The 1,153,433-nt window shown below is 41.7% G+C and overlaps 1 protein-coding gene and 2 long non-coding RNA genes across 5 annotated transcripts; 1 reads left to right on the top strand and 2 right to left on the bottom strand.

The window, feature by feature from the left end:
• The first annotated feature begins 661,151 nt into the window (after window positions 1-661,151).
• On the top strand, window positions 661,152-1,152,846 carry EYS (eyes shut homolog). Its single transcript, XM_083729676.1, has 38 exons — window positions 661,152-661,280; window positions 665,179-665,283; window positions 677,117-677,239; window positions 686,042-686,155; window positions 687,671-687,784; window positions 689,509-689,622; window positions 705,633-705,830; window positions 710,504-710,625; window positions 743,306-743,427; window positions 767,295-767,554; window positions 775,059-775,155; window positions 775,487-775,594; window positions 776,459-776,604; window positions 803,413-803,584; window positions 804,290-804,368; window positions 811,630-811,829; window positions 864,182-864,306; window positions 871,115-871,239; window positions 873,375-873,606; window positions 931,864-932,054; window positions 934,151-934,242; window positions 946,090-946,240; window positions 962,536-962,648; window positions 989,570-989,790; window positions 1,025,590-1,025,751; window positions 1,034,420-1,034,573; window positions 1,079,252-1,079,360; window positions 1,079,975-1,080,195; window positions 1,123,182-1,123,354; window positions 1,124,964-1,125,146; window positions 1,126,604-1,126,770; window positions 1,127,520-1,127,664; window positions 1,129,988-1,130,162; window positions 1,132,890-1,133,062; window positions 1,144,801-1,144,962; window positions 1,148,003-1,149,460; window positions 1,149,837-1,150,605; window positions 1,151,629-1,152,846. Exons 1-36 carry the CDS (start codon window positions 661,277-661,279, stop codon window positions 1,149,193-1,149,195), a joined length of 6,345 nt encoding a protein of 2,114 aa, XP_083585802.1. The 5' UTR covers window positions 661,152-661,276; the 3' UTR covers window positions 1,149,196-1,149,460; window positions 1,149,837-1,150,605; window positions 1,151,629-1,152,846.
• On the bottom strand, window positions 916,908-918,340 carry LOC310840819. Its single transcript, XR_014562172.1, has 2 exons — window positions 917,827-918,340; window positions 916,908-917,230 (listed from the first exon to the last, which is right to left on the bottom strand). It is a non-coding gene; the product is annotated as an uncharacterized lncRNA (long non-coding RNA).
• LOC310840716 lies at window positions 1,080,206-1,126,437 on the bottom strand. 3 transcript variants are annotated; one of them, XR_014562034.1, is made up of 5 exons: window positions 1,126,348-1,126,437; window positions 1,096,354-1,096,469; window positions 1,093,695-1,093,808; window positions 1,092,374-1,092,508; window positions 1,080,206-1,080,831 (listed from the first exon to the last, which is right to left on the bottom strand). It is a non-coding gene; the product is annotated as an uncharacterized lncRNA (long non-coding RNA). The 3 variants fall into 3 exon arrangements; XR_014562035.1 differs by lacking the exon at window positions 1,126,348-1,126,437 and adding an exon at window positions 1,097,922-1,097,949; XR_014562036.1 differs by lacking the exon at window positions 1,126,348-1,126,437 and having other exon boundaries at window positions 1,096,354-1,096,630.
• Window positions 1,152,847-1,153,433: the final 587 nt, after the last annotated feature.

Below are 1,153,433 nucleotides of genomic sequence, written 5' to 3'. Positions count from 1 at the left end.
TGTTAATTTCATGATTTTTTAAAAATCACCATTATATTTAACAATAACATCTTATTTCCTTTAGAGGAGGAAATTGTGAATTGCAGAATTTTAAATACCCGTCATCATCCTTGGCTTCACTCAATTTTGTTTATAACACTTCTATTTTCTTCTAGTGGTTGTGGGGGGGTGGGGATGGGCCTCACAAGCAGAGTAGCCTAGGGCTTCTCTTCATCTAAATCCAGCCCTGGATGACACCATTTGGGCCAGGAAGCTGGACATCCACCAATCGCCTCATTTCTAAGCACTTAGGTGTGTACAGAGACCCCAAGATTCGCCTTGCATCTGTATCTATGCATTAAGAAAGCCCACCAAAACTGTTTGTGAGTCACTCTATGCACTCTCTGTTTTGATCTGTAATTCAGTTCTTGAGCCACTCAATATAAAACAAATCCCTGTGTTCCTGTACTCATTATAATGGGGAATCTAAAAATGACTATAACTTCCCCCCAGCCAAAGTGGAAGAAATTCACAGGCACAGGAGCCCTTTCAGAGTGGATTAAGCCAAATTGCAGGCATATAGATCCAGGGGCCTTTAGCAGGAGAAGTAAGAGGAATTCATTTTCCTCTCTAATCCCTTATGATGGGGGTGGGGTGGGAGTGGGAGTTTGTTGGTTACTTACCTCAAAATAATTAAGAGGTGACAAACTGCTTGGTGAGTAGGCTTGCTTGCACATTAGTACTATTTTTAATCACTTTCAGATCAGTTTTTCTTTCCGTTGGTTGTTTGAGCCCTCCATTTCCTAACCTCTGATAGATTACCACAAGATGCTGCCCATTGTGTTCTACATAACTCTGGATTTTAGCATGTGGGTTTTTTTGCTACAGCAGAGCTATGTAGGTTTTATTCATTTATTTTACAAAACAAAAAACCCAGCCACATCAAATGAAGCACTGCTGTGCTTTAACAAAGAAACAAGCCAGAACTCTACAGTGCTCTGCTTCAACTTTAACTTCAGTTGAAGTCATCCTTTTTGCAGAGCCCATAGACCTAGAAATATAGAGGCTGTACAGTGGTACCTTGGGTTAAGAACTTAATTCATTCTGCATGTCCGTTCTTAACCTGAAACTGTCCTTAACCTGAGGTACCACTTTAGCTAATGGGGCCTCCCACTGCCGCCGCGCCGCCGGAGCATGATTTCTGTTCTCATCCTGAAGCAAAGTTCTTAACCCGAGGTACTATTTCTGGGTTAGCGGAGTCTGTAACTTGAAGCGTCTGTAACCTGAAGTGTCTGTAACCCAAGGTACCACTGTATAAAGAAAAACATAGAGCTGCATTGGCACAGAAAAGGACAGAAACAAAAGCAAGAGAGCCCCGATCATACTTGGAGGGGGTGTATTGATATTTGTGGAATTCAGTTTGATTTAGGGGGAGGGGAGATCTACAAATCATCTTGATTCATCTCATTATTCAACCTCCACATGGTGCTGGTGCACATCTCTCCTAAGCACCATCTGTCTGAAATACCCTTGATGGAATCTAAGACTTGCTTGGAATGCTTAAATCAGTGCACAAGGAAACAGCAACAACCAGACCCTTCAAGTGTCCCTGTTTTCTAAGGACAGTCCCAGATTTGCAGAGGTCACCCTGGTGTCTGATTTGATCCTGGAATGTCCACTTTTCTTTAAGATGCTCCTATTTTCATTGGAGAAATGTTGGAGGGTATGATAGGATGCCCTTACTTTCATCAGAGGATATGGAGTTATGTGACCCCCCCCCCCAAGCCAAGTAGATGAAGGTCTTCAACCTTTAGAAGACATCTGAAGGCAGCTCAGTACAGGAAAGTTTTTTTAAAAAATGTTTAATGTTTTGTTATGTTTTTATATATGTTGGAAGCCACCAAGAGTAGCTGGAGCAACCTAGTCAAATGGGTGGACTGCAAATAAAATAATGATGATAATAATAATAATAATAATAATAATAATAATAATAATAATAATTGAATAGGTTGTTCTTATTTTCATCAGAGAAATGTTGAAGGGTATGCAACAACAGAGGTGGCAGATTGCAGCTTGTATTTGGGATATTTGCTCTCCTTTTTGCTAAGTCAATCCTTGTGAGAAGAAACATTTGGAGTTTCAGGATTCTCATATGACTTTGAGACCTGTCTCATCTCCCAGCCTCCCTGCTATGTGTTGATTTCTGCACCACCATGTTGCCCACTCAGTTGCTCATCTGCAAACAATCAGGTTATCATGAGAATACCAGAAGTCCCCAGCGTTCTGATCTGCAAAGGGAAGCTGATCCTGTAAATACTGACTCAGTTATTTTGATTCCTTTCCCCTCACAATGGAATATTGCTATATGATTTACAAGCAGCACCTCTCCATTCCCCAGGTGGTCAGCAGAGGGAGGGGTGCACTGCTCTTTCGCCTTGTGAGGATACATATGAACCACACAAAGGGATCTGAAAGGTGGCTAAGCTTGGCAGCAGAAATTTCCTTGACAGTAAATGTGTAAGTTTTGGTTTACACCTTGAATGTGAACAAAGAGGCTGAACTGTTTTTCCTCTGCAAATAATAATAATAAGGCAATGATGCAACCCACCGAATGCCCTGTCCCTATCAGGATTAGAAGTACGTGTGTGGTCTCCAGAAAGCAGAGCTACAAGAAACCAGTACAGCAGTTTCAAAGCCAGGAACTTTGTTTTGATGGGGCCCACAGGGTGTGGAATCAATGCAGGATGGCCAGGATACAGGTAGCCAAATATGCTTGAAGTTATTTAATTGTGTCATATATTGAGTGATTGGATGGAAAGCAGCTTCCTCTTGAAGAAAAAAAAAAGGCTAGAGACCTTTTTTAAAAAAATGAAAACTGAAAGTTTAGTAAGCATCAGTAATAGTCAGTCCTCCCAGCATCCCTGCTTCCTATTATAAAAATGAAGATCTCTTACTGGTTTGAGGTGACCGATATCTCCCTATTCAATCAGACTATGCCCCTTATAAACCCACTTTCCCTGTGCTCACATGAAGCCTTTCCCACTCATTTCATTGGGAGAAGCACCAATTCTTTGCATGGCTGGAGGAGCAACAGCCATTGAAATGTGCTGGCTTTAAAGCACTCATGCCCACAAGCAGTTGCTGGTTTGGAACAACTGTGTGTGTCCTGGTGATGTCCACCACTGGTGCTATTTTTCTAGAAAAAGAGGTGCTGGAACTCACCATGAACGCCTCCCTTGGTCTCTTAGAATGATAATGGTGCCCACCTGAGGGGCTCCAGAATTGAGTTCCAGTGAGTTCCGACTGGGAAGGGGGAAAGTCCTGCCCACTACACTTGGTATTTCTCTAGCTCAGTGGTTCTCAAAGAGTGTGATGTGCCAAACTGGAGGGACAGGAGAGGGTGGCAAGTGTGGTGGGAAGATTCAAGGACAATCGAAGAAACATCTAAACATTTCAGTCTACTGTAGTATACTATAATATCTATATCTATCTCTATATCACTATAATTCATCTATCTATCTATCTATCTATCTATCTATCTATCTATCTATCTATATCTATCTATCTATCTATCATCTATGTATCTATCTATCTATCTATCTATCTATCATCTATCATCTATCATCTATCATCTATCTATCTATCTATCTATCATCTATCTATCTATCATCTATCTATATCTATATCTATCTATCTATCTATCTATCATCTATCTATCATCTATCTATCTAAACTGACAGAATATGGATAGATATCTTTTCAAAATGAGATCAAGAGCATTGAGTGATACTAAGGACAATCCTAGTTGTGTTTTCCAATGCATTGGTTATCAATAATAATCAAAAAATCAGAGTGACTCAAGCAAATTTTTATTCTGCAAATGTGGCTCAGAGAAAAAAGTTTGAGAACCACTTCTCTAGCTTCTTTCCTTCATAGTGATGCATCGAAAGGTCGCATGCTGTATTCTTAAAGCTGCCTCTGATATCTGCTAAATGCAGCTTGTCCATGCCTACTCTTTCCCCCCATTGATGCAGGGGTGTTCTTTGTCTGAGTACGCAAAGTACGAGGGCTTTGCTCACCTTTGTCTGTGCTGCTGTAGTACAGCATCAGCCATAAAACTAAATTTAATTCAAATCAAATTGCCCTCAATTAGAGCAAATGGAGAGGTAAACGATGCCACCATGGAATGAAATTTCCATTATGCTGGTGGGAGGGGGGGATGTTGATGACCTTCTTTGCACAATCACCTAGTGTAATTGCCAAAGTGGCATAAAGAATTAGATTTTTCCCCCCACTTGGTGTCTCACATTGCAAATCAGACTGTGATATCATAATGAAATTGGCATAGGTGCTTTCTTTAGTATATAGTGAAGAATACCCACCTCCACCCTTCCTTGCAGAAGCAATGACATTTACTCATTTTCCTTTGGAGCAAGTAAAGCAAATATCGAAGGCAGTGCAGCCAGAGAGTCATTTGTGCCATAGCTCAGCTACATAACCTCTTTTCCAAGGACAGAGAAAAACCTCTAAGCATGCAACCACATAAAAAGTCATTGAGTTTGTGCAGAGTGAATTTAGTCTGGGGTTAGACTGCAGCCTTATACACACTTAAACACAACAAATACAGTGGAACTTACTTCTCAGTAAGTGTGCATAGCGTTGCATGGAAGGATCCCAATCCGAGGGTGTCATGTCCATAAATAATTGAGTAATGTTTCCTTGTTTTTTAGGAGTTAGCTATAGGAATACAAAAATTGTTTTGCCTGAGCATAGAGGGCTGGTGTGGTATAGTGGTTAGACTAGTGATTCAAATCCCCACTCTGCTATGAGGTTCGCTGGATGAACCTGCACCTAAACTATCCTGCATGGTTGTTGTAAGAATAAAATCAGGACAGGGAGACCATTTTGCTATGAGCGCCTTGGACTTTACAAAAGTATCCCCAGCAATGGTCAGTCAGGGGAAAGCCCCATTAGGATAAGAGAAAGATAACGTTCCCACCCCACCAGTTCCTTGTCCTTAGCAGACATAATGAAATGTATACTGCTTCTGAACACTTCATTCTTAGGTATTATGACTAAAAGATAGGCTTCTAGATTCACTAATAGCAATTTCCTCATGGGTAGGCACACTCCTTGCAGAGTGAGTGTATATTAATAACTGGTTTGTGGCAAGCACCCTTTGGATGTTCTCCACAAATTGAGCTTATGGGGGGACCCACCCATAAGACACTGGGGTGGTCTTGGCTTGTGGAAGGGGTGACAGGAATCCCTTGATTGTTCCATGCATACACCCTTGAAGAGGCAATTCCTTGCAGAAGAGATGAGATGAGACAGACAAAGGAAGAGATGGAGATACTTCTTCCCTCTGAGCTAATCTACAGTGGAGCATGAGTAGAGTTATCACTGGCATTTGACCAGGGTGCTGCAAAAGAGCCCTGTTGGAATGCTCACAAACATTTCTCCTTCCCTTCACATGTCTTCTGCAGATAATCACCTAGGCACCCATGGAGATGACTTGCAGAAGCATCAAGACACCACAAGTTAAGACTTTTGCATACTCCAGTGTCATGGTGCAGGTGGGATAGTCTACATCAGGCATGTCCAAAGTCCGTTACGGGGGCCTAATCCGGCCCACTGGTTGGTTTAATCCGGCCCCTATGTCAGTTTAATTCCTGGGGTAAAATAATAATAATAAAAAGCTCATTTGGTCAGCCCTCACACATGTTCACTTCATCAAATCTGGCCCTCTTTGAAAAAAGGTTGGGCACCCCTGCTCTACATGTTAATCTTGGCCTTGCTACACCTCAGCCATATAGCCACTGCCACCACCAGTGCTTTTTTCTGGTGAGATGCAGGGGTATGCATACCCCTAAACATTTTGTGGATCTAAGTTTGGCCTCATTGAGGGGCAGTATTTCAACATGAGTAGGAAAATGAGAGTAGCCCTAAACAATTTTTTAAAGAAAAAAAGCACTGGCCGCCACCATCTCCTTCGCAATCTTCCAAGGACCGAATATCTTTCTGAAGGGAGGGCGGGGAAATGGAGATGGATGAAATCTGCCAGTTTTGGTTTTCCCAGTTTCTCATTTTTTTTCACATCTTAAGTCCAATTCACTACATCTCTGCATGACTTTGTGATTTCTCCTCCCTGAAAAAGGTTCTTGTGGAATTCCCCCCCCCCTCCCAGCCTTATTTATTTATTTATTTCTGCATCTTCAAGGATGCCAAGGTGGCATACATGGTTCTCCCTTTTTCCACCCCCACCCCCCATGAGGTAGGTTAGGTTGAGAGTGTGATAGGCCCAAGGTCACACAGTGAGCTTCGTGACTGATTTGAATCCAGGTCTCCCAGAACTTGAATTCACCACTCTAAGTGCTACTTCATCCCAGCTTCTTTAGTGCACGTTCTTCCTAATATACAGCCTCTTGCGTGCAAGTTTGCTTGATGATGTGCACATTTTCCCCAAGCTATTTTACCTTCACATGATTTATGCCAGGGAGAAAGCCCTCAAAAGGATCTGTGGCAGATCCTATCAGTGCTGCCCTTTCCTATCCTGCACTGGGTAGATTTCTGGGCCCTTGGAGAACATAGAAATGGGAAATGGCAGCAGCAGAATGTTCTTAGTGAGTACTCTCTGAGCTTTTGCAGGCATTCAGTCTCAAAGGCTCATTTTGGGAACAAGAAGTGCGATGGTCATCTCCATGTGCCCTCCATGATCCTCTACCACCCACCACCCACCCACGCCAGTAATGCACAGACCTCAATGTTTGCCTGTACAGTGGTACCTCAGGTTACAGACGCTTCAGGTTACAGACTCTGCTAAACCAGAAATAGTACCTCAGGTTAAGAGCTTTGCTTCAGGATGAGAACAGAAATAGTGTGGCGGTGGTGTGGCAGCAGTGGGAGGCCCCATTAGCTAAAGTGGTACCTCAGGTTAAGAACAGTTTCGGGTTAAGAATGGACCTCCAGAACGAATTAAGTTCTTAACCCGAGGTACCACTGTATTTATTAAATATACCCAATAATAAATACGAACCCTTTAAAAATTATTCAACCTTGCCTCATAACTTTTCCCCCTGGGAGGAGGGCATATGGTTGTTTTGAAACTATTTAGCTTAAAGGCATCATTGCTGGTTTACTGGTGCTGTTTGTACTGACTCCAGAAACCTTTCCAAGTGCTTAAATTATTTAAGGTTTTCTTCTTTTTTAGCACTTCCCTTTGCTGAAGTTGGAAGCAAAACTAATCAAATCACAGTATGACAGTTAGCAGAATACAGGCTGCTGGGGTATTTGGGGAGGGAGTGGGTATTGTCATGCATCCACTCCTCAGAATCAATTGCTAGTGACAACTTTATTTCTCCCTACAAAAATGATACAAAAAAAACCCCCACTTCAGATGCCAGCGGTGTGGTAAGGTAAAAAACAAACCCCGAAATCCAGATTGCTGCTTTTCCCTCCTCATGTCACCTTGCTTTTGTGTTTAATGAAAGTAATTCAATCCATCAGTGCAGGCAGGCACATGGTGTTTACCGTTAATAGGCACTGATGCTTTCATATGTCAAACATCACAGCCGTGTTTATCTTTTACAATGCCAGGGACAAGTCTTCCCATTTAAACACAGGCGGTAAGTAACCGTCTGAAAGCTCATAACAAGAGTGGGGGGGACGACAAGGAATTTAAAATGTCATTTGCCTTCCCTGTGAAATATACAATGGGGCAGTTAATCAATACCTTCCCAGCGCTAAATGTTTGCTCAGAGACAGCGCTCACAAAAAATGGTTTCAAACACAATGCAGAGGTATTTGTTTCCATATGGATCCATCTGACGCAGGTGTAAATGCCTGGCATGTATACTTAATTTGAATACAAAGTTCAAATGAAGACAGAGGGGATGAGCCAAGGCAGAAGGGATGGGAAAATTAATCACATGAACAACCACCTTGATCCAGCCATCCCTGGTTTTGGCTTCAGTGTTGGCCTGTAATGGGTTCCCCATTCCTCAGATCAGTGCTGTTTAGATTTTCACAAGGACACAATCAACATGCATAGAAGGCCCGAGCCCTGACTCAAAAATGTTCATTGTAGTATCTGTAGGGAGGCCCTAGTTGTGTACAACTAGTTGTGCAGCTGTATGCAACCTAGGGCCTCTGTGGGATGAGAAACCCTGGAAAAGGGTGGAGCTAAACATCTGCGCATATAGGACTCCCTATAGATGTTCCATAGATGGAACAGAGCTCAGTTGGGATGGGAGAGGATGCTATCCCACTTCCTATCAAATAGGGTTGCCATACATCTGGAATATCCTGAACATAGCTGAAATACTACAGTCAGAAGCAGTATCTGGGTGGGGGGGGGAAGTATTGGAAAAGCCATTATTGGCGATTTACCTTAAAAACAGCTGGGTGTTTGGCTTAAGCATCCCATGCCTCCTGTTCCCCTTTCACATAAAGAAGTGGGATGAAATATCCCACAGCATTGAACGTGTTACTCTACTGAATTCCTGAAAGCAGGCTGTTGTCCTGGTCAGACTATACAAGGAAATAAAAAGCATAGGAAACACTTCAGGACTGGCTTCATGGATGGACTCTGCTGATGCTCCTGCATAGTAAGGTAAAGGTAAAGGTAAAAGACTTAAGTCCAGTCAAAGGTGACTATGGGGTTGCGGCACTCATCTCGCTTTCAGACCAAAGGAGCCGGTGTTTGTCCACAGACAGCTTTCCGGGTCAGGTGGCCAACATGACTAAACCACTTCTAGCACAACAGGACACCGTGACAGAAACCAGAGCACACGGAAACACCATTTACCTTCCTGCCACAGCAGTACCTATTTATCTACTTGCACTGGTGTGCTTTCGAACTGCTAGGTTGGCAGGAGCTGGGACAGAGCAACAGGAGCTCAAACTCCCAACCTTCCAATCAGCAAGCCCAAGAGGCTCGATGGTTTAGATCACAGTGCCACCCACGTCCCTTTCCCCACCTTTACCTATCCTGCATGGTACCAACCTTCCCACCACCTCTACCTGTTGGTTACTGGCAGTGACTTCCAAATTGTGAGGCCCAGTGAGCAACTCCTGCCAACTGCACTCTGTCCTGCCGGCTGCTATTGGGATGGACAAAACTGAGCTAGAAGGTGCAATGGGCTGACTTAGCTAACATCTATTCAGACCCATTTCATTATTAAAGGAAAAGTTTGGAGATGATGATGATGATTTTGCATCCTATCCAACACCCAGATGAGTGGATTATATGGCATTTTGTGCATGTTTACATCCATTAAAATTTCAAAAATTCAGATAGGCTGAATGCAAATGGTCCTTGTATTAGCAAACCTAGTGATTTATTTCCAAAGTACACTGTAATCCAAGATAAACTTGATGAGATAAAACACATGAACATGTCACAGAGCAGAAATCTAGCAAATTTTCACTTCCAAAGAACAATCAGGAATAGCAGTCAAGCAGTGGAAGATACTGATGGATATTAACCAAAGAAACCTATGTCTAGAACACCATGTTGCTTATATTAGTAATGAATCTATCTACTGTAAAATAATTCTTAAATGGTGCTTTGTAAGTTTATATTTTGATGTCATGTGAAATGTTTACTAAAAAATAAACAAACCCGTGAATAAACTGCCATTGAGACTGCTTGCAGCACTTGGTAAATTTATTATTCCAGCAGTATATCCTTATGTAAAACAGCAAACTGTCACAACTTAACCAATCAATGAAGGTGCTACAAATATTTTACAACTAAACCACTATATTTTTCACTCGTGATATTAATAGATGTCACCCAAAGCAGGTTTTATGGTACAAATGTAATTTTTTTATTAGAAACAAACAAACCAGCCTTGTCTGAGGAAATTAATCGTTATCTCATTAACCATTGCAAAAGGGAAACTTTTGTGCATTTTGTAATGCATCTAATTTCTGGAAAGCGACATCAGGCCAAAAAAAAGGTGTTTTAATTTTTCTGGCACAGTATGTCAAACTTACACTGGGGTGGATCAAGTCTTTGCAGACAGAGGTGGTGATTTTCGCCAACCTTCCCTCCTCTTGCAGCCCCAAATGCCACTTGCCACACTTTTCTGGAGGAATAGGAGACCCTGCAGAACAGTGTGGGAGCACTGGAGCTGAAGGGAGACGCAGGAAGTTGGCAGGAGTTGGCAAAATCCTTCTGCTGGATCAAACACCATCTTTAGATAAATTATTTGATTATGGAGGTCTGGGGTTCCCACAACAAATACAATGGATAAGTCACCTCTTTTTAAAGCATTTTCAGAAATGATGATGGGAACAGGTCTTATGCCATCTCTGATTTAGGGCAACACAATAGTCAATACAGTCAGTTCTTCATCGTCCCCAAACGCACACCATAATAGCTAAATCAAGGCTTTGTGAAATGTGCTGGAGTTTTCAGTGATTAGTTGGTTATCATTTTTGGAAGGGTGGAGGTGTCAGTATAGAACAGCAGCTCCCAAGCGTCTTTATCGGGTCTCATCCACTTATCAAGGGATCTCTAGAGGAATCTACTTAAAGAAAAAGGTTCAAGTAAGATTAACACAATGCTCAACTCGGTGTACTGTATGTTACAGCTGCTGATTATGATCCCGTTGACATTTTCCACATTGGGGAATATCATTCTCTCATTCAGATTTATAACACCTCTCTATATTGTAAACTGACAAGTGACATTGGGAAATTCTGTTGTCGAGCAATGTTAATAGTTCCTTTCCTCCACGTAAGCAATTATATTCGGTAAAGTGTCTGACATTTGAATGTCTATAACAATATCATTTTCCCCTATGTTGAAATCAGCCAATTAATTTTATAAAGTGTGAAAGTGTCACACTGAAAACTAAACTAAAGGAAGCATGTTGTGGAATAAAACATTTTGTTCTATTTGGGAATTAATTTTATTTTTTTTTTGAAGGCATGCAGCTGCACTGCAACATGACTGAGGAATTTGCAATATCTATCTAACTACAGGACAGACCATTTTACCATTTTGCTGAGGGGAAAGGTGAAAGAGAAATGTCCCTGCAGACTGGTATGAAGGGGGAGAAATTCCACTGATTTTTTATTTTATTTTTTTGGTGCGGGGGAGTGTTGTTTGTCTTAGTTAATTTTTAAATGTGGGGGTGGTTTCTTTTTAAAATCTCTCCATTTTTTTTTTAAAAAATGATAATCACAGTAGTACCTAAAATGCAATGTACTCCCGTTTCTTTTTTGCCACATGAGGGAGTATAGTTTAAATGAATGGTGTGTATGCACACCACCAACTTACTCTCCAACATTTCTCTGATGAAAATAGGGGTGTCCACTTCCATAGTGATAATTTTACTATTTATACCCCCACACAACTTACTGGGTTGCCCCAGCCACTCTGGGCAGCTTTCAACATACATAAAAACATAATAAAACATAAAACATTTTTTAAAAAAAACTTCCATATACAGGATTGCCTTCAGATAGCTTGGAGGTCAGATAATTCCATACCCTCCAGCATTTCTCCAATGAAAATAGGGACCTCCTAAGGAAAAGTGGGACATTCAGGAATCAAATAAGCAACCAGGATGGCTTCTTTAAATCAGAGATGTCCCTGGAAAATAGGGACACTTGGAGGGTCTGGATCATCTCACCCCTGTGCAGTGGTGGTGATTCAGGCCCAACCACAAACATGTGTGTGTATGTGTAATGTTTTTAAAAACTCACATGCACTGAGCATGTTCTATTTTTTTTTAAAGTACCAAAAAATCCACAACGACCTATAATTTTTTCCTTTCCCTCCAAAGCAGCAAAAATTGCCCTACAGAAGTATTATTTGGGAGTGCAACATTCAGTGATGGCTTGTACTTGTGAACCAGCCTTTAGAGATCCGACACCCCGACAGAATGTGAATGTTACCTCCAAAGCAGCACATTTTAATGGAATCGGTTCACTTACTCAGCTCCCACCAGACATCAAGTGTACAGAATCCAGGAGCACAGAAATCAAATTATGTACGTATTTGTATAAACAGTCCCCTGTTATCCCCTAAAATGAAATCTTGCTTTGATATCTTACTACCGGCACTAACCCAATATGACAGGGAAATGTTATTTGTGATGTAATGTGAAAACTAAACAGCTCGTAAACTGAGAGTTTGGTTAAGAGGAAAGCGGTGCTGTGCACTAGAGAGACAAGGTACCTTAACCGTATTTAGTTGCCCAATGCAGGCAAGTGAAGCTTACAAGGCTTCATTCTTCCTTTCTCCCACATATTGTGTGGTTTGCTGACTCCTGATGTGAGGCTTTTACATGACGGAATATTTTTGCTTAAGATCTCTCCATATGGTGAAATTAAGGTTAAGAGCTTCATCTGTCTGCTGTACATTGACTATTCCGATTCTGGAGCAGAAATGTACAATGGACGTGTGAGAGATTCTGCTGGATGGACTACATTCAAAACGTGGATCCCTGCATACCCTTTTTCGGTCCTGAAGATGCTCCCACATTCCCATGGTTGGACATGTTCCTTTTAGCTGCTTTGGACATGATGTAAAAAGCATAGGGGAAGGGACTGTAATTCAGAAGGGAAACACATACTTTGAATGCAGAAGTACCTGCATTCATTCCCTGGCATTTCCAGTTATAGGTGATGTGAATAGACCTTTGCCTGAGACCCTAGGGTGCTGCTGCCACTCACAGTAGACAATCTTGAGCTACATCAGGGGTAACCAGCATGTTGACCTCTAGGTAGACTTGGACTGCATCTCCCATCATCCTTAGCCATTGATCATGCTGAAGGTCACTGCATTAGATACAATATTCTAAAAACCAATGTTATTATTATTACAGTGGTACCTTGGGCTTAGTACTTAATTCGTTCCGTAGGTCCGTTCTTAATCTGAAACTGTTCTTAACCTGAAGCACCACTTTAGCTAATGGGGCCTCCTGCTGCCGCCGTGCTGCCGGAGCACAATTTCTGTTCTCATCCTGAAGCAAAGTTCTTAACCTGAAGCACTATTTCTGGGTTAGTGGAGTCTGTAACCTGAAGCGTATGTAACCTGAAGCATATGTAGCCCGAGGTACCACTGTAATTATTATTATTTATTGAATTTATATACCACCCTGATACAAAGACAAAAATAGCTTTGAAATAAGAGTGGGAAGGGGGGAAATTAGCTTTGGTTGTTGAGCAGATGTAATACTGGTGCTTCATCTTCCACAAGGGAAAAGTCTGTACCTAATGTCGCAAAATCATCATCACTTTCACTACAATCCAGAAAGGTGATGCATTCCTCTCCAGTGTGGTGTAGTGGTTAAGAGCGATAGACTCGTAATCTGGGGAACCGGGTTCGCGTCTCCGCTCCTCCACATGCAGCTGCTGGGTGACCTTGGGCCAGTCACACTTCTTTGAAGTCTCTCAGCCCCACTCACCTCACAGAGTGTTTGTTGTGGGGGAGGAAGGGCATAGGTGCGACTCCATGGGGCCTGAGGGGGCCCGAGCCCCCTCAAAAATTCGTTTGGGGGGCTCTGCCCCCCCAATAATTTAAGAAAATTATATTACTGCTGCGAAGAGGCGGGAGGGAGAGGAGGCCCCTTGGGAGGAGCAGGCAGGTGCTGGGGCGGCAGCGCCGGGCGGGGGCCGAGGGGTGGGCGCCCCCCTGCGCGGGCATCGCCTCGCCGCTCTCGCTACCAGTGGAAAGAGAGACGGAGGTGCAGCGGAACCCGCAGCCTTTGCAGGCGCCGCCCGGCCGGGGGAGGGGAGCGCAGAGGAGCCCCGCGGGCCTGGGCCCGGCCAGCCGAGCCCTCCCGAATTGCGCCCCGCAGCCAGGATCTTGTGGCGAGGACCCCGGTATGGCCCCCCCCCCAATATTTTTTATAAGTCGGCGCCCCTGAGGAAGGGAAAGGGGATCGTTAGCCACTTTGAGACTCCTTAGGGTAGTGATAAAATGGGATATCGAATCCAAACTACTCTTCTTCTTCTTCTTCTTCCACTTTTGAATTTTTCTTTCTGACTTCTCTTTTTGCTGCCTTTTCTTTCAGTCATTTCCCCCTGTGTTTTTCTTTAATCGTCTTCCTATATTCTTCTTGGTCAAATTTGTCCAATAAAGAAGTTGTTGTTGTTGTTGTTTAAGGAAAGGGTTGGAGAGAAATTAAGTTCTAGAAATTATTTTTGTTCTCTGATCACCAAGTCAACTCCTATGGATTGCCTTTTATCATGCTTCCATAGCACATTCAGGAGAGTTGCCACTGATTCTATAAATTGCCTTTCGGTAGAAGTTAATGACACTGGGTCATCCTGAGATATCTGAATGTACTGGCATTTAAACAAAATTATATTAAAAACGGGGTTGCTTCAGCCAGTCAGCATGCAGGATGTTATACAGTTACTGAAGCATGACTAAATATTTCCTCCCTCATGCAATTCCCTGCACTTTGATAGGTTGTGTGCATTTCATTTGCATAATCACCATAAGGTTATTCTACTCCCTGTGTCCTCACTTCCCTCCTCAGAGGCCAGCAAGTTTAGCATCTTCACAGCAACAAGCATATGTTCTCTCTCATTCTGGCAAAAGGCACAACAGGTCTGAGAAGAAAAAGTTCAACAATCAGGGACTTAAATGCAGTCTTCCAGTGTTTGCTTTTAAAATGGAAACAGATGATATTCCATAATTTGTGCACATTTTCAAAATCAAAACCCAGAACACTTTAGAGGAACATTTCTCTATAGTTAATGAAACATTTTTAATGCACTTTACTGTCACTGCTATGGCCAGTTTCAAAAGCAGAAAGCAAGATATGTGTGCTTTCTTACACAATGAAAGATGTTGTTCCGAAGTTTAGTCCTCTGATGAGTTCACAATATATCAATGGAGTGACATTTCTATTCATGCTGAATAAAAGAACTGATAAATCTGTTCACCTTGAGTGATCAGAAACCTACCTTCAAACACTAATCATTCATTTGGTTAGTACTTAAACATTTCCATTCAATCTTTCAGAATAAAAATCCTTAGTGATAAACAACAATAGAATTTTCACTAAAACTATACACCCACAAATATATATATATATATATATATATATATATATATATATATATATATCATGTATTATACACAATACAAGAGCCAAACTAAAACCAGTCAATCTAATAGCAATCTATTGCAAAAATAATAGCAATAATGTAAATGATGATGATGTTGATGATATTAATAATTCCTCCCCCTATATTGAAAGACCGCCACTTGTCTCATGCACACAGGCTAATAGGAAAATAAAAATTAATTAGTCCACCCAGACTAACTGGCAAGCCAGCACCACAAAAGGCAGCACCAACAGCTGCAAATCTCCATCAAAAGCTAAGAATGACAAACCAATTCAGCAGCACACCATGGACCTTCACACCCCTAAGATGATGGAACACTGGTGAATGGGCAAAACCATGGACCACAACTTTACGTGTTTGATCTTTAACACCTTTTCCTACACACTGAGAACTAGAGGATGGTACCCTCTGCTGTTCACCTTATACTGATGATTCCATCTCTCTTCCAAGTTTCAATCTGGCAGTAATGCCATCATTGCCCACAAACCTGAAAGTGCTGACAAAAAAGGCCCCGTCAGCCTCATCTGCCAGCAAATCAGTAAGTGAATGAGGCTGTTAGGGTCTGAGAGGCTTCTTTCTCCAGATCCCCTTGAGCTAGGAAGCCATGAGAGGTTGGCATGGCATAACACAACAGCAGACATCTTTGAACACGTTCTTTTGTGCATGTGTCTTTCTGTTCCCCCCTAGATGGGTGAATCAGCTGCAAAGAACTGTATGCCAGAATACTGCCTGCAATTTTGCCCCACAATTTTCCAGGTTAATGAGTTTGCGAACAGATTTTACAGAAATGTGCACTAAACCTCCACTAGATTCTGCTAGATTTCCAGAAGTGGGTTTTGTGTGAAAGATTACATAAAAGGTGAAAATTATCAGGTAAGGAAATGTTGGAGCAAATGGAATAAAGTGCCGCCTGAATGCAGCCAGTGTCTACCCTGAAATGTAATTAATTAATGCTTGTCTGCTGTCTCCCATTGATTTCTTTCCTCCAACGTGTGGGTCAATGGCCTTTGACAGAAAATAAAAGTCTGTCCTATTTTAAGGTGACTGCCCGGAGGAAGGCACAGCTATGCTTCTGTATAAAATCAGTAAAATTTAAACATAATATGAAAAGCCAAGAACAAGATATCATCATTATCATTATTATTGCCATCATAAAGTAGACACCTTTAGGAGAAACTGAACTGCAAAGAATTCTGTGTCCATGTCGAGTCTTATCAACACAGCTTTATTCTCCTTGAAGGAATCTCCATTCAGCTAACAAGTCTCCAGACACTAGCTGAAAAACTGGAGGATAGTTTCCTGACGGAGTGCTTCACTGCAGTAGTTAAAGACATACTATGAAATTTATTTTAATGATTCCAGGAAAAGAAATGTTAAATGGTTGTAATTTCAGTTGTCTGTAATGCCCAGATAACCATCTTCTGTGGAGAAGCTGGAAATATATGACATAAACAAGGTAAAGAATGAAAAATTCATCATAATTATTGTTATGTTATGGGTGAACATATCAGATGACACAGCGATTCTTCAAACAGCTCTTGTTTATTCACAGGCCAGGCCAGAACAGAACTGAACTGAAGGGTTCAGCCAGCCTGCTTATATAGAGCTCCAGTACAATGCAACTGTAACAACTTTCAACTGATGTTCAACTGAACATCACTTTCAATCCCTTATTTGCATATGTGGACCTGAGTGAAAACTATCTACAGTATCTCCCTGCTGGGCCAGGGTGAGAACTTCAGTACATAAGAATTATGTTCCTAAAAATGCTGCAGAGGAAGAAACTGTGACTTATAAGGAACATAAGAATTAATACTTCAGTGGTGTTGCTTGATTTCCAATAGCCATTCTAGGCAAAGAAGAAGAAGGGTCTGTTTTAATACACAGTGTGGGAGCCAGTAGTGTAGGACAGGAGAATCTTAACCCTAGGGGTTAATGTGCCCCCCCACCTCTCTTTCTGATAGAGACTCAGGCCATACAACCTCAGGGGTGAGTATTTGTGTGTTTGAGTCCTTTCTAATACCTGGATCCAGCAAGGATTAAAGTCTAATGTTATATTAGCCAGGCAATGGCCACAATGGGACATACTCATGGGGCGTTAGTATAAGAAAGTTGCTCTGTGCCAGAGGACAAATGGGTGGGCTCCCTCCCTCAGCTGGAAAGCGATAAAGAGAAAACCCTTTGTGTGCCTTGCTTGATTTTTGCTTGAATCCAAGGCTGTGACTATGGGAGAAGCAAGGCCTTTTGGGGGTGCTAATACTGCGAGCCTCCACCCCCCACTTGTGAGTTCAGGGAAATATAAATGTAAAAATAAACCATTTATCCGAAAGGCACCAGAAGTCTCTGCTGTCCCTTGTTCCAAGAAAACTGAACCCTGGGTAAGTGCCTGGAACTCCTGGAACTTTGCACCACTTGGAGATTGTGGTAGCAATGATTGCCTATGACCATTCAGAAGGAACCAATGTATTGCAACGGCCATTTGGTATGGGTTTTGTTTTTGTTTTTTGTATTTCACTCTACAGGCAGATTTGCTCCCCTTAATCAACACCTGGGAAGCTGCAGCAGCATATTGGGTTTCCCCTTTGCAGGATTGTCGCCTTTATCTAGATGTAATCAGAAGTAAATTAAAGCATAAACAAGTCAAATGGTTCCCCGGAGTACCAGCTTCTATGTGTTGCCATAATCTCTGTTGTTACCAATTACTGTCTGTATGTGTGCAATCACTCTGGCTCTGACTTTGCAAAGTTTTCCAGCAGGTGCCTAATCCTAAATAGGACATAAGTAATCCTATTGAAATAAATGGCCCTACTTATGTGCCACTTAAGATTCAGCACCTGCATTTAAGTCACTGAGAGTATTGCTACATCTGAAATCAGACCCCAGGCAAAACGGATGAATTGGCACTTCAGAGTGCAACTGTTATGAAGGAAACCGAAAATGTGATGTCTGGGATGGTGAGCAAGCAACCTTAAAATTAATCGTCAATACAAATTTGTGGCAGAAGTGATATTTCAGTATGAACAAGCCCTTTTCTTGTCTACCATTTTTCCATTTGCAAAGACAACGTGAGCTCATTGCTCCCACACACCTGGAACAGAACACAGTACATGAGTTCTACCAGGAGAAACAATGTTGTTGTTGTTTTATGTATAAGTGTGATCTGAACGGAACCACCTGAGAGGTGGCAGAACTGAGTTCCGGTGAGTTCCAGCTGAGAAAAAAAAGACATTTTTATAGTAAAAAAAGTACCAACAAATTTACTAAAGGTGAAGTTCCCAGACAGCTCATGGAAAGGGTTCGCTTGGTTTAGGCATCACAATCTCACTCTGACTTATCAGACTGAGAATAAGCATTGTGCTCACAGGCCCTCCCCCTTCCCTCTGGCAGTCTTTTTCCAAATGTTTTTGACTGACAATTTTTGAGATGATATACACTAAGAATCAAGCTAGTCTACAGAACAAGAATACACACACACACACAAACACATATATCACCTTTGGGGTTTTTAAAACATATATTCTTGTTCTTTATATTCCTCTGCCAGTCCTGATAGAGATGAGTGCGAACTTGGCATTCTGATCCCAGATTTTAATTTGCAAACTTAAATGTGTTTTGAGAGGGGTAACCATTGGTTTATTGTTGCTCTTATTTTTACTATATATTTTGTGGTTTTTATGTTGCGAACCAACCTGGGATCTGCAAATGAGGGGTGGAATACAAATTTTAATAATGACAACAACAAAAACAACAACAACAAACAGTGCAATTGGAAACTGTGAAATGATAAACTGTAACAAAATCATCACAGCTGGGTGTGTGAAGATGAAGAAGAGAGCCAAGGGGCAAGGACTGAGGGCCTAGGCACAAAACTTGTGTTTGATTTATCATTATACCTCATTATGTCTCAAACAGGCCAATATATAATAACTGAAGGCTCTTGCAACCTAAGGCTCTTCTGTTCCGGGGCTTAAAATTCTGGCTGCTGCTGGCTGCGATGAAATAATTTAAGGTGGATCCCACTTCAACAAGAGTTACATATAATTATATAATATTATTCATAGAAGTCTCAAGGCAGTAATAAATTATAAATACTATAGTGTCTCTGAATATGTGCAGAGAGGATTTTAACCACAACTGAATGAATGGTCTCAATCAGCCTCTTCAAGCCTCAAATTGGGGGAGAGGTAACTTGACAGTGTGCTCTAAAGGCAGACTTAAAACGTTTCTATTCTTCTTTTATGAAATAAGGCTGAGTATTATAGAGTCATTATCATGGGATCTGCTTTCTTTTAATTGTGTGTGTGTGCATCTTTTGTTAAGGGTTTTGCAAACTGCTTAGAAGTCACTGTGGCAATTAATCAGTTACAGATAGGTAGCCGTGTTGGTCTGCCATAGTCAAAACAAAAAAAATTCCTTCCAGTAGCACTTAAAGACCAACTAAGTCAGTTCTTGGTATGAGCTTTCGTGTGCATGCACACGTATCTGAAGAAGTGTGCATGCACACGAAAGCTCATACCAAGAACTGACTTAGTTGGCAATTAATCAGTTAATAAATAAAATAATTACAGCATTTGTTCTCCAAATTATGTAATCAAGTACATGATCAACATAACTTGATCACAAAATTCTCAAAAAAGAAAGACTGTTTTAAAGGAAAACATTTCTCCTCTACCTCAACCCATGCTTACACATGCACTAATTATTCTAATATGTGTTTAAACTTTGAGGACAGAGCCAAAGCATGCTGTTTACCCCCAAATTAATTAATCAGTCCAGTGAAACAGCCTGTGTTCATGGGAACATTTCCATGGAGACCTCTGTTTATAGAAATTTATATGAATTTTCATATGCATTCCTGTGAATAATTTATATGCTTTGGAAAGCCATATTTGCTATTCCACAAGTGTAGTCATTCATAGTTGAAGGTTTGATGCTGTTAAAATTAAAGGTTTGGTTTTTGTTTTATGCATATTTCTGCAGGATAAGTAAGAGCAATGAATGTTTCGGTAATCATACACCTCCTCATAATCATCCATGTTTAATAATAATAATAATAATAATAATAATAATAATAATAATAATAATAATAATTATATCCTGCCTATCTGGCTGAGTTTTCCCAGTCACTCTGGGCTGCTACCAACAGAATCTTAAAAACATGATAAAAGATCAAACATTAACAACTTCAATAAACAGGGCTGCTTTCAGATATCTTCGAAAAGTTAGATAGTTGCTTACTTCCTTGACATCTGATGGCAGGGCGTTCCACAGCATGGGTGCCACTACCGAGAAGGCCCTCTGCCTGGTTCGCTGTAACCTCACTTCTCACAGTGAGAGAATCAGCAGAAGGAGATTGGTGCTGGACCTCAGTATCCAGGCTGAACGATGGGGGTGGAGACGCTGCTTCAGGTATACTGGGCTCATTCTTGGTGGAAAAAGATGGGAAGGTAAATGCTTTTCCCACCCTACGTCTCCTTCTTCCTGCCCCCTGAAGCAGAACCACACACAATCAAATTCTCCCACTTACCATTTGGTCAGCAGAAGTTTTGATCTTGCATGGTGCCTGTCACTTCTCCTTTGTGAGAGGTTTCTCTTGTGTGTTCACATGTTCCCTTATCTAGCATTAACCTTCCCTGTATCTTGCTGCCAACATTGTGACCAAATTAGCTATGCGAGCAGATTAAGCTATTTGAGATTCCTGCATTGCAGGGGGTTGGATTAGAACAGGGGTCAGCAAACTTTTTCAGCAGGGGGCTGGTCCACTGTCCCTCAGACCTTGCAGGGGACCATTTTGAAAAAATAATAATAATGAATGAATTCCTATGTCCCACAAATAACCCAGAGATGCATTTTAAATAAAAGCGCACATTCTATTCATGTAAAAACATGCTGATTCTGGGACCGTCTGTGGCAGTGGCGTAGTGCGGGGGGTGCAGGGGGGCCGGCTGCACCGGGCGCAACATCGGGGGGGGGCACTCGCACTCGCAGGTTTCTGCCCCTACCTGGCTCACTCACTCTCTCTCACTGCAGTGCTGGCTGTGTGAATCCAATCTGAGCCGCCGGGTCGCCGCCCACTGTGGAGGGGGGGTGCCAGGCGTGCAGGTTAGGGGGAGCAAATTACTTGCCTTGCCCCGGGTGCTGACAACCCACGCTACGCCACTGGTCTGCGGGCTGGATTTAGAAGGTGATTGGGCCGGATCCGGCCCCCAGGCCTTAGTTTGCCTACCCATGGACTAGACCCCCCCTTACAGACCCTTCCAACTCTACAATTCTACGATTCTAGATTTCTATGACCTGTGGTGATAACACCAACACAGAAGAACTGAGAACATTTGCCTTCAAATTCCATAGGATCAAATATCAAGATTAATATACGTAACTATTTTATAAAAAGGTAAAGGTAAAGGTACCCCTGCCCGTACGGGCCAGTCTTGACAGACTCTGGGGTTGTGCGCCCATCTCACTCAAGAGGCCAGGGGCCAGCGCTGTCCGGAGACACGTCCGGGTCACGTGGCCAGCGTGACATCGCTGCTCTGGCGAGCCAGAGCCGCACACGGAAACGCCGTTTACCTTCCCGCTGGTAAGCGGTCCCTATTTATCTACTTGCACCCGGAGGTGCTTTCGAACTGCTAGGTTGGCAGGCGCTGGGACCGAGCAGCGGGAGCGCACCCCGCCGCAGGGATTCGAACCGCCGACCTTTCGATCGGCAAGTCCTAGGCGCTGAGGCTTTAACCCACAGCGCCACCTGCGTCCCAACTATTTTATACACCATCTTTAATGGCATGGTTTTGTTTTGTTTTTACATTTAAAACCGCAAAGAAAGTTTTTGTAGATACTTGGGATAGATATCTCTTTGAGTCTCTTTCCCTTTCTCATGCATGCACACATGTCACATAGATATACCCATGGGTATTTATTGTCAACTTCAAGAATAAGCATCTTTGAGCACAATTGTGCTTGAGGGAATAACAAAAGCTTTACCACAGAATGTCAATGGAGTGACAACAGAACAAGGCTAGTTTACTAGATAAAGATTGGGGCAATCATGTGTCAGACCCGTTGCATTAAAAATACCTTTCTAAATCCTTTACTTTTGTCTTGGATGGTAATACAAAAAGACAGTCAGCACTTTTCTACCAGAAGTATTACAAGGAAGCTTGCTGTTGTTGGGATGGAGGGAGAACTTTGCTGACAGAAATTACTTCTTCACCTCTGACAAATTGCTTATTCAGAGAACATGTTCATGGACTTGCTCTGTAGAGGGGAGTCTTAGTTGCGTGGCAAGTCCCTCCCCCAAGTGAAATGAAGACACTGGACACATTATTTAAGGTTAATGGGCGTAAAAGGCCACAACTTTATTGATTACAGGAATTGGAAGGTATTGGCCTTACGCATTGGCTCCTATCGATTACCCGGCATGGGGACCAGGAAGGGTTATCCACCAGCCATGGGAGTCCTGTTGAAATACGCCAACTAGGATCCCACGGGTGTCACCGCTCGGGGGCGTGCAGGAGGCCCTCACCTCCCTAGGTTTCGGACAGGGCAACACCCCCCGGAGTCCTCTACCAGACTACCCTTTTCATTGGGGGAAGGTGATGGCACTTCCTTCCCCCTTCATTTGCATAACAATTACCCCTGCCAATGCCTAACCGCCAATACCGAGGAAGTTGTGGCGTTTGCTACGAGGTAGGCAAAAAAACCAGATGGCTAGAAGTGTGCCAAGTGGAAAAATTCCTACCAGACCCCTTGTGGTGACCAACCGGAGTCCATAGCAAGGTCAAAGCTAGCTAAACCTAAAGGGAGGCAAAGAGGGAGGTCCCCGGGTGCACCGGCCTTAAATGGGCTAGGCCACACCTCCCCAGCCCACCGATTGGCGGGCCGGGTCGCAGACACGCCCGGGGATTCCCTCTTTTTCGCGGGGGCTAGAACCCGCAACCCCACCTCCTCTCGAGCTCAGAAGTGGCTTTGCAGGAAATCTCTCAGACACTACATTACTAAACTAACAGCCCAGACCTGTACATATCTAACTTTAAGTCAGCCTCACTAAGTCTGATTGGACTTACTCCCAGGGAAGTGTGTAGAAGACTGTGGTGTAAAATCTTCATTCTATAGGAAATTATTTAAGTTAAATGTAATTAATCATATTTCATATTCTCGTCACTTGTCAAAAACAATTCTTATGTCTCATCACAATATTAAACTCTCTTCTTCTTCACATGAACATTTAATAATAATCACTGAGGGGAAACAATTTCAATAAGATGCACAAATCTTGGATGGCAGGGGATGGATCTCATGCAAATCAGCTGAGAGAGAGAAATATATGTTAAGGGGAATGTACACTCAAGAGGTAGAAACTGTTTTGTATAGGCTGGGCCTTCAAAATAAGCTTCAAAGATCTTGGCCTGTCAGTTCTTCACTAATATTCCTGTGAAGGAATATTTGGATCACATGCTACCCTTTGTGCATCTGAGTGTTACTAACAAGGCCCAACAAGAACTACGGTACTACTGACAAGAATAGCCAATTCTCATTTAACTCAATGGGTAGCCTAACCAATTTCTCATTGCAGTGGTTCCACTTCAATGTTCTGCCAGTCTAAATTTCTTCAAAATGTGACAGCAGCTTTCGTTTGATATCTGTCAGCTTGAATATTGCCTGCTATTTTTATTTTGCATTGTCCGTGGCAGCAATCTTTTCTTTATCTTATCTTATTTTTTATTTATGTCCTATGGCCCTTTACATGTTGATGATGAAAATGGAATGGTGTTGATTACGTAGGCAAAAAACACAGTTCATATTATGCATATTTGTAATTATGCATGTGGTGGTGGGGGAATCCTGCCAAGTTCAATATGACTGATTGTTTGGGATATTTAACAGCAAACCACAATGGAGCATTTGTTATAGATAGCTGAGAAGCAAAACCAATGAAATTTCAAATATAGAAACTGTGACAGGTAATATTTGTTCATGCTGTGTGAATTCGTAAAAATACAAGACATAAAATGTCCAACATCCCAATACAGAACCCCATATGTGTTGTGCTTGTAGAAAAAAACCCATTCTCTGATATATTTGCAGAGGTCTCCACCCGCTCAATTGAACTGAGAAAACCTTATGGGGGAAGACCATACATGTGCTCATCAGAGCCAGAAGGGATATTTGGAATGCTAAATCAGCCAGATTGAACCAGCAGATCCTTGTAGCAGAAGCTCACACCATGGGGCTTCCCCACTTTCCTGCCCCCAAATTGGCTCTGGGGGCAGGTGCTCCAGAAGAGCCCATAGAGGGAGAAGCGAAATAGTCCTCCACGCAAGCAGAAATCTTTGGGCTGACAGAGCAAACTCCTTAGCATTACACTGAAATTCCACCAAATGTGTATTTAACTGAACACAGATTTTATCAAAGCACTTGATTAGTCATTTATATAGTCAATAGTTATTGCTATCCTAAGGGAATAAGGGGAAATGATAGGCAGTAAACATCTGCTGTTCAAATTGCTTTATCAAGAATTCATTTATTTTAAAATGAAAAATTAGAATGACGGTTCGGTTCATTCAGTTTTTATTTTTATTTTAAGGTCTTTTTTATTACAAGGCATTTCTTTATTAATATTAATAGTTAATAATTAGATAGCAAATTTAAATGTATAAAACCCCACACATACTAGATTATCTCCACAATTATCTACTTTTTATGGTAACCACCTACAGTGGTACCTCAGGTTAAGAACTTAATTCGTTCCGGAGGTCTGTTCTTAACCTGAAACTGTTCTTAACCTGAAGCACCACTTTAGCTAATGGGGCTCCTGCTGCCGCTGCGCCGCCAGAGCCCGATTTCTGTTCTCATCCTGAAGCAAAGTTCTTAAACTGAGGTAATATTTCTAGGTTAGCGGAGTCTGTAACCTGAAGTATATGTAACCCGAGGTACCACTGTTTCATTAATACAACAACATATTTTGGATGGTATTAAGCTAAGTGTCGAAGGAATGCGGGTGGCGCTGTGGGTTAAAACACAGAGCCTAGGACTTGCCGATCATAAGGTTGGCAGTTCAATTCCCCGCGACGTGAGCTCCCGTTGCATGGCCCCTGCTCCTGCCAACCTAGCAGTTTGAAAGCACGTCAAAGTTCAAGCAGATAAATAGGTACCGCTCTGGCGGGAAGGTAAACGGCGTTTCCGTGCGCTGCTCTGGTTCACCAGAAACAGCTTAGTCATGCTGGCCACATGACCCGGAAGCTGCACGCCGGCTCCCTTGGCCAATAAAGCGAGATGAGCGCCGCAACCCCAGAGTCGGTCACAACTGGACCTAATGGTCAGGGGTCCCTTTACCTTTACCTTTAAGCTAAGTGTTACTCAGAGTAAACCCATTAGCATGAGTGAATTTAATGTAGTCATGTTCATTCATGCCACTGGGTAAACTCTTAATAAAATGTAGTTAAATTCCATTTCTTTCCAGTTATTCTAATATATTCTTTTTGCAAATGATTTATATAGTACTTTGATCAACAATGCTGTTGGACAAGAGGAGTGAGCAATGTCAATCAACAACCAAAAAAAGAATGGTAAGACATATGGAAGATACATGTGTTTTATATATTTTTAGCTGTTGTTGATTTAAATCATTTTTGAATATTTTAAATAGCCATTTCAACTGTTTTTACTGATAATTTGAGTGTTTTATTTGACATTTTTGTAAACCACTTTGAGGTTTTCTTATAATCCAGTGGTATATAAATGTTGTTAAACAAATAAAAATAATTATAAATGTTTTTTCTGTTCTTGTACTTTTTATTAATATGTCTTTTGCCTGCTTCCAATCTCCTTTCTACTACATCACCAAGGGTTCATAGTGAAAAACCTCCAAAAATGAATTTCATTATGGCTATAATGAAAGAGCACACAAGAAACCAACAGTCCCTTCCAGCTTTACAATTCTATGGTTCTATGAACCATAACCCATTTCTCTACAACAGGCAAAATAGCTGTTATAAATGCAACTAGAAAAAAACACAATATTCACATAGTTAATTCCACTCCAATTGTAACCATCTTTGCATCTCAGCTTTCTAGTCTTTCCAGTAATTTGCTAGTGTTTTGTTTTTGTCAACACAAAAATCCATGGGCTGGTCTGTAAATGTTCATCACATATATATTCTGGAACAAATTGTCCCTGCATTTTCTACACCTGCCCATCTATACATGTCAAAGGTGCGGTTCGAAAGGCAACGTTTGTCCAAACTGCAGTTTTTATTATCTCAGACCAGTTTTTCATCTCCATGTGCCTATTTCCTAAAAAAAATGCTCCAATTGTGACAGCTGTAGTTGAAAGATGGATTAACAATCATTATTATTTCAGATCGGCCAGCATTTGCTGCTGAAAACTGGCAGCTTATCTAGTCACCCCCCCCCCCCACACAAGGGTATTACTCTGTTTGCAATAAAGGCTTCGGCAATCTATGCCAAAAGCAGCTTACATCGGTATCTTTACAGCAAGCAAACAAGCAGAAAGGAAAGAATTTTCTACACGTTGGTCCAGTCATTTGAACATCACCATTGGAGGACCATATGGAGCTGTGTTCTATTGAGTCCGCCCATTGGTCCACCAAGTGTAGTGTTATCTACCCCACAAATGGGAACCTGTGGCCCTCCATATATTGGAAACCAACTTCCATCAACCCCAGGCAATATGGGGCTTTTACCCCAGGTAAAAATGATGGGTATTGCAATCCAATAACTTCTGCAGGGCCACGGTCTCCTCATCTCAGTTCTACAATGGCAGGCAGCAGCCAGTGCAATTTAAACATATGAAACATATGCTTACGATTGTATTACAGTGGTACCTCGGGTTAAGTACTTAATTCATTCCAGAGGTCTGTTCTTAACCTGAAACTGTTCTTAACCTGAAGTACCACTTTAGCTAATGGGGCCTCCTGCTGCCGCCGCGCCACCGGAGCACAATTTCTGTTCTCATCCTGAAACAAAGTTCTTAACCTGAAGCACTATTTCTGGGTTAGCGGAGTCTGTAACCTGAAGCGTATGTAACCTGAAGCGTATGTAACCTGAGGTACCACTGTAGTATTTTTCCTGCTTCAGTGATGCCTATGGTATTAAAGCATGTGATTTTTTTAAAATGAGAGAAAAAAGTGTCCTCCTGTTGATTTGAGGACTTAGCAATAAAAAAGTAGCAGGGGAGGGGTGGAGGAAGGGGGTGCAGTGGGGGCGGACCACCCCGTATGTCTTCGCTGAGGGGTGACATTTGGCACACTGCCCACCCTTGACTTCCAAGCCTACCCCGAGCTGTCCCCCTTCATTTTGACCGCTTGGGGGAGGCTTGGGAGTCATGGGCATCCGGCGCATTGAATGTCTGCCATTGTTGGCTTGCTTCACCCCCAGCTGCAGGGCTGCGCATTGCTCCGTGCACCTGAGCGACTATCCCGCTTCTGGGAGGGCACCCTTTGTGCCTGTCCCTCTCGGAAGCATGCCCACCCTGGGCAGTGTGGGCATATGCTCCGCCACTGCCCATGGGCAGAAAATGAAATCTCAGTGAAACCAAAAGCCTCAGTGGCCAGCAGCAGAATTTGGGCCTATATATAAAGGTAAAGGGACCCCTGACCATTAGGTCCAGTCGCAGACGACTCTGGGGGTGCAGCGCTCATCTCGCTTTACTGGCCGAGGGAGCTGGCACAGCTTCTGGGTCATGTGGCCAGCATGACTAAGCCACTTCTGACGAACCAGAGCAGCACATTGAAATGCCGTTTACCTTCCCGCCGGAGCAGTACCTATTTATCTACTTGCACTTTGACGTGCTTTCGAACTGCTAGGTTGGCAGGAGCAGGGACCAAGCAACGGGAGCTCACCCCATCACGGGGATTTGAACCACTGACCTTCTGATCGGCAAGTCCTAGGCTCTGTGATTTAACCCACAGCGCCCCCCCCCCCGCGTCCCTTTGGGCCTATATATATATGGGTCATTTTTTCCATGGCATGTTGAATATGAATATGTGGGGAAGCCAGGTTGTCTCCAGAAGAAACCTACATATACAAGTCTGAGATGTGACTTGTGCGATGTTGTCAACCAAAGGACAGAGGGGAACAATTCTGTGGGAAGCTTTAAGTAACATGCAACCAGAATGTTAAAAATAAACAAACAAAAGATCAGGAATCTGGGTAACTATGAACGAAGCACCAGCTCTCTCTGTTTAAATAATTCAGCACTAAGTCTAATGTAGAGCCATTCACAGTAAACTTTTATTACATTTTGACATTTACTGCTCTGCTTTTTCTGTGCAACAGCAAACTTTGACAGTGGGCTATGTATAGTACAAAGGAGATCACAACATACCTTATTTGTAGCTTTTTTAAAAAAGCTGTTAGATATCTTAATTATAAATTAGAGCCATAGATCTAAACAGCGGGATATGAATCTTTAAAACGTTACAAATAATTGAAAAAGCTGGAGGCTGTTTAGGACTTCAGCTTTATTTAAAAGGGTCTGATTCTCATTTGACATTTGAAAGGCCACCACACAAGGTGGCTTTGTTTTTTCCTGAGAAAGACTATGATGACTTCTCACTATAATTTCTCTCTTTTTTTCACTGACTACCAAAAACACCCAATGAAACCCCAAAACCCTAAAAGTCTATTCATTACCAATGAATATCTCAGCCTAAAAATCTTATTTCACTCAGTTATGTTGTTTGGAAAAGTAGGTCAGAAGTAGTTAGCAAAAACATTCCCCACCACATTTTTCTCTGTGTACAGGGCGTAAATTGCCCGTGATTTGCTACTTAGATTAACTGTTCTTCAGCATCTGCATAAAACAAATTGAGTTATATCTACCACAATGGAATTTTGGGCTTGTTGGTCATCCATAAAGATTGCAAGACCTGCCTGAACCCAAGTTTGTCTTTCGTGTTGTCTTCCCACACAAACTTTTACATGTCTACTCTGAAGTCAGTTCGTTTAAGTTCAGTAGGGTTTTTCTCAGCTGTAAGATTGTCTCTAAAGGCTTCTGTGCAGGTATGCGTAGAAATGTGTTATACATGTGGTCTGCAAAATATGTCGGAAATTGGAAGCTTAATAACCTTTTCATAAGAATAGCCTATTCCACTACAGAATGTGCTACACAGTAGCAAAATTGGGGTGGCTGGGGAAGCCATTTTATGTTGGCCTAATGAACATAAATCCACTTCCTCCTACTGTTAATCGAACAAAATAGTGAATTGGTGGTGGCTACCCAAGGCAAGGCTGAAGGTGTGGCAGTGAGTCTGCTGAGAACTTTCTGTAGACTTTATTCTTAAGACAATTGCCTTGTATGTCCCATGGATGGATTGTCCTTAACATTCCTAGGACAGCCATTCCTGAAAGTCGTTCATTAAAATGCTATTTAATTAAATGATAGCAGGGCTTCCACAGTATCAAAAGAGGTAGATTCCTTATATAATGAAGAATTTGGCATTGTAAAAACATACAAAAAGAATTTACGCTTTGAAGCATTTTCACTATAATATTAATCACTGCTGCACTTCGAAGAAAGCAGGAGCCTGTCATCCCATTGTTTCTTCCCTCAGAGAGGGATAACAGAAAGTGTTCATGCGGAGCAAATGTAAAAGGAGGAAAGAGAAGGAGGGGTGTCTGGGGAAGCAGCTTTTGTTCGGGGCAAACCTGGTTTTATGCCAGGCTCAACCTTGCAGAATAATTCAGACAAAGGGTTAATAAAAAGCAACCCTCAGGCTGAACACAAATATAAAGACAACAACAACAACAACAACAGTAATAGTAATTTATTTATACCTCGCCCATCTGGCTGGGTTTCCCCAACCACTACATGTTTTAATGTCTACTGAGGGGGAAATAACTAAGAAATGTATCCATGTATCTAGTTTTCTGTATTAAATGAAAACACTGGAGTCGGGGTAGAAAAGAAATTTGACTCAATTCACATTTAAAGCCGGATCTATCCAATTTGCAATTTCTGAAATAATAGCCAAAAGACAACCTTCCTTTGGAATTTTCACTGCACTGAATTTTGCAATGAAACCAAACAATGTGTACAAAAAATTTGCAAATGTTAATGAAAATATTACATTGGGGGAAATTGCTTTGCAACAATTAGTATATTAGGCAAAACTGCATTCAGCAATGTGTATATCGAGATTTGCACCCAAATGCAGCTGAATTTTCATGAGAACTTTAAATTTAGAAAATCGCAAAGTGATGTGAGAATGTGGAGAACATAATATATTTTTTTAATGAGAACATGGATATATTGACTACTCTGGAACATAGGGCCACATGAAGCTGCATTATGCTAATTCTGGCCACTGTTCCATTAAGCTCAATATTGCTCAGTATTTCAGCAGCTTTCCAGGATTTCAAACAGGAATCTATCTCAGCCCTATCTAGAGATGCTGCAGATTGAAAAGGAGACTACATGCTTGCAAAGCAGATGGTCTACCATTGAGCTAAGGCCCTTCCACAAAGGCTTGGACCACAGCTAAGGCTCAGCTGGCAGAAGTATCTTATGATACTTCCAACAGGATGACAGGTGTTGCAGGGAACCTCAAAGAGAAAGGGAAGTCTTCAAAAAATGCTGTCCTGCCCTCATCATCCAGGAGGCTCCCACACTGGATCAAAGTTACCTCCACAGACAGAAAGGACCCTTCCATTTGTGGAAGGCTTTTTAGGAATTAAGCCAGTTGACCATTTTTGTATTCTGTGCCCAATGACATTTTTAAAATTTTGATTTAAAATATATGAGGTTGTATTCAATGAAGTCACCCTGATTGTGCAAGGAACTTCCTCTGGCACAGTAGAACTGCCCCTTCCATTCCTCCCCTTGGGCACCCCCAAAATCTGCTGTGTGGTTTCCCCCAATTTCTAGAATAAATGGAGAGGAGATGAAGGAGAAGCTCTGTTGCACAAGTTTGGTTTGTGTGTGCAGATGGGACAACTTTATTGGAGTTTCAAGCCTTTTCTTTCTAAAACTCTAGTGTTTCTTGATGACAGAGACCATAACAAGAAGACCTGGAGGTTTAAATAAACCAGTAGAATTATGCATGTTTTGTTGATGTAATCTCTAGTTCTCAAATGAATTGTGCTTTTTTTATTCTTAAACCAGAATTGAAGTATGCACCACTGTGAAAAAAAGAGATGATTGGTTAGAAGAGGAGAAAAGCCACTTGTACTCAAAGAAGCACAGAAAGAGCTGTGAAAGAGATAATGGTAGTAGAGTCTCAATTGCCTTAGAGATATATATTTTTTCCCTGCTCTCACAGCTCCATTATAAATTTCTGTCCCACATATTCTGAAAAATAAATAAGCAGGGCTTTCAAAGCACTCCTCAAATCAATAATAACGCATCTCCACATGCGGACCACCAACCTGCTATGCCAAGACCTTCCAGCAATTTCTCCATTCCGGCACTGGCAGGAGGCTGGCCAGACAAGGGAGATGATCAGACCAGCAGAAGATAGCACAACTTACAAGCTCTCTATCCACCATTAGGTCAGCTGGCATAGTGAGCAGCAATGAAGTGAAGAAGGCTGAGGTGATTGGTTACAGTCCAGGAGCCACAGGTGAGAGCTGAATGCAGGGAGGGGACCAAAGGTTAACAAACTACTCCAGAAGCAGCATGGTGGGTGCCTCCCCCACCAAAGGTACCACGCCTCCAACAACACCCCATGCATCTATGAAAACCATACCAGAAATTAAAATATAATCAGCATGGGAGAACTTGAACCAATTTTCTCCATCTCTACCGAGAACTAGTAATGAGGGTAATTGTAGAACAAGCAGAGAAAAACAGCTGTTTACCGTATTCTTCCATGGCTTCATTTTAACATTCAAAGCAGCACCAAGAATTTCCTAATAGCTTTCATCACACCACACCAGAGTACACTTGACTCAAATACACTAGTATCTTGCTTTCTACTGAGAAATAGCCCTACAGGTTCCAGACCTGAACACAAAGGGCCACACCTAAGAAGAAAGTAATGCCCTTGTATACAGGTGCTCTATTCTCAATACCGAAACTGTCCAGCTTATTTCCATAGATATTCATTTCAGGTTAGCAGAAAACCAATGTGAGATGACAAGGTGCTGTCATAAGCTGCATTAAAAAAAAAAACTAATTCAGGTTATTTCCTCTCCTTAAGATGATGGGATAGAAGACTAATCATTCCACCGTCTTTCTTCTTCATTGTTATTGTAAATTCAGTCTAGTTTTGCTTAATGTAGAATGATGATAAATGAAGACTGAGCGTTTTCTTGAGAAAATAAAATGGTGGCCTTGTTAGCATTATAAGCACCCATCATGGCACCTATCTGAGATTGCAACATACACAAAGAGATGAAAGATGTGTATTTCTTAAAGCCATAACATCACCGTGAATTATTGCCTGGAACCATGTTGATGCTACAGGATGAGATACATGAAGCAAGTGAAAGTGTTAAGCCAATTAGTTGGCGATTTTTGAAAGGAAGCTGAGAACTATTTCATTATTCTTTCTTCCCCTACATTTTTAACAGACCGAGCAAGAAACGATAGCATTGCGAGACTTATTCTTGCTTTATTTCTTGCTCTTCCAGATACCTTTGCTTGAAGAAGAATGCACAATCGCTGACAATTTTAGGGTCAGGACTGAGGTGAAGGAACAGGCTGAGGACACGTTGACCGTTTCACAAGATGAACCCAACTTAATAGGAACAGTGACCACATAATATGATTCTTAAAGGTCACTTCAAAGTACATTGGTCTGAGATTGAGCACTTCATGCTACAGGGCAAAGTTACAGAGACCAAATGAGTCACTGGGGGCAGAACTGCCAAATGTGGCCATTTGCTTTTTTGACATTAGATTGTATTATTTATTTCATAAAATTTATACGCTGCTTGATTGTAAACAACCACCACCTCAAAGCAGTTAGAAAAAGATAAATACGTCTAAATTCTGCAAATAAGTCACACCAAAACCTTTAGATAGTTGCCTTTCTTCATGCCCCAGCAAGGGCACAAAAGGGTGAGGGAGAAGCAGGAATCTAACCTGTGACTGCAACTATTTTGGGTTTTCAGAATTTACTTATGATTTTTAAGATTTGTGAAATTTCCAGTGGTGTTGTAAGCATGCTATATTAATTTAATCCTCTATTGTGGGCTTTATACTGTCTTAGTTTTTATGGTTTTATCTTTTATATTTAGCCAGCTTTTCATTGTTGAATAGCCTATAATATGTCATAAATAAATAAATATATAAATATATAAAATAGTACCTTGATGTTTAATTGCATGTCACTTTGGGAACTTTTGCCAAAAAGAAGCTGATAAATTAAAAAATGAATAAATGACATATTTAAGTAGGCTGCGTGGGTTTCTGAATCCTTCACTTGTCAGTCATTAAACAGAGCAAATAAATTTGGTCTTCAGAACAGTGAGTGGGGCAAATCATGGAGTTCAAATTGTTCTGAGTCAGCTGAGTCATTGTTCCGAGTCTATCCTATTAGTATAACATGTGATCTTAAAATATGTAATACTGATATATCAAACAGCAGGGAGCAAATTAGACCATTTTCCTTACTGCGGGCCATTGCCCAATTCACTATAAATGTACACTGCAACGAAGGCTTTCCATAGTTTAAAATAGCAATTTCATTTCCATTTTGATGGTAGATATTGCTAGGCAATATAAAGCAATTTTTCTGTCATTGGAATTCATATTTGTTTCCTTTGTATGTTGTGGGTTTCCAATGCATAATCAAGAGGCTTGGTTATCTGAAATTCCTGGTCCGCTTATCCAAATTAATTGATATAAAACTACACAGGAGATGTGCAAGGTGACCTTTATTTTATTTTTTTAAGTGTTTGTGTATATTTATGAACCATGAATACAGATTATGTTGTATTTGTCACCATTGTCTCATAATATAGCACATCTTATAGGTCTCATTCTCAACTTGCAGTTGTTAAAGAAAACTTCAATGGACATGGGAACTACACCTTGATTTGCATGCTCTTCCTCTATGCATTGTGTAGTACCTCAGGTGGGTTCATTAACCTGCTTACCTCCACAACAGACAGGGAAGTCACATCAGAATCCCACTTACTGATATCACCAGTGTTTGAATCAATGACTAGGACAAATGAGAGGAGGTGAACCAAATCTATCAAGCTGGCACCCAACATCCTCAGATGCCATGACGACCCAATTCTTTTCTTTATATGCAGGCAGATTTGGGTCACCATGGCATCTTCACACAGAATATTCTTAGGTTTTTCTTTCTTCTTCCACACTGATGGCATTCTACTCTAGGGTTTTCTCAGGTTCCTTAAGTCCACACCTTGAGCTGCAACATCATTTTTTAAAATGTAATTTGAGTGTTCTAAAAATCAGAGTTCTCAGTCAGTGGGCAGAGATTCAGACATACATAGTGTCTATGCTAGGGGGAATTGTGATTCGTCATGCATACTTCATGCATACTTCAAGCAGGCAAAGTCAGTGAAATTTTCTTTCTTGTTAAAGAAAAAGAAAATATGGGCATGTAAACTGGGCCATTGATATTTGGCATAATATTGAAATGGATGTGTGTGAAAAATCATGGAATTCAATGATGAAATTCTTAGCATGTTACCAAATTAGAGAAAGTATGTATAAAATACAGTATAGATGGTATTTGACACCAGTGAAACAGGCTAAAATGTATCAAAAAGGAGAGAACAAAAATGCGCTGGAAATGTTTGGAAGTACAGGGTTCCATTATTCATCTGTGGTGAAATGCAAATGGCAAAAGAATTTTGGGAGATGGTGTACAATGAGTTACATAAAAAAAAAAATTTAAACTTACATTTCCCAAGAAACCAGAAGCATTTCTTCTAGGTTTAATTGAGAATGGATTACCGAAGAAAGCCTACAACCTATTTTTATACACAACAGCAGCAAGGATAGTATATGCAAGATATTGGAAATTAAGAGTAATCCCAGGGAAAGAAGAATGGTTACACAAACTAATTGAATATGCAGAGCTTGCCAGTATGCCATCTAAAATAAGAAACTGAGATGATAAATTCACAATGATTGAGTGGGAGTACCTAGGGGAATATTTACAAAAAGTGGACCTTAAATATAAATTCCAGGTAGGCGGTACTTTATGACCAACAGTTGACAATATGAAATATAAGAGAGTGTGAGAAATTGGGTGAAGGAATTAATGTATATGCAGCCAAATAAAATGTATAAATAACTGTCATTAAATGCTGGGTGGGAAGTCAAATAGATTCATTGTACATAGCATGGAAAAGAAGATGTAACTAAAACTGAAAAAACTCAAACATAAAAATAAAATAAAATGAATTCCGAACAATCTAGTAGATCCCATTTACAAGAGCTTCCACATTCCACATTTCAGTGCCTGGGTCACTCCAATAGTTCTTCCTATTGAAACGAACAGAGAAGCTTGCATACACCGACATTTCGTGTGCATTTTGAAGCACGCAGTGGGCTCTGGAATTGAGAACAGGGTTGCAATCCCACACAAAAATTAAGTATATATTAAAATCCCATGGGTCTCTGATTTATTTTCCAGTCTGCTGTGCTTTGAAAGTCTCACAAGAGTGGAGGCTCACCACTTTCCCAGATATATCTAATATATTCCATATCCTTGAAGTGTGAACTGTAAATGTTCTGTTTTTAAAATGCATCCTGTTACTAGTTGTTCCCGCAGGTAATATGCTAAACCATTAATAATAATGAAAATATTAATAATTAATAATTGTTAACAGCCCTTGAGTACTGGCAGGCTATTCTGACCTACTTTGTTGTCACATAGCCAAGCATTAATATCTTCTTCAGTAATTTCCTTTCTTTCTTTCTGATCACATCAGTTTCTGTTTTCACCTGCAGCTCTCAGGCAATCACAGGAAGAATTTCATGTTCTCCTGTCACAAACAATGATCCACAATTGCTACCCCTCCACTGTGTATCACTGTTCACCATTGTGCATGTATTGGGCTAATTTTATATTGCTTAGCTTTGTCTCATTTTTTAAAAAATATCAAATCCTTACATGACTATTTTATCTATCATAGGAAATGGCTATAGGAACTGATCACATAACACGAGTCAGACCATGGCTTCATTTGCACATCACTTTAAACCATAGTTATGCTTAACTATGGTTTGTAAGTGAACATGCATCATGCTGGTGCGAGGAGGAAGATTTCAGCCGCTTTACTCCTCCCACACTCCTGCTGCTGCTGCACTACTGGGAGTTAAGCTCTGGTTTGACTAAGTGTTTTGCTTGAACCAGGGGCTAATGGTTTCTTTCCCCAAAACAAACCCCAAGCTGTAAGCCAAAAGCAAACCTTGCTTAAAGCTCATGGTTTGTTTGGAGAGAGACAAACCACAAACCCAGGTTCAGATATATAAACAAGCCAAACCATGGCTTAGGTAAAGGTAAAGGGACCCCTGACCATTAGGTCCAGTCGAGACTGACTCTGGGATTGCAGCGCTCATCTCACTTTATTGGCCGAGGGAGCCGGTGTACAGCTTCCGAGTCATGTGGCCAGCATGACTAAGCCGCTTCTGGTGAACCAGAGCAGTGCACGGAAACGCCGTTTACCTTCCTGCCGGAGTGGTACCTATTTATCTACTTGCACTTTGCTTTCGAACTGCTAGGTTGGCAGGAGCAGCGACTGAGCAACAGGCGCTCACCCCGTCGCGGGGATTTGAACCGCCGACCTTCTGATCGGCAAGTCCTAGGCTCTGTGGTTTAACCCACAGCGCCACCCGTGTCCCTATGGCTTAGCTGCAGGTAAAAGGGAGGAATGGGGAGGGGAGAAATTACCAAAACTTTCTCCCAGTGTATCAGCATAGTACATATTCACCTTTAAGCCAAAGTTAAGATCAACTATGGCTTCAAGTGATGTGTGAACCAGGCCAATGGGTCCATTGGGTTCCAGACCTATCTGAAGATGGTGAAAGGTTGAACCAGGGATCTTCAACATGCAGAGCCAATGTTCTCCCACTGAGCTAAAGCATCCAGTCATGTTTTACTGTGACCCCAAAATGGAAGAAACTATACAGATAAGAGGGTAGTGTAAGAAATATTTGGCACATACCAGAAATAAATGAGAAAAAGGATTCAAGGGTTGGTGTTGGGCAGAAAAGAGAAAAAGATGTGACTTTTTCAAAATGCATCCTCTCCCCCAGTTTTAATGGTGTACTTTGGCATGATCCATGTATGTCCACTTATAATTTCCAGTTTCATCCAGTTTCATTCCAGTCAGGCCTCTGAGGCAGACTTTTCCCACAAATGCCTAGCTAACACTGAGTACAACTTTGATGAAACTTGAGAGATCAAGAACTTCAAAGGGAAGATTAAGGACCACAGCTGAAGGTTCTGCATTCCTGCTTCTGGCCTTGAAATCTCTCCTCCTGCCTTGTCGGTGTCTCTTTCCCAGGAGCAGTGACAGCTCCGAGGGCAGTTGTCATGCCTGAGTCAGTATGGAGAAGCTTGCCCTGGGCTACATTTTGTGATGCTCACCTTATCGCCAGCTTGAGAACTGCCACCAGTGATGGATGGCTCAGCCTATATCTGCTCTGTGTCACTTTCAAATGAGTTCACTCATAAGTCTTGTCTGTCCCATTTCTGCATTAATCTACATTCTTTAAAAGAAAAAGAAAAATCAAATGAATTGAATTTAAATATGTATTCAAATGAATATTTGATTTTGAATATGTTTTTTCCCCTCCTAAAATATATGTTTCTGAACACATTTTATCTCAAACTATGCATTTCTAAATGTGTTTCATCTCATAATATACATTTGGATACTTTTTCAAGCTGGATAGTATGTAGATCACAACATTTGGCGATGTTCAATTCTGATCCTCCCACTAGCATTTGGATCAGGTTAGTTCACACTGGAATTTTGCAGAAGGTTTCTGCACACTTTACACTCAACACAGGTACAAGCTGTTTCTACACATATGCAAGTGTTTTATATGAAATGGTGTATGTGTGTTGATTTCTTCAGCTCAGCCATTGTATTCACAGATTGTACATTTACTGAGCATTACATCTAAATAACTTGCTCTCCTGGCTTCAGCAGAAGCAACACGAAGCCTCCTGAGCACAGCGGGAGCACTCCTGCTGTGCTCAGGAGGCTTTGGGAGGCTATCCCTGAAGCCAGGAGAGCAAGAGGCATTGATCCTTACTTTTTAGGAGTGAAAAAGTGTGTCTTATAGAGCGAAAGATATGGTAGATAAATAACTGAGCATTACATCTAAATACACTATTCATTATACACTCATTGGATATAATGTGAGAAAAAACCCAAAGATTGAATTTCTCATGGATCTCTAGCTTTTCCTTGAAACAATGACCCCTCCCCACTTAAAACGGGGGGCGCCCTTTGCGGGGACGCATGCAGCCCTGGATCTGGAGTGGCCCCATCAGCATAGGCTTTGCCTTCCCTCAGGTGGGATACCTGGAGGTCCCCGCCTACCCCAGTGAGTTGTCCAATCCCACCTGGGGGAAGCGTTGCCAGGGAAACCAGGCCAGGTAGGGGGAGGGATTACCTGCCCACACAATAGAGGGTGGATCTTAATTGAAACAATAACAATTATTATTTCTGAACTTTGCACAGAGCACTGTGTATGCAGTTTTCTACAACTTTCCATTCCTTCATGTCTTGGTGTTTTTGCATGAATGGCTATATTTAAAATTCTTCCTGCTTCAGTTTTTAACAATGTGCAGGAGTAAAACTGCACAAAATGATTCCTGACGTAAATACAATATATGATTTGCAAACAGCTATATTTCTTTAGAGAAAGCATTCCCAACTGGCTTCTGCTACAGGTAATGAAGAACCTTGCACACTACATGTGTGAAATGAAAGCCATTTATGTTTCAACTTTCATGTTACAACATTAGCAGTTAGAAGAGGATTCATTACAGAATTTCTTCTAGTCTTGTAATCCAATTACATGCCGTGGTACAAATAAAAAAAAATGTATATGTAAAACTACTATGAAACATGAATGCAATCCAAGTATAAGATAGAAGAAGCATTCAGTGTATCCATTTCTGGTGTTCCACAGACACCACCCACTGCTGCCCACATTTTTAGGAAAACCCATTGAAGAAAACAGTATTTGCATACGACCTGAAACCCAATATGGCTGCTCCTAAAACACTCAGATAAATTTGAAAGTGTACAGATTGGCTATGGGGATGCAAATCTGCTTTATTGCTCCCTCACATCATTCCCTTATCGGGTAATCAATAAATAGTGATAGGGATGCGGGTGGCATTGTGGTCTAAACCACTGAGCCTCTTGGACTTGCTGATTGGAAGGTCAGTGGTTCGAATCCCCGTAACAGGGTGAGCTCTTGTTGCTTGGCCCCAGCTCCTGCCAACCTAGCAGTTCGAAAGCACACCAGTTCAAGTAGATAAATAGTTATTGCTGTGACGGGAAGGTAAACGGCATTTCTGCACACTCTGGCAGTTGTCATGGTCCTCTGTGCGCCAGTAGCGCTTTAGTCATGCTGGCCACATAACCCAGAAAACTGTCTGTGGACAAACACCGGCTCGCTTGGCCTGAAAGTGAGATGAGTGCTGGAACCCCATAGTTGCCTTTGACTGGACTTAAGTCCAGGGTCCTTTACCTTTTACCAAATAGTGATGACCCTCCTTCCCCCTTTGACAGAAGTGGATGTAATTTTCCAGAATGGAGGAAGTCTGGCAAATACTTTTGTGTTGGACACCTTAAAAAAAACAACAACATTTTTTTTGCCCAGGCAGGCACATTATGTGACCCATGAGAGCAGGAAAATAACGAGACTGTACAATGGTGACAGGATAAAATCAGGCCAAATCTTTATTGACGACAGCAGGCAAGGCAAGTGTGGCCATGGCATTGGGTCCCAGTTATCAGTTCCTCATTCCATAAGCCCCATGTGAATGGAAAGGATCTGCTGGGTTTGGACAGCTCCAAACCTGTATGACGGGAGTGTTGATCCTTGCTGTGGTACAAGTCAAGCAAGGACGGTTCCATTGGGGGACCAGGCTGCAGATTCCAACCAGGCAGTTACCAAACCCATGCTTGGGTTTTCCGTGGTCAGTTCTCCCCTCAGGCCCCTTATGGCTCCCCCTCCATACTATGTTGATCCTGACCAGTGCCATTTTCTGCCCTCATACAATGTTCTTTTGCCTAACAAAGGAAAGCCATAATTTCACTGAGGGAAAAGCAAAAACAAAACAAAGCCAAGTGCCAATCAGGTTGAGAGGAAGAAAAAAAAAACCTTTATGGCCCTATCAACCAACAACCCAAAATTGCTTAGTGAAGGCTCTAACCCGAGAGTGGGCAGGCAGGAAGCTCTCAAAGCAAAATGGCTGTCAGATCCAGGGAATGCAGCCTTATATAGGCTTTCCCCTCCCCTCTTCAGCAAAGGCCCAGCTTTTTCCCATTAGCCCACCACACAGAGAAGATACTGGCCAAAACCTTGCCCATTATTTTGCTGCAGTCTATAGGCCACAGCACCACCGGGCAAAGGTGTCCGGTGCACATTCAGCATGGAACGGGGCTTTAAAATATATATCATAATTTGATGAAATTGACAGACAAGGTCACACCTTTCAAGGAAAATGAATCCTGCCAAATTTAGGAATGATAACTGCAGTGGTTTTCTCGCAGGGATGTTCTTTCCAGCTTTGGGGTGGATGAAAAAGGGAATCATTTAATCTCCTTTAGTGTTTTGTGGGCAATTGGTCTGAAAATTGCAGACATGAGAAATCTGATGCATAGCCCCAGTAATTTTTTCTTTGTTAAACTTTAAAGTGCCCTTCCTCAAATAGACATCCAGAGATGTTTTACAATGCATTATATGAAACAAGATCACACCCTCACAACATTAAAAGCCATATTATAAAGCTATAATAGCGAACACTTAAACAGTAACAAAAATTCTTAAAAGACAAAAATTATTGCATACTATATTACACCTGAACACTTAACACTAAATAAAGAGTAGGGAAAGCAGAATTCTGGACAATCTATTATCATGCAGAGATACCAGGAGAGCAGAAATATCATCAGCACTTACCATCTTGGCACACTCTAAATATGTCCTGCTTTCTAATACCCATTGAATTGGATCCTAAGAGTCCATTCAGTGAACAGAAGTGACCCTTTCAATCAGTGGAGGTTCTTGCTGGTGGGAGGGAAGGCAATTATTGCTGGTTCCCCACTGATTCCTCACTCCATCTGCAGCTCACACCAATTCAAGAGGGTCCTCCAACCCTCCGGAACATATTTGGTGGGGAAGAGCACACAGGGTTACAGTGGGAAGAAGGAATTGGCCATGAGATGCTCCCGCCAATGGAAAGGAACTCAGGATCCAAAGCATTCTACACACCTACACCATAGATTTAAAGCAGATTTAAAGCGCATGGCTTCCCCCAAAGAACCCTGAGAATTGTAGATTGCTAAGAGTGCTGGGAATTGTAACTCTATGATGGGTAAACTATTTTCCAGGATTCTCGATGGACAGCCATGAACTTTAAATGTGGATATGTTTATTGTCTTTCTAATTTCATTACTGTTTTGCCTTGCATGTCAATGCTAAAAATGTTTAATATGCACTTTTTCCCTATGAAGTTTTATTGTGATTTCATTAGTTTTGATTTATTTAGAAAGCAAATGAATCAATCATTTAAAAGGCTGTCGCTTCTGACATTCCTGGAATGAATGAATCAATTATGTTGAAAAGACTGTTGTTTTCCTTTCTTTCCCCCTTTTATCTGCAGAATAATGAAACAGAAAATCACACTTTCCCCTCCCTTTAAGGAGAAGGCCATACAAAACAGATGTAGGACATCTTTTATAATATAAACCTCAGATAGGAAAAAGTTGATGATGCAGGAGATTATTCATATGTTTAATAATAATGTTTACATTTCACCTGTCATCTATTATTTAAAGTTATGGTCTGTGATCACCACAACACATTATGCTATACCCCATGTAATTTCAGTACAAAAGAGAATACGGCTATAAAAGCGACATAGACAAATTCTGGCATGAAATTGGAGGTATGCATGCATATATATATATATATATATATATATATATATATATTCTGAAAAAATTCAATATCTTGACTGTTTCCCTGATAAATTTGTCATAATTACGAGTGATTCATGGCCAGGAAGGATGATGGCTCTCTTACTAAAAGAATCAGATCCAAAGCCATATTGAAAAAGACATATTGACAACTGTTCAGTTTGATCCGATTACAGATGGCTTATTTCGTGCCATGGTTCCAGAGGACAGCAGTTGGGATTTCCAAAGCTTCCATTCAATCTTCCTCACAGGTTGTTTAGCATTTTTCAAGCTAAAAAATATGAGGGCGGGGGGAGAATCCCACAGACAAGGGATTAGTCAATAGCCTTGTAGCTAAATTATACAGAAAGCTGTGCATATGAAGATAGGATGCTGATCTTTTTGCTAAACATATTTATGCAGGCTTCACAGTCATTGACTACTAGTGAGATGGCCATCAAATGCTAGATCTTGTAGCATAGTGCAACTTGCTGCTCTGAGCATAGACTTTTCCAACATATAAATAACATGGGGGAGGGCAAAAGGAAAGTTTAGGTTACTGCTGGAGTGGAGAACCTGCAGACCTCCAGAAGTTGCTAGAATCCAGCTCCCATCATTCCTGCCTATTAGCCATGCTGGCTGGGATTGATAAGAATAATAAGATCTGGAAGCCTGTTCCTGGATTAATACTGTTAATGTCACAATGACCCTTCCATGTCCACAAGAGATGATTTTGCATGTGGTTCTTTCAGGGGCAGAGGACACAATAAATGCATCACTGACTGAACTCCCAGTCGATATCCCACTGTGCTTCACTCAGGATTCTTTTAAAGGCTTATTGACCCATATCTGAAACAAACAAACAAAAATCCTTCCAGTGGCACCTCAGAGACTAACTAAGTTTGTTATTGGTATGAGCTTTCGTGTGCATGCACACTTCTTCAGATACCATACCCATATCTGACCCATATCTGACAGACTTCCAAGAGCTATAGACCCAGCTGGCAAAAACCAGCAATAATATTCAAAGTCTTAAAGTGGGATTGGTTGATCTGGAATACCAGATAGTGTAATACCAAGGTGGTGGTTGTCTCTTCTGGAACAGGCAGAGAGTTAATTCTTTTAAATTTGCTGCAACCACGTTCAGTTTATATATGCCATGAAAACACCTTTCTCCAATGCAGCCCCTAACTTGTTTCTATCTCTGCAGCTCTCTAGTTTTGACTGCTGCTTAATGCTGCTGCCAGCATGGATCTGAGTCATCCTTAGTATTGCCATTTTGTTTTGGTTGCCAGGTAACATCAGCCCAAGATGATCACCACAATCTCCATGGCTGCTGTGTTCCCTGTATTTAACCCCAAGCCTGGGGACTGGAACCAGTGTGACCATTTTGTATCCCAACAGATACCGGGCCTGCCAGAGACTAAGTCAAGAGTACTGTAACACATTTTAAGGGATTATCTCTTTCTGCCCCCACAGAGACATCCATGGTCCTGATTTTACACTGCCATGTGTGGGAATCCAAATCAATTAATTCAGCTTTAAGACTCTTAATACCATTACTGTTCTTTGCTGGTTGGGATTTAGTATCCCTATGGCTGTCTTCAAGCTCAGAAATCCTGTGTTCTGCTTCCACAACACATGCCAATAAGCCTTGTAGGATATTCCAGCAATCATAAAAAGTGAACTGGAGACTAAAAGCAGGCAGGAAGGCAAGCAGGCATGTAGAACAAGGCAGAAATAGTGGCAGGGGGAACCTACAAACCAACATATAACCCCTAGACCCAGATTATCTCATTGTCCATGTCCCAAAGGTGACCACAGGTAAGATTCCAGAGCTTTGACTGTCAAATTTCTGAAATTCACCATGTCATGGCATGCCACCAAGGATTTTTTCTTTCTTTCCAGGAATCTACAGCCAAAAACTGAATCACTATGAACTGCCCCCAACCCAGGTTGCAATCCTTGCAGATCCTGGACAATGCCTAGTTTGTATGTATCTATAATGATAGCAGAAGAATTAAAAAAAAAATCAAAACCAGTAGCCAGCAAATATTTACATTTCATTAAATAATATGTGCAAGACATAAGGAGCATTTAGATTTTGTACAAGTATTTATTTTAAACTTACTTTATTCATTAATTTAATTTATTCATTTCAAAAGTATTCTTCCTCTCATGTAAGGTATTTCCACTGAAGTAGATTTACATAATCTTACAGCTTCTCACAATAGCACCTAAGGGACATACAGGGTGCTTCTCCATTGGATGAAAAAAGGTAAAGGTAAAGGACCCCTGACAGTTAACTCCATTTTTTTTCAGATATTGAAGGCACCTGTCATATAAATCATTTATGTCTGCACGGAATTTGTCACACTCCACACCAAAACCTTCCTTACACTTTTCTTCTAGAAGGTTCTTAATGTTGAGGGACATAAAGTTGTTGATCTTGCCTGGACAGAAAGCAGAACTTTTCAGAACCTCTGCAACTGAATAGTTTCCCCTTTCGAGTTCTGAAATATATGGGTGAAACAAACTGATGAGCGACTGCAAGTGCAATAAATAAAGCTCACTAAACTCGTTTTTTTAAAAAAAATTCTTATCACTGCTGGTGGTTTGTCTTGCGAGAGAAAAAAATGCCTTGACAGCTGGAAACATGTGAAGGAGTCTAGTGATGACTGGATAGCATGACAACCACCTTGTCTTGCTATGAGACAGCATCAACTTGTATTCAATGTCCACAAACTCACAGCACTCCTTTAACTGCTCTATTCGGACAGTAAAGATATGAAAGTAATTTGTATATCCTATAAAGCAGGCATGTCCTACTCCCAAGAGACTGTGATCTAAAAAAAACCACCTGGCAGTGATGTACCCATTGTCATTGGAGGGAGGAGGAGCGTGGTTGGGGTAGGTGGGTGGAAGGTGGTGGCTAACTGGAAGTGGGGGGAGATTACCAAGAGTTCTTGAGCACTTTGGGGGGAGGATTGCCTATGCAGGGGGTGGCGACATTCCTAGCCCACTTCATTTAATACCATGGTCAACCCCAATCACCCGCGGTCAACCAGGATCACCCCAGGGATCTAACTGTCAATCGTGGTCAACCGATTGAACATGTCTGCTGTAAAGTATAGCCTAAACATCCATGTCCAAAATGTTTACTGCTTGAATACAGTTATTCAAAATGTACGCTGGGCATCCCACAGCAACCAAAGTGTTTTGGTTTTTTTAAGCTTATTCTTTAGCTTTGCGAACACATTTCTTCCTTCTGGATCCCATCGTATCCCTCCAGACAATGAGTTGCACTTGTCACCTGTGAATGCTATGCATTTTTTTTAGTAGTATTCTACTTTCAAGAGTTTCCTTCACATATGATAAGATGGTATCTGCAGTCTCATTGGGTTGGCTTTTCAGTTCAATTAGTTTGGACTGCAAACCACCACTTTTCCAGTCAAAATATTGAATAACTATTGGAAGCAACTTTACCACACCATGGTTACTCCCATCAGTAGAAACTCCACAACAACCTACTTCATGTTCTTCATTGCTTTTCAAAACATTTGCTACCTGGTTTTATGAAAAAGTCTGCTACTTTTGATGAGGAAGCTTCTTCTTGAACTGCTTTTTTGTGTTTTGTGGATGCCACGTGTGTTTGCAGGTCAAATGCTCCTTCATGTGCCACATACGCAAACATACCTGGTTTACATACTTCGAAATAATCTCTACCTCTTCTAAAACAGGTATACTTCTGTTGTAGCTCTTCAGCAAATTTACATTTTCTTTTCAGTGCTTTGTCGCTTTTTGGTGCCACAATTCTTTTCAACTGATTGGGAAACACAATCAGAATCTGCTTCTCACACAGGCTTTCAATCAAAGCTTCTTGTTTGTCAGGTTCCAGAATATGAAGCAGTGTTCCTCACACATTCAACATCTATATTGAAAAACAAACACAGGCACCCAGACACCCAGAAGTCTGGCTCCCAGCATGCAATCTCAAGCTAAAAGACATTATGGAGTTGAGCAGGAGAGTTAGGGTGTTGTGAAGGAATAGTAGTGTTATTTCTTAAAACAGAGAGCCATTCCTTCCCACTCATCCTGTTTTTAGACTCCGCCAAAGAAACTGAAAACCCCCCAGAAAACAAAACAAAACCCTAGGTTGCTGCACGTCCTGGAAATTCCTGACATCTCTTAAAATTCAAAATGTTTCCCCGGGTGCCATTTTAGGTGTCTGATTTCCTGGCATGTCCAGAAATTTCCGGACGTATGGCAATCCTAGTTTCAACGGCTTCTTCAGTTGGGTAAAAAGGTCTCTGCCTTAAATGTTCATTTTGCACTTTTAAAGAACCTCTCTTCAGTGACTTTTTAGTATTGTTTTTAAAACTATGCTTAGCTGTTTTTATGATACATTTGTTAATCAGTTGACACATGTATAGAAGGTAATTCATAAATTATTTTATAAAAATAATCTTCTTTAGTTTTCATGAAGATGTATAGTCTGTTCTCTCCCCCCCCCCCCCAGCCCCATTTATTTATTTTTCCATGTCACCACTTTGTCCTATTGGAAAATTATTAAATTGTTTTGTTTCACTGAGCTGTTTCAAGAGGCCTCTGCTGGAACAGAAATTCAAATAAAGGGTTCCTAGTTGCTACCCAACAGGCATTCATTGTGTGGCAATGTGTGGCAGTAAGATCAAAATGGTTGCAGTCCAGAATGGTACCCACCAAGCAAAGAATCATAGTCCAAACCCCAGCAAAGCAGTAGAAATGCTCTTCAAACTACCATACATATAAAAGAGAGTTCTGGTGATAACAACACTGAAATATTACTTCTAGGAGCATTCATTCCAAGTGCCAGTGGGACCGAAATGGATCAGTGAATGAGCCTGAATATCAAACTTCTGCTTCCTAAACCATTTAAATTAATACACAGAGGAAAAAGAAAAGCAAAATACTAAGATGATAAGCAAATAAGGACCCAGTTGGGGCCCTTGCTCTCACTGAAGGGCTTTTGGTTCAGCAGGAACATCTGCTGATTTGGGGGAAGGGGTGATTTTTGTCCCTCACAGCTTCTAAGTTCTCCTGAAAATGAGCCCCAGAGACTTAATGGCCTCTCGGGACAGAGTAGAAGTTGGCTTGAAGGTCCACTTGAGCAGAAGATCACTGAATTCCACTACAGAAATGTTCAGAGTAAGAAGGGAGGTCTCTATTATAGGCACGGCAGAGAGCTGGGAATGAGGCTGAGCTATAGATGGAAGCCAGACAGGTTAAAAGGTTTAGCTACTTATTTGAAAGTTATCTTGGGATGCAAATGGATATGTAAAGTCAGATCAAACTTACTTTGAAGTTTAGAGATGCTTAAAAAAATAATTAAAAAAACTTTTTACTTCCAACAAGACTACAAAGGCTATGAGAATAGTGTTTCTTGCAGTAATGATAATGATCTTGCATTAATGGAGAGCCTTTCATCCCCAAAATGCTTTATACATTTATTAATTGCTACATGAACTCACTTCACCCCACAGTGAAATGCAGTCATCAGAAAGAAGCAATATAATATAGGCTTAATGACAGTGCATTTATACCAACAGTCTTGCCTGGTTCGAAGCATAGTCACTCTGGTTAATTCAATGGAACGATATCTTGCACATGTGAATTACAGTAAATAACAATGCACACACACACATGCTTTGCATTAAACTATCAGACTTTTTTTTTAAGACGATATGGCTTGAATTGTTCTAGATTATTTATTGATCAAATGATTAAAGCACTCATTTATTTTACTGTCACCCCATCAGTGGGCATGTTAAGTACAGTCCATACAATAATTATCTTAGCAAAGCCACGAGGGGCTATTCGGAGAGCAAGAGGCTCTCTCTCCCTGGTGAGGATGGTGAAAGGGGCATCCCTCCTGGGTCTGGAGCTTAATGGATTGAAAACTCATCATGCTGCACATCCTTTTTGTTAAACCAATAAAGTTCGTAACCCAATTAAACTGGAGTCATCTCTCTATTACAGAGGCTGGGCACAAATATTTGTTGTTTTTGATTATCATTCATAATACAAAAATCAATGTGGAATCAACATTGTGGAACACATGAAAATCCAATTCCCTTTTTCCTCTTCTTGCACCGTCATTTTTTAAAAAAACCAAAACGATTGTTTATAAGGATTTTCTTATTCAATATTGTCATCACTGCTCCTCCTCAATGGAAAGGAATGGGAAGGAATTTGTAATAAATTTTGTGAGGTGGAAAGCATAAGGGCTTATCTGCTTGCTCTCGCAAGGTTCCAGCCAGCCTGGTCTTCCCATGGGAAGCATTAGATGCTGCAGTCACACTACAGATTGGGAGAGTAGGTGCAACAGAAATCATCAGCATTATCGAATACCTGTGTTTGAAAGAGGATGGAGGGGAGAGGAGTGATGAGGGAGGAAGAAGAGGCAAGTGAATAGGAACTTTGCCTTGTTTATATGATGGCCATTTGTAAATGGTGCTTAATATCTGGGTCTGTCATGGTTCCCTCTGGGCTTTGGATTCAGAGCAGGAATGAAGAACACCAGAGGATGCAGTAAGGATTCAAAAGGGGATGAGGTGGGATGAGGCTGTGCAGCAGAACCCACTTGATTTTATTTATTTATTTTCATAAAATGTATGTGCTGCTTGATTGTAGAAACAAATCTGATGAGGTTTGATGAGGACCTCCCCTCTCTGCCCTCAGATGCACCCGATCCTGAAGAGGCTGGAGACCCAGGGGCTGGCCCTTCCCAGCCTGTGGAAGTTGAGGGAGGCTGAGATGCCCAGCCTGATGTGACAAAGCAGAAACGTTCCGAGGAGCAGGTAAGCCCAGCAATCTCTCCCAGTGAGAGGCAAAGTATCAAGAGAAGGGAGGAGATTCATCCCCTTCAAACAGTGTCATAGCATTTGTTGCCAGTGGGTGGGAGTGAGGAAAACGGACAGGGTATGCATAGGCATTGAACTAGCTAAATGCAGTCAATCCGTTGTCATTTCCTGGTTCACATGGAGAAGCTGTTTTCAATGGAGCCCCGTAATGGAAGTGCACAGCTGTATTGAGGCTGAACTGGGTGTTGAAATTGTGTGCCCCTAACAATTTTGTTTTTGTCCATGGAGTTTTCTTGGCAGGGATACTGGAGTGGCTTGCCAGTTCCTGCTCCAGGTGGATCACGTTTAGTCAAAACTCTCTACTATGACCTGTCCATCTTAGGTGGTCCTGCATGGCATAGCTCATAACTTATCTGAGTTATTCAAGCCCCTTCACCACGACAAGACAGACGTGCTCTGGCCCAGAATTAAGTTTAAGATATTAACTGATGCGAAAGAAAGAGGGGGCTTTGCCCTGCCAGACTTAAGGTTGTACTACGAAGCCGCAGCTTTCTGCTGGCTAAAAGACTGGCTACTTCTAGAGGACACTGATGTGTTAGATTTAGAAGGTTTTAACAATGCATTTGGCTGGCATGCATACTTATGGTATGACAAAGTTAAGATCAATAAGGCCTTTAAGAACCATATTGTCAGGAAAGCAGTGTTTAATGTCTGGACAAAATACAAAGACCTATTGGAAAATAAAACTCCAAGATGGCTATCACCTCTGGAGGCTAAGGCCCGAAAAAGACCCAATATGGAGGCCAAATGGCCGAAATATTGGGAAATAATAGAGAAAGAGGGCAACAATTGGAAATTGCAGAGTTTGGAAAAAATGAAAGACAAAGTGCGAGACTGGTTACATTACGCTCAGATTCAAGAAATTTTTAAAAAGGATAAAAAGTTAGGATTCCAGGTGGAGAAATCGAAGTTGGAAACAGAATTGTTAGAACCTAAGACTAAAGTACTCTCAAGAATGTATAACTTGCTGTTGAAATGGAATACACAAGATGAAATGGTTAAGTCGGCCATGATAAAGTGGGCACAGGATATTGGGCATAATATTATGTTTGAGGATTGGGAAAGGTTGTGGACCACGGGGATGAACTTCACGGCATGTAATGCTCTGAAGGAAAATGTAATGAAAATGATATATAGGTGGTACATGACCCCAGTTAAACTAGCCAAAATATGCCATGTGCCAGACAATAAATGTTGGAAATGTAAGGAAAATGAAGGAACATTCTTTCACCTCTGGTGGACTTGTCCCAGGGTGAAGGTCTTCTGGGAAATGATATATAATGAGCTGAAAAAGGTATTTAAGTATACCTTCCTTAAGAAACCAGAGGCCTTCCTCCTGGGCATTGTCGGCCAGATGGTGCCAAAGAAGGACCGAACATTCTTTTTGTACGCAACAGCAGCAGCAAGGATACTTATCGCCAAGAAGTGGAAAACTCAAGATCTACCCACTCTGGAAGAATGGCAGATGCAGCTGATGGACTATATGCAACTGGCTGAGATGACTGGCAGAATTCGAGACCTGGGAGAAGAGAGGGTTGAAGAAGATTGGAGGAAATTTAAGACTTATTTACAAAAATATTGTGATTTGGTGGAAAGTTAAGTAGGATGTTTGATCATAAATAATTGGCCACCACAAAATCGGATCGAAATGGGATGTAAAGTGAGATTAAGAGAAATTAATTTACAGAGGATTATATTTAAATAAGTGGTTATAAAATTTGCAAATTAGATGATAAATTGCTGGGAAAAATTTATGATGATGAAAATGGCAGCGGGAGATGTGAGGAAGTCCAAAGAAGTCATGAAACTCTGTTGAGATAAAAGAAAGGTTGTTTATCTTTGTACTTTATTTTGTAAAAACCCCTAATAAAAATTTATTAAAAAAAAAAAAAGACAGACGTGCTCTGGTCCTTGGGGTCACAAAGAGTCAGACACGACTAAACAACAACAACAACAATTTTGTGCCCAGGGCAACTGCCCCTGTGCTCCCCCCCCTCTAACTGCCCTCAAAGAAGCACCAGCCTCCTAGCCAGGAATGGTTGAAGGAATAGGGTTTCTCATGAGTAGTTGAGCCTTTTCCATCCCTGCTTAAGAGCCTGGTAGGGAGGCAGGAAAACTTGTTGAAACAATGCTACAGCACTCACACACCCTTGGAACTTTTTGCTACTGATCTTGCACTCTTGAACTCTGGCCTTTGCTGTCAGACTGGATTTACTGTTGCTACTCCTTTGTCTTGTAAGAACACCCAAACTAGTACCTGCTCTTTCCTAGCTGTTAAGTCCATATCGGTTCGAAAGCTGTAATAAAAGTTTACTTCTTTGCTTACACATAAAACACCTCTGCTGTCTAGTTTTGGATGGGAGTCAGAACAGGGTCTTGGGTGAAAATTAATGATAGATCCCTACGGATGACATTGTAAAGATAGCCATAGGGGTATTGAAAGCTTGCTTTTTAGGGCAAATAGGGCAGTGCTCCCCCAACCTCTGTTTGCCTTCATTCTATCTTCAGCCAGCCCTCACCTGCCTACTTATGACTAGTCCAGTGGTGGCTCTACCTGTCATTGACTTTCCACCTACTGCTGATCTTCTTGTCTTCCACCCCACCAGCATGTTTTCATCCTGCAAAGTCTGATCATTCATTTAGAAGATGCATCATCTTTAAATAAAACCTTTTAACAACTTGTGGAAGCAGTCTTTTTGAATGTAGGATATTTGAACCAAATATGATGCATATGTGGTTTTTAAATCTTCATCCATAGTATTCTATTAGTTTCTTTCCAAGTTTCATAAATTCCATGGTCTTTTTACTTATACCTGTTTTGGTACAGACATTTGTTATGGTTGCTTTGCCTACAGTGAAAAGGTAAAAGAAAGCAGTTGGCATATGTGATAAGAAACTTTTAATCCAGACATTGCAAGGCTGCAGATGTCACTCGAGAGTGAAGCTAAATTATATTTTTATGAAAGGAATATCCGTTTGGCTCAATTATGTGTCATTTAACCTTCAAAGTTGTCAACTCTTCTAATGGAAATGTCAGCTGTGTTGGAAGTTCAACAGGTCTCCCAGTGCTGCCAAAGCAGCTGAAATTATACAAACATGAGGCACACAACTCATAAAGACATTTAAAATAGTTGGACAAGATAAGGTCACTTGATCTAGCATGCCAGTATACTTGATATGTAACTGAATGCCATATTCCTTTTTTTTAAAAAAGGAACAGATGATTAGTCACTAATTGGCCATCACTCTTTCTCACAGACTTGGGTGGGGCCCAATTCATCTGGAGCATAAGAAGATATAAGAAGAACAAATAGGAGCAGGGCTTTTTTCAGCTAGAACTCATGGGAATTCAGTTCTGGCATTTCTCAGGTGGGCTCCACTGCCATTATAAGAGAACAAGGGAGGCATTAATGGTGAGTTCTGGCCCCTATTTTCCTAGAAAAATTGCACTGAATAGGAGGCTTATGGGTTTGTGAAGGGGAAACCTCAATAGCAATAACAGCTGCCCTAATAAGCAGCTTCTTCCCCACAATAAATAGCAAATGGGGTAGAGTCAGGGGTCAGTGGAATATGGCACAGTGGAGATGGGGTCTAACCTTTCTTTGTACACCATAATCTCTATATCTATATAGATCACATCTGCCTTATCTGTTATTTTAAGAACCCAACAAGAACATTAAATACAACCATTTGGCCCTTCTTAGTGTTTGTAGAAGAACTGTTTCCTCCACTGGGTTTGCACAGAACACCCCTGCCTTATCAGAAGTACATCATCTAGAGTTCAGTGTAATATCATAATTTGGTACAAAGTGCCATGCTGAGAATAGTTCCTTGCAATGTTCGCCATTGCAATCTTCAGCATTCAATATGCTTATGTAATTTCCCTTCTGTTCTCTAACTTTTGAATGTTATGGACTTTTAGTAATGCTTGATTAATATCTCTAGCTATTTTATACAGAAAAAAGACAACATTTTTTTTAAAAAAACAATAATTAAGTCCTCCAAGAGTTGTTGCCTTTTTATTAATGTAATGGGAGACCAGATGGCTGAAAACAAGGGTCTCAATCTTGGCTGGTTTTCATTGATGCAGAAGAGAAAGGAGAAAGCAGTAAGTACTAGCAGCCGGGTCCCCTCAGGCAAAAACAACTGCGGAAAAAGGATGAGTCACAGCACTTGAGGGACATGAACAGAATGTCCACTGTTTCCCAATCTCCTTCCTTACATGGAAGGTTGAACACAGATGGAAAGAGACTTAAGAAGAAGAAATCATGGCCCTCCTTGAGGCTAGAGTTAAAGAAATGGGATTACTTTGTGCATCACCTAACTGTATTATGGGGTCAACACAACTATTGTTTCCAGCTCCAGTCTCCTTAAGAACAAGAGGAATGAACTTTTGAATGAAAATACTGCAGTTCAACATTTTGCTTTTTTTTTTAAAAAAAAGACACATTGGAAAAGTCACTTTTATAGAAAATTACTCTCTGCTCTTGGATGGGATTCCTGATATAGGCATGCCAAATTGCTGGGAAGTGGTATAAAGGACATGTGCAGATTTTTTTTTTTATTTGCTTTTAAAGCCAAAAAAAAAAAAAAAAAGACTCACAGCACCTACAAAGATCAATAATAAGACCTGACACAAAAGGAAAGGATATTGGGGGGAAGGGGGGAGGCAAATACAGACACTAGTTGGGTGGAGTGTTAAAAACCAAGTTCTTATAATGACCAGTGAAAATGGAAACAGTTTCAGGAAAAGAGAAGTCAAGAGTTGCTAGCTTTTCTTAGAACAGTCACAACAATAGCATCCTTTCTTCTGACAAACACAAAACAAAGCATGATGATCAAGTGTTTTTGATTAACCAGTCATTTTAATGATCACACTGTATTGCTTTTATGGTTTTAATATTTTATTGTATATGTCGGGGTTGTATCCAGTTAAGATCTACTTAGAGTTTGACACATAGTAATTAATGTGTCTAAATTAGTTTAATTTCAATGCATCTGTTCCGAGTGTGGCAGACTAGATAACAATCCAGAGGCTTGAACTGGGTGGGAAGATGAAGGCTCCTCCTGGTCTTCAGCAGAATGCTGAAAGTCTTTAAGACTAAGCAGAGCAGATGAAACATCTCACTCTGCCTCCACAGCAACAAGTTGGGTAGAAGGATGGGGTCCCCCCCCCAGTCACACTAAAAGGCTGAGTGTGGGAGGAATCAACCTTTGCTTCTCCTAAGTGGGGAAAATTCTGCAGTCATACTAGAGTTTCAAAGTACCTCAGAAACTGGGTATGCAAAGGATGAGGTCCTGCCACCTGTCTGGGTTTGAGCTGAAGAGCAGGGCAGAGGCAAGTCCCCATTTTTTAGCCTTGCTACCAATGCCAGCCAAAATCTATAGATCCCTGCATACAATTATTTTCCTCATTTGTGATTTCCCATGCTAAGCACTCCATTTGCTAAGCTTAATATGCATTCTCTCTTGGATTTTTTGCTATAATCCCCTTTTCTGCCTTTGAGTCTCTGTCGCTTTACTCTGCTATTTACTCCAGTAGTTTGAGGATTAGAAACACTCTGGTTTCAGAAGCAGGCCAGAAGGCCTTGCAGTTAATCTAGCAAAATGGGCATATGCTGTTTGTTAGCAGACACAAATGGCTTCTTTGCTCCCATTGCTTGGACCATACAGTAAAAACAGGACAGAACAGGAACATGTCTCGACACAGAAACCTGCAATAAATGGGTCTTTGGCCCACCAGAAATCTTCCCACAATAACTGATAATTTTATTAAATTAAAAAATACACAATAATTCATATTCCACTCATGAAGCTACAATTTTCATGATGGTTTAACAATCAGTCCCTCTTCCCAGAGAACTCTGGGTGCTTTAGCTCTGTGGGGGAATAGGGATCTCCTAACAACTCTCAACGCCCTTAAAAAGGTACAGTTCCCTAGATTCATTGGGAAAACCATGACTGTTTAAAGTAGAATGACACTGCTTTAAATGTATGGAACAGATGGAGCCTGAGATGCGTTAGAGAAGAGGTTAGAGTAGTTCTTTCACTAGGGCACAGGTAAACATGGTGTCTGGAATGCTGGGTAGAATATTAACATTTGTAAAAATATCGTTTCCTCTTTTTGGCTCTAGCATTCTTGAGATTTCCAATCAGATTAGTCTCTTTCATTTTAATGTGATGAAGTTAACTTCTTCTTCTTCTTCTTCTTCTTCTTCTTCTTCTTCTTCTTCTTCTTCTTCTAAATCTGGGCAATACAAAGTAATTTACAATCAGATAAACAGACAATAAAACCCACATAGATACATTAAAACCAAGATTAAAGAGAAATACATTAAAAGCATCCTGCCTACTTCTAAAAGGTCACAAATAGTTAAAATGCAAAGACTTGGCTATACAGGAAAGATTTTGCTTGGCACCTAAAATATATATAATGATGGTGACAGGTAAGCATAACTGGGGTGGGCATTCCACAAATGTGGAGCCACCACAAAAAAGGTCTGTTCTTGCATTCCCACCCTCCAGATATCTCACACGAAGGAGGACCTCAGGTGATGATCACAGGGTCTGAGTTGATTCATAAGGGGATAGGCAGTCCTTGAGGTATTGTGGTCTTTTTAAAAAATATTTTTTATTAATTTACAACAAAAACAAAAACACACAATAATTTCACATCCAAATTTTCACAAAGTATTTCTTTTCTGGACTTCCTTCAGCTTTTCCATAAATCGTTCATAGTCATTATTTAAGTTACGCATTCCTTAGGTTTGTATTGTCATTATTTGAGCCTTTCTTTTTCTATTCCCTTTTAACAATACATTTCACAGTGCTTCTTTAAATCCCTCTAGCGTTATCTGTCCCTCACTTATACTTTTCAGATATTCTACAAATTTTCCCCAGTCCTTGATGAACTTTTGGTCTCTTAGATATCTCATCTTCCCAGTCAATTTATCCAACTCAGCATAGTCTAACAGCTTCATTCTCCATTCTTCCATCGTCGGTATTTCCATTTCTGAGCCAGTAACACTCTTGCAGCTATCACTGCATATTAAAAAAAATACTGTCCTTTCTCTTTATCTCATTTCCTAAAATTCCTAGCAGAAAGGCCTCTGGTTTCTTTATAAATGTATATTTTAGTATCTTCTTCAATTCATTATATATCATTTCCCAGAAGCCTTTCACTTTCTTACATTCCCACCACATATGGTAAAAAGAGCCTTCTTTATCTTTACATTTCCAACACTTATTACATGTCTTATACATTTTCACTAATTTTACCGGTGTTATGTACCATCTATAAAACATTTTCATAACATTTTCTTTTAACGTCATACATGCTGTAATTTTTAAATTCTCCTTCCATAATCTTTCCCAGTCTTCAAATTGTATGTTATAACCAAAATCTCTGCCCCAATGTATCATTACCGATTTAACTTCCATTTTGGATAAAATTTTAAAATCATTATTTATTATTTCTATCTGAAATTTTGAATCCTTGTCTGCATAACCGCATTCCTTAATGCCTTTCCTAAACATTTCATTTATTTGAAAATAATGCAACCAGTCATATACATGTTCTTTAACCTGTTCATATGGTTTCATTTTCCATTTTCCTCCTTCTTTGAATAACAATTGGCCATATGTGATCCAATTACCTCTCATATTGATTTTCCTTACACTCATAACTTCTAATGGAGATAACCAGTGTGGTACTCTAGGTTCTAATAGGTTTTTATACCTATCCCAAACTTCAATTAAAGGACCTCGGAAGATGTGGTTCTCAAAACCTTTATGGATTTCTTCTTCTCACACCATAAGTACGCATGCCATCCAAATCTGTTATCGAACCCCTCTAAGTCTAACAATTCCTTATTTTCTAATTTTATCCATTCTTTCAACCAGCAAAGGCATGATGCCTCATAGTATAATTTCAAGTCAGGCAGGGCAAAGCCTCTCACATCTGTTAGTAACTTAAATTGAATTCTCGACTTTTTGCCCTGCCAAATATATCTTGAAATCGCTCTTTGCCACTCTTTGAAAATCCTGTTCCCCTTAATTATGGGGATAGCCTGAAATAAGAATAACATCCTTGGAAGCACATTCATCTTAATTGTAGATATTCTGCCCCAAAAGGACAGTTTTATTCTTCCCCACACCTCCAAGTCCTTTCTTATTCCATTCCATACCGGTTCATAGTTGTTCTTAAATAAGTCTATATTTTTAGAGGTTAACCATATTCCTAAATATTTCACCTTTTTAACCACCTCTATCTCTGTTTGCTGTTGCATTATTTCTATTACACTTTGGTCCATGTTCTTCGCAATCATTTTCGTTTTCTTCTTGTTTAGTCTAAAACCTGCCACTCCTTCAAACTGTTCAATTTCCCCCAAGAGGTATTGTGGTCTTAAGCCATTTAAGCTTTATAGGTCAAAACCAGCCCTTTGAATTAGGCCCAGAATCTAATTGGGCCAGGATTGGTGTTATATGCTCGAATCATTTTGCCCCATTGAGCAACCCTGCTGCTGAATTCTGCAGTAACTGAAGTTCCTGAAACTTATTTAGAGGCAGCCCTACATATGATGTGATACAGTGATCAAAACTAGAGGTTATCAGAGCATAGAAAACAGAAGTTAGGCTATTCCTGTCCAGATAGGGGCACAGCTGGCCCACCAGCCCAAGCTGATGGAAGGCATTCAGCAACCCCTGATACCAACAGATCTTCAAGCAAAAGCAAAGGATCCAAAAGTATCCCAAGCTGTGTACCTGGTCTTTCAGAGGGCATGTAAGGAAAGTATACAGGGAGGGGAAAGATGATAAGGTGAGAAGTTTCACTTGTGTTCTTGCCAATGATGGGTTTTTTAACCATATTGTCAATATTGTTCATGACTGACAAAAGTGTTGGGTTGTTTCTTTTCTTATTAAAACAAACTGCTCTCAGAATAGTTTCTGAATATAGCTCAATACTTCTTTAGGGACAAAACATTCTCATTTGTAGGCTCCCGTTGTTAGTACTGAAAGTTAAAAACAATTAGGCTGAGCTGCTGAATACTTCCTCCATGCTTAATTTATACCAAGGTTATTTTAGTAACACAATATTGGCAGATACATTTTGCTGAGGTTTCTGCAAGGTGTGTCTTATTTAAATGTTTACTTGAATAATGCCTTGAATTCTGTTTTGGGGGAAGTGATGTAAGGTGACTCAACTTCCTAGGAAGTCTCAGGACTACACTTTAAACTGTGCTGCTGATTCTTCCTTTCTTTGCATGACTCAAAGGTAAGCCACACCTACAAATCCAGATATTTCATTCATAGCCTGGCTTAACTATTTATCATAATCTTTCTTCGTAGGCAGAACCTATATTCAAACTCTGGCTGCAAAAGAAGAAAGGAAGAATCATCTGGTGCCATATGACATCAGGGGACTGAGAGGTGGACAGCCCCACCTAGCTTTCAAAGTCACCTCCAGAAGGTGGAAAGATTCTGGATCTAGAAAGCAGGCCAGATCCAGGGCCCTACCCCTGTCCTGCCATGTGCAGTGATGATCTTGACATTTTGACAAATCTGAACCATCACCATTGTTCTCACAAAAATGCACTTTTTCCCCAGGTCACTAACAAACCACATATTTTCCCTAATAGTCACAGTTCCCAATTCTTGCCTTACTCAAGACATCACAGATGTGCACATTTTTTATATATAACATTGGTGTGAAAATGCAAGCTGTATGTGACAAGAAATATATTCGTTTGAAATGGAAATATCAAGAACATTCAACATCCCTACAAAAATAAATGAATATTGTCTTGTCAAATTTCACAGAACACCTGATTTATATATTTTAATGCATTAGGAAACAGATCTGCATGCCTTTGTGCTCATGTGAGGTTTAACTCAAAGAATTGATCCAATAAAGATCCAGCCAAAACAAAACTCTTCACTTTTCTAGGATACAATACAGAACAAGTGAATTTTGCATTTAAATAACTAAATATTCAAAAGTTTGCTGTCTCTGTCACATAAACAAATTGCAGGCTTCATGAAAGGCAAACCAGGTTTGAGAGACACAACTGCAGCATATTAGAGAGAAACATTTATGAGACAACTTTTGCACCTGGATCTGCATAGCCCTCCCCATCACCCACAAACAGTAAGACTGTGTAAAGCTTTTTGTTTGAGAAGCTCAGTCTGTTCAAATCCTTTTACAGAATTACCTGCTCCATACTTTCTGGAGTAATTCATGGATTGGAACTCAGCTATCTATGGGATTTTGTTCTTCTGCAATTGTTTTGACGCTGTACTTGCAAGTTTTGGTGTATCAAAACGCTTGCTTAAAGGATGGGGTCAGGAGTTGAAGACCTGTGCTGGATAAGCAGGATGTGGAAGAAGAACTGGGTCAGCCCACAAGTCTCATAGGAGGATGCTCTGAAGGGATGGCCCCAGTTGCTGAGAGTGGATGAAGGCTCTGACCCATGGAGGAAGAGGCTAGCCAAGGATGAGCTCAAGAGACATCAACAAGAGGCTTCTGAATGGCCTTGCTTACAGGGGAAGAGAGGCTTGCATCCTGGTACCTGCTACTTTGCCACACAAAAAGTGCATGTTGTTGTTGCCAGACCACACCAATGTGAAGCCTATGCCTAGGAGCCTATGCTGATAAGGCTGGAGCAGTATAGCATGTATACCATAGGCAGGAAATATTGTTCAGTTAAAGAGTCACAACTATTTGGAGGGACTCAAAATTCAGAAAATGGGGGGGATTCCCCAAAGTTGTTGAGCTTTTTGGGGGAAGGATTGCCCACCAGGTTTGTTGAGATTTTTTAGGGGGGGAATGTCAAAAAATGAAAAATTGCTCACCGGCCAGAGTGATAATCCTGCTCGCTCATGTCGCCAAAGCAACCTATCCTCTGTCCCATCTCCAAAAAAGGCAACAAGTAGCCCGCCCACTTGTTGTATCAACAGCCAAACAACACCAGCCCTTGCCGCAGCCACCTATAATAATCTCCAACCCGCGGCAGCCACCAACCCCATGTCCCCACAATGCACTACCCATGTATAAGATGACCCATAATTTTGAACATTATTTTTCAATTAAAAAACATAGTCTTATACATGGAAAAGTATATCAGCAACATCAATATCAGCAACAGTGTGGATATGTAATACTTAGTTACATACCATTGTTATGAGTTTGCTGCCTGAGTGCTGTGAATGATTCTGAGGTTCTGACAAAAGAATCCAAGATGACTGGTTTAGTGAATAATCTCTTTTAAACTGAAGGCGCGCACTGTGATGCAGAGACCCCCCTCCATCTCTCCCTCTCCCTCAGGATCTGGTTTTGAGTTCTTGGTCCATTGTCCTGCTAAGCAAAGATTATGTTGGCTCTACCAGGGAGCCCAACTCTGGCACGCACTGCCACTGAAACTTTGCTATGGTGCACATAACACTATATTTAAAATGCATTCACCATTCACAAGCAAAAAAAAGTTATCCTGATGTGAAAGGCAGAGTTCTTTAGCTTGAATATAGTTGCAGACTAATGATCGTTGTGCGACAATGAGGAGAATCACAATGCATAAATAAATGAAGGCTAATATGCAAATCTGCAAATAGAAAAGTCTGGTGTTTTTGTCCCAGTAGGTGCACCAATACTTGGCAATGTTGCCACTTAAGTGACTTGTTTAAATTCTCTAAGCGCTGATGCTGCTAAGGAAGTAACTAAGTCAGCATTTGCATATTATTTTAATTCAGTGCTGCCATTTCTATCCTGACTTCCAACATCTGGCTTCTTTCCCTTAATCAATACAGTCCCCCCAGGACAGACAGAATGCCACAAGTTGAAACGTTTGTGCAGAATTACGTGTTCAGCTTGGGTGACTTAATGGACAGGAACAGATAATGGATCAATTCTGCTTCAATAGTAATCATTCTTAGTTAATAACAATTAAATTGTGTACCATTTTAACCCAGCTCCAAGATTACCTCAGGCATGGCAAGAATTGTTCTAAAGTTTGCTGATGTTTCATGCATTTACCTTTAAGTGGAAGACAGTCTAGATGTCACTGTTTCTCTACCCAAGCACACCAAAGAAGGCATGCCTTGTGGAGACAAAAAAGATTCCTGTTGGTAAAATAATTTGAGGGTCAATATGCTAAAATAATAAAAATAGAAACTTCCTTCTCCAAGGAGTATGCCCAACCAACCGCAATAGAGGCTGACATTTTTTCAATTCCCCAACAATGTATTTTAGAACAACACTTGCATCGTGGTGTTCCCAAGGGCTAGAGACCCACACTTTCCATTAGAATGGAAGTAGACTGCTGAACACAGTCAAATCATCACTTGGAGGGACCATGACTCAGACATAGAGCATCTGATTTGCATACATAAGGTCTTAAGTTCAGTCCCCAGCATTTCTGGTTAGGGCTGGGAAAGACTCCTTGACTGGGGAGCCACTGCCAGTCCATGTAGATAGCTTTGAGGTAGATCAGGGTCTCCTAAACTTGGGTCTCCAGCTGTTTTTGGACCACAACTCCCATTATCCCTGGCTAGCAGGACCCAGTGGTCAGGGATGATGGGAGTTGTAGTTCAAAAACAGCTGGATTCAGTATAGGACAGTTTCCTATGTTCTTATGTTCCTGTGGAATGATGGCTAGCTTAAAAAGAGAAAGATAGAGAAACCCTTGTTTGTCATCACCCATCTGAAAGTGCATCCCAGATGCAAATGGGAATAATTTTCTAATGCTCCCATCTTGTGAAAAACACTCTGCATGTGCTGCCTGCCTAGTAAGAATTGGGATGTTCTGTGCCTCTGATTAGCTTAGGAAAAACAAGATGTGTAATTGCCTATTATGGATCAAGTGCATGTCTAATTCCACCCCCTCCCCCTTAGTAAGAACTTGACCATGTGTCCCTATAATGAGTTCATGATGTGGGTTGGTTGGTGCTGGTTGTGATGGAGAGATTGACCTTTATGTTCACGAGTGTCCAGGATAAAATAAAATAAAAAAATTACTTCCAGTAGCACCTTAGAGACCAACTACGTTTGTTAGAAAGTCATTTATTGTTTACTTTGAAAATGTCATTTATAAACCGTCCTCTATCTTCTTTCTGTGTAAGAAGCTGTGAGGAAATTTCACAAAAGAGGAAGGATACAGGCTGTCACTGACCTGTCAAATGAATAATAGTCAGAAAAGAAAAGGGGAAAAAGGGAGTTGGGCTAGATGACCTTCAGGGTCTCTTCCAACTCTACAATTCTATGATTCACAGCACAGCGAATTCTGCTATGGAAATTACAGTAACAGATGTGGCCTGTTTTAATCAAGTTTCATATTAGGTCTTGCCCTTCTGGTCCCCACCCTATTTCATCCCTCACTGTAGGCACTATTAGGTTTATTTAGAAGTAAGGACCACTGCAGAGTTATATTTAGCAGAATCAAGGGGCAATGCTTTTCTTGGTTTATACCAGTGCAGGGAGTTTGTCTTGAACGTTTCCCATGAAAAATACTCTTGCACATTGAAGATTGGTGGGGGAGGCTAGAGTGCCCATCTTCCTGACCTGGTGCTTTCAACTGGCAGGGGAGGGTTGTCCCCCCCCCCCAATGTGAGGGGGGCAATTTAGTAATGTAATTTCACTACCCGAAGCTTGAAATTGTTAAAAAATAGTAATTGCTCCTTGATCCTGCTGAATATACTGTAGAACATGCAGCCAAATCCTATAGATTTTCTTATCAATTGCCTTTGGTGTACCTTATGGTGTGCCTTTGTCATCAGAAAGAATTCCAGGGTGCTTAGTTTAGGAATCCTTGTTATACAGAGCAGCACACATTTTATATAGCAAGAATGCTGTATGCAAAATGAGAAGGAAAGGGAAGGAAGGAGAATTCATCAACTACTGTAAGCACATCCAGCTAAATCACAGTATGTTGATGATAGGCATTATGTGAAAATGAAAGATGTGGCGGAAGCAACATGTGAGTGCTATTCGTTTTATCTGTTGATAAAGGTAAAGGTAAAGGTACCCCTGCCCGTACGGGCCAGTCTTGACAGACTCTGGGGTTGTGCGCCCATCTCACTCAAGAGGCCAGGGGCCAGCGCTGTCCGGAGACACTTCCGGGTCATGTGGCCAGCGTGACAAAGCTGCATCTGGCGAGCCAGAGCCGCACACGGAAACGCCGTTTACCTTCCCGCTGGTAAGCGGTCCCTATTTATCTACTTGCACCCGGAGGTGCTTTCGAACTGCTAGGTTGGCAGGCGCTGGGACCGAGCAGCAGGAGCGCACCCCGCCACGGGGATTCGAACCGCCGACCTTTCGATCGGCAAGTCCTAGGCGCTGAGGCTTTAACCCACAGCGCCACCTGCGTCCCTTATCTGTTGATAACCTGGTGCTATTTAAGGTGCTGACATCACTGGTATACAAACGGCCTGGGACCCAACTATTTCAAGGAGCACCTGTTACCTGCTGAACTGAGCTTTTAAGATCATCTGGGGAAACCCTGCTTCTGGTTCTATCAATGACTATAACTTTCTCTGAGATAACACTCTGGATGTGGAACTCTCTCACACTGGATACAAGTTTTATTAACAGCTTTTACATGCCTACTGTTCAGTCCTATGGAAAGGGTTGGTCTAAGGACTAGTTCAATTCTGCTGTATTTTTTTTTTTTTAAAGGGATTCTAATCATGTTTACTGGTTTCATGATTTTCATTTCAACTTCTGTACAGTGGTAACTCAGTCTACCAACAACCTAGTTCATGAACTATTTGGAACACTGACACTTCAAAACCAGAAGAAGGTATTCCGGTTAATGAACATTTCCCGCAGCAGCAAGGGAGGGAAGCTGCGTGCCCACCAGCCAGCTGGTTGGCAGGCATGTAACTCCATGCCGCTGTGGGAGGCATGTGCTCTAGGGAGCATTTCCCACAGCAGTGTGGAGGGGGGATCTGTGTGGATCCCAGTTCAGCTATTGATTGATTGATTGATTGTGTGACTGCAGAAATGGGTAAAAGCCCCCCATCCAAACAATGACTATCATCAGTGCAGGTAAGAAAAAAAAGTATTTTTAATTTTTATCATCTACAATGATGTTTTATTGATTTTATAGTACAGTACATTGATTATTGCTTTCATTTTATGGATCAACGGTCTTGTTAGATAGTAAAATTCTTGTTAAATTGCTGTTTTAGGGGTTGTTTCTAAAAGTCTGGAATGGATTAATCCATTTTGCATTACTTTCTATGGGAAAGCCCGTCTTGGTTTAAGAATGCTTTGGTTTAAAAACGGACTTCTGGAACAGATTAAGTTCATAAACCAGGGTACCACTGTATTCTAATGAACAGTGTTTGATGAAATGTTGCATACCTCACAGTGAACGTTAGGGTTGAAGGGTGTGTTGCAAATACAACTAATGATTTCCTCGGATGCTGATTTTTTATTTTTATTTCTTGCAGAGGAAATTAATTCACAACCTTCAGCTCTAATAGCTGCACATCGCTTTTTCTCTGTTCTCAAGTTCGAGGGTAACCATAGACGGTAAATGTGCAAATTTATAATTCACTCATATGTTACTGAAAGCACTGTACTTTTCCTGAGAACAAGGTTTATCTGGAATTATGTGGTCTTTCATGCCACGTTACAAGCTTTATGTCTCTTTCCTCATCTGTAGTGGTGAGAAATCGTGCCATTAAAATATTTATATTTAGGATTAACAGTTGCACGCTCACTAAACAAGCACCATCAATAATTTTCACTTTGATGCTTTTTATGATAATACACTGTAATTGGATTCAGCAGTAAATCCAAACACAGCTCTAAGAAATGAAGCAGCCGCTTGATGAGGCATATCATAAAATGATTTTAAAATATGCTTATTGAGAAGATGCCAGGAAGTTGATAGTTTTGTTCCTTAAGTCAACCTAGACAGAGAAATGCAGACAGTTTGAACCAAACTGATGTTGTACCAGTGCTCTGGATTCTACAGCAAGTTGATAGCATACAATATACCCAGTTTTGTATGAACAGGGTATTATTTGGTTTAAATGCAACTGAAAGTTGTTTGACACATACTGTCAGCACAATCATCTCAGCCTGCCTAGTTTTGTAACACAACTTGCTACTCATCCGATAGCTTCCATAGCCATTCAGTCTCCTTAAATTTTGTTGATATACGGTATTTATTAGCAATAATGAATAATGTTTTGTATATTTGAGGCTTCAATGCCTTTATTTTATCATTTAAAGGAAATCAGAATTTGTTTCTGATTTTGTAACCCAACCTGCGATCATTTGGTTAGGGCTGGGCTATAAGTAAGAATTAAATAAATAACCGTTCATTAGAGATAGCAAACAACTCATAGCACAGCCCATTCAAAGTTAAGCACCTTTAAACTACATCTGCACCACTGCCCCCATTGAAATCAATGCACTTGGGGTGTTCTATGCTCATTCTTTGTATTTCTTACACACACACACACACATATATATTGATTCTTAAGCTAGGGTCAAGTAAAGGCACTTTCACATAACCAGAGTTATAACTTCAAAGTCTATCATTGTCCGTGTGACAATTGTGTACTGCATATATTCATCAATCATAGGATGGAGATCTATGGTCAGTGGTGAGTTGTTTTCAGTTCTTGGTTCTGTTCATCTGCTTTGATGGAAGTACTTGGAAGGCAAACATCTGAAGTAGGGAGCCTTCAGTACTCATCAAGACTTGCTTGGATGCTTTTAAACCCTAAACACTAATGACCAATGATATAGTAGAAAAGGGCGATGTCACAATGGGAAACCAAAACAACGGAAGGAAAGAGAAGTCCATCTTCAATCCTGGGCTGACCAGTGTAAGTTTCACTTCATTTTGTGGCAACGGGGAAGCTGCTTTCCTTCAGTTGCAACTGCTTTTTCCTGTCGTTCCTCTTGCAGCCGAAGAGGATGGGCCTCCACTCTCCAGCTCAAAGGTAGTTGACAGGGCGTTGAGAGTTAGGAAGCAGTCACCCTTTGGCTCTTGGTTCTTAGGCTCTCCTGGTCAAGGTTGTCAATGCAAGAAAAGACCGTCTCTGGCAACAGACCCATTTCTTACCCTTCCTTCTCCTTCCTCCTTGAGTTTCATCTCCCAGAAGCTGGCTCTAGCACTCTGCAAAGGGCAAGATTGTCCAGTGATGCTGAGCTGCATGGGATTGACTTCAGGACATGTCATTGGGAGGAGGATCCCAAGCTTTGCAGAGCACCCAGCCTAGCTAGATAGCAGGGCTTTGTAGGGAGGCAAACAGTTCAGGGTGACCAGTGCCAACTGACTTGCACTCAGTAAACGAGGACTCAGGCAAGGCCAGCAAAGGTTTTCTCCATATGAACACCTTAATGTACCAAAAGCAAACATTATGCCAGAAAGAATGGGCTCAGCACAGCAAGAACTCTTACAAGCAGTATAATGATAGCATATTGTGAATTACATTTTTTTTAAAAGGAGCTTCTTAGATGATTTATTCCCATGCTTCTTTGTCATTATCATTGTACTCAGATTCAGTTCAAAGAGATCAAAAATTACATTTAATCACAGACTATATAACACTATTTTTTTTAAAAAAAAGAACTCCCAGTAATCAAATTCCTTTTGCCATTCATTATATACTCTGCCCCCCTCTCTAATATCGTCTCTCTCTCCTAATCATTTTACTTGGACATAAATTCCCTTGAACTCAGTGGGACATTCTTTCAACTAAATGTGCTTAAGATTGGGGCGCAAAAGGTTTTATTCATCCAATTAGGTTTGGGTACTTTTCCTGTAAGTCCTCTCCCCCCCCCCCTGCATTTTGCTTAGTATGCAAATTGTTGATTATGATCTATGTGCTGTTGATTTAAAGAATTTTCTTTTCTCTCTAGAAGACAGTCTCTTGAAAGTATCTCAAAGAGTTTTGTTTTCCTTGAATGAAAAGGCACAAGAATTTATTTCCCCAAGGAAGATTCTTATCAAAACATATTGAGCTTTCTTTATAGTCTACACTCCTTGTGAATAAATCTTCCTATTTTGACTCTTACCAGTCTTTTTCAAGGATTTCATTTCTCTAGACCCGTCCCTCTTTCTGCCTCTGTTCATTGTATCCCATCACGATCTTTTAGATCTATTGAAGTTTAGGATATCAATAATACACAAAAACAAAATGGAAAAAGGAAAATGACATAACTGAATAAAAAGTAAAATTAAACACAGAGAGACCCCAAAGTATAAATGTGGGTTTGTTTCATTCCCATTCCTGGAAAAAAACCCACTAATTATTGTTGCAGTTATTGTTGGGGAGGGTAATAATGGCTCCTTACCCTATTCCGGTTGTTTTCCCTTGTGGGTCTGCCACCGTCAGGATGCATGGAATGGAATAACCTGTCGTGTGAATGCAACCTCAATCACACGACAGAATAACAGAATGTGTGAAAACCATTTATGGTAATCAGGTTTCTGGCACAGAGGAACCATGCAGCAAATACAAATTACAACAGAAAACCAATCTGTGATGGATCATATGAACAGCAAATCTTCAAAATAAGCTGCACTGTAATTGAGAGAAAATTTAAGTATTCCATCTTGACCATCAGGCTATCTCATCCAGCTTTTCATTATTCAGCCAAAGCATTGTCAATGAAATGAATTCATCAGTGTAACAGAGATAAATGATCTAACATGGAACAGATAGAACTATCTTCCTGTTCTTATGAGGAAAATTGTCTCCTTGTACCATTATACCAGTGACAAAGATGTCTGGACTTTATAAGCATGTCTTTCCATTTAGTGTGCCTTAAATATTAATGACACTGTGATTTAACCTCCTTCAAGAAGTTCAAAAAAGAAGAAGCTTAACAGTACTATTGACAGAGAGGACTGCTAGGAGGGGGGCGGGAATTGGATTAACTTGATGCTCTGGCCAATTCCTATGAGCTAGAATTCATCCCTAATTTTACATTTTAAGGTGGGAAACATAGAAAGCACTGCTGATACAGTATAGTGATGTATTGCTCTATTTCTCTATGCAAACAAATTTCTGTAGATAGTGCTTTCTAATATAATATAGCCAGAGTTCAGAAGTTTTAATGGGGAAGTCAGCCGTTCAGCATATATCTGCTGAATTTTAAAATACTTGATTTTCTTTGGATTGTATCTTTGTAAATTAAGATTCTAATGCTGCAATCATATTTCTGCTTTCCTGGGAGTAAGCAAATCTTCAAAATAAGCTGCTCTGTAATTGGGAGAAAATTTAGGTATTCCATCTTGACCATCAGGCTATCTCATCCAGCTTTTCATTATTCAGCCAAAGCATTGTCAATGAAATGAATTCATCTATGGATTACAGTGTAATGTCATTTGTTCACCTACAAAAACAATTCAGTCAAATTAACAGTACAAATAGGAAATAGTTTTCCCTCAAGTATAATGAAGCTATTCATGAAGCTCTGTTTCCTGAAAAACACACAATCTTTAACCATGTTGTTAGGCAGAAACAAAATGACGTGATAATTGATAAGATATAGCAGTGCAGAGGTGACATCTCCTCCAATCTGCAGACTCATTCAGAGATGGGGATTTGGGTGGTTATTTGGCAAGGCAAAATTCAATGGAGTAGCATTATACATACATGTAGCTTAAGGGAACTCAACTATATGTGCTTGGCAAAAAAAATAGCTCTCCATGGCAGGATGTCCCCATACTCTGCATGGATTTACACACTCAAATTGTAACTACTTTATTCCCAACTTAAAAATGGAAAGCGTAATGCTGGTGGTCAACAAAAGAGGTTGAAAGACTGTCTCAACGCAAATTTTAAAAAATGTAGTATAAACACCAACAATTGGGAAACACTTGCCTGCGAGTGCTCCAATTGGAGAACAGCCTTTACCAAAAGTGTCATGGGCTTTGAAGACACTTGAACTCAGGACGCAAGGGAGAAACATGCTAAAAGGAAGGCATGCTTTGCAAATCCACACTGTGATCAACTCCCAGCCGGAAACCAATGTCCCCACTGTGGAAGGACGTGTGGATTGAGAACTGGCCTCCACAGTCACTTACGGGCTCATTGTTAAAACTGTGTTTATGGAAGACAATCTTACCTGGTTACGAGTGATCGCCAGATAAGAAGAAGAAAGAAACTTTGTACAGTACAAATTCCTGTAAAATACAGGAAACACTGTATTTATTTTAGACATTTTTGCTTGTGTTCATTCATAAATTCTTTCTGTCCCATTTTTATGTTATCTGTGTTTATATGTAGACACAAACATGTACCGGGTATATACATAATATAGCTTTGATCACAAATTAAGTGTTTCATTACAAATTTTATCTCATTGTGCATATTTCCAAACTATTTTTTTCTGAAATATGAAATCCTTTTTTTTTACACATTTTGGTACCTTTTTGAGTCAATAATTATATCACAAAATTCAAATAAGTCCTGAATACAAAGGATAATTATGTTCTGATCTGTATATTAGCCCAAGAGGTGTAAATTAGGTCACTGCACCTAAAAATGTAGAGTGAAGAAGATCTTTCTTCATTCCCAACTTTTCTATGTGCAGTAGAAGAAGAAAGAGGCAATAAAAGAGACAATTCCACACTCAGCCTGATGATAACCTTTCTCTGAATACTGCATTTTAGTGTAAGCTTTTAAGTACTCCTTTGTTCTTTTAATGCTCTGTCTCCATCACAATACTAGAAGAAAAAAAGGGCAAAAGGCAAGCAGTTAGAAGTGAAAGCAATCAGACCAATTTAGCCCACAAATTGCCAGCAAGTACCTATTTGCTATCTAACACCATTTCCAGATTTTTTAAAAGAGAGAAATGCTTACCAAAGAAAGTCAGTCAGTTCTTCACTCTGAAAATATTGTAAATTGTAACTCAACTGGGATATACTCTCAAAAAGCAATCCATTCTGACCTGTCCTATAATGTGCTTAAGTTCATCCCACTTCTCTAGGCAGTAAAAAGTTCTAGGGCTGAAAGCACTTACCTGGGGAGAAAGTAGATTTAGTTTTCATTTAAAGGCATATCCACCAAATTTTTGGGATGCAGGTGGCACTGTGGGTTAAACCACAGAGCCTAGGACTTGCCGATCAGAAGGTCGGCAGTTCGAATCCCCACGACAGGGTGAGCTCCCATTGCTCGGTCCCTGCTCCTGCCAACCTAGCAGTTCAAAAACACGTCAAAGTGCAAGTAGATAAATAGGTATCACTCCGACAGGAAGTAAACAGCATTTCCGTGCACTGCTCTGGTTTGCCAGAAGCGACTTAGTCATGCTGGCCACATGACCCGGAAGCTGTACGCCGGCTCCTTCGGCCAATAAAGCGAGATGAGCGCTGCAACCCCAGAGTCGGTCACGACTGGACCTAATGGTCAGGGGTCCCTTTACCTTTACCTTTACCAAATTTTCACTTTCCAAAATAATGCACAAAAGTGAAATACAGAAGCCATCCTACAAACACACGCACACAGACACACACACACTTCTTTGATAGTAAGGTTTGCATGGAAGTGCAAATATTAGTGAAAATAACTTTGACAAAAGGGAAATTGCTTTGCAAAAATATGTATGCTATGAAAAATTGCATGCAAAAAAGAGGAAAGATTAACACTAAAATTCTGTCAATTATTTTATTTTATTTTTTAAAAAAATGTTGATATATAAATGTAAGGAACTTACTATTGGAAAAATGAGAAGCTCAGTGAAACCAAAACTGACAACTTTGCCTGTCCGTAGCTATGTTTTATTTTGTTATAAAGAATAACTATTCAAAGAATTATTGTTCATTTGTAATAATTGTATTTATTTGCTAATATCTAGTTGATGACAGTTTAACCACTCTGAAAGACAAAGTCCACTGTGCCCACATCAGATCTCTACTGAGACAGCCAGCATCCTAAGATCTTTTGGCCTCTCAGGATAGTTCAAAAGCCATTGGAATGAACTAGATATTGAACTTTGATCTTTGCTCAAATAGCAGGGCAAACCATACTGATCAAGAGTACAAAGGCATCAGTCTAGAAAGGGATCTGCTATCAATAATAAGCTTTTACACACACAAAGAAAGTACATGATCACACATTAAGAAGTGTGCTGTGATCTATTATAATAAATACCTAAAGCGAAATTAAGTTTGTCAAATAAATTAGTAAACTGCATTCTGCAACACAATTCCCTTGATTGCTTATCCCTGATTTGTTTGCTTATTAACTGAACAGCTATGCTAACTATTATAGATTTCCCAGTTATTAAGTGTGAATTATTGACATTCTGTTGGAGCGTTAGAACTCAGGAATGAAAGGATAATTAAAGTTCTTTACTGAAGTGTGATTCTAAATAGTATATTGTATGCAAGAAATAAGGTATCTAGGTGAGCTTTCACTATGAAGACTTCATCAGCACAGAATGAGAACATAATTTTGTTTCCTGAGAATCTCAGATTCCTTTTCTTTTGTTTAGAAACCAGGCTTCTTAGAACCTTTAAATGTATTTCTACCAAATGCCTTCTGACATCTCAGAAGCTAGAGATGTGACTGATTAGCACTTCCAGTAGCTCGGAGTCGGATGTTAGTGTCAACCCTAGTTCCATATACCCCTCTATGCAAGCAAAACCAGAATAAATGGTTCAATATAAACCAGGTTATTCAAACTTGCTTCACAATTTATAATTCAAATAATGCAGCTTGCCTGCGCAGAATTTGGATTCCTTGTCCACATAATGTAACCTTTATTTTTCAGCAGAGTACATAAAGCAATAGAGAAAGGTTTAAGACTAGGGATGCACTCATTAGTTTATTTCTGCTACATTATATTTCACATTTGTTCATTCATTATCTCTGATTTCCATGTTAATCTGTTTTATTTTTATTTTTTACAAAATACTATTTTGAATTTATTTTCACACAAAATATTCATTTCTAAATGTATTTTATATCAAAATAAGTACAGTGGTACCTCAGGTTAAGTACTTAATTCGTTCTGGAGGTCGGTTCTTAACCTGAAACTGTTCTTAACCTGAAGCACCACTTTAGCTAATGGGGCCTCCTGCTGCCACCGTGCCGCTGGAGCACAATTTCTGTTCTTATCCTGAAGCAAAGTTGTTAACCTGAGGTAATATTTCTGGGTTAGCGGAGTCTGTAGCCCGAAGCGTATGTAACCTGAAGCGTATGTAACCTGAGGTACCACTGTATTTCAAAACACATTTCAAGGAATTCATTTGAACTGCAATGCAACTTTTGGAAAAGTGTGAAATCCAAAGGGTAACTATGTTCCAATCCACATATTACTCCAGGAGGAGTAGATCAGCTTGGTTTGCATCAGAATTCACAAAGGTCAAATTCTGCAGGCATCTCTATTTAGGCCACATGCAAACATACATTGAAATATTTGTTCATGCATTAGGGAATTAATTTCAACTAGCTTGGTGATTTAATTTTTTTAATTATTTCAGACATTCATGAAGGGTTGGTCTGTAAATGGCAGGTCCTTGTATGTGAAGCCTCTTATGCACACAATGTCTGCACAGGGCAAAACCCTCTGCCTACACCACGGTAACGAAAAGAAGAGAACAAACAAAGGCCAATTGCAAAAATGTGTGTGTATGTGAGTATAGTTATGTGTATGTGGGGGTCGGGTGGGGAAGCCACAGGAATGCACAAACAGCCAGTGATTTTCCTTGCAACTAACAAATTACCAGAAGACACCATCGCTTGGCAACAGAGCAACAAGCATTTAGCTGAAAATACAGCTGATAAACTCTTGGGTGTTCCAGCAATTTTGTTTATTCTGCCATGTGCCTCTGTTTTCCTTTTCCTTTGTGAGACTGTTATGTTTTGATGATGCATGCATAAGTCTCAGAGGCAGTCCAATTCCACATGGTGTTTCCTGCTGCTCATAAACTGCTGCTGTTTTGTTTTGTTTTTGCTTGAAATACCCATTGTTTAAAATTTTAGGTTCTGTATTAAGGCACCCAATGCTAAAATACTGTCAGATGCCCAGGATAGAATACTTTCTGAAACCCACACCACACTGGTCTCCTTACTATCTGACTCTACTTCTATGGTAAGCAGTAGAGATACACCTCCCCAAATACTAATATTATGGCTCTGCCCAACCCAGCAAGTCTCTCAACAATGATGTGAGCATAGTGCCTCTACCAGTTTCTTAGATTCCTCCCCACAAACCTTTTCTGAGATGCTCTGCTGAGCATCAAGGGGTACAGTAGGGAGGGGTGTGTGGCAGCTTTGTTGCGCTAGTGACCTTTCCCTTTTTGGAACCATTAACTGCAACCCTTTATTTGTTTGGAACAAAGAATGCTCTCCAGTGATGAATGTCCACCTCTAATGAACAACAGAGTGCTGCTGTGCTCAAGTTCTGCTTATGGGCTTCCCATAGGCATATTGTTGGCCACTGGGAGAAGAAAGAGATGGACTTTATTGGCATTTGGTCTGATCCAGCAGAACTCTTCTTATGTTCTTAACATCATTAATGGGAAAGCAAGAGAAGAGCCTTATGTCACCACTGAAGGATTCAGTGAAGAAAATCATGGATGGCTATATTAAGGTGTTCTAGAAGGATAACACCTGCTAGCCATAGATAGGCTTATTACTGAACACAAAATGCCAAGGTGAATTTTAGGGATTCCCAATCAGCTGAAAAGCTGACAAATTTCTAGTGCATCCCTCCCTCCTGACGGCACCATACTGGCTAGACCATGTCAGCTAATTATTTTTCCTAAGAATATCTCCACTGTAAATGTTTAATTGATGCTCTACAGAAACATTTTGATTTACCTTTGACGGAGACCTTCTTATTCACCCTGCACCTAATTGCACATTACAGAGATTAAGTCAGTTCCAGAGAGCGAAGGGCTGTTTAGGAAGAGGGAATAAAGAGAGCAAAGGAAGCTTGTTATCCACTTTGTGGCAGTGATGAGGACCAAAAAGGAAGAGCTGGGAAAGCTGGCTTGCATGCTCCCTCTAACAATGCAGGCTTCAGCAGTAGTGGATGGGAGTGTGGCATGGGCAGGGAGGCATTGCTCACCTGGCTTCCCAATGGCACATGTTGCTGCTTGGAGAGGCAATGGGGAGCTTGGTGCAGTACAGGCACAGTGATGAAGCCACTACTGACACTTCTGCAGCTGTGCCTGCACTGAACCAAACTACCTATTGGCTCCTCCCCTCTCCCTTGTGATAACTGGTGGTGAAGCACATGGTTGGGAAGGTATATGAGCAATGGATCTGTGCTTACACTGCACTACCAGCAGTTACTGTGTTACAGCCTGTGTTGCCACATCCTAGTGCCTTCCTCATTTGTTTCATAAAAGAACCATGCAACACCACATCATCTGCATTAAATAATATTTATCAATTATTTATCTTCAAATTAAATAAGCAAATCATTTTAAAACAATGCTGTATCCCTCTTGCAGATGTGTCCGCCCCTTTGGCTCATGCAACACATTATTTCCCTGCTCACCCCTAAATAAGAATAGCATCATTTTGCAATCCATCTATTTAATATAATACATAAATAGCTAACAAGCCAATGACTGTCAGTTCTTCCAGTTCCCTTCAGTCCTCTAGACACATCTGCCTTTGCTTCCGTGATTGCCAGACCTTGGAGTATAAGAGAATTAGTTTATAACTTATCTACAACATCATGCCGCAGTACAAAAATGACAAGCTGGTGGCTTCTTGTACAGAAACCACATTTTTATTATGAAAAATGCAGATACGACAATCCCACTCAGTGCCAGAATGTGTTTTCCTCCACAATAGAAAAAATAAAATGTGAAGCACATTTGTCGAATTAGGCTCCACAAAAAGGATATGAAATGAACGAGATCAGTTTGAGCCATATTGCTTAATAGCATGCAGAAGGCTGAACTATTATAAAAATGAAACAAATTTTAGTGGATACCAAAGGCAAATGGACAGTGGCAGGGATGTGATAGGACAGAGTTACATTTCAGCCTAACTGAAACATGCATGTATGTTGTTGTTGTTGTTGTTGTTGTTGTTGTTGTTGTTAACTTTGGTGCCTGGTCTTTGACCGCAATAAAGATTGATTGATTGATTGTACATACTTTTTCTGGAACATGTGCATACACGTAAACCAGAAGCTTACAGCTCCTCCCCACTCCCATCCCACATTCAATCTTTGCTGAAGGGATAACATTAATTGCAATCAGGACTGTCACAAACATTCAAAGAGATGAACAGGTCTTTCAGATGCTGACAAGCAAAGCTTTGATTCTTTTAGGAGGAAACACAATGGGTCTCAGGCATCCCTAGTGGTAAGATCACAGCCTGAGGACTGATTCACATATGCAAGTGCATTGATTGAAATCTCATTCCTTGTCAATCCTTGCTGATTCACAGTTGAATATGTGACTAGACCCCACATCGTCATCAACCTTTTATTCAACCGTCAGTCAGAAAAAAGTACATTTGTCAATACACAGTTAAACATCTAGGAAGATTTTAGAGCTTAGCCAACACTAAAATGGGCTAAACAGATAGCCCCATATCAATACAGTCAATTATAGTTTTGCGTCGCTTAAAAGCTAAAAAAAGAAATTTGGCCACCAAGGAAGGTATAGCTCTAGTGACATTAGACTAGACCCCACAGAAAAACACTGGTCTTCAAGGTAATGGAAGGTCATATGTAAGACAAGATAATACATAATAAACAGAAACTTTAACACAATTCTCATAAATAAGAACATCATAAAATGATGCAACCCATCAGCCTTTAAAGGCCAACAACAACAATGTGGCTTTTATCTGGCATCTTAAAGAATATAAGGTCAAGGTGAGATGCACTTCAGTGGAGAGGTCGTTCCAGTAATGCAAAGCCACCACCCAAAATGATCTTCCATGCCCTTGCTACCACACTTCTCAGTTCATTTAGCACAGAGACCCCTAGGCAATGATGTAGGTTGAGATACTCTAGGTTTCCCATGGCTCCCTTGGACCAAACCATGCTGGCTGTATTTGCTTCATTAACAAAATATACAGAACTTGGTATGGCAGTCAATGAAAATAAACAGCAAAAGGTTGTTCTAACTTCTGAACTTGCTCTGACTACTAACATAGCCAGGTGGTTTCTCTTAAGTGCTGCAGGACTAGCTGAGCCCAGACTCTGCAGTTTCTCCTTCTTGTTGTCTGGCTGATGAGCAGTGTGGACTTCATGGCACTACACCAGCTACTTTCAACACCTAGCACAGGCCTTGGCTAAGCATTCCTATATCTTTGCCAGCGAAATTGACACAGTGTCCTGTACTGTTGCAGGATGTTGGCAGAGGTGAGACAATTGCCATCTTGGATTGCTCTTCCAAGAAGTGAGGAAGAGGAAGGAAAGCAGAAAGGACATTAAGGCCTTGAGAAGCAGCTTAAAACCTTGAGAAGGTTGCTTAAAACATTTTAGGAATTTTCTAGAGTTTAATCCAAAACTTCCCAACTTTCTGTGACAGTGCCCTCTCAGATATCTTGAACCCAAGTTGCTCAGGGTCTTAAATGTCAACATAAGCAACCCTGAATTGGGGCTGGAAGATAACCAGCAACCGACATGCCACTCTCATCAATAAAAAAGCTTTTCCCAGAGGGTCGATCTGTGATGGCCTATTTACACTTGCAAGTAATCCCTTGATGCTTCAGTGATCAAGTGATGTCCATCTGTGTACCCGATAAGCAGATGAGACACAAGCAACAGACCCAGAGTCCCATTTTGCCTTTTCTAAGTACCTATCTCCTATATACCAAACTGGAAAACGAAAGAAGCCAAAGCAATGGAGTTTTGCATTCCTTAAGTCTTGTCTTTGATCTACACAAGCATCATAATGAAGTGGATTACTCTACTTCAGACCTCGGGGCAGGAGGGGATATTATTATTTTTGCATGTTCTCCCACTTTAAAAAAAAAAAAATCCTGCAAGTAGAGGGGCATAGTTGCATAGTATTCTATACCTAGTGGAGAGAGAGAGAGAGAGAGAGAGAGAGAGAGAGAGAGAGAGAGAGATATTCCTCCCACTTTTCGTCCAGTGTGGTATGGCAGGTTCTATCACATCAGAATTTTGTTTTCCAACTTAAACCTATATCATGTGAAAATTGGACTTGAAACCCAGGCTCTAGCACAAAAGGAAACATGAGCTCTTTTCACTTAAATCCGACACATGGAGGAGGCCTGCACCTGCAGTCTCTGGCATCATCTGCCCCATGAAGACCAACACCGATCCCATGTCCATGACCATGCTTTCCTTTCCATGCCAAATCATGCCAAATGCATGGTTATCTGGGTGGGGGGCAAGGTCCACATGATGCCTGACATCAGGACCAGGAAAGCAATCCTACTCCTTCCTTCAATAGTGCACTAAATGCATGTGAACGCCCTGATGGACCAGATTTGCACATCAGTGGGAAACCTCCGCATCACTTGTGGCCATGTTAGCATTTTGTGTTAATTCTTCCCAGAATTCAGGTGTTTTACTATGGACTCGGGGAATGAGCAAAGCATTCTAGTACAGTTACTAAAAGGACTCACTTGTTTTCCATGCCATCCACCTAAACTCAGCTTCCCGGTATTTACAAGTTCCTGCGTGAAGCAGACTTTGTTGCCACTTGTGAAAGCAGACTATCTAGAGGGCCTTCCGCTGGATGCAAGACTTAAATCTATACTGGCTTGGTGCAGAAAGGCAATGACTGCCTGACCTCTCTTTTCCACATATAAAAAGAAAAGCGGTAACAAATACAGAAAACAACAACAGTGTTAGACTTTTAGAGAAATATCCTGTCAAGTTTTACTTCGAGGCATAATAAGTCACTGGGTCAGAAAAGCATTAGAAAAGGTCTAAGTTCCTGGTATATTTCAAGGAAGGAACATGTTATGTCATCATAGTGCTATCATACTGCAGAAGAATCCCTTCTGGTTTTGTTTTTTAATATAAAAAGTGAACTAAACTAACATTAATCTGTACTAGGTTGCAAAGAGTACTGTTAGGCATTCACTGGTAGGAATAATTAAAATGACTGATAAAAGCTCTACAGAGAAGTGTTTAATATTAAACGTTAAGTGAGATTGATAGACAGAATTTGGATGGCCTTGGGAATGAAAAGGTCCTTGATGGAACACCTGACTTCCATCTCCAGGCAGCTTCTTTCTTGTCTCCTTTCAGAATACCTGGCACAGATATGTCTATGTGCCTATGAATATTGCAAGGAACTACAGTAGGTCACACACCCAGAACACATGGCTTCTTAACTGTGTAGGTCCCAAATTGTTTATGGCCAGAGAGCCAGATCTTCATAGTTTCCAACTGCCTCAAAATTCTGGGACCATCATGAAAACCCTTATGCCACCACAACTTCTCACTTTGTCATGCAGAGTCCTGAATTCCCAAATGCAAACCTTTCGTCCCACTTAGCACCATCTAAAAAAACCCTACAGTCTTTCTCCACCTTTTGATTCATTACTTCCTCCGTCTCCAGGCCAGAGAAAGAGGGAAGCAGCAACCTACTTGTGCTTCTCATCTGCACACCCTTACGAGCTGCTCAGCAACATCACACACAACAGGTCAAATGGGGAAACCATGTCTGAACTATAGGCCAGAGATTCTCCACCCCTGGTTTACGGCTTCATAGGTCAAAACAGCATCTTAAATTGTTCCCAAAAAGGTGTAGACAAACAGTGGCTCAGTTCACATAATACTAAGCGTCATCCAAACTCAGCTTTTGGTTTCTCTTCTTCAAACCATGAACTGTAAGCTAAGAACAAGTCTTGTTTACAGGCTGTGGCTTTTCTGTCATGAGACAAAACATGAAGCTATATTTAGGGTGAGGAGTGCATATAACTGTACGTATTAGTGAAAATCACGTACAAAAACCATTATATTGGGAAAATTGCTCGCAAAATTTGTGCATTTGTCAAAACTGCATTCAAAAGTGTGTCTATTATAAGAAATTCATTTAAAAAAAAACATAATTTTTATTAACAGGCCAATCATATCACATTAGTTCAATTCACATTAGTTCCACATTATACAGCCAAATTTTTCAATTTTGTTGGGCGTACCCATACATCAAGCTCCGAGCAAGGATCCAAACATCACTTCTATTACTGCTTTAATTAAACAGTTCTATCCAGTTCTATCCAGATAGTCTCTTTATTACTTTCTTCATCTTCTTATTGTTGTCATATATTCCTTTCTTTGCGATCTCTGATAATCTTCACAAGCAGGTTAGAGCAAACATCGTCTGTGTGGGTTTTACACACTCCACAAGTCATATCTCGGGACAGCCACCGTTCCCCTCCTCCTTCAAAGATTTATCTTCGGTCTGCCCTTTAGTTTTCCCAGGCTTGTAAAATATCTCATAGAGGGCTCTGCCAGGTTAAATTCAAGTTCAATCATCATTCACATTCCAATGAGTCCTGGTTCTCCTCCCCCCGTCTTTCTTAAACGAGCCTGTCTTGCGAGACGCCATTTTAAACTGCGTCATAGAATTTTCCATTCTCCGATATTTACCAATCCTCTTTTCATTCATCATTAATTCATCCCACACAGTTTTTGAATTCCTGCTTATGATAAATAAAATACGGCGGTTCTTCTTTCTTCTTTCTTTGGGGTGGAGGGTTATTATTAATGCTCACATAGGATAAAGAAAAGAAAAGTTTTTTCCTCCACCCCCTTCTCCAAACATACCACTCTCTTAATGGCGCTCCATCGCTTGATTTATTTGTCCTCTCCCACCACTCTGATCCCAGAGATCCATTAATCAGCAGCCTTATCTCTCAAACTTTGCCTGATGTATGTGCTTCAGCTCCTTTCCAATTATATATTTGCAATTATATTTCCAATTATATTTTTGAGCTGAAGCGAACCAGCCCGTGCTGATTGGAAGCAGCGTCAGGAAGAGCCGACCTCACCGAGGGCTCGTGCCAAGTGACTGGCACCCCCGTCTTTCGAATCCGGGGGTGCATTATGGACACTGCTGGCAAGGCAGCCCCCCATCTCCTTGGGGGGTGGGGGTGGGAAGGCTGCATACTTCCCATAGCAGCCTCTTAATTACCTCGTGTGGGTCGGAGAGATGTTATTGTCGGCCATCTTCCAATGCGCCACCTGGTGGGCCCCCCCATTATAAGAAATTCATAGTAAAATGCTGGATAATTTTCATACAGGCTTCCCCCAAATAAATAAATAAATAAATAAATCACAAACTGCTGTAGAAATGTGGAGAACTGAATTTAGGATTGGAAAAATTAGAATTTGAGAGAACCGAAACTTGACAGTTTCATCCTCTGTAGGTACTATTGAGATTTCAGGTATTCAGTTACTCAATTTATAAATCTTGAAGACTTACAAATAACTTGATTTGAGGAAGTGACATTCAGAATAGGAGCATCACTCTCAGCCTTTCAGAATGGTGCTGGCAGACTCAAAAGATTAACTTGGAGTTTTAGGTACTACTTGTGCATTTTGCAATTGTGCCTTCTCAGAGATAGAAGAATGTCACTGGTTTCTGTTATGTATTCCACATTCAATCTCAATAAAATATGATCTGGGTGTTTCATTATTTCCTTGTACGATAGCAGGACTCTGCTATGTTTTTTTCTCCATCAAGTTTGATATAAGCTCTCTCTCCTGACTCTGAATGTGGTTGTTCTTTCACGAATTGTGCTGGTTATAGAAATGTCTATAGCTTAGTCATCTATAGTAGTAATTTATCCAGGTCAGGCCAATTTGGAATGAGATTTTTCAATTGGACTGAGTGTTCCAGGATCTATCAGTGATGCTAACCTGTAGCTTAAAAAAGCAATATATGGACTATTTTGTCTTGAGTTTTCTCTATTCTTTTTCTTTCTTTTTCTTTCTTTTTGATGCCTATAGTAGCCCCTACTCTGCATTCCCAATTGTTAGAGGATGGTGAGGGCTACTGGTAATATGGCAAAAGTTGTAATGTATCTAAAACAGACAGAAGTTTGCTGCTGTAAATTGGACACATGTCAAGGAAACATTGTATGAGGTTGAAAGAAACATCATTGCTTGTTTAAAAGAGGATGCTGGGGGAAAATGTGTCAGTGTGACTGTGTGAGGACAATTACAAATAGAAAGGATGCTGGTTGCATTTTCATCTGGATAAATTACATGAAAGGTGAAAATGTCCTTTCGCCCACCCATGTCACATCATCTGGGTATGTCACATGATAGCAAAAAACCCAAAACCATCCTTTTTTTAAAACACTTTCTGCACTATGCTTCTCTATTGGGGGGGGGCTGCACAGCCTTATTTTATCCCATTTCAATCTTCTTTGTGCTCAGTTGTAAGTCCACTCCGTCCTTTTTTGTGTGTATTGTTTGAAAGTGCACACAAATGTATGGGAGTTATATTCTGACCCACAAGCAAGTGTGGGAACCTTGGATGTGGGAGGTCTGCAAAAAGCAAACTGAATTAATTCCTCCTCCATCCCCATCCTTTTGATGGAGAATCCTAATGCTTAATGCATTTGAGGGGAACCTTTGCATCCTCAGATGTGGTTGAACAACAGTTCCCATTAGCCCCAGCAGGAATGGCCTGAATGATGGCAGCCGTAGTTCAACAATGCCCAAAGTACTTCACACCTGCCTGTATCTTATGAAGCTTTCCCCATTTTGTTGTGTATGCTTTCTGAAACAGTAGGCCTTTTTTGCTCCAGAGTGCTTTTAAAATTGTTGTGTTTGCTTTTTTCTGGACTCTCTTCTGTTGTGCTTTTTGCGTTACCTTTTCAAAGTCACCCCCAAATTATTTTTGCTTCTTGTTCTGTGTTTGAACAACTCTGCTTGCCTTGCTATGATGATGGATTGCATCCCAACCACCCCTGACTCCTGGCCATGCTAGTCAGGGTGGTGGGAGCTGAAGTTCAAGAATGCCTGGACGGCACCACATTGGCCTAGGAGATTAGTGTTTAGGAGCAATCTCTTAGGGGTTCCTCTTTTTTTATTAGTAAATACACAGGATATGGTCTATTCATACAAGGCCCTAAAAACAACTCAACAGTTTTTGATGAAAGCAAAACATTTGGACAATTAAGCATGCATCAAATCTGCCAGGGAGCTGTTGTTGTTCCTGTTGCTGCTCTGTTTTGTTGCTGATTGGACTCTCCCCTCTGCAATGCTGATTGAATTTGAGTTGGGGGGGGAGTTATTATTTATTGACAGTAGTCTTCGGGCAGTGGCACTCTCTTGACTGCCTTGAGAGTTGAGCTTCTGGGAGGGAAGAGTGTGGCTGGGAGATTCGCTCCATTGGGGCATTTGCCTGTGCCAGTCTGGTGGTCCTGCAAATGCATTTGCACTGTACTGACCTCCCTTCCTCCTCTCTCTCACACACCCTGCATCTTATTCTTGGTAAACAGCAGTGATTCAGCTCCCAAGAAGTCACGTGAGGACACCACCCCACCATAATATCCTCTACTGTTTATTGATTCTAATATGTTTCAACAAACAGTGTTATTTTAAATGTGCGTGTTATCTACCAGGAGAGGACATTGGGGCTCAATGGAAGAGAAATATAATAGCACAAACAGAAAATTGCTATTGTAACCACACACCCTGGTGTGATGAAAACTGATGATGTCATCTGGCCACACTGAAGGGTGCTGTGGAGATGAAGACCTTCAAAAAGCCAGCCACGTGGCGATAAAGTCCTGGGGGAGGAATGAGCAGAGAAAGCACTCAGCTATAGATGCAAGATACATATGCCATGCTGACTAAATCGCCCAATGTGCCTTTTCAAATTAAGATATTGTGTCACAGACCAAATAGCTGTTCTTTCCCTCTAAGGAGCTTTATAAATGGTATCCCGGTGGAGTTCAGTCAGTTCAGACATTTTCTTTCATTTTCTTTCTGCTTACTACATTGAGAAGTCCAATTGACTGTAATGCATGTCATGGTAGAAGACACTACCATAAAAAAAAAAGAATTTTCAAGAGTTAAGAAAAGCTGACCTCATGGGAAAATAGAATACTTACCTACGTTTTTTTTAAAAAGAGAAAGAGATGGAGAGATTTAGAGAAGTTAAAAGATTCCTTTTCCATTTCCCCATCAAAAATAATTGGCAGATCTGCTTTGCTGTGCTTGTGATGCCCATTAGCATTATATGGCTTGCTGTATCTGATGGCTCACTTGCGTTATACAATATAGGTATAAAATTATTGCAAGATATTTTCTTTCATTATAGAAGATTATTATTATATACTCTAGTTAGTCTCCAATGATTAAGTTATACAAGATAGGTCTAAAATAAAAATAAAAAAGTTGTGTTGTTACAGGGAACGGAATAGCAAAGCACACAGAGGACGGTACTGGAAGCAGCTTCCAGTTTGCAAAAGGTGTTTGGTGTCCCTTTTTGTATTGCAATTACTTATGTGTTATAAAGGTCTGCTGCTCTACTTATACAGCAGACGTCCACTTGTGCTACTCTCTGCCTGCAGCCCCTCACACACCTCAAAAATCTGCTACAGAGGGTTGGGAGTCTCCCCTCCCCCCGAGCAGTTGGGTGAGGGGCACGCAGGGAGAAGAGAGGAAGGGGAAGCCCTAGTATGTGAGCTGAACGCTGCTCATGCAACATTAGATGCAGTCCAGTCCGGATACCTATAATACACAAATATAGAGGTCTTTGGGGAGGGATTGCATGCTAGTTGGCTTCGCGCTGTCTGTTTGATCTGTGATTGTTACTGAATTCCATGACGTGGGTTGATTCCCATCCCCATCCCCTTAAATTCTGATTCTAATGTATGATTCCAATGTTATGTGTGCTGCACTGGGACTTTGGGGGGGAAGGCAAAGAAACTTAAATAAATAATAAATGTGAATCGGAGGGCAGTCACTAGGAGTGGACTTTTCCAGACTGAAGTCCACGTTCTGTCTCCACCTGCTGTGATGTATGGCCCAGTTTCTCATTTTTGAAAATAATATATTTGTTCATCATCTCTCTTTCTCTCTTGCCTAACACCTTCCTACTTGCACAAGACAGAGAAAGCACATTTAGGACCTTCTTTCTGGTCTTTCTAACACCAGGTGAAGATTGGCGTTTATTATTCATCAAGGCTTTTAAATGGTATTTTAATCTGAATGGAAAGGAGGACTTTTTTTTTGCTATCTTTTATTGTTGGTGATTTTAGTCAACTTGAGTCTTTCTAAGCAATGTTTTATTTGAAAGTCACTCAAGGAATATTTACTGATTGGCGGCTATTTACATTCAGTAATCAATAACATGAAATGTGCTGAAATGTACAACTTTAAGCCTTTCGTCCACATACTCCAGGGTATTATGCAGTTAAGTTATCCAGTGCTTTTTTTCCTGGGGGGACGCAGGGGTACGCATACCCCTAAACATTTAGTGAATCTAAGTTTGGCCTCATTGAGGGGCAGTATTTCAATATGAGTAGGAAAATGAGAGTACCCTAAACATATTTTTAGGAAAAAAGCACTGAAGTTATCTCTTCTGCAAGTAAAAAGATAGGGAGACTTCTACTGGTTATCAATTTCACTTGCAGAAGGAAACATTAATTTCATCATTTAGACTAGAAACATAATATGCCAATTTATAATACCCACATTATGTTACAATATTATAAAGCCCATATTTTATGGGTAACATTTCTAATATATTTCACGTTGGTTATGCTGAGGGAATTTATTTTTCTTTTGTCTTTAGCCAGGTCAAGGCGGTTTTATGTTGATATGTTCCATTTTGCCCTAGGAAATGTAGATATCCACCATACTTTCTCTCATTTGGGCCCTTCTACAAGTTTAATTTAACTCCTGCTCTTGGTGTCCCACCCAGAATAATGAATTTGGTTACAGTAACTGCAGGCACTATCTTTGATTTATCTCCATTGGTCCCTTTCCTGTATTTTCTGGATGCAGCAGTTCTGTGCTGTTTGTTTACTTAGGCCAATGGCAAAGTAGAAGAGGTTAAGTTGGATAAATGCAGGCAGACCAACACAGATTTATGAAAAGGGAACATTATGTAGAAATATTTTACTATTAAGAAGATATAGTTTAATGAGACAGATAAATGGAGGAGAGGAGATTAGTATGTGTCAAGGAAGATATAAATTTAGTACTAATTAAGGTTTGATGGGGTCCTGAGAGGAGCTACTTTTGCTGTTCACAGGAAACATAAGGTCAATGATGTCTTTGATGAAGTTAAGAAGAAAAAAAGAGAGGGGTAAGTGCAAAACTGAAGGCAGTATAAGTGCCTTTGCTTGATGGCACAGTAAAATGCATTCTGTTGCATGGGCATGCAGGCAACTGTTAGAATAGGCAAAACAGCATCATTATTTCTTATGAACAAAAATAACAAATGCAATAGAAATTATTTGGTGAGTGGACAAAAAATATGAAAATAATTTCCCCAGTGATCATCGTTTAACTGGACATACAGCTGTTTTTAATTTCTAATTTTCTCACCAGCTGTACAGTAAGCGCCATAGGGGAAGAATGCACAGCCAGGGGGAAAAAAGATCCCCCACCTTGTTCATCTCCAACTGCCATAGGACCATAGTACTATACTAGTTGATACATACTACTTTACAAGTTGCAACCACTTAGGATGGCTCCTCTGTGTGCTGTCAGGACTCAAGATGTGGAATAATGGTGCGTTTGTAAAGCAGCCCACCTAGGAGAAGGAAAATTCTGATCCTAAACCTCCGCTGTGGGATATACTCGGGAGAAGAAAAGGCTAAGGAGTAAACCCTACACAAATCTGGAGTCCCTAAGGCGCTTAGATGGTGACAAAAGTATTGCTCTGCTTTCCTTTGGACCACAGGAGCAAGGCCAAGAGGGAGGTCTTTTTGCCTGGGCAGCCCAGGACCTCTATACACACTGCCCAGGCTTGCATCCCGGGGAGGTCACATCAGTGCTGCTAACACAGTGGTTTAAATTCACCCCCGGAAGCGCACTCCATTGTCTCTTGAGACAGACCGATGCCAACAACAATGTATATGGTTTGAATTCTATTCATGCTTAATTTTTTAAAAATCATTATTTTCTCTATTTTTTGCAGTTCTTAAGAAACAGAACAGAAAATGTACATTAATTGGAAGCACACAAAAATGTACATTTTGGAAGCACACAAAAAACACGGCACAATGGCTAAAATTCATCCATTAAAAACAACAACTAAACGCAATACTTTTGGCGTATTTTTTTCTTCTTGTCTCAGTTTCCCCAGCCTCTCATTGGTATTTCTACCAAGTGGCTTAATGCCAAAGAAGTCAGCTATCTGGCAAGTCTTTTAAAAAATCAGTCCAGCAAATGTATGCTAGGACATTTACACCATCTGCTGTATAGGCCAAACTAAAGGAAAGTCCACAAGTGGACGGTTGTGGACATCTGTACTGGAATGACATTCAGGGGGGGTGTAGTCTGTCCAGGGAGGGGGGAAGGGAGCAATAAGACCAGCAAAAACAACAGCAATAGCAAATAAAACCAAAGACGTGAAAGCTAGGAGAAGAGGCAGAGCACTTATAAGTGGCAATTATTTGATTTCCTGCAGTTTAGCAACACAATGAGATAGCGTTTGCATGCCTAGCTCTGCAAATTGGCCTCAGGTAGAAGTGAGAACTTTTTTTGCACTATACCTTGTGGAATTCATGGAATTTTTATCATATTTTTTAATACAAACGTGGGTGAAAGTCCTACGGTGCCGTTATGAATAACAAGTAAAACATTGCGTAAGGTGATAATAGCAGTGGAGGGAAATTTAAGGCATAAAGGAAATGCAGGAGAAGAAACTTGGTGTCACTAGCACTGAAAATATAACTGATGGACATAATAGGAAATTTAGAAAATATGAGTTGCAAAGAAAGAGACACATGTCACTTAAAAGGAGAAAAATGTTTTGCTAAGAGTTTTATTTGATAGATGGATGTAGCCATTTTTTAAAAAAGAAAAGCATGTAATAAGCTTCTTTTAAAGCCATCCAAGTTGGTGGACATCACATTTTGGAAGGAACTGGAACTTCTTAATGCATAGCTAAACTATGGACTCTGCTCCTACAAAAACACTGATGGTGACACTTTGCTGTTTGTTGACAAAGAACATGGAGAGAATTTCTGGTTTTCCAACATGCCAAGCAGAGTTGGGATTTTCTCACTAGTACATTGCTGAAAGAGTTGTCCATAGTTAATTTTTCTCCAAGCCCCTGTAAATATGTTGCTGGTTTTATCAAAAACTGTCTGACCTAGGTTTTGAGCTTCTGGAAGACATCTTCTAGCATAGATGTCTGCATTATAAATGGAACTGCAACACAGGCAGAACTGTATGCCATGCTTTGTGCTTTGGGGTAGCATATACTGTCTTGGTGAGATCTTCCTCTGAATTTCACTAATCGCTCATCAGTTGCAAAACCCTTGTATGACACAAAGCCTCATTGGCACTTAGCTCTTAATTTCATTAATTGCCAATTGAATTCCACTAATTGCTCATCAGTTATGACATTTTCATATGCCTCTTGATAGTGGGGCAGAACATAGCCACCATGAGTGTTAGTCATTGATAAGCCTTATCCTCAATATTCTCCCCCAATGTACGTCGCTTTACACTTATTTGTACTGAATTGCATTTGCCATTTTACTGACCAGCCACTCGGTTTGGAGAGACTCTTCTGCAGCACTTCACAATCCCTTTTTGATTTAACCACCCTGAACAATTCAGTATTCATTCATGCAGCCTTCATTGGCATAAAACCTTGGTAATCCAGACATATTAAAGATATAAGGTGTATAAAAGACTCAGTAGCCACCATTAAGTAAAATTAAGTAGTTTTAAATCTGACTTTAAAAATCTCAGCTAAATATCCTGAAACAATCTCAGTAGTTTCCAGTATATCATCCCTCAACAGATATTGAATTACAAATTCTTTGCAAGTAGATAGTTTAAGCTTCAAAGGAGTCACCAGTAGGTCTCTCCAAATAATTCAGCATCATCAGAAAACGTGGCTACCTCACTGCTCACACCAACTCTAGATGTTTTGTGAACAAGTTAAAAAGCACAAGTTGCAATACCAAGTGGAGAAGCTCCATGTTCTACATCCCTCCATTGGGAGAACCATCTATTTATTCCTTCTCTCTGCTTCCTGTTATGTAACCAGGTCCAAATACACAAGAAATCATGTGATGACTTCTTTCATAAGGGTTGCTTTGCTGCTCGGTTCTGCTCAAAGTTTTGCTCAGACAAAGATAGGCCTAAACATCAGGAGAAGCTTTTAGTGGGGAGGGGTATGGGAGCTGTAGCAGAAAGGATGGACTGGTAAAAATTGGATGCCCTGACTTGTTTCCTATTAGCATAAACCACCATTGGATACATTGCATGCATTATGCCCCTGTTTCAATCTCCACTTGGGCTAAGAATCTCCTCTGTCTGAGAGCCTGGAGAGCCACTGCCCATCTGTATAGACAATACTGAGATAGATGGACCAATGAGCTGCCTTGGAATAAGGCAGCTTCCTATACCAGGCTTCCTCAACTTTGGCCCTCCGGATGTTTTTGGCCTACAACTCCCATGATCACTAGCTAGCAGGACCAGTGGTCAGGGATGATGGGAATTGTAGTCTCAAAACATCTGGAGGGCCGAAGTTGAGGAAGCCTGTCCTATACAGTGGTACCTTGGTTCCTGAATGGCTTGGCTCTCAAACAAATTGGATCCCGAACATCTCAAACCCAGAAGTAAGTGTTCTGGATTGCAAATGTTTTGGGGAAACCAAATGTCCGTTTCAGCTGTCAGCATTGTTTCCAGGGCCAATCAGCCAATCAGAAGCCATGCCTCGGTTTGCAAACATTTTGGAAATCGTACAGACTTCCAGAACGGACTGAGTTCGGAAACCACGGTGCCATTGTATTCCTGTTTGCATGAACAGTGTGGATTCTAGTCGTGTGGGAGTGACTGACAACCACATTGCTTTGCTAGAGCAAGTATTGGTCCCTGGTGTCAGGAAGTAGATCTTATAGATTGTAATTTCTTTATCGGTTGACAATTCCCCCCCTCCCCATTAAGTGAGTAATTCGTATAAACAGCAGGAATGAACTGGAGCAGAACGTGAGCCCTTCTCCTTTTCCCATCTCCTCATAAATTGATGCACATGTTTGTAACGCAGAGTTAAGCAAATCTTTGGAGATCCAGTATCTGACACACTTTGAGAACTGTTGCGTGCTCTTAGAATAAATTTTATTTAGCATTCTTTGGTACAAATGATAGGTAGTGTAGCATCCTCTCTTCCTTTCCATGTGACCACCACTATGGAAATAACTCAGGAAAGGTAGGCAAATTGAGTAAGATGTTTTCGCTAAAGGTCAACACAAACACCTGCCTGCTTGTCATGTGTTGATCTGCCTACATTGTTAATACACAGATCACAGTGCAGAGAAAAGCACTGGAGCTTGCAAGACACAGCAGTAAGCAGAGTTTCAGCAGGCTGGAGCCACCTGCTTCATTTGCTACAACACCTCAACAAGTTGTTTAGGCTAGAGCTAGTAATTTTATGCTTTACTGCAATTAAGAAGGACTAGGCAGTGAGTGACCTAGGAGCCCCACCCAGGCATTCAGCTCAGTTCTCACTCCAGCCCCCAGACCTGTGTATAATTAAAAGCCCTGTTAGAAATAATCTTATTTGGAAAAAATCAACAAATCATCCAAATTAAAAACACAAGGTTGGAGGGAAAGGCTAAGGTAATGAATTGCTAGGAAGTAAGGAAACCATTCCCTGGAAAACCATTTCCATTCTCTGGAAAAGACCCTGATGTTGGGAAAGATTGAGGGCACAAGGAGAAGATGACGACAGAGGATGAGATGGTTGGACAGTGTTCTCGAAGCTACCAGCATGAGTTTGACCAGACTGTGGGAGGCAGTGGAAAACAGGAGTGCCTGGGTGCTCTGGTCCATGGGGTCATGAAGAGTCACGACTAAACAACAAAGGAAACCATTTGTTTCCTTTATAGGCATCCTTACAGTCTCAATCAAGTGAGCCTTCTCCTGTCTATCCAAACCTTCAGTCCTACAACAATATTAACATGAGAAAAGAACAAGAAGAGTGGGTTGCACTGCAACAATCATGTGTTGGTGTTTATTTTGCTGATTGGCATTTTGTACATGATTCAAACTGCATGGAATGATGCTGAATGCATTTCAATGTAGTGATAAAAAACTGATTTAAAACAGGTCTAAAATTTGAGAGACAATTTGCTTCAAAAATTGAGTGATAATCTCAGGGCTGGAGTAGCAAGCAAAGTAAAATATTAATAGTTTATATTATATTTTTCATTCAGCCCATGGTGCATGGCTATTATTCTGAAGCATTTACTGGGCACTGGGACTCCCAGTTCCTGTTCTGATTGAAGTCTGGCATAAACCATCTGCAGAAAAATAATTTGTTGCTTAGTCGTTTAGCCGTGTCCTACTCTTCATGACCCCATGGACCAGAGCACGCCAGGCACTCCTGTCTTCCACTGCCTCCCGCAGTTTGGTCAGATTCATGTTTGTAGCTTCGAGAACACTGTCCAACCATCTCGTCCTCTGTCGTCCCCTTCTCCTTGTGCCCTCCATCTTTCCCAGCATCAGGGTCTTTTCCAGGGAGTCTTCTTTTCTCATGAGGTGGCCAAAGTATTGAAGCCTCAGCTTCAGGATCTGTCCTTCCAGTGAGCACTCAGGGCTGATTTCCTTAAGAATGGATACGTTTGATCTTCTTGCAGTCCATGGGACTCTCAAGAGTCTCCTCCAGCACCATAATTCAAAAGCATCAATTCTTCAGCGATCAGCCTTCTTGATGGTCCAGCTCTCACTTCCATACGTCACTACTGGGAAAACCATGGCTTTAACTATACGGACCTTTGTTGGCAAGGTGATGTCTCTGCTTTTTAAGACGCTGTCTAGGTTTGCCATCGCCTTTCTCCCAAGGAGCAGGCGTCTTTTAATTTCGTGACTGCTGTCACCATCTGCAGTGATCATGGAGCCCAAGAAAGTAAAATTTCTCACTGCCTCCATTTCTTCCCCTTCTATTTGCCAGGAGGTGATGGGCACAGTGGCCATGATCTTCGTTTTTTTGATGTTGAGTTTCAGACCATATTTTGCACTCTCCTCTTTCACCCTCATTAAAAGGTTCTTTAATTCCTCCTCACTTTCTGCCATCAAGGTTGTGTCATCTGCATATCTGAGGTTGTTGATATTTCTCCCTGCAATCTTAATTCCGGCTTGGGATTCATCCAGCCCAGCCTTTCTCATGATGAATTCTGCATATAAGTTAAATAAGCAGGGAGACAATATACAGCCTTGCCATACTCCTTTCCCATTTTTTAACCAATCAGTTGTTCCATATCCAGTTCTAACTGTAGCTTCTTGTCCCACATAGAGATTCTCAGGACAGATGAGGTGATCAGGCACTTCCATTTCTTTAAGAACTTGCCATAGTTTGCTGTGGTCGACACAGTCAAAGGCTTTTGCATAGTCAATGAAGCAGAAGTAGATGTCTTTCTGGAACTCTCTAGCTTTCTCCATAATCCAGCCCATGTTTGCAATTTGGTCTCTGGTTCCTCTGCCTCTTCGAAATCCAGCTTGCACTTCTGGGAGTTTTCGGTCCACATACTGCTTAAGCCTTCCTTGTAGAATTTTAAGCATAACCTTGCTAGCATGTGAAATGAGTGCAATTGTGCGGTAGTTGGAGCATTCTTTGGCACTGCCCTTCTTTGGGATTGGGATGTAGACTGATCTTCTCCAATCCTCTGGCCACTGCTTAGTTTTCCAAATTTGCTGGCATATTGAGTGTAGCACCTTAACAGCATCATCTTTTAAAATTTTAAATAGTTCAGCTGGAATACCATCACTTCCACTGGCCTTGTTATTAGCAGTGCTTTCTAAGGCCCATTTGACTTCACTCTCCAGGATATCTGGCTCAAGGTCAGCGACCACACTACCTGGGGTATACGAGGCATCCATTTCTTTCTGGTATAGTTCCTCTGTGTATTCTTGCCACCTCTTCTTGATGTCTTCTGCTTCTGTTAGGTCCTTTCCACTTTTGTCTTCTATTATGGTAATCTTTGTATGAAATGTTCCTTTCATATCTCCAATTTTATTGAACAGATCTCTGGTTTTTCCCATTCTATTGTTTTCCTCTATTTCTTTGCATTGCTCATTTAAGAAGGCCTTCTTGTCTCTCCTTGCTATTTTTTGGAAATCTGCATTCAATTTCCTGTATCTTTCACTATCTCCCTCGCATTTTGCTTGCCTTCTCTCCCCCGCTATTTGTAAGGCCTTGTTGGACAGCCACTTTGCTTTCTTGCATTTCCTTTTCATTGGGATGGTTTTAGTTGCTGCCTCCTGTATAATGTTACGAGCCTCCATCCATAGTTCTTCAGGCACTCTGTCCAGCAAATCTAAATCCTTAAACCTGTTTCTCACTTCCACTGTGTATTCATAAGGGATTTGACTTAGATTGTATCTTACCGGCCCAGTGGTTTTTCCTACTTTCTTCAGTTTAAGCTTGAATTTTGCTATAAGAAGCTGATGATCTGAGCCACAGTCAGCTCCAGGTCTTGTTTTTGCTGACCGTATAGAGCTTCTCCATTTTTGGCTGTAGAGAATATAATCAATCTGATTTCAATGCTGCCCATCTGGTGATGTTCATGTGTAGAGTCGTCTCTTGTGTTGGAAAAGCGTGTTTGTGATGACCAGCTTGTTCTCTTGACAGAACTCTATTAGCCTTTGCCCTGCTTCATTTTGAACTCCAAGGCCAAGCTTGCCAGTTGTTCCTTTTATCTCTTGACTCCCTACTTTAGCATTCCAATCCCCTATAATGAGAAGAACATCCTTCTTTGGTGTCATTTCTATAAGGTGTTGTAAGTCTTCATAGAATTGGTCAATTTCAGTTTCTTCAGCACCAGTGGTTGGTGCATAAACTTGGATTACTGTGATGTTAAAAGGTCTGCCTTGGATTTGTATCGAGATCATTCTATCATTTTTGAGATTGCATCCCAGTACAGCTTTTGCCATTCTTTTGTTGACTATGAGGGCCACTCCATTTCTTTTACGGGATTCTTGCCCACAGTAGTAGATATGATGGTCATCTGAACTGAATTCGCCCATTCCTGTCTGTTTTAGTTCACTGATGCCCAGGATGTCAATATTTATTCTTGCCATCTCATTTTTGACCACATCCAACTTACCCAGGTTCATGGTTCTTACATTCTAGGTTCCTATGCAATATTTTTCTTTACAGCATTGGACTTTCCTTTCACTTCCAGGCATATCCGCAACTGAACGTGTTTTCGGCTTTGGCCCAGCCGCTTCATCAGCTCTGAATCTGCTTGTACTTGTCCTCCGCTCTTCCTCAGTAGCTTGTTGGACGCCTTCTGACCTGAGGGGCTCCTCTTCCAGTGTCATTCATTTTTATATGCCTGTTGTCTTTGTCCTTGGAGTTTTATTGGCAGGGATACTGGAGTGGCTTGCCGGTTCCTGCTCCAGGTGGATCACGTTTGGTCAAAACTCTCCACTATGATCTGTCCATCTTGGGTGGCCCTGCACGGCATAGCTCATAGCTTCTGTGAGTTATTCAAGCCCCTTCGCCACGGCAAGGCAGTGATCCATGAAGGGGAGAAAAATAATACTGGAACCCAAACTGCTACCAAGTTTTAATATGTATCCTAATCATTTTCCAGTGGTTGAATTACCACAGTGTCAACAAACAACACAGCTGTGGAGTGGGTGGATGGATGGCAAGGGTAGGTGAGTGAGAACAGAAGATCATAAGATGAGGTTTGCTGGATCAGGCCAAAGGGCCTGTATCTAATCCAGCATCCTGTTTCACTCAGTGGCCAACCAGATGCCTCTGCAGGACATGAGGACAATAGACTTCTACCACCCTTGTTTCTGATTTGGTGTTCAGAGACATACTTTCTCTGGTATGTAAGATGGCATACACAGTAGTAGTCATTCATAGCCTTATGCTCCTTGTTCTATTCCCCCTTTGAAGATATCTAAGTTGGAGGCTATCTTCATATTTTGGGATAGTGACATCCATATTTAAGCTATGAACCATGCGAAGAAGGACTTCCATTTACCCGTCCCGAGTCTATTCTGCTTCATTGGCAATCCACAGGTTCTAATAATGATAAGATTGGGTGAGGAGAAATTCCCGCTCCTTGTTTCAGGGATGCAAAGTAATGACATTTAACTTCAGCTGCACATGGAAATATTATGGGAAATGTTTGCCAAGAACAGCTTCGAAAAACATAGCCCTTAGCCAATAAACTTCTACCTCCTGGTAAGAAAAGAGTGTGTGAAGAATAGAAATAGGAAGTACATCACTCAGAGATCTTTCTTATTTTCACACTAAAAAACCTGGTCAGGGAGAAGAATGAATTAATCATGTATCAATTCACTTAAAAGCTTGTTGTAAGGTGGAGCAGATTGGATGAATTCATACTGGTGGTTGATGAAATTACTTTTGTTTGTACTCAGATGCAGAGGGTTAAATCTAAAGTTGATGAATTGTCCCTGATATTATTTGATGAAAAAGCAATAAATAATCATGGATTCATATAACTGGAAGGCACTGTAGGCCATCTATTCTAACTGCCTCTTGTGCATGATAAAGAGTAGGAGAAGTGAAAGGTATCATAGATAGAACTTGGGAAAGGTAGTGCAGCTATATGCTGCTTTTCATTTATTTTAGTTCTCACATACGGGGCCTTCCTGCATTATTGTCTATTGCTATGTGAATCTGCTAATGGTATAAATAAATGTGTGGGTGGGTGGGAGAAGAAGGCACACACCAGACTATGATGTGTTATTCAGAGCCACACAGCAATCTTTAAAAAGAAACGGGGTACCCATTGAAAGGAATTGCTTGCACATATTCTGAAACCTTTTTCTATGCAGTCCAAGGTATACTAATACACTGTTCCCCTAACAACCAGAAAGAACAAATGTCACTAGGATGGACATAAGGAAGCCTTCCCTCAATAAAATACTTATGTGTACCATAGGCACTAGTTCCTAGGAGCCGAGGCACTTTTGCAAACCCCCCCCCCAGTGTTATTTTGACGGGGCCAGGCCCCCTCGATATTCAGAGGGTGTTCAGCTCCACCCCCTGGCTCCTTGCAATGCCATGTGTGCGATGTCAGAATATCAGGTCAGGTCCCCTCAATCATCTGGAGAAGATGGTGCCTCTGACGTGTACAGCTATTCCTTCGTGAAAATCTAGACTCAGAATACTGCACAGATACCTCTTGGGAATACTTCTGATACTTCACTGAAATTTTTCACCAAGAGTTTTTAGGTGAAAAGGTGTGCAAAGTCCCCAGCTGAGCCCATACCTTGTTGACTTACCACATTTTTGTGCCTTTTCTGCTTGCTGCTGCAATGTGTTTCTGCTTCTTAACTTCTTTTAGGTCTTCTCCTTCATTGCACGATCCAAGCCACACAGATTTTTCCTAGTCAAATTGAAGTTGGCTATGTGATGAGAGCATGGGCTGCTAAGAAAGGCCTTGCAGCATTCTCACTCTGGGTGTTGGGGGAGAGAGAAGGTTTCTCTGGTGCCAAGGTGGTCCCTGGCTTATTGTGCTGCACTGGCAGCTCTAATTTATGCCCAGTATGTATGATTAAAGGTAAGGTAAAGGGACCCCTTACCATTAGGTCCAGTCATGACCGACTCTGGGGTTGTGCGCTCATCTCACTCTATAGGCCGAGGGAGCCGGCGTTTGTCCACAGACAGCTTCCGGGTCATGTGGCCAGCATGACTAAGCCGCTTCTGGAGAACCAGAGCAGCACATGAAAACACCGTTTACCTTCTCGCCGGAGCGGTACCTATTTATCTACTTGCACTTTGACGTGTTTTTGAACTGTTAGGTTGGCAGGAGCAGGGACTGAGCAATGGGAGCTCACCCCGTCGCAGGGATTCAAACCGCCAACCTTCTGATCAGCAAGTCTTAGGCTCTGTGGTTTAACCCACAGTGCCACCCGCATCCCCATATGTGTGATTAGCTGTAGACAAATATAGATGGGAGACGTGCATGTGGTGTACAAACAGATGGGCATCCCATTGACACGGATGCAGTACAAACAGATTACCTCCACATTCATTGGTGCAGCAGCATTTTTTGTTCTCATTGAATTGCTTACTGTATTACTTTCATTATTATTATTATTATTATTATTATTATTATTATTATTATTATTATTAAAAAATATTATTATTGATTTTCTTTTCTAAAAGCAAATATCCAATATAATTGCTGAACATACATTTCCCAATTTCCCCCCTCCCTGTTGACTTCCCTTAACTACCATTTCTGGTTTATTACATCAGATGATGCATTCTGCTGTTTACAGTATATACAATATTATGTTATCACATTGTTATACTTCTTGTTCTCTGTAAATAAAGTTTATTTAAATCCTGCCAATGGGACCATTTCTTTCTTTTGTTTCTGCAAATATATTGTAAAGAGTTCCCATTCTTTTTCAAAGTTACTTTTTTCCTTTTCACGCAGTTTTTCCATTAACTTTGCTAACTCTGCACACAGTAATACAGCTTGCTATATTACTTTCAATGACATGTGCGAGTCAACTATATGTGAGTGAGTTAGAATGCATTGGCATTAGTCATGCCATCTTTGCAAATCTGGACATGTTCTTTCCAATGCTAACACCTGTCCACAAAGGCTTTTGCAAAAAAAGAAAGAAAGAAAAACCATGGGGGAAAGCAAGCATAATTTTCATATTAGGCAAAACAGCATCTACAGCTATTCTTTATTTTTTATATTTTTAAAAAAGATATTTTAAAAAGCACTCACCCCAAATTTTGTCCCCAAATTCATATTTGGTGTTCCAAAGCAGGGTAATTAAACATTCTTGCCTTGGCCAATCGGCCAAGAGGGTGGCCGACTCATGGCAGCCCCTTAAATAGGTAATGGGTGGGCTGCTCTCAGCCCCTAAGTCCCAGCTTCCGATTGGCTGAGCAGGCACTGCCTGCCTTTATCTGAGGTCCCAACATGGCAAGATGCCAGCCACCCCCTCTCCCGGCCACAACGGATGATGGCAGCCCCCCTGAACCCACCACAGCCACGCCATGCAGCAACAGCTGCCTACCTGGAGTCCCAGGTGAGCAGATATTCTCAAAATAAAAAGTTCATTTACAACTTCAAATGCAACTGAATTTGATATATATATATATATATATGGAGGTTTTGGTGTCCTCGGGTGTCTTCCCGTGTAAAAGTTGGGGTGTCTAGGCGACGTTTCGACGAGGTCTCACTCGTCATCTTCAGGCTGGTGCTTTCGGCTTCTTGTTACTGGAACAGAGCGGGATCTCAATGTTTGAGTTCCTATAAATACTGTAGAGGGGGTGTGGTGTCTAGCCTCCAATGTTCTGGGCAGAGAGGAAGTTCCCAGGCTAGTGTGCCTTTTCTTCTTTTGTTCCTTAATTACTTGAGAGATACCTTGAGTGATTTCTTGAGTGATATCCTGAGTACCACTTAGGTGGGTCATTAGGTGTGGATTAGTTGCTAAAGTCTTTGTGTCTTGACCTCTTGAACTTTGTGAAGAGTTTTCCTGAGAAGATGGCTGTATTGCACTTAGTTGTGCTTTGGCTTGGCTCCGGATGCTGCACCCCCCTGCAATCCCTACACAGATCTGGCTGACACAAGCCACAAAACCACAGCTCGCCCCTATACACGAAGCCAAGCCAAAGCACAACTAAGTGCAATACAGCCATCTTCTCAGGAAAACTCTTCACAAAGTTCAAGAGGTCAAGACACAAAGACTTTAGCAACTAATCCACACCTAATGACCCACCTAAGTGGTACTCAGGATATCACTCAAGAAATCACTCAAGGTATCTCTCAAGTAATTAAGGAACAAAAGAAGAAAAGGCACACTAGCCTGGGAACTTCCTCTCTGCCCAGAACATTGGAGGCTAGACACCACACCCCCTCTACAGTATTTATAGGAACTCAAACATTGAGATCCCGCTCTGTTCCAGTAACAAGAAGCCGAAAGCACCAGCCTGAAGATGACGAGTGAGACCTCGTCGAAACGTCGCCTAGACACCCCAACTTTTACACGGGAAGACACCCGAGGACACCAAAACCTGCATTCCTGTACCCGTGAAAATCTACGAAAGCAAATATATATATATATATATATATATATATATATATATTACAATGTGATTTTCAAAATTCTAAATTTGATGTGTGAAACATGGAGTATAACATGCATATTTAAAATGCAATAATTGAATCTGGGATTGTAGGGGGGGTTGGGGGGAGAGCTCCTGCTTGAGATCTAGTTAGGATGAGTGCAAGGAATTTCATGTGCCACATATTTAAAACACCATCATATCAAATAATTATTGAAGACGTTACAAGTCTAAAATCAGTGAACCACCTGTTTGTGATGGAGATGAGCGGGGTTTGGTGTGGATCCATAGTTTACTTTCTTACTTTCCAAATACTGAAGATGTGTTGATGTGTGCTACTTTTGCTATTGATACTTCAACTTGTTAAAAAAAATGTATAAAGAATAGTCTGCTATAGTGAGCCTACTGCAATGACCCTAGATATGTATTTATATGAAAACATACTTATTTATAAATCAAAAGAAGAAATGTATGATCATCCAAGGCAATTAGTCACAATATATATGTCAGCAAGCTATTATGCAAACAGTGAAACAGGAGGTAACTAACTGGGAAAGACATCTGGGTCATGCTAACTCAAGGAAACATCAACAATTCTATGGTATTGAAAAAGGCAAATTCCATGCTAAGGACTATTAGGAAAGAGACTGAATATTAAACTACCAGAATTATAATGCCTTTATATAAATCAAGAATGGCCAATGTGGTGCCATCTTGAAGTGGTTGAACTACAATTCCCATAATGCCTGACCCACAACTTAAGCCAATCATAGCCCTCCAATAGCCTTTTAAAAACTGTAATTAAAAAGGCCATCACAAAAAATGTGGGTGGCTGATATTTCTCACAGCCCTCCTTTGAGTTATCAAGAGATAACTTGAGCATGGTCTGTGGCCCTGTTACCAGCTTCCTGCTTTGTCTCTAGCTCAGGAGTAGCTAATGTGGATTCCCAGCTGCCATCAACCCAGTTAGCATGGTGAATTTTCAGGGATGATGGGACCTGTAGTTCAGCAATACCTGGAGGGTACCAGATATTGTTGAACTATCCAACCCTCCTTCATATCCCCAAGAAAGTACCTTCATTTTCACTCCACTAATCCTAGTAAACCCGTTTCTATGTTCCCACTTTTTATAGAACAGTCTGCCTGAAATCTGACCTGTAAATGTACTTTTGGGTCTTAATCCAGCCAGTTTCCCTCGGCATAGTTTTATGCAACACCTCTCACCATCTTTGATCTTTCACCAGGAATGGCCAACTTAACAAAAACCTTAAATACTTGGACAACTCTTCACGTGGTAAACTGTTAGTGCGGTGTAAGATCTATGTGGTTTTTGTTAGTTCCAGCCACATCCTGCCAGCAAAATACATTGTCTGAAAACATGATCTCTGCAATCTTCACCCTACTGTTGTTTACAAGCTGGAGAACAAATTTCCCTTGGAAGCAGTTCTGAGGAGGCCAGTGATGATGGGCTTGATAAAACTTCACACAAGCCCTGGCTCTTTGCCAGCAGGAGAATCGCTGTCCCTCTCCCTCTCTCTCACACACATACACAATAACACCACATGGCCTCAACCTGGAGAATAATACCTCACATCGCTCAGCTATAGCAAATGCAACACTTCTGAATATTCCGTCCTCACAATTATGTAACTGCCACCTTGTCTACAGCACCCTTTGATCACATCAGAGCAGGTGAAAAAAGCAGGAGCTGAATCGTTTTGCTATTATAATTTAACATCTCTATGTCATTTGTCACTGTAAATATATGGATTTAGTAATTAACTGCATCCTTTCCCGGATCCTGAGTAAACTTGTCTAAAGTCTTAAAGCTGTTTGATGCTTTAAAAACTGTGCATATGCTCCCAGTTTATGTAACTGCATTTCCCTTTTCTCCCATAAGGAAGACGGAAATGATTATGTTTTGGTTGTAATCCACAGACCAGTTAATCCACAGTGCAAGATTTTCACCCCAAAATCAGGGCTTCACTCGAGCTGTGCTTTAAAGGAAAGCATTCCAGCTTGTGAGTACTGAGATGAAGTCTCCCTCCATGCACAATTCTCTCATCACGGTAACACAAGACTGGATTGCTAGACTGTCAAATTCTTAGAGCTTCTCCCAGCCCCATCTCCTTCCCCCCATATAAGCAGCCATTTGTAAGCATTTTCGTACTCTTGGCAGTTGCAAAGTCTGCCTTTCCTGAAAGTCTCCATTCAGTCCTTCCACTGGACCTTTGCCAGAACCAGTCTAATTCTTCTCCTTTAAATGCTCCTGCTCTTAGACATGCATGTGCGTAATCGGTAATAGATCTGAATTTAACTTTATATGCCAATGAGCTCGGCATATCCGTCTCCCTGATCCATTAGGCACTCGAGAGCACGGAGCGCAGTGTTGCAGACACGCTCGGTTGATACTTCCCCCCATTCCGCTAATACCCTGCTTTTAACTGACATCAGCATCGTGGGATAGAATTGTTTCCAGCCTCATTTAAAACAGTTGCACATTTGAGCAGACTTAAAATGATGGGCTCTAGTAATTTGTTGAAGCATAGGTTTGCGTCTGCATAAATTAACCTGGACACAAGCCAGCTTTCCCAGGAAGTTGCTCTTGTTTAGCTGTCGATCCAAAGTGGATGTGCTTGCCCCTACCACAAAGGAGCTCTTACCGGGCATGCTGTTGAACTACACAATTTACTTGTGTCCAAGACCGTGGTCTGAGCATAACAGCATTGACCTACCTAGAACTGAAAACTCTCTCTCCATCTATGCTTGCTTCATTTTCAAGCACGTCATATAGCAGGACAAAATCCATTGCTATTTCTCTTCCATGAGAGCATCTATTTGAAACCCCTTCGTTTTCTTTTACCCTGCATTGCTTCATTAACTTTATTTTCCCTATGAACAGTATTAATCTCTTGCCATGGAGACAGAGGTAACCTGCTTCAATTTCTAAGCTGCTTCACATTTAAGAACAATGCCAAATAAATAAATAAATGCATTCCATAGCCAGCATAAAACACAGCATTGTAAAATCACCAAAGAATAGTCCCGCACCTTATTAATCCCCTGCCTTTGTGGCATCATCTCCGAAACAACCAGTGAAATCCTGACTTTTGTCCTTTGAGAGGCTCCTTTCTGCAAAGCTGGCAAACAGAAATATAGAAATACTGTAAAGAAAATTCATTATACTTTTATTTCAGGGAGGAGGAGGTAGACTATACTTAAATGGCATTTGCGAAAACTAAGCTTGCTTGTTATTAATTTTAGCAATGATAAATGCTCCATCTAGTGGCCTCACAGTTCTCTAGTGAAAACTATCACTGGTAGGATGGTGATATCACCATCAATAAATGAATACTTTGTTTATGCACACACACACACACACACACACACAAAATACTCAGGTAGAAGCAGGCAGTTTTTCTTATATGTTATCCATAACTTGAAGCAATGATTATTGTATCATACAGCATCCCAGAGCATTATTCGTCTTGCTAGATAATACAGCTATTCAGATAGTTCTTTGTTGCCATGGCAATATGTCATAAATATCTATCAACCACCAAAAATAGCTGCAGATCACAAGGTAATAGGGAGGTTTTTCATGGGTTTTTATAGATCTCTCCCCCCTTTTGCCTTCAAAATGAATAAATCAGTCCCCAGTTTTGTAAACAGTCATATCTTTATTATCTTTAGATTATCAAGCCAATCTTTATGACATTCTTTCCACACCACCCGCCTCCTAGTGAAATATTTACAATGTTGAATTGGAATGCAATAAAATTTGCATATCACTTTTTGCTGACCAATTTTTTAAAGGAGCTAATTGATCCTTCAGACTTATTGACAAACCTATTACCATAGTGGCACAATGTAGTGGTGGCATTTCCACGAATACTATTCACGATCCTTGTCATAGTTTATAGTTATACCGTAATGTTCATCATGGACTGACATACCCAGTGCCCCAATGAAAAAGGAGACAGTGCAGGAACAGGAAATTATTATTATTATTATTATTATTATTATTATTATTATTATTAAAAAAGGAAATGCATCCTTGAATGCTTAGTATCCTACCTGTTTGCATAGCAAAGATGTGTAAGTCCATCATGTCACCTCACCATCTAATTATTACTACAGGCTCTCTCTTCCCCAGCATGATTTTCTGTGACAGGAGGCTTAGCAAGACCTGGCAGCTCATGCTTCAAATATTTTCATAACATGAGTGGGAAATTGGAGGCAGCAGCAAATTATTGTCTAGGAAGGCACTCATATTTTAAATGTGTGTGTGTCAGAGAGAGAGAGAGAGAGAGAGAGGAAGAAATTAGCCACTAGCACCTCACCTCTTTTCTGGCTGAAATGCAGAAGTTTGCTATCTTTATGAATTTGCTTCCTGCCTGGTATTCACTTCCATCTCTTTGGTGTGGGGGAACGCATTGCTGCCAAATCAAAGGGTGTATGTTGTTATGTATTCACTGGAAATCATTTTATCTTGTGATTACAAAACAGCATGACTGTGGCGCTGTCATTTTAAATTCAGCACTGATACATATTCATGACAAGCAGGAAGAAGAAGTGCTACAGTGGCTTACAGGGAACTTGTGCTGGGTTTCATGAGGTAACGCGGCCTAACGTTTCCAGTCCTATTAATATTCCATGGAAACCCCATATACATAATGCGGCAGACTCTATAGTTCCTAGCACCAAAGACATGGCGAGGCTTTAGCGTCCCAGAGGGAACAAAAGCCTCGAGGTGCTGGTGATGGTCCCTATTCATTGACTTAGTCAGCTTTGTCTGTGGAGCGTGAGAGGATACTCCCACAACTAAAGGGAATAAAACACTTTGAGGGATAGAGCTTTGTACCCTTCCCCCATTTCTGGCTTCCACTTGTTTCAGGATAACCTTCTTACTACATCTGAAACAATTATGAGTTGGACAATACAGTCCCAAGCACATTTACTCAGAAGTAGAATTCACTGGGAATCACCCTTTCCTAAGTCTTACTTGGTCCAAAAGCGGACCAGTTTCTTCTCCACTGGAGGAGGAAAACTGCATATCCAGGGCAAATGACCAGGAAAGAGTGTGGCTTTGAGATTTTGGGAGGAACTTTTTAAAAAAATGCTGGCCATTTCGTGACATAAAAGACCACCCTCCACTGCCACATACATTCTCTCCACAATCATCCTGCAGTTTGAGCACTGTATTTGGCCTGCTTATGATGTAACCGAAAGGATGACTGCAAAAGAAATGAAAAGAAAACCACAGCATCAAGAAAATCCACTGCCGCTCAATATATTACAGCACAGAGCTGGCAGAAGGGTATTAATTCAGAAGTTCCTGTTGTTTGCGCCTGCAACGTTACTGCAGCCAGTTGACATATGTGCCTATTAAAAGGTACAGTTTCATTCAATGACTTAGCACTCAGCGACATAGAGTGGGAAGGAGGTTTGCAGACCTTAATCGCTATGAAATCTTGCACAGCAGACACATATTTGCTACTGCATCTTGGTCCCTTTGAGCCAGGAGGAGAGACTACAATTATTAATGCTGCCTTAAAATGAAACCAAACAACCTCATATAGCTCAAAGGCCTGAGGGACACTTAAACAGAGGTTGGGATAAAGTAGAATTATATTTACATAGCATTATGATGACTTGGGAGACATACAGCGAATTCAGATAGTAAGAAGTTTAATGATAGCCTTTGATACCTCTCGCCTCTACTGGCATTTGGGGACTTAACTAAGCATACTTATGTGGGATGTAAGGCCCCCTCTCCTGATTATGTAGAAATCTAAGCTTCAGCAACCCAATACCACATGAAATTCTTGGCTTAAGCTACTATGAACCCTTACTTCTCACTAAATAATCACATTTCCCCCAGTTGGCTATTCACCCTTATTCAACAAATTTCTTTCAACTGTTCCTCAAATGTAGAAGCACATTCTTCAGCATGTAGCAAAATAACAGCACCTGTTGGTGACAGGTTGATAGTCTTCCAGTCACTTGGATGGATTCCAACAATTTGGCAGATTCTTTTGCCAAATGCCTCATAGATGCTGAGTAAAATATGCCATCTTCACATTAGATGTGAAGTGAATCAGAATCCTATGTGTCTGTCATAAAACTTCACCACTGCTTTGCCTTTCTCCAATTTGGCACAATGGGATATGCTATACTCTATGATCTGTCTTCTCTTGATTTCAAAATGGTGCCTTGGGCATGCTTAGCAGCATTCAGGGAAGCCATGAACTATGGAAACCACATTTCTGGACACATTTGCAGCCATGGTTAGAGCCTGTAGGAGACACGACCTGCACAATGTGGTGTCAGCATTCTTTGTGTCCTCCCCGCCATTTTCAACTTCTTGTTGAGTGATGGAAGACTCATAGCAAGTGCTGTGATAGGCACAGGCTGGAATGAACCACATCACTCAAGCAGGGTCTAGGTTCAGTCCTAATTGGGAGGGTGGAGACTTATTGGGAATCCAGTGTCCAACCCACTCTATTTATTGGCCTCTTTTTTACTAAAGAAAAATGCAGCGGTAAGGCATAATTTGAAAAGCAACAAAAATTCGCAATAGTTCTTTTTGCCTTCCTTATAATTGGAGAAAGACGGGAAAAAAAATATGGGGGGGCATAGTATGTAAGCAAAAGATGGCATTTGGAATGTAGCCTGTCACTCAATGAAATATCACGTGTAAGTAAGAAATTGGCATGGCAAAAAACGACACCAAATCCGTGGAGAATCCTGTGTTATTTCTCCAAGCCTATCAAGAAAGAACTTTAGAACGGCTACCCTTGTGCAGCCTCCAAAAACAGTCTCAATGCGATGCTTTTGAGAGTCATCTGTCAATCAAGCAACTTTACAGATAAAGACCAAATGCCATTACTTTGGAGTTCTCGCCTTCTGTCATGAGCTACTCTGCTGGAAACTGCCACAGTACCTAAAACAACTTTAAAAGTCGTTTTGCTCCAGTGGTGTAAGTGATTTCCTGTGTCGTGGTGCTAGTCATTTGAGAAACATTAGGATGAACCAGTGTTGGCAAGAGTCAGCAAGAAAGTATTTTGAGCCAGTTAATCTTAGTAGAAAATGTTAAGCCAGGGCCAAAAACAGAAATGTATCAACAGAAATGGGAAGCTTTACAGTGCTGCCTGAACACCCAATGGATGCTAGCAGATAGCATCTTTTTAGGCCTGAAGGTGCCCTTGTAATATTCTTTAATTAATTGTGAATAGCATTGTGAATAAAGAAGTTTGTTCCTGCATGTGTAGCAGGTATTTATTGAGAGGCTGATGAATGTGAAATGAAATGTGTAAAAACCTGTGAAGAGGAGGAAACCCTATTGGTTTGGGAGCAAACCTGAACCTGAAACAAAGAAAAGCCAGCTTTGTGCCTTGTTTTTGTTTTATCAGTTTATCATCTTAAATTGAGTTTGGCTAACTTTCCTTTCAGAAGACGCATTTCAGCACAACTTGTAATCAGCATATAACTGAAAAGATGGAGACAGACAATCAATTGATTACATCTCATATTCTAGAGAATCTCTTTTGAACTAATATAATGAATTCTTTCTTTTGATTATCTCTTATGTGTACAATGCAAATAAGCCCTAAAATCTAGTACTGTGAGTTTGCCTAATATCAGTAATGCCTATTTACCATGATTTGATCTGCTATATAGCTGGCCTTTAACATTTTCCCAATTGAGACGCATTTCCGCAAGCAAGCTATCTATTCCCAGAGGGTCAACCATGTTTTATCTGACAACAAAAACAACCAAAGGGTCTCGTGACACCTTAAAGACTGTCCATATTTAGTAATGAAAGTCCCATGCTTTTTTACAAAAGAAGAACATAATTAATGTCCAAAAGAAGCTTTGCAAATGAAAAAGATAATCATCACATACTCTGTTTCCAAAAGGTTGATCGGATTTCTATCCATTTCCTCTGAGCCTGGTATGCAGCCCTAGTTACTATTCTCCTTCTCTTCTCTTCTCCCTGTTGTAAGAAAATTAAAGTGGAAGTAAGGTGGGAGACAATGGCACCTGAACTGAACAGAGAAAGAAATTTAATTCAGTGAAACTTGCTATAGGGCTAGGTACTTGAAAGTGCAAGTTTGGTGAAAATTAATTTTCACACATTGTTTTCAAAGGGATTTTATTTTATCTTGAAAAGGTGCCGCCTGCAATTATTTCACTGTGGAAAATAATAGCTTCTAATGAGTTCCAGTTTGCTATAGTTATCTTTTACTGAAGAAATAAAATAACTCCATAAATATGAATGCCTTATTATTCTTGTTCTATGGACTTTCAGAAACTTATAAATTTTTAGCTTTTTTAAAATGAAAAAAAGTCTTGCTTACAAACAGGAAAGGAATACTATGACAATAATAACAAAAATTATGACAGCAGCAGCAATATTAAAAAGCAAATTGCCCACCAATCAGCAAAAAAAAAAAAAAAAGCCTTAGAAGCATTGAAATCCTATTTACTGGGCAGTAAATACCATTAAAAGCAGTGGGACTTCTGAGTAAACATGCATCGGATTAGGGTGCATAACTTTGCTTTGTGTATTATCTTTATGACTTTGAGACTTAGATTTTATGACTTAGACTTCCTTATTTAATACATAAATAAGGACTGTGCATTTGGGGGGATGTGCTTGAGTGCACATAATTTTGCTGCTGTTAACAAATGAATTAGACTTCCACAACTTTCTAATCAACATTCACACAATTAATGAGGGGCATGTGGAAATATGATGGTCAGCCACATTTTAATTTGCAGTACTACTTTTCATCAAAATTCTGGGACATGTTTAAAAGAACACAACATATTAGCAACATTCAGACCTCACACTGAATCATACTTTAGCATGGCAGGAATGAGCATATACAAGTATGGCCTTGTGTACCCTCCCTTCAGGGACGTGGGTAGCGCTGTGGGTTAAACCACAGAGCCTAGGATTTGCCGATCAAAAGGTCAGCGGTTCGAATCCCCGCGATGGGGTGAGCTCCCATTACTCGGTCCCTGCTCCTGCCAACCTAGCAGTTCGAAAGCATGTCAAAGTGAAAGTAGATAAATAGGTACCGCTCTGGCGGGAAGGTAAACGGCGTTTCCGTGCGCTGTTCTGGTTCGCCGGAAGCGGCTTAGTCATGCTGGCCACATGACCCGGAAGCTGTACGCCAGCTCCCTCGGCCAATAAAGTGAGATGATTGCCTCAACCCCAGAGTCGGTCACGACTAGACCTAATGGTCAGGGGTCCCATTACCTTACTCTTCCTTCACTCAGTGTGAGGAGTCTGGACACTTTTGCTTCTGTTTTTGTTGTTGTTGCTTTACCACAGCTTGTTCAAGTAAACTGCATATTATTATGGCTTTGAACTGTGAAACACAGTCTGCATTCACTTCCCACTCACTCCGGGTGTTAGTGAACCACAACATCCCCAGCCAGCATGGACCAATGGTCAGGATTGATGGGAATCACAGACCCTTCAAGTGTCCCTATTTTCCAGGGACAATCCAGGATTTACATCCTGGTTTCTGATTTCATCCCAGAATGTCCCACTTTTCCTTAGGACATCCCTATTTTCATTGGAGAAATGTTGGGGGGTATGGAATTGTATGTGATCCCCGGGCCAAGGAGATAAGTAGCTATGCAACCTTTAGAAGACATCTGAAGGCAGCCCTGCATAGGGAAGTTTTTTTTAAAAAAAGTTTAATGTTTTATTATGTTTTTATATATGTTGGAAGCCTCCCAGAGTGGCTGGGGAAACCCTGCCAGATAAGTGGAGTATTATTATTATTATTATTATTATTATTATTATTATTATTATTGAATAGGACAATCCTATTTTCATTGGAGAAATGTTGGAGGGTATGGAATTGTAGTCCAACAACATCTCACTGGCCACAGGTTCATCATTCTCTGGGGTGATTTCACAGAGAGATCCAAGTTTAACACGATTGGGGAAAATAAATAGCATTTGATATGAAAGAAATGTATGATCTATATCAAAAAATAAAATGATTTCAGAATTGGAAGAATACAGTCTGTGTTTATGTTTTACATAAAACTCGACAAAATTGTCATTTTAAAAGAGGTATTCAAGTGTTGATGGCACTTCTACACTGAGCCAAGAACTGCCAGACTCAGTACTGAGAGATTTCTACCTAGATAAGTTCCAGGGATAACTCACGCAATAAACTGGCAAGTGATAGATAAAGAGATGAGGGACAGCAATAAACATACAATCATTACTTTCAATAAATGAAAATGCTACACTGATGGCAGCTTTATGGCCCGGGTAATAATTATGTTTATTGTCATAATTTTTATAGCACTTTTGGTGCTTAAAACAAGCATAAAACTAGTGATAAAACTTCCTTTGGCCTTCAGAATCCTTCGTGCAAATATGCTGAATATATCATAGTCTGTGCAGTGAAGGAAATGAAAATAAAAATACATCTTCACTTAAAAATGGTTGATGACACAATCTATTTTGAATTCTTGTGGCTTTACGTGCATAGTAATGTCACAAATGTATAATGTACCATAGTAATAATATTTAAAATCAGCTGATAACTTCTTATGGAAAACAGGATGGTACATGGTTTTAGTAAATAAAAGTGGGAAAACATAGAACCTAGAAATCATCATCTTCTTCATCATTATTATTAGTATTATCATCTTCATCATCATCATCATTAGTATTAGTATTTCTATGCTGGAAGAAGGAACCAAGAAAGTATAGGTCCATTAGCTTTACTTCAGCCCCTGAAAAACTATTAAGATAGATCACACAGCAATTGATTTGTATGTACCTGAAATAGACTGATTATTTGGCATGAATATGCATTTGTTGAGAACAGAAATGATCAAAGTTTTGACAGGGTAACTGAATAAGGCCCCAATCCTCTACTACTTTCCTGGGAGTAAGGCTTTTTGAACTCAACAGGAACTACTTCTGAGCAAACACATATAGGATTGTGCTGTTAGATCCAATCTTACCTATACTTACTTGGAGGAAAGTAATGCTGAAATTAATAAGGCTTACTTCTGAGTAAACATTGTTAGGATATACCACAACTGACTCAGTTTCTGGGAAAGGCAACGTCCTTCTTACATGTATCATCCAGCTTTTCTCACACTGGTACAAGATCTAGGTGAAATACACAAGCTCTCACATTACCATCATAACATCAGAAATGGGGGCAGTGAGCTGCAAAAGACCTCCTTATGAGCACAATGCTGAGATGAAATGTGATCCAGAGACAATTCATTCTCTTAACCACTGTACAACACTAGTTATTGCCTTAATTCCCTTCCCAGTATAAGACCATTTCCTCACTCACAGAATAAACATCAGTGCTTTTCCCCTACAAGGGAGAAAAATAATACAGACTAGTAAATGTGTACCTTCCATTTTAATTATGTTGCAGTGCTAATGGCACCCAAAATCTTAACAATATGAGAGCACTGCATTAGCTTTGCAAAGCTTCATGGAATTTTAGTGCAGAATTAATTTAACTTTATCATTTTGGATCTGTAATGAGCATTTGGTGGGGGTAAAGGGAAAAAGATTGTAAGATAAACTTTGAATTAGACTTTCTTGGACTCTACAAATAGCTCTCAGCTATATTAGATTTGTTGCCCTGATTGCACTTTGGAGCGCCACTTTCCGTTTCAAAGCTATCTGCCTTTTCTTTGGACAGAGGACATTCTCTGACCTCTTGGATGACTCATTATTGCTTCTGCTAACAAACCTTTAATGAGCCTTGCAGTTTGCACATGATTGTGCTGGGATAGCAATGGCAGAGTGCAATATTGTTAGTTGGGGGCGGTGGGGGTGGGAAATAGAAGTTGCAGAGAAATTAGGACCAAAAAAAAAAAGGAAGAGTGAGAAATAGTCACAGAGGCAGAAAATTGAAAGGGGAAAGTGGTTATGGAATAGGAAGGATATGTTTAAACTGTAATGTATGTTATCTTGCATTATTTCTGACTATGACATTAACCTTACAAAAAATGGTATATCATTATCCCAGCTACTTAAATCCCATTATGATGGCCTACTTATATCAAGTGCATAACCAGCCTTTGTCTGCAACTTTCCTTTATTAAATGTGGCAGATCAATAGGTTGTTATCTTCCTCAGCATTTTAAAGTGCATGCAGTTTATTTATCCTATCTATTATCACTCAATCACATTGACTTCTGCTTTGCAAAAATGCGGAGCGGCATTTTTCTTTAATTGCTAATGTTTCTTCTTAAACTTTTCTGTACATAAAGAAACAAAAATGAAGTAAGGCTGCCCTGCAATTCATTCATCACAGGCAAATATTAGCAATTTTCACTGTAAAGTACGTAAGGTCCATTTCGACAGACTCAATATCATTTTCCATTATTTGCAAAAATGGAGCTAAGTGCCATGATAACAGCACAGGATCTTAGCCTGCAGATTTAAATATCATCCATTTTGTTTGCTGAACTGCATTTTCCTTTAGTACCCTTAGATGCAGCTCATCAGGCGCTAGAGATCTGAATTCAGTTAAGAAAGGTATATGTTCCCCTCTTTCCCTATTTTGGACTGCAGTTTTCTCATTGTGCCATTCATTCAGTTATCACCAAGCTGGGCACTACTTTCTTTTTGGTTGAAGACAGACACAAAGTAGGTTTGAGCAATTCCACCTTCTCTCTGTCACCCAATATCATTTTTCTAACTGGTCCACATAGAGGACTCATTTCTAATTAGTTTTATTTTTATTTCATTTATTAAATTTGTATACCGCCCTTCCTCCATGGATCTCAGGGCAGTTCACAGCATTAAAATGCAAGATAAAACACAAAATACATAATAAAAGCAAGAACAAAACAAAACTCTCCTTGAACCTACTGCTTATTCCTCCTCTTGCTTTGAACATACCTGAAGAAACCTTTTAAAAATTATTTTCTCACAAGCCTGAGCTTATTCTGTCCACAAGAGATATTGTTATATACACACCCAATCTCTGAGTGGTGTGCGATTCCAGGGGTCTCAGGCGCTTCCCTGGGGTTTGTGTTTCCTTCTGAAAATAAGGCACAACTGAGACTGTGATGTTTTTATGATATATGGTTTATTTACATATATATACAACCTGAGGCTATGATGTCACAGCATTGATACCCCAAGGGGTTCTTGTTTTTCCCATGGCCGCAGACTTGGATGCCAGCAGAAATCAGCCATGGACCTTTGCTCCAGCTTGCTGCGTTTAACAGACTGAAACTGTAGGCTGAGCCTAGTCCATGCCAGGGAATCGTTGGCCCGCGTCCCCAGATCCGGAGAGAGAGCAAAGAAAGCACCAGGAAAGATTCTTCTTTGGAGGAAAGAATTTATTATCTGTGCACAGAGACAGCCAGCCGAATCACTTCTGGAAAAAACTGGCTGCAGCGAAATACGCCTTTGCATACATTCTTATACCTTGAAGAAGCTCCCTCCTTCCTCCCAAACGCCCACTAAGAAAAACTCCCCAATCGGCTGGAAAGTTTTCAACTTGTTTCTCTAATATATAATGGCATATCTATATTCTAAGCAACCCCTAAACAGCCCCTATTCTTGCTAAGCGTCCTGTCTCCTCTGCTATCTTGCATTCCTAAAGTAGAAAGCGAGATGGTTATTTCTGGCTCACAGTCTTCTTTGTGTGTTTCTTATCTTGCATTCCTAAAATAGGAAAGCGAGGGGCCCCTTTTGCAGGTCTGATTATTTCTTGCTAGCTGCTAGCTAACCATATTTTGCAGAAATCAAATTAGCTTAGAAATTTACTTAGATCCAAGGTACAGAGAATGAAGAAAATCCTTCTTAGGTACAAGGTACAAGATATAGAGAGCATATAGAAAGCAAGCAACCCTTGCCTCTCCCTTCACTCCCTCCTCTTCTTTTGAACAACCTAATACTTAGGTTCGTTCTGGGGCAGGGGTCTATATTTTCTCATGAAAGCAATCACGCGAGGTCCCATCATGCGAGACATCATCTTCTCCATCATATTTTGCATACATTGCATCAAGCAGGGAGACTGCTGCTAAAACTCTAGCCTGGTGAGAAGTCAAATGCCCAATGGGGTGATCCCCTTCCCAAATTATTGTAAGTCTCACTCTGTCCCTATACTGTGGTAGGATATTCTCAGGTGGGTGAGTTCGTAGAGCAGGTACGTTGGGAGCGCTGCCCGCGGGCGCCCCTCCCATCCAATTCTTCAGCCGTGCGTAGAGGTATCAGCCTCCGGAGTGATACCAGCAGGGCGGTCGTCTACCGGGCGCCTGGAGATGGTCAGCCGAAGGGAGTTATCTGGATCTGGTGTTACTGTCCAGTCGGAAATGGCTTTCTTCACTCGAGTATGGTGGACCCACGGGGTGATGCCGGCAACCTTCACAGCAGTAGGTGTGGAGAGTAGCACAGTGTAAGGTCCCCTCCAGCAGGGCTGTAAGGGGGCTCGCTGCCAGTCTTTTACCCACACTTCGTCACCTGGCTCGAACTGATGGAACGGTTCAGTTAACACACATGGGGTGCGAGCCTGGGTCCACCTATTGAGACGAGAGAAAACTTGGGAGAGTGACTGTACATAGTTATTCAATTGCACATCTTGGCTAGCATATGGAGTTAACATTCTAACATATGGAACTGGTCTCCCAAACATAACTTCAAAAGGTGACAAATGGGTCCGTTTTGACGGGAGACTGCGGACCCTGAGTAACGTCAAGGGCAACATGGTCACCCAATTAGACCCAGTCTCCTGTGCCAGCTTGGACAGCTGATTCTTTAGAGTTCTGTTCATTCTCTCTACTTTTCCAGAACTCTGGGGTCTATAAGCAGTATGCAGCTTCCAGTTGATCTGGAGCGCTTTTGCCAGTCCCTGTAGGACTGCATGAACAAATGCTGGTCCATTGTCAGATCCTATGGACCTTGGCAGTCCATAGCGAGGGATGATTTCCCTAAGCAGGCACCTGGTTACTTCAAATGCCTTTTCAGTCTTTGTGGGCCATGCTTTGATCATCCGGTGTAGGTGCTCACTGCTACCAGCAGGTAGCGGTGCAGTCCACAACGGGGTAATTCAGTAAAGTCCACGACAAGATCTTCCATAGGTGCAGTTCCACTGTGCTGAATCCCTGGGGGAGCCAGTGGTCCGGCTCTGGGATTATTCTTTTGACACAGCAGGCATTTCCTGGAGACCTGGGCTGCCAGTTGGTAGAGGTGGGCTATATAGAAGCATTTTTCCAGCTGCTTGGTTGTAGCATCTGGTCCTATGTGGGTTGAATCATGGTATCTCTGAGTGACCTGCCGAGAAAGGGACTCTGGAATCCTTATCCTGTCATCAGGGGTAAAGTACCATCCTTCTTTGGACAGTGTCAACTCCTGAGCGTCCGCAGTATCCCTTTCCTGCTTCGTATAAGCTGGCTTGTCAGTAGTGCTTAAAATCTCTTCTGGGACCAGTGCTCCAATAACCGAGGCGGGGGCCAGTTCTTGGGCTGCTTCCTTGGCTACTCTGTCTGCCAATCGGTTTCCTCTGGCCACTTCCCCTGGTCCAGTCTTGTGTCCATAACAATGGATAACTGCCACTGCCTCGGGCTCCCATACAGCATCCAGAAGGTTCAATAAGGCTTGTGGGTGGGCCACCTGGTTTCCTCTGGAGGTAAGCAAACCTCTTTCTTTCCATAAGGCTCCATGGGCATGTAAAGTCAGGAATGCATACTTAGAATCTGTATAAATGTTTATCTTCTGTCCCTTTGCCAGGCTCAGGGCTCTGGTAAGCGCAGTTAACTCTGCCAGCTGGGCCGATGTTCCAGGTGGGAGTGACTTTGCTTCGATCACCTGGTCTTCCAGGGCTACTACTGCATAGCCTGCTTTCCGCTGTCCAGTCTCAACAAAGCTGCTTCCATCTACAAACCATGAAGGCCAGTGGGGGTTTGCCTCATCTTTTAGGTCAGGTCTGCTGGAAAAACTTCATCCATCACTTCAATGCAATCGTGCATCTGCTCCTCACCTTCTCCTACCGGCAACAGGGTAGCTGGGTTGAGGGCGGTGGTAACCTGGAACTTCAAACGCGGGTGCAACAATAGCATCTGGCACTTTCTCATTTTTGCTTGGGAGAGGAAATAGGTACCCTTCATGTCAAGCAGGGCTGGGACTGCATGCGGGGTCACACAAACAGTGTCTTGGCCAAAGGTAAATTTGTCTGCTTTGTTCAGTAGGGTGGCTACTGCCACTATTGCTCTCATGCATGGCGGTAAACCTTGTTCTGTAGGCGTCAGGCGCTCAGATAGGTATGCCACGGGTTGCTGCCAGCTTCCCAATTTTTGGTATAGCACTCCCTTTGCTGTTCCCTGGTCTTCATCCACAAATAGGGAGAAAGGCTTCTCAGGATTTGGGATGCCCAGCGCTGGTGCTTGCTGCAATGCCTTTTTCAGATCCTTGAAGGCATGCTGTTGCTCTTCTCCCCACACAAAGGGGTCCTTTTCAGTTCCTCTGGTTGACTCATGCAGAGGCTTGGCAATTGTGCTGTAGTCTGGTGTCCATATTCTACCGAATCCTGCTGAGCCCAAAAAGCCGCGAAGTTCCCTGCGATACTTTGGCTCTGGAATCTGGATGATGGCTTGCTTCCTTTCTTCCCTTAGGGTCCGTCGCTGATGGGATATATCAAATCCAAGGTATTTCACGGTGGGTTGACTTGGGGGATAGGATATTGGTTCACAGCCACAGGGTTGGCGAATAGCTTGGGCTTGACTATTATAGGTGGGATGTTCTTTGCCATTCCGGGCGGGTTGCTTTCTGCCCATACACCAGGGTTAACTTCTTGCAGGAGGTCTTCTGGAATAATCCCCTCCTCTTCTTTTGTCATCATTAAGCGCCAGTGTTCCCTCATGGGTACCTCTAAGGAAAACTCTCCTGCTTGCCCTGTAGTCATTGTCACTTCTCCTGTCGGTTGGAAGGAAATCTGGGCTTGCAATTTTGATAGCAGGTCTCGGCCCAATAATGGGATGGGATACTCTGGTATATACAAAAACTTGTGTTGGACCACTTGACCGCCCAGGCGACAGGCAACAGATTGCAAGAAGGGGGCTCTTTGTGATTTGCCTGTAGCTCCTATTATGTTGATTGTTTGCTTGGTGGGCTTGGACACTGGTACTGGCAAAACAGAGTGGGCAGCTCCTGTGTCAACCATGAAGGGGATGGTTCGGTTCCCTGTTTGTATTTTGACCATGGGCTCACGGGAACCTAAATCAGCTGGGCCCGGTCTGTCCTAGTATTCTTCCTCCTCCTCTCTCAGGCTCATCGCGGCGGGCTGTCTTTGGGCTGGAGGGTGCCAGGGAGGTCCCTGTCCACGTCCTCTATCCCTGCCTGTATTTGCCGATGTCCAAGGTCTCAGTTCTTGTCCAGGTCCCACGGGGATTGGGCCTGGGATTCGCTCTCCTCGTCCTCTTCCACCTGAGTGAGCCTGTGGGCATTCTCTTTTCCAGTGCCCTTCCTGCCGGCAGATGGCGCACTGGTTCCTCCCCAGACGGCCTTGCCCTCCTCCCCGGGCACCTCCTCTTTCCTGAGGGGTGGGTGCGGTAGCCTGTAGCACTATCAACTTCTTTGCTTGGTACTTCTCCTTTTTCTTTTGTGCCTCCTCCTCCCTCTGATTATCTCTCTAACCTTCACAAAGTTGGTGGGTTTCCTAGCTGCCCTTCTCATACCGTTTAACACATTCTGGCGGTAGGTAGTGAGGGTGTTCTGGCCATCAACAATCTGATAATTCCAATCTGCACTTGAAAAGGGTATATGCTGGACCGTGTAGGTCCGTTCTGCTGCTGCTCCATTAGCCCCTGGAGGTCCTGGTGGGTCATAAACCCTTCTGAGGGGCATTACTCCGGCCCCACCCTTTTTCTGTGCCTCATGGGACTTATGGAAGGCTGCCCTGGTTGCTGCTTCTATCCATTCCCTCTGCCATTTCTTCCCTTGTGTTGAGGAGCATCCTGCTGCAGCCAACACATGGGGGCTAACATCCACTTTTTCTGCATAGGGTTGTACATACTGTTGCAATCTCAAAGACTGATACTGAGTCCACTCTCTCCCCTTCTTTGCTAACTCAACCAATCCCTTTACAAATTCCTCATCATCCTCTTCTTCCTCTTCTGATTCATCAGCCTTAGGGGGTTCAGGCTGGGGGCTAGCTCCTCCCGGGGCCTGGGGACCTGGGTCCAGGGGAGGGGCAGTTGGTGGAGCATAGGGTGGAGGTGGTTTAATGACTTCCCCCTCCTCTTCTTCTGGGTCTGGTATCACTGGGGGCCTCTCTGACCTCCCTGCCGGTCGAACTGTACAAACTGCACTTTGTGGGGCGTTGCCCCGGCAGGCTTTCAACCATGATGGGTTCTTTTCTACATTGGTTTTCCAAGTAGAAATGTAGGGGATCTGGTCTGGGTGGACGTTCAAGATATTTTGATACAGTGGGTTGATTAATTGCAAATCAAAGCTCCCCTCCGAAGGCCAGTTATGCTTTGTGGCTGCTTTCCAGTTGATTAAAAAGCATTCCAGAGGACTACATTGGCTTGCCCAGACCCCATTTTCAGATACCCTGCTCCTAACAGGTTGTAAATTCTTTCACACTCCACACACTACAGCCCTACAATCGCTCGGCCAAGGGGGGCACTAAGCCCCGGCCCACACTTGACAATTCAGTCACTAGGGTATCTGACATGCAACATACAACATACAAAACACATCAATATAATTTCAACATGTAACACACTAAACACATACAACATACAAAACACATCAATATAATTTCAACATGTAACACACTAAACACACCAAAATAATTTCAGCATGCAATACACAAAACACACCAAAATAACTTCAGCATGCAATACACAAAACACACCAAAATAATTTTCCCCTCTGTTTCCCCCCCCCTTTTTTTTTTTAAAACCAACAACCAACCATAACCGGCAGCGCTTAGACTTCGACCGGGGCCCAGCAGACCCTTAGCTGCTTTTTCTGGGCACAACAACCAACCATAACCGGCAGCGCTTAGACTTCGACCGGGGCCCAGCAGACCCTTAGCTGCTTTTTCTGGGCACAACAACCAACCATAACCGGCAGCGCTTAGACTTCGACCGGGGCCCAGCAGACCCTTAGCTGCTTTTTCTGGGCACAACAACCAACCATAACCGGCAGCGCTTAGACTTCGACCGGGGCCCAGCAGACCCTTAGCTGCTTTTTCTGGGCACAAAACCCTGGCGGTACTCTACTACACGACCAGGTGAGGCTGATCAGGCCTCCCTCTTTTCCCTATAACCGGCAGCGCTTAGACTTCGACCGGGGCCCAGCCCTTTCCCTTGGGCTTACCGTTTTCTGCTGCAGATTCCCCTCCCTGGCCAGTCCTCTTTCCTCCCTCGACCTGGGTCCTTGCTCTGGAGCGGTGTGGCTGGCTCCCCCCACAAATTGGCAGGGCGCGCGTGGAGCCTGCAACCGCCGATCAGAGCTGTCCACCTGAGGTCGAGCCTGACTCTCCCCAGTCCTCTGGGGTGGGGCAGATTCCCGGTCAGGGAACCAAGATGTAGGCTGAGCCTAGTCCATGCCAGGGAATCGTTGGCCCGCGTCCCCAGATCCGGAGAGAGAGCAAAGAAAGCACCAGGAAAGATTCTTCTTTGGAGGAAAGAATTTATTATCTGTGCACAGAGACAGCCAGCCGAATCACTTCTGGAAAAAACTGGCTGCAGCGAAATACGCCTTTGCATACATTCTTATACCTTGAAGAAGCTCCCTCCTTCCTCCCAAACGCCCACTAAGAAAAACTCCCCAATCGGCTGGAAAGTTTTCAACTTGTTTCTCTAATATATAATGGCATATCTATATTCTAAGCAACCCCTAAACAGCCCCTATTCTTGCTAAGCGTCCTGTCTCCTCTGCTATCTTGCATTCCTAAAGTAGAAAGCGAGATGGTTATTTCTGGCTCACAGTCTTCTTTGTGTGTTTCTTATCTTGCATTCCTAAAATAGGAAAGCGAGGGGCCCCTTTTGCAGGTCTGATTATTTCTTGCTAGCTGCTAGCTAACCATATTTTGCAGAAATCAAATTAGCTTAGAAATTTACTTAGATCCAAGGTACAGAGAATGAAGAAAATCCTTCTTAGGTACAAGGTACAAGATATAGAGAGCATATAGAAAGCAAGCAACCCTTGCCTCTCCCTTCAAAACCATTTCTTCCTAGGTACACCATTGCCAATGCAGTCCTAAACAACTGATCTCCTTTTGTCTCTGCGTCCTATCCCAGAGTTCAAGGAGGGGCTCCCCCATTTGCTGGCCAGCACACAGTCTTTGCTTTGCTATTAGCTCATTTCCCTGTCTTAGTTCTCTGCTAATGACCCATCTCTCAGGTGATATTTTGAACACAGGTAGCTGAGTCCAACTGTTAAGGGTCCAGTTTAACTATTAAGGACTTCCAGTTTAACTCTCCATGCATTGATCAAATTCTAACACTTTCTAAATCCAGGAATTCTGGGTCTCTTGCAGCCACAAACTCCAAACAACATACTAATCAGTGCCCTGTTTGGGCACAGGTATTCAGACTCTTCCCTGTGTTTGTTGCCTTATACATTTCCATGAATATTTCAGACCAGATGCATGGAAGTATTTCTTTCAACATACATTATCTGTTGCCTATTTTGAAATTAATAGATAACCTTTGAGAATCCCTGTGTACATCATACCTCCTGTTCCCAATATTGGGGTCAATAGATTTGAAAGAAGGCAAACCTTCCAATTAGCAAAGAAGGTTTGCTTAGGCTCACTTTGTATATTGGGTGGATGGGTGTGTTGTGGGGGGAGAGAAGCATGCATATTTGGCAAACCAAAATGCTGTCTTTTCTCTGCATAGATAATAATGTCATTGGTTTGTCTTTTTAAAATTTGGTATCTCTGGATCATATCCTATGCAAATGACGTGCACTGATGACAAACAATCTTGTGTAAACCGTATGGCAAAAGCAGATAAATTACCTAAAGAAAGCTATATAACATGATTTTTCCATGTCACTTGTGGAGAAGTGGGAGAGGAACAAGAGCTGTTTATGAATAGAACTTTAATTAAACTTAGCTGCAGGCAAACTTGATAAGGTGACAAGGCTGCTAACTAAGGAGATGAAATGCTATCCTGCTAATCCTCATATATGACATTTGTGAAAATGTAGTATTAGACAGTATGCTGGCAAATTAATAAAATATTAAGGAACACATTATGCCACCATATTAATGGCCTTTCATAAAATTATATATTAATAAAAATTAAACCTTGCAAAGATTTATTATGGAGGCGAATATTAGAAGGATATATGAGATATACAACATGGACAGAACATGAATATTAAAACTAGCAGTCAGTTCATACATTACACTGGGCCATTTTTATTTTATTTTATTTCATTGCGCTCATGAGTTGCCTGCATATGTGTTCCTGTCTGAAACCCTGGAGAACTGCTGCTACTCAATGCAGCCTTATTGAAACACTTGTGATTTCCCTTGAAATTCTTAGATTTTTTTTCTTTACCTGATGGGGAGGCCCTAGTTTTGCTTTGAAACTCCCCACAGCTTTCCATGGGGGAGGGAAAAGATTAGATCCGTGGCTAAATTCTAAGTATACTCCCCGTCATCCACCCCCAAATCACCATAATATTGTCTTCCAATACAGTGGTACCTTGGGCTATGAACTTAATTCGTTCTGGAGGTCCGTTCTTAACCTGAAACTGTTCTTAACCTGAGGTACCACTTTAGCTAATGGCGCCTCCCGCTGCATGATTTCTGTTCTCATCCTGGGGCAAAGTTCTTAACCTGAGGTACTACTTCTGGCTTAGCGGAGTTTGTAGCCCGAGGTGTTTGTAACCCAAAGTACCACTGTATTTCTTCATTTCTCTCATTGCTGACCCCAATTGCCAGCTTCCCTGTGGTGAGCCTGAGTGTCCCCATATCATATTCTCAACTTTGCTCTACCAAATTATCCCTCATGTTAAAATTGCTGTCCCATCTTGTCAGCCTAGAAACCCCATTGATCCAAGTCTCCTTTTCTTCTGGTTAAAGGCCAACTCCATCCATTCTACACCTTTACCCTTGACTGTGGATCCTGGCAAATAATGAACTGCACAAGGTAGCTCTCCACCTCTTACGTTGAAACTTATGCAGAAGCAGCAATTGGTAGGTTCGCAACTTTGCCTTATAAACATATTACATCTTGGGCCTGAAGATGGTTTGATAATTTGTGTGATGACTCCCCCCAGGGAATTTATAAAGACCCCCCCCCATACCCTATTTAAGAGAGCTCTCCCCTACAGTGCCATTATTTAAGCATTTTGCTCCCCGTCCAGCCTTCCAAATTAAATATTTCTTTATATTCACGCTCTGTGACACTTCCTGGATATAACTGTACTAAATCCACAGGTCTGCTTACCACCCACATTTTTACTATTTCTTTTTTCTTTTGCATGTGCAAGCTTTCCCACAGTTCTCCAAACAATCGAAGGAAAAGACAGATAATTAACTTCCCTATGAATATTCATAGACACTCTTCTGTTATTCAAGGATATTTTCCACAGAGCGGCGGACCATTGTATTATGTAAAGCAAATGAAAAACAAAACAACTTGTACATTTTGATGGAGACAAAGGAACACAAAAATGCAGGATTGTGTACCAAAATGTTGGGATGGCAATTTCCTCATTTAAGAAGTATCTTGGGGGGGGGGATCATTTGCAGCAGGAGTTTACTGTTAAGCTAAGAAATCTTTAAGATTAAAATATTAAATGCACTCATACTTAGAAAGCTATTTGTTTGAAAAGCCTATCTGTGAATTAATAAGAAAAGGAATGGTGTGAAATTGTCTGAGTACACAGATGGACTGAAAACACCTAACTAACTTGCAACCACTTGTCTGTCCATGATAGATAGGTATTTTAGTGTGTATTGTTAGCCATCTTTGAGACAGGCTATAAATATTTTAATTAATACATCCAAATATACATATTCATATTTGATTCTGGTCGTAAAGTATTTTGTTTGGCACAGCTATGACTCATGAGAGCACAGGACCGTATTGCAATAGGACACACAGACCAGTTGCCTTGGTGCTGCAGACTGACCTTCAAGTCCAATTTGCACTACCTAGCTCAGTAACTATGCTCTCAGCATAGGGCATTTCTTGTGAATTAGGAAAGAGTGGAGAGGAATTAGCTGCAGGAAATAGACTTCAGAGAGCTTGTAATTGCATAGATAAGGTCTTGTAAGCCTACAGTTCTGGGATCGTAAATTCATTGAAGCTAGGAACTGTGTTTACCTCTGCCCCTGCAAAGAGGCACTCAGTAGGATCAGTACCAAGTATGCATAAAAGCAGCATTTGAGATGGGGATGTATACGCACACACCGGATTTTTCCATCTATAAGACACCCCCATGTATAAAACACACCCTATTTGGGGGGGACTCAGATTTAAGAAAATCCACCCTTGGCACTATCTGTGTATAAGCCGCACCCTAATTTTGGACATTATTTTTAAGGAAAAAAACCTAGTCTTATACACGGAAAAATACAGTGTGTGTATATATATATATATGCGCGCAAGAGGTTTGGGGGGCTTTTTCGCCTAGAAAAATAAGAACATCAGACCAGAAGTGATCATCAGACGGTCTCGATGACCAATATTTCCCATATATCGGATATATTTTTATCATGTTTGCTGATTTGATTACAGAGTAATATGCACAGACTCAGTAGCACACTGGTCATGTGCATAGCAGGTGGAATTCATTCAGCACAACAAAGCAACCCCCCCCCATGCACATTCTTTCTTAGTGTGGCTTCTGCTGCTCAAGCAAACCTGCACCCTGGTTCCTGCTTTTGCTCCCCTTCTTTAATTTTCTACTGAAGAGCCTCACATGGACCAAGGTGGCAACAGATCATGGATAAAGAGGAGAGACATGGAAAAAGCACAGCCTTGGCTTAGCTGCCATCCTGCGCTGAGCTAAAAAGAGGAGAAAGGTGGGTGCATGCTCGTCTTTGGCAACCAGGACATTTGTATAGCCCCAATAAGCTATACTTTGGCTTACCGAGATGTGCGAACCAGGCCATAGACATTTCTGTCCTCCACCCTGATGCCTCAGCAGTACTGTACATGTGTTAGCTCCCTTTACAATAAAGGCAATGACAATCTTAGGCGCATCTGATATGTGAGCAGCCGTGTGCGTGCAATGCACCAAACCATCACCAAAAGAGACGAGGTAGGGGTAGAATGGAGTGTTTGCAGGCTTTTTCAATGTTGTTTCAAATATATGCAATTCCTCTTAAAAGCATGATAGCTTGGAATATAACTGCCACATAAATTGGGAGTTTCCTACACTGTGGGAAGACCAGGATTGAGAATGCAATCCAATGAACACTTACTTACACTTATTTTTTTCTATCCAAGATGGCAGCGCATGCAGACGCTGCAGCTGAGAGCTCCCTGGAGGGGAGTCAGGGTTTGTTAGGACAAATTATTTATAAGGAGTCTCTATAGGAGTACCTTGTATTTTAAAATGGGGTTTCAGAGTTTTTAGGGGGTTTTGAATGTCTTATGTAGATTTTTCAATTTCATTGTTCTGTATGGGACAATGACAATAAAGATATCATATCATATCATCATACTAGGTAGTAAGTCCCATGGAACTCAGTGAGAATTAGGTCTGAGCAAATATGCAAAGTGTTTGGATCTGATATCCCTTTTTATCACTACCCTAAGGAGACTCAAAGCAGCTAACATTCTCCTTTCTCGTCCTCCCCCACAACAAACACTCTGTGAGGTGAGTGAGGCTGAGAGACTTCAGAGAGGTGTGATTGGCCCAAGGTCACCCAGCAGCTGCATATGGAGGAGCGGGGAATCGAACCCGGTTCACCAGATTACGAGTCCCCCGCTCTTAACCACTATACCGCAAAGGGTTGCACAGTTCAGTGATAATCCTGTGCACACTTATTTGCAAGCAAGTCTCACTGACCTTAGTCAGAAACATATGTAAGATCTGATTGCACAATGCCATTATCTGAGAGACTGCAGAATGCATGAAGCAGCTCTCTGAATCAGAGAATGAGCGCTGTGCGGTTTTTGAATGTCTTTTATACAATACGACTCGAGCAAGATCCAAACCAAATCAATGTGATTGCCTAAATATTTAAGTAATTTAAGGAATGAGACTATTGATGATAATTTAAATGGAATAGACGCATTACATGCCGGCGTTGCCCTTCCCTTTAGGTATCTTAAATTAATGGGAGTTCTGCCTGGATAAAGAACCAAAGCAATGGCTCCTCTGTGTTTCCAGTGCTCATTATGGTGGAGTATTGGCTCTGTGTAACAGATTGGGTCTAAGCTGAAAGTGATGTGTTTGATGGTTCATTGGACAGAGTTGCCTCCGAAGGAACAATATTGCTAGACTATATTGAAGGAATGTCAGTTATTCAGGTGCAAGGGGAAAAGAAAATGAAAAACCAGCAGAATCAGAATGGTCTATGATGGTGGTGGGCCTTTGCTAACAAGACTGAAGCAATGAACAAAATTGAACAGCTTGGCTTTTTAACCATCCTAGAGTAATTAACAATCTTTGGAAACAAGTGAACCAAACATTTAGGCTGCAATACATGTACCTGGGAATACAAACCACCAAACACAGCAAGATTTACTTCTGTGTACAAACATGCAGAAGAATGTGAGATACAACACAATCTTAATTGTGGTTCTCCATAGCCCAAAGTCAAACTACTAACCAGGTGCACACCCACCCAGCCTTGCATTGCTACAAAAAGTTGGCACTCCTAGGCAGCCTCATTAGGCACCAATAGGTTTCATTTAAAAACAAACAAACAAAACCCAGCCATAGTTAGCAAATGATAAGTGCCATTGCGTTGGGTTTAATGTCATTTTTAGTTGAGATGTCTGAAAAGTGACATGTGCTAGCATTCTTCAGAAGCCTTTACAGGGGTTCCTGAGAAATGTTCAGTCACTGGGAGCAATATATGTGGCTGTCAGACATGAACTGGGAATCGTATTAATTTTCTCCACAATCTAGGGATCGCAAGATGCATCTCCCAAATCAAATCTCCTAATTAACTAATCTAGAAAAACACCATGGCAGCCTTTGACTTCTGACAATGTGTTTGTACTCTGTAACCTCTGTAACCACATGCCAACATTACATCAATGTCACACTCTTTGAAAACCCCAGACTCTGATGATCCAAATACCTCCTCAAGCTGGCTGAAGGCCTGTGCTTGTTTTGTGAGCATAAAATATGTCCTAAACTTCAAATAGTTCAAATTTTTACAGTATGGTTTATTGCAATGATATTGATTCATTTTTCTAAAATGTGTTTTTTACTTTAAATTCCTGTATTTAATTGTACTTTATTGTGAAAATTCATACGTTATCTCCTTTCCCCTGTGTAGGGTTGTATCCCCCTTGGGAATCAACAGTCAGGGGCTTCATGCTGGCAGTGGGTGGGTCTTGAACAAATGGCGAGTGGAACTAGCACTACCCTGGAACTGGACCAAGACGGTGGGGATCTGTAGATCTGAAGGTGGTTTGCAGCATAAAAATACAAGATCAAAATACACGATAAGAACAAGAACAAAGCAACTAATAACCCCCTTCCAAAACTAAGTACAGAGCGGCTTCCTGCTACTGTTAAACCTGCTCCCATATTTCCTTTGCTAACACGACTGCAATTTTACTGCATAAACACATACAAATTAGAGTGGCAGCTGTGATCAGCAGGTGCTGTGGTGTATGAAAAATATTGGCCAATAAAGTACGAAAACAATATGGAGAAGGGTAGGGGGTATAGGAATAGATAGTGATACCCCACAAATTCTAAAATTCAGTCTAAATACCTCTCCCACATCCCTGTATATACTTTGGGGGCGGCGGCGGGGGGATCACATTAAAATACTTAAATGTTAGAAACTGCTGAGGAAATACACAAGTCAATAGCTTTTTTTTTTTTTTAAAGAAGCTCCTTTGTGAGTTGTCCCGGAACTTTCAATTGGAATTAATTATGTTCTCTTGCAAAGAAAAGAACAGCTTCTACTTTAGTAAGTGCTTAATGAGGTGTGCATTTTATCTTTTCCTTGACTATGATACACAAACATTTCAACTCCTGTAGTCATTTTGAAAGTGTTAGATCTGTCATTATGCATTATGATGCACATGAACTAAACTTCAGAGAGATCTTTTGTAACTTATTCGACGGGACACTTTAGCCAACAATAGGAGGCAATGATCTGTGTTTTGCATTTCATTCGGCTGCACTGAGATTCTTTGTCACATTTGATGACAGCATCCCACTCGGGAATTGTTTTCTCCACACACAGCTCTCCACTCCATAAGGATAGGTTGTGTGTGCATGCAGTAGGATCTCCCTCTGCAGGTATGTCCAAAACAAGGGGACAGCATTAGGGCAGGAGGTGTAAGGCCCTTGTTCGCAACCCTGATCTCTTGTCACATAGTCTGAATGGCAGGAACAAAAGAACACCCAAATAGGGGTAACTAATAGCAGCTGGTTTGGTGTGGCAGAGCCATGGAGCCCAACTAACAACACTGTTACTACAGCTTACTTAGGATGGGCAGGGCAATGATGAGTCCAGGGCTATATGGACTGACCAGTTTTACTGGAACACTTGCGTAGCCCTTACCTTGCTACTGACTGCCCCAGCACTGTCTAGAGACTAGAGTGGTACCTTGGTTTACAAACTTAATCTGTTCCGGAAGTCCATTCTTAAACCAAAGCATTCTTAAACCAAGGCATGCTTTCCCATGGCAGCGGAGGACTCAAAATGGAACACACTCAACAGGAAGCGAAAGAGGTTCTGCTTCCAAGGCCAAGTTCACAAACCAAAACACCTACTTCCGGGTTTGCAGCGTTCTTAATTCAAGTTGTTCATAAACTAAACTGTTCTTAAACCAAGGTACCACTGTAATCTACACTGATGAGTTATAATGTTAAAAATGTGTTATAAAAATGTGACACCAGAGGGTGCTGTAGAGCAGCGATCTGTCGCCAATGGGAAATTGCATTGGGAGCTATATTTTTATAACTTTTATTATAAATTATTTTATAATTTTTATTATTGTTGTTCCTACAATTTATTACCTTTCTATCACCCTACAGTCCCAGGGTGGGTTGCAACCATTAAAACACACCATTAATATTAAAACACAATTTTGCACAATGTTAAAAACATTTTAAGACAACTTAAAATTACAAAAAAAGATGGGTCCTAAATAAACATCTCAAGAGTCAAAAGTCAGGATAAAAAGGTATATTTTCAGCATTCACCTACAGCTATATAATGAAAGTACCAGACACAGCTCTGGGTGGTGGTGGTGGTGGGTTTTCTTCAGCTTAAGGGTGCCACAGATGTTTTTTATTAGGCTGCCATCCCCTGAGTTTCTGAGGGCAATGGAACAAAAGAGGATCTTAGCGTCCAAGAGCATCTTTAGGGAAGGAGGCAGTCTTTCAGGTATTTGGGCCCTGATTCAGGTGTCAGGAGGGCATAGCTCCTTAGCTCTGCCCCCACCACTCTGGCTCCTAACATAACGTGTGTGTGTGTGTGTGTGTGTGTGTGTGTGTGTGTGTGTGTGATTGACCCTAGGATAGCTTCAATAATAGGGCCTGTTCATAAATGCATGAAACATCACTTGATTTTTCTTGATTTGCAAATGGATGCTATTTACTTAAGAGCTGATAGCAAAGTCCTGTCTGTAGTGTTTGATTGGTGATGCCTCATACAGATGTAAAATTCCCTACTTGCTACTGCGGTAATCAAACAATAAGCATTTGTATGTGAACTGGCCTTTATTATATTGCTATTTACAGATATTCAGTAGCATCCCATTTGAAGTGGCATTGAATTCATTCAAAGTGATTTTCCTTAAGAAAATAAATACTTGGGAGGCAGCAGAAGACATAAAGAATATAATGCTGAACCTCCCTTCCCTCGCCCCATCAACTCGATAGTATTCCCTATTCATATCAATATAAAACAAATATTTGTCTTGGAGGACTACCTGTATTTCATTACAAATGTAAAAAACAAATTAGCAGGATTTTTAAAAAATGAATTTACCAAAGCCTATAACCCCTGCAAAGCCTATAACCCCTGTTCTTTAAAGTGGGTGCTTTCAAACTTCTTGCTTAATGATAAAGCATCATTCTAAAAGAGGGAGAAGAGCCCATTTGTTTGTTTGTTTGTTTGTTTGTTTGTTTGTTTGTTTGTTGCATTTATATCCCAATTTTTCCCAAGGTGACATACATGGCCCTCCCTCTCCTCTTTTAATCCCCCAACAGCTCTGTGGGGTACATTAGCCCAAAAAGCAGTGACCCTCTCAAGGCCACCCAGTGATTTTCATGGCTGAAAGGGACTTTGAACCCTGGTCTTGCAAGTCCTAGTCTGACACTCTAACCATTACACCACATGTGGCTCTAGATGTACCAATATTTGAGAGACTATATATATGTATCCTGATCCGGTGGTCCATATGAGCTCCAATACTTTTGTGGAGCTCAGTTCATTTGATTGAGCAACTCCATGCTCCTATCCTTTTACATTCATTGAGCTGTGTCTTCCATAGATATGAATGAGGACTCTCTTTCTTGTACCCCTCCCACACTCCTTAGGACCACTGTGCTGGGGAAACAATCTAATGGATAGTTTTCCAGTAACAGCAGTATAGTAATAAATAATTTGCATTTTCATCTTGAGAGCTTATTTATTTATAAATATTAGATCCGCATTCAGGTTTATCATATTATAGTATCATATAGTTTTAGAGAACAGGTCAGAGCAGGATGAATAAACAGTTTGAAATCAATTACCTTGTGTTTTCACAGTATAAATCTGAATATCCCTTGATTTCCCCCCTTTTTTCACTTTCAGTTGAATGTCCATCCCTCCTACTGTTTCCAGTTCTTCACGCTGCAATTGATGTCTGCTCAGTAGATCATGACAGGTGGCTGGTTTCAAGTATTAAGTTTTTCAAGTAGGAAAGCCATCTTGCCATCAATAAGCATTTGAATCGGCTCCCAAAGCAGCAGGGCTACCTAAAAGGAGCTATTGAATGGGAAGTTGTTTCCTTTTCATTCTGCACAGAAACCCCCTCAATACCTACCAAACTCCTAGAGCGCTTTCCCAATACCTCAGATCTTTTATTCTTCACAGTGTCTTTCAGAGAAGCAATATTGCAGGCATTAACTAATATCAGATTCATTAATGCAGAGAACACGAAAGTAATGCCTAATATGAACCCACAAAGGGACAGCAAGATATGAGAGTTGTGCGCGTACACTAGCTGGCACGATGGCAAAATGTGGAGCCTTGAATGAGCGCTGGTGAAAGAATAATGCCTCAGTATCTTTTCTTTTGAAGGGGGTAGGGAGTAGAATTTTGTGAACAGCAGCAGTGATTTCACACATCTTCTTGAAGAGATTGTACCAGAGGCACCAGCAGCAGGAAGTCAAATCAAACCTGAACCTGTTATGAATCCATAAACCTGTTTGGCGTGAAGTGTCACAGTTCCCCTTCAGAAAAAGTGGCCCCAAACTGAATATGAATAAGAAACTGTTAGCTGCCTTGAATTCAAACCGATCTCCTACACTAGAGGTAGGGGACATGAGTTCCAGCAACTGAAGGTGACTCTCTCTGGCCCTCAGAAATTTCCCCAGACCACAATATTTTCTGGCCCTGTTCAGCACCCTGAATGTGTTGCCTGCCTGGAATGCATCTTTGATCTCTGATAATGCTTCTTGTTGGTCTGCATAGAAACGACATAGGGGTGTATCATTGTGTGTAGAAACTACCTCATACCCTCCAACATTTCTCCAATAAAAATAGGAATGTCCTATTCAACAACAACAACAACAATAACAACAATTTTATTGTTTATACCCCGCCCACCTGCCTGGGTTGCCCCAGCCACTCTAGATGATTTCCAACATATCTAAAAACTTAATAAAATGTTAAACACCAAAAAATAACATTCTCTATACAGGGCTGCCTTCAGATGTATTCTAAAGTTTGTATAGTTACTTATCGTCTTGGCTCGTGACCCTCCAACATTTCTCTGATGAAAATAGGGATGTCCTAAGGAAAAGTTACCAGCATGAGTTTGACCAAACTGTGGGAGGCAGTGGAAGACAGAAGTGCCTAGCGTGCTCTGGTCCATGGGGTCACGAAGAGTCGGACACGATTAAATGACTAAACAACAACAACAACAACAACAAGAAGAAGGGAAAGTAGGACATTCTGGGATAAAAATCAGAAACTGGGATGGCTTCTGTAAATGTGGGACTGTCTGTGGAAAATAGGGACAACTTGGTGGGTCTGCAAATGTAAATTTTGAACAAAGATAAAATGCCTGAATTCAGTCACGTCATCCTACTTTACATACACTCTTTGTGTGAAGCTGAGCATTCTTGTTCCTCTCCTTCCACCCTAAAAGGTAAAGGGACCCCTGACCATTAGGTCGAGTCACGGACGACTCTGGGGTTGCAGCGCTCATCTCGCTTTATTGGCCGAGGGAGCCGGCATACAGCTTCCGGGTCATGTGGCCAGCATGACTAAGCTGCTTCTGGCAAACCAAAGCAGCACACAGAAACGCTGTTTACCTTCCCACCGGAGCTGTACCTATTTATCTACTTGCACTTTGACGTGCTTTCAAACTGCTAGGTTGGCAGGAGTTTGAAAGGGTTGGTGAGCCTGCACTAAATATTTTCACTATGTTAACTGGAAGGGAACATTGGGGAGAAAAAAACTTGACTCAGCTCTTCTGTGATGAAAGTGACTTTACTCAAACTGGTAAATAGTCTGTTGGATCTTAATTTATTTTCACACAAACCTGGAAGCAGCTGCAGCAATGGGCTGCCGAGTTTATTTAGTGCCATACTCCTTTGTTCCCTTTTCCCCCTCAATGATGCCTCCATTCTGTCGGGCTGTAGGCACTAAAAGTCTTGTGGAAATTTGTGAGGCTACTAAGTCCCAAATCCCGTTTATAGTATTTTCTCATTTATATCACCCCTAACACCCAGGCCTTCAGAGCAAGCAAAGAGATCTTGAAAAAAGAAATGCATAAATTATCACCACAACCCTCCTGAAGTCACAGAGGTATGAAAATGCCTTATCTTAAATGAGAACTGGACTGTAAAATATTAACTTCACAAGTCACACAGCAGCTGTCTCTTCTGTTCAAGCAAGATGGGGCAGAGGATTGAGGATGTAGCATCTGCAACCTTTCAATCACTTTTTAAGCCTAGAAGGACACACAGTTTATAATCTAGTTCACCTAATTTTTGGCGCATCTTGATATGTATGAAGGACATATCGGAGCACTTCAGCATGCAAAATCATAGTATGTAAAGTTGCAGTATGCACATGCTATTTATGTGGCTTTGTAATATGTGGTACCACATCTTTCTCACTTCCTCCCAATCCCTCATCCAGTTTTAATGTTTGCATTTTGGGTTATTCTCTCCAATTTTTATCATTTGCTTGTGGTCAAAGAGCTGAGTTTTGAAACATATTAGATATTCATCCAAATAATAATTTAAAAAATAAATTATCATTCTACATGGGTGGTGCTGTGGTCTAAACCACTGAGCCTCTTGGGCTTGCTGATTGGAAGGTTGGTGGTTCGAATCCCTGCAATGGGGTGAGCTCCCATTGCTATGTCCCAGCTCCTGCCAACCTAGCAGTTTGATGGCACATCAGTGAAAGTATAATGATGATGTAGTGATACCTGTGCCATTGTAGCTTGTTGGTGTCATGAACATGCTATCTTAACTTCAGTGGCCAAAGGAGAAGAAATGCATGGAATTAAGGCTTGTGGTGAGGGTGGAATGGAGGTGTTGACAGTAGGAATCCTATCTTCCTTTCCACAAATGCAAAGCTAAGACAGCAACATACTGCACAAGATGGCTGCCTCCTGCACATCTTTCCTTCCTCCACACAATGAAGGATAGAATTCTGACTACCAAAGGAACCAATCATGGTACAAGACTAAGGCCAGCAGGAAAACACAGCTAATACATACCAAGACATTCGGTGTGGGGATATTTAAAACTCCAACCCCAATTAATATCTTGACATACATGAGCACACATGGATTTTTGTGATGGGGTACTTTGTACCACGAAAGATCCCACAACAAAAATTGCCACTGCTGTGCTCAGTGATTTCTCCAGTTCCATTCCTACGTTTTTTCTTTGTTTGCATCTGCCTTGAGTTCCACTCCTCAATTCTGATTCAAATATGAGAATTTCAGGAATTAATTTCAGAACTGCAGTGCTCATAGTTTTTGGTTCCTTTCATTCAAGGTCAGGAAACCTTTGTTGGTTATTCAAATCTTGTTGCGCTACAAAACTCCCATCATCCCTGAGATTGGCCATTCTGGCTGGGGCTGATGGTAAAGCGTGTTCTCCTTCAGGGAGAGCACGTGTTGCGGTGGGGTCTACTGAGCCACCCCTTTGTTGCTGGGTAAGTTCTCCAAGATGGCCAGGGGGCATTGATTGGATTGCCGAGTTGCTGGGGCAAAAGTTATGTTGCAATTTTGGTGGGAGGGGTAAAAGGTTTAAATACTCTGCACGCAGCCTTGTACTTTCTCTTTTGCTGCGTGCAACGGATCACCCGCCCACCCGCCCTAGAATAAGGGGTTTGTTGCGTTGACCTTGCTATGCCTCTCATGGGGTCGTCTGCCTTTGAGCAGGGGCCTGGTAGGAATTTTTCCACCTGGCAAATTGGCTGGCTGGGTGGTTTTTGCCTACTGCGTAGCAAATCGTCACAACTTGTAAGGTTGTGGTTAGGCATTGGTTATAAATCTGGTGGAGGAGGGGTTAGGATAGGCTGGGCCTACCCCTCCATGGAGGGGTTCAGGATAGGCTGGGCCTGCCCCTCCATGGTTGCTGCGGAAAGGGAATTCCGTTAAAGGAATCCTGGGGCTTGCCATCTTTTCGTCCAATCCCTGGAATGGGACTAGGGCCGGCAAGCCTTCGGGGAGCAGGCGGGTGAGAGTTGAGGGTCTGTGTCTCAGCTCCAATTCTTCCCCGACTTGCTTTCCCCCGCACTGTCTTTCGGTGGTGCCCGGAAGTCAGTTCTGTCCCCAGGCGGGGGGACAGATAGTCTTAACCAATGCCTAAACAACCACTCACAGTTTGTATTTTAATAAAGTTGTGGCCAAAATCATGCCAAAAATCTTAAACAAAAATTACGTGTCGGTTGTGAGTTATTTTGGGGGGTGGATTGGGGACCTCAACACGCAATTAGAGTTCAACAGCATCTGTTGGGCCACAGTTTCCCCACCCTCATTTAGTTCCCTTTTCCCAATGCTACTGATGGCTGATTAACAATTACATTTGGTTAATCACTGCAAACACATAGTATTGCTGCGATTGTATGCACGATTGCATTAATATTTTTATTTGCGATACACATCGGTATAACACCCAATGATGATAAGATTGATACATCCATATGTATGGTAATGTCAAGTTTGCTCTCTTTTTTTGTAGCGTTTTCTCTATGAGCATTGAGCAAACATATGTCAGTGATGGGAGATTAAGGCATGAATGAACAGAAAGCAACGAAAACTGTGGTGAGCTGTTGTGAACACAGTGCTTTGTACAAAAGTCAGCTGTTGTTGTTTTTTTAAATGGAGCAAAATAAATTCATTGCAGGCTGGTCTGCCAAAAGATGGAATTCCCTGGAATTCAGAGAACTCTATGCATCCAAAAGCTTGCCTTGCTCGAACAACAGCACTTCATATCACATGACAAATTTATTTTGAATCCAGATTTTAAAAGAAGTTTGTGATATGGCCTGAAAAAGATAAAATTCCACTAGCATGCCTGAACCCTTGATTGTTCCTTGCGTAGTTCTTTGAATCTATGCTTTTGTTTCTAGCTTCTTCCACCAAGACATCTTAAAACCAGGAAGTGTTCTTGAATTGGGTTGTTTTGACTGCAAAACTCATTTATCTCTCATGTATATATGCCTTCAGTTTCTATTACTAATCAAAAAAGCATTTCCACTTCTGTGGTATTTGAGAAGAGGTAAGGTCTGTCTAGTACAAATGTTCTCCCAAGTGACTGTGACCACCTGGGACAGTGGTGTAGGTTCCCAAGTCCCAGTTAATCACACTTCTGTTCCTGCAGGGCTTTCTAATGTGCATTCATGATGTCTGACAGCTGTCTTTTCCTTTAGTCAGAGAGCTAGTTTGTTGTGCCAGGCAAGGGTATAAATAAAACCCCCAGGGTTTCCATGGTTGCCACACTCAACAGTCTTATGAAACAAGGTGTGTGTCTGCATGGTGGGAAAGGGAGGATTCTGACATTATTTTATGTCAGATGCTACCACTTGTAGCAGAGAGGAGAATGAGTTCCAACATATTTTCCCCTGTGTTGTTATTGAAAATGTATCTATGAGCTATAGCTCAGTGATAGAACATAAGCCTTGCATGCAGAATGCCCCAGGTCCAATCCAATCCCTGGTGTTACTAGGTAGGTGGCGCTAGGGGAAGAATAAAAACCCTCCTGTGTCAAACATTCAAGAGCTACTGCCAGTCATCCCAGAAAATGCAGATATAGTTGGACCAATGATCTGATTTGGTTTAAGGTTCCTACATTTAAGATCTCTTATATTCTTAAGGAATTATTCAGCATAACCCATTCGTAACTCATGAGAAATGTAGATATAATATTCATGGGAATAATGCCTTTTCCAAAGGTGATGTTGTTGTTTTAAAAGAGATAATTGTGTTAAATATGTAAGGACAAAAATATTTTAAAAGTTCTTCACTCAAAACAAATTGCAGATTACTTCCTGGACTAAGCTTGGCAGGATACAATATTGTAATATGGAAGGCTCTGTAGCAGAGAGTAATTTCTGGGCTTTTCTTACTCAAACAACGTCCTATTTATGCCATTTGATATTTAGCTCTAGAAAAAGAAGTTCAAAGAAAGAGGAGCAGCCAAATAAGTGACCTCATGACATATTGCTTAATTAGAATAAATTAGCAGAAAATATTGTTTTAACAGGAAAGAATCACCAGAGTTGACTTTAACAAGGCACTTAATTATATACATCAAGGGAAATTTCTTTGGGGAACTCTCTTTTCTTCATCTAAGTAACTCTCTTAATGCAGTTTCTCATTTGCAAATGTGATTGGGGAAAAAGATCTAACAAGATAAATTAGATCTAATTTCACCAACCATAAAAAAAGTTTGTAAAAGTTTGAGCCAACAGGAGGATGAATGCAGAGTGCAGCTTTTTTTGCTGACTTTGCTTTTTAAGGTTGTTTTATTGTTAATGATTACTATGTGAGCATGCTTACATTAAAAATGATCTGGACTTACAATTTTGGGGGTAAGTAGGTATGTAAGACGCGGGACGTGGGACGTATGTAAGACGCGGGACGCGGGTGGCGCTGTGGGTAAAACCTCAGCGCCTAGGACTTGCTGATCACATGGTTGGGGGTTCAAATCCCCGCGGCGGGTGCACTCCCGTCTTTCGGTCCCAGCGCCGGCCAACCTAGCAGTTCGAAAGCACCTCTGGGTGCAAGTAGATAAATAGGGACCGCTTACCAGGGGGAAGGTAAACGGCGTTCTGTGTGCTGTGCTGGCTCGCCAGATGCAGCTTTGTCACACTGGCCATGTGACCCAGAAGTGTCTGCGGACAGCGCTGGCTCCCGGCCTATAGAGTGAGATGAGCGCACAACCCTAGAGTCTGGCAAGACTGGCCCGTACGGGCAGGGGTACCTTTACCTTACCTAGGTATGTAAGATACTATATATATTTGAAGCTCAGTTATTGCTTTATTGTTTTCATGGCTTAAGACACACAAAGTAAGCCAGGTATGCAAGACATTTGGACATTCCTTCTTTAAGAATTCAAGTGATGAATCACGGGAGAGATTTCATAGATATATTCATCTACAAATGTGTGAAGTAGATATATAATTTTTATTTAAAATTATCTATAAATTCAGAAAAGTTAGCACTAATAGCCAAAACTCATAAGATGCCCTTATCTCTTTATAGTTCTTTATTGTGAAAAATCAGAAGAAAACTTGGATCAATTCACTGTTACATTTATGTTCTTTGAATGGACATAAGCAACTGAAAAAATGAAATTTGTATCATTCTAAATCCTTTTGCGTGTGTGCGCGCACACACACACACACACACACTGAAAACTTCCTTAGAAGCAGTACTTATTTTTCAAGGGAACTAGACCTCCTAAATCTCTTTTGCAGATTATATTGCTAGTAATATATATTCTGGGTTTTTTATGTTTCCTTTTCCAGTTCTGATCAGACACAGTGAGTTATGGTGTGAAACTGACAAGAAAGTGAATGCCAACATAAGTAGCTCAGCATCTAGATCTTAAGTGTCCTATGAGCTATTGGGTGTTGGTTAAGGAAGTTCAGTGAGAAAAATATAGCGTTGGCAATTTTCATTTGATTCCGCATGTGTTTAAATTTAAAAGGAAACATAGGAACAGACGAACTAGGAATGAAAGAATTTCCAGAGCAACTCATGGCTGCATAAGGCCTGTTCTATTCCTGATCATAGTCTTAGAAGGAAAGAAATGTCATCAACAATGGAGAGAAAAAGCACCAACCAGAAAAAAATGATGCTAAACTAACTTCCACCAAATAGCCTGTATTATTCTGAACAAAAACCTGTGCTATCTCTATCTCTCACGCAAAGACACATGGGCAGATAGGAACCAAACAAGCCAGTCTGAACTAATCATGTTGAAAAGATTATAGAATTCAAGGCAGACCAAGGCCTTTTTTGCTTCAACATGGTTGCTGTCTCATGTTGTATCTTCATACCATATTAGAACGCCTTCAGAGCTTCCATTGAATTTACAGATATGTTTCACCTGAGGTAGTGGTGTGCCAAAAAAAAAAAAAAAAAAAAGTCCCTCATTTCTTTTACCATCCTTCAATGAGAAAAGAAATTGCATTTGAAAATGATCAAAGGGGAAGAGAAACTTTTGAAGAAATTATCATGGGTGAGGTGCAGGGTTACCGGTACTTTCAGTGAGGTGCAGGAGTGCATGAAAAGTTGAGTGTGTCTGCACTCCACAGCCATCAAAGGTTCCCATCTTCCCGGTGTCCTTAGCTTTGGGTTTTTATTTACATGTTGTTGTTTTTAAGCAAACATTTTTACTTTTAAAGAAATCAGTCCAAAAAGACTCCTTCAGGAGGTTGTGGACTCTTCTTCCTTGGAGGATTTTAGGAAGAGATTCGGTGGTTATCTGCCATGCATGCTTTAGATGAATTTCCTGCATTATAGGTGGTTGGACTAGATGACCCTCAGAGTCTCTTCCAACTCTATAATTCTATGATTTAGAAAGGAAGGCATTTATGGTCAGGAAAGTCACAGACCTACTGCAACCCAGAGCAGAGATGCATATTTTCCCTTGGAGATAAGGAGCCAAATTGACTATGTAACTGCATCCAAATTGTCCTTTTCCCCTTGACCATTGACCAAATTTTTTTCTTGAAGGGAGACAGATGCAGACTTCCTTAAGTGGTTAGACTCTTCGAACTTTACATTTCTAGGATTCTATTATTTTACCTCAGGCAGCAAAATACTTTTGGTTGGCCCTACTGAGGCTGATTCTTCCATGCAAACCTACCCACTCTCTTTTATGCAAACCTGCCCACCTACTGAGATCTTTCACGAAGGCCCTCTTATGTGTCCCAGCTTCCCCAGAATAATACTTGAGACTGGAGAGAAGACCTTTCTAGTGGTTCCACCAGGATCTTGAACTCTCTCCCCAGGGTGGCTTGAATTTCACTGACTATCACCAAATGGTTTAAATCTTCCTTTTTAAGGAGCCTTTTTGGCGATAGATGGTTGCATTCTCACTGAATTGAGTGCTCTGTCACTGAACTGCGTTAACTTGCTAATAGCGGTCTGCTTAAGTATTATTTAAAGGGGTGTCGGTAGTTATAATCTCTTTATTCTTCTGTTTTAGTGCTTCACAGCTGCTTTTAATTTTTCACTGTTATTTTATAATTGTTGTAATTTATTGTTAACTGCCTCAAGATAGATTGAGGAAAGGTAGGGCATGTTTTAAATAAATAAATACATTCTAATTTCCCTACCTCTTTAAGCTAACAGAGGAAAAATGGGACTGAGCTGCTTCTCCCTTCTCTGCTACATAGGGAAAGGGGGAATCCTCTCCTTATCTGCAGAGAATTTGATCATATTAATTTCATTATGCCCTCTTGTCTGATCTCTGAGAAGCTCAAAATAGTAGCTCCAACTGATATCATCTTAGCTCTTGAAGATTTCATAAATGTCTATTAAATCCTTTCTTTCCCTCTGGGATATACAGATGCAGTATACTCAGAACATCCCTTAGCCTCCGAGACGCAGATACAAAACCCTTTTGCACAGTCCTATATTATTCTCAAGTGCTACTGTATCTCTTTGGCAACACACGGCAGAACTTATTGTAGAAGCCTAATTGGGTTCTTATCAAACATCTGTATAATCTTCTTATCTCTTTCACAGATGTATACTTCTGTCAGTTCTCTTTATCCTAACTTCCAGAGATTTCTGAAACAGTTGCCATTCCAGCTATCCAAGAAGCACGTACCATTTGTTTTGTTTTACTTAAACACACTGTACACAACAATTTACAAACACGACATTATATTCAGTTAATTTAAGCCAACTCGCCATTATATTCCATAGCCACTTGCACTGTTTCATTTTTCCAGATGGAACCCAAATCTCACGAACACCAGTGCCAATACTGAGATGAGTTTTCATGGCTCTGAATTGCTTCCTATGATTATGTGTTTTTCCATTCATTGGCAAAGGGTTCCCCCATTCATTTCAGTGTGGGGCCTCGAGATGCAAGCAATGAATCTCTATGTGGAATGCTTCATTCCATGAGGTATATGGAAAGCAGCATGAGAGGAAGATCCACCCACATACATTTCTGGCTAGATGGGGCTGGCTGATTTCAATGAGACTACAGCAAAGTAAGAGGACAGTGAATTGGCACATGCAGCAACAAAGGCAGTTGCAGTAAGATGCCTTTAAAAAATAATTTCTGCTTCAATGTGATCTCATTCATTTTTGGGCTTCCATCTAAAAATTAATATTTCTCTGCTCATCAATATGAGAGGTGTATGGCTAATGTAATTCCCCACATCCTTTGCCAAGTGCCAAGCAAGAGTGATATGCCTAAAAGAGCTTTGCTGCTGCAAATGAGCTCTGCAGAAAGGATCATCCCCCTTTGCACCTCAGACTTCTAATGGGATTACTAGAGTCCTACCCACTCTGCCCCTGTGTTTGGAGATAACTAAATCTTTATGGATGAGCCAGAGACATTTTAAATAATTAGTAATACGGTATGCCAGCAGTTGTACAGCAGTCAAGATGGTGTGTGTTTTAAATTTAACTTGCTGCTTGCTCTTTGGTTGGCTGCTTTCTCAATTTTGAATCATCAACAGATGTTAGAAGATGGCAATTGGTATTCTCCTACATTATTAGCTTTAAGAAGCAGGGAACAAGGATAGAGCACGTCATTTATGTGAACTGCTGCAAAACCATGCCACAGTGCTTCGCTGCCCTTCCCAACCCCATATTTCTCTGTTCTTATGCTACTGGATCTCAGCAGAAGCACCTGTAGTTTTTGTTGTTTGTTTCTTTGTTTATCGGTAGGGAGAACCTACACAGTTCTAAGCCAAAATTCAAAATATGTAATCCTGTGGATCAATTCTAGGTGTAATGTTGTTGCTCAGACCCTAAATTGATTGATCCATAGCCCATTTCTGAGATAGAGACAAATGCATAACAGAAATTTGATTGTATCTAATTCCCACCCACCCCACCCCTCATTTCCTCCTTTAAAGCCATATAATTTGAGCTACCCTTCTTCTTGTAATTCAAATTTGCTAAGTGTAGACATACTGAAGAGCATGAGGTCTGGAAGGCCATAAATATTTGTAGTATGGGAATAAATAACTTCACCTTTTATTACCCTGGAATATTTACAAACTTTCAATGGGAAAAAAATTGCATTCAGATTCAAAACTCTGGGCTCAATGATACAGTCAGCAAAATTTTTGCAAATGTTTCCCGGACTATTCCACTTTCAGGCATTAGGTGTGGTTCATGTTTGAATGCCACTTTCCATTTTATAACTGCACAAAACCCTTGTACCACAATTTGCACACATCAAAGCCCTCCCTGCCTTGCCTGATTCCTCCACCCAGTTAGACTGAATGTTCATCATCCTTTGCCGAAGTGTTCATAGTGACCTCTGGCTTTCAGGCAATATTATCTTCTCCCTCAAGCAATGTTAGGAACATGCAGATAAAATTGTGTCCCTCAGCTGATAGCCAGCGAGAGGAGGTTTTGTTAAGGGCATTGTGTTTTACTGACACCCTCCCCCCATACTCTCCCTGCCAACAGACCAAAATGGCACCCCTATTTTGCCACCTGCCTGTCATATAACAAAATTTTCTTGGAGTGAGGCTAAGGAACGAAAAGGGACACAGGTGGTGCTGTGGGTTAAAGCCTCAGCGCCTAGGACTTGCCGATCAAAAGGTCGGCGGTTCGAATCCCTGCGGCGGGGTGCGCTCCCGCTGCTCGGTCCCAGCGCCTGCCAACCTAGCAGTTCGAAAGCACCTCCGGGTGCAAGTAGATAAATAGGGACCGCTTACCAGCGGGAAGGTAAACGGCATTTCCGTGTGCGGCTCTGGCTCGCCAGAGCAGCGATGTCACGCTGGCCACGTGACCCGGAAGTGTCTCCGGACAGCGCTGGCCCCTGGCCTCTTGAGTGAGATGGGCGCACAACCCCAGAGTCTGTCAAGACTGGCCCGTACGGGCAGGGGTACCTTTACCTTTACCTTTAAGGAACGAAAGATGGCTGTTAGCTCCCAGTCATCAAGAGCCTTGACCCTAAAATTTAGACTCCTGCCCCAGAAATTTCCCACAATTTCCCCCCTCCCTTTTGTCTGACCATGGCACCATCAAATGTGATCCACACATTCTCTATGGAAAACTTCCACTAAGATTTCATAAGGGTCATAGAAGCCAACTCCTAAGGGCCGAGGTCCCTTCACCCCCCCCCATAAAACATTTGAGGGGGCTGCCTCCCAAGTTGATGGGCATTGCCATTCAAATCGTGTGTGCACGCTGCATCTTGTGATCAATTATGTGAGGCATGGCTTACCTGGACCCCGAATATTTTATTCAAGTTGGCATCCCTGATAAGGGCTTTGCCTCGCCTTCTCCCTGAGATACAGTGCTCTGAGTGCAGCAGTGCCCTTTCATGTGCAAAAAGTGACTTCGACTCATGAAAACACCATTTTACACCTTTTGCTGGAGCATTGTTAGACAAAGGAAAGTCCAGGCACTTTCTTCTACTGCCAGACCTTCATAAGCTGTTTGGAAGCAAGAGCACTGCTGTTGAACTTTTGTATTACACTATGGAGCCAATTAAAATCATCAGAAGGTCTTGTGGCACCTTAAAGAAGAAACTAGCATGGCTGTATCTGTGGAAATTCTTGCATAAGGCTTTGTGGTCCAGCTGCAGTGGCTATTTCCCCCCACAGTTATTTGTATCCAACTCCACATTTCTAGGTAAATGGCTGGAGTCTTGGGGGGGGGGGGTGGAGCAGTATTAAAAACATGACCTGCAGCCCAAAAGAAAAGCTTTGCTGCTTGATCTTGATGACTGTATAAACAAACCCCAAGATTTGATTAGTTACACCACTCAGCAACAATGGTTTTAATTGTACTGAAATGTGTAATGATGCTTCAAATGCGACTTTTCGTTTTCAATTGTTTTGTTTTTCGCTTTCTTCTCCAACACAACACATTCATTCCAGGGCAGAATGTGATGCCCTAAACACTTTTAGCTGTGCATCTTTTTATTATGAAGAGACAGACAGACTGCCGTATGGAGTCAAAAGCCCTCCAGCACTGCAATCTGGTTGCCCAGCTTTTATGGAGAGTTGTTAATGCATTATAAACACAGCTATTATTTTGAGAGTGTATCTGTCTCAGATAAACTGTCAACTAACGTATAGCAAGAGGTAACAGTTCTTGCAGAGTTTTATGGAGTGCAAGTAGAAGTCTAACTCCCCCCTCCCCACTTTGCATCACAGCATCCTAACAGGGAAGCGAGAAAAATATATTAGCCATTTAACGCCTTCTAGGGTAATTGGCATTTTAAACATCTTACTTATTACTTTCTACAATACCTTGCAGTGCGTTTCAGCTTTTTTTAAAAAAGTATTTAGACTTCAAAACATACAATTCAGAAATATAATGGCTAGTTAATTGGCTCAAGGTCAACTGTTATTTGTATACAAAAGGGCTAATCGCAAGTCCTTTCCTAATTGGCAAGTTAAAGACTTTCTTCAATGTGTTAAAAATTGACTGCTCAGAGGCCTTTGTATTATTTGCTGAAGAAAGTGGGGATTTAATGCATATATCTGATATTAAGCTAGAGGCAACTTAGTTTATAATTAAAGAGCAATGATGTGACTGAGCCTTATTAAACATGGGGCTTAGTGGCACATTTGCACACCTGCACCAAAGAAGAATGAGTGCCCCAAGGTGTGGGGTTCACAGTCACTTATGCATTTCAAATACAAAAAAAGAGGAAATGGGAAAAAAAGACTTGCAAATTTAGACAAGATTGCTATAGTTTAAACAGATAAACGGCCTCAGTCCAGTATATCTGAAGGAGCGTCTGCACCCCCACCGTGGACACTGAGGTCCAGCGCCAAAGGCCTTCTGGAGGTTCGCTAACTGTGAGAAGCCTTCCCAGTAGTGGCACCCGCCCTCCCATCAGATGTCAAAGAGAACGACAACTACCAGACTTTTAGAAGACATCTGAAGGCAGCCCTGTTTAGGGAAGCTTTTAACATTTGATGCATTACTGTATTTTAATATTTTGTTAAAAGCCGCCCAGAGTGGCTGGGGAAGCCCATCCAGATGGGCGGGGTATAAATAATAAATTATTGTTGTTGTTGTTATAGTCATAGTCATAGTGAAGAAGACTGTGATCAGGTGACCTCTGTGTCTGCTGTCCAAGTGCTAACGGTCGGTGAGAAAAACTTAGACCAGACAGCCCTTCAAACAGAGAACTAACCTCAATAAAGTATGACATGTGGCATGTGGATGAAAGGGGGTACGGTAGGGGCTGGCCACCCAGGTGTCACCTCTGAAGGGGGTGACAAAATGCCGGGCAGCACTCACCGCGGGGCCTGCAGCATGCCCTCCTGGGAGAGACGAGGTGGCTTGGGCGTGAGCAGGCTCTGCGCTGCCCAAATGGTCTGCCCGCTGCCTCCCCCTCAGCTGTAGGGTGGCTGAGTGGGAGGAGGCAGGCAGACTCCTCAGAGGCCCCACAGAGCATCCTGCCCCGGTTGGCCCCACCCCATCAGGCGGCTGGCCCCACACGCCAACCCAGGTGCCCAATCAGCTTGCACTGCTGATGCATGTGCCCCCTGTTTTTGAGGCTCCCTAAGGCTGTTACCATGGCTGATGTACTTACAGAGTTAGGGTCAGGTGAGAGAAGTGTTAGCTGACCTGACATAGCCGAAATCAGGTGTGGGGAGACACAGACACCAAAATCAGGTGTGGGGAGCAACATCCAGCTCTGATGAAGTGCCCTACCGCCCACAGGCTGCTTTGACAGGTCGGTGTGGCCTTTCACAACAAAATGTGGTGTAACTTCAAAGGAAGAAATGGGAAGTGTGCTCCTGATCCTTCCCTTACAGCTGTAATCTGGCACTTCTTTTCTGTCACTGCAAGTCACGGACTGAAGGCATGTGGGATTTAAGAGAGGGGGGCCATGCATGCCAGCACTGCCCATCGCTCCCCCTGCAAAAAGATAATAATAAAAAAATCTCTGCACATGCTGGAGCCATTTCATATCTTTTGTCATTGATGAATGGCATAACAAAGGTTTATCGAGTTGTTCGTGGCATGGAGAACATGGCTGGAGAGAAGTTTTCCTCCCTTTCTCATTATACTAAAATTCAGGGTCATAAGGTGATACTGACTGTCAATCATTTCAGGACAGACAAACCAAAGTTTGTTCCCAATTCGTGTGTTGGGTAACACGGTTGATGGCTGCTGATTTAGATGGATTTGGATACATTCGTAAAAAAAATAGTCATTTAAGTGGAGGTTACTGTTACGTCCTTCATCAAGGCATTTGAGTGGTCACCAAAACAAACAAGACTGTGGACTTACATGGACCTTTGATCTGACTCAACAAGCCTCCGTGCACATTCTTAACCTGGACAGGGGTCTGTAAAGCCAGTGAAATCTAGATTCTAGCAGATTATGGGCATAGCCCATCAGATTTCTCCAGAATCCACCTACAAACAGCTTTACTCCTCCTGGCTCTGTCCCTGAACTGTCAAATTCAATCCTGCCTTGTCACATTTCTCAAACTCTATCATGTCCAACCTCACTCCACCCACAGTCCCTAGGCTCCACTATTGAACATTCTGCCCTTCCCATGATGACCAGGACCTGGTTTGCATTTTAAATCAAGGGTTGACAACCATAATCATTGCATTGTCTTTGAGCCTTTTGTATGTATCTTATTTCTCAGAATTCACCATGATATTTTGTAAAAATAAAAGAGGATGGAGAAAAGAATATATTTCCAGTAGAGATACTGCTTTTTCTTTTTTGAATGATTTTTTCTTTCTTTCTAAAAGTGAGGATAAATATGGCTTGAGCATCCTGATAAATTTATTGCCTGAGTGAAGTGCTAAATTTAGAAGACAGCCTGCTACAGAGTTTTGGCTTTGTCCCCAGGATTCCAAGATATTACTGGCTTTGATAAAACTATTGCAAAACAGAAGGAAAAGCTGAAAGATGGAGAATCTTTTTACTCTAACTGCATTACTTAATATTGTTATTTTTAGCCTACCAAGTTCTTATTTGAGGAAGCAGTCTCTGCAAAATATTGATTGAGTTTTCCAATCAGCTCAAGTTTTAAGCAAAGGTTCCTTAAATAACCTTCATACAAATCAAGAAACAACGACATCAGCTCCAGTAAGGTTACTGTCAATTTATTTCATTGAGACTGAATGTGGGCTCGAAGCTAAAAATATACACTAGATCAGCTGCAGAACTTTAAAACATTCAGAATAAATGAATACAGCAGAGGTACAATGCATAACCTATTAATCAGAGGAAGAATGTGGAATCAAGGGAGCATATTCTCATTTCATGTGCTGGAAGCGATACACACAATCTCCCTTAAGTGTCAATTAGAGATGAGACTATAACCCTTAGTTGCTGCTATTAGATCACAATGGACAGAACAGCTAATGCATTACATTGCTATTGTCCATCAGTGATAGTATTAAAGCAGTGGATTGAGGGAGGGGAGAGAGCAGCATTCTGCAGGGAACAAAAAAGATTGAAAATGGGAAGTTTACACTGCACTTTTTTGATAAAGTCATAGGCTAGAAAGAGAAAAAGAAACTAAGCTTCAATCCCAGAAAGGTCTTAGAAAAGCTTACAAAATCATTAAACACGTAGCACTGTGGCTTTGAAATGTTGATTCCCCCCCCATTTCTTTGGTAAAGATTCAGAGGTGATTTAACGATATCAGCTGTGCACAGAAAAAGAAAACAAGGAAGAAATGAAAGCCTATAGTAAATAGTAGTGCTACACCAATTTTTTTTATGCAGTTTGATAAGATGGGGAGGAGGTTTGCCATTTGGAGCCTAGTAGGGGCAAAGGAGATTTTGTTTTTGTTTTTATTTAACCCTACCCTCTACTCCTTCACATTCTTTTTTTAAAAAAATCCACAATTTTCCATAGCTATCCTTTTCCTAATATGTTGTAAGGCTGAGATGAAAGTTCTGTGAGGAAAACGTTTACCCTAAAATTGGGAGGGAAGGTCTGAAAGGAGATGAAACCCCTGTTGCTGTTTGTGTGGGGAAGGGGCATCATGTGTTGTAAGTCACCCAGACACCTTCGGGTTAAGAAGTGGCTAACTAGTCTAATAAATAATAATTATAAGCAATAATAATATTGATAATTACAAAATTCAGAAAGAGACCAAAATCCACTAGTTGTGTAACACTCCTTCTGGTGGCCAGCGGTTGGAAATCATCATTTCTGCCCCACATTTCAGGAATATTCTTAAGAATAACAATCAGGATTAAAAGACCTAAAAAGCAAGAGAGGAAGTAAGGGCCAAAACACATCAAAATGGAGCTTGGAATTCCAGTGTTAAAAAAATCTTTCCCCAACCAAGTCCCTCAATCTGCATGACACATCAGTGTGTAAGAATTACCGTATTTTTTGCTCTATAAGACTCACTTTTTCCCTTCTAAAAAGTAAAGGGAAGTGTGTGCGCGTCTTATGGAGTGAATGCAGGCTGTGCAGCTATCACAGAAGCCAGAACAGCAAGAGGGATTGCTGCTTTCACTGCGCAGTGATCCCTCTTGTTGTTCTGGCTTCTGAGATTCAGAATATTTTTTTTCTTGTTTTCCTCCTCCAAAAACTAGGTGCGTCTTGTACCCCTAGACAGGCATAGCAAGGCCATAAGAACAAACCTAAATATACGGAGAGGTGGGCGGGTGATCCGCTGCACGTCGCAAGAAAGTAAAACTCTCCAGCGACATGTAGCAGCTTAAGTAGGCCCTTGGCAGCCAATAGCCAATAGCCAACTCACCAAATTTCTGCCCCAGCAACAGAGGGGCAACCAATGGGGCATTGTGGCCATCCAAACAGTCCCACCCCACAACAGGGAGGCAGTTTCTGGTGATCTCACCACAACATGTACCCATGATGGAGAATCTGACTTCCCCTAAGAATTGATTAAATGATGTGAATCAGTCTCACTGTTCTTCCAGAGCATGCCCAACTTTTCCTATTGCGTTTCTCCCAGGTTATGAAAGAAAGCTTCTTGTATCATTCATCTGACATGGAACTGGCCATCTGCAAGGCCTTGTGGGATCCTTTGGAGGTTCTAACCTCCCCACCCTCCACAAGAGCTTTGTAGAAGCTACCCAGGTGCATCGGAAATCAATAAGCAGGCAGCTTTTGTATGAAAACAGAGCAATCTCGTGCTGACCCAGAGGTCAGCAACAAGCCTCATTCACATTTAAGCAAGTTATATCAACATTTGGAGGAGGCAGGGAAAACAGGAGGTCAAAAAGTTCCCCACTTTCTGGCCTTCTGTGTTCCTAGCAAATATTTTGCAGGGACATGGCTGGCTCCTTTATAAATCAATGAAGCTGCTGCAGAGCAGCATAACCAATAACTATCAAAATAGTTCTAGTTTTAATTTTAAGCCTGCCAAATTTAAAAGAAGGACACTGTGATCAGGAGGACCACCAGTTTAAGCTTTCTGATGACATATATGCTGCCGACTTCAGTTCCTTCTGCATCTTGTTTCTTTTAAATTTTCATCCATATAGTACAAACATAGTATTTGCTCTGCATAATAACAAAGTGGTGTGGTGTGGTATGTGTGTGTGGTTAACTTCCAAATTTATTTTTCCCCATTCTGGAAAAAGAAAGAAAGAAAGAAATGCACAGGGTATCTACGTCACTTAAGAGATGACAGGAATGTATGCCAATCAGCAAGTTCTTAATTTCACATGGAGCACAGAGGTGGTTGTGGTGATTTCTCATTAGTTCATAGATACATAGATGGCATAACTGGTTAAAAACACCTGTCATACATTAGCTTTGCAGCCCTTCTGACAGTCATTTAAATGCACACAAACAATATACCATCAGTGAAAGGAAATCTTGAACATATACTGCATGAAGCCACATCAGGCTAGCACCTTGCTGAAGTGAAGCAGCTCTGGGTCTGGCAAATCTCTGAATGGGTTGCCACATGGAAACCACATGTATATGCTCTCTTGAGTTCCATGATGGAAGAAAGGCAAAAAAAAAAGAAAAAAGAATGTAAGGGGTGTGTGCATGTGCATCATTCAGTAAATGATAACTTGAATATACTAAGTGCTTATCACTTCCATATTATATCCATACCCTGCTGTTTAGCCAAGATTGGCTCATAAAGCAGATTAGGTCATGTACAATATTGTATCAGATGTTACTTTGCAAAATTAGTGTTAAGTTTTTGTGAATTTATTCATGCAATAATACTGTTTTGAATGAATGTAGAGGGGTGATTGTTGATGGCTGTCTTAAATAAACAGGACTTAAGAAGAAAGTTATTTTCCAGGACAGTTGTGCCCATTTGCCTAGAGACACACAGGTAGAGGTCTGGGAAGTTTTACTTGACATAGTCTTTGTAATCATCAGTCTAAAAGACCGAGCAGAGAATATAGGAACTTTGGAGTCATAGACAGCCTTGGGCAAAACCTCTGCAGCACTTCAGTATGAAGTCTTCATCAGTACCCCTTTATACACGTGCTACAACTATCTTCAGTACCAATATCCCTGCAATCATTTATGAATGTGTTGTATGATTAAGAGCACTTGAATAAATGAAATTAATAAATCATTTTAAAAACAAACAAGCACTGGGAACAGTGCCTGGGTCTCTGTGCCTCCCCATGTGCTCAACACAGGTTGTATTCATGACACAACTGAAATCCAAACAGAGGTACAATGTAATTTGAGATATGTTGGGAAAGAGCAATCTTTTCTGGTCTTTTAAAGTTCAGGTTCCAGGGCCTGAAAGATACATAGAGGGGCTTAGTTGCTGGCTAAAACAACAACTTATAGCAGTAAGCCATCTGCTGATCTACAGACTTTTCTGAACCCTAGAAGGTGGATGATGCCATCTATGTTTCAGACTCTTTCCTCCAGAATGGTGCAGGCCAGGGAATGGTCCTCAGAACTGCCTTGATGAAACACTTTCTTAGAAGCATAAACAGCCATTCTAAACCCCTCAGAGAGAAAAAGCACCGCAGAAGTCTGATAAATGAATAAATACAAAAATTTATCATGCATGCATTTCACAATGAAAATAGGGAGGAGAGGAGATGACATAAAATGAGATTTGTAATGTTAGCAAATTTACAGAATAATTATAATGGTAGGTTGGGATGGGATAATTTATTTATTTTTCTAGTCTGGACAGTGTTACTTGACTTGGACTTTAATGCTTGCTGAAATCTCTCTTCCCGTATTCTTGGAATTAAGGTTAATCACACAAGTAGCTCTGCTCAGTTAATGAAGGAATCAATCCCATCTGTTATGTGGAACTACTAAAAATTTAATCTGAGCGTATCTCATTTTAGCAGTTATTTTAATAAAACTGTACACTCCAATGGCTGTAAGTCCAGTGAGATTACGTAGAGGCATATATAGATTCTGCATAACATCCTGCTGTCACTCTTCTTTTAGTACTTCCACCCATGAATATAAATGGTAAGAGGGCTACTGATGATAAATAAGATTAATCAAAGGACAAAGTTAAGATGAAAAGGAGATAGCAATTTTAACAAGATGAAGGATGGTTTGGTGTGTGTTTTTCCTTTGTACTATGAACGAATCGACATCCAGAAATACATATTTAAAATGTATTAAAAGGAATATTTGCTTTTTCTGACATTTGTATCAATCTATCCATATTTCTCTGAAAATATTGGACTGAGTTGTAGAATCAGAGTACACAGAAGAATTAAGCCAAATACATGTCCTCACTCTTGTAAACAGATACTTGTAAATCAAGAATATGTGTGTGTGTGTGTGTGTGTGTGTGTGTGTGTGATCTCAAAAGCTACCATGTAACACTTAATGAAAATAGGCAAAACCAGTGAAACTCAAACTAGATATAATACAATTGCTTCCTACAGGGACCTAGTTATACTGAAAATCGTATTAACACAAATTAATCAAATGTGGATTTGCAGTTGATCCTTAATATATTGGCTGCAGAACCCACTGTCTTTCAGATATCCCACCACCAGAATGACCAAATTAGCGCTTGAAGTTAATAGTGAAAATTGGGAATTAAATTTATTAGACAAAGGGGGAAAGTTTTCCAAATAGAAGAAATACCAAAATGTGAACTGATCCACAGCAAAGGTTGCTCAGAAAAAAATGAAGCGTCTCTTTAGTCTGTCTATTCTATTCCATATGTTCTTGTTTTACTTCTGTTCTTATATTTGGTTTTATTGTTTCTTGTTATTCTTATATTGTAAGCCATGCTTTTTTTCTGAGGGTATGCAGGGGTATGCATACCCCTAAACATTTTGTGACTCTAAATTTGGCCTCATTGAGGGGGCAGTATTTCAATATGAGTAGGAAAATGAGATTACCCCTAAACATTTTTTAAAGAAAAAAAGCACTGATTGTAAGTCTGAGACAGCTTCATCTAAAAATGGACAACAACAGTTTGGTGGGCACAGCAATCTTCACAATGAGATAGGAAGGCACAGAAGAGTGGCTTCAGCTCAACCACTTTCTGCTGGGGACATTTCCCCTATGCTTTTGCTCCAGGCTGGTGCAGATGAGAGGCCCAAAGACCAGAGTGCTTAGGGGGCCATGAGGGTTTGGGGGTCACCAGTTCCTAACCTCCTGGATCCCCCATTTTGGGATTTTCCACAGGCTACCATTGGGAGCAATTTTCCACCTACCAGGAGATCAGGCTGACCATCAATTTACAACAGCAGCATGTCGAGGTCCCCAAGCCACCCCTCAAATAATTCACAACACACACATAATTTTTGTTTAAGGTTTTTGGCATAATTTTGGCCACAACGTTATTGAAATACATAAATGTGAGTGGCTGTTTAGGCATTGGTTAAGACTATCTGTCCCCCCGCCTGGGGACAGAACTGACTTCCGGGCACCACCGAAAGCCAGTAAGGGAAAACAATATTGGGGAGAAATGGAGCTGAGCCACAGGCCCTCACCTCTCTCCGCATGCTCCCCAGGGCTTGCTGGCCCTAGCCCCATTCCAGGGATTCGGATGAAAAGATGTCAAGCCCCTGGATTCCTTTAACGGAATTCCCTTTCCACAGCAACCTTGGAGGGGCAGGCCCAGCCAATTCTAACCCCTCCACCAACCAATTGATAACCAATGCCTAACCGCAACCTTACAAGTTGTGATGATTTGCTACGCAGTAGGCAAAAACCAAATGGCCCAGCCAATCGGCCAGATGGACAAATTCCTACCAGGCCCCTGCCCTAATGGCAGACGACCCTATGACAGGCATAGCAAGGTCAACGCAAACCCCCTAAAATATAGGGCGGGTGGGCAGGTGATCCGTTGCACACAGCAAAGAGAAAGCTCCAAGCTGTGTGCCGAGAATTTAAAACAATCAATCCCTCCCACCAAAATTGCAACATAACTTTTACCCCAGCAACCCAGCCATCCAATCGTTGCCATAGGCCTCCTCAGTAACCCTGCCTGGCAACAGAGGGGTGGCCTGGGGGCCCCACCGCAACACGTGCTCTCTATAAGGGAGAACATGCTTTATCAACACAACTGTGTCTATCTGCAGAGTCTAAAGGAACTGAAATCTTTGGCATGCACAGCGCAGAATTTGGATTTTATGAAATCACTGGAAGGTTCCAAATGTGTTAAATCCACTTTGCAAACGAAACCAAGTAATTTCTAGCATTTTGGTCACATTATGACAGTGCTTTACCAACAATGTTGGTTGCCAGACCATTTCCGGGTCCCTATTTGAAGTGCAGATGTTTAACCCAATAAAACCTAAATTGTAAATGACCAAGTTACTGAAATACTGCCTCCTCTTGCATACACTTACTAACCAAATGCCCTCACCAAATTAAGTGATGCAGGTTGCTACCTACCAAGGAGAAGACCTTTCAGTAGTGGCACCTCAGCTGTAGAACAGCCTTCCCAGAGAAGCTCACCAGGCACCTTATTTATGGTCTTTTCAATGTTAGGTAAAAACTTTTCTATTCACCCAAGCTTTTTAATCTGGGCTCCAAATTATTCAATGCTTCCTCTATGCAAGGAAGCGTTTTGCTACCTTTTATTGTTGGCTTCTAACTATTATTGCATGTAACATTTTAAATATATTGTTGCAAGTTGCCCAGGGAATGAAATAACAACAGCAAGAACAACAATGATAATAAAGGAACTATAAAATGTGGGAAGAAATTTGGCCGAGGGTATTTTCAGAAGCATCCATACTGCACACCGGCAACAGGCAGAATAGGCTGATGCAGCAAATGGGCCCTGCAAGAGTCACTGTTTAGGGAAGTTTTTAATGACTGGTGTTTTAATGTATTTTAATCTTTTGTTGGAAGCTTCCCAGAGTGGCTGGGGAAACCCAGCCAGATGGGCGTGGTATAAATAAATTATTATTGTTATTGTTATATTACTTGTGCAGCACAATAGTGGGGACACAGGGAGGTGCTGAGGTTCAAATGGGAACAGGGTTCCATTTACACGATATCCTTACAACATTTTGGTGAATGCACAGAACTGCCAACATAGCTCAAATATGAATGCCTACTATATGATGTGTACTACTTTCCAATCCAACCCCATCCATTTTTAAACCATTTCTTTTGCTAGTTGGTAAACTCCCATTGAGTTCAACGGTAAAAGGTAAAGGTAAAGGTACCCCTGCCCGTACGGGCCAGTCTTGACAGACTCTGGGGTTGTGCGCCCATCTCACTCAAGAGGCCAGGGGCCAGCGCTGTCCGGAGACACTTCCGGGTCACGTGGCCAGCGTGACATCGCTGCTCTGGCGAGCCAGAGCCGCACACGGAAACGCCGTTTACCTTCCCGCCAGTAAGCGGTCCCTATTTATCTACTTGCACCTGGAGGTGCTTTCGAACTGCTAGGTTGGCAGGCGCTGGGACCGAGCAGTGGGAGCGCACCCCGCCGCAGGGATTCGAACCGCCGACCTTTCGATTGGCAAGTCCTAGGCGCTGAGGCTTTAACCCACAGCGCCACCTGCGTCCCCCAAGTGTGCTCAGGACTGTAGACTTCATGAGCTTCCAAATGGCAGGCAACAAAGCAGAGAAAACTTGCCCTACCCCAGACTCTACCCTAGCTATGATTCTGCTGCTCCAGCCATGTTGGTCTTTAGAGCCAAGATAAGCAGTTGTATAATAACTGAGACTAAGGCCCATTGGAGTACCATGGGTGCTAAATTTTCAAAGCCCAAAGGGCTGGTGATAGCAAAACAGAATAATCAGCATTCACAAAAAGAGGTGTGGCCCTGTTCAAAGCATTAACAGTGGAGGGAGATAATGAATGCCTTTCAGCATGTTGGCTTGGCTATTCAGATAAAAATATAAAAGAAATGGAATCAAGATGCAGCCTTGGCAGACACTGTGAGATTTATTATTTTTTTAAAAAGATCAAACAAGGGGCCTTGGGAATTTATTGTAACCCTAGCATAGATAACTATCTTCTGAGGACAATGTTAGAAATCCCTTTGTCTATAAGCTTAAGGAATTTGTGCCTTTGGTTTAGTAGAAGCAACACTTTAACTGCTGTGCCCCCTCCCCAGCAGAAGAAACTCAGACAACCAGGATCCCACCCTCAGCATGAAATAAGATTGCCAGCTACCAAGTGGTAATGAGAACACTGGTCAGTGTATGTTGTTGGCACACCTCAAACAATCATGTGGCCCATAATTTAAGGAATACTAGCATAGCATAATTATGGCATTTGAATATAACTCCAGTAATGCTTCAGAGGGAGAACAACAACAACAGGAGAAAATATGAAAAGTAGAGGAAAATTGGCTTTTCCTTCCTTTATCCCTGTAACAAGTAACTCCTCCAACTCTTAAAATATTTTCCTAAAATCCTATTTTAGTGATGCTTCAGTTCTGTTTATTAACTATATGGCTAAAATTCTATGAGTCTCCTGGTCCTGAGAGTGATTTTTTTCCTCCACACAAAAGCATAACTTGGCTCTGCATGATATTGATAAAAATACTAATTTGGTTTATTGGCAGAATTACCAGTAGAAATGAAGATTCATCTGTCACCATCCATTAACTACTATATGTTACTCTAGGCAAAATAAATAAACAAGCAAACAAAGGCAGCCTGCTTCTAATTTTAGTTTGCTTTATGCAGCTCATTTTTGCTTTGAATATTTGCCTCTATAATTGAAGCACATTTTGTGAAAGTTGTGCTTTGCTGGCATTTCATTGTACATGGCAGATTTTCTAGAACTACCACCAGTGAAATCAATGAGATACACCTCCAAGCGCAATGTTTTGGATGAAGCTGGCATGATCCCCATGTGGGGGCATGAATAACTCACCATGCTGTATCCATGTGTGTGGTGAATCACCACCATGAAATGTCAACATGGAGCCTTTTATCCTTCTGGTGGCAGATTTAGACCCTGTACATGAGAGTTTCTCTTGCCAAGAGAATAGGAAAGTTCAAACTTGATGGTGTCTCTGGGCTGCTTGATATCTCCTGGTGAACAGCATAGGCAGACATAGGAACATGGGGCAGGATTCTCCTAATGTGTCCCATCAACATACTTGCTCCTCCTTCCATGTACTCCTTGGGTTGGCTCTCTCTGTGTGTGGCTAATCCCTAGAACAGTCAGGAGGAGGAGGAAAGGGTTCATTACTTCTGGCATGCTGCAATTCATGACAAGGCAGAACATTGGATATAGCACAATGTTGAATTCCTTCCATGAAGAGCTCCCTCTGTCTATTGGCAGTGGCTGTCCAGAGCTTCTGACAAAGGTGCACTCCATGTACACATAGCAAAACAGGAACATGGGTATTCTTCATAGTTTGTTAGTGTACATTCATGGTTCAGGAGAGAGAGAAAATGTTACGCCGAAAAAACATTATGGCCGAAGCAACCCACAGATCCAAAATAAATGCAACATAGAATTTTTACTCTCCTTGTGTGTGGAAGATTTCTCCCCATTTTTCCCCACCCCAATCAAGGCATTTTTAAATTGGCTCTTGATGGGACTTGCGAGGAAGGACCTACTTCCCCTGCCTTCTGGTCTGCATGGTATTTATTGAGACTTTTTACTTCTCAATGTGTGGGAAAACCCTTCATACATCAGAACAACCACCTACTTTTCCATGGGAGGTTTTGAACCAGGTCTCCTAATCAAAAACAAACTTTCCTTTCTACCACATGCTGTAAGTCCAAGACATTTGATAAATAGCAAGCCATTATGTGAACTTTCTGAGAGTCCGTTTGTCAAAGGAGCACTAGCTGCACAGAGCAGAACAACTATTCTGACATTTTATTAAAGGCCTCCTTTTCCCCAAGTCCCTTATCATGTACTCTAAGTTGAAGGGATTTCCCCCACCCCCAAAGCAGTGATATACTGCTGACATTTTGCCAAGGGGCTTAATCCCCTTATCCTGGTTAACAGCCCATGTAGCCCAGCCAATTGACAGTGTAGTGCAGAGAAATGCATGAGATCTTCCTGTTTATTCCATTTAAATAAGCTATGTTTCCTACCCAAATCAGAGGGAGAAGAGCAGCACCACAGAGCAAGCCAACAGAGCACTGCAGTAGCACCTTATTCAAGTTAACAATGTTGAGACTGTGAGGCGAATATCTCTTAGGCCACATCTGCACCATACCTTGAAAACACTATCATACCAAGTTAACAGTCATGGTTTCCCACAAAGAGTGGTTTAACAATCCCTCTTGCCAGAAAACACTGGAAATTGTGGCTCTGTTTGAGGGGAATAGGCATCTCCTAACAACTCTTGGCATGCTTAACAAACTACAATTTTAAGGATTCTTTTGTGGAGGCCTGGGCTGTTAAAGTGTTATAAAAGTGATTTAAGTAAGCAGAAGGGCCAACTTCTATGGGCTGAGGTCCCTTTCAGCCCCTGCCAATAAAATATTTGAGGGAGTGGATCCCCACCCCCCAGCTGAAGGGCACTGCCATTCAAGGGGGGGTGCACCACATCTTGTGATCGCTTATGCTGGGGTCCCCAATATTTTATTCAAATTGACACCCCTGGGTGAGAATGTGGCCTAAGTTGTTGCAGGAAAGAAGGATTGTCATAGTATCATGTTCGAAAAGAATACTTAAATAATTTCAGATATTTTTCTGCACCCTAGATATATCAGGAGTCATCACTCTAAATTATATACAGTTTACTATATGTAAAATGAATCATTCTCTCTCTCTCTCTCTCTCTCTCTCTCTCTCTCTCTCTCTCTCCTCTCTCTCTCTCTCTCTCTCTCTGTTTGTGTGTTACAGATAGGTAGCCGTGTTGGTCTGCCATAGTCAAAACAAAACAAAATTCCTTCCAGTAGCACCTTAAAGACCAACTAAGTTAGTTCTTGGTATGAGCTTTCGTGTGCATGCACACTGTGTATCTGAAGAAGTGTGCATGCACACGAAAGCTCATACCAAGAACTAACTTAGTTGGTCTTTAAGGTGCTACTGGAAGGAATTTTTTTTGTTCTCTCTCTCTCTCTCTCTCTGTGTGTGTGTGTGTGTGTGTGTGTGTTACACATATTGGGAACTCTCTTCAGTAATCTCCAAACTCTTAGTTCCTCTTTTCCCTAAAGAAGCCAAGTGTGATAATGTTTCCCACAGCGCCTCACAGCCCACAGAGCTGACCCCATTATAATGTCTAGGAGAATGGGCTAATTCAATGCATTTTGGGAAAGGCCTGCTTTCCTTTACAGGATGATCAATGAACATGCCTGCATAGAAGCTAGGCAACTGTGGCTTGCCCTCTATTCAGGAAGATTGTTCAGAAGGTAACCTCCTGCCTGATATAACCACTGGACACCTATTCACAGAGAGAAACCATTAGCACTTATCTATTTTTCCCCTCTCTCATCAATCTCTTCAGAAATCTGACTGAACAGTGCAGCTCCAGCACGGCTGCAGAAAAGGGAGAACATTTTGGTTGCAACCCTCACCCTGCTGTGGTAATTGCTGTGCTATTAGCCACCTTTGTAACCTTTTCATAGCCCAAAGCCAACATTTAATTAGCTTTCGGGCTTATCCTGTGGAGAAACACAGTGCAGCCTTTTAAGTACTTACATTTGTGTTGGCTATCAACAAATCATCAAAGAAGCTAATACATCAACTGGACAAATGCTAGGGTGTGTGTCAGCTTTTCCTATGTGGTGTGCGGGGTGGGGTGGGTGGTCGGTCTGGACTTGTTCCCCCAAACAAGGGTTGTTGCTTGTGAAACAGGCAGAAATTAAAACTATGAAAATTTTACAACAAGGGTGATGCTGCAGATGAATGCTTGCAGAAATACATATTGCCACAGGGTTCTGTCCAGGACCTTTTGTTGTTCAACGTCTTTATGAATGAACTGGATAAAGGAATTGAGGAGATGGCCATCAAATTGGCAGATGATGCCAAACTGGGAATGGTAACTAATGCCACAGAAAATAGAATTGGGATTCGAGATGAACTCAACAAATTGGAGAACTGGGCCAATTTTATTTCAAAAATGGAGTTCCATAGGGGCAAATGGAAGGTTCTGCACTTAGGCAGGAAGAACCAGCTACGCAAATAGAAGGTGGGGGACACCTGGCTTGCCAGTAGTACATGTGAAAAGGATCTAGGGGTTCTTAGTAGACCATAAGCTTAATCGGACCCTCCATGTGTCCCTATTTTCCAGGGACAGTCCCAGTTTTACATAATCCATCCCAGTTTCTGATCTGATCCTGGAATGTCCCGCTTTTCCTTAGGATGTCCCTATTTTTATCGGATAAATATTGGAGGGTATGGTAGGATGTCCATATTTTCATCGGAGAAATGTTGGTGGGTATAGAATTATGTGACCCTGAGTCAAGGAGATAAGTAACTACACAGCCTTTAGAAGACATCTGGAGGCAGCCCTGTATAGGGATATTATTATTTTTTTAGTGTTTAATGGGTGGTGTATAAATAATAAAATTGTGAGTACTATTATTATTAAACAGGACGTCCCTATTTTCATTGGAGAAATGTTGGAGGGCGTGGCTTAACCTGAGCCCACAGTGTCATGCAGCAACAAAAAAGTGAATCCTTTTCTAGGCTACATCAACAGATCAAGGGAAGTAATAGTACTAGTGCATTCTACCTTCATCAGACCACACCTGGAGTACTGTGTTCAGTTCTGGGTGCCATAATTTAAGGTTATTGACTAGCTGGAATGTGTGCAGAAGAGGGGAAAATGATGCTAAAGGATCTGGAAAAGAAGGCTTATGAGGGAGTTAGCTATGTTTAGCCTGGATAAGGCAGAGACATGGGCATTCCTGAGCTGGAGTTGAAATGGATGTGTGCATGCAGGGAGGGCCGGTGGTTTTTGTGGAGCTACGCATTGTTGCTTTAGGGCTTCTGTTTCAGGATCTTAAGTTTTGCTATTTGTTTTGAGAAGTCTGCTTCCTTCTACCATACCCAACGTGTGTGTGTGTGTGCGTATTCGTTTTTTTGTAAATAAGGCAGGTATTACAAAGACACTGTATGTCTCAAGTGTTCTCTCATCCAAAGGAAACTAAACCATTCTGTGCTGCACCTGGACTCCTCACTGCTCAGGGAAATGGGGAATTGCTTCACAACAGATAAAACTATTTATGTGATGTTTATATTTTTAAAAAATGCATTTAGCAAAACTGGACAGTATTTGGTTCACCTCTCTGCAACTTTGCTTCTACACTGGTGAAATGCATACAAGGTAGTCTGTTTCTTTGGTCACTCGAGACGTTGTCAAAGAAAGCGACTTGCAAGAAAAACAAAAAAATTCAGATTGAGAATTTTAATGTGTGCAGCAGGCATACTGCAGGCCTCTAGGATTCATTTGAGAGAGTGGGGTGGAGTGGGGATGTAATAGCAGGAGAAATCTAGACCAAAGCCATAACTTTTTACATCTGAAAAATAGTACACCTTCCTGTGGCTTTTCAACCATACAGGGTAACCACTTGCACACCATGAGAAAGAAAGGAAGGAAGGAAGGAAGGAAGGAAGGAAGGAAGGAAGGAAGGAAGGAAATAACCAAGAAGGGGGGCATTTATTTGCATAAAGCTTGGATATTCAAATTTATATGGATAGATGCAAATTTAGAAATGATTACTATATGTAAGGGCAATTTCAGTTTGGTGTGATTTTATTCATTACATTGATAATGCAGAACATTATCAACACCCCCAAGCCTATAGATAGTAAAGCAGGAATGCATACAGTGTGTTCTCCTTGAAGGTCTTGTACTCCCAGACTCCACCTGTGGACTACTTTGACAGGTGGGTGAATCAACTTAAAAGTGCACTTCAGGGTATCTGAAGAAGTGTGCATGCACACGAAAGCTCATACCAAGAACTAACTTAGTTGGTCTTTAAGGTGCTACTGGAAGGAGAAAAAAAAATGTTTTTACTATGGCAGACCAACACGTCTACCTATCTGTAAAAGTGCACTGTTAGCCCATTTCTTCTTTGGAGTGAATTAAAGTGCAATCCTGATTCTTGCTTTGCAGGCACAGCTTGTTCTGCTTAAACTGTGCCTTCAAGTGGATTATTCCCTTGTTCAGACTGCCCCCCAAAAGATCGCTCCTTTGCAGCCACGCCTTGAATTCAACTGTACGCCCAATTCTTAGACTGTGCTCCTGGTTCTTTTCAATTTGGGTTGTGGATGTAGCTGTCCCGCACCTGATGTTAGGACATGAACAGGGCAAGTGGCCTGGATTGGGCTAAATGGGGAGCCTGGAGGGTCTAATTTCAGCACTACTATGGTAAACCAATGCCTGTACTATTTAAGACTGCAAATGTGGGCTCACATCAGTTAATATTTCTCCATCAAATACATACCAGATATATATTTCTCCATCAAATATATAACCCTTCCACAAAGAACATGGAGCAACCAATGTCAGAGAGAAGTGTTATTAATAATAAATACGGGGAAAAAATTCAATCATGTGAGCTTCCAATTGCAGTCTGAAGTGGTGGAAGCCACAGACAAGTTTACTCAATGAGAATTAGGTCAAGGTCAGGAGGAAATGCAGAACAATGGCGCTGAAAAGCACGGGGTCTCGGTGGGTCTATTTCTCTACTTTGCATTCCCACCATGAACGCGGTGTCATAGAGTACAATTAGGCCCTTTGTCTTTGGCCAGCAAATTGGACAACCCATTCATAATTTTCATTGGAAGCAATTTGTGCTTGGAATGAAAAGGAGCCTTTCATCAAGAAATTTTGCATTCATTAATGTTCTCTTCCAGCAATGAAATACTAATGAAATGAATGCATTCCAAAAGCATGAAGCATACAGGAATTGTAATAACCCTAAATATTTGATTCTTGGCTTTTCTGAAAACTGAATGGTCCATGGCCAACTGATTGCCTATTAGCTTTTCACAACAGGGCAGGCAGTATAATAATTCTGCATAGCAGGATATTCTGATTTAACCAAACTTGGCCTTCCTTTGATATACTTAACCTGAAAAATTGAAACTAAAACAAGATAATTAAGCTTTTGTTGTTATAATTTTTGAATCACAGTTTATTGTGCAAATGGTATTGTAGTTTACAACAAGAACTTCAGTCCATTGTACAACCCTTCCTGCGGGTAAAATGAGAAATGAATCTGTTTTTATATCAAGTAAATTAAGCAATTCACTTTTTGATGAAATAAAAACACTTATCATTCATGTAGTATTATTTATAAACATTCCTGAATTCTAAAGACAGAACCCAATCCAAATCTGTTTATGCAATCTTTTCCATAGCCTCATTTCCATATTAAGGAATTCTTGTGTTTATATTTAATCAAAGAGTAACTCATAGAAGCTTTCTTTGAAAGCTGTCAAGTTCATTATTTTACCCCAAGGAACGATTGTGAAATGGCCCAAAACATTAATTATAATAAACCCCTAATTTAAAAACCCATGCTACACATTAAATACAATAACTTATGTTTAGCCAATTCTCTCCCTTATTGCTTTACCTTGGAGCAGGCTATCATTTATATGGAACAGAGTGCTGTTCATCTTTCTTTCTTTTTTAAAAAGATACAGCCTTTGATTGCTAAGATGATTATTTTTCCTTGGATCAATTGCTGTGTGTTTGGTAATATGAGAGCTGCCAGTCTGAAGGATACATTTTTGTGCTGATGGTTAAACACACAACACAGCAGAATAATAGAATAGGAGGAAGGGACAATGACGATGTGATCCAAACATTTAACTATAGAGGAGTAAAGGAAATCAAAGAAATGTTCAGCTGGAATGTTTATGCAGAGGTTGTGTTCCTGCAATATAAAAGTAGCAACAGTGCAATCCTATACATTTCTGCAGAGAAGTCGGGGTGTCAAATGATTCTGACAGCAGAAATGGGAGCAGAAATTTCTGGTGTTCCCTTATTCACCCCATTTCCAGAATGTCAATAAATCCAGCAAATACGATCCATATTCTCTGTTGCTGATTTCAGACTGCAAATGATATGTAATTGATTGTGTTTCCCCCCGTTGGCATTGTTTGCTTTGCAATGGAGTGCGCAATGACAGTGCAATTTACACAATTAATCACATAAATTACGTGAGTGACACAGTTTTGTAACAGCAGACAGCAGGACAAATAACATCATTTTTGGTGAAAGATGAACTGCAGTACAATGGAAGCAGCGCTGCATGTGACAAATACAGGGCAGAATGGGAAATGATACTTTCTTATATTCTTACCCAGGCGTAAGCCTCACTGACTTCAACAAAACTTAGGGTATAGTGCTAACTATCACCACCACTGGCAGGACTTTGCAGAGTGACTGGGAATTCTAAATTCCAGGCCCCATTATCCTCTGCATGACATCCATCAAGAGTGCAAGGTTTCCTAAGACATACCTGGCAACAGAAGGAGTCTTAGCACATGAAGGCATTGCTTCAGAACCTTCACCACATCCTCAGATGCTGTTCCAGCAGGACCCTCAGCATCAGGATTTCACAAGGTTGTTGTCTTGGGCACAACAGGGCCTAAACTTTGGAATGGGCTCGGAAGCAGGATGCTGTGGCAGCATTATATGCCATAATGGAGGATATGGTACCCAACAGAGTGGAAACGGGAAGAGGAGTGAGTAGCTGCATCCACGGGAAGAGCTAGTTCTATGCTCATCATGATCTGAGCCACATCACAGAGGTAGTTTGGGCTTGAGGATCTGGATAATTTGAAAGCTTGCACATTGTCTTTTGGGGTTTTGGTTAGCCTAATGAAGGTATTGCCCTAATATGGAAGTTGAAATTTTCTTATGGATCTACACAGTTATTTCTACTTTTTCTAGAACTATGTGAGCTTCTCAAAAGCGATCTAGAAGGCAAGTGGTGGAGAAAGACTACTGAAACAGATAGGCCTTGATCTGATCAGCGAAGATCGTTCTTATTTTTCAGAAGGTTGGAGAACCCCACAATGTAGGACACCACAACACACACACACCATTTCAAGAGTTGCATATCAACAAACTTCTCAAACCATTTGGCATGCCTATTAGCGTAAATAGAAGACTCAGAGGCCTTATCTTGGGAAACTGCAAATGTACCTGTCAGCTTGGCATGTCACTCATACCTCCTATGTGAGCACAACTCACTGGGGTGTATTTACTAAGGCCATTTCTGCTGACAATTTCCCTTCCACTATAATTTCAGAAGCAGAGTCAGCCCTATGCTGGTATCATATAATTCAATCAAATTACATGTTATTTCAAATGTAATTGTAACCTGGGTTAAACTCAAGCCAATGCCAGTAAGTGAATCACTACTGAGAAGGAAAATTTTGAAAATCAATTTTATTTCAAATATCTGCTATGTGATTTTTAGTAATGACTAATAATTTAAGGTATCTGCATGTAATCTCTCCAGAATTTGCATAAATTTAAACAGCCTACAGTTTTAATATTTCAAATAAGGGTTGCAGAGTTCTCCTAAGCCAGGCTGGATGGGGAGCTTTGGGGGCTCATTAAAACTCAGCTTTGAAAAGAGAGGTGATTTTTTTACTGGAAATTTTCTCTGGTTCAGATTAAAATCTGAGCCAGAGAGGAACTGCTGGATTTCCTTGCTGACAAGAGCTCTGCATGACCAAGAAAGAGGTCTCTCCTTGCCAGACAAGGCTTTTGCAATCCACGAGTCACCCAGCTCATCTTCAAAGACTCTCAGGAGTGTCTAAGACTGCCTCTCCTGTCTCTGCTATGGCAGCCTCTGCCCCTTGTAGAGGTGGCACCTTCGTTGCTGAGCTTCTGTCACCAATTAAAAGCCTAATTATCAAGACCTTTGAAACATCCTGTTATGGTAGGCTGTGCCTTAGCATGTTTTCATTGACCTCAGTATTATGTCTTTTTGAGCTGAAATCTGTTTGAATTTTAGCAAGGTTGTATTTTACAGATGAAGGGAGACTGTGTTTTATGTTTTTACATTCTCTGTATTGTAACCTTTCCTGTTGTGTTAACAATGGCAACCTATATATATATACCGCTACTACTGATTTTGATGGAGTGAGTTGGGTATGATTTAGGATGCAATTCTTGTTCAACTGGGGTGACTGGGAGGTGCCATTGGCTTGGCTAGTGCCCTGTGAGAAAATGAATGTGTGTGTAATGATATTTCTAGGAATCCTTTGCAACAAGCAGAGATTTTGTAGCAAATGGGCACAAGGCGATGGACTAGGGTTTATTTAAGATATAGAATTGGAACAACAATGTTCTGGCTATTCTTCTCCATATACAACTATTGGTTCTCTGCATATGCCTTTTTGTTTGAAAAATCCAGTGCTATATTTTGTGAATGGTCTACAGTGGGAAGAGAATAATATAAGTGCTTAACTAAGGTATTAAATAAGATGTTTTCATTGGGCAATGGAATGTGCCTGTGTGCATGCCTCCTAAACCAAGATGCCTGTACACAGTGCAACCCTTGAACATGCAACACAACAGCAAATTGGGGTAACTTTGTTTGAACCTGCAAGTTTCTCTCATGTTGCATTGGGGAAATCTTCTCTGCCTATGCTCGACAAATACCCTGCTTGCTTGTTGAATATTTACTGCAAAGAGGATTCACAGTAAAGGAGGTATGTATTCAACCTGGCCCCCAGTGAAGTGCACTTTTATCCAACTCAGCTTTGAGAATAAGCTTCAGAAACCTTCTCAACACACATTTGATCAAATCATTGCGTGACCAGGCGGCGACAGCCCCAGACCCCAGGGATCATAAGGAAGGAATAAAGACCCTGACAATGTTATATGGAATTAAAATTAGGCCACAACTTTATTAAACTTCTGAATGTAGGAAGACCTTGGCTTAGGCCTTGGGCGTGTATCCCTCCCAGCCCCCCAGCTGGGGGAAATTGGGGCTCATCAGGGTAAATGGGATATGGGAGTGCTGTGCAAGACGTAAGTGTAGCAGGCAGCCAAGCCCATATCCCTGCACGCAGGGTAGTTCATTGACGACCTTTCAGTGTATGACCATTGACACCCATATATATAACCCCTTTAAGAGGGGGACCCTGGAATCACTGCTGCAGGGGGTGAGTCACCACTTCATGTCCCCCCCATAGTGAAGAAAAGACTAAAGGATTCCACCCAAGGCCATAACTGCCAAAGTTGTGACAAATTGCTACAGGGAAGACAAAACCTGCCAATGCAGGAAAATTTCTTCCCAGTCCTTCAACAGCAACCAGTCAAAGATCGTAGCAGCGCCCGCTAAACAGGAAGAAAAAAGTTAACCTGCAAATAAGAAACATTAAACAAAGGGGAGGGAGGGAGGGTGAATCTCCAGAGCCGACCACCTGGCTATTCTTGCTTCCACCCCCTATTTATAAATGGGGCTGGTCCCACCTCCCAGCAAAAAACTTGATTACTGAGGCTGGGCGTGAACCTCCAAAAATCAACACTGAGAGGCAAGCCAGCCCCTGTTTGCTAGTAAGCCCCCTGGAAACTGTAGCACCATGCGTGATCCCGCAAAGGGCATCCACAATGTAAAGTGTGAGTGCTCATTATCAATTCTCTAGATATGGGCACTGTTCCTTTCCCTTTGGCCGGAGACAGAAAATTCTGTGCTTGGTAAATATGTGCTAGCAACAGCCCACATGACAAATGAGTAATGGACTTCACATTACTAAAATTAGACGCAAACACAACACAGTAACCGCCTTTGCTCTCTTGCACTATCTATCTTGCATTTGGGGTGTCTCAAGTTTCCTGCACTAGTCAAGTGTAGAATAAATATAGTTTCAGCTAATTGGAATGTCTTTTTAATTTGATGACTCATAAGTTATGCTTCAGTGACCACTCATACTTTTTATTTGTTAGGCAATATCTACCCACTCAATGACAGTTTTGCTTTGCATGTTGCACAGAAGCAGCAGTTTCCACACTACTGGATATTATGCACAGTCAAAGCGGTGCTGCAAGGGAGAGCCATGAGTTGTACTGCATTGGGGACACACAGGAAATTCTCTCTTTGTATGAGTCATTTTTGCATTCTCATGGCTTCTTCCTTGGAGCGTGCATAGATAGTGCCTGTGACTTGGGAAAGTCAGTAATATCTCTTCACTGAAGATTTATAAGCATAAATATTCAGTGAGGCGGCTATGTGCTTGAGTCACCCACTTTGCTCCAGATTAACCATGGGCTGCATGAAATCTGCAGAGACGTGATGAAGTTTTTCTGGAGACAATCAGGGTACTCTCTACCATAAATACAATGTGCGAAAATTTCTATTTTAAGAATAAAATTTTATGCCGTGATATGTTTGATTTATATATAGCTTTTTGGCCCAAAGACCCCCAATTTGAGGAACAGATTATTAAGAAGAACGAAAAAGGCAATAAAATGCAATGAGATACAACAGAACAAAACTATATCAAATAGCAATTCCCCAAATACCCACCAATAGGTATGTGATCAGGAACTGCTCTCATGTTTTCAACATAGATGGAGCTTCCCAGCATTTCACTTCATTTGGAAGCCGGGTTAACTCACAAAGCTACCTCAGTAAATTTCTGTTGAAGCACAAGATGCCTAACTAAAATGCAGACCAACTAAAAATAAAATAAAAATCAGTATATATACTTACCGGAATCTGAAGCTAAGTCTTAAGAAAGGAATTTATAACTGCTGAAGAAGGCTTCCTGGGCTTTTTCAGATCAGTAAAACATGCCAGTGATTACCTTAAAGCCATATGCGGCTTTGGATGCAGATATTTTTTGGACTATTTTCACCCATTCCACAGAACCCATCCCTTGAGACTATCAGCTGAGGTTCTACTCCAGGTTCCCTACAATCTGAGAAAAGGTTGGAGCAGAAAGTATTTTTTGTAGTGGCACCATGGCTCTTAAATGTGCTCCCTGGGGAGGCTTCTACAATGTCACCTTGGTACCAAGGTTATTGCTATTTTTTCTCTCTCAAACTTTTCAAACCCTTTAGGTCACTGTGAACATCCCCCCCCCATTATGTTTTGCCTATTGTATTATTCCACTGTCTTATGAGGTTGGTTTACTGCAGAGCTTGCCAATCTTTTTGGACCAGGGACACATTTTGACTTTTGTGAGAGTGCTGGGGGCTCTAGCCACAATGTGGCTGTCATGAGGGGTATGGCATAATACAACAGAGGGTACAATTATGCTGCAAATTTTCCCATAATTGTATTTTAATGAGAAAAGGCTTTGCCTCTTCTATTTCTGCCTAGAAAATAAGACAGAAACAGGAGAAGTGCATTAAAGGGGGGGATAGTTGACTTATATTGGGTCAAGCCATTGTATTGCATAAACACCCTGGCAGAGGCTTCCCAGGGTTTCAGAAATGGGAAATTTTCAACCCTACCAGAACATGATGGGGATTAAACCTGGGCCCTTCTGCATGCACAGCAGAGGCTCAGTCCGCGAGTTGTGCTCCTTCCCTCTTAAATTTCAAGGCACTTACTCCTAAAGGGGTCTTGGATTACAGCTTTAAAAGCTCTGTAGTGTGCCTTGCTCAAAACTGCAGAGAATAAATATCTACCTATCAAAATTGCCACCATACCAAGAAAATCTGAGAGGCACTCAATAGCTACAGCTTTTTATATATATATATACACATTCTATTACACTTCACTACACTATGCAATAAATAATAAGATATGTTTATAAGAAGACATGATGTATTCAATAGGCCCACTATATTGTGATTATACTCTTTTCTTCACTTGAGTACACTTATTGGACATGCTTGCTAGCACAGCTGAATAGGTATACTGCATAGTCTCAGCAAGCTGTGGAACTATGATGTAATTTCATTGAATATAGAAAACAATGTGTACTTTGAGACTGTGTCCTTCTACCGTACTCTGAAGATTATCATTGCGAACACTCCACAGTATAAAAGCCATTACAAATTCATTAAGTTATTTTGACATTAGAATAGTAAATTACAATTAATGCGGCAATCACTTTAATATTGGTAGCTTTTAAAAGTTTTTCTGTCAAAAGCAAAGGCTTCCATCTACATTTATGTGGACTGATCAACACTAGCATTTCATTGGATTTTTAAATATATATATTTTTTAATTCACTGAATATTTTCAGTACAGAAATGCATCATACCACAAGTATGGATGATAAAATAGTGACCGGCATCCAGTGTCGACCATTGACTCTAGTCTGGGTATGTTGTTGGCATCTGTCTGTCTCGAGAGACAATGGAGTGTGCCTCCGGTCAAACTAAAATGAGCTCCCTGGGACACAAGCCTGAGCAGTGGCTATGGAGGTCTTGGACTGCTCAGACAACAAGACCCCTCTGTCGGCCTCACTGATGTGGTCCAAAGGAAACGAGAGCATTTATGTTTGGCATCAGCTTGGCTGCAAGAGTAGCCAGAAGGAGTCATGCAAGGTGCCATCCAACCGTCTTGGGGACTCCACTCCAGATTTGTATAAGGTTTACTCCTTAGACTTTTCTTCTCCTGAAGATGTCCCTCAAGGCAGCATAGATTTAGGATCAGAGTTTTCCTTCTTCTAGATGGGCTACCATCCCAGGTTGATAAGCCCCATCTCTGGGCATGACTTAGTTGGATGTTGCTCCAAATAATTCAAGTGTATACATAAAATATGGAATCAAAACCTACAATAAACTAAGGCATGGATTGGTTACATAAGGGAAGTCTAGGGGATTATCCTAGAGGAGCATTCGTGTTGTGTGGACAACCTGAATTGAAACCTTTGAACATACTATATTGTGCAGTTGTCTATCTGATTGTCTGATTTATACTGACATGCTTAGGGGACAAAGATAATTTGATATCATATTTTTTTATGTCATTGGATCATTTTTGATCTAGTGAGTTTTCCAGCTGTGTCTTTGTCAAGGAGAGCAGATTTCAATACAGCACTAGAGATAGATATCTAAAAGCAGACCCCTGGACCTTTCCATCTTTTCAGATATCTATGACTCTAATGCTGTGAGTGACTTTTGGAAGCACTGGGCAATATCATCAGATATCAAAACTTGACTCCAGAGTAAAATACTGGGACCATTTTAATCATAAACTTGAATGTTTGTCTCTCATATATTGGAATATAAGAAAACCCCTAAGGCGAAACACGTACAGGTAATGGTAAAAAAGAAATACATAGTAAGGAAAAGTTATATCTATTCAGTGCTCAAGTTCTCAATATGCAGTAGAGCAAACTGTTGTTTTCAATTTTGAATGGGAGGTCAGCCATGAAATCAAGTGCAGTCTTATTCTTCTTTTAAACAACAACTCTCAAAATTCCTTTTCCTCTCCAACAGTGTCAAATCCAACACAGTGATTAGAAGGTTTTATTGACAGATGTGTAAAATCTTTGCTCACCTACTAAAAGAGTTCTTTAAATCTGCTCTAGCATTCACTATTCTTTTCATGTGTATCTAGTGTGTACTTCTAAAATGTATAACCGTGTCTTTCTTTTCTGAGTTTCGCAATGTATTAGTGGGATGTTGTTGCAAGATCTCAATAGATTGAGACCCAAGACCCGCCACCAATGAGGATGGATAGAAAACAGCTTGTGACCACAGGACTGGCTAGCAGTTTCCTTGAAGGACAGGAAGAGGCTGAGGTAGAACCTTGAACACAGCATCCTTCGCACAAATCAGCCATTTAGTCACACTAAATGGTTGCTGCTCAGGACTCTACAAGATAGTCTACTGGAACTGGATATCAGCTGTTCTGAAATGCTATGGCATTTGCTAACAGTCTGGGATTTTCCCAGCTGCAATATCTGAAAGTAGGGTTCTAACTTAGGTGTTTGGAACCTGTGCTGCTCCAGACAACAACAACCATTATCCCTGAGCACTGTTGATGCTGGCTGAGATTCATGAGAGCAACAATATTTTGAGGGTTAGACTATAGGTCTGCCACCGCTCACCTAACCAGTTAGGGTTTTTTGTTGTTGTTTTTCAAGTGGTGGGGAAACATTGACTCTGACACTAAGACTGCACTCTTCTGAATAGCTACCTGAAAGTAAGGAAACATGCATAGGAAACATACATAGGATTGCTCTGTAAATGAATCATATGCTGTTCCAATCCATTGTAGTACAATTACAAATCATAAGCTGCTTCTCCTTACTGCAGCAAAACCAGATTAATATGCAAATATGACATTATTGCAGGGTTTCAATGAACACTGAAAGAAAAATGGATACTTTTGCTCCCAAATTAAATGAACAGCTGGCCATGCATTAGAAAGCAAATCGGGATTGTGACTCACAAAACAGATCTAAAGGCAATCTTATTTACCTCTGACCTGGATAGAGTAAATTACAAAAGAGATCTGTATTCTCCGATCTGGTAACTGTTGTAAAATACAGTTTTGTGTTTGCCTTTAGCAAGAGGATTTTTTCAGGAGCCTGAGATGTTGCCTCATTTCACCTGAGCCTGGAGAACAAGAGCATTTGGGATTTGCACATGAAAGCTTTTCTGAGTAGGTTACCCATGATGGCTGTGACTTATCAAATCAGACATGCTGCTGGACTAGACAGTTTACACGACACATCATATATGCAAAAGTTGGAGCAAAAAGCACCTTGGCAAAATGTTCTTCAGGCACTTCAAAAAAAAAAAGAAAAAAGCGCCCATTCAAACATCTTCCCGATTCCAGTTTCTGGGTCCTCAAAAATAAACATGGAACACGGTTTACCATAAAAGTCAATGGCCACATTTACAGAGGGAAGGAAATAAAAGAGGCCAAAAAACACCCAACTGCTGAAATTAAATGGGCCACAGCTTCTTCAAAGGTACCTGGCATAATACTGAAAGCTATTAAGACCAGTGGGGAGTGAGTAGTGTGTGTAATAATGCCCAGGAAGACTAGCTTCCATAGATAGCCAGCATGTTCCCTTGGCACAGTTCAGTTCACCCCAAAACTGTGCTTATTGTTATTAACAAAATGTATATACCACCTGCTTGACCAGTCCCAGCTTTATACCCCGGCATCTCAAGTAGGGCTGAGAATAACCCTTGCCTGAAACAATGGAGAGACAGTACTGAGCTCAATGGACCAATAGTCTGAGTTGACAGAAGCCAGCTACCCTTTGTTCCTCATATATGCCTTATTGCCATACTGAAAGCAGATCAACTTCTATTCCTGTTGTATTACCCACCACGGCGCCATGGGACCGTAGACTGCATATGGATTCATTATCTTCTGAACACATTCCCATGAGATGCTCTTTCTGACAAGTAAGACCTACACCCATTCCAAAAATCTACCAACAGAATCTTCCATCACTACCCCATCAGTTTTAGAAAAAATTGACTGCTATTTCAGTCTCTTCAAAGTGTTCTCTATCGTTAGCATTGTTGAAGGTTTCTTTGAAAAATCACTGAGCATTGCACAATCTCAGATGGAAGCAGCATAGAACAAGATAGGAGTGCTGGGATTTTTGAATGCACTGGCAAGGATAGTGAGCCAGCACCAGGTCTTTTCATACATCTATGGAAATCTAGCCAATCTTAGAGGGAAATGTATATGCATTTCGTTGAATGGAAAACTGATTACCCTGTCACGATACACTTCAGCATATGGCAAAACTGAGTGTGACACTTTCATACATGACCTTTCCCCACATTCCCTTATGTCTATGTATACCTGTGTAGGAAAAAATGAGATGCTGGCAATAGCCTAGATGGACATATCAAAGCAAGCCATGCTGCTATTGGGAGCTTATGGGACACTTAGAAATATATTAGAAAGATGTGTGAAATTAAATGTCTATATTATAATTTATGCTCACAGAGCAGCAAATGAAGCCAATAAGGGAAAATGTGTATTCCCTGGATGGAAATCTGTGGCCTGCCAAATGTCAGCTTTCCATTATGCAACCGCTCTAGTTGAGTTTTAAATTGAGAAAGATAAAGATTTGAAATGGGGGAGAGAGAGTCGGAGATTGAGACCAGTTGAGAGACTGCCAAGGGTAGTGGCAGAAAGTATCACTGCAATAATAGAGGCTGGTAAAATCTATTGCTTCAACATAGCTGACTCTGAGGGGAATGATAATCATAATAAGAACTAGTTCAGAACACTAAAATTGACACACATTCCTTCAGAAGGCTCATAATGAAAAGCAGCAGACAGAAAATGTTATACCAAAAAGATTTGCTTGTCCCTCATTTGAGGAATAACATAAACACACCCACACACCTAAAAAGTCCCAGAGAAGACAATTCTTTCTTCTTGCCCACTCTGCAAGAATTCCACATTCTCAGATCCATTACAAAGATGTGTGGTCAAAGAAGTCTTGTAGTAGCTGTTGGAATGATGGAATGGAAAGCCAGCTGGACAGGCCCCAGTTGGATCGTCTCCCTTCTCAGCCTTGCCTCTGTGGAGATCCATTAGTCATCCTCCGACGTGCAACTGCGGCTCATGCTGGCATGCATGAGCACACGTTACTCAGCAGAGTAAACACACAACAGATCTGGCTCAGGGTGTGGCTACTAGGCTACTTTTATTGTACATAAATCAGGACAAAGAAAACATGACTTCTCTCCTTGTCATTCTTCTGAGAGAGACAGAAAACAAAAGCAATACAGAGCGGATGTTCCACTCATGAGACTCCAACAATCTGTGCTGGAATGTAAACAGAAATATGACATGTAACAATCCCACACATCTGCAGCAAGGATGGAATGGAATTCCCAACATCCTCCCCCATTCCATGTAACCCGCTGCAGCAGTATTTCAGCCTAACTGCAACCGCAGTACAGAAACCTGAAGCTGTTGCCTATCAACAACTTTTGACAACAGATCAGCAGTAATTTCCTTTCCTGACATGTAGGACACCTGAATGAGTCCTTTCTGGATGCATTCCCAGACATTAGCACAAACTGATGCGGCCAAGCAGACATGTGTGCAGGGCTGCCTTAAGCATATGTGGCTCCGGGGTGCAAAAATCTGTCCGGCACCACTTCCCCCTTCTCCCCCAGGTTGCCCAGAGTTGTCAACCTTTTTTTAGGGGGGCAGCATGCTCTGGGCCAGCCGTTGAGGCACGCAGGCAGGGCAGGGCAGGGCAGAGCAGGGCACAGAGGAGTGCGAGGAGGCGGTGCTAGGCTGGGGCACCCCATTGGGTGGGCGCGTGCTCTGGGTGGGCCTCTCCATGGCCCTATGTCAATCCCAGGTGTGCAGGAGAGCGGAGCCAGCTGGCCACCTCAGTGCCTAGCTGGCTCGCTTGCCCCTGAACTCGTGCCGCAGAGCCACCCGCAGCAGAAGAGCCCACTGCAGTGCTCTGACAGGCAGGCTCTTCCCCGGACTCCAACTCTCGGGCCCCGGACTCTTGGCCTGGTGCCCCTGAAAGCCCCTAACACCTATGTTAAGACAGCCCTGCATGTGTGTCCACATTGTGCCCTTCTCTGGGCAGCAAGTAGTGAGCAAAGCAGGGCTGGTGTGAGGTATTGCTCTGGAGTGGCAAATAGAGAGGCCTGAAGGGCTGTATTTGGTCTTCCATTGTGCTTAGTTATTACTAGTTTGCCTGGAGTTAAAACATTTGTTATATTTAAGCACATGTGATCTGTGTTAACTTATTGAATCTTCCTTTTAGGGAAAACTACAGATTTATAGCAAAATCAATTACTAAATTAACACTTTCTTCCTTTCTGCAATTGTCCTTCTAATTTTCTTTTTAAATGGTCCAGGTCAGATAGAAATTAACTATGTCTTCCAAATTTAATACCAGGTGGTAATTCAATTAATTCAACCATCTAGAGGATATGAGCTGACCCCTTTGAACATTCATAATCTGCGAAATTGATTATTTTGTTCTCTAATAAACTATCTTATGTGAACAAAAAGACTTCTTGGTTTTCCAAACATACTCCTTTATGTTATGAAATGTGCAAAATATAAACTTTAAACTGAATAAATTGTAGTTACTTTGTACATCTATCATTTTATTTGGTGACAATGGGTAGGGCTGTTCTAAAGGGATCATTATTTTATTTAAGGATTGGATAAAAATGTTACTTCCATTCATAGAAAAACTCATCCGATGAGCAGAACTCATTGTGCATAGTTAACTTTTTCAATGTTTTGTTTGCTCATACACCCAACATACTCAAACATAAAATTATATGCTTATATACTCCTGTATCTAGCATTAATCCCTCAAGACTCCAAGTAGGTGGGGATGTCAGAGAATTCCGATGAAAACAGAAAAATATGTGTTAATTGCTGCAGTTTGTGGTCAAGACCAAAAATCTGCCAAGTGAATACAATTGTTATTTGTTCACATTGTTGTTCTTAAGTCTTCAAAGAATAAGCAGTTAAAGACTTTTTTTATATTGTTTTGGCATTTTCTTCACATTTGTCATGGTCCGGTTCATGGGTGATCAAAGTCCTAGCTGGGGACGTCGGGATCGGGGGCAAGATGGTGGGGTGGGAGCAGGAATGGGCGTCCAGAAGCCAGGAGTCAGGAAGCCAAGAGTCTGAGGGTCAGAGAGCTGGGAGTCAAGAAGTCAAGGGTCTAAGGGTCAGGAATCAAGGAGTCAAGGAACAAAAAACAGCAAGGCAGGGAACATGTTGCTGTGGCAAAGAGCTGAAGGGAAAATGCTGACCTTATACCCCTTCCCAGCTCTTTCCACCGGGTGCTGTGAGTTACCATTTGGCCTCACCTGTGTGGCCACACCTTGCCTCTTCAGAACACACTTAGGAAGGCCCCAGTCCTGCAAAGTCCTATTGGTCACAGGGCCTGGCTCCTGCATGCACACCTGACAACATTGAAATGAATGCAAGTTATGCATATAGCTACTTAAATAACTTAAAGTAAACAGGAACAACAAGATTAATAACCTAGTATTTTACAGAAACCAAACTGCAACAGAATGGAAATAGTTTTGATTATGATAAAGGCAGGTTGGAATGGAAATTGCTGCCATTTTACATCCTTACAAATAGATGGACAGAGCTGGTCTTTCTCATTCACTTAAATGGAGGGGTACGTAGTTCGCAATATGCAGAGCTGTGTATCTGGGATGGTTGCCTAAAAGAATTCTTGTTACCAGAAGAATATGCTGAATAGAGGCATATTACTGTTGGCATCTAACATAGGACCCATATCAGATTGTGTAATCTGAGACTAAAGATGGTGAACTAGGAAATTTGTTCCCATAAACTAACTGACATGAATAACTAACTGAAAGTTCAGCCGCCTTAGCTCGCTTTGGCTCATCTCTCTTTATAGTTAATTGCTGCAGAAGCACGACAACACCAAGAAAGTATTGATCACCAGTATAATTGCAGGCAGCATCAGCCTATTTCAAGTGGGATTTCTTTTTCAGTATTCAGCTAATGGATCATTCTGACTATATCTAAATTTTGGTACATAATTCAAGCAATGTATGTAAGTACATGGAACTAATTACGCTCCACTAGTAAGAAAGCACATTTTCCTTGGCCTAGCATAATTACACTTTCATTATCTCACCGGATTTATTATTGTTTCTTCTCTCTTATCTTCTGACAATCCAGGTTGAGCTGATTAGCTTAGATGCCTTCCTACCTTCATTTGCCAATCTCTCTGCAACATATGGCTGTCTCTGCTCTTTGCCATGACTAGATTTATACACTGTGCAGGATTGCAGAGTTTATCCAGGCTATCGCTACCATCACCACCATTGCCAGCAATTTTTTAATCACCTTCTACGCAATAAGCTCAAGTCAATGTACAATAAACATTTTAAAACACACACACACAAACAGCTGATCCATTTAAAACTAAAACAATATGCAATATACACCCTCATGGCAAAGACCCATTTATGCAATTGGAAAAGCCTGTCAGAACAAAAATGTCTACATTTAGTTCCAGAAAGTGCAGGTAGTGGGAGCAATCCACAGGAATAGCTTGACAGGAATGCTATTCGACGGAACAGAGGTAGCTGCAGAAAAAGCCCTGCTCCAAGTTACTGTTTAGTAGACCTCTGAGATCTTTGGAACTTGCAGGACAATCTTTCCACAGACTACAGGGATCTACTGCATATATATGGGAGAAGGCGGTATTTAAAGTAACCTGGTCCCAATCTGTATAGGATCTTAATACCCATACCTTGAACTTGGCCTGATAGCAGATTGGGAGCCAGTGCAAATCCTGTGTTATACGAGAGCAGTAGCTTGCCCCCACAAGCAACCTGCCATGTTCTGCACCATCTGCAGCCTCCTTGGCAGTCTCAAGGGTCGCCCCATATAGAGTGCACTGCAGTAATCAAACTGTGAAGTTACCAATGGATGTATAACTGTGATCAAGCTATTCTGGTCTGAGAAAGGTAGTAGCTGTCTTGCCAGATGAAGTTGGTAAAGGCACTCAGAGTCACTGAGGATACCTGTGCCTCCAGTGACAGAGCTGGATGCAGGAGTACACCCCCCCACACACAAACACACAAAAGCAACAACAAACAATGCACTTCCACTTTCAGAGAGAGCACAATCCTATCCAGGGCAGGCAATGTACTGACTTCCCAGACCACTCGTGTACACAGCCTTCATCTTGCTGGATTCAGACTTAGTTTATTAGCACTCATCCAGCCTACCACTGCAGCCAGACAATGCCTCCTCAGCCATTCCTAGGTCAGAGGTTGCAATTAAATAGAGTTAGGTATCAGAAGCCTATTGTTGACACCTTGCTCTAAAACTCCTAATAACCCCTCCCAGTGATTTCAGGTAGATGTTAAATAGCATTGGAGGCAATATAGTGGCCTGTGGTACCCTGTAGCTCAAGAGCCTGAGGGCTGAGAAGCACACATTCAATGCTATTTTCTGGACCCCTCCCTAGAGGTACATCTGAATCGACTGCAGAACAGTTCCCCCAATAACCATTTCCAACAGATGGTTCAGGAGGATACCATGGCTGCTGGTATCAAAAGCCAATGAGAGATCAACTAAGAGCTACAGGGTCACACTCTTCCTGATCCTCTCTTGATAGAGGTCCTTCATCAGGGCGACTGAGGGAGATTCAGTCCCAAACAGGAGTTTGAAGCCAGATTGCTGAATTCCGTCTTGTGCACTGAGGTAAACACTCAATACTCAATAAACACCAGATTGGCCCATGGAAAATAGATCACATTGCACTTTGAGGCAAATTCAGAAGTGAGCAAAACATGCCTTGCAAAAAATAAATTGAGGGCCAAATTGTAGATATCCATTATTAGAACTCACATCTCTTCAAATTTGTGTGTGAAGGGGGAATCAGCTGTTGGGGAGAGGAGAAAAGTTAACCTTTTTCTCCATAATTATTTTCCCCAACCCCACCCTGCCCTACCACTAAGTGCCCAATTTTGGGAAACAAATGGGTGTATGTACATTTTCCCTTGTGTGGCATATAGGAGTGGGCAAATCTATTAATTTCTGTTTCTCTCTGTTTCTCATTATTCCAGTCATTAAGATCAGATGTCCATATTTCCGCATCAGTTTGTGATTTTGTTTGTGGATGGCTAATAAGTAAATTGATAATTATTTTTAGCAAAGAGTAGGTAATAAAACTGAGTACCACAGAAGCAGGTTGTCGTTTTGCTGGCTGGCTGTTGGCTGCTTAGCAACTGAAAATAATAATAACAGTTTTGCTGAGTCCTCACCATTAATGAAAATGCAGTGGTTTCATCTGTCACAAATTCTAGTGTGTGGTAAAGGTTGAGAGTCTTGTGGAGTGGTAAGGCTTTCCCACACTTATTGATCCGTTTTAGAAAAGTTCTGTCCTGCCTTTCAGACCCCAAAAGGAGCTTGCCCAAGGTGCCTTCCAGATTGGAAAAACAACAAGAAGTAAATATAATGGCATAAAAAAAAATTATCAAAACAGTCATTAAAACAGCAGCAGGAGAGAGACATAAAACAACTGAGTCTCTCTAAAAATTCATTTACAGATAGGTAGCCATGTTGGTCTGCCATAGTCAAAACAAAAAAAATAAAAAAAAAATAATTTTTTTGTTTGTTTGTTTTAAAAATTCATTGCCACAGCAGGACTTTAAAAACAGATTAAAGGCACAGTGAAATAAAGAAGTCTTTGCTGCCCTTCTGTATACAGTTGACAAATTGGTTGTATTAGGAATCCCTGGCAGGTAATACTGAGTAGGGAAGATCATTCCTCCAAGTAGTGAGTCTTAGTTCTCTTTTACAGTTCTTTTTCCTGCTTTTTCCCACGGGGTTCAGTTTTTAAGTTTAATAATTATGATTTTTTCTGAATATCAGTCAGTTGGGTGGGGTATAAATAGGAAAATTATTATTAATAATATTATTATAGAATAGGACGTCCCTATTTTCATCGCAGAAATGTTGGAGGATATATGAGGTTGTTCACCCCGGTAGTTTCCATTACTGGCACTAAGCAGATCCAGAACTGATTAGCTTTAGCCAAATTACTGCATGACATGCTGCATGGTGTGCCTTCAGATGTCCTGGAAAATGCTTTAAACAAAGGCTGTGTGTTTGACTGTTCCAGGGTTTCAGTCAGGGCTGTTTCCCAGAAGTAAGTACCTGGAGATGCCCAGGATTGAACCTAGAAGCGCTTCCATGTAAAGCAACGTTGTAGCTCTGAGCTTTGGCTTTCTCACTTGTCAAGGGGGATGGGTTAGGGAAATGTTTCATAATTGTTTAATGTGGACCACAACAATAGTAAGGGAGAAGAATCTGTTGCCCACAAAAAGAAGCTCTACAATCTAGTGATGGACAAACTGCCCTTAGGATAGTTTGCAGCCTGGTCACTAATTATAAGCGGGAAATTGCCAGGTGAGTGGAGGAGTGTGTGTGTTTGTGTGTGTGTGTATTTCACGCCCAATAAATCTCCAGAGATATTAACTCTGGTTTACCCAGCCAGTACTCCCAAAATATCTGACCTTTTAAAAGGAGTTCAGACTCTTAGTCAGTGATCCACTGCATGGGAATAAATGTTTTATCTCTTTCTTCATGTTTATTTCAGTGCATGTTAGCAGTGGTTTTTACAGAAATCTAACAAGCAAATAAGAGCTGAACTTTGTCCTCTGTCAGATAATGGTGAGGAAAAATCTTCTCCCTGTTAACAATTTCTTAAATTGGTGGCCAATGTTAGTAACCTGGGTTTCACACCAGCAATTGGAGAATCGTTTTGAGGTAGTATTAAAGGAAGGAAGGCCCCACTTCCTATTAAGAATGGAAAACAAAAACAAAAAACAAAAAATGCTCCAGTGGCTGCATGTATGCCCTATAGCCTCCTGGGCACAATTAAAGGTACTAGAGTTTACTCACAAAGCTCTTAAGGACTTGGACCATACCTGAAGATGTTCATATTAGTTTCACTTCCTTTTACAAAGTTCCTGCACTATCACCTCCTTGGAGGTAACAGAAAGAGATAGACTACTGCATCCAAATCCTGCTCTCTGTACTAAATTGTCACAAAGTACAAGGAATCAATCCTTGACACTCCAGAAGACCCTGCTGGCATGTGTGAGGGGAATGGCTAATAGAGCTGCCTTGTGTATTGTGCGGAGTGGTGCAGCTAAAATAAAAACTGGCTTTGGGAACTCAAGGGGGTGGAGATCCACATACAAATTGAAAGGGGAATGGAATGGAGTGTTCTGAGAAAGGGCACTTCTGGCTGAAGTTCTGAAGAAGGAAACTCGGTTAATTTCATTGTACACAGGTTGTACATTGACAATAAAGTCAATGTACAAACCCCATTTGTACAGCGTGCTGGGATGACTTGTACTATTATGAATTCAGCCATTTGAACTAGGGAATGATCCAATAAATATGAAGCAGCTGGGAGTTATTGTCCAAAACACAGTTGGCGATGACTACTTTAGAAACTAGCTAAATATTATCCATATAGTCAGCTGAAATGTAATTTTATATTACCTATATGGCTAGATAATATATAATATTATATTATTGTTATTTAGGATTTGTTGTTGTCGTTGTTTAGTCATTTAGTCATGTCCAACTCTTTGTGACCCCATGGACCAGAGCATGCCAGGCACTCCTGTCTTCCACTGCCTCCCGCAGTTTGGTCAAACTCATGCTGGTAGCTTCAAGTACACTGTCCAGCCATCTCGCCCTCTGTTATCCCCTTCTCCTTGTGCCCTCCATCTTTTCCAGAGAGTCTTCTGTTCTCATGAGGTGGCCGCAGTATCGGAGCCTCAGCTTCACGATCTGTCCTTCCAGTGAGCACTCAGGGCTGATTCCTTCAGAATGGATAGGTTTGATCTTCTTGCAGTCCTTGGGACTCTCAAGAGTCTCCTCCAGCACCATAATTCAAAAGCATCAATTCTTTGACGATCAGCCTTCTTTATGGTCCAGCTCTCACTTCCATTCATCGCTACTGGGAAAACCATTATTTTTACTATACGGACCTTTGTTGGCAAGGTGATGTCTCTACTTTTTAAGATGCTAATTTAGGATATATATAGATGATGCTTATTATCTCAAGTATAACTTTAATCTGTATCGGTAATATCTTTTACACAAGCCTTCAAATGAATGATGCAGTGGCCATCCAGCTACCCAATCCTTTTCTGTTCACGACAACGTCAGAAACAGAAAATAGTGGGAAAGCTGGTTGGTTGGCTGGTTATTCATTCATTCATTCATTCACATTGCCAGTGAAGGTCCTTGTGTCTGTGAGAGCTTCAAGTCCTAATCAGAACATCCATGTAAAAGAAGCTTTTGGAACTGGGCAAATGACTATGATGAATTTCAAAATGTATCTCTTTGAACCTTATAACTACTTGACTGTTTTCTTTCACCCACATTAATGAGCTTTGACTGCGCCATAGCTGAAGCCTCAAACGTACGATTGAAACCATTTCCTCCCCATAGTACTTAAGAAGTTAATTTTAATAGGTATTTGTCATGGGGCATATTTACGTCACCCCACAAAATAGATATACTTGATCATGTTCAGATTTATATCCATGTGAAACCAGTGAACTTTGGAAGGTGAGTTTATTTTCTGTTGGGGATGGAGATGAGTGAAACAATACCTCTCTGGGGGCCATCGGATTTGCTTGCAATATATGTTGAGGGTGATAAAGAAATAGCATCATAAAAGCCAGCTAAGCACAGTTCATTTTAATTAGCTGGCACCTAGCAGTGGCATGTGATAATGCATATGAAAAGATCATTCACACCTACAAGCTTTCTTTCGCACTGATTGAGGGTGGGATTTTTTTGTTCTATCTACATGACTCCCAGGGGGGTGTATAATAAGTCCCTAGGTGAAGTTGTGCTATTTCTAAGAACTTTCATGTCTGTCTTATATGACTGCAACTTTGCACCCTGCATAATTTCATCTCTCTTAGAATTCACCTGTCATCTCTCTCTTCTTGCCACTCAGTTCTCCTTGGAGACAGTGTCTTTTTTAGTATGAAAACTGATGCTCTTAGGAAACCTTTTTTACTGCAAGTTATTTTCTTCTTCCAGTCCAACCCAGCCCAGCCCTTTCTGCTTCTAAATGCTTATGTTTTTATATGCACCCTCGAGTCAGAAAAGTAAATATTTTAACCCCATCCATTTTTGTGTGTCCTAAGTAGTTTGAATTTCCCAGAGAGGACAAAAATGAATAGAAATAGTTGTTTACCTGCTGCAGGCATCTATATCTCCATATTTTTTTAAAAAAATTCTGAATGTCTGTAACTGGAAAAGTAAACATTTCCTCTGAAAATTGGGTATCCTGTTCATTGTGTCTCAAATAATGCTTTCAAATGTCAAAGAAAACTCTTTCATTTTGACAGATGGAAGGCTTTTACTCTCATCAACAATGAAATGGACTCCCTTGAAAGGTGGTGGAATCTTCTTCATTGGAGATTTTTAAGCAGAGGTTGGATGGCCATCTGTCATGGATGCTTTAGTTCAGATTCCTGCATTTCAGGGAGTTGAACTATATGACCACCAGGGTTCCTTCCAACCCTACAATTCTGTGATTCGATGTTCTTAGACAGTTAATAGAACTACCCTATTGTAGGATCTACAGCTTCAGTAAAAAGCCCCACAGCAACCCAATATATTGAGGGAATATGAAACAGGATTCCTGGTAATCTTACTGCCAATAAGGTGCTCTCTCAGGTGTTGCTGACTCCAACTCCTATAATCCCTTACTGTTGGATATGCCAGGAAGGATTAATGAGGGCTGTTGATCAAAATATATTGAGGGCACCAGCTGTCTACCCCAGGTGTAGCATATTGTCTGGCCTGGGAAAGATACAGTCCCTGGCTCAATCTCTACCGTGAATACTCTAAACCTCAGCTCTCTTATCTGTAGCTTTGGGATAATAATATTGACCAGGGATGTTATGAGCATTTGAAGAGCAGCGTATGAGCAAATATATCTCTTCAATGCCCATAAGCACCAGTGGGGCAAATATCTCTACTTACAGTCTAGCAGGGCCATGTTTACCCTGGTACTGTGTCTCACTGCCCTTGTCTCCTCCATCTCCTGAATGAAGGCAAATAAACTTAACTTTGGACAGGTGAAGAGAAAGTAAGATGTGGCAACTGCAGCTTTCCTCACTGAGCACTGGCACTAAAACAACACATCCCAGCATCCCCTGCAGGAATGTGAAACTCTATGAACAAGGGAATCTTTTTCTTGATGGGAACAGTACACACAACATCATTTGCCAGAGATGCAGAGATTTGTAATCCTAACGACAGTCGTCAGCAGGGAAAGGCATTCTAATAAGGGAGAAGGAGGCCAAATTAATCATAACTACCCCTCCTGCCTTTAACTTCAACAATCTGTAGCTAAGTTTCTTCATCTTAAACAAGGAAAGGAAAAAGGGGAGGAGCAAGAGCAGGTGGGGGTGGCCAAAGTTGTCAATTCTGATATCTTTCAGTTTCTCATTTTTCCAATCTTGAATTTGGTTTTTCCACATTTCCACATTGGTTTGTGTGTTCTTGCTTTTTTTTCTTTTTTTGAAGACGTTATTAAAATTCATCAGCATTTTAGACTGAATTTCTCCTAATGTGCACATTTTTACATGCAATTCCCCTAACATAATGCATTTTATATGGTCTTTTAACTAAAGTATGCATTTATAGGCACACTTTACCCTGATTTTCACACTTTCGTACAAATAACTTGGCTGCAGAACTGTACTGCAAAATTCATAGAAGTGTAAATTTTTGAAGGATAGCTTTGTTTTGGTTTCTGTGCTGTTTCAAATTGAGTTTGAATAAATTTCTCTCACATCTCTAGCTGCAGGTGTTTCTATAATGCCTTTAAGGCATGGCACTGAGAATCCTGGGAATGTTGATTTGAAGCTCCTCCCTGCTGCCTCTTCCTCACAGCACCTTGTGTCACTGTCATGTTTTGCCTCAGCTGGGGGAAAAAGAGAAATATTATATGCTTTCAGAATATTAAGTTATATACTAAAGCTAAATAAAATATTTTCAAACAATGCCAAACTATACTGAGAATATTTTCAAGGTTTTCTAATCCTTTTTCTACCTTCCTCAATGGCAAATTAAGAGATGAAATTTTTCAGATATTTCTCCCAGAAGATTCCATCCTATGGATAGAACAGCTAGTAATGACAGTTGACTGTAGGGGAGAGGATCCAAGATGGCGTCGTTGGTGGTAGCTCTATTTTGTGCTCCGCGTTGATAATATAGATTTATCAGTATTTTCTAGCACTTTTAAAGCTTTTTTTTAAACTGAGCTTAGTAGTTTTAAACTATTATCTTTTTTATTAACTGCCAAAGGCCTATTTTTATCCAAAAGAGGTTCGGCAAGCCGCCCTATCTTCACGAAGCTGGTAATTAGCAGACGGGGGAGTCAGCTACTCCTCTGGAAGGACGCCGAGCTTTTTATCCATAAAAAAAAAAACAAAAAGGAAGGAACTGAAGCAGCTACAACTCCAAGAAACACAAGGCAAGTTCAATTCGATAATTATTCCAAGGGACTTTTGTTATACTGCCTAGCTACTTTACCGGTTACGCCGTGAGGCTGCTGAATGAGGGAGAAAGACCTAGTTGAATTTTAAAAGAAACAAGTTATAGTATGAAAGCCTAGGACCAGTAATATTTTCCAACATTTTAAATGATTGATACCTCACAAGCCCCGATGTAAATTGCTGGAGTAACTAACAAGTTGAAGAGGTTGGAGAGGTCTAGAGGCAACTTCCACAAATCGGCATTTCTGCTATTGATTACTCCAGCTTAGAACAAAAGATAAGTCGCCGTTAAGCAAGCACCCCCTACCATATATCCATATATACCTATATACCCACTATGGTCCTCACCAGGAAAAAATACAAGGACCAAGGAATCTTGCCTAATTCACCACAGAGCCCGATGGAGCGCCGAAGGAGACAAAGTAAAATTACCAGCTACTTTCCTCAAAAAGACTCGAGTAAGAGAACTCAGAATGAGAGTATTCTAGAGGTAGCTATGCCTTTGCCACTCACAGTGTTGGATTGGTCAACACAGCTAAAGGACTTGCAAACAAACAACAAGAGGACAAACCATCCAACAAATTTGGCCCAAGAACTTGCCATAGCAGAGAATGCTACAAAGGCTAATACAGCCAACACACCTGATGCTAATCCTCATTTGTCACCGCTGGAACCTGGAAGCAACCTTTCAACCCACTGGTTGAAAGCCAATGACAGCGGAACAGAAATGCGGGGTGATTATCTTCAGGAGCAGATATACCAGATTTCTACGGATCTCCTTAACGTCAAAAATTTCTTATCGATAACAAACGGGCTTCTCCTGACCCTAGTGGATAATTTCAAACAACATGTGAGCGCTTCAGTCCAGAATACAAATCCCCTAGCCAGCCTGGATCTACCACTCCCCAGCAAACCCCGGAGGAAAAAAGCCGAGCCTAAGATGAAGAAAAGCAAAAATATGAAAAACCTAAGGCGGCTTAAGACAACTCACCGTACCTGTAAAAAATATTGGCAGAAGCTCTTTAACCTTCTTCCATCCCTTTCTACAAATGGAACAAACAAATCCAACTCGAGTGCCATCAAAGAGACACGTAAAGTAGATACACTCACAAAAGAATCTAAACCAAGCTTTGAAGAACCAACACCGAGCTGGGACAAAGGAACTAATCCATCTACAGTTATACCGCCCCAGAGTCCTCTTATGGCCAGCACAGAATCTGCAGACAGAGGTGAGCTGGCGACCCAAGCTATTGAGGGGAACCACTCCTCTCAAGCTCGACAGATGTTGTGTCCCAAAAGAGAATGGAGTTTAGTCCTAATCCCACAAAAGCTTGTCTTTGCTAATTACCCTAAACCGCCTAGATTTTATGCAGGGTCGGACCGTATAGAACACTTTTTGTCCATCATAAGTGGCATTTTACCGGGGGTAGTAAAAGCAATTGACATAGCCGCTATAGAGTATCTACATCAAGATGATTGCTCGGTACGAGCACTGATTACTTTTTTAGATCATAGTCTGGCCAGCTTTATTTTTAGAGCTAAAAACCTATTCAAAAAAGAAAGAATAGTCCTATTAAGAATATTTGAAAATAGAGCACCTTTAACCTCTCTGATGGGGCCCAAGGGCATAGGAATGGAAGTTCACAAAAGGGAAAAAACCAACCACCAAAACCATCAAAATAGAAAGCATAAGTTCCAGCAGGATCATCTCCATCAAACAGTGCCAAATGAAAAAAAGGAAGCTCCACATCCAACTGGCGTCTGGCCTCTCACGTGTGATAGTGAGGACTCCGTTTTGGAGGAAGAACTCTCACTGATAAAGCGATTCTGGTCACTGCACTCTCCAGCTCAAACTGAGATCCTGAAAAGACTTGATTTACTTCGAAGCAGACTAGAAAAAAAGGATGACCAAGGTGAGACAATGAAGGACCCTTATGTGCAGCCCATATCTCCCAAATGTCTAGTGGATAGGAGGACGGTGGGAGGCACCTTTAAATGTGTAGACGTGGAATTACAATCTGAGCCCCCTGTGATGTACAATAAAGTAAGACCAAATCAAGGTGTGAAATCTCAAAGCGCCTGGCACACCTATCTTAAATTGTCTCCGAATGAATTAGCTTCCCCCCCAACTCCAAAATCTAGCCCCAAATCACCAAGAAGAGAGGATCATTACACTCTCTCCAAGCAGTCATCCTCGAAAAGAGCCAATGGGTGTGTTTTTTTAGACACCAAAGAATTGCTGGACGTGGTGGTGACATAGATCCAGCTCCCCGAAGGGCCCGGGGCCTAAAAGTGCTGTCTTGGAATATCGCGGGTTGGCACGCCAAGAAAAACAACCAACAATTTTTGTGCTACCTTAAGCAATTTGACATCATCTTCTTTCAGGAGACATGGCAGAATGACCCTATATTTCTCAATGGGTATAACTGCCACTACCTGCCTGCCTCTCCATCTTTAAGGGGCGGCAGATCTAGTGGTGGCCTAGCTTGCTTCATTTCCACGGAGCTGGCGCATTCTCTAACAGCCCTACCCAGCTGCAATTCTCTAGCAACAGCCGCTCTACTTAGCTTCAAGAGAACTACTCTTTTGCTGGTCAATGTCTATATTCCCCCAGGCCAAAAAAACCCCGCGGTCAAGGCTATTTGGGCTGAGCTAGAGGCGTTTTTAGAGCCTTTCGAATCTACTTACCCGTCTGCCCTGACTATTGTGTGTGGAGACTTTAACGCTAGCATAGGAACAGATGACAACAGTCTATACACTCACTTCAACCTATTTATGGACCCTGAAGAACAGACGGATATTGGTGCGACACGACTGTCCAAAGATAGAAGAAGTAATTTTTCAGGTCTCTGCTTAGTGCAGGCTGCCAGACGGAGGGAACTGCTGATATTAAACGGCAACATAGAGGGGGATCGCCCCGGGGAATATACCCATTTTTCCAAGGCTGGGGGAAGCGTTATAGATTATATTCTAATCTCAAGATTTGCTCACAGCTTTGTAAGGAAGTTCCAAGTGGGCCACAATACTCTGAGTGATCACCTACCTCTAATTTTAGAGCTTGCAGGTCGGCCTTTTGACTATTCTATTGCCGAGCCACAATATATACCTTCTGTAAATTTGGGTATACCTGCTCCCAAAAGACTCAAATGGTCCCCAATACTGAATGAAAATTTAACCCTCCTTCTTCAGTCAGCGGAGTTAAAGCTTATTCGCTCCGCTATTGTGTCAGGCAATTCAGTAGATGCGATTATGGAACGCTTTAAATTACTTTTGGAAAGATTGAAATCCCATTTAACAACAGTGATACATAGCGCCGCTACAAAGAGGGCAAAGGACGGAGCTAGCTGGTTTGACCTGGAGTGCAGGCAAACAAGGAGACAAATGAGAACAGCCTACCAGAGATATAGGAAAGCAGGGACTGCCCTCCTACTTAATGCTTATATTTATCTGAGAAGGTCTTACAAACAATTACTAAGGAGAAAGAAACTGGAAGCTGAAAGAGCCGCATGGCACAGTCTGGTTAAGGCATCGCACGAGAAAGATATTACTTGCTTTTGGCGAACCATATCTGGTCTACTGGACCAGGAGCGTACTAATTCCATCTGTACAGTGGAACCAATGGAGTGGTTGCGCCATTTTCAATCTTTGTTCTATGACCAGGAAGCCCAACACTACAAATTATGTATTCAATTGGAGGACCTACCTCATTGGCCACCAGTAACTGTAAAGGAAGTTGAGAACTTAATCGCACAATTAAAGAACAACAAGGCCCCAGGGAATGACTACATCCCTGCCGAACTTCTGAAGTCCAACATTGGCTGGTGGGCCCCCCTGCTGGCGTCTTTATTTTCTTGGATCGACTCAACGGGTTTACTCCCAGATGGTTGGACTGAGGCAATAGTTATTCCAATCTATAAAAAAGGACCTATGTCAGACCCGGCGAGTTATAGACCAATCAGTCTTCTGCCTATACCCAGCAAACTATATGCCAAACATCTTTATATTAAGCTAACTAGCTGGCTCGAAACTGAAGCTATTCTAGCGGAAGAGCAAGCGGGTTTCAGGCAAGGCAGGTCCACCATAGACCATTGCTTCACCCTAGCCTATTTAATTGACAAATATGCCAAAAAACCCCGTGGGGTGCTATATGCAGCCTTTATCGATCTAAAGGCTGCTTTCGATTCAATTCCACGTGCAAGACTCTGGGATAAATTGAGCACATCAAGTATAGACAAAAGACTATTATTTCTGATCAGCTGTTTATATAAAGACACGGTGCTGCATGTAAGAACTTCGTCAAATGGCCATCTTATAGGACCAGTTCCTGTCTGCAAGGGGGTCAAGCAAGGTTGCATCTTGGCCCCAGTTTTATTCAACTTTTACATCAATGATATGGTTAATTGTTTGTCATCTCCGGACTTCCACGCCCCCAAACTGGCTGACAAATCAATATCAGTACTTTTGTATGCTGATGATGCGATACTCCTATCTCGAACAAGAATAGGCTTAAATAGGCTCATAGGTGAATTTTCAGCATACTGCAGGAGAGAGCAACTGGTAATAAACTATCAGAAAACCAAAATTATGGTTTTTGCAAGGAAACACAGACAGTACAGCTGGAGGATGGATAACCAGACAATTGAACAGGTTAAAGCCTTCAAATATCTGGGTATCGTTTTCCAGTCGACCGGGTCCTGGGATGTCCATCAAAAATGTGCCAAAGAAAAAGCAGCTCAAAGTATTAAGATGCTGTCTCGCTTCTTTTATACGAAGGGGGGCAGATACATCCCAGCAGCCTTTGAAGTTTTTCAAGCAAAACCTCTGGCGCAGTTACTGTATGGGGCACAAATCTGGACGGGGAACCACTGCTCCAGTCTTGAAACTGTTCAGTCTAAATTCCTAAGGCAGATATTCGGCGTCCCCTCCTGTGTTCCAAACGCAGCATTACGACTCGAGGCCTGCCTTCCATCTGTAGAAACTCAGACCTGGCAAAGAACATTCAACTACTGGCTTCGTCTTAATCTAAATCCACCTGGTCTACTGCCTCTAGTAATGCAAGACCCCCACAAAAGCAAGTGGTTCAAAACTGTGCATCAAAAACTTCTTACATGCGGTCTGCATTCACAGTCCCTACTATCAATGGGCCTCATTAAAGCAAAGAGTCTAATAGGCCAGCGCCTGAAAGACATTGAACGGCAAAACAACCTGACTATCTTAAAGAAACTGTGCCCATGGTATACCTACTTTCCCCCTTCTCATTTTGACTCTCCAGCTTCATATTTGTTTAAATTAACCATCCCAAAATACAGACGTGCCTTTACATTGGCTAGATGGGATGTTCTCCCTTCTGCCGTACTCGAAGGTCGCTACCAAAAGACTCCATTTGAAAAACGACTCTGCCCATGTGGAGATGGTAACACGGAAACAGTGTCCCACGTCTTCCTATCCTGCCCCCTTTACAAAGACCTAAGGAATGAGATTATTACTCCACTCATTCTCTCCAACCCCGGCCGTTCACCAGACATCACACTGTATTTCCTCTTATCTGATACGGATAGTCAGATAACAGAGAAGGTCGCGAGGTACATCGAAAGAGCTATGAAATTGAGGGCCACCATCTGAGTGACAGACTTGTTCATCTGACGGACCTCCTTTTGCTTGTTCTTTTCTCCCTTTTATCCTTATTTCTATTTTTAATTTTTGTATAGCTGTGGCCTGTTGGCTTTGCTAATAAAGTTTTGATTTTGATTTGACAGTTGACTGTAGCACCAAGGAGCATAACTTATTTTTTAATAAAGGCTAGTTTGGTGAATGCTCCTTCTCCTTCACAATTCAAATTTGGCAGAGTTAGATAAAAGTAGAGGGCTATGGTAACATTCCACCAGGTCTTTAAATTATTTTCAAACTATTATGTGCAGTAGTCTCAGGTCCATCACATCCCTCTTTGTTATCTGAAAAAAAATGAATAAAATGTTTTAGTTCAGGAGACAGAAAAAATGCTGATCATTTGGGTAAGTTCTCACTAGCACTTTGATATCCTTTTCCAGCTTACCATGGTTTTGGAAATAATATTTTTGCCAGGATTCCTAACAAATTTACAACTTCTGTGCAAACACAGGAGAGTTTCTGCAGTTCCATCTGAAGTTATCTGAGACACTATAGCATCTTCCCACCCTGAATTTGTCTCTGCCTCGAAGTTTGCAGTAACTTTTTCCAGGTCAGAAAACTTATTGGTTTTCCAAACAAATACCAAGCTATTGGTGTTTCATGTGAATATGTGGATCCCACCTGATTACTCGGTTTCTTTGCTCCGTTCTTCAAGTTCCTCGAAGTGGTTCTGCATGTTGGGGATGAAGGTGATGAAAGCATTCCCCCCTCCCACGACAAACCATCAAGACCTGGTTTTTGTAGGATTTTGCGGACAGAGTCAAATTTGTGAAAGTCTGTGTGCCCCGTTTTTCAAGGTGATCGTAGGTGGGGTTTTTTCCCCTTTGAACCAGTGATCAATATTGTCTTAGAATATTTTCCACCTGTGAGTAGATCCTGAAAATAAAGTATATAAAGCATCTAGAAACTTGAACAGTTTCACTAAATACAGGCTATCACCCATGCTGCTTACCCAGCTACGTTTGGAAAATGACCTGTACAAAGCACACAAACAGCATGGTTGTTCATACTTTTCAAGTGAGCTTGCAAACCCTGCTATTGACCACTCATATTCCTTTTGTTATCATATGCCTGTCCTTTGCCATTCTTGATGTCTCGGCCATACATAAAAAGAATGCTGATGACATTTGCAAGTAAGTCCCCCCCCCCCCCCAGTGTGGCTATCAGTTGACACACAGCACAAAAATTGCTCCTTCACTACTCCATTCAAGCAGTACCGAAAAGCAATGCACAGCTCATTTGTATGAGAAATATCTGGTGTAGAATCAACAATAATAGAAAAGGACTTTGCCTTTTCAATCTCCTGAATGGTTTTCATATGAACCAATTCGTAATATGTATCTGCGAGGAAATGTATGAAACATAACTCTTCATTTCATTTCCATGATTTTTCAAGTGCTGCTCAAGAGAAGGATCAAAGTCAGCAAAGACTTACAATAATCTAAGGTAATAGACATTGTGGTGTGATCCCAACATCTGGCTGACACCATATAATGGAAGTCCTATTCCCCCCCTCCAAAAAAAAGAGATAATAGCGACACCAAAACGCTTCAGCATACCTTTACAGTATTTGATTTCTGGCTTCCTCCACTGTGTTTGTTTTGTTCTTTCTTAAAATGCAGGTCATAATACATAATAGTGTGGAATGCTGTTTCCATGCTTCTTGATTTATATTTCACATATTCCCGCAAAATTGATAAACCTCCTTCCACAAAGGCAGTTTTTATCCCTCTAGATGAGTGAAACAGTTTGCAGGCAAAAGAGAAAAAAATGTTTCATCTTGAGCAGAGTATAACAACCACTTCTGATATTGTTCCTATTTTTCTAATAATCACACTTTAATTTTAAATAAACTTCTGCAGAAGCTTGAAATTCATACCCTCTGCTACTGCAGGAATTTTGAATTTCTTCAGTAATTTCTGAAAACCATTAAGCAGGATCTCTGTTCACATAAGGAAAGGTTAAAAGGATTAGATGTTCTGCAGGTATGTTCGACTCAGGAATATTGTCTACTCTGGTTTTGGAATTTGTGAGTTCTGGGCCACCATGCTATGACTGATTTTGAGAGGAGGAGGATCGCTAAGGAAATGCATGTCTTCTCCAAAGCCTCTTGGTATTCTTTCTGTGACAGGATGCAAGAAAGAAACAGAGACAGAAAGATAGAGAGACTGTGTTAGAGTGTTTGGTGTTTTTTCATTGCTCTTTGCCTTTCTTTTAGAAGATCTACTTTCTTTTAGAAGATCTACTTTCAAATTATCTACTTTCTTTTAGAAAATCTACTTTCAAATTATCTACTTTCTTTTAGAAAATCTACTTTCAAATTATCATAAATACATGGGACTCAGTGGCGCCACCAGACAAATTTTCTGAGGGTGGCACAGAAGGGGCAAAGTGCATTATGGGCAGGCAAGCTCTGTCCCATGTTAAATTTCTGAAAGAGAAATAACAGAAAGTTTCATATTAATTCTCCCATGTCCTACCATAAACATATTTTATCTGAAATATAGCCTACTGACTGTGATTAAGTTTAGATGATTTAATTAATAATAAGTATGAATTATCTCAGCACACATCTACAGAGGAGGTGAGTAGTTAAATTCTATGTATGTCTTTAAAACAGAAGCTCCTGCTTTGAATGATTTGCACAGTTGCTTGGAATTTTCCCTATTCTCTATCCCTTTCAGGGGAAATCCAATTAGGCTTATGTATCCCTAACAGTGGGGACACGGGTGGCACTGTGGCAGAGCCTAGGACTTGCCGATCAGAATGTCAGCGGTTCGAATCCCCGCGATGGAGTGAGCTCCCGTTGCTCGGTCCCTGCTCCTGCCATCCTAGCAGTTCGAAAGTACATCAAAGTGCAAGTAGATAAATAGGTACCGCTCCAGCAGGAAGGTAAACGGCATTTCCGTGCGCTGTTCTGGTTTGCCAGAAGGGGCTTAGTCATGCTGGCCACATGACCCGGAAGCTGTACGCTGGCTCCCTCGGCCAGTAAAGCGAGATGTGTGCCGCAACCCCAGAGTCAGTCATGACTGGACCTAATGGTCAGGGGTCCCTTTAGCTTTTACCTTTTATCTCTAACAGTGACCTATTTTACAGCAGTGTTTTTCAACCTCTTAGGTCAGGGGTAGGCAACCTAAGGCCCGGGGGCCAATCACCTTCTCAATCTGAACTGTGGACGGTCCAGGAATCAGCATGTTTTTACATGAGTAGAATGTGTCCTTTTATTTAAAATGCATTTCTGGGTTATTTGTGGGGCATAGGAATTCGTTCATTTCCCCCCCCCCAAAAAAAAATATAGTCTGGCCCACCACATGGTCTGTGGGATGGTGGTCCGGCCCACAGCTGAAAAAGGTTGCTGACCCCCTGTCTTAGGTGTTGTTGAACTACAACTCTTGTCAAACCTGACCATTGACTAAACTACCTGGGAATGCTGGGAATTGTAGTCCAGCAATATACGGGGGCACAAGGTTGGGAAATAATGCCATAAAAGGTTAGGAGGTATGTGGAATACTTGAGTACTGTAGAGTGAGTGTTATTATTACTACTGTCTTGGCCAAAGTCTATTTTATTTACTTATTTAAACAATTTATATATTGCTTAGCCGCAATTGTCACTAGGTGATTGAATAAATATTTAAAATGGTATAGGAATATTGCCAAAGAAAGCCTGAATGAAATCAGAGGAAGGAAACGGACCTCCTGAAAGATGGGGACTCACGTTTTCACTATTGACCTGACAATGTAATTAGTGTACAAGAAAAGAAGTATTAGATTATCGAAGTTTGCTGTAAAATAAATAAATAACTGCTTGCGACTTGCTTTAGCGCCTTGGCTCTAATTAACTGATAAATAACTCATGCACCCCTATTTATCAATTAGAATCTAATTGTTCTTTGCTACAGGGTGGGACTATTATTAGCTCAGCGTTCTGTGTGTGAATGAATAGCTCTCTTTTAGTCTATGGAGACTTTGGCCTCATTTTGACTAAAGCTGATCTACGCAAGACCAAGGAACGAAGCAAAACAAAACATAAAGCTGGAACAAGTACAAAACCTGAAGTGCATTTAGCTGTCTTGGATGGAGCAGCCTATACTTAGCAAGGAGCTTGTGAACTTGCAGACAACTGCAAACCCTCCAGAACCTTTTGTACACCTTCCAAAGACCAACAGGCTTGTCTGACGCTCTCTCTGGGGAGCGAGATGGCTGCTGTTCTCCTAAGTGCTTATTATTTGGAAACAAATATTCCCCGCTCTCTAACAGAACAATTTATTTGAACAATTGCCCCCATTAGCCTCTTCTTAGGTGATCCATTTTAAATATCCCGAAGGAATGATTGTATGTCGGGGAATCTGCAGGGAAACAGCCTTGGTATGCATCCAAAATTATTCAAGAGAATCCACCTCCATACAAAGCATCACCTTGTATTTATTTAACTTTTATCTGATTCTTTGTTCCTCAGAGCAGATTGCACACACCTCGCCCGTGCAGCCTCCCTGAATGAGCCAAGAGACCTGATTAGCTTTAACAATGCAGCCACAGTATAAATCTCTCTCTGCGCACCCCAGAACAAAATCTTGATTATTTATTTAACTCATTTGTAGGTGTCCCACCCAATTTCCTTGAAGGAACCCAAGGGGAGCAAATGACTCACATTCAGGTACTTACTGAATCTGTTCAGTTCAAAGAAGCATTTACATTAGTCACTTTCCAGCCACCTTCTGGGGCCTAGAGGTTGCCCATTTGCTAATAGTATTGTTATAGGTTTTCTGGGAAGGAATGTAAGTCAGTGACAGAACATCTACTTTGCATGCACAAGGTCCCAGGTTCAATCCCTGACATCTCCAGGTAATGTAGAGAGAGATCTGAAACCATGGAGTTCTATTGCTGATCAGTGCAGGGATAGTCAATTTTGGTTTCTCTGCCATTTCTGACTTTCTCCACATTGCCACATCAGTTTGTCAGCATTTTAGTGCCACTTTCTCCTAATAGACACATTTTGGCATCCCCTACTACTGTTTCCAGCAGCAGTTATCCAGAAGCACTACTGCCTCCAGAGCACAGCCATCATGCCTAGTAGACATCCATAGTCTTATTCTCCAGAAATTCTGTCCAATCCTCTTTTAAATCCATCCAAGTTGGTGGCCATCACTGCTTCCTGTGGCAGTGATACTCACAGTTTACCTGTGCTCAATGTGAAGAAGTGCTTTATTTTAGCTGACCTGAATCTTCCAACATTCAGCATCATTGGATATCCACAAGTTCAAGCATTATGTGTGTGTGTGTGTGTGTGTGTGTGAGAGAGAGAGAGAGAGAGAGAGCATCTTTTCTCTACACAGTTTCTATATGCCATTCATAATTTTATAAACTTTTATCATGTCACCTCTTACTTGCCTTTTCTCTAAACTAAGAAGTTTCAAATGTTGCAACTTTTCCTCATAAGCAAGTCCCTCCATCCCCCTTGGTCATTTCAGGTTTTTTTTTTCCAACTCTACAACATCCTTTTTGAGGTGTGGTGACCAAAACTCTACACAGTATTTCAAATGCTGCCGCGCCATAGATTTGTACAATGGCTTTGATTTATATAACAGCATTGTTCACATAATGCTTAAATATGTTTTGTTGTTACATCTGAACCAACCCCTAGAAACTTACCTCATTCATCTTAGCCAAGGAGATGTCACCTAGAGTCCATTTCCTACCTCACACATTGCATGCTTTACAGCAATTTCTAAATATCTCGGTTTGAGAGTGGCAGGGATTGCAGTTATTCCTTACTTATCGTTTCTCTCCTATAATTGCTTGAGGTCATCCTTGTCATACATATGGAACGCATCAGCTTTTCCATTGCCTTTCCGCGCCTCCCTCACATGGTTATTTTCTTATTTATGCCCAGTTAAATTGTGTAATTAAATTCCTCCATTACTGAAAAGGGAGTTGGAGGGGGAAATCATTCATATTCATTTGAAGTGTAATTAAGATTACTTAATTATTATTAAGCAGGCTTTTGTTTTGGGGAAATGTTGCATTTCATTTGCTGCATGAAAATTTCATGTTTCCTAAGTAAAGCATACTTTTGGGGTGCTTTTGATCTACATTTGTTTTCCTTGAGAGTTTTAATAGTTTTTGATAGTTGTCTTTTACACACACAAACCCATAAAAGATCTCTCTCTCTCTCTCTCTCTCTCTCTCTCTCTCTCACACACACACACACACATTATTAAATTTCTTCATGATATGCAAACTGCCTTGGGAACATTTGCAATCAAAGCTGATATGGAAATGCACTTAGAACAACTGTTTATATAAAGAAATTATATAGGGAGGGTGGGATTTCCCATGGAGAGTGAGTCCATGTGTGCATGGCCCAGAAATAATGGGATCCTAACCAAGTAAGATTAGGAGTCCCAAGTTTCTGTCTCGACTCTTACCCCACTTTACATTGATTTCTTCGCTTATTAACTTGGAAATGTGAAAACGCTATCGTTAATTAATATCTGGATTTCTAGCTAAGCAAAGAACGGTGAGCTTCTTTTTCACATTTTGCTGAAAAGTTGACTGAACGGTAGAAGCAGATGCTGCAGATTAAGTGCGCACAGTGCTAAATCAACAATTCCCTTTGTTTTGACACCTTTTTCTTCCCTTTGTCCTCTCACTATGGCTTGTCAAAAGCTCTGTGACACAGATTTCCACATGAATATATTTCCAAGGTTTCCTCTTCAGGCCAGTTATTTAAGATAACCCCCCCCCCCTGCAACCAAGATCAACCCTGTCTCACATTCCAGTGCCTCCTCCCCATCTGCTTTGCTAGGCCATGGATGTCTTCATTATTTATTACTTTTCTGCATGACTGTCAAGGCATCTAAACTCCTTTGCAATGAGAGATGACTGCAGACAGTGGCAATTAAGATTCTCAGCACGTTCCCTTCCTTTGGCCTGTTTGATATAATGCCGTGCGTTCCCCCTCCCCTTTGCATTTCTCACGGAATTCCTCCTATATTTCAGTTCACTAATTGTCAGGGCATGCTAGCATTGCAGAGTTTCCCTTTGACAGAAGGATAATATTTGGCACAGAGAGAAGCAAGGTAGGCAGGGAAATGCTGGATCCCGAATGCAGCAGGCATTGTCTAATTTGACGCTCTCTAAGGCCTGGTGCAAATCCAGGCCATTGTAAAGATTACCCATCTAGAAACAAGCTAGTGGGGAAACAAAATTTCATTTCTAGTTTCTTAGCTCTTTACACAAAAGGATGACACACACTTTTGCAAGCATCTGCCTTTGCTTGGCTAGGTAGCTGTTAACTCTGTGGCTTTAACTAAGCCTCTTTGATCTGACGGCTTCATAATATTGATTATATTAAAAACACACCTGTGAGAATCATTCACACTTTCATGTGAATGGAATCAAAGAGCAAAGCAAAACAGTGGCACTATTCATTAAGCCGAAAGGTGAAACGAAATTAGTGGATGGCCTTTCGCTATTGATAGCTTCTCCATCTAGCTTTCATATGAAGGGGACAGTTTCACTTTCATATCTGTCCTCTGATGTTTGGATTTCAGATTCATCTGCATTGATTCAAAAGTACATTGTCATACTTGTATACTTGCCTAATAAGACACAGGTCTCTGACAGATTCAGTTCATCCTTATGGGTTATAGTTCCCTGCTTGACAAAGTCATTTAAACAAATTATTGATAGGTTGATGACTACCTTCTCTGATTCATGGGGAAGTGTGATCATCTTTATGAGAATGGTGCTTTCATTCTTTGGGCTGACGTATGCCTAGAGAATATTGGCTTTTTCTCCACCTGTGTGAATATATATGTATATCTATAAAGATAAAGATAGATATCATGGTGGCAACATCCCTTCTATGTATCTAATATGTCTATCACAGTAATAGCCCAATGAGTTCAAGGCAGCATACTTGGTTCACACGCCGCCCCCCATTTTATCTTCATAGCATTCCTGAAAAGTAGGGTAGGCTGACAGATGGTAACCAACCCAATGTCTCTTCGCTGTCCTTCACAGATTGGAATCTAAGCCTTTGCATTCCCTACCCACTATGGCACATTGGACCTTAATTATATCCACTGAAAAATTCAAGCACTAGTTGACATGTATACCTATATCAGGCTTTCTGGGGTTTCTGGGTCCATGCTGAGCCTGATTAGGGCACATGAAGATTGGAATCATTTGGGGAACTTCAGTTGAGGAGGAAGATTCACAAGAGATGACCTCTCAGGTAGAAAGCTTGGCAAAAAATATATGGAAACCCTTTAGCTATAGAATTCGCTGTGAATGCATCTAACTGTAAAATAATTAGTAACCTATCCAAATGCAAAAGGACAGCCATGGCTTATAAACATTCTTTAATATTGCCTGTCTTAGAATGATTTCTGTGCCCCAGTCCCACCGTATAGTATTCAGTTTATATTCTCTGTGCTTCCATATGCCAGTTTCTGTAAATCTAGATTGCTAAATCAGTATATTGTATAAGTGTGGCTTCAAGCAGATCTTATGTCTCAATTGTGTTACATTGTAGGCAGGCCACAGATGCTAGTAATAGTGTAATTTCATTAGGCTATCCCAGGGACTATTCATTGTTCGGTACCTAAGGCTGCATGGAATTTAAAGATAAGGAACTGCTAAGCAAAGGAGAAGTGAGTGCTATTTGTATCTCATATCTTGATATTATTGTGGTAAAAATAAAAAACCTCTGCTGCTTATTCTCATGTACAATGTAGCCCAAAGATGTCTACAGAAAAGTAAACCCCATTAAGTTTAAGGAAGTGTATATAGTAGCACAGCACTTTTAAAAAATATTTGACACCTTGAATGATCTTGTACAGATTTTAAAGCAAGCATCATGCAAGACTGCTATTGTTCACCAGTTACATCTACATGACATTGATAAGAGGGCTAAACCAAAAGCTGTGTGTGTACAGGGGAATCCTGGAAGAGGATTTTCCAAACATTTTCATCAAATGCAAGATCAGACATTTCAGGCACTATTTTGCCCTCTTAAGAAGCAGAACATTTGCTCTGAAAATGTTTCTGGGCAAACATTCAGTGCTGCCCTGGTTTTGAAAGAGGCAACATGCACCCAACATACATACAGGTCCTAGGTCTCTAGATCTGTACCCAGAAGAAGAAAAACTGTTCCTTAATTTGCCCACAACACTGTAGAATCCAGGTAGGTCATGCTGTCCCTATGCCCCCTCAAGCCACTCCCCCCCCACTCATTCAAGATGGTCCTCAGGGGAGACTCCAGGGAACTTGAAGTGCTACCAATGGGAGGAGACATGAAAGTCATCTTCTGCCCACACTTCCCTGAACCCAAGCCTTTTAAGTTTAGCATTTCTTCCAATATTGTTTAATCTACTTCTTTAGGTGTCTCGAGGTTCTTTCCATTATTCTCGAACCACGTGCAAGTTTATCAGATGCAATATATCCAAAGTATCTGGTATTATCTGATGAAGTAAATTATTTTAACCTGAGCATAGCATTTGCTTCCCCCCCTAGGATTCTCCTCTACATGTCCTTCAGTTCCCTGATATGAAGTTAATGCCCAGCATTCATGACAGGTAATTACGGTTTATGTTGCCAAAGCACCCTTGGTTTCTTATAAAACAGGGATGGGAAACTTTTGGCTCTCCAGCTGTTGCTGGACTCCAACTCCCATCATCCCTGACCAGCAGTCATGTCACTTGGGGCTCATAAGTTTTGGAATAGGGCCACAGGTTCCCTTATAGAAGGATGTTGCTACTGAATAATAGTTTCCTTTGTGAAAGGATTTTTTTATACCTTATGAAACCTTGCAAGCAAGCTTATGTCATAGCCTGTTTATCCCCAGGGTGTTGCAACCCATACTCTTCATGTTTGGTAATGAATGGAATCAGATGTGGAGCCAAATTTAATGAGTTGCTAGAAAGTGCACATCTACATGGGCTTGCAGAGCATAAAGCATCAAGATACTATAAGTGTTCATGCATATCTCTCATCTCTAACAAGGGAAATTGTTAACACGCTCTGCAGATTTTACTTTTAAATTGCCAAACAGTAGAGAGAAAGTAATTAACTTGGCCTGAAGCATACACTTACCTTGGGAACTAGACTGGCAGAAAAAGAAACATTAACAGTGCAGTCTGATACATGACATAGAATCATAGGATTGTAGAGCTGGAAGGGACCTTGAGGGTCATCTAGTCCAACCCCCTGCAATGCAGGAATCTGCTAAAGCATCCATGACAGATGACCATCCAACCTCTCCTTAAAAACTCCCAATGAAGGAGGGTCCACCACCTTCTGAGAGAGTCCACTCCACTGTCAAACAGCTCTTACAGTCAGAAAGCTATTCCTGATGTTTAGTTGGAATCTCCCTCTTATAACTTGAAGCCATTGGTTTGGGTCCTACCCTCTGGAGCAGGAGAAAAAAGTTTGCTCCATTTTCCATGTGACACCCCTTTAGATATTTGAAGGTTGTTATCATACCTCCTATGTGAAGATGGGTATCTACAACTCCCACCAGTGACAGCCACCATGGCCAATTATTATGGATGATGAGTTTTGTAGTCCGATACATCTGAAAGGAAGAAGGTTAGGGATGTGTTGTCCAACATCTCTTGCTGCTAATCACCAAGTTATCAAAACTTCTTTTCAGTTGGGGGTCATATGTAGAATGAAGTGGGCACCAGACTTCCCCTCCATCTCTGCACATTCGTTAGAATGACTGAACAGAACTAACAAGGAGAACATTGGAAGCTTCCTTGAACTGTTGGTCCATCTAGCTCATCATTATTTACGTTGACTGTCCAGGGACATTCCCAGCCCTACTTGGAAAAGCCAGAAATAGGACCTCGGATCTTCTGCATGCAAAGTAGATGTTCTACCATTGAGCTTTTGCACTCCATCAACTTCTGCATGTACAGCTAAGCACACCTGTGCACCTGTGCAGCTATATAAACCACCCTATGATCTTTGGATGAAGGGCAGTATAGAAATTAATAATAATAGTAATAATAATAATATACAATAATGTACAGCCAAGGCTTCCAGTTGCATGGATATAACCCAGCTCATCTGTGTACAGATCTGATTGTGTGCTTTAAATATGGGGGGCATTGCCATCACACCCATCCATATGCCTTTATTTGATGCATGAGTCACATCTGAAAAAGGCTCAAGTAGTGAACATATGCACCTGTGAGATGTTTCCAAACGCTGATCTACATGCAGAATAAAATGGCTCTCACCTGCACCCTGAAGAAAGTTCAAACTCTTAATAACTCCCGATTGATGAACTGAAGCTTAGATATATTCCAGCAACTCTGACCCAATGAATGGTGTGAATATGGAACCAATTTCAATGAACTGCTGTGCAGCTTGTGAGTGTTTGAGTGCCTGCTCTATCTTTCTGTGAGCATCATATAGGGGAGAAATTGTACTGGTTACTTAAGAAACTCTCTATTACTGAACCGGTGCAAAATGATTTCCAGTCAGAGGCTTCCTGGGTCTTGCACTCAAAAGAAAAGGAAAATCTATGTGTAGCTGGACTGAAAAACAGAAACAATCAACTATTCGTAAATATTTATGAACTATTGTTTTCTATATTCACTTCTTTCTGAAATGGTATAAGATACAAAACACCCCATGTTCATGAAATGGTAGAGTTTTAAAGCAGATGTTTCGGTGCTACAAAGTTTTAACTTATTGTAGTTTCTCTTCCCCAGTTATTCTTAATTTAATTTGTTCAGATATTTCTGGCCTTCTCTCACACCCTGCAGTTTAATTTGTTTATATGTCTGAGCATCACCCCTCACTAAATTGCTCAACCCCCAGAAATATTCACATGAATGCAGAGTGGACAGAAAAGTATTCACTGTTATTTATTCATACAACTAATCAGTAGATGTTTTTCAGCATCAGTATTAAATATTTCACAATACCTGCCATTGAGTATTTGCCAGATGCCAACTATGTCTTGTGCCATGCAATTCTATTTGTGTTCACTCAAAAGTAGGTTCCACAGTGTTAAATCAGACTGTGCATAGGATCACTGCCTTTAAGTGCATATCTGGGATTTTAAGCAGCTCAGAGGGATATTTGTTAACTTCATTGGACATAGGATGTTTATAACAAGTTCATATTTGTCACATTCTACTTTTGGTTATGTATTTCAAACATCTATACCCTGCCTTTCCATTGAAATACTAGGGTGACTTACAGCTCTAGTTAAACAGAAGTATGCAACATAAAAATAAAAATAATTGAGAGAAAGAGTAGCAGGAAGAAGACAAATCCTTAACTGGGAAGCTTAAAACATCAGCAGTTGGACAGGCCAAATACCAGCTGACCGATAAAAGTATTGGTTAGCTGGTAGAAGTAGGGATGGGTTTCTCATTCCCCCACCCCCAATCTTAAATGCAGTTCTGCACATTCCCACATTAATTTGCATTTTTTAAAAAAGTCCTTATGACATTTTATTGTGAATTTAGCCTTATCTACTCATTTTGCATGCAACTTTGTCTAGCATGCACATTTTTGCAAAGCATATTTTCCCTAATATTACATAATGTTTTTTGTTATTCTCACCACTCTATGCATTTTTTGCACTTGTTACCTTTGTATATGCATTTTTGCACAAATTGCTTGCAGAATGTGGAGAAGTGAAGTGACTGTGTTTTGCTTTGCATGGTTCAGAGTGGTTTAACAGTCAATCCCTCTTCCCAGGGAGCCCAAGGAATTGTAGCTTTGTTGGTGTGTGTGGGGGGGCAATAGGGGTCTCCTAACAACTCTCAGCACTCTTCACAGACCACAGTCCCCAGGATTCTTTGGAGGAAGCCATGACTGTTCAAAGTGGTATGAAACTGCTGCAATTGTTTAGTGCAGATGGGCCCCTGACCTTTGCAGATTCACCCATGCCTACCTAGAGCTAGCCACAAAGCTCAAATCCATTTAGACAGGGAGCAATGGTATCAGGATCATGGTGAAGGATGAGTTAGTACCCTTGAAATATGAACTGGACTTTGGTGCTTGACTATGTTTTTTAAATGCAGGTGGGTCCTGGGACAGACTTCTAAATGGTTCTGACATTTACAGTGCATGACACTACTAGCTGTTGTGATGCTGTAAGAAATAATTCAAGACATGTAAAGGGTTGAATACTACTTAGTAGCACAGGCACAGCAGGTAACAGATTGTGAAGGGTAACAGATTGTGCACTAAACTCCACTCCAGCAGAGCTTCTTTCGCAAGTTACAACTGTCTAGCACTGTTCCAAAACACTATCACACTGGCTTTCTCCCCAAGGCTCCCAGGTCAGACTAGGAGAGAACTGGGGGGCAAACTTTCTGATGACTTGACTGTGGCATGCTACAAACGTGAAATTTGCAAAGAGGAGTTCCACTCTTGATTTTATGGGATTTTGCCGGTTAGATACAGAACAGCCTAAAAAATAACAACCTTTGGTGCATTTCACTGTGTTTTCTTTAAGAAGTGAGTTTCAGCAATCACTAAAAGCAAAGGTTTAATATAACTCATGCATATTTAACTACAAGAACAAGAAATCAAAGAATGGGAACAAGATTTGTAGGTGGAAAAAGCGGGCAGGAAGAAAACATTATTCAAATGTCTGTTTCATTTCAAAGATTACCAGTGTACCCTGACAATCAAAAGAAATTAAGAGCTTAAAATGCTACTTTGGCAACCATTCAAAGTTAGAAAGTCAAGAGGTATCCTAACTGTACCTTTAATTGCTAGCATTGTTGACTTTTAAACTATCCCACTGTGACAATATTATAAAGTTTAAATGCTCTGAGTTCCCCCGCCTCTTTTCCTTGATGTTCTTTCTACCCAGATTCCCTTCGGTGATGTATTATTGTTAAAGTAATCTTAGACAGTCTAGAATGTTAAACATTTTCTAAAATGCTACTGAGCAAATAACTAACTTGAATTGCTTTTTGAGATCTGCTTAAGAAAGGAGGGGGAGCTGTAAAAGGTTCCCCGAAGGGGATTTTCTCTTTTATCTGTGGAAGAATTTGTAAAATTAGATGCACAGAAAAGCAAATGATAATGCACCTTCATGAGCCAGGTGGATAGATTTTGGGGGAAATACAGTATAGCCATGTAAAAGTCAATGCTACTATTTTAGGTAGGGTACAGAAAAGGAGACCCCAGAATCAGATCTGGCACTTGCAGAGAGCCTGGAGGCAACAGCAGTGTCTGAACAAAACAATGGTTTGTAGAAAGAGGATTTGCAAGCAGTTCACTGCTTCATCATGGCATTTCATATAGGAATGCTAATCAGAAAGTCTGATGCTCCCTGTTGCTGGCAAACCTGGGTTTGTTGCAGTGTAATATTGTTGGGAAATGAACATATTTTTAGGTACCCGGCAAAAACATTTCTCTTCTCCCAGGCCTTTGGCTAATTAAACAATCTATGGCCTTTTAAACTGTGTATGTGTGGAGGTATTGTTTCTGTTGTTACTATGCTATGTACTTTTGCGTTTTTATATTGTAAACCTTCCTGTGATCATCGCATGAAAGCCGGTATAGAAACAATATGCTCATAATTTGAAAGCCTTAATTAGGAGACACCCTGATTTTCTACCCCACCCCAATATGCAACTCCCTGATGTATTGCCTCTGGTGAGTTAACAATTTCATTTGGAGGTAATCCACTGCTTTAAAACATGCTGATTTACAGTTCCTTGCACTGCTGATATGTTGGCCTTTTATATGTCATAATTTGGGGGGGGGGGTAGACACCTGTGATAAAGGGTTTTCTGTTAAAGATAATACAGTGGTACCTCGGGTTACATACGCTTCAGGTTACAGACTCCGCTAACCCACAAATAGTGCTTTAGGTTAAGAACTTTGCTTCAGGATGAGAACAGAAATCGTGCTCTGGCGGTGCGGCGGTAGCAGGAGGCCCCATTAGCTAAAGTGGTGCTTCAGGTTAAGAACAGACCTCTGGAATGAATTAAGTATGTAACCTGAGGTACCACTGTAAGCTTAATGTGCATAAAATGTAATGTTTCTATGTACTGAAGTTTTTAAAAAACCTCACAAAAATGTTTGAATTTCATGAGAAATTTGCATTCGACAGGAAGTTAAACTCTAGGGAAATGCAACAAGGAGAGGCTGCAGATTTCAGTTTTCAGTGTAAATGCTAAGTGATGGTTCATCCCTCAGAAACTAAGAACTCAGAGTCTTAGTTCTTGGAGCCAGCAACTCAGCTCAGCATAGTTCAGCAAGCAAATTGCTTGGGATCTCTCCCTGGGACTGTATTAAGGACTTAAAAAAGACTGGACCACATTGCTAGTTTGTTTAAGAGCAGTGTGTTACTTGGTATTTTGCAAAGTTTATTTTGTAACTAGTTTAAGAATGTTTGCAGTAACCTTTGAAACTCTTTTCTTATGGCAAAGTCCTTATTCTTTTCTGCTCTGCACAAAGCCCAAATGAGGGATTCCATTCATAGCAACTCTAACACTTTCCTCTCTCCTTCTTTCTGGTTCCCCTCCCAAGGGTTGGCACATCCTATGAATTATGCTTAATGTATTGGAAGCGGCTGCAGTTGGGGAGGAACTGGCAAAATCAGGGAATTCCCCTTTGTAAAAGCAGAGAGCAGTCCCCAGACCACATCAGAGAACTCACTATTGTAGCCAAAAACATTTTGCCAACCCAAAATGCAAAAAGCGTCAGGCTATATATGTCAAATCTGCATTTTATACACATTGCAGTGTTCTAGTTGGCCACCAGCTTGCAGTCCTGATAGAAGATAATGGGCTTTCAATAATTTGGGAAACTAAGAAGATTAGGGGATTTGAAGCACAAGCTTTTGATTCTGAGCAACTGGGGACTCAGCTGGACTGGTGAAGAAAAAGTGGTTTATATACACTGTATATGTGATATAACATTGTGCCACCAGAAGGCGATGTGGAGTACTGTTTTTCTTTCCCTGTTTTCCCTGTTTATAATGCTTTAAACTGAAACACTTGTTTGATGTGCCTAGATCCAGCCAGGGTTAACAGACTTGCTCCAGGTCAAAAGAGAAAACAAGTTTGATCGTCTGCAATTATTCCACCAGAACTATTTATCACAATCAGAACATTCCCTCCTACTCTAATTCTTTTCTTCTATACAAAGATCAGGTTTGGTTGTTGCATGTAGGCAAAGCCCCTGTGGAAAGTTCCCTTTGGCTTGTCTGAAATGAATAAATGATGCCAAACACTGGGATTACACCCAGATGCACAACTCTGCCTTGCTGATGAATCAGATGCTGCAGCTGACAGATCTGCCTTGATCCAGCACACATGTACATGCCTAAATAATCCATTGATTTCGATAAATTTAAGTGTGCCTAACTCTGTGTTGGATTACAGCCCTGGCATGGTGGGTATTAAAGACTGCAGTCATAAAACTAGAAATGGCTTCATGCTGCTCTTTCTTTAAAATATAATTGTGCTGGAAGAGTGAGTGGAAGAATGATTGACATTGCAAAAGTTGAAAGCTTGATGAGAAGGCAAGCTATTTTTTTCATTTTAACTATTTCATTTTCTTATCTTGCATTTTTATCATGTGAACTACCCTGAGATCTTTTTATGAAGTGCTGTATATAAATCTTAATAATAATAATAATAATAGGTTAATATATCTCAATTCTGTGTCTTGTGTAAATGCACTTGCATAAGAAAATAAAGGCTCACAATAAGTGGTGGAAGAAGAAGAAGAAGAAGAAGAAGAAGAAGAAGAAGAAGAAGAAGAGAAGAAGTTTAACCTGGTATCCTTCAGATGTTTTGGACTACAAGTCCCAATCGTCCTGATTATTGGCCTTTCTGACTTTTACTCCAAAATATTTGAAGAACACCAGGTTCAGAAAGATAGATATATTTTGGCTCATAATGTTGCTCTGGGGTTGGTGTGTGTGTGTGTATGTAGAACATAGGATATGCTTCCTCAGAAATGAGCTTAGGGCCAGGGTGTTTGAGCTGCTTCACACAATAATACAGTACTGGAAATAAATCATAATATGTGTGAATACAGGAAACCCACATGAGTGGCATGTCATAATATCCCCACCCACCCCCCATGGGGAAATCCACCAGTCCTTGAAGTACAATCCATTCTTCTCCTAATCTGATTTATGTCATTGGATATTTCTTAGAGATCACAAGGACATGGAGTTGTCATAGTCAACTGGGGGCATATAAAGATCTATGCGTAATGATCCCACACTTGCCTCCTCACAATATTTGTGGGCGATATGTGACCATCGTTTGGCCTGCCCATTATGGATGAAAGAAAGAGCAAAGCTGTAAAATCACAGGGCAGTATATTGAGGTTAAATGTTTGGAACAGCTTCCTCTTAGTGCTGTTCGACAATAGTTCAGGAGATCACGGGAAACTGTGAAATCTCATTCAGTACAGATTTTCAGAAAAAAGCTGGAGAAGATCCTATCATGATGGTTTACTTGAGGTAATGGAATGGACTGTATGGTATATTTGGTCCCTTCAAAGATGCTGATTTTGTTATTCTACCCGTGGGTACACAGTAGCATCTGATTTTTACCTCTTAGTTGTAGTGCTGTTTCTACTGTGCCTTGGGGGAGAGGGCGCATTTTAAGGCTTAGTCTTAACATTATCATTGTTGTATGTGGATTTTGTAATGCTCATTTGATACGCTCTATTCGTAGAAACATGCAATACAAATCGAACCGATAAAATAAATAAATAAATAAGACAGGTAGTGATTCTGTTCATTTCCATCGCAAGAGACAAAAGAGATCTTCACCACTTTTATAATGCGGGCAATATAATTTCAGCAAATAATTCTTTATTACATCCAGTAGCTTCTTGTGGAGTCAGTCTGTAACCTTTAGAAAGCATGAGGTAGCTTTCCTATGAAGCTGTCAGCTTGCGTTCCACACTGCAAAATATTATGGTGGCGGAAAAGCAGACTTTGAAAGTCAACAAACTTGACTTGTGCCTCAGTAATGAGCAGTTTCCTCAACTGAAGTACTTCTTAAAGAACTGCTTCTGCAAACTTGAGCTGGTCACCTTCACGAATATCTACAGGGAAGTGTGTGTGTGTGGAGTGGGGGAAACTACATTTAAATCTGATGATAAAACCCCAATGAAGTCCTAACACTTGCAAATCAGTTCCTGCTATTTAGGAATGCAATAAAGTTCATTTAGGTTTTTGAAGAGCATCCATCCATCAAGGTACTAAGTAGTGTGATATCATACTGTGAGGTAAAAAGCTTATTGTATTGATATGGAGCTTTAGTATACTCTGGTGTTGCCTCTGATTCACAAAGCAATTAGCCAATAATGTTTAAAAGTTATGGCTAATTTAACTAATGGTTAATAGAGCTTAGTAAAACTGTCAGAGTTGATGAGCCCTGTGAGATTTTGTGCAAGAACACACATTAAACTTAGGATCCTCATCTCATTTTGGCAGTTTAATCGGCATCCTGAATGATAGCCTGTTTCGTGATATGGAGAAAAAAATGCTTTTTGAAAAATTATCTTTAATATTTGATTGCACACAGTTACACAAGGTTTGTAATAATCACGGTTGTATCTAGGAGACAGGTCCCATATTACTGGGCCCACTTTTTGTTGTACTAGAATCATCTGTTCTTTTAAACCAGGGATGAAGAACCTGTGGCCCTCCTGCTATTTGTTGAACTACAGCTCTCACCATTCTTGAGCAATGGCCATGCTGATTGAAGCTGATGGGAGCTAGGGCTGGGCAATATCTGGTTTTCAACGTTCTTTAAAAATAAAACAAAAAAATCCCCACCATGTTGCAAAACATTTTGGCTTCATAACAGTGTACCTTTGCTTCAACAAGTGAAGCCCTTCTGAGCATCCCATCCTCAAATCTTTATAACTGCCACCTTGGAAACAGCATCATTTCATTTTTATCAGAGCAGCTGATGAAGGTAGAAGCCCAGAATGTTTTGCCACATTAATAAAAAAAATACTCTGTCTTGTTAATAACAGAGAAGAGAGCACATTTTTTAAAGGCTGTGCATGCTCTCCAATCCAATTCAGAGCCCAATCCAACACCTTGGAAAGCCTCCCACAACCTGACCCAGATCCAGTCTCCGAACCAAACTGAGGGTTGTGTGTGCATGGTTTAATTAGGGTTTAACATTTGAATACATAATCCTTGATAGAAAATTCTCCCAGGCTGTGCATGTGATCAACCAAAGGAGGTCAAGCACTATCACCCCCAGACAGACAGTCAACACCACTTCTTTCTGTGAATTCCATTTAATCCATTTAACAACAGCTTCCATACCGAGGTTTTTTTTAAAAAAATAAAAATAGACATTTGGCCTTGGTATTTCTTCCTTTTTGGTTTCTTCCATAGAGTGTGTGGGGCAAGCTTACTCCCATTCGAGGGACAGAGGGGCATCATAATTTCACATGGAAACTTTTACTCACGTGCAAGTCTAGTGTTGCTATACACCTGAGTTTCCCCAGACATTTTTCCGATTTTCAGAAATTCCTCCCAGAAGCTATTTCCGACAGGCGAATCCCAGATATGCCCAGGAAATTCCAGGCGTATGGAAGCCCTACGCACATCACACAACTCAAGCAGCTAAGCAGCCCAACATGATGTGTAAATGTTTAGGATCTCAAATCTATAGCTTGAAGCACAGCGGTGTGAAGGATAAAATTGAACACTCGCATTGCCTTTAGACCAAGTGCTATCGAAACAATTTATTATTATATTCCGGAGCTCCTGAAACCATTATTCTGCAATTGATCTTGATGCATTGCATCAACAACTGTGGGAGGATTTATTTCATAAATCGTTGGGAGACATAAAAACTCTCAAATGATTAAACAAAAGGGAATTGTGGGGAGGTAATCTGAGCCACATTTCCCACACAAAAAGCAATAACACGACAACTATAGCGTATGAACGGCATTTTGGAAGCCCCTTGTCTGGAGGAAACGAGCCTTCTTGAATGGGCTTCATGTTTTATTCATGCCGCATAGTGCGCTTTTACAAGCTGTTATGCCTTCCACAAGACTCATGTGACAGAACAGATTCCCTTACCTTCAGAAATCTCAGCACCCCACTGTGTGAAGTTCACTAGCTTCCAAGCATACAAATACACAGAACACACCAGATAACTCCGGTTGCAGGAAGCAAAAGTTTTCCGGTGGAACAACAACAGCAAAAATTCAAAACTGCAGGCAGAAAATAATCACTGCAGAAAATGTCGCGATTAGATAGCATAGGGAACGAAATTACGGAACTTTCAGGGCACAGGGGTTGAGGAAGATGTGCAACCAAACTCACATCTTCCCTTACCTGCTGGGATCCAGGATTCAGCCGCTCTGCACACTTTCTTGCATTAAACAGGAATGGCAAGAAACAATTATCAAAGAGATATATTGTGATACAGTGTAGATTCCTCCTCAAAAAACCCCCAGAATATTTCATGCTATCAGGGCCTGTCTAAGACATTTTGCTGTCTGAGGTGAAGGCGAATATGGTGCCTCCACCCTGTTCCATGTGCAGAAGATGATAAGACTGGCAACAGGAGAGCATCCCTGCTGCATTGTAGAATAGCAGATTAGCTTAGGTGGCACAGGAAAGACTAGTTTAGGTGGGGGGGGTAGGGAAGCAGTGGTGGGATCCTTTCCCTGCAGGATCTGACACCTGAGTCAGCTGCTTCACTCTTCTTAATCATAGGGCTGGCTCTGCATTCTGCCTTTGACAGTGTCATGGTTCCAGTTCCGATGGACTTAGCAACATAATTCAGTCCCCTTTCAGTCTCCCCAATACTCAATCACAGGTCCGTTCTATCTTATTTTGTCCGGATTTTTTTTTAAGACTGTGTTAAAAGTCTGCACTTAATTTGCACACATTTTCCAACCACAGTCTACATAAAAGAGCACTTTTTGATGCTTTCCAGTACATTTTTCTGTAAAACATTGATGTTTTTGATTTATTATATTTCTACACCACATTTCATTCAAATGAACTCCAAAGCGGTTTACAGACAATAAATAATAACTTGATAGAACAGAATAGAACATCTCAAATACAGCATAAATCATATAAAATAATTAACAAATCATCGGTGAAACAATTATAACCTATCAAACACTGTTAACAAAGGAACAGCTAAAAAATAAGCTAAATATCACAATTAAAGCAAATGTCATATGATTAACAAAACAACATAGCATTTTCATAATCCATAGAACAATATTAACAACACTAACAAAATAGCAACCGGAACATAAACTAAGCACTGGTTTGTACACAAACCAGATATTTTGCACACCAGAAGTGCAGTGCAAAATCTGGAGAAACCTGCAATCTGACTAGGAGTTGTGTTGTGACTCACAAGCAAATTCAGGAGCATTGAGTTGGGTTGGCCTGATGCAAAAAGGGGGGGGGGCATAACTAAATCCTTCCCATCCCAATGACCCAGTAGGGTTTATGGCAGTTGAATGTACTTTTAAGAGATTGTTTTGGAGAGAAAAGGAAAGAGAGAAAGAATAATTAGATGTGCCATTCTTATGTCCTATTGGTAGGAGCCCTGAATGGAGCTCACACAAACTATTTTGTTATAAATTTTGACACACAGTGCCCTTCCTAATTTGTCTAGAAGCTCTAAGGTTTTCTGCCTAAACACCCATCTCTGAAATGAAAGAAAGCATACCATGAGCAGATGGTGCTTGCAAAATAAACACAATAGTAAATGATGATTATTTGAATCCGACTGAAACCAAATTGCTTCCGATGAAGGCTGTATGTCAGGCTATAGACTCATTTCTCATTTTGCATTTTTTATGTTTGAAAAAAGAGGTCAGCTTTATTTTCTCACGACAGGAATTTGGTGATGACATTGGGACTAGATTAGCAGGGCTTCTTATCTTGGTATGGTCTCTAATGAAGAATGATGGAGGGAAATAAGAAGCAGTGAAACATCGCTTCCAATCAGAGGGAAAGTCATAGAAAGCTGAAAAGGTTTTATTGCTTCCTTGAAGAAATGGCATTTTGCACACTGTTGGGGACACATCAGTGACAAATGAAACAGAGACAAGACATGGGGAATTCCACACTCTTTAGATCATTCAGCAATTACCAGAAAGAGAGATTAGTAGCCAATCCTACCCAAATATGTTCAGAGGAACTTGGACACAGGTAACTGTTAAATCTGTGCATGCTTACTCAAAAGTCAGTCTTGATGTGTTTAATGGAGCTTACTCCCTGGTGAAAGTACAGATGGTTGCAACCGTCAGTGTAGATTTTCCTTCTTTTTATCATTACACTAATTCCATTTTAGCTACATCACCCTGTTTGACTCTTCAGCAAATGCCAAAAAGCAACAATTGTATGTGTTAGGGATGATGTGGTTAGTATGCATAACAACTGACCTGAGTGCAAATTAACCAGGTCTCGTCTGTCCATGAAGAGGGGATGTTGCACATTTCCTGGTCAATAAACATAATTGCGCACTGTTATTGGGCTGTTGGAGGGCATGTTGTGGGCCGTGTAAGATTGGTCAGTGGACCAGAAACAACCCAGGAGGCACAGATTGCACACTTTTGAACTAAAGATAGAGAAAAGGGGTGTATTTCTTGGAGACTATGCATATTCACTGGAGAATATGCATATTGACAGCATTCAGTAACTCAATATGTTTGCCTGTCACAGCTATTGTGTTTATAAAATAATTATCACAACTAATTAAGGCTGCAGTCCTCTGCACTGGAGTAAGTCCTATTCAACTCATGGTACTTACACCATGCCAAACATAGATAGGTGCTCAGCTTTGGCTTCATTTTAATGGTGCTATTGATTGTGCACTGCTCAGTGTGTAAATGGTACTGAAATGAGCAGCACATTCGTGGTATATTCAAAATGGAAATGTTAAGTGTAGCATTTTGCATACACCATAGCAAGTTAGCTATGCTCAGCCACTTCCAGTAACCTCCCCTTGGAGAAATACACTGAAGTGTTTGTTTTGCTTTGCTTTTAGAGCTTGTATTGTTTTATGTTGTTAAAACTCTGACATGCTATTTTAAGGGATGAAAGCTGCAGTTTTATAGCAGACATTTCATATAAACAGTTTCCAGAACACCACTGAGTTTATCAATGCGGCCATCCCACAAAGCAATGAGTTACCACAGAGAAATTCCTAATAAATAAACTCTTCATGTGCAAACCTAGGGTGTGTGTGTGTGTGGATGTATATATTGATGCATGCATGTATAGCACACAGTTTTCTCTGACAGGAACTCAAGGTGGCTTACAGATTAGATAAAATAAGAAATAAGTGTCTCAATCGTTGAAATTGATCCCTGAAAGATACAGATCGCTTAGGGCCATCAAACTTAACTTGAGGAGATCTGTGGCGGGGGGTGTAACCAACTCATCCAAGTTCTATCAAAGATGCCCAATTTGGTTCGGTCCTCGTCATAATCTAGTGCACAGACCTAAGCTTTGTGTGTATGCAGACTTTAACCTAGTGATTTGTACCCTGCAAAAACAGAGTACACAGATATACATAACCTATGTACATTTGGGACCTGTGGTGCTTTGGGGTGGAAGCAGATGGGCACATATCCAAGCCCCCGCCAATGTCCTATCCATAGTGTACCCATTCAGAATATTGGCACATGGCTAATATTAATTGAGCTCCCGTTGCTCGGTCCCTGCTCCTGCCAACCTAGCAGTTCGAAAGCACCTCAAAGGGCAAGTAGATAAATAGGTACCACTCCAGTGGGAAGGTAAACGGCGTTTCTGTGTGCTGCTCTGGTTCGCCAGAAGCGGCTTGGTCATGCTGGCCACATGCCGGCTCCCTCAGCCAATAAAGTGAGATGAGCACTGCAACCCCAGAGTTGGCCACGACTGGACCTAATGGTCAGGGGCCCCTTTACCTTTACCTTTAATATTAATCAGAGAGAGAAATAATCCAGTTCATAATTCTTCAGTATGTGGCTTCATGAAAACTGTAATGAGAACTGAAAGGATGTCAAATTTGAGATGACATGATCCAAATAATTTGAAGGGAGGGGGCAGTATTTCACTTACAAACAAATAAAGATCTTTCACTACAAAATATTTGATTTGGGAAAGGACTGTGAAAACAGGAATGAACCTTCTTCTGCTACAGCCACAATGGGCTTCTAACTGAGCCAACAGCTTAGCCCGACTTCTGCTAATATAGGGCAGCAGGAGAGGTAAGAGAGAGAAAGAGAAAAGCAGGGGGGAGATCAAATTATACAGTGTAGAGTTTACTTTTTTCCTCTCATTAAACAAGAAATGGGCAAACACAAGGCACACACCCCTTTGTTTACAGAAATCAGTCGGTAACATTTGCAGTTTGTGTGCAACGTAAGATGAATTAATTTATCGCATACCTTTCCTCCCTAAAAATATTGCATATGTTCATCTTGTTTCTCTTGAATAGCTTTCCTATTAAAACACACACACACATGGCAATCCAGCAGCTTGTTTAACTAACTTCAATAGGAGGTCGGCAAGAAAGCTCATTTGTAAATGGCCCCTTAATGAAAGATTTGCATGCCAGCTTTTGGGATACTTTGCCAAGGGTTTAATATTGAAATGGGTGATTGAGGATGCAGCTTTGTACAGTCCCTAATCGCCAGTAATATGCTGACTAAAGATTTTTCTTTCATTCTCTTGCTGTCTGTGCAGCTGCCATTGAAATGAATGATTTTATTAATTTCAGTAGGAGTTTCGGAATATTAAGATGGGGCACATGCATGATAGTCATTTTCCCAGCTGCCTATGCTTAGAAAACTGTTTTCAGTCCCAGAAGAGGCTAGGTGAAATGAAATATAGTTAATTCACTTTTATTCTCTCACTTTTTGTTCCCATCCCAAATTGATTGCCACAAAAACCCCGTGACACAGGATATGACAGGTTTGAGGTTGCCCAGTGAATTTCATAGCTGAGTTAGAAGTTCAAACCCTAATATTCCTGGTCTAAGTTCAATACTCTGTCTACCATGTATAACACTGGCTCAATCCACATGTTTCTCCACTTCCCTCATATTATCAGGATTCAAATCAGTTACTTTTAAGACCTGCACATTTGAAATGATTACCTTTCTGGAGACAGCCAAGTTTGAGCTTTCTAAAATAACAGTATTTTTGAGTGCTGACTATCTCTCTCTCTCTAGTGATCAGATTACAGATAGGTAGCCGTGTTGGTCTGCCATAGTCAAAACAAAAAAAAATTCCTTCCAGTAGCACCTTAAAGACCAACTAAGTTAGTTCTTGGTATGAGCTTTCATGTGCATGCACACTTCTTCAGATACACTGAAACAGAAGTCACCAGACCCTTCTATATAGTGAGAAGGTGGGGAGGGGTATTACTCAGAAGGGTGGTGGGAATGGGTGATTGGCAGATAGCTGTGATGAGCCTGTTGACGACTCTTAACGACTGCAGTAGGTCTTACAGGAAAAAGCAAGGGGTGAGAAGGTGAAAAATGGCTTTGCCATGTATAATGAGATACGAATCCAGATGATCAGATGTGGAGTTTGGCTGTGTGTTGGGGTAATTAAGGTACATGATCCTCTACCTCAGGAGTTGGCAAGGTTCACCTTGCCTGGGCTGGTTCACTCCAGTGGAGATTCCTCCATGGGCTGGATTGCGCACACCCACCCATGTTTTCCGGCATCTGCATCTGTGCAGACACAATTTCCAGCACCGCGGAAGCGAGTCCCCCCGGTTTAGCGCAGTGCACGGGGACTTGCTGTCATGGTCCAGTTCACAGGCAATCGAAGTCCTGGCTGGGGATGTTGGGACCGGGGGCAAGATGGCAGGGTGGGAGCAGGAATGGGAGTCCAGAAGCCAGGAAGCCAAGTGTGCGAGGGTCAGAGAGCTGGGAGTCATGAAGTCAGGGGTCCGAGGGTTAGGAAGCAAGGAGTCACAAAGTCAGGGGTCCAAGGAGCAAGGAGTCGAGGAGCCAAACGCAACAGGGCAGGGAACTTGCTGCTGTGGCAAAGAGCCGAAGGGAAATGCTGACCTTATATCCCTTCCCAGCTCTTGCCACCAGGTGCTGTGAGTTACCAGTTGGCCTCACCTGTGTGGCTGTGCCTTGCCTCTTCAGAACAAACTTAGGAAGGGCCCAGTCCTGCAAAGTCCTATTGGTCACAGGGCCTGGCTCCTACATGCACACCTGACACTCAGTTCGGGGGCGGCTCGGGGGCCGGTTAATGAAATGATTTTAGAATGTTGTACTATTTTATTGTTGTTAGCCGCCCTGAGCCCGGCTTCGGCTGGGGAGGGCAGGATATAAATAAAATTTATTTATTATTATTATTGTGGCCCATGGGCTTTAGGTTGCCTACTCCTGCTCTACATAATCTCAACATGCATATTTGTAAATAAATGTTACAAAATGCCATGTGGATATAGTAACTTCAAAGGAAACTGTTCCACCCTGGAAATTCTCATCACTTGGAGAAATGGGGGGTGGGGTTTGAGCATAACAATATTAAGACACTCTGACCACCATCAAATCAGATTCAATCAGATTCTCCTGCAGCCGTTCACACACCAAGGAGTAATTCCCCACTGTCTCACCCCTCCCTTTCTCAGTAACCTGCAGTGATGCTCGGCGTTGGGAAGCCAGGGGAGCAATGCTGCCCTGCCTGTGCCATCCTGCCAACTGCTACAAGGTATGACTCAGTATCAGTCAGTTTCACAATTAGGCTCCAGAGTTAAGTTCTGCTCATTTGAGTGTAGCTGCAATCTATTCAGAACAGGTTGTACTGCTCCCACTAGGAGATTATTGCTCTGCAATCTACTCAAATTGCTGAAATTCACTAGAGGGTTTACCTCCACCAAAGGTCCACTGAAGAAAACCCTGCAGCTTCACTATTATAGATCATTTAATTCAATATTTTTTAGCCTAATTATGGTTCTGGTAAAATCTGGTTTTGTTCTTTCAGCTTTTATTGCAGTGCTGTCTCCCTTGCCTCCACACAAATGTTTTTGGGAGCTTATGATTTCATACAGAGTTTCTCCCAACACCTGGCTCTACAACATCTAGATATCTGTGTCTCCTCTGTGCTTCTGAGAACCATCTCAAGTATCAAGAATATTGATGCTAGAACATCAATAACCTTCTGCACTCGTTGATTGCCTTCTATTGCCTTCTCAGTTTAGTGTGCTTCTGGTGCTGGCATCATGACATGTTTTGCTTCAGCTGCTGAGCCCCAGGTTCCTTACAAGATGAGAGTAGAGTCCCATTATGGAGCTAAGCAGTCATGGGAGTTACCAATCATGATCGTACCTGATGTTGATCAGTTAGCCGACCGAGAAGTGCTGCTGAGCTGCCATGAAGACATGCAGTTTGAGTGGTATGGGGCAAAGTAGCAGGAAAGGAATACTCACAATAATGCAGTTTTAGGGGCTAGATAGAAAAGTAATCCCAGACATCAAAAGAAAAGTAATTTTTATTGAAACAATCCAGTAGCTACTGGGGGGAAAATGCATCTGACTTATTGTTGACCACAACCTGAATATCTTTTAAGCAGAATATAAGCAAACACTGGATATGGGTTTTTGTGTGTGTGTGTGTTTAGGATGCAAAGAGGGATGTTAAGAAATTAGCATCTGTAAAGTGGTATCAATTAATACTGGAATCTTCTGCTCTTGGGAAGGCCGGCCCAATACATTTTTCTGCCTGAGGCACAGTACAAGATGGCACCGGCTCATTATTCAATGTACAGAACCCAACTAGACTGGTAATTGAATCTGAATATCAGTACTGGGGATAGGAAAGCATTTTCCACAGCACTGAGGCCTTGCAGCACAAATAGCTCTGTCCTCCAAGAGCAGGGAATGACCCCATGCCTTAGGAGGAGGAGCCCCAGACTGAGCCTCATCCTAGGCTTGGTGCAATGCCAGGGCCTCCAACTCATCTTTGGCTGAGATGTGACAATTGTCTCCTGACTATGAGAGGTTCCAGACCATCACTATTTGGGGGTGGGATATCAAACAAACGATACCTTTGAAAGGAAAAACATTGCTGTTTCTTGGGGAAATGTTTGTTACCAGTCCTTAAGATCTCTTCAAGTGTGTGTGGTTGTTTTTCACAAGATGGGGAAATTAATGAGTTTTCCCCTTTCTTTTTTTGTTTGGTGAGGTGGAGAATATCCGAAAAGATCTGGTTGGTTTCCATGTCTGATGCTGGCCTGAACTGTGGCCCCCAAATGTAGGCCACGGAGAGGTGGTGAACAGATATTTATCTAAATGAGGAGGTTGGTTTAGAGGAGGTTGGTTCCCGTTTTCTGAAGGTAATGAATAATTAGATTCACATAAACTCCGGAGGCATTTATCTCAACTGAAAGGAGGAAAAGGCCTCCTCTCCTACTGGCGAGTGTATTTGTTCACCTTTTAAGATCTATACTCTCCCAGAAGATAAGTAGTATAAACTGACTTGAGACTCTGAGGATGGATATCTTGGAACTGATCTATTATGCAAGTGCCCGGTTGTGAATGAGCAGTTTTAGTCATTAACTTCTTCATGCTCAAATAACTTCATTTAATACAATCAGAGCTGAAAGGGATCTCAAGAGGTCATCTTGCTCAAACCTCAAACTCCCACACTGAGGCAGGATTAATTCTAACTAAACTATCCCTGACAGATGTTTATCTGATCTATTTTTAAATACTTCCAGCGTTGGGTGATCCCTGTGGCAATTTGTTCCGTTACCCAATCACACTTGAAACCAGAGCTCTTCATAATATGTGGTTTTAATCAATCATTCTGCAGCTTAACACCGTTAAAAACACCCAAAAAGCTCTATCACAGTGAACATCAACTTCCAACACAGAACTCTGATTCTTTTCTCTTTTTTAATGCTGATCAGCTAATAATTTTCATTTTTTAAATTATGTGTTCGTAAAATAAAAAAGTTATTTGTTTTTAACTCTCATATTGTTGTCAAGGGTCTCTTTGATTCTCCCCTTCTTCATTATCTTAAAATATATTCAGCAAGTAAGGAGAGGATATAATTTACACTGTGAAGTAGGAATTAGTGTATTTTTTGCACTTGTTTGGACCATCTTTTTGAGGAGGTGCAGAATGAAACCCATCCATTAGACCTTAGTGTATTGGAAACGACATGGATTCCTTACATTTTTATTTTCACAACATATGTCTCCTCTGTCTCCCTCCTGGCTAGCCTATATTAATAGCAAGAACATTTTTATTTCCTTCCTTCCCAGCTCTTCCCCAGTAAGCACGCACTTCAGATTTGTCCTTTTTTATTACTCTTTCTTCAATATTGGAATGGATGTCTGACCCTCTTCCGTAGCAGTAGCAAATGTCAGGCTGCTTAGCTGTTTGTTGTATCCAATTTGCTGTTAAGCATTTGATGTGGTACATATTTTATGGACATTCCTCTCTGTCTTGGCCCTGAATATAATGCTACTGCTTCTTACACTGTTGTTGCCCTTGGCGGGAAGACGTAATACTTTGTTTCTGTAGATGCAGTGTTTCCAGTTCCATATTTATGGCAGAAACCCCTTTTGGTATCAATAGAGGCCCCAAGGTAAGTAACAACATGAGGGCGGCTGTGAGAATGGGCATGCTAGTTCCACACTTTGTCACTATTCTGGTAGCCCCCCAAGAAGCTGGCGGGCAAATTACTGAGGGAGGACACCTCCTGTTCTCATGGCCATCTCTCGCCACCACATTTTAGAACCCTGAGATTTTGAAGTCAGTTCATGTAAAACATGCATGTCTAAAGTCCGTTTCGGCGGTCTAATCTGGCCCCTGTGGCAGTTTATTTCGTGGGGTAAAATCCTAAAGAAACCTAAACAACTTTGATGTAAAATCATACAAAAAGCTCAACAAACTTCAATCCTAAAAAAAAGGATAACAACTTTGGCTGGCCCTTTAGTTGGCCCTCATGGCCCTTCACTTCATCAAATCTGGCCCTCTTTGAAAAAAGTTTGGACACAACTGACATTGTAAACCTTCTCTCTCTGTTTTTATGTTTGTATCTCTATACATCACACTTTGAGGTTCTAAACATTAAGTACCGTATTTTTTTGCTCTATAAGACTCACTTTTTCCTCCTAAAAAGTAAGGGGAAATGTGTGTGCATCTTACGGAGCGAATGCAGGCTGCGCAGCTATCCCAGAAGCCAGAACAGCAAGAGGGATTGCTGCTTTCACTGCACAGCGATCCCTCTTGCTGTTCTGGCTTCTGAGATTCAGAATATTTTTTTCTTGTTTTCCTCCTCCAAAAACTAGGTGCGTCTTGTGGTCTGGTGCGTCTTATAGAGCAAAAAATACGGTAATTTAGAAACGTTTTCAAATAAATAAATAAACTAGGCTTTTCCTTGCAGACATCCATTTGTATGGATGGGGAATAAGGGAGCAATGCGACCTTAGAGATAGGCCAAAAGCATAGCTTCAGTACCCTATTTTTCACATGGATGCATTTAATGCATACAGGAGGCAACAATACTGATGCCATTGCTGCTCTTGGAGAAATCCTGACCCCAGTGCTATTTTTCTAGGAAAAAGTAGTGCTGGAACTCACCATGAATGCCTTCCTTCATCTCTTATAATGGCAATGGCTCTACGTGAGAGGTGCCGGAACTGAGTTCTGCTGAGTTCCTGCTGGAAAAAAAAAGCCCCGCCTGATCCCAGCCTTCTTGGGTAGAATGAGCTAGATTCTGACCTCCAGATTCCTTTAAAATCCTGGAATTTTTTGGCAGAGTTTATAAAGTGGTTGGGATACCTACCTTTCCACTATCCACCAGCAAGCCCTCCCAAAGCCAAAGGATTTGTCACCCTCAGGAAATTGCTGCATATACCTATTGTTAGATACGTTCTAAACTCGTGACATTGAAATATTCACCCTTGTATCATTTAAGCTGTGCAGAGACAGTCAATATGCTTTGTCCTATTACTTTGCGTTCAGAGCTGTAGTACTTTGTTAAACCGCCTGCTAATTAAACCCCATTTTATTCAACAACCCAGTTGCTGATTCATTAAAGCTATCACCTGGAGTGTCCATCACACGCACTGCCTCTCAGTAATTTTGCAGTCTCTGTCCTAGTTTCCCTGCATGATCTGTACTTTAAGGTCAAGAGGAAGGTGGTAGTTCTTCAGTTTTGATATTATCTACTTGACATTGATTTATATGAAAAGCTTCAGTCTAAAATTAGACCATGTCATGCTGTTGGGACTTCACATTAACAGGTAGCAATGGCATATTACATGCTGCCAATTTCAGGAGGGTTGAATTAGTACTTTATCATCCCCTGTTTGGGGAAGAGTTTATAATGAATCCTTTTTTATAATGAATACTGGAAGTTTCCCGTACATATGACAGAGTGGTTCTCCATTGAATATATTCTCATAATTTAAGCCAACAGTACATGCATACTTTTAATTCATGATTATCATCAATCTAACATATTCCTAAGGCAGGGGTGGGCAGAAGGTACCTACATTATTTTATACCAGAGCCATGAGGTCCAATAGCCTCTGGTAGGGATGCTTGATGAATTTGATCTTTATGAATAGACCTGATCCACCTCTCCTGGACTAATATGGAGACTGAAACATTTCTCTGAAATTTACAATGCAGTTCCTGGCTTTAATAAACATTCCAAAAATGTGAATTAAAAATAATAATCATATTTTAGGAAAAAATAAATTTAGAAATTTGTATTTTGAATTAAAATTTAGTGAGAAATGCATAGCTTGTAAGAGAATACATCAAAATATGTATTTAATGCAATTTTGTGTGGGGGGTTTTCAAGCAGTAGATTTGGATGGAACAGGAAAGGATGAATTTAGAAATGAACTACATAAATAAATAAACATGTAGAGTGAAAAGAGACTGAGCTATCCTTCCCTATCCTCTGATCAGTAGGTTCATGGGTAAGGGAGCTAGGTGTAAAATGGTGGCACAAGGATAGAGCCAATTATCTACTGCACTCCAAGTGCCATAAACTGGGTTAACCTGCATAAAGGTAAAGGTAAAGGGACCCCTGACCATTAGGTCCAGTCGTGGCCAACTCTGGGGTTGCGGTGCTCATTTCACTTTATTGGCCGAGGGAGCCAGCGTACAGCTTCCAGGTCATGTGGCCAGCATGACTAAGCTGCTTCTGGCGAACCAGAGCAGTGCACGGAAACGCTGTTTACCTTCCTACCGGAGCGGTACCTATTTATCTACTTGCACTTTGACGTGCTTTCGAACTGCTAGGTTGGCAGGAGCAGGGACCGAGCAACGGGAACTCACCCTGTCGTGGGGATTCAAACCGCCGACCTTCTGATTGGCAAGTCCTAGGCTCTGTGGTTTAACCCACAGCGCCACCCGTGTCTACAGGTACTAATCTACATATACATGACTAGGGACCAGAGATTCCCATAGCCTAATTCAAAAGGAAGCCTTGTTGCTATAGCTGATCCCAGAGATCTGCTGCAAATCATTCCACAATCTACCAGTAAATTGCAATCTGCTTTCTGTTTAGGACAGTGATTTATTTTGGATAGTATGTACTGAGGAGGGGAAACAATCAAGATTTATGAATTTTCTTACATATATTAAAAAACCACTTAATCAAAATCTCTAAGCAATGTACATAAAATGTTCAGGAAAATGATAGGAACAATAAAAATTCATCGTCAAAACAAAAAACTACCTTAAAATGCCTCCTCAAATAAAGAAGTATTTGTCATGTACCCAAAGGGTGCCTGTCTAATCTCATTGGGAGAGAATGCCAAAGGCTTGGGCCCATAACACTGAATAGTTGGCTTCTGGTAGTTATGAGCTGGGCAACTGAGCCATGGGGGGGTGACCAATAGAAACTCACTCCAAGATTTCGGTGCCTGTTGTCCAAGCTACAAAATTCCATCTATCCATCCAGGTGTCTGGAAGGAGCATATGTGCTCACAACTGTACATTCAATAAAGGACAGAGTCCCTGATTGTGAAGAAAGAGTTGACACATATGCAATCATATGGGCAAGCTATATATGTACAGATTCTGAAGCAACGTATGTTAGTCTGAAGCAGAAACATTGCATTTGATCCTAATTCCTCCCTCTAGTCCACAACATTCACTAAGCATCTGCACAAACCTGTATATTTCATGGCTGTCATCAATGTCATAATCACTATCACCATCCGCAACACCACTTTCTGTTGAAAATTACTAAAAAAATGCTTGTTTCATGGTAAAAAGTGTCAATTTTTGCTCTTTCCATTCTTTCTTTGAAGTATGTTTTTGCATTTGTAGACCTTTCCACTAATCAAGCTTCTAATTAGCCATGATGTATTTTTGCTGATTGAAACATTCATCTGTTTGTTATTTCTCAGGTACAAAACACAGTTGCAACAGTTTTTATTATTATTCACAAACTTACTTTTAGCGAAGTACCCTGAATATCATTTTTAGAAGGTAATGTTTTTAGGTTATGTAATACTGAAGGCTGCAGATTTGAAAAGTAATATGTATGCCTCAATTCAATGAATTAGTTGAATTTGCCCCAGTGATTAGTAATATATTAATTTAAATGTAAAACGGAACATATATTTAATTATAATTTAAATGATCTCAAACTCTGATGACCAACAGGCTTTCATGTCACCAATAAACTATCACCAGTTATGAGGTTTTTTCATCAAACATTGTTTGTAGTCATTTACTCCACCCATGGAGTCGTCTAATACTTTTACACAGACAGAAACTCATCTGTGATTTTGGCACTTCCAAAAGTATGTTCCTAGATCACATTATTTACCATGCCTAAGGATAATTCAAACGTTAGGGCACTGATGCAAAGGTTTTAGATAGACTCCTTACTGTATTGTCAGCGCTGGCAATTGTGGCCTGGTATGGTCAAAGGGGAGCTGAGGGGGTGGGTATCACCATCAAACCTTTTTTGGCATCACATACAAACATTCTGAATAAATAGGCCAGTGCGATCTCATCGCCATTTCAACTGTACAGTCATTTGCCAAAGGGAAGAAGAGGCGAGCAATTTATTTCATCTCTATGGGTCTTCAGCAAGGACAGGATCCTGTAACGTACTTTGGCAGCAAAAAATCAAATAGAGTCTTGGTGAGCTCCTGGTCTCTCCCCTCTGACTCTGGTTTCCATGTTGGAATACATAGATGGTCTAAAAATGGTTCGCGGAGATCATCATACATTTTACATTTAAGGGCCATGTGAGCTAGAGTTTCCACCAGGTGGGCATCACATGGGCAGATCCTATCTCCTTCTGCCATACCCACGAACCTACCCCAAAGGAGGTTAGAAGGATTAGAATTGAACCTAGCCAGCGAAAAAGCCCTTCTTTCTTGCGGGTTAAACAAAAATTGTAAATAATTAAGGTTAAATTCCTGCTCCCAAGAGAGTTGAAAATAAAGAGGGGGACATGTTTTTTTCTGCAGCTGAGATTAGTTCCTGGTGATCTTTGTCCCACAGCCTAGTTTTTAACATGGCCTTGCCAATTGGGAAAGCCACAGCACCCAGGAGATCCTCTGAAAGCCTGAGTTGCCGTATCTTTGTGCAAAACAGTTGTAGCCCTGGGGAAGGGAAGGAGTCTAACAGAACCTCGCTAAGTAAAGTATATTTGTCTGTTGAAAAACAAATGGTGGGTATCCTCTCCTGCACAACCACCAGCAACACCATTTAGCATCAGTTGAATGTGGGGTCTTCTGGATCTTTGCACTGGAATTTCAAATTCAAAACAGCCAATCATGATCAGCCTAGGGATCTGTCACTTGTGGTGACAGATCTGAGAGAGCCTGTCTACACTGAGGTCCACCTCCATACCTTTTATATTCCAGCTATGCCGGGAGTGGGCAGCAATGGACATTCCACCCACTCTGTATGTCTTGGCCCTGGCCAAAGGTAAGCAGGGAGCACACATGTTTGACCTTGCTGCGGAATCAATCAGTCACCTATTCACCAGGGAGGAATTTGCCTACAGATTTATTGAGCTGGTCTGGAGGCTTTGCCTACTTCATAGCAACTGCCACAACTTTCTGGCAGAAAAGGAATTGTGTTGGATCTTTAATTTAAACTGGAACAAGTGTAAAGGGGGTCCCTTGGGGGGAAATTGTCAAAGGCTCATAGGGGGCTAACAAGCCAAAATGCTTACCAAGTGACAGCCTGGTGGGTTTGCCCCATTTGATCTGCATGGGGGGGGGGGATCCTTAAAATCCTTAACCCAGGATCAACCCTAATGGAGGAATCGGCCAGCATACTAGGCTGATTCAGGATACATACCCAATGCCAAAGCCTACTTACATCTATAATTAATAATGTTGTGGCCATTTCAATCCCAAGCTGTTGCCATGTCATTAATGGTAATTTCATGCCACCTGCTCCCAGTGAACCCAAGGTTACTGTGCCTGAACTCGCAAGCTTCTGTGTAGCTACACATTATGAAGAAACTGTAATGTTTGCTAAGGTTCACCATTGCCAGAGTTCTATAGCCATCAGTGCTGGGGTGGGGACATGCAATACAATCAAGGCTATCCCAGTGGATAATGCCATTTTTAGCTGGGCTGGCCAAAATGGAAATTGAGTGCATGCCTTGCTTTTTGTTATTGTTCCCTAGAAAATAATACACACGCATACACATAGGTCCACATGGGGAGCCACTAGCAAATATTGGAGTTTCTCCATGGATCATTTTTACAAAGAAACATCTCTGGCAGCCTCCATGTAGGTTGAACAGTATTTGAATTAGCCTTGTGATCCATGAATTCCTGGCCAGCGCATTACTGTGCTCACCTTGGGGATAACTCTCACAACCAAAGGAAGCAGCTGAATGAGAATATTTGAGATTATTCTGCTCCTAGGACTAGGACCATGTCACTGGATGTTCTTTTCCCACCGGAGAGTTGATCTTAAATATGATCCTGGACACAGGCAACACCTGGCCAATATGATATTACTTGTGTGATATTAACATCAATGGCCCACACCTGTGGTCTCTCTCTTAACCCAGTCATGACCTCCCAAGTCCTTCCTTCCATCCTGATTCATTTACTAGCTACTGTCCAGATGCAGTATCTGTTAGGTAATGAAGTTCTCACCCTGGGCCAGCAGGGGGATACTGTAGATAGTTTTCTTTCAGGTCCACATATGCAAATAAGGAATTGAAAGTGACGTTCAGTGATTGAATAGTTACAGAAAGTGTTACAGTTGTGTTGTGGTGGAGCTCTATATAAGCAGGCTGGCTGAACCCTTCAGTTCTGTTCTGTTCTGTTCTGGGTCTGTGAATAAACAAGAGGTGTTTGAAGAATCGCTGTGTGGTCTGATATGTTCACCCACAACTTAACAGTATCCATTTTCCAGCTCCTAATTACCCCCCTTTTTTCGTTTTCTTTAATCCTTTGGCTTTTCAGTCCTGATTTTCTAAACAAGCTCCTTTCCCTCACAATAATTCTAGTTGGTCTTTTGATAGAAAGTTGACTCCAGTCTTTCTAGTTTCCCATCTTTTCATTTCCTCTTTTTCACAGAAGTACGGTGGGTTTTTCATTTTGAGGGTTATTGTGTTACTCCTTTTACATACAAAATTATAGAAGTGGGGGGGGGGGACCAAACATCATCAGTGATTGATGGCTGAAATGGAACTCAAGCTCTTGCTTACATTAAATGCTTGAACCCAGCACAGATAAATGAGTTTGCTTTTTTCTAATCTAATCTCAAATCTATTTACCTTCAATAAATATAAAGGATATATTACGGGGCAAAGCAGCAACACTTTGAAGGCACTGGCCTATTTTAACAAGTGGCAAATTCCTTCTTAATACTCAGCCTTGCATTCTGTAATCAGTTGGACTTTGGGCATGAGCATAATCTACCCACAAAATATCCCTGATGATTTAGGATAATAAAAAAAGGTGTTGACTCTCACTTCCCTTGCAATTTGATAGAGGGAAAGCAACATTTTGGAATTTGCAGTCACTTCCAGATTTTTGCAACTTTGGCATGTACACCAATGGGTGCCCACAGGCCCATTTCCAGCACAATCTTATGCATGTCAGTTCAGAGGTAAAGTCCCATTGCATTCAGTTGTAAGTGGCTGTAGAACAGCAGCCTTAACTCCCTCCCACACACACTTTAAAATCAACAAACTCATATTCATTTTCTACTAATTTAAAAATCCTGTGAATTGCTGTTTGGTGCTGGGAAAAACTCTTAACCCCTGCTCCCTCTCTACTTTTAACTATATTTGTTTTTATTTCTTCTTTTTTTACCCTTTTCCATACATAAATGACAATAGGTGGTTTTTTCCAAGAGGATCTGTGCTCAAACTCCCTTAAGCTTTCTTTTCAACTCTTTCTTATGACAGAGAACTGTCAACAACAGAGGTTATTTAGTGAAACGAAATATTTTATTTATTGCGCTTTGCAGAAATGCTTTAAAAAGGCAACCTGTCCTACCAATAGCTGCAGCAAGCATATTTTTTAAAAGATATCCAATACAGAAATCCATCTAATGACAAACAACACAATTACAATATAGCTACCACCCTGAGACCTGCCTTAGAAAAATCCCTCCTCCTCGCATTCTTGGTTAGCTCGAATCAGGGAAGAGAAACTATTGTGAAAAACTAACATTAGTCCTCAATATAGGGGAAAGTGCTCAAAGGCGGGAGGGCATTTGCAGAATAGGCACTTCTTTATACTAGTAGTAGAAGTGAAATTTGAATGCTTTTGCTTATCTCAGCTATGACATTGTGACGTGGAAATATGTATTGTATACTAAATTCCTTCCTCAATATACTTCTGCATTCTGAATGCTAAAAAAAAACAAAAAAACACCACCTCCTGGAAAGTTGCTAATGGAGTGAAAGCATTCATCGTCTCTAGGCTGCCCCAGATGTATTTGGCATGGCAATGAGACCAGGTATTCCATTCCTTAAGCAACTGGGGGTGGTGGGATTTCTGTGAACCACGGAGCACCTGTTTGATTCACAACAGAAAGCTAGTGGTCTCAGGGCACAGCTTGTTTCTCTTTCTCTCCCCACACCCGGCTCGCACATAGACTTTGTTGTTGTTTAGTCATTTAGTCGTGTCCGACTCTTCGTGACCCCATGAACCAGAGCACGCCAGGCACTCCTGTCTTCCACTGCCTCCCGCTGTTTGGTGAAACTCATGCTGGTAGCTTCAAGAACACTATCCAACCATCTCGTCCTCTGTCGTCCCCTTCTCCTTGTGCCCTCCATCTTTCCCAACATCAGGGTCTTTTCCAGGAGTCTGTTCTTCTCATGATGTGGCCAAAGTATTGGAGCCTCAGCTTCATGATCTGTCCTTCCAGTGAGCACTCAGGGCTGATTTCCTTCAGAATGGAGAGGTTTGATCTTCTTGCAGTCCATGGGACTCTCAAGAGTCTCCTCCAACACCATAATTCAAAAGCATCAATTCTTTGGCGATCAGCCTTCTTTATGGTCCAGCTCTCACTTCCATACATCACTACTGGGAAAACCATAACCACAGACTTTAGGCAGCTATAATCACATAAAATACTTTTCATTTATACCATTTGTTTTCTTACTTAAGAGAAGCTCTGAAGTAGTGAAAATTCAATGGGAGAAAGAGATAAAAATGTTTCTTAGGGCTGGTAACAGTACCTTTCTCTCTTTGTCTCCTTCTATCTCCTCTGTTTGGGAAAAGCATCTTGCAAATTCAGTGTCAGAGTTGGGTTTTTTTTGCTCATTTAGGGCCTGTCACAAAGAATGCCTTCTCTTAGGCTACTGCCCCCTACCACAAACTCTGGGACTGCTTTTGCTGATCTTAACATCTGAGAAGATCTACAGACTCTGTTTTAATTTGGGACACTTCACAATAGCTTCATCTCACATAGCACAAAAAAACCATGAAAGAACCTAAACCACACTATAAATCGTAGATATTTAGCTCTCAGTGGCAGAAAAAAATGAACTGATTTTTGTACATGGAAAGGAGAACGTGGTTAAGAGATATAAATTCATTTTCTGGTGTCTTCGAGGTTTAGTCCGTTTCTAACTGTTTAGGAAAATATGTTTTCAGTAGGTCTTATATCTTACCTTTCTGAAAATGTTCAATGCAGAGGAGACACAGGAATCTTCCACCAATGTGACTAACAATTATCTAGCAGAACTATATTTGAAACCTTCAACTATCTTCTGTCACTGTTACAATTAACCTAATAACCTCTAATTTATGGTTTTGATCACGCTGTATCTTTCCCATTTCACCCAGAAAAGCAACTCATATTCCTAGCTACATATGTGTGTAGGAGAGCTGTCAAAGGAAGAACAAAAAGAATGCCTAATTTTGCATACTCACTTAAAAAAATTTTTTAAAAAAAGTTGTCAAAGGGCCAAACTAGGTGAGATTAAAGAGACATGGAGCCAGTTTCCCATTATTTCTATTTTTACTGAGCAGCAATCATGGAGAGGGCTGAGAATTTGATCAGAGCAGTGAACGGAGCATCTGTGTGTGTGTGTGTGTGGTGAATGATTAATGAAAGAAAGACCTTCATAGAAGAACACTCTGGGATTCTTTGCCCTGAGAAACTGACTTGACTCCTCCACCTCAAGACATCAGCTAAAAAACAGAATGTTCATATATGTATTTAGTCAGGATGCATCTTAATAATACATCATTGCCTTTTTCTGCCTACTATGCTGTTGCATTGTTCTTGATTTCATGCTGGTTTTATTGACATGTATGTAAAGAGTGTTAGAAGCCCTGTGGGTCCTGTTATTTAGAGTGGGTGGTGTGGTGGATCTGAGGCACTTGCCTGAATTGTCAGCAGGTGTGGCAAGGTTTGCTCACAGGGAGGAGAGAAGGCAAGGCAGTGCGGTAGGCGATGCAGTGCAAATGAACCAGCAGAGCCAATCTGGTGCGCCTGCTGGTGCGTTTGCACCTTGCCACCCTCCCTGTCAGCTCTGCCCCACCATGCTGTCCACTACTACCTTTTATTGGTTATAAATGAAAGGTACAAGCATTAAAACAAAGGCTTTTTGCCTTTTGTATTGTTTTCCCTATCAATGTCCAGTGTTCACCACTAGTAATTTCATACCTGTGGGAGGAAATGCATCAGGGAAGGGCCATAGCTCATGGGTAGAGCATCTGAATTGTACTCAAAAGGTCCCAAGGTCAGTTCTGAGGATGTCCTGGTAGAGGAAGACTCTTGTGTGAAACCCTCAAAAGCTACTCCCACCTTGTTTAAATGATATTGAGTTAGATGAACCTATGGTCTCACATAGCATAAATATAGGAAGGGCTGAACATAGATCATTAAGTATTTCTCTCTCTCTGTTGTTCCAGAGGATGTAGCTTGTTAAGGGTACGGAGAGTTGTTAGGAGATACCCATTCCCCTCAAAGAACTACAACATCCAGAGTTCCCTGGGAACAGGGATTGACTGTTAAACCACTCTGGGAATTGTAGGTCTCTGTGAGGTATCAGAACCCTTAAAAAAATATAGTTTTCAGGATTCTTGGGGGGGGGGGGAGCCATGATTGTTTGAAATGGTGTGATACTGCTCTGAATATATAGTGCAGATGGAGCCACAATAGTAGGAGGAACTTATTTACAGCACAAGTTGTTCAACAGTGGGACACACTACTCAAAAGCTACTGCACTCTCCTTCATTAGAATTTTAAAAACAGATCATGAATAGCCACCTGTCAGGGTTGCGTTATTTCTGGGTTTCCTGTATGGAGTTGAACTGGATGACCCTTGAGGTTCCTTCATATTCATTGAGTCTACGATATGGCATATTTCACCAAAGCAGTCAATATGAAACAAACTACTGCAGTGATGCCTTACTAAATCAATTGTACATTGCTCAGTGAATAGCTTGTATAATAATTGATTTTGAACTATTTGGCCACTCTCTAACAAAGTTAAATGCACTGAAGCCCATTGGAATCAATCGGCTTAAGGCACACTTAACACTCTCGGATCATGTGGCTCTTTGCATTGCAAATTTCCTCTTGCCACTAGAGAAAATTTAACATTACTGGTTTTTGTGGGGCTGCCCTTTTCATCCATCAGGAGCACCTAGAAAACTACATTTCTCGGCTCTACCGGTATCTGGCATAGAGCTGTAGTAGCCCTAAGCATCAGTTGCCAGGGAGATGGAAAAAAACAAAAAAAAATCCTTCCAGTAGCACCTTAAAGACCAACTAAGTTATTTCTTGGTATGAGCTTTCGTGTGCATGTACACTTCTTCAGATACATGTGTATCTGAAGAAGTGTGCATGCACACGAAAGCTCATACCAAGAAATAATTTAGTTGGTCTTTAAGGTGCTACTGGAAGCAATTTTTTTTGTTTTGACTATGGCAGACCAACACGGCTACCTATCTGTAACAGGGAGATGGAGGGAGGGACCCCTCTCCCTCTCTTCTGTTCCTGGTGTAAGCAGAAAGGCAGTGAAGGAAAGCAGGTAGCAGATAGGAAGGGTGAAAGTTGGAAACTTGGAGGGGAGAGAGAAAGGAAGAGCCCTAGTTCAGTGGCAGAACAACTGCCTTTCATGCAGAAAACGACAGGTTCAACCCCTGACATCTCCAGGTAGGGCTGAAACCCCAGAGAGCTGCCGCAAGCCATTGTGGATGATACTGAGCAAGATGGATCATTGGTCTGATTCAGAATAAGGCAGCTTCCTATGCTCCTATGAGACTGAAATCTAAGCTGGAGAAAAACTCAGGGGTTTAATGATCACCTCCATTTGAAGGGAGCATTAAGAGTCAGCAAAGTTCATATTCTGATCTAGATGTGTCTCATTAACATAGTCAAGGATAAAATGCAATCTGGTTTGCTCTCAGTTGTGTAGTTCCTACATAGTCACTGAGCACATGAATTCATTTGCCACTACTGTGAACTGCTCATAATAGCTCTGTTCAAAACAAGCAGTTTATTTAATTTTCTCTTCTTGGGGGGAAAACACAAAGAAAAACCAACCCTCTTAATACAGTGAAGAAAAATGGCACTTGGATGTGAACTTTCTTTCCCTGCAATTGTACCAAAATTAATAAATGACCACTTTTAGCAATATTCAGACAGCAAGGAGAAATTGATATTTCTGGACTGGAAAAAAACAATTATGTAGGCATGATGAATTAAAATCAATTGGTGCTGACAAAATAGAACTCTGCAGAAAAAGAACAGAAAAGAAAACTTAAGCATTTCATACTGGGCTGTTTCAATTTTTAAATGATTGGTTAAAACAAGGGGGGTAATGTGCTGTTGGTTTCAATAATATTTCATTCATTGACTTTAATGGGATTTTGGAGAGCACAGTGTGATCAGTACAAGTCACAGTGATGGTATTCACAGAGCCACTCCTAAAGCGTAATGAGAATTAGGGCAGGGATAAATAGATATTTGAAGGCCCCTCTTTCAGGAGATCCCTCTCCTGTAACCGTTTCAATTCATTTAAAACCAAATTCATTATAGGTGACTTTAACTTAACATTTCTGTTGTATCTCAAATGGAATGAAAGCAAGGGTTGTGCTGGGTTTTAACTATCTTTTTCAAAAGAATGACCCACCTCTGTGGAGTGTGCATATTTTGAGATGAATGAACATCATGTTGCTCCTCCATCCCACGTAACATAAGCACACTCCTTTCCTGTATGAAGACACAGGGATTGGGCAAAGTGCTCCTCGGGTTTCAGTTTCTGCACCACCACCACCCCGCCTGATCTCTGTATATGTGCATATGATTGAATGCCCAAGAATTACAATGGTCCATGATGGGGAATGGGGATGGGGGAGACTGTATGCCTCTCAGATTCTTACCCATCTCTCTCCTTTCTGATTGGCCAAGATCCTAAAGCAATGGAGCTTAGCCAACTTGACCCACTGGTATGGGAAAGGTGGAGGTGGAGACAAGAGGGATGCCCAAGCCAGCTTATCACAAAGTTGCAAAATTCAAAAGCAAGCAGAATCCTCCATGCAGACTTCTACACTTTTTGACACTGGAATCCCAATCTAGAACCCAGGGCGTAGATCAATTGACAAGCAAATTACATCCTGTGTGCACACACGTCTAACATTTTTCAATCACGATGAACTTCTTTCTTTTCAACTAATTCATTGTGAATTCAACCAAACCCACGTTCCTTACTGTGGGCTATGTGTGTAGCAAGGATGAACTTTAGAAAGAAAATCATTTTTTAATTATTCAAGAGCTTGAAAGGCTTTGCTCTTGATGCCACAGACACATGACTCAGTGGAACGCGAACAACTTTCCCACAAAATAATTACTGATGAGTTAAGTACAAGCTTGAGAAATGTCACCAAAAGGGTAATTTTGAGAAAGTTGTAAGTGCTGGGGAAACTGTGGAGCAGCATGAAATTGTCTTCTCAGTCATAGTTCCACCATCACCATAGCAATGTTATAATTATGCTTTGATTGAATCCAAAATCACAATGAAACGGAACCCTTTTTTTTACTCCCACATGATCATCATGGATTCAAGTTAATGCACATACTAATTCTAGTTGTATATTTGGCAAGAATGGCAGAGTCGTTTGGAAAATGCTACATCCCCTAATAGGAAACCTAATTAACAAGTGGCGCTCCATCATCTGAAGCAAACGTGACTGATGATGTCCAAAGCATGTTTAATGTAAACACTCATTACTGACTCCTTGCAGCAAAGAAAAAAAACCGAGTTGTTAAAAATGAATAATTTGTCCTGCAGTGATACAGGACATTGATTTTCATCTAACTGTATTAATTTTTTAATTTTTTTTTAAAAAAAGATTGTTACTGAGTCTGATTGGCTTCCATCTGTCTCAGGAGACAATGGAAGAGTGTCCGTTTTGAAGTGAAGTCAAACCATTGGAGAGTTGCAGTGCCTGCTATGGTTGTAGAGACTGATATGGGAGAAACATGTTTTATTGCAGCTGGGATAGATAAAGGTATCCAGTTGTGCTGATGCAGGTATACCATGGCGTTTCTTCTTTCTACACTCCTCCCAGTGGTCATTTCTCCTCTGGTCACTGCTATGGATATAGGACTTGACTGCCTGTCTCCAGGCACTGCAGTTGTCCAGCCTTCATGACACATTTACAGCCATCTTTGTAGTGCAGAGTTGGCCTGCCAATGGGTCTGGTACCTGAAGCCAGCTCCCCATAGAGAAATATCCTTGGAGATCCTGCCATCTTCCATTCTTCAGATATGACCAAGCCAGCGTAGATGTCACTGAGACAGGAATGCAAACATGCTGGGAATGTAGGCTTGCGATAGTGCATATTCTTGTGGAAGGAACCAATCATCTTATGGAGCTGAAGTGGGTATCCTATCTTACTGAGCAGTGTGAAGAGTCCTTTTCAGCTGACCAGGTCAAAGGTCTCTGAAAGAGATGTACAATGGACACCTCTGCTTTTGGCACTTCTCCTGCACTGTAGCTGATGCAGTAAAAAAAATAATGTCGAATCCTTGACTCTGAACTCTCAAACATCACTGTGATTTGAGATAGACCAGGGTCCCACTACTGAAACAGATCAATAAACTTCCTAAAATGATTTTCATCTGCTTTAATGCTGACATGGATGAGGATCATTTTGCCATGGGAAATTTTACAAGGATCAGTTCCATAAACATATGTGCTGAAGGTTGGAAACCTTCATTTGATTTTAGATCTGGATTTATTATGACAATTTATTATGGTGGGATGTTCATTAATAAAGCCAACATAATCCCATTATAAATGATACTTAACAGAACAGTTTTGCATATGGTTGAACATACACTTAATCATTGAAATTACGACATTAATTATTGTGAGGTATGCCCCACACGGTTTCACACACACATTGTATAGTGAATGTCCCCAAGCAGTTCTCATGAACCTTATCGTGGATGAGGGGGCTAGAGGTGAAAGAACTGTGTTTATGAACCAAAGTATCTCACTCTTACATCTGATCAAGTCCAGCTCACCATCTGCCATAGTCTCACAGTGGTTCCTGAGGATTTTAATGTGTTGTTTGGCGTGTTTCATGATTTATAAGGTACATCTAACTGTTACTAGACTGTTGCAAATATTATAAGCCTGAAATGAACAAGATATAATAAGTATGAGTTTGGAGAACAAAGGTGCTGGGTAAAATAACTTCTGCATCAAGATCACCAGCTCACTGCAAAATCGGGATTCAATTAATACGTATCACTGGTGTAAGGAAAATGGCAACCCACAAATTTGGAGGTAGCTTTTTTTTAAAAAAAGTATTTCTTTTTAACCTGGTCAAGTGTTCAGACAAAATTCAAAACGATAGACTTCAACTGGTGTACTATGGGATGCAATACTGATCAGGAAGAAATTCAGTTCAGTTTGTACGTAAAGGTGAACCTACCTCACACTTTTGGGGACATTACACAAACTAATACGCAGCATCCTTTGAAATGTACACCTCTCCAAATTCTGCAGTGTAGTTCTCCAGCGAAGTAATGTGTTCCAAAATGCAAATATCAAGGTAAAGTATGCATAAAAATGCAGATGCTAGTGAAGATAGCAAACAAAAATGCAGTATCTGAGGAGAAATTACTTTGCAAAAAATTATATATTAGTCAAAACTACACACAACAGCAATAAAAATGCATGTTGAGAGAAATTTGCACTTAACTGTTAATTGATTTTCATGAAAACTTTAACTTTCTTTCTCTTTGCAAACTGATGTGGAAATCTGGAGAACTGAATTTAAGATTGGGAAAATGAGAAATTAAACTGACAGATTTGATCATCCTTAACTTCCATATACTCTCACTGTATTTTGCATCTAGGCCTATCTTCACAATGCTGTTTAGCAATTCAGAAATGTAGAATGCTCTGTGTTTCCATTGGCAATGCTTGCCTTCTGAAGGCTGAGAAAAATATTAATGCCTGTTTGAACTCATCACTTTGTCAAATTGATCATTCTTCACACACACCCCAACTTCAGCTTTACTTTTCCCTTGTGCTTTGTTGTTGTTGTTTTGTTTCTGTTTTCATTTGTAAACCTGAGGGCAAGTCCTGTGACTCATTTTTAAATTGATGTGAGCCACTTTGGAAGACAATATTCATTTGGAAAGTGGGATAAAAATATTACATATATATGTAAAATTTACATTCAGCCTTGCAGAAACCATGAGATAACTTGCCAAAATGTTGAATGTGAATTATTCTCCATAAGATGGACATGTATTTCTGGTACCCTTTGAAGAACTGATGAACCAGTGGAATGACCAAACAGAAACTGCCTGCACAGTACCTTTGATGTAGCCATACAATTCATTGGAAATGTTCTTTGTAGCATTGACTTGTGCTTTGGCAACTGGTTGAGTGAATGCCAGTTGTTTTAAATGATCCCAATACTTAAAGAAAATGACTTCAGTCATACAATGGGCAGGAAGGTTAAAAAATGTTTTTCACATTTGTTGTGCACAATACTCATTGCTACAACGTATAGAGCTTTTGTGCTCAAAGGCAGATATGGAACTCTTTCATTCATGGGATCTGCATGAATGTCAATGGAGGCACCAAATCCATACATGTAAAAGAATGCATGTACAGAAGTGATGAATGGGACATGATTGGAGTTCCTATGCTTTCAACAGATTGCAATAGATTGCTATTTAAGCATTAAGTAAATCAGTGCATTTTTAAAAATTATTTTCTATTATTTATTAAATTCCTATACTGCCCTGTGATCCTCAGCTCTATCTATCTCTATCTATCTATATCTATCTATCTATCTATCTATCTATCTATCTATCTATCTATCTATCATCTATCTATCATCTATCTATCATCTATCTATCTATCCACATACACCCCACCACAACAAACACATTTTGTAGCAAACAAAAACATTTTATAACAAACAAAATAACACCCCTCCAGTATTATTTCTGATTTTCTCCTCCCCTTTATCATTGCAATGATAAATTCTAACACGTTAAGCCCCTTTCTTTCACAATTGTCATATAACAAACTTCAGTCATCTGTCTGTTGAGCTGTTCTTTTGCAAAGCTGGTACAACATCATTAAATGCTGTAAAAAATACTTAACGTAGATTAATTAGTAACTGGGTGTTTTTTTAACTATAAAAGGCAGTATTTAGCAAAGTGAAATATGCAATTAATGCACACAAGCTAGATCTTAACAACGGTAAATCTTAATTATCTGGCAGTATGTCATTTATATTCAACTTGTAACATCCAATCTTGTCATCACTGTACAGATGCCATGGGTGAATTTGTCGTTTGCATTCTTAAAGCATAGTTAAGCAACCTACAAAAGAGGAAATAAAATGTTTCATAAGTCATTCTAAAGGCTCTGTAGATTAAATAAGAATGCAAGCTTTCAGCTTTATTGAAGGGCTCCAGCTCTTTGACCCCGTTGTAGAACTGCTGAATGCAGCATTTAAAAATTGGCACAATATGTGCATATTTATTTCAATACAAGTGTGTTGATTTCCCCTCCCCACAATCCAAATCAGAATCTTTGGATGTATCCAACTTGTTTCTATTTGCTGATGGACAGAAACCATCGGTGGGGCAAGAAGGAAGGCAATTTCCAGTCGTTCCTCCTCCCAAATGCAACTCCCTACACCGCTTAGCCAATTATTTTGTGGCTTTTCACCACAACAGTTACTAAGTCTAGGTCTCAGTAAAGCAAGAAATTTATAGAGGCAATGCCTATTTCACAATAGAGCAACCAGTCTGCTAGGAGAAACTTATGTCCCTGCTATGGTGGTTTTCCATCTACTCCTCCTGATACAATGACAGCTTACCTGAATTCTGCAATATAGGAAAGTTTTCTCAGATACATGATTCACTGTGCTGCCTACAGAAGTATTTGATGGTCATTTTAAAAGAACTCAATTCCAGAATCCTTGAGAAGAAGAATTGATCACTAAACCACTCTGGGAATTGTAGCTCTCTGTGAGGAGTAGGGGTCTCTTAACAACTCTTAGCACTTTCAACTACAGTTCACGGGATTCATGGGTGTTTAAAGTGGCATGGTACTATTTTAAATGCACAGTGTGAATGGAGCCAAAGTTGTGTGTGTTTTCTTCTCTGATCATGCCATAAAGGGGTAGAAAAAAGGCATTGGGGGTCACACACAATCTGTTCTCTGCATTGAAACACATGCTTTTATGCTGGAGACAGTATTTCTTATGCTCCATAATCATACTGTGTTTCAAATGGGATATTTTACAGTCATATTTTCCGCTCAGTGTTTTCTTTTCTCTGTCTGACTAACAAGACTACTGCAAAGTGATAGTGAAACAATGTTGTTCCTTAAAGAAATAATCATCTGGATGTCAATATCTTAACCTACTCACTCGTAGTGCAAAAAAAGCAAAAAAAAAAAAAAAATGAAAGAAGAAGAAATCATCAGATGGCAGACAATTATATAGCTGAAACAAGATCATTTCCTAAGAAACATTATTTTGATATAGTGATAAAAGAAAATATAATATAAAAAGTGCTAAAGTATCACTTTCAGGGTTTTTTAAAAAGTCTTTGACATAACTTGTCATTAGAAAAGCTTGTGATGAAAATATTCTCAATATGAAAAAACTGTCAATGACAACTGCAGTAGCAAGCTAGAAAATAGACTTTGACACAGCACATATTTAAACTGTGACATATGCCGAACGATGTCTTCGGCGTTCTAGGTGAAATCTCCATTTGATGGAAGTCATCGGCAAATTCCTGACTAATTAATTCTCACTCATTAAGGGAAGCTGGACTTTACTACCAGGTTTCTAATATTATACTATGGTGCATAGACTAATGATGGGCCAAAACACACCTCTGCTTGCCTCAGATGCTAGTCATTTCCTTCTTCTCAGTTTTCCTAGATGTTATTTTAAAAAGGCTATGGCAGCAAAGACTCTCCTCCCTGAAAGAGAGGGGAGTGGTTGTGGACGGGAGCCTGAGCACCACTCCTAGCAGGGGGCGTTGCCCCCTGCCTCCAGCTCACCTGGCTGGCACTCACGCCCCCCACCCCGGTGGCCGTCCAACCAGGTGCCATGGGGGGCATGTCCAACAGCCTTTATGCTGCAGTGCCAGCTTCTCCCCGACCTCATTTCTCTTTGTCGTCCTGTGCCTGGCTAGAATGTTCACGACCACCATGGCCGAGTCATTCATCATGACCGTATCCGGATCGGCGACCAAGCTTTATACCGGAATGACGGCGTCCACTTATCGTATCTGGGGAACGACATTTGGTTAGCTAGTGTCAGCAAAAGCATCTGGGATTGGTTGCAGCATTGAAGGTATTGGCGGTGAGCCTTTAGCTCGGGTGGCGGTTAGGCATTGGAATAATGTGTTGTGGTGTGTCGAAGTGCTAGGTGTGGCCATCGCCTATGCCTTCAATTTCTAGGGGTATTCCGTTAATGGAATCTGGTGGTCGTGTATTCCGTCCGAAGCCTGCTTGGCGGGAGGCCATGGCACGACCCTCGGTGACATCAGGGGCGAGCCTATAGTTGGATTAGCATCAACAGGTGATGAACCCCTGGTGAATAAACCCACTTGTTTCGCGATCCAATGCCTAAGCCAATACCTTTTCATTGCTGTAATCAATAAAGTTGTGGCCTTTTCTAGCCCATTAACCTTATATCACGTGTCCCTGTGTCTTCATTTTACTTTGCGGGGGTCGGGTCCTCGAACCACAACCCTCAGATCCTTGTGAAATGTTTCCTCCCAAAAATGTTCGGCGGGAAAACCACACAAATGGGTGAAGCAGCTCCCTAACCCCACTTCACCCCAATTCACAGGCAAAACAAAAAAACCCTAGAGAAGACGGAAAAGATGTTAGCACGAGTGGGGAGGGATTCCTACAGGCAAGAGTAGGGAGTATAAGATCTGTAGATTTATCTGCCTCTTAGACTGAATCAGGAGGCAGAGCAAAGTACAAATAGCAAAGTGGGGGTACATTGCATTGCCTGTGTAGCTGAGCATCCCTGCATGAAATCTTGCAAGCAGAAATGTGGTGCTGGTCTGTTGCAAGCCGGCTGTGTCTTCACCAAGTATTTATATTGGTGTTGCTGTCATCACCACCATCATCATCATCAGGTTTACGAATCAGCTTTTATACGTGTGTCAAAGTGATTAGCAGACATATAATAATAAAAAACAGCTCAAGCAGTGTTAAAAGCAGTACCCAGAAATCCCCCAAACAACAATACAGAATGAACACCTGTGTCAAAGACCTTTTCATCCTGCTGGAAAAACTTGCCAAAACAGAAATATCTGTTGCTGTACAGAGTACAGAGAGTGAGCACCTGTTGCATCTCAACGGGGATGCTGTTCCACAGAACCGGGGCAACCACACTGGAAGCTTTGAGGTACTGTGGAGCAGGTTTCTGATATTTTAGGGACTTTAAAGAGAAAGCGACCTACTGAGTAAAAACACACACACAAAAACACAGTGAGCCCAGCAAGATGATTCAGAAATCCAGGGCACCTCCAGATTGTCAGCATTTTGCAGGAGGAATTCGCCAACATATGAAGAAATTCAGGTTTGTGCAATTATAACATTTTTAAAACAATATAGACTTTTTGTGGTTGGGAAAGTGATGGGAAAATGTATTTAAAGTGTGGAATGAACAAACAATTCCCAGGAAAATGTATATATGCTCCACAAGCAAATCAGGATGAATGCTCATTGTCATACAACATTCCTGCAAACAAACGAGAATGGATGCTCAGTAAAGAGCAGATATAATCCACGTTGGCTCTGCTCAAGCAAACTGGGATGAATGCACAATAAATATGTCATCTGGAGAAGCCTTTACACAATCCATTACATTCAGTGATCTGACACCTTATAAAATGCAGATTATTATTGTTGCTGTTTTTTAAAAAGCCGCACAAAGTTATAGGAGATATCTCAAGCCAATATATTTCATATGCTACCTGCAGGAGTTGGTAGTAACACAAAACGCTCCACAAAGATTGTATGTTTCCAAGCTGTTAAGGCGATTCTTGAGAAATTTTTATTTTTCCAACTGTATATTGCTCACCAGCATCTCAAGACATTATGGAACATCATTCAGATATCTTTCTTTACTATGTCAAGCTGCAGATAATCCAGAAATCCAAGAGCAGATGCTGTTCTCACACTTGGAAATACCAACCACCAGGACTCCCTTTAACTATTGCTTGTCAAACTCCATTAAGTTGTGGCTGAGCTAACAATAGACTACGGATGTTGTTCTTTTTAATTAGACTGTACAGATATATGCAAGCTGTTGCAGTAAGGAAAGCATTCAAATGACTTTGGAGTGAAACTGCTTAAAATGCTATACTGTCATCTTTGAAATCTTATATTTATAAGAAGGTGACACTGCCTGCCACCTGGGTGTTCAGCCTCTGGTTGGAGCTACTTGCTATTCTGAAATCACTCAGTCTCAACTTTTGGCGCTACTTCCTCCTTCTCGCATCAGTCCTGGATGTAGCTTTCTTACCCACCTAAACCTTCCAGCATCTCAGATCTCTTCCGGCCCTGCTTCTGATATACTATGACAGGTTGTCTCTCCCTCTCCTGTAAATCTTCATCTGCAGTTTGTGATGAATTCATATGGGTGTCCATGTGGAGATACGGTGTAGTGTGGCAGTTGAGAGTCTGAATCATGACACAGACTTCTTTTCTCTGCTGAGTGATGAACTCAACGAGTTGCCACATTCAACCAGCATGTGAAAGGGCTGATGGGGAACCTGGTTGGGCCAGGGACTCCTTGTGCAGATAGGGCTCCTTGACATGCCAGCCAAATGCATGGTCAGCAGGTGAGCATGGTCACTAATAACATTGGGGCCTAGGTACAGAGCTAGCTCACGTGCAACCCCCACCACACATTATTTCAGCATATTGGGGGGGGGGATTCTGAACCTCAAAGGGTTATAGCAAGCTGATACATTTAATCATGTAGTTTTGCAAACTGTGCTCTATAATTGCACTTTGTTTGTAGAAGCCATAGTATTGACCATCACTAAGCTAAACAAGCTGACAACCTGGACCATAACTGAGATTTGCTGATCAGACTATTCATGAAAAAGTTCTCCAGACTCTGCTCCAGGAAACGAGCGAGCTATAATTTTCAAGGAGCGCATTGGCTTACTAGTTCAAACAGTAACCTCCACCTTTTTGAATCATATATCACATCCTGTGTGTGTAAAGTCCTAATTAAGTTTGATGATATCTGCTCAGTGCTTAGGAGATAATTTATATCACAGATTCTCGACATCTAACGGTTTGGCACAGTTAGCTTCTTTTGATTAGGAAAGGCTCAGAACTGAGACAGCATAAACAGTGAATTGTATCTCATCCCTTAAGAGGGAGCCCTTTATGTTCAAAGCTCGGAGCTACTTGATGCAGTGATACAAACCATTTTCACTTGGCCTCACTAGGAACTTTAGGAGAACCATCTAAGGTGACTTGCCGTGTTTGTACTTTCTAATATCTTCTTTGTAGAATTATGTTGATCAGCCTCTCACTTGGCTACATTGAAGCATGGTAGGAAAGCTCAATTTAATGGTATTCAAATTATTTCTAATCCCTGCTGGGGGGTTCTCCTGCAGAAGGAAGATGAAAGAATGAAAGAGGAGCATTGTCCCTAGACACAAAGAAATAATCATGTGGAGATGGAAGGTTAAATGCTTCAGCCAAACCAAATCATTCTATTCCAGCATCTCAAATTCAGCACAGTTCTTGTTGTCTATTACTAGCCTCTATGAAACTCGGCCACTCATCGCTTCTCAGCAAGTCAACTGCGGTACATTTATGCTTGTCAATATGCTATTAGGATCTAGTTCACAAAGGAAGGCTTCTACAAAGGATTTGCTTAACAAAGAAAAATTCTGTACACACTGTGTTCAATAAGCAACGCCATGCACATAGGCTTTCTTGGCAAGGAATGCACAAGTATGCCTCATGTTCACCCCAAAAGAGTGCTCATCAGCATCCTGTGCATCCCTGGCAGGCAGGGAGAGAGAGACGTGGAGGCATTGGTTCACAGAGGGATAGCGAACATAATCTTGCTCATTTTCTTTGTAGCAGATTGAGCACAGAACTATGTTTGCCCTGACCCTGACCTTATGCAAGTGATTTTCCATTGCTCTCCTGCTTTCCATTGCTCTCCTGCTTTCAAAACTCACCTTTCCTTTAAGGCCTTCCATCTTGAATTCTGTAACCTGCTTTGCATAGAATTTTGTAAAGGCAGAGGGTATTTTACTTAAAAATGCAACCATGAATGGGTTTTATTTATTCAAATAGGAGATTGAAGGATGGGGTTTATTCATGACTTGCCAGCATGTGTACATATAACCTGACGCCTTTGTGCCCAAGCAAGTGCATTATGTGACCCATGAGAGCAGCAAAATAATCAGACTAAACAATGGCGATGGGATGAAATCAGGCTAAATCTTTATTGACAGCAGCAGGCAAGGCAAGGCTTGGCATGGCATTGGTCCCAGGATCAGTTCATCATTCCACAAGCCTCATGTTGATGGAATGGATTTGCCAGACTGCTCCAAACCTGTTCCATGGGAGTCGGCTAGTGTGGAACCCTGCGGTGCTGCAAGCCAAGCAAGCAAGGTCCCACTGAGGGACCAGGGTGCAGATTCCAACCAGGCAGATACTGAACCCAAGCTTGGGTTTGCCATGGTCAATCCTCCCGTCAGGCCCCTTACAACTTCCATACTATGTTGATCTTGCCCAATGCCATTTCTGCTCTCATATATACAATGTTCTTCCACCTAACAAAGTGGAGGGGGGGACCCAACCAAGTGCCAATCAGGTTATGAGGAAAAAAAGCATTTTCAGCCCTGTCAACCAACGACCCAAAATTGCTCAGTGAAGGCTCTTACATGAGGGTGGGCAGGTGGGAAATTCTCAAAGCAAAATGGCTCAGAGCTCTAGGAAAATCAGACTTATGTAGGCTTGCCTGGTATATTGCTGCAATCTATGGGCCACAGCACCAGCAGGCAAAGGTATCCCGCACTTAGGGGACATAGAATGGGGCAAATGAAGAAAAAATCAAGATATCCTATGTAGAATTTTGTAGTCATAGAATCATAGAATTGTAGTCTGTCCATTAGCCCTTATAACAAATTACTGTTGGTTTGCAGACTGATACTTTGGTACTGGAAGCCACCTTCCAGTGTGAGATGACACCTTGAGCACATTTTAAAATGATAATACAAGACAAGTCATTCTCACTAGCTTATGAATACTCAGTTCTCAGCCCAGCTTGCTAGTTGGTTTGGCCCTTGCTGAGCACATTATTGTCCACATTATCAGGCTTCAATGCATCTGTGAAATTCACAAGTTTCTTCACACTCCTCTTAAGAGCTTTGGTTTCTTGGAAATTTCAGCCAAGTTTCCATTCATATTCTCTCAAAGGCAGGTTGAGTAACACACACACACACACACACACAGAGAGAGAGAGAGAGAGAGAGAGAGAGAGAGAGAGAGAGAACAATCATTTCAACTGAAGAGCCTCCCCCAATCTGATGATGGTTGTGCCCACTTCATAGTCAAATAATAATTTTAATTAAGTGGCAATTCTTTTTTTGCCCAAACCATTGTTGCTTCCCAAAGCATTGCTATACAAACAAATATTCTGACTTCCACCCTTAGCCCAACCCACCCTTGATCTTCTATTTTTAGAAAATGGTCTTGTGATTCTCTCCCAAGTACTAACAAGACCCCCCCCCCCATCTTGCCACCTACCTGCTCTCAGGCCAAAAAAAGTTCAATAAAACAGCAGGAAGGTGTTTGAATCGCACAGTTCCTGCAGTGCTGCCTGTAATGAAGCACAGCCCCCCCATGTTCTACTGTATTTTTTTAAATTTAAAAGGAGGGACTTCTAAGAGAATAAAAATGAACTCCCCTGACAAACAAGAAAGTCTGTATGCCTTTTCTTCAGAAAGTTCAGAATAGAAGCTAAAATTATCAAATGCTTAAGGAATTTCCGTTCAATATTTCACTGAATACCTCAAGGTAAAGATGTTAGTGAGAGCATCTTCACATAATGACTGCTTAATCAGGCAGATGGTTCCTTTTCAGAAGAAAAAAACAACAATTCTAGACTTTTTTTTCTAGCAGAACATGTTTACTACCTTTGTAGCCTGTCCCTCAAAAGAGTTCGGGGTTGAATTCATGGGATCTTCTCACCCACATTTTATTGCCACAAGAACCCCATGTGATAGGTTAGGCTGAGATATCAGTTGTTGGGTTTCAGGGCTGAACAAACCAGAACTCTCTTAACATAACTCAAGGATAAAGCACAAGAATTCTATGCAGGAATTCCCAGGTTTAATCCTCACCATCTTCAGGTTGGGCTAGGGAAAGACCCCTGCCAGGAATGCCAGAGAGCAGTCAGATGGACCAATGGTCTGACTCTGAGCACAAGCATCTTACTAGGTTCCTGTACTTTATCCGCTGTGCCAAAGGGCTCAGTAGCATCTTGTAGAAATATCTCCAAAGAAGTGTTTAAAAAAATATTTTGTCAGCACTGAAAACTGACATGCACACACATCACATAGAACAATGCCACTTTAAGTGGCACATTCTGGAATTACAGAAGCCATCCCAGCTTCTGATTGGATCCTGGGATGTTCCATTTTGGCCCCCACAAGATCATGGCCCCCCCAAGATGTGTGTTTTGGGGAGACGCGTTGAGACAGTTGTGGTGGTGGTGGTGGGGCCTTAGTCAGGGCCCCCCTGGACACTTCTTTGGCCTGCAGCCCTCTCCTCATTCCCTTAAAAAGCCATGCTTTTGAGTGTGACAATCATTATGAATTTGCATTGAGGATATTATAAGAGATCATGTTTGCTTGAATCTTTTTTTATTCCTCATTTTTGTAGAGTTCTTTTCTCCATCTGACTTGCATGCTACTATAATGATATGTGACTCTGTCAAGGCAATGGGGGGGGGGGGGAGTGAGGCAGGCCAAGGACAGAACTGAAGTTGTTTAGTCACCCTCAACAGCTGTTTCATTGAGTGCATTATCTGCCTGCCCAGTGTGACTAGCTGAGCACCAGCTTGTAATGCCCAATCTGTTTCTATGATCCGAAGCATAGAGAGAAGAAATGCTATGGTACATCTGCAGCCCCAGCTGCAACAAAACTTGTCTCTCCCACATTGCTCTCTACCTGCAGCCACAGCATGTGCTGCAACCTTCCAACAACTTGACCACATGCCAAAAACAATAGGGTAGATTATGCAAAATATCTATTTCTGCTTCATTGACTACGCAAAAGCCTTTGACTGTGTTGACCACAGCAAACTATGGCAAGTTCTTAAAGAAATGGGAGTGCCTGATCACCTTATCTTTCTCCTGAGAAATCTCTATGTGGGGCAAGAAGCTACAGTTAGAACGGGATATAGAACAACTGATTGGTTCAAAATTGGGAAAGGAGTACGACAAGGCTGTATATTGTCTCCTTGCTTATTTAACTTATATGCAGAATTCATCATGTAAAAGGCTGGACTAGATGAATCCCAAGCCAGAATTAAGATTGCCAGAAGAAATATCAACAACCTCAGATATACAGATGACACAACTTTGATGGCAGAAAGTGAGGAGGAATTAAAGAACCTCTTAATGAGAGTGAAAAAGGAGAGTGCAAAATATGGTCTGAAGCTCAACATCAAAAAAACTAAGATCATGGCCACTGGTCCCATCACCTCCTGGCAAACAGAAGGGGAAGAAATGGAAGGAGTAAGAGATTTCACTTTCTTGGGCTCCATGATCACTGAAGATGGTGACAGCAGTCACGGAATTCTTGGGAGAAAAGTGATGACAAACCTAGACAGCATCTTAAAAAGCAGAGACATCACCTTGCCGACAAAGGTCTATATAGTTAAAGCTATGGTTTTTCCAATATGGAAGTGAAAGCTGGACCATAAAGAAGGCTGATCGCCAAAGAATTGATACTTTTGAATTATGGTGCTGGAGGAGACTCTTGAGAGTCCCATGGACTGCAAGAAGATCAAACCTATCCATTCTGAAGGCAAGCAGCCCTGAGTGCTCACTGGAAGGACAGATCCTGAAACTTAGGCTCCAGTACTTTTGCCACCTCATGAGAAGAGAAGACTCCCTGGAAAAGACCCTGATGTTGGGAAAGATGGAGGGCACAAGGTGAAGGGGACAACAGAGGACGAGATGGTTGGACAGTGTTCTAGAAGCTACCTACATGAGTTTGACCAAACTGCGGGAGGCAGTGGAAGACAGGAGTGCCTGGCGTGCACTGGTCCATGGGGTCACGAAGAGTTGGACACGACTAAACAACTAAACAACAGCAACAAGATTATGCAAGACAGTATTTTGAAATCTGAAGACTGTCACATTGCTCTAGAAATCCAGAAAGCTGTACGAGTGGTAGAGATGACCTCAGACTGAAATAGAAAGAAGAAAGGGGAGGCAAGAATCAGACAAAAATGATGGTCTGGTTTCCCAGAAGAAAATTAGTTCTTTAAGCTTGAAGGAGCTGGAAATACCCTGGGGTCTGTTTATTTCTGCAGCAGTATTTACAGATGCAGGTGAAAATGGAATTGCTAGAAGTGAAATGACACTTTTCCATTCCTACAATGCATTCCACTTATAAAGCAATACCCTGCACAGCTATGGGGTTTGGGTTTCTCAAGCACTAGCATCATTGCTTGCATTTATGCACCCCACCTAAATTACCACAGCCTTTAAAAAAAAAAAAAGCATTCAGGTGAACTCTATGAAACTTCACTGTTCCAAAACAATAAATAGAATGTTTTGCATTAGATACATGTCTGCTGCAAGAGCTGATTCATGAATAGGTTTTCCTTTTCTGTCACTGATGGGAAAACTATGGGTTCATCCAGCAAATACCAGTAGAGTGTGCTTGGGGTAACCATCATGGATGGACAAATTTTCACCATCTCATCACAGCTGCCAGGAGAGCAGCATGAGCACATGCACAGACACACAGCAGCAGCAGCAGCATATGGAATGTCACAATCGGATGCTGTTTCCCCCTCAAGTGAATTGACAGAAGCTGAGTGTGGATCACAAGTCTAATTGCTATGATGGTGCTTTAATGTTGAGGAACACCCGCCCACATGTATTCAGCAAACAACTCATCAAGCTTATTGGCTCCCTATAAGAGCTATAACATTCACAACTTAATTTACAGTTCTCCAAAACACATACAGGATCAAAGAACAGCCATAAATCCAAGTGTAAGAATAACAGTGTTTACAAAAACAGCCAAGTTACTGCCATTATTATTATTATTATTGTTGTTGGTGGTGGTGGTGGTGGTGTTACCATTACCAATAAATGGATGGAAATGTTGACATCTCCACCATATCCACAAGCAAGCAGTCTTTGTATTCAATAATTCCAAAATAATACAATTGACAAGGTAAAAAGAATAAAGTGAAACACGTCTCCTATTATTCTGGGGGATATATGAACCACAGTCTGGCAAGCTGCTTTTGTGAATACTAGGGATGTTCAGAATTCTGAGGATTAACCTGTTCAAAAGAAAGTGTGATGGTCACTGAGCACTTAGGAGGGAATCAGTCATGCCGTAATGTGTGAAGTGGCCCTAAATGTATCAGCATCAGGATGAAGGGAATGTTTCCACCACCTTAGAAACACCTTAGATATGAAGAAGGCATGCAGGAAAAGTATCAGAGGGCTCTTCCACTTGACCTGTTTATTGAGCATTCCTCCTGATTTATTTGCACAAAATATGTGTCGCAGTTATATGGCATCTCTGGTAACTGAGCATTCATTCTGATTTGTTTGGGTGGAGGTTATATGGCATTGTGTGTCTTCATTGTTATCCCACACTTTGCGAGGTGTTTCCCCATCAGCTTCCTTGTTGTGCAAGAGTGCCAAATCTACTTAAACTGCTCAAGATTAATTTGCAGGTACACAAGTGAATCATACCCACAAAATAGAGACTGGAAAGAAATGCCCCTAGAATGGCTATTCCACTTCTTTTAACTGCAATCCTATGCTCATATAGTTGAGAGCAGTTACCACTGAACTCAATGAGGATTATTTCTGGGAGGGGGGGACATGTATGGGGTTGCAAGATTAGGGTGTTTGTTATTGTTGCTCTGACTATATTTATTATTGTTTTTTCACGGATGTCAGTGGTGCATTCCAGAGGAACTTAGCAAAAACAAACAAATAAATTTAAATGAACATGAACATGTCCCTTTGCTAAGGAAGGGCCATGGCTCATTGTTGGAGCATCTGATTTGCATGCAGAAGGTCCCAGGTTGAATACCTGGCATCTGAAGGTGAGGCTGGGAGAGATTCCTGTCCAAAATGCTTGAGAGCCACTGCCAGTCATCATCATCATCATCATCATCATAAATTATTTATACCCCACCCATCTGGCTGGGCTTCCCCAGCCACTCTGGGCGGCTTCCAACAAAATATTAAAATACTGTAAAACATCAAACACTAAAAGCTTCCCTAAACAGGGCTGCCTTCAGATGTCTTCTAAAAGTCTGGTAGTTGTTGTTCTTTTTAGCATCTGGTGGGAGGGCGTTCCACAGGGCGGGTGCCACTACCGAGAAGGCCCTCTGCCTGGTTCCCTGTAACTTGGCTTCTCGCAGTGAAGGAACCACCAGAAGGCCCTCGGCGCTGGACCTCAGTGTCCCGGTAGAACGATGGGGGTGGAGACGCTCCTTCAGATATACTGGACCAAGGCAAAGTATTGTATTGCAGACAATACTGAGCTGGATGGACCAATGGCCTGAATTGGTATAAGGCAGCTCCCTAAATTCCTACTAGAGATTCATTTTCCAGTACCAATTTGAGGATTTGCTCTTTTGCTTTTGCATTGTTTTGTCCTGAAGTTTTGGGGCTGTTGCATTATGAGCAGTGAAAATACTTAGACCTTCCATGCCCGTATATGTGCCTGGATCTCTGACTCTAAGGATCTGGGGATCTAAATGTAAACATGGAAGAGAGGAGTGATGCATGCAAACAAGGGTTGAAAATAAGCAAATGAAACTGTATATCTGGATTTCATTTGCAGTTTGCATTTAAACATTTATAGAAGAGATTGATCATGGCTGTAACTCATGCTGCGCTGAAAGAAGGCTTGACCACCCGTCTCTAGATCAGGGGTACAGAACCTGTGGCCCTCAATATATTGTTGGATTCCAACTCCCATCAGCTCCAGTCAGCATGGTCCATGGTCAAGGATGGTGGCAGTTTTAGCCCTGCAACATCTGGAGGACCACAAGTTCCCCATCTGCACTCTGCAAGCATACCAGCTATTTTCAAGTAGCTATAATAAATGCTTTAAAATTCCACGAGAAGCCTTGCTTCCCATGCCCAAGTTTGAAGTGTTAATATTTGCTTTTAATTAATGAAAGGGCACATGAACACACCATAAATTGCATTTAATTCTAAGTACAATAGAAGAGAGCGGGAGTGGTGCTGGGTGGCATACAAATAAATCACAGCAATTTTCAGTGCAGAAAGTTTCATCTTCAACAGCAAATATAGGTCAGCAAAGGAAATGAGTCTATCACGCAGATATATTTGATACTGCAATGCAATTATTTAAGGTCTGATGTTCTGAAGTACTAAAGCATCCAGGGAAAAGATGAGCAACTTTGAAATTCCTATTAGCTTCGCTGGGAATTGAGGATTCTTTTCACATCCCAGGAGTCACTTAAGATCTAACAGGACCCAGTCCCTTGTGTCAACATGTCAAAATCAATTTCAATTATTCCGAACCCTTACGGGATTATTTAAATAAATGTTTGCAAACAATCATGACTCTGTGTGTGAACTCAGAAGATATAGTGTGAAATATGAGAGGCATAAGGTAAGATTCTTGGGCAACATTTCATAATATTCCCTTTTGGGGCAGGGTATTTGAGAGAGGGAGTGCCCAAGAGTGACATTCAGCTACTCTTGAGTGAAACTGATTTTCTGGATCCATTTCCATCTTGTTTTAGGGCTGTTTTTGGCACAGAAAATACTTGGTCTTCCTAACAGATGACATATGCCAGGAAAAGGACAGAGGAGCATGATCCTGTACATTCTCCTAAGCCTCTCTGTGGCTTTTGATACCATGGTATTCTTCTGGATTAATTTCTATGCATTGGGGGTGGGATATGGGTGGGATTCATCTAATCAGGCCCATCAGTGAAAGCCCTGTGCTAGGACTTCTGATTGTGCAATGGGGTTTTCCACCTGCCTCGACATTGGTTCATGAGGGTTAGGAGAACCCCTGGGAACAGTTCATGGGAGGAGGAGGAGCTGGGTCATTCCATCTGGAAGCTGAAATACTTGCTCAGAAAGGATCACTGGAAGAGTGAGACACTGAATTCCACCATGTGTTCAGTGATCTCACTTCTTAGGATGGTCAGTTCCTAAGGAGGTGCTAGAAGATGACTGTCCAACACTAGTTTTCCTGTGGAACCCATACCCACTGACAGTTTGTTCCTGCCTGTCAGGAGTGTGTGCAGGAGCCAGGCCCTGTGACCAGTATGGCTTTGCAGGACTGGGGCTTTCCTAAGTTTGTTCTGAAGAGGCAAGGGGCGGCCGCACAGGTGAGGCTGATTGGTAAGTCACAGCACCTGGTGGCAAGAGCTGGGAAGGGATATAAGGTCAGCATTCCCTTTGGCTCTTTGCCACAGCAACACACTTCCTGCCTTGCTGCATTTGGTTTCTTGACTCCTTGCTTCCTGATCCTCGGACCCTTGGCTTCTTGACTCCCAGCTCTTGGACCCTCAGACCCTCAACTTCCTGACTCCTGGCTTCCGGACTCCCGTTCCTGCTCCGACCCCATTTTGCCCCCGGTCCCAGCGTCCTCAACCGGGACTTTGACCGCTCATAAGCCGGACCGTGACACTGCCTTTGTCCCTGCTCCTTAGATTAATTTCCTCAATCCTCTGCCTGGAAAGAACCATAAGAGACAATGGGTAAAAAAAAATGAAATGTTTCTCTTTTCCACTTCTTTCTTCAACTCTATGGAGTTGATTGGCACCCAAGCTGCCAATTGACAGCCTGGAAAAGCCCAGAGGAGAGGAAGGAAATGGAAGCAGTGTCTCTCAAGACTGGCATTGGACAACCAAGCTCAGCCTAAAAAAGACTACAGAAGTGAGCACAGAAATTGAGAAAATCTTGCCCTGCTCCACTCTTTCTCCGCAGTTGTTGTTTTTTTTGTTGCTTTTTTGTGGGGTGGAGATACATTCAAGGAGAGACCACAGAGAGTGCCACTGCCCCACAGTCTTCCTAAAGGTAAAGGTAAAGGTACCCCTGCCCGTACGGGCCAGTCTTGCCAGACTCTGGGGTTGTGCGCCCATCTCACTCAAGAGGCCAGGGGCCAGTGCTGTCCGGAGACACTTCCGGGTCACGTGGCCAGCGTGACATCGCTGCTCTGGCGAGCCAGAGCTGCACACGGAAACGCCGTTTACCTTCCCGCTGGTAAGCGGTCCCTATTTATCTACTTGCACCCGGAGGTGCTTTCGAACTGCTAGGTTGGCAGGCGCTGGGACCGAGCAGCGGGAGCGCACCCCGCCGCAGGGATTCGAACCGCCGACCTTTCGATCGGCAAGTCCTAGGTGCTGAGGCTTTAACCCACAGCGCCACCTGCGTCCCCACACAGTCTTCCTACATGTGTCCAAAAGGATCATGTTTCCATTTTGTGGGTGTTTATAGGAACAGCACTAGTGATATACACCTAAGTTCTGACTGACACATGCTGCATTTCACTGGCTGTGGCTTGGTTGCCAGCTGACCCTTCCTGGACAGTGAGAGCCAGACCATAGCTATCCATTCCCTGGCAATATTTCAATAGGACTGGTACAATGTATTGTACATGTTGCTTTCAAAAACTCAGAAATTCAGTATGTTGGCTGGATCTAGAGAAGAACAGGTTTAAAATTAGCAAACAGCTCCTTATGCCAAAGACAATCCTCTTCTGGAACAGTATGTAATATTGCATAAGAATCAACTGTCACTTAAAAAGGGGGGAGAAAGAAAGTTAAATGTATTTGCTTTGATCCAGGGGGGAAACATATATTTAGTTGGGTCTAAGTCTAACGTTGCTGTTGCAACATTGTCTTATTTTGGCTTGATACTGCTGTAAAAAAAAGAAAAGAAAAGAACTAGTGCTTGGGTAGAGGAGTCCCCTGGGCATGCCTAGGACCCTAACAGAGATTTTCACCACTGCCAAAGTGTAAAAGTTCAAGCAACAGTTCGTGAGACTGAAGAGGAACATGCACTTGCAGTATCTAGTAATGGTGTTTTTCTAGTCAAATCTAGTAATATCTAAGGCAGTCGAAAAGGCTGCTGAAGTACAGAGATAATAAAGATAAAAGCATCCAACTACTCTATATTACAGCTCCTGATGTGAAAGCATAACTGCAACAGAGAAAAGGCAAAAAAGCTGAACAAAAATGGATGAGGTGACAAACAATCCATTTTAAATATAGGGGTGTGAATTGTCAAGGGGTGGGGAGGAGGAAGGGTTGATAATGGAAGAGTTCTTCAGAACTGAGCACTCCCCCCCTCAATACATAGCATCCAAATACAAACATTCTTTGAGATCTAAAAAGCATATTGTTATAGCACAACACACATTGCCAACACTGAACCTTCTTGCTTTGCTCAGCATGGCAGATCCATTCTTTGTCCATAATTTTATGTCAGTAGCTGTCTTTGCAGTCATTTCATAATATCAGTGAATAATGCACTAGTGGCTCTTCAGAGAATAGAAATAATAAAAAGCCCCCCCCCCCCCCAAAAAAAAAAATATTATCACCTTTCTTTGAAATCTGTTGTCCTTAACTGATGAGGCCTTCCATCTGACAGTTCAAAGATCTTGTGCAGTACTGGGTGGCAGGCAGCACAGAAATATTTAAACCATTTTGTAAAGCAATGACCTGCCTATGTTGGCTTCTTGTACAGTAAGCCCGCAACTTACACACATTTGCCACCCAGAGTGGCTGGAGCAACCCAGTCAGAGACTGGGATACAGTAGGAATCAATCAGCTAGCATGCCAGAATGTTTTGTTGTGTTTTAATATTCTGTTGGAAGCTACCCAGAGTGGCTGGGAAAACCCAGCCAGATGGGCGGGGTATAAATAAATTGTTGTTGTTGTTGGTAATTATTATTATTGCTGCTGCAGGGCTGCATTTGGTTTGGAGGACAGGCCTAGAATCCTAGAGTTGTGTCTTGGGGCCCAGAGCTTCAGCAGACCACATATGACACCTACCATAGGCTTTCTACACTGGACAGCTCTTTCCTTAGTGTCACTCCAGGGCATTGTGGGAAATTAAAATGGCAAATTCTATCTGCTGGCATGAGAGGATCCAACAGTGTAAGAGAAACCCAGATTTATGCACCTTGTCCAGGATCCTCTCAAACCTAGACCCAGCCCAGTTGGTGGGTCCCATATTATGACATAGGCCTAAATTAGTCAAGTGAGCAGTAGGAATATAAGCAACTTATTCACATGCTGTGCAACTGTTCAGATCCAGAAAGGAGGATATAAGAGTTAGGCAAGAGTGATTGGAAATACCTATTCCCCACAATGTGGCCGCAGTACAGGAGTGATCCCTTGTGATGAAATGTTGTGTGGTTTTCCTTGAACTCAATGGTATTACTGTGGAGCAATCATTCAGTAATGACACTTGGTAAAATGTTTATTTGGTAAAATTCTGTCTGGCAATATAAATGATTACAAGTTCCAGGGTAAAATAAAATAAAATACCAGCTCCTTAACATGAATGTAAAATTTGGGCAAGTCAATTAATGACACTCAAATCCTAAAGTTATAAGTAGTCACTGCAGCATGTGAAGTGGTTTGTGCCAATCTTAAACCCTACCTCACTTCTTAAATCACCTCTACTTTGCACACAGTTTATAATCACTATTCCTACTATTTTTGTTATGATTACTGTTTATTAGTCTGACCTTCATCTTCTGAGATGGGATAAAGCATACAGAGCATAAACAGTTAATACAGCAGCTCACATAAAACAATAAAAACACACTATCCAAACAAATTAAAGCACTTAAAATAGGAGAACAAGTTAATCAATTGCCACCTTAAAAACATTACAATGCCTCATCATTAATGTTAGTGGAATGTGAGTTACCATGGCAACATTATCCCTGTCTAGGAAGGGTCGTAGGTTCTAAACCAGCCAAACCTGGTCAAAGGCTTTCTGTGCCACTAAGACCACCTGGGCCTCTAATGGCAGTACTGCATGCAAGAAAACTCCCAGTAGTCTGCTCCTTCAATGGATGTATGATCCCATCTAGAAAAGGGCTGCATACCCAGTTCCCAGACCCAGGCACCACTTACCCACAGCACATCCATCTTGTGAGGGTTCAACCTCAGTTCATTGGCCCTCGTCCACTCCAATACTAAATCAAGCACTGCCCTAGCATTTGCACAGCCACCTTCCAAGTATGAGCTTTGAATGATGTGAATACAGTGGTACATCGGGTTAAGTACTTAATTTGTTCCGGAGGTCCATTCTTAACCTGAAACTCCCACTGCCGCCATGCTGCCGGAGCACGATTTCTGTTCTCACCCTGAAGTAAAGTTCAGGATGTACTTAACCTGGGGTACTATTTCTGGATTAGCGGAGTCTGTAACCTGAAGCGTATGTAACCTGAAGCGTATGTAACCCGAGGTACCACTGTATGTGCCATCTGATGATACTAACTCTGGGCAGTGGAGTGACACTGAAACTTTCCATTATATTGGCATGATGCCCCTGAGTAAGGTTGCAATGTCAGTGCAATGACACCGATTATGGCAATGAGTTTATTGCTCTATCATCACTGCTTCATTTGTGGTATTCAGGACACTGCATAGGACCAAAGCATTAACCTCCTTTATTAACCTGTGCCAAGAAACTTAGGATTACTGAGCAAGTAGACTGTGAAACACTCTGTATTGAAGTACATGAATGTGATTTAAAAATAAAAATAAAAATTGCATTTATATTTTCCAAGGAGCTCAAGCTGGCATATTTGGTCCTTCCTCTCCTAATTTAATCCCAACAACAAGCCTTTGAACTAGGTTAGTCTGAGAATCAGTAACTGGCCCAAAGTGACTCTCATGACTGAGTGGGGATTTCAACCCTGGACTCCCAGGTCCTAGTCAGACACACGAATCACACTGGTTTTCATATGAAATGCTTCTATGTGTGCATCATTGTGCATGTGAAATCATTTATTACTTCACTGCCCATTTCCCAAAATGCACAACTTTTTTTTTAAGAAAAGCCAATTTGTGTCCAAAATGCATTTGGGGGAATTTGGTCAGAGGGGGCTGCTGAGATCCCAGGTGTGCTTATGAGTTTCTTTTGAACCATAGCCCATAAGTTTAAAATTCAGTTTTGCATGGTTAAGGATACTCTATAGTTGAGGTCTAGCTTTATTTCCCACTACAGGCTAATGTTTGTTTGTTTATCTCTTTTATACTGCTATTGGGCCATTTTTCAAAAACTAATATTTTGAATTAATGTGGGGCAATGCAAATTTGTTGGAAGACTCAAAGGGTGAAAATTGCAAGCCAACCAACCTCCGTGAGATTGTGTTGCAGCTGATAGATAAACCCAAATAAGATTTCAAATATGAATGCATTCATAATAGAAATAACTATGTTTAGGATCCAAATGGGAACACAGTCTATTTTTAATGGTAAGAATAAAATAATATGCAGTTTATGCTCCAATCCCTACTATTTATTAGAAGGCTGTTGATTTACAATCCACACCTCCCTCGTTTCTTCCAGAAGTGAGAGCAGGGCATTAATACTATGCACTAATTACTGCAGTTAAATCAAGCAGAACTCTTTCTTTTTACACACGTTGGTTTATAAAAGTGCCAATTAGCTGAAACCAAATAAGACAATGATAATTTGATTTGAAATTGCTATCTGTAGAAATGTGAGATGTATGCTTACTTATAATCAACTTTAATGGTGGCTATAAATGTTAATTTTGCTAATTCAGCTTCAAGATTAAGCGTTGTGGCAACCTTCTTATTAATTTACAAAGGATTAGCAAACAGTTTGGAGCATACTTGAAAGGGAATTTAATGCCGCAAGAATAATACAGACCCAGATAAAACCAGATGTTCCTTGCAAAATGAGCCAGGTGTTCTTGCATGTGCAGTGTTTTCTTTGCAGTTTAGGTATCCACTCTGTGGGTGATGCTCAAAAACCTGAAATGATTTTAGAATCAGTTTTAAATTAATCAATTTAAAGCCTGATGACAACATTTCTTTCTGTCACGCATACAAATCTTAAGTGCCACTTTCTGAGCCATGTGCATGCCTCTCTCTGTGCGTGCTGGGAACAAATTAGATATTTCAGACGATAGAATTCTAAGAAGTGATAAATTGTAGTTCATAATCCTAGTTCAAGTGCTTTACCTCAAGACAGCAGTGGGGAATCTCCAGCCTGCAGTTTGCATTAAGCGGCGGTCATAATTTAGCCTATGTGACCATTTCCCCCCAAGCAAAACTTACGTATATGATAACAGGTGTGCCGGCCAGGTAAATATGCAGCTCTCTGCTGAAAGCTGAGCTTTCACCTGCAATGTCTGTGCCTTTGTCCTCATGGTTTGATTTCAAAATTTAAGGGCAAAGGAAGCAGGATTTGCAGAGACCCACTCAGGATCAGATGACTGTTTGCAAAGCCCTGCGGCTTTGCTAATAATGCAGTTATTTAAGGAATAGCAGCCTATTAACAGAGAGCTTGTGATCGCCTACCGTTTCTTTCCACATCGTCTAAATATAAAGCCTATTACACCTACACTTGCGAAGCAAAGCTGTTTCACCCACAGAGGAGATGCATTTCTTGTCTCCAAAGAACCACAGACAATAAACATTATCGATGTTCCATCGAAGGACTAAACACACACAACTCAAATTTACAAAGTGCAACAAAAGCCTAGACAGCTACGCAGTAGACACCTTCTTAAAAAATAGAACCCAGTTTCTCTTTCGGAGATTTCTATCGTTGCTAAGCAGCTTCTTTCTGCTTCCCTTTTGACTCATTTTGTTACAGAAGGGTTTACTACGCATTAAGAGGAGACTATGCATCCCTTTACTATGCATCCTTAAGGAGACAGCACAATCTATCTCTGTTCCTTCCAATTAACACAAAGCTGGGTCCATGTGTTGGATTCAGTGGCTCAGCTCTGCTGGTTAAATGGCCAACTATCTATTGTCGGCAATGGAGTGATGGGAATTACACCACTGTAGAGCTCCCTCTTCTGCTCTAATCTACAGGTGGAAGTGCTGCCAGAAGTATCCCTCCCCCCAGAAATTACTTGATCAGCAGCTGAGGTTTAGGTTGCCCCCAACATTATCTGTCTGAATAGGGTTGCTGAAAATAAAAAAGAACCTCCCAATACATTGCAGTGTGTGGCCTGGAAATCACCCAAAACTTTCCTGCAGGTAGAAATGGGAAATATGTTGTTGTTTAATCATTTAGTCATGTCCGACTCTTCGTGACCCCATGGAGCAGAGCACGCCAGGCACTTCTGTCTTCCACTGCCTCCCACAGTTTGGTCAAACTCATGCTGGTAGCTTCAAGAACACTATCCAACCATCTCGTCCTCTGTCGTCCCCTTCTACTTGTGCCCTCCATCTTTCCCAACACCAAGGTCTTTTCCAGGGAGTCTTCTCTTCTCATGAGGTGGCCGAAGTACTGGAGCCTCAGCTTCACGATCTGTCCTTCCAGTGAGCACTCAGGGCTGCTTGCCTTCAGAATGGATAGGTTTGATCTTCTTGCAGTCCACAGGACTCTCAAGAGTCTCCTCCAGCACCATAATTCAAAAGCATCAATTCTTCGGCGATCAGCCTTCTTTATGGTCCAGCTCTCACTTCCATACATCACTACTGGGAAAACCATAGCTTTTACTATACGGACCTTTGCTGGCAAGGTGATGTCTCTGCTATGGGAAATATATCTTTCAGGAAATCTTACTGATCATTGCCAATATTCTCACTGAGGAACCCCTGGGTCCCAAGGTACCCTAAAACACAGTTTGAAAGGCATGGTCATACCCATTGAAAAGCAAGGGACTCATAACAGAACTGGTGAAGATCAGCATTCAAAAGAGAGGCGTCGGGGGAATGGAGATTCCTATAAAACGTTATCTATACGAAACACAATCTTTTCTTGATCTTGTGGAAAAATTGATCTTAGCTCTCCCAACCATGCAGTCATTTAGCCAAACTAAGATGAACGCTAGCATAGTGACTTCTTCCCAGGGAGAATCCGCTCTTGGCAGAAAATCAATGGAAGTTATTTGAAATGGAGGAGTTATGTAATTAAGTTTCACAAAACAATTGGTTTAATATTACCACAATATTTACTGAAACGTGAAACTTTCACATCACCACAACATGCTCCTAGCAAGCAGTGGGTAATGGCTGTGGTGATTCTGAGGGTAGCCTTCGTATAAAAACTTCTTTTTAGTATAGTGTCGCCATATATTTAACAAGCTCTTTCTTATCTGTCCCTGGTCCAGAGCTCCCACATATATAAACTTATTTGTACATTGCATTGCAAGGAGTAGCTCTGCCTTTGCAAGAGAAAACTGTTAGATGCATTCCAGCATGCAAGTTTTTGCGAATACTTGTCTTCTCCGTGAAATACTTTCCTATATCTATATGCATTTTGCCACCCAGTCTAGTGATGTCTGCTCAGAAGTAGGTGTATGGTTCACTGTTCTGTACCTGTTTGTCTTTTGATCACATTATTGTTACTTAAAATTGGACTGTAGAAGTTACATTTTTTTAAAAAAGTTGGATGATCTTACCCTGTTACAGCAATTTGTGAAAATAATATTTTTTGTTTGCTGTTTCCTGATGGTGATGTGGTCACCTCTTACATAACAGCTATCATTATATTCTAGTATTATTTAATATTTATAGTACTGCCACTGTTAATGATTGTCCACTATCAGTAATTGTTTGTGGTCAATTATATACATTTAGCACTTAATAATTGGATTCAGGGCCAGCCAAGGTATTTTACAACCTGAGGCAATGGACAAAATGCCCCTCAACCAGAATTGGGATGGCTTGATCAATCTATTTCTGATCCACGTAGCCAGTCATTAATTCATTCTGTCCCATTTTCTGTGGATTTTTTAATGCATGAAAAATCCACATTTAAATTGTATGCATTTTTATGTGTACCATCCCCTAAAGTACCATTTTTCTACAAATTTCTCCCTAAAACACACATTTTTGTACATATTTTTCCTTGTGAGATAATATTTGGAATGCATTTTTGAACTGAAACTGCAGCACAGAATTTGGAAGACTATGCAGTCCGATTATTCACTGTTTCATGATCTGTGTATAAGTCCAGGAACTGTGAATTACATCAGTTCACTTTAAAATGTAGAATGAATTGAATTCTGCTGCACTCTTAATACCAGGGGTTGGAAGCTTCAGTCCATGATGAGCCAATCTTGGCCCATTTGGCTTCCCCATTTGGCCCTTGAGGCTGTATTGGGCAAGCCCTGCCCTGCCCCACATGCAACAACCATATGGTTGCCAGGAGCCTCTGAAGCATTGGTCGGGGAAACCCCCAGAACAGCATGTGGGGGAACAATCTACTTAGTGTGATGTTGAATTCACCACCTACTAAGGATGTAAACTGAGAAAACAGGGCATGATGGTGAATACAATAAGCTATTGAAGGGTAAGTCCCTAAGTGAAGCAATAAATCTGAGCAGTAGATTCCAGAGAGGCAAGGTTTTCAAGCCTGCACCCTCCATCTTTCTGTGTTGCTAAAAAAACTAAAAAAAAAATGTCATTATCATCATCATCTCTTCATATATCAAAGAGGGAGTCCAGGTAGTTTACCAAAAATTCTCTCTCTCTCCTCTCTCCCTATACACACTTAAAAAAACCGCTAAAACTAAACAACTACATTACCAAATAAAACAATACAAAAGCAAAACGTAGCAGCACATTTTTACAACCTCTTAAAAGTCAAGGATCCCTCCCCCCTTCACCTTTGCTCTTGCCAAGACACATCCGGAATGACAAGATGCAAAATTCACATTCATACACACACACACACACACACACACACACACATACACAACATGCGGAGAGATTCCATGTACTTCCCTATGTCATGAACACAAATCATCCACTATCATTCATCCCCTTCTACTCCCACACTTCACACAAATCCACCAGCCCACCCAATCACTCCAAAATTTCCCACTAAAAATTACTCCACTAAAAATGTACTGGAAAAACCACCAGAGAGAATGTAACTCCTCATTGACAGAACCATATAAGAGGGATGTCATCTTGACATTTTGCATCATGTGTAAAATGTCTGAAAGCTGACATTGTCCTATTTGAAGGAAAATGAGATAGAGTAGTAGCTAGACAGCTGTCCTTTGGCATTCTCCTTGACCATCCGCCTGCTTATGAAGATGAATAAAGTCGGAATTCATTCTATTCAGGTTAAAGGGTAAAATGAATCCTTAGTTAAACAGCCATGTATTTAAATAAATATACCGGGTGATGTTTTTTAGATGGTCAGGCAGCAGTTCCTTCACTGATTGTCTCTCCTGTTTACTTCATCAGTTGCCCTGCTATTTATTTAACAACTTGCAAATTAATGTTAGAGTGGCAAATCAGAATCAATTAAATTGCAGAGAATCATAGAAAATGGAAATGAACCTAACTCGGGTCAGTGAATCAATGTGTGAGATTTTTGTGTGCTTTCTCTTTCAAGTGCTAATGGGAAGCTTTGTATCTGTAGAGGCGTGCATACACACACACACACACACACACACACAGTGCAATGCAAAACACTATGTACTTCCTTACGGACTTCAGCTCCAATATAATGTGCAGGTGTGGACTTTGAATGGGAAAGCACACAGAAAATGGTACATTATTATGGGAGGTGCAAAATGTACAGCTGATACATCTCCACATATGTGCCAGTTCCCTCTTTTTCTGGGAGAAAGTAATAAAGCCGAGGATATTGAAGAATTTAGTGGTTCTCAAGTCAATGGGAAATGAAGCTCAAAGTCAATGGGGGATGAAGCTCAGCAAGCATATGTGGCAATGCAAGTAGGTAAGGTAAAGATAAAAGACCCCTGGATGGTTGATTCCAGTCAAAGGCGACTATGGGGTGCGGTGCTCATCTTGCTTCAGGCTGAGGGAGCTGAAGTTTGTCTGCAGACAGCTTTCCAGGACATGTGGCCAGCATGACTAAACTGCTTCTGGTGAAACGGGACACAGCGATGAGTGCCAGAGTGCACAGAAATGCCGTTTACCTTCCTGCCACAGAGTACCTATTTATCTGCTTGCACTGGCGTGCTTTCGAACTGCTAGGTTGGCAGAAGCTGGGACAGAGCAACGGGAGCTCACCCCGTCAGGCAGATTCTAACCATTGACCTTTTGATCAGCAAGCCCAAAATCTTCAGTAGTTTAGACGACCTCACCACTTGCTCCTTCACCAATGCAAGTGGCAAGTGGTGGCAATGGATGGGTGGAGAATGCAGATGAAGAACCAAATATTGATGTAAATGGGAAAAGCCATTCCTAAACAGGAGCTACACGTGTTCATTGGAGCTGAGATTTACATCAGGCCTGATTAGGCATGTGTGAGAGAGAAAGGCAAACTCAGTCCCCTTCAATCCATCATAAATCAGGTCCAGACCCTTCTCAGCTTGCTTTTAGCTTGCAGTGTGATAGCTTGCAATGGCCTACCCTCACTGCTGCCACTTGCTTCACATTGTTACTTTGTCATCCAAGCTTACCTAATTGTGACAGCGGGTAAAGCTCCTGGAACCCTTTCTCTTAGGCCTTATAGCCTCAGAAACCATAGGAAATACATTGTACATAGTTCCTGATGTATTGGGTACTACTGTATATAAAAGGAAGCTCACAGCCACATAATGAAAAGCGGAAGGACAGTAAAAGGGTTTGTGGGGTACTGGTGGTGGTTAGAGGATGGAAGATAAACCCTGTCCTAGTCCATATATAAAGACAGTGACAGGGCATTCAATTGGAACTGGGCTGAGTTTCAACCAGTTTACTAGCCCAAATTAAATTGCTTGAGTCAGACCCACTGAAAATTGCACTGGAAGGAACTTGTTCAGTAACAATCAAGCCATATATCGAAATCCTAAACCAAACTGATACACTTAAATAAGGTATTTACAGCTGTTGTTTTTGAACGTCTAGAAATCCAATATCTTACGCTTTCTCCAGGGCACTCTTTTATGATCTGGAATGTTTAAACTTATGAATACTTAGATGGCATTCATCTCACATCCTAAAAAAATGTAGCATAATATTCCTGCTAGTTCCATTTTTCTTGTAGAAAATTCCAAATATATCTTTTTGTTTGTTTGTTTGTTTGTTTCATTTACCTATTGAGGAATAAACTCTGTTTACCTTATAATGACTGGTCTAAATGCTTACAATGGTTTTAGGGAGAGTCTCATGGCAAGTTTCCATTCTCCCTTGAACCATTTGAGGTTTTTTTCCTATGGTATATAATTTGTAGTGCTCACTGGAAGGACAGATCCTGAAGCTGAGGCTCCAATACTTTGGCCCACCTCATGAGAAGAAAAGACTCCCTGGAAAAGACCCTGATGATGGGAAAGATGGAGGGCACAAGGAGAAGGGGACAACAGAGGACGAGATGGTTGGACAGTGTTCTTGAAGCTACAAACATGAGTCTGACCAAACTGCGGGAGGCAGTGGAAGACAGGAGTGCCTGGCGTGCTCTGGTCCATGGGGTCACGAAGAGTCAGACACGACTAAACGACTAAACAACAACAACCTTTGTCACTCTGGAATCTGGAGATTCCCATTTTGTTTCTGACCAATTTTTGATATGAGAACCACAGGAAAGGGTAAAGCCATGATAGTTTTGAGTTGCCACACCCTGTATTGAGCTGGTCATATGCGTGCCATGCTATCTGCTGGCTTTGGGGATGCTAATGAAATCAACTCTAAATGATGTCTACAGTACCATGCATGGTATATAGGCACTTGGCAGGCTTCTATTAGGTTTTTCTTTGAGTTTAACAGCCCTTTCCCATGGGTCTCAAGAAAAGAACCTCTGCCAAAAAGTCTTCGCAATATTGTACTTATGAGAGCGCAATAATTCGTTTAGCTATCAATCTCAAAGAAAGCTCATCATTTGGAAAGAAAAATTAAATCCTCACTTTCTAGCTCTTACGGTTTCTTTTATACTTTGAAATGCTAGCTTATACGCCCTCCCAATTCTATCTCGCCTGGACCTGAAACAAATTTCCCCACATTCATTATAGTGTTGCTAGCAAGATCTTAATGGCTTCTTCAAAGTCATTGACATGATAAACCATAATGATTCTAGTGAATCCTGTCGATGTGTACTTCGAAGACATTTATTCTTCACCATCGCCACCAGAAGTAACTGTGTGCACTAAACCCCAAATGAAATTTTTGATAAAATGTAATTACTATGCTGACACTGTAGCTTATTTTCTAAGTTAAATAGCTTTCATTTCAACTTAGTGATGGGAAGAAAGCAATTCTTTTTTACTCTGATATATATATATCTTACAAATGTCCAAATGAGGCTTTACCAAAAGTTTTAAAATAAACAGATTGTCTGTCATGTTCATTTGAAGACTGAAGTTCTGCCAAGTTTCAGTGAGAACAAATTTGAGACATAAAGCTTGCAAAAAGCAATTGAAAGGACATGCTTAACATTTTTTTAAGCGTCTTAATTTCTGAAGTTACTTTAGTTGGTTAAAGCAAGTTCACTGATTGTATTGCTATAACTAGAAGCTCCTCCTCCAAAATAAGTATTAGACATGCCACGCTATCAAAAGGGAATTCTGATGCACCACTTGGGCAAACAGTGTCCCAAGTTAGAAAAGAATCCTGTGTCTGTCTATTTGGAAATAAGTCCCATAATGTTAAATGGGGCTTACACCTTTATAAGAGTGTTTAGGTTTGCAGCCTCGGTGTCCTTAAATGCAAAATGACAGAGAATGTAACATTATGTAGCTTCAGTCTGGGGATATTTGCATTTCGAATTGTATTATGAATGCTACCCCTCTAGTCTTGTGGCCCTGGTGCTTTTTTGTGGGATACAGAGCACACACTGAGCTCTTGAATGAGCCAGGGTTGGCCAGTGCTTGTGAATTCCCTGAAGGGAATAAACCCAAATGGAGCTCGCATTTGCTCATATTGTTTTGGAAAATACAAAGTTGATCATTCAGCTTTAAATGAGAACGGACCAAAAAAATATTCCCCCTCATCCCTACTGACCTGAGGCCATGCTGGCTAAGAGAGATGGGTGCCCAACAACATCTGGAGCGCACCACATTGGCCAACCATTGTTTAAAAAGATGAGGCAAAGGTGTAAGATGCCCAAATGAATGCAAAGAAAGAGAAAGGGTCAATGGATAAAGAAAGGGGAAGAATATCATGAAGGAAGTTGCATGTTGCTCAGTGGCAATTATACTGATAGGTTCTTAGTCAGTGTTTAACATGACAGAATGCCTGTATTTCTGCAAACACGGCAAAAAAAGAAAGCTCAATAAGAAAGCTCAGTAAGTGTTCATTTCATAGCTAGGGATGAATTAAAATGCCATTTGAAGAATCTTTATCTTTCACAGACTTCTTTTACTAAAACAGCTAATCAAGCATATCCAAACTCTTCCAGAAAGTTATAATATCTTTTTAATGCCGTAATAAATAGGGGTCCATAAAAATTGTTATTGGCAACAAAATGTTACAACGTAATTAAATTTAATAAAAATGGCTACATAAACGAGGTGTTTTGTGAACTCCAGCAATTATTAATAAGCTTTTTATCTTTTAATGATACACTTACAAAAACATTCTGCAACTCTGTGAACTGAGAAATGAATTATGATGGTGTCCGTTTAAGAAGTGCATTGAGGGGAAATTCTTTTATGCCCTGATCCTATGTTGTGGTGGTGCTTCACTGCCCGAGCACATCCAAGCAACTTGAATAGGTTCCTCCTTGGCCCATGTTTTGGCACATCAACAGGTGTAGCAGCAATACAGACTTCCTGTCATTGTGACATAAAAATATTGCGCAGGTGTATCTGTAGGGGAAAGAAGGGAAGCAGTGCAGCATCATAAGGGAAATCGTATCTTTATGTAGAATAAAGTTCCCATACTCTATCCCATACTCTTAGACTCCGGTCTAACTAAGAAATGGAGCTTTAGCAAAAGAAAGAAAGAAACCACCCATAGCTTCTCAGTGCTCCACAAGCAGTACATCACTGGAGAGTGTTCCTTCTAGCAAAACCCATGGACCCAGAGAAACTCAGGAACTACAGAGAAATAGTACACAGAAAAGTACAGAGGAACACAAGGCTTTGTTAGGGGCCTGCTCTGACCTGAAGCATGCTGTTGACATAATGGTTCAACCATGGAGGGTTAATAATGCTCGGAATCACAGATTTGCATCATTATTTGGCCCCAGCACCTAGTGGATGCACGCCCCTTTCAAATGGAGACTCTCTATAAGCATGGCTGGTGGGGTGGGTTCTGCTTCATGTCTCCCTTCCTGCTGCCACCAGATGGAGTGGCTGCTACTTGCTACCTTGAGGAGCAATGTTGATTCTCAATCTGAGGCAGGGAGCAGGTTTAGGTCCTACTCTAATGTCCTTGAAGGCATGCCTTTATTCAGTATAAGTGGATTGTTGCCATTAGCTTTTGTGGAAGAAACAGTGTTGCTGGGTTAGGGGCATGTCATTACTAAATCAGTACACATACATGTGTTAATATGTCTGGTGACCTGTTATTCATCAGCAGCTTTCTGGAAGTGCTGCATGAAATTTAGTTGCAAGTACGGTACATATACTCTAACACTTTCAGTTTGTGCTGAAGAACAGCAAGCTTGCCAATGGCTTCTTATCAGAACAGGTGAAAGTTGAAACATGATCCACTGTGGTACTGAGGCACAGTATAAGACGTTGCATGTGGTGGTGCTTTACATGCATCAGCACCAAAGTCCACAGCTATGTTTCTCTAAAGGCATAGATCCAGTTAAACTTCATTGGATTCATGTCAGGATATTGTACAATAGACAGAGTCTGCTTTTATGGTTCTAAAATGACATTGCAGATACCCGCTGAGTGTGCTTCACAACACATTACTCTCATTCCAGAGTGGATTCAGCGCAGAGGTTTACAAAGGGGTTGTAGCACAGTCTTCCCAGGAATGTACAACTTAAGAGTTGCTTGCAATTCAGAGGTGCACACTCAAATACTACGACACATTTATATCGTGGCCAAAATGTGCATGTCATGGGAAAGGGTTGTTTCACTGCTCCATGAAAGGCTAGTTTTCCACCTGCACTGGTTTTTTGTTAATCTATTTGTTTTTGTGTGAGCATGCATGCAATGCCTAACCTCATTATCCAAATATAGTTACCTCCAAGTTGGATTGGGGATACCACAAAGTTCTTGAAGGGCAGGAGATGTTGCTTGTTATGGAGAGTCCAGCAGAGAGTGCTTGTTAAGAGTTAGGGGAGGTAAAATAGAGAGACCCTGACAAAGGAACTCTCCCACTTGTGCCTTCTGCTATCACTGGTATTGTGGCCTTGCAAACCCAAGGGGACAATGAGGCCCAAAGCAGTGTATGTGTAAGATAGACATACAAAATGAACATTTCACATACGGAGTTGAGCTAACGACAGACTTCTTTGCAAGCTTCTATTTTTGGTTGCTTTGGGGCTTGGATCCTTGAGCTGCTATGGGCTAAAAATAAAAAATAAAAATGAATGGTCAGCTGAAGATTAGCTCACTTGGATGAAATTTATGTGTGGAGATTCTTCTGAGTCAATAGATTCCAAAGGAAGAAAGGCAACCAAGTTACGATATTAATTCTGTGTTTTCTTCTTTGCAAGTAGTACTATGCCAAGAACGATTTGAACAAATAGTTTGAAAATCTTGAAACATTTGAAACAAGTACAATACTGCAGCTTAACAGTCCGATTGATGTCCACATAATTAACATCCCCCCTCTGAATAAATCCCTCCCTCCTTTGAAGCCCTAAATCCTTTTCAAATCAAAACACTTTGTTTTGTTCTGAAATGTTTATTGAGGTACAACTGACTTCATATGAAAAGGCTAAATTGAATTCCAATCCCAATCAGCAGAACCTTATTTCAAAGGAAATACAAAATAATGGTTGACTTTAACTTGTCCTCAAAATAAACATTATGTACAAACAGGGCTGGGGAACCCATGGCCTTCCAGAGGTTGTTGGACTTCAGTTCCCATCAGCCAGCTGATGGTCAATGTTCAGGGGCAGTTGAAGTGAAATAACAAGAAAGGAAATTCCACCTGTCAGGGGGTTCTTTCTCAGTGCATTGCAGGGGATTGGACTACAGGACCCTTAGGGTCCCTTCCAAGTCTAATTTTATGATTCCATGATCTGCCACTGAGTGATTTCCTATACCATTTTCATTGAGATGTATGGGAACCATGTTAACACATGGTCATTCTTCCTGAACCTTGCTAGTGGGGTACATGGACTGCAGGGGAAGCAGGAACTGGCAATCATCATAATCAAACCCTTATTGGCATCACTTACAAACATTGAGAATAAATAGGCCAGTGTAATCTTGTCGCCATTTCAACAGTACAGTTATTTGCCAATGGGAAGAAGAGGAGGCAAGCACTCTATTTCACCTATGTGAGTCTCCAGCAAGGGTAGGGTCCTGTAGCATACTTCAGCGCAAAAAAATCAAATAGAGGAACTTAGCTACTGTCTTGGTGAACTCCTGATCTCTCCTCTGTAATAAGAAGCGTATGACCTCTGACTCTGGTTTCCATATTGGGATACATAGATGGTCTAAAAATTGTTAGCGGAGATCAATCATCACCGCCCTCCAGCCCGCTTACAGAAGCATCTCATGATCAGAGTTCACTCAGAGGAACTTGTAATCCAAATCTATGTCTATAAACTGCAGGCAGCTTCCTCATATATCCCAAGAGAAAAATCTCCCACACGGCAAGTTGCCCAGGCAATCAAGCAATAGGTTGGGAAGGAAGGGTTTTTATTTAAACCATTATACAGCCACTTATGTACCCTGAATATTTGATATGCAATATCTTCTGCCTGCAATACAAACAATATTTGATTAAAGCTGTGCTTCCCTGCATGCTTCAATGAATAAGAACGAGATTCTATTTTATAAGTAATGTGCTGATGCATCAGTCCATACCCAAGAAGGAGATGACAACTCAGTTTCCAATAAGCAAATTAAGGGAAGAAGAGGAGCAAATTATAGAGAAAGTGTTTTCATTATATTGTACTTTTTCACAAGCAGAACAGGCGATCTTCTCATCTTCATGAAGTATGCACACTGTAATGGCCTTATTACCGTAGGAAAATAAAAGTAAATTGAGTTGTAAGTGAAATTGCTGTTCTCTTCCACATATGATTGGAAAATGAAATACTTCTACACCAGGATGACATTAGATCCAAATCAGAAATTTGGCTTGTTAAATTAAATATTAACACAGAGGCATATTTTTTTTAAGTAAGACTCCGACCCACAAAATCCGTACATAGACGGCACAGACTGCAGTCGATTTGAGGTGGAAGAAGTGCAGTCGGGTCAATCGGGTGGTGTGAAAGATCGTGCTATTTATAAAAGACACAGGGCGGGGCAGGGGAGATGCAATGGAGACGAGGAATTTCTTCTCCTGAGGTAGCAACTGTTCTGTTTGGACTGATGGTCTTAGGAATAAAGAGCCAAGGCAAAGCCAGGGTCTTGCCAAGGAACCCTGGACAGCTCCATGTGGGGCTTTGGCTAGAAACTCCATAAGAGCTGATCTTAGAGGGAGTGCCAAGGGTGGAGAGTGGGTAATTTTGCCAGGGGGTATAGGATTAGTCAGCAATATTCCCTAATGAGAATAGGTAGCTCCAGGGGTCAGGAGCATGTAATTTTGCCCCACCTTGTAGTGCGAGCTTAATTTAGGGAGACAACCTCAGACATGAGAATCCTACAAAAACAAGCTTGTATATTTGGCGGATGAGTCTGGTTGCCTCCTCTGCATTTTTCATTTTCTAGTTGCCACGATGGCTCCTGTGTGTTGGTTGGTAGTTGTTTTAGTGGTATACAGGTGCCTCCTTTTTTTTTACACACACCACCCCCAAAGCACTGTCAGTACATAACATGACTTTGGGAGTAAATGTGATGTCTTTAGGAATGCAAAAATAAACCACCATCTTATCTATCAGGGCAGTGCTTGGCACCATGCACACATGAGGGTTGGTGGAGGGTGGTGTTTTGTTTTGTTTTGTTTTGGGCACCTCCAGTGAAAAGATGGAAATGGTGCTTCCCAAGCCATTTAAGGGGAAGGAGGATGCTCATTGTGTTATTGACAAGAAAATGGAGGCTCCTTTTAGAGTCTGAAGCATGAAATTCAAATCGTGCTTTAAAGAAGCACAGGGGAGATCATTATTTACCTAAGCATTGCTGGCCATTTGCCTTGTACCCAGGTGCCTGGAAACTAGACAGAGCATATGCGCTAGGACTGCCAGGCACACTTTTACAGCACTAAGCACAAGTCCTGGCAATGAACCCTTTACCCAAAGCCACCATCAAACGGCTATGCCAATTCTGCACAGCTGGCCAAGGGAGTGCACGGGAGAATGTACGTGTTCCTTTTCTTCTACAGTTACTCTGAGGAAGTGTAAAGTTTTGGAAAATTGCAGCCTTTGAGTGTTTTTTCTTCTCTTCATGCTAAGGAAATGTGTGTAGGGAAGCGACTGCAAAAAGAAGAAGAAAAGGTGTGAGTCTTTGTAATGCAAGAAAGGTCAGACATGAACATAAGACATTTGCCTGGCAGAGCTCATCATTCATGCACCTAATACTTGCATCTCAGAAACTGACATGAGAAAGCTGAAAGTCTTCATCCCTTTTCTGCCAAATTGCCTGCACTGGAAGGTCACTGATAACATCAGAGCCAGTGACCTACACGAACAGGCAATTTGGCAGAATATAAATAAGCATTTATTTGTGCATTAACTTTAAAAATCCCTTTATCCATCTTAAATATCACCCTTCATAGATAAGGCCCTAGGCTGATATACAAATAGATAGATGGATGGATAGGTAGATGATATTATAAAAATATTTTCAAAATAATTAAATATAATTAAAAACAATATTTTCAAAATTAAAAAATATTTTTAAAAACCCAAAATAATTAAATATAATTTAAAGCAATACCCTAACTCTGAACCACAATAGGAAAAGCTTGTATTAACTTGTTCACCAATTCCATATAAATCAAACTGTGGAATATTAGCTAACAGTTATTTAGCTATAGAAATAGATGTTTCTTAATTTGCTTCCCAAAATATATAATGAAGGGTTTAGAGGCACCTCAGTGGATTGGGGATTCTACAGGCATGGGGCCACTGCTTAAAAGGCCCTTCACTAAACCTTCATGCTGTGTGAGTACTACCAAGAGGTCCTCGTTTGCAGATTTCAAAGTATGGGCAGGTACGTATTACAGCATGCATTATCCCGCCTTTCTATGGTAAATTCAAACTCAAAGTGGCTTTCAAATAAAACATGCATTGCAAGCAAAGCAGAAAACAAACCTAACGATTAAAACAGCCAACTAGCTGAAAAACAAAAACAACAAAACAACCACATGAGCCAGACTGAAATATGTAAACCAAAGATTCAGCTGCAAAATGTCCCCTGGAATAAAACAGTCTTTTAAAAACATGGGGCCTGGTCGGCTTTGCTTCGTTGGCTATTCTGCAGCTGAGGAGCTATGAAAATGGCCTCCTTCTCATTCCCATCCATCACTTGTTTGTTGCCAATGGGACACTAAGGAGGGTCTGAGATAGTGTGGGCAGATCTTAGGCAGGATCATATGGGAGGAAGCCATTACTGAAATACACTGATCCCAGGCTATTTCTGCTTCAAACTTCTGGCATGTAAATCCATATGCCAGCCTTTCATGGAATGTAAATATGGCAATGTGGAGTTGAAAAACATTGTGTTTTGAGTTCACACAAGGTGGTTGGAAAGTGGTGATGGCTCAGTCATGACATATTTATGTGCTATATAGACAATGCTGCCTGGATGTTTAGAAATGGGTCCTAGATTCAGCCGAAGGATGCTTTAGAACAAAGGAACTTAATCCAATCAGATCTCTCTCACACACCAAAATCCGGTCTCATGGATCAAGCAAAAATTGAGATCCTATGCAAAGTTCCTGCATTGTGATAGCAGGGTTTGGTTCATCACACCTAGTACCCGCTCATCCTAGAAGCAGGTTTGTTTCATCAAAGTTTCCTAGGCATTTGAAATGCTGATTCTCAGCTAGAGACAGAGTTCAGATACCCTGTCTGGAAAACTGTGTCTACAGATGAAACATCAAAATTTGGCAACAATACCTGCAAATGTAATTTTAAAATGTTAATGGAAAATGGTATAAGGAAGAACCATTTCTGGAGGAAGACAGTTAAAATGATTTACTTAACCAAAGGTATATAAAAAGAATAGAGTTAGCATCTCTCACAAAACTTGGATAAATTCACATTGTATACTTAAAACTTTCACTTCCTTCAGATATTCATCTCTATAGTTCCTGGCTAATGCTACTGACAACGTTTAAAGTTTAGCATAATTAGCAGCTATCAATCATAAGGTGAAGTTTATGGTGTCTGACTAGCTTTTAAAAAAGAAAAGGGGGGAAAAGAAGTCTCCATCAAGCCAAAATTGCTTTCTTTCTTATGGCCCTATAAACCCTGTGTGTGCATCTAGTAAAGGTCAGGCAATTCCTATGCAAGGGAAAGCTACAAGACAGACTGGAGGAACTGCTTCATTAAACATGTTTAATGCAGCAGTGCTTTCTATTTTGCGAGTATCAAACACACCTGTTTTAGATCAAGCCTTTCTCTCATCTCTCCCTGTGAATTCCAAAGGGGAAGATTGCTGTGAATATCTTAAAGACAGTATAAGTAGTGTGGCTGCTCTCCTTTTCTCCTTCACTCTTTCTCTGTTGTGAATTCTTCCAAAAATCAAAAGTCAAAATAAAAAGCTACCTTATGAAAATATATTATTGGATCATGTAAAGGGGATAGGACTCATGCCCACCCCTTCCAGGTAGACTAGGGATTCAGTTCCATTGCCTTCTCTGCCAGAAAGTTGTGACAGTTGCCATGAGGTAGGCAAAAACCTCAGGCAGACCCAATTTGTTTGCAGGCAAATTCCTCCCTTGCCCCAAATACGGTGAATGAATAATTTCATAGCAAGGTCCTCAAAATACCTTGACTGCGGCAACCACAGAAAAAATGTGATGGGTGAGTGGAGATTCCAAAAAATGACTGCACTGCCCAGAGCAGACGCAGCCGACCTTGATGCTTGAGCAGCGAACTTGACTGGAGACAACCAAGAGTGCTCTCCAGTGAGGTCAGCCACCCCAGAACCCGCCCCTGAGGCAGCCCACGATTGGGTAATTTAAATTTGAAATTTTGGTGCTCTGCCACCACCGCAGCCGCATGTTGGCTGCACGGGAAGAGGGCACTCCCTCCCCCAATCCAGCCTTGGCCTTCCGCAGCCACACCAGACTGCAGCCTCAGTTAGAGAAAGAATAATCTGATAAGCAAACTTTAAAGAAGTAGTTAGTTATATATTTATCTCTGAAGGTACAGCAGGGTGTCCCCCTCACTGGCCCTCAGTACCATTTTCACAAGTGGACACGGGTGGCGCTGTGGTCTAAACCACTGAGCCTCTTGGGCTTGCCAATCAGAAGGTCAGTGGTTCAAATCTCCGCCACAGGGTGAGCTCCCACTGCTCTGTCCCAGCTCCTGCCAACCTAGCAGTTTGAAAGCATACCAGCGCTAGTAGATAAATAGGTACCGCTGTGACGGGAAGGTAAATGGCATTTCCGTGCGCTCTGGCTTCCATCACAGTGTCCTGTTGTGCCAGAAGTGGTTTAGTCATGCTGGCCACATGACCCGGAAAGTCATGCTGGCCACATGACCCGGCCACATGACCCACAGACAAATGCTGGCTCCCTCAGCCTGAAAAGCGAGATGAGCACCGCACCCCATAGTCGCCTTTGACTGGACGTCCAGGGGTCCTTTACCTTTGTTTACCTTTAGCATTCTCACTTTTTACAGCTGGAATACAATAGAGGGGTGTTTGTTTGATTTCTTTTAATAAAAAAAATGCTTCTGCTAATACATAAAAATATAATTATACTATATAAAGCAACAGCTCTGGAATTTAAAATATTTAGGTGTAATCCACTAAATGCCAAATGAAAATGAAACAAAAAGTGTTTGGAATATTTTCAAGGCAGGCATTACCATTTTTATTTTATAGATACATAGGTTTTGCTGTTTGTTTGTTTTTTACAAAAAGCATTTTCAATAATTTCAGCTGTTGTCTTAATTGCTATGTTAAATCTACATTTCCACACTTTGTAGCTAGCTTCATGAGCCAATGGCAGACATTTTCTAGCTTTTCAAGCCATTCTGCCAGGTATTTCTTGGCAAAAAGGGGGCATCGCTTAACATATGTCGTAAGGATGTGTGAAGCCCCTCTGACAATGTTTTGCTAGTCTTGTGTAAATTTGTTTGGCACCCTTTGAAATTATTCATATGTTCACCCCAAGTCTGCAGATTTGCTAGGTCAGTTGTATGAAATATAGTCAAGATTGCATAAACTGGCTTTATAGCCTATCCATAAACAGAAATTGAGGTACAGCTGTCCTATGGCTGCTAGTAAAGAAAATATACGATTTAGATGAAGGTCTAATCTACATGAAAGTTAATGTTGCAGCAGTGGCAGCAGCTACCAGCTAATGCTATTTTACACATGCCCTGCTTAGACTAAAGGCATTTCATTTTAAACACTTAGTTTTAACAAATCCTTCTCTCACCCTCTGATGCTCATTCTCTCCTTATCTATCTGATCTTTTTACATGCTTACTTCTTGCTGTTTCATTTCCTCCTTTTCTATAATTCTACCCTTTCTTTGCAGAATCTAAAACATCAAAGGCCTCAAAAGCTAAGAGAATTTTCTGTGTTCTTTTGCTACCTAGCTTTCCATACAACTGTTTCTTCCAGCCCCATTATAACAACCACACATATTGATGCAACAGTGGCAGTGATGCCAATGTAGTGCAAACATGCCAGCGGATGCACTGGATTAGTTCTGCCAAAGCGGTTCTGCAACCCTAGACTCCCCCTCCCACAATAGTCCTTCACTGCTCCAAGAGAGATACTGCTTTTGGAAGGCTAGGACTACCCCACCTGACCAGCCACTGCTGAAACTAATGCAGTACAGGACTTAAAAATACCTTATAATTGAGATTCCAAACCACATGGTCAAAAGTAGGAGAATGAGCACTTCTAAAACAACATAAAATTGGTTTGATAATATTCCTGAGATAACTATTGTATACTGTACAGGATGCAGGGGTGTTGCATGAGAAATTAATTTAATTCCTTTGAGTGAACCATTTCACCCAACAGGAGATTTCACAGAGGTATGAATTAAGCCCTACACCATGGGAATTAGCTCAGAGCAATCAGCCTGAACCTTGGTTGCTGAAATCCGAAACCCAGGATTAAGGTTATTGTTCTCCATCTTGTCTCCATATCAGCTTATTAATATCATCAATGCCAGGCAATTAAGTGAAATAATTAAACATTCTCATTGATGAAAGGTGATTGTGAGGGAACCTGAATGAAATGCATGTAAATGATTAACCCCCCTAAACAGTAAATTCTGTGCTGGCAGGCGCTTCTCATAAAAGATAAAAGCTCTGCAGAAAGAAAGAAAAATGAGTGCCAAAAATAATCTTAAAAAGCAGGGCTTAAGTAAGCACATCGCTGGTAGCAGTGAATTAAAAATTAAACAAAAGAAGGTAAAGGGTAGAGAATTTTGGGTCCCCATTTTCCGTCTGCCCAGGCAAGGACATGTGCCAGTAAAGGCAGCTCTGAATCTGAAGGGTTAAAGGCAGGTGTGAAAACAAGTCAGGCAAGAACCAAAAGCTAACATTGCAAAGGAGAAGAAAAGAGAGCAGGAGCTTCACAAGATTGACCCAAATGAACAGAGGCAGTTTTAGGGTAACACAACCAGTTTGGCCACAGGGGGTGCCACAGCAATGCTGTAGAACGGAGATATACAATTTTAGTGTCACACAGGGTGCCACTGAAATTTGAGAGCCCAAAGTCTGCCGCTGAGAACAAGGCTAGTTCTCAGGCCTTGATGTGCTAGGATTGGTCCTTGGGGATCAGGTGACTGGTGGTATTGCTCTCTACCAGCAACCTTGAAGCCCATGTCTCAGTCTTCAAGCCTCCTAACTGTGGTGCAGAAGGTACACCGATAGGCCCTGGTTGCCAGAAGCTTAGACCTCCAGGCACTTTAGACTGCAATCCTCTTCACACTTACCTGGGACGGACTTCTCCCTAGGCATGCATAGGACTGTGCTGTTAGAGTGACTGACAGGGCAATCTTAGGATTTCAAAAGCAAGTCTCACTTAAAAAACACAGACACATTTACCTCTGGAAAATACATGGCTATTCTTGATTTTTCAAATCCAAATATATTTTAAATGATGTTAAGAATTCTATAAGCAAGCTACTGTTTACCACCTCTATCTCAAGAAAAATATTCAAAATGCAAGCAAGCATTTTTCATGCACAGCCCAGCCAGCTCTTCATCTTTCTCCCTCTTTTGTTCCAAATGTGCCTTCATTGCCAAGGGAGATCATGTAAATGGAGCAGGTGCATGTTCTAGGGCGGCAGGAGCACAACTCAAATTCACTTACTATTTGATTTCACTTGCAGCAGAGCCAATGCCTTGTAATGTTCTCGAGAGCACCACAATATTGGGAGCTATTTTTAAGCATTCGCCTTAGAAGTCCTGGAGCTCAGCTTTCTTTTACAATTCCTTTCTTCTAAAATAATTACGTGCGGGAGCGGGGAGGGTGGTGTGAAATCAGCCTAACTTTTATAAATGACGGAGAAAGATTTGGCCTAAATGTGCCCTAAAGTGTACAAAAATAAAAAAGACAAGTAAAAAGGCTCAAAAGCTAATGGGCTTGCAAAAGAGAGAAAAAGTGATGCAACACAGACTTCAGATGTTCAGATTTGGATGTTTTTGTGGGGGTGGCGATTTGGCCTACTTTATAGAGGGCCGTCTTGCATTTGAAGGCATTCTCCTTATGAAGGTATGACTGGCCTAAGTCTGGTTTAAAGAATCATGAAAGTAGCAGCGACTTTGAGGTTGCCCATCAACTGTTAGCTCATCAACTGGGCAGCAGACTCAGCTGCCCAGGTCACCCAGTCATACTCTTCCCCACTTGGGTGAGAGGTATTGTGTTTCTATTTTAATTGCAGTGGTTACTTCAATATTTGCATATATACCTATAAATTAGTAGATCCAAATCTGAATCCTCCTTTGGTGGTGAATTTCCTTTTTCTTTATGTGTGTAGCCTTGCAGAAGTGGCCTCCATATATACTGGAGTGTCTTCTACAACTCGCAGGGCAGTGCAAAACTAAATAATTTTGCTAGAGCAAGGATTGGCAATAGAACAACAGGACCTCCCCCCTCTCTTCTCCTGTCGTGTGCTATACCCAAATCTGCTCTGGATAGGGTTTTGGGTTTTTTTAGATGGGGGGGGGGACCCAGAATAGATTTAGTAAGTATGCAGGTGGAGAAGAGAGGAAGAATGATTTGATCAGTGCTACAGTAAGATTGAGGGCACAAGGAGAAGGGGACGCAGAGGACGAGATGGTTGGATAGTGTTCTCGAAGCTACCAGCATGAGTTTGACCAAACTGCGGGAGGCAGTGGAAGACAGGAGTGCCTGGCGTGCTCTGGTCCGTGGGGTCACGAAGAGTTGGACACGACTAAATGACTAAACAACAACAACAGTAAGTACGATCCATACACCTGTGCCTTGTGCCTAACTTCAAGAGACTTCATTTGAGGGCAGGGAGTTGTGTGTGGGAGAGAGAGAAGCGTAACAGAGCTCTGTAGACACAGAAGCTATGATAATAGCTTAGGGTAGAAAGTACTTAAGCGGCATTGTGGCCACAATGCAAATCCTATGATTTAAATGATAGTTGCTGGTTTTCAGAGTGAAAAATTAAAGAACTTTTATTAACTGATAATAGCCACACATGTGAACCGTTGAGTAAATATCAACCTAAAGGGTGGAGTCTGTACTTGCAACTAGGGATGCAGGGCTCCCAATTTGCATGCAGATGGCATGGTGGGGTGGCAGTGCTCACCCCACTTCCTGACTGCTGAGTTGCCTGCTGCTTGGCAGGAAGGAGAGGAGGAGGGTCAAGGTGGCGGGAAGGTTGGTAGAATGCAAACACAGCAGCAAAGCCAATCCAGCACTGTGCTGGTGCATTTGCACTATGCCAACTGCCTTGTCCCTCCCAGCTGCCGGGAGGCTACCGAGTGCTCCTGCTCCACCACACGACCCACTACTGACATACAGACAGCTTGACATGCATAAAGACAATTCTCACCTTCTCTGGCATGGATCCAGCAGGAGCAATCCCATTCCAGAACAGCTTCTAAGGCCAGCTCAAAGTAACCTTGGCAACAGAATCATTGCTCAAAATGCCACACCGATTCTGTCGAGCCACATGTTGCTGCTTTAAAATTTGCAAGCAATGATTGGGCTCTTCAGCCTATTCATTATGTTGTTTCTTCAAACATCAGCAATATACTTCTATCAGGAGCCAGTGGAGCTATTGCAGAAAATATTATATAACTGTAAGAGGGACAACGCCAGCCTGGCAGGTGAGTAATGAGATTGGCGTAGACTACACTGTGGGACGCGGGTGGCGCTTTGGGTTAAAGCACAGAGCCTAGGACTTGCCGATCAGAAGGTCGGTGGTTCGAATCCCTGCGATGGGGTGAGCTCCTGTTGCTTGGTCCCAGCTCCTGCCAACCTAGCAGTTCAAAAGCATGTCAAAGTGCAAGTAGATAAATAGGTACCGCTTCAGCGGGGAGGTAAATGGCGTTTCCATGTGCTGCTCTGGTTCTCCACATGACCCGGTTGCTGGCCACATGACCCGGAAGCTGTACGCTGGCTCCCTCGGTCAATAAAGCGAGATGAGCACCGCAACCCCAGAGCTGGCCACGACTGGAACTGATGGTCAGGGGTCCCTTTACCTTTACACTGTAGAGGATGCACAGCTAAGGTGACCTAGGACAATGATGACAAGCAAAAATGCAATTCAGCTTATGCTGTGGACTAGGCAAAGTTGTGATTTTCACTACATAAGTTCACAATCCAAGACCAATGCAAGCATGTTTAAGAACTTTGGTATCAATGGACTCAACAAAACCTTTGTTGTGTTAGACTGTGGACCCTGACTTTAGCTATTTCTTATATGGTTAGTCGAAGGTGTTTAAATGCATCCTTGACTTCATCCCTGTATTCTTCAATGCTACTTTTTAAATAAAAATAAAAATCAGTTACCTATACAGAATTTTTCAATAGGTCTGCAAGCTGTCGCACAGCAAAACATTTAAATGAAAACTTGTCTTCATAGAGATAATGGTTTTAAAAATCAAAAGTTAAGCTGAACAAAAAATTAAATGAAGAGGAAGTCCATTCGCCCACCCTCCTGGATATAGCCCGTTGCTAGTGAAGCAATAATAACCAATATGCATGTGTCTTATGAAGGATTAAAAATTGATTAGACAAAATGAAACAATGTTTCATAACTGCAATGATTCCTGTTAAGACTAGAGCCCTGGAAGCCGGGGGCTGATCTGGGCTGGGTATTGCAGAACTCTTTTAAAGCCTTGTTTCGAGCAAAACTAGTTGTGGTATAATCTGATCCAAATCCCTGCTCCTCTTCCAACTTTGCAACCAGGTGGCCTCTGGATTCTTTACAGAGCTGAGGATCTAACTGACAGAGGCAGCAGAATCTGAAAGAGTGTTAAGGCAGCTTGTGAAACAGAGAAAAATGGTGACAAATATGGATGGCATCAGAGGAGGGCTGCAAAAGTATCAAGGAAAAAATCCTACAGGATTGAAAGCTGCTGCAAAATGTCTGTGTCCTTTGGCAGAGGAGGATTATTGATAAGACATAGATTCAAATGGGAAACATTTTTCTGAGCGTAGTTTCATGTCATTCTTTAGCATCATCTCCAGCCCTTTCCGTTTAAAGAACCTAAATGTTTGAGTGACGCTGCCATTGACAACAGAGGATAGAAATTAATCTATAGAGTAGAGGTGGGCCAAATTAGTTCCACCAGCCTGCCTTGCATAGTCCATTTTGGCCAGCCATGTCCACCCATCATTTGCCTGATGTCATAGATTGTCAGGTGCAGAACAGGGAAAAGCCACAGCTGCCAAGAAACTATCAAGAGTGCTTGAGATCCTTTGTAGTGGGGTTTGTATTTAGTAGTGTTTAAATTAAGCTCTGCTGGGATATGTTCCACTTGGGAGGTTCTGATCAGAGCCAATCCCTCCTGAATGCAAACCTCAATGGGGGGTCTGTTCCACTGAGGAACTCCTGATTGGAGCTCTTAAACTGTGCCAATACCTGCTGCAATCAAAAACTCCCAAATGGAACCAATTCCAGTGGGGCCTTGCATTCATGACCAAAGCAAAACAGCTTAGAGTGCACTCCCAATTCTTCCCTGCTTCAGTGCTGGATGCAAGCCCACTGCTTTCAGATGGGTACAGATCCACCTGATGTCCTTTGACATCAAGTAACTGGCAGGTTGGTGAACTCAACCAGCTGTCTAAAATGGCCTAGAGAGTGGACCCCACTTTCTTATTTAGCCTGCCAGACCAAAGCAGTTCTCCTCCCCTGTTCAGGAGTAACATCCCCCCCCCCCAGGAATTAGCGGGATAGAGAAGAAATTGTGAGAATAAAGCCAAGTCTTGGTTATATCCAACATAACTAGAAATGTGAACAAGCCTTAAGTTTCATAGATGGACAACGAAAATGTCCCATTTATACTTCACAGGCTTGCAATCCATAAGCCATTTATCCTGCAGGGACCCTATTATATTGGGCAGGTATGTCTTTCTGTGAGTTGTTCATTACTTTGGACTAGTTACTACTTGTCTGTTTGTCACAGAGGTTTCTGACACCACATTTCAAGGCCTCGTGTATCATGCAAGATGCATCAGCTGACATCTGTGACTAAAGAAGCTGACAACATTCTTTGAGCCCAGGCTTTGGAAATGAACTTTGGGGGCTCTTGAATCCTGTCTCGAAATGAGTGGCAAGCTTTAACAAGCCGTAAAATTCTTCTCTGGCTTAGATTTATATATGAGCCAGAGTAAAATTCCTGGTTTCCCACTGAAATCCCTGCTGCCATCTTGCATCCACAAAGGTCATCCCCATTGTTTCCCTTGAAACTAGGTGGAAGCAAGAAAAGCTATGGAGAAAAGAGGAGAAACAGGAGGTAGGTTTCTTTCTTTCCTTACATACTTCTCTCTGTTGCTCTGTTGTGCTAGCCAATAGCATGTCAAGGAGGCTGTGAGCCAATCTATTTTTCTAAGGGCATTTAACAACATGGGAATGAAATAAAACACCTTTTCTTGCTTTCCCCCACACTCATCTGCCGACTCTTAAAGGTAAAGGGGGTAAAGGGACCCCTGACCATTAGGTCCAGTCGTGGCCAACTCTGGGGTTGCGGCACTCATCTTGCTTTATTGGCCAAGAGAGCCGGCATGCAGCTGCCGCGTCATGTGGCGAGCATGACTAAGCCACTTCTGGCAAACCAGAGCAGCGAATAGAAACGCTGTTTACCTTCCTACCGGAGTGGTACCTATTTATCTACTTGCACTTTATCGTGTTTTCGAACTGCTAGGTAGGCAGGAGCAGGGACAAAACGGGAGCTCACCCCATCGAGGGGAATTCGAACCACCAACCTTCTGATCAGCAAGCCCTAGGCTCTGTGGTTTAACCCACAGCGCCACCTGCGTCCCTTCTGCCTACTCTTACAGCTGCCCAAATTCAAGGGGAAAGGGTGAGGGTTGGCTTTTTGCTGGTGGGCTGCCAGGGTTCTAACACCACAGTTGGCTCAAGGGTTCTGAGTTTTCTGGTTCCCTCCACCCCCATGAAAGTCAGAATTTTTTGAAGTCAGGCCAAAAAGAATTTCAGATACCTTGCCCATTTCCATCTGTAAACTTACACATGAAACATAGAATAGCCAAGGAGATTGTGCACCAAAAGTGGCTCACTGAGTAGGATGTAACCATTGTGCTACCTTCTCAGCAGGTGGGTTGCTGTTGCTTATAGGAGATGGTACAGTGGTGGTGAGATCAGTGGGGTGCAAACAAACCAGCACTGAAAGGTTGAGTAGTAGTTCCTTCCACCACTACCTCACATATCCCCAGCCAATTACTTCTGATGAGGACTGAGTGCCAACTATTTTCTACACCCATGATTTGGCAGTTGCATCTCCCTCCCTCCAACTCTTGAGAAGCATGCCTCTCTAGCAGGTCTAGCCATGGTAGGAGAGTCTTCCCAGTTCCAATTAAGAGCTTGGCTAGGAGTTCCTTTTGAACTTCAAGGAGTTTAAAGAACAGTTGAGGGTGTGTTCTATAGGATAAGAACTGAAGTTCTTCAAAGAACTGAAGTTCATGAGAAAGTAAGTAAAATAACACCAAACAATAAGAAGAAAGTAAATAAATAACAACACCAAACACACATTGGCTCAGTTCAGATGTAGTAAAATGGTTTCTTGCTACAAGAACAAGACACAGGAAGTTTCAGGCTTGTGCAGTCTCCTCTTTTCTCTTGGCCCTCTGAGGAGAACCTTTCAATTCTGAGCCAATCACAGTTCCCTGAGATGTCTTAGGATGGCCTGTCAGGGGACACACATGCTGGTGGGGACTGAAGATGTAAAGCCAGGGATGTTTGACTCAGCTTAGTGTGCTGCCTGTGCTTTCTTTTCATTGGTGAGTTTCGTTCAAGCTGACAGGACTGACAATGCTGCTACTCGCAACTGGTTCTACAAATTAATGTCTGTTCTTCCCTCACGGTGAAAGCCAAAGTTTTGAAAAGAACTGCTCACAGCAGTAAGTCATTCCAAAGAGTGAAGTCACTTTCTGTGCATCTGTCCTTGGTTTTGGAAATGTTTCAGCAGCTGTGAGTTCTGGCAGTTCCATGCTGTTGCCAACAGTTTTGTACTTGGACTTGAGTTCATCCCTGCTTTGCTGCTCTATGAAATCACATTGAATGTTCTGTGCGGCATTGAGTGGTTAAACACCAAATGCCATTGTTGGGGGGGATGCTCAGTTCAATTTCCTTCCATTTTAGGCCTTGAGCTTGAGAACTCTTAAAAGAAATTCTGGCTCTCCTGAGCATCTTCCGCTCTTGACTCTGGTTAACTGTCCCTGAAGTGTTAGGAAATGCTCCAGGTCACTAGTTTCTAGTTCCACTTGCCACATTTCCCTCAAATGCTCTTTTGGGGCCCATACAATTGGAGGTTGAGTTCTGACTAATGTCAGCCACTAATGCCAGATCACATACCCATTTGCAGCTTCTCAGCTCTGCAATCGGGTGTTTCCTTGATGTCTGTGGAAAGTTGCATTTCATCTTTCCCTTCATGAAAATGCCTCAGCATGGTCCCTTAGCGCAGCCAGCCCACCTTAAAATAGAATCTCTTCTTCCCTGCTTCTCCATCTCTCCATCTGCTATAGACTGGAGGGATAGCTGCTGCCTCTCTGGTTCTTGCTAATCATGGTTTAAGCAATCCCACAAGTACAGATGTAATGGGGAAATGTGGATAGTATATAGTGGAAGATATGTGTCTAGGGGCACAAAAGAGTAGAGGGAGAGGGAGTGTGCAAGCACCAAGGTCAATGCAACCCATTCTCAGTGGGAAACCACAGTTTCCTGTTACCTCTGAATCGAGCCTTTATATTACTTCCATTTGAAACTGATGAGAAATGCCAATTTGAAATATTTCAATAAGGACCCTTTCCATGTTGTTTTCCATTTTAAAACCTCTCTCCTTTTTATTAAATAACTCTAAGGGTAACGAGTTTCAACAGTGGTTAGTTAAAACCAGATGACAAATGCAACTAATATCCCTGACACCATTTCCTTTGCTTTCACTTGTAAGATGCTAGAATTGTTTCCGATTATTAGCATTATTCACGCTGTGTCGAGCTATAAGCTGGCTTCCTTCAGCTTCTTCTTGGTAGCTGAAATGCCATATACATAATCTCTATTCCTGACATCGCAGACACTCCAAGATAACAGACTGCAAGATCATAAACAAAGAATTATGACCCCTTAATGTGATAAAACAGCAGGAGGAGAAAGAGGATGAGGACAAAAGCATCTCTAATATGACATCTTTAAAAATTAGCAGTTTAGGGTGGAGGGGGTATGATAAAACAAGCTAATTGATGTGAGCATTTTCACAACCCGTTTTAAAAGAATATTTACACTTCCTCTAAATCATCCTCAGCTCCTCAGGTTTTAACAGAGGCTACCACTATGTATGTGTGTGTGAGAGAGAAAGGCAGGGTATGATCCAGGCAAGATAAGCATTTAGTTGAGTACCTCACATCAAGCTCCTAATACCACCCACAGTGAAGACTTGAGTCAAAGTATTGAGGGAAGGGTTGCATTTATTAAATATAACAACTTGGAGGAACTGCAAACCAAATTAACCAAATTCAAAAAGTCTAAGCAAGTGAGGAAATTACCTAAATTTGGTAGCGAAGCATCCATCCAGATCTCCGAGCATGTGATGCAGTCACAGGAAGGGACTCCAAGGAGCAGATGGCAGCAGAGAGGATTCAGCAGCGACAAGGGCATGTTGTAATAGGAAACTCCAGCAGTGGCAGCAGAGAGCTCTATTCCAAGCCAATTGTGTTGTTGTTTAATCATGTCCGACTCTTCATGACCCCATGGACCATGCACTCCTGTCAGGCACTCCTGTCTTCCACTGCCTCCCGCAGTTTGGTCAAACTCATGCTGGGAGCTTCGAGAACACTATCCAACCATCTCATTCTCTGTCATCCCCTTCTACTTGTGCCCTCCATCTTTACCAACACCAAGGTCTTTTCCAGGGTGTCTTCTCTTCTCATGAGGTGGCCAAAGTATTGGAGCCTAAGCTTCAGGATCTGTCCTTCCAGTGAGCACTCAGGGCTGATTTCCTTCAGAATGGATAGGTTTGATCTTCTTGCAGTCCATGGGACTCTCAAGAGTCTCCTCCAGCACCATAATTCAAAAGCATCAATTATTTGGCGATCAGCCTTCTTTATGGTCCAGCTCTCACTTCCATACATCACTACTGGGGAACCATAGCTTTAACTATACAGAGCAAGAGGGCAACTGCAGGAAAGACAGAAAGAGAGAGAAAAGGAGAGAAGAGTGCATAAACATGGGTCTTAGCACTGAAGGAGTTGGAAACTACTGCTTTACACTGCACCCACAAACACATACACACAGCTGTGATAAAGTGGTGACTTCCAGTTTTCCAGAAATGAAATACAATGAAAGAAACTACTTTTCTGTGGTGATCACACAGGGTCCCTGGACGTTTCACCGTCTATTGATCCCTGTGCCACTACGTTATTTCTCGCTGCCACCACCCAGGCCCTACCTGGCACAATACTGAGTCCAGTCAGGGTTAAATTGAAACATAAACTTTTGTTTATTTATTGCAGTTTAACAAGTGTGTGGTTTAATAAACAGTATCAGTCAATTACATTCATGGGGCGCCTATCCAGTCCTATAACTTTCGCTACCTGCTCTCACTCACTAAACCACCTCTCTGATATTTACTTGTCTGCCTAGCTCCTAACTGTTCCTGACTCAGCTTATTTTGCTACACTAACTCAACCTACCCACAGACTCGATCCCAAATCACTCCCACTCCAACCAACCACCCAACTTCCAACAAACTCCTCAACGAACTCCCCACAAACACCCCTTTTGCCCCTCCCAGAGCTGGTTTTATAGTCCTACTGACTCCACCCCCCTGGGTCCTGACTGGGCAACCTGTTTAACTATTTCACCTCCAGCACTCTCTCTTATGCTAACATCACACAAGCTGGTCAGACATCCTTCTTGCCCATCGACTCAACTTCACTTTCTTAGACTAGGGTGTTTTTTTAAAATTAAAAAATAATTAATATTCTATGTTACTTTCAAACAGATCGTCAACCTGCCTTTTCTCTTCTTTGCATACTTGACATCTGACTTGTGCAGAGGCTTTTGTAATCCAGGAAAAAAATCAACATGAATAGGCTTATTCTCCTTCCAGAAACCTTAACGGGATTGCCAATTATCAGAGAGAGCTAGCAAAAGCTGCCTTGAGGTTACAACGGTAAACTTGTCCATTCTTTCAGATCATACTGCAGCTAGGCTTCTCAAAGCCCTGGTTATTCATTCACTTAAGTCTGGTGTTTCGCTGCAATAATGTGATAGAACAGTGTGAATATTCTCTCTCTCTCTCTCCCACAGACACACACACACACCACCACCACCACCACTACAACAATAACAACACAATTATGACCTAACATGCAGTGGGCAAGTTCCTTTCTTTCCTTCTCCTGCTTTTTTAGAGAGGTAAGAATACTGTGAACTGGGACTCCAGGTAACTGGGCACTCACATAGCAAAAATGTCTTCACAGCAGGTTGTGTGATACTTGTGATGCATCACCAAGCTTTTGCAGTGCAACCACAGAGTGAGTGTATGAACGAGGGCTCTAAGGGCACTTCCAGACATTTGCTATTTTTGTGTAGGATTCAATCACACACCAACAAATTCAAGTTTCACAATTAAAGCTGATTTGGCCTTCTTGTACAACAAACATGCTCCCCCTGCCCTTTTTAAATGACTTTTTGCAATGAAGAAAGTGTTGGGGAAATGCACTGGAAAATGTGGGGTAACAATTGCTCGATGCAACTTTGTATAACTCCCCCACCAACAAATTAGAATGAACGCTCAATAAACAGCCGGCATTGTCCAACCTCCCTACAAACTGAATCCAGACAAATCAGAAGGCATACCTAGTCACGAGGTCATCTGGAAGTAACCCACAGGTGATATTTTCATGGCAAAATAAAATAGAAGCTGGGAAATATTAGTCTAGAGTATTTACAGACTTGATTGAATGTAGAAGGCCTGTAGAATCAACACCACTTGGTAGGTGGCTTAATAAAATGTATACAGTAAAATCAGTATAAAACAGCAGGTTCAAAGTAATAGTGATCCTCCATCATACATTGCTATGCAAATTACTTTTCTTGCAGAGTAATGGCTTCCATAAATCTCTGAATTAAAACAGAAAGGGAAAGTGGCAAGAAGTTATGTGGCCACAATGCATTTTACTTACAAGTAACAGATAGTCAATGTTCCATAATGCAATTCAAGGAAAGAAGGAAAAATTAACATTGAATCATTTGCAGCAGTACTGCTTACATTCGAACAATGGTTTAAAGTGTTTCCAACACGAAATATACAATTCTATTTAGCCTGGGTCCTCAGAACCTTTCCCTCCTGCATAGTTTTATAGAGATTTATTGATTATAAGAGGTTTCCCCAAGAATGCACTGATTCCCACACACACACACACAGAGCATATTTAGGCATAGTAGAAAATCATTCATGCTCATGAAACATTTCCTTTCCACAAGAGAAGACATAGATAAAAACCCAGGACAGATATATATATATAGGTTTCTGATAAACCAAAAATGCTATAGAGAGCACTAGGTCATCTGTAATAAAGGATAGTCAAGTGCCCACTTCTTTAAAAAGACACAGGTCATACACCTGCACCAGTCACAAAACTGAGCCCATATCCTAACTTGCTCAAAAGGAGTTTCTGCCACTTTGATTTATTAAGCATCTAAATATTCATAAAATCAATCATTTCTTAGAGGGTGTAGAAATTAGCTTCTTATTGATTATGCCTAGTTATCTGTTATGTTTGTGACAACATGAAAATGAGCACAAGCTCACTGCCATTGATTTGCTGTCCTATAAATAATTCCTGGTCATTCATTATTGATGGCAGAACTTCCATAATCATTTCACTTTCTCCCTCTTTACGTTGTCAGTGTCCACTTCGGAGTGAGAACAATTTGCCAATTGAATTTTCCCAAATCATGTGATGTAGGCAGGATTCAGGAAAGGAATAACACACTTTTGTATGGAAAGGTGTAGCCAAAACATCTCTCACCTTGAAAAAAGTTAGAGATGGGCTTAGGAACCTGCCTTATACTAAGTCAGAGCATTGGTCCATCTCACTCACTGCTATCTGTTCTGACTGGTAGTGGCTTCCTAGGTTTCTGGCAGGGATATTTCACAGTCCTACCTGGAGATGTGCTGGGGGATTGATTCCAGGACCTTCTGTGCAAAAAACAAATGCTCTATCACTGAGCTAAAAATGGAAATAATAATAATAATAATAATAATAATAATAATAATAATAATAATAATTTATACCCCACTCATCTGGCTGGGTTTCCCCAGCCACTCTGGGTGGCTTCCAACAAAATATTAAAATACAATAGTCCTTCATATATTAAAAGCTTCCCCAACAGGGCTGCCTTCAGATGTCTTCTAAAAGTCTGGTACAGTGGTACCTCAGGTTAAGTACTTAATTCGTTCTAGAGATCCGTTCTTAACCTGAAACTGTTCTTAACCTGAAGCACCACTTTAGCTAATGGGGCCTCCTGCTGCCGCCATGCCGCCGGAGCACGATTTCTGTTCTTATCCTGAAGCAAAGTTCTTAACCTGAAGCACTATTTCTGGGTTAGCAGTGTCTGTAACCTGAAGCGTATGTAACCCATGTTCCACAGGGTGGACGCCACTACCACTAAATTGTAGAATGCACAAAAAAGTATACATTTCCTACAAAAGAGACACAAAACCTTTGGTTCCTGAGTATGCTAAAGCTATCCAATATTAGAAGTGCCAGAGAAGGCAACAGTATTTTTTTATCACAGGTCCCCCCCCCAAAAAAATGTGACAGCTGTATTTACACCCCATTATTTAGCATGGTGAAATTTCAAGCAGATCTCCAAGAGGAGCTTTCTGAACTGAGGTGGTAGGAAAAGAGCATATCTAAGGTTCTAATCATACATTCACTTACCTGAGAGTAAGCCCCACTGAAATCAATGGAACTTCCTTTTGAGTAGCACTGCAAATGATGAAGTGTCACTGCTGGACCATTTTGTTGCCTGAAGCAGAGTCCAAAAGGCATTTTTAAAAGTCCTGTTACATCATTCAGATATCAATTCCTGCTTTCATCTGTTCCCCTTTACTGGTGATTCATGCTGTTTCAGATTGCTGCTAGTGCTGAGCCAAAGTTGTTCAGTGTAAGTGTAAAGGGATGCACATTTGGAGAAGAAGAAGGAAAAAAACAACAACAATCACACTGGCACCTTCAAATAAGACAGAGGTCTGCCCTGGCTTTCACAGTGATTACTCAAGTAATACATCATGGTCATACTAGAGAGCTGAAAATTTCAGTTCAATGTAGTGCAGCAGTAAAACATATACGTAGCAAAACAAATTATTAGGAAAATGATTGTTTTGAAAGAACAAGTAGGAAAAAGCCATTGCATGAAACTAGGTGCAGCCACATTCAGACAATGGTATATATCTCTTCTATCTCAAAATGCTTAATCCGTCAGGACCTGAATGTACTGTGCAACGTCTAACAAAGTGAATGGTAATTCAAATCAAAACTTTATTGCAGTCCAAAGACCCACAAAATAATTTCAGAACTAGATACAGTTAAAACAACCAGACAGATGGAAGAAACCAAGGCAGTCTTTTTGTTTTATCTAGGGCATAATGATCTTTGTTTCTTAAAGTCTCTGAAAGAAACTTTGCCACAGCCAGTGTAATATCATTTGACCTGTCTTCCAAAAGATATTTAATATGGGAGGGAATGGTAATTCATTTTATTTATTAAATTTGTATAATGCTCTTCAACCGTAGATCTCAGGGTGATTCACAACATAAAAATACAATATAAAAGCACAATAAAACATAATAAAAGCAAGAACAAAAAACCCCTCTCCAATAAATAAAAACCCTTCCACCAGTCCAGTTTAGAATGCAGTTTGAGTAAAATAATTTCTGGAATAAATAGCAGTTTAGCTTGTGCCCAAACTTAATATTAATTTTGGCTTATGTTCATTCAAAAAATCTAGGCCCTATCACACTTCCAATGTGCTAAGAGGGAGCCTAATGTGACCTAAAGGACTCTACATGTCCAACCCCTTCTGTGAACCCCCTGATGCCCACCAACTACTCATGCCCAAGATCACCTGATGGAGCAGGAGAGAGAACTCATGACAAGGCCTCATAAGTCTTAGATGCTGCCACGGTCATACACAGCCGTGCATTTGAGCCTTCCTCTTTTTCATTGGAGGTTTGGAGACAGGGAGAAAGGTGAGGATTGCTTATAGTTCACAGTCATTTCCAGTAGGAGCCAAGTGGGCTTGGACTCAGGAAAGTCTGGGCTATATTTGCTGCATGGTTCCCCCTCAGTGGAGCTCACCACAATCCCTAAGAGCCACAACCCAGCAAGAATATCTCCCACGCACTCATAGAAGTGCATGGCAAAATGTTTCTTGTCATTGAGTCCCATGTAAATAGCAGGGGCATCCCTTGCCAATACAGGAGTTTTCAGTTCCATTTGGACACCATCGTAGTCTTAGCAAAATTTCTCACATCACATAGGCACAACTCTGTGCAAAGGAACATCGCTGCAGAACTGGGTCTATTGTGTGAGTAGTCAAAGTACATATATAAACAAAACCTGACTGAATCCCAGCAAGCAAATGAAGCCTAGGCGAGAATTTGCTTTGAGTAATTACCCTACAGTTCAGTAACAATGAGTAACTCCCATTCCAATTCCCACTGCCATATGGTACCAAATGTATTCTCATACCAGAAGCTAAAACAAACAAACTGTAGAGCAACATTTAAAAATAACACTTTCGTAATTTGAAAAATATTATTACCATGAAATATCCTCTAATAAGTAACATCATAATTAAAAAGGAAGATTCAGAGTTCATTTTTCATTAGCACAACTATTGCAGCTTGCAGGGAATAAAGACAAAATATCTCCAGTTATGGTTAGAAGGAGAATGTTTTATCATGATTGTATAAAAGTTTTCATGGCAAGAGACACGACTGACTATTGGGAAGGAAAGGGAATTTTTGACCATTTTGTGCTTGGTTTGGAGTATACTAAAGGTGGAGCCATTCCCAGTTCAACTCGCAGGGAATTATTCAATCTGTCAATCAGAAACGGTTGTAAAGTATACAGAGCATGAGAAAAGTACGGCTCTAATCTACATCACTTGAATGGGACTTTGGAAGTGTGCCTGGATATAATCATTAGATTTCGTTGCCACCAGTAGATCTTATTGCAGAAAAGTGAAAAGTATAAATTAGCCCATAGCTTAATTTCACTTTTTGGTGCAAAGCTTATCTTCAGAGCAACAAATAAAGGATTCTCAGTGACTCCAAGGCAAATACAGCCTGTTAATAAGAAGGCTGCTACCACTGTGCAAGAAGCAATGAAGCAGACAGCACAGTTTGGATTCAAATTAAAGGACAGAACAGACACTAGTTCTTGAAAGCAGCCCAACACTGAATGCCTTCAAAACTGGCAGGATCACACAGCACTATTAAAGTCAAAAAGGAGATGAATGGATGCTTAGGAACTGGAAGAAATCAGAATAAATGTCAGGACAGCTGCATGACAATCTTAGAAAGCAAAAAATAAAATAAAAAATAGTAGCCCAGCTACAGCCAACAAAAAAACTTCAAATGCATAACAAATGCCAAAATGAGACAAGATTGCTAACAGGGAAATTTGATGAAGAATGGAAGATTCAACCAGATGGCCAAAGAAGAACTCTAGACAGTGAAAGTTAAGTGGAAACAAGGAGCGATGGTGAGAATCCATTGGGCTGTGTGTGCATGTCAATTTAATGTGAAATACAGCTGGCTGTACTGCTTCTCCTGTATACCAGATACAGAGCCCTCCCCAATGTGAAGGCCAAAGCAGATGAAAAAGTAGCACAGTCTAATGAGCTGTGCCAAATTCCTATACAGTGGTACCTTGGGTTTACATACGCTTAAGGTTACAGACTCCACTAACCCAGAAATAGTACCTCGGGTTAAGAACCTTGCCTCAGGATGAGAACAGAAATCGTGCAGTGGCAGCAGCGGGAGGCCCCATTAGTTAAAGTGGTACCTCAGGTTAAGAACAGTTTCAGGTTAAGAATGGACCTCCAAAATGAATTAAGTTCTTAACCCGAGGTACCACTGTAGTATGTGTGTCTCTTTCTCTCTGTGTGTGTGTACTCTTAACTGAAATAAGGGTGAGTAGAATAGCAGAGATAACCCCTACCTCATCCTCTGCTTTTCCTCTAAAACAGTTTCTCCTCAACCGATTTTACCCGCTTCAGATTATATTAGGTCTTTGAATCCCACCAGGAGAAAACAATTTGAGAGGTTTTTTGAGAAAGCATTGAGGGGAGCGGTGACACCCTCTCATATCCTGAACACATACGAATACCCTTATAAGACCTTGGCATTGACCATTTTGTAAACACAGGTCTGCTGTCCCCATGTCTTGGATAATTCTGGGAAGTTCACATACTGTTATGATGCTGCTATTGCTGCTCTAGGCATCTGGCTGTTTATGGTCAACCCATGTAAACATCTGTCATGGGAAACATAAGCAGGTACACTGTTCACTGCACAGCTCTGTACCAATCTACTTCATTCACTACTGGGAAATTTTAAAGGATAAAACCTTTTCTCCCTTTTGGCAGAAATGGGTGAAATTTGTAGGTATCCTAGTCCATCCAGAGTGGATAAAGTTTGCTAAATAACAAGGAAATAGGTACAGGCTTTATTGGAATGTCTATTACATATTCTTTTTGTGGAGAGAACTGCATGAAATTTGCAGGTAAGGTTGCCAGTTCTGAGAAAACAAATCCTACCAATTTGAGAAGGGTACCTCCAGTGGTTTTCCTGAAAGAGCAGCGGTTTTTGGATTCTGGCATGAGAAAGAGCTCTACATGTCTGCTGATGTATGTGCATAAATCCCTTCTGGTATGGAGGCTCTCTATTCACATCTTATCAGTGCATTTCCAGTGCTAAGTGCATAAACAGCACTGAACATAGCTGTCAACTTTCAGTTTTAAAAATAAGGGATCAGCAGCCAAAATAAGGGATCAGCAGCCTCACCTGTCCCAGGCATGTAAGCATTGTCAAGCAGTTATTGTACTGGCATATCAGTTAGAACCACCGCATGTCTGCTATGGAGATGGGTGATGGTAGTGGAGTCTCCTTTTTCCTTCTTCCACATTAGCCACTGGTGAATTTCCCATTAATTTCATTCATATGTATGTGAATGAATGAAAAAAGTGACAAATGATACGCACCATCATACCAGTTAAAACTATTCATTCCAAAAAGAAGAGAGTCAAGTTACAGAAAGGAAGAGAGTTCACCTTTCCCTCCCCCACTTCTCTTGCCAACAATTGTCTGAAATTCCTATGGGTGACGATAGGCTGATTGCAGCTAACTCCTTCTGACAAGTCTGTCTCATTAGATTCCACCCTGAATAAACAAGAGGTATGAATTATATTCCATTCTTGTTCTAAAACTGTGGCGCCTGAGCAACCTTTTGGGAGAAGGAATTAGATCAGCAGTGAAGCATAAAAAGGCTAGGATTATTTCTCTTTAAAGTGAAAGTTTAAAGTACAACAGGATTAAAACAATGATGTTCTGGAATTATCTGTGTTTTATTCAAACCGGGTAGTACAATGCCGACAACTCGCTATTGTTAAAGGTCTAAACAATGGAAAGGAAACAAGCAAGACTGATGGTCTACCTGCTTAGTTGCATTAAAAGTAAAAGCACTCTGTTTTCTACACAAGTGTATCCTTCTTGTGATATATTTATGAATGTACAGCCTGATGGTCTCCTGCCATCAGCAACTAGACACATTAAAGTTCAAAAAAGACCTGTTCTTCTCCTATGTCAATGGTCAAAAGAAATATAAAGCTGTGCAAACAGTAGGGGGACGATTAGTCCACACAGATTTTCTTTTTCAGGAGGGAGAAATGATGATGATGATGATTTATTACTTATACCCCACCCATGAGAGTCCCATGGACTGCAAGAAGATCAAACCTATCCATTCTTAAGGAAATCTGCCCTGAGTGCTCACTGGAAGGACAGATCGTGAAGCTGAGGCTCCAATACTTTGGGCACCTCATGAGAAGAGAAGACTCCCTGGAAAAGACCCTGATGTTGGGAAAGATTGAGGGCACAAGGAGAAGGGGATGAGAGAGGACAAGATGGCTGGACAGTGTTTTCAAAGCTACCAGCATGAGTTTGACCAAACTGCAGGAGGTAGTGGAAGACAGGAGTGCCTGGCGTGCTCTGGTCCATGGGGTCACGAAGAGTCTGACACGACTAAACAACAACAACACCCCGCTCATGTGGCCAGGCCTCCCCAGCCACTCTGGGTGGCTCCCAAAAGCACAAGAAAACATCAAACATTGAATGTGGGAGAACTTGCTGGAATCAATCGCAGGTCCAAAAACTCATTTAGATCATTGTGCCACACTAGGACTAAATACAATTTAGTGACACCATTGACCTCCATTTGGTGAAGCAGTTCTATCCCCATACAGAATGGAATGGCTTGTTGCATGCCACCCCTATCTCTCAACAGTACAAGATTCCAGGGGTACCAGGCACTTACCCGGGGTTCAATTTCCATGGAATGAGGGACAACTCTATCTGTCAGCTCTGCCCCATGCTGCTTCTTATTTTAACTTGAGGAATTTCTAAAGTTGACACCTGACTCGGCACATAAGCAGATTGCTGCAGTTTCCGATGAATGCCTATACTGCACATCCTTGATAAACAGTGCATAAATGTGCTTAAGCACATTGATAACTAGTGACAGTGGGAGGAGATACATGCTTATGTGCAATGGTCTCAGAAATTAAAAGGGGAAGAATCTGAAATCACTGGAGCACTGGCAGTGCTCTGCCAGTAATTCAGATGTCCCAAAATCCAGCGAGAATTTTGTACCTGGAGACTTTAGTAAGCTGCGTTTAAGATATGATTAAATCTAATGATGTCTCTTGAACTTTTCACAGAAGCAGCTGAAAATACAATTACTCAAGGGGGCAAAAATTGTTTACTTGATAGCACAGCATTTATACAGCTCTTGTGATCCACCACTATTTAATACTTCATATCTCAGTGCACTCATCAATAGTCACTTTTGCTTTGTATTGGAAAAGCTGGGCATCTGCAAATTGTTGAACGGCAAATCAGTGTAGGGGGAGGCGGTTAGACAATTTGCAAAGCTGTACTCTGATCTTCACTGTGGTCATAAGCACCTGCTACCAGGATGTCAGTTAATCCTATGCACACTTGATACTATAGAATATAAGCTGACAGTAGTAAGCTCCTTTGGCGATTTATTTTTAAAACATATTTTAGTAAGTAGGAAGTGGGGGAGCAAACACTGCTCATCACTTGAAAAACACACACCCAATTCTCAAAAGGTGAAGAATGTGTAAGTGCTTGAGACTGGGTATCAAAAAGGCCCAGCCTGAGGCCTCCTGTTCTTGTACACCTATGGAGTCAAGCCTTCTCCAGTGAGCAAAGGTACCTGGTTGTTTACAAAAGGTAAATCTTCAAGTAGGTTCAAGTTCCCCCTATCCCATCAGACAAAACAACAGTCATTATATTCCTCTTCTCTTCTAAACTTGCTATGATGCCATAAGCAAGATAGCTAGGGAATTTATCAAACAAATGTATGGTAAAACATTTCTGCCTACCAAATCATTTTCAAATTTGAGAAATAAAAGCAGCCTTGGGAGATAAATACAGAGAATTGGAAAAAGAAATGCAAAAAAATTCTCGAATAGCCCCCCACACAGCCCAAAGCAAGATGTAAATTAAGAAGCAATACACTCTAAGTGTAATGGAGCATGTACTTATAAGTTCATGGTTCCATTCATCTTATATAAACAGCTCATACTCTGTACCTCACAGGAATAATCACAGATAAAACTACAGTCTGACATTATAAATATGAAGACAGAAAAAAATATTTCTGTTAAGAAAGAAAGAAATTAATAAGCCTGGTAGAGCCTAAAAGAGGCTCAGTCTTAATTGCTATATTGCTTTCTAATTCCACTCGTACTAAGAGATGGAAAGTCAAAAGAATTGAAAAGGCTCTCAACTGAATGTAAAATGTTAACTAACCAGTTGGCATGGCAGCCGTTATCCATGCTGCTAAGCAAGCTGTTAGTATTCGGGACAGAGCAGAGGACTCCTAGCATTTGAAATGTGCAGGACTCTATGAATTATACAAGGGGCATTTAATCTTCGTAGAGAACTAATGCAGACAAATAGCTCCAGCTACTACTTGCACCAAAAAACTGCCCCAACTGGCCTAATCTTCTCCTAAAAGCAAGGGGGGGGGGAAGGAAACATTAAGCTTGTTTTTTTATGTATGAACAAATCAGGGCATATTGCAGTATATTCTGTTAGTTCAGGAAAGGGCTCTAGCAGAACGTCAGAGAATCCACTTGCATGCAGAAAGTCCCAGATCTAATTCATAGCATCTCCAAGTAGTGCTGGAAGTAATCCAGTGGTCCAGTGGCATCATGGTTCCGGGTTGCAGGAGCATCTCTACAAGGTCTCTTCTTCCAGTGTCCTAGTGCTGCTCCGTCAGCATGAAGGGGTAGCTTTCTAGCACAGAAAATACATGTTCCATTTCAGGAGAATGGTGTGCAAGTTCTGTTATGTACAATGGAATTTCACTGGAAACACAATTGAAATCATGCCTAGAGAGGATCTCGGAGCACTCCAAGTCATTTGCTCATGTATGTACACAGGTAACAGTAAGGTAAAGGTAAAGGGACCCCTGACCATTAGGTCCAGTCATAACTGACTCTGGGGTTGCGGCGCTCATCTCGCTTTATTGGCTGAGGGAACCAGCGTACAGCTTCCTGGTCATGTGGCCAGCATGACTAAGCCGCTTCTGGAGAACCAGAGCAGCACACGGAAACACCGTTTACCTTCCTGCCGGAGCGGTACCTATTTATCTACTTGCACTCTGACGTGCTTTCGAAATGCTAGGTTGGCAGGAGCAGGGACCGAGCAACGGGAGCTCACCCCGTTGCGGGGATTCAAACAGCCGACCTTCTGATTGGCAAGTCCTAGGCTCTGTGGCTTAACCCACAGCACCACCCACATCCCTACAGGTAACAGTAGATCTAGCTAAAAGAGAACGTACTGAAATATGCACTGATTGTTGCAATGCAACCCTAATCATGTTTATTATTATATAATTATGAAATTACTGCATACTCCACCCTGAGACCTATTATTGACTTAAGCTTAAATTGATTAATCTAGCAACTGAACCAGGTGAAGCTTACTGTGCTAGTATTAACTCTTTCTAAGGTTTATGCACCCACTCCCAAAAAAGACATCAAGTTTGGAGTAATGAGCAGGTGCCCATTTGCGTTATAAATACTGAATGGGGGAAACATCCCTAACTCGGCAATGCTTTCTGCTTGTTTTCGGTGAGCTGAGTCTCACTTAAATGATGACAATTCATTTCATGCTTGGATTTGGAGCGAAGTATTGACAATTATCAAACCACTCCCTTTGAGTTTTCTGGTGGAATTACACCTCTCTGAAGTCTACAGACATCCTTTTCTATCAATTAAGTTAATGACCAATTCTGCAGTTGAACCAACTTGAAAATTCTAACAGCTATTATATCTTGGGGAATACTACTTTCAAATTCAAAATAAAAAGTCATCCAACTCCCTTATTATTATTATTTTCCCTCCTAGGCAAAACAAACAAATAAACAAACCTGCAAACTATTTTTATGATTATATGTTACATTAGAATAGATGGGCAAATTACAAAGCACAAACAACCATCTGTTAGACTCTTTCCTTGAACTTTAACAGCTTACTCAGATGGAAACTTGCAATGTGTCTATTTGTCCAAGATACAGGGTTCCTATCCTTAAAAAAAAAAATCTAATATGAGTTCAAGCTTCTTTTAAAAATGAACCATTTAAATCTTATATTGAAAATATTGATCTGCCAGATTCTATATAATCTCTCTGTACTCCTCCACAAAGTTTGCCTCTGCAGGCTCCGGGCACTCCAGCAGAAGGGTTCCATTGTATGGCTAGCTAATATGTGTCATTACACTGGATGGCAAAGGGCAAGGAGGTTATATAGATAAAGTAGTGGGTTCATTATTATAGTGGGGGAAATTACTGGTGTTTTGCAGGCTTCTGAAAGTATATCATTAGCACTGGAAATGAGTTTCAGAAATATCTGAAGCCAATGTATTATAGATTAATGCCTTAGATAAGTTTCAGAGGGGTGCCCATGTTAGGCTGAGGTAGCAAAAGCAGCAAGCAACGCAGAGTCCTACCTTAGCTTATTAACAATTTTATTGAGGCATAAGCCTTTACGGGTTAGGACAGTCACACTTTATCATACTCATGAAGTGTTATAACATATTGTATCTGTATCAGGAATGTTACCCCCAATGATATCATAGCACATCTGGCCATGGAGCTTTATCACTTTGTCCACATCCAAAATTAGCTCTCTGCTGATAGTCACAGAACATGCAGAGACCATGATCATTACCCACACAGTGTAGCAGACTACAGCAGTTGGGGTGAAAATTCTGAATCAGCTGAAATGTTTCACATGTACGCAGAGGCAGCCCAAATATAGCCCGTATTTATATGTCCCCAGTGCATTCTGAATCAACTGGCAGCACCTGTGCTTTGGAACTTCCTGCCAATTGACATTAGGCAAGCAGCCTCATTAAATTGTTTTAGACACCTGCTGAAATCCTTCCTGTTTCAGCAAGCCTATCCAGATACATTATTTAGTTCCTGTATTTGGGGTGTATCCAGTGAAGTCAGCCCATTGGTGCAAAGACTTCCACTCATACAATGGGAATTTCCTTCCCCCCCCCTCTCTCTCTCCCCCCCCCCCACAGCAAAATAATGTTCTGGGATTCCCCCGACCCTTCAGAGCAGATGGGGCAGGGAATGCCCATGGAGAAGAGAGGAAGAGGAATTTCTGTTGTGCAGGCAGACATCCTTGTGCTAATGGGACAATTTCATTTGTTTCTAAAGTTTTATTGATTTTAGTTTTGTTTTTCATGACAATGTTATAATACCACTGTATCATAAAAATATATCACAGCGGTTTACAGCGATATAATAACATAAAACTAGAGAAGAAAATCATAAAAAGTTAAAAGCAAAAATAAATTAAAAACAAACCTCAATAGATCATGATGGGGAGCCTGGCGAAATAGAAAAGTTTTCAACAGGCATCAAGAATTTGGCACAGAAGGCAACTGATCAATCTGTGTTGGCTGGATGTTGCACAGGACTGGGCCAATGACACAAGGGGCTTGGTTTCTAAGCAGCATCCTTCATTGTCAAGAAACCTGGACTGTGAATTGTGACCAGTTTCCAGACATTTACCATCTTCTACATCCCAAAATGGCAGCGTGTGTCATTATTTTTTCTCTCTTCTTGTATCCCCAGAGGTAACTTATTAGACCATTATTGTTACTTCTCTGCCTCCAACAATGCATTATGGCCTCCATTAAAAGCAACTTAGAGATTGCCATACTCCATAAATAAGAGTAACCAGCCCAAAGTAACCAAGACCTTATTTCACGAAAAAAAAAAATATTTCTTGATTATAAATAAGCGTATATCTTGCCTATCAAGAGACTGGGGGGGTGCAAAGACTGATTTCTTTCATAGGTATTCATTCACTTTCTACATCCCTTCATTCAGAGAACTGTCTATTTATTCCTGCTCTCTGTTTCCTGCTACTTAACCAAATCCTGATCCCACGAATTTCGACAGTACGAAATCTAGACAGATCCTTCAGTAAGCTACCCATGGGAATGGTTGCTTCTCATCAGTGCAATGTTTCTAAAGGGCAAGAGAAGTGGGAAGTTGTCAAATAACTGGAAATTTACAACAGTACAGTGGTACCTCGGGTTGCAGACGCTTCAGGTTACAGACGCTTCAGGTTGCAGACTCCACTAACCCAGAAATAGTACCTCAGATTAAGAACTTTGCTTCAGGATGGGAACAGAAATCGTGCAGCGGCGGCAGCGGGAGGCCCCATTAGCTAAAGTGCTACCTCAGGTTAAGAACACTTTCAGGGTAAGAACGGACCTCCGGAACGAATTCTTAACCCAAGGTACCACTGTAGTACTCTTCAACCAAAAATATATGTTGCCAAAAATCTTCATTTGAAGAAAAACAGCCCATGAAGTTTGAAAAACTATGGCCCAACATTAACATTAGATTCCAGGTTGTACAGGCAGCAGTCTGCTTGTTCCAGTGCACTCATCTTGAGCAGCGCAATTCACTTGGAGTGATATCAATGGTATCCTAGGAAAAACTTCACATAACACAATAGTTATGCATAAACTGCCCATCATTTATCATTATAAACAGGCAGCCTCATGGGCAAAAGTTCATATCCAACATACCCAAAATGCATCCTAACAATTTTTCCATCATGCTTTAATTTATATTTATTAGTATTTATTTAATGTTTTCTGACCTTCATTGGCTCCCAGTACGTTTCCAAGCACAATTCAAAGTGTTGGTGCTGACCTTTAAAGCCCTAGATGGCGTCGGTCACATATACCTGAAGGAGCGTCTCCACCCCCATCGTTCTACCCTGACACTGAGGTCCAGCGCCGAGGGACTCCTGGCGGTTCCCTCACTGCGAGAAGCCAAGTTACAGGGAACCAGGCAGAGGGCCTTCTCGGTAGTGGCACCTGCCCTGTGGAACGCCCTCCTGTTAGGTTGTGGGCGAACATATCAGACGACACAGTGATTCTTCCAAAGCAGCTCTTTATTTGTAAGCTGGAACAGAACTGAACTGAGGAGCTCAGTCAGCCTGCTTATATAGAGCTCCACTAGAATGCAACAGTAACCATTTTCTGTAACTAGCCAATGACTGAACGTCACTTTCGATCCTTCATTTGCATACAAACTATCCAATCACTGAACGTCACTTTCGATCCTTCATTTGCATAACTATCTACAGTATCCCCCTGCTGGCCCAGGGTGAGAACTTCAGTACATAACACCTCCCACCAGATGTCAAAGAGAACAACAACTACCAGACTTTTAGAAGACATCCGAAGGCAGCCCTGTTTAGGGAAGATTTTAATGTTTGATGGATTACTGTATTTTAATGTTTTGTTGGAAGCCGCCCAGAGGGCTGGAGAAGTCCAGCCAGATGGGCGGGGTATAAATAATAAATCAGTAGCAGTAGTAGTAGTAGTAGTAGGCAGTTTTCAACAGTTAAGTTTTGGGGAAGCAGAGCCCTTGAGCGTCTCCTTTACAATACTAAAATAAGGTAGTAGAGTGTGCTAAAGAAGCCCTCAGTTAATTCTGCAATTTGTTTTTATAGTTTTGCTATTCATATGTCTCTACTTTCCATTTTCAGCATCTAATTAAAACCAAATAGGAATTATAAGAATTGTCACCAAGCGCTTCAAATTTCACACAGTGACACGTTTTTAAACACTGGGCACTTTAGTTTGGCACCAAGAAAAAAAACACCAGATTTTTCACTCAGAACTTTTATCTTTGTAAATAATCTGAATATTAGATTGTTGCCTCTCTTTTCCATTTATACTTTTTTTTAAAAAATGTGCACACAAAGCATTCAATTACTAAATACCTCAATCAGGTTTTTGCTCTGGCTCGGCCACTTTTTAGCTAAGTAAAGTTAGCTAAGTAAAGATTTCATGATTACATGATACAGCCTGTGTTTAGCAAGCTCCTCAATATGGGTTCCTGCAGCAGGGATATCTGACCAGATAGAGCACAGGTTTTAAAACACATCTGAAAATATTATGTGTTAGAATATATGGTGCACAGCCAGGCTTGATGATTATAGCAATAATGCAACTGCCCTCCTCGCTTACCCTGTGCATTACCCCCTACGATGTTTACCAGTCCCAGCTGCACAAGTTAGGGGAGATACATTACATCCATATATAGCCTATGCATATAAAATCGAAAGCACATGGGTCAAAATTGCATAGTCAATCCCTCAAGGGAGGGAGAACTCCATTGTTAACTTATTGATTGTGTTTGGACATTGTGTTCCATCATGGGCACCTAGAGATTGCAGAGCTTGGTGGAGAATGCAGGCACACACTTGTACCCTCACTGGGCCTGACTGGGCATGCAGCATCATCCTGTTAAAATGTATGTGTCTGAACCCACATGTGTCTTCAGCACTCATGTGTATTCATACACACACTACCAAGAGGTTAAGGATACAGTGGTACCTTGGTTCTCAAACTTAATCCGTTCTGGAAGTCCGTTCCAAAACCAAAGCGTTCCGAAACCAAGGCATTCTTTCCCATAGAAAGTAATGCAAAATAGATTAATCCGTTCCAGATTTTAAAAAACAAACCCTAAAACAGCAATTTAACATGAATTTTACTATCTAACAAGACCATAAAATGAAAGCAATAAGCAATGTACTGCAGTCACACAATCAATCAGTAGCTGAACTGGGTTCCACACAGTCACAAAAACAAAACAAAAAGAGCCGCAAAAGCAAAAACGCAAAATAAATAGCAAAAACAGACAGACCTCAGCGTAACACTCAAAACGGAAGTGTGGCGTGCAAAATGGAAGAGTAACATTCAAAACAGAGCATGTTTGGCTTCTGAAAAAGGTTTGTAAACTGGAACACTTCTGGGTTTGCAGTATTTGGGTTCCAGGTTGTTTGAGTACCGAGGCGTTTGAGAACCAAGGTACCACTGTATTTTGCTATAATTATGACGTGTGCTCGTTATGAATACGTGTTTATTCTTAACCATACCATGCACAAAATAACTAGAATCCACACATACCCCATTTTAAAGATTGCAGAGAGAATATGACTTACGGTATATTTTTATTTTTACCAAAAGAAATCCACCACCACCACCGTTTGATTTTGGGATTTGCCTTTATTTTCCCCCTCCTCTGTGGATTCCTTTGAATTTAACTATGATAGACTTCATATACACATGAAGCACAGATCCACTTCCTTTGTTCCCTTAGTAGACCATTACCTAGGCTATCACTTCACCAGAAAGCTAGCCTGGCTTATATTTTAACACTCATAGAATCATAGAATCATAGAGTTGGAAGAGACCACAAGGGCCATCGAGTCCAACCCCCTGCCAAGCAGGAAACACCATCAGAGCACTCCTGACATATGGTTGTCAAGCCTCTGCTTAAAGACCTCCAAAGGAGACTCCACCACACTCCTTGGCTGGATCTTGGCTCCACCACACTCGCTGGATCCTGGCTTAAAAAGGGTCTCAGCATATGGTATACCAACACACACACCTACCTGCCATAACACTATCCTCATGGAACTATCATGGAACATTGTGGCTTAGTTGGATTTTAGTTTTAAATGTATTATAATTTTAAGGAGGTGTTTTTCCAAATGAAATAAATATGTTAATCACTTCAAGATGTCTTAACAATTGTTATTATAGTTGAGCATCTAAAATCATTTGTAAGAATGAATAACTTGTGGTGTACAGTGAGCAGGTATGCCCTTAAAACACCCACTAAAGTGGAAAAAGACCATAATCTTACCCCCGTTCTCCTTTCTGCCATTTATGAAAAGATATACTATATATACTGTAAAGCAAATTATTAAACATTGAAATCAGAAACCTTGCCCTGCCACTAATCAAAACTGACTCAAATTCTACATGCCGCATGGTTTATCACATACCAATTTGCAATATGATAAAGAAATTACTTTTGAAAGTGCTCCACAGGACATATTTCTGCTTAGCTATTAGTTTCCAGATTTACTGCCTCATAACACCCTTTGTTGGAAGAGGTGCATGGAAATTCAATATATTTCTTGGAATTATTGGGGGGGAAATGTGCCTCTGTTATGAATATTTGGCATGATTGGGAACCTGGAGCAAACCTTAATGTCACTGAAAAGATCTCATTGAGGCTACAATTCTATATACCTGAGAGTAAGCCCACGGCTACCTGTGAATAACATTAACAGAAGAGACAATTAGGTGGGATTTAATTAGGGTCATATTTTATTCTATACTGATTTCAGCAGAATCATTTGTGAGAGCAACCAAACTCAACAGAAACTGGGCAAGGCACCTTGTTCAGGGCAAAGGAATGACCTGATCATAACCACATACCCACCACCCACTCTTAAGGTAAGTAGGAAGTCTTCCAAGGTCACAAAATTCTTGGAGGGTGAGACTGAGCAGCTCCAAAGGCATTCCTATGCACCTCCTCATCTCACATGGGCCTCTTCAAAAATGCTGCTCACCTTCAAAGACTCCTAAGGGTGCTCACCTACTCAACTTAGCTAGTCTTCCATATCTCACACCTAACCTACTGGCCACAATAAGTGACAAATACATTATCATATTGCATGCTAGTTAGTAGATCATGTGTTCAAAAGTTCCTGTGCAAGTCCTAATCCAATGACAAGGGTTCCACCACACTGTGTGCAGAAATAGGTTTCCTTGTTTTTAATAGTGCTTCTACTACACCCAGACTCTTGCCAACCAGACCCCCCATCTTCTGTGGAGGCCTAGGTCTTCAATCAAAGCTATCATCTATCTATCTATCTATCATCTATATCTATCTATCTATCTATCTATCTATCTATCTATCTATCATCTATCATCTATCTATCATCTATCTATCTATCTATCATCTATCTATCTATCTATCTAGCTAGCTAGCTATCATCTATTTATCATCTATCTATCTTTATTTATTTAACAACAAATGTATATACTGCATAGCTACAATAGTCTCTAAGTAGTTTGCAGAGATACAATAAAACAATTAAAACAATAAACTCTTGCAGATAGTTTACATGACAGAAGTGCTGTGCCAGTTCCCTCTGAGCACAAAAAAAAATGGAATTATATTTCGTTGTGCCCTGTAATGTGCAAAAAGGTCACCAATGATTCATCACAATTACTATGTAAAAGGTTGTCAGTGAATCATCTACAAGCACACCTTTAAAGACAATTTTCACTAAGCAAATGATTCATGATATGAAATACGGTGTGTGTGTTTTAAGAAAGGCAGTTCTCAACTCACCGTAAATGAGATCCTTTGTTTAGTTGCTCGTTAAAATAGCAATGTCAAAAGGAAAATAAGCAAAGGGTGTTTGTTTGGAGATTGTTCTGGATCTCATTCCTATTTTCTCCCTGCTGTCCTGCTTAAATAGCATTAGTTTATAAATTCCACTGCTACGTCACAGAACATACAATCATATTCTGGTTTTTGGAGATTTTTTAAAGCTTATTTCTAAATTAGAAATAAAGGCATCTAAAAGCCGCAGGTAGGTATGGTTTTAAAGTTCCATCAGTTTAGCTATTACTTGTTAATCCCAATATGTGTGATATTAGAGATATTTTGGTTATTGGTAGGCTCATCAGCTTGTTAATACAGAGCATGAAAATTAAGGAAATTGGATTTAAAAGCAAATGTCAACTGTCTAGTATAGAATTTTAAAACAGCCTTTTCAGTAATGCTGGAGAAGATGCTGGCTCTACATGGGTCTAAAAGCATGGCCTTACTAAACCAGACATGTGTAAGTACCTGATCATTGGGACAATGGTACTTTTCATGATCAAGTCTGCTAACCCTGTTTCACTCCATATTTTTACTTTCCACAAAGCCATGTTAGTCCATCTTTCACTGTCTTCTTTCCTATTCAATGCCCCCCTGACAGCACAAAACACAGAAATGTCAGGAGAAGCAGAGACTTGTCATTTTCTGTTCCTCCTAAGGGATTTTTCTTTAAGGGAAATATTAAATCGTTATTAAAATTGGCCAAAGGAAGATTTCAGAAAAGAACCCTTCTCACATTTGCAGATGACCTGGATTGATTGACATATCCACAGGTTTGGTCATTTTATAACATCTCTGTTATGCATTGGATGAGTGGGAACATGCCTATTTGAATCCCTCTAATATTTGCTAATAGCCCACCAGTTATTTAACTAAACAGAGAGGAAGGATATTTTGAAAACGTCAAGCCGTTTCGGCAGTAGAGCTGCATTTTCTCATATTTCATGCCAACCACATCTTTCTGCTATAATATGTACATACAGAGAATGGTACCATTCAGGGAGAACTTTATGAAGAGGACATTTCCTCTTCACGCCACCCAAAGGATTATTCAGGCCTAGTATATGGCTGTTCCTCTGGAGCACTGATATCTCTGGCAAGTTCTACAGCATTGTGTTCAGACAAGTAGCTGCCATCAGATCAAGCCACCATTACTATGCTCGCTTAGGACACATCTCTATAAATCAGGGTGAGGAAACCACTTTAGGTTAAGGACCATATTCCCTCATAAGCAACCACCTGGGGTCCACATGCCAGAGGCCAAAGTTGTTAGGGTAATGAATACAGTAGGCTACATTCCATCCAAACAAAAATCAGAGGTTGCTTCAACACACAAGCATCCTCCATCCAGGTAGGCATTGTTACAGGTTATGGGCACATTCCAGCTAAGAGAAAACACTGGGGCAGGGGGAGTGGAGGAAGGGTCATGAGGGATATGGCTGGATGAGAGGGATCATGGTCAAGGTTGGGAGCAAAGCTCCAGGGGAATTCCATGGGCCAGATAGAGAGGACAAGAGAACTTCTCCTGATGTTCTCCACCCATGCATTACATGTTTTGGGGATAAATCTTTTCAGAACATAAATGACTGTAAAAGAAAGAAAAAAATGCCAGTTCTGGTAGAACTTCTTTCTGCAGCCCCTGCTGTATTCTAATGAGCACATTTACCAAAATACGCTGTAAACAACTAAAGTAGTGGAGTGCCCTTGTAAAGTACCCAGGAGGGAGTAACAGAGACAGTGACAGATCATTTTCAAAGAAGGGAGGCTCTATGGAAAATGTAAAAGAAAAGGCAAATTGTGAGATAAGCTACTGAAGACTAGCCTAGGAAAGAAGGGGGAGGCAGAGTAATCTGAAGAGAGGGAGAAAGAAGAGGTACAAAAAGTGGAGAGCAGATGTGCAGTATTTTAAGGAATGCGGCTAATGGGTTAATTCTCCATGAGTCAGCAGAGATTGCTCATTCCTCCACAATGTACACGCAGGCATCTTGTGTCCATTACTGGGCATATTGTGTATAGAGGGGCTCAGGTTACATCATACTGTGTAGGTAGGTTATTGCAGGAATTGTTGAAGGGTATCTGTTGGAACTGTGGATTTGAGTGAAGACTTTTTGAAGCGATCATCTGAGTTTAGAAGTTGGGAAATTGCCGAACTTCAGAACTTAGGCAAATCCATCAGCTGCAGGACTTTGAACTAAAGACTTGGGTGTAGACTTTAACACAGCAAAGATTTTGAAGCAAATAACCCTCTCTGTGCTCAAAGAGGACTACTTTTTGTAACATCTGTAAAAATAATCTGGATGATGATGATGATGATGATGGCAGGAAGAGCAGACATTCCTAGGGCTCTGCAAGGCTTTCTGAACAATGATTGATGACTAATGGACTGGAAGATGGTCCATCAAAGCTGGAGGTTCCAAGAATATGTCTGTATGTAAACAAGATTGCTCTCCTAACATCGTAGTAAATTCAAATACCCAATGTGGTGGATCGGGCAGCAGAACGGGGTGCTTGTTTTTATAATTTTGAAGCAGAGTGATGCTTGACTCTAGGTGGGTGTATTTTAGTACTAATTGGATGATCATACAAGATGCAGTGCTTGAAATAACTACCGTATATACTCGAGTATAAGCCGACCCGAATATAAGCCGAGGCACCTAATTTTCCCACAAAAAACTGGGAAAACTTATTGACTCAAGTATAAGCCTAGGGTGGGGAATGCTGACAGCGGCAAAGGTGGAGGAGGAGAAAGGAGCAGCCCCAAAGGGCTGCTTTCAGGCTGCTTGTTCCTCTGCCGCCGCCGCCAACAGCCTTTGCCGCTCGCAAGGGCAGGCACAGGAGGCACGCTTGGCAGAGCGGTGGCAGCCCAAGCGGCAGCAGCAAACAGCAAGTGGGACCCTCACTTGAGTATAAGTTTAGGGGGGCTTTTTCAGCATTAAAAAATGTGCTGAAAAAGTCGGCTTATACACGAGTGTATACGGTAAGTGATTTGGTGTGTCTTTATAGAATTAGGAACCAGATGAGATTTAACTTCAGCACTTTAAAAAGTTTCAAGGCCAGCAGAGAGAAGCTTTGGATACTTTATTTTCCATGTCTGTGTCAGATATTGATGGACTTTGCAAATGCACCCTGTCCTAATTTGTTAGCTATTTCCAGCTATCATTTCTGGAGAAAATGGAGACTTGGAGCCAAGGAAAGACACACACACAAAATGGAAGCAGAAGGGTGCTCTCTAGTGGCGTCATGTTTTCTGGGTGTCATTAAAGTACACTTTGCCATGAACCTGGAATGAAAGTTTGTTTGTTTCTTTTAAATCCTTTCTTGGTATGCAGGTGAAGGGGAGGGGAAAACCTGTGAGCACAAGGATCGTTAAATGCTAAAACATTGAACTTTTTTTCTTAAATAAGCAATTAAATGGGATTATATGTGCTTTTAAAGGGTGGAGTATGATCTCAAAGTGGAAAGAGCTCTAACATGTGAAACATTCATTGCAATTCTGGCAAGTCTGAGAAAACTCTTTATTTGAAGAGAAAGAATCCATTGACATGGACTTCAATATAGTGCTGAATCACAGACTCGAATACATTTTGAAGAAACAACAACTTTTCTTGAAATTTCCACCACCCCCTTTCCATTTAAGATCTTGATTTCTTTTTTTCCTCCTTCCTTTTGGAAGGGGGAAAAAAAGCAACTTCACAAAAGCCAGTAAAAAGCATTTCACTCTTTTATTACTTGCAAACTGCCAGAACAGTTTCAGAGAAATAGCAATCATTGTTAAAGAGAATAGGAGATATATACAGATAAGGCTTTAGAAACGGCCCCATTACTCTTCCTCTTTCCATAGCACAGCTGAATGCATATTTGATAATGCAGGGACTGACGGTGGATAAACCACCAGGACCGTGGTCTGACTTTTTAAAAGCTATACCAGCAGGAACATATAGATTATGGAAACCAAGCCTTCCCTCTCCCCATCTGCAAAGGCAAAGAATGCTGCTTTCAAAACAGGCCATTTTGTTGTGCACATGCAGCAATTACTCCTGCTGTTCATAGAAATAAAATTTACCACTACATAAAAAGTTGAGGACTTTTATCTCTCTCTCTTTTTTTGAAAAATGCAACATAGCTTGCACTTCGTTCAATTCCATCATCAAAAAAAAAATGGGGGGGGGGGAATCTCTGATCCCAAACAGAACCAAAGACACTTAAAGCCCTACTATGCTGCTTTTGACTCATTGGGAATTAATAAAGCACACAATCCTGAATGGGAGAAGCTAATAAATCATTACCCTTGCAACACCGTACAGTATGAGATGTAAAGATAAATGTGAGTATATGTTTAAGGGCAGAAAGCAGATTTAGGGTAGCACAACCGGTTCAGCCACACTGGGCACTGAGCTGCAGGGACCCCACATGGCGTTGCAGCTCTGATGTAATGAATTGAGCAGAACAGAAGGCAAGAGGCAAGGGGGCTGAATTTAGGCCTCGCACAGGGAGCCGCTGAAATTTAAAAGACCAAAGACTACCTCTGAGGGCATCTCTTCAGGAGGTCAGAAAGCAGGGCTGCGGGCAAAGTGGGACAATAGCTAAAGGAGAGAAGACCCTTTGTGCATAGTTCTGTAATAACCTATTTCTTGTTCAACTCCTCTGACTTGCTCATCATTTAAACAGAGAACAAGGCAGCAAAGAGAATCCTTATTTACTCCAGTTGAAACATCAGAGGCATTATTGGAGCCTACAATAAAATACACAGTAGATAATCCTAAACTCCATGACTTCAGTTTATTAGCTGTATATATGTGTTGTTGTTGTTTAGTCGTTTAGTCGTGTCCAACTCTTCGTGACCCCATGGACCAGAGCATGCCAGGCACTCCTGTCTTCCACTGCCTCCTGGAATGTAATCAAATTCATGTTGGTCACTTCTATAACACTGTCCAACCACCTCGTCCTCTGTCGTCCCCTTCTTCTTCTGCCCTCCATCTTTCCCAACATCAGGGTCTTTTCCAGGAGTCTGGAAAAAGTCTCATGATGTGGCCAAAGTATTGGAGCCTCAGCTTCAGGATCTGTCCTTCCAGTGAGCACTCGGGGCTGATTTCCTTAAGAATGGGTAGGTGGGTACAATTAGTGCTGACAAACAAATTCATCATTTTCCATTTATTGACTTTCTGCATTTTTTTAAAAAAAGATTAAATTTAAATAAATGGCTGTATTAATCTAACATACTGAAAGAAGTCATAAGTCAAAGCTACCACCCTTTCCTTATTTTCTTTTATATCTCTTAGGATAGTAACATAACAATACCAAAAAAGCACACACACCCCAACTCTCAGTCCTACAAGTTTAAGTTTGTTATATGCTATGAACCAGCTCAGCACTGAGCATGGTGGAACCCAGGTAGACAAAATTGTCTAGCACCTCAAGTGTGGGGTCACCAGTGCTGATGCTTGGGGTACTGGCGATGTCATGACTCAGGATGTTAGTCTTCTTCAGGCTGATAGTAAAGCCACACTCCCTGCAGGCTTGGGCAAAATGGTTGATGAGTCTCTGTAGAGTTTCCTCAGAGTGCGCTGTCAAGACTGCATCAAGGCTTCCGCAGAGTGCGCTGTCAAGGCTGATTAATCTACCAATTAAATTGAGGATAGCTTGTAGTTCTAGTTTTAGCATCTAGTTAACCAAGAGGCCTATATAAACACATAAAACCTTAATGTTTTTAGGAATTGCAGCAGCTGTTGCCACCCTATGATTGTATTGTGACTGAATCTTACAAGCTCAGCCGTCTCAGAATCCATATTGGGCAAGCATCCAGACTTCTAAGGAATGGTTCAGTGTCAAAGCAAGTTCTCTAGTGTTAGAGACACCATAGGAGACATTGTTCTCTGAGCCAGCCGAGAACTAATGCCCCAACAGGGACTGTTGTAATTAAAGGAACAGCAGTCTACATTTACTCTGAAACAGAGAGAAAAAAGGAGGTTGGAGGGAGTTCAATAGGTGAGCATTGGCCACTATAGATGCAGGCTAGATTTTTAAAACTGTCCATTTTTAATAAATAAATAAATCTTTCAGACGTGCTTTTTTTTTTAAAGGAAACACAGCTGAGATTACAAAAATTGTAACTATGCTGGAATAACAGAGCGTATCTCTCAGTGCTTTTGGCCACACATACATCCTTTATTTTCCTTATACCATATTTTGTGACCATCAGATGCAATATTTTAAAAGGGCTGTGGGTGACGCCGTGGTCTAAACCACTGAGCCTCTTGGGCTTGCTGATCGGAAGGTCAGCAGTTCGAATTCACGTGACAGTGGTGAGCTCCCATTGCTCTGTCCCAGCTTCTGCCAACCTATCAGTTCGAAAGCACACCAGTGCAAGTAGATAAATAGGTACCACTGCAGCAGGAAGGTAAATTGCATTTCCATGTGCTCTGGAACTTGTCACGGTGTCCCATTGCACCATAAGAGGTTTAGTCATGGTGGTCGCATGACCCGGAAAGCTGTTTGTGGACAAACACCGGTTCCCTTGGACTGAAAAGTGACACGAGCGCCACAACCCATAGTTGCCTTTGACTGGACTTAACAACATCCAGCAGGGGTCCTTTACATTATTATTATTATTATTATTATTATTATTATTATTATTATTATATTTATTTATTTTAAAGAGCCAAATGTGGAGTTGAATGATCTCTTCTAAACTCAGGAATGAGAGAATTCTGATTTATCCTATATGCTAATAGTGATATTCAGTTCTCTGAGTGCAAATCCTTGTGTAGACAAAATGGCACAATTCATACAGACGCAGCAGGTAGCTTCAGGTTTGGGACAACCCCGAGATTTGAAGAAGTGCCACTTTATTGAGAAAAATCCTAAAGGGGTTAAGGCATCTCAAAACAGCTCAGTGAGGCTCGAGCATCCTTGGTGACCATGGGATGCTGACGGGTGGTTGTAGGAGGGGAAAACTGAAAATTAGATGTGAAGGAGGGATCCTTGAAGGGGGCATGGCTCACTGGCTGGACCCCTGAAAAACACCAGTCCACACTTCAGCACATTGGCACAAATCCCATTTGTAATGGTTTTATCATCTTTTGAGATTTAATATGTTGCTGATTATCAATAACTAGAGTTAAAACAAAACACTAACTCTTTGCTTTCTTTTTGTCTTGTTGCATTTGACAGGTATCCCAAAAAGCTGAGAAAGAGAGAAAATCAATTGCTTCCTTAGGTGCTTGCTGCATTAAGAACACTATATTTTTAATTGAGATGGCCATTTGCTAGGAGATAAGCTGCATCACCCCACTGCCTATTCAAATGGTTGGCTCTGCTTTAGTAGGTTTTTTGGGGTTTTTTGAAGATGTAATCCTAGCAAATCTAACGGCTTCCTTTGGCACTTCCTCCTGCCACTTTCCATGTCACTAGGATTGCACATGGCCCACAGCAGCCAGGAAGGCCTTGGCTGATTGAAAAATATTGGGCAAGAGACTGCCAAGGCAGAGTGGACTAGGCGCAGGCGGTGATCTCTAGGATTTCCAGCATGTCTCGTGCAGATCTCCCATTCACTAATAGCTGTGTAGGGAACAGACACAATGGTATCATTAGCATATGCTTTGGATTTGTACGAAGGGGAGCCTGCGTATCACGAAGAAATATAGAAAGGCAGCCAAGGCTTTGGAAGGATCAGAACAAATTGGACCGAGCCAAGGAACTTCTGCTGCCAATGGAAGTAAACAGGCTTGACATTTGAGTGCTGTTGACCGAGAGTGAGACTTTTGCTGTGGCAGTAACGTATTTAGGTCCCTGGACTGAAGTTTTGCAATAAATATCAAGGGAAGGTAGGAAACAGATATTTCAGAAGCCAGCTGCTTCATTGCGTTTTCTATTCAGAAATGGTTCTACAGTTGCAGAGGCTGTTGCATAAAAAAAGGAGAGGGGAAAGACTAGCGGTTTCCGAAGGTCACATTCGCATCACACAATTAAGGCACGATACCACTTTAAAAGTCATGGCTTCTCCCAAAGAATTCTGGGAGATGTAGTTTGCGTGGCAATTCCCGCCCCCTCCCACAGATGGAGTAAATAAAGACACCGGACACCAGAATTTAGGTTAATGGCCACAACTTTATTGATTGCAGGTAAGAGTGGTATTGGCTTTAGGCATTGGCCCTAACAGACTATCCAGTCTAACTGGGAAGGGTTAAGCACCAACAGGGGGAGCCCCCGAGATGCAAATCCCTAGGTGCTCCCCAAGGGGTTACCACTTGGGAGCGTACTTTAGACCCTAGCCTCCGTAGGTTTCGGACGAGGCGACGCCCCCCGGAGTCCTTTAACGAAATACCCTTCAAGATTTGGGGAAGGTGATGGCGCTCCCTCCCGACTTCATTTGCATAACAATAACCCTGCCAATGCCTACCACCAAAACCGGGGAGTTGTGACGTTTTGCTACGAGGTAGGCAAAAAAACCAAGTGGCTTTTAAAATACAGCCAATTAGCCAAATGGAAAAACTCCTACCAGGCCCCTTGTGGCGACCAGCCGAAGCCCATAGCAAAGTCCGAATGTCAATCCAGAGGGCGGGTGGGTGGGAAAACCGCACCTGCTGTAAGGAAAGAAAGGGGCGAGCCAGGGCTGCCCCGAACTTAAATGCCCTTTGTTAACCCCGCCCCTACAACCAGCCGATTGGCTGGCGCTGTGGATAATGAATAATAATTGGTGTGGGGAATTCCTGAGTCCCGCGGGGCTGGAGCCAGCCCCGCGAGAATGTAGACGGGGGTGTGAGCCCGCAACCCCCCCTCCTTAGGTCGGGAGTGGCTTTGTTAAGAGTGCTGAAAGTTGTTAGGAGACCCCTATTCCCCTCACAGAGCTACAATTCTAAAAGTGGGGGAGAGGAATGTGCAGAATTTCACATCACTTGTTCTCTTCTTTTTCAACTACAGTTTTCCATTCATTATGAAAGGACAGGTATTATGAAGCACAGATTCGTTTTTGCAGTTAAAGATCCAAACCGGAAACATGGGCATGCTGGCAGATTGAGAAGATTTGCTATTGCAGTTTCCCATCTCCTTCTGTCCGTGTGCATCCATGCAAGAATAAAACTATCCATTTAAATCAGTTACAGGTAGGTGTTGGTCTGCTGTAATCAAAACAAATTTAAAAAATTCCTTCCAGTAGCACCTTAGAGACCAACTAAGTTATTTATTGGTATGATAACTAACTTATGATATTGGTATGATTGATTGGTATGATAACTAACTTATGATATTGGTATTGGTATGATACATACCAATAACTAACTTAGTTGGTCTCTAAAGTGCTACCGGAAGGATTTTGTTAATTTTGTTTCATTTAAATCAGTGAGAGGCAAGCATAATTGGGACCAATACAGAGCAGGCCAGGAAGTATACCGGAGACATAGCTAAGAGTTTGAATCTGTAGGAATCTACTGGCGCTCCTGTGCCTAGGAGGTTGCTACCTGCAAAAAGAAGCAGCTTATCGGTGAGTTCAGGAGTGGGAGTTTGTTACAACGAACAGATGGAAGGTTGATTTCCATCTGCCATATGACTTCACACAAGGTGCACCCTAACCTACAGAGTAGGCATAGAGAATGTAGTGTTGTGTGGTTGCTGCAATGTATCCCCTAAAATGTGCAGAAGTAATCTGAATAAAATTCCAAATCTGTACAAAGCTCACCGACCTTCCCATGCTCTGCAGACAGGCAGGAAGAAAAGACAACGATGGAATATTTTTGCACTGACTCTGTGAAGAGACTTGCCCTCTTTGAAGCAGAGCCATGGGTTGCATTTTGCCTGCATGCTGCATGGATGTAAAATATATGCCTTAAAATATATGTTGCCAGAGGAGAAGACAATGCAAACTGGAACGATGGAAACAGGCCTCCCAGTACTCTCCTCATTCCTGCTTGGCCCGATTCAGTTTGTGAAGAGGAGGTTGAGCAATTGCTATCATTTGGGCTGGAACCGCTCCAGGCTCTGGCACATTAAACTACAACAGAAGATGGAAGCAGGACTCTTGGAATCAATTTATAATCATTTCAGGCACTGTTGTTCACGGGCAGAGCAGGAGCCAAGTTGGCTTGCGAAACTCTGCCACACACAGCACCACATCTTTTCCCCTGACAATGCTCCTCCCCACACACATTTACAGTTGTGTTCTGAAGCAGAATTCAGTAGCCTGGGAGGTTTCTAGCGCAGACACAGAATCATTGTTTAGAATGCAGAGTGTATACATGGCACTCTTAGGGTCTATTAGGAGCTGTGGGGAGCTGCACTGGGACAAAAATGGTGGCTTATTATGACTTCTTCCTACGAAACTGTATTAGCGTGGTTACTACCTGACAACTGGTGATGAACCAGACGTCTCTTGGCAAACAAGAAATAACTAAAACCAGACAAAAGAAATTGTCAGGGGTGGGTGGGTATGAAAGAGAAAGAGAAAGAGAAAGAGAAAGAGAGAAAAACTGAGAGAGACTTCATTGCAATTAACAATAGACCAGAGAAACAGGACAACAAAGATGTTTTTACTGAATTCCAATTGGGATAAGTTCAGGTCAATTTTTTAAAACTACTGTGAAATAGCAGAATCACTAAATGTAGAGTGTTGATCACTTACTGAATGTGTTTTTGTGTATGTGATGTATTGGTTCATTCTTTTAGCCTTATGTCTGTAAGTCTGGATCATGCAAGTCCTTTTTCCACACAATTGCTGAAACTCAATAGGCTGATTTACACATGCGTAGTCGTCTTCATGTATTCAAAAGATGGGTATAATGTGTGAAGGGAGAACAGGCGATTATAAGGGTGCCTGATCTCACAAGGAGCCTTTTAAGGACATTCAACCATGTCCTGCACATATAGATGCACTAGGAGCAGGGCCAGTCCATGCACACTCACTCTCCCTAAGCATTTTAAAAACTACACTCTTCTTTCTTTTCGTTTTGACTGCATGCAGACCACTAACGATCACAGCTTCAAAAGGTGACTTGCATGTGTGATTGAATCTTCATAGGTCAAATCTTACAGACAGGATTTTCATATCACCTCACCTCTCCTCAAACAAAAAGAGTTTGAATGGAGTCAGTTCACACATTCAGATGCAAACCAACAAGGGTTGAGTAACTAAGAGGTGCACATTGTTGTGATGGCAATAACCCCAAATGGCTGTTAAAGTGATCAAATGGAGATCTGTCAATAAACAGTAACCCAAATCACCATGAGTACAGCCTCAAATGTCTGAAATCATGTAGCTCTGATTACCAGATATTAGGATTCATACTTGTGTGAATAGAAGTCTTTTGCCATTGTTTGTGGACATCTCTAAGACTTCTGGGTTTGGGATTTTTTGGTTGTACCATATTTTGCTGTCCTCTTTCTATATTGGTTATATTTATGGAGATGGTTTTGTAATTGCATACTGCTTTATTTCATCTCTTGTAACCTGCTTGCAAAGTCACAGAGGACAGGAATGCAAATAAGATAAAATTGTCTCCTAAAGACAACTCAGCGACAGAGCACAGAATTCCAAACACCATCACCAGCATCTCCAATTAAAAGGATTTCAGATAACATGCCTGTGAAAATCCCTGTGGCTTTGAAGGGCTCCTGTCAGAATAAAGAATGTTGGGTCAGATGAATCAATAGCCTGACAGTCTTTCATATGATGGACACGTTCCTGAACCAGCATCCAGATTCTTATGTAATGTAGCATCCAGATTCTTATGCAACTATGCCCATTGGCTATGGAATGTATCAATATGATATATTGTGCAAATGGAGTTTAAGGTAGGGATTTACTGTTTTTGAAGCTCATACACTGTTTAAGTACTCTGTCCCCTCATATCTCTCTCTCTCTCTCTCTCTCTCTCTCTCTCTCTCTCTCTGTCTGTCTCTCATTTTTTATTTGATTTTCAAGAATATATACATATAACAAAATCAATTCCGAATCCAAATATTGAGATGGCTCTGAATCTCTTGACTTCCCCACATCCCTAACATGGGTCCTATAGACAGTATTTTCCACTGCATAGCAATACTTCTGCAAATTTTTGTCTTTCTAAATTATCTGTACATACATCTGTACACATTACAAGTGTGTTTAAAATCCTGCCAATGTCTTATCCTGCTTACAGTGATCTTGTATATAAATTATAAACTCTTCCCATTCTTTTTTAAAGTTCTAGTCTTCTTGGTTCCTGAGCTTCCCAGTTAATTTCACCATTTCGGCAAAGCCCATCAGCTTGATTTGCCATTCTTCTCTGGACTCTCTTCCTTCCATCTCTCCCTCATCTATATATTAAATGTATTTTTGCATGCTGAAGATGTGTCTTGAGTGCCTGAAGGCCAAACTTTATCCAGATATTTCAAAAAACATAATTGACGCATCAACATCTCTTCCATCAGTTATTTTTCAAGTGGAGAATTGTTAAATGCAGATGAGATTCCTCAGGGAAACTTAAAACAGTTTGTTCTTGAGAATGCAAGAAGTTTGCTTATCCCCACCAATACAACAAAGCCAGTTTATTTCAACAGCACTTATCCTGGATAATGAAGAGAACATTTCCCCCCAACACTGGCCTCCAAGAAACTAATAAAGAATCGCTATTCTATTGTAAAGTTGTTGGAAATAGTTTTTTCCCTTTCACAGAAAAGCCATCAAAGTATTCTGAGGGCAATATTGTGGCATTATGTTTATGGAAAAGCCAATAAACATATCCCAAAGTCAACAATTTTAGTGTTTAGCACTTATTTCCTTACTCAGACTGGATGGTATTTTATATTCATTCATGCTTTGATGAGTCCCATCACATAGCTACTTTATTAAAATTGCAGGTGAGCGAAATCATAAATTCCATACGCTTCTGTTCTGAACAATCTATGGAGCACAAGATTGGAAGCATAAAATAAAGTAAGGAAAACCATGTTGCATTCCACTGGGAAACATATTTTATTCTTCAGAGGAATATTAGAAACACATGTTTTAGAAATTGAGGTGAGACGCATTGGACCATCTTCCCAAGGGATATTTCTTTGCCTCCGGCATACTTTTCTCTTGTCAGTTATGTCACAGAACCAGAAGTTCAATGCTTTAATCTGTGTAGCTTTTGCATAGCATTTTTCTTAATTCCAAAACATTTCCAATATACTAACAGGATTTCTTTTCGCAAACACTTTTAACACGTCGTGAAGATTTGCTACTCTCTTTCCCCAGGGGTTGCTTGAACCGCTGGGGTATTTTTCTTTCCGCATCTGTTCACAGAGACACTCTCATTTGCTGTAACTTATGTCCAAGATGATAATTTCACTTTGCTATGCACTCAGTTTCTATCAAACGTGCTCACAACACAGTATGCGAAATGGTGGAAACACCTGTCATCGATGCAAATGACTCATGGCCCAGCCCTAAGATTCACTAAATTTGTATATTAGAGCTTAGAATGAGGCTTACCAACTGCTGAGCCTGCTAAGTGTCACAAGCAATGACAGTGTCCTTTATGAGAAGAGCTTGCTCATATTATGGGGAAATTTATTTTAAAAAGGAAAAAAAAATCAGCAAGTGGTGAGATGTGGAATAGAGATGTCACAGCAAATCCCTTGAGGCAGCTCTCATTTTTACATCAGGTAACTAAGCCCCATACTCTGTGAGATGTATATTGGCTTTAATTATGCAGAAATTGAAAACAAAAGCCCACAACCATTTTAAGCCGTTAATGCTCTGCTCTTCTTAGCTCCTAAATGTAAGCTGTAAAACAATGGCTGATTACATAATGAATCTTCAGCAAGAAGATGTAAATATTAAATGAGTTTTGAACTTAAATTATTAACCTGATTGTTAATGTAAGGGTTTTGATTTTCAAAGGAACTGCACATAGCAAGGGGTAGATTAAAGACTTTTATATAGATAAGGGCTGAGCTGGGGGGGAAATGGGTGCTTTTTGCATACATCTTAAGCATCATTTAAAAATATAAAAAAATCACCCCCACTCTGTTCAGGTACTGCATTTAAAGGGGGTGGTTGAAAGTTAGAATTAGACCAAGTGATAACCCAATTATCTGGGATCACTTATTTGACTGATGCACTTCCAGTTTGCACCATAGCCATATCTGCTTAGCTACCATCATAGCTATGGATGTCATCTCACTTACTAAATGATCTTTGACAACCAGAGATACTCAACACTGATGCTCTCAAGGTATGAAAGTTGCAGAAGCTAGAAGCCTCTCCCCTCCTTCCCTTATTTAAGAGTTTCTTTCTGTGCATTCTTCCAGCATGATTCAGCTTTTGTTATCTGCTCTTTCCATTTTTCAGCTCTCCTTTCTCGTGCTGAGCAGGTGGGGGGAGAAGGGGCCGGAAGAGGACTGTCCTGCAATGTGGAAAATGTAGCCTCTACTCTGTCCCTATCAGGGTCTGTGCCCACACTGCGCCTTTCACCCTCATCCCCACTCTCTGGCTCCAAGAATTCCCTGATGGTTCCCTCTCTGGAGTGCTCATCCCTGTCTCACCAGTCTGAATCAGGCTCAAAATCTCCCTCTTCCCCAGGGTCACTCTCTGGTGCTTCCTGGGCAACTGGCAGCTACCACTCCTCTCCATCTAGCCAGTCCCTGACACCAGCATGTGTGAGTCTACACTTCTTTTGTAGATCCATGACGCCTCCTAGCTGCTCCTCACTGTGATTGGTCGAGCTACAGGGTGGAGCCAATTCATATTTCATTTTCTTCAGTCCATCTCCCATGTAGCTGTCCTAGCCATCTGCCTGAATCTAAGAGAATGAGGGAGGCACGGGAGCATTTATTTGACCTCCACCAGAACCAGGGGCAACCCCCAAATGAGCTAACTACAGCTTGACATAGTTCTTAGCACCTCTGCAGGCAGTGAACTTCTAGCTTTTAGCACCTCTGCAGGCGCTGTTGTCAAATGGGCATCTGTTCAGGGCTGCCCCAAGTTGCCCCATGACTTACTGTAAGAACTTCATGATGAGTTCTGGCTCCTCTTTTTCTTGAAAAAATACACTGATTTAAAGGATTTTGATAGTATGAAATCTATTCTGGTATGTTTATTGATATGTATTCTTTAAATCCAACTTTTTCACAGCCTTTGGTTTCACTTCCTTGAGGAGGATTGTTGACCTCCCACTCACATTTAATAATAATTGCAGTCTCACCAGAGCCTGTAGGAGCTTTGCCTTTAACTTTCATTGGAGCATGATCTAACTCTTCCTAATTAATTGTGTGTGCATAGAAAAAGTCAAATTAAAAATTCCACGGGTAGTTTATTAAAAAATTAAAAGCAGCAGCTCCTTTGTTCACGAGAGTTGATTAACCTTTGTAGGTGGATGGCACAATTATAATGTTGTTTAATTACTAAATGACACTATAGATCACCAGCTTTATTAATCATCTGGACAACAATAACTTTCACACAGTATTGTGAGCTACAAAATGAATATGCATCTTCTGTGGGGAAGTTTGTTTTGTTTTTTCGAAACCAGTGTGCAGCCTGAACATAAATATACGTTGAAACCAGACAAACAGAATATATACAATAAACACAAGATAACTGACCATATAAAACAAACAACAACTGGGGTACAACAGCTGTTTATTTATTTATTTTTACATGCATACATTGACATGTAACAGTGATGGATGTGAGACTAATAGTGACCGTCAGAGCAATCCACGCCCCTTTTACACTGAGATGGAGAGAACTGGATTGGTCAGAGGTGTCCATTCACCAAGCCTGCTGAAATCCATTCACATCCTGCTGGCTAAAGCCCATGGAATAGTGCCTGCATCACTTTCCTAGACTGGAACTGACTAGCTGGTTAGAATTGCTGCTGGTGGGTTCCCTACCACCAGCTGCTAGCAGAAAGCCCAGTTGTTCCTGAGCATTCATCAGCTCTGACATCTAATTTCAGACTTGTTCTATGAACCATTGAGAAATGGTGGGCTACAATGATTAAATGCTGCAGGAAATTGCAAACAATGTTGGAGGTTCGTAGGGCCTGAATAGCTAGATTGTATATACATTGTATGTAATTGTATATAAACGTTGAATTCTTTTATTCTTTTAATTTTAGGGTTGTACTATTGTCACCCAGTGGTATGATGTGGGGGGGGGGGTTGCACAGAGGGGGTTGCCCCAAAATTGTTAGGGGCACAAATTGTTAGGTGCTGCATCAATACAGCTGCATGCTGGGCTCTGTTGAAAATGGCTTCTCCATGCAAACCAGGAAGTGACCTCTCCGGACAATGGAACAACTCTTTCTTTCTTATCTCTGCAGCTGCAATCTCCTGGGCGATGTGGTCACCGTTAGGCAGTTGAGTGCATATGCGTACTCTGTTTCCCTTGCTTCCCCACTCCATGCAGCCCTGGACGCTGGCAACCCACGCTACACCACTGTTGTAACCTACCCTGAGACCGTACAGTGAGTGATGGCTAAGAAACTCCATACATAAATAAATGCAATTTGAGGCCAAGGAAGGATTTCCAAACAGTAGAGAGCAAAGTTGAAGGGTTTTTAAGGGCCAAAAAGCCAAAAGAAGGAATCAAATCAAATCATTATTTATTATTTATTTTTATTTATTGAATTTGTATACGGTCGTATACCCGCAGGTCTCAGGGCGATTCACAGGATTACAGTTGAACCGAGATTGGTGTAACATGCTCATACCATCTTGCTCCGAGGAACAACTTGGCCTCTGAATTCTGCAATAGCTGAAGTTTCCGAACCATCTTCAGAGGCAGCCCTACATATAACACATTGCAGTAATTTAACCTTGAGATTACCAGAGCATAGACAAACAGTAGTTAGGCTATCCCTGTCCAGATAGGAGAATAGCTGGGCCATCTGCCGAAGCTGATGGAAGGCACTCCATGCCACCGAGGCTACCTGAGCCTCAAGTGACAGCAAAGGATCTAGGAGTACCCCCAAGCTATGAACCTGCACCTTCAGAGGAAGTGTAACCCCATTAAGGGCAGGCAGGAACAGGGGAATCTTATGTACATGGGGATGCAGCTGTAGAGCAGGGATTGGGAACCTTGGGGTCCTCCAGTACAGCAGTTTAATCAAATGTGTGTGTGTGTGTGTGTGTGTGTGTGTGTGTGTGTATTAATGTTGTGATCTGTTGTGGAAGAAGCCATTGTTGTGGAAGAACCCATTGATGGTTGTGAAGGGGCTCCCATAACAGTTCAAGCTTCAAGGCCCCAAAATGTGGGTCCGCCACTGGTCATAGGCAATGCAGTATGGGATACTGGAGAAGGCATGAGTGATTGTTGTGAAAGAAACTGAGTGACTACAAATTGAAGAGATTTAAGAACTGGGATTAAGCAAGGCTCTGAGATTGCCAGAGGTTGGAGCTGACTGGATGGAACAGCCTTGATTTTCTCCCTGATTTTTTTTTATTCTCAATAGTTGAATACAGTGGATTATTTATGAGCACAGAGGTAGCTCTTTAACCAAGCTTGCCAAAGGGGTAAACAACTGTCTACAGCTCTGATCTAACCCTTTATTTCATTTAGCAAGAAAATGCTGTGATGTTCCCACCTCCTGGGTTATTAATTTTAAACTCTATGTTTTAAACAAAGATTGGGCATTGGAATGGAACACAATAGACAGGAAGATGAGAGAAATCCAGCGATGCAGTGTGTGGCCATCAAGCAGCAATTTACTTGCAGCTTGAGTGGGGGCAAATTTGCCACACACACCCTCCTTCAGAAGCCTTGAATGGCTTCTCCCAATGGTACAGATAGTAAAGGCACATAGACTGTGGGAGAGGAATAGGTGCCTGGCTCTTTAAGCCAGAACTGCCCCTTGACTCCTCTTTGGTTGTTCCGGTATAGCATGACTGTGTGAGGCTTCCCCAAAATGGCCTCATGGGCCAAATGGGGAGACCTGGTGGGCCAGCTTTGACCTACAGCCTGGAGGTGGCCCTTCCCTGTTCTAAAGCTTATCGGCAAATAATATGATTCCAAAGAAAATGAAACATGCCACCGAAAAGTGTTCCAGTGGTTATTGTGTAATAATAACAATAAATTTATTATTTATACCCCACCCATCAGGCTGGGTTGCTCTGGCCACTCTGGTCTAACACATATAAAAACACAATAAAACACCAAACATTAAAAACCTCCCAATACAAAACTGCTTTCAGATGCCTTCTAAAGGTGGCATAGTTCTTTATCTCCTTGACATCAGAGGGGAGGGTGTTTGACAAGAAGGTTGCTACTACTGAGTAGGCCCTCTGCCTGGTTCCCTGTGATTTCACTTCTTGCAGAGAGGGAACCACCAGAAGGCCCTCAGAGCTGGACCTCAGTGTATGGGCTGAATGATGGGGGTAGAGACGTTCCTTCAGGTATACTGGGCTGAGGCTGTTTGGGGCTTTAAAGGTCAGCACCAACACTTTGAATTGTGCTCTGAAACATACTGGGAGCCAATGTAGGTCTTTCAGGACCAGTGTTATGAGCATAGTTTTGACAAATTTAATTTTTGAATAAGTTGCATGTCTTGGTACACAGCACCTTCTTCTCAAGCTTCTAGTTACATAGCTCACACGCAGAGCACATGCATGGATAGGTTTCATTCATTCATTCATTCATTTTAACATATATAGCCCATCTTTCCTCCAAGGAGCTCAAGATCTCCTCCTCCTCATTTTATCTTCACAACAATTCCATGAGGTAAGTGAGGCTGAGAGTGAGTGATGTCCAAAAGCCAGAGAAAGTAGCCAGATGATTGTTGAGTGCATTCCAGTCCTGGCACTAAAAAAATTGCCAGAACCCTGAATCATTAATAAAATAACTGCTTGAATATGTTGCCATTCATAGGTTTTAACCTCAGCGTACCCAGGTAGCTAAACTGATTATGGAAGCTAACTCTGAAATTAATTCTGATGTAATCTCAATCCTTGTTAGGTGTTTTCTCATTGCAGCAGAGGAAAGGTGCTCTGTACTGAATCAAACCCATGGGCTCTCCATGGTTTCAGCCAGGGAACATCCCCAGCCCCACACAGAGATGTCCTCAGGGACTGAACAAACGACCTTTTTACATGCAAGGCAGCTGCTCTGTCACGGAGCTATTGCCCTCCTGTCACTTTAGCTTGCTATGTCAGATACATTCTCTAATGTCCTCTGAAATAGTCTGAACGCTCAGAACCCTTTGCTTTTAAGGAGGCCGCATGGGAGACATTTGCCGTATTTGCATGGGGCAAATTTAAGAAAATAAGTCATTAACTTTCTTTATCTGGGTTATTAATTAGGGGATGTGAATGGTGGCATTTATAACGATTAAAGAATTCAGAGGAGTGTTGTGACAATTAATTACTGCTTTCTGAGTGTTTCATAGATGTAAAGTGTTATATTACTATTAATAACATCAAGATTACAAAGCTTTAAGGGCATCAGATGTTGACCTCTCTTGTTTTACTACAGGGACCTCATTAATCCTGTTCCAGTTTATCACAGTGATGAATAAATAAAATTGCAGCCTTTTATATGCTTTTGGTGAAATGGCAATTTACCACATAACGTGCCCCACAAGGGACAGAGATATGCTATGAAGTAAACAGGAGTTGGAAAGCAGAGATTGTGAAATATAAAAGTGAACAATGGCTCAGGGAAAATAGTTATATGTGAAGAAGTTTACCAGCTTTTTATTATTTTTATTATTATTTTTACTTCTGTTCCTTTATAACGTTTGTGCAGCAGGAAGGAATGTCATCTGTGTGTCCAACAAAGGCAAATCTGCTATATTTCTTTTTTCCGTAGAGCTCTTTAAAAGCACAGGTGTCTTCCAGAAACAACTTGGCTCCTCAGTTGCTGAAATTTCATAAGAAATGACTCTCAGTGGCACCCTAGTAGATCCCGTGAAGTCACTTTACAAATGTGTTTTATATGATGTAGTCAGATTTCCAACTTACCAGCCAGCCCTGTAGCAGGATGAACCTTAATCGGCAACTTTCATCAACACCCGTCAACAGGTGATAAGATTTATCACCATGCAGTAAGATCTTCACCTTTTAATTCCTAAGTATCAAGCTGTTGACTGTTAAAGGTGCAGCTATGGGGGCCAATTGATCAGGTTTACCAGCTTTTCAAGCTCCTCACATTTGCTGTGAATTTTGCTCTCAGCCAAACTGAGTAGCAGTTCCATTGTCTTCTGCTTTTCCAGCTTTGTGTGTGTGTGTTTGTGTGATGCTAAACTAAGATTCAGCACATTTGGTTTAGATCTGTGGTGCCTGCATATTTGGTCCTAATCTGAAATTTGTAAGGGAAAAATCCCATTCCTACCCTTGCTATGAAGGAAGTATGGGGACTGTGTTGTGTTCAGCCCTACATGAGGTGCAGGTTACATGGGTTGCTGTTGTGGCAGCTGCAGCTGCTGCTGCTGCAGCAGCAGCAGCAGCAGCAACAACAACTATTATTATTAATTTGCTTTTTTAAGAAATCCAAAAATAGTGGAAAACATTATCCCAAGCAGTGATTTCAGTGCTGGCAGGAACAGAATGGCCACTGAAAACCTCTTTCACCAAATGTAATTAAGGATGCACCAGTATAGCCGAAATCTCTGGGTTGCAATCTGACATTCCAGATACTGTATTACATATAAAAAGGTTTTTCATCATCAGTTTTCATTACCATTAATTCTCTCATTGCCCCGGAATTTGTTGTATACCTTTTTCACATATATCTGCGGAGGGAAAGTGCATTTGAAGATTTGCACTTCTGGAATATCTGTTCCGATGCCTGTTTCTCCAATAGAAAGAATTCAGAAGCAATTCTTCTGGTAAGGATTCTTATATGAAGAACTCCTGAGAAATCAAGAAGGGTACTAAACATGATGTCTACATAAATATATGTAACAACATATGAAGTGCCTTTTAAAATCACAGAATCCATGTTCCTCAAACTCCACACTCTTCTTCTGACACTTCTCTTTTAATGCATGAAGCAAATTGTTCATTTGGCACACTGTCCATGCTCTGTTGACACTGTCGTCGTAAAAATTTCAATTTCCTGCTTGGTCAGTAGTGTGATTTTGAAGTGCTGGGATATTTTCAACTTGTCCATCATGAGCTCAACTGGGGGATTTTTAGGTTTTCAGCACAAATGATTTAAAAGAGGCATGACTTGAGAGGACTGTCCATCAGTTGTCTAATGATCAAGAATGTGACTGAAATCCAACGGGCTGGCACCAGTGGGAATTATCACAATGTGAAAAGTTAGCTACGTGTCTCTATATTTTCCATATTAGGTTCTAATCTGTGACTTCCATTTGACACTAGGTACGCTGAGCTGGTACTGAATTTATTGGGAAATGGACTAATGGTATTTATTTTTGTGCAGATAACATGTTTGTGTGTGTGTGTGTGTGTGCGTGCGTGCACGCGCTCTGCTATAGCAATGATTTTAAACAAATATAGAGTGACAAAGGAAGATTTGTAACCCTTAGGTCAGAACCAACCATTGGGTCTGGGGTCTTTTCCTCTGTTCTGGCTTGAGCACTTTCCTCCCACAAACATACCAGAGATGTGGTCAGTCAACTACATTTAGCTAGAACTAATAAAGAAAGGAACAGCATAAAGAAAACAATATATCCAACAAAGAAAACAATATATCCAACAAGTCAAAAGTCTAGACATGCCATGTTGTTTTGTCAAACAGATGGTAAATCTGGCGGTACAGCTATTTTACCTTTAAAAAGTTAAAGTTTGTGTGTGACCCTTCTGGACTAAGTCTACCCTAGATGGTGATGAAAATATAAAAATATAAAAATAGAATGCAATGATAGTTTTCTGTATACTTGGTTTTTTTAAAAAAGCTTCAGGGTTTGCATGTTGTAACATTGAATGATTATAAAGATTACAAAGAAAACATGTATTCTTTTCTCACATAAGTATGTTACTTGGCTGGTGCCTACCACATTTTTCCTGGTTCTTTTCAGAAGAGGTGCACCAAAAACTGCAGTAAAAGGAAAAAAAGGTAAAGGACCCCTGGACCATTAAGTCCAGTCAAAGGCAACTATGGCGTGTGGCACTCATCTTGCTTTCAGGCCGAGGGACCTAGTGTTTGTCCACAGACAGCTTTCTGGGTCTTGTGGCCAGCATGACTAAACCGCTTCTGGTGCGACCGAACACTGTGACGGAAACCAGAGTGCACAGAAACACTGTTTACTGTCCCACCGCAGCGGTACCTATTTATCTACTTGCACTGGTGTGCTTTCAAACTGCTAGGTTGTCAGAAGCTGGGACAGAGCAATGGGAACTCACCCCGTCGCAAGGATTCAAACTGCTGACCTTCTGATCGCCAGCTCAAGAGGCTCGGTGGTTTAGACCACAGCGCCACCCTAACAATATTCTTTTTAGTCAAATATCTCCTGTGGTGGGAAAACCACATAACCCTAGAACCTGACATCTAAATGTCTCAAAACAGCTGCATGTGATCATGGCTCGGAGCATCTTACCCTTAATTGCTTGCTATTTTCTATTAACTATCGGAGCAGAATTCTAATACGTTATCATGTCCTTTATTCAAGTTCTAAGTTTCCAAATTTGGCAGGTGGGGAGGCGGAAGGAAGCTGCCTCTTTCGGGGTCACACAATTGGTCCACATATCTTAGTATTATCTACCCTACTTGGGCGCAGTTCTGCAGGATTTCTGGAGATGGCATCAGGGACTGAACCAGGGACCTTCTGCATACAAAGGAGATGGCTGAACTGTAGCCCTTCCCTGATCAAAAATATATTTTAAAATGCAATCTGATCCTTTATAAGTCAATAGATCTTACTTTCGAGTAAGCATGCATATAACTGCCACCTTAAGGAATTTTCTCTCTCTTATGCAGCTAACCTACAGATAACCAAAGCTTATCTAACAGAAAATTAGACATATTTTTATTTTAATGGAAATGTCACTGTGTTTAGCTGCATCAATCTGACATTGAGAGAGGGATAAAGCACGCTGCAATTTTCTGGATACTAAAACATCCTTCCCCCTTATATTCTGTAGTTGATTACCTGGTGTAAAATGGACGTATGGCCTGCATTGCAAAGAAAGTTATCCACTATACTTCGGGGACAGGAAACCTAATTCAGCAGGCATAGAAACTGGCCATATTTCCATATCTGTGGCTGATCAAACTGTCTTTTAGAGGGCGTGCCTTATATCCTCCCTTAAGAATTATGACTAGACCAAACAGAGAGAAGGGGAAACATCACTAAGATTTTATATTCTAGATTTTCCTTCCATAAACTAAAAGCAGACTGTCCAAAAATCCACATAATGTAGAAATTACTTCTGGAGAGTTGAATGAGTTACTGTTTGGAGCTGATGGCTTTATTGGGATCATTACGGGGAAGATACATGATGTTATTCTCAGTTTTTCAGTCCTGCGAAAAGCATTCAAATATCAGAGCAAAACAAGTAAATCACACCTCTTTTTTTCTAACTAGAGAATACTTAGTTACTAAAAAAATGGAGAGGCAAGGGATGTGTGAGACTTCCTGGAGGCATTTTGCTAGTGTTAGGAAAATCCTTTGGATAGCCCTCCAATTTTGTGAGTGGAACCCCGCGAATTCACTTTACGTTTAACTTTTGGTGCTTGGCAGGGAACGTAGTTTGGTTGCAGAATACATTATTTGCATGCAGAATGTACTATTAAAACCATGACTGGTCAGTGCAGGCAGGGCTGCTGTAGATGGTCTGACTCTGTCCTTATACAGGCATGGATAAATTCTTGCCCACAGTCCAAATTAGGCCCTTTGGGGATCCCAATTTGGGCCCCAAGGCCATTTACACCCAGCCATGGCATCATCTGAAAGGTAGGGCAGTTAGATTAAATGAAGAACACCAACATAAAGTACAAGACAAGTAAAGGACGTTGTCCTTTCTAAGATGGCTCCACATCAGAGTGGCTCTATTTAGGAGACAATGTGCATTTAAGGCCCACTTAAAAATCTGTGGTATTGAGGCCATAAACACTTCAGAGGGGGAGTAATTCCAAAATTGGAAACTGTTTGTTGTGCCCACAGAACCCAATTGGATCCCTTCATGTTGGTTATGGTACTCTATAAGCTTGTTATTTTGATTGATTTCCTCCCTCCCTCTTGTAATAGCTGGCATTGCTGTTAGACTGATGGAGTAACTTCCAGAATGTGGCATAGTAGGGCATAGTAGTGCAGTGAGACAGTCTAAGTAAGAATGCTGTTCCATTGATGAAGACATTATGTTCAGAGAACAGCTGTTAAAAACCTTCATTGACTTAGGCATTACACTGAAAGTACAATCAACTTGTTGCTTCTCAACAGTTTATTTTATGCATTTGTGTTGTCACTGGGACTATATTCGGAGATAGCATCCTATAATCAATGACAAAATTCATTGGCCTAGGAAGAGATTGCTTAGAAGCCTAAATCTGAAAATCAAAATCCTAGGGACACATTAAGAGATTATTCACACAGCCTTTCTGCAATTGACTGGGTTCCGTTTTTCAGCCTGTTTTAATTTGGGTTAATTTGTGCAAAGCTCTATCTGCAGAAATTAGCACCCATGTATTCGATACAAAGCATCAAAGGGGGGGGGGAGAAACGGGGTCCTATGCATTGTCCCAGACTCCCATTTCACTGTTCCTACTGGTTCAACTTCTAGACCTTTTTGTATCGAGTGGAAAATCTGAAGGAGAAACCTATATATACCCAACTCAATGCATGTACTGTAGGCTCCTCCTTTCAATTTGAGCACCCAATCATGTAGAGTTCTCAAGCGTATGTATACATTACTGGGTGCACATAGGTCAACCCTTTGAACCTTCCACCCAATGCATGAAGATATTGGGGTATGTTGTCTGGATGTGGGGAAGCTAAATCCCCGAAGTTGCCTAAGGTGGGGTCATTTTCTGAATTCACATCATGAGCATGAACTACGATTTTGCCTCTCAGCATGAACCTTTTTAAAGTAGATTAAATTAGTGATGTGAAAAGAGTCAACAGTGAGATTTATCCTCAGAATGAATTATTCAGACATCTCACTTGCCGTGTTTGGGATGCAATCTGTGCTGAAAACTAAAAGGGCCGGTCATGTAACCTGACCCTAAAAATGTTACAAGAGGACTGTGTGCTGAAAGTGCATTGGTTGACAGATGCCCTTAAGATGCCCTAGAAGTGGTTTCTGGGAAAACCCCTGACCCCTCTGAGAACATTATTATTATTAACCCCTCATGGATGAGAGTCCCCAGCAAATCATTCTACGATTAGATAGCTGTTGTAGTAGAAAGTCAGAGGTGTTCCCTGGCTTCCCGTAAGAACAGGCACAGCCACTTACTGCAAGAACTCAATCATTTATTTTAATATAAAGCACAATTGAGGCCTAGAGACTGAGGCCCAGAGAGTCTGCCATCACAGAGAACCACAAGAGGCTCTTCTTCCCATGTAGCCTCTGGAAGGCAGGTGACCTCTCCTATAGTTATTAAATTTCACTTTCCACAGGAGTTTCCACAAATCCTTTTGCTGTTCTTCAGTTTGTGTGCACAAGTGCATGGATTCCCCTTGATCAACGGACAACACAATGCAGTATGATGGCTATAACTTGAGCAACTGATGCCTTGGGATGCAATCTCAAACCTAATGCCCTGCAAGGTTTAACACAGTGGTAGAACCACTGTAAATCCACAGCCCTGCTGAGCATGATGGCCAAGGCAGAAGGTTGCAGCCTGGACTGAAGCTATGTGATGGCTGTAGCTTGGGATCCAACAGACCTTGAGTCAGCTGAGTCCAACTCACTATTGGAACACCATATTTGGGGGGGGGGGGTTCTGCTGGCTGCTGCTGGCAGGGATCACTCCAGGAACACTTCCACTCAATCATTTGGCAGATGGAAAGGGAAGTTCCATGCTGGCAAAGTGATGCTGACACCACTAGACAGGCAGAAACCAGCAAAGGTCAACAGGGCTGTGTGAAAGGACACATTCGCCCAATTAAGCCCACCCTACTCTGTCCAGTGCAAGGTGCTTTGCATTTCTACTAAAATCTGATCTAAATTAAGCCTGTTAGTTACAGACCATCTGTCTCTAACTGTAGGAAACCTTCAATGATAAATAAGAAAATATTACATCTGATACAAACATCAGAAGTAGCACTTCTATTGCATCCTCCTTTTGACCATCAACACAAGCATCATCAGTAGTAGGAACAGTAGCAAATGTTTCATCAGATACCTGTGATCAGGGGTGCCAACTTGAATAAAATATTGGGGCGGCAAGTAAGCCCTGCCTCCACATAATCAAGCACAAGGCGCTGCCCCCACAGAATTTGAATAAAAATGCCTATCAACTTGGGGAGGGGAGCTCTCAATTTTTTTTTGGGGGGGGCGTAATGGACCTCAGCACCTAGGAGTTGGCTCCTATGCCTGTGATTGCATTCTTTATGTGTTCAGGCACCTGATTCAGTCAGGATTCAAGGCTCTGATTCAGCCCTCTAAGAGTTTCAGTAACCTAAGCATTGCTGAATTATGAGAGAAATTATTGATGTGGGAAATTAGCCCAGGGTGTACAAAGTTGAAAGAAAGCAGCAATAAGGAACCCTAGACTCTAGAGCAAAAACAAGTATATCAGTCCTTAAGCTGGAGGTCCACAAAACAGATGTATGCTGTGGATATTACAAATAAATATTGTTCCTGGGATTCTGGCATCAATGGCACTGGTAGTAATAGCTAAAACTCAGGAAGAATTGCAGTAAGAAATAAAATAAAATAGAAAGTAACAAGGGTCAAAGAAGCAAGGGTTTGTGTTTCATAATTCAGAGAGGGACGTTAGTGCACAGAGATGTGGTGAATGTGAAAAGAGAGAGGCCTCTTCGGATGCTCATTGATTTACTGAGAGCATTTGTAACCTGCTTTTCGGCCTTGAAGCTTCCCAAAGTGAATACAACCCTTGCTTACAGGCTTACAATCTAAATGACAAACTGAAAGTTGGGTGGGGAGGAGGTGAGAGGGGAAGCAAACTCGGGTACCAGTTATTAAAGTTAAAAAGAAGTTCTCATAGTGACCAGCTGGAGTGGAAACTCTCGAAAACCAGGGTTTCACAGAAGGACTCCATGGGACATAAACAGCTCCCTGTTGGAGATATTCACCTTACGCAATTTGGAATATGACAGGAAGGCTTGTTCTTGCTGCTTCACCTTACATATTTAATTAACAGTTGAGTATAATGCCAGGAGAGGGCACAAAGTTCCTGACCCATCCTTTTAGATTATTAAAATTGGAAGGCGCAATGTGCAAAGGTTATATCTTAAATCCATACATGAGCTAGTATAAAACAATCAACTCACAGAACAATGCTTAGGGAATGTAAATAAGAAGCAATCTTGCCGAGGGAAAAGTGAAAGCAAATCTGTACATAGTCCAGTGTTGACAAGGATGCTTTTTATTATTAATATAATGTAATTTACATATTAACAAGAAAATTCTTGCACTTCTCAGAAATGAATTAATGACAGGGACTCCAGATATTCAACTCATGGCCCCAGCCAAATTCTTTCAGCATCTGTGTATCTTTCAGAAACACAGAATCTTATTTCACAGAGAATAGCTAGTACTCATCAAGAGCAAACTTATATGTCCAGGATATTTCTGGTTTTTTCCTACCAGAAATTTGCGAGTTTTCTCACACAGTCAATTCACCACCTATGTGTAGGATGAACTCTTTTTCAGAAGCTCTGTGCTACTCTCCTGATAACAAGCAGTATCACAAGACAAAAAGTCAACTTGGGTGATAAGAAATAGCAATGAGGTTTCATCCATTTATGGTGCTTTTCGATATGGAAAATGTTTCATTAGTTTTCCCGATAATAACTTTTCGCACTTCTGTCTCATTTTCTTATGCTCCTTCCACACTGCAGTACCTGTTGTGCTATGGAACTGTGGCTTTTTGACTGATGAGACTGCTAAATTTCATTCACACCAGTGGGAACAGTGCGACCTCACAACTAACATCATTGAACAACTGTGCTGCTCCTCCACCTGAACTGCACATGCTTACTTCTGTTTCTCCACGATCCAGCCATGAAAATGGCAGGAAACAATGGCATGCCAGTCTACCAGCTCAATTTGCATCACTTTGCTCCTATGATTTTCTGGGTTAATGGAGTTGCAAACAGATTTTTTTTTTCTGGAGCCAATTCACATGGAAATCAGTGCTAAGCTTCCCCTATATTCCAGTAGATTTCTGGCTGTGGCTTTTACAACGTGAGAGCTCAAATTTAATGCGGAAATTAGCATGTGAATGCAACCCCCATTCAAGAAAGCTCCAGGTTCCATCTTCTCCTCAGTCTTTCCTGATGGGCTTTGGCTGGGTTTCGGCCAGGATGTGAGACATTTAAATCAAGTGGTCACAGGCCTTTTATATCAAATGTGGATATGAATCCATAACCACAGACAGCACATGGTGCTCAGCAGTCTTCTCTGTAGCTCTGCTAGCAATGGTAGCAGAAGCATTTTTATTTATTTGAGGGGGGAAACATGCAGTTTCAGGGTTCTTAGCCATCTTTAGCTATCTGTCCTTGCTATCAACAGATGCTTAGTAATACATGCTTATAAATATTCTATGCTGCAGATACCCCGTTAAACCTGCAGAAAGAATGCTAAATCTTTGAAACCAGTTAGTAAATTAATTCTGTTGAACAGGGACAGGGATATGATCTTCATATTTCTGGCTAATATATGTTGTGCACTGGCAAAGCAATGGCTGATTATTATGATTTTTTAAATAAGAAGGTGTAACAACATATTTAGATGCACACAGGTCTGTAAGCTGTGCTGGTTGGCTGTAGCTGCGCAGAGAGAGCATCCAAAAATAAAGTCCTGAGGGGAGGGGGAGGGATCAGTTATAAACACTCTTTAGCTGGATTCCGTGATAACTGCATTGCAGAGGGTTGGACTAGATGACCCTTGGTATTCCTTCCTGCTCTGCAAATCTATGATTCACTCACGACGCAGATGAAAACGCAATATTGCAAACCTAATCTGGATAGTCAGTAAAGGCTGAGGCAGTACGAATTCATGTTTTGAAGCTTTGTTTATGCACATTTCAGTGCTATGCAGTAACATTACAAACCACAGAATAAAATGTCAAGCAGAAAACAAGATATTAACTCGGGAGACCTCAGACCTGAGGTTTCATTATGCCACAGCCTGTAATGAAATAGAAGAAGGAGAGCCATAATAGAAGACAGAAAGGGATGAGGGAAAGCCCAGAGTAAGAAATCTATACTAGCTACATTAACAAATGCCTAATTGCTTTATTTAACAGGAGCTTCAGAGTCTGCTTGTCGTACTGGAACTTGCTCCAGACATTGCCAGGTTCCTAGAGTGATGTGGGCGATACTTTGAATATCCCACCCAGTCGAAAACCAACCAGCCTAAGCTCCGAGTCTAGTTGGAGGCTTTTCCTTCTGTAGCACAATGAGAATTGGATTGAACACAGATTGTTCATATTTCTGAAATCCCATTTGACCTGAGCATCCTGCTCTGCAAACTCTTTAGAAGAAATAAATAAACAAATAAAACAGAAGCCTATTTTGGCATTAAATGGCATATAGATAACATAAATATGGTATCTTTGCTTTTACTGCATGAGGCAGAGAGGAACAGACCTTTGAAATGCTAACTGGTGAGACATCAAGCATCTGTTGACTCACTAAGAACACGGCATCTTATTATTGTGCCTTTATGAATATAGGCTTGAAACTGCTGTATGTCTGAGATGCTTACAAAAGCAACTGCAGGCAATCCTTGTTTCGCATGGGGGTTCCATTCCAGATCCCCACATGCACCAATGGAGTGTATTTAAGCCTGCTCTGCCCCCACTCTATCCCTGCTCCACCCCTTCCACCTCTGGCCCATTCTGTCCCTTTTCATGAAGTATTTATGGCATTTGGGGGTTACTTTCAGGTTCAGTACCATCACTGGGATGCACTTAAATTGGGAGTTGCCTGTATGCAGCTTCCACTCTGGAAACAGCAACTCATAAGCATAGCTTTGTGGAACACCTAACCTAGCCAAGGTGATGTTCACATCATACACTTACAGAGCTATGATAACACTTTAAAACAAACAATATCTCTTCAATGTGAACTCTGCAGCTCTGTGAGAGGAATACTGGTCTCCTAACAGTTCTCAGTACCCTTAGCAAACCACAGCTCCCAAGACAGACAAACATTTAACTTTTCTAAAGATATATATCAACAGTTGTCTTTATCAATGTGGGCCTTGATAGATCAGAGGTAGACCTTCCATAGAGACTCCGCAAAACAGCATGCCTCTCCTTCTTGATCAGTGTAGTCACACATTGCAGAAAGCATTATGAAAACCATCTTGTTGATTCCAGGTGTGTTCCATGGAAGTCACGAGCTGCTTCACAAAGCGGCGTGCAATGTGGAAAAAAGGGGATGTCAAAACAAGAAGTTTCCAACAATGTTCTGTCAAACTCCCTATCCTCCTTTCTGTACATCTCTGTACAAGACAATATGGCTTGAGTGCTGCCTGCCTGGATCACACCATCACTGACATATTTTTTAAAAACACACACACATTATTTTAAGGAAAAGGAAAATAGATTAAGCTATGGGTGATATGACAAAGTGGTGCCATAAAAGGACTGTTTCAGTTCATGTAAACATGCAAAACTTCCTGGCACATGTAGGGGAAGGCATTGCAAACCTTTTCTAGCTGTATATTATATGCAATGCATGAAGACTGATTATGTACTGGACTGGGTGATGTTCCACCATTGTTGATTTGTGCCTTCCGAACATGGGTAATATGTTGCTCAAAGCAAATAATGATGGATGTGTTATAGCAGAGCTTCCATGGATGCTATAGGAAGTGGCACCATGTTAGCTGCTGTGCTGTTGTTGCTGCTGTCGCTGTTATCAGTATTAGCTTTAGTGTAGCTGCCACCAGATCTGAGAGAACCAGAGGACCATTCTACCCATAAATGACTTTCCCTTTGCTTTTGCCACCACCCCCATATCTATCAGGAAAGGCTGAATGTTAGCATTGAGCAGCTGTGGGCAGAAGTGGAGTTAACCTCAAGTTAACTTACCCTTGTGTTACCTTTGCTGTAAAAAGTAGCAAAAGCATTGCTTTGAGTTCCATTGAAGTATCTAGTGCTTAAATGTATGAGTATTACATTTGTCGGGAAGCTATAAATTCCTCAGATTGCACTGGAAAGTCATTGCCCAACTAACAGTTAATATTGCTGATTTGTCAGGCATCCTAGGTACCTACCTCATTATACCTCATTTTAAAAATCAATTTCCTTTAAAACCCTGGATATAAAAAGCTATGCTAATTGAAAGCCTGACTTAGTATTGTTTGTAGGTTAATGTGGGACCATTCATAATGTTTGCCACACTTCTGAAGGCCTTTTGATTCTCCTCTATCTTCCTTTTGTCACAGTTTGCTGTATTTGAAGCAGCGATTCTCTCCCTTGTCATAGCTTTTCTACTCCGAGCCCCCTTGATGTGTGACATCCTTAATGGATTGCCCCTGTATGAATTTTTGCTTACCATCTAATGTTCAGAGGCACCTTCAGAACTCCATTATCTCTTTTAATTCCAGTCTTCCTTGTCAGTGAAAACATAAAGATGCATATATATGAGAGGCCACCATGTAGGCAATGAGTATTTTAATTAAATTGACTTCTTGGGTCACTCTTACTTAGGTCTACATGGTGTTAGGGAAGAATAAATCATAGCACCCCTTTGGAAAATATTATCAAGTCAGAACCTACGTGTAAGGTTATCTTGAGAAAGCATGTAGTAGTAAGTGAAAGATTGTGAACCTGAAATAAAATCCTGCTCAAGGGCACACGCACCATTGCTTCTAACGACAAAACAGACGTTTCAGATAGTGATGGGTGAACCTCAGAATGGACTCACTTCAAACAAATGATTTTTAGGCCCAATTCAAATCGGTCCGCAAAATTATTTAAGTTTAGTCACAGTCCTAGCTAAGGTTCCACCAAACACTCAGTGATGCTATTTGGAGTGCACAGGGGGCTCCAACTCTCACTGTCACTGAGAGCCAGTGTGGTGTAGTGGTTAAGAGCGGTAGTCTTGTAATCTGGGGAACCGGGTTCGCGTCTCCGCTCCTCCACATGCAGCTGCTGGGTGACCTTGGACCAGTCACACTTCTCTGAAGTCTCTCAGCCCCACTCACCTCAGAGTGTTTGTTGTGGGGGAGGAAGGGAAAGGAGAATGCTAGCCGCTTTGAGACTCCTTAAAGGGAGTGAAAGGCGGGGTATCAAATCCAAACTCTTCTTCTTCTTCCCCTTTCCTTTTACCTTTAGTGATGTTCCTGATGTTCATGGAAACTACATTTCCCATAGTTCCTGGCAGACTTGGATGCTGATGTTGCAGTTTCCAGCATATAACAGAAATTCCAAAATAAGCCTTTTTAATTGCCAGATAAGCAGCAACAATAGCAAGGAGGACTTGCAGTGGGGTGAGCACATTGCGTGAACAGACGGAGTCCCCAGATCCTGTGCAGTCCCCCCGTCATGTGGAATAACGACTCAAGACAACGTGCTATGGGATTAAATTGGCCACAACTTTATTAAATTTCAAATGTGGGTAGACCTTGGCTCAGGCATTGGGCGTTCTCCCTCCCCAGTCCCCAGCCGGAGACCTAGGGAGCATCAGGGTTATCCAGTGTGGGGGGGGATGGGCCGGCTCTGGAGAACATATGTTCAAGCAGAGATAGCCGCCCCCGTAATGCCGCCGCCGCAGGGGAGAGCAATGACGACCTTTCGGCGTACGGTCAAAGCCTCCCTTCAGAAAACCCCTTTAATGGCGAACCCTGGTATCGCCGCCACAAAGAGGAAGATGGACAAAAGGATTCCGCCCAAGGCCTGATACCGCCAAAGTTGTGACGTTTTGCTACAGGAAAGGCGAAACCTGCCAATGCAGGGAAAGTCCTTTCCGGCCCTTTAACAGCGACCTTAACGTAACAGCGCCCGCATACCTGTGAAGAAAAGTTAACCTGCAAAACCTGTGAGGAAAATTAACCTGCAAAATAAGACATTGACTGAGGGTGGGTAGGGTGAGAGAAGCTCTGGAGCCAAGTGAGAATTCCCAGGTAAGATCCTCCCTCCTTTGTGTGGGCAGGTAATCCCTCCCCTACCTGGCCTGGTCTCCTTGGCAACTCTTCCCCCAGGTGGGATTGGACAACTGACTGAGGTAGGCGGAGACCTCCAGGTATCCCACCTGAGGGAAGGCAAAGCCTAGCCTATGCTGTTGGAGCCGCTCCAGATCTAGGGGCTGCACGCGTCCACGCAAAGGGCGCCCCCCGTTTTAAGCGGGGAGCGGTCATTATAAACCAATTCTTAAGCCAAAAGCTGTCTGGACCCAATAATAGACTAGCGAGGTGGAGGCAGGGGGACAAATTCAGCATTGCCTGCAGATTGTCATAGATCCTCGTGGCACAAGGTGTCCATGCCCTCTGCTGAAGCTCCTTTCCTGCTCCATCAGGCTGAAGGGACATAGCCTGAGTAAGCTGCTATTACATGCCCTCGAGTTATGGCAGGAAATGGGAGCTTGCCCCCAAGATTTCTTCAGTGGTGCAAGGTTCTTCCAGACAAGCTCCCATTTCCAGAAGGAAGGGGTGTTTCATGTGAGCAAAAGAGTGACTCTTCCACATTCCTTTTAGTCTCATCAGTGCAAAGCGATCCAAAGAACTTCTGGTGTTGATTTAACTTTATCTTCAGATGCTTCTGACTTCATAAACTATTCAGACTTGAAATATGAGGATGAAGGCATGTCATTAAAGGATGCCAGGGAGGGTGACACTGGAATGCAGGATAAAGAATTTCCCAAGAATTCATATCCGAATCTGGTTATGTTCATAACTTTGCTAAGGAACTAGATTTTAAACACATTTCTAGAACCCTGCATCATGTTGACCTTCATGAATAACACAAAAGAATCCTTGCAACCAATTAATAAACCTGCCTCCTGGTAGTATATGTGCTCTTGTGGCGTTGTGAAAAATGCAACCTGAATTCTTAGTGGACTTTCCTCATTAGAATTTATTGACAGGCTTCTTCTTTTTTTACAGTTGGTTCAATCCATCCCACATAGGCTTATTCAGTGAAACATAATTCTATGTATGTTTGCGCAGAGGTAAATCCTACTACATTTAGTTGGACTCCTATAAAAAAAATCTACGTAAGATTGCAGCCTTAAACTGCTGAGAAGGTCCTCTTCTTGGTTCCCTGTAGTTTCACTTCTCGCAGTGAGGGAACCGCCAGAAGGCCCTCGGCAGTGGAGCTCAGTGTATTTGTATAATACACATGCACAATATATTTTGCAGTTCTTTCATAATACTGTTTTAAGCCAGAATATCTCTCTCTCTCTCTCTCTCTCTCTCTCTCTCTCTCTCTCTCTCCTTTACTGGTTGAGTACCAGTGATTTAAATCAATGAGGCTTATTTTGCCTAGAACTTTGTGTTTGCACTTAACAGCAGCCATAAATAAACCGCAAACAATGCTCTTCATGGTTATGCATGTTTTTAACTACGATTGCTTAACATACCATTATTTGGGTAAGATAAAACCATGGGGCGAAACATCCTGTAGTATTTCAGCTTTTTAGTATAAATCACATTATGTCACCTTGAATCAGAGAACCAACAGGAGGCTGAAAATGGGGAGGTGGACATTCCTATGGAGTAGGTTATTCATGGCTTTACCCCATTTTGCATTACAGGGCTTGGATTGGGACGTATATTTAAGATCTTTCAGAATCGTAAAATATAATGGATCAGTGTTTTAGGTACTCTTCATTAATTTCCAGAGGAGCTCTCCGGTGAATTTTTCTGCCAAGAAAATAAAAATATGCTGAGAAATGTAATTTCTCTTTCTGTATAATCATACTTGATGAAATGGACCTGTAACTATTAGATAAGAGTCATATAGAAAATCCTGTACTTGACTGATTCATGACTGCGGTTTTTGACCCTTTCTCTGCTCCAGATGGTATTGGACTTCTTCTTTTTTAAAAAGAGAAACTTTCTGTAGATAAGGCTGCCATCAGGCCACTATTTTGTACACCTGTTTGTTCAAAATATTTCATTGCTTTATAGCAGGCTTCTGTTGGACGAATGACTTTTCAGGAGGACTGAACACTGGTGATAAGATGCATGCTCTACCACACTTAGGGGTAGTAAGCTAGCTTTAGGGGGCTCCAATGAAAATAGGGAGCTTCTAGTCAGTTGTTGTTGTTGTTGTTGTACCCTGCCCATCTGACTGGGCTGCCTTAGCCACTCTGGGCAGCTTCCAACAGATATTAAAAAACATGAAACATTTAAAAAATCCCTATACAGGGCTGCCTACAGATGTCTTCTAAAGGTTTTATAGTCAGTTATCTCCTTGGCCCAGGGGCCACATAACTCCATACCCTCCAACATTTCTCTGATGAAAAGAGGGACGTCATAAGCGAAAATGCGAAATTCCAGGATCAAATCAGGAACCAGAATGACTGCTATAAACCCAGGACTGTCCCTGGAAAATAGGGACCCTTGGTGGGTCTTTGTGTGACATTCATAGACCTACTCTCCAGCACCTCACTGCCAATCCCTGAGCCACTTTGCACAATGGCAGAGGTGACTGTGAAGTCCAACAAATGATTCATGAACAAACATAGCCGTGTGGTCAGCGAGACTATTGCATTCTACACGTTCTTAAGTGCATTGCTAAACTGGGTCTGAAATCAATAGCTTTCTTCAACTTATTCTTTAAAGGAGCTCGGAGCATATTTCAGAAAACTTTGAGAACCTCCGAGTTACAAAACCAGCACCTGATCAATACATCGTGAACTGCTTAATGAGAGTGGCTGAAGTCGGGGCCAGAAGATGAAGTTACTGAACAATAACTAATTAATCAACAGTGCAACCACTGGGGACAAAAATGCTAATTGAAGCAGAACCGAGACAAAATTGTGATGAAATCACCCCGAAGTTAGACAGATCAACCACTGTGACAAAATCAGTTTAAATAGAATCTGTCTCTCGTGTACCTGGGCATGATTCTTGTTATTAATTATGTATTGAACAATCCCTTCTCTCAGAAGTTGTCTGCCCAGCCACCACGGCAGAGAGTACAACTTCTAGAGAGCTAACATCTGCTCATTCACAATTCAAAGCACTTCATCAAATACTTATAGCAACAGCACCATGATGAAAGAGGAACATGGGAAGACTACTGAGGGAGCCTGTGGAACTTCATATGCATAGATCCCACAGGTAATGTTGATCAGTTCAGCATCTCAGGATATAGAACAGTACAGAATTTTTTATATATTAAAAAAATCATACTCACAGCTGAACAAAAGCATTGCAAACCAGAGCGTGGCAAAAATGCTGTTTAGTATATTAAGTTTAACTGTTTAAGTTTAAACACTGTTTAACATTTTTTATTATTATTTCATAACACCGATGCGAAGTTTGATTGCAAAACAAAAACCTCACACCAGTTTACAAAAAATAATAAAACAATAACATGATCAGTAAAAATGTAAAAACAACAATTTAAAAATAATTAAAGTGATTTAATTCTTAAAATGCACATCAACATTCTAGGTATGCTCATCTAAACAAAAAATGTACTAAAAGAGTACAGTGGAGACACCAGCCTGCTGTCAATAGTGTTATAATCAGAAATCATGCAAACAAAAAGCAGAGTTAGGATCAGATATTGTGGCTCTGGTAATTGTGACAGATAAATGAATTTGTACATAGAATGTGGTGATTCTAACCTGATTTGAGCTTTGTGCCTCTTATATCAAGTACTAACTTACAGAATCATAGAATTGTAGAGTTGGAAGGGACCTTGAGAGTCATCTAGTGTAATACCCAGAAATGCAAGAATTTCAGCTAAAGTGAACAGTTTGAGCTGCTTGTGCAGCTGGGTGTGTGTGTGTGTTTAAGGTTGGCTAATTAAATGCAAAATTATGTATATGTACAATATATAAAAAGAGTCAAGATGTATTTTTTAAAAAATAATTTTTATTAACAGGCCAATCAAATCACATTAGTTCCAAATTATACAGCCAAATTTTTAAAATTTTGTTGGGGGTACCCATACTTCGAGCTCCGAAAGGGATCCAAACATCACTCTTGCTGCTGCTTTAATTACACAGTTCTGTCCAGATAGTCTCTTTGTTATTTTCCTCATCTTCTTGTTGTTATCATATATTCCTTTCTTTGTGATCTCTGATAATCTTCACAAGCGGGTTGAAAACAAACATATCCTGTGTGGATTTTACACTCTCCAAGAGCCATATCACATAAAGGACAGGCGCCATTTCCACACCTCCGTAAATAACATTCCCACAGTCTGTCCGTTGATTTCCACAGGCCTGCTAATCTGTGTCTCAGGGGGCCCTGCCAGGTCAAATTCACATTCCGATAACCTTACATTCACATTCCGATGACCATGATCCTCCTCCCCCTCGTCCTCCTGTGGGCAGGCCTGTCTTAACAATCTCCATTTGTAACTGCATCACAAAGCTTTCTTTCCATTCCCGATGATTCCCACCAGTCCTCTCTTTGATCAGTAATTCATTTCCACACAGTTCTTAATCTCCTGCTTGTGATTAGTAATTTGCAACAATTCTTTCTCTTTGTGTTTTTTTTTTAAATAATATTTTATTAAGTTTCACAAAAGTTAACAGCAACAATTCTTTCTCTTTGGGGGGAGGGTTATTGGGTACTCACATAAGACAAAAAAAGAAAAGATTTTTCCTCCCCCCCTTTCCGTTTCGCTCCGACATACCAATCTTTTAATGATGAGTCTTCACTTAATTTATTGTCCAGCCCGTCGCTCCGCATCACAGAGATCCCATTAATCAGCAGTCTTTACTCCCGATCTTCACTTGAAGTATGTGCATTTGCTTCTTTTTCCAATTATATATTTCAAGCTGATGCAAACCAGTGCACAATCAGAGACAGCGTCCGGGAGAGCCAACCCCACCCGAGGGCTTCGTGCCTAGTGCCCTCACCCCCTTCTTTTGAATCCGTGGGTGAATTATGGGCACAGCAGGCAAGGCAGTGTCCCCCATTCCCTTGGGGGGCAAGGGAGGCTGCATACTCCCATATCAGCCTCTTAATTACCTCATTTGGGTCAGAGAGATATTATTGTCGGCCATCTTCCAATACGCCCCCTGGTGCCCCCCCAAAAGAGTCAAGATGTATGCCGTAATATGAGTTGTATCCAACAAAACTGTCCCATTTGCACAAGGACATCTGTGTGTGCAGCAAAAAAAATCCTTCCTCCCCTCCCCTTCCCTTCCCTTCCCTCCCCTCCCATTGCCCCATTGCCCTGTTCTTGGGTTTTCCTCAGTCCACTGGAGCAGATCTGGGGAAGATACAAGGTGAGTGCAGGGAGGGGAGGAGAGGGGAGGGGAGGGGAGTTCTGCTGCTCAGGTGGAAGTCCGCTTTTTCAACATTTCTGCATATTTTATATTTTTTAATGTTTTATTTGATTTTACATGTTCATTTGCAGAAATGATATTCTTGCAAATATTAAAATTTTACACAAGATTCTTTCAAATCCTAGGACTTCCCTCCTCCCCTCCGTGGGTTCTTTCGGTAACTTTTTCAACTGCATCTTATAAGTCCATCTAGTTTACAGTCCTCCATTATATCCAAAGTCTATGTATCATTGCAAGAGTTATTTAAAGCCTGCCAAAGAGTTCAAGGGTTTACAGTGGTCTTTTAAATACAATCTGTATTTGTCCCATTCTCTGTTGAAGTTTTGATCCTCCTGATTTCCGATTTTCTCAGTTAATCTTGCCATCTCTGCATAGTCCAATAATTTCATCTGCCAGTCTGCCCTTGTAGATATCTTATCATCTTTCCAGCTCTGGGCAAGCAGCACGCTTGCAGCCGTTGTAGAGTACATTTTCTGCATATTTGTAAAATACTTTGCTCATAGTATCTTGATTTTTTAAAAATGAACTGTCTCTCCTGTAATCTTATGGAATTCCCTGCATTGGGTTTTACATAATTCCAGTTTTCCAACTTTTGATCCACACTTCATTCCCGTCTGCTTTAGAGCAGCATAATGGAAGTCTCTCAAGCAGCTGCAGACTACCAGCGGGCCAGACTTGGACTGACTCCTTTTGATCCATATCGCCCTCTCATCTCCACTCCCCAAAGCTTCCTTTGCTGCATGTCTGTGAACCAGACTGGTCCGAAGTAATTGCGGGACATGGTTGCACTTTTTGAACCTTGAAAGATTCTTCTGTGGGCAAGGGAGTTTAGTGCAGAATAAAAAGAAAATAGGATGTACTAAGTTCATAACAGCACAATTGTCTGTTGATAACCTGAGGTGATCTGAGAACAAAGGAGGTGGTCTGGGTTGGCAGCTTTGATTCAATTACAAATCGCCTGGTTGCAACACAACATTGATGGCCTGTGTCTCAAAATACAAAGGCCGAAATGAAATGACACTAGAAAACACAACAGCACTTGGATATTTGCTTCTCAGCTGAGGCCCACAGAACACTTGTAAGTCACAGGAAAGGAAGAAAAGGAAATGTAGCAGAGTGCAGGTTCTTTGAAATCTATCTGGCACCAGTGAAATGTGGCAACATACTGGTATATTTTCTCCTAGCAGAAATGGGGAAGGAGTGCACCCTTCCACAGGATTTTCTTCACACAGGAACCAACCATTCTCTGGTCAAATAAGTACACATCAGTCATAGCAATCTCACTAAAGAAATTAGCAGATCAGTATGTTAGTGGTTCAAGACCTATATGCATAGAGGTGGATACAAAGATGTCCTTTGTATACCTGAAGGAGCATCTCCACCCCCATTGTTCAGCCTGGTCACTGAGGTCCAGCTCTGAGGGCCTTCTGGCATTTCCTTTCCTGCGAGAAGTGAGGTTACAGGGAACCAGGCAGAGGGCCTTCTCAGTAGTGGCGCCTGCCATGTGGAATCCCCTCCCGTCAGATGTCAAGGAAATAAACAGCTATCTGACTTTTAGAAGACTACTGAAGGCAGCCCTGTTAAGGGAAGCTTTTAATGTTTGATGTTTTATCATGTTTTAATATTCTGTTGGGAGCTGCCCAGAATGGCTGGGGAAACCCAGCCAGATGAGCGGGGTTTAAATAAATTATTATTATTATTATTATTATTATTATTATTATTATTATTATTAATTTCAAACACTCTCTATATATTTTTGGATTCCCTACCAGGACAGACTTTGCTCATGTATCCAAGACATCGATTGTATAAAACATATTTTGCTGCACTGTGTGAAATACGAGCAAGCCAGGGCTGAACTGATATTACCCTTGCTGGTACCTTTCCCGGGAAAATCAGAGGCTCACTATGTCAGGTTCGTATTGTAAGACCAGACAAATGCTAGAACATTAGCACTGGTGAAGTTTTTATGAGTGGTTGCAAGAACCAATGATCCCTAACTTTAAGTCTGAACAAAATGCTTGTTTAACCTGGAGGTAAAGGTAAAAGGACCCCTGACCATTAGGACCAGTCGTGGCCGACTCTGGGGTTGCTGCACTCATCTCGCTTTATTGGCCGAGGGAGCCGGCGTACAGCTTCTGGGTCATGTGGCCAGCATGACTAAGCCTCTTCTGGCGAACCAGAGCAGCGCACAGAAACGCCGTTTACCTTCCCGCCGGAGCGGTACCTATTTATCTACTTGCACTTAGACGTGCTTTTGAACTGCTACGTTGGCAGGAGCTGGGACCGAGCAACAGGAGCCCACCCCGTTGTGGGGATTCGAACCGCCGACCTTCTGATTGGCAAGTCCTAAGCTCTGTGGTTTAACCCACAGCGCCACCCGAGTCCCATAACCTGGAGGTAGGCTGTCTGAATTGTGCATTGCTTTGTAACGATTTGTTGGGTAATCATAATAAAGATTGATTGATATATTTTTGGAAGGGCTCCTCTAATGAACGGAAGAGGTATGGAACTGGAAATACCTTTGCAAATGGAAATGGGCTTGGGGGTTGGAAGCAATCCCCTCTGCAGCACCCATGCTACTTTCCACAGTATTCTAGAGATTAAGGGTCCCCAGTCCTCCAGATCATATTTTCAGAGGATGTAGGGGAACATAGGAAACTGTTTTAGAATGAGGTACATCATTGGTCCATCTAACTCAGTACTTACTACACTAACTGGCAGTGTCTCTCTAGGGTTTCAAAGAGGAAATTTCCAGCCCTACATGGTTGAACCAGGCACCTACTGCTGTTGAAACAAATGCTCAATACCTAAAACCCTCTTCTGACTGAGACAAAAATGAGCCCTGCCCCATTCATGGAACTCTGCATTCAACTCAAAGGGTAGGCATAAAATTAATAGTCACATTTCATGAATCTATGATAATTCTTCAGAAACATGCTACTCTTTTGGAGGTACTTTCCCCACAATATTTATTTGCTACCCTTCATCAAAATGGTGTAGAACATATGTAAAAACATAACACAAAACAATAACCCATATATCATAAAATAACAAACAACATTAAACAAGTCCTAGCATGATACATTTTGAAATACCGTAAAAGCTGTGGCATATACAATAAAATATTCAGTTAAAATCCATTGAAAATAAACATTTTTAAAAAATAAAATTTAAAACAAATGTTTTAAAAATGTTTCTTTAAAACCTGATTTTATGGAGTCAGTTGTATATCTTTTTGAAGAGAATTCCCCAGACTAGGAGCCACCACCAAGAAGACTCTGACAAAAGGTTGGCTCCACACTTGGTGGATTCCTCGTTTAGGACTACACTATGCCTGGATAGAGTATAGAAAATAAAATGAGTGTTAACCTTATGCAGAAGATGAACCAATCTATACGACTTACATTAGACAGGCTGGAGGCAGAGAAGCGTCAGCTGGCTGATTCTGCAATGTAAATATGGCCAAAATGATAATAAGAGAAAATTATCTTTATAACAGTAGTATGACTAGCAATCAGTGGTGCATTATGCTGTTTGTCAAGGCTACAGATTGCATTTTGTTGTTTTTGTTGTCACAGATATGCTAATGCCTCATTAATATGTTGCCTTTCCTTTTTTCCAAAGTGAAAACACATATGCTAAGCCCTGCAAATAAATGACTCAGTTTCTGAAATGCTGCCCAATACAAAGGCTGCCTTCTCCATCTCCAAGTGGAATGTTTATTGTATTCAGATGAAGCGTACACACAAACATCTGTGATTTCACATTATCCTAATCAAAAACAAATATTGGGATTACAAGAAATGTGCTAATAGGAATTGAGCAAAAATCTGGCAAAGTGCTTCCGCAGCATGTCTGCCATTTGTCACAATAATAGGCTGCTTGTGGCTGAAATGTGGAGAAGATGTGTCATCCAGTTAAGCCAAGCAATCCTCTGGTCTCCACAAATCAGTGGCCAGTTTATGCTGGCATAAGACCAGTGTCACATAGTCAAGACTCTTCTGAAAAGATGAGAAGCAAACAGAAGCAGTCAAAAACACAGGCATGGCAACTCTGCTATCCACTACCTCAGCAGTGGCACAAACCAATCAGAGAGCAACGTGTTGATGATGCCCCCAACACTAGCCATTAATAAAGGGAGCCAATATATACCCCCAACGAAGCCTACACACACACACACACACACACCCCCCAGTACATTCATAGTACATTCCAGAGCAGCAGCCATTGTGAGAAAAGAGTAAGAGACAGGAAACTGAAAGGCTGCAATTATCTTCGAACAACGAGCTTGGATACCACTTGCACAGAATCCCCATGGACTCAAACCATTCTTTCAACTCGTGAGCAAGGCTGCACCTGACCTGACCTTCCTTTGACATCACATGTGCCCTGGCATCTGCGCATACAGTGCAAACATCCTCAGAAAGGCAGCCTTTGTGCATTTTGCTGTTCACATGAAGGCTCACTCCCTGAAATAAAATAAAATAAAAATGACTAATGGATGCCAAGGGATGGTACTAGTTGCTTTGCATGGTGCTGGAGTGGGGCTAGTCAGGACTGCCTTGCTCCCAGCTCACAAACAGGCAGCACATGTGAGCTGTTCAAGCAAATAGGGATAGCACAATTGCTGTAATAATAACTCTTTTGTATCACCAACACCAGGCATCCCCAAACTCGGCCCTCCAGATGTTTTGGGACTACAATTCCCATCATTCCTGACCACCGGTCCTGTTAGCTAGGGATGATAGGAGTTGTAGTCCATTTTGCACCTGAGACAACCCCACACTAAGGTACTGTGCCTTAGGCAGGAATCATATTGAGCCTAGATGGTCTCTGGAGACTTGTCAATGAACAAAGGAATAACAAGAACAATAAAGGGGCAAATAAATAAACAATAAATAAATAAACAATAAAGGGGCAAATAAACAACAACAATAAAGGGGCAAGAGAGCCAGTATGGTATAGTGGTTAAGAGCGGTAGTCTCTTAGTCTGGGGAACCGGGTTCGCGTCTCCGCTCCTCCACATGCAGCTGCTGGGTGACCTTGGGCCAGTCACACTTCTCTGAAGTCTCTCAGCCCCACTCACCTCACAGAGTGTTTGTTGTGGGAGAGGAAGGGAAAGGAGAATGTTAGCCGCTTGGAGACTCCTTCGGGTAGTGATAAAACGGGATATCAAATCCAAAATATTAATATATGTTGTGGCACATGAGAAGCCAAAGAGAGAGAAGGAGGGCAAGAAGAAAGGAAATGACATTTTCTTTATGGCTTCTTCAATGTATGTGAAATTCATTTTCATGTCTGGCATAAGTGATGAAACTACTTTGCAACCCTATTTGATTGTACACTAGCAGTCAGAGCCATGTATAGTTTCCTGTATACCAATAGACACATTATGAATGGTGAATAATGGTGGAAATGATGGTGCAGGCTAAAAGATGGTGACTTTCTAACACAAGGAATCAAAATTTTCACAACTTAAAATAGTTTAGCTCCACGTATACTCCACATGAATGCTAAGCCAAAATAAATCAATTTATTTTCTTTTTCGGTAAAGGTGTGTTTACAGACGCACTCACGTGGGATTGAGTAACAATACACAAATTCTTTATTAAACAGAAATAGCAGCAATAGACAAATAGTCTTCTATCAAAATGATACATTTAATGGAAATTAACAACTCAGTGAATATGAACCAATAGGTTTTGAAGTACCACTTGAAAATTATGAACCTTTCCTTTGGCAGCATTTAACTCCAGCCAACCATCCTATGAGTAAATTGGGCAAATAGTCTATTTTTCTCTGTTTTTCAAAAGGCAACAGGCTTTTTGTTTTTCTCAATAACCTCTGTCAGTTCTTTTCTCATGACTCACTTTCTTCAGCCACTCTTTGCAACAAATTCCTTCATCTTCCAGATGGGTAGAGATCACACAGGTAACTTTGTGGGAAGGACTCAGTCACTGTGACACCAAAGGAAGAGGGAGCTCTTCTTGACCCTACAACCTTTCCCCTCACTGCACATTCAGAAATAGATAGTCAAGAAGCCCTTAACATGCATGTGAATCACCACAACTCAGCAGTAGAGAATCTACCTTGCATCCAGAAGGTCCCAGGTTCAATCCCTGTCATCTCCAGGTAGGGCTGAGAGAGAGACTCTCTGCCTGAAACCCTTGGGCACTGCTGCCAGTCCATGTACGCAATATTGAGGTAGCTGAACCAATAGTCCAACACAGTATAAGGCAGCTTCCTATGGTAACAGATGTAGGTCTGAGGGGGTTCCGTTTCTTCCTCCCAACATAAAGACTTTTTGTTGAAACAAGTACAAACTACCACCACCCCCGAACTTGAAACAGGCTTCCCGGTTCTTCCCAGGGAGCTCAGTTAAACAATCGGCTGGCATGAGCCAACTGCTTAAAAGTGAACTTTCAAAGCATCCTACTTCAAACTAACTTTCTGTAACAGCTGGGCAGCCGTTTTGAAGTAAAACACCTGAATTACCCGGAGGGCAAGATGAAATCATCTACTGTCAGAGATACTCTGCTTCTGCTGTCCTTAAAGAAGTGGTTTTGAAGACGTATGCTATGGGATCACTGAGGAGCCATTTTTGAAAAGACAGCAGCACAAGAATTGCAGCCCCTGCTGCTGAATTTCTGTCACAATCTTTTTCAGTTTCTACAGGAGAAGAAGAAGAAGAAGCCTGCTGAAATTCACATATTCCTCACATAGCTACAAAAAAATTTAGGCAAGCTCATATGCCCCTTGCTGAACAAGACAGTGTTATCCGTGGCACGAGATTATCAGATAGTCTAATCAGAGCTGTCCCAGAATGTATTTATGCCTGAGAAAGAGCAGAAAACGGTGCCAGTCAAGGTGCAGAGTACCCAAGGCCAGCCACACTATTTTGGCACCTGAGACAGGAAATCTCATAGGCACCTCCTGTATCTTGCCCTGGCAGTAAAAAAACAGTTGGTGGGAAGGGTCTACTTACCTGACTCCCATCACTTTGCTGTCCAAGGAGGGCAAGGTAGTGGTGAGGTCCGTGCGATGCAAACACACTGGTGGAGCCAATCTGCCACTCCTGCCTATGTGCCCAAACCATGCCAGTTTCTTGTTCCTCCCGTCACTGTCCCAGTAGGAATGGCAGTGGTGGGAGGTTAGGGAAACAGTTCTGCCCTGCCAGCTGCTGGTGGTAAAAATTCATTGGGTTGGATCCAGAGGAACAAGCACACAATGTTGTCCTTTCCTGCCTCTTCCAGGCCACCAATTGTGAAGCCTCCTGAAAAGGTTCCCACAAAGACCAGGGATCCCACCTGAATGGGGAAGAGTGTGACAGAGGTGGGCAGAGGGGGAAGAGAAGGTGATCCTAGAAAATCAGACAGTGTCAACTTTTTGATGAGTTCTATTTGTGATATACAGTCAGGGTGCTCTTTCTCATCTTTTTAAAAAGTTATTAATATTTTTTAAATGTACTGATGCACAGGTACTGTTTTTATATAAACTCAAGGTTTCCATTATATTTATGGGTACGTTTTAAAATAAGTAGATAAAGAAATAATGACAGGATAATACAGCTGTTTCAGTTGAAACTGTTCTAAAAGCAGTTACAATTAAAAACATTCTTTCATCTAGTGATCTCAGGGTTGCCAGGGTCACTATTTTGCAACCATGAATGCTGGGGGAAACATCAATGCTTTCAAATTCATCCTGAAAGTTAATAATTGACATTAAGACCCCATGAAACCTTTGTACCACTATAAAATAAGAGCAAAATCACATTGTAAAGAAAGAAAACATTGGGAAAGTCATGCTTTTGTTTGCTAATTATAATATTAAAAGAAAGATATGTTGAAATTGTTGTAGACTATTCTTCTGCCTCATTAATTTTATACCATATGCCATTCCCCAAGGAAGTGCATATAAGATGCTCAAATGTAGGAGCAATTTGTTGTCCATCAATTTAACTTGTTCATCTGTCCAGTTCCACAGGTAATGGCTATGCGCTTAAGTGTATTTATTCATGAAAAGTGTTATTGATTTCAGCGGTACTCACTCATTACCAAGTGTGTTTAGGAATTAAGCTGATAGCTTCCATGTATTATGAAAATCCTATTATTGTGAGAAATGTAAAAGAAACAGCCCATACCAAAGGAAGGTTTTACAGAGCTGGAAAGGAGCAAGATAATATTAAAGTCACCAACTAGTCTTGAGAAAACAATAAATTGGTAAGTTTGCTTTCTTAAAAGTCAGGATTAAAACCTGAAATTGAAAGTTGCCACCAACCTCAACTCAGTTTTCAAAGAAATCAGGGCTGGTGAGGGGCATTATCTGACAAGCTACACAAACTGTCCCATAAAGGATGACTGGTCATTCTAGGTCCTTCTGCTCACATACTCATGGACTCCAGTTTCCCTTCAGCCCCAGCCCCTTTGGTCAGAGGTTGTGGATGATAGAAATGATTCATGGTAACTAATGGGTAAAACATTTTTAATGTTGAAATGTCTGATTTCCAATCACCTGTCCTCCCTCTGCACTATCCATGTATAGGACGACCGCAAATGTTTAACATTATTTTATAAGAAGAAAACATTGTCTTATACATGGAAAAGTACGGTATATATTCCCATTTTCACATGTTCTTCTCTTGATAACGCTAGTTATATATTTTAAATCTTTTATTATTTCACTCTGTGACAAAGTAATATCTTCACTGACACTTTTGGCTTTAACCAGCTTTTCAGGCTCTACCTTATTATTCTATATATATATATATATATATATATATATATATATATATATTCTTTTTTCTTCTCTTTTCATAGATCTTTTTATCACCTAAGTCAAATGTTATTTCTAAGCCGCCATACAATTAATTCTGGAACCTGAAATCTCCACCACCCCTTCTCTTTCCAGAGACAGAAAACTGACAGGCCTGAAGGCTGATATCTTCCATCTGCTTGAGAGAGATGACATGGAAATTGACAGTGTGAACTGCCCCACAACCAGATATAAACCACTTCAAATTAATAACTAGGGCTGTGTTCTAGATTTGGCCAGGTCCCAAGCCAAATCAGGCATATTTGGAGAGACATGGACATCAGATGAGTTGGGTACAGGCAGCCATGGATTGCTATATCCCAGAGCAATTGATGGCTGTCAGGGGAGATGGCATCAGACAGGAAGGAGAGGCAGGCGGGGAAATCCTGCAAAAAGGAAAAAAGCTGATACCTACTCTGGCGAGTGGCTGCAGACTAACCACCTGCAAGGGAGCACCATACAGGGTTGATGGTGCCACACCACAGCTGTTGTGTTGAGGAGGCAGCAATCTGGCTTGGTGCAGGGTTCTTGTATGCAAGTGGCTTGTCTGCTTAATTAGGTAGGGCTTAATTGAACATTTGCCTTACCCCCTAACTAATTTGGGACCAGATCCAGGGCTGGTTGGTTCGTCCCCAGGTTGGTCCAGGTCAGGCAGACCTGATTTGGAGCCTGGATTAGGGCCACGGGGCAGATAGGGGGCTTGTGAATCACCCAACTTTTGAACTCTAATTTCAGAGCAGGGGTCATGCATCTTCCTCAGCCTCAGGGCCACATTCTTCCTTGAGGATATTCCTGGGCCAGTTGCCAGTGGTGGGTAGGGCCAGAGTTAGATGTGGACAAAAGAATGAATGTTAATTTTATGTTTGTATGATAGGCTAGTTTATCCACACACTCACATACTTCTATCATTCATCCTTGTCTGTTTTTGGCCCCAGTTCATCCCTTTTGTATAACTTTCTGGGTTGTGTAAATAGAATCTTCTGCTGGAGAAAGAGCATAACAGACCCTCCAAGTGTCCCTATTTTCCAGGGAGAGTCCTGGATTTACAAAAGCTGTCCTGGTTTCTTATTTGATCCTGGAACGTCCCGCTTTTCCCTAGGATGTCCCTATTTTCATAGGAGAAATGTTGGAAGGTATGGGGTTATCTAACCCCTGAGCCATCTGGCGGCAGCCCTGCATAGGGAAGTTTTTTTAATGTTTAATACAATGAAATTATCATTATCATTATCATCATTATAGAATAGAACATCTCTATTTTCATCAGAGAAATGCTGGAGGGTATGACATAGCCATAAGTCACACAAGCTAGCAGGTAGAGTCAAACTGTGCGTATACACAATTTGTTTCCTTTGCAACATTTCCTATGATTGAAACTGCTTCTCTCCCAACTCCACCCCACAGCCAACTACATCAGACTGAGCTGATGTTCTCAAAGTGTTTTCTGTTGTAAGGCCAGCATCTCTTTCCTGGGTGATAATCACAGTCAATGTGGGCCCTATTAGTGTGTTTTCCCAACATGCATCCCTTTTCTCACTTACTTAAATTGAGTCTCATCTGCTGTTCTTCCACTCAATTTTGAGCAGTCCTTGTGGAGTGCCTCATAATTTGACTGGGATTTCACCATCCTCAGTAATTGGGTGTCATCTACAAATTTGGCTGCTTGACGATTCACTTCTGCATGGAATGGGAGTGCAATCAAATGGAGGCCGAATTCACATCTGCTGACAGACTGTCTGCAAAAATACCTTGGCCATGAAACCAGAATTAGAAATAGCATCCTTTGGGCCGTATAACAGTTTCCAAGTGGGCAGCCATATTAGACTGGTGCAGCAAAACCAACAAAGTGTAGCATTTAAAGGGTCTTTGTTTAGTGGTTCCCAATGGCTGAGATACATGGCTTGCTTCAGCCAGAAGCCATGCATGTTGTAGACCTGATTCTATAGACTTCTCTTTCAGCTGGGATTAGACAGGCTCCCTCCCTGTTGAACTTCAGGCACTTGATAAAGACCTGTCTATTTCAGCCAGCATTTCAAGGGAGTTTTCTGTTAACTGATCTTATCCACTGTGTGCTGTTTTTATTATTATTATGTACACAGCTTAGAAACTCTGGTAATTAAGTGATTATGTAAATAGTGTAAATGAATGAATGCATAAAAGATTAGCAAATTCATGGACTGGAGCCCACTTCTTCAGGAATCATCCCCTCTATGCACATTCACTCTTCCACCTTCTGAGTGGGCATGGCCTGTGCTTTTTCTCCCTACAATATGAACATTGAGTCTAGAGATCTATGGAGGCCCTCTAAGAAATGTCACCAACCTTATCAAAGCCCCGTTTCTTATTGTTGTTGCTTTCCTTACAGTTCCTCATTATCCTAAGAGCTGCCATGCTTTGTTCTGCTTGATTACTTCAGAATCCCTCAGCTGTTTTATCAAGCAGAACAGTCTCAATAGCCTTGGCATTTCCCTTTGGGTGACATTTGGTAACAACTCTGTCAGGGAAAGTGTTGGATGCTCTGAAGAAGACCCAAGGCTATTGCACAGGAGCACAATGTCAATAGTAGCAGCAGTAGCAACATGATCTAAAAAACCAAACACAACACAGAACCTCATACTTATTTCAGTGGGGTCTCCAATATGATTAATATCCCCTTCCAAAACTCTTTTCTATCAAGTTAATCATATGTAAAACACCCCCATGGCCTTTTATGAAACGCTTTCCATTCCCTGCTAGTCATGAAAGCCGTGTCCCTATGCTGCAAGACTACCATATTGATATGTGACTCTTACTTTCAGAATGCCCATTTGCTGAATCTGTTTTATTGTGATATCCCCAAAGCATCTGTTTATTCTATTCTAACTCCAATAATATGCTGTGCACAGTCATAGTTTTTTGTTTTTTTGTTTGTCTTGTTTATACGTTGTTGTTTTTGAAACCTTAATGTATACACATCTTTTTATAATAATAAAAAACACTGTAGTGAGAAGAGCAAAGATTGCTGTCTTGCTGGTATGTGTGATAAGACTGAGAATACTCTATTTGTGCAACAGAACTTATTTTCTTTTTAAAAGACCCCAATAACTCAAAGCTTGAGAATCTAGATAAAGTCTGTATTTATGTATTTGTTTTTGGCCCCTTTAAGAGATGTGATTTGAGTCTTCCACAAGCAGGGGGAAAGAAAATAACCCAGCCTGTGATTCTAGAGAAAGAAATCCAGATATAATGTAAACTTTGTGAGCCAGTCATCCTTCTTACGTGTGCTATATTGCATCCCAATGTACAAGCGGTGCTGGGGGAAGTTTGAATTTTAGGGGCCATTGAGCAATGGATTTTCCCCAATGCATCTCAATTATAGAAACACAAGTGCTAAATAACTTTGCACGGAGGTACTGTGAAAACACAAAGTGTTCAATAGCCCTCAAAATTTCTATTTGTTACCTGCAGTGTGTGAACTAATGGCTGTACATTGAGTGAGAATACAAAGGGATAAAGCATGTAAGGACATTTGTTCGAGACCTCTTAAAAGGTTTCCTTTTACTGCCTACTGTAGATAGCGCTGCTCTAGCATTAATGGGCAGTTCTCTATTGTGTAGCATCTCTCAAAGGGGAAGAAGATGTCCATGTTTAAATTCTGCTTGCTTTAAACAATAATATAATTGACACAGGCTGGCCAAATCGAAGCACCTTCCGTTCCTTCTGCTAGGAAGCTGCCTCATACCAGCTCATAGTATTTGTTCATCCAGCCCAGTATCATCTACTCTGATTGGCAGTGGTTATTCCAGGTCTGAGAAAGAAGCCTTTCATATCACTTGCTCCTGGATCTTAACTGGAGGTGCTAGGGGTTGCACCTTAGATCTTCTACATTCAAGACATACACTCTGCCCTGAGGATCCCTCTTTGCTAGAGTATTGAAATCCATTGGATTCTGTTCAGTTTCAAGTGAAGGGTGTACAGCTAAGCAATGTGTCCTATTCCACTACTCCATTTCATTTGAAATAGGATTGTTGTTCCACTCCAAAAGAGGGAAAGGGTCAAGCTGTCCCCACATCAGGACTTATGAAAGCTAAAACAGTAATAAGAAGAAGTTTGAAGGACTCTGTATTTTGGGGAGCTTAGGTCTGTGTATAAAATCTTACATTTCCCCCAGGATCTGAGGAAAATCAAATGACTTATCAGGAGTCTTTCTGGTTTTCTTTCATGCATGGTAAATATAGTTTCATATTCTTAAAAATTATCAAGATCTACTTTGCTGCCAACTTGAATCAAATATTTTGGGGCGGGGCAGGTAAGCCCTGCTCTGCATAATGCACACCATTTGAATGGCATTGCTTATCAACTTTTCAGGGGGAGCCTCCTCAAATATTTGATTACGTCCCTTTGACCCCTAGGAGTTGGCTCCTATGCTGCCTACCTATCAAAATCTGAAAGAAGATACCAAGTCTTTCCTCTGATCTAGTACAGTGGTACCTCGGGTTAAGTACTTAATTCATTCTGGAGGTCTGTACTTAACCTGAAACTGTTCTTAACCTAAAGCACCACTTTAGCTAATGGGGCCTCCTGCTGCCGCCGCGCTGCCGGAGCACGATTTCTGTTCTCATCCTGAAGCAAAGTTCTTAACCTGATGCATTATTTCTGGATTAGCGGAGTCTGTAACCTGAAGTGTATGTAACCCGAGGTACCACTGTATATGCTTCCACCTTACCACCAAAGGCTGTAGTTTTCAACACTTACAGTTTGGATACACAAGTACTCCCATGATGTATTAAAAGAAAATGATGGATCTTCTCAGGTATGTGAAAGGAATCATGCCCTCTTTATAGATTGCATCTTATTATGTGGTATAAAAGGTAAAGGTAAATGACCCCTGGATAGTTGAGTCCAGTCAAAGGGGACTACAAGGTGTGGTGCTCATCTCGCTTCAGGCCAAGGGAGCAGACGTTTGCCCACAGACAGCTTTTGAGGTCATGTGGCCAGCAGGACTAAACTGCTTCTGGTACAATGGAACACCGTGATGGAAGCCAGAGTGCTCGGAAACGCCATTTACCTTCCCACCACAACAGTACCTATTTATCTACGTGCACTAGTACGCTTTTTTTTAGGACGCAGGTGGCGCTGTGGGTTAAAACCTCAGCGCCTAGGACTTGCCGATCGAAAGGTCGGCGGTTCGAATCCCTGTGGCGGGGTGCGCTCCCGCTGCTCGGTCCCAGCGCCTGCCAACCTAGCAGTTCGAAAGCACCTCCGGGTGCAAGTAGATAAATAGGGACCGCTTACCAGCGGGAAGGTAAACGGCGTTTCCGTGTGCGGCTCTGGCTCGCCAGAGCAGCGATGTCACGCTGGCCACGTGACCCGGAAGTGTCTCCGGACAGCGCTGGCCCCTGGCCTCTTGAGTGAGATGGGCGCACAACCCCAGAGTCTGTCAAGACTGGCCCGTACGGGCAGGGGTACCTTTACCTTTTTACTAGTACGCTTTAGAACTGCTAGGTTGGCAGAAGCTGGGACAGAGCAATGGGAGTTCATCCCGTCACAAGGATTCAAACTGCCAACCTTCCGATCAGCAAGCCCAAGAGGCTCAGTGGTTTAGACCACAGCACAACCCACAACCTTTTACCATTATATGGTATATCCATGGAAGAATGGGGCAAAACACTTACCTCTGCCCGAAATCCAATCTATGTCAGGATTCAAATTAAATAAGCAAAAATGTAATTTCCACTAACATTACCCCAAGATTCTGAGGGAACACATGACCAGTGTGGGACCATGACCAGTGGCCAGGGATTTTGGGAACTGTAGGGCAACAATGTCTAAAGGAGAAAACATTGGCTATCCTGATGTATTCTATCACAAAACACACATTTAAATATGTATTTTATCTCAATATATTAATTTCCAACCCATTTTATAATAAAAAGGCAATTTTCCTGCATGCTAGTTTTTGTTAAATCATGAGCTGTAACACAAAATTTAGAGAAGTGCAAAACCTGATGGATAATTATGTTGCCATCTGTATATTAGTCAGGGAGGTGCAAATTAGGTTAGCTCGTTTAAGAATGCAGACCATGGAAAAGTCTTCCGCATCCCTAAAGAAAAATACACAAACATACCTTGATCTGTAGTTCTGAAGATTAATCCTTATTTACAGCCAATAAATAAATTAACAGTCATTAGGTCAAGTACTTCTGTTTCTGAAGTAAACTATTAAAACAGCAGGTAAATGGCTTCTCTCTCTCACACACACACACACACAGAGAGAGAGAGAGAGAGAGAGAGAGAGAGAGAGAGGGGACACATTTGTCAGGGAAGGGATGCAGGTGGCACTACGGGTTAAACCACAGAGCCTAGGACTTGCCGATCAGAAGGTCGGCAGTTCGAATCCCCGTGACGGGGTGAGCTCCCGTTGCTCGGTCCCTGCTCCTGCCAACCTAGCAGTTCAAAAGCACGTCAAAGTGCAAGTAGATAAATAGGTACCGCTCCGGCGGGAAGGTAAACGTTGTTTCCGTGTGCTGCTCTGGTTTGCCAGAAGTGGCTTAGTCATGCTGGCCACATGACCCAGAAGCTGTACGCTGGCTCCCTCGGCCAATAAAGCGAGATGAGCGCTGCAACCCCAGAGTCAGCCATGACTGGACCTAATGATCAGGGGTCCCTTTACCTTCACCTTTATTGCATTCCTTCTTAGGCCTCTATGAATTTCTTTGCAAGAAAAAAACCCCACATGAATATCCTCAGATTTTGTTCATACCACTAAAGCAGAAATTGCAAAAACCAGCAGTATGAAGCCTCTGAGGGGACTGAGTCATGGAAGATTGGTAGGATTAAGAATGTGGCATCAAGGAGCGAAGTGTGGCTGCATTCATTCTTAAGACACCAAAAATTGCTTTGCTTAGGAATCAAATAGGGTCAAATCCTATTCACTTCCAGCCATGTTCTAAAAGGTAAACTAGTTAGGTCCTATATAATATTGAGGGCTGAGGCACCTCAAAGGAGACATCAGGAATGGACTAATCAGTCTATTTTCAATCTGTGTTCCTTTTGCATTATTCATTCAAAAGCCCATTAAATTTGCTCAAAAATATGCATTTAAATATATATTTTAAGAGTGCAAGCTATCTATTCAGATGTAAGCCCCAATGAGTGCAATGAGCCTTACTCCAAGGTAATTGAGTTTAGGATTGAAGCTTAAAGATATTTGTTTTCAAAACACATGTTGTAAAATGCATTTCCCTTTGAGATATGCATTTAAAAAATAGTTTCTCTAAAAATGCACATTTCTGAAAGCCTGTTGATGTGCTTTGTCAGGCGAAATCTGCAATGGAATATTCACGAGGTGCAAAAGCTAACTAAATTGCAATGCAAAGGTTTATCCTAGAGGTACAGATCAGGTCAATTTGAACTGAAGTTTGCAAAAACCGTATTCCTCAGGCCTTTTTTTTTTAAAAAAATCCATAATGTGCCATCCATTTACAATACCATTCTCATCATTGGTGTTGTATGCAGTGTGAATACCATATATTCTAAACATTTCTCAATGTTGGGTCAGTGTCTTTTCTAGTACTGAACAGAGCCGAGATGAAAAGAATAATGGAAAAACTGTTTTACACACAGCAGCAGCAGTGGTTATCAGCCATGATATAACCTAGCGATATCTCATTTTAATCACCTATTAAATTTTTCATTAATCAAGAGCACAGGTGTAAACGTAGCTGTTGCCAAACCGCAGATTCAATGATGTTGAGTACCAAAAATGCTGACAAAAAAACTATAAATTATGGTGTTTTTTGGGGGGGGGGATGCAACATTTCTGCAATACAAGCCTACATTCAGCAGGTGCAACCAATTTAAACAAAGTAAGTCCAGGCCATGGTGCCTTGAGTCATCCAACAGCCTAAGCGGGCTCTGTTGCTCAGTATCAGGGCTGGGGAATCTTTGTTGTTGCTAGACTCCAATTCCCATCAGACCCAGCTGGCACACCCAATGGGTAGGGATGATGGAAGCTGTAGTCCAACAACATCTGGAAATCTGAAGGTTCCCCAGCTCCGCTCCATATTTTAATTTGGTTTAGTGTTTTAAAACTGTAATCCACCTGGGAAGCATCAGCAGAAAGTTGGGATATAAATGGAATCAATCATTCAACCATGTTTGTACATAAGATGCTCCTTAGGCAGCATAGCCGCCTTCCTGTGCTGTCATGCATGTTCATCTGTCTATGATTTTATATGGAGCATTTCCATTTTCCGCTTCACTGTCAATTGAAATCATGCTAATCTCTAACACAGCATATTTCCAGTAGGTTCAGAAGTGGGTGGTGGTAAACATCGCTGCTCCAGGCAAGGTGACAGGGATAATTACTTGCTATAATTCACACTTAATACCTGAACACCAGAGAGAAATCATATTACGTTCTTGATCCAAAATTCTCAGCTGTGTTACATCAACTTTCGTCAGGTCTTTTTGAATTGCCAGATTTTGGCCATGCCAAATAAAGCCACCCACAAAACATTTGCAAAATATACCCTTTTTTCAGGTTCTTTACACTCTTGTAAAACCTTTGTCAGGCAGAAGGTCTGTAGCAGAGAATTTATTTATCTCTTTGCTTGTCGAAGCAATTGGCATCTGAGGTTGGAGTTCTTGGCTTAGGCAATGGGACAAAGCATCTTCATGCTTTCAGTTTTATAATCTGGTTTACCCTTGAAGAGGATTTGTACTCGCGGCAGTTTATAAATGCTTAGGAGGCTATTCACCCACCATTTTAAAACAGGTTCAATCCTGCTGCAGCGAGCAAGATAAATGAGTCACACCTGAAAACACATGAAGATACACATGAAAAATTGTGAAAGGCTCTTGTGGGCCGGGAAAAGATGTGATTTGTGAATGGGGAAAACAACAACTGGTGGCACTAAGTTATCATTTTCCAACAGTAACACTCAGCGTCTTGTCTCATATACCATAGATCAGCCTTCAGCAGCCTGGTGCCCTCTGGATGTGTCAAGCTACACTGAGTTATTTGTGGGATTGTCATATTATCTCTCAAAATGATTTAGTATTTGATTGTTATTGTAATGACATATTGATTTGCATTTTCGTTGCTGTGTTGTGAGCTGTTGCATGGAAAGGGGACGTATGCATGGGAATAATAAGTAAATAAATACATATGCCATCAATCCCAGCCGGCATGATCAATGGTTGGCAGTTACAGTCTGATGTCTGGAGAGCACCAGTGTCAGGAGCCAGAGTCAGGAGTAGATCAGCAATAAAAAAACACTGGTGTCAGTGAAGTTAACTCTTTGTTCAAAGAAACTAAAACAGTGCCATGAGCACAGCAACTCTTTGCAGTAGGTCTTGTCCCAGTTGCGAGGACTGAAGGTCCCCAGCTTCCCACGTCTCTCTAAGGCTCCTCCCCCCAGTTATTTCACCAGTACCTAAGGCCTCATCCTCTTGCCTCTCATTGCTCTGCCCTCTTCATTTCTATGTGTGTTCTGGGTGACCAGGGGGAGCTGGTCACAGCAGGAGAGGGAGACTCCCTGGATTCTTCAGCAGCCTGCCTCATCATTGTCTCCTGGCACACCTGCTCTCTTGCCTCTGAGTCTGGACTGCCTTCTGCCACAGCCTCTACCTGCTCACTAAGCCCTGATACCTCTTCAGCTTCCAATACCTCCTCCTCCCAGTCTTCTCCTCCTTCTCTCTCTGACCACTCATTGTCATCCCACCACCAATCCCCAGGCTCTGAGCCTTTTTCCCTTGGGGGGTCTTCAGCTGGTGCCTCCCACCACTCCTCTGCATCCAGCCAGTCCATGATAACCAGGTGCTGAAAGGGTGTCCACTTCAACAGGGCAGGTGAAAAAAGTATTAGAACAGCAAATCTCACTTATTTATTTACATCATTTCTAAACTGTTTCACCTTACCAAAGGAATCTCAAGCAGAACGTTGCAATCTATCCAATGCTACAAGCAAAAATCAGGTACAAATACAATAATGATTGACATTTAAAGCAAGGTCATTAACAGAAAAGCAATATGCTGTTAAACATTTTAAAAGGAAGACATTGCACATAAAAATCAAATGCAATAAAGACAATAAAAGTTTCTTATATAAAGATTATTAATGACTGGACAAAATAAATGAAATAGAAGTCACATACACACAGTTCTTCTCCACAAAAAGTCTCTGGTAGCATTAAGCATAATTTACACCTCCATCTAGTCACTCTACAGCAGGCATCCCCAAACTCGGTCCTCCAGATGTTTTGGGACTACAACTCCCATCATCCCTAGCTAACAGGATCAGTGGTCAGGGATGATGGGAACTGTAGTCCCAAAATATCTGGAGGGCCAAGTTTGGCGGGTGCCTGCTCTACAGCAACATAACCACTCCCTCCCTATCAACTTTCCAGGTAGGCTCTTTATACTGGCTCAGTCTCTCACAGCAAATGGTGTTAATCAACTTTAGAACACTCAAAAATGTTGCTACCCAGATTTTCATTCTGGGCAGCAAAAAGCAAACATGCCACATTTGAGTGACTAGCTAATAATATATCCAACCTGATAATAAGGTTAACAAAAACTAAACTAAAAGGGGTGGTGTCTTCTCCATCCACCACTATGTTCACACACACACACTACTACTACCATGTAAGGGAAAAGGAAAGGTTTTTGGGGGTGCTTATTACAAGAACTCCAAGATGATTCACTTTCTCAGATGAAAGATGGCCCTGATTATTCACTGCTTCCTTACCTTGAGATGAAGCGTTCCCCTGCTCTGCACATAAAAATTAAAAGGGGCTAATTAGAGGAGACCATAAGATAAAGCACATAGAAGACCTTTATAATTAAACATTCATTTTAGTGCATCAATCATCGTGTAATTGGTTATTTAATAGCAGCTGTCCAAAACTTTGGCAGGACATCTTTATGGGCCAATATTGTTCTTGTCATTTTCCAGGGTTTGTTTATTTTTAATTCTGTATATCAACATGCTTTAGATTCATTGGCCAGAGTCCAGCACAGTTATGTGTCCTTGAGCAACATTGAGCTTAAGTATTGTATTTGAAGGTTTAACTTACTGTGAGGTTGTTGTTTTTTCAAGTTAAATTTTATTTTCTTGCAAACCACTCTGAGCAAGGAACATGACTTTTTCCTAAATACATAAATAAGTAGACTGCCAAGAGCTTAGGAGTAGCAAAATGTACCTTTGATTGTGGCCACTTTCCTGTACATTTCTATCATAGGTACAGAGAAAACTTTTAGCACCACTGGGAAATACACCCAATCAATCAAGATGGCACCATGTGTACATATGTTGCTTTTCCTTACATGGCACACACTTGCACTGTTTGCCACAACATTGCATTAGAGCAGAGGTTTTCAATCTTTTTGGGTCCATGGCTCCCTTAACCAACTACATTCTTTCTGCGGCATCCCCTGTGGGACTCAGGAGCCCATTTATGTCACCCCTTGCCAACAGAGCCAGCAGTCCCTCACCCTTTTTCAAACACCCGTCCCTTGTGGAAAATTCCCTCAGCCTCCTCTCTCTCCCCCTTTTCTTGGGAGTCCTCTGGGCAGCCACTGCTGCCCCTGGAGTCTGAGACGCAAGAAGGCATCAGAGGAGTGAGGGAAGGAAAGAGGGACAGAGGCCAGTGTTGCCCGCAGGGTGCCACAGCACACTGGTTTGAGGACAGAGTTTTGTGTGATGCACAGCCTGGCCAGTGCCTTCTAAGATAGCCTGCTGCCCTCAGATCCAGGTGGTGGCATTTAGGGGAGAACATATTCTATCAGTGTCAGTTTCTCATGTGACCAACAGATAGCCAGTTCTGTCCTATTTCACACACTTGAGTGGAAATATTACATTTGACAAGGTGGTCAGAGGGGTTTCATTCATTCCAACTTCTTTTGCAGGTTAGAGCCATATGAGGCAACTAGAAAGTGCAGGAGCGACATGAAAAATCCTGCCAAATATGCCCCTTGGAGCAAAAGTACATATTGATGTGCTGGACCTTCCAGAGACATTGCATGTGGTAGGCAGTGAGGAGAGATGGGGCAGCTATTGCTTTCCTTACATGTGTGGGCTTTCCATGTCTTCCCTAACCACTCCATGCAGCTTTAACCTGTATAAGAAAGGAGGGAAAGATCTCAAACCACCTTGTAGAATCTGCGTGAGGTGAAGGTTCTGATGTATGCCACTTCTGATCCACAAATTGATTCAGGGCCTGTATATCGGAGGAGTTCACTTTGGAATGTGGGCTCTCCAAAGTCCGCAGTCATTTGCAAGGACCATGTTGCATTGCCAGTAATGAAATAATATCTAGCTGCCAGTCATTTGGCTGGGAAATGGGAGGGGAGGGCACCAAATTGTCCTTTTGCCTCAGGTGAGGTGTCATCACCTGGGTCAGTGGCGTGGCTTCATGCTCCGGCACCAGGAGGCAGAGAGCAGGTGGGGGTAGGGCTGGCACCCCACCGGGATCATGCTGCCAAGGGCGGTGTGCTACCCCCGTACTCCTCTTCCTCCGCCAGTGACCTGGGTTCCTCTCACATGGCGTAGCAAAGGACTGAAACACATATCTCTACTGCAACCACTGTATCCCAAGAACTCAATGTTATTTGTTTTTAATGGCATCTTAAGAACTTTCTACCAATGTCTGAATCTCAGACAAATTGAAGACTGTGGCAGGTTCCCCCCCCCCCCCCATTCTGTGTCTCTTAAATTAAGACACATTATCTCTCAAAGGGCTCTTTGTAATGATATGCTGGTATCTGATGTATGAAGCATCACTCCACAGTCCTTGATATTGTTGCTTGAGAAGTTTAAGAACGCTGGCATCAAGATTTTAAAATATTTATCAGCTTAAACCCTGTCGGTTTTCTCTGGAGACTGTCACCTAGAGAAGTGATGTGGATGTAATGCCTTTTATTGGTATTGTTCCTATTAAATCAATTGTAGCTGACAGGGCTTACTCTGAAAGCCATTGTGCCATTGGTATTCTGTGTGGAGAAGAATGACAATAATTATTGTTTTTGATGGGACCATTGGTTTCCAGTGGAATGTAACCAACAGCTCTAGGCTGGATGTTGCTTTTCTGCAAAACATTTCCCTTGAATACTTTTGCTTTAAAGAAAGTGCAGTCTCTTTTTTCTGTGAAGTTTTTCCAGATCACTCTTCAACTATTGTTTTATTGGGCTTCATTTCTGTCATTTCTGCTTGCTTCTTTGTTATGGTTTAGGTTCAAGAATAACAAAACTGATTTCCCTGCAGGAAACATGGTAAATTCTCAGTCAGATGTGTATTAATTTTGCTGTCCATGTTTTCCCTTGTTAACTAATCCTTAAATCTGCAGCTCACTTTCATTGTCAGATGTGTTCTTTTTTATTTGTTAAATGTGATTTTTTAAAAAAAGGAATATTGATATTCAGCAATAATATTTAACAGCAAAAAGTTGATTCCAGTTTACATGAACAGCTTCTCAAACACAAGGGGATGATCAAAGAAGACATTGGAAAAAAGTGCAATCTTACCATGTCTACTCAGACGTTACCCTGAGTTCTATAGGACTACTTCCCAGGTCAGTATAGATAGGATTGCAGGCAAAGTACAGCGTGATTCAGAATAACTGTATACTTCATTCTGAATATGGCTTTAAATTAACAAGAAGTATTGCATTCAGGCAAAATTATTGCGTTCAACCTTCCGCTAAACATTGCAAATTTCACATTCCTAATTGCTACTTATCTATGAATCAAATATCTGTATATTCGGTGTCTGTTCATAAATATAAAAAAGCCCTGCTGGATCAGACCAAGGCCCATCTAAGTCCAGAATCCTGTTCTGACAGTGGCCAACCAGATGCCTATGGCAAGCCTACAAGTGGGAACTGAATGCAATAGCACTATCCTCTCCTGTGTTTTCCAGTAGATGGTGTGGCTGGGGTTGATGGGTAGTGCACAATATCTGGAGGAATCAGTGTTGTCCACCCCTGCCTTAGAAACACATGCAGAGGATTATTTTATATACAGAGAGATGAGTTGTATTTCCTATAATATTGGAATATAACCATTTCTCCACTCTTTCCCCTTGGCCATGGACTGATTGCACACCCAAAATTGAACTCCTCAAATTTAGGCCCACACTAGAAGTTTATCCTTCTGTCATTCAGGCGATTATAGGTGAAAGTGCCCTTTGTCTTTTTTATCAGTAAATAATAAGTCTGATGGTTTGAGAAAGAGTCTTATCTGACATCTTTACTTATGGTCCTATTCATTTCAGTTGACTCATTGTATCATAACAGCGCTTTCCAGTATTTCCCCATCAATTTATAATGTTTTTCCTATGACTCCTGCCACGGGTTCATTGTTATCCTGTCAAACACCACTCTATGTAAGCATTCTTTGTAAGAAAAGACTTGTTCTGTTTATCGATGCTGCTATCATTCACACCATCATCATTCTAAGAAGCCTCAGTCACATGCGTCTTACTTAAGCAGGCTTAGAATTCAAGCTTATGGTAGCTGGATAAGAAAAGGTGCGTGAAGAGTCTCATAAAAAATCAGCTGCAACTTTGCAAAGCATAGCCCCCTGCAGCAGCACAAGCTCGTTGGGGAACTTGATCTGCTGGGGACAAAATTCTTCAGTCCCCTATGGCAGCTCCCAAGGGCCTCAAAAGGCCTGTGAGTATGGTATCCTGCAAGATGGTCATACAATGATATGATATCTCATCCCATCTAAAATTCCACACATTTCAGAGAGACAAATGCTGTGATGAAGTAAATGATGTGCCTCGATTGGGCCAATTTGTGGGGATCTGGAGTTGTGGGGAGACAGGTCAAGATAGCCACAGATTACTCTAGGATGGGCCAGGCCACCTGGAACAATCCAAGGCTATCAGAGAAGGAAGTATTGGGTGCAAAAGTTGCACCGGTCCAATTCACTAGTGTGTTTCCTACAGAAAACATGCTGGAGAACCAAACCCCAGCAGGATTGAATCCTCTGCTCACCAGCTGGAGAGTGGATGATTCAATCCTGTGGGCTGCTGGATGCTCCTTCAGAAGCACCTTCTCAGCTAGTGAGTGAGGCACTCGCAAGACACTTGCAAAGCAGCACCCAGCAGGACTGAACCCTCCTGATCTCATTTAGGAGGGGAGGAAGAAGAGGCACCATCTCTTTCTTCCACAACTCTATGTTTAATTTGTGTTTCAATAACCCTCATTAAACATTAGCACCACAGCCAGGCAAGACTGGGTGCTCTGCAGATTGTTCTGGATGAGGTGTACAGCCCTAGTGCTTAAGAATCAAGTCAAATAAGCCACATAAACCTTCCAGAAACTGTCCACAACTCTGTGAGCTGGAGAAAAGCCTTGGTATTATAGAATTAGTGTCCGTCCTTCTGCTGGTGCAAGAGATGGGGTCAGGTTGCAGCCTGTTTGCTAATGGAGGAGCTGTCCATTGTGCTGACAGTAAGAATTAGCTCATAGAAGTCATGAGAGCCTGAATATCTCTTTCTTTATTGCCCATAAGACTAGAGAGCACTTGAAGGAATAACAGAAAGATAGATGGTTATTCTTCCCTTAACTTTCATATAGATTGTGGAAGATGTTTTCCACTAAGACTTCAAGATTAATTCCAGTGCCAGATATTGAATATCTTTAGTATTTTGTTCAGTGCCCTAAAAGAAAGCATAATGATTGATGAAAAAGTTTGGAGATATGACAAAAATAAATAGAGAGGTAAATTATGATTGATGAGTGCAAGGCAGTTATATAAAATAATCTAGATGGTTTTCTTAGGCTGCACCCTATCTGAATTTTCTTTTCTAAAGTTAAGGGTCCTATCTCCCAAAGTGGAACCAGAAAAGGCCATAAAAAGGAATCATCAAGGGCTATGGCACAGTGTGACAGCCAAAAATGACCTCTTCATGGTGAGCAATTTCCACCAAGGTCATAATGCTTACAATAGGCCTATGAAACATGTTTCCTACCCAGCCTAACACATCTCATCAGTCATATATGGCACCCTTCAGTGTCTTGATAAACTTTCTCGTTTTAACAGCCAGAATGTGACTGGGAGAAAAGGAAAAAAATGTGGGTTTGCCAAGCACCTAGCAGACCACAATATATTATGATTGGACTCTCTTAGGCTTAGCGGCTTACAATGTTACAAGCCTAATTGAGAATCACTTCTTGTGCTGAGTTGAATTACACAGTGTAGACATTCATGCTTCTTGAAAGCATGATGCATGGGTGTGGATATCTCACACGGGTAAGATCCACACCAAGTTCTCATAGCACATATAAATAGCAAATTCCTGCTTCCTGTAATTGTTGCTTTTCTTTATTTTGAAGGCCAGTCCTGAGATTGCTAGCTTGGTTTTTCAAGGGGCATACAACCCTGTCCAGAATAGGCTGTTATGATGATTATTGATATTTTTATTAATAATTATTAATAAATGCAGTATTGTTAATATTTTTATTATTAATGTTCTCAGCAGCTTGCTTCTAGACCACAGAGAAGCAGAAGATCTTGTAAATCTTTGAAAGCAAATGTGATACCGATTTCATTATGTCTGAGTTCTTCTCTTCATTGCATCCCACATTGCTCAAATGTTCACCTGTCAACCTCGTCCCTCTCCTGAGTAGAATAAATTACGTTTAGTGAACACTTATTTCAGTGGTAAAGCTGATATACTTTCACTGTATTGTGTACAGTGTAAATAATGGTGGACTTGTCTTTTTCCTGCAGCAGACATGTTTTCTGAAAACAAAGAAGATTTGCCACATCCACAGCAGAAGAAAGAAGAAAGTAGTTAGTGTTCTTAATGTGCACAGATAGACATACATAAGCATGAAGGAGATTAAGAGGCAAGATGTAGAAATTTGAAGGAAGACTCTCAATTGCAAACAGCCTGGACTTCAAGTGAGACCTCATTAGAGCCCATTGCTAGTTGCAGTTGCTCATTCAGGAAAATGTTATTTGGAATCTGAAGCAGAAATATCTCCAGTGGCAGCAGAAAAATCCCACTGTAGACTGACTTTTCCTCCCTCCCTCTCTATATATATCCTGCATGCATACATATCCACATATCCACACATTTTTCCATTTTAGCTTGTGAAGGTAAGCAAATAACATGGGAACTTTCTGTCACTGATGAAAATTCATTGAGGATATGGTCTGTCAACAACTGTGCTAACAACTCTGAGGCACATACATTAATCTAAATAGCCGGCTGAGGGCAGAGGGATGCAAGGCACTTACAAGACCGCAATTTTCCAACCCCTTTAGGTCTTTGGGAACTGCAGCTCAAATAGAGTTAGGAATAGGAAGCAATAAGAGAACAGCGCTGACATGTTACCACATGTGATTTTAAATAGTATCTTGGGGAATAAATATTTTCTGATTTCCCTGTCACCAGTGATAGGTTTTTAATGACCCATTTATGAATAGTCTAAGAAGTTAGGTCGTTATATATGCTCCAGGAAGCCTTCACCACAGAAGACAGTGTCTAACAAGAGAAGGTATCACAGACCAGCCAATGTATGGTCTTGAGGCCTAGTTACTCTGAGTTTTGCTTCATTCATTGTTAATTGCTTTTTGTTGAGTGGGTTTTGATAAACTTGTATTTCTCAACCCTCCACATTTCCCATCCCGGGGGGGGGGGGGGGTCTCGATACTACTTTGACTTTGCTAGTACCTTTTCAGTTGTGTGGAATAAAACAAGGCATTTTTCAAGACTAATTATGAATAGAAACTGAATGTCGTTTTATGAAGAAAAGCCTCAAAAATATGTTTACTGTGCTAGCCATGATCTTTGAGACATCCCTGGAAGCTGATATGTGACCTGCTTGCTCACCCACACAACATTTGTTAGTTTAGTTTACTGTATTAGCTTTGTTAATTGCTTCTCAGTGGAAGTCCTGGAGCAATTTACAAAACAAAAAAGTAAAAAACAACAAAAAATACAGACGATACACTATAAATTCAAAAATACATTTAATCAATGGAAATAATGCAAATAGACTACTGTGTTTGTCCCAAAAGCTGTCCAAAAGCATAAAAAATATTCCCCTCTGAAATATAAAGACAAATCAGAATATCTAGTTGAATGATACTTTGGGAATACAGCCTGGGACCAGAGGGAAAATTCTACCTTGATCCTTGGTACTGTGATCTGAAAAGCAGCAGAGAAGACAGACAGAGACTGTTTAAACCACACTGGCCTTAAATGGATGGTGACAACTTTAATTTTATGTTGCATTTGCTGAAGGAGATGGCATGTAGCCTTTCCTTTGAAGATTGATATGGCATTTTTGCTTTATCTGTGAATATTTTTTGTTCAGTACATCTTTTTTGGGGGGTGCCCCACACCATTTCTATACAGAAGAAACAATGTCCAACAGGCACCAAAAGACAGGGCACTAGCACAATGCCAGTGTCATCACCTTGCACCAGAAAGATGTTAAAGTTGGTCCAGGAGAGAACATTTCACAACAGGAGGGGGCTACCACAGAAAAGGTCACTCACCCAAGCATCTTTCAGCAAGGGCACACAAAGAAGGCCCTTAGATGCTGATCTCAGGGTCCAGGTAGGTTTATATAGGGAAAGGGATGCATTTTAATTCTTTACTTAAAATCTGGATAACTCATCTCCTATCATCTTCTTTCTCTCTCATTCTTGTCTTCTCAGTTTCTGCATATCTCCAAGTTACTTGAGCTGAAAATAGGCCACATCAATAGCATCCTCCACATAATGGTTTAAGTTCATATCCTATAACCTTAGAAGAATGATGAGATCCCATATTGTATCTAGAAATGTAGAAGAAGAAGAGGAGGAGGAGGAGTTTGGATTTGATATCCTGCTTTATCACTACCCGAAGGAGTCTCAAAGCATTCTTCTTTCCCTTCCTCCCCCACAACAAACACTCTGTGAGGTGGGTGGGGCTGAGAGACTACAGAGAAGTGTGACTAGCCCAAGGTCACCCAGCAGCTGAATGTGGAGGAGCAGGGAATCAAACCCGGTTCACCAGATTACGAGTCCACTACACCACACTGGCTTTCAGTACTGTACTGGCCAAACAACAATTGCATAGCTTTATATTTGTGTATTTGCCTCTATTTCGTTAATTTAATTGCAGAATTTTCATTTGTTTTTGTTTTTAAAAAATTAAAACTTAATTTAAAAACTTCAACCTTGGGTCCTTGATACTGGTTTCCCCTTCTATGCTGTCCAGCAGTACCCATAAGGACAGCCAGAATGGAAAAATGTCCAGCAATGGAAGTCAGTTTCTGCACATTATGCCACACTTGCCAGCACAGAACTTTGTGTTTATCACTATGCACCCTAAATTAAAACAAACTTCACAGGAAAAGCTGCATTTTTATTTGCAGAACCTTTTTAATGCTCTGAATGTGTATATATTAATGTGGAAGAAGAGGAAATTAATTTGACATAAATCAGATAACAAAACAAACAGCGATTTACCAAGTTCACAAGAAATCACATTATAATGATCTTTCAGTAAGCAAATTCTCACTTGGAAGTAATTACATGCAATCCTTATGTAGAATATTTAAATATATTAGTCAAACTTGAAATTAATCAGCTATATTTAATAGACACCATAGCTCTCTCCCTCCCCTCCTTTTTTTTTTACCAGCAAAGAACAGCATTAATTTTGCAGCTAATTATGATGCATCGTAACTCTAAAGCCTTACACTGAATTTTACTTTCCTTTTTACTAATTTTAATTAAGTAAGCAGCTTAGAATAGATCACAACTTTGTCGAAAGGGAACTTTAAAAGGTCTATGAAAAACTGCATCATGTGACATGATTAGCAAGGAAACCAGAATGCCTTTTGCCATGATGCATAAATACATCCTCTCTGCAGCCTAAATAAAGGTAAAGGGACCCCTGACCATTAGGTCCAGTCATGGACGACTCTGGGGTTGCGGCACTTATCTCGCTCTATAGGCCAAGGGAGCTGGCATTTGTCCGCAGACAGCTTTTGGGTCATGTGGCCAGCATGACTAAGCCGCTTCTGGCGAAACCAGAGCAGGGCATGGAAACACCGTTTACCTTCCCACCGGAGCAATACCTACATTTATCTACTTGCACTTGACATGCTTTTGAACTGCTAGGTGGGCAGGAGCTGGGACCGAAACAACAAGCACTCACCCAATCGTGGGGATTTGAACCACCAACCTTCTGATTGGCAAGCCCTGGGCTCTGTGGTTAAATACCTTGTGGTAAATATTCAGTAAATATGAGAAGAGGGTATGATATAAAAATAAGCAGATCTATGCTAGATGGGAAAACATATAAAATAGTATTTTTAAAATATTCGTTAAATATTATTGGAATGAAATGTTTATCCTGGCCCAAATCCACAGTTGCTGGTGTTCTGAGTAGCCTGTGTAACACTTTAGCATAGCAATGCAGTAATAGAGGCAAATACACAAATATAACGCTATCCAATTGTTTTTTGGTCAGTACGTTTCTAGATACAATATGAGATCTCCTTGGTTATAGGATATGAACAGACATCATTATGTGGAGGATGCTATTGATGTGGCCTTCTATTTTCAACCCAAGTAACTTGGAGATATGCAGAAATTGAAAAAAGAAGAATGAGAGAGAAAGAAGACGGTAGGAGAGGGATTATCCACATTTTAATTAAAGAATTAAAGTGTGGATCACTTTAGCACAGCAATGCAGAACCTGCCATCCTGCAGATGTTGTTGGACTCCATCTCTCATCAGTCTCAGCCAACATGGTCTTGATAATGGGTGGCCACAGGCTCTCCACACGTGCTTTAGGAGCACAGAGAACCTCCATCTTACATAATGGATGAGTACATCCTAGTATTTTGGCACTGGAAGGGTCACTGGGAAAACCATCTCTTGCCCTGTACTGCAAAAAGAGGAAGGTGGAGCATTCTGGTAGGAGAAACATAATGTACGGGCTGTAGTCTGTTAATAAAAAAGAGCTTGTACATTTTGTTGCTCAAACTGGAAAGAGAACTTCTTTGGATTTAGGGTCAGTGTTCTGATATGCGGCACTTCTACTATGGCAGAATCAGAGGCACCAACTTGAGCAGGAGATTGGAGGGAGGCTTATGACGTGCACCTGATGTGCTCACAACGCTGGGACACTGCGGGATGGAGCCAAAGGCGGTGGCAGCATGGCTTCAATGGCTGGTGGCTCCACCTCTTCAGCACTCGGCCTTCTCCTCCTCCTACTGCCACCACCAGCCAGGGGCTGCTTCAGCCTTCCTTTCCCTTCACGGCAGGAGGAGGAGCCATGAAGGAGGAGCCACACCACAATCAGCTCCAAGATCAGCCTCCTCTATGGCTTGACTGTTGTCAACATTTTGGGACACCCCTCCACAAATATTTTATTGGGGAGATGAAGAAGCCAGGGCCCCTAGAGGTTGGTACCTATGTGCAGAATAATGTGTTCTATAACCAGGTGTGGTTTTTCTCCTGGAAGGAGAGCAACAATGCTGTCCAGGGTTGTAAAGACTCCGGAGAGAATAATTGGGTGCACTCTTGGATCAAAGCTATGCTTCCAGGTGACATAAGAAAGCTGCAGAGATAGTGCAGGATGGTACACACCCCGGAAATGATCTCTTTCAGCTTCTGCCTTCTGGAAGAAGGTACAGGGTTATAAAGACTAGGACTAGCCGCCTGAGAAACAGTTTTTGTCCAAATGTGATTTTGGTTTTAAACACAGTGTAAGGTAGTCTCTATGGGAGTATATTGTATTTCATTATGAGGTATCAGAGTTTTTAGGGGTTTTTTAGGGGGTTAACCAGGCTGGGATAGCTGGGATAGCAGGCTTGTTGGTTTTTGAATGTCTGATGTATATTTTTTTCAATTTCATTGTTCTGTACGGGACAATGACAATAAAGATTATAATTATCGTATCAAATTGTTGGATCCAAGCACTACCACTCTTGCTTGTGTGTCTCTGTGAGCAGGTGTCCTTTCCTGAATCTTTTTAGAAAGTTTCTGCAAACTCTCATATGCAGGTGAGTCCAAGAATCTTTCATGTCCTCTCTGTAACCCCCACAGCCTTCAGAGCATGTGTACCGTACGCTGAATTGCTTCGAGATTGTCAAGTCAGTCCTTTCCCTAATGAAGCTTACCTACGTTTCCAATTTGGAAATGGCTCATTTTTGCAAGTAGGCAGAAGTGCCATCAGCTGCAAATAAAATGTCTGTTCTTCTTGAAATGGTAGGCTTGGAATATATAAATATATATGAATGCTTCCTTCTCGCTCCCTCTCTTACATAGAGATATGATGAGAAAATAGCCTAGTCAGAAATAACACCAGCAGAAATATGACATGGGGGAGGGGGGTAGCTTGGCATGTAAAATATCTAAAATGTGACTATTCCAAATCTGAATTCCACAAGACATCATTATACTCCTCATTTTATAGCTATCAAAGGACAAGTTAAGGGCAACGAGTTCAGCGGTTTTATTTTAGTCCATCTGTGCAGCTCTACCCAAAGGGATCTTTAAACTTTTCTTTAAAAGCTGTATTAAATCAGCCTCTGCAAGCATACCTGTAGGTAAGCATTAACCTGGATTTGCATACATTCTTTACAAAATAATCTGGGCATGATTAAACAGATGATAGAATTACTAGCTACTGACCAGAATTCAACTTGCAACGCCTGAATCTAAGTCAATGGCTTCCAATCCACATCTGTTACTGTCTTGAATGCATTGTGCATGTGCAGCCTGGCATGCCCAAATTGTGCTCAGGATTTCAACGATGTCTCCTGTGTGAGCAGCCCAAGTACTGGTGAGGCTATTCTGACTACTTAGAAATGAGAGATGTACTGGGAACCAGAGCCTACCTACCCATTCCCCTCACAAGTCAGAAGCTAAACAAAGAAGCGCCCCCGGCCTCATTATGTTCATATTTTCAAGCACAGATCTCAAAAAACAGATCTCACTCTCTCTTTGTCACTGCAAAACCCTGATGTGTGTAGAGATTTCTCCATGCACAAGAAGCTGAATTCACATCCTTATATGCTGCCATCTTGGAGTAATTTCGGCCCCCTTGCTATCATGACTCGCATTAAAAGCCACACCTTGAGTGATGCTACCTTTTGTAGAAGTGCTCTGTCTTGTGCGATGTTATTTGACATTATTTATACTGTCTTACTTCAAGCCATTCAAAGGACAGACAAGTTATCTCCTTGGCACTGTCTTGAAATCGTATACCACCATTTATAGCACTGTATAAGTGATTCATTACAGTTGTTAAACTATGAATTAAGAAAGCAATCACATACAAAAAGGTGTTCCATGTGTCAGTCAGCCTGCAATATTTCAGGAATAAATCTTGATTTCACAGGAAGATATGTGGCAGACACAAATTCCGGCATCGATGGAAATCCAGAGACCCACATTTTCCATTATGTTGTTGCCTCCTCCTCCTCCTCCTGCTTTTTCTTGCACCTGAGATGCTTGTTCTGATTGTAGAACACAGAACTCTGAAACAAACTATTTACAACTGTGCATAAAAACAGGGGGAAGAGATCAACTCTGAGCTTTAAAAGTTGACTTGCCTGACACCAAAGAAGTGAGGCCTCCATTTTCACATTGGCTACTTTTCACAAACTTTGCTTTTTTGCCTACAAGGGTTTTACAAACTAAATTTACGATCCTGGCAAATGAATAAATCAGGTGTTACTTAGCCATACTAGGGGGGAAATGTAACATCTGTCCTGTGAAATAGAGAGATGAAAGCCTTTGGGAGTGATAACATGAAGTCAGAATTCTGCAGCTTAAAAGGAACATGCAATCCAGGCTCTAGTTTATGCTCTCAGGGAGAAGGAAGGTGCACTTCTCACCACCGAGGAGATAGGTGAACTTTTCACTGAGTTCAAGCACATGAGTTCAAAGCATTCCCACTAAAATGGGTAGCAGTCTGTTTTCCTGTGTCAAATGAAATGACCATTGGGGATCTGTAGAGGAAATTCCTGTTTGCTAGCACCTTAAATTAGATCCAGATAATTCAAGGGGTTGGTGTCCTTTATGGATCATTTCCTGACAAAATATGTGGGTATAAGTAATTGTGTCAAGCAGGGATACAGGCAGGTGGTGCATACACAAATACCTGATTAGATGTCTAAAAAATTAAATGAGGTGTGTATGCATGTCTCTGTGTGTGAGTGAGTGAGTGTGTAGGGGCAATGCTGCAAACAGTGCACCATAGGAAATGATTCTGTGAAGGCTTTAATTGTTTATGAAAGTCACCCTGCTTTTGATCCCCCCCCCCCTTAGAGGTGTTGGAAACATTCAGAGATGCTTTGTGACACGTGAGAAAAGCAATGCAATGTTTCCCTTGTTCAGGAAGCATTCTCTTGAAGGTGTATATTATTCCCCCATCACGTCAATCCACTACAGGTTTGTTGAGTGGCCAGCGCCCCAAGCTGACGTCTCCCGGAAATGTCGAGCTCATTCCAATATGACTTCACTTACCTTCAGTTGTGACATAGCCAAATCTGATTGGCTGAATCGCATTGATATTACACTATGACGCCTGAGAAGATGGAAACACTAAGAGATTGACAAAAGAAAATCCTGAACACTGAGAAGGTGCAGAAGCAGATAGAGCGAACAGGCCCGGAGATTGAATTTAGGCCTCCATTGCCTCTCTATATGACCCTTAAGACTCTGCCCAGGTCATATGTTCTCTCCAGAGATACCCTATTTATAAATACCACACTTTGTCCCCCTCCCTGCTCTGCACCCTCCTTGAGTGTGTTTGTATACCTAGAATGTGTCCTTGAAATATGGCAAGACCTACATAGAGGATAGAGTGTGAGTACAGAGGTAAAGGTTACATGTGTTACTGCATGCGTATTTGCCTCTGGCCTTGCCACCCCTGTCATGTGACTCCCAGAAGCAAATATGGCTTCGGGCTGGAAAAGGTTTCTCCAGGCTCGATATAGAGAATAATACTGAGGAGAAAGTGAAGATTTAGGAGGGGAAATGACTCTGATCTTAAAGCACTATGATTAGCCTGATAAATGAATACAAATCATTGTGGACATTCTGGGCATCACTACTTGCAATTATTTGTCACCATCCTTCTGTCTCAAGAGACAATGGAGTGTGCCTTCAGGGGTGAAGTCAAGCCGCTGTCTTAGCAGCACCATAGTGACCTTCCTGGGGCGCATGCCTGGCCAAATCCGGTACACAGCCCTAGCAATCAATGCATTTAACCCCAATGGTTGGCTGCAATTTGAATTTCTTTTGGTATTTTCAGTATTTTATTGTATTGAAATTGAAATTGACTTAATTTTTAAAGAATTTCATGGTGCACCAATTGTTCTGAACAATAATGTGGTGCTAAAAAACAAACAAACAAAACCACACACCCATAATGGAAGTAAACAACAAAAGAAAGCTTTATATATTTCTCTCACGACAGGAAATTCTAATTGCTTTCATGAGACACTAATTAAAAATGAACTCCCCCCGCCATCCCCCCGTATCAGATATGTGCTTGTAGTCTGCATGCTGGTAACACTGTAATGGATTACTGTTTGCTTCTAACTGTCCCCCCTTCAACTGACATTTAAAGCAGAAGCAATTTCCATTTATGCCAATTACCACTGTCAACCATGTGGGGATAAATTAGAAATCCTGTTATTATGGTGCAGATAGACTATGTTTGTGTTAATACTTCTGATCTGTGGTACATTAGACTGCTGGCCTCTGCAAAGGCAGAGAGCAAGCTGGAGCCAGACTGACTGGGCAGGATCTTGGGGTGGAAGAAGTCAACAAGCAAGCATGTGTTTGATTCTATCTGTTAATGGCAACGGCATCCATATTCTGAAGAAAGACACAGGACCAGGATGGTTGGATAACTAGGGCCATGCCTTTGTTTACATGTTCAAGCAAGGAGATCTGCAATACTCTTAGCTGTGCAGAAACGATGGCTGAGATGGGAGTCTAGCTCCCACTCTAATGTTAATCTGGACGGTTGAGTCCATCCTCCCTGGACTGCAGTGACTTTTGATGATGAGGGAGGCCATTCCAACACACTAACTCCCCACTGCCAGCTCCACAGTTTTAGGTGCTTGAGTTAGCTATGTCTTGGAGGAGGTCCTTTCCCCACTTCCAGCCTCCATAGCCCTAAGGAGCTGGTCTTGTGTGGAAATGTAAAAGGAAAGAGAGTACTTTTTATCATATGTGGTGGTCATGTGGGGTGGTAAAAGCTGGGAAATGATATATAATGACCTGGAAAAAATGTTTAAGATAACTTTTGTTAAAAAAAACAAAACCAGAGGCCTTTTCGTTAGGTATTATAGGTGTGGAACTACCAAAATAAAATAAAAGACTGTGTATGTATGCAACAACAGCAGCAAGGATGCTTCTTGCCCAGAGATGGAAGAAAGAAGAAGTACAGTACTGACCAGAGAAGAGTGGTAGACCAAGCTGATGGAATATGCAGAAATGACAAGACTGCTGGGAAAGATCAGAAACCAGGAAGACCAAGTATTCTTAAAAGACTGGAATAACTTTCTAATATATATGAGAGACCACTGTCAACAGTTGAAATCATTGGCAGTAATACACTGACACTTGTAGAGTAAAATGAATTTTGGATACTATGATTACAGTAAAAGATGCAGGAATAAAATTTAGAAATGGAACCCATGGAGGGAAGGAAGGAAGTCTGAAGTTTGACTGTTATGTTTGTTATGTACAACTTTTATGTAAAAGGAAGGAAGGAAGGAAGGAAGGAAGGAAGGAAGGAAGGAAGGAAGGAAGGAGCTGGTCTTGTGAATCCCTCATCATTTTTGAAAAAAATCTATTTCTATTGCATTTGTTTTGTGGTGCATAATGAATGAAAGGAATGGCCACCATCCCATAATTTCATTTGAAATAAATGCGCATGGCCATTCCAATGGGATCTCACTCTCCGATGTCAAATAGAATATCTGTCCTGTTCTCCCTGGGACAACTTTGGATGGAGCTCATATTTCACAGCAAGGAATCCATAGCAATTAAAGGAGGACCAAAATATCAGGAAGAGATGTGGATTAAATACCCCACAATACCATATAAACAAACACTCTCAAATGCAAATCCAAGGAGAGAGATTATATAAACAAATACATTTATCATCAAGTTATTTTTGCAGGTTCAGAATCAACCTAGAAACTTACAGAAAGCATCTATTATATTACTATATTATAATGCCCTTTGGCAAAGCTTCCAGGACAGTTTACAAAAACAAGAAATAAAACATTTTAAAAATACCACAATACCAAGGAGTCCTGAGAGGGCATATAAATGAGCAGGAAGCTGGATAGCTTGAAGTGGAAAAACTGAAATCTATTCCCTTTCCTGTATTTCATTTTTCATTTCTTCAATTTGCGTAGACTAATTTGTTAAATCATTTGTGGGTCTGCTCATTATGTTTATTAATTGGGTATCTTAGAGAGATTGGTTTTGATTGTGGTTCTGTGAGCAGAGTCTGCCAGCCATGGATCACAGCAAAGCCTCTCAACTACCCCCCTTTTCTTTTCTTACATAAGATTCATTGAAATGAACAGATAATATCTGAAATACTTTAATCAATTCAGCTCCAGAGTACACAAGAGAAGCAAACATTTCTCTCCTCGCGGCTCCTACTGGCTGTAGAGTGAGTCTCCTCCCAAATTCTGCCTGAAGAGAAATTTGATGCCATCGTGGTTGAGTAAAACCTCTCAAGCATTTTGATGAAGGCCAAACATTTTTTAAAGGCTAACAACATTTTTACCACACACCCAAGTCCTCACTGCCTGTTACCTGTTTTGTTACATCACAGCTCTACTTGCACATAACAGTAGGCAATTGAATTAACCATTTTTTTTTTTTTTGCCAAATATTACTGACTGAGATGGTGTTATGAACAGGCTCTAAAGTTTCTGCCCCATTTGCAAGGTACGACTGCTGGGAGATGCTCCTTGTTAATTTTATGCATGAGTAAAACTGCTGCCACCTGTATTTTAACACCATATTCTGAACACAGGGAAGTTCAGAGCTGGGGTATATTAAAGGCGAGAGGGACAGGCTAATGTCAGCTATCCTCCTTGCAGTCAAGTAGATTAAGGAAGACTGCCCATAAAGGCACATTACTCACCTACAGCTTTTTCTTGTGTGTGTGCATAAAATCAATGGGAAAAATACCGTATTGGCCCAAATATAAGCCACACCGGAATATAAGCCGCATCTTTAAAATTCAAGAAGAAAAAAGAAAAAAAGTCAATACCTGAATATAAGCCGTTCCCTTCAAATTCTGCAGGCACTCACACTCATTCCATTTTACTGTATGTCTTTTTCAGCAGCGATATTGTAAAAGCCTATTTTGGAAGGTCACAAATTTAAGCTGCATTTTAACTTTTCATGGTCGGAATTTGGGGGGAAAGTGAGGCTTATATTCAGGCCAACATGGTTGTAGTTTCAGCAGTATTTTCAAACTAGGTCTTATTTTAGATCCTAAAATCAGTTTCAGGCAAGAGCATAGGATTCATTTGCATGCCAGTGACATGGGTTCTGTTCTGGCAGGAAACAGGCAAAGAACACCAATCGAACCTTCAAAACTAGCTATTGTGTTCCAGGAATGGGAAGAAGGTAAGGGAACAATTAGCTAGCACCCTGGGCTTCCTCAGTTTTTAGAATGCAGAAATCCCAGACTTAAAAGACATTGCTAAGCCATAGAAATAGCTTTCAGGAGGTGTAAAGGAAAGCTACTCCATCCTGGATTACTGTCAGTTAGGTTGAAATTAAAGGGGGAAATATATTTTTGTGCATAAGCCATGGGACACACATGCCAGAGGAAGATTTAGGGTACTGTGACTTTTTCAGCTGCACTGGACACAAAGCTTTGGGGGCACCACAGGTGGTGCTGAAACTATAAGGAAGAATGGAAGATGAGAGGCAGGTGGGGGCACCAAATTGTGGCATTGTACAGGGTACTGCTGAAATTTGAGACCCCAAAATCTGCCACTGCACATGCTTCCCTTCCTCCAGTTATACCTGATGAAAGAGATTTTCAGGAAACAGAAAGTTGGGTCTTTGCTGTGTGTGTGTGTGAAATTCTCCAGTAGCTCCCCCCCTCAGAAAATTCTCTTCTGAGAAATTGGGGCTCACTCCCTAGTGAATAGAACTCTACTCTTAGTTTATAATAGCAGTGGTTGAGGAAGTAAGCAATGGGCTAAAATGATAGGACAGAGAAGAAAAGGAGTAAACCCATAGCTTCATTCTTCAGTACTGAAACTTCTGGTACCAGGACTCAAGCAGGTGTGAGAGGTGGCATTGATCAACCACTCCTTCCTGCACTTCAGCCAAACATACACCGTAATGACATTCCTAGACAAATTGATTGGCCAGGAGCCCAGGTCTTGCTTTGTAAATGCGTTCCCATTTGAAGGTTCAGATCAATTCCTGCAATCAAGGATGGATTCATTCAATAGTGATAGACTAAAGTAATCAACTTCTCAGCATATGCTACTAGCTTTGGATGCCTGGTCTGATGAATGCTGACCACACAGGTGTAAACATGTTTCTAATATATCTCCATTTTAATTATGAATGAAGTTAAGGCTTTCAAGCCAAGGAAGGATGACTTGCAGAACAGTATTGAATGGTGTGATTTCCCCTGCCAAAGTCTCTCCTGAGGCTCATGGGATGTTTGTGCCAATTGGTCTAAAATTCAGACTCAGAGGAGTGCATATGCTATTTCCCCTATTATCAAACATTGATGTGGCACCAGTCTACTCCCCTTTCCCAGCTGAGACAAAGGCAAGTTAACCAGGATGGTTAGTGAGCATGCATGTCTGGGTGTGCAACCAATTTGTATGCTAAAGGAAGAGAGCATATTAAAGAAATGAACTGACAAATGCAAAGGATGTGTGTAGGGAAAAGAGTGTTCCTCCACCTCAGACTTAAATGGCATGGAATATATGTTCACCACATTCCCTACACAATTAAACCAATGTTGCTGGCTGTTCCTTTTAGATTGGCGCTTTGTTCCCCCACCCACCCACTCAACCCTCCCAAATTGTTCACCCTCATCATGCTCACACTAAGATGAATCACTGCTGTACACATAACAGGTTGAAATGAAGCAAACAGCTGTTTAATGAAGTTTGCTTTGCAGCATCTGTCACAGAAGCCTCAAAGTAAATGGCAAAATTGGCCTAATGGTTTTGTTTATCACCCATTTTTCAACTGTTTATACCTGTCTTGAAGATAATGAACTAACAACCAGCAATTGGGACTAGGTGGAATGGGAATCCAGCTACAAATGCATTAATTGTGGGGCTAAAACACTGAAAGAATATGCCTTACATCCTTAGACAAAATGAGACAGCTCCACACAGTTTTACAGGGACTTGGTCACTTGTGCAAACAAAAAAAAACACCCTCCTGTTTTGTTTTTTAAAGAAACATTCTCCATTGCATTTCTAAATTATAAATGTCAACTTTGGTTTCAGTTAAAGTTAAAGTTCAGGGGAAGACATGAGATGTTTTCTCCTATGGGGCATTTCTCTCATAGGGTATTCTCAGATCACTGTGGTGCCAGACCAGTGCCTGGGTGTGATGATAAGATGTATGTGGGCCATTAAACTGAAGCTGAATCCCAAGAAGATGAAGGTTATTATGCATTTTGAGTTCTCAGTACTGAGAGATGTTATTGGGAGGGCCATAACCTTATGAAAGGGACAGGTCCACAATTGAAGGTACTCCTAGCAGCGGCGTAGCTAGCCGCTCAGGTGCCTGGTGCGGGGACATGTCCATGGGGGCAGGACATGTCCATGGGGGGTGGGGCAAGCCTCTTCAATGCTTGGAGCCTCTCCATCGCCTCCCCCTCAGCTGTAGGGCGGCTGAGGGAGAGGCAGTAGGCAGATGTAAGTCCTGCAGGCACCTAAGCCACCACGTCATTCCTAAAAGGTTTCGTGACCCCAATTTTTTTTAAAAAAACCATTTTGTCACACACACCCTTGGTGAAGGTACCCAGGGCAAACATCACCCCCCCTTCCTCCACCACTGACTTCTGGATCCAACACTGTAGCTGAAGGCTCAGGTGGTTTCAGTGGCTAGAAGTGCCTATTTCTAGCTATGACTGTTTTGCCAGCAGCTGCCACTTTTGGATAGAGATGACTTGGCCACTGTACTCTACACTCTGGTGAATTATTGAAAACCATTCTATATGGAGCTGTGGGGAGAAGAGAGGGCGTGAGTAAGGAGTTAATTCATTTAACACTAAATCATGGCTTGGTGTTTCATCTGAACTAACCAAACCAAGGATAAATGACAAGTGGAAACAGGAGTGGAAAGAAGAACTTCTGCCACTATTATTATTATTATTTATTGTTATTTTTATTTCAATTTATATACCACCCTTTATCAAAAGATCCCAGGCCAGTGAACAACATTAGGAACACATTTTACAGGGTACAATAATAAAATAACATAATAAAAAGCATAATGAAAGACAGCACAATATTAAAATATTCATAATAACAGCCAGCCCACCCACCCACTGAGCTTTAACAGGACATAGATTATTTAATGGCCAAAGGCCTGGTTAAAGAGGAATGTTTTTGCAGGGAATACTGTGAATGCTAAATTACTTGGAGAAAGTTTTTAGTGCTATTGATTCCTGGTGTTCCTGCTACACCTGCATTTTCTTACAAGTGCTCTGACAGTAAGGAATATTATTCTGCACTGAGCCCAATTATGGGCTGCAGGAAAAACCTGCTTATAAAGAGCTTACATGGGTACTTCAAAATCAGATTGTATTTAAAAATTTACTATGAAAACACTGGAGGGTGGGAAAGTCAATTATTTTCTTCCGAGGACTTGTTTTCTCTGTATTATGCAAAATCCTAATAAATTCTGTTGTAAAGAAGATTTAACCATACATTGAATGGATTGCCAGCTGATGGCCTTTAGGGTTATGAAGAAGTGTGATATTCTAGAGTTCCATCAGGGAAAAAGGCAGGGAATAAATAAATATCATCATCATCACAAGGTATTTTTATTCATCAGTAGTTCTGAATAAAATAGATACCCTTTAAGATCTAACTGGATCCCATTAAGACACTGAAGAATTAGATATATTATTATAAATACTAACGTTATCACATTTCTCCATTTTCATCATACTACTTTAGTCAACTAGTTCATAATTTCTATGCCCTGTTTCTTACTTCTATTGTCTATTCCTCATTCATTTCACTGGATCCCTTCCATCTGCTGCTCTTAGTTTTAAGGCTCCTCCAAATCATCCTTGATTGCTTCATATTAAGTGCTTTGGGAGTGAGCCTAGGTCATCCCTGGCACCCAGCATGACTGAGAACTGGTACAACCTACATGTATCTCCTCTACATAGGACCATTCTGCAGACCTTTTTTTTTTGAGCCACCGTCTCCATGCAGATCACACACACACATACAAATGGTGATTGACTGGGTGTGTGTGTGTGTGTGTGTGTGGTGGTTCTAGCTAATGCTCTCCTGCCCATATTTCTTCATCACATGATGCTTTACCTGAATAGGGCCAGTATGTTATTCATTATTTTGGAATGTTGTTTGTTATTCTTAATACACATGCAAAGGGTATAATATTGTTGTTATATAATACTCATCCCCACTCTGCCTCATACAATTCTAATTGCAGAGTGGGGCTGGAAGTAGAATGTCAGAAGAGGAACACCATAATTATTAAACCTCACTACTTTAGAGGTATATAGGGTTTTAGGGGAGGGGTAGTACTTCATGTAGGGGACATGCCATGCTCCTTCTGGGGCAGTCTGTCCACCTTTGGTCCCTACCATACACTCAGCTCTCACCTGTGGCTCCTAGAAACTGTCAGCATGTGGCAGTGGCCACACCCTGGGAGCGGCTTTGACTAGCCAGCTAAACCAGGTGAGCGTAGCCAATGGGTCTCAAAGCATCTGTGAGTAAAGGACTTCCCCCGCACATGAAGACAAGTTCTGGCTGACTGAGTGAATGGGTCCAACTGTCAAGATGCTGTAAAGGGAAGTGAGGGCAAGATGGGGCTCATCAATCTGGGAAGGTAGCCCATCTAGGAGAAGGAAAACTCTGATCCTAAATTTCCGCTGCCTTGTGGGATACTTTTGAGAGAAGAAATGGCTAAAGAGTAAACCCTACACAAATCCAGAGTGGAGTCCCTAAGACAATGGATGCCTCCTTTTGGCAAAACTTGCAGCCTAGCTGGTGCTAAACATATTGCTTTGCTTTCCTTTGGACCATATCAGTGAGACCAAGAGGGGAGCCTTGTTGTCTGGGAAGCCCAGGACCTCCATACGGACTGCCCAGACTTGTACACTTTGGCGCGGCTAACACGGCGGTTTGACTTCAGCCCTGGAGGCACACTCCATTGTAACTGAAGACAGACAGATGCCAACAACTTCTATAATTTTCCAATTTTCACCCTTTGTATTAGTGCATTTTTTCCCCAGTTGAGATGAATAGGTTGTAAAATCTCAGTTAATGTCAGTTGGTCTAAATCAGGTATAAATATATTTGGACACAACAAGTGTACCTGGTGTTATGTTCCTGTTCATATGTTGTGAACTTAAAAGTTGACAGAGAACCTTTATTACTGTGTAATGTACTTTACAATGTTCCTGACATATATTCCAGCTTTCTGGATTTATTTTTCAACTGGCCTTCAGATATGGAAGGCAGAGTGATTTAACACCTGTATAGGTTCGTCATCCATGTGACGAAATGAAAAGTATGCCATTTGCAATAAATTTTGCGTAAAATCGTTGCATAAAATTTGCATTTAACATTAATGATTCTAAGAATGTCAGGCAAAATGGTCGGGCCTCGCACATGTTCACTTCATCAAATAATGCCTCAGCTCTCATGCTACCTACTCCTGCTGCTGCATGTTGTAGTCTCCATCATTTGGGGCAAGAGGTTGACAAAGGCTGCTGTAGAGTCTCAGAAGTTGAAGCAGCCCAGGAAAAGAGATGCCAATAATAATGGAGAGCTTGTTTCTTTGAAATTTGACCACAGTCACTATTCTCTTCTGTCTCCTCAACACCTAAGTGTAAATGTAAGTTCAACCTAACAATTTCTGTGGGGAGCAATCCTAAAAAAAATCTCAACAACTTCTTTTTTTAACAACAAAAAAAAGATTTTTTATTAGGAGTTTCAATATAACAATTTATCAAAAATACATCATCCTCATTTCCCCCACCCCATTTTCCCCCACCCCTCCCCAAAAATCAAAGAACCCAACCACCCCACAGACTTTCCTCAGCTCCTCTCTCTGGTTTTTCAATGCATGTTATTCTCTGCATGTTATAAAATTGTAAATATCCTTAATTTTTATATCTATAAATTGTCAATACAAGATTTGTGAATGTTTATTCAAAGCCTGCCAAGGAGTCCAATTCAGTTTGTTGTTTCTTTAAGTACTTTGTAAAGGGTTCCCATTCTTCTTTAAAGTCACAGTTGTCCTTATCTCTTAATTTGTGTGTCAATTTCCACATAGTCCCACATAGTCCATAAATTTCTCTTGTTCCAGTTCTTTAGTTGGAGTTTCTTCATTCTTCTATCCTTGTGCTATTAAGACTCTTGCCGCCATTGTCGCATACATGAAAATATTTTCCAGTTTCCTTGGCAGTTTCTACAATCCCTAACAAAAATGTTTCAAGTTTTTTTTACAAATGTTAAATGGAACATTTTCTTCAACTCATTATATATAATTTCCCTTTTTTAAAAAACAAAATGCTACAATCCCACCACATATGCTAAAAAGTCCCTTCTTTTTCCTTACATTTCCAACACATATTTGAACCAGTTTTATACATTCTTCGTATCTGCATTGGTGTTATATACCACCTGTACATCATTTTCATATAATTTTCTTTCAGCAGAGAGCAATCTGTAAATGTTAAATCAATTTTCCACAATTTTTCCCAGTCTTCAAACATTATGTTCTGGCCTATATCTTGTGCCCATTTAATAATAACTGATTTTACCTCTTCGTCTTTTGTTTCCCATTCTAGCAGAATACTATATGCACCTTTCAGCAGCTTCACCTTCCCTTCTACGACTTCTTTTTGGAATCTAGATGTTGTGTAACTAAACCCTTTCTTCTTATTGTCTTTGTATATTTCATGTAATTGCTGACAGTGTAACCAACTCTGAAAATGGTCTTTTATTTCCTCATAATCTCTTCTGTGGGGAACAATCCTTAAAAAAGCTCAACAACTTCATGCATAATCATTTCATCAAATCTTCAAATCTGGCCCTGTTTGAAAAAAGTTTGGACACCACTGCTGTAACTGCATGGAAGGGCTGGAGGGAGCCTCACAACCTCAGGGGTGCATGGCTAAACACCCTTCTGGAATCCATGTTGCAATGACTGTCAAATATCCAACAAATCCTTTGAGCCGTCTGTTCAAAGAGCTGAACACTGCAAAGGGAAGCAGGTTTTTTCTCTCTACGTAACAAGACAGCATCCATTGTGATTATCTCATATTTAGCAAGCAGTTAAAGGTGGATAGAGATATCCCATCTAATGTCTTCTTAGCCAGGGAGAACAGAAACTGAGATAAGCAAATCACTGATCATGTAAATGGTAGCTGGCTCCTTTAGTTTCTCTGCCTCATGCTGTGGCGGTCACCTGTCATCTCATTTACTGCAATCATCTTGCCTCTGGCCATTCCTTATCACACCTCAGTACCCTCACCTCTGTCTGAAACTCAACTGCCAAATTAAATTACTAACTTTTGCCTCTGATATTCCATGTCTAGCTTCTCGTCAGTTACCTACACTAATTCCCCTGTCTCCTTCTACATCCTTGTTGTTACTTTAAAGGCAATCTGTCACATTATCTTGCTCCTGTTATGATTCTTCTAATGTACCTACGTACAATTATTGGTCTTGCAACTCATCTTTTTCCCTCCTTCATTATTGCCCCTTGTGCCTCGAATTTTGTCTCAGAAAAATGAATGTCTGTCACTCCTTTCTTATCTTTTAAATCCCTTATCACAGTCTGCTTCTCTCACAGCCTCTCTTTGAATCTCTTCTCTCTACAACTCTGCTTAAATGCGTAAGTATGATCTGCAGTCAGAAATGCCCCCATAATCTTAACATGTAGTCTTTGTTACTCATCTCCTTAGAGATATGCTTTACATATTATGAGGCAACCACAATACCAAAGTACTCTGCCAGTGTTTGTAAGTGTGTGAACAATGAAAGCCGGAATGTGGAGCTCCTAAGATACAATTCAGCCATTTTAAACTGATCATATGCCATTTCATTGTTTTATATCTGTTTTCATTGACTTGTGAGCCATGTTAGAAGCAGTAATACTGAAGGGTGGTGTACAAATATGCTAAATAAATACATAAATAAGTCTCAGTGTGCTGCAGCTAGCTGCCACTACCTGGAGTATGCCTCTGAGGTTTGGAAGAAATGCAGGTCCCATCTACAGGTGGTGGTTGTTGTTGTTGTTTTGCAATATTTATTGGTCATCCTAGAATACTTTAAGAGGTGTAAAAATAAAGAAGTAATATAAAAAAGCTTGAAAAGCAGAGACTAGGTATATTTCATAGGGCAAGACAAAGATGGGGGACCTGGGCTAAACGACGACTCCCATCATCCCAACCATTGGCCGTGCTGTCTGGAAGGTACTCACCCCAGGATAAGATTAAGAGTTTGCAGTTTGTGGCTCTCAGAAATGACTGGATTACAGCTGCCATCAGCCCTGACCATTGGCCATGAGAACTGGGGAGGAGAGGAGTTGGAATCCATCAATATTGGAGGGCCACAGGTTCCCCATCCTTGCCTTAATGAAGATGTTTAATTTTTGAAAACCTGTACATGTTTATACTATAGTTAACATGGCATGATGCCATCATATAAATGGAAACCTTTAGCACGCAGCTGGAAAAAGAGCAGATAGCTCTCTCACTCAATTCTTGATAGTCCCACTGCCCACGACTAAGTTGAGGTCAGATTACTTCCCCCACCTCCCACCGTTTGTTAAATTGATCATTGTGTCCAAGGGAAGACTTTTAAGTGCAGGAAATAATTGAATTTTACTCTCTGTAGATGCATTTAGCTCAAAGGCTACTTTGCTTATAGAAGATTTTACAAAAATAGCAGCTAGTGACAGGGCATATGACAATGTCTGAAGTATAACCTTCTAGTCAGACTAGCTGTCACTGTGTTCTTTTGTTCCCTTTCTTGCTGACATTTCAATGCATGCTGAACACCACCTACATCCAGTACTTTCTTTAAAGTCACAAAGGGGCAAAGTCTGCCTTTCCGCACACAATAAATCTCACAATGGCTTCAATGATTGCGTGGTGGCCTCATAGAACAAAATGTAGCCATATGCCTTCATGCGGGGAATTCAACAATATTTTGTCGTTCACGGAAGACATCATTTCACTATAAAAAAAAGATTAACACATTTTTTTCATTGAGTTAGTGCAGTTCAAATACAGTAATTAAGCATCCCTCACACAAGAAAAAAAAATTGTCTAGAAAGCTAACAAAGCTATAAAGATAAGGCCCAAACTAACCTGGCTATAACTTAACACACAAGTGGGGAATCTAAGTCCTGATGGCTGAATGTTTCTGTATTTAGCCCTCAGGACTCTCCCCTGGTTATCAAGAAGCCACAGATTTCTTCCCAGGCTACAGCCCTCACCACCTTGTCCCACTTAGTCTGCACCATACACTTCTGCCATGCCTCATCTTCCTCTCCTTTCTCCAAAAGCTCCAAATGTAAGTCACAGAGAAGTTGCTGCATCTCCTCAGTAACTTTGGTTGCCCTTTTTCCATCTCTACAATATCCTTTCTGAGATGAGTCTTCCCAGTTTTAGCCAAAGCATGCCTTCCCCCTGTAGGTTTCTAAAGATGGTGGGGGTAAAAGTAGGGTGGAGTGTTGCTCCATCACTATGAAGAAGGCACATAACTCTGTGGCCTCAGATTTCTCACTTCTGTTTGAGACAGGACCGGGAAATGCCTTCACCGCAGATATGACAGACCAGCATGGTGCTCCCTAAATTACATAGGTGCCAAGAACACAAGCACCTTGAACTGTGTCTGGAATATAATAGGAAGCCAATGCAGCCAAACAGGAAGGGGCGGAGAACCATCAATGAAGTTGATTCCAATCAGTGGGTGAAGTGCAGTATTATGTGGTGGGTGAAGCTACTGAGCCATCTTCACAAAGACAAACCTTATAGTTAACATGAACATTGATCCGAGTACCACAAGAAAGATAGTTCACAACTCAGCTATTATTTATTAATATTATTATTATATTTCTGTACTGCCCTTCATCCGAGGATCATGGGGCAGTTCGCTATATCACAAGGTGTGATGCACCTTGTTTACTTGAAAGCCAAATAGGCATGACGTTTCTCCCAATTTTCTGAGGGGAAGAGTTCTGCAAATTTTATACCTCCAAGTCTCTTACTGGAGCTTCCATGTTACATGAGCCATGCAGGCAGAGGGGGAGTTGGATCTGCAGGACCCCCTCTAAACATGTGGATTGAGATGCTGTCTTCTTCTACAGAGTGCCTGCTTCTCTCCTGATAGATCATAAAACTTCTTTGCGACGTATTGTGCCTAGCACAGTGCTGGTGCTAAACAGCAGGACTAGTGTGAGTGCAATTAGGCACCCAAAGTGCTGTAGTTTGTTTTACTAGTTATGTTTTGCGTGTCGAGGTCCCCAGGTCCACCCCAATAACTCACACATCACACAGAATTTTTGTTTAAGGTTTTTGGCATAATTTTGGCCACAACTTTATTAAAATACAAATTTGTGAGTGGTTGCTTAGGCATTGGTTGCGACTATCTGCCCCCACCATGGGGCACAGACTGACATTCCGCACGATGCAAAAGTCAGAATGGGGGAATACACTTGGGGGTTACGCGGAGCAGGGAACCTGCCCTCACCCCAAATGCAACCAGGAGCTCATTGCTATGGCCCGAGCCCCCTTGACAGAGTGGACAAGCAATAGTTAGCCCCCAATTCCTTTAACGGAATCCCTTGCAGCAGCAGCATTAGAGGGGCAGGCACAGCCAATCCATGCCCCTCAACCAACCAAACCATAAACCAATGCCTAACCGCAATCTTACAAGTTGTGACGATTTGCTACGCAGTAGGCAAAAACCAAATGGCCCCAGCCAATCAGCCAGATGGACAAAATTCCTACCAGGCCCCCGCTCCAAAGCAGACGACCCCATGACAGGCATAGCAAGGTCAAAGCGAACAACCCTATTCTAGGGAGGGAGGGACGGGCAATCCGCTGCACGGGCGAAAAGAGGAAGCCCTAGCCTTGTGCAAGGAGTTTTAGCATTTCTGGCTGTCAATCAATAAATGGCAACATTAATTTCTTCCCAACAACAAGGGAAGCCCCAATCGCATCAGTGGCCAACGATCAGTTAGCCCGCCCCCAACTTTGGAGTGTCCTGGTGGCCCCCACCGCAACACGTGCTCTCCATGAAGGAGAACACGCTTTACAACCATTGGCTGGCTTCATACATCTCTTCCTCTGTTCCCATGAATGGATTTGGTACTTATGTTTAAAAATATAGTTGAAGAAGAAGAGAGACATGAGCAGCTGGTAGGGGAAATTATTCTAATCTACATGAATTTCCACTTTAATTTAAAACACACCACTGAAAATCAAATTGAATACATATTGCTTGTATATATATATATTTTCCTGCCGAGAAACTAACTGTGTTCTTGAAAAAAATATTTATTGGTGCATTTCTCTTTATAAGTCCATTGTATAACATGATACTGTAACTCTGAGAATACTTTTTCAGAGGAAAGTGTGAAATATCCATACAGTTTCACGCTGTATATCATGAATGTAATTAACTTGGCCAAATCTGTTATTGTGTAGTTTAAATGAATTACAGTTAATAAATGCAGTGTAATCAGAATATCAATAATCTTCACCATTAAAAGCAAAGTGCAAAAATCTATACTGTTTTAGTCTGTAGCATTTGCTTTTGTTTGTATTCCAGGAAAGTGAAATGGAAAGTGCTTGCATGACAGCATAAAAGGGTGGAAAATGAATTCACTGGTGGCAGTAGTAAAGACTTCAGGCTTTCTGGCTCGCAGGAATATTGATGCACAGAAGACTGTTCAAGTGTTCTCTGTGTGTATTTTTTTTTTTTAATAAAAATGGCTCCTAGCTAATTTAAGGGGTACAGCAGCAGGGACTTCATCCTGGCCTCCTCAGCCATCATGACAGCTCAATATTATTCTGTCCTTGCAAATTCAGTTGACATCTCAAAAGCCTTGGAGGCTATTCACATCTTTCAATAGATGATACCACCAAACAAAGCTGATGTCAAATACTGTGTGTGTTTAGGAACTGCTACTATGAGTAAGTCAGAAAATTCAAACACCCGTTAGACGACTTTAAAAAAACCCACAGGTTTAAGGGTGGAAATGCAAATACTGAAACAACAGTGAAATGCATTGTAAATGGCTATCTGTTTATATTCTTAACACTAGTATAAGCTTTGAGGCTAGAAATATGAGGGCTGGCAAATAACATCCCATGGGCTGTCATTTCCACGAAAAGCCACCAGTTAGATTCATAGGAATTGAAAGGAGTAAGGTGATGCTACCATACATTCCAGCGTCCCTAATTTCATGGCACTGCTCTCATTTGCCAGTTTCTCTCACAGGTAAAAAATTGCCTCCATAATGTCCCCCTTTTTTGAGCAACAGTGCAAGTGAATCAGTCCCCAAATAGTTTAGGTGTAATCCTCAACTGTGGCCAGCAGGGCTATTAAGTTGTGGGTGAACATATCAGACGACACACCGATTCTTCAAACAGCTCTTGTTTATTCACAGGCCAGAACAGAACTGAACTGAAGGGTTCAGCCAGCCTGCTTATATAGAGCTCCACTACAACGCAACAGTAAACACTTTCTGTAACTATCCAATCACGTCACTTTCAATCCCTTATTTGCATATGTGAACCTGAGTGAAAACTATCTACAGTATCCCCCTGCTGGCCCAAGGTGAAAACTGCAGTACATAACAATGGCCATGCAGGTGGAGCTGCATTGCTCACCTGTCTTTCAAACACTGTGCGTGACTGCCGGTTACCAAGAGGGAGAGGAAAAGGGGCAAGGCAGCTGGAAGGTTGGCAAGGCGTAGGCACAGCATTGGATTGGCTCCACTGCTGTTCCCACACAGTGCTAAGCTCCCGCTGACTTGCCTCTCTGCTCTCTGTGACTGGCAATGACGGGCAGCATCTGGAAGATGGGGGAACAATGCAGCCCCACCCACTGGCCACTACTAGTAGTACTGCGATTTCACAAAGCGAGGAGGAGGAGGATCCTGATAAAGGGTGTAGCCGGGACTGGCACACAGCAGGGAAAGCAGGGATGGGGGAGGAAGTACTCACAGAGTGACTGAGAATGGTGGAGGAGATAGGGACCAATGCACAGGAACCAGATCAGATCACCCTGAATACAGTGGGCATTGAGGTGTAGGGGCAGTGGGAGGAGGCTGAGGCTGAGGCTGGCAAGGACCCACAGCCCAGCTTCCTAGCTAAGCTGACCAGGTGGAGCTTGTTAGCTTTGCAAGAAGGTGTGTGATTCCTCAGCTGGATCAGGCTTGAAACAGGTAAGGGTGACATGCCTCATCGAGCCCAGGTGCTGCCATCAGCATGCAAGGTAGAGAGGGGCAGCAGAGCTGAGGTGCGGTGTCTGCTTAGCTGCCCATGCTGATGGACTTTGACTTGACTGCTCCTGCACCTCTATGGGACTATGCTTCAGGCTTGACTGCCTCCTGACTGCTGGACTTCAGACTTAGCTACCTGGATTGACCCTGGACTGTACTTCCTGACCTTTGGGTTTTGGACTTTGCTTGTGTGGATGGGCCCTGGGACTTTGAACTTTGGATCTGGCATACTGACTTGCTGCAAAGGTAGTGCCCAGTTTAAAATACTTTTCTTTACCTCCTATCTGTCCATCCCACTTAAAACTGTTGTTTACCTCATCTACCTGTAGTCTCACTGAAAGCTGTTCTACCTGGGGATGGATTTCAACCTTGGTTAAGAGGAAGTCATGGCAGTACTAGGCCATAAATTTATTCTGCATTTTTTTTAGCCATTCTGTGTTAATTGGAAAAGGAATTGCATTTGAAAATTAGGGGAGAAAAAGAGTCAATGAAATTCTCATGGGTGAGACGCAATGTTTTTGTTGTGCTTATGTTACTTTTGAGATTTGCAAGTGTCCTTCCAGGCATTTTGCAATCATCCTCTCTAGCGGTTTGCAGTATGCATCCCTCCCAGGTGTCTGTACTTCCTAAAAAGCCCATGGCCTCTTCAGTGATGCTTTATAAGTGCAGAAAGTCAGGGAAGTTGTCTATAATACACCTAGCAGATGTTCATTGTTATTTTTAAAATGTATTTTTCTTTAAAAGGTTGTGTGTCTTTTTTAATAATGTCTTCGGCTCCAAATAAAATCAATGAGTGCATTGTCTCAGGTGCTTGGTAGCCAGTCTCACCAGCGTTCTGGCCCTAGGGAAGTCATCATGAGAACTCGTTTCCTGGGGCTTTTTTAGATCAGGAAGTGTGGGCAGCTTGGGAGGCTGCAGGGCACTAGAGAAATATGCAAATAGAAAGGGGAAACACACACACACACATCACTTCTGGCCACCTTGCAATGATAAGCTCAATCTCACACAACCGAATTTACAAAAATAAAATAAAATCTAAAGCCTATTAGAAATAAAGCAAAGAAAAAGAAGCCTATTCTGTTGAAGAAAACTTTCCAGAAATTGGAGGACACCGTTTCAGTGCAGAACTAAAAAGAAACTGTTATTTAATTATTAAGCAAAATGGCTTTCAATGGCAGACATTCACCTTCAGCTAAAATTAACGTTATTTTGACACATAAGAACCTAAGCAACAGGGATGCGTCCCCAGGGTTTTCATTCAGTAGAAAAGCCAGGGCTGCAGGAGCTTGCCATATGGCAAGCCTGAATATACAAATTCTAAAACATTACAAAATACAGCTATTTCCTCAGGAAAAAAGGGAGATGCATATGTGGTCCCTAAATCCCCACATCAATTATCCTGTTTGTTCATTGCCATTAGCAAGTATTGCATATTGTGTAATTTCCATTTTAATCTATGTGCTGTAGGTTAGTTACTGCAGCATATATGAAAGATTGATAACGAGAAGCTTGCTAATGCAGATATTACTGTTAATGTTATCTTCCGTTTTGAGTCTTTTTTCAATCAATTTGCAACATGCAATGCAAACAAAATTTCATGCAAATTCAGATACCTAATTTAAAAATTCAGCTTAAACAATGCTACTGTTTGCAGGAACCTTTTGCTACTCTGGCCTAAAATGTGCCATCAGTATTAAATCTAATACATATTGAATTTCAAAACAAAAAAAATTCCTTCCAGTAGCACCTTAAAGACCAACTAAGTCAGTTCTTGGTATGAGCTTTCGTGTGCAAGAAGTGTGCATGCACACGAAAGCTCATACCAAGAACTGACTTAGTTGGTCTTTAAGGTGCTACTGGAAGGAATTTTTTTTGTTTTGACTATGGCAGACCAACACGGCTACCTATCTCTAACTGGAAATATTGAATTTCAAATACATGTCATTTGCAGAATAAGGCCACACAGTCTTGGCCAAAGCATCTTAAGTAAAAATTAGAACCTTTTGCACAAGAGGTGATCGGTATCTGAATTTAATTGCAAATGTTAAAAATGTGTTTATTCTGAAAAGATATGGCCTATTAGACCAACAAACATATTTCAGATAATGGACTAAAGATGAAAGCTGCATATCCCTTCTGCATATAAAAGAAAGGCAGTATACATAGATCTTACTTTTTTGAAGCCCCCCCCCCCACCTCCAAAAAGAAAGCCTGCTCCAGCCATAGTAAATTCTTTTTGAAATTGTGTAGCATTTAGTCTTGGTGGGTTTTTATTTCAGTTTGTACTTTTAAGGAGACCTTGACAAATCCTATTTGCAAATGTCTGTTTTTTGTCAGCTGTGGAAGTTCCTTAGGCTGCTAGGATGGCTGCTACTTGATACTTTCAGGGGTTGATGATGAAACTGCAACTGGTAAGCTGCAAGTCCTTGTGGAGGGAATAATTGTCTTGCTTCTGAAAGGAGATTATTATCAGAAGCATGAATAAGTCTCTGTTTTCACAGCAGCTTGTTATTCAGGAAGCCTGCTTTGCTTAGACTCTTCCCATGTCGCTGCTTGCATTATTTAGAGTTATTCAGAATCATTGGTGCAGGTGTGCTGTTATATTGAGAAGAATAAATAAAAATGGGGTGAAATTCCTTGACTGGCTCCTGCTCCCCTCTGAAAAATTCATAGCACAATGAGAAGATTCTCAGTTGAAGAAGCTTCTTCTGCCCCAGAGGTTCTATTTCTTCTGCCTCATTACTTTGGGAGAATTCCTTCAAGAAGCAAGTTGGGGACCTTGTAGCGGAAGCAGGAGTCAATCCTGCATATTCAAAGATTTAATATATCAAGGGGATTCTGAAGGGTTCTTCACTGGCAGATTGGATTTTCAGTTGTGATGATTTTTCATATTATGAAGGTGACCTCTCTAAACAATATTTCATTGCCAGGGGCTCCTTCAGAAGTGGACTATTTCATTTTGGGAATTCTGTCAAAGAGCTTTCAGACCAAATAAAGCAATATGGTTTTTCCCTCTGAAGAATTACTGATTGTTGGGATGGTATTCCATTAAGAAAGGCAGGTTTTTGTGGGACTTCTGCTCATGATCCCTCAAAACACCCATATATTTGCTGCTTTATCGAATGATTCTATGATACACAAGTCATTTTGGATTGGGGGGGGAGTGGGGGCTGAGATTTGGAACTCTCTTATTTAACGGACATTCCAACTCCATTGTTAATATAATAATTATTGCAATAATTATTTGTAATCAACTGATGATCTTTGAGTATTTGATTTCTGTAAATTCCGGAGTAGGATTTTGCAGATCAGGTTTCATTTTCTTCAGCTTCGGAATGCAGGCGATTGTGGTGTTGCTGTTGTTGCTATGTGGTAGAACATCAGTCCAGATGTAGGGGGACCTGAATTGTTCTTTGCCAGTTCAGTTTAGAATCAGGTAGTCAACATTTTCCTGCAATGCACCATCCAGGGCTACATCCTGGGTGGTGGAATGTTCCCCTCTGAAATTGGCACTATAAATGAACTTAGCATTTCCCACTGATATGTTAATTATCTACATGCAAGGATTTTCCTTAGGTTTCAGTGGTGTCACCAATTCTGCCCATTCCCTTTCTTTCATATAAATTATTGGGGTACCATTCAGTCCTATGTAGGAAAGGAAAGCAACAGAAAGAGAGGAAGCAAATTTTCATTGTGCCTCATGATTTCCATAAAGGCACAAAACTACAGTGCCAGACACCGCAGCACACAAAGTAAACAGAAGAAACCCAGATGCTCTTGAGTACCTGCAAGTTGTATCTAAATATACATGAAATACACTCGGAGTTGAGAGTGGATTTCATGCTTTTTATTCAGCTCATAGTGGTGAGGAGGAATGGAGGTTCCCCCAGAATGTCTGCTTTATATACATTATTTACACAATGGGCCCCACTTGATTGGCTAATTCCGGGATTCACCTGTAGGCCAATCAGGTTGTGGATTAACTTCCACCTGGAGATGGATTGGGTGGCTCTTGTGGACCAATCAAACTGCTGCATTCTGGACACTATTGTTCTAGGACCAATCAGACTGCTGCATTTTGAATCCTATTGTTCTAGGACCAATCAGACTGCTGCATTCTGAATCCTATTGTTCTAGGACCAATCAGACTGCTGCCTTTTGGATCCTATTCAACTCAGTACATAACAGTACATAATGACTGCAGCCAAGCAGGCACTAACTGCTATAATCAGCCAGCTAGAATGTTTCTGCTTTTCTGCGCTCTTATTCTGACAACCATAAATTTCTAGCTGGATTTTAAAAATTCTAGTTGGGTAGCAACTGACTTCCATTGTCAGCCTTGTTGTGGGATGAAGTTAGTCACTCACTCAGAGTCCTTGCCATAAAGAGACAATATTCCACAAGTAAACAAAAGTCCAACTCACATTACTAGTAAAGTATTTTGCAGGAACTGTTCACCCGATGAGGAAGAGCCAGTATTTTAGCTTCCAGGCTTGTTGCTGCTTACCAGAAGGGAGAGGGGGTGAGGTGGCAAGGAGCATAACATGACGCAAATGCCAGCAGGAGTCAGTCTGGTGCCTTCTGGTCATGTGGTTGTGCCTATGTGGTTAGCCGACCAGCACGTTTATTGTTTTCTCAATGAAACCCAGTGCAGCCCATTGTATTGTATGCACATGGTGGGAGTCAGATCCATTGGACAAAAGCTGGAGAATCAATAGCCTGTTACTTTAAGAATCAAGCACATTTGGTAGAATGGCCTAGCTTCTCCATTACACAGGAAAGTTATTGCCATGCTTCAAGCATCCTCTATTCACAAAGACTGAAATTCTTCCCTGATGGAAGATTGAATATCTCACCCATCTCTCACATTTCACTTCCACCATCCTGAGATGTTAAAAGGCGCAAATGGCTCATCTCCCCAGGTGCTCCCTTACATATATGTTTGACATGCTATGTCCCAAATGTCAAAACTTTGCTTCTGGAGATGTGCCCAAGCCCTTGCAACCATATCTCATCTGCCTTCCCATCACCCCCTCCAGCCAATTTTACAAATGTCTAGAACTACATGGAATCCTGATCACTCATGCGTGCATCCTCCCCGCCCACACAACCCAGGGAATGGAAGTGGGAAGAATGTGACATAATATGCACTTGGAATAGATGGTTATTAAATAATTCAACTTGCAATATCCTTTGCAAATCATGGCATGTAAGGTAAGCACTTAAAGACAGGTAGATTTTTAAGATACTTTTCTATTTAATCAACCCTTTCACTTTCCACGAACTTCTATATACCTGAGAAAAATAAAAAGACCCTTTTATTATATACTACCTAGCTTTATTGCAACATATTCTAGCTAGATTTTTCCCTTTTGTGATGGGAAGGTTTTTGAATGAAGTGTCATTAACATATCTTGCTTTTTATTCCTCACGGAGTGAACAGAAGTTGTACAAAATAAAATAAAAAAGCTTTTTTCCCCCATTCATAAGCTGCAATGGTATTTCATTATCCACACTGTGTAGACTTCAGGTTCCGTTAAATATATTTTGAAGGCAGCTTAAAAGGGGGGTGGGGTGCCATTGAAGTGAAAATTTACAATGTCCTATTGTCATTGTAACACTGTGCTTCTAGGAAGCTACAGAAATGTTAACATATATTTTAATAAGATGATTAGCAAGTCTTTTGGGGCTTTCTCTTAATAGGAGGCCTTTTGTCTAAAGTGTGTGACAAAAGCAAGTTTAAAAATAGAGGTCCTAAATGTGAAATTTTAATATAAATGTGGAGGTGTGAGCACACGGTTGAATAACCCTTGGTTGAATCAGCAGGGGGTTGTTTTAGAAGGCATCTGTGAGAAAAATAATTGAATCTTTTTCTTCAGATCTGAGGAGAGGAAAAGTGAATATTTTAATAAACACTATGAAACATTTAACATAACCAAACCACAAAGCCGAAGTTATACTTAGCTTAGTCAAGGTTGGCCTAGTTATCAGAATGTAGTTCTCTTCCCAGATTGTAGATTACATTTAGATACACCCTGCATCTAAATGTAATCTGAAACATGCGGATATATGGAAAGGGAGAAAGACTAACATTGAAATCAATGGCAATATATTCATCCCTGATCATTTTATTAATCAATCTCCTTTATGGAACTTACTTTTGAAATAAAAGGTGAGACTTTTTCAGCATAGAACACATCTGCTCAGAAATCTTTACTGGCTGAGAATTTCTTACCAGGCTAAGTTCAACATACTACTATTAGAATATAAGGTCCTTAACAGCTTTAAAAATCACCTTACTGAATATAGCCCAACTCAACTATTTCGATATGTGGAACTGGCACACTTGCAAATAACACATAATTTCTGTTCCACGTTTGTGTGCAGAACTCCCTGCCCATTGACATTAAGCCAGCACCTTCCATTTATTATTTTTGAAGCATGCTAAAAACCTTTCTGTATAGGTAAATTTACCCAGATATGCAAAGCTGATACACATAGATTTTAATATGTAATGCTAGTTTCTAAAATATATATATTAACTGTTTTTATTCTTATATATTTTTCAACTAAAAACTTGTTTTTAACTTTGTTTTTGACAATTTTATTGTATATTTTATATTTTTTGGAAAGCAGGTTTTAGTTAAACCACAGAGCCTAGGACTTGTCGATCAGAAGGTCGGCGGTTCGAATCCCCGTGACGGGGTGAGCTCCAGTTGCTCGGTCCCTGCTCCTGCCAACCCAGCAGTTTGAAAGCACGTCAAAGTGCAAGTAGATAAACAGGTACCTTTCTGTATAGGTAAGTTTACCCAGATATGCAAAGCTGATACACATAGATTTTAATCTGTAATGCTAGTTTCTAAATTATATATTTTAACTGTTTTTATTCTTATATATTTTTCTGGCAGGAAGGTAAACGGCGTTTCCGTGCGCTGCTTTGGTTCTCTAGAAACGGCTTAGTCATGCTGGCCACATGACCCGGAAGCTGTACGCCGGCTCCCTCAGCCAATAAAGCGAGATGAGCGCCACAACCCCAGAGTTGGCCTCGACTGGACCTAATGGTCAGGGGTCCCTTTACCCTTTACCCTTTACCTTAAGCAGTAGATACATTCTGTAAAATACAGTAATGTGCCAAGCAAAAGATATGGGGTCCCACCTATAGAATTACCTTCCACCAGGAGGGAGGGTTCTTAGTATTTCTTTGTTTTATTTAAGCTATTTATAGACTTGATAAATTTCTAAGCAGTATAGATAAAGAGTTAAAAATAAACAACACCACACAACGGATATAATCAATTAAAATTAATCCTAATAGCAGAAAGTACATGAGAAAGACCTACACAGGTGTCCCACACCCAATATACTTAGTTCATTTATCTATTTGATAAATGTTGGGACCCTCTGCAGAGCAGCTCCCATTTGGTATTTAAAGAGCACCTTTGAAAATCCATTGATCCCCTTTCCTTGGATTATGTATATCCATTGACACATTGACAAATAAAGCAGCACACATCACTCGGTATTCCGCTCCACGTTCATATTTTATATTCACCATGTTTGCCCACCAAGCAGATCTAAGCTTCTTTGGATAAAGGAAGCTAACCTTTGCAGGTGCATTTAAAAAAGAAAAGAAAAAGCAAAGCTTTGCTCATCAGGTTATACGGTTCTTGATCTTTTCGTTTCCAAGCCTCAAAGCACTCCATTTAGAGTGTTGCTTGTTCATTTCTAATAGGGCATATACCAGAAGAGCATTCACATTCTGAAAATTGGGCTGATCTCTCATCTTCTCATCGCATGAATTAGGATCTTCTTCTTTTTCAAAAGTGCTGCTTTGGGGCCATGGGATTTTCCCTGTGCGTGTGAATTTCTATTGTAGCCACACATCTTAAAACCCACCTAACTTGTTTTGAGGATGAGAAGTCCTCTCGGCAATCAAACAGAGAGACAGATCCGTAGTAGTTCAGAGATAAAACATCCTAGGGCTAATCTTAGGCTGAGGTAAGACGGTTAGTTATTAGCAGAAAAGTCCTATGGGAGAAAAAATATATCAGAAATGAATTACTCTGAACGAGTTCTATCTGCACACCCAGCAGCAGCAAGAACGGGTTCTGGAGAAGAGCAAAGCTGCTTTGCTCGGCCTCTTGGATTGTAGATAGTTTGGCATCTTGGATCGTGACTTCAGACCGAATGGAGGAATGAAGAGGAAAGATAATGACTTTCTCAAGGCCACCTAGAGAGATCAGAATTATGAAACACCAGGAGATAGGTCCAGCATGCTAGACGACAGAGAAAAATAGAATAATTTAAACCCCAGAGTCTATGGTTAAAGGTCAGCCATGATTTTATCTCGGGCATTAGGCCTGGAACACTCAGATAATGTGCTGCCCTTTTTATTCTTCTTCTAGCAGCTTTCTGCATATATACAACGCGGCAGAATGTGGAGATGGGGAAAGGGCTGTACTTCATAATGAATGTGATAAGTTTTGCCCAGTAATAGCCACTGCAATGTCTGCCTTGAGTTATGAAGAAGAAAACATAGCTACAATATATATATTTCACCAGTGGCTCCACACCCAAGGCTGCACACATTGCTCCTCTTCATTTTCAATTGCTTCCCAAGGTCTATTTTGTATCGTGTCTCTTATCTCGCATTTCGCTTCTCCACTGAGACTATAAATCCTTCAGGACAGATAAATGTTGAAGAGTTGCCACTGCTGGACAGGGGCATCATTCAACACTTTGCCGTAGGAGGCTTGTACATCTTCTTTGGGGTGATAGAGAGAAAACACTCAAAAAGCTGCTTTCCCAAAAAGATCAGTGAAGCAGACAGAGTGAGCGGTTCATACAGAGAAGGGAAGACACACAAGTGCCCAACAAACGTGCTGTTCAAACACTTCTCTGCCAGTCAGCCACATTCTGAATGTGAGTAGGAAGGAGAGGAAGACGTGGTCCTGCTGAGCTCTACATGTCAAGGGATCTGTGCTGGAACACAGACCTAGAGATTACAACACTGTGGTTTTGGACTTTCTTCCTGACAGAGCATCTCTGTTTGCACTGCCAGATGCTTAAGAGCTCAGGTCTTTGGAGCCTGCTCAGCCATAACTCCAGCCAAGGGATTTTTTTTCCTTTGAACTATGAAATGTAACTCTACAAGAGGCCAGAAATGAAGCCATGGTTTCTCATTTTAGGGGCAATTTTATTGAGGAAGTCACACCAAGAAGGTGAAACGTATTTTCAGTAACATCTATCTATCAGTGTGGCTTTTCATTAGAGCCAACATCTAGCTTGTCAAAGCTGGTTGGGTCTGCACATGAGAGAGAGAGACAATTAGATAGCATCACAAGGCTCTCCCATGCCTTTTTCCTCATGTGACTTTTTTTTAATATATAGATTGTGAGCCTGAGAGCAGAGATCATTATGGAATCATAGAATTGGAAGGGATGCATATATTCACAATCATGGCTATATACTAAATACATGCTTTCTTAAAAGTTCATTTGCTAAGATCTCTCACAATTAGAAATTGCAAATATGTTCTGTGAGCTCAGAAAACCTCTTTTCTGTCTGCTCTAATTAAATGCTTTGTTCAGCTCAAGCCTGGGGCAAACGTGCCTCACATGCAACGAAAAAATGCCTTCGAGTAAAACCTTAAAGAGATGAAAACCGCCCCTCAGCATGATGGTGAGGGAACGATTATGAAGTGAAGAAAGGGGAGGGGGGAAATAGGCTGTCAAAACTTTCTCTTTAATATTTGCTATATAATTTGAGGAACCAGCTATATAATCATGCCAGAAAACATTAGCAAAAATTCCAAAGGCAATGAGTGGAAAGTATGACTTTTATATACTGCCGACTTCAATACTTAGCCTCTCGATTTATTAAAGTAGAAGTGTGATATATAATTTCACTTTCAGTTATACTGGTATCAAACCAGAACATGCTACTGAAATAAATGCTGTTTTCCTGACTTCACACTGATTTAATTTAGGGCCGTTCTCACATATCTCTGCTGTGTCATTTGTCCTTGATGATGCAAGGGCTGTGGGTCTTTGAGTTGTGCTTTAAATGATGTTCGCAAAGCAAGACAAAGTCAGTGGGGCTCCTAATTCAATTAAGCCAGTGCCAAAACTGCCCCGGTTGCAATTGACTCTGATTTTCTCAGTTAGCTGCCATTCTGATCTGCCAAGAATGCTCTTTGACATGTTACTATTAAATATTAATGGAAACATTAGCAAATTTTATTTATTCGTCCTTTAACAGTGTCACGTGGTGGAAGTAAACAACATGTTCCACAAGGAATGTAACCACATTGCTTGATGACAATTACCTGAAACCAGCACCAATCCTTTGTTGGTCCTTTATTGACATTGATAAACGTGTCCAGCCTAAGCGGGAATGGACATAGTCCCATTGTGCTAACTGGGGCTTACTTTCAAGTAACCATGCAAATCCTGGAATGTTTCCTCTATTTGGGGCAGGGGAGGATAGCTTTGCCACTTGACAGCAATACTGTAATGTCAAGGAAGCATATTGCACAGTTAATAAGGTGCTAAGTCTGCAGTATATATAATGCACTACATCTGCTTTCATTTATGTTTATACCTTAAACATGGATGCTACTTGCAAATGCGACTGACCAAAGAGGGGGGACTGAGGAGGAATGGTGAGGGTATGTGTCAGATGGAAGGGCACTGTGGGCCAGGTCCAATCTGGGTCAGCGTGTGGTAAGTTTAGCATAGACAGAGGGGAACTTTGGAAGCTGCTTAGAAGGGGATATTTTACAGGTCTAATAGCCTATATTTCCACACTCCACTTTGCTGCCTATTTTATGATTCTTAACCTCTGCTGGGGTTCTCTTACCTACTTATACCTTTTCGTTAACCAAATCAAAAACTAACAAGTATACATTAAAGCGTTTTCAACTTCATTTCAACCTAATGCACAATATGTTAATGAAAGGCAGGGGTCAGCAAACTTTTTCAGCAGGGGGCCAGTCACTGTCCCTCAGACCTTGTGTGGAGGCTGGACTATATTTTTTGGGGGGGGAATAATGAGCGATTTCCACCCACCCAGAAAGAGGCCTGACAATGCTTCATTTTACCTGTCCCAGTTGTCATTCCAATTGCCGCAGTTGGGCTTCCCCAGCCTGCCAGGCGCCATTGCGGGGTAGGGGGCTGCGTTGGCTGGTGAAAACAGAAGCAGCAGCCCCACGGTGGAGGAGCCGTGGATGGAGGTAGGGGGGCCAGGGCGTCGCCAGAGTTTTTACTCACCACCTGCTCCTGCTGCTTCCCGAGAGTCACCGCAGAGAACAGAGCCGCCCGCAAGCGGTGGCCGCGGCCACTGCAACAACCTACCTGAATGCTCTGGGAGGAATGAAGGAGGCAGACAGGCGGTGAGGAAGAAAGCGTGTGAGGAAGCGGCACGGAAAAGGGCCGTGGAGAAGGAAGGGCAAACTGAGCGAGAGGGAGGCAGAGCAGGAGGAAAAGGCAGCAGCAGCCGGCATCACATGTCCCCTTCACGGCGCTGCCCTGCTGAGGTGGGCAAGCGGGTGAGCCAACTTCCACCGTCGATGGCGCCCAGAGTGGGACAAGATTGCTCCGTCCCTGTGGAGAAAAGTGCCGGCGTGTGAGGGAGAGGGGGAGGGGAAATGAAAGGGAAAGACACATGCACTGGTGATCCACGCGGCAATTCCTGGACTGTCCGCGGGCTGGATCTAGAAGGCAATTGGGCCTGATCCAGCCCGCGGACCTTAGTTTGCCGACCCATGATGAAAGGGATGTGCGTTATTATTGTGATAGTGTTACATAGTGTGTTTGTATGTGTAGAAGTCCGCAACAGAATCAGGATAGCAGTGTTAGGTTTCTGTTTATTGCCACTTTGCAGTGCTTGGAGTCACAAGACTCTGTTTAGATTCCAGACTGTTGGAAGTCTCACGGGAGACGGATGTTGATATTACTGGTTTCCTGTTCCTTTGTTCCAGTTGCCTCTCTGCTTTCACAGAGAGAGGATGTATATTGCTTATCTGTCTGCGTAGTTAGAAATAAAACACTTAGCCATGTAGCTCATTTTTCTTGTCCTTTGCTGCTGCTTGGATACTCTGCGTAATGAGGGAATGCGTCTGGAGCCTCATCAAAGGCTCATGTCATTAATCAATGTTGGAGGGCTCAACTGGAGGATCAGCTCGGCTGAACGCAAGTTCCGACAAGCAGTTGAGAGACAGCCTTTTATTTTCCTTCCCTGGTCATTGTTTTCTTTTTTTCTGACTATTTCCCCTCTGAGTGGCACTAATAGGAGAGAAAGTACCTCCTTCAACTCCAGCATTCATCCAGCCCAATTCATCCAGGAGACTGGAATGAGGCAACCTTAGATCTGGTAGACCCAGGGCTGCCCTTCAATGTCTTGAATGTCTCCTGGATGTTTCAAGTCCTATTTCTGCTGATGACACATCTAGCAGCAAATCTAGCTGTGAGGTTTAGGATTTCTCTGTGATGTTACAAACTCTGAACATCAGCATTTTGAAATACATATGGAGAATGCATGCAAATTGTGTACAGCGGCATGCAGCTGGATGGAATAGCATAGAACAGACCTATGATTGAATGCCAGGGAGCCCTAAATGGGATGGGGTTAGCTGCTTGGCCAGATCCCTAATGCTTAGCAATATGTTTAATTTTTAGAGAATCCTGTAACCATCAATCTTCGTTTTTTCTCATGCCTTCCCTATCTGAATGTAGGTTTCTTCACATGATTACAATTTGTAGACATAATTGTGACTTCAAAGCCTCCAACCAGAATTGTAAAGGGCATTTCCATCCTTCTGCATGTAGCAAAATAACTAGCAATTATGATGAAATAAAGCCCTTTGTGGAGTTCTGCTGGCATTAACAGCCTACATTTGCTGGTTTTAACAGGGGGAAATGGTAAGTACTGCTTAGTGCAGCATCCCTACCCCTCCAAAAAAAAGAAGCTCCCGGTTTTCATAGTACATGTGATTGTTTTGAAAATGGCAAACATACAAGTCAACCAAATGTATATTTGTTTTCTTAACATTTTGTGTGCTGTTCAGATAACACATCAAGGGCATATTTTTGTTTATGTTCTGTTTGGAAAAGTCTTCCACAAAAGGCTTGGAGACTATACAGCATAATGTCCCTATGACTGTTAAAACATTCAAACATTTGCTGTGAGTTTTCTCAGCATTCTTCTATTGCCCCAACCTCAAAGAAAATAAGATGATCTGCCAGGTGCCCAGCTGAAGGGCTTTGCCATCTAGCCTGTTTAGTATATTTAGAAGAAAGTCTTACTTCATTCTACTGTGGATTTTCTTGAGCTCAGGTGCAGAAGATTAGAGGCACAAAATTGGCTTGCACAAACACACCACTGCCCCTCTTCGCTGTTTAGGGAAGCTTTTAATGTTTGATGAATTACTGTATTTTAATACAGCCAGATGGGCGGGGTATAAATAATAAGAGAATCATATGGTTGGTCTCTGAGGGAATCTAGCTGCTGCACAAGACTGACATTGTGTGAGCCCCATCAGGGCTCTCTCTGTGTGGGGGGGGGGGGGGAGAGAGGGAGAGAGAGAGAGAGAGAGAGAGAGAGAGAGAGAGAGAGAGAGAGAGAGAATGACTATCAGATACGGTATATGAGCAAAGGAGAGGGAGGGAGACTGGCTTCTTCTTCTTTCTATTATTATTAATATGTTTTTTAATATCCTGCCTTTCTTCAAGAACCAGGACTCAAGGCTTGTCACACAAATTAAAACAAATACAAATAAAACACACAGGTGAAAAACATATAAAATGTTAGGTTATTTCCTTTTTAACTATATCTATAAAGCAATATATAAAAATGCAGGTGTCAGGGTGTGGGCAGTACCATATACTATTCAGAGTCCTTTCTTTAAAAGCAGCCAGTTTCCCAGAACTTGCCAGAATAAAACAATCTTCCTCTGCTGGCAGAAAAGAGAGAGCCAGTCTAGATTCTCTTAAGAAGGGCTTTCCCAAACCTGGGAGCTGCCACCCAGAAGCCCCTGTCCTACATTCCCACCAAACATGGCTATGAGGGTGGCAGGACAGAGAAAAGGGCCTTCCCCCCAAAGATATCAGAGTCTGACCAGGTTCATATGGTCAGCTAGCCTGGACCTAAGCCATATAGGGCTTTATAGGTGATAAGCAGCTTTTTGAATTGAACCTGGAAGCAGACCAGTAGCCAGTGGAGCTGTTGCAGCAAGGGAGCCATGTTCTCCCTGTAACCTGTAACTCAGATACAGCCACTGAAATATGAAACGTGAGCATATATGTGAGAGAGAGAGAGACCAACACAGGTAAGAGACTTGTAAACCAGTCTCAATTTAGGGGAAGGGCAAGATTATCCTTTTTTTTATTTTGGATGTATATCAGAACACTATTAATGAGGAGTTCAGTAAATGCAAACTTTTTTTCCATTGAAGCAAAGAGGTAATTTTTTAAAATGTGTGGAAGCTAAATTTAATTTCATTTTGAACCATTTATCTGAAGTATGTATACTGGGGAAAACACTCCAAATGATAAATTTGTCCTGCTGCTAAAATAAACAAGCCAATAATTATTTTTTAAGAACTGCTTTGATCTGCCAGCTGACTTTGTTTCCCATTATTATAAGATATTTATCTGTTACTATTTTCAAATACACATTTTATCGGGGAAATAAAACGTACTTTATAAAACTATGCTTGGGGTGAATAATTCACCTGTTCTGTTAATATGCAGGGGACAAATAAAATAAAATACAAATAAAATACCACAGAAACGATCTAAGCCAGACATAGGAAACCTGTGGCCCTCCAGATGTTGTTAGACTAAAATTCACATCATTCTTGACCGCTGGCCATGATGTCTGAATCTGATGGAAGTCCAACAATATCCGGAGGGCCACAGGTTCATCATCCTTACTCTAAGCATACAAATAGTAATTAAGCCAATGCAGCTTCTATTGTACCTTGCTCTTACTTAGGGATATGTGTGGTGCTGTGGTCTAAACCACTGAGCCTCTTGGGCTTGCTAATTGAAAGGTCGGCAGTTCAAATCCATGTGACAAGCATGAGCTCCCGCTGCCATGTCTCAGCTGCTTTCTTTTCTTGTGCGTGTAAATGGTTTTTATTAAATTTTACATCTTTTTTAACAAAATCACAATTAAGAATATAAACACAAAATGAATTCTCAATTACCCCCTCCCCACAACTTCCCCCCACTTCCCTTCCTGCTTTCTTACACATTCATTTCTCTTGCTTATTTTATCCTCATTTTTCTATTTTCACTATTTATTTTGCAAATTGTAAGTTGTTAGTCAAACCCAGCAAGTGAGTTCATTTCTTTACATTGTTTCTGTAGGTATAACAAAAGGTTCCCAGTCTTTTTAAAAGTCTCTATTGTCCTTGTCTTTGAGTCCTCCAGTTAACTTCACCATTTCAGCATACTTCATCAGTTTTTTTTTGCCATTGTTCTTTCATCACTTTTCCATCTTTGGCCAGCAGAATTCTAGCTGCAGTTGTAGCATACATAGTTGTCTTATCTTTTGGCAAGTCTTCACCTGAAATGCCTAATAAGAAAACCTCTGGCTTCTTACCAAAAGTTAACTTAAACATTTATTTTTCATTTCATTATAAATCATTTCCCAATAATTTTTAATTATTTTACAATTCCAGCACATATGCCCTGTCTCAGCTTCTGTCAACCTAGCAGTTCGAAAGCATACCAGCGCTAGTAGATAAATAGGTACCGCTGTGGCGGAAAGGTAAACGATGTTTCCATGTGCTCTGGTTTCCATCACAGTGTTCCGTTGAGCCAGAAGCGGTTTAGTCATGCTGGCCACATGACCCAGAAACCTGTCTGTGGGCAAACACCAGCTCCCTTGGCCTGAAAGCAAGATGAGTGCCGCACCCCATAGTCGCCTTTGACCGGACCTAACCAGCCAGGGATCCTTTACTCTTACTTAAGTTTATTATTCTTCCACTGGAGTGGCAGTCATTTCCTATTCCCTTTGTAATAACCCCTATGTTCACTTAAACCCATTCCTGACAACCTAGCTTTAGAAACATCAGTACCCTCCTCCAGTGTTTTCAATAGGCACAAATGAATGCAGAACCAACCAAGTCATCATCCCTCAATCTTAAGCAGTCTTCAAGTGCAAACTTAATATAAAATTGTTACAGGGCAAACACTTTGGTTTTCTGCTCAGACTATGTGTCAATTGGTTTTCTGCTCAGACTATGTGTCTTTTGGTTTTATGCTACTAGAGTTATTAATTTAACACTAACCATAAACATTTTTCTGCAGCTGACAGCAAAGTGGGTGGGTGGGAGGAAGTAGACAGACAAGGACAATGGGTATGGGAAATGGTGAGTTTTTCCTACTTTTAAACCATACAGCCTTTGCTCTGGGGAACTGCTGATTGGATTGATACCACCTCAGGCCAGGGGAGTACAAAGTGGGGGGCAGAGGGGGTGGTCCGCCCTGGGGACCACTCTGGAGGATGGTGACAAGATGGCCCCTGTTTCCTCCAGCTGTAGAGCGGCTGAGGGCATACACACTCTGTATGGATGTTGCGCGTGTGTCACCGGGCGGTTCGCCCCACCTCTTGGTGTCCTACGCTGGGTGTTGAAGAGGGTTCCTCAGCCACTGGTTCAGACCAGGACTTGCAGGAATTTCACAGCTACTTAAATACATCCCTTCACCTGAACAATGTCCAAGTCTGGATGCTGCGCCAGCGGTCTCTGTGTGGTGTATGGGGAGCAATTAGAAGATGTGAGCATATAGACTTGATGTGATGATCCCTTGTTCACTTCCATTAAGTATGCTCAGTAAAGGTGGCTACACGTCTACTTATTCCATTCTTCCTAACGTAATCCATTAATCATCCTGACGTAGTAGTAACTGTTCCTGGAACAAAATATCCTAGCCAGAAGAATTATCTTGCCTGCCACTTATAAGCTTCCCTTAGTGTTGTTCCTTTTCTTTCTATTGAATGCTTGAACATTTTTGTATTTTTCAAAAGGCTTGTGGGGGGGGGGGTTGGCAGGGGGAGGAGAGGAAATTGCTCAGAAAGATCACTAGTAGCCTATAAATCTCTTTAATGTCAAAGATGCTGGTGATCAAGTTCTAATTTGACAGGGAAATAGCCTTGTTAGAAAAAGAACTGTATCAAAGCCCTCATTTTCACCTTTAAGCATTACTGCGAAAAGTTGCTTTGATTTGATCATATCATAACCGTTTCAAAACTGTCCTCTCTGAATTTGAAATGTATTCTGAATATCTTTCCAAGTCAGCTGGAAACTAAGATATTAAGGAATCATAGTATTTTCAGGAAGAATACCAAGGAAATTTTTAACCCATTCTGTCCAGCTAACATGTACTGAGGACTTAAAATAATGGTTTTACCACAGGGGAAGACAACGTGGTGCCCTTCAGGTGTTGGTGAACTACAACTTCCATGATCCCTGATTTTTGGCCCTGCTAGCTGCCTCTGATGAAAGTTAATCCACCACAGCTAGCAGGGTCAATGATCAGGGATGGTGGAAGTTTTAATCCAACAACACCTGGAGGTCCACAGGTCCCCCATTTTTGCTATAGTCCTGTGATCTCCCCATTATACCACACTAGCCAGGAGTTCTAATCTTTCCAAGTAATGCATATTTACAATTTTCAGTGGGGGGGACTGGCTCTTCTAAGATTAGATTTTCTGGTCTACATCTAACCATAGCTTTTCTAGGAAAACTGCTAATCCCTAAAACCTGATATTATGATTTTTTTTTTAAAAAAAAAAACCAGTTACCCAAATCAACATTATTATATAGCACTCTGAAGAAGTTGAAAAACATGCCCATCCAAGGTCCATAAGGTAAGGCATTAAATTATAATTATTATTTATTATTAACATCTAAGAATTCAACTATTACTCCTGAAGTTCTTCCCTCTTGTGTGAAAGTCACAATACTTTTGATGGACCAGTTGTATGTGTCCCATCCTGATGTTTTCTGATGCTACTCACAATCTTCTCACAATATATTTTCCACATTTTCTGGAAGGTCCCTTTTCACTAAGTTATCTTGAGCAATCTCACTGAATTTGTTTCACATTGATCAACTAACATGTACACAATGTTGATTCAGTGTTTCCAATAGGGATGGATGAGAGCTTAGTTCAGTCTTTATTTTTAAAAGAACTGACCCTAAATCACAGCCCCTGTGACTAACACACAGATTGGAACTATGCACTATTATACTATGTTAGTCAGTGTTTGCACCAGCCCTGCAATGTACCAAAAGGATTCCTGGTAAGAGTATGGCAGCCTTTTCAGGTGATCCAAATTTCAAATGTGTGTGTTTGACAACTTTTTTCTGTATATAATTTTCCTCTGAGCCCCTTGTAGACAAGGACATGATACATGGATAATTTGCACATCTGTTTGGTCCACAGAGCTGGTTAAGCTGTCAATTAGATCTGAATTATCCAGAAAATTAAGCCATCTTGCCACTTTGTGAGGGTTTTTTGGGTCATGTTTTGAAACCCATCCTGTGGTGTGTTGTTGTTTGATAAATCTCCATAGACATTCACTGAAACGTTCAATAACTTTTGTTATGCCGGTTTAGTAAAAATGCCTCCCCCCCCCCAACCATGGGGTGAAGCTTAAAAAGAAAGGTAAAAATCAATTTGGCAAACTCAACTTTCATAGTATAAGCTGCATCAGGTAGTTTCATGGTACAGTCAACATCGGCGTACTAGAAATTTATTTGCTAGTGCAGTGTATATTAGGATTTAATATAGGAATCTGAGCCATGACACACTAACTCCAAAAGGATCCTATTAAAGTCAGCAGGGATGCTTCAAAAATAAATAGGATATAAACTACAACCATAATAGGTCACTTTTGTCTTTTCCTCCTGTTCTCCTGTTTGTCTCTCTTGGCTTAATAGAGGCAGTTGGTTCAGGATATGAACACAATGACCCTTATAGGAAGTGAAAGCACACTTCATTATGAACATTATAGGACCATCACTAAAATCCATCAGGCAGTGCCACATGCAAGAAATAACATGTGAGCCAGTATGACCACCTGGAAATCATTCCTCACTACCCAGGCAGATGAAAACTTTGCTGCAATGATTGCATCTGTCAAAGTGGCTTCCCACCAGCTCATCTGTTACTTCCCCCATGTATTTCTGCTCTTCATGGAACATTTCAGAGCATATGAACTGGCCCATTATCTTGGTAGCTATCGGACTACATTTTGAGATAAATCTTACATACTTTTAAAAAGCAAGAGAAGGATTAATCTGTGATCCTTTGTGATTATTATTTTTAATGAATGCATTTTTTTTATTAAGTGTTTGAAAATGTGAGCAGGAAATAATTTTGTGAATCATCCATTATTAAATTCCTCTGTGCAGGGATTTAACATTATTACACTGTGTCCTATTAATCTCAGTCAGGAAGATGTGACCACAGGTCACATTGTTAAGTACTCCTTATTTCTGTGCAGACTGTTCTATACGACATTCATATTTAACATTTAGACAGTGTTTTTCACTGCCAAAGTACTGTGCAAACATTAACTAATGAATCACAACTGTACACAAACTGGTTTTCTTAATAGTGGCTGATATGCAACATATTCAAAATAATTTATTGCAAATTAGCATTGCTAGTCTTGGGGAAGAGAGAGGTAAAATTGGTGGCTATGCCTGCTTCCCCTTTGTGGCTATTTCTTTGGAATCCCCAGAAGTCTGGGAGGACAGTGTGCTAAAGGTGTTTGGTGACAGTGGGCACAATTCGGTCCCCTAATCTGGCTGTTGGGAAGGACTGGAAGGAATCCATTACAGGTACTAGACACACAGATCAGGAACAGAAGCAGTAAAATGCCTTTATGCTCTGCTGCTGGACTTATGAGACACAACAGGTTGGCCCCTGGGAAACCAGTGGATACACTGCTTTTGGTGTACAGTGGTACTTTGGGTTACATACGCTTCAGGTTACACACTCCGCTAACCTAGAAATAGTGCTTCAGATTAAGAACTTTGCTTCAGGATAAGAACAGAAATCGGGCTCCGGCGGCGCGGCGGCAGCAGGAGGCCCCATTAGCTAAAGTGGTGCCTCATGTTAAGAACAGTTTCAGGTTAAGTACGGACCTCAGGAACGAATTAAGTACCGGTACTTAACCCGAGGTACCACTGTATTATAGAAGGACCCATAGTGCTTTGTATGGGTTTTCCGCAACTTGATCTGCATTGATAGATAAGCTTAATATATTCAATAGAGATTGCTTCACACATACCAGAAAGCCAATCATTTAAGTCCTCATAAAAATTAGTATTTTAGTGAAACTACATTTTTGTGCTACAAATGAGAAACTACATTTTTGTGCTACAAATGGGTTAGAGTTGCATGCAGTCTGTTGTAGGTGCTAAAGAACATCAGAGGTGTTGCTTATCAAAGACATGAGAATGCTGAGATCAAGAATTGTGCCTATTAGTTCACCTTTGGGGATGGGATGGGGGAGGTCATTATATTCAATCTTTCCACTTTACCAGCATGAACTTTGGTTATCAAGATAATGTTTCAGTTCTTCAGAAAGTCATGATAAAAATGCATTTCCCTGCCATCATTGTTATATATGAGAAAAAGCAGGCACAGATAAACAGATCACACTTGATTTAATTTTAAAGAAGGAAGAAGTTGAGATGCCATTAGGAACATAATTCATGTTGTGAAACAGATACATGCACAGAAATTATATACACTGCATAACAAAACACATTTGTTACAAAATGAAATGCATATATTTTAGAAGGAAACTATGGACAAAATGAAATATGTTCTCTAAAGCACACTTATTTAGAAGCATATCAGAGTGGAACAGGCCTGCAATCTGAGCTAGGCATGCGAGTTCTAAATAAAATATGTGACTAAGTATGAAACTAGCATCTTCTTAAAACAAATAATATAATTCATTAAAACATAAATACACAAAAAACACGCTCTCTCCAGAACACACACACATGCACACAAAAATATATCACCCAAAATCAGCACATAATTGATATTGCCCTTGTCTGCAACACTTTTCATGAGGGTGAATAAGCTGCTATATGTATTATTGCATAACTGACTAGCAACACAGTCTCCCCTACTCCCATTCAGACTGCATAATCCATTCTACATAATGGCACCACAGAAACTAGGTGCACCATACTGAAATGAACATGGTAAGATGGAAAAAAACAAGTAGTTCCAGATGACTTAATAGAGCCAAGCCAAAAGCTATAGGCGAAAGTGTTGACAAAGTCACAAGGGGAGTACATGTTTATAGCATCAATTTAAGCAAATGAAGTGCTAGTACTTAACAAAACCAAAACAAATTCAGATTATACTGCAAGTTAAATGACAAAGCACATCTGAAAGTTTTATATTACTTTGTTATTGATATTCAATCAGGGCAATTGAATATAACTTTATAACAAGACCCTGGAGTTTGATTGTAGAGAGCCTACTCTTTTCTCATAACATTTTCTGAAACAAATATTCTTAAAGTAACATACACTTCTCTCTCTTTCTCTCTCCCTCTCTCTCACGCTCTCTCCAAAGACTGAAATTAAAATCTGTAGCCATTTGTAATGGTGCATGAAACTGATCTTCTGGTTTTTATACATGTAATGTGTCTTGAGTTTGTGACACTTTATTACTATACTTTACTGTCTTTGAAGTTTAAATGAAAGCTGGCAGAATAAAGAAAAGGAGGCTGTAGTGTCAGATATAGGATCTACACTAGACAAACATATGGACCACAGTGTTATTAAAAATAATTCAATAAGGCCTTCCTAGATAGCTCTGTTGGTAGAGCATGAGACTCTTAATCTCAGGGTCATGGGTTCGAGCCACACGTTGGCCCAAAAGATTCCTGCATTGCAGGAAGTTAGACTAGATGTGGTCTCTTCCATGGTCTCTTCCAACTCTACAGATCTATGATTTTATGAAATTTATTTTTTAACCAAAGGCATTGAGCAAGTCTCAAAAATAAAACCTTTCTCTGTTACTGACATTCATATCTTGCTTGTGGTCTTTCCAGTGGGGTTACTATGAAAACAGAATGTTGGACTTGGAATTGTAGAGTTGGAAGGGACCCTGAGGATAATATAGTCTAACCCCCTGCAATGCAGGAATACACGCTGTCCCATATGGGAATCAAACCTGCAACCTTGGTGTTATCAGCACCATGGTCTACCCAGCTGAGCTATCTAGGCTCTTTAGTGTATACCCCATGCTAAAGCTAGAACACAACGTGTTCGCTCTCTGAATTTTTAAGAAGGTAAGTGGCTTTCCCTGCCTCTACAAGATTTGGCTAGTAGTAACCAGTAACTTCCATCCTTATCAATGGAACTAACTGCTTTGCTACTTGAGCCCCTAAGTATTTATGCTATCCTAAAATTACACTGCATGTTACACAGAAACAGGGAAAGCAGAAATGCAGACTACTGCTATAAAATTCAGACTCAAACCTGCAACCTTGATGAATTTATTAACTGATTCCAAAATATTTAAATTACTCACATTTAACCAGTAGATTAATCAGTTAATACCATATTCCAACACTTCAACCAATGCATAATAAATATGCTGGAAATAATCATATCTCAACTAGAACTGCTTCTCAAGGTTGTTATGAGCATAAGGATGTTAAAACAGTCTGGTATACACCACTCTTTTTGCCTATGAAAGTTCCTCCTTCGTGCCATGACTAAGCTGAATTGAGTGAGGATCTAGCATAAGTCCCTCCTGCCCAGTCCTATCCTCATCACTCTGTTGGAATGCCCTATTGGGAAGGCGTCCAACAGCATAAGATCCATTGGTCTTGGCTCAGCCACTGGGTTCTGGCTGAGCCGGAATGAGGGAGTTATGTCAGTGTATGACCGACTAAGTAGGGATTTGGGGCTTAACGCTTGTGTAGACTGGCAGTGCTGAGATTCAGCAGAGTGATCCAAACTCACATGTCCTGGTGGATCTTGAGTTTAGATTGCTCTCTTAGTTCCACAGTTCCCATTAAAATTGATGGGACTCAAGTAAATATCAATGGGACCTGCGAGTTTTACCATAGCCTGAATCCAACACATGGATTTATTTCATCCTTTTGTGAATGTCAATGTTTGTGCTGAGGAGTGGGGGGCGGTATATTAATGAAAAATTATGCTCTTCTGATGCAGAAAATCCTGATAAAGGTCAGAAGTGACAAAGTGGATTTTTGCCGCATGGTATGAAACAAGTACTAGTAATGAGTGGAATTTTTTCAGCTCCATTCAGGATCAGTTTGGCAACTGAAAGCTTACTCAGGCAGCATTCCAGCAGGAGCAGCTTATTTGCCTCAGAGGATTTTCTCGTTCTCTGACTAACAATGTTGGTTCCTACATGTAATATCTGGTGCCATTGTTCATCATATTACCTTCTAGGACTTGTAGTTTTCAGCACAAGCCATGCCTAAGAGCTGCTTGGAAATTCAGTCTTCCCCACCACACAAAAACCCAAGCCACATCAAGAAACAAGTGAGATAACTGACAGAAATATAGAACTAAAATGAGGGTGCTTTCATATGCCAATGTTAAAAATGCCATGAAAATCCTAAAAAAATGGCTGATTTGTTCAAAGTGTTCAATTCACAGAGTTGGAACTAGAATGTTTCAAACTAGGGCTTGTATCTTCCACAGATTTTATTTCCATAATTCTGTTTATTGTCCAGTTACCTGCATTACCGGTTTTACTAAAGAATGGAATGGAAGTTTAGGAGAGCATACTGTGAATAAAATTACCGCACAGAACACTGATAAGTGTTATAGAACAGGGATAGCTCAAGAAGGATTAGCTTCTTGGCTCACAGAGTGATCACATTTCTATCACCTAGGTTATGCTGATATAAATATATGTTAAATATGACTATATTCCCAATAAGAATAGGGACAGTATGGAACCTGCACCTATTCTGTTTCCCAAAAGGGCTTGGGTACACTCATTGGAAAACACTATTTGTTTGCCTTCCTCACCTGCAAACTCTATCTCTATCCTCTTATATGCTTGCCAGCCTCCTCAGTCAGGGCACGACCATCTGATAGTGTCACTAAACCCTTGGTGTCAGGTTTCCTTAGTGACCAGTGAGGCGCTCTCTCTCCCTGCGTAAACTGGCTGCATCTGAAATTCAGAATGAGAACAGTTAATTTGTCACCATCCCTGGGAAGACAAGACAACATGCTCTGCCTAGGAAATAAAATGGTAAGTTGCAACTGAAGTTTGAAATGATTAAATTATATGGCTGTATTTTACTTATGGTGAACACGAGGACCAGATGGTGACCTGTCGTATTCATCCCTAGATTAGATGGATAAAGTCTCGGCCTTATGCTAGCCTGCACCTGTTCTTGTGTTTATTTACTGGCAAAGAGTAACAGGTGATAGAATTTGGGCTGTTACAGGTTTGCTTTTAACTATATCTTAGATTTGACAGTAATGCTATCAGGACTGGTTTCCACAAGCTATTGCCGCTATAGCCAACAAATAATACTAAACCGTCTCACAAACCATGTTTTAACTTAAAATTCAGAGTAATAATAATAATCATTGTCCAATTTGTATTAATAAAAACAGCTGACCTTTGTAAAAGGAACAGAAAAATACAAAGCAAATTTTCCACAGCAGTTCTTTTTATTTCAGTTAATGGCAATATTTTGTGCTGGGCTTTATATTGAAATCATGTAAGTTCATCCTATATAATTAGGAAAGCAAGTTCTTTTCTAAAACAATCTTATAAATAAATACCAGCTAAAATAGAATTTAAACTTCACTTGCTTTCTTAAAATAGAAAAAAGTGAAGGGACATAATTTCAGAGACCATATTTACCTGTTTTCCATAAATGAAAACAAAGTTCATATGTGCTTAAACTGAAATGAATAGCTAGAATTATTGTAATTTATTTTCCGACTTCCAGGCATGGTAGAAAATGCAGCCACACACCCTCCTACTCTTTTATTTCATACTGCTTTCTTAAGAAGCATCATGGACACCATTGTTATTCACCACATACGTTTCTCATATATTTTAGTAGGAAACTTATTTTCAAAAGGAGAGCTGGTAATGCTTGAAACTTTAGCGAAACACATTAATCAGGTTGCAGTCTCCATAACTTTTTTCCTTTTGTATGTTCCCTTGTGACGATAGCTTTAGAGATTTCAGTTGTACACAGCCATTTCTCAGCAGATATTATATATGCTGCGTATCTTCCTTGCATTCAATTAACTTCAAACAGTGCAACCAGTAATTACTCATAATTTCTAATTATATTTTTGAGTGATTTGTTTGTTGCTATTGTTAATTAGGATGAAGTTCTCAAGGATCTCGATACAGTCAGTATGTCCATTTAATTATAGGTTAAGACCCCATTCTAAAGTAATCAGTGTGAATTATCATAACTGTTGCTGTGGGGACTTCTACGAGTCATCGTCTGCTGTCGACTTCTGGTGAAATGGTAACATGGCAAAGTTATAAATTGTGTCTTATAGTTTCCCATAGTTTAAAAGAAGGGGGGAAAATATATGTTGTGATACTGTTGAAAAGAGTCACTGCTTTGCTTGTTCATGTATTAGATTTTTACTCCACCCTAGAGGTTTTCTTCTTTCAAGAAACTCAGGACAACATACATTTCTCTCCTACCTATTTTACCCTGGGAACATCTCTGTGTACTCTGTTGATGGTGCATAAAAGATTTAACTTGCTTTATGGAGCAGGGATTGGACAGTGCCAGTGCCAGATTTAGGGTTGCTGAGCCAAAGGGGCACAAAACTATGATGCAGTACACTTGAGAGCATGTGCAGAATGAAAGGCAAGGGGGTGAAGGCACCAAATTTTGTCCTCATCCAGGGTGCCATATTACTGTACCAAAATCAAGACCTGGGTAGAATTGAGTCTGGAAGGTGGTTCTGGTGCCCAAGAAGCCACCTGACAGTTAATCTTTGAGCATACTTAACCTTAGACTGAATAATGTATATGCTATTTGTAAAATATTCCATGCCATCACTGAGCGAAGTCTGCCACAGGAGCTAAGAAGGAAGATTGCTACCTCTTTCCAGCCATGAACCTTGATTTGTAGATTCTGGAAACACTGTTTTCTGACACAACAATTGCCAGTCGGAAGAAATTTATTACATGGTATATATGCCATCATACACTCATTGTGACTGCAAGAGGCAAAGACATGATGATTTCATTTCTGCCATGATATATAGGAGTTGCTGCCTGTTGCAGATTTACTGCTCATGGTTCAATCTTCTTTTTCCATTCAGATTAGCTGTGTTAGGCCTCAGATGGTGGTAGTGTCCAGTTTGGCTTTAGCTCCAGAGAATGCAAAACAAGTACAACAACTGAAGAGTCTCTCTCTCTTTGGATTTATCAATCCTAAACATTCAATAGGTTTGGGGAGGGCGGGGGCACTTATGACCAAAAAAAAAAAGAGTAAAACACGTAATGACATTGTATATTACATTGTGAGTCTTCAGTCATTTTGTATAAAATCACTATTATAAGCTTAACAAATCAAATGGACAGATGATCAATGTCAGACCTATTGAGAAACTGCCTGTGCAAACAGAATACCAGATTAGCTTCAAAGTCTATCACTCAAGGCATTGATGTCCGTGTGTATATTAATGCATCACTTGGATATGGCTTGTTAAAGTCACCTTGATCTTAAGATGTGTTTAACATGAATTTCACATTAAAGTGTGAAAGATATTTAAGGTTAATAAAAATTTCCTAGTACATGATGAAGAAGCTGTTAATAGCTATAAATACACCTTGAACATTGACTTTCTGTATTAGTCCAATTATTCCAGCAATTATAAATCATAATAATTATTTGTTAAATGTAAATTTGCTGGAAAAGGCAAGGACTCGCTTTTCTGGTGGTTATGCTCATCAAGGCAGACTTTGTGTTGTCAGAATAACCTGCTATGTTGTGAATGTTCTTAACTCCAGATCCCATTATCCCAAACCATAATGGTCAAGGGTCAGGTTCCCCTCCCCTCCTGCTTTCAGCTTGGCAATTGCTATTAAGCATGACTTCTCTTCCCCCATCCCCTTTTTGGTGGGTGCTTTTTGATGGAGCTCCCTATACACATTGAAACTCCAATTTTATAAACATAACTTCCGGAATGCAGGGCCAAAGCTGTTAAGGGCTTTAAAGGGGAACACCAACACTTTGAATTGTGCTCAGAAATGTACTGGGAGCAAATGTAATTCTTTTAGGACAGGTGTTGTGTGGTTCAGATTTTGCATCTGAGGTCATTGACACTCCAGACTTGAATGTATTTATTGCTGTGAAGATACTGCACAGTAGATGCTGTCATTATGATATTGCAATGGCACAGCCATTAAAGAATCACATTGGCTTTTTTTTCAGTCCTACATCACATGGGTGGAACATAGTCAATGAGTACTTGATCAGGAAGGTCAAGTATCTTTTTTCCCTTTCTTACCTAATTAGTCCTTGATCTATAACTGAGCAAATGTAACCCTCTCCATTGAACTATCAGTTTTTCCCCAATGTTCTTTTGATGTCCTTGCCAGTACGGATAATGCCTCTCAGCTTAATATTCTCAGCCAATTTCATCCCTCACTCATAATTGCATCATCAAAGTTGGTCATCAAAACTGGATACCATAGTAGGCTCTTGAAGAGCATCACTTTACCCAATCTACAACTTGAGATTTAAAAACAATAGGCAAGGCATTGCTTTTTCTTATGCTAGCTTAATTTCCTTGTTTGGGACCTCCTATTGTCTGGGGTGAATACAGCAACATTTATTTGCCTGACTGGAAAGTCAGCATGCAATATTTATTTTTTGTCATCTTCCCAAAGCTAGTTCCTTTTCCACATTTCAAGATGAGGTCAGGGATATGAAGAGTGTGACATTGCCACTGTAGAGATCTTCCCAGTCTACCGTGCTATTTAGAGAAATGGGGAGTGGAACTCTTGAAGAAAAGTCAATTAAGAGAGTGGGGAGAATTGTCAAAGACACAGATTGCTATGATGTACTCTACTACCATATGTGCCTTTGAAAATATCCCTTTTGAGGGAACTTCAGAAGCACAGCTTGCACTAATCCATTGTGCTGAGTTCTTCTGAACAGCTGGCCAAAATGACACAATGGGAGCAGCTATGTACAATTGAAAAATCTTATCGTTGTTTTGGTACCTGCATGGGAACAGTTTTTTCTAGAAAGTTAGGAAGCGTACTGTTTAGAAGAGAATGCATTATCTTTTTCTCTGTTTTTGTTAAGAGAACTTTAGGTTTGACTGACTATCGTTATCAGACATGATTCAATTTATTTATTTTACTTCATCAGAATGCACTGCCATTAAGGATGGAATCTTCTGGAAATGTCAAGCTTATCTGCACAGATCCACCCCACCCCCCAAATTCCCATTTCACTTCTTAATCTCATTAAGAAGAAAGTTTATCTCCTTCCAGTTCTGCTAAAAATATAGACAATTCTCATTCATGTTATTATACAAATTGTTATACACATACCGTTATATGGATATTACATGCATATACACTCTGGGTCTCCTAAAGTAACTAACACCAAAATATGTATTCAACAATGAATGCAACTGTATATAAATACATATGGATCAATATACTTTCACAAAAAAGCATAGGGCTTGACTTTTACACATAGTATACATATACAATCTCTCCCAATACTGTACATAGGCATTGGGTTTTCAGGAAATGTCACAACCAGACACACAGACAAATGTCCAAAATGTTTTCTTAATAGCAAAAAGGAATTATTATTTTTTTAAAAAAATATCACACCCTTTCACAGCAAAAGCTTGCAAAGTAGGAAAACAGAGAACTCCACTGATCAAGGACTACACCCTGTCCAAATTTCAGGAGCACAGGATTTGCCTTGATTGTCCAAGGGATGGTATACCAAACAAAAGACTGAGTCCTACCTTGATATCTTCTTATCTCTCTTCCTATGAATGTTAATTTTAATTCTAGAAAATATTAAAATCTCCAGCACTATATCCTGTTTCCAATTACTCTGCACAAGCACAAAACCTATAACCTCTCTGACATATTTTCTTTACCACAGAACATTTTTTCAAGTATGATTTGAACTTGTTGTTAACCACATCAATTATCTATGTAATTGATTTAACAACGGAATGTGCTGCTAGCTCCCCTGTCACAGGAAATTGACACTTATGATCATATTTTGTTTAAGATTTTATTGAAGAGTAATGTGTCATTTCCACTCTGGTCAAGTGTCCTGAACCAAAGTGGTCCCGAACATAAACTGACCTTATATGTATCTTACATGCCTACCAGATCTAATAAGGTTATATATAGGTATATTATCTTGGCCTAAAATTAATAAATTAACAAATCCTAACACCTTCACATCTGATAATATATACTTATTGGGATTGGACTGTCAGTACTCTTGAATACAATAATATACTGGCAACAAACATACTCTCTCTTTTCCTGAGTACGTTTAGTAGAAATAATGTATGAAATAGCTCTGCATTACAGTGGTACCTCAGGTTAAGTACTTACCGGTAATTCGTTCTGGAGGTCCGTACTTAAGTTGAAACTGTTCTTAACCTGAAGCACCTCTTTAGCTAATGGGCCTCCTGCTGCCGCCGTGCCGCTGGAGCACTATTTCTGTTCTCATCCTGAAGCAAAGTTCTTAACCTGAAGCACTATTTCAGGGTTAGCGGAGTCTGTAACCTGAAGCATATGAAACCTGAAGTGTATGTAATCTGAGGTAGCACTGTATACCAATTATCAAGGGACGCGGGTGGTGCTGTGGGTTAAACCACAGAGCCTAGGACTTTCCGATCAGATGGTCGGCATTTCGAATCCCCATGACGGGGTGAGCTCCTGTTGCTCGGTCCCTGCTCCTGCAAACCTAGCAGTTCAAAAGCATGTCAAAGTGCAAGTAGATAAATAGGTACCGCTCCGGCGGGAAGGTAAACGGCGTTTCTGTGCACTGCTCTGGTTTGCCAGAAGCGGCTTAGTCATGCTGGCCACAAGACCCGGAAGCTGTACGCCGGCTCCCTCGGCCAATAAAGCAAGATGAGCGCCGCAACCCCAGAGTCGGTCACGACTGGACCTAATGATCAGGGGTCCCTTTACCTTTATACCAATTATTGGGACAAGTAAACCTTTCTGGGAAAAAGTGCACATCATTATTTCTTTTCTCTGCACGACAACATAGCAGCAGAAGACTAGCCTGCTGGATCAGGCCAATGGCCCATCTAGTTCAGCATCCTGTTCTCACAGTGGCCAACCAGACCCCCATGGGAAGCTTGCAAGCGGAATCTGTGAGTGCAACAGAACTCTGCCTACCTGCCATTCCCAGCTACTGGTTTTCAGAGGTATACTGCCTCTGGCAATGAAAGTAGAACATAGCCATCATAGCTAATAGCTGTTGACAGCCATCTCCTTCATGAATTTGACTAATCCTCTTTTTAACCCATCCAGGTTGGGGCCATCACTGTCTCCTGTGGGAGTGAGTTCCATAATTTAACTATGTGCTGCATGATAAATTGTTCTCTTTTATCTGTCCTTGATCTTCCAGCAGTACAATTTTTAACTTCCATGCTACATCTTGGCTTTTTATGTTGCATAAGCCCAGCAATTAATATTTCTGATTCTATATATCAGCAAGCTTCATCTTTCCCACTCTTTCTATACGGTGGTTATTTGTACTGTACTTCATGTAAAGAAAGGGACATTCTGGGCATCTCATCATTAAAATGTATATGTCCTTATCACTGTAAAACCACATGCATGAATCACTATTTTTCTTGACAGTATGCCCATACATTTCACGCCTGTGCCCTAGAAATAATTTATTTTTATTCAGTTACAGATAGGTAGCCGTGTTGGTCTGCCATAGTCAAAACAAAAAAATTCCTTCCAGTAGCACCTTAAAGACCAACTAAGTCAGTTCTTGGTATGAGCTTTCGTGTGCATGCACACTTCTTCAGATACACTGAAACAGAAGTTTCCAGACCCTTCTATATAGTGAGAAGTTGGGGAGGGGTATTACTCAGAAGGGTGGTGGGAATGGGTGATTGGCAGATAGCTGTGATGAGCCTGTTGACGACTCTTAACTGTGATGAGCCTGTTGACGACTCTTAATACTACAACCAGACCTAACACGGACACTGGCACCAGAGCCTGCAATAAACCCAGATGCCAACTTTGCTGCCACATACACCCGGACAACACCATTACTGGCCCCAACAACATCACACATACCATCTCGGGACTATTTAATTGCTCATCGTCTAACATTGTGTATGCCATCATATGCCAACAGTGTCCTTCAGCTCTCTATATTGGACAAACAGGCCAGACCTTACGCCAAAGAATAAACGGACATAAATCGGACATCAGGAATCACAAGACAGAGAAACCAGCAGGAGAACACTTCAATCTCCCAGGACATTCTATACAAGATCTCAAAGTAGCTGTTTTACTACAAAGGAATTTCAGAAATAGACTGGAAAGAGAAGCTGCTGAATTACAACTTATCACCAAACTTAAAACCATGGAGAAACCTGGCCTGAACAAAGACCTTGGATTCTTATCTCATTATACATGACAAAGCCATTCTTCACCTTTTCACCCCTTGCTTCTTCCTGTAAGACCTATTGCAGTCGTTAAGAGTCGTCAACAGGCTCATCACAGCTATCTGCCAATCACCCATTCCCACCACCCTTCTGAGTAATACCCCTCCCCAACTTCTCACTATATAGAAGGGTCTGGAAACTTCTGTTTCAGTGTATCTGAAGAAGTGTGCATGCACACAAAAGCTCATACCAAGAACTGACTTAGTTGGTCTTTAAGGTGCTACTGGAAGGAATTTTTTTGTTTATTTTTATTCAGATAGTCACATTTTGTATCTATGAGGACTGGATCAGTGCATTGAAAAGCCCGGGTGATTTATGACATGGAGGTTAGAAAAAGAAAGGGGTGTTGTGACCTTGGCCTGAATTAAATGAAGATTTGAAGGATTGGTCTGCAAGAGAAATCTACTTTTCCTTCTAAAGGCAGAAAAGTTAAGGCACGTGTCAGAACATTACAATATAAACATATTTTAAAATATATTCATACTCAATGCCAAATCATTATTATTTCATTTTTAACAAACTGGAAAATTCTCCTAAACACTTTCCTAGCTCAACATTAGTTGTTTTTCTTCAGGCTGGCTCAGTGTACTGTTTTCATAATTCCAACACTGTATTTACTGATTGATTAGATGATTGATAGAAGGGAGTTAGTATAGTGTTTGATAGTGATAGTTGGTAATACTCCAGGGTTGAGTCAGATAAACTAGGCTTAAAATGGTTAAATTCATACCTTCAGTTACCAAGTTAAATTAGGAAAGGTTGTTATTATAACCTGTAATTATGAATAACCTCATCCTAATTAATATGTGTTTATAATCTGCATTTAGGTAATGTGATTTCATTGAAGTCAACTCATAATGCGCTGAAGTTACATTAGTGCTATTTGTGACTGGACCCAGGGTTAAAGAGGTGAGACGCAAGTAATGGGTTGAACTGGGGCCATATTTTATCTAAAATATATCTGCAACAGAAATTACTTATTTCACAAAATGTATATACCACTTGATTGTAGAAAAAACTCTCAAAGCACTTTACAAATTAGAAGAGCGGAAACCTAACTTAACTTCAACTGTTCAGCAAGCCAACCCCGAAATGACAAGGCATATCCCCAAAGTTTAGGTCCTACACTGTGGTCAGTAGAGAAGCCTTCGTGCCCCATCTTTCCAGGGCCACACAGTGCCAGGCAGCTGGGGCATGTGAGCCTCAAGAACACTCCAAATGTAGGCTTAAGGACCTCAGATCCCAGAACAGTGGCTTCCAGAAATGCCCTTCACATTTCAAGGTGCCTAAGGCTGCTCTGCTATTTTCTTATCTAACCTTAACCTTTCCTGCACCTCCCTGCCAACAACATGCCCAACTTAGCCATGTAACCAAATTAGCCGAATAAACCTATTTAACAACACCAGCCCCTAAACACCAGTTCTTGTACATTGGTGAACCCTGCTTGCCCAATGTACATGCAAGCAAAAAATTCCAACTCAGCCTGAAGCAACTGGTGAACCTGTACTAAAATGGAGGGAGGGTAGTGTGAGAAACAGCCCCCCAAAACAAGGAAACTACAGACTACAGATGTTTTCCCCTCTTGATAAAGAAATGAGGATTTGCACCAAAAGTGTCATTGTCACCAATATATGCTTCTCATCTCCACTCCTACTTGATGGTTAGCTAAATTAAACAGCTTGATTTCTGTCCCCCTCCCCTTCTTACTCATGAATTAATTTACATAAGTAGCAGCCTTTATCACTTATAGTACAATCTCTATGTATGATAATTCACCGAGCTGAAGCGTAGATCCTCTGTGATTGATAAGAAATGCCCAAGCAGTCACTTCCCTTATGGCGGTTGAAGAGGACAGTGGATGACAATATCAAGATTATTAGGAGAGTAGGTTTAATTTTGTTCCCTGTCAAAGCCCTTGCTGTAATCTTCATCACAAGAAAGATTCATGTTGTACAATTTCCTTTTCTCATTATAGTCATTGTCATGAGAACGAGACTCAGAATTTAATTGGCTAGAGTAGTTTATGCAGTAGAACTGGGTAGTAAACGACCGTTACTTTATCAGCATTTTAGTCATCTTGTGAATATTTTAATCCTGACAATTCATCACTATCTTGGAGAAGAAGCCAAAAATAACCAACCAGTAAAAAGACTGATGAGTTAAAAGATAATGGTTTTTCTGCAGTCAACTTTTAACACATTATGCATTGTTCGCGAGCGTGTGTGTGAATTTTTTGCCAGTTACAAATATTCTTTGAGCAAGACAAGGTTTGCATTTTCAAGGCCAATTAGCATTGACAACTGTTAGCAAGCCATTTTTGATGGAAGCCAGAAGCCTCTAAACTCTCCAGATGTTGGTGAACTACAACTCCCATCACCACTGACCATACTGTCTGGGGCTGATGGGAGTTGTAGTCAGTGGAGGTAACCTCTGGTTGGTGGTGGTGTTTGGGAGACCCAAACACCTTGCTGTTGGGGCAAGAAAAAACCAGTTTTTGCCCTCTTCTATATGACACCTTTTCAGGTAACTGATGAGTACATGATGTCCCCTTCCCCACTCTATCCTTCATGTTAAACATACCCAACTCTTTCTACCTTTTTCTCTTGGGCCTTGTGTTCCATACCAGTGACCATCTCTGTTTGTCTCCTGTGAATTTGTTCCACATTTGCCCACTTCTTTCTTAAAGTGTGGTGCCCAGAAGCAGATACTGTAAGAAAAACACTGGGGCCTAATTGGATTAGTAGAATGTCTGGCATCTGGTGGGCGGGGCTTTTGTGTTGTACTCTGGAATCAGCCCCTCCCCCCACAACAGATACTGAACTCCATGACTAGGCCCAACTCCATATATGCCTCCAGTTTGATGAGGAACCACAAGCATTCCTGCTAGGCCCATGAAAATGCTTAGGATCACCACTTAAGGCTGCAATCTGATGCACACTTACCTAGAAGTAAATCAATAATTGAATTCAATGGGACTTACTTTTGAGAACACAGGCATAGGATTGCCCTCTTAGTGAAGCAAGGAAAAAAATAGGGGGAGTGTGTAAGAATATATTTTTATTAAATTTAGTTTGGGTTTCTTGTGTATTTTTCTGACTTTTTACGTGCTAATATATGAATCAGCAATGCTATTGTTGTTATGAAATTCTGCTTTTGTGAAAACATATCACAACTGTGAGTTAATATGAAATATAATAATGATTTTGTATATTTTATCAACTTTTAAATATTTTTGCTTTCATTACCTGGCTAGAAAAGTAGCTCAAAAATTTTATAAATGCAGCAGAATTGATCTCCTGCACAGAAATGATCAGATAAGAGTGAGGATGGAAAACGGCACCATATTGTAGAGGCAGAGCAACTATATTACGGCAGAAATTAGGATATATTGAACCTGTTTGGTTCACCCTTTGAGGAAATACAACTGAAATAGAACAAGAAACTTCAGAAGGAAAAGAAAGGTGGCTGAGGTTTGACTACTATGTAGCCTCAACTTTTAATATATTTGTTTGGATTCTGAGTTGCTCTTCTGTGAATGGAAGGGTGCCATCAAGGAGGGACAATCAATCAAGCACATGTTACTGACCATGTGGTTCCAAAGGGTCTCCCAAGCAGATTTTGGAGGCACAGGGGGCTTTGAGTGGAAGGCGAAATCAGTGGAATTTTTCTGCCACTATTCAAACAGAAGCATCCTGTGTGTGAGTTCTGCTCATTGGAACTGAGGATCCAAACCATTGTTTAATCCCAGATGATTCCAGACAAATGGAAATCTCAGAAGAGAATTCCATGATGCAATGTCTTCCATGTGGCTTTCCAGAGAGTGCAAGAAGCCCAAGTTAAAATAATATACATGTAAATATGGATTTGTGTTACTCTTCTGACAAATATATATGCTTCACATATCTATATTTAATCAAGTTAATATCTCTTCAGCAGCACTGTACAAGTCAGATATAGATATGCAATTGCTTTTTTAGTTGCCAATGGTTTTTCTAAATGCCTAAATAAGTATAATCCACTGACTGACTTTATAGTTCATTGGCTTCCTGCTATGAAAAGGAGCATGTCAATAAACAGCTTTATTCAGATACCAGGTCTGCCAGAAAGTACCAGGAGTTCAGCAACAGTATGTGCGTTTAAAATTAGCCTGTGGGCTAAGGGAGTACAAATAAAACTTAACTGTGTTTGCTCAAACAAGTAGGAATGGCTTTGACTAATTAATTAAATTCCACTACAAGAGGCTACTGCATGAGATGGTTCCGGTTCAGATCAAGTGGGAAAGGTGGTTCTGTGGAGAAAACCTAAGCAATCGGCCCCCAACTATGTGAATGCAGGACTTTAGATGTCGCAGCAGTGCTTAGGATGAACCTTTTGAATAAAAGCTGAGTTCTATGGATAGGTCCAGAATCAGATTCCTTGGCACACTTCTGCATCCTCAGAATGACACCTTCTTTGGGGCCACTTTAAGCTATGCTCTGATTCAGTGAACGCTGGATTGCTAAGACTGGGATCCTTCGTTTTAATTTCCCACAGTGCCCTAGATGTATTGCCACTGACAATACATCTTTAAAATGGCAACTCCTCTCTGTGCATAGGGATGTTAGAGCTGCCATTCTTATTTCCAAAACTACATTACAGCCCCACTTAATAGGTACCAAAATAGATAAAAGCCATCATGGGGTGGGTGTGGATTCCTCTGGACTCAAGTTCCAAAGTGGACGTGTCATCTGTAATGGTTGTGTATCAGAACATGGCTCTGCTTCCAAATATGCAGCCCAGTGGATTCCTTATGAGGTAGCCCAGGGGGTATTCCATTGCTTCTTTCAGGGTTCCACCCAAAATGTGGGGGTGGTGTATTTGTGCATGTGATGTCACAAGGTGAGAACGGGCCCAGTGCGCCCTCCGAAAGGCCCGGCAGGACCTAGTCAAAGCCGCAGGAGGGCCTGACGGAGCCCACTGCTACTACAGTAGGGCCCACCGGGGCCCAGGACAGCTGTGGTGGGGCCCAAAGGGGCTCACCTGGCTGTGGAATATTGAGGGGGTTCGGCCCCCTAATTGTATTGGGGGGGCTCAGCCCCCATGCATAGATGGCATGCCTGGCTTCGTCTCTGTCAGTCTTGGGACAGTCCTGGCCCCCTTTCCTGAGAGCTACAGCCCATTACCCAGTCCTGTCCCTGCCAGGGGAACTAATGTTTAGATAAATATCCCCTCAAATATCTACAATGCTGAATATTGATTGCTGTTTCTTCACAGTTCCAGTTTGCACTGGCTTATCCTCGTTGACATTGAACATGCCCCTTTAAGCATACCCACATTATATTAGATGCCTGGATTGGACATCCACCCTATCATTTGTTCTAACAAGAGAGATGTAAAGAGCAGCATTGGCTGATGCAAGTATTTTTTTTCACAATGATGGGGAGAAAGAAACAGAGATGCCACACAATTTTCAGGTATTGTCTTTTTCCTGCTCTCTTGATTTAATGTATTTCTATACTGCTTTTCATTCAGATGAATCTCAAAGTGGCTTACAAACAAGAAATAACAGTAACATAACAAAACATAAGAGAACATCACAAATAAATAATATAAAATCATTAACAAATCATCAGTAAAGCAATCACGATCTATAAAGAGCTATCAACAAAATGGCAATTACAAATAAGCTAAACATCACAACTGCAGCAAAAGTTATTGCTAACAAATCAATAAAGCATTTATAATCTATAAAACAGTATTCACATTAACAAATAGCAACTAAGAAAATAAGCTAAGCACTGTTAAATTCACGCACACACTCCATGCCCCCATGACTTCATTCTATTCAGTTCCTTAAAGTACACATAAAATACAGCTTTTATATGTGGCAGCCATTTTGTGTTGTGAAACACTCATTGTGTTATGCCATGTCCCCACAGCAGCCATTTTGTGGTTCCCACAGTACTTTCTCAAGATTCCACATGTATGCCCGAGCCCCAATGTCTACCCAATAATAATTTAACAAAAACTATAAACTATCGTCCAAAAAAATGGCAATAGCTCTAGTGTTGTTTCATTACCAGTGTCCCCTCAGTAACAATATGCTTCCTTCCAGGCACAGAAGTGCCAGTGAAGTGTGGACACCTTGTGTCCTGATGGAGAATTTATACTTTCCAGTCCTATTTGCATTTAGTAATTAACAACACAACAGGAAGGGCCAGCTTCACAGCTAATTTCAGCACTGGCTGGTCCAAAATTTAAAAGTGAGCGTATAACCCAGACCTGACTGACAGAAAGGCCCAAAGAAAAATTCTACCTCAAAGTGTCCTCTCCCCCCCCCCCCCCAGGATGAGGGCAGTCAGAAATCAACCACCTTGAGGGAGGAAAGCTATCTGGGATTGTTCTTATGAAGGTGATGAAAGCATGCTGATTTTAAAGCCTTGCAGCTTTCCACATCTTAAAGCTTAGCAAACTAAGATCAATGCAGAGTAGGGAAGAAATGTTTTTTCTTAGTTTTCTTTTGAATTTGCCTGTTTGTTGAAACTTTTATATCTCTGTCAATTAAAAACAATACTTTGGGGGGAGCTCTAAACTGCTTTGAACTGGAGTGGTTCTGAACTGAAGCATGTTCAATAATCCATGTGCCTAAACACTTGAACAACCTTATGTAGAATAGGTATTGAGATTGGAAACAGCTGCACGTGGAGCAATGGGCTTGTGTTTCGCAGAAGAAGTAGGCGCTTCTAAGCAATTGATATAAAGGTGACCTAATGGGAGGAGAAAGCAATAGTTGAGAGGTGGAGGCTAGGTCCTGCATGCAGAACATTAAATCCCTGGCATATCCATTTTAAAAAGGAGAAGAAAAGAACTGCTGGTTATCAAGCAAGACTCGACTAGATGGACAAATAGTTTGGCTTCTATAATAGTTTGGGAAGGATCATAGGTCAGTTGCAGAGTTGCATGTAGAAGGTTGCCAGAATCTAGGTAGGGCTAAGAGGGTCCTCAGCATGAAACCCTGGAGCACTAGACAGAAAAGGTTTGACTTGGCATAAGGCAGCTTTTTATGCTCCTAATACAGTTTCCTTTCCTATCGCTCTTTCTTTGGAGGAGAATTGCCATACAGAGATCTGATGGCAGCAGATTTACTCAATGATAAAAGTAGCTGTGTTTGTTTATAGGGTTGGAATTAAATGAGCCGAACTGTGGCTCGTAGAAACTGAACTAAGATGTTCAACATACAACTAATATTTGCATCTTTCCTGACAGTCTAGCTAATGTTTTAACAACTGAACAAGCACCAGCTGACAATATCTAAACAAGCCATGATCAGCCCATCATTGAATGTTGATACATTGGTAAACTAACTTATAGTGTCGTCCTAGAAGAATTCTAGTGTCCAAGGTCACTTCCAATTCTATTTTTCTACATTTCCTGTTCATTCGCTTATTATACCCATGGAGGGACTGCAGGGCAGTGAGCACCACCTTTGCCCCTGACCTTTCAGTGTTACATGGGAAGGGAAGGTCTAATGTGGTGTGTTTGACTGAATGAAATTACAGTCCTCCCCACAATCAGAACCATCAATGTATGCCTGGATGGAGAGAGCAGGAGTGGTTCCCTGTACAGACAGAATTAGTGAATGTCTGAATAAGGCTTATGATCACTCAGGAGCTTTGTTTATGTTTACTCAAGAACCTGGGAGGAGAATTGTAGTTACAGCCTGATTCCATGCCTGCTGAATGGGAGTAGGGATGGGGCATGGGGGCAGAAATTCAATTCAGTTCACGTTTGAAGCCAAATCTATCAAAGTCACACTTGCCTAAACATTATGTGAACTGAAACACAGTGATCCTCTGAGGTTCTCTGAATATAATGTAATATGTGTATATGGAAGTAATATAATATGTGTATATTGGGGAAATGGAGAGATTTTTGAAATTAACATACACAAGAAATGTTATTGGGGAAAGTGCTTGCAAGAATTTGTACATTAGTCAAATCTGTAGATAATGTGTTCATTAGGAGAATTTTCATGGAAATGCTGATGAAATTTCATAAGGGTATATATATATATATATATATATATATATATATATGCTTTCGTAGATTTTCACGGGTACAGGAATGCAGGTTTTGGTGTCCTCGGGTGTCTTCCCGTGTAAAAGTTGGGGTGTCTAGGCGACGTTTCGACGAGGTCTCACTCGTCATCTTCAGGCTGGTGCTTTCGGCTTCTTGTTACTGGAACAGAGCGGGATCTCAATGTTTGAGTTCCTATAAATACTGTAGAGGGGGTGTGGTGTCTAGCCTCCAATGTTCTGGGCAGAGAGGAAGTTCCCAGGCTAGTGTGCCTTTTCTTCTTTTGTTCCTTAATTACTTGAGAGATGCCTTGAGTGAGGCATCTCTCAAGTAATTAAGGAACAAAAGAAGAAAAGGCACACTAGCCTGGGAACTTCCTCTCTGCCCAGAACATTGGAGGCTAGACACCACACCCCCTCTACAGTATTTATAGGAACTCAAACATTGAGATCCCGCTCTGTTCCAGTAACAAGAAGCCGAAAGCACCAGCCTGAAGATGACGAGTGAGACCTCGTCGAAACGTCGCCTAGACACCCCAACTTTTACACGGGAAGACACCCGAGGACACCAAAACCTGCATATATATATATATATATATATATATATATATATATATATCAATCATATATATATATATGAAAGAATGAATTTATTGGACTTAGCAGAACATTAGATACCATGCAATGGATCTAATTGTATAAATCTGGTCACAATCTGAATAAAAGTTTGCAATGAATGCAGAGGTGTGAAATGCAGAACTCCGGGATTAAAAATGCAGAAATTAGAAGGGAAGACCTTGTCCCCATAATCCCACACCTCAGTCAAGCCTGAAATTGCCCTTTGCATGTAACTCTTCATTAGAAATGAAGAACTTTAAAGGGAGGAAAAAATCCCCGTATTACAAATGATCAAACACTTTAATTGGCATGGTTTGGGATAGAGCCAAAATGAATGTGCACTGGGGGAAAATGCAGTAAATGATGCTGATAGCAGAGGAGGTGACCTTAGAAAAAATGTAGTGGCAATTTTGTTAATACTGCCCAATTAATAGCAACATTGAAGATAACCTTGAATGACTAAACCAGAATAGTTCCTTGTCCATAATGAGATGAATAGCAAAATTAAATGACATCATTCTTCTGAAAAAGACTCCATGTACAAAAATCAGGAGTCATATGCCAGTTTGAATCGTTATTGTACAGGTGCACCAACAATTCTATTCATTTTTACTCAGAAGTAAAGCTGCAGTTCTAAACCCCAATCCATGGTGCTGAAGACAGTCAAAATTTAGTGCAGTCTTTGTCCAATAGTCTCTGCTGGCCTTGGCTAGTTGGTCGGTTGAGTTCTGCCACTGCAGAGATCCTTGCTTCAGCTGCAAAAATGGGGCACAGGACATGCTACAGAAAATGCAACAGAAGAAATGAAACTTTGCAAGTCCAAAGAAGGACTAGCTATGGATCCATTGGAGCTTAGGCCAATTAGGAATGGGGATGGAATTTGCAGGATATTGATCCAATCTGATGCTTCCAAACTTGCTAGAGGTTTGGAACACAACTCCCAGATGGATTATGCATTTATCCAGATTTTGCAGTGGATTTTCAGTGTGCAGGAAGTGCACACAAAACAGCATACTTAGTATACAAGACATGCGCAAAACACATTTTTTATGGATGAATGCCTGAAAAGCATTGGAAGGAAATGTGTATTTTATGGAAATTTTACTTTAAGAAGTATGAAAAAAAAGCAATGGGATGGAACAGCACACAGTGGTACATAATGGTACACAACAGGGTGGAACAGACACATGATTGGACCTATGGTTGGGTCTGAAGGCCCAAGGTACCACCTTGCTGAAACTAAGCAGCTCTGCAGTAAGCAGGTCTGCAGTTGCTCAGTGTCTGGATGGGTGTCCACCTGAGAACCACATGTAGGTGAATTTGGATTCCATGATGGAAGAAAGGTGGGATATCAATGGAAGGAGATAAATAAATAAATAAAAATTTATGGCATTACTCACTCAGCTCATCCCTAAGGTCAATCTACTTTTTGGGAAAGCCTGAGACTGGTATAGTAGAAAAGAAAAGACTCCTTCCACCTTAACCAGCAGGAGCTTGTAGGATCTGCTGCTCTGCTCCTCACGTCTCCTGCCCCTCTTAGGATTGCTCTGCTGTTCACTCTTTGTTTACTAAAGGTAAAGGGACCCCTGACCATTAGGTCCAGTTTTGACCGACTCTGGGGTTGTGGCACTCATCTCGCTTTATTGGCCGAGGGAGTACAGTTTCCGGGTCATGTGGCCAGCATGACTAAGGTGCTTCTGGCGAACCAGAGCAGCGCACGGAAACGCTGTTTACCTTCCTGCTGGAGCGGTACCTATTTATCTACTTGCACTTTGATGTGCTTTGAACTGCTAGGTTGGCAGGAGCAGGGATCGAGCAACGGGAGCTCACCCCGTCATGGGGATTTGAACTGCCGACCTTCTGATCGGCAAGTCCTAGGCTCTGTGGTTTAACCCACAGGGCCAACTGCGTCCCTTTGTTTACTAGGGCTCACCTAACTGTGAATAAGATTGCAGCCTAGTAGCAGAACCACTGGGAGCCAACTGCAATAAACTCAATGGAACTTTATTCTCAGGGTGATGGATAGGATTGCATTGCTAATCTCAGTCTGCAGGTATTTCTGGTTCTTTTCATTGCTTATTCTTTTGCAGATAATTCAAAAGCTACAAGTACTGTGATTCTGCACACTTATGCTTAGGGAAAATACACCCTTCTCAGCACTGTACCAATTTATAATAGCCAGCTCTGGCCTCAAGTGGTAGAGTGAAATTTTCAAAAGGATAAATGTTGTTTTTCAGGACAAAGTGTGTATTCAGTGTATGTCATGTATTTATATAGCCTGCTAATTGGAAAGCTTTCAAATATTAAAAATAATTGTTAACAGCTCTAATAGCCTTTCATTTAGAGAAATGAGAGAGTTTTCGAAAAAATTAAATAAATCTCCAGTTGCCTACCTCAGTACTGTTGACATTAGCCATATTCTTTGTTTTAGTTTTTACCTCCTTAGACATATCCGGTTAATAGCTTTGTGGCACAAACACTTAGGACTTTGGGGATATTAATTAACAGCAAGCAAACCAAAGAATAAAATCAATTTATTCTCTCAATATATTAACATTCTTAAACGTTCCTCCATATTCTGCAGGTTGATCTATAACAAGCACATTTTCCTTGGCAATTGGAAAGTTTATAGAAAACACATGTGTGTGGTTTTTCCTGTAACCAGTGGAGGCTGACCCATAAGGAGAATGCGGCCCTGCCCCATCACCCTCAACTAGCACGTACCTGGCAGACAGCACTGGCTTTCAACTTCCTACTCCTTGGTGTCAGTGTCACCCTTGCAGAACCCAGCAGGGAGAAAGAGGCACAAAACTACAATCAGTTGGTTCTGCCTATACTAACTGAATCTAGTGTCACCTACTGTAGCCTTCTGTCCTACCAGCCCCAATGAGCACCAGCCTATTTTTAAAAAGCCTAAGCAAATTAAAATGTAGCCACAGAAGACGTATTCTGAAGAATGAAGTGGAGTAAGAGGCTTCTGTCTCTACCCTCTCTTCTTCAACAATTAAATGTAATCTATATAAACAATTATATCAGTAGTGACATGTGCTATGGCACAGAGATGTTGAGCCACCTTCCTGACACCAGTATTACTGCTGTTGACCTAGATGGGGCAGAACAGGGGGGCAGTGAGGCTGGGGAGCACAGGCACACTGGCATGGACCTCATCAACAAGGTAGTGCTCCCAGTGGTGCACCCAGATGTCATGGTCCTAGTGTATGGTGTGAGGACACATGGAGCCACCACCTTGCCAAAGTTAAGCTAGTCTGGCCCTGTTCACTGCTTGGATAGTTGACCACCAGAGAACCATATGGATGCTACCTTGGCTTTTCTGCAGAGTCTTACCATTGAAGGGGTGGAAATTTTTACTGTGCCCTGAAATATTAAATCTTAAGCATCTTAGATCTTTCTAAAGAAAAACTCAGTTCCCCATAAATTGTAAATGGCAAAAAAGAAGCCTCTTACTGTAGAAAGAGTGCACAACATGTTTACATAATTGTACTACGATGCCTATTTTAATCTTAGAAACATGACCATAAGTAGCCATTGTATTTCTTATAGAATGTATTTTGTCATTTCAGCCTTGGAAATGAGCTGAAAGTACACTGTTGCCAGCATTTATTTGGAACATTTATATTTTATATTCCCCTTTCTTCCATGATGGAATGAAAGTACGCATGGGGTTGCCAAAGAGTCTCCCATCCAAATGCTAACAAGACCACAGCCAGCTTAACTTCAACAAGGTAGCTTATTGAATGGCCTCAGACAACGACCTGGGACCTCTGTAGAGGTTGAGAAGCAAGGAACTCACAAAAGCATTCAGGGAAAAAATGAAAAGTTCATGGATCATAATGCTATCAGTGTCTACTAGTCATAATGCCTATGCTGTGTCTCCATGGTCAGAAGCCATAGTATGCTTCCAGTTGATAGAAACCACATGGCCGGGGGAGTGTTCTTGTATTTAGCTCCTGCTTGTGGGTTTCCCACAGGCATCTGATTGGCCAGTGTGAAAACCAGATGTTGGACTAAATGGGCTATAGCAGGCTTCCTCAACCTCAGCCCTCCAGATGTTTTGAGACTACAGTTCCCATCATTCCTGACCACTGGTCCTGCTAGCTAGGGATCATGGGAGTTGTAGGCCAAAAACATCTGGAGGGCAAAGGTTGAGGAAGCCTGGGCTATAGGTTCTCCTTATGTTCTCCTTATGTTCTTAACTAGCCTATAACTATTTAGTTTACACATGTCTAACTCCCTGTTGCTGTCATGCACAAAGGATTGCTCCAAGAATCTTTACAGTGTACTGTGTACATTTCACTCTCTCTAGTGGAATATTTCCAGTTATCTTTATGTCACCTTTCTAGTACAGGTATTTGAAATTTCACGGAAAGGTTAAAATAACTAACATTTCACTTTTTAAGTACTCCAAATTTTTCTATCACATGGCAGAGTTTTGCAAATGGAAGATAAATGGCCATTTATTCTTCTAATGCACATAGTTCAGCACATCTTACTAAAAATGAAAAGAACTATTTTATTGCTGAGACTACACAATTCTCCTCTGTATTGTGGAAGCAATTTTCCAATGTTTTATCACTTGATCACATTGAAAACTCAAATTATAATTCATTTCTGCTCATGCAACTAAACCACAAATAGCATAGTTGGCCATTCACAGCCTAGGGAAGAAGAAAATATAATAAATCTTCAATTTATTTATCATTATTTTTTTCTGGATCCTTTTCCCTATTTCAGCATAGATTATAGCAGCCACTGGGGACAAAACACTAACCAGATTGCACCATTATTTCTTGTGTAGGATATTGTTTTCAAAAAGAGACCACTAAATTTATCTGGACTAGAGAGCTTGCTACATAAGATTGATCAAATGGAGAATGTGTTATCTGTACAGTGAAGCCTCCCACAAAATTCAATCCCTATTGTTTGAAGCCAAGGGTGGTAAAATGAGCTTGTGGTTTTTTAGAGATACACCAGCTACCAGCAAGTAGTAGCAAATTATTCATGTGACTACTGCTGATATGAATTACAAGCCCTGGAATGCATGCCAGTAAATGTGTTGTGCCAGAATGAGTAGAACAGTCCGTTTGGGGGGCTTAATGGGGCCCGCAGGTCAGTTTAATCCAGCCCCCACAGGCAGTTCCTTCCTGTGGTTCTAAAAAAAGGTCACCAACTTTGGGGTAAAATCCTAAAAAAAAGCTTAGCAACTTGAATCCTTAAAGAAGCTCAACAACTTTGGGGGGAAATCCCCCCCCAAAGGTCAAGTTGTAAAATGCCAAAATGCAGTTCTTTTATTTTTATTTTCTCATTTATTTATTAGATTTATATACCATCCATCATCAAAAGATCTCAGAGCAATACACAAGATAAAAACACAAGCTAACACAAGATAAAAGCACAAATAAATAGTTAGGTAGACAGACTGACATGAACGTTAGGGAAGAATCCAAATTAGCACTGAGTTAAAGTCCCTTAGAGGTGTAATAGTTGCACTAGTTGAATGACTTAGGCAAGAGAAGGTGCAGGAAGCCAGCATGTTTCTCACAACTGGTTGCGCCACAGATTGTTGAAGGCCCAATATTTCGCATTGTGCAGTCTGCTGCACCACTGGTTGCACAACAAGCTTCCTCTGGAGCCACTTTGTGCTGGATTTCATACTGGGCACTGCTCTTTTTCTCGTTCTTATGCTGGCGCAACAGCCCTTCTGCTGGAGGTCAGGGAACATTGAACCCCAGCCGTACGCCATAGTGCCACATCTGATTGCCAGTATAAATGAGGCAGTCATGAACATACAAAGCATAAATAAAGGGAATGACATGACATCAATCAGGCTTCCATTTTCCCCAAACAAACAAGGGTTTTGATGGGGCCAGCAGAGAGCAAAGTGGGCTATGTTACAAGCTTTTACCAGGCACAAAGAAATAACTCTTGGGCATTGAAGACATGGAAAAAAGTACCCATATTTTGGGAGTGTACATATACGGCTTAATATAACCCCTGTTCCTTTGCAAAAATGCCTTTAAAACTGGTAGCTCAATGTTAAATATTCACAAGGTGAGTGACACCAGATCCATTATAATTAAATCATATTAGAATCACTGAACTGAATCATTTTATAGCTTTACAATTATCTTGCAGACAATGTACTCAGTAATTTTTGCTAAATGCTTAAGTATCCAATTTGACCTGAAGGGTGCTGTTTTCGACTTGCATGATGGCTAAATATATTAATGTCCCAGAAAACGTTTCATACTCCATTTATTGTAAAATATACCATTTTTAATAGGTGGCATTGTAAAACTTAATGCTAAGATGTATTCTGTTCTAATAGCATTTACAAAAGTTCAGGCAGTGGTTCCATCCAAAGTTTCATTCATGTTTCTAATATTTGTAAAACTACATGTCCATTGAATTTCTTATGTACATGGATTTATTTTAAGCTATCAAACTTTTAGAGACACAATAATTATTTTGATAACCAGTTATTATATTTTCTTGCAAATACAATTGTATGGCTTTCGCAGAAGCTCATAACACCGTACTTCCTATACACTTAATAAAAATAACTCTGTGATTTATCTAAGCACTTTAAATTTGAATATTATTGACGGGGATTCCAGAATGTTAAATAATAAAAAATAGAAGAAGAAAAAACAATTGTCACTGAGGGATTTTTATTTATTATTTAAAGGGTTTACTTATTTCAAGAAGGGGGTGGCTGAGTTCTTCTCAGTGGTGTAGGCTAAGCTACTTCTAATTGAAAGTGGAAACTCACATTATAGAAGGCTATAATTCTAGAAATATCCTTAATTAAGTTTTAATTGTTTTTATTACTTCAATCCATCTCAAATCATTATTATTTTAAGATTTTTGTTTTATTTCATTTTTATGTGTATTGTGATTTAGTATATATTACAGTATTTATAGTTTCATTCATTTAATATTCTTTTATGATTTTGCATGTTATATTTGCCCAATACCAAATCAGTTATTCTGTATATTGTTGTTGTTTAGTTGTTTAGTCGTGTCTGACTCTTCGTAACCCCATGGACCAGAGCACGCCAGGCACTCCTGTCTTCCACTGCCTCCCGCAGTTTGGTCAGACTCATGTTTGTAGCTTCGAGAACCCTGTCCAACCATCTCGTCCTCTGTCGTCCCTTTCTCCTTGTGCCCTCCATCTTTCCCAACATCAGGGTCTTTTCCAGGGAGTCTTCTCTTCTCATGAGGTGGCCAAAGTGTTGGAGCCTCAGCTTCAGGATCTGTCCTTCCAGTGAGCACTCAGGGCTGATTTCCTTCAGAATGGATCGGTTTGATCTTCTTGCAGTCCATGGGACTCTCAAGAGTCTCCTCCAGCACCATAATTCTAAAGCATCAATTCTTCAGCGATCAGCCTTCTTTATGGTCCAGCTCTCACTTCCATACATCACTACTGGGAAAACCAGAGCTTTAACTATACAGACCTTTGTCAGCAAGGTGGTGTCTCTGCTTTTTAGGATGCTGTCTAGGTTTGTCATTGCATTCAGTATATTACTACTATGGAAATTCTTGTTTTGGCATTTTACAACTTCTGTTTTAGAAATACAATGTTTGCTGTTCTTGTTAATTAAAAAAGTAAAAATAGAAGTCCCCATAATCTATCCATCTCTGAGTTTACCGTGCAAAGTAAAAGGTAGCATTTCTCCAGACCACCACTTCAGTGTTGGAGTAGGCTAGGCGAAAGTGCTACCTTTTACTCTTAAAAGCACGCAGAGCCTTTTATTTCTTTTCTTGCCACTGCAGTGCTTAACATGAAGATTGGAGATAAAGATCTATCTGGCTGCTCTTTAGAGATCCAGCACTGGTGTGAAGAAACACTGTGTTTCACTCTTAAAGAGCAAGCAGAGTGCCTTATCTGAGATCTTTGTGCTACAGTGCTAAACAATGACCTGCAGGTTGGCAGGCTGGATCTGTGCCATGCTTTCGCCACCCCTTTCCTTATGTAGACATCTTGCTGTTAGTAAGTACAGTACAAGTGAATTTTTGCAAATGATTCACACTGCAAGAGTGGATAGGTGTGGAGTAGGGCAGAAGGAGAGAGATTTCCCTCCTCTCTTTCCCTGTTTGCACATTCACACAGCTGTCCATTCTCCTTCCTGTTATTTCTCTCATCCATTCATACTCGCATTGCTTCACATGCAAATGAATCCTCACTTTTTGCACATGTTCCATCATATGCACACAACCCTGAGATTAAGAGTTGCATGTTCTGTCATCCAAATATGTTTTCTCTCCCATCCATATCTATATATACATTTTCCCCACATGCCTATCTACACACATGTATGTTTTCTCTGACACACCTACACATGCACATAGCATGAACCCCTCTTCCCATCCCACGTCCATCTTCCTGCATCTTCTGCTCCAACATCTCTTCCTCCCTGCCTCCACTTACTGGTATATATGGCAGTGGCAACTGCAGCTGCAACAGTGCCTACTCTGCCATCTTCAAAGCTTGGTATGGATAGATGTGCTGCATCAGATATCTAGATCTCAAGCTATTGTAGTGGAAATGCGGAAGAAAATTGTATTTCGAGGAGTTAGGTGGCATGTCCCTTTCCCTTTAACATCCCCAGTTTGAGGTCTGTTGGATTCTTGGTTTCTTGGGTTCTTCTGTGTTGCAAGTGCTGGCTGGATGCTGGCTGCAGGTAGTGGGAGACTCTCAGCCGCTCTGTATTAATTCCATCTCAGGGTCCTGGTCTAAGGTAAAGGTGAAGGGACCCCTGACCATTAGGTGGCCGACTCTGGGGTTGCGGCACTCATCTCGCTTTATTGGCCGAGGGAGCCAGCATACAGCTTCTGGGTCATGTGGCCAGCATGACTAAGCTGCTTCTGGTGAACCAGAGCAGCGCACGGAAATGCCGTTTACCTTCCCACTGGAGTGGTACCTATTTATCTACTTGCACTTTGACATGATTTCGAACTGCTAGGTTGGCAGGAGCAGGGACCGAGCAACGGGAGCTCACCCTGATGCGGGGATTCGAACCGCCAACCTTCTGATTGGCAAGTCCTAGGCTCTGTGGTTTAACCCACAGTGCCACCCGTGTCCTGGGTCCTGGGCTTGATTACATCAAGGCAGGCTATAAAAGCCATAGGTGGGAGGGGCCCAGGAGAGCTTCTACCCAGATCAAAGGACCTGATACTGTGAGACTGACGGTCAGGGTCTTTCTCCTGCTGCTCTACCTGGGGCTCCGGGCAGCTGGAGGGGAGATTTTATTTTATGCTTTGCATGCCTGCTGTTGATTTGTTAATAAAACTGTTTTGGCTCCCCGTCCACCTCCTCATTCCTTTTGTCCTGATATCTTTGGAAAGAACTGCTGTATTTGGCAGCACAGTTATTCAAGGCTTTTTGCATCAACACTTTAAATTGGGAATGTATAGGTAGCTGCTGCAGACCAAGCAAGCTAGGTGTTACATTGGAAGCTTGGGTTTCTGTTCCATATGATAGCAAGTTAAAAGGTGCATGTGGGTAAGGCTTTGGAGTGGAGACCAAACCTGTGCCCAGGAGCAGCTGGCACAGTGGGGCAGGGAATAGCTGCCACTTACCAGGATTGGTGGAGGCAGGACAAGAGCTAAGCCAGAGCTATATGGCTGCACTGATTGGATAGCATTGTGTGGAAGTGTCCAATTGGCTGTCCTGGTGCCCTGACTTAATGTTGAGCTTGCCTGCCCTGCCCCCATCCCAGTAAACAGCCACAGTTTCAATGCTGGGATGGCAGCTCTGTGCTCCCCCCATGCCAGCCCGTCCTGCCTACTTCCTGCCTTTAGTGATGGCAACCATTGAGGGAAAAAAGTCTCTCACAACCATTATATAGCCTCATAATAGATCCAGGCTTCTGTTTCTTAAACATGTTATTGTTTAGTGTTTGGAACAGGTGTGTGTGTGTGTGTGTGTGGTTTCACTAGTTGTCTCACATTTTGATCTACACAATGGCTAGAGCTGCAAAACGGGGGTGAGAAGGCAGAGGGAATAAGGAACAAACAGAAATATTTCTCAGACAATTGGTTTAATGACCATTCTTCTTGTCTTTTTGAAACGCCTTAATTGTTTTACATAACAAAGATATGAATGTTTGAAGCAGCATAGCAAGACATAAAGGGGGGTGGGAATCTGTGATGAGTAACACAAAAGAATAGCAAGCACAGGATTTCAACCAACAGTTTATTATTATTATTAGAATAAGAAAACCAAAGCAATAAATAAGAAATACCTGTTACAAGCAGGCGTCAGGATAAAGAGGCAAAAAAAATGAGTCCTTGATTGTAAATTGCTAGCAACTCTGCTAATACAAGATTTGTTATAGAAAATTAAATGCACTGTTTCTATCCAATGCCCATTTCCCCAGCCAGGTAATTAACTGTCCACTTGGATGAGTTGGTACAACTTGCTAGTAATCAGTCTCCTCCCACTTAATTTGAAAATCTGGGTAACCCCACCCTAGCATTTTACAGCCTATACACAGCTCAAGATTGTTCCATTAATCATTCTGTTTTAGTTGCTCTCATCTGTTGTGTGGAATGGAATTTGTTGTGCAGCATTGTTTTAATCTGAGTTTTTTATGGTGCTGTTTTATCCTGTCCTGTCCTGAAATCATTTGTTACAAAGAGTAGACTAGAAATATGTTGAATATTGAGTCACTGAGTCATCATTCCCCCAACCTTGGTGGGAGGGATGGGCAAGCAGCCTCCAATTAGAGCCTTGGGCCACATCAGAGGGTGAATCTGTTCACTATTATCCCAGAAAACTTTGCACTCTTGTACCAGAATTCTTATCCTTGCATCTTGTGCTCTCCTGGACCTTGTAAAACTCTTGATATGTAAGCAGCTAAGCTTATTATTGTTTGTCCATCTCTTGTAATCATATGAAAAAGATGGGATAGCTTTGTTCTCATCTATGCTTGATTCAGTCTCTGCCCTTTTTGACTTCATCTTTAGCTAAGCAATCTTTCCATCAGTGTCAGAACATTTGCTCACACGCACCTATAGATCATTCTTAAACTCAGGGAAGAAACAGAATATGGTTCAGATACAAAATTCAGAAGAAATATGAATGATTGGCCAGTAAAGATAAATATGATTAATATTTCTGCTGGTGAGATCTTTACCAACCATAATTTGTATTGGAATTGTTTTAAAGACTTTTAAAATTATTTTAGCACTTGTTTTTTGCAGCCCTGGGTGCCTTTGGGAAGAAAAGTGGGATATAAATTTAATTAATAAATATATCTGTATGTGCTTTTCAAATTTTAAGCAGATACCTAAATGAGAGTGAAGGTGATAATCTCTGCTTGATATCTGGCAGTGAGATCTGCAGTCTACTAAATCGTGTCCTCCAAATCATGGAGAGCCAGGTGTTGCGGTGACATCACCAAACTGCCTTCTTGTTGCTGGGGTGGGCCCATTTGGATGACCTCCGCACCTCATTGGTTGCCCCTTTGTTGCTGGGGAAAATTTTCTGTCAGTTGGGGTTTGATTGGCAACTAAGGGGCAACGTACAGTCATACCTCGGGTTGAAGTAGCTTCAGGATGAATATTTTCGGGTGGCGCTCCGCGGTGACCCGGAAGTAACGGAACACATTACTTCCAGGTTTCGCCACTCGTGCATGTGCAGACGCTCAAAATGACATCATGTGCATGCATGGAAGCAGCAGAAGTGGCGAAATGCAACCTGCGCACGTGCAGACGCCTCTTACATTTACCTCAGGATGTGAATGGGGCTCCGGAATGGATCCCGTTCGTATCCAGAGGTACCACTGTATTTAAGGGGCTGCACAAGGCGAAGTACTTTCTCTTTCGCATCGTGCAGCGGATTTCCCTCCCTATAATTTAAGGTTGTGTTTTTGACCTTGCTATGCCTGTCTAGGGGTCGTCTGTTTTTGGAAATGGAAAGTCACGATTACTTTGGAATCATATGCAGGGCCCTTTTTATTTTCTTCTTGTTCTCCTTTCTTGTAAGGCACACAGATAGTAGCTGATGCACTAATTTGAACAATTGATTGTTTGTACCACAGTGATGAATAAGGGTTAATCATCTTACAGCTGTTGCATTGAAAGACACATAATTTATGAGTGTGGCTTGCCCTATGGTTTGTTCATTTTGTCAATTCAAAAGCCTACTGCTAAATGGTGTATTATACTACAGTACAATTAATTGAACAAGCATGTTTGAACATATATTGCTCCATAGGTACTATAAATCAGACTAATCTTAGTTTGCTAAGAGCGATTTTACTGCCTTAGATGTAGTTTTAATGAGTTTTTCAAATTCGCTAGATCAATTACTTTGAACTGCTTTGAACTGCAAACAAAAAAATCTGTATTTTCTTAAGTCTATTTTTCTTCTCTTTTTAGCATTTGTATTAGGGTTATGCATTATATCTAGTATCTCTCTCTCTCTCTCTCTCTCTCTATATATATATGGAAAAGAAAAGCATTCCTGTTAGAATTCCTGGCATGCCTAATACTCATTTACAAAGAATTAATGAAAGAATTTTGGTGGCCAGTAACTGCTACACACCATTATGGCAATGTTGAATCGAAAATGCTTTGTGATGATGTATAATCTGAGCGCGTCTTATTTCCTTTGAGCAGCACCAATGAGTTCTGAATTACATCACTAGCCCAGGTTTTCCTATGTTAACCTACTTAGCCCTGGCCATGATTCAATGATATGCCATATATGTCAAATGGAATCTTTGTGTCTATTTTCTGTTCTGTGGCTTTAAACAAAAATTCAAGAGGGTCGATCACCTTCCATTTTGTAATGTTCAAAATCCAACTGCTAGCAAAACCTGTTTCTGCTCATTCTTTAATGACATAAGAAACACCTTGCTGAGCCAGACCAAAGAACTATCTAGCCCAGCATATTTTTCTCACAGTGGCCAAGCAGATGCCTTTGGGGCAGTAGTGAGGCTGTGCGGGTGCTGCTGCATTGCTCTCCTGTCTTCTCAATGCAGCATGTTGCTGCTGCTTACCGAGAAGCGGAGGGGCAAGCTCAGTGTGGTGCAAGCACAACATGGATGCAGTGTCAGATTGGCTCTGCCGCAGCATCCACAATGGGCCAAGCTCCCTCTCACTTGCCCCTCCCCCCTCTCAATAAGGGGCAGTGATGTGCCACATTTGGAAGACAGGAGAGCAACATCCCTGCCTGCACAGCACCATTTTAATGCCCATTCTCACCCAGTCTGGAGAGAACCTCTTGGAGTTTCTCGCAAACTCTTTTCATTTTCACCACACCGAACAATCTGGTGTCAAAAACAAGCTAGACCACCTCACTAAAAGGTAAAGGGACCCCTAACCATTAGGTCCAGTCGTGACCGACACTGGGGTTGCGGCGCTCATCTCGCTTTATTGGCCGAGGGAGCCGGCGTACAGCTTCCGGGTCATGTGGCCAGCATGACTAAGCCGCTTCTGGCGAACCAGAGCAGCGCACAGAATTGCTATTTACCTTCCCACCGGAGCAGTACCTATTTATCTACTTGTACTTGGACGTGCTTCCGAACTGCTAGGTTGGCAGGAGCTGGGACCAAGCAACGGGAGCTCATCCCATCACGGGGATTTGAACCGCTGACCTTCTGATCAGCAAGTCCTAGGCTCTGTGGTTTAACCCACAGCGCCACCCGCGGCCCTACCCCCCTGACTGCTCACCCCTAAATCTGGGCCATTTGTGAACAGATTAAAATACAGAGGTTCTAACAGCAAACCTTAGAAGAACCTACTTCTTTGTTTTTCCCCCATTGTGAGAACTGTCTATGTATTTCTGCTCTCTGCTTGCTTTTCTTTAAGCAGTTACTGTTCCATAAGAAACCAGTCCCCTTATCCCATAACTACAAAGCTTACTCAACGCTATCTTACCATACTTACTGACATTCTGAAAGAACCTTGAAAGGTTAATTAGATGGGGCTTTCTTTTGAGGAAGCCATGCTGGTTCTTTAGCTAAATCTGTATGTTCAGTAGTGGGTGGCATTGGTTGGGAGGAGGCGCTTACCTAAATGCCCAGCAGTTGAATCACTGCTGTTCACTGGGAGGGAGAGCAGGGGCTAGGTGGTGTGGAGGACAGTATGGTGCAAGTGCACCAGTTTGTTATTAATTTATTGGAAAGTGTGAACTAGGTGAGTTTGCCTCTTAATTGCTGCCCCATCCCTATATACCACATTTGATTTGATTATCATTTTCCCAGGGCAAACGTAGAAGACATAAGGCTTGAACCCAGGTATCTTTCATCCAGTTCAAACAATATATTCACTAGACCACACCTTCCCATTGTTTCTTGTAAGGGTTAGGGTTTTAAGAAACTGGCTCTTCCAGGATAACGCTGAGGGAGACTATAGCTTTTCTGTTAAATGTAGCATGTAATGGAATTTCAGTGTCCATTTTAACTTGGCTTCTTAGTGAAGTAATGCTGATTTAACTTGGCAAATCGTTTGCACAGTAGATATTTGTGGCGTGTTCGGTGCCCACTAAATACTGCAGGAATGATCCAGACAAAGCTAAGCACTTTTAAGTCCCATTGTTTTCAATGTGAGTTAAGCATGTGCTTGTTTAACTCACCTACAGAATCCAGTGGAAATCAAAACTACTTAACTGTTTTAGCTAGATTGTGATACATATACTGTTGAACTAACATACTGACTTAAGGATAGTGTTGCTACATCTTCTTGGTTAATATGTAAAACATCTCCACAATATGCCTATCCTGTTCAAGTACTGAGGGCTTGGCAACTATAATCATGACCTTTCTCCCAGCTGCAGCCCAAGTCAGTGACTACATCCCCTCCAGAAGTAATAATGAGCCATCAAATACACAGAGTCTTAAAACAAACTGAAAATATGAGCTATTTTGCATGCTTTTAATTCAACCGCCACTGTCACCGCCCCCATCCCCTTCTGCTATCAGGTTTAGATTAATTTGCTCTCTAAGCTCACATTCCTTATCTGGTTAATTAAGGACCTTGCATTTTTCATTCCATTGCATTTTATATACCTTATGACAACTCTAACCTCTCAAATGCAGGTCTTCTCATGCCTTCCCCTCCCTTTTCTTCTGGTTCCTATTTCTAAATTCATTGGCTCCTCTGGACTTTGCTGTCCTCACCTTGATTATGACCACCCTGCTCCTCAACTTCCCTACATCCTTGTAGAGTCCTCAGCAATAAAATGTGCAATGCTTTTGGAGGACATGTAGCAATCTTAGAAGCTGAGATGTGAATAATCCTGGAAAACAGATAAGCCTTTTTTTTAAAAAAAAAACATATGTATTCTGTGTCCAGGGCAGCTGTCTACCAGCTCCATCTGGTACACGGCTGAGACCCTACTTGCCCGCAGACTGTCTTGCCAGAGTGATGCATGCTCAGGTTATCTCCCACTTGGACTACCACAATGCACTCTGTGTGGGGCCACCTTTGAAGGTGACTTGGAAAGTACAACTAATACAGAATATGGCAGCTAGACTGGTGACTGGGAGTGGCTGCTGGGACCATACAACACCGATCCTAAAGAATCTTCACTGGCTCGCAGTGCATTTCTGGGTACAATTCAAAGTATTGGTGCTGACTTTTAAAGCCTTAAACAGCCTTGGCCCAGTATACCTGAAGGAGCATCTCCACTCTAAATATTCACCCCGAACACTGAGGTCTTCCTCAGAGGGTCTTCTGGTGGTTCCCTCACTGTGAGAAATGAAGTTACAAGGAACCAAGCAGAGGCCTTCTCAGCAGTGGTGCCCACCCTATGGGGTGTCCTCCCTTTGAAACGCCCTCCCTTCAGATATCAAGGAGATAAAGAACTACACAACTTTTAGGAGACATCTGAAGACAGCCCTGTATCAGGAAGTTTTTAATGTTTGATGTTTTATTATGTTTTTATATATGCTGCAAGCTATCCAGAGTAGCTGGGGAAACCCAGACAGATGGGCAGGGCATAAATAATAAAAGGAAGAAGAAGAAGAAGAAGAAGAAGAAGAAGAAGAAGAAGAAGAAGAAGAAGAAGAAGGCTCCTAATTTAAAAGCTGCTTCTGAATTAAAATGAAAGGGGATCACCCATAATTATTTCCAACCATATGTGTAAGTGATGAGATGTTTATTGAAGGGTGATTGTGTGATCCCAATTCAGCCTGGGTTAACTTTCAGTATGCCACAGGGTACATGCCACAACTGTACCAAATGCTGAGGAGAGCTAAAATATTTATCACATGCTCAGGGCTGTGCCTAAGATGAGGCAATATCTAAGTGATATTGTGATGTATACACATGCTGTCATCTTAGTAATTGTTTCACGGAGCATATCACATCAAGTTCATGAAAACAATATGCACCTTAATGCTTTTTAGACTTTTTTTTAAAAAAATCAGCTTTTACTATTCTTGCTTTTTAGGCCTATATTACCTGTATAGATGAATCTCCCAAATATGTTTCCTGTATAACAACTTTCACTCATCAGTCTATCCATGTAATAATTGATTTGATAAATAATGCTCCCCAAGGCAGAGTGTAATTTGGAAGACATTATTTGTAGCAAGAGGTTTAACACGCCTTGCTTTTGTAATTAAAACAGGCTACTCTTTCACTTCAAAAATCCTTTAACCATTCCCGAGGAGGATAGGAAAGCTCTGTGATTTAGGAAATCAATATAGAGTTTTAACAGAGAAAACACAAATTGATACCGAGACAACTGGTTCCTTAGTGGTTTGGTGACCAAAGCTTGTGGCAATAAGGTTAATTTTTAATCTTGTATAAATTCTCTACTCCTGAACCTAAAGTACTGTATTAAAGGATTTGTGCTCGTGCAGATTTAATGACTCTTCTAAGCTGAAAGAATTGCTAATCAGCACCATTTAGTTTGCTCGGACTTGTTAAATCACTAATAGAATAGAACTGCACTTTTTAAAAGTGCTAAGAGATTATTAATATTGCTTACTTAACTACTCAAGAGGTAAGAAAAGACTAGACTGTAGTTGCAAAGCATATCTTAACCAAACATGCTATAAAAACAGAGAAGTCACCCCAACAAAATGTTCACTTTATGATGCCTTTTCACCTGAGATTCACTCCCATACTTTAGGTTCTGAGTGAGGTGGCTGAAAGTTGAATTCTCATTTCTTCCCCTGAAAAGCCATAAGTAAGTAGTTGCCTTCCCATCCTTTCCCCCGGACAATGCCTCCCTGAATGTTCCATTACACAACAACCATGAAATGATGTACAAAGATAGTTAAAGTATTTTGGTGGCAAATGTCGTTATCAAAGAATGGGGTTAAAATGCCTAATAAATAATAACCTCATTAGAAAGCAACATCATGTAATTAGAAAGTAACATCATCTAATAAGGATACCTATTTACAACAACAAGCTTACAATAAATATGCAATTATTTGTTGTAAGGAAGGTTATCTCTGAAGCTGATCAACAGAGATGTATCTGCTCTTAAAATGAAGACCTAACTAAGCTTGACAGAAAATTAAATATAATCTGCTGCTCTGTCATAGTGAAAGAGCATATCTAAAGTACGCCAGACTTTCTTTTCTTCCTTTGCTCACAGCCATTTAATTGTCTCCAGCATGACTGGCCTTTCTCCTGGAGCTCAGACCTAATTAAGCTAGAGCTAGACACAAGGCCTGGAGCAAAGATCTTCAGCTGCCTGGACCAGTGTTCTAAAAACATCCAGGGAGATAACGAAAATGCCTTTGGTTACCCAGATGCAGTTGAAGAAAATGTCCTTTTAAGACCACCTTTGTTCTAGCTTCCTCTAGCCATTATAGCTATGAACTTGATGTTTTTGAAATGCACTCCTTCAGGCTTATCATAGTAGCTGTAAACACAGTATCTGAACTGGTAATCTCATCTCTTTATTGCTGAAAATATCTGAGTGAGAGTGAGTGAGCAAGCAGGAGAAGTTGCTCTCTTCATTTAAATAGGGTTTAGAGAATTTGCATAAACAGCAATACTGGAGTTGAGGTTGCAGATCAAATTATCTGCAAGTGCAAAATATTCCAACTCCTCTTGTTGTCTATCATCATTGGTAATAACTAGTCCCAATTCTGCAAAGAATTGGGTTTCCATGCGCAGGGCAGGGGACTTCCAGTGGTATAAATTTCAGCATGTATAACTGCTTCCTAAGGCCTGTCTGGTGGCTTCTGGCTCAGGTTAGGAGTGCTTCCTAAATGTTTTAGATAAATACTATAACATTCATCAACACATCTCAATACTTTGCTGCGCCTATTCCCCTGAAGTCTGTGAGATCCAAATGCATGCTAAATAAATTATTTAAAATGAAATATTAGCATGATTTCCCCCTGCCTGGAAGTATTTGTTTTCATTGATTTGTTCATTGTTTTTATGCTTCTTAAAAATGAGGACAGATGCATGTTGTTGACAAAAGAACTGTGCTACTAGACTTATCAGCATCATCACTTTTCTTCTGTCAAATTGAAATTTAAGATAGGCCAGGCAGGTGATTGGTATGTGATGCATTATGCCTGCAATCACTTCCTTAACAAATTAAGCTTAATCTTTGGTATCACCAGATAACTAGATAATCTACACTAAAATCTACCAATGTTTGCATGCATGCTCATCCCACCAACCACCAGAAGGCCTGCTGTCCACATACAGAATCCAAAGACAGGCACAATTCCTTTGAAACTAACAAGAGCTTAGCAAATAGTGAGCCACTTCAATGCCATTGATTTCATTTACGGTCTGTTCTCACGTTACCCATTTTTACATTAGTGGAACAGTGCAGCCCTTACTCCATTATGGCTCAATCCCAGTACTGCAGCAATCATAGGAATGGGCAAATGATACGGATTTTACCCAATCCACAGCCTGATCTTCAAGTGTAGTGCTAGCATAACAAAATGACACAGGCAGCTATTGGCCCACCACATGAAATTTCCTCTATAACAACCATATCAGAATGGCACATATGAGATCCACAGGGAAGTAGCAAGAGAGCCAATCCAGTACCTTAAGAAAAAAAATCACTGCAAATGCTTAACATTCCCCAGATGGCACATTATAACCTTTTTCATGCCATGATGTCTTGACAGCTAGGCACTTCCCAATCAATGCTTGAAAGTTGTGATGCCATCTGTGTAGGCTATGTAGTGCACTGTCAAAAGTGGGAAGGTAGCAAAAGAAAAAAGTAGAAATCTAGCGCCTGTGACATTTTGATATGATAAAAGTGCCTTAAGGGTGTTGTCACAGGAAGAGGAAGGATTAAATTCTTTTTGAATTCTGTCAACCTATCACACTTCAAGATTCCCTGCCAAACAGTAACTCCATTGGTTTGCCCAAATATCATATAAGAATCAGATGAAAGTTTGTTTATTTTTGTCCTTCTGTGCTTCAAAACTAATGAAGAGCTTTGGTTTGCTATTGTGCTATAAACTTCAGTGCATCCTCCTTCCCTTTGTCTGTGGCAGGCATGGGGAACTTTGTCCCTCCAGATGTTGCTGAACTACACGTCCCATCAGTCCATGTTTAAAGTCAAATTTACCTATTTCACACTTAGATAAACAATTCAGGGAATAAAACACAGTCATCCTATGAAATTTGCACTTCTCTGAATTTTGCAGTGCAGTTCTTTGGACAAGTAATGGGTACAAAAATGTATATAGGGTACAAAGCTAAACTCTGCACAAAAATGCATATATTTTTGAAAATAATATGCCAATTGCATTATATAAGGGGAAACTGCTTTGCAAAAAATTTGTACATTAGGACAAATTTGCTAAAATGCTAGTTTTGATAAGGACTTTGTTTTATCACAAATTTATGTGGAAATTAAAATTGCGGGAAAATGAGAAACTGAGAGAAACTGAAATGGACATATTTGCCTGTCCCTCCTGGGCAGACTAAATGTGTTGTATGAAGAAAGTCCCAGGTTTAATCCATGGAATCTCCAGTGAAAAGAAGCTTTGGTAACAGGACCTAAGAATCTACAGAAGTGTTGTCACTTCAGGTAGACAGTTCTAGGCTAGGTGAATCAATGGTTTCATTCAATATTAGAAGTCAGTTTCATATTCCATCACTTTAGTCTACTTGGCTGCATTTACTGCTATTCACCATGGCCCAATTCAGATAATGCTCTCATTTACCTTTTTTTTTTTTTAAAAAAAAAAAAAAGAGCAGTGCAAAAGTGAGATTGAACATTTCTGCGCAGCAGCTTGAGACACCTTGTCATGCCTCGGACAACCCTAGATGATTTGTGAGTGTGTTTGATGTATGCAGTCATATCGCATGGCAATTTTACCCCCTTCTGTGTGTGTTCACCTTATGCCAATGTTATCCCCAGATGTTAACACCTGAGGGTGTCAGAGGCAGAACAAAAACACCTAGTGGCACCAAAGTATATGGAGAAAATATAGCAGTTTATCATCTCAGCTGAGCTGTTGATGCTGTCCCTCCTAAAACCTTGGATGAATTTTTCATGGTCTTCTTGGCCTAATGACAGATCAGCTCTCAGCCAAGCCTAGCAACAATACAGATTTTCCACCTTTTGACCTTGTCTTGTCCTTCACTGCTACAACTGAGTGCTTCAAGGGATACACAAACCTTTTAACTCATAGGGGCAATGCTAGATTTTTCTGTACTGTACTGAAAGCACAGAGTGCCAAGTCTGCTGGGATGAAAAAGAGAAAGGTTTAGTGACATGGAATGAAAAACTATTTCACTTGGCTCTAGATTGGATCCTCGGTCATTTCCTTCTGTTTTACACTGTCTATTTTAGCCTTTGGGGTGTCATTTTTCTCCTGGAACCCATTTTAAGATTGCAGATCCGTTTTACACTGAACAGACCTTCCAAACTCACTAGCATCTTAGCTTGGGTAGAAATCTTAACACCAGCTCCACATTTATTTCAAACAGAAGTACTTGTAGAGGAGCTAGATTTGTTTTTTAAAGGACAATAATTGTTGCAGTACAAAAGCAACACTGCAAAACGATAATATCCCAAATCACCAAGAAGAGAAGTGTTAGGATAGAAAAATGGGCAAATTCTAGGATGTGGAACCATAATGGCTGTTGTTTTCCTGTCTAAGCCCTTTATTGCTTTGTTAATTTGATAAATATTTCCCTGTGGAAATGAGAGGTCTATAAGTAAGGAAATCCAATAAGAGGAGAGACAATAAAAGTTTGCAGGAAGGTAACAGTAAACCGTGCACAAAATGTCAACAGTGTCTTACAAGCCAGGAAAGCCAATTCTCTTTTATACATTTTGTGCCTTAAATCTTTCATCATCTTTTTTTAAAGAAGTTCTCACTAAGTATCTAACAGTGACAACCCAATTTTCAGCAGAATAAAACCTTCCTCTTCGCATAGATATTCATTTAACAACAACAATAAATCTAATGCATTATTCTGCTCTATCTAAAACATTCCTCTTCATGCATCCCTGCAACACAAGTTTGGCAAGTCTGTCCCCAGACTATTTTAGGTAATTGCAGCAGTGAGAGGTGTAGAAAATTAATAAGTCAAACTTAAGTCATTTGCCGGGTGGGTGGGGGTTGTGGCAGGCAGGCCTGAGAATATTTGAACAAACACCAGACAAGACCTTTACTAAATCTAGATGATAAAGAAGAGGTAAAAACAGAGGTGTTTCATAAAAGCCTATGTGTGGAATGATGCATTCCTATAAAAGTAAAATATTGCAATGGCTTCCAACTGTTCAATAGGAAGAAAATTGAACAGCATATATAAGTTTTAAATTGGTCACTCTAGCATGTTCTAGGGGTGTGCATCAGGTTCAGCTCTGAATGCTAAGGTGAAATTGAATGCCTCACAGGTATTTGGGGCTTGTTAGAAGCAAAGCAGGACCTCTGTGAGGCGGCATTAGTTGAAGTGGGGGCCCTTGAAGCACTTTGTGGTACCCTGGTGATTCAGACATTTTTTAAAAGGTTGCATACAAATTATCTACTGGAATTAATGTCTCTAAGCTTGTCATCATGCCATAACTGCAGGGTAGGGTGATGGGGTCAGGAAGAGGGAGAACAGACACCAGGGTGGGGGTAATAATAATAATAATAATAATAATAATAATAATAATAATAATTTATTTGTACCCCGCCCATCTGGCTGGTTTTCCCCAGCCACTCTAGGTGGCTTCCAACAAAGATTTGGAACACATGTGAGAATGTGCATTGAGAGTAACACTAATTCATATCTAAATGCAAATTGCAGACCAAAAATTTTTTATCATGTTCAGATTTGTATTTTGATGAGCATCCTTTTCTCTATGCACAAGTGTTTGAACATCCACATGCCAATTATTTCCCACTGCCTTCAGTAGGAATTAAGTCAGGCAGAACCATCCACACCAGCAGAACAATGCCCATATTGGAGGGTTGAGCAAGCCTGCCGATATGGATCCTTATCTTTGGGGTTTAATTCAGGGTTTATTTCAGTTTAGGAAGGAGGCAGAAATGTGATAGTGATTAACCACTGGAACAGATTGTCCCAGAAAATGGTAAATCAAGAACAGATTCCTTTCTATAATATGAGCCAAGTGATTTGATAAAGTTAACTTCAACAGCTTGTATTCTGCAGAGAGCCTTTGCTTTTAGGATATTACAGTACTCAGGAATGAATGTGCGTCTTTGTTTTCACAGCCTTCAGGTCACATTGCCTCCTTCTGAGGAGTGGGTAAGTGACACGAATCCTTCAGCATTATGACTCAGATATCTGTGACTTGCAATATGTCCACAAAGCTATTAACTGAGGTTTCAAGAAATGGTTTTGCAGGGGCAGACTAATAACATAGGGATATTAGCTGGATTTCCATCCTGCTGTTTACTAAAGTGCTTCATAATATATTGCCATGACTCATGTTTGTAGGTAGCAGAGCAGAACAGGGCATGGTGAATCCCACTTCTAAAGCAGATTTGATTGACTAGACCTTTGCAGATATATTTATTTTTGCAGCCCTCAACTGGTTTAATAGCACTGTTCCTCCATCTCTCAGATGGAGGTGTGCTTGCTCCACCCCTGTTTAGGAGCAAGCCTCATGAGTGGCGCAGCAATAAAACTGCTAGAACATTGGCAAAGCTAAGCAGGGTCCAGTATGGATTCAAACAGGAATGGGAGACCACTGGTTGAGATTCTTGCATTGTAGGAGGCTGGGCTAGATGACCCATGGGGTTCCATCCAACTCTACAACTCTGTGAGTCTATGTGTCATGAACTGGCAGGACAACAGAAGAAGATGATCCTGGCGAGGGGTGTAGCTGGGACTGGGACACATCGGGGCAAGTAGGGGATGGGGAAGGAAGTACTTGCAGGGTGACGGAGGATGGCAAGGGGGTTAATGCATAGGAACCAAAGCAGCAGGATCCATCACCAGAGTCAGAGGCCCTCTCTCCATGAACATGGCAGGCTCTGAGGTATAGGGAGCAGTGGGAAAAGCTGGGCTTTTCCCTTAGCTGGCCAGGTGGAGCTCACTAGTTCTAAGAGAAAGTGTGTGATTCCTCAGCTGGAGTAGGCCTGGAAGAGGTAAGGGTCACATCCTTCATCAAGCCCCACATGCAAAGTACAAAAGGGCAGCAGTGCTGAGGTGCTGGGTCTGCTCAACTGCCCATGTTGATGGGCCTTGTCTTGGCTGCTCCTGCACCTCTCCAAGCCTGTGCTTTGTGTCTGACTCTGGACTGTATCCTGACTGCTGGTCAGAGATTCTTATCTCATTATACATGATAAAGCCATTTTTCACCTTTTCACCCCTTGCTTCTTCCTGTAAGACCTATTGCAGTCGTTAAGAGTCGTCAGCAGGCTCATCACAGCTATCTGCCAATCACCCATTCCCACCAGCCTTCTGAGTAATACCCCTCCCCACCTTCTCACTATATAGAAGGGTCTGGAAACATCTATTTCAGTGTATCTGAAGAAGTGTGCATGCACACGAAAGCTCATACCAAGAACTGACTTAGTTGGTCTTTAAGGTGCTACTGGAAGGAATTTTTTTTGTTTTGACTATGGCAGACCAACACGGCTACCTATCTGTAACTGACTGCTGGAGTTAAGAGTTGGCTACTTGGATTGACCCTGGATTGTGCTTCCTGACCTTTGGGTTTTGAACTCGTGTGGCTTGACCGCTGGTCTTTGAACATTGGGCTTGGCACACTAGCTTGCAGCCAGGTAGGCCAGGGGTTCAGGACACTCTAAAAAAGAGAGGTGAGGGAATTTGGCAAGGTGGACATGTGGCTAATCAGAGGTTCTGGGTGATTGACCTGTTTATTAATCATTCATTGCAATCTGTTTGCACAGTGGTTCAGCTAGATTTGGTCTTTGTTGAGCACTTATTCTGAATTTTTCTTGGGCAGTTATATGCTAATGAACAGTCATCCTGATAGGCTTGACCATAGTTTGACCTGTACCTTGGTGTGTTTCTGAACACCACCCGCTATAAGCTACGTAGGCAGAAAGTCTGTATTCCACATTAGTCTTCCTGTTTGTGTGCTCATCCTTGTTCTCTTCTCCTGCTTTTAATGTTACTTCAGGTTCTCCAAAGAACAACTAAATTCTCCCATGTGTTTTCCCTTCCATTTCCCCCCCTTTCATGATTGGGAGCTCAAGATCCTCAAGAAGGACAACCACATTGTCAGGAAGGAATTTAAGCCCTTGTTTTAATTATGCTATGATGCCATATGTGTTTACCAAACAACCACCAAACAATTAACACCCTACTCTCATTCTCACTGTAGATGACATTGTGGGGAAATTCTGTAATATGTGGTGCTAGGTTCTGATTAGCTCTCACAAGTCACCAGCCAAGAGAGTTGCATTTGAACTGCCAAAGCTATAACAAGAACCAGAGAGATGTGGTTCATCTTTCTTGGGATTCATCTATGAGCTGGAGCTGCTTAATTAACTATCACAGCTTCTTAAGGCGTGACATTTTCTCTGGATGAGACAGGCATCCAACTAACTTAGGAGCTCAAGCACAGCTTGAACTAATATCCAAAACGTTGGAGAGATACTGTCAATTTGCATTACAATATATTTTATTTGAAAAGTAGCTCAGTTGCCTAATGGAATGCTTTGTTATTTTCCTTTATAGTAGGGACAATGCTGATGTGAGAAATCATATGATGAACATAAATAGAAAATACTTCAAATAAAACAATAAAACAAAAGCAAAAGGGTTCATGATCCAGTCGAAGGAAAGTACTTTTAAATGCTCCCCAACAGGACAGTTAAGCGTGAAATCTCTCCCACATAGCTCAGTAAAATGCTTATTCTTAGCTTGGTTGTACCTGTGATATTTGTCCAAGTCCCAGAATCCAAAGGTTGATTAAAGGAAGTGTTGAAAAATCCAAAGATGTAAATGGAAGAGGTGCACAGCAGCTCAGGGTGGAGGCCAAATTTTGAAAATCGGCATGATTCAGGCATCTCCCCATCCCCCTCCAAGTTGAAGCATTGTGTAGGATGAGGGATCTCTCTCACAAAGCAAGAGAGTGCCTGGTTGCCCTGTTTTTATGAATAGCTATATGATATTGTATATCTTCATGTGCCTCTTACACACACTGAGGACAGCAGCACAAGAACAGGCCTTTTCAACAGTGGCTCCCCTTTTGTGGGATGCTCTCCCTAGGGAGGCTTGCCTGACACCTTCGCTACATATCTTTAAGCGCCAGGAGGAACTTTCGTCTATAACCAGGCCTTTGACTGATTAAATATTCTTTGGCCTTTGAAATTTTTTTTTGGGGGGGGGGGTATTTTTTTTGTTTTAATTTTATTATGTGTTTGTGTTCTCAGTTTGTACTTTTATGTTGTGAACTGCTGTGCGGTATACAAATTTAATGAATAATAATATATCCCCAGATCCATGAGCTATGCAAGAAGTAGGTGCTATCCAAAATGTTGCCTGTAGAGCACTGAAGAGAGATGGCTATTCCTGTTGTTGTTCTTCTTGTTGTTGTTCTTCTTGTTGTTGAAATGGGTGTGGTGCTAAAGCTGATGGGCAGTGGGGGTTTGCCTTGTCCCAAGAGTTGGAAGTGGTTTTCACTGAAGCCACTTCTACAGTAGAAGCTAAGTGGTAAGGGTGCACCATGCTCCAACCAAATAAACCATTGGGCAATGACGAAACTTGGTTTTATTTCATCTGGGTCAAAGACCCAGTTTGGCACCCCCCCCACACACACACTCATACATTTGTGTACACACACACGGGGGGGGGGGCTGGGAGCCTCAATGATGGCCCTGTGGAGGCTTCACTCAGAGCAGAAAACCTGGCTAGCTTCCTGCCCCCTCTGACTATGGCACTGAATTGGGAGCTCACTTTCAGGTCCTTTGAAACTGCGTCTTTGCCTGGCTTACACCTGACATCAGGTGTGGGCTGGATCGGCATACTGGAAGCCCTGGTGAGCCAAGTTTTATTTCCCCCACAAATCCCCTGAACACATTTGTCTGCAATTTGGCAGGCTTAATTCACTCTGCAGGGGCTCGTGTGACTGCCAATTTCATCATCTTTGGGCAAAATAGGAAACGTTATATCTGTTTTTAGATTCCCCATATAGTGAATGTGGAAGCACAGAGCTTCCTTTTATTCAAAGTGATGCAGGAGCCAAATTAGAAGGGCAAAGTAGGAAGTAGAAAGTTCACAGAGAGACTCAGAAACAGATCAAATTTTTTTAAATCCTATTTTTAGATGCTATCCACACCCCTAATATTGCTATGTGTGAACTAGGCCAAGATTTAGATCCAATCCCAAGTACACTTACCAACTAATGCCTTGTAGTCAGGTACGCTTGGAATTTTAATCTACACCCTTACATCAAAGCACAAACTATTCCACTATATATCCTTGTGGTGAAGGATGGTATATAAATCTAATAAATAAAATCCTTGTTCCTGTGAAGTCTACTCTCTATATTAAGTATCCCTCTTGAAACATCCTATCACACATAATTCAGCTTCTACTTGGAAGCAAATTCTGTTGAAATACCGGTAACTAGAACTTTCTTATGAGAAAATACAATAGGATCAGCTTGTTAATAGTGTAATACAATCGTGCCCATCACAAAATCCATCTTACAGATTACACAATCATAATACCACCATCCCAGCTCCAAACAAATACAGGTACCAACAGCTTCGAATATGCACATCTGTCTTGATAAAGAAACAATTTTAATTTTTTTGCAAAAAATGTGTGTTTATTTTCTCTCCTGTTTTAATTAACATTTTGGTACTTATTTACATTCTCAATTTAATTGATGATTATGCACTCTACATAAACATTTTAGAATGCTTTCTCTTGCGTTATTCAGTCTCCTATCTTACATTACTTCACTTGTTCTTCTGCAGAATTGTTACACACATTCAGGAGAATCAATGGAGCAGTTCCTTAATTCCTAAGCTCTTTTATCCTCTCATGCATGCAAATAAGTGAGGTTGTTTGTTTTGTTCTGGATACACTTTCAGAAATAATTGCATTTTGTCAGTGATGAATACATTAAAAGTAATTGCTCTAAAAGAGCTGTAGGTCTGGATAAGGTGGAAGATGATAGAATATAAATGATTTCTGTTCATCCATTCATGATTTCCCCCCTGTTGTGTTGTCTGTTATTCTAACAATCAGCTTAATTCTGTTGCTATTTAAACATATTCTAGAAAAATAGCCACATATGGAGGTGTATGTATATATACACATAATATACATAATATTTTAAAATGTTTTCTAAGCAGTTTTTTATTTATTAGGAAAGGAAGTAACAAGCTTAAGGTGACAGTATATCATTTTCCTTCAAGTCTTATCAAAAAGATTGTTGTGAGAATAAAGGTAAAGGTAAAGGTATCCCTGCCCGTACGGGCCAGTCGTGTCCGACTCTAGGGTTGTGCGCCCATCTCACTTAAGAGGCCAGGGGCCAGCGCTGTCCGGAGACAATTCCGGGTCACGTGGCCAGCGTGACGAAGCTGCTCTGGCGAGCCAGCACCAGCGCAGCACACGGAAACGCCGTTTACCTTCCCGCTATAAAGTGGTACCTATTTATCTACTTGCACTTAGGAGTGCTTTCGAACTGCTAGGTGGGCAGGAGCTGGGACCGAACGACGGAAGCTCACCCTGCCGTGGGAATTCGAAACGCCGACCATACAATCGGCAAGTCCTAGGCGCTGAGGATTTACCCACAGCACCACCCGCGTCCGCTAAAGGTGGAGATGCTGGGGATCGAACCCAGGACCTCATACATGCAAAGCATGCACTCTACCACTGAGCTACATCCCCTGGCTCGATTGTGAGAATATTTGTCTTTAATTTAAGTTAAATTGAATGGAGTCAAGTCAGGGTCAAAAGATAGAGAAAGTGGTAGAATACTTGACTACAAATATTTATTTTAAAAAATTCCTTAAAACATCAGATGTGTTGTTTGTTGAACATGCATGGGACTGTGTTTGCTGGCTGTAAATCTTTTTTGTGGGTGTGTTTGTTTTTTGTTCTTTTGCAAGGGTCATATGCTCATTTAGCTCCATGTCGATAACGGTTCCCATGCAATAAAGTATATTAATTGTGCAGGGTTCCTGTTCCCTTGGGAAACTCTACACATGTATAAGCTGTACGCACATAGGAGTCTTTTATGGGTTCAGCTGAATGAATTCTCTGACTTCCTGTGTCACAAACTTGAAAGGCTCTTTATCACCTTATTCACTTGCCAGAGGAAGGAAGGTTCTTCAGTTACCTTGGAAGTCCAGGAGGTGACTTCATCTCTCCTGTTCTTAAGCAAGTCTGGAGCTGGGCTCCCCCCACAACACTATTAGCAGCCAGTGATAGGCCTCTTCTCGCATTCAAGCCATTGTCACTGCGTGAGAGGAGGGAAACAGCCCCACATCGACTGTGTCCACCCTAACTGTATTCATGTGGCAGACAGCAGTCCAGAGGCAAAGGCTGGAGAAAGGTGAGGGGGGCAAAAGGCAGAGATCAGGCAGGCTGCTGAAGAAGTCAGGGTGTCCCTTTTTCCTGCTGTGACCAGCTTCCCTCCTCTCTGGACTCCCAGAATATGAAGAGGAATGATGAGGGCAGATCAAAGAGAGAAAACAAAGGAGCCTCAGGATGCTTGAGAAGGATGTAGGGGAGAAGGAGACTTGGGGAACTTTGGAAACTTCAGCCCTCACAACTCAGCCCTCATTGGGGCATTTGGGAAGAGTTGCCATGGTCACTCGACCTGAGCTGTTTTCTGTTTCTTTGAACAAAGAGTTAAATTCATGACACCTTGTGAGTTATTGCTGACCTGACCCCAAAACCCACCCTAATGTCGATAATGGATCACAAAGCAATGGTCATTTTTGTGTAGGTTCAGTCCAGCTCAAATGCAAATTCAGTTTCTGGGAATATTTTAATAGATAAATCATAAAAGAGAGAATATAATTGGTATGCAATAGATTAGTTCTGCATTCCGAAGTTTGCAGGACCTTAGCAAACTGCACAGCTCTGGGTGTGCTAGAGGTGGATTTATATGAAGATTGTGTTCCTTGCATCTGCGATAGCTGCCATATGCCTTAGATCCAATGCCGGTACAAGAATACAACACTATTGCATTTTATTTTAGGTAGATACCCAGTCAAATCCAGGCTGTCACTTTCATTCTCTGTGTCTCATTCTCCAAACCAATTATGTAGAAGCATATTGTATTTTAATGATAAGGACATACAGCAGCTAAGATGAGCTCAACAAATATGATTTCATTTGTGAACTAATGAGAATTTGAACTCGAGTCTCCAGAGGCAAGAGGCAATGATACTTGCCCCCTTGCTAATTTCTGCGTGAACAGTAGCATTCCCTAAAGCATTAGACAAAGATGTGTATAACAGTGTGTCGTCTTTCCTCCATTCTCCACCCTTTTCAAAGTGGTTTTTGTTATGCTGAAAAAGAGGTATGAAATAAATCTCCCAGGTGGGTTTTATGGCGGGGTGGGAACCTAGAAATTTAACTTCTCATCAGTTCTCTGAAGTACAGTGGATCTTGGAAGTAGATCGTAAAGATTTTGTCCCTAGCTAGGAGCCAATGACTGTATATTTTTACTTCTAGAGCTTTTGCAGAAGGTGACCTGGTGCTTCCCACACAACACCACTGCTTTGCAATAACCACCAAACTGATTGCCAAGTGTGCTTTTCTCCAATAACACAAACACAAACATTTGGAAAATGGAGTTGGAAAAGCTTAAACTATCCTCTGTCTAACACTCTAATCTTGATCCGATTCTGCTTCCGTATATCCCCAAAAGCAGAGATGGGGAGTATTTTGCTTCATGCCACAATTTGGCATAAACCTCCCATGTCTGCCTTCAACAGATCATACTTCGATCAGAATGCAGGCATGTGGATTTGCCTTTCTAAACACGGTTCATTTCTGCTCATTTTGCTTTTATGAGGTGGTCTAAGGGCTCTCTGGGACACGGGTGGCGCTGTGGGTTAAATCACAGAGCCTAGGACTTGCCAATCAGAAGGTCGGCGGTTCAAATCCCCGTGACGGGGTGAGCTCACCTATCAGTTCGAAAGCACATCAAAGTGCAAGTAGATAAATAGGTACTGCTCCGGTGAGAAGGTAAACGGCATTTCTGTGCACTGCTCTGGTTCGCCAGAAGCGGCTTAGTCATGTTGGCCACATGACCCGGAAGCTGTACGCCGGCTCCCTCAGCCAATAAAGCGAGATGAGCACCTCAACCCCAGAGTTGGTCACAACTGGACCTAATGGTCAGGGGTCCCTTTACCTTTACCTTAAGGGCTCTCTAGCTCATTTTTATTTTCTTCAAAAACTAAACACCCACATCTAGTGGCCTGGAGCAGCTAAATAAGTGCAGTGCTTGTCGAAGTTGCTGAAACAGTTTTGGCAAAAAGCCCTTATAAACAGCAATATGTTCTGGCATGCCACCACTTACTGGGTAATTGTACAGACAAAAAGATGGCTGCCCCTATGTACCTATGATGGCAGCATATCTCTCTCTCCACCCCCACCCCACCCAATCCAATGCCCTTGGTAGCTGCCATGACACCAGGGAATGCAGCATTTGCCTGTAAATTGGCCTTAAAATCCACATAGGCATTTGACCGAATTGACTTACTGATCTGCTAGTGAGTAAGGGTCAGGAACTGGATTAAGACTATTCCGTTCATCTTTACTGACAAGTGGCTACTGAAAGTGACATAGCCTTACCTGTAGATGCTGGAGATTGAAACATGATGCAAAGCATGTTCTAATGGTTCATGGGCTTTGCCTTAACAAGTTCATAAGTGCTTTGTTGAAAATAGTGATTCCTGTTACTAGAAATAGGAATTGGACCATTCCTAGAAAAAGCCCACCCTGGACCCATTGGTGTATGACAACTACTGCCTGGTCACAAATACACACTTTGGGGGAAATACGGCCAAGAGGATTGTGGTGCAAGACTTGCAAGTATTCTTGGATGAAATAGATTACCTTGACTCATTTTAATCTTAGCTCAGGTTATGGGATTGAACCGGCCTTGGTCACCCTGATGGATGGCCTTTATTGGGAGGACAGGGGGGCATGTGATGCTAATATTCTTACTTTATCTCTCAGCCACTTTTGATACCATTAGCCATGGTATCCTTCTGAGCCAACTTAGTGGGATGGTTGTTGGAGACATTGTTTTACAGTGGTTCCAGTCCAGTCTCCAGGGTTGCTTTCAAATAATAGCTTTGGGTGATTGTCTCCTCTCCCCCAGCAGTTGTGCTGTGGGGAGCTTTTCCCCAGTGCTGTTTAATATCTATATGAAACTACTGGGAGCAGCTGACAACAGGAAAGCAATTGTCTGAAGCCCAAGAAAACTGCTAATCTTTGATATTACGTGTTCTGTTCATTCAGCCATACAATTTCACTGACCCCAAACATTATCAGCTGTGGCTGCATTACACTTAGATTGTAGTGCAACTGGTTCTTGGGAGAAATTTTTAATCGTTAGAGCACTTTGACAACAGAATGTCCTCAGATCGGGACTATAGTATGTTATTTACAGCTGACACCACCTGACACACTGGCTATTTCAATCACACCATTATTCTTTGTCCCATCCTTTAGGCATTCTCAGAGGTTGCCATTTGCTGATCAATAGTTGCAGAGCTTTATTTGAGAAGTAATTCTGGTAACGAAATGGGAAACTTTTCCCCAGAGCTTGTAGGAGACTTTGAGGCTCTATGGGTACATATTTTGCAACTAGCCAATTTAATTACATTCTTCCCCACTTCATACAAGCAGTCATGCTACTTAACAATGAAGTACAGCTTTCAATAGCCTGTCTACAAAATAATAACCCAATGTTGTGTGATTTCTTGTAGCATGCTTCCTGTTTTGTGCCATTTGCTCTTCAGTGGGGTTTCTGCTTTAATTTGGACAAGGAAAGAGGGTACAATATGTTCATGTAGAGATGTTAGAGAATTGCATAGTAAAAAAGAATAATAATAAGACGAATTGTGTTGGGTTTGATTTGAAGATGTTGAATCTGTCAGACATTATCTCCAGTTTATAAAAAATTATTAACCATAGGAAGTAGGATGTAGTATAATTCCAAATTATTGCTCCTACAGGCTTTCCATGTGACTTAGCATGCCATGTGAGGAATTTTGTGTTAGTTTTCCTAATTATAGTGCTATATTCTGAACTGTTTTCCAATGTTCCTTTCACACTTCAGGACCTGTTGTGTTATGGAACTTTGGTTTTTTACCCACATACCGGCATGTCATGCTAATTTTCATTCACACCACTGGGCGTCTTGTGACACAACAGTGAATATCACTGGACAACATCACTAGATCCCCATTCTTTCTGTACATGTGTTCCCCCACGAAAACAGCAGAAAAGCAGTACATGCCAGTATGCCGCCACAAATTTAGTCACTTCAGATGATTTTCTCAGCTAAGGGGGCTGCAAACAGATTTTTCTAGAAGCAAATTACCTGGAAATGAAAGCTAAGCTAACTAGTTTTCAGGAAGTGCCCTTTACTTCATGTGAATGCTGAAATATAATGTGGAAATTAACAGTTAGGGAAATGTCGGGAAATGGAATAAACAGCCATATGAATGCAGCCATGGTCACATTGGTGAGCACTCATCCTCAAATGTTCATTAGTAGGTTCAGGGGGAGCAGATCGCTCTTCACAGCTGTTCCTTGGAGGAATGGTGCCTGCAGTATCACTTTCCCTTTGCAGATTCTGGGACTGGTAGTCCTAATGCCAGTGCCCAGTAGCAAAAGATGCTCAGGTTATACCACCTCTGCCACTGGCTGCTAACTCCAGATGAACACCCTTCCCCCACCCATCTCTCACTCAAGCAATCCTACCAACCACATCCATCCTCAACGTTTCTAGTCTGTCACACTGGAGAGAGCACACAATGACCTCTAGTTAGAGGGTCCTTCCACAAGCAATCCAAATGGCAGTGGGCAACCTCACCCTTTGGGAGACCTGGAGGTCCTGGAACTCCGCACTTCATTGGTTGTCACTGAGGCTGATAGCAGTTTCGTTCAACCTGCATTTTTGTTGTAAAGAATGGCAAATCTGCCGCCTTTCAGTTTATGCCACTTCTGCATGTTCCATCCATAATTCCATTTGGTTTCCACTTTAAATGGTGACTTTTAAAGACACCTGCCAAAATATGTCTGTTTTGATACGTTTAAGCAGCAGACTATCGTCACAGTACTTAGAGAGATGGAAAATTCAGTGAATAGCCAAGTTCCAATTCTTGGCATGAGGCTGAGAAGTGTGGCTCAGGTAATTTTGTGTAGAAACTCACAAAGATCGAACTCCTCCAGCTTCCCTATTCTTCACTTCAGTTAGAAGCAGAGGAAAGACTGTCACAACAAGAGAAAGGAGCATTTGTTTCAGTTATATCCAATATTCCATTAATGAGCTGCTGCTTTTTCTTTTTTTAAAAAATAATCAATTACCTAATTGCTGCTTATTGTTATCTAACTCAGCAGGAGCTTGGCATGCTACATCTTTCTTGTTAGTTGCATTTTTTAAAATTTCTGTTTTTACTTACTATGCTATTCTGAGTGTTCATCTGGTGAAAATTTGCAGCAGCTCCCTCAGACAAACAAAAAATGCTGTATTTCTTCTTTCTTCTAAAAAGTGATGGCTCAGTACCTGTGAGATTACAACTTTTTTAAAAATAAAAAAAGAAGAAGAAGAAATCCACACTGGATCCATAAACCATACCACAGTTAAGAAAATGCAACCCTAAATGCTTACACTCTCCATAGTTGTCACCCTATGACAACTTTGCCTTGCTAAGTTATGTGAACTGGGTTATGATTTCCATATTTTTCCCAATGAGACTGTGGCTGCAACCTGCTTTGAAATGTGTAGTGACTTTGATGAAGCTTGCTTCTGAATACATATGCTTAGAACTGGGTGGTGTGTAGAAAGAGGGTTTGCGTTTGCTTATTGAAAAGAGTAGGAACTCACAGAAAACTAGAGTTGGGAGAATCTCAATTGTTGGTTCTCCTGGTTTCTAGTTTTTCCAACTTTTCTAGTTCTCCACATTTCTTCATCAGTTTTTAACTTTTAAAAAATGTTGTTAGGTATGTGGTAGGAGTATGTGGTAGGAGGGGGAAATAGCCTCACAGGCCAAATTGGGAGCCATGTTGGAAAGCCAGGTGGGGACCCCTGCTTCATTGGAGCCAACCAAAATTGTGACCAAAACATCACAAAAGTATTGCAAGTTTTCATAAGCCTGCCACACTTTGGTGACATTTTGGTTGGTCCAAATAAAGGTCTTGCCCAGCTGTGGATTGTGGAGTTTATTTTCCTGTAGACTAAAATGGATACCTTTGCTTTTTATACACCGTAAGGTAAAACCATGAAAAAAGACCCATCCAATATCTTTGCCCTATTGCTAAGAAAGATCCTCATGTTCTCCATGTTAAATATGATTTAGCACTCATCCTTTGAAAATATGATGGCAAATGTGAAGCAATAATTCACACAGAAACTGACTTGATCCTCTAGTAATACATTTTCTTCCAACACCCAGGCCATTAGGCGACAGTTTAATGCACACTTGTTGAAATATTAATATCTTAATGTATGAGCAATAGTTCACAGTAACTTGTGTGACAAACAGGCCTAATAATTTTCAATAAGGTGTGCATAGTGTGTGACAACTTTTTTTAACTGACATAATTTGCTCTCTGGGCCTCCCTTTCAAGTTCTTATTTCACCCCCCCCCTCCAACTGTAACTTGATCTTGCCATAAAAAGGCATCAACACAATCTCTCTTGAGTGCCCTTTCTAATGCTGCAGAGCTTAGGTGGCTTCCTGGAAGAGTAGTTCCATGAGGCAAGTCAGGTGGCTGGAACTCAGGTGACATAACTGCAAAGACACCTTGGCATGTGTTAGAAACCCTGGTTGGGCCCACCGTGTAGTGGTGAAGGCAGCAAACAAAGTTTTTGTGCTCGCATCACATACTCAAGCAGCTGTCCAAATGAATTGTTTCATGTGGTTGGGGGGCTGATGACATTGACCCCAGCATCTGGGATGCTGGAACACCTCAGGCACCTGCTATGACAATTTAACTAGGTGTGTTAAGGATAAAATCACTCTTACGTGTGCTGACCTGGATGCCACAGTTGTAGCAAATCCTAATTAGGTGTCCAGTTTTGTGGCATCAGAATTAACTCTGAAGCATAAGGATGTGGACAAGATACTTGCAAGTGTGCAACCCACCACATGCTCTCTTGAATCTTGGCTTTCATGGCTATTTTGAAGAAGCTGAATGGAACTGATTGGATAGATCTAGTGTGTGAATAGTGTATCTTTCCTTGTGTGAGGAATGGGTCTATGGTGTCTTTAAGGGGACAGTTGTGCACACACTCAAGAAACCCACATGGGTCCAGGCTTGATTATGAGACAAAATTAGCCTTGTTCACACATGATGGGTGGCTTTTATCAGGAAAGAGATGGAGTGACTAACTTTTCCTCAGAGTACATTAATTGAAATTAATGGCTCTGAATAAGCCATCTCCAGTCCTTCATCTTTGACTTACGTGTATGTGCAGTGTGATCAAATGCCAAGAACTTCTAGAGCTCTGTCTGACTTGCACATGAAGTACAGTTTATAAGAAGGGGATATTTACAGAAAACCTCAGCATACACTGGGTCTTTGTTTTTTCCTATCATCTGCTGCCTGGTCCCTTTAACTGGAGTTGCCAAGGTTTAGACCAGGGAACTTATGAATACAAAGCATGTATATGACCAGTGAGTTGTGGTTCCTCCTCTTTTCATATTTGAAATGAAATACAATGTTTGAGTTCACATATTTTATGTAATCAGTCCTCAGTGAACCTATTCGTGCCTCATAATTTTGTTTTGTATATTCCATCATCTGAGGTCCCTCAGCATGTCCACCTCCAGAAGGCTATTTGTGCTAAGAGAATGAAACTTGACACTGAGTGCCTCCAGGTTTTGTTAAGCTAATGCATTACCCTACCTATCATTACCTTCATTAGTTTTATCCCTAGGACTTTTAGCCTAATTTGCCTCATTTTTTATTTTATTTTTACTAGAGCCTACAGGCTAGGGAGGGCTTATCAATCTTGGATTAGCACTGAATATATTGACTGGTCAAGTGGGGAAGAAAATACCCAGTGAAGATTCAAGTTAATCTTTTTTTCACTTCAGGCTATCTGAAAGAAGAGACCTCAATGGGATTTTGTCTACAGTGTAAAGCGGTTAGGGTGGGGAGAAGCTTGCACACTATTGCCAGTGCTTTTTATTCAGATACCTTTTTGAGCAGCTTCTTGCTGGAGTTTAAATTAACTCTTCCTGACCTGAATGGCATAGCGATCAAACCTGACAGTATTTTATTTAGTTTGGGATTAGAATTGGAGTCATGGAGAGCAAAGACTTTCCCAACGCAATTGTATTGTCTGTGATTTGGTCTGGACTTTGCAACCATCCCGTATTGATTTAATTCCTCACTACATTTTAAAGAAGTTGTGAAATCACTTATTAAACTTTTCCCAATGAGGGGGAAAAGTTGGGGGGGCTGAGTGCATATATGGTGTAGCATACCCATGCGTGAAAAAGTAGTGCCTTTTGTAGTGTGAGGTGCAGCTCTGTTGTGAGGCAAACACAGCTGCCAAACAGTGGTACCTCAGGTTACAGACACTTCAGGTTACAGACGCTTCAGGTTACAGACTCCGTGTGCTGGTCCCGGGGGTAAGGTACCGTGGGCGTAAGCAGAGTCCACACGAAGAGGGGCGAGGTCCGAGGCAGAGAGCCGGGCGGGGAACAGGAATGCTGGAACAGGAGGCCGAGCAGGGAACAGGAGCACCGGATGGTCAGGAACAGGAGGCCGAGCAGGGATCAGGAACACAGGAAGGTCCGAAGCCAACAACGACGTTGCTCCCGCAACCTGGGACCGGGCTGACTGGGCTTTTGTCCTCTTCTAAGGCCAGGGGTGGTCCCGGCCCCCAGGAGCCCCGCCTCCTCTGGCCTTAAGGCGAGCACTCCTCCTGGGAGCAACCAGTTCCCTTCGCCTCTCTGCCCTAAGCCTCTGCAGATCAGGAGAGGCCGAAGGGTTACTGGGCCCTGGAGGAGGCTCACCTGTAGTCACTGAGTCCTCAAGCCCCTCTGGGACCAGAAGGGTTTCACCTGGGGCCAGCTCCTGGTGCTCTGCCACAGGTGCAGGCTCTTCAGCATCTAGGCCTTGCCCCAGTTCAGCCGGCCCTGGAGGCGGGGACTCCTGTGCAGGCTGGGATTCCTCTGGTTCATCCTCTGAATCGGAATCCCAGGCCATCACACCCCGCTAACCCAGAAATAGTACCTCGGGTTAAGAACTCTGCTTCAGGATGAGAACAGAAATCGTGCTCCGGAGGAGCGGGAGCAGCAGGAGGCCCCATTAGCTAAAGTTAAGAACAATTTCAGGTTAAGAACAATTTCAGATTAAGAATGGACCTCCAGAATGAATTAAGTTCTTAACCCGAGGTACCACTGTACTCCCAAAAATATGTGCTGTGGATAATACCAGTCTGCCCCATCACTGTCTAACAAAAGAAAGGAAATCCTGCAGCTCTGTTGGATTTCAACTTCCATCACCTCCAGCCAGCATGACCAATGGGTGGTGAGAGTTGTAGCCAATCATTTGAATGGCCATAGTTCCCTCGGCACTTGTCAGGGATTTGACTCAAGAGGGAGAGATGGAGGAAGAGTAATGGTGGGGACTAATTACAGCAGGGCTTTGAGGAGTTTGAGAGAAGTCACTGCTCAGAGATAGACGAACAGAAGAGTTGGGCAGTGTTAGAAGAAGGGGGGAAACTGCCACAGGGCAGCCATAGGTCACTGGAGAGTATTTCTGATCCCCCTTCTCCCAGAATGTGCTGTTCGTTAAGAGTGCCGGAACAAAGGAATCAGAGTGGCAACCGTAAGGGAGGGATGCTGTTGTTAGGGAAGAGGGAGGAGGAGCCCAGTTTGGAGCAACACCATTGGCTATGTTCTTTTGTCTCTCGCTGTTATGATTGAATGAACTTATTAAAAAGGACTCTATTTTCTCTGCTCTTGCTGCAACTGGGGAAGGAATAGCTTCCCAAAGCCTTGACAACATTAGTGTTACCAATCCCTCCCTCCCAGATGTATATTTAAAACCAAACAATACAAAATGGACAGGTCTGGCAGAGACCCGTCTATCCAGCTAGGAGGCCCTTTAGAACAAAAATGTATTCAATTGTTTCTGGAAAGTACAGAGAGTGGGCACATGCTGTATCTTAACTGGACTGCTATTCCAGAGAACAGAGACAGCCACACTAGAAGGTTTCTGATCTATTTAGAACTTGCAGGAAAAGCTTTCCCATAGATTGCAGTGATCTACTGGGTGTATAAGGGATAACACAGTATCTCAAGTCATGAGCTGTACAGGGCCTTATATGTTAGTACTAACACCTTGAAAATTGAGAAATAGAATGAAGAATAGCACAAATGAGTGCTGATTACTGTGTCATTTGCTTCCGGGGGAGGGGGGGAACTGTTTGCAAATGAGTGCTAAACTTTGCTATATTCTGCTGTTTCTGGAAGTGGCTTTTACATTGTGTGAAAGCACAAATATAATGTGCAAATTAATAATTAGGGAAACATCAGGGATGCATCATGAACTGCTATGTGAATGTGGTCAAGGTTTGACAGCCATTTAGAGAGTGGAACTGTAATACAGAAACTATAAATAGTCCAAGAGAATTTGAACAGGTCACTGAAAAATAAACTCTGTCTTTTGGACTATACCCATAATTTGAAGAAAATCTATATTTATTTTTCATTCCAAGTAACCTTTGGAGAGAACACATTTGGGCTTTGTGGGAATTAAGTCTATTTCCCCAGGCATGTTACTGTTTCCTTTACCAGTAGAGCTGTAAATAGAGATCCCCTTGAGATCTTAGAAGTTCAGCTAAAGTGAGATGTATTATAGCATTCTTGTTCCAACATGATGCTTCTCAGTTCTCAGACTCTGGTGTCACATCTAATCAGTATCAAACTATGAGAAGCATTTGATGCCTGCAGCTTTGATTTTATTTTCTTTGGACTACATCTTTAAGTAAAACATGGCACCTTACTGTAGGGTAAAGTTGATGGGTACTTCAAGGACCCTACAGAAATTTCACTGGATGCATTCCAGACATTAAGCACGTGAGAGTTGTGTTTTCCTCTGTGACAGCTATGGGTTTTAAATCCCTCTGAAATCAATGGGGCTTATAAGTGCATAACTTTGGCTCTATCAAGCCCATAATTAACACACTGTAATTCTGTTTTAAGTATATATTTTTTAAACAGGCCATTGATACTTAAAACATAACATAGTAGGCCAGGATGATCAGCAGAAGCTTTCTATCATGGTTTGTTCACAAAATGTTAAATTATATGATTAATGTATCTGAAAATGCCTGTCATGAAGTTATCAGGCATGACTACTTAAGTTCTGTCAAAGGCTAGCAAATTCTCTTACAATTATATCAATAGCTAAATAAAGTTTTGATCATTAAAGTACCATTTAGCATTATACTTCTCTCTGCTCACAGTTTGGATCTTCACAGTCTAGATTATGCTGGCAACAAAGTTCTTGCTGTGAATCCAACCTTTGTGGGCACCTCTCTACACAGAGAATTGCTTAATTGAGTTAGACAGCCCCATACTCTGGTTGGTTTCAGCTAGTGCTATGCCAAAATCTATCATCTAGGTTCTCAAGCTTTCAATTCTATTTAAAATAGTTTGGCATTTATCTGCTTCATTCTTGGGGCACTTGAGAATTTCAGATTTTGGTGGCTGTTGGGTCTTGAGCTTACCTTATTATTGTGAAATTGCCAGATGGTGCATGTGCTTATCTCCAGCACTCTGCAGCCCCACTGACTGCCCCACTGATCTAGAAAAGTCCCATGGGAGAAGTTACCTCATGATGCCTTCTCCTGGGCTTTAACTGAAACATGAGCACCCAGAAAGGCTACAGAGTGCAGGGGTCAGCAAACTTTTTTATCAGGGGGCCGGTCCACTGTCCCTCAGACCTTGTGGGGAGCCGGACTATATTGTGGAAAAATAAAATAAAAATGAACGAATTCCTATGAACGAATGAACGAATTCCTAACCCAGAGATGCATTTTAAATAAAAGGACACATTCTACTCATGTAAAAGCACACTGATTCCTGGACCGTCTGCGGGCTGGATTTAGAAGGCGATTGGGCCGGATCCACCCCCTGGGCCTTAGTTTGCCTACCCATGGAGTATAGGCCTCTGGTGAGATGAATTTTTTGAATGAGAGAAAGGACAATCACAAACACCATGAGGTAAGAATGACCAATTTCACTGAATCCTTATCTTAAGGTTGCAGCACTGTATTGACCTGAAATGAAAGATAGAATGCACAAAGATTGTGAGCTGTACTTATTAAAACCCCTCCCACACAAGAGTTCATTGACGCTTCCTACTTTGAAGAAGCTTACACTGAGACTTGAGGTAAAGTGGAACAGGGGGAGGAACCTGTTGAAAATTGGGTTTTTGAAGCCAAAGTCAAAGTTGCTTCCTCCAGCTTGGCCACCAGGCATCTACCACCAACCTCTTCCCTGAGGCTGACAACTTCAGATCTCTACTCTGTCCTCATTCTTCTGCGAACAGGATGGGATAAAGAGATCTGCTTCCCCTTTACATCTTCTCTGGGTGATGGCTCAGCTTGTAGGGAGAGCAAGAAAGGAATATTCAGAGAAGGGAGCTTCATCACCCCTCCAATCTCTCTTCATATACCTGCATGAACCAAAAATTTGTTGTGAAACAGACTGAATATAACCACACCGATCGCCTAACGTTCTCTGTTGTGGTATGGAAAGAGCTCTGCATGGACAAAGAATTAATCAGATGGTGGTGTGAACATCTTAATTATGCATTTTGCTGCTCCTTTGAATCTACTCTTGATCTTCACAGTAAAGCAGGTCTTGCTTTAAAAAGCATGAAGCACACAAACTTCCTTGTTGAAATGAACTGTAAGGACATTTGTAAGAATCAATGTTAGTGCTCCAATTCAATTTCACACACTAGAACCAGACCTAAAACTTCTAAGAGATGTTGATTTTACTCCAGTTATAATCGCCTCTCAAGAAGATGAAAGAGTAATCAGATTAGCAAACAAAGGTTTCCACCATGTAACATACCTGTCAGATTTTTAAAAGCCAAATATTGAAGTAGGAAAATTCAATTTCTAGTAGATAAGAAAAAGGGTTTTAGAACTGACCTGTCTAAAGAATTCATGATTCACAATAGGCTCAGGAACTTTAGAAAGAAGAGAAATGCCGAATATAATCCTGCCACAAGTAAAGTTTGAGGCACTCAGGTTCAGTCGAATATATGCATGAATTATGAGAATAGGAGTGCAAGTACACTAGAACAACCGTGAAGCAATGTCTCTTCACTCTTGCATTGAGTTACACTGAGGTATTAATTTTCTCTATTTTCTTGCCTTTTTAAAATAAACTTTTTAAACTATTATTGCTACACTATTTTTTCTTCTTGAAAGGAAGCTTTGAATTTGCTACATAATGACTCTGAACAATCACAGCTACCTGTAAATAGAAAAGAACCCTGAAAACATAGGGAGCAGGAAATATATTTAGATAAGTTGCAAATACCCTTTACCACACACACACGCGCACACAGAGACACACACGGCAGAAGCACAGTAATAAAACCATCATTTTTTTGACTCTAGAAAGCATAAATCCAAAAACCAGACCGACAGAACTGAATTAGTTTGCCAGAAAGCTACTACTTCTATCCTATCCATTTTAATCTTTTTTTTAAAAAATGACCAAATGGAATGGCATATTTATCTGTACAAATGATTCAGGGTCTGGAGAGATCAAAAGGCCTTTGTTTACAACACTTTCATCCTTTTTCCAGTGCAAGGCAACACCACCAATAAAGCTGCACTTTTTGTTGATGTATGCAGGTAGGAAGCAATGCTTACAATTTGCCCCCTCCATCAATTATAAAGGCTTTTCAGGGCCATTTTATGTCACATTCATACAGAGTAATTTTCTCCCTCAAAAATATAAGAGGAAGCTACTCTGTATTGAGAGTTTTTGAATAGTTGCCCCCAATCTCCCAAGTCAAGGGATCTAAGCTCCTAGCATAAGGCCATAATAAACATTAACCTTATTAGACCATGCAAAGATCTGTCTACTCCCCCCCCCCCCACCGCCACTTATTTGTACTCACAACGATAAATTTAGAAGCATGAATCTCAGTGTTCCATTTAGGTCTGATAGGCAACTGTTGTTGATAAAAGATTTCCTCATTCCTATCTCGTTTTTCATTTGTCTGGTGACTACAAATTTATCACTGCTTATAGGGCAAAAAAATTGACCTAAAATGAAATTTTGAAGCAAAATTTGGAGCTCTGGCTGAGGGAAAATATTTGAAAAATTGGGGTGGGGAGCTTAGCCCTATCCCTTACAAATGTTAATTCCTACTAAAGAAAATAGCAGAAAACAGTTTTCCCATTAGGTACTTATAAGAAGTGTCTATAGCAAATACTGCCTAAAATTGGAAAAAAAACTGGATGTGTTTTGAACTGAAGCTCCTATTCCAAGTAAAGTGTTCTTTTTCTTCTTCTTAACATTAAATGCCAAGTGATAAATTTCATATAAATGAGAGCTTGATAATGAAGCATGCAATTTTGGCTTCACTCTTTGAATGACAGTAGCAAATAGCATTCAAAACTCCTTTAAGAAGTCTCCAAATAGAATGTATATGCTCCTGTGTATTGTATGAAATGTCAGCAGTACACACACACACACACACACACACACACACACACAAGTTTATTATTTAACACATTGCAAAGCACCATTTAGTATGTGCAGAACATTGAAATAGCTTTTCTGTGTGGGTGGGTTCACTCAAGAATCCACTCAGGCTAAAAGTGGTAGGATTTTATTATGTTTGATGGGGCATCATTGATGTGCATCATCTTAAAGCCACCCACTGCTGCTTTAATTGCTTTGGCAGTCTTACTGAGCCAATTAACATCAAGTCTCTCCAAGATTCAAGCCTTCTGAATGCACTTCATGTAGTGCATTGTTGTATCCACATCACGATTTAGGCTTTATTGTTACCATTGGAAAACCTTGAAAATTCTCTGAAGATTATGGATCACATTTACATATTTTGTTCTTCTAGTGTTCGTCTTGTCATTTACTCCAGGAAGCTAATTAACCATAGCAATTTTTTTTCTTAATTATTCATTTAAAAATATTATTTTTGCTGTACTTTGTTAGTGAGGAGAATTTGGAAATCCACGGCACATTGCACTTCCTTACATGAATGAAATGGTTCTATCAGGCATGCTAGAGTAGGATGGCAAATTGTTCAGTATGCAATTTGGGAGGCATTGCTTCAACTGCCCATAAACCTGAAGGCTGTTCCTGGCAAATTGTGATGGCTTCACCATTTGTCTCCTTACCTTCCTTTCCTTGGATGGAAAAGCAGGCTACATCTTCTTCCATGAGGTAACTTCATACCACATGTCCCATAGTTGTACAGGGTTGTCTTTCAACTCCCTGCATTATATCGAGTCCTTCCCATTCTTACTTTGCAGTAGGGACAGGGATGTGGGATTTAATTTTATTATCCTGCCATCTACTTTAACTTTTAGTATGCCACACAAAGTACTCTTTTTATATAGAATAGGAGAGGAACTCAGAAAGAACAATCAGTGTTAGACCTTGAATTTATTACAATGATACTCCACCTAGGAGCTCAACACAGTATATAATAACAATAACAACAACAACAACAACAACAATTTTTTCCGTTTGTACCCCACGCATCTGGCTGGGTTTCCCCAGTCACTCTGGGCAGCTTCCAACAAAGATTAAAAATACATTAAAATGTCACACATTAAAAACTTCCCTAAACAGGGCTGCCTTCAGATGTCTTCTAAATGTCAGGTAGTTGTTTATCTCTTTGACATCTGATGGGAGAGTGTTCCACAGGGCGGGCGTCACTACTGAGAAGGCCCTCTGCCCGGTTCCCTGTAGCTTTGTTTCTTGCAGTGAGGGAACTGCCAGAAGGCCCTCAACGCTGGGCCTCAGTGTCCGGGCAGAATGATGGAGGTGGAGACGCTCCTTCAGGTATACAGGACCGAGGCCATTTAGGGCTACAAAGGTCAGCACCAACACTTTGAATTGTGCTCGGAAACGTACTGGGAGCCAATGTAGGTCTTTCAGGACCGGTGTTATATGGTCTCGACCGCTGCTCCCAGTCACCAATCTAGCTGCCGCATTCTGGATTAGTTGTAGTTTCTGGGTCACCTTCAAAGGTAGCCCCACGTAGAGCACATTGCAGTAGTCCAAGCGGGACTTGGCTCTTTCCTCCCATTTCTTCCTCACAAATCCTGTGAGATCGGTAAGGCTGAGAGATTGGTGATTGGGTCATCTGCTGAGTTTCACAGCTGATTTGTTATTGGAACCTGGGTCTCCCCAGTCCTAACCCAAGACTCTAACCCAGTGTTTCTCAAACTTGGGTCTCCAGCATTTTTGTACTACAACTCCTATCATCCCTGACCACTGGTCCTGCTAGTTAGAAATGATGGGAGTTGTAGCCCAACAACTGCTGGAGTCCCAAGTTTGAGAAACACTGTTTTAACCACTACACCATGTTAGATCTACTTTTTATTTAAAAGGCCAAGGCAGAACTATGATGGTAGCAGAGAAGGCACTGGGAAGCTGTGGTCAACATTGTCTGTTGTCCAAGCAAAGATCCAGGTCTGACTCAGGCCAAGATAAAGCAATTGTGACACCTGGATGGGTGGAGCTAAACTGGAACCTGGAAAGGGAAGATAATAGAACTCTCTCAGTCTTCTTCACCTTTGGGTAGATCACCAGTAGAGGTGATGGAGGACACATCAAATGGCCCTTAGTTCTAGCCTTGGCTGCTACTGACACTTTGCTTCTGAAAGTGTTACCCTAAAGTTTCTCAAAAATGCTGAGGCAGGACTTTCTGGTGGAACACTGAAGTCAGCGGGCCGGATTCAGCTAATTAATCCCACTAACAGAAGCCTGCACAAGGACTTCTACTAATGCAAAGGGGCTTCTCCCCTGTACACTCCCTGCACCCCCACAATTGGCTTGGGTTGTGCATGGAAGAAAACCCCGAATTGCAGGCGAGGGGAGGGGAGAACATTCAGTCAGTGCTTGTGCTGACAGAACTTTTGCTATTGGGTGATGTTGAATGTCTCTCAGAGTCTTGAAAAGTGCAGTTTCTGGCCTCTACATCACCCTAGCACAATGGGAAAACATTGCTTCTAATAAGTTCTATAAACTTGTCCTGCCGTTCATTAGTACTACAGTGACAATGCCTTTTTTAGCATTATAATAAGCATGTAGCCTTTGTATTTTCTTCAACTGCCACAGACTTTGTTCTAAGTCCTTGGAGATAATATTTTCTCCACAAAGACTGAGGCATGAAAAAGCTTGCTCTTGCGTTATGAAAGTATAATATGTGGTGTTAAGCTGTCTTGTGACCCACCAACCCTTATTATTACTCTGGTTTGTTATTAAAATAACAAACAGATCAGCACCTGCCAATTAAATTGCTTTGTTACTGTAAAACAAGTCAAAATGTGGCTATGTTGTGAGGTAAGGCACTCTTTCTCTACCTGCTACCTTCCAGCTGCTTTGGAGAAATCCCCACCAGGCCAACAATGGTTGGGGTAATGGGAGTGGGGCTCCAAAACACCTGAAGGACACCAGGTTGGGGAAGGTTGGTGGAAATAATTGAGGGGCTTAGCCATCAGAATACTGATTTGCAGTATTGTAGAGTTGGAAGTGTACCCTCAAGCGTAATCTAGTCCAACCCCCTGCAATGCAGGAATCACAACTAAAGCATACCTGACAGATGGCCATCCAACCTCTGTTTAAAAACCTCCAAGGAAGAAGAGTCCAACATCTTCTGAGGGAGTCTGTTCCACTGCTGAACAGCTTTTACTTTTACACTTCTTCCTAATGTTTAGTCAGAATCACCTTTCCTGTAACTCGAATCCATTGCTTAAATGCCCTTCCAGTGTCTAGGTTTGCTTTTCATTTGCATTGCGAAGTACTGTTTCTGTAAAGTCCTTCCCTCCAACCCCCAAAAAGACTGACCTTTGTATAAGTGTTCCAGTTGGAGAATGATATCATGCTAGCAAGGGCTTTCCGTGCATGGCATTGGAATATCCAGAAAACATTTCCTTCCATCCCTCCATGTGTCCCAAGCACCTTCCCATCAAAGCCCACCTTGTGCCATTGGGAAGGGTCCCACTGATGAGAAGGGCCCTCTTTCACAATGGAAAACACTTTCCTGTGGTACTAAAGCACCCTCAGAACAATGGCTGCATCACTCTGTGTGATTCCTGCTGAGACAAATGCCCGACAGTATTTTACTGCACACTGATTACTTTGAGTGATCACAGAAAGGGCATTTTAGCTTTTCCTGTACCCCCCTGGAGGGGGTGGGGAGATGCAGTTTGATTAGGGTGGCTTTTCAAACCTTGAAAGGCAGGCCAAGTTTCATTGCTGTGTCTTAATATGGAAGAGGAAATATCCAGTGAAGACCACATACATGTGCTGAATGAGGAGCTTCGCTTTTAGGGAATAAAATGAAGTCCACATAGTAATATAGATTTTCACATGACCATAACCACTTTCTTCCCACTGGTTTTAAGAAGACCGCACAGAAACCCACTGCTCTCTTGTTCACTTATTCTCATTTTTATGCACAGAAAATGTCAAGTAAGTTGAGGGTTGCTCTGTGAGTGGCAACTTTGTCAGAACAGTATCTTGTATTCAGGAGTGAAAGGGAAATGCACTGTCATTGATTGCCCACGAGGCAGCCCTGACATGAAGCTTCCTGTCTGAGGCAGATGCTTTAAGTTTTCCCAAGGAACAGAACTTGGAGACACAAAGGGAATATCCAGGTGCTGCTGCTACAGCACTACACATCGTCATTGCACTATGCCTTCCCTCTCAATAAAACAAAACAGGGTTTAAGACACTGAAAGTTATTATTCATCCAATTACTTCTTTAGAGCTTTCCCCTGCACTTTTATGATCTGATTGGAATTAATCTAGCCATGAGACGACATAATCTGGTTAGTTTCCCTCTGAGGATTTTGAAATGCAAAGCTTTTGCTCATTAGTTCATAAACGAGAAAAGGAAAATACTCTGCACTCTGTCTCTTTTAAAAAGGACATAGTTTACTGGGAGCATTATTATTTAAGTTCACACAGGAGCGGTGTTGATTTCATCTGAAATGAAAAATAAACCGATTTGAGGCAGATATTCAAAACATTCAAGTAAATAAACACACACACATATTAGTGAAGATGAGTACAATCCAGTCAAAGTTAGAAACCTAGGAATCTGCCTTGTACAGAGTTAGACCATTAGTCCATCTGGCACAATATAGTTTATAATGATTGGCAAGTTTCAGACAGGGGGTTTTCTTCCCAGTCCTACGATCCTCTCTATGGCTTTGAGGACCATGTGCAGATCATGTGCTCTTCCATTTAGCTACGACACTCCCTCACACTTTGGCTTTCCGGTGAATTAAATGGGAGAGTAAAGCACATCCCTAATTGTCCAGGTGTGTTCAGGAGAAATTTAAAGTGCATAAAAAAACCAGAAAAAAATATTCTAAAAAAGGTTATTATTAGCCCCCTCTACACTGTACATTTAAAGCAGTACCACAGCACTTTAAACAGTCATGACTTAGAATCATAGAATTGTAAAATTGGAAGGGACCCTAAGGGTCATATAGTCCAACCCCCTGCAATGCAGAAATCTTAGCTAAAGCATCCATGACAGATGGCCATCCAACCTCTGCTTAAAAACCTCCAAGGAAGGAGAGTCCACAAACTCCTGAGAGAGATCATTCCACTGTCAAACAACTCTCACTGTCAGAAAGGTCCCCCCCTCCTTACCCTCCAGAGCAGGAGAAAACAAGCTTGCTGCATGTTCCATGTAACAGCCCCTTAGATATTTGAAGATGGCTATCATATCGCCTCTCAGTCTCCTCCTTTCCTGGCTAAGCATACCCAGCTCCTTCAAGCATTCCCCATAAGGCTTGCTTTCCAGAGCCTTGATCATCTTTGGCTTCTCCCAAAGAATCATGGGAACTGCAGTTTGTTAAGGGTGCTGAGAGTTATTAGGAGACTTCCTATTTGCTGCACTGAACTACAGTTCTGAGAGTCAATCTCTCTTACCAGGGAACTCTGGGCATTGCTGCTCACAGCCATTAGCACCTTTAACAAAGAACATTTCAAGTTTTCTTTGATGGAAGCCATGACTGTTTAAAGTGGCATGATCCTGTTTTAACTGTTTTACGCAGATTGACCATTAAAAGAGAGGCAAAAAAATGATAGCTTTGCAGGATTATAGTATCTCATGATTTGTCTGGGTTCCACCAATACAGTATAAACTTTTTTTAAAAAAAAGGAAGAAAAATAATTTCCCAATGAATTTTTGTTTTTATTAAATTTCTTTTCCTGAAGCTTCTCATTGCATTGCATCCTCAAATATTCTTGAAGTGGTAAGATAAAATATAGAGTAGACAAGAGTCTTCATGTTGATTATCTTCAACCACCTGATATTCTTCCTTCCTTTATAGACAGGGCAGCAGGCTCCCTATGGTTCCCCTGTGCTGCAACTGGACTCTTTTATCATGTTACACTAGGTTTTATTATTTAGAATTTAAAAAATGAGCCTCGGGCTCTGTAAGAACACTGCTTCCATTTAATGGCTGATCTGCAGGTACTCAGACACCATGCTGGGCAAAGTTCAGCATTAAAACTGTCCTCTGGTAAGTTAGATGTGTTGGGACACCGTGGAAAAAGATTTACTGGGTGTATATATTCAATTTTGTTTCTCTTCAAAAGTAGGAGGGTTGTATCTTCTTATAGATATACAGGTCTAATCTATTTTGTCAGGCGAGGAGTGCTAAATTTACCTTCTAAATCGAAGCATCCCAGAATGTTGCTTAAAGGGCTATCCAATGAACTTGAATACTGGAAGATTCAGGACAGGCTAAATTATTCACTCAGCACATAGTTACACTGTGGCATTTGCCACTATGGTCCATAGAAATGGCCACTGACTTGGGCAGCTTTAAAAGGGGGGTTAGAAAAATTCATGGAGGATAAGGCCAGCAATGGAATTCAGGAACTGGGATACCTATGGATGCCAGTTGCTAAGCAACACAAGTGGGGCATATGCCACTGAGCTCATGTCCTGTTTGTGTGCTTCCCATAAGTATCTGGTTGGTCACTGTAAAAACAGAAAGCTGGACTAGATGAGTCTTTGGTCTGTTGCATCAGGGCTCTTTTTATGTTTGTATGAGCTTCTAGATAGCATAAATAGAGGCTTTGGTCTAAAAATGGCTTGTGTGAGAAGAAGAGCCCTTCCACAAGACATCTTCACTGAATTCTTCTGATTTCACTTGCCATTCCACGCTTTTCAATATGGTCCATTGGTATTTGTGAACTGGAAAATCCCATTGATGTTCTGCTTTCTTTTATGTGGGTTTAACCCAGCACATTTTCATGAGAACATCTTGTAGGAGATGCCTACCACATAATTTACAAACAGGGTAAAATAACAGCATTCATTAGGTAATAGGTCCCCGTCACACCTAGGCAATGTAGGGGAAATGTTTGGATTTTTACATTTTGTTAGGTAAATATAAAGGTAAAGGACCCTTGGATGGTTAAGTCCAGTCGAATTCAACTATGGGGTGCAGTGCTCATCTCTGCTTTCAAGCTGAGGGAGCTGGTGTTTGTCTGCAAGGAACTTTTCCAGGTGATGTGGCCAGCATGACTAAACCGCTTCTGGCACAATGGAACACCGTGACGGAAGCCGGAGCACACAGAAACGTCATTTACTTTCCCACCGCAGCAGTACCTATTTCTCTACTTGCACTGGTGTGCTTTCGTACTGCTAGGTTGGCAGAAGCTGTGACAGAGCAACAAGACCCCACTCCATCGCATTGATTTGAACAAGCCCAAGAGGCTCAGTGGTTTAAACCACAGCGCCACTCACATCCCTTTTTGTCAGGTGTACTACATAGAAATACCTTCTTGAACTGGAGAGCTACAGTGACTTTGCATAAATTAATTCCAACCTATGGGGGGGGGAGAGACAAGCAGCGAAGAAGGGTAGTGATTTAAAGTGAATGATTTTGAAATAGTGCTAGCTCAGTTCAGTTAGGCACAGAGAATTATTAAGGCTCTGGTGTTTTAATTCAAGATCAAATATCCTAACAAGCAAAAATGTTGTGCTTAAAATTGGATTTCACAGATGGAAAAATAGCTGTATTGCTACTGTGAGATGGAAGAATATAAAAGATCATTCATCCAAAAAGAAGTAATTGTGACTGTCTTAAGCTCATGTTTAAACTCCATAGAGGATTCTGCATATTGCTGTATATGATGCAAGGCAGCTGATGAAATGTGTTAAACAAAACCAGCCCATGAATAAAAACCTGTACAAAAATATTTTAGTATATACATCCAGTGTTCCTACATAGAGATGCAATGCAAAATTAGATTATGTGAAGTGATATCTTCAAACTTAGGAAATATTTCAATTTGATTCAAGGCCTGCCTTAAGGTTGTCATAGCAATGAACAAGAGACAGATGGCACTTACTTCCGAGTAGACGTTCATAGGATTTCTCTTAAAGAATATAATTCACCATTGAAATTGATGTATATTCATACTGATCCTGATCATTTCATGGGGGCATACACCCAAAGATTTTCAATATCTTGGTGCCATAGAAATCATAATCCAGTAGCATCTTCTGCACCCTTTGCTAGTGACATAAAGTAAGGGAGGTAAGGAAGTGAAGCCAAGTCCTTAATTCATTCCAGAAACAATTCCTCTATCTGTATCCAACAAGTCCAATGAGTTGAAAGGGGTTGTCACAGAAGATCTCAAGGAATAATGATTTACAGTGGGGAAAACTGAAATGACAATGGGGAAAACTGATTTCTGGGCAGAGGGAATGACTAGTAGAAAGTGTCAGAAAAATGACAAAAGAAGGAATATAGGTTGAGAGATATATATCAGTATATAATAAAGGGAGTTAGGAAATCAGCTAGAGACACATTTGGCCACATTTGGATAAAGTATTGAAACTCTGATATATATACAGTATTCCAATTGTTTTAATAATTAATTAAATATATGTTGCCTTTAATGATCCATGCTCTGGTCTGAGTGGTTTCACAAGCAAATATATCTCACCTGGTATGGAAAGGCCTCAGTGGTATATCATGATCAAGTGGCGTACATCAAATTCTGGTTCTTGCTTCACTGGTGATGGATGTTTTGTTTTGTGAGAATGTGATTATTCGTGCATTTGTTGTGTTGCATAAATGTCATTTGCCACTTTGAGAACTTTAGCTGAAAATCACAACATACATCTATTTTTTTTATAAAAAAAAAGGGAGGGAGGGAGTCCTATGGCTTCCTGCAAATCAGTAGATGGGGGTAGCCAATATCTAAGTAAAGTCCAGACCCAGTAGCTGTAAGGTCTACCACGATGGGCAACCTGGGAGCAGGCCTTCATCATAATTTAAAGAACAAGAGGTAACTCTCCACTCCTATCCCTCATATGGGGGGAAATGAATCCCCTTTACTTTCCCTATGAAAATAAAAGGCCCCTGAAACCTGTTTATCAGCAATCTGATAAGTTTAATTCACTCTGGAGGGACTTCTGGGCCTGTAAATTCAACCCAGTTTGGCCAAAAAGAACATTCTTAATTGGCTTCATTATAGTAAATGAAACACAGAACTTTATATGGAGAAGCTTGGAATCTGAAATGCAGACAGAAGCAGAGTGACCAGAGAACAACTCAGAAGAAGATAGGATTAGTTTGTTTTTTAAAAACAAACATGTCACAGATACAGATACAAGCTGAATCTTGGTTGGCTGTTTACATGTCTGTCATATATGGATCTGCAGTCAATGCCAAGCAAAATTTACCTGGTTCTTGTACAATTATGTAATACAGCCCCCGTCCGCCCTTCCTCCATGAATGGACTCTTGTAGCTTCTATAGATCACCTTGTTTAAAGCAATTTTGTGCATTTGTTTAGGTTCAGGCAAAAATAAGTTTATGTAAGCATTTCTAAGCCTGAGGTATAACATCTTTAAGTGGGATGTATAATGTATATCTTTTGGATTTTTGTGATTAAGCAGCCTATAAATGCTGCGAGCTTGCTGCTCAAACCTGGAGGTGGGGGAAAGGGAGATATAACAAAGTATAAGAAACAAACCCAAAAGTTTTTTTATATAAAAACAAGAGTAGCCCATCATTAAAACAAGTTTCCCCAAACAACACAAGACTATGAGTCACATTAAATGAATTTAACTTATCAGCAAAGGCTTAAAGAAGAACTTCTAGCTTATCATTTTACAGCATGTTGACTTGCTACCAACCTAAAAGGCTGATATAAGCTATAGCAGATTTCAGGTCAGCTGCCTGATGGGGATTTGGCTGAATTCTCTGTGGTGGGTATATCTTTCAGGTAAAACTACATGCAGTTGCCACATCCAGATTTCAAAGCGATGTGACCCATGATTTGCATATTACGTTCATGTTTGCAAGTCACCATGCTTAAATTTGCATCACATCCAGCTTCTACATAGCGGGAATCAGTGCTTTCAAAGAGTTCTTTGGCTCATGATCAACCCAGCCTTTTCCCCAGACAAAATAAGTGAAATATTCACTGAAAGGAAGTTACTATATTATTCTGTTACAGTTCCTGTCTTGACAGACAAAAAATGTGGCTGCCTGATGTCTAGTGCCCCAAATTCAAACTTACAACGAAAAGCTGTTCTTTGTACTCCTGTAATGTAGGTGATAGGTGGGGGAATACAGACGCAGATCCTTTTTCTTAGGCATATGAAAGGAGCAATATCTTATTCCGAAATCACAGTGTATTTGCATTGAGTACGGCAAGCACTGTCTTGGAATTCTTAGATGTTCCAGGTTGAAAGCAAAGGCAACAGAAGCAGCAGAAGGCAAATCTAATGTGCATTGCTAAGTATTGTTTAATAATATAATGTGTTTCTGAATGGAATAATGAAATCAGCAAAACAAGTGATAACATTTGGACCACAGAGGAAAATATATTATCATAGAAATTGCTCAGAAGCAGTCACCACAGTGCCAGCACAGCAGCAGACCCAGCAGTTGGTTATAAGAACTGCACATGGAAGTTTCTGGGTCCCATGTAGGCAACTCAGGATAGTGTGTGATAGGAAATTAATGTAAATAGCCTCTTTTTCCTGGGTTTCCCATTTACGTTGAGAATCCCTGTGTATTTTTTTTTATGCCCACATTATTTGAACGGCATGCATATATGGTTCTTCCAAGTGTGTTTACAATTAAATATAGACTCAAGAATTCTGTGCTGAATAGGTTGGCACAAGTGACTAAGTCTCAGGGAACAGTAAACAGCAATTATTCATCTCCTCTTTCCTCTGATCATAAATATGATTTCCTACCAAGAAACTCCCTGTTTGAAGAGATCCAGCCCATGATGCTTTCTTGAATACAGTTGTCCTTTGTCATAATCAGTATCCATCTGTGTCAGCTACCAGTGTGTGTTTCCAAACATGCTGTTATCAATAGCTTTTACAAAGGCAGTAAAGCACAAGGAAGCTTGGAAACACCAGAGATGCTTGAGGAATTAAGTGTTTGCAGATTGTGATACGAACTGATTTATTCACACCTCACAGATTTATGCGTGGATTGGGATTTTGTTATGCACCAGCACTTGCCTCTCCCAAATGTTCTGATCCAGTTCTTGACTCACGAAACAGACTACCCAAAAAATTATTTGAAAAAAGACACATCTGGAAATGCATACGTTAACAGTATATGCAATTAGAAATAAGTATATTGAGAGAAAGGGACGCGGGTGGCGCTGTGGGTAAAAGCCTCAGCGCCTAGGGCTTGCCGATCGAAAGGTTGGCGGTTCGAATCCCCACGGCGGGGTGCGCTCCCATTGCTCGATCCCAGCGCCTGCCAACCTAGCAGTTCGAAAGCACCCTCGGGTGCAAGTAGATAAATAGAGACCGCTTTCTAGCGGGAAGGTAAACAGCGTTTCTGTGTGCAGCTCTGGCTCACCAGAGCAGCAATGTCACGCTGGCCACGTGACCCGGAAGTGTCTTCGGACAGCGCTGGCCCCTGGCCTCTTGAGTGAGATGGGCGCACAACCCCAGAGTCTGGCAAGACTGGCCCGTACGGGCAGGGGTACCTTTACCTTTTTATATTGAGAGAAAGTAAATGTTTTTAAAATGTACCTAAATGCATATTTAACAGCACATTCTGGGCAGCTTTAAAATAAATAAATGCATAGACACATGAACATAATCTAGCCAAGAAGTAAATTGGTTAGCCCATCCATGAAAATGAAGATGCATTGTGGTTTGTTTGTTTGTTTGTTTGTTTGTTTGGGCTAGTTCTGAAAACATACTAGGTGGGTATGTTTATCTCTGCAGCCAGCAGATTTTGTGTCTGGTTTCACCAATACACATTTGATATCCAACGCCATCATTTCTTTCTATCTAGATACAGAGAAGGTCTTGACATTCTGAGACTAGAAAACTGCCTTATATGGATTATTTTTCATTTAGAAGGCAAGTCTTACTACAACTTGCACACATCTTGGTTACACCCAGCTTAAATCATGTTTACATGCTCTTTGTGGGACTGCCTTTGAAGTTGCCTCTTGAACCATCAGTTGGTACAGAATTCATTAACTAGGTTGTTTGTGGGAGCCTGCATTAATGATCACATGCAGAGGTGGGTTTAGGGCAAAGCGACCAGTTCTGCCGCACTGGGCACTGAGCCTAGGAAGTACTGCAGGGCGTTGCAACTATGATGTAGGGAATTGAGTAGAACAGAAGGTGAGAGGTGGAGGGTGCCAAAATTTGGCCTCGCACAGGGTGCCACTGAAATTTGAAAAACACCAATGTTATACTATCTCTCCAGTTGAAAATTGTGGCTTTAACCTTTAAATGGCCTAAACTATTTGGGGCTAGAATGGACTGCATGCATTCGGACTGTATTTACTGGGGAAAGCCTTGTACCATGTCTCATCTTCAACAGAGCCAAGTCGAGAGCACAGTTGAAGGCACTCTCATTGCATTTCTTCCTGTCTTCTACAGGGAAGTGGAAGCATGGCATTTCAGATGAGCTTTTGAGACTGCTTTAGCTTGCTTGCCACTGAATGTTTCTGTTGCTGTCCAAGTTTTCTTGCTGATGCTTATATTTTGTTGTATATAATAGCTGTGCAGGTGGAAGGGAGTCTGAACAACTGGGCATACTCTTCCCTGCTTTGTTGATGATGATGTTTGATCTTAGCACTGTGGTCTCAGTGCCAATATTTTACCCAAAGATATCACATTGTTCATGCATGCATATCTTTATCATTTCACAGATGATAGTGGAACATAAATGAAAGGGCTCTAACCGTGCAGCATTTGAAAGGATCACTCCTGTCTTCAAGAAGCACAGTTGTAATGAGGTGCGCCCATCTTTTCTCCTAATGAACAATGAAACTAAAGTCAATCATTGTTGTGATGGTTCATGTCTTTCAAGGTTGCATTGTTGATGGGCAGACTGCCTGCAAAAGGTCTTCAACTTCAGAATGGAAACTGCAGCCGACAGTACATATAGTGAAGTGGTCCCTGACCCAAAACATCTGTTCCAACTTCTACGCCGATTGCTGGAATACTGATGTGAATGCTGTAGAACATTCAGCTTTGAGTCATCCCCAGCTTTGTCCTCTACAGCTTCAGTTGGGAGATGCACTATTTGTTTCCTCTGAGCCATCTTTTCAGTCGCATGGCATGAACTTGGCAAATGTTTCCTTGGAGGAATTCATCAGGTGTCCTCAACAAACTGATATTCCTCAGCTGCAGATGATTTTTGGTTGCAGGTTAAGTGGGATGCATCAGATTGACCCCCAATGGCTTGGAGTTGGAACACATTATTTCACTGAAGTCCGAAGCCGAGGACCACCTTTATGTAATTTAGGGCTGAGGCTGAATGTGACAGTGAAACCACATCTTTGCCAGCAGTCTCGAAGTGCACCCTTTTGCTCTGGACGGGGCATATGTTTAAGTCACATCTGGGAGGAAGCCTACAATTGCCACTGTAACCAGCTGTATTCGGGACAATTCTGCCAAGAATTTGATGTGTGCTCCAGTAAGCCCTGCTACAACAATGCCTCCTGCATTAGAAAGGGAGTGAAAGGAGAACTTGATGCAGAGTCCTATGAATGTATATGCCCCCCAATGTTTGCAGGTAAGAGCTAATGTGTTTCAGGACTTAACTAGACATGTTATTTGTCACGTGCCTTGGTTTTGCATGAAATATTTCTTTCTTTCGTTTTAAATAGCTCACATAAATTGGGACCCAAGGGAAGAGGGCTCTAACATTTTGTTCTTGCCTTAGTCCTAATCAGAATTCCCCTCCCAGCTATTTAGAATGGAAAAAAAGCTCCCATAGATAACAAAGAGAGACTTCCTTTCATTGTGAACAACAGCCAGGACTCAAGTGGGCACGAAGGGTTAAGAACCCCTTCCCTCATGGTATGTTTCCAATCCACTTTGCAATCTATGCTTCATCTATCTATCTATCTATCTATCTATCTATCTATCTATCTATCATCTATCATCTATCTATCTATCTATCTATCTATCTATCTATCTATCTATCTATCTATATCTATCTATCTATCTATCATCTATCTATCTATCTATCATCTATCTACCGTATTTTTTGCTCTATAGGACGCATCGGACCATAGGAGGGGGAGAACAGGAAAAAAACAATTCTCCCCCTCTCTGCTCAGCGCCCCTTCAGCGAAGCGGCAGGAGAAATGGAGCCCCTTCCATTTCTCCTCCCGCTTCCCTGAAGGGGCGCTGCGCAGAGAGGGTAAACTGTACAGTGCCTCTCCAGCGAAGCGAAGCCTGGAGAGCAAGAGGGATCAGTGTGCACCGACCCCTCTCGCTCTCCAGGCTTCAGGCAGCTATCCGCAAGCCTTCGGAGTGCAGCGGGAACTCCTGCTGCACTCCGAAGGCTTGCGGATAGCTGCCTGAAGCACCCGGAGCGCAGCCTTTGAAGCCTCCGCAGAGCAGCGGGGTACCTTCACCCTGCTGCCCTGCGGAGGCTTTGCACAGCTAACCCCAAGCTAGAACAGTGAGACGGAGAGCTGCGCAGCACTCTGTGTCCCTGTTCTGGCTTTGGGCTTAGCAGGGCAGCCTGCATTCACTCTATAGGACGCACACACATTTCCCCTGGGGAAAAATGTGTCCTATAGAGCGAAAAATACGGTATATCTATCAACTATCATGCACATAAAATCAAACTATGTGAGAAGCATAGTTGTTTTGGAAATAAAGAATAAAAAGAATGTATTAAAATATACTATAGTAATGAATTAATGAACAATAGAAATGTGATACATCAGGGGTGTGAGTGGCTACTTTTAGCAAAAATAAACAAAATAAGAGGAATGTAGACACAATGGGCTTGTTCAAGTACAATGCCAGACCATGCTTTGACCATTTATGACCCCATTCATGAGCACAAGGCTCCGACCATGGTTTGGTCTTTACTTCTGGACCATTCTAAATTGTAAAAATAAGTAAGATATCTTCGTGGTAACATAAGAAAATGTCCCGAAATTTACATGAAGATTATTAACAGCAGCAACAACAAAAAGAACCTGAGATAATTTCTCCTGTCACTAATCCCAAACACTCAAAGGTGGAAATAATTTTAGTTGCTATCTTGAGGATAATAAAGCATCCTTTATAAATAATTGTAGTATAATTAGAACCAAATGCAATCTCCTCAGAAAAGTGACGCAGGATTTCTTTTAGAATGAATTGAAAACATGTAGGCAGGCACAGTATGGATTCTTTCAGTGTCTGTTCCAAATGAACTCAGTCTAAAAATTGAGCTTGACCCAGCTTCATTTAAAAGCCCAAAGAAGGATTCTCAATCACTTCAGTAAGAGCAGTACTGAAAATTTTAGGAACCAGCTGAGTCAGGCACAATGAGAGCTATTTAATAGACTGTAGTAGCATTATAGGCAAAACCTGAACAACCTTCGTGGGAAGAAAAGAAGGCAGTGAGATTAAAACATTTGATTTTGGGTTGTAGCTCACAGGTGTGAGCAAGAGAACAATGGTTCTTATAGTTTAATTTTTTTGTTTTTTTAAAAAAGCAATAATTGCTCAAGTGTGAATAACAGTATAGCAACAATTCAAATGACAAGCATAATTATACGGTATTTAGTCCCATATGCTGTAAAAGCACAAGCAATTTATGATCGGTAATTTCCAGTAAGCAGCATGTTTAAGCAGAATTCATCCTAAAACTGTCTGCATTTCCAGTCAGCTGTTAAATCATGCTGAAAAATAAATATTAGAAGGTGCCTTATATTTAAATATTTGAAGGTTGTTTCCTCCTAAATTTAGAGCATTTACCTTATAAGCATCTTGTAAACAGCAATGAGGAACCTATGGCCCACTCAGTGTTGTTGGACCCTTGGTCATGCTATCTGGGACTGATGAGAGTTAGAGTCCAACAACATATGGAAGGCACCATGTTAGCTACTCCTAACAAGTATGCTGACTTGGAATTGCCCTATTGAATTTAGTGACACTTGAGTCTGAGTAGACATGTTTTGGCTTGAACTGTTTGCTATAAAAATCTAAGAACTGACTTCCAGAATCTACCCACTTTCTGTTTCCAAAAGTAGTCTTTGGAAGTATATTATATGCCTATGAGTTGTTCATGAACATGGCATAATGGTAGTGGAAACCATTTCCTATTGATCACTTCCAAGCATGTAGTAACAGAAAGTTCAATTTTATGTGTGGTGTTTCGCTACAAAACCTTTCTTCAGGTTTATTTGGATTTGATTATTTGTATCTTTTCTGGAGCAGTGGCATGGCTGCAACTTCTTTTCCATGACCAGTCCCACAATGTTCTGATAGCATCTACCTCTAATGCAAGATGGTAAGGGCAGATCATGTACAATGATGAAGCCTTGTTCTTTTGGAGGTGCATAATCGGTATGGTGTGCCAACAACTTGAGATCAGGATACCTGAAGAACCACCTTTCTCCTTACTGCCCTGCACAACCATTACGATCAACTGTTGAGGCGCTCCTGGTAATGCCACAGCTTATGGAAGTGTGGTTAGCAGCCACTGGAGGAAAGGACGTTTATGCTGAGGCACCAAAACAATGGAATCATCTTCCCCATGTGTTTATAACTCACATTATTGATGTTTAGGCAATTTGTTCTCCCGGGCCTTTGCTGGTACTTGATCTCAGGACATTATGATGTTAACTCTGCCTTAATATTCCCATTCTTTCTGTATTTTAATACTTTGATATGTATTGTAATATTGTTCTACACCACCTCGAGATTTGATTTAGGAGATGGCATAAACATGCCGTTAAGCAGTGATGATCGGGATATACTTAATTTACATATGGGAAGAATAGTGTGGAAACAACCATGGAGGGCTCAGAAACCATGCTGCTTTTGATAATGTTTAGTTGAAGGGTTACTAATTATTCTCTGGACGAAGCATCTTTTTGGGGAAGGCGAGTCTTCTATTCATTTCTCTTTTCTCCCTCTTTGTTTTCATAAGGAAAGAACTGTTCGGAAATCATTGGCGAGTGCCAGCCACATAGTTGTTACAGTGGCAGTTGCCACAGGGTTTCTTCAAATACTTACAGATGCCAGTGCAATAAATATGCTGCAGGTAAGGAACAGATTTACAGGTTTACACAAAAAGTTACATGTTTAGCCATTAGCCGTTAAAGGTAAAGGTAAAGGTACCCCTGCCCATACGGGCCAGTCTTGACAGACTCTGGGGTTGTGCGCCCATCTCACTTAAGAGGCCAGGGGCCAGCGCTGTCCAGAGACACTTCCGGGTCATGTGGCCAGCGTGACAAAGCTGCATCTGGCGAGCCAGAGCCGCACACGGAAACGCCGTTTACCGTCCCGCTGGTAAGCGGTCCCTATTTATCTACTTGCACCCAGAGGTGCTTTCGAACTGCTAGGTTGGCAGGCGCTGGGACCGAGCAGCGGGAGCGCACCCCGCCGCAGGGATTCGAACCGCCGACCTTTCGATCGGCAAGTCCTAGGCGCTGAGGCTTTAACCCACAGCGCCACCTGCGTCCCAGGTCCACCTGCGTCCCAGGTTACATTAGCCGTTACAGGTTAGCAATTCAAAGTCAAGCGGGGCAAAGTAAAGCAGATTTCTACATTTTGTTACTCTTCATGTTTCCTGATCCATGACTTGGATCATGACTTGGGTCAGATCATGAGTCTGTTTTAGGCTGCTTTGAAATACGCAGTCTTGCTGATTGCAAGATGGTCTGAGGATGCCAATGCTGTATCTGTTGTTCTACATTTGTATTTCTGCATGGATTTTAAAGGAATGGAGATGCAATGGATGGACTTAGTCCTATCCTGATACAGAAAAGGGAATAGGGAATAACCTTACATAATGGGTTCATCCAATAATGGGTTCATCCAAAAAAAAGAGGAAAAAAGCAGGTAAATATTTTTTTACATGCCCCACACCTTGGAAAAGAGGCTGCGACAGGGAAGCAAGAATTTCCTCAAATTGGTAAGGGGATTTCAACACACTGCTAGACTCAAAACAACTTTATGTGGGTTTTTTTTTTCTTTTTGACCTTAATTTAAACACAACGTTTTGTGGCATAAACTGTACATTTTGTCAACACATTAAGTGTTCTGCTCAAGCTTCGTGTTAATTTCTGATGAGGTGCAGCAAGGATATACGGCTGAATTGCTCATCTGGGCTCTTTCACACTAAGGAAAATTGATCTACTGTTTGTGATTTGCCTCAGGCTTCAGTAGGATTCAATAACCGATTTACAGACTGCCAATCCAATACTTTACCCAGCTGATTAAAGCGTATCTCTAGTGGTTTGAGAGTCAGAGAATTACCCCCATTCATGACATCTTGCATTTAAAATTTAAGAGAAAAGCCTCGAAAGCTAGCAGGTTCCCTTCTAGGCATGAAAAAATATTCACCACATTGAACTGATTAAAAATAAGTCATGCTAAATTGGCCATATCAAAAAGAAAGTTGTGAATGTGGCCAAGGGTTGGAATAAATACACAGAAACATGCAGTTGGGATGAACTAAGGACTACTTTTTATATTATGACATTAAAACATACTAAAGAGAAGTGTTGGTGTGGGGACTAATAAATACAAGGGAAGTGCTAACTGCTCTGTGGTGGCCAGCCCATGCCAGGACAAATAAAGCCCCACACTCACTCTGAAGGTGAGGAGGAAGGCCGTCCCACATCACCACCAGCCAGGCTCCCCAAACCCTAGGTGGATGAGGTATATTGGACCCAAAGGCAGATCATATCCTGCTTTCAGGCCCTGAAACCCTGGCCTGCAGGCCTCAGGACTTGCCCCCCCCAAAGGTGCCTCAGAGGTCACCAAGCTGACCTACTGTTTCCATTTCCACACCTTCATGCCAAAGTGACCAATTAAACCAGTTAAGCTATTTAACAACTGCTGTATCACCTAACACGGTATGAAGCAGGTGGAAAGCCCAGCCTGAATGACTAGATAGCCAGCTGGCCAACTTTTCCTGTTTTCCCTCAAAGCAGCACCTTAGTCAGAGTATGGAAAAAGGGAGGGTGGGCAAGTGCAATGACAGAAAGAAGGAGCAGGCAGGAACAGTCTATGTATGTATGCTTGGCTGACTATGTAGGCTTGGCCACTCTACCTAACATACAGCTGTGTGTGAGGACACCCCTTTACCACCAAGAAAAATGGTGGCTGGAGCTCCAGCATTAAAAGTGTGCTGTTTGTCAGTCAAATTTAAATCAATGCAACCCAAATGTTTATGTGCAAACGAATCAATGTCTAAATGCTGCTGCTGTTGAACTCCGCCTTGTGACAAAGAATGTTCTAAATTGATCAGCTACAAGGTACAGTAGTCATTTATTCTAACATTGAGAAATATTTCTGTTCTGCTGTATACAGCGGTGATTCAAGGACCTGCCCGCTCCCCCAGCTTGGGGATAAGAAAGACACAAGGACACAGTATATAAGGTTAATGCGCTAGAAAAGGCCACAACTTTATTGATTACAGCATGTGAGAGGTACTGGCTTAGGCATTGGATAAACAGCAGAGCTTGACTCCACCCCCTCAGGGAGGGGTGAGTCTAGCAAGGATTAACCACCAGTAGGGGGAGCCTGTTGATGCAAATACAACTGTTAGCTCTCCCCTGATGTCACCAGGGGTCGTGCCATGGCCCCCAGCCACACAGGGCATCGGGCAGGATCCACGACCACCAGAGGTGAAACAGAAAGGTGTCATCCCTGCCCCTCCTCCCCATCAAAGCCCTGCTTACTGGGATCAGCTCCAGAGAAGTAAAGAGAAGTGGTGACAGCGGTGAAATCTTGTGAGAACTCTCCAGAAGTCGCTGCCACCACCACTGATTATTCTCCAGTGGTGGCAGAGATGGGGCGCCTACAGAGCTGCCAACCCTTGGGATTCTGCCACCCTAGGTAGCTGTCTCAATCTGCCTCATGGGTGGTTCTAGTGCAGAGATGAGGAACATTTTTCAGCCCAAGGGTCACATTTTACTCTGCGAAACCTTCTGAAGACCACATGCAAGTGCTGGGAAGGGCCAGAGTACATATTTTGATTTAGTTTCACTTTTCTAGTACAATGTGCCATGTACTAGAACTAGTACAACAAGCAGCCATGATATGAATAGAAAGTCCCTTTTGCATGCAAGAGGACACCTTTGGATCCAGGCTTACGGAATTTTACTTAGAAGTAAGGAAAGAGACAATGTGAGATATGGATCACAGATGGCCAGACCTATTATAAGCCAAGCCTGACCTTTAAAAGAGTTTGCTCTTGGCTCATAATAATTTCAGAGTCACCACATTGGGATAATTTGCTTGATGAGACTTTTCAAATAACCCCTACATACAATTATTGCCCATTTTCTTATGCTAGATATCTTACACTAGAATCTGACTATGATATGCAAGGGGGGGTTGGCAGAAAAAGGAATAGGGTATTTTACTACTACAAGACATCTACAGATTAGAAGATTACCTGGATCTACATAGGATAAGGTTGCCCCAGTCGTTACATTCACTTCACAATTTCTTTTAAAATAAGGGAATTGGATACCTCACCATTATGATGTCTGTATATTAACGGTTGTGGATATCAGGTAATTTAGCTGCATATTTCCATTTTTATATTTTTTTCCCTTGGAAATGATCTTATCCGCTTTGATCCTTCAAGTATAGAGCAAGTTGTAAATATAAATAATTACCCCAGTTCTAAATGTTGTAGGTTACTACAGGGACCTTTTTAAAAAGCTGGTAGTCTCAGAAGACAGAACATAAACATAATATTGTGCTCGCATTCCCATTTATACTTACACTGTAGTGGCAAGATGAAGGAAATGAAAAAGGAAGTAAATTACAGCTTGATGTAATAGTAGCAGAATATATATTACCAGAATATATATTACCAGAACTGCAACAAGCTGAAATTTCACATCAAACTAATTTTACCGTACAGTGATTTATTTTTCCGTACCTCCTACCTCTTTGATTGCCAAGACATTTGTGTGCAAATAAAAGCTTTCTTCCTCACAAACAATGTTTTTCCTCAGTTCGAGGTTGTTTTGAATGCTAGTTTTGTGCGGCAGGAGGTGGGGGGAGAGATCACAATTGCAGAACCTTATTGCAGGAGCACTCTGATTGGTTTTTTAGGACTTGATTATAGCATCGTGATAGAAAAGTGATTAAAATGGCAAAAGTTTACATTCACATTTTTATAGGGCCGGCACTAATGCCTGTGAAGTGTAAATGAAAAGCATGCTTCTGATTGATCGCCGTGACTGTGCTGAGTCAATTTATAGATTATTGTGATAAGGAATTATTCCCTTTACCTCCTCAGTCCCCAAAGCAACATGCCATGCTGGCAGCAAATTACCGAAACTCAGCTTAGTTCACAGATGATTTGCACATGACGTTCTCTTCCCCACGAGGTGAGATCACCAATCTGACAGCTCCGCTTTTTGCAGAAAGTGGCAAACAATGCTTATTCTCTCTTCATTCTGCATTTCTCTTTTTTATAGTGGATTTCTGCACATTCTTTGTTTCAACATTCTTCTTCAGAAATGTCGATTTGTGTAAAAAGAGAGAATGACCATAGCCAGGTGTTTGAAAACTTTACCTCTCCCAAGGCCAAGGCGGAAATAAAAGAGAGAAAATGGATCAGGCTGATGTCCATCTCTATTTTGGTGCTGAGGCAGATGCACTTAACAATTAACAAGTAAGGTGTTTGCCCTCAGAATTTGGCATTCAGGGGTATACAGCTTCTGAACCTGGAAGTTCAATTTATCTATTGTGGGTAAATCACAGATTAATGGAGAATAGAAATGAATATTCTTTTAACTAATCCCCTTTAAAGCAATCCAAACCCAAAACCATCAGCATAGCTTAGAGGTTCTCCTGGGTCCTTATAGCCCAGTCAAATCACCAAGATAATCCAGATGAGCATTGCTATTTGTGTTCCCCTGTTACAGAGTCCTGACAAGCCTCAACTAGAAGTCAGACATATAGTATCACCGGTCTTATGCTGTGGAACACTCTTCCAGTGGAGATTAGATTTGGCATGCTTTTTTATTTTTTACTCTTTATGCTGACAGGACTATAGAATTGCTTACATCTTTCTTGAGTTGTCCGTCATTTTAATTATGGTTCAGTACTGCTTTTAATGGCTGTTTGTGTTTTTTATATTGCTATACTCTGTCTTTACATTTTATGAGAGGGTGGTATATAAATACATTTCATAAATAAACACACACACCTGTGGCAGTGAATGTCATAAGTTAATTACGCACTACATCGTGCTACTCTTCTCTTTGGTTTTCTGAACACAAGGCCAGTCAATTGCAAATCAACATAGTATTGCATTTATGGTACTGAAAAACACTGATTGGCTGATCTGTTGTGGGGGCTCAGAATGCCTAGTTGCCCGGGGAAGAAATCAGTTTGTAGTGTGCGGGATGGGACAGTTGTCTGTTTAGCTAATGTTACAACTTCACACAGGACAGGCTGAGGACTGGACTGAAGACTCAGGGTGTAGAGAAGATAAGGGGCAATCCAAAGGCAAGGGAGCCGAGGGAAGAGTGCAAAGTAAGGTTGCATTCACATGACAATTTACTCCATTTTCATGACATCCCCTGAACTGTTAATTTCCACATTATATTTGAACTTCCACACAAAACGTGTTCTCCCTAGCAGAGAGCACGTGTTGCGGTGGGGGCTTACAGGCCACCCCATTGTTGCTGGGCGGATGTTTGGAGAGACCTAGGCAGGGATTGGTTAAATTGGGTCTCTGGGGAGATTTGCTTGTTGCCAATTTGGAGGAGGGGACAGAGGTTTTAAATGCTGGATGCCCAGCTTTGGGCATCCTCTTGGCTGCTTGCACCAGCTCACCCGCCCACCCTCCCTGATTTGGGGGGGGGGGGGTTGCTTGACCTTGCTATGCCTGTCATGGGGTCGTCTGCTTTGGGGGCAGGGGCCTGGTAGGAATTTTGTCTCTCTGGCTGATCGGCTGGTGCCATTTGGTTTTTGCCTACTGCGTAGCAAATCACCATAACTTGTAAGGTTGGCGGTTAGGCATTGGTTAAAATTGGTTGGTGGAGGGGTAAGTACCTACCCCTCCAATGGTGGTGCTGAGAGGGAATTCTGTTAAAGGAATCCAGGGGCTTGCCATCCTTTTTGTCCTAGTCCCTGGCATCAGACTTGGGCCGTGCAAGCCCCCAGGAGCATGCGGGTGAGAAGTGAGGGACTGATGCCCAGCTTCATTTCTCCCCAACATTGTTTCCCTGACTGGCTTCCGCTGGAATCTGGAAGTCAGTTCTGTCCCTGGGGCAAGGACAGATAGTCGTAACCAATGCCTAAGCAACCACTCACATGTGTGTATTTAAATAAAGTTGTGGCCAAAATCATGCCAAAAACCTTAAAACAAAGTTGATGTGTGATGTGTGAGTTTTTGGGGGGTGGCTTGGGGACCTCAACACGCAATGTAATAGCTGTTTCCAGTGGAATATACTGCAAGTTTAGCACTCATTTCCATATTGTTTTCACAGGTTTATTCTGGAAGCAAATAACACAGAAGTAAGCACTAAACTTGCACTATAATTCAAGAAATGGCTTTTATATCACGTGAATGCTTAGACTGCAGAACTTAACAGTTAGGGAAAAGTAAAATAAACTACCATGTGAAGGCAGCCTAAGATGGCGCTTTCACCGCTGTCTGTAGAAGCCCTGTGTTAGCACAACTGCTGCTAAACTTTGGGGGTGGACAGTGAGTTAATACCACTCAAGTGACTACTTTTGTCCCATTTCATGGCTTGTTGCACATGAGTAAATAAATGCCTTCCTGAAGGCTCAGGTTGCAGTTCATTCTACGCTCAAGCATGACTTGGCAGCACTGGCAGAGAGACATCCTTGCTTATAAGGGGCTCACTTTCCGGTGGGAAGTCTGATTTGTAGTGGAAGATTGTTGTATTGCTTTGCAGGCTGAAAAAGAGCTCAAAGAGTGTATTTCTAATGAAATCGTAAGAGTGGTGACATCAGGCTTCAGGAAACTTTGCTATGTGCCTAATGACAGGGTATTCTGGACTTACAATTAAATAGGCAAAAGACAGCAGCCTTTATACAATCTCACTTTGGCTGGATCTCTTGTGCCCAAGAAACTCATAATTGTGTGTGATGGTACAAGTCTGTACACTTAATAAAAACAACTCTGAGCCTGAGCCAGTCTTCACTCTAGTCAAAATATTTCCAATTATGCTGGCTGAGGTGAAATTGTAAACCACAGCCCCTTTCCCTGAATCTGTTTAGAAAAACAGAAAAACAAAGTAATGGAGTATTAGCTGATGTCTTTCCAGTCTGGTGCCTTAGCTTGTGAATGGATGTGAATCAGATGTAGTCAAGTGTAAAAACTATTTTATTTTACAAAGAGGTGGGAAAGGATTTAATATACTTAATAAGGTCAGACACATTCATCATTTTGTGCTTTGAATAATCAAAAAGACTCATGCTTCTGGAATTTTTTTCCCTTTTGCTCTACTTTACCATCTTTCTATTATCTCTTTCCCTTTCCTTTTCTCACAAAGGCACATTAAAAATGCTGAAAGGGTTGTTTTGTTTGAAATGGATTATGTGCTTGCAGGATGAACTGCATATTTATAGCTTGGTTTTAAGGGTGGGGGCAGGAACCCCCACCCCACAATAATAGTAGTCCTGTTCATGTGGCTGCTGGTATCAAGGGCAGAATTTATCTCTAGCAACCAGTTCAGATGTTACAGAGAAGCTGACTAAGCATATGGGTTTGATTGGCAAGCTCCATTTTCTGCATTATCAAGGAAAGTTCAGTTGGTTCACACTTCTGCTTTCCTGACTTGCTGTAGTTTCTGCAATTTTTGTAGTTTCACTCATGAATGGGAGGAACACACGATGCTGCTTTCTGCCAAGCCAGACCATTGCCCAGCTTAGTAGACACACTAACCGGCAGCTGCTCTCCAGAGCCTCGGGAAGAAGGGGCTCTCTCAGCCCTACCAAGTGATGCCAGGAATTGAACCTGCTACCTTCCGTATGCAAAACAGATTCTCTACCACTGAGCTGCAGCCCTTTCCAATGGCATCTGTAGGAAATGTACTTTTGTCATCCAGATCCTTCCTGGTGCATACATTTGTACAGGCATTACCTGGATCTCATAACAGAGCAGCAGCTACAGCACTTCCTCAGCCATGATGCTCGGGGGAAGGCTTTGGATTTACCAGTAGTGGTCGTCACGACCTCAATGAATGAAGCTTGATAGTCTGTAGGGCTCCAGCACATGTCATGCCAGCATTGGTAAACAAGCTTGTCCCATCAGGTTTGGCATTTCCATTGGATGTTGGACCCCTTCAAGCAACTTAATCTACAAGATTCTCACCACATACTCAAAAGTGAATGCATATTTGCAGGGGCAGAGGATGCTTGAGATTATTCATTGAGTTGGTATGCTGGCAAAAACGTTTCATACTGCTCCAGGTATGTGTGTGAACAAAGTGCCCACCTGGTCATGAATTTTCACCTGTTTCAAAGGGAGACACTGGTGCAGGTGTTGCCTTGCTAATTTGCATAGACCAGATATAGGAAACCATTGCTGGACACAATGGTTATTTACAAGGACCACAAAATTAATTTGCTGCTGTAAAATCTTACCTGGGAGGAAGCACCATTGTACTCAATGCACCTTCAGAGTAGATATGCATAGGATTGAGCTGTACAGGGTGATTAATCAGTAGGTTAATCTGAAAAGTGCCTAATCTGCAGTATTAGCACAGTTCATATGCATTTCATTAGTTTTGTTAAAAGCAGGGAATTAATCAACTAAATAATCCATTGGTTGACAGCCCTATTTGCTCCTGTGTTGCGTGATGTGGAAGTGTCCAAGCAAGCAAGTGACATGGAGTGGGGAGGGCAGGATCCAGCTGGATATAGCCTTTCTGAGCTGATTCAGATGTTCAAGGGAAGCCAAGATTTCCTAAATGCTCAATTAATGCATTAACCTCCACCATGTCATCTCTAGGGAAGAGAGCCATGGAGTGGCATGAGTATAAACTTTCCATAATTAGGAGAAGAAGAGCCAAGGTCACATTTACACTGGTCTCTTTTTCATCCTGTAGAACTTTATTCCAAAATTCTTCGTGTAAGGCCAGGGCATGCAGTGCATGAAGATAAACCAGATAAGTGGCAGGTTGTATAGACAGCGGCCTGAATTTATTGCTACTTAGCAGCACCACTCACTCTGCATTTGTGTAAGCAAGGTCTCCTTTACAAGAAATGATGGATTGAATATTGACAGGGACAGGGATATGACAGTCTCATCAAAACAAAAAGGCAGAGAGAAGCCTGCCTATATAAAGCTTCCTCTGAAAATTTGTTTACGCTATCGGCCCATTTGTAGAAAGGCATACAGTTATTGTGTTCTTTTGAGAACTGACGTATAATAAATATGAAAGAGGGGGTGGAGAGAAATACAGAGTGACAAGAAAATGGAATGCAGAGGTGACTTACGGAAAGTTGACAAAACAAATGTGAAGAATTATAGGGATTCTGTAAAGAATACAAATATTGTAAGCAAGCTATAGTAAAACTGACACAGAAAATAAAGACACTCTCATAATGAATAACAGGCAACATAAAATTATAAGCATAAAAGCAGAGACCTGTTTTTAAAGAGCACTTGGGTGAACTATAAACCCACATTTTGCTCTACAGGAAAGACAAGGCAAATGGTCTTTGAGAGATGCTCCTGTAAACAGGTCATCTCAGTTTGTTTTCTGTTTGATATATTTTAAAAGCAAACAAACCTAGAATCAGAACTTACTACTTTGGTTGCCTCGAGCCAGTTCCTGGAAGCTAAAATTGCTCAATCTTTGTGATTTCATGTGCAAAATTATCTGCACCTCACAGACTAATGTCTTACAATCATAACCCCTTGCACACACAAATGGGAAACATCCAATGGAAATGGCAAAAAGGAGAACCATTCTCAAGATACTGAAGAAAGAGTATTTCACATTATTTTAATGCCTGACATGTTTTGGCAAGAAACAACAAAAAATGAAAACACCATAGGCAAAATTCATATGAGTAAGGCCTATTCTGGCCAAAACACATTGGTTACTAATAAAAAAAAACTCTTCTTTCTTCAGCCAGCACAATGCTTATTTATTTCAATAAATGTCCAGTTTGGCCTTCAAGGATCATGTCCAGATTTCCTTGCCATCTAGCAGCTGGAGGATGGTAAACACTACAAGGGCATTCCGACATCATGGATACCACAGAAATGCACTTTCAATAAAAGAGAGAGAGAGAAAAAAGTTAAGCAAAGCATATGGGATATTGTAGCATACCTTGTTACCACCTGTTTTTACAAATGAGCACACACACACCCCACACACGCACAAAGAAAAGGAATGACTTCCAGCTGTTCCTATCTTTTAAAGCTAATTTTGTTGCAGCTTGTACAAAAGAAGGAATGTCTGTTGCCATCTTTTTTCTTAATATTGCAACAGATGGGCAATAGCAGTAGCAACTGAGAACACATTAATGTGTAGATATTGAGAGCATAGAAGGCTGCTGTCAGGTACTGAGGATGCATATGAAAAGGCCAGCTAAAACTATGCCCAGGTTATGGTTATGAGAAGACTAATAACTATGACACAGTAACCGGTGTAGCTATTTGCATATGCACTTGCTCTCAGTCAGCCTTGTAACTGAACACCTGCACACTTACATTTGTCTTTTAATGAAGTCTCTCCTGGACGTATTGGTATTGCAAAGCAGAAACAGATGCACATCCACATTTCAGCACTGTCAGTGACCTTGCAGTGATAGGGCAAGCATTTTAGGAAATTCTAAAGTGCCCTATCCTATGAATGAGGATGAAAAACAGAAGCTTCTCTTCAGAGAAGAAAACGTATAAGAAATTGGAGGGCAGATTTTGACAGAGCGCTTGTTGCAACAGTCAGCAGAATGCACTTGATAGACATGTCTCATCCTCAGCTAGTGTGACAATAAACCCTCAAGGATGTTGGCAGAAATATAGGCTCTAATCTAGCAGAGGATCCCACAAGGGGAAGGGGAGGAGGCAATTTTTACCTGATTACCCCTGAAGTCTCCAATGCCTTTCAGAAAATATGTTCTGAAGGATTGGAGACTCTCTGGAGGTGGTGCTGTGGGCTGTGGGGATGGCTGTGGTGGCAAAAATTGACTTTCCCCGCTTCCACTGACAGGAGTCTCCACTTGTTCAGAGCAATAATTCAGAATATTAGTAGTGAAACAAAGTGGGAAAGGAGCCTTACATTTAGATTGCAGAAATGGCTTATCAATCTTCGCCATGACTGCACTTACGGACATTCCATATACTTTACTATTACCAGCGGCCTTTAAAGCCAGTGGTTGCTCTGTGCAAAGATCTTTAATAGCATGTTGACAAGCGAGAAGTGATTCACCTACTTCCGAAAATGCCTTTTCTTTCCTGTGCACTAATAATGAAACAAATGTCAGAGCACTCCCTGAAAGCAGCTTTGCTTATGAAAGAGAGGGAGAGGGAGAAAAGCTATTAATTTTACTCAGCTAAACTCCCAGTTTCAAATTTGGAAGTAGAGCATTAAAGGAATTTTGAACAAAGCGGGGTTCATCACAATTAGAATTTATCATTTATAAAAGCGCCTAATGTGCACTAGGCACCATAGAAAACTAGAAAAGCACAAGTCCCTGCCTTCAGGACCACCTTTTAAGAAAGATGGGACTAAAACTAAAAAGAAGCTGGCAGGAAAGGAGGAAACTTTGTGCTAGCTGGGAGACAGAACACAGAATTTTAGCCACTTTGAGACTCCTGAAGGGGAGTGATAAGGTGGGGTATCAAATCCAAACTCTAAGTTAGACTTGAAGTGGACCCACTGATTTCAATGAATCTGTTCTGAGTAGAACTAACATTGGATTCAACCTATTAAGCATGAAGATAGAAGAGTTAAGTGGGCAGCAATAGGGCTGAAAACCTAGAAACAGGGCAGCAAATAAGAGACATGTCAGAGAATCAGGGTTGGAATAAGGGGTTCTGTAAGAAGGAAAATGCTGTGAGTAGGAAGATAAATAAGGGGGAAAGTACGGAAAGGGACAATAATCTCAAATATGATTCCAGAAATTTCAACCAAGGCATCCTAAACAATTAAGAAGAGGAAGCTAATGAATGAATTTTGTAATTTTATGGGGGGTTTTGTGTGTCCAGCATCATGATATAATTAATGAGATGGTGGTTTATTAATCTCATTTTGAAACAGAACTGCATAGCTCAGTTGCTTAGAGCATGCTGCTGATAACAGCAAGGTTGCAGGTTTGATCCCCATATGGGACAGGTGCAGAGGTTAGACTAGGACTAGGTGATCCTCAGGGTCTATGATTCTATGCATCTAAAACAAAACACAGGAGAGCAGACATCTCTGTATAGACAGTGGAACAAAGCAACTGTTGCATGCACTGTGGGGATGTTTCTGGTCACCATTATTATCACGGGGCCACTGGAATTTTCCCAATCAAATCAATAAGTGGTTTCAAGCAAAGTGCAGCAGCTCAATGATTACAATGGAAAGACTTTGTTCTATAGAAAATTCTGTCACCTTTGAAACTGTGAGAAGGAACCTAATGTGTTTAATTTCGTAGTAAAGTTTAGCAGCATTGGTGGAAATAGTTGTGAAATTTGTCGCTTTGCACATCACAGCTATGCTTAAAAATGCATTCATTGTTAAGCTTGCTAATACGCAGCGAACAAGCGTTAATAAGTATGAAAGGCTCAAAGCAAGGCAGAGGGGAAAAAGATTAAAGAGGGAAGGTGGAAGAGATGCTTATGAAACTTAAGGAGTGACGGTGATAAAGCCAGGTTGGAAAGAGATTATGAAAGCACGCAGACAAATTCTCAAGGTGCTGAAAAGAGCTTGTATGTACTTGGAACGGGAAAGACCATCAAATTCTGAAACCAAGCACGCAGGACAACCTGGGGAGGAGAGGGTGAATAAGCCTGAATTTCAATAGTTCTCAGCTGTTTTAGTGGGATTTTAATAACCTTTTACTCTCGTCTAAATATATTGGCAGAATTCTAATAGCTTGCAATTAAACTCCAAATAGAAACATCAGGGTTGAAGATGCACCTGCCGCTCTAGTTTATGGGCACCACAATTCACTATAGCACATGCAAGTTTAATGAACTATTTTTTTAAAAAAAAATCTTATCACAATCAGACAGTTGCTGACCTCAGGCTCTGTTAACATATGGAGCAAAATATACAGTAAGGATGACAGGCCTCACCAAAGGCTAAAACACACGCATGTGCCACTCAGAGTACTTGTTTAACAAATCTTGAAGGATAGAAACCAGCCACAGAATCAAGAAAGAGCTTCCTCTTCACTTTCCTCCTTTGCTTTAGGTGTGCAACTTAGGACCCACTGCATTTTACATTTTAAAAAGTATATGGCTTCCACCAAAGATTCTTGGGAGCTGCAGCGTGTTAAATGAGCTGAGTGTTCTTAAGAGACCCCTCAACAGAGCAATAGTTCTCAGAGTGGTTTAACTGTTAATACTTCTTCCCACGGGATTGTAGCTCTGTGTTGTTGGGTCTGGTTTCAAACCCTGAACTATCTTTGTAACAGGGAGCCAATGAATTGCAAAGACAGGGAGGATCCATGAACAGATCTTTATTTTACCTAAGTACATGTACAGAAAGAATGTCTGGCCCAGGAGGACTCTTGGTAACAGGCCCACAGTGTCACCTAACAAAGGTCAGCGCCCTTAATAAAGTACAGTTCCCAGAATTCAATGGGGGAAACTGTTTAAAGTGGTTTGATACAGCTTTAAATGTATAGTGCAGATGGGGCCATCATCAAAAACTTGTTCTTTTGAACCGATTGCACACTGCCTAGGTGAGAATAAATTGGGTCCCTAATTTCCTGATTTGCACTGGTAAAGATCAGGGATAGCACCACACTGACTTTTTCTTAAGGACAACAGTCTTATTTACTTAGATGCAGAAAACAGAGCAGGATCAACTGGTTTGCTTTTCAATGATTTGCAAGAGATTCTGCAAGAAACAACAGCAACAGCAAAATTAATTTTTCTCACCTGCTGAAATGAAGAATGCTAACCAGTAGTGGACTTGATCTGGAAAGCCTAAAGCAGGTTTTCTCAACCTCGGCCCTCCAGATGTTTTGGGCCTACAACTCCCATGATCCCAAACTAGCAGGACCTGTGGTCAGGGATGCTGGGAAATGTAGTCTCAAAACATCTGGGGTGCCGAGGTTGAGGAAGTCTGGTCTAAAGCCTGCCTGTATCTGATTCAGAATTCCCCATGCAAAGTTGGAGGGGTTTGCAACTGAAAATACGTAGATCAGTAGATATACTAGTCACATAATGCTTATAAGAACTAAATGTCCTAAGTGAAGATGATCTAAGGAGGAAGCACTTTGTTCTAAAGGAGGGGGGATTTGTGTAGTGGTAATGTGTGTTATATGTATCATTTGAATCAAACATTCAGATTTAAACTCTTCAGCTTTTAGTAACCAAGGTGGACTCCTTTTTCCGAAGCGGAAATTTATATTAGTTGCTCACTTCTAAAAATAAATCCAGCCTTCTTTATGAGCGTTATGGGTCACATAGTTCTTTAAGACACACTATAACCAATGTTTTCTGAGAAACCACAAAAGCTAAAAAGGTACCGTTAAAAAAACTTAAGCCCTCATTCTTGTTATTTTATCATATCACAGAATGTCAGATTTCTGGAAACCCTAAAAGTGGTGGAATTGGCAATTAAATCACAAAGGTTGGCACTGCTGACTGCTGTTGAATCTCTACCACTGCTTTTGCAAAGCTCTCAGTAGACGTGACATGAAACAAAAACACAAGAAAATGAATTTAGTTTAACGGCAATAGAAAGTGTGAAGGAAGCACAGTAAAATTCATAGAGCAATTTGTTAAAAAGAGAGAGCGAGTGAGTGAGCAAGAGAAGTTAGATGTGCTAAACTCCTGTACAGATTTCTGACAGGTAACAAGTCCCTGTTCTACAAATGACAGCAAAGGCAGGTGAAATAAACATATGTAAAAAGTCAACGGTTGCCTGTTTATTAGGTCTTATTATGCATTCACACTAAGGTAGGTGACATTTTTCATTTGTTAACATGTGCTTGATTTCTCTTTGTGTTCTAATATTAAGTGTCCTGAACATTGCATATCAAGGGTGCTAACTTGAATAAAATATGGGGAGGGAGGCAGATAAGCCCTGCCACACATAATTGATCACAAGACTTGGCACACAAACACTATTTGAATTACAATGCCCATCAACTTTGGGGGGCCTGATGGGACCTCGGCCTCTAGGAGTTGGCTCTTATGCTGGGTATACCTCTTGTTTTAGTTCCAGAGTGCTTAGGATTGAGTGTGGGGGTCTCAGTATTGACCTTCTAGTCAGTGACAGTGGAAATGTCTTTCTTTCTTTCTTTCTTTCTTTCTTTCGTTCTTTCTTTCTTTCTTTCTTTCTTTCTGAGAGCCAGTGTGGTATAGTGGTTAAGAGCAGTGGACTTGTAATCTGGTGAATCGGGTTCGATTCCCCGCTCCTCCACATGCAGCTGCTGGGTGACCTTGGGCTAGTCACACTTCTTGAAGTCTCTCAGCCCCACTCACCTCACAGAGTGTTTGTTGTGGGGGAGGAAGGAAAAGGAGAATGTTAGCTGCTTTGAGACGCTTTGGGTAGTGATAAAGCGGGATATCAAATCCAAACTCTTCTTTCTTTCTTTCTTTCTTTCTTTCTTTCTTTCTTTCTTTCTTTCTTTCTTTCTTTCTTTCTTGTAAAACTGCTTTGCACTTGAAGATGGGGCTTAAAAATGGCCCAAATGATTGTGGTTTTGCCCGCCCCCCCCCCCGTTGTTTGGGCAACACTTCCTGACTTCCTGAGTACAGCATGATTGCCTTGGCAGACAAGGCCCCCGTCTTCAATCAGGGGACTGTGTCTGGTGTTGGGGAGAATGGGTACCTGGCTCAACCAGGGACATTTTTGTTCCCTCAGTCATACCACAGCAGAGCAGGCTCCACTTCAAAGCAGTCACTGCTGCCAGATTCCTTTGAGGACTGGAGCAGGCCAAATGGTAAACTTTGGCCCTCTGGAGAAATGCATGCATTTGAATCATTTTTACCCATCAGCTGACAAGTTCCCCAGTGTATGTAAAATAATCAGTTATAAGACAGGCCCTGCACTTAGGCTTGCAACCTACAAGGCATGACATAAAAAGAAGGGAGGGAGATAATCTCGGGCACCTGTTCTAAGCCCGATGTTCTTATTACGAGCAGCTGGAGTAGAAAGAGTTCAAAGGAAAAAAAGATCCACAAACCGCAGAACTTTCAGTTGAGTCAATGGAAGGATCCTGCTTCTCGTCTCTCCCTCTTTTGTGGCTTGGTGGGATGGCTGCTCTTAGGTAGGAATGGACAAATCTGTCTTAATATCCAGTTCTCATTTTCCCCATTTTAAGTTGAGTTAGTCACTTTTGTGCATCAGCCTGCATTCTTTAAATAAAGTTCTGAAAATTCATCAGGATTTTCATGCAAATTTTTCCTTATCTTTGCAAAGCAATTGTACCTAATATATGTATGGTATCTTCCCTAATATTTGCATTTTTATGCACACTTTCCTCTTATACACACACACACACACACACACACACACACACTTCTGTTACAAAATACAGAAACTTCGGGAGTGGATTTTGAAGAAAAGTTGTGTTTTGGTTTACCAAGTGTGTAAAATGCAAACCAAATTAATTGTTCTTCTGCCCCTATTGCCAGGTAACAGGAGAGGGAGGGAGGAGCTTGATGGCAAAGAGACACTACTTTGATAACATTTCCACTGTGGTTTCATTATTGTAGTTGTTGCAAAAAGGGGTGGTTGAGAGGGATTGCCTTGGGGATTGCCTTTGCATGTATGAACCCAGTTCATTGTCCCCTTGTGAATCAGTTGCTTAGTCCAGATTCTTTAACTGAATTGTGGAGTACAGTTTTTATTTACTTTTGTAAACGTGTAGTTAAAGGTTCCTTGCTAGATGGAGGGGCCTTGGGTTCAAGCCACATTTTTAAATGAACTGACCAAATTTACAGTTTCTGGGTTTATACACAGATCAGAACATGGGCAAATTGCACACTTCTCTGAAATTCCAAATGTGTGGCATATTTTAGGGGGAAGTGCTTGGACAAGTGTGTACAATTTAAACGAGTGTGTGTATGTTTTAAATATCTGCAGAAAATGGGACAAAAAGACATTATGACTAAACAGGTGTGAAACTGAGACAGAACAGAAAATAAGCTGATCCTTACATCTGTATTCTCTGCAGACAGTGATTTCACATTAGTTTGTTGTAGGTATCTATTATTTCTCTAGTTTAAGGCCAAAATGCATATATTCCAGTGTGTTGAAAAGACGTGACATATCAGGCAATAAAACATGCAACAAGTAACGTGACATTCATTTGACAACTAAACAGGAGTTCAAGATCATATCAAGTAGATGCAATCGAGGAGTACATTGCATTCTGGTCTCCTTTTGTTACTTCCCTCTGGCTTTTTCAGTTTTCTCCAGAGTTAATGGGTTCTCAACTCTGATACCTGATATCTTGTCTTGCCATTAATCACTCTGAAGTTAACAGCTAGTACACCTTTCAGCAAGATCTTGACTTTAACTCCATCCAAAAAGCAATGAATCAAAGTCATGGAAATATAGGGTAGTACCACTTGAAATAAAAACTACTTCCTCAACACCCGCCACTTCATAGGATTCGGTTACACTAAAACAAAAAAGGTACTCAATAGAATAGTGCATTTTTAAAAAAATCCTGACAATTGGACAACCTGTTTGTAAAAGCTAATGAGTGTTTTAAAGGAGAGGGAAAAGACACAGTCTCCTTTTAGGTTGTGGATGACAAAAGAAAAGATAATTCTGATACATACACATTTTTACAGTTTTGAATTCCTGTGAAATTATTGAAAACCTGATTTCAAAAAGGCAACAAGAAAACTAAAAGGAAAACAAGACATGAGGAGGAAAGGATGGGAGCAAGCTTTTGTTTGTCAGCCAAGGAAATGGTTGAATTCTGCTAGCTTCCTGGCAAGTATGTTGCTCTTGCTTACTGGTAGGGAGGGGTGCAGTGGCAGAGAGGCTGATGCAATTAAAATGTATGTGCAGGAGTGCCAGATTGTTTGGTTTGGTGTGTTTGCACTGCAACAGCCTCACAACTATCTTCCCACTCTTCACTCCGCTAAGCAACAGTGAACCACCAGCAGAGAAGCTAGCATAGCAGCTCTATCCTACCTGGTGAGCCAGTTCTGATTATGAGGCCACATGTCATGGCAACTGGTGGTTTGAAGCATTATTTTTGTAGTTGTAGCACTTCAAAAAAGCATCCTATATTATTCCTTTGTCCTTCTGTCATTCTCTGCCTATTCTGTTTCTGCTACCCAGTCATCAGTGTCAGGTGGACAGCATAATTTTCAAGTGCAGAACTACTACTCAGCAGCTAGAAAGCACATTAAAACTCTGTCCACTGCATTTTGAACCATTTGAAGTTTCCAAACTATCTTTCATGCTACCCCCTGTCTAGCACTGCAGTATCCCAATTTGGATGTTACACTAGACATTACAAGGTGAAAGGGGGCAAAGTGGATGTTTACCATTTTTGGAGCAAGGGGGTGTTTAAAATAACTTCAATTTTGGGTCCTCAGAACTATTTTGTTTAAGAAGTAGCGCTTTTAAACTGTCCACCTCAAGAAAAATCGCATGATTGTGTTTTGAGAATGGAGAAAGAGTATATTGGTTTGGGTTTCGATGCTATGCATGCAATTTAGTTTAATAGTACTTATGCATTATTTCATTTCCCAACATTTTCTTTGCTTTTCTTACTGTGTGTGTTGTTGTTTTTTGCATTGATCTATTTACATCAACTACACACTTCCATTTTCCTTGTTCTTCCTACCATCTTCCCCCTGGTCCTCTATCTTCATGATTTTATGATCCACATTTCTTACTTTTCCTTCTGGATGATGTGAGGGAAGTACTTTATGGTGAAGCAATCTGTAATAGATCAACAGGCTTCTTGTAAATTGGGGGGGGGGATTGAAAAGCGATCTAATGCTCTGAGCTCAAATAAGCATTTTAGAGTTCCTATGATTTGGTATTGTTACGGAAATTACAGGGTGGGGAGCACATCTTTAAAGTTAAATATTACAAATATTATGCCTGAATATATCCTTCCAACTTGACAGCTCAGGGAAGTCACCTAGCTTTAAAAATAATATAAAATCATCTCCTTTCCCAGTTCCCCCCATTCCAAAGCTATTTTCCCCTGGCAAAAGGACTCCAGGAAGTTCTCAGAGCTGACAATTGCTGGGCTCATTGTTAGCCAAAGGAAGCAAATCTCAGCACCTGACTCGCCTCAGGCTCCAGACATGCAAAGGAACTTCTATTGTACTTTTGGGTGGTGTGTACTTAAGACATATTTGTCTATGCTAATCTTATACCTGAGTGTTGCCCCGCCATGTCTGCTTATGCTAATCTTGTACCAAGGACTTATCTGGACATGTTTGCCAAGGTTAACCCCTCCCCTTTGAACTGTATTCTGGGATGTGGTGGGAAAGTTTTAAAAGTCTTTGTCACCCCATCCTTGGGGTTCAAAATTTGCTCTTTGAACCTATTGCGCAATAAACTTTGGTCTACCGCTATTTGCTCCGGTTGGCTGGACTCCTTCCTTTATTCCACATGGACCTGCGGTCTCTGCCCAACAAGCTGGGTGACTGAGCAGCCTCGCACCTAGATTTTTCCTTAACAGTATAAACTTTGTAGTCACCAAGCCTTATACAGAGAATATACACAAATTTGTTGTCTTCCGAGCTCTATAGTATTCATAGAACAAATTTAATAAAAGGTTCATGTTTGGCAGTGATCATGGGTTGAAGCATGGGATATAGCCTCCAACCCAGAATACTGTACTGCACACATTTCCAGTGTTCACAATGGCAAACAACTTGAAACAATGTTTGCTGCAAGTCAGAAACTAGAGGATGTCTAGACAGAAATGGCATAAAGCTGAGATCACATAGAGACAGTTAGTTATTCTTTTACAGTGGTACCTCAGGTTAAGAACTTAATTCATTCTGGAGGTCTGTTCTTAACCTAAAACTGTTCTTAACCTGAAGCACCACTTTAGCTAATGTGGCCTCCCACTGCCTCCGTGTTGCTGCCGATTGATTTCTGTTCTCATCCTGAAACAAAGTTCTTAACCTGAGGTACTATTTCTGGGTTAGCGGAGTCTGTAGCCTGAAGCGTATGTAACCCAAGGTACCACTGTATTTTTATCCTGTCCATTCTCTAAAGGGATTAGTGCAATATGCAAGCTCCCTACTTTTAATGCTCAAAACAGCCCTGTGAGGGAGGTTATATTAAGAGAGAATGGTTGCCCCAAAGTCACCTAGTGACCTCCATGGCTCAGCATGGACTTAAATTAGCCTCTTTTGTTCCCAGCCCCCATTGCTAGTCCCATGCTACACCACACAGGCTCCAATTTTACATTACATCTCATTCCTTTTCTTCTACCCTGACATCTTTGCTCCTTTTCCCTGGATACCTGTTCCCCAGTAAATTTAAAATAAAATAAAAAGTATAACAAAGGTTTACATTCACCACAGCAGCTGCAAATTAAGCAATTCAAATCTGGATTTTCTGCTCGTGGAATTTCTGATTGCTCAACAAAAAAAATGCCACCTGCCTTGTCAATACTAGTATGAACTACATGTGATTCACATATAGTATTCTAAGATCAGGACTGGCTTTTTGAATTCTGATCTTTATTTGGGCTTAGAAGAAATAATGGACAAGCATCCATCTTTGTATTTATAACAGATTAAAAGGTCAGTGCTCCCAATGACAGACACTGTGATTCTATTCAATCATGGTCAGAGATGGAGACATTGCTTTTTGAAAAATGAAAAGGCTCTACTGTGTCAATGAAGGTCAAGTAGCATTATAGAGTCACTTCTGGTGCTCAGCTATTCAGTAAAAAGACAACAGCTGGGAAGCAAAGCTAGACAAATCTCTGTGACAACGCTGCATTTTTAAATAAAGCATATTAGCTAGCAGAATTTAGAAGATAAGGAATTTGAGATGTCATATTACTCAAGGCTCTGGGCTCTGCTAAAAATAGTTATGTTGAAATATAGCTACGTATTATTTCTGCAGTGCTTCCATAACAATCTTAGTAAACTAGCTCAATTTAGGTGCATTTTCTTGTATTTATACCCCGATGCAACTTACTGGAATCTGCAGTGTTTATCTTAAGCAAGCAAAAAAAAATCTTGTTTGAACAAATGTAATTTTGAAAATGACAATGGAATCTGGGAGGGTGGCCAGTTTTACCAGACAGAAAAGTTAGATAAACTAACTTATTTTCCTGTATACTATCTGACAGCAAGAGATGATGCTTTAGCTTTCTTTTGGTAGTAACCAATTTAGATTTCTCATGGTGTACAACCTGTAATAGAAAACACTGCAAATATTGTACACAAGCAGTGCAATCCTATGCATATTTACTTGGAAAGTAAGCCTGGTTGTGTTCAGCATGACTTATGCCATAGTAAGTGTATTTCAGATCACTGGGTGAGGCCAGTGACCCATCTAGTCCAGCAGCCTGTTCTCACAGTGGCCAATCAGAACCTTTTCCAACTCTATAGTATCTATTTGATCACCCGAACTGCACACATTATTCCAAATGTGGCTCAATTCCTTTCTTAATGTTCCTTCATGTGGATTTTGCCTTTTTCACAGCTGCTATATACACTGGGTCAATGTAGTCATCAGGCTATCTACTATGGCACCACAACCATTAGGTAGGGTGAGGCTGTGGAGATGATGGATGCAGTGTGGGGGCACACCCCCACCTCAGCATAAGACACGCCACAATGTGTCTAGCCGCCATGTCCACTCTCTGACCTTTGCCCCCCTCGCAGAAAGCTTTGCTTAATGTTCCACTTGGCTGGAGCATGACAAAAGAAGCTGACGTTCGAGTAGCAGGGGAACATTTGGGGGAAACACCTGTCTGATTAGTGTATCTCTAATGCTGGAAATGAGAGCTGGACCATAAAGAAGGCTGATCGCTGAAGAATTGATGCTTTTGAATTATGGTGCTGGAGGAGACTCTTGAGAGTCCCGTGGACTGCAAGAAGATCAAACCTATCCATTCTGAAGGAAATCAGCCCTGAGTGCTCACTGGAGGGACAGATCGTGAAGCTGAGGCTCCAATACTTTGGCCACCTCATGAGAAGAGAAGACTCCCTGGAAAAGACCCTGATGTTGGGAAAGATGGAATGCACAAGGAGAAGGGAACGACAGAGGACGAGATGGTTGGACAGTGTTCTCGAAGCTACAAACATGAGTCTGACCAAACTGCGGGAGGCAGTGGAAGACAGGAGTGCCTGGCGTGCTCTGGTCCATGGGGTCACGAAGAGTCGGACACGACTAAACAACAACAAATGCTGGAAATGTGCCTTGCTGGAAATATGTTAAGTTCAGGGTGGTTTCGCTACTGTTTCCAATTGTTGACTTCTGCTAGTAAAAGGAGCCTCGGCAGAGCTAGCCGGCAGCTTGCTTGGAGCTTGCTTGCTCCTGCACAGCTCACATGCATTTAACTCCCATGCCAAAGCATAGCTGTTAACTGTCAGATCTGAAAATAAGGGATCAGCAGCCTCGGAAATAAGGGATCAGCAGCCTCACCTGTCCCGGGGACAGTCTACAGGATATCTAACAATCCGGGATAGCAGCGGGAAACAGCGCTGGAATAAGGGAATTTCCCGCCAAAAAAAGGAAGGTTGACAGCTGTGGTGCCGACCTCCCTTATTTCTTCATGAGGCGGCTGCCTCAGGCAGTGGAAGCCCTAAGGTGACACCCCCATGGGTGCCATGCCTGCTCTGTTGCCTCTGCTAGTGGCAGAGAAGTGGCACTGGCATGAGCACCGATTTGGAGTGAGATCTCAGCAACTTCAGCCAATATCTCACAGAGATCTCACCCACTGGTGCTGATGGCAGTGCTACTTCTCCACAAGTCATGGAGGCGGCAGGGTGGGTAGTGCAGGCAGTGGAGGCAGGTCAAGCAGTGCAGGTGGCAGCGGAGGAGCAGGTATGATGGCATTAATGCTGGTGGTGGTGGCAGCAGCAGCAGGGCAGGGTGACACTTCCCATTTTGCCTCAAGTGGCAAAGTGGAATGCACCACCCCTGATTGCCCCATTTCAAAAAGGCGAAACTGCAGATATTATTTTGCTCTAGTAAAGAAAGAAACGAAACCAGGGACATTCCTGATCCTTGCTCCTGAAAACTGTGAGGTGGCAGGGAAGTCTGAGGTGACATATTGTCTTCTTGATCATGCAAAGTGAGTCAGGGCAACACAATCTGCTTACCCCCAGGAGAGGAGCACGATAGTAAAAGTTCACCGGTTCACACTGTGCCCAGACAATATTCGTCAAGCTGTTTGCTGGACATGAATCTATGATTCTGACCTTGACCAGTGTGCTGCAGGAACTGTTCAGGGTGCCTGTGGCAATTAGTGTATCAGCATTACTAGCATCTATGCAAGACCGAAAGCTTCTACCTTGTCAGCAGGAAATAAAACGTTTGCTGTCAGACAGGGATTTCACAAGCTAGCTGCAGTTCTCTCTCTCTCTTTGGTCACTGATTGATTCACTTTTCTCAGGTCTGTTCTTGTCAGAAGGGAAATCTTGCCTGAACACAAACAGATATGGTTGCACAGTTGTATAAAATAATCAGATCCCTCTGTTTTCATAGGGCCCCTATTCATGGAAGGCAATAGTCATTCTGTCTGTGTCAGATAAAGAAGCTCGATGAGTTCTACTGCTCCCCAGTAAATCAGTTGTGGAATTGCTTTGGTTCCATAACTGGTAAATAGCTAAATGTGACATACGTGACTTTTTTGGGATCAGAAGCTCATGATACTCCTGGTGCACAGAAATAAGTTTGTGAAAGTCAGTCGGAATAGAGGATACAAATCCACATGCCTATGTCATTGTATATCCTGAAGACTCAGAGGAAGTAAAATTAATAATGCACCTATACACATGCCTTGAATTTATTTAATACTAGAAAATGTCAGTAGATGAAATAGAGATAATTTTAATGTGAAGCTGGATGTGCATTCTCCCCACCATATAGAATAACCAGGAAAAAGTTCCAGTTACAGATAGGTAGCCGTGTTGGTCTGCCATAGTCAAAACAAAACAAAATCCTTCCAGTAGCACCTTAAAGACCAACTGAGTTAGTTCTTGGTATGAGCTTTCGTGTGCATGCACACAACTTCAGGAAAAAGTTGTTAGAATACCTCTGCCAAAAGACTGACATTCACAGAAATGTGTAATATTGTACAAAGAAGCTCTACTGTTAAATTGAGGTAGATTTTATTAAATAAAATAATTAAAAGCGATGAAAGAAAACTCTGCATCATTTTCATTCAGACTTCCAGGACAAATTTCCTCTAGATTTTATCCTACATCCTCCTCAGTCATGAGAATCAAGAAACCTGGAGGAAACAGAACTGTTGAAATGCAACCTTTCTTTTCAAGGCGGGATACTGCATTTGGCTCTCATGCTCTACCACGTGAGCTATGTTACATTCCATTAGTTTTCCAGAAGTGCCTTTGAAGTTTTGTGAAGATTCAGATATAATGCACAAAACAACAGCTATGGAAACATCAGGAATGAACTGCCATGTGGCTGCAGCCACACTCTAGCAGAGCCTTAGATTAGCATGGTATTTTATAGAATTAAGGGTGATTTGAATAGCTGTAGACATTCACCACAAGGTCAATATTAAGGGCTATCAGAAAAGCAGGGCTGCACCTCCCCCCCCCCCGGTGCTGCACATTTGCCCTCAAATCCGCACATTGAACATGAATGCCTGAGGAGGGGGAGTTTATATGCAAGGTCCTCTTCAAGTGGACTCAAGTGAATCTCAGATGGGCAACTGGAGCTCAAGAACTATGCAGAGCATGATGCACTTCCCCTCTTGGAAAGAGGAGGGATGGATCATACTATGGTACAGATTATCATCCTTCAATTGTTCCTGACAACAGTTTATGGGAGGCAACCTGCATTGTCCGTGTATCAAGTATATGAAGCACAGTCGATCCCTATCCTCCCCAGATGGGTGGGTTCCACTAAGCATAGGGATGCCCCCCTCCTTCCTGAAAAGGATCATTCAAATAGGGGTGGGACTTTCGTGAGGGATAAACTGTTTTGCAAAAGGAGGCTCCCATTTCGGCCAGTTCACCAAACGCATACATTAAATGAAGCTCCAATATGTTTATGAAATGTGCTTTTGTGGTGATTCTGGGGCTCATTTCATTTGTAGGTGATTAAAGGGCATACAGTGGTACCTCATGTTACATACGCTTCAGGTTACATCCGCTTCAGGTTAAAGACTCTGCTAACCCAGGAATAGTGCTTTAGGTTAAGAACTTTGCTTCAGGATGAGAACAGAAATTGGGCTCCGGCGGCGCAGCAGCAACAGGAGGCCCCATTAGCTAAAAGGTGCTTCAGGTTAAGAACAGTTTCAGGTTAAGTATGGACCTCCAGAATGAATTAAGTACTTAACCTGAGGCACCACTGTAGTTGCAAAACTGCTAAGCACAACTGGAATATTATTTGACTAGTGACACTGAGCATTCAATAGGTCAGAAGAACCTGCTTTCTCTAATAAATTAAATCTGCATTTGATTGCTTATTATTAAGCTTTGGAAGATTTTAATCAAATAGAGAGCTGTAATATCAATTGCTTTAGAGAAGTCAGTTTTACAGTGTCATTGATATTTATTAATTAATGTAGCTATATAGACTTTATAAGCATTTAATGGCACTTAGTAACTTTAAAGGAAAGTTCGGGATAGTTAAGAGTTTAGAAAGGCAGAACATTTAAAAATAAAATAAAATACAATTCTGACTGGGGAGAAGAAATATGAAAAATATCCTGTTCATGTGTCCATGCAGTCTGTGAATTGGGATGTATATATCTATATAGATATATAGATTCCTAGAAAATGTTACATTGCTTGTCCCCATCTACCCACCCACCCCAAGAAATATGTTGCATTCCATTAGTTTTCCAGAAGTGCCTTTGAAGTTGTGTGAAGATTCAGATATAATGCACAAAACAACAGCTATGGAAACATCAGGAATGAACTGCCATGTGGCTGCAGCCACACTCTAGCAGAGCCTTAGATTAGCATGGTATTTTATAGAATTAAGTGTGATTTGAATAGCTGTAGACATTCACCACAAGATCAATATTAAGGTCTGTCTTGTCCCCATCTACCCACCCACCCCAAGAAATATGGCCTCTTTTGATGGTCTTATTATGAGGAATAGATGGAGAGAATGATTTGTATTCATATGGTAAATCTAAACCTATACATGATCATTTTAATCTATACAGTGCACTTAATATGTGGATACAAGTTTCCTCATGCAAACCAGTTAAATCAGCTGCACCAATCATTTACAGGAGGGGAGAGTTCTGTGACCTTTGTTGCTGAACTCCAATTTATATCATCCTTGAACATTGGCTATGTTGGCTGGAGTTGATGGGAGTTGGAGTCCAACAACATCCAGGGCACCACATACAGTAATAAAATTGTTTCTTGTCTCAATAGCGTCATAGCTACATATTATTTACTAACACCCAATTACTTCCCATGTCTTAGCTGCACCACTTCAAATGGCCAGTTTGAATAAAATAAAATGTTGTAAGTTTTGTTCTCAGCAAGCACAGCCCCGTCAGACTTTTACTCTCTAGCAAAGTTACAATGTGCTTTGGGCTTAACTTTCACTGCAATGATGAACTTGCCTCTGAGCAATATACTGTTTCAGACTTCAGGTGGGAGCTCACTTGACATAATTCTTCTACATACAAAAGCAAACCTTTCCACATAGAAAGGGTGTTTTAATCTGTCACAGAACCAGCAAATGAACTTCATTGTAATAGGTTTGTGATTATCTTCCTCACCTTGCAAATGTGAGACTTGTCTAGTCATGAGGAAGCTCCTCTCCCCACACCACCATCAGAATTTGCCAGGTTTGCTCCTCCCATCACACCACAACCAGGGCTCTTTTGTCAGTGGAAATCTCTCCAAAAGAAGATACATCAAATTGTTCCTATAAATAGCCCATCATCAAAAACCATAAGAATATTTTTATGTCACTGCAACTTCAACACCTAGGCTGCTGGGATTTTCAGACTGGGGCAGGGAAGTAGTTCGGCTTATTTCCTAGTTAATCTATTGTTTGTGATGGGACTTCATCCTTTCTTGCATCCTCTACAACTCTCTCATCCCCCGATCAGCTCTGGAGGGCTCCCCAACCTGCAGAAGCAAATTTTGGGGAAAATAGGGAGTTGCAGGAAGTGGAAAGGAATACTAGACCCGTTTGAGCAAGCAGGAGTCTATTTCACAAGTAGTACATGATAATTGGATATTATCCAACATCCTATCGTTCTGGCTGTAAATATCCCATTGTAAGCCTTAGATAATAATGGTGTCATTATGTTTCCCCCAGAAAGTTTAGAGATGTTGTAAAATCCATGCCCCCAACAATTAAAATGTATATTTACAATTGCAAAAGGCATTGTAAAAAGTATAGTATTTTACTGTTGCATCTAAGCAAATTTATAATATTTGATTTATTATGTTGATCAGTATTTTCCTGTATGTTTAAACCCCCCTTTATAGTCAAATAAGACTCACTTATTTCAGTTAGTCCTATTGACCTTACTTCTGCATAAACATACATATGATTAGGTATCCTGTGATTGAGAGAAGGCTAATGCATTAGATAAGTTTTAAAATATAAAAAACAGAAAGCATAATAAAGAAATAAAGGAAATGGAAGGTTATCTTAAGTCACCATAACCTTTAGAAATGTATTAGCTGGCATATGCTGCTGTGAGATTTTGAAGGTATAGAAATATATCATCATATTTGAATTATGTTTTCTTCTAAGGATCAGGACATCATTTGATTAGTTTTTTCCTTAACGGTAATAAGTCATTACAGAAATGTAGTCTATCTCCTCAGCTATAAAAGCAACCGACTGAAAAGGGTTATTTTTATCAATTAGTTTTCAAAGCCTGCTACAAAATGAATTTCTTTGCAGATAAATCCTGGGTAATATTATATTCTCATATTAGTTTGCTTCTATTTTCCTTGCTAACAAATATTCAGTTACTCTCCAGAAATATGTATCATGTATACAAGGCAATTGAAAGTTCTGCTTCAGTGGCCAGAATATATGTTAATATGAGAATATCAGTTATTCTACTTGAAAGCAGAGTATATAGTGAGAGTTAAAGTAAATGTGTACATATGAACATTTATTGAATTGTGTGTCGTGAGCCAGATTTCTGAAATGCTATCAGTATGCAGCATGTTGACTGCTGGAAGCAAATACACTCCTATACAAGCACTCTTTTCCCCAGTCTTAAATTTCATGGACTGATATGCATCCAGAGGAATTAAGGTGATAGGATAGGAAGCCTAACAAGGCTAGCCTACATTTTAGAGTCTTCATGTAGAGCAGGTGGCGGAAGGACCTCCAGAAGTTTTGGGACTCCCATCTCCCATCAGGCCCAGTCAGTGTGACCAGTGATTGAGGATGATGAGAGTTGTAGTCCAACACCATGTGAAAGGCTACCCACTAGTGTATACAGTGCTTCAACATTCAAAGAAATGATGCATAGCAGTATTGTGACTCTCCATTGTATGGCTGTTCCATAGAATATCCACCACATAGTACACACTGTGGCAGGGCACGTTACACACTGACATAAATATAGTCTGCAAGCAGGTAGTGCAAATCTTGTGCCAATGAAAGCTGCATTCTGTGTCCTTAAAAAATATATATGCAACATAAGTCAGTTTGCATTATTTCTCTTCCTTGCAGAATTTAATCTTGTTTGCTTTGTTGGTGCAATTGGTGAGTGTAGGTGAAATTGCACTAACCTCTTGGTCTGTGTCTCAAGTTGCCCATCTCCCATGGGTAAGATGGCAGCTGCAGTTGATTGTTAGAGACAGCTGAAGTTTAGAGGCTGCTGGCATTACTCACCCACCCTTCCTTTTTTCTAAGGAATGTATGTATGTGCATTGGTGGGTATAAAGCCAAGGCTGCAGTCAGTGGTGGTTAGAGGCCCAGAACTTACTTGTATTAATATTACTGTTACTGAGCTGTACTGTATCCAGAACTGGATAGGATTGGGTTGAATCTCTCTGTATTTTTGGATCTCTAGCTCTAAGACCAGAGAACTGTAGTTAGTAGAATAGGTCTGGATACACCAGCATCTCTTAAGTTTATGTAGATAGTATGTCGGACTTGTCTTGTGTTTTGAGATAATAAACACTTTTGCATGGAACTGTGGGGACAAAGAGATTTTTCAACTGTCAGCTTTGGTGTGTATTGTAACAGAAATCTAGAACAGCCAACTACGAACACAGAACTCATTTTCTTATGTTTTCAATGTTTTTTCTCTCACACACTATCCCTCTCCACTGTTTGCCATTTCATGCAGCCTATCCAAGGACTCCCAACACCAACTGCAAATGCTGAAGTACGCCACAGGAGATTTTTGTCCCATTGTCCATGAAACACCCCCCCACACACACACACACCCTTGCTTATCCCCTGACAATTTGCAGTGATATGGGGCATGAGGGGTGAAATAAAATCTTGGCAATACCACTGGTATGTTGTTGTTGGCGGCATCCATCTGTCTTGGGAGGCAATGAAAGAGTGTGCCTTCAGGGTTAAGTCAACCGGTTGGAGTAAAAATGTCAAACCACTGGTATGGCTCTCTCTAGAACAGGTTGTGAGCCACTGGCAGGTTGTGACCCTCGTGCGCTAGAAGATAAGACATTTCCCCCCATCTTTAGCACAAATGTTGCTAAGCTGTTTTTGGGAGATGTCAGCTATATGATTTAGACTTTTACAGAGAAGTGCATCTGTTGCGTGTTGAGTCCCACAATTGCCACCCTCAAAAAAATTCACACTTCACTCATCAATTTTTGTTTAGGTTTTTGGCATAATTTTGGCCACAACTTTATTCAAATACAAAAAATGTGAGTGGTTGCTTAGGCATTGGTTATGGCTATCTGTCCATGCCCTCAGGGACAGAGCTGGCATTCCGTACACCAACGAAATCCAGTGTGGGAAACAAGTATTGGGTGAGAAAGTGAAGCTGGGCATCAGCCCCGCACTTCTCACCCTCATGTTCCTGTGGGGCTTGCACGGCCCAAGTCCAACGCCATGAACAAGGACAAAAAGAATGGCAAGCCCCTGGATTCCTTTAACGGAATTCCCTTCGCATCATTTGGAGGGGTAGGCACTTACCCCTCCAAGCACCAATTTAACCAATGCCTAACCGCCAACCTTACAAGTTGTGACGATTTGCTATGCAGTAGGCAAAAACCAAATGGCACCAGCCAATCAGCCAGATGGCAAAATTCCTACCAGGCCCCCGCACCAAGGCGGACGACCCCATGACAGGCATAGCAAGGTCAAGCGAACAAGAAAACCACCCTATTAAAGGGAGGGAGGGCGGGTGATCCGATGCAAAAACGGCCAAGAGGAAGTCCAACGTCTGGCCCCTGTATTTAAAGCCTCTGACCCCTCCTCCAAATTTAGCAACAATCAGAACTCCCCAGCAACCCAATCTTAACCCCTTAGGAGGCTTGGGTTTCTCTCAAATCTGCCTAGTCATGAAAGGTGGCTTGTTTCCCCAACCGCAACACGTGCTCTCTGTTAATGAGAACACGCTATATCAGTTCAAAGATTGCATTGGGAAGATTAACACCTCCCATTTAATTAAGAGCTCTGTTTTCAGGTCAAATTGTGTCTTGCATCACAGGCCCATTCCCTCTAGATGTGCAGCTGAACTGGATCTCACTACAGAGCTGTTTATTTGGAAGGAATACAGTTTTATTTGCGTGTTATGTTTCCTTAGCAGAGCTTTCCATCTTAAAGGCTTCATTTTTGTCTTCTCCTTTATGGCTTAAAGTATTCACCTCCCCTCACCCTTCTATAAGCACAGTGATCCCTTTTTAAAATAGTTTCTAATATATACATGCATGGGGGATTCTCAGACTTCACCAGTATAAGTGGGTTCAAATAACTAAAGTGCTTCCACAATAATGGCTTGGCTTTGATGGATGTCACAGCATAGCTTGCCCCATAAAGAAATCAAAAGGGTGCAGAAGTTGGAAATAATGGAGTGGAGACATTTCTACAGCATGGAAGGGGAAATGGTACAAATGGGAGATCATGATCAGACAAGGTGACTGCTGTAAAGAAAGCACTATCTCTTTAATAACTACAGAGTATGTGAGAATGTTTACCCTGAAAATGTGTAGGGCTGACTTTCATAGGAGAGACAGAAAAAAAGAAAACACCCCATAGCCAATGTCTGGGAAGGCTCACTAGAGACAGGAGATGGTTTAATTGGAAATTACAAATGAGAATCATGGGACTTGAACTTCCTTCTCTCACACATTTCAAGTTAGCAGGCAGGGAAAACTACAAATCTCATGCTCCCTGGTAGGAAACGGTCTTCCTGAGCATGCTTAGAGCACATTTCCTAATTAAGGAGAGGGTTGGATGGTCTCTCCAGTCTCTAACAAGTGTCTACATTTCTCAGTGTGGTCTACCCCCCTCCCTCCAGCGCCGATGATGATGGCATGACATCTATTGTCCATGAGATAAAGTTCATGTTTGAAAGGAAAAGTTTCAGAAAAGACTCTCTCCATACTTTTGGCTGTTTCAGCAATGTTTCTTACATTTATAGGATTTCCTTTAGACTGCAGTTTCCTTTCACGCTTCCCCAGAGAAATCAGCGCCATTTTACTGGTGCCCTAGTTAAGAAAATCTATTCTACCTGTTTTTGTATCAGCCTAAATTAGTGATTAGGAGACTATACTGCAAAGTATATCAGCTTATTACAGGAAAAGGTTAAGAGGCATTTGGCCTATGCTCTAGAGAGAGATCAAATTATCCTAATTTTCGAGAAAAAGCAACATTTCTTCACTTTAAGCTCAAAATGGGTTCTAAAGCTGTAATATTATGCTCAGGTCACAGCCATATGTAATAGACCTACAGCTGTCTTTGTTTTATTTTTGCATGAGAACAAATTTCTAAAGCTTTCCTGCTGTTAGGCGAGAAAACAAGACAAATAAAGGAACAGGAAATGCACAATATCACACCCCCAGAAGGATTTTTTTATTACTGAAACTAGGATGTAATTTTATGTTAATGGAACAAAAATAGGATGGCAATGCTGATAGGGGCTTCTGGCTTTTTGTTCATGAGGAACAGGTATGCTGGGTTTGCTCCTGCCCCGTGTGTGTGTGTGTGTGTGTGTGTGTGTGTGTGTTGAGATTTGTTTCATTGGCTAGCTGGGTACTTTTTCCTCTGCTTTTTACAATCTGTTTACAGTGTCTGTTGACCATTTGAAGGATACAAGCATAGAAAGCTGACTTATGCAAGATCAATTTGTCTGTTGCATCCCGTATTAGCTACTCTGATAGGCACCAGCTCTCTGCAATCTTAAGCAGAGGTTCTTCACGTCACCTGCTACTTGTAGTGGCTTCCTGTCTGATGCCAAAATTCAGTGCCCCTCCACCTCTCACACTCCATTGTAGATCATAGTTCCATTCCTGAGGCTCTGCGCCCAGTGCAACTGAATCGGTTGTGCTCCCCTAAATCTGTCTCTGCTACGTGTCCTAGCTCCTGCCCCAAAGCCCAATACAGAGGCCCTTAGGTGTGAGTAGGAAGAAAGCTTAATTCAAGGCTAACAATTGTAAAGGTTAGGTGAATGCTAAAAGTGTGGCTAGAGAGTTCAATAACAATTTTAAGAGTCGGAGCCCTGATAAAAACCACGAAGATTCAAACAGGTACACCCCTCCTGCTTGGTGAGGCCCAGCTTGCTCACTCACAAGACTCTCCCTGTGAGACTGGTCCACCTGGAGGTTCAGACTTCTCCAAGGGGCATGAGTCTGTTCCCAAGAGCAGAGGTGCTGCCACATTCTTGCAATGGGACAGAGTTCAGCTCTGCAGGCTCCTCCTTCTCCAGCTTCTCAGCCCCACTTCATGGCTAGTCAGCATTGTCGCCCATTGCTTGGGGACCTCTCTGCTCCATGGATGGGACTGGACAGGGAGCCAGTGTGACTGCCTCCCCAGCCTCTTTGACTGCTCCCGGTTGAGGGTGTCTTTCTTTTTCCTGCCCTGACAGCTTGTCTGACAGCAACTGCCACCCTAGCCCTGAGACAGTTGAGATAGTGGGGGTTTTAACTGGAGACTCCAGGGATTAAATCTGGGACCTAATGCAAGTGACACATCCTACCACCTAGCGAACACCCCTCACTTCGCTGACAGTTCCATGGATAACTGTTTTTGGCCAACTATTATCATCTAAGTCAGGCTTCCTCAACCTAGGCCCTCCAGATGTTTTGAGACTACAATTCCCATCATTCCTGACCACAGGTCCTGCTAGCTAGGGATCATGGGAGTTGTAGGCCAAAACCATCTGGAGGACCAAGGTTGAGGAAGCCTGCAGAATCCTGAATGGAGTGGGATAAAAAGTGGCAGACCAACCACCAGCCTGCGAGATATGCATGTGTCTGTGGATGGGTGTTCATTTTCATGTGTGTGTTTAATTTCCTACTCATTGGTTCTTATCAGGGAGAGGGGGGTTAGTTATGACATTTCTAGGCTAGCATAGAAAGAGCCCAATCTTGGGGCCTCATGGATGGATGGGCCTTGCATCAAGTGGATCTATGACTCCCTCTATCCTGACTCTGCTCCAACCCCATAATACCCCATTTGGGGGCCTAATACAAGCTACCATTGACAAAAGAACTGTCAGCAGTAGACCTGCATACATGGAGCCATCTCCTGTGTATATTGTTATGTATGAAAATCATGAATTACGAACACTGGGCTTTCCAATACATGTAGTTAGGAAGATGGATATGGGGGTTTGGCATGTGCTGCCACATGTGATTTTCTATTTATCTGTGGAGGGAAAACGTCATGGTAGAAACAGCCTGTTTTAAAATCAGATGTATAGTCCTGTTTACACAAGTAGAAGTAGGAACTGCTCCTGTTTCAATATATTAATGCAATACAATGCAACAGGTATTTTTGCAAATGTGTACTAGCAATATATATATATATATATATCAAAAAGGTTTTTATGGGGGGGCTGCCACAGATCCACATCTAATGTTTAATGTAAATGTTCTCATTTACGTCAGCCCTGTACAATAGACATCAAGTATCCTGCGCATGAATCCTTAAGATGCACGCAAACATCTATAATAAAGCCATAAAGCACATAAGGTCCCCTGTAAGTGGCTCCCTATGGAGACTGTCATCACTTGATAATCCATTATTCTGCTGTAAGAGTAAAAGCATTTTCTCAATGCTACTGCTGACCTAAAAAAATAAAGATTTGTATTGTGACAAGAGGAAAAGTCTTACAATTCTTATGACAATGCATATGAAGGCTGAGCACAGAGAAACCTTCCATAGGATGCCTTAATGTAAGGATGAGGAACCTGTGGCCACCCAAATGTTAAGATGCCACAGCCCCCCTCAATCCCAGCCAGGTGGGTCAAGTATGTGGGAAACATGTCCACCAATATCTGGAGGGTTCCTTGTTCTTCATTTCTGCTCTAAAATGTCATCAAGGTGATGGTCGACAGTGGGGACTAAAAGGTAAATTTGGAGATTGGATTTTCTTATATCTTTCCCTAGTAATTGGTGCCGAAGGAAGTTCTAAAGAATGCTGGATATGAAGTCTGGAAATCTTGAACACAAAATACTTATCCTAGATAATTGGGGAAGCAGACATGAAAATAGAAACACGATGGTGTGCGCATGGAGATTAGAGTAACTTTGTTGATTTGTTGACTGAGCAATGCAGAAAGGGATTAGTGTGATTTCAAAAGCACATTTTACATAACTCACTGAGGCTACATCATTTACGGTATGCAGGAACCTTGGAATTATGTTTCATTTAAAAAAGCTAAGAAATAACAATGTATTTCACTGCTGATGAAGCGACTTATGATTTATCTTTTCAACAGCAACTTCAGGTTCAGATCTGAATACGAAAATGAATAGAATGCCCTTATCCTCTGACTTTGCCTTGTTTGTTGCTTGCTGTGTATCATTCCTTCCTGAGCCCAGCTCCTAGCAACCAGCTAATGCAGTAAAATTAAGAGTAAATCAGTGTCCTACTTGATCATGCCTTGTGATGCTCACCCTTCAGCACAGTTCCTTTGTCCTTTTAATCATGTAGATTAAAGAAATTCATATGGATGTAACATATGCAGTGTCCTGAAGCACATTCCTTTATGCACAACTGCCTCAGAAATCTTAAAATTTCATTAGAGGCTGACAAAATAAATTTACTCAAGCGGTATTAAGACACAGTGGTTCAGATATGATCTCCATATTTTCTCATTTTTATGGAAAGATGTATCGGTACTAATGCAGAAGTGTGTTGTGGCTCAGTGTTCGCTGTGCTTTCCAGTTCAGTTGCAAAAAATAGTTTTGTTTGTCTTTGCTACGCTGAGATACTTAAGAAAGTGTGAAAGATGTGACCTTACCTTGGTCTCTGCTAATGAGCCTAGAATGTATGTGTTACATGCAGTCTCCAGTATGAATGGGCAATCATTAACATCAAAGAATGTATGGACAGTGGACTCAAAGCCTAATATTTATGTATGCTATAACAAGAAGAAACTGACCAGAATGGGGATGGGAGGAAAGAGACAACATGTTTTAATTTATTTATTATAAGAGTCATTCCCTACGTCTTCTATACCCAATACAATTAGCAGTCTGCCATGTTGTAAAGCAGCAATAAAAAAGAAACAGCAGTGGTGAGATACTAACCAGCAGCCAGTATATCAAAAGCAGGCAGACATTTCATAAAACACACACCTCAACAAAATGGTCTAAAGCTGTATATGGAAATAAAATATCCCACAGTCCTCTGCATAATGACCTGAGGAACGAGACTAAGCCCCCGTCACCTCTCTCCTTTGTTATTGTGCATGAATAAGTAAAGCATGTAGAAAGGGGAGACTTATAGCTCACCCTCAATGATGAGTGGTTCCCAACTTTACTATTATGGACTTCCCTGGGATCCTGGAGCCCTGGTTTTACATGTTTCCAAGATCCAGGGAAATCTATGCATGAAGACTTTTCTGCACCACACATCCATAATTATGCATAAGTGGTGGGGCTAGGAGGAGTTCATAGACCTTCAAGTTGGGTCCAAAGGCATGGTGCTGTAGGTCCTTCCTATCCACGAAAAGGCCTATTGACAACAGTGGGATTCCTTCTGTCTCCTACATTCTTAAGGAAAAGTGTCAAAGTGGATTTGGAGGTTCCTGCTCAGATGAAGCATCCAAACCATTTCAAGAGAAGCAGAAGTGTTGGAAGTCGGGGAGGGAGTCCTATTTGCATTAAATTGGGGTAATGTATTAAAATCGTCCCTCTCCCAGGATCTTAATATCCTAATATTCAGTATTTGGGTGCTTTTGGACAGAAGCTTGGTTTGAAAACTCAGCAGTGAGAAATCACAAATGGGTCAATTTGGCAAAAGTGTTTCTTTTGTTTTGCCTTGTTTATGAAGAGTAAATTCAGATTCAATTGAGAAAAACGTACAGTATGGCTGTGAATGACTTTCATGCAAAAGAAACACCAATCCCACATAAACACCTGTCTAGAAGTACCCTGTGCTTTCACACACTGGTTCATGCATGTCTAAAAGGGAGAGTGACTGGGCAGTTGCCCTATTTTGGTAGGAAACTAGACAACCCCTTTCAGTATTTGACCTTGCCTCACTACAAAAAAATCCATGTGGAAGGCAGGCTAAAATGTAATCATGGATTTGTGTGTGTGTTTTCCCTAACAGACAGATTCCTATTCTTGTTTTCTGCATTCATTTCTTTTAAGGCCCATTTTGTGAAGAGCGTTTGGAACCATGTAGCTCCCAGCCATGTCAGAACAAAGCTGTATGTCACAATCGTCCTTCTGGCTACGTTTGCAACTGTCCTGCTGGATTCACAGGCTACGACTGTGAAACGGATATCAACGAATGCTTCTCAGATCCGTGTCAAAATGGAGCTACATGCACAGATTTGCCAAATGTAAGTGTAGCTGCTATGTTGTAGTGAATTGCCTCTCCTGGCCTGCCATACCAGGAGGTGCCTGGGACAGCTTTTTGGCTTTTTGCTCCGGTACTGTAATCCAAGCAAAATCTGCTGTACAGCTTTCTTTGCAAGCCTGTTGTTAACATTCTAGTTTGGGTATACAGCCTCTTTGTTGCCTCTTCTTCTTGAGATTAGATAGAGATAGATAGATGATAGATAGATAGATAGATAGATAGATAGATAGATAGATAGATATAGATGATAGATAGAATGCAAACTGGGTAGGACAGGATATTTTATCAGCAGTAAGGCATTTTTGCAATTGTACGTTCATATACTAAAACCAATTTACATAGTGCTCTCTGCATGTGATATTTATGTTGTTTGTAGTTTTGAGGATAACAATAGGCCTTGGGCAGAATCCTTTAGTCCATTTTCTGACCTGGGGGGTGAAGTGATGACTCGCCCCCTTCCTGCAGTGGTGTTAACAGGGTACCCCATTAAACCAGTCTTGAGGGAAGTCCATAGAGCTTCCATCAGCATTTGGGGTTGGGCCATCTGTGTAAACCTGTGTTTTGTGAGGGTCTCTTCCTCCCCGATGAGACCCTGTCATGCCACAGGTCCCCCGCCACGCAATGCTCTCTTCATGTGACATTTATGTTGTTTACAGTTTTGATGATAACAATACAAGTGTTCTTTTCTTATTATTGTCTTGGTTTGACCTGAGTTGTCCAAGAAAAGAATGTTAGTGAATGTTAGAAATTAATAAAGGCAAGAATTTAGCTGATTTTTGGGAAGTGCTGAAGTTGCTAGGCCAGTGGAAAAACACAGACCAGGGTCTCACCTGGGGTTGAAGCAGCTAAGCATGACAAACGTTCCATCAAAGGAAAATCCTTGGGTCTGGGCCAATGGACATTGCCAAGGTTATGCTGAGCGATGACGTGGGTTACAGGAAAATTGTCACCTTTTAAAACTAGGCCTGGAATAGCAGGGAGAAGCCGACGGGCATTGAAAGGGGGGGGTTGCTTGACAAGGGGTTTTCTGGGAAGGAGAGGCAGGAGGTAGGGAAAACCTAGATTTTAAATGTGTGCTAATAAACTATCATTTTTAAAGACACAACAGTCTCTGCCACATCTTGATTTCCAAAGGAAACACGACCCTGACAAAGCACCTGCGGCCCCCTAGAATCTTGCTACTGTTCAACAGAGATTGAGGGTGGAGTGCAACCTTTGTAACAATATATTATTTGGTTATTCCCCCCATCACCTCTTAAAGGGGGAAAAAGAGAGTCTTCTCAAAACACAATGCTTTTTTTTACATCCCTCTTTATTAGTTATTGATTTCCTCCCGTTGTTGCTTTTGTTGTTGCTTAAACTAAAGTGCAAATTGAGGGGGGCAGAGAAAAAATCTGATAGCGGAGCGATATCTTGAAAAGTATTCTCTCCTTCATCTTTCGTGTAATTTAAAAGGTTTAAATAACAAAGGAGTAAATACCTTAAAAGATAAACCCAGCTAATCATTGCCTCAAAGCACCAGAAGGAAGACATGAGATTTAAAAGGGAATTTAATTAGGTCACAACTTTATTCAGGATCCAGAAGGATAGGGACTGCAGTCAGCAATATCATTACAGACCGAACAAAACTGCTATGTAGAAAGTTCACCTTTCGTGTGGTCCCCTTCCCAGCCACCCCCAATCATCATCCTCATTGCTTATTTGTATGCCACCTATCCATAGGTAAACCATGATCAAGACAGCTTATAACACAAAAAGATTTACTTAATTCCAAAAGCAGTCATAAGCCATAAATAAAAGCATCCCAATAAATATGCAAGAAACATCAAATAGTCCCTACACAAGCCATAATAAGGTCTAACAATAAAAATACAACACATTAACACCAATAACAGCAAAAATTAAGCATCTTCAGAATTAAAACTTGACCCCTACCAAAAAACCAAACAAAGAGGATACTGAAATGAGATATAATAGCCATCTTCAAATATGTATCTCAAGGACTACCACATGGAGGATGAAGCAAGCTTGTTTTCTCCTGTTCTAGAAGCTTGGATCTGAACTAATGGGTTCGGTTACAAGAAAGGTGGTTCTGAGTAAACATCAGGAAGAACTTTCTGACAGTAAAAGCTGTTCAACAGTGGAATGGTCTCCCTTGGGAGTTGGTGGCGTCTCCTTCCTTGGAAGTTTTTAAGCAGAGGTTAGATTGCCATTGTCATGTATGCTTTAGTTGAGATTCCTGCAGCATTGGACTATATTACCCTTAGTGTCCCTTCCAATTCTACAATTCTGTGATGCTATGATTCTATTACTTTGAGAGAGGAAAAAACTTAGTAGGGTTATACCCTAATGGATCAGCCTCCAAGGTCTTACACAGTTTTTATTTTTACAATCAATAAGACTAAGGAATAAACCATCTTTACTGGGAAGTTGGTCCCACTAAATTCAGTGAAATTTACAGTGTATATTGCAGCCTTTATAATACAATTCTATACATATTTACTCAGAAGAAAGTCCCACTGTGCTCCCACAGATAAGGTTGCATTGCGTTACTGCCCTCATTTCTTAATGCTTACTTGATGGTATTTATCCACCAAAAGTTTCCATTGAAATGTTCAAGGCAACATATATTCCAAAATGATCTAACAATATTCTGTGAACTGCCCTGAGTATAGGGCGGTATATAAATTCAATTAACTATTCCCATCAGAAGTGTTAAATGGCAGGCTGAGAGGTATCCCTTATCAAAACAGGATCTGTGTATGCTCTCAGGACGTCAATTACATGAGGCATATTTTATTGCATTGCGGACAATATGATCAAGCTAGGGAACTATTGATTAAACCACTATTGACAAATTGGCCGGGTCAGTCTGAAGCCTACTATACCGAATATCTTCTGGACAACAAGTCCAATGATATCACAGTGGCCATGGCAAAGTTTCTTTCACTGGTGATATGGATCAAAGATCAACATACACATGACTAAACAAATAACGCTTCGGTCTCCCTTCCCTGGGGGGTTGTCTTTATGAATCTGTATTTTATTCTGAATCCCTGTTATGGGTCGTTGGACCGCAATAAAGATTATTATTATAAATTCAGTTAACAACAACAATGATATAATTAAGGATATAAAATTACTATTGCAACAGATACAAAACAATAAAAATGGTTTTTTAAATGATCATTATTATAACATTATAGGCATGACAAAGAAATAAAATATTGGTACAACCAGACCTTAAAGGGAGCATTTGGTTCCTTAGATGAAACCACAGTGCATAACTTGAAAATGCAGTGTTTTTAAAACTGCTTACATTACAGATCAGTTACTTACTGCTACCACAATTCAGAAATAATCAAAGCAAACAGTAAAACAAGAAGGTTATTCTGAGTGCAATCCCTGAAGTATTCTGCAATCCTCAGAGAAAAAAAACACAATTGCTGAAGGCAGCTGCTTAAAAGATACAAATCACTTTTTCCCGTAGGCCAGTTTATTGGATTTACAAAAGGAGATTAAAATTACATCCTTAAAATTGTATAAAGGTAGAGCATATCCTACATGCTACCTTCACTTGTAAGTTCTTAAATGAAAGGGGAAGGGAAACGCTGTATTTGTGGAAATGGCTGTTCTGTTAGTAGATGAATTAAGGAGACTCCCCTGCTTGAAGAAGACTGGCCCTGTCTGATTGCAGATCACAGCTGGGAGTTCCTCCTCTATTAATGGAGGTTAAGACTATCAATGGCTGCTTGCCACAATGGGCATGTTCTCCATTCACTCTTGGAGATTATGAGGGGAAATTAAAGACTGGTGTGAGATAGGAACTTGGAAGAGAAGACAGGAGACTTTCAAAGGCTTTTACAATCCTCCCCCTGCTTCCCTTTTATGATAGGAGGGAAAGGAATTTTGACAGATGGGTGGCTGCATTTACCTGTCAATTGTGGGGTGTCATAATGTCATGTGATGGGGTGGCCTCACCCACCTGACAAATTTGGCCCACATGGTAGATCCAGTTTGGTAAAACTGCTGTCTAATAATAATAATTAATATTTTTTTAAATATATATATATACCCCACCTGTGTGACTGGGTTGTCCCAGCCTCTCTGGACGTCTTCCAACAGAATATGAAACATCAAACACTAAAAACTTCCCAATACGGTGGTACCTTGGGTTAAAAATTTAGGTCCGTTCTTAACCTGAAACTATTCTTAACCTGAAGCACCACTTTAGCTAATGGGGCCTCCTGCTGCCGCCATGCCACCGCCGTGCGATTTCTGTTCTCATCCTGAAGCAAAGTTCTTAACCTGAGGTACTTTTTCTGGGTTAGCGGAGTTTGTAACCTGAAGCATCTGTAACCCAAGGTACCACTGTACAGGGCTGCTTCCAGATGTCTAGGATCTTAAAGGGCAAAACATTAAAACAGGCCAACCAAACTATTCTCCTCTACTTAAATTTAGCTATACCATATATTTGTTAGAGGCAGACCAAGTCAAGCCCAGTTACCATGGTTTATGAGGCCCATTAGCTGATGCATGAGACTCCTAGACAGCCACATATTTTATTCTTTGTTTGCCTTATACTAGATCCAATGACAGCAGATAAGGAGACAAACCAGGAAACACCTTTCACTGTTAATTCACTTTTCCATTTAGGCACGCACAAAAGAGTCAAGCGCTTTTTCCTCAAGTTAACTATGGTTTTGCCAAAGCACGAGTGACCTAAAGGAGGGGTGGCACCATCGCCCTAGCCTCCCAGCACTAAGTACTGGGATACCATAGGGATGGGACAGGGTGGCAAGGTTGGGGCTGAGAAGGCATGCCAGCGAGAATGCCAAATCGTCTCTGCCAATGAGCACATACCACCTCAAGCTCACCACTATCCTGCTCCACCCCCCTCACTCTTCCAGTGTGTGACTGTGACATTCCTCTGGGTCACTCCTAAGCCAGGGTTAAATTCACATCATTTGCTCCCTAAAATGCTTATTGTCAGAAGGGAAAATAAAATGAGCAGATGGTCTAACATAGAGGATACTTTTTGTAAGTTTATCAGTTCACCCCCAAATATTAATAATAATAATGGAACATTTATAAGGAAATAGTAGTCAACTCTTCACAGGGATGTGGCATAATAAAATTTGAATTCTTAGAGCCCAACATACATTTGAATTTACAACCCAAAGCATGCCCCTCTGAAACTTCCACTGGTATATGCCAAGCAAATTGGCAAAGAATTAAATTAAATGCCTATATGAAATTTTTCGTCCACTGGTAACACATTTTCAGGATCTCTAAAGGTCAATAGAGTATGTGTGCTGACAGAGGTAATTTCTGAATTTTAGCAAATAGATTTTAAGAAGTCTCTCTCTCTTGCAGGATGTGGCATGTAGTTGCTTGCCAATGTTTATAGGCAAGTTCTGTGAAAAGTTGGTGACATTCTGTGAGCCACCCCCCTGCCTGAATAATGGTTCTTGCGTAGCTGAAGTGGAAAGCTATCATTGCAGGTGAGTTGGTTTGAAAACTTCTTTGAATGTTCATGAAATATTATGAAATTGGATGTCAGAGGCAGGGATGAGGCAACTCTTTCATTTTTAACAAGGCCTGCCCATTTAGCAGTGATGTGGTATGTGAAACTGCCCTTTGTTTTAGGTGGTGGGGAAGATGAAAGACTAAAAGCTAAAGCCTGGAAGAAGCTTTTCATTTGTTTCATCATGAATTTTGTAAGATAACACACATTGTTCTGACTCCAGATTCTAGCAGAAGGAGGTAGAATGCCAGGCATCCTGTTCCATGTGTGTATGAAAACAACTTTGAAAAGGGAAGGATGTGGGGCTTTTTTTTCAGTGGGAACTCACCAGAACTGAGTTCCAGCACCTCTCAGGTGGGTGTCATTGTCATTATAGGAGGACAAGGGCAATGTTCATGGTGAGTTCCCTCTTCTTCTTCTTCTTCTTTTTAAATACATTTTTATTCAAGTTATATAAAGACAGGTAAAAATAAACAAATACAACAACAAAAAAATATATACAACAGTGTTCTCTTCCTTAAATTATACAACGTAAAAAACCATAATAAAAAAAATCATATTCTGTTGGGCTCTACTGGGCCCTGGACTCCCCTCCACCCTTTTGGTAAGTATCGAATATTTTCCTCCCTTACGTATTTGATTTTTGATCTTATAATCCGTCGCTGAAAGAGTTGTTCTATGCCCGCCAGTTCACTTTATAAGTTTTGTCCAATATATTTCCAATATTTACTCCAATTTTGCTGAAAATTTCTGTTCATCTAGATCTCGTATTCTAGCTGTTAATCTATCAAGCTCAGCGTAATTTACCATTTTAACCTGCCAATCATTTATGCTGGGCATGGTTTCCGATTTCCAATGTTGTGCCAGCATAATTCTTGCGGCCGTGGTGGCGTAGAGAAATATTGTCTTGTCTTTTTTTTAAATTTCTTTCCCTGTCATTCCCAGCAAGAAGGCTTCAGGTCTTTTGGGAAAGGTATATTTCAATATTTTTTTAAGCTCATTATATATTAGTTCCCAAAAGCCTTTCACCTTCTTACATAGCCACCACATATGGTAAAGATCTCCCTCCGCCTCTGCGCATTTCCAGCATTTCTTATTCTTTGATCTATACATTTTGGCCAATTTCACCGGCGTATGGTACCATCTGTATAGCATCTTCCAAACATTCTCTCTCAGTGCCATACAAGCCGTAAACTTTATATTACTGTTCCACAGCTCCAACCACCTTTCGAAATCAATATTATAGCCAAAGTCAATTGCCCACTTTATCATTGTCTCCTTGACCTCCTCATCTTTTGTATGCCATTCTAGCAGCATGTCATATATTCTAGACAATGTTTTGCCCTTACCTTCTACTATCTCCACATTAAATTTTGATTTTTTATCTTCAAAACCTAAATTCTTTTTATCCTCTGAGTTCCCTCTTCTTCTAGAAAATGAGCACTGGAAAGATGTAGGTATATATTCTTAATTCATAGACCTAAAAAAATGTTTACCATCTAATTCATGTTAAAAATAGTCCTGTGCATATATATACATACAGATCTGAAGGAAACCAGGTATATGGTTAACTAATTCCATTTTTGTACAATTTATAGACTATTTCCTCACACCATTAAGAAGTACAATTTGTACTCTTCACACTTACTTGACTTTTATTTGGCTCCCTTAAAGTGGGTTCTGTGGTGCATTTTTCAACTGCAGTAAACAAACACCTTTTTTAGAGAATTCATGAAAGCAAAATATTAGGAATCTGTGGTTCTGAAAAGGATGGCAACACATATGAATCCCAGGGTTTGATGGATGTAGTTGTGTTGGATACAGCCCATAGTAGGAACAGAATCCCAATGTGAAATGTTCATAATGCACATGGAGAAATAGCAGAGGATAAAGGCAACCTCAATCTCAAAGTCCTCAGAGTTTCCAAGTGTTCTCACTGAACTGCTAACTCAGGGCAAAACTACACACTACCACTGAATTTTTTTGTGTATCCAAAGTCGCGTTTAGGTATATAGGTAATGGAAGTATACTAAATCAGGTCTTTGGTCCATCTATTGTCAACCATGATGGAGAGTAACCCTCCAGGGTTTCAGGCAGGAAAGCACTCTGAAAAGTATGTTTTTTTTAAAAAAATGAATGTGTTAATATTATAATGGATTAATGTTTATGTTTGTAAATACACTATAAGAACAGAAAGCAAGGACACTTGATGCCTGATCTGAAAAAAAGGAGTCTAAAGCTGCAATTCAATGGAATTCTATTTTTCCTCCATTGATCATTGCCAGATTCAGATATTTTACCTTACCTTGTTTGGATAATTGTTTCATCCATGGATTTGGACATTAATTTACAGCAGGCTATAATTATTATTTTCCCCCACCCAGAGTGTGCAGGGCCTGCCTATTGCTGAAAAAGCTTGTTGACATGCCGTTGGTTCTGCTTCAGGCATTCTTAAAGCTTGTTTTTAACAGCCAGGAAGTTGCCTCAATGACATTTATTATTGCTTAAATATTCATTGCCAGAATCATAATTCCTCTTCACAGCACATTTCTTTGTGATTGAACTTTAAATAGCTTTGGATTTAAAACAATTCGCTGAAAAATTATAACAACTCAACAATGTTGGTGGTTAGTCCCCCCCCCCCAATAAATAAATAAATTGTTGCTCTCTCTTACACACACTTTTTTTAAAAAAAAGTATTTATTACAGTTTGACTGCAAGTGGGGATATTTATGAAAATCTCCCTATTTGACTTTTGCCACAGTTGTTGGAGTTCTAAGTTCCCCTCATAATTACACCCTAATATGAGAATAACTATTTTACTGGTCCCCATTTCACAGTGGTAACAAAGCAGCAACTCGTTGCAGATCTCAGCTCTGGTTTATAGCTGCATTCTGGAATAAAAAAAAAAATAAGAAGCAGATCACAAGGATGTGCTGAACTAATAGCTGACCATTGAATCCTTCAACTTTACTGGGAATTGCAGCTGTCCAAGTGTACCCATGTTCAGAATTGTGCTGTTGAGGAAAAGCATGTTGTTAACTGTCCTGTGATCTTCATCCTGTGAACTTCGAATGAAAGGAAATATAAAAATTTAATAAATAATACTAATAATAGTGCCCAGTCAGATAGCCATCAATAGCAGCAAACAGCCTGTTGAGAGTTGGCAGGGGATTGAATCCAGACTTCTGCTCACTCCTCCTGCCCCTGAATTTGATGATTTGGCTGCTTGGTTCATGCACACTCAGCAGCTTACAGAAGGCTATGTTTAGGACAGGCTTCCTCAACCTCGGCCCTCCAGATGTTTTGAGGCTACATTTCCCCTCATCCCTGACCACTAGTCCAGCTAGCTAGGGATCATGGGTGTTGTGGGCTAAAAACATCTGGAGGGCCGGGGATGAGGAAGCCTGGTTTAGGAACTTTGTGAGACAAACCCTTGCTGCTCTATATGTGCAAGCCCTAAGCAAGTTCAGGGAGAAAGTGTATACAAAGCCCAAACAACAGTGTTATCTGCCTTACTGCCATTCCATATCAAGGGCACCATTTTCCATCTCAGTATACAGCGCATTCAAGGAGCCCTAAATCATAAAAGATTGCTCACATTTGCTTGGCATTGCTAAATGTGACACTGCAGTGTTTTGCATCATGCTTCTTTTCTTCTTCAAAACCCTACAAATTATAGCCTCGTTCATTTTGTTCCAGCTGTCTGGTTTTAGCAATAGCTGATCACTTACCAGTGCTCATTCTGAAGATATTTTGCTACCTATATCCATCACCCTATTGAGTTGCTATCAGCCTACTCTTGCTTTTCATTTGGAAACAGTCGTTTCCTATTCTAAACATAGAACCAAACAGATTCAATTTAATTTTCCCCACTTCAGCTGTGATGTATGACTAGTTTGTATCCAAATTTCATATTTTTGGTCTTTATATCATGTGCAGGGTTGAATTTAATATAGCACCCACCCTCCTGAAAGCAAATATTTTAGTGGGCGATACAAACAGTTATGGGACTCAGCTAGAATGGTAAAGAAAAAGCAATTGATATGTGTTGTATATGTGATATAACCTATATGTGATATAGGTTATTAGACCTTTAAATATCCAATTTAAGATGTTTACAATGCACTCTGTTGCTCCCCTGTCTCTACCCGCTTCACAATGAATAGACTACAAACTTTAGTAAGTTTAAATGCTTTATTTACATAATCTGAGCTCTCATTCATGCTTTAGCCAATGCTACAGCAAAGGTAACACAGGTAAAAGCTTATTGAGTACAAAATACAAAGTTAATCTCTAAATGTGGAGTCTGGACTCGGAGCAAAGCCCAGGTATGTTTGTCTGCTCACATGGCATGAAAGAGAGAGAAAGCAGGAAGAGAAAGCTTTTCTTCCTGTCTCTTACTGACCCTACTCTAGCAATTTAGAACTCTGTGGACCCTAACTCCTTCACATACTAACTAGAATTGTTGGGTTTGACTGCAAATCTCTCACAATAATGTCTTAAACCAGCAGGACAAGTGAGAGAGGGAGGCATTACCTTCCTAACTGTGGGTATTGGCCACACCACAATGCCACAGATAAAAACAGCTGAATCATTTTCATAAATTGGACCTCATGAGCAACCAGAGAACAAAATGTTTTTTTTTCTTAATAGAAAATATATAGCTATAATTAAGCAAATAAAACAATGGGTATGCCTTTATCCATTGCTGAAGCTTGCACTATTGTTTCCTCAAGTTATTGTGAGTCATTATTGACCACTGTTAGCATATCCATTGTTTAATGATCATTAGCTAACTGTTCTAAACCTCATTTGTCATTATTTCTCAGTAACAGAGCCATCTGTTATAATAGCTTCTTAAAGCTGCTATGCAGAGTTTGCTGTTAAATGTCTGTTTAGCTCAAGGTTGATTTTATTCTTGAGTTTCCAGAAGGACTTCAATGGATAAAAAGACAAAACCCATCATTATTTACCAAAATGAAGCTAAACTGGCTAAGTGACTGCCGGTAGGTGGCATGAATGTGTTGTCATTTTTATTACATTTTGCACAAAAAATAGGAAACGTATTCTTGCTGGAAGGACATTGTTTGGTGGATCTCTAGAAGCTAATTAAATGGAATTAGCAATTTGAAATTCTAGTCTTCTGAAATCTTCTGGTGTATTTACAGCTGCATGCCAGGATATACTGGAAGGAACTGTGAGGAAGTAATTGACTACTGCAGTCTGCTCAGCATCATCTGTCTGAATGAAGGATTGTGTCTCAATATAATTGGAGGATTCAGTGTAAGTAATTAAATATGGTAAATGAATTCAAAAATATAAAAACCTCAGCCAACCAGAGCCTTAGAAATATGTATTTCGTCCCCTGAGAGTCAAGCAAGAGCAACACATTTATGTACTTTCTATATACTCGAGTCAATAATGCAAGAAGTATTAACTCTAGTAATATGGATTTTTTATTGCTTCCTTTCTGGGATTCTATTTTAAACTGTATCAAATAACTGGACAACAGTTTTTAGCCTTGCTAGAAGATATGGCTAATTTGTGGACCAATGCCAAATGCCCACTTAGATAGAAATCACATTTGTATCATAATATTCATTCCACTAAAGACATTTGAATGGATTGTAGCATTATTACCGAAGAAAAGTCAGCAACTTTGTCAATCACTTAATCAAACAAATTGTAAGGAATTAAGCAGATTGCACAATAGCTTGACAATAAGCTTTTTCGAAACTTTTCTTTCCTGATGTGTGCTCAACTTTTAGAAATTAAAGAGTGGCAAAAACACAGGATAGGGATGGAATAAAACGGACTGATTTTGGATCAGGTCTGTATTCTGAGTGATGGTGGTATCTGGGTCCTTTCTAATGGTTTTGGCAGGAGATAAACCATTTGGATAGGGCCTGGTGGGGGGTCTGAGTCCCATTTTTAATGGTTGCCCCAATCCAGTTCTTCCTCTTTTCTTAAGAAAAAACTTCACTCACCATGAAGTTGTTACAGTAAGTGTCACACTTCTAACATTTTTTTTAAAGGTGCAAGTACTGTGTACCCTTGAGTACCCCCAGAAAAGCACTCTCCCCAATCCCTGATTTCAAGTACAGACTGTGCCCATCCATCAACTTGGAACTGATGTTTCACTGTGACTTCTGAATCTGGAAGCTGAACAGGCAGGCTATCCCATTGTATCTGCTTTTGCACGGCAAGAACACCAATGATTCAGAACCAACAATGTGATTGATTAAGAAACAGCGCTGTCATCCCCACTATTTTCTTCCAAGTGTTTTATTTTCACTCTCTTTCTGTCTGGTGAGCTTTTTAGGCCAGAGAAATCATCCAGTAGGTCCCGATGAAATGTGGCATCTGGAAAAAATCACTGAAAGTGAGATACAAAATGATGCACATCTCAAAGCACTTTTAATGGAACACTCCCATATCCAGAATTGGCTCTATCAGGGATCCAGGGTGGAGGGAATCCAACTGAGTGGCAGAGCACTCAGTTCCAGAAGGTTCCATGGCATCTCAAGTTAAAAGGAACAGAGAGTATGTAATTGGAAAGACCACTTTCTGAGACCCTAGAAAACCACTGCCAGTCGACACTAGACTAGATGGAGAAAAAACTGGGTGTGGTATAAGCCTGCAGTGTCCTATGTTCTTCTATTCTTGGGATAAATCGTGGCACGTCACAGGTTGGGATATGTCAGTTTGTATTTCATTCACTTTCTTGTTTTTCCAATCTTCCATTCATGTCTCCAGATTTCCACATCAATCTGTGAATTTTTTTTAAAGTCATCCTTTTTTTTAAAAAAAGTCTAGCATTTTAAGGTGAAGTTCTCATAATATACACATTTCTGTGTAATTCAGCCAAATATATACACTTTGATCTTAAAATTAATATTTTTAGCTTGTTTGCTCTCACTTAGTGGAAAATGCTGAGAGGACAAATCTGATGGTTTTGTACATCTCCCCCCAGCCCTTTACCATTTCCATTTCCATTTCCTTTCTGATTATATTTTATCCTGTAGGTATGTTGTAACAATAGAAGCAAAACAGAGGCATATATTTTATCCCCCACTTTCCTCAGTTGCTTATGTCCCAAGCCCTTTTGCATCAGGCAATAAAATTAATTATGGTATGAGATATAGAAGGTATAAGTGGCTTAAATCATCTAGGTGAATGCCTGCCATCCAGCATGGTACAAAAAGCATGCTGTTATCAGCATGCAAGTTAAGTACGCACCAAGAAAGGAGAGAATGAAAATCACAACGGAAGCTTTTAACAAAAAGAAAGCAAAACATGTCCCAGAACTGAAGGCAAAACTCTTTTTAAAAAATGTGATGACCCTAGGCAATAAGGTTGCACGATGGGCGTTATCACTTTAAAAATAAAAACAGCCTCCAAAAGCATGCTCCTCAATTAGGACGTGAAAGGTGTTGGCGTAGAAACTTTCTGAAGAGATGCAGCTAAACATGCTGGCACAGAGAAGGCTGAGAGTTTCTTTGCCTGAGAGAATAGACTAGCGGGATACAATATATGCTTGGAAGCCAACATGACAGGCCTTTGGGGACTGACAAATAATGCCGGTCAGACAAAGTAGGAGAAGCATGAAGAAGAGGATTAAAGGACTTGGCACGAATTATCGGTGTTTTTGTTGAGGATGAATATTGTGCTGAAACACAGAGCACAAGGAGGCACAAACAACCCAGGATTAAACTATCCCTGGTTCTTTTTTCTCTGTGACAGTCCCTGATGTGGCATCTTTATCTGGGGCTGTAGGCAGCTGCACTTGCCTTAATCCACCAACTTTAAGGATGTCTTTCTATGCCATTTATAAATGCTGCCCAGTTACCCTTTTCTTATTTCCTTTAGGTCCCCTCCCCCCCGTTTTTAATCTCATTTCTTTTTTTCATCCAGAGGGTGCCTGGCTGCATATTTACATATAGCCCATGCACTGTGTGTTATAAAATGCATTCATGCAAGTGAAATAATTTCAGTGAATTGAAGGGTCGTGCTCACAGGCATATGTTTTAGTATACCTTGAAAAACATTTGCTCTCATTTTTACTGTTCTGATGTTAATTTTGTGAGTGCTGCAGTTTATGAAACCAAAATGGCACTACCCATACATGAGGGAGGTTTCGGCAGGCTCAGGGAAACCCCAAGGTTTGCAGAAGTACCAAAATAGAGCTAGACCATGAAGAAGGCTGATCGCTGAAGAACTGATGCTTTTGAATTATGGTGCTGGAGGAGACTCTTGGGAGTCCCATGGACTGCAAGATGATCAAACCTATCCAATCTGAAGGAAATCCACCCTGAGTGCTCACTGGAAGGACAGATCCTGAAGCCGAGGCTCCAATTTTTTGGCCACCTCATGAGAAGAGAAGACTCCCTGGAAAAGACCCTGATGTTGGGAAAGATTGAGGCCAAAGGAGAAGGGGATGACAGAGGATGAGATGGTTGGACAGTGTTCTCGAAGCTACCAGCATGAGTTTGACCAAACTGTGGGAGGCAGTGGAAGACAGGAGTGCCTGGCGTGCTCTGGTCCATGGGGTCATGAAGAGTCAGACACAACTAAATGACTAAACAACAACAGGAAGAAACATTAAGGAGGAGGGACTCAACAAGGGCTGAGCCTACTCTGTGGCCATGGAATGGAACTCTGAAGGTCAGCATGTTCACAACTAACAAACGCATGTACTTTGCCCTTAAGGTCAGCCTACTTTTCTATGGACTGGAAAGTGGACAATATAACACCACCTTTTAAGAAGAGGTCCACAGATAGGAAATTATAGGTTGGTTACCTTAACATTTTTTTAATGGGAAACCCTGTGGAAAGCCTTATTCAGGACAGATCTACCAAGTATAGAAGAAAAGCGAGTATTGCTGAAGAAGAATGGTGGCTTATGGGGGTTGGGTGGAGAAGTAGTGGCACCCTCTGTGGGGCTGTCTTCATGGGGTGGGGATTGGAGCAAGGTTAGGGGAGCTCCATGGCTGTGGTAGCTTTTGTCGTACTGTTGTCAAGAGATTGTTACTGCCTTCAGTGCTTTATTCACCACTGCCAACCAGCATGGCTTCCTCAAAGGGAGGTCCTGTCTAACCCTCCTTTTATAGTTCTTTGAGAATGCTGATAGGCATATCGATAGACGGGTTGAAGCAGACATTTTGTATTTAGGCTTTCAAAAATATTTTGATAAAATCCATCACCAAAGATGGATAAAGAGTAAGCTTAGCGGTTACAGGATAAGAAGAAAGGTCCATTCATGTTAAGCAACAGGCAACAGAACACTGGAATAAATAGACAGTTCTTCCACTGAAGGGACATAGAAAGTGGACCCCACAAGAATTGGTTTGGAACCTATGCTTTTCACATGTTTGTGAACCTTAAGATGGAGATAGCAGTGGACAGTGAAGTAACCAAGATTACTGATTGCATAAAATTATTCAAGTGGGGGGCAGGGATTGTGAAGAACTTGAAAATGATTTCTTCAAATTGGGTGAACAAGCATGAAAATGCTACAACACACAATACCTCTGTTACAACATGTGCAATGGCTGCCCATATGCTACCTGGTCAGGTTTAAATATTAATGCACAAAGACCTGAACAATTTGGGTCCAGGATATTTTAAAGATTACCGAAACCCAGTTTGATCAAAAAGATCATCTAGATGAGTGCTGTTAGTTGCCCCATATGTTTCAGAAGCCCAACTAATTTCAGCTAGAAGTCAGGCATTTGGTGTTGCTAGTCCCACACTATGGGATGTTTTTCCAGTAGAGATTTGGCAGGCACACTTAATACTAACTTTTAGACGCCCCTTAAAGACCTTTTTGTGCTGATAGACATAATCTGTTGTTCAAATTTTCTAAAGATGAGCCAGTCATTTTGCATTGTTCCTGTACACCAATGTTATATTTTATATGAATTTATAAACAAAATAAAAGGAATTCAATTGATAAAAGTGAAAACTGGTGGTCGTCTTCTGGCAGTGGGACTGCCAGAAGAAGACCAAGTTGAAAGAAAGTTTGCTTGTGGTTTTGGTTAAGGAGTGAGGAGTTAAAACCTTAAATTGGCTACTGCTTGGAAAATTAGATGTCCATTTGTTTTAACTAATCCTTGTTTTGAAAAACCGTGGGGGAAACACAGTCTTGATTGGACAGATTAACTACTTGATAAACAGAAGATAAAGCTAAAAGATCTTTCAGTTTCATGAAATCCTACTGTGTTAACTTCTACCAGTTGATATTGATTTACCAATTATTGCCAGAGAGCATGCTATCGATGAACTTCAGTATGCTTCTCAACAGCTGTAAAACTGGAAGTGCCTTGGCCTGTTGAGGATAATCACTGCTGAAATCCAGAAGGATGCTTAATCTTGTTTTACTTGCTTATCTCTTAAGTATATTTTGTGAGAAATACAGCTGTTGCTACCACGCCATGGGAAATTACATGTTACAAGAGAAAAGGCTTTCCTATTGCCTCCCAAGGGAAGTCTGTCTGTCCTTTTCTTTACCTGGTAGTCTTCCAGTGGGAATTTAAAAATGGAGTATAATCACAGGCGCTGACTAGATTGCTTTCCACTGATACAGTTTTGTTTCATTTTTACTGATAATGGCTGTATGGGACTTTCCACGACAAGGCCTCTGAGTGTTCTCACTCCCCTCATACATTTGGAGACAGAGCCCAGAGCTTTTCCTGGTCTCTGGCCTTGAACCTAGGGGCCCCATCTTGCCACAGAGAGCAGTTGAGGACTGCTTTTTCTCACACTGTTTCATGTTTCCCAGGTCAAGTTCATTTTAATCTTAAATTCTGCCTTTTAAGAAGTCTTCACAAGTTCATCAGTATTTTAGTGTGCAATTTTCCTTATGTTACACATATTTGGTATGCAATATTTGGTTGGAGAACTGCATTGCAAAATTCAGAAAATCACAGATTTTAAAGGACAGCTGCATTTCAGTTTACATATTGTTTTAGGGGGATGCAGATTAAGCAGGTTTTCATTAAAATGGTGGACTCTTTGAAGGCTTAGGGTAATACATAAATGAACCTTTGGGGAAATTGCTTGCAAACTTAAGACTTTAGCTTGTTCCCAGATCATTGTTCCCAACATTTCTACAATAGATAGCAACCATCTAATAGGGTAGAGCTGGAGAACGTATCTCCCCCAATGTCTGCAGGCAAAGTCTGACAGGTGGGTGGAGTCACCCACCTTCCAGTCACAGTGATGTTAGGTGGCTCTTTTTCCTTTGTCTGCACAGTTTGAAATCCAACTGAGCCACATCTTTATTTGCCCCACACTAGACACTATATATGATGTCAGGTGGATGACCACAGCTTGGCCAAAAGAGCCTCACAAACCCCACTGCTGCAATGAAGCTTAAGCCATGTCTGCATGACCTGGAAATCATGAAAACCTAATAAATGGGACTTTGTAAAAACTGGAAAGTGGTTAATTGCCCTTTATTCTCAGAAATCTGGCTGAAACCATTGAGATAAAGCATTTCAATATAGTGGGTGGAAATCAGCTAATGAGTCCCATTAGTAGAAGCTGTCTCCAAGGAGTTCTTCTTGTTCAATGGGGCTTCCTTCCTTTCCTTTCTGCAGTGTGCCCTGTGCCCCCAAAATTGGCTTTCAGTTCTGCTCCCAGTGCTTTGTGGAACCTCTAGACAAGATTTAAGGGGCTGGCAGGGGGAAGAGAGGTGGATAAATTTCCATTGCACAAGGAGAATTCCTTCCACTGACTGAACATTCACTGTTGCTGTACATTGCATACAGCAGTGTGTGATTCTAAGGAGCTGTGGATGCTGAGAAAACAGTAAACATCTTGCTGAGAAATCTATCACCAAAAAATAATCACATTCAAAGGAAACATCATCTGGCTTTAACAAAAGTTTTCTCTTTAAATGGCAGCAAATAAGGTGCTAGAATATTTGAATGCCATCTGTGCTTCTTCAGTCAAAATTTGTTTTCTAAGTATTAAAATAAACCCCAAATGAACAAATAATTGATACATTTGGCATAATACATCTTAAAGCAGTTGGCTAGAGTGAGAAAATTGTTATGAATATTTACAAACATCTCTACCAGCTAAGCAAGAAGCTCAAAAATATTTTAGTGGTGTACTGGGCAAATCTGCTACTCTCAGTTGCCATTTTCATGTTGCTGGTTTCAGATACACAATTGAATTTATTTACTTTCAAAGCAGTTTTACAGTTCCTCCTGTTGCTATGTGCTTACTGACGGCACCAGCAGTATGTATCTGTGAGGCCAGTTTGACACTGCTATTAATTTTGCCTGCTGCATTTATTTGAATTTGCTGATAGGATGGACTGGGGTGACAGTGAAAGCTCAAAGTCACTGCCAGTTTCATTACCTGACATTAATTAGTCCGTTTTCTGTGACAAAATGTGGCTAACAGTCTCTGCAAGAAACGTTTAAACATTCTACAATTGTCAGTGCAACTTACCTCATCATCAGCCATTGTAGGAGTGGAGAACTGAATCTGGACAGCTGCCAAGATCCTTGTCTCCCTTACTGCTAGTGGGCCAAAAAGGACAGGTTGCATAGGGCTAGCAAAGACCTATGCATGGTGCTTTGGAGTGCTGCCAGTCAGCTAATCAAAGTGCTGTGGAGGGCTTTGTGCAAGGAGCCATCCCTGGGGAACTTCATAGTGCAGCAGAACCCACCAAACTTGAATTTAGCACCTATCAGCAGATAGGTGCAGTCTTCACATTCCACCTTCTGCCAGGATTGGCTGTATTGTGGAGTTCCCTTTGATGAGCTCAATAGGATATCAGATCCCAGCAGACTCGCTATCATCACCAATCAGCTGATTGCCAATGACAGCAAGCCTTCCTTGACAAAACCCAATCAGGAACCTTAAAGTTGCACAGGATGTCAGGTGTAGGGCAGATGGGCGTGGTTTAGGGGAAATTGCCTCGTGGACAAAATGAAACCTGTGCTGAGCCAAGTTATAAATATGGGAAGTGAACTGTTTCAAGTGTGCAGTCTCTTCCTATGTGGAAACTGTTTCCAAATCTATTTAATCTCAGGTGACATGGGAAGGTTAAATTAATAGGAAGAATAGCTGGGCTTGATTAAAATATTAGCAAGATTCCACCTCCCCCCCCCATTGCTTTATCTGAAATTATTACCAGGATCAATACTCTTAACTTCTCTTTGAAACCTTCTATTATTACTTCTCATCCTCAGTGGGGCTTACTATACCTTGAGTAGATAATAACAGGATGCAATTCATAGGTTGTTAAATCCTGCTTCCAGATAATTAAGAAAGATGATCATCAATATAGGAGCTGACATAAAGAGGATAAGATAAATAATTGATACACAAAGTTCCCAGAACCATCATGCTGATAATCATGGAGTGAAATCAATAGCAAGCCACACATTGCAAGTTCCTTTCATCTGCAGAGGAGAAAGATAAGGACACAGGACAACTAGCTGAGAAGCCAGAAGAAAGGAGATTCGAAGCAAAACTTACAGAGCATAGCACCAAACAAAATAGTTGGGGAGACTGGAAGTATGATTCACAGCTTATTTTTTTCTTACCCACCCTTCTCTCTCACACACAGAATTTGCTGTGGACCAAGAATCAGTTGATAGGCAAGGGAAAGAATTTCAGCTGGGAGCTGGGAATCAGCGTATTAGCCTTCCTCGTAACAAGCAATGTGTTGTCTTGTTGTTCACTAGAATTTGTTCTTATGTTCCTGCATTTTGTCATAACACAACTGGCTCTGGCTCTTGTGCATCTGGCAAACACCCTAGTCAGAGGGTAAACACAGTCAGAATGCTAAGGTGGCTCAGATGTATAGGCTCATGGGCGAGCCCATCTACATGTTTGACTGGTGGAAGCTGGCAGAAGGGGCCATCAGTAGTACTGGCTCTTCTAAACTAGAGTTCCTCTCCAGAATGGCCTGCCTCGTCCAACTGAATGGGCTGCCATTAATACTGGGGGCTCCACTCATTCAATACCAAATTCTCTGGGAACTATCAGCTATAAAAACTGTGGGCTGTTAACCCTGTCTATCTTCTTTCTACCCCCCCCCCCTTTCCCAGCTGTGGGATACAAAGCTACACAATGTGGAACAATATGCATCAGTGATGTGTAGCAGGTAGCTATAGAACACTCCATGGGACTTATGAAGAGGTGTCAAAATATAGGAGTATGGTTGTTGTGAAATTGCACTGTCAGCAATCCAAAATGTTCAGGTGATCTGATGTTTGGCAAAGTCCTGCTTGTTTTCCAAATTTTGAGGAAGAGGGGAGGAGACCTTGTGGCATCAATATGAGGAAACTTTCCTATCTAAAACCACTGAGAATCTATTAAGTTGAAATCCATGGTTTCACTGAGAGTGGATCTTTGAACTGTGCAAAAAAAAAAAGTCCAAAAGAAGATTATAGTAATTTCTTTTGCACTTTTTGTTGTGTTCCATGTTTTCTGGGGTTTTTTGTGTGTTGTTGTTTTTTTGAGCAGGTGAATGGGCCACAGAATTCATAGAATGCAGGTTTATATATCGTGGCACAACAATACATTTTTTCATTTAGGTTTTCCATTGAAATGCTTCCCTTACATTGCCACCCTAATCATATTTACTTAGAAGTAAGTCCTATTGAATCCAGCGGGGCTTATTCCAAGGTAAGTAGCATTAGCATTGCAGCCTCGGTCATTTTGCAATGCACTCTTTTTCCTCCATTCCATTTGCTAACAAACTGATTTGGGCATTGTGTAAAATCAATCAGCAAATTTTCTGTGTAATATGTTTGTACTCATGCAAAGTTTATTAATTGACTATAGACACCATAAATCAATTCATCTGTGCCTCTACTTTGCATGATAATGTCAGATGCAATATTAGTCAAGCTACCCTTCTTTTTTCTAGTGCCTCTGTGCTCCTGGATGGACAGGAGAATTTTGTCAATTTGTGGAAAATGCCTGCTTAATTTACCCAGACAATTGCTATGCTGGGGCTACTTGCGTTGATGTAAGCCAGTCAAAGTTGCTGCCACAAATTAAATGTGTGTGCCCACATGGCTTCACAGGTAAGAAAAAAAAATGTCATTCATCTGGTGTGTGTTTTTAATGTACCCTGCTTTTTGAAGAATAGTGCTGTGCAGAGGGTTGCCACAGTCCGGTGCTGTTCTGGGGCTCCTGCAGGATGCTGTCCTCAAAAAGACCTGTCCTGCATCTTCCTGCCCTGTCTCCTGGATCTTTGCTCCTTCCAGATCTCCACTCCACAACTTTGATGGCAAAAACAGCTTTGAGGCTGCCTGTATAGGGAAGTTTTCAATGTGTGATGTTTGGTTATGCTTTTATATTTGTTGTAAGCCGCCCAGAGTAGCTGGGGATAAATAAAATAATGATAATAATAATGATGATGATAATAATAATGTCCCCAAAGCAGCTTACAATCTTCAGTTTAAAAAATCTCCACCAGACAATAAAATATAAGAAATCCAAAATTTATTGTAAAAAGAAACCAGCTTTAAAAGTGGAGTACACAAACATAATATAAAACATAATCCAGATCATAAAAACAGTTTTAAGACATTAAAAAGAAACTACAACAGGAACTAATAACTGCATAAATAAGATAAAACTGGGAAAACTTTGGAGACAAGTAAAGTTTTTCAGCAAACATCAGCTGTAACGACGTCGGAGCAGCCTTCCTTTTAAGGGAAGAAAAATCCACAACACTGGTGCGGTAACGCTAAAATGCAAGCGCTTGGATCGAAGCATGGTTTATCACAGGGGCATGTAAAACTACCTTTAACAGATCTATGTGAACAAGGTGGGATGTAGAGGGGAGGCAGCTGTTCAGATACCCTGGTCCATTAGGCTTTTTACTTCAGTAGTAAAACTTTGCATCTAGTGCTGTAGATTCATATAACAGGAAAAGGTTCAGTCCTTCGCAAAACTAGCACCCTTAAAAATCAGAAATAGGTCTGAGGTGCAGAAAACTTCCCCATTTTAAATACGTATAGAATGCTGCTTTAATGCTCCAGAAAATATAGATAGGTGTGTGTGTGTGTGTGCGCACGTACACACACACGCACACACACACACCAACTGGTTTGCATGAGTTTTAGCATGTGTTGATTTGTGGCTGAAAGCTTATAACCCATTTTAGTATAAAAACCTAATGGCATATAGTTGGGTGGTAGTGTGTGTGTGTGTCAGGTCTCATTCATGACAGATAATAACATTCCACATTATGTGTGACCTCTTCAAGGTCACCCTTCCATATGTGTCTTGTACATTAATGATAGCAATTCCAATTTGGTTGGTTAAGTGCAGGATCAAAAATCCTATAATTATAGGGGCCTTTAAAAGGTGATCTATTCCATCTGCTTGCTCTTGGGCAAAGATAATTGTACCTAATTTTGTCCCTTGGATGTCATTTGCAATTTGTGTGTGTGGGAAAACAAACCTCAAGAGAAACCGAGTGCTATTTTCTCTTTGCTTATTTACTTCGCCACACTGCAAATCTCTTTCTCTCTCACACTGAGCACCTTTGATAAGAAGAAAATGCGCTTTTATATTTTTTTAGCCATGCTGCTGCATTCAGAAGGAATAATCCTGACTATATAAATGTGCAGAAGCATGATCTGTTACCTGTGCTTGTAAAGTTTATTGCATAAAACAAAATAGGCTGTTTTCGAATTTTAGTGAGGAATACTTGACCAACTGCATTAAATATATATATATTTGAAGAAATTAATTAGATTGATTTTAAATTTAAAAAGAATGGTTTTGGAGTTCATAGGACACAAATGCCAAATATGCTTTATAAACTGGGTCAGGCATTAGAAGTTGCATCAGTCATAGACAGATCAACAGAAAGATGCAGCTTAATAAAAGTCTGCATGTATTTGAATGCCATTGAGACTTGCAGAGCGGTCCTGTACATGAGTTTCCTCTCAGGCAAGAGGCTACATGATTGCAGCTTTCGGCCTATTTCTCAATACACATGACCAGGACTTCACTGCAAAGCTGTACCTGCACCAGTTCTCCATCTCATGTTTCTTGGGTTAGTTTGTCCTTCTTAGAGGCAGGGTCATCATTTGAAATAGGATGATTTCCTGAGACTAATGTTTAACTTGTCTGATGCTGAAACTAGCGGTCAGAGTAAGTGGAAGAAGAGACTGCATAATTTGCTCCTCAAAGCCTTCCTTGAAAAATCACCCTCAGCCTATTTGGCTATGAGCATAAGGAATACAAGTTTATTCAGATTTCAACAGGATTGATGAATGGTTTGGGGGCAGATATCCAGTGGGGTGCTTTAAGGATCAATGCTAGTCCCAATGCTATTTAGCACCTTTATTGATGAATTGGAAGCATGGTTAAATAACACATAAATCACGTTCAGTTATTAACATCAAATTGGGAGTGTACTGGAAATGCTTCTAACAAATATAGTGTTCAAAGATATGATAAATACTACACAGTTTTGTTTTGTTTTGGGGGGAATAAGATGTACGATTTGTGTGACATATCTAAAATATGAAAATTTAATTTAAATGGCAATTAATGGCTGGCAGTAATTTCAAAAGTGAGCAGTTTTCCCCTTAAGAAGCAAACAGTGAATTCTACTGTGCAATCTAGATTTTTCAGTGATATCCAAGGACTCAGTGGCTTGAGGCATTCTGACTTCTGTGTTCTGGGCTGTGTGCGTATATGAGAAGACACTAAAGTTTAAGTGTGTGATATATTTAAAGAAGTAATGGTAAGCTTCAGTATTGGAAGAGACCACAAGAGTCATCTAGTCCAACCCCTGCAATGCAGAAATCTTTTGCCCAATGTGGGACTTGGAGCCACGACCCTGCGATTAAGAGTCTCATGCTCTGCAGACTGAGCTATTTGTATAGCTGTTCCTTGATCCTCCCCCAGTCTTACAAACCAGCGCATGGTTTAATTGTGCATAGTGCGGAATGCTTTTCGGCACCATGAGGCCTGATCACGCAGCCTCAGGGTATTCTTGGCAGCTGCCTGCTGCATCTTGTATCATTCTGAGATGTGGTGGATAAAGAATATGGCATAGTTTAAAAGGGGGTGGCTGCTAGGAGGCAACCAATACTATGACAGCTGTGAAGAGGCAGGCAAAATTAGTTCTGCTGCTGCCATCGCTGCAAACCCTTATAAAAACCCGTTCAAGAAAGAAACAACCAATGGGAGTAACAACATGAATTCAGTGATTAAAAAAAAGCCAGGTTAAAGCTCTCTCATATTGGCTCGAGCTCCACAAAGCCAGCAAACTAGAAGCTAAGGCTAATGCCTTAACATCTGTTAATGCCTTAACAAATGTGTCCCGTGATGAGGATTAATAGACCTGCAGTTTCGTTGAGCAATGTCGCAAATTGTGCTTGCTTACAACTTATCCTCTATGTAAAAGATAAAGTACATTTTTTAAAAAGCACTTGAGCCTTTGTATTGTAACCCCCTCATTTCCTTGTTCTCTCTGGCCCAAATCCAGACTGAAGGCCTGGGACTGGCAAAGGTGCTCCACATTGTCCTGGTCCGGTATTGTCTTAGGCAGCATTTGAGACTACCTGCTATAGGAATTCCCTATTCCGTAGGTGGGGAATCTCCCACCCAAAGTCCAAATGCAACCCTGCAGTCCTCTCTATCTGGCCTTGGGGACTCTCCTGAGGCCAGATCCCTCACTGACCCTGCTCTGCATGTCCCTGAGCATATATGACTCCCATATATAACTGGGAACTAATTCTGGCCTACATTACAGAGTTGTTGTTTGGATTACTATGGCAATGCATGCAAAACTGATTAAACACTCGGGGAAACACACTATGTGGTGTGATTAGCATTATTATCACATTTCATTTTATCAGTTTGTAACATTTCCCACAGACTTTATTATTGAATACAAGATATATGACTTGTATTTAAATACGGCCACAAGGATCGCATCACATTATTAATTTGTAACTGAAGAGCCAAGGGAATATATTGTGAATTTTGTCTGATACTGAGTTGTGAATCAGCCTTATTTTGTTTTGAGTTAATTCCAACTTTTGCATTGTTCCAACCAGGACAAATGTATTTTGCTGTATTACTATTGTTATTCAATGTCGCTCTGTTTGACACATTGACTATGGGATTATTATTGTGTGTCATAGCCTTTGCTTTATATGCAGGCAACATGCAGACTGAGTCTGAACTAGACCCCCATGCACACAGCAAGACTCCCATTCTCAAAGGGTTCTGTGGCTTCAAAACACCTCTGTGAACTAAAGCCTTTAGGGCAGAGCTCCTAGTAGAACAGAGGACTTTGTGAGTGGAATGGCTTCGTTAATTACCTGGTGCAAAGATATAAGTACCGCTACTAGCTAGGACAGAAAAACAGTCTGTGTCTGTACATGGACACAGATGTTACTGCTTGAAGGGCAGGAAAACTATCTGGGGGCTGTGACCATGTTCTTTGTCACCTCTTTGGCTGTTAAGCAGCTTTGGTGATGGTTCACATTAGGCATGTGCTGTGTAATCAATCACCTGATTGCTCCATAATGTCTTGTAGCTGGTATTATAAAGTGATTAATGGTTACCAGTTAATGCACATGTTTAAGTTGGTGCAAATGTAACAGTCACATATTTGCAAAAAACATAGTTCAAAAAGCAACATGATCCTGGCTGCAGTTCTTTGTTGTGCCTTACCTGTGAGCGTCTCAGCTATGCCTTTGCGTAATGTGTGAAGTCACCCTAAGAATGCATGAAGATCAATATAGCTTTGTCAGAAGGTCATGCTGCAAAGTGGACTTTTCACTTCTTTCCATTTCCAGTACTCTGTCATCCTACCAAATCTCTCTTTTTCCTCATCTTCATACTATTCTCCTTTCATGCCATTGCCTTTCCTTTAAACCAGTGTTTCCCAACCTTGTGCCTCCAGATGTTTTTGGCCTACAACTCCCATCATCCCTAGCTAGCAAGACCAGTGGTCAGGGATGATGGGAGTTGTAGGCCAAAAACATCTGGAGGCACAAGGTTGGGAAACACTGCTTTAAACAACCTCACCCTGCTCCAGTTGAACTGCTGCTAGTTTTTACAAGATGGAAATTAATTGTCATCAACCATAAATAACTTGCAACCTCCAGCATGGTTTGCTGATCCTTGTATATGAATTTTGGATGAAACTACATTCCTATTTATATAGATGATATATGTAAACACACAAAGACCTCAGACTACAAAGAATTGTCAAATTTTATATAGCAGATAATATGTCTCCTTCCTTCCTTCCTTCCTTCCTTCCTTCCTTCCTTCCTTCCTTCCTTCCTTCTTTCTTTCTTTCTTTCTTTCTTTCTTTCTGCTATCCATGGGGAGGGGAGGAGCATTTGTAGACAAATAATCCTGTCATCACATTGGAGTACTCATTTACTCTGAAGTATGTTGTGGTAATTTGTTGCAGCATTTACTCTAGGAAAAGATCCAAAGACCTGAAGAGCATTCATTTGTTTTGTTTTGTGTGTATTTAAAACAACAACAACCACCTGGGCTTGATTTCATTGAGTTTCTCTGACATTACAAGGTTGTGGTTCTTTATTCTGAGCAAAAACACCATCTGAATTCAAACTGATGAATTCTTACAGGGTGCAGTACATTTTAACATCAATAATATTATTTAAATTAACAGAATTTTCCACCTTTAAATCAAGTGTCTAATACACCCAATCAATTTCTGTCAATATGATCTCTCTGCATGCAATGAAAGATAGTAATTAATTAAAAGAAATCTCTTCAAGGGCAATTGGTCAACTATGTAGTACGTGAGAAAGAGCTGACAGGGCCTGTTCCCCCTCCCCTCTCCTCAATATCATAAAATAGTCGTTGTCTTTGGAGATCGCTCATGGCTGAGTAAGGTTGTCTTCCATGAACACGATCTTAAAGATGTGTCCGTAGCTGACTGTGGAGGCTATTTCTGGATACATAAAATAATATGTATAAAGTAACTCACAAGGCAGATGAGGAAAATACATAGTTTCAAATAAGATATGTGTTCTAGAAAACTATATGTGCCACTGACACTTACTTTTTAAGCATGTGAATACTGATATATAACCAAGATGCCAAATTGCTAGAGCACCTAGAAGGAAGAAAAGCAGAGAAGTGTCTTAGATAGAAAAGAGCACAATATTGTTGACACAGCCGGCATTTGGGAAGGCTCCCAATGCACCATCATACACAATTCTTACTATCAAATATGTGGTGGAAGGTAGTACAATGTATGGATCAAATGCTGGACTTAGTCCAGTAGGAATAGGGTTCACATCTCTGCCCAGCCGTGAAACCCAATTCTCTTCATTTCCTATACAGTGGAACCTCGGGTTGTGAACATGAGCCATGCAGGAGGCACGTTTGCATCCCACAGTGCCATCAATGCACACACGTGGGTTACGATTTGGTGCTTCTGCACATGCGCAAAGTGCCAAAACCCGGAAGTAACCTGTTCTGCTACTTCCAGGTTCGGCGCAGTGTGCAACCCAAAACACGTAACCTGAAGCGTCTGTAATCCAAGGTACCATGGTACACAATGTCTTTGTACCATAAAATAGGAAAACCCCATCAAAGTCAGCCTGAATATTTTTCCCCCATCAATGTGAAAAATAAAACAAAAAAGATTTATTTTGCTAGTTGGTCCTTAAATGCTGCCAGGCTCAACAACTTGTCACCCAGAGTTTGCCAAGTTATGTGCAGCAGCAAATTCCACTTCATGCCATTCTTCTTGCTCCCCAAGCTGCACAACAATGGTGGTAACTTTTTCTCCAAGTTAATCTCTCAACATGTTTATGCTTAAATCAATACCCACAGAAATTGCAGTTGGGCTTAACCAGGAGATCAGTTTTTTGAGCAGAGATGATTCTTATGTGCTGTTATAGCAGAGGTGGTGATGTTATCTCCTCTGAGATATGGAGGATAGAGGATTGCGTTCTGACCAGATTCATGGCTTCTCTCCCACCCTCCTCCCCACTCACAACAAATCACTGCAAATCTAGAAGCAGTGATTTGTGGACAGTAAATTATGTTGAAACATTCCTGAAGTCAATTCACATTCAAAGACCATGAGAAGGCAGGTGGAACAGTGGAGAAAATTTGATTTCAAGCTCTCTAATGGTCTACTGTGTGGTTCTGAAGAGGCACTTTCTGAAGAGGCTACCTTCCAACATCAGGCAATAATAGCAGAAGGAGCTGGGCCACATAGTGCAGAAAGAATAAGCAAAAAGGGCAGAGATATTAAAGGGGAGGGGTGAAAACAAGGGTACGTGATCTGGAGTAGGGTGAAACAGAGTGCACGAAATTTCATGTTCCTAGTTTGGCAGTTGATCGCATATCATAACCTGTTGTTTGGCCTGCAACTATGGTTGGACTTCGCAAGCCATGGTTTGGTATAGGTGTAAGTTGCGCCACTGTTTGTCCCATGGTCTGAAATTTCAAATACTTTTAGTAGTATCTCTAGGCTGCAATCCTAAGCATAGGGTTGGGAAGTGTGCCCACTGAACTTTCATAATTTTCTATTAGGATTGTTAATGTAGGAATATTTATTGTATGCAGATTCTAAGTAAGCTGAAGAGCATGTTAAATGATAAGTATATTTTGAAACGAAACACTAACTATGTGTTGGAAGCATATCAGCCATTTAACAATATTTGTTTTCTGCTACTAACTTTTTAAAAAGTGTGGTCTTTATTTAGTTTTGAAAAAGTAAGCATCTCAATGCATTTTAAATTTGTTCAGTGTCAGATCCCATTTAAGTGTTGCCTAAATTTTGGTGCAGCTGTATTGTTTATAATTTATAATCACTCTGCCATTAAAAGCAATTAGATATTAAACTTTAATAACCCATGTTGTTGTGGATGTTCTATAAATCAGGTTGAGAGTGTTCAAGCTACAATTTACACTGCTTTTGTTTCTGAACTTCTTTGTAGTGTGAAGTAAATGTCAAAGCAAATTGGGTATCAGGGAAGCGAAAACCGCCCAAATTTGGAAAGCATAGATAATCTAGTGATTTGTGCCCCTTTTTAGCATTGTATACAGAGGGAAGGAAGGAAGAGGGGAGGAGCAGAAAAGGAAAGCAAATTGGAAAAGGCTGCTTTGCATTTATAAATAAATAAATAAATAAATAAATAAATAAATAACAATAATAACAACCCCAAATCTGTTGGCTAGAAAGCAGTGGAATTTAGGTAAATGGCATTTCCATACACTCTGGTTTCCGTCATGGTGTCCTGTTGTGCCAGAAGTGGTTTAGTCATGCTGGCCACATGACCCAGAAAGCTGTCTGTGGACAAACGTCGGCTCCCTCAGCCTGAAAGCAAGTTGAGCGCTGCAACCCCGTAGTCGCCTTTGACTGAACTTATTGTATTTTTCGCCCCATAGGACGCATCAGCCCATAGGACGCACCAAGTTTTTTGGGGGGGAATAATTTTTTTTTTTTTTTTGCGGAGCTGGCAGCGGGGAGAAGCGCTCTTCTCCGCACCGCCAGCGTTCAGACCAGGTCCGGGGACAGAGGGAAGACGCGCTGCACCTCCCCACTGTCCCTGGAGCTTGCGGGGCAGCAGTGGGGAGAAGCGCTCTTCTCCCCGCCACCAGCCTTCAGACCAGGTCCGGGGACAGCAGGAAGACGGCTGCACCTCCCCGCTGTCCCTGGAGCTTGTGGGGCTGGCGGCGGGGAGAAGCATGCGTCTCCCAGCCGTCAGCCTCCAAACCAAATTGGGAGACAGCGGGATGATGGCGTTCCACCTCCCCGCTGTCCCCCGACCTTGTGGGGCTGGCGCTGGGGCTCTCCTGAAGCCTGGAGAGCGAGAGGGGTCGGTGCGCACCAACCCCTCTCGCTCTCCAGGCTTCAGCAAAAGCCTGCATTTGCCCCATAGGACACACACACATTTCCCCTTCATTTTTGGAGGGGGAAAAGTGTGTCCTATAGGGCGAAAAATACGGTAACCGTTCAGGGTCCTTTACCTTTACCATCTCTCATTCCTGCCCTCTAAACATCTGGTCACAACTCTTGCTGTGCTCAATGAGGCTGTAACAGCACTAAGAAGGAGACCTAGGTTAGTCAGTCATGGCTTATTGGTAAACAAGTGCCTCCACTAACTAGCCTAGCGTGTTCATGTATATGAGCTCCGAGTAAGCTTCCTTAGAAGACTTGGGTAATCTGCCAAGGGTGGTCCATCCTGTATCCAAAATGCTACTCTCCTTTGTTGCTTTTCCTACCTGAATTTACCTGGGATAAGGTGTTCTTAATACCCGAAAACACACTAAGCTAATATGCTAACTTAATTGTTTTACCAAACACCCACTGTCTTGGGATACAGTTTTTTGACTCAAGGTATACAATGCTAAAAACAAAACAAAAGAAGATTAGCTGTGTATAGCCATGGACACTTAATTCAGTAAATAAAAAAGTAAAGCCATTTCAACCTATTTATTTTCTTCACAATCTGTCTCCCTTATGCTCAATCTACCTGTTAGAGCAAAATCACTCGCAGAAAGATGTCTTCTTTAATTGCATACATAAACACCCTATTTAAGTGTTTTTATTGTTGCTATCCTCAATTATCCACCCCTCACTCAAGAACAAAGTGATAATTAGACATCAAAAGCCAAGCGGATTACTGTCAAGATCTCTCTTGACATCCATTTAACACTTAATCAGATCTTAATGCTATAAATTATGTGTTTCCAATCTGTATTAAAGGCTAAATAAAAGGTGTAAGAGTTTAGCCTTAACTTGACTTCATCATAGGCAGAAAAGTTATAAATTTGTATTAGAAGAATCACCTAAAGTACAATTATTTTTGTTATTTTATATGTAATGCCTTTCATTTACTATGGCGGTTCACAAACAAAACAAAACAGCAAAATAGTGAGTATAAAACAATTATAAAAATATAGCTTCCCATAACTAAAATGCATAGTAAAATAACTTCATCAAACATTAGCTCATGCATAATGAATTTTTTTTGCAAATAATAATTTAGACTGGATATTTCTCCACCTTTACTAAACCCCACCCTAATACTATACCATTGTCATACCTCAGCTATATATTCTATGTGGGTTGCTTAGAAGCATTTCTTTCTGACCATGTTCAATATGATTTTTCATTTTCTGAGGTTAGCTTAGTTAAATGTATGTACATTTTAGAAAGTAATTTACTTTAGATTACAACTGCTGTTCATTCTTGACATGATTCCTCCTGGGCAACAATAGCCTTGTGGATTTGGCACGCCTTGCTTGCCAATAATTTTCTTCTCTTCCTTAGGTAGACTCCGTTATAGATTACTCTCTGATCTGATCTCAAGAGACCATTTTCATTGACTAGAAAGGTTAATAGCTATCAAAATGGTACTCACATCCACTTTGGAGGTTGCCAACATGTTGTTCTTAAGAACTATATACTGTGTTGAAATACACATGTAAAATACTGTCACTGGAACCAGGGCATAATCTAGCCCATCACTGGCATTAAAATGGAATCTCCTTTGAATATACTGTTACATGCCATCCCAATCTCCAAGTGGCGTGAGAGTACAGGGTTACCAGGGTCTGTGCTTCCTTTTCGAACAAAGAGGCACTGCAGAGACTGTGATGGTATATGGTTTATTTACACATCTATACACCTGAATCCAATGGAGGGCTCTCCAGCATAACATTTCAAGAGGTTCTGGCCTTTCCTATAGCCACAGCATTGGATTCAAAGCAGACACCCTGCTCTTTTTTAATCTCTCTCCAGCCTACTTCTTAGTAACTCTGTTCCTTAACTCCTAACTGCTATTCTAAACTCTGTTGTTGTTTAGTTGTTTAGTCGTGTCCGACTCTTCGTGACCCCATGGACCAGAGCACGCCAGGCACTCCTGTCTTCCATTGCCTCCTGCAGTTTGGTCAAACTCATGCTGGTAGCTTCCAGAACACTGTCCAACCATCTCGTCCTCTGTCGTCCCCTTCTCCTTGTGCCCTCCATCTTTCCCAACATCAGGGTCTTTTCCAGGGAGTCTTCTCTTCTCATGAGGTGGCCAAAATATTGCAGCCTCAGCTTCAGGGTCTGTCCTTCCAGTGAGCACTCGGGGCTGATTTCCTTCAGAATGGATAGGTTTGATCTTCTTGCAGTCCATGGGACTCTCAAGAGTCTCTCCTCCAGCACCATAATTCAAAAGCATCAATTCTTCGGCGGTCAGCCTTCTTTATGGTCCAGCTCTCACTTCCATACATCACTATTGGGAAAATTCTAAACTCTAACTCCCCCTAAAACAGTGGCATTGTCCTTCAAATTAAATACTCAACTGAGGGAGGGAGGAAACTCGAACATTTGCAAATGAGATTTGCCTTTTCATCCTTTGTGTCGCCTAAATGGTTCATCTCCAGGCTAGTACCTCAAAATGAAATTACCTGAGTTAATTAGCTGTTACACTTGGATTAAGTCTAGCACATGGCTTCAATACAGGCTTGGTCTGACTTTTTGACTTAATACACATGAGTGTGACACAAATCTTAAAACAAGCAAGCCTGACATCCCATCTTGACATAAATGTTCTAATTAAATCCCAACAATACCAAGACTAGGCATTTAGCCCCCATAGATCTATAACAATACTATGGCAGTCACATGAGCTACCAAAGGTATTTACTTTCAAATGCTTATTTGCAAGGATCCTAGCATGTTGGCAGATCCTCCGTAAGACAGTGATCACTCTTGGACCTTTAGGAATCAAAGAGCATCTAACCAGATTGTGTGTGTCTCTCTTTGTGTGTTCTAATATGTATTTTATTACCTGTGACTTATATTTTACATATGGTACAGATTCTGAGTTAAGATGCTGAGCAATAACCTACTCAACACAAAGTATTATGATGATACACCTAGTATCTAACAATGAATAGAATGATCTCTCTTATTTTTTTGAAGGGGCATTTTGTGAGACAGATATCAATGAATGTGACTGCCATCCATGTAAAAATGGAGGTTCATGCAATGACTACGTAGGCCATTTTAAGTGTCACTGCCCAGTGGGTAAGTTCTCCTAGATATCAGGTAATGCTGCATTCTATACCCTTGGGGATTAGAGTGGATACAATTTAAGTTTCTCTTTTTCACCATCTTCAGTTTGTACATTTCTCCTAATATACACTTGATTACAATTTTGCTTAACATGCACATTTTGCAAGGAGTTTCCCCAATACAGTGCATTTTATGTTACCTTCAGTGATATATGATTTTTTCTGCACTTTTCTGCCTAATATTTTGTGGCAGAAATTAATATTGTGCAGTTTGAAGTGACTGGATGCATAGAAACTTGAGTCCTTTTGAAAATAAGGCCCATAAGGCCCATAAGATTAATTAAAAACTTTACTTGCAGAACTTTCTTCAAAACTGAACAAAAACATCAAACATGTATCCAAATAATTCCATGCAATGTCTTGTGCTGTCCAGCACAGGCTCAGCATCTTATAAGAATAACTTTAAACAGGATTGAGATCAAAACTCTGTCTCTCCCCCATCCCAGCCTCCATTCTAGCCTGAGGCTGTGTGCTCCTACAGAGGTTCATTTCCATCCTTACTCACACAGTGCTATTTTTCTAGAAAAAGAGGTGCCAGAACTCACCATGAATGCCTCCCCTGTTCTCTTATAATGTCAATGACGCCCACCTGAGAGGTGCCAGAACTGAGTTCCGGTGAGTTCTGGCTGCATAAAAGCCCTGCTGTCACAGAGTCTGAAAACAAAGATCTCCAGCTACCACCCTTCCAAGATGGTGAATTTGCAATTCAATACCTCTCATGTGATAGAAAATTAAAACATCACATCAGAGCTAGCAGAAAACAACAATTGTTCATTATCAGCTCAGTTAAAGCTCAGAGTCACTTAGAATACTGCAGTGGAATTTTCCAATGTTGAACCCTTTCATTCATACATGCAGACATTCCCATTTCAGAGTGAATTAAACCAATTATACCTAACATAGATTCTGTTTTTTTGGTATATATATATATTTGGGTTGAAAACTGCATTGCAAATTTTTGTAGGCTAGCTGTATTAAGGTATTGCTTCTAGATGTGTGTAGGTAAAATTGTATTAGAATGCAAAGTGAACCAGATTTCTCTTGATTGTTACTTCATGGCAATCTGTTTTCCAAACAGAACATTTTGCCACAGAAACCAAACTCTGCATGAATAAGCAAATTCTATATTATATCCTAACCAGGGGCAAGTCTTCTATTGCACCTTGATTAAAAGTGTGTAGAACTATCAGGGGCTAGCTAAGATTGCTTCAGGGACCAGTTCCCACCGTCAGGATATTTTCTTTCCTGAATTTTAATTAAGCTAAGCAAGAAAAAAACCCATTGCAGGCAGCACAGTTAGGCAGGCCCTCTTGGGAAAGTCCCATTGAAATTAGTGGAATTTACTTCCAAGTAAAAGTTCATAGGTTCTGCCTGCGCACTGAACAATTCCATGTTCAAATATTGCTAAATGTTCCTTTGAAAGTCTCATCTTGATATATGTGATGTCCACAAGAGGTGCACATTGCGAAATGACTGAGACTTTTGATGCTGCCAGGTTCAGTCTGCAATGTTTTAATATTTTAATAGAATTTGGATTAACGCTGCTTTGTTTTTTGAAAAATCTCTATGGCATAGGATTTGAAGGTCACCAGTGTGAAGTGGATATTGATGCCTGCTTATTTCACAATGTAAGCTGCAACCATGGAACCCAGTGTGTGGACAAACCTTATGAACTTGCTTATATGTGTGGAACAGCATGCCAGGAAAACACAGAGGTAAGATTAGATAAATGCCTGAAGTGGCTCTAATAACTTTTTGAGAAGTAAAATAAGAGCATAATCAGAACCTTCCAACCATAACAGCATGGCTTCATTGAGCGGTGGGGCTACTATCACATCCACAGCCCTGTTACTTAAGGTGATGAAGATGGAAGGTGGAAAGGAGCAGGCACAATGTTGTTGAGTGATTGCAGTAAAACTGGTTTGGGATCAAATGGACCCAGGGTCCCCATCCTCTCCCTGATTCTAGAACGCCCCATTTGAAGGCCTTAAGCTGCCTACTGCTGGTGGGGATCTCAATGAAGGCACTCCTGCCCACACATTAAGCAGGTGTGACAAGCTGCACCGATTGAGTGACATTTGAGTCACTGTTGACAGTAGCTAGGTGGCTAGCTTAGTGGGCAAAGCTGGGCAGAAGGACCATGCTGCACTTTCTAAACCCTTCATAGGACAGCATAATGGTTATTTATAGTATTTATGTATTGTTCTGTCAGTCAGACGCTATTCCTAAATATGCTCCTACATGTATTGTGGGAAACTTTAGACTTTTGTGCACTGTGGAGAAAATCTGCTCTTCCCTAAATCCCAAATTGAAAATCCTTGCTTGGCTATAACGCTCTTGTCCTCAAACTAGACACTAGGCAATAGGAGCTTGCAGGAGATTTAGATGAATCGTGAATCCCAAGCTACATCTGTCCAGAGAGGTTCTGGCTTTCTAATGTGAATTAGGATGTGTAAGAGGCATCTTACACTGAAGTAGGGACTCCTGAATTGCTTTGTGGCACCTTGGCAATTTGGATGCCAAAAAGGATGCTGCCGACAATTTCTCTGCTAAAAGTAAAATATCTGTTCTCCTCTGCCATTAAAAGATGCCTTCACTGGGTAAAAACTTTTCTGTGAATGCAGGGGCACCAACTGGACACCCACCCAACAAAGTTTATTATATATTAAAATCCAGTTGGAACCACATTTGAAACTGAATACAAAATGAACCCCCACACCATTTCAAATCTTAAAATGCAAATTGTCTTCTGTGTGTGGAAATTTTATTTCATTCTTCTTTTTTATTACATAAATATCTGTTACACATGGCAACTCTGAAATGGTGCAATAATCATTATGGCCATTTAGGCTGTAAAGTGCTGATGTACTGAAGATTCTGATGGGAGCGACTAAAGCATTTTGGTGTAATATTTGTTAAAAGCTCTCAGACATGTTTAATTTATTCATACAATCACTATACAGATTATAATATTTCTGCTGCTTGTACTCATATGTAGGTTTCTGGGCATTTAATCAGGTAAATTACTTTGTTTTCTGAAGTAAATGAAAATAGAGGTTAATAGTACTTATGAGATATATTGGTCTTCTGATTTTCTATGGCGCAAGGTTCAATAAATTAATAACATTTGCTTAATTAAATGAATAATTGCTAAAAATAACTCAGAATAGTGTTTGGCACTGTTTTGAATGCATTATGCTGCTGAAAGTTCTTGTAAGCACAATAAACCTCTTGCAGATTTCTGGTTATTTCTGTAGGTCAATCACCACATTGGGCTTTCTTAGACATTTGAACTGGGGCAGGATTTAAAATATGAAAACAAGTAAGTTGGTTCTGCAGGATGGCATTTTGAACATTTTCTGCATATTTTATGATGCGCCAATAGCATTCAATGATCAAATGCTAGGCAAGAGAATGAGAAAGGATGAGGCAGGAGAGGCAGAGACGTAAGTGCAGAGGAGGCTTTCCCCTTCAAACAACAACACACTTAAACTCCTTCAGTGGGGTTGAAGAAGCTCCCTCTGCCATTTTCTGCAGGTACAATCCAGGGGGAAAGTCACCCACTGGGTGATGTCCCATTGAATTCTTGTGTTCAACTGTAGTTGACCTCATGGGCACAGACTCCAAGGTTAAGTTATAGTTTTAAGACATTAGTACAGCAGGAAAAGAGCCAAAGAAACGTTTTGCTGCAGAATAGTGTTGAGCAATCCGAATGATTAATATACTGACAGAACTTAAGAGTTTTAGAAATAATAAGATGCAGATACGGTTCAAAGGGCAAAAGACTTTGAGAACAGCAAAAAGACACCTACAGGGGCTCGTCTCATGAGGCAAATTACTAATAAATTTGCATAAAATAAGTATAATAAACAAATAAATGTAGTGAGGAAGGGCCAAACAATGCGGGAAATTCAGTGTGTCATCATATGTTTGTATAGATAAAAAGCAGTATGGGTAGTTTCAGTCAAGCTCAGGATCATCTGATTTGTTTAACCCTTTCCCTCCCTCTCCCCAAGCTCCCTTTCATTCATGCCAGCGTCCAGTTCCCCTCAATCTCACCCACTGCTACTGCTATGTTAAAGAAATGCTAGTGAGTCAAAACTGTCTCCTATAACATATTGTTCTGGACAAAATTTTCATAATGAATATTGTAGGAAAATGTCATATGTCTTTTCACATGCATGTTTACTTTTGAGCTGCATCATGCTGAGGCAGGTTACATATGATACAGCTGAAGAGTTAGGGAAATCCACACCCATGAGAATATTTAGGGCACACATACATGGCACAGGATGGCTCTTCCCAGGCTGGCCCTACCATCAGGCAGACTGAGGCAATTGCTTCAGGCAACTGATTTTGCATGTCTTGAAAAAGGATTGCTATATTATTTATTAGACTTGTTCATTACTTATTACCCAAAAGGTCTCCTACAATGTTAAACATACAAATACAGCTATAACCACTTAAAGCCTTATTGAAGTATTATTATTCCTAGAGAGCAGTGCTTGTGAGATTTTCTGCCTCAGATGCCGAAGTATGCAACTTGGGCAGCCTTGGGGCCTATGCATCTAGTTGGGGGAGGGGAGGGTGACCATGATTCCTTGCTGTCTCTCAGGTAGCAAAATGTCTAGGGTAAGCATTGATGTTTCCCTCTATATCTGGGTGATTCCTTGGTCTGGGGGCAATAGGGGGAGTCCGTTAGATGCTTTGTTGCCCTCAGTGTGCACTGACATATTATAGTTATCTCTGGAAAAGGTCCATGAGTTGAGATCTTCTCCATTTTTATCCCTTCCCTTGGCTGTGTATAACAGATTTTCACAAATACCCACTTTTCAGGACTGTGCAGGCTAAAGAGCTTGCCACGAAACCCTTCAGTTACAGATGCATTTCTGTTCAATTTTTTATATAAAGATTGTGTTGCTTTAGTCATACTGGTTTCCATAATTCTGTTATTATTATTTGTAGATGATTTGTTCCTCTTGCCCCATGAGTTTATGCTCCAGAGGGTGTATGTGTTGTGTGTGTGTGTTCAAGGCTGCCTCCAGAAGGCAGAATCTGAAAAGCTTCTCTGCAACTTCATAATACTTTGGATCTAAATCAAGGTCTCCATTGCTACTACTGGCTGAACTGCCCTTTAGAGACCTATCAGGAAATTGACTGGTAATTAAAATTAGCTAGAGATATGGAAAGACTTTGGCCATCTTCCCCTCTGTAAGAAGGTTTCATTTTAACCCCTCTATGTTTTATATATTTTTTTCCTTTTTTTAAACAGCCTGTTTTACCTGCTTTTAGATTGGAAACAATAATTTTAAAAATTGGCAGAGGAAGAATACTGCTATAGTTGCAAATAAGGGATTAATTTTTGCCAGCTTCGCTCAAGCTGACTAGTGGCTTTTTTTATGAGAAATGGCCCCAAGCATAATTTCAGAATTTAGCACTAATGACATAGCAAAAAGATCCAATTTTAAGGTCAATTTAAAACTTAATCAAAGACAAATTAAGATTGCAAATTTCTGCCAAGAGTTGTTGTTATTACACATCTCAGTAGCATTTTAAATAGGTTTAGTCTCAATCAAATTGAGGAAGTGGAAAGCTGGATGGCTGATTATCTCTCCCTGATTCACTCTTTTCTTCAGTGCACATCTCATTGGTTAGGGGAAACACACATTGTTTTTACATATAGAAATATCATGCATTGCTGGGATTTTTGTGGTCTCTGAAAAACTAGAGAACGATATTTGCACTGGCCCTGCAAATTGGTTTTTATTTGTAGTGGATGAGTTTCATATCTAGCAGATCACACATAGCTGATGCCATTATTGTCAGGAAGATTTGGAGAAAATATCCAATTGGCTATGTACACACAGACACACACACACAACCATTCAAAACCCTATTTTATTGTTGCTGTTGTCCTTCATATTTCCACTGTCCTACATCCCAAAGCTAATTGCTCTTTTCCTCTCTTCTCCTAGCTATTTGCTTTCTTAGGGCCTTTCCTCATGTCACATTCCCTCTACTCTTCTACAAAACAGAAGCTAGAAAATGGCAAAGTACGCACTTTGGAAATACTAAGTTACTTTAATGTGAGATGTGACTCTGAGTCATGCGCTCAGGGGATCAGCTACTGCATAAGATGATTTGCAGAGCATTTCAAACTCACGTCTGCCTACTTGACTGTTACAAAGGTGCCCATCTTCGCCATTTCCCCTTCATACCTCCTAAGAATGAGGGGGTAAGGTGGGATTTATAGGGGCTTAGCTGCACAGTGGAGAGAGCACTGATAGAAACTATTCTCTCGCTTTTCAAACATTCTGACACTTAGAATGTACTAGAGATGCTAACAGAATCCATCAGTACCACATCCCTCTCCAGATTTTGTGTTTATGTTTTCCAAATACATTTATTCTAGGAGAAGTCAAAAGCTTCAAATTCAGAGTTCCAGTTCTTCTGGAGCTGCACTGCCAGAATTTTGCATGACATTACTACTAAGAAATAATGGTTTTGTTGTTGTTGTTTTTAAAAAAGGAGGGTTAAATTATTGTTACAGTGCGAGGGCACATGCATATCTCTACCTGCAATTTCTGTCAAAATTAAAATGGAGCAATTCCTGCACTGCCGGGGTTTGTGCTAGATGACCTTTGGGTCCCTTCCAACTCTAAGATTCTACTGTATTATTCTAATTTGAGAACCTGCACCAAAATATTGCATACATTCTCATCTTTCCACCTAACAGGAGTGCTATTGTTGTGGATTCCAGCATACTCGCATCCATTCCCCTTACCCAGATTCCTATTCCAACTGATCACTACATTGCATGGCTACTAATATTCCTAGTCCTCACTGGACTGCTGCTTATATTTTTGTCTTCTTAAAATTTACCTCCCGGACATTAGGGCTCACCCACAAGCAATCTCATATCCCCGTTTTCTTCTCAGTGGCTACATCTTTGCTCCAGTCCTATTAGCACTCATCACATCTGTTTGGTATCAGAGGGAGTGATCAACTGCAGTGTCAGAACAATAGGGGGAAGCAGAACCGAGGGGATCTGATCATCCCTGGGAACCTATGTACAGTAGTTTCAGGACCATCCGCTTATAGAATTAGTTTGCACAGTATGTAGTGATGATCAGTAGCTCACATGGCTGTTGTGAAACAAATTCTTCTAAGAAATACCTCTCAACAGCTGTATTTATACTTCTGCAGGCAACACACCTATGATTGCCAGATGCTAAGAGCAAAGAGTAGAATAGTTTGCGCTTTATAAGGGCATCTGGATGGCCACTGATGGAAACAGAGTGCAAAGCTAGGTGAACCTTTGGCCTCAATCGGCAAGGCAATTCTCATGTCCTAAAAGCCCAAGTGTATTTGGAATCCATAGCAACAAAGCACACTGTTAGCAGTGAACCCTGTTGGACCATTACGTTCAGCAATAATTTTCCATATTGATTTTATCTTTCCATGAGAATGACTTTATTTGGCCACACCATCAATCCATTGCCTGCCAAGCATCTTTGGCCAGTTCTTTTGCTCCTTGCATTGAAATATATTAGTACAGGAACCTTGAAAGTGTGTCTCAAATTTGCATCAGTCATATTCACATTTAGCTGTCCAATCTTTAGGGACACAGTGGAGAATAACTCTGTCACAATTTACTGCCATGTGTATGCCTTCCTTGGAGATTATTATTAGAGTGTCAGTGTAATGCAGAAGTTAGAATGAAAGGCTGTGTGTATACACATTGCCATTTGCTCTGGTTCTAATGTGCTCCCACCACTATTTTTTATGTTGTGTATGATGCAGAGCTCTTCTTCTTGTGAAATGCTGAGGATTATTGTGTTTCCCCCCCCACAAGCCAGCTTTGTTAGGATTTGAAAATGTAAGCCATTGTTATGATTATGATTATTATCCATTTCATTTCTATACCACTTTATATTTTAAGAAAAGAAAAATCTCAAAGTGGCTTGCAACCTACATTGAAACATCAAATGAAACAATCCACAATAAAACATTACTGAGTACGTTCAAAGCAACATAATTAACAGGAAACTAAAATATTGTCTTAAATATTTCAAAATAAAACATTACAAAGGAAGTCAACTGCAAAATGCACATTTAAAACAGCACAATTAGCAAGAGAATAAAATATTATCTTAAGCATAGAACATATAGTTTGCTGCTGCTGCCAATGGTGGTCCATGGCAGGAGGTAGCTGTGGAAGCTGAGACTTGATGACCTGGGTCTGCACTAGCATACAGCCAAGATTATCTCTGTGCTCCTCAGCAGCCTCAGCTATTGTAGCTGGAGTCAGTCACGGCCCTGCCCTCTCAGGCCAGATGAGAAAAGGCTTGCAAGGCAGGGAGCTGGTCTTTCAGGACTCACAGCCAAGTTGGCTATTGGAAGACATCCACACCCCTTGCCCACCCATCGGTGTGGATAGACAGAAGGCAATGTGGAAACACATTGAAGTGTACTAATGTGTACAGCCATGGGCAAATGTGAGTTGAAAGACTGTGGGGTGAGGGGAGAACTCAGTATTGGCTGAGTATTAAGCCATTAATGTGTACATAACCTCAGGCTAGCATTTGGGCAACCAGGGTTCTATTCCCCACCCAGCCATGAGTTTAATGAAGTGCCCTTGCGCCTGTCAACACCTCTCATCCTAACCAACCTCAAAGTGTCATTGTGAAGATAAAATGGGGATAAAACCTGAACTGCTCGAGGAAAAGGTGGTATATAAATGTTATAAAGAAACAAATAAAACGTATCACTACTATTAATGATGTTCCTGTGATGAATGATATTACCAGTGAATTCTCAAATCCCAAGGAACTTTCTCTCCTTCGCTATGACTTGTTTTATAAATCTGTTTAACCCCAGGATATTGCAGAGGTGGAAATCTTTCCTTATATCTGAGTGTGTAATTCTCACTTCTAGTTGTGTGCAAATGGAGGACGGTGCTTCCACGATGAAGACAACCAGGGCTATCAGTGCGTCTGTGTTCCTGGATGGACAGGACCGACATGCCTGGAAAATATTAATGACTGTGAAGTGAGCTGGTGCCAGAATGGAGGCACTTGTGAAGATGGAATCAATGAATACAGGTACTAACATGCCTCTCTTATGGCAGCTTTCTCCATAAACCTTTGGGACATTACAAGAGATGATTGAAATATTGCTTCTCTCCCGCTGCTTTCAACTGCAGTTAAAATGCCATTGCTGTTGCATTTATCGTCTTCACATTCTAGAATGTTATGGGCAGTCATTTGCAATAAACATGGCTGCTTAAGTAAACAGATTGATCACCTAAGTCATATTTCACAGAATAATAATAATAATAATAATAATAATAATAATAATAATGCATTGCTGCAAGAAGAAACTGAGGAAACTGAGGTACAATCTCTAACAAATATACTGTCTTCTACTACAAAGTAAATTAAATTCACTTTAGGAACAAGAAGGGGTAAAATATCCGGAGCTTTTCATTTAAAGTGTGTGTGTATATATATGAAAAATATCTGTAGGGATAATATCATGTTAACTTTAGAGGAGGTTTAGTCAAAGTTGGTTAAATGATACTTATTTTTTTGTATGCTACAGCTCTCTGTGTTCAATTCAGAACAGTGGGGTAGTCTAGAGGAGGGATAAACAACCTTTTTGCTCCTGAGGGCTACATGAGGCAACTGGTACTCAGGGACTGGAATGTCACTTGGCATGGCCATATGTAAAGTGTGCTCAGTGGGCAAAGTCATTCACACACACACACACACACACACACACACACACACACTCAGCAAGAGGGATGAGCAAATCTGACCATTTCAGTTTCTCATTTTTCCAATCTTAAATTCAGTTGTGCGTGTTTCTACATTGATTCTTTATTTTGCATGTTCAGAGACCTCTCCTCTAAATAAAGACACATTTGACTCAAATTTTAGTTTTGTTTTTTGACAGAATTTAGGCCACAACTTTATTGATTACAGAAAGTGAGTGGTTGTGTAGGCTCTGGTTCGACTAGCTTGCAGGTAGGGCTGACCCTGGGCTTCAGCATAAGTCAGCCTAGCGTGAACACCTGGGTAGGCGAAAAGCCAGGAACAGACTATGTTCACCCCCAGATGCTCCCCTGGACTCCGGCATGGGCACAACCCCTTCCCAGGGGTTGACCAAACCAGCTGAGTCCTTGGATTCCTTTAACTGAATACCCTTCACATAGTGATGGCGAGACCATTCTCCCATCCCTGTCACCTGAACCAGTGCCTATCTGCCATATGAGCACCCACGCTAGCCGCCAACCACTCACACTCACTCCTCAAACCGGGAGCGCTCAGGGGCTAAAAGCCCCATGGGGCCGAAGCCCGTCCAAAGGGAAAGGGAAAGGAAGGGAAGGACGGGATAAACTTAATGGGAACAGAGAAATTAAGGAAATGAATTAGTAAACAAAAGTAAGGGGATAATGGAACAATATCACCAAGACGATCATTGAAAGCAAGTCTCTTGGCTGCACAGAGGACACGCTGTTAGCTGCTCTGAATGCACAAGCAGAAAGAGGAAGCTCTGGGTCACATGCATGGGTATATATAGGTCCCTCTATCTGTTTGGACTGCACCCCATTGGCCAGATTAAACCCAACATTGAGGGACCTACCAATCGGGTGTTGCGGCTATCCAATCTTACCCACCCACAACACAGAAGGTCGGTCTCCAGGTCTCACCGCAACACATGCCCTCTTTTAGGGAGGACATGATTTATTACTATATTATATCCCACCTTTCAACCATTTCCGATGCATGGCTGAGTGGTGTTTGAGCCTTGATCTCCCAGGTCCTGGTCCAACACCCTAATCACTGCACCATTGTTTTGTTTTGGTTTGGTTTTGCTGCATTTTCAAAAAGGTCGTCATGAAAATTCACCAGCATTTTACTGTGATTTTCTCTCATTATACATATATTTGTATACAATTTTGCCCAACATATACAAGATGCCAATGGCAAAGCAAGAGTAAAAAACTCAAAATGTGACAACCCTGTGTCACAAATTGAGTGCATCTGTCAAGGAGGGGAAGCCTACCAATAGAAAGCAGCCAGGGTATGGATAAGGTAATGTTTACCCTGGCATTAAACTGAAAGAAATTATGACGGACGCAAAATATATAAGAATACTGCTCTGTTATATACTTGATGATCCTCATTTCATGGATTTTTAAATCTGTTTTATACTGGGTAGCCTACAGCTAATGAAAGTGCTGCACTGATCCAAGCTCCATTTATAAAGTGAAAGGTGCTGTAATATATGTACCAATACCTAACATTCCTACTGATGCAGCATGCACAGGACGTTCAATGAATCGGTTCAAACTAAATTCAAGAAGAGTCCTACTGGAACAGACCAGAGACCTGTCCAGTCCAGGATCTGATTTCCCCTAATGGCCAACCAGATGCCTTTGGGAAGTCTACATACAGGACCTGAAGGCAATGGCCCTCTCCTGCCAAGAGTCAGCGATTGGTATTCAGAGACATGCTGCTTCTAATCCTGGATGTAGTATATAGTCTTCATTGTGCAAGAGCAACACCATGTATGCACATGATATCAAGCTGTGATGCTGCTCTGGTCGAGTAGAGGAATTCTCACAAAATGAAATATTGACAGATTGCAACTAAACCAATTGGGGAAAGAATCTGAACTCATTCTACTGCTTCAAACCCACCAACCTCTTTTTCAGCTGCCTTTCAGTGGAAGCAAGAATAGTGCTAATTTGTTTCGGATATACTGCATGTCAGCCACTTTTAAGAAAACCTGTTTGTGTACAATGGCTATTAATTACCCCATGGGAATCCCATGCAGGACCTGAGTTCAATATCTCTTTCCTTCTTATGTTTCTCACCAGTTGGTATTCAGAGTCATACATGCCTGTGACACAGGAGGTAATTATAGCTGTAATAACTATTGATAGCCTTACCCACAATTTATTGGTATAATCCTCTTTTAAGGCCATCAAAGTTGGTGGCCATCAACACTCCATAGTTTTTGTTAATATTAATATTAATATTAATATTCTGCCTTTTCCCCAGGGCAGCTAACAGATAAAAATGCAAAACAGATAAAATAGAAAAAGCTCAAAGCATTAAAAGGTACAGTAATTAAGTACAAATATAATTAAAACAATATATTTTTAAAAATCTATTAAAATACACATAATAACAATAGAAATAATAAATATTTGCTTTGTGGAGAAGTATTTCCTGTTGCATGTCCTGAATCTCCCACCATTCAGCTTCATTAGATAAACCAGATTTCTAGTACGGCAAGTGTGAGAGGACTTTCTGCTCTTTTCACAGCATGCCCCATCTTATACAACCTTTCCCCTCCACCTTAACTAAAAGATGTGGTGATCAGAACTGTTTACAGCATTCTAAGTGTTGTCACACCATAAATTTGTATAAAGGCTTTGTGAAACTAGCAGCCTTCATTTTAATTCTTGAGATCTTAGCAGAACTCTAACAGAAGCCATGGGCCTTTTTGCTAATTAAGATTGAACTACAATAATGTTTGGGCAGATCCCACTATTTATTAAGCTAACAGCCAATACAGAGAGAAGAGCTATTCTGTGGTGGTCCCTAGGCTGAGGAATCCATTGCCACTTGAAGTTTGCTAGATTCAGGAACTCAGGCTTTGTAAATGGCACCAAACATTGTTTTGCATAGGTGTCCTGTGACTTATGTGCTTCTAAATAATTCTGTTGACTCCTGAACATTTCATTTGTCGCATCTGCTAGAGTGGTTTTATTGGCATTTCATTTCATTTCAATTATATTTTAACCCTTGTATCATTCAGAGTTTTAATTGCTGTTCCTCGTTTTGAGAATCTCTAATTGAAAGCCATGCCGTTAATTATCTAAATAAATAAAAACACCTGATAGAAATACTTAATTCGTGCAAGCAGCCAGCATTCCCCACCCAGTGGTTAACATGAAAAATCAGCTACAGGCAGGAGACAAATTCTATGTGCCAGTCTAAATAGCTTGTGATGTTGTGCTCCATCATTTGCTAGCACAACGCACAAAAGTGAGCTGTCGGTCCTTCAGGTATTCTAAACTGTTTTGAGAGACTAGATGACTTCAGGTATAATTAGCTGGTAACACCACAAAAAACTACCAAGGCTCCTGTGTGTTCCACTGGGGCTTGTATAGGACAAATTCTTGGTGGATTGTGCCTCAAAGCCTTTGACAACAAGATGATTAGAAACTAATTACTTCTGGTTCAGTCTTTAGAAGATGAAGATTGCTGCTCACTTAGTTTGTTTGGAAATGAATGCCCACATCACAGATAAAGCCCTGCATCTTCCATCTGTCAACTTTGGCTGATCCAAGAGAACTGTTCTTTTGAAGACAACCTAAACCATGAAGTTATATGTAGATTTTTCATGTTGACGAGTATCTATTCTACAGAGAGGGGGGTCTGTATATGTGCCTAGGAAGCTTTAATATAAATGGTTGAAAATGAAAAAAAGAAATCTCTCAAAGGTGAATACATTTCCTATTAAATGTGTGAAATAATTGCCTGTACCCGTCTACTAATAAATAAGGCCTGTTGAGTTCGGTGAGATTTATTCCCCACTAAAGTGATATAAGACTGAAGTCTAGGGCTTTGTTTAATTTCTCCCTTTGTTGCCGAGTCTAATTTCCCTCTTTGTCCTATTTTTGTCCTTGACAGAAAAAGTTGCCCTAGACAGAATCAGGCATATCTGCTTGTATAAGTCATAATGAGCAATCCAAGAGCGTAAGCATATCCTGAGCATAAGTTCCACTGACTTCAGTTGGATTTGTTCCCCAGCGCATGTCTATAGGAACTGCATAAAATCATAGTGCTTTCTGTTTTCTCTGGGTCAATCCACAAAGTACGTATGAGTTGGGGCAGGACTAGCAAAGCTCTGACAAAAGTGGGGTTGGCCATTAGTTAAAACAGGAAAGAATGTGAGAAGGACATTGTGTGTGAAAAGCCCAAATCCAGGGGACCTCATCTGTTTGTACACAAGCTTATTCTTAATACTTTTTTGTGGTTTATTTGGTACAAACCATGTTTTCCCCATTCACTGTTATTTATACTGCAACATAATCCTTGATATATCACCACTGTCATGAACACATCTGCCCCAAGTAGAGAAACACAGCATGAGTCAGTAAGCAGTCCTCCTCCCCCTCTCTCTGGAACAGAATGGAATGATAATAAGGAGTCAGCAGAGAGTGGGTGGGTGAGAAGTCAGCTTGCGCAAGGCAGATGTAGAAAGCAGGCAAAATAGCATTTCCTCACCGGAAGAGGAGGCAATTAATCATCTGAGCCCAAGGAGTCGACGTATGGGAAAGGTATTAGACAGCAAGCAAACCCAGAAATGTAAGGGTCATAGGTCCAGGATATTCTGCAGAACCAGGAAGCACTCCTCAGAAGGGTCAACTGACTCATAAGGCACGGATGCTTGGTTAGACGTCCAAGGCTAATTGTTTGTATTGCAATAAATCTTCAAGCTAATTACGACTTGCCTGCTGTGTTATCAAGACAGCAGCCTGGGCTTCTGACAACCACGTTGCACTGCAGGGATAGGCACCATGTTGTAGACACCAGATGTTGTTGGGCGACAACTCCCTTCATTGTTGTAGACACCAGATATTGTTGGATGATAACTCCCTTTATTTCTGACCATCAACCATGCTGCCAGGGGATGGCAGGAACTGGAATCCAACAACATCTGAAAGGCACCACATTAGGTACTCCTGCTAGAAATCTTCTGCAAGAGTTCATGGCACATCACTAATGCATTTTCTCCTCCCACCCTTGTTCTTTGGGTCCAAGCCTATTATTCTATAGCTTGCAATGGTAGAGCAATTTTGAAAGTGTCACCATACTTTTTGTTTAAAAAACAAACTCTTATATCATAGGTTTGTTAAAATTATTTTACGCTTCGTATAATTCAAGTGGGTATATGTTGAAACTCACACACTCGTTATTATTTTGCAATGGGAGTTGAACTATTACTCCTGTTACCTCATGTGCTAGTGTTATAGTAACACTTGTGCTTTACAATTATTACAGCTAAATTAAAACGATAGGCTTAAACACTGAAAATACTCATTCTGGAGTTGGAAAGAGGCCTCAGCTCAGCAGCAGAGCACATGCCTTATAGGCAGGAAGTCTCGGCACTCTCTGAAACCCTGAAGAGCTGCTGTCCATCTGTGTAAACAATAGGGAGATCAACCATTGTTCCAACTTGGTAAGAAGCAGCTCCCTAAGTTGGGTTTCGAGGTATGTTCTCAGAAAGTAGTACAGGAAAGTTTTTCTCACTGAGGAAGATGGATTCTGTTTCTAACAAAGCGTGAATGTCCTACTCATTTCTCAACTGCCTTGGCTTTTTCGATTGAACTTCTTATTCAGTATGTATAATTTAATTTCATCAGCAACCTGGAAAAAAAGAACATTCAATTATGTTAACACAGTTCTTAAAGTTACATATTTTGCTGTTTTAATAGGAAGAGGGATGCAAACAAAAACTCCAAATGATACATTTTTGCTACCATGGATAACCTTTCAGATTTTGCACCTTCCTGATTATATTTTTGACCTTGATAAGTACACCCTATTTCATTGTCATTTGATTAACTGAATGACTGATTACTAAAATTGATTGCTCTGTCCAAAGTGTTAGGAGCTTTCCACAGCATGTTTCTGGAATGGCCCCACTCACAGTGCAATGAGCCAAACATAGAGCTTACCAGGATTTTGATCCTGCACAACTTATCAGCTCTGCTAAAACCACTGGCTTAGCTATATATGATCAGAGGAACCCCCAAAGCTCCCAAGTGTCCCAATCTTCCCATTTTTAGGCACAGATGTGACTTGGTGCTGCTACAGAGTTAATGGTTGTAGCATCACTGCTGTGCCTTGTATTTTGTTCATTGTATTTTGTTCATGTATCCATTGATCTATTATTTAGTTATTGCTTTTGATGTCCCTCTCTTCAACCCAGAACATTTTAAAATTACATTATATCCAACAATAGAGCCCGCTGCATCTTGATATTAAACTGGAATTAAAACTGACAGATCAAAAAGGCTTCGACAAATGTAAGGGACTTGGTACTGGAAAAGGTCAGACACACTGCCAAGTAAGACTTGCTGGGGAGAAAATGCCAAAGCCAGGGTGCCATAGCCAAGAAGGCTCTGTCTCCTGTTGCCACCCTCTTCACTTCTTACGGTGAAAGGACTCTGAAAAGGGCTCTGAGGATTATCTTAATGCTTGGTCCAGGTTCCTGACATTCCAGGTTTGTGCAAAGCTTGCTAGCGTTTTGCTGCCTGTGCATCTGTTGGCATATGAGAGTGCATTAGAGCAGTGCAGCAGCGTTGTATATGGTATGCCTCCTGTTTCATTGCACATTCTTTCAGCAGCAGCAGTAATAGGAATAGGATTCTGCTGTGGGAGGAGGAAATCAACACATTTTTCTATGGATTTGGCAATTCACAGACATGTGATGCAATTTCTTGGATTTCTACTGCTAGTGAAAGAAGCAGATATTACCCCCTTATGTTACACTTTGAAGCCCTCTGCTGTTTTCAGGTACTGAGCCTTCTTGATGTGAACATCTTTTGTTGCATTGCATTGTCAGCTGAAACACTATAATTTCACCCTTCTTAAATCTGGCTCAGATTTCCTTTGTGCACCGATGCCAAGCTCTGTTTTTGTGCTGGGTCCACAGGTGAGATTTCCATTGCCATCCCATTAAGATGAGATAAATGTGTGCAGTAAGGCGTCAGTGCACAGAAGCCCTTAAATGCCAAAGCAAGGTCAAGCAGGATATGTTCCTGTTCTGATCCCCATTAACCTCCCATGGTAACAAAACAGGAGAAATCAAAACTGGCAAAGTTCCCCGAGACCACACGATCACTCTATGTTATAGATGAAGATGTTGACCTGGCCAGTGCTTTCTCAGTGTTTCAAACAATGGCTGTATTTTCTGTTGTCAGGCTCAGTGTACACAGTTTCTCAACAAAGCCTCTTGGTGGTCTTTGAGATAAAAAAAGCAAACAATATATATAGTTGGGTTGGAGTGCTGTTTGTTCATTTGTTTGCAAAAGTCACAGATAGAAGTAAAAGAGTCGCATTTATCCATCTTGAATATTCAAATCAATGCCTGTGACAACCCAGTATTACTTTCATGATAGAAGACTTGGGGAAAACAGCATTATAGACCAGCTGGGTAAATGCAATCTATCATCGCTGGATGCAAGTATGTGAAATTGGAAAGGGGGGGGGGGGAGTTTGGCATGCAACTTTCAAAAGCGACATTTTCATAATGTATAAGTAAATGAGTAAATAAAGTTCAGTTGGAAGAAAACATAAAGACCGGGCTACAAATGTCAAGAGATTCCTCCTGCCCACCTAATCCAGGACAGGTTTAGGAATGCAAACCGCTATCCAAGCAGAGATGGAAGGAGGTGATTGGCATAAGATACAAACACAAGGAGCCACCAGTTGGACTCGCCCCCAGATTTGTTTACCAGGTAAAGCCATGCTTTCTTTTCCCCCAGCAAAGAGATCAGTGATGAAAATCAGACAATATCTATGAAACCCATTAAGTGTGAAAAATAGGGCGTATTTTTAGTGCATTCGAGGAACAATGGCTACACTTAGGATGAGCTATTTGATGTGCTTCTATTCTTGCACAGGCAGTGCATAAACCAGACCGTGGGCATAGCCATAAGGTGTGTTTTATATATCCTTCTGGTGATCCATATTTAAAATAAAGCAGCTTGCCTTCTGACACATAAACATCAGCTAACACAAATGTTCACACAAACGACTGCCAAATGTGTTAGCAATGTAATCCAAGCTGTGATTTTGACCCAATTACCGATGCATGCCAGGAAAGGTGCAATGCAGTAATGAATGTGTTGTAATTCTCCCCCACACCTCTCTCTGCCACTTACATATTCCTCCACTGAAAACACCTTGCATGACAAAAATCTCAGGACTGTAAAGTATTTTTTCTATTCTTTCTCTTACTTTCTGTCCCATTTTTCATGACAAATGAGGGCTATAGACAAGCATAATGTGTTAGGAAGTATCTGGTTGCCCTAGAAGTGACATTATTCATGGTGGCTTTGTGTAGTGGTTAGGTTTTTATTTATTATATATGTGTTAGGATTTGGATCAGGAGGATTCTCCTTTGAGGCTTGTGGGAGCGTTGAGGGCTGGACACTTCAATGTTTTAGAAAAAGATAACTTCTTTAATCCAGTGGCGTAGCATGGGTTGTCAGCACCTGGGGCAAGGCAAGTAATTTGCACCCCCTAACCCGTGGATTTGCGCCCCCTAACCCCCAGATGTTGCGCCCGGTGTGGCCGGCCCCCCCTGCACCCCCCATGCTGTGTCACTGCTCTAATCTTTTGTTGCTATTTTGAGGGGAAATTGGATAGAATCCTCTGAGAGCACAAGGCCTGACGAATTTCATATCAATAGCCACCCTAGTTTTTCTGCAAGGAGTTTTGAGATCTGCTTGGTTACCTCACCTTCACCGGTGAAATATTTTTAAAATGGCAGTTACTTCCCCTTTGACAGAAGTGAATAACATTTGCAGTTTGGGCCACCCCTTCTGAGGGCATGAACCCTGCCAAGTGATTTTTCTTGCAATTTGGAGTGTGTAAAAAAATCACAATTTGGACTGTGTAAAAAAAGTGGAGGGAGGGAAATTGCTGAATCTCCCATAGCATTTTGTGGATAATTGGTCTGAAAATTACAGACTTGAGAGCAGTATCCCTGAGTAACGAACCTTCCCAAATGCAGACAAATAGGACTTTCACGCTATGCACCTTTAAATTTGAAGTGAGTTATCCTTTTCTGTTGCTGACTTAAATGATCAGCGGTGCCAACTTGAATAAAATATTGGGGGTGAGGGCAGGTAAGCCTCACCCCACATAGCTGATCACCTGGCATGGTGCACACACACACTATTTGAATGGCAATGTCCATCAATTTTGGGGGAGCACAGTCCCCTCAAATATTTTATGGGGGCAGGAGTTGGCTCGTATGTAAATGCTGGATGTTAACTGCATTTATTTGTACTCTGATCCTCATTTGTATTTCATTTATTTTGATTTTATAATTTCTATAAACTGCTCAGGGATTTTTGCCAAAAAATATTAAGCAAAATGCTTTCCCCCAACTATTATTTTGCTAATTTGTTTGAATTAATCCCTCTCCAAACCACTGATACAGCAATCTTCCCCTCAAAATGAAAGCAAGCTGCCCAGTCCCAAAGGACCTCCCTCGTTCCCTTTTTCCACATGCTTCTCTTGTATATTGTAAATTTCATTTCTGAAAAGTGCCACCATTCTCTCACACTGCTCTGTGATGAGGGAGTGAGAAATTATTATTTTTTTCTGGTATGGCACAATATCATATGTACTTCATGCAGATATTTTGTTGCTGTTGTTATGAAGTGCCTTGTAGCACTCTGTATGGTTCCTGAGCCACCTTGTCACGCCTTGTGGGAGCTTTGCTTCACTTTTGATGCATAGATTCTCCCCCATATCACCCCTGCTTCTGCTGCTGATTCAGGGTTCCTGCCCCATATTAGATATATGGCACTGTTCAAAAGAAAGAGGGAAAAGGGAGCTGCATTCAGATAGTAAAAGTAAAGGTAGAGGGACCCCTGACCATTAGGTCCAGTTGTGACCGACTCTGGGGTTGCGGCGCTCATCTCGCTTTATTGGCCGAGGGAGCTGGAGTACAGCTTCCGGGTCATGTGGCCAGCATGACTAAGCTGCTTCTGGCAAACCAGAGCAGCGCACGGAAACACCATTTACCTTCCCGCAGGAGCAGTACCTATTTATCTACTTGCATTTTGACGTGCTTTCAAACTGCTAGTTGGCAGGAGCAGGGACCGAGCAATGGGAGCTCACCCCGTCGTGGGGATTCAAACCGCCGACCTTCTGATTGGCAAGTCCTAGGCTCTGTGGTTTAACCCACAGCGCCACCTGTGTCCCTTGTATTCAGATAGTACTTTATGTCATTTATGATGTTTCCTACCTGATAATTTCTGTGTTTCATGTGCACCCAATGTAAGGGCCACTTCTGGAAATACAGTGGGACCTACTAGAAGTGGAGCACACATTTATGTGTCAATTGATTTTTGGGGGGGGGCGGGAGGAACCCACCTGTTTGTGACCCTGTTAACCCAGAATATCATGGAAGGTTAGTGCTGTAATTTTCCCACAAGATGATGCCACTGCGACCCATATGATTAAATCTGGGGTGATATTCTGGCATATGGTTATTTACCACTGTTTTCATGGGTGAATCAAGAGGGAATGGATACATAAAGGGTCCTGACATGGCCTGTGATGTCCACTGTTGTGTCTCACCACACCACACCGGGATAGAAGCACTAGCATTGTAACCAGGAAAACTGACACAATAATCTCCATCTCTGAATGTACACAAGGTATTGAAAAAGCATTATATATGTTTCAAGTGCCCGCAGTTTCTGTAGTGCCCCACCTTTCATTTCTTTACAGGCCTTGAGGTGGGCACTAAAGATGTATTTATTTCAGGTTCCGTTTTCAAAATAAATCCTGTGGTCCTATTGATTTTTTACTAATGCCCTGGGTATCTAAATGGTAGTTTTAATTGGTTTTATGGCTTAGCTGGTTTTAAACGATATGATGATGCTTGATTCTTATGGTTGTATATTGAGGACAACATGCTGTTTTCTCAAAATGAGGGGAGGACTAGGATTGGGCGAAGAAGCCAGCCGAATTAACATGCCATAAATTGTGTTCAGAATTAGCTGTCTTGCCTTTCAAATGTACAAGCACTTGGACCTCAATTTTAATGGACTAGGGGGCTGGTGGAGAAGGAGAAATCATAAAAGACTACCCTCCCACATAAATGTCAATCTGCAGGAGCAGCCTATGAATAGGCTTCCACACACCAGAACTTTGGTTCTAAGTCATTGGGACTGGGTGTACAGTACTTGTTAATCTGGAGTCCTATTTAAGATAATTGCAACAGATCCATTGAAAAAAATAGGAGTGGGATTTGGGTTAACACTTTGAGGTTGCAAGAGATATACCTAAGGTCTATTTTTTGCCACATTGTTCCCCATTATTATCAAAGTTCATTTGCTGGCAAAGAGTTACTAGCTCTTTAAACATGATGGCAGGGCATTTTTGAAAAGGGTTAAAACCTGATGAATATGCAGACTTCAAAATTTGGATTTTGACAATTTGGCCTCAAGAAGTGACAATCAAGTTTAAGAATGAAAAGTGGATATCAAAGTCTATTCCCCCACCCTACCCCATCCCAAAATCTGAATTTGACAGATATTGAAATGTTGGGGAATTCTGTTTCTGCTCCAGAAGGCTTGTTGCACGTACATAACATTGTAACTCATAAGTATTGGATGGGTTAAAGTTGCCACGTAGAGAAACAAAACTGGGTAACTCGCATCCAAAATCTCTAAGTCCATCTAAAGGGCAGGTGAACTATATCACTCTTGCTGAGAAATTCTACAATAGTATAATGATTTACTTAAATGAGTGAGCAAAATCAATATAACATTTACTAAACACTGTTGCAAGTCTGCTGCCAAATTCCAGATGCAACTGCATGTCAGCTGTCAGATAATCAGATACTGTTTGCTGCACATCTGATACTGTCAACTGAGGACACCTGCCACTTGTCAGCTGTCAATGATTGTCAAATATTCACTGCTGTATGCCTGATACTGTCAGAAATGGATAGCTGCTGAATGCCAGCTGTATGGTACCATCAAATGTTGACAGGTACATGTTGGATAATGATGACTACTGCAAGTGAGCTGTCAAATGTTGCTGGCTAGGTGTCAGCTAATGATAGCTATTACTACGTGTCAGCTGTCAGATACTGTCAGATATTGGTTGCTTCTGCGAAGTCTCCAGATGTCAAATGCCAATGCTGAATATGGAGTATTCCAAGAATATTAGCATATCCAGAGAATATTCATCATCAATATTTGCAAAGGAGATTCTTTTTGAAAAAGGCAAGTTCATCTCCTCTATAAAATCTTCCCCAAAAGCTTATTACTATGTGGAATGCCAGAATCATAGACCTGATAAGAGAATGCTGTCTCTCTGGATATAGTACAGGGATATTTATTTAACAAAATGATAAATCCCTCCCCTCCTCCAGGAAGATATTATTCTAAAGAACCCTTTGAGGCAGATCCCTCTAAGAGATAATGGCTGGCCCAAAGTCATCTGGTTAATTATTTGCCTGAGTGGGACTTTAAGCCCACGTCTCTTCAGCCTAAGCACCAAACTCTGTTCATTAAAGCACACTGCTTCTCTGGCTATTGTTAGGTAAAGCACAGCTATCCTATAACTAGCACTTCTAGAGAAAGCTTTATTTTTTTTATTTAAAAAGCCACAATTTATTTATTTTTAAACTCCTACTGGTGTTTCTAAAATCTGTGAGAAGAGCTGTTTTTAGTTTAACCTTGCAGCAAAGTTGAATAGCAAATTAACCTGTGTCTCAAAGCTTTTAATAGTGCATTTAGTGTACTGCTGCTAGAAAGATTTAAGACATTAATGCAAGGTCATGTTCATTAGAGACCAACATGATTATTTCCCCTAGAAGAGCAGGCGTCTAATCACTTGATAGATATACATCTTTTACATAGAGTTAAAAATTGCTCAGTATCCTTCAAAGCAGTATTTAATAGAGGAATACTATTCAGGACTCAGGAAATAGCACAGTCAGAGCCAAGATTATTACCAGGGGTCCCTATTCCAGTTTGCTAAATGGAAATGAGGCCCCAGCTCAGAAGAGCCTGATTAATATGTTTGCCTCCCCAAGGGTCCCCTCCAATGGTGGCTACATACGTGTAGCTAGCTAAATAAGGTGGGTCAACACACTTGAGAGGCCATTTCAGGAGATGGGACACTGCTTAGGCAAATACAGTCAGATTGCAAGCAATATTGTGTTACTTATTATTGCATATTTATCTTTATTATAAATGCATTCCATATCACAACAGTAAAGACAAAGAGGCTAGCTAGCTAGAAAGGGAACATAACACTGAAGATAAGTCACAGTTAGATGCCTCAGTTACCTGGATAGAACTATAGATAATAACAAAAAGAACTTTGAAAATGTTGAACGTAGAACAATTTTTGAAAATCGTATATAGTCCCAACAGATACAAACTAAACCTTGGTTAAGATGAGAGTGAGTTGAAGACTTAGAAGATGTGCATTATGGTCCTGTTGTGAAGGGAGGTGAGCCCAGGGCACTTTGAGTAAGGATCTCGTTTATCCCAAAAGTTTTAGCTGAACGTAGGAAAGACTTGCTTGAGGGTCTACTTTGAGGGGGGAAGAGGTTTTGGAGCAGGCAGCTTAGGCTTTCAAACATGGGTGGTCACTCCTCGAGGTCATGTCTCATTTTCCAGGTCTTGGGCGAAGAGAAGTGCCATTTGAGAATGGGTTGGAAAATTCACCAAAGATGTTGCATGAAAGCTGGCCCCAGGTTACGTGAGCCAGAGGCTTGAATGCTATACTCAAGGCTATCCTTGAAAACTGAAAGTTTCAACTTGTGGAGAATTAAGAAACCCACTTCATCAATTCCCTGCTACTTCATGCTGACCACCTCCCCTCCCCCGATGATGTTTTCCCCCTTGGTGACAGGGACAGGGTAACAAGCAGTCGAGGGAACTGGGCCCTTCAAGCATTTTTTAACACACAAACACTTGCATTTTTCTATCTCTCTCTGTATCTGTGCATTTGAATTGAACACTTGAATGACCCAGTTCACTTTGAGGCGGCTCACTCAGCCGTATCCAAATCAGTATTCTAGGACATTGGTTTTCAACCTTTTCTTCGGTTCAGGGACACCTGGAATATCCTGCACTATTCCAACCCCCTCTATTTTTCCTACTACCTGTCTCGGTCTTCACCACCACTACAACATACAAAGTTATTTTTAAAGAAAAAAAAGAGAGAAAACGGCACTAAGTAGTTGAACTGGCAATAAGGAACGTGCTTAAGAATTAACAGAACGGTGTGGGAGATGCTCACAGAACCTTGAATGAAAACCGCTGATGAAGCAGTTTCCTATCTTCCTATCAGAGGCAGATTTGGGGGAGCATGACAGGTTTGGTCACACTGGGCACCTAGCCCTGTGGGTGCTGCAGCTATGATTGTAAAAGGCAGTGGACACTGAATTTTTCATAGCACAGGACTCTGCTGAAATTTGAGATCCCAAGATCCACTAAGGTAAAGGGACCCCTGACCATTAGGTGCAGTCATGGGCGACTCTGGGGTTGCGGTGCTCATCTCGCTTTATTGGCTGAGGGAGGTGGCGTACAGCTTCCGGGTCATGTGACCAGCATGACTAAGCAGCTTCTGGCGAACCAGAGCAGCGCACGGAAACGCCGTTTACCTTCCCACCGGAGTGGTACCTATTTATCTACTTGCACTGGCATGCTTTCGAACTGCTAGGTTGGCAGGAGCAGGGACCGAACAACGGGAGCTCACCCCATCACGGGGATTCGAACCACCGACCATCTGATCAGCAAGTCCTAGGCTCTGTGGTTTAACCCACAGCGCCACCCGCGTCCACTAGTGTTCCTATAAAGCTTTAAATGAGTTTGGGTGATTATATCTACTCCTTCCTTTTGCTGGATGGTGGTCTTGGTACTCACTCAGCTTGCCTTCTTAAAGATCCCATCCATGAATCCAGTCATCAAGTAGACAAAGATAGGCGGCCTCAGTGGCTGCTCCCAAATTATGACATGTCTCTTATAGACATTTGAGTAAATATTATCCTTTCAGACATGAGATTAAGGCAGCACTCCTTAACCCCACTTACCTAGGAGTAAGCCACATTAAACCAAATTGGCCTTACATTAGAGTCAAAATGCATGGGACTCATCTGGGGAAATGGCTGGTAAATGTAAGTGTACAAAATGAAATTCTATTCTGTTTTGCTGATTTGTTGGCTTGTTGTGGGAAAAAGCAAGCTGATTCTGTGGGATGGGGAAAGCTGTAAGTGCAAAGAAGCAAAAAATGGCTTTGGGTGCTTTTTGAGAATTGATGTAACTATAACAGGCCAAGGATATGCTCTATTGCCTTTCGTATAGTTAGAAAAATAAATATTTGATTAGTCCATAAAATGGAATATATTCAGTTGAGGTAGGTTTGGCTCTGGAGAATTTTGCTCTGTTGTTGACAGGTGAAATACACAGAGAATAGATTTCATTATCAGGATAGTATTGTAGCATGAATTCATTAGCTGCAGATGCATGTCACTTAAAAGAAAATAAACATCCTTTTCCATCAGTGGGATTAAAAATTCCACTGTTTGCATTACTGTATGTGTGGATCAAGTACTCATTGAACAAAGACTGTTTCAGTACTATTAGATTGCAGATTATACACAGTAAATGTTAATTACAAGAGGGAACACATATATCAGCGATTTTCAGTCACATGTGGTACAGAGAACCTACTGTTTATAATGCTTTCTCCTAATCATGTTTTACATACAGGAAATAATTAGTAGCTAGTGCATATTTGACAAAGCAGTCATCTACATTTAACAGATTGGCTAAGCAAATGTTCAACAATCAAGGGGGATGAACAAGGCTCTTTCTTTCAAACCAATATTGTAAAATGGAGGGACTAACTGAGCTAAATGAAAGGAGGGCAGTAGACCTTCTGTAGTAAGCTGAAAGGTTTCCAATTATTGTGATAACTCTGGGGAGAGCAAAGGCATCCATTTCTGATAGCAGCTTGACTTTCCTCCAGATTTCTGCAAGCACTCGTGAATTTAGAAATATGATACTTATAACAGGATTGATGTTTTTTTTCTTTACTTTTGCAACCGGGGAGCACAAACCAAATGTCAAAAAACATTGTGGTCTTTAAATAAACTCTCCCAGGGATTATAAGGGCATAATTAAGAACTGCTGGCAATTAATTAAAAAAATCAAATACTTAGGCAATCAAAAACAGTAGAATACATTAAGGGTATCAGGAAAAAAACTTGTTTGTCTGTGCTCTCCTTTGGGAATGAGCTTGACATGAGGAGGGACTGAGGGGTGGGATTTTCAACAAGAAAAACAAATGCCTATTCTTTGTCTGCTGCTCTTGCTGGAAGAGGTCCATGATTCAATAGAACTCCAAAACGTGCTGTTTGGCTACTTTCAAAAGGGCCATGTATTGTAGCATAACCACCATTTGTTTGCTCACTTTTTATGGGTTATCTGCATGAAGCTATAAACAAAACATGTTAGTCCTTTTCAGACTCCATCCCTGCCCCCCCCCCCCAATTTTAGAAAACACTGGATTTTTCTACATTCAGTGACACAGCTGTTGGCCATTCATCTGTCTTGGGAGACAATGGAAGAATGTGCCTTCAGGCGTGAAGTCAAACCATTGGTTTGCTGTGAGTGTGGAGACCAATACGGGAGAGACATGTTTTGTTGCAGCTAGGTCACCATGGTGTTTCTTCTTTCTGCATTCCTCCCAGCAGTCATTCCTCCTCTGGTCACTGCTATGGATACACAACCTAACTGACTGTTTCTATGCACTGTGGTGGCTGAGTAGATTGCTCTAGCCATTTTCTAAGCTCTAGACTGGGTTGGAAGAGAATGGGGATCTCAGGCTGTTCGTAGGCTTGTGGTGCTTGCGTTGAACATATTTCTCTATCCCTGCTCTGGGCATTTTCTTCTATTTTGTCTTTTTCTCACTTTGAACCTTTCAGTTTCAAATAGCATCACCTTTGTATTTGTTCCTTGGCTCTCCTCCCCCAATTATTATGGTGGTGGCATCCAGAGATGGGGTGGGAACATTTAATCTTTTCCCACCACACACACACAACCCATGGTCCCAATGAAAATTGCCTTCTCTTCAATATTTTGTTCTGGTGAAAGGTAAACTGCCCACTTGGCAGCAGTTCCTTCTCTGGCAGGATTTGCTCTGTACACTATACCTTCCACTGCCACCTTGGTGTGTTCTGAGGTCTGCAACCTCTGGCTGAGAATCAGTATCCAAGGTGATCACATGGAACCAATTTTGTAGCTCCAGAGACACAGCAGACTCCTGAGAATCCTGCTTTTCTATGTCACGTTTCCTCCAGGGATTCTCCTCCTCCATTGATAAGCAAGTTTATGTAATTCAGAAATACCACTACAAAGAAGTCAAGCGCTTGCAGCTGTAAGAGCCGACAAATCCACAGAGGGAAGATGCTGACATAAAAAGTCAGCCCCATACAAAGCCATTTCCCCTCATAAATTCTAGATGGTGCTGGTCCCATGTTCTCACTGTCTCTGGGTGTTTTAAATTAACGCGGGTGCTGCTGTGGGTTAAACCACAGAGCCTAGGACTTGCCGATCAGAAGGTCGGCGGTTCAAATCCCCGCAACGAGGTGAGCTCCTGTTGCTCGGTCCCTGCTCCTGCCAACCTAGCAGTTTGAAAGCACATCAAAGTGCAAGTAGGTAAATAGGTACCGCTCCGGCGGGAAGGTAAACAGCATTTCCGTGCGCTGATCTGGTTCACCAGAAGTGGTTTAGTCATGCTGGCCACATGACCCGGAAGCTGTACGCCGGCTCCCTTGGCCAGTAAAGCAAGATGAGCGCCACAGCCCCAGAGTCGGTCACGACTAGACCTAATGGTCAGGGGTCCCTTTACCTTTACCTTTAGCTGGAAAGCAGATGCTTATTAGAGATGGATCTGAAAAGTTAGCCTCTATGTTGCATAGACCTGGAAGATACACTCGGCACACGTCTGAGCAAACATGCTCTACTTTCTCGATTCCATTCTGGCAGAAAGTTGTGACTGGTAGCATTGCTTTGGGGAACAGCCTGGATCAAACATTTATGGTTCCTATGTAGAATTAGGTGGATTGATGACTCTTTTTCTCTTTTTGTGTCTTTTCAGATGTGTGTGTCCTCCAGGTTATTCTGGGACATTTTGTGAACTCGGCTTAGACCCCTGCATTCAGAACCACTGCTCAGACTATGGCTTTTGTCTGGCCAATTTGAATAATTACACCTGCCACTGCATGCTTGGCTATGAAGGACCATTCTGTGAAGTGAAGGCTAATGAATGCTCAAGTTCACCCTGCAAAAATGGGGCCACCTGTTTAGATTTAATTGGCCACTTCTCATGTCAGTGTGCCGCAGGCTTCAAAGGCAAGTTTCAATGTTCACCTTTTATTTGGCACATTTCATAGTCCATTTCTTCTTCACTTAAGCTCAGATTGTCATTATTTTTAATTAGGCATTTTTTCTTAATTTGCCTCCGTGTGAGCTTTTCAATACCTATGAAAATGTAATGTTCACTCTAATGTCTTGTATATTTTTTCCTACCACCACAATTTTTTATTTGGGGTCTACTTTAAGAAGTAAGATGAGGACTGGATTTTCAGGTACTGGGAAATATGCGCAATAACAACAGAGGTGAACCTGCAGAACACTGTTTTAAATGCCAGCATAAGAAGAGGTGAATCAGGCTAGTAAATTGGTATAATATCTCAGACAAGTTACCATTCCCTCCTTTCTTTCCATTATCCAAAATAAATATCCTAAAACCTATTACCAGAGAACACATTTCTGCCACTGTGAACATGGTTTTGCTTTGTTTTCTTCAGGGAATGAATATCATAGAGTCTAGCTGCATTCCATTTTATGAGGTGAATTCATGCCTATCCAAACTTGTATTAGGACATACCCACCTTAAGTGAAGCACATTTAAGTATATCTGCTTCATTCTATCCTCATGAAATAAATGGAATTTATGAGTGTTTAACTTCCTCTGAAATCCAGGGCCTCATAAGATTCTTCATCATTTTTTGTTGCAAGTGAGGAAGACGGCCATCCTTTTGGTATTGATTCATACTGCTTAAAAACAGTAGTTCTAGAAATTGTTTTCTTAGGTGAGCAAAATATGCAGATTTTAACTAGTTTTCCACTGCGTAGTTGTCTCTGATGCAAAGTACGTAGTTCCTGAATAGCAGTTATCAACCTTAGTACAGGATCTCACCTGGACTGAAGACTTAGCAGAGCTTGTCCAGTAAAGGAGAAAAACAACAACCCAACATTAATCCACAGGGCTTATGTCGTGTCATGTTTCACAACTCGCAGAGCTTAGCCAATTTCGCCTAAAATTTAGAAGTAGCTGTTAAGTGGCTGAGCAAAACCAAAGAGGGAAAATAATACCTCAGATATATGGCAAACAAACAGTACCAACATAATACATTTTCATTACACAGTTGGAACTTAAAACAATACATGATTTGATACACTTGGCTGCAATGTGATGGGATTTTATAGAGATGCTATAGAAGTGCATGTGTGTGTTGTGGGGGTATCTTTACTACCCAGCAAGCACTGCGTTGAAGCACAAAGTTCCCATGAAACAAATTGAAAGATACAAATAAATTGCATTGAGTTACCAGTGCGGCTTTTGTTATTATAATGTCAGATAATGTACAAAATATTGGGTTTCAGAGGAGTAACATTCTTATTGAAATATTTTAATTAGTGCCTCGGTGGCAAAAGTAATTTGGTTTTGGTACAGCCCCCTGTGTGGCTTGTGATTCTGGGATATTTTCCAATGACTAGGCTTCTGAAGTTCAATTATATCTGTCTTTTTATGACCACAGGAGGAAGAAAAAACAACCCCAAAATACCTTGAATCAAATGATAGAATTTTTTTCTCTCCCCCCCCCCACCCTTTTCTTAGTTCAACATGACTAGTCGGTATGGAGTTTTTGAAAAGCAAATTTGCCCTTTCTTTTAGAGAAGGCAAGCTCATTCCTGCTTTTCTGGTGTCTCAGAAAAGGTAGAAGAAATAGAGTGTTGCCCACCATTGTTAGATTGATTAACCTGTGCTATTTGAACATATTGAGCACTCACTGGGTCTCTTAGCAGTGGTGGTACCTGCCTGACCTTCTAAGTCCCAGACATAAGACTAAAATTTCAGAGGCCCTTACACCATTAATGTTGTTCTAGTGTTTTCCATCTTTTGATGTTTTAAATATTTTATGCTTCATTCCCTGTCCCTCAAGCCACTTTGAAATATATAGTGAAAAGTCAGGTATAAATTCCTTAAATGAATAAAATGATGAATAAAAAAGGAGTTGTGAGGGTGAAAGGCCATAATTTGAAAATCTAACTCTATACAGTGGTAGCTCTAGTTATGAACTTAAGTCGTTCCGGAGGTCCGTTCTTAACCTGAAACTGTTCTTAACTAGAGGCGTGTTTTCGCTAATGGTGCCTCTTGCTGCTGCTGTGCTGCCAGCACACGATTTCCATTCTCATCCTGGGGCAAAGTTCTCAACTCAAGGCAACTCTTCCAGGTTAGCTGAGTTTGTAACCTGAAGCGTTTGTAACCTGAAGCGTTTGTAACTCGAGGTACCACTGTATTATTATTAGTTGGCATCCATCTGGAGATGATGGAGGAGTGCACTTTTGGGGGTCAAGTCAAACTATTATTAATACACACCCTCCATCATTTCTCTAATGAAAATAGGTACATCCCATTCTATTATTATTATTTAATATTATTATTTATTATTATTTAACCCTGACCCCCACCCATCTGATTGGATTGCCCACTCTGGGTTTCCAACATATATAAAAACATAATAAAAATAAACATTAAAAAGATTTCCTATACAAATGTTTACTAAAAATTGTATATTTACTTATCTCCTTGGCTTGGGGGTTGCATCACTCCATACCCTCCAACATTTCTCCAATGAAAATAGGGATGTTCTGAGGAAAAGTGGGACATTCCGGGATCAGAAACCGGGACTGCTTCTGTAAATCTGGGACTGTCCCTGGAAAATAGGGACACTGGAGGGTCTGCTGTTGTTGTTTTATGGTGGGGGTAGGGAAATGCAGGAGGCTGGATCTTTAGTGTGACCCAGATACAACTTCTTCATTCCAATGGTAATAAAGTAGTGAGTGCTCTTAAGCTAAATTTGACCTTAGTTAAGACCTTGCTCCCCTGTATTTGAGGATTATAACCTACATTTGTCTTCTTTTCTTTCTTTTGGGCGGACATGCTAGACTGAACTTACATTGCCATCTTCAAATTATAGAACCTAACTGGTCATTAAGAAATCAAGTGGGCTCTTTGACTCTAGTCCAGACCAGTGTGATTCTCTTTTCCCAAACTAGAATTGTTGGTAAATTTCAGTCACCCTGAAGGAAAACATTCCCTGCACATATGCAACTAAAGAAAATGGCTAGAATGCTAAATTGCTCCTCTGACCACATACAGGAGAGTGTTTTCTGCCAACTCCACACTTCATTTGAAGCCCACTTAGAAACTTATTCCACACCACTTCAAAGATTTCCCAGACCTGGTTCTCAGATTTCACTGATGCATTGGGTAAGGGGAGGCATAAGTTTCATGAACTTATTCTTTGGTCTTTTCAGTTCACAGAAGGAAAGCTGGGATCCAAGTTAGTATCAGCAGATGATGTGCAGATATAATGTGAAAAGTCATTTAAAAAGGAAAAACGGACAGGACTAGAACTTGGCACATGTTATAAATATAAATAGAATGTAGCTCTTGACGCAATCTTGGCTAAAGTCAAAGGAAAATCTATTCTGAGCTATGCATGTGGACAGCTACGCTTTAGATTGAATTTAATTTTTCGGCTACCTGCTTGCCCTAATGTTGTGATTATGTGATAATGCCAAGCATGAGTAGGATGTAATTTTCCATGTTACTTTTTCTCTTGTAAGAAGGGAATTATGTGCATCCCTTTATAAAGTAAAATAAAAAACACACTGCTTGGTTCCAAACATAGAAGTGCTGCATCCAGAGTTTTACTGGAAAAGTTGAAATCTACTTGTTCTCTGGCAGATGTTTTTATTTTGAAACTTCATTACTTTTTGCCAGTTGCTCTCACGAATAATCAAATGCTTTTTAAAACAGTGGTTTCAGTCATTTTTGCTACTTTTCAGTGGAAAAGAACAGCCTGTAGTTGTTATCATTTACTAACTCTACTAACATACAGGCAGAACAACAGTCAAAAGTGAATATGAATGCAGTTTAAAATTATGAAAGGGCTCCATATTTGTCAAACATTAGCTGCTTTTATTACTAGCTTTGGAAGTTGCATATCTGATGCATCTAAATAGATTATGAATACCAAAGATGAAACCTCACCTAGCTTCCCTTGACTCATTCAAAAGAATTGGCCAGGTCCTCACTGCATGGAGCCTCATGTTTAAGTTGATGATTCCACCACTTACTAGAGATGGTAGATTGGGTCGTTTATCTAGTTTTGGCTCATACATTACACTGGCTGCTATGTGGAAATCCATGTACTTACACAACTCAACATTGCACTCCGATGTGTGTTTCCTTGGAATTAAGTCCCACCGTGTTCAACGGGACTTGCAAGGAAGTGTGCATCAGTTTGCAATGTCAGTGGGTTTTTTTAAATATAATTGCTTTCTTCTTTACTCTGCCCTGAGTGGTTCGTGGAGCTAAACCACAACTGGAAGCAGAAAAGCTTCTGAATATAATTTGCTGGAACCACAGGATGGGAGTGTGCCCTTGCACTTGAATCTTACTTGCAGGTTTCCCACAGGCCACTGGTTGGCCACTGTAAGAACAGGATGCTGAACTAGATGGGTCAATGGCCTGATCCAGCAAGCTCTTCTTACGTTCTTATGAGCAAGAATGCAAAGCCACATAGCAATTTTGAAAAAAGAATCTGAGGTTTTTAATGCACTGTGTAAACAACATATTGATTCCTTCAAAATAACCATTATTATTTTCTTCATATTGTTCATAATTTCAGTGTGATGCCTCAAGGCTAGCTTTTTTAACCACCCAAGTAGTGGTTTTGTAATGCAAACATTGTTCTTTAACTTAAAAAAAACAACAACACACCACCATTCAATATGATGAATATTCCTTTCTGTACCTATATATTCAGGAGAAACATGCTCCATGGCTGTGGAAAGATGTACAGACAAGCCCTGCAAGAATGGAGGAACTTGTGAAGATGCTATGAGTGGCTTCATATGCAACTGTCCATCTGGTAAAGATTGCTACATTTTCATTATATCTTCTTATGCTGCTGTGGGATATGCTCTGGTCAGCAAGAATGATGTTTTTTATGTGCAAATAAGCAATGACAGAACATTTTCATATTACCAAATGTCACATCAACCTCAGACCTCCAGTCTCCTTCTACAACATTCCTGGGGTTGATCTAATCTATCCTTGGGTCCCTGGGATGCCTTCAAAGCAACCAAAGGATTGCACCCTTAAATTGGTCATATTGATAACATATTATTCATCTTCCCTTCTTACTTTGCTTTGTACAATTAGAATTGAAACTGTCTGGAGCAAAAGTGCCTTGCCGCAGTGGCATAATGTGTGGGAGGGGGCAGGGGTGTGGTTGCCCCAGGCACAAAAGGGCTCTTCTTTTCCATTCTCTGTGGCTGCAGTCTCCAGAGTGGTGTAGATGCTATTAGGCAGTTGAATGTGCATGCGAACTCCATCCATTTTCTTCTCTCCCATCAACCCCTCCATGCGACCCTGGACACTGGCAACCCACGCTATGCCACTGCCTTGCCATATTTTGCCTAAAGTGAAGATACCTTGATATTACTCTTGTAGCACTTGTATAACACCAATACTATAAATCAATCCTAATACCTTGCCATAGTATCAGTAACAGTGTATACAGTCTTAAGACAGCATGCTGAGTAAGTTGTCTTTCATTGACATTTTTAAAACATCCCTTGCTCCCCACCCCCACCCCCCAAATCCACATTCAAGATGTGATGAAGTATGATCAGCAAAGCAACAGCAGTCACATTATTTTTTGGTTCAGTCAACTTTTTCTGTCTTCCCAGAACAACCCCCCTGGATGAATGCACACATAGAGAAGAAACATTGGAGAAAACATTCTCATTTAGACACCAAGCAAAATGTCTTTTCATGTTTATGTTTGGGGAACTGCATCTTGAGTGATTCAGTTTAGTACAAATTGCATTGACATGAAATAGTTTAAATATCAAATTACAAAGCACAATTTGAGTCTCTGCATAATTAGTGGTATCTCTGCCTTGTCAAGCATGCATGAGATAAATTAAAATGGCTTCAAGGTGCATTTTTTTGTGGTTGAGAGGATTGATGGCTTGTGTAAAGTAGAGAGAAATGTGTTGTTGTTTTTTACTTCTCCTTTTAAGTGCAGAATTGGTGTTCCAAAGCCTTCTCTTATCTTGTGAATTTTGGGTGATACTTTTGAAGGGGGTGGAACCTAAACCCTAGTCTTCATGTTTGTGGCCCAAAGCTGGGTTTTCTATGGGACTTAGGCTGCAATCATATATATTCTTACTTGGTAGTAACTCTGATTGAACTCAGTGACAAGAGATGTATAGTATGTACTGACAAGCAGTGTGTAATGTCTAGACAGGGTCCTTTCTTTAGGTATCTGGAATGCGGAGAGTGTTTGACCCATTAGATACTGTAATGTATCCTTCTGCTTGTCTGGCTTATTATTAAAGCAGCATTAGAAGGAGGGTTAGATACATGGCGGAGATGGGGAACCTGTGGCCCTCCAGGTGTTACTGAAATACAACTCACATCAGTCCTAATCACTGCCCATGTTGGAGGGCTTAAAATGAGTGTTCATGGGAATATGATGGAAGGATAGGGGGAGTACAACTTCTTTAGCTTTCAAATTATTAATATGTGATGCCCCTTCCTAAGATAGCTCATTCTTTGGGAATCCTTTTATATCAGACGATGGCGGGAGCATTAATCTGCCTTACGTTGTGTTTCAATCTGCATTTCTTTTGGGATGTGTTGCAATTTCATATATATATATATATATATATATATATATATATATATATATATATATATCCATCCATTTGAAGTCTTCTGTTTGAAAGCTTCATTTACTTTTCACACCCCTCTGATTTTCTGCACATGCTATTACATCTCAAATCGTTTCTCTTGGCCATCTATCTTTCATTGAATGTGTGATACACTTCATAGAAGATAAGGAGTCCTATTAATATTAATTTTCTCATCTTCCTTAGCATAAGAGCAGGAAAAAGCAGGTGGAAATGGGATTCTGGCATATAGCTTTCATAGATTCTAGCACATAATGTTCATACTTTGCATATCAGGATCACTATAATCCTATAGTGCCGGCCCAAGACAGTTTGGCAGCTGAGGTGAACCACAAAATGGTACTCCCCTCCCTGCCAGGAGTTAGTGAAGTTCTACATCAAGAATAAGTGAGGAATAGAGATCTACACTGGGTTCTGGTACCCCTGTGGATCCTGCTGTTCGAGGCAGTTGCCTCATCTTGCCTTGGGTGGGTGGCCGTGCCTATTACAAGATGCAGAGGGTAGAGCTGTGAGGAAGGGCAAATCTGTCAATTTCCATTTCTCTCAGCTTTCACTTTATATACTCCTTTCAGTTCACCACCTTTCCATATCAGTTTGTATAAAAAAAGTCTTAATGACAATTCAGCACAGATTTCTTCTAACACACGTGTTTTTATGCAGTTCTGCAAAGCAATTTCCCCATTTTGTACTGCATTTCCACCAACATATATATAGAGATTTCTATGCACACTTCATTCTGATATATGCTGCTTCTTTTTTTAACACACATTACTTGGCCTGAGAAGTGCACTGCAAAATTAGGGGTGAATTGTGAATGGATGGTTGTTTGGGAAAGTGTGTATTTGGTATAGCATGTTCTCCTTCATGGAGAGCACGTGTTGCGGTGGGGTCTGACAGGCCACCCCCTCAGTTGCTGGGCGGGATCATTTAGATAGCCATTGGCAGTGATTGGGCTGTTTGGGTTACTGGGCTAATTTTGATGTTGCCAATTTGTGGGATGGACCAAAGGTTTTATATGCAGGGCACGCAGCAATGAGCATTCTCTTGCTGCGTGCACCGGATCACCCGCCCACCCACCGTAATTTAGGGCTCTTGCATTTGACATTGCTATATCTGTCATGGGGTCGTCTGCTTTTGGGGCATTTTGTCTGCTTTTGTCCGTTTGGCTGATTGGCTGGGGCCATTTGGTTTTTGCCTACTGCAAAGCAAATTGTCACAACTTGTAAGGTTGTGGTTAGGTATTGGTTAATTTTTGGTTGGTGGAGGGGCATGGATTGACTGTGCCTGCCCTTCCAATGCTGCCGCTGCAAGGGAATTCCATTAAAGGAATCCAGGGGCTCACCATGCTTTCGTCCGAATCCCTGGTCTGGGACTTGGGCTGCGCAAGCCCCTGAGAGCATGCGGAGAGGGGTGAGGGTCTGGTGCCTGGCTCCATTTTCTCCCCAATATTGTATTCCCTTACTGGCTTTCGCCTTAATTTGGAAGTCAGTTCTGTCCCTGGACGGGGACAGATACTCGGAACCAGTGCCTAAGCAACCACTCACATTTATGTATTTTAATAAAGTTGTGGCCAAAATTATGCCAAGAACCTTAAACAAAAATTCTGTGTGAATTGTAACTTATTTGGGGGTGGCTTGGGAACCTCGACACACAATTTGCATATTAATGTGAACTGAGCCAAATTTCTCCACCATCCCAAGCTTAAGCAAAGTGTTACCTTCAACTTTTAGAGAAAACTCTTCGCATGGACTTGTTTGCACTGCAACCCAAAAGCATCTCCCACTGAACCTCTGAGCCCAGTGCCTTGGCCTCATTGTAAACTCATGTCCATTGCTGTGTGCTGATCAGATAACTTCCCTTGGTACTGTGCCTCCAAACTACAAGCAAAGCCAAGTGGACAGCTTGATGAGTGTGGGGTAGCGTTACATCCTGCATTTGACCTCTCACCTCACAGCATCCTCAAATAGATCTTTGCTCCACACATAGAAACTGTTGGCTGCTGGGATTTTCCATTAAGTGAGTCGCACTGAAGCCAGCTCTTACTTGCTCCCATTTATTCATTCACTCCTGCACACACACATTGAGCCACACTGTGATTCGTCTGTAGCACCAGCAAGCTAGAGTTTCATGGAGGCATTCCGGTTCAGTACAACATCTATAATCACTACTCATCTCAGGTCAGGGAACGGACCTCAGTAGTTGCTTCTCTCTAGCTTAGCCAGAATTGGGCAGAGCATCTTTTATTCCAGTGTGGGGCTGCATTGCCTGTTTCCTCCAGGGTGCATGATGGATGCCATATTGTACTCCAGCCTTCCCCCAGGTCTGCTGTGTTCTGCAGATAGATGTAAGGCAGGAGAAGTTTACGGGCTGAATTTGTGTGTTTACAAAGGGAAGTGCCTTTCTCCTCCACAGTTTTTAGAGAGGAGGGGGTGTTTATTCCCTAAATAAAATCTTATTTGCTTCCTCTCTCTTTCAGCTTTCCTATGGTGCCTCTCTCTCTCTCTCTCTCTCTCTCTCTCTCTCTCTCTCAGAGCAGATCAGGAGGAGGTGGCAGGCATACAGACTTTCAGACATTCTTATACAAGATTATGAATATTGGGGAATCCTTCCCCTTTCTCCTGACATTTCCTTTTCAATCCCTTTGTTTCTGAGGGTGCCTGTCAGAGTGTTTGTGCTGTTCTTGACACTTCAGACTGAACGCACTACTCCATGGAAGATTACTCGCAGGAAACCTTAGCTCATAGATGCCACTGGTTTGTCACTCTCCAGTGCATTTTGCTACTTATCTGCAGTCTGATCTGGAGCTCTGCTGCTGAGTTCTCGGGTGTTTATAACTTTCTTCACTATTGCGTTGCTTACCGACGGGCATTTTCCCTTTACATGGCCAGCCCTTCCTTCCTTTCTGTTCGCTTTGTCTATCACTGTAAGCCATTAGCTGAAGATGTAACTGGCATGGTTGCCCTTTCTATGTTGCTCCCATTGGTAGAAGAAAGTATCCTGTATTTCCCTCCCACCCCCGCCACAACACACACAAGTGATGGATCAGGAAAATATTATTTGTAAGGGAACTTGCTTGCCGTTGCTAATGCCATCCTGCCTATTCGTTCCACCCACCTACCCCTTGCTGTCTGACCTCATATCAGATATATAGCTTGATATGATTAGCCTTCAGCAGTTACATATAATGTAGGTTTATCTTTTAAAGCCAACTTGACGTGGTATTTGTAGCTGTTCTTTCCCACTGACCTTTTAAATTCTTCTGCATCCTGCAGGTGGAATGAATACATGCTATATCTCCATTTCTTTTCATTCATTCTCATTGCAGATATGTGAATATAGATATTGGGAGAATGTAGAGTAAGAGCCCCTGTGGTGTGTGTGTGTGTGTGTGTTCCTTCGCTTCTTCAAGGCTGCTGCTGTTTTTTGTACATTTGCCCTTGGAAAAATACGTTATTTATTTAGAACATGAACCCACAAGATTCTGAATGGACTATCTCAGTTTGAAGGCATGAAATGAAAATGCAATCTAGGAAAGGTTTTAGGGACGATTAATTTATTAAATCAGAAAAGCCTAGCAACATTACATATATATATCTCACATAGGGTGTTTCCATAGCAACTTTTCTTCCTTATTTTTAAAAATCACATCTTTTCATTTTCTTTAGTCTACGTTTGTACATAATTAACATTCATCATACACAATAGATGGTGCTTCCTTGATATTTACAGTTATCCTCAAAGTACCTAATAAGAAGGTGCATTAGGCATGCTTGTATAGAGAGAGGAGTGGATATAGCAAAGAAGTGAAGGTAGAGCAGATCGAATGTTGTGAATAGGTGTAAATTTGAGTCTTGTGGTTGTGTTCCTTAAAGATTAGACAATGAATGTGAGTTACATGAGTCCACAGACAAAGTTCACATCAGACTTGGGATTGTAATGTGTCTCCTGATTTTCCACTGTGCTAGCTTTAACCAGGATGTAGAGATGTCAGCTTTATCAATTTGTTGATAGGGGGTTACCATGTTCACGCCAGATGTGCTTGCTACTTCCATTCATACTAGAGATAGGGGAGAAATTTGCACCTTTCCAAAACAATGTGCAGAGCAAAACAGTCATCCATTGAAATCTGTACTTTTCTGGATATTGCAAGACAGTTCTGCCAATTAATGGGTGCAAAATTGCTTTTATTGGTGGAAGTGGCATGCTAACATCCATTACTGTGAGGGAAACTGCTTTACACAATTAAATAGGAAATTTCCATACCAAAAAATGTGTAAGTTGTGAGAAATTCATGCTAAAATGCTGATAAATTTTAATGAGGACTTAAAAAATAAAAATCTCCAAATGATGTGGAAATATGGAGAATTGAACTTAAATGTGGAAAAGTGAGGAACTGAGAGAAACCAAAATTGATGACCAATTCATTTTTGAAAGTTTTCTGTTTATGTTGAGCTATGACTTGAGCTTGTGATGAACTATTAGTGTTGCCACCTCACTATTTGCAACTGGAACATTAGTTCCACAGAACCATCATAGCTCTGCCTAGACAGGATTTGACTTCAGTTTATTGGAATACTGAGCCTTTGTGTTCCAGCATACTTTCCTGACCAACTGAGAAGGTTTCAGCGTTAACAGAGCAATCCAGCTCACCCACCCCATGGGCTGGGCTGGAGTGGTGGTGGATTGGGTTGACCTCTGCCAGCTAAGCTATTCTTCTCAGCAGTCACTGTAGGAGTAACATAGCCAATTGTACAGATATGCAAAAGTGCCACCTATGGGATGGCCTCCAGTGGCAGCTAGCTGAAGATCTGGGAATAGGACAGGCTGTCATTGGTTTCTGAGCCACATGCTGTTACGTAATCACATTGGATGTTTGAGTTCCATCGCTGGTGCAGCAATTTTCACCCCCTACTTCTGCCCTGGCTGCTGAGTGCACACCATACATTGTATGCATGCAGTCCAAGGATCTACAGTTGCATTACTTCATTGCTTGCAGTGGCAATGGAAGAGGCAAAACAGATAATGTAATGAAGCAGGAAAGCTCATGATGTAATCTCATTTAGAAAGAAACAGAAATGAGTTGGGGAGCAGGGTCTGGCAACAAATACTGAGAGCTTGGGTGGCAAGCACTGAAAGCACAAAAACAACAGAATCTGCATCAAGCCAAGTGCAGCAAAACTGGAGAAGACCCCCCCCCAAAAAAAGACTTTAGCTTTCTATCAACAATGGGTTCATTCAGACGTCCTTTTGTGCCACACCCTCCAGGAACAGATCTTATTTTGAAAACTCTGTGTCCAACCATTGTCGTTGGCACTTTCCCTGGGAAAACCCACATTTTACCACTGAATTGGAATAAATGACAATCTGCAGAAAACACCATTGTTGTTTGCTCTGATTCATTGGTAAAGCATGGGTTTTCCAAAACCCACTCAGAGATGCAACGTTCAAGCCCATACCTGTGCCTAGAAATGCAGCGCAAAGGAAGATGGAATGAGCCCTAAGTTTCCTTCTAGCAAAGCCAATGAAGTCAGGATCAATCCTTACATGAAATGCACATTCAAAAATGAAAATGATGGCAACAAATAAGCACTAAACAGCTATACAGCTACACAAATGGCAGAAGGGAAAATAAGGAAGTCACGTCATTACATCAAGAAATAAAATCTTGTGGGAAGGACAGAGAGAAAATGGAGCTATAATCCCTGAGAAAATAGCTACAATTGGGGTTTTTTATAGACTTGCTTTAAAAGTTCGGTAACAGAAGCTAACACAAAGGCAGCTATACACTTTTGGACATTTGAACAAGATTACCTGTCTGTCTATTCTTCAGAAGGATCTGGAACTAGAATAGCAGGACTATTCCTGGTTGTGACAGAGGTTACTTAGCAAATTTATTTTGGAGACGGCTTCACGGTCCTAGTATTCACTGTGCATTTCACTTGTCTGGAATAAAAAAAAAAGTTTTCCAGTCTATAGTATAGTGTTCTATTTTTTTAAAAAAATGGATTCACTTGGCTCCTCTTCTCAAAGAAAGAGTATCTGTACTTTTCACAGATTAGAACTCCAACCGAGTTTATTTGCTCTGATTCTTCAGTACTCCCATTCCCTCTTCCCTTCTCTGCTCATTCTACTGGGTAATATATTGGTGATAAACAAATTGTTTTCCTGCTTGCTTGCCTAAAAACCAAGCACCAGAATGAATTGCTTTCTCAAGGTTCAGGCAAATACTTTTTTAGGTTTCTGACAGGATGATGATAGATCAACAATTTGTCAAGACCCCTTTTGCCCCTTTGCTTTTGTGGGAGAATGACAGGGCTTGAATGCCTTTCGTCTCCAAACACGGATCCATTTGAGTTACTTAGTGGTTTCTTGTAGCATCACATTGCATTTTCCCTCTCTGTCATTTTGTCTTAGAAGTTTGGCATGAACATAAAGCCATCTGGGAGTTCCAGCTGACTTGAACTGTTTAAAACCAGCTTTGTATGCATTTGAAATTCACTAAAAAAAAGGGAATTTGGGCAACTGTGTTTACCATAGTGGATATTATTTGTGGGGTGTGGGGAGGGAGGGATGAATTTTAAATATAAATATGCATTCTGGTGAATATTTGAGTGTAAATAATGTGTGAGTCAGTTGCATACTTGGTTAGCTACCCAAATGGAACTTGCTGATTGAAAACACACAGTTCCCACTTGCAAGCCTATACAGTGGTACCTCGGGTTAAGAACTTAATTCGTTCTGGAGGTCCGTTCTTAACCTGAAACTGTTCTTAACCTGAGGTACCACTTTAGCTAATGGGGCCTCCCGCGCCGTCACTGTGCGATTTCTGTTCTCATCCTGAAACAAAGTTCTTAACCCGAGGTACTATTTCTGGGTTAGCGGAGTCTGTAACCTGAAGCGCCTGTAACCTGAAGCATCTGTAACCCGAGGTACCACTGTATTCACCTCAGAGTAAGTGCCTTTGAATGCAGGAGTTTTCATTCTAAGTAGACACATTTGGTTTTATTGTACAATCGATCATGGAATGCACAGTTGAGAATGACAATATTCAGTGTTCCTTTGGAAAATCAGTTAGATTTTTTTGTTTTATTTTGTGATATGTAGGAGAAAAAGGAGAGGAACAAGTCTCTGGCTTCAGTTTCTGTGGATGTGGAATAATTTTGAAATCCTGGAATCACATTGTCCTTTGTTGTGAACTGAACTTGGGGAGATTCTTATGGTGGCATGGTTTTTAAAATGGTCTTCGAAATGATATATGGCTTGTGGGTGGTGGTGGTGGTAGTACTTCATATTGGTCTGATTGTAGAAAAAAAAGGGAAATATGTTTAACACATATTAGATTGTTTAGATCTACTACCAAATAACAGGAGCTTTTCCTTGCAAGTTTCAATATATGTCTACTTAAGCATTTCTTACTCATGAGGGAGAAAGCTCATGTTGATTATAGCCCCACAGTTGCAAGAGATGAAGAAGGAACTCATTAACTGGAAGAATAAGGGAGCCCTCTGGTGTTCAAAATAATAATGTTTTCAATTATATGTGAGAGTACATATTACAAAAGCTAGTTAATAATCTGTATATTATACTTCAGTGAATTCAAATGCTATTAATATTTTACCCTAATAACACAGTTGCAATTTATCTAAATGTGCGTGAACATTCAACAAAATGTGGTCTAATGGGATGAAGTCTTTCGATGATAGAGCAGCTCTTCTTGAAAAATATGATTTTTAGAACCTAATCAATTCAAGCATTAAACACACACATGCTTTCTTTGGTTTGGTTTTCTGCACTTTTATATTTCCCTGTGTTTTTGTTCCTCACACAATTTTCCAACAAATGTATAGATTTCTGTTTTCAAAATTCAAGAAGTGCACAAAAATATGAGGAAGAAAACTGACTTTGTATCTGCATATGCAGCATGGACTCCAGAAGTAATGAGGCAGGGCACTTTGAATCCACCCAAGTAAAATTGTTGGTGAAGTTTGGAGAGAAGTATGGGGTGAAATTAAACATCATGCTATGATTAATGTTCCATCTATGAAAGCATTTCAGTTAGCCAGGTGGAACGATCCTTCTCTCCCCAACCCCTGCATGTTGTTTGTGGGTTTCCCAACTCAAGCCAGTTTGGGGGTGGAGGTGGGTAGCCCCACTGCACAAGCAGAAGTCTTTGTGCAGGGCTTCTGCTGATCTGAATCCCACCCACTGTCCGCAGCCATCCACACCCCAGCCTTCTTTAACCTGACTGCTTATCATACCATCTCCTACCTGTAACCACCAAAATATGAGCACCATTCCTTCCCTCTTCATCCTTACCAAGCAAGACACAGGCTGATTCACAATATGCAGCACTCCCACTAATACATGCATACCTCATGACAGTTATAATAATAATAATAATTTATTATTTATATCCCGCCCATCTGGCTGAGTTTTCCCAGCCACTCTGGGCAGCTCCCAATCGAATGTTAAAAACAATACAGCATTAAATATTAAAAACTTCCCTAAACAGGGCTGTCTTCAGATGCCTTTTAAAGATAAGATAGCTACTTATTTCCTTCACATCTGGTGGGAGGGCGTTCCACAGGGTGGGTGTCACTACCGAGAAGGCCCTCTGTCTGGTTCCCTGTAACCTCACTTCTCGCAATGAGGGAACCACCAGAAGGCCCTCGGTGCTGGATCTCAGTGTCCGGGCTGAATGATGGGGGTGGAGATGCTCCTTCAGGTATACAGGACCGAGGCCGTTTAGGGCTTTAAAGGTCAGCACCAACACTTTGAATTGTTCTCGGAAACGTACTGGGAGCCAATGCAGATCTCTCAGGACCAGTGTTATGTGGTCTCGGTGGCCACTCCCAGTCACCAGTCTAGCTGCCGCGTTCTGGATTAATTGCAGTTTCCAGGTCACCTTCAAAGGTAGCCCCACATAGAGCACATTGCAGTAGTCCAAGAAGTTAAACCGCAGAGTCTTTTCCTACAGTGACTGAGATCCGCTCCCAAGGTTTTCAGTCATGATCCCACTGCAGATACCAGGAACTTGTACATGCCTAACATGCCGATATAACCCTTTCCCTGCACATTAACACCAAAGGCAGACCTGAAATCAGGGCAAACAGTACTCCTAGCTGCTTCCTCTTTGCTTCTCAATGAAGCCAACGATCAGCCATGAATTAAACAAGGCTTTAATGAATCAGTTGTTCTCCATCCCCATCATTAGCACTACTGCTGCCTCTTCTTCCTCCAGCTGCACAAACTTAACCAAAGTGCTTCACAAATGGGTGCCTGATACAACACAAAGCTGTACCATTTTTGTTTCAGGGAGCCAACTATGGGGACATTAACTTTATCCAGGAGTAGTGATGGTGGAGGAAGAGAAGAAGCAGCAACAACAAGGGGAAGTGTGACTGATGGCTTGAGCCAAATTTCAGTTTGGTAGGATATTCATTTGTTCCCTTGTGAAAGCAAGCTTGCCGAGGAGATGAATAATATGCTGGGAGCCTCCTTGCTGTATCATGTTTGCATTCATCCTTGATTAAATTGAAATCTATATTTCAAATGGGCTTCATAATCATATTTCTAAAATTTAATCAGATTTTTTTAAAAAAGGATTGTTTGCTTTGGGTTATGGACAATGCAGTTTGCACAATCGACACTTTACAGGAACCCCCCCCCACCCCCCCACTTTTCCCTTACCCACAATCCAAGAAATTAATCTACCCCAAACAAAACCAGCAATAGGAAAACTCAGCAGGCTTGAAAGCATAATCTTCTGTGCTTATATGATAAATTTCTCTCCTTATGCAGAAATTGGAAGCAAAAATAATGACCTGCAGAACTACAGGGACTATGAAAATGTCAGTAAAACATGGCTGTATGTTAAAATACAAAGTCCCAGAACACTAAACATTCTGTTGGCTAGAAGGTAAAATTTTAAGGGCTGGGATTTTGCATGCGGTAATGAGACATGTCATTTAAATAGATTTTATTGGTATTTGGAGCCACAAGCAATCTTGCATGAGGGGGCAGTTTTTTAAACTTAATAAAAGGAAGGTCTTTTAGCGCTTACATGCTCAGCATTATATAAGGGATGCTGGTTCTCAGGAGAGATGCAATGGTGGCCTTTAAGAATATTTATACTATTGTCTCTTATGAAGTGCTGTTTATGCAGCATGTTCAGTGGTGTGGTGGGGACCATTTCTATCATTCAACAGAAATAGCCATAGCCAAAGATTCTGAGGGCCTAAAAATTACCAGCAACAAATCCCTATTTTTCTAAAGACACTTATTTAGGGTGGACTTAGATGTGACACTTGGCATGGGGTCAATAACAACAAATGTACATCAGAAAAGTCATGCTGGGTAGGCCAAAGGCCCATCTAGTCTAGCATCTCCTCCTCACAATAGCCAATCAGATGCCTGTGAGAAGCCCTCACGTGAGAACAGAGTGCAACAGAGTTCTTTCCCTTTATGATTCCAGTACTGTGTCAAGGTACATCTACCTGCAGTGCTTCCCTGAATAGTCAATTATGTGTAACTGGGGTAAGGAATTTCACAGTGTAATGGCATCACAACAAAGGTGAGTCTTCGTAAAAGATTAGAGGGAGAGGGAAAGCTGTGTTCCAGTTCACTCTTCTATGTTGCTTTTCCTTGTTGAACCTGCAGTTGGAACCCCGGGAGGAAGTAGCTGGAAGGGAGGGAGCAATTGGATGCTGAGAATCAGGGGGCAGGAAAAGCATTGAACGCTTGTTACCCCATTTCTCTCACTCCCAAGTCAACCCCTTGTAGAGTTGCTGCTGCTTCTTTAAAAACAGAAAATGTGCAGTGCTGGAAGTTTGTTACACACATCTGCTTGTAAGAAGTAATTTCGTCCTTAGAAGGAGAGGAGTGGATTAATTATGCAGAGGCATATTGTGTGTGTTCATATTACGGGCGCAATTCAGCATCACGCTTTGCCACTTGTTCCGTTTGCGCAAACGCTCCTGCTTGCCAGATGGAACAATCTCCTCTCTTCCCTCCCCCTGCATGATGCTCTGGCGGTTCCCCAGCTCACCCCCTCCCACAATCAAATTTGAGGGATGAGGGGGAGGAAATCCCTTTTGCACAAGTGGTAGGGCAATGAACCAATTTACATTATAATCCCTGTTGTCTTCAGTGAAACTTACTCCCATATAAGTGTTCATGGGATTGCACTGTTGCAATGGAGGAGAGAGAAAGAGGTGTTAAACCATTTTCCTTCCTTCTTCCAACTATCTGGCCACTTCCTCTCCTCCCTGCAACCGTACAACACTTTCATCAACCTTGAGAATATTTCCACCTAAACAGGAGCATTCGAAGCTGTGTCTGCCCGTTGTATTGTGTTGAAGGGGTTTAGTAAATAAATGGGAGAAACACCTACCGCAGGACATGCAACAGGAATAGTCATTGTTCACATGGAATGAATGCAAGTCAAAAGGCGTATTCTGCTAGCTAGAGAGCAGCACAGCACCTTGTGACTTTTCAGCGCACTTGGTTTTCTTTACCTCTTTTTGAAAAGAGCTATTGATATTTCTCTCGCCTGTGTCTGTTGTTCCCATGGTCTTGCTTCGCGTTTTATCAGCCCCTGAACTCTGTCCCCTCGGCTAGACCTACAGAAGCAAATGTGGCCTCTTATCACAATATCCTCCTGCTGTTTTCTTGCTTCCATCTCTACTTGCCCCAAGAAATTCTTTCTCTGCCATCTCCTGCCTCCATCACAGTCATTCCGCTTTTTACAGATCTCCTTGCCTCCTTTGGTTTTAATCTCTCATCTCAAATCTCTGAATCAAATGTGCTGGCTAAAGTCATGTTGTGTGCTATCCAAATATGCAGTACCATCAGTGTTGAACTGCGCTCATGAAATGGGCATTAGCTGCCCGTATAGATCTTCCATGCAAGTGAACTGTCAGTTGATCTATTATTGTGCTTTAATAAGCAAAGCAAGTAATTTGAAATTAGAGGAAGTATTCTGCAAAACAACGAGTGGTGCATACTTTGGAGTCTCGAGTTGTACAAGACTAGTTTGCAAGTTTTAATCACGTTGAATAAGAAAAGTATGTTGCAATGAAAACGGTGTTCTAAATTAGATTTATTTTAAATTCAACCCTAACTCCGAAATCCTGATGCTCACACCAACCAGAGGGGGGGCGGGCAGGATGTTTGACCATTATGCTGTCCTGTCATTGCTTTGAGACTGGGGGTAGAGTGATGTTGGCTCCTTTTGGCTAGGAACTTGCCAGTATGCTTTTTTTTGGGGGGGGAGGGTCAGCTGAGTGAGAGGGGTTGGCTAGAGTGACACCTAATCCACACTCACACAGTACTCGCTTCGCCCAGCCAGCCAGAATAAGAGGGTTTCAATTGTAATCTTGTTGTATTTTATTGTTTGTATTGTTGAGGTAGTCTGCCGACTGCTTTGGGAAGAATTTTGTTTATGAAAAGGTGCTATAAACATTAATTGGATGAATAAACTGAAGGAACATATAAATCAGAACCCTATAAATCAGGAGTATATCATCCACATTATTCTGGGGCTACTTCTACATTTTTATAAATCGAGAAGACTGCATCATTATGATAAGAGTGGAAGATAATCCGTGTTATGATTTTATTGCAGTGTTTTGCTTTTCTCTGTTAACCTCCCTGTTCTCTCTGCACTTCCTAATCCTACTTCTTTAATCTGAATATATAACAACTCAGTAGCATGCAAAAAAAGAAAAGAAAAGGTCTGCATTTTGCCGCAAAGATGAGTATTGCCCCAGTGGCATAAGATAGTTATGTAGATGTTAAAATAATTATTTTTGAATTTGGGGGTTGGGGGGATAAGGTTGGCTGAATCGAGTCTTGAGTGGATATGTAATTTCCATTATAGATATTACTAATTGCTATTTGGTTTCAGTGGAGAATATTGCTATCTCTTCTGACATCTGACACGCTACATCTTTTCAAATGTATTAAGTCACATTGAATAACTCTCTGTCATGCATATAACGTGATATGACATGAGTTAATAAAATGTTTCTGGAATTAATAACATAAGTGGGATTATTTTTTTGGTGGGTGGAGGGGGGTCAAGTCACAATGGAAACTGAAAGAATGCAAATTTCACCAAAATGTTCTAGTAATTAGTACATAATTCATTGGTTATGGCCTGAATGTTTCACATTTTTTAATAGCTGGCTTTTTTTCTGTAGCACTATTAGCTTGGAATTTTCCAACAGGAATTGAATACGCCTTAGAATTATTGCTTTAAATCTGTTTCTTCTCTAACAGCAGTCCCATCTATTATTCATCACCAGCCCTGTAGTCTAAGTACTTTCTGAATCCCCTATGAGAAGTGTCTCCTGTAGAAGTGGACTGAGACTGGCAATAAAAGCTTCCTTTAATGTTTTCAGAAAGAAAACTTTACCTGGATAAAATGTCTTCTGCCAAATTAAGTCTGTCAGTTGAGGACTGGACACATAGGCCTGCCAGGTGAGGTGAAGAACTATGGCAGACATATGGGCTTGTTTTTCCATATCCAAAGCTGGAAGAAAGTCTTTAATAATGGAGATTCTGCGGTGACAACTTTTTGCAATGGATCATAAAAGTATGAGGAGGCTCAGGCAATTTCCATAGATGGCACAAATTATTCAAAGACACCCATATGTTATTGGCCTTGATTGAGCTAGGAGGCAGAATGTGATTTCTCCTCAACAGTGTACAGTGGTACCTCGCAAGACGAAATTAATTCGTTCTGCGAGTTTTTTCGTTCTGCAAGTTTTTTTGTCTTGCGAAGCACAGATTCCCTGGGTATTAACGGTTTTAAGAAAAAGGAAACAAACTTGCAAGACATTTTCGTCTTGCGAAGCAAGCCCATAGGGAAATTCGTCTTGCGAAGCGCCTCAAAAAATGAAAAACTCTTTCGTCTTGCGAGTTTTTCGTCTTACGAGGCATTCGTCTTGCGAGGTACCACTGTACAGGAAACTGTTTATAACTAGAGATGAATTGATCGATTTTGGTTTCTCTCAATTTATTTTCATTTTTTCAATCTTAAGTTCTGATCTGCACATATCTGCATCTGTTTGCTATTTTTTTTAGTGGAAATATATTAACATTGTAGTGCAAATTTATCCTTATATACATTTCTGCATGATATTTTGCCTGATGTACACTTTTTTACAAGCAATTTCCCCCTAATATAATGTATTTTAGATGCTATTTTCACTAAGGTAGGCATTTTATGCACACTTTCTCCTAATATGTGCATTTGTGTACACATTATTTTATTGGAGAATTGCATTATAAAATTAGAAGTATGAATTTCAAAGTACACATTGGTACAGAATGTGTGATTTGGGTAGATCTGCATTATGATTTATCCCCATCCCTATCTATAACAGGAGCTGCTGGGGCCAGAACCAGTAGTCAACTTGGGGTGCGTAGTCAACACAGGGGGGGAAACGCTATAAATAATTCATAAATTTGATCGCTATACAGTGGTACCTCAGGTTAAGTACTTAATTCGTTCTGGAGGTCTGTTCTTAACCTGAAACTGTTCTTAACCTGAAGCACTACTTTAGCTAATGGGGCCTCCTGCTGCCGCTGCGCCGCCAGAGCACAATTTCTGTTCTCATCCTGAAGCAAAGTTCTTAACCTGAAGCACTATTTCTGGGTTAGCAGAGTCTGTAACCTGAAGCGTATGTAACCTGGAGTGTATGTAACCTGAGGTACCACTGTAACAAAAGAAGAAAGGCGCTATGGAAAATTGTGTTTAAATATTTCCTACTCTCTGGCACCATCTGGTCTTGTGTGTTTATAGTGTATTCAAATCGTTGTTTCTTCACTAATATAGACGCGTCCCTGAAATGGGGGTGAACTAATTCTAGTTTGCTAGATTGTATAGACCAGTTTCATAGGAGTACTTTTATAACGGCTCAGTTTACACATGCTGCTAAGCCAAACTACAGCTTAGCATGAACAAGCAATCAACCACTTTTCGACTTTCCTGGACCTGCTGCCATCATGGTACCAGGAGCTAAGCTATGGTATGGCTTAAAGTCATGTGCAAATCCAGGCTCGTGGCTTATCTTGCTCCAAACAAACCATGATCTACAACTAAGGTTTGCTCTTGATTTACTGTTCAGCCTGAGCTTGCATAAAATGTTAAGCCAAACGATGGATTAGCTCTGGGTAGTGCAGTACAGTAACAGCAAGACCAGGGCAGGAGTGAAGCAGCCACAATTTTGTAAATGGGCACTAGAGGTACATTTGCTTGTTCACACAAAATCATAGCTTGGCTACATGCAAACTAGGCCAATATATTATTTCTGCTCACTTGCCTAATACAGTAGGTAAACATTATTTACTATATATCTCACCTATGCATTAATACATCCTTGCCACAGTGAGAACACCTTTATCACTAGGGGTTTTCTGTGTAGGTAAAAGAGGACCTTTCAAAACCATGCAAGCCAACAGTAGGGATGGAAAAGATATGTGTTTAGTCTGCATTTTAAAGTCTTCTGATCTAATTTGCTGGACCCAGACTTACCGCTGCATTAGAACACAGACTTCTCGACATTGTGCAATGCAGTTTCAGTTGTGTGTTTTTTTAAAAAAAATATGCATATTTTATGGGGGATATTTGCATTTGAGAGGAAATGCATGAAAAAGCTTATAAAACTTGATATTTTAGGGGAAGCACGCATATAAAATGTGCACAGGCTAGATGCAAATTTTCTCTTTTTGTGTGTGTCTTAATCTACAAAACACAGGATGACATGAATCTTATGTTTGAACTGACACCGAACAGAAACAGTTTGATCTGTCAATCCCTTCCTGACATAATTCATGTTTATATGGAAGGAGACCCTATTGTGTGTCATTGGGGCTTACTCCCAGATTAGGATGTGTAGGGCTTCAGCTTTGAGCATTGAGGGAGGAGGGATGAAAGGGAGGGAAAGCGTGCTATGGATTCACTAATGTTTTCAGAATATTATGACCATCTGAAAAAATTGCTTGCTTGTGTATATCACTAGGTGGTCCCACATATATATCTTCTCTCTGTTTTCATCACTCTACTGTTCTGTATTTACAGGATGCCAGTGGGAACTGCCTCCCCCTCCCCCCAAATGTGAGATTTCATCTCATAATAGGGATAATGAAAGTCTCATTCCAGCTGTTCAGTTTTTCTTCCCTCTGAGAGAAATCACTTTGTTTACTAAAGATAAAAAGGTAGTGGAGATATTTTTAGAAACCAGCCATTGAAAATCAGCCTTTAACTTAAAGCATTCATACCTTTTAGAGGAAAACTCTAAAGAGTGTGTTCAGCCCAGCGGTTGAAAAAATCAAAGGGTGGTTCTCCTCTCCCTATGAATAAAGATAGCCTATTTGAAATCCATTGTTTTATTTGAAGTATTCATTGATTCCCCCTCTCCTGGGAGACTATGTCAAATATGCAGGAGATTAGAATATGATACAATATATTAGATATTATAAATATGAAGGAAACAGAGGAAGAGGTGTAAAGCCTGTAAAATAAAGTATAGACTCTCTTTTTTTGAGCAGCCAATTAAAATGCATTTTTTTAAAAAGATACATAGTGGGGTGCAAGCTGCCCTAGAATCTGTTCTCCTACTGTCCAAACAGGGCTGGTACCAAATCATTGGGAAGGTTGCAGATGCTCATCTGAGGTTGCAGATTTATGGATGTTATTAACGGAAGCAACATTTTGATGGTTGAAGCTCATGAGTGTCCAACCTGTGGCATAAGCAGCAGAGATTTGTGGTATCCCTGGACAGGTGCCAAAAGGTACATTTTTAAGCCTGAACTCCTATTTCCTTCTGTTGTACTTAGTAGAAAAGACTAGTGACTACAAGGGGCTGCATATATGCTGTAGCCCAACAGTGACGAACATTTCTCAGCCTGAGAACTGCATTCTTCTTGACAATCTTCTGGTGACCACATGTTGTATTGCTTCAGAAAGTGTGAATTAGAAAGGTTCACACTGAAATGTTTTCCCTGCCCCAAGGCTGACTATGACTAAGTCTCCTTTCCCAAGAGAGCGCTCTGTGGTATGGTGATCACCACTGAGAAGCCAATGGGGCAGCACAACTATGTTGAATAAAACTAGTATCTATAGAACATGATGCACTGAAAAATAGGGACATCTGCAGATTCAGTTCTATGTTGTGATTTTCACTCACTCACTCACTCACTCACTCACTCTCTCTCTCTCACACACACACACCAGTCTTATGTACAGTTATTAACAGTAACTATTTCTACATTTTTATTATTTCAAATTTAAAAGCAATCAGAAACCAGACTATGAAATTCCAGTTATCTATGCAGAGTACAATCATGGTCATATTTGGATGTTTTAAAAATATTCAGGCATTATTGATACATCTAGGTTTAAATAGACCTAAATGTATTTATTATTTCTGCTAAGAGGCCACATGCAAGCTTATCAGTAGCCATATTTAACCTTCATTGTTATCAGTGGGACTGCGCTACCCATAACTGAGCACTAGATTGTGGTGAAATAACACATGGGCAAGTTCTGTATTTAGACAGTTGTTGTTATGGCTATCTCAGTGATTTAGGATTGTCTCCAACGCTATGCAAGTAGAATTCTTCTCACTCAATGGGACTTGTGTTTCTTCCTGCACCCCTCCCCCAAATTTTAAAGGGCTGGCGAGGAGGAGCAAATTCCATTGTGCATACAGAAGTCTGTTGTGTGAGTGCAACTACAGTATTGGATGCAGCCCAAAGATCTTGAAGATATAGGTTATAGAGATCTGTGAATGAAGTCTGCTCATGGGCTATTCCCCCTGATGGGAGGTTGACTTTTGCTGATCCCTCCCTTCCCCTGGAGACCTTAGCACCCCCTAAAAATCTGCTTCCAATGGTTGGGAGATCCTTTGGAACACCAAGGGCAGTGGCACAATGCAGGAATTTGTGGAAATTGTATCTGCTTCCACCGGAAAATAGGCCAATATATTTTTAGAAACTTGCTGATGCAGGCATATAAGACTTTTGAGTTATTGTCTTACTGGCAGCTTTTATCCTGATTGAGAAAGCATTCCAGGTAACTTGGAAGTTCACATATTATTGCAGTATGTTGGTTCAAAAAAGACATCACCTTACCTATGATAGAGGGAAGGCTGATAGCATAAAACTAGAGATGTAACCTTTCTGGAAATTTTGAAGCCATGAGAAAAAAATGGTTTTTCTCCTGTTTTTTTCTGGGGGAAAAATGACAATTTTGAAAAATGGAAAAAAAAGTTCCTTGTGCGGTAGTTTTACAAATTGGGGAAAATGCAGTGTATATAAAAACATTATGTTTGCAATAAAACAAATAACTACCCCCCTTTCCCTCAAAAGCAACAAAAAAAGCAAGAAACAATCAGATTTGCCGCTTAGCACCAACAGCAAATAAAGTCAAGGTCCACCTCAATATTTAAGCTCCATAGAAGGTCTACCCTTTGATTAGTTCTTAAAAAACAACAAGAAGAAGACACAACATATACATGCAATTGGTTCTATCTCATTTTCTGAACTACTGCTATCATTTTCCATTTCTTCTTCCTCTTTGTCATTTTTCTCATGGACTTCTAAAAAACAGAAAGAAACGGGGGGGACCTGTTCCCCCTCCCCCAATTTTTCTGGGTTTTCCCCCAGGCCTTCCCATCTCTGCTTGAGGACAGCCAGGGCAAAGCAGAAGGCAATTTTTTGCATGCCAGGCCCCGAAGTAACCAACATCCAGTTACTGAATAGTATGTTGCACTAAGGCTCAAACTCTGATTGAAAGGAAAAGGAGTGTGTGTGTTTTTAAAATTGAATTTGTTATTATATATTATAAACTGCATGATGGTAAGAGAGCTTTCTAAACAGTTTACAAAAATATACAACAGAACATTAAAATGATTGATAAAACACAGTTAAAAGCAGGTAGTTCAGAGTATTCAAAAGATGATTAAAGTCAGCAGTGGTTAAAAGGAAGTAAATAGCATGCAGCTTCTACGTGTTCAGATGGGCTGGCCCGAACAAAAATGTTTTGAGCAGTTGCCGGAAAGAGTACAGTGAGAGCACCTGCCTGGTGTCAGTCAGTAGGGAGCTCCAAAGTGTGGGTGCTGGAAGGCCTGGGGAAAAATGGAAAAAAAATGGGGAGGAAACAGTTTTTCCAAAGCCATTATTTTCAGGAAAAATGGGGGTGGAGATAGTGTGTAGAATATTCAAATTATATCAAACTATATATTTTTTATTTTGGGGGGGGGGGAATGGCTTTGGGGAAAAACGGGGGGGGGAACCTGGTTCCCCCCCCCCCATTTTTCTGGTTTTTCCCCAGGCCTTCCCATCTCTACATGAAACTAAATTACTACGCTAGAAGTGCCAGAATAAAATCAGACTGCCTGAAGAGACAGGTGCAAATGGCATTATTGCCTGCATATTGTTGTGTGTTTGTTTTGTAATCAGCAAGTTCAGAAATGTTAACAGCAGTATCTACTGGAAATTGTATGTGTTCAGTGATTAGAGCATATTTCCTTGGCAACATATAACAAATTTCACACAGAGAATTGAACTTTTCATTTTCTTAGCCAATCTGCAATGCAAAATAATAATTATTATTATTATTATTATTATTATTATTATTATTTTCTTTAAAAACACATCCCTCTTTTATTAGTCTCATAGAATAAGCCTGACCCTCAAAATTTGCAAATAAGAAATCCATTGATCTCACCCACTATGTCCTGCATTGTCTACTTAATACTGTTTTATTTGTCCTTCCTGCCTGTTCTCTCAGACCTCTTAAGGGTAGGTCTGTGCCTTACAACCTAACAGGACAAACAACAGAGGAAGGAGCAGCTCAGTGGAGGCAGGCACAAACAAGGAAGCAATATGAGGTTGTTTTTAGCTGACCATGCTTAGGCTAAGTTACAATAGGACATTTCATCATCTTTAATTCTGCAGGTTGCTTGATCAATTCCACTTGTCACTACAATAAAGTTATTGCTTTCTACATTGACTCCCTTGCCACATACAATAAATTTCTATTAACTTTTAATTGTCTTCATCAGTAGTTCTTACTAAGGTGACTTGGAAACTTCAGCTGATCCAAAAAGTAGCATCCAGATTGCTTTAGAACTTATGTAACCCCTGTTTTAAAACAGCTGCTGCATTGGTTGGCAGTTTGTTTCTGGCCCCAATTCCAGGAGACTGTAGGCTCTGCTTCACTGGAGGTTTTTAGGCAGAGGTTGGATGTCTGCCATGGATGTTTTACTTGCGATTCCTGCATTTCATGGGTTTGGACTAGACGACCCACAGGATGACTTTTGAGGGACCTCCCAACCCTACAATTCTTTGATTCTATGTGAGTTCACCAGAAGCAAGAGAACTTAGCAAATTAAAGAACACATCACACAACATTTTCCTTCATCCGTTTCTGTACATAAGGTTTTGTCATGACAGAATTTAGCTGTTACAGTGTAATCTTAATTATAAAGCTGCATCTCATCCCAGTCATGTTCAAGTTTCATTCTCATATCCTGTATCACATTGCACAAGAATAAGCAGTCACAATATGCTGTTCAATTTTTCTGCATAAATGAGCACATAATATTTTGTTGTGGAGATTGACGGAGTACACGACTAATAAAATGACCGTTAGTATATACATAGCCATTTCTTACTCTCATGTACATTAAACAAAGTAATTGGAGCTTTGAGGGTGGTCGGTTTTCTTGGTATGTTGACGGCACAGCCCTTGGAAACACTTCATGGAAGTGGCTCATCTCTGCATCTTTCTGCTCTGTAACATGTTGAAATGTTGGGGTAGAGAGAGAAACTTATGTGAGGTGAGAAGCTAAACAAGCCTGCCTCTGTTGAAGGATAGCTTACTTGCATACATAAAAAAGAAAACACCAACCCTCTATCTGTGATTGCTTTTCTGTGATGGTCATTTTCACAGCCAAACAATGCCATGTGACAAACGCAGCAATGTACAGTAATGCAGGCTGACTCTGTCAAGCAGCAAACTGTTTTAAACAGACTCACTTCTGAAACCTGTTATGGAAAATCAAAGCTGTTAGAGCTACAAATGCCTGCCAACAGGAAAGCAGTTGACCATTGTCAGTCCTCCTATCTAGTGGCCTTTAGTGTGACTTTTCACCTTTTTCTTGTATTCCCCCTTCTATGTTTCCAAAGCTAAATCTCCTGGATTGCAAATGAGCTGTTTCAAATCTGCATTTGTTTAAACAAATTAGTGTATGCTAATGCACAGTGGTCAGCTTTTCTTTTCTTTTGGGAAGGATCAGCCCTCCTAATCTTATTATGTTGCTTTTTCATTTCATTTTTCTCATAGTCCAATATTTGTTAATGAACCCACACAAAAAAAGAAACAATTGCCACCTTACAGAATTTAGTCACACTCGGAAGAATAATTGGGCTGATTACAAAATCCCCTAATCCAAACTGCTAAATGCAAATTGGTTTAATAATATGGGACCTCATAATCTAGAGGAAAGGCCATTGTGCTGCTTAAGAACACAGACATACAAACAGAAGGCAGTTTAATAGACCCTTTGAGACATTATACACTCTGCAAAAGTGAAATGGGGGGGGCTCTTTAGATTCTGCATCAGCTCCCAGTTCAGAGCTGTATATCTTTCATCATTAACCCAGCTCCCCACGTAACTAGTTATGCAAACCCTACATAGCTTCTTACGCTGCTGGTCTGAATGCTTTGGCGATCTTCATGGCAGCATGGCTGGTGCTCCTGTCAAGGCCCTAGTTTCACTGAGAAGTGACGAGATGCTGAGGACCATCAACACATTCACACATAAGCACCCTCCCTAGCCAGAGTGTCTGGGAGGCTGCTTGGTTTTCTGAGGAATGCCGGACAATGATGTAGGCCAGACAGTGGCTCCAAATCTCTCCAAACAGAGGTATGAGTATACAGCAATGTTGATCGTATGGCAGGTGCGGCAGCAAAGAGATCATACCTCTCAACCTCTATTGCGTCCTCACTCAGCAAATCATTTTTCCAGAGCTGTACAGAGTGTTAAATCAGCCAGTGCAGACCAATGTTGTATCATTAAAAACCAGCCATACTGTAGCCTGCTGTGAGATATCTGTGAAGTACTTTGATGCCAAAATTCCTTGGATTTGTGCAAAACAAATGGTACAGGCCCACTGAAGGTCCCTGGGGCACCATCAAGTTGGTGTGGTTGTAGCCTCCTGAAGCTGTGGAAAGGATACTTGAGACTAACCACATGCCCTCTTGGTCCCTGCCCACCATGGCTGGAAAAATCTAGGAGGAGGGGATTGACTGGATGGGCCCAGGGAGTAGTTAATGCCTCTCTATGGATGGACTTATTCCTACTGCCTTGAAAGAAGCAGTGGTGTGTGGCCCCTCTTGAAGATTCTCGCACCAGTGCTGCTGCCACAGAGCTCAGAAAGGAGGTTAAGCGAGTGCTTATCCTGAGCAGAGGAAGTTGTGGTTGCAAGGGAGCCTCCAGTTGCCTCTGCATGGCTGCTGCCACTAGCTTCCTGCCTGGGGCAGCTCACAGCAGCTATGATTCTGGAATGACTTGGGTGTGGATGGAGGCTCTTTGTAGGCACTCCACCCTCCCCATGTAGGCTTAGTTCTGAACGACCAATGAAAAGTATGGGTGCATGGAGGGTAAGTTGTAAGCAAGAACAAGTTATGCTTTTGCACAATACCTCTGCCAATCATGAGGAACATCTCTTAAGGCATGAGCCATATCTGTCAATTTCCCAATTTTTTGGAGCTTGAGCCCATATAGGTCTTAACTCTGGACATGAACTGGCAATTGTTTTTTAATTTTTGAATTTATGCAGTGCATGAAGTGTTTTCCTTCCTTGGTCTTCAACCTACTATAGATTGATTTGTGTGAACCCCAAATTCTGGGATTAAAAGAGGGAGAGAGGAAAACTTATTTATCTCAAGCTTCTCTTTTGATCTAAATAAAATTCTTAGGATTCTGAATCCTGGCCAGTTTCTGCAGTTGCCCCCCTCTTTACCCACAATTCACTTACAGTTTATCGGTGTTTCAGCCATCAAAAGGTCAAAGAAATAAATTGGCTTCTAGTAATTTTGACTTACGCTGGCATGAGCCAACGCAACACAGAAAGTGGACTTTGATAATCAGGAGAGCTATGTAATTAATGGGAATTGTGTGCTATTTAAAAATCAAGCAACTGCACAGTGAAATAAGCAGAAATTGGTATTCTGCTTGATAACTAACCAGGAACTAGGACAAACCTCTGGACAGTTTTCATCAGCATCTTGGCAATCTTCTTTAATTTCAAATTACAAAGAGAGGAGAGAGAGAGAGAGAAGTATCTTGCTGGATTGTCGGGAGAGTTAATATTTTTAGTCAAACATAACAGCAAGGATATCCATAAATAATGGGAGGCAAAAATATTCTGCATCTGTATGTGCCGTGATAAGAAGTCATGGCTGCTTGATGGGTTTTAATTAAGACACAGTGTAGGTAATAGAAACTGAAGACAAAGAAACAGATAAATGGCTGTTCTTTTAACACAATATGCAGCACAGGAATGACACAAATGCCTTAGATTAAGGGGGAGAAGTCTGCCTCCAGTGTAATAAAGGCTTCCTGGCTGCAATGTGACATACACAAAAGCGGTATGTGAAGAACAAAGATGAAGAGTGGTTAAAAACAACAGGTGTTGCCAGCCTGAGAAGAGGGTTAGGTCTGCAGAGTGATGTGAAAGGAATTGCTGAATTGTGTTCAATTCGGGGCAAAGGGAAGGAACCACGATTAAAAATAATCTTTTAATTATTATGTGGTATTGTATATTTCATAAAGACTCAGCTGGAGCAAGAAAAGAGAAGCTTTAGAGCAGGTTGTGCAAGTCTACCGATTAGTCAGTTTGATGTTGATACCAGGAAAGGTCCTTGGACAGATAATTAAACAATGGATCTGTGAGTGCTTAGAAGGTGACTAAGACCTAGCATGGGTTTCTCAAAAACAAGTCATGCTAGACAAATCTCATTTCTTTTTTCCTTTCGATAGAGCTACAAGCTTGGTGGATCAGGGAGATGCTGTGGACGTAGTGTAGCTTGATTTCAGTAAGGCTTTTGACAAAAGTCCCCCATTATATTTTTGTGAAGAAGCTGGCAAAATGTGGGCTGGAGGAGGTAACCGTTAGGTGGATTTGTAGCTGGTTGACTGACCAAACCAAAAGAGTTCTCATTAATGGTTCCTCATCATCCTAGAAAAAGTGGCAAGTGGGGTGCCTCAGGGTTTTGCCTGTTGTTCAATGGCTTTGCATTACAATAAATGAAATTCTGACTAAACAGCAGAAAGAACTTTCTGACGGTAGGAGCTGTCAGAAATTCCCTTGGAGGGTAGTGGACTCAGTAGCGTAGCGTGGGGGGTGCAGGGGGGGCCGGCCGCACCGGGCACAACATCTGGGGGTTAGGGAAATCCACGGGTTAGGGGGCGCAAATCCATGGGTTAGGGGGTGCAAATCCATGGGTTAGGGGGCGCAAATTACTTGCCTTGCCCCGGGTGCTGATAACCCACGCTACGCCACTGAGTGGACTCTCCTTCCATGCAGATTTTTAAGCCAAAGTTGGATGGCCATCTGCCATGGATGCTTTAGTGGAGATTCCTGCATTGCAGGGGGTTGGACTAGATGACCCTCAGTGTCCCTTCCAACGCTACAATTCTGTGATTCTAGGCCTGTCGGTGGCAAACATTTCTTTAATAGAATTATTCTCAAACTCCTGCCAGGTACCTGTCTAGGTTCCTAGTTCCTTTCCCTGATTCACCTTCTTGTTCTGTTTTTGCAGTGGATCCCAATGTCATGACAAGGACTCAAAAGGGTGCCTCATGGTTTCTTCCTTTGGTTTGACCTCTGGTTATCTCAAGTGTAAGGAGAATAAATGTACATATCACCCTTTCAAAATTTGGTCCCTGAAAGTAGAGAACATGATCACCCAGTGAAAGTTCTCCATAAGGAGAGCTGCCCTGAAGAATAGAAGAAGAATATGCATACACTGCAGGGAGCACTTTGTGAACAAAAGTCTGAGTCCCCAAAGATCCAGGTATATGAGAAATCTGTTACCTGAAAGGGCCAATTTTAACTGTGCCTGCACAGAAACCACTGAGGTCTGCTCAAGCAAAACAAAAGCAGCAGTTGTAATAGATGCAATAGGTCAACTGGTATGTGAGGAATGTTCAAGAGAATGGGTGAACGGTTGAACTTCTGCCTGCCACACAACTGCTAAGGAACAATGACCCTGCTGTCCCAACAAGCAAAACCATGCAAAGAAGTTTGTTTCATGAGTTGCAAACCAATAGGGTTAGTTTCTCATCAATTGAGCCTAAGTGGGCAACACATTCAGGCTGCATTCACACAGCAGTTTATTCTGTTTCTCCAACATTTACCTAAATGTTAATCTCCACGTTATATTTGAACCACTTCCAGAAAGGCTTCCAGGGGGGGAAAAATCTGTTGCAAATAAAACAGAAATCAGTGATAAACTTTCTTTGTGTGCCTCCTCCACAAGAGGTTTGGAGGTGGCAACACGAGAATGGGCCTTTTCTACAGTGGCTCCCCGTTTCTGGAATGATCTCCCCAGATGCCCTTTTAAAATGTGTTGGGGGTGGGTTATTGGGTTGTTTTGTTTTTATTTTGATTGTGTATTTTGTGTTTTTGTGTTGTGATTTATCCTCTGAAATTTAATAAATAATAGTAATAATAACAATAACAGCAACAATCATCATCATCTTGCACTATATTTCCCTATATTTTTAAAAAAATGGCTCTTACATTGCATGAAAGCTCAAAAATATAATGCAGGAGTTATTAGGAAAATGTCATGAAAAAGGAATAAACTGCCTGAAAGCATAAAAAAAAAGATTGAACTACTTTTGAGTTCCATTAATTCCAGTGAGATGGTCCACATATACCCCTCTTATATTAAATGGTTTTAGGAGTGCTTAACTTTTGCTCAGTCATACCTGACCATATATTTCTTATATATTGAAAAAGCAAAGATGAAACAAAAGGTTCCGACTTATTCCAACAAGGCCAGAGCTCAAGCGAAATTGTATGCAGCACAATTTATCCCTGGATCTAAGGACTATAATTATAACCAGGATAAGGATGTGGAGATGAAGATGTCACAGAGACAAAAAAATTATTCAAGCATTGATAAAAAAATACTAATGACTAGAATTGAGAGAATGAAAAGTAACATTCTGGGTCATTCTTAAAATGTATTGAAATGTTCACCAGTATTCAATTTGCAAACATATAGTTTGTTACACTAAATGAATTTTGTTAGATTTCTAGATCTCTTCATATATTACTTATAAATATATATGAAGAGATCTAAATTTATAAATAACCACATTTTTCTGATGCAAAGCATAGAAGCATTTTCATGGTGTCAAAAGCTGCACGTTGATTTTGCCAACAAACCATGATCTTTTCTGTACAAATGCTGTAATCTGCTGTGCAGATGAACTTTAAAGTCGTCATTCTAATATCCTGGTTTGTGCAAAGTATACCTGAAGGCACTCTGGCACTCTTCCTCACCCTAAATATCAGCACAGTGGGTAGAAGCAAGCTGTAGCAAGTTGACATTAAGGATAGCAAAAATGTGTCAGTAGAATGACATGTTTAGGTTGATTGGACTTTGCATGCAGTCAGTATAGGGAATTATGCATCTAATTATCTTTTTCAGGATGGTTTGTTTTGCAGCTTGTAATACTCAGTGTAGCTTGAAATAATGTCCCTTCCACTGTAGCCTGGGTGGATGATTTGCTGGCTGATGCTGCTCAAAGCTGGCCTCTGTGCTTGGTAATTTTTTATTCCAACCTTTAAGCCTGCAGGTATTCACACTGCATGATTTATAATTTCAAGGTCTGTTTATGTACAGAGTTAAAACGCCTTTCTATAGAAGACAGTAATTTCTGTGCAGTGTTTAAAGCGATTGCATCTATATAACTGTGTATGCATGAAGAGCCGACGCAGACGTATTTTGCTCAGCTGCTGGACTTAGAGCACATGCCGTTTATCAGTGCATCAGAAAACACTAAAATATCCGCTCCTGTGGGCAATTGCAGTATAAGTGCAATGGGATTAGTGTTCAATCCATCTCTCCTTCATTCTCTCTCCTTTTCCTGTAAGTATGTACTGTGAATTTCATGTGGCTTTATTGATACCTCGTGCTCAGAGAAGCGTAACTCATCCACAAGTGTCCGGAGAACGATTCAAATAAGCTAGGTTCTTAATATAAAGTAGCAACTCTTCTAGGAATTATGTTTTTATGAATTTAGCACTATGTATTCAGTGTAGGAGGGACGCAGGTGGCGCTGTGGGTTAAAGCCTCAGCGCCTAGGACTTGCCGATCGAAAGGTCGGCGGTTCAAATCCCTGCGGCGGGGTGCGCTCCCGCTGCTCGGTCCCAGCGCCTGCCAACCTAGCAGTTCGAAAGCACCTCCGGGTGCAAGTAGATAAATAGGGACCGCTTACCAGCGGGAAGGTAAACGGCGTTTCCGTGTGCGGCTCTGGCTCGCCAGAGCAGCGATGTCACGCTGGCCACGTGACCCGGAAGTGTCTCCGGACAGCGCTGGCCCCTGGCCTCTTAAGTGAGATGGGCGCACAACCCCAGAGTCTGTCAAGACTGGCCCGTACGGGCAGGGGTACCTTTACCTTTACCTTTACCTTTATTCAGTGTAGACTTGTTAGCAAAGACTAAATTTCAACATATAAGTATACAGGCAATGCATTAAAATCACTTTGATCAAACCATAATAACAGTGCAGTAACTGTTATCAATTCCTGAACACCATCCTATACATACATATCTACTCGGCCCTGCAGAGTTCAGGGGAATTTACTCCCAAGTAGGAGAATATAAAGTTGCAGTTTAAATCCTTATTAGGATTAGCATGTTTTTGTAACACCTAGATATCTTTCCTTCCACCAACTCAAGATGAAACATCAAAATATTGTGGCAAAAGTGCCCACTTAGTGCTGACATACATAGCTGCAAATGTCAACATTATGCTTTACATGTTGAACAGTCATGCACTTACCTGTACACACTTGCTAATGATCAAATTTTCTTTGGGACATGGATAATAAATGAACTAATTTTTACACACATGAATAAGCAGGGGGGAAGTGAAGCGACTAAGAATGAGGAAGTCTGTCACTTGGTTTCCCCCAGTTTCCATTTTTTTTCACTCATAAGTTTGCATCTCCACATTTTCACATCAGTTTGCATTTTTGTTAGTCCTCATGAAAATTTATTGGCAATTTAGTCTGAATTTCTCGTATTAGTGTGTATAGCTGGGGTTATGAAATTTTGTTTTTGTTGAGGTCTGCATTCCCTTGGGAGTACTCATTTCAGAAAAGGGCCGGCTCACCCATGAGGTTCACTAAGGCGGACACCTTGGGCAGCAGAATCAAAGGGATTCCAATGTGGCTGCCGGCAGCTTCCGCCTTCTAGTGAGATATTGCAAGGGCCCTGTGAAATCTCGCAGGCATCTCATGGAAGCTGTTGATGCAGATGTACAAATCTGGTAAGTGAGTTTTTGCCAAGGGTGGGGAGGCCTCAGGCAATGTTGAGTGGCTGTGTCTAGCCATCCTTTTAACTTCCCACAATGCCCCAGAGCTGACCCTAGGTCAGAGTCTTTGTGGGAAAATAAAATGGTGGCCACTTGGTGCTGATCAAAGTGCCAAGTCAGGTAAAAAGGTGGGCTCAGAGCAGGCATTGGAGCCCTGTCAGGGTATTAGAGCCAAGGCAGCTGAATAGAGAACCCTGGCAACAGAACTAGGGGATGCTTAAATTTATCAGTAGGCAACAGACACAGCACTTTGTTCATTTTTTAGGGAGAATATAGATCAACTTTACAGGGCAGGCCTTTGCACATATGAGTAGCTAAATTAGCATAGTGTGCTCTAGGTATGGCAATGAAAAAAAGGAACTGTCAGAGTAAATCAGCCATGAAAGTATTTTGTTTTCAACGGTGGCATGTGAAGCAGTATAAAGATTCTCCTTATACGTTGCATAAATATTAAGTGCTGCTTTCCGTAACACCGCATGGTGAAAAAGACAGGAAATTCAGCTCTGGAACCTTGTCTTTAATGTGCAGCATTTTGAGGAAGAAAACGTTTTATTTATCTTATTGAAAGTACTTGCTGTTTAAAGATAAATAAAGCAGAAAGTCTTAAGGTGAGAACCAAAGTAGCATGTTTCTTTGGAGCAGATTTGGGACGTTGTGAGAGCCTGGAGGGAGGAGAAGAAACACCAGAAGTCCTGTTGCACAAATGGATTTCTGTTATACAAGCAGGTGGACATCACTGGAGGATGTGCTTAGTAAAGTGTATTATATATAGAAACAGCTTTGATCTGCATTGAGGACTAAGAGACAGGCCAAACTCAGGAACAGCTGTGATGACTCAGACCAAGGGTTCCTCAAAACCTTCAGCATTCTAATTCCAGTTCAATCTACTGTTGATTTGGAATAGGCATGCAGACCTTGGCAACCTGAGTGCAAGCTATATGTCCACATTCTGATCTCCCTTGGGCTTGGTGAATCACAAACTGTGAAGCTTGGTGTAGGACAGAGAACAAACTATTTTCTAACTAGGCATCCTAGTTCAGTTGTGAAGTTTCAGGCATCAATTTTCACAAATATATATGATCCTCAAGGTCTAGTTTTCCCTGAGGTGGTAAGCTGTGTCTGTGAAAGTACCGGTTTAGCACGCAGGTGAGGATTCACATGAATGAATGCTCCTTTGTGCCAGGTTCTCTTGAAATGGAGAATGAAATCAAAGAGGCATCCAAAAGAGGAAATGTGGCAGGAAAAGTTTACTTCAATTACCCTCTCACAGACTGGGGAAATGTGTTTTCGAGTCAAAACAAAAAGGCAAAATTTCTAGATAGCCTAAATCAGAGATTCTCAACCTCTTTGAGTCCACAGTTACATTCTTTCTGCGGCACCCCTGTGGGGCTCAGGAGCCCAGTTATGTCACCCCCTGCCTACAGAGCTGGCAGCCCCTCAGCCCTATTTCAAACACCCTCCATTGTGGAGTGTTCTCTCAGCTTCCTCCCTTCTCCTTGGGAGTCCTCTGGGCAGCTGCTGCTGCTGCTGCTGCCGCCCCTGATCTCTGAGCTGCCTGCCCTGCTCCAAAGAGATATGCTTCTTCACACTGTCCCACAGGGGTGTGGGACTTGTCTGTCCATTGCCAACAGCAAGGACTGCCTGGCTGGCTGGCTGGGCTCCCTCACCTGCTTGCTTGCTTACTGTGAGGTAGCCCTAGCTTCTGGCAACCAGGCACCATTCGTCTGTGGAGCTTATAGCCAGGGCTGCTGCAACAAACAGCTGTGCAAGCCTTTGGGAGGCAGAGACATAAGAGGTCATCAGAGGAGGGAGGGAGGGACAGAGGCCAGTGTTGCCCGTGGCACCCCTGACCATCATTCAAGGCACTCCAGGGTGCCACAACATACTGGCCTAGATGTTGGGCCCTAGACAAGTTGGCCATGGAACCAACCAGAGGGGTGGTAGCCTTGGACTTATTCTTAAGTGACACGCAGGACCTGAGGTGAGATGTAAATGTTGATGAGCCCATTGGGAACAGTGACTACGATGCTATAAAATTCAACCTAGAATCATAGAATTGTAGAGTTGGCAGGGACCCTGATCGCCACCTAGTACAACCCCTTGCAATGCAGGAATACACAGCTGTCCCATACAGGGATCAAACCTGCAACCTTGGTGTTATCAGAACCACCCTCTAACCAACGGAGCTATATGTAAGTGGGCAATTGCCAAGCAAGTTCTGCACAGCCACATTTAACTTGTGAGTGAGCACCCTGCAAGCTGCAGGATCACTGCCTCTGCCAGCGGCTGTTGAGTGGAGGCATTGATCCTGCAGGGTGCAGTGTTCTATAATGGTGTTTTATGTTTTAGTGTATACATCTTGTTGTTTGCGACATTGCTAAGATGGAGGCACATAAGATGGGGCCACTTTTAGAAAGCGTGTTCTCACTAAAAGGAGAGCACGGGTTGCGGATGGGGCTATACAAGGCACCCCATGATTGCTAGGCAAGTTAAAGCCAGGGCTTGTTTAGATGGGAGGATCTGGTTATCTGGGGAAAGTTGATGTTGCAAACTTAGGGGTGGGGTCAGTGGCTATTTAAGCAAGGTCCACAGCTTTCTCTTTCTCTTTTGCTGTGGACATCGGATCTCATCGGATCTCTGAGTGACTACAGCAGAAGTTTGGGTCGTATACCTTTTCCCTTTGTTTTTCTTCCTCCATTTTCTCCTCTTTCTTTAATTTGTTGCTGAAAGATCCTTCCCCACTTTATTTAATTTTCCTGTTTGTTTTGATTCCCTTTAATTTAGTCGGGGGGGGGGGTGCTCGGCCTGGGCCCAGGGGCCGTGTGGGGAGGGCTTCCCTCAATTCCCCTGCCCTCTTGCAGGGTCGATCCCCAGTCAAGGGAACATTTCTTCTCAGTTTGTCCTTGCTTCTCCCTTCCCCACAGGCTTCTGTTGGTGCCGGAGTAGGCCTCCTGGGCGGCTTTCGCGCGATCCCCCCCCCCCCCGCCGCCTGGGCCTGCAGGTGCCGGGGGCCTCCCTGCGATTTGGCGCTCCCTTGGCCTCCGGAGGCTCCGGAGAGGCCTGCATCGGCCTCCGAAGGCAAGCGGGGCCCCGATTCCCCGTGAGAGCCGGGGGTGCGCGCTTTGTGGGGGGGTGGGCGCGCTCGCGCCGCGACGTGCCGCGGCCTGTGTTTTCGGGCCTTTTTTCCTCCCCCCCTCCCCCCCCCGCGAAAACGCTATTCAGGGCCTTTGCTTCCCTGCGGCTGGCTGCCTGGCTAGGGGTGGCTTACCTTGCCCTGTAGCAGGCCCTGGGAGGCCGGCCTGGTGTTGCTGGGGGGCTGGGTGCCGCTGGTTGTCCCCAGAGGTGCATTGATTTGAGCGGAGAGCTGTGAGGCCTCCATTTTGCAGCCTCATTAGGCGGGAGCGCCATTTTGATTCCTCTCGGCCACGTGGCGGCCTCTAGCGTTCAGGCCTAGTAATTGCAGGGCCTGGTGGTTGCTTTATCCTAGGCTGAGTATAATTGGTACTACTGCGACCTCTTGTGGCAGTTGATATGTTTGCAGGCAATTAATTTCTTCAATTGCACGCAGCCTGGACGGCTAGTGTAGGTGTGTGTGCTGGTAAAGAGCACAAGGTTGTGGTTTGTTTCCGTATTGGACAGCTTCTGATTTGGTGGCTGGTGCTCTTCCCAGCTGCTCCTGGGTTACCGATCTGTTGCATAATCTGTAAGCAAGTGGTTGCCTCCTGTCTACTGGTGCATCATTTTATAGTCTAGGTCTTAGTTTTAATTAACTATTTAATTCATTCTGCTTCATTTTCTTGCAGATTCTAGCGTCTTAAAGAACTTAGTTGGTTTTTTTTTTTTGTTTTTTTTTCCCTCTACTTAATTTTATTTTATTTTCTTTTCTCACCAGTAGTAGGAATGGCTCCTAAGAAGGCAGCAGGAAGGCCTGTTCCAGCCTGCTCCTCGAAGCGGCCTATAAAAGGCCCATCCCAGGCCTTGCGATCTCCGCAGCCTGGTCAGTCCTTGAAACGCATCCAGGCTATGGTTTCAAGTTTGTCTGGCGACCCGGTGACACTGGCAAGGGTAGAGGCGGAGATGGATGGCCTGCTACACCGTTGCTCGACCCCGTCAACGTCATCAGCATTCCCGCCTCCCCCGGTGGATGTTTCCTCTCCTGCATCATCATCTAGTGAAGAAGGGGAGCCACTGTTAGCCGGGGTTGGCTTACCTGATGCTCCGCAGGTCCAACCTTCGGTGCTGCCTGTATCGCAGGATGCAGTGCCTAGGGGCCGTGGTCGTGCCAGGGTCGGCGCCAGAAGAAGCGCATCGACCCGGGGCCGCGCTGTACGGGGCTCACCTGTACGGCCCCCAGCGCTGGGGCATTCTAATCCAGTTCATTCACAAGTTGTCTCTGTTCAGTCAGCCCCAGGTGCAGTGCAACAGGGTGAAGCGTCAGATTCTTCGATTGAAGACAGTCTTCCTCTTCCTCCAAGGTCCTCTTCCGGTGGGCATCGTCGCCGAAAAAGGGGCTCCAGGAGGCACTCTAAGAAGAGACGGAGGGACACATCGTCCTCCACTTCAGGTACTTCCTCCATCAGCTCTAGCAGTGATGAGGGGGCCCCCCTTAAGCTTTACTGGGGCTACGGGGAGTCGTCGGGGCTGCCAAAGTGGGTTTGGGAGCGTAGGGCAAATTCTCATAGGGCCAGGTATGGCGCCGTACAGGAGTGTCGAGAAGGGGTCCTGGTGCCTGACGTAAGAGTCTCCACCAATTCTGCTAGGGATATTATTCCTGGTGCCCACTTGTCTTCCAAATTGCGGTCTAGGATTCTGGATGGCCGCTACGTGGATATTTTCAGCTTGGCTCCTCCGCTTGATGGTCGGGAGCCGCTGGACAAGGGCCTTTCCGTTCCCAAAAGACGGACAATTGTAGCAAAGGCTGACAGGACTTTTGAACGTTGGATGGATAGTTTCCAGGTTTTTGCTGGTGTGATTTCTGCAGCGTATCCCAAGAGGTCTCTGCACCTCTGGGTTTATCTGTCTATTGTCCGTTCAGCTTTTACGATGGCTGGCGAGACTGCTGCATTATCATATGACCAGAACTTTAGGCGTAGGGCGGCCAAGATACCGACGGCCCGCTGGGACAGGAAGGACTTGGATGTGTGGACCACTTATGTGGCACCACGTATTGAGAAGAAGGCTTCTGAGTTGCAAAAATTCAAGCCTGCCACCCAAAAAGTTGGGCGCAAGTGGTTCTGCTGGGACTTTAATAAGGGCATTTGCCAACGTCAAGCCTGTAAATTCGCACACCTTTGTGACAAATGCTCTGGGAGCCACTCGGCTTCTGCTTGCTCCGCGGCCAGGCGGCCCTTTCGCAGGGGAGGGGGCTCCCAGCAGCCCCCCAAGGTCCCTGCCCAGCCTCCTGTTCCCGGAGCAGGAAAGTGATATCTTTTCTTTGGCCTATACTCCGGTTCGGCTACAGCCGTTACTGGCGTTACTGGAATCTTACCCAGACAGAGAGTCAGCGTCGTATTTGAGTAATGGTTTTTCGCTGGGATTTAGGATCCCAGTGGTCGTGGCCCCTGTAGCCCAGAATCCTAGGAACCAGAAATCCGTTAAGGACATGCCTGGTGTGGCGCGTAAGAAAATTGAAAAGGAGCTGGCTTTACGTCGTATGGCTGGTCCTTTCGCCACCCCCCCCCTTTCCTAATTTGCACATTTCACCCTTGGGAATAGTTCCCAAGAAGGCCCCGGGGGAGTTTCGCCTAATTCATAACCTCTCTCATCCTAATGGTACGTCGGTTAACGACGTAATTCCCCCGGAGCTCTGTTCGGTGAAGTATGCCTCTCTTGATCATGCGATCAAGATGATAAGGAAGTTTGGGCCTGGTGCCCTATTGGCCAAGTGCGACATTGAGTCGGCTTTTCGTTTGTTGCCAATTCATCCTGAGGATTTCTGGCTGCTGGGTTTTCAGTTTGACGGGGGATTCTATTTTGATAAGGCTATGCCCATGAGCTGCTCGGTAGCTTGTGCGGCTTTTGAGTGTTTCAGCTCATTCCTGGAATGGGCCTTGCGCGACAGAACCGGTTTGGGCGGGGTTACGCATTATTTGGATGACTTTTTACTGGCCTCCGCGAGGGACACGGGGAATTGCGTGGTTCTGCTGCGTGCCTTTGCGTCCCTGGCTGAAGACCTGGGGGTTCCATTAGCGGCAGAGAAAACTGAGGGTCCCACTACGCAACTTACCTATTTGGGTATCTTGTTGGATACCGTGGCCCAAACCTCTAGTTTGCCGCCAGATAAGTTAGTTGCTTTAAGGAAGGTCATTGAAGAACTGCTCCCATTGAGGAAGGTTACCTTGCGACAGCTTCAGTCGTTGCTAGGTCATTTAAACTTTGCTTGCAGGGTGGTGGCGCCGGGGCGCCCGTTCTGCTCTCGCCTGGCCAAACTTACCTCGGGGCTGCAGGCACCGCATCATAGGGTTCGTTTGTCCGCCCAAGTGCAAGCCGACCTCCGTGTGTGGCTGGAATTCCTGGAAGAATTTAATGGCGTATCACTGTGGCAGGACACTTTGAACCTCCACAATGATTTTCAAGTGCATTCGGACGCGGCAGGGTCACTGGGGTTTGGTTTGTTTTGGGACGGCAGGTGGTGTGCTGAACCTTGGCCCCAGGCTTGGTGTGGGGAAGCGATAACTCGAGACCTGACATTTCTTGAGTTTTTCCCCATAGTTGTTGCGGTACACTTGTGGGTCGAGCATTTTAAGGACCATCGGGTTTGTTTTTGGTCCGATAACCAGGCAGTAGTGACTGTTTTAGCTAAGCAGTCATCCCGGTCGTCTAGGGTTTCGGCCTTGCTTCGGGTGTTTGTTTTGCACTGTCTGCGTTTTAATATTGTATTTTCTGCTCGCTTCGTTCCGGGTATTTCTAACGAGATTGCTGATGCTCTGTCCCGTTTTCAGATGGAACGATTCAGGTCATTGGCGCCAGAGGCTCGAGACCGTCCGGAGATTTTCCCGGATCATCTCTGGAACCTTGGCAACACTTAGTTTCACAGGGAGTAGCAGCATCAGTCGCCCCTTCCACGCTAAGGTCCTATAAGAAGGCCTGGGCTGATTTTCTGTCCTTTAATGGCCAATCGGCGGGGGCGGTCATCACCCCTCATTCTACTGCCCAGGTGCTTAAGTATCTGGCACATTTGTTCCAGATGCGCCGGGCGGCTAGGACCCTGCGACTTCACTCGGCAGCAATTTCTTTCTTTAGCAGGGCCACTTTTGACAAGGACCCATGTAGGAAGTTTGTGGTGCGCCGGGCATTGGAGGGATGGGGACGGCTCACCCCATCGAGGACTGTTCCCAGAAGTCCCATCACTTTTGAGTTGCTGATACAGATGCGCAGTAAACTGCGGAGCATCTGTTGGTCCAAGTTTGAGGCCCGTCTATTTTCAGCAGCCTTTTCCTTGGCATTCTTTGGGGCACTGAGGGTAGGCGAGGTGGTCCTGGAGCAAAAACGGGATGGAGGTTCCAGGGGTTTGCTGTTGCAGGACGTGAGCATGTCACAGTCGGACCTGAGGGTGCATATCAGGAATTCGAAGACCGACCAGGTGGGTAGGGGAGCCGTCATTCGGCTCTCGGCAACGGGAGAGAAGGGTCCTTGCCCCGTAAAGGATCTTAAGAGATACTTGTCCTTGCGGCCGGCAGGCGAGGGGCCTTTGTTTATTCATGAAAATGGGCACCCTTTAGTCCGGCATCAGTTCACTAAGGTGATGCGCAAGGTGGTAGTGGCCTGCGGCCGCAAAGCATCGGAATTTGCTCCTCACTCCTTCCGTATTGGTGCCGCAACGACAGCTGCCCATTGGGGTTTGTCTGCAAGGAGGATAAAGGACCTGGGTCGTTGGAGATCGGATGCATTCAAAGTATATGTGAGGAAATAATGGTGGTGTGTGTACTGACATTTTTGTGTTTTAACCCTAGGTCTGGCCGCTATCCGTATTTGGATAGTGGGACACAGCATTGTGCACTGGGCCGCTGTCAGAGCTCGTCAATCTGGTCTGGGAGCTGGCTTGGGCCTTCCGCAGCACGTGCAGGTGTCCTGGATTTCCAGACGAGGGATGCAGTGGAGAGAATTATTGCCTCTCATGCACAGACGGGTCCTCCACGCTGGCCCCCCTACAGCGATAGTGGTGCAGCTGGGGGAGAATGATATGGTTTCCTCTTCCTGCTTTGGGCTGCGTGCTGCCATATTACTGGACTTGAGGGATTTGGCGGCCTTGGTGCCTTCAACCACACTAATTTGGTCGCAGCTGCTGAAACGCCGCATTTGGAGGGGTAGCCCTTGCCCGGCGGCCACCGAAAGAGTTAGGAAGCGGATTAATTCCGCGGCAAGCAAATTGGTGGTTGGTTTGGGCGGATTTGTGATTCCTCACCCTCTGATTTCGTTCAAGGCCTCTGAATTATTCAGGGATGATGGGGTGCATCTTTCCCCGTTGGGGAATGATGTCTGGTTGGATGCAGTGGTGTCCAAGTTGAGGGTGTGGTTTAGTCTGTGAGTGGTTGGCGGCGAGCGTAAAGGGCTCGGGTGGCGGTTAGGCATTGGTTAAAATTGGTTGGTGGAGGGGTATGGATAGGCTGGGCCTGCCCCTCCAATGCTGCACGGGTATTCCGTTAAAGGAATTCTGGAACTTACCATCCCCTTCGTCCAAACCCTTGGTGCAGGGTGCGGGCCGTGTAAGTTCCAAGGAGCATGCGGGGATTAGCTGAGGGTCTGTTTCGCAGCTCCAGTTGACCCTGATCTTGCTCTTCCGCACTGACTACGGAGTCAGGGCTGTCCCCAAGGCGGGGAGGACAGATAGTCTAACCAATGCCTAAGCAAGCACTCACAATTTGTATTGATAATAAAGTTGTGGCCAAAATTATGCCAAAAACCTTAAACAAAAATAATGTGTGAAGTTTGAGTTATTGGGTTTGGGGTGTCTTGGGGACCTCAGCACGCAAAGCGTGTTCTCACTAAAAGGAGAGCACGGGTTGCGGATGGGGCTATACAAGGCACCCCATGATTGCTAGGCAAGTTAAAGCCAGGGCTTGTTTAGATGGGAGGATCTGGTTATCTGGGGAAAGTTGATGTTGCAAACTTAGGGGTGGGGTCAGTGGCTATTTAAGCAAGGTCCACAGCTTTCTCTTTCTCTTTTGCTGTGGACATCGGATCTCCCGCCCGCCCTCCCTTGTTGGGCTTCGCTTGACCTTGCTATGCCTGTCATGGGGTCGTTCGCCTTGGTGCGGGGGCCCAGTAGGAATTTACCTCTTGGCTGATTAGTGTGTGCCAATTGGGTTTTGCCTACTGCGTAGCAAATCGTCACAACTTGTAAGGTTGGCGGTTAGGCATTGGTTAAAATTGGTTGGTGGAGGGGTATGGATAGGCTGGGCCTGCCCCTCCAATGCTGCACGGGTATTCCGTTAAAGGAATTCTGGAACTTACCATCCCCTTCGTCCAAACCCTTGGTGCAGGGTGCGGGCCGTGTAAGTTCCAAGGAGCATGCGGGGATTAGCTGAGGGTCTGTTTCGCAGCTCCAGTTGACCCTGATCTTGCTCTTCCGCACTGACTACGGAGTCAGGGCTGTCCCCAAGGCGGGGAGGACAGATAGTCTAACCAATGCCTAAGCAACCACTCACAATTTGTATTGATAATAAAGTTGTGGCCAAAATTATGCCAAAAACCTTAAACAAAAATAATGTGTGAAGTTTGAGTTATTGGGTTTGGGGTGTCTTGGGGACCTCAGCACGCAAATAGTACTTTCCAAATGCACAACTGAATGCGTGACAGACAAAGACTCAGTACATAAGAACATCTTTTAGTTCCGTCTTAGGAAACAATATTGTGGAAAGGGAAGAGAGCAGTTTTAAAGAATAGTACTTAAACTATTTCTCTTCAGGGCATACCATCTGAGTGCTGTCATTTCAGTGTATAAAAGTTGTGAAAGTTACAGATGTAAAATGACAACCATTTTGTATTACGGAACTTATTTGAAATGATTAGAAAGCTTTTAATGAGCTGTCAGCAAATTGATTTTACAATGTTGCAGGGAGAGGAGGAGGAGCGGGGGAACGGGTCTTTCTTCATTATATCAATTGTCCCTTTTCAAGTCGGAGCTCCTCCAGAGATTTTTGTCCTCGTACTATCAGTGGTCCCACCTTGAGAGCGGCGGAATACCCCGTGATAGTGAATTTATAGATTGGTTACACAGCAATTAAAATGAATATATTTCGTTGTGATTAACGACAGTAATTGCGTAGAAGGCTGAGTTCTGCTAATGTTAACTCGGGCTAAACTCAAAATTCAGTGTGGGCAACCACTAAACATGTGGCTTTTTTCATTTCTCTAGCTCACAGTTCCCCGGATTTTGTATAGTAAACAATGTTTTTGCTTTCCAAATCGCTGCAGTTCTCACTTGAGACCAGTCTTTCACTGCAGAAATGAAGCTCCCAGACTCAGAGCCCATCCACATTTTCTTTGTTGAATGATTTCTAGGATTTTGTATCTCTATCATCACATGTCTGAGGGGTGCTTTTTTCCTCCTGCCGCTTTCCCCAGGAAAAGCCACTGTTTACTCCTGAGTCACCCGTGCATGGAATACCTGAAGAAAATTTTGTACCTCTAATGAACTGGTCCTAAGATGACTCCTGAACAGGATTTCACATACTTTCCTGGGAGCCTCGTTGGGGGGGGGGGTGTCTGCCCCCATCTCCTTTCTTTCTTTCCCCGCCTATCCCTGCAGGATAATTTATCCAGTTGTGTCTCCAGCTTCAAACAGTGCACTTCTGGTTTTCTCGGCATTCTTAAATTTATTTATTTTACTTTTCCTTGTTTGGCATTCATATAAGACATGTGGTCAAACAATATATGTACAAAACTTGTGTGTGTTCTCACTTGTTTGTTTTCAGTGGTTGTGATAATTCCAATGACAGCTTTATTTTCTGTCTTTAATAACAAGTAATACTTAATGTGTATTGGAAGAGTCCCGGTTCCTTTTGCATATGTTGGATGATTCCCTCAGTTTCTGATTTATACAATTTTCTGATTACCTGGGTGTGTGATTCTCTGGGAAGCCAATTCTCTGACTCTCTGCTATGAGGAGATGAAGATGGAGACAACACAAAAGGCGAGCTATTGATTATAGGAAGAGTGTATGGGAAAACACAGGGTTTCAGCAGTCTGAAGTAAAATCTGAGGCAAAAATCACAAGTGGGTAACCCAACCCTGGAAAAAATTGAAAACGGGGCAAAGAGGCACAAACTTAAGGGAAGTGTGGCTGGGCCCTCACTTCTCCATGAACTTCACTCCTACGGACAGCCAAGAACCATTCAGTTGGTTTTAAGGAAATGATAGGGATTTCATTCCTTAGCTGGGAAAGGGCAAAGAAATTGACATCTGGCACTTTCTTCCATGTTTTCTCAAGGAGAACTCACTGGCACGCTGAGAACCACCCAAACTTTTGCACTGCACGTATTAGATTTGCCATTATTGCTCTCTTTGACTGATTAAAATCGTATGCATTAGGAAAATGTGGTATCTTTTTTTTCTTAGCAGAATGTTGTTTTGTTTGTTTCTCTTATTAATAGACCCAATCACTGCATCTTGGTGTTTTACTCTTATGTCACGCTGGGCTGATATTGTTATTGTGCTTCCATGCTCCTCCTAATTGCAGACTTTCATTTACTCATCTATGAAACTTGTATAATAATGTACTTATCTCCTTCACAGGAGCATTGTGAAACTTAATGAATTAATTCTGGAGAGTACTTGAGATCTCCAGATTATAGGTGTGCTGCCAGTGGAAGCAATTAATTTTTACTTTTATTCCGATTTTTGTGAAGATCCTGCACTCTGAGTCAGTCATTGTACTGAAGACTGTGTTTGCTTTAGTTTTTCACCAAGAGGTGAATTTCAACATGTGTGTACAGGATTTTTTTTTGGGGGGGGGGGAAGGTTCTGAGTAGGAAATTGTAGGTTGCCACTCTATAATTTAAATGGAAACACAGGCTATCTCACCATGCTGGAGAAGACTCCAGGTGACCTTTTGGCTGTGCAGTCTGCTGACCCGATTTTGCTAAATTCTGCTGGGCAATTTCAAGGCTCTCGTGCTCTTGTTTTATGGCTCCTTGTCTTTAAACCAAGCTTAGATGTAGTCCTCAGTTAGATAAGGCCTTCAAAGGGAGGACTGCCCTCTGGTGGATAGGACACATTGCGCTGAACCAAAGGCTGTTCCGGAAGCTCTGCAAATGCCAACTTGGTAGTAAAGATAACCCCACAATTAATTGGTAGTTTTTGTAACAATCAGCTCATACATGTTTATATTCTCTTGATATAGGCTAATTGACTTGCTTTGTGGTTCTCCTTAAGGAGAGATTTTGGGGTGCTAGGCTATGAGCTGGATTATGAAACCAGAAAGGGGAACTATCTGCAAAATTTGGGTTTCTGCCACCTATGCCCTCATCTGGTCAGGTGGACTGACCTGGTCAGGTGGAGTGACCAGGTGGAGTGATCAGTCAGCCATGTGTCTTTGCTAGGGTCCTACTCGAGTGTAGGACAAGCTCCTGACAACCTCAACTCACAAATTCTGGCGACTTCCATCAGATGTTGATGTGGTTGGGTTTGTAACCTCTTGTTACTACATTTCTTTTTTGATTTTCTCTTTAAAACACACACACACACACAGTGTGTGACATGTGGCGCTATCTACATGTCAGGCTCTACTATTTATTTATGCCCTGCTCTTCACCCCAAGGTCCCAAGGCGGGTTACATCACTATGTAATATAATCAGTAGTAGCAAATGTGGAGAGGCAAGGTTGCAGACTCACCTTCTCCACACGGCCATTGCTGGGGCCAGGCAGCAATGACATTGGGGCCACCTGAGTGCTTAGTGCATCTACCTTCACCTCACAGCCAGTCCAGCCCTGTCCAAGCAGCACTCACAGTGTTGTTGAGAGGGTGCCCTCACCCCACCTCAGGCATCATGACTGATGAATGTTGCTTTATAATTTGTGGTGTCAACAAAGTTTCCGATCCTCACACCTTGGAACTATGAATTCTAGTTTTATGCATCAATGTCCCGTGCCTCACTGTGGCTGTGTGCACATTACTGGCTTAAAACGCAGCTAGGTCATTCTTTTTCTCTATTCAGATCAAAGACGATTTAGGGGGAAGGCAACAAAATGTAGTATTTCATAGGAAAGGGCAGGAGAAATATAGAAAGCGGCTAACATTGTGTGTATGCCGCTTCCCCCACCAGCAGCAGGAGTGTGCACACAGCCAGAAAAAAACACATAGCAGCATAAAACAGTAGTTTCTTCACTCAATGCATCACTCTGGCTTAAAGGTCAAGGATTCTCTCATTTGTCTACAAGAGAATTCTCAGCGCCATGGTCAAATATTTCAAATGGGAGAAAGATAATTATTATTATTTTAAGATAATTAAAGCTGATAGGTACTTAATCGTTCTATTGTGATGATCTGTTTAATCACTCTTGCTGTTTACTTCAAGGCCCCCACAAAAAACACCAGTAAGTTACCATTACTGATCATTATTCGGCATTTTGATCATTCAAGTGTGGAAATCTGCTTTACATAATACTATAAACTTTTTGATAAGTAACAAATCAATGATCTTGTGATACAATTTCTATTAAGGGCGACACATTACAAAAATTAGAAAGGACACTAATTAGATTTAGGTTTATTACCTGCTGAGATGTTTTGAAACGAAATTTATTCTGTGCTATTTAGCATTCTTTATGCTAATGAAAGAGTTGCTGCTGCGTAGACCTTGAACTAATTCAGAAGATACTAGCTTATTACTGCAGAAACTGTTTTCACTTAACATATGTCCAAATGATGGATTTTCATTGATTTTCTATGTAAATGAAAGCAAAGTCTGATCAAATATGCCCATATTTCAAGGACAACAAAAATATGTGGATAATTTCAAATGAAATAACGGTACTTTTTTGAGTACTTTATTTAAATAGTGAGGGTTTTGTTGTTGTTGTTTCTAAAGCTCTCACCCTCTCTTTTAAAGGGAACATTCTGTTTGCTCTCCAAAATTTTGGTGCTTGTTATGATTAGAAGGTAGGGATTGCAAGTGTATATATATTTCACATCCTCTCTGCCTGAAAAATACTTCATAAGACAATATGAAGGAAAGCAACAGGGGACTTTCACCAGTAGCCCAGATTCAAAGAGGAAAACCCCACAACTGATGTATCTATTTAACATAGATATGTCATTTAATATAATAATGATCTCTTATTGCTTTTAATAAAAGCAATAAGAATATTCAGTATTTTTCCCCCTAAAAAAATGTAATCTCTCTCTGTCTCTCTCATCTTTCAGCAAGTGAGGAAGGAATCCTTACTGCAGCAGTAACCGTAAAGTAACTTAGTTTTGTGATCTTCTTCAGCACCAATTAAAATCTGAATTGAAGAAGAATTCAGGAAAAAATAAAGCTTACCTTCATATTGAAGGTGACATTTCAAGTTGGCAGGGTTTATATTCCAAACCAGAAATTACACTTTGGTAGTAGCATCATTCGAGTTTCCCCTGTGTGTCAAGCAGAAACATGCAAATGAAAATCCATTCTAATTTATGCTTCCTCTTATATTTTAAACTTCCTCATCTCACACCATCTCTTTCCAAAACTCCCATCACCCTTTCATGTATATTGAGCAGAAGTCAGGAGAACGAAGAGCAACCATATGCTGGTGTTGTGGTTTGTTAATTTAATGCAAAACCAAGCCTACAAAGCACATACGATACAGATCATCTCCTATCATTGAATAAATGCTTAAATGCAATGAGATAATTCTAAAAGACAATAAAAAGGGATGACATAAGCAGCAGAACTGATGAGTTTTTCTAGCCCTTTTTGGTTGTTGTTTTATTATTATTATTATTAAAAACCCTTTCTTTAAGGAGATGCATTACATTGCATTAACTTTTTTTTCTCCACACTGTGCATACATAAAGTTGGCCCTGATACTATATTGATTAAACAGCTCCTTCTCTTACTATTAAGGGCTTGAAAGTTTGCTACCTAATTTGCTAAATAATTGCAGCAGACGTGCCATTAATCATCCTGTTGGCGTAATTAACATTATCAGCACACATTTTAAAAATGAATAATAAAAGCATTTAGAATATCGTGATTTCTAATTTGCTCATGGATCTTTAGCAGATCCTGCTTTAAATAGATTTATTATTTGGTCTTTTACAGTTTTCCAATTGTAGGGCTAATCTGCATTAGGCATTTTGCCTTTCACCAACTCAAAAAACCCACAGGATGTGCCTGTTCATTAAAGGTTCCATTATAGAAGCAGGGGAATCTTAAGTTTTGCTTCTTCATATATTCTGATATGTTGCTGGCTGAAGCTTAGCAGGTATGGGGCTGTTTGGTGCCTGACTTCCACGAAGCCCTTGGGTCCCATGGTAAAATAAGGGGTATAAATGTAGGAAGGTAAATAATAATTTTGCATGCCTTTTAGTTAGCAGAGTTTCTGTAACAGATTTCTAATATGCAGAAGAGGAAAACTATGGTCACCCTGATGCAGAGGTTTTCAGACACTCTTCTGGGGGAACCCAGCAGGATAGTTAGTAGTGCATTGCCCAAAAGGAGGATTTTGAAAACCAAAAAGGACTTGGACTGGGCAGCCCTCAAATAGAGGACACCTTCACACCCTCTTGATGGCCCATCTAAACAGAGGATTGGATAAAGTAGGGCACATGGCTAATCTACAGCTCATCTGTTTCTTGAAAACTTCCCAGAGGTTCCAAAATGAGAACATTAGTCATGGTGGCCAGGTTCCTTGCCAGACCCTACCATGCCTAACACACCCAATATGTTTCTGACAGTGGACAGCTCCAGCCAGCACACTCAGCTAACAGAAGGCAATAGGCCTGAAATGATTATGTGCCCTAGAACATGCCTCAGTGTCATCTGTGATTAAAAAGTGATTCCTCAGCAGACAAATACATGTAGAAATGGCTTTCTGAAGGCAGAAAATATGAAAACCACAGTTTTAAAACCCTTGGGTCAAACTTGACATCATACTATTAATTCTTAACCTTCCACACAACAGAAAGTGATATAATCTGATAACCACACAAACACACACACGTGAACACATAGATACATGTTGTGATCAAATGAATATGTTAAGAACAATTTGAAGGAATTGAGATTAGTCAAATTACTTAAAGTCCTCTATTCTGAGCAAAACTTCTCACTGTTCAAAGTTTAGTCAGGTTCTCACATGGTTTTAATGAGTGATGCCTAGGGCACTTTTCCCCAGAAGTAGCTGAAGGCTGGATTCCCTTTGTTGAACTCTGGTCTCTGGACCTGTTTGGGGAACTTCTTAAATCAATGGAGAAGATCTCAGTTACTTCAAAGAGATTTGAATCAGGTACTCAGGAGTGTAGGCTTTATATAATAAATAGCAAATTTACCTAAAGCCATTCAGTATTTCTCAGAGTTTGGCAAGTCTGTTAAACCTTTTTCCTGCAGGACTGGCTAAGCCTAATCAAGACAACTGACACTATCTAAAGCTCACTGAATATGCCCCCTAGCAGTCTTTTAAAGAGCTGTGCTACCTAAATAGGAATGAGAAAGATTGATGTCAAAGCAAGCTAAAACCTCTGGGTTGGTAGTCCCTCAAGGTTAGGTACTAGTTATAATTTTGTCAAAATGAGAATATAATGCTTCTGTTTCTGTGACATCATATTGGCGCCTTGGGGAGGAAAGACAGTATACAAATTCAATAATAAATAAATTATAACATTTCTGTGTTTTCACATCCATGGGTCTATGGACCACAACAAGAACAAAGAGAAAACTGTGAGCCTGAACTTACATGTCTCCAGAGCCCTAGTACATCCTTGCACAGCCTTCCCAGACCTTGGAGAGCAAGAAGAGAGATGGGTGGGTTTAAAAGCTCTTTCCGTGCTGGGTTTTCCTGACACAGAAAGAGTTTTTAAGTCCACCATCTTGCTTACTAGCCTCTAGAAAGGTTATACGAGGGCTCTGGAAGGTCCTGCAAGGCTTCCATAATCTTGCGCATTTAGCATACTGGTGTCAGACAGGTAGGGATGGTTGAGCAGGGAAGGTTGTGGTTCTGAGGGTCTTCCTGACTTTGCATGATTTTGCTTTTGTGACCCCCTCACAAGTTGCAGGCCTACTGTATAAGTTGCACAGTCATAGGCTCTGTGTGGAGGCCCAGCTGATTTTGTAGCAGTCGGTAACTGCCAAGATCCCACTCCCTTCTTTTTGCATTCAGTGTATCTGCTTTGCTGTGATGACACTCAGTTCTATTTCTCCATAGCGTTTGGATCAGGTCTGGCTGTGCAAGAGGTGTTATCACATTCCAGCCAGGCCAATGCATGCGAAGAAAGCACAAAGCAGGGCTAGAGAGGCCTAGAGGGCTGCACTTGGCTCATGGGCCAGGGGTTCCACACCCTTTTCCTGAGCCTTAAATTTACCCAGGAAAATGACTGTTGAAAGCAGTGCTGCTTCCTTATGCATTACATGCATTTTGCAAAGAAGGCTACCACTGAGATTTTAAGACTGACATCTTATCTTCCCAGAGCACACAAGCTACTGAAGGCAGAGGATGCAATTTACCTTCCACTGAGACTATTTATGTGCTTTTTAATTGGCTCAAAGTAGTTTTGTACAAGCAACCATTAAATCATTGTGGAAGAGAATGAGCATACTTGATGGGCAAGAACATCTGTGTTGGTAATTTCTAAATAAATAAATCACATCTACTTAACTGCTTGATACGCAATATGAAAGCACCATGTATGAATAGGCCAGTGACTGTATTAACGATCTCCAATTGTTTATAATCCTGATGATTAAGTAAGCATAGTTTTGGAGAGAGATTTAAAGAGACTTCTTATATTCTAGTCACCTCATGAAAAGTGCAGGCAACTTCCCTGCATATTGGGTGCTAATCTTGATGAAGCATTCCACAGAGACCAATTTCCAATGTAGATCTAAAATACCATTGGGAACATTTGATGCAGCTTGTGCCCAATTCAGACACTGAAAAATCATCCCTATTGATAATTTCCATGAGTACATCTTGGTGGGTAAAAATGGGAAGCTCATTATCATGCATCTGATAGGGGCTGTACCCACAGATCAGGGAAGATGATTTTATTATTCTAAGACCTCTGTGCTGGATTGGGGCCCTGCTGTTTCAATACAAATACTGGCCGTCCATCTGTCTGCTTGGATAGCAAAATCCTGAAAATTCGAGAATGCCAGCGATATAATTACACTAGCCTGAAACAAAAGACACAACCAATGTGTTACAATGCTATTCTGTCCTCTGTCATCTACATTAGCATATATTCTGTCATCTACATTAGCATATGTTGAAATTGGGGTGCTGTTTCTTAATGTTGATTTAGATCCAAAGAAATGTGTGTCTACTTCTGGCTTTCTTGAAGTTCATCATCTCGTGCATGCCACACAGCAATTTGCTTTGGAAACTGAGGAAATATTCTGATTCTGACATATCAGCTGAAAGAAAAAGTCAGATACCGTGCCCAAACCCTTGAACCAGCTCTTTCTATCCCAGCTTGCTTGCTTTTAAACAGCAGTTCAGAATGAAAGCTGTGAATGTGAAAGAATTGTCGACAGTGCATTTCCATACACGCATCTGATAGCAAGCCCAGTTGGGATTAGCGGGACTATCTTCTGAGTAGACAGGTACAGGATCATGCTATAAGGCTGCAATCCTTTGCACACTTACCTGGGAGTAAGCATCGTTGAACTAGTGGGACTTATGTTAAATAGACATGTATAGGATTGCACATTGGTTTCAGTGTATTTAAGTGTAGTTAACTCTGTCAGATAGTGGCATTTTGTGCAATCAAATATTATGCAATGTTTAAAAAACAAATGTGAAATCGTTCTTAAATATTGTGTGGCATTGTAGAATACTCCAAAACAAAGCAATAGGAAAATTTGCAAAGGCTGTATATAATGTAGAGATGTAATGCTTAACTCGGCTATCACAACCATAAACCACTTCAGGCAGATATTTCTTTTTCACATGGGTACATACCATTATTTGAGTGCCTGCATTGATTTGGTCCCATTTTTCAAAAAGTTTGGCTGTCTTCTTTTATTGCTTTTTGCAAACATCTTCCATCTCAACAAGCTCTCGCGTGCTACTGAATTCAGCTTTATTCAATATGCCCCTAATTTGAGCACCACTGTTCCAGTTTTTGGAATATTAGGTTGTACATTCATTGCCAGAGTCATATATTTCTGATTTATACCACCAGTCTATAGGGAATGGTTAAAAGTCTTCTTTAAAAATGTGTGGGGGTTTTTTAGTCTATAGGGAAAGTTAAAATATATACAGTTATTCATATGACATAATTTATGAGGGACGTTCATTCCGGCCCCAATAAGGGCCGGAATGAATACTGAGGCATCACTTTATGTCCTATATTTTTAGTAGTGTGGCATTCAAATTTAAGTTTAGGCTGCCGATTTCTGCATTTTATACCAATGCTTGCAATTTCTGAGAGAGAAATCATATCCTGGATACTTTGCTTATCGGGGCAGCTAATTTAAACAGGCTTGTAACTTCCTTTGAATCAAGGGAGATGTGGAATGTTAATTTTCTGTTGAATTATTTATAATAAATTAACAATAATTTACTTCCTGTGAGATGCGCATCTGCAGAACTGGCATTCTTGCTGTATCCCTGCTAGGGATGCAAGAGTACCAAAAGAAAATGCTCAAGAGTTTTAGCACATCAAGAGAAAATGATCTTTTCGACTATACAATTTCAGTCTGGTGCTTCATAGGCTCATTTGTCAAGGCTGAATGTATGGGAATTTATTGCATTTTAAAATGGATTGGATACATTCCGCTCTGTTGTACACTTGAATACTAAATACAGCAAAGTTATCAAATGATTCTGACAAGTTCTTTGAGAAGTGTAAGATTGTGTACTACCCAAGCAATTTTTGGATCATTGCTCAAAAGCCAAAGTCAGAATGGCTGTGTCGGTAAAGCACAAGACTTTTAATCTCAGGGTTGTGAGTTTGAGCCCCACATCGGGCAAAAGATTCCTTCATTGCAGGGGGTTGGACTAGATGATCCTCATGGCCCCTTCCAACTCTACAATTCTATCTTTCTTTATAAACATAATCACTATGATCCAGTACAGTAGATCCTTCAGCAAGCAGGGTAGTCTGTTTGCAAACAGAGCCATCATATTTCATTAAATTACTTCTTAATTCATATAATTTAGTTCAGAATCACTTTAAGGTTTCTGAGCTACCTGTCAGGGATTGGCTGGCCGAAGAGGAGTGGTGGGAGGCACCAGCTGGGGAACCCCCAAGGGAGGAAGGTTCAGAGCCAGGGGACTGATATGGGACACTTGAGGAGAGATCAGAGGGAGAAGATTGGGAGGAGGTGCCAGATGCTGAAGAGGCAACAAGTTTAAGTGAGCAAGAAGAGCCTGTGATATGGAGCAGTTGAGACTCTGAGGCTGAAGCAGAGGAGGGGGGGTCAAGAGACTGCTGGGAGGGTCAAGAGGGGGGTCAAGAGACAGAATCCAGGGAGTCTCCTTCTCCTGCTGTGACAAGCTTCACTTCTGCCTGATCTCCCAGACCTGGCAGAGTAATGAGAAGAGCAGAACAGAGGTCAGAGGTGCACAGACACAGTTTGAGACCACTTGGGAAATATCTGGGAGATGAGGAGCCTTAAAAAGGGTGGAAGGCAGGGAGCTCCAGCCCTGCCAACTGCTCCATAGAGGCAAGATCTTCTGGGGAGTATTGCTAAGACCACTAGGGTGAGTTGGATGTTCGTTTCCTTGAATAAACAGTTAACACTGGCAATGGAGTTCTTCTTTCTTTATTGCTGACCTGCATCTGACTCTAGCCCTGAAACTACCTTTTTTTTTCATTTTTGACCTTTCCGATTTTCCATAAACACATATTTTATTTCCTTCCATAAAAACAGACTAATTGGATCTTTTTAAACAATCTGTAGTTCTGACACATTTATGTTGATGTAAAATTATTATGTGCTAGTTGATCCCAATCATTTGTTTAAATATATTTACATTTTAACAATCAAGACTAAAATTATTCTGTTCCCAAAGGCAAATTGTTCCTTTCCAGATTGTCCTCATCCTAAGGACTCATCCCTGCAGTTTAATTGGCTAACAGTCAAAATCATGTAACAGTTTGCCTGAAGTTGGTGACATTAACTGAGCACCTGAGGTAATGAAAATAAACGGTATGTCCTCTATTGTTCTGGCTGCTGTGCTTTCTCTTGACCAAGAACACTGGGGACATTTGAATGGCAGATCTCCAAGACTTACTTAGAAGTGTGGTTCATTTGATACTGTTGTGTTCTTCTCAGTGAAGAACAGCTCAAACACTTTCTATTCTTGCCTTCTCCCTTCTGCAACCATTGTGTTAAATGTTTCGGAGGAAGGACAACATATACTGTACATGATAGGGGGAGAGGGGAAGACTGCAGATGATGGATGAAAGAAAAATGTTTGCTTTGAGGCAAAGAACTTGGATGATTTCTAAGTACAAAGTTCCACGTTGTATTCTCCGTTACCCTCTCATGAATACTGGGGAACAGGGAACTTGATAGGTAATAAATTTCCCCAAACTATCCAGTAAACTTCATCGACAGGAAGATTTGTTTCTGGGTTTTCCATGGTAAAGGACATAGTGGTATGACTTTACCCAAGAACTATGAATGCAAGATAGTCTCATGGGAGTACAGGGCACTAACCAAATTTACATACCTATTCTGCTTCCTTAGAATTCTCCAAATCTTAAACAATCTTGGCTGTTTCTTTGTTGCGTGCTTTAGTGTTCTACTTTAGCTTTCAGATGTAGGAGAAGTGAATGTTCTTTTAGCTTGCCCTGGCATAAAAAGCAAAATATGAATGTTTGAGGGGGCGGGGGATGTCATCTGAGAAATCCAGCGATCATCTGTGCCTGCTAGTTAGATGGATTCTGTAGTCATTTCCATGTGTTCTTTGAAGGGGGTGGGCATATGTCTCTCTATGTGTAATTCAGACACCATAATTCCATGGAATGAGCCCTATATACATATAGTTGTATGTGTTCTAGGGTTCCGACTGCCCTGAGATCTTCGGATGAAGGGCAGTATACAAATTTAATAATTTTGATGAAGTAACCACTAGGAGATTGACGTGGGGACAGAATTGGTTGCTCCTTCAGATAGCTCAGTTGGTACAGCATGAGACTCTTAATCTTAGGGTCATGCATTTGAGCCTCATGTTGGGTGAAAGATTCCTGCATTGCATGGAATTGGACTAGATGATCCTTGTGTTCCCTTCCAAGTCTACAATGTTATGACTCTATCTATGACATGTTCAAAGAATGTCTTGGGGGGGGGGAAACTTGTGTGTCCATAGCTGCCTAGATGCCTGTGGGAAACACTCAAGCAAAACCCCTACCTGTGGTTTCAAGCAAAGTAGTATTGAAAAGCATTACTCTCACCAACTGTGGAGGCAGAGCATAGCCATACTGCTATTAGCCACTGATTGTCTCATCTGCCAGGATTTTGTCTAATCCTCTTTGAGAGCCATCCAAGTTGTTGGGCATCACAGCCTCCTATGGGGGCGACTTCCATAGTTTAACAGCATGTTCATTGTGGTTCATGTTCACTACTGTCCATGTTCAGTCTCAAAGTTTGCTTTGCGCTCCTGAAGTTGTTGCTGTTTTTTTACCTCTCATGAATAGTGGTCCTTTTGGGGTTGCATTGTTCATGCTGCACAGCAGGTAGGACTTTGAGTAATCTCGGCATTCTCGTGGATTTGAATGGCAAAGCGTTCCAGGTATCTTCCCAATTTAAAAATTAAAATTTGGAATTGAAAATGGAATTGAAATTTAAGCCATACATGATTGCTCCTCTTTGATCTGACTTGTATAATGAGGTTTATTAATAGGTTGGCGTAAGACTCTTAATCTCAGGGATATGGGTTCAAACCCCACGTTGGGCAAAAGATTCCTGCATTTGCAGGGGGTTGGACCTGATGAAGAAGAAGAGAAGAAGAAGAGTTTGGATTTGATATCCCACTTTATCAATACCCTAAGGAGTCTCAAAGCGGCTAACAATCTCCTTTTCCCTTCCTCCCCCACAACAAACACTCTGTGTGGTGAGTGAGGCTGAGAGACTTCAGAGACATGTGACTAGCCCAAGGTCACCCAGCAGCTGCATGTGGAGGAGCGGGGAATCAAACCCGGTTCACCAGATTACGAGTCCACTGCTCTTAACCACTACACCATACTGGCTCTTTGTGGCCCCTTCCAACTTTACAGTTCTGTGAATCTGTGAAATAATTGTGTTTCTCAAGTGGGCCAAAGACTCAAATTACACAAACTTGTTCCTCCAGTCTCCTAAACTGGTGCTGTATTACTTACTTCCAAAGCTTGGTGTGGCAGGGGAGGAAGGAGCAAAGCCTGCTAATCACAGAAAGGGACAATCCAGCCTAAGTTAAACACTTTGAAGGCCCATTGATTTTAAATGGGGATGATTTAAGCACTCTGCCACTGGAATCAATGAGACATAAATGTAGTTAAATTCTACCGCTTTATGCCGTGTATTCCCTTTGGCTAGAGGTGTCCCTGACCAGTTCAGCACTCCGAAAGAACATGCCAAATCACTATACACTGACATTAACTTTGGGGTTGTTTGTTTTTTTCTAGAGGGATTAATCTATATAATCCTGAGTGTGAGCTAACACCACACAATAAGCCACTGAGCTCCTTCAAATTTATGTAAGTTAAACTATTTAACTTAAAACACAGATAGTGCATAGTACAATTAAGCATTCCACTTTTAAGAATAGTCTTAAACTTATTCATTGATAAGAAATGCATTATTCTCTCTGCTCAATCCTATCCCATTAAGACAGCAGTGGTTTCAAATTATACTTTAATGCTTTTAACAAATATTTTCTTTCTCTCACCCTTGTGTTGCTCAAACTGGTTGAGTGGAGGTTTGGAAACGATTTATGCACATTCAAACATCATTAGTTGTATGCACAGCTTTTTATATTTATAGTTTAATACCCACAATCAGTTTTGTTGCTGAATTCTTGCTGCAATAAAAGCAGACCATTAATGCTTTTAAACATTGAATAGTGAGGATGCTGCATTTATTGAAATAAAGGAAATTATACTGCCTTGGTTTCTCTGCCTTCCTTTAAGATGAAGCATAAAGAGATCCCTGCTTTGCTTTGCTTTAAACTTATGCTCTTCCACTACATTTAAGCTGCAATTTGATTTTGGAGCAGGAGGTGTCATTTGGCCGCATACAAATCAACCACAGATAAACACAATCAAGGAACATAGTGTTTATACAGACCGGGAATTGTCTACTTTTAGAGCATCAAATTAAGATAAATACAAATTACTTTGCATTTAAATAGGTTTTTTTTTTGTTGGTTTTTTTAGTTTGAAGGGTAAATTCTCTTAAAGTTGTAGTGGGGAAAAAGAAATCTCCAAACTATATTATTTCCTGTTGAATTTTCTAAAGTGGAGGGAGAGGAGGTTAGCAGAAAGGATGCAGTTTGAACTGGCTGAGCCTCTGAGTGTCAGTCTGCTTTCAAGAGTGAATAACGTTCTGTGTACTGGATGTTGACATTGGTGGCATCACCATTACACATCAGCAGACTATGGAACCAGTGCACTGGTAAGAGAAGTGGCCGTGCATGTACCCAATGCCTGGTAGCAGATAATGGTGGGTCTGCACTATTCACTTGGCCCTCCTCTGCCCAAGTCACTGCTGCATACTGTTATGAGTTTGTGAGTGCTAGACATCCTAAATCCCTGAGTCCAGTAGGTGCTAGAATTTAATTAAGGCTTGAGGTGTTAAAACCAAGAAATAGCCTTGGAGGTGAGGTGACGCTGTGTGTTTGGCTGTGTGCCAGACTCTTCTAAATCCCCTGGAACCAGCTAATTAAGTCAGGCTAGCCTCCTTTTGAAAATGATAACCTGGGGAAATGCACCAATTGGACAACAGAGGATCAAACAAACTCTGTGTGAGATGGCAAAGGAGTGAGGCCTCTTTCACTCTGCAGATAAAGCCTTACCAGGACAGACTTTGCTCGTGTGCTCAAGACATTGATTCCATAAATCATATTTTGTTGCATTGTGCAAAAAATGAGCAGGCAAGGGCTGAACTGATACTACCCTTGCTGGTACCTTTTCCGGGAAAATCAGAGGCTCACTATGTCAGGTTCCTACTGGAAGACCGGACAAATGCTAGAACGTTAGCAGTGGCAAAGTTTTTATTGGTGGTTGCAAGAACAAATGAGCCCTATATTCTAAACAAAATGCTTGATTAACCTGGAGGTAGGCTGTAGGAATTGTGTATTGATTTGTAATGATTTGTTGGGTCTCTGGACCATAATAAAGATTGATTGATTGATAAAGCCAAAGGTTAGAGAAGTGTGCGGGAAGCAATGTGAGCCAGAAGCTTAAGAGTCGGAGCTTTGTGACCATGAGATGCAAAATAGCAGGCAAGGCATGATCACTGATGTCTGTTTGGATCCAGGGCTGAGCCTATGGACAAAGCCTCCATCATAGGCTCAGACTGTATATATGTATAAATTAACCATATACCACGAAGACACCACAGTCTCCGCTGTGCCTCCTTTCCAAAAGGAAACAGAGTGCCTGGAACCCCCTGGAATCTCGCACCGCTCAGATACTGGGGGTGGCATACAACAATACCATGAAGGAAAGGGGGAGGAGTAAGGCAGCAGCAAAATTGGCACAGTGCAGACATGCCAGGGAAGCCGATCCAGTGGTTCTGCCCATGTGTTTGCACCACACTAACCTTACTACCGTCTCCCCCTGCCCCTATCCATCATAGTATGCAACAGTGGCCCAGCCAAAGGTAGACTGGGTAAGTACTGCAGTCCCACTGTGCCGTCTGCTACTGCAATTACCACATGGGAGAAAATGAGCCTGCTGCAGATATAGCCATGGTATGCCTGTAGAAGCCTTCAAGACTATCAGAAAGTGCATATTCCTACGCAGGGTTTGGTAGGCTTCAGATGACATGTGTTGGGTGTCTTCTTGCCAGTGCTGCTTCAATAACATGTACCAGACTTGCATCACTTATGAACCACCAAGCCAAATGCAGCTCACCATCCCTGCAGCTTTGCTCTGACAGCATCCCTGCTTTTGTGGTACCATCCAGAAAGCAAAAGCGGGGGACTCTATCAAGTACCCTGGTGGGATGCCATAAATTGCTGGTGACATCAGGGGACCACCAGTTCTACAAATCTAATATTAACTGATCCTAGAATAGACACATTCAATATATAATACTGTTTAACAAGGGTGGTTTCAAACAACTGTTTTTAAAATGGTGGGCACTAAAAAGAATAATAATAGCAAATATAGTGAAGTGGTAACTGCAATTGTGTGCTGGAATGGTTCTTTAAACCCTCTGGCTAATAGTTACATATGTAGTCAGACGACAATTGCCACATTTTCCTGCTTTCCCACCTTGTACTGTCTTGTAGAGTTATACCCATGACATTCATATCCTTCTCTTAGTTTCAGAAAAAGCATTAGTAAAAGGAAGAATTTCTATATCTGAAAAGTCCTGATGCCTGGATTTCTTTTTAACTATATAGCTTCTTTCACTTAGAACAGAAGATAATGGATCTTTTTCTTACCACCTTGAAGAAAGGGAAAGTGTAGGTCACCAGTCTTTTCTATAAATCCATGTTCTGACGGAAGGTGAATCACTTCCTTTCTCTGTTCTACTTCTGATGGCAACCTTTTGGGTTGGGCTAGATTAACAGTCATGTGAAGTATGCTGTAGACTGAAGGCTTTTTATGCAGTACATTTATTTGAGAATTTGAGGTTTATAGGTTTATAACATTGGTGCTGCACACCCAGTAGGACTTTGAACAATTTTCACATTCTCATTTCTTTGAATGGGAATCTGCTCTACATATTTCCCCAATTAAATTTTTGCTATATTAAACTGGGATTGAATTTTAAACCCATGTGACTGCCCCTCGTTAATTTGAAGCATGTAATGAGGGTGAAAAAAATGTGCTCATCAAGATATTAATTAATAATGCCCCATCTTTGAGAAACATGGCACACCACAAGTTAATCTTCCTTTTTCCCTCTCCTCATCTCTAAAAAGAGATCTTATAAAGTACTTGGTAAAGTGCTACAGAGTATATCCAACTAAGTCACACTCAGACTACTGAAATCAATGTACTTGAAACCAATAATCTAAGTATGACTAAAGTTAGATAACATCCTACGAAGAAAACATATTCCTCCCCCCCCCCAAAAAAAAACCAGAAGGGTCGGAAGCTCTATTCATCAGCCATATGACTCAGATGGGATTTATCTAGAAAGCCACTCAATCAGATAATCAACCACAGTTGTGCAATGCAATCAGACACACAGATAAGAAACTTTAATATGATATTTGTGCTGTTAGAGAAGCCTGTTAGAAAACATGATCTCATTCTCATTTTGAGAACAAACTAGTCTCTGGGTTTTACAGCATCGGCTGGATCAGCTCAAATAATTTATGTGACCAAACTGTAGCTCTTGACATTAAATCTGCATAGCACAAAGTGTTTGAGAATATTGGAATCCTAAATTGCCTATTTTGGGCAATTCCTGTAAAAGACAAATAGTGGATCCATTAACTTGGTACTGTATCCATGCAAATATGTTACAGAAGCAATTTACATTATTATTATTATTAACAAGAAGAAGAGGAGGAGGAGGAGGAGGAGGAAGAAGAAGAATTTATTATTTATACCCCACCCATCTGGCTGGATTTCCCCAGCCACTCTGGGTGGCTCCCAACCAAATATTAAAACACAATACAGCATTAAACATTAAAAACTTCCCTAAACAGAGGGATAAGTGAGCCAGGGCTGATTCTTTTGTTTGCATGGAAAAGAAGTTAATTTTCCCTGATCCAAATTTCCCTTAGATAATCAGAAATAGCCAGGGAAAAGGAACTGGTAAGACACAACATAGCCCTGACTTTCCCAATGTTCCATGAACTGGTCAGTAAATGAGTAAGGGTGCCAGTGTAAGGGTAAGGGTACTTGCTTGTGCCTGGATAAAAGTTTCAGGGGATCTCTGTGCTCATCTTAAACAGGCAAATATTGCAAGTCCCAAATTCTTCTCCGTCTTGAATTAAAATCTGAGCTGATGAAGAATTCCTGGCTTCCCACTCTTAGGCCTTAAACCCCAGGAATGACACCATGTGCAGCCCAGAGAATCCCTGCTAAGCCATGCAGAGCTTTAAGCTTCAATTCCCACAAGCTTCAAGCTAACCCAGTGGTGGTTTTGATGATGATGATTTCCTTACATTTATAAAGTTATAATAATTAAGCCAGCCATTGTTAGTTGGCTGTGTTCTGATAAAGCAAGGATTCCTTTCTCTCTCTGCCAATATCATCCCAAGGATGTAGCACACACCAGAGATTCCTTGGTGCAGCCCTCACTATAACTGACATTTGTAGAATATTCCTAGAAAGAGCAGCCGTGCTTAATAGTCCCTTGTCCTTGAGCCCTGACTGAGCAATGAGAGGTGGGTGGGAACACAGGACTCCCCCATGGTTGCAAGAAATATGCCTTCTCAGTTGTTCAGTGAGCTGTTAAAAAAATAAATACTATTAAGTCACATAAGAGTAAAGTATACCTCTAAAAGAAATCTGAGAGTGAGGACTATGCCCCGAATACGAGGATTTGGAGAACTACTGAACTAATGCAGTTTTGTTTTTTTACAAGATACGTGTCATCACCAGCTTCATAAAACATAGTTCTGTAGTTCATCTTGGGAGTCGTGCATTTTCACAACAGCAAAATGTAGTTGCTGGCATCAACACAATATCCTGCCCTGTCTACTCCTGTCAATGATTTTTGATAGCTGAAAATAAGTAAAGTATGAGTGATAGTAGGGACGCAGGTGGCGCTGTGGGTTAAAGCCTCAGCGCCTAGGACTTGCCGATTGAAAGGTCGGCGGTTTGAATCCCTGCGGTGGGGTGCGCTCCCGCTGCTCGGTCCCAGCGCCTGCCAACCTAGCAGTTCGAAAGCACCTCCGGGTGCAAGTAGATAAATAGGGACCGCTTACCAGCGGGAAGGTAAACGGCGTTTCCGTGTGCAGCTCTGGCTCGCCAGATGCAGCTTTGTCACGCTGGCCACGTGACCCGGAAGTGTCTCCGGACAGCACTGGCCCCTGGCCTCTTGTGTGAGATGGGCGCACAACCCCAGAGTCTGTCAAGACTGGCCCGTACGGGCAGGGGTACCTTTACCTTTACCTTTTATGAGTGATAGTTGAAAATATGTAAAGTTAAGAACTATGTATGTTTAAATGGGGGGGGGGGGAATCCAATGTTTTTAAATGTATTTTTTTTTTTGCAGGTTTTTCAGGGCTTTTCTGTGAAAAGGAAGCCAAGCCATGTGACTCAGGACCTTGCTTGAATCGTGCTGTCTGCGTGGATGATGTTGATGGGTATGGCTGTTTTTGCCCCGAAGGTAAGTTGTTCGACACAATGCATCTTTATTATAAGTGACAATTTGCCAAGATCGCCCGAAGATTGCAAGGTTGTCTTCATGAGGATCTTCAAAGCATTCAAAACATCCTTCCTCTCAAAATAAGTTGTTCAGTCCCGAAGTTTCATTTGCATCTATGTCCATCAAGGCAGCCTATTCGCATGAAGGTTGTAAATAGTTATATCTAAAAGTGTGAATGTATGTCTGACACGCTGCCTCTGATTCTTAACTATGTTACAACAACAGTAGTAAAAAAAATATATATCCACAAAAAACAACTCAAAGGCCAGTGAACTGGTCTGCCTGTTTCCTAAAAATATGTCCCCATAGGGTATAACAACCTGAGTAAAACAAATAGTAAACTAAGATTTAGGAAGCGTTGATACATTTTCAGCACAGCAGTAAGTACAAAGCATTTCCTTTTTACTCAAGAGTATATTATTCCTTTATTTTTCCTATTGGTTATAAAATTAGGGACACACACTGTAGCTGATTTGTCACTGTGCCTTTAGTCAATTAATGCCTGTTTTAATCAAGCATGAGCATGTCTTATCACTGGGGCTGAGAGTTAAGGGCACAGTTTCATTTTTGGAAACTGCAGTGTTACTGCAATGTGAGGCTTGGGGTGGAGAAGGAATATTAAATATCTTAATTTCTTGGAACAATGAAGAAGCTGTCAAACCACTTCCCCCCCTCCTTACCTTTGAAGGTAAACAATTTATCCAGACCCACCGCAACCTCATTTTACTCTCCAACTGTCCTGCTCCATCTCCACCATACATTGCCAATCCTTAACCATATGCAACATCCTGGGATATTTCATACTATCATTTTAAAATGTGTGGGGCATGAATCTCTTCCCTACACTGGCACAGCACCCACACATAGAAAGAACCCTATAGGGCATAGTGGAGTCCAGTTCCCTTCCTCAAGGGCATGGCCAATTCTTCTTCTTTAGCCAAGAGCACATATCCACCCACCCTGCCCCTTCTGAAGGACCAGGAAATGGAATGGAAAGAGGCTCCATTGAGCCCTGTGGAGATTCTCTCCGAGGTAGTGACTGAGGGCAGCACTTATGGATGGGAATGGCCTGGGCACATTCTCATCCAGTCCTCCACCATCTGCTCAGTCCAAGTGTGTGGGTGCTGAGCTCACTTTGCCTCCCGGTGCACCATAGGGCAGACTCCACTCTGCCTGTCAGGGAACTGACATCGGAGCCAGAAGTGGAGGCAGGGCTCCCAAATGAGACCAGAGAAGGGCCAAGCAGGGAGAGAGGGAACTCATCGGCTGGGGAAGAAAATCAGCGTAACACCAGGGATAAAGGGGGGCGGATGGGGGAATCGGAGAGGGGGCTCCAGGACTCTTCGCCGGAGACCAGCGGGGAGAGCACAGGTCCTCCGCTACCCACACCCACCCTGCGCAGAAGACTTCCGCGCAGGAAAAGTAGGCGTAGACTTGGCGTCAAAGAACTTCTTTGCTGGAAGAAGGTCAAGAAACGCCCACTGACGGATTCTGCTAGCGACTGAACAGCCACGAAGTGAAGGGCTGTCCAGCCAGGAAAGGTTTAACCAGGCTACCTAGCCAGGAGTGGCGGCAACTTACGAGCAACCCCATATAACCATTACACTGCCCTATAGGGTTTTTTCTATGTGTGAATGCTGTGTCACTGTGGGGAAGGCAGTCATGCTCCACATATGCAGGATTTTAAATTAAAAAACAAAAACAATAAAACCTCAGGAAGTTGCATTGCAAAATATGATTTCCACTTATTGTCGTATGAAATTACTGTCATACCTCAGGTTACAAACGCTTCAGGTTGCGTTTTTTCAGGTTATGGATGTGCCGAAATCTGGAAATACCGGAACGGGTTACTTCCAGGTTTCAGCGGTCGCACATGTGCAGAAGCGCCAATTCGCAACCTGTGCATGCGCAGACGCAGCGCTGCAGGTTGCGAACGTGCCTCCCGCACGGATTACATTCGCAACCTGAGCATCCACTGTATATCTGATAATTTCACCAGACTTCGTTTCGATTTGTGTCCAAAAATGGAAGCGCGTGATCTGAGGATGAAGTTCAAACAGGATAATGCAAGTGGGTTGCTCTCTTCCATCGCTGGACTCTGGGGAAAATAAAACTTGGTATTCACGGCGATAATTTTTGTGGATTGGTTGTTATCAGGAACAGAGACATGGGTCTGATTAAAGTCTGTATGTGAGTGAGATCTGTTACTGTATACATTATTAATGAACTCAGGGTAATTGTAAAGTTTTATGACTTAGGGATCAGTAGAAATTGGTTCCACGGTCATTTTGAGAAATTATGAGAATATGCCTTGCTCTGTGGGTGCTGATAGCTTAGCATTAGTCATGGTCTTCCCGCAGCCATGGCCTGTGACAGCACTTAATGATAGTCATTTTGTAGCGTGACCATGCATTAGAATAGATTTACAAGAGCATAAAATGTCACATACCAAAGTGGAGAGTTCTTTGTCAGCTCTTAGAGCAAGAAAAAAAAACCCTATACACCTGGGAGTGACGATTGTCTGCAACACGGGTGCAAGGCAAGCATTCAGCTGAAAGCAAGCCATAGAAAAATAAGAAAACCCGAGCGTGAAACTTTGTTGGCAGATTAGGCTGCAGACTTATACAGGCTCTTTTGGTAGTTCTGCCACCATTCAAAAGTGTGAGGAATGGTTGCCTGAGGGTTAGGGTTTTCCTGTGGTGGCCCCTAAATTGCAGAACTCCCTCCACCTCAGAGGTGCATCTAGCACCGTCATTGTACAATATTTTCCACATTCATTATTAATACATTTCCACCGACCAAAAGGATTCGTAGATGCTTCTGCCCGTCTCCTCTAGCTTAGCCAATCAAAATAATCCCTACTAGTGGGCCTCACCACTGTTTCCCCCCCAGAAATGGCTTTGATAGGGCAGTGGATTCTTTTGTCCTTTCCCCTCCCCTTTCCTCCCTCCTTTGCTCTGCAAGAAACTGTGTGGGTGTGTCATGCAACCTGTCAATCAGCCCACCTTAAGCCAATCCGAACCATGTGTTCTTTTTGTGAGGGTGTTCACAAGCCAGTCAGAACCATACATTCTTTTGGAATCTGCAGAGAGGAATTTCTTTCCCCGAACACTCTGTGTTAAGAACTTTGCTTCAGGATGAGAACAGATATCGTTCTCTGGTGGAGGCCCCATTAGCTAAAGTGGTGCTTCAGGTTAAGAACAGTTTAAGGTTAATAACGGACCACCAGAATGAATTAAGTACGTAACCAGAGGTACCACTGTATACAGTTTTGAGTGTGTGTCCCCCCCCCCTCACCCCTTTGTTTTCCCTTCTGCACGAGTTTTGTTTCTCTTTTTCTCTCTCTTTTTTGTTTGTGTCTCACCATGTTTGGTGCACATACAGTTATGTACTTTTTGAACTTTCAATAAAGATGTTACTAAAAAACAACAACTAGCCAGCCTTGAAGAAGTAGCAAGCTTTTAAGCTTATTTTTGAGAGGTGGGGAGAAAGGAGAGAGAGAGAGAGAGAGAGAGAGAGAGAGAGAGAGAGAGAGAGAGAAGGCAAGAAGAGAAGTGTGTTCTTTTGCTTTTACCTTGGTTTGCTGCTTCTTAGTGTCTGTATATTCCTCAAAGAAAAAAAACAATAACCTGAAGTATACATTTAATGTTTTAAAATGTGTATTAATTGTGTTTTGATTTTAATTTACTGTTTTGTTACGCTTTGGGAGACTCCAGGATAACTCCTCTGTTTTAAGAGATGATATAAATGCAAGCTAATAGATTAGGCCCACTTAACTAGGAGCGAACACTGTTGAATGCAATAAGTAGACACAGGGTGGCAGCCCAGGGTAGCCCCCAGACCCAATAGACTGATTTGTTCATGTGCTGCCTTCCCGTGACCATCTATTTTGTGTTGAGTCAATTAAAAGAAGTGAGCCTGGTTTTCTTTCTTTTATCCTCACAACCCTGGGACATGCTGTTAAGCCATTACTATTCCTCTTTAGGGCTGTACCTGTATTTCTCTCCCTGTCACGCTGGAACAGAAGGACTAGAATAGAAGTTAATGGTTATTGAGGTCTTTCTTAAACGAAAGCAACACTTCATTTCCTGAGCATGTTCCAAGACTCAGCTTCTTTTTTTGTACAGTAGACGCTTTAGCAACCTAGGTTGCTGAGTTGTTGTGAAAATGAAAAAATCTAAGCAAGAAATATGCTATAGAAATTGAAATATACTTGGGCTCAAGAGTGGATTTCATGCCCTTTATTCAGCTCATAGTGATGAGGAGGAATGGACATTCCCCTAGAATGTCTGCTTTATATACATTATTTACATAATGGGCCCCACGTGATTGGCTAATTCCAGGATTCTCCTGTAGGCCAATCAGGTTGCGGATTCACTTCCACCTGGAGCTGGATTGGGTGGCTTCTGTGGACCAATCAGACTGCTGCATTCTGAATCCTATTGTTCTAGGACCAATCAGACTGCTGCATTTTGGATCCTATTCAACTCAGTACATAACAGAAATGATAACCATATGGGTGATTGTTTTGCACACAGGGTTAGCCTGGTGTCATGTTCATGAAAACCCATTTGCGTAATGCACTTCCTAAGTATTTACAAGTTGTGGTGCTCTGACACAGCTTTATGCTTGCTGCCCTTGTTCCTTTAAATGTGATCCTTCTTTAAGGACAAAGGGAGATAATTTACTAATGACAGATGAGGAGCAAGGCAGCTTTTAGAAGCGTTCACTGTGAGCCATAAAAAGAGAATTATTTCTGTTTTACAGAGTAATTTGATAAGGATTGATTTATTATTTACAAAAGAGAGGACTGAGAAAGGAGACACAGGTGTAGATAAAGAATATATTGCCCCCCTCTCTCTTTCTCCTCAACCAAGGTTTTGAAGGCCTGAACTGTGAAATCAACTTTGATGACTGCTCCTACGGCTTCTGTAAAAACAATTCGACGTGCTTAGACCTGGTTGCAGACTACGCTTGTGTTTGTCCTCCAGGCTTCATGGGTAAGGTATAACCCAAGCCTTTAAATGAAACAATAAATATTTAAAGACTCCATTATATCTTGCAAAATTAAAAGTAAATAAGTGCCCATAATGACATTTTATACACTGCCACACTGCTAATAAAAACAGAATAAGTAACACATTGCAATAACTCCCATCAATTCTATTCCTTAATCCTCTGATCATAAGATGAAAGTTGGAAATGCTGATGTTAAAGTTTCCGAGTTAATTAACAGGGATGTTAAAGCATACTCATGATTTTTTCATCACTAACCCACCTGGTAGGGGAAGAAATAGTAACTAGTTCAAGTACACACTACACTCAGACAAGTAATGGACACTCCACACATTATAAAGCAGTGGTTTTTTGCGATGGTACTCTCTGGTACAGAGTACCACCACCTCTTATTTGTACTGCCCATGTCAACCATTTTGTGCTGGTACCCATGGCACTTTTATCAAGATATGACTACTGACACCTCATTTTTATCTCCTGCTCCAAAGAACTTTGAATATAATTATTAGCTTCCATGCCCCACTCAGGATTGGGGTACAAAAAAATGTGCTGATAACTGTTTCTAAGAAGAGTTTTCTGTTTTCTTCAAGGATACATATATACTGTATACATCAGCTGATTAGGAATTGCTGATTAGTAATGTAGAAGTCCAAACAGCATCTACACAATATCCTGGAAATCTGAAGGCAGAATCTATTAAAAATGCACAAATGAGGGCTTCCAACTTAAGGCCCTATGTTTCAAGGGCCTTCGAGAGGCGTCATATACTAAACTAAACAGTTAATTTCTCTATAAAGGATAAAGAGTTGAGCTACCAGTGAGTTGCATAAAATTAAAGGGAAAATCAATTATGGTTCAACAGCACAATTTTCTCTCCCTGTTAGAAATTAACCAAAGTGCCTTGTTTACATGAAATCAGAGGCATAATTTGCTGAAAGTTTCTCATCTGCAAATAATTAGCATGATTTCTTTAATTAGAACCAAAGCTTAAGAGTTGAAATCATCTGGAGAAAATGTGTTCATTCATCAACTAAGAATAAAATGAGATGAAATGAGACTTGTTCTTCCTTTTTGTGGTTGGTGTTTAGGGAATGCTACCAAGCTTTCTTATTTTCACATTTCAGTTCATGTCCTTTCTTTTGGAAACAAGAAAATGAAAACAATGTTTCCACTTGAGACATAGTTATAATTTAATGCATTAAGGATTTCTTTAATGTCTTTTCTGATCATGATTGAGATAGAGAAAGGTAATAATAACAACCACCACTACAATCACAAATTTTGTCTTCAACTGAACAACAACAAAAACCCAGGCAAGTATTCTGGTTTTATGATTAACACACAGGCTTAAAAGTCATTAAAACAGACTCATTTGGATTCATTCCTACTCTAGAGGGATCTATGAAGTCTATATTCACAAGTTAATCACATTCAGTTTCAATTCCCTCTATTTACTCACTCTGTAAAATGGGAATAATAGTGATTAGGCATTCAGGCCTTTTACATATACATATAAGACTAAAGCATTTAAAACACCATAATTGTGTGATTTAGCCACTGTTATATGTCTTTTTTTAAAATGCCTGTATAGTTGGTCTGTTACTCCCATTTTACAGATTAAAATTAAGATTGACTGCTAGTGACTTGCAAATAGTTGCTAGATCCATAGCTGAGGAGATTCTCGGACCCAAGAAACTAAGCCTGCCACATTTCAAACAGGTTTGTTTAAGAGTTTTATACCATTAAGGTTCTTGCACATGAAAAGCAATGGGAAAAAAAAGTATTTTAGGCCAGAACTAGAAGCAATTTACAGGCATGGCAGTCCATTCTGAAGAGATGAAGGCTGCCAGCTTTCAGAATGATAGGTACAGTGATTCTCCCACAAGCAGTGTCGGATTTACGTATAGGCTAAACAAGCTATAGCTTAGGGCCCCACTTTCTTGGTGCCCCCCCCCAAAAAAAAAATAAAGGAAAAAAACCTGGATGTACATTTCCAGTTGTATTTCAGTTCAACAATTACTTTGATAAAATACATATTTTGTTATGTGCAAATGGCTTTAGATACCTATTAGGTCCATAAGTTACCATATAGCATATATTCAACACAAAAAACAGCAACAATTTGTTGTTGACAAAGGACAGCTGGACATATAAATGGCCCCATTAAATCCGGCCTTGCCCAAAAGGGCAATATTTTGGGGTGGGTAAAATAAAGAACCACTTAACCTCCTTTAATAATTTGCTGGCAGTCTGTCTGAAAACTAGTGACATGAGGGAGGTGCCACTCAGTAAGTGGGTAATAGTAGGTTGGCAATGAGTAGCACAACTGGTAGCTCCGTAACTTAAGGGGCAAGCAGGCTTAGTTGAGTGGGGAAGAAAATACCAGTCATAAAGGGGGTAATGAATGACAGCTACCCTAAAATCTAAAAGAATATGGTAATGCTTTGAACAAGCAGACTAAAACCTAGAGAGAAAAAAAGCAAACAAATCGAATTGAATAATAACTGAAACACACATACAGCAGAAGCAGCAGGAGGGTGAACTCAAGAGAAGTTTGCACAGAGCTAAAGAAAAATAAGAGAAAACAAACAGGATGACTAAATAACTAAAATAGGAATTTGTTTATTGGAAAACAGAAAGTGATTGGAATAAAAAGGGACAAGTACATCGTACATGAGACAATCCACAGCTGAACTGAGCATAGCGGGGTGGGTGGGTTGACCCCATACTAAGCTCTCTTCAAAGTTTGCAAACCAATGTGAGCTTGGACGGGAGGAGAAAGAAAACTTGGCAGACTGAAAACAAATTGATTTAAGTTTTTGCTTTTAACTGTTTGTAATTGGTAAGGATGCCAGTAATCCAGCATTCTTCTAAATGCCCTGCTTTCCATCAACATCCCTCCCACAAATCACTGTGATCGGAATGTCCTGGGGAAAGAATTCACTGTGATAACCTAGACCTGACCATCAAAACAAAACATTCCCCCTCTCAAACTCCCAAACTCACTGTTTCTGTAAACTTTGTCCTATGGAAAGACCTTCACCACAATTCCAGGTCTGGATGACATGGTAAGCCACACCTTACCTGGCCATGCTGTCTTGTGCCAAAAGGACTTGGGAGAAGCAAAGGTATGAGCTCTTTCCCAGGAGTCAGAACATTTGTGTGGCCCTCGCTTGGCCATAGTTTGGCTCACCATGATGTGCAAACCAGGCCAGTGTGGTTACTGCTACCTATCTCAGGAATATAATTTGAAATCTTATGGTTTCACTCATGCATTCTGGAGGGTAGGGTGGAGTTGTTAATGGAAAATGCTGGCATTAATGGCAAGCCGTAAACTGGCTATGGAGGCTGTAAGAATGGTTGTACCCGTGCTTTGTATGTAATATTACTTTAGTACTTTAGGTTTGCTATGGAGCTGCTGCTGAGCAAGGCTAGGATACCACTTACTACTTGGAGATGGAGCAGCTAGTGGCCCAGTGTCGGCCATTTTGATATGCCCATAAGATCAGGCTGTTACTTGGTCTTCACTGGGGTCCTTCACTGCTTGCCAATGTGTTTATGTCTGTAGAGACACTATACTAACTATAATTATATTGCAGCTAATGGGATGTTATAATAACCACACAAATTATATTAGTAAATACTTTATTTGCTTCGTATAATCCTGCCTATAAAGATCTAATTTATTTAACTGCTATCTGTGATCTATAAAAAAACCAAAAACCTCTTTCCTTTAAAGCTGTCAGGCAGACATAAAATACAATGTTCCCAACCAGGAAAAGTTAAATTATGTAGTTGTCACTTGGATTATGAAGTAGCCTTTTTGCTATCCCAAACCCTACATGATTTATAGTTTTAACGTTTCATTTTCTTTTCTGTCAGACAAAAACTGCTCAATGGACATTGATGAATGTCCCTTCAAGCCCTGCAAAAATGGAGCCAGTTGCCATAATTTGATTGGCGAATTTTACTGTAACTGCTTGCCAGGTAGGTGCTCAGGTGTTACGTGGGTGAAGAGTTAAGACAAATGTTTGGGACAGAAATAGAACTAATTTCTTCAGATGCATTATTTTAGATTCAAATTTGCTTTGTACATGCCCCTGCCGCCCCCGCCCCAATCACCCACGCACAGAAGCTATACAAATGTTCCTGCAATGCACATCACATTTATTATTAGGACAGCATCCTCTATTTTTATGAATTTGGTTGCAGACCATGTCGCTTGAATACCTATCTGAAAATGAGGTGTTGCATACTAATGAGGAGAGGTTATTTTATATGAAAATATCAACTGCATTCATAATAGATCCTGCAGGGTGTTCCAATTCTAAAACCTTTAAATATGATAATACACTGATTTGCAGGACACAATTGTAGAAGAATTCTGTTGTTGTGCATAGGCTGTGCTGAAAAAAACAACCATCCATGCCCCTTAGCCTTGCGGGGCTTAGAAGGTTTAGTATGATGAATAGTGTTTTCATTTCTGTAGCTTCTTGCTTTATTTATTTTTTAATGCCAGAAATTTGGTACTTCAGATTGCTTTAACTTGTTAATCACAATACCTACGGCCTTCTCTCTCCTCCTTTCCTTCCTTTTTTATACATTGATAAAAGTTAATACCATGTTTTGTTTGGTCATGCAGTGTTTTTTATTAACTCCCAATATATGGCACAAACTGGAAACTAAGGCCCCAATCCTAATTCTGCCATTTAATCTCTGTGCAAGCAAATCAGGATGAATGCTCAGTAAACAGGTCATCTGGAACCCCCAGGTTTGCGGTGGTAAGTGGTAACAGATTCAGCACACCAAGCAAACTGCAAGTACATTTGCAAAGCTAAGCAGGGTCCAGTATGGTTTCAAATTGGATGGGAAACAGCTTGTTGAGATTCCTGCATTGCAGGGGATTGGACTAGATGACCCTTGCGGTTCCTTCCAATTCTGTGATTCTATTCAGTTAGCAATTCAAGGTATCCAATCTGGGTCTGCTGCCAAATGTCTGACTCAAGCCTACATTAAATCTCATCATACCTTGAAATAAGGATACCAAAGATTTTTATACCTTGCCTATAGCATACCTCTCAACTGTCCTAATTTGGCTAGGATGGCCAAATAGAAATCATTAAGCTCCCACTGTGCCTGCCTTCATCCTGGGGCGCCCTGATTCTCCCTGCATCGGCCTTGGGAAGGAAGCATGAGAGCTCCTTCCCAAAGCCTAGTTAGTGATTACTAGGCTTTGGAAAGAAGATATGTGGACTCTGGGACACTGTCAGAGCCCTCACACCTATTGCCCAAAGCAAGACAAGCCCCTCCTCTTGCTGCTTTCTTCAGGTGAAGGAGAAGGGGCTTGCCTTAGCATCACAGCACCACCCCCCCACCTGAGTATTTTAGAATTTTGTTTGGACAAAATGCTTTTCATTTGTGACTGTAGATAGGCAGTGGAGCTTTACTTAGATCTTTCAGGAAATTTAGCAGCTTGATTGGAAGTCTTTTTGATTTTTCCAATTCTAACAGGAAAACATAATAGGAACTTCATAAAGTTTTATTGTCCAGTATTTTTCCATTTCACGCCTTTACTGCCTCATTTGGGTTCCCTTCTCCTTTGGATATCTAGTACCATTAACTTTTAAACTCCTGAAAGAAAGTAGCACTCTCATTCTTCCGCCACTGGCCTGAGCAGTTCCCAAGCTGCACAAGTTCTGTGCATTTCTCAAGCCTTGCGGCCATTGCTTCAATAAGGCATACTGCAGTGCAGGATCATTCTAGAGGTGAACTTCTGCCCTGGAAAGCCAGCAACCTTCCTCCTCTCCCGCTGCATCCACTATGCAAGCAGGTGTCTGCAAAAAAGCGCAAATTGTTCAGTGGACTCAAGCTATACCATAAATGTCCCCATTTCCATCTGAAAAAATGTTGGAAGGTATGCTATAAATGCCTTCAACGTTCCAGGGTTATATTGAAAAAAGCAAACCCATGTAATGTGAGATTATTATTTTTTTAGAAGTTTCACAACCAGTAAATAAGGGGAAAAACCTATGAAGTTATCTCCCACGAATCAGTTAATGTGTATATTCATGATCTAGACAAGGCAGCAAGCAGTGAAGTAGGATTTGCATATCCGACACAGCTCTTATAGGTTGTTTTGGCCTACAGAGGACCGACTGGTTTTCAGAAGTAAACAATGCTAGTGGAATGGGCAAATTGATTTCAAAGCTGACTAATGCAAAGTAACACACATTGGGGAATTACCGCCCATCCCATAGTCAACAGTGCTTCAGTGACTTTCTATTCTTTCTTTTTTTTCTTTTTGTTTCAAAACCGGAGTATTGTATTGCAAAGAACAAGGCCTGCACTATCCTCTAAGGTCTATCTTGCTGTTTCTCATTATCACTCTTCTCCAAGACTGCAATCCTGCACACAGTCTTGCACATTGACCTCAGCATGATATAAGAAGCCGAACTGTGTGCAGAATTCCAGGTCGAGAGGCACAAAGCATTTATAACCTCAATACACATTTTGATACTGCTCAGCATTTCTTCTGCTTCTTCAAGCATTTCTCTGAACACCTTGGGCAAGATTTGCCTAATGTCAGGAAAAGCCTTGTTTCCCCCACTCTCCTCCACCTGTGTGGCCGCCTCCCAGGGTTGTCAGGAAAACATTAAGGTGGGAGGAGAGGGACGATTATTCCATCTGGTGAGTTCCAATGTTTGTGCACTGGCTTCACTTGGTTTAGCTATGTTCTACCTCAGGGATGAGGGACCTTTTGTACCTCCAGAGCCTCATTCATTCCCTTCTGGATATTCTTCCAAGGTCCACATGCCAGTGGTGGCTGGGACTAGGAGCAAAAGTGGGTGGAACAATGAATTTACATGCTGCCTTTGTACAGTAGGAGGGACGCGGGTGGCGCTGAGGTCTAAACCACAGAGCCTAGGGCTTGTCATTCAGAAGGTCGGCGGTTCGAATCCCTGCAACAGGGTGAGCTCCCATTCCTCGGTCCCTGCTCCTGCCAACCTAGCAGTTCGAAAGCACATCAAAGTGCAAGTAGATAAATAGATACCACTCCGGTGGGAAGGTAAACGGCGTTTCCGTGCACTGCTCTGGTTCACCAGAAGTGGCTTAGTCATGCTGGCCACATGACCCGAAAGCTGTGCCAGCTCCCTCGGCCAGTAAAGCGAGATGAGCACCGCAACCCCAGAGTCATCCGCGACTGGACCTAACGGTCAAGGGTCCCCTTTACCTTTTTGTACAGTAGGCAAGTTTCTGCAAACACTCGCATACCTCTCCTTATCCTCCACTGAGGTAAACAAGGAATTGTCAGAGTTCAGGGACACATTCTAGCAAAGGCATGCAAGGAGGGTATAAAGCAGAGTGTGTGAGGAGGGTGGCTTTGGATGGTGTGTGGCCTGGGGGAAATCCCCAGGGCAAGATAAAGGGGCCTAGAGGGCCACATTTGGACCCCTGTCCTGAGGTTCCACAACCCTGTTGTACACATTTCTCGATATAGTTTTGGCTTTTAGAATTGGTATATATTGCTTACACACATCATGGCAATAAATTACCAGCCACCAAAAGCTGGGCTTAAAAAGCCTTCATCAAATGTCTTAGAAAGTGTGCCCAAAATGGTACCACTCAAATCTAGAGTAAACCATGCAATGCCTCATGTGCATTAAAATGAATTTGCCTATCATCTCTCAGCAGGACACATCACAGTGTAGGAGAGGCAAGTGTACCAGTGTCTGACGACCATTTGGGGGCCTGTGGAGCTTGTTGATGACCCATGATTGGAGATCAAGTTTGCTGTGGTGGTTAGAGAGTGAGGTTAGGGACTTGGAGACTAGGATTCAAATTCACACTTGGCCATGAAGCTCAGTAGGTGATATTGGGCTGGCCACTGCCTTTTAGCTTAACTTACTTCCTACAGTTGCTGTGAGGATTACCGGTAAATAAGAATAATCATATGCCACCATGAGCTTGGAGGAAAGGTGGGATATGAATGTAGTAATCAAAATAAAAATGATTTTAGTGTATGGCCTTTGAACAGGGTGACCACAATCCAACATAGTTAAGTCCTTAGAAGTCAATGTTCTGCTCAACAAAGATCACACCCTCCTCAGGGGACCCTTGTGCTAAGTTTGGTGATACCTTGATACAAGTGGCATATAAATTTTATGAAACAAACAGACAGACATCTATAGACTGTATGCTTCCAGGACTGTATGCAGTCCTACTCAGGAATCCTATATGTTTGCATAGAAACAAGTCCCATTGAGTTCAGAGTTTATTATTCATTAAGTGGGCATAAGATTGCAGCCTGAATGAATTTATTCACAGCTATTCCTTTCTTCAGCACACAGCACTTGTAGCAATTTTCCAGGTGTTCTGAAAATCAGTTGATAATGTTGTCTCAGCTCTTTTTATCCTTCAAAGTCATTTTTTTGTAAGAAACCTCATAATGTTTGTTTTCAGTGCCATTCTCCCAGAAAATGTGTAGTGTGGAATGGTTCATAAATCTAATTCATGGCACATTTTCAAAATGCATACAGCCCTATAAAAGCAGTTAAAATAGCAATAGTCTAGGAACAAGGGAATAGTATATGCTTGGTATTAGAGACCTGGATGTTCTAATGAAAACCTCTGTTAGTCACTCATGCAGTCATTTTATTGTTCAGAGTGGTTGGCAGCCCTATTCCTATGCATCATCACAACTGCCCCCTGAGACAAATCATTGCCCCCTTTACAGATAGGGAATGGAAGCTGAAAGTTCTCCAAGACCATCCTTTTTGTTTATGGCTCAAATAGGGTATTGAGGGCAGTTCCCTCAGGGCAGATTTTCTTGCCAATGGACTATCTTTCCTCCCACTTCTTCATATTTTATTAGACCATATGTGTCACACTGAATGAGGGACAGAGAGAGATTAAATAAATATTTTAAATATGCGCACATCAATAAAATAAACTAGCAATTGCCAACATTTTGGGGTCTGGGGCACATTTGGAAATTTGAAAATGGCTGCTGTCAGGAGTGTGGCCTGCCACAAAATGGCCACCGCTTCCAAACGAGGAGGAAAAGGTAAAGAGATGGGAACGTTGCAGCTGTGATGCTGTAGAATATATATATATATATATTCATATATATATATGAATGAATCCAGGAATCCAACTGAGACATGTCTTAAACAGGCAGCAAATCAAAACAGAACGGCAACGGGAGGATTCCTGCATTGCGTTCCTCCACGTTTCCCCCCAAAAAAGTTTATCAAGCTGCCTATCAACTGTTCCATGTGGCTAGCTGGCAGCAAAACAAATGATTCCTGTGCTTCTTTTCCTACTGCAAAACACACATTTTTAAAAAAGCCTCTCAAGCAGCTGCCTGCTGGCTATACTATGTGGCTGGCAGGTAGCAAAACAAAACAAAAAAGTAGCAAGTGGGTGGAGCTGAGGACTATTAAACAAAACAAAAGCAGGAAAAGTGCAGTCTAGAGAAGTGAAAAACACCAGCTCTTTAGGACCCCAGGGGCACCTACTGCCTGGCATCCAAACAATCACAGCTTTGACTTCACTCATTGACTAGAAACACTGATAGGTGGGAGCAGCCAGGCTGGTTCTCCATAACTTTTTTTTCCGCCTAGGAGGGCTAGATAAGTAGAAGAAAAATTCCTGAAAACAAGTTACAGGGATCAATCAGAGCTGCACAAAAAAAAGTATGAGGAAAACTCAGTACATAGAAACCTAACCCTTTGTAAAATTATTACCAAGCAGCAAAAAATGAAATCTTAAAGCAAGGTTTGCTTCTTTCTGTTTGGGTTCTGCAGAAGTTACAGCACAAAAAAGCACCAGAGCAGGAGCAATGAGAAGGTAGGGATGGAACTGCTTGTGTGAAACAGAGATGAAGCTAAGGTGGAGGCTACATTCATATGTAGTTTATTCCATTTCCCCCAGCCTTTCCCTAATTGTTAATTCCCACATTATATTTGAGCTTTCACATGACGTGAAAGCAACTTCCAGAAACATAGCAGAATATAATGCAAGTTCAGAGCTCATTTCCATATTACTGACAAATTGATTTTCACACGCACACACAAACACACACACCTGGCCAGATGACTGAACAATCTCTGAGATTTCTTTTTTAGCTAAGATATGCCTCTAGCTAGCCTAACAACTAAAGCCAGATTTTTTTTACTCACCTACTGGCAATTGCATTTTCTTTCTCTCTGATTCTTATTGGTTTTAGGCAGGAGGCAAAAGAATATTTTGTGTCCAGATAACTCACAGAACTAAATAATTGGAGAAGATTAACTTGGAAATGACAGCTTTTAATATATAAGGTGTTGCTTTTCCAACGGAATGAAATTCCCGGTGAAGAAGAACATCTGTGTTGCTTATTCTTTTAGTTGCATAAAATTTGATACAAGACATGGAAATAGCACAGACAGACAGCCTAGATGTAATGAGCTGGAGGGTCTGGGGCAGGAGAAATGGTTTTACCAGTTTCAAGTCCTCTAGGCAAATATGCCATGTTGCATTGCTCTTATATCTGATGCAATGCAACATAAAATAATACAATAAAAACAAAGCAGTGGTTTATTCCACTGCTATTCAACAATATATATTTATATTTGCAGTTAATGCACAGTTATCCTGTGTATGAAATACCCTGAATGAATTATCACAGAAATTAGAACTGCAAGGACTGTGTGACAAATTCACCCATTTTTGAACAAGGTAATTGCTCCCTCTTCCAGTGCATTCCACGATGACCTTTTCAAGAAGTAGTTATGAGCATCACTTTATATGCCTACTGATAAGATTATAATTGATAGCTAGCATTAGGCTTTAGGGGCTCCAATCTTGGAGGTGTGACCCAGCATTAAAGCCTGTAAACCTGGATCAGTTCATAAATGACAATGAAAAGACAAGACATACTACAAGGAAACAAACACCTTTGGGATAAAGACGCATTTGGGTAGCCATTTATACTAGCTCAAGGTTATCAGGGGAAACAGTGTCTCTCTGGTTGTCTTCTATGTAGCCATAATTCAAAGATACGATATAATAACAATGTACTCCTTTCTTTTGTTTTAGCAGATGCAGGCTTATTCCTTAATGCAAGGTTTCTCAAAGTGGTTGATATTGAGCCCCTGGAGTTTATGGGATTTTGCAGTGGGTGAATAAAAATGTAGGGGTGGAAATGGGATCAAAAAAGACCGGTGGAGACCGGTGGAGGAAAAGAAGTTTACAAATTGTAGTGTGCAAAGAGTAGTTAGGAACTATGAGCCTCAGAAATAAGAGAGATACTACAATACAACAGACCATGGTGCTTTATTTCTAAATATAGGTGAAGATTTTCGCCTTTTAAATGTTAAATATATAGTGAAATTGGTTCAATTTACATTCCTTAGAACTTAGGTTGAGGTCAGTGTGAACTTTAGAAGCTCATCAAGGGGTCAATAAACTCAAAAGTTTGGGAAACCCTGGCTTAATGTGACACCTAACTACCAATTCCAGTTCCCTTTCAAATTAGGAATGGGCTTCCACCGCTCTTAAATTGGGAGCTAGATGGTTACTGGGCTAAATATGCTGCAATGGCAATAGCTTTTCAGTATTCATTAAATAAGTATAATTGACCCCTTTTGCTTGAAGTACTAGCAAGTGAAAGAGCGAAACACTCATTTCTGTGTGGCTATTACTACCATGCCAAATTTAGTGTTCATGCATTCATTTACAGAGCCCTAAGCAACCTAGGTCCAGAGTACCTTGGGGATTGCCTTGACCCTTATATCCCAGCTCAGTCAGTGAGACTCTCTGTAGGAGCGTCATTGGTGAGGCTCAGCCGACAACAAGAAACAAGCCGTTATTGTTATTCACTTACCATTGTGGAATACCCTGCCAACAGAGGTTCAACGGGTGCCTTTTACATAAAATATATGTGCAGGTCAGTAGTGAGGTTAGGGCGCCTCAGTGAGATCACCAGTGTGCCTGAACCACCACAACTCACTTTTGCACAGCCCTGCATCACCCCTGGAACTGTTCCGGGATACAACAGGGTGCCATTGCTGGGAAGCCATGTTCACAGCACTGCCACTCCTCGTTGGTTGCTCCTGCCAAATAGTACTTAAGGAATTTCAACCGTGGCAAACAGAGAACATGACATCCTTCTAGGATGCTTCATGAAAGTCAGATATGCCACTTGAAGGCCTGTGTGACGTCTGTCTCATGGGAACCTCCACTAGACTCCATGGTTTCCTTTCATCTCTCCTTATCCCTGGTGGTAGGAACGCCACTGTTAAAAGAAACGCTTCTTTTCTTATAGGTTGCTGAATAATTAAATTCTTAATAATGCCATATTAACCTTACAAGTAGGGCTTGCACTCTTGCTATTATAGATGTGAGCACAGTGTAATCAACAGGAAGCATTTGCCCATGTCGTAGAAAAATTCTTATCCTGAGGGTTTTGCTTATGCTTCAGAATGACCCCTTTGGGAATTAGTCAAATACTCTTATCCTGCTGAAAATGTTCCTGGGAGATTTTCTGAAAACCAAACCAAAGTTGAACCCTTCCTTCCCACTGATTATCAAGGAGATATTTAGCTGTGACTTGCGCCAAGGAAACCACAAAATTTTCACAATGCCTGTGAAAGCTTTCTTTTTTGTGATGCGAAGACAGTCAATAAAAAAATTAAAAAGGGAGTGGGTAGATGAATACAGATCAAGTCCCCCTGGTTTGGTTTGGTTTGGTTTGGTTTTGGAGGGGGAAGCCTTTACTGTGATGGAGGCTCTACTAAATCAGATTTAAATGTATATGTCATTTGGAATATAGGGAATAGCGTTCTGTAATTCCAAAAAGTCATTGTGAAATTCTTTCAGGGTTCAATGTCCATTTCTGTCTAGTAGGAATTGCTTGTCAAAATCGCTCTCTGAAGCACCCCCTACCCCATTAAAGATCGCTCCAGCTGCTGCATGAAGGACAAATCACACCTCCCTGGAATGGGGGATGATTGGGGAAGGCTGATCTTTGCAAATTCACCCATAGCCACTACATCCTTCCCCGGATTCTGAACAGGCAACTTGAAATCACCAATGGCCCATTGCACCAAAATGCAAAAGAAATTGCAGTACTGCCCTTTGATCTTTCTCTGTGCTTCAAAAGAATTTAGATTCTCAAAAGAAAAAGTTTATGCTACAGAGGACTCTGAGCATCTGCAGAATGCATTTCTCTCTCTGTTCTGTAAATACAACCACCTCTAATACATTAAGAATCTGGACCACTGACTTTCTTTAGGGATGCAGCCAAGTAGCTGTGGCCATAGTGAACTGCATTCTACAGACTTCCAGGCATAGGGGAGTTCTGCATTCCCCAATTTACAGTTTCTTGAATGTCTGCTGCAAAGTAATTCTTGCTAGTTCAGTAGGACCTGCTCCTAAGGAAGTGTGCATAGGATTGCAACCTTAATCAGGGAAGAAGACACAAATAAACCGTTTTGATGAATCTCCCCAGTCTTTCTGGAACCTGCAGCATACAAGCTTGCCTTAATGAAAGGCATTTCTCTAGCATGTTCTTAATTTGTGTATCAGGAGTTCTTGCTTCAGCTGACTGTTTTAACTTACCACGTTAGCAAATGTGAGAACAGCAGTTTGAGAACTGTCGGAGATAGTTAATAGAAAAATAAAATTGTCCCATTGCTAGAAAATAGCCAACTTTATTATAATGCTAATTACTCGTTTTTGATGTCATTCGTATTGCACAAGCATTATGCGGTTACTGGGTTGGCTTTAAAAGAAAGGTAGCTAGCATTATTAAATTATGACATGTTGAGTTTAAAGGACACATGTCCACATACGGACACTTAAGGAACACAACAGAAATGGCTGCAGAGAAGTTCTTTCAACCAAGCTCATTGATAATTGGTGCTGATAGGCACCTCTAATAGCCTTCTCTGACATACTGATCACAACGTTTCGCTTTCACTCTCAATCTTGTTATTTGTGTTACTTGTATTGTTTAAAAGTAAAGCGAAGAACAGAAATGACATTCAAGAGCAAGTATAAAATCAGTGTTTTTGCTTGTGCTTACAGAATTGTAATGGACACTTATTTTCAAAGCTTTCACATTCTTGTTCTGCTTACATCAACATTTCCTTCTTCAAACAGTAGCCCTGTAAATAAGATTCTTTACAGAAGTTGAAACGCTAATAAACTCCGCTGCTGACAGTGGTGACGGTGTAGAGATTTTCCGGAATTCAAGGAATTGCATGCCTTTTGGCATCTAATGTTAGAGTTCTTAACCCCGCTCCTCCCTCAGAAAACTATTCTAATGTGCCAGAATTGCTCAATAAGTTGTCGGCACATTTGCTTTGAAAATAATTAAAGCAAAAAGTCAATGATATGTTTACTTACCTGTGAATAAGTACCATAAAACTTGGTAGGGCTTACTTCTGTGTAGACACATACAGAACTGCACTGTTGGAAGTGTACATTTCAGATCTTTTGCATGTCGAGGTCCCCAGGTCCACCCCAATAACTCACATATCACACAGAATTTTTGTTTAAGATTTTTGGCAATAATTTTGGCCACAGCTTTATTAAAATACAAATTTGTGAGTGGTTGCTTAGGCATTGGTTGTGACTATCTGCCCCCACCATGTGGGACAGACTGACATTCCGCACGATGCGAAAGTCAGAATGGGGGAATACACTTGGGGGTTACGCGGAGCAGGGAACCTGCCCTCACCCCAAATGCAACCAGGAGCTCATTGCTATGGCCCGAGCCCCCTTGACAGAGTGGACAAGCAATAGTTAGCCCCCAATTCCTTTAACGGAATCCCTTGCAGCAGCAGCATTAGAGGGGCAGGCACAGCCAATCCATGCCCCTCAACCAACCAAACCTTAAACCAATGCCTAACCGCGAACCTTACAAGTTGTGACGATTTGCTACGCAGTAGGCAAAAACCAAATGGCCCCAGCCAATCAGCCAGATGGACAAAATTCCTACCAGGCCCCCGCTCCAAAGCAGATGACCCCATGACAGGCATAGCAAGGTCAAAGCGAACAACCCTATTCTAGGGAGGGAGGGACGGGCAATCCGCTGCACGGGCGAAAAGAGGAAGCCCTAGCCTCGTGCAAGGAGTTTTAGCATTTCTGGCTGTCAATCAGTAAATGGCAACATTAACTTCTTCCCAACAACAAGGGAAGCCCCAATCGCATCAGTGGCCAACGATAGGTTAGCCCGCCCCCAACTTTGGAGTGTCCTGGTGGCCCCCACCACAACACGTGCTCTCCATGAAGGAGAACACGCTTTATAAGACTGTGCTAACTTGTCACATCGCTTCAGGATCTAGAGAAGGGACTGGTTCCCTCTCTGCAGCCCATTGTTCTTGAAGGATTCTTGATTTAAATTGAGGAGCTTATTCTGTCCGTTTGAACAAGCTACTTTTCTACCTAAACAAAACAATTGCTTTCTAGTAAATTAAAAAAAAAAGTAATCAAGCACCATAATACATGTTTTTATATCAAACAAAAAATGAAGATGTCAAGAATCCTTCTGCTGCCATCCCACTTACCTGGAAGTAACCCTCATTGAACTCAGTGGGGTTCGCTTCTCATTAGACATGTAGAAAATGGCAATGTTAGTCACTAATATTGGGAGGGGGGGCATAAAAATGATGGGTATTACTTTGACATTTATTTTTCTTGAGTACCAACTTTGAAATGCTATATATATATATATATATATATATATATATATATATACACACACACACACACACACACACAAGACTTTTCTGCAGTAATCTTTGCTTATTCACTTTATTTCTCTGTTCAACAGGTTTTACTGGTAAGCTGTGTGAAACACCTATTGGTGGCTGCTTGTCACGACCTTGTGGCGCTTTCAGTCTCTGTGAAGATGGATTTGATGGTTATCGTTGTTTCTGTGCACCTGGATTTATAGGTAGGTTTGGCTCTAAAGATACTTTAAATTCATTAAGCAGACCCCTTTGTCAGTTTGTTGTCTATCGGTCCTATATGGCTCACTTCATACGCCTGTGGTTCCTGCACGATCATTTATGCAAGAATCTGCTGTTGGATTCCTAAACCAGCAGGGATTATGTGAAGGTGCTAACTGCATAAACACATATGTAGTGGGACTTAAATAAATATATAGTCACTACAATTTGTATGAGAAGGCCCTTTATGAAAGGGCCATAAGAATTTCACAAATAAAAATGATGGCATCCCTTGGCTCATAGAGTTGGTTGGATGGATTGTAAGTGTTGCTCAGTCCAGCAGCCTTTTGGTTGAGGACTTGCTCGGTGTCTGAATTAGATCCTTGTTACAGAGCAGGCATTTGTTCTCTAGTACCAAACCGCATATAGCACATCATGAGAAATTGGCTAAAATTATATGAGAATTTTAAAATAACCCATGGGATCTTAATGTGAATTGTCTATTCATCTATGCACTGATTAAGGGGTGTAGGTTAGGACCATAGGAGGATAAGCTCAACCCAGCAGTTAATCAGGGCTTCGCTTGACCTGGATATTAGGAAGAGGAGACACAGCAATATCTGCAGCAGAATTCTCCTTGTCTCCACTCTCCATCACTCTGCCTTCAGGGTTATCTTTCGCAATTCCCTTGTAACTGGAAATGCATAATACTCATTCCTTTCCCTGTGTCAGTTTGCTATCCTGTCAATCAGAAGTCAAGGAGGAGGACCACATGACCTAGTATCCCTGGCCACTGGAGTTTTCTTTTCACTGTCTACTTGTGCTTCAATATAATTGATTACTGCAAATTGTAAAGTGCTGCTGTGAAACCTAACATGGTTGCTGGATGTAGCTACTTGGAAATCAAAACTACAAGGGTGATTTTAACAGGACTCTGGTACCTCGGGTTAAGAACTTAATTTCTTCTGGAGGTCCATTCTTAACCTGAAACTGTTCCTAACCTGGGGTACCACTTTAGCTAATGGGGCCTCCCGCTGCCACTGCGCCTCCGCCGTGCGATTACTTTTCTCATCCTGAAGCAAAGTTCTTAACCCGAGGTACTGTTTCTGGGTTAGCGGAGTCTGTAACCTGAAGCCTCTGTAACCCGAGGTACCACTGTAGTTCGTGTTGGAAATTCAATATCGGAATTTTGGCAGAAAACAAATTATCCTGGCTTTTGTTAGATGTGGAGTCATTGTTCACCACTTCCAAATGAAATCATAATGACACCAAAAAGTGTACATTTAAAATAGACAGCCAATGTGATTTTTTAATATATATTTGTAGATTTTCACACACACACACACACACACACACACACGTAGAAATAGTCACACAGGTCAGTTGGTTAAGCATCTGTGTTGTAACTATAGTTGATGGTTTTGTTTTGCTTTTTAAAGCATTATTTCTGGTAGTCTCAGTAACTTATATTATTTAACACCAGATTTTGATGTTGTAAATCATGTTTCTACAGAAAAAGTCATCCCTTGGGAGGAAAAGGGTTTATCGTGCTCTACTAAAATAAATACTTGCTGAAACTCTAACACAACTTACCTGGGAGTGAGCCCCTATTGAATTCAGTGGTACTTTATTCTAAGTAAATATATATTAATACATTTATTAAATTTGTATCCCACCCTTCATCCAGAGATCTTAGGGCAGTTTGCAGCATAAAAATACAATATAAAAACACAAAATACATAATAAAAATAAGAATAATCCTCCCTTCCAGACACATTTAAAAGGGTATCCGATGTTAATCAGGCACAGGCTGATTTTCTCTTGGGGCCTAAATGAATGAAGGCACCACCCGAACTTCCTAGGGGGGAACCAGTGCAGAAAAGGGCCATACTCATGTTGCCACCCTCTGGACCTCTCATGGAGGGGGCACACAAAGAAGGGCTTAAGATGAATCTCAGGGTCTGGGTAGGTTCATATGGAGGGGTGAGTCCTTGAGGTATTGCTGTCCTGAACCGTTATAGTTATATAGTTAGACTACAGCAGAATTTACTCCTGAGTAAGTACATATTGAAGAAGAAGTGTATCTGAAGAAGTGTGCATGCACACGAAAGCTCATACTAAGAACTGACTTAGTTGGTCTTTAAGGTGCTACTGGAAGGAATTTTTTTTGTTTTTACATATTGAATGACATTGTTAGTCTTAAGCCTAATTTGAAAGTTAAGCACATGTATGATGGGATAGTGAGCTGCTTGTGCGTAAAAGCTTGATCCCTCTGGGGTTTGGCTGGTCATCCAAACCGAGGCACTAACGGAGCCCCCAAAGCATGACTCCGTCAGTCGCTGGTAGAATCTGACAGTGGGCGTCTACGGAATTTACGCCAACATAAAAGCTGTTTGACGGACATGCGCCTTCGTGACTCTCTGCGTGACAGTTTTCGGCGAAGGGTGGGAGTTCCTAATGGAGGTTTTGTTACCTCTTCGCTGTTCTCACTAGAAGTATCCCAGAGCCTCCCCTCCGCTGTGACTCCTGCACTCCCCCTGCTGGTTCCTTCCTCTGCTGCAGATTCTCTCCTATTCTCCTGGAGCCTGTCCACCACCTGTCCCTCCGATGGCAGTTCCCTGACATCCACCTCCCCCCCAGGGCCCCCTTCACCCCCTCCCGCCTCCTCTCCCACTGGCGGTGAGGGCGGAAAGCCCCTGAAGGAACTCTCCTCGTCATCCGAGGATTCAAACACTTCTAGCCACGGCGTACCGTCTCTCTCCCCGTCTTCCTCTTCTTCGTCGGAGTCGGCTTCCTCACCCACCCCTGACTCTAGGAACCCTTCAAACTCTCCTTCCTCATCGGTGGTCCCAAAGTGTTCCCTTCTAAATCGTGCTACGGGTTGCGGTTTTCTTGGGAAACGCTGATGAAATGTTTCTATTAAGACCTCGTCATTGACTACCTCTGCTGGTACCCAAGTGTTTTCCGACTCTACTTCCCCCTCCCATTCTACCAGATATTCCACCTGATTCCCCTTCCACCTGGAATCAATGATTCCTGCCACGTTCATGTCGCGCTCTCTCTCTTCTATCACGGGCGTTTGGGTGGCCTCTCTCTCACGCTCCCCCCACTCACGTCCCTCTCGGTACGGCGACAGTAATGACCTGTGAAATACTGGGTGTAATTTCATGTGACTGGGCAGCCTGAGTTTGAATGCTACTGGGTTGACCTGCTGTATGACCTCAAAGGGTCCCAATCTTTTGGGTCTCAATTTCTTACTCCCGCCCTTGAACGGTAGTCCTTGGGTGGATAACCACACCCGGTCTCCCACCCTTATAGTTTCACCTTCCCTCCTATTTCTGTCTGCTTGCTTCTTATATTCTTCCTTGGCTTTCTCTAAGTTAAGTTGAAGCTGACGGTGGATCGCTTCCATCTCTTCAAAAAAATATTCCGCCGCCGGCACGCTCCACCTCTCCCCTCCCTCTCCTGGGAATGCCCGGGGGTGACACCCATAATTTGCCAGAAAGGGACTCATCCCTGTGGACACGTTCTCCGCGTTGTTGTAGGCAAATTCTGCTAGAGGTAACTTATCCACCCAATCATTTTCTCTGTCTTTTACATAACACCTCAGGTATTGTTGTAAAATCCCGTTTGCCCTTTCCGCTTGCCCATTTGTTTCTGGGTGCCGGGCAGTTGAGAAATTGAGTTCTACGTGCAGTAAGCTCATAAGTTTCCTCCAGAACCTGGAAGTAAATTGTTTCCCTCTGTCGCTCAAAACCCTCAAGGGGGCGCCATGCAACCTAAAAATATGTTCTACAAACAACTTGGCGGTTTCCTCCGCTGTGACCGCATGTGAACAAGCTATAAAATGACACATCTTGGTTAATAGATCTACCACCACCATGACAGCTGTTTTGCCTTTGGATTTTGGCAGGTCCGTCATAAAATCTATGGATACTGCCTCCCATGGCCTTTCTGGCGTGGGTAAGGGTTGTAATAGCCCCGCTGGCGCCACCCTCTCTCCTTTCGCTCGCTGGCACCTGTCGCAACCCCTGACATATTCCCGTACGTCCTCCCTCACCTTGGGCCACCAAAACTCCCTGGTAACCAACCACATGGTTTTGTGCTGTCCAAAATGTCCCGCTGTGGGGCTGTCATGCAACTGCTTGAGTACTCTGCCCCTCAGTTCCCCATCGGGTATGTACAGTGCCCCTTTGTAATACAATGCCCCGTTCTTTTCTTCAAACCCCCCTGTGTTCTCCTCTGTCCTCCTGAGCTCTCTGAGTTTCTCTTGGGCGTATTCATCGTTCTCAGTACCCTCTATCAGTTCCCTCTGCCCCACCAATGCCGCCCCACACACCCAGCGGTCTTCAGGGATTACATGCCTTGCCTCAGGCGCTCCCTCCCCCTCTAAGTACTCAGGTTTCCTGGAAAGAGCGTCCGCCCTCACGTTCTCGGAGCCGGGCACGTAACGAATCTCAAAGTGGAATTTGGAGAACTCCTGGGCCCATCGCACTTGTCTCTGGTTCAGCACTCGGGCTGTTCTCCAGTATTCCAGATTTTTGTGGTCAGTTCGGACTTGAACCTTGTGCTGCGCCCCAATCAGCAAGTGCCGCCATTTCCGGAATGCTTCATGAATGGCGAGCAGTTCTCGGTCGTATACTGTGTAGTTCCTCTCGGATTTGTTCAACTTCCGCGAGAAGAATGCACACGGTCTCCATTCAGACGTATCTTTTCCCGGCTGGAGAAGAACGGCCCCCACCGCTCGGTCTGACGCGTCAGTCTCTACTCTCATTGGTTGTTGTAGATCCACGTGCAAAAGTTGCTCTTCCGACGCAAACGCCTGCTTTAAACGTTCGAACGCCCGCTGCGCTTCTTCCGTCCAAACAAATTTCTTTTTGCTACTAAGACAATCCGTGATGGGCGCTGTTAAATGGGCAAAGTTTTTGATGAACTTCCTATAGAAGTTTCCGAAGCCCAGGAACCTTTGCACGTCCTTCTTGGTCTTCGGTGTTTTCCATTCCAGTACCGCTTGAACCTTGCTGGGATCCATGGCCAATCCCTTGTCAGACAACCGGTACCCCAGGAATTCCACCTCCCTGGTATGAAACTGACACTTCTCCAGTTTCACCCACAGCCGGTTTTCTCGCAGCTTGCTCAGTACCTCTCTTACATCTCGCACATGCTGCTCCTCATTCTCTGAGTACACCAGGACGTCATCTAAGAACGCTACGCAGTTCTTGTAGAGCAGTGGCCCCAGGACGTGATTCATGAATGATTGAAAGCAGGCGGAGCCCGCTTGTAATCCGAAAGGCATAACCCGGTACTCAAAAGCCCCCAAGGGGGTGAACATAGTGGTCTTCCACTCATCCCCCTTTCTCACACGTATCAAGTTATATGCCCCCCTAAGGTCCAGCTTGGTAAAAATTTTCCCTTTTCTCACCCGTGTTAGAATGTCATCAATTCTAGGCATAGGTTCTGACACTGCATTTAGGCCCCTGAAATCACACACAAGCCTGGGCCTGCCCGTGTTTTTTTTGTCCACAAAGAACACTGGGCTGCCCCCCACCGCTCGTGACTCTCTGATGAAACCTCGCTTGAGGTTCTTGTCAATGAACTCCCTTAACTCCTGCATCTCACTGTCTGACATTGCATACAGCTTGCCCACTGGCAATTGTGCTCCTGGGAGTAAGTTAATTTGACAGTCAAAGGGTCTGTGCGGGGGCAGTTTATCTGCTTCTTTTTCGCTGAATACGTCAATCAAGTCAGCGTATTGTGGTGGCACCCTCCCCTTGTCCATCACTTCCATCCCTGCTAGAGTGGCCCTGGCCCCTGCCTGAGCCTCTCCCTCCTTGCAATGTTCTAGGCAATGTGCTGATCCAAAGGAAACCACTCTCTGATGCCAGCCTACTAGCGGATCGTGTAGTGCCAGCCAGCTCATTCCCAAGATAATAGGAGCTCCTCCCAAGGTGGCTACGTTAAACGCTATCAGTTCTGTGTGTCTTGCCACCCTCATTATCATTGGTACAGTTTGTTGGTTCACTTCTCCTCCCAACAGCTCCCTCCCATCAATCGTGGTAACCTGCAAAGGCTTACTTAACGGGATAGTCTGTATCTGGTGTTCAGCTGCAAACTCCTTACTCATGAAATTACATGAGCTACCTGAATCCAATAGCGCTTTTATCTTCAGTGGGTGTCCGTTTGCCAGTTCCAGCAACACCTCTATCACAAGCGCTGGTCTTGGAGGTTCCGGCATGGGCACATTCACTACTCCCTGGCCTGGCTGCTGTGCCCTGATGTTGGCAACCAGGCGTTGGCTTTTACTTGCTCCGTGATTTCTTCTTCCTCCTTCCCCCCAACAGTTCCCGCCATCCCTTGCCATTCCTTCCTTTGCGGACAGACTCTGGCAAAGTGACCTGGCTGTTGGCAGAGATAGCATCTCTTGCCGCTCTTTCCCTCCTTCTTCCGCCCTTCACTGGTGTTTGAAACTGCGCGCGCGCGCGCTGTTCCAAGTTCCATCGGCTCTGCTGGCGGGAAAGGCTGCTCCGGAATCTCTGGAATGCGGAAGTCCTTCCAACGTTCCCCCTTTCCTTCCCGCTTTTCCATAGCTCTAGCCTCCTGGCGTGCTCCTATGGACAGCGCTGATTTAGTCAGCTGATCCATAGACTCCGCCCTAGGCGCCCGGGAAAGTTCATCTTTCACTGCCGGAGAGAGACCTTCTTCAAACAGCATTTGAATAGGTTCACTAGCAAGGTCCCACCCTAGTCTATGAATCAGCATGGTGAACTCAGTCCAGTACTCACGTACAGATCGGCTCCCCTGTTTACACGCCATTAACTGTCTGCGCACCACCCCCTGCTCGATCTCGCTGGAAAACATCAAGTCCATGGCGCGAAAAAACTTCATAGTGTCCTTTAAGATTTCATTATTGGCTGCCATCAGGGGCCGAACCCAGTCCTTCGCCCCTCCCTCTAGATGGCCAATCACGTACGCCACTCTAGAGTTCTCATCGGGGAAGTCATCAAACAGTAGATTGAGAGCATATTGCATCTCTGTCCTAAAGGCTTGATAGTTCCTGGGATCCCCCCCAAATTTCTGCACCAATCCAGGCACCCGTCTGGCAAGTGGGGTGGTTTTCCCTTTATCCGCATCTTGAGCCCTCCTCTCCTCGAGCCTCGCCGTTTGCAGCGCCAGCTGGACCTCCAACGCCCTGTACCTTTCTTCCAGGCTTGGACCTGCTCCAGCTCCTCCGGTTCCGGCTGGTTCGCTCATGATGCCCTCTGCTTGCACAAGCTGCTTTCAAAGACTGTCAGATTGCTATGATGGGATAGTGAGCTGCTTGTGCGTAAAAGCTTGATCCCTCTGGGGTTTGGCTGGTCATCCAAACCGAGGCACTAACGGAGCCCCCAAAGCATGACTCCGTCAGTCGCTGGTAGAATCTGACAGTGGGCGTCTACGGAATTTACGCCAACATAAAAGCTGTTTGACGGACATGCGCCTTCGTGACTCTCTGCGTGACAGTTTCCGGCGAAGGGTGGGAGTTCCTAATGGAGGTTTTGTTACCTCTTCGCTGTTCTCACTAGAAGTATCCCAGAGCCTCCCCTCCGCTGTGACTCCTGCACTCCCCCTGCTGGTTCCTTCCTCTGCTGCAGATTCTCTCCTATTCTCCTGGAGCCTGTCCACCACCTGTCCCTCCGATGGCAGTTCCCTGACAACATGCTTCATTCTTTCTCATTAAAATTAGGATTTAAAATGCTTGACAATTGCTGAGCCATTCCCTTTGATTGCAGAGAAGTAAGCAGTCATGCCCACCATGATTACAACTCTTAGAGCTGACCTTAAATATACTTTCAGATTGCTAAGGGGTGATTACTCCTTTTATCATTGACCAATATCTTTCTTTTAGAATATTAATTTCAATGGGAAAGCTTTTATATTTTCAAATTCTAGGTTCTAAAAGAATTTCATTCTAAATACCTCTAATGGGTCTGCATTTACCCATGAAAGAAACTGCTGAAAGCAAATGTTTTCTTGGCTCAATAAATCACTACGATCACCTCAAGAAACATACATCATTCCTCTGCTTTATTAAGGGGAACTTGAAAGAAAAAAAATTTGCGAAACAAAATAGACACAGTTAAGCTTCAGCACTACTCAGTCTAAACAGTATTATATCTAAATTATTTGTTTAATATATTTATATCTCTCCTTTCTTCCATGTTGGGATTCTAGGCAGCTTACAGCATTTAAAATTATAATTATATAATGCAGAGTAAAAAAGCAAACTAGTTAAAAACAGCAATTAAAATACTTCAGAGCAGAATTAAAACTAGCAATCAAAACAGTAATCCCAATCTAGCCTTGTTCACTTTTGCAGCTTTGCTCTATGGCTTTTATCCGATAGGTGTAAAGAGCATTGCATGTAAGCATGTGCATGAGCTCTGTGTGAGAGTGAAGTATGTGCTTAACTTTGGGTGGCTAAAGACTGGAACTTCAGCATAATGTTAGATCAAGTTGATCGACCGGGGACTTTGACATACTGTTGGATCATTGTGGCAAACGCCCTTAGGGATGGCCAACTTCCTCAAATTGCCCTCAGAGAACTGAATACCAAAAGGAGTTAGAAATTTATAGCAATTTGTATAGAAAATATGAGTGTTCTGTCTTCATGAGATAATGTTGCCTGATGTTGGTTACTTTTACATCAAAGGTAGGATCCTCTACATGGAAATTAAGACCCGTATTCACTTATACGTTTGATTTTGTTATTTCCATTTGCACTGACCTTTGAAGAATTTCTTAGAAATGTCCTCTTCACTTATTTCAAGGGAATAACTGTGAGACAGAAATGGATGAGTGCCTAAGTGGCCCCTGCCGCAATGGTGGTACGTGTGTCGAAGAGCTTAATGCCTTCAGCTGCCAGTGTTCTGATGGATTTCAAGGTAACCAGAAAATTATCAGCCTTTAAAATGCAGTGGATACAAATAATCATATCTAGGAGATTTATGCACATCCCAGTGCATGTTTAATTCAGAAGTAAATCTCTTTGTGTTTGCTCAAGTAAGTGGGAATAGGATTGTGCCATTAACTTCATCCAAAGCTAGAAATGTAGAATCATTTCATCTATCTCAAATCCTAAAAATAACTGTATTCACAAATCATAATATATTACTGTAAAAATTAACAATAGCAGCCCTTTCAGTTACCTGGTTACTTCAGTTGAGTGCTTTGGTTATCTCCTGCTGATAAATATGTGAAACAAATGCTAGCTTTATTTAAATATGGAAGGGTGTCGCTATTGGGCATGATCCCATTGCTTGCCTCAGGTCTTGAGATGTATGAGCACCTCTGTTGTCACCCGTTGTCCTGTCGTGAGATTGAGAATGAAGGAGAAGATATAGCAAAGGAATCAACAAATTATACTAATTGAAGGAAGAAATGCTAGAGGTCTGGTGGAGGTGTCTATAGCACTGTCTCTTCTGCCTATACTGAATCAGTTTAGATTATGGCAGCCTGAGGATACGGAGAATCTGTTTGAAGAAGTGTGGTCACCCATCTGCCTCCCTGACCCTTGCCCATCCTGGCTTCTTAGAACTAGCCATTGGTGGGTTGACTGGTTGGGACCAGAGAGTGATTGATGCTTCATTGGAGAGGAAGGAGGTACCAGAGGTTGAGAAGTGCTGAGGTGTATAATTTTAGAACTCACCTGGTTTTTGTAATTGCCAGTTTTTTTAAAAATTGTTGTTAATATTGCAATGTATAATTTCATACAATGCAATAATAATAATAATAATAATAATAATAATAATAATAATAATAATAATAGAGTTCTGTGTCCTAAAATGCACACCCAAAACAAGGCTGGGGGCTTTGGCCTGCCAGATGTTGCTGAACTACAGCTCCTATCATCCCTGGCCATCAGCTGTGCTTGCTGGGGCTGCTGGGAGTTGTAGTTCAGCAACATCGGGAGGGCAAAATATTCCCCACCCATGCCTCAGCATATAATACCACAAACTCTCTCAGGTTTTTAACTAGTATAATGTGTTTTTCACGTTTGAAATTTCTCCTTTTACTTTGGCGAGCGTTCATTCACTAGCTTATCAAGAACAGAAGGAAGATTTTCCTTCATGTCACGGCAAATGCAGTCTATTATATTTGTGTCATTTCTTTTCTCTTCCCTTTATATTGATACAAATTGATAAGGAAATTGCCTGCCATGAGTCTTGAGAATCAATTCAGTGTCAGTGAAGTCTTTGTTCTTTGTGTGCCTTCTTAGTAAACCAGTGAAATATCTCGAATAATGCTTTAGAGCGACAGGTTGAAAGTATAATAACGTTACTGACAGAAAGTTCTGAGGAGTAAGTGGCTTTCCATGGAAATGCAAAACAAAATCATAGTCATGATTAAATGTCTGGATGCTGCAAAATATTGTCTTCTTTCCTTCCACTACTTTATAGGCACACTTTGTGAAATCGACATAAATGAATGTCACTCAGACCCCTGTCTCCATAATGCAACTTGTACAGACCTCATTGGTGGATATGACTGTGTCTGCCTTTCTGGCTTCACAGGTGAGTGGCATCCATAATGGATCCTGTTTTCTATGGAAGAGTAGCCTTCAAGATTTGCTGCTGCTTCCTTCTTGTTTCTCTTTATCTTCCCCAACTTAATGGTTCACTTGCATTCCAGAGAAACTGGATTGCCAGCCACATCTGTGAACCTTTCCAAAATAAAAACAGCAGGGCCATGCCTAGAATGGACCGTGACTACATCTATGCAAAGGGATGATAAATATGTGCTTGGTCACTGTTGCCAGAGAGCACTAATCTGTCTCCTTTCTGATGTTTGTTCATGAGCACCTTGGCTCAAAAGGCTTCATTTTGACTGGAAAGGAAGGCTGGAAAGTTCTAGATAGCCAGGATAAAATCCACTTGAAGTTTCCCATAGAAGTTGTCTATTGAAAAGGACAAAAGTCTCTTCAGCCTCCATACACTGCTGTGGGGCCTCCTGAGATAATTAACACTCTGGATCCTGATAGAATCAAAGGAACACCATAGCACTCTTTGGGCATGTTTAAGTTGTTTATTAGAATAATATTAAATGATTTAATAAATGAATGGAAGGGGCCAAGGCAGCCTGCTCCATCCGCTTGCTTTTGTTATTCTCATTGACCTCCATGAGTTTTCTGAGTTTCTCTAAAGCTCCCTGAGTCTTCCTCAACCTACCTGGACCTTCTAAGTCTCATTTGTTAGCAGATATGCACTTCCAGATGGGTGCTAGTTCTTTACAGTAGCGCCCCAAGTGATTCCAAAAGAAGATTCTTGCTATCATGGGCTCATCCTGCATCCAACTAAGTTTTAAGCAAAGTGTACCCATTAAAATTAATGGACCTAAATTTGCCATGCTTATTAATACCTGTGGGCCTACTCTGAATAAGACTAACATTGGATCCAACCCTTAGTCCGGAATGCTGGCTTCAAAAACTGAAACAGTCAGACCATGTAACCTCTGTGGCCTGCAGCCACCTCACTCCTTATCTCCCCTCTTTCCATTTCTAGGTAAGTTAGCCATCAAAATGCTATTTTTTATACTTTCTTAATTTAATAATAATAATCTTTTTATGAAAACCTCTCATCTTCATCTCTATTGCTCCCCGAGTACTTTACAAGGGCCCTTTTTCAACCTTGACTGAAATGAAACAACGTTTTGCATGCTGTGCTCTTTATGTTTTTCCCCATAAGCATACATGGTTTGGGCCAGGCATAGGCAAACTCGACCCTCCAGATGTTTTTGGCCTACAACTCCCATGATCCCTAGATAGCAGGACTAGTGGTCAGGGGTGATGGGAATTGTAGTCTCAAAACATCTGGAGGGCCGAGTTTGCCTATGCCTGGTTTGGGCCATACTTAATGGCCAGACAGTAATTTGTTCTCTGGCAGAATAGAGCCAGGGTTCACTATAAGAAGCAGCTTCACTACACATTTGAGCTAAATCCTCCCCATTCACCAGTCAAATGTGTTGCAGAAGGGCTTATTCCCAGAATACTGAGAAGTAATTTGCAGAGCTGTATAGAGGCACATGTCACCATAATTCAAGGGGAGAATGTTAAGTCGTGAGAGTGTGAAGTAAATAGATTCTGACAATAATATACTGTGTGTAAAGTTCTTATTTGTTTGATTTCGAGGAGATTCTCAGCATGGAATGGATCTGGAATCTTGAGGTACAAATTGAACAATTATCAATTGACACCTGCCTGTCTTAGTAAATTGCTGCATCTTCAATTATCTTTTCAAAGGTATGCACTGTGAAACTGATATAGATGAATGTGCTTCGTTTCCTTGCAAGCATGGAGGCACCTGCATTGACCAACCTGGTAATTACTACTGCCAATGTGTGACTCCATTTAAAGGTAATGAACACCGAGGGAGAAGGGAAAGTAAACATAATTAACTTTAGAAAGCATTTCTGTCACTTGTCTGAACTCATTTCACTCTTCCGAGCAGCATTATTAGGCCTTTATTTTCTCAGAGCGAGCTTCAAAAGTGACCAGCCAATTATCTCTGAGGCTGTGACTAATGTGAAATAAACTTTGTTTATTCATCTGCTGAAAGAGTTCAGTTATTTATTAGAAGAGATGCTAACAAACATAGGAGAGGATCTTGGTAGCACATGGCCTCTTGGAAGGAAGAAAGGTATGGGCCATTTAACTTACTGATGCGGTGCTCAGGAGAAGCGCAGGAGAGGCTGGAGAGAAGCTGCTATCAACCTCCCCTCTCAGGCTGCCTGCTTGGATTGAGTTAAGCAATCCTGTTTGCTGCAGTTCCTTATGTGCTGAAGTTAATAAAGTTGCTACTAGCATATTTTTGGCCTTGTGCCTTTCTGGAGTGCGGGGACCCGTTCTATAATAGCACAAGTTTCATCAATGTTATGCATAACAAAGACTAACCAACAAACTTCCAGTACTTTTAAAATACAATTAAAACTATGAAATTAAATCAATTTAACTATCATATAAAATCAGCAGGCAGTAAAATAAACACAGGGCACCTCCTTAAGGAGGTGACAAATGTCAACACCCTTCCGGATATTCACTCATGAGTAGGATGTTGCCCTGGCCATCAATCTGAACATGTGGAAATTCAGTCTTAAAGGGGAAAACAGAGAACCAAATCAGCTGGACCAAGTTGGATGGGGTTAAAAAATCATTAGACAAATTTGTGGAGGATAAAGCTATCAATGGCTACTAGCAGTCATCTGTACCAACCAAACTCTCTTGAGGGTTTTTTTTGGGGGGGCACTAAGGAAAGGCCTGGAATGAGACACCGAGGTTGGAGCAGGGGAAATCATTGGGGGCTACCTTGCCCAAATGAAAGTGCCTTTTCAAGTTCCTTTGGGTGCAACACATAGCCCCTGTTGAGAGTTGGAGAACAAAGCACACCTAACCATAGATCAGGAGGTTGTACCCAGTGCTGTTTTTCTAGGAAAACAGGTCTGGAACTCACCACAAACACTTCCCTTGTTCTCTTATAGTGGCAATGACACTTACCTGAGAGGTGCCGGAACTGAGTCCTGGCTGAAGAAAAGCCCTGGTTGTATCTATTTTTAGGGTCATACATTGTGCTATATAAAAGATCTTAATGTTCACTCATCTAAGCAGAATGCCATGGTTTGTAAATTTTAGAATCTTCCTTGTCTAATTCTGTCTGGGCACTGCTATGCTTCCCCCTTCCTAAAGGAGATCTGTATAAACACAGTTTATCATTTCTATAGAGAGGGCTAAGAAGATGTCCTTGAAAATGATGGGGTTATAAACCTGTCACCTTCTTTAGTCTTCTGAACAACAAGAAAAGGAATAAGTACATTTTTTCCTACCCAATGGCTACCTAATTGAGCTGTGCACATTTTTCAGAACTTCCTTTGGGGGCAATTAGCCTCTCTCACTCTGGATATAAGCCACTCACCCTTGCTTCTACTTCTTCTTTTTCTTCTCCTTTACGTTTGTTGCTTCTTTCTTTAAGGATATCTTGATGATATTTCCAGAGACCATATTTTATAAATCTTCCATTCTCTTAGTTTTCTTGTCTATGCATTGGTATTCTGTCTGTCCACCTTCCCCCCAAACTCAAAATTGCTTCACTTTTTCTCCATTAGACAGAACTCTCTTGATAACTAGCCTTTTCAAGTTGCACAGCACCAGTGTGCGCATGGTCCCCCAGCATGTAATTTTTATATGTAGTGGGGCTCAGGAGTGAGCACTGATCTCACTGCTCCACTCCATTGCATATTCAACTTGAACTGGGGCCTGCATAAACAAACCCCTCCAATGTCAGCCTAACTCATGCAATTAAATCCCCATGAAAAAGGAATCTGCAAAACACGAATGCATTCAGGAGTATCTTAGTCCTAATGGCACAGAGAAGTAAACACAATGCACCTTTTATCTCCAGAACACCTGGTGATCTTCAGCTAGTAATAGTGATAGGTTTTGAAGTCCTGAGCAACTAAAATGTGTCAAATGACCAGGCTTATTTTCCTTATTTCCTTATTTCCTTATTTTTTAAGGAAAAAAATAAGTATGAAAGGTGAATTCCTGGATGCCAAGATCCAGATTTGGGGCAAATACTGTTTGGTGAGAGAACCCCCACAGAGATTTAAAAACCACAAAATATTCAGCAAATAAAATGTGGAAATATAGGCTTTTAAAGTTGCCCTTGTGAGTTTCAAAACTTCCCTCTTCCCCCATCATAAGAAAAGACCACACGTTTGGTAAGTTAAAAAATGGTTTATCTACAAACTGCTCAAAGGTCAGGTTCATGAACTTTGCCATACACCTGTCAGAAAAGTTGTGCAGGCAGTAAAATTTGGCTTAGCTGTAAATTGGTGAAAGTGCTTAAATTATTTGTATAGAAACTCAAGACAGGCTTGTTAGAGCCATGCAGGTAAGCTTGAGCAACCAGCTTACCTCTTCACATGTTGAGCTTTTCAAGCAGACTGGGCGAGAACAATAGGCCTGATTACCTAGTTCCTCCAAAGGTGAGGGGAAGTAGACATAGCTAAGCCTGGCAGAACAGCTTACTCTGTGATACTAACTTCTTCATGCATTAATTAGACTTAAGCATGATGGTTATATGAGGCTGGCTATCCCACACAGGTAATGCAGCAAATGGCTACAAAGCCACAGTTGGGTTTAAGAAGAAGAATACAGCACCAAGTATGAAATGAAAAGTACATGACTATGTATCAACAAATCCAGTATATCTGGGGTATGGTAAAATATTTTTTTTTTTATAATAATTTTTATTAAGGTTTTCCAAATTAAAACAAATCAAAACAAATTAAATCCAATCTATAAACTTTTTGCCAATAACTAGGACTTCCCCTCCCTACCCCCTCTTGTGTTCCAAATCTTCCAAATAAGCAATTAAATTCAACAAGTTCTTATCCCCAAATTACACTCTTCATCAATAACCCAATTTATCCAAATTCCCATCCCCTAAGATCGATCTATACCCTTCCACGAGTTTCCCCCTTTCAAACATAGTACAGATGGAAATAAGATAGATATGAATAGTAATTTTACAGCCTTTGGATTCCAATTTTCCCTCCCCTCTTTCCCCTTTGCGTTTCACCTGTCCCTCCACTTCTAATATCTTCCTGGAGTTCCCACATTACACTATGTCCCTCAGGTTCTTTGCCAGTCTTTAATTACGGATGTCCAATCATAGAAGGAGTCTATCAAATAAGGGCCCATTTCTTCTATCCAGGTTTTTATATCCAGGAGTAAAAACTCCAATTTTGTATCCATAAGCTTGTCAAACCTGAATATCCCAAATGTTCCCCCAGCTCTGTCCAGTTCTTGTTATTTCCTTGTTCTTGTCAATCATTCTCCTCCTTTTTATTTCTCTGTTCTCCCACAGAAATGTTCTTTTTCCAAAAGTTTCTAGTGTCTCTGCAGAGGCTTGTTATTCATGGAGCAAAGCATTGCATCATGTTCCTTTCATTTTCCAACAAATAGTTCCATTGTTTCCTGTAGTGTGTAGACCTCTGTAGACAAAATAATGTTCCATTCCTGCAGTTTCCCAGGAGATTAAAAGTTCCATTCAACTGTTCAAGTTTCCTGTGAAAAACACATGCAATATCCCTCGGCTCCTCTAGGTGGATTGCAGTAACAAAGTTCCCTTCCAGAATCGCATCCACCAGACCAAGTAGCTTGTTGGCCGATATTTAAAACAGTTTATATTCAATTTATAACAAATATAACCGGCAAAGTCCTCATAACAAAGTCTCTATTTTAATCTTCCTTTTTGACAGCTCTTTGACAGCTGTCAAAACCTCCATCGCTTTTCTCCAGGCAGTTTCACAAATCGCTCCAGGGATTCCGGGGGGGGGGGGGGTTGCTTTTTTTTAAAACAATTCCACTTTTCTCCTCCAGCTCAATCTTATAATTTTCCCTCGCGAAGTTGCTGATTCGGCAAGATAAGGTTACACTCGATCTTAGTTGTCCAGTCCTTTGTTTTGGCTCTTCTACAATTTAGGGGTGGGCTGACTTCCTTTTTTCCGCCTCCCCCGTTCGCTCCGAATTTTAAAAATTTATCCCCTTTTTTTAGTCCATATTCCAATTACTCACGGGTTCTTCTTTAGAGCCGAATTTTCAATAGAAGAAGTCAGCGCTCTCCGCCGGATGGCATGCGGCTGCGCTCGGCAGGGATAGCAGAGAACTCAAAGCACCACGCTTCTCCCCGGCACCCGATCCGTAGCCTTTAAAAAGGCTCCTTCACGAGTCGGGAGAGCGCTAACGGTGCCAGCCGAGTCTCCATGTCCACGGCCTCCTCTGGCCGTGGTTTTTAAGGGTCCCCGCATCGCCGGTGCGGTAGGACCCAGCCCCTGCCAAGCCGGCTCCCTCCGGAGCTCGGAGGGAGCCCGCCATTCGGCGATGGCGCCGACCCGGAAGTCGCCTGGGGTATGGTAAAATTGAGTAAAAATTGGTTTTAAAAAAGGATAAATTTGCTCTATGTAAGGCACCTGGAACAATTTTTCTGTTCTATTAGCCATTTTCGTTGCTGAAAGGAGACAAAGATTCATAGCATGTTCATGTCTGAATATAGCCTAGTACAGTATTCTTTAACATTCAAAAACTGCAGAATGGTTGAGTGATTTGAGGTAATATTCTTTTAATTATTTCCATGATGTCAGACAAAGAAAACTGTTATTTGATCCAAAATGTTTCGTGACTCAGTCATTTATTTATTTTTTGCTGTGCTTTAGTTAAAAAACAATGTGTTCCTGTTTGTTGCAGCCCCAATGACATGTCCCCAAATATATACCAAATAAGATTAAAGCTGAAATTGTAATTGACCATTAAACATTTTGTAAAAAAAGGTAAGTCAACAAGACCAGCTCAGAGGGGGAAATGGAGAATAACTAGAATAATAATAAGAGTTTTCAGTATAGGAGATTGTTATGGGTAGTGGTAATTAGAAATTGGATTATAAGTAAAAGGTTTTTAAGTGCTCGTGACAGAGGCGAGACAGGAGAGTAAAGATAATGGACCAAATGAACAATTAGCTTTCAGTGATCACAGACTACACATTTTGTGATATGGCTCAATGGAGAGTTGCAGCTATCATAACACAAATATCTCTCAGATCTGAGACTCTCCTGAAATATGAAAGCAATATCTCCCAATTTAAAACACATTATCTCTAGTTGCTGCAGGTTTTGGTGCAGCATTACCAAATGATTTTGTTAAATCCATTTGGATGTTGAATAGCAGGCATAGGCAAACTCGGCCCTCCAGATGTTGGCCTACAACAGGACCAGTGGTCAGGGATGATGGGAATTAGTCCCAAAACATCTGGAGGGTTGAGTTTGTCTATGTTTGTTGAATAGCCTTCAGGTCCTAAGCATGACATAACTTCAATCGCACTGCTGAAATTTGCCATGACCCAGGCCTGATTTGTCAGGAACAGACATGCCAAAATCTGTTCATGGACATTTTGATTTCTTATTTGGGCTCTCACAACGTACTTCAGCCAAGGTTGAAAGTGTGTAAAATTGGAGTGGGCATAGGGCTGAAGGACAACAGGGACCATGAGTTACAAGGAGGATCAAATATCCACGCAGGGACTCCACTCCAATATTTTTATATAAAATTGGTCCATGCATGTTAATGTGAAATAAACCCTGGCTTTTAAGAAAAGTTAAGCTAAAATTCCCAGGTGGCTATATCTGTCTTGCCCTTCATACAGGATTTGTTGTCCATGAAGGTGGCTCTTCTATGATGTACCTTCAGTCAAAGAAAGATAGGAAATCATCAGCTGGTTATATCATTTAATTAACAAATGGTAGGCACAGAGAAGCCCTCCAGGTGTTGGAGTACAGTTCCCATCAGTCCTAGTCAGTACTGCTGGGGATAATGGCAGTTGTAGTCCAAAAACATCTGAAGGGCCACATACCCCCCATTTCTGGGAAAATCTGACATAGTAATGATAATGAATTCAGTCCCCTCTCTCACCTTGATCACCAAGATGCTGTTCCATTAATCCAGCTATTGCTTCCTGAATGTATTGGGTTCCCTAGTTGATATTTGAGAGACTAGCAGTCAAACACCCCTACTGGGAGCTCCAAATTAATTCTAATAATGGCCAACATTTTTAAGGACTGACCTTTCAGGGCAGCGTAGTATAGTGAAACTATTAGGGCAAGTTAACAAGTGATGTAATAAGCTTATGGTGGGCCCAATATCATTTTATTATAATGGTGAAACAACAACAAAATGCCCGCTTTGGATGTTTCCAGAGGGGGGCTTAATATTGTAAAAGGGTTGCAAACAGGTAATTGACAATAGTTTTTTTAAAAAAAATAATAATAATATTCTAATTTTTGTTTCATCAGTTCAAGAATTTCTGCTTGCACAACATAACTCCCCCCTCCATATCTTGTTCATTCCCTGAAACCTATTATGGGTCTCCCTCCAACCCACTGGAGAATATTTGTGGAGAGAATGGGGTGTACCTGAAGAGAGGAGGGACACAAGTTCTGTTGTGCAAGTGAAGATCCGGAACAAATCAGTTGCCTACCAGCCATAGGACTTTTCTTGGATTAAATTGGGAGATGGGGAGAATACAGGCTGGCATTTTGATGAAAGCAACATCAAGTGAATTTTGCAAAGTGTGAATTATGCAAAGTGTTTGCATACATGAGAAGCTCCCATAGGGGAGAACCCTGTGATATCTAAACTATTAACAATATAATAATTATTAACAACATAGGCTGTTATCATAAGGTAGACTTCAGTGTAGATATATTTCCTTTAGTTCTGAGGCATTTGCTCATCCAGTTTCTTAAAAGAAACTCCATGTTACAACAAACTGGATTACAAACCGGTATGTGTGTGAATACATATCGGTGCCATTTCTGCTTTGATTCTAAATTCAAGCCATTATGTATTTTAATGGCATCCTCAGAATAAACACACAATGTATTATATATATATCACAGCAACTCTTGAGATTTCTGCTTTTCTAATGAATCTATATGTGCATCTTCCAAATATTCATCAATAAAGTCCAGTTCACAGTTTGATTGGGAGAAATTGCTGTCCTGGATTAGTGACCATGGATTTTACAGGATGTGGGACATTGTAAGTTTATTCTTAATGGTGGATGGTATCTGACCAAATCGTGCTCAGAGAACTCACCTGACATGACTAGTTTAAGTCCGTCTCTAAATATGTACGCTGTACTCTCAATTTGACCCAAACACTCTCATACTGTAAACTGTCTCTTAAAGGAACACTATGAAACATGAAATAATAAGCAAGTGTAGCAAACCTGGTTCATTCATTATACAGAGAGAGAGAGAGATTTTCTTCAGACATGTTTGTTTCTTGGAATAATTTGGTATTTCGCATCTGTTTCCCCCCCCTCCTCCCCCCCCTCCAGAACTTTACGCAGGTATGGCATACAATTTCTGTACTTTCTGCATGGTGTCAAAGAGTGTGTCCTGTTTGTATTTGGCATGACTGCATGGCCTTGCTAATGTTATTGATTTGTGACTCTCCGGGGTCTGTGCTGAAGGTGCTAAGAGCTGCTTTTTCCAACCACAGGTTTTTTGAGGGGAGGGAGGACAGGAGCTCATGTTCCTCACTCATCTTGTGGAGGAAAACAATTCACATAATTTGATAACCACCATGAAACATGGCAAAAAATGCCCTTTCCATGGAATATTTTAGGGCTTCCCTGATTCCAAACACATATTTTTATGGTGACTGGATATGCTTTGAAAAATTAATTGCAAGGAGCAGTTTTTTGATCCAAAGCTCCTTCTGCTTACTTGAAGGAATGTGCACTCAACAGTGGGCCCTGAATTAGGGGCGACTGTTTACATTATAACGTTACCCTCCTGTGTTGAGGAAACTGGAGTGAGTGTCTCCTAGTAGTGAGCGAATCTTTGGATAACTTGGTTTGTGATGTGCATGCAGACTGCCTTCCTGGTGCAATGATTGCAGATGTCACAAATAGTCTAAGCAGCCTGGTAGATAGCACTGGAGAAGAGTCTGTAGTTGAGGTTTATGTTGGCACCATTAACATGGGGACATATTGTCGTGTGGTTTGGGAAGTAAAATTTAAGTTGCTAGGTAGGAGGAAAGCCATTCAATTCAAGGAAGATTTTTCTGAAATACTGTCTGTTCCAGGCTAGACAGTCACAGCTGAGTGAATGAGAGGAGGAAGAGGAGGGGGTTTGGGTTTGTTAGACACTGAGGAAATTTTGGTACAAGCAAGGCCTGTACAAAAAGAATAGGCTCCACCTGAACCAGGATGGCACTTAAAATAAAAAGGTGGCACAGTTGCTTTTAAACTGATTTGGGGGAGGAAAGCTGACAACAGTATCCAGACTAAATCAGACACCCCCACCAAGGATGGGGGGGAAGCATTTATGATCGTCCAAATCAAGGAGGGGAAGAACTAGGCACTAGAAGTGCAGGGGCAAGTGATAAGAAAAGACACGAAAGAAAACATTTAAGAAATTGGAGAACGGTTTTGGCACAGCACTAATAGAACAAATAATCCAACGGATGCAACTGATAGCAAGTTTAAAGCTGAATTTAGCCTTTGTTAAAGTCATCAGAAATCATTTTACAATATTCAGCCAAAGTTATAAAAAGCAAATCGTAAGGGCTTTTTTCTAGTATTTAGTTTGAAAATTTCACATCAAAAGCAAATAAAATTCTACCTTACATGTTTGACTCTTATTTCCTACAGTTCTCATGAGCATAGTATTAGTGGTGCATTCCAGAAAACATATTATTTAAAGCTACTAGGCTGAAATGGAGATTGATTAGAAATTATGATGTAGATTTCTTATATGCGGACAAATAGAAATAATTGTGGTCATTTGCTTTAGAGGTGCTAATAGCCCATCATTGGGAAAGTCAATGCTTTTCCTCACAAATCACAGCCCTGTCTTCAAGTAGTTACAAAGTCTCAGCTGTGTGTGACATTAGTCAACATCTTTCAGTGGCATTGTAATAGGCAGGAAAAAAATCCCACGCAATAATTTTCATTAGATTTCCCCCCCATAAAACCTTGAGGTGATTCACAGTAACCTTGAAAAACCTTTTAGCTTTGTTATTAGAAATGCAGTGACAGGAACAGAAAATGGGAGGTGTGGGGACACAACTATTGTGATACCAGACATGATGGAGTGCAAACACGGGGAACATTTGGGAAATGGGGGAGGGGAAATGTTCCTTTGCTGAAGTTTGCTGCTATTTTTAAATTGCACAAAAATATGATTTATATTCCCTGCCACCCCACCCCAACCTTGGCCACTGGAGAAAATATAAATGGAAAGTGACTTTAAATGCCACTCTCCCTGAAGAAAAACTAAAAGAGCTTTTATGACAGTTAACACTTAAAAATAAAAAAGGCAACACTTCTGTTCAGTGACAGTTTTGCATAGCTTACTCTGTCATGCATGCGGGAGCGTATCTGAAGTTGTGAAATTTCACACACGTATTTGGTCAATGTATTCTGTTCCAGAAACGTTTCTTTTTATGACTGTCCTTCGACACCAAATTTCCTGATTTCTCATGAAGAGAAATGCCACATTGTGTGTGCTGGGACATACTTACAGATGTGTTTATGTATTTGTGTGCATGTGTGCTTGACATGTACACATAAAGGAGGGGGGATGTATTTAATTGAATCTGTGAAGTATTCCCAGTGTTATCTAGTGAAAATTCCCAAGGATAGCCAGTCCTTTTGCCATGTGTTAGTGCTGCTGGATTGATAAAGATAGTGCTTTAAAAACAAACAGTTGCAGGAGAAATTATAGCACTTGATGCAAGCAGAGTAAAGAGGGAAGTGACAGTGTCTGTCATTTTGGGTGCACTGCGGAAATTCCCCACAGAGACGTAGTTCAGGCAGCATCATATTTTTTAAAAGAAGTTCTGTGAAGCTGACTCATACAGGGTCACTGCACAGCAGGAAAGAGATCAGCTGTTTACCCTTCGCTCTTGATTGCTTTGGTGCTCAGATCTCTCTGGAAACAGCTAACACAGGGCCTTCCCAACCCCACAAGACCCCCTGCCAAGGATTACGATTCCCAGCCCCCTCGGCTCCATTTCAGAGAGCCAAAGCCACACGCAGGAAGCTTTGCACTGACTACTGTGTTTGAAGCTCCAAAAAAGAAGAAGGAAGTTTTTCTGGGACTAGAAACCTGACACAACCCCAAGCAGTTCTCCAGCAGAGCACAAGCTAGAAGAAAAGGTGGACAGGTTATCGCTGGCTGTGCAGCTTCCTTTCCACTTTTACTCTATCAGGCCAGTACAGGAACAGCTGCTGGGCAGAGCTGAATGGCAACATCTTTTAGAAGGGGAGAAAATTAAAAGGGCCCCCAGAATTGACTTCAAGTGTCCACTCCTCTTCCTCCCAAAGGAGCAGGTCCTAAAGGGACTTTGAGGCAGCTCGCCTCACTAATCTGATCCTGAAGACACTGAGAACCAGCACTTGCATTCCCTTTTTGTATATTGGAGGTATGTGTGCAGGATCTCAAGCCATGCTGAATGTTCCTGCGTACAAGAAATATCCCTGTGCACAAAAACTAGTGTATCAGGAGAAACAGTCTAGAATGCTTCTCCCTAATAAACTCATTTTTAAAGGCACATAGCAATGATGGGGCTGTATAAGGAAGCGTCCCTTCATGTGACCCTCACCTAAAATCTAAAGTTGTACAGTGGTACCTCAGGTTGGAAACACCTCAGGATACAAACACCTCGGGTTACAGACTCCGCTACCCTGGAAGTAGTACCTTGGATTAAGAACTTTACCTCAGGATGAGGACAGAAATTGCGCGACAGCAGCGGGAGGCCCCATTAGTTAAAGTGGTCCTCAGTTTAAGAATGGTTTCAGGTTAAGAACGGACCTCCAGAACAAATTAAGTTCTTAACCAGAGGTACCACTGTATAGCCCAGGCAAAGGTTTGCAATCTCAGTGAAAACTAAGCATTTATTATTGCTGTTTGTGGCAAATGTCATCTGGTTTCCTTAAAACAAGCATCTGCTTCCAGTTAAGACTGTACAGCAGCGGCTGATAGCAATTTGAGTCCTGCTGTTTTTGATACTTCACTAATTCAATCACCTAATAGCATCAGGGGTTTTCTCGTTCCCCGATACTATCACAGAACAGTCATTTGACTCCTGGATAATCTCTTACTCATATACATTACAAATAAAACAAAGTAGGTGTAATTAGGAACTGTGCGAGGTATAATATTATTATACAAAATAGAGGCAGAATCTGTTATTCTACTTTTTTGAAGAAGAAAGTTCTTAAGCTACCATTATTAACATAGCTCTATGCTACTTCATATTTCCCTCCCCTGAGGAGAATGAAATAAGCATGAAGGTCAGGGGGGAAATATAAATTACTATATGTGAGCCTTCAGAATAGTATGCGGTCTTCAGCTGTTGATTTTAAAAAGCTTAAGAGTTTGACAGTCTGATAAGACTGAAGATTAAAGGAGGCCAAGCAGCCTGTCAAAATCATAAGGCAAGGAACTGTGGGTGTGGGGAAATTGCTGAACAAGCTTTGATTAAGTGGGGGAAAGGGGCAAAAACATTTAGATAGGCATATTAACTGCAGGCCTATAATGTAGAAAGCTGCAAGAGGATTTTAGAGGTTGGTCATGGCTGCACATATTGGTATCCATTCTATTCCTTGAAGGCTATAATTTCTTTGGGTTATGTTATATGAGCATGAAAGTCTTGTTTTCTTCTATACAAGTAAAGTAGGATTATTCAGCTTCTACCACCAGGCCAGCACTGCCTCCTATACCCCATGTTGATTTTTTAAAGTCCTTCTGGACACTGTAGTCCTATACACCAGCAGTGGAGAACATCTTTGACCCTCCAGATGTTTTTGGACTCAAACTCCCATCAGCTGCAGCCAGCATGACCACAAGTGATAAGCACTATAGTTGAGGATCAGCTGGAGGGCCACATAGGTTCCCTATCTCTGCTATACACACTTACCTGGAAGTAGTTCTCATTGTCCTCAATGGGATTTACTTATGTTGTTGGCATGTATAGGGTTGTAGGGTTCTGGGTTCTCTTAGTTCTGGAAGCTAATTGGATCCATCTATTTCCTTGGATGATGCTGTGGGTTAAACCACAGAGCCTAGGGCTTGCCGATCAGAAGGTCGGCAGTTCGAATCCCCGTGACTGGGTGAGCTCCCGTTGCTCGGTCCCAGCTCCTGCCAACCTAGCAGTTCGAAAGCACATCAAAGTGCAAGTAGATAAATAGGTACCGCTCCAGCAGGAAGATAAACGGCGTTTCTGTGCGCTGCTCTGGTTCGCCAGAAGCGACTTAGTCATGCTGGCCACATGACCCGAAAGCTGTACGCCGGCTCCCTCGGCCAATAAAGCGAGATGAGCGCCGCAACCCCAGAGTCAGTCATGACTGGACCTAATGGTCAGGGGTCCCTTTATCTTTTTATTTCCTTGGATGGACAACATAATTGGTTTGTTGCCCCGCCGCCGTAATTGAGATGCAAGAAGCAGGTCTTTCAATCAGGTAACTATATATATTTATGGGATTTATATCTTGCACAAATGATCAACAGGGTGGGTCACCAGTGCATAAAGTACAATAAAACAATAAAATACAGTTAGAAACATATTGGCACATCCAGATACCATATAACACCCAACATATTGAGAAGGCTTGTCTAAAGGCCTGAAGTCCTGGAAGGAGGGAACTGTGTGCTCCACAAGTGGGATGCCTTTGCAGAGAAAGCTCTTCAGCCTTCAGCTCATAACAAATGTAAACTCTCGACCTTTATAATAATATTATAAGCAGGACACTGCAGGGGGGGACACCAATGCTGTATAAGAATGGTATCTTTTCTTCAAAATATAGGGTTCAACAGTGGTATTTGTAGTATTTTGGGAAGTGATTCCCTAGGGAAGGGGACACTGGACTACAACTCCCATCATCCCTGTCCATTAGCCATACTTGCAGGGGCTGAATTCAACAGGTTCCCTGCCTTCTCCCTGTAGCATGGATCTGCTAGGAACTTTAAAAGTTGTATGTCTCATGAACCCCACCCTAAAAATCCTAAACATTGTATTTCTGTCGGGAGACATGGGGCTGCTAACAAGGAATCTAAGAAGTGCTATCATAAAACTACACGTCCCAGACTTCCTTGAGGGAAACCCGTGGCAATAATGCTAAAACACATTTAGTTTATAGTACAGATGGAGCCTTAAAAGTGATAAAAGGTAATAAAACAGGGGGGAAATGTCTCACAGAAGCATCATATGAGATAATATTGAACATGAAGATAATAGTATTCCGGTAATAAGTAGTACCTAGAGATTTGGCAGCATTAATTTTTTTCCCTATTAAAATTATTTTGCTAAATAATAACAAACAGAGTTCACCAGGGAGTGTGTCAGCTTCTTTTTAATTAGGTTTTTATCCACCAGGAGTGCTTTGATTCTTCTTCTTTTTTTCTATTGCATTATGCTTTCTGACTAAAGTGAAAATCTAATTTACTTATTTCATGTAACTCATAAATCACAGAGATGCTGAGGATTCTTTTTTTAAACATAGAAGTACAATAAAAAAGCTGTGGGGAAACTGAAGTTTTGAGACATATCTCATTAGAGCTTTTACTTTCATTTCCCTTGAAATATCAATCTTTATTGTAGTTCATATCCTAGTGGGTACAACCATGTATCTCTAAATTCCTTTGTCTTGTGAGGCACGATGTTTCCATCTAACACTGAACTTGAGTGGCCTCAATTTTTAAGTTTGGAACACAAAGGGGATATACAAAAATAATTCAATGGTGTCTGCATACTCAGGGGGACTCCGCAGGTAGGCAGAACTATGTAGGTTTGTATATTAAAATATATTCAATATTGTCTGACTTACATAGACACTAAAATCTGCATATTGTGTCCTCAGGAAACTATAGCTCATACACAATGTGGTGGCTAGGTTATTGACAGGTGACAGTGTCTGAGGACATAAAACACCATTGTTTAAAGGCAATGCTACAACTTGGGGCCAGATTATCTGAAGGAAAACCTTCTAAACAGATTTATGCAGTCAATAAGGTCATTAATATAGGCCCTTCTGGTTGTGTCCATCTGGTGATGTCCAGGAAAGGGGCCTTTTCTGTGGTGGCACCGACTCTCTAGAGTAGGCTTCCCCCAGAAATAAGGCATGTACAGTACCAAGATCAGCACAATTTCAGAAAAATGATGAAAACATGTCTATTCATGGTGGCTATTGGTGTCTAACACTATAAAAGATCAACAATTTTTTGACTGCTTGGTAGTATTTGATTATTTTAATTGTATATTTTATTATAACCACCTTAAGATGCACTTGTTAAAGAAAAATGGTCCAGCTAAAAGGAAGGGTGAACATAGCTCTAGGAGATGGTAAAATGAATTACAATGAATCTCTACAGATACGAAAATAGGCATTATAGGTGAATTAGCACTGAATGAAAGACATCTTGTTCATGATTATTCCATTGCGTGTTCAGACCCAGAGACCTCCCCCCTAAATAAAAACACATTTGACTCAAATTTTAGTTTTGGTTTTTGGCAGAATTTAGGCCACAACTTTATTGGTTACAGAAAAGTGAGTGGTTGCATAGGCTCTGGTTTGACTAGCTCCCTACACCCTTGCAGGTAGCGCTGACCCAGAGCTCCATCATAGGTCAGCCAAGGGTGAACACCTGAAGCAGGTGAAAAGCCTGGGAACAGACTCTGTTCACTCCTCAGATGCTCCCCTGGACTCAAGGCCTCTCCGGGGTTGACCAAACCAAGTTGAGTCCCTGGATTCCTTTAATGGAATATCTTTCACATAGGGATGGTGAGACCGTTCTCTCAATATTGTTGATAACCATAATATTTTAAGACACAGGCAAATACATGTTTCAGCAGGAAATTAATTTCAAGTACATAAACTCTATTTCAAGTACATAAACTCTACTCATAGGAAAACGTTGGAATTTGGCAAAGTATCTTTCTGAGCCAATCAGATTATTGGGTCCAAAAGCCAGACACACAACCAATGGAGAAGGACGTACATCATTCCTGAGTTACAGACACTGCTCAGGCTATGTGACATATAGTGGTACCTTGGTTCTCAAACACCTTGCTAGTCAAACACCTTGGTTCTCAAATGCTGAAATCCCAGAAGTAAGTGTTCTGGTTTTCGAATGTTTTTCGGAAGTCAAACATCTGATACGGCTGTCGGCTATTGTTTCTGGGGTGCCTGCACCAATCAGAAGTCGCGCCTTGGTTTTGAAACATTTTGGAACGGGTTAAGTTCGAGAACCAAGGTACCACTGTATTTGGTGCTTTTGTTTTTGCGTTTTTCTTTTTGAGGCTTTTTTGGTTAATTTGTTTTTGTGACTACAAACACTGTCTTATTTATTTTATAGTACAGTACATTGATTATTGCTGTCATTTTATGGATCAATGGTCTTGTTAGATAGTAAAATTCATGTTAAATTGCTGTTTTAGGGGTTGTTTTTAAAAGTCTGGAACAAATTAATCTGTTTTGCATTACTTTCTATGGTAATGCGCACCTTGGTTTGTGACACTGTATAAATGTTTGTTTATCAGATTTAAAAAACAACAACCCGTACATCTTAGTTTTATATGCATAGGCTACAGAAAAAAGAATTACTTTCTTGTTTCTAAAACTGAAGAGCAAAGAAATCCGGATTTGTGTTTTATTTTATGCATGAGGAGGGGGAGATAAAAGGATTAGAAAAGATTTTGTGCCAAGTGTCTTTAATTGGTTAACTTAGGATACAGTATGGCACAGGATAGGTAACAACCAGTTTATTAGTTAAATGGTGCCAACTTTTTTCTTCTTTTCATTCCAGGTTTTAATTGTGAATTCAGGCCCTGTGAGGGAGGGAATCCCTGTGAGAATGGAGCTGTGTGTCTGAAAGAGACGGACTTGGCTGCCTTTCCCCTTGGATTCCAGTGCCAGTGTCTGAAGGGCTTTGAAGGCCCACGCTGTGAGATCAACGTCAACGAGTGCAGCTCCAACCCTTGCTTCCATGGATATTGCTACGATGGTGAGTTTGGCATTTGTTTCTCCTTTTCGTGCAACCCTTGCAGCTGGATTTGAGACATTTCAGGGAGATCAGCAGATAACGCTCTCCAGTACGCGTGCCCTGGAAACAACTTTGCATCCTATTCCTGAAAGAAGGGGACTTTGCCAAGATGTCTCATTTCCTGGCACAGAGGTTTATCTTTCCAGAGGTCACCATTGAAGCTAATGAGAAATTCTAATGAGATGATTTTTTTTTTAAGTTGTCTCATCCGATGCTTCAATTAGCCCAAATGCCTTTTGTGCAATATATTTGATGTTGGGTAATTTTCAGGTGCTCAGAAACAGCTCCTCTGAGCAAGGAGGCACTGTTTGCAGTGAGTTTAACAAATAGGTTTGAATATTGTATTAAAATGAGATCAGGGCTGATCAGGGTGCTTGTCCAATGGGGTGGGATGGAGAGAGAAAAGGCCCTGTACCATGTTTACCAGAGTTTAAATCCCCGTGTGCATTTCAGCTCTCACCTTTTTTAAAGAAATGGAAGGATTATAAATATTACCATTAAATCTTTATTATGGGAACAAGCAAGGGAAAGCCAAATGTGAAGGGCAGTATGCTTTGTATATTTCACTTCATGGACTGATTGGAAATGGAAAAAAGTGTTCTGTTGAAAAGAGTTTTATAATGCCCTGAAACACTTGCAACGGTAAGACACAAGTTCCCATTAGATCTAAGTAGTAGAATTTTAGGATCATTTAGTGCCATCAAAATCAACATACCGTATTTTTCGCCCTATAGGATGCACTTTTTCCCCTCCAAAAATGAAGGGGAAATGTGTGTGCGTCCTATGGGGCGAATGCAGGCTTTCTCTGAAGCCTGGAGAGCGAGGGGGTCGGTACACACCGACCCCTCTCACTCTCCAGGCTTCAGGTAGCTATCCGCAAGCCGTGGGAGAGCTTTGGGCTTCACGCAGCTCTCCACTAGCCGTGGGAGAGCTGCGCAAAGTTGCGAAGCTCTCCCACGCTTGCAGATAGCAGCCTGTTCTGGGGGCTGGGGTCGGGGGAAGCCCGAGCTTCCCCCGCCCCAGCCCTGCACTTGGGGGGGAAATATTTTTTTTTCTTTATTTCCCCCCCAAAAAAACTAGGTGCGCCCTATGGGCCGGTGCACCCTATGGGGCGAAAAATACGGTAATTAAGGCAGTTTATTATACTGTAGTTGTTCAGCCAGAGGTAGACAGTGGACTAAAATGTTCAGCCAGAGGTAGACAGTGGAACAGCATGTCTGTATGTCCTCAGAATCTTCCAATACCTTAATCCCAAATAAATTATATTATAAGCAATAATGTTGTCAGAAGCATCAGTCAGTGTTCTGTAAACTCTAACCATAGATTCAAAGGTATCCATACTTTACATTCCCTGGGCATTTTAGTACAGTGCCCCATAAATCTGCCCTTGGTCAGTAACTTGGCCATTGTTTCTCTTCCCCTATGGGTTTTAAATACTTTAGATGGAGTGCCAATTCTGTTGTGAATTCTGTGGGAAAAGAGTAAAGAGAAGCACAGAAACATTTGTAATGGTTAAGCTCATGGCTGAGTCATCTGCCCATTTCTGACATGGTACAGACTGGGGTTGTCAGTGAACTAGGCCCAGAAAGCAATTCACAGGCACCAATCTAAATTCCCCAACTGCATCTCTTGTTTGGATGAAAAAATTGTTGTCCTCCTTGCCTGATAAAGGCTTTGCCTTTGATGATGGTGAAGTCCCACCATCTGTTGAATTGGTTTGCGTACAGCCTCACTTAATGACTGAATGTGTCTTAATTTTTGGGTGAAGAGGCTTTGCTAGTAGTATGATGTCATACCAACATTGTAGCAGAGCCACAACTGCTAATGGTCTTATGGTTATAGGTTTAGAGATTTTCTTTTGTATTTTCGCAATAGATAAGAGTATTCAAGTTACTCAGTATCAAAGAAGGAAGGCCATAGCCCAGTGGTTAGAGCTTCTTGCCTAAAGATTTCCTTCTATTCCACTTCTCTCTGGGATGCTCATCTTCACCAAGCATACTGATTTGCCCCCAGTGTTGGGCTCAGTAACACCTTCTTACTTTTTTCTGACATATAATGCCTCTAATCTTGCAACCTTCCCTCATGAGAGAGTTGCTCCAGTTACTTGATCACTTTGACTTCCCTTTTCTGTCTGTCCAGGTGGATATTTGTCTGACATGGTCCATTTTCAAGTTATATATATTGAACCATTTTATTTAACCAGCAACATAGGAAACTGCCGTATACTGCATCAAACTTGTGGCCCATTTAGCTCCCTATTGTCTACACCAGGGGTTGTCAACCTAGTCCCTACGGCCCACTAGTGGGCGTTTCAGGATTCTAGGTGTGTGGTAGGGGGTTCTACGGCACAAGCTGAATCCTCCTTCCATTGAGCACTGGTGGGCAGTAAGGAAATTTTACCATCAAGAAAGATGCATTATTGGGCATATAAAAAGGTTGACTACCCAGGGTCTAGACTGACTGGCAGTAGCTCTCCAAGGTTCTCTTCCAGCCCTACCTGGGCATGCTGGGGATGGGACCTGGGGTCTTTGCATGCAAAACAGCTGCTCAACCATTGAGCCCTTCCTCAAAAGCAGATTATCTAACAAAATGTATATACTGCTTGATTGTAAGAAAACCTCTAAGTTGTTTACAAATTAAACAAATTCATGGAGGATAAGAATAACAATGGTTACTAGATGTGCAAAAAGGAAAAGAAAAGAAATTGAAATTTCCATAGAAGTGGATATTCAGCATATATATATATATATATATATATATATATATATATATATAATTACTTGAAAGCTTACCCTTCAGGTTCAGATCTGAGTATCCGTGGAAGTAAATAACTACTGAGATGTGATAGACAAGTTAAAAAGGAGGTGAAGTGCTTTGCTTTAGCTCCATGTTATAACTGTGAATTAAGAAAAATCCAAGCGTCTTGAAAAAAAAAAAAAGTATTGGAACAAAGGGCTCCAAGCATTTAATGAGAGTAATAGCAGTTACATGTGCTGAGACTGAGTGACAGCCTAGATTACATGGTAAATCTTAGAGATAATGAAGAACCCAGGGACCTGTGTGAGGCTATAATAAATCTATGCCTGTAAGAACTGCAATCATTGCTGTCACCGGGTCCCTTGTATAGATGTAACTCTCCAAAGATACTTCTCTCTTTACATCACTAATGATGAAAAAGAGGAAGGACTGATTGTTAGCTTGGGAGGGGGCAAGAATGAAACATGGAAACTCATGAGAGTAGCTGATCAAGGCTGTCAAACCTCAGCTCTTGAGCAGTTTCTTTTAAATAAAGTGGCACAGTGTGAAAATGGCACCTTCAGATAATAAATGTTTCTTTCCCTGTCTATTTCTTTTAAAAATAACAGATGCAAAATATCAAGGGCACAAGTTTTTTCTTTTCCCCAATAGAAGAAATGCACCTCGGGGGAGGGATTTTTGGTTTGTGTGGGGGGACTACCTGGAAGGGAAAGACGGACACCTGCCATCTAGGAAAACATCCAGCAACTGAACATCATGTGCTGTAAAGCAGTTTGTGGTAGCTTTATATTAGCACTGTGTTGAAATCTGCCCTGTTGTTAAGTCAGGTGGGGCCATGTAGGAATTGGCTACTGTGCTGGTTTCAGAACATCACAATAGATGAACTCTACTCTGTGATGTCCCAGTCAAGATACTAGATTCAGGTAGGTAGCTGTGTTGGTCTGACACAGTCAAAATAAAATAAAATAAAATAAAAAGGGTGGGGTTTTTATCAGAAGGGTAGTTAGAGAGAGGTGATTGACTCAATGAGTATGGTAAACCTGTTGATGACTGCTAACGACTGCAATTAGTCCTACAGGGAAAAGCAAGGGATAGTATGCTGATGACAGTCGTTAACATTCCTCAACAGGTTTATCATACCCATTGAGCCAATCACCCATCTCCTACTACCCTTCTGAGAAAAACCCCACCCCATCCTCCCACTATATATAAGGGTCTGGTGACTTCTGTTTCAATGTATCTGAAGAAGTGTGCATGCACATGAAAGCTTATACCCAGAACAAACGTAGTTGGTCTCTAAGGTGCTACTGGACAATTTTTTTATTCTTTTTATTTATCCAGTCAAGATAGTTTGGGATGGGAATCACACCCAGTTTCCTTCGTACGAATGGATAAGAGCAGTTAATTCATAAGGGGGGTGGGTAAAGCGGAGAGCATTTGGGAACATAACTGGTGTAGAGCTAAATTGCTTTTACACCTGATGGCCCTAATGCTGGAGATGAAGCGTAGCATGAGAGTGTACCCTCTTCTCAAATTAGGTGGGTTACTTAATTGTCATGAATGGCTGCTGATGTCATTCTCTCCTATATCAAAAATCCAGTTTCCCTATGGTTACATTTCCTGCCTGTGTATGACATACCTTCTTTTCATTTCAGTGACAATTACACAATACTGTTTCAATTCCCTCCCCCCGCCCCTTGCTTGTTCTCTCTTTCCATTTCCATTGCCCTTTATATTTCTGGAGAAAATAGGACTACATTTCTAGGATTTATGTGCTATCTTTATTTAAGTGTTTTGCAGTTCCAGTTACAATCTAACTTTGTACAAAATGTGACTGACCTGCTTCTCTCCCCCCCCCCCCACTTCACACACTGCAGTTGTTGACGGCTTCTACTGCTTGTGCAACCCTGGGTATGCAGGACAAAAATGTGACCAAGATATTGATGACTGCCTCGTTAACGCATGCAAACACAATTCTACCTGTGTGGATCTCCATTTGGTTAGTACACAGTAAGCATTTCATTTTCGCTTTTGGTGGAGGGGGGAGGAGTGTGCTATGGTGACCTGTTGTATGTGCATGTACTAAAAAACTAGATTCCCTTAGTGCATAGTCTTCCAAGAGGACAGGAAACAAAACACTTTTTTCTTCTTGTACTTCAGGAGTAGAGAACTTGTTTTCAGTGTGGTGGCCACATTCACTGCTGGGCAACTTTCTGGAGACAGGGATGGGGGGCACATTTCATTGGTGAGTGGGGTGAGTGGAGCAATTAATTTGGATTTTACCAATGTACAGTAGGTAAGTTTCTACACAAGCTCTCACACCCCTATTTTACATCCAAGAAGGAGATACTCCAGCCAGGTTAAAACAGTCAAGAATGATGCGAAGCAGGTCTAGTGTGGTTGTGGATGGGGAGAGGCTGTAGCAGTTTGAAAGCACGTCACAGAGCAGGAAGGCAAACGGCATTTCTGTGCGCTGCTCTGGTTTTGCCAGAAGCGGCTTAGTCATGCTGGCCACATGACCTGGAAAAACTGTCTGCGGACAAACGTTGGCTCCCTTGGCCAGTAAAGTGAGATGAGCGCCACAACCCCAGTGTCGTTTGCGACTGGACTTAACTGTCAGGGATCCTTTACCTTTACCTTTTTACTTCTTCCTTAATGCATCACCAAGTGATGCTTTCGTGATTTATCTTTCTCCTGGTGAGAATCTACCAAAAAAAAAAAAAAAAAAAAAACAAGAACGGGGAAATTACTTGCATGAATGGGACTTACTTCTCCCTGTGCTTACAATCTCTGTTTTCTTCTGCAGCTAAATCTTGCCATAAAAAGCCTAATTCACTTCCATTTACAGCATCATATCTTAGATTTGTTTTCTTCGTGTGTCCCGAGAGGCTTTTTGTTGTTGTTTTCTTACCATCACTCAAGTCTATCCGTTCTCCTTCTACAGTAATATGTCATATTCCTCTGTCAAAAACATATACCATTTTGTTTTAAATGGACTGTGACATAGTTAGAAGATCAATAAAATCCCCACTGGGTCATCATTCCCGAGAAAGCTGGGCCAGAGGGGGGAGAGAGACATAAGAACACCCTCCCCTCAGAGCATTTTTTCAATATAGAAATAGATACACACACAGGGTTCAGCTTTATTTGGAGTATGCCATTTATGATGCTTTTGGTTGGCTTTTCACCTAATAATGCTGTTGTTTTTTCTTGTAGCAGAACATCATTGTGCACTATAATCACTTTAAAAATAACTGTTATGGACAAAGAGCATTTAATTGTTTTCTTTTTGTCAGATATATCCTTTGTTGGGTATTTGACTTTCCTAGATGTGCAATTCAATCATAATTATAAATGCAAATAAATATCAAGACAAAAGCCTTCTCCCAAATCTGGCATTTATAGTGCAATCCTATACATGTCTCCTGAGAAGTAAGTCCCTTTGAGTTCAATGTTGTTTCCTTCTAAGTAATTGAGTATAAGATCACATGCTTAAACACTAGAATGAATTGCATTGCTCATATTTGCTACCACTGCATACACCATAAAATCAGTAATGAACTAATGGAAGGTGAAAGGTTGGGATAAAAGGCAACCTTTCAGTCTCTTCTTAGGGATGCTTTGTAGGCTTGGTTTTGTTCAGTATTTTCTTTGGTGACCTTAGAGAGGGGTGGAAGAATGTGATAAAGAGAATAAATCTGAGAATGACACTGCTAAGAGCATTAATAATGAGGAAGCCAACTAGGAAGCCATGCAGGATTAACAGCTTGACCTTACGAACTAAAGTAACAGATCTTAAATTCAAGAGTTCACAATATAAGGTCCTGGGCCTGGGGACCAAAAATGGTCATTTTCACTGTTAGCCAGGCAACCTGACTGAAGGGAAATGGGGTGTCTTGGTCACTTAATCAATAATAAGCAGCCACCAATATGATGTTTCTGCCTTGAGGGCAAAAGCAGCTATTGATTGTGTTGTGTAAGGCATTTCTTGTTGGCATAGGGAAGTATATTCATACTTTTGAACAGGAAAAGGATAGGACCTCACCTGAAATGATATCACCCCGCTGAGTGATTGGGAGCGAAGGCGACAATATTCTTCCTTTCTCATAACAGAAGAACTCAAGGTCTCTCAATAAAATTGATTGGCAATAAATTCAGGGCAGATAAAAGAAAGCTCTTCACACAGAGCATCATTAACTTATGAAATTTGCTGCCATAGATGTGGTGATAACTGCTGCCTTATATAGCTTTAAAAGTGGTTTAGGCAAGTTTTGCTGATCCATCAGGGTTCATATCCCAGTGTTGGAAACCCAATGTGCAAATGGGGCAGCACTCTTCACTGAGCACATATTAGCTGTGGAGTGCATCTGGTACACATAGCATCGCCAAGAGCACAAAACTTACACATATTTTGTGGGAAACATTTGATGTGGCATACAAATTGAAACAATCCTCTGGATTGAGCAACAGAGTGCCGGCGTGTTGTCTTGCAGTGAGGGGTTGTGCTTAATGCCTTTTGGCACAGTCCAGCTTTGTGATTGTAACAGTGGTGGTCCTCAGCTAGCAAGATTTATCTGCTGTCATCTGCTATTTATAATACATAAGACATAAAACAGAATGTGATGTTGGGGGAGCCCAGTAGTGCACTCTGCTGAGAAAAAAGATGAGTTAATGCTCAGTTTATTCATTTTGCATGCATAGGTTTCTTCCATGGGGTGGGGTGGGAGAGGAAATATTTTGGAATTGCTGTCCTTGCCTTTCTCCTGTACACTTACATAAATGTAAAATTTTGTCAACAGATATGAAAATAAAAATTGTTTTCCAGCAACCAAATCCTTTTTACATTTACTCAAAGTAAGACAGGCTGGTGAGTCTTGCTTCTAAAAGAGGGTTGTAGGATTATAGGTGAACCATTGTACTGGAATCATTCATCAAGGATATACATGGCCCATTGTCTTTATGCTCTGTAGGGATACTAAAACCTGACTGGAAGGAAGAAGATCGCACTTCCGGAGGCGGCGCGAACGGTAATGGCTGCCCTTTCCTAACCGGGAGAGGGAAGCTACGCTGGAAAAGGGTCGTCCGCTACGGCGAAGCGGAGACCCATTCTGGAAAACCGCAGGCAGCGGAAGCCTGCGGTCTCGGGACCCGGCGGGCGCCAGGAGCTACCCCCGAAACGTTGAGGGAACCCCGTAAGGGGCTCCGGATCGCAGAGGGGGTAGCGGCGCTGTGGGTCTATGCGCATTCAGCGGAGCGAAGCCGCGCTGCCGTTGCCGGTGAGCGCCGACCTTTCTTCCTTCAACACAAGATTTTAAAACGCAACAACCCGTGAGTAATTGAGGACTTTACTAAATTTCGGGACTAAAAATATTGAAAATTAGCTGAAAGCGGAGAGACGAGGAAAAGGAAGTCCGTCCTCCGCAGCCATTGACTTTTAAAGCAAAGAGCAGGAGGAGTGGAGGCACAGAGAGAACTTTTGACAGCTCAGATTGAGCACCCGCAGAAATTACTTTTCCCTTTAAAGACTGTAAGCAATTGATTTTTGGACTTTTATTAGGACTTATATACTCCTTTCTTTGTGGATTACAATTCTGTTTAAGAAGCCCAGGTGTCAGAACTGCCTGAGCAGCAGAACTGTCAGACTGCAAATTTGGATACATTCTATTTAAACTTTGAGACAGTCTGAGGGAGCTCAGAATGGTTACGTTCTTGCATTTTGGAACTCCAGTAAGCACAACTTGAAATATTGTGGCAAACCTAAAACCAACTCTGCTAAAACTACTCTTGTGAAGATCCCTAAGTATTGGTTCAGATTTCGTATGTGGAATGGACTCTTCTTCCTAGGACACTTTATGCTCCCCCTAGAGGATTGAGGATTTACAACAAAAACATTGTTTTACTTTCTATTTCCCGGCCCTCTGTTTGATTGCTACCACCTGGGCCGTAGCTTTCCCATGGGAACAACTCAGCTTGACCTTGACTGCTAGATAACTTTGGAATGAGTGGCGCAAAAAGAAAGGGATTAAGAACCAGACAAACAACTCTGACAACCGTAACTGCAGCCTCACAAGCACGCAGATCATCTGTGCCCACTTTGCCCTCGGAGGAAAAAGCTACCTCCCTGTCACAGGCAGGGGAGGAAGAAACTGAGGTTTTACAACTAGAGGAGATGGCCTCAGGAGGATCTGGTTCTGTATTAGAGAGAATTCTTGAGAAATTGGAGTCTTTGGAGAGGAAAGTTGACCAACAAACTGCGAAAATTGACCTTAATACAGAAACTTTAAACAAATTATCTGGGCAAGTTGCACAGAATGCACAAGCAATTGGACAACTGAAGGAGGCTGCAGGTGAAAATCAGAAACTGGCCGAAGAGACCAGCCAAAGAGTGGGAGAGTTGGAAAAAGAAGTAAGGCCGCTCAGTAAGCAGGTTGGGGAACATCAGACCTATCTCTCCATGTTGGAACTTCGGAACAGGGAGATTAATTTAAGGATAAGATCGATACCAGAAGTGGAAGAAGGTAATCTAGCTGAGTTTCTGACCAAAGAATTCTCCAAGTTCTGGGGTCTAGAGGAGGAAGACTTTAAAATTGTGTCAGCCTTCAGACTTGGAAGACTTACAAAGAGAGAAAGGCCCAGAGACTGTTTGATTACGTTGAGATCAAAGGAGGAAAGGGACAAGATTTTGGGCCTGCACTACGGAAGCTCTTTGAACATTTCGGACAAAAGAATTGAGATTTTTAAGGACATTCCTAAACAGCTGTTGGATCTTAGATCTGAATATTTGGACTTAGTAAAACTGCTGAGAAGCAACTCAATCATCTTTAGGTGGGATTTTCCCCAAGGACTATCTTTTACCTTTAGAGGGAAGAAGATTAAAATTAGAACTTTGGAAGATAGGGACAAGTTTTTGACTGCCTACGGAGAGGACCTTCATAAAGGACTTGAACTACCCTCAGGGCCTGAACCACCACAGGTGCCTGTACCTCAGAACCCTGAAGACTCACAGAACAAAATACCATCCCAAGGAAATTAAACAGATCTATCCAGGATGTCTCTGCAACTTTTAAGTTGGAATATAAATGGCTGCAACAGTCCGGAAAAAAGGAAGAAAATCTTTCACATATTAAAAAAGGAGCAACTAGACATTACTTGTTTACAAGAAACACATGTGACTAGGCTCCACAGAAAAATATTGGTAAATAAAAGGTTAGGCCAAGAATTTATATCTTCGGACTTAGTTAAGAAGAGAGGAGTGGTGATATATGCAAAGGAGAGCCTCTCACCAAAATTTCTATTTAAAGATGAACATGGAAGAATTTTGGCAATTGAAATACAGCACCAAGGAGAGAAAATTTTGATATTAGGAATCTACGCTCCAAATGAAGGGAAATCAGAATTCTACAAGAAGTTGCATGAGATTATGCTGGATTATCTGGACTATGATAACATCATTATGATGGGAGATATGAATGGGATCGTTTCTACAAACATGGATAGGTCACAAAGCCAAAAGGTTACTAAAGAAGGCAGACTACCAAAGACCTTTTTTGAAATGACAGACAACATGGACTGGATTGATATATGGAGGACAAAGAACCCCTTAGGGAAAGAAGGAACATTTTTCTCTGAAGCCCAACTGACTTGGACAAGAATTGACCAAATATGGATTTCTAGAGGTCTGGCTCCTAAGGTGAAGAAAGTGGAAATCTGCCCAAAGACCTGCTCCGATCATAACGCGTTGAAAATGGACATGACATTATTACCAACCGGCTCCTTTAGATGGAAGATGAATGACAACTTGTTTAGAGATCAGGAGATTATCAAGAAGGCCAAAAAAACAATAAAGGACTATTTTGAGATAAATTTGAGCACTGCTGTGGAAAAAAGAACAATCTGGGACGCAAGCAAAGCTGTGATGAGAGGGTTCTTGATACAACAGAACGCCATAAAGAAAAGACTACAAAATGAGAAAAAGGACAAGATTTTGGGGAAAATTAAAGAGTTAGAGAAGAAACTAAGAGTAAACCCGAAGTCACAGCCGATTTTGAGAGAAATTAAACTTCATCAGGCACAATATTCCAAACTGATAAATCAGGAAATAGAATGGAAGATTAAATCAATGAAACAAAAAACATTTGAATCGGCTAATAAATGTGGGAAACTGCTGGCTTGGCAGTTGAAGAAGAGACAAAAGCTGAACATAGTAACAAATTTGGAAATAGAAGGAAGGAATATTCAGAACCCGGCGGAAATTAGAAAATGTTTCCAGAAATATTTTAAGAAATTATACACTCAAGGGCCACAAAAGGAGGAAGAGATTGCAAAATTTTTGGAGAAAAATGGACTTAAAAAACTATCACAAGAAAATAGATCACTCCTGAATAGTAAAATAACACGACTAGAGATAGAACAGGCCATTCAGAATATGAAGTTGGGCAAGTCTCCAGGGCCAGATGGCTTGACCTCCAAGTACTATAAGACATTAAGTGACTATTTGATTCAACCACTGATGGAGGTCAGCAATGAAATTATGGAGGGAAAGAAGGCGCCTGAATCGTGGAAGGAAGCTTTTATCACATTGATACCAAAGTCAGAAACTGAAAAGACACAACTTAAGAACTACCGTCCCATTTCCCTTTTAAATGTGGATTACAAAATATTTGCTGACGTTTTGGCAGGAAGACTTAAAAGAGTTTTAAATGAGATAATTCATAAAGACCAGGCAGGCTTTCTCCCAGGAAGACATTTATTTGCTAATACAAGGAACATTATTGACATTTTGGAACTTTTGCAAACAAATATTAACACTAAAGCAGTTCTAATTTTTATAGACGCGGAGAAGGCCTTCGATAATATTTCTTGGAAATTTATGAAGGGGAATTTAAAAGAAATGGGAGTGGGGCGGGGTTTTGAAAATGGGATTGACGCGATTTATTCAGAACAAAAGGCAAAACTGATAGTCAACAATGTGGTTACAGAAGAGTTTAAGATTGAAAAAGGGACACGACAAGGCTGCCCGATTTCCCCCTTGCTGTTTATTTCTGTCCTGGAGGTGCTCTTGAACTTGATTAGAGGGGACCGGTTGGTGCAAGGGATTCAGATCGGAGCGAAACAATATAAACTTAAAGCTTTTGCAGATGACCTTGTTTTGACATTGCAAGAGCCAGAATCTAGTACAAAAAGAGTGTTACAATTGATTCAGGACTTTGGTCGGGTAGCGGGCTTTAAACTAAACAAACAGAAAACTAAGGTGTTGGGAAAAAACTTGACAGATGCAGAGTCAGAACGGTTTCAGAGAGAAACAGAACTAACTGTGGTTAAAAAAGTAAAGTACCTAGGGGTAAACATAACAGCAAAAAATCTGAGTCTATTTAAGGATAATTATGAAAAATGTTGGTCTGAAATTAAGAGAGACTTGGACAGTTGGTCAAAATTGAAGCTTTCTTTGTTAGGCCGAATTGCTGCTATTAAGATGAATGTATTGCCTAAGATGTTGTTTTTGTTTCAAACATTGCAAATTGTGGATAAGACGGAGTGCTTCAGGAAGTGGCAGAGAGATATTTCTAAATTTGTCTGGCAGGGCAAAAAGCCCAGAATTAAGTTTAAGATATTAACTGATGCGAAAGAAAGAGGGGGCTTTGCCCTGCCAGACTTAAGGTTGTACTACGAAGCCGCAGCTTTCTGCTGGCTAAAAGACTGGCTACTTCTAGAGGACACTGACGTGTTAGATTTAGAAGGTTTTAACAATGCATTTGGCTGGCATGCATACTTATGGTATGACAAAGTTAAGATCAATAAGGCCTTTAAGAACCATATTGTCAGGAAAGCAGTGTTTAATGTCTGGACAAAATACAAAGACCTATTGGAAAATAAAACTCCAAGATGGCTATCACCTCTGGAGGCTAAGGCCCGAAAAAGACCCAATATGGAGGCCAAATGGCCGAAATATTGGGAAATAATAGAGAAAGAGGGCAACAATTGGAAATTGCAGAGTTTGGAAAAAATGAAAGACAAAGTGCGAGACTGGTTACATTACGCTCAGATTCAAGAAATTTTTAAAAAGGATAAAAAGTTAGGATTCCAGGTGGAGAAATCGAAGTTGGAAACAGAATTGTTAGAACCTAAGACTAAAGTACTCTCAAGAATGTATAACTTGCTGTTGAAATGGAATACACAAGATGAAATGGTTAAGTCGGCCATGATAAAGTGGGCACAGGATATTGGGCATAATATTATGTTTGAGGATTGGGAAAGGTTGTGGACCACGGGGATGAACTTCACGGCATGTAATGCTCTGAAGGAAAATGTAATGAAAATGATATATAGGTGGTACATGACCCCAGTTAAACTAGCCAAAATATGCCATGTGCCAGACAACAAATGTTGGAAATGTAAGGAAAATGAAGGAACATTCTTTCACCTCTGGTGGACTTGTCCCAGGGTGAAGGTCTTCTGGGAAATGATATATAATGAGCTGAAAAAGGTATTTAAGTATACCTTCCTTAAGAAACCAGAGGCCTTCCTCCTGGGCATTGTCGGCCAGATGGTGCCAAAGAAGGACCGAACATTCTTTTTGTACGCAACAGCAGCAGCAAGGATACTTATCGCCAAGAAGTGGAAAACTCAAGATCTACCCACTCTGGAAGAATGGCAGATGCAGCTGATGGACTATATGCAACTGGCTGAGATGACTGGCAGAATTCGAGACCTGGGAGAAGAGAGGGTTGAAGAAGATTGGAGGAAATTTAAGACTTATTTACAAAAATATTGTGACTTGGTGGAAAGTTAAGTAGGATGTTTGATCATAAATAATTGGCCACCACAAAATCGGATTGAAATGGGATGTAAAGTGAGATTAAGAGAAATTAATTTACAGAGGATTATATTTAAATAAGTGGTTATAAAATTTGCAAATTAGATGATAAATTGCTGGGAAAAATTTATGATGATGAAAATGGCAGCGGGAGATGTGAGGAAGTCCAAAGAAGTTATGAAACTCTGTTGAGATAAAAGAAAGGTTGTTTATCTTTGTACTTTATTTTGTAAAAACCCCTAATAAAAATTTATTAAAAAAAAAAAATGGAAGGAAGAAGATCGATGCCACTGAGATCAGTCTGCCCACCTGTGTTTCCTATAAAGGGGACAATGGTGAACCAGTGCAGTGGTGTTATTTTTGCAGCAGTAAGAACCATTTGTCTAATGCCTTTTAAAACAATTTATGGCATCTTGTATGTATGTGAAGTGCATGGTGTTCACTTGTACTGTCAATGTGATGGATTAAGGCAATGCCATAGCTGAAGTATGAGAGCAGATTAAAGGGATGTGGTACTTTCATCTGGAAAATAGAGGAGTGGTCACCAAAGCAAGCTACTACATCATCCTGTGACAAAACACTATATGACACAGGCTGACTTTGCTATGTTTATTAATATCCTCACTGAAAAAAGGATAGTAAGAAATTGCTGAGAGAAAATCCTGACTAGGTGAAGCAAAACCAAAAGGAGATAAGATGACCAAGTCAAGAGAGCAGTTGATGGGGGAGAGCCAGTTTTCCTCCATCTTGTGGAAGGCAATAGGGCTGAAAGAGTTTAGCCCCTCCCTACTTGCTTGTTGATTTTACACATGGGTAAAATCCTTGAAGAGTGCTTATGTTAACTCCCTGTGATGACCCATCCTTCTTGACCATCATTTCTTGCCAAAAGTAGGACAGAACACGACCAGGCTCTCAACTCCCTGCTCCTACACAGAGCTATGGGGAGAACTACCAAAGCCTCTGTTTGGCATGCTGGTGGGAAAGACTTAAAGAGGCCTTTGCTCATGTATCAGCCTGTAGTACTGCTGCTTATGTGACATAATGACTGAACTATGCTCAGTCACTAATAGTGCTGTTTACTTATGGGAGTGGGGTGGAAGGAGAATCCCTTCTGGTGGTACAGATTCCTGTTGTTTTTTGAAAGAAGGCACATTGACCGAGATTGTGTAATCTTTACTCCTTCTCTAATAGGTCATCCTTAGCCAGCACTGAGATGAAACCCTTTTTTTCTGTCACATAAGTATCAAGGTTTCAGTCCATGCTAGGACTTTGCAAAAGCAAAGTGGCTGGTCATGTGGCCAATAGAAACAAGGGATAATCATGCTTGGAAATAGCCACAGATTAGGATGTCTCACCTCTAGTTGGCATCCTTCTTTTTGTTGCTGTTTAGTCGTTTAGTTGTGTCCGACTCTTCGTGACCCCATGGACCAGAGCACGCCAGGCACTCCTGTCTCCCACTGCCTCCTGCAGTTTGGTCAAACTCATGCTAGTAGCTTCAAGAACACTATCCAACCATCTCGTCCTCTGTCATCCCCTTCTCCTTGTGCCCTCAATCTTTCCCAACATCAGGGTCTTTTCCAGGGAGTCTTCTCTTCTCATGAGGTGGCCAAAGTATTGGAGCCTCAGCTTCAGGATCTGTCCTTCCAGTGAGCACTCAGGGCTGGTTTCCTTCAGAATGGATAGGTCTGATCTTTTTGCAGTCCATGGGACTCTCAAGAGTCTCCTCCAGCGCCATAATTCAAATTCCTTCTTTTTAGTAAGAGTTAAATTTTTGAAATAAGCAAGGTCAGTGGTACTGCCTCCATTCTGACTTCCACAGGCTGAAATACAAGCAAAGGGCTCTTTCATTCTTTGGTAGAGTTTTCCACTTATCTCTGTTGTGGAGTACAGAGCTGAAGAACCTTTTGCCTTGGTTTGTATGAGACTAAGTGACTGAAATGCTGAAATACTGTGCCAGACTGAGTGCCCAGCCTACCATTTACCTCTCTCTAGTGTAAACCACTGTGGGGTGGGATTATTGCTTAGACTGAGTGTATATGTGATGGAAGCTCTTAAGTGACTGTTTTGTCATTGTAGCAAGGTCACAATATTTTTCTTCATTATTCCACTGAAATCACTTAGTGCTAAAAACACCAGTTACCAAGTTCCTGTTTCCTAGCCTGCACTGCTTGCATCTGACATATTACATATATATGCTGCAAATGGTTTTTTAAAAAAATGGTGTTCTGTTTCAGCCATGTGACTCCCAGAAATCCCTGAGAAATTGCACAGCTCTTTGAAATTTATCTCATGTAGTTCATTTTTGTAGCAAGAGCTGTTTTTGAAGACTTGGTGCTGGTGAGTTGTTGAATAGTAATGCCTCAAGGTGCCTTTATCTTACTCAGTACTATGGATTTATTTCACCCATCTAAACTGAAGCAAAAGGATCCATAGGCTCTTAAGACTAACATTGGAACACATTTTCTGTGACATCCAAAATAGTGTTTTTCTGATTTATTAGTTATAGTGATGATATTTTATTCTATAGCAAACTGTGCGATAAATGGAAAAAGAAATTGCATAAAATGCACATAGAAATCTAATAGATGACAGACTAACAGGGAAAATAAGAGGAAAATCAGATGGGAGCCTTGAAACTTTACCCTCTTCTCAAACTGCAGCATCCCATACATCAAATTGGTCATAAATAATAGAAGAGAAAAATTCTACTCTCTTGGTGGTTTAGTCCAAGTTACTATCTCTGTTAAAACAGTCATACCTATTCAGCAATGTGGCACATTCTGGTGGACTGAAGTATGTTTCCAGGGCAAAACATAAACATGGACTGATGTGTTGTGAGGCTTCTTCTGCTGTGTGCCCTACAAGTCCTCAGAAACCCAACCGGTCACAACACCAGAGCTAGTGAACTCTTCAGATTCTCCTGCTGGAATTTTTTCTCATCATTTTTGAGGCAAATGTTCTTGTGAAAGTTCTTTCTCATCACTGGACCTCTTGTCTATCACGTGGCTCTCCTTGTTTAGTCTATGGCCTGCCATGGGTGTAATGAACACTAGAGAGCCTTCAAACTCCTGCCTTTCTTTGTTTCCTCTCCCTGAGGAAGTCCAGGCCAACTAAAGCTTTGTTGCATAATGTTCTCTCCCTTCTGCTCCTTTCCTTGCCTAGCTTCTAAGTCTCCTCTTTCTGTACCACCACCCAAACTCCCACTTTCTTAATAGAGCTCAGCCAGTAGGCCTGCATCTCTAACTTCCAGCCTTACTGGTCATTTCTGCCAGTGGCCCCTCACCCTCTTGCACATGCTTCTTAACTTCCTAGTTCTCAGTGCTTCAAAGCCCATACAGCAGCTGCCTCTGTGGTCCTTCCCTCTTGTTACTTTCACTTTCCTCAAGGCTCTCTCTCTCGCTATGAATTTGGAACCACCACTTCTGTCCTGCCTGTGGTTATTTTATCCTTACATGGGTGAGGCATATCAATGAGCTGAAAGTTGTTTCCTCGACACTCAGCTTCCTAGCTGTTCTTCTCCTTTCTTAGCTCAATTAGCAGCATACAATGGCAGCTTCTCTGTTACCCCCACTCCCACTCCTCACACAGGAAATGGGTGTGCTGGGCAAATATGAGGTTAGTTTGTTTTTTATTTATGTATTTATTGTTATCCTCAGTTGAAGCACTAGTATGCATTGTTCTAGGTTGAATACAAATTAGTTTGATTGAGAGCACAATAAAAACAAGTGTGAGAGAAGTAATTCTTTCATATATGGTGGCTGTGGCCTAAATTACAGAGATTTCAGAAGGATAGTTTAGATTTTTATTTTTGCTAACTCAACTAGATATTGCCGTGTTTTAATAACATATACAAAACTGCATATACTAGGAGAGAGTGCACAAAAATGTATATATGAATAAAATAACAAAGAAAAATGCATTATATTGGTCAAGACTGCATTATAAAATGTCTACATTACAGGGGGGGGGATGCAATGAAGTGTTGATAGAGGGGAAAGTTCACAAACTGATGCAGAAAGATGGAGAACTGGTAGGGTAGTGGGGTTGAGAATCCAAAATTGTGAGATTTCCCCATCCCCCATTGGAAGGAAATTGTTCAGAACATTCTATGGCCGATGTGATTTTCCACTGACTTATCAGCAAGGACAAATATCTGTTGCCAGCTTTCAGTCCAGAATAAAATGCCATTTGCCTTCTCTTCATCATTTTCTAGTCCAAAGCTTTTATTCTGGTGAAACAACAGTGTGCATGTAAGCAAAAGGCTTTCACAGCCTGGTTCTGGCTTCACAACCTGCTCTGCAGGAGTCTCAAAGCCACATTCCTACTGCACCAATAAGGATTAACACATTGACAATACATCCTAACCAGATTTCTTTATAGGCTGGGGGAGGGGGGCAACATTAAACTCATGTACCAGGTTTGACACTCGTGAAGCCACATGGCAATACTCCCAAATCTTGCTTCCCCACCCCATCATCTCTCTCTCTCTCTCTCTCTCTCTCTCTCTCTCTCTCTCTCTCTCTCTCTCAAAATATGTTTGAATTCCAGATGTGTTATCTCTCCATGCAAGGAAAGACTGCAGAGAGGAATCACAAGGGATAGATTGTGAGCAGGAATCAATTTATGTGCGCTTTCTTTTTCTTACCTGGCAGAGGCACCCCAGTCCCCCTGAAGAACTAATTTGTAGAGAGTTTCATTTATTCTCAATTTCTTCCTCAGGAAGCAGCAAGCAGACAATGTGGTGTTGTCAAGCAGCCAATGTTTTGTTAAGCATCTCGCAGTCACTTGGCATCTTTTTCTCTGATTCTGTTAAATGGGCCAGTGATTTTTCAGTAGGCACCAACCCAGCTGAACATATGGAGAAAATTCTAGACCACTGGTATACCACCACAAAATCTGAACATCGAGACTGATTAATGAGGGGGGGAATTACAGCCAGCATATTCCACACTGGAGTAGGAATCACGCTTATCCCTCCTGCAGGCTTTGGCCATGATAACTAAAACAAAATAACAATTCTAAATCTAATTGGTCTATAGGCCATGGCCCTGTTTACATTTTAGAAAATGAAAATCTTAAGAGCTTGATGGATTTTTAAAATTATTTTCTTACCTACCAACCTACCAAATTTCCCTTGATTTTTGGAGAATGTGGTACTGTCAAATAGGACACACAGTTTGCACTGTGAGGTCTTGGTGTTTTTACTGAATTAACTTGTAATGATTACATCATCTGTTACCATCTGCCATATCTACTACAGCCAGTTGTATCTTTCCTGAGTGCCTGTTACATTGACCAAATAGGCACCTGTTGAGATAGTACTTATGATCCAAGTTCAATCATAAAGATCCAGAGCGAGAATAGATATCTAACATGATCTATCTAGTACAGTGGTACCTCGGGTTAAGTACTTAATTCGTTCCGGAGGTCTGTACTTAACCTGAAACTGTTCTTAACCTGAAGCACCACTTTAGCTAATGGGGCCTCCCGCTGCCGCTGTGCTGCCGGAGCATGATTTCTGTTCTTATCCTGAAGCAAAGTTCTTAACCTGAAGCACTATTTCTGGGTTAGCGGAGTATGTAACCTGAAGCGTATGTAACCCGAGTTACCACTGTATCTGCACTTCTTAGACTTGTTCCATTCTGTAACCAGAGCTGTAACCAGAGATGGTTCCCTGCCACCTCAACATGTTATATGTGGGTAGTGCACACTAACCCTTTTCTTATCTTAACTCCCTGTTCTTGGCTTAGCACTCCCAACCCCTGCCAGTTGCTTTCTCTTCTTTAAGGTTTCAGGTGTGTTGTTTGCAGACCGATCCTCTGCTTGTTGTGTCATAGTAAACAATTGCTATTCCCTGAGCATATTAACAAAGTTTGCCTGTCTAGGTCATTTTTCTTTGCCCAAATTGCTCCCTGCTGCAGGGTTCCACTAAGGCTGTTTGCACAGGTGAGCATGCACCTGGACTGTTGCTGGGAGTAGAGATTTGGGCGTAGAAAATGAATATTGACAGACCTCTGCTAATAGGCTCAGGGACTAACTGTGGATCCACAGACAGAGGCATGTCCTCTGAGGCAGCATCAGAACCATCCTGTGCACAGCAAGCAAACCAGAATTGCTTTGCATCACTGATAAAGCAACATCAATTTCCTTGGCATCGTTCTCAGGAGTATCAAGTGAAGGTAACATTTCAGAGACTTCTTTCACACCCTTCGTCCAAATGGCAAAGAAAGCAACATGGGAGAGAGACCAGATTATATAACTGGTGACCTGATTGTCTCCAGAGAATTTCCTGTGGGAGCAAGCAAGTCCACTGGTGGCTTGCAACCCAGTCAGAACCAGCCAGTTGTTGAACTGGAACCCTCCTGTGGGAGAACATGCATGCAGTGGTCAGAATTTCCACAAGATCTGCAAACCCGAAAAAACCCCGCCATTCATGCATCGATTCATCTCGCACCTGGAGGTGCTACTAGCTTACTGAACAACATCTTGACTTTTTCATGACTCCACCTGCAAGCGCACAAGAAGGGCTAAGTGTATAAACCAGTATTGATCCATTTCAGTAAATTATTGTAGGCTGGAATGCTTCACACTTGCTAAGGAGTAACCTTCACCGAACAGTGGAACTTGTTTCCAAGTGGGCATGCATGGAACTGTGCTCTAGTGGTATCAGACAGCCCTATCTGCTGACTATTAGCTCTATTCTGGAGTTGGCTACAATAATTTTGTTGTTGTTGTTGTTTAGTCATTTAGTCGTTTCCGACTCTTCGTGACCCCATGGACCAGAGCACGCCAGGCACTCCTGTCTTCCACTGCCTCCCGCAGTTTGGTCAAACTCCTGTTGGTAGCTTCCAGAACACTGTCCAACCATCTTGTCCTCTGTCGTCCCCTTCTCCTTGTGCCCTCCATCTTTCCCAGCATCAGGGTATTTTCCAGGGGGTCTTCTCTTCTCATGAGGTGGCCAAAGTATTGGAGCCTCAGCTTCAGGATCTGTCCTTCCAGTGAGCACTCAGGGCTGATTCCTTCAGAATGGATAGGTTTGATCTTCTTGCAGTCCATGGGACTCTCAAGAGTCTCCTTCAGCACTATAATTCAAAAGCATCAATTCTTCGGCGATCAGCCTTCTTTGTGGTCCAGCTCTCACTTCCATACATCACTACTGGGAAAACTATAGCTTTAAAACTATACGGACAATAGGGCAAATTTACCTGGACAGCAGTTTAGGTTTATGGCTCTATTACAGAATTGTGTTTCTTTTCTTGCTTTATTCAGTATGAAGAATGGGGTTGTTTTTCTGTGTAGTTTTGATAAAGGAATGCGATGCTGGAAATTTTTATTTTTGCTTAGAACTGAACTTTAGGCCACCTTTGACATTAGCATTGCTCTGGCAAAAATAAATAAATCACAATGTCAACCAAGTATCACTCCACCTAATACATCCACAAAGGATCTAAAGTGCAACCAACTGTGTACTAGCTTACACACACAGTTCACTACAAGGAGTGTAATACCGCAGCAGCTGGTTTTTGTTTTGTTTTTTTTAAGCAATCAATTCCTCAGGTGGACAATAGAACTTTCCTAATGTCAAAACTTGGGACTCTGTACTCAGTATATTTATATACATGAAGCCACAAAGATGACCATGTGAGTTAGCACTCAAACCAGTTTCATGGCAAGACCTGTTATATGCTGGGGGGGAAAAATTGTTAATCTTAATTCTTTCCGAACTATTAAGCCTTAGAGCCATTTAAGCCATTTTGCAAACATTAAGGGCATGGGCAGAGCAATCTTAACCTCTTATCTGCACTACTGGTAAAGATTAGTATTTGAAGGAATTGTGTCTCTGCTAGTGGCGTGGCTTGTGGGGGCCTCCCCTGCACCCATCAAATGACACTCAGAGTGCATGCTACCACTGGTGACAGCTAACATAAGGTCACAAAATGGGGCACTTGGGAGGCAAAGCAGGGTTAGGGATGGATCTGCTGAATCCTAAGTAAGTCAGGTTCCTGAAGAGTACTGTGGCAGCCTGGAGCTGGCACAACAACATAGGTAAAACAAAGCAAAACACATTCCACATTGGCAGGCAGGAGTGATCAGGGCTCTGAGCACAGTGGGGGGAAATCTGGTCTTCCCCCCACCTCACCTCAATCAGGATTGTTATCTAAGTGATTTACAACCAGTCACTAATCCTCTCTCCCCACTGCACCTCCTCCACCAATGCTCCCAGAATATCCATTCCTGAGGATTTGATGTTCCTCTGGTACAGCATGGCATATGGCAGAGAGGGCTGCAGTAAGTAGGGGAAATCCACAAAGGACAGGAGCAGAGGCAGATTTAGGGGAGTCGCACCGAGTGTGGCGCTGCAGGGGTCACCACAACTATGATGTATAATGGAAGGCGAAAGGCAGGGGGCACTGAATTTTGACATCGCTACTGTCAGGAGCCTTGTCTAATGTGAGAGAAGCACTTTCCACTAGTGCAGGGGTCAGCAAACTTTTTCAGCAAGGACTGGTCCACTGTCCCTCAGACCTTGTGGGGGGCCGAACTATATTTTTTGGGGAAGATGAATGAATTCCTATGCCCCACAAATAACCCAGAGATGCATTTTAAATAAAAGCACACATTCTACTCATGTAAAAACACCAGACAGGCCCCATAAATAACCCAGAGATACACTTTATAAAAAAGAACACATTCAACTCATGTAAAAACATGCTGATTCCCAGACCATCTGCAGGCTGGATTTAGAAAGCGATTGGACTGGATCCGGCCCCCGGGTCTTAGTTTGCCTACCCATGCACCAGTGCAAAGCCACCATGAGATGAAATCATTTACAAATAACTTCCATTATTCTTAAAGCCTCTGTTCATATTCTTGCTTCTCTCTCTCTCCATCCCCCCCACCGTGTGTGTGTGTGTGTGTGTGTGTGTGTGTGTGTGTGTGGAGGGGGAAAGAACAATTAACAGATTATTGAATTTGGGTCTGGTTCATTTCCCTGAAATATCATTGTCATCTACTGGGCTTTATTTATTAATAAACCCAATAGATGATGGAAATCTCGAGCAATCCTGGCTTCGCCATTCCCTGTTCTTATCTGCAACAAATGGTCTCTCTGTGTGTTTAATAAAATATCAAAACAGCAAGATGCTTCAGTGCGCTCCATTATCTCATGACTTCTCTGCGTACAATATGCTGAAGAGTTTCTTCCTGTGTATTAGCTTTTTAAGAGACTGTACACACATTATGTATATTATGAGGTAAAGAGTGAGTACAGTACTTGAAAGCATTTTGTGCTATATAGGAAAAAATTGCTTCTTTTGAGCCTCGGCATGCATAAGCAGACACCCTCTGTCTACCAATACACTGCTCAGCAGCATTCCATTGATCAAAGGAAATATTATGCAGTCACAATAGTGCCTGTATAGCTGAAGTGGATAGGTCAAACTTCACTGTACCATTGTAAAGCATGAATGCTGCAAAACGTAACAGAATGGAGATGATTTCTCCAACTTCCCGAAATTTGGCATACAGTAGCTACACGTCGAGCATTATAAGCAACCAAATTTGAGACGGATCCATTAAGAAATAGCTCAATTTACCTTTTAGGACACAGAATGTACTTGCCATTTCCCCCTTGTTCATTTAGGACGCATCCAGACATCCTTTTGTGCTGCATTTCTGGGCACAGCTCTGGGCTTTAAAGCTGTATGTCCAAGCAGTTTGCTTTACTTTGTTTTGTTTATTTTTACCACTGAATAGGAGTGAACGGCAACCAGGTTTTCTGCGGATTGCCATATGTTCCAATTTAGCACTAAAGAGCAGACTTTTGAGGGGAAAGTGGTAGGGCAAAGGCAAAACCACTCGACCCCTTGATTTCTAGGCACGGGACAAGCAGAAGGGGGAACAAGCTGTTAGTTATAGTCCTAGTGATATTAAATAAGAAGGGGAAATTTAATAATAATAATAATAATAATAATAATAATAATAATAATAATAATAATTTATTTATACCCCGCCCATCTCGCTGAGTTTCCCCAGCCACTCTGGGCGGCTTCCAATCGAGTGTTAAAAACAATACAGCATTAAATATTAAAAACTTCCCTAAACAGGGCTGCCTTCAGATGTCTTTTAAAGATAAGATAGCTGCTTATTTCCTTCACATCTGAAGGGAAGGCGTTCCACAGGGTGGGTGCCACTACCAAGAAGGCCCTCTGTCTGGTTCCCTGTAACCTCACTTCTCACAATGAGGGAGCTGACAGAAGGCCCTTAGCGCTGGATCTCAATGTCTGGGCTGAACGATGGGGGTGGAGACGTTCCTTCAGATATACAGGACTGTCTTGCAACTCCTAAGTGCCCAGCTTCCCACTGCTGCCCTTTACCTTCCCTGTTTACTTCCATACACTAACCACCAGATATCAATATACAGTACAACATCTGGGATGGGGAAGCAATGGAGCTCTATATGCATGCGTATGTAGATTATCTGCAAAGTCTTGAAATAAATGGCATGTATTAACCTCTGCAGAGGTGAGTTTCTTCAAAGTGAAGAATTCCTTGTAAGTGTAAGACATCTGGCAGTTCTTTAGAGAAGTTATTTTCAGCTCTGAAGAGGCATTAGTTTGTCAGAGCTCCTTTCATGCCAATCCTGCAGGTGTTTCAGTTAGCGCAGTATGGACTAATTTAGCTTGTATTTAAGCAAGGACATATGTTTTGCTACTGAATGAATTTGTTACCCAGGAACACTCTCTTGCTTGACAAACATCTCACTTTGCAGTGAAGATGTTGATTTCCTTCCTCAGGGAATATCTTTGTTAGGCAGGAAGGGGAATTGATGTTTTATGTGTAATGCAGATACCTAGTAGTTATGCTTGAATTATATACAGTAGCCAGGAACCAAGGAATTGTGAAACCAGTTACATGAGCCAAAGAGCACAGGGAAGTAATGTAAGCAGTTCTCCTACTTCACAGGAAAGGTCGGTTTAGATCAGTTTGGATTGGCCCTAAGTTACTCAGTAAACTTCGTGAGCATTTGAGCAGATCAAGTTTGTAAGTTCTTGGACCTACTTATCTGAAATTTGGCAGGTTTCTTAGGCAGGCTCACCTCTCTTGGTATGTAGTTTTCATTCCGATGACCCACAAAAAACCAAGGGCGGGGGAGTGAAGTATTCCTATTTTACTCAGTCCAAAACTTCAGAGTCTGCCTTTTGCAGAAAAACGTCTGCAGCAAGTATGAAGAACTTCAACAATCCTCATCCCTCAGAAGTTGACAACGCTGGGAAATTTCATGCAATTAAGCAACATTTTAAAAAGATAACATTTTAGAAGTGTCCAGTAAAAAAGGTCCCTGACATATTTAATTTGGCAGGCTTTATCCACTCTGGAGGGCCTGGTATGCTTACAAATTTCACCCACTTCTGTCAAACATAAACAGTAATAGCCTTTTTATTATTATTATTTCCCAGTAGTGAATGGGGAAGCAGGGAAATGAAGCAGACTCAACACATGAGTTAAATTAGGCAATCTATGAAGCTCCTCCGACTGAGGCAGTCTCCTTTAGAACAGAGGCGGAGCTAGCTGCTCCGGCACCCGGAGTGGCATATATACTGTGCACCCAGGGGTGGGGCTAGCTGCCCGTGGGGGCGGGGCTAGCTGCCTGCAGGGTCACCACCCATGGGGCGAGGGTCCCAGGGGGTGCCGCCCACGGCAAGAGTCCCAGGAGAGCAGGGCAGCAATGTCACCCCCCCCAGGGATGACTGCAACTACTGCACCCTCCTTCCTCCGCCAGTGCTTTAGAAAGTACCAAATCAACTTTGAAACTGGATCACCCCTAGCCAACACACCAAGCTGGTTACCCTAGTACACTGCCTTGGTTGTCTGTGCCATATAGAATGTTGCTTTGGAAAGAGGGGAGACTCAAAAGCAGTTTGTGGCATTTGCTCTGAAACCTTTTCAATGACGATGACAGCTTTGGGGATTAGTATACCTCGTTGTTTAGAACAGCGATAACCTGCCTCCATAGAAAGGAGAAAGTTACGACCTTGAGCTGGGTGGGAAAGAAGGAGATGGAAATGAGGGAGAGATCTATAAAATTCTGGCTTTCTAATTTGTGAACAAAGCTATCCCATGTAACTGCCTAAAAAGGCAGTGGGAAGAGGAAGTGAAAAAGTAACGATGCACATAATATTCGTGCCCAGAGAAAATGACAAGTTTAACGCTTGGACCATTTAGGAGTAGTTTATTGGTAGATGACCCGTCTTGTCAATTTCCTGCTGATGTTTCTGACATTTATTGGTGTGATTATGGTAGTTTAGAAGATGCATGGAACATCAGTGCAACGTAGTTGGTTTTTTTTAAAAAAGAAAAGCACAGCCCATCTGACAAAGGAAGCGCAAACCGTATTTCAGAAACGGTAGGTATAACAGAAATAAATCAAAGAGGTTTGTGTACATGCCTGAAGCCAAGTTAAATGTGGTGAAGCAGCCGGATTTTTCCATTTAGCAGTCTGAGATTTCTTTCTTCAAACTTAATTGCAAAATAAGGGCCAAGTAGCTAGAAGGTTAAAGAGAGACATTGCAAATTTGAGAAAAGACCCAAGATAGCAGCAGTTATTTTTTGTGGGTATCATTGAGACCAAAAAATACAGTTCAAATTTAAACATTTCCAATTACCAGAAAAGTCATTAAATTGCCTTCATTTGAGAAAGAGTGGGAAATCAAAGCAACCATTTTGTATAAAATAGTAAACCACATTAACTCCTGTAGTCCTGGAAGAAAAAAAAATACAATCTATTTTCTTTTCTTTTTAAAAAAATTGTATCAATTACAATAAAATTGAATATGTGTCTGGCTAGGGGACTTCACATTTTCATTTAATATATTATAGCAGATAAGATTAGATGGGTTTGGACATCTATTTATGGTCCTATTTCTAGTTAAGAAACGTAATGCATTCCAGTATATGATTGGTTGCATTTTCTTTCATACTGGATGCCATGCCATTTATATGTTTGTGTATCACATTCTTCTAGCCATGTATAGGTTGATAGAAAACATCTTCTGCTCTAATTGTCCTGTCAGCTAAAATTAGTGTTTCCTCCAAACATGAAAGTTTTTGCTGAAGTTTAAGAGTTCAGTCTTAGGGAATGGACCGTAGACAGGATTTCATCCTGTTTAAGTCTTGCTGGTGGTGCTCATCACTGGCCAATTCTGTTTCCTAATAGAATACACAAAACCGTCATTAAATCGTACACGTTCTGTAACATAACATCAAATATACACTTTTTGATGCATTGATCCATAAAGCACACAGTTTGTGTGCATCTTTTACATAGAAGACACATTTCAGAGCACTTTTTGTGCTCTGGAGCTGCATTGCGGAATCTGGAAAAGTGTGCACCAAGCTGACTGGGGATTGTGATTCGATATGGAAGGAAATTCAGGAGTGTCAGATTAGGCCAGAGTAATTCCTCTTCCCTCTGTCCCTATTCACTCTACTTTAACACCTTATGGAATGGACTCCAGGCTGTACTTACATGGTTCTGTCCATAGGATTACCTAGCTTCTGACATAAAGAAATGAAGCCTTCTGTCTGTCCGTCCGTCCCCCCGCCCCCCAAAAATAGGTACACTGCTGATGACCAAATCCCTTCATTTCACAATTTTGGGGTGTATTTTGGAGTGCCAGAGTAACACGTTAATGCCAGTATCAGCTGGTGCTGTGGAGTAGGTTTGGGCTACCTGGCTGCCAAATATGGAAGTCACTGCAAACAACTGAGAGTGGGAGAGTTGAGGTTAGTGCAGCGCAGAAGCAGGAGTGGGAATATCAGTTAGCTACAACGTTGCTTCCGCACAATGCCTACCTCCCTGTTCACCTGTCCCTAGTAGTTACCAGCAGTCAACTCTGCATTGGAAAGCTGGATAAGCAATGCTGCCCCATCTTGTTCAGTCCTACTGGCTGTTACTGATTAATACCTAATTTTAGCCACCCATCCAGGGAGCCATGTTTCAGGGGTTTGAAGGTTTATCATCATTGTTCTCAGAGTTCTGGCACTCCTTGTTCTGTATATTCTGAACTGTCATGGTATACTTCTAAATCTTTCTAGATTTAGAGTGATAAATGAATGGAAACTTAAGATTTGGTTTTAGATGGCTGCAAACAAGTTTAGAAGTTTCCCACAATTATTTGAAACGTGAATCCGATTGAAACACATTCTGTAGGAAATGCTTGTTATTAAGATACAGCACATTCTCTTACATCTCCAACCATGTTGATTTTTGTCTGATGTTTGAGGACTTGATATTAGCATGTCCTGTAGATTGTTGTATGCAAAGGTTACCTGTAGGGGATATAAATATGTCTTCATGTTATAGATCTAATGGTTTCTATTCCAGACGTAAGAGTACTAAAGGAAAGGGACAAATGGAATGTGCCGTCAAACAAAAGAGCTTTTCTGGAACACTGCTTCCCTTTTAAATCACTGCCAGGGACATAGATGTGGGAGCAAATTGAAAGGTTTGGGTGTCCTTGTACGGAGAAATGAATTCTTCTGCATTTGTGTTCAGCTGCTTATTTGTGTAGCTTATGACCTTTCACTATTCACTGAGCAATCGAGGTAAATGTCATATCAGATACACTGATCAAAGCCTCAATATTCTAAAGGTCCCTCAGAATCTGGATTGGTTATTTGGTTTATTTGAACAAATAGCTTGAGGTTATTGTTTTTATTTTGGTTTCTTTTGCTATGCAGGACCTGCCACCTTGAAGCCAACCTTCTTGACATGGTTGCTTTGCCTGTCACTGAATGTGCAAAGGGACAAAAGTAAATAAATAAATACTGAAACTCAAAAAATTTCCTTAAAACAATGCCTCAGCTGTAACATTTATGATCTGGAAATATGCTTCAAACTGTATTCATTTAATTAGTATACGTCAAACACCATTTTAAACATTTATTTTCTCAGAATAGGCCCCCAGCCTACCTATTGATCCTAAGAATGGTCCCTTTAAGAGAAATTGCTATCCTAAAGAGCAAGCTTTAAATGGTCTCATTTCCTCAACAGTTATTTTTTATTATTGTTCTTAATTGTTTCCTGTGGTGTTTTTAATGCTTATATTTGTCACAAGCTTAAAATGTTTATTACTGTAAACCTATTATGCCTTCTGAATGTCCTTACTTTAAGCTATTTCCCCCGCTTTAATTACTATTTTATTAATCCTATCTAAACTCAATGAAACTTAGCATATTCTACCTCTGCAGAAATGAAATCTGTAAATCTCTCCCTAAAGTCTTGTGTGGATTGAATGTTTTATGTGAATTCTTTTCAGGGTTTTTTTTAAAGCTGTATAGCTCTTTCCATATGAAATACATTTAAACATGGATTCTCTCCGCCCCAAACAAGGAAAATATCATTAAAAAAAAGAATATAATTGTTTCTTTCGTCTTCTTTTATTAAATTCTTTCAATATACAACAACATTTATACAGATAAATAATGAAATATCACACCCTTACCTAGAAGCTGTTATTTAGACAATACATAAATACATAATGGCCAAATAACATCAGTTCTTATCCCAAACTACTATTTGGACAATGCAATAATCAATTTAAGTTAACCAAAATGTTCTGTAATGTGAGAGGAGGCCTCCATTTTCGTTATTAGCCATTCAATTACAAAAGAGTCTTTGTGTTTCAGGCCTTGTGCCAATTTCATTTTATTATTTAATTTTTCCACAAGTGCTTTTTGCCATACTTTGCTGTGCCAATTTGTCAGCCTCTAAATTATTCCAGTATCTCATTATTATGAGCCTGGCTGCTAGTAGAAAAGAACTTATTGAAGGTTTAAACTGCAGCTTAACATTGTCTCCCATGAAAAGATTTAGGTGAGCCCTCCCTGAACATTTAGAGACATTTTGTCTAGTGATTGCTTTCATTTGGACAAATATTACCACCCACCCACCCACCCACCCAGGAACTGAAGAATTCTGAAGCTCAGAGATAAATAATATCCAGTTTTGTAACCCAGAAATAATGTCCATTCAGTTCATAACATGCGTGTTCTTCCACCCATATAATATCCTTGATAAATTCCAGGAATCATGTGACTCTTTCTCAATGATAATTGAAATAATTTAGAAAGCTCTGTTCATCCCTTCAACTTCAACATGTATGAGTGTCATCTTGTGAAGATGAGTGCACTTCTGCATTGTACCTGATACATTAAGGGATCACATGGGTGGACCAGAACTGTTTCCTATCTATGGGCAATCTTGATAGCTTCAGCTATCTATTTTTAGCAGATTGTAATGCCTGAAAGAATCTGGATGTGATTGCATGTGGGTTCAGGACAAAGGCCCTTCACTTCACTGTAAATAATTTGCTGGCTCCTTGTCCAATCCAGAGCTTATAATTAACAGTTCACCACAACTAGTCGGTGCACTAAAGCCCATATCAAGCTGAATAATTTCGCCCTCTCTGTAAATGGATGATTGACAGATGATTGTAGAAACATAGAATTACCATACATTTTGACATACACACAACCACCAGTGTAGTTGTTGTTTTTTTCTGTTCTCTACAAAACACATAGTGTTGAAGCACCCTTGGCAATACGTAATGTCAAGGTCACCATAACCCAAAGTGTTACTCCAAAATAAGGAAAAACAGAACATTTCTAGTAGACTCTTAAAATGAAAGCCCGGAGGCTCTTCATGAGGCCGGAGGAACATCGCATGGCTATAGTTTTATTGTTTTATTGATTTAATATGCTGTAAACTGCTTTGAGATTTTTATTAAAAATATAAAGCGGTATCGAAATTAAAGAAATAAATAAAACGTGGGGAGACATAGGTTTCAATTATAGTGCTCACAAACAACACCAGCCTCTACATTTGAGTCTTAATCCTGCCCAAGACAATTGATCTCTTATTTATTATATTCCAGTGCTTCCTTCTTGCGCTGCTGATTCTCCTCAATCTTCTTGATTGTCCTTCTTGCCTTGAACTCCCTTCTTGGGTGTGAATTGTGCCGCAAATTCTTATCTAAGGAAGTGTAGATTTGTCTAAGCTGAAATATATTCCGTGTCACCCCTTTGTCATACTTGCATCCATATTTGAAACCTATTACTTCCACAAACTCTTCCCTTTCCTTCTGTTTCCTTCTGCAAATGGACGTTCAGGCTGTGGTGTGCAAATGGTACGTGCTGTGTGGCACTCTTCGTGTGTCTCAATATAAACACACATTGAGGCCCTATGATGGGGGGAAGGGGTTTTTTTTTAAGTCTGTTTTCACCCTTTCTAATTGTTATGCACCCTACATAAAGTTTAGAACGCATTTGAAGGAGGAAACAAATAGGAAGAAAGACACTCTTCAGGTGATGCCAAATGGGGCTTCTGCAGGAGGCGTCAGAGGCCACATAAGAGGTGGCAATGTAGACCGTTAGCCTGCCTGTTCAGTAGAGACTAGCATTTATTTCATCATTTCTGCCTCATCATGTTACAGCAAGTGTTCCAAATGCAGGGATATCCGTCAGCTAGGAATTGGTTTTAGATCATTGCATCAAGGCTATATGGCAGGGTGCATTTTTCATTGCATAATATCTTGGAAAGGTAGGAGAGAATATTACAACTACCCAGTCATGTGAATTATCCAATTCTACTACTCAGTCCTGTGTGAATTATCCTGCCCCACTCACATAAGACTTTCAGCATGCAACATTCATCAATATGCAGTTCTACAGCATTCAGCAGCAAACTGATTACATGTGAAATTCAATGTATTTGGAAGTTCAGTGGTCTAAATGTGTAATGTCAGCCGAATAAAATGACTACACATTGTTTCACCTACACCCCCATTTCTGTTTAAGTGCATACATTTTATCCCTATAACTTCTGAGTGCCCATGAGACTGATGCAATAACTAAGTGTGTACGATTTTGGTGTGCTGGCTGATGTTCCAGTGCCGCTTTGCAAAGCATTTCATCCTTCGGACAGTGTAGAATTGATGAGATAAACTGGAGATAAGAATGTTGGCCCAATCTGTGCTGCAATGTTCAGTTCCTTGAGTTTTTATGGCATCCTTAGATATGATCAATTAGCCTTTACGTGAACCAAAAATGAAACAAAAGAGCTTGTGGTCATGGAGCAGTCATCTTAAATAATGCATGCCATGGAAATAAGAGGAAAGTGTATTGACTGAAGCTTCATATTCTGACAGTGAAGGTGAACAATATTCATCTGTACAGTAGAAGCCTACAGCCAAATAAGTTGCTGGTTTGTTCAAACCATTGTGTGAAATTTTGGGCATTCCACTGTTTCTTGGCTGCCTTTACCCCCTTAGGTTTGCCCAAGCACCATGCCACAGTGTTAAAAGAAGAGCACAAGTTGCTGAAAAAATACAAGCTATTTTCAGAATAGCCCTATGCATTTCAGCAAGGACGTATTTAAAGGTCATCTTTGGGGGTTATAAAAGCAAAGGCAATATATTTACATGAGTCATAGATACACAGCATTTAAAAACAAACTAAATTGGTTGCATATGCTTGGTGTGAGCAGAAGCCAGCCAGCCACAACTATCAGAATTCCCTTCCTTTGCAACTCTTCATGGGTTTAGACTTCCAGCGTTAACAAGCTGTCTGTCCCTGACATCCGTAACTCCTTCCTAGTCCTCAGACAACCCACAAAAATGATGCTGTTAGGACCTGTGTAAGGTTTTAATCCTAGCTAAACTGACAGCTATCACTTCCCCAACTGAAGTGGCCTACACTGCAGATCTGATGACACCTTCTTTTTTTTGTGATGGCCAGTAGTTTCTGGCAAATATATTTGATTGACTTGCTGATGACACCTTTGTTGCCTGACATTTGGAATGGCTATGAACATTCTGTGCTGTCACTTAAGCTCAGTCAGTAGCAGAGGCGTTACTAGGTCTTTAAAAGACTTGGGGTGCAGGCCTGTGGCACAAATTGGTATATAAATTTGCATATGCTACTTTATGTTTAGAGGTGCAAATCTGGGTGCCAATTTTCAGAGGGAAAGCCACCAGGAAAGCAAAATATGTGGGTTTTTCTTTAGTTTAAAAAAGAAGAGAAAGGGCAAGAGATATGGGATCCTGTGCAAAAGAGCCAAGACTCAGGTCTCTGTGCCTTATAGCATCTATGGTCAGTAGATGCCTGAGGCTTCACTGCCACAAGTGCAATGCAATATAGACTAAGCTGTAAGCTTTCACTCTTCCTTGGCAGAAACCACCAGTCCCAAGCCAAGCCTTTCAAATTTTCAAGATATCTGGGGATGCCTCCTACAAGAAACTTTTTTAAGGTTCTCTAATGTCAATCACTTCAGTTGTCATTCCAAACTGTTTTTGTTAGGTATGCAGTGGTTAAAATAAGAATAATAGTTGCATAATTCACTAATAATATGTATTATTCTGTATATCACGTTTTTGACAGCGTGAATTTCTGAACGAAGCTTCTTGTTACGACTTTGAAATGGAAATGATGAGGCCTCCTGGTATTTTAACTCATTTCAGAATGTATTGATTTCAGTGTCAGCTGTCTTAAGTGATGGAAATAATGGGGTTTGAACGTGACCTTTTCAATCACTTTATCAAGTTTGAGGCTTTGAATATTGCTGAAAGCAATGTGCATCTTAGGCACACCCATTGGAATTATGACACACCACAAATTGGCCAATGTTGCAAACTGAGTATGATGCTAAGTATTTAATATGATTTATATAAAACACTCTTACATACAGAGAGAGAGGGAGAGAGAGAGAGAGAGAGGTATAGCTATCATCTGCCTGGATCCAAGGGATTCTAGATGTGTGAAATAAGGTTGTGTGCAGCCCTACATCTGTCTCACAGTCCCAATCTACTGGTCCCTAATAAGGTCAACCTACCCAGGGCCAATGTGGGGACCATCTACCCTACCTGGGATCTGATCCTGAATTAGTTGGAGGCAGAGCTAATGTTTAAATAGGTTTTTAAAAAACCACCTACTTAAATATACAGCTGGGAGGGGATAGGGGAAGGAGACATTGCATCTCTTTCTCTCCCACTCCCAACTGAGAGCAGGTGGGGTCAATTCTGTGGGGTGCTCCTTTGCTAATGTCTTCTCTTATGGAGCCATTGATGCCACATGGTGCTGTTTCAAAGATGAGCCTCAGGCAAGCAGCATAGTCAGGCAGCGGGCTGCTGCCTACTTCCAGGAAGACACAGCTGGTGGTCAGGATAACTGTTTGCCTTTTCTCAGGGTTTTCCTGCCAAGTGCCCACCTCTCCAAGTGCCCACCTCAGATGCCCTACCCTCTGATCACTCTGAGCCATCAAACCCATCCAGGAGCAATCTGTGGCATTGGTCCAATGTCCGAGTCCCACCAAATACGCCTCATTTGTCCTAATAGTTGGGCCTTGGCTGAATCTGGTGCATGGTCCTAGTTCGAAAGCATTGTCGTGTACTAAAGAACACTTCAGAGCCTGCATTGAGGCACAGCCTGATCCTTTTTCTTCTTGCTTGCAGCTCCCTGTGCTTCATTGGTTATTATTCTGCAGGTCCTTCCCATACTTGCTTCTTCAAGAAGGCTCAGAAAAGACCAGCAGTAGTAATAGGAAACCTGAACATGCCTTATGTGTTCACAGCACTTTGGATCACAGAACGGTGTTCAATTTATTTTAAGGATCACCACCTGGGTTCTGCACAAGTCCTCCTAGTTTATATAATGCTAGCTATATCACGTAGAACTGAAGCCCTTAGTAGTTTAGTGCTAAATCCATGCTCCAGCCACACTTGCACAGCATTAATCTGAAGATTTTGCATAATTGTGATGCAGACCACTTGTTGCCTGTGATGGATGCTTCATACATTGCTCTGTTTGTTTGCCAGATGTTCCACAGCTATTCTCCAGTAGCATAACATAGTCTGAGACTTCAGAAATGATGAATCTTATATCTGCAATGTGGTAAGAGTAAGAGGGATGCAAGTGCTTGGAAAATAAAGCTTTCCTAAATGCTCAAGCACTTAATTAGATGAAGATACACAGGTGTCCCTATGCTATCATCTCTCTCTCTCTCTCTCTCTCTCTCTCTCTCTCTCTCTCTCACACACACACACACACACACACACACACACAGTGTGTGCGTGTCTGTGTGCCCACACCTCTTCAAATTGCTCTCAGTTTGACCTTTTCTACTGCAGATTAACACTTTTTCTTCAATATGAAGTAAAGAACTGCTGTTCTTATAATTGCAAAATTACTGCACTGGGCATCTTGCTCAGTAAAGGCTATATACTTGGCAAAATAACTTGGCTTTATTTCCCCCCACCTGCTGCTCACAGCAATTATCTTGCTCCTTTAAGAATATTAAAAAATGCTGATTTGTTGGACCACATATTGTTATAAGTGTATTGAAGTTTGCAGTGAGTAGTAGGGCATTATTATCTTCCTTTGTTTATTTGCTCACAGTTTCAAAACAGAAAGCACATTCAATTATTCTATTTGGCCTGGATGCACGACTTCAGAGGCACTTTCTCTCAACTGTTTGCATGCTAGGTAACAGTGAGAACCGGAGTCAGTGTGACTCTTCTGCGTGTCTTCAGCACTTATAAGTACTGGATGCTTTTACAGGTACAACCCCCATCATCCCAGCTAGCAAGACCAGTGGCCAGGGATGACGGTACCTGTATTCCAAAAATACTGGTCCAAAGTGTCACATCCTGTGAGGTTGTCTTTGAGTCTTTGCTTCACTGCAGAAACCCAGGTTTCTCCCTCTGTGTCTTTCAGCACAATGCGGACAGACATGTCTTGCTCTGTTCTTTGGAGCAGATGCAGACATTCTCTGGACTTTTTTTCCCATTTTGCTGCTCCTGCAAAAGAAAGCCAGGCTTCTAGAACGTGCAGTGGTGCATCTCTTTACATAAGTGATGAAAAGTTGTTGGAATTCCTGTGACAGGCATGTCTGTGTGTATAGTATGTCTGCCAGGACATACAAGTGCTTAAGGTTTTGGGAGGAGAGCGGTGGTCCTGTTAGGAGTCAAAGGTTGTGGTGAGGATGCACAAGGTTCAGTGTTTTGCAAGTTTCTGTTGTGATAGGTATGGCGTTGTGAAATGTGAGAAGATGAGTTTGTAAACCTTGACACATTTGTGATTTCTTGAGGGATTTGACATTTCTATTCCATAAGGACTAAGGATGAATAAGATTCAGACGCACATGCCAGTTTATTACTCCCATGTGCCAATATTGAATGAGGACTTGCTTGTGTGAAAACATCATTACATATTATATGCCATAGATGGTATTTAGCTCCGAATGTTAGCATAGATACAAGCAAAATCTAGCCTCAGTTACCCTAGGCACTAGTTCACACTGAATGAGACAGGCCTGTTCCCCTTCATTGGAATTCATGTCCCCTCCATACAAAAATAAACATGCACATACAATCGTAATCTTGGAAATCTAGATTTCAGGGCCATAACCCTTCCCTATAACATGTGTTTTTTATATGGAGGGATTTTTTTTATATGCAGAAATTGTGATTTAGTAAAAATCTCTTGTGAAAGTCTATATAAGTACATCTAGCTTGTCCTATTGACCTCCTTGTTTATGAATCAATACTAACAAAAAGCATTGCTTTATTTCCCCTATACGACAGAGAGCAGAAAGCTGTTAAAAACATATACTACCTCTTTACAAAGACCTTCACAGTTCTTAATAAAGGATGAGCACAAGATCTCTAAAATCAATCTCTTTAGATACGTCTGTGAGTCTGAATGTTCTATCTTTATTTCAGAGTTTTACAGCAATTGCCTCTACTTGATTAACTGGTCCATACCATTTAACAATCTCATACAGAGTTGGAGTTCTTTCCTCTATAATCAGGACTTGCACATTTTGTTCTTTTCCATTTAAAAGGGCTGTTCAACATGACAGATACAAAGCATGATAGATTATTGCTACATAAAAGATCTTTTATTCCAAGAAGTGGAGTTTTGAGAAAGTTCAATTCTAGCCCACTGCCTATTTTGAGAGCAGTAATTCAGATGCTTTTAACCAAAACTCAAATTGGCAAACAATTTAAAACAGAATTATTTGGCTACATTTTCTAGTGGGCAGTCATATTCTGCCCCAACTTTCCTTCTTGCTGAAAGTGTTAGAATTAGAGCAAAAGGGAAATAGCTCAGCTCCATTTTTATACAGGAGAAGACAGGTCGTCTCTAATAGTTTTGGAGTTACTTCTGTTACTGGTACAGACTACATCTCTCTGTTTTCATTTTTCATAAAGTGGTTTTGGATATTTCAGCAAAGACTGCAACAGCAACTCATAGTTCTGCATTTTTGTGCTTCTGATGTGATACCATGAATGGGACTAATTGTATAGGACCTTCAGCCATGGGGTGAGAAAGACACAATTGTCCTTTCCATGTGGTATCAGCCTTTCACACATTACTAGGGATGGAAGAAGCATCTCATTTAAATAGATTTATACATGGAATATGGTGGTTCCAGTTGGGGGGACGACCATGCTTTTTGTTGAGATCAAGGAATGAGAGTGGATTGGGTCTGGGCAAAATCTGTGCAGATAAGCTCAACAGCAAAACTATTAGAAAATCCCAGCCTTAAACATTGCTGTCATTATTCCTGTGCCACTGTGGCAGCTCATGAATAGGTCCTGTGCTGTTGTTTGGTCAAATATTCTTAATAATCATATAATATTTTCCAGTTTTGCATCAGTGCAAGTAGATACTGGGGTTCAACATTTTCCCATGATTAATGGAACTAAAAAGCAATAAGGTCCCCAACAGTTATATTGTTAATTCAATCAACACTGAGATATTGACAAGGAGTTAATTAATGTGTTTTCCCCCTACTTCCTTTCAGGGCTACCAGTGTGTCTGCCTCCTTGGCTGGGAAGGACCATTTTGTGAATCTGAATCCAATGAGTGTGACTCTGCACCTTGTAAGAATAATGGCACTTGCATTGATCTCTTCAATGACTTCCGGTAAGGAGCATCTTCTCCACCATCAAATGATTTGGATGTTCCAGTGGTGACTTATTTTATTTGTACATTTGCTGGATTTCAAAATTGCTGCATAGCAAACAGCTTGTGATATAAACAGGAGCAGTGGCATTGTGAGGATGGGGGTTAGGGAGATCCATGTTTTTCCAGGGAACATTTGTTGAAGAAGATCAAGAGACAGTGTGTTGCAGGTAAGTGTGCAAGTCTGGACATTTATCCCAATTGTCAAGACACTAAGTGGCATGCAGGCTTCAGTATGCATATCTAAGCTTAGTGGGGGAACTGCATTCGCAGTTATGAGCAGAATATGGAGTTGGTCTCTCCAGTCAAGGAAACAGAGATGTGTTAATGGATAGAGATAGGGAAGAAATGGTTTGAAAAAGTGTATCTATTAAGCAAGCTTGCATACAAAAGCATATTTATTATGAGAAATGTGTACTGATATGTTGGCAGATATTAATAAGCACCTTTTTAAAAAAAGAAAGATTGCAGACGTTAATAAGCACTTTGAAAATAAAAAACTTTGCAAACTGAATTTAAGATTGGAAAAGTGAGAAACCGAAATTGATGGATGAATTCTTTCCCACTCACGTAGTTATTTTTAAAAAGCTAAACCCCTGATCATTGTTTCTTTGGCAGGAGAAGTAAGAAACTGGATTCTATCTCCCTCTGCCCACTTTTTAGCTTAGCAATGTTTGGTAGGATTTTATGTGTGCAACAAAACCCACTGTCCACATCCTCAAAATGTGGGATCAGCACAACCAGTTCAAAAATCCAGTCTTGGAGTGCTTGAATTATAGCTGGAATAGGTGTGTACGTATGTCTTAATGAAACATCATCCTAACTCAATATTAAGCAATTCATGCCCCACCCTCATGATAATGTAAAATAACACTACTTTAGACAACTAATAACCTCCTGAGCATTCATCATTGTTGCCATCAGTTTCACTGTTTTCTTTCCTTAAATATACTATTATCACACAAATGGTGTTACTTAAATGTATTCTATTACTTGGTGCCACTGAGCACAATAACAAAACAGATTTAAGTGCAATTTTTCTGAGTTTATGCATACTTAACTCTGGAGTGGGTTTGTGGTTGTTACGTTCAGTGATTACACAACTTGTCAGATGTGTTGATATATTTTGCTGCCTGAAATGAAGATGCCAGTCAGGTGGGAAATGCTCACCTGGTTGTGATCCTTGTGCATGTCCCAAAGTTTACGCTATGGGATGTAACTCTCACAGTGCTGTAAGGGAGAAAGCAGTGCAAATGTGTTAAAAAAAGGTAAAGGGACCCCTGACCATTAGGTCCAGTTGTGGCCGACTCTGGGGTTGCTGCGCTCATCTTGCTTTATTGGCCGAGGGAGCCGGCATACAGCTTCTGGGTCATGTGGCCAGCATGACTAAGCTGCTTCTGGCGAACCAGAGCAGTGCATAGAAACGCTGTTTACCTTTCCGCCAGAGCGGTACCTATATATCTACTTGCACTTTGATGTGCTTTTGAATTGCTAGGTTGGCAGGAGCAGGGACTGAACAATGGGAGCTCACCCCGTGGCATGGATTCGAACCACCAACCTTCTGATCGGCAAAGTCCTAGGCTCTGTGGTTTAACCCACAGTGCCACCCGCGTCCCGCAAATGTGTTAAAGTGTTCTCCTAATGATTTAATCTTTTTTTCTTTTTCTTTTTATTTTTGCTCCTAAGGACAAACAAAAAGGCCATTTATTGTACCATCTCTGAATGCTTTCTACTAATCAATACAAATGAGGTGTTTTGGTATCCTTGCTCTTTCAGTTTCCTTTCATTCAGTTTCTTCTCTAAGAAGGGGGATGCAACTGGATTCCTCTGTCCATCTCAAGGTTTTAAAAGCAAAGCTTTTGGCTTCATCTTTGTGGTGTTGCAGATGATCACACCAACCCACAGTCCTAAAAGCTTCTGTATTTGTTTACAGCTCTTTGATAAGCAGTTGTAGGTCTTTTTGTGCCAAGCTTTTCAGTGTCAGAATGAAAGGATTCAAAGCATTCCAAGAGCGAATCTTTCATTCCTCTCATTCTGTCGGTGCTGACATGAAATGATCCTGCTGGCAGGGAAAGGTCATCACGGACTACTTGACTGCACATTTTGGAGTAAGGCTGAATGCAAAAGCTTTGTAAGATTTAATAAGCTAACTCGAATCGTCCTTATTTATTTAATTGCCCATCTATCACAAGTTGTTTGGTTTGCTGATGAAAAGTCCCCCCCTTTCCCATTTGAGTGTGTGGCCGGCTTTAAATGCATAAGATTTATTATTCCCTCTACAAGATTGGTTTATCTAATATGAAATAAATCTCATCATGAGTCCAATAGTGAGTTCAAGGATTATTTCAATGCCAATTACAGAAATTGACTCCGCCTCCTAGGAATGTCAATGAATTTTATTACATTAGAGCATAAAAGGTGTGCGACTGTGCATACAACTATGAAATGGCTTGTTTTCATGGAGGCAACAGAACCACTCCTCAGTGCGGGCTTGAAGAAAAGTTAAGGTTCTTAAGCTTTTCCAGACATTTAGTTGTAAATGTTACTGGCAGAGTCTGGAGCAGTGTTTCCTAGACCAGTGTTTCCCAACCTTGTGCCTCCAGCTGTTTTTGGACTACAATTCCCATCATCCCTTGCCACTGGTCTTGCTAGTCAGGGATGATGGGAGTTGTAGTTCAAAAATAGCTGGAGGCACAAGGTTGGGAAACACTGTCCTAGACTTAGGTCTCCAGCTGTTTTTGGACTACAACTCCCATCACCCTTAGCTAGCAAGTCAAGTGGTCAAGGATGATGGGAATTGTAGTGTAAAGGCAAACTTGGAGACCCAAGTCTGCAAAACACCAATCTGCAGGAATGCCTGAGCATAAGGCACGTTCTGGAAATTTCCAGTGGCCTCCATATAGAAAGAGGGGAATCTCCCCATCCAAATTACTAGAGCAGGACATAGTCCCAGCTAAAAGAACAGTAACCTGTAAGCTAGAGGAGATGGACTTGCAGCAGAAAATGATCTTGGGCAATGGTACCTGCTCACCTCTAAATCTTGGTTTATTACTCCTCTTAAGGCTCCCAAACTATTTGAATTCCTTAACTTCCTCAGCTCAAGCCTCCCTTGCCAAGCAGAAGTCCACTTTGAGGTTCCTCATTGTGTATTGGCAGTTGTGTCACACTTGGCATCCCACATTATGGCAGGTGTGGGCAGGTGGGCATGGCTTGTGGAAAACAGGCTAGCAGGCCAAATTGGGAACTCATTATCGGCTAGTTAGGCCTGAAGGCAAGAGGTTCCACACACCTGTTTTTGATTATAATCCTGCAGGAAGGAACTGTCCTGTTTGTATTACTTGTATCCAAGCCACTCCGGGAGCCTTTTCAGATAAAGACTAGGTTCAAAATGCCCAGCTATTGTTTAACTAGAGTGTTTTTTTTAAAGCCCTATTTAAAACCCAAATTTAGATATACAGTGAGTAAGGAGGAGGCACCCCTTATTCTTATACCCCAGCTGGGAGCAAGAGGGTTCAGTTCTGCAGGGTACTGCTCGTTTACGAGTATCTTCCCTTCAAGGAAGTCCCTCACAAAGAAGCAGGAACCCACGCTGTGCAGGATCAAATTCTCTGTTTACCAGTGTAGTGCTGCTTTAGGAGGCAGAGGAGAGGTTGGACGGTAGGAAAGGTCAAGTGGGAAAGCCCACATTGCACATCCAAAGGCACTCCACCCATCCAGCTTCTGCCAGAAAGACACAGCTGGTAAGGTAGGTCTCTTTTTTTGCATATTTTGTTCTTTTTCCTGTCTGATGCTTGGCTCTCCTTCATGCCTGACTCCCTGTCCCCTGACAACCTCAGATTACTGTGGACCTCACAGCCTGATGGACAGCAATCTGAGACTGTTTCAACTCAACACAAGTGATACCCAGTCCCCCACAACTGGTCCTGTTTAGCTTGGGTCTCAGTGCACAGTCCTATCTAATGGCAAAATAATTTTGCTATTGCATCAAATCCATTCAGAGGATGACTTAAGTCCATTTTTTTATTGTGAGTCTACTCTGAGTATGGCTATCGTGGGATGTCACCCACAGGAGATAATTGAAGAATACAATAATATATTGCACACTGGGAAATGGTGTCAAAAATTATTGTGTGTGTTCAGATTCTGCTGGATTTTGGCGGCTGTGCATAATGTATGGGAAACTAATTTTCTAATTATTCTGAAAGGTAGTGATTGTTCAGATGATGATATAAGCTGCATTGTTTGCATCTGTACTTTTGTAGCTTCGTATTATTGAGTTCTCAACCACCTGCATCCATTAGGGACCTATAGGTAACTTACAAGAGGCAGCTATACAAATATTTAAATGTGCTTTTCCAATTCTGGCAGCAAATATGCTCAACCTCTGCTCACCACAGCGACCATTTCTTTGGCTTCTCCACCTGATGGGAAATAAAATAGGGCCTTTTTAACATTACTAGTTCTTCATGCAAGATACTAGGGGTACCTATTCTGCTTTATTGGCAGATATAAACGGAAACATTGGCTTGAATAATGTTTACCATGTTTTGATAGCAGGTTTTTCTGAGTTTTATGTTTCACTGGGGTTTTTATGTAAAAATACCTCTGTTCTGAGAAACAAGTGAAGAATGAACAAAAGTCAGCTCTCTGGGCAAGCAGCAATATAGCAGTTATTTAGTATGTCTCATTTTGCTTGGATGGGGAAGCCACAATCTTTGTTCAGAGCAGGCAAAACCAGAGAGCTGAAGCATGTTACGAGGTATGCAAAATGCAATGTGCAGTATTTGCAGTTGTGCTGAATTTGTACAAGGACGCAACAGTCCATTACAAATTGAAAATGAAAAGTGAGTTGGACATCCTGCCCTTTTTATTTGGTCGAATGTTGGTGAAATTTTTGAATGATTTTAGGATGGTGATTTGTGGGGTGGAAGGGATCTTTTGAAATGCGTGGAAGTTTGCCCAGCCACCCAGCCTGTGTGAAGTCATATATTAAACAATTACCATATTTTTCGCTCTATAAGACGCATCAGACCACCAGACCTAGTTTTTGGAGGAGGAAAACAAGTAAAAAAAATAATTTCTGAATCTCAGAAGCCAGAACAGCAAGAGGGATCGCTGCACAGTGAAAGCAGCAATCCCTCTTGCTGTTCTGGCTTCTGGGATAGCTGCGCAGTCTGCATTTGCTTCATAAGACGCACACACATTTCCCCTTACTTTTTAGGTGGGAAAAAGTGAGTCTTATAGAGCAAAAAATACAGTAACTTACAATACAATCAGCATCAAATTCAAACTGTTCTCTTGCTATTAAAATGGTGACTCATTTGCCCCTCTCCGAAGAGAAATAATACTGAGGAGGGGGGGGGGCTACTTGATGTTTGCAGAGACAGATTGGTGTGTTCCACCGTTATTTGTTAATGCGCTCCACATCCCACACTGCAGGGATAGAGTCAAACCATGGCATCAACTGTGGACTGGGCTGGGTCTGATCTGAAGGAGAACTGCAATGCTTAACTCCACCTCTGAGCCATTTATGAAGAAATAGGTCTGAATCTGCAGTTTGGTCATACAGTGATCTTTGTGCATCCTTATCTGTGGATCTGCCTGCCCTTGATTTCATGTTTGTAATGCCGCAGGTAAAAAATAAAATAAAATGCTTTGATGAGGCAGTAACGGAAAATTTCAGTTACTTGATGGGGTGATTGTAGTATTTCTTCTCATACATCCTCACTGTTTTAACTAAATTATTACCACTGCAGAGTATGTAAGCTTTCTGATGTTTTAGCAACAGGGACTCAAGCATAAACAAGATATGTGATGAAGCACCCTCCCCAAATTTCAAGATGAACAGATAAAGGCAAGCAGCAGGGTCCTGGAACCTTCCACTTATCATTGTATTCTTCTGCGTTTGGGCTACTAACAGCCGTGCCCAGCTCCCTGCCTACAATATGGATGTTCTCATTATTTTGCTACCGATATAATGAAGTTTTAGCCTCATCCCTCCCCCCACCTTCCATTTCCACTATGGGCATAACTTAAGGCCAGACAGAAGTTTAACAGCCAAACTATAAAATGGTCTGAGAAGCAGCTCAGCACAAAACCCGAGGAAGAGCTGGACATGAAGTGCTGATAGATTGCCAGGGAAACAGCCAGATGCTGCTAGCAAGAAGTGTTCCAGAGCCTTGCATCTGGGACTAGTAAGCACTATACAGATTCTCCATCTGTGGCTGAAGCTGTTGACTGCTGCTGGGGAAGGTGCAGTCGAAAGCAGTAAGGCAACAGCAGTTTATAGCCTTGCCAGTAGTAGCAGAAGGCAAGCTGAACTCAGCGTCTAAATTAACATTTATATTCCAATTTGCTTTTTCCAGCTCCATAGCAATGTGGGGAAAAATCCAGTCGTTTACAGAGATGCATGGTTTAGGCACACTGATTTGCAAGGGAGATGACCAACTCAAGGCATTACATATGCAAAGCTGCAGCCATGCTTAACTTGTGCTTCTCTCAAGCCAGCCCTTTAACCGTAACTTGGGCGTAGTGGCAGTTGGAGTGACAAACACAAGCAAGAGACCACTTAACCATAAAAAACGCATATTAAATCACTAAGATGGATGAAACAGAAATCTATGGCTTTCAATCCCCGCAGGGTGGGATCAACTTATCTGCTTGCACTCACAGAAGGAGAATGTGCACTCACGGAAAAGGGAGCCATCCATTCATGGATGACCATGATGACCTGTTTATTCAGCATTCATCCTGGGTGGTTTGCATGGAGATTAGATGATCCTGGCTACTTAATGAGCATTCATTCTATTTGTTTACAGAGAGGTCAGATGCTATTCCACACTTTCCAGTGCATTCCCCTATCACAGGCATCCCCAAACTCGGCCCTCCAGATGTTTTGGGACTACAATTCCCATCATCCCTGACCACTGGTCCTGTTAGCTAGGGATGATGGGAGTTGTAGTCCCAAAACATCTGGAGGGCCGAGTTTGGGGATGCCTGCCCCTATCACTTTCCACCTGATCATTTCAGGAAGCAGATTTGTTGCTCAAGACACACCATTCAACTGAAATTCCAGAATATAACTTTGCTGGCATGTGATTTGAGACTCCCACCCAAAAGTAGTGACAGTCTAGAAGCATCCATAGTCATTTAGGAATAAAATAAGTTGTTTAACAGTTAGTAAGGAACCAGATCCTACCAACAGTCTTTAGCAACAGCACTATAAGTTGTTATTTGTGTTACTCCAGCTAAAGTCAAAGTCTGTAGGCTAACATAGGTTGAACTGGCTCCAAGACCAGACCAAAAAATCCATAGATATGTAAGATAATGAGTAGAAGAACCTAGAATGAATACGACAAACACCCTGGTCACCTGTGCAAGCTATTGACATAGTGGTAACAGCAACAGGCTAAATTATCTGTGAAAGAAAAATCAGACCTGCTTGCTACCTATGGGCAATAGAATGAATCCCATTAAACAGCCACAAGGAAATTCTGATTCAGTAATGAAGAAAATATCATGTAACCTTTTATTATAAGAACTTTTTTTTTAGACTTTCTTAGTCTGGTGGCAGGACACTTTGGCATAGTGACTGATATTACAGTGCTAGGATAACGTTGAGTTGAAGTCTGGTTATTTCCCTGTAAGGGTACTGGATGAATTAGATTTTAGTGAATTCCCGCTGGATCCAGACGAATGCATCCCAGCATCAATTGCCCAGTGTGGAGGGACAGTGGTGTGGGAAGTATTCATGTGATCCAGCCTCCATTTTTCAAATTTTACTGGAGTCGCAAAGGCAGGTTGCAGCTACACAATGTTAGGAAGACATGCATTAGGTCTGAGATACCCTCCATTGCAGAGGGCATGGTGGGGTTGTGCCATTCACCTAACTTTTGTCCGGCTGAGCCACTATAGCATACCAAAACCAAGAGGGGCAGGGATGCCAGATTGGCTCCACTAGTGCATTTGCACAATGCCAACCTCACCACTACCAATTCCCTCCCTGTCTCCATCCCTGGGCTGCAGTTGGGCTGCAGTCAGGTTAGCAGTACAGCCCCACCATGCCACTTGTGGCTGAGAAAAGTTTAAATTGCAGGACGTATAAACAGAGAAAACTAAGGGAAGGTGCAAAAAAAAGAAGAAGAAACTTAGTGACCTCATTATTTCTAATCTAAACCCTTTGTAATACATGTCTGCTGCAGATGAGTCATAACAAAATCAATTTTGTTTGTTCTTTTGCCCTTGATTCAATGGTTTTCTGAAAGCACAGTGACATCTTTAGAGAAATCCTAGTAAAATATGAAGTTTAAACAAACAAATATAAAATGGTGCAGGCACTTTACAATGGCTCATTAGAAATGAAAGGAAAACCCATCCATCAGTGTTTGGTACAGATGAGATATTTCATGCATGGCCAATGTCTATGACATACACAAAGAAGCAAAATTTTGAAAATATTATGGGAATTGCCACTAGCATTAAATCCCATTGAACCATGGAGAATGAGTAATAAGCAATTTCACATAAATGTACAATATGTAGAACCGCTGTAAAAGCCATACTTACTGTTTCACCAAAAAAAAAAAAATTAATAAAAACTTAAGGTTGTGTTTCTGGAAAAGGGCATGTTGTTTCTCAGGAGGGGTTGGCCACCAGTTTCCTGGGGCTTCTGCCCCCCCCCCAACCAATAAGTTTTGGTCAAAGAGTGAAGGCACAATCCTAATGGGATCTGTTTAAGTTCCCTTGCACCCAACATAAGCCTTCCTGTTCTGCGTTTCCCCAAATTTTCCAAGGTAGTGTATACACCTGTACAGTATATACCATATTGGCCTGAATATGAGCCTCACTTTTTTCCAAATTCCGATTGTGAAAAGTTAAAGTGCGGCTTCAATTCGCAACTTTACAAAAATTGGCTTTTGCGTATTCAGACCCAGAGAACTCTCCCCTAAATAAACTCGCATTTGACTCAAATTTTAGTTTTGGTTTTTGGCAGAATTTAGGCCACAGCTTTATTGATTACAGAAAAGTGAGGGGTTGCATAGGCTCTGGTTCGACTAGCTCCCTGCACCCTTGTAGGTAGTGCTGACCCAGAGCTCCATCATAGGTCAACCAAGGGTGAACACATGAGGTAGGTGAAAAGCCCGGGAACAGACTCTGTTCACTCCCCAGATGCTCCCCTGGACTCAAGGACTCTCCAGGGTTGACCAAACCAAGTTGAGTCCCTGGATTCCTTTAATGGAATATCTTTCACATAGGGATGGTGAGACCGTTCTCTCAATATTGTTGATAACCATAATATTTTAAGACACAGGCAAATACATGTTTCAGCAGGAAATTAATTTCAAGTACATAAACTCTATTTCAAGTACATAAACTCTATTTCAAGTACATAAACTCTCTCTCAGTGGTTGACCAAACCAAGCTGAGTCCCTGGATTCCTTTAATAGAATACCCTTCACACAGGAATTGCGGGACCATTCTACCAGCACTATCACCTGAACCAGTGCCTATTCGCAACCTTACAAGTTGTGACGATTTGCTATGTGGCAGGCGAAACCCAAATGGCAACAGCCAATCAGCCAAGTGGGGGAAATTCCTGCCGTGCCCCTGTCCCAACGACACACGATGGCATAGCAAGGTCAATCGCAAAATGCCCTACATACAGGGAGAGGTGGGCGGGTTTTCTGATGCACGTGCCAAAAGAGGAAGCTCTGGGTCACATGCATATAGGTCCCTCGACCCATTTAGACAGCACCCCATTGGCCAGATTCAACCCAGCAACGAGGAACCTACCAATCGGGTGTTGTGGCTGTCCAATATACCCACCCACAACCAAGAGGTCTCATTGCAACACGTGGCCTCTTTAAGGGAGGACATGCTTTACGATATTGCTGCTGAAACAGGCATACGGTAAAACAGAATGGGTGTGAGTGCCTGTGGAATTTTAAGGGAGCTCATTATATTTGGGCATTGTCTTTTTCCCCACTTGAATTATAAAGGTGTGGCTGATAGTCGGATGTGGTTTATATTCGGGCCAATACAGTATGCATGCCTGGAGATGTCTTACTTTGGTGACTCTAAGCATGCAGGAAAATGTCCAAAACTATGAGGAACTGGGACGCGGGTGGCGCTGTGGGTTAAACCACGGAGCCTAGGACTTGCCGATCAGAAGCTCAGCGGTTCGAATCCCTGCAACGGGGTGAGCTCCCGTTGCTCGGTCCCTGCTCCTGCCAACCTAGCAGTTTGAAAGCACGTCAAAGTGCAAGTAGATAAATAGGTACCGCTCCGGCAAGAAGGTAAACGGCGTTTCCGTGCGTTGCTCTGGTTTGCCAGAAGTGGCTTAGTCTTGCTGGCCACATGACCCGGAAGCTGTACGCCGGCTCCCTCGGCCAATAAAGCGAGATGAGCGCCACAACCCCAGAGTTGGTCACGACTGGACCTAATGGTCAGGGGTCCCTTTACCTTTACCTATGAGGAACTATTTTTCTTATGCAAGCAATGCCCCATTTATGCGTGGGTTACATTCTGGGTCATCACACATGTAAGTCTGCCTTTCTGCGTTCCACCATCTTTCAGTTCCACCGATGGCAATGGTAGTCTTAGGCAATTGTTTCCAGTTACTATGTCTGTTCAACACCAACAGCAATAATAGAAGGTAGATTTAAATGTTGCAGTAATAGGATTTTTCCACCAGCACAAGCATTTCTGCTTGCCACATGGAAAAATCTTATCTCTCTCCTCCTTGCCCAGCCCACATGTTCACAGCTCTGGGGCTTCTCCCAATTCTCCAGGACCAATTTCAGGAAACATGGGGGAGCATGGGGGCAGCAGAGTAGGAAAAGCCCCATTGCACTGGCAGGAATAATTGCACTGGCTGCTGCTAGCACAACTATTAGTTGAATCCGGCCCATAATTAATAACAAAAGCTGCAATAATATAATGTCACCTTTGACACTCTCCTCAGAAATATAAATAACAGATGTTATCAAAAGCAAGCTGATATGTCTTATTGCTTTGTGTCCAGCATATTCACCCACATTAATGTTTTATTTCACTAGCTAAAAGTCTACCGTTAAAGTACCCTATTCAAAAATTATTTTGGCAGAGAAGAAAAACCGTGCATTTAGGAAATGGCACATAACAATTGTATATCTTACTTTACTTTGGAAATTGCTTTTTTTTAGGGGAACATGTTACTAATGTGAAATTCTTTCGGTATAAGTGATTTTTGAAAAATTCAGCATCCTCCCCCCCCCTTCCCGGTTTTTACAGATAATTGAATTTTATTTTATAGCCATCTTGTTTCTGTGTGCAATTTAAATTCTTCTATTATGTTAGATCAATAAGTATTATACAGAACGACTACTGCAAACAATGCCCTAGTACAGCTTTTTTTATGAAAAAGAAGAGGCTCCTTTTTTACTAGGACAAAAGCGGGCACATTCAGAACACGTAATTATCACATTGGCCTCCATTAAACGCCTCTTTGGCTATGTAAAGAAGGTAATAAAAGTTTTTAAAAGGAGGACTTTATCTCCAAAGTTCATGAAGCAGAGAGAAAAATTTCACATGTAAAAAATGTACATCTGCATAAGAGTCATAGATGCCTCCCTCCCTCTCTACTTTAATATTTGGAAGGGACAGCAATAAAATATTTAGGGGATAGTTCTTCAGAAATTAGTCATAAAGTAAGCCCAAGTTTTAAAAAATGGGTCATTTCTATTGTGACAGGTAACAAAAAAAAAAAAAAGCTTAAGCTATAACTTGCACACAGAGAGTGAATGGATATGACAGTAAATGTTTTTCTTAGGTATTGTTCCTGCAAAAATAAAATAGCAATCAGCCTGGTGGAGGGGGGAATGTCGTCCTTCTCCCCCTTAGGCCACATCCACACTGTCAGATGGCAATGGTGGTTGCTCGTGAGTAACCCGTCAGGGCTCTGACCTGTTTTTTATTTTGGTGCAAAACTATTTACAGTGCAGTACCACAAGTTCATGTCTGCCTCAATCGCTAGCAGAATCCGGGAGTGGTCGTTTCCGGGTCCTCCCCCAACAAAAGAGCTTAGTCACCCCCAGCCTTTTCCTTCTTTCTTTGCATTTTACACCTCTGCCGGAAGAGGCGTGCTTCCCTCCTGACTGGCTTGACCTGGAGCGGTGCTGAGGCTCCCAGCAGCATCCCTTGGTCCCTTCCTCTCTTCCCCACTGGAGGTGTGACTTTTCCCACCACTGGAAGAGGAACTGCTTCGCAAGATTTTCAGAGGTTCCCTGTAACCCAACTGCCCCTCAGCTTCCTTTCCCTGTTCTGATGGCAGTCCCCTGACACACACCATATATTTAAAGAACTTTTAAATCACCTGGTTGTGATTTCCCTCAATGAATCCTGGGAATTTCAGTTTACCCCCTTACAGAGCTAGAATTTCCAGCACCCTTAACAAACTATAGTTCCCAGGTTTCTTTGGAGGAAGCCATGACAGAGTGCTTTAAACATATAGTGTGGCTATGACGTTATTCTTTACCCTTGGGGCTGCAGGAATACTGCCCCACCTGGGGGGAACAGTTTAATTGGAGTCTTCACAGTAACAAACTTTGTGAAATCTGCCTCATTACAGATGGGCTTATTAAAAAATATAAGCATTGCTCCCAGTTTTGAATTTCAATATTTGTTAACACTGTGCCACATATTACACAACACTAATGTGATTAAAAAAATAAAAGTGTTCATACTTTTACCTACTGTTTTATATGCCCTGCAGCAATATAGCTTTCCTTTTCGAACACTTCAGTTTGTTCAAATGGCAAATTTGCTCTTAAAATTTTAAGTATCTACGCAGGCCCAAAAGCTTAATTAAATATGAAGTTTTGTAAATCTTGTTAATGGTTGAGCTTAATCTTTACTGCACAGTGTGGAGAAAGACGTATTTTGACTTGAGCTTTTTAAAACGGGTTTGTTTGTTGCATCCAACTAAGTGATATTCAGAGAAGACCCATTGAAATTGATAGTTTATAGTTAGTATCACTAATTTAAATATATTGATTTTAATTGATCTACTTGGAGTTGGGCTGCGTTGCATACAGCCCTGTCTCTTTTAAGTGGTATCTTCAAAAGTTTATTATTATTATTATTTCCCTCCTGGCTATCTACTTTTATTTTAAATGATATTTTATTAGAATTTTCAAAATAAGACAATAACTAGGAAAAACACAAGAAAAAGTACAAAAAATACAAAAACACAAAAATACAGAAAATACAAAAATACAAACAATTAACATAGTAAAAAGAAAAAAGAAGAAAAAGAATAACAAATAACAAAAACTCCCTCTTTTCTCTCTTCTTTAATTAACTTACTTCCCTGACGTCCTCACGCCTCCCTTTATTTGTATTCCACTTAAAAATTTGGTTCAGCAAATTCATCCTATTGGTCTATCCTTAATTATTTTTCATCACCTATTTAACTTTAAACTTTCATCTAATATCAATCCACTCTTACATAATCTTTTAGCTTATTACTAGAACCCATTCATTTCATTCCAATGTCATCAACATTCAACAATTTTACAATGTTTCTGTAGATAGATTTTAAATTTCCTCCAATCTTCTTCCACCGATTCTTCTCCCTGATCTCGAATTCTGCCAGTCATTTCCGCCATTTCCATATAGTCCATTACTTGCATCTGCCATTCTTCCAGGGTGGGTAGTGTGTCTTCCAATGCTTTGCAATAAGTATTCTTGCTGCTGTTGTAGCATACATGAAGAAAGTTCTATCCTTCTTTAACACCAATTGGCCGACTATGCCCAGGAGAAAGGCCTCTGGTTTATTCAGGAAAGTATATTTAAATACCTTTTTCATTTCATTATAGATCATCTCCCAGAAAGCCTTAATCCTTGGGCACGTCCACCAAAGGTGAAAGAATGTACCTTCAGTTTCTTTGCATTTCCAACATTTATTATCGGGCAAATGATATATTTTTGCAAGCTTTCAAAAGTTTAATAAGGAGAGAGGACTAGGAAGATGCACAGGCTGCATCTGCCGCAGTGTCTATCAAGAAAGACCTTATTAAACTTTTGAAGATACCACTTTCTTTTTGGAGATACCGGGATGTCTTATCTTTGAGATGAAGGACCCCCTTGGTCCTTCCTCTTTACCCAGGTGCCAAAGCAAGAAGCTGCCAGAACTGCTGCCATTATTGCAATGGCAATTTGTAATATATATATATAAAGAACGAGAGGAGGAAAATCAACAGCACTGCTATTGCAAAGATAAATACAGTGGTTGCTCGGTCCCTGCTCCTGCCAACCTAGCAGTTTGAAAGCACGTCAAAGTGCAAGTAGATAAATAGGTACCGCTCTGGTGGGAAAGTAAATGCCGTTTCCGTGCACTGCTCTGGTTCGCCAGAAGCAGCTTAGTCATGCTGGCCACATGACCCGGAAGCTGTATGCCGGCTCTCTCGACCAATAAAGTGAGATGAGCGCCGCAACCCCAGAGTCGGTCACGACTGGACCTAACGGTCAGGGGTCCCTTTACCTTTACCTCTGGTTAAGAACTTAATTCGTTCTGGAGGTGCGTTCTTAACCTAAAACTGTTCTTAACCTGAGGTACCACTTTAGCTAATGGGGCCTCCAGCTGCCACTGCACTGCCGCTGCACGATTTCTGTTCTCATCCTGAAGCAAAGTTCTTAACCCGAGGTACTATTTCTGGGTTAACGGCGTCTGTAACTTGAAGCATCTATAACCCGGGGTAGCACTGTATTGGCAGGGGTGGGGAAGGATCAGCGGTGATGGGAGACCGTTTGTGGCAAGGGGACAATTAGTCATGCCAAGGGCTCTCTGAAGTCTGTTGCTGGCCATGATGCTTGAGTATTACAGAATATTAGTAAGTGGCTTTTATATTCATACAAGTGGGAGCTCCAACAAAATACTGCAGTGTTGATTGCTCCTGTTCAGGATTCCAGTAAGTCTATTCCATTCCACCCAAACCTCAGGCTAGTTGGTGTACCCCGCCCCCATATTTTTGTCCGTCTGCAAACCCTGGGGTTTCCCCAACTCTCGCCTCTTTGTGTGTATGGTAGGGTCGTTTTGGCTACATAAAGTACTAGGTGGTAAGATTAGACTTTAACCACATGATTAGTCAGATGACTAATCTGCATGCCAGAATCTTCTTATAGGCAAAGCAACTCACACCCTGGGTGTCAAAAATAGAGGGGATGATAAACATTGTCAGTCAGTACAGCGTACGTAGAATTCACAGTGTCTGTGCCTATCTGTAACTGTTATGGTACATTTTATTTGAAGTTCCGAACTATTGGTATAATAGTTCTTCTTATGTGAATCAATTTATGTAGTAAAATAAAAAATATTAGTTGTCTTTCAACACCTACATGTCAATTTTCACCCTTTCCGTTTGCAGTGCTAACCCTACACACACAAACACACAAAAATCTAGAACCTTTTCAGTGCCATTGAAACATGGAGCATAATGCTTTCAGTTTTAATATTCAATGTGCAGTGCTTTGTGAGATAAGATTAGACTAAAGGGAGACGCTAGACAAGAAGAGAGAATGTGATATGCCTATATAGGATTTGGTGAGTTACTGTTTCTCTCTGTAGACAAGCAAAAGGAACAACGGTAATATTTTGAATGCCTGTAAAATAACCTCTGAGGGATCACAATCTATTTATTTGTGTATTTGAGACAATTTCACCCATCCAAGATGGTATCTACTTCATTTTTAATGTTCTTCCCAATTCCCTGCTTTTCTGAGAACTATAAAACAGGCACAATATGCAATGTAATCATATATTGGCCTTTAAAACATTGTTAAAACTAACATTTCAGTAAAATATGTGACGTTTTTATCACTGGGATTTATATTTAGTATGCAATTAAATGGAAGGGCAGTTGTTTCATGTCTAATTAATGTGGGCCTTTATGAGCTAGAGGCTGACCATTTCAGTTTCATTGTTATATTTGGATCCCTTTAGAGCCATTCAGCATGATGCAGTAGGGAGAGAGAGAATGCCCTAGATCAGCCTTCGCCAAACCAGTGCCCACCAGACATTTTGGACTACAAAGCCCATTATCCCTCACCATGGGCCATTCTGGCAGGGGCTGACGGGAGCTGCAGAAGGTCCTATTTCCTTTCACTTTGTTTTCAAACAGCACTTTGACAGGGTTTTCTTACGTGATAACAAAGAGGAAATCGACCATGCATGTACTGCGGGATTTTGTTGGATTCCCACAACATTCCAGAAATAAAATTCTTGTTCCACTGTCATTGTTTCATTGATCCAGGATGTATGTGTGTGTTGGCCGAAATACAACCATATTAAATTGAAATCACAACAGTAATTTAGGAGCTGGGGGTGTCCCCTTTCCTTCATACTCCATTTCTTCCATAATCTCTGGGGTGGATGGGTGTCTTTCTTATCCTAAAACAATTAAGATGTGACTGAGTGGTGTATATTCTTGCTTGTATATATATATTTATATTCCAGCTTCACAGTGGCTTTTTTTGGTGACTTTGTTTGCAACCTCCGATAGGATTTACTGGCATCCTGATACGCCTTAAATTGTAAGGCTGTCTAGACGTGTAATTCTGAAGAACTCTGAGGATTTGTTTTCCTTTTTTTTTTTTTTTTTTTTTTTTTGGTTAAAGCAAAGTAATGTAGAATTTCTTTTTAAAAATAACTTAAATGGAGGTTTTAACTTTTTTTATTTAAAAAATCCTTCACCGCTGTGTTTAAACAAAAGACAAAGCAGATGTTTTGAGCGCTCCACAGGCAACATTTGGGAAAGTCCATGGACCTAGAGAAACATAGAGGCAGTATATACTAAACTCCACAGCGGTATTGACACAGTAAAATAAAGGAATAGAACACTCTGTCGGGACCCTGGTCCAGGAAGATTATTGACATTTCAGTACATTTCCCATCACTTTCCTAACTGCAAAAAGTCCCTTTAAAAGGATTTGTTGCACTAGGATAACAGAACACCTTGACCACTTTAATTGAGCCAGTATGAGCCCAAATTCCTGCCACAAAGTAGCGTCAGTTTAGAGGCACCTTTAGAATAATTGATAAAATTCAGTAGACATGTATGTGAAAGTGGCAATTCTAATAAATTTTAGTGAATATATTTTATTGACAGACTAACATGGGAGTGGCCTTCTAGATGTTAACTGCACAATGTACAGCTTCTATGTATTTACTCCAGAGTTGTCCTTTAATACAGGAACTGGCTTGACTTGAAAATAAAAGTCTTTAAGCACCTTAGGCCAACGTATTTATTGTTCCTCTCTTCGTCTTTAAGGTGCGGTAACACGCTTTATTATGTTTACAGCACCAAACCAACATGACTACCCTTCTAGAATTCATCTCTGTTTAAATGAGACTAATTAAGGATAAGTAGTTAGGAGATTCAAAGCTTAGGATGTGAACCAAAGCACAGGGACACAGTACTTAAATCCATTCCGCAAACTATTCGTGACTAGCGTTTAAATTGAGATTTTTAATTCTGATCTTTCAAATATGATCACATGTGCTCATCAGTTTAAAGGGTGATGAGGGAAAGGTAACATGCACATGAAGTGAAATAGAAATGCATAATAATTAATGTGCCTCTGTCTCAGATATTTTGTTCCTTGTGTGCTGCATCACTTGATACACAATGTATTAAAAATATGCTATTTTACTGCTATTATAAAAGAGATTATGAGTGGAGAGACTGTGATAAGAAATGCATAGAAATGGGGAAATGACTCATAGGAAATTAGAAAAGGAATGAGGCAAAAAGGGCTGAACCAATTAAATGGAAGGAATCAATTAGAGTGGAAGGAACAATATATATATATAAATACATAAGCCCTCTAAGGTTTCCCTGTATAAGACTGCACATGCAAAGGCATATTCTTTCACTGTTATGATAATAATAGTCCCCTTCCTTTATCTCTCCCGCCAGCTTTCTCCTATCAAATGCCTTTCTCCCCATATAGGGTCAATATCCTCTTTTATCCTCAGCTTTGCAAAGAAAGTGAAATGCTAGGAATACCTGTGTTTGGAGGAGTCTTCTTAAAAAAAAAATTCTAAGGATTTTTGAGTGGACTTCAAAAGGGTTAATCCTTGAGAATTTTGGAACTTGAAGAAGGATAAGGGAGGTTTGAAAGGCTAGAAAGGAAATGTGAATATGCCCTTTTACCTTTAGTATGTGGCAAAGGTCCATTTTCAATATAAAGGCATCAATTTTTGAAACTGTAGAATGAGTATCAATCCTATTCCAAGGGATACTCCAAACACAAAAGTACATTAAATAAATAATTTATACTGGGGCAAAGGCAGAAATAATTAATATTAGGCCAAAAGCACAGTCTAAGACTGGAGATATAATCCTGGAAATTCTTTGTTGAGGCATAAAACATGGGCATGTCCAGATTCTTTTTTGGTTTTAAATAGTCCATATCAAGTTTGTACTATCAAAATATTTGATATTACAAGATGCCAATCCACTCTTGAATTAGAATCCTGTGCTAAGCGGATTAATGGCAGGACAGTAAATGTGGATTTTGTGAGTTGTCAAAATCCTTATATTTTGACTCTGGAAGGATAAGCACCTACTGTCTGCTACACAGTGGTTTGAGGACCTCACCATCCTTCCTGTAATGTGTGAATTCTGAACTAAATATCTACCACAAGCTATCTCCTGGAGAGCTGGCTCAGTTGTGTGGCCTGACTAGAGAAGTTACTACTCTGGAGAGGCTCTGGCCTCATAAAGATTACATATTAATCTACCATTAACTCAGCTCACAGTAGTGTTTTCATACATAAACAACAGAAGGCGGGAAACTTGATTCATTTGAACACATTTCGCTTTAACATTTTTCTTTGCTGAAGAAACAAACAAACAAATTAAATAAATCAATAAAAAAACTGGGCCAAAAAGGTCTTACCCTGCTTGCAGGAGGGAGAATCAATGGCGGGGTGGTGGATGACGATGGGGCTGTTACAAATAAGATAGATTTGCAACGTTTTTTTACATAGCAGAACATGTGTGCCTTTATTTCAAATGGTGCTTGTTAGGTTATTTAAGCCGGCTTCAGCCACGTATGGTTCCGATAGCTAGCATCTTGGATTTGCCCAAAATGGTGGCTTGCAATGATACTTGATAGTATGCACAGGAAAGGAAATATACAGTGAATGATTGTTGAATGAGCCCTTGACACAGTTACTTTCAGCAGCTTTGTTGTCCTATGGAGGTGGTGAATGAATGGGTTGTTTTTCCTCATCTTCCTAATGCAGGCTTTTTGAAGTGCAGATTATGGAAGGATGAGGTGGTTGCAATTGAAGGAGAACATTTTAGTGTATTCAACTTGGAGAGAGAAGTTTAACCCAGATACCTACGCTTGGAATGTTTAAGAGGAGGCAGATTGGAGGTTGCATTCTAGCATTGCAGCCTTGAACAGTTTGTATTGTGGAAGGGCCTGTAAAGGTAAAGGTAAAGGTACCCCTGCCCGTACGGGCCAGTCTTGCCAGACTCTGGGGTTGTGCGCCCATCTCACTCAAGAGGCCAGGGGCCAGCGCTGTCCGAAGACACTTCCGGGTCACGTGGCCAGCGTGACATCGCTGCTCTGGCGAGCCAGAGCTGCACACGGAAACGCCATTTACCTTCCCGCTAGAAAGTGGTCCCTATTTACCTACTTGCACCCAAGGCTGCTTTCGAACTGCTAGGTTGGCAGGCGCTGGGACCGAGCAACGGGAGCGCACCCCGCCACGGGGATTCGAACAGCCGACCTTTCGATCGGCCAGCCCTAGGCGCTGAGGCTTTTACCCACAGCGCCACCCGCGTCCCGTACCTACGGCAAAAACAAATGCTTTGATTGATCCTTCAGCAAGCTTGGAAGAAACATCAAACTCGAAAAAGCCCATTAGCTTTTGTTTATCTCCCATCAGACAATGGGATGCAAGTCGCTTTTCCAGAAGGACTTGGTACGGTCAGCTCTGCTGGCTACGCAAGGGCATTTTGTCAAAATCTGGCAACTTCTTTCTAATGTAAAACATCTTCTGCAGTTACCTGCAGCAGATTTTGTTTGGCAGGCAATTAACTGCATTTGCTTTTCAATCTGGGATTTTTTTTTAAAAAGTGCTGAAAATTTCCAAGGTAATAAACACCTCGCAGCTCTTTGTCTCAGCAAATAGAAATATGACATTATTGCAAACAACAAGCCAATGATTCATTAAGCAGTTCCAGCAGCTCTGTGTAACGGTAAATTGTAGCCCCGGTGATCGAAAAGGGGAGAGACTGACGTTACTTAGGAATAGGGAGGCATGCAAAATGAAGTCACATGGGGATTCTGTTAGGAAGGAGATCAGGGCTGAAGGCATGCAACTAGCCTAACTAGCCCCTGCTCGTTTTCTTTCAGTCCCCAAATGATGCTGTGTATACGGCTGATTTATTCTTTTGCTAGAGCAGGTCCAGTGTTCTGTTTTGTATCCACGTTTTCAAGTCGTGCATTCAGATTGCAGCTGAAGATAGGAGTCTTCATTATGTCGCAGCTAGAAAAAGCAGTGGAGTGTTTCTTGTTGGCACCCAGGGCAGGTGTGCTGGGGGGGGTGCACCACCAGAGCGACCCCCGCTCACTGGAGCCAGAAGGAGATCAGGTAAACGGTGCAGCCCCACCACACCATCCACTGCCGCTTATGATTTGTGTTTATTTGGGGACATCCTACCCCCACATGTTGATGGTGGCATTTATGGAGAAATAGTCCTTGCCAACTACTTAAATTGATGAACACATTTGGACTGTTCTGCTCACATGCACAGGCACCTAGGAGTTGAAAAGCAGTAACAACAACAGCAATAGCTTTTTAAAAACCCTGCAGGGTGCACCCTAGGTCTCAGGCCTGTCTCATGCTTCACTTTGTGGCATCGTTTGTGACGCTTCACATTGGCTGTGGGACAAAAGGGCAGCGTATAACTCCAACAGCATTGAGATAGGGAGAAGAAAAATGCTGTTTACTTCTTCCAATATGGGTGACACACATGACATTTTTAGTTGAGGGAAGCACAGAACAAAGAAAAAGGTCCTTTCCTTCCAAAAGGCATACATCAATATGTTTATTTTATTTTGGCACACCACACCGGCAACAAATGCTTCCAGATAGTTAGTGTTGATTAAAATTAAAAGAAGCCAAGTAGGGAAGTGCCATTATAAGCAGGGCCATGAGGGTTATTTGGAGAGGAAACACAGGTGCATCTCATTATCCTCATCTGCATCATTAACTGCAAGGCATCTTAGAGAAGGGCAGGCTTTGCAAATCAAGTCCCCTCATTCCATGCTTAAAATGTAGATATTCTGTACTGTAACTCGACCCTCTACACTCCTCCTTTTCTCTCCCAGTGCTCAAATGTGGAGAAACAGCAGCCTTCTAATATGTAGGAGTTTCTGATGTGTCAAGTTTCCATTCAAAATGCGCTGGAAATGTCAACGCATGTGGCGGTTTTCTAACGTGCTGTGGCTGTCATCAGGACACTTAGAGAGCAGAAGTAATAAAGGTGATCAGTACACTGCACATTTGTGTCAATTAAATTAGGGCATGCAGTCTCATCAATGTTGCCTTTCATAGATCTTAGGGAAACTTTTATAGTTCAGAAGCCAGGCTACGTATACTGTGCTCTAGACGCTCACATGCAGATGCTCACATGTGTTTGAGAGTGAAAGAGAGATTGAAGGGGCTGGGGAACATTTCAGGGCCATATCCAGTGCTACATCTCTGCTGGCACAAGGGACTTCCATTGGTGCAATGCAGTTTCATTTTCCTCTCCTGTTCCCTATTTCCCATTGGGCACCAGCCAAATCAGCTATTGGGGGCGAACCATCTAGAGCAGACTCTGAGGGGCATGTGGGGGGGCAGAAGAGAAAACTGAAGTCCCATTGCGCTAGCAGAATCCTTTTGTCACAGCATTGGGTACAACCCACAGGGGACGCTAGGTCTGCTTACAGCCAGCCCATTGAAATGAATGGACGTGACTGAGGACTCAACTAGACTTCCACTTTTCCCTCTGCTTTCCCCCAGGGAAACCTAATCTTTACCGCTGAATTGGAGCAAACGTCAAACAGGTTTCCCGCAGATTGTTGTTGGATCTGATTCAGTGCTAAATAGCGGATTTTGCCAAGGAAAGTGTCAGGGCAAAAAGAAAACCGCTTGGGCAAGTGTGAGTGTAGACAAGCCATAACTTAGGTTCATTCATGTCAGTGGGTAGCATTCAACGTTGCACTATGGTGAATGCTCTGTATCCACAAGCATTTCAGCTTAGCAGACAGAACAGTCCACCTCCTTGTGCTGTCATTCTCCTGACCCCCAACAGAACCAATTGTGGGGGGCTTGGGGAGGGGAGTGTGGGGTAAAACCCCATTGTGCAAGTGGAAGTTCTTGCATAGGACTTCTGCTGACGGAGCTTGTTAGGTGAATCCCACCCAGCTGGTCAGTTCTTAGTTGGATGAGAGAAAATGCAAACAATAGAAGGGTTTTTTTTGGGGGGGTCACACACTCAGATTGAGGGCCATACCATTTGGCCCCATTCCCATCACTTACTCTGGCAGTCCTGTCACCTTCCTATCTTCCAAGATTTGGGGTAAATGTCTGTACAGAAAAGCCTCTGTGTACAAACAGACTCTCCTTATAACTGGGAACCCTGCTCAATCAGGGTTCCCATTAGCAGACAGAGCTTGTGCACACTGGATTCCCCTTTACAGATATTTGCCCCTATGCGTGGCTGGCAGAGAACAACAAGCTGGTGCAAGTTTTCTGCTTATTGTGTGAGTGCCTGAAAACAACTTGCATCTTCCCTGAATTAGGCTCAAGTGGAAAAATAGCTGAACTTGGTAAAATCTGTGTTCAAATCCCACCTTTCTCTCAAATCCCACCTTTACAATCTAATCTCAGCACCATGAGGATGTGCAAGAAATATACATTGGCTTCTTAGGTAGCTTCTCGCGGAATTGATGAAACTGCACAAATACTTTTCTTTCTTTCTTTCAAAATAAAAAAATCAGGAGGCTACATTTTCCAGAATTCTCTGAGATGGATTGATTGTTAATCAACTCAGAGAATTGTAGCTATGTGAGGGGAATAGGACTCTCCTAATAACTTTTAGCAAACTCTTAGCAAACTTCAGTTCCAAGGATTCTTTTAAAGTGGTATGATACCGTTGTGCAGATATGGCCTGTGATGGAACTTTCTCTCCAAGCACATTTGCCTGGCACCATCATTGCTATATTTCATCTGACATGCTAAGCCTAATGGCCTTTAATGGCAGAAAATATTCATATACCGGTACTCTTAGCTACTGCCTATTTATTTTCTTTAAGACTGTGCTGCTATAATTAATTTCTTGTTTTATTTGTCTGATTATTGGTATTTTTATACTGTTCTAAATTGCATTTGCAACTGTGAGTCATTGTAGGGTCCTAAATGATGGGAAAGCAAACTATGCACATTTTACATACTTATGTATTTGTGTGGCCATTTCTGCATGTGGAAGTCAGGTAACACTGAGCATGATGATGGGACAGCTATTTTATTTATATGTCACATTGTTCCCTTTACTTTTAAGCACTTTCTCCTTCTCTTTCTCAGATATGAATTCCTTTGTTCTATGTAGCAGGGTTTATTTTTACTTGCTGAGGAAAAAGACCCTGGGGAAACTGTAAGTCAGCACCGAAAACACAGATCAAAGCAATGGGGCAGATATAGGAGACTGTTGCAAGTGTTTATGTTTTTTGTTGTTTAAAAAGATTGCTTTCACCTCTTTTCATTATCCTCTCTCTTCCCCCTTTAGTTGTTTGTGTGCAGCAGGCTGGACAGGGCAGCAATGCAGCGAAGATATAAATGAATGTGATTCTGAACCATGCCTGAATGGAGCCACCTGCCATGAGTCCACTGTCTATGGTCAATTTCTATGTGTTTGCCCTCCATTTTATATTGGAAGGATTTGCCAGTATCGCTACAACCCATGTGATGCCCCCTACAACCCATGTATCAACAACTCTACTTGTTTGGCACAAGTTAATGGGAAGCCATTGTGCATCTGTCAAAAAGGTAAATGGCACTACTTATCAAAACGGTTGCATGCAAGTCACACTGTGGAATGCTGTCGATTTTGTAGCCTTCTGAATTACTGTTTTAAACAGTGTGAACATCAAGTTTGGCACAAGACATTTCCCAGTCCTACCAACACTCGGTGGTGTGTACATTAGGCCGCCAGTGCCAAATGAGCTGCATTCTATTCTGAACCTTCATCCAGCATCCAAAATAGTCAATGATCAATCAGGATAATAGTGGGGACCTGCCAGAGGCTTCAGACTGGCAAAGGGGAAGCTGCTAACCTGAGAGACAAGAACAACATGGTTTGGTTCCTGTATGCTTTCATTGCATGTGACTACATGGCTTGAGGATTCCATGGTTCCATTGCAAATGTTCCCCCCACCCTGGCTTTGGCAGTAATATGGAGCACAGGGATCATGGTGTGATGATTATAAAGGCTTTTTTGAATACGGTCATACCTCGGGTTACAAACACTTCAGGTTGTGGGTTTGTTTTTGTTTTTTTGGGTTACGGATGTGCCGAAACCTGGAAGTACCGGAATGGGTTACTTCCGGGTTTCAGCAGTTCTGCATGAGCAGAAGCACTAAATCGCGTTTGTGCATGTGCAGAAGCACTGGATCGCAACCAGCGCGTTCACAGAAGCAGCACTGTGGGTTGCGAATGCGCTGTGGCTTGTGAATGTGCCTCCCACACGGATCATGTTCACAACCCGAGCGTCCACTATATAGCAGCTTGCCACCCCTAGCTCCTCTGAGGAGTCCTGATCCAGCCAGGTAGAGCATTTCAGCCATGGCAGAAGGGGAGCTGAGCATGACCTCCAGGGAAGCTGGCAGTCCAAGTGAAGACCACCAGCAAGAAAAAAGGGAGAGAGAGAGGGTGTGTCTGAGGAGAAGAGTGAGAAGGAGGCTGGTGGTGCTATTGGGTGGGTGGGTGAAACAGAACATCGCCTTAATGTGCCATGCTGGGTCAGAAAATGGAGCAGCAGCAGTTTCAAAGGGGGAGATGGAGGCAGTGTCAGCTTGGGCTTTCTTCTGTGCACGTGGACAAGTTCTTCTGTGCCATCTGCAATGAAGGCAATTGAATGTAAGCCAGAAGGGAATGCTGCTACTGCTGTGAAAGCATCTCGAGACAAAAAATGGCCCTGCCTGGAAGCCAAAGCAGCTTCAGTCACATCTTTGAAATTCTAGACTTGCTGCAAGTGGCAAAAAGAAAAGGTGTAAAGAGAAGAGCAGAACAAAGTAGGGCATGCCAAGGCACTACTGTCTGATGCTTTTCTTCAAAAAATCCCATGAGCACAAGGAAATGAAAGGAAGGAGCCCTTGAGCATGTGCAGGTAGCATTAGCCATGCTAAGGGTTACCAAGTCAGATGGCATGAATTCCAGGGAGCCTCATTTGAATGCTATGAGATGTTTGGAAAGCAGCCTTCCCCCAATGTGGCAACCTCTGTGGTTGGACTACAATTCTCATCATCCCTGATCATTGGGCATGCTGGATGGGGTGATGGGAATTGTAGTCCAACAACATATGGTCCTGTGTAGGGCAGAACTGATGTAAAATAGATGTGATAATAGCCTTCCATACAACAGGAAGGGGGCCCTCGTAATTTGAAAATGGCAGCTATCCTTTGCTGCTGGTCATCATGGTAATACATTACTTCCAGTATCCAAGGTAGTATGCCTTTGAACACCAGTTGATGGGAAGCACGAGCAGGAGAGTCTAGTGGGAGAGATCTCTTGTGGGCTTCCCACACACATCTCACTGACTAACAAGATGCTGTGCCTTTGGTCCAGCAGAACTCAACTTGGGTCCTTTTGCAATTGATTAATACTGCATTACTGTAAAAGGAAGGTATCAAGATTGATTTGCAGTGCTCCTGGTGGGGAATATCCCGTTTTAACATCAGGAATAAAACTCTAGGTACTTCAAGAGGTATTTGGGGCTTTTCTCTGAGTCATGCAGTATGTGATTACGTGAGTGGTATTTTGTCTTCTGCCAATGCTTTGCAAGCAGTAACCTGCTATTTATTGTTTGCTATTGATTAGGTAAATATTTACATGCAGCGGTTCACAAGGTTGGTGTAAATTCAGTAGGCAGTTCCTGTTTACTCAACAGAAAAGGCTGCAAGGTCAAACCATCAGAAACGCCAGACTGAAAATATCCCAGAGTTTCCTCTGAGCAATATGCGACTTTGCTGGGAAATGTGAAAAAGCCACCTTGTGTAAATAAATAAAAAAAGAAGTGTTGTTCTCCAGGGCTGTATCAGATCATTTCCATGCACTATTGATTTATAATTTGTATCCCTAGCTAGACTGATTTGCATGACCACCAGCAGCAAGCAGTTGCATTTAAATGTGCCTATTATTCTAGTACACATGCTACTAAATATCATTACCATAGCAATACATTAGCACTAAATGTATATTTGTTAGGCGCCCAATTAATATGCCAATTTACAAAACAGCTTGCTGAAAAATAAAAATCATTCTGTTTTATAACTTAAATGAGTGAACTTTCTTTCTAGCCCAATACATGAACGAGTATTTACATTATGATGCTTTTTGAAGATTTACTTTGTGCAAATACTTTGAAAGCTGCAAATTGATTGCAGTTGATGATGTTAATTTGTAATAATGTTGCTAACATTTTAAAAATGTGTTAAACGGCTTTAAGTAGCAGATAGAGACTTTTTTGAAAAGAGAGAGAAAATGCCCAGTCAGTTCTCATTTCTTTTTGCTAGATCACATTAAATTAACCTGAAACTTGGCTCTAGCTGGCTGGCCTCTTCCTAATTTCTGTATTCACCCAAGCGATCAGTAGTATTTTCCTTTAGGAATCTAAGGTTGCTTCCAGATTACCTGTTTATGAAGCGTTCATCTTGATTTGTTTGCTCAAAGTTTACAGGGAATGTTGATGACTGTTGAACATTCATTCTGATATGTTTTGAGGAGGTTATATGATGTTGCATCAAGCAGTTGTTACTGTACATTTGCCAGTGCATTCTCCTGTCACTTCCCTTATTGCAAAAAGTCCGATTTTGGAAGGAAGTGGGGTTTGTTGCCCAGGAGTGCCAAATCAACTTTAGTTGTATAATCTAAACTTGTCAGTAGGACAGTGAATCCCACCTGGAAATAGTGATAGTCTGGAAGTGCCGTAAGGGTCTTTTTTGATGTTATGTTGAACCCATACAGGTAATTCTATGATTCTGTGAACTAGGCCACAGTCAGTGGCATGGGTCATCTCACAGTTTTATTTACTTGAACCCAGCATGGTGATCTTCCAGAACATGGGTCAAATCCATCCCTGGCACTCTCTATGGATCCCTCTCCTTACACCACTGTAGAAATAACGGAGGATGGCACAGGAGTTGAATGCATGTGAGCTGTGCAGGAGCAAGCAAGCATGCTCCAAGCAAGCTGCTGGCTAGCTCTGCCGAGGCTCCTTTTATTAGCAGAAATCAACATTTGGAAACAGTAGTGAAACTACCCTGAACTTAACGTATTTCCAGCAAGGCACATTTCCAGCGTTAGCGAATACACATGTCAGACAGGTGTTTTCCCCAAATGTTCCCCTGATACCCGAAAGTCTGCGTCATTTGGCATGCTCCAGCCAAGTGAAACATTAAGCAAAGCTTTCTGCGACGGAGGCAAAGGTCAGAGAGTGGGCATGACGGCTATACCCGCTGTGGCATGTCTTATGCTGAGGTGGAGGTGTGCCCCCACGCTGCATCCGCATCCCCACAGACCACACCCTGTTTCACCTCGCTGGCTCATTGCTGTCATTCCACTCCTTCTACAGTTGGCCCAGCCAACTTGCCCCTGACCACTTTTCCCAGAGCAAATCCAGCCCTTGCCAAGAGGGCAAGCACTCCCCAACCTTGTTCTATTTCATCCAGAAATCTGAGGAGGGACAATTGCTGTCTTTTCCAGCACTGAGAACTGGATGCTGTGGATTAAGGGAAACACTCTTAGAGAACAGTTCGTTGTAAGTGTCCTCAGGGTAGCTTGGTGTGACCCAGTCTCTCTATGATACAATGATACTGGAAAGTGGGGCTCCATTCCGTTAAGCCTTTTCATGTTTGTTTGTTTTCTTCTTTTACTTTCTAAAAAACCCTTATTGAAGTAAATAGGAAAATAACATACCAATGAGATCTGCATCCTGATTTCTGATGCCTGTGTTCAAGTCTTCATTCTGTGGGGCCCAGAGATGGAGCAGTAAATGTAACAAGTGCCTTTGTCTAAAGAGGAATGTGTGCCATGGGTTGCTGATAAAATAGCAAGGAGTAAATCTGCCATATTTTCCAAAGTTGCGGAGAACGAAATCTATTAGATAATATATATTGCTTTTCTCTGTGTGTGTTTGTATCAGAGATTGCATGCCTCCATGATAAGAATGGCATTACTTAGTTTTATATTGTTCAGAAATAGATTTTAGAAGGCCCACTTTAGATGAAAAGAACCTGAAGGAATGTCATTTCATGCTGAAGTACTGACTTAGTACTGGAGATTATCTCCCTATGTTTGCTACTTAGTAACAATAAAGCACACTACCCTGAACTTTGAATGCTCTTTTGTCAATATGTTTTAGCTTCTCTGGCCCAGTCTCAGCTCTTTTTTTAGTTAGACCAGCATCTTCCAAGATAAATTATTAGATCTCCAGCAGCTTTTTATGCTGCTGGAACTGATTCAGATAACTCTGAAAATGGCAGAGTAGCAGCAAGAATGTGATTGCATGGAATGGGTATCACAGGACCTCACTAGTTGTTAGAGCAGGGATGGGGAACCTCTGACCCTCCAGATGTTGTTGCACCCGACTACAGCGATGGTAGCTGTAGTTCAACAACATCTGGAGGCCACAAGTTCCTCCTGCCTGGTCTAGAGCTGTCTTAATGAATGAGGGATCCAACATTGATGTCAAGTTTAATTAAGTGCTGGACTGATTATTTGGCACTTTATCAAACCACTAGTGTGGCAAAAGAAATTGCAGGATGTTCTTTTAAAAATGCAAGAGCCACTGCATAAATGCAATTAATATCACAGCAAAAGGGCTCTGTGTTGTATTATTGATGAATCACATGGTCAGGTGACAGAACTCGATATCCTCAGTACATATTGTAAAAGCCATGCTTTACATTTCCTTTAAATAATCAAGGTGAGATCTAATGAAACTCTTTTAGCTTGCTCCCAAATAAGTCTGAATGACTGATTACTACTACAGCATAGCTAGGTCCCATGTTCCCCCCCATTAATGTCAATAATAATAATAATAATAATAATAAATAATAATAATAATTTATTATTTATACCCCACCCATCTGGCTGGGCTTCCCCAGACACTCTGGGTGTCTTCCAACAAAATATTAAAATACCATACTGCATCAAACATTAAAAGCTTACCTAAACAGGGCTGCCTTCAGATGTCTTCTAAAAGTCTGGTAGTTGTTGTTCTCTTTGACATCTGGTGGGAGGATGTTCCACAGGGCAGGTGCCACTACCGAGAAGGCCCTCTGCCTGGTTCCCTGTAACATGGCTTCTCACAGTGAGGAAACCGCCAGAAGGCCCTCTGCGCTGGACCTCAGTGTCCTGGTAGGACGATGGGGGTGGAGACACTCCTTCAGATATACTGGACCGAGGCCATTTAGGGCTTTAAAGGTCTAGAAAGAAGAACCTTGTGGTTCCTTCTCATCCCAGTTTCCTGGGGCTAGCGAAACTGGCAGTGGAAGCATTTCCCCAACCCAAGCCATGATTACGGTACTCTTTGCAGATGTTGCTGGAGTGGCATAGGATCCAGGAATTGAAAACAGATCCCCTACTTCTCCAGTAATGTGTAGTAGTAGAAAAGAGAATATGTGATGGGACTTGTCACATAGCAGCACTTAAACAGAGCTGAAGTTGTAAGAAAAACATTCCTCTAGAGTGGATGCAGCAAAGCCCAACAGTGTATATAGGCTGAAGCCCTTCCCCGAGTTGCAACAAAGGAGAGAGCTTTCTGAGTGGTTGTGGAATACCCTCTCTAAAGTGGTGTGTGGTTCAAACGTTCCATTTTCCCGTACATTGTAATTTATTTGGTGCCTTAGCCTAGTGTATGTTTTATCTGTTGTCTTATATTACTGCTAGTTGTTGGCATCCATCTGTCTCAAGAGACGATGGGGTGTGCCTCCGGGAGTGAAGTCAAACTGCTGTGTTAGCAGCACCAAAGTGTCCTCAGCAAGGTGCAAGCCTGGGCTGTGTGTATGGAGGTCTTGGGCTGCCCAGCCAACAAGACCTCCCTGTTGGCCTTGCAATATGTTTGGCACCAGCTTGGCTCCAGGAGTTGCTGGAAGTATGGCATATAAAGTGCCATCCTACCATCTTGGGGACTTCACTTCAGATTTGTGTCGGGTTTGCTCCCTGTGTAGGCTTTGCTCCTTAGCCTTATGTTCTCCTGAAGATATTCTGCAAAGCAGTGGAGGTTTAAGATCAGACTTTTCCTTCTTCTAGATGGACTACCTTCCCAGGTTGACAAGCCCCATTTCCCCCTCACTTCCCTCTACAGCACATGCAGAAACCAGCATCTTGACTGTTGGACCCAATATTGGTCTTGTCTGCTCAATCCGCCAGAGACTGTCTTCACATGCAAGTGAAGTCCTTAACTCACTGAGGGTTTGAGACCCATCATCTATCCTCACCTGGTATAGCTGGTCAGTCAAGGCTTTTTACTGGGGTGTGGCTGCTGCCGCATGCTGACAGCTTCTAGGAACCACAGGTGAGAGCTAAGTGCAGTGTGGGGACCAAAGGTTGACAAGCTACCCCAGAAGGAGCACAACATGTCCCCCCACCAGAGGTGCTACTCCTCCCCTAACACCCCACACATCCAATTATTGCTAATATTATGGTTTTATTGTGTATCTTAATATTTCATGATATGTATTTATTATATATACTTCTACTCTGGAATTATATTGTATGAGGGGTGGTATACCAATGTTCTGAATATATAAATGTTTTGAATAGGTAAATATAAAGCCCGAGCCTTCTGAAGATGAGTGTGTCATCTATTAAAAGCTTATGGCATCCATTTCAAGCCACTGTCCCTTGTGATGTTTAAGAGGAAATGGGTTATGGAGCGGAGGAAGAGAAATTTTGTTTGGTCACTACTGAAATGATATATTAAAACTTGTCATGCAGTGGATTTGTCTTGCGTTTTGAGATAGTATAGCATCTCTCTTTTTGATGAAGCATTCCTAAGCTTTTAAACCAGGCTCAATTCCCCAGTAGAGTTAACCAGATGCTCATTTCTTGCATCCAGTCCTATTTGTGCCTCTGTGCTCAAGCATTATTAGATGTGCCGGTATTCTTCGAGGGGAAGCATTGCCCATTAGGTTTGAAGGATAAAAAATGCTTCGAGTGTTTTCAAGTTCCATTTGGAAGGCATTCACCTGGGCCTTTGTTATCACTGATCCTGACATTCAAACTGACTAGCCGAAATCACTGATCCATACCTGTTTCATCTATCTTTCAGGATTTGAAGGTGCTTACTGTGAAATTGACAACAATGAATGCATCTCCAGCCCGTGTAAGAATCAAGGTCACTGTGTGGATGGGGTTAACGGTTACAGGTGAGGAAAAACAGCCCAAGGGAATGACGTTGCTAGATTTGACTTGGGAACGCTTTCAGACAGAGACAATGGATTGTAGCTCATGTGATTTTAGGTGATTTGTGGATAATGTTGTTGCCGCTGAATTATCTAGTGCATGACTGTGATCATTATAATCAAGCGCTCTGCCACAAGACCTTCCCAACTTGTCTATTTTCTAAAATGGTGTGCCAACCAAGGAAATATGAACAAATATTATGCTTCCCCCCCCCCACACACGCATTTCATTCTCTTTCTTTATTTGGATGTTAAAGATTCTTTGTAGCTCACTAGATGTCATTCTTCTCTCCAGGTGCTTCTGCAGAGATGGCTTTTCTGGGACATTGTGTGAAGTGGAGATTAATGAGTGTGCCTCAAATCCCTGTGCAAACAGTGGAACATGCATAGATCTTATAAACAGGTTTGTGAGTGAATCAAGTTTTTTAAAAATAGAATAAAAATTGTCCTGCTTTTCAATTGACTGTTGATGTAGAACTGCATGAACAAAAATAGGTAGGAAGCTAGATTCACCTTTCACTACATACTTAAAGTCTGGCTTTATAAAGGGATTATAGTAAGAGGTGTACAATCTCTGGTGCTAGGCAGCCCTTAAATTTCCAAAGCGCTCTGCTAGTAAGAATGGAAGGAGAATCAGGAATTGGGCAGGTCCAATCCAATAGAACTTTTCCCACATTGGAATTTCTGAGCTGCTTGTGAATGATGCAAATTTATATTGAAAAGTATGTATATCATATGTATAATATGCATAAGAGTCAAGCTCTCTGTGTTACTTATAAGATTATGCTACATACAGAATATAATTTAAATAAGTATTACTACAAAATACAAAATTAATACCAAAGTTGTAGACATCTTTTTATTTTGTTACTTTAGGACATCTAGAATCTATATTCCTATAATATGCATACAATATTATACACATAATGGTGCATATAATACTAGCAAGAGCTGTTACAATCAGCCCAGGACAGAAAAGCACAGATACTTCATGCATTCCTTTTCAAGACCATACTCACTCTGCCTAGCAATGTGTTATCTAAATATTATAGCTCCTATGAATATTGGGTGTGGAGTGAGTGCTTTTAGAAATGAATTCTGTGGTGGTGGGGGGGAATCAAAAATGTGGAGGGGGATATCATTGTGATTACTTTGATGTGGATGTGGTACGCATGACACTTAGATATAATGGGCAGCTTGATCTAGTATAAAAGTGATATTGTTCATTGCTCTCCACTAAAGTTATTCCTCATCCGCATCATAATAGGTTCCTTTGCCACTGCCCAACTGGTTACTATGGGTCGCTCTGTGAGCTGGATGTGGATGAATGTGAAATTATTCCTTGCTTGCATGGAGGAAGCTGCTTCAACAAGCCTGGCGGCTATCAATGTGTCTGTGCTCCTGGTTTCACAGGTATAGTGCATTTGGAGAACGCTGTGGAAGCAAAGCAAAACCACACTGTAACATCTTGAGAATTGTATTGGCGTAAACAAGGTTTGCCACTACATCAAGGATGAGCAAAAGAGGTCACAAGCATATTGGAATACAAATCAATGTTTACCCTAGTGATTGTTGGATCTGCATCTTGTTAAGTACCTCTGGACCTTATTCACGTCATTTCTGATTTATTGGTTCCTTACCAATCCAGATATTTAGCTGAATTACATTAAAAGAGAGGTTACACAGAGCAGAGCAAAAATCAATATTGTGTGAATTCAGCCAAGAAAAAATAATTATTAGTATAGCTACTGAATAAGTTTTGCAAATACATATATCACAGCCTCCTTTTCAGTTGTGTCAGTTTTTATCACAGTCACAGTTCAGATACCTAGTGAATCAACATAAATCCTGGCATATGTAAAATAAATAATTCAGAATCTAGCATTTCAAAACAACAACATTCCTTTACACTGGAATTGCTAATTACTGAACATTTGACTTCCTTAAAATGGACTATTGAAAATTTTGATCGGGTAGTGATCTTTAAATTTACACCCAGAATTAATGAATTATTTACTGAGATTCACAAATGCATCATAGTAATAACTTAAGTGTTCATATTTAATGGATCGTATATAATCAATGGTTTAGAAATAATTACTACAAATGCATATAAAATAGTGCAGTTAATATACAATGAAAATAGTACAAGCATAGCATCATCGCAAAGAGACCAAGGTCATTCCCCTGCTTAAATGTTGCCTCTACCATTAACTCACCATGAGGCCTTCAACAAGCTACTTAGATCTTCTACCTCTTGTCTCAGTCCCAAGGGGTTCTTCCCATGTTGACCAGAGCTTTACAAACACTGTGCCTGGGCTTGACTCCAGTGAAGCTCTGACTTCAGACTCAAGTCTCTTCTCACATGTCTGAAGTCATAATGAACGTGCTTGGAGAGAGAGCAGACCAAGGGCTGCTCACTCTCAGGAGCAAAGGTGAAATTGTCCTTTCTACACCCAGCCAGTGCTGACTATGTGCTGGTCTTCATCAGTGCCCTCTTCACTTTAATGTTCTCAGTGTTACCTGCATTGCATTGAGGCTGGCAAACAGCACAGGGGGAATTGTGAGGAAACTGGTTCCGGGGTAGTACATATATTTTGCATTCTAAAGGTTCAATATTTGACATTTCCAGGTAGGCCTTGGAAATACTTCCTACCTGAAACCCCTGAGAGCTGCTTCTGGACTGTGTAGACAGTGCTGAGCTAAATGGGCCAATGGTTTGGCTCAATACTGTGTAATGCAGCATCCTATGTTCCCTTGTGTGGAGAATTGTTGTTGTTGTTGTCAAGGGGAATGAAACCGGAGAGCCAAAATAGGTTAGGCAAGGCTGATTGGGACTAGAGAAAGCAGACTGGGCCAGGTTCAGAATTTGACCACGTGTCTTCAGGTCAGGATCTAGGCCTTAGTTTTCATGCTTCCACCAGGACATAGTATTGAGGGAGTGTTCTAACTCTTTCAATTGAAAATACACATTTCTGTTACAAGTAACAGAATTTACCATGCTGTACATCCATTGATCCACACACAGCCCACTCGCCATTGTGCAGCCTTAATCAGCACAAAGGCAATTATTATTATCATTATCATTACCCTATCCATCTGACAGGGTTGCTCCAGCCACTCTGGGTGGCTTCCAACATATATAAAAATATAAAAAGATGCAACACATTAAAAAATGTCCCTATATCAGATGTCAAGGAGCTAAGTAATTATACAACATTTAGATGTCATCCAAAGGTTGTATAGTTACTTAGCTCCTTGAACATCTGATGGGAGGACATTCCACAGGGTGGGTGCCACTATCAAGAAGGCCCTCTGTGTGGTTCCCTGTAACATACTTTTTGTCATGAGGGAACTGCCAGAAGGTCCTCAGTGCTTGATCTCAGTTTCTGGGCTAAATGACGGGGGTGGAGACGCTGCTTCAGGCATCGTACCTCCTATTGGGTTTGGTATATGGCAGTTAGTATATAAGTTAAAGAATGTGGTATTCAGCTTAGTGGGTCTATTCAGATCTGTTCTAATTGCATGTGTACTAACTATTAATCATAAGACAGAGGCATATGTGATTTCTTTGTGTTTGAATTCATTTTTGGGTCTGTTAACCATATTGTTTTGATAAGGTTTCTAGCCAGTTCGCTTTTTGATTGCCACTGTAAGTATTCGTTCCTAAACAGCAGTTGATGTTGTTATTGAGTTCTAGTTTTTATTGCTTGTAACAAATTATGTAAAGCTTGTTATACCCAGAATGCAAAATGTTCTCATTTGCCTGCCTGAAAAAAACGAAAAGAAAAACTATTTGAAGTAAGTTATAAGCTATCAGCCTGCGAGCAGAGGTGAGTTCACAATTCCCATCATGCAGCAGGCTGACGTTTGGCGTTGGATACAATTTATCGACCGCTTGAAAATTTGAGAAACATGTATTTTTAGAAATGTACTATATAGCTATGATGATACATGACTACTTTCTGTGTTTTATTGGCTTTATGTCACCTAATTCATAGGAAACGAAAACATATTGTTTGCGAGAGTGCCAACCTTCTCCGTTTTGGATAATGAAAAAGACAATTTAAAAAGTCAATATGTCAGCAGTTTAAAGGCACTGAATTTATGGGGATATAACCAGGCAATATATTTAGCTGATTAAAAAGCAAATACATTTCCAACTGCCTTGTCCCATATACAGTGTGTTTGTGTTTGTGTGTGTGTGTGTGTGTGTGTGTGTGAAGTGTTACATGTTGCCATAAAACCATAAACAATTCAGGACAGTCGTTTCTACCCTTGCTTTGCATGCCTGTTGACTAGCATGTCTCATTCAATGTGCAAAGCCCTGAATCTTCCTCCTCTAGGGGCAGGAGCATTGGGGGCAGGGCTGATGGGGGTGGGCCTGCTCCCCTCTACGCACACTCATTCCTCATTTTCCTGAAGGAGTCTCTGGATACGTTCCTTGTGGCCAGTTCTTTTGCTGCATAGAGTCATGGGGAAAAGACAGCACACCCTCTTTGAATTCTGTGGTTTTTACATATGAAGACATAATAACAATCATCTGTTCCTTAGCAGGTCTTAAAATAAGGTAAATACAGCCTCAGATGAACAACAACACATGATATATTACACTGTGTCATGAATAGAAATAAAGCCAAAATGGAAAAGCCATGTGTGAAAAACTAAGTACACCTTATGATCCGATAGCTTGTAGAACCACCTTTAGCAGCAATAGGTAAAGGTAAAGGTACCCCTGCCCGTACGGGCCAGTCTTGACAGACTCTGGGGTTGTGCGCCCATCTCACTTAAGAGGCCAGGGGCCAGCGCTGTCCGGAGACACTTCCGGGTCACGTGGCCAGCGTGACAAAGCTGCATCTGGCGAGCCAGAGCCGCACACGGAAACGCCGTTTACCTTCCCGCTGGTAAGCGGTCCCTATTTATCTACTTGCACCCAGAGGTGCTTTCGAACTGCTAGGTTGGCAGGCGCTGGGACCGAGCAGCGGGAGCGCACCCCGCCGCAGGGATTCGAACCGCCGACCTTTTGATCGGCAAGTCCTAGGCACTGAGGCTTTAACCCACAGCGCCACCTTTAGCAGCAATAGCATGAAGCAATTGTTTCCTGTAGGACTTTATCCATCTCTCACATCGTTGTAGATGAATTTGGGCCCACTCTTTTTTGTAACGTTGCTTCAGTTCATTGAAATTTGCTGGCATTTGTTTATGCACAGCTCTCTTGCATAACCCAATGTTGCATGACCCAATTTTAGTCAAGCTTCAGCTGTTGGGCAGATGACCACACATTTGACTGTAGAATACTTTGGTATACAGAGGAGTTTGTGGGTGAATCAATGACCACCAGGTTCCCAGGTCCTGTGGCTGCAAAACAAGCCCAAATCATCACCCTTCCACCACTGTACTTGACAGCTGGTATGAGGTGCTTGTGCTGATATGCTGTGTTTGGTTTTTGCTAAACATGGCTGTGAATTATGGCCAAACATTTCCACTTTGGTCTCATCTGTCCAAAGGACACTGTTCCAGAAGTCTTGTGCTTTGTTCAGGTGCAGCTTGGCAAACCAAAGCCATGCTGCTGTGTTCTTTTTAGAGAGACGAAGCTTTCTCCTGGAATCCCTTCCAAACAAACCATATTTGTTCAGTCTTTTTCTAATTGTACTGTCATGAACTTTAACATTTAACATGGTAACTGAGGCCTGTAGAGCCTGAGATGTAACACTTGGGGTTTTGTTGCAGTTTCTCTGAGCATTGCACGGTCTGACCTTGCAGGGAATCTTCTGGGACGACCACTCCTGAGAAGATTGGCAACTGTCTTGAATGTTTTCCATTTTTAAATCATCTTTCTCACTGTAGAATGATGGACTTAAAATTGGTTGGAGATAAACTTAGAACCCAGTTTCATGGGCAGCAGCACTTGCTTCTCTAAAAGCATTGTCGTCTTTCCTCCTTGGCATTGTGTTAAAACACACCTGAATTCTCCAGACCAGCAAACTGCTACAACTTCAGCTTTTATAGAGGTGGGCACACTTGCTGATTATCAGTTAAGCAAAGGCATTTGATTAGCAGCCCCTGTCTGTTACTTAACCTCTTAATTTCTATGGAACAACTAAGGGTGTAGTTAGTTTTTCACATATGATTTCTCCATCTTGGCTTTATTTCTGTTAAATAAATCATGACACGGTATAATATGTCCTGTGGTGTTGTTCATTTGCGTGTCGAGGTCCCCAGGTCCACCCCAATAACTCACACATCACACAGAATTTTTTGTTTAAGATTTTTGGCAATAATTTTGGCCACAACTTTATTAAAATACAAATTTGTGAGTGGTTGCTTAGGCATTGGTTGCGACTATCTGCCCCCACCATGGGGGACAGACTGACATTCCGCACAATGCGAAAGTCAGAATGGGGGAATACACTTGGGGGTTACGCGGAGCAGGGAACCTGCCCTCATCCCAAATGCAACCAGGAGCTCATTGCTATGGCCCGAGCCCCCTTGACAGAGTGGACAAGCAATAGTTAGCCCCCAATTCCTTTAACGGAATCCCTTGCAGCAGCAGCATTAGAGGGGCAGGCACAGCCAATCCATGCCCCTCAACCAACCAAACCATAAACCAATGCCTAACCGCGAACCTTACAAGTTGTGACGATTTGCTACGCAGTAGGCAAAAACGAAATGGCCCCAGCCAATCAGCCAGATGGACAAAATTCCTACCAGGCCCCCGCTCCAAAGCAGACGACCCCCATGACAGGCATAGCAAGGTCAAAGCGAACAACCCTATTCTAGGGAGGGAGGGACGGGCAATCTGCTGCACGGGCGAAAAGAGGAAGCCCTAGCCTCGTGCAAGGAGTTTTAGTATTTCTGGCTGTCAATCAATAAATGGCAACATTAACTTCTTCCCAACAACAAGGGAAGCCCCAATCGCATCAGTGGCCAACAATCAGTTAGCCCGCCCCCAACTTTGGAGTGTCCTGGCGGCCCCCACCGCAACACGTGCTCTCCATGAAGGAGAACACGCTTTACCTAATTTTAAGGCCTGCTAAGGAACAAGTGATAACTATTATGTCCAGATATGTAAAACCACAGAATTCAAAGAGGGTGCATTTTATTTTTGTCATGACTGTACATTGGCAAAGTTGATGGTGCAAAAGTTGCAATTAGTAAAGTTGCAGCTTGTTAGTAAAGATGACAACTAGACTGCCTTTCTTTAAATGTTACTATCTGTAAAAGCTTTAAAGCAAGAAAAGTGCATATCTATGCCCTTTCAGAAGGGAAAGGGCATATTGTTTACTATCCATACCCATAATTAAGACAGTCATCTATGATTGTTTAGTCAAGTGTGCTTTGGTTACCTGCCAAGACTAATCAAATACGTTGAAAGTGATTAAGACTCTAACTTAAATCCACAAACCCACATAAAGTTTTGTGATGGAGATTAATCCTACAGTGCATAGTCGCAGTGGGGAGTCATTCTTGATGTGAAAAAGTTTCTTCCTGGTGCACGTAGGTATCCAAAGTATAATCCTTATCTGCATTTTTCCATATTTCTGGAGCTCAAAAGAGACACAGTGTCTTTAAGTGTGCATTGCAGAGCTTATTTCCCTTATCAGCTCATCATAATGATTTCACAGTGGTTATATGCTAATGGTTTTCTCCAGCTTATTGTTGCCTGTTATATTCCAGGACAGGAAAACTATTTGACAAAGGAGGGAAGTGACAACAAGATTGAGAAGAAGTTTCAGAGAAAAGTCAGATTTAGAGTAATGAGTCAAAGATGGAAGTACAATTTAGACAAAGTCATTTCCTTCATTGCTGGATATCAGTGCACATGTGGGTCTAGCTCTTTTAAATGAGGATGTGTTCCATGAAAGACCACTTAACAGTCTCAGTAACCAAGCTCTGTAACCAACCAAGAACATTAGAAGAGCTTTACTGGGGCTGAGCAACGTCTGTCTAACAGTCCAGCCTACCTCCAGGGTTGGCCAACCAGATGCATCTGCGTCATCTTCAAGTAGGACAGGGAAGGTGAACCTGTAGCCTTCCAGCTGCTGATGGACTACAGCTCCCACCATTCCTGACTATGAGCCATGCTGGCTGGGGCTGATGGGAGTTGGAGTTCAACAGGATGACAGGCTTCCCATAGCAGAAGGCAACAGGACGCCCCTGTTCTTTGTCCCCAGCACCTAGAGCACAAACTGGACATAAAGACTGTGCTCTTGCAATGCAGTTCTCCACATGCAAGCGGATTCCTTATTGTCGGCCACAGAGAGGACAGTACTGTTGCATTCTAATGCTATTATTCAATCTATTGTGCTTGTACTGTATCCATGTGGCTCAGGATGGTTTTCAGGGAGTATAACGAAATACGACTGAAAGGCAAAAGTCATGCCAGGAACAGGGGATAAACTGTTTTTAAGTGGTGTTTTAGTATAAACAAAATGTTAATGATATACCCAAAGACCGTTTTGTTAATTGAAGTTGCTATTTCTTAGGGTTCTATCTCAGCTTGTTTTTTGTCTTTCTCAAGGAAAGTTACTTTTTCTTACTGGCTCATTATCAATCTATATACTAATTGATGTAAATTCATATTCAGTGTGGTCAGGTAGAATAAGTTGCTCTTGTGCTGTCTGGCAAATACAAGGGGGATGAATGCCATGTTAATAATATGCTGTTCTATTCCATTCAAAAATGTAGGACCAAAATTATTCAGAAACTGATACACACAAGATTTTATTACGTATTTGTACTTCACTGGATTTGTTCATTATTGATGCAGTTTTAACACTCAGGGAAGTGAACACAGGAACTTGGCGAAATTGCTTCTGAGCCTACATTGGACATCAAGAATTGGGCTGCTGTAATGCAATCAGGCAAAGGAGGCCACACACCTGATCACCAGTATTGTTATATCATGTTTCACAGGACACTGATGACTTCTGACAACCTAGGAATAATGTAAACCTTAAGAGAGCACGCATTCTTTCTTTGGAATGCTACTGTTTCAGGAGGATATTATGAAGAATAGATGAACAGTTTTAGCAGGACATGTATTGCTGAAGTGACATTGGGTACCTATTGACCACTTTGCCAGTTGGCCTATGTACCATAATGTTCTGCTACTGTCCAAAGAAATAGACCCTGAGGTCTGTTCCAGGAAAGTGTTATTGCAGAATGATGAAATTCCTTTTAGATATTAATCATACCTGCAGTGTAATATCTTTCATTCCATAGATCACAGTAATTTCTATTCCCTGTCATGGATCAAACCTGATTCTATTTTGTCTTTGTCACTGAACAAGAGATTGAATTGCAGTCTTTATTTTCCCATTTCTTCTGTCCATAAACCACCCTCTTGGCTTATTACTCCATCATGATCTCTGAATTTTTAGAAACCTTGCAGGACTGTCTCCAGAATTTGACTCAACTGTCACAGGAGCTGTCTCTAAATCAGCTCACTGGAAGGTGTTAAACTGCAGTGGCATCACAAATAATGCCTTGGTGTGTTTGGATGTGCTTCTAGTAACTGCACTAAATTTGCCTTCATTTGCCACCTGTGGGGTCCTGAAGCCTCCAAACTAGCTCAAAAGAAGAAGGCATTTATCTGGGTCCTGACATTTATCTGTTTTCATACATTGACAAAATAGAGATGGAGTTGCTGAAATTCACTTCAGCAAATCAATGTCCACCGTATTTTAGACATTTAGTATAACCTGTATAAATCCCTTTATTTAAAATTGGTCACTATTCTGTAACTTACGTTCTTAAAATACAGTAATTATTGCCATTCAGCCTTGAACACATCCAGTCTGGGGATTGCTTTTTCCAATTGAAATTTCTTTGCCATTTCTTGTTTTCCCCTGTGAATGTTGCTCCTAGACTACTCACTCACCCTCATGTCACTGTGCTAATCATTCACGACATCTTCTGCTTTAGGCCCACCTGCTTTCCTTTCAGTCAGCTGGAGCTAAATCTCTTCCCCAACCCGATTTAGCACACAAAAGACGATAACGAGGCTTTTATTATGGCAGTTGCATCTCACTCCTGGCTGTACGTGAGGGTTCCGGTTATGCTATGGAAAGCACGCAGACATAAGACTAGTCATTGTGAAAAGGATAACACCGTCAAATCTCAGTGCCTGATATCTGTAAGCAGAAGTGTGCTGCTCTTCTGAATTTCTAATTGTGAGGCTTGCTTCTTGGGGCTTGACAAGGTTATTTTTGACACTCTGGTGATTCACCATTTCCAGCAGACTGAGTAACCACCACTAGAAGTGTGGGCCTGGTTATACATTGTGACTAACAAGAAAGGCATGAATTCATGTAACACCAAATTAGACATGAAATACTGTAATGCTGACAACCTGTAACCTTTACAGAGTGCCAGCTGTCATGCCGTTTAGAGCATGGCTTGTTCAGAAGGAACATCTCGCCCCTCTTGTCAAATTTTATCCTCTTTCCCCCACCCTTCTTAATATTAAAGAGGGTGGGCATAACTAGCTCACAGTGCTTCTCATTACATGTGGCATTTTCACTGAGGGAAGGAATGTAGGCTACAGTGCTGATACCAATGTGTGGCTAATGTGGGTTTGCAGTTTGCTGCAATCCACCCATAATGGCATGCCTAATCAGTTCCCTAGCGGGAAATGTGGACCCGCCTGCCCATCCATCATGCAAGGCAACTGCGTCGCTCTTATCACAACAAATGAGCCCTTGTTTCCCTTTTTTGCACTAAGCTCAGTGACAAAATGTTCTGTTGACAAATTCTTCTGGCATTTCTGAAGTTTGGTCTCCTGCTATCAGTGGGCTATTGTCAGGAGTGTGTGCAGGAGCCAGGCCTGTGACCAGTAGGACTTTGCAGGACTGGGGCTTTCCTAAGTTTGTTCTGAAGAGGCAAGGCGCAGCCGCACAGGTGAGGCCAATTGGTAACTCACAGCACCTGGTGGCAAGAGCTGGGAAGGGATATAAAGTCAGCATTTCCCTTTGGCTCTTTGCCACCACAACACATTTCCTGCCTTGCTGCATTTGACTTCTTGACTCCTTGCTTCCTGATCCTTGGACCCTTGGCTTCTTGACTCCTGGTTTTCTGACCCTAGGACCCTTGGCTTCCTGACTCCTGGCTTCCAGACTCTTTTTCCTGCTCGCACCCTGCCGTCTTGCCCCCGGTCCTGACGTTCTCTGCCAGGACTTTAACCTCCTGTAAACCAGACCATGACAGCTATATATATAGTAACCAAGTTTGGACACTCCTGATACCATATTCTTATGTTAGCTTCATTGCCACATCCTGCCATCTGCAATAATCTCTTTACTTGCAAAATGCCTGTCATAATGGCAGTGGGAGAAAGGCCCGCGATATGCCACGTAAAGCACATTGCAGTAATCCAGTCTAGATACCAAAGTGGTGCCCCATAGCTATTTTCAGGAAATGACATTGGAAATAGGACTGGAACCACTGGAACACAATGCCCCCAACCTCCACCTCCTTGAAGATGCTCCAGAAGGATACCATGGTCAAGAGTACTAAAAGCCACTGAGAAAGCAAGGAGGATAAGCAGGGCCACACACTCCTTCTCTTTCTCCTGATAAATATAATCCACTAGGGGGGCTAAGGCAGTTTTAGTGCTGTGGCCAGACCTGAAGGCAAACTGGAATGGATCCATTTAATGAGTTTCTTCCAAGCGTGCCTGAAGCTGGACAGCCACCAGCTTCTTGAGCACCATGTCCCACTAGGCTACCCTGTCCCACCCCCTGGTCACCCAGGCATAGGTATAACATTCAAATATACACATAAAACTCATTGCTCATTGAATAGACCCAAATGGCATGATGGCACTGCGATCCAAACCCTAGCCAGCAAAATGAAAGGCTTAAGAGAGAATTTCCAGCCCTGACACTCATGCAAGGTGAGGAGGAAGGGAGGAGCAGGAAAATTTCTGACCCAGCCTAGGTCTAGTGCAGCGCCAGTTCTGGTCTCATCAAGTGGTAGCAATGGAGTCAGCTGAGGGCTTCTTGCTGACTGCCTTGAAGGGGTAGGGAGAGGATCACACCTGCAGGTGAAATAATGTTCTGTACTAGACTCCACAGGTGGATGCTGTGCTGGGTGGAGGAATGACTACAGCCTAGCATGAAGGGGAGTTGGCAAGCAGCCTTAGTTTTCAGATTTTGAGAGGAAATTGATTGTGCCAATTGAATTTATCATATATCCATTGTGGATTGTCTAGGGGTGCAACAGGCACATTCAGTAGTTGGAGCAGGAAGATGTCATCTTACTTCCACTCCGATATGTAGGAAGAAGTTAGAGGAGAGTATTGCCTAAACCACTAGGTGGACAAGTTCAGTAGCTCTCATTAGTTGATTATAACAGTTTCTTTAAAAAATGGTTCAGCTGCTTTCTTTAGCATAGCAGTGCCTCTAAACCTCCAGAACTTCCATGTGAAAGTTGCTAAAAGAGAATCTTCCCATAGTTCTTCTGTAACATCCTATTACAAAATAGGTAAACAACACTAAGACGTATTTTTATTTTGCTGCAAAATGAGCATATTCTAGCGAATAAGTAAATTGGATGTAATTTAGTATAATGATCAGTTTTCTGAAGATCATTTCCCTGATTGCTGAGTTAATCATGTCCCTTTTCATAATCTTAGTAAATTGGGGTGGCGAGATTTTGGTGAAAGCACCTGGGCATCTCTCACATAAAATGTATGTATTCCTACGGGGGGAAAACTCCTATAGCAAGAACAATGTATATTGATGATGTATGGGGGGGGGGATGACACACTCAGCATGGTATAGCCATTACTGTCATTGTCATTGTCATCATTTATTAGAAAAGAAAAGTTTTTAAAAGTGATTTGACAAGATAAAAACAGAACGAACAAAAACATTTTTAAGCCAGTTTTTTTTTAATGAACATTTCAAAATACACAAAATGCTCACCCTGTGGCATTTCCAATTAGGAAATGTCTAAAAAGGGTAAAGGGACCCCTGACAGTTTAGTCCAGTTGCAGACGACTCTGGGGTTGCGGCACTCATCTCGCTTTACAGGCCAAGGGAGCCAGTATTTGTCCGCAGTTTTTCCAGGTCATGTGGCCAGCATGACTAAGGTGCTTCTGGCGCAACGGAACACTGAAACCAGAGCAGTGCACAGAAACGCCATTTACCTTCCCGCTGGAGTGGTACCTATTTATCTACTTTTTGTCTGCCACCCCCTTAAAGATGAGTGGCACAGTAGGAGGCAACTTGATTACCAAAGCCTGAGTAGACTAAAAGGTCTTAGCCTGGCACTTAAAGATTGACAATGGCACCAAGAACATCTCCCTTGAGAGAGCACTTCACAAACAAGGAGCAACCACTGAAGATACCCGTTCTAGTGTGGTCAACCGTTACACCTCCCACAGGTGGGGCACATTATATGATTCAGGTGGATTTGTTGAACACTGTTGTTGTTTTCCTGTTTTTGTTACTTAACAAGTATGAGAGCACATCTACATGCTGTTGCATCAGCAAAGGAGCACGCAGAACACGTGTGGCAGCAACAAATATTAGGAAAGCAAATGTTGAGGCAGGAGAAGAACAAAGGTGAAGGCAGGTTTCCTGCTAATGACTGAAAGCAGTCATTTTATGTGATTGCCAAAGGAATGCTGTGTTTTCATTTGTATAACAGACCTCCAATGGAACTCCCCCTCTTCCTCTCCTGCCACCTGCTGGCCCCCTGTGCAAATAGCCTCGAAATTTATTCCAACAGGGTTAGGAAACCCTCCGGAGCAGATTTTGGGGCACGCATGGGCTAAGGGGAAGGGGAAGTCCAATCAAATAGGTGGAAATCTGCTTGTGCAATGTTGGATACACTCCTGTGTCTTTTAGTGTGTGGCTTTAACTAAAAATATTTTTTAAAATTGGCAAACCTACTTAACGTTGCCCAGTTTAGCAATGGGCCTTTTCAACCAAAAGTGACTTTGAAATTAATACACCCCCCCAAAAAAAAGTGCATAAAAGGCATATACTAGTGAATATAGTATTTTTAAAGCATGTATTATAGTTTTTTAGCTGTGGTAAAATGTACTGCCAAGTAAATGTCCTTAGAGTTGTGCTGTGCTTTTTAAATAATAATAATAATGCATGATTCTCCCCAACATATGGCTTATGCATATGATATCTAATAAATTAGATAAAGTTGATGAAAAACAAGCAATGAACATGCCGTATAATTGCTATAGTATAAATTGTAAGGTCAAGTTCTGGCTCCCTCAGATTAAGTAAAGGTAAAGGTAAAGGGACCCCTGACCATTAGGTCCAGTCGTGGCCGACTCTGGGGTTGCAGCACTCATCTCGCTTTATTGGCCAAGGGAGCCGGCATACAGCTTCCGGGTCATGTGGCCAGCAGGACTAAGCCGCTTCTGGCGAACCAGAGCAGTGCACGGAAATGCCGTTTACCTTCCCACCAGAGCAGTACCTATTTATCTACTTGCACTTTGACATGCTTTCGAACTGCTAGGTTGGCAGGAGCAGGGACCAAGCAACAGGAGCTCACCTCGTTGCGGGGATTTGAACCGCCGACCTTCTGATCGGCAAGTCCTTGGCTCTGTGGTTTAACCCACAGCGCCACCCGTGTCCCCTCTCAGATTAAGTAAGTGACATCAAATCTAAAACTCACTGGCTGAAACTCTTAAAGAGGCCAAGTGTTTAATTCATTAGCCAATTAGTAAAGGCCAGGGAAAAGTCAAGTATTTGTATATCAAAATATGTGTATTCTGCCCCGTAGGCAACCAACAGACATCTCAAACAACTAATCAGGAGTGTACCTTTCAGCTCACCCTGCTGAAGTGGAGTGATTACATTTTCTGCCAAATTAGGCCTCTGATGTGTCTTCAGATGACACTAAGTATGCTTATGAACTTGTATGCCGAAGTAGTTACCAGCGCATAGGGAACCCAAATCTGTTGCTCAGTCCATTGCTTCTACTCTGGATATTAAAGAAAAGACTACCTTTAATGCTAAAGCAGATTGCAGCAGCTGAGCATGAAGTTATATCAGTAAATTCTCATGAAAACGTAATGCACATTGTTCTGGATGCACAGCTATTAGGAGACAAGGAACAAAATGAGCATTGATTGGATGCCACCACGAAAGTCCTCTGTTTATCATCCATACACTTCCCACTGCTTAGGAAATTATTCTGAAAATGTCAATCTGTGTAGTCAAGGTTACCACCTAAAGGCTAAAGCATAATGCTATGCATGTGCAGGAAATAAAAGGAGGCTAATTGTTTCCAAGGGCCTCTAAGCACAACAGAGCACATAAGTCAGTTAGGCCTTATTCTATCTCTGGGAGATTGTCAGCACTCCGTGGTTAAGTGATTATATGCTAGTGGTCAAGCAACTGACCCTTAAAAGCAGATCAAAGAAGAAATGACCAAGCCCATTCACTATCATTTCAGGACAACGACTTACATTAAAAACAAAACAAACCATGTTGCATTTTTTGTGGGAGGTTATCCTTGAATCTGGGGCAGGGACGCGGGTGGCGCTGTGGGTTAAACCACAGAGCCTAGGACTTGCCAATCAGAAGGTCGGCGGTTTGAATCCCTGCGACGGGGTGAGCTCCAATTGCTCGGTCCCTGCTCCTGCCAACCTAGCAGTTCGAAAGCACGTCAAAGTGCAAGTAGATCAATAGGTACGGCTCCGGCAGGAAGGTAAACGGTGTTTCCGTGCACTGCTCTGGTTCACCATGCTGGCCACATGACCCGGAAGCTGTCTGCGGACAAATGCCGGCTCCCTTGGCCTATAGAGCGAGATGAGCGCCGCAACCCCAGAGTCGGTCACAACTAGACCTAATGGTCAGTGGTCCCTTTACCTTTTTATCCTTGAATCTGAGAGCTGTGTGCAAATGTAGCATGTTCAGTATGTTGCTCTGCTTGTTACTGTATAGTTTTCAAAAGAAAAAACCCCACATGCAGACAAGCAATTCTATCAGTATTGTTAATTTCTTGGTCTTCTTCACTTAGTGAGCCCAACAATGTTGCCTGAGGCCTACTAGATGCATTTAAGACATATGCCTGGTTCAGCAAACGGCATTGCCATGTGTTCTGGCACTCGTCGCAGTGTCCCGTTCCACCAGAAGCAGTTTCATCATTCTGGCCACATGACTCAGAAAGCTTTCTATAGACAAATGGCTGGCTCCCTCAGCCTGAAGTGAGATGAGCGTTGCACCTCATAGTCACCTTTGACTGGACGTAACCATCCAGGGGTCCTTTATCTTTACCTAAAAATTACAGTTGCTGTGGCCAGGCATGCCAACTCTAGTGAGCTGATGTGTCTCCAACCCCCTCAGTCTTGGTTGGAAAGGGGCTAGGCCCCCTCAATGTTAAGGGGGCCCAGCACACATATGCAACATCACACGTGGTGAGTGTTGCATGTGCAGCTGGCTCCTCCAGAGCGCTCCGCCTTCTCCGGACAACACAATGTCATTTGTGTGACATCACACATGCCACACGCTGGGTCCCCTCAATGTGGCACCTCTGACTGAAGCTCTAGGCAATGTCTATCAAGGTGGGTTGTGTTGTTTAAGTTTTTTACTGTCAGTAGCTCCATACAAACCTTGCCAGGTCACAAACTTCCTGACAGCCTGCATACACTCGTAATGCAATTTTACGGAGGCTACAGAGTGATTGATGAACTGAACCTCTATGCTCCATTATCACCCAAGACATGGTGATATTAAAAGCCCAACACCTATGTTGCCATATGTCCAAGGGGATATTGAGTCACCGGTGAAGAATTTCAGATGTGAGGCTTAGCAGTTATATGACAGACCAGTATATTGTTTTTGAGAATATGCTGAGAGAGATTACTGAGCTCTTGTCTGTTGAATCAACAAACAAACAAAAAAACGGCTTTGGGAAGTATGCTTATCGTCATCCTTGTGAGCCTTTAATTGTGCAGACTTTATGATAATACTAACAAATGCCACTTTGTACAAGATGACATTTCACACAGAGAAGTAATTTCTTTGTTGGTGTTTGCATAAATCTGGCATGTAAAATCTCGTGTAACAAATGCACAAAAGTCTATTTTGCAGTCTGTGGGATAACCTCACTCTCCTGATATTTTAAGCACAGGTGCAAATATAATCCAACCATAATTCAGTACCTTCTTACTTTGTAAGTCCTGGTGAATTTCAGTGGAACATTTACAGTGGAAGAGTTCTGAGCACATCTGTGGGAGTTTGCTGATCTTTGTCTGGGTTGTGCCTTTTCGTAGATTCCACTCAGCCTTGTGTAAAAAGAGGTGAGGGACAACCAAAGAACTTGACTAATAGTTCTTACCCACCAAATACAAATATCTAGATAATCTTGACATATTAGAGATATCCTCTTTTATTTTAATGCTGCACACCATGGGTGCTGGAAATAAAAGTTTGCAAGAGAATACATCAAAAAGTTTCTTGAAGTGATAAGGATCACATTGTTCATACCACCACTTTTCAGATTAAAGGACAAATCTAGCCCTAAGATACTCCATAGGCAGTATTTGACATTTAACTTAAATCAATGTTTAAAAAATTATCACCCTACGTGAACCGAACTCTGTTGAATGCAAATATTTCTAGACTTTTTGTCCCCATTTCTAGCAAAGTTAGTCACTTTTTCATCTTGTTGCTGCAAGGCAAAGTTGTGACCTGTGAAGTATTATGCTGTGTAAAAACAGGGCAAATATATTTACCTCCAAGCTGACCTCGCACTTCAAATTTCACCCCTCCATACAGCAACCATTTAATTTGATTTAATATCACTAAGCTAAAATAATTCCTTGCAATAAATTTGTAAATGACCCCAAAATACAAATTCAAAGCCTTTAGAGTTGGCCATTAACCTGTAATAAATCTTTCAAAGATGAAATCAATAGCATATTAGGTTCAACAACCTTATCAGCCGGGTTTTATTCAACACGTATATGAGAAAGGAAGTTAAAAACTTGCTGCCACTAATATAGTGAGGCACATGGCAATGGAGTGCTGGAGCTGGAATAAAAGGTACACTAGTTTTAAAGGGAAATCTACCCTCCCCGTTAAGAGGGAGGGAACAGACACCTAGAAGAGGCTGCGCAAGCAACTAGGCCCAACCCTTTGGGGTGTCGTGGAGTCTTTGTGCCTGTAAATATGACCACTTTTAAGCATCAGATGAGTTGGATTGGTTGGTATGAATGAATTTAAATTAGGACAGTCTGGCACAAATTTGGACTCATGAAACTTACAAGGATCTGAACGGTCTGGCACCTACAGAGGGTCCAGGAGGGGGGGGGGGACATATACAAGTTCCCTGGACCCATTTCATCTCCTCTTGGTTGAAACCATCTTATTCACCCTCTCACTTTCTCCCAGAAAATGGTGGTGGTGATAAGGAGAAGTGCTAGATGCAGCTGCCCAATTGCTTATCGGCTCTGCATCACAAACAATCAGGCTGTTGCACTGAAGAACTGGGAAAAGGAGCAGCTGGTGATAATGGCAGTGAGGACAGGTCACAGAATCCGTGAAGGAAAGAGAGAGTGTTGTCCGAGGGCCTTCCACACCTGCAGCTGGTATTGAGCTCAGTGCTCCCCTTCAGTCAGGAAGTGGGGATTGACCACCCCTTTGTTTTTCACAGAGAGCAAAAACTAGAAATTTTATCATGTTTGGCTTGGTGAATCACAATTTGTGTACACCTAAACGAGATCAACATTCTGGTTGCTGCTTAAGGTTAAGTGCATGATGCAAAGAATTAACTGATTTTGTTTTTGTTTAGTTGTTTAGTCGTGTCCGACTCTTCGTGACCCCATGGACCAGAGCACGCCAGGCACTCATGTCTTCCACTGCCTCCCGCAGTTTGGTCAAACTCCTGTTGGTAGCTCTGAGAACACTGTCCAACCATCTCGTCCTCTGTCATCCCCTTCTCCTTGTGCCCTCCATCTTTCCCAACATCAGGGTCTTTTCCAGGGAGTCTTCTCTTCTCATGAGGTGGCCAAAGTATTGGAGCCTCAACCTCATGATCAGTCCTTCCAGTGAGCACTCAGGGCTGATTTCCTTAAGAATGGATAGGTTTGATCTTCTTGCAGTCCATGGGACTCTCAAGAGTCTCCTCCAGCACCATAATTCAAAAGCATCAATTCTTCGGCGATCAGCCTTCTTGATGGTCCAGCTCTCACTTCCATACATCACTACTGGAAAAACCATGGCTTTTACTATACGGACCTTTGTTGGCAAGGTGATGTCTCTGCTTTTTAAGATGCTGTCTAGGTTTGCCATCGCCTTTCTCCCAAGGAGCAGGCGTCTTTTAATTTCGTGACTGCTGTCACCATCTGCAGTGATCATGGAGCCCCAAAAAGTAAAATCTCTCACTGCTTCCATTTCTTCCCCTTCTATTTGCCAGGCGGTGATGGGACCAGTGGTCACGATCTTCGGTTTTTTTGATGTTGAGCTTCAGACCATATTTTGCGCTCTCCTCTTTCACCCTTATTAAAAGGTTCTTTAATTCATCCTCACTTTCTGTCATCAAGGTTGTGTCATCTGCATATCTGAGGTTGTTGATATTTCTTCCAGCAATTAACTGATTACAACCCAGTTATTGACAAATCCCCTTTTGCCAGCCCTTCAGAGGATGGAGTTTTCCTTGCTCTGATGATGCCCCTTTCCCGTCAGAATTCTCTATGGATCTCATGGAGTGCCAGGGAGAAGGAAGCAGCTGTCTGATCATACAGTATGCCAGTCCATAAGCACCCTCGCTGTGTTTTATAGGCAAATACACATGGCTAGCAAGGTCCAAGCACACAACAAGCTCATTTGTATGGTAATTCTCTTGTCTTGAGGACATTTTTGAGGCTTGGCTGATAAAATGAACACAGCAAGACAGCTCCCTTCAGGCACGACTTCTATTAACTATTGTTTAACTGTTTCCTGGGGGATTAGTCTGTTGCAGCAAAAAGAACAAAGTGCCTTGTGGCACCTTGAAAGACTCAAGACCTCAGCCCCATAATACATTTAAAGCACTATTATAGCACTATAATAGACATGGTTTCCCCCAAAGAATCCTGTGAACTGTGGTTCGTTAAGGGTGCTGAGAGTTGTTAGAAGACATCCCCATTCCCCTCACTAAGCTACAATCCCCAGAGTTCCCTGAGAAGAGTGATTGTTAAGCGACCCTGCTTCCATTTGGGCACCAGGTTAAAACCTGGTTATTAGTGTTTAATGATAGCCTCACTTTGTAATGACTGCAGCTTGTGCTTTAAAAATATTTATTGCCCACCCCATCCCCCACCACTGAACTGTAGTTGGATTTGTACTCAGCCGTGAAAATCTTTGGCTAGGGGGTGGGATATATAGTATAAAGAAATACATATGCATGCCACCCAGTAATATTGCATTCTTTCTGATTATTGATTTAAAGGGCTGTCTTTCATTCATTTTCTAGCTTTTCTTTGTTGTCCTTGCTGCACTGAGGTGATTTTCTGTCCTCTCTCATTTGCCAGCTCACTTTGATGCTAAATGTTTGCTGTTTCTTGCAGAAGTTTCTGTGGAATGAAAGAATTCCAATTAAATGCCTCTTGGAGCATTTTCCTCTCCATCCCAATCACCCACCCTGATGCTTGCGCTATTTCTTCCAGCTTTAACTTTAATGAACATAGTGGACCTAATGGCGTTGTAATCAGTTGATGCTACTACTTAACTCAGTTTGAAGCCCTGAAACAGTGAAAGGGGGGAAAACATGTTTGTTTTCTTTGCAGGGTTTGCAATAAGGTGGTGTCTACTCGGAGACTTGCAGGAGGTGTGGTTGTAGTATAATGCAATAAAATAAAGCCAACTTTGTTCTTATAAGACCCGTCTATAAATTTTAAGTAATTGCACAATTAATATAGTAACTTTCCCTCCTTAAGTTTCTTATACCCATGAAGAGCAGAAAGTATTTTATGATTATTATTGATCTGTAGGAATTAAGATGGTTCATTAGAATGTTTTCATAATTTTTCAGTGCACATTACTACGTTATGTACAAGTTTATTGCAAATTTATTTGCAGCAATATTTTGTCATTTTTGGGAAAATAAATGTACAAATGGAACAGATGACATAAGAGGGAGAGCTTGGTGGCAGAGCTGATTTGATGCTCCTGCCACTATGCAGCACGCTGAGCTCCCTACACTTCCCCCTCACCTTCTCGGTAAGCAGCAGCAACTTGCTGTGTTAGGAAGCCAGGAGAACAATGGAGCCCACCTGCATTACCTCACCAGCCCCTTCTGGTGGCACTTTTGCTGACAAGGTCCTGCTGTGCATGTTGTGCATGATTTAACTATAGGCTCTTTCACACAATGCATGGAACAGAGGCACAATCTGCTTCTACACATGTGCAAGTGTTTGTGCAAAAGACGGTTTACAGACGGCACACCTGTTGAATGTAACATGTGAACTATATGTAGGCTTGTTCACATTTTGAACACAGGTGCAAGCTCTCTCTACACATGCATAAGTGTTTCTGTGAAAGAGTGTATACTTGTTCATTCGTACAGCTCGGTTATTTGATGCCTAGGTACACAGACTGCACTTATTTACCATTATATGTGAATTACTGTACATGTGTATAGCTCAACTATTTGTGTAAACAGGTGCATAGATTATACACTTGTTGAATGTAAAGTGTGGACATTTCTTAATACCATAGAGTGATTTGATCATAGAAATAATGTATGGGCAGGTCCTGCTATCCGAAAATTCCCTTATCCAAAAATAAGGAATTGTATCAAAACTACAGTACAAATATGGCTGATTCTGATATCTGAACCGCTGGAGTTTCCTCACTTTCGTACTTGTTTCTGCTTTGCTGGTCAGTGGCCACCATTTTTGGACAGAAACCATGGAGAGAGGGAGGTGTGAGAAAGACTGGACAAACCAGAGAGCAGGGGAGATCAGACAAATCAGTTTTTTTCCTTTGTCTCGATTTTGCTGGTTTGCTGCAGCCATTTTAGGAAGAAATCATGACAGGGGGTGGGATCATGAATTGGAAATGTTCCCATAGGAAGTAATACAAATTGTCAGCTCATTATGTGAATGCTTGCCTAATGAACAATCTCCTGGGAACACACTGTGTTTGGTAAGCAGGATCTGCATGTATAGTGAATATCCTTTTTGGATAGCCTTTTCTTCATGGGAAGGCAGGCTGCTCCATTCTGCAGTGCTTAAAGTCCCTATATTTTTCTTTCATTTACTCTCACAACATCAGTGAGAGCCTAGCTGCTATCGATGCACATTTCACAAAGCCTGGCATGTTACCCCACGTAAGTGATTTTAGTTTTCTGATGTGCTAGATTGAATAGAAGGCAATTCTTGTTAGTCTAGGTACTTCAGAGTTCAGGATTAATAGCAACTCTGTAAATTCAGAGTTTCTCAAATGACCAGAGGCCAAATGTGTTAGATCAGGATCTTTAACTATATTGTCAGAGTGTTTTTCCCTTCCCATCAACACCACTTCAGGTCCCCCCCGCTTTTCTTAAAGCTGGCTGCTCTCCCTCAAATACAAATTTACTTCAGGCATTGTGACAACTTAGTGACAGTATTGATTGTGGCTTCCAAAACTCCCCTAGGAGGTTTCTTCCAGACATTGAAGAATAAGGACCTTACAAGTGAGGGAATTGAAAGACCAAAGGCAGCTCTGAACCAAAATAGTTGCAGCGCTGCTGCTGTGTCTTACTCTGTCTGTGCTTTGAAAGCATGTAAGCGGCTGTGCTTTCATCAAATGTGGTGTGATTTATACCAGGATGGGGAGCTTATTCCTGACATCCCAGTCATATTCTCAGCTCTTGCTATCAGCCAGCCAGCCAAGGGTGCTGGAAGTGAGGCTCTGGCACCTTAAATGGCCAAAGAGTGTGGCCTCTTTGCATGCATGGTTATGGGTACTGGTAGGTCTGCAGTGACCCCTCCTCCCATTTCTGAAACCTGGAGAACCACAACCAACCAGTGTTGACAATACTGAGCTAGATGGACCAATGGTACGACTCAGTATAAGAACAGCTTCCTATGTTCATATGTACTAGTGTCATTGGAAGCACAGAGAGGAGGGCAAGGGGTGCTGCCAAACTGGATGGATTTAAAATAGCAACAGCTCATTTGCAAGGGCTAGTAGTAACAAGCCTTGACTTGGACAATCTCACCCATGCTGATGACAGTTCTGCCCAGTGCAGCTGAGCTAGTAGGAGGCTGGTGTAGGTCTCTCTCTCTCTCTTTCCTCTTTAATATATAGTATGAGTTTTCATGTCTTCAAACTAAGGTATTAAAACACAGATGATGGCAGTACTACCTGTGTGTACACCAAAAGGTATCTCTTGGCAATCGCACCTCACAAGGGATAGAGATGTTGGAGAGCCTGTTTGCAACACACATCAACAGTAATGCAGTGCCCCTGGGCAATACCGCCGTCAGGACAAAATGCTGGAAGGGATTTCAGAAGCTGGAATGCCTTCTGCAATTCACCGTAAGCGTACACCAAGAAACTTAACTTGGCTCTGCGTAACTGCAGAAAGCTCCCTGATCCAGTGAGAAAAGTGTTTCCACTGTTGGTTGGGTTAGGTGCTTTCTCAACTTTGCAGAGAGTTTTACAAGACCTACTCTAATCTTTCCTTGTTGCCTTACTAAAACTTTGAGTAAAAGCCTAGTTTGTTAGTTAGGGTTTGTTTTTTGTTGTTTTTTGGCAGGGTGGCATTGGAATTGGACTGAGGTCTTGACATTCACTCCATGCCTAAGGGTCATACCAATATACCTACTATAGACAGCAGATTGAGACAATTTAAAGTCCAAAGCTTTAGGAACAGTGCTTTTGTGTGGCACTTACTGTAACAACTTCATGGTGAGTACTAGCACCTATTTTTCTAGAGAAAAAGCACTGGTTGAGGCAGCTAAGGGAGGAATCCACTTGGTGGTAGTGGTGATAACAAAGTGAAGGAATTGATTGCTTTGTTTTCCTCTCTTCTCCCTCAAAGGTACAGATTCAGCCCATGCCATCACAGGTGGTCAAAGCATTTATTTATTTGAATAGTATGGCTTTCCTGTTGCTCCTTACAAATGACTAGGGCTATGCCAGCGAATTCCTCCAATGAAGCTTGTAAACGCGGTAGAAAAAAAAAATGCTTTCCTGATTATGTTTGTTTGTTTTGTGCCAGGGCTGACTTTCAGCTCCCATTCCCAATGTGTAAACATTGTGTACCTGGCTGACTATACAGTTGCCAACCTGTTTAGGTGGAATATTGCCTGCTCACAAGCAAACCGGATGTATGGCCTGGAGCTTGATTGCCTGAGAAGAATGAAGCAAAAAGGCAGCCGAGCTATGAAAGTATAACAATAGTTTGTGTCAGATTTGTGACTGCTGCCCCACCCCAACAGAGACAGTTTTATTTCTTAAGTAAGGTATGACCAGTGCTCTTTTCTAGACCCAAAAGTGCTGGGATGCTCCTCCCTCAGAAGACCCACCCAGAGCCCAAAGAGGATATCTTTGGGCTTGGGTGGGGGTCTCCTCACGAGTCAGAGGCAGCTTGTGTCAGGCTCTGTTCGCACGGCTGCCACATGGGCAGGCAGGAAGTAGGCCGGCTACTCCTTTCTCCCAGGAGGAAGAGGCAGTCTGCATGTGCCCCCTGCCTGTGCAGCTGAGGCACGGGTGGGCGGCTTCTTCATACTGCTTCACTGAGGGGCATACGGTTGTCTGCTGGTGACAGGGGGAGTAAGGAACAATGGCAGTTTCACTCGCAATATACCAACAGGTGACACCGCCATTGTGCTGTGGCCCTCATACTGAGGATGTATCTCCCAGGCCAATTGCTGAGAGTGCTCAGCTGAGGCAAAGAGGGGCTTCCATGCCTCAGCTGAGCAGCTTAACAAGCTCCAACCCACCCACCCATCTCTTCTGCTCACGAGAACAGGAGCAGCTGGGAGCTTGCTCAGCTGAGGCGCAGCTTTCCCACACATCAGCTGTTAGCTGGGAGGCTGAAGAGCTTCAGCAAAGCACTGCTGCTGCCTGAATAACCTTCCTCCCTCCAATTTAAATGAATTGTTGTGTTTCAGGATTATAATTGGTATGGGCAACAATTCACTTACCTCCATGTTAAATGCAAATCCCACTGGGGTTGATAAGAATTTAGCAACCTAACTCTGCATATTTTCTGTTTTGGTCTTCCTTTCATTTGCAAAACAAAAAAAATTCCTTCCAGTAGCATCTTAAAGACCAACTAAGTCAGTTCTTGGTATGAGCTTTCGTGTGCATGCACACTTCTTCAGATACACACTTCATTTGCAAATTATTTGTCATTTCCAAATAATCATATTAATATATGATATATTGACTGTATCTTGATATATGTATAAATGTGTACACACCCCACAATTAGGAACATAAAGTTTAGAAGTGACTCCCATCCAGGATGTCAAAAACTTGTATTAAGGCAAGATGTTTCAGAGGCTAGTTATTCCATGTAAAAATTAAGCTGTGAATAGTAATGCTACCCAAGTTTTTGGGAAAGTAATTTTCAACTCCCCCCCCCCCCATTTCGTTATAAATCATTTTCCAATATTCTTCTACCTTTTTACATGCTCACCACATATGAAAAAAAGTTCCCTTAATTTCTTTACATTTCCAACACAAGTCTGATTCTACTTGATACATATTTGCCAACCTACTCAGAGTTAAATACCATCTATGAATCATTTTCAAATAGCTCTCTTTCAGTGAATAACACACAGTAAATTTTAGGTCATTTTCCCAGAGTTTCTCCCATTGGTTTAGATCTTTAACTAGCTGATATTTTGTTTCCCATTCTAATAAAAAGTTATACATTTTAGACAAAAGTTTATCCTTATTCTGTAATAATTCCTTTTCCAATTGTGAGCTTTGGTCCAAGAATGCATTTTTTTAAAAAAATATCTAACAAACCTGCCATTTAAGTGGTGGTATTGTAACTAATCTGTGACTTGACTCCTTCAGTCTTCCAATCAAGTGCAATTCATATTGTGTAGTGGCAACTAAAAGGTCAGTTGTGAGCTCACATTTTTTTTGCTAAAAAAATTTTCAGGCTTTAATTTAAAATAGCAGGATAGTGCAAGCCCAGCACTGAGCATGATGATGATTAATGATACTACAAAAAATTATCCTTAACAAGAGTAAATTAGTAGATTTGAACTCACCACCCCCAATTCTCAATACACAGACCTCCACCTTTTACACGAGATGCTCCATTAGCTGGGCTAATGTGAAAGGAAGAAATTGTGTCTCTGCAAGACTCTATAGTAAGGGAACTTGATTTTTTTTCCCCATGATAGATCTAATCAGATATATTCATGATTTCCTTAATCATGGCAGTTTATTCCAATTCATTTAGTGTTTTTTGTAAGGGCTGCACTTGTTGAATTGCAGAGAGAGAAAGTTGCAGCATGTGAGAGATCATGTACACAATTCCTAAAACAATTCCTAATTAATATTAGCACTGCAACTAATTATAAATTATGAGATATATATGCAAGTGTGACAAAATGAAAGTCCAATTAAAAAGAATATATATATGGGAAGAGAGTGCCATTATGACCTCATCAAAGCATGAGAAGTAGGAGGAAAATTGTTTGCCTTAGGTTTGGAGCGTATATGCAGTGAGATAGCCAAAGACCAGAGAGATAGAGTAACTGTTCTTTTGAAGTCCCATCCCCTGCAAGCTTGACACTATAGAAGGATTTTAAACCCTCTGATGTACAGAAGTGAATGACTTCAAAAGAAAGTATTTGGAGTTTATGCAGGTGAAGCAGATGCTCAAAGGGAGAGTATTGTGGAGCTCGACTTCTTTGTCTGTATCCTAACAACATTTTATCACCTCTTCTTTACAACAACAGATCAAGAAAGCCTCCTACTGGAATTTGATTTATATATGTAGAATATCTTCCTATTGCTGGCCTGCGGGGAGAAAGTAGCTAGTTTGGCACACAAGAGAGCATACAGATATGTTTTCTATACACTAAGCCCACAATTTATGCCCAGTTAACTTGTGCACATTCAGCTTTACATGTGTGGTAAATCAATAAATAAATATAAAGGGGTGGAAAGTGGGCAGAGTTCCAGGGGAAATGATTTGGTAGTCCCACCCACCATTGAACCCAATGGGTTTTGACTATGCACAATTTTTGCTTTAGGTGCAGTCCCTGGCATGTAACACCCACCTAAGTTATAGGCTTACTGTACATCATACATAAGGTGTTTTTCCCCCCTCTGTTGTGTGGGATGCTATATGAAGTGCATTGTGTCCATACATACAGAAATATGTATAAAATCAACAACACTGGGTTTATTTACATGTTGTCTGATATGATTTAGCAATGTGTTAATGAGATAACTTGAAGAATTTTCCCAGTGAATAATACCGGGAAGGAAGAAATCTGCTTACCTGCAACTCAGTAAAATACATGGAGATCTTTGGAATCATACTGATTCTGCACATCTAGTTTACTGGCATCTGTTGTGGAATCATGGGGCAGGATTCAATTCATGAGTGCTGTCAGCAGTGGTAGTGCTATAAGGATGGTGTTTTGCTTCAGCCAGGCTCTACTACATGGTCCAAATTCAGGGTGTGCTTTTGGATGTTATGAGTTAAGCTAGAGGATGAGAAAAGTATCTGCATGTTTGGGGTTCTCCTGTCATTATGCAAAGTGAATGTGGCATGTGAGCAAAGGATACACATCATGCAAACTAAAATCGTCTTTTTCTGTGTGCTTAAGTCATTGCTTAGCAAGCTGCCCAGGAAATGTGGGAGTTAATACTGGAGTTAAAGCACTTGCAGGGATGCTGAAAAGACCAGTGAGGATGAACTCCATGGTGACAACAGGGCCCAATTCATATATTCCCAGATTAGTGTACTATGGCTTCCCAGTGTCTGGATCCCACACTGCTCTAGAAATTATCTCTAGAAGTTAGGTGTCTTAAATTGCTACAGGGGGAACATTAGAATATGAGTAGTTTGCATCACTGCAGCCTTCTCATATTCTAGTGTTGCTTCCATGGTATTTTTGCACTTAAGAAACTCTGCTATGCTGCTGTAGCTTAATTATATACATCTAGGCTAGAGCTGCAGGCTTAAATGCATACAATGTCTGCCCCCACCATATATAAATAAATAAATGGATATATTTTTAAGTACATAGTGTTTTGATTGTACTGTTGTCTTTATGTGTGTCCCCCGCCCCAGGCAACCAGTGCGAAGTGGATATAGATGAATGCGTTTCAACACCTTGTCTCAACAATGGAAGCTGCGTCGATGGCATCAGCTACTATAAGTGCTACTGCCGAAGTGGTTTTATTGGAATAAACTGTGAAACAAATGCTGATGAATGTTTGTCAGCGCCTTGTCTTCATGGAAGGTGGCTATTTTCATCTTTTACTATTATTACCCATAAGAAAAGAAGGGGAAGGGGAAGAAGAACTAGCAACATTTAAGATTTAATGTCAGGGAAGGTTGCTGAAGATACTTCTAATTATGCTGTTCCATAAAGTAAAAGTACAGCCACAGTTAAAGGATGACAGATGTTGCCAGTTTAAGCTAATGCAATATAGTGGGTACATTATCTCATTTCTTCTTTCATTCGAGTGCAATAACATAAAGTAATTTTCAATAACTGTGCATTAATTAGACTTTAATATACTTGCAAGGAGTTCTTCAGCCTTTGCATGCGAGCAGGTTGAAAGAGGATTCTTCTTTGGAGCGCAAGCATATGTGTGGAGGTTTAAAATACTTAGGAACAAAGAACACAAGAAGCTTCTTTTTTCCAAGTTGGACTATTTGTCTAGCCAACTCAGTATTTTCTGCAAGGACTGGCAATGGCACTCCAGGGTTTCAGCCCTACCTGCAGATACCAGGGATTGAACCAAGGATCTTCTGCATGCAAAACAGATGCTGCATCAAAGGGTCTTTGGTCATGACACAATACAGTTACAGGGACAGTTTCTACTACGTTGAGTGGAGTACGTACAGGATTAGCCTGAGATTTGTGTATGAACACAATGGATTAATGTGAATGGTGCTGTGTTGTGCAAGTGTGGCAAGTGACCTGGATGTTCTTTTTCAGATGCATTGACCTCATTGATGGGTATCGGTGCAACTGTGAAGCGGGGTGGACCAGTTCAAGATGTGAAATTGACATTAACGTAAGTCTTCTCATTAAAGCAGAGGCCATTTGCACACACGAACCCATAAAATACCAAAGCTTTTTACAAAAGAAGTACTCCCTGGGTTCTCAACACCAAGGAGGTGGCAAGGGTACAAAGGTTTCAGTAGTCTGGTTATCAGGGGGCTCCATATTATTAGAGCCAGTGCCTCAGGGAGAGAAAGGCTGCAGTGTTTTCCCTCCATTCACTACAAAGTGCAGGAAAAGCATTAAGACTCAAAGGACTGATGTGCAGTGATGGTGCCTAAAGGGAACAAACTGCATGTTCCAGGTCCTTTCACAGTAGCTGCCTTCAGCATAAGGGTCACATCCACACAATGCATTTAAAGTTCACGACCAAAGAATCCTAGTTCACCCCTCACTGAGCACCCTTAAGGCTGAGCTCCCATGATTCTTTGGGAGGGGAAGCCATTTGCTTTCAGTGTAAGGTGTGGTTGTGACCAGAATGTGTCACTGAATACCAGTTGCTGCTGGCTAGCAGTGGATGAGGACTGCTGATTTCAAGTCCTTCTTTTGAGCTTCTTTGAGCCGCATGGTTAGCCACAATAGGAAACAGGATCCTGGCTTAATGGATTGTTTCAGTTTCCTGTTTAAAGCATTAATTGACTCAATATGTAGCACATTTGTGCTAGAAAACCTTTTGTTATAATTGTTTGTAGGGATATCGTAGTGCTTTCTGCTATATGAAACCATTCAGTAATTTGATAGGTCACTGGGGATTTACATTCATACTCTATTTACTACCTGCAGTCAGAGCTCTGTATTCTTTTGAACTTTTCCTATTGCTTTGGATGTTCAGTAAGCATGTCAGTGAGTCGACCATGTCACCAGAGCATAATGCGAACTAATTAGCTGTTTTAATTCATCATATTCCTGATGCCATGCGGGTTGTAGCATACCACAAGTTCAACATTTAGATCTTGAAAACAAACAGTTGTTCCTAGACTCTTTTTGAGATGCCATTAGCAAAGTGAAACATATCAGTAGTGGCTGGTTGTAACTGGGGCTGGTGGCACACAGGGCAAGGCAGCCTACTAGTAAACAGAACCAGGACAAACCATAGGCAATAATGAACACTGCATTGCTGCTATCCTACTGTGTGTCTTCCTGCACTTGTGGTCTGAACACAGTAGCTTGACCAGGTTGTAGGTTTGACCGGATGCAAACAATGCAACCAGGTAAAATCAAGTTTATTTTCTCCATGACGGCTTCTAATAATGAATTTAAGAAGTGCTCCCTTTTCTCTGTTATTTTGTTATTGCTGTGGCTTTTAGTTTACTGTGTGCCCCCCCCCCCCCCGTATTTACATTTTAATTGCTTATATTCTTTTTTTGGTAAACTTCCCTGGGAATATCACTGAAGAGTGGTATAAAAATGCATGATAAATATTCATACTGGCCCAAGTGGTTTCACTGCATTCCGTCTCAGAAAGTAGCTAGTTATATGAGGGAGGATGGTAGGACTCAGGAATCCTGAAGCAGTGTGACTCATCCCGGAAATGACAGTCATCTGCACAAGTTCTTCCACCTTGGCTTTTTTGTTACTCATCAGAAATGTGTCCCTGTGTAATTATCTCCGGTTAATGTTTGTGACTTTTCTTTAGGGAGCCTGACTTATTTGATTTTCCATTCTCATTTGTTCCAAAAGAGGCATTAAATTTTCTGCAGACCTTGTAACTTAATTCATTAAGGAACAGATGCTGATTCCTTCTGTAGTACTAGCAGAACTGCTTTATGTCTGTGTTGTTTCCCAGATTAATGGTGTTACATTTGGGGAGCAGGGAGGAGACATTTAGATTTTCAAAACAAAAGAGAATTTTCAAATGCAGTCTACGTTGCCTATGAGCACAAGTTTTTTCTAAAATTGCCAGTGCAGGAAACCTGATCCAGATCGCAATCCAGATTCGGTGGAATAGAAGGGCTTCCAGGCCTTTGCTCCAGCTGTAGTAGTCTAGAATGGACTAGAAGAATCAGGAGTAGCTGAACTGGGAGAACCTAAGCTGGAGGAGGATCTCCTCTTTCCACTCCAACTTCAGTCACTTTGGAAAGGGCAGCAGGGATAGTGGATTTCTCCTCCAATCTTCCTGCAGACCTGGAAGCTTCAGCAGAGGTTGTGGAGGGCTTTGATCAGTCATGGGAGGAAGCTAGGTGGCAGTTACTGAACAGGAGTCTAAGCAGGAGAGTGCAGTCTTGGTGCAACCTTCACAGATGGAAAGAGACCCACCCATCCCAACAGGAGTATATGCTTCCAAATATGATATTCCCACAAGGCAAAAGCTTGGCAGGAGGGGTGGGGAATTTGTTGGGACGTCTTTATTGCTTCTGTCAAGTTCTGAACTTCTTGCCATGCTCCTGAACTCCAGGATTGGGGCTCCTGAACTTCAGGATTTGGACTCCTAAGTACTACGTCCACTGCTGAGCCTTACTTGATCAAGTAAAGATCTCTCTCTTACTTCCAAGTAAGGGCCTTTGTCTGTGAGTGTTGGGTGGAAGCAGCTGCCCACACTTCCTGATGTGAAAAAGCCCCATGGGAAGAGTTATCTCATGACATCTTTCCACAGGGCTTTAATCAAAGTGCATGAAGTCTAGCTACCAAGTGCCTGAAATTGGTGCCCTCGCAGCTTTTGTTCTTAAAGGAAATTCTTCTTTTTAACTCCTGTTCCCCTTTCCTCCCAAAAAGTATTTCTGCACTGGTTTCTTTAAAAGCAAAAATGGCTACACTTAAAACAACCACAATTAACAGCTGCTAGAAGCTTCTGTTGAAAGCCCAGCAAAGTGTGTCATAGGGTCTTCAGGAATTGCTGACATCTGAGAAGGCTGCAGGGTACAGACCAATAGAAAGGTTATTTGTAGAAGGAAGGAAAGGACACTCATAAACACCCCTTGTCCACCAAAAGCTCCACATCTCACATATGAGAATTTTCCTTGCATTTTCCTTGCTTTTTCATAATTTTCAAATACATTTTCTCTTTTTGTGAATTAAAAGGGAATAGTTGTTGATGTTTTAATTAAAAAAAGCTATGGAAGAAATGTTGGGCACAACCCTAATAAAAGTTTCAATTATTTGATGTTTGATAAGAAAACAGCACCTTGTGCCTGTTTTTATTCTCAGCTTCTTTTTCAGGTTTGATACTTCCTGATGATTTTTATGCTTTCTCCAATGAACTATTATTTTAGGTTGATTTGTTCTCCATAAATTTTGTAAAGAGCATATAAGAGAACAAAGCTGCAGGAACGGTTTGAAATGCTAACAAGCTACGGGGAATGCATGGAAAGAAATAAAAAGCAGTCCTCTATTTTTGGCTAGCAAGCACAGAACACCTCTTAATTTCAAACAGCAGACTGTTCTTTTCTTTTCTTTTTAATGACTTTGAGTTTCCCATTAAGTATTTTCATTAATTTAGTGAAAGACTAATGTTCAAACTATAGGTTCAAATTCTTTGGCAGTATACAAAGTTTCCCATCCTTCCTATGGGATGTATAATTCAATTACTTTATGTAATGCTTTCTAATAAATCATCCTATACATCCCAGCTGGTTTGCTGATAGGAAAAGCATGTTGTTTTCACACTAGTCCCCTTGGGTTCAGGTATTTGCATTTAAGTAAAAGTAATGAGTATATCGGAAAAGGAAATCTACTTATCCTTGCTCTTGGTAAACTGAAAAGTGTTCACTAGTTTGGAGAAGTTAGCAATAACCCTCCGCTCCACCCCTTCAAAAACGAAGAACGGTTCTTTCAGGTGACTTGTGTGGATTATCTCAAAAGCCTGGATGACAGCAATTAACAAACCTTATTGAAGATGAATGCATTCGTCAATCGGGGAGTGGAGGAATTCTGATTCATTTTGGCAATTACACTAATTGTGCTTTCCTGTAGTTTTGACACAGTAAAAGTTAATTTGCCACAAGGTTCTGTTATGTACGGTAAATGTGCCAAGGGTTTCCATTGGATTAGGAGAAAGTATTTGTCACTATATTTATGTTATTATTTGAATAAGGATCAGTACATTTGCTCTTATATGTTTTTTCAAACTTTAACTTTTCAAAGCAATTGTAAAGAATTGCCCTCATCCAGTTTTCCATGTGAGGGAAGAAAAGGCAGCCAACTGCACGCTCACACAACCAAGTTGCTTCTAGCATTATTCATTAAATGCATATCCTACCTTCTCTCCCAGGAGCTGAAGGCAGCATACAACATTCTTCTTCCTCCTCCATGTGAGGTAGGTTAGAGAAGGGGGAGCCCAGTGTCACCCAGTGAGCTTCACAGCTGAGTGAGGATTTTAACTGGAATCTTCAAAGTCCTCATCTGGCACTCTAACCGCTATAGAACACTGCCTCTCAGTGGGAGCCACACTTGCGAAGTAGATGTTGCTTTGGTGGCCCCACCATGCATCTTCTGAGTGAGACTATAGGTTTTGGCTGCCTTCTTCTCCTTCCCAAGAGGCTATTAAGAGGACAAGAGGAAGCCCCTCTGAGTGCTGCAGCAGACACTGACCCATTTATAGTTTCCTGGGCTCTGTTGCTACATACTTTCTTGGACTAGGTTCAATGGACTGGATTCAGCTGATTGATCCTGCTAAAGGAAGCTCCCACAAGGACTTTTGCTACAGCAAAGGGGCTTTCCCACTTTTCCTTCACCCATACTCCCAGAATTGTTTGATGGAATGTTTGTTACAGCACAATGTTGAATTCTTCCCAACTTTTTATTTGTATACAGTCATATCCTGGAAGTCAAATGGAATCCGTTCCAGAAGTCCATTCGTCTTCCAAAACATTCAGAAACCAAGGTGCAACTTCCAATTGGCTGCAGGAAGCTCCTGCAGCCAATTGGAAGCTGCGTCAGACATTCGGGTTCCAAAGAACATTTGCAAACCAGAACACTCACTTCTGGGTTTGCAGCATTTGGGAGCCAAAATGTATGACTTGCAAGACAGTCAACTTCCAAGGTATGACTGTGTGTGTGTGTGTGTTGTTGTTGTTGTTTTGCCACCATTGATCAGTGTGTATCGGCTACTAATGCAGAAACTATTTTTTATTTGCCATTAAAAATTCTAGTGTGAGATATGAAATATTAAAATATGTAGCATTTGTTACACAGTTGTTTTCAACTTCGTTAAAATTTCTCTCATCCGATCTCAGCATTATACCCCACAGTATCCTCTGTACTATGTAACAATAACCCCGCCACAAGCTGTAAAATAGCAGCATATAATTAACAGCATATAATTAACACTGCATTTATGAAGTGAGTAAGAGATCACATATAAAGACATAAATGATGCATGTGGAACTTTAGTCTCCCTACCCCCCCCCCCAAAAAAAAGCTATTTGGAACAGACTGAAAGTCCCCACTGGGCATGCATAAGCCATTCTGCATGCCATACAGAGCTCTTTGGATTTTGTCTGCTGAATGAATAAATGAGTAAATATCAGCTCAAGGGAAGAAAAATCTATACGGCTCCTCAGATGGGACGTTAATTTTGAAATCTTACCATATCTAGGTGATTAGAGTTGCTGATACCCTTTTAATCTCTGTTGTTTTGTTAACTCTTGCCCTGATCTAGCAAAGGAGATCTGTATGTGGTGTAGCTTCAGTCTTCCACAGCAAGATCTGCTGCCTAGACTGGAAAATGGCAATCACAGCTAGCCTGAGGCATTTTGCTCCCTAGGCGAAGGGCAGGATAGAAACACACACCCCCTATCCATTCCATGCACAGAAGCTGGCCGGGGTGGCAGTTGACTCTTAAACTCTTGTAATAGGCCACCACAATCCTACACTATGTCTGTAGGATGGAAGGAGAAGAAATGGAAAGTCCCATTGTACTAACAGAACTAGACGCTTGGAGCATTACAGTTAAACTTCACCATGTTACCATTGCTTTGAGTAAGAACACTTACACTATTATTACTATCACTTGGAATGGCATAGCCAATACAATGCACAGGTTCTGTTACTTTAATAGTATAGTTATCTGGGTTTCAGCTCCTCTCCCTTTTGAAGCCTAAAGCCAGTTTTCCTGTAGCACGTCTATCCATTTAACACTCAACTAGGCACTGAAGACTAGACTTGCAGTTTTCCTCCTCTCTCCAGATTCAGGCTTCACTCAGGACTTCTGCAGCAGTCTTCCCTCTGGTCCAGCAACCACTGTTGCCTCAGGTTCTTGACAATCCTGCTTATGCTCAGCTGAAGAACTTGGCTGAGGGCTGCTTCTGGAGTCACAACTCTTCCTTGCACCTTCTCAGCTCTAGCCAGTAATGCCAGCTCTCAGTCACTCTCAGGCTTCCTGAGCCTCTCTGAGTCACTTATTAAGTCTGCTGTCTGACTCTAATGTCCAGCTTTTCCTTCAGCTTAACCAATAGGCTCTCTCAGCGATTCCCTCCCCTTGACCAGAGACTAAGCACTTTGTTCTCTCTAGCTAGCCAGTCAGCCACCGCCATCTTCGCCGGCCAGTCATTTCAGCTTGGGTAGAATTCTGCCCCCTCATCGGCATATAACTGACCCATTTGGATGAGGTAAAATGTCCACCAACTGAACAATCGGATCTCACCAGTTTCTGATGCTATATAAAATGACAAAAATAGGGTATATGACATAATTTAAGCCTTTACATCCAACTATGTAGAAATCTTATAAACTTTTTTTTAAAAGTTGCCTCTGAAACAAGATGGATTTTCACACTGCCACTCCTCAAACCCTCCTCACATCTGTGGCTTGAGATGGCTGCCTCACTGTGCCTAATTGTAAGGTGCTAGCATGAGAATCCTTTGCCTAATTTGTTGTTGTCAGCAACTGGGGCTGCATTTAATGCCCAGCACATGTGAAATTTGAATGCTCATATGGCATTCACAAGACATAATTCTCATCAGTATATCCGTCTTTTGGTGCAGATGGGTGTCTCTGTGTTTTGTGTGCAGCTTTCTGCTATCAGGAGCCACTGCACAGAGTTATCACTTGTGACTAGCTATATGTAGGGCTTTGTTGATGCATGTGAAGGTCACTAGATCTTTATTTAGAGTGGCTAGAAATCTTCCACACTTGCCAACATCTGTATAATCACAGGAATTTATAACTACTCATAAGCATATGCTTAACCTGTGATCAGGGCATTACAGTTAACCACCAAGAGATTTACTGATGAAGACCAGGACCTTGAGTCCATTGTTGTGCAGATACCCCTTTACAGGAAACAATCTTATGCTGCTAAGGCTCTGAAATCAATTTATTGTCATTTATCTCCTCAGGAATGTGAATCGGCTCCCTGTCTTAATGGAGGTTCTTGTCAAGATTTGGTCAATGCCTTTGAGTGCATTTGCTTGAGTGGATACACTGGTGAATTTTGTGAAGTGGATATTGATGTTTGCGCTGAACCTCTTCTGAACTCATCCCTCTGTTTCAATGGAGGCAAATGTGTTGATGGCCCAGGAAGAACTTTTTATTGCAGGTCAGTAGACTGCTTACCTATAACATGAGCAATCAATATACATCAAGTTGTTAAGAAAACAGGAGGGGGTTATGTTATAGGGTATTTTCTAAACCAACATGAATGTTGTGATGTTTTTAAAAGGACTGTTGGAATCTGAAAAGGTTTAGCAATATAAGAGTTAACCTTTGTGATCTGTTTTGAGTTCCGCCTGATAGCAAAAAAAGGGGGGTATGTTATTATTTTAAGTAAACAACTACTGGTAACTGAATATCTGAATTACCTCCTCCTTCCCTACTGGGGTGCTGAGATTGACCTGCAGAGGTTTGAGGGGGGACAGCCAAGGAGAGGGCATTCTCTGTGGTGGCCCCTAAATTGTGGAACTCCCTCCACACAGAGGTGCATCTGGCACCCTCATTTCACAGCTTCTGGTGACTGCTGAAGACACACTTCTTTACTCCAGTTTTTGACCCTTGACGTGTATCTTTTCAGAACTCTCCTTATTTTTGTGTTTGTGTTAAACTGTTTTTAATATTGTGTTTTAATGTTGTAACCCACCATGGGCCATAGGGTAAATAGTGGGGTGTTGGTGGTGGTGTTAAGAAACAAAATCACTCAATCCAGTTGGGCCCTTGGTGTCATTTGCCCTTGGTGTCTTGATTCAGACACTGAGTCAGAGGCTACAGTGTCACCAGCTAAGAATTGGACGTTTCCACCCTCTCATCCACTTGTGCATCCCCTTAAACTGTTCTTGGGGTTTTCCCTACCCTCCAGAGCAGATTTAGGGGGTGCAGGGGGCATGGGAAGAAAAGGAGGGAAAGTCCCATTCCACGGGCAGACCTTGTTCTGTGCATGCAGCAGCTTGGTTGAATCCTGCTCAATTGTTTTGTGGTCAGTGATGCATGATGTTGCAATGAATATCTTGAGGGCAAAATATGTGTAACACTCTCTGAAGTCACACTTTTTAATGTGCAAAAATCATATATAGTTATGAGATCTCACCCAAAATTACATGGTGCGTTTCAGTAGATGTCCAGACAATTACAATTTTTAAGGGGACAAGTTCACCCATCCCATTTGTTCAGAAAATAAAAATCAGGCTGAGGTTTGTGATCTTGCCTTCTTCACTAACCATAGTCTAACACAACCACAGCAGATCAAAATCAAGAACTATTTTTAAGTGCATTCGTAATATGGCATAGTAGTCATATCGGGACTATACCAGCTCAGTTTCGCCCAAGAAGCCATTTAATTGAAATTATATTCACAGGAAAGTTAGAGTACTTCCTATGACAGAGTACTTGTAAACAAGTCTTCTCTCTGGTTTGGTAAGTTTTACAGAATAGCTGCTATTTTGCCCTATTCACACAAAAGGCTGGTGAAGAGATGGGAAGAGGAAAAGGACAGAAAAATCCAAATTCATGAATAATGTTACAGTGGTACCTCTGGTTGCGAACCGGATCAGTTCTGGAGGCCTGTTCGCAGCATGAAAAGAGTGCAACCTGAAGCGCCGTGTCTGCGCAGGTGCGCGGCACGATTTGGTGCTTGTGCGCAAGCGCGAAGTGCAATCTAGCACTTCTGCGCATGCGCAAGCGGCGAAACCCGGAAGTAACCTTTTTTGGTACTTCCGGGTTGCTGCAGGACATAACCTGAAAAAACGTAACATGAAGCAAACGTAACATGAGGTATGACTGTATATGAAAATGGATATATTCAAACATATTAGACTTTTTAATAAGAAAGATTTAATGGGATCTGTGAAAGTATATATATAGGTTGTAAAAACATGACTTTTTTCAACTGAAATGACAGCAAATATTATTTAAATGTATGACTTAGTTGAGACTCCTGAATTGCAGGGGGTTGGACTAGCCTTGGGGTCCCTTCTAACTCTACAATTCCGTGATTCTATTATTCTATGATTCTATGTTGAAGAAGGCATTGAATAGTGACTAGAATTTGCAGAGAGATTCAGCATAATGTGAGTTCTGGTAATGATTTAATTAATTCTTTGCAGGAATAAAAACTTAGATATACACAAAGCTTTCAACATTCTCTAGGCTGTTTTAAGGTGCATTTATCAAATTCTCTTTGTATTAGAAATAATACTCAGACTTCCACTTTGACTTACTCATCTATTGAAAAGCTTGATAAAAAGGAATTCTAATCCTTTGTGACAATTTTCTGTGTGAAATACTAATATAGTCTCGAAAGCATACATTTCAAGATATCATTGTATGTTTTGTAGTTGGTGGTCTGAAGCAAAGCTGAAAGAAGTTTATTAAGCATAATTATTAGAATATAATGCCAACCATATAATAGTGGATTGTAACTTTTAACTATGTGGGGTAAGTAACCTAATAGGTTTGCAGCACAATCCTATATTTCTGCTTAGAAGTAAATCCCACTGAGGTTTATGAGGCTGACCCCCAAGTAAGTAGGTTAAGATTCCACCCTGAAAACAACCAATAATAATGAAATTAATGAATAGCTGTTTATGTTCATCTCAAAAATGATGCAAAGTGAACATCTAAGGGAAATACATTTTCAGCTAGCTGTGAAAGCTTCTTGGGACAGAACATTTCTTTAGTTGTTTCCAGAAAGTACAGTAGTGGGCATCTGTTGAATGTCAACAGGATCACTGTTCCACAGAACAGGGGCAGCCACACTGAAAGCCCTGCTCTTAGTTGCTGAGGAACAGACTTCTGATATTTTAGGGACTTGAAGGAGAAACTCTTCTGCAGTGTGCATAGACCTACTTGGCATAACATTATCTCTTAAGTAGCTTGTACTTGAGCTATATAGGGCCATAGTACCAAAGTCTCATACCAGTAGCAGATTGGAGCCAGTGCAAAACACACAAACAAGGTGTGATATGCTGGTAGTAGTGTGTCCCCATAACCTAACCACCATGTTCTCTGTTAACTGCAGCCTTTGGCCCGGCCTCAAGGGCAGCCCCACATAGAGTTAATTGCAGTAATCAACATATGAGGTTACGAATTCATGGACAACTGTGGCCTAGCTAACCTGATTCAGAGATGGACATTACTGTCCTACCACAAAGGCTGATAAGAGGCACTCCTAGTCAATAAGCACACCTGTGTCTCTAGTAGCACAGCTAGAGCTAGGAGCATCCCCTGGCTACACACCTGCTCCTCCAGGAAGAGTCTGACCCCATCCAGAGCAGGTTATTTACTGGCTTCCCAGACTCAGGAACTGCTCACCTGCAAGAGCCTCTATCTTTCCAGGATTCAGACTTGGTATATTAGCTCTCATCTGGCCCACCACTACATCCTGACACTGCTTGCTCATCCATCCCTGAGTTAGTTATTACAAAAACATGGAGTTTGATGTCATCAGTCCACTCCAAATCTCCTAATCACCACACCCAGCAGATTTATGTAGATGTTAAACAGCATTGGAGGCAATATAGTGCCCTGAGGCACCTCATAGCTCAAGAGCCAAGGGACCAAGAAGCACACCCCATGTTATCTTCTGGAACCATTCCTGAAGGTAATACCAGAACTGTTCTGGAACAGTGACCTCAATATCCAACTCCCCAAGATAGTACAGGAAAATACATTGGTTGATGGTATCAACAGCTGATGAAAGACCAAGCAAAAACAGCACATTTCATCTTAAAACAAAACATACAGCACAAATCTGTATATATGGTTGCATGAATATTGGGGGGAGAGAAACAATTATTATTTTCTTTTTTTAAAAAAATGCTGGGTCCAAACCGATTCATATTGTTCTGATGTTGTTCTTTTCTGAGGCATGTGGTTCTCCTTTGGCCTCTTAAGTCCTTGGCTTTATTAACCCACCCTACTATTCCATTCTCTTGGCTATGGTGATCTATGTGATTTTGTTGATGGCATCTGATATGATATAAAGAATATGAGCCAGACCCACTGGGTTGCCTCACAGTCAATCAAATTAAGCAGCAGTGTGGGAAACGAGGGTGAAGACAGTGAGATCAAAGATAGTAGTGGCAAAAAGAAAAAGAAGCTGCTGCCAAGGGAACAAACAGGTGCTAAACAGTATTGAAATAATGTGGATATTTTGCAAGGTGAATAACACACACACCCTCCATGTGTTCAGTCACAATAAGTGTGCCTATCAAGAAAACATTGAAATCAGAGAAAATTTGATGAAATCCTAATTTAATCTCGTAGGCACCACTCATACATGGTGGATTTGTAGTTCTATGGTGTAGAATTTGGAATTATGCATTGTTAGAGCTGGAATTGGATCCCTGAATAACATTTTGCATTCTAGCCCCAACTGTGTCTTCTCAGACTGTACCCAAACTGAAAAACAAAACAGTTCCTTACTCTTTATTGTCGGTAGAATTATCATGCTCGTGTCAATGAATATAAAGAAATGTATTTGTAACAGAGAAGGCAAAGCTGTGTGAGGCATCTTTGATTCAGACATAGCAAAATTGGCCACGAATCAACCCAAGCCTGCAGGCAAAATTGTATCATAAATATGGAGCTAAAGAGTGAGCATGTGGTGAGCTATAGATCTTCTCAGATGCTAAGAGCTCAGTGTTTCAGCTCTTAACTTATTATACCATATAAATTTGCCCTTATCCTTGTGCCCCATTGCACACAAGTCCCAAAGTACTTTATGCAAGGTCACAAACAGCTGGCGTTAATGTCGAAAGCTATTAAGCAAATCTTTTCCTTCAGAATGTGGAGAGAACTATATTTATTGGGTTTTTTACAAAAAAATATATATCAGAGGAACTGAATGTAAGAAAAGAACGATATCCCCTACACAAACATTCACACCCAGTAAGACATTGATCATTGCAGTTTACCTGACATTTGCAAGTTAAATTACAGAAGAATGTTCTGTGTTTGACCTCTATGGATGCATGAATTCCTTGCCTGGGGCATCTCATAGCTTTAAGCAAGCAGGTGCTGTGACAATTTTTACTTTTTTTTAATGATATAAGTATATGCAAAAGTAGCACCTGGATTCCTAGCAAGCTGAATCAGCAGGTCTGTTGTACATGGATGTAGAATATCTTTTTGGTCTGTTGCATTTTCCAGATTTATACTGAAGTTCACAAAAGGCAGACCTTTAATGCATTCATCATTCTCTCATACTCTCATACCTTCACCATTAAAAGTCATCCACACCTGTTCAAAATCATTTTGAGTCATTGGACGCTGGGGAGATTAAGGGCCCTGGTGTTGAGTGAACAGTCCCAGTCCGACAGACATGTTTGTTAGCTTATGTCACAGGAAGAAAAATGCAAACAATTAGTTGGACTCAGTGCTATTTTTCTAGAAAAAGAGGTGCTGGAACTCACCATGAACACCTCCCTCATTCTCTTAGTATGGCAATGGTGCCCACCTGGCAGGTGCTGGAACTGAGTTCCGGTAAGTTCCAGCTGAAAAAAAGCCCTGATTGAACCTTAAGCACTTGTACATAACATGGTGAGGAGAATAAACCAAGAGGAATAACTCAATTATTATTATTTTTTTAAAAAGATTATGCTTAAGGGTTGTTTTTGAGGTGGGAGAGGAAAAGCTGATAGGGATTTTCACAGCATGCTATTTCTAAAGAGTGAAGCAGTTATTTTATACCACAGACATGGCCTTGAAGGGAGGGAAAGTGTGTGTGTGAGAGAGAATCTTTGTCTTGTACACACTCTAGCATTGTCTTAAACTCTGGTATAAATTTCAGCTCACACTCTACAGAGACATGTCTAGGGAGCTGTAATTCACTGCCATCCTGGGCAGATTGCCACTGGAAGGAAGCTTCAGGAAACAGACTCCCAGCTGAAGCCCACCTACCTTGTTTTGTATTCTAATCTCTTTAATTAAAGCAACTTGCTGCCGTAATGAGAAGCGCTACACAAATTAGCAAATTAATACTAAAAGCATCCTCAGTGCCAAGGGGGTCTCCTGAATGCAGGTCAGTATGAAATGTAGATACAGATATCATAAAATTAAGTTGACCCAAGCCCTCAGGACCACAAAAAAGAGACAAAATTGCTTTTTAGAAGACACTCATTTTAAAAAGACAAGCACAGCACATTGGGTAAAGTGGAGATAAACTGGGAAGTGATAAAGTGAACCCACCCCCAATATATTTTCAGCTCAAATATTTGAAAAGTGATGAAAGTCATACATATATATATGGCTGAAATGTAGTTTTATACCAGGAGCCAGCAAACATGTAGAATTTTTCATGCCTTGGGTGCTGATAAATATTGATAAGAGAGGAAGTTGGTAACATTATGTACAATGCTTACCTCTGTGGAAGAGCACATTTCACCATCTGCAATAGCCAGAGTTTGCCCTTAGTATGTTTATACACTTTGTTCTTACATATGCTCATAACACATATTAAAGTTGGATTGCTCTGGTTAAATATGTGTGTGTATAAAGGTGTGTATTTCCTTTATTTGATATATGTGCACTTCCATAACCATGGGCACCATCTCGCCCTCAGGACTGTGGATGCCCAACGCGGATGTCTGACATTACACAAACATGCATGCATATAGTGTGTGTGACGTCACACACTCGCATTGCGGTGGCAGCAGCTCCTCTTCCTCCTCTTCTCCGCAGCCAGCAAGGCACCCTTTTTCTGTGGCCTCCACATCTGATCCCCACCCCCTGGAAAAAGGTGCCTTACTGGCTGGCTATAGAGGGCAGAGCCAATGCCACCGGCTGGCTTTTTTCATTGACTTTGTGGGTGCCCAGCCTCCACACTTAAATTATTGTGAGTGCCCATGCATCCACGCCCACCTGGAGTTGGCTCCTGTGTCCGTAACTCAGAGATTTCAGGTTGTAGCCAACAAAGTTCCACTATTCATACAAGAACTTGTGCAACAGAAAATTTCCTCTTTCTCCTCCCCCTCCCAACATGTTCTGGGGGGTCCATAACTCTGAAGTAGATTGGGGGCAGTGGGTGTACAAGAAGTATAGAATCATAGAATTGTAGAGTTGGAAGGGTCCATTTAAATATGGCCAGCACAAAAAATCCTAGACCTATTTTGCTCGAAATGTGGCAGGCGTAAATCATTCTGGTGTTGCTAGTATGTCTGCAAATTTCATTCATTTCTGTAAAAGGGAAAAAAGGTATAAGCATTTTATTTATTTTTCTTTAGTGAGAGACATAGGAATGAATCAATCTTGGATATATTTAAGCTTACTTAAGCATCCTACAGAAGCATCTTGGACAAAAGTGGGCTGTTTTCCAAAGCACCAAATTGGGGTCCAAATTGAATGTGGTTCACGCACACATGTACTGTATATACAGTTTGGAAATTTATTTTATTCAACAGAAAAGAGGAACTGACTGAAAATGCTAGATGGGTATAGGAGTTGCAGGAGCTATGTTGATATGAAAGCAGGCAAAAGCCTGACCCAAATTTATAAGCCAAACATTTTTTGATTCTGTATGATTCTAGCAAGTATTTTCTGTATATTCACTGGGAGGGAAGGGACCATGCAGAGTGCCCTGATGGAAGGCCTACTGAGATTTGTGGAGAAGGGAGAATACTTGCATTACTGCTAGAATTTATGCCTTGACATCAGAGCTGTCAGCACAGTGTCAAACAAGCACAAAGGAAAATATCAAGCAGAGCATTCTATTGACAGTGCAGCAAGAGTGGGAGAACTTTCAAGTTCATGCTACCATCCCAGTATGTCAAGATAGCATCAGTTACTTTAGTCTGTGGACCATAATCACACATTTCAATATGAAATGGAGCAGGGCTGGTCGAGCTCAGTTTGCTGCTTGAGATGGTGGAGCCAAGGCCCTCTTCCCATTCCGAGTATGAAAGGATTTACTGAAATTGATGGTGCAGCAAAAATTCCCAGAGTTTGAAAAACAAAATCGAGCTGACCACCCTGCAAAACTCCTCTTATCGCAATATTTGCTCCCTGGTTCCCCTCCCCTTTCTATGCTAGTGTTTCAAAAGGTGGGGGTGCCTAGATTCCAGCCTCAGGCATTGTACATTTTCACCTCTTAAAACCCCCCTACCCCTAGACACATTGCTACAGAATTGCCACCAGCAACACAAGTGTGTGGCACCTCTGCCACTACTTCGTGCCTCCAGCTGGCACTGGTAAAGACCCTTCCCTTCAAGACCATGCAGAAACACTGGCTATTTACTGCTCTCCATTCCATTTCTCTGATTGTTCCTGCTTCTCTCTCTCTCTCTCTCTCTCTCTCTCTCTCTCTCTCTCTGTTGAAATAAGTTGGGGAAATTGCTTGTGTTGGTGCAGGAGGAGCAGGTGAGAAGGGGCAGCACCACAATCTGACCTCCCAGCTTAGGTGCTGTTGCCACATATTGAACGGGGACAGGACAGGGCAGTGCTAAGGTTGGGATGGTGTGAGCCCTCCAGCAGGAGGCTCTGAGTCGGATCCTCCAAAGGACCACCCTAAATGGTTGCTTCTCCTTTGTCAGCTGCTGCAGTCATTTTCATCGTGGTTGCCTTTATGGTCATAATATCTGAGCAGGGATGCAAGTCCATTTGCAAAAGCCGCTGGCAGCACAGGTGAAGTTGTTGCATCCATGGAAACATTCACCGCTGCTGCTGCTGCTGCTGCTGCTGCTCATGTTCACTCCTCAAGGCTGTTCCTTCTTCACTCAGGCACCCTTCCATTTCTGCAAAGCGTTCTGAAAGCAGGTTTGTAGATTAAATGAGGGCAAGCCTCTTCTTTTGACTCATCTTTCTTCACTGGCTCAGTGAAGGCGGAAGGAAATGTACAAAGGGGTTTTTTTTGTACAATTTGTGCAGAAACAACCCCACTTCACAGAGCCCTTTTGTAGATGCTGCAGACAACTCTCATGATGTATTCATTACCTGTTGTACTGTGCTCTGCATTCCCTGAAGATCTTTCCCTACAGAAATTTCTAAGGCTGTTTGGATTGCGGTAGGAAGTGCAATAGGACTGCTTTTATTAAGTGTTGTTCTCAGTTTTGCTCATTAGCTTGAAGTATGGGCTTAAATGTGTCCACTGAACACTGAGTGTAGGTGCCCACTGTTCAGTGGAGGCAAATGGACGGTTCACTAGGGCAAATGGACCAGTTCACCATCAATCCCAGTCTGCCCTCTTACAACCAGCCTAGGGAATAGAACTGCCTGGCAGCTTCCTCCTCCTCCTTAATCTTCATGTTGCCCTTGTAGAAGCCTGCAGGGAAGAGGATGGGGACAAAACTAGGATTAGTTGGCTCTGCCTTCCAGATTCAACAGGCACCAGCCACCACTGCCACTTTTCTATATACTGCACTGTTGCACACCACCCCAATCTCTGAGTGGTGTGAGATTCCAGGGAGTTCCTAGATGCTTACTTGGGGTTCGTGTTTCTTTTTGGGAATGAGGCACAGTGAAGACTGTGGTGTCTTTATGATATATGGTTTATTTACACACACACACACACACACAACCTGAGCCTACGATGGAGTTGGCAGCACTAACACCCCAAAAGAGTCTTGTTTCTTCCAGAGCCACAGCCTTAAATTCAAACAGAAATCAACCATCGCTCTGAGTCTCTGGTTTTCCAACTTGCTGCTTTGCTCCTAGTTCACAACACTGCAGGCTCAATTCTAAACTCTGGCTTTGTCCTTCTAACTAAACACAAACTTGGGGAAGGGCCCCACCCATTTGCTGTCTGACAGACACCCCCTCTTTCCTTTGTTCTTTTAATCACCCAGTTGATCACAACACAGGAAGCTAGCCTGGCTTATGTTTTAACACTTGCTCAGTCCAGGCGTTAGAAGAGTCTCAACTCCCCGACCCAAACTCAAAACTACACACACACACACACACACACACACACACACACACTGCATTTGACATATAGTTTCAGCCTGAGCCCTTCCTCTTTCTTTTAATTTTTATTCCCAGGCAAGTTTGAAAATAGTATGTCATTTATTACCCAGTAGTGCCACCCTTCTATGCACCAATAAAGGCAACACATATATAATGAGCTGGCAACCTCTTGGCATACGAGAAAGTGGGTCAGAAATCAAACCCACACCTCCCGCATGAGCAGTACAGAGCACTAGGACCGTGCTCTTTTTATCATAAAATTTTCACTGCAGGTTGAACTACTACATTTATTCACATTTTTACAAATCCTGTTCATTGTACTCTATGCCCCGGTGTGACATAATACTTACACTTTTAGAATTTAGCCAAAGTCTCCTGTAATGCATATATTAATGCAGCCAAGACATAAAACATCCTTGCTCTCAGTGGCATTAGCTAAGATAGTTCATTCTTGAAGAAGCCTTCGTGCTGAAACACTGAAACTACAGCAGCCGAGGGTAATGGTAAAGGTCACTTTCCACTCTATGAGATTTCTGATCCACTACAGGACGAATTAATGCATTTATCTTGGAACTAATCCCACTGGGATATCTCTTTTTCTCTGCTGATGATATAGTGGTGGGGTACACCGAGTAAAAGCACTTGATTTGCACAGCGGAGAGTGTGTGCAACTTCCATTCTTTGCAATCCTTAAGACAAAAATCAATTTGCTTCCATCTAAATCTATGGCGTTCTGCGGCCACAGTCCAAAGCAACTTTATACACATTTTAAAGAGCTGTCATAAGCAATAGGTCTTCAAAATGCCCAAGTCGGCCTATTTGCTATCAGTAAATTTGCATTATAACTCTTGTATGCATGTATGTGCATATGCAACCCTCTTCATCCCTTAATGCAAAAGTTCTCCCACTCTCTTCCTGGTTGCGTAACCATATAACCATATGGCTTGGTTGTTGCTGTGGCTGCAAGTGATGTTTTCCACCAATAAACCCTACCTTGCTGACTTCCAGAGTCCCCTTCCAATTCTTCTATGTGGATCGTACTGGTTGCTAGCCAGGTACTTCTAACAAATGGTACCTTCAGTTGCAGAGACTCTGTGTGTCTATTCCAGCGATGAGGCAAATCTAAGACCACTAACAACCACCCTACTGAAACATAGTGGTGAAGCTAAAAGTAACCACAGGATAGGAAACTATACCATATCAACTTGCCGTAAATAACATGTCTGTTAAAGGTGTGGCTCACTGGAGCTTGTCTGAGCATGGAAAGCTCTTAACACTAGTTAAACGGAAAGGTTTTCAAGGGTGTTTGTTGTTGCTGTTAATTCAGTGCTACATATGTACATGTATTTGGTTGACTGAATGAATCCTACTGCTACAATTTAATGTTTAGTACTGGAGAGAATTTATTTTCATATTTTTGCATGTAGTTTCACTATTGTGTGCATTTTGTACAGATAGGGTTCTTGGATAACTTGTTTATTTGGTTTTTATGCATGTGAACCATTTAAAAGCCTATTTGCAATTAAGCAATATATATATGTTAATTAAATAATAATAATTGCAAAATTCAGAGAAGTATGAATTTCAAAGGAGAGCTATGTTTCAATTTGCTTATTGGCTTGGGGAAATGCGAATTTGGTAGGCTTGCATTAAACTGAGAAGCATATTTCTCCCCCATCCATACTGTCAACTTCCTCTGACTTCCTTTCTTGTTCTGGACCTTTGATTCTCCCAGCCAGAACCCTTCATCTGATCATGTTAGTCTGGGAGATTGATAGTCCATTGGCATTTAATCAAGAGGCAATGAGAGTAGATAAAATGTTCACTTTGAACCAATCGGTGTTTGACATTCTGCCCCCTCTGTGATTCACCTGTCTAGTAAAAAAGCAGGAATGTCTAATATGGCAATGATATACAGTGGTACCTCTGGTTACGTACTTAATTCGTTCCGGAGGTCCGTTCTTAACCTGAAACTGTTCTTAACCTGAAGCACCACTTTAGCTAATGGGGCCTCCTGCTGCTGCTGTGTCGCTGCCGTGCAATTTCTGTTCTCATCCTGAAGCAAAGTTCTTAACCCGAGGTACTATTTCTGGGTTAGCGGAGTCTGTAACCTGAAGCGTATGTAACCTGAAGTGTATGTAACCCAAGGTACCACTGTAACTGTAAACCATTTGAGTAACAGACACTTCCTTTTATATAGCAAATGATTCTTTCTTTCTTTCTTTCTTTCTCAAGCTGCTAACTGAAGCCCATGCATACAACACATCTTTACCGTTCAGGTTAGAGTCAAAGTGCCAACTTTTAAATCTCATATTTGAATTATTTACATATGAAATGATCATATGTCACAACAAACATTTTCAATTATTGGGTGTGCCCCCCCCCCCAGTAATACTCTCTGCCATTTTTACCTCATATTTTTCCAGATCTCCACAAGTACCAGCAGGTTGCTCAGTGGAAGACATAGACATATTTGCCTCCATGTGGAAAAAGCTGTGAACTGATCGTGGTTATATTTTCTGAACTAGATAAATAGATAGTCAATGTGACTACACTTTCTTGGTGGTATGAATATGAGATTCCTGTCCTGAGGTAGATTCAGTTGACACATGTTTTGTGTACTTCAGTATAATACCTATTTTTTCATGCCGCTAATGTCTGAAAAGCAAGTGGCTCATTTTTAAGCACAGGAAAAAGCTAAACCAGATAGCCTTTCATCAAGATAACAATGGCCCCTTGAAAGTTTTTTATGCTAGTACCAGTAGTGCTTAAACAAAAGCCTCATCTACTATAAGTAGAAAAAGCCAAGTACCAGATCTAGTTCAGGCTTGTTATTTTAGACCCTGCATGTTGCTGAATATTTTAGGAGCTGCATCCCTTTCTGGTATAATAGGAAGACGGTGTGCATAAATTTTAGTTGTTTTAAGTCTTAAGAATTGGCCTGTATGAGCAGAAAGAAGTTCTCTTTGAAGCTCTGTAAAAATCTAGGATTGGTGGGTGTTTATTTCAGTTTGTACTTTTAAGGAGACCTTGACAAATCCTATTTGCAAATGTCTTATTTTCGTTAGCTGTGGAAGTTCCTTAGGCTGCCAGGATGCTACTTGATATTTTCAGTAAAGGATGTGGCTGACAGAAACATGTAAATAAGGAGCAAACAGACAACTTCAGCTCAGTGAAAAATACATAGCATTCTGTCAAATGCTCTTTTATCAGATCTAATTACAATATCTATCCTCAGAGTATAGTCTGGCTGTTCAGTTTATTTTGGTCTCATAAATATATTGCTTTGTTTCTGGATGCTTTGCCTGTTATAGGATTACAGACTATGGAGACAGAACGGCCTCATCACAATACTTAGTTCCAATTCCACATAGCATTTGTTTCTTTGAAACAACTAGCAATGACTCAGAGCGCATCCCACAATATATTTAAAGCAGTACCATACCACTTTGAACAGTTTTGGCTTCCCCCAAAGAATTCTGGTAACTGCAGTCTGCTAAGGGCACAGAGAATTGTTAGGAGACCCCTCACAGAGCAATTCTCAGCACCCTTAATAAACTACAGTTGCCGGGGTTCTTTGGAGAGAACCATTCCAGTTAAAGTTGTGTAAGAGAGCTTTAAGGGACGCAGGTGGCGCTGTGGGTTAAAGCCTCAGCGCCTAGGACTTGCCGATCGAAAGGTCGGCGGTTCGAATCCCTGCGGCGGGGTGCGCTCCCGCTGCTCGGTCCCAGCGCCTGCCAACCTAGCAGTTCGAAAGCACCCCCAGGTGCAAGTAGATAAATAGGGACCGCTTACCAGCGGGAAGGTAAACGGCGTTTCCGTGTGCAGCTCTGGCTCGCCAGAGCAGCGATGTCACGCTGGCCACGTGACCCGGAAGTGTCTGCGGACAGCGCTGGCCCCTGGCCTCTTAAGTGAGATGGGCGCACAACCCCAGAGTCTGTCAAGACTGGCCCGTACGGGCAGGGGTACCTTTACCTTTACCTAAGAGAGCTTTAAATGTAAGGTGTTGCTGTAGTCCAAGTCTGATTGCTTTGAATGCTCATGCATGCCTCACCTTATCAGGTATACAACACTTTTAGTGTTCCTATGGACATTTATAATTATTAAACTTATCAAAAATAATAATATAGTAGTAATAGCTACACCACCGACCTTGTCAGCATGGCTCAGATTTCTTAACTCGCCATATTTGGAACAGGGACTCCTTAAAGTTGACAGGTTTAATCCATTCTGAAACAGCTCCTTTGCCTGCAAATTTCATTTACTTCTGTGAAGAGGGGAAAAGTTTATAGCCATTGGGGAAAACAGAGCTTTAGATTTTACAGATTTGATTTGGACCCAGATAACTTGTTGAATTGGAAAGACACAGAGCAGGTCAGAAACAAATAGGGTGCAGCTCTCTCCTCCCTTCTGCAGCCAGAAACCTGCTATTTCTTCTTCCTCCTTCTGCCCGTAGAGTAGTTTTTAAACTGAACTAAGGGGAAATGTTGTCAAGTGATGAGGTGTATCCAATTTGTAGAGGCTTCTCTTTTAGGGACGAAATGGACTTAACTTATGGAACTTTTTACCACAAGTTAAATCAGTTTCTCACTGACACTTCTACATGCTCCAAGATGCAGTTATAGTAGATGATATTAAAATGTAAGACATTTCTGTATGATCTTAGAGGAACAGTAATACTGGATCCAGGTGGATGATCTATATAACTCCTGTAATATTGCTACTTTTTCTGTGTCAGAGCTCCTCAGACTGTTCTATAATAGGCTCAAAATGAAGCTTTTTCCTAGTTAATGATATGAAGTGCTGGGGGAAGCTTCAGGAGTTGAATTCTCACTTTCCTTCAATTGCTAAAGGTGAAAACATGAAGGTAGCAATCCTGATATCTGATCAGGGCTAGACTGATCTTCAACAAGGTTTAAACAGTGTAAATGAGAATACAATGAATTTATTCCTCTGCAGTTTCCATTTAAAACACTTGGGACAACCCATGATTGAATGGATGCAGTAGGCATCCTTCAGTCATACTTGAGAATGTGATGAGGACTCTGTCAAGGTAAAATGGAACAGCAGTTTACTTCTTTTCTGAAAGATAGATTTTTAGAAATGAATGATTCTGCATGAGAACACTGGATGACAGACAGATCAAAATTTATTTAAACTGCAGAGATAAAGCTGTAATGCCAATCTTACTTTCTCAGCTGTGACCATGGTAAACCAATTACTTATATTAAGTAAAAAAGAGCAATTGGTTGTATGGAAAATTTTATCATTGAATTTCATCTTTATTAAATATCTTCTGCAGCCACCTTCTTAAATAAAGTCAAACTGAGACCTCTGATAGCAAAGGAATTATCTCTGAGCACACATTAAAATCACTGGATTTTGCACAGATCTCCCAATTTTTGGAAATTCATGAAGTAGTTGGCAAGCTACATTGCTTGCATTACTGCCAAGAAATACTATTTTGATACACATGATAACCAAGATTTATAAAATTTATTTCTGTTATCAGAGTTGTTTGCAGAGATCATTTCATAATTTTTGAGCTGATCAATGTAATATGTTGTTGTTGCAGCTTTAGAATGGAAACAAACTTAAGTGTGTTGCTATACTAAGTGGGACAAATATTTTGATTTTAAATGAAAGAAAGTAATAGAGATTGTGTTGCAGTGTTATATACCACTTACTTAATAAATGTACAAGAAACAGGAATACTACCACAGTGCAGCCATTACTAAGACAGATCAGTAGAGTTGATTACCAGATGTCATTTATTGCTTTAGGAAACCTAAAGACCACACCTTCATCAAAGCATGGATTCTAAGGCAATATATATAAAAATTCAAAATGTCAATACAATATTGACAACACAAATCAAAACAGCATAATAAAATCTGATAACAAACCAAAACTACCGAACCATCTAAAATAATACACTAAATTTAGTGCAACCCAGTCAGATGGGCAGGTTACAATTATTATTATTATTATTATTATTATTATTATTATTATTATTATTATGCCTGGGCAAATTAAAAATGTTTTAACCTAGCACCAAAAAGGTAAATGTTGGTACCAGTCTTACATCCTTCATGGGGGGTATTTGAAAGCTGGGATGCCCAATGCTACTATGTTGCAGCTGGTACTCAGAGAAGCCCCCCATCTAAGCCTTTTATTAAGGATAGCTAGAAATGGAGATGTGACGTCTGCACTTACAATGTGTGGTTTGTTTCACTTATCCCCTTGCAGTTGCAGTTGGGGAGAGGGGTGGACTTACCCCAGCTCTCTCCCCTACATTTGTATGGCATGCACATTCACACAAGCAGGTACAACAATGCATTTAAACACATTTAACTATGTTGGAATACGGCCAATACAGTTGCAGCACAGATATTAATGGCACTTAACTACTAATCCATGTACCTGTGCTGTTCATTTCCCCTGGATTTGCCCTGGTTGCTCTCAGTCTGTTGGATCACATAGAATGGCCATCTAGTCCAGGATCCTGTTTTCAGAGTGGCCAAACAGATGCTCTCCCCACCAGCAACTCTCAGCAACTTCCAACACTGGAAATACTACAAAGCTGTTGTGGTCAGTAGTCACTGATAGCCTTCTCTATGAATCTAAGACCCCTTTAAAGCTATCCAAATTGATGTCCACCACTACATCTTGCAGCGGCAAACCCCTTAGCTTCACAGTGCACTGTGTGAAGAACCACTGTGTGGTTTTATCAGCCTTTCCATCCTAGCTGCTCCTGATTTTCCAGCATGCTCTTCCCTAACTTCTTAGGCTGAGATCAGGCTAATGCTTTCCAGCACCCACCATGCTGCCTTTCAGTTAGTAAACAACAGATACTATAAATTTGCAAACTATCTCTGACAGCTGTTGTTTTCTTCTGGAAGTGGTTTCAAAGTTGGTACATACTCAGGCTATTGTTTTACCTATCGATAAATTGGGTGCTTTTCTTTGGATGTTTGCTTTTACACTTATATGTAAAAGCAAACATAGTTCAAGCCACTCTTTGGTGGGGGTGGGGGGAGCTGTACTTGTGGAGTGCCATTTGTGCTGTTCATCCTCTAGCATCTTATAAATAGAAGTGCTAAAAGCAAACAGCTCAGATAATTGAATGTGAAAGGTTGTAGAAATATAAACTCGGTCCATGATTTTTTTATTTTCTTTTTTGCTGTCTGCCACCATAGTACTTTGCTTTCTTTCTTAAGAAAGCAAGTGAAATGAACTACTTTTGATTTACAGCCTGTTGCCATTTGTGATATTTTAGCCATATAGAAAAGCTTCTCAAATATTTCTTTAGTTGTGAGGCTAATCACATACACCTCACAGATAAGTCTGGGTCTGTCTGGAAGGGGTGGGGAGGTATTCTGAAGTTTGATAGCTTCTGTTATTCTTATTGTTTTTTGCCATGCACTTCTTACTTAAAATACAGGACCACAGAAATTCCTCCATTAAGTGAATTAAGGAAATGATGCACACAAGATGTGCAACTTTGTCACTGTGTACATTTAATTTACCTATCATGACCCATGATCAGAGGCAACATGCCTCTGAATACCAGTCACTGGGGAACTACTGTGGGGGAGAGCTATTGTGCTCATGTCCTGCTTGTGGGATTTCCGTAGGCATCAAGTGAGCTCCTGTGAGAAGCTAGATGATGGACTTGATAAGCCTTTGGTCTGATCAGGGGGACTCTTCTTCCGCTCTTAAATTCCTATTCACCAGGGCACCTGTTCCTGGTATCCTAATGCCACTACACACCCACATGGTTTCCTACCCAAAGATAGTGATAGTTGTGGCAATGGAACACACTGGTACTAATTTTGGTGGTTCAAGGCCCATCACCTTCTTTGTGGTCTACTTGTAGAAGTAATTGCTGACCAGGGAACAAAATGAATTATACAAAATACTGCCAAGATTTTGGCAATATTCTTCTTTCTACAGGAGCTCAAGGATTCCTCCTTTCCATCTCTTCTCCAAAGGCTTGAATGATTGGGGCCAGTGACTGAGCTTGTTCATATTCTGATTTGCTCCATAACGTTTTGCCTGCATTATCTGATATAATGAATTCTCCCAAACACAGCTGGTACAGCATGACTTGAGGACTTCTTCCCAGTAAACATACAGGGATGTGTCTTAAGCTATATCCCTTTCTCAAAATTTAAGGTGACCTATGATTCCAGATACATTAATATTGGATGGAACCAGTATGTTGTTTATGCAAACTGCTATTGCTTGCTGATCTTTGAGTGAGAGAAGATTTTGTTTGCTGGTTTGTCTAAATGAGGCTCTGTGAAGCCACTACAGTATATTGAGTTTAAATAACAAAAAATACTTTATCTGTTTGTCCATTTCAAATCCTCTCTTTCCTAATGGCTTTGACAATGTCCTATAAAAGTGAAAGAAGCATAAATGGAGGGGGGTGTAAAAATAAATAAATAAATATTTCCTGTCAGAAAAACCTACTGGATAAGCACAATGGAGAGATTTCTAGATAAAATGTCACAGCGCATGTATGTGTCTGTGTCTGTTTGGGAATGATCACTATGTGCCTTTAGGCTGGTAAAGTATAGGCTCTGAATATCATACTAAGCTTGGACTATGTCTTGTGGATACAGTACTGAAAGAGAAAGATGCTCTCTGTTAAGTCCTTATTACCATCTGTTAAGTCCTTATTTCCTGACTTTTATTTAGCTACTCAGGAGATGACAAAGGTTTAGTTTTCTGTGAGGAGCTGAGCCTGTGAACAGGGGCAGGGGGAAGATGTGCTGTTGTTCCAACCAGCAGTTGAAACTTCCAGTCTGGGTGGTTGCAATGGGTGTACAGAATGAGACGCTGAGGAAAGAGGAAGGCAGGCCCAGACCACTAATGAGATAAGTACCCTAAGGGATGCTACCAATACAAGCCTTTTCCAGAGACCTGAAGCAATGTGTGAGGTGCATATTGCAGAGATTATTTGAAAATGGAGTGCAAAGCTTGAATGTGTGACTGGCATTCAAATGAGGATGCAGCCGGCTGCTGATAACTCTGCATGCTGCTTCTTTTAGGTTTGGAGTCGATTGCTTCAAGACATACACACAAAAGGGAGAGAGAGAGAGAGAGAGAGAGAGAGAGAGAGAGAGAGAGAGCTCACACATTCACAACACAGGGTGGCAACTATTGCTGGCAATGGATAGAAAGATATTCTTCCACTTTTATCGTAACACTCTTCCGCATGATGAAACTTGACTGTGTTTTCTCTCAAATCTCTTTTGGATGCTGTTGTTGGAAAAGAATGCAAATAAATCTACTTGGGTGCATGCTGTTGCGCTTTCGTAGTCAGGGCTGAAACTGAAACACAGTCTGTCTAAAAATGAATCAACAGGGGCCATTTTTAGGCATCTATTGCCCAATTACAATGAATGTGTAGAAAGGTCAGCCTGACCTCTCCCCTGAATCTAAGTGTATTAATCCAAATGCCTTAACTGAGCCTTCTGCACATACAGCTCTCACAGCAGTTTGAACGTGTATTCATTCGACATGGTGAATCAATAAGTGGAAGGGCTGAGAATGAATAACTGAAAGGGGCTAGGGTCTTTGACTTATCTAAATGCATTTTTTTAGTCTGTATGGCCAAAAAAAAAAAAGGGGGGGATCTTTCTGTCAACATTCTAGTCCATAGGATAATGCACTCTAGCGTAACGGTACAAGAAACAAAGGTGCCTACAGTTTAAAAATAAATGAATGAATCTTCTTCTTAAAAACCTCATTATATGTAAATTTGATGAGCAACCACATTTCACAGAGCATTCAATAATCAAATTTAGGTAGCAATAACATAACGTAATTTTCTAGAAAGGAAAATACTGACATATTTCCAAAGGAAGAATGACTTTGAGAGATTCTGGATCTGGCGCAACAAGTGAGTAAAAGCTCTAAACTGAGAATCCCCTGAAGGGCTAGTTTACATAATCAGATAAAGTGGTACCTTGGTTGCGTGGCGAGTTCCCGCCTCCCACCAGTAGAAATAAAGACACAAGACACCATTATTTAGTTTAATGGGCTAAAATTGGCCACAACTTTATTGGTTACAGGTGATGAGCGGTATTGGCTTAGGCATTGGTCCTAATCGACTATCTGGCTTCAGTCTGTCTGCCTGAAGGCCGGGAAGGGTTAACACCAGCAGGGGGAGCCCTGCTGATGCACATCAACTAGGCACTCCCCCAGGGTCACCGCTCAGGGGCGTTCCTTGGGCCCTGGGCTCCATAGGCTTCGGACGGGGCCATGCCCCCCAGAATCCTTTACCAGACTACCCTTCAGTAACTGGAGGTGATGGCGCTCCTCCCCCCCCCCCCATTGATCTACATAACAATACCCCAACCAATGCCTAACTGCCACTCGAGCAAAGCTCGCCACCAATACCCTCAGACCTGCAACCAATCCCTAATCCCTGCAGATATGTCAACCAGCCAAACATTGTTCCCCTCATTGGAAAGATGCACTCCATCCCCACGGTAGAGGCCCCAGCTGATCAGCGGCAATGAGAACGCTCCTCTGCCGCGCTTGCCTTAAATGCGGCAAGCCACACCCCCTGAGCCAGCCAATTGGCTGGCCAGGGGGATGATGTGGCATAGGATTCCCCTGATCGCGCGGGGCTGGGGGCATGAAGCCCGCAACATCACCTCCTCCCGAGGTCGGAAGTGGTTTTCTCAAACGCCTTGGTACTCAAACAGCTTGGAACCCAAACACTGCAAACCCAGAAGTAAGTGTTCCAGTTTGCGAACTGTTTTCGGAAGCTGATAAAAGCCAAAAAGAGCTTTTTTTGGAAGCTCTGTTTTGTGTGTTACGCTTCCGATTTGAGTGTCACACTTCCATTTTGAGCGCCACACTTCCGTTTTGAGTGTTACGCTGAGGTCTGTCTGTTTTTGCGACTTTTTTGTTTCGTTTTTGTGACCGTGTGGAACCCAGTTCAGCGACTGATTGATTGATTGTATGACTACAGTACATTGTTTATTGCTTTCATTTTATGGATCAATAGTCCTGTTAGATAGTAAAATTCATGTTAAATTGCTGCTAAGGGGTTGTTTTTAAAAGTCTGGAATGGATTAATCCATTTTGCATTACTTCCTATGGGAAAGCACGCCTTGGTTTTGAAACGCTTTGGTTTTGGAATGGACTTCCAGAACAAATTAAGTTTGAGAACCAAGGTACCACTGTATGCCTAGCAAAGCTGAATTAACAAGGGGTCAGCAAGGGGCCCCAGACTTTGAGTTATTTTGTTTAAGTAACTATTGACCTCCTAGAAAGAATGTTAGGAAGCAAAACTAGCAGGCTGCTCCCACCTTTCTGTGTTTTTAGTCAATGAGTAAAGTCAGAGCTGTGATTGATGAATAAGTTGTTTCAACACTAGGAGATAGGAGTCCCAGGTCCTAAAGAGCTGAAGAAAGCAGTCACGTCATTTTAAAAAATGATAAATGCAAATGATCAAAGACCCTCATGGAATACAGATAAAAGACATAATGAGTCCACTTGATTTTTGACTGGATTGGTAATGCTCAGATAAATCATTCATCCCCAGATTTGATTGTTTTTCATGTAACCGCAGGATCACAATACTTTTTATGTAAAAAGTTAACTGAAATGCAGAAAGATATAATAAATAGAGTTGCAATGTTAATCACTTATGTTACTAGAAACCACTTCCTGAAAAATGTAATGGTTAAGCTGTACTAAAAGCCTTAAATGATACATCCCTTGATTCTCGTGTTCCCTGTACTCTAGGGAACTGTAGCAGAGAAGCCATAGTGCTTTGATTTTGCTTAGAGAAGAGCTTCATTTCACGGATTTCTCTCCTCTGTTTCCTAAGACGACTGGCATATTTTCTCAGGTAACAGAGCTCGAAGTGGTAATTAAAGTCACATTAGTTCTACTCCGAGTTTTACAATAGCTTCCAAACAATATGCTGAGGAACAAATAAGCACCTATCAGCTTCCTAATGAGAAAGTCAGGCTGCCTTAAAATGTTTTTTAAAATGCTATTTAAATTGAATTGTGGATGAACACACCCGACTTTCAGAGTCATTCATATAAGTGAGAGGAAGCATAAACGACGCCCAAGTGGGGCGCACTGCCAATATAACTTCTGCTGAGCATTAGGAAAGGAAGAGATAAGTTAGGGGTACTTTGGTGATTTTCAGTAACATACTTCAGCTTCAAATGTGCTGATTTGTAAGGTATTCTACAAGACAACTCATGTGTATCGCCAAACTCATATCTGTAAGGAAAACTCATGTCACTGTAATTTGTTAGGTCAGGGGCCACCAACCTTTGGAGGCCTGTGGTTGTATGTGCAAACTGAAGAAACTGTCCTGGACACACACACACACCACAACCTATTCTGATAGCTACAACAGAATGGTTCTTCCAGACCACTGCCATCATAGGAATATTCTCAACCCACATGGAAGTAAAAGAGCTCATGAATTAAAAATTGCAAGAAACCACTTACCTGTGAATAATCATATATTGTTGTCATGTGAATGCTAGGCACATAGAGACTAGCACATAAGAATAGCACTTTAAAATATGCCTGGTCTCACTGAACCTCATACAGGAAAGTGCTCATGTAAATCAGCTTGTGTTTTTGTATTCTGTAGTTGTTCCAGTCACTCATATAAAGGGTTCCTTTTAGACAAACTATCGATGCTCCTTTTAGATAAGTACCTATGATTGAGGGAGATGAAAGCTGTTATATTCTCTCTTTCCATTCATTTCCTATCTGTCCAAGCAACTTTATTTTATATATATATAGAAATAGTATATAACTCCAATACATCCTCTTCCCACTTTCTGTCTCGAAGTGAACTTTTCATTTAAGTGCAATTTAATCTTTACATTATGTAGATTTAGAGATTTAATAAGATGCCGAGAGAAAATGGCAAACTTCACGAACTGCCTCTTTCACATATGAGTGTATTCCTTTTTAACATTTTTATACCTTGAGGTAGAAAAGCTTATTCATCTTTGCACCAGATATCTGAATACCAACATCTCATTATGTCCTTGGGGTACCCAACCATTTCTGATAAAGCTTCACAATTCCTGTCCTTCTCCTATGTAAAGACAGTCAGCGCATAATTCATTTCCTCATATCTGAAGAAAGGTGCAAAGGAAGTTATTTTGGTGCTAAGGTCAGCATTGGCTCTGAAGCAGCCAATCCTGTACGTCTTTGAGAGGTGTTGTTTGCATAATATACATAGAAACACCACGGTGCTTGCAAACCAGGAACAACTATCTAACTTTCCAGTAATTGGTAAGCAGGACCTTTTAGTACAGGGATATCAATTGACCAAATAAATAAACGAAAGAAAGATGCCGCCACAGGACCTCACAGATGAATGGGTCCCTTTCAGTGAGGCCATTGTCAGCCCATCTGCTTATAGGTTGTACTGGGGGCAGGGGAAAGAACAATCTCAGCAGAGCTTGGCTGTTGAAGTTAGGGTCATAGCCCTAGGCAGGCACAAGTGCAACCATGCCTTCAGAATTCTTAATGATGGGGTTGGGGTCAGTTTTCCTACTTTTTGCTTTCATGCTTTAAGCATGAACTGTATTGACCTGTTTAGCATTGTGGGAATTTTCCTTAGTTTGTTATGGAGGAATGGGTCTGCTGTAGTGAGGTTGTTTCCATTGGTATTTAACTCCATGTGCACCAGTTGTTTCATTTTGTCTTCTAGGATAAATGAGATTATGTGGAGCACTCCTTGGTTGGCAAAGTAGTATAGCTCTATGTTGGGAATTCACTCTGGTGTCACGCTCCTATACAGCACAACAAAATGACCTATCCCCCCAACAGCGTATGAATCAATATGGCTAATCTGACTCAACAACTGACTCCTCCCCCATACATACAAACAGTACTGCAACCAAAAAGCTGCAACCAACCAAGCTCTAGCCCCTCCAGTCTCTCACAATGCCAACAAAAATGAATAAATATACTCTATAAATAAAGGACCTACCCATGTGATACTGACACAAAATCCCTGCACAAACACTATGCAACCAAATGAAATACCAATATTCCCCATCTCTCTCCCCCCCTCCTCTCTTTCTCCCGACCACACAATGCATACGACAACAGTGCCTCATACCAAATGTAAACAAACTGCCACAAAGGCTCTATGAATCGAAAGTGTAGACACTATATGCACTTTCCTTTGTTTCTTTGTTTGCTTCTTACTCAAGAAAATCTTTACTAAAAACTATTTTTTAAAAAGAATTTTTAACAATGACATCACCACTAGGCTGTTTAAGTACAATCCTAGCACTGATAGGATGGTGTCATAAGGCTGTGATTCTAGGTCCCCATTTTCAGGGGTATTTTCAATTGAAAACAGATGGACTTGCTTTCAAATAGTTCTTATTAATAGCAAGTACAACTGTGTACAGTGGTACCTCTGGTTACGACCTTAATTCATTCTGGAGGTCCGTTCTTAAGTTGAAACCATTCTTATCTTGAGGTGTGCTTTCGCTAATGGGCCCTCCCACTGCATGCGCGCCTCTGGCACGCGATTTCCATTCACATCCTGGGGCAAAGTTTGCAACCAGGAGCAGCTACGTCCGGGTTAGCGGAGTTCGCAACCCGAAGCGTTCGTAACCAGAAGCATTCATAACCAGAGGTACCACTGTACAAGCAATGTGTTCTGCACAAGCAGTGTCCAGCAGTGTCGTGCATCGCTGGCACTTATTAAAAGGGAGAGGGATAAGGCACTACAGAGCTCAGCATGGTACTGGTACAGACACAACCAGTCTGAAGCTCCTGTTGCAGTTCCGGCACCATGCTGAGCTCTCTGGTGCCTTGCCCCTTGCCATCTCCATCTTGATAAGTGGCCACAGGTCAAGAAGCCAGGAGAGCAATACAACCCCTTCCACACTGCCCTGCCAGCTGCCTGCACTATTCCTTTAGACAGTATCTGCTCATGAGAAAAGCTTATACTACTAACCTGTGATGCAGGCCAACCCATTCAGCACTCCTCTTAAAACAGTCATGTCATGTGGCTGCCGGAGAATAATCTAATGATGCTGTATAACAAAATCAATTTACACTGAGGTTCTTCATTTTCTGCGAAAAGCCAGTGCAAATAAATCACATGGTTTATTTTCTTCTCTGACCCTGTTAGCACATTTTAAAGCTCTGTGGGTAGTTCAGGTGTTGGTGAATTTATCCTGAGTAATTCTTAAATTACAGTTCCTACTCACTACGCCTATGGAGAATAAAGAATTGGTTTAATGCTGTGGTGCTGCATGTATTTGCACAAAAGAGACCACGCATAAGAAATGTGGGCAGAACAGTAGCTTAAGTGGAATGAAATTGGTTTGCGTGGATGTTGCTGAAGTTGCTTTGCTATCAGTAAGATTGGCGGGGAAATAACTATTGATTAAACAGAAAATGTTGAAATATTGGTGTGGTATTCTACTAAGCTTTACTCAGAATAGACCTGTTGAAGCTAATGGGCTTAACTCAGTCATGTTCATGAATTTCTGTGAGTCTATTCTGAGTTAAGCTTAGTTGCAGGGCTGCCAACTTGAATAAGCCCTGTCCCACATCATTGATCACAAGATGTGGTACACACAAACACCATTTGAATGGCAGTGTCCATCAACTTAGGCAGGGGCTGCCAGAACTAACCGAAATCTCCCCTCGCTGTAGTTATCAACTCTTCAGGAATGAAGTAAAAATGGTTCAAGATGAAATAAATAAATAAATTGGTGCCCTTTAGAAGATGACCCTATGACGAGTGCAGTGTGATATGAGAGAGAGAGAGAGAGAGAGAGAGAGAGAGAGAGAGAGAGAGAGAATACCCCTGCAATGAAAGTATTATTGTCCTTTTCTGGAATCGGTTATTAAAAGTGGTTATAACAATGTTCATGTGAGTCTACAGAAAACGAAGAGCAAATTCTGGGATGGCATTAGCTTGTGTTGACATGTGGCTAAAGGATTTCAACAGCTGGAATTCAATTAGCTACATGGGGAAATGCCTGCTTTCTGGCTGCCTAAAATGCCGAAATGCACCAGTCCTGCTGTGTGATTAGAGCTTTAGTTTTATTCATTCACATTTAAGTAGTCTCCTTCTGTGTGGAATAGCCAGTAACAACTTTGTTTCATGGCAACATAAGACCAAAATAATAATAAATAAATAAATGCCCCCTATCTTGTTAATGCTTGTTTTTGTTAAGGCGAAAGATTATGCATCCTCTGTAGGTAAGATTATGATCCTAAGGACATTTAGTTGTTGGATGTAAGTTTCAGCGAAATGCGTGGAACTCTCTTCCAAATGTGTGTGGAAAGGATTAGGCTGTAGAACTTTTCATCCAGCTTGGAAAGGAGGTTAACCAAAGGTTAATATCCTTAGAAGTGGAATTGATATTAAGGACTTATGACTACTACAGGAATCATTGGACATTTTAGAGTGTCTCTATTGCACTAGAAAATATCATTTTATAAATACACATCTATTTTATGAGTACATCGATTTTATGAGCACACTTTGTCCAAAAAAAAAAAAGTCCAGGAGAGTATCAAAGTTTTTACAGGTTATGACTTGTTGTTTTTATCAGTGCCCACAATACCATTTATTTGATTACGTATCCATGGTCAACCTTGGCACTTACATCATATATACTCTTGTCTTTATACCAAAAGCAAACAGAGATCTCGAGACCTGAGAAAATGGTAGTGGGCAAACTGGGGACTATCAAAGTTCACCAGCTGCTTGTCAGAACAATTTGTCAAGCAATCACTCCTCTTGAACCCCTTGCAGGTGCTACTTTTCTGTAACCTTCCAAAGGCAAACAACGAAAACATGTATTTTGCTAGGTTGGGGGTAAGGAGACAGGTTTAAGCTGAGACAGGTTTAAGTTGAGTAGCCAGTCCCTTTAATGATTATTTGTATTGTTTTTAATAGCGTTTTACACTTGTTCATCGCCCTGATATTTTATGACATGACAAACCTTCAGTGACAGTACCAAAGAAACAATACTGATCATATACCCATAATATGAGCCAACTTCTGTGCTGTAAGAGAGAGGTTGCCAGAGGCACCAACAAGCTCAAGTCCAGCTTGATTTCAAATTAAACCTCCAAATCACCACAACAATTTATAGAAATTTTATCTATCTCCATTTTCCTGTCTCCTTCTTGTTGTTGTTTCTTTTGCAGCCAGTGCATAGAGGACCACACTCTATGTTACAAATATATTATTGTTACTCCAAAGAAACTGGAACATTTCTGTTGGGATGTATGCATTTGTTTGTGTGAACAAAGGTTTCAGAGATCTCCTGGGTCTCTCTATATAAGGCACAGGCTAACAGACAAAGAGTGATGTCTCCCACCTGAGGTTGACCACAAATACAAAATCTTTCTTTGTACAGGACCTTGTTCTACTGGCCATCTGAGACTGCACTGGGCATCATATGGAAACACAGCTCAAAAAAGGCATTGCTTAAGGAAACTGCTGCGATTTGGTCTGATTACTAGCCCCAAAATGTTCTGTTCTCAAGAGTGGATACCAAGGGGGAAATCTGGTGTTTCTGATTAGTTGCAAGTCCTTTCTGGATTTTTATCCAGAATCCCTTAGTTGACACTTTTTCAAAGTCAAAGCTGGAAAATTATGATAGTCTAAAACATATTGACAAGCTGCTTTCCAGAGTTTATCACCTAATTCCATATAGCACAAAGCAGGAAAATGCTCAATAACAAAAGCTGGTATTCCAAATCTCTTGATTCTGGACCCTCATTTTGAAATTCTATACCTCTTCCTGGGAGATCCTCAAATTAAGGCTAGTAAGGTCCTGAAACTTCCAAGTCAAACTCTGAGACCTTCTAACACAATTTGCAAATGTCGTAATGATAGGTAAATGCATTATGTTGCTTAACATTCTCAACTAACGTTCAAAGCAGTGTGTTTCTTATGCTGAGTTTTTGATAATTCACTTCAGGTTCACAAGTACTTTGCATTTTATCAAGTGTACTTGGTGTCAGCAAGTCTGTTTATAGCTCTGAAAATGAAACAAATTTGCCTGACGTTTTATCACCAATCCCTTAGAGATTAGACAAAGCGAAGTAGTAAGGTATCATTGTGGAACATTCAAAAATGAACAAAGGCTTCGGCAGGCACCCTAAATAATTGCTCTCTCAAAGATTAAACGTTGCTGTGAATTTCAACCATATTTTCCACAGCTGATCATGCAGCTAGAGTGCCATATACTACTACTTAGTATTTCTAAATCTGAACTGCAAGCATAAACCCATTTACTTGGAATTAAGCCCATTGAACTCAATGGGACATACTTCTGAGTAGGCATGCATACAATGGTTGTGATAGGAAGCTAGTTCCTGTGCAGTGTCTCAGGAAACTTGGTAGCAACCCTGTAAAAAAAGATGAATGGTGCCTGCCCACCCCCGTGTTACTTGAAATGAAGCTATGTCATCATTTCAGAGCTGTAGGACACTGTAGGAGTGTCAGTAAGCTTCATCCATTCCAAAATCCTCCCCACCTCCCAAGTCAGAAGAGAAGATGCTGTTTCAAACTTTCCCTCTTTTGCCCCAGGATCCCATCAAATTTTGGTTGAACTTTTGGATATCTGAAAGTGAAACCCAATGCTGTTTTTTCTTCTTCTCATCATATTGCAAATGAGAGGCTGAGACTGAAATAGTTGCCTTAGTTGTCAGTCGCACTTACGTTTCACATTTCGAATATTATTTCTAATCCACCATGCTGTACCCTTTTTGTTGCCTGGGTTGATGATAGATGGATGTAGCTTTTCCCAGGGACTTTAAATGCTGTGCCCCCCTCCCCTTGATGCTGTGCCCCCCTCCCCTTGTAAAGACACTTTGTGTGGTTCCTCCAGAAAATAAGGTATTCCAGCAAGTGCCAGCACAGCAGTGACAATAAGTGCTGCTGTTGTTGGGCCAGGACAGCGGACAGCTCCTCTTACATGAGTACTGGGAGTCTTGCACCTATTTAGGGACGCAGGTGGCGCTGTGGGTTAAAGCCTCAGCGCCTAGGACTTGCCGATCGAAAGGTCGGCGGTTCGAATCCCTGCGGCGGGGTGCGCTCCCGCTGCTCGGTCCCAGCGCCTGCCAACCTAGCAGTTCGAAAGCACCTCCGGGTGCAAGTAGATAAATAGGGACCGCTTACCAGCGGGAAGGTAAACGGCGTTTCCGTGTGCGGCTCTGGCTCGCCAGAGCAGCGATGTCACACTGGCCACGTGACCCGGAAGTGTCTCCGGACAGCGCTGGCCCCTGGCCTCTTGAGTGAGATGGGCGCACAACCCCAGAGTCTGTCAAGACTGGCCCGTACAGGCAGGGGTACCTTTACCTTTACCTTAACATTGAAACAGGTTTTTGCAATATTTTATTTTGTGATAGCATCAGATACAATCTCAGGTCAACCAGCATCCATCCAATCTGACTGGTTTCTCCTTGTTCACATGTTCAGAAAATCTCTGTTGATGTTATTGGAGGATTTGTGTTGTTTCTATAAATTCTTCATGAGACCCATTTGGTTTCTTGCTCTGTCATGCACATGTGTAAAATATTTTTATTCTAGTTTCAGTTTATGAGTTAATTAGCATTCAAATGCTCATGAAGAACAAGGCATATTATAGTATACTTCCAAGAATATTGAAATAATTTTTAATAGTTACTATTGTCATAGAAGCTGATACGGTGGATGACATGGAAGTATAAGTTGATAATGCTGAAATAGAATATAATTGTTTTTACTTGTATACATACCAGCATTATATTGTTTGAAGCAAATGAGTTGTGCCCATTACTAGTTCTACTCCGAGTAAATCCACTGAAATTAATGGATGAGAATTAGGCTTGCTGGGGGTTGGGTGAAGGTGTAGATTGGGTTGGTAAGCAACATGGGTAGGGGCAAAGCCCCTAGTATGAACATAAGAGCCCATTGGATCAAACCAATGGTCCATCTAGTTCAGCACCCTGTGGGAAGTCTGAAATCAAGACCTGAGCACAACAACCTCCTCTCCCTACTGTGATTTCCAGAAACTGGTATTCAGAAACATACTGCCTCCCACCATGGAGGAAAAAAATAGCCATGGCAGCTAGTAGCTATTGGTCCATAGCTACTGGTGAGTAATCTGCAATATATGGTATTATGATACCTGATGGCAGCAAGTGATAAAGGATTAGGGAAATTAAGTAATAAGTCAAAGCTAAGGAAAACACTGATATGTGAGACACCTCATAACAAAACAGAATAAGTAGCGGAGGGCTTGTTGATGTTGCTATCATAATCAGTAATAAGGCTAGTTAATTTTTTACCGTTCTAAGAGCCTGAAGCCACATATTTGCTATATAGTTGTAGAGTGCTTTGAAAGGTAAGGTGTGGGCCCGGTCTTTAGCTGCTCCACATTCCCACAGACTTTTCATTATACACTCATATATACTCTTTCAGTACGCGAAATGTGACATTTCTCAAGTGTTATTGAGTGTCATGTTGGGGAAAATGCATTTTGTCAAACTTGCATACAAAGTCAACATTTCTGCTCCTAAGCCACATACCCTTTGAGTAAGAGGCTTTCTGTGTTGCACAGGGCAGAGTCGAGGTGCTGCCTTGACCTGCACATTTTCAGGACGCACTCAAAGTACTTTCTCCTGTAGAGAGTAATGGACTCATTTTTTTTTCTTTCTTTAGATAAATACTAACTTCTTTGTGAATAGAGAAAAATGGTACTAATAAACAGATTTGCAAGCATAAATACACTGTTGACCAAAACTACTAATCGCTCCTCTTTGAGTTGAAACTCTGTGAAGTGTGTAGAGGTGAACATTTCCACACTCTTCAGTTCTTTACACATGTTCCTTGCTTGTGTCATTGATGTATGGGCTTTTCTGATTGTACATGCATGAGCAGCATCAGTTGGTTGTCCAGTCCTTGCCTGTTTCAAGCACGGATAGTGAAGCACATTCCTTTTACCCATTGAGCCAGACTGGAGAGAAGAGTATAATACCAAATGAGCAAAGCTGACTTTGGCCATCAGTGAGCTGACTTTGGCCATCAGTGAGCTCTGGGTTTTGGAAATGTCTTGGATTGTTGCATAGCATTATAGTCTGAGTTTAGTGGTGAAGTAAACAAATTACTAATTCACCAGGCAGCCAATTTTCACAAGGATTCACTCCACCTAACATTTTGGAATAAAAGGGCCCAGTTAAAAAGTAGCTGTGATTGATGAGTAATCCCACAATAGGCTGAATAGGCTATGGGTAGAATCGACATTAGCATTCAACTCCTTTAAAAAAAAAGTTTAAATGGATGCACTGTGATGTCATTGTAGATAATAAGAACACTTTATATAGGGACTGGAAAACAACAGAAAACTTTCTAGGAGATGTTTTCTTCTAGGGGGCAACTTCTTTAGATTGTAAATAGATTTTTGTTCCTGTTCAAAAGCAGAGAACCTCATTACAATGTCTGAATCTTGTTCCAAATACCTGAGGGAAGTTTCAAGTGGTTCATCTTCAACTTTTGCTTGTCACCTGCAGTCACACACTTCATTTGTTTTTTTGTGAAAATAAGGCATACTCAATTCTCTGTGCTTTTGTGCACAGTGAAAGAACTAGGAAGCAGTGTTTTATCACAAAAAACACAAGTAGGTTTCCTGTTTCGTGTAATGGGTAGATAACATTTCTGTTATTCAGTTTGGCTTGTTTTAGATGTGCTACTTAATTGTGTGTCTCTGTATGCTTTGTACAATGTATTCTTGCTATATTCCCAGGTGAAATATTTCACTTTATCTGTTTTAAATGCATCAGTTTGTTAATGTGTTAGGTCCAGTATAAAAGGAGAAACTAAGCATAATACACAGGCCTGTGTATTATTGATTTGAAGCTCCTTTTTAGACAGGAAAAGCTTCTTGCAGAGAGGGAGCTACAATTGAAACACTGTGGGCAGAAAAAATTATGGGTGGGTGGATAATTTGGGTAAGGGAAGAAACAGGCAAGGAGAGAGGTATGTGTGTGTGGAGAGAGAGAGAGGAAGAGAGAGGGAGGGAGGGAGGGAGGGAGGGAGAGAGAGAGAGAAAGAGAGAGAGAGAGAGAGAGAGAGAGAGAGAGAGAGGAAGGGAGAGAGAGGGGGGAAGGGAGAGAGAGAGAGCTTACTGCTGCAGTTGCATCTCTAATCCCAACTGCCCCCTGGGAAGCGACTTTCTCCCTCTTACATGGTAGTTCAACTAATGCTACACTCATTTGTATTCATCTAGTGGAGCCCCAAGTCTGCCACCCCCACCCTAGAACAGTTCTATTGCTTCTTTTGACACTCTGTTGTTCTAGATCAATGGGATGCAGAATATTAAGGATGCATCAACATAACACACACTCAGTTATCTTCCTTTGACTGTGTGTTGCTGGGGTTCTGATTTGGAAATCTTCAGATAAATCCTTTTTTCTTGTCAAAATATATTTTGACTTTATTGCATGCTGCTCAAATATCTGTCAAAATGACAATATTAATATGTCCTGCTTCTTTCAGACTGTCCCAATTGGTTTTTGTTTTGTTTTGTTTTTAAAAAAATGACTTTTCTGCTTAAGCTTTATATTTAGAAATAAATCAAGCGCTGCAGAGAAGGAACTAGTGTTTGTTTTGATTTCATTTCCTATCTCCCATGTTGATAAAATCATTAGAACCAGAGTGACAGGTGTCTTCACCCTAAACCAATGTCTTACTTCAAAAAGAATCCTCTTCCACTGAAACTCTGTAAAGTTCATATAATCCAACATTGCTCAAAGCTTTATTATGTTATATTACTGGTAGCGGGCATGATGCTGATAGTGTTGCATTGTATATAGGAAGCTGTCATTCATTTGGGTCAGACCATTACAGCAATGAGTTCTCTTGAAGCTAATCTGCCAGCAGTGGGTGGGGCAATAAATGATAGTACATGGGACCAGAGAGGTACTTCACACTGCTGGGGAGTGCTGGCATAGATTGCATACTCCTGAACTTAGATTTTTTTAAAAGGAATGTTCCTAGGAGATTGTATAAAGATTGAAGAATGTGTATATTAGCTGGGGAATGTACAAAATGCAGTACAGATGTGCACAATTCCATAAACCTGTTGAGCATTACACTTATCAGCCAAAGAATGCACAAAATTCATTTGAACGATGCACATTCCCCAAAGCCCCTTGGAGATTATGAACAGTGGCTGAATAATATATAAAACATAGTCAGTATATGCGCATTCCTCAAGGCCCTTTGGAGATGGTGTATATTGGCTGCGAAATGCGCACAATTCCATCTTCTTGCAAGGATTATGTGCATATTCTCCATGAGAACTGGTGGACATGCACAATGGACAGTTGTTGCACACATTTACACATACAGTTTAGGGCATTTGCGTGCTGAGGTCCCCAAGACACCCCAAACCCAATAACTCAAACTTCACACATTATTTTTGTTTAAGGTTTTTGGCATAATTTTGGCCACAACTTTATTATCAATACAAATTGTGAGTGGTTGCTTAGGCATTGGTTAGACTATCTGTCCTCCCCGCCTTGGGGACAGCCCTGACTCCGTAGTCAGTGCGGAAGAGCAAGATCAGGGTCAACTGGAGCTGCGAAACAGACCCTCAGCTAATCCCCGCATGCTCCTTGGAACTTACACGGCCCGCACCCTGCACCAAGGGTTTGGACGAAGGGGATGGTAAGTTCCAGAATTCCTTTAACGGAATACCCGTGCAGCATTGGAGGGGCAGGCCCAGCCTATCCATACCCCTCCACCAACCAATTTTAACCAATGCCTAACCGCCAACCTTACAAGTTGTGACGATTTGCTACGCAGTAGGCAAAACCCAATTGGCACACACTAATCAGCCAAGAGGTAAATTCCTACTGGGCCCCCGCACCAAGGCGAACGACCCCATGACAGGCATAGCAAGGTCAAGCGAAGCCCAACAAGGGAGGGCGGGCGGGAGATCCGATGTCCACAGCAAAAAAGAAAGAGAAAGCTGTGGACCTTGCTTAAATAGCCACTGACCCCACCCCTAAGTTTGCAACATCAACTTTCCCCAGATAACCAGATCCTCCCATCTAAACAAGCCCTGGCTTTAACTTGCCTAGCAATCATGGGGTGCCTTGTATAGCCCCATCCGCAACCCGTGCTCTCCTTTTAGTGAGAACACGCTTTGCGTGCTGAGGTCCCCAAGACACCCCAAACCCAATAACTCAAACTTCACACATTATTTTTGTTTAAGGTTTTTGGCATAATTTTGGCCACAACTTTATTATCAATACAAATTGTGAGTGGTTGCTTAGGCATTGGTTAGACTATCTGTCCTCCCCGCCTTGGGGACAGCCCTGACTCCGTAGTCAGTGCGGAAGAGCAAGATCAGGGTCAACTGGAGCTGCGAAACAGACCCTCAGCTAATCCCCGCATGCTCCTTGGAACTTACACGGCCCGCACCCTGCACCAAGGGTTTGGACGAAGGGGATGGTAAGTTCCAGAATTCCTTTAACGGAATACCCGTGCAGCATTGGAGGGGCAGGCCCAGCCTATCCATACCCCTCCACCAACCAATTTTAACCAATGCCTAACCGCCACCCGAGCCCTTTACGCTCGCCGCCAACCACTCACAGACTAAACCACACCCTCAACTTGGACACCACTGCATCCAACCAGACATCATTCCCCAACGGGGAAAGATGCACCCCATCATCCCTGAATAATTCAGAGGCCTTGAACGAAATCAGAGGGTGAGGAATCACAAATCCGCCCAAACCAACCACCAATTTGCTTGCCGCGGAATTAATCCGCTTCCTAACTCTTTCGGTGGCCGCCAGGCAAGGGCTACCCCTCCAAAGCGGCGTTTCAGCAGCTGCGACCAAATTAGTGTGGTTGAAGGCACCAAGGCCGCCAAATCCCTCAAGTCCAGTAATATGGCAGCACGCAGCCCAAAGCAGGAAGAGGAAACCATATCATTCTCCCCCAGCTGCACCACTATCGCTGTAGGGGGGCCAGCGTGGAGGACCCGTCTGTGCATGAGAGGCAATAATTCTCTCCACTGCATCCCTCGTCTGGAAATCCAGGACACCTGCACGTGCTGCGGAAGGCCCAAGCCAGCTCCCAGACCAGATTGACGAGCTCTGACAGCGGCCCAGTGCACAATGCTGTGTCCCACTATCCAAATACGGATAGCGGCCAGACCTAGGGTTAAAACACAAAAATGTCAGTACACACACCACCATTATTTCCTCACATATACTTTGAATGCATCCGATCTCCAACGACCCAGGTCCTTTATCCTCCTTGCAGACAAACCCCAATGGGCAGCTGTCGTTGCGGCACCAATACGGAAGGAGTGAGGAGCAAATTCCGATGCTTTGCGGCCGCAGGCCACTACCACCTTGCGCATCACCTTAGTGAACTGATGCCGGACTAAAGGGTGCCCATTTTCATGAATAAACAAAGGCCCCTCGCCTGCCGGCCGCAAGGACAAGTATCTCTTAAGATCCTTTACGGGGCAAGGACCCTTCTCTCCCGTTGCCGAGAGCCGAATGACGGCTCCCCTACCCACCTGGTCGGTCTTCGAATTCCTGATATGCACCCTCAGGTCCGACTGTGACATGCTCACGTCCTGCAACAGCAAACCCCTGGAACCTCCATCCCGTTTTTGCTCCAGGACCACCTCGCCTACCCTCAGTGCCCCAAAGAATGCCAAGGAAAAGGCTGCTGAAAATAGACGGGCCTCAAACTTGGACCAACAGATGCTCCGCAGTTTACTGCGCATCTGTATCAGCAACTCAAAAGTGATGGGACTTCTGGGAACAGTCCTCGATGGGGTGAGCCGTCCCCATCCCTCCAATGCCCGGCGCACCACAAGCTTCCTACATGGGTCCTTGTCAAAAGTGGCCCTGCTAAAGAAAGAAATTGCTGCCGAGTGAAGTCGCAGGGTCCTAGCCGCCCGGCGCATCTGGAACAAATGTGCCAGATACTTAAGCACCTGGGCAGTAGAATGAGGGGTGATGACCGCCCCCGCCGATTGGCCATTAAAGGACAGAAAATCAGCCCAGGCCTTCTTATAGGACCTTAGCGTGGAAGGGGCGACTGATGCTGCTACTCCCTGTGAAACTAAGTGTTGCCAAGGTTCCAGAGATGATCCGGGAAAATCTCCGGACGGTCTCGAGCCTCTGGCGCCAATGACCTGAATCGTTCCATCTGAAAACGGGACAGAGCATCAGCAATCTCATTAGAAATACCCGGAACGAAGCGAGCAGAAAATACAATATTAAAACGCAGACAGTGCAAAACAAACACCCGAAGCAAGGCCGAAACCCTAGACGACCGGGATGACTGCTTAGCTAAAACAGTCACTACTGCCTGGTTATGGGACCAAAAACAAACCCGATGGTCCTTAAAATGCTCGACCCACAAGTGTACCGCAACAACTATGGGGAAAAACTCAAGAAATGTCAGGTCTCGAGTTATCGCTTCCCCACACCAAGCCTGGGGCCAAGGTTCAGCACACCACCTGCCGTCCCAAAACAAACCAAACCCCAGTGACCCTGCCGCGTCCGAATGCACTTGAAAATCATTGTGGAGGTTCAAAGTGTCCTGCCACAGTGATACGCCATTAAATTCTTCCAGGAATTCCAGCCACACACGGAGGTCGGCTTGCACTTGGGCGGACAAACGAACCCTATGATGCGGTGCCTGCAGCCCCGAGGTAAGTTTGGCCAGGCGAGAGCAGAACGGGCGCCCCGGCGCCACCACCCTGCAAGCAAAGTTTAAATGACCTAGCAACGACTGAAGCTGTCGCAAGGTAACCTTCCTCAATGGGAGCAGTTCTTCAATGACCTTCCTTAAAGCAACTAACTTATCTGGCGGCAAACTAGAGGTTTGGGCCACGGTATCCAACAAGATACCCAAATAGGTAAGTTGCGTAGTGGGACCCTCAGTTTTCTCTGCCGCTAATGGAACCCCCAGGTCTTCAGCCAGGGACGCAAAGGCACGCAGCAGAACCACGCAATTCCCCGTGTCCCTCGCGGAGGCCAGTAAAAAGTCATCCAAATAATGCGTAACCCCGCCCAAACCGGTTCTGTCGCGCAAGGCCCATTCCAGGAATGAGCTGAAACACTCAAAAGCCGCACAAGCTACCGAGCAGCCCATGGGCATAGCCTTATCAAAATAGAATCCCCCGTCAAACTGAAAACCCAGCAGCCAGAAATCCTCAGGATGAATTGGCAACAAACGAAAAGCCGACTCAATGTCGCACTTGGCCAATAGGGCACCAGGCCCAAACTTCCTTATCATCTTGATCGCATGATCAAGAGAGGCATACTTCACCGAACAGAGCTCCGGGGGAATTACGTCGTTAACCGACGTACCATTAGGATGAGAGAGGTTATGAATTAGGCGAAACTCCCCCGGGGCCTTCTTGGGAACTATTCCCAAGGGTGAAATGTGCAAATTAGGAAAGGGGGGGGTGGCGAAAGGACCAGCCATACGACGTAAAGCCAGCTCCTTTTCAATTTTTTTTTTTTTTTACGCGCCACACCAGGCATGTCCTTAACGGATTTCTGGTTCCTAGGATTCTGGGCTACAGGGGCCACGACCACTGGGATCCTAAATCCCAGCGAAAAACCATTACTCAAATACGACGCTGACTCTCTGTCTGGGTAAGATTCCAGTAACGCCAGTAACGGCTGTAGCCGAACCGGAGTATAGGCCAAAGAAAAGATATCACTTTCCTGCTCCGGGAACAGGAGGCTGGGCAGGGACCTTGGGGGGCTGCTGGGAGCCCCCTCCCCTGCGAAAGGGCCGCCTGGCCGCGGAGCAAGCAGAAGCCGAGTGGCTCCCAGAGCATTTGTCACAAAGGTGTGCGAATTTACAGGCTTGACGTTGGCAAATGCCCTTATTAAAGTCCCAGCAGAACCACTTGCGCCCAACTTTTTGGGTGGCAGGCTTGAATTTTTGCAACTCAGAAGCCTTCTTCTCAATACGTGGTGCCACATAAGTGGTCCACACATCCAAGTCCTTCCTGTCCCAGCGGGCCGTCGGTATCTTGGCCGCCCTACGCCTAAAGTTCTGGTCATATGATAATGCAGCAGTCTCGCCAGCCATCGTAAAAGCTGAACGGACAATAGACAGATAAACCCAGAGGTGCAGAGACCTCTTGGGATACGCTGCAGAAATCACACCAGCAAAAACCTGGAAACTATCCATCCAACGTTCAAAAGTCCTGTCAGCCTTTGCTACAATTGTCCGTCTTTTGGGAACGGAAAGGCCCTTGTCCAGCGGCTCCCGACCATCAAGCGGAGGAGCCAAGCTGAAAATATCCACGTAGCGGCCATCCAGAATCCTAGACCGCAATTTGGAAGACAAGTGGGCACCAGGAATAATATCCCTAGCAGAATTGGTGGAGACTCTTACGTCAGGCACCAGGACCCCTTCTCGACACTCCTGTACGGCGCCATACCTGGCCCTATGAGAATTTGCCCTACGCTCCCAAACCCACTTGGCAGCCCCGACGACTCCCCGTAGCCCCAGTAAAGCTTAAGGGGGGCCCCCTCATCACTGCTAGAGCTGATGGAGGAAGTACCTGAAGTGGAGGACGATGTGTCCCTCCGTCTCTTCTTAGAGTGCCTCCTGGAGCCCCTTTTTCGGCGACGATGCCCACCGGAAGAGGGCCTTGGAGGAAGAGGAAGACTGTCTTCAATCGAAGAATCTGACGCTTCACCCTGTTGCACTGCACCTGGGGCTGACTGAACAGAGACAACTTGTGAATGAACTGGATTAGAATACCCCAGCGCTGGGGGCCGTACAGGTGAGCCCCGTACAGCGCGGCCCCGGGTCGATGCGCTTCTTCTGGCGCCGACCCTGGCACGACCACGGCCCCTAGGCACTGCATCCTGCGATACAGGCAGCACCGAAGGTTGGACCTGCGGAGCATCAGGTAAGCCAACTCCGGCTAACAGTGGCTCCCCTTCTTCACTAGATGATGATGCAGGAGAGGAAACATCCACCGGGGGAGGCGGGAATGCTGATGACGTTGACGGGGTCGAGCAACGGTGTAGCAGGCCATCCATCTCCGCCTCTACCCTTGCCAGTGTCACCGGGTCGCCAGACAAACTTGAAACCATAGCCTGGATGCGTTTCAAGGACTGACCAGGCTGCGGAGATCGCAAGGCCTGGGATGGGCCTTTTATAGGCCGCTTCGAGGAGCGGGCTGGAACAGGCCTTCCTGCTGCCTTCTTAGGAGCCATTCCTACTACTGGTGAGAAAAGAAAAGAAAATAAAATTAAGTAGAGGAGAAAGAAAAAAAAAAAAATAATAATAATAAAAAAAAAAATAAAAAATAAAAAATAAAAAAAACCAACTAAGTTCTTTAAGACGCTAGAATCTGCAAGAAAATGAAGCAGAATGAATTAAATAGTTAATTAAAACTAAGACCTAGACTATAACATGATGCACCAGTAGACAGGAGGCAACCACTTGCTTACAGATTATGCAACAGATCGGTAACCCAGGAGCAGCTGGGAAGAGCACCAGCCACCAAATCAGAAGCTGTCCAATACGGAAACAAACCACAACCTTGTGCTCTTTACCAGCACACACACCTACACTAGCCGTCCAGGCTGCGTGCAATTGAAGAAATTAATTGCCTGCAAACATATCAACTGCCACAAGAGGTCGCAGTAGTACCAATTATACTCAGCCTAGGATAAAGCAACCACCAGGCCCTGCAATTACTAGGCCTGAACGCTAGAGGCCGCCACGTGGCCGAGAGGAATCAAAATGGCGCTCCCGCCTAATGAGGCTGCAAAATGGAGGCCTCACAGCTCTCCGCTCAAATCAATGCACCTCTGGGGACAACCAGCGGCACCCAGCCCCCCAGCAACACCAGGCCGGCCTCCCAGGGCCTGCTACAGGGCAAGGTAAGCCACCCCTAGCCAGGCAGCCAGCCGCAGGGAAGCTACCAACAGAAGCCTGTGGGGAAGGGAGAAGCAAGGACAAACTGAGAAGAAATGTTCCCTTGACTGGGGATCGACCCTGCAAGAGGGCAGGGGAATTGAGGGAAGCCCTCCCCACACGGCCCCTGGGCCCAGGCCGAGCACCCCCCCCCCCCGACTAAATTAAAGGGAATCAAAACAAACAGGAAAATTAAATAAAGTGGGGAAGGATCTTTCAGCAACAAATTAAAGAAAGAGGAGAAAATGGAGGAAGAAAAACAAAGGGAAAGGGTATACGACCCAAACTTCTGCTGTAGTCACTCAGAGATCCGATGAGATCCGATGTCCACAGCAAAAAAGAAAGAGAAAGCTGTGGACCTTGCTTAAATAGCCACTGACCCCACCCCTAAGTTTGCAACATCAACTTTCCCCAGATAACCAGATCCTCCCATCTAAACAAGCCCTGGCTTTAACTTGCCTAGCAATCATGGGGTGCCTTGTATAGCCCCATCCGCAACCCGTGCTCTCCTTTTAGTGAGAACACGCTTTGTATAAGAGTTATATGGGGTACCAGAAAGATTCATATTTCTCAAGGCCTGTTGGGGGCTATGCATAACAGTTGGATAATGTACAAAATTCAGCCAGGATATGCACATTCCCCAAGGCCTTTTGGAGAGTACAGTGGTACCTCGGGTTACAGATGCTTCAGGTTACATACGCTTCAGGGTACAGACTCCGCTAACCCAGAAATAGTACCTCGGGTTAAGAACTTTGCTTCAGGATGAGAACAGAAATCGTGCTCCGGTGGCGCAGCAGCAGCAGGAGGCCCCATTAGCTAAAGTGGTGCTTCAGGTTAAGAACAGTTTCAGATTAAGAAAGGACCTCCAGAACAAATTAAGTTCTTAAACCGAGGTACCACTGTATGTATATTGACTGGAAAATGTATGTCATTCTCTTTTTTTCATGGCAGGATTATATGCACATTCTCTTGAGGCCTGGTGAATGTGCACAATGGCTGGTTGTTATGCATGTTAGCTGCTAAAGTTACATATTTATTTACACGGAGAGTAGTTGTAAGTCTCGGTTCACCTTTAAATAATTCTTGAAGGACAACCTCAACCCCACAATATGTATGTGTTTGTGTCTGTTGGCGCGTACTCCTACAAAGTCTGTATGTGTTATACTTGTCTGCACACCAATTTGAAGATACAGCCTTCAAATATAAATTCATTCTTTCTGAAGAATTAATCTGATTGAATGCTGTGGGTTTTCTTCCTGGGGAGCGCCAAGCCAACCTTTACAGAATATCTACAGAGCAGTATCTTGCACATAGGCTAAGATACCTGATGAAACACTTTAGAAGAAGTTTTTGATATCTCTGCCTGTTGAAGGGCTGATCTTTTGCCTGTCACCCTCAAAGGAATCATTGACACTCGTTATTAAAGATAAGGCATTTGAAATGATGCCCTCTCTACATTTTCATGCTTTTTAAAGATCAGTTCACAGAAAAGCTCATTGAGTCAACTGAAGTTCAATGTGCTCTCTCTCTCTCCCCCACCCCTTTTTTAATCCTTATTTGCAGTTCCCTAATCCAAGGTTGAATGGATAACTTGTTTTCCTTTGAAAGAGCTGGTCTTGGGCACTGGCTGGCACGATCACAGATTTCGAGTAAAGTATCACACTCCATAATGTTTATCTCAATTGAATCAGTTTCAGTCTCAGAACTACTTGATGATATTCAGACTTCTATATATCTCCAGTCACTGCGATCCTTTGCTGCCTGGGATTCTTTTTCATGGGTTATCTGCAAAAGGTACTTAAAATAATATCCCCACCACGAGTGCCCGCCCTGAGTTTATGAGTCTTTATGATATGCTTCAGGATAACATTTCATATTGCAGGATATTTAGGGCATGACATTTAACTTCACATATACTTTTATTTGGAGGCTAACAATTACTCTAGTTTTTTTAAAAAAAATTAAATTGTAAATTTCCATGTGTTTTGACATTAGCAATTTGCTCTTTTTCCTGCTCAGTTATAAGGGAAGTAGTTTGACCTACTCTTGCAGAGTATGTTTCATCTTTCTGAGCAGTATAACCATGTTAAAGGTGACTTAATCCTTAGCATACTTACTTGGAAGTAAATTCATTTGAAATCAGCTCCTCTTTCTTCCAAGTAAATGTATCTGGGACCAAAATATAAGTAGAGATGCTTGAGGAATTTTATATTAGTGAATTCCAGTGCAACTGACATTATCTGTACCTGTAGGACTAATGTATAGATGATTAATTAGTTATCCACCAGCTTTTGAACATCACAGTTTTTGGCGCAAATAATGCATGGACGTTGTTTGGGGGAAAATACATTTGAAATACGTGTTTAAATGGAAAAAATGCTTGCAGATTTTTTAAAATGCAGAAATGGAATGTGATGGCCTTATGAGTGAACACATGTGAAAGAGGAGCAGACTAGAAATAGATAGATAGATGACAGATAGATAGATTCATTCATTCATCCCTTAATATAACATAGCTCTCCTAAACCCCATTATATGGATAACGCTTCTGCTGAAATTTATAATACATTTCAGTTACATTATAGCCTTTTAAACTTAGGATAAATGCCAGGATATATGATGGCAATTCTTCTTCATGTGATGTGTACCTGAACATGAGTGCAGTTGGCTGTCCATTGCAAATCATGCCCCTGATTACTGTTCCATTTTTGTCAATCATCTTCTTGCAGTTCCAGCCAGGTAGTACAAGCAAGACATTTTTGTAGGCCCTTGTGGGTGCCATAAAAGTAGTATATCACAGATTATGTAGCCTGGTCTAACTACTTTGTTTTACATAGTGTAGAGGTAAATGTGTATATTGCGCATCAAAATCTTAATTCCTTTAGAACTAAAAAATCAACAACCAACAACCCTCCAGAAGATCAGTGAAGGTTGTCAGGGAGAATACTTGGATGTGAAAAAAAAATCTCCCCAAAAGTAACAGAATGGAATGAGGAAGATCTGATCAACTCTTCTTCAAAGCTCCAAAGCTCAGAGAGATTTGAAAAGTCTGGGCTGAGCTGAGGCTTGTGTAGTAGAACCCTCAAAACAACCAAGGGCATGTCATTGACAGTGAACTTTTGAGTGTGTTCTGGAAAAGAAAGAACGAACAGAAGCACTCAAGACCCAGACCTGACACTCATTGCTAGCAGTTCACGCTGGGGTTGACAGATTGACATGATCCGCTGTACAAAAAGCCACACACCAAAGGTCCAAGCATACCAGGAGGGAAGAGTTGCCTCCATCAACTTCTAGGGATATATATATATAATATATTCCACCAGGACTACTGAAGCTGCTTCAGTTCAGAAGCCTATGTTATACTGCAGGCATGAGTAGAGTGCTTAAATAGACACATGCCTTCACACCATGGAGAACTTGTTCAAGCAAGTGTGTGCAACGGCCCGTAACAAATACATCGTTACCTAAAGTACAGGAGAATTCTTGCATTGTTCAAATGGTCTTGCGGGTGCCCTTAACTGCCCCGCAATGACACCAACTGTGCAAAGGACAACTAGATAGTCTGACAGAACCTGGTTGTTGTATATCTGCCTACCTGGCTTCAGCATGATGTCTAAAACTACTGCCTGCTTCACCTCTTGGTGAGGGATTATAAGTAGGTTGACCTATCAGTTATGCATAGACATTCTTGAGCTACTTACTGCTGAATGATCATTCAAACACCTGTAATGAAGTTTTCTGGGTTTGGTTCAACTGAAATATAGGCTAATACAATGTCAAACCAAAGCATATTTACAAAAACCAAAAAAATTCCTTTTGATGAATTGCTGGAAAAGGAAAAACAATGAAAATGTCATCAGAAGCTCTCCTTATGCTAATAACTGATAATTCATAAATGATTATGCTGGAAAATTACACTGGAGAGCCTGTCATCAATGTGAAATAGTATAGATTTCAGTAAGAATTACGACTTGCTATTTACAAGTTTCTCCATGGCAATTTGTCATACTTGTCATTCAAGTAGATAGCAACACAGGCTTTATTGGAATGTGGAAGAGGAACGTGCAAAATGATATGTATTCAGTTTGACTTCTATTAGCTTATAAGAAAATCTAGATTCAGACTTTTTCCTCTTTTTTTACCACAGAGCTAACAAGTGCTGGAGCTTTTGCATGCAGTGTGTGTGTGTGTGAATGTGTGTGTGTGGCATGCATTTAAAATATTTATAGTCTGCACTTTATTACTATCAAAAAGGCATCCCAGTTTCAATCGTAAAATTACTAAAACACTAACTTAATAACAGAAAATAAAGATAAACACCAAGAAGAGCAGTATACATACATATATATATATATATATATATATATATATATATATCAGAGCATGTTGCATGGACAACAAATCATTCAGAGGCAAATCACAATAGTGTCAGCTTTATTTGGTAGGGAAGTTTTGATAAGTAGAAAAACTCACAACATGGACCATCTACTGCTAGGGGTGGGTTGGGGAGTCCTCTGGCCTGTAGGCCTAATTAGACTTTTCCACAAGGCCATTTCACCCAAGTCACATCCACCTGCTCCATCCCTGGCATTGTGCATAATGTCAGGTGTGAGGCAGGTAAGGGGAGAGCTTGGTGAAAAGGGTATTTGTAGGAAGTAGCTGTCAGCTGATTGGTGGTACCTGCAAAGTTCATTTCAAAATGCAGGGCAGCATGATGTTTTGAGAGGGGAGTCTCAAGACATCTGCAGAAGCCCCTCTCAGAGTTCTCTACCTTAGCCTGAATTATCAGTGGGGGTTCTGAAGATCCAACAATCATCCAAGGAGCTGACAATCAGCATTGAAAGCAATGGTGCTTCGAAAGGGGCTTTTGAACACCCCTATGATGCTAGGTGATTGACAGGTAAGCAGCTCCAACCTCCTGTCAGACTGGTCCTGGGTGGGGTGAAGGAGATAACAATCCAGCCCACCAGGCTAGTAAGGTTCTGCATCCTTGATCTATGGAGACAGCAGAGGATCAATTTGCTACAAAGCATGCAAACTGCCCGTCTCAAAGGTCAAGTCTTTCACAAGTTTTGTTGCTGTTATTTTCTGAGCAGTGACACAGATGGATTGTTTCCTGCTGCCTGTGGAAGTAGGTTCTAAATATTAACTGGGAGTTCTTAGCCAGCTCTGCAACTTTTACATTCTGACTGCACAACTGTAGTCAGAAATGCCACCCAGTCAAGGGGTTTTTTCTCGCAAAAAAAATAGCTTCCCTTTCCAGACAGGCTTTTCTTTTTGGCAATGATAAAAGGGGGGAAAGGATCTCTGAAAATAACTGCTGATAATTATGCCAATTACAACTGGGTTTTTACTCCTGTGCCAATTGCTAGAGTGCCCATTAAAACTGACAAAACAAAGCAAAACTTTCAGGGGAGGGGGAGGCAGATGTTTGTATTTATTCAGCTGTAACTTGTTTTCTAATGTTGATTAATGACATGCATTGTTTGTCAAATGTGCTTTAAGGCACTGATGGGAGACATACAGTGTTAGGCCTAGTAACAAATATCAAGATTAATGAGTTATGAATTATTACCTCTGATTGCCTCTGCATTTATGTCAGTTAGGATCACATCAAGTATATATCCCTCCCACGTGATGGTGGAAAGAGCCTCTGCATACAATGATGCTGAATTTTGTTAGTTCTCATTTGGGAAGTTTTAGATTATTTCGGAATTCATGCTATTTAAAATAATCCAGGATTATTTTAAACCGGTGAGAGAAAATTGGGTAGTAGCTGGGTTTCCTCCCCCCCCCCTCCAGTGATTTTTCTCTTTTAAAAAGAAAATTAAAAACTTGTAGACAGACAGCAGTAGGAGCTGCAATACCAAAACACAGTAACATGGCCTCAACTTTTTTTATCTTAACATCAAATCACAATGCTACAGTTCCTATACAGAGATAATAATTAACCACAGTGAGCTTTTAACTCACAATACAGTGGTACCTCAGGTTACAGACGCTTCAGGTTACAGACGCTTCAGGTTACAGACTCCGCTAACCCAGAAATAGTACCTCGGGTTAAGAACTTTGCTTCAGGATGAGAACAGAAATCGTGCTCCGGTGGCGCAGCAGCAGCAGGAGGCCCCATTAGCTAAAGTGGTGCTTCAGGTTAAGAACAGTTTCAGGTTAAGAATGGACCTCCAGAACAAATTAAGTTCTTAACCCGAGGTACCACTGTATTTAAAAATGTCTCTTAATACCTAAACAAATTAGTTAACTCATTTCCTATAACTCAGCTGTATGAGTTAAACACCATGAGTTAAATAAATAATTAAAGATGGTGTTACATTCAGTATTGGATTTCTTTCATTCAACTTAACACCAGATTTGTTCACCATATCAGATTCTTCAAATGCCAACCCTATCCGAAGTCCACAGAAAAAGTTTCATATGAATAAAGCTTAGATTTTTCTGTGCAAAACCCTAGTTCATGTTCTTCATGGGGGGAGAAGTGAGAGATATTTAAAACCAGGCATAAAATTCAAATGGGAGCAACTGGAACCTCTGAAAAGTTGGTTCTTTGAAGAGTAAACATGGATTTCAGTTTTATAAGTTTGCAGACATGAAGGAAGCCGTCCATACCTCCCTTCAAGGTAGATTCCTCCCCTGCAAAGGGATTGGTATTTTACCCAGTGGAGAGGATGTTTGTAGTTCATCTGAGTTAATACTTGGTGGGAATTAATTACAGAAGGCTTTCAGAAGGAACAAAGATAGATGACACTGCTGTTTCAGACTACTGAGACAAAAAGTAGGCTTTTTATTGAATAAAAGAGAGCAAGTGTGTTTTTCTATGTCTGGAAAAAAGGCGATACTTGAAAGCCTAAACACTTTCATAAACTAAGGATTGCATGACAACAATAAAGAAAGGGATACATGAGCAATAGAAATTGTGTGTGGAGAGAGAGGGATTTGTGAAAACAATAAGAATTTGATGCTAGAAAATATATTGGTCCTCAAGAGGCCCCAAATATAAGATGTTTGGTGATCAGGGCCAACACAAGACATACTGTGCTCCCAAATGGTTTCTCTGAGAGAGATAGCATATCATCTTCTGTGACAATGTATAATATACTCTGACACACACTACTGCGCTTTATTGGCATGAATGAAAATATTGGGTTGGAGCATCACTAACTTTATTCCTACTTATTTCAACAGGATAAATTGTGACCATTATGGTATGAATCCAGTCCAGGTGACCACCTGCATTATTTTTGCATTTGGGATACCTTGCTGCTGTTGCTGCTTCTGCTACCTATTTCACATAGTCAAGGGCTTTCTCACAGGTTTTCTCACTTCAGTTCAGGGGAGGAAGCGCGTGTGGACCTGCTATTTCTACTGGGGCATACAGAGTAAGGGCTCGTCCACACTTCTGCTTCTCCCATGCTTAGAAAGCATGGGTACAAGCAGTTTTCTCCTTGTCTCATTCCTTTTCCAGGGAAAATCCACTCTTCAGCTCTAAGTTTGAACAAACTGCAGTCCATAGAAAACCTGACTGTCATTTGCTCCACTTGAGCATTAAAGAGCAGTTTCCCCCTGGCGAATACAATATGACAAGACGAAGTGTGGATAAGCCCTAAGTGGTAATTTTTAGGGTAGTATTATAGATGGCTGTCCACATAGTTGGCTCTCTCCTCCACAGTGCACACTGATGACATATCCCCTTGAAGTGTAGTCACACACCACATGGGCTAGCAGAGAAACTTTGGGCAACTGCACTAGTAAAATACCCGATTGAAGTCACCTGGATCTGTTCAGTGTCTTCTTATTCAGGGCATGAGATATTGTCCAATAAAACATCTGTGATATTTCTGTCATCTCAGTTTGTGTTGAGGTCTCATAGAATTGCTAATTCCAAATGATCATGCGGCGTTTCAAGGCATATTTATACTCCCTTGGAAGCATGTAGAAGCCTCTCATTGGAAATCTTAGGGAATCTCCTTGGAGATCTTAGGAAACTGTTGCGTAAATCACATCATATGGCATCCAAGTCAACCAAGTAATGGATTCTGGTCTGCCTGGGGCTTGATTAATCTTGTACTGTTGCCTCCTGCTGTGGATTATACAAAAAAGAGAGTTTTCAAGTATTCCATAAGCCACAATACATGGACACCAAGGTGTGTTTTCCTTGGTGGCTCACCAGCTGTAGGGGGCTATCCTAAGATCTCTTGTCAAACAAACCTCTTCCTTAGTCCATTGTTATGCTGGTCTTTGACTGTAATAAAGATGTGATTGATTAGTCCTTTGCTTTAGTGAATGGCAGTAATTATGAGAACTATGATAAAATTACACTGCATATTAACATCAACCTAGCATGTCAATACAGAAATTGTGACTTAAGCGTGGGAGAGAGGAACCCAGGCTGTTACAAACCAGCACAAGTTGTGAAGTTAAGGGTTAGAACCCTAAGGAAAGCACTTCACAGAATCTTTTTTTTTTCTTCAAATTGTCAGCAAGCTCCCAGGCATCCTTCCACTTGGTTCATTTGGCTGAGAAGGTGAAGGCTGGCAGCAGGCTAAGGTTTACATTTCCCCAAATGTCAACCTTATATAACGTGTCAAATTATTGGCCATGTTTCAGGGTTGTACTTTGAGAATTAGATCTCCTCAACTCCTTGTACTTCAAAGGACAATTTTATTGTGATGATTATCATTTTAAGAGTGTCGTTAGAATAAATACTTGGGGCAGATACTTGCCCTTCTAGTGTATGTTCTGTTGGAAGCAAATGGTAATGGAAAACGTCGTGAATGAATTCACATAATCTTGCACCATTTACCAGGGATTGTTCAGAAGACCCAATTGCCTCTTTTTTGAACCACTCAGTAGAATTGCAATGGGAAGAAACATGCCCTGTAAATATATATAAGAATATATGCAATATTCTTGCAAAGCAGGCATGGAATGGAAGCAACAGACAACAGGCTTAAATTCCTTGTGCGAGATGCTATTAGACTAAGTCTTTGAGGTACCTTGCAATATGGAAAGCTTTGTACATCCTGATAAAAGGACTACTCCTTTATAATGGAGCTCACAATCTGATTTCTATATTAAAAGGAAGTTGGCAATTAGTCTGTGGCTGGATATAAAGAATAATAAGAGAATAAAAAGGTAACAAAAAAAATAGGCAGGTTTGAAAGAAATCAAAAGCGCTGAAAGAAAACCCCAGACTTGAAACATTTCTGTGTAACTGCTGAAAGCATGAAAGAGCTTTCAGCTTGTCAGATGCATGTTTGATGGAGCTGGGATTTCAAACATCTACTGCATTTTTATATTTGAGAACAATGCTCCTTTTTATTATTTAGCTAAGGAAAAAGCACTTGTTTCATTTATTTTGCCTGTTAGTAGTGCAATTCTTTGAACAGCCAACCTATTTCTACCAGCTACTTCTTGTCTCTGTACTGCTGTTTTGTGTGTGTGTGTGTGTGTGTGTGCGTGCAAAAGATTGTTATATTTGTACATTAATTTAGCACTATAGCTTGATACTTGGGTAATATAATGGAGGTGTTCATAGGATGGGATTGCAGTATCACTCTCAATTATGAAGTCCACTCCCCTCCTCCTTTTAAAAAGAAATACATCAAGATTTGTTCTCTCTCTTTGGTATAGTTCAGCCAGTGGCCTTCATATAATAATGGTCACACTTTGCACTGAATGTGGCTCAGATAGTTAATGTGATCCCTTTGAATAGCCGGACCGGCATGGTGGATTTCTACCAGCTGTGTCGTGCCTCTGAACTGCAAAAAATGAAGAAGAAGAAGAAGAAAATGCTTCTTATTAGAAAAATGTGATTATATTTGTTCATTAATTTAGCACATCAGATTTATATTTGGTGATATAAGACAGGTGATTGTAGGATGGGATTGCAGTATCACTCTCAGTTACAAAGCCCACGCACATTTCCCCCTCCTCTAATAAGAAATGAATCAAGATTTGCCCTCTCTCGTTAGTATAGTTCAGCCAGTGGCATTCATGTAATAGTGGTCACACATTGCACTGAATCGTCCTGCAGGTGCTAGAATTATCAGCTGACCTTGCTCTACTTCTTTAAGCCTGCATGTGAGCATTGATTAAACGAACGATAAGGTCTGTGATAGATCGATTTTTCCCCCACATTTTTAATTTAGGAGGTAAAACATTCTATCACTGCCGAGACTGAAAATTATGGCTGAGATAATAGAGGTCTGACTCCAGTTGAAGTTAAAAAGGAAAAAGTTGCCCCTCAAATGTCAAGGCACCTCGTGGTCCAAGATGATTAAAACTAAACTGTTTGCAATATGAATCCCAAGGTGCTGCTATATCTCAGCTGCCATGACATTTCGCCTGTGACTTTTCATAGCTTGTTAATAATGTATAGCCACCCCAATATAAATTTCCAGTGACAGAACTGGCCTGTTAGAGTGGAGTAGTTAACAAGATTTATTCTGCACAGAAAATGCAGATTTGAATGGGGAGGAAATCAGGACGAATGTCAAAAGAACTTTTCACTGGGCTATCTTATTTCACGGGAACTCGGAAGCGACGTCTTTCATTTTGATTTGTTACTCTCTTCGGAGCCCTAATTATTAGAGGGAGAAAAAATATTCTTCCAACCATTTTCTTACTCTTGAGGATTAAGATGCATTCAGACAAATTGGAATCCCAAGCAAACATAGTAATAGGTCCCTGCCCATTTATCTAGACAGAATGTGCTTAGCAAACAGGTAAACGTTTTGGTGCAGGCATGGTCTCAGTAACTTCAATTGCTGTTAATTGCTCCTGAATAACCTCAGCAAACTCCCGCGTTTGAAGAAGAGTGTTTTTGAGATGGTAGCCTTCAACCTGGCAGTTATACAAATTATTCATAAGCTGTGAAATGTCACCAGAGAGATGAAAGGAGATGAGAAAAGGGTACAGGTGAGAAACAGAGACAAAGAACAATGGGCTACAGCAGGATATGGATTAGAATTGGATCGGGGGGAGATAGTTTGACATTTGGAGAGTCGCAGGCCCAATATAAGACTGAAGGGAGTTGTTCAACCAGAAGACAGGTAAGCTTTGTCGATAACCTCTGGATATATGAACATATGAAGCTGCCCTACAGCTGGGGAAGAGACTCTTTGCTTTCATTCTCAGCCTGATTTGGGGAGCAAATAATGGCTGTGGCCATAAGATCTATAGCTTTCAGGTTGGTGTTTTATCAGTAGAGATGCAAACTTATGTTATAAGCACATTATTGACTAAAAAAACCTTTGGAAATAAACTTAAAATCTGTCACCGTGTTCCCTGTTAAATCTGCTGTTTTGTGGGTTTTCTTCAAAGATGCCTGTACTTTGAATCACCGACCTTCTTAAACTACTCTGGCAGGAGTGTTCTTGCTATAGTACATGCTAAGGTCAATTAAATGCTCACTTGCATTTCCTTTCATTTTTTAATGATCATTCTAAACTCACTGGCAATGCAACTGTTAGAGCGGCAATTTCATCTGACAGTGTTCCAAAGCAAATATACTCGGAAGCTGAATTCCTACCTACCTCTTATATTGGACACCAGGCACTGCCCTTTAAAATCTCCAACTGAAGTGGGAGATAAAGCTGCTGTTAGTGTACCTGGATTTGCTGAAAAAAGAAAGATAAGAGGGACTTTTATGGCATCTCACTGCAAATAAATGGAAGGTTTTTCCAAGGTTCATATAAATATTAAACACTGTGAGTTGGACAGTGCAATCTGGTGAGCCCCACACAGCACATCTCCTTGGAAGAAGCAGAAGCTATGGCATTTCTGGCAGGGGCAGCCCAATCCCGTTTCGCCATCTGAGGTGAAATAGGAAGGTGCTGCCCCGCTGTTGCCAAAGCCCTGTCCCCCAAGCCTCCTTTACCTGGATCATGCCGCAGCACCCACAAAACAGCAATGGTGGGCTACAACAAGATACCATGAGATCTCAGTGGGCAGGGTTCCTGTGAAGGTGCCTTCTCTTGGGGTTCTGCCACCTGAGGTAGCTGCCTCTGCCTGTCTCATGCGTGGGCCACCTGGCCATGATCTCTGCCTACTGAGCATACCCCATCTCATCTCACGGAAGTGGAGCCATCACAAAGTAATGCCCTGAATCCATCAAGACATCCCAGAAGAACTTGATGCTTGAAAACATGGAAAGTGGTTGAGAAGTCCCACAAAATCAATAGTCCAGCAAAAAAATCCATCAACCCCCAGGTTACAATAATTTGTGTAGGTTGTCAGATTGTCTTCTGCCACAATGTTGTGTTGTAAAGTAGACTGAAATGGATCTTAAAAGCAAGTGTCATGTGGTCCTGAAATGGGAAGACGTTTTCCTCATTGCAACTTGGCAGCCCATAAGAGTGATTTCTGGGCCAAGGTTGGTCCTCTCTAGGATGAACAATGTGAATGTACAAATAACATAATAGGTGGTGGTTATCTAACAAAAAGTAGTGTAAACTAAGATTGAATGTGTCAAAAATATATAAATAAAATATTTATTCAAGAAAAAAACCAACTGTACTATACTGCACTATGTTTATATTGTACTGTGCAATTTATTAAATCTTTAGATGCCTGGATGGATTCTCTGGTCAGTTTTGTGAAGCAGACATTAATGAGTGCATCTCATCACCGTGCCAGCATGGCGCCGTCTGTGAAGACCTTATTAATGGATACTTCTGCAGATGTCAGGAAGGTAACCACTGAAATGATATTTTGAATTATAGCATTTTCATGTCATAAAGGATTTAACTCCTGAAGGACTTTTGAATGCAAAGAACATTCTTTTTTTACATACCAAGATAAAGCAGCACATACTGGAAATTAAGCTCTGGAGCTAATGCTTTTCTGTAAACAGAAAGTAATGCATTGCGATTGTCTTGCTTCCAGAGTGATTCTGAGGTGCAAATTGTTGGTTTCTGCTTCCTTCACTGAGCAGCGAAGTGCTTGTCACAAGACAATGTTTACATTCAACAGTCAAGTGCTGTTGGGTTTTCTCACGGGAAAGGAGACTGGATGTGACGTACACTGGTTTCCTGTTTTTCACTGTTCTTTGCAGTTCAGTGGTGTGATTCTCTCCGTGCTTTAGAGGAGAGAGGATGCCTTTCTCTGCTCTGGCAGAGGGAAAATGTTTTTCTGTAAATTACCAGCTTTGAAGTGTAAATAAAGTAATATAGAGCATGTTGGCACGTACTTTTCATCATTCCGCTGTGCACTGGACACTGCTTATCTCCAACATTTGGTTATGGGCCCAGAAAAACGCAGTGTTTTGAGAATGGACTCCAGAAGTCGGGCTCCTGGCAAAGGAACAAAGGAGCAAAGAATTGGAGTGCCGGCAAAGGATCGGAATGCAGAGGGCCGGATCGGACGATATCTCTGCGCGTCAAGATGATTTGATGAGGTATGTGCTACAGCTCCGGGCAGCCTGCCAGCTTCTAATTAATGGCTTTATGGCTGGACTTTGAACTTTTATAGCCGGTTTTGCCGTGGCACAGGCAAAAGGCTAGAAGGATAAATTTTTCCTATGCTGGGGGAAATCGAAAGTAAAACAGCTGCAGCAGTGTCGCAGCATGAATTTAAGACAGCAGAGAGAACTTTCACTTTTGAACTTGCCTTTGGAATGCGGTTTGAAGCAGCTGCAGATAAGCAAAGCAGTTAAGCAGAAAGGCACAGGTTCAAAGGCAGAGGCTGTTTTTGAATTTGCTTTTGGATTGAAGCAGCTGTACACAGACGCAGCTTGTATGAAGCAGCCTGATTTAAAGCAGCAGAGATGACGCAGAAGGCTAATGCCAAAGTCATGATGGCTAGCTGCAGAAGGCTGGATGAGGCAAGTGGGGAATTTGATGCCAATCAGCCAAATGCTCAACTCACAGTAGCCAGTGATACTGCCATGATTCTGAATGGAGCAGACCGCCAGGGTGATAGCTGCATCAACAAGGGGGAGTCTTCACAGACGTCATCCCAGAGTGCAGTGGAACCACCAGATGGCGCCAAAGCTTTGAAGGCAGTGAAATGCTACTCGTGTGGACGTCTAGGCCATATGAAGAGGGAATGCAGATATCCCAGGGCCAAGACAGAGCAGCGCAGCGAAAGCTCATCGCGTGGAAAAGGCCGAGGCAAAGGCAAAGGTCCGGTGTCCAGGACAACGCAGCACAAGGCAATGGTCTCACGCTTCACTCCAAAGGTTGCAGAGGTCCAGAAGACGTCTAGATCTTTCTTCGTTGTTGATTCGGCTGCAACGCACCACATGTGCAACGATAAGCGACTGTTCGTGTCTTTTACACCGCAGGAAGGTGCGATTCACCAGGCGGATGACCACACAATTCCCAGTAAAGGCTACGGAACTGTTGTTCTTCACAGTTTGGACTTATCGATACAGGATGTGCTTTATGTGCCAGATGCCAAGCATAATCTGCTCAGCGTTGGACAGCTGAATGAGCGGAAAATTGACGTTTCCTTTAAGAACAAAAGGTGCATCATCACAAAGAAAAATGATTATGTATTGCATGCTGAATATGTTGATCGTTTGTATGTTTTGTATTTTGATGATGTTGTGCAGGATGACACTTGTTGCATTGCAGGTTCTAACAAAAGTTTGCATGCAGAATGTATTCACGATTTTCATCAAAAATTTGGTCATTTGCATTTTGAGGCAGTATCTAAAATGCCTGCCTTGGTTGAAGGTATGACTATTAAACCCTGCAGGTACCACATGAAGTGCAAGGCATGCGCAGCAAACAAGGTAAAAATGGCTGCGAAAGGTAAGGTGTCTAGTAGGCAAGCTACAGAACCATACCAGGTTGTTCATGCTGATTTGGTTGGACCACTAGCGCCCTCTTTGGGTGGAAACAGGTACTTCATGGTTCTCATTGATGCATTTTCCAGGTATATTTATGTGTACAATCTCAAGCAGAAATCAGAGGCTTTTCCAAGGTTCAAGGAATTCTGTGCTTGGTTGGGAAATGTGCATGGTAAGAAGGTAAAGACTCTTTTCAGTGATCGCGGGGGAGAATTCACTTCTCAGCAGTTTGAAGCTTTTCTGACTGAGAAAGGAATTCAACACGATTTGTCTAGTCCTCGCTCGCCATGGCAGAATGGACTTGCGGAACGAGCAAATCAGACATTGCTTCAAGGGTTAAAAACCTTGCTGCATGATGCCAATCTTCCAGAGAGTTATTGGGCCGAAGCTCTCTCATGTTTCACTTACAGTTATAATCGCAGGTTATCTTCAGCGATTGGTTGTACCCCCTATGAGAAGATGTTTGGCAAGAAGCCATACATCAAACACATGAAAATTTTTGGTTCTGACATGTGGGTTCACTCACCACAAAACTCCAAGTTAGACAAGCGTGGATTGCATGGTATCTTTCTAGGTTATCAGAAAGGGTCTTACAGAATAATGATGACTGACTCTAAGGAAATTAAGCTCACAAGAAGTGTTGAGTACAATGCCAAGTGGGGGGAGAATGTGGGAATTTTCCAATGTTATCCTGATGACAGTGATGAGACTGAGGATAATCAAAAGCAACCACAACAACCCACACCCACTGATGAAGGTTCTGATTCTGAGTCTGAAACTGAATCGGGTGATTCAGAGGATTTCAAGAGTGCGAAAGCCTCTATGCGACCCTCTGAAAGCTCTGATCAAGAATTGGAGGAACCATTGTTCACAATAGGTCACTTTTCTCCTAAGAAGGAAGAGGAGAGTGTTGAAGACTTAAGGCTAATTCGCAGGTCACAGAGAGCGACAAAAGGCAGACCTCCAAAGAGATTTGCTGATGAGTTTGCTAAGATAACAGTAACAGCTGTTAAAAGCTCCAAGAAGGTGTTTGAACCTTCAAGTTTCCAAGAAATCCAGGATTTGGATTCAAAGGAAGCTGAGCCATGGTTAAATGCCATGAAGGCTGAGCTTGATTCCTTGGAAAGGAACAAAACATGGGACCTTGTTCCAGTAGTTCCAGGAATGAAACTGCTTGGAAGCAAATGGGTCTTCAAAGCGAAGACTGATCAAAATGGCAAGATAGTCAGACACAAAGCCAGATTGGTAGCCAGAGGTTTTGCACAGGTACCAGGTGAAGACTATCACGAGACCTACTCACCCACCGTGAGGTATGAGAGCATTAGGCTTATGCTCAAGCTAGCTGCAGAGGAGAATCTGCACATTAGTCACCATGATGTGAATACAGCTTTTCTGTACGGATCTCTAGATGAATCACTTTATATGCTTCCACCTGATGGCGTACAGGTAAAACAGGGATTTGTTTGTGCTCTGAAGAAGTCCCTTTATGGTCTCAAACAAAGTGCACGGTGTTGGCACACAAAACTCACTGAAGTATTGTTTTCTCTAGGTTTTAAGCAAGGGAAAGCTGATCCATGTGTATTTGTCAAAGAGGAGGGGCAAAAGAAACTGTATTGTTTGTTTTATGTTGATGATCTTTTATTCTTTTGGAAGGATGTCACAATGTACAATAATGCCCTAGCTCAACTGAAAGAGCACTTTGACATAAAAGATCTTGGTGAGGTAAACAACTACCTATCTCTGGAAATAGAGAGAGATCAAGATGGTAACATTCTAATACACCAGTCACGTAAAATTGCTGATGTGTTAAGCAAACTAAACCTGATGGATGCTAACCCTGTAGACACACCGATGACAACAGGTTATCAGGTAGATGACACTGAAGAAGCATTTTCTGATACTACACTGTACAGAAGTGTGCTAGGCAAGCTAAACTTCATTGCCAGATGTTCAAGACCTGACATTGCTGTTAGCTGTAATTTGCTAAGCAGACAAGTCAACAATCCTACTGTTAAGGATTGGAAAGCTCTGAAACGCATAGCGCGGTATTTGAAAGGCACTATGCATTACAGACTGAGATTTAACAATCAGAAGTCTGGTGGTCTTGAGATATTTGCAGATGCAAGTTTTGGAAGTGACACTACAGACAGGAAAAGTACGTCTGGAGTTTGCTATAAGTACAATCAGGGTCTATTTGATTGGTCATGCAAGAAGCAAACAACAGTTAGCTTAAGTACTTGTGAAGCTGAACTGAATGCACTGTCTTATTCACTTAAGGATTGTGAATGGTTGTTACAATTGTGCAAAGACATGAAAATTCCTGTCAAATGTCCAATCCAGGTTTACCAGGACAACAAAGCATGTTTGGCTTTGCTGAATTCTGAAGGTTGTAAGCAAAGCACGAAGCACTTGCAATTAAAGTTGCAACATGCTAGGGAACGTATTCAAAAGGGACTCGTAACGGTGTCCTATATGCCAGGTAATGAAATTCCTGCTGATGTATTGTCCAAGATTGTATCAAGGGATCAACACTGTACCTATGTGCAGAAGTTGGGTTTGTACTGATATTGTACGAACACGCTGCCCAGTGATGTTCACAGAAAGGGGGAGGATGTTGGTTTCTGCTTCCTTCACTGAGCAGCGAAGTGCTTGTCACAAGACAATGTTTACATTCAACAGTCAAGTGCTGTTGGGTTTTCTCACGGGAAAGGAGACTGGATGTGACGTACACTGGTTTCCTGTTTTTCACTGTTCTTTGCAGTTCAGTGGTGTGATTCTCTCCGTGCTTTAGAGGAGAGAGGATGCCTTTCTCTGCTCCGGCAGAGGGAAAATGTTTTTCTGTAAATTACCAGCTTTGAAGTGTAAATAAAGTAATATAGAGCATGTTGGCACGTACTTTTCATCATTCCGCTGTGCACTGGACACTGCTTATCTCCAACACCTCTTGATCAAAATAGACACTTTTCAAGGGAAGCCACTGAATGCACTTAAAATATTGTCTGAAGTCCAAAGGTAGAATGGGGTGTTTTAATTTGCATTTTAAAGTGGTTAATTGTGCCATGGTTTAAACAGAATGATTAAACATTACTGTGAAAGAAAATGGTGGAACAAATTGTTTGCACTTTGAGTTAAGACAGTTCTTGGAATTGGACACATCTAATGGGATCGTTTCAGACAGTCTTCTGGCCCTCAAACATATCATCAGGGGGGGGGGGGAGTAGTGTCTTTCTGAAAATAAATGCAACTAAATAAACATGTGCCTTAAGATTAATACCCTTGTTTAGAGCATCGCTGGCATCATGTGCTTCCTCTCTCCCTTCACTTCCTTGTGTCTTCAGCTTGGCTGGAATGCAAATAACCACACAATTAGTTCTGCCAATTCAAAGGACTTCTGAACCGCTGTAAGGCAAGCAACTTACAAAACTGAGGGGGGCTTTCAATAGCATATTGAAATAGTACAAGGGACCTGCCGATCAAAAGTCATGTCTAAGGCAGCTTGTTGGATTCTGGTCTTCCATGGTCGTATGCCTATTGGCAGCCATTGACCCTTATTTATGCAGGACACTTGGGATGTGAGGAATCTGTAACCAGGTATGTCAGGGGTGCCAAATTGAATAAAATATTGGGGAGAGGACAGATAAACCCCACCCCACATAATCAATCACCTGATGCAGTGTACACACACCATTTGAATGGCAATGTCCCTAGGAGTTGACTCCTTTGAGATATGCTGACATTTTCATTTTCATCTTAAAGCAGGCACTGGGGGATTGTAGCAGCTTTAGAGATTGAGATTGGAAATATAGCATTGAGGGAAGGGGATCCAGTTTCTTCAGAGTCACTGCTCTTGTCAAAATGGGAGCTTCCAGTGGCTGCTTTAGAAATGACAATGTTGATAGTTTGCCTCACTGTTGTTAGATGTTTAATGGGCACCATTGAGCCAGCATTAAGCACTTGGAAAGATTAGGAGGAGAGAGATTTAGACACTCTTCCATTGAAATCAGTAAGATTGGGGGGGTTATATAAATATATCTTACATATTGCGTGTATGATATATTTGAGAAGCATGCCATAGTATTTTTTTCCCTATCTTGGCTTGGCTTTCTGTTCTTAGGGAAACATGCTTTTTATTGTTTTTCTAGGACTGCATACAGTCCTAAAAATACAGCAAACAAGAGGGTTTTTTTGTAGGACGTTACTGGTGCTGTTTAGGTTCTACATGAACAGGAAATCTCCCCACATGTAGTAAGCATAAAGCTACACATGCCAGCCCTAGGCGCGCCCCCCCCACCTGCCTCTCTGCCCCCCCCCCGTCTCCCCAGTCCTTGACCTTCCTGTGTTGAGCAGAGTTCTGAAGTTTTTGTTTCATTTGCTCACATTCACTTGAACACCAGCAGAATCCTCTGCGTTGACGAGGGATGCATGTAACTTTGGGTTCTCAGTCAGATGGGGCAGAAGGCAAATGTGAGTACAAACTCCCTTCACTTCTCCCTGCTCAACACAGGACCAAGCAGGCATGGTGATGCACACTAGGGAACCGGAAAATAGGGACACTTGGTCCATGTTTTATTTTTTACTATTTTGTTTGAATGGGGCAGGGGAGACATATCAAGAGATTTGGATGTGTACACACAGAGAGAGAGACTTTTAACATGGTTTTTACAATAGCAAAGGTCAATGAGATACACTTTTTTCATTCTAACAGGCTGGGAAGGCTTCCGTTGTGAAGAGGATATCAATGAATGTGCATCAAATCCCTGCATGCATGGGATTTGCATCCAGAATGAACCAGGCTTTGGCTACATCTGTTACTGCAAACCTGGATTTGTGGTATGCTATTGAAAATCTCGCTAGATGTGTTATGATTGCACATACCCACAGTCCTCTCTGCCCGTGGAAAACTATGTATCAGGGAAGAGGGACTTTGCCTGCTTCTCCCTCTTGTGTTCCTCTCTCTTTGAGTCCTCATCTGTTGTCTGAAGTGGTGCAGTCACACAGCTGTCCACCTCTTTATCTATTATTTCTGGGAAGATGTTGAATGTTTCCCTGGCAGGGGTATATCTGGATTCTTCCATGAAGTTTGTCAAAGTTAAATTTGGAGTTTTAGGCTTATATAACCCCCAATTGAAAATTACCTTTGTGCTATAAACTGGCTGTAACAGCACCAGTCAAATGCTGCTTAGGTTTGCTGAGTCATTCTTGAGCTGTGACACACGCACACCCCGACACCACAACTCTATGGCTGTGTTGTAAAAAAAAAAAAACTGTAGAAGAGGGGAAAGCACCCTGCATCCATAATCCAATCAAGTTGCAGAATATTCTGTTTCCTAAGGGAGCTCTGTTTAAATCCACCCTTCCCACTTCATTAACCTTTTTTACACTTGAGCCAGGAATTGTGTCCATGTATACAAACCTGTTTCTTTGCCGTAGTGATTTTATCCTGCCTGTTCTACTCGCACCAGATCTTATCCCGTTACCTTGCACAGATTGCTCTTGCTGAATTTAGATTTCTGGCTAATAATGCACAACAAATTTCCTGTTCAGTAGATATACATTATTTATTTGTCAGCTTTACAATAAATCTCCCAAGATATGCAAGCAGTTATTCAGATGAATCCCATTCTTTTCCTACTGTTGCGGGTGTGGGGGGAGAAACACGAATAGGGAAGAAACTGTTGTTTGAAGAAGAAAAAAAACAGTTAAGATCAAAGTGATTTACGCACGTGGTTTATTTAGTATCACTCCCCAATAGTTTAATTATATAATACATCAATTTGAAATCTCAAAGAGCTGAACAACTGCATTATTTCATCTCTGTCAACGCACAACTTGGACTTTTTTAATAGAAAAAGATGCTTTGGATAAATAAAAACAAAAGGAAGGGCCGGCTGGAATTATTTTGCCTGATAGTTCTCATTTGAAGCTTCAGACTGGGGCTTTCAGGGGACATTAGCCAATTATTTTTGAGAAAAGATAAGCAAATAGAAGGGGAACTTTTACAGAGCAGGATACTGTATTCATGTTGGCACAAGGTTTTCTGGACCAAACACTATATCATCGGACATATGGGCTATATGTGTGGAATCCAATTGTTCCATTCCATGAGTAGAAGGACTTTTAACCCAGCAAATCTCTCCACTAGTGGATGGAGGGGGAAAGATACTTATCTGTTCCTGCTCCCCCATGCAGGAACAAATCTGTGTGCACAATGTTGATATTGAGATTTTCAGAAAATTCCATCCCTAGCCACAATAGTATTTGCAACTGTGACTAGTGCTGTGACTAGTAGGCAGGCTTTGCAAAGAGTGCATACTCAGTGGAAAGAAAGAAAAGATTGGCATGCCATAGCAAACACCATCCTGTGGCTCCTTAGACAGGCAACACATTTCTTGATTCCCCAAGAACTAATTCAATTTCCTGCTTTGTTAGGAAGTAGCATCCTCATGCTGCACAAATCAAGTTAAAGTGTGGAATAAACTGTGTACTTTTCAGACAGTACAACATAAAGTAATTATAGCATCAGAACATATTTTTTGTTTACACCCTTGTATATCACTTTGGTTCAATCTCCGAGAAGCATATTGTTAACTTTAAAAGGCAGACAACTTGGGAACAAAACTGTTTTAGGATGTAGAATGTGATAGGGACTGTGAGATGGAATCTTTATTTTAATACCGGTAGTTTGCTCTTTGAACTGATTTGAAGTCAAAATGCCATAATTAAATTGCAATTGAAAAGCCTGGGACTCTGTCATGAAATCAATAAAGGGAAAAATCTCAGTGGGCTTAAATTAATTTTGGGAAGTGCAGTCTGCCCAGCTGAAATAAGACAGTATCTCTTTCTTTTCTTTTTGGGTGGGCTGGGGGGAGGCGGAATCAAAAGAAAGCAATAATTTGAACCATTTAATGTGACAAGGAAATGGAAATGGCCTTCTCATAATGACTTTTTAAAAACTTCTCCTCTAGGGCCGAAGCTGTGAGCTTAATTACGACGATTGCTTAATACGTACCTGCCCTGCTGGGTTTCTCTGTGTGGATGGAATAAACAATATCACCTGTTTACCTGCAGTCCCCCAAAGGGGACAAACCATCATCAAAATGGATGGAGTGCCCCCTAGTGAGCCATTACAGAGAGGCCTCTCATCAGCCCATCCAAGCCTCTCTCCTTCTGACCTTTATATCTTTCAAACTTCCACAGGTAAGAAAGTACAAGTATTATGAATAAAAGACTGAGAGGTTCTAAATGAAACCCTGGCCTTTCAGTGTGTGCAGTTTTAAATTATTTTTATAAGGATTAATGTCTTCTGTATTCTGTGTTTCTCTGTATTCTTTCAGGGTCCCCCCTCCCCAAACTCTGGATTCTGCTCTCTTTAACTAAGCACCTGTCTTGTCTCTGTTAATTTGAATGCCGTTCTTTGTTTATTAGAACTCCTGGTGGACTGAGTGCAAAAGCACTCAGGGACAATATCCCCTTCTCCACTCCAGCTGTTGGCCTACACTGTATAGAGAATTGCATTTTTTCCATAACTTGCTTGGCTTTTCATTTGAGCTTGGCTAATATGTGTGACTTCGTATGCTCTCTAATACGTCTCTGCCCCCTCTGTTAGTGCAATCCTCTTCAGACTGGAAGGCAGATGACGGCGCTTTGAGAAACTTGCCTTTCCTTTCCCTGGCACGTATCTTTCTTGTGTGCATCTTTTCCCAACCTCTTGATGTTTTCATACATAAGAATGCCTGTAACAAGCTCCTCCGGGTTTTGCACATTTCCACTTTTCTTCTCACTCCTTTGTGCTTCAAATTCAGAAAGGAAAAGAATCCGCTAGCATGGAAACCATTAAAAATGGAATAGTATCTTAAATGCAGTGGCCTATTTTGAGTGTCATGTGTCTGAGCCTATTCATTCAACTACATCTCTTCTATTCAATAGCGAACTTCAAAATGCATGCTTCGTTCCCTCTTTTGGCCTGATCTTTTTGCTGTTTTCCTTTTTTTAAAAAAAAAATCTAAGTAATATTTCTTCTTGATGTAGATAAGCAAATTAAATGTGACCCAATTTGTAAATATAATTATCTTTGTAACTTTTCCAGCTTATCGTGGCAGCCCCTCAAGTTCTCAATGGTACAGATCTGTAATTTATCCTTTTTATATTGATTCTCAGGGAAAAAATTGATTTAGCAAATTTAATACATCTCTTCCAAGCAATGCTATTTGTTCTGGCTACAGCCCTCACCATGTGAATAATGTGAGGCTTTGCATTTAGTCAGCTCTTGAGGTGACTAAAATTTTTCTTACACTTTTATTAAGAATATGATTTACGGAGTTGTATTTGTCTGCTCTGGGGTGCCTGGGTGAGAATTAATGGTTTTCAGGTAGCAATGCAATTTGCTGCCGATCCAGCCTAGGGCCAAAGTTGTTCATTTTTTATTTTCTTCTAACTGCCCCCCTTACTTTTTATCCTCTAAAGGTCTGCAAAAGACAGACTTTCTCAGCCATGGGATTCTTGCAACCTCTAGCATGGCTAAATTAATGTCCAGCATACCACTTGAAGGCACAGGACTAGGATCATTAACCACCAATAGTGAGTCTTCAGCAGCATTCTTGCTCACTTCCTCAGCAGACATTCCCACCTCACAGTTGTTGGGATTTTCAGGTCCGTTTGCAACACGAATAACGTCCGACATAACAACTGAGCCATGGACAATGATTGATAGTTCAGGAGATTTAACACTAGTCTCACTCTCACAAGATGAGTATGATATAACCTCATTTATCACAGACTCCTTAATGACGGTTCCAGTTCCCTCTGTGCAAAGTTTGTCAGTAGGGAACCATAAGGCTCTTGCTTTATCTGCTACAGACGTGAGTTCAGTAATTAGTAGCATACCAGAGACTTTGATTGAATTAAATAGTCACTCATTACTCTCCCCCAGATTCCAGCCTGCCACTCTGGCAATTGCATTTTCAGTTCTCTCCATGCTGCCTCAAGAGGATACTAGAGAGCAATTGGCTGCTTCCCTAATATTGATAGGCAAAGACTGGATTTTACCGAAGCCCTCTGTGATATCTGTTTTCCCTCTTGAAGCAGCCATTTCAGAAAAGGTAGGCGGCTTTAGCTCATCAGTTATGCAGCAATCCAAAAGGCAAACATCCTTTGACCTCAACTGGCAAACTGCAGGTTCTTTTAGCAAATTAAACCAAACATGTGCAACAGGTTCTTCAGCTGACATGAAACTCTCCAATGAATTCTCAGATCAGGTTCTGCATAGCAAAGAGCCTCTCCTTCATGAGGCGTTCTGGATGAATTTGGTGTTATTAACCAGCTGCTCCACATTAATGAGATCTACTGCCGGTACCTCTGGGCATTCATTTGTTTCAGCTTGGGGAACGGCATCATCGGCAAAATTCACAGAAGTATCTTCCTTTCATCCTACTGAACTAAGCAGATATAAATTCACTACAGAAGGGTATTTTCAAACTAGGCCCTTGGAGGAACCAAGCACCGAATTCTCATGTGTTTATTTGGACTGCGTAGCAACTGTTCTTTTACAAACCATCCATTTAGAGCCATCGTTTCCGACCATCTCAGCTTCTCAAAGATCAAACATGTATTTGAGTAGGAAATTAACTGGCATGGAACAGCTGGACTACACATCACATGATCCAGTTATGGAGATGTCTCAGTCATTGACTCAGGATACATTGTTAGCTTTTTATCTGAGCAATGCTCTTCAAGAAGAAAATGGTGCCTATGTTGCATCTCGTTCCAATAAGTCCACATCACATGAACCAAGAAGTTCAGAAAGGATTTTTGATTTGCACCTTGAGCATGCAGGAACTTCAAAAAGAGGCTCAGTGGTTACTTTGCTTCGTGGGCATTTATCAGCCTTTTCTGATATGGCATCCTCTTCAGTACTAGCTGACCAGCCACTCCCTACACAAACATACCTTGCAAAAATCTCAGCGACACAGTACCTTTCATTTTCTGATGAAAATCAGGCTTTAACTGTAATAGATGGTACTTCACAGCAGTATTTGAAGTGGACTGATAGTACAGATGAAGAACATACAGCAAGTTCAGACAGCCCCTTATCACAGTCACACAGCATGTCAGTAGTAGCTTCAACTGTTACCCCTTACCAGCTGACATTGTCTGGTGAGTTGTTGCTTCTTCTACTTTTTTAACTTCTATTTGGTAGATATATTGTTGCCTAAAGGTTTATGGCTATTTCTTTGAGAGGATGATTCATATGAAAGTGTGCATAACATATACAGACCTGAAAGATCCTGTCATGTTTAAAATATTAGGTATTTTATATGTCACAAACAGTTGTTATTTTAGAGCTGCCATTTAAACCTCATTCTCATTTGGAGTAGATGAGGTAGAAAACCAGTGTTTGGACTGTACCAATTTATACTTCAGTTGAGGGTTCATATGCTCCTACATAATTAGAAAACTATACATCAGACTGATGAATCAGTGGCAAAATATACTAGAGCTGGTTGGTAGTTTACTACTAGTGGGAGTGGATTAACTTGGGTTGAGCACAAACTACTCTTATTGAAAACAGTTTTTAAAATGCTAGTAAAGGACTCCCTTTGCAGTGATATTTTCCCCCAGTATGTTTTGCAAATTTATACACTTGATTGCTTAATAAGTTATATATGAACCAGCCGCGGCGTGGGGATAGGAAGACAACCTAGTCTCCCCCAGCGATTCCTACCTTAGAGTAAAAACGTGTTTGTAAAATAGATTACTTTCTTTTGGGTTTTGGATTTCCTCCTGTTTCCTCTCCAAGTTTGTTAGTCCACATATGAGCTGGTGTGTGCTAATGCCTCATTTTGGCAAGCCTGTACTCAGAATGGCCTGGTTTGCCATAGCTGATAAACTTTAATTTTTCTTTATTCTTCCAACCAGCAGACTTCCTAGACGTTTTCTTTCTATGCATCACTGTAATATATTTACCAAATGCCAACAAAACCGACTTCACTTCCCATCACTTCCCAATGTGTCCATTCCTGATTGGCTGAATCTCATTGTAATGCAATCCCATCCAGTACATTATCCCTAAATATGTGGGATCTTCCAGGCAACGGTCAGAGTAATAACAATATGGTAAAACAGTGGCTTCCAGGGAAAACAATACCCCTTGTTCAGACTACATGTAAATTTATTACTCAGTTGGGTGGCCACCTCACTGGTTCTACGCAGAAAGTGGATATGGTTGTCAGAAATTAAATGAGTTTGTGAAATAAATAGTGAAATATTTATGTCTGCATTTTTAGGTGGGAGTTTTTCACCTGCACTTGCATTTTTATTTTTATTTTATTAGCAATTTAATCTTCAGTAGATCCAAGTGTGAACCTTTAGATTTTGCTGCAAAGTTTACACAGATGGTGAAATGAGCAATAAGCAACCTGCCTAGTTCATCATCTAATAACTGAGCTGGGCACTATATTACATGCAACAGTTTTTAGCAAGAATAGCAATACTGACTCTTGGTGACATTGCCCGCTCCAGGTTTTGGGGCTCCCCAGCCCCCAAAGCAAAGCATTTTCAGAGTAACTGCCACCACTGCTGCTGATTTAGCTCAATCCCTACCAACGACATCCGAAGGGAGCAGGCAAAGTAAATGAGCAGCAACTTCTGTTCCACATTCTCACTGCTATCACTGAGCAAAGGTGAATGTGCAATAATGGCAGTGAGGAGGAGAAAGGCTTTGGTCTCTACCTGTTCTCTCTCTTGTCAACTTCTGGCTCTGTTGCTTCAAGAGGGCCAGTAGATGGCAAAGGAAGGAAGAGGAGGAAGGCCAAAGGGCTTGGGCAGTGGACCAACAGCATAAGTGTGGGTCTTGGCCAGTGCCCACAGGTTAACCCCTAGTGCAGGACCTCATTGAGGTTGGTTAGTGTACCATTTAAACTGCCTCATCTTACCCTGTCAAAGGACAATGTGTCACTTTGCTTGTGTGTGTGTGTGTGTGTGTGTGTGTGTGTCAGAGTAAAGTTAGTACCTCTTTTACCTAATCCAAAACATTCACTTAAATCAAACATTTGCAGCACCCTTGTGGCCCCAGATGTCATTCAACTACCATCATTTTCACCCAGCACGGTCAGTGGACAGGAATTATGGGTGGTTTGGTCCAACAACACAAGGGGACCTCAGCTTGGGGAAGGCTGCTTTGAAGCAAATATGTGATTTCTTGAATGTAAGCATTGTAGATACTTTGCAAACGTATAAATAACAGAAAACGTCACCACTCCCCCCATTCCTTTTGTTGTTTCTAACTGCGGATACAGTTTCAGCTTTTCATTTCTTCATGTACAAGTAATGTATGTAAAATATTCTGGGCAGAGATTTATAAGGGATATTTTCGCTTCAGTGACACCTTTGCCTTCTAATGCTGGTTTATCGCATGCTTTGTGGGTGTCAGCTTCTTTCACTACAGCTGCTATCACACTCGTTAGTCATTTAAGCCTTGTCTTTATCAGTGCTGCCAGGTATGTCATTATTATTCATCTCATATTTAATTTTGTCTCCAGGAGCCATGGCCAGGTGCTTATTTTAAAGCGAGCCTTGTGTTACCTATGCTACACTGGCATTTAAATTCATTAATTGCCAGGATCAGCAGACAGTGTGATCACTCTTTCCCCCCGCCCCTGTCTCTGTCTCTCTGAGCTTGGCTTGGGCTTCTGGATTTCAACTTTGTAAGTTAGGTCATGGCCTCAATGTAGTAGGTTTACAGACCTCACTTGGAGCAGCCAACCTCCTCCGTGATATAGTGAACAGCTGCCACAGCAAAGAATAAAGCGCTAGCCTAGCATGCTTTTACTTTGATTTAGGGAAGAACCGCTGCCCCAAAAGGCTTTTTGATGGGTTGTGACTTTGAAGCACCACATCGCACTTCCACTGCTTCATCCTTAGTCTCTCTCAGTTTTACAAAGGACGCAAGTGTGGAAAACCATCTGATGTCCTTTGTTAACTATGGCCATTACACTAAAAATAGGACACTTCTGCTGTTTTCAAATTTGAATACAGCCTGGCCTCACTTATGAGGGGAAACACTCTTCCGCTTAGGGCCCCTCCAGGCTGGGGGGGGGGGTATTATGTAGCATTGCATTGATATAACAATAGTGCATTAGTGGTGGCCATATACTGGACGTTCCACACATCCTGCAGCTTTATTTGCTGGTTTGAGGTGCATTCCCAGTATTACTGCAATGTTATTGTAATCTGGAAGGGCACTCTTGTGCTATAGTGCAACAAAAGAAGGACAAATAAACCCAGAACATTTGCATTACAAAAGCTTAAAAGATTTCAACCGGTTACAGGACATGCATCGATTGGAAATGAAGCAGTATGTCCACCCTGAAATATTTGCAGGTGGAAACAGTATTGGAAGCGGGACGGCATATAACTGTCCCAATACTATCATGAGCACAAACATCATGAATGTACAGTGAAAAGGATGTTTAGAGGGTTCCTTAGTTGAACTGTGTCTTCCTGCCAAACAGGCTTTGATACATTCAGAATTCAAGATCAGAGAGGCTTTATAACCACAAAAGAAATGTAGCTGAGCTTCTCCTTAGCTAAATGTGTTTGAACATCATAGGTCATATACACATATACAATTTTTAAACAGCGTGAATTTTATATGGAAGTCACATGACTGTTGCACACCCAAGTACATTGTTTGGTTGATTTCATTAACTTACAGTATTCTGTTTCATCATGTTGCATGTGGACTGACATTTGGTGGTGCTTGGAAGATATGTATGTAGTTAAATAGATATCCCCCCTCACATACAAAATGGATCAGATTTTCCCACTGCTGTCATTTATATGTCTAAAACATATCATTGCTCAAAGACCATTCAGCACGTTGAAAATCAATCTTCTGTTTTTACAGATTTTTTTTTAAAAAAACCATGAAATATACAGAGTTCTTCTTTCTTTCTTTTGAGATCTATTTTTCATTACCAGTGCTCTAGCCAACTGCACAGAAATCTAGCTCACCACTTTTCCACAAGCCTATACTGCATACAAAATATTGTCTCACAACAAATGTAATTGATCTGTAGTAAACACAACCGGAAAAAGAGACAACGCATGTGCTTTTTTAAAACACAAAAATCTTTAATAATTTAGTTTTTTAGTTTTTTAAAGCCGAAACTTTGATTAGAGATGCTACTGAGTTCTACCACAAACAGAATTTAGTGGCAAATCTTGGGTCATTCTGTTACAGTTCTGCAATTAATTACAAATTACACTTTGCTACCTATATGCAAAGGCCCTATGTACAAAAGTGGTGTCATCTGTTCTTCCATGAGTTCCACAGTTGTCATGTTGGCTCCTGGTTTTGAGATTTGAGGTGAGAAGCACAAGCATGAATTTTGTGGACTGGTTCCAGTATTAAAAAAAAAAAATAATAGACTGACTAGGCACATAAGTAGTGAGTTTATCAAGAGCTTTACAAGAAGTAAACTCGACAGCTAGATTGATCTATCAATCCCTTCACTTTTCCAGAGGCCCACCTCAAAAACCTAATTAGGCACACTGGGTCTCTCCATTAGTTCTTTGAGGCTGTCTGGCCAAGTCATGCCCATCTGCCCAACATCTGATGTCAGATGCGGGACAAGTGGATATGTGGCTGAGCCAAAAAGTGGTTTGCTCAGGACTGGCATTGAACTATATGTAGTGCTTTGAAGCCCTGGCCGTCAGCTGGTCAATGGGATGTCAAAGAACAGTGCATGTCTGTTTGGAAGCTCTGATGATCAGCTGATTGTTGGATTGCACATTGATTTGAAGCCTCAGCAGTGCTTGTGGTGTCAGGTAATCGTCAAGCACACAGCTTGGACTATGGGGAGTGCAGGAATACTGGCTGGATCCACTTCCATACTCCTGCCCTATAAGAACTAAGAAGAGAAAACTCAACAAATAAAATGATGTATCTCACTTCCCCCTACCCAAATGTCATAACATTCTCTTTGGTTTTATTATTTTATTTTAATCAGCCTGCGTGCGAGTATGCTATGTTCTTAAGTAAAATTAGGTCATTTTACCTTCACATCAGAAAAATATCCTTCTCTGGTTCTTTTTTTATATATTTCATTGAACAGAACAAAGAGCAAAGCACATCCAAATGACACAGTCATGAAAAGATTCCATCCGCCACAACTCTAGTATCTGTTCAAATATTTAAAGTGCTTATTTGGATTGTTTCTCTCTCTGCACCTCTTGGGTGCTGGAGTTACATTAAATATTTCCTTCTGTTCAAGGTTAACAAGGGAGTTATTCAACAATGTTCATCACCAGCAAGAGCATGTGAATGTAGAAATATTTATTATATTAATTTTCTTGAGGATGGTGACTCATGGATAGGCATGCACTTGTGTTTTCCCCAAAAGAAAGATAATAGATTGCTACTAATGACAAATGAGGCATTTTCTGGCATAAAGGGAGAGAAATTTAGACTTTACAAGGAACGATAAAGTCTATAAACAATTGTGAGCATAATCCAACTAAAAACAGGAACATACAAATCCTATGAATGCTATAATCACTCTTTTCTGATTTTGGAGTACTGTCCCCATGCAGGGATAGGTCATGTGCTTAATTTGCCAGGACATTGCATCCTGCAGGCCTTTCACTCTATTCTTCACCTTGGCTTTTATCCTTTCATTCATTCATCTTCTGGTTGCCTTCCTTTGCCTTTCCCTTTCCCTTAGCTCCGTTCACCTCCTTGTTCCTCCTTTCCCCTTCATCTCACCCTTTTTATCTTTTCACTACTCTTTCCCCCCTCTCTGTCCTTCCCTTTTCCCTCTTTCTGCCTTTCTCCTCTGCCTCTTACTTTCCCCTCTTCTTTCCAGCCACCATCCATTCCCTCTGTGTACACACTTCCTCTTCTCTTTCAACCAACAAAATAATGCCAGAGCTGACTGTCCTCTTTCACATCCCCAATAAAGTATGTATATTTACATTATTTTAGATTTCTTCCTTAAAGGGAGATCTGCATTGTGAATGTCTAGTCCTTTATCTGATCTTTGTAAGCAACACTGGAGAGGGGGGCAGGCAGAAGAGAGAGGCCTGCTGGGGATCATGCATAATGACTACTAGAGAATGTACAAAATTCACTTGATATATGCACATTTCCCAAGGTCTGTTGGAGATTAAGGATATTGACCAGAAAATGTGCACAATTACCTCTTCATAGAAACATTAGGTGCACATTTTCCATGAGGCCTGGTAAATGTGCACAATGGTTGGTTGTTATGCACATTAACTACTCAAATTATTCCCTATATACATATACACACAGAGGGGTGTATACGTGCATGCACACATAAAGAGAGAGGTATATTCCTATGGTTGTAATTCTGTGAATGTTTACTTAGGAGTAAGTCCCACTGAAATCAGTGGCACTTGTTTCTGGGTAAAAATACATCGTTTTAGGCACACCCATGCAGTACTAGTCTGAAGTCTGAGGAGGGACTCTTACAATAAAGTTATAAACTCAAAGCTGGGGTGGGCTGGGCTCTGAGGCCTGGGCAAGTACCCAGGTACCCCCCCCCCCAAGTCTGGGTTTAGGTGATACATTTCATTTATCCTACTATTGTATTTTAAGGCATTATGTGCCAAAAATTCTATTCCAGACTTCAAGCTTCTTTCAATCTCGGCAGACAATAATAAGATAAAGTGAAAATATATTACCAGTGTCCCACGGGCATTTTTCAGGCTAGTCTTATAAGTTCCTTTGAATTTCCCCCCTCTTAACAATACAGTACTTCAATTATGTGTAAATAAGTGGAAACAAATGTGAACCTTTTGTGCTTGAGTTAGAATATTATCTCCGTAATAAGGGAAATTGTCAAAACAAGAAGCAGCATTGGATCGTTTCTAAACTTTAATATTTCAGCGATACACGATCATTTACAATAAAGTCTTTGGGTAAATAATTTATGAGGAGAGCTTAACTTTACACCATTAATATTAATAATTACTTATACAGCAGCAAGCAAACAACCAGACTTCAAAGCAAATGTGTTGTTCCTCTCCATTTTCAGCTGAGATCTGACCTAGATTGTAGGTTAGAGAATGCTGTCAACATTAATACAAAACTAGGATTCCAATTTCTACAAAGCAGCATGATGATCTACCATCTCGCTTGAAAGTCTGAAATAGAATACTCCAAGTGATGCAGAACCAGAAGGCAGTCTGTGGCTTATTATTACTACTGTACAGGAAAGGGTCTGAAATATTTATTGCTTCAGCTGGACCACCTTAGTTTTCATCTAATGGTATGTGTGCGTAAGCCCCAATCTAGGAGCTCTCTGGATCTTTCAGGAGCTTCTGATGTGTGCATGGAACCATGGGTGGTGCATCCCATTTTGCTGCCTGAGGCAAAATAGGAATGTGTTTTGCCGCTGCTGAAATCTCTCTTACCTGGGTTGTGTAGCAGCACCTGCAAAGCAACAATGGTGAAAGTGGGTTCTGCCAAGGTGTCATGTGCTGTGCAAGATTTCAGTGACATCTTGCCCAAAGCTGCTGCCAACAGGAGGAGACGGGGGTGCCACTCCTGGAGCTCCCACTGCCCAAGGTCTCACCCCACTTCCTTGGCATTGAGCTTCTACTTATGGAGAGGCCTTTCAATTCACTGCACTATTAAGTCACCATCCAGCCTGCTTCAGTGCCTGAGCTCTTTGGTGAAACATGGACCCAACTGCACAGCATAAGACGGCAACAGGCATTGGGTCGTTGGGGGGGGGGGAACCTGCCTGGAACCCAAAGAGCCTTTGCCAGTTGTTGAAGGCATTTCTGAGTGTCAGGAGTGTGTGCAGGAGCCAGGCCCTGTGACCAGTAGGGCTTTGCAGGACTGGGGCCTTCCTACATTTGTTCTGGAGAGGACAGGTGAGGCCGCCTGGTAACTCACAGCACCTGGAGACAAGAGCTGGGAAGGGATATAAGGTCAGCATTTCCCTTCGGTTCTTTGCCACAGCAACATGTTTCCAGAGCCAGTGTGGTGTAGTGGTTAAGAGCGGTGGACTCATAATCTGGTGAAACGGGTTCGCGTCTCCGCTCTTTCACATGCAGCTGCTGGGTGACCTTGGGCTAGTCACACTTCTCTGAAGTCTCTCAGCCCCACTCACCTCACAGAGTGTTTGTTGTGGGGGAGGAAGGGAAAGGAGAATGTTGGCTGCTTTGAGACTCCTTCGGGTAGTGATAAAGCGGGATATCAAATCCAAACGCCTCTTCTTGTTGCGTTTGGCTTCTTGCTTCCTGATCCTCGGACCTCGGCTTCCTGACTCCCTGCTTCTTGATCCTCGGACCCTTGACTTTGTGACTCCTTGCTTCCTGACCCTCGGACCACTGACTTCTGGACTCTCGTTTCTGCTCCCACCCCTCCATCTTGCCCCCGGTCCCAACGTCCTCAGCCAGGACTTTGATCGCCCATAGACCGGACCGTGACACTGAGCTAGATGGGCCATTGGCCTGATTGGCAGTTTTTTTTTGTTCAAGGTAAGACTGCCTTGTACGCTTTGGCTCTGGACTTCACGGCCACCCATGACAACAATAGGGCTGTCCCAAAATGTCATTGACGCAACACATATGGCTGGAAACCCTTTTGATAGAGGGCAATGAGCATGCTGAAGCAGGCTCTCATGTGCATTGTTTTCCTGGATTAGGAAATGAGAATACAGCTGCGCCTGGATCTCTCCATCTGGCAACTCAGGACCATAGACACAGTTCCAAATCTGGGAAGAAGCATTTGCAGTGCTAGAGAGATGAATCAGAAATGGGGGGTGGGTCTCAGACCTGGGGGGCAAATGCAGCCCTGCAGCCCTCTCCATCTGGCCCTCAGGAACAATCCCTAGGCCACACACCCTTTCAAGCCACATCCCCCACCAGCCCTGTTTTGCTTGAGTACTTTTCCTCACTGGAACATGGCCTTGAACTGTGCTGCCATTGCTGTTTGCCTTTATAGAGGATAGAGAGGAAAGCATGAGTGTGAAGAACTAGGCTACTTTGCCTCTGGCCCCAAATGCCAGGGCCATGTGGCCCCTGAAAGGTTAGGTAGGAGCGAATGTGGCCCACAGGCTGGGAAATCTTACCCGTTCTGGTAGGGTTGGTGGGCTGATTTTGACAGCCTCTTGGCACTCCTTGGATTGAGAACACACACACTCACTTTCATACAGGTATTCGCTTTAAAGTGTATACATGGAATAAAAACAGATTGCACAAACCATCCCTCTTGTGCATGCAGCTCAAAGAGCTATGAATGCAGGCAGGGTTGGAGTATGGCCAAACTCTGTGGAATGATTGCTAGGGTAGTAATAGTTGTTATTTTTTATATACTAATTTCAGCAAAACAAAACAAACAAACATACAAACCCGTCAGTATATGAAAGCTAATGGAGTTTTTTTCGCCCTACGTAGAGCATGGGAAAAATTTCAAATTACCAAACCAAAACAGACTATTTTGGTTAAAAAATAGACAACAGGGACAGTCATATAATTCCTTTCCAATAGGTTGGCTATTTTTACTGCATGTTATGGAGAAAATGCTGTATTGACACAATGTAACATTTTCTTTTTTAAAAAGTGATTTTATTACGTTGTAATAAATCAGCAAAGATAATTTTATTAAAATCCAGATTTTTGTTAACTTATTTATTTCTGGAGTTGTTTTAAAAATGAGAAGCAAAGTAAGTAGTAAAGCCTGTGTACAATCAGGATGGTTAGAATCCAATTTTCACTTTTTACAGGTGTAGGAATATTTTTTCTTGGAGACAACAGCAGCTTTAGGGTTCTACAGCACACTATTTTCAGCACTTGGTAGAAATAATTTACAAACTCAGTAGGAAGTCGACAAGGTGATCTGCCCCAATCAGTCCATTCATAGATGCATAGGTGAATCTCTGAGTCTGCAATTCTATATACACTTAACTAGAATGTCCCATTCTATATACACTTACCTAGATTGTCCCATTGGCATCAATGAGGCTTCCTTCTACATGTCATCTCAAGCCAATGTTGCATAGGGAGACTAGTTTCCACTCACTCCTATCTGCTTCCAAGAGAAATAGCCATACAGTCTAACTGTAATGGTTTTGCGGGGCAGCATGTGTGTGCATGTGATACAGTGGTGTGGGGCTAGTTGATCCTCAGCCCACTTTTAATGACATGCAATCAGCTAATCCTGGCTAAATTCTGAAAGCTGGTTTATAGTTATACATTAATAGGCATGTACCCGAATTGTTTGAAATGAGAACGTTGGTGATTCATAGGTATCAACATGTTGTATATCACTTGATGCAGCTCAAAGGAAAACATGCTGATTTTAGTAACAAATAATATTTCCCTAATGTCAGAGGGGACCTTTTTCATGAGAATTGTGCTGATTACTTAATACACTTCAAATGATTAGATCTGATTAGATATAGGTTGTTCTTTTCTCTCCCCTGTACATCTTCATCCTTCTGGGTTTTAGATTCCCTGATTTCATGTTCTATTAATAATATCTTTGAAGGAAGGAAGGAAACTATAGTTGGTATCACATGTGTTAGACACAAAAGTGTAACTTATTAAGGGATGGCTCTGCTGTGTACTTTCACATTGCCAGACAAAACAAGCAAGACCCCAGGGGTTCCTGTTCCAAACCAAGGTCATGCTAAATAGATTTTACAGTCTGGGGAGGGGAGAGGGGAACCGTTGACTATCATCTTATGATTGGTAACTCAGATCAACATCTGTGATCAAAGGTCTGACTATTGCGAGCCCATGTGCAGGGTGCCCCAAGGAAAGTGGGAGAGGGGTCTGACAGGGGGAACAGCTCACACAACTAACTTTTGGAATTGGAAATAGCCACAACTTTAGTGATTATAGATGGTGGTAGGCTTTGGCTCAGGCATTGGGCATGTATCCTGAATCAGCCACCTGTCAGAGGGGGATGATGTTGAACAGAGTCGTGCCTGGGATATGGGTCATCCTAAGATGCAGGCCAGCTGAGCTGACCCCGATCCCAAGCCACCAGCGGGAAGAACTATGCCCTGTCTACTGTTAGAATTATTGGCCCCAATCCAGTACACATAAGTAGTAAGCAAGGTCTCCTTTTATATTAATTGAAACTTTACCAACTGAAACCCAAGGAACAGGGTGTTACAGTTTGAGTGCAGAGACGCAGGTGGCACTGTGGTCTAAACCACTGAGCCTCTTGTGCTTGCTGATTGGAAGGTCGACAGTTCGAATCCATTTGATGGCGTGAGTTCCCGTTGCTCTGTTCCAGCTTCTGCCAACCTAGCATACTAGTGCAAGTACATAAATAGGTACTACTGTGGCTCTGTGTGCTCTGGCTTCCATCACGGTGTTCCATTGCACCAGTAGCTGTTTAGTCATGCTGGCCACATGACCCGGACAAACACCAGTTCCCTTGGCCTGAAAAGCTAGATGAGTGCTGCACCCAATAGTCACCTTTGACTAAACTTAACTGTCCAGGGATCCTTTACCTTTTACCTTTCTCTTTTCTTTTCAGTTTGAGTCATGATCTGATGTGCAAGAAAATATCCTTTTGGATTTTCCAGCAGTTTGAGTCTGGAAAGGCACATTTCTATTCAAAGAGTTAGGAGAAATCTATAAGGCAAGAGGTTTTACCCATGCATTTCTGAATGAAATTGTCTAGCTATCACAGTATGTGGGCAGATCCAATGGGCTAATGTGTGCGTGCATGGGGCAGAGGGAGAGAGAGAACATTAATGACTGCTACATCTCTTAGATTTATGGAGTTTTAAATACTGTGCCATTTCATTCTAGTTTAAGACTTCTCTGTGCCTTGGCTTACTTACATCGCTATTTCATTTCTCAGTCCTTTCAATGACTCTTATATAACTAAAATAGATCCCTTGCATCCGTTTGACTTCTAGCTTCTCATTTTCCACCTTGCAATAAAGATATGTGTAGAAATAGGTCATGGGCCATTGAATGCATGCTAATTAGACCTTTGCATGCCCTTTTACACTCTTAAGTCAATCCCTTATTGTTATAAGTCATAGTAGTGGAAATGAAACAATCAAAGAACGGCTATAATGTGCAGACTAAGTTGCAGGCTACACCTAATATTTTCATCACTGAAAGGGATTTTAACCTGTCAAGCCAGTGTTCATTATTTCCCCTCTCCTGTTTGGTTTGTTTTGAAGATGAGAACACTCATTGTCTGGATCATGTTCCTTTAATAATAATACACCGCTTATTATGGATCCATTACATGATAAAAAAGATGTGATGGATCTGGCCAGTGCTGGACATGATTGTTCATATCTTGCTAGCTTGACATAACTGGCTTCCATTTTAAGTGCTAAATAGCTTGTTCTTCTTGAGATTCTTATTGGTTGCCTGTTGCATAGGAAGCAACACATAACTCTATATATACATAACCCTTTCAATATATCACCTTTAACTATCTGTAAATGGTCTGAAGGAACTAGTTTGCCTATCCCAGGAAGGTGAAAATTTATTAGACATTCTCTTCTTCTTGGACTAATGATTCAACATTTGCACAGCTTCAATAGAACCAGCTTTCATTAACACTACCAGTGGAAAATTCATGTTAGAATAGGCTTCCCTGCTGATGAGCGTTTCCCAAGCACTGCCTCTTGCAGTCTCAATTATGTTTTTTTTAAAAAAATAATAATAATGATCGTTGATTATATAATTGCATAACTTCTAAAACTGAAGTACAAAGGAAAAGAGAAAATATTCATATACAGTTTCCAAGCGTGAGGGGAGGAAGTAAGAAAGAAAAATACTTTCAATGAAAAGTTTATGATGCTCTGACAAAACCCTTTCCTATCAAATATTAAGGATTACTTACCCCATATTATTATAGAAGGGGAGATCTTTACAGTTTTAAAGATTTGCTATGCATTTCTTAACCAGTCTTCCATCATAAGGTAACTGTCCTTTCCCTAAAACATTGGGCCCATTTGCCCTACATATTTAAAGTTGTACTATACCATTTTGAACAGCCATGGCTTCCTCCAAAGAAAAGGGTGCTGAGAGTAGTTAGGAGGCTCAAGGAGGGATTAACAATCCCTCTTCCCAGGGAACTCTAGGAATTGCAGCTCTGTAAGAGGGACAGAGGTCTCCTAACCACCCTCAGAATTCTTAACAAACTACAGGTCCCAGGATTTGTGGGAGGAAGGTATGACTCTTTAAAGTGGTATAATACTCCTTAAAATGTATGGTGCAGATGGGGTCATTGGCGCTAAATATTAAAAAAATTAATATAGCATTGATCATTTTAAAAATATATATGGTTGTAGTAGTAGTAGTAGTAATGTTATGTTTCAGTGACATTCTTATTTCCATAATATCCTTACTTCTTTTGCAGTCTGACGAGAAAAATGTGTTTAGGATTGATGGTGAATGGTTACCTGCCTCCTAATCTCTAAATTAATTAATGCCCAGCTTTGGAAACTAACATTTTAGAAGCTGGCTAACTAATAGTACAAAGTTGTTGTGCTTTTAGAAATGTGTAGATAAGTATATAGATGATGTTTCTTTTTCTAGGAGCATTGCAATTTATTTAATAGTAACTTGATTTTAATTAAACTTTTTAAAAAACAAATAATTATGCTTAGGACTATGGCCTAAATAGTAAGGCTAGCTTTTGGGTAGCCCATTCAGTTGCTTATTGTTTTGTTTAAATAATAATAATTCGGAACTCAACAGTAGACAACGGAACATATTAAGCTGCTGCATTTTATATGAATTCATGTATGGAACTGAAGTGTAGGACTCGAGTGTGCAATTACAATCCTGTTCGATTGTTCCAAAAGTCCCCTTCTTGTGCTGTTTGCAATAACTTCTAAACATTATGATGGTTTTACCAACATCAAATTCATATTTCATGAAATCACAAAAACCTAAACACAAAACAGCTTCTTTCCCTTGTAGTACACAAAGACTGCTATTAATTTCACTTGACTATAGATAAATCATAAGTGAAGTAGAATTAAATATGATTCTAATGTTTGGGAGGTTTTTTTATAAAAATAATAATAATCCACATTTGATTCTCTCATTCTTGGTTATGAATGAAGACATCAGAAACAATTAAATATACTTACTATCAGGGTGGCCATTGTTTTCCTCTAGATATACAGCTATCACCACAAAACACCCATGTTTTCTCTTCCTGTCTTCATAGAAATGGTTTCTATGGCAATCTTCATACCTAATGTATGCATTTTTTTATTCATGTAGTGTTCCATCTGAAGTGGAGGTACTGAAAAGTGTACCAGTGTCTTTGCATTCTCCTCTTTAGAAACTCAGGAAAATGAGATATATTGTGTGTGAGGGAAGGGCTGTAGGTCAGTAATAGTGTGTCTGGTCTAGATGGACAAGGTCCCAGATTCAGTCCCTGGAATCTCCAGGCAGGAGTAGAAGGAATGCCTGCCTGAAAACCTGGAGAGCTACTGCCAGTCAGTGTGGACAACACAGCTAGATGGACCTATAGATCCAACTCAGTATAAGGCAGCTTCCTGTGTCTTATGTTCTACGAAACCTTGAGCAAGCCTGTCGGTAAGCTTGCTCAGTTAGAGAAGGTTCAGTTCAGTTTATGTCTGTTGTACATATGTGAGTGCTTGCTTGTTCATATCTATTCTAAGTCACTGCACTGAATCTTGAACTTAATGTTAAAATACAACACATGGTGCCACATTGTGTGAAGGTGCTATGGAATATTTGAGGGCTCCATATCCTTTATCTCTCTCATATGAGGCAGCTGAGGGATAGAAGATGGAGAGGTTTGAGTATAGCGAGAAGGGAAGGACATTGACATATTCCTCTTCCTTTCCCCCAATATCCCCTCTCGCTTCTCCACAGCATGGCAGACGTCCCCTTTAACTCCATCTTCTTTCACCTGCCACTCCCCAATTGCTCCTCCTCTCCAGCTTTCTTCCCCACAGTCATCTGAGCTCTAATACTGTCTCTCTCATGCACACCTCAGTTATGTCCGCCAAGAAAATCTTTCTGCCTGTAAAATATTGTGACAAATAGGTTCATACCCAAATGTGTCCAGTGCAGGCTTCTATCAGTGAAGGAGAAGGCAGGTGACCCGTGTGAGTTGCATGCAACACTGTTTCTGTTCTGCTGCATTTCAGCTTTCAACAAATACTATATCATTTGCTTTGCTGTCCACTGTGGCAGAAAAGTTACATTATTATGTAATTGCATTACTTTTACGATATTCTATATCATTCCTTTTAATGCAAAAGAAGCACAGTGTAAAGGGGGTACATCAATTAGGTAGCATTTGTACACTGAAAATAACAGAAAATACCCATGTTATTTGCTGGATCGGTTTCCATTACAGATATGGGATAAAGAAGTGAACACCAGCAATTTCCGCTTCCTTTTCAATCAGAGATCTCTAGACTCAACCATGCCCCATGTTACAGTTAAACACAATACGCCCTGCCACATGGACACAAAAGAAAAGTGATGGGAAAACTCCTTTCTTGTGTTACCCAACACATATAGGCTTTACTTCAGCACCTGCCACTTTCCCTTAGATTTAGACTGAGCAATTGCAAAACAGTCTTCTTCCTTACAAGAATTCTCCATTAGGGACCAAATTGCTATTGAAGCTTCATTGCAATACATACGGTTAACTGTGAATACTTGAAATGATTTCAACAAAGGTACCTTTTTTCCTATTTAAGAGTAATTACTAGGTTGTTGCTATAGGGATTGCTAAATGTATTATGCACCATTTGCAGTGTAACTGACTGTGGGTACCATACAAATGATACAGATGTTCTTGTGCCTAATTTGAAAAAAAAGAAAAGAAAAAAAAGCCCTGCTAAAGCACCGATTCCACTGACAATTTTAGGATATAAAGTGTATATTTTATATATGGAGGGTGTATGATTAACATTTAATCTGCTCTATTGGTAATGGGAGAGTAATCAGAAGTTTCCTTCCCTTCCCAAACTCCAATGGCATAATTTGAGAGAGAGCAAGATAATGTAGTTAAGGGCACAGTGGTTTTGAAAGAAAGACAGGAGAGAGAATGAATTGTCAAACATCACCTCCCTCCCCTTTCGACTGACAGAACCCTCTGCTGGATCAAAGAGCCTTCAATCGCTGCAAATGATACCAATGAATACAACCCATAGCCCACATCTCGACTGCCCTGTTGCCACCTCTCACACTGTTCTGAAGATCCCCTACCACTCTGGAGCAGATTTTGTGGTGCACTGGAGCTGCAAAGGGAAAGGAACCAGCAGAAACCATCTGCTTACATGTTCCAGTCACAAAAGTTCCCTGTCAGTACAAGTGGACACCACTGGATACAACTAAGATTAGGGAGGAATCTGGTCCGCTCTGTGTTTTGGAGCGAACTTTCCCATTTCATCCCAATTGGAACTATGCATGGATTGGAACAAAGTTAGGTCAATTAAGTGAATTAGAGCCCTGCTAGATCAGCAAGTGGACTATCTAGTCTGGCTTCCTCTTCTTACAGTTGCCATCCAGATGCTTTTGGGAAGCCCACAAGCAGGACACAGGCACAACAGCACACTCTCCTATTGCAGTTTCCAGCAGTTGGTATTCAGAGCAGGGGGCGGGCTTTGGTAATACGGCGCCCTGAGCAAGGACAAAATTTGGTGCCACTCCTCTAAATATTTATTATTTTCAGAATTAATTCCTTTTGGTACAGTTGCTTTTTAAATGGATCTTCTCAATAGGGCCAGCTTTGAGTTGGTACCTTGTATAAATACAGTGGTACCTATGGTTAAGAACTTAATTCATTCAGGTGGTCCGTTCTTAACCTGAAACTGTTCTTAACCTGAGGTACCACTTTAGCTAATGGGGCCTCCCACTGCCGCTGCACCGCCGTTGTGCGATTTCTGTTCTCATCCTGAAGCAAAGTTCTTAACCCAAGGTACTATTTCTGGGTTAGCAGAGTCTGTAACCTGAAGCATCTGTAACCTGAAGCATCTGTAACCCAAAGTACAACTGTATAGGTGTTTGCTGTTGTTATGTACCCCCACAGTTGGCACCCTGTATGGAAAAACTGCCTGCACCACCCTAAGTCTGGCACTGTTAAGAGGCATACATAATGAATTGCACATGCATGCATACACACAGACACATATAAAAAGATTGCTGATTGTATGTAAAATTCCCAGGTAGCTTAACTTTTATTTCTTTTTATTTCTTTTTCTAATATCCCAGGGAAGGAGGTTTAGGATTAAAAAAAAGAACTGGCATGGGACAGAAATGTGCCAATCTGTCCATCCCTAGCAAGCCGCAGCCAGTAGCTCTATGGGGGGGGGGCGCTGGTTGTAAAGTAGTCTGGACTAACCTGAAAGCTTAGATCTCTCTTGTGCCCACCTCAAAATTCTCAAGGTGTAAATTGCATGTGCCTTAATAGCTAATGTCTTGGGCAATCCTCTCTAGCTTTCTTCAGCATTGCACCTTTTATAAAGCTTAGTCCAGGCATCCCCAAACTCAGCCCTCCAGATGTTTTGGGACTACAACTCCCATCATCCCTAGCTAACAGGACCAGTGGTCAGGTATGATGGTTTGTTTGTTTTTTAAAAAAATATTTTTTATTAAGGGTTTTTTTAATTACAATATGAATAAACAAACAAAAATATTACATATCATGACACATTTTCTTATCTCCTTTGGACTTCCTCACATCTCCCGCTCCTGCATTCCAAATTATAGAAAGTTTAACCAGCAATTTATCACCTTATCTCCATCCTTATTTTCTAATTTTCAATATCATAACTCAAATTTTAGATACACTTATTCCACCTCTTAAAAATTTGAACTTAACCTGATTATTATCTAAAAATTTGTTTTCTTTAAATTTGCCTTCTTTTCATAATTCACTTCATCTATTTTAATGATGCCAAATTGTTTCTGATCAAGCATCCTGCTTAGCATTCATACATTTTACAATACTTTTGCAAATAAATCTTGAATTTTTTCCAATCTTCTTCTACCGTCTCCTGTCCCAGGTCTCTGATTCTGCCAGTCATCTCGGCCAATTCCATGTAGTCTATCAGTTGCATCTGCCATTCTTCCAGAGTGGGTAAATCTTGAGTTTTCCAATGCTTGGCGACGAGTATCCTTGCTGCTGTTGTTGCGTACATAAAAAATGTCCGGTCCTTCTTTAACACCCCTTGGCCGACAATGCCCATAAGGAAGGCCTCTGGTTTCTTAAGAAAGGTATACTTAAATACCTTTTTCAGCTCATTATATATCATTTCCCAGAAAGCCTTCACTCTAGTGCAAGTTCACCAAAGGTGAAAGAACGTTCCTTCATTTTCCTTACATTTCCAACATTTGTTATCAGACAAGTGGTATATTTTTGCAAGTTTGACTGGGGTCATGTACCATCTATATATCATTTTCATTACATTCTCTTTCAAAGTGTTACATGCAGTGAAATTCAGTCCAGTAGTCCACAACTTTTCCCAGTCCTCAAACATAATATTATACCCAATGTCCTGTGCCCACTTTATCATGGCCGATTTAACCGTCTCATCTTGTGTGTTCCATTTTAACAGCAAGTTATACATTCTTGAAAGTATCTTAGTCTTAGGCTCTAACAGTTCTGTTTCTAACTTCGATTTTTCCACCTGGAAACCTAACTTTTTGTCAAGTTTAAAAACTTCTTTAATCTGAGCATAATGTAACCAATCTCGGACTTTGTCTTTCATTTTCTCCTGACTCTGCAGTTTCCAATTGTCTCCATCCTTTTCTAATATTTCCCAATACTTTGGCCATTTGGCCTCCATATTGAGTCTTTTCCGGGCCTTAGCTTCCAATGGTGAAAGCCACCTTGGAGTTTTATTTTCCAATAAGTCTTTGTATTTTATCCAGACATTAAACACTGCTTTTCTGACAATATGGTTCTTGAAAGCCTTATGAATCTTAACCTTGTCATACCATAAATATGCATGCCAACCAAACGCATTGTCAAAACCTTCCAAATCTAATACATCAGTGTCCTCTAGAAGTAGCAGTCTTTTAACCAGCAAAAAGCTGCTGATTCATAATACAACCTTAGATCTGGCAGGGCAAAGCCCCCTCTTTCTTTCGCATCGGTTAATATCTTAAACTTAATTCTGGGCTTTTTGCCCTGCCAGACAAATTTGGAGATGTCTCTCTGCCACTTCCAGAAACACTCTGTTTTATCCACAATTTGTAATGTTTGAAACAAAAACAACATTTTTGGCAATACATTCATCTTTACAGCAGCGATTCGACCTAACAAGGAAAGTTTCAGTCTTGTCCAACTTTCTAAGTCTCTCTTAATTTCTGACCAGCATTTCTCATAGTTATCCTTAAATAGACTCAGATTTTTTGATGTTATGTTTACCCCTAGGTATTTTACTTTTTTTTAACACATTTAACTCTGTCTCTTTCTGAAACCATTCTGACTCTGTAACTGTCAAATTGATGGTTTGGGGATGCCTGGCTTAGTCCCTCCACTTCCTGTAAGGCTCTTCCCACTTCCAGCATTATGTGAGCAGCCAGCCAGCAGTGAACCAATCCCTTTTAAGGCTCTCCTATGTCACAAATATATTTACAAGACATGAACATGACAGTACTGAAGACACTGGTGACTCTTCAAAAGCTGTCAAATTTATACTTACACACTGGGGGCATTACTACACTAAGTGGATTTTTTTGGGGGGAGGGCTTAATTATCCTGCTGTTTCCCCACTCAGCAGATCTTATTTAATTCAGAGTACTACATAAAGGTGGCAGGGGGAGCATCCTTAATAATTCTGTGTTTGACACTTTTCATTTGAAATACTTGATGGCTAACACTTAGCATTGTCTTCAGGGATTTCAGTGAGCTTCTGGGTTGGCCTTAGGTAGAAGCAATGCAAATAATAGCTTTTAGGGACTTGTTATTTCCATGGTAACGCACTGGGAGCATTGACATTTCTTTTTAAGCAACGGGGTGCTCCCATTGCCATGGCGATGATGGATGTATACATTACCTGGAGAGATCAATATACATATTCACCCAAACTCCCTACGAGCAATAGGGGTAGAAGGTGAGGCAGTTCTTAGAGCCTCATTTCCCAGAGCCCTAAAGGCCTGGGAATTATGATGCTGGCCACAAATGCACAAACCTATTTTTTCTGGATGCCAGTTTGCAAGGCTGCTCACCTCAGGCATTCAGACTCTTGTGCCCTGAGTAAATCAAGCACAAGTTTGACTGCCTAAATCATTGAAATATACGTTGAGAAGGTAGAAGGAGAAAAACTATGTCTTTTAAAAGCTTGCTTTCTTGCACTTTCAAGGCTTCCGAAGTACGGACATGTTATATGCATGGGCCTTGCTCAGAACTCATGACGGTTAGGGAAATGGCTTTGAAAAGTTTGCAGAACTGCCTGTAACTTGACCAATGCAAGTGGAAGGTCTCTTTCCATTCACCGAGAGAACTGGGATCCAGCAGAAGTGCATAAGGTATCCTCAAGTTCAGCAATCTTGCCATACCCGTACACTATAATGGTTGGAATATCAGACTATCCTCACTCTACCACAAAACTCATGTTAATCCCCTTTAATTGTACTTTAATCTGGTAATGCACTTGAATTCCTCCTACAAAATACTGACAGTCTGGAGGTGACCATGATGGTAAGATGCTCAAACTGAGTCAAGGCGCTCCCTTATTCATTCCAATGGGGAAGAACGGAGAGCTCATTTCAGTACCACACCCTACTTCTCCAAACATTGCTGACCATTCATTGTGTGTTGTGCATATAGTTCCTATCTGGTACTAAGAAGAATAAAGTACTAAATAATTGGATTCAAATAATGTTATTTTCACAGTTTCCAATCCAGCAGTGTTTGTCTTCATAGAAGCCTGCTGCTGTATCAAACCTGGACAACTGGGACAAAAAATGTATAGTAATAGTGCTGCTTAGGGCCATAGCCTAGTTATCTCAAGTTGGAATACTCAAAGCCCAGTTTAACAGAAGGAGACTATGTGTTTCATTTGCATATTAAAACAAAGTTATGGTAAGTTAATTATATATTCAACTTGATTGTTTAAAGCTGGGTTTTAATGGATATGCAGATTATAAAACCTGGCTTCTATACAGGACAATTATGTGAAAATTTCTTTTATTATCGATGTAAATTACATTGTTATTAGTACATAAAATTTGCAGTATTTTTAATGTACTTAGAGAGGATATTTAGCCATTTAATTGGTATAAAGCATTATTATAGTTATAGTTAACTTGTGCTATCAAATTCTAATTCTATTAATTTATTTATTGTATGCTCGGTAGTGTTATTAGCAATTTATTTAATTAGCTTGTTACAAGTATCCTGCTAAATCCCAGTTAAATATGTGAACATTCCACAGAGATTAGATGTCTTTTCAGGAATGTAATTACATTGTTAATTTACTGCTTATGTAACTTTGGGGTAATTAATTGGGAAGTCAGTTCTTTCTTATATTTATCTAATAAAACCTTAAGCAGTAACATCCCTTCATATACAACAATGTTAATATCCGTGTTTGAGGCCTTTGATAACACTCATCAAAAGTTGGGTATACTTGCTTTGAAGTGTAATGTGAAATCTGTCATAGTTTACAGTTGCTTGGAAAACGGGAAGACAGAAATAAAGTGTTATTCCCAAAGTTTCCCGTCTTCCAATAGAAAGTTCTTCCTCCAGCAGGAGAAGTTTAAATGTAACCATACACACACAGTCACAGTATTGCAAGCCCATCTTTGCAGGCGACCTGACAGATGAGAATACCAAGCTTTCAGCATTTCCCCACCTTGCTTCCTCACACCCTTAAATGCTGTGACCACCTTCACCACCAGCAATAGCTCTGGCTTGAATAAGTTAATTAAAAACAGGCCCACACAACAGCAGAGCACTTTAGCTTTCCAGCCAAAGGGGGGACAGGGAGGAGGAGGAGGAGCAAACCGAATCAAAGGCAGGTGAGAAAGAGGCACGATTACTCCTTTGAACCAGTGTTTGATTCCCTGGTATGCTTGTATTTCAGTTTAATTGTAAAGATGGACTGAAGAATGCATTGATAGCTCTATTTTGATATTACATCTCCCTTTCCTCAGTCCTGGGTGGCACTTGGCTCTTTGCCCAGCTAAGAGTGTATCAGTTGTCATTATAGGAGCTTGGGTCCTGATTTTTCCCCCTCATACAACTTTATAGAATGCAAGTTTATAGAGGTAATCTTGCATTTTGCTCAGGGCCGTCTTTACCTGGGGGTGGAAGAGGTGTGAGGCACCCGGACGCCAGATTCTGGGGGGCGCCCACTGCTGAAGCCACCTAAGCTCTTAACTATCTACCTGCTATGAAATAAAAATTTTGATCAAGCTAGAAAAACAAAATACATATATACGTAGGTATTACCGAAATACTTGTCATTCACAACGGCTGCGCTTGACTCAATGACGGCGCTTGCCATTCTCAATGGCGCCATTATGCGAAATTAACTCTTACATCATAAGAGTTAATTTCAATCATAATACAAGTTAATTTTGGGGCGCTGGGTGGATCTTTGCACCACGGCGGCACATATGCTAAAGACTGTGCTGATTTTGCTACATCTGTTATGTAAGATCTGATTCCTAGTACAACTTGGCTTAGGTGAACAAAAACACATAGAACATTTTGCATACGGTGGTAACTCAGGTTACAGATGCTTCAGGTTACAGACTCTGCTAACCCAGAAATAGTGCTTCAGGTTAAGAACTTTGCTTCAGGATGAGAACAGAAATCGCACGGTGGCGCGGCAGCAGCAGCAGCAGCAGCGGGAGGCCCCATTAGCGAAAGTGGTACCTCAGGTTAAGAACAGTTTCAGGTTAAGAACGGACCTCCGGAACGAATTAAGTTCGTAACCAGAGGTACCACTGTATTTTAGAAATGCAGTTCAGTGAAATCCCAAAGGAAATCCATCCCCTAACCCTACTTAATTTATCCTTTTTTTAATATAAAAAAAGATACAAGGGGAGCAGGGGGTCTTCAACCTGGTGTACACCTTCAGTTTGTATAAATATTTTATGGATGTACTTTGCCCTGGGATCACTAAGATGAACAAGCTAAAAATGCTCTAAATAAATATAAATACCAGCAAAGATTTTTCAAAAATATCCTATAGCTTAAGCTACAGCAATTGACTTTGGTATTCCTTTCCTTGCCTACTTTTCAGTAAGACAATACTAGACATAATGAGGTGGGGATAACCCATATTCAGTTCTTTCAAAGTTTTCATTTGTCAGGCTTTTTTTAAAGGAGGTAAACCATCTGTAGATGTTTCAAATGTGGCAGTATAAAAAGATGTGGGGGTTTTGTGTGCAAAAAAAGAAGCAGAGTGCTTTCCCTGAGCTTTAATGCACTCCTGAAAGAGCATGGAAATACTGTGTTCTATACCAACTCAAAAGCTCAGCTCAGTCCCAGGAGGAATTGAGTCTCTGTTGGCTCACATTGTGCTACATTCCACTCTGTGTAAACACAAGAGCACAGAAATAGAAGGACAAACATAACAGCTTCTGGTGACAGGATGAACAAAACATTCCAAAACCGCCTAGAGGTTTCTGCTATGGCATCTTCACCCCAAAGTGCAACTAAGTGTATCTAAAGAAGTGTGCATGCACACGAAAGCTCATACCAAGAACTAACTTTGTTGGTCTTTAAGGTGCTACTGGAAGGATTTTTTTTGTTTTGACTATGGCAGACCAACACGGCTACCTATCTGTAAGTATATTCAGAAATGGATAGTGAACAGCACTACCTTGGCTCTTTGCAGATACGGGATCCTTTTACTTCTAGTTGTCATGCCACTGCATTTGCTAGCTGAGCTCTTGCTCTGTTTAGAGACACCAGGATTTACATGCAAGAATCATGGAACTGGGGACACACCAAGGCCATCTAGCCCAACCCCCTGCAATGCAGGAATCACAGCTGAAGAGTCCCTGACAGATGCCCCCCCCCCCCAGGACCCTTTGCCTATTGCTTCATTACAGAGGCCAGAATTTTGCTTCCTCTCATAGTCAAGATTTCTGTACTTGCATTATTGTATATAAAACAGGGACTTTCCGTATTGTCTTCTAAATGGAGAAATTGATAGTTGGTCTTGTGGAGAAGGGAGCTTGCTTGTCTTCAGGGTAAATGACTTAAGAGGAATATTCATAGGAAACTGCCTTGGACAGAGTCAGACATTGACCCATCCACCTCAGCATCGTCTAAACTGACCGGGTTTCAGACAGGGGACATTCTCTGCCCCAGCTGGAGATGTAATCCAGGATTATCTATGAGGATGATGATAATGCAAAGCAGATTGTCTAATCCTGTGCTATGGACACCCCTAGACTTGGGAATCTTCTACTGCATTTCAAGGGATGTTGGGATTGTCTCCCTTTGGAAATGGGGCTGAATGAAGAATGATCCAATATAGAAACATGAACTCCGAAAGAGAAGATTCACCTGCAGACGGAACAGCAGGTGCTTTAAAGTTCTGAAGAAACATTGGGGGGAGGGCAAGTTGGGCCCAGGATCAAGGTGGGTGGGTTGCCATGGTAACAATGGCCTGCCCTCCTTTGTGACATCTCCTGCTTCTCCCTTAAAAGCCACCAACTACAGGTGTCCATTGTGGGTTAGTGAGGAGAGAAAGAGAGAGGTGTGTAGGTGCGGTTGGTGGTAAGAGAGAAAGCAGAGGATTTGGATTTTCTTCTGATTTTGACTGCTTAAAGAGGAGGCAGAGCCAGCATCAAACATGCGGTCAGTTCCAGACCTTCAGGAAGAAGAAGGAAGGTTCAGCGGACTTGTACTTCGCAGAACAGAGTGGCTCAGACGACTGAGAAGCTTAATGCATATAAAAAAGAGCACTAAAGTGGCCCCGCTCCAGCACAAGGAGCAGCCTCCTGTGGCACCACTTGTGACAAAGCTCTTCAAGAGTTTTCCAGAGCTTGAGAAGGAAATAGCCCGAAACCGGCCAGCACCTGAAGAAGACATAATTGTAGAAGATCTTGAATGAGCTTCTGGCATGACGGATCAAGGGAAGGTGCTGCACTTTGGAAGAGTTAAAAAGGAGCAAGGGAAGAATGAGGGCGATGAGATCGAGGTAACCCTCCAGCCTCTCCTGAGCTGCAAAGGCTCAGGGCGGCTAAGTTCCCACAGGAGGAGTGCTCGCCTCCAGACCAGGAGAGGCGAGTCACCAGAGGATCGGTGCTGCCCAATGCCTCGGGGCAGATAAAAGCTGGCAAGCCTCAGTCCCAAGTTGCGGGAGCAATATTGTTGGTTGCTAGTTCCTGCCTGAACTCTGTCCTGCTTTCCTGCCTGAGCTCCTGACCCACCCTGGTTCCCTGCTTGCAAGCCTGTTCCTGACTTCACCCGACTCCCTGCCCTGCACCCAGCTTCAGCTACTACGGACTGCCTCCACATTGCACCTTTGACCACGGACTGGACTAGGATCTCACCTTTTGGAGATGATGTCTATTTCTTTTTGTGTATCTTGTTGGTGCATAAGCATAAATAAAGCAAAAACAATATGTTTATCGGGTTGTTGGTTTTTGTTTAATTATGTTTTTTGTATTCTCATTTTGGCTGTGTACTTTTTACAATGTTGCTGGGTGGGCACCCTCCTAGATGAAATCTGTTTGTTTGTTTCTTTTTATTGTATTTTTTGATGTGTTTGCTTTTGAATATTTGTAAGCTTTTTGTGTATTATAAAAAAAGCTTTGAGGCTTCTTGTGAGGAAAGCCACAAGGGAAATTAATAATAACGATACTATTAATAATATTTGCAAGGTTGAGTCTAAAGATGGCAAGCTTTTCTTCTCTCTTGACACCTTTTCCGTGTGTGATTTGCTTTACTAGGTTGAAAGCCTGTTTGTAGGGCCAGGTCTGCTTTCATTTTTGGATGTTCAGGACAGTGCACTGGGTAATGATGGTGTTGCTTTTCAGTCCCTAGTATGGGCTAACTGCCAGAATGTAGTTTTTATTAGTCAAAATAACAGAAGAATAGCCAGTGAGTGATCCTCCTGGCCTTTCTCCCTACACCAATTTGAAATTGTAACTGCACTGTCGTGCTCTGAGACTATCGAAAATCTATCTCATAATGCAACTTCTGCAAGAAAACAAAATATTAAACATTCTCTCAAGTGTACAGATAGACAAAATATGTGTTAAATCTTCATACAAAGTGGGAGGTGGGCGCAGTTTTAAATTACACAAATTACCTGGCCCCCCCACCCGTGTGCTTTCTGAAGACTGTAGATTACAGCGTAAGTTTCGCAAAATAACACATCAGAAATAATATGTGATAATGCTGCCTTCTTTTTGGAGTGTGCTTTCCTTGAAGGCACCTTTGAGTCGGGGTCACAATGCTTCCAGGGGAGCATAGCAGGTTAGGGTGTAAAATCCTCAAGACAGTGTTTCATCACAGTTCTTTTCAGCTAAATGTTTGTGCAGTTAAAGTAGCAAATACCAGTATCTTCAGTATACAATGTTCATAGTGGGTAAAGTAACTTTCTCATCCTGAAGCAAAGTTCTTAACCCGAGATACTATTTCTGGGTTAGCAGAGTCTGTAACCTGAAGCGTCTGTAACCTGAAGCGTCTGTAACCCAAGGTACCACTATAAATAATAATATCTGTACATGGTACAAATTTCAGGAGTTTACAGCACTTGCTGCTTTCTTAAGAATACAGCTGTTCCATACACTTCCAGAGCAACTACTTGTAGCCCATCAGTGATGCTCAGATCTTATGAAATAAACTCCATACTTGGCAAAGGTATTGCAGAATTAACATACTCTTCTGATGCCTAAGACTATCCTTCCCTGCCCCAGTGTTGATGGTTGGAGAGGGGTTTAGAATGCAGTACATTGCGATGGGCTCATGTTTCCAATACTGTTTTCTCACTTTCTCACACACAAAAGCTCATACCAAGAACAAACTTAGTTGGTCTCTTAGGTGCTACAGGACATTATATATATATATTTCTACTGCATCAGACCAACATTCCTGAATCTAGAATTATGTTAAATGCATGCTTTCAAAAATGCACATGGCATCTACTAGGGGAAGAGGCTAATAATTATCATGATCACAGTAGGCAGGAAGAGAAGATGTAACCCTTTTCTCCTATGCTGTGGTACTGAGGAAAATGGTTTCTACTGAAGCAGTTAGGTTGCGTTAGAAGGTAAACGAATATTGGCACCAGTGGATGATTTCCTCTCAGTTAAAACAGCAGCTTCAGGGAATGAATTTCCCTCAGAATTGCAGCAGAGGAGGAAAAGATCAGTTTCCCCCTTTGAATGCAACATTCATTTTTTAAAGCATGCACGTTAAATGCAAAGTAGAATCATGCACATTTAAATACATGTGAAATGTAGTTTGGCTCTTAGTGTCTTGGCTGATTTAAACTCAGGCAGTCCTCTCTTAAGATTGGTCTTTTTTTTTTCTTTACAAACTGACTGCCATCTTTAAGGAAGTGTAAAGTGCTGGGAATAGCACACTGGAAAACAATGCAACCCGTTTTCAGTACTTGACAAATCTTTCTAATGTTTCTAATAACAGAAGCAACTTAAGTCTATGAGAAAAGTATCAGAGCTTTTGTCTGACCTTTTGTTTCTAATAACAGAAGGGACTTAAGTTTATGAGAAAAGTATCTAAGCTTCCGTCTGCCATTTCCAACATATGGAAGCAATGGTCCCTAATCCTAGATGTGTTGGAGTTGACTATACTCAGTAAGTGAGATGCACTGTGATATGCCCAGAGGCACTCTTTATTATTCAGATATGTATTTCAGTGCTGAATCCTCACGTAGGAAAAAAACCCTCTAGGTTTGAACCCAAACTCAAGCCTTCATTAAAGACTATTTCTAAGTTTGTTTTAAAAAAGTGAGACACACCAGGGATTTAATTTGACAAGTGAATGCAATTAATCCAGGAAATGTTGAAATGGAATTATTCAGACTCAATTGCAGCAAATCTTCAGCAATCTATAAATTTTGAACACACTTTTTTCCATTCTGACATTATTTCATAATAGGAGAAGTCAAAAATGTACCAATGGAAAAGGAAAATAAAATAAAATATGTACATATTATATCAGAAAAACCTAATATTCTGGTTCATAGAAATGTAACTTCTAAAGCATCTTGTCATTGTTAATTTATCAAGTAGCTGTTGCACCAGCATGCAAATAAGTTAATATTCTATAGTGCAGGTATATTCATATTTCCATCTGAATTTTCTTTGCTCATTGTGAAGCCATTATCTCAATTCAGTTAGATGCCTTTTAGGGCTATTTCTTCTATTTGTCCAGGGTTGTTAGCTTCCTGTTGCTCTCATTAATTTCTTAAGGAACCAATGAAAATCGGTATTTTCATTCTTATGTGGAGAAAACAAGGATGTATCCTACATTCATTTATTGCCCAGGCCTAATGTCTAACCATGAGTTTTAGTATTGATTCAAAATACAGTAGTCAATGTGCCATTACTGAACATCTGAATTATAATAAAGTATTGAGTAATCTTGAATATAACCATCAGATTTGAGACTTGGGAGTTTTCTACTGCATCTCAAGGGATGTTGGGATTGTCTCCCTTTGGAAATGGGGCTGAATGAAGGATGATCCAATATAGAAACATGAACTCCAAAAGTGAAGATTCACCTGCAGACGGAACAGCAGGTGCTTCAAAGTTCTGAAGAAACATTGGAGGGGCAAGTTGGGCCCAGGATCAAGGTGGGTGGGTTGCCATGGTAACAATGGCCTGCCCTCCTTTGTGACATCTCCTGCTTCTCCCTTAATAGCCACCAACTACAGGTGTCCACTGTGTGTTAGTGAGGAGAGACAGAGACAGGTGTGTAGCTGCGGTTGGTGGTAAGAGAAAGCAGAGGATTTGGATTTTCTTCTTATTTTGACTGCTGAAAGAGGAGGCAGAGCCAGCACCAAACATGCGGTCAGTTCCAGACCTTCAGGAAGAAGAAGGAAGGTTCAGCGGACTTTTCCTTCGTGGAACAGAGTGGCTCAGACGATTGAGAAGCTTAATGCATATCAAAAAGAGCAACAAAGTGGCCCCGCTCCAGCACAAGGAGCAGCCTCCTGTGGCACCACTTGTGACAAAGCTCTTCCAGAGCTTTCCAGAGCTCGAGAAGGCAATAGCCCGAAACCGGGCCCGTATTAGGACAGCACCTGAAGAAGAGGACATAATTGTAGAAGATCTGGAATGAGCGTCAGGCGTGACGTGAAGGCGCTCTGCTTTGGAAGAGTTAAAAGCGAGTAAGGGAAGAACAAGGGCAATGAGATCAGGGTAACCCTCCAGCCTCTCCTGAGCTGCAGAGGCTCTGGGCAGAGAGGCGAAGGGAACTAAGTTCCTGCAGGAGGAGTGCTCGCCTCCAGGCCAGGAGAGGCGAGTCACCAGAGGTTCCTGACTTCACCTGTTCCTGACTTCACCTGACTCCCTGCCCTGCATCCAGCTTCAGCTACTACGGACTGCCTCCACGTTGCACCTTTGACCACGGACCAGACTTGGACTTAGCTGATTTCACTGCTGGATTTTTTTCTGTGGGCGCTTGGCAGAATTAGCTTTCAATTCATTCAACATTTGCGCGTTAAGGCCCCAGAACACCCCTCCCCCCCCCCCGAATAATAAAGACACATTGACTCAAATATTTTAGTTTATATGTTAATGGGAAAATTTAGGCCACAACTTTATTGAATACAGAATGTGAGTGGTATTGGCTTAGGCACTGGCAAATCTACATCTGACTCCTGCCCGCCTCGCATGGAGTCTGGAAGGGTAAACCACCAAAAGAGGGAGCTCCATCGATGGCAACCAACTGAAGCTCACCCTGGGGTTTCCGGTGGGTCCTGGCATGGCCCTAGCCCCTCAAGCAGACTTCAGATGAGATCCAGACCCATTGATTCCTTTAACAAAATACGCTTGTACCTGGAGGGGCAGGTGATGGCCACACTCCCCTTCCCCACATCTCACTAAGCCATTGCCTAACTGCCAAACCTTACAAAGTTGTGATAATTGCTAAGAGGTAGGAGAAAACCAAATGGCCAGTGTCAATCTGCCTAGTGGGAAAAAATTTCTATACGCCCCCTGTTCCAAAACAGGTGACCAACCAAAGTCCAGAGCAAGGTCAAAGCAAAACCTAAGAAAGGCCAGGTGGGCGGGTGTCCGGCGGCGCAAAGCCAGGTAAGGCCCCAACAACTTATATAGCCGCCACCCCATCACACCACCTCTCCCCTCCATTTCAAGATAAGCAAAGGTTATTTGCTTGATGAAAAGGCCAGCTTATGTGGCTCATTTCTGTAAAATGTACTAGAGTAGCACGGGACTGGGCCATAAGCAAAAAGCTGCCATGCAGCCCTGGTGATGTAACAATTGGGTCTGGGAAGACAGGAATTAAGCTTAATTGTTACATCAACATATACACACTAAGCTGGGACTAAGTTCCATTGAACATAGTGGGGCTCAGTTCTGAATAAACGTACATAGGACTACTTACCTTTTCCGTTCTAAGACATGTTTACATGCTTCATTGTTATACAGCACACTAAGTTTGGCTCTTTATCACGCAGACATCATTAAAAATGTGAAATGAGGAAAAATAATAATTATTGTGTGCTCTAACACTTAAACTCCAGAGGTGACCTGGCTGGAAAACAGATGTGGAATGGCTACAAAGTGAAGCATTTGACATTTTCTGCACTATTATCGAGCAGTTTTCAAAGTATTTCTGTTTTCGTGTTGAAAATGTCATCTCTTCAAGGTTGACATTTCTGACATTAACACTTAGGAAGAAACTGTGTACTTTTAATTTTTCAAACAACAATATCTGCTGATCACAGCCACTTTAAGCATTTAGCTTTGTATAATTATCCCAGTCTGTGCTACCTGATTGTGAACATTTGCCCCACTTAACCCGCCTCCAGTGCCACCATTATGACCCCTGCAGAGTCATGGCTGTCATGCTGGTATCGCTGTTGAGGATGGTCTATTCAAGAGAATATAGTTTTGTGAAATAAAAATAAGTAAAATAACAGACCATATCCAAAGTTTCCATATATTGTCGTAGCAAATCTTATAGTTAGACCGATGGCACTGATCAGGAACTTCCCTGCTCCTGCCCACCTAACAGTTCGAAAGCATGTCAAAGTGCAAGTAGATAAATAGGTACCACTCCGGTGGGAAGGTAAACGGCCTTTCCATGCACTGCTCTGGTTCGCCAGAGGCGGCTTAGTCATGCTGGCCACATGACCTGGAAGCTGTCTGCGGACAAACACCGGCTCCCTCGGCCTATAGGGCGAGATGAGCGCCACAACCCCAGAGTTGTCCATGACTGGACCTAACGGTCAGGGGTACCTTTACCTATGTTTCATTGCTGGATTCGATTGTCCTGCCCCCTTCTCTTAAAACCATCATCTATTTTAAGCCAGTCTTAATTGCTTTAAGAACAAAGAAAAAGTGTTAGTGGACTACTCCAAGTGTTTCATGCTGCTCCAACACAGTTTTCCCCCTTCTTTCACCAACTGTAGCTGGGCCAAGTACAGGTAGAATCTTAACCTTGTGTATTTTCAACACAGCCAACTTTCTATATGTCACACTAGGTCACTTCATGCACTCTCAAATGTGGCAGATTCAGTGGAGGTTAACTTGCCGCCTCAGTAAACAGGAACCTGGTTTGGAGGTCCCCAGGGGATGGAAACTGTAGATAGCCCAGTTAGGAGAAAGGAGATTGATAACCATCTCATGCATGGCCTGTATTGCAACAACAGCCTGCATTTCCTATATCTGATTGCTCCTAAGCCTAATACAGTGAACCCAAACTAACAAACCTAGCAGCATTCTGCCACATGCTGGAGACTTGTGGGGCATATAGACACTGTTTGCAGCTTTGCCCTGCTTTGCCGTTCACTAAATCTGATGTATTATCGATCTCTTCACATTCATACAAAGACTGTTTTCTGGTCTGAAAACCTCAGGGGGAAGCTGATGAGAGAGACTCAGGCAATTGTAAGTGGAAGTAGAACTTTTTTTTTAGTTCCAAAGCACCTCTTAAAGTGAAAATAAGGTTTGCAGCAGCCCCCTCCCCAAAATTTCAGAGATCCACACCCGCCCACTTGAATCTTTTAGGGAGGAGATGTCATTTTGTCACCACCCATACAATTAACATTCAAAAAAAGACTTCTTTTTTTGCAAGTTTCATCTCACCAAAGCTTGCTCAGAGTGGTGAGACTTAACTGGATGCAACCCAGCAGTCTTTATTGCCTTGTTAACCAGTACAGCAGCTTTCTTGCTCTAACTTCAGCAACTCTTGAGTGCTCCAGAGAATTTAATTCTTTATCAAGTTTCTTGACTGAGAGCAAGGTACACATTCCTACTGGAGTAGCTATATATCATTTAGTCCTCTCAGTGAAAAACAGCCATTTCGGCAAGATTTAAAATTAAAGAAGTCATGGATTCAGGAACTTTGTAGGCCTCCCCTTTGTCCATAATGGATAAGAAAAAATGACTTTCTGATCTAGATGGAAGCACTAAAAATAGTGCTTTGTGCAATGGAAATTGTATAGTTATATATCTCCTTCCTCTGACTGACACATTCAATTAGCTTGTCAGTTCTTGGTAGTAGATAATTCACCGATGAAAGCTTTATATTGGCCATGAGACTTTTTTTTCCTTTTCTTTTCCTTTTGTGTACTTGTAAAAATATTAATAGTTTCCAGACCAATTAATATGTTCAAGTGCAAGATACACACATACATATCCTGTGGAACAAAAAACCGAAACTGCGCCATTGGAAGAATATAGCTATAATAATATTGAAACATAATTATCCCTAACATGGTAGTTGATAGTGATGTTGCATGCAATATAAAAATGAGTAAAGATGTGCCACACTATTCATCTGCCTAGATCTGAATCAAAGACTGCAGTGATGAAAAATACTTTCAGAATCTCATTCGGTTCTTAAGTTCCCTTCCCGAATTTCTTGCGAGCATTTATTTCTTTGCTGCATATAGATATGTTTCAGCAGGGTGTAGGATTTATGGGGCTGCATTCTTGGGCTGTATTAATAAGGGCCTTTGAGAAATCTGCAAAGTATTTGCAGAATAACAGTTCTATTTCAACTTTTGATGTTCATTAACTTGGAGCGCTTCCATCATATAGAAAATGGCATCAGCACTAATGTATAATAAGAGAGGAGTCCCCCAAGATACTTGTCATCAGGTTATTCGTTAGCTGCCTTTTTACAAAAGTTGCATGTGCTCTACATGCTGCACTGAACAAAAAGCAATTAAACAGGGCAATCTTAGGTTTTAGAACTCAATTTTTTAAACTCTTCTCACTGTTCCAATGATTGGAAGCATTTTAAGTTAGAATTTCATGTGTACTTAGTATGTGGTTATAACTACAGCAACTAAACAAGGTTTTAAAAATAAAATAAATAAAGCATAGGGTGAAGGGGTCCAAAGATGGTTAAAAATCCTTGACCAAAACCCTATCAGATCCTTTTTAGAAGGATTGGCCTGAGAGTGGAGGAGAGCTCTTGCACCCTTCCTTCCTTCCTTCCTTCCTTCCTTCCTTCCTTCCTTCCTTCCTTCCTTCCTTCCTTTTTTACAAAATTCATTCCATCGGAAACGTGTTGGAACATAGGAAGAGTCTTGTTGGACTCTGCCAAAAGCACATATGATCTAGCACTTTGTTCTCACAGTGGCCAACCAGATGCCTATGGGAAGTCCCCAAGCAGAACCTGAACACAACAGCACTCTTTGTATTAAGATAGGCTTGGAAACATTCATAAATTCCAGATGAAACTTCAAAAGCAAGGGGCTCAGTAAGACTTAGTTGTCTGGAGGAAGAGCTTCTGTCCTTTGCTTTTCCCCATGATTAACAGCATCATAATAAATTGTAATTAATGCCAGTTATGGTAGTCAGCTTTCTTTGGTGTGTGTGTGTATATATATATATATATATACACGGTGAGTCCTTTAAAAGAGGCCCCGTGGATACAGAGTACACATGTTCCACGGGGCCTCTTTTAAAAGACTCTCTCTCTCTCTCTCTCTCTCTCTCTCTCTCTCTCTGTGTGTGTGTGTGTGTGTGTAGGACTGGTTTGCAGCTCATACTTATAATAAAACATGTCCTTACTACTCATCAGCCATCACTATACTGATTGAGCTTTTGACCAAAAGAAAATGCATATAATGTCCCAAATATGAGTAGAACTGACCTATATTTAAGAAACAGTAGAGTTAGCCACCATATATATCTCAAACAAATTACTGAACTGTGTTGCATAGTAAAAGCAAAAGCAGAAGAACTCTAGTCAATGTTATTGAATTCATCAATAATGTCTAGGAGTTATTCCTACATTGCAGACCACATTCCTTTAAACTGATCTGCAGTCTCTCCCTCACTCCCTACCCCCTTCTAAGTATTCTCACACTTAATCAACTGTAAGAACTGTTGCATTTCACTTTTTTGTACAGTACTCAAAGCGTTAACAAGAAACAGGAATCTGTACTTTTTGGATCTATGGATTTTCTTAGATGAATTGCTGTATCTACAAAGATTGACATTCAGCATGCAAGCTGTGATGGATAAAGGAAATCTGTAGTTTCACATTACATCTCTAAATAATTCTCCATCCTAAGCACTACAGAACATTGGCACACATGATTGTTGAAACAAATCAGGGATTAGCTTAGAAGAAAAGCATCTGAGACTCATTTTATCCTCAGCAGTGCAGATCAGACAAAAAAAGGTTTGGGGTTTTTCAATCAGAACTCCTGCCTCTATTACCTCATGGTAACTCTTTGCATAATTCTGAGCAATATAGATTCCTCTTCACTGCACTCTCATTTTCCTTCCTTTGACCAATATGAACATCAACCAGCTTTGTGGTTTAAAAGTTGAATTTAATATGATCGTGTTATTATGTGCTCATAGAACATGAAATAATATGATAATCTTACTATGTTTTTGATAAAAAAAATTCTCCCTGTAAACTAGCGGGTCAAAACCAGTGTCAGAGGTTAGCATCGTCAGGCATCTGCTGAGGCCAACACCTTAGCAGGACCTCAGAGATGACCTTCAAACCCAGCGCCCACCCTGTATACCCAACACGTAAATGTAATGCACCTGTTTACACTACAGAGAAGAACGAAGTGATGACTTGTAAGGCCATTACCAGTCAGAGAAAGGATAATGATCACTGCCGTCCTTCTGCTTTGTGGGAGGAGCCGATGGTTCAACATTCAATTCTCCTCCAATTTCATACCGTTTGAAGGGTTGTGAAAAGTAGGGGGGATTGTCAGTGGAGCTCAGCGCTAGCCAGTATTGACTCTTCTGCTTGCATTTTAGTGCATGGGTGCTGTTGTAGTTTTTTGTGATGGACTGACGTCCAATTAATTGAACCGTTTCCTACGGTCTGAAGTACAGCACAAGCACAGGTTTATCATCTCAATGAGAACAGAAGCCTTCACATCTGAGGCCTTTTTGTGTGTGTAAAGAACATTGGATTCTCATGATGCCCTTGAAAATGACAAATATTCTGCCTGACACGTTCTGAAAGACAGGCTTGGCTCTAAGATTGTTCTTAAAATGGCATGAAGCCTCTTTGGGATTATAGGAAAATATCACTGATTTTGGTGGGTTTAGCTGACATCTTCAGTGGGTATAGAAGCAGAAGTTAAATGTCAGCTCTATTTCTGAGCTGCTGTTTGAACCTTCGTGGTTTCTCAATGTTCCTGCAAAATGTATAAATTCTAGCTGACAAATCACAAGCAAACTGCAACAGTGAAGATAATGCCCTGCCTTGTGCAGCTCCAAGGCTTTGCAAATAGTTGGCTGGATGTCGTGGTCATGATCCTGAACTGCAGTGTGCAAAGCTCCTTAAAGAAACTTACTAATGCAATTCTGTTTACATTTAAATAAGAAGTAACCTAATTCACACTTCTCAGACCAATGCAGAAACCGAAACCCAACTATCCTTTGAAATTTGCACTTATCCTAATGTTGCAATACAGTTCTCCAACAAAACAGCATGTACAAAAATGCATATCTTTGGGGGCGGGATGTGCGTAAATTTGCCTATATTAGTTAAAATTAACATACAGAAATATGTTATATTCCAAATGGTGAGATCGATGTTGTTTGAAAGCAGAACGGCTGATGGAACTGAGGCATGGGTACAACAGCAATGATCAATATATTGGAAATAAAACTTGTATTTACTGCTTCAGCATTTGTCCTCAAGAGGGGCAAATCAACAATGTTTCATTTTGATCATCTTTTGTTTCCCAACACATGGCCAGGCATTGGAATTAAGATCATAACAATCAGTTAACAATTAGATGCAGCCATGGATATAAAACATCTAAACCTAATTAATCAAAATTGTAGTTCATCTGGGAGAGTTCAAGGTTGATACAAGAAGGAAAAGTAGCCTCTGTGCTAAGAAAATTAACAAGGCAGATAGATGAGCATACAGTGGTTCCTCGGGTTAAGTACTTAATTCATTCTGGAGGTCCGTTCTTAACCTGAAACTGTTCTTAACCTGAAGCACCACTTTAGCTAATGGGGCCTCCTGCTGCTGCCACAGCACCGGAGCACGATTTCTGTTCTTAACCTGAAGGAAAGTTCTTAACCTGAGGTAATATTTCTGGGTTAGCAGAGTCTGTAAACTGAAGCGTATGTAACCTGAGGTACCACTGTAATCTGAATTGGATTTAGTTCATGTCAAATTGGCCATCCATTTCCCACCCCACTTCCCAAGCAACCAAGGAAAAGTTAATCACTTTCAGGTTCTCTGAGCAACTGACCAAACACTTTTAGGTTTCTCATGTCAATGGAAGAGAGCATGTATGGAGGCCGGACTGAACCCTGCATTTATTTCTTTAAGTACACTTCATATTCAAAAAAGCTTCATAAAATCACTTCGGCATGAATGTAGGGAACATCTGATTGTCTTCTGTATTTCCATACTGCTCCTCATTTGCAAAAATAATAATAATAATTTCATATTATTGGATAAAAAATTGTCCTTATTTCATGAATTCCAAATGGATTTATGCATCATGACTTTCTGTTCAAAGCTTGCTTCTGTCCTTATTTCTCTTGTACACATTACAAATTTTTCATGCCACTCTAACCTTTTTCTCAGATTCTTAAAAAAAAAAGTTTCTGAAATGTAGCTCTGTGCTTTTCAAAATCATTTTTATTATGCATGGCAGCTAAAAGTGCTCAACTCAAAGCACCTGGGTTTTCTGAATAATACAGCCACATCAAAATCTGTTTCTATGCCTGGCTAGCAGTAGGGAAGAAAGGGGAAGAAGGGAACTGGCAGGTTCTTAGCTATACAGCTGGAAAGTTATCCCTATTAAGATTAGTTCATTTCGCAAACACTAGGGATGGATGAATTTGTCAATTTTTGCTCTCTCAGTTTCTCATTTTTTCCAATTTTAAATTCAGTTCTCTACATTTCTGGAGGTGGGGGGATGACACACATGTATAGTGCTACCTCAGGTTACATTGCCTTCAGGTTACATACGCTTCAGGTTACAGACTCCGCTACCCAGAAATAGTACCTTGGGTTAAGAACTTTGCTTCAGGATGAGAACAGAAATCGTGCTCCGGTGGCGCGGCGGCAGCAGGAGGCCCCATCAGCTAAAGTGGTGCTTCAGGTTAAGAACAGTTTCAGGTTAAGTACGGACCTCCGGTACGAATTAAGTACTTAACCCGAGGTAACACTGTAATTTCCTCAGCATATTAGTGTAATTTTTCCCCTAACAAATTATTTTTCTATGCAACCTTTCCTAATATACACAATTTTGCAAAGATGTTTACCCAATATAATTCTTTTCCATATGCCATTTTCACAGATTTTATGCACACTTTACCCTACTTTATATGCATTTTTTTTTTACTGGGCTGGGGAAATTAGGAGAAATGTGAATTTCAAAGGACAGCTGTGTGTCATTTCATGTATTCTTTTAGAAATCATGAATTTGGTAGGTTCACCTTTAAATGCAAACTTAATTCAATTTCTCCACCCCGCCCCTGCCATCTTTGTCAAATATTTAAACAGATTGTTTGCTACTTCATATTGTTTGTCCTAAATTTACTGACTAGAGAAACTTGCATGTGAAATGTTATCCCATATCGTAAATAAAATCCCATATAGTATGGGATAAATACATTAAATAAATAAAATCACTTGCAGGGCTTTGAGACACAAAAGAAAGAGCCAAGGCTATTCCCCCCCCTTTATTTGGGATGGGGGTGTCTTTGATGCCACACAAAGACCGTTTTATTTTCACTGGCTTTTAAAATCTTATGCTTGTTTAGCTCTGTTGCTTTATCTTTTGCTTTTAAAAAAAATATCTTTCAAATCTTAACCCAGAGTTGTTTCAAAGCAGTGTTATGTGTATTGTTTTATGCATTTGGTGGTTGTTTTAAATTGTTTTTATTTTGTGAGCCACTCTGAGAACTCTTTTGTTATAGGAAGGCAAATGAGTCATGTATGTAAGTAAGTTTAGAAAAGAAAAAATCAGTTCAGATTGTCTCAGATGACAGGGGAGATCTAAAACACTCATTGAAGCAGCTTCCCAAGCCTGACATCCTAATCACATCTACCATGGAGTAAGTCTCATTAAACTCAGTGGGAATTACTTCTGAGTAGAGGTTCTTGGAAATTGAGCCTTAAGCCCTGTCACATATTTGGAGAATCCCTTGATAAACCTTCTTTTAACTTTGGTTCTGTGAATTTTGGCTTTGAACTTCACAGCATCCATGTATGTTCATCCATTATTTCAACCAGAGAGTGATTCAGATTCTGTCTCATTAGTCCTGGTCTGGGGCTATGGCAGGAAGCGCACATTCGCACCCACACATTCAACTGCATATCGTTGAACAATATGGTGATTTATATCCACCGAGATATCAGTTGAGTTATGCTGCACCAGGCTGGATTGTTGCAATATGCTTTTGTAGTGCTACCTTTGATTTGGAAACACATGCACCTGGTGCTTGTATTAGAGTAAACAATGAATCTTTAGTAGCATACATGTACCATGGGCACATGTGGGCACATACAGAAGTACATTTTAAAATCCCTGGAGAGCTGCTAAAAGTCAGATAAAACTGAGCAGACAATACTGAGCTAAATGAACCAATGAACTTAGTATAAGGCAGCTTTCTACACCCCAGTGGCCCCACACCAGTGCAATGCATTACTGGTTGTAAGCAGCATTTAGTTGTGAGTCAAGGACCTGTCACCCGCTTAGGGATAAATAAGACTCAAGGACACATATATTTTAGGTTAATGGGCCAAAGAAGGCCACAACTTTATTAGTTACAGTATGTGAATGGTATTGGCATAGGCATTGGATCAAACAAGGTATATTTGACTCCACTCAGCGGGGAGTCACCTGAAGCTTAACAGCCAATGGGAGGAGCTTGTTGATGCAAATACAATTGGAAGCTTCCCCTGATGTCACCGGGGGTCGTGCCATGGCCCTAGCCACCAGCAGGGCATCGGACAGGATCCACGACCACAGGATTCCTTTAATGGAATACCCAACAAGGGGAGGGGTCCACAACCTGCCCTCCAACACACGACACATATTCCAATGCCTAACCACCAATACCCGATTTGCTATGAGGTAGGCGAAAAACCAAGAGGCTGTTGCCAATTTGCCAAATGGATAAAAAATTCCTACCAGGCCCTCTGGGCAACCGGGGCAACCAACCAAAGTCCATAGAAAGGTCAAAAGCATAAATATGACCTAAAGGGAGGGTGGGCGGGTGATCCGACTGTTATGTACTGAAGTTCTCACCCTGGGCCAGCAGGGGGATACTGTAGATAGTTATGCAAATAAGGGATCGAAAGTGACATTCAGTGATTGGATAGTTTTAGAAAATTGTTACAGTTACGTTGTACTGGAGCTCTATATAAGCAGGCTGACTGAATCCTTCAGTTCAGTTCAGTTCTGTTCTGGCCTGTGAATAAACAAGAGCTGTTTGAAGAATCGCTGTGTCATCTGATATGTTCACCCACAACTTAACACCAATGACTCCAGGCAGCAGCATGTGGGCACGGTTGGCTGGCTGATGGGCACAGCGCAGCAGCCGGTAAACTGACGCAGGGGGCCGAGTATGCCCTCTGCCAACATGGGAACTGGCTCCTGCTCACAACTCCTCCCCTCTGGTAAGAGGAGAGGCTTTATTATTCCAAAAAGAAAAGTATTCTGTCTCCTCCTTTCTTCTGTGTGCCAAGGCAAAGCAGGAGGTCTCTGTTCCTGGTGATATAATACCACAGAGTTCTACTACGTGTCTTCAAGTACTGCGTGGCCTTTTGATGCTCAGTGGAGTTTTTTTAGGACACGATTTTGATTTAACACTATATTGTAACAGTTAAATTAACTTGTAGAGAATGAACAAAGATAAACAGACAGGTGGACAAATGGGAATAACTACCAGTGAATCTCTTTATTTTATGTTCTCTGATTTGTGTTCTGAGTAATGCTTTTGTAGCGTTCTGGGCCTTGGAGGAGCATTTGGATGCTTCTAGAAGTTAATAAATTTTATTGCTTGTTTAAACAGCACCCTTGCCATTATGAGACCTGCTCCTGTAAACTACACTGAGGAAATCCATTAAAGAAAATCCATTCAAGTGCAGATTGTAAATAAACTCTAATTTTCTCTTGAATCAAACGCCACAATCTCATTCCCTTTAGAGTCTTCATTTTCAAGTTGGTGATCACTGGACAACGCTCTTTTCTTTCACTGCAAGCTGAAAGAGAACAGATGCTGGGAATATGCCGCTCCCACTCTAGAGTGGGGCTGAATTTGCCACACACACACCCCTCCTGGGTCAGGCCTTGTGCAGAACAGAACAGAAACTTCTGGAACAGAAACTTCTGGAACAGAAGCTGTTATGAGAGACATGGGTTTTAGTATCCAACTGGGAATGGGTGGCTGCCCTCCAGCTGCTGCTTCTCTTCTATTCTGGCAGCACCTTCCTTCCCTATATAGTGTAGGCTTTGCTAGTCATTATTTATGGGGCAGAGTAGGAATTTTTTTGGGGAAGCCACTGATTGGCCTTTGGAACACCTCTTTTTTTGCCTGCATCACACTGTAGGGTAATTCTAATTGGCTTGGAGTGGCTTAAGTTGGCATGAGCATGTGAGGAAATTTTGATTGGTTATACCCAAGGTATTATTGGGTTAAGGGCCCTCTTTGATCACCTCCCACAGCCTTTGGCTTAAGTATTCCTTGGGGGTGCCCTTTAGGCATGTACTGGACTGTGCTGTAAAACAAATGCCTTGGACTGAATCCCGAAACAAATATATAACAAGGGAAGCTAGCATGAAATAGTTATAATATTACCTGTCTTGGTTTGTACCAGACAGTAGCCACCTAGCTGCTGCATTCTTGATAAATTTGATGTTTTATTTTCTCCTTTAAAAAAATAAATACATCTTAAACATGGCACACAGTTAGGTGTGGTGTATATTATAGAAAAAGGCAAGTAGCTTTATTTTGCAAAGCCCACATGCTTACCATGGGGAGCCAGCCAAAAACATGGAATGCCTGCACTGGTGTGGACTTGTGAAAAACCAGCAGAGACTACAGCTGCAATCCTATACCCACTTCCCTGGGAGTAAATGTATGGAACTCAATGGGTTTGTTGAACTCACTGAAGTGCTATACGTAGGCTTGCACTGTAAGGCTGCAATTGTGTGCATATGACCTGGAAGTCAGTGAGATGTACTTTTGAGTAGACACTGTATTGCATCTGCCCTTTTCTTCTATAGGGATTAGATTTGTGGAAATGGCACACAAACCTCCTTAACTAGAATTGCCTAGAAGTTGCTTTGCACACTGATATTGCATCTCTGCACTGACAAATTACTGTTTACTCTGACTTCAGCGCACTCCTACATGTACACATTACATTACCCACAATCTAAAGGTACTCTGTAGTTTCTTGTGAAATATTGCTGCTTAACGTGCTCCCTACCCCCACCACCAGCTTTCCTCTAACTTGAAAATTGTAGCCATGTTGAATTTGTAGTAAAGCACAGGTGTGTACATTTGAGAAACTGACCTATCCTTCCAGTAGATGATGTGTTCAACGTTGTGTCCACACAGCTACTGGCATCCCCACCCTAGCTGTAATCCATGTCACCACTTTGACTCTGTCAGTGACAGAACCCTGATGTTGGTTGGGCTAAGGTTTCAGAGGATCGAGAAGTGACAGGGCTGCTGGTTAATATCCAACACTGGATTTTGATCTCTGAGCTCCATCCCTGATTTCAGAGGATAAGTGATTATAGAATTGCAGCCTCAATCACCATGATCATTATGAGAGGAGTAGGGAGAGGAAGGGGAAGAAAGAGGTGGAAAGGAAGGGGAAGAAAGAGGTGGAATTGCCACACTTTCCTTTTCCCTGATGTCAGAGATGGAGATCCCATCTGCACTATGGCCCTCAAGATGCTTTTCCAAATACTATTGGATGACACCTTAAATTTCCAATTAAACTCAGACAGAATTTTGTGTATGGTTTTCCATAAATTTCAGTGGTAACCCATCATTTCTTCATGTATTGGTTATTCCTCTTTTCCACGGCAGTTAGAAACATTTAAAAAAAAAAACCCCAAACATAAGGTGGCATTTTGCATAGCAGGACAACAAAATGCACAAGTGCCTTTTGTCTTTGTTTGCCTATTTAAAGCTGACATTCCTGACCACGGGAAGTTTAGGTTGAAAACAGCCATTGCTTAGTTTGTATAAACAACCCTCTAGAAATGCTTGCGCATTTAAATGGTCTAAGAGTAATGCTGAGCTGCAAGAAAACTAAATAGCAAATAAAAAAGCAATAAGGCTTTAAAATCTAGTTTGGGGCCACCCTCTGAGCTGCAGACAGTACAATATTAAGGCCAAACTACATATTATGTGCGAGATCTCTGATCTCCCAACAAATGTATTTTCACTAAGCAGCTGCCTCGGAGGCCCCAAAATTGGATTGAAGCATCAGTGCTGGGGGAAAGGGATTTAACCCTGTCCTATGTGCTGTCAAAATCCCCCTCAGCTGCTGTGTATCCCACTGCGGGAAAATATAGGCACCTGCATTTTTCTCCCCGAGGGGGCGAAATTTAAATTCAGAAAATGGCGGGGAGGAAAGGTTGTCCTTCCTTCCCCCTGTAGTGCTGCTCTAATCCAATTCACATATAAACCTGCGAAAATCCACGCCTACCCAGCAACACACCACCAGCACACCTGTGCTAGCTTTTAAGTGAAAATGACACTTTGGGAGATCAGTCAAAGATATCCTGCATAATGTGAAGTTTAGTGCCTTCCAGTGACGTGAATGAATTAGGATACGCGGGGAAAGTTAGTGTATCTCAGCTTTCCGGGTCAGTTTTCTGTGTAGATTCCTTTAAGCTTTCTGCCCAGCCTGGCAATGTGAAAGCATCTAACCCTTCCTAATCTTGCCGCAGCTTTCTGTTTCTCACACAAAGTCGGCTGGTGGTTGCTAGGCAACTGGAACTGCCAAGTTCCATATGGAGGCTAGATATTAATGGCCATTACACACTTCCCTCACATCAAAATTAATAGCGAAGAAATTGTTACAGCAAGGTTGGGTTTGTTTGTGTGTGTTTGTGTGTGTGTGTGTGTGTGTGTATTAGAGAACTTGTGAACAGGACAACAACAATAATATAGGCAAAGGGGTTAATCCTGGCAAGAATGTTCCTAGCTTTGTGTGTGCACAAGCCTGTGCCACTAAGAAACATTGGGGAAAGATAAATAGCATTAGGTCAGCATGGGAAATATTTTATTTATTAGTCCTACATATCTATATTGATTATTGGACTGCTTTTGCCGCCTGTCAAGAGATGACTGAAAAAATTGCATTAAAACATGTTGTTTATAATAATAATAGTAGCAGAAGTAGCAGTAGTGGTGATGCTATCATTTCTATTGTTTTGCTTAATGTTCCTGCCTGTTTTCAAGAACTAAATGTATGGGAATGAAAACATATTTCAGCACTGTGGAATAGACACTTTAACTAAGGCTCCATTACCAGACCAGATAATCTGGTAAAGCAGTTAGATAACTCTTAACTAGCGAGAGGTGAACTGAGTTGAGATTTCCTTGCCTCTCTAACAAAAGATGAAGTTGTTCTGTCTCTGTAATGCAGTTTCAGAGGAACCAAGTCTCATTAAAGCAGGAATGGTGAATCTCAGGGTCAGGGGCCATATACTGTCCTCAGGACTTCCCTATTTGACTCTCAGATGGCTCTCCCTAGTCCACACATCCACTGCACTGCCTACTTTTGCATTGGGACCTAGAAGTTGCTCCTGATGGAACTGGGACTGAAAAAGGGTCCCCACCAGTGTATTAGGGTTTTGCTCCCAAGCAGTCGGGAGTACAAGAAAGCTGTCCTATTTTGAAAGTTCTACCACTGTATGCTCTTTCTGACCTAACCCATTGGCTTTTCCCACTTAAAGAGTGGTTCTGAACTCTGACTTTTTGGCCTAGTTCAATTTACACATGCCATCAGTAGTTGGCACCATTGGAGACTTCCCAAGGCCCACCCTCCAGCAGAAGACGCACTAACTGCAGGTGATTACAGAAGTCTATCCACTGTAGTGATAAAAACAAATGAAGTTCTACTGCAAAATGACTTTGCTAGGAAACGAAACATAGATGGCTTTGTAGATAGTGATGAACTCACCGCATTTTGTAGTGTTTACAGTCCCAATTGTACAAACAGAACCTAATATAGCAAGCTTGCAAAAAAATAACCTGTGGCGATGTTACAGGAGACAGATCTTTGGTTGTATTAAACTTAACTTACCAATATTCACATGTCCCTCTGTCGCATGGAAGAAGGGATGTGCAATCCTTTTACCAGTCAAAGACAACAACAAAGAAAAATCAATGCTGCCAACACCAGTTATAATCGGTAATTGCAAAACTTCATTACTGCTGGGAAGTTCATTGTAGGCAATACAGCAATATAGGTGTACATATATTTGAAATTGTCTTGATTACGTTTTGGAAATGTTTGTACCCCCAGGACTGTATCCTCCTTAATCATGGATTATTTTCAAATGCTTGTGCCAAAGAATTAAGCCAGAAGCTATACTTAGAATGGGAGCTATTAGACAATAAGTTGATAGAGAATTGTCTTAGACGCTTTAATTTCTATATTGTCCAAATAATTTCAAGGTGTTTTGCATCCACTTATGCAAATATTGCAATTACCATATGTAACAGCAGAGCCCCAAACCTTCCTCTGCCTTAAATATTTCTTATCTATTGATATATTTATTTTTCTTTCACCCAGCAAAGTATGGAAGGATCTTCTCATCAATGATTCAGTTAATAGGTGGTAGGATCTGCCAGTTTCAGTACCCACAGTTTCTCATTTTCCCAGTCTTAAATTCAGCTCTTCATTGTGCAGCAATATGCATTTAAAAAATAAATCCTTAAGGGCTAAGGAGCAGGACTTTTTCTTTGATAGCAACCACTCCACAGAATCAACAGCTAAGGGGAAACATTTGTCTTCTTTCACCAACCTGTGAAAATCTACCTCTTTCTTCAAGCTTTTCCAATATCAGTTTGATTTTTAAATTATTATTACAGTTGGTATTTGCTGAGTTGTTTGTTTTATCTATTGTTTTTTAAAAAATGTATTTCATTTGCTGCTTTATTGTATCTTTTTCTTTGTGTGACTATATATTATTATTTTTCCTGCACAAAAGCAAACAACACATTCAATCAATAATAGTGAAAATATTATTCTTCAGAAATATTATAGGAATGTAGCAGTAATGGATGACAGAATTTTCTTCTGTGTTTGTGAGCCTAGAGACAATCTGTTTCTATTTTGGTAAAGCATGATGTGAAAGAAATATTATGTTGCTATAAAAGAAAAAGAAAAACGTAAAGCATCATTTCAGGTTTTGGTTCTTTTTGCATGCTGCTTTGTCCATTTTTATATCTCACGAAAGCATTCTGGTTATCCTTGCTATGCAATATTTAAGAAGGGACTAGGATTTTGATTTTATTTCCCCTCCAGTAATCTTCATTTGAACACAACAGAGATAAAGAGTTTCCGTGGCTTACTTTCTCTGAGTGTTTCATGCAGACTCTTTTTCTTTTTGAAATCCAACAATAAGAGTTAGTAGTTGAGGGGCTCTGTTTATCAGCTATTTCAACATAAATTAATCTACATCACTATCAGCCAGTACCACAACACAATTAAGCCAAACCATTTCACTTAAGTCTAATTTAATCCTATTAAATCCAACAGAAATACAGTATTTTAAATCTACATCTCCACCAACATCCAAACTGAATGTTCAAAAAGAAAACCAGTTAACAAAAGCAGTTTACCAACCCCCCTTCCAGTGCAGCCCCCTTCATTTAAACAGCCTGTGCAGCCTATTCCACAATGACATTTTGCTGCATGGTTGTGGAGTTGGAAGGAGAAGCTGGAAGGGAATCAGCCTCAGACTCCAGCAGTGATGGTAGACCACAGTAGTCCATGTGTTGTAACCCCAAGGCTGCCCTTGGGCTTGGTCTGGAAGCTCCAGCTGGTGAAGAGTGTGTCAGCAAAACTTCTAATAGGGCCACATAACTGCCAACATGGGACACCACTGTTAAAACAGTTGCACTGGTTGACCATCTTCTACTGAGCCAGATTCAAGGTCCTTGCATTTATTTACAAGACAACTTAGGTCCAGGATAACTTAGGGACGGCCTGAACCCTTATATCCCAGCTCAGTCACTGAGATCATCTGTAGGAGCATGGCTGGTTGTTCCATGAACTGATCAGGCTCATGTGACATCAACATAAAACCAAGCCTTCAGGGTTATGGGGGGGATGTTCCTCCAATAGAGATTCAGCAGGCACCATCTGTATTGACTTTCAAGTGTTTGTTGCCATGCTTAAGCAGACAATTAAGAATAAAGCTTTTCTGTAATAGTCAGATGGTAATGATTTTTTATTTTATTTTATTTTTTGCTTTAGTCTTATTGCATTTTAATGGTTGTGAACCACATTGATTTTTAAAAAAATGAAATTCTGGTATAGAAATATTTTTAAAATATAAATAAATAAAACAAGAACCACATCTGCAGGCTGGCACAATGAAGAAGTGCTATATGAGTGTTGAGGGCTCATTCTCAAGTGGGGCAACTGCTGCATCAACTGAATCAGAGTCCTGCTCAGTCGGACAATGGGCCCCTCAGGCAGATGGCATGTCAGAAATGGCCTAAGCTGTCTTTGCATTTATTTATTTTTTAAAAAAGACCAAATCAAATTGTTTCAGCATTCCTTTGTTTGGTTTTTTTTCCTTCTTCTTACTAACAGCAAGTTGTAAACGGAGCCTTCATCAGCATATATATGGCACTGAAGCCTATTGAGTGTAATCATGACTCTTATTGTTCTTCTCGAAGAGAAAAGGGATAGAGCTCCACATGAGTTTTTAAAATGCAGAGGTTCTTGCAAGGCGAATAAGGCATGTTTGTTCCATGGCAGATATTTGCATGGGTAGAAAGGCACTGTGTTGCCCAAGGCAGTGCTTTTTTTCTGGGGGTACTCAAGGGTATGCAGTACCAGCACCTTTTTTCAAATGTTAAAAGTGAGCACCTTTTCTTTCTTTCTTTCTTTCTTTCTTTCTTTCTTTCTTTCTTTCTTTCTTTCTTTCTAAGAAATGGCACAAGGTAATAACAACATCCTCAGTGCCTTAGCACTCTGCCATCTCCCAAAGTCTTTGGGCTGCTCTCAGTTATGACAAAGTGAGTTCTAAAGAGGGTTTATTCATAACCGTTGCTTTTCTTTGCCCAAGAGCCCCTTATGGGCTCCACTGAAAGTAGTTCTGGGTGTTAACCACACTTTATTGTTGGCATAGCATGCCACATTAGAGGACATTTCAACTTTGTGAGGATAAACACAGCCATAACTCTCAGCACGTCATGCAGCACAGACTTCTCTGACAGAATAAAACATAGGTTCCTTGTAATTCTGGGTTCTTGCATGGAACCAAAGGTGAGGAGTATTATATCCAAATAGCACTGTGTCTGGAAACAGAGCAACTAAGGATCGTTCCAGTACTTTTATTCCAGCTAGCTGAGCCAGCATGGCTATAAGTACATTCTGTTCTAAAGCAAGAAGCTATGCGGAAAGCAACCTAAGAATTCAAGTATAAGCCGTAAATAAAGGGGGAAAGGGGGCATGTTCCAAATTGATTTGTGTGGACTTCTGAAAAGTAGAGCCACAAAAACCATACTTTGCACCAATGGTTGTTTGAGCAGCTGTGAAATATGTATTTTCAATGCCCATCTGAGAATGTTAGAAAGAATGTGGATTTCTTTGCACTTTTTTGGCATTTTGTGTCTCTTTGAATTTATTTGTATGTGTGTGAGAAAGAAAGAGAGACAGAGATCTATATTTTGCGATCTGGAGATGGAATAGCTGGTTCTTTGCTCAAGTGCTGCATTCATCTTTATGTGGCTCCCTTTACAGCTACAACTAGCCTAAAAGGTGGGGGGTGGGATATTGATGCTGCAGCATTTAGTGTGCAATCCTGTGCATGTCTACTCAGATGCAGCCCAACTGACTTAAATGGGACTTACTCCCAGATAAGAGACTTTCAGATCTAGTCAATCAGTTAGAATAATCAGTGTGACAGTCTTTGATCAATCAAAAAGTGCCTCCAGTCTTATTTTTTAGTGCTACTTCTTTTAATGCATAATACTTAGAAAAAGCACCATATTAGAAGAGGTATTTCACACATGGGAGAATTGTTTCACTCAAATGCAAATATTTTTCAGTGTAGGCTGCTACCCTATTCTTACTCACCTGAAATCACATCCAGAAAGACTCACTTCTGCGTAAACTTGCATAGGGTTATACTGCTAATGGATTCACTGTGCAGGAGTAAGTCCTGTTGAGTTCAATAGAGCCTACTTACTCTATAGTAAGTGTGGTCCGCACTGCACAGCATGCAATTAACTGAATAAGATTTCCTTTACCATCTGAGAGCCCTAAAGCCACTCTGGAATACTATGAAAGTTTGAGGAAAATATGGGTTGTATTCAACATAGCACGAAGGATATTATTCCTTCATTACAAGCATTTATGCTTTCCTGACAGAAGAATCTCCCCTCTCCCTTCCCTGTGAGCTGTTCTGTAGGGTCTCCCAACCCTCTGGAGAAGGTATTGGGGTTTTGTTTTTTTTTGGGGGGGAGCCCAGTTTCCCTAGTGGTAATAATTATGCTGACTAGAGCAACATCTTATTCAAATGCAGTCCTTTGCTGCTTTCAGTCATGTATCCATAAAAAAGCAATAATGGCATGTGGTCACAGCTACAGGTATTCTATTCATTGGTAACACTAGGATTACAAAGAAAGAGATGATATGTAAATGTGATCAGAAATGCTTTTATAGTCTAATTGAAAAAGTCTTGATAATGCACTTCAGGAAAAGAGGTGTTGAAACATTTAAAAGTAGAATTCTGTGATCTGATAAGAGGGTGGGTGTTATATATCACTGTAGACCTATTTTGGTCTTATTTCTGTATATTAATTTTTTTATTCAGATATTTTGCTCAATAATATCAAATGCAACAAATATTTCTGTGGCATTCTATAGTACTTCTTTATCCTGGGAGCTATTTACTTCCCTGGCCTTTGATGAACAGTTTAAAGTGCAGATGAAAAGCTTTGATGAACCTGTTGTACCATTATGAACCCGTCCTTTCCCAGGACCTCTTCTGCTCTGAAATAATAATATTCATAAGCATGTTTGCAACTACTACTCAATCAAACTGGTTCAGAAGCTAGTTAAAATGATCGAGAGAAAAGCACTTGTTTAGTACACATAGGCCCCACTCCCTATTTGCATATGATCTGCAAAGAGACTGCAAAAATTATGAATTGTTTACTAAAGACTGATTGCTGACTTGGCACATGTAGACGATTTCCTGCCCTTGTTTGTGTTGTGTGATTGCTCAAGTCATCTCATTAACATGGTGGCCTTTCTCTTCCATCACTGAAAACATGGATGGAACGTCAACAGATTTGAAGGGAGAAGAGGGTAGCCAAAGACACTTAACAAATGGAGCATGGTAACACTTGCAGCACAAGCCTCTCCCTAAACATGTCCATAAGGATATTCTTCATGCTGCCCAACATAAATAAGTTGGAGATGTCACTGAGGATCTTTTGTTTTGTTTTGTTTTGTTTGCCTGAAGCATTGTAATATTTTGTGGCATTTTACCTTCTTCAGAACCACTAAAATCTTGCTTTTGTGTAAACAGAAACTGATCTGTGCTTTGCCTCTGGTTCTATGTAGAACCAAAATTTGTTTGTGCAAACCATGGTTTTACTGCTGAGGCTTAGATCCACAGGCTTCCACTGAAGGAGCGCGATAGAGAGTTGTACAATATAACTCAAGACAGGTTGAGGTTGTTATTTAAGCAACAACAGCAACCAATCATTGGTAGTTTACATTTTATTTTCACTTCTTAAAGGTCTTAGTAAAAGGGAATATTTGATTTAATGTCAGTCATTCGAATTTAAAGCGCGCACACAAACACAAAGTCTTTTATGAAGCCATTCTATTTTGCATCATACTCCTTTTCCCTCTAAAATTTAGTATAATCTGGCATACACTGTGGGCCCACCAAGCAGAAGACACATATTACCAGCCACATATTTCTAGCCTGCTGCAAACATCACAATCTCTTCCCCCTTACCTCATTTTTGTAGTCCAGGAAAGAACAAAAACAGTACCATCGTGATGGAGTCTAGTGAGCTTGAGAGTTTAACTTTTAGTGTAGATCTCATGAATACCAACATAGTATGCCAGCACCGTATATAGTGCTATCTGCAGGTTAGGAACACAGCAACACCCCTTCCCTTGGTTCATTTAGCTGAGTCTGAACTCACTGGCAGCAGCTCTCCAGGCTTTCGGGTAGGGATTTTTCTCATTCCTACCTGGAGATGCCAAGGATTTAACCTGAGACATTCTGCAGGCAAGGCTGGTGGTCTGCCATGGATCTATGGCCCTTTTTCACAGGTGGAGAGGGCCCATGAGCCTGGTGTCTCTGGTGGGCTCTTTGCTGCTGCTGCTAACACCAAATTCAGCACTTCTTTGCCTTTGGCCCCACTCCACACCATCGCCCAGTGTGAGAGAGTATGGTGGGCAGATGCTGCTCCTTCTCCTTGCTTGAGTAGGGCAGGAGAACAGGCAGTAGTAGCAAGGAAGAAGGGGATCAGGAAACTCCGGAGGCCTATGGTGCATCCCTTGCTGGGGGGGGGGGGTCTCCGCACATTACCAATCATGCCTACCTGTGATGTTGCTTTGACTATAGCCTCCTGACCTCTAGGACATTTAGGCATGGCAACTAAGTATGGCACCAAATGCAAGGAGCCCTGCATGGCTAAGTTTCCCCTCCAAAAGCTGTGCCTTCTTCAGACAGTGGCAGTCACTGCTACCAGCTATGTTGATGACCACCAGTTAATGGTCTTTAAAAGTTGATTAGATAAATTCATGGTTAAGTTTTTTTGGTGTGTGTTTTTTTTTTTACTCCAGTGATTTTATTAGACCTTTCAGTGGCAGCCAATCCAGGTTGTTTTTAGATCAGCCTGGGAGCTGGCTGTTTCCATGGCTTCCACAGTGTTTAGTATCAGATTTTCTGTAGGTGTGTTGAAAATGGGTAGGGTGTTTAGTTTGAATTTCTGCATGTAGGAGTTCCAAAATGCCCAACTGGCTTTATTTTGTTAAGTCAGCTTTTTATTCAGTTTCTATCCAGTTTCTTAATGACAACTGGGAGTAAGAGTTAATAATAGTTTTTTTTAAAAAAAAAAACTCCACTGAATAATAAAAACAAAACACGTGTGAACCAGCTAAGATAAAAACTCTCCTGCTAAAAAGAGGAGGACAGGCTTATAGGGCTACTCCTATATTTGTAGTTTTTGTGTTCTCTGGTTTTAAGCAAAGTGCTATTTTCTCTTCTGTTTCCATTTGTAATCTACTCAAGTAGAAGCAGCCAGATTTTTGAACATTTAATGTACTGTGAAATTCTGCTCAGTGCTACTTGGGTGACTACAATCCATATATGCTTTTATCAAGCACCTTTCGTGTCCTCCTGTGATATGGGGTGCAGGGAAATTAAAATGTCAAAATAAAAAATTCGTTGTTCAAATAGTCATGAAGCGTGAGCCAGAAAGCCACTACTTCACATCTCATATCAGTCATAAACTCAGAAGGTGGTTTTAGGCAAATCCGGCTTCTGCAGCCATTTGCAATCATAAAAATGAACTACCTTGCAGGCCTGTTGTAAGTATTACTTAAATAAAGTATGTGAAAAAACTTGTATAGTATAATACCAACAATAAAAGCAATGAAATTTCATGTTGGAAAAGTCACACAAAATATTCACCTCATGTAAAATCTTTCCAAGGGTTTAAGTTTTCAAAACAATTGTCCACAAACACTAAAGGAGATTAATTCTTTATTTCTTTTTACATACCCGAAAACTGTAGCAGTTGATCGCATAGAAAAACCATGTAGCTATCCTTCTGAAATTTGGGGAGATTGATGCCCTCAGAAGAGGCAACATTGCATGAAATCTTCCTCCAATTCCACCCCCAAATTTTAAGAAGTTATGGACATTTCGTTTTAAAAAAGAACATCCATGTCTGCACATTTCATCAAAAGAAAGAAGACTCTAACTAATTTTGATTAATTCCCAGTAGTGGAGAAATGAAGCAGCCTTGCATGAACCCTTAGCTGAATTGGGCAGCCTATGAAGCACCTCAAACCAAGTCAAACTGCTTCCCAATATACCAAATCGGGGTCTAAACAATATATTGAAGTCTGTGCACACCTCTATTTCTGACATAAGGCAATATTGTCCTGGGCAAATGGACTTATCCATGCACCATTTAGCTGTTTTCCAGTGTTCCAATTGCTTTGTTCCAGATATTTGTTTTCCTTGCTCTAAGCTACCAACTGAGAGTGCTACGTAAAAGGTTAGAGGAAATGCTAAGGGTTTTGATATGTAGAACAATAAACTCAAGGGCTTGTTGAGGACAATTTAGAGAGCGATTAGATGCTACTAGAGGGCAGGGTTTGTCAACCTTAGACGCTGTGCAGAAGGAGAAATTGCAGCAGGTGAAGCTTGTAATTGCATAGTCCTACAGGGCTGAGAAAACCTACTGAAATTCCCTCTTCTGAACAACTATTATGGCACAGAAGCCTTTGAACTTATTGGAGCTCTTTTCTTCTTGCTTTGATGCTTAAGGGGAGCTGAGACTGCCATTTGATTCCAATGTATACATTGGGTGATGGCTTCAATGATGTGAGTTCTGAAAGCACAAGGATGTGTCACTTACATTTGGTTGGTTTGTTAAATACCAGAAATACTTTCATTGTGAAATAAGGGGGCAATTGTTCCATTTGTGAAATAAATAATGCCTTTTTTAACATGAAATGTGCCAAGGGGGAGTGGCGTGCAAAACAGTGGCAGTAATTGAGTGCAGAGAAATTTATTGCAAGAATGTCTGGCACCCCATGTTTTGAGCTATAGCTCTTCACTGGGGTACTGCTCCAAGAAAAGATAGTGTGTGAATCTCAAAGCATGAGAATCACAAATACAGAACACAATATAGAGCAATTGTTCAAAAGAACTAAAGTATCATTCATTATCTTCTCAGATCTATAGGAAGAATAAAATAGACCTTCAGTAGGTACATTTTGTCGTGTGGGTGACAAAGTGTTGTATGTAGCTCAAAACCTCTTTTGGTTTTATATATTCTTGTAATAAACCTGCCTTTGCATGTAAATATCAGCTATGGGCTGGATCCAGAGTAATCCAGTTGTGGACAAGCTGAAAACAGCCTCACCATTTCATTGCGGTTTTCACAGCTGGTGAGCTGGGACTCAGAGAACAGCTGTGAAGGCACAACTTAGTAGTGAGCAGTGAAGGTAGCATCTACACTGTTTAGGGATCATAGGAGCCAACTCTCAAGGGCCAATGTCCCTTCGGCCCCCACAATAAAATATTAGAGGGGTCCAGTCCCCACCCCAAGTTGATGGCATAGCCATTCAAATAGTGTGTGTGTGACTGATCAACTTGTGATTCATTATGTGGGGTGGGGCATACCTGCTCCTCCCCGTTTGTTCGAGTTAGCACCCCTGCTAGGGATTGCAGTTGTAGATGAGTTGCAGAAAGTGAAGGAAAGTTGTTGTCCACAATTTCTACATTAGTATTTTCCCCATCACATTTTGGCTAGCTCTGAAAGCATAAATAGTTTCCCTATCTGTCCTTAGGTATTTTCGCTAAGTTTGTCCTCAGTTTGCCCTTACATGGGGCCGTATAAAGTTCTCTGGTTGGAGAACAGGGAGTGGCATTTAAACCATAATGCTTTGTCATTGAATTTGGAACGAAAAGGAATTTGCCTCTGTGTTGCCTTGCTCTTGGCATTGCTGCTATAAAAATTGCCATCAGTGCTCATGGTAGAACCAAAGGTGCTGAAATCTGTGAACTCCTTTGAAGTCTGAAAGTAAGACATGCCCTCAAAAGGCAGTCATATTGAAAAGGATTCAGTTAAATTCAGGGGGGAAATTATTTATGCATATGTATACCTCATACATAGTGGGATTTTCAAAGATCATAGGAATGAAATGTATGAGGAAATGCATTGGTACATATTTTCAGAACAAGAAATGTTCTTTCTATTTTGTTATCTTTCAGCATCCCTTGAACATTCTTTGTGAAAAGATCTCAATAATTCTAATTCTATGTAGTTCTTATTGTGAAATGAGAATATTTCTCTGCTTGAATAAACTGTTAAAACGATCATGACTGGCCCATTGACCAACTGATACTCAGTTGTTTAACTCAGTGGTGTCAGGTCTGAAGATGTCCCTATCTATGTGGCCAAGTCAGTGGTTTCACTGGTGTTATCAATTTGACATTTTACAAAAAGAAAAAGGAAACATTTAATACTACGGATGCTCACATTGGTCAATATCTGCAGTTGCTCAGTTTTCTTGCATGCGATTAATAGAGAATTCAGTACCAAAGGAACCCTATTGCGTTCACCTATTGTGTGCAAACACCAGGAACAGGCAGCTCAGGGCAGGTAGTCCAAGGATGTTACAAAGAGTGCTGTCATCACTGCAGCATAATAGGCAGTAATCAGAAGGTACCATTCTTCCACATCATTGAATCTCTCTGCTAGTAAAACAATCCACTTGCTGATTTCTGCCTGTTTTTCAGCACTGAATGCACAGGAACTCTGCCAACAAAACCTTCAGAGTCCTAGATTCTATTTCTTTGCCTCAGTGGTAGGTAATCAACTAATGTGCATTCTTAATTTCCCCCCACTCCCCAATAGATTCTAGCTATATCCAATACCAAGGGAATTCTTACATGGAATTTGAGGGTTTTCGTTTGCAACCACAAAACAACATCAGTTTAGAATTCCAGACCTTCAGCTTCGAAGGAACCATTCTTTATATTGAACAGAACCCAAGAACAGTGGGACATTTCGTTATTCAACTTTCTGTCAAACATGGGACCTTACAGGTAATGTTTCAAATTATTGTTTAAAGTACAGTTTGAGCTTCCCCACACCACACCACACCACCAGCAGCTAATACATTTGGGTACCCATGGATGTTATTAAGTGTTTAGAAACAGTTCTTTTAAAATGATGGTGGTAATGATGTCACTGTTTAAATTGCCCCCTTTCCGAATCCTGTTACAAGTGGTAATTATGACACCTGGGGATAATATTCATGCATGATAGGGGAGGGAAGCTGTGTGGGCATTGATAACAACAGTTCACATGAAAAATGTACAGGAATAGAATGTGGCAGAAGAATGTGGCCTTGCTTCATGATCGGTAGTTCATGGACTCTCAGATGAAAACAAAATACCAGTAATATACTGAGTTAACCTATTAGGTACATCATAAATATATTAAAGTCCTCAATATCCCAGTTATTCAAAGGTTTAATAAAAAGTACATCCACCTGGTTCTAATGACCCCCCCCCCAAAGCCCATCTTGAGTGCCTTAATGGAACTATCATTTCCCGGACTCCCTTATAGGGGAACCAAGATGGACAAACTGGTTTCCATTTCTAGTGTGGACTTGCCTGTGACTGTCTGGCATTACCCAATCTGGTGCTCTCTAGGACATGTTAGATTACACCTGGATGGCACCAGTTTGGCCTAACTGATCTTGTAATAAAGAGGTTTTTTGAATTTGCAGAACACTGTACACTTTTGTCATATCATATACACATTTATTTCTTCCTGCACATAATCCACTAAATGGACTTGCTTTAAAATTATCTTGCTGTGCAGCAGTAGCTATAGCAGTATTTATTTGCAGTATATTTTTATTGCACAGTAAATGGGTAGAATTTCCAGTTTTCCTGGATTGAGACTAAAAATTATGTCTTCTGATAGTTCATATGTATAAGAACTGCTCATTGTCTTTACATTTATAATGAAAAGATTAATAAAGAAATAAGCCCATGTAGTTGCGGAGATGTGGCTGTTCCAGAAAATTTTGAATTGAGGGAAATTTTGTATCAGAAAACTTTCGGATGCCGCAGCAAAGAAAGCAAAATACTTCGACACTGCTAAGCTCGCCTGACATTGAAGTTGTCATCCATTCATTGTAACCCATGAAGTTATTCCTATAGGAAAATAAACCCCTAGAAAAATGTCTGCCTCGTGTCACTGTGCGGATGTTAAAAAAGGAGTGTGCAGTACTGAAAAACACATAAAACCTATGGGAAGCTCCCAGTGTTATTTGTGTCTGTATGAGAAGAATCATGGCTTCCACAAGCATTGTGTGAAGGAAGAGCCTTCAGTCCCCAGATCCTATTTCAGAGCGCTTGTGATTTACTTATGGGCACACAGACAAATAGATCAGCTCCTGCTTTTCATTAATTCACATTAATGGATACCACAGAGTGCAATTAAAGACATGATTCTACACAGCACGCATTGCCCAATGATGCTTTCCCATTTGCACAATGGGGCTTCTGCTTCCTCCTTTCCCAACCAACTGGAGCAGATTTCGAGGGCATGCAATGGGAGCTGCAGGGGGGAGGAAAAGGAGAAGGCAGATGCCCACTTGTGCTATGTTTGCTCTCACCCAGTATATACAAATTAGCTAAACACCACACAGGTATGTAAAGTGTGGATTAGCAAGGACGCTGACTTTCAGCGCTGTTAATGCTGAAGGTAATAGTCTACGAAAGGATCATCAGAAAATGAAGTTGATTTACTCATTCCTAATCTTATTTGCAGCAAAGGAACATGGATTTCCTATTCAGTTACTGGCTTAGACATCTAATAGCAAGATTTATGTTTTGATCAAAGTTTTTTGGTGCTAGCTGGCTTGGCCCCGAGTTGCATATGCACAGGAATTGTCCTGCTCTGTCCGTTAAAAATGTGAACTTCAGTGTGCATACAAGCATCTGCCACTGAATGTACTGTGTGGTTTTAGATGAACGAAAGAAACCCCTGCATGCATATCTGCCATGGGGAAGAGAAGCATTTCCTCTTGTGTCCTGATTTCACTCATTTGTGTTTCAGCTTTTAAAAATTACTGATGCTTTGCAATTACAATAAATTATCTCCCCTCCCCGCTTCCTTTATTCAGTACCAATTTGTATGCGACAGCGTAGGAGAAATTAGAAACATCAGTACTAATGTGAGAGTGGATGATGGACAGAAATACAGAGTGCGCGTTAGGTAAGTCTATTCACTTATTTATTTGTTTTGCCATTCACAGTGTCTGAGTTTGTCATAGAGGATAATGGGCCAATTGATCAGTTCAGTCTGCAAGGTTATCCTGGTTCACACCCTGAGATGCAGACCTAACATTAATGAAGTCAATTGAAACTTGACCTCGACTTCAGCGAAGTGCAATACCAATTATCATGGGAACGATGTAATTAATTAAGATTTGTGACTTGTTCCCATCCCAGAAGGATCACAGCAAGAAACAGTTATTTTCAAAGAAACAATATCCAGCTTGTAGGTTTTTTATAACCTTCAGAGGCCACTGGCTGTTCCAAATAAATGGGCAGTTGATTTGCAAGAGTTTAACAGCCCTAACTAGGATCTCCATCCAAACCAGCTGTGGGAAACCTGTGGCCTTTCAGATGGCGTTGGACTCCAACCCCCAAGTGCTGCAGCCAGCATGACCAAAGTTCAGGGGTGATGGGAATCACAGCCCAGGAATATCTGGAGGGACACAGGTTCCCCACACCTAATCTAAACTATTGTGTGAAACCAATAGTTTTACTTATCATTAACCGTTGTTCAAGTTGATGCAGAACACTGAACTGGGGTTAAAGAATAAAGCCAACAATGGAAGAAAGCGACAATGTGCTGCACAGAGGGGAACAGAGGAGCAGAGGAAGTGAATGTTGCTGGCTCCTGATGCACTAGCATTATGCTTGCACCAGACCACAGTCCTGCTGACAGCTTGATGCCCCTTCCCCACAATTAAGCACATGGTGTCATCTTATTTATTAACCTGGGACAGTATGGTACAGTGAATTCCAATGGAGCAGAATACTTAAAAATTCAATAAGCAAGTTAACTGAGCAATAAGATGTGGCAGGAGCATATTGTTCATTTTTAAAAATGGCAGTTTTGCTGCCTTAAGACTGAGACCGTAAGGCCAGGTGCCTTTCTCCACCACTGCTTATCATTAGTAGACACTATCACACACCATGAAGTTTCTTATTGGAATTATAAAATGTTAATTTTGAGAGAAAGCATGCAGGGCAGATAGAGCTAACAGCTTTTAAAGGTAGGACATGAACTCTGCCTCGTTAGATTAAAGCCATCTCTACTAGTTTCAAAATGCTAATGTTGATACTAATGGGTTCCGTTCAAAAGAATGAAAAAAGCTTATGCTTTTCTTTAGAAATTTGCTGCTTGTGTACTAATGCACATCTCATCCTTGTGGTTGCAATGGCATTTAACACTCTGCTTAGGGGCAAATCTCACTTTCTACTTATGTGCCCCCAAACCATGGCTCCTCCTCATACAACCTGGCACCAGGTAAAGGCAACTCTCTTCCTCCAGGCCTTTGAGTAGGCTCAGTGACTATTTGAGAAAGCAACAACAGACAACAGGTTTGTTTTTTTCTGCATTATTGCTACCCACCCCAGGATCACTTGTGAAGACAGGTGAAATATAAGTGTTACACAGTTTCTAAAGAATAAAAAGGATATAAGTGAATGGTTATCTCTGACAATACAATTACGGATACCTAGTTAGGAAAAATCCTCTCTGAAAGACATGCAGGCCTTTGATTATTGGGCTCATTCATTGTCATGTGATAGTGAAAATGACCAAAAGGACCTACTATGGTTGTGTGTTTCTAACCATTCATCTGAGCACAAAATCCAGCAAGCTCATGTTCTGGCAAATGCACATACAAAAAAGCCTGGTTAACTGGATTGAAACCAATTAACTCTCTCTGAATAGTGCAAAGTCATTCTTAGGCAGGCTATGGACTCAGCCACTGGTCAGTCAGACATTCAGTCCTCCCAAATATCAAAAATGTGTTTCCCAGCTAACTGAAATGGATGGGATGACATAGGTTTGCCAACTGAAAATGGTAGCCTTCACATGCTTACAATGTGTGGCTATGGAAACATGGGGGGGGCGGAGGTGGCCCTTCCATGAGGTAGGGAAGAAGCAGGTGCCTCTGGCAGCAGACGTGCAAGAGACAGCACTCTGCCTGCCCGTCCCTCCACTCCTGCTACTGGTGAAATGCCCCCTTTTACCGGGAGTGTTCCAGCAGGCTACTTTGCCACTCGTCTTTAATGCCCCTGGGATGGAGAAGGTGAAAAAGCCATGGTCCAACTGGTTTCATACATCTGAACATGGAAAAACAGTTTAAAACTTGTAGACCGTACTTGATGCTCAGGAAACATATATATACAGCACTTCGAATTGTTCAGAATGTTCCACTTGCGTTGCCTGGGTAATGTTTTTAACAGCACAGTAAGGGAAGTCCGTATTTTTTCATTCACACAATGCAGATGGGACAGGGAGAGAGAGAGAGAGGTTTGCCTGAGGCCAGCTGGTTAGGTTGTGACAGAGCTGAGATTTGAACAGGGGCACTCCAGATCTGCAGCTCACTCACTTAGTCACTATGCTAGACTAGTCTCATGACATCCATGTAATGCAGTGGATTGATGCATAATTAGACTGATAAGTGTAATTAATTTGGAGTCTTTCTCTAATTAAGCAATGGTTTAAATGGATTGACGTAGAAGGTAAATAAATGAAAGCTAATATATTCTGGGTGTGCATCAAGATCAAATGGGAGCAATCAAGGAAGACGGTTAACTGGCTTTTAAAAAAAGAAAGAAAGAAAGAAAGACTGCTCAGAGCAGCTGGTTCTTTCGGATTATAGTACAAGAAGAAAACTTCTGCTACAAGGTATTGCTTTTATGGCACACAGGAAAATTATGGCACATTATTCAATTTGATGTGGCATTATCATGTATGAGAATTAAGCTGCAATATTATCTGGGCATTAAACAAGCTAATACCAAAAAGAAATTGCCGTGGAAGGGCCTTCAGAAAATCATGATAACCAAGTCACTTTATTCCCAATATATCTATTTCTATATTTTCAATTGACTTGATTAACCTGTGGAGTAAATTTTGGGAGTGTTATTTTGATCTTAGTCTTTTTTTCACAGATGAATGGATTAGCAGATGGGCTAATAACCTCACTTCCTGGGGGTAATGTCACACATTAGTAAATGTCATAAATACTTCATCCTCCAAGAATAGTTTCAAGTATTTTTTTATTGGGGGTTGGTGGTGAGTGTACACAATAAAGGAATTGGATTTAATGGCACAAAACCCTCAAGCAAAGCCGTCATTTCACATTATGCTGATTCCCTGAAACTACCCAGTCCTTTTTTTTAGAAGTCTTGACAACACACCAGCAACAATGAATTCAGGGTTAAAGGTAAAGGTAAAGGGACCCCTGACATTAGGGGGCGACTCTGGGGTTGCAGCGCTCATCTCGCTTTATTGGCCGAGGGAGCCAGCATACAGTTTCCAGGTTGTGTGGCCAGCATGACTAAGCTGCTTCTGGCGAACCAGAGCAGCGCATGGAAATGCTGTTTACCTTCTCGCCAGAGCGGTACCTATTTATCTACTTGCACTTCGTGCTTTCAAACTGCTAGGTTGGCAGGAGCTGGGACCAAGCAATGGGAGCTCACCCCGTTGTGGGGATTTGAACTGCCGACCTTCTGATCGGCAAGCCCTAGGCTCTGTGGTTTAACCAGCAACAATGAATTCAGGGTTACCAGAGACAAATAACCATACAGATTGATTTGGGAAACAATGTAAATCCCCTCACTCTGTCACGGTGATTATCAAAATAATGTTACCTGATGTATAGCTCGCAAATCTTGATGCTCCTGGGAACATTTTTCCACCACCAATTACTTTTTTTTTGCCAATAAATTTTAATTTTAATGTACAATTGTACATTTTTATCCAAATTTTAACAAATCATCTCTTTTTTAACTTCCTTCAGTGTCTCTGACACTCATCCATATTTATATCTTTAATACGCATTCCCTTCATTCATATTGCCATTAAACTTCCCTTCTCCTTCTATTTCTTATTAACAATACTTCTTTGTTTTTACAGTGCCTCCTGAAATCCCACTAGCATTGTTTTCACGTCACACACATTTTTTCAGATAATCTACAAACTTTCCCCAGTCTTCGATGAACTTTTGGTCTCCACCGCCAATTACATGACACATACATCCCAGTCCAGGTTGGCAGGCTGTGCTGACACAGTTCCTTCAGTTCTCAGATTAACAGAATATATGAGCCCCATTCACACTTGCTTCCAGCACTGTCAAAGAGTTTACCTCCTTGGGATGTCTTCCTATGGCACTCCTCTAAGCATTTTGAGACAGGAATCATATTAGTGGGGTCAGGAGTGCAGTAGTTTCAGAGTTCATCCTTGCCGGGTCGTGAAAGGGACCCCGCTGATCACTGAGTATCTGTAAATTCAGTCTATGATATATGTATTTACCTTAAGCCTTTTCACAGTATATATCTTTGTGTATGTATTCAGTAAACATGCATTTTAAAATCTCCACTATAGAGTGGAACCTTGGTTCTCAAATGACTTAGTTGACGAACAAATCAGCTCCCGAATGCCAAAAACCCAGAAGGAAGTGTTCAGGTTTTCGAACATTTTTCAGAAACTGGATGTCCAGTGCAGCTGTCAGCTATTGTTTCCAGGGCACTTGTGCCAATCAGAAGTTGAATGGACTTCCGGAACGGATTATGTTCAAGAACCAAGGTACCACTGTATAGGGATTTCAGGCAATGCCGAATAAGATATGATGATAGCCTTGATCCTTGAAAACAGTGACAAATTGCACACCCAATACAGTAGGTGAGGATCTCCCTGACTGACCAGAAGTTCAGCGGTTATCGCCTTTGACAGTGCTCATCTTACATGATAGATTATGTAAAGGCTTGTGAAGGGAGCAGAATACAGTTTTATCCTTTTTATCCTACTAAGCCTGATTCAGAGTAGACTGATTGAAATTAATGAACCTAAGTTAACCCTGTCTATTCTCAGTAGGTAAAGATAAAGGACCTCTGGACAGTTGCGGAGCGTCATGCTCTGACACCGGGGGGTGGAGAGCAGGCAAGGGAGGGGCTGGCGTGCATCCCGGGGGCATGGCATGCCGCCCACAGGGGCGTGGCCTGCATCCTAGGTGAGTGGCATGCTGTCTGCAGGGGCAGCCACAATGGCACCCCACCGGGATCGTGCTGCCTGGGGCAGTGCGCTCCCCCCGCACTCCTCTTCCTCCGCCAGTGCCCCTGGAGGGTTAAGTCTTGTTGTTGTTTGTTGTTGTTTAGTCGTTTAGTTGTGTCCGACTCTTCATGACCCCATGGACCAGAGCACGCCCTTAACTATGGTGTGCAGTGCTCATTTAGCTTCAGGCCGGGGGAGCCAGCATTTGTCAGCAAACAGCTTTTGGGGTCATGTGGCCAGCATGACTAAACTGCTTCGAGCCCAATCGGACACCATGACGAGTGTCAGAGCACATGGAAACACTGTTTACCTTCCCGCCACAGTAGTACCTATTTATCTGCTTGTGCTGGTGTGCTTTCAAACTGCTGGGTTGGCAATAGGAACACCACTGGCTACAACCTCAAACACACTTGACACCAGACAAATTTGAGGACTGGTCAGATCAATACTGTGGCCCCTGGGACACCTTCCCGGGACCCAGGCCTTAAAAATAATCCATCTCACTATTATTCAGTTCCACACTTTCTGTCCAGCAACTCCCACACTCTTGTTTTCTTATACTATATGGTTCCAAAAATAGTCTTTATAAAGAGTTGTAGGGATTCATTAGAAGAAACCCCTGTGTGTGGAGTGCTTTTTATTATCATTATAATATCCCATAAGTAATTATTGGGAAAGTTCATTTGAGTTGAGGAAGAACAAGCAATTGCTATTTCTACAAACTTAATTGAACAAGATGTAGGTAATTACATTTAATTGATCATAATGGAGTTAATAACAACCTAATAATGCCAATTAGTTGATACTATCCATTGTTTTATCGCCTTTCGAAGATAAAAGCTTAATGAGGCTATTATGCTATATTTTGACACAAATCACGTAATAGATCTTTTACAAATTGGGAGCATCAAAAGAGGAGTTTAGGCCTGAAGATTCAATATCATCATCAGAACAAATCTTTAGGCTAGCATATATATTTTCTCTGGTTCAGGATTTATCATTGAGAATTAACTCACTTCTGGAATATTTCAAATTTTACTTTGTATCAAGGATCAATAATTCATTTCTATTATAATTAAAGTTCTGCCACTACTAATAATGATTAATATGCAAAATTCTGAAATTTTCATTTCATTCAAGAATTTCAGTTACAGATTTATCCTCAAATGTTCATCTTCAGTTAGGTTTCACTTTGTCATTCGTAGCAAATTACACTACCTTGGATCAGAATGCACAGTAATGTCACTTCTTAGTTTTCTCAAAGTTCTTTTTAATGGACAAAAGAGTATTGTCACTATCCTGTATGTTAACAGCAAGGATTCAGTTACATTAGTATAGAAAAAGCATTTAATATATGTTACACTGCTGTGACACCAGATGACGCTGTGGAGTTCCGTCTTTTGCCAGTGTGATTTCCCACTTTGAGGTTTACAATGTGTTTTCCTGAAACACTTTTTTGATGTATCTAGATCCAGCCTAAGTATGGATCCTTTTTTGCATTTACATCCTATTGGAATGAATGGGGCACTGCTACCTTAAACATAATAATAGTAAATTATTATTATTATTATTATTATTATTATTATTATTATTATTAATTTCAATGTCACTTTAAGTGCAAATAACTTTATTTGGTTTGGGACAACACTGTGTACTGGATAGTACTTCAAGAACATTAAGCTAACTTTGGTGGCAATAAATACTTGCTCTATTTGCCCATAGGCATAGTTGAGAATGCGAATGACCAAGAAAAGTGAGAAATAGTTGAACATAGGACCAGTTTGGTGGATCATTGGTTTCCTTTTTATGGAGTCCAAATGATACTCTATTCCCAGCATGAGTAACATTTAACAAGCTTGGCAGTAAACGAGATCTGTTTGTTTCATTACCTTTTAAGCTATTTTGCCAGGCTATCCAAAAGATGTTTTCAGTCATTGCTGACAAATGTCACTCAACAATAGAAAGACACCACATGCAACAGTTTGGGGACACTTGCAAATGTACAAATGTTATTGTTGTGTTAAGTCACCCTTTATCCCTGTGGTTCATCAACTGATTGTCTGACCTTTCCATCCATCCAAATTTGAATGGCTTTGGGCACCAAATGCAGTTCTACACAGACCGAGCTCATCATCTAGGTTGCAATTAGCCAGCCAGTTTTTAATGATTATACTTGTGGAAGCATAAAGGATAAAATAACACAATTGCTACTGGGTTGGGCTGGGACATAATTACCAGCAGCTTAACCACCAGGGGCACTTGAATGATTGTGCATGCATTCTGCATTTACAATTGTGCAAAAATGGCAGGAGGGGGCAGAGAGAGAGAGAGAGAGAGAGAGAGAGAGAGAGAGAGAGAGAAGGAAAACCTGTCTTCTCACTTGACCTTTAAAACACCCTATGTGCTGATTGTAGAAAAATGCATTTAGAAACCTTGATGGAATATTTATACAGTATATGTACTATCAGGCAATTGTGTTAGCGGCAAATGTTAAACAATAATATCTTAAGGTTGATATTTTAATTTAGCCAGTCCCTGGAAGATTCAATCAAGCACAATCAAATGGTGCACTCTTAACAAGCACAAGGTGAAAGCTGCTCACCAGCATGCTGAATTGCTAACAACTTGTCCTGCAAACATAAAACACCAGGAAGCTATTCCAGAATATTATTAGCTCATCGGCAAATGCATATATAACAGCTGTTATGGTGGGAAGTTATCATGCCAATGGCTGTGTCTTATATCAATTGGACGCCTGCAGCCAATGTCTGGTTGTCGATCCCAACCCTCCTAACACCGCGAAGCACATAATCAGTAGGATCTGTCTCCACTGAATATTCACCCTTTCACCCCCACATTGCCGTTTCCCTCCCTCTGTTTCTTATGGGTTGCTGCACATATACTGTGCATTTGTCTCGCAAATTTCTTCTCCCTTTCCCTGCCTCTTTCTCCCAGCCATTTATTTCTCTGTCTTTTTGTGTGTCACTGCCCCCTTCTCTCCGTCCATTCCTCTTCCCAGGCTGACCATGTACTGTTTGTGCACTGGGTTCAAGCAGCATAAAATGGCAATACCGATATGTTGAGGGTTATCAGTGCAACTTTAAGTCATTCAAACATTAAAATGGCAGAAGCTGGGGAAGAGCTTCTTGGGAGGATTGGTGCCTTATATCTCCTGATTCAAGGTGGCGTCATCCAACTCGCATCTCTCTCTTTCTCCCCTTCCCTCCTGCCATGGCCAACTTGTTTCTCTGACCCCCTCTTCCCAAAACTACTATTTTTCAAGCGCACCTGCCCACTCCCTCTAGCTTCTCCAAGCTCTGATGGCTGTGTCTTTGAAAACACTGAAAAGACAGGGTGAGGCATCAAGAAACAATCATTTTGTGTTTTAGGGAGGAGGAAGAAAGGAATCACAATTCTGTTTTGTTTCAACAGTTTTATATTTCATAGCTACATTATTTTCTCTCTCTTTTTTAACAATATCCACAGCAAGCACTGTCTTTCCTTCCTATTAGCCCGTAAAAGATCAAACAGATGTTGGACTAGAATGCACTTTATTAGTCCATTCATTCAATCAGCAGCGTCCATGTACAGGACGCTTTACAGAGACCAATTCTCTGGGTTAAGGGGCTTACAATTTGGCAAGGGAACTGGAGCTCTGTGCCAGAGGGTTCATGGAAAAGGTGAACTTTGAGTAGGAATTCAGAGGAGGACATGGAGGTGGCATGTGGGACAACAGGATGGAAAAGTTGCAGTCTTTCATGGGAGAAGGATGCCTTTGGATGAAAGAGGATAGTGCAGCTAAAAGAACAACACTTTCTGTGTTTCTATGATACACAGAAAGTAAAGCAGTAACTTCAGATCACACACATACTTAAATAATTAGAAAATGTAAGGCTGTGCCTGTAGGACTAGACTTACCACATGCTATGCTGAGCCGTGTGGATAAAGGGATGGATGGGAAGGTGAAGAGGATTGTACTCCCATACACTGCCCACCAGCCCACCCTCCCAGCCAGTTGTTTCGCTGGTCACCATTGCCACCACAGCTTCCCTTCCCCTGCCCACCCATTGCTTCTGCTGCTGATCTCCCTCCAGGCCAGTTGGAGATTCCTGGCTGCTGACAAAGCCGTTGACGCACTAGGCACTCCCTCGTTTTGAAGTATTGTGGGTGAGGCCTGTGCTGCTGATAAAACACTTTTTCAAACAACACTTTAAACTATAATAGTCTAAAGTTTTCTCTCTTTTTTTAAAAAAAAGAAGTAATTTGCACCATCATGGCAAAATGGTGGCAACACAGGCTTTCTGTAGGTGACTTTTCTCATTCTGAGAAAGGACCCCTTCCTCTGGGTGAGGGAGAACATGCTTTGTCAGCAGTGGAAAGCAGCCAGGTGGGGAAGACAAAGATAAGTGGGCAGGTAGGCAGGAAGGAAGGGCAAAGCCGCTTCATTTGCCAAACTGAGGTGCCATATTGTCTTGAGCCAGCCCTGGCTATTTAAGAGGAAATCAGTTGTGCTTCAATGAGGGTGAGGATTGTGGGCAGGAGACGACACAATGGAATTTAAACTCCTCTCATGGGTTGACGTGGGCAACCAGCTAGGGTTACATCCACACTATGTATTTAAAGCACTCATACCACTTTAACAGTCGTGGAGGATCCTAGGAAGTGTAGTGTGTTAAGGGTGCTAAGCTCACAGAGCAACAGCTCCCAGCACCTTTAACAAACTACACTTCCCAGGATTCTCAGCAGTATGAGAGGGCTTTCAATGTGTGGTATGGACCAAGTGGAAACTCTGCTGTCCAAAGGCGACTGAATTCACACCTTATTTGCTCACAACAGCCTTGGTTACATGGCAGGGCCTTGTTTCCCCTCAATAATTTTATTTTACTTCATTTTGGTTACTGCTTTTACTTAGACATCCTGTTGCCGCCAAAGCGTAAGAGTCTGAATCTTTTTTAATCATCCAACTGATCAAGCTTTAGTGATTTGACCTTGCTCTTAAGCAGCCCTCTGCTTTCTTGCTGTGCAGGAAAAAGGATAACTATAATGAAACACCAAACAGAGAGGCTGTTGCTTGATTTTCATGGGTCCTCACTGTGCTTCCTTTGATTAAGGGAGAACATTTCATGCGAGCTGGCTCAAGGAACATGAATTAGAGTTGTATTATAAAAGGAAAGAATAAAAATCACATCATTTGCCTTGTGCCAAGCGTTTTCAGTGAAGAGTGTTTGTATGTTTGCCCCTTAGCTTTAAGCTGGAGCATCACACACACTGTTCAAGATATACATACCTAACAACAGCATATTAAAGTTAAATGTTAAGTTAAGAAAAATGGTATCCAGAACGGATGGAAAATATCCAGGAGTTTTGTTGTACCACCCATCATCAAAAAGATGTCAGGGCAGCATACAACATATTCATATTATATTATTCTATGTCTAGTGTGGGTTGCCAGTGCCCAGGGCCACACGAATGGGTGGGTGAGAAAGAGGGAAATGGATGGAGTATGCATGAACATTCAATGGCCTGACTGCATCCGCATCACCCAGGAGATTGCAGCTGCAGAGATAAGAAAATAAGAGTTGTTCCATTGTCTGGAGAGGTCACTTCCTGGTTCACATGCAGAAGCCGTTGTCAACAGATCACAGTGACGGAAGTGTGCAGCTGTTTTGAGGCAGCAGCGGGTGGTGAAATTTTGCACCCCTAACAATTTTGGACCCGGGGCAACTATCCCACACCCCGCCACGCTATGCCATTGTTCTGCGTGTCTCTTCATTTTCTATTTACAGTCACTCTATTCCATTCCTCCTCCCAATGAAAGTCAGTTTTTATATTTATTTATTTATTTAGGAATATTCATACCCTGACTACTGACCAACATTCTTGAAGCAGCTTGCAATATGAAATAGACAATACTGCAATACTCACTACAGAAGTTCCCCACTGCACCCGCCTTTGTTCTCAGCATACAGTAGAACTGACGGTTGAAGTGGCTAGATGTTAGTCTCACAAAGGCCAGACTTCTTCACTGGGTGGCTGCTGCTTCTTCTTCTGTGGCCTCATCCAAACTCCCACTTGCCCCACAATTTCTTCTGTTTGTTCCATGATTTCTAGTCACGGATCTGAGAGGTATTCCTTTTGCCCCACCACTTTCCCCAGGAAAACTCATGGTTTACCGTTGAATCAGAACAAACGTCAATCTGCAGAAAACCCGGTTGATTCAGTGGTAAACCATGGATTTCCCCAGAGAAAGTGGTAGGGTGAAAGAAAAACCTATCAGACCCATGCAGAGAAACCACAGGGCAAACACAAATGTGCATAAGCCCTCACAGATGCTCCACAACTGAACTGCAGCCCACCCCCCTAACAGAGACCCTTAATCTCCAATATGAAAATATACATTCTAATGGTATATTAATATTTCATTTAGACACATTTACCAAGGAACAGCTACATAAGCATTTTATTTAGAAATATTTATTTAAAGAATGACTTTGAGTCATTCCCCCTTGCAACCGTTAAGGAGCTATTCTGCACTTCTCTTTTCACACAGTGATTTCATTGTAATTACAATTGCACCCCAAAGACATGCCAGCTTACAGCCTGATCATCAAATAGTTTATGTTTATGGGGTTCAATATAAGATGAGCTGCTTGCCTCGTTTTCATTCCTCCTTGACTTGGCAGCACTCCAGTTTGTTTGCCTGAGAAGCGTTTATGCAATGCATGGCTCATCTGCAAAACTTTCCCTCTTTCTATATTTACACAGGCAAGACATGGCAATGTGCGAGGCTGAAGTGACTATCCTGGGAGTAGCTACAAAAGCAAGCATGTCCAGCAACCATTGGTCGACTTTCATTTGGGATGCAACAGGGCCAATATTTGTTGGTGGTTTACCGCATCCTTATGCAACAAAGCAGGTACAACATTATACATCTTGCTGTTTCAACACAGTCTCTGGGCTTCCTAGCTCAATTCATCTAGGGGTGAGTTTCAGCACTTCAGCACAGCACTCACCTAGAGTTCCCTGTGAAAAGGAGAATTAGACCGTTAAGTTACTCTGCAAATTGTAGCTCTGAGAGTGGGACTAGGGCAGTGGTTCCCAACCTTTCTTTGGCCATGCCTGACCTAAGCATCTTAAAATCCTAATGCCCCCCTCCCCGCCCCATGACATATAATTATTATTATTCAGAAAGTGAACTCGTATTCACGTGGAAGAACCCTAAAAGGCCATTAATTGGTCTAAACAAGCTTCCAAATTGCCTCCCTTAAAAATCAAATTGCCCTCCTGTGGGGCACGTGCCCCACATTGGGAACCATGGGACTAGGGTCTCCTAACAATGCTTAGCACCCTTAACAAAGTACATGTGGCAATCACACAGGGTCCCCGGATGTTTCACCATCTATTGATCCCTGTGCCACCACTTTATTTCTCGCTGCCACCACCCAGGCCCTACCTGGTACAATACTGAATCCAGTCAAGGTTAAATTGAAACATAAACTTTTGTTTATTTATTGTAGTTTAACAAGTGTGTTGTTTCATAAAGAGTATCAGTCAATTACATTCATGGGGTGCCTATCCAGACCTATAACTTCCGCTACCTGCTCTCACTCACTAAACCACCTCTCAGATATTTACTTGTCTGCCTAGCCCCTAACTGTTCCTGACTCAGCTTATTTCACTACACTAACTCAACCTACCCACAGACTCTATCCCAAGTCACTCCCACTCCAACCAACCACCCAACTCCTCAACAAACTCTTAACGAACACCACCCTTTGCCTCTCCAATAGCTGGTTTTATAGTCCCTCTGACTCCACCCCCCTGGGTTCTGACAGGGTAACCTGTTTAACTATTTCACCTCCAGCACTCTCATATGGTAAGTCACACTACAGCTCCCATAATTCTTGCGGGGGGAGTCAATGTGGTATCTTAGTGTTTTTACATGTATGGTGTGAATGTGGTCTCAATGAGAGCATTCTACACAGGCCTCACTTGTTAGGAATTCATTTCAGAAAAAAGGGAATTGTTTGCCCCTCTTATTACTGAATCATATCAGGGAAGATAATAGTTTTGATTTACATTAATTTTGATTTTTTTAAAAAAACACACCTGAACAGACCTACCTATTGAATATTACGGTTTTGGTTTTGCTAAAGTTGTATGTGAATGCCTCTCCATCTGTTCAGCAACTCATTTGCATTCCCCACCGCTCTGATGTAAGCCAAACATCTCATGCACAACTTGCTGGCTTTCGGAATGTATTCCTACTTCTCCCTCACATCTCCACCAAGGCCCTCAAGGACAGAGCCATGTACAGGAAGTTGGCATGCCAGTCTGCTGAGGCAAAATGAAAGAGGCCACCTACATATAATTATTTATCCTCAAGGATGATCTGCGTATGTGCAGCCAAAGGTATACCTTCATATCCTGCCAAAGGGGTTACTGATGTACTCTTAATGGGTTTAATTTGGCATAGTAGAGGCAGCTGCAGTACTGGCAAGCCAAACATTACATTAGATGCAACAGCAACTTGTTTCCAAAGCCTTCACCCAAGTCTAACTCACGTCATTTGTGTGCCCAGTGTCCCTGATTCAACTACAAATGCAAATCCGGAAGGAAACTTTTCAAATTGATGAGGCTCCTTTGACAGTAACAAAAAAACCCAAGCTCTTCGGTGTCAGCAGTCCAGTCCTGTGCAATGCGCTGCCATCAGAGATTCAGCAGGTGCCTTCCTTTTCAACCTTCAATCACCTGTTGAAAATCATTCTATGCTGCCAAGATTTATGCTGGCAGTTAAGAAAATATCCTTCTGCAATAGTTAGTTGAGTTCTGATTTTATTTTATTTTTATTGTATGGTTTTATGTATGATTGTTAAAAACGGCTCTGATGTTTTAAATATATAAATAAATGGCTTAATTTGCTCAATGATCCCTTGCAGGACAGGAGCCAAATGAAGTTCATAAGATCCATAGTATAGCATGCCAAAACCAGGTCACATATAACCCTGTCAGTCCTTTGGGAAGATTTCTTCTGTACCACTTTCTAAATATGTTTGTTGCTTTTGGTGGCTCTAGATGTATATCAAAGCCCTGAGAGGGATACATTTGTTTTGGAAAATGAATCTTCATGGAATGCTGGGTTGGTGGCATGGACTGTTCTGAGTAAAGGGGCGAATTTGATATTGTTTGCATCAGTTTAACTTGGCTGCTCTTTACACAGTACATCACACTGAACCGCATTGATGTGTGCCAGCAAATAAACACAGGGGATAATCTTTGATAAAGCATATGTGTTAGCCCATTAAAACAACAAGACACCTCCTCAAGAAAACAAAAATCCTTAGCAATTTGATATTTTGTGACAGTAGAGTTCTTCATTAGTGCAACTACAATGCTGCATAGAACTATAACAGGTCAATAGTGCAGTCATGGTGGCCAAAATCATATTTCTGATGCCCTCGCAGTATTCTCACCCTGTATCCAGTTTATAGGGAAAAAATGAATCCTACTCAAGCCATCCCACATATGAAAATAAGAATTGTAAGAGTGAGAGGCTGGGTCTAGCCCTACCCCCATGTCTCTGTAAACTGTCTGCCCTACGAGTTGGCCCATGATGTCGAACCCTAACCATACAGTGTTCTATTTTTCTAGAAAAAGAGGTGCCAAAACTCACTGTGAATGCCTCCCTTGTTATCTTAGAATGACAATTGCGCCCACCTGAGAGGTCCCAGAAATGAGCTCTGGTGAGTTCTGGCTGGGAAAAAAAAAAAACACCCTGCTTCTGCATCTTGGGAGAGGGGCCTACATGGATAGAGCAGACTCTGCTCTACAGACTTGCACCCTCAAATGTGGACTGTGGGAGGACAGGGCTGATGGAGACATGATGACTGGATACAGGCCATGAGTGCATCAGTCACACAAAGAAGACTGCCTGAATAGGCATTTCTGCTTCTCAATATCTAGATTTGAAAAACATCTGAGAGATATCTTGCTGTCCAATGTGGACAGAGCAAGTAACCCACATTAGCAGTGTTTCCTCAGCACTGTTCTTTCAGCAGTCACAATGGGTGTCAGCATAAATATTTTCAATGGCTATGATTTATAGTTAGTGTTGAACAGTAAAAGTGGTTTCGTGCAATGCAGGAAAGTAGTGGTGAGCTGTAGGAATGCAGGACAAGGAATAGTAGCCGTGTGGAACATACTCAGGCCACATAGCTTGACGACTCTAAGTCCTAACCCTCCCCTGCTCAGCTGAGATTTTTTAGTTCCACACCCCTCTTGGCTGTTAAAATGGCTGAAAGGTTTATCATGAGATGTTGAAATCATAGCATGTTGGATCTCCAGAAGATAGAGACAGCAATTGCATAGAATGCATGCAAGTCTAGCGTCCTGGTTTTATGAGCAATGCTCTCTAAAGCAAGCTTTTTTCCTTTTCACTTGAGTTTTATGAGAGTTTGACATAGCAAATGCATTTGTTTATTGGAATGGAAAATAAATTAGCCATTGGAGTCATTATAATTCTAAAGAAATCTAATCATGCTGGCATCCAAGGAAACACAGAGGTGGACAACATTGTGGTCAAGGGCACCTACAAAGTCTCCTAAACTGCATTATTGTAGATGCACAATATTTGCTTTGCCTGACACCCAGAGTATCGAAAGCAATAACAAGGGCAAGAGGGCTATGGCTGCTCCTTGAGACAGAACCTCATTTGTTGTTGTTGTTGTTCCATTTGAGACATGTGAGTTTCATTTAATGCATGGGAATGTTACTTCTGTTCTGCAGAAGCTGACTTAAGCTTGTGGTGGCCTGCAGTTATGGTGGTCTCAAAAAAATTGACCACAAGTTAAGATGCCAGAGATCTGGTTTGTTGTGTTTCTTTTTGTGGGGGAGACTTATTAAAATTTATTCATGTTATGTCATTGGGCATGCTATAGGCACGATCACTGTGCCCTCTCCAGGCTGGCAGAGCAATGTGCTTGCCACCTTTTCACCTTAGGGTTGCGAATCCTCATTCTTGTTAAAGGTAGAGCATGGAGTTGAGATAGAAAGAAATATGCGCAAATGTTTCTAGCAACAAATAATATGGGGAGAGGCAACAGGGTGAGCGGTTCTAATCCTGTGGGAATGGAGCCATAGAGGATAGGAGACATGGGCTTCTGGTTAATACTGTATCAGAATGCCATATATTTGCTGCACCTTTCATTATTACACTAAGCTTCTCTGTTGGTAAAAAATGTAAATTCTCTGCAGCTTAGTTTCCTGGTCTGTAAAATGGGGAGAAGAAACACTACCCCCCACCCACCCACCTCACAGTGATGTTGAAAATACCTGAAGATGTTTTAATATAGCTTGGTGATGAAATGAGTTGTGCAACAGCAATAATTTCTAGCTTGACTAGAAGGCAAACACCCACGCTACCTTTAGCATCACATGTTTCTCATTTCATCTTACCCCCTCACTTTCAACAGAAAATTACTACTGCAGCACCTGAGTTTTCTTTTCTTATGAAAGATTATGTGTTTGGTTTAATTGTGCCGAGGAGTGGAAGGGTATGAAATAACGACAGTTAACATCTTCAGTGCTGTAATAATAAGAAGCCTAGACATATAAATTACTGCAGCAATTACAGCAGCACAAATAACGCTATTAATGCAATCAACGATTAGTGTGAGTATTTGACAACAACCTTTAATCTTCCTTCAGGTGCAGCTATTTTACATTCTCTGCACCAGAATGAAACCTAATTAAACAATTAATGGTACTTTAGTTAGCTTGAAGGTGCTGCACTGGAATTTCAGAATTCAGAAATAAGACATTGCATGCTTTAAGCTGGTATTCAAAAGAACATTTCTCTTTGTGTCTGTTCATTTGCACCCACAGAATATTGAATGTGTGTTCATGTACATACATTTAAAGGGGGTGGAATCAAAGGTTGTTAAATAGTTTGAGGATGTGTTGCCAGGCAAAAGTAATAAAAATTGCTTAAGATACCAGAGGTAAGAAGAGCTGGTTGGATCAGGTCAAAGGCCAACCACAAAGGCCAACCACATGCCCATGAGAAGCCCACCATCAGAACCTGAGCACAACAGAAGTTGTGATTACTAGGAGGGGGGAGCCTTCCAGCTTCACAGTTCCTCTGAGCTAAGGGGCATTAGCAAGCTGTTTCCTGCATAGCTTGAGCAGATCACAAAGATAGCTTCCAAATTATTGACAGCCCAAGACCACATCTTGGAACCATCATCTAAAATGACCCACAAAGCCAGAGACCGCTGGTTCCATGCCAGATAATGCTTTTAAGTTGTGATAGTAGCAGTAAGGATGTCATGTGGCACACTTTACAGAGGACAGTCCTCTATTTGAAAAGCTGTCCAGTCCAAGTCTGGCTTAAAGTTGTAGAACCCAAAAACGGGTCTTGAAGTTACCATCTTTCTCCTGATTGCAAATGTTGCCACACACCCCAAACGATTGCCAACTTCTGCCATATTTCAATCAGTTTCCTTTTCAGTCTTCCCCCGGCACCTGAAAAAATTGAGACAGGAGCCTTGTAGTTTTGCTGAGCAGCTCCAGATTCCCATTATGTGGAAATCAGTCCCACTGATTTCAGTGGAATTCAGTCAGTTGAAGTATCTGTGCTTAGGACATAGCCAGAACTGCAGCAATTTGCATGTACATTGAAGAGGTCCAGACTCATTTCAAAGAAATACACTTACATCAAAGTAAACTAGACCAGTAAGATATCAGATGGCTTCTTAGAATGCTGAAATTAAGTAATGGAAGAGAAATCATTTGGAAGGATCTTTGGCAGTCATCAACTCTTCGCTGCACTTCAGACAGCTTTTTAAAATGTAGGCAGAGTAGTCAGTCGAAAATTATTCCATAACTTGTGTCTTTCATTTCTGGAAATCACTTTGGATTAAGCAATCAAAGTGAGAGTGGTTGGAAGAAATGAAGCTGGACAGAAATGGGCATAGCCCTGAACTCACTCAAATTCTCCTTCATTTAATTAATCGTTATGGATGTATGAATGTAGACATTTTTGTTTCTGTGTGTGGTTTTGTTTTGCCTTTTGTGACAATGAAGAGAGATTAAGGCTATTTCCAGCCATGTTATTGCTGGTTATTTTGGTGGCTTCCTTGGTTGGGTAGGAGAGAGGTTTTCAAACTCTGCTCCAGGGAACTCTGGGGTCTTTTCAGGGATTTCTCGATAAGATCAATAATGGTGAGCAGCTTATCCTCTACTGCCTATTTCCTCCTACCAAAAGCATGATTCACCTGAAGCCCTCCAAATGTTTTGGACTGTAATTCCCAGCAGCCCCAGAGTTCCCCTGAAAGTCCCTGACCTGTATATTGAGGAAGTAACCATGACCAGAACATCCAGGATTGTGGATTGCATTGTGGGATACTGAACTAAATGACCCCTGGTGTGCCTTCCAGCTCTATAATTCTATGGTTCTAGGAGTCTGGAAGGTGCCAGGCTAGCTAAGGCTGCCGTGCAGTGTACAGTCATATGGGGGGGGGGTGAGGGTCTTCTAGGTTGCCCTCTCAGGGTTAAAACCTGCATGATACAATGCCAATTTCACGATGTATATTGCAGAAACAATCACATGCTGGTTCGGTCCATAAGTCACCAAGTCACCAACATTGTAGCATCTCGTTCTCGCTTGAACATGGCTATATGCACAATTCTTCATAATGTTTCTGACCCACATATGGTCACTTTCAGCTGGGAGCCAGAAATGTCACTACAGCTTTGTTTGTTTTTTTAGTATGTAACTCATTGTGCAAAATTACTGTGGGAATTGGTTGGAAGGGGATTGTGACTGCCTCTAGACAACCAGTGCTGCCCATGGCCAACTTCTGCTGCTCATTTCTTCAGAGCTTGACAGTAGTGCGAGATACACACTTAGAAACTGAGGGCAATTGTTCGGTGGCAGAGAACACAAAAAGTTTCCAACTTCAATCTACCAGTCTCTTAGGTAAGAAGCACTCATTACCTGAAACCCTAGTTAGCTGCTGTCAGTCACCAGAGATCATGCAGAATTAGACCATTTAAAAATCAAATGGACAAATGACTTTAAAGTAATTGTTCATGCTATTTATGGACACAAAGAATTTTTAAAAAGTGTTTAAATGTCATTTGTTTATAATGGTCACAATGAGGAATGCAGTTCTTTCTTTTTTCCCAACAACTGCCCTTTTAATCAGCCCTGGGTAGCTGCTTTACATTGGAGGTTGTGCCCTAAACAGAACTCCCAGGGCATTGAAGATGACCACTGCAGAACATCAGTGGACAAACCAGAATTACCTGCTGCAGCAGAGATTCATTTTGGATTTTTATTTCACAATCAATACAGGCACAGGAAATTAATAGTGATTCAACCAACCTTCTCCCTCAGCCCACCCCCCGAACTGCCGCGGCCCCCACCAGCCAATTATGGTATCCATGCTGGCGCAAACACAAACTCTTTCAGGTGATATTTGTTAGCTGTATTCCTACAGTTTGCTGTGTGGGAGATGACTTTGTTTGATGCAAGCAGCTGCGGGACAAGCACATAATGAATGCAATAAATGTTGTAATGAATCAAAATATTTCCAGGGTTCTTCCTTCCTAAAGAGCTGGCGAAAGGCACTGCAGTAAAATGGCACACAACTGTTAGCTAATTGGACATCTCAGAAAGAGGTGATTATTCATGGGATGGGGGAATGAACAAATCCCATCAAGATCAGTGATTCAGTGTTAGAAAAAGAGAAACAAACATATGTCAATCTTTTTTTTTTTTTTAAGCAATGAAATCCTATACATACCTGCTCAGAAACCCTATGCACAGTGAGGCTTACTCTCAAGTAGGTATGTTTAGGCTTGAAGCCTATGAGTAGAATAGCCTACAGAAGGGATGTGAAACCTGCGGCCCTCCAGATGTTTGTGGATTCTATCCAGCTTAGCCAATGGTTAGGGATAATGGGAGCTATAGTACAACATCTGGAAGGCCACAGGTTCCCCAACAATGGCCTACAGAATTAGTTGGTTAATGGAACAATCTTATATTGGGCCATGAAAGGATTGAAGTGGCAATGAGACTGCTGTATACAAAAACCTGCCAGCTTGTGCCAGCCAGGATGGAAAGTATGGAAATCTGTTCTCTCTCTCTCTCTCTCTCTCTCTCTCTCTCTCTCTCTCTCTCTCTTTCTTTCTTTCCTTTGCCAACTCCAATCTGGCATACCAGAGCCTTCCCTCCCCAAAACAGCCATCTCTTTGGATCCAAGGGACTTTGGCTCAAAAGTTACAGTGTCCTGCTGCCACCTTTCCTCCGAAACACCCTGTTTGGGGCATTTCTGTATTGAAGAGCAGGTGGTAGCTTACTACCTGCCTGGGCATAGCTCCAGTCTTCAGGTGAAACAGAGCTACCCCCACCAGTAATGCTTCTCCCTGCCAGCAGAGACCAGTGGGAAGGAATCTTACTCATACTCCCAGCCATTGACTTGTCATGGATGGTGGTAGTAGGATTGTGCTTATATAAAAACAAGTATATATAAACAGATGGTGGCAAATGCCATATTTGTTGCGTTTGCTGCAAAGCAGGATAAGGATCGGCTGCAGAAAATCTCTGATTCTATGGCAAAATGATCTCTGGATTTGGAAAACAAGTGTCCAGCACCCTGCATGGAAAATCCTGGCCAAGAGCTGTCAGAACGAATAAGAACTTTTACCTAAATGAAAATGGTGCTTGAAACCCAGAATGGAGTCACTGGCTGCAAGCTAGACTTTCCCCAGTGTGAGCTGTGCCTGTCACCTGCTTCTGGTTGACAGGAATCCCAGCACTGGGCACTCTCTGTCAGTGATGGGATTTAACTTGTGTAGAGACATCTAGCGAGTGTTTCTGGAAACAATTCTTAACAGGTTTAAATAAGGAAGAAGTCAAGCTGCTGCTGCTTTCAAACCCCAGGCTTGAGGCAAAAAAACCTGCCGAGTCCCCCTGCTGACCAGAAATCATTCTGATTGCCACTGTCCAAATGTAATCTTTGCAGTAAGAGTTTCATTGCAGTATTTTACGCAACAGGGTTTTAATTGCTTCATACTTTACAAATGCAGGGGCAATTGGGTGTTTGGGCTAGGTACCTGAGGCGATCTGTAACTCTTCTTTTCTAGAGTAATATGGAGCTGAGAATCATTTCTAAAGGGGAGCATTATAGTCATTATTTTTTACATGACAGCCATTTTTTTGGGGGGGGAATGAAGAATTTATAAAGGAGTACAAGGGAAACAATACTTTCATTAGGCATTCACATAATAAGAAGAGGCAGTGTGCTGTGCTGTGCTGTAGCAGAAATAGTGCTGGATTTTGACCTGGAGGATCTGAGTTCAAAGCAAAGAGAGTGATTTTTGAGCATATATTTGCCAGCCCCAACTACCCCTTTTCATTTTTTTCAGTCTTCAGGAAGCCACATTTCCACATCACTTTTCATGTGCATTTCTTCCTCCCTCTACACATATCTTTGCAAAGAAATTTCCCTGATATAATGCATTTTTGTATGTGATGTTCACTAATATGTGCGTTTTAATCTGCACTTCCTTCTAATCTATGTATTTTATTTCTGGGCGGGGGGGGGGTCAGTGAACTGCATCACTAACTTCAGAGAAGGGTACATTTCAAAGATTGGTGTCTTTTGGTTTACGCATTGTTTTGGGAAGGGTGGATTGTACAGATTCACAGCAAAACCAATCCCCATGCAGGGTTAGCCAATCTTGCCCTTCAGAGGCAATCTTGCCCTTCAGGTGGGAAGTACAGCTCCCATGATCACTGATCATTAGTTTATGCTGATGGGAGTTGCAGTCTACAACTGGAGGGCAGCACATTGGCTACCCTTTGACTGAAAAAGAATTCCATTAAAACCTTTTTATCCAGGCCCATTACCCAATGGAATTTAATCTATTAACAGCAACAACCTTTGACTCTTGTCTGTAAAGACTGCATAAAGAAGGCTTGGTAGTTAGCTCAGGTCTTAAAGAAATAAGTAAACAAGTAAGATTATGGGATGGCAGACAGTAGTATATTTTTAAATCAATTATGGTAAAATAAATTGTTGCATTCATATATTTTATTACATCACAGTTAACAGTGGCGTAGCGTGGGGGTACAGGGGGGGCCGCACCGGGTGCAACATCTGGGGGTTAGGGTTAGGGGGCGCAAATCCACGGGTTAGGGGGTGCAAATTACTTGCCTTGCCCCGGGTGCTGACAACCCACGCTACGCCACTGACAGTTAATGATTTAATACTTGATTTTGTGTGTGATCCTGGAAGTGAAAAGTGTAAATGTTATATAGATGCAGATTATTGAGTTGTTTTAGTTGGGTTCTTTGATCCATTAATAGAGGTTTCCATTAATAGAGTAGGGAAGGAAGCAATTTTTGCCAACGGTCCCTGCAACCCACTTTTGGTGTGACTTTCTGCGTTGTTCGGAACAACCTCTGGTGCATATTTTATTTTTACAAGTTAAAGCTACTGACAGACCAGTCCTAAATAAGGGGTCAACCCACCACTTTCCCCTGGGAAAACCTACTTTTTACCACTGAATTGGAGCAAACATCAGTTGGGTTTTCCGCAGATTGACGTTTGCTCTGATTCAGTAGTAAAGAGTGGGTTTTCCCAGGGGAAAGTGGTGGGTTGGACCTATACTTACTTACTTACTTTCTTTCTTTCTTTCTTTCTTTCTTTCTTTCTTTCTTTCTTTCTTTCTTTCTTTCTTTCTATTTTTTTAGTAATTTTCAAAAAAAATAATTAGACAAACAAATATCTCAACCTTATTTGAACCAATCTTAATAACATTGTTAAGTGACTTCCTCGTATCCCCCTGGCTGAATTTCAATGTATATCATGTTAACAGTTTTCCAAAACCAATATTCTTATAAAATTAACTTAATCACTTAACATCTTTCTTTCTTTCTTTCTTTCAAATTTGGCATTAAACATAATAATTCATCACATTGCATAATTAAATCCTAAGCCTATCTGATATTTGCAATCTATGCCAATTATGGACCTATACTTTCTAGGCGTGGGAAAAGTGCAGTGTGGATGAGCCATAACTGTGACAACATATCTGCCTCTGATACTAGCATAGTATCATGTTTTTGTCATAATGGGCAGAGTTAGTGATTACAGTACATTCATATCTTGGATCCCAAATGCTCTGGAACTCCGATGTTTTGGCTCCCGAATGCTGCAAACCCGGAAGTGATTGTTCCGATTTACGAACGTTCTTTTGGAACCCAAACATCTGACAGGGCTTCCATGACTTCTGATTGGCTGCAAGAGCTTCCTGCAGCCAATTAAAAGCCACAAATTGGTTTTTGAACGTTTTAGAAGTCAAACGGACCTCTGGAACGGATTCTGTACAACTGTATTATTCCCAGGAACAAATGTAAAAGGTTGTCCATTAGTTGTTGGGTTTCCCCATATCTCGGACCCTCTTCCCAGCTCCCAGTCTGTCATTGTGTGAGTTTTTCCTCCCAACCAAACCGACAACTTGCCCACCCTCACAAAAGCTGGGCTAAAAACTTATTGTGTCCTCAAACACCTGAACATTCCCTGTCTCTCCTCCACGTCAGCCAGGATGTGGCAGTTTATTAGACTATAGCTAGGAAAGGTTCATAAGCTACTGCAAATACATGTTGCAAAGATTTTCTAGTTTTGGTTCATGCAATAATAATAATCATAATCATAATTCTACCATGCCCATCTGACTAGGTTGCCCTAGAGACTCTGAGTGGCTGTACTAATAGCAATGTACTTAAATTTTGGGAAAAAGAAGTACCTGGCTCCCAACCAGGATTTGGAAGGAGAGAAAACCTGAGGGAAGCCCAGAGTTAGCACAAAAACATTAGCACAGTTTCCAAAGGAAAAGACATTACATGTGATCCGTTTTGAGGCCTACAACCCATCTGCCCAAGGAATGAGAAAAAGCAGGATGTAGGAACATCAGCAAAACTTAAAGTGGGCTGGTCAACAGATACCAGATACTGAGTGAGTAGTGGGTTAAGGAGGAAGAGACCTAAAAACACATTTGAAAGAGGACAACCATTAATGTGTTAGTATTTTTAAGGAATTGTAGCAACATGCTGATTAGCATTGTCCTCTAAAGACTGCTCCAGATATTATTATTTTTTGTTTGAGAATGTACCTTTTCAGCATCTCTGTAGAATAAATTAAATTGGAAGAATTGACACCTTCTTATGTAGCTGAAGCCATCACTTAACACAGGTACCTTCCTAAAACTGCACCACAAGACACTTGGTTACACTTTCACATGCTTTATCTACCCTAATTATGTGAATAAGGCTGTGATAAATGTGCACAAATCGGCTTTACATGATCTTGAGTGTTGCCCTAAAGTGCAGTTTTAAAAGGGAGGATTTATTCCACACTTCCAAAGCCTTTAGCATGAATGTTCTCACAGCATGACATTAATAAGTCAGTCGTTCACATACACAGCCTTGGGAACTTTTCAGATACGTTGCTGTGTGTGAAATACCAAGTTGTGACTGTATCAAGGTGTGCACACACTTCGTTTGTGCTGTCTGGTAAGAGCTGCACATCATTATTTGCTTTGGATGTAGACTGCCATTGGTTATTCATGCCTTGGCCCATGATTAAAATACTGCAGTGTGCTTCAGACAGGGCTATGTCTTGATGACTGGAGACAGGAGAAGATGTCCCTCACAAGTATCAGGCTCGCAGCAAGAGAGAAGTGTTCATAGATTAATCACTACCCTCTTGAAACATATGCACCCAATCCTATGCATGCCTACTCAAAAGTGAGATCCATTTAATAAGGGGTCCATTTTCCTTTTTATTTCTGGTGAAAAAGGATGGTGAGTGCATTTTTTTGTCCTAGTGTCCAGCAATATATACTTGAGTAACATGCTCAAGCATGCTTTCCCTTGCACTGCCACCAGATAAGATGGTTTTCTAAATCAAGGAAAAAACAAAGCTAGAGTGCTCTGCTTCGCTTTCTTTTAAACATAAGATAAAAATCACATAAGATGTGACTCTTAGGAACCGGCTCTTGAGAAGTTAGAATATGGTGCAAGGGTGCTGATAGTGGCCCCTGCCATTTTATGCACTCCAAAGTTAGAGCAGAGTCAGTACTGCGAATATGGGGGGAAATTACATTGTCTTTTAGGTTTGGCTGGGTTAAAAGAAGTTGTGCTACTGGTATGGATACCAGTTAAGAGGGGGTTTCCTGTCACCTCAAAGGCAATGTATTCTGGTGGCATTCATTCATACGTTCATGTGCTAGCTGACAAAACTTTAAACAAAACTTTAAATAACTTGAGAATGAAAACATAGTTGACAATGACTAATCATATGTATTGTATGTGTATGCATTTTGGAATGAAATGTGACTCATCTGGCCACCTTTCTATGGGGGGGAGAGAGAGAGAGAGAGAGAGAGAGAGAGAGAGCATCTTGGAGGATAAATTATTAACACTGATTCTGAAAGCTTTCAATGGAATAAGTACTTCTGTATGTCCATGTACACCACTAACAACTGTCCATAAAAGCACTGATGAAGCCCTTAGCTCAGTTAGTTAGAGTGTGGTCTGATAACACCAAGGTTGCAGGTTCAATTCCCAAATGGGATAGCTGCATATTCCTGCATTGCAAGGGGATGGGTTAGATGATCCTCATTGTCCCTTCCAGTTCTACAATTCTATGTTTCTGTGGGCTGTATAACACTCCTGTGGCACTTCCGTAGCTATCTTTCCCCCAGGAGGTCAAAAAGCATCCACTCTATCCCCCCCCCCCGCCTCATATTAGCTGGCCTTATTCATAAACATCTTCTGAAATACGTGTTTGTTCTGCAGTTCATTTGGCCTAGCGCTCACATGTGGGTTGGTGCTGTTTGACAGGGATGCTTATGAGACAGTGGCACTCAGGGCAAGAAGGCAAGGATCATAATTATTTTATTTTTATCTGAGAGGAAGAGCATTATGTCTGAAATAGACTGATCACAAATCCAGAGGAAGTGACCAGGGACTCAGTTGGCGGATTTCTGTCTTCTGGCAGTCATGATATAACATAAAATATTCACTAAAAATACAATTTTCAAGAGAATGCAGATTACTTTTCCTCCCCCTCCCCCCTTTTTTATATTCCCAAACTGCATTGTTAATTTGCACGTCAGTGTGCAATATAGATTTCAGGTTGCTATGGTGATGGTTTTGCCCACACTAACTTGACATTAGCAATGCTGAAAAGAGCTCCGATGAAGACAGCAGCTGATATAAAGGCTGTAATGATGCAGCTTTTGACCTTTGACTGTTTTATCAGCAGCTATTGTTTTCCTTCTTAGGCTAACAAAAACAAGGATTTGATCTGAAATATTAGCACTCGTGTGATGTTGAAACAAGGACAGTCAAAAAAATTCATAAAGCCACACAGAAGGTTAAGGCAGAACTTCTCGAAGAAACCCGGTTATATCACAGGGAGTGATAAATCAAGCTTTATTTGCGTCAGGAATCAATGAATAATTTCTCGCAAGGTCCGTGTCAACATTACACCTCTGATCGGATTACAATATAAGGTGAAGCCTGTCTCTCTGTGTTAAAATTTAAGAATAATTTTTGACCCTGGTCCAGAGACTGTCACTCACATTCGTAGGTTGCATAGATGCTGTTACGCACAAATATCTCTACCAAAAAGACAGTGCCTGTGCTTTGCTGGTGCTGATCACCTCCCAGGGATAGTGGTGTTCCTATAAGCTGATATCACCAACCATCCTGGGATCAGTTCACTAAAGGGATTACCTTACCCATTCCTTGCCTGCTCATTAACTTCAATCTGCAGAACATGCCACACATTTTTTCTTCTACATTTGGGAAGAGTGTGGCAGCACCTGCACTCTACATCTCCCTGCCTATTGACATTAAGCAGGCATCTTCACTATTTTGTTTTATTTCATTTATTTTCTGTTTCAGTACACCGATCCAGACATAGGATTTGTTTAAAATATTATTGGTTTTAATTATGGTTTGATGCACATTTGATTTTGACTGGTCTGCATATTTTAGTCATGTTTTATACATAATTGGACTGCTTGGAGATCTTTTATTGAGCAATAGTTTATAAATTTACTAAAGGGGGGAACTGGTGCCTTGTGTGTGGTTCAGGAATATTTTGAGTGCTGAGTGGTGTTCCTACCATCCCCACATCGCCATCAGAATATTCACTTGCAAACCTAGATCATACTAAGAAGGGGAAACTATGCATGGAGCACCATTTTTATTACATAAGTGGCCCTTGCTTATATTGGGACCAGTTATTCTAGTTCTCAAAAGATTGAAGTCTGGGAACGTTGTGGAATACTGAAGCTGACACTATATGGTTGTTAACGTTGCTAAATAAACCATACAGAAGTGTAATGGCTTTAAGGGTTGCTTGTGCGTAAGTTACCGCCTCTCCGGGCTAGTTTGCCTGGTTAAGCCGTTTCCCTCTGGACAGCCCTCCACTCCGTGGCTGTTCAGTCGCTGGCAGAATCCGTCAGTGGGCGTTTCTTGAACCTCTTCCAGCAAAGAAGCTCTTTGACGCCAAGTCGCCGCCTATTTTCCCTGCGCGAAAGTCTTCTGCGCAGGGTGGGCGTAGGCAGCGGAGGACTTGTGCTCTCCTCGCTGGTCTCTTGCGAAGAGTCCTGGAGCCTACTCTCCGCTTCCGCCATCGGCCCCCCTCTATCCCTGGTGTAGCGCTGATTATCTTCCCCAGCCTGGGACTCGCCTCTCTCTCTGCTTGGCCCCTCCCCAGCATCGCTGCTGAGTCTCGCCTCCTCTGCTAGCTGCAATGGCAGTTCCCTGACAAGAAGTCTCAGGTCGAAACAGGTTCATGAATACCAACAGACCAACTCTCTGTGTTTGTGAGGAGAAGACAAAAGAAACAGAACTGGTTATGATGGTCCCTAATAATCTTGATTCTGCATTTGTACAGAGAAAACATGTTCAGCACTAATTTGTCATATTGGAAACCATCTTTCCTTGGGTCATTAACATGATTTTAAGTAAATAAATAGCTGTATAATCTGATTCCAGTTCAGGTTATAGCATGAATCAGGCCAGACTCCACACCGCAGGGAAGTGTGTGGTTTCAGAACTGAGTCTGCCTTGCATTCCAACACTGAGAGATGCCCAACTCTTGATTTTTCCACTTTCTTTTTTAGATGACTGAACCCACCTACAATTTTACCGGCTGTATAGAAGTTACAGAAATCAATAACTTGGGACCCTTCACCTTTGCTAATGCTGTGAACAAAAACAATATTGACAGTTGCAGGTAAATCACATTCTGTATCTTTTCCAATCAAGAACAACTGATTCTCTAAGACTGTTGTAGCTTGAGATACAGTTTCTCATTTTCAGACTGGTCTAAAATACATGTAGTGGGGAGGAGGTATGCGTGCATTTCTCTTGATATACCTTTTCTCCTCTTCTATATGTGGGAGCAAAGGGTGGGGGGGCAGAATAGTACAATTAAGCCTGACAGCTTACATATTCTGGGGTTAGTGAACAACAGAATGCAAGATAAAAATCAAGGTGGGGGGAAAGAGGTATATATAATGGGTTTCTCCTCACTGTATTAGAATTTCCATCAATGTGTGTGAAAGGCAGGAAAACTGGTGTTGTATGTAAAGGAGGCCACCAAACATTAAAAAATAATATTAGGGTGGGGGGAGTATTTCTGTTGCTAGCTATTTAGTAGGGTATTCATTTGGAAGTGGAGCAGTAAAGAAGGTCCTTTCATGAAAGCTTCCTTCTAACACGGTTTTGTGGATGAAAATTAGCTGGACCATGTTTGCTATCCAAACCTATTTATTGTCTCTCATGCAAAAGGTAAACTTGTAACACCCAGTGTGTAATTCATGATGTCATATCGCTTCACTTGTTTCCTTCAAATTATTCAGCCCAGCCCATTTTGGAACTCATTCTCTTTTGTAATTTTGATGCTGTTTTTTAAGATTTCATAACTTGTTTTTGAGAATTTCATTGTGTGTTTTGGTTTACATAATTTTTACTACAGACGTATGATAAATGTGTATGAGGAAAGGAGATTGCTTGCATAAAGTGGGGCTTAATGTAGCAGGATTTGTGTTTACAAAAGAAGTTTTTTGAAATGATTGTTTCGAAAATAATATGGTCCAGGCCATCGCAATCCCACGAACACTCATGGACTTTCATGCAGTTTGCACTCACTTCAATGGGGCCATGAAATAGCGGATTACGTAGTATTTTGTAAGCAATTATGAAAATAAAAAGCAAACTTTGCTCACTCCTTAAGTGTGGCTCTGCAAAAGCAACAGCACAGACCTTGGAGTTTTTCTTATGAAATTGCCATCCCAATACCTGTAGATTGTACATTGGCACCAGGCTCACCCACAATCCCATTGCAGGACAGCCCAGTGATGGGGCAGGGCAGGGTGGTTGCGAAGGTAAGGAATGAACCAGGTTAGCAGTGGTAGTATATGCAGATGCATGTGTGATTACACACAGCATCATTCCAGTGTTTTTCCCACCCTTGCCAGTCCACCTAACCCACTGCTGTTGCTGTTACCTGCTCAGTCTGAAAGTGATAGAACCTGCAACGGGCTTCCAACACTTTGGCAGAAGTGGACTGCCACTCTGAAAATAAATTAGTGGGTCTACACAGACATTGAGCAAGCTTTGGTATCTGAATTTGATAAAGCTGGGCAGCATCAGAGATCTAAAGTAGCAACATCAACGTGTCTATAATAAGATGAAACACATGAAAGGCATTCAAAGAATGACGTACTTTCAAAATGTTCATAGTTTGTTTGAACATTGTCAAGTATGATATGTGAAGTGGTTGCAATTCTCACCCAGTCCACTTGTCATATATCTTAGGCCTGAACAACTTCTGTACTACCAAAGCTAAGCGTTGCTCACCAGCCATGCATCTGTGGCCTGATGGAGGTTTTGACATTCTCCTGGTTTCTGCAAATCCGGAAATGTACATACGGGCCTTTGCTTCTTGTAAAGTTTGGTGTCTAACAGTAAACAAAAATAAATAGAACATAATGTAGAAGTAAACTTGCTAAATTTCTCTCCCAGTGCAATGTCATGCAACTGTCAAGTAACTTTTATGTGCATATGATATGAAGGCAAAAATTAATGTCATTATCTTTGCAGTCATTTTATTATTCATAATATGTGCGAGTGTGTGGTATAGATACATTGTGTTCTCTGAACCTTGTCTTACAACGCAGTCTTCTTCTTGTATTGCATTGCGATACATTTTCTATCGTATGCTCATTATTTTATTTTTAAGAAAGACATTTCATCAAGTACTGTCATATTGCCTTGAATGTACTAGGTGGCAACCCCCACCCCAGCTCAACTCTTTTGAGACCTTAGATAGTTTAATGGAAATTCTAAATCTGTTTCAGAAGTGTCAGCAATTTATTTATTTAAAGAAAAAGAAAAATACCAAGAGGAATGTTGCTCAGCATTCAGCAGGCGAGGCCTTTTATACTCCTCAATTCTAATATCCTCTCCTTTTATGGTGCCAACTTTATCACCAGTGAAATTGGGTCTGCCTGATTCAACATTAACTGTCTTTTGTAGGTTTAAACCTATGCAAGCAAGCATCTTGTATTATGGTGTTAATTCTTGGTTGAGATGGAATGGAAGCTGGATGTGGTTGTTGGCTTTTGCAGTCGTGTATGACTTTTAGCCTGCAATAGATAGATAAACAAAAAAAATAAAATGACATTTTCAGATTTAATGGAATAGAGACATGTAATTTACATTCTGGAAGCCTCTGGAAGTCTGTAATAGTTAATTTGTTTTTACAAAAAAAAAGAAAAAAAGAAGTGTGGTTCCGTTTTTGTAGTAGTGTTTCTGTGTGTGTGTTTTTTAACCACTGTATTAGCATTAAATAATTTAACTAGTGAAGATTTTCTCAACACTTTGTGTGGCATTCAGCTAAGCTGTACTCAATGGTTGACCTATTGAAATGGGTCCACTGAATCATATAGGCATGTATATTTGTGTTTGGGAGCTGATTCAAATGCCCAGGGTGGCTATATAGAAGTTTTTCATGTGACTAGCACCACTTCAGTATGAACATGAGGGGTTGCTTATAAGAATCTTTCCACATCCTCACATAGCAAGGAGAAGACTTCCCCATGTATGTATGGATAGATAGATGGACATTTGGGGCTACTTTCAAACAACTGCTCCCTAATGGGCATTCTGGCGGGGTACAATCACTTGAATAACCATTTCACACATCTGCTTAAACATTGCCTACAGATGACTAGGTATGTAAACTCTTTTTTTAATAGAAGATGTTAAAGAAATAGAGAACAATAACATGAATAAACAACAACACCGTCCCCATAAGCATGCAAAGGGATGAATACATTATTGTAATATAGCATCCCATTGAATTTTACCCTGGCAGGGAAGTTGGCAAGAAGATGTCCCTCCAAAAAGACAAATTGTGATTGGGGTGCGTATCTTTCCACTCCTCCCTCAGTGGCCCAGCAGATAAATGGATGCCACATTTTGATAAATTTATCTGTCGGGAGTTACCCCATAGGCTTCTTGCATTCTTGGGCAGGTTTATCATCAAAGCACCAACAGCCAAACCCTAGTGTACCTTTAAACAAAAAACAAAAGAAAACAGAGGAGTTGTCCACCCACTTCCAGTTTTGTGCCACTTCTCATCTGGCCACTACTAAGCAGGTTAGTCATCTTCTTCATCCATTTCCGTTGGACTCATGTGTAACTAACTTAGCCCCGTGTCAACTCTTATTTTGAGAGCTGTCCAGGATGATGGCACATCCATAGGACTCCCCAGGAAGACATGAAAACAAAGAATATTTCTTTTACAGTTTCTAACAAACACTTGGGTTTTTGCAGCTGACAAATTCTTATATCCTGCCAAACAATTCAGATGTTGTGGCCAAGATAGGCCCACAGAGAGGCCAGTCCCTCCACACTGACAGCCTAGGCATCTGTCCACGATGGAGATACTCAAGTTCCTCTTTGCTGCTTTGCACACTACAAAAGAAGCATTGATTCTCTTGTGCCTCTACTCTGTTGCCGCTGCTTGTAACATGTGAATTGAGAGAACTGAAGCTTTACTTCATTTGTTCTTTTTTTCTTTACTTGTGATCAATGGCCTATATAGAACAAAAGCTTTCTACAGCGGTATTTCAGAATGCAATACCAAATCTGTGTTAGCTCGTAAAAACATTTTTGTATGTGGGGAGGGAATAGTGTGCAATGGTTTTTTATTATTATTAAAAGGAGTTCTTTTTAAAAAACATTCCACACTATTCCTACAAAACTTTGTGCAAACTTATCCCACAATCACACCAACCTTATCTTCTGCCTGTGATTCCTCTAACAAGTTTCCCCAACACTGTGATGAGCTCCAGCTATCTAATCATTCTTTTAATGTGAATGAAAGCAAGTCCACATCCACGAAACCCCCTTTTTAAGCACAGGTTTGTGAGTATATTTTAAACTTATGAATATTTAAGCAGTTTGGAATTTACTCAAAGATGTTCTGCCATTTCTATAACTAGATCTGTTTGGATTTCAAAATACCAAAAGGAAAGCTAAGGCGTGTGCAGAATTTAGTGAGCTTTTGAAAACAAACTCGATATGGGAGTTCATTAACCTTTTGAAGACTGTTTGCTTTCCTTCTTTAAAACAGTTCTGCTCAAGAGACAGCACATGCTATAACTAAATTTCAGGGGAAATGCCTGCAGCTATAAGGGCAGCCAGACCTTGCTGGGATAAAGGAAGACAATTTCTTCTTCTCCCAATCACAGCCTCACCCTGGAGCTGATAAGGGAGGCTTTCCTGCATCACTCCTCTTGGGACCCAAAACTGTGAGCGGATGAGGCAAGTTGGCCTCAAAGGTGTCCTGTATCCTGACCCTGGGCCTTGTAACCCTGAGCTGCAAGCCTTGGGAGCCACCTATCACCCTCAAAAGTGCCTAAGGGGGTCACCAAGCTGACCTAACTGTTTCCCTTCCTGCACCTACCTGCCCAAGTAACCATTTAAACCAGTCTATTTAACAGACTACCATCTCGCCCCACATGGTGCAGAGTAGCAAAAAGACCAGTGTGCCAAGTCAAATAGCTTGCCGGCCAGAAATTCCTACTTTGCCCAGAGGCAACCACCATAGCCACACTATGAAAGGGGGTGGCTAGGTCATTATTGACTAATACGATACTTCTGTTTCCTTTAGGATCAAAATCCCCAGTTCTTGGTACATAGTTCCACATATTTGTACGTAGGGTTTCTGTGTATATATGTGGTTTTGTGCCTCATAAAGTAAAAAATTAATATTCCCACTTGTGGACAAGCGTTCAGCACAAAACAACATGTTCTGACGGATCTGAGGAAGAGCAGTAAGATATTGCAATATTAAGCTAAATTGTGCAAAATTAAACTAGCTATACAAATTGGGAAGAGGTGAAATAGTGTGGTTTGTTCTTCTGAATGATGCTGACACTTTCAAAGGGGGGCACAAGTACGATAACCAGTTTGGCCTTTCAGATGACGTGCAGTTCAGCCAGATCTGCACTTTTTAATGGAAACCTATGTGAAATTATCCACCCTTCAGACCTGGGGCTAGTCTCCCAACAATTGGGAAGCTAATTATGTTGTTGGTGTATTTGTGATTTCCTGCATCTTAAAATAAGAGGACAATGCAGTTATACTGGGATGCAAAATCACATCCGCAACATGGATGCAAAATAACAATTTGTGAATTGGTTACCCTTGTGAATATTGCATATATCTCTGCATACTGTATTCTCTGGAGGAGGAAGAGGAGTGCAGGGGTAGCGCACCGCCCCTGGCAGCACGATCCTGGTAGGGTGCCATCGTGGCTGCCCCCCCACCCGCGCTGGGTGCCACGCCCTTGCTGGCAGCGTGCCACACCCCCAGGACACATGCCAGCCCTGCCCCAACCTGCTCTCCGCCACTGACTGTATTGGGTTTTCTTTTAACTGCTGTGTCCTTTCTTGCCAGTTGATGAAGCTCCATAATATGCTCCTATGCTTAGAATGCTTATTATCTTCATTGCAATTTGATATCCTATTGCCGGTCTCCTAGGTTTTTCTTTTTAGCAGCAAGCATTGGTCAGGTGACCATTTATTTCCATACAACAAATTAGACACCCTCTTCAACGCTATCAACATCATTACTGAATATCTGATTCCCATCACAAGCTAATGCTAGACAGATACATTAAAATTTACAGTTGCACCTGCTTCAGCTGTTTATTGAAATGCATACCAGCAAGCATTGGTGCAGTTTGTACCACATACCAAATTATTTCCCCTCATTTGCATTTTTTTGAGGGGCTTCAGTGGGTGGCAATCCTCTCATAATTATCCTAGTCTTTCAGCAATGAGACCATCTGAGGGAGTAATGGAAATGTTGACATTTTCAAGGTACAGCTAGAAATACTGAGGGTACAGCTAGAAATACTGCAGGGTGGTATATGCTAGGTCAATAGTTTTAAAGGAGGGCCACTTAGAGGATGGTTTGGAGACCTGCCCCCTGCTTCTGCAAATATGAGTTCAGATTTGTACACAGCTTGATCAAACAATTTCTAAATCTTCTAAATAAATAAATCACATTGCCTCAGCCACCGCTCCTTCCACACAACTCACTCGCCTGGCTCTCAGCTGTCCACTAGGAGGCTAGTGTTACACCCTGGTTATAACTGGACTGAATTTGATCCTAGTGGGGTCACCAGTTGCTGATCACAGCTCATCCAGCCTTAACTCAGGGATTTAAATTAAATAACTTCTTAAAATGTTTAGCTATTTGCCTGCAAATTAAGTGGTGCTGTGTTGCTGTGATGGCCTGGGAATCCGATTCAGAGGCTGAACCGGAGGAATCCCAGCCTGCACAGGAGTCCCTGCCTCCAGGGCCGGCTGAACTGGGGCAGGGCCTTGATTCTGAAGTGCCTGCACCTGTGCTGGATCCTAAGGAGCAGGCACCAGGTGAATCCACTCTGGCTCCGGAGGTGGTTGAGGACTCAGTGCCTACAGGTGAGTCTCCCCCTGGGTCCAGTAACCCTTCAGCCTCTCCTGAACTGCAGAGGCTCAGGGCAGAGAGGCGAAGGGAACTGGTTTCTCCCAGGAGGAGTGCTCGCCTTAGGGCCAGGAGAGGCGGGTCTCCTGGGGGCCAGGACCGCCCCTGGCCTCAGAGAAGATAAAGGCCAGTCAGCCTGGTCCCAGGTTGCAGGAGCAATGACGTTGAAGAGCTGTTTCGGCCAGCACCCAGTCCGGTTCCCCAGAGTTCCTGTCCTTGTCCGGCTCCTCGCTGTGGACTCCGCTTCGCCCGTGGAGGACTGTCTGCCAACCCTCAACTCAGGTCCTGGACGTCGCCCCACGGTAACCTCCCCCCCTGGACCAGCACAGTTGCAGAGGCTACATGCCATTACATATACAGGAAAGTTTTCTGTGCAAGAAAAATAAAATATATGCAACAGCCCTTGAGCATCCTTCTTTGAACATTTTGCTAAGCTCTGTTCTATTCTTGTGATTGTCCCTTGTTCACTTTCTAATGCCTGAGATATTTTTTCCAGTTGTATCCTCTGTGTTTGACTTGCCCTCTTTGATTTTCCTCATCTTTTTTATTACATTTGTTTTCAGTGTCTCTTTTCTGTGTAGCTCCTTTTCTCCAGTGCAATTTCCTTTCTGCCTTTGTGCACATCCCCCTCCTCCTGCCCCTTATTATCCTTTTCTCTTTGGTGTTCCTGTTGAAATGATGCATTGCAATGATAATGTTAGAAAAGGTGGCAGGCATAATTCTACCTTGTATTTTAAATGTTCAGAACCATTGTAAACGATTTAAGTCTACGGTGCTTTCTTTTATGAAGGGAATTAGTGAATTGGTTTGGATACTAAGCTAATCCTTTTGAGATATAGACACACACATACATATATGTAGGAACATGCAGACCTTGTCTGAGGCCTGGGGTGGGAGACTTGTCCATGAGGCATGCCACTGCAATGGCACTGCCTAATCTGATCTGATGCTACATGCTAGTACACAGTAATACTATCAAAGCCGTGAAGTGCATGAGGACAGGCTTGGACGTTTTGCCCATGACCTTCCCTGTTTGGCTGGGAAGCACAGGGCGTTCTTGGCATGACAGCACTAAGTCTAGCAGGCCCCTGGCAGGGCCCTACAGCCAGCTTAGCCCTTCAAGATCCAAAGCACATGTATCCAGCTCCCCCCTCCCCCCCACATGGGCATGTATATATGAATATATGACTTTGTGTACTTACAAATACAATTTCCAGCTCATTTATGAGCAGCTTTCCTTGGTCAGCATGCCATGAGCAAAGGCCCGTCTCCCTCTCTTGCTTGTTTTTCTGGAACCATAGGATTATTATTTGTAGCAGCTACATGGTTTCGTACTTTAAGCAGTGCAGGCCAAAAAGATTGCATAATTCCTATTTTGGTCTCCTTAATTATTCTTGACTCACTGTTAGCATGTCGTTGGCTGTGCAAGAGTTCACAATTTCTGTGGGAATAAATGAACCAGACAGGCTTTGTGCTGGAGGCTTTAGAAATGCAGTCAGTTACATAGGATTCCGCTAAAATGTCAGATTCTGAAGTCTTTAAAATATACGTTTATGCATGCAGCTTTCACCAGTTTAATGATGTCAGTTCAAGTTTTCCCCACCATAGAGTTGGTAAAGTATGAAAACCAGATGTACATTGATTCAAGGGGACGGGAAGAGAGGAGTGAATCCTTGTTTTTAAAAAAATCCTTTTTAAAAAATTGGATGTCCCTGCACTATTTCTGCTCCTGAATCATTTTGCACCTCATAGATGAGCATCCAGTAATGGTTTTTATCTGAGCCAAGGTCCAACTCAACTCAGCTTCAGGATCTGGTGGATCAGCTTCAGAACGCAAGATTATTCAAGGCTGGTGACATGATCACAATTTGTAGGATGCATCAAGGGACCATTTCATTAAGGACTAAGTTAGGATCCTTTTTGAAATTACCTTCACAACACTGGAACTATCAAAGTATGAATCCCACGTGAGCTGCCCTGGTCAAAGTTGCATGGAAGTACTTTCAAAATCGTTCAAAGGAACTGGAGAAATGCCGGTTTGGGAAGGAGCCAGTGTCAAAGGGCTAACACCCAATGGGGGCTCTGAATATTCACAGTTTACTTCTACATCGTTTTAAGAGCCAGGGGCTAAAGTGGCTATAAGATCAGTTTGAGTCCTGGCTTCTCTTAATCTCTAGCATTTAGGAATGAATGAGCATTTCACTCATTAGATGTGCTGCAAATGATATGGACCAAATTATAATACAGTCGTACTTTGGTTGTCAAATGCTTTGGTACTCGTATGTTTTGGCTCCCGAACGATCGAAACCCAGAAGCTAGTGTTCTGGTTTTCAAACTTTTTTTGGAAGCCAAATGTCTGATGCGGCTTCTGCTGTTGTTTCCCATGCACCTGCGGAATTGGAAGCTAATTGGAAGCCGTGCCTTGGTTTTCAAATGTTTCGGAAATCAAACGGACTTGGTGAGACGAAAATATTTGGCTCAAATTAGCACATTCTGATAGCAGTGACTAAGGCATGAAATTGGCTTCTAAATATGATGGAAAGATATCCTTCCTCTCCCTCCTCTCTGCCTGATGCAAATCATGCTAATAGTTTTCATAGGCACAACTCATGCCCTAGAGTCATACTCTAGAGCAATGTTTCTCAGCCTTGGCTCCCCAGATGTTTTTGGACTACAATTCCCATCATCCCTGATCACTGGTCTTGCAAGCTAAGGATGATGGGAGCTATAGTCCAAAAACAGCTAGAGACCCAAGGTTGGGAAACACTGTTCTAGAGTACACGCTTTGGATAAATGACTAGATTTTGGTGATAAATCTGGTTACCATAATGGGGCCTATTCCACAAAGAAACTCACATATTGCATGCAGTTGGGTTTAAGGGATAAGTGTAAAGTGGCAAAAATATCTGTGGCCACAATCCTGTACACACTTGCAGCATGGGATGGTCTAATCCAGGCATGGCCAAACTTGGCGTTCCAGATGTTTGGGGACTACAATTCCCATCATCTCTGACCACTGGTCCTGCTGGCTAGGGGTGATGGGAGTTGTAGTCTCAAAACCTCTGGAGGGCCAAGTTTGGCCATGCCTGGTCTAATCTGTAAGTTTCAGTTTTTCTCTGTTTCTCATTTTTCCAGTGATAAGTATTGGTTTCCCTATGTCTGCACTGATTTGTGTTGTTTTTTTCCTTAAAGGGGGGGGCTCTAAAAAAGGGACTCTGTGGGCACCAGGAAAAGCCTTAATGCACATGTATATAATTTCATTGTGTGAGAGGGAACAAGTTCCCCTTTAAGAGCTTGTTAGGGGTAATCAAGGAAATCAATGGGTTGGCTTGAGTATCTGGGATGGTCTTCCAGTCATGTAGAAATCTCAACAGTTGAGATTGCAATTAAACTTCATCAGTGAAGAACATTCTGGAATCAAGCTATAAGCTTTTTCACAGGAACCACTAAATGGGCAGAATGAATGGAGTAAATGATTTTCTTTCTTTCTTTCTTTCTTTCTTTCTTTCTTTCTTTCTTTCTTTCTTTCTTTCTTTCTCTCTCCTTTTAGCCTTTGTAAAGCATGAAATTGTTCTAGTGTTATGCAATTATGACCATTATAGCGTTTCTGCTTGCAAGATGAACCTTTCTCCAAGCTCCTCCCTCCATGTACTTTTTAGGGGCTCTCCCAACCCCCCCCCCCCCAGAGTCAATTGGGTGGGCCTAAAGAAATTATAACATGGGGAGTGGCTCTAGAAATCTACATGCCACCCTTCTTCCCAAAGGAGCCTAGAGTGGGAAACTTATCCATTGTTTAAGAAATCACAATTAAAACTTCTAAAAGCATTTTGAAACTTCTGGTACTAGTTGTACACCTAAGGATGGGTATGCATGTGGTTTGCACTAAAGGTGTTTTCCTTATTTTGGGGCTGACTCTGGCATTGCCATGAATGAACATTGCACAAACTGTGGATGACAGAATACACAGAAGCTGGAGGGTGTTCTGGTCTATTGGCTCACTTCTGAGTGGAAGTGCATATGTGTGTGGGAGATCAGTCAAATATTTGTCTTGGGGAAATAAAACATGTTTTGGAATACGTCAGATTTTTGTTTTGCTTTGCTTTACGTGTGTGTGTTTTTAAGCAGAAGTCCGAAGAAAGGGCTGACCAGCACAGGATTGTTTACAATATTTAAAGTGGATGCTATGTTCCTTGTAAATAAGGAAAAAAATGTATTGTTCCATATTAGTATGGAATATATTTTTTGTGTTGCCACTTAGCTATTTGCAAGTGTAAAAGAACACTCAAGAGAATTACTCAGATGTGTAGATGAACCTTTTTTCTCATTATTACAGGATTCAGCTAGCAAAATATTAGCAGGAAAGAACCAGTGAAGTCAAACACACAAATTACATCCTCCCTACCCCCACCTCAAAGTAACTGTTAAAGAAAAATGGTGGTAGATGTTTTCCTTCCTCGGTGTATCTGATTCCGCTGAGATTTGAAGGCTACAATCTGATGCCTTACCAATTACAAAAACATGTAAATAAAGGGAAATTGTTTTGTTATGCATTCATAAATAATTAAGAACTTCACAGCAGGCTTCCACCATCTCCATGTTATCTGCTGGGAATGTCTCGTAATGGAGATATAGTTGCCATTGTTACCATAGCAGATTGCATTGCTATAAAGCAGAGCACATTAAAGGAAATGGCTAAGAATGCTAAACATACTGAAAGGAGAAATTTGTCTTCTGGGCGTTTTACTGTATGGTTTTCCCCATTGGTGTGAAATGTTCATAATTTCTCACACACAAAGAACACAAATGCAAGACTTGCTGCAACCTCAAATGTTGATCAAGAAGTCTGAGAATTCATTTTGTATTTTCAGCTTCTGTGTCTTAAATCTCATTGTTTATAGAGCTTTAACAAAATATTTACAACACTGTATTGTGTTTAATTGTCAAGGGTAATCATTATACCTCTGTATGATCCCCTCCAGTTATCTCAGCTTGGGAAATACACTTTATGGCAAGATTTTTAATATAAGGAATTTTTTGATTGAACCAAGTATGACACCAAAATCATCTCACTCGGAAAAAAAATAACATTAATGTTCAGAGCTGATGTCCTGGAAACTTCAAACTACTGCTCATATAATCTTTCTCACTAATCAACTTAGTTGACATACATTAGTGAGATTATGTCACTTTTTGGTGTAATTCTGTTCAGTATTATTCTTCCATTGGGAATTGGGGTGGTGGTGGTAGAGATGACGAAAACAGACAAGAGCAGGGGTAGCCCGTACGGTGCCTTCCAGATGTTCTAGACTCCAACTTGCATCAGCCCCACCCTGCATAGCCAATGGTCAGGGATGATGGGAGTTGTAGTCCACCACATCTGGAGGACACTAGATTTCCTACCAATGGGTTAGGGCGTCAGTGCAAAACCTTTCCTGAGGATGGGTGTTCTGCACATCAATTCACAAACTAGATAGAAATCCTCTGAAGCAAGGACTCCCATACAAATCTCCTATGAAAGGTGTTTGCCTAATAGAATAATTGCTCAAAGCTAGAAGGCTAAGATTTTTAATGGTTTCTGATTTGTATATCAGAGGACCATCCATGTTCTTCTCTTGATCTAGAATGCCCTGAGACTTTTAAAGCTCTCTCTGACTTTCCTAGGATGGATTCATTGGCCCATTTAAAATACAACCAAAATGCAGGCAGCATAGTTGCATGATATTATACATGATTCTGTGCTTATTTCCCAGTGGTCTGAATGAGCAGGAATCATAAGGTTATTCCCACTGTATCATCATTGCAAACAGATACCTTTTGCCACAACTCCCTTCCAAGCAGAAGTACAAGAGCAACACATACACTGGAGCCTTGTACAACCGCCACAGATCATTTGCTTTCTGATGCAGCAGATACAATGAATCATAGGCCATGAGTGGGTTGTACAGTTTGCCAATGATGATGGATTTGAGGAAGGTTGCACTGTACCTTAAAAGAAAATCCTTGCACTTGGCAAATGATGAGCCAATATAGAGGTCCTTATACATGTCATGTGAATTGCTTCAGATGTGTGTTGTTGTTGTTTTTAAAGCATTTGCTTTAACTAGGGCTGCAGTTGAAAATCACTTAGGTAAAGGTAAAGGGACCCCTGACCATTAGGTGCACTCGTGACCGACTCTGGGGTTGCGACGCTCATCTCGCTTTATTGACAGAGGGAACCGGCGTACAGCTTCTGGGTCATGTGGCCAGCATGACTAAGCCGCTTCTGGTGAACCAGAGCAGCACACAGAAACACCAAAAAAATCACTTACCTGGGAGTAAGTCCCATTGAACTAAATGGGACTTACTTTTGAGTAGACAGGTATACGATTGCACCGTTCATAATTCTGCTCTATAGCTACACATGTCCTATATTATTATCAGTTTAATTATAACTTAACTCATCTGTTACTAGAGCAGCTTGGGGGCCACTTTCACATGGCTGGATCACACTTTAGAAATATAGGAAGCTCTCTTATCTGGAATCAGACCCACTGGTCCCTCTATAGCTCAGTATTGTCTACCCTGACTGGCAGCGGTTCGGGGGGGGGTTCAGACAAGTCATCTCTACCAGCCCTGTCTGGAGATGCTGGGGATTGACCCTGGGACCTTCTACATGCAAGGCATATGCTTTACCCCTGAGCTATTGTCCTTCCCCACCTTGCTTGAATAATGGAGGTAAAGATCAAATGACACAGTTATTTCAAATAGCAACAGTGCAAGCCCCGCAGAGGGTTGATTCCAAGGGAAAAGGAAACATATAAAGTACCTGATCCACATAGATCCTTTTTTTAAGACTTCACTGGGACAGCTTGAGCTCCAGCTGTACAGCAATGATTCCTGCAACATTCCAGGGATTGGAAATCTGTGGTCCTTTCCATGTTGATGAACTACAACCTCCATCATTATTGGCCACTGGCCATGTTGGCTGGGATGGATGGGAGCCCAATAGTCTCTGGAGGGTCATAGGTTCCCCATCCATAGTATATGTGATGAAGATCATAGCAGGTAGATTTGTGTGGCACGTTGCTTTCCAATATGTCTATCGCATAGCCTGCAGAAATTTCCCTATTTCTCTCTGGGACAAGTGATTTTCACAAAGGAAATACAACTGGCAACAGGAAGATTTAATCAAATTGTAATTCAAATCAGGAGATGAAAGCCAGTATAAGGCTTTCTATTTTGTTCTATAAAAATCGGTGCAAAGTGTGGTGCCTATTGAAGAGCTTGAGTGGCTGTGCTATTCTGGTAGCTAACAGGGTACATTTCTGAGGTTGGCTGGCTTGGGCATAGAGCTTCTTCATGCAACATACAGAAAATGGCTTTCACATTGCCACGTTCAGACATGCTTTGGAGGCCTTGATTTAGCTCCTAAAGCAGTCCTAGGTGAGATCATTGGGGGATATATTTAACAAAGTCGCCTATGATAGGGGAGAGTGGTTGTTTGGTGGAACTGAGTAATGCATTATTCTAAAAACAGGGTGACCTTTAGGGGACCTTGATTGCAAAAAAAAGTTAAGAAACAGGTCTGCCCTCTCATACTTGCATAATGCAGCAAGCAAACAAGCACATTTTGTAATAACAATGGAATTGTATTATGAAAAGATTGGAGAACATTGGATATAAATATTTTGCCTTAATTTCTCAAACTTTAAATTGATTTTTAAATAGTTTATGTGCTTTCCCCTACTGTATCTGTAACCCACAGGACTCCAAGTCAAATTATGCCTTAAGTATGGCACAACTGCAATTTAGATACACAGTGTACCAGTGCCCCCTGCAGCTTGGATATGTTAATTATTTGTGAAGAGCAAATGCTCTTGTTTGGGTTTGGTTTTTTTAATCTGCCCATCAAGAAACATATGATGATGTAAATGCATTTGGATCTGCATTTCTAGCTATAAACCAAATGATTTGAAAGTTTTGGACTTTTGGTTGTTACCTCATTATTTAAAATGTGAAAGAGCAGAAATAAGGTGGACAGTGATTTTATTTTATTTTATTTTTTTTAAAAAGCAGACGTTTCTTATAGGGTGATTTATTGGGGCATGAGGTTTTTGCAAACAGTTAGCCACTTCATCTGCAGTGGACTAAGACTATGTATGAAGAGAGATGGTAATTCAGTAACAGATCTACATGCCTTGCTTACAGAACATCCTTGGCGTCCCTAGTTAAAAGTGATAGCAGTACAAGGAGCAAACAACTGCAGAGTATATAAGGGGTGGGACAACTTTAGGTTTGCAGATCTGATTTATTTTTTACTATAACCTCAGATCTTTCTGGTGCAAAATAGTGGCTCAGGAGGGATGGCATAAATAAACTAAGAATTAAGGACAGGGTGTCTCTGAGCACACACTCAAACTAGGACAGAAATCACCTTCCAACTTCCTTTCCACACACACAAACACCCCCAAAACCCCAGCAACCTAATTTAGGATGCAGGGAGCATTTAAGTTATTGATGTTGGCAGAGTGTGACCATAGAAACCAGGGATGGAGAAATCTGTGAACTGCCAGGTGCTATTGGACTACAGCTCCCATCATCCCTAACCGTTGGCTATGCCAGCAACACTTGAAACCCCTGATATAGAGAGAGTTGCCAATGCAGAAAATGCATTTTCCTCTCATGAAATATATCAGCATGCCCCACCAGGTACTAAAATGTATGGTGCTTTTGCAGAAAAGGTTTCCTTTAACAATACAAAATGGGAACAAATCTTCACAATACCAGAAAAATATATGAAACTTTAAATTACATATTCATTCAGTCTCAGAGTATTGAGAATTTTAAACAATCTCAGAATGGGGACATGAACTTGGATGACTCAGAGACATTTTCAAAAAGTATTGTGTGCCCATCCTTTTCAAGACTTCAGCAGTATGTGATGCCCCAAACAATCTGAGTCAGTGACTACACATTGTATTTCTATCCCTAATTTGTCCCAGAGGGAAGAAAAGCAATCTATAGTACCATTATGAAGAATTGCCAAAAGGATATAAGATCCTTGTAAGAATGGGATGCAAAATGATATCATATAATAACTGTCCATGTACCTTCAACTTCTAAAACTGCCTTGCTTTTATTAATAAGAGATGACAAGCAGTGACTCAGGCAAATACAGCTCACCTTGGGTGGTAGAATATGGAATGAGGAGAGAGGCCAGCTAACATTAAATGCAGCACCAATTGATCACTTGGCAGGAGGCCTGAAAAAAGGAACTATCTGAAGCGGGCTGTTAGAATTAAGCAATTTAAAATAATTGTCTCTGTAAATAGATCTGTTCAATTTCTGTGCATTATTAACACTGGAGTTATTTCATTATAATTTATTCTGCAGTTGCAAGTTAAATTTGCCTTTCTGAATCTGATTTTAAATATGGGAAATTGTTGAATCAGAGTGGTTCAGAAAGTTGTGTTGGAAGAAGGTGCTACTAACAATAAAACATGCGTTTTATTTGCAGACGAGAAAGACCTGGATGGAACAGTTCAAAGCTGTCCCAGATTTTGAAATTAAGTGTTACTCAACTAATTCAGGAAAGGCAAATATAGATTGCTATCTACTCAGCTATGAATTGGCCAGTGGAATAATCAAATTGCAGTTATTGCAGCAATCTGTAAAAGGGGTGAAAGAACTACAGTATATGACTTATCCATGTCTGTCACTCTAAATAGATCTATATTTAGTTAAAGAGAAGGTGGAAATGGAAACACTGCCCTCTGATACGGAAATGTTTCCTGTGCATTTATAATTATTTATTTAAACCATGTGGAGTGGAGTGTTGTGTGAGGGGAGACTGTGTTAAGGGAAATGCTCAGAGGCACATTTATGAGTTCCTGTTTCTTCTTCTGTTCTGGGGGTGAGACCTGACACTGAAAACAGAAGTATTGGCTGAGTTTTGTTGAGTTCTGGCACACATTCTGTTCTAATAGTTAATGACTTAGTCTGAAATCTTCCTTGCCCAAATGCAAGACACCTCCAGCAACAAGTGTGATTTTCTCCACCTCCTAACTATCTAGGATTGCATAACTAACAGTCCTTCTTACATGCATTCTATTTGAAAGCATAATGTATAAAATACCTGTTGTTGATATTATTCGAGCAGTAAATGAATTGGTCAGTCCTTTTTGCTTAATGTACCAAAAATCAGCACTCATCACCCTGGCATCCTAGACTGTGTGGAATTCTTTGTGAGGCCTGACCAACTAGCTTTATTGAGTAGGGCTGTGCAAACGCATCATCTGAATATTGGGGCAAGGCAGGCATATTCAGACCAAAGTGGGACCCCTCCAAGGCGAAGCTCACACATCAAAGTACAGTGGTACCTCGAGTTACAAACGCCTCGGGTTACAAATGCTTCAGGTTACAAACTCCACGAACCTGGAAGAGTTACTTTGAGTTGAGAACTTTGCCTCAGGATGAGAATGGAAATTGTGTGCCAGTGGCGCACTGGCAGCAAGAAGCCCCATTAGCGAAAGCAGGCCTCTAGTTAAGAACAGTTTCAGGTTAAGAACGGACCTCCGGAATGAATTAAGTTCGTAACTAGAGGTACCACTGTAATCCAAAGCAATTCAGGTCCTGCAGGATTTTTGGAGATATTTTAAAAATGGTAATCTAAGTCATACAGTCAGTAGCCAAAATGGTGGAGGGGGGGTGAAATGTAAATATATAAAGGAAATGTCAGGGTGGGGAGTGGGGGAATCGGGGAGCTAGCATTCGCTCACTGAGAGGTCTTGTCTTCCAAGCCATCACTGGAAACTTCCCCAACATTCTCCAGGCACAGGGCTTGTGGGGTGGGATGTTGATTCTATAAAACCAAGTGGACAAGGTGATTTGAGAGGAAGGTGGGCAGCTTTCTGCAGTTATGCCTGAAGAAAGCAGACTATCAAGACCCATTCCAGTCTGGTTCCAGACCTGGATTTGTCAGCAAAACAGACTTGGGCACCCTGACTGATGACCTTTATTGGGAGAGAGGCAGGGGTAGTACAACCCTGTTGGTTCTCCTTGACCTCTCAGCAGCTTTTTAAACTATGAATTGTAACTGTCTGGAGTGACTCAAGGAAGTGGGTGTTGGCATTACAGTATTACTGTGGTTCCATTCCTACCTGCAAGAGTCAATACTAGAAAGTAGTACTAGAAGACTGTTGCCCAGCCCCAGCTTTTGAGTTGTGGTGTCCCAGAAAGGTCTATTCCAGAGTTACCCAATATTGGGTCTCCAGTTGTTTTTAGACTACAACTTCCCATCATCCCTTGCTAGTGGGGTCAGTGGTCAAGGATGATGGGAATTGTAGTCCAAAAACAACTGGACACCAAAGTTTGGGAAACCCTGGTCTATTCTGTCTTCTATGCTGTATGAAACCATTGGGAGATGTCATCCAGAGATTTGGAGCACAGTGCCATCAGTATTCTGTTGACACACAGCTCTGACTCTCCACTCCATTGCAATCAGAAGAGGCTGTGAAGGTGTTGTACCAGTATCTGGAAGCAGTGGTGGGCTGGATGGGAGGCTATAGGCAACTGCCTCCCCATTCAGTTAAAGCTGCCACATACTACGTTTTTATATAGCTACTTTGTGGCTCCTGATTGTACCCCAAAATTCAGTGTTGCCATTGGAGACAACATTCCAGTCAGCATGACTAGCCAGAACAATTTGAGCAAACACCCACACTTTCTCTAGATAGCACCAGGCAACCACAAAAAAATGAATTGTTCTGTTCCCTACTGATCACTGTATTTAGCAAACACATTAAAATGTCCTTTAGATATGTGGGCTGAAAAACAATGTATTGGTTCAGTATCTCCAGGTGGGAATAAGCCAATGGAATACAGTCATACCTCGGGTTGCGAACCTTGCAGGTTGTGCGTTTTTGGGTTACGGACCGTGCCAAACCCAGAAGTACGGGAACGGGTTACTTCCAGGTTTTTGTGCATGTGCAGAAGCACTAAATCGCAGTTTGTGCATGTGCAGAAGAGCCAAATTGCATCACATGTGTGCGCAGACATGGCGCTGTGGGTTGCGAATGCTACGGGTTGCGAACGTGCCTCCCGCACAGATCACGTTTGCAACCTGAGGTATGACTGTAGTAAAAAAAGATGATTTGTCTATATAATTACACCACAATGTATCTGGAACCTTTGTTATTCAGCTTTCACCTTTGCTGAAGAGGCCCCTCTTTATCCTGACCTTTGACATTTGAGATATATATTTTAATGACCGACTCTAGTTGTGATTGAAATTTGTTTTAAACTATTTTAATGTTGCATTTTGCATTGTTATGCCTTACCCTCATGGTGAAGGGGCCTCATCAATAAAAAACTTTTAATTGCAGAGTTGTGTCCCACCTTGCCTTTCCAATTTTATTCTCTTTTTCCAGTTAAAAAGACCATTTCCCATTAAATAAAAACCCATCAAAGTCTTCTGCAATCTTCATCCGTGTTGTCAGTGTGGTGTAGTGGTTAAGAGCAGTAGATTTGTAATCTGGGGAACCGGGTTCGCGTCTCCGCTCCTCCACATGCAGCTGCTGGGTGACCTTGGGCCAGTCACACTTCTTTGAAGTCTCTCAGCCCCACTCACCTCACAGAGTGTTTGTTGTGGGGGAGGAAGGGAAAGGAGAATGTTAGCCGCTTTGAGACTCCTTAAAGGGAGTGATAAAGCGGGATATCAAATCCAAACTCTTCTTCTTCTTCGAAGGGAAGCAACCAATTTCATTTTACTTTTCCAGTGGTTACGGTGTTGTATTTCTCTTTCCAGTTTGCCAAATCACTTTCAACACAAAAGGATGGCCACCTGGTATTCATCAGGTGTGTTCAGGTGATGTCTGCCCCAAGTCTCACACTTTCTCACTCCCTATGGTGGTTTATTGTTGGCTGAGGTTCCCCCTTTCACTGGAGGAGTGGCATCTAACTGAGGAGAAGTATGAGTACTGTTTGGAGCAAATGGGTTGTTAAAAGCACTGCTCGAGTGAAAAAGTATTTGGAACAGCTCTTGCCCTATTCCAGACAGGACAAAGAGAATTACAAATCGAGCTATACTTGCCCTATGGGGGCCACACTTATATGGCTCATTAGCTGAATGAAGGATTCTGACAATTATTACTCTCTGCGGATAGGCAGAGTTATCAGGCACAAATGGCTGTAAAAGAAGGCTTTTCCTCACCATAAGCTTTAATTAAAATTGCACAGAAACTTCCACTATGGAACTGAAGTTACAAATGTGAAATGTCAGCCCAACCAGAAGTCAATGGGGCTTATTCCCCGATAAGCATGCATAAGGACTGCAACCTAAGGCAGATTTTTTAAAAAATGCATATGCTTATAAAAATGCATAATGATGCTTAACCATTCATGATGACTGCTTCAAAACCCACATAAATGTGACTGCTCATCAGTTCCTGTATTAAATGCAAAACATAAACAGGCGGATCTGCCTGTTTGATTTTTCAGAACTGTATCAAGTTCTTTGCACTAGTAGATACTTATTACATTGACACAAGTGAAGTATGGTGAGTGGTATAGATGCAGTTTTTGTGGACACAACCAAGATTCTAGAAGTACTGTCTTGTTGCTGTTCTCACCCAATTGCAGCAGGCATGGGAATATCCAATTTTCACAACTCTGCTTGCTGGCTTGACTCCAAGAAATCTTAAACTGTACAAAGACAAGTACAAATCCTCCAGGCTAAGCATAATTTCCCCCTGGGCAGAGGTGGCCTTGGAATGCCAGCTCCATTTTGTGGAATCTTGCACACTATGCAGAATTAGATCAGAGGGGCAATGCATGATGTTTCCCCACCTAAAAACTAATTCACAGTATATAAACTAGCCTATCAAGGAGAAGACCCTCTCGCAGTTGGGACTTTTCCACATGCAGGGGAAGTTTGTCCATTTTTAAAATATCAAAGAGTATTATGAATGCAGTCATACACCTGTATGCTGGAGAGATACCATCCAATAATTCTACTTGCTCTCTTGACTACTATAGTGGATCCAACCGCTCACCTCCAGTTAATAATACAGTAGACTCACCCCGCTAACTGCCCCCTATTAAATATAGTGCACACACCTCACTGTACCCCAATTACACAGAGTTTTACAATTCACCAGAGGTGGCCTTGTGGAGGACTTGTGAGAGGGAAAAGTTAGATTTAAAGTCTCAGGCAGGAGCAGAACAAACAAGAAAAGTTTATTTTCAAGAAAAGAAGTTGGGGAAACAAAGTTGGGTTAGGAATTGCGTACTTTCAGTTAGAAGCTAAGTTATTTACTTTAACTAACTATAAGATGTCTCTGGCTTAAACGCAGTGTTATAATCACAGCTTCTCTTAACCTCGCTTTACTCAAAATCAGTTGTTATACTTCCGTTTCTGTTACTTACTTATGGCAGGTAGTTCATTTAAATATCTCTTAACCTGAACCTTATCTCTCAACTCAGTTCCAGCCCTAGCTCTTAGCCTGAACCCTGTCTAACATCTCGAATCAAGCCCTATCTCTTAACCTGAACCTTAGCCCTATCTAACTCTCTCCCTCAGAAATTGCTCTTTTTTTTCTCCCTCTCCCAAAGTGCTACTCCTCCCTGCTCTGTGACTAGCTGACTTTGTAGCCAATCATTGAGAGGCTCCAGCACTCTGCTGGAGTTTCTGGGGGTCTGCAATGCCAGACTAAAGTCTGGCTCATCAGTCAGTCATAATTATGTTGTCCTGCTTAACATTAAGAATAGTTCTCAGTTTCCCTCAGTTTCCGCCGTGTGGAGAAATCTTTTTATTTAGGTAAAATTTTGATTTTAAAACATATAAATGCCTTTATCTACAACATAGTTTGGAAAGTGGTTTGCCCATCTGTTCTCTATCTGTTCAAACACATCTAGATATATTGTTGCCAAACTGGGCAGAATGGTTCCCAAGATGGAGGCACCAGTTTTCCTCCCTGTTTGGATACCACTGGATGCCATTTTGCATCAAGATGGTGGATCAGAATGTTCCAAACTATACATAAGAATGTATGTCATAGTTACTTAAAGTAACTATTTTAAATAAAATATTAAATGTTGGTTTTACTTTATATTTGTATCTCTGAGCTATTCTTATCCTGTGCTTAACCATAGCTACTGGTATGTACCTGAGGAAGAAAACTGTGTCTTATTCTGTGGAAGAATAAGTAATAAGTCACAGCAAGAAAAAACTAAAAGTGTGAGATACCCCCTTAATAATAATGGTGAAGAGTCTCCACATAGAGTTGTGACAGTTCACTTGTCAAGCATACAAGGGAACTGCCAGAAATCCTAAATTGGAGACCCAGCACACCATCTTCACTGTGCATCAATTTAATTTATTTAATCTCCATAGCTCAGGAAAGTGTGTGTAATTTGGACATGAATAAGTATATTTTGAGAGATCTGTTTCAAGCATCTTTCTTAATTGTGTCTGTAAGAAGAGTGATGTAGTTGCCTGTTCAGAGGTCTCGAGAGTTACATCTGCCCTCAATTTTCCACATGGAATACATGAGGGAGCACTTCGTTGTTAGGGACATGTAAACATGAAGGTATGAGGACACTATACTGTAGCAGATCAGCAGTGTTAGTAACGTTGGTAGATTGGCTATGATTGATGAACTTGCTGTAATCTAGCTACCTGAACAAAAAAAGGGGGTTAGTATGCATTAATTTTCCTCCCAATAGCTGTAGGACTAAGTGCCAGATTTTCTTACATAAATTTTATGCTGGTTACAGAAGCCAAATTTCCATCAGCTACAAACACAGATTACAAGCATCTGTTCATGTGATTACAAACTTGATATAAAGTGACGTTTCTCATTCTGTAAGCAATTCCTAGACAGGCACTGCAGAATGCCAAAACTCTGCTTTTCTCTCTAGTACAGCTGTTGTTAGGAAATGGGAAGATGTTATCACTGGTGTAAACAGTCATCAGCTATTTTAAATTCCCAAGGGCCTAATTTTTGGTTTTGGATCATTTGATGCTACCCACTGTGTCTTAAACTACACAAAATCCCATGTGTCTGAAATTACAGTGATCAAACCAAAGAAGGGAATTGTAAGCCTATTTAAAAGACTAGTAGCATATACGTCTTTGATTCTTAAAGATCCAGCAGTCACCTGAGATATGTTCTGTAATGAATCTGCTAAACTAGCCAGATATTTGCATAGCTACTATTGTATGAACTGGCCAAGCGTTTCAGATTTACATCTGCCTGCCCCTCTTGAAAACCTTGTCTACGGTATAAAAGGCCCTTTCAGTGTGGGTGTGCTTCATGTTCGAAATAGCATCCTATGGCAAATCCAGGAAACCGCCTTCACTGATGTTTTATTAGGTGGGAAACACATAGTTCAGGGTTTTTCTGTATAAGGAAGGCAGTGGTAGGGTGACTCCAATAGGTGGCAGTTCCTGCAGCCCAGAATTAGCCAACCACGTGGGGCCCATTGTGTAAATAATGTATATATAGCTAGACGTTTTGGGGAAAGTTTCATTGCTACTACGAGCTGAATAAAGAGCATGAAATTCACACTCAACTTGAGTATATTTCATTCCAGATTCAACATAGTAGTTTAGAAGAGCTATTTTATTAACAACCCATATATGTACAGCATCCACCAAGTGACCGTCACCTTCTCTACCTGAGCATGCTAGATGACAGGCTTACTCTTGAAATTCTATTTGCTTAAAGATACAGTGACATATCTTCATGGGGGGGTGCAAATGGGGATGCATAATGAGAGAGAGGATGGGGCATGGAAATGAGGGGTGGACTGTGGGCAAGGGAGAGCTGAAAAAAGGAGGAAGGGAGTGATAGGGAAAGGGGGTGAAGGTGATAATTGTGTGTACGTGCTTGTGTACGTGCCACAGAGACTTTAGGATAGTGGAAAAGGCATGTAAATGGGGGTGAACTGTATGCGAGGGAGAGTTGTGAAACGAAAGAAAGGGTAGAGGAAAAACTACCAGCTGAGCTCCTGCAGTGTGAATCTAAAAGGGAAATTTGTTTCGCATTAAAATTGTTAAAGATCTGGGCACAATTTAATTACAATTCTTCCCTTCCTGCTACATTTTATGCCAGCAATAAGCTTGAGCTCCTAGGGTATGAGATCCTAAATACCAACCTTATATGTACAACAGACCACATTTCACTTTTCGCCCATTCTTGTGCATATTTACTGGGCAGCAAGTTCTTTGTCTGAAGTAAGTGTGCATAGCATAATGTAGCTTTAATTCTTCATTGAGTTATTTCAAATTTTTTAAATAAAAAACTATTAACACAGCTGCACATTAGCCTAAACATTAACCTATAGCAGCCCTAAAGTTGGCTGAATAGCATCATTTCAGTATTGCAGAATAGAGGGGAATAATGGGGGGAGGAAGGAAAATCAGTGTTGTCCATTTGTGCATTTTTGTGTGCACTGCTGAAGCTTCCAACACCTAAATGCCTTTTAAACGCTTCCTAGCTCTTTATTCAAATAAGCATTTTAGTTAAACCGTTTGGAGTCAGGAGTATTACTTATTCATAGCAATTGGAATGAATTCTGAAAGCAGTTGCAGGTATTTGCTCTGTTAATGACCTTGCACAGGCATTTCCCCATGAAAGGGGGCTAACCAAATGGAGGTTTGGAAGAAACATTGTTGCATTAACAATTGGGCACCTTTTAAAAGAAAGATTCTGAGAGCAATAGATCCCTATCTGGCTATTTGGGGAAATCAACAAAACCAGGCAGGAGCAGAATTCTGTTGTCTTGCCTTTAGACTCTAAGCAAGGGAACTGGGAAACTATACAAGTAAGATGGAGATGATTGTGGGAGTGGGGTCTATCTGGTTTGCAGTCTGTGAGGAACACTGAATCCAGCCTTGCTTCTGAATTTGCAGCTGGTGCCCGTTGCCAGGAGTGCCTGAGTGATGTAGGTGCATTTGAGCTGGCTCTCTTATTATTTATTTTAATTGATATTCTTAATTATTTTACGATGTCTCAGAGCTCTGGCCCTCCAGATGTTGTTGAACTACAACTTCCATCGTTCTTAACTGGGTGGGAATGATGGAAGTTGGAGTCCAACAACATCTGGAGGCTCACAGCTCCCTCGATCCTCTCTTAAGATGTAAGCCACTTCAAATTTGTCAGCATGGCAGAGTGGGCATTTGTCTGCAGACAGTTCTTCCGGGTCATGTGGCCAGCATGACTAAGCTTCTGGAGCAACACACAGCAGCACACAGAAACGCCGTTTACCTTCCCACTGGAGCAGTACCTATTTATCTACTTTCACTTTCTGGCGTGCTTTTGAACTGCTAGGTTGGCAGGAGCTGGGACTGAACAACGGGAGCTTACCCTGTCGCAGGGATTCAAACCACTGACCTTCTGATCGGCAAGCCCAAGAGGCTCAGTGGTTTAGACCACAGCACCACCTGCATGCCTTGACATACAATACATCAAATTCTTTCATGAATTTGGATATTTTGCTGATTATAGCTTTATTTAAAGTTTTTTTGGGGAATAATAGTATAAATATCCCTTCCTTTCAGTATTTGTCCCTCTTTCCTTTGGAGGCCCATATCACCTTTTTACTACTGTTCTAGATATTATTATTATTATTATTATTATTATTATTATTATTATTATTATTATTTATATGCCACCCTATACCCAGAGGTCTTAGGGCAGTTCACAGAACAGTTGGACTTGCTGAATCAGGTAGTTCTGATTTAATAAGGGTCTCTTGGCTCTGTGTCAATACTTTAGAACTGTGTTAGCTTGTATTTTATAATGTTTTTAACCTTATTAATCTTTTCTTTAATGCTTAAGTCCTTCTGAGTAATGGAAATATATTGGCAAAACCTATGTGCCTAAAGACCTATCCTTGAATCCTAAATTTTCTGTACACTTATATGGAGGAGGCTAGCATCCCCCTTTAACATGGAATCTGTTGCAAAGAAAACTGGGGTGATCAACTCAACTTTCAGACCCAGTGTAGAAATCACACTTAGTTCACCCTTTGAACAGAGCAATTTGTCACAGAGCTAGCTATGCAGAGGGCATTATTTTAGTGTCTGTAATAGAGGCTCAGTATTTTGTGAACTGACCACCGATTCTTTAGCAAACAAAGCATTCCTCATGTCACCAAATGGATGCAATACCCCTATCTATAATGCAAATAATACTTTTTTTCACTGGGTAGTTTTATTAAAGGCCTGAATCTCCTGAAGACATCTGGCTTTATGTTAAGTGTTCCATGTGTTTTGCTTCGATAAGGGTATCTTGGTGTTTTTGTATTTCTTGCTAGCTATCCTGCATGACATTTGTTCTGTGCTCATAATCAGCCACAGATTATTTTGCATGCTGAGAGTCTGGCAGTTACGCTGGAGCAGATTTACAACTTCTGCTTTCAAATATGATTGGAATACTGGGGCTGCTATTCAAGAACCACCAGTGCTATTTCCAGGGACTCTGAGAGAAAGCTTAAAAAAAATCTGTCCAACATCCAGTGGTGCAGCTAGGACTGGAACTTGGGGCTGAAGTCCAGGCCCCACGGCTCAGAATTTTGAATCCATAGTGCTGTTTGTCAGAGCAATACAATATATGTAGTAATCTTCCTAGGAGGATGGGGCTTGTGTGTATTTGTGTGTGTGCATGCTTTATGCTAGCCTGCCTGAAAGATCTTCTTTCCGGTGGAGACTGAGTTACTGCAATGTGTTCATAAGAAGAGCCCAGCGGGATCAGACCAAATATACACCCAGTTCAGAATCCTGTTTTGCACAGTTTTGTGTGGCTGCCCTGTGCCCTCTGAGCTAGTCGGCTGTCCTCAGGTGCAATGGGAGGTGCTGTCCCATTTTTAGTGCTGAAGTAAGATCTGACCAGCTTTTATATGTGGAATATGTACACTGTATTGTAATTCACCTCAGGCAGGAAGATGTCTTGAGCCTACCTTTCACCATGGCCAGCTAGGTGCCTGTGCTAAGCTCTTCAACCCGGTATGACAGCAATAGTCACCCTCCTGAAAGCTGACACCCAGCGGACCACTGCCTCTGCAGCTAGTGGGGGACTTGTTGAGCAAGTCACAAATGTTTCAAATAAAATTAATATTGTCTCACAGATTTCCTCTATCTGAAGAAACACCGATGGATGTCTCTGGCACTGTTTCCGAAGCACTCAAGTCAGCTTTGCCCTCACCTGCTCGCCCAGTCTCGTTGTCAGTCTGCCAAGAAAATTTGTGTCGTAATGGAGGGACATGCCATCCCATCAATCTTCCTGATGGCGTCAACTCGTTTCAATGTGACTGCCGTCTGCATTTTACTGGACGCTTCTGTGAAAAAGGTAATTGTGCTTCACACTTTTCAGCTGAGAGAGGGATATTTTCCTGGCTCTGTTACCATCCCTCCCTAGAATGTGTGGAGTAGGTTCACTGGCATTTGAGGCAATATGGTTGTGTAGAATCACCACCTGATTTGGATCAGGGATGCACCAGCTTCTGCCGTTGAATTGTTCATGTTGGTTTCATCCTTGTATAACTGTGACTATAGATGCCTAACCTGTAGTACTGGTGTTTTGTTATTGTTCTGAAATTAAATCTTAAACAGGGTTATGTCCATAAATATATTCCAGTCACAGAAACTTTTGTCTACCTTTAAAGGTGGAAAGGATTATTTATTTGTATCCTCCTTAAAGGCCCAAATAGGGTCTATGTATTTACACATACAAAATCAATTACAAAATCCATACATGATTAAAATACTCAATTCCATCAAAGCATTAAAAAACATCCATAATTTAAGAGTGCTGTAAAGCAAGCCAATTAAAAAGCATAACAAACTAGAAAGCAAAATGATTAGACCACAAGTTCTAAGTTCAGGAGAATGCTTTCCTAAATAGGTGTGTTTTCTAGAAGTGATGGAATGGCAATAGTGATGGGGCTTCTCATATTGGGAGGACATTCCACAGTGCTTGGTGCCACCAGTAAAAAGCCCACGCGTGTGCTACTACAAGCCCAGAATAATAGGCTGTAAGCAGGCTTTGAAGTGTGGACAAATGCAGTGGATCTGTTAAAAATAAACAACTAAAAAACACCTTCTGGCATGCAAGTGGCTACTGATCTGCTTCAACCTTGAAACTATGCCAATGGACAGAACACAAGCTAGAGGATGCTGAGCTTTCCTAAATCTCATTGATTTGAACAGGGCTTGGGTACATTTTTACTTTAATCAGTGGATGTACTCCTTGTTCTCATGCGCAGAGTAAGCAAGTTCTGCTGACGCTTAGCTACTGCAGATGCTTTACATACAGGTGATATTTCTTGCACAGGTGCAGTACATGCACTTAGGTGAAAACTGCTTGTGTAAAAGGTAAAGGACCTCCATTCAAAGGCAACTATGGGGTGCAGCGCTCATCTTGCTTTTCAGGCTGAGGGAGCCGGCGTTTGTCCACAGACAGCTTTTCGGGTCATGTGGCCCACATGACTAAACTGCTTCTGGCGCAATGGGACACTGTGACAAGCGACAGAGCGCACAGAAATGCCGTTTACTTTCCTGCTGCAGCAGTACCTATTTATCTACTTGCACTGGTGTGCTTCCGAACTGCTAGGTTGGCAGAAGCTGCGACAGAGCAGCGGGAGCTCACCCGTTGTGGGGATTTGAACCACCAACCTTCTGATCGGCAAGCCCAAGGGGCTCAGTGGTTTAGACTACAGCCTCAAATGAGGAAAGTGCTTGTTCCACAAATTTGGAAGCCCATGCTCCCCTGCATCATATGACTGTGCACTGGGTAAATAAAATCCTTGTGCACTTTTCACATGTGACACTGTTTGTCTTGTACCTCTCTGCAGTCATGTACACTACCTAGGTGGGGGCAGGGGGGATGTTTAATGTAAAGCAACTCTTACTAAGATCCAGGGGAGTAGTTTGAGGGGCTTTACCTGATCTTGGTAGCTTTTCCCAGCTCAGGATAAGCAGTCTGTCTGATCTCTATTGATGGAATGCCAGGGAACAGAGCTCTTCTCAGTCCCCTTCAGAAAGCATCGACAGAGGGGGAGCGGGCTGGAGATAGTAGAGACATTCTGCTTTACTTGTTTCCATTGCACAGTTGATAAAGTGCCACAAATCTCTCTCATTTATTATTGCAGCAGCAGCAGCAGACCAGTCTAACATAGCTATGCTTCTATATTGAGACACACTGGTGGCTGGTGGTGGGTGTTGTAGCTCTGGGAACATGCTGCAGCTCTGGAAATCCCACCTCTTGCACTGCACCTCGACAAAGTCAACTGCAGCAATGGGGAAATCAAAGGGAACATTCTGCTGGCCCCTCCTGAACAACAGATCACTCCAAGATTATATGGATTAGAATGATCCAGCCAGAATATTTGGCTTCTTGCTGCTTTCTATGGGAAGGCATCGGGGGAGAGGAAGCCTTCGTTGCAGAGTCAGAATGGAAGGACATTGTGTTGAAAGTCCTCCCTTCTTTGCAGCTGTTCTAGACAGGCCAGTAGCAGAGGGGAAATGAATGAGCAAATACAGAATGACTATGAATACATGTGAGTTAAGAACCCTGCCCCCATCATAAACACCATAAGCACATTTCTCATTTATGTGGCAGAATAAGTTTGATCTGCTTGACCCTTGTTTATCTCAAGCAGAGCAAGCAAATGTGTCATCCCTTTTATCACTGTGGTATCAAAAGTGACATTGGATGCAATTATGTATATTTTGACAGACGACGGCTAGCAGCCCCAAATATTAGGGGGGACAACTTAATAATATAATAAAGCAATACTAATCCATGCTGAATTCTGCCTGAGGTGGGTGTGGGGAGGTGTTAAGGTAGGTTAAAATTGCTCTTCCGCTGGCAGAAGGGAGCTCTGCTGGCAGGGAGATAAACCCAGGCTGATATACCCATGAAAAACTCTGTGGTCATGGCACTACTGCCAGCAATGTTTCTGCAGAACTGCAGAGTTACTGCCAGAATAGCATCCCTTGCATCCAAAGCTCCCTCATCCCCCTGACCAACCAGTGGATTGGGCTTGACAGTCTGTGCTACCCTGGAGCAGGGACATGCATTTTTCCTCCTATTGGTGTCAGGGGGGGGGGGGGGAAATGGTACATAGCAATAATTGCCAGGGAGATTTGAAAAGAGAGAGAGCTGGAGCAAGCTGGCAGGGCTTTGGCTCCAGGGTTGGCTCTGTCGCAGATCTCTGCTCATGCAGAACAATCCTAAGGGTCAGGAAAGCAAGAGGAACATTCCTTTAAAAAATACCAGAACTATTCAAAGGTGCACACATGCCACTCTCCTCTTGATCCAGCTTTTGACTTCAGCAGTTTGCATTCTCTTTTTCAATTATATTTAATTACGCTGCCCGTCTAAGATCCCTGTTCACTTTTAGTTACTATCAGGAATAATTTAATTTTGAAGTTAAAGTAAATTAAATATTGGGGAGATTTTGGGTGGGTGGGTGTGTAAGTTTTTTCATGGTTTTTTATAGTCAATATCTACTGCTTCTCTGTCTTGTCATTCAACTGTCTTTTATTCAGTTACCGGTACTTCCCAGAACCTTCATCTGTCTCTGATATGTTTGGTTCTTTGGCTGTTAGCATCTAAGGCACATTCTTTTGTTGACGCTGGATAATTTCCATTAGCGTTATTGGGAATTACTAGTGTGTAGCAAAATGAAAGAGTGCCCATATTATAATTAAAGCTCTAATATCCTTCTAATAGACTTTCTATTGTATGAAATAAGTACAGGGAAACCAGAGCCAAAAACGCACTTGCCAGATTGTCAATATATCTGAAAGGAATGGAAACCCAGCTCACAACACTGACTGAAAGTGGGTCATTATACTGTATGTGAATCCAATAAATGACTGGGCTCAACACTATGAGTCTTAGTTAATGATGCCTCAGATGTCAGTATCTATTGGGGTTTTTTAAACCCCTTTTCCCATGCTCGTTGTAAACTACACAGCATTTGTGTGGTTTAAATTGCCCCTGGTACCGAGACAATCTGCAGGAATTCATCTTACACATTTGTGTGAAGAATGTACTGAAGTTAGGGAAACTTTCTGCAGAAAGTGTGCAACTGGGAACATATTGCAAAGAGAGGAAAAAGTGTACTTCATTGCTCGCTCAGCAACTATTTTTTCTTCAAGGTCATTGTCAGATATCTCCTTTAGATCCCCAGGATCCTCAGAACCCAATATGGCCTCTTAGCCTCAGCGAATGCCTAGAGTGGGATCCTTACTGCTGGGTCACTAATTGCAGCCAGTCCAGTTTTCTTCCTGCCATTGTTGTCTTGTCCTTTTCACACTTCTAGTATCTGTTCCCCTCTACTCATAAATTTCCTGGGGCCTCTCTCTCAACCTTCCCCCATCATGTTGTTGTTGTCGTTTAGTCGTTAGTCGTGTCCGACTCTTCGTGACCCCATGGACCAGAGCACGCCAGGCACTCCTGTCTTCCACTGCCTCCCGCAGTTTGGTCAAACTCATGCTGGTAGCTTCGAGAACACTGTCCAACTATTTTGTCCTCTGTCGTCCCCTTCTCCTTGTGCCCTCCATCTTTCCCAACATCAGGGACTTTTCCAGGGAGTCTTCTCTTCTTATGAGGTAGCCAAATTATTGGAGCCTCAGCTTCAGGATCTGTCCTTCCAGTGAGCACTCAGGGCTGATTTCCTTAAAAATGGATAGGTTTCATCTTCTTGCAGTCCATGGGACTCTCAAGAGTCTCCTCCAGCACCATAATTCAAAAGCATCAATTCTTCGGCGATCTGCCTTCTTTATGGTCCAGCTCTCACTTCCATACATCACTACTGGGAAAACCATAGCTTTAACTATATGGACCTTTGTTGGCAAGGTGATGTCTCTGCTTTTTAAGATGCTGTCTAGGTTTGTCATTGCTTTTCTCCCAAGAAGCAGGCGTTTTTTTAATTTCGTGGCTGCTGTCACCATCTGCAGTGATCATGGAGCTCAAGAAAGTAAAATCTCTCACTGCCTCCATTTCTTCCCCTTCTATTTGCCAGGAGGTGTTGGGACCAGTGGCCCCCATCATACCTTTTGCAAAGCTTCTCTGGGCATCTGATTAATGTTCCACAACTGCTGCTACAGAGCTGCCCCTCAACCAGCTCACCTGCATTTCCATGTGAATGAGCTGAGATGAGGAATGTCATGGGAAGCAACTCCTTTGTCCACTGGTTGGTGAGGAAGCAATTTGTGGGTGCTGGACCAGCATCCCAGTTCCCACTCTCCAAAATACCCTGTCCTGCTGCCATGATACCAACAAGCAGCATTCTTGAGGGGAACTGGACAATTCCCCCCTGCTCCACATGCAGTGATAGGAATGGATGCAACTGTTGTATTTCTGCCTCACATATTCAAAGCAGAAGTCAAAATCTTTGTCAGGGGGGGAAAAGACCATTCTTGCAAGTTCTTGTGTGGAACAGCTGGTCACTGAAATCCGTCAACCACCAACCAACTTCCAATCAGGGCTTTTTTTTCAGCCAGAAGTCAGTTCCAGCTCCTCTCAGGTGGGCACCATTGCCATTCTAAAAGAACGAGGGATGCGTTCATAGTGAGTTCTGGCACTTCATTTCTAGAAAAATAGCACTGCTTCCAATATTATGTAGAAGCTTCTCTTTTATGTACTTGAGCGCATGCTGGAAAGAAAACAAAGTGCAGGTTCCTCACAGTTGCCAAGTCAATTTTTTTAAGCTTTGAAAGCAGTGCTATTTTTTTCTAGAAAAAAAAGAAGTGCCAGAACTCACTACGGACGCCTCCTTTGTTCTCTTGTAATGGCAATGGTGTCCACCTGAGAGGTGCCAGAACTGACTTCTGGTGAGACCCATCTGAAAGAAAGCACTGGTTAAGGCTCTTCAAAAGTGACGTCCAAAAGTTTCATAATGGCTAAACAACACAAGGGCACCTCTTTTGATCAACCTTCATTTTGAAAGTAAAGCTTTGCTGCTTTTGAGCATGTGGGAAAGATGCAATTGATTTTGTTCCATTTCCCCCTCTCCTTTAAATCACAACACGGTATCTCTGGTTCCTACCTTTCATCCGGTGCCATCACTAAAAATAAATAAATAAATGCTTGGGACATTTTTTTTTAAAAAAACTGACTTTGTGCCTTTATAGCAGAGGCTGAATAAAGCAATTCTCTTAACAATCTCCTCCTCATCAGTGTTAAATGATTTGGAATTAAGTACTACCCTTGGCTTTTTGTTTATTGTCTTTCATGCTGCAACAGATTGTCCAATCCCTAAAGAAAAAAAGATCTTTGGTCTAAACTGTAATACAGATATATATTTGCATGTGCAAAACACCCCCCCCCACCCTGATCTGTTGCTTTTTTTTCTTTTTCTTTAAGCCACGGGGAATAGCAGATGGTATGGGTAAGACTGAGCAGAAGGTGTGTATATTTATTGCAAATGATAAAGAAAGGTCCAAAAACATCAAGCCATCTATATAATACCTTTGTGTTTGCATATCAGAGAGAGGAACTGCTTCCAAACCTTCACCCTCATGCATGTGGTAACCATTGTATTTAAAAGGCCATCTTAAGCTTTCAGTTGACTCTGAGCAAAGCCTGTGGCTCCGTTAGTGGAAACTGCAGGCACCTGTGGGCACTTTCTTTTGCTACAGAAAAGTCCACATTTGGCCCTGCTTAGTGAATTAGTGAGACTGGCTGCAAGAAGCCTTTTTGAAACAATTTCACCCTTGAAATATATGTCAAGGTCTACAAGTGAATTTATTGCTGTTGTAGGCAGCAGCTGCCCCACCTTGAACAGAAATCTCCAACCAGGTAATACGTGAGGGATATTCATAATCTATGCAGTGACATGGTGTATCCTTCGCTGGGGTTGTACCATTTCAGAATGCATGTTTGCTTGTGTTTTATTTGAATTTTATTCCAGATTTTGTGTGTGTGTTTGTACATACAGATTTCATTTAGCCTAGCTTTCTATCTGATATGATGGTTTTCTATGTATAGGATTTTTATATTTTATAAATAAATGAGTATTCAATCATATGAACACCCCCCCCCCTCCATAGCCTAAGATGTTATAGCCCAGCCCAAAGGTTAAGGTAGCCATTACATCTGTAGAGCAGCGAGGATGGTTTAGAAGCATATTTTCTCCTGAAATACAACCAAATACATATTTTCTCTCTTAGGGTAAGTCTTTAACTAAGATACATAGTCTGCACCCTATTCTGGCTAATGTAAATATGGTGACTAAGCCTAAAACTGGCTACTTATGCAGCATTCTATTCATGCCCTTGACCCCTCTAGTCATTCAGTTTGAGTATGTCTGGGGTAGACCCTTCCAGGCCACGATTCATACCTTGCTAATACGGCACAGTCATACAAGACAACTTGGTTTTAACCAAAGCATCTGCCAAGTGAAGCGCTGTACAGGTGAGCAGTTTTGAGCCCCCAGTCGCAGACTGAGCTTTGTTGAGTTGAATATGGAATTGGCTTTTCCACTCTGCAACTTTCCTACATTTATGCCCCCTTACTTTGTCTCATTTCTCCAGTGAAGGAAGCATAAGGGCATGCAGACTTACTTTTTATATGATGTATGTATGCAGATGGTTGTCTGCTACTCTAAAGTTCAGCATGACAGATTTAGATTATCGGTGCTTGTTGCTGCAAGGGAAAGCATACGTCTGTGATTATTAATTGTGAGATTAACATTTTTAAACTGGCTCAAAGTTGTAATGATGTTATACATTTTTCCTATAATAAATACGGCAGTGAAGTGGTATCTAAATATTGTGCAGTGCAACTCAGATGAAGCTTTTGTTTTACATTATCTATGTACGTTTTTACCTGGCTAAAGTTCAGTGGCTTGCTCCAAACCCTGAATGAAGTGGGAAGTATTTGTTCTAGGTATTCGAGAGCAACTGAGCAGTATTTTTAAGTATATGTAGATTGTTCAGGTTTAAACTGTGCAAATATGTATGAGTTTAAACATTCTAAAATGTTCATACAAATATGTATGAGCTTGAATATTCTAAAATGGTTGAAGGTAATTAGGGTTTATTATCTTGTAAGTAACTTCAGGATTGCAGCCATAATAGACTCATTACTAGTATGGGCTGAGTTCTATGCACACTTCCTTGGGAATAATTCCTACGGAAATCATTGAAACTTCCTTCTGATAGACATAATTAAGTGCTAGATAGGGCTGCAAAAGCTGTCTGGTGGTGTAAGGTATATAGCTATTTTTGTTTTTTGTTTGTTTGAATCTTTTTCTAGCATCTCGCATGTTGCCATCATTCTTTGCATTTTCTTTGGGTTACTTTCTAAAGTATTGAAAAATGGTGTCAGGCCAGATCCAATTATCAGGCAGTATATATATAATGCCCTATACCAATTTATATTCTCACATATTTCTGTCACTCTAAGACAGGGATAGAGCATATGTGGTCCTCCAGATGTTACTGGGTTCCCATCTTCCTTCAGCTCCAGTCAGTATGGTCAAAGGCCAGGGATGATGCAACCTGAAGTCCAACCACATCTGGAAGGAGATAGGTTCCCTATCCCTGCTTTTTAAAAAAACAAAAACTTGCAGAGATTGGAAGTGAGGGAGTTGGGTCCTACTATAGAGCCCTATACAATGCTTATTACTTGAAGCAATTGTAAGCCTCTGAGCTCTTCTTTCCAAGCTACAGTAGGTGAAATGTAATACTAACAAAGCAACAGAAATGAAAAGCAAGCAAAAAAGATAGTGATGATCAAGACTGCTGTAGAACAGTACAAATCAGATATATAAACTGTCAGTATGGATGTAAGTAGGAGTCATTTTCTGTTCCACCCTGTATTCATTGCATACAGCACTGTTTCCGTTCCACTGCAATTCATCCTCTTCCAAAAAGCTACATTATTCATCTGGCTGTCCACTATGGTGAAATTATGTAACTTACATAAATGGTGTTGTCAGTCTGTTATTCCACCCTATTCATTCATTGAAAAGGAAACAAAAAGCAAATGAAGGGGGACATAATTACATATTGTTTGTGGTCTGAAAGCAAGAGCAGCAGCATATACCAATAATATTTTCTGGATTGAGTTCCATTCTGGACATGGGACAAATATGCTTACGATAGCAATTTCTGCTCCTGTTTCTCTTTCTGTCTGATTCTCTGACATCACTGCCAGTGTGTCTTTTCCAGTTCTAAAATGGCTGCTCAACGCCTGCCAATGTTCTCTTAATTTGAAGTGTGTGCTGTTGATGCTATAGCTATAAAGACTGTAAATCTTAGTTGGTGTTGCTGGTGATACCAGGAATACGGTTTCACTGTTGCAATATGCAGGTGAAGGTATTTATGATAAGTCTGACACACCACCAAATGCAAGGGACTTCCAGGTAGCTCCAGAGATTATTTTAATTCTACACATACAACTAACACAGACAGCAATCTAAAACAATTCTTTGGATGGAAGACACTGACAATACAATTGCTTTTATATGCAGAAATGTTCTAGATGAAGCAACCTTTCTGGATCCCTGCAGGAGTGTCTTTCACTTCAAGCTGATAGTAACCTTAATAGTTGAAATACTTGGAAAGGGAAAGGGGAAAACCAAATAGCAAGTGTGCAACCAAGCCACACTACACATTATAGCAGGCTTCCTCAAACTTGGCCCTCCAGATGCTTTTGGCCTACACCTCCCATGATCCCTAGCTAGCAGGACCAGTGGTCAGGAATGATGGGAATTGTAGTCTCAAAACATCTGGAGGGCTGAGTTTGAGGAAGCCTGCATTGTAGCATAAGCTGTATTAATTTTCAACAGAAACATTTGGACCTAGTTATCAAAATGCTCCTTTCAAACACAGAATGGGTTTGACTTCACAAGCGACAAGGTGAAGTTAAAAACAAAACTCTTTACAGATAGAAAACACAATGCCCAAGTGACTTGATCCTATTGAAGCAAAAAGAGAAAGAGAAATTGTCTACTCTTTTCAAAGCAAATCTAATGCTAACCCTTTTCAGCTGTGCTGCTGGCACTCTGAAATGTGCTCCCTGGAGAGATCTACATGGCCTTATCACTGTGTGCCTTCTAGCGCCTAGAGAAGACCTGGATGTTTGAAAGTCTTTGCTGTTAGCATGATAAAATATCAGTACAGTAATGGGGTTTACTATATGCTCGTACATGCTGCTCAGAAATTCCCATAGCACTTCTTCCCTGATCCTACTGCTGCCATGCCATGACTGAAACAAGCCAGAGTCTGGTTTATTTTTTGTGTGTCTAAACTTGGGCTCATGGTTGGTTTGGGATGTGGGGGTAATGTTTGTTGTGTTTGTGCAAATATATTAATTTATTAATTTATACACCACCTTTAAAAATGCAACCCATTCGTTTTTTTGTTTAGGCTTTGGGAAAGCAATAAGGCCAGATGATAGAATTGCTTCTTACCAGTTACTGAACAATCTCGGCTCTTTGTAGGATGGCTTATTCTGTGTTCAGAACAAATTAGGGCATAGCTATAAATTATATATCTGGGTGTTCACATTCTGGCTATTTTTACTCCTGCTGCTGTTCTAGCAGTTTTGCAAGTAGTACACAGGGAACACTTAAATATTCTAGCAAAGCTTATTTGATACTATGTGACTCAACAAAAAATGTGGTGTTTGCTTTTATTTGCTTTTGTCCACAATCTAAACAGTTTAAGATTCTTGACTCCACTTTCATTGGCCTTCGTCCGAAATTCTTGGTGCTTGTTTAAATCCCTATCAGTAAGACTTCTCTAGCGTGCTGTGTAGCAGAGAACTTGCTATGGAGAGTACTGAAAATGGGGGTGGGGGTTTACCTCAGACTTAGAAGAGACATTTTGTCAGCCAGCTAATTCCACACAATAATGACTTGTGCCTAACAATAATATTTACAGCAATCAGAAACTGCAGCCATGATTGCTCCACACTGGGGGTGTGGATGTCTCCACATATAGAAGGAACCATGTTGGCTTCAGGGATTATTTTTAGCAGACTTATGAGCAATAGAGTGGGACAGCACCATGTGCACAAACTTAAGTAAATGGGGGAAGACCCACAAGCACAGCTTTTGATCAGAGTCTCTGTGTCTTTCCACACTTTCAAGTTAGATATCCATCTTATGGTATGAAGATGGCCTAATGCTCCACCTCATTCAGTGAGGTCTTCTGGGGATGAACTTTTGATGGTCCCGAATGCCCCTGAAGTTTAGCTGGCCTTTACCAGGAGCTGAGCTGGCAGGCCCTGCCCTGTGAAATTCCTTGCCAATAGAGGTTTGGCAGACACAATCGCTGCTCTCTTTGAGACTTCATTTAAAAGCTGTGTTATTCAGACAGGCTTCTGGAACCTGAGATTCTTTGCCTGCCAGATTTTTCTGATGTGTTTGACATCTCAACAATGTTATTACTGTGTGTGAGCTTTTAGGGTTGCTTACCATCTTGTGATGTTTTGTACCAGAGTGCAGTTTATAAATGTTTAAATAAATAATTATTGTTTGACTGTGGTTTTTCCGCCCAGTTGAGTGCTTCAGATGCTGTAAAGCTGGAAAGAAAAGGAAGCTGTCTTAGGAACTATAAATTGGCAAAGGCAACCCATAAATGTAGCACGCTGAAGGCCACCACCTTGAAAATACCATTCACGTATTCTCTGGATTGAACTATACCCAGCTTTGAAAAATGTTGTCTCACTTCCTGAGAAGCAATATACATAGCTGCAGAGGTCACATCATTAATAATGTGGCAGTAATGCTTTAGTGTTTCCTAAGCCCTTCATGTGCATTGTGTCAGGAATGGTTGCAACTTCTACAGCAGGCCTGTGTTGCTATTCTCATATTCCAAGAAGGACATCTGAGAACAAGGGAGTTGTGGCCTTCCTTAAAATAGCACAGGGAGTTTCTGGCTGGCATGAGATACGAACTGGGCCACACATTCTTAGTCACTATGCTACACACCACACCATGTACAGAAATCTCTATATGGATATTATGATTAGAAATCAAATAATGCAGCAACTTCAATTTATTCATGTATTTAAATAAAATGCTGTAATAGTTAATACAGGGCAAGTTGAAGCTAAAACCAAATCGCTTTCTCTGGTGCCTAAAGCCAATCTCTATCTTTTCCCAATTTTCAATTTCTACCATTTTAACAACTCCCCCCCCCAATCCATTTGAAAAGCTCCATGCAGCCTGATTTTATTGATAAGAGACTTTAAAAATATTACACCAGGGTGGGGGGTTGACTCTTCTAGCTCTATTCTCTCTTTTCAACACATAATCTGATTTTTTTTGGACTGCCTTGGGTGCCAGCCTTTGCTTTGCTTATGTGCAAAAAACAAACTCAGCTCTGTGGCTCTCTTGGAGAAACAGGAAAGGGGTGGGTGGATGGAACCACAGGTGGAGCATAAATAGGGTTGCCCAGCATTTACCCCTTCACTGCAACTATAATTCCATCCTTTGGTTTCACTCAGCCATAACTGAGTACAATTTTCATTTTGTAAAACACAGATATTGCCATTGAAGGGAGGGCATGGGCATATTTGCAGACAAGGGAAATGGTTCTGAGCACCACTAGTTCCCTGCAACCAAGCACATGCTGCAACCTCTTCTGTTGGCTGCAATAGAATGCTTTTTTCCAACCTAATTTCAGTCGAGGGGAAGGTGGGAGTTGAGGTTCCTGTGGGTACCAGAGAAGACCTCTGCAGGTACATCCAACGTTCAACACACTGACAACTCCTGATTTTATATTCTTGGTTCTTGCCTGGGTATTTGCCTTCTGAAAGGAGTGGCTTAAATGAAAATGACTGTTAGGTCCATTAATTTAAATGGTTCTGCTCTGAGTAAAAAACTTAGTTGAACACCACCCTAAGTGCAGCTCAGGTGCACCAACTCCTGGGGTTGAGGCAATTCCCCCGCCCCCAAAAAAAGGATTTTTTGAGGTGGCTGAATCCCCTCAATATTCAGGGGGCATTCAGCTCTGCCTCCTGGTGTCACATGATGTTGTGTGCATGACGTTATGAAGCTGTTGCTCATGGCCCCCCTCAATGCTCATAAGAAGATGGCACCTTTGGTGTGCCACTCATACAAGGATACATTCAAACCACTGACATCTAGTTACATTCTTGCCAATTGGCATTATTGAGAACATGGTGAGACCTGTAGCTCAGAATAGAGCTGAGTTTGAAATGAGCTAATTTAGGCCTGATCCAATTTGACACTATATTTAATTTGTTTTAGATAAACTACTTCTGAATTAATTCCAGGTAAATTCACCCAGCACTAATCCTCAGTGCTGAAATTTATGTTGGAGATTATAGGATTTGTTCCCAACGGCAATTCCCTAATAAGTTAATATTACCCTGTTTTAGGTGCTCACCGGGCTGCTTTCAAATATTTTGCTTGCCTGATACCATTTTTCACAGAAGAATAAATTAGTCTACTGATCTGTTAGCTCTTTATGTCATTTTGGACATCCCCAACACGATGTACCACCAGGAAGAGGGTAGGGAATCTCTGGTCCTACCGATGTTGCTGGACTCCAACTCCCATCACCCATGACCACAGCCCATGCTGTGTAGAGTTAATGGGAACCGGAGTTCAACAACATTTGGAGGGCCATGGGTTTCCCACCCCTGTTTTAGGATCTGGAGGGGTGGGTCTTTGGAACTGCTCTTTAGTCATTCCATTTGTTCTGAGAGGGGTGCTATGCCCCATTCCATCTTTTCTTTACTCTTGTTCAATATGCATACAGATTGATACTTTTCTATTTTTCTATCCTCCCCATCCACTTTATGATAGAATATTTTATATTTGCATCCTAAATGTTCTTTATTATTGCTTACTAAATTAGAACTTGCTAGTCCAAAGGAAAATACAGCTTTTCCGAGTAAGAATTATTCCAGTCCTAATTTCCATATGTTTTGTAGGATGCTGAGAACATTCACAAGTTATGATTACAGTGGTGCCTCGCAAGATGAAATTAATCCATTCCGCGAGTCTCTTCGTCTTGCGGTTTTTTCGTCTTGCGAAGCACGGCTATTAGCGGCTTAGCGGCTATTAGCGGCTTAGCGGCTTTAAGAAAAAGGAAACAAACTCGCAAGAACTCGCAATACGTTTTTGTCTTGCGAGGCAAGCCCATAGGGAAATTCGTCTAGCGAAGCGACGCAAAAACCGAAAAACCCTTTCGTCTTGCGCGTTTTTCATTTTGCGAGGCATTCGTCTTGCGGGGCACCACTGTACTCCACGCTTGTAGCCAGATTGCAGTATGTTTTGTAATGCTTCCCCCCCCCCCTAAAATTCTGGAGTGAAAATTTATAGTTTCTTATGTTGCTCTTGAAACTTTGGCCACGTGGTTGACTATATATGGGGTTTGTGTAGCTTGGCCTCATGCAGAATGTTAATTATACATTGATGTGAGCTTTCAAATGTACTATGAGAGATATTTCACAAAGGAATTTGCTACATAACAATGAGCAATTAGTTATTAGAAACCCAGCTGAGAAAGCAGAGGCATTAAATGATCGCTTTAAGGGAACTTTGGAACTATGAGACTTTTAATAGTCTGCTGCCAATGTCAATATAATTCTAGCTTATTTCTTAATTACATCTACAATGACAGATATTCTGAATCCTTAAAAAAAAGGGGGGCGTAAAATGTCTGGTTTTCCCTGGAACTGAGATGCTGAGCCATACACTTGTCCATACACTTCTGAGGAGGATAGAACACCAGGATAGTCCCTGGTGCCTGGTGACAAAAACCTTGAAAATGTTGGTAGGAATGGAGATAGTCTTTCAGATATTTGCGACTAGCAAAACTAATGTGAGCACCTTGAATTGGGTCCAGAAAGGAGTTGATAATCAGTGTAACTATTTTAAAACGGGGTTATAAGAGTTCAAAATGAAACCCCAGCCAGTAAGCTGGCTGCTTCATTTTGGACCAATCGAAGTTTCCATGTCATCTTCAAAAGTTGCTCCACCTACACCACATTGCAATAGTTGAGTCCGGAGGTTGAAGTTTTCGTACAACTTCAAGCATTTTCCGGTGGGTAGGCATGTGCGAAGATACGAATGTTATTGCAGAAAGACAGTAACTAATGGTACATTATCTACCCTTGCGGTAAACATAAAATGATGGTGCTGAGCTAGAATTGAGACGCTATTGTTGATATACTATCTCTTTACGAGCTTGCAAAGATAGTGGCTACATTCACAGATGATCACAGATATCAGTACATCAAGTTAATATTCTAAGTTTGGGATACTCAAATCTATTGTGATTTCCAGGGGCAGCATCAGCACCTAACATCCTTGGACAGCTCCCAGGACTCTCCACCGATGCATCTCCTACACCAGGCATAGGCAAACTTCGGTCCTCCAGATGTTTGGGACTATAATTCCCATCATCCCTGACCACTGGTCCTGTTAGTAAGGGATGATAGGAATTGTAGTCCCAAACATCTGGAGGGCCGGAGTTTGCTTATCCCTGTCCTAGAACCTCCTTTTAAAAAAGTAGTGTCAGGTGCCTGCCATTTTCCCCACAACAATACACTAGGCAGGGGATCAATTTCAAAAGCAACTCAGCTTCCCCCGTGCCTATTTTCTGTTACATTTCATCTGGAAAATTGAATGGGCAAGCTATAATTTGAGCACGCCTTCCACACGGAGATTACAAACCAAGATCAAACTGTGGCTTAGCCCAAATTTTCAAATATTGCACACTCACAAAGAAATAGTACAGCTACAGTCCTGTCCTACCTCCTAGCTTATCATGTCAGGGATGTTCTCAGTGTAGGCAAATCTCGGGGAGTCACTGTTAGCAGATCCCATTTGAAAGTGAGGAAATCACAATGGGGAAAACGTCTCTTAAAAATAATTGAATGCACTCATAACAGAGAAACATACACGTTGCTGTTCAGGTTCTTGCATAAGCCCAAGTGCCTACCAGAGTTTCTGCTTTACCATAGTGGAACTTTGATGTTTTATAGCACCAGATATAAAATGTAGGGTCATGAAGAAAAGAGAAAATGAAGAATATAGGGAAGCAGCTGAGTCGCAAGTTGCTATAGAATAGTATTAAAAAGCTGCTTGAAGGCAAGCAGTTTGCTGCAGCTGCTTCTGGATTCATTCATTCATTTATTTTTTAAAATGAAGATCTCCTTCCTCAAGTTCTGCTTGAAGATCTGCTAGAATTAAAACATTCACATGTGAGGTGACGATTACCAGTTCCTTGGTAATCACAGAGTGTTGTGCCTGGTTAAATTGCGCCAGCACATACTGCCTTAAATGGGAATGAATACTTGAAGTCAAAATTTTCCTAAGGAAAAGTGGGACATTCCAGGATCAAATCAGAAGCAGAGACAGCTTCTCTAAATCAGGGACATTCCTGGAAAATAGGGACATTTGGAGGGTCTGAGATTTATACTCCCCAATCATTTCTTAGGAGGTTAGTTGAGTTGGTTGAGGGAGTTACTTGCTTTCATTCACTAAGTAAGCATGTTATGGTATGTGTTGTGGTTTTTTTTTTAAAAAAATGCTTGTTTGCAAAATCAGTGACCAACACTTTGAGCAATTTGCCATTTAAAGCACGCTGGTCTCTGTAGCCTTTGCTCTAAAAGTGGCAAATACATACCAAGCTGTGTGCCTCTCTATCTCAAACACACGTACAGAGAGAGAGAGTGTTGCTTTATAGCATTTTCCGAGAAAAATAGGCCCTTTCAGACTGCTTAATATCCTACCGTTTTTTCTGCTGTTGGAACTAATTTGATGATAATGAAGTCATCTGCAGAAATGTTATATGTGTCCGCTGGCTATATGACAATACAATCACTATCTTTGTTTCTGAGCTTGACTCATTTGCATGCCTCTGTAGCAAATAACGCATAATAAGTCAGGTCAGGTATATTAAATAACCTTTGAGCTTTCTTATATAGCCTGTAACAAAATGACACCACTGGTTTGATTCTCTTTTACAGCATAGAATAAATACTAGTGGGCAATCAGTTTTCTGTCTGTCCACTGCCATAAATATATGGTCTACATTTTTATATTGATGATGTGGAACACTGAGCGGGTAGAAGAAAAGGGCATGATGGGGACCACATACAAGGAAGGTGTGGGGATACTTTGGTGCTCTAGATATAGTTGAACTACAAGTCCCATCAGCCCTTACAAACATGGCCAATAGCTGGGGTGATGAAACTTGTGGTTCAGCAAAGTCAGGAAGGACAAACGTTCCCCACATCTGCTTTAGGGTATTCAGTAGCTATACAACAGGCTTTTTTTCATGTGATGCTTTTATATATCTATGGTGCTTTGACCAAGCATGACTTTTAAAATAATTGTGGGCAATGTTAAACCATCCTGTCAGGACTGGGTCAGGCCTAGGTAAAGGGTAAAGGGACCCCTGACCATTAGGTCCAGTCGTGGCCGACTCTGGGGTTGTGGCACTCATCTCGCTTTATTGGCCGAGGGAGCCGGCATACAGCTCCCTGTGGCCAGCATGACTAAGCCACTTCTGGCAAACCAGAACAGCGCACACAAATGCCGTTTACCTTCCTGCTGGAGCGGCGGTACCTATTTATCTACTTGCACTTTGACATGCTTTCGAACTGCGAGGTTGGCAGGAGCAGGGACCGAGCAACGGGAACTCACCCCGTCATGAGGATTCAAACTGCCGACCTTCTGATCCGCAAGTCCTAGGCTCTGTGGTTTAACCCACAGCGCCACCCGCGTCCCTGGGTCAGGCCTATTGAAGCCTAAATCTGGACTTGGAAGTTGCTTTCTCCAGCAAAAGGTCCCTGGAATAAATCAGTTGGAGTCTGACATACAGCATTCGGGGGGACGGACTACTGCTGTGTAGCAGAAGGCCAAATCCCCAGGCCTGGTCAATCTGGAGGCTGTATACTGCTTGCCAGTTGCAGGGACCACTGTTCAATTCTGTAATGAAGAGAAATTTAACTCATGATGTCAAGCCTTGACACTGCTGATAATAGGCCCATTAATTTCCTGCTATGAAATGGTATAGTCAAAAAAGATCTGCTGCATATGATTCTGCTGATTGTGTAGCTCAGCTCTAGAGACTCAATGGCACAGCCTGGTACAATGTTAAATAGAAAGAATGCTTTCAGCATTGAAGAATGGAAATTCATGGCATTCTTTTTTGAAAAAAGCAAATCATCCTAAAAATATGTTTTTGATATATATATTTTCAAAAAGATATCTACTGTTTTCGAATGATTATATTCCAAATTGTTATTAGAAATACTTGTGAAGATATTCAAAGTCTCTTGAGAGCAACTGGAAATAATCCAAACCTGAGAAATGTTACATCAGGGATACTGTGTACATACAATGTCTGAAGTGTCAGCCTTCAAAATAGAGATGATTTTCCAAATGGACAGCTAGAAAATAGTTTTGGTCTTTATTCTCCCATTGGAACAGAATAGGTCTAATATGCTTGCTTGAGAATTGTACTGATTCTGTTTTCTGAAGAGAAAACAAAACAAAATGTTTTTCCAGACTGGAATATACTTTCTTACTCCATTGGCCTTTTTTCCATAAGAGTGTTTGGGCAACCCTCTCAGTTCACTGTACTCAGGTGAACAAATGTTTTCAGCTACTTATTACATCAAACCTGACATCAAGCATGAACCACATTATGTGAAAGCTCCAAGTGCTTGCTGTGAAAAGTCTGAGAGGTGATACAAGAATCGTAAAAAGCTTTTCCATAAATGCAGCAGTAGAAACTCTTCTGACTGAATAGGGTGGCAGATGCTACCTTAAGAACTTACTTATCCTGATGCAACAAGAATGATCTACGCATAGATGACTTTGTTGGGTGCGGTCCCTGCACACAAAATGAAACCCAGACCTAGTCCCTACACTTAGCAGCTGGGTGTCAAAGGGTCCATTACCTTTAACCTGTGAAGTACACTTAACTCTGTTGGGTCTGCAAGTCCCCTGTCTGACAGCTGTCAGTTTGACAGTTCTAATTGCTTGTTGGATGGTTGCTGGGGACAGAAACCAAAGATCTGCTATAGTGCTGCCCCAAATCTGACAGCCCTAATGCTTGTTCAGCAACCATTCTCAAATGCAGCAGTGTGTAAGCAACTTGCTCTTAAGCAAAAGGTTATGGGGCTAGGGGCCAATTCCTGTGAAACTAAATAATCTACAAATGTGAAATTTGTCTTTGTAATGATACTTCAAAGGGCTTTCATTTCTAAGTACTTTTCAATACCTAGCTTACGTTGGACTGTGCCAGTGGCACCAGCTGTTACGTGAAGGATGAATTGTTGCAAAGAGCTCATCTCTGCATTTTCCTGTGTTGCATAAATAAGAAGGAGATATCCATTGCAACCCTATGTTTATGCAGAAGTAAATTCCACTCTGTTTACTCTCAGGTAAGAGTGCACAGGATTGCAACCAAAAGCACATGGTATATCTGAGCCATGCACCCAAAGAAGAGGGAGTCTTCAGGAATAGCCTGAGCATCTGAACTCGCTTTGCATTCTGAGTTTGGGTGGGGATAAGAGAGGAGTCAGAGTCAGTTGCTTGTTCTCTGTCCTCATGAAAAGAACAGGGATCTGGAACTTACACTTACAGCGGCTATTGCACTGTATTTGTTCTGTCATTCTTGTAGCTTGTACTTCCTGTTCTGCCTCTTGGATCTGTAAGCATTCTGTCAGGCCCAGATTCCCTGCAGCTTTTTGCCATCACATCTTTGATTATCAGATCATTCCAAGCATCCACCACCCAGGCCTTGGCTCAGCTCTATGCACACGTCATATTAAATCTTCAAATAACAGTGCAATGGGGACAGAGCAATGTTAATAGAAGTTTCAAAGAGGAGCAGTAAATGTAGGCAGCAAGCATTGCAGGAATTGCAAGAGGCAGCGAGCAAGGAGGTTCTGATTATGAAAATGGTTGCCCAAAGCAGTGTGTGCTATTTTTAGCTTGGAATCTTAGGGTAGTATTTCATCCATGGCTAACCAGATGAACTCTTGGACTGGTGCTGATGGTGATTTGTTCAGATCACCCTGTTGTAATGCAGCCCTTCAGTCAGCATCAGAATTGGATTTGACAAGGTGCGGCAGGTAGATGGAGGGAGATTAAAGGGAGGAAGCATGGCAAGCTATGCCCAGTGCTTGATAATTTACGATCCACATGAGAAATATGTCCTGTAAAGGTACCTTTTTGTGGAATCAGCTTTTGTGATGGGAGCTTCTCTTTGGAAGTGCTTTGTGGTGTCGGTATATAATACGCTGCTCATCACCACACACAATGTCCAATTTAATGAAAAGGAAAGAAAAAAGCTGGCACACAATAGAAGAGGATAAAGATGGCTGTGGGAAATCAAAGCGAGTTGCTGGCTCTTCCCAAGTGCTGAGTGCATTTTTGGGCAGGGGGAGAAAATGCAATTCAGTTCCTGCAGCAATGTGACCTATCTCGTGCTCCAAGTACAATAATTTTGCCGAGAAGAGCTTCTCGGATAAAATAGGACAAGTGTCAGGGGGCATAACAGGCCAACCACATACACAAATGAGTGACTGATTTTCCCATTGTGTTTCTTTGACACAGCTTCCAACTCAGACACCCCACTACTACCTCATAGTAACAGCCTGTGACAATGTCACTGTGCGCTGCAGTTGATATGGCTTTGTGTAGCAGACAGGGTGCATTCTGTCATCAATTTATTTTGTATGAAGCTCCTGTCTGTCAGGCAGTACCTCTGCCAGTGACTTTTTAAAAAATAAAATAAAATGTGAACAGCCCAGAGCCTACTTAATGTTTATGTCTGTCAAACAGTTGAGAGAAATTGTATAAACTCATCTAGAGCCTTGCACAAGCAAGATATGAGTTAAACTCCCAACCAGATGTGTCCCCAATATCATATGCCTCTGGGCTTTGTTTAGCTCACCACTTTCAGAACCTTGATCAATCAGCTATTTAAAAGTGGGATGGTGGTGGTGGGTAAATAGGTACAGTCTTCTCAGTACTATAATATTTCAGAATCTCAGAGAGATTCGCCAAATGCCAAATCTTTCACCCCAGAGATACTGACATGGAAAGCTAGCTTATTTATTAGAGGTAATGATTCTGGCCTTTTCCCTCTCCTTTATGGGCTAACTTTCTACGTACTGGGGAAATTTCACAGGGTGGAAGAGAGAATTCTCACCAGATGCTGTTTCTGAACTATTGAATGGGTTCTGAGGCTCATCCTGCTTGCAAATAAATGCTTAAAGGTAAAGGGACCCCTGACCATTAGGTCCAGTCGTGACCAACTCTGGGGTTGCGGCACTCATCTCGCTTTACTGGCCGAGGGAGCCGGCGTACAGCTTCTGGATCATGTGGCCAGCATGACTAAGCTGCTTCTCGTGAACCAGAGCAGCGCACGGAAACGCCGTTTACCTTCCCGCCGGAGCAGTACCTATTTATCTACTTGCACTTTGACATGCTTTCGAACTGCTAGGTTGGCAGGAGCAGGGACCGAGCAACGAGAGCTCACCCCGTCGCGGGGATTCGAACCGCCGACCTTCTGATCAGCAAGACCTAGGCTCTGTGGTTTAACCCACAGCGCCACCCACATCCCTAAATAAATGCTTAGGATGCAGTAAACCATTGAACGGCTGTCCCAGCACTAACACAAAATAACTTTAGAATTACAGGTAGGTGGGTCATGATACCAGAACAAATTTGAGGTTGTGGTATGATTCTGACACATTGATATAAGAGTAGCCCTGCTGGATGAGGCCAGTGGCCCATCTAGCCTAGCATCCTGGTCTTGCAGTAGCCAACCAAATATCTATTGGATGCTTGCAAGCAGGACAACAGCACTCTTCCCATGTGTGCTTTTTAGCAACTGTATTCAGAGGCACACTTCCTCTGATAGTAAAGGTAGAACACAGCCTTTGTGGCTAGCAACTATGGTGATGGAATAGCTAGTAGACTTGGTGTTGAATATGCAGTTGAGAATGTACTGAAAGTAATATGGGAAATTCGCCATAGGGAGCACATACTCAGTATATTCCATTGATGCCATTGAAGTTGGATAATTCCTGGCTTGAAATGCAAATGTATTTTAAGGCAAGGTCCATTACCTTAGAAAATAGTCTTCTGTTCACAATATGAACTGAGAATATTGCCAGCATGTGTGTTTTCGTTTTCGTATATACAGTATCCAGGCATTGCAAAGCACATTGAGAGGATCTCTTTATGTACCTATTGCATCTGGAAGAAGAGGCCTTTTTGTTTTTATATCTTGCAAAGGTGCACTCATAGGTTGTTGGTTTTTTCCTCGGGAAAATTAATGAAAGTATACAGATAGTCAAGGGGTTTTTTTGCCAGCTCTTGCCCACTTGAACAAAACACCATTTAAGGTGTAATACAAGAGGTATAATATGAAAGGTATGAATCACTGTCTTTAAATAAGATTTGAAATGGAATTGCAAATGCCTTTGTTTTAAGACTATTGATAGTTTCTTCCTTAAATGCTCTATTAGCTTTCAATAATGCATCATTTGTAAGCACTTCAGGGAATGGAGGTTGATTGCTTTATTATATATAATTGGCAGGTTAGTAGTTTACACAGACCAGCATTGCAGTCTGCCTCTGCCCCATTCTAGTATTTATACTATTGACTGAGCTCTGAAAGTTGTGGGTGTGATTTGTGTGCATTTGATTTAAAAGTGGGGTTTTTCAGGGAACACCAACTTTCCACCCCTGTTTAAATGAAGCTGTGCACATTTCTTAGCATCCTCTTCTATAAGAGAACAGAAAGGTCTATTCTGAGTATGACTAATGTTGGATACCACTGTAAGACCTTATTAATGACAGTGCAAGACGTATCAGCCCTTTAATGACCTTCATTCCTCTTACTGTTTATGAATAGCAAAGTGTAACATGGAATAACGTTCAAGTGTCTTCTAGAAGGATCACCTCCCCCAGCTGCTGTCATCATTAGAAGCACTGTTCTTTGTCCCATCAGCAAGGGACGCTTGGTTGACAGTGACACAGGCAGGGTTTTCTGATTGTAGAACTATTTTCCAAGGGAAGTTCACCTTGCCCCATCTATGGTTGGTGTTAGGCAGACAGTCAATGCATATATTTTTTTATTCCACCAAGCTTTACATGGTAGGTTACAACCTTTCCATTTCTAATTCCACAGTTTAGGGTGTGGACATAACCCTAAACTATGGTTAATCAAAAACAAGAAGCAAGAACTTCCAATCGCCTCAATGCAGCGGTTCTGGAGGAGAAGGGAGGTGTGCACGTCCAAGGCTCACTGCAGCTTGATTCCACTGGGGTAAACCATGGTTTATCATGACCTGAATGGAATGCTTAGCAAACCTTCATGACACATACATTCTCTTTTATATTGTTTCAAAAAAGTAAATGAAAAGCTATTTGAGCAGTGCCACTTTCTGAATGCTAAACTGACTTATCTCCATGGATGAATTCCAGAGGGATGTGTTCTGCAAAATCAGTCTAAAAGAGAAACATTTTTCTTATTATTGTCAGCCAATATAATTGGATGGGAAAGTGTATTAGCTGTGCCAGTAGATCAAACTGACCTTGTACAGTGCCACTTACCCCATTGTCAGATTCCAAATGAGTCCCATTTTTGTGAGGTGGGTGGATGCTTCTCATGGTTCTGTATCTCAGAATGCATGAGACAGTAATTCACCATTTTATAGGCAGTTTTAGAAATTGTGTATTAAAGTAACTCTGAAACATTTTGTGCCTGATATTGCCATGTACTGATGTAGTGCTCTCGTACAAAAACTCATACTTGCATCTGTTTTATATATATATAGCCAGATTGCTGCAGTTTGGCTGACTATGTTCCACATTTCCAGAATACTGTATTTAGAACGAAGTAGTGTATTTATAGCTGTCCATCTTATCATACACAGCATTTCAGTTCTACATGCATGATGACCATTTACAAGCAGAAATATGTAAACAAAGATGCCTTATTGCAACTCCTCCTGTGGTTGTTGCTTAATGGGAGATCCCCCCAAAAAATGCAAATTGCTGTACAGAGAAGGATTTGTTTGTTTTTTCAAGATAGTGACTGAGGAAGGAAGGCTTAAACCTCCCCTCCCCACATGTTGTAGTCCCAATCATGGTCCTCCCACCTGCTGGACACATTGTATTGATTTTTCTTTTAAACAAGGCATGAATCCTAATCACAATAATTCAACCACCACCAAGACCCACACACATATAAAATGTGTGTATTAAATTATCATTACATGTGGACTGCACCCAGTTGCAATGGATTTTTGCCAATACTCTGTTCTCCCTGCAAACCAAGCATAGTGGACAATCAATATGCTTTTTCTCCCTTTCTCATAACACTAAGACTTATGGACATTCAATGAAGCTGAATGTTGGAAGATTTGGGATGGATATAAGAAAGTACTTCTTCATGGGGTATATAGTTAAACTATGTCACTTGCTCCCATAGGAGGAGGTGGTGGCCACCAAGTTGGATGGCTTTAAAAGAGGAATGGCGGATAAGGGTATCAGGGGCAACTAGCCATGACGGCTGTGCTCTACCTTCACAGTCAGAGGCAACAACGCTTCTAAAAACCAGTTGCTGTAAACAACAGGAGGGGAAAGTGTTGTTGTGCTTGGCTCCTGCTTGTGCGTTTCCTGATGGCTTCTGGCCATTGTGAGAACAGGATACTGGACTAGGTGAGCCATTGGCCTGATCCAGCAAGCTCTTATTTTGTTCTTAATATATGCTCATCTGGAAGTGTCCTCAGTCCAGGGTTGGTTGGTTGGTTGGTTGGTTGGTTAGTTGGTCAGTCTTTAACTCTTCTCTCTCTTGGTTTTGCTGGTTTGCTTTTGGTTTCTGCATCATTGGCCACCCATTATTTGAGCAGGAAGAAATGGGCATAAGCTTTCTATTGATAAAACAGTAGCCTTCTTTGAGGAATTATCCTCCATGCCATCATAATACTGTACTGTGAATAGAGATAATAAGAGTCTCTTATCTTGTATCTTGCAAAGCTGGCAAGGCTTGATTCCTTGAGTCATCTAGATTTGTTAGAAATGCTCATCCCTTTTGCCTTTGGGTGCAATGCACTTTACTATGCATCCCTCCCAATATGTTGCTCAAACTGAGAAAGCAATGATGTAAGGTGCCTGTAACCTGTTGCCAGGTTATCTGGATCTAACCCCTTAGGGCCCTCCACTTAGACTCCCAACATGTTACAGTAGTTGTGGAGTGTGGGGTCCACTTGCCTGAAGGCAGATGCCTCTTTCCTTCCTGTGGCACAACAGCCATAGGATAAAATAGAATTCATACCCCACCTTTCTTCCATCATGGTACCCAGGACAGCATACTTGGTTCCCCAGTGGTCCCTCAGTCAGGCACTGGCCAAGCCTAAACCTGCTTAGCTTCAGCAAGGTGGTGGCCTCATACACTTTCAGATGACATTCTAAGTATCAGAGGACAAAGTTACTACTGTTTATGTCTCGGTCTAGCTATTCCTGTTTCATTGTTTTTGTAGCACAGCAGCAACAGCACACATACTCTTTCTATACATATATGTTTTATTAGCTTGGCTTTAAAAAGGAACTTCAGTATATGTGCCCTCTATTGACAGTGTTCCAAAAGCACAAAAGTGTGACATTTAAGATAATGCCAATTAAAGGTTGTGTGTGGAGCAGAGACAGCAATATGTTGGCTCTTTTGTATGACATAAATCAGGTCACTCTCTACCAACTGCATGCTGATGGCATTGTTTTTATTGGAAAATGTGTTCCATCACTAGGGCACTCGACCATAACATATCATAAGGGGGGGGGGAATTATGACCTCCCATTTTTCATTCTGAATACTGACAAATTCTGCCCACTTCTTTTCTTGTATTCTGTGCTGTGCACATACAAAACAAACTCACAATATATCATGTGCAGGGATATTCTCAAACCACATTTTTATTCAGCCAAGAAATTTGGTAGGTAACATATGTAAATAATATTTGAGCACAGATTTGTGAGCATTAATTGTGCATGCTATTGTAAGACCTCGTTCATATAGAGTACTAATTTAAAGTGGCTTAGAACTGCTGCGTGCCAAAGAAGATTGTTCCTTTTATTTTGAAATAATCAGAAATTGGCAGGTTTTAGAGACTCGTAACAATGAAGTTGTTAGGAAGAAAATTATTCCCATACACACAAAACTACTGAATTGTACTTTGGTTTGTCACCTGCCTATTAAAATTCCAAAAGCATTGTCTCATGGATACTTTTGTAGAATACAAGGGAAACAGGAGTCCATTTGTTCTGGGGCTACTAATTGTAAGGAGAAATGGAGTCTACAGATAAAAAAAATACATTATCTTCTTTTCAGGAGTATGAGAAAAGGTTTGATGAAAGCGAGGAAGCTTGGGTTGACATTTCTTTTTTTAAAAAAAAATATGTTCCTTTTTTTAAAAAAGTGCCTCAGTTTTAGGGACTTAGGAAGCTGCCTTAGGCTGAGTCAAACCTCAGGTAAGTGGAATAAACTGCCATGTGAATGCACTCCGAGAGTCCTTCCCCTCCGATCCTAGAACGATTTGCCACTCTATTCCCACTCTACCACTAGAAGACGTTGAGAAGGACATGTCTAATGTCTTGAGTCCTGAGCAGCTCCTTCAATTCTTAGAGGGCTGATGATCCATTGGGGGCTGTTGTTGTTTACAAAAATAGGAAAGGAGGTGATTTTTGCCAAGTCCTCTATGCCAGATTACCTCCACCACTGCAATTTACAAAGTCATTTTCTACATGGACATAAAATGTAAAATGTTATTGATACTGAACTTTCCTTCCTGTTGCTTTCTCCCTAAAACAATGCAAAGTTCCTTTTATAAACAGCTGGTGCTCATGAATTGAACGCTGCACTGTAATAAGGCTTTTAGTATGGGTTGTTCGTCTGTATAAAATTTTGCCAAGAGAAAACATTAACAAGGCTGTGGTAATGTGGCTCCAAAAACCGGCAGGGTGGAGCAGAGGTGGTGGTGGGTAGAGAAAACCAGTTCTCAAAAGCTGAGGTTATTTGCATAGATAAGTTGCTTACTAGCAGTGATTATCATACTCAGCTCACTGCTTTGCAAATCAAATTCATGGCTTCAGACTAATATCCTGTATCTAATATCGAGAAGAAATGTAAAGTGGCAGCAAAACCAAGTAGCTGATTTCATATTTTTTTTAATTGACATGAATAAATTTAAATCAACTGAAACGAAGCTGCCCATTTCGTTTCTGACTCTGTTAGACATTGGGAACAAAAAAACAACAACCATGTAGCTCACACGCTTCTTGGTTTGTTTGCTGCCTGAAGCAAGCTGTGCTAGCTTTTCCAATGAAACAGCATGAAGCAAGACCATTTGTGGTTTCTGAGTGTTAAGCAAAGGTCATGGGATAACTAGGGATGGGGGAGGATTTGATTCTATTCACATTTAAAGGTGAACCTACCATTGCGCTAAATGGAACTTACTTCCAAATAGGGCTGCAGCCCAAGTGACATAACTGTTCAGGGCTGCAGCCTTGGGAAACTGATCAAATCATTTTACATGTACATGTGGGGATTCCTGTATCATCCTGTTTTCCCCGACTTCTCACTTTGAATGCAAATGAAACACCAGAGATGGACCAGATCATCTCTTAATTTGCTAAGACTGCTGCCAGCCTGAACACACCACAGTGCCAGTTGCACTGAATTCAACAGCACTGCTGAAATCCTATGCATAAGATTTTGGTATGTATTCACAATTTCTGAATCCCATTAGATGCAGTAGCTTCAACTTCAGACTATCGGTAGTTTGCAAGGGAGTATTCAACTGCTTACCGGGAAGTTTAGATTTGCACAAGTGGATTAAATCTGCTTAAATCTTTTTTTAAAAAGAAAGAAAGAAATAGACCTTTTGCAGTTAGGATAGTGATGAATGGGAAAAGCATAAAAACACCCTGCAAGCAATTCTGTGTGGGTGCTCATTTGTGGTCTAAAAGGTAAAGGGACCCTTGACCATTAGGTCCAGTTGTGACAGATTCTGGGCTTGCAGCGCTCATCTCGCTTTATTGGCCGAGGGAGCCGGCGTACAGCTTCCGGGTCATGTGGCCAGCATGACTAAGCCGCTTCTGGCGAACCAGAGCAGCGCACAGACACGCTGTTTACCTTCCCGCTGGAGCAGTACCTATTTAATCTACTTGCACTTTGACGTGCTTTCAAACTGTTAGGTTGGCAGGAGCAGGGACCAAGCAACGGGAGCTCACCCCATCACAGGGATTTGAACCACCGACCTTCTGATCGGCAAGTCCTAGGCTCTGTGGTTTAACCCACAGCGCCACCCACAAACCAATCAAAATGCATGTTCAATAAAGACCATGAAGGCTCTGTCCAAGCAAATCTGTGTGAATGTTCAATAAGTGGGTCATTTGGAGCAACCCTAGAATTACTAAGTAAACATAGGCATGGCTTGTCTGTTAAATTAAAGGTGACTGTTTCCATGCCTTTGCTATATCCAGAATGCTCTTTCTTTAGTGGGCATATTAGCTAAGTATGTCACACAGAAAATGCAGAAAGGAAATTTGCAGGCAGTAGAGCTCATTTGGAGATCACTTGAGGTATGGCTTAGCAAAATCTGCGACACAAAAGCAGAGCAGATGGAAGTGCAACACTAAAGGAACTTTTGTTTAATAAATAGCTCTCTGAAGCTCAAAGGGGCAGCTGTGCCTTTTCCTGGGGCGTATTCTACTGAGCATATTTTTGATATTATCTTCCTTGCAGCGGCCTGTCAGTGTGTGCTCTCACTTGGGGGAAAATATGCATAACCAATAGAGAGCTCTGAAAGCCTGCCCAGCTCCTGTAAGTGTTAACTCACTTAAGGGTAATGGGACCTCCCTCTTCCCCCGTTATGGTTATTTGTTTTGTATCAAGTCAGAGCTATCTGTAGAATTCGGCAGGTCATTCTAAATAAACTTTTAAGCAGAGTTGTGGGGAAGATGCATTCGGATTCGGTAGGCGATATCCCATTATTTTTTGAATTTTCTTCCTGGCTTCGTTGCTGTGTGCATTCTTGGGGTTGATAACGTCCTACGTTGATCAAGGAGAGATGTGACATTGCTGCAAGGTTGCTTTCAACAATTTGCTGTGGGGGGATATGAATACATCAGCAGCACTTTAAAAATAAATTGATAATATTACTCGGGAACCTACAAACTTTGCCTGGTAGCCAATCTTTTTTTCTAGTCAGCAGCAAGGCTGACAATGTGTGTTCAGGGGAACCCACCATTAGGCAGAGTGAGGTGACTGCCTCTGTCATTGGTTGCTGGGGGCAGCGGGGAGGGGCAAGCCATTAATATTATCAGTATGAATATACCAAACCAATTTTCTCCTCCCTTTGCCTATTCCTCTGATGAGAACAGGGAAGGGGGTGACATAGCCAGACCAAAGGAACTTTCTGTGGCAGTTGCCACTACTGATGTCTCTTACTATTCCTTTGATGAGTTATGAAGAAGCAAGAAGTTGTATACAGTGGTACCTCGGGTTATATACGCTTCAGGTTACAGACTCCGCTAACCCAGAAATAGTACCTCGGGTTAAGAACTTTGCTTCAGGATGAGAACAGAAATTGTGCGGCAGCGGGAGATCCCATTAGCTAAAGTGGTGCTTCAGGTTAAGAACAGTTTCAGGTTAAGAATGGACCTCCGGAACAAATTAAGTACTTAACCCGAGGTACCACTGTATATTGATATAGAGTAGTGGTAGTTGCTACTAGGAAAATCCAGGCAGAGTGTCAGTATAGAGGACTTGGGAAAGGTGGCGTACCTATTACAGTGGTACCTTGGGTTAAGGACTTAATTCGTTCTGGAGGTCTGTTCTTAACCTGAAACTGTTCTTAACCTGAAGCACCACCTTAGCTAATGGGGCCTCCCACTGCTGCCACACCGTGGTTGCACGATTTCTGTTCTCATCCTGAAGCAAAGTTCTTAACCCGAGGTACTATTTCTGGGTTAGCGGAGTCTGTAACCTGACGTGTCTGTAACCTGAAGTGTCTGTAACCCGAGGTACCACTGTATTAGCAGGATATGGGGTGAAGAGGGAAAAATGGCTTGTGGCAGCAGGGCTTTAAAGAGAAGCCTTATGTATTTGTGTGTTTTGTTACAAACTGCCTTATTAATGCCCACATGCTAAATACTGGGATATGAAACTGGAAGTTGCTCGTGTGAGCATCTTGTATCGTGTACATGTAATTAAATGTTGAATGTGCATTAACAGAAGATATCCTATCCTGTTCAAAAAGAGGGAATTCCATGAGCCCCATAGCACAAAATCTGTTTTTGAAAATTGAGGTTAACAGTTTTTTGTGGGGGCTGCAAGTCGTTAGCCTTGTCTAGGGCACAAAATAGTCTGGCACCAGCACTAAGGACAGGCAATCCTTGTATACAATGTGGTTCAACTAGATTCTGCTCTTAAAAGAAAAAAGAAAAATGCCTGATAGCAAAGTCTTGAAAACAGACCAAGAAATCAAGGTGGAGGCAAATGCCATTCAAATGTTCCCAGTAGCCAGATCAGTCATAGACCATTATTTGAGCCAAGTTTGACTTTGCAGAAACAGAAGAAAATCCAGATGTCATTACAAATTCACATTTCAATTTTCTTGTACCCATCAGCAATTTTTTTGAAATGGATCTAGTAATCTGTCTGCTTGCTGCTTGATTGGTTGCATCCATGCAATTTATCAGTGTTTTCCTCTCTGCCTTGACCAGCAAAATATGTAGGTTGCTGACAGTTGATAGTTAAGGAAAGTACTTTGCTGATTTCCCGAATCAGCATATTTGATATATGCGCAATTGCAAACTAATACACTACTTTACCAGCGCAACAATCCCAGGTTTTACAGACACCTCCTGTACTTGTGGGACTCTGCATTTATTTTGGTGGAAGGAACCATCATGCACACACAGGGCAATCCAAAACCGATGGCTGGTAAAGAGGAATTCTCAAAGCATAATAACTCAGTAGTCAAATACTGTCATCAGATGCAAGTGACTGCATGTTAGTGGCAAGGAACGGAGGTGAAGGTGATAAGTTAGACTTTGAAAGCTAATGCCCTGTTATCCCAAATAAACAAAACATAATGTTTTGCTGACCTTCAACATTCCCCACATAATCTATAAGTACCCATGCTGTCTACTATATGCTGGTGAGGCACTGATATATTCTTCCAATGTTTCTCAAAGCTTTTTTATTTAATTTTTTTGAAAATCTATTATCTTCTAAGCACAGACTGCAGAAATTGATTCTACTCATTTCCAGCTTTCTTTACAATACATAACAAATTTGACATAGACTTACTGGTTATGTTTAAGATCAATAAAAATGTAGATTATGATGAATTTTAATGCACTGCTGACTTTTAAAATCTTTTTGAAGCTTCCCTATTAGTGTTTTGTAAAATATTGTGGTATGTCTGGCCGTAAATACATTTGATCCAAATATACTGGAGTTAAGGAAGGAGGAGTTGTCAAATCTACTTTTACTTTTGATAAAAGGTGCTTTTCAAAAATACTCAGCATATTTAGAAAGTCATATTTATGAGACAAGTGCCATAGAAAACGAGGAAATCCTTAGTAGGTCACATAAATACATTACATATTGTGTGCTCTTAAGCTGTATTTACACACATTTGGTTTATGCATCTCTGGTGGTTCTTATTTATTGATATATTGTTTATCGCTGTACTTTAGCACCAAATTCCCACTAGTGCCAAGCTGAACTGGCAGAATTCTCAACAACAGCAGATGTGGCAATTATGGGCAGAAAAAGTGAGGCTGAAGTCTGGTCAATATGAGTTTTAGGGAGCATAGCATCCTAAGCTGAGCTCCCAGGGGTGGGCAGTTGAAGAGCCACAAGGGGCCATGGACCACCCTCTCTGCTGCCCCATCTTCCGTGAGCTGGCAGAGTTTAGAAAGTGACGGTTTCTCCATTGATCCCAGGATCTCCCTCTGCCAGGACTATGCAAAGCCAGCAAATGTTAGTTCATAACTTGGGGAGAGAGGGAATTAGGTAGCAAAATGTGGTCTGGCTAAATGCAGCTTGTGTTTCCCTTCAGCTCTCATGGTCATAAGAGTTGCCTTGCCTGAGCAAACCAAGACCTGCCTGGCCCAACTTTCTCCTTCTGACAATAAACCATCAAGTAGCCATGTGATTGCTTTCTGAGTAGAGCGAGTTCAATATGTTCCCAAGTAGTAATGGAGCAGCTGCAGGTTCTACAGTGGTACCTCGGGTTAAGAACTTAATTCATTCCAGAGGTCCATTCTTAACCTGAAACTGTTCTTAACCTAAAGCACCACTTTAGCTAATGGGGCCTCCTGCTGCTGCTGCACTGCCGGAGCACGTTTTCTGTTCTCATCCTGAAGCAAAGTTCTTAACCCAAGGTACTATTTCTGGGTTAGTGGAGTCTGTAACCTGAAGTGTATGTAACCTGAAGCGTATGTAACCCGAGGTACCACTGTACTCTTAAATGCACTAAATTCATGGATTAACTTCTACAGCACATTATGGATAGCCCACAGTGCTGATTTCAATATCCAACAATACTAATATTGTTTAAAGTGAATGCAAAAAAGTAAGGACACCATTTTTAAAATTCCAAAGAACCACGAGAGCCCTATTGAATTCATGTATTTTGTAAAGAAAGAAAATGTAGTTTGTTAACAGTTGTTCCGGTCATGTGTATAAGGCAAGCAGATGGATGGGGGGGGGGGGATTTTGCTTCATAGGAATTGCACCTGAAAGTACAGCAAAATACTGCTTCATCAGCTATGTAGGCATTTAAACTGAGCTGTCAACCACATTTCTAATCTATGAATTTGTTTCATTAAAGTATCTGGTACAATTAATCATTTTGATGGGCAATATGTGGCAACAAAGAGTAGCTTTTTCAGACATTGAGATTCTTTTATTATTCCAGCAGCTGTACCTCTATGGAATAAGAGTGCTCTGCTGCTGAGTCTGTCTTTGGATGGCGGTTCTGTCTTTACATATAGCCGTTTTATAGTTTTGACTACATCCCACCATCACAATATATGCAGATAATATGCTAATTTATCTTTATGGCAGCTCTCAAGGGTCATTACCAAGGCGTAGTAAAATATACTGAGGACATTAATAATGATCGTAATAAAACTGGCTTTGGAAAGCATTAAGAACAACATAATGATGCTTGCAGAGCTGCAAATATCTTGGTGAAAGGATGAATGTGCATTAAATGGACTTTCATTTTGGTAGCATTCATTTTGATTCAGATGAGTGTATAAAACAAGTTAATTTACCATTTGCCAAGAACCGGTTAAAGATTTAATCATGGAAAGTGCATTTACTTTGAATGTGTTATTACTGCCAAACTTGCACCTTTGCAAATTGGATTGCTTTTTGCTGGAAGGTGCTTGCAGATTAAGAAATGGAAGGGCTACTGACCCAGCTGCTATGAGATCTGATTACTAGAGTTTAAAAGCAGGGGGTGGGTTTGTATATAGAAATTGGTATTTAAAAAAGATGCATATTTATATATTTATTTTAAAAAACACAAGTCAGAAGATACCAAGCCAACTTCATCAGCAACATGCTTGAACACTGTATATTCTATGGATGGAATAGTTCTCCATAAGATTTGAGTCTCAATTTCAACCTCCTAGAGGCAGGTTGTTGTTGTTGTTGTTGTTGTTGTATTTCTATACTACCCTTCACCCAAAGATCAGCGATTGGTTCACAATATAAAAATAACAAAGAAGAACAATAACCCTCCCTAAGACTTGTGGCTGGGCCCAAGAAGAAAAGCACAACCAATAATGTTTTCAGTGAGCCTGGAAGCCTCTGTATAGGGCACCATGTACCTGAGGAGCACACACATGCTTCTTTCCTTTCATTCATTTATTATTAAATTTCTATACCGCCCTTCATCCTTCACAGGGCGGTTCACAAAGTAACAATATAAAATGAGAATACAAAAAACATAATAAAACAAAAACCAACAACCCCACAGACATATTGTTTTTGCTTTATTTATGCTTGCGCACCAACAAGATACACAAAAAGAAAAAGACATCATCCCACAAAGGCCTAATTTTTTTCCATTGTTTCTGGTTTCTCCCTCGCACGGTAAGGGTGAGTCAGCAGTCAGCCTTTTGTCCCCACTATTTTCACTTCTCTTCAATCCTTTCTCCCTCCTTCCTCGTTGTGCTGGTCCCGTGGGTTACCCGAGAGGCGAGGTCCAAGTTCGGTCCGTGGTCAAAGGTGCAACATGGAGGCAGTCCGTAGTAGCTGAAGCTGGGTGGAGGGCAGGGAGTTGGGTGAAGTCAGGAACAGGCTTGCAAGCAGGGAACCAGGGCAGGTCAGGAGCTCAGGCAGAAAAGCAGGATAGTGTTCAGGCAAGAACTAGCAACCAACAATGTTGCTCCCACAACTTGGGACTGGAGCTGGCTGGCTTTTATCTGCCCCGAGGCATAGGGCAGCCCCGATCCTCTGGTGACTCACCTCTCCTGGCCTGGAGGCGAGCACTCCTCCTGCGGGAACGTAGTTCCCTTTGCCTCTCTGCCCTGAGCCTCTGCAGCTCAGGAGAGGCTGGAGGGTTACCTCGATCTCATTGCCCTCATTCTTCCCTTACTCCCTTTTAACTCTTGCAAAGCGGAGCGCCTTCCCGTCACACCTGACGCTCATTCCAGATCTTCTACAATTATGTCCTCTTCTTCAGGTGCTGGTCTAATACGGGCCCGGTTTTGGGCTACTGCCTTCTCGAGCTCTGGAAAGCTCTGGAAGAGCTTTGTCACAAGTGGTGCCACAGGAGGCTGCTCCTTGGGTTGGAGCGGGGCCACTTTGTTGCTCTTTTTGAGCTGCATTGTGCTTCTCAGTCGTCTGAGCCACTCTGTTCCACGAAGGAAAAGTCCGCTGAACCTTCCTTCTTCCTGAAGGTCTGGAACAGACCGCATGGTTGATGCTGGCTCCGCCTCCTCTTTAAGCAGTCAAAATCAGAAAAAATCCAAATCCTCTGCTTTCTCTCTTACCGCACCTACACACCTCTCTCTGTTTCTCCTCACTAACCCACAATGGACACCTGTAGCTGGTGGCTTTTAAGGGAGAAGCAGGAGATGTCACAAAGGAGGGCAGGCCATTGTTACCATGGCAACCCACCCACCTTCCTGCTAATATGTTAGACAAACTTACAGAATGGAGTGTAGATCTATCAGCACAGGAGCAGCCAATCAAAGTTACTGGAGGATGGTCACATGAGCGTTTTAGATAAGGCAGAGACTCCATCACCCCTTGCCAACATGCCTAGTGGTCAGGGATGGTGGGAATTGTAGTCCAGCAATATCTGGAGGCCTGCAGGTTCCACTCCCTTGCTGTGCAGGTTAGGCCACTTGCCAGTTTTCCAAGCTCCAAGCCAAAATCAGACTAATTTTCACAGCCTTTTCTTTTTGAATGTGTGTCCGTAATATTAACCAAGTGAAATGTTAGTCCGCGGCCCCAGTTCTGAGGAATGTGACCCACATGCTTGCAAGCTAGTGTAACAGCTTCTTGATTGATTGATTGATTGATTGATTGATTGATTGATTGATTTTATATACTGCCCTATACACGAAAGTCTCAGGACAGTTCACACAACAAAATCAAAATATAAATCCACAAAATATATAATCAAAATAAAAGCCCACCCAGAAATCTGCTTCTGGTTCTTAGTAATACCAGCACTTTTGATATGATTTTAAATGAGGGTGGGCAACTTTCTGCTTGTTGGATCTGGGATATAGAGATCTATCTTTCTATCAACTATAAGTACAACTAGTATATAGGACTGCAGCCAGTATACATACTGGGGAAGAATACAAACCAGGAAGCCAGAAACATAATGAACCTAAACAAGAGGAACTAAAAGAAGCTCAAGGATACTAATCAAACTTCCCATTTTTTAACACCACTTTGTTCTTCCTTGCCAACCTTTCTAACCAGGCAAGGTATCCTGGGGGAAAGGTCGGCCTTACAAGTTTTTTTTGACTTGGAGTAATTATGGTTAGGCAGTGATGACATGGAGATGTTCTGCTGATGAAACTTCATTTAATTTTATACTGACTGCCCTTTTAATATTTTGTTCTAGATACAACCCTATTTTTCCCATCGTTCACCGTGAATTCATATTTGGAACTACCTTCTCTAACATCTCTGTCTAAGGACAGACATGCATCAGGACCACAGTGGAACCGAATGATGATTCACTTGACAGTGAAGACTACTGCTTTGAATGGCACCCTCCTTTACAGTGAGTAGCCTAGGGTTTTGTTTTTGCTTTTGTTGCACAAATTGCTTCATAATTATTATTTCATTTCACTCTCACTGCAACCCTGAGCAACTTTATTGAACAGGGGAGAATGAGCATGACTTAAACGAATTACTGTTTTATCTCTGTTACATACATTTAAACACTTTTTTTAAAAAAAGTTGATTATAAAGAGAACAGTACATTAAAAAGAGAAGACAAATCCTTCCAGGTAGGTTAGGCTAATACTTTGACACTTTGGGTGATGTAATTATGTGAGCAGAACAACTTCCACTCGTGCACCTGTACTTTTCTCCTGTATGCCCCCTGCTTTCTCCCCAGATCAGGGGTCAGCAAACCTTTTCAGCAGGGTGCTGGTCCACTGCCCCTCAGAACTTGTGGGGGGCTGGACTATATTTTGAAAAAGAAAACGAACAAATTCCTATGCCCCACAAATAACCCAGAGATGCATTTTAAATAAAAGGGCACATTCTACTCATGTAAAAACACACTGAATACCGGACCGTCCGCGGGCCGGATTTAGAAGGCGATTGGGCCGTATCCAGCCCCCGGGCCTTAGTTTGCCTACCCATGCCCCAGATTTTTCTCATAAAGTTGGGGAAATCCCTAGAATTGATTTAAGGAACACATGCAGTGAGGGGAGGAGAATGTTCCATTATGCAAGGAAAAATCCTTGTGCTGACTGACATTTACCTTAGAACTGCATTGAATACAACCCTTAATGCTGATGTGTGATTTGGCAATAAAGGGATGAGTCTTGGGCTGCTACACTCCTCCTCCTTCCTTTCCCCACATGCTCTGGTTTCCCCCTGCCTTTCCTGCTTTGTGCCCCAACGTAGCTGGTCATTGCATTCAAACCAGATAAGTTATGAGGAGAAATCAGTGAAAAACACTTCTTTCTGTGTGCCCCACCCCAATCTCTCTACAAGTGGGAGAATCCTGTGACTGGATTCTGCTCTCAAAAACTGTGAATCCAAGCCTCTCTCTTTTTTCCAAATTCTAGTTAAAAGGCAAAGAACTCTAGTTAGAGTGAAAACATCAACAAAAGATTTGGTTCGCTTGATTATATATGAATAAAATGTAACGTCTGCAACTGTGTAAATGAAATATAGCATATATAAACAAAAAGAAGTGATGAGATACTAGATGTGAAGAAACAGGAAGTCTAGAAAGAAAAACAAAGGAAGTTTGGAAAGCATTTTCCCCTACCCTACATGCTTTGATTGCTACATTCCTCTCCTAATTAGGGTGAGAGGGAAAATTGATTCAGTATGGTGTAGTGTGGTGTAGTGGTTAAGAGCAGTGGTTAAGAGCAGCCAGTGTGGTGTAGTGGTTAAGAGCAGTAGATTCGTAATCTGGGGAACGGGTTCGCGTCTCCGCTCCTCCACATGCAGCTGCTGGGTGACCTTGGGCTAGTCACACTTCTTTGAAGTCTCTCAGCCCCACTAACCTCACAGAGTGTTTGTTGTGGGGGAGGAAGCGAAAGGAGAATGTTAGCCGCTTTGAGACTCCTTCGGGTAGTGATAAAGCGGGATCTCAAATCCAAACTCACCTTCTTCTTCTATGCATTCAAAGCCAAATCAATCAAATTTACACTTTCCAAAACAGAATAGAGCTATACTTCAGAATTTGCCCTTACCTGAAAACTTGTGATGCAGTTCTCCAACCAATGTTTAAAAAAATGCATTTATTAAGAGAAAGTGTGTGTTCATAGACTTTGATGAAAATAGCATGCAAAAATTCATTCTGTCAAGATAGAATTGCTTGCAGAAATGTGTGCATTAGTCAAAACTGCATGTAGAATTGTGTTTATTAAGAGGAATTCACACTAGATTGATTTTTGTGAGCATTTTTAAAAAAGCACAAAATGTAGAGAACTGAATTTAAGATTAGAAAAATGAGAAACTGAGAGCATTGAAACTGACAGGCCATTCCATCCCTATTCCTGACATTTGACAGCATCATAACTTAAAATCAGCTTGCCCATGTTCATAAGTAACACCAAAAATGTGCAGTTTAAAATTTTGTATTTACTACCTGCCTTGGGCCAGTCACTAACTCTCAACTTGACCTACCTCATATGGTTGTTGGGAAGATATACAAGGAGGTGTAAAATAGCTGCAAAATGGGGACTCCCAGGTAAATAGGGTTATGCTGCAATCCTTTCTGCATTTATTTTGGGAGTAAGCCCCACTGAATTTAAAAGGAATTATTTCTGATTAGACTTAGTTATGATTACACCATTAGTCCTTGTAGCATAGGCATCAAATTTAGGTCCTTCTAACCAAAGTGATGCATCTTTGTACTATAAATGGCAACGTTTGTCTGCCCCCAAATTGGTACAACTCCAAGATTTCAGCCAACCATAATCTGACTTGATTATTTTGTGTTTACTTAAGATGCTTAAATCCCATTCATGTACAGTTGAACTTACATCCAGGCTAGTGTGCACAGGGGAACAATTCCCAAAAGGAGTTCTCTTAGGCCTGTAACCCCTGAGGGTGGGGAACTGTGGAAAGCAATGTGGTCTGCTTTTATTTTTGAAATGGTTTATTTATTTGCTTAGCTATTCAGTACAAAAAAATAAAACATACTTCCTTTTTCCACTGCTCTGTTCCAATAGCAGAACCACTGAGGATTTTAAAATATTATGGGTTTTTTTTAAAAAATTAATAATTTAAATGTGTTTGAAATATTTCATATCATAACCTTCCTTCATAACATAGTTTTATAACTGTATTTAAATTCTGTTCTGCGTTGAAAGTGACCCTTTTGGCCCTTACAAGAAAGCCAAGGCTGCAATCCTATACCCACTTACCCAGGATTAAGTCCAAGGGTGAAGAGAGATAAGAGGAAAAAGTAGAACTTTAAACTAGAGATTCAAAGTGTAAGAAAATCACACTGGAGCAGGTAGGGAGTTCATTTAGTGAGAAGAGGGAATGGCAGCTACTTAAGACCCTAGGGATTCCTGCTGCCTGCTAACCAAACCACTGACTTGTCAGTCACAGCTCTGAAATTATGCCTGGCTAAAAACGCTGAAAAGCATCCAGGCCGGCTCATCTCAAGGAAATCACTTAGAAATTTGCTTGCCCGTTTTCCTTCATATCTTCCCTTCCATGAGGCCTAGTGACTTACTTTTTATTGAAAAAGTGAAAGCTCAAAGAGTCCAGGTTGCCTGGTGGCTGTGGGCCTGGGACCTCAGCATTTATTTATTTCTTTTTTCTTTTTTTGTTTACTCGGCAGACCTGCCGACAGAGGAGAAACTGGAAAGACTAAACAAACCATAATGACACCAGTGCCTATTTGGGGGTAAATTGACTGGACCAGTGCATACAGCAGCAGGAAATGAGGCACTGCCATGCACTCATGTGAAATGACATTTACCCAGCAGTGAAATCTGATTCGTACAGTATTCGCATGGAATACCATGGTATTGTGCCACATAGTACAATTTGTGTAAACATTACTGGAGTACCACAAGACCACCACGGAGGTGGGTCTAATTACAGGGGTCAGCAAACTTTTTCAGCAGGGGGCCTGTCCACTGTCCCTCAGATCTTGTGGGGGGCCAGACTATATTTTGGAGGGAAATGAATGAATTCCTATGCCCTACAAATAACCCAGAGATGAATTTTAAATAAAAGCACACATTCTACTCACATAAAAACACCAGGCAGGCCCCACAAATAACCCAGAGATGCATTTTAAATAAAAGCACACATTCTACCCATGTAAAAACGCACTGGTTCCTGGACCGTCCGCGGGCCCAATTTAGAAGGCGATTGGGCCTGGTTGAGGTTGCGCCCACTATAAATAGATTGGGCAGAAAAGCTTTTATGGTACTGTCATTCTGTGATTTGATCACTACATTCTCTGAAATGATCTAATTCCATGCAGTAGCAGCCATTCATGCCTGCTGAAAAATTACGGTGTCCAGATCAAGGGGGGCACTCTGTGAGGCACAAGAAGCTACCACCTGAAGGAGAAAATGTGTGGGCATTTTTTGCTTGTGCAGGGGAAAGATCTGGATTGCACCCCATAAAGCTCTCTTTTCATTTAGGATTTGCTTCAAATGAAATAATATTGTTTGTCCTCAAATATTTTTTCTGGACTGGGACAAATATATATATTCTTCTAGCTATAAGGGGGTGGGGGGAAATAGTCACAAATGGATACAACAATAATTTTGAAATGTAAGTAGACAGCTTAAATTCTACATAATTTCAAAATAGGAGAGTGAACGGTGTTATATATAAATATTTTAAATAAATAAAATAGTGCCAGGCCAGCAAAGAGTAAAACAGGGGAAACCTCATTATTTAATTTTGTGCCATTTCCCTCCTGGGATATAAGGAATCCAGCTGGAGAAGGCAGGCCTATAATAATGTTTCTTCCATTGGTTTCTTGATTGTAAAAAGAGCAAGGAGTCTCTTAAAGATGAACAGGTATGCTGTAGTGTAGTAGAAGCTTTTTGCTTCTTTTGATCCAGTCTTGCAAGACTTTGTTTTTGCCATGGCAGACTAACCTGGCTAGAAGTTGTTGGCTGTAGACTGCGCACATTCATGAGATATAAAGAAACATCAGGAATTAACAGTGGGGGTGGATTCTAAATTGCTGCATTGGACGGCAGTACAGTACCACAAACGGCAGTGCCTTGTGTACAGTGACTTCCTTTGTTATTTCACTCCGCTGTGCCATATGCCTTTGGACTAGTGGGCCATCTCCCCATGGAGCCTTGACTCTCATGTGCATTGCTATCTTGTATCCAGCTGTTCCCTGTGGAGCTGTCAGCCTGCAGCCCCTAGGCAAAGCCATAACAGCTGTCGGCTCTGCAGGGATCCTGCATTTCTCCACAGCACCAGCAGAGTACTAAAAAAAGCACAGTAGAGCCAGATGGTGATTTCACAAACTGCTAAAGATTACACAAGGTGGTTTCTGAGTTTTTTCAGCAAAGGCTTCCTTATAGGTGAAACATTCACGTGACACTCTCCCATTATGCACTTAGTCATGAGAATTATTGCGGGGACCATCGTGTAATTCAGAAAGCAGGTAACGTGGGAGAGTCTTCCTTGCAAATGTTCACTTGGAAATAGGTGCTGCAAAAATCAGTAGGGCTTAAGCCAAAACACGAGCATAGGATTTCAGCCTAAGAGCATGATCTTGTACAGAGTTATTTGCTATTTATTAGCAGCATTATTTGTCTTGGTTCCTTTGGGTGAAGTCTCTGACACTCAATAGCTGAGCTGGTATGGGGGCATGGAATGTTCATTTGCAGCGGAAACCACCGGTGTTTGCATCTGCAGGCCATATCCATGTGGGAAGGGGCAGTTGTTGGCATGGCTGGGATGAAATGCTCACACTGAAGCAGGCTGAGGTCCAGAAGTGGCCTTGAAGTCACGGGAGTGGGGAGACTAAAGGCAGCAAGGCAGGAGAAAGGGGCAGAATGTCTTGAGATATTGTTGGACTCCGACTCCCATCCACCTCTGCCAACATTGATGGTGGGCGTTGTAGTCCAACTGCATCTGGAGGACTCCAGGTTAGCCACTCAGAGCTATGCTATGAAAAGTGAGGGAAGAAGATAGGAATGCTGCAGAGGCTGATCAAGAGACAAGACAGCCAGAGGAAGTAGGTACTAGCTCTGGAGTTTGGAGCATTGAAGGGGAATCTTTCCAGTTGTTGCTTTCCTTTGTATGCTTCTGGTCTATATCATCAAAATACAGTGTTACCTCGGGTTAAGTACTTAATTCGTTCCAGAGGTCCGTTCTTAACCTGAAACTGTCCTTAACCTGAAGCACCACTTTAGCTAATGGGGCCTCCTGCTGCTGCCTCGCCGCTGCTGCATGATTTCTGTTCTCATCCTGAAGCAACGTTCTTAACGCGAGGTATTACAGTGGTGCCCCGCAAGACGAATGCCTCGCAAGACGGAAAACCCGCAAGAAGAAAAAACTTGCGGAACGAATTAATTTCGTCTTGCGAGGCACCACTGTATTTCTGGGTTACCAGAGTCTGTAACCTGAAGTGTATGTAACCTGAAGCGTATGTAACCCGAGGTACCACTGTAAATAAATAAATATTCCAAAACACATAGTTCAACCAAAAATTGTAACCTTTTATGTATTGCATAACAGATCCCCTCGGTCCTGATTAGTCATTGGTTTCTGCCTTAAAAGAGCTATATTTTCCTATAAAATAATTATGGGGGGTCGGGGGAGAATAAGGACACAGATAAAGTGGAGAATGAAAGAAAAATATACCTTATTAGAAGAATCAACAGAGGAGGGGAAGGTTAAGATAAAGAATGTGTCAGGTGGTGTGCATGTTAAATTTTTTTGACTCTGCTTCCTTAAAGTAACACCGGTTGAAAGGTTTTTGCCATGGGAAGTAGAACTGTGGAACAAACGTTTAACTTTTTGTGTGTTTCCTTTGGAAAAGAACTGAGGCTCTGCCAGAAAGCACACCCACTCCTTTAAGAAATGGTGGTTCAGTGACAGCCTTTTCTGCTGATAGAAATGCCTCATAGTTGGGATCAGAAACTAGAATATCAGAAGCAAACATCCTCACCTTCTACTTTTTATGGCCATGAAAGGCAGGTGTGGCTGAGCTGGAGGACCAATTTAAAACAGCCAAGAAATTTTTTCCTATCCATGTCCCTGCACCATAAGTCATATTTCTGCATATATTATTTTTAATGGGTTTATACCATGCTTTTTCCAAAACTATGCAGTGTGGCAAAACACAAAATGTAATGTAAATGTGTGTGTGTGTTTATGTGTTATATTTATACACTCAGGTGCAGGATGATCCAAATATTTCTAATGGAATTGTTATTCAGATCCCAGCTCCTGAATTATTATATTTATGGCTCCGCTCAGTCTCAATGCTGGTGAAAGGTTTTGGGAAGTCTCTCAGTAGACTGCTCTTCCCACTTCTCCTGCAGAAATGTTGTACAACTCTGTAAGTGTAAGAAGATTCTAATTTAATGGCTTGTAAATTGGCCTTTCATTGCAATTTCTCTGGAAACACACAAGTCCAGGCAGTTAAAGGTCTTCATAAGCTTTATCAGCTGGCCAGCTAGCACCTCTTTATGTTTCTGAAGTCTGTGTCTAAAAAGTAGGACTTTTCCTTTAGAGCAATTGATGGTGAGCTTTTCCTGTGAAGGCTAAAAACTAACTTATCTTGATTTTGATCACCACCCAAATGGCACTGCAATGGCCCACTTGGCCTAGGCCATTTAAACTATTACTCCATTCTGCTCAAAGCACAAGCTCAGCAGGAGTGGAACACGCTGAATAGATTTGACTGATTGGTTTAGCACTTTAATTTTCAGTTGTTGGTGTAAAATTTTACAAGTGTATATATAAAAGTAAATGACTTTAAAAACGTGTCACTTTTACTGACATGGTAGACAAAAGCCTTCTCAGCTAAATAATCATTGTTTTAAAGGAGACTATTATTGACTGTGGGCAGATTATCACAACAATAAATTGAACTGTGCCACTTAACTCAGCAGCTTCAAATCATTGTTGAGAAGCACTTCTTTATATATCTGAAGGCTTTATTAACATCGAGCTGGTTGATCAGTTACACAATTTTAGGAGCCTTAAATGATGGTTGTTTATAGACATTTATACTAGCTGCCAGCAGAATGGACTATTTAAATAATAATAATAAGAAGGGTGGAGAGGATAGAATTGGAGGTATACAATTCATAGAAAATTAATTTGGAGCCTAGAAGCTAACAAGAAGCTAACTTTAACAAGAACACCTGGCACAACTACTTCAGTAGACTTAACACCAGGTACTTTCTAAAATGCAAGGACATAAATTTTTGTTGTTTAGTCGTGTCCGACTCTTCATGACCCCATGGACCAGAGCATACCAGGCACTTCTGTCTTCCACTGCCTCCCGCAGTTTGGTCAAACTCATGCTGGTAGCTTCGCAAACACTGTCCAATCATCTCGTCCTCTGTCGTCCCCTTCTCCTTGTGCCCTCCATCTTTCCCAACATCAGGGTCTTTTCCAGGGAGTCTTCTCTTCTCATGAGGTGGCCAAAGTATTGGAGCCTCAAGTTCAGGATCTGTCCTTCCAGTGAGCACTCAGGGCTGATTTCCTTCAGAATGGATAGGTTTAATCTTCTTGCAGTCCATGGGACTCTCAAGAGTCCCCTCCAGCACCATAATTCAAAAGCATAGGACAAAAATACCTTGATTCAATTATTTATTCATAAGATTTTCCCCCTCCCAATAATGTATTTATGTGTACTTACATTTATATCATGCATTTTTTCATCATTGAATACAAAGCAATGTATGCATGGTTTCCAGGCAAATACCTTTCATATGGGCAGAACCATCAATTCTATAATAATAGTACATGCTGGGGCTTTCTAATGTACAAGCAGCATTAGTTTGTTTTCCTGTCATTACTGCATAATCATCATGCCTGATAGCAAAAGTGTCCAAAGAGAATAGTGTTTGCTGAGCATCGTGGAGCTCTTACTGAAAACATATAATTAGCAACCTGTGTTCATAATGTGATCTTTCAGAAATTACTTTTTTTGCTGTTTGGCTCCTCCATCTTTCTTTTCTTTCCTCCTTTTGCTTTCAGCTATTTATGCTCTTTTCCCTAAATTATTTTGTTGTATTTTAAAGCCGGTGATGAGCATGCCAGAGGACATTTTCTTCACCTTTACCTTGATGACGGTAGACCAACAGCTCAGCTTGGCTGTAGCACTTCACGGGACATTCTGACGGCAACTGTCAATCACTCCATTAGCAGAGATGCCCTTGTGCCGATCACAGTCAGGTATGGATTTCCTATGCTTTGTTGAAGTGAGACTTGCACAGTATAACTGTGTTTATTTGTTGCTGAGAAACCCAGAAACATTAAATATAAAAGCATGCTTCTAAATAGAAAAAAAACACTTCTCTGGGTTGGGATCGTAAGGATCAGTGGTAGACATGTTACTTTGAATGCAATAGTTTCCTGGTTCCACCGCTGGGCTCTCAAGATAAAGGAATGAGTAGCAGATAATGTGAAATCCTCCTTGCCTCAAACTCTAGAGTAGAGGGAGGGAACCAGCAGCCTTCTAGATGTCATTCAATTCCAGTTCAACTCCAACTAGCTCTGCAGATGTTGTTGGACTCCAACACCCATAAGCCCCAGCCACCTTTTCCAATGATCAAGGATTATGGGAGTTGTGGTCTGACATCCTATGGAAGGCCACAGGTTCCCCATCGGTCAGAACAGACAATACAGGGATAAATGGGCATGTGGTTTGACCTGGTAAAAAGTAGCTTCCTTTGACAGATATCACAGTCAGGGTGATGGCGTAGGGGTACACATGGGCAAGCTGTCTCCAATTTGGGAATGTTATTCTGTGGTTATATTATAATTTCCTTGCCAAAATGTGCCCAGGCAGATAATGTAACTTGAAAGTCATGAAAATGAACAGCTTTGAAGTAGAGACTAGACAGCCTTCAAAGTAGACCACAATGAGGAGAAACTCTCTTTCCTCAGCACTCTCTTTTCACCTTAGAAATCATACCCTGCAAGCCACTATTACTTCGGGATGCATGGCTACAGGTTTTTCAAAAGATGCATTTAAAAATCAGCTTCTTTTACTATTTTATTGTGTATTAGGCTAATCGGTCCATAGGCTTCCAGTACAGTTTTCTCAACCACCTCTTAAATCTGTAGGAAAGCTTATATCTGGCGCTGTGTTGCTTTGTGTGAATATTATGGTTGTGTCCCAGATAGCTGTATTGGAGCAGACATTTGGAGTGCTAGACTTTGATTAATCTCTCAAACTGAACTGCACAGGGCAGGTACAAAATTTGTCTCCATCTCACACACAAAGAGACACACAGACACACCTGACACCAGATAATACGTTTAGCTAGGCAATGTTGAAATTGCATGGTCTCCATAATGGTTGGGGTTGTGTCAGTCACTCTGCTCCATTGCACCAACAGTCTCTAATGAGCAGGGCACTTGATGTAAGTGTCTGTTAGCAGGAAGATACAGTTCTCTTAATTCTTCCGGGTATGTTTGATGGAGAAAATCAGGCTCTGGGAATCGGGCACCCACACCTGATCAGTAGAGTCTATCTGCACAGTAAACTGTATAGCTTTGCACTGCTACTCTACCGCCATATTTCATCCCCATGAACCAGAGTGACGAAAGGACATAGTGTGCAACTGAGAACATTATAAGGCCTTCAGTGGATTAGCTGAGCTAGTGTTTCCCACACTCCCGTCAGCATGGTTTGGTTGTGCTCTGATCTAAGGACTGAGTTTATGTGGGACTAGCCAGAAAGTTTTAAGGATCAAAGTGTGGGGAAAATCTGCCCTTTCATTTTTAGATTACAAGGAGAGCATTCTAAGCAGGAGGCCCAAATACACCCAGAATGTATTTTTGAGCCCCGTTTTGTCAAGTATCACTTCTTCCCAAGGTGTCACAGTCCTGAAGTCTATTTGGGAGTATTATTGCCTTCCACTTAAGACTATTTTTAAAGTATGAAGGCCAGAAATAACTGAAACATAGTCCCAAGCAGGATTCCATAACATCTGGACTATCATAATAATAAAATAATTTATTATTTATACCCCACCCATCTGGCTAGGTTTCCCCAGCCACTCTATATTAAAAACACAATACAGCATTAAACATTAAAAACTTCCCTAAACAGGGCTGCTCTCAGATGTCTTTTAAAAGTAGGATAGTTGCCTATTTCCTTGACATCTGATTGGGGGGGGGGGGGCATTCCACAGGGCATGTGGCACTATTGAGAAGGCCCTCTGCCCTAACCCTAACTTCTCACAGTGAGGGAACCGCCAGAAGGCCCTCGGCACTGGATCTCAGTTTCCGGGCTGAACGATGGGGGTGGAGACGCTCCTTCAGGTATACAGGACCGAATTCTTAGTTTCCCATTGAGGAAGGGACAGAAAATGAACCATGGTTCTCCAAAATGTATATGTGGCCATTTAACAGCATTTTATCTGTCGTGCCAACAGCAAATGTTTCCTGCAACATAAGCTGAATAGTACCAGTGCATCCATGCCAAACATATTAGCTGCATATAGATTGTTGAGCTTCTCTCATTTTGCCAGTAAACCTAAATTAAATAAAAGCAAAGAATGGGTGCTTTAAACAAACTCAAAGAATACATAGAGGTGTCTATACTTTCTTTTCTTTTCATTTCATTTTTGTCTTTGTTTCTTACTTTAAATTCAGTACATAATTCACGGATACTTCCCCCTGGTTATGTTGCCTCTTCAAACACTTGGCTTGGATTAAGTATAAGAACAGTCTTCCACCTCCTTTAAGATGATCTATCAAAGATAAGAAAGCAATTGCTGCAACTATTCAAGCTCATTAAACAAGTACTTGAGGAGCAGATGTCTTCATTACAATACCCTTCATGCTCTGGAAAAGGATTGGTCTTCTCACTCTAACTGTCCTCCTAAAGGAGCCTTAGCAAATGCTTATCCAGTGTTTCCAAAAATATCCCTTTAACAGAGTCGCAGAGTGGTGGGGGGCTGAGGGGGTTGTTGCCTCTGGTGCATTTTAGAAGTGTACTATCACAAATATCAATGTGTTTGTGTGAACCTTTCACCTTGGCACATTGTGTGTCAAGATTATGGTTTGGCAACTTCAATAAAAATGTATTTTTATTTTTTATTTTTAAATGAATTTTCAAAGTGTTCTTGGCCTTGCTTGGGATGGGAGGAGGGACAGACAGTCCCTGCAGAAGCATCTGGTAGTTCTTCATGCAGAGCTGCAAGGAGATCTTCAGATGTATCTTCTTCATCTCACATTTCCAGGTCACAAAAATGACTAAGATTGGAAACCAGCCCACAGATGCAGCCATGTACTGCACATGCAATCTTGTAGCATGGATGTATTCCAGCCTGCTGTGGCAAATGTTCTCTATGGTGCAGTCTGAGGATCGTATCTAAAGAGATACGGCTTGACATCCTTGTGTACACATTTGGGATTGAAGTTGCCAACCTTTGACTCAGGGATAGAGCAATGGGTGCTATCTGCTTCAGGGTAGCAAAACCCCTCAATACAATTAAGACTGACATGGCTATTCAGTGGTCCATTCTTTGACTGCCATTTCCTGCCTTCTGTAGCAAAAATTGCTGCAGATTTTGGTTTTTAGTAGTAGATCACTATAGTACTAGAATGGGAGTCACTATTTCACCTTTCCAAGGTTTTGCTTTCCCAAAGCTGTTAATGCAAGAGACACTATGTATCTGGGACAAGAGCTAATAACCCTACTTGTGATATACTGTTTGACATTTTTGCTTCTGTAAGCCGGCCTTGAGCAGGGGTAGCCAATGTGTGGTCCACTCTAAATGCTGGACTGCAATTCCCATCAACCCCAGCCAGTGTGGCTATTGGTCGGGGTAATGGGAATTGTAGGGATGCAGGCGGCGCTGTGGGTTAAACCACAGAGCCTAGGACTTGCTGATCAGAAGGTCGGCGGTTCGAATCCCTGTGACAGGGTGAGCTCCCATTGCTCGGTCCCTGCTCCTGCCAATCTCGCAGTTTAAAAACACGTCAAAGTGCAAGTAGATAAATAGGTAGCGCTCCGCCGGGAAGGTAAACGGCGTTTCCGTGCACTGCTCTGGTTCACCAGAAGCAGCTTAGTCATGCTGGCAACATGACCTGGAAGCTGTACACCGGCTCCCTCGGCCAGTAAAGCGAGATGAGCGCCGCAGCCCCAGAGTTGGCCACGACTGTACCTAATGGTCAGGGGTCCCTTTACCTTTAATGGGAATTGTAGTCCAACAAATGGAGGGCACCATATTGGTTACTGCCCCCCAACGTAGAGGTAGAACCAGGGATACTCCAACACATTTTGTTGGCAGAAAACCTATGTGGCATCCCTCTTGGTGCTAAAACTGCACTTATAAATACGAGAAAATTCTCAGGCAGGCTAGTGTACTCTACCTAATAACATAAAACAAAAATTATATTCTTGAGAAATAATGGCTTGAAGACCTAAAATAAAACCATGTTGCTTACAATTAATTTTTGTACAGCCTGTAGACCCATGTTATTTAACTGTGCATTTACTTACTGGTTGCTGCAGATATCTGCAGTACAGTAAAAACTGAATACAGCTTTTTATTAAATCAATCTATATTATCATATTCTTTCAGTTTAAACAGTTTCAGTAATGAGTAGCATTGGCTGGAGTGGTTTTGTTTTATAATCATGTGTACAGTCCTATAGCTAAGCAGCCACATGCAAAGCAGGATATTGTGTGCAATAATTAAAATCTCAATTTAATTAACAGAGCAGACAAGGAGGAAATGCTAGATTTTAATGCAGACAACAAACCAGAAAACCTTTTATTCTAATGTAAGAATTTTATTATTTTATTTTTTTTAAAAAAAACCATGTACCATATCATAGTGTTGTAAATCAGCAGACAGATGTATCATTTGAGTTTACATGACTGACACAAAAGCAATGTTCTGAAGATGACAATTTATTTAGAGGGCAATATTTACATAACATATGTCCTGGAAATATTTCATTACACCAATGTCTTTCACATTGTGCCATGTATTCTGAGACAGTGTGACTTCAAGGAGAAGATAAAGTTCAGCTTGCTGACAGCAATCCCTCCTTGCATGATAATGACATCTTAAGACAATGACATTCCAAGAACAGTATTTATCCTTCTGAAATAATCAGCCATGCCACCAAGAGCAGAACACAGTATTTTGATGATGCGTGTCAAGTATTCTACAAGAAAGAAAGTATAAGCGCTTTTATGTAGGTGGCCCAGCTATTTTCATCAGTGTCTATGAAATTTTTCAGAGCAACAGAAGATCTCTGTTCCAAGGATCTCACAGTATAAATGTAGATTGTGGGCTGGGAGTGGAGGGTTCTAAATTGCACAAAAAGGGGAGGGGATCCTCACTTCAGGTCTTTACCCTCAGACCCTCATGGAGGTCTCCAAAGTGTGAGCACATGATGCGTCAGAGAGTGCAGGGCTTGGCAGCACACACACACCACTCACCTTCACTCATTTGCAACTGACACCCAAGAAGATCTCTTGTATGGCTGTAGATGACTGTTGATACCACAAATCTGTTGCATGTATGTATGTATGAAAAAAACCCCCAACTTTACCATTTGACAGGATGATACGGGTTATCGAGTTATGCCACAGTAAACATAGAGCAATTCTGATCATTAGAAAGGCTCAGTGAATATTCAGGGGATTCTGGTATCTGTTGTCTAAAGTTGAGATAGCCATGGATTGCTGCTCAATAGCTTGGGTGGCCCAGAGTGATCCTTGGCTGTCAGCATATTAGGCATGAAGGAAAGGCAGGCACTGGGTGGGAAAGCCTGTAAAAAGGCCAGAGGGCTACCTGATTGCCAGTTGCATCTTCCCAGGAGAAGGTAGGAACCTGCCACCCCCCGACTTTCCATCTTGCCTGACACCCCATCCCTGAAGCAGCACCTAGCAGGGTCAATGGCTCTGCTGAACAGGAGGCTTGGCTTGGCCCTGCATGGTGCAGCATTCTCCTTTGCAAGAGGCTTCCCCACAGAAAAGGTGCTTGCAAAGCAGCACCCTGTAGAATCGATAACTCTGCTTAACAAGTGCTGTGCAAATGTATCAATCCTGCACGGTGCAGAGTGCTCCTTTGCTTGCAACTTCCAAAGAAGTACCAAGAATTGACCCCTCATCCTGCACGCAAGAATGCTTTCGGTCAGGAGGGGAGTAACTGCAAAGTCTCGTTCCCCCATCTCCTCCCAGTATAAGGGGGTCTCTCTCTGTGCCTAAACACAAGAAACAGAGGCTGAGAATCCACCTTCCCCCAGCCCACTGCATGGAAGTTGTTGCGGCTCTTCCCTTTCAAGTCCCTCCTGGTTCTAGGAGACTGTAGGGTGGGCAAAGGTGGGGAATCTACTGATCCATGCCTGGACCATCCCTCCTTCCTCTACTACATACAGGGCACCCTCCTCTGCCTCAGACTGCCCTGACTCTCCCTCCTCCCCTGACTCCTGTCTTGCAGGTGGTGTGACACTCCATAAATCACTGGTCCCCTCTCCTGGGTCACTCCCCTGGTCCCCTGCCTCTGCAACACACTCTTTGGAGTTGTGCCAGTTCTTGACACCACAGGGGCAAATTAGACATTACATTAATGTGGTGTGTGAATTCTATTCTCAAGATCTGCATTTTTCAAAAGTAGCTTAGTGAGGACAATTGTGTAAGAGGAGTTGGGACAATTGTGTAAGAGGAGGCGAAGTTTGATTTTTCCTCCTCCCATTCCACTTCCCCCAGGCTGTTATTTGCAGTTTCAGGTGCAAATAGCTGCATTGGTGGGTGGCTACCATTTGTTTAAAGAACAAGCTATAGGTAGGGAAGCCAAAGCATGCGATTTAACTCTGTCGTTAAAGTAGCATCTAGTTTGACCGAGAGAGTCTCAGTTAAAATCTGGAGACCCTGACACATAGCAGAGATGGTCATGTTTTAATGCAAGTGTTTTGCAGAAACCCAGTTTCAAAGCACTAGGTTTGAGAGGTTCTCCCTTTTTTCCTTCTGTCTGGAGAGAATGCATGCTCATTCCGTACATGTTGAGAGATAATGACACAGGTAGGCTCATTCGTAACCTTCTGTCACTCTCCATATTAAACTCTTATCTTAAAAACAAGAGAGAAAGATTAGTCTAGCCCAGTATATTGTAAAGATGATTGAGTAACTAGCAGATGATGGAGGAAGCATTGTAAAGTATTTTGGCACTCATCTGTTGTTTTTACCTTCCATGTTCAAAGTAATGGAACTAATTAAATATATTTATAAGCCTTGTCATATCAATATATATATATATTTAAACAACAAGGGCAAATGAGAAATGACCATTATACATCCTTATATATAATCAATATTACATCATTAATCTTCAACACGTATAAACAGGAGGTAATTACGCCTAGGATGATCTTACCAATTTGTCATAAGCTGCAGCCTTCCCAAAGCATTTATTTAAAGGAGTGCTCAACTCTGCCTCCAATTCAGAACAAATATTGTTTGAAGGCATAATGAATGTAAACTGTGTGAACAAATTATATGCACAGTAAATAGCAACCAATAAATTCATTTTGGAGAAGAAAGGGAAACTTGTAAAATAATACATCAGCAGGAAACTAGGTGTAGCATTGAAACATCTTGGACATTTGTTCGTTTGTTTTACCTATATTAAAACATAAGAAACGGAATAGTCTTTAAGCTGTTCAGTGTCTTATGAAAATATCATGATCAATGCCTTAATATATATATATATAAAAGAGAAGAGGGCATAAATGAACTATCAAAAATATCTACATGTTTCATTCAGTCTCCATCAATATGACCATATACATAAGACTATCCAAGGCATGGATAGCCAAATGGCAGCTCATGGGCCAGCAGTTTTATTTGGCCTGATAGTTATATCAAATGTTCCCACTCCTGTCTACTCAGAGTAACCTGCAATGGAGCTTACTTTCAGGTACAACATAGGAAGGTAGAAAGCTGCCTTGTCCTGAGTCAGACCTTTTGTCTGTCTAGCTCAGCAGCTGTTAGTGACCCTCTGGGGTTTCAGACATGGAACGTTCCTACTTGGAGGTGCCAGGTATGGCACTTGGGACCTTCTTCATGCAGCCATATTCAACTTAGGTAAAGGTAAAGGGACCCCTGACCATTAGGTCCAGTTGTGTCCGACTCTGGGGTTGCAGTTCTCATCTGGCTTTATTGGCTGAGGGAGCCGGCGTACAGCTTCCGGGTCATGTGGCCAGCATGACTAAGCCGCTTCTGGCGAACCAGAGCAGCGCACGGCAACACTGTTTACCTTAGTGCTGGAGCCGTATCTATTTATCTACTTGCACTTTGATGTGTTTTCAAACTGCTAGGTGGGCAGGAGCTGGGACCGAGCCACGGGAGCTCACCCCGTTGCGGGGATTCGAACCGCCAACCTTGTGATTGGCAAGCCCTAGGCTCTGTGGTTTAACCCACAGCGCCACCCGCATCCCCTAAAGGCTTAAATCCAGGGCTAGGCAACCTGCAGCACATGGGCCACAAGCGGCCAACAGGGGTCATTTAAACGGCCCATGAGCTGCCCACTGACCGAGCTGACCGCTTGGCGAGCCCCCGCAAGGAGCGCGGAGCGGGGACTCACTTTCGCGGTGCCAAAAATTGCATCTGTGCAGACATAGGAAATCGTGTCTGCGCATGTGCAGATGCCAGAAATCACATCTGCGCAGACACGATCTGGCCCACGGAACAATCTCTGTGGGAGTGAACCAGCCCAGGCGAGGTAAACCTTGCCGACCCCTGGCTTAAATCCAACACAGTAGTTAGGCTCACTGATTCCATTCTGTTTTGCATTGCAGGTAAATGTATTTAGGATTGCAGCTTTAGTGTTGTATGTATGTTTGCTTCAGGACTTCCCCTTCCCCTTCCTTACCCCACCCCTGCTCCAAATCTGCTCCAGAACAGAACTGCTAGTGCCTGCGGGGAGAAGTTCCATTGTGCAAGTGGAAGTCCTTGCGTGAACGGAACAACATCATTGGGTACGATCCTTCGTTTTCATTTGCACAGGAGACCACTGGACACCTGTGTAGCTTTTTTAGAATGAAAAGATATTCCTAGTGCACAAGTCATGTATAAGGAAACAGTGAAAAGCCCAGATAGGCAGCACCAGTCTGTCAAGTGACAGAAATTCCCCATGAGCAACCTGTGTGCTTTTGTTTCCCTGTAACGTGGTTCTTTCTTCCAAGCCAGCTGCAAACATTCTGGCCTGGATATCACCTATTAGTTTCATTCTGACTCATACTGCTCCTCCAGCTACCTGCACACACTGGCAGAATGCTGATCTCAGACCAGAAGGTAGAGTGCCTTTTGTGGAAACTTACCTGGCTGTTAGCTAAACAAAAGGATACAGCAGGGATGGGGACTACAATTCTCATTATCCTTGACCATTTGCCATACTGGCTGCCGCTAATGGGCCTCCACTTCCCCATCCTTGTGCTACAATGTTTCTTTTTATTACATCTCTTCCCCACCTTTCCTTCTAGGCGTTCAGTGTGGTGGACATTAATCCTGACCTTGGAGGTGAGAGAGGCTCAGAATGAGTAATTGGCTCTAGGTCACCCAGAGAGCATCATGACTGAGGGAGTAGTTAGACCTGGGTCTAGTGACCCTTGCCCAACACTCAATCCACTACCTTTATTCCTTTGTTTACTAAATTTATATAGGCGGCTCAATAGTAGAGGTTCTCAGGGCAACTCACAAAGACAGACTGCAATATTAAAATACAAAGGCGGGTGGAACCAAAGAAGAATAAGCATTAAATACATGTTAACTCTGAGAAAGTCAAAACTTGTTTAGCAATGCAGTCGCATAGTAAATTGCACCTTGGATATTAACCGTGAAATCTTTTATATGTATCTACTATAGGGCTGGGACATGAGTGGCGCTGTGGGTTAAACCACAGAGCCTAGGACTTGCCGATCAGAAGGTCGGCGGTTTGAATCCCCGCTACGGGGTGAGCTCCCGTTGCTCGGTCCCTGTTCCTGCCCACCTAGCAGTTTGAAAGCACGTCAAAGTGCAAGTAGATAAATAGGTACTGCTCTGGCAGGAAGGTAAACGGCATTTCCGTGCGCTGCTCTTGGTTCGCCAGAAGCGGCTTAGTCATGCTGGCCACATGACCCGGAAGCTGTATGCTGGCTCCCTTGGCCAGTAAAGCGAGATGAGCGCCGCAACCCAAGAGTCAGCCGTGACTGGACCTAATGGTCAGGGGTCCCTTTACCTTTTACTATAGTGTTGCCATGTTTCAAAAAATGAAAATCATAACACAAAGGTTGTTGAGCTTTTTTGCCAGATTTTTAGGGTTTTCCCCATATGTCCAGATTTCCCCCCCAAAAAAATTAAGCGATTTCCGGCAATCCAGGATGTACGGCAATCCATATCTACTCATATACAAGCCCCAGTGAGTTCAGTGGAGCTTACTTCCAGATAAGTGGATATTGGATTGCAGCACAATAGCTGAGATTGGAAGAAAAATTATTTCAAAGGTCTGTGTGAATAAAAAGGTATTCATGAGGTGCCAAAAACACACTCAAAGAAGGAACTAGATGAGCCCCATTTGGGAAGCAGATTCCTGGTGAGGATGCCACCACCAAAATGGCCCTGTCATTGGTGTCCACCTGCCTTCACTTGGCAGGGCACACAGGCTTTTGAAGAGGGTATGATGTTTTGACTGGGTATATGCAGGAGATTAGCAATATTATATTGGCTTTCCCAGTAACATTCTCTCTTTATGCTTCAAGCACATTTCCCACCCCAGGCACATGACGCTTCTCCTCTCTTAACCCCTTCCACTTTCCATATTCTGTACTATGCCATCTTTGGGCTGTGACAAGACAAGCAAAAGCGCAAAAGCAATGACCTCACCATTCTACCAGTACATTCTACTTGTTCGCTTGTACAACAAGCAAGATATTAATTTGATTTATTTCTGTCTTCATTGCTTTTTCACGAATAGCAGCATTTGCTTGTTACCTTACAGTAGCTCTGAGTTGAGGCAGGATGGGAGCTTATTATGAGCTTCAAGGTGGAAAGGAACCTGAAATGTCTTTTCTCCCTACCTTGCACCCCTCACACATCCATCCTTGCCTTTAATCCTTTCAAAAGCTTTGGCTTTTTGGTGACTCCATTCATTGTGGAGAGCTGAAGAGCGGAATTTCAGCCTTCCCTCCTACTGCATATACCGCACAATGAGGTGACCATGCGCACACATGTGCCCTGAGAAGCCCTCCCTGGCACCCATGGGGTCCCGACCCTTCCCCACTAAAGTTAGGCATGGTAGTATTAACTCTGGCCTTCCCAGCTGCATTCTCCAGGAAGATCACCACCCCCCACACACACATGTTGTACCCTAAATGCTGGCAGAAAGGGGGAAAATGAGTGTGCATGCATGCGCAGAATTGCAGAACATGGGTGCACAACTGCAGCATCCGTATGGTGCCCACGACATTGTCTCTCTTTTTCAAATGAGCCCAAGAAAATCAGTGGTCCCTGGCATAATACTGTTTGTACTGCCCTTCTCTTCTGTCTTGTGTGACACCCAAGTTGTAAGAGAAAGGAGCAGGAAGAAGAAGAGGAGGAGTTTGGATTTGATATCCCGCTTTATCACTACCCTAAGGAGTCTCAAAGCGGCTAACATTCTCCTTTCCCTTCCTCCCCCACAACAAACACTCTATGAGGTGAGTGGGGCTGAGAGACTTCAATGAAGTGTGACTAGCCCAAGGTTTACCCAAGGTCACCCCGCAGCTGCATGTGGAGGAGCAGAGACGCGAACCCAGTTCACCAGATTACGAGTCTACCACTCTTAACCACTACACCACACACTCTTCTAAGGAAATGCTGAAGGGTGTTGAAAATGCTTCTGCCCAGATTTGTCTGGGTCTTTTGTTGAACATAAAATTCTAACAATGTTTCCCCTAGTTTATTTGCTATACAGCCCTATTTAGTGCTAACCCTATTTTGCCTTCCTAGCCTCAGACCTTCTTTGCAATGTATAACCTTTGTGTGTTTGCCTAAGCAAAAAAGGAGTGAGCCAGCTGGTTATTTTAATCAGTAGCCAGATACAGGCAACCCTGATTTTCTACTTTATCAAATACTTTTGTCTGTCAATGGCAAAGCATTAAATATTTACTTAATATTTACTTACTTTAATATGGGGCACTGTAGTAGCAGGAGACACAGTGAAAAATGGAACAGTACACTTTCTGTAGGCTGGCTGTAAATTAAGGCAAACAGAATAGAAAGCAAAGCCAATAATGGTTTGGGATCTGACTAACAATACACATTGCCACTCACAAAAAGCAGCAGTCATAGTGCTTTATATATACCCTGTAAATCCTGGAATCCTGAACTAAAGAGTAATGAACATAAAAAATAATAATTCAATACAGAATTTATTTAGTTTCAGTTCAGGTTAATGAGACTGAAATAGAGGGCTCTTACAGAGACTCAGGAAACACTCAAGAAAAATATATTTTTGTGTTAATGCTTTCTTGGAAATTCACTGTATTATTACTTTTAGACAGTTAGAATTATTTGCCAGGGCTTTCTGCATCCTGAATGTCAACTTGTCCTCGTTATCTTTTGCTCTTTAGTTGAGTCACATCACTGACAAGGCACTGTGCCAAGATGTAAACATTGCCTTTAGGACTTCTTTAATTTCTCACCTTTTTCTGCCACTTGTCTTCTTTTTTTCTTTTTCTTTTTCGGTCATATTGGCGCCTTGAGCCTTTTCTCTCAGTGTTTACTAGAATCATTGGTCCCCCTCTGCAAGTAGTAGGTAAACCCCGGGAGAACGCCAACTTTGATTTCTGTGCTGCCACTGTTTTAATGGTATAATGATTGAAAGCCAGCACACAATATGAGTGTTAAAAAGATGGAAAGAAAAAGAGGATCAGTTCCAACAACATTTTAGTGGACTGCTTGAACACGCACACACCAAACAGCAACCCTTGTTCATATGAAGGGTCTGTTTGTATTAGCAGTAAAACATTAGAACTGGGTGGTTCTACTTCTGCAAAAAGGAAAACTGCAAGATGTGGATTTTCTTTTTACAGAAAAGAGGCTGTGATCTTGCATGAGTTTACAGTGCCAAGGTTGCACTTCTCATATGAGTAGACCTGCTCCTTGTATTTTTGCACAAAGCAGTGGCTGGTGGACCTGCTCCTTGTATTTTTGCACAAAGCAGTGGCTGGTGGATTGCTGAGACTGAGCCATTATGCTTCCATTTCGGGGAGGAACAAAAGAAACACTTCAGATTTTTGAAATAAGGGCATGAAAGGCATGTTGTACTAGTTATTTTATCAACTCAGTGCAAAAAGATATGAATTATTAATATTTCTTACCTGCCCTTCAACATTAGGTCCAAGGGCAACCTACAATTTTAAAAAGGCAACATTAATAACAGTTGATACGGACTGCAATCAAGAGAATAAGGCGAGTCCTAAGATATAAATTCAGCTGTCAAAGGCCAGACTTGAGAAATACATTATTAGCATACAACAGAAACTTTATGATGCATCTCTGCGTGGAAGGAATTGCAGAGCTTCGGGTCTGCCACAGAAAATGCCATCTCCCAAGATTCCCTCCACCTGCTTATGAATGACCCTCTAAAATGTTGTAAGTTATTTAAAGTTGTGCTATCTTGGAAGATATAGGATCACCTTGGGCCACTCTCTGTAGATAGCACTTTTCACATCAGGTCCTTTGATTACCAATATGTCTAATCCTGTAATTTGCTGCAGTGTGCTTGTTGTTCGACTGCAGATCAAATAATCGAGTCTAGACTTAGAGTCAGTGTTCAGTCTTTAGCGTATCTTTGTAATGGATCTTAAGGATCAAGGCTAGGGGAAAACCCCTGCATGAAACATTGAAAGCTGCTGTGCTAATCCACGGAGAACCAAGCAAAGATGGGCCATTGGTCCTGCAACTTACATTTGGTCATGCCATATTCTGTAGTATTGCTGATCATCTTTTACAGCATAACCTCTTCTTTTAACTTTGGCTCTGGTTCTTACATAGAACACAGCCGTGAAAAAAGCTTGGCCGACTAATGATCCACAGTGTAATGAAATGGAACTATTTGGATTTCAGATGTTTAGTCTTTAAGTACATAGTATGAAACAGTAACTCTGGCTTCACTGGGTTGTTGTAGTTTCAAACTGTAGATCCCTTGCCCTTATTGTCTAAGGGAGAGTTTTCCAAACTTTTCATGCTGGTGACACACTTTTTAAACATGGATCATTTCACGACACAGTAATTCAGTTTTACTAGCAAACCCAGAGGTTAAACTAACCCCTTTCGGCCCTGAGAGCAGCATGGGGAGCATTTGTGTGACGCACCTACACATTGCAGCCGACACACTAATGTGTTGCAACACAAAGTTTGGAAAGCTCTAGTCTAGAGTCTGAAAACCTCCCCATACAACTAGTTCCATATGCACCGTGGAACTTTGGGCTTCTGCGTTTTGAACACTCACCCTCTGTGGCACATGACACGTCGCTTTGTTTCCTAGTCACATACAAATATACGCTGCCTTTGTTTTATACGATTTCATTTTAATAGGATAAAACCAACACAGAAAATTCCACGAAGGCAGGCAGAGCTGTGAAACGTTGCCCTCTTTCCCTCACTGACTTGACTGAAATAGGAAGAATCTTCAATAACCTGAAGGTTGTATTGCGAATGCGGAAGACCAAAGGGCCAAGGCACCTTTATAGCTACATTAGGTAGTAAATGGAGCTGCACCGAATTGCTCAGCTCAAATTCAAGCTGAGCTGCACAAAGCCAATGCACCTCATCTCACCTCACACACGTTCTTGAGCTACAATTTGAACTAACATTTTATTGCCGACAAGTTTCACAGTGCTTTGCCACCGCATCCAGCATCTTATTATTTTGTCTTAGCAGACATGGGCAAAAGTTGAGAAACTCATTTTGAAATTGCTTCAGGTAACTGGGTAATGTGACCTGAATGTTACCTGGACAGAGTATAGAGTATATGTTTTATAATGCTCAAACATAGCTATGATGGTGTGATCTAGGAAAAGGGCCAAGGTTAGATAGAAGTTTTGAAACCGACAAATGAGTGCGAAACTGACATAACCCCACTGCTTCTGTTGTTTTATACAATGTTGTGTAGATTGGTTTTTTTGTTTTTATTTATTTATATTATTATTATTGCTAGTTGTTCCTAATATGAATACTCTCTCACACACATACATACACTTAGAGTTGTTGATTTATGTTGTGAGCCACTTCGAGCACAATTTTATGGGAAAGTGGCACCAGGTTGGCTACTCTTGGGAGTCAAAAGCCAAAAGGGCTTTGGCTTGATCTAGCAAGGCAATTATTATATCCCAGCAAAAGAAACACATCTTCTGGAAAAGCTCTGGGATCTACTTCTGTCACTACATTTGCTCCTTCACAGCATGTCAGTTTGTGCTTGCATTGAAATAATAATAATAATAAATCACCACAAACATACAGTGGTATCTCTGGTTACAAACTAAATTTGTTCCGGAGGTCCGTTCTTAACCTGAAACCGTTCTTAACCTGAGGCACCACTTTAGCTAATGGGGCCTCCTGCTGCTGCCACTGCGCTGCTGCCACACGATTTCTATTCTCATCCTGAGGTAAATTTCTTAACCCGAGGTACTACTTCCGGTTAAGAGAGTCTGTAACCCGAAGTGTTTGTAACCCGAGATACCACTGTACATCTATATAATATTCAAACAATCATATGCACGTCTGAAATGCATGAATGGTCAAGAAATGCAGGAATGGGAAATGAAGGGTCCAGGAGCTTCACTAGCCACATACAGTGGTACCTCGGGTTAAGTATTTAATTTGTTCTAGAGGTCCGTTCTTAACCTGAAACTGTTCTTAACCTGAAGCACCACTATAGCTAATGGGGCCTCCTGCTGCCACCACGCCACCGGAGCACGATTTCTGCTCTCATCCTGAAGCAAAGTTCTTAACCTGAGGTACTATTTATGGGTTAGTGGAGCCTGTAACCTGAAGCGTATGTAACCTGAAATGTATGTAACCCGAGGTACCACTGTATTTATTTATTTACATTTCTTAGCAGCTAAGTATATGCCGCCCTTCACCTAAAGGCCGCAGGGTGGTTTACAAGAAAATTAACAGCCTAGCAACTGTGCAATGCAAAAATATAAAAACCACTACTTCAATTTAACTCATAATGAAGTAGCAGTGTCAAACTCTCAATAAATTCATTCCATCACAGTTACTTCCTCCCCAAAAAAGCCTGTGCAAAGAGGTGTGTCTTCACCTGTTTCCTAAAATACAACAATATACCATGATTACAAGACAGTGCAGAATCTCAAACAAAGATGTGCTCTCCCAAGCCCATTGTCTCAGCAACATCAGATGGAAAAATGGCAGGATTCCCAAGGGCACACTCTATGGGGAACTGGCTTCAGGCACCAGGCCTGTTGGCAGACCAGCTCAGCTTTTCAAAGATGTCTGAAAACATGGCATGAATGCTGGCAACATTAACCCTGTCGTGTGAGATGACTGCAGTGCCTGGAGACAGTCAGTCAGGTTGTGTGTCCATAGCAGTGACCACGAGGAGGAGGAGGAGGAGGAGGAGGAGGAGGAGGAAGAGGAAGAAGAAGAAGAGGAAGAAGAAGAGGAGGAGGAGGTTTGGATTTGATAACCCGCTTTATCACTACCCGAAGTCTCAAAGTGGCTAACATTCTCCTTTCCCTTCCTCCCTCACAACAAACACTCTGTGAGGTGAATGGGGCTGAGAGACTTCAGAGAAGTGTGACTAGCCCAAGGTCACCCAGCAGCTGCATGTGGAGGAGCAGAGACGCGAACCCAGTCCCCCAGATTACGAGTCTACTGCTCTTAACCACTATACCACACTGGCTCATAAAGAGCTCAGAAAGAAGAAACACCAATGGTTTGACTTCACCCCTGAAGGCGCACTCTTCCATTGTCTCCTGAGGCAGACAGATGCCAACTCCAGTGATGCAGCTTGGTGCACTTCGGTGTGGGAAGTGTTTTAAAGATACTGAACCACAACCCAAAAGACTGCATGTCTAGACTAACAGATGGACAGAAAAATGAGAGGGAGGGGAAACATGGAAGTCACAAAAAAGAGAGTTGGAGTACTCTAAAATGTGTATTTCATACCCATCCCCCAAGTCACTAGATGAATGGAGGACTACATCCACTGTGAAATGAATCCTGTAAGACACAGAGAATAAACCACACTGGAGCAAGAACACTTACTCTTCTAGGAGGGAGAGGGAGGTGGAAAAATCACCTTTATGGTATTTTTTAAAAAGGACATTGGATCTAGAAACAGAACTCAGGTTCTGTGAATTGTAGAAGGAATTTAGCTACACACTGTTTCTCAGATCTGCAGTCCTGAATAGCATTCACATCAGAGAAGAGTGAAGGGGCCCAACATGTGCATGTGTGCCTTGGGCCAAAAGTGATGGTGAAGAAAGGTGGGTACCACGTCCATTATCTGGATGGGGCCTGGGGTGCACCTGTAGTCACTGCCTGCCGAAAATGAATGAACTCGCTCGTGTGTGTTGTTTGGGTAAAGATTGCCACATATATCACTATTTTTTAATGTACTACCTACCAGCAGAATGTTCTGAAAGCTGTACACCTTCCTTTCATTGGTAAATCCATGCCACTAAGGCATTTTCATTAAGGACAAAAATTTATGGGTGCTTACCTGGCTGCAAGTGCCATGAAAATGTTACTTCTAAGTCAACATAGATGCAACTGGGCTGTACTTCTAGAACTGAAGTAGTGGAACAGTCAGCCTTCTTTATTACACTTCGTGCTTCTTTGTATTAAGATGGCAATACATTGATGTTCACAGTCTGCTTTGTAGCGGTAAATCACTACAGCCTGTTTGATGCTATGCTAGGCTTTTTGTTTCCAACTTTGCCATTATGCTATTAGAGATTTGTGAAAAGAACTGCACCACACAATCGTCTTCACATATATCTAATTCTATACCAAAAAAAATGGAATATGCTATATAAATTGTTCACTTTAAAGGTAAAAAAAATCAAGCCAAGTGCGATTTAGCTTTGCTGTGAAAAACAAATCCAGACTAATTCATGCTAGCAGGCAGGGAGTCGGTGATTCCACATTATTAAATAAAAGCAGAAAAGTTAAATTGACTCTGATTAAACTTCTGCATCTAGTCCAAACACAGTTGCAAATCAGAAAGAGGCAGTTTAATCTGAAATGATTTTTTTTGTCAGTTAGAAATATTTATTCAGATAAATTGAAACCTTGCTCAGGGTACTGCATTGTGCTTAAAGTATCTACATGATTAATGTCCCCTAAGCATCCTCGGGAAATGAAATATAGCATCTCAACTTTTTTTCTCTTTAGTGAAATATTCTCCAATAAATCCAGCTGTTAACATACATGGTACAACATCCATAATATTACAGAGAAAACGGAAAATTAATTTCATCTAAAACCCTGAAAATGTGAAACCTGCGGATTTTTGTCAGTGTAAGCACGGTATGTGATTTAGCAACTGCAATCCTAACTCCATAGAGTTAGGATTGAGAATAAGCCCCTTTTAATTCAGTAGGATTTACTTCTGAGTAAACATGGGTAGGACTACAGCCTTTCTTGGTGAGCACGTAACAGTAAGCCAGTACCCTGTTTGCTTTTTGTTTTCTTTACACTTTAAAATAATTGTATACTTAAAATAATGTTAATTTAAGATTGTGGGAAGAAGGTTGTTTGGTGCACAATTTCACATCCTCATTAAGAAATATATTGCATTTCAAATTGCATAAAGGTGACTTTTGCCAACAGTCTTTTTATTTTAACAAACCTAATATCTCCTGCTTAGAAGGGGAGCATTCCAGACAAAACTATGCATGTACATTTAGTGATCCATGTTAAATGTGTTACATATTTTTCTCCCATCTATTAATATTCATGAACCTTCTGTACTGTTTTTCCCCTGTGCGTTTTGTTCAGCTATTTGTTTGGATGACATGTTTTTAGAGGATGACCTGCTGTACTTACATTGTACATACAGAGGCAAACAGAGAATCTGGATTCCTACAGGAAGGTGTGTTTTATCTCCATCTTAGAGAAGAGCAAAGCATAATGAGACTCATTTATATGAATTTATTATTAATAATAATAATAATATAAAGTTAGCAGTAACATATTTCTCAAGAATGTGGGAATCGTGTGCTCTCTAAAACTGCAGAAAATAAATTTCTGGAACGATGAACTGGTGCACAGATTCACTTCAGTCCAATGGTTTGTATGCATGCGCATTCAGTCCAGTGGGGACCACAGATCCTCTTATGCAACAGAGCCTGTGCACACACCAGAATCTTCCACTTGAAATGTAAGGAGACCCATCACAGGCAAGGGAACTCCCAAATGCACATTCAAACCTCCTGTGCCCATCAGAAATCAACCAAGTAGACAAATCATATTCTATGATATGCTTGGCCTTTCAATAAGCAACTGAGTTTACTTTGTATCATGCTCCCTCAATATGGTGCTCTTCAGATGTTGATGGACAACTGCAACTCCTCTCATCCCATTCTGGCTGGGGTGATGGGAGTTGGGAGTCAACATCTTGATGACACTAGGTTGGGGAAGGTTGTTCAGGACTAATAGTAATCCAGTGGAGGTAAGTTAGATGCTTCCAGGGATCACTGCATCATTTCTCTAATTTAATATGGGCAAAGAGAGCAACTAGACCACTTAAATGACTGTTGAGTAAATGTTGCAAAACTAGGCTGTGTGATCAAAAATAGAAACCAAGGAGTCACGTTGAGCATTGTTCTTGTACAGTACAGCAAAAGTTTGTTTAAACTGCTTCTGATAGCTAACTAGAAGAAGAAGAAGAGTTTGGATTTGATATCCCGCCTTTCACTCCCTTTAAGGAGTCTCAAAGCGGCTAACATTCTCCTTTCCCTTCCTCCCCCACAACAAACACTCTGTGAGGTGAGTGGGGCTAAGAGACTTCAAAGAAGTGTGACTAGCCCAAGATCACCCAGCAGCTGCATGTGGAGGAGCGGAGACGCGAATCCGGTTCCCCAGATTACGAGACTACCGCTCTTAACCACTACACCACACTGGCTCTCCAGAACTAAGATATTCATAGAGTGAAAACACGAAGTTGTGGCGTATCAAGGCTATGGAACAGGTTATCTGCCATATATGGGAGATCCGGAATCAAGAGAAGCTAGAGACATTTTATTCAACCTGGTATGATTTTATTAGATAGAATCAGACAGCTGTAGAGATGGAAGCGACATATGTATTCACCAGGGAGCGTTCCTGGTCGATGCTGGTCGATCGCATGATCCTGATAGATCGTTCAAAAAAGAAAAAGGAAAAAAGCTCAACAACTTTGGTGAATACTCCTGCCAAAAAGCTCAACAACTTTGGTCAATCCAGTGGGTAGATCACTGCCAGTGTTTTTATAGTGGGAGTAGATCGCAGTCTCTTGGGAGTTGGATATCCCTGCAATGATATAAGCTGTATACCTTTCATGATATAAGCTGCTTTGGAACACACTGTAAGTCTACCTTTCTTTCCTAGATGCAATACTACCCCCCACCCCATGCTCTGATTATCTTCAAGAAGTAGTAATTCAATGAACTTGCTACCATTGTTTGGTATTTTGTTACATTTTCCATGCAAATAACAACAACTACAAAAATTGCTCCAGAAGCAGTGGCCTGAAATGCAATCAAATGCAGGAAGCAACCAGACTCAACACATCTTGGACACACCCACGATTTCCTGGCAGCCATTTTCATCATCGGGATAGTGCATTTCAGCTTCTGAGCTTCTATGAATGACTGCTGGAAAATGCCCCCCTCCTTTTTTCTTTTCTTTTCTTTCTTTTTTTTAAGCAAAGCTTGAACAGAAAAACCAGAATTTCTGGACAGTATTGTTTCATTAAGTGTGCATTAAGATTTCTATATATTGCTTTTATAGGCTTCCAGAGTATTTGTCCTATGACCACATAAAAAGGAACTGAAAATATCAATTCCTTTTATGTGCAGACACACAAAATCCATGAATTAAAAATCCTCAATAAATGTACCATATTTTTCGCTCTATAACACGCACCCGACCATAACACGCACATAGTTTTTAGAGGAGGAATATCCGTAGGCATGCCACTCGTAGGCATTTCCTCCATAACACGCACAGACATTTCCCCTTACTTTCTAGGAGGAAAAAAGTGAGTGTTATGGTGCAAAAAATACGGTAAGTGTATTTCGCCAAATAGACTGATACAAAAGAGAATTCAACATCTTACATTTCTTGAGGACACTCTTTTCTGTGGAATACATTGATCCATTTTCTTCTAGTTTTTAGAAGACAGAGTCCATTAACATCATTTTTGTCATCATCTATGAGGGCTAGTAATGAAGAGTCAGGGCAAAGTTCTGAATGGATTATGATAGATTTTGAACATATTTTTGGACAAAATTTCAATCTAAGTAATCCATTACAGATCAGTTTTGCTGTATTATCTTTGCTATACCATGTATTGGATGATTTTTGTGTTTATGATTTGTTTTAGCAACTGATTTGCCAGCAAATCAGCACAATTAGTTAAATACCACAGTATCTAGGTTATATGCTGGCATTTAGCTGTTTGTATTATTTATTTCTTTGGCACACTCTAGGTCTGATTGTTTTTATCTCACTCTGTTAGATGGGTTTTTTATCTTTAGACTACGGAAGAGTGTGTCTTTAGACTACGGAAGAGGTTAATGATCTCGAAGAGGCTACCTCTCCAACACTTACAACACCTGTTGACGTTCACATCCCACATACCACTTCAGGCCCACCCATTGTTCCCAAGATAAGCATCACCGGTTCCAACGCAACTGAAGATCAGCCACAAGGCAACACAGTGTGTGCATGCTACGGAGAGCCAGTGTGGTGTAGTGGTTAAGAGCGGCAGTCACATAATCTGGGGAACCGGGTTCGTGTCTCCGCTCCTCCACATGCAGCTGCTGGGTGACCTTGGGCCAGTCACACTTCTGTGAAGTCTCTCAGCCCCACTCACCTCACAGAGTGTTTGTTGTGGGGGAGGAAGGGAAAGGAGAATGTTAGCCGCTTTGAGACTCCTGAAGGGGAGTGAAAGGCGGGATATCAAATCCAAACTCTTCTTCTTCTTCTATTGCAAAAAAAATTTGTAATCAAGATGTGAAATACTAGCAATCTGATGCATAAATAGAATATTGTCTTCAATTGCCATGCAACCTGAGCTGTTTAGCATATGAAAAGAGGGATTAGTCTGGAGGAATTTGACAAGGGCCTGTATTCAGAGGAAAGCAGCCTGCTGCTTGCTCTATTACAGTTCTCAGCTTGGGTCAAGGATATAATTCATACTGCAGTTGCTGAAAGTGTGGTTGAAAAATGGCAGTGGCTGAAGTTCAAAGGCTGAGTGCAGACCGTCACAATGGTAGTTTCATTCACTCAGATTGGCTTAGTAATAAGAAAGAAACACATTTTTATTTATTAAAAGACTTATATATCACTTTTCACAGAAGTACCAAAGTGGTGTCCAAAATATTAGCCACATCAAAACTACATAAATTTATTAGAGCAGAAAAAATGCTTGGATAAACAAAAATGTTTTTAGTTGCTGGCAAAAGCATCACCCTCAGGATACTTTCTGTGTCTCTTAGGGCAGACTGCTCCAAATTGTAGACAATACCATTGAGAATGCCCCATTCCTAATCACCTCCAGATAGACTAGTGGACAAGTTCACTTGTCAGCATTGTCCCACTTGGCCTGTAGTCCACCTATTCTATTCCGAGCCACATGGCGAACCTGGAACTTTGGTCACTATAACAAGTGACCAGACAAAAAAGATCTGTGAAACAAAAGGGCAGGACAATTTGTGGCTGCTCCCAGGTCCCTTGGTAATATTTAAGTCTACCATCAATTTCTAGTTGCAAGTTGGCCGCTTAGTACACAAAAATGATAGAAGGGACAAAGGCTGCAGTTTATTCCATCTTACTGATGTTTTCCTAACTGTTATTTTGTGCATTATATTTGCACCTTCACACAATGTAGAAACCACTTCCAGAAAACAAATGGAATGGAATGTAGTGCAAGTTTAGTGCTCATTGATGCATTATTTGATTGCAGGGAGATGAAAAAACTGTAGTCCTCTGAACCTGTAAAATCATGTTTTGTGTGGCAATTTCCCCCCTTTTTTTACTGGTTCATACTGCAACGACTCAAGAGGCAAGTTGCGAGGTGTGCACTGCACTCCCTGCCCATTTCAAGGGTCACTTTTTTCCTTTTCCTTTCCTTTCCTTTCTTTTTTGCCTCGCAAGAAAGCATGCCAGTATCTCATCATACAGTAGAAAGGTAAAACCTAGAAGAATGGCTGAATGTAGAAGGAGAGAGAAACAGCATGGAGGAATGACATGTGCCGCAACATGGCGGTATAGTGGTCAAGATGTGAAGGAATGGGCTTGTGCAGTGTGAAAGGAAAGTTACAGTATGGGGCAGACACTCTAGCCTTCTGATAAGTTAAACTTAAACAACAAACCCCATATGTGAATGCAGCCTAATACCTTTGAAATCATCTTTGGAAGCCCATTTCTAGGTGTTTCTACCTTTAGAGGTTGAGCAGGTAGCATCCAGTTATACAGTGGTGTCCCAGTTATGATACATTCTCCCGGGGGGGGGGGGTTGCCTGGCTTGGTCTTGTTGAGTTTCAGGTGCCAGGTCTAAACATTTCATTTGCCTGGAAATAGATTTGTTATGGCTAGCGATTTTTACTGCTGCTACTAAATTGTATTCCTGTGCAGGGTTTATGGTAATTTTGTGCCTCTTTTCTCCTGCTTTCTGTTCTGTTGCTTATATTGACTGTTTGAAGCTGTATTAAAACTAAAACAAAAAACTGGAAGGCCAGGATATAGATGTTGTGAAGCAAGCAAACATTTAAATACAATATTCCAGGACCTGTTTCTGTTGGAAATTTGATGTGCCTGGAATCGTATGGAACTGGTTGAAAGCTGGAAAATACAGCCTGTCTCTCTAGGCCACCACCACCATCATCATCATCATCATTATTATTATTATTATTATTATTATTATTATTATTATTATTTTAAAAAGAATTCTGAACATTAAGTTGAAGTGAATGAAACATGGTTGTCTTTTCTTAACATTGTTATTAGAAAACTGACCTTGCTGCGTACAAAGCACTTAATGTCAAAGCCATGATGAAAGGAAAAGAGCTGATTGCCCAAAACATTTTTTTTAAAAGGAAGGTCTGCGTTAGATGCTAAAAATAAGCATCGCTGCTAGTTCAGTTATCAGGAATGGTGAGTTTCTCATGGCAGGTCCATCAGTCTCTTGCTGGTATAAATCCACAGAAGTCTCATATATTCCCTATCCTCATAATTAAGAAACCATTTCTCCTCAAACCCAACGCATAGCATCTGGTGTTAAGGGGAGCTCCAGCCAACTGTCAGTCTCAAATTGTAGGTGGCAATTATTTTATTAGTGTAGTGTAAGTGAAGTATAATGATGAGCACTAAGTTAGCTACACAGGTCTGTGCGGGCATTAACAATTAATGTTTAAAATGTCACAACATTGAGATAATTACCATTTCCTCTGCCCCCATCCTCCTCCACAGCACACCTGTTCGTTTTTCCTGGTGGGGAACTGAGTCAGAGTGCATTCTGTTCTCAGGTGATCCAACAGAGATGTTAAGAAATCTGTGAGTGGGTAATGGTAGAGCTAAGAAAAGAACTGTTTTACTATCCATTGGAGCAGTTCTTACAAAAGCCTTCCTTATGTCCGTAGGAATAAGAACAAAGTTACGTAGGCAACATAAGCAAGTGCTTGTTCCCAAGGAGCTCCCAGTATAAAGTGTGTAGCAATCCTATACAGGCAATTCCCCATTTACACACATTCAAGGCATGCCAATCACTGCCAACCCAGACGTGGCGTGAAAAGGAGCAAAAACTGCCCTAAAAGAGCACAAGAACAAAAATAGTGTGAAAACAGCCTTTGCAAGTGCAATCCCAGGAGCCCTTGCACCCAACTTTGATGCCTGTGGAGAGTTGGTGTTTGAGCAAGGAGATTTGGAGAGTGTCTGCAGGCTTTTTCAATGGGTGTTCCCAATATATGTGATTTCACATAAATGTGTGTTGCCTCAGAATGCAACCCCTGTGTAAATGAGGTGTTGTCCATCTATACGTACCTAGGAGTGAGCCCCAATGAACTCAGTAGGGCTAATAGATATGCACAGGATTGTGCTGATAGCACAGAAACAAAGGCAGAGTGTGAAGGATACAGGCAAATGTCTGTAAGGTTGTTGTAGAGGTGGGATAAGTATAAGCTGTATAAGGGACAGTAAGGAGGAGTGTAGAGAATACAATTTTCCCAACTGTGTATTCAGCAGACCACACAGTGTCATTTAGAGCCAGTGTAGCATAATTGTTAGAGTGCCAGACTAAGACCAGGTTTCAGGTTAAAATCCTTGTTCAGCCTTGAAACCCATTGGTTGATCTTGGGGAAGTCTCTATTTATTGCCTCCAATGTAGCACGTGAAAGTATAGACGGCACCCACTTAGAGTGAATAAGGATCAGGCAGACACAGCTTTGGAGAAAAGAAGGTGAGGTTTTATAGCTGAGCAATAAGGACCCAGTGGAATCTCTTCCAAAGAACTGGGACCCCGAATGACAGAAATCCTGAGGTCTTTATACCTGAGCAAATCACAGCAAATCACAGATCACGAGACAATCATGAGACAGTCACGAATCGCCAGTGAAAATTAAACAATTAGCGAGCTTCTTGCCAGGCTTACAGCTCCTGGTCAAGCGCAGAGTTCTACTTCTGCTTTCCGTTGCCTGCAATGATGTGCTGTCTAACCTCTCCCCTAGTTCTGACAGGACAGGGAGTTTTGGAGTTTTTGTGGTTTAGCTCTTCCTGTTCCGTGGATTAATTTAGCCTGTATTTGAGGGGATTTTGTACCAGTGTCTCTGATTCATGCCTTCCCCTTTGTTCAGGGTACACAGATGTTTCTAGGGGAAAGGTTGGTTCTAAGTTGCTGTTCCAAGCAGTTTGCAGTTAGCTAAAGCAAAAGCTTTCCTTTGATTCAAAATGAATTATAAAAATACTGTAAGCCCTGATTATGTGTGAGCATATGTGAATATATTGATTACTGATAACTGATTATATGAATAGCATAAGGGTAGCCCTTCTTTCCTTGCCTCACCACCACCACCACCACCACCTACCTCACAGGATTAAGACAATGAGGGAGGGAAAATATTCCATAATGCTTGTAACTCCTTGGAAGAAGATAGTCTGCTCCAGGAGATAAAGCCCCATCACAGCCACACAGTCAGCACCCTGGATAGCTCCAAAAGGAGCTCAGACTGGAAAACTGCATACACAGTGCAAGCATTACGCCAGGCATAGGCAAACTCCAGCCTACAATTCCCATCATCCCTAGCTAACAGGTCCAGTGGCCGGGGTGATGGGAATTGCAGTCCCAAACATCTGGAGGGCTGGAGTTTGCCTATGCCTGCATTACGCAAACATCCATAGACTGAGATGTTAAATAGGTCTGCAACTCAGTCTGAATGTCTCCTCCACTTCTGCTGGGGAAACCCCTTGGCAATTAAAGGAGCCTTGCCTGTATTAGTAGCCATTGGCTTCAGTGGTGCTAGGGACAATGTGCTCCACTGTGGTTTCCAAGCTGGAATGCTTGTACCCTAAGCGAGGCAACCGAGCCTGCTTTGGCAATTGATGTGGTGTCAAAATGAGCTTCTTATGCTCTGAGGCTTCAGAGGAACTGGGGCTGTCTATGGTCAGTGCTGAGGTTAATTCCCACCCTCAATTGATTGTCTCTTAGGGTCCTTGACCAAAATAATAATAATAATTTGAACAGTGTGGAAGATTGCTGAACCCGTGGCAGGATAAAAATGTAATTTGGGGAAAGTAAAATAAATGCCTGTATGTGGGAAGGAAACAAAAAAGAGTAAGCATACAATAGAACAAATGACTCTTTGCCTTCCATTCCTTATGAAGAGATTGTCACCACAGAAAGGTATCACTTCTCTTATTATTTTTAATGGAGCCAGCTAGGGTGTGTTACCTCCAAGAACTCATTAATACAAGAAAACAAAGAGAAACAAGTGAGTAGACATACACTAGATCATTATGAATCTAGCACAGTGTATAAACTGCAAGTTTACACTGACAGCTGAAGTATTTCTTTTTTGACCATAACAGTCCAAAGCAGTGGAAGAGGAAGGTGCATCTTGGCTAATCACAAGATGACGATGATGATAATCACCTTCCACACGAATGTCTCAAGGTGATGCACAGAGAATAATAATAAAAAAGCTAGGGTTCAAACAGCAATTAAAACCAGCACAGAAAAGAACAGCAAAACAATAAGATGAGATACCCATGCAGAGACCTGCTCATCCAGAACAAAAATGTCCTCCATTGTTTCTGGAAAGTACACATGGTAAGGAGCTGCTGTAGCATGACAGGAATGCTGTCCCAGGGCAGCCAACACTAAAATCCCTGCTCTGAATTATTGCAGAGCAGGCTACTGATATCTTTGGAACCTTTAGGAGAAACTCTTCCATTAGGCAGCTTCTCAAGTAACCTGTTCCTCAGCTTCATAGGGCATGATTACTATTATTTTGATTACTGTGTCATGGGCTTTGAAGATGCTCGAACTCAGGACGCAAGGGAGGAATGTGTTAAGAGGAAGACACGCTTGGCAAATCCAAATCGTGAACAAATCCTGCCAGGAAACCAGTGTCCCTACTATGGAAGGACGTGTGGATCCAGAATTGGCCTCCACAGTCACTTACGGACTCATTGTTAAAACCATGTTTATGGAAGACAATCTTACTTGGCTACGAGAGATTGCCAAAGAAGAAGATTATGGTACTATGAAATGCCAATGTGAAGTAGTTCCACAGATCCAGACATTTTTCTTTTATGTGTGTTTTAGATGACATATTTCAAGTGCCTATAAGGAAATATCAGTACCATTGTGCAAGGCATTTTTAAGACAACATCTAGATGACACTGTTTCATTTGACCATCCATATTCAGGAAGGTTGGCTCTAGACCAGAATGGGTACAAAGGAAGGACATTGCTAGAATGATTACTAGCAATATATATATTCACCATGAAACACATTGGTCCTCTAATTACATTGGCAAATTAAGCCCCACAGCCTTGTTTTTTTTCATTGTTGTTAGAAAGTATGAAAGGTCAAGACAACAACATAGAAAAGAAGATTTTAAAAAATTGATATAATGATCTACACCTCAGGCCACTTTTCAGTGATTGTTAGCTAATTAACTATCTCTGCGTATTTCAGACAAAAGAGCAAAAGAATGTCATGGGAAAGTAAGAATGAGCCTTAAAGCTGCCTTAAAGGGGCCGGCAATGCAGTATTTAAAATGAGTAATATAGGTAAACCATAAGAAGAAATATCCCCCCCAAAATACAGTCACAAACAATGCATATGAACTTTGGTTAAAACCTGAAGACAAGTAGGCAACTTACTGCATAGACTCCTGGGGCATTTTCACAAGAAGCAATAAGCTGCACATTTGTCACTTGCATTAATTTTGTGTGGTTTATACAGCACCATCAGTGTATAGAACAGTAACAAAAATGGGAGGGGGACCATTGTGACGGTCACTGCTGCATGAGGATCTAGCTTGAGGACCTGTCCTGATAAACTCTCCTGTTTCAATTCAAACGAAAGGTTTATCTATTTGTTTGAATTTAATTTGCATTTCTGTCTTTAAGGGATGATACAACAGCCTTATTATCTTCCTAGAGGTTGAGCTCACCAAGTGGAAAGTATGCAAATAGTTGTTTGTGAGTAGACTCATTACACATTGCATGAAGTTAGGGATGGAGAGCAGTTTTGTTCAGTTCACATTTTAAAGCAAGCCATGCCAGTTCACACCTCCCAGACTAGGAAGGCAATCCAAAGTCCTATCCAGCAGCGATAGACCTTTGGCCAGCTACTACCTTTGGCCAGCACAGAATGGGGGAGGCAGCGACAAACGCGCATTCACAGCACAGCTCCCAGACAGCACAGCAGAGAAGCCCAAATCAGACCCATTGCTGTCATGTGACAGCAGCAGCGCTAGCACAGAATCCACCCAAAATGCTAGCATTCTGCCCTCCATTTAGCCAGGACAACAGCAGAACTCCATGGCAGCGGAGGCCAGCACTGAAAGGCAGGGTTGGGTGGAGGGATTCAAATTGCTTCCAACATGGCAGATCAGAGGCTTAGATTGCTGCATCAGTTTTCTGGTTATAATGCTAGCTCTTCTGTCCTGGTTTCTAACATTTGTTTTACACTGCATTTACCTGTGGAACTGTGTGGCTTTTCAATTAACAGACTGCCATGTAGCACTAAATTTCATTCACACTGGCGGGCACAGTATGACAGAACAATGGACACTGGACATACTGCCACATTGCTCATGTGTGTGTCTGTTCCCCCATGACCCACCCATATGAAAATTGGCAGGGAATAAATGTATGCCAGAATATAACCCAGCACTGTGGTGCAATGGGTCAGTGTATCTGTCCTGTTGGTAGTTCATGTTGAGATTTCCATTCCACCTTAAGGAGCAGACATGGAACCATTGTGTGTCACATGTCTGTTTACATACCAGCACAGTATGCTGGGAACTTCCGTTGTGTGTATAGCTTTTGCTTTTCTCCGTCTCTCTGAGAAGACAAAGAGAGAGATGACATGTTTCTTTGTCCTAATTTATGATTAATAAATCCATAGTTGTAGTATGCTTCCACAAGCCTCATGCCTATTCTGTGTGTGCAGTTCACTCTGCTGAAATAGTGTGCCCTGGCTTTGAAGCCAGGGCACACTGATTTACGTCGGATCAGAGGCCGATGGGTCTTCGCAGCGGGACAGCTGAAAGGAGATGACTCAGCTGGGGCTAGCCAGCTGGCCTTGTGGCCCTCTGCATGCCGACAGTTCAAACCCACCCAGGGCTGTTCTTGAACTACAAGGGGGTTGGACTATATGACCCTGGGGGTCCCTTCCCACTCTACATTTCTAGGATTCTATCATCCCTGAAAACAGCAGGAAAACTAGTGTAAAACTCTTGTGATTTTCCTGCTTAACAGGGTTTCCCCACCCACACCCCCTGCCAGAAGTGATTAACACAGAAATGAATGCTAAACTTCCATTAGATTCTGCTACATTTCCAGAAGTGGGTTTTATGTCATGTGGAAGATCATATAAAACACATACGTTATCAAGTAAAGAAATGCAGGGGGAGCAGAATTAAGTGCTGTCTGAATGTACACTTTGACCAGAATGGAAGAAGAAGAAGAAGAGTTTGGATTTGATATCCTGCTTTATCACTACCCGAAGGAGTCTCAAAGTGGCAACATTAACCCTGTCGTGTGGGACAACTGCAGTGCCTGGTGTCAGGTTGTATGTCCATAGCAGTGACCACTAGGAAGAAGAAGAAGAAGAAGAAGAAGAAGAAGAAGAAGAAGAAGAAGAAGAAGAAGAAGAAGAGGAGTAGTAGTTTGGATTTGATAACCCGCTTTATCACTACCTGAAGGAGTCTCAAAGCGGCTAACATTCTCCTTTCCCTTCCTCCCCCACAACAAACACTCTGTGAGGTGAGTGGGGCTGAGAGACTTCAGAGAAGTGTGACTAGCCCAAGGTCACCCAGCAGCTGCATGTGGAGGAGCAGAGACGCGAACCCAGTTCCCCAGATTATGAGTCTATCGCTCTTAACCACTACACCACACTGGAGAGACCACCAAACTGGTTTAAGCATAACCTGGTGATGAAAGGAAGGTAGGCTATGAACCAGACAGTTTTTCTCCGCAACAGCTATACCACCAGAGTACTGATCTGAGGTGGAAAGGAGACCTAGACCACATTGTTCTTTATCGTTTTGGTTAACTGCTCATTTTAATGTATCATTTTAATGTATCTGTCTAGCTATGTAGTTATAGATAAGCCCTTTGCATTGCCTTGCTCCTAACTTGGTTCCAAAAGGGTTTGGTTGTCAAACTTCAGCAGACTTCTCAGCTGCCTTGAAGGTGGAGGCAGTTCTGTGCACACAACCCCAGTGTGAACCTGAAGCTGACACTGAAATTACTTAGTCCGCCTGCTCACATATCATATCCACATGAAAGAGGGCATGGATCTAACCCTACATACCCACACAATAGCTTTCTTTTGCATATTGCAGATTTTAAAGATCCTGGGAACTTTGCGAAACGCATTTTGCCACTTAAAGAAAATGCCAGCCATAAAAAGAACCCTTTTATTTTAATGGCTTAGCTTTAGTGTAATACTTGAAGCTGCCAAAGTATGCCGCAAAAGGGGGCTTGCCAACGCCTCCAAAAAGACAAGGAAAGAGAATGATGGTTAGGGGTGGCAAAAATAGTGCATTTGTAAATAATAATAATAATAATAATAATAATAATAATAATAATAATAATAATAGCCCATCCCACCAGTTGTCAAACCAGCAGGTGCTGTTTTTATTTGGAGGTGGGGCTAATGTGAAGTCACTGTTTTTAATCATCATGGCTCTAGAGATTCAAGGGGGAAAGCCAAGAGGTTGTTATATCTGAAAAACTCCTGAACTGGATGTGTGCGCTTAATAGAAAAATTGTAGTTCCCGAAAAATCTTGCATATTACTTGACAGCTGGTTAGATGTACCCCTTGACAACTGCTTTGGCTAATCAAGGGTGTAAATGAAGCTACTGCTTCGGTGTTCCACGGCAGTCATTTCAAATTCTCCTCTTAATATCAACACTTTACAGGTAAAACCATCTTGATTTTTGAGCCCCCAAGTGATACATTAAGCAGATAGAGGTTGTTTGTCACGCAAGAGTAGAAAATTAGTGTGTGAGTCTTACATTTAAAATGCCTGAGCCTTCTGATTCAAATGGCAGAGATACTTGTAAGCAGTGTGTGTTTGTATTATTATTTGTCCAAAGGCTGGATGCCTTTATTATATATATATATATATATATATATATATATATATATATATATATATGGTCTAGCTGGCTGCCAGTGTGAAATCCCTCTTGGTGCTCAGCGCAAGATCATCCTGCATCCGTTCTGCCTTCGCAAGGTCAGAGCCTTCCACCGCCAAGCGTGTGCTTGACTTCTTACGCTCCCTGATTTGACATTTTAATTTTGTTGGGTCTGCGCAGCAATCCCCAGGAAATATGGCTGTGGTGATAGCATTGTATAAAAATTGTAATTGATGTAAACAAAATTTCCCTAAGTATGTTTGCACAAGCACAAGTGCGCTGCTGGTGGTGGGTTTTTTTGTTTTCTGTTGTTGTTTTTTTTTACATGATTACATTAAGGTAATTATAATGCATGAGTGCAGTTAGGAAAATCGTATGTCTCAGGACCTATCCTCATCCATATTGTCAAAAGTGTAATCAGTTTAAAATACTTTGCCATGTTTCCCTTGATATAAGCAGGAAGCTGAAGCAATCATGCTGTCAATTAGGGCTTAAGTTAGACTTTTCAATGACTAGAGAGATTTGGCAAGGGTGGTGGTAGGAGCGCCAAGGAAGGTGTTTTGCATTTCCCGTTTTTTTGCCATGTGTCTTTACTGCCACCTGGTGGTTTTGGGAGGACAGAAAAACGCCCTCTCAGAGAGCCATCCATCGCTCACTGTTGTCCTTGCAAGCTGAGACGTTTGCCTGAGCAGCATTCCGAGAGCTAGCATTTGAGTTTAAAGATGCATTTATATGAGTTGGCTTAAGCAGATTCTGTTTAATAGCAGCTGTAAGCCGATGGTAATCCATTACATCTCAATAAATACCTACAGTTGGTGACAAATGAGGCTGCGAGGTGGGGGGGCGGCGGGCGGTGAGTGGGCAATTGTGTTAGGTAAATATTAGGAGTGCTCATTATTTAGGAGCTCAAATATGAAGTGGGAAAGTGATTAATCAGGAGGTAACCTGAAATGAAATTAATCAGAAAGCAATTCTTGGTTTATCTTTCATGTACTTGAGAAGGTCAGAGATTTGGCAAAGACGTAAAACTTGCAGGGCTTACTTAGCAGAGTAGTTCTGGTTCTTATATAGGACCCAGAGCACAGCAGTGCTGTTGTAAATATTGGAAGTACAAGCACTCGTCGTGACAAACCCCTGTGGCGACACCCCCTACGGAGAGTCCATAGCCATGCCAGCCGTATTGATCAGTGCAGTCAGGCTAGAATCAGTGCAATGTGCTCAGACTATCTGATGCCAGTTAGTAATCTGGTCGCTGCACTAGCTGTCATTTCTGAAATGTTTTCAAAGGAAGCCTAACACATTGCACAGGGAGTGTAGGAAAGATGCCAGCTCCATAGGAAATGCCCACTCTGTGGAATAATATACAGAATGTGGGTTGCTCCCCCCCCCCGACACTGTGGTGGGGGTGGGTTGGGGGAGAAGGACTCTCTCGGTTAATGTGAATTCTGTGAATTCAGAGCTGATTTGATGGGAGTGCATATTCTGATGTTAATTATATTCTGCGTCGATTCAGTGCGATACATAGAAGAAATAAAGCAATGTGATGCATAATGTAAGGCTGCAGAAACATAAGAAGAGCCTTGCTGGACCAGAGATACCAATGATCCATTTGTCCAGCATCCTGCTTCCTATAGTGACCAATCAGATGCCTCCAAGAAACCCTGCCAGCTAGATAAGTTGGCAGTAGCTATCTCCCACCAGCAAGTGACATTCGGTGGCGTGCTGCCTCTGTATAATATTCCATATGGCCATCATGGCCAGTACACCTATCCCAGTGTTCTTCAACTGAGCCACCAGATGTTGCTGGACTGTAACTCCCATCATCCCCTGCTAGCTTAGCCAATAGCCAGGGATGGGGTGGGAACTGTAATCCTGCAACATCTGAGGACCCAATGCTGAAGAACAACTCAGTGAATTTGTCTAATCCCCTTTTAAAGTCATCTAAGCAGATAAGGCTCCTGCCAACCTCGCAGTTCAAAAGCGTGTCAAAGTGCAAGTAGATAAATAGGAACCGCTCCAGCGGGAAGGTAAACGGCGTTTCCGTGCACTGCTCTGGTTCGCCAGAAGCAACTTAGTCATGCTGGCCACATGACCTGGAAGCTGTACGCCGGCTCCCTCGGCCAATAAAGCGAGATGAGCGCCGCAACCCCAGAGTCGGTCACGACTGGACCTAATGGTCAGGGGTCCCTTTTCCTTTACCTAAGTGGATAAGAAGTGTGTTCTGACAATTCACAGCTTGAAAACTATGACAATATATTTCTTTTGGGTGGGAGAAGAGGCAGGAGACGCTTGTTTTGGTGGATAGAACACCCACACCACAATTATTTTAATTTGTTTGTAATTTTTCATTCATTGCATAAAGTAGGTTCTGTACTTGACACATAAGTCCCAGTTTAGAAATCACATCATGTGCCTTTTTATTGTTATCCCTGGAGGGGGGGAATGGCAGGATGCTGCTGAGTGTGGACCAGGAAAAGGGGGGCTGGAATCTGACTCAGGAAAGGAGGGCAGTAGTTTATGGGGACCTTTACCAGCCAGGAGGCAGGAACCAGGGGCAGGGGAAGCTTCAGAGCTGGAGGGGGCTGGAGCACAGGATGGGTCAGAGGAAGAGGATGAAGAGGCAGGTCAGGCAAGAGAAGGGCCAGGTGCTTCCCCACCCTCTCCTGCACCACTTTCTCCCTGAACCAGAAGGGAATTGAAAAGGGGTGAGCAGAGGATGTTTCTGCACAGACGCAGTCTCCAGCTGCATGCACACAACCCATTGGGGGGAGGTATATAAACTATAGCAGAGAGAGAGTGGTCCCCTGCTGCTGCAACTGCTCCATAGAGCTCACACCTGGGAATGCTGCCTAGCTGTTAGATTGGTGTGCATAAATATCCAGAGCTGCAGAAGTGACTTTTTAAGTGTTATCTTTGACTATCAATACTTCTTTATCTGCCGTGTGCATTCCTTTGGCCAGGAAGCAACCTTGACAGGGAAGGAGAAATGCTGGATTTCAAATACGGTTGAAATTTCTAGCATAGGTATGTAGCAGAATAACAGAAGAAATGCTTCCATCAAACATCAAAACAAGCCAACAGGGTAAAAGCTATTGTTTGCTGCGAGGTAGGCGATCAGGCATTGCCATCACTGTTCATAGCATAAGGGCAGGTTGATATCATACGGTATGAGGTTAATTATGAAAAATACAGCTTAAAAAAATCTTGAGGCTGCACTGCTGGATTCATCATTGGTCTTTCTGATGTGATCTGCTAGGCTTCTGGTTACAAAAAAAGCCAGAATGCTTCCGTCTCTCTGCTGAGTTAATAGGCAGGAACCCGGCCCAATTTTTAAGTTGTAAAGAAAATGTTTCCATATCAGTTTCAGGCATCACATGCACAAATATTTATATGCTGTAAAATGCAAGCTTCTCTGTACAAGTGCAACATACCAAACTTCATATATTTGTAATCAGGGCAGGGGGAAGAGGCTGCATTCATAGACATTGCTAATCAAAGAAAATATAAAAATGTGTAGCTAGTAGCCACATGCCTGCTCTAGAGATTCTGTCTGTAGGAAGTAGTGGATCTGCAGAACAGTTCATGTATTTTTGATTAAATCTGTGTCATGCTTACCAGTTGCCTAAGGATACCATGGCCTGGAGTGTTGCCTTCTCATGTGGGTGGTAGCAAAAGAAAGACCATTCCGTGCAGCTTCTCAAGACAGTGCTACCCTTGCTGATAGGAGGCCCATGGTCTCCCACCCTGCCTTCTCTGAATTTGTTAAAGTAGCAAGTGAGGCCACAGAAAGTCAGGTAGGAGAAAGTATACTCTGCCCAGGAGTATGGAGTGTTGAAATTGGAGTGGCAGTGAAGGCATTATCCCCACAGTGGAGTCATTGTTCAAATGGCTACCTCACCCCCTTCCCCCCAAGACACCACCATCTAGGCTGCAAGGGTTACGGGAGTCTGTGGGTTGAGATTATTTACTTCCTTATACAGCAGATATACGTACTTCAGACTTTGCAAGATCTGGGTGTCCCTGCCCTCCAGTCTGAACTGGGGCCTTGACAACCTTGAGCTGTTTAAAGAGTACCATTGGATCCATTCCAGCCATAGCATGGCCATCAATCAGCAGCCATTTTTACCACTTATAAGATAGCTGGTTGCATCTAAAAGATACACCCAGTTATTCATATTGTGTAAAGGAGAGGGGAATGACCTCTGCCACAGAGGAGTTAAGTGCCAGGCTCTAGAGAGAGTTCACAAGCAGAAAATGGGAAAATGAAGAAACTACATAGTTGCACTAGTAGGAGGCAGGACAATGAGTCCCACTAGAAAAACAGGCTGCAGACTTGGGGGTAGCAGGGGAGGAAAGGGGAGATGGTTCCATCAGGCAAGCTTGATGCTTTGTGCTGACGTAGCCATCTCTGTAACAATGCTTTGAATTCCACCCAAAGGCAGGAAGCCTGGAGACAAGGATGTCCAGAGCCATTAAGTGCTAGCATGGTGGTTGACAGCATCAAGTACTGGAGAGATGGCTCTAATAAGGGCACTTCCTAGACATAGATACAGTGGTTTGGTCTCATATGAAGAGCACTGCTGGATCAGACAAAGGCCTATTTAGTTCAGTATCCCATTCTCACAGTAGTCAACCAGAAGGGCCAGCCCTCCCATGAGGCAAGATGTGGCAACTGCTTTGGGTGGCATGATCCATAGGGGCAGCAGATTCGGGCTGGAAGGAACACTCTGCATGTAGATCTTCACTCCTCCGCCTTGATGTCGAGCTTCACTCCCTGCTTCTTCCCTGGGAAGGAAGCACCATGTTGTGTGTGGTTTGACTCGGGTGCCCAAATGTCAACCAGATGCCCATGGGAAGCCCACAAGTGAGAGATGTGTGCTACAGTGCTCTCCCCATTTGTATTTCTCAAAAACACACACACACACAAAAACCCTTGTGGCAATCACACAGAGTCCTCGGATGTTTCACCGTCTATTAATCCCTGTGCCACCACTTTATTTCTCGCTGCCACTACCCAGGCCCTACCTGGCACAATACTGAGTCCAGTCAGGTTTAAATTGGAACATAAACTTCTGTTTATTTATTGCAGTTTAACAAGCTTGTGGTTTCATAAACTGTATCGGTCAATTACAATCACGGGGTGCCTATCCAGACCTATAACTTTCGCTACCTGCTCTCACTCACTAAACCACCTGAAATATACTCAGAGTCGCAAAGTGATTTCATGCTCTTTATTCAGCTCATAGTGGTGAGGAGGAATGAATGAATGTCCCCTCAAAGTATCTGCTTTATATACATTATTTACACAATGGGCTGCACATGATTGGCTAATTCTGGAATTCTACTGTAAGCCAATCAGGTTGTGGATTCACTTCTATCTGGAGCATGATTGGGTGGTTCCTGCCAACCAATCATATTGCTGCATTGTTCTAGGACCAATCAGACTGCTGCATTCTGAATCCTATTGTTCTAGGACCAATCAGACTGCTGCAGTTTGGATCCTATTCAACTCAGTACATAACACCCCTCCCCTCTAAGTTCCAGTCCTGCCCGGGAGGTCGCATTCATAGTCCTCGAGGTACGCCGGCGGCCTACGTGTGCGTTGTGGCCTGGGGTGTTCCCTGGTCCGGGGTTCAGGTTCTGGCTCGTGTTCCAAGGATGCTGGCTGTGATGGGCCTGTTTGGTCTGGCGCAACCGGCTCGCTCAGTCGTGGTTCTGGCTCCGGTGTCCTTTCGGCCTCGCAGGTACTCTCTGTATTTACTGATTCTGCCTCTCCTGCTGCCCCCTCCTGCTCTATGGGCCTCACTGCCCCGCTGTTCCCTTGGGACTCCTCTGACCTTTCCTCCTCCTGGTTTTCTCCCGGGAATCGTCGCCGTATCTGGTCGCAGTGGCGGCGCCAGCATTGCCCCCCCATCCGTTAGCACCTCGTACGACACGGGGCCAGTGACCCTGGTGACTGTGGCAGGTACCCATGCTGGGCCTGCCCCAAAATTCTTTGCATACACTGGGTCCTGGGCCTTGAAGGTCCGGGGGTTCCTGCCTTCCCCCACCACTACCTCATCCTGAGCTCTATCGGGGTGAAGGCGGTCCAATCTGATTGCAAGGCGCCGACCCATTAGTAGTTCAGCGGGGCTCCGGCCAGTTGTTGAGCTGGGGGTGCTGTGCTGTGCTAGGAGGAATGTGGCAAGGCGGTACTCCCAATCCCCTTGCGTCATGCGGCGAAGGGTGTCCTTGGTGGTCCGCACCATGCGTTCTGCTTGGCCATTGGTGGCAGGGTGGAATGGCGCCGAACGGATGTGGCGGATGGCGTTCTGCGCTGTGAAGGTTTGGAATTCTCCTGACGTAAATGCAGTCCCATTGACTGAGACAAGAGTGTCAGGGAGCCCGTGGGTTGCAAACAGCCTGCGTAGTACCCGGATGGCTGCAGACGTAGAAGTGGACGGTACCAGTGCAACTTCCAGCCATTTGGTGTAGGAGTCCACCACTATGAAGAATGTTTTCCCCTGAAAGGGGCCAGTGAAGTCCACATGCAGGCGTGACCATGGTGCTCGGGCGGACTCCCAGGACTGGACTGGGGCCCTTGGGGGATCTGGGCGGGATTCTTGGCAGGCCTGGCAGTGTTTGACCCAGGCCTCTATCTCTCCGTCGATCCCTGGCCACCACACATAACTCCTGGCCAGGGCCTTCATTCTTACTACCCCTGGGTGTGTCTCATGTAGGGCTGTGAGGACCCTTTTGCGGAGGGGCTGGGGAACAACAACCCTGCTTCCCCATAATAGGCACCCCTTGTGGGCCGACAGTTCATGTTTGCGGGTTGTGTAGCCAGCGAATTCTGGCCCAGGACTGCTGCTGGGCCATCCCCTCCACACCCAGTCCAGGACCCGGGAGATGACCCTATCTTTCTTGGAATGGTGTGCAACTTCTTGTGCCTGAATGGGGCGGTCAGGAAGCAGCTCCAGGCTCATAACCTCTTGTGCAGGTGCTGGGTCGGGGCCTGTTTCTGGTAGTGGTAGCCTGCTGAGGGCGTCCGCATGGCCCATCGCCTTCCCCGGGCGGTGAATCAGTGCATACTGGTAGCTGGCAAGGAAAATTGACCACCTGAGGACACGAGGAGACAGCACTTGGGGGGTCTGCTTTTCGGGAGCAAACAAGCCAAGCAACGGCTTGTGGTCAGTCACCACGGTGAAGGGCCGCCCGTACAAGAAATCATGGAATTTTTTTACTCCCTTCACGATTGCGAGCCCCTCCTTGTCTATTTGCGAGTAGTTCCGCTCGGTTGTGTTGAGTGTCTGGGAAAAGTATGCTACCGGTACCTCTCTCCCATCCGGGAGTTGGTGTCCCAGGACAGCGCCAATGCCATAGGGCGAGGCGTCGCATGCTAGCACCACCGGCAGCCTCTCGTCAAAGTGTGCCAAGACCGAGTTTGAGACAAGCAGGTCCTTGACTGCCTGGAATGCAGCCTCCTGGCGCTGGCCCCACACCCAAGGGGCCCGCTTATCCAGGAGTCTGTGTAGGGGCTCCGCTACCGCCGCCTTGTGGGGAAGGAAGGAATGGTAAAAGTTCAATAGTCCCAAGAAGGCCTGAAGTTCAGTCTTGTTCTTGGGCGCTGGGGCATCACAAATGGCCCGTACCTTGTCCCCAGTTGGGTGGACCCCTTCTGCGTCCACCATAAATCCCAGAAAGTCCACCTGAGGCACTCCTAGTAGACATTTTTCCCGCTTCACCTTGAGACCCGCCATCTGGAAACGGTGCAGAACGGTGCGGAGGCGGTCCTCAAACTCCTCTGGTGTGGGCCCAGCAATCAACACATCATCGAAGAAGGGGGTGACGCCAGGAATCCCTTTAAGGAGCGAGTCCATTAGATTCTGGAATATGCCTGGTGCCACACTGACACCAAATTGCAGCCGCTTTACCCTGAATGCTCCTCTGTGCGTCACAATTGTCTGTGCCTCTGCTGTGGCCTCATCTACTGGAAGCTGTTGATATGCTTGGGCCAAGTCCAGCTTGCCGAAAATTTTCGACCCAGCCAGGGTGGCAAGGACATGGCTGACCACTGGCACTGGGTATGCATGGGCCGTGAGGGCCTTGTTTATGGTACATTTGTAGTCTGCGCAGATGCGGACTGAACCATTAGGCTTGACGGGTGTGACGATTGGGGTTTCCCAGGGGGCATTAGGCACCGGCTCCAGCACTCCTTGCTCCACAAGCCGGTCCAATTCCTCGTCTATACGGGGTTTCAGGGCGAACGGGACCCGGCGGGCCTTTAGCCTGACTGGTCGTACTGCGGGGTCAAGCTGTAGAGCAATGGGGGGGCCCGTATACTGTCCCAATTTCCCATCGAAAACCTCTGGAAATTCCTTGCATATGGCATCCACGTCCACTTGTAAGGTAGTGTGGTTCACCCCGGTGATGGCTAGCCCCAGTGGTCCAAACCATGCCAATCCCAGTAAGCTAATGTAGGGGCCCTTGACCACAAGCAAGTCCAGTTGCCGCGTCCGCCCTCGGTATTGCACCCTGAAGGTCCCCACCCCCATTGTGGGGACCTTACGTTTCTGGAAGTCCCGGAGGGTGAATGGGGCCGGCCTGAGTTTGGGACCCCCAGTAGGACACAGTTTCCTTAAGGTCCTTGCCGAGATTATGGATAGATTTGAACCCGTGTCAAGCTCCATGCGGCATGGGGCCCCCTCTATCCGTACCTCTACATAAATTTTCTCTATGTTGGGGTAGGGCAACTGGTATACCTGGACGTCCGTGAGCTCCGTCGAGTTGCCTTGGTGCGTTGGGCCCCGGGACCTGGGGCTCTTGGATTGGTCATCTGATGCCTGGCGTCGGGTGGGCCAAGCCCGACACACCCGGGCGATGTGTCCCAATTTTCTGCACTGCCTGCACTCTACGTTGCGGAAACGGCAGGTCCTCCTCTCGTGACTTTCCCCGCAGCTTGCGCAGTTCCCTCCTTCTCGTCGAGGCAGCTGTGGTATGTGGGCTGCTTGAGTGTGCTGCTGTACTCGGTGCACTTCCTCCCTGTCAGATGCAGAGTCGTCAGTGAGGTCTTCGTGGTGAACCCTCGGTTGGGATGGCAGGCTCGGCCGTGCCTCTTGTGTCGACCTCTTGGCAGCTTCCGTTGCCAGGGCCTCCTCCAGAGCGACCTGGAACGTTAGGTCCTTCTTAGCATAGAGGCGTCGTTGCAGCTTCTCATCCTTCAGGCCACCGACGAGGCGGTCCCGAAGCATGTTCTCCAGCTCTGAGAAGTTGCAGAACCGGGTGGCTTGGCGGAGAGAGGTCACAAACCCAGTTATGGTTTCCCCAGGGGCTTGCCGCTTTGCATAGAAGGCATTTCGACGAGCCACCACTGAGGGCTGTGGCGAAAAGTGCCCCTTAAGCTGTTCCATTATTGTTTTGTATGGAACAGTAGCAACGTCTTCAGGCGCAAGGAGAGCCCGGGCGATTTCAAATGTCTCCTCTCCGCAGACGCTGAAGAATATCGCCCTCTTCTTGGCGTCTTCTTCATCGGTGACCCCTTTGGCTTCTAGGAGGAAGGTAAAATGGGAGGCGTACGCTTCCCAGTCTCCAGATGCTGGGTTGAACTGCGAGAAGCTGCTGTCGGTTGCCATTCTGAGTTCCTTGTGTCCCGGAGCTGAAGCCTGGATACACGGTGTGAGGCAGCGGTGCGGCAGGTGGCGGTGCTGCGGTGCTGTGTGTGGCAGTCAGCTCAGCGGGATCCCACCTTCGTCGCCAGTGAAATATACTCAGAGTCGCAAAGTGATTTCATGCTCTTTATTCAGCTCATAGTGGTGAGGAGGAATGAATGAATGTCCCCTCAAAGTATCTGCTTTATATACATTATTTACACAATGGGCTGCACATGATTGGCTAATTCTGGAATTCTACTGTAAGCCAATCAGGTTGTGGATTCACTTCTATCTGGAGCATGATTGGGTGGTTCCTGCCAACCAATCATATTGCTGCATTGTTCTAGGACCAATCAGACTGCTGCATTCTGAATCCTATTGTTCTAGGACCAATCAGACTGCTGCAATTTGGATCCTATTGTTCTAGGACCAATCAGACTGCTGCAGTTTGGATCCTATTCAACTCAGTACATAACACCACCTCTCAGATATTTACTTGTCTTCCTAGCTCCTAACTTTTCCTGACTCAGCTTATTTTGCTTCACTAACTCAACCTACCCACATACTCTATCCCAATTCACTCCCACTCCAACCAAACACCCAACTTCCAACAAACTCCTCCCTTTGCCCCTCCCAGAACTGGTTTTATAATCCCTCTGACTCCACCCCCCTGGGTTCTGATTGGGTAACCTGTTTAACTATTTCACCTCCAGCACTCTCATATGTTAACGTCACAACCCTCACTGTGCAATCCTGCAAACTCCACCCACTTTAGCCTATGGCTCAAGCCACCATGGGCCCCCAATGTTTCCCATGGGTGACTAGTCCTACGGCAAAAAGAATTTTCCTCACTCTTGGCTTCAAACTTATTCCATGGGCAGGGCAGCCTCTTCCCAACCATTCTGCAAAAGTCCAGAGATAAGATTCAGCACTGATACTTGCTATCAAGGATACTGATGCATCTGTTCCAAATGCAGGAAGTTCAAAAAGGTTATGGCTCCCTTTATCTTTGGAGCTTTTCTGTATTACAGTGTGGTAATAGATGGATGCTCAGTGCCTTCTGTTTCTCCTACAAACTAGCCCTCTTTACTGGGTTGAGCAGGGACCCCCAGCACATGCAACATATTCCTGCCTGCCTCTCAGCGCCAGTGGATGCCTTGATTGGGGTGCGAGTGTTGACATTAGGTTGCCAGGCGCAAATGTTAAGTGGAAATTCAAAATGAAGCATGGGGAGAAAGGATGCTTTCACCAAATTGAGTGCTCATTTTAATTAAGCGCTTTCCAATTATGTCCTCACATTTGACAACCGCTGAAATAATAATTAGCACTCATAGAGGGGGTTTTTCCCCCCACCCTCACAAAATAATAATTTAAAAACAATTATGTGAAAGCTATCCTTTGGGAATGGGTTTTTTATTGCTGATAATGTACACGACGTTCTCCCCTCAGATTTGATCAGAGTGGAAAAAAGCCCCAAAGAGTTCTCAGTAGCTTATTTGACATCCCTTGCATTTATTTTACAAATTCCCTTAACCTTGTGTCCTGCTTTATCTCCAAAACTCAGTACCAGTGTATACATTAATAGCATCCTTTGTGAGTTGTGATAACTCTTATCGCAGTGTAATCTTGATGCTCGTAGGTACAGCCCTTCGTTTTCCAAAGCGTTTTTATTTCCCCCGTAGACCAGCAGAAAGGGAAACGTCTGTCTAGAGAGTTCACTATCATTCAGCACTGATGTTACTTGTTCAACAATCACCTACACCAGGGAAAGTATATGTCAACCACAGTTAGTAGAATTCATCAGTATCTACAGTGCTTACACATGTAAAGAGCTTCCCCCTGCCTTCACTCTCTTTTTTCTGTGTACATTTCAGATTCTCAAACAATAGGCATTAGGGGAGTAATAAAAAGGGATACCCAAAAAAAGAAAAAAGAATGAACTTAGAACTTTGGTCTGCTTTTGAAAGTCTATATAACCTGCCGACTTTCCATATATCTCTTTCCAAGTTCATACACATGGATACCACCCCTTATAATCTCTCTCTCTCTCTGTGTGTGTGTGTGTGTGTGTGTGTGTGTGTGTGAGAGAGAGAGAGAGAGAGAGAGAGAGAGAGAGAGAGAGACCAATGGAGGTACTGGCTTTATTATTTATCCATTTAAATAATGTTTAGGGACATAGTAAGGGACGTTGCTCGGTCCCTGCTCCTGCCAACCTAGCAGTTCGAAAGCACGTCCAAGTGCAAGTAGATAAATAGGTACCGCTCCAGCGGGAAGGTAAACGGTGTTTCTGTGTGCTGCTCTGGTCTGCCAGAAGCTGCTTAGTCATGCTGGCCACATGACCCGGAAGCTGTACGCCGGCTCCCTCGGCCAGTAAAGCGAGATGAACGCCGCAACCCCAGAGTCGGTCACAACTGGACCTAACGGTCAGGGGTCCCTTTACCCTTTACCTTTAAGGTGCCTTACTATTGGTCAGACTATTGATCCGTCTGCATCAATATTGTTTACACTGACTGACAGCAGCTCTCCAGGGTTTCAGGCAGGAATCTCTCTTAGCCCTACCTGGGATTGAACATGGAACCTTCTGCATGCAAAGCAGATGCTCTACCACTGAGTCACGGCCCTCCCTTATTCAACTTTTCAGCCAAAAAAAAAATAGTCCCAAAAAGCTGCAGATCCCACAAAAGACAGCCTATGTCCTCAAGTTTTACATTCTAAAAGGACATGACACAAAAGGAAAATGAATTCAGAGGGAGGAGGAAATAAACAAACTTGGGGGCAAAGTTCTTAGCTGCAATGACCAGCTGGGGTGGAAAAGTTCAAGGAGAAGAGGAGCCTAAAGTTGCTGCTTTCTCAGCTGTGCCAGTGGAGCAACCCTGCATCTTTTCTCTTCCCTCGTCTGCTGCAGTCTGATGGTTCTTTCCCTGCTTGGCCTGTACATGCAGCCACCACAACTTGTGGTGGCCACATGTGTTGGACCCAAGTGTTGGTGCTGGTTCAAAACAAGTGGTTTGTCCACTCATTTTCCTTCGGCGGCCATGCACTCTTTCACATACGTTCATCTGGGGGCTGTCACATATAGGAACCAGGCCCATGCCAGATTTAACTCTCACACTAGCAATCCATTTTCATAACAATTCCTGTTTCCCGTCCCAAACAATGAGTTCTTCTGCTTCCTTCCAGCTATATGTTGCCTTCTGACAGTCCCGAAGGCCATTGCCTGCTTGAAATGACTGCAGATGAAAATCCTCCTGTACGTCGGGGGCTCTTTCTGCCACATCGGTTGACTCAGGTGAACTTGCAAATCACAGCCCAAAGTCACACCATAACCCAACTATTTCCATTTATCTCACAAGTCATTGGAAGCATGATTTATTAACTTCCCTTTTTATTATTAGATGGAGCAAACGTTGTTTCATTGCAACGACCGTTTAGATGCAATCCTTTGGGTATGCTGCACATCCAATAGAAATTAGAGATAATACTCGTGTACATCTTCGGTTTATATCAATGGGACTTGTGTTAGTGAACTGGTAGTTGTCTGGAGCAGCCTTATGTCACCCATACAGTCTCTGGATTACTTACATCAGCAGTAATCAACATGGCGGTGCCCTCCAGGTATTGTTGGACTACAAATCCCATCAGTCACAGCCAGCATGGCCCCATGGCCAAGCATAATGGGACATGGAGTTCAGCAATATCTGGAGATCAAGCTGTCATGAAGTTAGAATCCCAGGCACACCCATGGATGAAGCAGGAAACATTTGTACGCTTATGAGTACAAGATGAACCACGTTTCTGTGTCCTACTCCCTCAGTTTCCTTCATGAATAGAGTCTATAGGCAGTTGCAGTAAGGGCTGATTTATTTTTGTGTGTATACGCTTATTTATTGTGATCCTTTTCAGGTTACCTTTGGGCCAATATTCCTTGGGAATGTCCCAGATCACATTAAGATTCATCCGAGTTCTGGGTGGATTTATGGCTTCAGAGGCTGCATTAGGGAGTTCCAGGTGAACAACAAAGAACTCTTCATCATAGACGAAGCCTTGGGAGGAAGGAACATTGAGAACTGCAATGTCCCTGTTTGTGACTATCATCCATGCCGCAATGGTGGCACTTGCACCAGGTAGGCATCAGGTCCTTATGTTTTATATTTAAATTCCTTCGCTACCTGATTAGCTTCCCTCATTAAATCATTGCACTTTGTGTGTGTTTGTGTGCATAGTTTGTTTGTTTTTTTCTGAGGCATTTTTAATCTGCTCTTCAATTAATTTACTACAAATGTTGTTTTTCTTCCATGTTTTTAATAGCCCTTGTGGGAGTAGAACTTGTCCCTTCTGGAAAAACAATTATATTGTTTGTTTGTTGATTTATCTGAAGCATTTTTAGCCCACTCTTCAGATAGGAAGGCTTCCAGAGCAGCTTGCATGAGTTCAGTAAAAGCAAGATAGCTTCCACTTACAAGACTTTGCCCTTTAAAAGACAAGGCACAAAAGGAAAAATGGGATGGGGAGGGAAGAGGAAAACAAGAAAACTCAGGCACACTTAGTAGTTACATACCGGTAGTTGTTCTGATCATGGAAAGGAAGCCATTCAGGAATAGGAGGAGCCAAGTGCAGCTGGTTTCTTAGTGGAGCCAAAGGACTGATCCTGCTTCCAATTTCTCCCTCTGCCAGTCAGGCGACAGTTGAGGGAGGGAGGAGCCTAACAAGGCTGGTTCCTTGGTAGGGCAGAGCCTTGCGTCCAACTTCTCCCTCTGCTTCTATATGGGAGAAGAGACAATATTTCAAAAACAAAACAAAGACACCTACAACTGAAGCATGAAATACGAGGATTTCACATATTCCCGATGGAACTGAAAGCAGGGAGTTGACTAAGGTGCTTCTCCCTTTAATGAACAGGAACTATTCTTTGATTCACATAGGCAGTGATAAAGTCTCTCCCTGTGAGATTAGAGATAATCCCAGTCCATCTGGGAGTTGCAGAAGGCACCGATCAGAGCAAAACTATGCAATGAACTTGAATGCAATCTATCCACCTCATTCACAATTCAATTTTTAAAAATGCATTTTAAAATAGTTGAGGGTTTTTAAAGGTTTTTGTTGATGGAGACCATAAAACATGTCAAGATGCTGATTTATTACAGCAGCAGCAGCAAAACAACACCACAACTTAGAGCCTTGTTTAACAATCATGCTTGCCACATAAAGCAATTAAATAACCATTTTGACTCTGTGTACAAAACTGAAATAGTTCACAGTCATCTAAAATGCTGCCAGTCTTTTAACTTAAGCTGGTTTAATAGCAGTTACAAATATCTTTCTCTTCATTGCTTGGTGATACCGGAACATCGGAAAAGCCTTCCTAGAGATTTCATCTCTGAAAAACCACAGGCTGTTAAATAAGCAATTAAACCACAAGCTAGAAACTCAGATCTCGATTCCATAGTTTATGATAAGACTACTGGGAGATAAAGCCGAGTGCTGAAAGCTCTAATATTTTGCTTCACTGCAGGCGGAGGGCATTGAAAGCTAAGCCTCTTAGCACCAATATAGAAACATAGTGGCTGTGAATGACCGAAAGTTTGAGTTTCCAAGTTGCCTTCAAAGTACAGCGCAGGAATCCCATTCAAGAGCTCCCCCATGCAGGATCTCTGTTCCCATTAGTGCACATTCCCAATAGGAAAGAACAAACCTGAGAAAGCAACTGATTGTTTAAAGTGAAAGAATGAGATAATGCAGGGGGTTCTCAAGGGCTGCTTTAAGGGATGCAGGTGGTGCTGTGGGTTAAACCACAGAGCCTAGGACTTGCCGATCAGAAGGTCGGCGGTTCGAATCCCCATGACGGGGTGAGCTCCTGTTGCTCAGTCCCTGCTCCTGCCAACCTAGCAGTTTGAAAGCATGTCAAAGTGCAAGTAGATAAATAGGTACCACTCCAGTGGGAAGGTAAACAGCATTTCAGTGTGCTGCTCTGGTTCGCCAGAAGTGGCTTAGTCATGCTAGCCACATGACCCGGAAGCTGTCTGCGGACAAACACCGGCTCCCTTGGCCAATAAAGCGAGATGAGCGCTGCAACCCCAGAGTCAGTCACGACTGGACCTAACGATCAGGGTTCCCTTTACCTTTAAGGGCTGCTTTAGAGCCTAATAAACTACTGAGTGATAGCTGACATCAATGGAACCGGTGTACTGAACTGTATGCTACAGCAGAGATGGAGGTGGCCCTCTCAGTGTTGCTGGACTGCAACTCCCCCCCCCCCCCGACCATTGGCCAAACTGGCTCAGACTGATGAGAGTTGCAGTCCAAAAGCACCGAGAAGGCCACAGGTTCTCCCATCCCCGTGTTAGTTTCCCCCACCCTGTGCATATCAGGTTTTATTGCCACTTCCCTATGATGGGTTTCTGTGTCCTGTGTCTGTTGGCACTCCCAATGACACAACAAGTTGCTGGAAACGGCAGGAGGAAAGAGTGCTCTTGTGCTTGTGTCCAGCTTGCATGTTCCCCACAGGCAACTGGGTGGACGAGATGCTGGATGAGATGGGCTGTTGGCCTGATCCTGCAGGCTCTTCTTGTGTCCTTTGTAGCATTGCCAAGACAGCATGGAACTTCTCTATGTCACCCAGGAGTTTGCATGCGGCAAGGTGTATTCCCACACTGCATCAAGTTACAGAGGTCACTGTAAAGAGCAGCTTTCTATGTGAGTAATGAAGGGACTGCAGTGGCTAGAGTATTGACTTGGATAGGAAAGCCAGGCTGAAATCTTTGCTCAGGTTTAAAGCTCAGCTGGGTTGAATGAGTAGCCAACTCTCAGATGAACCTGCCTCACAGCATCATGATGAGGATAAAATGTGGAGTGCCTTGAATGGTCAGGATGAAGAGTAGGATATGAATGTGGTAGGTGAGTAAGTGAGATTACCTTCCAGCTCTGTGAATCTATTCACATATATCACTCTCCCTCCTCCCTTAGTGCATGCCACTACATCAGTGATTTCCTCACTCGTGGCAAGCCATGGTTTGTTGTTACATCCGTATAGGCAAACTGTGATTTGCACTTGCCACCCAAACCAGAAGGTATAAACATGTCAGTGACCCTGTGAGTACAATCCAGATCTGTTAAAATTTGTAGGATTGAAATGCTTTCAAGTTGCATTCTGTTCCTAGAGTAAGAATTTTAGCTCAGAGAAACTGTGTTTAGTCTGCCTGTTGAGTGGTCAAATCTCTTCGGACTCCTATGGTACAGAAGGTTCTTTTTTTAAAAGCAGAGAAGAGTGAGCAGATAATGTGCCACATTTTCATCAGGATTTGGCAGGAATTAAAAGGCTATAGTGTTGTGGAAACAGCTCATAGAATTCCCATATCAATGATCGTGTCAAAAACACATTGGTAGTGGTTGATGAATAAATGTATTTCTGGCTGCTGAAAAGCTTGTCAAAACGTAAACATACATGAGCTCAGTTTTCGTAGTGCTGAGCAAAACCAGAAAGTTAATTACACCCATACACGAGTGTGCTTTCAACGTCCTGAACTATTCTCATAAGCAATTATTCTTACTGTTGTTGTTCGGCAAGTATTGGAACAGCAGATGGCTCCATTAATGTTAATCAATTAATTAAGACCGGAAAATCAAACTCAATTAACAATAAATTTCAATAGAGAGTAGCTTATCTTCAGACTTCAGAACACTGCAAATAGTGTAATTATCAAAATCTCCGAGAAGACTGGTTTCCCAAGGATGAACTAGAGACCTTTCAAGTACAGCTTTCCTACAAAACAAATACCAATTTTTGTTCAAGAAGGAAGGTGATAACGAAAAAAATACATTCCTTGCATCTGAAGAAAATGCTGCAGCTGTAAGGACATCCCGCACCCCACCCCACATGTTATTTGTAAATATGCAGGTATTGCAAAGCCACTATACAAAGTCTCTAGTACTCTTTCCTTCCAAGAGAAAACTGACCTTGTAGCAGCTGCTGTTAGAAGTTCTCACTTGCTCAGGGACAATGTGAAACAGTGGAATGACATTTTTCCAGCACTCAAATCACACCGACATCTGTGAGCTCAAATTGGAATGTTGTTGTTTTTTTTATTTCAATAAGTTAATTTAGGCACACTCCAGATTAGGCCTGAATAAACTCACAGAAGTTCAGCTTGATTCATATCCAGCCTAGGGGAGCTTCCAGCCCCACCTTCTGCCCATGAGACAAATGTCAGAGGCAACCAGGGGAGCTTGTGGGTGGCGATGGGGCTTCCATTAGCCCGTAAAAATGTTTGGGGTCATCAGGGACTGCATTCTGCCATGGCACTGGGGATGGGGGAGAAACTTGATTATGCTCACATTTAAAGGTGAATCGGCCATATTTGAACTTTCTGAAATAAAATGCGAACACAGCTATCTTCGGAATGCACATGTCTCTCAATCTAGCAATGCAGCTCACCAGCCAAGTAAGGTGCACAAAAATGTATACACTAGGGTAAGATGTGTGTAAAAATGTGTATATTCCTGACAATAACATGCCAAAAATGAATTATATTAGGGAAAGTTGCTTTGCAAAATGGTGTTTATTAGGCAAAATTGCATACAAAAATAGTAAAGCGCTTATGAATTTTCACAAGGGGTTGTTTTTGTTTTGTTGTTTTGGAGAGGGATGCAAATTGCCGCAGAGATTTGGAGAACTGAATTTAATACGGGGGGGGGGGGATGAAAAACTGAGAGAATCAAAATTGACAGGTCCTTCCATCCCTTCCAGGCCCAACCTAAATGCTCCCAAGTTCACTAGGAACTCCAGGATATGGCTGTCGAAAGTACAAGTAGTGGTTAAATTTCCTGTAGGTTCTGGCAACCCTAGATGTTGTGTACCATTGTTTTGTTTGTTTAGTCGTTTAGTCGTGTCCGACTCTTCGTGACCCCATGGACCAGAGCACGCCAGGCACTTCTGTCTTCCACTGCCTCCCGCAGTTTGGTCAGACTCATATTTGTAGCTTCGAAGACACTATCCAACTATCTCGTCCTCTGTCGTCCCCTTCTCCTTGTGCCCTCCATCTTTCCCAACATCAGACTCTTTTCCAGGGAGTCTTCTCTTCTCATGAGGTGGCCAAAGTATTGGAACCTCAGCTTCACGATCTGTCCTTCCAGAGCACTCAGGGCTGATTTCCTTCAGAATGGATACATTTGATCTTCTTCTCTTCTCTCAAGAGTCTCCTCCAGCACAATAATTCAAAAGCATCAATTCTTCGGTGATCAGCCTTCTTTATTGTCCAGCTCTCACTTCCATATGGTTTTCTACTGGGAAAACCATAGCTTTTACTATACGGACCTTTGTTGGCAAGGTGATGTCTCTACTTTTTAAGATGCTGTCTAGGTTTGTCATTGCTTTCCTCCCAAGAAGCAGGCGTCTCTTAATTTTGTGGCTGCTGTCATCATCTGCAGTGATCATGGAGCCCAAGAAAGTAAAATTTCTCACTGCCTCCATTTCTTCCCCTTCTATTTACCAGGAGGTGATGGGACCAGTGGCCATGATCTTCGTTTTTTTGATGTTGAGCTTCAGACCATATTTTGCGCTCTCCTCTTTCACCCTCAATAAAGGGTTCTTTAATTCCTCCTCACTTTCTGCCATCAAGGTTGTGTCATCTGCATATCTGAGGTGTTGATATTTCTTCCATGAATCTTAATTCTGGCTAGGGATTCATCCAGCCCAGCCTTTCACATGATGAATTCTGCATATAAGTTAAATAAACAGGGAGATAAAATACAGCCTTGTCGTACTCCTTTCACAATTTTGAACCAATCAGTTGTTCCATATCCAGTTCTAACTGTAGCTTCTTGTCCCACATAGAGATTTCCCAGGAGACAGATGAGGTGATCAGGCACTCCCATTTCTTTAAGAACTTGCCATAGTTTGCTGTGGTCGACACAGTCAAAGGCTTTTGCATAGTCAATGAAGCAGAAGTAGATGTCTTTCTGGAACTCTGTAGCTTTCTCCATAATCCAGCGCATGCTTGCAATTTGGTCTCTGGTTCCTCTGCCTCTTCTAAATCCAGCTTGCACTTCTGGGAGTTCTCGGTCCACATACTGCTTGAGCCTTCCTTGTAGAATTTTAAGCATAACCTTGCTAGTGTGTGAAATGAGTGCAATTGTGCGGTAGTTGGAGCATTCTTTAGCACTGCCCTTCTTTGGGATTGGGATGTAGACTGATCTTCTCCAGTCCTCTGGCCACTGCTGAGTTTTCCAAACTTGCTGGCATATTGAGTGTAGCACCTTAACAGCATCATCTTTTAAAATTTTAAATAGTTCAGCTGGAATACCATCACTTCCACTGGCCTTGTTATTTGCAGTGCTTTCTAATTTGACTTCACTCTCCAGGATGTCTGGCTCAAGGTCAGCAACCACACTACCTGGGGTGTACGAGACATCCATATCTTTCTGGTATAATTCCTCTGTGTATTCTTGCCACCTCTTCTTGATGTCTTCTGCTTCTGTTAGGTCCTTACCACTTTTGTCCTTTATTATGGTAATCTTTGAACGAAATGTTCCTTTCATATCTCCAATTTTCTTGAACAGATCTCTGGTTCTTCCCATTCTATTGTTTTCCTCTATTTCTTTGCATTGCTCGTTTAAGAAGGCCTTCTTGTCTCTCCTTGCTATTTTTTGGAAATCTGCGTTCAATTTCCTGTATCTTTCTCTATCTCCCTCGCATTTTGCTTGCCTTCTTTCCCCCGCTATTTGTAAGGCCTCATTGGACAGCCACTTTGCTTTCTTGCATTTCCTTTTCATTGGGATGGTTTTCGTTGCTGCCTCCTGTATAATGTTGCAAGCCTCCATCCATAGTTCTTCAGGCACTCTGTCCAGCAAATCTAAATCCTTAAACCTGTTCCTCACTTCCACTGTGTATTCATAAGGGATTTGATTCAGATTGTATCTTACCGGCCCAGTGGTTTTTCCTACTTTCTTCAGTTTAAGCTTGAATTTTGCTATAAGAAGCTGATGATCTGAGCCACAGTCAGCTCCAGGTCTTGTTTTTGCTGACTGTATAGAGCTTCTCCATCTTTGGCTGCAGAGAATATAATCAATCTGATTTCGATGCTGCCCATCTGGTGATGTCCACGTGTAGAGTCGTCTCTTGTGTTGTTGGAAAAGCGTGTTTGTGATGACCAGCTTGTTCTCTTGACAGAACTCTATTAGCCTTTGCCCTGCTTCGTTTTGAACTCCAAGGCCAAACTTGCCAGTTGTTCCTTTTATCTCTTGATTCCCTACTTTAGCATTCCAATCCCCTATAATGAGAAGAACATCCTTCTTTGGTGTCACTTCAATAAGGTGTTGTAAGTCTTCATAGAACTGGTCAATTTCGGTTTCTTCAGCACCAGTGGTAGGTGCATAAACTTGGATTACTGTGATGTTAAAAGGTCTGCCTTGGATTCGTATCGAGATCATTCTATCATTTTTGAGATTGCATCCCAGTACAGCTTTTGCCACTCTTTTGTTGACTATGAGGGCCACTCCATTTCTTTTGCGGGTTTCTTGCCCACAGTAGTAGATATGATGGTCATCCAAACTGAATTCCCCCATTCCCGTCCATTTTAGTTCACTGATGCCCAGGATGTCAATATTTATTCTTGCCATCTCACTTTTGACCACATCCAACTTACCCAGGTTCATGGTTCTTACATTCCAGGTTCCTATGCAATATTTTTCTTTACAGCATTGGACTTTCCTTTCGCTTCCAGGCATATCCACAACTGAGCGTCCTTTCGGCTTTGGCCCAGCCGCTTCATCAGCTCTGGATCTACTTGTCCTCCGCTCTTCCCCAGTAGCATGTTGGATGCCTTCCGACCTGAGGGGCTCATCTTCCAGCGTCATAACTTTTATATGCCTGTTGTCTTTGTCCATGGAGTTTTCTTGACAGGGATACTGGAGTGGCTTGCCGGTTCCTCCTCCAGGTGGATCACGTTTGGTCAGAACTCTCCACTATGACCTGTTCATCTTGGGTGCCCTGCTCGGCATAGTTCATAGCTTCTCTGAGTTCTTCAAGCCCCTTCGCCATGGCAAGGCAGTGATCCATGAAGGGGTGTGTACCATTATATAGGCCCTAAAGGAATCTCCAACCACCATCCATGATACCTCCATGCCACTGCAACAAAGCATGTTTAGGTGGAAAGGAATGAGGCAACCGGAAACAGGATTTGTGGCAGACTGAGCCTATTACAAGCTGAGACAGAATTATGCATGGGGTTGGGCTTGTAATGCTTTTTTAAGCTCCCTTTTCTGAACTTTAGCAGCAGCATTAATTACTATATAATATTGCTGAGTTCATACAGTTCTTCCCCAGCAAGTAGAGCTGTTGTGATTTGGAATGCTATCTGGATCATGATGGCACAAGTGTGACGGGCGCCTATTGGAATGCCAGCACCATCGCTGATGGTGAGGGACACAAATCACATACCCATAGCATGTTAATGCCAGTCTTGTGCCAGAGCTTAGCTGGCGAAGAGGAGTTTTGCACCAGTGCCAAAGCAAACGGTGAGGAAAGCCTGAGCAGTTTTAGCAGTCTTTAGACTTTGCCTTGACACTGGCTGCTGATGTGAAAGCACTGAGGAGCTTCTCAAGTCTCTGCCTTGATAAAAATCAATTTCAGCTTCTCTGGGAGTCTCTTCTTTGAGGAATAAGCGCTCCCCCCACACACATGCACATGAACACTCGTCAACCAGCCCACAAAAAGATAGTGAGGGCAATAGCTAAAGCTATTCTCCCCACCCAAGGAGACTCCCTCCCCACCTATCACATGTAGAGTAGCTTCTGCCCTATCATATTTGGTTAGGGCTTGTAAGACAATTCTGCAAAGGCCGTACTCTGGCACCAGAGGCGTGCTTTGAATTGATTGTTTGTATAAGCCTTGATCTGAATTGATTGTCTTGCCTTTCCATTTCTACAAAGCTATTTTTTGCAGGTTAGCTAGCAGAGTTAACCTTTGCAATATTTACAGAGGTGGGAAATAAATAATTTGACTGTAACTGATGGAAGTACCTTGCATTGCAATCCTAAGCATATTTTCCAGGACAGAAACCTCACTGATCTCAGTGACGCTTTATTAATGAATAAACTTCTACAGGACTGGACTGCACATGACACATTTGTACATAGGTCTAGGGAACAGAGCAAAGGACAAACCCTCCCTCCCTGCACTTCTTATTTCTGTAGGATTCCTCTGTCAAGTTGAGCTTGTCCTATCTACAGCAATCGTGAAAAGGAATACATATTGTGTTCATTAAAACAAACAGCCGAAACCCTTCTAGGACATAAAAGTATACAAATAAAGTTCTAGCCTGCCTACATACCACCTTTGGGATTTTAATATTACAGTCCAAGGCATGTTTACTCACAAGTAAGTCCCATTGTATTCTATTAGTGTGCACCTAAATCACTTATCCCTCACTTAAAGGCACAAGGGCTACCATTATGGCATGTTGTTTGGTGTTCCCTTAAATGAGATAAAGAAATGACCTGATTCTTCAAGGTCACCTCCATACTGTCACTTTTTGGTAGAAGGGATTTGGCATACTAGGCATGATGCATCCTGTTCATGCAAACACTCTCATTGGCACAATGAAACTTCCCCTTCCCTTCTTCTCTCCACCATCCCCCTCACACACAAAATCTGTTCTGGGGATTTTCCTAACCTTCTGGAGCAGATTTCTGGTGATGGTGAGAAGAGCACAGAGAGAGGAGAAGGATGGGAGGTTCTCTTGCACAAGCAGGACAACTTCATTGTATACAACTCAATGTGGGTTAAAGTGTTCCCTTGGTCTGATACAACAAACCTACTTTTTCTCTCCTCTTTTAAAATGACCTTTTGCAGTAAGGAAAGTGACAGGGAAATACACTAAAAAAGAGTAGGATTGTGATTGCACAAACAAATCAGGATGGAGATTTCATAAACAGGTCATCTGGAGGGTCCTAACGGTTAAGCGGTTCAAATGTAAGCCAGGATTTAGTTTAGCTTCTAGGTACATTTGGGAATTTCAGAACTATAAGTTTCTAACACTATGCTACCAACAGAGCACCTCTGCTTTCCTTCGGTCTTAATTGAGCTTGCTAAGCACAGTAAGGAAAAAGGTTCCCAATTAGGAAGGAAAAGTACCAACACTGTATATACTGCGATGCCTGAGAGATCTCTTTTCATGAGAATGAGGATCACTTTTGGAGTAGAACATATTTCAGTGGGGATAGAGAGCACAAATATTCTCCAAAGATGAGTCTTTATCCATTATTATTTGTCCAATTATCAACACTAATATTGCGTTCTCTGCTTTTCCAATGTTCGAAAATTCGCTTTGGGAGTCAAACTCTTTTAGAATGCTTGCTCTGCAGAGGAGAGGGTGGCAAGCACCACAAGCCTTTAAGCTCTTCAGGCAGCAAATCAGATCTTTGCAAAATGCATAATTCTTCCCAATGTGTATGGCAATGGGGCCTTGGTGTAGTCAAAGAGCCGCTTACATTGTTTTTCTAACAGATTTCATTACCAATGCCCTTGCCAGTTGGCACATGTGAGCGATTAGCTTGGAATGTGAAGAATCCTTTTGGACCTTCTGGGAGCCTCTTTATACAAATGAGATTTCTTCTTCAGTGAGTTGCGGGAAAGTCACCTAACTGTCATACAATTGCAGGGCCAGATTGGGAAGGGGTGGGGGGTGGGGAAGAAATATTAATATTATTGAATGTTGTCCAAGGAGTAGTTTGCAAAGGAGTCTGAGAACTGTAATGAAATTAAAATGACTGGATTGGTAAAGAGCCCATTGCAGGCAGTCTTTGCATCACACCTTTGCAGCAAGGTCAAACAAGCTGGTGTGCAGAGGAGAGAGAAAAGGCCCGTCTCCGTCTGCCTCTCGCTTGACACAGATGCAAGTCATTTGCCCTGATCGATCCTTCTAGGCACAGGAGACCATTTTAACTTACATTCTATCTTCCCACCAAGGCTCTTCAAGGAAAAAAATGGCATTTTTAGCAGCACAGGTATCTTTGGAAACTCTTACACACACAAAAACCTAATCTGACATTCTTTGGCTGGAGTACTGAATGGCAATTGCTGTAAGCATTCCAGTTACTTATCCATATAGGCTCAGGGCAGGCAGCAATGTAAAGAGCCCATTCCTGACATTCTGTTTCTCCTGGGAGAACTCAGTAGACATGGCTACATGAGCCAAATGATATTGCCAGTGATTTTGAGGGAGTCACTGCCTACCAGACCTTTCACCACTAATGGGAGCTACCAGAACAGTGTGGTTCTTGCACTATTTGTAACATGTGCAACATCTTTTGACATGGAGAAGGTTGGTGGCGTTAGAAGAAGAAGAAGAGTTTGGATTTGATATCCCGCCTTTCACTCCCCTTCAGGAGTCTCAAAGCGGCTAACAACCTCCTTTCCCTTCCTCCCCCACAACAAACACTCTGTGAGGTGAGTGGGGCTGAGAGACTTCACAGAAGTGTGACTGGCCCAAGGTCACCCAGCAGCTGCATGTGGAGGAGCGGAGACACGAACCCGGTTCCCCAGATTATGTGACTGCCGCTCTTCACCACTACACCACACTGGCTCTCTTTGGTCATTCCCAAGAGATCAGAAGCTGATATCGGGTCCCAAGCACATATGTTCCTTTTCCCCCCTCCCCTCAACATTAGAAAGTAGGAGGTTCTAAGAATTCATGTATTTTCCTCTTCAGTGATTTGCTTCTGCCTGCAGTAGGGGAAGCATGTGAGGATCTTTCGTTTATAGAGAGAGGACAATAGAAAGGATTGATTTGTTACATTAATTACACAATCACCACTTTCCCCAGCTTGGCAGCTTCCAGATATTTTGGACTCCAGCTGTCATCAGTTCCAGCCAGCTTGGCCCGTGGTCAGGGATTATGGGACATGTAGTCCAAAATACCTGAGGCCCCAAGGTTGAGGAAGTCTGCACAATCATAGAGGCAAATATTATTGGTTATGTTGTGCCGTGACATCATCAGTTTCCCAAGTGATTCCTGACTGGCTGCAGTCACAGCGAAGAACTCTGTTAAAACTTATTTTATTTTATTTTATTTAAAAAGTAGGAGTGAAAGTAAAATGAAATTGGTGCCAAAATATATCAAATTGAGGAACAATGACTGTGAACAGGTGCAAAAGCAGTATATATTTGTAGACCTTTTCACCTCCACCTCCAATAAGCAACTTTTGAATTGAAAACAGAGTTGAAAAGCCAGCAGAATATTATCACAGCCAGTATCCAATAGATGACCCTGCCATACATTTCAATATTTCACAGATGGAAATAGGCACCATTGTAAATTTGCAACATTTATTCCCATGCCATGCGTCACCAGCTGAGTCCTCTTCTCCCATCACAGATTGCTGATGAATCTTCTCCACTTGCTGTGTGTTGCATTCATTTACTCTGCAATAACCTGTCCCTCACTCATTTTTGTACCAGGATGATGAGAACAAGAGAGAAAAGAGAATATTTTAATAGAATGTACAATCTCCCAATGGATCTGAAAATACTTTTTTTTATAAAGCAGTTGCAACACAAACACATTCAGCAGTATTTTCAATCTGGCTAGAAAGGTACAAAGGTGGAGGGAAAGGAAGAAATGTTAAGGTTAAGTACTTAATTCGTTCCGGAGGTCCATTCTTAACCTGAAACTGTTCTTAACCTGAAGCACCACTTTAGCTAATGGGGCCTCCTGCTGCCGCCGCGCCGCCAGAGCACGATTTCTGTTCTCATCCTGAAGCAAAGTTCTTAACCTGAGGTACTATTTATGGGTTAGTGGAGCCTGTAACCTGAAGCGTATGTAACCTGAAGCATATGTAACCCGAGGTACCACTGTACTGGCATTCTGTGTGCATACACATTCATTTTACACATGTGCACGGTAGATCTCTATCCTTTACACTACCCCAATATTTTGAAACCTATGGTACACACATAAATATTGCTTTTAGCTCTGTCTTGCCTTGTTTGACCCCATACAACAGGGTGGAAAAACTTGTGGCCTTTCAGGTGTTGTTAATGCTGTAGCTCCCATTATGCCTAATCATTGGCTAGGCTGGATGTGGCTAATGTACCCCAACAATATCTGGAGGGCTACAGGTTCCCTATTCCTGATGGATGATAAGTTCTTGGGAGCAATGGCATGTATCAAGATTCACACAGCACTGTTCAGATTAGGCTTGACATGGCAGGCTCAGATGCAGGAGGAGGAAGTGGATGAAACAGAGGGGAAGGTGGGAACCCGAGTTGGAAGAGGGGAAAATCTCCTGTCCACCCTAGCTCCAGTCACATGGGAAGAGAGAGCAGGGGTGCCAGCCCCAACTTTCCTGTGGAATGGAGAGCCTCAGTGGAGGCTGGGGAGGGCTTAGAGCAGTCAGCTGGGAGAAGCAGAACTGGAGGTGGCAACAACAACAACTGAGTAGGAGGGTGCAGTCTTGCCACCCACCTCATTCTCACAAGGCAAGCAAGTCTTGTGAGTGAGCGTATCAGGTGGGGTGTGGAAACTTATTGGGACATCTTCATTGTTTCCATCCCATTCTGAACTTCTTGCACTGCTCTTTAACTCCTGAAACATGACCCACGAGCCTTGCATCTGCTGCTGAGCCTTACCGTCATGTGCCTGAATAAGGGTGTTTTTTGGTCAAAGTAAGAACCACAGCTTGCATGCCTTGGAGCCAGAGTCAGGACAGCCTGTCTCAGTACTTTAAATATCTGAATACTTCCCTGAGAGGTAGGAGAGAACATGAATGTAATTAACAATAACAGCAGGCATCCAAATGATTTCTACCAGCTTTTCATGAAGATCACTGAAAATGTATTTTGTCTGGGGAAGTCTGAATTGTCATTTTCAGTGTATATGACCCAGAGAGAGAAAGAAAAGGCTATGAGAACCAGTTGGAGAAAGTAGGACATCTGCATGCACATACTATAATGGCAAAGCTTCTATCCTCCATTTTGTAAGTTTTAATACTAATTTTGTCTTCCTTTCAAGTAAAGCTATCATATTTTTCACATTTTAAATGGATGGGTTATCAAGTCTTAATGATGTCAGGCTTTAATTGCTTTGCCGTTGCATCCTCTTAGTGAGCTAATGCAATAAATAATATTGAAATCTAATTTTAGAAATAATGTTTTGTGAAATGGAAGAATGCAAAGCAATAAATTTTTGTTTTATTTCTTTTATGAGCTTTGTATGTCGGTATATAGATCTATAGCGCCATGGTTTATGCCAGTTCGAGACTCCAAGCTAAATTATAAAGTCTGCTTTCAGCTCCAACAAATCTTCCCAGGACTGTGCTGCATTTTACTTAATATCAAGGACAAGTGGATTCTGTGTGTACAATAGCATGATTTGTTTATCGTGCACAGCTAAAGACAAGGCACGGACTGAGCAATATTTTTTACCTAAAAGCAGTTTTCCTATAAAACCAAACTCCTCCAAAAGACGAAGCTTGTCAAAATTTCCTGACTATGATTTAGGTCAAAACAGTGCTTTAAAACGCTCAGAATTGACGCAGGAGGGTAGTTGTCCTTGAACAGTTATTTGATCTGCTTCCTATGCACAGAGCTGAAAGTGCAGTATCGTGATTTGATAGAAACAAGTGTAGCATCCTCAAGGCATGAACTCATCTTGCTAAGTACAACTGGAAAGTGTAAAACAGGCAAGCTGTGGATGAGATTGTGACTTGGAAGGATGGAGAAACCTAGTTTGCAGTGTCATGGTGGGGTTAACCTTGGACTTTAACAAAAGGAGATGGATGAGTAGCTGGCTGAGCTGGTGGGCCACCATCCATAAACAGGGCTGCTGAAGGAAGTCCTGCATCTGAAGCAAACCAAATACTGGCTTGCTAAAGGGGTTGTAGTGCGATGCGGGTGGCACTATGGGTTAAACCACAGAGCCTAGGACTTGCCTATCAGAAGGTCGGCGGTTTGAATCCCCGCGACGGGGTGAGCTCCCGTTGCTTGGTCCCTGCTCCTGCCAACTTAGCAGTTTGAAAGCACACCAAAAAGTGCAAGTAGATAAATAGGTACCGCTCTGGCGGGAAGATAAACGGTGTTTCATTGCGCTGCTCTGGTTCACCAAAAGTGGCTTAGTCATGCTGGCCACATGACCCAGAAGCTGTACGCCGGCTCCCTCGGCCAATAAAGTGAGATGAGTGCCGCAACCCCAGAGTTGGTCATGACTGGACCTAATGGTCAGGGGCCCCTTTACCTTTACCTTAAAGGGGTTGTAGAGATTGCTGAGCCTATTATGGGCTATGCTGTTGAACCTTATTTAATCATTTTAGTATTTTTTCTTATTTTTACCCCACCCATAAGATTGTGAGCCATCATTGCAAACATAATTTTTATCACCAGTTCTGAACTCTGCATTTTATCTGATGCCAGCCTTCTATTACCAGCTTAGTCTTTCTCCTGCTCCTCTACCTCCTGCTGCTCTGCTTGCCAGAATCATATCAAGCATTAAAGGAGAGCTCAGGTAAACAAGAGGAGAGAGAGAGAGAAGCAGAATGAAGCTTCTGCTTGGCAGATATGTCAATGAAAGCACTCAATAGATGCTCCCACTGGTGGAAGTGGGGAGGCTTTTCCTCTGTAGCCATCTATACACACACCCAAAGGAAAATATGTTACAAGGGATTGCTGGACCCTCTAGAACAGGGTTTCCCAAATGTGGGTCTCTAGCTGGTTTTGGACTACAATTCCCATCATCCCTGACCACTGGTCCTGCTAGCTAGGGATGATGGGAGTTGTAGGCCAAAAACAGCTGGAGACCCAAGTTTGGGAAACCCTGCTCTAGAAAAAGTTGGTTGGTAGAGATGTTTAATACCCACCCCCTTTCCTTCTAGTGCAGCCTAAATTTTAATGACACCTGTAGTTTATGACTGGCACAGTGGGGGAGCCTGTAGCCTAGGTTTATTTTATTGATTCCTTGGAATTTTGTGAGAAAACACTGCATCTCTGAAGAGCAGCCTTTGAACGCTTGGCTGGTAAAAAGCTTTAGAAAGTGGAGCTGGCATGGAAGTCATTTTGCCGCAGAACAGGACACCTCCGTGATTAATTTGGGCAAAGAGGTTGCCATCATTTTATGATATTTAAATAAAAATAGCATGGTCGATAAAATAATCCCCCCTCTCTGAGTGCGTTTTCCACATAAAACTGGTTTCAGAATGTCAGAAACACAGCAAAGTTTAAATTCCTTAGGTGAGCAAGGAACAGTCTGCAGATCATCTGTATTTCAGGCTGGCATCTGAAATAATTCAAGGCTTACCAGAGGAAAACCCCTGCTGTGCCGTGGGTTGTTTGGCCGCTTGGCACCTATTTGAGAGGGCTCCGGATATTTCTGGTTTCCTCTGCCTGTCTATCCAAAGAGTCTTTACCATGGGACTTCAGAAGGAAGGAGGGAAATCAGAAAAAAACTATTTTCAGCAAAGCCTTTTGGGAATTGGAATAATCATGCCTACCAGCATTCTCCTGCCAATGCTTCTCCACCCCACTCTCATTATCTTTGCCTCTCACTGCATTTATTTAAAAGATCTTTTTGTTCCCAGAACATACACAATTGTTTAAATAATGGTTCCTATTTGGTGCTGCTTTTTTCAAAAGAGACTGTCATTAGAGCTCCCCCCCCCCCAAAAAAAAAGGTACTGTATTTTTTGCCACTGGCCCATAGAGCGCACTTATTTGGGGCGGGATAAAGAAAAAAATTATCCCCGCGCCAAGCACCAAAGAGCAAAGAAGCCATGACAGTGAGCGGGATGGATCCCGCTCGCTGTTCTGGCTTCGTTTTTAGCCTCGGGGCTGGGGGTCCGGGAGTGAAGGCGAGGTTGCGCAACCTCAATATCGCTCCCGGAGCTTGCCGGGCTGGGGCGGGGGAAGCCTGAGCTTCCACCGACCCCAGCCCCCAGAACAGGCTGCTATCCGCAAGCCTTGGGAGCCCGGCGGGAACTCCTGCCGGGCTCTCCAGGCTTGCGGAGAGCTGCCTGAAGCCCAAGGTGCGCCCTGCTGCGCTCCCCGGGTTTCGGGCTGCAGGCTGCTGTCCGCAAGCCTTGGGAGCCCAGCAGGAACTCCCGCCGGGCTCCCAAGGCTTGCGGATAGCTTCCTGAAGTCGGGAGAGCGAGAGGGGTCGGTGCGCACCGATGCCTCTCGCTCTCCAGGCTTCAGCGAAAGCCTGCATTCGCCCCATAGGACGCACAAACATTTCCCCTTCATTTTTGGAGCGGGAAAAGTGCAACCTATAGGGCGAAAAATACGGTAAATCCCGTATTCTGTAAGCTCCCCCCCCCCCCGTTTTCTTTTAACACCAACTTTCACAGTGCTTTACCACATCTTTTTCACGTGCCCTTCATAGGGTATAGGTTTGAGGGAAGAGGTTTGAGGGATAGTTCAGTCAGTATAGCATGAGAGTTTTAATCTCAGGATTGTGGGTTCAAGCCCCACATTGGGCAAAAGATTCTTGGATTTTCCAGGTTGTTGAACTAGATGAACCTCATGGTCACTTCCAACTCTATGATTCTATTATTCTATCCATGTCAATTAAATTGGACTACGTCACTCCCCCAATATTAACTGCCAGAGCCTCAGGTAGCTACAGTAAGGAAGACTCCTCTTTTAAAATAGAGGGGTAGAGGTTCAGTTCAGAGGATGATGTTCATCTCTAGAAAAATTGGGCTTATTCAAGGGTAAGGAACAATTGCATTAAAGATAGATTCAAAGGACTTGTTCAGCTGCTTCTTTTTAAATGGTGAAAGCAAATGGGAGATATATGAAAATCAGTAGTGTGGTTGTTTCATGAAGTCTCTAAGCATGCATCTCTTCCCAAGGTTTTGAAGCGCCCACCTGATTGTAAGCAGCAGCAACCAGCTCCCTTGAAAAGCATTACCTTGGCCATTGTACATCCTAGCAACCCTTTGAAGACAGAGTCACAATCGATGAGCACACTTGCATGTAGCAACTGCAAGACTGCACGTCCTTTGAGAATGTTACTAGATTCTAGATCTAGATACTAGATTGAAGCCTGTAATCCACTTACCTGGAAGCAAGCCCCCCTGAATTCAGTGGTACTTCAGAGTGAACATGGAAATCTGTTTGCCTGGCTTCTCTGGACTGGCAGAATACGTATGGGGAAAAAACATGACTATAAAATAAGGAGCTTTTTTATCTTATTTAGAAAAAACGTAATGTATCTTTCATACCAGGGCTTAGAATGTTATTTGGATGGTATTCCTCATAATTTGTGCCAATAAAACTGACGTCACATTTAAGCCCAAAGCTGTATAGACTGAGCATCTCTTGGGTAGAATTGAGATGACAGAACTATGCAGATTGCAGCATGAGGGAGAGATATCTCACAAATCGTGCCACGTTGATTTGAAGCACAGGATCATTTAGAAGGTAGCAAATGTTATTAGGCTGGTCTTTGTTTCCTTATTTCTCTTTTTTTCTTAAAGCAGGCTTTTTCTTAAGCTACCTGCAAACAGCCTGCAGCCAAAGAGACTTGCAGGGGAATAACTTGAATTTGTAAGACAGAAGGAATCACCTCACTTTTTACTCCATTACTTCATTTCAGAGGGGATGAAGGTCCAGATTTAGGAGAGAGTAGGAAGCAAAAGAAGGTCACGGGCCAGAATTAAGGGGCAGGGAAGCAGAACAAGCACAATATACCATTATATTCACTCCAAGCTGTTGGATCAATGGTTCTGCTTGAAGGCAACTGTAACGAGTTCACCTTCTTGCTGTTACCAGCAGGTGTCCCTATGGATGATGGTACCCCTAAAAGAAAGAATATCTATTTGTTTCACATTTAAGGAAGATAGAACTCTGGAGGTGTACAATACCTGTGGTCTAGTCATGTACAGCACTCAAAGAGGGGAAAGTGAGTAGAAAAGAAAATGTCTTTCTCATCTTGAAGTAATTTAGCAGACAAACTCAAGTCCATCCTTACTGTCTACTGTGGTTAAAAGAAAAACAGATTTTGGATTTTAAAAAGAGATCATGGGATGCTGTGTTTATTTAAGATCTTCCTTTAAACAGCATTTACTCTCAATGAAGTGTGTGCCTAGTTACTCATGCATAATGACTGTGTAAATCAATAGGATTTGTTTAAACACAAGTGGCAGTAGGATTCTGCCCTAAGGGTTAATTCAATATGTCATTTATTGAGATGGTGCTGTATTGTGCTCTGAGTGTTTTGATATCCTATTACTACCCTTTAACACCCCAAGTAGGCCACTTCCAGACTGTCACTGTTTCTCAGGTGGAATTCAGTTGTATTCCAGCAAATTCAGGCTGTGTGGCTAAAGTGGATACGGTGCACTTAAGGAACAAACCCACTGACACCCCCCCCAAAAAAAAAAACCCCACAGACTTCTTATGGTAAGGAAAATATGGCAGAAAAATTCACTGGCAAGTGTGAGATATCAACTCTTTGATGTGAACTCATATAACTCTGCTCCCCACAAACGAATGAGAATGAATTCTCAACAACCAGCAGATGTTGTGTTGGTTCCTTGCAAACGTTTTTGGCAGTGGGAATAAGAAAGAATGGTTGGTTAACACGTCATCTGGAAGCAATCAGTGGCTTCTCCACATTTCCGCATCAGTTAGCAATTTACTTATGTTTTAAATCGGTAAATGTGAATTTCTCCTAATAGACACATTTTTATATTCAGTTTTCCCCAATATGCACATTTTGCAAAGCAACTGCCCCTACAGTTCTCAAAATGTCTTTGTGTTTACTGGCATTAATTTTTTTCCTGGATGGAATCACTGGATGCTGTTTTAAATGAGTGGCAGCAATTACAATGAGATTAGATGCCATTTACCTGGTGTGGCATTGGGGTCACATTCAAACACTAGAGGCCGTTCAGAATTTTATCTTGACACCTCAGGGGTTTGCCAGCACCCAGAAACAAAAGGCACAATCATTTATTTCTCATCTATAGTGATCAGATTTTCCAGGCATAGCAATAATATTTCGCCAAAATCTAATTAAGCACTAATGCATATGTACACGGTTCATTATTAAGAACTTAACAATGATTTGGTGAACTGAGAACGGCTAAGGCCCACTGAAACATGATCTTCATTTAGCGAGCATATTCGTCTTATCTATTGATTTGTGCTCAGATGCCATTACCTTTATATAAGGCTGAAAAGGCTGAATAATTCTTCAGCATGGATTTAATTTCCAGCAAAGCAGAATGCCGTCACAATTCATTCTCAATAATCTAATGATTAATAATAATACTCTCTCTTTTTCTTCCTTTGTATCAATTTTATTCTCAGAAATACAGCCTTTTGGAAAGATTTTTTTAAAATATTAATATTAATTTAATTTATTATTTATACCCCGCCCATCTGGCGTATGCAGAGGGTGGGGGGAACCCAATGTGATCAAGAGGGAAGATTGCATAGCTCTATACCAGGGCTTCCCCAACTTAGGTCTCCAGCTGGTTTTGGACTACAATTCCCATCATCCCTGACCACTGGTCCTGCTAGCTAGGGATGATGGGAGTTGTAGTCTCAAAAAACAGTTGGGAAACCAAGTTTGGGGAACCCTGCCTTGATAGAGCCCTTCAACCTGGCTCAGCAACATTTATTTATTTATTTATTTTATTATTTGGGAAATATTCTGAAAAATGCAGAGATGCAGAAGTAGGCTTTCATGTAAATAACAGTTGTCATAAGGGTGTGATAACACTGGGTATGGGACCAACAGCAATGGAGCAATATGTGGTCACTATGTACTCCATGTGGATTTCTGTGCAGAAGCTTGCGGCTAGTAGCTCTCTTTCCTAGGGCCAATGAGAGTTGTAGTTGTGGTCCATTTTTATGTAGTTGCAGGGAACCAAGTGGAGTTTCCAACATACACTACCCGTAACCACAATATAGCTTAGCCACTGAATTGAACTTACTCAGCAGATGAGATCAGACAGGGAGCCTCCTTAGCTTTCTGTTGCTGTAGCTTACTCATGCACATATTACTGTAATGGAGCAATTGCTACCACTGAATCATTTATCCTTGCTTGGCTCCCACAATGTGCAAGTGTTTGCCCATGTGGTTTGGCTGCACAGTGTGGCTATACCCAAGCAACTGCCACACTTCCCAGTGGGTAGGAGTTGGCTGCAAAAACACCATGCAGCAGTTAGGTTGGTTGGGATCCATCTAGGCTTGCATCAATTGGTGAGTCTCTAACCAAGTAGTTTAATTGGGGGGGGGGCAGGCTCCATTGGTTTAGCTACTCACATTTATATAGCTTTTGCCTTTGCATTGAGAACCTTGCAGTATTTAGACCAAAGGCCCATCTGGCCATCACAGACCCTCCAAGTGTCCCTATTTTCCAGGGACAGCTCTGATTTAGAGAAGCCATCCTGGTTTCTGACTTGACCCTGGAATGTCCCACTTTTCCTTAAGATGTCCCTATTTTCATTGGAGAAACATTGGAGGGTATGGAGTTATCCAACCCACGAGTCGTCTGAAAGCAATCTTGTATAGGGAAGTCTTTTAATGTTTAATTTTTTATATATATGTTGGAAGCTGCCCAGAGTCCTGGGGCAACCCAATAAGATGTGTGGGGTATAAATAATGAAATTATTATTATGAAATAGGACATCCCTATTTCCATTGGAGAAATGTTGCAGGGTATTCCATCATCCTCTTATCACTGATGCTTATACAAAGCCTCCAGGAAGGACTTGAGTGGAACAGCATTCCCTCTGCCAAAGATTCCCTTTCACCAATATTTAGAGGCCTACTGCCTCTGACAATAGTTGTTGTTGTTGTTGTTTAGTCGTTTAGTCGTGTCCGACTCTTCGTGACCCCATGGACCAGAGCACGCCAGGCACTTCTGTCCTCCACTGCCTCCCGCAGTTTGATCAAACTCATGCTGGTAGCTTCAAGAACACCATCCAACCATCTCATCCTCTGTCGTCCCCTTCTCCTTGTGCCCTCAATCTTTCCCAACATCAGGGTCTTTTCCAGGGTGTCTTCTCTTCTCATGAGGTGGCCAAAGTATTAGAGCCTCAGCTTCACGATCTGTTCTTCCAGTGAGCACTCAGGGCTGATTTCCTTCAGAATGGATACGTTTGATCTTCTTGCAGTCCATGGGACTCTCAAGAGTCTCCTCCAGCACCGTAATTCAAAAGCATAAATTCTTCGGCGATCAGCCTTCTTTATGGTCCAGCTCTCACTTCCATACATCACTACTGGGGAAACCATAGCTTTTACTATACGGACCTTTGTTGGCAAGGTGATGTCTCTACTTTTTAAGATGCTGTCTAGGTTTGTCATTGCTTTTCTCCCAAGAAGCAGGCGTCTTTTAATTTCGTGACTGCTGTCACCATCTGCATGATCTGCATGGCCATGATCTTCGTTTTTTTGCTGTTGAGCTCTGACAATAGAGGCAGAGCCTAACCATAGCTATTATTCTTATCATTTATCAAACTGGTATACCACCCATCATCTGTAGATCTGTAGATCTCAGAACAGTTCCCTCTGCAGTTTAGCCCTTCCTCCATTCTTCATCAACTGCAGCACAATAGTTCAGATTCCAAACTGCTCTCTTAGAAAGGGGCAAGTTTGCCTACTTTTCAGACATTGCACACTAAAAAGAGAACAAGTCAGGACTTTAGTAGGAGTCATAGAATCATAGAGTTGGAAGATGACCACGAGGGCCATCTAGTCCAACCCTCTGCAATGCAGAATTTCTTGCCCAATGTGGGGCTCGAACCCACAACCCTAAGATTAAGAGTCTCATGCTCTACCAACTACCATTTCTGGGCTCTTACCTTCTCCTGCATGTCCTTCCCCACCCATAGAGCACATGGTCACTGATGCTTCCTAGTTGAGTCAGCTTCCAGCCACTAACAAGTCCCTCAATTCTGTGACTGCTATTAACTTTGACCCAAGATCTTCTTGTTTACTGCCAATAAGGAATGCTGGTTGTGTGGTACCATCTGGTGAGAGACTGCAGCTGAATAAGAAAGGACCGAAAACATATATGCTAGATGACAAGTTCTAACTGGAGGTGCGATTCCAGCTACTGCACAGAGGGAAGGACAGTCAATTTTTATTAGTTGCTGATTCCTCCTGAGGACACAGTAGCTCTGGCGTGTTAGCAATCAAACGTTACAGAAAGTTAGCGCTTGACTTGAGGCCCTGCAGATGGCAGCTTCTTACAGTCTGTTGATCACTGCTTATGTGAGTGAATGCGTGCATGTTTGTGTTTTTATCATTTTGATTGCGGAGGCTATATTGTCTGAGAGTAAAGCTTGCCCAAAAAATAATAATGTGAAAATCAGATTAGAAGCAGCTCACTTCCTCCGATTCCATTTTCACTACAACATTTTAAATAACTCACTGGCCCTGTACTTGAAGGCAACACGCTGATCCCATTCTGACCTGTCGAGTTTGACTGTGAACTTGCTTACTTGGCGTGCCGGGGGGGGGGGTGTGGATGCAACTTTTTTATTTTAATGAGAAACTGCCCGATTCGCACTTCTTGAACGGATATGCGAAGCAAAACACAGCTAACCTTCAAATTCTGCAGTTCTCTAGATTTTATGATGCCGTTCTCCATATATTAAGCAAAATTTCAGCATACAAATCAATATGGCTAACTTGACCCAACAATCCTTCCCCCCACAAACAAATCTTATCAATGAAAGACAATCAACCATGCTCTGCCCCCACCAATCTCTCTCACTGCCAAGTAATACTGATGCAAAAACCCCACACAGTATGTAAGGTTCGCCCTCTCCCCCTTTCATCTCCCCCAACCTTATACTGTATACAAAATTAATGTCCCACATTGAATGTAACTGATCAGTAGAAATGATTTCATGACCTGGAAAAAAAGACAATGCACATACTTTTGTAACCCATGAAAATCTTTAAAAAAAATTATAAAAAGGTAGTATTTGGCTCTTTGGAGAAATTCATACTAAAATGATGATGTGGGGTTTTTTGAGGGGGGTGATAGGATGCTAATTGCTGCAGAAATGTGGAAAGCTGCATTTAAGATTGGAAAACTGAGAGAAACAGAAACAGGTAGCTTAATCCATCCCTACTAAGAACCATGATTTTGTAGGATAAGCAGTCTCATGTAACCAACATGCTCAAGTCTAATTAGTGCACAAAGGAGTTAAAAACAGAGAGTAAGATGTCCTGCTAGGCATAGTTAACTAGGTCACTTCCTCTTAATTTGAGAGGAAATAGGTAATCAAGTTTATTGTTCACCCCCAGTCTTTCTGAGAAACTCAGCATATGAAGAGGTTTGAGCTGATCGCTCCAGCTCAACAGCACGGCTTTCATCAGCCACTCTTGAGTTCCTATACCAATAATCTAGGAGCTTTTATCACTTTGTAACTAAGCTAAGTTTTAGTGCCTTTGCAACTTTTCTGACTAACGTATGGGAACGCACATGAATCTGACCTTTGAAGAGTTTGTAAGTAAACCATTTTTTAACTTACCATATGTGTAGCCTTTTTTCTATACTGGGGAAAGAAGATAACTTTGGAAATTAACCTTTTAAGGAGACATTTAAGTTCTAATAGCCTATATTAATGTTGCTAAATACATTTGCTTCTTATACATATTATAGAATAAGCTATATCCTGAGTAGGCATCATAAATTTAATAAATTATCCATGTGTGCCATGTGTCAAAATTCATGGAGAAATCATTTGCTTCAAGTTCACCTTATGAGTTGAATCATGACAGGAAATAATTATTTCCTTGATGCACATTGTTTGTCCTAAAAAGTGTGTGCATGGGGTGTGTGTTTTTTTGGGGGGGGATCATGCAGTTATTTGTTATTTCTCAATAGAGAAAGACTCGGGACTATGAGAAAAAGTAATACTCTATTAAAGAGGCCTTGGAATATCATCGCAATGGGGAAACACAAAGCCTTATTTCATATAAGAAGAGGTTTGTGAGTGATAGTTCATTTTTAAGAGGGGCATGCTATTGAACATCAGATATAAATATTTTTGCCAGCAGCACTTCAAGTATATTCCATTTTCACTGAATTAAGACGGTGATAGTGGAAGAGAATGCAAACACTTGAAAGGTGGTGCAGGCATTGCCAAAACTCTTATTGAAATAGGACAGGGTTCCTGGACTGTATATGATTATGGATGCAGTGGGGGGAGGCAAGATACACAGCTTGAAGTAACTGAAGTTAATTCTTTATTAGAAAAATCAGGATCTGGTCAGGAGTGTCAAGCCTAATGAGCACCACAACTCTTCGTCAGTAGGTCTTGCCCCTATGAGGCAGTTGCAGAGACAGAAGGTCCCTGCCTTCCCACAGCTGCCTAAGTTTCCTGCTCTCCCAGGTCTTTCCCAAGCAATCTGAGACTACGCTTGCATGGCTGCCTTTGCTCTTCCCACTTCATACCTCTCTTGGTCCTGGGGGAGGAGAGCTTGTCACAGCAGGAGGACATCTTGACTTCTTCACCTCTGCCTCTTGGCCTCCTCTCCTGCTTCTGCTTCTGCTTCTGCAATTCTCTCTGCCACAGACTCTCCCTTTTCACTTCTCACTAAACCCTGTTACCTCTTCAGCTTCCAACACCACCACCTCCAAATCTTCTCCTTCTTCTTCCTTTAACCACTCATTGTCCCACCACCAATCCTCAGACCCTGAGCCTTCTTGCCCCAGCAGTTCCTCAGCTAGTTTCCCCCACAACTCCTCTGTGTCCAGCCAGTCCATGACATCACCCTCCCCAAGGCATTTAGGGTGCCTCCCCTCAGCTTCAGGCTTCTTCTTGTGACAATTTTTTTTTCTTGTAATTCACTTTTTATCAGCTTTTTTGTGAAGAACTATCAGAGAAAACTCGGGGGGGGGGGTTGCTGCTGCTGCTTTCCAGCTAAGAAAATTCCACCTAGGAAGGCTTCTCTGCCAGTACTAACCTTCCCAAATGCCAGCTTTCCTCATCCCCTTCCCCACATTTTCCCCATAGATTGTCTGAAATGAAGGCCCCTTGGTTAAACTTCAAGCCTCTGTAGCCAACAGGAACTCTGTAGCCAACAGGGAATTTAGTTTTATTCTTCCTCAAGAAATGAGCACAGAGAAACGAAGGTTCCCACGGTTTGTTTCGGTAGTGTTGGTTCTGAGCCTGTACTACAGGCATGAATGGTCAGAGTTTTGGCAAAAACACCCAAGAGATAGTCCTCTCTTGCTCATCTTCCACCACTGTCTAACAACTTGGTAAGACTGTTAGAGGGGAAGGCAAAGCAAGGAAGACTGGCACCAATGCAAAGCCATTGCAGATCAAATCTCAGAAGTGGGTTCAGATCATTTTGGGATGCCTTGGGGATTTTCAAGCTGGGGAAACAGGTATTCTGGAATCCTTCTTGGTGTCTCAAGCAGCAGATAGTGAGCTCAAAGCCTCCCAGCTACTTTTATCATTCCAGACATGCACTCGTACAGTTACAGACAGCTTTGCTGTTTTCATATAGCAATCATTCCACTCCCACACTCCAAAGGGCAAGCTCCTTAGCTTAGCAGGGTCCATTATCTCCCAGACTCAACTATGTGTCCACAGTGAATCTGGAGGAATGGAATCAGCTTAAACTGAAGACGAATTGTAGAGAGGCATGGCCCATTCCTTTAATAAGAAGTTCTGCAATAATAAGCCTGGCTTGAGGATTTTTATTGGTATTTAAGAGGTAATGAGAATTCTTTGTCCCCCATGAGTAATTTTACACCACTTGGGAAATTTTAGTAAAAACCAGCTCTTGTTCTTATGGTTCATTACTTCAGTGGTACATTTCCATTGCTTGTCTAACATTCAGGTTTTCTGTTTGACACACACACAAAAAGGTGATTCATTTCAATGTACTTCAGTCACATATGGGGAACCAAAGGAAAACTCTGGAAATGGATATCATGACTTCATCTCCAATGTCCTTGCCTCTCTGTCTAGCTCAATGAGAGCAGTTCAACTCCTCATTAGCCCTGTCCTTAATCCATTAGCTTCATTTATGCTTGAAATTAGGCCATATGAATGAAATCAAGAGATTATTCAGCTGTATGCCAACTTTTGATTCATGCCATTCCAGGACTATGGCAACTGCCTTGGTGAGCTCAAGGTTTCTGTTCTCAACCTTCCTTCCTTCCTTCCTTCCTTCCTTCCTTCCTTCCTTCCTTCCTTCCACAGTCCACAATTTAACTGAAGGAAATATGGGAAACGGAGAGATTTCTCATCTTCATATTCAAACATCAATGCAGAATTCTGCCCTATTCATATGAATAGCATGTCATGCAGAATAAGAATCGATGGATTAATTGGGTTACAAAATGCTTTTCTTTATTGCTGCCATCATTTAATCTCCTGTCAAATGGCATGTATAGGTGGCAATTTTATTTTATGGACAAATGCACATTCAGGAGACATCCGTTCCCCCCTAGTTCATATCACCTGGTTCCATCTCTGACCCCTACCTATTCATGGGACAGGCTGTGTCACATGTTGGGGCAGTGTGGGCAGGGTGGTTCACAAAGCTGCATTAGCATAAGAAGCCTGGCAGGAATACGGTCACACTCTTCAGGACCGTAGAAGGCAGGAAGGTGGAGGCTACAAATGAGGGAGACGTTCTAAGTCACTAAGCTTAGACCTACCAGCTGTCCGAGGGAGCAGGGACAGTGGAGAGCCTGAGGCAAGCTCAGCGCCCACAAGATCATCTTTGATAGCTTTTCACCATCAGCTCTTGGCCACGCCGTTTCAGAAGGACAGCTGGGGAATCTGCTTCATTGCACTACCCTAAGGCAGTCTTGATTATGTTTTCTTGTATCCTACACTCACATCTGTTCACTCGACATAAAACCCTGTCAAGTGACTTCAAGAGGAAAAAAAACACTTTTTAGCGCCATTAGTGGCGTTATTGCATTTCCTCCCACCGATCCTGAGAGCTTTCATGAGTTAGGAAAAGAAACTACATTTGATTCCCTCTGCCCCTGTAATTACACCTAAGCTATCAGAGGAGATTATGGAGCAATCCAGGCCTGTTGGCAGGCTGCCGTGGAACTATTTCCCTAGAATAATTGGCAGGCTCCACATTTAAAAGAAAAAGGGGGGAGACTTTTCCCCCAACTACCACAATGTAAACGGAAGAACAGAATTTTATGTCACCGAGTTTTAGTTCCCACATAGTCCCACAGATCTGTCAAACAAAATCTCCATCTGTGCTTTAACTTGATGGTTGAAGGTATATGTGGGTTTTGCTGCCATCTAGTGCACTTTGCTATAAATGCCAGTCACTATGGGAATCTGATCAATAGCAAGAGGCCAACAGGGAAATCCGATGGAATGTGTATCTGAAAAAGGAAAGGAACACCAGTCTGCCAGCTAGAATACACTGGATGATACTACTCCTCTTTTTCTGCCCAGTTTTATGTCCAAGCTTTTCCAAAGATAGGTAAGCCCCTTCTAAAGCCTCCTTCATTCATGGTGAACAGGTCCAGGCCTCTTCTCTAGCTAAGGATGGCAGCAAAATGTGGTTTGATTTGAGCCTACCTAATATGAGCCTACGTAATTCATACTTCCTTTGAAATTCACGCTGCTCATTTTGTGTGGCATTCTTCCAACCAAATGTGTACATTATATTAGGGGAAAGTGTCCAAATAATAATAATACAGTAAAAACACATTATATTGCAGAAAATTTGCTAGTAAAAATGTGTAAATTAGGCAAAACATCTTGGATAGAGATCGACAGATGTTTACTAAAATGCTGGTGGGGTTTTTTTGGGGGTGGGACTTTAAAAAGAAATTGACCTTCCCCCTGACACACATACTATACTACAGTGGCACCTCTGGTTATGAACTTAATTCGTTCCGGAGGTCCGTTCTTAACCTGAAACTGTTCTTAGCATGAGGCACGCTTTCGCTAATGGGGCCTCTCACTGCTGCCATGCCACCGGCACACAATTTCCACTCACATCCCAGGGCAAAGTCTGCAAGTAGGGGCATCTACTTCCTGGTTAGTGGAGCTCGTTACCCGAAGCATTTGTAAAGAGGATGGTACGTAACCCGAGGTTCCACTGTATATGGAAACTAGTTTTGCAACTCTCCTCAGATTTAAAAAATGATATGCCGTGATGGAGTCGGAGGGGGGGGTGCTGTGTTAGAAATGCAGGTCCATAGCAGCTTGGGTGCTGCTTTGAGGATCTCTTAAGAACTGACACCTGTATTTTCTTTTGTAGACAGCTCTTATTCTTGGGATTGTACTACATTAAGAGGCATGTCTATTCTGAATCCACTATTTTTCCTCACTGGTTGCTGGTTTTCCAAACAGCAAAATATTAATAGGAATCATTTTCAGTCTTCAGTCCATCTGGGGTGATGCTGTCCAAGGTTCTGGTTGCAACAGCCTCTAGTGGCAAGACATTGATTTTAGGTTATCTCTTGCACACTGTCTGAGAGGGAGTGGATGCTTTCAGAAAGCTAGCAGTTTAGCTTCTCGTCTATGCAGCGTAAATCAAACAACAATGGACACTCGATTCCAGTTACACTCACGGTGTAATTTTTAGGTGTAAGCCTTATAATACTTGGATATTACACCTAAAACTGTAAATGTGAATGTGGCAATAGTGCTTGAAACTACATGTCATACTAATGTGCTTGCCAGGAAGCTTTGCCTGAGGCTCCCCTTTGAGGGTAATCTTTGTGGCAAAACTGGACTGTTTTGTTGCATGAAAAGGTGCTTGAATCTGAGTTCTACAGTAAAGCATAAGTTTTTCAACTGAATTATTTATTCCATTAATATCTGTACCTTTCCTCCAATGAGCTCATTGTGGCAGACACATTCTGCTCCTCATTTTATCCTCATAGCAACCATGTGAGTTAGGTTTGCCCAAGAGAAACTGACTGCCTCAGAGTCACCCATTGACTTTTATTATTGAGTGGGGATTTGAACCCATGTCTCCAAGGTCCTAATCCAAGTCATTAACCACTCCACTACTCTGGCTCAGAGCAAAGCTTTAGCTAGCTCTTAATGTATATTGCAGGAGGAAAAATCATATTAAAAAGAGATTGTCATGCAGAGCCATTATCCTTGGTCGCTGCTTATGTAAAGAATAAACTCTGCATTGAAAATAAATAATAAACTGGTACTTCATTACATCTGTGGTCAGTGTGTAAGAGAGAGGGAGAATGCTCAGATTTTTACATTATTATTATATTGCCCTGGCGGAGAACTGTTTGGATGATATAATATAATAGAAGAAGAAGAAAAACAAACCAGGCAATTTACCGTATAATAGTAGTATAATGTTAACATCCTGCAGATTATGATGTTGCTTCTAACTTACATTACACCATTGTTTTAAAGCATATACAGTAATACTGTATAATATTATTTCAATAAAGCCTTTGAGCTTGTGTTAAAAATCAACAATACATTATTGCAAATGTACAGTGGCTTATTGCAGTAGAGTCCATTAAGATATCTTTAAATGAAAGGAGCAAAAATCTAAGAGCTAAACTCCATGTGTAGTTTTGATTTACTGTATTAGTGTGAGGGCATTATTTTATCCTTATGGCTACAGCGTTTACATTAGAGGCAGTTGCCAGAACCATAAACATTACAAATTGTCATAAAACAATTTTGAAACCTGATGGATGAAGCCACTTGACTAGGCTGCCTAGAACTTTAACATTTGCTTCGTCTACTGATAGCAAAACTCGAAGTAGCTCAATGCACCCTTATAACAAACAGCACTCACTAGACATTTGTAATATGCTCTGCACGCTTTGAGTTCTTACAACCGTTCTGTAAATAGGACTTAGGGAGCAATTTGTAGGCCGTAGTGTAGCTGCAATGCCTTTTGTTGGAACAATTCCTTCCTTAGAATATTTTTAACCCTGAGGAAACAATTTATTGTTCCAAAGAAAAGTCACCTCATTTTTTAGAACACAAACGTCTTGGGTCTGCATTTCCTGTACTATGACCTCATGTATGCCCCATGTATGCCTTCCTGCCTTATAATGAGATCCTTGTGAGGAGGCTGTTTTGCAAGTATGAGAAACCTTTGGTCCTTCTAATCTGGTCTTCTTACCTAGGCTTCTTTCATAGGTGAAAATGTTCCATATTTTCCTTTCAGTGCTTTCCTTTCCTCTATCCTTCCCTTTCTGAATGTTCTCTTATTTCTTGAGGCCTGGTCTATACCAGGTCTAGCTCCAAGGGCCTTCTGACAGGGGTCCCTTACTGCAAGAAGTGAAGTTACAAGGAACCAGGCAGAGGGTCTTCTCAGTCTGTGGAACACCTTTCTATCAGATGTCAAAGAGACAACCAATTACATGGCTCTCTGAAGACATCTGAAGGCAGCCCTCTATCAGGAGGTTTTTAATGCTTGATGTTTAGTTGTGTTTTTACATTATGCTGGAAGCAACCCAGAGTAGCTGAGGCAACCCAGTCAGATGGGTGGGGCATAAATTGTTGTTGTTGTTGTTACACAACCGATTGATGTCACACAGTTCTGAGATGATGAATTCAAAAGGTAAAGGACCCCTGACAGTTAAGTCCAGTCACAGACGACTCTGGGGTTGCGGCTCTCATCTCGCTTTACAGGGCGAGGGAGCCGGCATTTGTCTGCAGACAGTTTTTCCAGTTCATGTGGCCAGCATGACTAAGCTGCTTCTGGCACAATAAACCAGAGCACCTAATTTTGCCATAGAGATAACTAGGCCTTGGATATCCCAGGGTATCCATCACATTGGTGTGATTTCTCAGCATCCAAACACTTAAGACCCTCTTACACCTCTGGTGCAACCAATGGGATTTTCATTCCCTTCAGTGTTCTTACAGAGGGTGGTGGTGGTGTTGATGATATCTGAAAAAACATTGAAAGCATTGTATACAGTTCACTGGACTGTTATTATTGTATATGCAAAGCTACATACCTGACTACCACGTACACCACTGCAGCTATAAATATGCCCTAGAAATCCAGCACATGAAGTCTCCCACCCAAGCACTGGATCTTCTTCTGGCAGAAAAATTGGGAGCTGTGGTACATTAATATGGCATTAGGTTCAAAAAGTTTGGATGAGAGACTGGACTTAAATCAGGCCTGTACAACTTGTAACCCACCCAAGCCCACCAGCCATGGTGCTGTGGCAGGTAAAATAACAGCCTGCTGGGACTGTAAAAAGGAGATGGGTGTTGTACTTGGTAGGTCAAAATATATGGCTGGTGAGCTATGTATAGCTTGGAGAGCCAGAAGTTGTGCAGGCCTAGCTTAAGTGAAAACCTGTCTTTGTGTACTTTGACTTTTTACAGTTCAGTTATATAATTCTATTTCAGTTCTAGTTATCCTTTTAATGTGGATTTATTGGACATCAGTAATCAAGCCATTAGCAACATGAAACTGACTATAATTAATCTTAGGGGTGGTTATATATTTTATTCACTACATTTATATTCTGCCTTTCCTCCAAGGAAATGGCTGAGTATAGATGTAAACAGTCTCTCTGGTCCCAATCCAGAACTCTAACCACTACACTTCAATATCACTAGAGGGAAAATGCACTATTAACCAATTTGAGATCCTTCAGCTATAACTGGGATTTTAACACTGGCCTAGATTTGCAACCCAGGAGATTGCTTTTTCCCCCCTCCCAACACCTGAATGTTAATATGTTGTGCAATCCAAGTAGCTATAAACATCACTCCTTCTGCAAAGAACAAAATAAGAACTGGCACATATTGCAATTTTCATATTCTTTCGAAATCATGTTGCCTTTAGAACAGAATTACATATCGCTGAACTTTTGTCAAACCGAAATGAGTCTAACGTAAGAAAGCTAAACTGGCATACTGAGCAAGACTTCGCATGTTTTGGTGGCGGGCTTCATTTGTCTTTCAGCTTTGCTATTTGGAAATGTAATGGCAGATATTTATCTCAAAGAATAATGCATTTCACAGTCTTGAAAGCAGCAGCTATTTACACCTCCAATTTTAACACTGAATCTAAAACCCTGGTGTTGCTACTGACACTTAAGGGAAGAAAACAGGAGGGCTCTTCTAGATGTTTATCAACTTAATCTGCTAATGGATGTGATTAAACTGATTCTTGTGAGAATTGCCATGATAGAGAACAACACCATCTAGTAACAAAGCTAAGCAGAAACACTTGATTTTAAAAACTGGATTCTGCTGAATTTGGCACCACTGAAATTAATGGTATTTAGTAATTCCCTGGGTGGCAAGCTGCCCAGGTAGAGAAGGTGCAAAGAAGCAAGAGGAACAACCCAAGGTCTGCCTGTGGAAATAGCAAATGGTGTCCCCACTCCCCCAATTCAAGATGCATATGATTCAAGACTGCATAGTTCTGTTTGCATAAAAAGGTCTGAAGGCTCAAAGCATCTTGACTGGAAGAGTGTTCCACAGCATGGGACCAGTGACACTAAATACTCAACGCCTGGGAGGTGACGTCATTCGGGCCTTCGTAACACAACTAACAACACAGCTCTGGATGCTCTAAGTGATCAAGCTGGGATGTAAGGGCCCAAGTTGTTCAGGGCTTTGTGTAACAACACAAGACCTTTAAACCTATCCTGGTAGTATATGGGCAGCTAGTGCAGAGGTCTTACAGGCTACTGGCTGTTTACTCCCAAGTCCAGCCACTGCATTCTGTACCAGCTGGAGATTCCATATCAGGGCCAAGGGCAGTCTCCCTTATAGCACAGTGCAGCAATCTAGTCTCAAGGTTACCAATGTATGGACTACAGGGGCTAAGTGAATATGACAATACATGCAGGAAAACCAACTTGCTGTTGTCCTTTTTTAAAAAAAGGAAAGCATGTTAAGTTTCCTTGCTTGTTTTTTAGGAAAGTTTGTGTGCCTTTGTATTTTGTTCTGGCAGGGATCATCATAAAATGATTAAAGCTGACCCTGCGCAAAGGTTATTGGATATATATTAGCTTGAACTCCCCCCCTCTTGGTTTTTCCTATGTGTGCACTCGCAGGCTCCCTGAAGGTACGCCTTGTGCAGATTAAGGTATCTTCTAATTGGGATTCATTTTGACAGTCACCTCTTGGCCCTGTGTGAAGGTAGTAGCAAGGAAGCGTTTGAACTAGTTGAGCTTTCCATCCCTGATAAGCACAAGCGACATGTACAAAGAATGAAAGCACTCCATATATTAAGGAGAAAGCAGGCCAAATCTCTGATCCCATCAGTCCAGCAGCTTCCGTTTCAAATATTATTGACTCCTGTCTGTAGGGTGCATAGCTATAGCTGAAAGGAGAGCTTGGCTCATTAGCTGTATTGTTGTTACCAGGATCTGGGTGCAGCAAGAAGAACAGGATTACAGCCAAGTCCTCAAAAAACAGATCTGGCTTTCATTTTAACGCTATGGACAACATATCTTATGAGCTCCATCTTTTCCCTCTTATAAACTGATTCCAATTTAAAAAATAAAAGAAGACCTAGGGTTTTAAGATGAGCCTTGATGAATTGGAGCAAAGGTTTACAATGGCCAAACTGCCCACAGGTAAAAGCAGGTTTTAATAAGATAAAAAGGAAATGGGAAGAGACACTGTCTATTTATTACTTCTTTAAAAACCATTTATAAAACATTTACCATTTTAAAATATCTCTTATGTGGCGTACAAGATATAAACAATCATTGAAGTTTCATTGAAACAAAAATGCAACATGAAACCAGTAAAGTATTAAAAATGAATAAAAATAGGAATTCAAACAAAACAAAAAATCTGAGTCTGACCTTATGGGTCAGGGAAAGCCTGGGCAAAAAGATATGTCTGAAGCAACTGATGGTCACTGCGGACTGAGATAAGGTGCAAGAGTCAGGACTATGAAAATATTCTGTATTTAGTTCAATATGTGGGATATTATGAAAACCTGAAAAACAATATACTGAGGAGGGCAAGTCCATGAGCAAATCATGAAGGCAACAGCTCTCTTCTACTATTGCTCTCCAGCAACTTATATCAAGTGCTCTCATGAAGGTTCCTTACAGCTTCCATGAGTGATGGCCACTGACTGGTGCGAATCACGGGTAAATCTTGCATTGCGAAGTACTCTGGTTCAGAGTTCCAGCCACCCACTGTGTCCTCCTTCCCCAGTTTTCTGCTTCTTTCCCGCTAACAAACACTTGTAATTCCAGGGCCACTTACAATACCCAGTCCTTACATTCATCCAAAGTGTTTATAAGCCACATTTCAGGAGCAAGCCCTCACAATGCAAAGTACCTGGAACAAATGCATTAGGGTTGCCCTGTTAGTGACTTCCTCCGCTTTTTAAAAATTCAGCAAACTTTGGGGTTCCCCTAAGTTTGCTCATGCCCCCCTATTGTGTGTGACAAGTGCTCTTTGGGCTTCAAAAGGATTGGCACGCGCCTCCAAATGTCGCTAACAGAGGGAAAGACAAGCCTCTCCATTCCCATGAGTCATCTTGCAGCAGCAAATTCCACAAATTAATTACGCATCTTGTGAAGAAGCACTTTCAAACTAGGCCAAGATGTTTCCTTTTAAAAACAATTAAGCCAACGAAACCTGTTTTCTGCTTCTTTCAGCAGGTCCTTTCATGATTTTGATTACATTTCCCCCTCTATTTTTTTGTCAGACAAATTTGAAAAGATTACACATAAGAGATGAATTTGAAGTCCCTTGTTGACTTTTCTGCTGGTTAAAAAGAAAAGATAATTGCACTGATCCATCACTCCATACATGGTGCCTGTAAATAATTATACCTGCCTTCGGAATGGGCAGTGGGCAAGTTTCCACATGGCTAAAGATTAACTTGCCCTGCTCAATGTGGAGCTGCGGGTTTTCTCCTGTATTGCCACCAGCTTAGTATGCTGTTCCCTGCGCACGACATTCCACGCACCCTTTTCTACACATGCAGTCTTATTCCTGCGCAGAGAACTGCTTCTTTGGATGGCTGCCAGTGTAAGCAGAAGGGACAAATTGCAGGCCCAGGAAACTCCACAATGATAAAGCTGCAGGCACCTGTTCAGTATGCAATGCATGATATTAATTACTTCCACTTACAAACCTATCAGAGCATATTCTCTGTCCTTCTGGGGAGGAAAACAAATTAATAAGGTCTAGTAAACAACTCTCTTCTCCCCCCCCCCACCCCCCAAACCTACCTGTCCTTAGACATTTATGCAAGTAAATAGTGCTCCTTCTGCGGCACGCTATGCTAATCCACAAATAAACCATCCATGATATTAATATAAAAAATACACCGTGCACTTGGCCCTAGTCCATCTTATAGCTGACAGCTGCTTTAACCAGGAAAAGGTTAAGTTTCCTGGCCAATGTGCTGTTGTGTTTTAGCTAGATTTAATGCATTGGTCTGTGCTAGAGACAGAGGATAGTATTTTTAGTATTTGAAGAAGGTATGAGAGAGACCATCATTGCCCAGGACAGATACATTCATCCCACTCTGATCTCTTTCTAGAGATGACCGTAGGAAAAAAGAAATGCATATGTGCAAAAAAGAGACCACAGCTCAATAGTAGAGCACATACAGATCTCAGGTTCAATCCTGGCATCTCCAGTTTAAAGAGTGGACCATATAGGAGGGAAGGGCTGCACTGCCAGTCAGAGTAGATCATATTGGGCTAGATGGACAAATAGTCTGGTATAAGACAGGCTCATACATTCTAACAGTACAGTACCTCTGTCTTGCTTCTTTGCTAGCTATCAGCACTGTGTGAGGTTAGCAAATGCATGCCGTGTGTTTTTGCATGTGTTCATTTTTTCAGAAACTTCCTCTGTTCCCATATATGGCCTTCTCTTAGTCCAGGCAAAGGCAAACTTGGCCCTCCAGATGTTTTGGGACTACAATTCCCATCATCCCTGACCACTGGTCCTGTTAGCTAGGGATGATGGGAGTTGTAGTCCAAAAACAGCTGGAGGGCCAAGTTTGCCTATGCCTGTCTTAGTCCATTGCTCCAGGTATTTCTTGTGTTTGTTGCCAACTCATGTAAGAGCCTTATTGGATCAGATCAATGACACATCTAGTCCTTCCTTCGCTAACGCACAGTGGCCAACCAGATGCCCATGGAAAGTCCACGGGCAGGAGATGAGCACAGCAGCACTCTCCCACTCGTGCTCCCCAGAGGCTGGTATTCAGAGCCATCTCATAGGGATCCATTTGGCCACTGTGAGAACAGAATGCTGGAGGAGGTAAGTCTTTAGCCTGATTCAGCAGAGCTCTTCTTGCCTTCTCATGCCTGTTCTTGGAGGTCACAAGAAAGGAAATTATAACTAAGCACAGGAAGAACTTTCTGACTGTAAGAGCTGTTCAGTAGTGGAACGGACTCCCTCAGGAGTTTGTGGACTCTCCTTCCTTGGAGGTTTTTAAGCAGAGGTTGGATGGCCATCTGTCATGGATGCTGTAGCTGAGATTCCTGCATTGCAGGGGGTTGGACTAGATGATCCTTGGGGGTGCCTTGCAACTCTACCGTTTTATCATTATATGAAATGTGTGTGTCATTTTTGCCTAGTGAGCTCTTCTTCCTAAATATGCACCCTCTGAAAAATCCAAGTTTAACATGTCTTACAGAGATGATCTCATCAAGTAAGGTCATATTCTGAAGAATCTTTCACCATGTTATGATGAGAGAGCAAGCTCCTATTTAATCTAATGTCTTAAATGCCTAATCTAACAAAGTCTAGTCCCATAGGGTCTCTTTAACCCCATCCCATTTGGAAAAATGGAGAACAAGTGACCTTTTGTATCAACAGTAAAGGTCAGGCTGTAAAGCAGGCTTTTCTCCCCCTGTTAACACTGCGAATCCATTTCATCTGGCATATCATCTGGTTAGGTTAATTTCCAGTGCTTCCAAACCCTCAAAATCACACTTACTGCACATTTGAAAAATGTCAGCATTGAGTTTTATAGCATCAGATTTCACACTTTTAGGGGCTTTTTATAACTTTCATAATTTATAGTCATCACCGAGGAAATACACAAAATGCAGAGCTGAATCATCAAGGAAAGTAAAAGGTCAGCCTACAAGACTGGACAGCCCAAATAACAGAGAAGGATTATGTACCGAAAAGGGGAAATATGAAGGAACAGAGTAATTGCTTTCTTCTGCATCTGTAGCAGCATGACCTCCAACTACTGCTTAGTACTTTACCTTCAGTTTCAAACAGTAGAACTTTTGCAATGCGCTATTAATTGACCTTCTCATATGTCCCCATGTATTTATGTTCAGAATGCTGCAACTTGCTTCATTTTTCTTGCTGTATGCTACAGTCACAGACTTCCATGCATGCAACAGAACTTCCCATTCCTCCAGTTCAGTAGTAAAGGTAAAGGTAAAGGGACCCCTGACCGTTAGGTCCAGTCATGGCCGACTCTGGGGTTGCGGCGCTCATCTTGCTTTATTGGCCGAGGGAGGCAGCATACAGCTTCCTGGTCACCAGAAGCAGCTTAGCCATGCTGGCCACATGACCCGGAAGCTGTACGCTGGCTCAGTAGTACTGATTCCTAATTCCAGCCAGTAGTGGGCGGCAGGGCGGCACAGGTAGGGCATTGCTCCTAACCAGCGAGGGGGAGACAGGCCAGGTGCAGGGAGCTTGGTGTAGTTCTGGTGCCAACTGATGCTCCTTTCATGATGCCCACACTCCCCCTCTCTGAGAGCCAGTGTGGTGTGGTGTAGTGATTAAGAGCGGTGGTCTCCTAATCTGGTGAACTGGGTTCGATTCCCCGCTCCTCCACCTGCAGCTGCTGGGTGACCTTGGGCCAGTCACACTTCTCTGAAGTCTCTCAGCCCCACTCACCTCACAGAGTGTTGTGGGGGAGGAAGGGAAAGGAGAATGTTAGCCGCTTTGAGACTCCTTCAGGTAGTGATAAAGCGGGATATCAAATCCAAACTCTTCTTCTTCTTCTCGCCTCTCCCTCCTTCGGTAACTGGCAGTAACACTTGGCACGTACGATTATGACAGAGTAAGGGAAATAATAAAAATAAAACCAAAACCATCAGGGGGAAATAACTAAGGAGCCCCAGCATGGCATCCCGTGAAAAGAAAGCAAAGGAATATTTGAACTGCAAGTGTTTGTTTTTGAGAGGGAATAGCTATTTCCCCAAGCGCTCACAACTTAACTTTCAAATGCAGAAATAAATATTTGCAGCCTAATCCCATGAATGATTTATCAGATGCAATGCCCTCTTAGTTCAAAGGGGCTTACTTCCCCCCACGTGCAATGCTTTCAACAGAAGCCATTGAGAAGTTTCCCACCAGAAGCCCCATTAAAATGAGTGGGAGCTGTGCAAAAACACCGCACCATCCCATTCAGCGGGGATAGTGCCAATGAATTTCTGAGATCGTGCGCTTAATGACTAGCCATTGAGAGACTGGTGCCCATGTGATCAGATGAGTGGCATGCCACAGTTATCAAAATGATTGAAAAGACAGGGTGTTCGGTGGTACATACCCATTTACATTCCTCTTTCTGGCTCTCCTCTCCAGCGGTACCTCTATACACACAAAAGGCTATTCATAAGAAATGTATTATTGCAGCTGATAGCCATTTCTCTTTTAAAAGCTGTCTGGAGGCATTATTCAAGCGGATTCATTCTGGAAGGCTTCCCAGCTGAGATTCTCTGCGCCTTGAAACTGTGGGTGGGCTCCTTTGAAATACGTTAATGAACTGTTAGGCACAAGGAGTGTCAGGAAGGGGTACTCATTTTCTCTTGCTAATAAATACAGCTTCCATGGCTCTGGAGCTTTTTCTCCTTATTATCTGGTTAGGTGTTTTGTTTCATTGTCTATGTAGCAGACTCTCTTTAAGACTCTTTTCCTTAGCTTTTATCAGCTAAACCAGGGGCTGCCAACGTGGTGCCCTCCAGGTATTGCTGAACGACAACTCCCATTAGTCCTATCTAGGAGGCCAAAGGCCAGGTAATTGGAGTTAGAGGTTAAAAAACCACATCTGGAAGGCACCATGTTAGTTACACCTGATCTGTGGCCTTGATTCAGGCCCCACCCATCAAGCCAACCCACCCAGGGCTAAAATAGGCCTAAAAACAGGGCTTTTTTCAGCCAGAATTCGCTGGAACTCTGTTCCAGCACCTCTCAGGTGGGTGCCATTGTCATTATAAGAGAACAAGGGAGGCGTTCATGGTGAGTTCCAGCACCTCTTTTTCTAGAAAAAAATGGCACTTCTTAAAGGTGGTTTAGAAAGTATAAAAAATTTACAAACATCAAAATTTAAACATCTATTATTAAAATATACAATAGAGCAATACCATTGAAGTAATTAAACACAATTGAAAACAGGAGACTCGGGTCAAGAGATCATGCCTTGACGTGGCTTCAAAAGCTGGGGGAATGCCAATGCAGATGGGTCTTATTGTATTTTAGAAGTGTGTGTTCTGTAGCATTGGTGCTTCTAGTGAAAAAGTCTGCCACTAAGCTAGCACAAGCTGATAATCATCAGGCTGGGACAAGACTAAGTGGGTTCTATTTTTTTTTTAATGGTCATTATCAGGGCATTATTGGGACACGGGTGGCGCTGTGGGTTAAACCACAGAGCCTAGGACTTGCAGAAGGTCGGCGGTTCGAATCCCCGCGATGGGGTGAGCTCCTGTTGCTCGGTCCCTGCTCCTGCCAACCTAGCAGTTCGAAAGCACATCAAAGTGCAAGTAGATAAATGGGCACCGCTCCAGCGGGAAGGTAAATGGCGTTTCCGTGTGCTGCTCTGGTTCGTCAGAAGCGGCTTAGTCATGCTGGCCACATGACCAAGCTGTACGCCAACTCCCCCGGCCAATAAAGGGAGATGAGCGCCGCAACCCCAGAGTCGGCCACGACTGGACCCAATGGTCAGGGGTCCTTTTTATCAGGGCATTAAAAGGAGAAGGGGAGGGAGTCAGTCTTTCAGGTAACCTGATCCAGAGTTGTAAGTAGCAGGACCTTTAAACTAGATCAAAGTCTAATAGGCAGCCAGTGCCGGTCCCTCCACACAAGTCCTATATGTGTATAGTATGGGGCAATATTCACCACCTGAGTCATGACATAAAGTGCCTTTCACTGTTTCTCAGAGCCAGTGTGAGAGCTAAATTTGGAAAGTTTCAAGACCTTCTCATCGTTATCTATTTTCAGAAGTAATCTGTCTTTTGGGTGCCAAATACTAGGGAACAGAAAATGGCCATGACCTTCACTTCTCTCGCTCGTGTAAGTCATAGCACTAGTGTGGTTAGAATGTCAGACAAGGACCAAGAAGACCAAGGTTCGAATACCCACTCAGTGATGAAGCTCACTATGTGGTATTTGGCAGGCACCAGACTAGCTTATCTTAGGGTGAGCAGAGAGGACTTAAAATTCTAGGAAAGCCCCATGCCTGCTTGCAACAGTGCTGTGCTCTTTGCAGAGCATCTTCCAGATTGTGGTTCCTTTCTGCTTTGATTATGTGGTCACACAATGTTGCTACAAAGCTAGCATTGGGCTTTTCCAAAAGTTTTAAGTGAAAAGAAATGTGCACTAGACCCTTCAACTACTGTAGTAAAGTGGTTAGTGCAGCCCTCCTGTCTGTGCCCTGTTTCTATGCATGCTCACTTTCCTCCCCATCTTGCTTCATATAGTCAACAAAAAGTAAAATAAAAAATGAAGGTTCTGCACAGCACTGGTTTGTACTAATCAGAGTTTCTCCAAGTTTGGTTGTAACAGGAAACTCTGGTTGGTTTAAAAGCAGAAGCAAATGTTTCTGACATTCTCATTGGCACACCAGAGGAAGAAAGGAGAGGGTGCAGGCCCCAGTCTCTGTTTCCCTTATCGCTATGGCCAACGTGTGATGAGACATCATTGCATTGTGAGTTTCTCTGTCCCCACAACAGAGAGACAAGTGGTGTGGGTGTCAGAGAAACTCCCAATGTGATATCGTAGCATAGGAGAAAGTAGGAAAGAGTTGTCTGGCTGCTTCTGAAAACACCAGGTTGCCATAATATCTGGTTACATCAGATGGTGTTACAGGGAGAATGCTGACTGCTGTGATTCGATTTCCAGAGGGGCAGCCATGTTACTCTGTGGCAGCAAAAACAAGAGTCATGTTGTATCTTAAACACTTAAGTAATTTTATTGTGGAGTAAGCGTTCCACAGAACTAGCACGATCATCCACTCTCTGCATTTATGGCTTCACCCCCAGAAAAAATAATAATCCTGGGAACTGTAGCTTATCCCCTAACCAAACTACAATTCCCAGCACACTTTTGAAACTACACTTTGCAAAAGTAATGTGCTTTAAATGTATGGGGTGTTTGCAACTCCTTTGGATGCTCCAATTCAAAATCACTTCCATTACGGCTGATATGCAACTGAAGATGTAGCTATAGCTACATTCCCCTCTTCTCCCTCACACTTGCTTTTGGCCTCGAAGGCACAGCAGTTGTTTCATGCATTTTGCTGAGACAACACAACGAATATTTGACCAGAAGCCCTCAGAGGATTACACACCCTGAGGAAATAAGCAGCATGGAAAAGCTGGGACTATTTTTCAAGGGTTTGAATCTTATTAACTGAATTGTATGAAACATAAAGCAGGGACTTGTGCTTAAGAACAAGGGGCTCAGGCTTAGGAATAAATCTGAACCAGAAGCAAACAACCAGGTTTGACAGACATATTCTGCAATATGAGGTAGAAAGGTGGGTAAGCTTTTCACTTCTCCTTTTCAGAGGCAGATTCTGATGGAAATGGAAACAGGTGCAGAAATTGCTGATATTTGCTTATTCGTTCCGTATCTGGAACAGAAATTAATCCAGCAAATGCAACCAGTATTCACTGTTGTTGTTTTCACTCTGCAAACTGTACATAATTTATCACTTCCCCTTTCCTCCCCCCCCCCCCCAATTTGTGTTGTGTTTCTGTTGCATTGAAATTAATGGTGTGGAACAACATAATGATAATGGGATCGATCACGCAATTAATTATGCAAAATTCCACCACAGGGAATAAATGAGTTGAATAATGTAGTCTTTGCTGGACGCTGAACTGCAGCCAAATGGAAATGGTTCTGCATGCGATGAACACTGGCTAAAATGGGAATTGATACCTTCTTACGTCCCTCTTCTTAACAAATTCTATTTGGTAACCTTTCTCTTCTTTTAAATTTTAACAGTGATACAGAGAACTGGTTCTGTGAATGCTCTGTTCTCTACTCTGGGAAATTATGTCAGCTTTCAACCTGTGAGGAGAACCCATGTGGAAACGGAGCAACATGTTTTCCAAAATCCAGCCAAGACACCGTGTGCCTCTGTCCCTATGGAAGGACTGGAATCCTTTGTAATGATGGTAAGAGAAGAATGCAGAACTTAGTAAGTCAAATGCAGTGAGAGAGAGAGAGAACAGAGAGAGATAGACTGAAGCGTCTTTGTGTTAAATGACCAAAAAAAAAAAAAAGCCTTTTTGTTGCTGGGCAAATTGACTTCATCACTTCTCTCTGCTTCCTACTTTTCAGATGTTCAAGAACATACAGTTTAGTGCACTGGATCTATAATCCTCAGTATGCCTCTGTACTGGAATTGTTGTTGCTTTTTAGATGTTTTAATTGGTTTACAGTTTGTGCATTTTCCATCCAGTGCCCTTGTCAGAGGATGTGGGGGCATTATATATTTAATAAACAAACAAATAATCAATGGGAGCATTCCCTCCAGTTCATTCAGTTGAATTGGATTCATTTAGAATGTTTGAAGTTGCATCCAATTTTAAATGGGACCGATTTAAGTCAGCCTGGAGCCCTCCTGCCAGGCCCCTAACCTACTGAGAGCCCCACTTCTTTCCCTGCACTTACAAGGGTGGTGGAGAGGGACTCCTTGCAGTGTCAGGCATCAACCAGGAGATGGTGCTTCACGTATGTGTACCAGCACCCAGGGTGATGTGGTTCCCATGGTTTTTGATGTTCCTGAATGTTGCTACAAACATGTGCGGCCAAGCCCAAGATGGCTGAGAACCAAAAGGCAGGTAGCTCCCGTGAATCCCTGTCTTTCTGGACATTGCTTATAAGCAATTCTGCAGTGAGTATTACTCCCTCGCCTTGGTTAAGCAAGGAAGAGAGAAAGGAAGAGGCAGGCACCAGGGCAAGGGTAGTGAGTTAAAGCAGATCAATTTAGTACAGACCTGGAGTTTACATTGGACCTGGAGAGGCAACCCTCTTCAAAATTGGTTTCAGCCAGACATAAGAGACATATGGGTGTGGAAAGAAAGAGGAGCATGTCAGCTATGGGCGGTGGGAGTTGGTCCATTAGGGCAAATGCAGCCCTGCCCCACCGACCTCAGACTGCCCTTAATCAGCCCTCATTTGCCTGCCTCCTTACATGCTACCAGGAGCGGCACATTGGCTAGCAGCTCTCTCCTTTGTTTCAGTGTTGCCCTTGTGGAACTCGGTAGGGAGAAGGATGGCGTCAGAACTAGAATTAGTTGACAATAGCTGTGCCTCTCCCTGCCATTGGCTCTAGCACCCCCTACTGTTGGACTCCCGGCCTTCTGCACCGCCAGTCTCAGTGGTCATCAGCCACCACTGATTATGGAGGAGAAGTTTATAGCAGGGGTCAGAGGGTTAAAGCCCCCTTCCCACCTGCCAAACAAGGGTCTGGGTTTGTGTCATGTGTCATCAATTTGGCCCTTAACCTATAGTTCCCTGTTATGTGCCAAATGGGGAACTGTGGTTTAACTTCAGTTTACTAACCAGGATATCAAACCACAGGGAATGGTAGCTTAAGCTAATCAGGGGCAGTTGATATGCTGAATCTGGCTGCCAAAACAAAGGAGAAATGTGTGGAAAACCCAATCCTAGCTCTCAATTCTGGATGCTAAGAAAACGTATATATGAACTAGGCCATTGCTTGCTGTTCACCTGTGCTTCCCCCCAACGGCATTTTCCTTTTCTGTGTTTTTCAAACAGTTATTAATATTACCTATCCTAACTTCAGTGGGACAGATAGCTTTGGCTATACCTCATTCCTAGCCTATTCAGCGATTCCAAACATCAGCCTCTACTATGAATTCCAACTGAAATTTCAATTAGCAAACCACAACTCTTCACTGCAAGACAACCTGATATTTTTCACTGGTCAGAAGGGTCAAGGTAAGTTATTCGTGTTTCTCTGGGGAGGGAGTGTTATTCAAATGGCTAAGACAAAGTAAATGGGGGAATATAGATATATGGATTCTGATTTCTGGGCACCTCAGGAACCATTAACAGAAGTGCACATAGCATTTGTTATATTTTTATTACATAGAAAATAATGTTTATTTTGAGATCTTGACCAATTCCTTATAGCCACTTCTTAATTTCAGAAAAGGCAGATATTCTGTCTCAAAGGCACACCTGTACAACCCTGGATGCTGGTCACCCTGGAGAACTTCTACCAGTTAGAAACCAGTTAGAGTAGCCTGTGTCTAGACCAGCCTTTATCAACCTTGAATCCCCAGAGATGGTTGGACTACAACTCCCATCATCCCTGGCTAGCAGGACAAGCAGTCAGGAAGGATGGGATTTGTAGTCTAACAACATCTGGGGACCCAAGGTTGAGAAAGGCTGGAGAGCAAGATGGATAAACGGCTTGACCTAGTATAAAGCAGCCTCCTGTGTAACTGTGGAAAGGGGTTTGCATAGGGTATCATGCAAATGATAAAATGTGATTGTTGGGTATGGAACTAAAGTAGAGAAAATGTCTTAGTGCTTTCATCTGTATACTAATCTATGTAAAGCCACCAGGGGGCATCAGAACACTAGATGGAAGGAACATGAGAAAGTTTAGGAAGACCAGTTTGCTTTGCACTGTGACAATCGGCTGCACATTCCTATATATGTGTACTCAGAAGTAATCCCCACCTTAGTGTGTGTGTGTGTGTGTGTGTGTGTGAGAGAGAGAGAGAGAGAGAGAGAGAGGGGGGGGGAGGGGGGGGAGAGACAGACATACCTGCTATCCTTTGATTCTCAGCTGTGAGGAAAGAAGAAAATTAGTCCTCTAAGGTTTCCTGGAACAAAATCTATTCCCACATTGTTATTGTTGTTGTTGTTTATAAAAAACAACACTCAGCAAGCTTTGAGGCTGAGAATTTGAGGCCAAGACACGGTTAGATTAAGCAACGCTTGGAACTTAATAGATACGCCTTCCAAATAATAATAATAATAATAATAATAATAATAATAATAATAATAATGCAGAAGTGGGGAGATGTGTGTGTGTGTGATCACATACAGATAATTACAATAAAAAAAAGCACAGCACCAGCCCTTTCCTCAAAAACAGCTGTTTCTGTTGGAACAAGTAAGTTATCACCTGCCAACAGAAGGACAGCAAGGAGGGAGCCAATCTAGCTTCTCTCGGGAGAGATTTCCAAAGGCTGGGAGCTGCCACCAAGAAGGCCCTGTGAGGGTGGCAGGACTGAGGGAAGGGCCTCCCCTGAAGATGGTGTTAGCCGCAATCCCTCTCTAGTATCTAGGCTATCATTTCTTACATTCTGTCATTTTGTTTTGGTAATGTAACCCAAGACTCACTCCCTTAATGTATCCCCTTGTGGTTATTCTTACTCCAGGTCTTAATGGCGATGATTTCTTAGTGCTAGGCCTGCGCCACGGCCGCCTGGTGTACAGCTACAACCTAGGATCTGGAACAGCCACTATCATTAGTGAGCTGCTAGATCTGACAAGGCATATTCACGTGGTCAGTCTTGGCAGATTTCTTCAGGATGGCTGGATGAAGGTAACGCTTCCTTTGGAAGAGATGCTTAGAAAACTCTTCTTTGCATCCACGAAGCTCACTGGGGGTGGGGTGGTTGGCAGTGGCTTTAGCCTGGTCCCTGCCTCCCAGCACAACCTACCTCACAAGGTTGCTGTGAGGATAAAAGTAGAAGAACCCACATATGAGCTCCTTTGGTGCAAGAGGCAGGATACTATATATAACCTTTATTAAGCTTGTCATACAAACAAAACTTTAAATATATAGCCTTGAATCCTAAGAGTTAAATATATTTATGTACTGTGTCCCGAAGACTTCATACAACAAGGTTGTTGAATGCCCCTCTCCATTTTCAAAAGCAGTTCTCCCACCCACCACACACACACACACACACACACACACACACACTGCCCCTTACGAATTGCTCTTGAAATTCTAAAGCACTCCGGGAAAGAATACATAAGGCTGCTGGAGTGGAAAATGGGGGTGGGAGGGGTACAACTTGCTACATTAGCAGACATACTTGCACACCTCTAAAAGCCCTTTGAATGACCACCCTGGAAATTTAAAGACCTTATTTATATATTTACTATTCAATTGCAGCAGTGCCTTCTACCCTTCATTGATGTGAAGCTTAGACTGTAATACAAAACACGTTAATGGTGGTTTCTCCATGTTTGGAAGCTTGTGGGGACGTAAGGATGAGATAAGAGATCTACTCAATTTGCTGCACAAATAACAGGTTTTGGTTTTGTTCCGCTTTTGTCTGAAAGGTGGATGACCATGAAAACAAAACCATCACATCTCCAGGAACTTTGGTTGGGCTCAATGTCTTCAGCCAGTTCTACGTAGGAGGTTACATTGAATACATCCCAGAACTCTTACCAAATGGATCCAATTTTAAGAACGGCTTTCAAGGTAACTAACAATTTTACTTGCATTGCATTTGATTTACTCTGAGCATGGCTGATGTTGGATGCAACTCTTCACATTTACATTAAACGTATTATTACACACACCCCATACCTCTATCTGCCCCATTGTCGGTTGTTCCCCTGTGTCTGTTTTAAATTGTAAGCTTATTGGAATAGGAGCCAGCCTTGCCTGTTCTTTGTGAAGCACTAATAATAATAATAATAATAATAATAATAATAAGCCGGGCTCAGGGTGGCTAACACCAGTAAAATTACAGTAAAAACATAATGGGGGGGGACCAATTTAAAATACAGGTTAAAAGTCACCCATAGATCAAAATCATAAGGGGAGGGAAACATAAGGGTCAGACTGAGTCCAAACCAAAGGCCAGGCAGAACAGCTCTGTTTTGCAGGCCCTGTGGAAAGATGTCAAGTCCCACAGGACCCTAGTCTCTTGTGATAGAGCATTCTACTAAGTCGGGGCCAGGGCTGAAAAGGCCCTGGCCCTAGTTGAGACCAATCTAACCACCTTGCGACCTGGGACCTCCAAAATGTTGTCATTTGTGGACCTTAAGGACATACCAGAAGAGACGGTCCCGTAGGTACATGGGTCCTAGGCCGCATAGGGCTTTAAAGGGCAAAACCAGCACACACAAAAAACCATATACATAGATGGCATTATAGAATTAATGTGATGTAGAAGAGTTGGGCAGGTGGGGCTTCAGCAGACTGGGGCTGATGGGACTTGGACTCCAGCAATATCTGGAATGCCAAAGGTTCCCCAGTCCTGAGCTATAGGAATGGGCGAAGTCATTGGGATAAATTCTACTGTTGGGAGGTGGTTTCCCACAGAATTTCCAGCTCTTCATCTGCATTAGGTTTGAACCTGGGTTGGGTAATCAGGAGACAACCTACTGGTTCTGGGAATAACCTAGTATCCTCAGGACTTGCCATGTATACAGCAAGACACTCCTCCCATATCACGCTCCCTTTTGCTTCTTAAAACTGAAACCTGCGTATGTTTGCAGTGCAATTCTAATTATGTCTGCTCAGGAGTAGGGATGTCAGAGAACGCTGACAAAAACAGAAGCTGGAGTGAAAATGGCCAGTGTTCATTTATTCCTTCCATGTTTGGAGCAGAACTCAATCCAGTGAATAAGATCAGTCTTCACCGTTGTTGCTTTCAATCCACAAATTATATGTAATTGATTTCCACCACTCCCCATTTTCGTTGTGTTTCCTTTCCACTGAAATGAATGAGGTCCAGCAACACAATGGCAAAGTAATTTACATAAGCTAGGTAATTTTGCCACAGTGGACAGTGAGACAAATAGTGGTTTTTGATGGAAGATGAACTGCTGCAGAATGTAAACAATGCTGCATCTAATTGCCTTCCTACTCAGGAGCAAGTCTCATAGAGTCCAGTGAATCTTGCATCTCCATATCTGGGCTCAGGATTGCAAACCCAATTTTTGAAAGCCAGGTGCTCCCCCTTTCTAGTAATGGAACCTACAGTGCCTCTGATTTAGAAAGGGAAACATACAGCAACTGGGAGAATAGCAGGTTTTTCCAAACCAAAATAATCGGTGGGGATGGGGGTAAAGGGAGTCTGAATCCATAGGTATAGTTTTAGGGCATGTGTTTTGCAGTTGCAACATGTACACAGTACCCATGGCAGTTTGCTGGGTTTGCAAATGTGCCCATTGGCCCCAAAAGGTTGGTAACCTCAGCCATATACAGTGGTTCCTCGGGTTACGTATGCTTCAGGTTACATACGCTTCAGGTTACAGACTCCGTTAACCCAGAAATAGTACCTCGGGTTAAGAACTTTGCTTCAGGATGAGAACAGAAATCCTGCTCTGGCGGCGTGGCAACAGCAGGAGGCCCCATTAGCTAAAGTGGTGCTTCAGGTTAAGAACAGTTTCAGGTTAAGAACGGACCTCTAGAACAAATTAAGTACTTAACCCGAGGTACCACTGTACAGACATCCGCCACTTTTGCAGCATGTTTAAATTAAGCTCTTTCTGGAGCCTTACAGAACCACCCATGACTAAATGAGATTAAGACTGAGGCTGTGTACTGTCTTTTCCCTCCTAATTTCATAGAAATATATTTATATGAATACCTTTAACTAAGTTAGCTATACATAGCATTGTGGCAAATAAATTCCTCCTGAGCGGCAAAAATCTTACACATCCGTTCATCTTTTCCTTTCCTTTCTTCCATAAGCTTCTTGCTGAAATGCATCACCAGATGGGTGCCAGGTGGTATTATTATTATTATTATTATTATTATTATTATTATTATTATTATTATTTCTTTTCAGGTTGCATTTTTGACATACGAGTTCGCACTGGGAGGGACCAGCCATTTAAAGCCCCAGGAGTCCCAGAAGGCCACCTGAATGCTGGTCGCAGCGTAGGGCAGTGTGACGAGTCTCCGTGCCGCTTCATAAAATGCGGAAATGGGGGGACGTGCGTGGAAAGCGGCTCTACCGTTTAGTAAGTGCAAATGGGTTTGGGTGAATTATTATTGCGTGGGAAATTCATCAAGCCCATGCTGCCTTAACACCATGGTTCTCATGGGCGTTAGTCAAATGTAAACTAAGATGTGGAAAGCTGCCTTATATTGGGGCAAGCCATTGGTCCATCTAACGCAGTATTGTCTACACTGACTGGCAGCACCTCTCCAGGATTTCCAACAGGGTTCTCTCCCAGCAACTCCACGGAGATGCCAGGGATTGAACCTGGGACTTTCTGCATGCAAAGCAGATTCTTTACCACTGAGCTATGGCCCTTAACCAGACTTTAGATGCACATCCAAATCTTCTATGCATGCACTAACCCTGGCTCCCCACCCCCGCCCCATTCTACCACAACTACCATATCTGGGTTTGGGTTTGAAAGGGGGTAAAGTTGCATGTCTAGCATGTGCTTTACATCAGGGGTGGAGAAACCTGTGGCTGTCCAAGGATACACATTGGGATCTGCTGCCCCTGTGGATCCTGCCGCCTGAGGCAGTCACCTCTCCTTGGCTCATGAGTGCGCTGGCCCTGTCCTTCATATGTTTTTGATCTCCATCTCCCATCCCCCCCAACCAGCATGGTCAGGGATTATGGGAGTTGTAGTCCAACAACATCTGGTGCCTCGCAGGTTCCCCGTTCCTTCTTTACGTGCAGCATGGCTACAAAAAGATTTCCTCCTCCTCCTCTTCCTGCTGTTCTTAAAAGCTCTGTTCCTCGGAGAGCCTGGGTTTGTTTTCAGACATCATATTGGCTCCTAGGAATCATTTCCTCCTAGGGGCTTTTCACTTCTTGAGAAATTGCTTCAGTGTGTCAGAGAACCTCCGTTTTGACATGATGTGCAATGCATTTAAATTGGAGAGTCCGTTGCTATGGGGACAATGCTGCTGATTTAAATAGGTACAGCAATGCACACCATTTCCTGTAGATTTTAATTTATTTATTTTTTAGGGTAAACTTTGCATTTGGCTTCTCGGCTGGGCAAGCCCCTATTCTTCATCTAGGTAGAAATACAGTATTTGAAATGCGTTCCAACAGGCATGCAAAACCTCTGGTAATAAGTTTCTAGGACCAGCCGCCCTTGATGTGGAAAAATAGAAAATAGGTTTCTGCTGGGCAGTAACTATTTGGGTATCTACCTAACGCTTGAGATGAAAATAATATGCACATGCTCATGGCACTTGGTGATTCTTTTGAAATGAATAGAAACTGGTGCATTGCTGTGTAGTCAGAGGTGCCTCATTTTGGAGTCAAAACAATGCAATAAAGCCAAAATAGTATTCTACTCACAAGAACAAATGCTAAGTCAGACCACCAGTCTTTCTTAGATCATTATTGTTTAGATTGATTGGTAGCAGGTCTCCAGGGTCTCAGGCAGGGACCTCCTACCTGGGGATTAAATCTGGAACCTTCTGCATGCAGAGCAGGTGTCCTGTCACTGCACTCCAGCCCTCCCCACCAGGTGGCTCAACCAAACTAGAATACATCCTTATGAAATCCTTGCTTATAAACGGCAATGCACAGGGCATCTGTGAATGCAGTCCGTGGACCAAATAAGCTTCTATACAGAGATCAGCTTTTCCAAGCACCTGAATGGCAGTTGGGCATAGTGGTGGTGAGGGATCATAAATCCAGTAGCTGCCGGTACACATTCAGCATAGCAGTCCAGGTGCAATATCTTGGTAGCCCTTCCTATAAGGAGGAGGAAAGTGGGCTTCATAGTGTTCACCTTAGTGTCTAAAATAGAAGGGGCCCTCTTGGTAGTTCCTCTGCCCTCGAATGTTCAGAGGGTGGTCAAAAAGGGGGAAGTATTCTCTGTGGCAGTCCCTAAGAATTTGAATTCTCTCCCCAACAGAGGTGTGTCTGGCACCTTCATTGTGAAATTTCCATTATATGCAGAAGACACACCTCGTTCCCCCTCCCCCCCCCCCCGACCTTTGATGCCTAAGATGAATATTTTTAGGGCCTACCCTTTTTTTTTTTTGTTTGTTTAATGAGAAAAGCAGTTTTGGTGGAGCAGAGATGCAGCAGAGGGAGCTTCCCTTAACCCCTTCCCCACCTCCCTCTGCTCCATTTCACCTCCCACATGGTTTTCACAACATGTACTTGCAAGAGGAAGTTAAGTGCCTTGCATTCTGTATCAGGAAAAGCATCTGGAAGGATTACTTGCAGAGGCTGGGAAAGGGTTCAGCTCATTGTTTCCCTTCTTCAAATTCCCCATTGCAAAGATAGGTAAAGGTAAAGGGCAAAGGGACCCCTGACTATTAGGTCCAGTTGTGGCCGACTCTGGGGTTGCGGTGCTCATCTCGCTTTATTAGCCAAGGGCGCCGGCATACAGCTTCCGGGTCATGTGGCCAGCATTGACTAAGCTGTTTCTGACGAACCAGAGCAGCACACGGAAACGCCGTTTACCTTCCTGCTGGAGCGGTGCCTATTTATCTACTTGCACTTTGATGTGCTTTCGAACTGCTAGGTTGGCAGGAGCAGGGACCAACCACGGGAGCTCACCCCTTATCAGGGATTCTAACCACCAACCTTCTGATGGGCAAGTCCTAGGCTCTATGGTTTAACCCACAGCGCCACCCGCGCCCCTATTGCCAAGATACTTTTCCTTAAAGAAAAAGGCACAGGGACTCTCTTATACACAGTGGCTTGTAACATGCAGCTAGCCCTGTATTAATAATATCCTATGGTTTTCTCTTCTTAGCTGCCACTGCCCCGCTGGATGGAAAGGAGCATTCTGCATGGAGACAGTTTCTGTCTGTGATCCCGAGCACAAGCCACCCCACAGCTGCAGGCAAGGTTCCACCTGTGCCCCACTACCTGACGGCTACACCTGCCACTGCCCACTAGGAACCACTGGCATCTACTGTGAACAAGGTAAGGCAAAGATCTCCAATATAGACCTCTAGTAATGGCATTACCAAGGAGTTTTCATTTTACCCACTTTTCTTAATTTGGGTATGACAGTTCAGGGAATATGATGGAGACAATGGTGGTGGTGCAGGATTCAACTGATGAGTCTTATTAGTGAAAGGACTTCCACTTGTGCAATGGAGCTCTCCCCACCCCTCACTCCACATACCCCACCATCACCACCACCCCAAAAAAATTGACTGGGTTGGGGAAAATCCCCAGAACACTCTGCAGGAAGAAGCAAGTGGGATTGTTCCATCTGGCAAGCCAAAATGCTGGACCTGATGGAATTAGAAGAGTGAAATATTTTTGTTGTTGTTGTTTCCATCTAAAATGATGATGATGGTGATGATGATGATGATAGGGATTTTGGTTCGTAGCCTTGGTCCTTAGGATTGGAATAAGAAAGAAGAGAAACTTGACCTGCCTAGGTGCACATGATTTCTGGAAGATCTTAGTGGTTGTTGGCTGGGGGGAAATGGAAGGCATGCTCCAAGAATGTACTTTTTACTAGTTTAACAGTACCATGAGTATAGATTTTATCAAGAAAGTCCTTGATCCCTGCTCGTACAAGTTTGCTTCAATTTGTTTCAGTTACTCATGTTATAAGAATTTACGGTCTCAAATATATAAATTAAATGTTCATAAATTTACAAGGTAAACACATACGTATGTATACAAGCCTTGTGTCTGAAATAGTACAGGAGAGAGCAATCCTGAAACCATTTTGACTCTCCCAAATTGACCTCAGATGTTTCTCTGCAAGGAGGAAGGAAACGGGGAAAGCCTCTCCATTGTCTTTTGCTTACCCGTCTTTAGGGCATCTTTGTGTATGAATAGGGTGAGCCTGTGACCTGGATTCAGGAATTAAGGTATCTACCATCACAAAAGAATGGCTGGGCTGCCCAAGTAAAGCAATCACTGGCCATCGTCAGGTATCCTGGCAGACAGGATTTCTGTTGTAGACCGCCTCATTCTGTGATGTATGTATGATGTTTTCGGGAGTGGTCTTGAGTTACAGGGTGGGCAGTTTCAAAAGTCTATATAAGGGCTTGCACACCATTGTATGGGGTTCCTCCGCCCTCCTGCGTGTGGTGAGTGAGGACCCTGTTGCAACAGATCAATAAAGATCAGGCTTACTAGCTGCTTTGCTTCTCAATATTCTCTGGTCGGCCTCTGTTATTTTCTCCTACCAATAGGAAACCCACTTAAGGACGCTATATGGGCTCTCGAATACCCCATAAGGGAAAAGGAGCACATCGAATAACATGGATATCGTCTTTGCATAGCCCCAACGTGGAGGGAGACAGTGGGTTGTGTTCAGTCCTACTCACAGTAGACACACTAAAATAATAGACACAACTAACTTAAGGTTAGACCCAGGCTGTGACGTAGGACTTCCCAGAAAACGGAAAGAGAAGCAAAATCTGTAAGGGTGTTAATTCTGTGAGCCCTTCCATCGTATGCTCAGGTTATGTAGATGTATAAATATGTAAGTCCTAAAGACACTACAGTCTCCACTGACCTTCATTCCAAGGCAACCAAACCCCGTAAGCGCAGGAACCCCTTGCGTCTCTTGCTTTGAGATTGAATGTGTGCAACTGTATTTAGATTTCCAGAGGGTAGTGGTATTGCTTGTTTATATAGAACTTTTTTCCTCAAGTGCTTAAAGTGTTGACGTATGTTAGTTCAATCATCCTTAGAACAATTTTGTAAAGTAGACCAATATTAGAGACAAACTATACAGGGTGGTGAGAGACATATCACTTTGGTATGGGGTCTCTCCTAATGTAGTATAAAGGTGAAGAAGGATTCAATTATTAAAAGGAAAAAAGGGAATGGCCGTGGGATTGCTGAACCCTCTCTGTGCTCTCCACTTGCCTCTCCACAGCCCCCCACCCGCCACTTTTCTCCCTGACTGGCTTACTTCTGGTATTTAAATCCAGTTCATGAAAAATGCTATAGGGAAGTAAGCCGTACTCCCCCTGTTTTATACATGCTTGTTGCACAGCCAGTTTTAAAAAGAGGCGGGTTTGCCAGAGACACGTCTACTTTGGTTCTTTTTATCCCTACATTACATGTGCAAGGTTGTTGTACCTTGCCCAAGACCACACAATACATTCATTATTCTAGCTGGAAATAATCCTGCCTCATAGCTCATGCCACAAATGCCCATTATTCAGCTGAAATCAGCTACTACAATTACTTGCCCTGGCATCATGCCCCACATATTTCTTTCTCACTGGTGTTTTCACCGTTGTAATGCCCTCCTGGCATGAACTGAGAATCAACAGCCCTTCACACACTAGTAAAAAACCGAATTGGCACGGGGCATCTTTAATTAGTGGCGATCCGTCCCCCTCATGTGATGTGCCGCGAGTTCAAATTACTTGAACCAGACCCCTGAGAACAGGCAAGGAATCACTGTCCTTGCAGTAAACCCCAACAGTAAATAACTCCCAGAGGGGCATCAGAACAAAAGAAGTGGAGACTTCACCATGAAAAAGCCTACTGTGTTCTGCCTTAAAATCCTTGACCTCCATTTCCCCTTCTGTTGGCAGCATAATGAATCGTCATGAGATTTTTGCAAAGTACAATTTTCCTTTTCTTTTCTGGTAAGTGAGCCGCAGCCTGTAAACAAGCAACTATTTATCCCCCCCGCCCTCAACATCCTTCCGTCTCTGGATTGATGGCAGGCGTAGAAGCAGAAGAAAGAGTAGCATGTAGCCCAGGAGAGTAGGAAACAAAGGGGAGAGGGGTCGTCGAGAGTAGTAACTATTCAGGAAGGATATATGTCAAAGAATACCCGAGACACAAAAGGACCTTCGAGAGATAACAAGCAGTAAGGATACCAATCAAATTTTGCCAGCAACCCAAGGGCAGCAAACAGAACAAAATGTCCTCAGGGATGTGGAAGAACAAACCAAACTTAGGTTGTCCTAGGCTGATTAGGGGAAAAACAATCTCCCTGTATTTGAGCAACAATTCAATATAGCTTAGCTGGAATGACTCATGGCCCAAAATAATTATATGCCCTAGCATTTAAGAAAGCAGGAGTCATTATTATTTTTCAGATGAGTGGTGTAGCATGGGGGGACCCATAAGGGCAGTTGCCCTGGATGCAAAATTGCCTCCATGCAGCTGTGTGCTTCCATTGCTGGGCTCTGTTGAAAATGGCTTCTCCATGTGAATCAGGAAGTGACCTCGCCAGACAATGGAACAACTCTTCTTTTCTCAGCTCTGAGGCTGCAATCTCCTGGGTGATGTGGTAGCCATTGAATGTGGATGTGTACTCCACCCATTTCCCTCCCTCCAACCCACCCACCCCCTATGCGCTTCCCTGGGCCCTGGCAATCCATGCTACGCCACTGTTTCAGATTCCACAGCAGTATGAAGCAGTTTTACTCAGCCATGTTGAGGCCACCGTAGTTCCATATGGGGCTGCTATAGATGAACTCCACCAGCACACACGAGGATCCTCTTTTACGGCAACTTCCCATTCCCGACAAGCCATATATGGGAAGCATGTACCATGAATGAAGTCTGATGGTTTTGCACCCCAAACAGACCTGGTGTTAAGTGCTGTGTGCTTTGTCAGCACATGTTTGTGGAAGAAAATCAATCCATGTGTTCATTCACAGATATATCTGGCCTTACAGCTTTTAATTTTTTTAAAAAAAGTTGTTTTCCTTTTGGCTGAGAGAGGAAGGGAAAGCATCCACAATCAAGCAGCATACAGAAGTTCCTTTGTTGCTTAGTGGCCTGACAATGCAAGGATAAAGTAAAAGGCCATTTAAAACAATAGGTCCATGAAGAACATGGGCACGACCTTCGCACTCGCTGTTTGTAGGATCCAATAACCGCCAGAGCTGATTGATACCGGATAATACACAAACCTGCTAAATTATGGATTTCAGATAACTCCTGAGAGATGAAAACCGCAACCAGAATCAAAATGAGATGGGCATTTTAGATTGAATCCAAAAGTCCCCTTCTTCTGGCAGAAGGAGTCTTCCTTTGATGGAAGCTCTTCCATCAAATAAAAGCAGCTTTTGGATCTAATTTACTATTTGATAGCATATAAAACAGTCCTTAGGAGGTGCAAATTAACTAGTGTGTGAATAGCAAATCTGGGTTAGCTTGTTGATGGTAACAGGAGTGACTTGAATTGGATCTTATGAGACTGAAGTACTTTCTTAATATTGTTAACATAGTCCTTATGCTTCCTCTCCTAGTTAAGGTTGTTATGGCTCCAATGTCAACAGATCCTTTCTTCATCCCGTGGCTGCAAAGGTCATGGCTTTCTCCATAGCAACAAAATATTCCAGCCCCACTTCTGGAGCACAACAGGAGCCAACCTAGCACTGTGGAAAATCTCCATTAAAAGTGAGAGAGAAATCAGCTTAGGAATATGAAAAGGACATTATGTAAACCTAAAAACAAAATCAAATAGACTGTGCATGTTGAAAGTGACTCTTTCCGTATAAAACAAATGAACAAACTAGGCATAGTTAGCAAATATTGATGATATTTCAAGAGCAAGGAAGTGAAATTGCATGGGGGGGGGGCAAAGCTCAGTACTAGCTTGGCTGTTACATGTTGTGTTTGGACACTCAGTTCAGAGAACTGCAAGAACTACGACTACATTTGTATTTTGTAACATTACAGTGGTACCTCGGTTTTCGAACAGCTTAGTTCTCCAACTACTTGGAAGCCGAACACTTCAAACTCAGACGTGAGTGTTCCGGTTTTCGAACTCTTTTGGGAAGCCGAACATGCTCCAATTTGAGTGCACACTTCCAGGAGCGGCTTGGCCCCATCAGTGACTGCCGCTGCTTCCTTCCCTCTGCTGCGAAGCGCCTCTTTCCTCCGTACAAAGTGGAGTTGGGCGGCTCCTCGGAATGTAAGTGACTCCAGAGTAGGGAGACTTGGAAGCTGACGACTCTCCCCCAGCGCGCAGAGAGGTTGTGGTGGGGGAACTATGCTGGGCAGGTTGACTTTCCCGCCCCCTCGCCTTCCCTCTCGACCCCCGTCCCAAGCCAGGTCCAGGCGAGGCAGCTCAGGGGCCCCATTCCCGAGCGGAGAATCGGGGCGCTCGCACTTCGTACAGGCTCCAGCCCAACCGGCTCAGCATCCAGAGGCTAGGAGCGCAGCCGAGAGCAGCCACCGCCGCCTCCTCTCCGCGCTGCGGTGCTGCTGCCGTGTTCCGGTGCCGCCGTGCCAGGGACGCGCAGGCAGCATCGCCCCGACCGGCTCACAGCTGCCACCTTGTCATGCTGCCCAAAGTGCAAACAGAAGCCCTGGGACTCAGCCGGGCGAATGGGGAGCCTGGGCAGATGCCGGAAAACATGCAGGGGAAAGAGGGAGGGAGATGGCTTGGGTGGGAGGCAGAAAACTTTTGCCTCCCTTCCCCCCCCCCCTTTAACGCCCATCTCCTGCATCCAGTTAGTCACCTCCTCCCCCCCCACCCACACACCCCATGCGCGCTCCTCGTCCCTCCAGTTTGTGTGTTTCCATCCCCCCCCCCCCATTTAAACTTTCCCCTCGCGTCTCGTCCCTCCAATGGCAATGGAGGTCATGCAGTTTTTGATCACTGCAGTTTTTGATACTGGGTAGTAGATTGCAGCCTGGTTTATTGCTATCATTTTATGGATCAATGGTCTCATTAGATAGTAAAATTCATGTTGAATAGCTGTTTTAGGGGTTGTTTTTATTTGTCTGGAATGGATTAATCCATTTTGCATTACTTTCTGTGCTATGGGAAAGTGTGCCTTAGTTTGGGAATGCTTTGGCTTTGGAATGGCCTTCCGGGATGAATTAAGTTTGAGAACCAAGGTAAAAGTGCCATAACGGAATGCATTCCCTAGATGGCAGCATAGGACAATAATTTCTATGAGTAAAAGCACCGATTAAACTGTGTAGCTGTTCTCCCTATACTTATATACAGACACTTGGGCTGTGTGCATGCAATGCATTTAAATCACATTGCTTCCCTCAAAAGAATCCTGGAAATTGTAGTCTGTTCAGAGTTCTGGGAATTGTAGTTTGGTGAGGAGTAAACAATAGTTCCTGAGACTCTTTTGGGGGAAGAAGCCATGTGCTCTAAGCATGCTTCATAGGTATGGTGTGTACACAGCCTTCAGGAAAGTACTGCTTATTATACCATTCAGCACATGAGCAATAAAATAACCTGGCTAGAGATGTTTAACAAAACAGGTAATTTCAGAGGAGCCCTGCTGGATCTGGCCAAGGGCCTATCTAGTCAGGCATCCTGCTGCCCACTGACCAACCATGTACCCATGGGAAGCTCATAAGATGGACTTGAGGGCAAATAGCCCTCCTCTGCTGTTATTCTTTAGTCATGCTGTTTTGATCCTCAAGGTAGCACACAGCTATCCTCACATTTAAGCCTTACCCTATGAATTTTACCTTTTAAAGCCTTCTAAATTGTTGGCGTTCACCACATTGTGGCAGTGAAATTCCACATTTTAACTATTGCACCATGGGAAGAAGTAGATGCTTTTGTTCTGTCCTGAATCTCTCACCATTCAGCTTCATTGGATAACCCCAGATCTAGGTGCTATGAGAATGAAAGGTCCGCCATCTTAAGCCTATAATTGCTAGGTTTACTTATAAGGGACTACATCAAAAGCTTTTTGAAAGTTCAAATGGGGCTGGTCCTACCATGAGGCAGAGTGAGGCAGCTGCCTCAGGCAGAAAATTCTGAGAAGTGGGAAGTGGCTAGAAAAGTGTGTCATGTGTTCTGCTTTGCAGCACCTAAGCTCTCTTGCTGCTGTGGTAAGAATTTTAAGGTCAGATTTTTGTTTATGACATTGCCCTAGCACAGCCAGAGCACCAATGAGGCAACCTGTGTCAGGTGGCATGCTCCTTCCACCCCACCAGGGTATGGGCCCAGATCAGGGGTGGGTGGGGTGGGAAAAGTGTCAGTAACACGTCTTGCCTCAGGCACCAAAAGCCCCGAGCCCAAATAAACAATATCTGTTGGATCACCCCTATCCACGTGCTTTTTTATACTTTCAAAGAACTCCAAAAGGTTACTGAAATAGTACTTACCCTTGCGGAAGCCATTTTGATTCTTCAGCAAGATTTCTATAAGCTTAGTAATTTTATCTTTAAGAAATCTTTCCTGGAACAGGCGTTAAGCTAACTTACCTGCAATTCCCTGGATCCCTTTAAAAAACAACGGGTGCCACATTGATGGCTTTTTGTTCAGAGATCAATCTTAGTGACTAGGTATGTGTTTTTGTCAGAAAACTAGCGATTTCACATTTGAGCTCTTTGAGGACTCTCAGGTGGATACCATCTGAAGCCAGAGATTTGTTGGTTTTTTTGTCAATGAGGCCTAGAACTTTGCCTCTTGTTGCACTATTTCTCATTTCTTCAGAGTTCCTGATGAAGGTAGCTCAGGTTTAATTGTTATGTAACTGAAGTTTGTGCACTGAGGTCAGTGGGGCTACTCCTGAGTAAATATATATAGGATATAAGCCAGGTTGTTACCTGTAGTAGTTTTGCCTTGCTGTTTGATTGTGCCATACAACCCTTACTGCACTCCATTCACACTGATTGCTATTATTTTGTTTTACAATTTCTTCTAAGCCATGTAAGGTGCCACATATTTGAAGAAACTGGGAGAGATAGAACTCAGTTCTGCTTTGCTCAGCTTATATTTCGACAACTGAAATGAAATAAACCATAGGGACTTATTTGCCAGGTTTTTGAAATGCCGTAAATACTGTGTATCTCATAGGAGCATGCCCTTAGGAAGAATTGAATCCCTTTCTCCTGCAAATAATATAGAAAACACTGAACAAATACCTTTCTGTTGTTGCTATAGTGATTCTGTTTGCTAAGAGCAAACTATATTTTTACTCTCGAGTACAAGGAGAAAACATGTAAACTTTCAATTCAACATAAATCAGCACTGCATATTGGGAATATGCAAAAGGATGCCACGAAGGGCTCTTGCTTACACAAATTACACACCATACTGGATTAAAGCAGGGGAACAACAAAACCCATCAGCCCTAACCACTGGCCATGCTGGCTGGGGCTGATGGGGCTTAAAACCCAGTAACCTTTGGAGGGCCACACGTTCCCTCATCCCTGGTGTAATGCAGGACTCTTAAGAAGCATTGCATTTAGCAGGGATCTGGCTAAAGGCACATTATGCTTTTGCTGAGAACCTTTTCCTATAGATTTGCACTAAATTAATGGCAATGGCAAGAGACATTTTGAAGTAAGATAACATGGTTTCACAGAAGGTGAAGGAACTCTAAATGGTGTCTGGAATACTTTCAGAACTGCCTGTTACAAACGGAAAGGCAAGTAAACACGAGGGCCTAGTGCGAGACACCCCTAGACAACAAGGCAACAAATTATGTGCAGTTATAGCTTTACAGGGCCCTCAGCCTGTGCACAAAGATAAACTCAGTATAGAGTCAAGCCAGGGAGAGCAGGGTTCAAGTCCTCACTCAGCCACGAAGCTCACTAGATAACCCCACATAACCTACCTCTCAGGGATGTTGCGAGGATAAAATTAGGTGGACTTATGTATAAAGTCCTAGGAGAAAGGCAAGTTACAATGGAACAAATAAGTAAAATAAATTGCAGTAGGACAGGAAGCAAGTATTAAGAGTATTTGGGATTCACGCAGAGAAGGCTACTAAGGAGCATCTTCCAAGCTGTTCCTTGGCCTTGCAGTCAGCAGCAGTGCCAGACTCAGCAGCCTGCTAGAAATGTGTTGTTTGGGTTTTGTGTTGAGCTTTTTGAAATGTTAATGAGCACCACTTTTCAGACTCTGCTGATCCTGGGATCAGGCTGCCAATCATACTGTCTACAGTATAGTGATGAAAACATATAGAATCAAGTACAGGTATGCAGATCCCAGAGTCAGCTATGTTTTCGACTGCGTTGTTATTTGTTGATAGAAAAGAATCTTTTGACTTCTAACACAATCTTGTCATCAGGCTGCAATGGGGAGAGGTGACTCGTTCTCATCCCGATCTGCTGCTAATGCTTCCTGGCAGTTATATAGATGCTGCTCACCATGCTTAGTAACTTGAACAAAGTTGCATGCTCTTCCCCATTAGACAAATGACAGACAGAGCTGGAAAGCCAGTGTTATTAAAAGCTGGAATTGAAAGAAGCTGTGGGGCTTCTAATTTGAAATGGGAGGGATGTTTAACCCCATATATTTCCTCAGTCTTAAAACCATTCCCTGGAGACTGCTAATATGGCTATCTTGTACGTTGTGTAGTTTTGTCCCTGCTGTATAACTTCAGTAATCTTGGGGGGGGGGGGAGAGCCCGGTGGTCACAAGTTGTCAAGAGCATCTCTAGTAATGAAGCTGAACACAAAGAACACTGGGAACACAAAGAAGCCATGTGGGACTTGTGGAGAGCATGAAAAGAATTGCCTAGAGAGGTGTGGTGGGGCATCCATGACAACAGTGGCACATAGGATGGGGAGGCAATGTTAAGGCTAGTGAACTGGGCTGTGTTCTATGGCACCTAGAAGAAAACATAATGAGTGCAAGAGGGAAAGAGGAATGTATTTCAGCAACAGAACTTGCAAAGACAACATGGTCCCATGACTTTAATTGGTCCAGGGAGATTTACACTTTTAAAGTCTTCTTAGGTTTAGCAAGATGGTGGGGTCTTTGTATTTGTTTTTAGTGCACGCTCCATTATTTTGAAAAGGGGGCAAAGGAGGGTGTTCCTTAAAAATCTACCGCAGTGCATCAAATCTCTTGCAACGTTCGCAAGATACACACTTTGTGGTACAACAAAAAGAAAAGTATTGCTATGACTAACGTTTACAGTCAATGGCGTTTTATTATTATTATTAAAGGTAAAGGTACCCCTGCCCGAAGGCCAGTCGTGTCCGACTCTAGGGTTGTGCGCCCATCTCACTTAAGAGGTCGGGGGCCAGCGCTGTCCAGAGACACTTCCGGGTCACGTGGCCAGCGTGACAAAGCTGCACTGGCGAGCCGGCACCAGTGCAGCACACGGAAACGCGGTTTACCTTCCCGATAGTAAGCGGTACCTATTTATCTACTTGCACTTTTTAGGGGTGCTTTCGAACTGCTAGGTGGGCAGGAGCTGGGACTGCAGACGGGAGCTCACCCCGCCGCGGGGATTCGAACCACCGACCATGAGATCGGCAAGCCCTAGGCACTGAGGATTTACCCACAGCGCCACCCGCTAATTATTATTATATTGCCGTTATTAGTGTTTCCTGTGCCTGGCCTCAGAGCATTCTGCCAGCTAACGCTCCTTTCGATTTGTTAAAAAGGGTAGAGAAAAATGAAGTTCATAAATGCAAAAGTTGTTTTCAAGAGAGGGCTGGCATCCCTTTATAAAGTATTTAGATGAACACCCTGATGACTGGTACCCACCAACAACACATATAGATTTATGGGGAACCTGACTGTATTCGTAATCTTCTGGGGGAGTGGGAAAATCAAATTGTTTTGATAAAGTTATGCTTATATCCTGTTTCTTGAAAATTAAAAATAAAATAAAAATATTTTTGGTGGGTTTTTTTAAACACACACAGTGGGCTGGATCCAGATTGAGTCATGCTTTGAAGAGGCCCATGAGATCACTAGTCATGACAAACTTAAAGCCCATTGATTTCACTCTCCCACCGATTTCAATCAATTTACTTTAAACATGACTCAATCTGGATCCAACCCAGTGTGTTCACTAACCACTGATCTGGATATTGCTTTGAGACAGGGATTGCTCACAGGGAGATGATTCATTCTCCTGAATCCAACTAATTAAGTAACATAGTGTGGGAACACATCTTTTGAATTGTTCCTATTCTGGGCATTATCAGCATGGATTCAGAAAAGTGAATGGTTTTGTGTATGGTTCCAGCTTGTGTACCCTCCAAATTGACCCAAAGATAGCAGAACCATCTTTAATTTTTATTCTTTCTTCCCTTTTCTAACTTCACCCTGATCCAGTAAGGGACTTTCCTGCATGGAAACTGTTTTCTGCACCCAGCAAGTGTCCATCTGTCTTGTAATGCTCATCTGCCCTTCATTTAACAGGCTAGATGTAATCACATCTGGGGCACCAGATGCTGCATGGAACTAGCTGCCCTTAGGCTGCTCTATTCAATGTAATTTACCCAATAGCCTATTTGGAACATGGTATTCCCTTCTCTTAAACTAAAATTAAAGTTCACCATTTAGGAACCCTGTGGGTAGAGGGATCTTGACTAGTTTGCAGAAGGGGCATGTGAATGCATTCCACTTTAAAAACTGCCTTTTTAACTATGATAATTTTATGTATGGTTTTTTCACCCAACCACCTGGGTACATGGTGGCTGCACAGAAGTCTTTGTGCGCCAGCAGTTGTCTTAGGGCAAAGCAATTGCATGCATAGAACCACCACCACATACAGCAGCTTTCAAGCATTTCCAGTTTCATACCAAAAGCCAGATCCTATCAGTGGTGGTGACAGGTACACAAAACTAACTTAGCATGGGCTTGTAAGAGAGACAGAGAGCAAAAAAACAAACAAACCCTCGATTCAGATTTGTATTCAACATGAAGTTTTAGATTTATGATGAAGTATTGCCCAACATATCACTAGTGCTAAAGTAACGATCTGTCACCATCTACTAGAGAAATGAGATTACCGTACTTCCTTGTTTGTTTTGTTTTGTAGCCCTAACCATAAGCGATGCATCTTTCAGTAGCAACAAATCTTCTTGGATGTCATTTGACTCCTTCAGCATCCGACGCCATGTTCATATCCAGTTGCAATTCCAAGCCCTTTCAGCAAACGGCATCCTATTCTACACTGCTCAACACCTGAGCCCACGGTCAGGTAAGGAGAGGGTCTGCATTATAGTGTTTTATTATATGGACAAAGGAAAATAATCAATGCAGACATACATAGGTTCGTTAGAATGTCTCGTGTTTCAGCATTAGTTGATCAGATCAAGCTAATCCTTAAAAAAAAAGTTATGTAGTGTCTTGGACTGACTAAAATGGCTGCATTGCGCTCTTGACAAAAAATGCACTTAGTTCAGCTGGATCGTGTTTGTCACAGACAGTGCAGCACTGAGGTTTAGGAAAACCCATTGCTCTTCCACTGTAAGTTTTAAATGGAATTTTGATTGACCTCCCACACTTTGTAGGTATAACAGTCCTCCCCCCATTTTTGTGAGGTGCATCTATGTTCCAATCACTCAGTTGGCATGATACAGCTATGCAGAAAGCATTTTGTCCCTTCTCCTTTCACACCCCTGGTAGCCACTGCTTTGTTTTCTGAAGTTTTTTCTTCAAAGCCATAAGGGAAGGCAGCAGTCGAAACTGGCAAACTGTGTGTCAGTTTTGCCTCGCTCCCTCCTGTAGCAACCACAGCTTTTGTTCATTCACTCTCCTCTCACTCATACCCTCTCCCCAGATTTTGAAGCTGCTGCTTCAGTTACTGTTTCCTCCTTCTCTAAGCTCACAGCCATTTTAATGCTGGGGTGGGAGGCTTTCGGAGCTGTGTTTTGTTTTGAAGTAGCACAAATAGCCTTACATGTCTCTTTAAAAGAAATACCGTATTTTTTGCTCTATAAGACTCACTTTTTCCCTCCTAAAAAGTAAGGGGAAATGTATGTGCGTCTTATGGGGTGAATGCAGGCTGCACAGCTATCCCAGAAGCCAGAACAGCAAGAGGGATTGCTGCTTTCGCTGCGCAGTGATCCCTTTTGCTGCTCTGGCTTCTGAGATTCAGAATGTTTTTTTTCTTGTTTTCCTCCTCCAAAAACTAGGTGCGTCTTGTGGTCTGGTGCATCTTATAGAGCGAAAAATACGGTATATACTTGCACTGAAATCCAGCAATTTAAACAATAACACTGGAGTGCCTGCAGCAGGCACTCAGTATGTGCATGTTTGGGCAAATTACCTGGTTGAGGAACTGCCTTGCAAAACTCAGAGAAGTGGAAATTTCAAATGACACTTGTGCTTTGGTTATCTTATTGTGTAGAGGGTGGGAAACAGAATATTTGCTTAATCATGAGCCCTTCCCCCCAACCACCTGCCCTACACCTAGCATCATATATGACATCTTGTGCGCGGCAGGTAAAGACGTGGCCCGGGTCCCAGTGGATAGCCCTGTCTGTTTGCAAACCCTGTCAATCAGCTCCATACAAAGGCCTGCACATCTTTCTGTCTTGCATGCACACTCTTTGAAAAATGAGAAAGGATACTAGCACAGATTATGCCCAAGATTGTGAGCTTAGGTGTAGTTACTTGTAACTAAGTGCTATTTAACACATTGGAGCTTACCTCCAATTGTATTAAAACAAGTGGCGCTGTGGGTTAAAGCCTCAGCGCCTAGGACTTGCCGATCGAAAGGTCGGCGGTTCGAATCCCTGCGGCGGGGTGCGCTCCCGCTGCTCGGTCCCAGCGCCTGCCAACCTAGCAGTTCGAAAGCACCTCCGGGTGCAAGTAGATAAATAGGGACCGCTTACCAGCGGGAAGGTAAACGGCGTTTCCGTGTGCGGCTCTGGCTCGCCAGAGCAGCGATGTCACACTGGCCACGTGACCCGGAAGTGTCTCCGGACAGCGCTGGCCCCCGGCCTCTTGAGTGAGATGGGCGCACAACCCCAGAGTCTGTCAAGACTGGCCCGTACGGGCAGGGGTACCTTTACCTTTACCTTTATGTTGATAACAGGATGCAAAAGAGCCATTTACCGACTGCCACAAGCATTCATTTCAATCACACCTTCTCCCCTCTAAGTAACAAGTCTCTGTCAGTGGAGTACTCTGCTTAACTTATAACATTCATATTACCTATTTCAACCACACTGTCATGGAAGTGGGGGGTCACTGAGGACTGAGTTTTGCATCTGCCTTGCAATGAGCCTGTCAAAGCAGACTCAGAGTGCAGGGAGGTCCTGGAGTATTCTCCTAGCAGCCACCAAAAGAAATGAAAGGGGTTTCTGTTGCTTAAGTTTGCAAAGCACCTTATGTAAAGCTTTTCCTTTAGCCAGCGTTACATAAACCTTAACAATCCCTTTTGCCAGTTATGAAAACCTTAACAAACATTGCTCACGCCTAACAGCCAATTGGCACTGGATTTTCACATTGCTAGGTCATAGTAATACCTTTACCTTTACCTAATAGTCAATTTGCTACAAAGATTAAAAAACCACACCAATTTTGAACTGAAGTAATGCATTCTGTTTAAATTTATGTATTTCATTGACCAAAAGAGAGATACCATAGCCTCCCTTGCCATTTTACAAAAACTATCCGCCTCCAAAAAAAAAACCCTACTGGATTCTAAAAGAACTGGTGCCCTGTTGGGCAAGATGGTCAAGGAAGCAGGGGTACAGAATGTGTTCATGCTGCGTGTGCCATTCCAACCTTCCCACTTTTGAGGTCCAAAGGGAGCTTCCAAGCCTGTTTGGATGAACCCATTTTCTTGCCTCCATGCAATCAGAAATCCCGGTAAGGCAGATAAGCCTTGATCAGATGGAGACTTCCAATCGCATTCCCCTGTGCAACCCCTGCAGCCACCTTCACAAAGTCGCATTGAATGCTTGTAGCTTATCTTCATATTTTCTACTATACCTTCTCAACCTTTCACACACCAAGCCGAATGCAGCCTCTTAGGCATGGTGCAACAACAGGGTTTTGCTAAATCTGTTCTTGCTCCTTTTCCTTGAACTGCAAAACAAGGTGGTTGTTGAGCACCTGCCAAAATGGTGTGCATGGCTGGCTGCTGCATTTGGCTTGGTGAGTCACAAGTTGTGCAATGAAGGCCTGTTCTGCAGAGTGTCAAGGCTGCTGCCTAGTAATGCTTAGCCAAAAATATGTGCTATCAGCTCATGGAATATTGAAGCATCTTTCTTTTTCTTTCTCCATAGGCGATTTCCTAAGCATCTCCTTAGTAAACTGGTATGTACAGCTGCGCTACAACCTTGGTGACAGAACAGTAATTCTGCAGACTTTCCAAAATGTACACAGCACAAGCGGTACGTGGTATTTAATTAAAGCAGGGAGAGTTGGCAATGAAGGCTACCTCGACCTCAATGGCATCAATATAACCCGGGAAGCTAGTAGTGGCATGACTGCCTTAGATACACGCACAGACTTCTACATAGGTGGAGTCTCTTCTTTAAATCTGGTTAATCCCATGGCCATCAAGAATGAACCCATCGGCTTTACAGGCTGCATTCGAGAGGTTCTTGTCAACGGCAGAGCGCTAAAACTGACTGAGAAAGGAGCTAAAGGTGGTGCCAACGTAGGCGACTGCGATGGAACTCCTTGTGGGTATACAGTGTGCAAAAATAATGGAGAATGCAAAGTTGAACCATCGGATTTCTATTGCTTGTGCCCCAAGCATTGGACGGGGAAGACATGTGAGCAGTCTGCTTATTGTTCACATAGTAAATGTCTGCATGGAGGCATTTGTATACCTACCCCAGCTTTACTTTCATATACATGTGCATGTAGACTTGGCTGGTCAGGCCTCCGTTGTGAAAAAAAGACCTCATTTTTTACTGCAAAATTTACAGGCAATTCATACCTCAAATACATAGATTCCAACTATAAAAGAAGGGACCTCAGATTCACTAGGATATCTTTCAATTTCACCACTGAGCAAGAGGATGGTTTACTTGTATGGTTAGGGAAGGCTGAAAATGAAGACAATGATTTCCTTGCAGCTGGACTTGCTAGTGGAATGCTGAAAGTCATGGTAAATCTCGGAGAAAGCATTGCTGTCCCTCTTGTTCTGCAAAGCAAGTCTCTATGTTGCAAAAAATGGTATTTTGTCACCATTGCACAGAACAAGACTCTCATCAAAGTGTACCTCGATGAGGAATTAGTTCTCTTTGAAGATCTAGATCCACAAAGAAAATATACTGCTCTCAATTATGGAGGGACTTGCTATTTTGGAGGATTTGGGCTCAACAGGAGAGTGAACACTGTCACCTCAGGGCTGTTCAATCAGGAGTTTGTTGGCAAAATTAAAGACGTTGTCCTGTTTCAAGATTCTAAAAAGATCCTGCTGATTAAGGCAGAAGGCTATAATGTTTATAGTGGAGATAAGGATTAACTGCTGAATAAGAACCTTTTTATGTAAGTACAAAATTTGAATTTTTACTTAGAGTGCATGATGCATTATAGGAAACCTTTCCTTCAGGCTCCTTGGCTCTTGAACTCCCTTCACAGTCCCCAGCTCCCTTGGTTGTCTCTCTGAGTGAGGTTTTAATCCTAGCCAAACTATTTTTCCTTCTCTCTGAGAAGCTGGACTTCAGAAATGTTTAAATTCCCGAAGCAACTGATAGTTGAAAAAAGGCAATTCTTTTGTGTTAATTTAGGTGTTTCAAGGGGGACGCAGGTGGCACTGTGGGTTAAAGCCTCAGTGCCTAGGACTTGCCGATCGAAAGGTCGGCGGTTCGAATCCCTGCGGCGGGGTGCGCTCCCGCTGCTCGGTCCCAGCGCCTGCCAACCTAGCAGTTCGAAAGCACCCCCAGGTGCAAGTAGATAAATAGGGACCGCTTACCAGCGGGAAGGTAAACGGTGTTTCCGTGTGCGGCTCTGGCTCGCCAGAGCAGCGATGTCACGCTGGCCACGTGACCCGGAAGTGTCTCCGGACAGCGCTGGCCCCTGGCCTCTTAAGTGAGATGGGCGCACAACCCCAGAGTCTGTCAAGACTGGCCCGTACGGGCAGGGGTACCTTTACCTTTTACCTAGGTGTTTCAAAACAGACAATCATTTTATTTTCTATGTCATAGGTAGCTTTTGTATATGAAATGAGAATAATGTATATTCAATATAGAATTATTTTAATTTTCTGTTAGCTTATTCTCATAGAACTTTGCCTCCAAGTTTTAGAGCATACAGTATTCAGAAAATAAATGCCAAATGAGATAGAAACACAGTGGTAAAAGTATTTTTTTAAATACCAAACGTGTTTACAGTTCCCCTACAAAAGCCAACCGGGTATTTCCACCATTGCTGCCAAGCAACATTTTCTTGACTGAATGTCAGCTTTTTTCCCCCAGCCAGAACTCCACAGAAGTGTGGGGAGAGACCTGACCAGCCTCAGCAAAGCCCCACTATGCCTTTGACTCACGAGGAGACCCTCAGTGGATCCCAGACATCATCTACAGAGGCACAGGTGAACCTGCGCTTTGCTGGGGCTCTTCAACCTCCTAGCTAACAGCTGACACACAGGAAAGCCGCACCTCAGCTGAGCAAGCCCCCCCCCAACACTGCTCCAGCTCACCTAAGCCAGAGAGGGAGGGGGGAGCTTGTTAAGCTGCTCAGCTGAGGCACAGAAGCTTCAGCTGAGCAGCCTCAACAATCGGTCTGGTTGCCATATCAATACATCGCCCAGGAATGGTATGAAGGCCAGAGCACGATGGTGCCATCACCCAGCGGTATATTGCGTGTGAAACTGCTGCCACGCCTCAGTCCCAATGCGCAGTGGAGCCATGGGGGTTTCACTTGCAATACAGTGGTACCTCGCAAGACGAAATTAATTCGTTCCGCAAGTTTTTTCGTCTTGCGAGTTTTTCGTCTTGCGAAGCACGGTTTCCCATAGGAATGCATTGAAAATCAATGTGTTCCTAAGGAAACCGCCTTCAGTCCAGGTCCGGGGACAGTCTGTCCCCCGACCTCTTCTGAAGGCTGGGGGGGGGGGACAAGGGCTTTTCTTCCCACCCCCAGCATTTAAAAAAAACCCCGGGACAGCAGAGGACTTCTCCGCTGTCCCGGGGTTTTTTAAAATGCTGGCGGGCGGCAGCGCTGCCGCCCACCAGCATTTTAAGATCGCCCCGGACAGCGGACTTCTCCGCTGTCCCGGGGCGATTTTAAAGCCCCCGGGAAGGCAGGCGGGAGGGAGCAAAGACTTTCGCCCCCCCCGCCAGCCTTCAGAAGAGGTCCTGGACCTCTTCTGAAGGCCGACGGGGGGCAAAGGTCTTTGCTCCCCCTGCCTGCCTTCCCGGGAGAGCGGAGAAACGCAGCGCCTTTCTCCGCTTTCCCGGACGGCTTTTGAAGGCAGGGAAAAGCCGTCCAGGAAAGCGGAGAAAGGCGCTGCGTTTCTCCGCTCTCCCGGGAAGGCAGGCAGGGGGGAGCAAAGACTTTTGCCCCCCGCCGGCCTTCAGAAGAGGTCCAGGACCTCTTCTGAAGCCCGGCGGGGGGCGAAAGTCTTTGCTTCCCCCCCCCCCGCCTGCCTTCAAAAGCCGTCCGGGATAGCGGGAAGCGCTTCCCTGCTATCCCGGACCGCTTTTAAAATGCTGGCGGTGGGGAGCAAAGCCTTTCGGCCCCCACCGGCCTTCCTGGACCTCTTCTGAAGGCCGGAGGGGGGGGGAAGGCTTTGGTCCCCACCGCCAGCATTTAAAAGAGGTCCCCGGAGATGTCCCTATGGGCTTTCTTCTTGCGAAGCAAGCCCATAGGGAAATTCGTCTTGCGAAGCGCCTCAAAAAACGGAAAACCCTTTCGTCTAGCGGGTTTTTCGTCTTGCGAGGCATTCGTCTTGCAGGGCACCACTGTATACCATGGGGGGGGCAGGTGGGTTGCCTCTCTGCCAGTAGGAAGAGGTGGCCTGCCCACCCACCCATGCAAAGGTAGCCTCACGGAGCTACCTCAGCCCCAACCTTCACATGGGTGGGCTGCCTCTTCCTCCAGGGAAAAAGAGGCGGCCTGCCCACTCCCCTGCCTGTGTGGTGGCAGCTGAGGCAGCCCCACAATCAAGAGCCTGTCAGAGGTTGCCTCTGGCTTGCGAGGAGAACACACACCCTGGGGTGAGTCTCCTGAGGGAGGTGTGTTCCGGCACCTAGTGGCTCAGAAAAAAAAGCACTGTATACTATAACAATGACACTGAAGTGATGTTTAGGAAAGGGGGGAGGGGAAGGAGCAAAATGATAACAAAAGTACTTGCATTATGATTGCTAGAAAATACCATTCACATCTCATACCCATGTAGCATCAGGCTGCTAGGCTGTTTGGAAAAGTGCTCAACCATAATTTCTTTTGTCATTAACCTCCATATTTCCTGATGTTAAAAATGGAAAACACAATCCAAACTGCCACCTCCTGCCATGGGGCTTTGCAAAGAGGCAGAGCCTCCGCAATCACAGCTTTCCTGATCGTGGCAGCTGCTGGGACTATTGCAGTCACACAATGGCAATGAGTTCAGGCGCCAGCAGATCCCAGGTCAGCACAAGTCCCCCACTCTCCCTGGGAATGCACTGTTTGGTGGCTTTCCTCTGGCTCCAGCCAGCAGGCCTCCCAACCAGCTATATATACTGGGTGGAAGGGGGAGCTTGGCTGAGCCAAGGGGAAGGACACACCACCTAATCCAATTGCCCAGCCCCAGCCCAGTGTCAAGTGCGGGGGAAACTGGTCTGCCTCGTTTTCCTCAAGTGAAACATAAGTTTCAAAGGGAAATGGTAAGGAACATTTTATGCTAATAGCAGCTTTTTGTCATGCTGACAAAGTTAGCGACATGTAGCAAACATGTTACCTAAAATGTCATCATTTACCTTTGAAAAGCACTCAGGATTGCAGCCTCTGAGGAGCTGGTGTTTTAAGCAGCAGTCAATCCTCTGGAATAAATGTGGACTTGCCCTATTGATTCTGTTGAGACACTGCTTTGTAATAAATGAAAATTGCAACACTTCAAAACGTGTACCCATATAACGATATATAAAAACTATATTTGTTCCATAGAGTTCAAATAAAATTCTCACTAAAACCATCAATGTCTCCTTTTGCTTCTTGTTCTTACTAATAAAATGTTTACATCAAACGCACACTCACACCCCAAAGAGCTGATACCTACTCTCAGCAGCCAGGAGCGTCAGAGCTAAACACTGGAGGACCTGTCAGGAGTGAACATGGACCACTGGTACCCAACTGTATGGGAAACAGCCCTACTAGAAAAGCTAAGCTAACCAACAGACCAAAACAGACATGGGGACAAATAAAAGAGGATGCTTTCTCCCCGGTGTGGCTCCCCAACAAGACAACAAGAACCACCTACCAACAGCATGTGAATCAATATGGTTAACTTGACCCAACAACCCCTCTCTTTCACACACACAAACAAAACCCACTGCAGCCAACTAAAGGAACCCAACCATGCCCTGGGCCCCCAACCTCTCTCACTGTCAACGAAAACTACTGTTATTTACTGAAATGTAATGCACACCTTTTTTGGCCAAATTACGTTGTGACAATTAGGGTGTGTATTAGATTTGATGGCGCCAGCAAATACTTTTTTGGTTTCAAAGTTTTGAAAATGGAGGTGCACATTAGATTTGATGGTGTACTAGATTCACATAA

The sequence above is a fragment of the Podarcis gaigeae genome, assembly GCF_964106915.1.
Source record: "Podarcis gaigeae genome assembly, chromosome: 3".
Lineage (NCBI taxonomy): Eukaryota > Metazoa > Chordata > Lepidosauria > Squamata > Lacertidae > Podarcis > Podarcis gaigeae.
This window is presented reverse-complemented; position numbering and strand designations above follow the sequence as displayed.

What these genes read in the sequence shown, in the direction of transcription:
- EYS (XM_083729676.1), top strand. An exon ending in GTGTTCTGATGGATTTCAAG is followed by an intron (nt 686,156 to 687,670) that starts GTAACCAGAAAA and finishes ACTACTTTATAG; the next exon opens with GCACACTTTGTGAAATCGAC. An exon ending in CTGTGCTCCTGGTTTCACAG is followed by an intron (nt 776,605 to 803,412) that starts GTATAGTGCATT and finishes CCCCCGCCCCAG; the next exon opens with GCAACCAGTGCGAAGTGGAT.